Here is a 1,153,433-nt window from a genome sequence, read left to right as displayed (position 1 = left end):
TTTTGATTAATTTGTCGACCTTTTTCTCAAGGAACTTCACCGGACTGTGCATGTGGAACTTGCTGACGAAAAACTTGAGGCTAGGAATCTGCTTGACATGTGGTTTTATGTATGTCTCGTTGTCCATGTCGTTATTCTGTTTATCGATTCTGTTGAGAAAACGTTAAGCGGCCCACAGTGAAGCCTGCGTGACAGATTACACTTGAAGTTAGGATATTCTTCAATGATTTTACCGCACGTGACACGTTCGAATTGTCGATTCCCAATTGTGTCGTAATCAGCTAGTTGGACTTACCTTGATTTTCCACGAAAACGTCTATATTTTTTTTCGAAGAAACTTTCTGCTTGATAGCCATTTTGATAACCACTTGATATATTGAGACGAAATTTTGTACATGTAACATTACACTCTTAACTAGTTTTACCTAAACCTCAATTTTTGCCAAAGTAATAAAAAGTTATACACAAAAGTAAGTGCTGCACTTTTTCAAGTACAGTCTTATATTCAGATACTTGTTCGTTTAATTATTTCGAGTAGTCTTAGCATTGCATAGAATTTTTAACAAACAAATGAGTGCAAATGAGAACTTGGAATTGTTTACTTCCTTCAACGTGGCGTAAATAACGAACTTGCTGTTGTCTTAAACGTATGGAATACTAATCGAAGAACAAAACGAATAAACAAAGACCCAATTTGCGCTTACATTTTCAAAGAGTCGTGCTGTTAATGGGCACTTGTCTTGCATAATTGTGCAAAAATGAGATCTTGAGGCGATTAGTTTATCCAGTACGTATAATTAGATGTTCCACCCAGCAGCAGGAGACGAGCTTGTTTTTCTCATGGTATCTTGATTCTGAATTTCATCTCATTAGCAGATATAAACATAACATCCATTTTTAACACATTCAGATTCGCGATATCATCACTGATTCTACGATACTTCCCAGACAAATCGAATTAAAATGCTGAGTTGCTTCGCCGAAGCTTCCCTCTGTTGGAATTATCTTTAGGCCTTAGTGAGAGCATTAAATAATAATGGTCCAAAATAACAGAAGCAAAATGTAATCTCTCGTTAGGATGGGACAACAAGCTGCTTTAATTATTTTGATTTTTGCATGACACAATTGTGATGTGCTTTTTTTATCGCTTTTTATGGACGAGCATCTGCTACTTTCGAGTTTCGTTCGAGATCTCTATCAATCTGTTGGATTCTAAAAATAATCGTTCTGATGCTTTCTTCTAACGTGTTTATAAAAAATGGTAAAAATTAAAATATTTATAATTAGAATATTATGAACTTATGGCATTGGTATATTGCAGCTAATTGTGTTGTATCTCAATCATAAGGCATGCTAAAAATGTTTCCTGTCTCATTTGAGACGCACCGTTTTGGATATTCGATTGTTTATATAATTTTTTTTGCTTTCTAGGGATTTCTTTCGAATTTTTTCAGCCATTTCCGTTGAAAATAAATTGCTCGATTTATTCTAAACATTGGTTTTATTTATCGAACGAACTTTTTGAGTAATGTTCTCTATGTTAATGTATCCTGCATTCTTACCGTATCTAACTCTTTTAGGCGGAACGGAACTACTCTCCACCTCAGTCGTGTTCATTCGAAGAATATTCCGTACTGATTCGTTTGGCTTCGCAATCGTGTTATTTAGAAAATGTGGAATGAGCATCGAAGAAACGTAGCGTGGCTTGGACAAATTGGTCGTCGGTCCACTCGGACTAACCCGCACCATGGAATGAACTTTCGGTGAGATTGGCGGATAAAGCAACTGTCCCGGCACCGGTTCCTGACTGTAGAATCGACTGTTATGAGACATTCTGTAATTTTCCTCATCGGAATATACGGCTCTTTCGTGCTGGAATGCTGGTAGCTGCTGTTGTATCTGTTTCTGGGTACGGGAGTGGCTTCTAGCATTATTGTTCTGGTTATAACTTTTCGGCAGCGGCAAAAGTCCTTTCCTCATGAAAACTTGCAATAAATATCTTTCCAACATACTCTCCATAATTTCTTCAGAATCTTCTAACGCAACATCGTTCCTCCGGATGATGGTTCTTATTCTTGGCGTTCTGGAATAGCGCTGCTTGGATGGGCATTTACAACCAACTCGTCTGCCGTGACTGAAATTCTCGCTTAGCGGTATCGTTGAGTACTCGTAACCGTTTTTCCAAAATTGTTTCTTTGGCGCAATTTCCGTCGCTTCTTTCGGCACACTGAAATCAACCGAGCAATTAAACTATTCAATGATATTCACGATGAGATAATATCTGTCACCTTTTTGCCCGAAGAGCAACGAAACATCCTATCGCCAGTATGAACAAGCTTTTCCACATTTTGCACTTGCAACACTCCGCGCGTCTAAGAGACTATAATTATTACCATAAACCTGAACTAGCAGACCATCCTCGATCACTGCCCTTTCACGTATGAATGAACCAGCGAACAAATCGGCAAAGCTGTTTTAACTATACGTTCCCATGCAGAAGAGCCACTTGAATAGCGCATCGTTTAGCTCAGTTTGGACCGCCAACTAATGTGTGTGGCTACACGTAGATAGATATATCTCGTTCAGACCTTATAATATTTGATGTGCGGCAAAGCATACGGAAAAAATGCCGAATAATGGCCAAAAATTGGAATGTAAACCTGCTGGACGATGTTGGACGGTTCTCGCATTTAAAAACGAGCCCACGTATTGCCGGGAATGTTCTTAGTTGAAATCTAAGTTTTTGCGCAATTGAAATGCGATGTGTTGAATGAAAATATAAACTGAATGGCGTGATGAATTCGGGAAATAAAGGAAAAAATGCTAATTACTCAAAATGCCGACAAATATGACTTGACTACCCAAGTAAACACGACGCATTATAATTAGCTTTCAAAATTCGCGTAAAATTTGATTAAATGCAGCGGAGTTGTACATGTTTTTACAATATTATTATAAAGCGGAAAAGGGCGTTTATTAGACTCTTATAGGATTATTACTATCATAATTATTATCAAAGTTTCGTTGCTCCAAAATATAGCATTGAATGTCGATTTCGGTTGTTGTAAAATTATACTCAGTTACATTTTAAATGAAAATTTAATGCACATTGCTTTAAAGTATGTAGGATTAGTGTAATTATACATTAACAATGTAAAAATAGAGTTATAAATTTGCGTGATATAATGCATATGGTTACTTGGGTAAACATTTCTCAACTTTTCATTTGTATCAAAATGCTTCTAAAACCATATTAGTTCAAAGCCATCTTTCGCTTAAAAAAATAGTCTCATGCTGGATTCAACATATCACTTAAATGCTTGTGGAACAAAAAAATGTAAAATTTTTATTCACGCGGAAGTTCAAATTTAAAAAGCATTCACGATTAAAAATGATGGCTTGATTATTGTTGACTACATCGTTTGAAGAAGAAATTACTGGAGAATATACGAATTAAACTAACATACTTTTTACGCACTCTTTCGAATATAGATAATCGTTCGTATTAGTTGATTGTGTGAATTTTGCAACTTTTACTTTTACTTCGCTTCCAAAAATGTAACGGTGGATCTATCCTGAAGTTTGACTTATTGACGATAAACATACACCGAAACCTCCATTTACGAACTAAACGGGGGTTCGTAAAAAGAGGTAGTTTGTAAAAAGTTTACGTTCTTTGCGATTTACTTCGCAAAAAAAGTTTTGTGTAATGAATGTGAAAACCCCCCATTATATGGCTATTTTTGGAACGGATGTGAAAAGTGAGTGCAAGAAAATAATGTTTGGGGTCATTTCAAAATCCAAGATGACAGCTTCCGGTTTATTGATATTTCTCATAAATCCTTACAATATGGGTATTTTCGGAACCGGATTGATAAGTAGATGTCAGAAAACGATGATTGAGATTATTCTGAACTTTAAGATAGCGACTTCCGGTTTCTTGATTTTTTTCGAAAATTACAATAAGGGTGTTTTCGGAACGGAATTTATTAGTAGATATCGGAAAACGATAATTGAGGTGGTTCTGCGTTTCAAGATGGCGACTTCTGGTTTATTGATATTCCTTAGAACAACATGGGTATTTCTGGAACGCAATTGAAAATAACGAGTCGGAAAAAAATATTTGGGATTGTTTAGAAATCCAAGATGGCGACTTTAGTTTATTAGTATTCCTTGAAAGTTATTATCGTATCCCTTGAACTTTGTATTCGTTGCAAACAGTATACCGGAAGTCACCACATAAAATTTTGAAACGAACTCAAACTTTTTTTATTGATATCCAATTATTGGTATCCTATGTTCCGAAGATTCCTTTATTTTAAGGGCCGGACCTGATGGGATTCCCCCCATATTTATGAAAAAAATAGCATTAGATCTTGCAACTCTTTTGAGCTGGCTTTTTAATAATTCGCTTTAGTCTGGAGTTTTTCCAGATACGTGGAAAAACTCCTTCCTTATACCAATTTTCAAAAATGGGAAAAAGGCAGACATATGCACACTTAAAACCATTTCTTGAGCTCGGCATAATAAAATGCCGAAACTGATCAGAAACACGTAAATTTGCTGATTGCTCAGTAATCAATAAGCATGTTTCTGAACTTTGTTGAATGCATTCACGCTGATATTTCGGTAAAATGCTTCACTTTGCCCATATTTGGCTTAATTGCTTTCTGAATTTATCAGTAAACAACAGATATGCCGACATCAGCAGAGACGTTTGCCGAGATTTCGGAATATGCGCTAGCTGTTGCCGAGATTCAGCACGACAGCTGTCATTTATTGCCGCGTTACATTTTCGCTTCGCATTGCGCGATTATATTCTGATGAAATTCTCTAGTGAAAAAATAGATAATCTTCGAAGAATCGTGGAACCGCTTGCAAGTAAAAATATTAAATAAATATAGTGACATTTGAGGGTGCCGAGACGCTCAGTAATTTTGTTTTTGCCGAGATGATTGCTGATTACTCGGCTGTGCGAATCTCGGCATTTTTTTGCCGAGACTCAGCTAAAAAATTTAAGTGTGTGCAACTATCGGGGGATTGCTATTCTTTCTTGCATTCCGAAGCTCACATGCAACATGGATTTTTCAAAGGACATTCCACTACTACTAATTTACTTGAATTCGTCCACTATACCCTGACCGCTATGGACAAGGGAAATTACATTGAAGCTCTTTATACAGATTTCAGCAAAGCATTCGATCGTGTTGACATACCCATGCTTATGTTCAAATTACAGAAATTGGGAATCTTATCAGGTCTTCTTAATCTTATCTAACAAATCGTCAACAAATTGTAAAATTTAAGGGGTAAAAAGTCGAGCCCCATTCATGTCAGTTCCTGGGTTCCCACAGGGTTCCCACGATCCATATACAATTAAAACATTATACATTACCTATGTTCGGTCAGTACTAGAATACTGTAACTTAGTTTGGTCACCTTACTTAATCACATGGGAAGATCGAATTGAATCAGTTCAAAAACAATTTTTGTTATTTGCACTTCGTAAATTAGGTTGGACAAGACTTTCTCTCCGTCCTATAAAGCCCGCTGTATGCTGATCAGTATTCAAACATTAAAAGAACGCAGAGAATTTTCAATGGTCTCATTTGTAAATGACATTGTTTCGAATTGCATAGATTCCAGTCAACTCCTGTCCAAACTAAATTTTTACATACCATCTCGGCCTTTAAAAAATCGAAATATTTCTATTACAAACCACCAGCGAACAAACTATGCAAAAAATGGGCCAATAAATCAATTGATGGCTGTATACAACAAGCATTCAGAAGCTGTCGATATCACTATGTCAAAAAACAAACTAAAACAATATTTCAGTTCTATTCGGTAAGCTAATTATTATTATTTAACTCATACTAAAGTAAACATTATTTAGTGATCTATTTAGAAACAAAGTCTTGGCATTACAATTCCATTCGTGGAATTTGGCCTTTCTGTTTCAACAGACTTCGCAGCCGATTCTTAGTGTACAGAATCATTGCATGGCTAGTACTATGGATCCTACTGACACTAAGAACCCTTCCAGGTCGGGGCTCGAACATACGACAACGGGCTTGTAAGACCAGCGTCCTATGCATTGAACCGCCAACCCGGGGATCTATTTAGAACAGTTTACTAATTTAAGACGATTATTGTAATTATTTCTATGGTCTACTTTTGATTGACGACAAATAAATAAATAAAAATATCAAGATCCCGGAAGTCACTATCTTGAATTTTAGAACCACCTCAAACATCGTTTTCTAACATCTACTTATCAAGGCCCTTCCGATAATACGCACATTGTAAGAGTTTTGAAGGAATATCAAGAAACCGGAAGTAGTCATCTTGAACTTCAGAACAGCTTCAAACATCGTTTTTCGACATCTACTTATGAATCCCGTTCCGAAAATACCCATATTGTAAGGGATTTTAAGAACCGGTAGTCGCCATTTTGGATTTTAAAAGCATCTCGAGCCCGTTTAGAAAATAGCCATGTTGTAGTACTATATATGGAATATAAATGAGCCGGAAATCGTTTTCATTGTATGCCAAAACCTATTTTTACGAGGTAAGTTCGTAAAAAAAGTTTACGTTATTTGGGATTTGTTTCGTAAAAAGAGGTAACATAAAAAAAGTGTTCGTAAACGGAGGTTTAGATGTACTATATTCTACCATACAATAAAATAATATGGAACAGATAAGAGTAAAAAATACAACAAACCATTTTATAGTAGTTTTTTTGTGGACTTTCATACACAGTACAAAAAAATTTCGCATAATCCTTCCGGAATATTTTAATGGCTCGAGAAAGATTCGATTTGCGGATGTTTACAGATGTTAAAAACTTTTTTCCATCCATTTATTTATCTACTTCAGAACTAGGACTAGGATACCGAAACTGAAACTGAAATCAAGAAAATAAACTCGAAATATGGAACAGGCTCAAATTTAGCAGCAAAATTCTGATCCAGATCAAAAATTCTGTGCATGAATTTAATTCTAGAATTGTGGGATTTAAACTCATTTTCAGAATCAACAAGTTCTAGAACTGAATCTAAATTTAGGAATTAAATTCTGAAGCTGAATTGAGGGCGAATTAGTTCAATGATAGTTCCAGAATTCAGGTACACAGTTTAGATCTAACATTTGGTTACAGTATCCTGATCTAAAATTCATAATCTGAATTGAGTTCCAGAATTCTGAAGTAGAAATTCAAAATCAGAATTTAGTTCCAAAATCTACTCAAGAGACCAGTTCCAGCCAGTAGTTTTAATTTATGAACCTGTAATCTGAAACTTTCGGAAACAAAATCCTGAACCTGAAATTAAGTTCAAAATTCAGGTGTATCAGAATTCAGTTCCGTAAATCTATTTTAGGATTTTGTTCCAGACCTTTACCAAAAATTTAGATACAATATTCAGAATGCGATTACTGTTAACTGTTGTTACTGCAGCTGGTTGAGACGGCAACTGTTCGACATGACATGGGAACGCGACCTGGCTCACATAAATTTGAGCAGAATATGAATTTTGGGCAGTGGATATGTTTTTCCCTTTCATTTTTTCCCTAACAAAGTGTGGGAAGTTCTTTTCTATTCATTAGAACAATTTTTTTAAACTCTACGATGCCAAGGGCATCCAGTGTGGGAAGTTCATTCCATATCACACAAACATGGCTACTTTGCCCGTATGAACATTCGCTACGAAGAAATTTGGCATAGTTCAAATTTAGAACATTTCGACACTCTTTTCCAGTGCATTTTGTACCTTTGTTGCAGGATTTTGCCTCATGACCTCTCTTGCATCACGTTTCATAGATCAATGGTTCAGGCAGGCCAAGGGATAATATCATTGATGGAAGGAAGAAAATTCATTGAATTTGACAATGATTTACAGGGTTACGGTACACCCATTCATATCAGACTTCTAATGGTACAAAAATCTTTAATTTGGATTTTCGAATTATTTCTAGCTCGTTTACCGTAAATTCTGCATTGAAATCAATTCAAAATTGTATTTTTACGTTTTAGAGCGATGAGCAATTTCAGAAATGATTAAAAAATAATCACACTTGACATACTTCGGATGAATCTTTGTACACGTTTTCAGTATGAAGGTATGGACGGATATATTTTTACATGCAATTTTTCATATCGCTGTTACTCGGAAACTGTGAGTTGTACACAAATAATGCATACCAATTTTCCTAAGGATTGGCAATAAGATAAACGAAATTGTGAATTTTATTGAGAATGGCTGTTTTCGCATGTTTAGAATCACATTTTAATTAGATTAAACAACGCAAATTAATAAAACGAAACAAGTTCTTTGACTTGCATGTCTAAATATCTAGGCTCCTTCTAGGAGAAATTTATTTTCTTTAATCGGTAGAGTCTTATTCTAGTGTATCTGAAAATTCGAAATTTTGTAAATGTTTTCACTTCGACCTGCATTTCGCGTATGGAGGAAAAGGTACAAATCGATGCGGTATACACGGATCTAAAAGCAGCGTTTGACCGAATAGACCACCGAATACTCCTTCGAATGATGTCGCGATTAGGTGGAACTCAAAAGTTCATTTATTGGTTATACTCTTACTTGTGTGGTAGAGTTTTACGAATAAAATTGGGCTCGAGCGTTTCATCTCAGTTTACGAATGTGTCAGGAGTACCTCAAGGCAGCAATATGGGTCCGCTTCTGTTATCTTTGTTTTTCAATGATGCTATTTTGCTGCTCAATAACGGCTGCAGATTAGTTTATGCTGATGATTTGAAATTGTACCATTTAATTCGATCTATTGACGACTGTGTCCGGCTCCAACAGCTCCTCGATACATTTGTTTCTTGGTGCAAAATAGAGATGGTCGGGTATAGAAATTCTTATACCCGAACCCGACCCGTACCCGAGTGATCAGCAAAAAAATTTACCCGTACCCGATCAATAATTTAAAAAAATTACCCTTACCCGACCCGTACCCGAAAAAAAATAAAAAATTTTACCCGTACCCGACCCGTACCCGATTAAAAATTACCTGTACCCGTACCCGACCCGAATGAGTAGAAAAAATTTTACCAAAATTCAGTATGGAAAAATTAAAGTGTTTTAGATATCGAGCCGTACCAGGCTCTAGTTGGTAAGTAAAATACATTAAAATGCTTGTTTACATTTAAAAAGGCGGGTGGGTAATGTCAGAGACATAACTGGATGTCGTGAATACGAAAACAACTGACATATTCCTTAACACTTCCGAATACCAATTAATTGATCAATTGTATGAATTATGCAAGCATTCCCCATTTCCACATTGTTCGCAAAAACAAAGAAGGCTTCACTTGATCTAGATTACTGTGAATTTCACACAGCGAAAAGTGCACTAAACTGAGGATATTTACCTTCGATTTGCGAGCAAGAAACCCTAATAGTTCTTTAGAAAACTTTTAGAGCCATTAGAACGGCTGATTTTGTGTGATGCTCTCCAGTGTTGCTTTTTCACCAATGCTAATGACTGGCAGCTGTGACGTAATCGCTCTTGTCGGAGGAGAAACGACGCAAAATACATCTGCTCGTAGTGGCGATAGAATCCAAACTGATCCAATTTTTGTTGAGAGGCTTGTTTTTACCTGATTTCGGTTGTAGCTTTTTCACTAATGGGCGGTCCTAACGGCTATAAAAATAGCAGCATATAGAATTTTTATTTCGATATTTCATTTCGGATTTGCATTTCATTGAAAGAAACTATCCGGATGCTGTACGGGACTCATTCCTGCCTTTCAGAAGGACCAAATTGTGGAACTCACTACGATATTAAACACTGTTCGGAACATTTTTCTCGAACGATTTGTTGTACAGCAGCAGATATTTTGTTCTCTTACTCAGAACGCGTTCTGATTGGCTGGTGTTGACATGGGTCAAATGAGACAGGTTTTTCAATAGTGTACTATTGAAATACTTCAATGCTGTTGCTATACACGTTAAAGTTGAAAAATTTCGATTCTATTGGTAGTTAAATTATATAAATCCTTTCACAGATCACTAAGCTATGAGCTTTCAAAATACGAGAAAGGCAAACGCGCCTTATGCATTATCCTCTATGATACTGGTTTATACCAAACATTTCAGAAAAGTTTAATTTTGAATTATTTGAGATTATGTCACACAACTGAAATTTTTATCATAAAATTGTGATAATATTTCCGATGGCATGTAGCAAAAATTATGTTGATTCGTTAGATACAACAAGAGATATTCACGATCAAAAACTTATCACTCTCTCAGAGGGCACCCCATAGTAAAGTAAGTCGTATTCACGACAAAATATAAATACATTGTGAAGCATGAATACAGGGTCCGCCATGTAACTTTTTTTTAAACATGCAATAAAACACAAACGGTTCATTCGATTTCAAAATTTATTTTTCTCATATTAAAGTACAATCTTTCCGATTAATTGTTCAAATGGCTGCCTCGGCTGGCCTTGCAGTACGCAGCTTTATTTCAGCTATGGCTGCACGAATGTTGTCCTTCAAAGCTTGAATTGTCTCTGGCTTGTCCACATAACACTTATCGTTGAAAGCTCCCCAAAGATAATAGTCTAACGGCGTCAAATCACAGCTCCGAGGCGGCCAAACAACATTCGAATTTCGATTGATAATTCGATCTTCGAGGACTGTGCGCAGAAGATCGATCGTAGCGTTGGCTGTGTGGCTCGGAGCGCCGTCTTGTTGGAACCAAATGGTGTCCAAGTCTTCCTCTTCAAGTAACAGGATCGCTAATCATGGTGCGGTAGCTCTCGCCGTTGACCGTGGCGACGGCTCCTGCTCATTTACGAAGATAAATGGGCCAATGATGCACCAAACCGTCACTCTCTGAGGATGCATCGGCTTCTCCACGATAACGTGCGGGTTTTCCGTCCCCCAGATGCGACAATTTTGCTTATTAACAGACCCGCCGAGATGAAAATGCGCCTCATCCGAGAAGACGATTTTTTTGCACACATTCCGCAACATTACCATGATTTTCAAAGTAAAACTGCACTATTTTCACACGTTTCTCAAGCGTACACACAACCATTTTCGTTCAGCGGAAGGATACAACTAAGTTTCTGTCAAATCAGAAGTGACATTAAGGTTACTAATGTCGAAATAACCGCTAGTTCAAAAATAAATGTTAGATGGCGGACCCTGTAGATTTCCAATGTCTTTGGTACTTTATACTCATTTACAAATGTCAACAAAAGGGAGTAATATCTACTCAAATTTATCGAGAAGCATATTTACCCAATATGTCGTAATACCCGTTGTATTAAATTTTGGGTAGGTATGGTTTTTACGAAACTGTGTGACTTTTGATTCGATTCTTTAGCGGCCCTTACACGAGCATTATTTTTGTCATTTTTAATGATGGCTAAGTAATGATGTATTTCAAATTTGACAGAAATCTCGTCATTACTGACCATTACACGTTCATTAAAATGATATTATTTTTTTATTAATGACACTTTTAATGATCGTGTAAGGTCCGCTTTTAGAGCCACAAGTAAGCGTGCTCATTATCTTCACACACAAATAAAAATTCACATTCAAATCACTTGAAAAATCACGTAAAATGGTTCCAAATGTCTAATTGAATATTATACGTGACGAAAATGAATGTTATGCGAGCATCCCCTAAAATGAATAGAGTATCATCAGTTCGTTAACGTGTATTGACCAAACATCAAACAATGTACGTGTATTCCCGGTGTGAAAAAATCAATTTTGAAAATGGTGAACAGTGAGTCCTTCAAGTGTAAGTAGTTTGAACATTCGCAGGAATTTTTTTTTTGGTTGCAATTTTTAACTACAAAGCAAAATGAATTATGATTTTGATTTAAATTTATCTGTCAACTGTGCCCGTTTTGTAAGCCTCACAAACCCACACCCACGATGTTAACGGTAGCTGGTGGTTTTTACAGCCATTGAACTTCTGTGCCACCTCCGGTGAAACCCTCAACGAGTGAACACGGTGAAAATTTGAGTATTTCGCGTGAAAAAATTTTCACCCGTACTTTTGCGACTCCACGTTGTCACGCATCGAGATTTCCACTTGTAGTCCAGTGAAAAGAAACGAAAATTAACTGGCAGTATAGCCCAACTTGCTGTGCCATCAATCAGTGTCATTTCAAGTGAGGTGACACCACCCAGAAATGAAGAATAGGAAGAACTTCTATGTAGATTTTCTGAAATAAATGTTTTTATGGTAAGAATCTTAATGAATTATATGAAAATTTCAAAAATCTCCATCCAATATTTAATATAAAAGTTTTCTGGTATCTGAATGTGATATGAGTACTACACTACATTTTATATATGATTTAATTAATTTTTACTGGATTGTGCATTAAACAGCTTTAAAATGGCAGTCCATTAAAACCTACGTGAAAAGTAGATTCAGACCGCAACATCTTAGAGCTAAGGCAGTGTGTCTTATTAAATATGTTATAAACAAAGTAGGGCGGGAAATATTCACATAACTTTTCACGTAACTATGATTGATCGCTTTTTTTTAATGGAGAAAAGAAATGTTTTTTTTCTTCTGGAAATGTCAAAACCCCTTGAATCAAATTGTTTATTTTTCGGAAGAACTGTTTTGCAATAAAAAATTCTCGTCAACGTGTAAACATATTTATGTGAAGTACAAATGGTCGGGTAATCGATCAGAAATAAAAAATTTACCCGTACCCGACCCGTACCCGAGTGAGCAGTAAATTTTTTTACCCGTACCCGACCCGTACCCGAGCGAGCAGTAAAATTTTTTACCCGTACCCGACCCGAACCCGATTGAAAATAAAAATTTTTACCCGTACCCGACCAAAAACCCGTCGGGTACGGGTACGGGTCGGGTTTCGGGTAAAATACCCGATACCCGACCATCTCTAGTGCAAAAGAAACTGTCTGATTATCAGTACTGTGAAATGTCAGGTCATAACGTTCCTCCGAATACAGAATCCATTGCATTTTGAATATCAAATTGATGGACAAACGCTCCAAAGAGTTGATCATGTTAATGACCTTGGTGTTTTGTTGGATGCCAAACTTACATTCAATCTACATCGCTCAACTTTGATTTCAAAAGCAACACGGCAACTGGGTTTTATTGCCAAAATCGGACGTGACTTCAAAGATCCCCATTGCTTGAAGGCATTATACTGGAAATCTTCCCTGGCAAAACCCGCTTGACCTTCCACCGTACCCCGATCGCTGTCGTCTGATAGGTCTTGATTCATTGGAACGGCGCAGGAAAATTCAACAAGCTGTGTTTGTAGCAAAACTAATCAATGGCGATATCGATTCACCGCAACTTTTGTCTCTACTTGATTTCCGTGCCACGCAACGATTGCTGCGTTCTACTAGTCTACTTCAACCGAGATATCATCGAACGTCGTTCAGATTCCATGAACCGATAACTACATGTATACGAACATTTTCCACTGTTGAAAATCTTCGATTTTAATGAACCGACATAGAGGTTTATTCAGAAAGTGTTACGATCGAATGTTTCATAACTTGACTGATATATTCATTAAGATTTCTTATATTGTCAGATGAATAAATGGAAAAAAAATGTTTCAGCAGTAACTTCTCAATTTTTCAATTCACACTAATCAAATTCGCATTGAATGCTTTAACCTTAAGTTAAGGTTTTAAATTAAACTATTCAAAAAAAGTTTAGCAGACTATCTTTTCAATTTTATTCTTACGATTGATTTTGTAATTCTGTAATTTGCATATTTTTTTAATTGTCCGATTATTGGACACCATTTTTGTACAACTAACAGTTTTCGAGTTACCACGGTTTGAAGAAAGTGCAGACTTTAATTGATGTCTCCATCCGTGCATAACGAATGGTTTTCCATTTTGAAAACGTGTACAAAGTTTCATTCTTATTGAATAAAGTCGATCGTGATTTTGCCACCCTAATTCCTGGAATTGATATAATATGTAATATCCTGTTATCATATCACAAAACACCACATACTTGTATTTGTATCATGTAAATTTTTCATCTTTTTTAAGTACTTGGCTTGAATTTTATTCTCCACCGCTAATAGTCATAAAACTATATCAACAATAGATATGTTATTTAGCACGGACTATTGTCGAACTCATTATTCAGGCCGCTAAATATTCTGCCCGTGTTGGCAGCTCAATACATAGGGCGCTGGTCTTATCACCTAGTTGCAGTAAGTTCGAGTCCCTACCTAGAAGAAATCAGTAGGAATTCCATGTAATGATTCTATACGCTAAGAATCGACTGCGAAGTCTGTACAATCAGGATGGTCAAATTCCACATGCCAAGCCTTTGCCTTTTGTACATTCAGGACTTCTCTTGAACATTGTGAAAAACATTTTGCTCACGTGTACCAAAATTTAGAACAGTTAGCTGATACATTTGTTTAATTTTTCTATTTTGTAGAACAGTTTCTTACACGCTGTCTATTATGAATTTAATGTATGCTAGTAATAGTAAAATAATTATACAAAATGCATTCGTTGATCGGTGCTGAAACAATACAAATTTTCAGCGCAAACACTATTCGTTGTCCGCTTTCACTGGAAAACCACAATATCGCCTCGTTTGAGCCGAAGCAACCGGCGCAAATCTTGTTCTGAATGCGCGGGAAAGAAAAACATTGTTGGAAAAATAATAAAAAAATTAAAACGCGGAGAAAAGTTTAGTTGAAATGTAAAGGTCCAGCTCGGTTCAGCTCAGTTCAGTAGGTAGGTATACAGTAATAAAAGCATATACCGTTTGTTGCAGTGACACGGCCAACACGTGAGAATAGGGTTAACCAAGTTCGAATGTGTAGATCCGAAAATGTACAACGGCGCTCACATGTACAAGCTTTAGGCGGAAACGAAACCAAGGGTATATTTGTTTTTGTTCTCTTTCGAAATGGAAAGAGAAAAATAAAACAACTAATTCAAAGATATTTGCGAATTCAGTTAGACTATTAGAAGTGTGTTTACAGCCAGGGCAGCACGCTGCTACATCATTATCAATTATGGGCATTTGGGATCCGTTTTCGGGAATGATGTAGGAAGATAGCTTCGCATGTCAGTTACTATATGCATTGAACCATGATGAAATGAATACTTTGAACGGTGCATTACAGTCTGTCACATACGAGTTCAATCACGATAATTGTGATTGTAGCGGTTCAATTATCTCTTTATTCATGTTGCTTTAGTATGCGGTTTTTTATGCGAATTTTCAAAGTTATGCGGTTTTTTATGCGAATTTTCAGAGTTATGCGGTTTTTTATGCGGTACGTAAACTCGCATAAAAAAAGACTTCAGCGTATATATAAGGAAGCCTTATTGAGGTTCGAAATAATTACTATCATCCATTTATTGTAATTTCTAAAGAATGGTTTTGTAGAGATATAGGATTTAATTAAAAAAAACACAACAAATTTGAGAAAACTGATGAAAACTTTATTTGAATCGATAGAACGATCAATGTAAGTTTATGTTTGAAGTTGATTTCATGTACATGTTGGCCGAGGCTCCGCTTTAGATGGCCCATGCGCTAGGTCCAATTTTTGGCACACTCTCTCCAACATATCGGCCGATTTCCACGAATAATGCTACCGATCCATAATCCACACCAAACAGTGACCTTTTTAGATGCATTGGTAGTTCTTTCAATGATTCTGACTGATCTTTACTACAGATGCGGCAATTTTTCTTGTTGACGTATCCATTCAACCAGAAATGAGCTTCGTCGCAGAAAAAAAAATTTCGATAAAAGGAGGTCTTCCTCCAACTTTCCCAACGCCCATTCACCAAAATGTTAGACGTTGTAGGTCGATTCATGATTGAATTAAAGACCATGGATGGATTGAACATCGATCACGGCAATATTATGATTCTTATTACAAAAAAAAATCAAATAATGACTAATAAGTAATTATTTCACATGGATTTCTTTTGATCATTTGGAAGGTAGGGTAATTTCATTGTTTGTTTTCGTATTTTTAGAAACATATTATAATCGAGAATTACTAACTATCGTTGCCTTTCTATATAATCAGTAAGATAAACAATCAATATTTTACTTGTTTTGTCAATGCGGATTTTTCCGTTGTGGTTGAAATACTTTAAAATTGCATACATATTTTCGAATCTAAATTTCCGGTCCGGAATTATAGAATATTTAAAAAAAACTTCAATCCGTCACTAAGCTATCTCACAAAGTGGTACAAATCTTGAAATTTACGGACACCGTATGTAGTGACAGAATGATACCAAAATAAAACTAACATCGATTACTTAAAGCTGTATGGATCAAATTACATACCAAACTTAGATTCAAATCTCATTGTCTCATCAGTTGCTTTTGAATTTCATCGCGATTTGACCTCCGGATTTTTAAGTGGATGAGTGTTACAAGTTCAACATCATCATATAAAGCGACTTCCCACAAAACAGGTACCAAATTTTCAATACTGCTTCTGAAAATGGTAAATTTTGTAGATTGTGTTAGATGGTGCCAAACAAACTCATTTTAGTTATATTATAACTAAATATGATCAGTATCTAACAGGTAAATCGCGAAAATGTTACTGCAGAGATGGGACTCGAATCCGTAGCTAACTCCTAACCGAGGAAATTTTTTTTACCGATTAAACTACCCTGCACACATGAAGAGAAAGTCGTAGAGAAGTCTAGTCAATTGGATTTTCTCTTCATATGTTTTCATATGCAGGGTAGTTTAATTGGTAGAACAATTTCCCCGGTTAGGAGTTAGCTACGGGTTCGAGCTCCGTCTCTGCGGTAACATTTTCGCGGTTTTCATTAACATATATGTTAATTTTCCAATCTGTTTTACTCGTTAGATACTGATCATATTCGATTCAGTATCGTTGTTTAAAGTAAATAGTAACGCTCCTTTTACGTGTATCTATCGAGAGGCAAATTTACATGTTTTTTTTTGAGAAAGTTAAACTCGTTCTTAGACCGTTGGTGATGTAAAGTTTCTGCTATTCGCAGGACGCTTATATTGTGCAACGGAGTGCATTGTTTTTACTGACGGGCCGAACAAAAACGTGTTTTCGACTTTTTTCTGGTCGATGCAGGTTTGGTAAATTTTTTTGCTAGGGATCTGCACTTATAAGTTCTGCTCAGGGCCACTTTTACATAGGGGCAGTGGAGGCAAGTGCCCACGGGCCCACGGTTATTAGGGAGGCTCCGGACAGGACCAACAGAGCTAAATAAATACAGTTAGCTAGGGGCACACAAAAAAAATTTGCTCCCGGGCCCGGCGCTCGTTCTGCTTCAACTTCCTTGTTAGAAGACCTGCGTGGGGTATTTTTTTAACTGTCCGTCTTCGCTAATATCTGCGCTAATATGCTGCCTTCTCTTTCTGCCTTTCCTTTTCAACTCATGCTCTGCAAAACCTTTGAATTCGTCTTCTTCATCGTTGTTTTTATTTAGTTCAACACTGTCTACCCCTTTCTTTTATTCAATATTACAATATATTTTTAGGCACATTGCTTAAGCTCTAAGATGCCAAGGTTATTTTCTAATCTTGATTAACGACTAACTTAAAACTAGAATAGTATCATTAGAATATGTGATCTTAGCTTCTCGAAAATCCAGCGTTCAGCTAGCGATCGGCAGTGGTCGACGTATTCAATATTGCACGAGTCTTCCAGATGGCTTTGGTAAATATTTATCGATGGCCGCATCCTTCGGTCCGTAAGCCCGGCTGGTTGCCCGCATGCTGGGTGTTACGGGAGAGAATGAAAAAGAAAGTAAATATTGTGGAAACGGGGTGAAAAAAGGATGTGGGAACAAAATGTCTGAAAACGACAGAGATCTAATTAGTTGCCATCGAGATGGTGAAGAGACAGGGTGGGGGAACGAAAAAGTTAGTGTCAAAAAAAGATCTTGTTAGTTCCAATGAAGATGGTGGACAGGGACGGGGATCGAGAGAATCGAGCGGATGTTAGTGTCGAACCTGTAGGTGGAAATTATACTTTCTGAGCGAGGAATAAAATATTACACTTGTATATCAATGTGTTTAAGGTACTGGTATATGAGAAGCATATATAAACTATCCCGACTCGCCAACATATCCCGAACCGGAACCTCAGGCGGTCTACCTCGGATCCTAAGGGATTCCAGTAGCTTCGACCTGGCGTCACGATACTCTACGCACGACCACACGACATGCTCGATCTCCTGATAACCGTCGCCACAGGTGCAGAGACCGCTCTCCGCAAGCCCAACACGCCGGAGATGTGCGTTGAAAGTGTAGTGATTTGACATGAGCCGCGACATAACACGAATGAAATCGCGACTCACGTTCATCCCCCTGAACCAAGGTTTCGTCGATACCCTAGGGATAATGGAATGTAGCCATCGTCCCAGTTCGCCATTGCTCCATGAAGTTTGCCAACTTTCAAGAGTTTTCTGACGAGAGATACTGAAAAATTCATTGAAGCAGATTGGTCTTTCATAAATATCACCTTCTAATGCGCCCATCTTAGCCAATGAGTCTGCCTTTTCATTTCCCGGCATGGAACAATGCGAAGGGACCCAGACTAAAGATATTGAATAAGACCGTTCAGATAAAGTTCTCAAATGTTCCCATATTTTCCCCAGGAAATATGGGGGATACTTTCCTGGCTTCATTGCCCGGAGAGCTTCTATTGAGCTTAGACTTTCCGTGACAATGAAGTAATGGTCTTTGGGCAAGGTTTCAATGATCTCGAGGGTGTACTGGATAGCAGCTAATTCTGCGACGTAAACTGAAGCCGGATCACTGAGTTTGTAAGAAGCGGTGATGTTTTGATTGAAGATGCCGAAGCCTGTGGACTTGTTGATGTTTGATCCATCAGTGTAAAACACCTTTTCACAGTTGACTGTTCTAAATTTACTATGAAAGATATTAGGGGCCTCTTGAGGGCTTACGTGATCCGGAATTCCACAAATCTCTTCTCTAATGGATGTGTCGAAAAACACAGTAGAATCAGAAGTATCCAAGAAATGAGCACGGTTGGAATCAAACGAAGAAGGATTAATATTCTGAGCCATGTAATCAAAATACAAGGACATAAAACGGGTCTGAGAATAGAGCTCGACAAGCCATTCGAAGTTTTCAATCATCATCGGATTCAAGATGTCGCATCGGATTAGCAATCGATATGAGAGATCCCAGAATCGATTTTTCAACAGTAAGACGCCCGCGAGCTCTCCGAGACTCATCGTATGAGTCGACTGCATGCAACCTAGAGCAATACGCAAACAACGATACTGAATTCTTTCCAGTTTAATGAAATGGGTGTTCGCGGCGGATCGGAAGCAGAAGCATCCGTATTCCATTACGGACAATATCGTTGTTTGACAAAGTCTGATCAGGTTTCCTGGATGGGCACCCCACCGAGTTCCGGTTATTGTGCGAAGACAATTGATTCTCTGCTGGCATTTTTGTTTCAGATACCTAATGTGACATCCCCAGGTGCTTTAGAGTCGAACTAGACCCCGAGATATTTGAATGTGAAGACCTGAGCTATGTTTTCACCCCCTAGTTGAAGCTGTAGTTGTGCTGGTTCTCGTTTCATTGAAAATACAACCAGTTCAGTTTTCTCCGTAGAGAACTCGATACCCATTTGAAGAGCCCATGTCGACAAGTTGTCGAGGGTATCTTGCAATGGTCCTTGGAGATCGGCAGCTTTGGGTCCTATAATAGACACAACGCTGTCGTCGGCAAGTTGTCTCCGTGTGCAAGATGTGAAGATACATTCATCAATGTTGTTTACGTAAAAATTGTTCAAAAGGTGGCTTAAGCATGAGCCCTGAGGAAGACCCATGTAACTGAATCGTATTGTCGACAAATCACCATGCGCAAAATACATGTATTTCTCGGACAACAGATTATACAAAAAGTTATTCAGAATTGGTGAAAGACCATGCTGATGAAACTTCTCAGATAGGATGTTTATGGAAACTGAATCAAAAGCCCCCTTAATGTCTAGGAAAACTGACGCCATTTGTTCTTTACGTGCAAATGCCATATGAATTTCGGTTGAGAGCAACTCAAGACAATCGTTCGTTCCTTTGCCCATGCGGAAGCAGAATTGTGTATCTAAAAGTAAGCCATTAGTCTCGACCCAATTGTCTAGACGGAAGAGAATCATTTTTTCGAACAATTTCCGGATACAGGAAAGCATAGCAATCGGCCGATACGAATTGTGATCGAAGTCTGGTTTCCCTGGTTTTTGAATGACAATAACTCTTACTTGTCTCCAGTCGTGTGGGACAATATTACCCTCAAGAAGCCTATTGAATAAATTCAATAAGCGCCTTTTGGCAGAGTCAGGCAAATTTTTCAACAAGTTGAATTTGATTTTGTCTAACCCCGGAGTTTTTTTGTTACACGATAAAAGCGCAGGTGAGAACTCTACCATCGAAAAAGGTGTTTCGTTTCTGTTTGATGAAGCGACGCGCATGATCGTCTGTTCCAGAACAGAGTCAGGACATACTTTTTTAGCGAAATCGAATATCTAGCGGTTAGAATATTCCTCGCTTTCGTTCGTGGTGTTTTTGTTGCGCATTCGTCGGGCTGTGTTTCAAAGAGTGCTCATTGATGTTTCTCTCGATAATCCGTCTACGAATCGACGCCAAAAACCGCTTTTCTTCGCTTTAATCAAGCTTTTCATTTTAGCGTCTAATGCCGCTTAGTTTCTATAATTATCAGGTGTTCCGTTTTTCCTAAACTCGATAAATGATGAAGCCCTCTTCGTGTTTAATTCTGAGCACTCTTTGTCCCACCAGGGGTTCGGAGGACGGATGTTTGTTTTCGCGCCGGGTACACGTTTCGTCTGAGCTTGAATCGCGGAGTCGAGAATCAAGCCAGCCAAAAACGTGTACTCTTCCTCCGGAGGAAGTTCTTGTGTTGTTTCTAGTTCCTCAGATATCGAATTTGCGTAGCATTTCCAATCAATATTTCGTGTGAGGTCATACGAAACATTGATTGTCTCCGATGGTCTTAATCCGTAGGCGATTGAAATCACGATAGGTAGATGATCGCTACCGTGGGGATCAGGAATCACCTTCCACGTGCAGTCCAACCGTAGCGATGTCGGGCAAATGGATAAGTCTAACGCACTTGGTCTTGCTGGTGGTGCAGGAATTCGTGTCATTTCTCCCGTATTCAAGATTGTCATATTGAAGTTGTCGCAGATATCATGGATCATAGCTGATCTGTTATCGTCGTGAAGACAGCCCCATCCCGTACCGTGTGAGTTAAAGTCTCCTAAAACCAACGTCGGTGCGGGAAGGAACTCAATGATATCACTGAGCCGCCGATGCCCAACCGAGGCTCTTGGTGGAATGTAGATGGAAGCAATGCAAAGGTCCTTGCCTTTGATTGTAACATGACATGTGACAACTTCAATACCTGGTATCGAGGGGAGGTTAATGCAATAGAAAGAATAGCACTTTTTGATCCCCAAAAGTACTCGATCCAGACGAATAATGTTAAAACCGTGGAAGTTTAAGGGTATTTCAGAAGTTAGCCAAGTTTTGCACAATGCAAATGCGTCACATTTCAGATTATTTACTAGAAATTTGAAAGGATCTATTTTTGGGATGATACTTCTACAATTCCACTGTATAACAGTGATTGTATCCGTGACCTCGGTGGGTGACTTAGCCATCGAAGGATACGATCGCTGAAAGAAGGGGCCATTTTGCAGTCAACTGCTTCAAGAGGTTCAGAAATATTGAAAGTAGACACGATCCAGTCCACAATATCAGAGAATTTACAAAACCCAGTATTTGATAAATTTTCTGACTGATCTTTAGGGACTTTCGGGAGTTTTGAAGTGAACGTCTCATCTTCTCCTGGCGCAGTTTGTACGTGGGACAATCAGAGAGGTCATTCTGCCCTCCTAACAGTAGAGACAATTTTCATTGTCTCCACTGCAGGAGTTATCCGCATGACTCCCTCCACACTTTATACACCGGGATTTATTGCAACAATGGGATGCTGTATGTCCCAATTGTTTACATGACCCGCATGTGCATATTCATGACCCGCGGCACAAAAAGGCGAACAGATAAACGAACTCGGTCCAGGAGGACGTAATTAGGCAAAGCCGAGCCAGCGAAAGTCACCCGATACGAGCCTGATGGGATATAGGACTTAGTCCCATCCTCAGCGGTCGATACTGAACGCAATTACTTGCAGTCCAATATCTTAACGTTCTTGAGTAGGGGGTTTTTAAAACCTCCTGCCCCATGCTTAAGAACGTCCTCGCAAGTCAGACTCGGATCGGTGATCACGCCGTCTATCTCGACTTCGCGAGCTGGTACGTATACGCGATACTCCCGCGTGAAATGCTCACTTTGAACGATCTCATTAGCCTGTTTTGCACTGGCTAACAAGACCCTAAGCTTTTCCGGGCGTACTTTTTCAATTTTTTGTACTGTATTATATCGCGAGGTCAGGTCCTTTGGTAGTCTAAGGAGGTTTAATTTTTTTCCATTGGCTTTGGTCCGGATGTAAACCGCAAACGGTCCAGTCGGGAGTGCAAGCCCATCGGGATAGCTTCTAATGCGAGATTTATTGCCATCAGAAGCATCCATTTGATCATCTAGGGGAAGGTCAGGCAATTCTGTGCCTTTTGACATGGCACGGAAATGTGTCCGTGCGGATAAATATTGGGGGGCAATAAAAAATCTAGTGGTACTGAACAACAGGGAAAAAGAAAAAAAATGCTTAGCTTTAGCTCTCAAAGGGTAATCGGCCGACAAGGCCCGGTCCTAGGCAACCGGTGAATATTCCTGTTCAATAAAGTGCAAAAAACCTCTTTGAGGAAAAAGCACTTTTTTCAGTCTTTCACTACACTGTCTAATGAAACGTTTCTCTTTTTTTTTCCATAAATACGTTTATTTCTTAAGGCAGTTTACATAAGTTTTTCTTCGCCGTAGCATCACTTTTACATAATATTCTTATCCTAATTTAATTCTAACATAGTCACAACGTTTTGAATTTATTAAAACATATTCTCTTATAGCTTAAATATCATCTTAGGTAACTCGTCATTAATTATGAAATCTACTCGGAAATATTATTTGAACCAAACGATTAACTTCTATAAATTATAAAATAAGCTGTTATTTTCAGACATTTTGTTGATAATTTCATAAACTGTTTCGAGTTTGTTTGTATCATTACATTATTTTTATTCTAATTTAGCTATTGGTTGAACTCATGGACGCAGCTGGGATCAGAACTAAGTCTTAAAAGGGGCCTTTATTAAATTGAAACTCCAATTTTCTTTATGAAATGATAAATAAGTTTCATGTATGAAAGGTCACGACAAGCAAGAATGTCTCGAACTGGGATATTGGATAGTCTACCTTGGGTACGCAAAGAATTTATTAGTTGAGATCTGACATCACGATACTCCACGCATGTCCAAACGACATGATCAATATCCCGATAACCTTCTCCGCAAGCACAATGATTAGTCTCGGAGAGCCCAATTCGAAGGAGATGTGCATCTAACGTAGAGATGGTCGGGTATCGGGTATTTTACCCGAAACCCGACCCGTACCCGTACCCGACGGGTTTTTGGTCGGGTACGGGTGAAAATTTTTATTTTCAATCGGGTACGGGTCGGGTACGGGTAAAAAATTTTACTGCTCACTCGGGTACGGGTCGGGTACGGGTAAAAAAATTTACCGCTCACTCGGGTACGGGTCGGGTACGGGTAAATTTTTTTTTCGGATCGATTACCCGACCATTTGTACTTCACAGAAATATGTTTACACGTTGACGAGATTTTTTCATTGCAAAACAGTTCTTCCGAAAAATAATCAATTTGAATCAAGGGGTTTTGACATTCGCGCCTAGGACCAGACCTGTCAACTGGCATATTTTTCCAGAAAAAAAAACATTTTTTTCTTCATTTAAAAAAAAGATCATAGTTACGTGAAAAGTAATGTGAATATTTTCCGCCCTACTTTGTTTATAACATATTTAATAAGACACACTGCCTTAGCTCTATGATGTTGCGGTCGGAATCTACTTTTCACGTAGGTTTTAATGGACTACCATTTTAAAGCTGTTTAATGCACAATCCAGTAAAAATTATTTGATTCATATACTGCCCATACTCGCATATCAGTCTCATATCGATTTTCGCCAATTTTGAGTTAGCTTGAGGAATGGAGTCTTTCCTCAATATACTATCAGAAATTGCAATGAAAGTTGAGGGTTTGTTCAGTAAAATATAAAAAAATATCAACTCATTTCTGTGTCCCATATGCTAAAGTACCCGCATATCAGTCCCATTCAGTGCAAAATTTCAATAATTTCATTTGTTGCAATATTGGAACAGCAAAGGTGTATTACGGATATTTCATGTATTAATACCAAGATTTAGCATTAGAGAGCAAAGCAAAGTCTTGGCATTACATTCCTTTCGTGGAATTTGGCCTTTCTGTTTCAACAGACTTCGCAGCCGATTCTTAGCGTACAGAATCATTGCATGGCTAGTACTATGAATCCTACTGACACTAAGAATCCTTCCAGGTCGAGGCTCGAACATACGACAGCTGGCTTGTAAGACCAGCGTCCTATGCTTTGAACCGCCAACCCGGGACCAGCATTAGGGAGCACTATAAATAAAAAAATTCGGAAATAAACTTTTGATCGTCTTTTTCTCAACATGCCGATTTCCCATATGGGACTGATATGCAAGTATGGGCAGTATATAAAATGTAGTGTAGTACTCATATCACATTCAGATACCAGAAAACTGTTATTTTAAATATTGGTTGGAGATTTTCAAAAGTTTCATAAAAATCATTATGATTCTTACCATAAAAACATGAACATTTATTTCAGAAAATCTGCATAGAAGTTCTTCTTATTCTGCACTTCTGGGTGGTGTCACCTCACTTGAAATGACACCGATTGATGGCGCAGCAAGTTGGGCTATATTGCTAGTTAATTTTCGTTTCTTTTCACTGAACTACAAGTGAAAATCTCGATGCGTGACAACGTGGAGTCGCAAAAGTAAGGATGAAAATCTTTTCTCGCGAAATACTCAAATTTTCACCGTGTTCACTCGTTAAGGGTTCCACCGGTTCAATGGCTGTAAAAACCACCAGCTACCGATAACATCGTGGGTGTGGGTTTGTGAGGCTTACAAAACGGGCATAGTTGACAGATTAATTTAAATCAAAATCAATTTGCTTTGTAGTAAAAAATTGTAACCAAAAAAATTTCCTACGAATGGTCAAACTACTTACACTTGAAGGACTCACTGTTCACCATGTTCAAAATTGAATTTTTCACACCGGGAATACACGTACATTGTTTGATTCTTTGGTCAATTCACTTAAACGAACTGATAACACACTATTCATTTTAGGGGATGTTCGCATAATATTCATTTTCGCCACGTATAATATTCAATTTGACATTTGGAACTATTTTACGTGATTTTTCAAGTGATTCGAATGTGAATTTTTATTTGTGTGTCAAGATAATGAGCACGCTTACTTGTGGTTCTAAAGAATTGGATCAAAAGTCGCACTGTTTCGTAAAAACCATACCTACCCAAAATTGAATACAACGGGTATTACGACATTTTGGGTAAATATGCTTCTAGAAAAATTTGAGTTGATATTACTCCCTTTTGTTGACATTTGTAAATAAGTATAAAGTACCAAAGACATTGAAAATCTACAGGGTCCGCCATCTAACATTTATTTTTGAACTAGCGGTTATTTCGACATTGGTAACCTCAATGTCACTTCTGATTTGACAGAAACTTAGTTGTATCCTTCCGCTGAACGAAAATGGTTGTGTATACGCTTGAGGATCGCGTGAAAATAGTGCAGTTTTACTTTCAAAATCATGGTAATGTTGCGGAATGTGTGCAAAAAAATCATCTTCTCGAAAGAGGCACATTTTCATCTCGGCGGGTATGTTAATAAGCAAAATTGTCGCATCTGGGGACGGAAAATCCGCACGTCATCATGGAGAAGCCGATCTCAGAGAGTGACGGTTTGCTGCGGATTTTTGTCTGGCGGCATCATTGGGCCATTTTTCTTAGAAAATGAGGCAGGAGCCGCCACCACGGTCAATGGCGAGCGGTACCGCGTCATCATTAGCGATTGGTTCTTCCCGTTACTTGAAGAGGAAGACTTGGACACCTTTTGGTTCCAACAAGACGGCGCTCCGTGCCACACAGCCAACGCTACGATCGATCATCTGTGCACAGTCTTTGAAGATCGAATTATCAGTCGAAATTCAGATGTCGTTTGGCCGCCACGGAGCTGTGATTTGACACCGTTAGACTATTATCTTTGAGCGGCTGTCAAAGATAAGTGTTATGTGGACAAGCCAGAGACAATTCAAGCCTTGAAGGATAACATTCGTACATCCATAGCTGAAATAAAGCTGCATACAATCGAAAATGTATTAAAAAGCTGGACCGACCGTATGGCGTACTGCAAGGCCAGCCGAGGCAACCATTTGAATGAAATTATATTCCACATTTACCCGGAAGGATTGTACTTTAATATGAAAAAATAAATTTTGAATTCGGATGAACCGTTTGTTTTTTTTTTTTTTTGCATGTTTAAAAAAAGTTACATTACATTATTCATGCTTCACAGTGTATTTATATGTTTAAAAGTAAACAAGCATTATAATGTATTTTTCTTACCAACTAGAGCCTGATACGGCTCGATATCTAAAACACTTTATTTTTCCCATACTGAATTTTGGTAAAATTTTTACTACTCATTCGGGTCGGGTACGGGTACGGGTAATTTTTAATCGGGTACGGGTCGGGTACGGGTAAAATTTTTTATTTTTTTTCGGGTACGGGTCGGGTACGGGTAATTTTTTTTTATTATTGATCGGGTACGGGTCGGGTACGGGTAATTTTTTCAATTTTTAATCGGGTACGGGTCGGGTACGGGTAAATTTTTTTGCTGATCACTCGGGTACGGGTCGGGTTCGGGTATAAGAATTTCTATACCCGACCATCTCTAATCTAACGTGTAGTGATTGGACATGAGTCTGGACATCACACGAATGAAATCCCTACTCACATCCAGTCCCCTGAACCATGCCTTTGTCGATATTTTCGGAATAATTGAGTGCATCCACCGACCCAGATCATCTCTATCCCAAGATGCTTGCCAGCTGGCAAGTGTTCTTTGGCGAGACGAGCTATAGAATTCGTTGAAAGCAATCGGTCGCTCATAAATTTCACCCTCAATAACGTTTCTCTTTTTATCACTATATATATTTATCACTGTTTCTAATGTATATGTAAACGATTAATGCGCAGCGCCCAGCTGGCGCTGGCTAACGGTACCATACGTAGTGCTGCTTTACACAAGCTCACAATCGACCTTGAGGACGGATTAATTCGAATTATCACTCGACCTCACTGATGCAGACAATAGAATACGGAATGACCTTGAAAACGGAATAAACAATTCACCGCACTATTAGAGAAACACGAATTTGCGTTCGATCGGGTCGATAGCTACAGTGGAACTGTGTACAACCCTTTGTAAAGCATGTAAATTGAGAATAATCTTTTCTAAATTTATCTTGTTGACCACGCCATTCGTCTGGCATTGGTTTATATTTATTTCCACTGTAATTATGATTATATCGACTCCTAACAGAACCCTTGGATGGGCCCGCATCCAAAGTATCTGCTAGTTTCCTGAATGCTGCCCCATAGTGAGGTTTCGCTGTGTTAATAAGATCAAAACTCTCAGTTTTTTTTTCAATCCCTAAGGATTTGGTGTTGCACTTGGCCATTTCCCAAGTCATAATAATTTTCTTCGTGGCCTCAGAACTCAATTATTCGTCTTCAATGAGAATTTTCTCCTGAAGACAGGTATCTCTCATTCCCGAATGTACCAAAAGAACAAAATTCAGCCTGCAACTTAACAGACAAAAAATAATCCTCAAGCGATTAATCCGGTTGCTACATTCGATTAAAAAATTTTAATCGTTGAACTAAACTAGATGCACACTAAATTCCTTCGGTATTTTTTTCATTTTTTGACGAGCTTAGAACAGCCGAACTACCGAACATTCTCATTCTACTGATATATCACCACAAATAAACATTTGTTGACAGTAGTACCTTAAGGTACCGCTGTGATTTAATTTATAAAATTAACAGGAGCGAAGGGTTTCAAACACACAGAACGCGTTGCGATTGAATGGCGCGTTTGAATTGCCGTCGCAAAATTCCAATTCCCAGCGGTTGATGCACCCAAGCTCATATAAATTGACCAAAATTATCAGTGCTTAACTTTAGTTCAACCGTTTAAAGGCATCATCTTTCAATACTCATTTTAGGTAAATTTAATAATTTCGCAAATTTACTCGCAAACTTTTGCTGATTAAAAACGTTTTTCTACATCAATCATTTTCGATCGAATCAGAAGTATTTTTTTAGAATTTATTTCAATTAAAATATTTTTCAGTTTTTTCAACTAAAATATTTGTTGAAATTGAAAGGTATGTGTTCTCACTAATTGACAGCATTTTTTTTCAAACAGTTAAATTAGTTGTTTCAACCATCGTTTCTGCTAATCGAAAAACAAAAATGACAGTTTAGTTAAAATAACAATCGATTAGTTGTACCAAATTTTAACCAATTACAAATTCAGAAAATCAACTGATATTCTGGTTGAAATGGGATCGCGGGTGGTTCCGTGTACGTCATTTAGATTTCCTACAGGATATTGCAAGTTCAGTTCCACGTAAACGAGAGAATCTGCTAGGGTTATAAAATGAGCTTTTTTAATTTTTGTCTATATTGTTAGCTAAGAAACAAAACTCAGCAAGCACCCTTACGGTAGAGCTATATTGAAGACGCCATAGATAGTTGAGTCATATTTCTAATAAATTTGAGACGAATGGTAAAATACTTCCCAAAAATTAGTCCCCAGTAAATAACTGCACCTATATATGCGTACACCGGCAGCTCAGTCATAACCGAAGAGCAAAAAAAAAAGCGGCGATGACAGCGTCGGCCATGTGCGGTTTGGCCTTTACTCGTCAATAGGTGACGACAAACTCGTCGCTTCTGCCGTCTAATTTTAAAAACTGCTTCCGTGAAATGTTTTACCGCCTTGTTCAAAACGTAGCCGCTTGCGACACAATAGATTCTAATTCCTATTCACGAAGTGTCTCACGAAACTACTGCAAATTATGTGCATGTTAATTAAAACTTTTGTTACTACATGAAAAGTAAAAAGAAATTGAGTAAACAAAGGAACTATTTGTTCCCAGACAATACCAAAATAAATGCTTTATTTTATTTCTATTCAGAGAGAACTGACGCTCTCACACAAAATGGCGCATTTCATCACAACGATGCTCAACCAAGAATCTATTTACAATCAACATCCATCGAAAAATTTTCCTTTTACCTCGTCACCACTTTTGTGTTTTCTTTATAACACTTACTTTCGGATGTAAATACTGTATGTTAATATACTCAACAAAAGAAAGTCAAACCAGCACACTCGATGAAAACTTTCGAAGCACAGTAAAGAACAACTATCTAGATTGAGGATTCAAAATCAAGTGGTGGCCCAGCTGACTGTTTATTAATGCTTCAGTGAAACAGTATTGCCAGTTTTGTAACTTTCGAACGTATATACGCGAAGGGCGTGTATTACAACTACCTGATCTAGCTGTAACGTAATGAACGACAATCGGCCAGAACATTGGGTTGAGTCGAAACTTGCCTAATGTTTTATACTTTTAAATGACAGTTCATAGGTATTGCAGACAGAAACCAACACAATAGAGTGTAATGAACAATAGTGTCCAACGAAACAAGAAAAACTGAAGCTGTCCTTGTACATCGCTGGTAACCTACGAGAATCAGCTGATTACACTGTGGTAAATCCTGTACTGAAACAGCGAAAAAGAGAACTTCAACAAAGACCATACAGCCATCCAGAAATGGTAAGTTATGAACTCAGTACTGATTCAAAAATTCGTTCACCATCAAAACAACTAGCAAATGTACAACAAGACGGGTCTAGATCAACAAGCAACGACTCAAAGATTAAGAACAAGAACAAAAACGAAAAGAAAACATAAACCACATACAACAATATTTTTGACAACAACACAATCATTGAAGACAAGCGACGAACAAAGTGTTCCTCAATCCTCGTTGGATAGAAATGGAAGCTGCTTTTCCCCATAAAAAAGGGTGATAAAAAAAATTTTTTTAACCAACAAAAAATGACTCCATTGGCCACGTTAAGCTTGCGCACAAATTTGCTTGAACAAAATTTTAATTGAACAAAAAATATTTGCACTACTGACATTTGCAATGGTCTCCGCAGGCGGATGCCGCAATCAAACGTTTTAAAACGGCTTAGATACGATTTCACGTGTTCATCCACCAGGGTGCGATTTATGCGAGATATTATCTTGTCACATTCATTACTTTGCTCAGCTTGTCTCTTCTACTCTGCTGTGGAAACATAAATCTCTTCTGCATCGGTCTAACTTCAACGGTTCACCCTGGGCAGTGCCGAGTCGAAGTGATAAATTTTTCATTTCCATTAATTTGTCCTGCCAGAAGTGTTAATTAAGTCTGCAAAGGGTGCAATTGTGTGTGAAGTTGAATGAAAGTTACGTTCCTGGAAGAATTATTTTAAATTCTATCAGCAGATTTGTGTAAGATCGCCGACACTCAGAAAGTTTTTTCCGAAACAACAGTCCCAGTAGAGCTCTAGTTCATTTAGTGCATAATGCTAATGCTATAAGCTGGATTGGAATATCCCTAGCCAACAGAATCTCCTTCCCATTCAACGCTGAATTATAATCTTTTCATTCCATAAATTCCCCTCGCCGCACTGGGACCACATTTTGCGGCCGCAGCTCTTTAAATGGCTGACAAGTGGTTTCGTTCGAACACATGGGTGCTCTTGGCCGAAAACTGAACTCCCGCCTGTTTTTCCGCAGAAGGAAAATCCAGGGTGGTGTGTTAGCAAAACACTCAAGAGCAAAGGATTACTTTTAACGCGCACGTGTGCGGTGTGTGTTTGTGTGTCGGTTATAAAATTTAACGAGCTATTACATCCGCGTTTTCAATTAAAGTTTTGTTCGATCGATTACGAAGCGAAAAACTTAGTCTTGGTTGTAATGAGTTTTCAGGATTTCCGTGAATATTTCAACTTGTCTAATATTCCGGGAAATAAATTTTTCTGCAAAAATATTATAAGTGAATAAACTTTATTGGATTGTTTTCTTACCCAATATGTGTATCCGTAATCTTTTATTTATTGATCATATTTTATTATATTATGATAGAGTTACTACTAAAGACTGTCTAAGAAAGTATGGACGCACTTGGATTTCGCTGTATATAATTCACAAGTGTTAGATATTCAAATTTTATTCGATATTCTGATAATATTAGACTACAACAACAGAATATTATTCTCAACATTTGCTACTTAGCCATTGTAGACTTGCTGGCGCACCTTCTTGCGAACGTTCCTCATTAAGTTCCGTACAGACTACTTGGCGACAAGTTTTGACCCTTTTTTAAAATCTTTTTCGAACTGTTGAATGGTTTCGGCTGCCGATATATGTTCCCTAGGATGTGCCTTCGTTAATGCCCAAAATTCCTCAATTGGTCGAAGTTGTGGGCAATTTGGTGGATTCATGTCTTCTGGGACGAAAGTGACATTTTTAGTAGTACACCATTCTACCGTTGATTTCGAGTAGTGGCAAGAAGCAAGATCTAGCCAGAAGACAACAGGATCCTTGTGGCTTCGAATCATGGGTAGAAGTCGTTTTTGTAAACATTTCTTGATGTATATTTCGCTGTTCATTGAAGCAGTGATGATGAAGGGAATCGAAATCTTACCCCAGCTACAAATTGCTTGCCAGACTATAGCTTTTTCGACTTCAATCGATGTCTCGGACTGGTTTAACACTTGCCCTTCTCGCACCGTATAATATTGTGATCCCGGCAAGGATTTATAATCGAGTTTCACGTAGGTTTCGTCGTCCATGATTATGCAGTTCAAATTTCCAGCAAGAATCGTATTGTACAGCTTTCGAACCCTCGGCCTGATCGAAGCTTCTTGTTTCGGACTACGTTTTGGTTGTTTCTGCTTCTTATAGGTTCGAAGATTTCTTCAGTTTACGTTTATCCAACTGAGGGTTAGCAGGACCTTTTATTCGACCCGTTTTCGGTTTATCCTCAAAGGTGTTATCCTCACCGAACTTCCTGATTGCATTTCGCACGGCTTTTTCACTTACTCCTTCCATTTTTGCTATCTTTCTCAGTGACAGTCCGCGTTCTGTGCACCATTTGTACACAATTTTTCGACGTTGTTCTGCTGAAAGTCCACGCATTTCGAAACAAACTAATGAAAACGAATAAACAACTGCACGAGTGGTTAGAGAAGAAAGTAAACAACAGGACACAGTCATAAAAATTTACAGATTCAGAATCATAGCGAAATGGCAGCGGTTTTTGTTTGTGTCCATACTTTCTGGGACAGTCTTTATCAGTTGTTGCTTTGTAACGTTAATTTAATTGGAAACTTTTTTCTGTGAGAAACGAAGGAAAATAAGTGCATTATTATACTCACCTCGGTTACAGTAAATGTGCATCCGGTTAAACATATAACAAGTCAGTCTATGAAACAATTTATTATAGAGAACAAGGTTCACGTTTTATTTTAATTTGCATACAGATAACTATATTTTAGGATTCACGCATCCACGTCATTCTTTGACACTTGGCTCCAGGTGAACGAAATTCTACCGAGGAAGAATGACAAGAGTTGGATAGATAAAATAAAAGTTATTTACATATGTAGTGCACTGTCGCTCAGAGCATCGCATCGGATAGAGCAAAAGTTTTAAATTAATCTATTTCAGTTGTCAAGTCGAGTTTCGAGTTGCTTGTTGATTTTCCACCCACAGGGAAATGGGCAAACCAACATAAAACTGCTCTGTCACCAATACTCTCTTTTCAGCAACTGATATCAGATACAAAATATCGTTACTGGAGAAAAGTTTTGTATAATTCCGAGTTCGATGGAAAATCAGTTACTAATACTCTTTCCATTCATAACACTCTCCGGAAGTATGAAAACTTTTACTGCACGTCCAACGGATGCAGTGCAACTTATCATTACTTTTGACAGCATGAACATTAAGCTCATAACTAGCTTGAAGATAGTTCTTGCGTGCAATGTGTGACAAACTAAAATTCCTCTAAGTCGAACATCATTTCAATTTCTGCAGTACTGATTTGAATCTGTTCTGTTTTGGATACAATTCGTCGCGTTGAAATTGAACGGCATGAAAGATGTCTTCTCATTTCGTCTAAGGTTCAGGTTTAATGGAGTCGTGTAAACCGAAGTACTACTTGCAGAAAACAGCTTGTTTAAACTACCAAACAGTAAATAGATTGTTTAGCTTGGTTTATGTTTATTTCGAGCAAGAATTGTAATGAAATAATTTATAATTTTAATAACCACAATGTTGTATGTTCTATTTGAATCAATATAATGAAAATAAAATATATTTCTTCCAGTTGATTTCATTGATTAATTAAACAAAACATTTATTATATGTCAATTAAAATTTAGCTGATGCTATTGGGAATTTCTGTTGTTTTAATTCTGTTACATAAAAACATTAGGTTAATTTTATTATTTATTTTATACCACTAAACATATTGTTGAAATGAACCGATATATATATATATATATATATATATATATATATATATATATATATATATATATATATATATATATATATATATATATATATATATATATATATATATATATATATATATATATATATATATATATGACATTTCAACCGTAAGTGTTAATCATTGAAGTACTATTAAAAAAATATCATTCTGTGTAAATTTTAATAATTTTATTTGTTGCAATATTGAAATAGCTAAGGTGTATTATCGATATTTCATGTAATAATACCATGATTTAGCATTAGGTAGTACAATAAATCAAAAAGTTCAGAAATAAAACTTTCATCGTCTTTTTCTCGACATGCCGATTTTCCATATGGGACTGATATGCAGGAATCAGAACTAATAGGCTCAAGTGGCACGTTCCCGGGAAGGATTGAAAGGAAATAGTAAGGGTTGGACTAGGAGGATGAGAATAATTGACGACACAAAAACACAAAAAGCCGAAGTAAACTGCTGGATGCTGAACAATCTGCTGGGGATCACATTCGGTAGAAGCAGAAGTAAATTCTGAACCTCTACGAGGTCCCGAACAGTCTGCTGTAAAACCTATTTAGGTTTGTTACTATGTGCGTTCTCGCCATCTTGGATTTCCGAACCACTTCAAACATCGTTTTCCGTCATCTACTCATCAATCCCGTTCCGTAAATACTAACATTGTAAGGGTTTTCAAGGAATATCGACAAACCGGAAGTCGCCTTCTTGGATTTCCGAACCACTTCAAACATCGTTTTCCATCATCTACTCATCAAACCCGTTACGAAAATACCCATATTGTAAGGGTTTTTAAGCAATATCGATAAACCGAAAATCGCCATCATGGATTTCCGAACCACTTCAAACATCGTTTTCCGATCTACTCGTCAATCCCGTTCCGAAAATACCCACATTGTAGTAATTTCCATGGAGCCGGAAATTGTTTTCATTGGATGCAAAAACCTCTTTTTTCGAAGTTGGTTCGTAAAAAAAGTTTACTTTAACAATTTGGTTCGTAAAATGAGTTACGTAAAAAGAGGTTACGTAAAAAAAGTGTTCGTAAACGGAGGTTTGGGTGTGTGCTGGAGATTTTTTGCAGACAAAATAAGACACTGCTAGCTATTAATCAACATTTCAATGATATACAATTAAAAATACATGGCTATGAACATTCAAACCAATACGTAGAAATATTTCCAATCAATTGGTGACATAATATTAATAATTGATACAAAATTGACTGAGCTGTAATTGTTCAAAACCTGACCACATTTCTACGTGTATTTTTCTTGAGTTTCTAATTTGCACCCCTATATAGAAAACAAAAATGTGCTCCACTCGCTGTGCGTATTACATTTCTCTCCATGCTCTCTCGCAAATGTGTAAAATGATTCTCGTTGTGGCCGGGTGGCCAAGAAAGTTTTGATATGATGGTTACAAGTTTGACTACATCACATAAAATCCAATGTAGCTACCGCTTGTTTGGCAGGATTGCTGAGCCGATTTTATTTCTCTCTCCTGTTTCGTTACGTTACCAGGTAACTGGAGCAGAAAAAATGGCGCCGCCATAGAAATCGACTTTACTTCACAAAAATAACATTCACTTCATTTTCATCGCGACAACATATATGTTTTTATACACTAAAGGCATCTAAATAAAATTATCTAGACATTGTCAGGATAGATTTTTGATCCATGCTTTTGAAGGCGAGATATTCAATGAACAAGTTGAAAGACGGCGTTTTCAGCTATGCAATTCTTTCTTCAGAAAAAAAGACTTTCCTGACCGCTAAAGTCAATGAATCATTTTGAAATTTTCACAGAATAATCTGAACTCATTTTCTAAGAGATTGTCAGTTGGGTTTTTTGATTTTCGTCGCCGTTTCTGAAAAAATCAGATTTGAAGCGTGAAAATAGCCCTCTAAATTACCCTTTTAGGGCCTTTTAGGCCCTTAAAGACTTTTCTTCCTGGTTTTGCAAAAGCATAGCCTTGGCGCTAGTGTACGCTAGTGTACGAGTGCAATGAATCACGAAACAAAAAGATTACAAAAGAAACCAGTACTTCATTACGTTATTTACGGTCACTGTGTATGCGTCCAGCAATATATTTAAAAGGAGCGTAATTTTCATATTGTGACTCAAGCAAGAACTCCTGAATGAAATCAAAATATTGCGAATTTTTCGCTGCATAGCAACAAACTTATCAATAACACACGTCAAAAATCTCCAAACATGCGTATTTTGTAATTTTTCTATTTTTTCATTGACTCTGCCCAACGTCTTCTCTTTGGTCTAAAAAGATAACTATTGATAGTAATTGATAGAGCTAGAAATTAAGTGTTTTTTGAAATGTGGTGTGTGACTAATGAGTACCTAACGTATTTAGCCGTATCAATGAAAACGCAAGGAATTAGTAGCATTTGTAGGAGTATTTGGTATCATTGGATGATCTTCTAACGACTCGGATAAAGATAAGAGAAACATAGATTTAATCTTGATTTGAAAATTAGTAGTATTGTTCTTCAAGATTCAGTAGAATACCTTATTTCACGTTCATTGTTCATTGAAATGTGATGAACTACTTTTAAACCTTCTATTGACCATAGTAACTAATCATCATAATTATTTTATAAATGTCAAGAAAGGCTAGCAAAATTTATTTTACTTATTTAAATATAAAAATTTAAACCGCAGATTGTCGAAAAACAGATACGTTGTTTCCAAATGTTATTCTATTTACGACGCCATTGTGGAACCAGAGAACCAAAACTTTTACTTATATTCTCGATGTATGGGAGCTGTCAAGTTGTCCACGGGTTGTTCAAGATATACTACCTTGATCAAAGAGTTCCCGCAATCACCACCGTGTGGCGCTCTTAGTCATCCAGTTAGATTTTTTTTAGGTTGCCACATCTGTCAGTGATATTCTATCAAATTTTCAGCTTGATATCAGGACATTTGTAAAAATCAGTGGCACGAAGTGAGCGTGAGTGGCCACGTAGTTTTCAGTCAGAAAAGAAGATGATCCTCACAGTTTTCATTGATTACAAGGGTGTTGTGTATCCTGAATTCTTTCCACAAGGCCAGACCGTCAACAAGGAGTATTATTTGGGCGTTATGAGACGTTTGCGTGAAGCAATTCGCCGAAAAAGACCAGATTTGAGGGCAAACAACTCGTGGATCGTTTAAAAATCTGCTAGCTTATTCGTTATTTTCAGCAGGATCCATTAATGCTGATTTTGAAAAAGCGCTATGCTCAAATATTAGCGGCTATGCTATTCAAATTGCAAAACGATATGTGCTACTGAAGTGGCTTGGAAAACTTGGAAAATTGTTAATAATCGAATTTTCGGTCATCAATCTTCTGATGTACATAGTTTTATCTGCTTGTATCGATGCATAGAAATATTTCCAAGCAGTGAGTTTAATGATATAGAAAATCTATTTGAAATTTGAAAAGACGTAGACCTTCGTTAAACTTTTGATTCCACGAAGTATTGTAGTGATGCTCTTCTCATTATCCTTCATATGCGAAATTGATGTAATTTCATTTTGGAATTTCTTGGTCACTTTCGGAATTGTAGATCAGAAATCGGCGTAATTAAAGTGAATTGTTTTAGCCAGCAACTTACATTCTGATGTATTCTGTGAGTTCACTACCTTAGGAACCGATATAACCGAACTGAGTTTTATTGGTGATCAACCCTCAAGACCTACAAATTTGAATAGTTTTGAGAGCTCAAAATTTTGTACTTATTTTAGTTCGCCACACAACTGACGATTTTAAATATTTAACAATCATTATTCTGTGATTTTGAAGCAGGAAGTCAAATTTTAATCTAAGGGCTGTAATATCTTTCATTCGAATCTAATGGCGTTTTCGTTTTTAATTTGCACTACACCGGTGCAGTGCTACACGGAGACATGAATAAACGAACAAAAATGACGCAAACATAAACAGTAACCATTGACTACAATAAACGATTCCATTGCACATAGCTACACCAAACTTTTGATGAGTGCTACACCAGTGGTATCAGTGCAGAAAAAGTGTAGCACTGGTGTAGTGCAATTGGTAAAAACGAACGGTTTCAATGCAGCTTTCGCTACAACAGTGTAGTGCAATTTAAAAACGAAAACGACATAAGTTTGTGAAACAATCTCTAAGAAATTGATAAGAGTTCTATTTCGGATTTTTAACCAGAGCTTAATACCGTTTTCGTTTATTGATCAGAGCAGCCCGAAAGCTGACCCAGAGTCGCCCAAACAATGTTTGATATGTTTGTTTTAGCAACCTGAGGTCGCTCTAGATCGGACTCCAATCGCGTAGTTTCGCTCTGAAAATTTTCTCAGGTCGCACCACGCATCCATGCAAGTTTGTTTATTTTTTCTTTTTTTCATGAGTTGTTGTTTAGGGCGCGTACCACGTGTTTGTTTTACCCGGTGTCAGAGTCGCCCGCGTCTAGATTTAAAAACGAAAACGGTATAAAATTCTCACGCATTCTCATTGAAAAAACCCAATCCAACAGCCTTATATTCGTTTTTTTTCTGTCTCATTCGTAAATGACCGCACGAATAGAGACGAAGCATATTCGTTTCCCACTGAAAAATATCGTTCATAAACCACGTAAACCAAAATCTGGTATTTTTCTCTCCCCTCGTAGACTTTCAACCCCCCCCCCCTCGCAAGAAAATTTACGTAGATTTTTCTTTATCACAAAACATTTTTTGGTCATTTTTCAGTGAAAGGTTACTAAGTCTTCAGTCACTGATATATTTTTTTAATAGTTTACATTCTGTAATAAGATTAAATAAAATCTGAACCAGTACCGTTGTCATAAAGTCTTAGTTATTCAAGATATTCAAGAAGTAAAGATATACAACAAAGCAAATGTGATTAAAATCACATATTATGTAAACAACCGTTCGTGGGCATACGATTTTTAGACGAGGAACGATAAGATAGTGAGTTAACACACATTTTTCATGTTTTTTTAGAAATATCTTTCATTACCAATAAACTTACAGTTTCCCTTGAAAAAGACCATAACCAGTGCACAGTGGTCCGGATCCACAATTTAGGGGGACAAAAACATTTGTGGCTTAGCCTTATACTTTAGAGCTATGATGTCTTCGGAACAAATGATCAGTGAAAGATAAGCCATATTTTGAAGCATATGGTATTAGGGTGGTTCTAATTATTAGGGTGATCCAAAAATTATTTCTTTTTTTGGGGGACGGGTATAGCGTGATGGGTAAGTCGATGCCTTTCACGCAGCCCGCCTGGGTTCGATTCCCAACCCCGCACATAGGGTCAGAAAGTTTTTCTGGCCCGAAGAGGCGAATGACATTAATGTTAAAGCCTCTATAATTGAAACAAAAAAAAAAATATTTTCCGTATGTGTTGAGATAGAGGACTGCATCTTTCGGCAAAATTGTAAGAAAACTTATATCAAGCAACTTTGCCGAAAACACTATTGTAGTATCTCTAACGGTTTTAGTATTACATCTATTTTGATAGATCAACTTAGGGTGTTCCTAAAAAAATCAGATTTTTTGCTCTAGCTTTCTTAATATTCACTTCTCGATTTTGGTGTCTTTGAATATCTTTTAGAGTTTGTTGAAACCAATTTTTTCATGACTAGCGCATTCAGGTAGCGTTTTCTGAACCGAAGTTATGAGCAAAACTAGTTCAAAAACAGATCATTTTTAAACTGCTATATCTAACATTGGAGCAAACGAAAAAAAATCGGTTTGTTTCATTTGATAGAAAATACTTTCGAGAATGTTTATAGAAAAAATGGCGGAGGAGATATTTTTTTAAATTTTTTAAATTGTGTTCAAACATTGGGTTTTTTCATTGAAAAATGCTCTTTCATGTGAGACATTTATAAGCTATACATATTAAAATAAGGTATTGCTGACTTCTAGCGTGTTAAAATTAAAAATGGTAATTCATCTGCATAATCGGGAAGATGGAGTACACTCACGTTGGTTGTTACTCTATTCGATAATGCTATTACAGGATCAGACGTTAAAAGAAATCGTTTGAATACATCTTCTAGATTCACTAAACGATTGAAGTTCTGCGGATGGAACTGCCTATACTTGCGAATTGATTTATTTCGACTCTCTTGCGCTTCCTTACTGTGCAATATTTGCTATCTATTTGGTTCCCTTGCGATTGATTGTTGAGCAAGAAGGCTGGATAATCTGGAACAACAATTATCCTTCATCTGTTTCCCTTTGCTGCCCAGAATAATAATCTTTCAAAAGGAAAACACGGAACTAACAGCAGGAAGTGGACAAAGTAAATGCAGAAATTGCAGAGCTTTCTCCCACAGTACTGAGGAAAGTATTTGTATCAACGAAGCTAGTGTTCTGCCTGAACGATACGAAAGTGTTAAACGACATAACAGGCATACACTCCCAAGCTTGGTACATATGCAAGCGCTCAGGAAAAGCTCTGAATTTTTCAAGAACTGAAACAAATGAGATTAATCCAAACAAATATCAATTCGGAATTTCGCTTCTGCACGCAATGATTCGATCTATGGTACTTTGGCTAAAAGTGAGTTATTGTTTGCACATTGAGAAACCGACATGGCGCGTGTCCCGACAAAATCAGCATGTCAAGGAGCAAGAGACAAACATTCTAACGGCATTAAAAGAGCGGCTAGGGTTACGTATTAGCAAAGACATCATATTAACAAGATATCCAGCTCGCACATTTCTAGAATAAATCATTGGAAACATCCTTTTTTGCGAGTATGGTGCCCTCAGGTGAGTCCGCATCGAATCTCGTACATTGGAGTAGGGAAGATAAACGTCAAAATCTTGCGCGCCAAAATAGCAGCACTGCGCACCCACACAATTGACATGATATGTTGAATGTGATGCCGTGTGATGGCGTTCCTATACTGAAGATTGATTTCGCTCCAAGCTGACAGGGTCTAGCATTGGTGAAAAATTACCTGGAGGCGGCAATTCGAATGATGGTATCTGGGTCCATAGATTTTTCAAAGAATATAACACAGTAGCGCAAATCATCGAGTTAAATGGAAATATACTTGAACGGTTTTTTTATAATCTTAACGTTGATAAACAGCAATGTGAAGATTTCGGTACCTGCTTTCCAGGAGAATTCGTTTTGTGGAGCTGTATGGATGGTATGCTCTGTCGCCAACCGTACATAAACTTCTGGTGCATGGGACTGCAATTATAAAACATGCTTTGCTTCCTATTGGTATGTATAGTAAGGAAGTGCAAGAGAGTCGAAATAAATCAGTTCGCAAGTATAGGCAGTTCCATCCGCAGAACTTCAATCGTTTAGTGAATCTAGAGGATGTATTCAAACGATTTCTTTTAACGTCTGATCCTGTAATAGCATTATCGAATAGAGTAACAACCAACGTGAGTGTACACCATCTTCCCGAGTATGCAGCTGAATTAACATTTTTAATTTTAACACGCTAGAAGACAGCAATACCTTATTTTAATATGTATAGCTAATAAATGTCTTACATAAAAGAGCATTTTTCAATTAAAAAACCCAATGTTTGAACACAATTTAAAAAATTTAAAAAAATATCTCCTCCGCCATTTTTTCTATAAACATGCTCGAAAGTATTTTCTATCAAATGAAACAAACCGATTTTTTTTTCGTTTGCTCCAATGTTAGATATAGCAGTTTAAAAATGATCTGTTTTTGAACTAGTTTTGCTCATAACTTCGGTTCAGAAAACGCTACCTGAATGCGCTACTCATGAAAAAATTGGTTTCAACAAACTCTAAAAGATATTCAAAGACACCAAAATCGAGAAGTGAATATTAAGAAAGCTAGAGCAAAAAATCTGATTTTTTTAGGAACACCCTAAGTTAATCTATTAAAATAGCTGTAATACTAAAACCGTTAGAGATACTACAATAGTGTTTTCGGCAAAGTTGCTTGATATAAGTTTTCTTACAATTTTGCCGAAAGATGCAGTCCTCTATCTCAACACATACGGAAAATAATTTTTGGATCACCCTAATATTTAGAACCACCCTAATACCATATGCTTCAAAATATGGCTTATCTTTCACTGATCATTTGTTCCGAAGACATCATAGCTCTAAAGTATAAGGCTAAGCCACAAATGTTTTTGTCCCCCTAAATTGTGGATCCGGACCACTGTGCAGTGGTCGAAACGTCGGGCAGTATATAACAAGCGTTCTTATTTAACAGACCGGTAGAGCCGAAACCATAAAAAAATCAACAATTTCATGGATGGAAATAGTTGATTGGTTCGATTTCAACCTCTGGAATGTATTTTTAGGCAAATGTTTACTTTCGCAATTCCAATCATTTTGATTTTTCTTTTTTTTTTTTTGTTGGAAGAATCTACACTGACAACTACTTCACGTCAGAACAAAACTATGAATAACTTTTTAGACTTCCTCGCGATTTGGTATTTTCATAATTAATTTTTTTTTTCTTATTTTATTGATGAGTGATAAATTTTGATCATTTTGTCACCCTACTCACATCGGTCCTTTGCCGATTTCTAAAATTCTCTGGACATTTCACTCGTCAGAACGCTCATGGATTGCAGAAGCAATTGACGTTATCCTAATTTCTCCTTTCACTCCTTTATTACGATGTTTGCAGGAAGAGTCAATAGAATATCAATTCTCATTCTTTCATCGATGTATTGAAAATCTGTTACGTTGGCTGTAAAGAGTGTCTAAAGGTTGACCGCAGAGCCTGCTTGGAAACCAAAGCTACTACAGATTCGAGCTCCAGCAGATAAACATCATTGTGAATCGTTTTCTGTCTTTATTAATTGTAAAATCTTCGGTTGAATATCGACACTGCACAATACACGATTTTCACTGAAAACCCAAAATGAAAGGGCAAATGAAAGAAAGAACACAATTTTGAAACTACTGTTCCGCTTATGTCGTTGACAGGACATGGATCTCGCTCTCATAATTTTCAAGCGAAGCTGAGAGTTAATTTCATGTCATTTTTGTCTATTTTGAGTCAATAAAAATGACTTTTATTAGCTCGAGTTTGGACTACTTTTCGATGTTTCTGAAAAAAATGTACATTCGAACTGAGTTTGTTCAGAGTATAACTAACAATATCTGCAAACTGAACATCTTACTTGTATTCAAAAATTCTATCATCGTTTATAAAAACACACCACTAAAATTGAAATTTGTCGCGCTCTTCAGAGTGTTTGCGTAGTCTTTCTTTATGAGAAAGACAAAAACGTTTCCTATTATGAATAACATTATGCAGCGATGATATCAAGATGGTTGATAGTTTTATAAGCTTAAGCTCACTGGTGACTGTCAACAATGATATCATCAGTAAAGAAATACAGAAGTGTCGTATAGCAGTATAAGATAGTTAAGTATGAGGAAAAATATCATATCCACCTCTCACATTTCCCGAACAAACCATTGGCAACATCCTTTTTTGCTAGCATGGCGCCCTCAGGCGAGTTCGCATCGAATCTAGTACATAGAAGTAGGGGAGAGAAATGTCAAATTCATGCGTGCAAAAATAGCAGCACTGCACACCCTTACGATTGATATGATATGTTGAATGTGATGCCGTGCGATGGCGTTGCTGAACTGAAGATTGATTTCGCTCTAAGCTGACAGGGTTTGGTATGAGTGAGAATGTAACTTGTATTTCTTGAATAAATGTATAAAGCATTAGACATGTTTGTTTTTTGAAAGTTTTTCTATATAAAGTTTAGATATCGTGGAATGTATAGATTACTCTACGAAGAATAAAAATCGATTTCATGTAGGGTAAAAATTGGATTACTAAATCAGAAAAAGGAAATATTTTAATGGCGACGATAAATATCAACAACAAAGAATCATTACACTTGCCTAGTCATTGTTTGAGTAAGAAGATTAGCCAATTTACAAAACGTTCTGACATTGTTTATAGAATATTAAAAACCTGTTCCGTAGAACAAGAACGCGGGGCGCGTGGGGATTCCAAAATGCTTTAGCAAATCAAACCACCGTTTTAGTGTAGTTCAATTTTAGCTTTAAGCTGTAATTTATTTTTAATTTAGATTAAGTTTTAGTAATAATTGTAATTTTACTCACACAAATCGGTATGCCTTTATAATTTTACGCAGTCTCCCGCACCTAGTGTAAACTTCTAGCTCTATGTAAGGAAAATGTAGGTTAGAATTGAATTTTTACATAAGTTTCAATTACTTACAATAATCTTTCTTCGTAGATTTAAGCTACCAATAAGTTTTAACTAGGTTCTAAGTTTGAAACAAATTTTAAAGATTGTAACTTTTAATTATTATTATAATTAGGTTTAAGTTTTAATTCTTCACAGAAATAGCTGTTAATACTCGTGTTCGGTTTTAGAATAAACAATTTCTGACAGTTCTTTTCGCTACACGCTTAATAATTTCCCGCCACTTGCTTCGTTAATTGTTTCATCGACAACAGTGCTGCCAGTTTCAACATCCTCCCCCCCCGTAACACTGGCCACCAGGTTCAGTTTTACAATCCACCTCTAAGACAGCCAACCTTGAGACAGGTCTACGCATTACCCCCCTCGCAGTTTAAATAATTGCTTGACGAACTTTCCCGTCCGCTCCTTTGAGTACTGTCTGTACCCGACCGCGTTCCCATCCATTTCTTCTGTCTCCATCTACGATGTACACTAGGTCACCTTCGGCAACAGGTTTAACATCACCGAACCACTTCGTACGCTTGGTGAGGGTCGGCAGATACTCACGAGTCCATCTTCTCCAAAATACGTCAAGTTGATACTGGATCTGACTCCACGAAGTTCGCTCCTGAATCCGTTGGCTTAACTGCTGGCTGACGAACGCCACTGGAGTTTCCCAGAAGGAAGTGATTGGGTGTAATCGCTTCGCTTTCCTCTGAAGTCAATGGTAGATACGTCAAAGGACGAGTGTTGACTATCGCCTCTGCTTCGACAACCAATGTAAGTAATGCTTCATCGTCAAGCATTACGACAGTTATCGTACGCTGTTTGCATCGCAGTTTTTATAGAACAAACCATTCTTTCCCACGACCCACCCATGTGTGGGCTCGCGGGTTGTATAAATAGCCATTTCGTGTTCGTGTTGGTAAACGTTGCTGCAAGTTCTCCTTGTATTTCATGCATCTGTTCCCTCAACAGTCTATCAGCTCCTTGGAAGTTAGTTCCGTTGTCGGAATGTATCTCTACCGGAGAGCCACGTCGACAAACGAACCGCCTTATGCACTTGACGCACGAATCGGTACTGAGGTTATGAGCGACTTCAACGTGAACTGCTCTAACGGTCAGGCAAGTGAATACAGCGATCCAACGTTTTGCATTACTTCTTCCAATTTTAACGAGTAGCGGTCCGAAGAAATCAACACCCACATAGGTAAACGGTCAAGTGAAAGTAGCCAAGCGTGCCGCTGGTAATGGAGCCATCTGCGGTATCTGGGGCCTGACTTTGTTGATTTTGCACCACTGACAAGTTTTTGATAACTGTTTCACTGCTACTCTCAGTCTTGGCACGTAATACTTCTGGCGTATTTCGTTAGTTACGGTTTCGTGATTACCATCTCGAAACTTACGATGGTAATCGTCCAGCAGTAGAACGGTAAACTTATGATTCCGTGGGAGTATGACTGGAAACTTTGCTTCTAAGTTGATGTTAGGAGCCTTCCCGATTCGTCCGCCAACGCGAAGCAATCCATTATCGTCTAATATAGGTGACAACTGGAAAATGACGCTACTTTTGCCTATAGATCCTGTCTTCTCAGCCGAGTCTCGCTGGTTTTTTACGAATATCGCCATTTCATCGGGAAACGCCTGCCATTGCACCATTCGTATCAATGAATATTCTGCCGATTTTAGTTCCTCCGATGTTAAAATTCCGCTCACTGCTTCTTCTCCAATCTGCTTCCGCTTCAAATTTGCCAGAAATCTTGCCACGTACGCGGCGGTTCTTACCACCCGAGAAAGCTTCGAAAACCGATCCAGATCGATCACAGGTTTCGGTAACACAACTTTACTGTGTGAGTAACAAGGACGCAACTCTTCTTCCGTGTCTACAGCAGAGTTCTTCTGTATAGGCCAACTTATTTCCGGTCCGCGCAGAAATTCTGGGCCTTTAAACCACATACTGTCTTGCGTCAGCTTTGGTCCTTGACCCCACTTGGTTGCAGCATCGGCTGGATTAGATTTTGAGGGCACCCACCGCCATTCGCTAACATTCGTTGTCGTAAGCAACTCCCCGATACGACAGGCCACGAACTGCTTATATCTGCGATGATCTGCTCGAAGCCACGACAACACAGTAGCCGAGTCGCTCCACAAATACTTCTGCACTATGGCGAGACAGTGAACTTCTTCAACGAATTTCATCAATCGCGATCCCAACACCGCGGCTTGCAATTCCATTCTAGGCACCGAGAGAGGTTTTAACGGAGCCACTTTTGCTTTTGCGGAAACCAGGGTACACTCTCCTACTCCATCAGAATTTACTAAACGAAAATAAACAGCCACGGAATAAGCTACTTCGCTAGCATCGACGAAAACATGCAGCTGTAATCCATCATAGCGTTTTACCGTCGCTTGGTGGAAATAACACCTTGGAATACGCACATCGCTTACTTCTTCGAAGAGTTTGGTCCATTTCTGCCAACGCTCAAAAATTCTATCGCTCACTAGTTCGTCCCATTCGATTCCCGATCGCCAGACATCTTGAAGAAGCATTTTCCCGTGGATATGGAATAGACTCAGAAGTCCTAGCGGATCAAAGAATCCCATCAGGCATTTCAGTATCTGTCGCTTTGTGGGTCGCTGATTGTCATCAACCAGGCTGATCTCGGTCGACATCATCGTAGAAAAGTAGAGTTCATCGGTTTCTGTACTCCACAGCAATCCTAGAACGCGTTCGAATGCAACTCCTTGGACGACGGTGTTTGTTCCAGCTGAATTTGTTTCTTCTAACTCTTTCAATACTTCTCTACTATTCGAACGCCAGCTTCTTAGTAGAAATCCTCCTTCTTCGTGAATCATGCGCATCTCTCGACTGACACGCACAGCTTCTTCAGTGCTCTCAAAACTCTCCAAGCAGTCATCCACATAATGGTTCTCGACTATTACTTTTACGGCGCGAGGATATCTTTCCCGAATCTCTTCGGCGTTTTTATTTTTTACAAACTGCGCTGACGCTGGCGAGCACGATGACCCAAATGTAGCCACATCCATTAGGAAGATTTCCGGAGTATGCGAGGGATCCGAACGCCAGAGGAATCGCTGAGAGTGCCGGTCTTCTCTACGTATAGAGATTTGGTGGAACATCTCTTTGATGTCTGCAGAAATTCCAACTTTGAATGGGCGAAAACGTAAAAGAACTGCTGGCAGCGAAGTCAGCTGATCGGGTCCTTTCAGAAGCATTGTGTTGAGTGATATTTCTTTAACCTTCGCCGCTGCATCCCAAATTAATCGCACTTTTCCTGGTTTTCGAGGATTTTTGACTATCCCTAACGGCAGATACCAGACGCGTTTCAGGTCAGCGACAAGCAACTCATCTTTAGTTGCTAAATGAGCATAACCATTGTTTTGATAGGCAGATAACTGTTCCTGAACGATTTCCTTGAGCAAAGGTTCTCGGGCCAGTTTCTTCTCCAGGCATTCCAGACGTTTTAGGGCCATGTTGTAACTATCTGGGAGTTCAATATGGTCGAACCTCCATAATAATCCCGTCTCGAAGCGTTTGCCTATGCGAATTGTTGTTTTCTCGAGAATACACTGGGCCCGTTTTTCTTCTTCCGACATAAGCACAGGCACTTCTTTAGTCGCGATATCTTCCAGCGCGAAATAGTCCTTTAACGTGTTATGCAGCTCTTGAGCTACAGTACAGTCGCAGGAATGACAGTTTACTGTATGCGTTGTATCGTTTGTTGTCTTGCCACCGTAGACACACCAACTCAATCTGGTTTTGACAGCTACGGGTTCGTAACGTAATCCTTCCTTCGTTCGCAGTGGAACAATCAGATTCAAGTTATTTACTCCGATCATCAATCTAGGCGTTGCGTTTTCGTAGCTTGCAACTGGAAGCCCTTGGAGATGACGATAACGGTTCATTAATCGTTCAAATGAAACAGTTTGTTTCGGTAGCGATAACTCTTTCACCGTGCGTGCGTCTTCAACCTTATACTTCGCATTCCCGTTCAACGCCGAGATTGTCAGGGTGACCTGCTTAGAAGTGGTTTCCATCCGCGTCACGTTTCCGGTCCACATCAAGCATAAAGGCTTTATGATTCCATCGGCGCCCAATTCGTTTGCTAATTTCTCTTCGATTAGCGTCAGCGACGATCCTTCGTCGAGAAAAGCGAACGTGTTAATGACACCATTACTGCCACGCAGCACTACAGGCACTATACGGAACAGGATGGCTTCTTCGAGTATCCTGACATAAAACTCGCGAACGTTTTCAAATTGACTTCTCGACAGTTTTTCAAATGCGCACCCCATTCAAATTTAATGTGAGCTGGAAGTTTTCCGACAAGCTCGTTCAGCAGAGATGGATTCGACAAGTGTTCGCGTTGTCCGGCTACTTCTAAATGGTCGCAAAGAGTTCGAACTACAATACCAAAGTCAATTAGGGTTTTCAATTTTTCAGATTTCGGAGCAGCAACAGACCGAACGTTTTCAAGAAGCGCTTCGATTAAAAGTTCAGGCCTTCCGAAAAGAAAATGCAAGTCCTCCAGCACATGAGGGACACATTCTGGTAAAATCAGACGACTTTGGACGGCTTGGTATGCGGCGCCTTTCAAACACCGCTGTAAACGTGTTAAATTTTCGGCACTTGAGTATCCACAAGCAAGCGTAGTTGTCATAAAACTGCTTATGAACACAGGCCAATCGATAGGATTCCCTGAGAAGGGAGGTAAGTCTTTCGTCATCACCTGCCGGGCTGCTAACTGCGAGGGGGTTGGAACAAATGTAGACATTTTCTGAAGCCCTAGAGGAATCGGGACTGTTCCGAATGAAGGGTTCGGTTGTACATGCTCTTTACCCACATTTTTCGACAGCTGCCCTTGAGATTGAGAATCATGGCTGGTTCGTTGCATTTTTAATGCAGGTAGAATTTCAACGTTTCCAAATTGAGCAATCAATTCAGAAATATTATCATCATTATCATCAAATGAAGGTTGGACTGTCATATTTTTATTAACGAGTGGTGGCTTACCTGGGCCTACGGAGGGTAAAGGGTTACCTACAGGTTTGTGCATTCCTTTAGCTGGATCAAAGATGTTCGCCTTAGGAACCGCACCGGATTGGATACGCTTGTTATAAGCAGCTGGAGCGGGGCCACTTTGTTGGTTAACTGGATATGCTGTTGACATCGAAGTTCGCTGAAGTACGTTTTGCAACGACGGGTGTTTCAGTGGGCTCGAAATTTGCCTAGTCTGAAATATCACGTTCCTACCGGGATTGTTGTCTTCAGTGATCGGGTCGACATGGGATGTTGGTAGCGGCATTGACAGCGAGGCTGTTGATAGATCGCCTACTGCTGGATCAGCGCATTTTTCCATCCATTGACGAACCTGGTTCAAGCTTTGTCGCATGCTAATCTGACTGTGGTTCATGCTTTCTTCCTCGCATTCCAACTGTGCCTTCCGTAGTTGAAACACTTCATCAAGATGACGTTTTTCCGCTTCCATTGATTGTTTTTCCAGTGCTCGTTTCGCTTCCAATTCTTCCAATTGTAGCGCTAAACGAGCGGCTCTAGTGGTAGAAGACACCGTACGGATGCTTGCATTATCCGGAACACACTTCCGACACGACCATGGACGTCCTTCGATCGATTCCGATACTCCAGCACACGACATGTGCCACCACGTGTCGCAGTTATCACACTGCACGAAATTATCAGCGCTATCCGGACGTTCGCAATTCACGCAGCTCGATGTAATGTCTTCGGTTGGCGTCTGTGGTGTATCACAGTTTCTACTCGTTGCCATATTACTGATTCGCCAATCGATTTGTCTTAAAGAAATGTTCCGTAGAACAAGAACGCGGGGCGCGTGGGGATTCCAAAATGCTTTAGCAAATCAAACCACCGTTTTAGTGTAGTTCAATTTTAGATTTAAGCTGTAATTTATTTTTAATTTAGATTAAGTTTTAGTAATAATTGTAATTTTACTCACACAAATCGGTATGCCTTTATAATTTTACGCAGTCTCTTGCACCTAGTGTAAACTTCTAGCTCTATGTAAGGAAAATGTAGGTTAGAATTAAATTTTTACATAAGTTTCAATTACTTACAATAATCTTTCTTCGTAGATTTAAGCTACCAATAAGTTTTAACTAGGTTCTAAGTTTGAAACAAATTTTAAAGATTGTAACTTTTAATTATTATTATAATTAGGTTTAAGTTTTATTTCTTCACAGAAATAGCTGTTAATACTCGTGTTCGGTTTTAGAATAAACAATTTCTGACAGTTATTTTCGCTACACGCTTAATAATTTCCCGCCACTTGCTTCGTTAATTGTTTCATCGACAACAGTGCTGCCAGTTTCAACAAAACCCATTAAATTACTTCGATACAGCCACCGTGAACGAATTACCAAGTTAACTGCCCAACTTTCATATGTAAATGGAAATAATTAACTTCTGTGTTGAGATAATGTTTCAACCATTTGGGAAATCATTTAGTGTTTTCTTCCTTCGAGTGTGCCTTTTTCTATCGCGATGAGGTAAGCTCGGGGAATAAAATACTGTAACATTCTATCTAACACGGCTTTGGTGACTGCATAGATAAAAGTCCAGGTTAACTGGAAGGAATGATGAGTGTTTCAAAAGTGCACATCTGTGCAAAACAAAAGCTAACTTAACTCCCATGTAAGCAGTAAGCTACCAGCAAGTTTCCACAACACCGGATGATGGTCGGGTGGTGCATTTCCGCTTACATTCGGAGTTATCGCAAAAGTAAAACACATTTTTCACTTCATTCTTTCAACATTCACTTTGTACTCATTGCAACGTTGTCGTCTTGCTCGCTGCAGGTCTCTAGAGATATGATGGATCTGCAAAACTGTTTGATAGTTTCCGACCCGATTTTAGGTTGTCGCAATATGGCGGGGATTGCTTAGAAAACTTAAATTTTCACACCAACAGCTCCCACCGTGAACAGCTTCCGGAACTTTAGCAACATATGTCCGGACTAGCCCCAACAAGGGAATGGCGATGACATGCAGTGTTTATTTATTTATTTATTCCATTTATTCATCTGACAATATAATAAGTCTTAATGAATATATCAGTCAAGTTTTAAAATATTCGATCGTAACACTTTCTGAATAAACTTATATGTCGGTTCATTAAAATCGAAAAGATTTTCAACAGTGGAAAATGTTCTTATACATGTAGTAATAAATGAATAAACAATAAATGAAAGAGTTCCAATTTTGGTAACAGAAAAAAGCTTTAGAGTACAATCCAAAATGGTACGTTGATGCAAGACGGCAGACATAACCCAAAATGTTAGCGTGAATTCATTTGCTCATGACGTTGATGAATATTGTTAGGAATGCAATTCAGCATTTTTGAAGAAAAATTTTCAACTAATCAATCTTTAATTGATTGATGTATTGAAGTATCTTTTTCACACCACTTAAATGGTTTCAATGGTAGTTTCAACCTACCACTCGTTTTGCAGTGTTTTATCTGCACATGAAAGTCACCATTTAGCAATAGAGTATTTCCAAAAATAATAGCAGAAAAGCGGCGAAATCAAAATCGACTTTTTTTCAATTTGATCGAAACTTGGCACACGTTTTTACAATGGCAAACCATTTGTTTTGCACAGATGGAGAGACTGATTTGATTCAAGACTTAATTTAAAAAAGGGCGTATTTTTTGCCTGCACATTCTTCAAATCATAGTAACTCAAAGCATGGTCTTGGCATTACATTCCTTCCGTGGAATTTGACCTTTCTGTTTCAACAGACTTCGCAGCCGATTCTTAGTGTACAGAATCATTGCATGGCTAGTACTATGGATCCTACTGACACTAAGAATCCTTCCAAATAGGGACTCGAACATACGACAACTGGCTTGTAAGACCAGCGTCCTATGCATTGAACCGCCAACCCGGGACGTAACTCGGAAACTGTAAATTGTACAAAAATGTTACCCAAGAAGTTATAGGAAATCGATCGGACACTCTTCTAAAATTATACATTGTAGAAAAAGTGAAATACGTTTTCAAAAATCATAAATCCAACCGAAAAACTAAAATTCAAAAATAAACTTTAATATTTTTAAAAAATAGTTTCATTTTGAACCATAACATAAGCCCACATTTTGGTGCAAATTTGACTAGTGTGAATTGAAAATGGCGAAGTTACAGCTAAAACAATTTATCAATTTTAGACAAATTTCAAGTTTTTGATAAAAAATAGTCATGGATAAGGATGAACTGATTTCAATAATTTTTGGCTCGCTCGAGACTAATATTGAGTTGTAAATCGAGTTCGAAGATCATTTTGCAAACACTTAAACGTTCGAAGATATAATCGCACGAGTGACGTCACGGACAGATTTATTTTTGTCTATCCGTACAAATATTTCAGAAGGTGACCTAAGATCTAGTTCAAATGTACGAGGTCTGTTCAAAAAGTACCCGGAATTCTCATTTTTATAAAAAAATATTTATTTATTCGTCTACATCTATATGGTCCCCTTCAAAGTAATCCCCCCTAGATATAATACACTTATGCCAGCGTTTTTTCCAGTCTTCGAAACACCCCTGATAGTCACTTTTTGTAATGCTCTGTAGCACTCTCAGCGATTCTGCCTTTATCTCTTAAATCGATGAAAAACGCTGTCCTTTCATGGGTCTCTTCAACTTTGGGAACAGGAAAAAATCACACGGAGCGATATCTGGTGAATAAGGAGGTTGGGGCATGATTAAAGTCTTGTTTGTAGCCAAAAAATCACGAATAAGCAACGATGTTTTGGAACAAATTTTGCTGCCACTCGTTTCATGCCCAAAACATTTGAAAAAATATGATGGCATGAGCCAACTGATATGCCAACTTCATCAGCAACTTCTCTAATAGTGATTCGGCGATCATCCATAATCATTTTTTCCACATTTTCATCGATTATTGACGTGCTGGGTCGAACGGAGCGTTCGTCGTCTTCAACGTCTTCGCGGCCATCTTGGAAACGCTTATACCACTCGTAAACAGTTGTTTTTTTCATAGCAGACTCACCGTAGGCTCTCTGTAACATTTCGCACACTTGGTTACACTTTATTTCATTTTTCAGGCAAAATTAAATACAAATTCTTTGACTCTTCAATTCTTCCATTGTTTACACTAACAAAAATCGCCGAGCTCAAAAAAACACGTCTACATCAGCCGAAGACAGAATGTAAACAATGAATACAGCTGAAAATTTCACCATACATTAGGAACATATGTACCAATACAATAAAAAAAAATTTGACCACCGGACTCTCCAGACGCGTGCAATTAAAAAAATCCGGGAACTTTTTGAACAGACCTCGTATTATTGCCGATACATTTGATTTGAGGGATGTTGTCAAATTTGTGACGTGAGCGTTGAAGCATGCTTTTGCGAACTACCCAAATCAATGTGTATGAATTTTTATCAAGCGTACGCCCAAATATGTATCAGAAATTATCATAACAAAAACAATCCATCGAGTGGTATAATGATGTCTTTCTTATATTAATCCTATTCAGGGTCGCCGAGAGGGGGAGGAAAGGGGGGAATTTCCCAGGGCCCGGACAATTGGAAGAAAAATTGGAAGATTTAAAAATATTTCGACCTTGGGACTTGTCCTGGCTGGAGGATCTATTTTTTGCTCACTAAATGAAAGCCTCCCCTGTATTGAAATCCTCCCGGGCGGCGGCCCTGATCATATTATCATATATAATACTATGGTATTCTACGAAATAATTTTCTTCGATTCTTGAAAAAATATCCGGAACCGTTTTGTTTGGCCGTCTACTGATATTGACTACAGATTGGAGTAGTTTTTATGTCAATTTAATTTATTTTTCCTCTTTCGTTTCGTCTCTTTGAGTAATGGTATAAAAATTTTAACACACTTTACCCTATAATTCCGGAACCGGAACCGGAAGTGAAATTAAGATGAGAAAAGTGAATGAGATGCATTTGGGAAAATATTACCACTATTTCCGGTGCCTCCGGAACCGGAAACCGAGAACCAGGATAGCCAGATTCGGTTTGTTTGGCCGTCCACTGACAATGTTTGGCCCTCTAAGTGATTGTATAAGTATTTTTACATATTTTACCCTATAATTCTGGAACCGGAATTCGGATCCAGATGAAGTTCAGAAGTTTTGTATAGAACCATAAGACCAATCACTTAAAATCAGTAACGCCATCTCTGAGAAAAGAGAGTAAGTAATATGAAATTGCAACTTTGACACTAATGACCCTGTCAATCCAGAATCGGATCCAAAATTCAGGAATTTTGTATGGGACTACAAGACCTTTCATTTGAATCTAAGTTTGTGAAAATCGGTCACGCCATCTCTTCGTGCTTCAGAAATTTTGCATGAGATCACAAGACCTTTTGTTTGAATCTAAGTTTGTAAAAACTGGTTCAGTAATCTCCGAGCAAAATTGGTGCATTTATTTTAACAATTTTTTGCACATTTTACCTCATATTTCCGGAACCGGAAGTCGGATCCAAATAAATATTCAAGAATTTTGTATGGGACTACAAGACCTTTCATTTGAATCTAAGTATGTGAAAATCAGTCCAACCAACTCCGAGAAAAGTTGCGTACTCGACGAACAGAGTCAAATACACACAGTCGGTTTTTACAGTGATTACATAACCTTTCTATATGAGAAAGGCAAAAAGGCAAAAAATGTTTTCATGTAACTGTGTCAATAATACGAGAAAGGTATTATCACAACACTATGTAAATTAGAAAAGTTTTTCAAATATTTTTTATTATGATGAATAAAAAGCAATTTCAATTCTTCAGTTCGTGCTCGCATCTCATCCGACACAGTCGAAAATTGCTTACGGTCGAGACGACAGAAACAAAGACAATACAGTGCAGTGAACAATAGAGTGTACGATATGGGCAAATACGATTTAACAAAGCCTGAAACGTGGCCTACAATACCAAATTTAATTTGTATAGATTTCAAGCGCTGCAAAGTTAGACCAGCAGCAAATGAAATTGAAATCCTACTTAAAGAACGAATGCATCTAGACACTTATAATGTAATTGAGATTCAATTCACACAGTTAAACGCCTTAACTGTGTGTATATTATGTTTAAACGTGAAAGAGATGCAATTGCATTCGCTTCGGTTAACAACGAGGGGCACAGTGCTGATCATGACAATGTTAAATATAAAATCCCGGTGTACATGGTGGACAATGCCTAGAAGTACGCGTGCATGACCTTCCCCCGCAGACCAACGATCAAAACGTTCGGGAAAACATGTCGCAGTACGGTTCTTTAGTTCTTTCCATCGAAAGGGAAGTATAACGTACGTATGCAATTACGTAAGATAATTCCATCTTACATCGTTTGTGGTCAAGATGGGATACATCCGTGTAAAACGCTGATTACCTATGAAAATTAGCTGATTACATGTCAGTTTCGTGAACAACCCGCACACTGCCTCGAACAAAGTGCCCCTCAATCCCCGCAGGGGGGAAATGGAAGCTTCTCTCCTCCTAGAAAAATGGTGACAACGAGATCCAATACAAAAAAAAATCGGCTCAATTTAAAATGAAAAAAATTCAATTCTTATGATTACGGTGATATAATGACATAAGGAACAAGGACAAAACGAACTGTTTTTCTTGTCGTTCACTTTGCTCCAAGATGACTGAACCGATTTAAACAAACTTGTGTTTGTTCGGAAACTATACTACTAAAACATGTTTGAAATTCAAATGGTTGTCACTTACAGTTCCGATGATATAATGTCAATAGTTTTTTGCTCGTTTGAGACTTATACTGGATAGTGGATCTAATCGTGCAAATGACGTAACCGGCTAATAAATTCCTTTTTTTTATCCGCACAATTATTTCAGGAAGTGATCAATGATTCTTTTTCAATGCATTATTGCTATTGCTACATTCGTGTCAGATAATATCTCAATAAAACGTGCTTAATCCACCTAGCAGTGAGATGATACCTATTTTTATCATCCGCATGTGTTTTTTGCATGAAAATTCTTCGGTGTTTTAGTTCTCATGACTTTATTTTTATGACCGTCGCTTCAAGCGACAATTTAAAGTTGTATTCACTCACTAGCTAAATTACCCGGCGTTGCTCGGAAATGTTTCGTGAAGGGAAGGCCGAAAAATTCTCGAAGTTGTCCTGCTTAGTGAAGTACTCTGATTGTAGTGAAACATAACTTAGACGGAAACCCGGTCGAAGAATACTCCGTTCATGTTCAGAATGCGAATGATCAGTGTCCCATCTCACATCTCAAAATAATCATAATTTTCATGGCATTCTCGACAAATTGGGTCAGTTTTATATTTGAACCTTTTTGTTAGGATCATTTAAAACACCTTTCTCTCTATAAATACCTTCTTAGTAACCTCCGAGTTTCATATGTATCACAATTTTCGTCACAATCGATCTACAATACCTTTGGCTTCCATTGATATAATCACTTGCTACTCCTCTTTGTAAAAATTTTATTAAAATCATGAATTGTTCAAAATTTTCCATCTGATAATAATTATTTTATAACGAAAGAACATTATAACTACATTCGTACTATAGAATAACATTTTATATAATTTATTTTACCAAGGCTTTAAACATTCTGGCCGTACATCGGGGAGGAAAACCTATAGAATTATGATTCAGTTAACACAAATGTTGATGTAATCTTATTTCCATCTCCTTAAGTCGACAGTTTTCTCAAATCACATAATAAAATGCAGAATTTACATGAATGATTATATGTTTTCGTCAATTCAGATCAATGTTGAGAATACTTATTCCCCCTCCCTCTTGTGAATATTTTTGTGAACATCACTTAGTTGCTAGAAATATACTGTACTCGTAAAGAAATACCAATATTTCGAAAAACCCGATCAATTTTTCCTTACACTTTCTATGTTCGGGACACTCTCCACTCTCTCACCCTCAAAATAACCTTATAATCTATTTTGATTCAACTTCCTTTTTGTCAGTGAACTTACTACAGATCTCCTCCATGATTACCCTGAGTAGCGTAGTGTATCTGTGTTTTTAAAAAAATATCGATTCCCACCTTTGGTACATGTACCAAACTTGGTGGCGATTCGTTTAGCTGTTTCGTAGTTATGCTAAGACTTGAATACACTTGCGTTCATAGGCAGAAGAAGATTATTTTCCCTTAGTTCTTTGAATTCCCCGGGAAAATGGAATCAGATGTTTTGAAACTATTTAAAGAAAAAGACGACCTTGTAATTCTTGCAACTGACTTGTTTTATAAAAAATGGGAGATTAAAATTTATTTTCAAAAACCCCTCCTTCTAGTCTAAATGTTGATTCTCTTCAAGTTTCGTCATTGACTCTCTCTACTCATGTTGAGGACACTTCCTACACACCTTCCCCCTTGAAAATGTCCTAATGATCATTTCTGAAGAGCTTCTTTGTGCCAAATTTGATAGCAATCCGTTCAGTAGTTCCGGAGTTGCACCGTTACAAACATTATATCTCCTTTTTAGAGGGACGTACTACATCCACCCCATATTCGTCCTAAGTTGCGCAAAAAGTATCTATGGTCTTCAAAAAGTATCGATTCTCGTCAAATTAAATAAATTTTTTCATGACCCCTGTTAAGGATAGTTGCTACGCATTCTCCCCCAATTATCTCTGAAGAGCAAAAAGCAGCTATACCAAGTGTGATAGTAATCCGTTCAGTAGTGTCGGAGCTATGCCGTTACATCTCCCTTTTTTAATGCACTTGCTACATTCCCCATATCTATCATATCTAAGGTATGGAAAATGTTTGCATGATCTTCAAAAATTATCGATTCTTGTAAAATTTTATGAATTTTTTTTCCTGGTCCCTCCTGTTAATGATATTTGTTACGCTTCCTCCTCTATAAAATACCTTTATGACTATTTCTGAAGAGCATGAAATAACTGTACCAAATTTTATAGCAATTCGTGCAATAGTTCCGGAGTTATGCCGTTACAAACATTGCACTCCTTTTTTAGAGGCACTTACTACACCCTCTCCTAACAGAATATCCTTATAATCTTATCTAAGTTGTGCAAAAAGTGTCTTCAAAAAGTACCGATTCTCGTCAAATTAGATAATATTTTGAATGACCACCTTTGTTAAGGACACTTGCTACGCTCCCTCCCCCCAATGGAAATATTCTTATAACCATATCTGAAGAGCAAGAAGTACATGTACCAGGTTTAATAGCAATCCGTTAAGTAGTTTTGAAGTTATGCCATTACAAACATTACACCCCCCTTTTTAAAGACACTTGCTGCATTCCATCCCCCATTAAATTATATCTACGGTATGCAAAATGTTTCTAATGTTGTTCAGTAATTTCAGAGTTATGCCATTACAAACATTACACCCCCCTTTTTAAAGGTACTTGCTACATCCACTCCCTATATCTATCATATCTAAGGTATGCAAAATGGTTCTACGGTCTTCAAAACGTATCGATTCTTGTCAAGTGATATGTATTTTTCCATGACCCCCCCATGTTTATGACACTTGCTACGCTCCCTCCCATATAAATATAAACCCTAAACCATCTCTGAAATACTAGAAGTACTTGTGCCAAGTTTGGTGGCAATCTGTTCAGTAGTTCCGAAGTTATCGCATTACAAACATACAACTTACATTCATTTTTATATTTTTATATATATAACACATGGATCAATAAGTCCCGAGACTAAAGCAGAGATGGCGCTCGTAGTAAACCAGTAACCACGTATTTCTAGAGTACTAACCTTTGCTTGAAACGGGTCAAAATTTTAAGTCGATCCGACCAGAAACAGCTGAGTTATCGAGGTTGGAGTAAAGTCGTTTTGTAGTTTGTTTAAAAAATGGAAAAAACCGAGTTTCGTGTTTTGATAAAACATTGTTTTTTAATGGGTAAAACATTGTTTTTAATGGGTTTTAATGGGTGCAAGCGAAACAATGGATTGAAAAATGTTATCCGGACTCTTGTCCATCAAAAGCAACGATTTGTCAGTGGTTCGCCGAGACAAAAATTATAATGAAAGATCGTAACGTGAAGCTCCGTGCGATTGCTGAGATGACACAGATATCATATGGAAGTGTATTTACTATCCTTCATGAAAAATTGAGCATGAAAAAGGTTTTTTTCCAAGTGGGTGCCGCGATTGCTTTCGATGGGACAAAATGCACCCTGCCACAAGTCGATGAAAACAATGGCGAAATTGAACGAATTGGGCTTTGATCTGCTTCCCCACCCCCATACTCGCCAGATTTAGCCCCCAGTGACTACTGGCTCTTTGCTGATCTTGAAAAAATGCTCCAAGGAAAAAGATTTGACTCAAATGAGGAGGTTACGCTGAAACTGAAGCTTATTTTGAAGCGAACGATAAATTTTTTTATAAACGTGGTATTGAAAAATTGGAAAAACGTTGGAACCGTTGTATCACCCTAAAAGGTGATTACGTTGATGAATAAAAAAAAATTTTGCAAAAAAAAATTGTTTCCATTGTTAGTCTCGGATATCCATGTATTAGATTACCCTGTAATGTCGAAACTGCAAATCGAATCGAATTTGAATCTAAACATGTAATAATCGATTGAACATTCCATAATATGTCGAAATAAGTTCCACTTTAGAGTTTACGGTTATTTACGGTACTACTAGAACCGGTACTTCAGGAACCAGCGAAACCGAAAACGATTCGTATGGCTATAAATTATTATGACAAATAAATTGCAATAGTTTTGAGTTCAACTTTGAAACTTTTTTGGATTGTCATCTTCTATATCGGTTTGAATTTTAAAAACTCATTACCCTGTAATTCCAGAATCGGATAAGATTCTTTAATTTTGTATGGCACCATAAATCCTTTAATTTGAAATTTTGTTATTGAAATTCGATTTGGCCTGTTTTGAGAAAACGGTTGAGCTTTGAGAAATAATTCGATACTAGAACCGGAATTCTAAAGTCGGTGTAGCCGAAGTCAGTTACATCCGAATCGAAAACTGAATACCACTAAAACTGAAATAGGTTTATTTGGTTATCGACTATTCAAATCTACAAACCAGATAAACCTGACAAATTTATGTGAAATGGACATTTTTATACTAATCACCCTGTATCCCCTAAACCGGAAGTTGGATCTGACTAAAAGCCGAGATGTTTTATAGGATCTTAAGACCTTTCATTTTAATCTTTTATGGTTCCTAGATTTCATTTGAATCTTAGATTGGTTCAACATTTACGAGAAAAATGAGTAACAATATTTAAATTTCGTTTCACATATCATCCTGTAGTTCCGGAACGATAATTCGGATACAAACGTATCGTGGGGGGTTTGTATATGTATGAAACAATAATCTTTAACAGAATACATAGCGGGAAAATATTCAAGATCAAATTGTTTAACTGTACCATCGCCCCCAAACAAATAAGTCTCCCGTACCCGAGACATGTCAATAGCAGACTCCACCTGAGGCTGTTTACCTATTGGTTGAACGGTACTACACGATTGTGCTGAAAAAGGTTATTTTAATAAGTTTTTTATATGGAGAGGGCAGGTAAAATTTTTGGCCACGTTACTGGCCGATGGCATCAGAGTTTAATATTGATTATATCGTTGCGTTAGGTTGGCTTTACTCAGATAGGTTTTTTTTCAAATAAACCAATATTTGCACATTTGTTCTTCATCAAAGAGTTTCGAACATGATGTTTCCACCACCAATGGGTAGATTTTCTTCGATTTTGCTGTGGTTATTGTAGCAATTTTGAGCATCACGATACGTAATCATTCATTGGTCATGAATCCGGCCCGTACATAGCATCATAGATAGCACGTACCGCAGAACTTCCGCTTAGGAGCTCGCTCCTACTGCTACCGAATAGATCAGCGGTTGGTTCGACCAAAGCACATAGTTTATTGCCAGATTGTAGCATCTCTGTCCGACAGAGAAGGATATACATGCATGTGTGGAGCTTTGTTGGAGTCTCCAACGTTTCCCCCGTAGTAAAGGGAAACGTACACAGTTCGTAAAATCAAACGATAATAACATAAAACATCAAAACAGGATGCGAAATAAATTGGATATTTTGCCAGGGAATAGCAATTTTCCGGTTCGTTTTACGGTTTGATGCGCTTTAAATCAACAATTAGCAAACTGTCCGAAAATGGTAGTTGATGTAGTGTTGCTTTGATAGTTACGCACACAAGACGCTACTTACAAACTAACTTATGTATGAGAAAAGTTTCCTGATTCACTATGTTTAATTAAATTGCTACACTGTTGAACTGTTGAAACGACCCGACCCCTCACAATTATTTAGCAGGAACTTCAGATGAAATATGGCGCTATAACATTACATAAGCTATATTTGGTGCTCATAAGTCTTTGTCTTTTCCAAGTTTATTAAGTTGAAATGAAAAACTGGTGTTGTAACGATGAAAAAATACTATGCAGTGCTAGCAAAATACAATAACCAGTACGATAAACAAACAATATTGCAAAAGTAAATTGAGACATATAGCCGATTTATTTGTGTCAATACGATCACGATTTCAATCCTGCTTCGCATGTAATTGAATATTAAAATAAGTACGAATAGGACGATAACACTTTCAATAATGCATGACATAATCCAAAGGACTATAAATTATTCAATTTGTTCTTTTCCGACGCTGGTGTCGGAGACTATAATCTGATTGTCATACAAACGTCTAGACAAAATAACATTAAGATCGAATGGTGCAAAACACAAAACGCTTCCTCCTCGTTCGCCAATCCTCGCCAGTTTCATGGTATAAAGCTCCAATGCCAATAGGAAATGGTCTTGAACAAAAAAAAAACATTCAACATTTCCGGTCGCAATACAGAGGAAGTAGAGAAAAAGTACACATTCGGTTTGCACCGGCCAGGACCTTCCTTGGCTCTTACTGCACCACAGCCGATATATTCGTTGCTTTATTGCACTGCACAGGTTCGTTTGACATTGTGAACACCCATCCAATTTGCTTACGGATGGAACTGAGATTCTCGAACAAAAAGCGAAAGTATTATCGAACGGTCAATGGTTTTATTGTCAGGGGCATATCTGGAAACATTGCAACCCATTTGCATACATGACTGCATTTGGATGATTGAAACAATTCCAATGCTCTAACATTTTTTAAAATATCATCAATGGTTCATATTACTGCGGCAAAAGGGAAAGTAGCATAAAGCGTCTCTGCTGATTAAAATACCTCCTTCCTTTTTAAGCATTCAAGAATTTTCTGAACATAAATTTGATCACTAATACTATTTTTTCGTATTATCTTCCTGCCATGCAAGTTGGACAGTTGTCGTCTGCTGCAACGTATAAATAAATTGAAAATATCGTTAGGCCAACTCGAAGTAAGAATTTACGTCGACAAAATAAGCACTTTATTCGTATAAAACGTCTAATAGTCGATTGCTATTTAGTAATTAGCTTTCAATCATATTTTTGATAAATTAGTTATGCCTTTCTTCATAAAAAGGTAATAGAATTACTGGAGAAACCGAATTTTGATTAGAACTCCAGCGACCCCTAGTGTTATAAAGGGTTAAGTGTTAAAATATCTTAAGAAAACATTGAAATATTTTTAATTGTATTAATATATTTTCTACGCGAATGTGAGTATTTCATTGCAATACGGGTGAGAAACATAGTTTATCATGATTCCCCATATGCCTCTTGAAATGTCTATATAGAAGAAAATCAGATAAAGAAGATATTCTTTACATCAAAAATCAATTGCACTATCAATTGATTACAATTGGATGCCAACATTTTTGTTCTTTCCAATGCTACATTTTGTTTTAATAACCGTTATAAACCTTTAAAACAATATTTTAACTTAATGCATACTGTTGAATCGAAGGTGGGGCATAATGTCCGTAGAGTGACTATTATGTGAAAATTCGTATATCAAAGAAACAGCTTTGTTTCTCTGGAATTTTATACTGTAAATAGACACATTAGCACTGCTAAAAGTTAATAACTAAGCAACAACCGACCATCAGACGTTTTACACGGTTAAAATGCTTGTTTAGTCGAAGCAAAAACTTACATCTAAAAGCTGCCTAATGATAATTTCAGTTTTTTCATATTTTTCAGCAAACGACAACTGCCAAACTTGCATAACAGAAAGATCTTACGAAAAGATAGTGTTAGTGATAAAACTTTTGTTTAGAAAAGTCTTGAATACTTAAAAACGTGATTAATCCACCTAGCAGTGAGATGATACATTTCTTCTATCAATCAGTATGTACTTTTCGTATGAATATTTTTGATGTTTTTATTTTTCATGAAATTATTTTAATGATCGTCGTTTTAAATGAGAGTTTGAAATTTCGATCACTCATTACCTTGTGATTTTGGAACTGCAAGTTGAATCGAAGACAGAAATTTTATGAAACACTAAAATAATTCCTTTTAATCTAAACGTGGGACAATCGATTAAGTATTCCATGAGATGTAAAAGTGAGTTTTTGTTATTCATTCGGTATTCATAGACCAGCATAACCAAAAAACTGAATATTTTGACATATAACTTCGTATAACTCAAAATAATACTTTCCCCTATCATTCGATTCAGCTCGACGAAATCGAAAAATGTCTGTGTGTGCATCTGTTTAAAGATGTTCTACTCAATGAATCGATTTTAACAAACATAGGCTCGTTTTAAAGCTACCTTTGGATTTTGAATCAAGTTCGAAGATCAAGTGGCTGTCACTTCTGGTTCCGGAGAAGTGACACAAGTGTTATAAGTGACGTAACCGACAAAATGCAAGCTGTAACGTGACCGACAAGCTTAAGCTCGTTTGAGAGTTTACTATCAGGTGATTGATCAAGCTTGAAGATCGAATGGCTATTACTTCTGGTTTCGGATATATAATTGTATAAGTGACGGAACCGACAAAAATACCCATCTTTTAGAACTTAAATTTCTCGAAGATGACTAAACCAATATTAGTAAGCTTAGGCGCATTTAAAAGCTACTATTGGGAAATATTTTAAATCGAAGCGAAGCATGCTGGTGAATTGCGAATGAGGAATTATGTCCATGGAATGACTTGTATAAACAATTTAAAAATAAAAAAGAAGTCGTTTTGTTTGTTATTTTGTTTGCATGTTTAACCATGAATAGAGATTTTAGCATTGCTAAGTGTTATCTATTAAATAGCTAATTTTACTTCGAAAAGCTGATATGATATTTTCAGTTTATTCATACGGCTATTATACCAATAGTCATCTCATTAGTAGAGTCGTCATATTATTTCGCCGATTACGGGCGTTTTTAACAGACACTTCACACTTTTTCACTTGAACTGTTATTGTATTATATATTTTTACGTTTACTGTCTTGTTATTTCTGTAACACATGTCTGAGGCCTTCTAAATAATTAACCATCTGTTTTTGATTTCGGGAGGGGCCATGTTCATAAAAAAATAAAATAAAACAGATGCTGTATAATGGTCGCATGGCATACATGACGAAACAAGTTGTGTTATGATGGTGTTACGAATTCACATCTCATCATACTAAGTTACAAGTTCCGACGTAACTTTTTGGTAATCTAACTGTTACGACGTGTTCGCATTGACAGTTTTTGGATTTCATATCGGTTACCGTATTCGTTGTGATGCAACAAACAATACAAATACAGTGTCACTTCGCTTTCACATCTCATCCAAGTCAGTCGATAAAACAAAACCGCTAACGGTCGGGACGGAAGAAACCAAGTACAGTATTGTGTAGTCAATAGAACGACCTCGAAATGAGTGAACCAAACGAACAAAAGCTACCGCCGACACGAAAGAATACAATTGTTGTTGACTTCAGGCAATGCAAAATTCGACCTTCGATACGAAAACTTGAAGGTTTGCTTAAGGAGCAAATGCATCTTGACATTAAACGTGTGCATTTACTTCAATGCAATAAGACTAATAATGTTGTTTACATCCAGTTTTATAAAAAGTTGGATGCAATTCAATTCGCAAAAGACAATAAAAATGTGCACTATGTGGAGCACGAGAACATTAAATACAACATTCCAGTATATGTAATATGTATATGGAAGATAGTGCTGTGGAAGTGCGTGTGCATGATCTTCCCTCAAGCGTCACCGATTCTTATATTCACAAAACCATGCCCCAATACGAAGAGATTCTCTCTATCGAAAAAGAAAAGTGGAAGAATTTTTTCCCCGGTATCCTAAATGGCGTACGTTTGTTACGCATGCGCTTGAAGAGACCTATACATTCTTATGTTACTTTCGGCCTGGATATAAGAACTCCGTGTAAATCACTTGTTACCTATGACAATCAGATGGTCACATGTCAATATTGCCAGAAAGCTGTTCACTACGGTAAGCCATGTGATTAACTGGGCAAGGAGACAACTACACCAAAGGACAACGGTGCTTCCTTCACACCAACCCCAAGCAACCCCAGTACAGTACACAGATTGTTTCCAAACTTCAGGAAACCTTGCCTCACTAAACGATCGATTGAAAATTTGAGATAGAGGTTCAGCTAAAGCGACAGCACAGCGGCAGTACACAACAGCCGGAATTCCATCTGGACCAGGAGAGAACGAGCTTCTAAGTTTTTTGGTATCATTTAGTACCATATCCGGTGACACATAAAAGGTACTCAAATCAGCAACATTATGCGGTACAGTAGCTAAGGCAGAAATCAACTCAGACTCGGTTGCAGAGCAGGAAGCGAAAACAGAGGCAAAGTGATTCGCAAACAATTCACAAGCGGTCGCAGTTGAAGATGCAGTCACATCTTCAAAGTAGACATTAGGAGGTATTTTTGATGTTTTCCGTTTAGAGTTAACGTAATTCCAAAAGCTTTTAGGATTATGTCGCAAGCCTGCTTGAACTCGCAGAACATAAGATCTGTAAAGGACAGCGTTAAGGTTCCGATAAGCAGTGCTGGCGGCATGAAAATCATGGGCAGTAACAGTCGAACGTCTACGACGAAGTTTGCGCTGGCATGCATTTCGTTTTCGGCGCAATGAACGCAAAAGTGGCGTACTCCAAGGCGGGGAGATCGGTCTACGTGTGACAGGAAGATTAGCTCCAAGCCAGTCTTGTAAAATACTACAAAACATAAGTGCCATTGTATCAGCGTTAGATGATCCTAATAATGATTGCCAATCAAGGCTGAATAAATACTCTGCCAACTTTGAATAATCAATTTTGCGGTAGTTCAGCGGCTGGACTTCACTAACTCCAACACTTTTCAAATGCTTGTTGAAATCGTTTTAGGCATTTCCGAGATAAAGTGCACATACACACATGCACAAAAAGACATTACACGTGAATGCTTTGAAGGAAACAGTTATCTACATTTTAGGCCGCTTAACATGTCATTCGGATAATAATTGTAGAAGATAACGTGACTGTATCGAAAGTGAACAATGTGGTCGTATTGAGAAAGCATTGATCATAATCGATCCTTCCGCTGACACTCACTCAAAGACACGCTGAAAAATGAAATGGAGCCACCGGTCGGAATGAAACCACCCTACCTTACATAAATTATTTCCTATGGTTGAAATTTCAATTCATTTTCAATTAAAGTGCTATATCAACAATATGACATTATTTTTATAGTCTTCCAATTCACACCGCAATCGTATTCAATTCTGTGCAAAGCAAATAGATTATTGATTTTCCTCACGATATCAAACAGGAAGTGCTATCCTACTGCCGTTGCAGCACCGATTGTTAGTTGGGCCGTTTCCAGCGGCGTTGTCGAAAATTTGTCTGCCAAAACACTGATGATGATAATGATGATGATAGTCATTATAATAACAACAGTTTTCAAATTTGGCACAATGTGCGGTTTCATTGTTAGGCACAGCAGCTTCTCTTTGTGCAGAAATGTTCTGAGTGCTGGTATGGGTGGGGACGCGTGGTGCATTGATTTAGCTAGATTTTACTGATTTGGTGGAAATACGTGGTGGTTTGTTATAGCCTGTTTCGAATCATGTCATATTAGAACGAGGCCATGTTAGCAAGGCAAGACTCGTACGTAGAAGCACCCCGCTGTGGTAGAATTCGATACCAGCTTCGAACAACACAAAAGGGGAAATGGTATGAGAATGACATCGGCAGATCAGATGCAGCGTTTCCCACGTTAGTTCCGGTTGGATTGGATTTTTGTTTATTCGACCGGCGATTTGGGCTTTAATTCGATATGGAAATCATAGCACATAATTGGATTGTGTGTTTCCCGAATGGCGGAGTTTTGTCATGCTCTATTCACAAGATATTGTTTTGTACCGTGCCTGTTGTGATGACTGTTAGAATATCCATTAGAGGCTTATTCTACTTTAGCTAACGTGCTTTATCATTTTCAGAATGTGAATTAAGACTTATGCTACAGGATAATCAATCGTATATGCTAGAGAAGATCGAAATGAGTAGAGTTTGCTATTAATCTGTTTAACGTGAAAACGGCTTACTTGAGTGTTGCAGTAGCGTTTCAAAATCTAAAGGTTAAAAGTGAAAGAATAGTAATTTCCAGTACTTGGAATGGAAAAATATACTTTTGAACCTATCACTCGACAACATCGTTATCGGAATATGATACAACTTTGGTATCTGATTCAATTACATAAATTAATCAAGTTATCCAAACAACTATTGAAACTTCTGGTTCATACATTGTCTATTGACACTCTGTCATAGATAACTACGATATAATGCTCTCGTGGAGAGTCAGGAGCCAACCTTCGAAGCAAATTACGACATTTTTCGTGCCAACTGCAACTCAAGAAATAGTAACATGTGAATGACAGGTGTTCTTCTAGTTGATCATCGATGACTGATAGCAGGCGCGTGCCCAGAAAAAAGGGGAGGGCTCAGTATGATAATATGTATATTACTTGAAAATTATTAGATACAAAGTTGTTTCACTGAAAGTATCCATTTTATAATTGACTTAAATAGGGTAACGGCTCCCTATTTCATCTGAGCTCTTATTTCCATCTCATCCCTTCACCTAATTACTTTGAACATGAATAATATTTTACAACCTACCTGAACCAAACTGTGAAATGTCTTTAAATGATTTTAAAAGCTATTGTCACACTTTCCCATTGAAATAAATAGTTTTAAATTCTTCGGTGATCGTTTTTTTATTTCAAATAAACTCACTTTTCAATTTAGGACACATTTTCGTCGTAAGATTTACAGTTCGTCATGTTTCTGAATATCTACTAATCGATTCGTCTCAAAACATGATCACTATTTCGCACAATTACACTACTATGATGCTGGATGACTTCATAATTAGTAATGTTCACTTGCTACTTGTTTAATTAACGATTAAAAACATCAAAAGTTACCCGACAAGTAATCAAAGTCTTGAAAAATATAAGATGAAAGTTTTTCACTTAGTTCACTTGATTGCGCTTTGTATATATATGTACATAAAGAAAGGGCATAAAAACTGTTTGATTTCTGAAATATAAAATAAATGCATAGTAAAATGAGAATGATGGAATTTCGATAGCCATGTTTCTTCCAACTGCATGGAATAAATTTTTCAGACCATTTTGCATTAAGAAAGACTATTTGTTAAAAAGCACAATGTCTCAAAAAAATACGCATTTTTTTATAACCCACTGCACAGTGGTCCGAAACGGGAAATTAGCGTGACAAAAATGTTTTCACTTTTAAATATTAGTTTTTTGTAGTTGGTGTTATCACAAAAGTTGTTTGTAATCAAATGGCGCTCCTTTTGATGAAAAAAGTTACTAGGGTGGTTCTCATTTAGATTGAAATCGGAAATATAACTTTCTTAATTGAGCTCAAATTTGATTTCGTTGTACAATAAAGTTGTAGAAAATTTTATTGCGAGCAACTTTGTTGAAAAAAGCACCTCTCTAGCTTTTCATTTGATCGAGTTACATCAATTTTCCCGAGTAAAAGTAAGGTGGCCCCTGAAAAATCTTTTTTTTGTTCTAACTTTTTTGTGAAACGTTCCACCGAAAAGTTGTCTTTAGAAGAGTTGTTGAACTAATTATTTCGCACAATTTTGCTCACCCAAGCTTTTTCATATGAGCTACCAGTAAAAAGTTATGATTGTTTTTTCATCAAAAACTAGTCAAGCTTCAAATATCAATATTCATTAGATGCCAGATCGATAAAATTGTATCCTATGCAATTCCTGAAATATATTTATATTTATATTTAGAATATATTTATTCGAACCAAAACTCATTGTGCGTCGTTTTCCGGCTTTTACAGGCTATTCGGTACACAAGTGGATGAGAAAGAAGGGCCAGTGTCATAGGCGTATTGGCACGATGTGGATAAAAATATTTGCATTTTACTAACTTGCACCAGCTTGTTGGAATGGTGGTCGAGATCATGAAAATTTCTGTTAATAAATTTATCATAACCAACTATTTTGGAATAATTATATTACAAAGTATCTCTAATCCTCAGTTGCTCAAACTCAATTGAAGTAGTTATTTTGATAATAAATAAATTAAAATTGTTCTGCGATCTATTTTCAGCTGTAGTTTTTGTGTGTTTCATTTCTCGAATGGACAGTGCATGGAACACTTGTAGAACTAATTTGATACTATCATTTTGCTGAAGAAAGTATGTTGATGCGTTAAGGAGTTTAAGAGTTATGCAGTGCTTTTGAGTTTTTTGAAGGTATTTTTAAACTAATTTAAATAAGTTAAAAAAATAACACCCTTCCAATTTTCTCTTAAATTTTTACTTATATTATGACCTTTCAGGAACCGCATAGGATACATTTTTATCGATCTGGCATCTAATGAATATTGATATGTGAAGCTTGACTAGTTTTTGATGAAAAAACAATCATAACTTTTTACTGGTAGCTCATATGAAAAAGCTTGGGTGAACAAAATTATGCGAAATAATTAGTTCAACAACTCTTATAAAGACAACTTTTCGGCGGAACGTTTCACAAAAAAGTTAGAACAAAAAAAAAGATTTTTAGGGGCCACTTTACTTTTACTCGGGAAATTTGATGTAACTCAATCAAGTGAAAAGCTAGAGAGGTGCTTTTTTCAACAAAGTTGCTCGCAATAAAATTTCCTACAACTTTATTGTACAACGAAATCATTTTTGAGTTCAATTAAGAAAGTTGTATTTCTGATTTCAATCTAAATGAGGACCACCCTAGTAACTTTTTTCATCAAAAGGAGCGCTATTTGATTACAAACAACTTTTGTGAAGACACCAACTACAAAAAACTAAAATTTAATAGTGAAAATATTTTTGTCACGCTAATTTCCAGTTTCGGACCACTGTGCAGTGGGTTATAAAAAAATGCGTATTTTTTTGAGACATTGTGCTTTTTAACAAATAGTCTTTCTTAATGCAAAATGGTCTGAAAAATTTATTCCATGCAGTTGGAAGAAACATGGCTATCGAAATGCCATCATTCTCATTTTACTATGCATTTATTTTATATTTCAGAAATCAAACAGTTTTTATGCCCTTTCTTTATGTACTGAATCATGACCAAAAGAAAAAGCATGTCTGTCAGTTTTGTGGGAAAGGATTTAGGATTTTGCATCAGTGGCTCTGATAACCGTTCTTACTTTCACATTCACTTTACTCACGACTCACTTCACTTGATTTTACCTATTACCAGTATCACGCACAGTTAAGTAATCACAGTAATGAAAAACAATCATTTTTCCAACAAAACTTTGGTTCATAATAACAACAAGCTCATCTAAGTAATTACTTTTTACTTTGAAGCGACTTTCACGGTAAGGACCTACTTTCACTTCACTTAATTTTTACCTTGAATTGATACCGGTAACAAGGACCAGTATCTGAAACAGCATGTCACCGTAGTTCATGAAAGTATTTCCGTACGTAGATACTGTGACAAAAAGTACGGTTCGTCGCTTCCTTATGGATATTGGTCGTAACATTGTGTATATATTTGTTTTGGGATTTAAATCAAAAGATGAAAAAATATACACGAGAGGAAAGTTTCATTGATTCAGTCTTTTAGTTAAAGTCGTTAATAAAATAAAACAAACAAACAAGTCTTTAGTTACGAATTGTCGCGAAATAATAGAATAAGTATGTATCAGAATAAGTGTATTGGTACTGGAAAAAGTGAATTGGAAATGAAAAAAAATCAAGCAAAATCAATTTCCGTCTAATGGATTAGATTAAAGCCAAGACTATTGCACTTCAAAATATTGACTTGGATTCGATAGAAATATACAAGGGTGTTACGCTATCTTTAGTCCAGTTTGATCTCAAATAATCCAACCCAGTTTTGGTAAATCTTACATTCGCCACGTATACAAAATTTGTCTTTAGAGTGCAGAAGAAATAATACCATTGACTCAATGATTTTGTGGTTTTACTATGTTAAATTACATCAAAATTTTACGGGAAAAGAAATGAATACTATAAAACGATCGATTTTAAGACACGGAAACCTACAAAAGGAAATGAAAAGCGTCATTTAAATTCATGTTCAATCATGCTCGATTACAGGGCTTAAACAACATGGAAATATTCTCTGCTACAACGATCACACTTTCGTATGTTCTGAATGTAGCTTCGAGTTACTGAGGGGTAGTCAAATTTACCATACAGTTTTAATAGACGAGTGGCATGTCGTGTCGTCGATTTAGTCGCTGTTGTATAGTTCATTTTTGTCCTTTAGGGTGTGTGCAAAGGAACACGGCATCGAAGCGCTTTGCGTAAATGGCACTAATTGCGATTTTAGAATTTTTCAGACACAGGTTCTCTCGATTTCACTTACTTAACAGACTGTATTGTGTTTTATTACACTTTACAGTGACAACTCCTATTATCATTTTTCTACTATATTATTCAGATAGAACGACATAACGCTATTAGATTTTTCTATCGTGACGTCACAAATGAACATGCATTCATCCTTGACAGTTCAGCGGTACTGTTTACAAACAAGCTAAAACAAAAATCGAAGAACACGTATTAAACAATCATCTTCACACTTTGCAACTAGTCACTTTCATTTAATAAATCTCAAAAACAAACCGTATCCAATCGTGAACAAATGTTTTAAAACTCTATTTAGGCGATATGGACCGTAAATGATCTCATCCAAATTGTTAACTGACAAACAAAAAAATCGCTGTTTACAAACAGTACTGCTGTACTGTCAAAATGTGTTCATTTGATTGAGGTTAGCAGTGACGGTAAAAAACCTAATTGAAACTACCAGCAATCAAAGACATAATATTAACAAGATATCCAGCTATCACATTTCCCGAACAAATCATTGGCAACATCCTTTTTGGTGAGCATGGCGCCCTCAGGGGAGTCCACATCGAATCTCGAGAGAAACAAGGATGGCTTTTATCGTATCAAAGAACGCTCACTGGCAACTCTTCACACGATTGAATCAGTGCCATCAAAGAGAGACGGATATCATCGCAACAACAAAAACCCGATATGGCACATTTAACATAGAATCGACACCAGTGCAAGAGCAAATTTCTCTCGATGTCATTTCTGAGAATCAAAGGTTAGCACGCTGCTGTGGGAATCCTCTCCGGCGCTTATTCTCGTTTCGCGATCCGATTCTATACAGGGAGTTGATAATTGCGATAGAATCATTTTACTATTGCCGCTTATTCTAACTATGCGCATATAACGTTTGTAAAGGGTGATTTTTTAAGAGCTTGAGAACTTTTTTAAACAATAAAACGCATAAAATTTGCAAAATCTCATCGGTTCTTTATTTTAAACGTTAGATTGGTACATGACATTTACTTTTTGAAGATAATTTCATTTAAATGTTGACCGCGGCTGCGTCTTAGGTGGTCCATTCGGAAAGTCCAATTTTGGGCAACTTTTTCGAGCATTTCGGCCGGAATAGCCCGAATTTCTTCGGAAATGTTGTCTTCCAAAGCTGGAATAGTTACTGGCTTATTTCTGTAGACTTTAGACTTGACGTAGCCCCACAAAAAATAGTCTAAAGGCGTCAAATCGCATGATCTTGGTGGCCAACTTACCGGTCCATTTCTTGAGATGAATTGTTCTCCGAAGTTTTCCCTCAAAATGGCCATAGAATCGCGAGCTGTGTGGCATGTAGCGCCATCTTGTTGAAACCACATGTCAACCAAGTTCAGTTCTTCCATTTTTGGCAACAAAAAGTTTGTTAGCATCGAACGATAGCGATCGCCATTCACTGTAACGTTGCGTCCAACAGCATCTTTGAAAAAATACGGTCCAATGATTCCACCAGCGTACAAACCACACCAAACAGTGCATTTTTCGGGATGCATGGGCAGTTCTTGAACGGCTTCTGGTTGCTCTTCACTCCAAATGCGGCAATTTTGCTTATTTACGTAGCCATTCAACCAGAAATGAGCCTCATCGCTGAACAAAATTTGTCGATAAAAAAGCGGATTTTCCGAATGGACCACCTAAGACGCAGCCGCGGTCAACATTTAAATGAAATTATCTTCAAAAAGTAAATGTCATGTACCAATCTAACGTTTAAAATAAAGAACCGATGAGATTTTGCAAATTTTATGCGTTTTATTGTTTAAAAAAGTTCTCAAGCTCTTAAAAAATCACCTTATAGAAATAAAATATACACCACTGTTGTATAAAGTGTGCACGCATCATGAGTGCGTTTGTTTATCTCCTTTAACCTCCTCCACTAAATCGCACCAAAGTGCTAGAGCAGAGCTATCAAATTCTCTGAGGTGGATGCAGATACTTTCACAGAGGTGTACACGCCGGTGAGCACTCTGGTGTATGGTTTGCGTAGAAGAAGCGTGGGGCACGCAAAATCAGCTAAATAAAACAATTTATCATTAAATTTTCGGTTTTCATTGCAAATTTTTCATAGCAAGGCCAGATCTACTCTCTATTAATTGAAGTTCACAGAAGTGTTCGCTCACCATCACGCGTCAGTGATCACTTGGGTGTATTTAGGCGAGAGCACGTGAGAGCGATTCGTGCGAAGAGAATGTTATTCTCCACCAGCTTCATTCAACACAAGCACGCTCTCAAAGTCTGTCGGTCTGAACACCGAAAAGAAGTGCGCTTTCCTCTTTGTGTGGAGCGTAGCAAATGTATCCGCAGTGTATAATTGAAACCCTCTGTTTTTGTAGAATCGAGACGTGACTAACTTTTACAATATGAATAAATTATCAAGATTTTTGAGCATTACTCCATCCTAATAATTGTAATAAATTGATTTTTAACGAGTTGAAAGCAGTGTTTCAATCTGGTAGATGATGCTACAAGAACTCGTTGAGTATTTCACTCTTACCAAACCGCATAACTCTGAAAATTCGCATAAAAAGCCGCATAAAAAAAGACCGCATAAAAAAAGACATGGTGTATCACTCTAGTGAAATGCCATCTCAGCTTATGTGTATGAAATTCAATATAGTGTGATATATTTTAAAAATGCTGATACATGCTTTGTGATTGGATTTTTGCAATCGCAATTATTGTCATTATAAATTTATCATTGAACGAAAATAGTATTTGGGGTTTTTATTACCAACCATAATGGTACTGCTGTAAAAAGATATACACACCGCGCTGGGAGGGGTTTTGGGGGTTTTTACCCAAAACACCCAACACACCCCCAGCCATAGAGAATTATTCAGCATTCAGCATTACAGCATGGAACCTGAACAATAGAGTACTTATTATATAAAAGTGCAAATAACTTGACTAACACAAAAAACACTTCGTTCTCCGAATTTGTTTTATAGTATCCTCATTTGAACAAGAAAAGTCTTATCAACTTATAAACGGACATTATTCATGAAAAGTCAGTATTCAGTATTGTAAATCCTTCGTCAATACGACATTCCCATTTGAATGCGCACGATTATTCATCATCAATAGCATTGTCAAAATGTCGAGTATTGGCAATAATATCACCTCATGTGAAAGCCACTAATCATTTCGATTGACAATAATATTGATTTGTGTAGTCCACCAACTGACAAGAGACAAGACAAGAGCGGACACTATGTGCCTAAAAATAATATTATATTATTGAATAAAAAAAAGAACGGACACTCAAGTCAGCAAATGAGCCAGCACAGGAGTCAGCTCAAGAGCTAGAACCCAATCCAGCTCATGAGCTAAAAGAAGGGCCAGCACACCAGTTGAATCGCGGGCTGGTTCTACGAAGCACACGACTCTCGATCGAGTAGCAACACGGCACACGAGCGTGTGCGTGTTTTCTGCTAGCTCGCGTGTTTCGTACTTCAGCGAGCCACGAGCTCTATCGATACGGCTCTCTTTTCTTGCTCGCACACGTCAGGTCTGGTCTGGTTTGAAAAAGCACAGCACACGGGCTGTATGAGAACTGAACGAGCGTGTGCTGGTCCCCATGAAAGAAGCACCAAGAACAGTTGAGATAAAATTAAAACAGTTTACATAACATAAGATTCGAAACACTGAGTGTTAATCGATTTCATTCGCACCAACTTACACCCCCTATCGATCGTTTACTCCTAGCTTCTTTCTCAGTTCTTCGAATCTTCTAGCGTCCAATGCTTTTGTTAAAATATCCGCAAACTGATTCTTCGTACTTATGGGTTCAATCGACAATCTTCCAGAGAGTACATGGTGTCGAAAAAAATGATGCTTTAAATCTATGTGTTTTGCCCATTTACACTCCTGCTTCACGTGCAACCGAATACCTGGTACTAATAGTCACTCACCGACTTCCTGTCAACAGTATCCGCAACGCAACATAACCGATAAGTGGGCTTGCTTTATTGCTTTTTTTTACAAATTTCAATGCCAAGTCCGTGGTACCTTTACGGTAACGGTCAATCTACTTCAACGCGGTCCAATGAGGTTTCTGCTGAAATCGTCCCAAATACCCAACCTGATTCCCAGAGGCTCACCATTTAAGTTCTGCTCCATAGGGGTCCTCGAGGATTCACAGTGGTGACTCGTTCGCTGTGACTCGTGATTGACTCCGCACAGTCGTCACTTCTGTGATGCGAAGGGAGCGCCCCATGGTTTGATACACATGCTGGTTTTTCGATAGATTCATCATCGGATTCATACTGGCAAGCTAGCAGCATCATAGTCCGCATCCGGCAGGTTAGCAGTAACATTTGTCTCTTCCCCCTCTTGCTGGTAACGTAGGGGTATGACCAGCGGTTTATTTTACTCAGTATCTTCACGAAAAGGTAAGCACATCTCGTTGAATTTCACATCACGAGCAATGAACGCCTTCCTAGATGTTTGATCCCAAAGAGAATATCCGGTAAATTAGATTGATGCAGTCTCTGTTAGCTTGGAGCGAAATCAATTTTCAGTTCAACAACGCCATAAACATATCATGTCAACTGTATGGGTGCGCAGAGCTGCTATTTTGACGCACACGAATTTGACATTTCTCTCCAGTGTTGGTGATTGCCGAATATCTGACAGAAGCTGCTATCTTGCTATCTATATTCACACCTTTTTTTGAGAACGGCCAATAAGGCATCCATCAACATTAACTTTGAAGAGTAATTTCGAATGACTCGGCACTCGCTGAGAGTAAGTCACAATAGTAAACGGCAGAGAAAAGTTTTCTCTTTCGTCTGGTGTTAAATTTAATACTCTATCTTTCATAGCTCGCATGCAATTTCTTTCGAAAGTGGAAGTTGACAGGTAGTTTATTGGCCGTTCTCAGAAAAAAAGCGTGTATTTTATACATTTTCAATCCGGTAGAAGATGCTACAAGAACTCGAGCCTCCCAATGCATTAACCGTGAGAGAATTTTGCTACATTTCTTCGCTCCACTTCATACTCTGAGTATTTCACGCCCTTAAAAAATATTTACAGTCTGATAATGATCGTTGCTGTGTGGAATTTCCCAAGAGAGAATCGCAAGTTTACAATTATCGCAGAAAATCGAATCGATGATTCAACTTGATGATTCTCATACTAGGTTGCAATATTTCAAAACCCTTGTGTGGAGCATTCACAGACATTTTCATAGAAACAACTTATATAAGGTGATTTTTTAAGAGCTTGAGAACTTTTTTAAACAATAAAACGCATAAAATTTGCAAAATCTCATCGGTTCTTTATTTTAAACGTTAGATTGGTACATGACATTTACTTTTTGAAGATAATTTCATTTAAATGTTGACCGCGGCTGCGTCTTAGGTGGTCCATTCGGAAAATCCGCTTTTTTATCGACAAATTTTGTTCAGCGATGAGGCTCATTTCTGGTTGAATGGCTACGTAAATAAGCAAAATTGCCGCATTTGGAGTGAAGAGCAACCAGAAGCCGTTCAAGAACTGCCCATGCATCCCGAAAAATGCACTGTTTGGTGTGGTTTGTACGCTGGTGGAATCATTGGACCGTATTTTTTCAAAGATGCTGTTGGACGCAACGTTACAGTGAATGGCGATCGCTATCGTTCGATGCTAACAAACTTTTTGTTGCCAAAAATGGAAGAACTGAACTTGGTTGACATGTGGTTTCAACAAGATGGCGCTACATGCCACACAGCTCGCGATTCTATGGCCATTTTGAGGGAAAACTTCGGAGAACAATTCATCTCAAGAAATGGACCGGTAAGTTGGCCACCAAGATCATGCGATTTGACGCCTTTAGACTATTTTTTGTGGGGCTACGTCAAGTCTAAAGTCTACAGAAATAAGCCAGTAACTATTCCAGCTTTGGAAGACAACATTTCCGAAGAAATTCGGGCTATTCCGGCCGAAATGCTCGAAAAAGTTGCCCAAAATTGGACTTTCCAAATGGACCACCTAAGACGCAGCCGCGGTCAACATTTAAATGAAATTATCTTCAAAAAGTAAATGTCATGTACCAATCTAACGTTTAAAATAAAGAACCGATGAGATTTTGCAAATTTTATTGTTTAAAAAAGTTCTCAAGCTCTTAAAAAATCACCCTTTATAATCAGTATTCAAAATGTTTTTTTCGTTGTATTTGCATAGCAATAACTATTGCGTATTGAACTTCTGACATTTAAATATCATCATGTTTCAGTGAAAATCACTGCATGGCTGTTAATCGTGAAAATGATCACTCTTGATCAGGTGTGAGTTTATTCAACTTAACCCTCAGGGTACGGACTATAAAAAAGTTACGTTCAGTACGGACAGGGTTAGCCTAACCCGGCGACTTTGATTGGGTGTATATCGAGCTGTACTTTGTCAATTTGAATAATTTTTTTTTATTTTGTGTGAAATTGTCTCAAAAATATAATAGAGTTGTCAGATTAATCATTTAACTGATTGAAAAAAAATTATAATGAAAAATGTGAACGGGTCTTGAATTTTTTTTTGTAAAAAACGTTTTTTTTTCAAAATGCTGTAACTTTTTGAAAAAAAAATATTAACATTGTATAACTCGCATTTGAAAGGTAAAAAGTAGTTCTTACAAATGTCCATAACGGTTTTTTGATTTATTCCAAAAACTATATTTTTTTTGAAAAATGAAAATACGCGTTTTTTCGAGTTAGCGAAAAAACGTTGTTTCGTTGATTTATGATGATAAAGGTTAAAATTAATTACTTTGAGCGTAAAAAAATTGTTTCTCAGATATATCAGAAACAAAATTTAATGAGTTATAATTCACTACGAGCAGCAAAGATTTCGATATAAGACGTACGTTCAAGTGATTGAGATCTACTACAATACTTCGCTTACACCATGTACAACGCGTTATTTTGAGGTTAGAATCTACAAAATTAAGTAAAGAGTACGTATTCTTACTTACCTTTTTATTCCTCAGCGGCAAACAGACGAAAAATAAAAACTTATTTTTTTTTGAAAATTTTGGATTTTGTAACGTTCGATACGGACTGGGTGTACCACACCCGAGCACAATGTTTATATGTGTCTAGCTCGGACACAAAGCGGAGACTGACTCTGCCGCTTGGGCCTCTAATAGTGTGTACCTATAAGTTTTCCCCCCCCTGGTCCGGACCCCCCTCGCCGACTTCTCTTCGTATGGCGCTTCTTTCAAATTTCGCTCGGGTTACGGTAACCCAGTCCGTACCCTGAGGGTTAATTATAGTGATATTTAAAGGAAAGATAATTTTCCCATATTTTTGTTGTGAATTGGTTTGAAACGTGACTGTTGACAATTCTTTTGATAGTGTAGTGGAAACTACACAAACCGCTTAACCATTTGAACCATTTGAATGCACACAGTCATTCATCATCAATAGCATAGTCAAAATGTCGAGTATGGCCAATATCACCTCATGTGAAAGCCACTAATCATTTCGATTGACTATAATATTAATTTGTGTAGTCCAACTTACTGACAAGAGACATGATTAGAGCGTATACTGAGTGCCTAAAAATAATATTATATTATTGAATAAAAAAGAACGGACACTCAAGTCAGCAAATGAGCCAGCACATGAGTCTGCTCACGAGCTAGAACCCAAACCAGCTCATGAGCTAGAAGAAGGGACAGCACACCAGTTGAATCGCGGGCTGGTTCTACGAAGCACATGACTCTCGATCTAGTAGCAACACGGCACACGAGACTTCGTGTGCGTGTTTTCTGCTAGCTCGCGTGTTTCGTACTTCAGCGAGCCACGAGCTCTATCGATGCGGCTCTCTTTTCTTGCTAGCACACGTCTGGTCTGGTCTAGTCTGGTTTGAAAAAAAACACTGCACATGAGCTTCATAGGCTCACACAGCAGATAATGAGCAGCTCGTGTGCTGAGCTAGGACATCACTGGTCCGATTAATCAAAATACAACGAATAAATAAATAACAAGAACCGAAAGTGTTCTGCATAATTCATGTAAGCGTTATCTGTGGCCCAATGTTGTTTTGAAATGAGCTCAAGTTTGTCCAAATCAATTCTGCCATCTTTAAGTAAACTGTGTGGATAGAATAAAAATTGGGGTTTTCGGTTGCGTCAGCTATTTGATTCTAACTTGCAGTATACGAAAAACCTAGGTCCAACATTGCGTTGCTTAAATTAAATATTGGCTTTGCATTCGATTCTGATATTAAAACAGATTTGGACATCGAACAGTACTCTTCAAAAAGCATATATTAATTTTATACAGTTCAGAGTAAAGAGAGAAAAATAATTTGCTACTCTGTCGCTTTCGTAATAATCAATGCAGATGAAGAGCACTGCCGGTCTTTGGACCTGAAATGAGAAATTTCTTTAGGGCGGCAAAATTGAATAAATTTGAATTCGATTACCAATGGGTGAGTAAACGAATCCATAATCTACCAAGTGCAATTCGGGTTGGTGAGAAGTGCAACAGAATATCATCTATGCCCAGTGCGCCTTATTGGAGTCATGCTTGATTCAGATAATCTCGACAATCACAGTGATGCATAGTTTCAATAATATACTTTCAAATTGAATTTCTGCTTCAGTTTGCTGAAACATCAAATTGAAGAAAACAGACCATTTTCGTAAAACATTTTCATTTTATTTACAAAAGTAGAACAGTGTTATAAGAAATCGCTTACTTCTAATAGGCAATTAAATCGTTTATTCATAACTATTTTCGCTATTTTTAACTTAAATTCATTTTAATATTGCATCTTGATTGTAACTAACTAGTGATTGCTATCGATGCTGAAGGAAACTTCTTGAAAATAGCAATCTGATCAATGCCTTCGTTTATTTACACATTTATCGCTATCTGCTGACCATGGAATCGATTTTCTTAGTTGAGTAAAAAACTGCAACAATTATTTGGAATTGTAGTACTTCAGCAGCTAATTCATTCTGGTCTTATTCTATTTTCGTATGCTCAAAAAGACTATTTACATTTAGTTTTTATACATTCATCGCCACCTTTGTCCGGCATAGTTTTTACATAGTTGTTTTGTCTGAAAACGGCAAATCCGCCAACTAACTGATATGTTCCTCCGTATAATCCCTTCGCAGTGGTTTAGCTTCTATGAGTAACAAATCGATTGCCGTTTTCTGTTCTACCATACATTACCTATGCTTATTTATGGTAAAAATATAATACACTACCTTTAACTAAGCACTATCACCTCTGAACAACTTGCATCACATCTCGCACTTTTACTGTATCAACAAATGTATCACTTTGAAAAGAAATTCAACTTTCACTTTGAACTCCGAACAGCGCATCTCACACAAACTCTTGATTTCACACGTTGTCTTTGCGACCGTTTTGAATAAAGTATGCCCAAATTGATTATAAACAAGTTCGCTCCGGTTAATAGCTGCCAACTTCACTATTATGGCGTCGTTCTCGATCCACTGTTGAAGGTCTGCATTGATTCAGTCTTGGTTGTTGGTTGCCCCAGAGATTGGTTTGAATCGACCGCAGACACATCATCTACCGAATCCATCAACGGCCGCAGAGTAATCTTAGAAAAAAAAATAAGAAATTGGTTTATCGATGACACAACAAATACTTTGCCATACCTCAAGATCTGGGTCTCCTTTTATGGCAGCAATCAGTACTTCCGCTTCCTTAGTGAATAGAAACACTACTGGTATCTTAACGTCATCCGTTCCGTCACCAGACATCGCAAACATTTGCTGGTTATCGATCGAGGTGTTGGGCGTATTGTCGTAGACGATAGCCGCCATCGCACCTATATTAGAATTATTTTGATCATCGAAAGGCAAAAGTCTAACTAAGAAACAATTGATCTTACCTCCCGCTTGCACCCGGCGTGCTTTATCGACAAACGTGCAATCTCCGCGCTCCACTATCGCAATCTTACCGTTAAGTTCCCGACTGTTTTTGAGACCTGGAAATGTTTTATAATCAGTTTGCAGTTTGAAAATAAAATATTTGTTGGATAAGTCGATTTGTCAAGTTTAGCGAGTCTATTCCAGTTGATAACAAAATATCAATTTTGAATCAGTGCATTGATTGCATCATTGGCTGTTCAGAACCTCCGGGTATGATTCCGTCAAGGTTCTACTTACAATCTATGAAAAACAACCCTTGTTGAAAACTGCAGATTCGAAGAGCGAGGATCGGCACGATCTTTCGAAAGCACATACAACTTCTTGGCTTCGCTGACAATATTGATATTGTGACACGTTACCTAGAGAAGATGACGGAAACATACATCGGACTGAAAGCTGAAAACTAGGCGTATCAGACTGGCCATAAATGCGTCAAAAACAAAGTACATGAAGAGCCTCTAGAGAAAAAAAACGCTACGCCTCCCACCACGACTATTGATAGACGGTGACGATATCGAAGTGGTTGACGAGCTCGTGTATTTGGGCTCACTGGTGACCGCCGATAATGATACCAGCAGAGAAATACGTTCAGAAACGTATTTTGGCAGTAAATCGTGCGTACTTTGGACTCAGAAAAACCCTCCGGTCGAGAAAAGTACGCAACCGCACGAAATTGACCATCTACAAAACGCTCATTAGACCGGTTGTTCTCTATGGCCACGAGACCTGGACTATGTTGGCAGAGGACCAAAGAACCCTCAGTGTTTTCGAAAGAAATGTACTGTGGACCATTCATGGCGGAGTGCAGATGGAAGACGGAACGTGGAGACGGCGTATGAATCACGAATTGCAACAGCTGCTAGGAGAACCACCCATCGTACGAACAGCTAAAATCAGGTCTTAAGGATGTCGGACGACAGCCAGTGAAAACGGTTCTTGAATCTAATCCGACTGGTACAAGAAGAAGAGCAGCGCAGTGAGCAAGGTGGGTCGATCAAGTGGAGGGTGATCTACGAAGCATCTGTACCTTAAGTGGCTAGCGACGAGCAGCCATGAACCGAGTTATGTGGAGACGTATGCTTGATGCAGCAAAGGACACCCCAGGACTATAGCCGTTAAGTAAGGTAAGGTAAGGTGAAAACTGCAAAAGAACAAAAATTTTCTGTTCTATCACTATCACATCGCCGCTTAACGTTTTTCGTTTATTTCGATCAGAGCTTGATGCGGTTTCAGAGAACAGTCATTCATGTAAACTTTTTAATGTGCGCAAAAAATTACCTGTCCTTTCCAGAAATGATTACCATTCGCCCAAAGAGGCTCGGCAATCGTTTATTGACACTTGCGTTTGAACTTACATCTAATGGTAATTCATGTGTGCAAAATCCCACACAATCCTGAATCGGTGCGACTCCTTCTCCTGTAAACGGGGTCTTTCACTCCTTCATTTCGAGCGTGGATTAAAAATACCATGGGTTTCCTAATGTGGATTCAAAAATACTATGGGATTCCTAATCTTAAAATTCTATGTAGTTAACATTCTATATTAGAGACCGCTACAGTGTTAACATTGAGGGTAAATGACGTACACTGTAGACCATTAGAAGTTGATTATGGAACAAACAATGTTAAGTGTTTTTTGTTTGTTTTCCGGTTCTCTATGGAGTGACGTTTTTGATTTAAAAAACTTAAAAGTAAAATCCCCCGTTTACAGGATTAGCTTCCTTCGAATCATGCAATAAAAATAGCCACCACTAAAGAGTCCAATTTCTGTTTCGTAAACTGATCAATCTGGTATTTCTTTTAAATTGAATTTATGCTTTTTGTGTGGGAAATTCCATATCTGATAAAGAATGACGAGACTTACTTGTGCAAACTTTGGATGGACTAACAAATACACCTCTCTGGGTAATCGCCATATCGCCGGTTAACTCCGGTCCAAAATGGCTTGGACCTGCTTTTAAGATTTGTTGATCATCATCGGAACTTCGGAATGATACAGCCTGCAGTTGTGTTTTGGGAATTGTGTTTGATTTGGATAATTCAACCATTTCCTGCATGAAGATGAGGCCACGTTCGGCTTCTTCGGGTGATTTTGCCTTAAAACAAAAGATAGAAATGAAATAAATAATTCTCACCAACAAAGTTTTCTAATTGCAGCCTTACATTGTAAAAACTGTGCAGCAAATGTACTTTTCCTTCGCCTAAAGAAACCATCGTAATACCCATGTCATAAACTGTGCGTAGATGATCTGCATTGCTTGCCTGAAAGTCAGACGCTCTAAGTCTTTTGGCACTCGATATGCGCGGACATACTCCTGTAACCAGGTCTCTAAGGGGACGTCTAACCGTTTCAGGAAATAACTTGTTTGGACTAGGGCATGAACGCATAAAGTCCAGTATATTATCCTCTTCGTGGTCTTTGATGCCTATAATTGAGAAATAGATGAGGTAACACTTTCATTTAAACGTATTACCAAATTACTGAAGGTTTGATTTCCTAGTTGTCCCAGAGTAAGTGGCAGTAGATGGGCTTCCGTGGTGAAGATGAAATTTTCAATGTTCAACAGTAAATCCGAGGGATCGGAGAACAACAAATACAAGTATTTGAATGTTTCTGAAAGCACATACGAATCCATTCTATCCTCGTGTTTACCAGTACGTACATCGTTCACTGCGGCGTATCCACAAGGAACTCTTGCATGCTTCTGCAGAGCTTTTAACGCCTTTTTTCCAACCTGAGGATTTAAAATGAAAATCAGTACAAATACAAATTAAGTGGGTTTACTAAAGAGACCTGTAGATAATAGTGGTCACCGGTCGCACGATATAGGAAGTATGTTGATTCAATGAACTCCGGTCTCAAGTGATGCTGACCCCAGTGCACCTAGGTAAGTAAATGAAACCATAAATAACGCAAATAAGATCGCCCAAAAGATTTTCACCTGAAAATCGTACGTGAAGGCTTCAGGAATAAAGGTATGCATTTGCATTACTTGATACAGCATTTCGTGGGTCTGCACAGCAGGCTTTAGATCACCGGATAACACTTGCAATCCAGGCCAGAAGGCTAACAGTGCATCCATAAAATTCCGCGTCTTGGTATGTGGTCGATGCATCTGCACATCTAACAACATCGGTCCCTGGCTGATGTATTTCATGATGGCATTGTAATGGCGATTGAATCGCGCCAAATAACGCTCATCACCCAGTAGTATGTAGGATTTAAGGCAGTATTCATAATAGGAATCAATTCCTGCGCCCACGCCCGATTCCCGTCGGATCCAATCGCCAGAGTGTACGTTCAGCACCGTTCCCATAAGATCGGAGCTTCGATGTCGCATTTTCCATAAGGCATCCATGGCAGTGTGAGCTTTGATTTCGAAAATTGGTTCACCACTAAGCCTGGAGAGGGCAGCGAACTCCAACAAAATGGTTCCGGCACATGCCGTGCAAGTTTCTCTGGAATGACGTAAAGCTTCCACTTTTATACCGTGTTTGAGATTTACCTTTAAAAAAGGAATTCGCTGATAGATATTTAAAAATGTATTTTAATTTATGATCAAATTACCCTCGCGTGGGGTATTCCCGTTGACGTATTGAAAGCAGGCAGTAATCGATAGCCCAAATTTTTGGCCATTTCGAGCAACTCTCCACGATACCACATCATCACATCTGCCTGTTTTTGTACGTATTCAGCCAGAATGTGGGCAGATAGAAGACCACTGTAACGAGAGAATTGTATTTGCTTTCCATTTATACGCATGTACCATTCAAAAACTTACCCAACCATTCTGATGTTAGTTTCAAACACAGATACAATGATATCGTTATCGAATTTGACATCCTTTATTACCAGCTTCACCGCTCGTTCGAACTCGTCGAGGTCTCCCAAAATAACAAGCGTGTCCAGCGTATCTACCAAAGTCATTGAGAAACTACGGAAAAATAAAGGTTGGGAAAGGTTTTATTACGTTGAATACAAATGCGAAGTTCGCAGTGTATGATTCGACTTTTACTTTTATTACGTTAATGACTTTTATTACGTTAATGATGTAAGTGAGATTCAATTCAACAAGGCGTCTAACTCTGTTTACATTATGTTCAAACGTGAAAGAGATGCAATTGCATTTGTTTCGGATAACAACGAGGTGCACAGTGCTGATCATGACAATGTTAAATATAAAATCCCTGTGTACATGGTGGACAATACCTAGAAGTACGCGTGCATGACCTTCCCCCGCAGACCAGCGATCAAAACGTTCGGGAAAACATGTCGCAATACGGTGAAGTTCTTTCCATCGAAAAGGAAGTATGGCGGATTTTTTCCCCGGTATGCGGAATGGCGTGCGAGTGGTACGTATGCAATTACGTAAGATAATTCCATCTTACATCCTTTGTGGTCAAGATGTATCCCAACCCGTGTAAAACTTGCAACACTACGGAAAACTTTGCACTGGAACTGCGAAAAGAACACCTTCAACCAAAGACAAGGTTAACCGTGAGCGCAGTATTCTTGTTTCACCATCCAACCAACCAGCAACTGCCATCAATGTACAAGGCGCATCTACAGCAACTACCAATGTTGTGGTATTACCTTGCCCCTCGTTGGGTGCTTTTTCATTTACGTATCTGAGTGTGCTCTCTCTTTTTTTATGATCAGTCAGTCAGTAACGCACAGTCACAGAGGAAAGGCCTGATATTTGAATCGTTTATAAATAAAGTTAAAGACTATTAAACGTGTCTTTTGATTGATAGAACAACCAATGAGCCCAAAACTACAAATAACAAGGAAAACGGAAACGAACAACAATACCACCAATGCGACAATGAATGAAGAGACGAGCCAATCGGCTCAATCGTCCACGTAAAGCTTGTACGTAAGTAACATTAATACGTAATATCTTTTAAATAAAAAAAACTACAAGGATCAGCCCCATTAGGTTGTTCGAGCCATTGATGTGGAACAAGGCAACCAAAATTTCTAATGATCTACAATCAAACAGTTCAATCAATCGTCACACTTTTGAATTCGCAAATGCATGAGAGTCTGCTTAGATTGAACTTTATTAGGAACCAAAACCGAACACGCGAACCCAGAATATAGACTTTATTTGTCGTGATTTGTATTTGTTTTGTAGTCGACAAAATTAAACCAATAGCCCAAATGTATGCAATTATATGTTTGTTCACGATACGAATATCGATATTTAGACTTGCGATACGGATATCGATATTTAAGCTTCTCTTCGAAAAAACTTGTGTTCAAGTTTTGTTTGCAAGCAGTTATTTTTAAAGCGTTTCTCTACCATTACAACCATTCTGCGATTTCAGTTGAAGCGAGTTTCTTATTATCAATCGAGTTCATCGTATATAAATTGGAAATTAATCTTATGCACTTCAAATTTACCCTGGGGTAGTTGTCAATTTCTTAGGTGAAACGACATAACATGGAATTTCATCCGAACTTGCATACCAATTAAAGCTTCAAATCGTTTTATGGCACTTTTAGTTTTGCTGTCTAGCAGCAACCTACCCCTAGCATCCCGGTGGATGTTGTCGACCCGCATCGGCCCGATCATCGGGCCGATTATCGGACCGATTGAGCACGATATAGGGCCGATTGTAGCGCTTCGATCGGCCCGTCATCGGACGATTCTGCACCATTTGCATCAATCGCGTCGACCTAAAAAAGCTTTATGTTTACATTATGTATCGCTAGAGAAACAGAGCGAAGGAATATCAAACAAGGCATTTTCGAGCCGACGTCTCCCCGATAGGGTGTGAAAGAGTGTTAAAATTCTTTTGATTCCATCATAGAGGCTTTAACCTTAAGGTCATTCGCCTCTTAGGGCCAGAAAGACTCTGGCCCTATGTTCGGGGTTGGAAATCCAACCCCGATATATCTCATCACCTGAGTATTGGATATCCGCTCTCTGCTTTGGTATATCTTCACTCTTTTGTTCTACCGATACACTATGTAAGCTCGAAACGCAATCAAAAGCTTTCGTGCACGATGCGTCCGATGTTCGAATTTACTGGGATGCTACTTATTGGACTGAAACGTTAGCTATAATTTTGCTTATATTTATAGATTCGCGTGTTTCCAGCAGCTGCGCTTTAGCATCGATTGACCAATCAAAGCGATGCTTTCCCTTTGATATATCGCTTACTCCTTCAAAACCGTAGACTATGGCAGGGAAATCCAGTATGCCGGAGATTTTTTGCAGACAAAATAGGACACTACTAGCAATTAATCAACATTTCAATGATATACAATTAAAAATACATTGCTATGAACATTCAAATCAATACGTAGAAATATTTCCAATCAAATGGTGACATAATATTAATAATTTATATTAAATTGACTGAGCTGTGATTGTTCAAAACCTGACCACATTTCTACGTGTAATTTTCTTGAGTTTCTAGTTTGCACGCCTATATAGAAAACAAAAATGTGTTCCACATTAAAAGGCTAAAAATTCTTAAGGGTTGGAACTTAAGCATATGGTAACTCGCTCGCTAGAGCAGCGCCTTACACTCTGAACTGCCGATTCCGGCACAAACACATACGTGAGACAATGTGATTGTTTGATACGTAATTTCGGATTGCGAGGCGAATGGACTCTCCTTCACAACAAACTACAAGTATAAACATAAAAGTGGACACAAAGCAGATCCCACGGCCAAATATATGAAAAATAATACTTCCTTTCTTTGGTCCCACGAAAATGACACTCTGTTATGGTTGGGTTTGGCTTCGTACCGTTAAGCGAAACCGGTGGTGGGTTGTTACGAAGCCCGGTTAACTCATTTCTGCGAAATTACTGTAAATTCAATTCCACAGTCTTTTTGAATGCCGGTTATCCAGCAAAATTAGCGTGAAAATCGGCCCAGCCATCGTCGAAACTATCAAGTGACATTATTTTTTCTATACGCGCACACATACATATTCGACCATCTAGACCTTGGCTCAATAGTCGTTTCCGCAGTGATTGCGTAGCCTTTCTATATGAGAAAGGCAAGAATGAACCTTGTGATAAATGCTCCTATGCATCACCAATCGTATCTTGTTGTTGCAGAACAAACATAGCTATATCAGTTGATTTCTACCATGACGAAAAGCTTCAAGCAAATACTTCCGATGAATTTTTAGTTCTGTTAACGCTACTCATAAAGGGGACTGGATGTGAGTAGAGATTTCATTCGTGTGATGTCCAGACTCATGTCCAATCACTACACATTAGATGCACATCTCCTTCGAATTGGACTTTCCGAGACTAATCATTGTGCTTGTGGCGAAGGTTACCGCGATATTGACCATGTTGTTTGGGCATGCGTGGAGTATCGTGATGTCAGATCTCAACTGATAAATTCCTTGCGTACCCAAGGTAGACTATCCAATGTCCCAGTTCGCGACATTCTTGCTTGTCGTGACGTTCCTTACATGAAACTTCTTTATTATTTCATTAAGTCCATTGGAGTTCCAATTTAAATTTTATTTTATGTTAGATTGTTTTCTCTTCCATGAGTTCAACCAATAGCCAGCTATCTTATATTAAATAAAAGTGATGAACTGATACAAACAAACCTGAAATAGTTATAAGATCATGTACAAAATAAATGTATTTCATTTAATGTAATTTATAATAGCAACTCGCTTGATAAAAACAGTGTTTAGATTAACTAATGAATACCAACATACTAATATGATATTCGAAATGTATTAGGTTTAAAGTACTATGTATTGTAGATGCCACGGCGAAGAAAAACTTATGTATATTGCCTATGAAATAAACGTATTTATGAAAAAAAAAACGCTACTCATAAGGTCATGTACAACATTTGAACGAACAATTTTCGCGAATATGTATTATATTACTATGGGGCGCCTTTTCGAAATTCGCCCTGTAAAATAATGGAACATCTCGAGTTGTACTAAAAGCAAAAACATATTTTTCTCTAATTATCAGAAATATTATCAGCAATTTATGATTTTCATCAGTGTGAGAAAACCATGTATAACTCCAAAAAATACATTTCTAAAATTTTGAAAACGATGAGGAAAACTCATTACGCTTACTTGCCTTTTTCACATTCACTAGATAAATGAGTGATGACAAAGTACTCAACAGTTGTAAACTCGCATAAATTTCACATCTCGACTGTTTTTAGAATTATTAAAATATTGTACTATGTGGAATTTTACTTCATTGAGTATGTGGATCTACAAAATTAAACATTGTTTTTCATTCGTATTCAGATCCTCCGCCTGGCCAAGGCCCTATAAAAATTAACTGTACCTTACAGATGTAAATCGGTACGTTTCGATGAGCACAGATACTTTCTGCACAACCCAGAGGTAATCAAAGCTGTAGTCTCACTAAAAAAGTCAGGTTTAATGTTAAAATTGACGAGAATTGAATACAGACACTGCTTTCACGTGAGAAGCAATTATAAGAATATTGAGAGCGAGAAGCCAAATTGATCGGATTTGACGGAAAAAGGGCACTTATCGACGAGTACAGCATATTTCTAGTAACAAGATTATTCACAAGAGAAAGAGGGAGTAAGTATTTCTTACAGAGGAAGGTATCAGGTATCAGAATAAATTGGCTCATAACGGCATGTTCCTCACATTTTCGGGGATTTGTGCCTTGCCGTGACTTTTCAACATTTGCCTGAATGATGGTCGGAAATAGAAGAGGATGGAAAATAAAGGAACGGAAGGAATACGGAATGAAACACGCACACAACATAAATGTGTACAGAAACCAGTCGCAACTTACGAGATGTAGAAACCGCTTGCGAGAGTAATTAGAGCTCTTTTCCACATTGGGTTAAAAACCCAAGAATATCTCTGAGTTTCAGTTGCTTGAACATAGGTTCTTCAATGTGAAAACAACCAAAAACCCGATACCGTAGTTGAGATACTGCAGGACAGTTACATATTAGATGATATGAAGTCCCGTAATCGGATTCACAGAGATCACATGAAAATGATTCAGCAAGATGTATGGTAGCCATGTGATAATTAAGTTTACAGTGGTCAGTCAGAGCCCGCACCAGAACACCACAATGGCGCTTCTAGAAATGTAAAAGATTCTTCGAAATTCCAGGGCATGCATTTTCCAAGAATACTTTTGTTTGACGACAAATCTCAGAACTTCGCCAGTAGTTTGCATGCTCAGACGAAGCCCAAGACAGAGTTTTTTGTTTTATCCAGCATTTGGAAATTGGGAAATTTCTGCTCCCACTCTGGCCAGTTCGTCCGCCCATTCATTTCCAATTATGTTGACCAGGTCCCAGACTAGATTTACAGCATTGAAAATGCTAAGTTCTTCGATCTGAGTACGGCAATCGATTACAAGTTTTGAACGTGAGTCACCCCAGCTAGGCGCTTTAATTGCAGCCTGACTGTCGGAGCAAAAATCTATTATTTTACCAGATATGTCTTGCCGAAGGGTACACTGTACATCACACATGATTGCAAAGATCTCCGCCTGGAAAACGGTGCAGTATCTACCAAGTGAGTACGATTGCTCCAACCCCAATTCACGACTGTAAACACCCGCACCAGCTCGGCCCTCCATCAGTGAACCATCAGTGTAACAGACTACGTGCTCTTGCTGTAGTGTTTCCATAAATCCAGACAGCCACTCCTGCTTATATGGATTTTTTATTTGAAAAGTTCTATACGGGAAACTACACGTGAGTGTTAAGTCGCTAGGGGCAAGAAAAACATCATCCCATGCAACCAATTAGGACCACAGGCGTGTATGACCTATTTCTGAATTTATTGATTTATCCTTTCATAGACCGGTAACTTCAAGTCTATAGACACAAGCGAGTGCTTCTTGCTTTAGATGCACATGAAGTGGTCTTATATTGAGAAGAGCTTCCAAAGCAGCGGTCGGAGTTGTTGTAAAAGCTGCAGTCATTGTCATGAGCGCCACTCTTTGCAAATGATTGAGCCACAGACTAACAGACATGACAGTATGAGTAAATTCTTATAAAAATAATTTTTCGTGATGCACTAGTTCCACCTATATTGTACTGCGCGAACTATTTACTATCGGTACACCCCTTGTGTTATGTAAAAGTTTTTTTTACTAGTTGGTTTCCCCTCGTTTGTCAACACCGATCAGCTGCTTGCAGGGATGCCTGATTTCATCAAAATATTTGAAATTGAATCGTCACAATAAATTATTATATTACGTTGATAATATATTTAACTTTTTCGCGATGTTGGAAGGTAACCATTTATTTGACTCAACGTTGTTCATCTAGACTATTTTTCATTGTGTTGGTAATTTTCCCCCGAAATTAAGTGGCGGCAGACCAGAAGTAAGTAAATATTGTAACAAAACGGGTTGGATTTTGTATTGCGTTGGAGGATGAGAAGTAGGCACAATTATGTATATAGTTTTGGCAATATGTATTAAATCTGTATCCTGCATGAAATTCGCATGGACGTATACAAATCAAGACATTACAGGTAATTCTGTATGAATGGCAACTCTGCTGGTAAACGAAAAAAAACAAACACAGTCTCGATGACAGACAGGATGTCTTTGATAGGGTAACGTGGCGCCATCATGACACATGTGAGTACTGTCCCAAATAAAGGAATATTCGAAATGACCGTTAAAATGATTGAAGAATCTAATTTGAGTGTCCTGTCTGTTAGTCTGTGATTGAGCTTCGACTGAATCGTAACTACTTGCCCTCTCTGCCACCATACGAGGCATCCATATGCCAGTATTGGACGTATAATTGTAGTATAAATCCAATAGATATATTTCGGTTTCAAACTCCACGTTTTACCAAAAGGGCGTCTACATTGGCCAAAGGCCATGCATGCTCTTTTGATTCTAGACTCAATGTGAGCAGTCCAGTTAAGTTTGGAATCCAGGATTACTCCAACGTAATTGACCTTGTCGGTACACAAGAGCACGCTCCCAAACAACTGCAAAGGACGGGCCCCGGTTGTTGTTCGCTTCTTTGTGAAAAGAACCATTGAGGTTTTATTTGGATTTACCGACAATCCAACCTGTTGACAGCATTGTTCCACAACCATTTAAGCATGTTGCATCAGATCAAATAACGTTGCAATGCATAGTCCAGTGATTTGTATTAGATAATCATCTGCGAATCCGTACGTCGGAAACCCAAGTTCATTGAGTTTTTGCAGCAGACCATCAGCAACAAGGCTCCAGAGTAATGGTGACAAGACACCTCCTTGTGGATAGCCTCGAACACTCAACTTCCTCATCTCTGCCTGTCTTTAATGATGAGCAGAGGAAGCGGTTGCTAAGCGCTGCGCTTATCCAGCCTGAGATGCTTGATGATATTCCATGTCTGCTCATCGCTTGCACAATCGATTGAAAAGATACGAGAGAGAAGCCAAATTGATCGGATTTGACGGAAAAAGGGCACTTAACGACGAGGACGGCATATTTCTAGTAACAAGATTATTCACAAGAGAAAGAGGGAGTAAGTATTTCTTACAGAGGAAGGTAACATTGATCTGAATGGACGAAAATTGATGAAAAAATCATGCAATCGATTTGCTTGTGTAAATCAAGATGACTGCCGATCCTTGATGATGGGGAAAAATGTACGACTACATATGTTCACTGCAACGAGTTGTAACGTTTGGTTTATGAAAACAGAATCATGAACAATCCAAGTAAATTTAAATATTACGCGCTTGTAAGCAGAATTAATTAAGAGTGCAGACAAACCGTAAATTTGGAAAAGTGGGCGCACTGGTTCAATCTAACATGAGACTAACTTGCTTCGTAGAAAATCCTCCCGATTATCCCACCGACTTAGCAGGGTTTCGTCGGTACAATCGGCAGACGGATCCATTGATTAATTGACTATTTGTTGCACAGACGCTTATGGGAATTTAACATTAGCGTTGACCGATACGACAACCGGTTTAGTGGACTGACTTAATTATGTGCAAATCGATCAAGATGGTACGACTTAATAGATTAATAGGAGTTTAAAATTACTTTTATATTAAACCAGCCGATTAATGTGCCTACAAAACACATTCGAATGTGTTTCTCAACTTAGTCGCAAAACTAATCGGTCGATTTTCAAGAGCCCGAATTCGTCGGCCAACTGGTCCATTTAAGAACTGTCAAATTTTCTGCGGGGTGACAGCGAGTTTTTTTTTCCTGTTTTTTTTCGTCGAGTTTCTGCCGGCGAGCGCGGACGCAGAGTTACCAGATATACGGATTTTTCAGTATACTACTGATTTTCAAGTACATTGGTAAAATTTACTGAATTTTATACGGATTTTGTAAAAAATACTGATTTAATACAGATTTTTAAGGAAGTCTGCTTTTCCATGGTGTGATGATAGAGGAACGCGATCAATTGGACCGATTCCGGCCGACAAATTTCACTGGGTTGACTAATTAAAAACATGCGCAAGTTGAACTCAGTAGAACTAATTAACTCTTGAGCTTCCATAATGCACCCAAAGTTTGTAGTACATGTCATAATTTTGAACGATAATAACTTTTGTCGAGGGATTGATATAATTTAACAACCAATCGATAGCGAAACTTTTAACTTAAACATGAATGGCAACGTCGTTTCAGTATTTCAATAGCGTACTATTGAAAAATTGGTTTGAATTGACCTATGTTTTTACTAGCCAATCATAGCATACCATAATGATGTCATCCTGTAGTCACTTTAGTCGCTGGCTGCCTACGAAGCTTGTCTAGTGAGTTGGGTCACATCCATTCGCTCGCTGGATAGTCACTTTTACGATGTGTATGGATGCCATTTTACGTCTGGTGCATAGCGTGTTCGCTTGAGTATATTGAATACCGATCAGCTGTTGATTCTCCATTAACTAGCAGGTCAATTTAGAAAAGCGCTTGAATCTCGGTGATTTATTGATGGATTTGCCAGATTTAACTTGATTCGAAAACATTATTTGAATATTGTAACTTAAAAATGAATTGATTTGTCGATGGGGTCGTGCGTATATCAGATTCAACATGGCACGCCAAAGGGACACGGTAAAAGCTTTGTGAAATTCAATTTTTTTTAACTAATGAACCTAATTATGTTTTGTTCAATTTTTAATTATTTTAATGTTCGTTTCAACTCTAGGTGATCTTTTCCGATGAAAAGAGATTAAATTTAGATAGTCCCTATGGATTTACCGGCTATTGGCGAGATCTATGGAAGGAAGCAGAGTACTTCACATTTTGTAAGATGAACTCGACGGATTATATTAAGGTTCTTAACAGCTGCTTAATTCCGTCGCAAAAAAATCGTGTTTCAACAAGATAATGTCAGCATTCACACCAGTCCCGCTACAAAATCTTGGTTTAACGACCGGAAAATTGAGCTCCTGTGGTGGCCAGCCCGTAATCCGGTTCTAAATCCAGTGGAAAACATCTAAATAATCATTGTTCGACGGATCTACGCCAATAAAAAGCAGTACAACAGCATTGCCGAGAGTAAGGTGGCAGTTTCGGAAGCGTGGGAGGATTTTTAAATAGAGATATTAAAGAACTTGTTTGCCCAAGAGGATTATCCAGATTATCGAGCGTACTGGAGGAACAACTGATTATAAAAATGCAGGAAGTATGAAAATGAATATTTTGACATGTTACATGTCAAAATACGGCTATATAAAATAGCCACTTAATTTTATGAATTTGAATAAACAAAGAGCTGTCTGTTGCAAATTGTCAATTCAGATTTGAATTTTATTCTTAAACAAATCTAATTTAAACGTATTACCAGCAAAAATGTTTACATCCCACAGTTTACAAGTTACGTTTTTAACGTGTGTGAGGCTATAGATACTAGTCGCAGTGTATTAACTGAATCGTTATTCTATAGTACGAATGTAGGTATGATGATAAGCAATTTTTCACTATCACGATGGATGTGATGAGGAACACCATCTCAGAGGTTACTAGGGAGGAATTTCTAGAGCGAAAGGCTCTTCAAATGTTCCTCACAAAAGAGATCAAACATAAAACTGACCAAATTTGACGAGAATCCCGTAAAAATTATGATTATTGTGTGATCTGAGATGGGACACTGGCCGTGTGCAGTCTGAACATATACGGAGTATTGTTCAATCTACCTTTTATGATATTTTTGCATGAAGTCAAAACTAACCCAGTTGCTATCACAACTGCTGCCAAATCAATACATTTGACAGCAATTCGACGTCAACATTTCAAAAGGGCCTAAAAACAATTGACAGATTCTCTTTGTTTACTTTCTCTTTCGACTATATCTGCGTTATTATACAAACGTTCGTTACATATTTGCTACTGTTGGAAACATGGGGATATTGTCTTTCATTCTACACGAATACTTTGTAGGTACACGTGAAAATTAAGGAGATATTCACAAAAGAGAAAGTAAACAAAGATAAACTCTCATTGATTTATGTGCCCTTATGAAATGTTGACATCGAGTTGGGGTCGAGTTGGGTTTGGTTTTAAGTGAAAACGCTAAGATAATGTAGCTGTTTTCAACATACTGTTAGTGATAAATATTAAGTCGAGAAACATGCAAGCTCTCTTAATCTTGAGGTCAATGAAGGCAATCAGATGCTGTTTGGCATTCAGAATTACCCTAACGCACTCAACGTGATCAATCACAAAAACCGCAACACCAATGCACAGTGGTTCGAACGTGAAATTAGCGTGGCAAAGTTCGGAGTTCAGTATTAAATATTATGTTTTGATGCTTGGTGTTTTCACGAAAGTTGTTTGTGATCAAATTGCACTTCTTTTGATGTAAAAGGTCATTAGAATTTAAACATGATTGCACTTTACTGCTAAGATGTAGTAATTTTTATTTAAAGCAACTTTTCTAAAGAAACTAGTTCTTCATTTGATCGCGTTACATCAATTTTTCGGACTAAAAATACAGGTCCGCCATGTAGCTTTTTTTTAAAACATGCAATAAAACACAAGCGGTTCATCCGATTTCAAAATTTGTTTTTTCATATTAAAGTACACTACTTCCGGTTAATTGTGAAATATAATTTCATTCAAATGGCTACCTCGGCTGGCCTTACAGTACGCCATGCGGTCGGTTCACTTTTTTAGTACATTTTCTATTGTATGCAGCTTTATTTCAGCTATGGCTGCACGAATGTTGTCCTTCAAAGATTGAATTGTCTCTGACTTGTCCACATAACACTTATCTTTGACAGCCCCCCAAAGATAATAGTCTAACGGCGTCAAATCACAGCTCCGAGGCGGCCAAACGACATCCGAATTTCGACGGAGCGCCGTCTTGTTGGAACCAAATGGTGTCCAAGTCTTCCTCTTCAAGTAACGGGAAGAACCAATCGCTAATCATGGCGCGGTAGCGCTCGCCATTGACTGTGGCGGCGGCTCCTGCCTCATTTTTGAAGAAAAATGGCCCAATGATGCCGCCAGACAAAATCCGCACCAAACCGTCACTCTCTGAGGATGCATCGGCTTCTCCATGATAACGTGCAGGTTTTCCGTCCCCCAGATACGACAATTTTGCTTATTAACATACCCGCCGAGATGAAAATGTGCCTCATCCGAGAAGATGATTTTTTGGCACACATTCCGCAACATTACCATGATTTTCAAAGAAAAACAGCACTATTTTCACGCGTTCCTCAAGCGTATACACAACCATTTTCGTTCAGCGGAAGGAGAAAACTAAGTTTCTGTCAAATCTGTGACAAAGAAGTGACATTAAGGAGCAAGACTCTTTACAAGCGTATGAGTAATGTCAACAATTTGTGCGAAAAAAAGTTCCGGCGCTTCTTTTTCTGATTTTAATCAATAAATCTTCTATATGGTTGAAAAATAAACCAATCGGATCATTCTGTTTAAAATTGCAATTCAAGAAAAGCGAAAATCTCAGTCTAAAACTCTTCCGCTTTCCTCAAAACTGCTCGAGAAAAAAAAATTCATTTTCAGCTTACGTCCACTAACACATTTGATTAGCAACACATACATTCCTATATGGATTTCCTCTTGCAGAAATTATTGCGATATGAAGATTTACGTACCTTCTATAAGTAAACCCGCAAAATAGGAACCTTTAATTTTACACGCGAAATGCAATGGATATGGAATATTGACTTAAAACTATTTATTTTTCCGGAAAACTGCTTTTGAAGCAGAAAATATTTAGTTTTGTTTATTTTGTGTAGAGCAATTTAATAGAAATTCATTGAAGCAGTGTTGCTAACTTTTTTATTAGGGCATTGAAATCTACATTGATAAAATGTAAGCAATTTTCCATCAAACGTTGGTGAAAAATTTTATCAAAACTGACATTTCATCCAAAAAGTCTGGCTTATCGTTCATTTGAGAATAAATTATTGCTAAAAAAGACTGTTTGAAACTCAATCGTGCAAGCCACTTTGATAAACTGGTTGCACTGCATATATGAATACATAGATGTAATGTACGTAATACACAAATTACCAACACTAGTTAACTTGGTTTATGCCCCGTTTACACTTCAGCTGGCTGCCAGCATGCTGGTGTCAGTGTACTGCCCTCTTAGGAAAAAAAACGTTCAACAGTGGTCCTTCGTTGGTCTAATACTTTGGATCATTGGACCACAGTTGAACGTTTTTTCCTAAGAGGGCAGTACACTGACCCCAGCATGCTGGCAGCCAGCAGAAGTGTAAACGGGGCATTACTCTTGATCCTTAAGGTTACCAATGTCGAAATAACCGCTAGTTCAAAAAAAAAAAAGAAGTTAGATGGCGGACCCTGCATATAGTAGCCGACCGGCGATTCAACCAACATTTCTTTTGCAGATGTTTTTAGTTTGACTGTCACCACAATCAAAGAAAAACCCGAAACGAAATATGAACTTATTGTACAAACCAAAACCCACTAAATGGGCATACCGTTTTATTGCTGTCTGTCGTATGGATCTATATTCAGTGTTCAATTACTAGACATTGCGTCTGTCAAGTCTGCGATACTTAAGGGTATGCCATGACTGTGTGCTTAATTATAAGACAGATTGTTAGAAGCATCTTCAATATAAATAAAATTTTTCTAAAATCTAGCTTTTAATAAAAGACACAACAATGGGCTTCAAAATATGAATCGTATCAATAACCTAATAAGTTTTTCACAATTGGGATGGTAATGAAAAATCTCATAAAAATATTCACATCTCGTGTATCAAAGATAGGTTTAGTTGATGTAATACGAAAGAGATTTGAAAAGTAAATATGTTCAATGTGCTCTTTCTCTTTACATGCTTCATTTATTAATCGTATCAGTGGCAGCTAATGAACAACTGATACCAATGGATAGATCATCTTACTCTATAGAAGAAAAATAACATTTCGTGAAACCACAATTTGTTGATTGAAAGCATTGAATTCCGCGAAAAAAAAATTCTAAAACATTAACGGACTACGACGGTGCTTGCTAGCACTTACACAAAATGTACAACTATGTAGTAAGCAATGTCATGAATACCTGTATTTCACCCTCAATACTCTATTTACCGCTACTGACGTGTATTAATATTAATCTATAAAAATATGCCACAAAGCATTGAACAATCGAATCGAATTGTTTTGAATTTCAGTATCAGTTCACTCAACCTTATGGCGAATTGATACTCTATAATTACTACCACCACTTGGGCTCACTGTATCTCTTCAGGTGGTTTCTCTTATCAAACGCAAACACGTCGACGCCTGGCTAGAGCAAACATAATGCAAGTTGGCACTCGTTAATAAAACCAAACAGATAAACACTTCCCGTCACTCCGCCCAGTTACCCCTATATGTATCGCAATAGCCAGTTTGTAGAACTTACTTTCCCAGAACATCGTCCAGGTCTCCTCGTGACGGTGTTATACCGCGGTATCTTCCGGTGCAGCTTAACGGCATCAGTTCGTCAGCAGGGTAGGCTTTGTCCATGTAGGCCCTGTAGGCGTGATAGAACATTTCCTTGGCTTCCTCCCTGAAAAAAATATAGCTACGATATTGATAGTGTCGGCTAAAATAATCACACCAGAACTCACTTTAGCTCGTTTCGTTCTTTGTTGGCCATGTTGTGCGTAGGAACTGAAGGAATCTGTTCCGCAGCAGTGGAACTCCATAGCGAAGCAGTTAACAGAACAACATATTTAATCCAAAAAACCTTTCTAACCCGTTTCAATGTCCGCATCTTTTCAGTTACGACCCAAGTAATAACTATGGGTCCAAGATAACTTTCTCTTCCGATGGCCTTCAACTAACACGAATTAAAAACAAATCCTCCAGCTCTTTATTGATGATTTATACTCCAGATGATTAACTACTTCGGTACTGGAATTTTAGCAGCCTTTTCACTTCATTTGTGGACGAAACACTCACTCAATCCGATTCCGTTCGGATTGCCAGCTTTTAACTTTGGCAGCTTCCACGGAAAGCTGCGGAAGAACAACTTTCTTGTTCGCGGTTTCGTGCACCATCAGGATAGAAGCAAATCGTTTTGTAAAATGCTATAAACCATTCTGTGCGAAATCACGCAAGGATGGGCCTATGTTTTTCGGTACACTAAATAAACCGTAATAGTAGAAAAATAGGAACGAATTTCTGCCACCTATTTTTTCTTCAACCTTCACTTTTTTCCTATCACTCCGCTCGTCGTTCTTTCAATGAATTTACTGACAAAACAGATGACAGCTGAGCAAGTGTGACATTTGAGATTGCATTTCCGATCACGGGTAGCGCTAGCATTTTCATGCGTGCGCTTAGTAATTCTCAACAGTTTAGTAACGGAACGAAAAATCAAAATATTCTGGTATCTTTGAGTGGTTATATTAAACGAAAAATTGCATAATTTTCTATAAGATTATTCATTCAGCCATGCTGTTGTAATATAACCAATACGTTGTTTCGATGTAATAACATGTGATTCAGGGGAAATATTAAAAAAATGTGTTTGAAGCTCAGTACGTATAGAGGTTGTAACAATAATGTTACAAGTACTGGCTCCATTTTACAGATTTTGCCATCAAAAAACTACTAGCAATAGTGTAAACAGCTGCTAGCATGTCAGCATACAGACAACAGCATGCTGGCAACCAGCAATAGTGTAAACACCACATATGCCATCAAACACAAAAATTAAAAATCGAATTATAGGTATTTTACGAGAACATATGTGTATTATTGGTATTACTGCATCGAGTGCAAAAATTAGTGTGAATACCGTTAAATCGGTATAGTTGGAAGCGTTGATTCAATCAGATACAAAATTTCCTTATTTTTTGTATCAACAGATTGCAATTATCCAAATGACACACTTTACTTAACACATGGATCAATAAGTCCCGAGACTAACAATGGAAACAACATTTTTTTTGCAAAATTTTTTTTATTCATCAACATAATCACCTTTTAGGGTTATACAATGGTTCCAAGATTTAGCAAAGAGATCAGCAAAGAGCCAGTAGTCAGCAAAGAGCCAGTAGTCACTGGGGGCTAAATCTGGCGAGTATGAGGGGTGGGGAAGCAGATCAAAGCCCAATTCGTGCAATTTCGCCATTGTTTTCATCGAGTTGTGGCAGGGTGCATTGTCTTGATGAAAAAGGATTTTTTTTCTCTACATGTGCGGTCGTTTTTTTGCGATTTCCTCCTTCAAACGCACCAGTAAGTCAATATAATAATCACTGTTGATCGATTTACCTTTTTCGAGGTAGTCAATGAAAATCACGCCATGCGTATCCCAAAAAACTGACGCCATGACTTTGCCAGCTGACTGCTGCGTTTTCGGACGCTTCGGACGGCCTTCGCCAGCTGTGCGCCACTCAGATGACTGCCGCTTCGACTCTGGAGTGTAGTGATGTATCCATGTTTCGTCCATGGTCACGTAACGACGCAAGAAATCTTTTTTGTTGCGAGTAAATAGCGATAAACTGCTTTCTGAATCATCGACTCGTTGCTGTTTTTGTTCCATCGAAAGCAATCGCGGCACCCACTTGGAAAAAACCTTTTTCATGCCCAATTTTTCATGAAGGATAGTAAATACACTTCCATATGATATCTGTGTCATCTCAGCAATCTCACGGAGCTTCACTTTACGATCTTTCATTATAATTTTTGTCACTTCACTCACATTTTCCGGTGTAACGGCTTCCACAGGTCTTCCCGAGCGTTCCGCGTCATTTGTGTCGGTACGACCACGTTTAAACTCGGCGAACCACCGACAAATCATTGCTTTTGATGGACAAGAGTCCGGATAACATTTTTCAATCCATTGTTATGCTTGCACGGTGTTTTTACCCATTAAAAAACCCTTCTTAATCCACCTAGTGGTGTGATAATGCCTTTCTCTTCTTTCATAACAGTCTCATGAAAATATGTTTCATAGTTTTATTAAATAATTTTGGATACTAAATTTTACACCAATTGATTCAGATTGATTCGAGTAGTTCACAAAAGCATGCTTCAGTGTTTATGTCACACAGTCAGCATCATTTTTCCAAACTAGTGCTTGACATTTGCGTTGCCTATTTCTAATCAGTGATGCTAATCTAAAAAACCCTTCTTAATCCACCTAGTGGTGTGATAATGCCTTTCTCTTCTTTCATATAACAGTCTCATGAAAATATGTTTCATACTTTTATTAAATAATTTTAGACGCCAATTGATTCAGATTGATTCGAGTAGTTCACAAAAGCATGCTTCAGTGTTTATGTCACACAGTCAGCATCATTTTTTGCTTGACATTTGCGTTGCCTATTTGTATGAGAACAGTGATGCTAATCTAAAAAAAAAAGCCTTCTTAGTCCACTTAGTGAAATTTTCATATATCTTGAAAAATCACCATAGGGTACCATAGAGTACATGAAATTTTCGAAATCGAAAAAAAATTTTTGATGCCAAATGGCTTAGAATTGCATGAAACGTCGAGATTTAGTGTCATCTCGAAAAAAATTTTTTTTGAAAAAATCGACTTTTTGGGACTTAGAAAAAATATGAAAATTCCCAGAAAGTTGATTTTTTCAAAAAAAAATTTTTTTGAGATGACACTAAATTTCGATGTTTTATGCAGTTTTAAGAGTTTTGGCATCAAAAAAAATTTTCGATTTTGGAAATTTCATGTACTCCCCCCTATGGTGCTTTTTCAAGATCGATAATTGTCAAACCTTTACCACCGGGCAGCACCCCTTAAGCATGTCCAATTTAGGTCAAATTTCGCATGAAGGCTTTTTTCGAGGTGCTTAAACTTTTGAGCACTAGAACTTTACGAAAATAGAGTTAATCCCAAAATTTTTGCACCCTTATATATACAAGAGCGGTAAAAATCAACGTGTTTTGTCGGTTACGTCACTTATACCATCATATATCTGGAACCAAAAGTCACAACCATTTGATCTTTGAACTTGATCAACGGCCCGACAGTAGCTTTCAAACGAGCCCAAGTTTGTTAAAATCGGATCAGCCATCTCTGAGAAAATTGAGCGCGTTCAAATGTCTTCGAAAAGTGCACACACATACACACACACATACACACACACACACATACACACACACACACACACAGACATTTTCCGATCTCGTCGAGCTGAGTCGAATGGTATATAACACTATGGGTCTCCGAGGCTCCGTTCGAAAGTCGGTTTTTCCAGCAATTCTAATACCTTTCTATAGAGAAAGGCAAAACCCTTCTTAGTCCACTTAGTGGAATTTTCATATATCTTGAAAAATCACCATAGAGGGGAGTACATGAAATTTTCGAAATCGAAAAAAATTTATGATGCCAAAAGGTTTAGAATTGCATGAAACGTCGAGATTTAGTGTCATCTCGAAAAAAATTTTTTTTAAGAAATCGACTTTTTGGGACTTCGAAAAAATACGAAAATTTTTCTAAGTCCCAGAAAGTTGATTTTTTCAAAAAAATTTGTTTTTGAGATGACACTAAATTTCGATGTTTTATGCAGTTTTAAGAGTTTTGGCATCAAAAAAAATTTTCGATTTTGGAAATTTCATGTACTCCCCCCTATGGTGCTTTTTCAAGATCGAAAATTGTCAAACCTTTACCACCGGGCAGCACCCCTTAAGCATGTCCAATTTAGGTCAAATTTTGCATGAAGGCTTTTTTCGAGGTGCTTAAACTTTTGAGCACTAGAACTTTACGAAAATAGAGTTAATCCCAAAATTTTTGCACCCTTATATATACAAGAGCGGTAAAAATAAACGTGTTTTGTCGGTTACGTCACTTATACAATCATATCTCCGGAACCAAAAGTCACAGCCATTTGATCTTCGAACTTGATCAATGGCCCGCCAGTAGCTTTCAAACGAGTCCAAGTTTGTTCAAATCGGATCAGCCATCTCTGAGAAAATTGAGCGCGATCAAATATCTTCGAAAAGTGCACACACATACACACACATACACACACACACACACATACACACACACAGACATTTTCCGATCTCGTCGAGCTGAGTCGAATGGTATATAACACTATGGGTCTCCGAGGCTCCGTTCGAAAGTCGGTTTTTCCAGCAATTCTAATACCTTTCTATAGAGAAAGGCAAAACCCTTCTTAGTCCACTTAGTGGAATTTTCATATATCTTTAAAAATCACCATAGGGGGGAGTACATGAAATTTTCGAAATCGAAAAAAAATTTTTGATGCCAAAAGGTTTAGAATTGCATGAAACGTCGAGATTTAGTGTCATCTCGAAAAAATTTTTTTTTAAGAAATCGACTTTTTGGGACTTCGAAAAAATACGAAAATTTTTCTAAGTCCCAGAAAGTTGATTTTTTCAAAAAAATTTGTTTTTGAGATGACACTAAATTTCGATGTTTTATGCAGTTTTAAGAGTTTTGGCATCAAAAAAAATTTTCGATTTTGGAAATTTTGTGTACTCCCCCCTATGGTGCTTTTTCAAGATCGAAAATTGTCAAACCTTTACCACCGGGCAGCACCCCTTAAGCATGTCCAATTTAGGTCAAATTTTGCATGAAGGCTTTTTTCGAGGTGCTTAAACTTTTGAGCGCTAGAACTTTACGAAAATAGAGTTGATCCCAAAATTTTGGCACCCTTATATATACAAGAGCGGTAAAAATCAACGTGTTTTGTCGGTTACGTCACTTATACCATCATATATCTGGAACCAAAAGTCACAACCATTTGATCTTCGAACTTGATCAACGGCCCGACAGTAGCTTTCAAACGAGCCCAAGTTTGTTAAAATCGGATCAGCCATCTCTGAGAAAATTGAGCGCGTTCAAATACAACGTGTTTTGTCGGTTACGTCACTTATACCATCATATATCTGGAACCAAAAGTCACAACCATTTGATCTTCTAACTTGATCAACGACCCGACAGTAGCTTTCAAACGAGCCCAAGTTTGTTCAAATCGGTTCAGCCACCTCTGAGAAAATTGAGCGCGTTCAAATACAACGCTTTTTGTCGGTTACGTCACTTATACAATCATATCTCCGGAACCAAAAGTCACAGCCATTTTATCTTCGAACTTGATCAATGTCCCGATAGTAGCTTTCAAACGAGCCCAAGTTTGTTCAAATCGGTTCAGCCATCTCTGAGAAAATTGAGCGCGTTCAAATATCTTCGAAAAGTGCACACACATACACACACACATACACACACACACACACATACACACACACACACACACACACACACACACACACACACACACACACACACACACACACACACACACACAGACATTTTCCGATCTCGTCGAGCTGAGTCGAATGGTATATAACACTATGGGTCTCCGAGGCTCCGTTCGAAAGTCGGTTTTTCCAGCAATTCTAATACCTTTCTATAGAGAAAGGCAAAACCCTTCTTAGTCCACTTAGTGGAATTTTCATATATCTTTAAAAATCACCATAGGGGGGAGTACATGAAATTTTCGAAATCGAAAAAAAAATTTTGATGCCAAAAGGCTTAGAATTGCATGAAACGTCGAGATTTAGTGTCATCTCGAAAAAAAATTTTTTTGAAAAAATCGACTTTTTGGGACTTAGAAAAAATATGAAAATTTTTCTAAGTCCCAGAAAGTTGATTTTTTCAAAAAAATTTTTTTTCGAGATGACACTAAATTTCGATGTTTTATGCAGTTTTAAGAGTTTTGGCATCAAAAAAAATGTTCGATTTTGGAAATTTCATGTACTCCCCCCTATGGTGCTTTTTCAAGATCGAAAATTGCCAAACCTTTACCACCGGGCAGCACCCCTTAAGCATGTCCGATTTAGGTCAAATTTTGCATGAAGACTTTTTTCGAGGTGCTTAAACTTTTGAGCACTAGAACTTTACGAAAATAGAGTTGATCCCAAAATTTTGGCACCCTTATATATATAAGAGCGGTAAAAATCAACGTGTTTTGTCGGTTACGTCACTTATACCATCATATATCTGGAACCAAAAGTCACAACCATTTGATCTTCGAACTTGATCAACGGCCCGACAGTAGCTTTCAAACGAGCCCAAGTTTGTTAAAATCGGATCAGCCATCTCTGAGAAAATTGAGCGCGTTCAAATACAACGCTTTTTGTCGGTTACGTCACTTATACAATCATATCTCCGGAACCAAAAGTCACAGCCATTTGATCTTCGAACTTGATCAATGGCCCGCCAGTAGCTTTCAAACGAGTCCAAGTTTGTTCAAATCGGTTCAGCCATCTCTGAGAAAATTGAGCGCGTTCAAATACAACGCTTTTTGTCGGTTACGTCACTTATACAATCATATCTCCGGAACCAAAAGTCACAGCCATTTTATCTTCGAACTTGATCAATGCCCCGATAGTAGCTTTCAAACGAGCCCAAGTTTGTTCAAATCGGTTCAGCCATCTCTGAGAAAATTGAGCGCGTTCAAATATCTTCGAAAAGTGCACACACATACACACACACATACACACACACACACACACATACACATACACACACAGACATTTTCCGATCTCGTCGAGCTGAGTCGAATGGTATATAACACTATGGGTCTCCGAGGCTCCGTTCGAAAGTCGGTTTTTCCAGCAATTCTAATACCTTTCTATAGAGAAAGGCAAAACCCTTCTTAGTCCACTTAGTGGAATTTTCATATATCTTTAAAAATCACCATAGGGGGGAGTACATGAAATTTTCGAAATCGAAAAAAAATTTTTGATGCCAAAAGGCTTAGAATTGCATGAAACGTCGAGATTTAGTGTCATCTCGAAAAAAAATTTTTTGGAAAAAATCGACTTTTTGGGACTTAGAAAAAATATGAAAATTTTTCTAAGTCCCAGAAAGTTGATTTTTTCAAAAAAATTTTTTTTTGAGATGACACTAAATTTCGATGTTTTATGCAGTTTTAAGAGTTTTGGCATCAAAAAAAATTTTCGATTTTGGAAATTTCATGTACTCCCCCCTATGGTGCTTTTTCAAGATCGATAATTGTCAAACCTTTACCACCGGGCAGCACCCCTTAAGCATGTCCGATTTAGGTCAAATTTTGCATGAAGGCTTTTTTCGAGGTGCTTAAACTTTTGAGCACTAGAACTTTACGAAAATAGAGTTGATCCCAAAATTTTGGCACCCTTATATATACAAGAGCGGTAAAAATCAACGTGTTTTGTCGGTTACGTCACTTATACAATCATATTTCTGGAACCAAAAGTCACAACCATTTGATCTTCGAACTTGATCAATGGCACGACAGTAGCTTTCAAACGAGTCCAAGTTTGTTCAAATCGGTTCAGCCATCTCTGAGAAAATTGAGCGCGTTCAAATACAACGCTTTTTGTCGGTTACGTCACTTATACAATCATATCTCCGGAACCAAAAGTCACAGCCATTTTATCTTCGAACTTGATCAATGCCCCGATAGTAGCTTTCAAACGAGCCCAAGTTTGTTCAAATCGGTTCAGCCATCTCTGAGAAAATTGAGCGCGTTCAAATATCTTCGAAAAGTGCACACACATACACACACACATACACACACACACACACACATACACACACACACACACACAGACATTTTCCGATCTCGTCGAGCTGAGTCGAATGGTATATAACACTATGGGTCTCCGAGGCTCCGTTCGAAAGTCGGTTTTTCCAGCAATTCTAATACCTTTCTATAGAGAAAGGCAAAAACCCTTCTTAGTCCACTTAGTGGAATTTTCATATATCTTTAAAAATCACCATAGGAGGGAGTACATGAAATTTTCGAAATCGAAAAAAAATTTTTGATGCCAAAAGGCTTAGAATTGCATGAAACGTCGAGATTTAGTGTCATCTCGAAAAAAAATTTTTTTGAAAAAGTCGACTTTTTGGGACTTAGAAAAAATATGAAAATTTTTCTAAGTCCCAGAAAGTTGATTTTTTCAAAAAAAAATTTTTTCGGGATAACACTAAATTTCGATGTTTTATGCAGTTTTAAGAGTTTTGGCATCAAAAAAAATTTTTTATTTTGGAAATTTCATGTACTCCCCCCTATGGTGCTTTTTCAAGATCGATAATTGTCAAACCTTTACCACCGGGCAGCACCCCTTAAGCATGTCCGATTTAGGTCAAATTTTGCATGAAGGCTTTTTTCGAGGTGCTTAAACTTTTGAGCACTAGAACTTTACGAAAATAGAGTTGATCCCAAAATTTTGGCACCCTTATATATACAAGAGCGGTAAAAATCAACGTGTTTTGTCGGTTACGTCACTTATACAATCATATTTCTGGAACCAAAAGTCACAACCATTTGATCTTCGAACTTGATCAATGGCACGACAGTAGCTTTCAAACGAGCCCAAGTTTGTTGAAATCGGATCAGCCATCTCTGAGAAAATTGAGCGCGTTCAAATACAACGCTTTTTGTCGGTTACGTCACTTATAGAATCATATCTCCGGAACCAAAAATCACAGCCATTTGATCTTCGAACTTGATCAATGGCCCGACAGTAGCTTTCAAACGAGCCCAAGTTTGTTCAAATCGGTTCAGCCATCTCTGAGAAAATTGAGCGCGTTCAAATACAACGCTTTTTGTCGGTTACGTCACTTATAGAATCATATCTCCTGAACCAAAAATCACAGCCATTTGATCTTCGAACTTGATCAATGGCCCGACAGTAGCTTTCAAACGAGCCCAAGTTTGTTCAAATCGGTTCAGCCATCTCTGAGAACATTGAGCGCGTTCAAATATCTTCGAAAAGTGCACACACATACACACACACACATACACACACACACATACACACACACACACACACACACAGACATTTTCCGATCTCGACGAACTGAGTCGAATGGTATATAACACTATGGGTCTCCGAGGCTCCGTTCGAAAGTCGGTTTTTCCAGCAATTCTAATACCTTTCTATAGAGAAAGGCAAAAAGCCTTCTTAGTCCACTTAGTGAAATTTTCATATATCTTGAAAAATCACCATAGGGGGGAGTACATGAAATTTTCAAAATCGAAAAAAAAATTTTGATGCCAAAAGGCTTAGAATTGCATGAAACGTCGAGATTTAGTGTCATCTCGAAAAAAAATTTTTTGGAAAAAATCGACTTTTTGGGAAAAAATATGAAAATTTTTCTAAGTCCCAGAAAGTTGATTTTTTCAAAAAAATTTTTTTTTGAGATGACACTAAATTTCGATGTTTTATGCAGTTTTAAGAGTTTTGGCATCAAAAAAAATTTTCGATTTTGGAAATTTCATGTACTCCCCCCTATGGTGCTTTTTCAAGATCGATAATTGTCAAACCTTTACCACCGGGCAGCACCCCTTAAGCATGTCCGATTTAGGTCAAATTTTGCATGAAGGCTTTTTTCGAGATGCTTAAACTTTTGAGCACTAGAACTTTACGAAAATAGAGTTGATCCCAAAATTTTGGCACCCTTATATATACAAGAGCGGTAAAAATCAACGTGTTTTGTCGGTTACGTCACTTATACCATCATATATCTGGAACCAAAAGTCACAACCATTTGATCTTCGAACTTGATCAACGGCCCGACAGTAGCTTTCAAACGAGCCCAAGTTTGTTAAAATCGGATCAGCCATCTCTGAGAAAATTGAGCGCGTTCAAATACAACGCTTTTTGTCGATTACGTCACTTATACAATCATATCTCCGGAACCAAAAGTCACAGCCATTTGATCTTCGAACTTGATCAATGGCCCGCGAGTAGCTTTCAAACGAGTCCAAGTTTGTTCAAATCGGTTCAGCCATCTCTGAGAAAATTGAGCGCGTTCAAATACAACGCTTTTTGTCGGTTACGTCACTTATACAATCATATCTCCGGAACCAAAAGTCACAGCCATTTTATCTTCGAACTTGATCAATGCCCCGATGGTAGCTTTCAAACGAGCCTAAGTTTGTTAAAATCGGTTGAGCCATCTCTGAGAAAATTGAGCGCGTTCAAATATCTTCGAAAAGTGCACACACATACACACACACACATACACACACACACATACACACACACACACACACACACACAGACATTTTCCGATCTCGACGAACTGAGTCGAATGGTATATAACACTATGGGTCTCCGAGGCTCCGTTCGAAAGTCGGTTTTTCCAGCAATTCTAATACCTTTCTATAGAGAAAGGCAAAAAGCCTTCTTAGTCCACTTAGTGAAATTTTCATATATCTTGAAAAATCACCATAGGGGGGAGTACATGAAATTTTCAAAATCGAAAAAAAAATTTTGATGCCAAAAGGCTTAGAATTGCTTGAAACGTCGAGATTTAGTGTCATCTCGAAAAAAAATTTTTTGGAAAAAATCGACTTTTTGGGACTTAGAAAATATATGAAAATTTTTCTAAGTCCCAGAAAGTTGATTTTTTCAAAAAAATTTTTTTTTGAGATGACACTAAATTTCGATGTTTTATGCAGTTTTAAGAGTTTTGGCATCAAAAAAAATTTTCGATTTTGGAAATTTCATGTACTCCCCCCTATGGTGCTTTTTCAAGATCGATAATTGTCAAACCTTTACCACCGGGCAGCACCCCTTAAGCATGTCCGATTTAGGTCAAATTTTGCATGAAGGCTTTTTTCGAGGTGCTTAAACTTTTGAGCACTAGAACTTTACGAAAATAGAGTTGATCCCAAAATTTTGGCACCCTTATATATACAAGAGCGGTAAAAATCAACGTGTTTTGTCGGTTACGTCACTTATACCATCATATATCTGGAACCAAAAGTCACAACCATTTGATCTTCGAACTTGATCAACGGCCCGACAGTAGCTTTCAAACGAGCCCAAGTTTGTTAAAATCGGATCAGCCATCTCTGAGAAAATTGAGCGCGTTCAAATACAACGCTTTTTGTCGATTACGTCACTTATACAATCATATCTCCGGAACCAAAAGTCACAGCCATTTGATCTTCGAACTTGATCAATGGCCCGCGAGTAGCTTTCAAACGAGTCCAAGTTTGTTCAAATCGGTTCAGCCATCTCTGAGAAAATTGAGCGCGTTCAAATACAACGCTTTTTGTCGGTTACGTCACTTATACAATCATATCTCCGGAACCAAAAGTCACAGCCATTTTATCTTCGAACTTGATCAATGCCCCGATGGTAGCTTTCAAACGAGCCTAAGTTTGTTAAAATCGGTTGAGCCATCTCTGAGAAAATTGAGCGCGTTCAAATATCTTCGAAAAGTGCACACACATACACACACACACATACACACACACACACACACACACACACACACACATACACACACACACACACACACACAGACATTTTCCGATCTCGTCGAGCTGAGTCGAATGGTATATAACACTATGGGTCTCCGAGGCTCCGTTCGAAAGTCGGTTTTTCCAGCAATTCTAATACCTTTCTATAGAGAAAGGCAAAAACCCTTCTTAGTCCACTTAGTGGAATTTTCATATATCTTGAAAAATCACCATAGGAGGGAGTACATGAAATTTTCGAAATCGAAAAAAAATTTTTGATGCCAAAAGGCTTAGAATTGCATGAAACGTCGAGATTTAGTGTCATCTCGAAAAAAAATTTTTTTGAAAAAGTCGACTTTTTGGGACTTAGAAAAAATATGAAAATTTTTCTAAGTCCCAGAAAGTTGATTTTTTCAAAAAAAAATTTTTTCGGGATAACACTAAATTTCGATGTTTTATGCAGTTTTAAGAGTTTTGGCATCAAAAAAAATTTTTTATTTTGGAAATTTCATGTACTCCCCCCTATGGTGCTTTTTCAAGATCGATAATTGTCAAACCTTTACCACCGGGCAGCACCCCTTAAGCATGTCCGATTTAGGTCAAATTTTGCATGAAGGCTTTTTTCGAGGTGCTTAAACTTTTGAGCACTAGAACTTTACGAAAATAGAGTTGATCCCAAAATTTTGGCACCCTTATATATACAAGAGCGGTAAAAATCAACGTGTTTTGTCGGTTACGTCACTTATACAATCATATTTCTGGAACCAAAAGTCACAACCATTTGATCTTCGAACTTGATCAATGGCACGACAGTAGCTTTCAAACGAGCCCAAGTTTGTTGAAATCGGATCAGCCATCTCTGAGAAAATTGAGCGCGTTCAAATACAACGCTTTTTGTCGGTTACGTCACTTATAGAATCATATCTCCGGAACCAAAAATCACAGCCATTTGATCTTCGAACTTGATCAATGGCCCGACAGTAGCTTTCAAACGAGCCCAAGTTTGTTCAAATCGGTTCAGCCATCTCTGAGAAAATTGAGCGCGTTCAAATACAACGCTTTTTGTCGGTTACGTCACTTATAGAATCATATCTCCTGAACCAAAAATCACAGCCATTTGATCTTCGAACTTGATCAATGGCCCGACAGTAGCTTTCAAACGAGCCCAAGTTTGTTCAAATCGGTTCAGCCATCTCTGAGAAAATTGAGCGCGTTCAAATATCTTCGAAAAGTGCACACACATACACACACACACACATACACACACACACACACACATACACACACACACACACACACACAGACATTTTCCGATCTCGACGAACTGAGTCGAATGGTATATAACACTATGGGTCTCCGAGGCTCCGTTCGAAAGTCGGTTTTTCCAGCAATTCTAATACCTTTCTATAGAGAAAGGCAAAAAGCCTTCTTAGTCCACTTAGTGAAATTTTCATATATCTTGAAAAATCACCATAGGGGGGAGTACATGAAATTTTCAAAATCGAAAAAAAAATTTTGATGCCAAAAGGCTTAGAATTGCATGAAACGTCGAGATTTAGTGTCATCTCGAAAAAAAATTTTTTGGAAAAAATCGACTTTTTGGGACTTAGAAAAAATATGAAAATTTTTCTAAGTCCCAGAAAGTTGATTTTTTCAAAAAAATTTTTTTTTGAGATGACACTAAATTTCGATGTTTTATGCAGTTTTAAGAGTTTTGGCATCAAAAAAAATTTTCGATTTTGGAAATTTCATGTACTCCCCCCTATGGTGCTTTTTCAAGATCGATAATTGTCAAACCTTTACCACCGGGCAGCACCCCTTAAGCATGTCCGATTTAGGTCAAATTTTGCATGAAGGCTTTTTTCGAGGTGCTTAAACTTTTGAGCACTAGAACTTTACGAAAATAGAGTTGATCCCAAAATTTTGGCACCCTTATATATACAAGAGCGGTAAAAATCAACGTGTTTTGTCGGTTACGTCACTTATACCATCATATATCTGGAACCAAAAGTCACAACCATTTGATCTTCGAACTTGATCAACGGCCCGACAGTAGCTTTCAAACGAGCCCAAGTTTGTTAAAATCGGATCAGCCATCTCTGAGAAAATTGAGCGCGTTCAAATACAACGCTTTTTGTCGATTACGTCACTTATACAATCATATCTCCGGAACCAAAAGTCACAGCCATTTGATCTTCGAACTTGATCAATGGCCCGCGAGTAGCTTTCAAACGAGTCCAAGTTTGTTCAAATCGGTTCAGCCATCTCTGAGAAAATTGAGCGCGTTCAAATACAACGCTTTTTGTCGGTTACGTCACTTATACAATCATATCTCCGGAACCAAAAGTCACAGCCATTTTATCTTCGAACTTGATCAATGCCCCGATGGTAGCTTTCAAACGAGCCTAAGTTTGTTAAAATCGGTTGAGCCATCTCTGAGAAAATTGAGCGCGTTCAAATATCTTCGAAAAGTGCACACACATACACACACACACACACATACACACACACACACATACACACACACACACACACACAGACATTTTCCGATCTCGTCGAGCTGAGTCGAATGGTATATAACACTATGGGTCTCCGAGGCTCCGTTCGAAAGTCGGTTTTTCCAGCAATTCTAATACCTTTCTATAGAGAAAGGCAAAAACCCTTCTTAGTCCACTTAGTGGAATTTTCATATATCTTGAAAAATCACCATAGGAGGGAGTACATGAAATTTTCGAAATCGAAAAAAAATTTTTGATGCCAAAAGGCTTAGAATTGCATGAAACGTCGAGATTTAGTGTCATCTCGAAAAAAAATTTTTTTAAAAAAGTCGACTTTTTGGGACTTAGAAAAAATATGAAAATTTTTCTAAGTCCCAGAAAGTTGATTTTTTCAAAAAAAAATTTTTTCGGGATAACACTAAATTTCGATGTTTTATGCAGTTTTAAGAGTTTTGGCATCAAAAAAAATTTTTTATTTTGGAAATTTCATGTACTCCCCCCTATGGTGCTTTTTCAAGATCGATAATTGTCAAACCTTTACCACCGGGCAGCACCCCTTAAGCATGTCCGATTTAGGTCAAATTTTGCATGAAGGCTTTTTTCGAGGTGCTTAAACTTTTGAGCACTAGAACTTTACGAAAATAGAGTTGATCCCAAAATTTTGGCACCCTTATATATACAAGAGCGGTAAAAATCAACGTGTTTTGTCGATTACGTCACTTATACAATCATATTTCTGGAACCAAAAGTCACAACCATTTGATCTTCGAACTTGATCAATGGCACGACAGTAGCTTTCAAACGAGCCCAAGTTTGTTGAAATCGGATCAGCCATCTCTGAGAAAATTGAGCGCGTTCAAATACAACGCTTTTTGTCGGTTACGTCACTTATAGAATCATATCTCCGGAACCAAAAATCACAGCCATTTGATCTTCGAACTTGATCAATGGCCCGACAGTAGCTTTCAAACGAGCCCAAGTTTGTTCAAATCGGTTCAGCCATCTCTGAGAAAATTGAGCGCGTTCAAATACAACGCTTTTTGTCGGTTACGTCACTTATAGAATCATATCTCCTGAACCAAAAATCACAGCCATTTGATCTTCGAACTTGATCAATGGCCCGACAGTAGCTTTCAAACGAGCCCAAGTTTGTTCAAATCGGTTCAGCCATCTCTGAGAAAATTGAGCGCGTTCAAATATCTTCGAAAAGTGCACACACATACACACACACACACATACACACACACACACATACACACACACACACACACACACAGACATTTTCCGATCTCGACGAACTGAGTCGAATGGTATATAACACTATGGGTCTCCGAGGCTCCGTTCGAAAGTCGGTTTTTCCAGCAATTCTAATACCTTTCTATAGAGAAAGGCAAAAAGCCTTCGTAGTCCACTTAGTGGAATTTTCATATATCTTGAAGTACATGAAATTTTCGAAATCGAAAAAAAATTTTTGATGCCAAAAGGCTTAGAATTTCATGAAACGTCGAGATTGAGTGTCATCTCGAAAAAAAATTTTTTTGAAAAAGTCGACTTTTTGGGACTTAGAAAAGTCCCAGAAAGTTGATTTTTTCAAAAAAAATTCTTTTTGAGATGACACTAAATTTTGATGTTTCATGCAGTTTTAAGAGTTTCGGCATAAAAAAAAAATTCGATTTTGGAAATTTCATGTACTCCCCCCTATGGTGCTTTTTCAAGGTCGAAAATTGTCAAACCTTTACCACCGGGCAGCACCCCTTACGCATGTCCGATTTAGGTCAAATTTTGCATGAAGGCTTTTTTCGAGGTGCTTAAACTTTTGAGCACTAGAACTTAACGAAAATAGAGGTGATCCTAGAATTTTGGCACCCTTATATATATAAGAGCGGTAAAAATCAACGTGTTTTGTCGGTTACGTCACTTATACCATCATATATCTGGAACCAAAAGTCACAACCATTTGATCTTCGAACTTGATCAACGGCCCGACAGTAGCTTTCAAACGAGCCCAAGTTTGTTAAAATCGGATCAGCCATCTCTGAGAAAATTGAGCGCGTTCAAATACAACGCTTTTTGTCGGTTACGTCACTTATACAATCATATCTCCGGAACCAAAAGTCACAGCCATTTGATCTTCGAACTTGATCAATGGCCCGCCAGTAGCTTTCAAACGAGTCCAAGTTTGTTCAAATCGGTTCAGCCATCTCTGAGAAAATTGAGCGCGTTCAAATACAACGCTTTTCGTCGGTTACGTCACTTATACAATCATATCTCCGGAACCAAAAGTCACAGCCATTTTATCTTCGAACTTGATCAATGGCCCGACAGTAGCTTTCAAATGAGCCTAAGTTTGTTAAAATCGGTTCAGTTATCTCTGATAAAATTGAGCGCGTTCAAATACAGCGCTTTTTGTCGATTACGTCACTTATACAATCATATCTCCGGAACCAAAAGTCACAGCCATTTGATCTTCGAACTTGATCAATGGCCCGATAGTACCTTTCAAACGAGCCCAAGTTTGTTAAAATCGGTTCAGCCATCTCTGAGGAAATTGAGCGCGTTCAAATTCAACGCCTTTTGTCGGTTACGTCACTTATACAATCATATCTCCGAAACCAAAAGTTACAGCCATTTGATCTTCGAACTTGATCAATGGCCCGAGCCCAAGTTTGTTAAAATCGGTTCAGCGATCTCTGAGAAAATTGAGCGCGTTCAAATATCTTCTAAAAGTGCACACACACATACACACACACATACACACAGACATTTTCCGATCTCGTCGAACTGAGTCGAATGGTATATAACACTATGGGTCTCCGAGGCTTCGTTCGAAAGTCGGTTTTTCCAGCAATTCTAATACCTTTCTATAGAGAAAGGCAAAACAATGTTTTATCAAAACACGAAACTCGTTTTTTTTCATTTTTTAAACAAACTACAAAACGACTTTACTCCAATTTCGATAACTCAGCTGTTTCTGGTCGGATCGACTTAAAATTTTGACCCGTTTCAAGCAAAGGTTAGTACTCTAGAAAGACGTGATTACTGGTTTACTACGAGCGCCATCTCTGCTTTAGTCTCGGGACTTATTGATCCATGTGTTATATCTAATGCTACTACAGAAATTAAAACTACTTAGATAATAATGTAATTGATGGAAGTCGAGTGTACTGAAACAGTTATTGAATATGTGGCGAATGATGGTAAGAGCTCTTTAATTAGGTCTGACATTAGGAAACCAACGAAAAGAGTAGACTCAGAAATTCTGCCTTTGAATATAGTAGATTGCTTCCAAAGCTGAACTTATGACATAGTTTCTTAACTCCACTCTTTTGATGTGGAACACATCTTTATTTTCTATATAGTGGTGCAAATCAGAAACTCAAGAAAAACTACACGTAGAAATGTGGTCAGGTTTTAAACACTTACAGCTCAGTCTATTTTGTATCAATTATTAATATTATTTCATCATTTGATAGGAAATATTTCTACGTTTCGATTTGAATGTATCAACCCACGTATTTTCATTTATATATATGATTGAAATTTTGATTAGTAGCGAGCAGTGTCCTATTTTGTCTGCTAAAAATCTCCGGCATACTGGATTTCCCTGCCATAGACGACGGTTTTGAAGGAGTAAGCGATGAATCAATGAGAGAGCATCGCTCTGATTGGTCAATCGATGCAAAAGCGAAGCTTTTGGAAGCACGCGAATCTATAAATAGAAGCGAAATTAAAGCTAGCGTTTCAGTCCTACTCGTAGCATGCTAGAGGTAGGTTGCTGCTAGACAGCAAGACAAAAGCGTGCCATAAAACGATTTGAAGCTTTAAGGGCTGAGGCCAGTTGTTAGCGTAAAACCGTGTGGCTCGCTGTGCGTATTACATTTCTCTCCATGCTCTCTCGTAAATGTGTAAAATGTTTTGATATTCAATGAACAAGTTGAATGTTGCCGTTTTCAGCTATGCAATTCTTCCTTCAGAAAAAAAGACTTTCCCGACCGCTAAAGTCAAACAATCATTCTGAAATTTTCACAGAATAATCTAAACTAATTCTCTAAGAGATTGTCAGTTGGGTTTTTTGATATTCGTCACCGTTTCTGAGAAAATCAGATTTGAAGCGTGAAAATAGCCCTTTAAAATGCCCTAAAACACACTAGTCTCAGCCCTTAATTGGTATGCTCTGATCTTGTGTCATGCAAGCTCGGAATTCCATGTTATGTCGTTTCCCCATGAGAAATTGACAACTACCCCTGGATAATTTTTGAATGCTTAAGATTAATTTCTAATTTATATTAGATGATCTCGATTGATAATGAGAAATAGTTTATCGCTTCAACCTAAATCGCAGAATGGTAGAGAAACTTAACGCTAAAAAAACTGCTTGCATAAAAAACTTGAAAACAAGCTTGGCGAAGAGAAGCTTAATTATCGAAATCGCAAGTATGTACAAAGATATAATTGCATGCATTTGGGATAATGGTGTAATTTCGTCGGTTATAAAACAAATGCAAATCAAGACAAAAGATGTTCGGTGTTGGTTCGGATTGATTCAACTTTTTGATTGTAGATCATTAGAAATTTTGATTGCCTTGTTCCACATCAATGGCTCGAACAACCCCATGTGGCTGATCCTTATAGTTTTTTAGCTTGGTTGTCAGAAAAAAGTTGATCAAATCAACGAAAAAAATAGTTTTTCTATGGGGATCTTTTCAATATCTGCATAAATGGTAACCCTGCTTACGAATTTGACGAGCAGAACAAAGCAAAGAAAAAAACAGTACCATATAATTAGCGGCCCTTACACGAGAATTATTAATGTCATTTTCATTAATTACTAAAGTAATGACATTTCAAATTTGTATCATTATTGCCCTTACACGTTCATTAAAAATGACATTACTTTTTAGTAATGACACTTTTAATGCTCGTGTAAGGGCCGCTATTGTGTTGTCGTTTATAAACGTCAGAGTTTTATACTGTGCAGTTCGATTTGGTGTCAACTGTGAAACATAAACTAAATACCTGTCGATTGTCTGCCATCCGCAAAAGATCGGAAGTCGATCTGTGATCTATGAATCCATTTGATGCAAAAATTACATTGAGGCGGGGCTGTCGATGGAACGGTGACCTGGCATCGATTTGCTTTGTATGCGAGACGTGTGATCGGAATTCATTTTAACCAACAATAACCTGAGTGCATGAGTACATGTAAAAAAATATTTTGGGTTTGATATAGGCTTAACATATATATCTACATACAACACGCCAATTTCACATTATAAGCTAAGGAGCTGGGATGAGGATTATAACTGCACGCATTTAGGTGCATTGTAGAACCTAGATATACGTTAGACACAAGCAAAACTTGACTGGAACACATGGTCGAGTCGAGTCAAGCGTAGGTGATGTTCTCAGCATATTGAAGTGTGTTTGCTTTTTAAAGAAATATTTATTCTTCTACCATATTTTTGTTCAAAACCATAAAATACTGCCAAAGCGCTTATGATAATTGTTTTTGTTCTCGATTCATGAAAAGATTACAGCAACATTTTTCAAAATTCGAGCGATATAACAATCCTCAATCTATGTACATTTGAAACTTACTATTACAATCCCAAAATGTGTCAGACTGTACTTCCGATTCAATTTTTATTAGGTAGAGAAATGAAAATAAACTATTTCACACAATTTTCAACGAATAATTTTATCAGAACCAACATCTTAAGGAACAAAATCTTCATCTCGATCATCATCGGAAAGGGAATCCTCATTTTCTTTCTCCTCGTCTTCTTCGTCTAACGTCTTGGCATCTGCTCCATTCTTTTCATCTTCTTTTGCCTTCAGTGCTTCAGCTCGTTTCTGTTCTGCGATTTGCTGTTCCACAACGGCACTGTTAGAACGGTGGTGAAATACGAACGAAACGCACTTGGTAATATCCCAGCACTTGGATAGAATTTCATCCGGGATGCCTTTATTATTGGAGCAGTGATACCAGTGCATCAAGTCGGACGTACAATCGCTGTCTTCTGGCGGTAGTTTGACCTGGTTATTGTTCAGACATCGTTTGCATTTGAATCTATAACATTAATAAAATACAGGTTGACTTTTGTTTGCATGTTAGTCAATGAAAAAACTTTTTCTCACATTGTATGTGTATCGGAAAGAGTGGACTCATCCATTCGGAATAGATCTTTTAGATCATCTTGCGTGAAGTGACGCTCGCCATCTTCATCGTTGTCCACCACCGTATTGGACAAAGCTTTCTTATGTGTTTGACGTTGGAAGATCTTCTCCTCTATTGTTCCAGTCTACAGCAGAGAAAAAAATGTTAAATCAGTACAATTTTGAATAGTATTTCTGGTTTGTTGTAGGCGTCTTATAATTTGTACTAAATTGTGCTTACCGCCAATAACCGATAAATGAAGCAAGGTTTTTTCTGTCCATCTCGCCAAACCCGAGCCATCGCTTGTTCATCGTTTGCCGGATTCCAGTCTGGATCGAACATTACCAGACGGTTGGCGCCTATCAAATTTAAACCGCAACCACCAGCCTTTGAACTGAGCATAAAGATGAATTCTTTTGAATCTGGTTTGTTGAATTCATCAACGACTTTTCCACGTTTTTTGATTGTCATAGTTCCGTCTAATCGAACATAGCCGTAGCTTCGCTTTCGACACAGCTTTTCGAACAAATCCAAGGTTTGCGTATAGTTCGAAACTAGAACAATTTTATCGTTGGTGTTCATTTTCAAACTGGCCAACATACAATCCAACAACATCAGTTTACCACCAAACTCCGGTCGCAGATCCCGAGCACTGTAGTTACTTGGTAGAATTTTGTGTGCTTTTTCAAAGCCATCTGCCCGTTCTTGGATCTTATCGTATACTAAATCCGGGTGGTTACAAAGTTTCTTGAGTGAGGTGATATTCGACAAAGCCGTTAGACTGGCCTTTACCTCACTCTTCTCTAGCACACTTTTTCGAATGGAATCCGACTGTAGAAAGCCCTTGTACAGTTCGTTCTGTATCTCGGTCATTTTCACACAAATCACCATTTCAAACTTGACTGGCAAATACTTGGTCAGTAACGAACTTGTCCTACGAATCATACAACGATTGACAAGAGATGCCAGCTCCTGCAGACGTTCTGCTGCCTTTTTGCGCTCATCTTCCGTTGAATTTGCATCTTGGCCACGGAGAATGGGATTCTCAAACTGACGCCGAAATTCCTAAAACAAAAGAGTTTGATTGTATGAGAAAAACAATTAAATCCTGAAATACCTACAACTGTGGTACCCAGCATTCCAGGGTTGACAAAATGTAAAAGACTATAATACTCGGTCAAATCATTCTGTATAGGTGTTCCGGATAGTAAAACTCTTCGTTTGGTTTTCAATCCCATTAGCGCTTGGTAGGTGAGATTCTCACAATTCTTCAACCGATGTCCTTCGTCACAGAGAACCGCTCCTACCTCAGAATTGTTTAAAATGTGAACATAAAGTCGAAACGTTTCGTAGCTAATAATCAACACAGGGGTTCCATGTCGCATACTTTGGTTGGCCATGAACTGTTCCAGCTCTTTGGTAGTGTGTTCTTTCGAACCTCCGTCCATCGCTAGGCAATTCACGCGACACCCCAGCCATTTTCCGAATTCCTTATACCAGTTTTTGACTAACGAACTTGGACAGACAATAATTGCTTTGCTTATTGTAGGCTTACAGTCAGGACTTTGTCGAAGTAAAGTCCACAGAAGCGTGATGCATTGTAATGTCTTTCCAAGTCTACAACGAAAAATCATAATTAATTCATTCTAATTTTATCAATTAAACAAAACTTAACCCCATTTCATCAGCCATAATGCATCCCTGGAAGTCCCCTCGCTTCCCAGTAACACATTCATACATAAATTTGACTCCTTCGCGTTGATGTGGTCGAAGAATATTTCCAAGTAGCGGATCAACGACAACGTGAACTTGGATCTTATTTTGGTCCATCTTCAGCTTGTCGTGTTCTGAAAGATCTTCCGGTGTGTACAATACTAGGGCATTGCAGGCAAATGGGTCATGAAGCGCCCTTCTCGCCGGTGGTCGTTTCATACCCAAACATCGCGTCGTATGTTCTGGTACATAATTCGGAATCGGAATTTTGAACGGCCGGGTAAGAATTTTCAAAATCATCAATTCGTATTCGGTGGCCAATAATTTTGGTGGGGGAGGCTCGGCATCCTTAGAATGTTTTTTAGATCGCTCTCGACATTCTCTTGTTCTTTTATGACACATCGAAATCGGACTTTTGAATGCGGAATTTAACGGAGAAAGCGCTGTGCTTTGACTCGGTGCCAAACTCTTACGCTAGATTGGATTGAAAATATGTAGTTGTTCATTAGATTAGTTATTAGATTTTCTCTTACCATTTTCAAGCATCAACTTGTTTAATTAGTTTCGTGAGATTTCAAACCGGCTGCAATTATTGATCAATAAACAGTCAATGTTTATTTTGTTAAACAATTATTTTGAATTAAAATTCTATCTATGAACGGATTCAGCGGACCAAGTTCACAAATATTCAATTACACTCACTCAAAATAATAACCATGTTATAGTTACGTGAAAAGTTATGTTTTTTGAGTTATTTTTCACCCTACTTTTCACGTAGGTTTTATTGGACTTGCATTTAAAAGCTGTTTAATGCATAATCCAGTAAAAGTTACGTGTTTTATAGGAAAAATGTAATGTGATCAATCAAAAAAAAGATTCACGTCATAGTTACGTGAAAAGTTCGCTACTAACATGTGATTGGGGCATATGCCCTTTTAAAAGCTATGAAAAGTAATGCTCATTACTCGACACCTTTTTAACGATATCTTATAAAAAGTGGAAGTGGAAGACAAAGTTTTTACTCTGAGACGGTAATGTTGACCTTAATTTGTTGTGCGAAAACTAACGTTTATTTATGCCGTTTTTCTTTGAAAAACACTGGTGACGTGTATTGCTCTGATTTTGCACTTTCGAGCAGAAGTGCATTTTTTTGACAGAGTTTTAGTGTCATTTCTGCTCGAAAGTGCAAAACAATAACAAATAAAGTATCCAAAACTAAGAGCAAATTCAGCAGCTGAAAGATTCATATGGGTGGTCTATAATGTAAATGAAACTGAAACAAATGTATCCCCATCAATCCGTTTTAGTTTTATTTATTCGACCAGTTCTACTGTCAAATTTAAAACTGGTCTACGATGCCGTTCTATTTTTTGTATATTTAAAACACGAGTAAAACACTGCTGGGGCTGCCAGTTTTTCTTGTTTTAAAATTCAGATTTAAATTTTGTAACTGGCATAAATTATGCATCTAGAACTAAAACACTACTGAATATGCCCTAATGATACTCGATCTGTTAACATTATTCGAGAAATCAATATTACACTGCACTGAGAAAAATTTTGTAGTAACCGTAACCTGTTTGCTATGAATATTTTAACTATACGTTTAAATAGTAACGATGACCACACTCAAAATAATAATCATATTATAGTTACGTGAAAAGTTATGTGAATATTTTCCACCCTACTTTTCACGCAGGTTTTAATGGACTGGCATTTAAAAGCTGTTTAATGCATAATCCAGTAAAAGTTACGTGTTTCATAGGTAAAATGTAATGTACTGTTCATATCACATTTATCTATCAGTTCATATCAAATTTAGATACCAGAAAATTACTATTTTATATATTGGTTGAAGTCAAAAGGGAGATTCCAGATTTTTATATAAATTTATGAAATGAAAAATGCCATGAAATATAAAACATTTATTTCAGAAAATTGTCATATAATTCCAATGGCTTAAAAAGCAACTAATAACGTCGTGGTATCTCAAATCGACAAGCCTTCAGAAATCGTTTATGTTGTCACTGCCATCCAACCGAAGCCGAAGTCGAGATCCAAGAACTCCCACAACACTACCGATGCAGGTTGAAGTCGCATTACATGGTTCCAGTGTCTCTAGCTTCATACCGACGGCCTGTTTGAAGCATTCGGCAGGAGCGAGTAAACTTCCGGACTCACGCAGGCACTCGGTCCAGTTGAACACATGGATACTTTCATTCTGGAATTGTCCGGTCGATGGAGTAAAAATTGTAATTAAATAACTTTTCTCGCAAATATTTACACTACTTACACTTGGAGGGCCACTGCTCACCATTTTAAGAATCGAGTTTTTTACACTGGAAATTCACGTAGATTGTTTGACGTTTGATCAATTCACGTAAACCTTATGTGATGACTCTATTCATTCTAGGGGATGTTCGTATAACATTCATTTTCGTCACGTAAAATATTCAATTTGACATTTGAAACCATTCTACGTGATTTTTCAAGTGAATCGAACGTGAGTTTTTATTTGAGTGTATGATGTGATTATTTTTATTTATTTTCTGTTTGTGAGCCTATATGAGAACGCACTCCAATGTATAATATTGTGGGATGCCAGATTGGTAACTTTGTCTGTAAAGTTACAGAATTTCACGGAGAGGTAAAGATTCGTATTGGTTCGCAATTGTTTCTTTTCTAATTGTTGACGTTGATTTCACAAAATATAGCTAATCTCTAGAGAACGTCAAGTATATGCTTGAAAGTTTTTCTTTGATTACTTTCGATTTGTATGATACAATCTACAATTCTTTTAACTCTTTACACCGGCATGATTCGATATGTATTGAAGAAATTGCTGAAGATTCATCAGTCAAAATAGAAAGTTTTTAATGTCCATTGAGAAATGTTCTCAAATCTTCCAATTCGTGCATATTTTACTCTTTCGAACCGTAAAAACGTATCATCCGTTCCCAGTGAAATTTGTAGACCCGCATAAGTCCGATCATCGGACCGATTGTGCACGATATAGGGCCGATCGTAGCGCTTCGATCGGCCCGTCATCGGACAATTCTGCACCATTTGCATCAACCGCGCTGACCTAAAAAAGCTTTATGTTTACATTATGTATCGCTAGAGAAACAGAGCGAAGGAATATCAAACAAGACATTTTCGAGCCGACGTCTTCCCGATAGGGTGTGAAAGATTGTTAAACATTTGTTTCCATCATAGAGGTAGTTTGCCCGATATATTCCATCCCCCGAGTATCAGACATCCGCTCTCTGCTTTGGTATATCTTCATTCTTTTGTTCTACCGATGCACTATGTAAGCTCGAAACGCAATCAAAAGCATTCTTGCACGATGCGTCCGATGTTCGGATTTACTGGGTTAGTGCTTGATATATAAAAATTTTAAAAATTCTCATGGCATCCCTGATCAGCAATGACAGAAACGAAAAATAATCAAAACAAATCCAATTCTATTATTTGTATGGTGAAATTACTTGTTAAATTATTTTCAAAATATAGGATTACAAATTCGAGTTATCGAAAAATCTAGCGGAATCATACAACCCATTTCAATGGCTCCTAAATCTGGTCAACCAAGAAGGGATAAAACTAAGGGTACAATCGAGTAGCGATTCGGATACCAACCTACATCGCCAACCGAAGATCCAGAGGATTTTTTACGTTATTCAATAATTCACATTACTATTGTTTCGGTACAAACCGGCGAATAAGCAACATAGCTACTATGGCCTTTCGAGATTGTAAAATTGTTAGGGCATTGGCCGGTATCGCAATGCGAATCTGGGCGGCCAGTGGAGCAGCTCTGTTGACTGCCTTTGTTATCTACATTGTCTATGGAGGGTTTTTTGCGTTTCTACTACTGCTGTTCGCCATCTCAGGTAAGTGATAAAGTTTGATAAGTTGTGATTTGGTACATTGTTTATGTCTTTTTTTAGGAATACTGTATCACGCACAAGATAATCTACTGTATCATCCTGATTTGCCAGCCAATTCCCGTATATTCATTCCCGTACCATCGATGCATGGTATGCCCTACGAAGCATTGCATTTGAAAACAAGAGATGGAGTGTCACTTCATTCTTTCTGGATACGGCACCTAGGCGATAAAGGTCGCTATGTTCCAACGATTGTTTATTTCCACGGAAACGCCGGTAATATGGGTCACCGGTTACAAAACTCCAGCGGATTTTTTCATAGTCTACAGTGTAACGTTCTAATGGTAGAATATCGGGGTTACGGTCTTTCCGATGGCACTCCAAATGAGAGAGGATTCTTCTCGGACGCTCGAGAAGTGGTAGACCATTTGTTCAGTCGGCACGATTTGGACCACAGCCAAATTGTTGTGTTTGGGCGATCGTTGGGAGGAGCTGTGGCTATCGACCTAGCAGCCGATGCGGTGTACGGCTCGAAACTAATGGGAGTGATGGTGGAGAATACTTTTACAAGCATTCCTGATATGGCAGTGGAATTAATACACCCTAGTATTCGTTATTTGCCTCTTTGCTGTTATCGGAATAAGTTTCTTTCGGTGCACAAGGTCCAGTTTATCTCGGCACCTATTTTGTTCATTTCGGGCCTAGCAGATACTTTAGTGCCTCCAAAGATGATGGCGATGATGCATACTCGCTGTGGCAGCACGCGTAAGCAGATGCTGCAAATCGTCGGGGGATCTCACAACGATACCTGGGCCATCAGTGGGTAAGTGATTAGATCAATCGTAATAGACATGCACAGTTTGGTTGGTTTATTTGACCACGTTTTTAAACTTAACACTATTGTCTAATTTTATATGTACATATAAAAGAAATGCTCGAAAGCATCAAATAATAATTATTATGCGTATTTCTCGCAAGGAAATTGTTCAACTTAAAACATTGGCTTTACCTATGTTCCAGAAAGTACGATAGTGAAATGGTCGCAAGTACTCATGTAAAGTCATGAATTACTTTCTAGTCTATACTGACGAAATCGTAATGTATTTGACTTATCTAATGCATTTATCCACTTAGAGTTTTATAAAGAATCAACATATTTAACCAATTTTTTATGGAATTCGTAATATTTGATAATAAGATATTGCGAATTCCATAAAAATAAGCACGGAACAGGCATAATTCGGTTCTCCGAAAAATGATATGGTGTGTCCCAGAAAGTCCAAACACGATTTTATGCGCATTTGTAAAGCTTTGTATGCATATGTGGTATGGCTGAACCGATTTTCACAAACTAAGATTGAAATAAAAGTTTTTAAAAAATTCCCATTGAAAATTCTTGAGTTTTGTTTGGATCTGACAAATAAAAGATCTTATAATCTTCATTCCATCCCAATTCCTAAATTTAATGTTGACCCGACCTTCGGTTTCGAAATAACAGGGTGGTAAGTGTAAAAGTTCCAATTTCAAATTACTTTGCTCAGAGGTGGCGCGACCGATTTTTACAAAGCTAGATTCAAAGGAATGGTTTAATGGTCTTATATAAAACTTCTAAATTTTATCTGGATCCGTATTCCGGTTCCGGAATTACAGGATTAAGAGTGTTGAACATTTAAAGCAGTTACACAGAGCAGTGACGAAAAACATAGAAAAATGGGCTTGTTAGGGGGCTCAAATCAGTTCCAATCGATAGGCCTTGTTGGAAGCCCCGGAAATAGTGGTCACAAATTATAAAATGTAACAAACACACGTTTGGCCGGTTCAAACTTAGCTTCACTTAGGTTATGATTCCATATATAACTTCTGAATTTCATCCGGATTGGATTTCCGGTTCCGAAATTACAAGGTGTCCAAAATTTTAAACCGTCTTATAAAGCGCATTGGAACGTACATGCGGTGGTACGGGATCAAGAAAACACAACACTGCCTCTACGAACGAAGTACTCTGTGTGTGATGTTCGATTTCGTACACGCGATAAAGAGAACGAAAACCAATACCGAAGCTTGATTTTGAAAACACCAGCGAGTTCATCGGCACCGAGCACACATTAGTCCGAGTTTTCTACAGTTTTGAAGAAAACAGAATCGCGACACAGGCACGAATGTCTGTTACCGGTGTGTCATATTTGTTGAATACGATGCTGATATAAAGACAGGATAATGAAAGATAAAAATGTCCAACCTCCATATAGTTGATGACACAAAAAAGTACGATTTTTTTTAAACTAAGCGTACTAAGCTTTCAGTTAAACAATAATCAAGAAATTATGACGAGTACATCAATGACGATGAAGATGATGAACTCCAGTAAGTCAAGGAGGAGACCTATTCATGTCATCGGTAATATGATCAGATGGCAAGCGAATCACTACTATGTTTAACAGCAGACAATCCTGTGCTGTAGTTTGACTTTAAAATGACCCTTTTTAGGGCCTAATTGAGAATTATATAGATTTTTCTTCTAAATTGTACTCGTTATAAAAATATTCAACTATAATGATACTGCTCCAACTAATCGAGTTGGAGTTACTTTGTCCGGGTTGGCGGTTCAATGCAAAGGCCGCTGGTATTACAGTTGTCGTATGTTCGAGCCCCATTTCCATTCAAACATAAAAATTATCCAAGATGTCGAGAAATATCTAAATCGCTTGAAAAATCAAATATATATTATGTTCAAACAAGTAAAAGAAAATAAAGATTATTGGAATTGAAGAAAACTGTGTTTAAAATTGCACATCTTCATTTAGAGTGACCATGCAAAAAAGGGTAAAGTTTTTCGGGATTTGGCTCACAACTCGCATACTTAGTTGCATACTTAACAAATAGACTCCGGCAACACCGGTTCCGGAAATGGTGGTCAAAAACTCTAAAACGAAACTTACTCAATTTTCTCCGAGATGGCGTGACCGATTTTCTAAAACTTAGGTTCAAATGAAAGGTCCTATAATCTGTTGAATTTCATCCGGGTACGACTTCCAGTTCGGAAATTATAGGGTGAAGTGTGTTTAAAATTTCGAACCGTCATTTAGTGCACCGATGCAAAATAAAAAATAATTCTTATTAACTTGACATAACTGTTTACAAATTGAAAAGTTTATGATAGTTTATACTCAAAGAAAGTTTCTAATTTTATTCAAATTTGAAAAAAAAATTTCTTGACAGAATTTTCTAGCGGTATTTTTGAAAATATAAGTAATATGAGAAAGGCATTTTATCAACAAATCAGTGGCTATTGAATATATTCAACATTATCTACTCGTAGGTTCTTTTAAGAACCAACAAACTATCCTCATGGGATTTTTTTCATATACATAAGTTTTTCTTTGCCGTAGCAACCACGATTCATAGTATTTTAAACCTAATATATTTCGAATATTATTTTAGTTTGTCGGTATTCATTAGTTAGATCAAACTCTGTTTTTATCAAGCGATTTGCTACTATAAATTACATTTAAAAAAACATTTATTTTGTACATGATCTTATAACTATTTCAGGTTTGTTTGTATCGGTTCATCACTTTTATTCAACGTAAGATAGCTAACTATTGGTTGAACTCATGGAAGAGGAAGGTGTCTAACATAAAATAAAAATGAAATTTGGACTCTAATGGACTTAATGAAATGATAAAGGAGTTTAATGTGTGGAAGGTCACGACCAAAGCTAATAAAAGTCATTTTCATTGACTGAAAAATAGACGAAAATGGCAAGAAATTACTGCACTCTCAGCTTCGCTTGCAAACTATGAGAACGAAATCCATGTCCAGTCATTGACATTAGCGGGAGAGTAGTTTCAAAATTGTGTTTTTTCTTTCATCTGCCCTTTCAGTCATTTGCAGTTTTCAGTGAAAATCCCATAGTATGCAGTGTCGATATTCAACCAAAGCTGTGAGAATTGAAAACGACAGAAAAAGGTTTCACAATAAGTTTTAACTGTTGGTGCTAGAATTTGTAGCAGTTATGGTTTCCAAAGAAGTTCTGGGATGTAATTACTTCGATTTGCCATATTTTAGTCGCTTTTTATAGCCAAGTGTCACAGATTTTCAATACATCGATGAAAGAATGAGAATTGAAATTCTGCTGTTGCTACCTGAAGACGTTAGTTTGGTTTCGTCTTGTCACAGAGGAAAGAGTGACGTTTGCAATTATACTCTCTCATTTTTTCGATGAGAAACGAAAATGCTTCATCTATCTTCGTTTGTTCTGGTGCCGGTCATTTGCGAATGAGACAGTAAAACATTCAAAATCAGACTGTTGGAATGGTTTCCTTCATTGAGAATGCGTGACAATTTGAAGCTCTGGTTACGACATAAACTACCATCACGTTTCGTAAACAGCTAGATTAAGTTAATATAGATTTAAATGTGGCAACCCTTCACGCTGTACAAAATTGAACAAAGCGCACTGTGTGCTAGGCGGTGGCGTTTTCTTCTTCCATACCAGCATTACCAATTTTGCGTCATTCTGTATGATAGTTTGAAAGTTTTGATACTCATTCAAACGTCGGTTTTCACAGTGATTGTATAGCCTTTCTATATGAAAAAGGCAAAAACGATATACTTTTGGATGAGAAGTTTTTATAAAACTTATATCGTATTATCGATACAATAGAAGGATTCGGCGTTCTGCACGTCGAGCAAATCTGTAAATAACCAATAAATAAAATCAATAAAACTGCGACGTTGTAACTAAGACAGCAATTTGTTTTGAACTGCCATAAGCATAAGCCTCTGAAGCCTCTCCTGAAAGTGTACATACAAGTTTTAACAGAGCCAAACGAGACTAAGAGAATAGCAAACTTTTTATCTTCTTGAATCTGTGCAGTAACTCATGTGCACGGAAAAGAGACTAACACAACTACACTCGCAATTTCAGTGCACAAGGCAAAGTGCTCGAGCCCGATTGAAAATAAAACAAACTTTTTGCCGTAGCCGACCCGAACCCGAAATTAATTTTTTTATTCAATAATATAATGTTTAGGGCACACTGCTTAAGCTCTAAGATGCCAAGGGTTTTTTTTAAATTTTAATTAACGACTAACTTAAAACTAGGGTTGTATCATTAGGTAATGTCGTGTTGGGGTCGCAGTGGTCGACTTTGGCAGATCCAGCCTTCAGCTGGCGACCGGCCGGTGGATTGAATCAGCACCGGCCGGTGGATTGAATATATCATGAGAGTCTTCCAGATGACGTTGGTATGTATCAATGTTGGCCGCATTTTTCGGTCCGCGGGAAACTCCCCCAGGCTACGAATACCCGGCGGGTGGCCTGCATGCTGTTGATAAACTAGAGCGGGCGATGATGGTGTTGTTACGAAAGAAAATGAAAAAAAATATAGAGAAGTAAATATTGCAGAAAACGGAATAAAAAGGGAATATGGGAATGAAATGACTAAAAACGACTGAGATCTAATTAGTTGACATCGTGATGGTGAAGAGGCGGGGAGGGGGGAAGCGAAAAGGTTAGTGACAGCAAAAAGATCTTGTTAGTTCCGATGAATATGGTGGACAGATGAGAAATCGGGAGAATCGGCAGAAGTTAGTGTCGAACCTGCAGGTGAAGATTATTCTTAGCCACAGTTGAAACAACGTCGATAAATAGAAGGAACTTTCAAAGCAAGATGTAACAGATTACACTTGTATATTAATGTGTTTAAGGTAATGATATATGAGAAGCATATATGAACTATCCCGACTCGCCAACACATCCCGAACCGGAACCTCAGGCGGTCTACCTCGGGGCCTGAGAGATTCCAGTAGCTCCGACCTGGCGTCGCGATACTCTACGCACGATCACAGGACATGCTCGATATCCTGATAACCGTCGCCACAGGTGCAGAGCCCGTTCTTCACGATCCCGATATGCCGGAGATGTGCGTTGAATGTATAGTGATTTCACATGAGCCGTGACATAACGCGAATGAAATCACGACTCACGTTCACCCCCTTGAACCAAGATTTCGTCGATACCTTAGGGATAATGGAGTGTAGCCATCGTCCCAGTTCGTCATTTGTCCATGAAATTTGCCAACTTTCGAGAGTTTTTTGACGAGAAATACTGAAAAATTCATTGAAGCAGATTGGTCTTTCATAAATGTCACCTTGTAATGCGCCCACCTTAGCCAGTGAGTCTGCCTTTTCATTGCCCGGAATGGAACAGTGCGAAGGGACCCAGACTAACGATATTGTAGAAGACCGTTCAGATAAAGTTCGCAAGTGCTCCCGTATTTTCCCCAGGAAATATAAGGGATAATTTCCTGGCTTCATTGCCCGGAGAACTTCTATTGAGTTCAGACTGTCCGTGACGATGAAGTAATGGTCTTCGGGCAAGGTTTCAATGATTTCGAGGGTGTACTGAATAGCAGCTAATTCTGCGACGTAAACTGAAGCCGGATCACTGAGTTTGTACGAAGCGGTGATGTTTTGATTGAAGATACCGAAGCCTGTGGACTTGTTGATGTTTGATCCGTCAGTATAAAACATCTTTTCACAGTTGACTGTTCTAAATTTGCTATTAAAAATATTAGGGGCCGCTTGAGGGCGTACGTGATCCGGAATTCCATGAATCTCTTTTTTCATGGATGTATCGAAAAACACAGCAGAATCAAAAGTATCCAAGAAATGAGCAGGGTTGGAATCAAACGAAAAAGGATTAATATTCTAAGCCATGTAATCAAAATACAAGGACATAAAACGGGTCTGAGAATTGAGCTCGACAAGCCTTTCGAAGTTTTCAATCACCATCGGATTCAAGATATCGCATCGGATTAGCAATCGATATGAGAGATCCCAGAATCGATTTTTCAACGGTAAGACGCCCGCGAGCACTTCGAGACTCATCGTACGAGTCGATTGCATGCAACCCAAGGCAGTACGCAAACAACGATACTGAATTCTTTCCAGCTTGATGAAATGGGTGTTTGCGGCGGATCGGAAGCAGAAGCATCCATATTCCATAACGGACAATATCGTTGTTTGGTACAACCTGATCAGGTCTCCTGGGTGGGCACCCCACCATGATCCGGTTATTGTATGAATAAAAAATGTTAATTCCCTGCTGGCATTTTTGTTTCAGATACCTAGTGTGACATCCCCAGGTGGCTTTGGAGTCGAACCATACCCCGAGATATTTGAATGTGAAGACCTGAGCTATGGTTTCACCCCTTAGTTGAAGCTGTAATTGGGCTGGTTCTCGCTTCTTCAAAATTACAACTAGCTCAGTTTTCTCCGTAGAGAATTCGATACCCAGTTGAAGAGCCCATGTTGATAAGTTGGCTAGAGTATCTTGTAACGGCCCTTGCAGATCGCCAGCTTTGGGTCCTATAATAGACACAACGCTGTCGTCGGCAAGTTGTCTTAGCGTGCAAGATGTGTTGATACATTTATCGATGTCGTTTACGTAAAAATTTTATAAAAGGAAATAATTTTTTCTTTCAAACCCGAACACGACATGTACCCGATAGAAAGATAAAAATATACCCGTACCTGACCCGAACCCGAAAAAAGTCCCGAAACCTTAAAACACCCGACTACATATCTTTGTCTGTACCCGAATCTGACGAATACCCGTCGGGTTCGGGTTCGGGTCGGGCTTCGAGTACAAATTGCCGAAAACCGACCATCTCTCTTGACCAGCAGTTTAGGGTGAATTTGTGCATATTGTGCTCTGAAAAAAAAGCTCATTATTGGTCGGTACCATCTAAAAATAGTTTCATCGAATGAAGAATTTACAAAATAATTGAAAGTGGGTGAGGATGCAGTTGAGGACGCGGCGCCACTGATAACCATGTCTAGTCATTTGAAGTTTCGCTAGCTCCGTTTCAAGCGCCCATAAATCTATCTGTTTTACTGTCTCAGCTGCTGGAAATGAACAAGTTCGAATGAATTAGGCTTTACACGATGACGACACAAATGAACTGCCGATGAATCAAGCTCATCTTTGACAGCTGCCGGGCGGTGGTTTGTTCCACAGTGAAAAGAATTAAAAAGATTGCCCTGTATGCGTTTCCAGCATCAAGGAGCGATATTTGTATAAATCTGTTTAGTGTGAGGCGACTGGCAATTTGTCAAACTCAAACGATGAATCTCTGATGAACTTTTAAACTGTAAACAAACCACCGGCGGCTGTCAAAAAAAGTTCATTCTGTTCATTTTGTGAGGTTATGTTATGCTATCAGCGGTTTGTTTATGTGTTCATTGCGTTCATTCTAATTTGAATACGTGCTAATAGATATGTAAACAAACCACTGATAGCTGTCAAAAGATGAACTTGATTCATCGGCAGTTCATCGTTAGTTCATTTGAGTGGCCATCGTGCAAAACCTAGCTCGTGTAAAACCTAATTAGATTTTTTATCGTGACATCACAAATGAACAAGCATTCATCCTTGACGGTTCAGCGGCACTGTTAACAAACAAGCTTGAACAAAAATCGAAGAACACATCTTAAACAATAATCTTTACACACTGCAACTAGTCACTTTTATTTAATAAATCTCAAAAACAAACCGTATCCAATCGTGAACAAATGTTTTAAAACTTTATTTAGGCAATATGGACCGTAAATGGTCTCACTGAATTTGTAAACAGATGAACAAAAAAATCTCTGTTTACAAACAGCACTGCTGAACTGTCAAAATGTGTTCATCCGATTGAGGTTAGAAATGACGGTAAAAAACCTTATAGGCATGAACATAAGCTCAATGACAGAAAAGTATTCCGACAGGTATAGTAAACAAAAGGTCATTTAGTTAACAATTTTCACTAGCAAGTATGAATAAATATTTTCCGAATTTTTGGTATGCATAGAGAACGTATTCCGAAGAATTCAAAATGAAGGTTGGAATAGAAAACAATAAATTTAAGTACATTCCGTGATTGTTATTTCAGTTATCAAGAATGGTTTATCGTTCATTTATTCATTTATGTCAAGATATTCAACTGAATATTCAGTTAGGAGTTCATCTGATAGACGCTCTCTCAATCAATTGAAAACGATGCTTGTTATTTGAAGGGAGAAACTGACGACGGTTTAACTGAGTTTCAATTGACGGTATAACGAATGAAGAAGTACATGCATCGCGCCAGTAAGCGGTGGAAGTATTGAGTATGAAGTATAGCACAGTTAACTGACAACTGATGTGTGCAGTCGATTTTAATTGAATGAAATTAAATGAAAAATTTCACAGCACTGACGATTCCGAAAGCGAAGAAGTAAAGGTGGCACAATTAACACAATCCATCAACTAGTGAGAACGATATTCGATATTCCGAAGTTTAATAGATGCATATCAGGTTGATTCGTATTCACGTTATTCGATTATGTCTCTGACATTACCCACCCGTCTTTGATGTATCCGGCTTCTGAGTGGACCAGCCTTCAATCAGATTAATGTAATATCTTTCTTTCAATTTAAGAAATTAATGCGTTTCAAATGTATTGAATTACAAAGCTGGATGCCGAGTCCGGGTGTAACACCGACCTTGCTAGCTGCAATTTGAATATAGTCCTGTCTCGTTTTAGTAAACGTACGACATAATGCTGCCTGGCAGACCTTATTTTCAAAATTTGATTCATGATTTTTTAATTGCCCCTGATTTATGATGTAATCACCATTTGCTGGATACGGAAAATGAGTGCAGGCACCGACACACTCATGAGTACAAGTGTAACCAAGTCAAGTCGATATAACTTACAGTCCGCATTACGTACTGTGAATGTAGGATAATCTTCTTCCGTCGTACGATGTTTTCCGATCGTATCAACTACCGCCGAGTACGAAAAGATGTGAGGGTTTAGACATATGAGATGTGCTCACTGTGTCTAGCTCCCGAATGCTCCGTTTGCCTTCAAATTAATGGGTAAGGAGAACATTATCATTGCTCACCAGGGAAAACCCCTTTTCATTATTTTTCGGCGTGAAACATATCGCTTAGGCTTTGGCGGAGGCGACATTTTCAACCTTCATGTTGACACTTTTGCTGGAAACCGAGAAGCGTAAAGTTTTGTACGTGTCTGTTGTACTTTGGAAATTTAGGATACAGTGTGGATTCGGTCGGCGGGTCGGTAAGTGCTTCCAGCCTACTTAGTTTTCTTAATATTCGAAAAACGGTAAATAATGTAAAGTACTGGTAGCTGACAGTTTAGTTGAATGAAGTTAAAAAATCTATACTGTTAATCGAAATGTCAATCTCTCATTTATTTTTCGCATTTCATAAAGAGCCACTAACAAAACTGATACCTTTTGGTACAATGTGTCTTGCTGGCATCACCGGTGCTTTCTATTTTCCATATTGGTGCCCAATAAGTAGCTGAGTAAGTTCATGCACAAAGGGTGTAATGGTTGACATACTGCTGTCCAACTTTGACGGAAATTGGGACGCTAAACATATACGTGCTTTGCCGGGTCTAGATGGCTGCTCGAACGAACTCAACATTATGAGAGCACAGATTCCCTATGGGAAGGGTTGCACTCCCAAAATGGTTAAATGATGGCTAATGAAATTTTTATACATAATTAAAAGGATATCCAACACAGCACATTGTCTTTGCTCGATCGTCTGAAAAGACGAAAGACTGAACCGGAGGCCGGCGTATGTGTTTTTCAATGTAGGGCTTTAAATTTATGCAAATTGAGGGACGGCATTGGCAAACAGAGGTGTGCGGGATAGGGTGTGTGCTTTGTGCGTCCTTGTTGAGTCAAAAGTTTTACGACATTCCTCTGTAGAGCCTGATTTAAAATTCCATTTGCCACAAAGCATTCTTCTCATTAAATCCCGTAATTAATCTCACCATTCCATTGTCATTCAAATTGACAATGGAGGATTTGGCTCTTCGGTTACCTTATCTAATAACGAATATATGGAATAATTGCTTGTTTTTGTATACGTTCATTAGGTTACATGTATTGGAATTTTGATTTAATTTTTATGAGCACTTTTATTACCAATCTTCAAGCCACCTTCATAATAATTATATTCTTTGAGATAATTTGGTTTCTCTTTCCTATATTCAGTATTATGAGTGGTGAATTCGATTTGTCAGCTATCATTGAATATGTTCCGCTATAATAATGGGCGTAATTGGATTGATCTCTAATTTTATTGTATTAGCATAAGCATTAGAGACCGTCCGTGTGTGACTGTTTGGTTATTGATCAAAACATGTTTTACTAGTTTGTTAGTAAATGCTTTTTTTAAATAAAATTATCTTGCTTTTATTACTCTGGGTAACCGAATACCGCAAATGCTTCAAAGCTTCATCGTGTTATATGTTGATATGTACTTCCTACTGAACATACGATGCACGAATCGATTATTTTACGAAACTTGAAACGCGCGAAACGTCGTTTTGGAAGGGGCTCTCAGATAAAAAAAATGCTATAGATGATTGTGTTCCTTTTGTAAATATTTACAAATATTAGTAAATGTAAATATCAAAAGTACAGGCTATTGTACACGGAAAGACCGAAATCAGCATTTTGGCGAAAAAATTAGTTGATTTTCTGATTTTAGTTAGTTATTTTTTGAGACAACTAAAAAAGTCTTACTTTTGCTAATTTAGATTTTCTAATTCTAGTTCCCTTAATAATAATAAAATATTTGTTGAAATGGCTATTTTTTTAGTTGAATTCACCAATTAAACGTGCTCTCATTTCTTAGCTAAGGCACAATTCATATCCATTTTTTAGTTGAATTAGAGAAATAAAACGTTGTTTTCAACCAACATAAATGGTTGAATTGGTTTCTGCAATTCGCAGCTATATGGCGCTCTGTCACCGAAAAAAACGTTAACACCGTAATGACTACTAGCCACTAGATGGCACACTACTACTTTCTGTCGCGGTTATCTTTTCTATATTGACAGGTATAAATACGATGTTGTATTGGAGAAAAAGACATAAGCGAAACATAAACTTCTTTTTGAACATTTTACTTCTAAATCACTGTTTTCTTCATTCGACTTCGCGAAATCGACTCATTCACTGAAAACTTTGAGCACTCGGAAAACAAAATCCGAATACAAGTAGAACACCGGACGGCATAGTCGGAAGATTGAAAGATACAAAATACTTTATTTGACATATACTATTAGAGTGCAACATTCGAAACTCACTTCACTGTTCCGCGTAAAAACAACAAACATCGGTTTGGAAATTTATATACGGATATATCGTAACACATGCGAAAAACATCAAAACAATTTGCAAGCAGTTTCAACAAGACTGTCCCTTTTAGCTTTTTAATGGATTGTTTTGCTTTGACACTTCTCATGAGTTTTTGGCTAATAAACTTGTTAATAAAACCAATTTCATTTTTGTTTTCTTTGTGCTGTCCTTCAGTAATGACGGTGATAGATAAATAGAAACCAATTTTCTGATTTTAATAACGAAATTAGTTGTCAATGAGAATTTCGTGTTGGATTGAAATATTGCTGGTTTGTGTCTAGAATATTCGCCAACTAAACACATTCTCTAAAAATAAGAGATTTTTTCAGCAAAGTAAACTGTCAATTTTAACTAATTTTATAGTTATTTTTAAAATTTTGTTGTTAAAATCAACTAATTCAAAAACAGTAATACGAATTAGGCGCAGAGCTAATTTCGGTCGTTCCGTGTACTAATAGTCATCCCATTAGTAGAGTCAATCAACGAATTGTGATAAAATCTAATACAATGCGTTCGCTCCGGCTCTAGCAAACTCGAATGAAAACTCTTACTATCAATCTATCCAACAGAGACAGCAGATCTCACACTTATAGTTTTCGTATATGAAATGACTACTTGAGCTAAGATGAATGGGGGTGCCGTTATCCTACCAATTTATAAGAACTCGCTAAATTGTAGTAGTAATAGTAAGTTGTAGTATATTTGGGATGGGCCTTTCTCATATTATTGCTATTAATTTTTTGACTGGCGGTTCCTGAATTTCAGAGTGATGAGTCTTGAAACCATCAATTTCAAGAATGTGTTGTATAAGTTACGATATATAAAGAAACAAATATCTTAAAACTACTCAGGATTAATCTTTTTCATTTACAAAACAGTTGCTAGATATCAACGAGACCAAAACATTTCATTTACTCACAATAATTCCATTTTCGCCCTATCCATTTTGAGATTTTCGTTTTCGAGGTTGGTGCACTCCGATACAGATTACACCTGTATAAGTGGGGATATGTACCCCAAATCAAATACGTCGATTCAGATCGATGAACTAAGTAAATGGCTTTGTGTGTCTGTATGTGTGTATCGAATAAAGAGGCGTAGATCTTAGCGATAGCTGGACCGATTTTGATCGGACTTGCAAATGAAAGGTCTTTTTGTCAGCCAGAACTCTATCATTTTCGTCTTTTGTTAAAATTTGCAGTTTTTTTTTAACAATAATTGCAGTGGCGTCTCGTGACAAAATTGACTAGTTGTGCACTGCTTATGTGACAATATAGCAGATGTAACAGTTCGTTGTAAGTGAAAACTAAAGATTGAGGAATGGAGATTCGCTTGTGTTTTTCAATACAATGAGATAACGATATACTTTCGGATGGGATTTTTTATTAAACAAACAAATGTCATACCTGAGCTGAGTAATTCCTTTTCTTCTTGAATCTGTGCAGTAACTCATGTGCACGGAAAAGACACTAACACAGCGACAACAGATACTTCGAAGATCGTGCATCCTTCTTCATGACATTTTGCGCAGTGACGTGAAACCTTTTTGCCTTTGGTTATGCAATCGCTGAGAAAATCAACTTTCGAATCGATCGCCATATACCATTCGAATTAGTTCTTTGAGATTAGCAAATGTCAGTTGTTAGGTTATGTTACAATGTTATTCAATTTTATCCAGATCCTATTTTCGGTTCTGGAGCAAAGTGGTAAAATGCGCAAAAAATGTCAAAAAGTTGTGAATATTCTTCAAAAATGATGTTTTTTTTTTCAACAGTTAAATCCTTTTTTATCATTTCGCACTTGTTTTTTGCATGAAGTTATAGCTTTCATGAAATTATTTTAATGACCATTGTTTTGAATGACAGTTTGAAATTTCAATCACTCATTACCCTTTAATTTCGGACATCCAAATCGGATCAATAAGAAAAATTGTTAGAAACCATAAAATTATTCCTTTGAATCTGAACGTAAGACAATCGATTAAGCATTCCATGAGATGTCGAAGTGAGTTCCACTTTAGAGTTTTGATCATTATTTACGGTACTTTCGTAACCGGTATTCAGGGACCAGCGTAACCCAAAACGGTTCGTATGGCCTTAGTTCATAAAGAATAAATTGGAAAAGTTTTGAGCTCAAATTCTAAGATTTTGTGGAATTTAAGGGAACTTTCATTTCTTTTTTCAAAAAGGTTTATAAAATTCGTTTTGGTCTTGCTTTCATTCGAAAAACATTTTGTATTTTTTTTCGTGGAAGAATATTGATAAATAAGTCGGTGAAGAAGTATTTTGTAGGACGAGTTTTAGAAATCATGATCTACTGTGTCTACTGTATCTCAGCTCAAAATTATCAGAAATAAAAAAAAACCTGTTTTAATCCACCTAGTGGTGAAATGATGCCTTTCTCATATCAATCATACTATCATATATAATACTGTGGTATTCTTCAAAATTATTTTTCTTCGATTCTTAAAAGAATAACCGAATTAGATTTGTTTGACCGTCAACTGATAAAAACCATCAAATTGGAAAAGATTTGAGGTCGATTTAGAAATTTTTTTAAGGTTTTTCCCCATTTTCAGTGATGGTATACAATTTTTAACACACTACCCTATATTTCCGGATCCGGAAGTCGGATCCGCATGAAATTAAGGAATAACGCATGGGACCACAGGAACTTACATTTGAATCTAAGTTTGTAAAAATCGGTCGCGCCATCTATGAGAAAAGTTAGAACACATATTTTCTTTTTTTTGCACATTTTACCCCATAACTTCCGAACCGGAAGTCGGATCCAAATAATATTCAGGAATTTTTTATGGGACCTCAAGACCTTTCATTTCAATCTAAGTTTGTGAAAATCGATTTAGCCATCTCTGAGAAAAGTTAGTGCACTTATTTTCACAATTTTTTGCACATTTTACCCCATAATTCCGGAACCGGAAGTCGGATCCAAATAATATTCAGGAATTTTGTATGGGACCACAAGACCTTTCATTTGAATCTAAGTTTGTGAAAATCGGTTCAGCCATCTCCGAGAAAAGTTAGTGCAAAAAAACGTTACATACACACATACGCACATACACACACAGACATTTTGCGTACTCGACGAACTGAGTCGAATGGTATATGACACTCGGCCCTCCGGGCCTTGGTTCAAAAGTCGGTTTTCACAGTGATTGCATAACCTTTCTATATGAGAAAGGCAAAAAACAAGTAACATAGTTGTAGTACATGTTTTTCTGGACCCTACATTTTTATTTGATATGTTTATTTTTTTTTGTTTTTTGTTTTTTTTTGGTGATTGTTTAAAGTGAAAACTGCGATTTTCCACGAGAAAATTTGTCATTTTATAGCTGCTAAACCATCGCAAAGTAACAAAACACGAAAAGGAAAACGTTAAGGGGTTGGGTATTTTGTATGTAGAAAGTATGTGCTACATTTGGAAATAAACGGTGTCATTTGAAGAGCTTGCTGATTTTAAATTCAAATAAAATACATTTCAATTAATTTTTTTTGGTAAATAATTTTTGGGCATTTAACATTTAAATATGATTTTGGGCATATGGCTGCAACGACTATTTTGCACAAATTACAATGGTATGGGAAATGGTTTCTGAGGACCAGTATAGAATCTAAGAAAGATTATGAATATGGATTGATTTGTTCAGTGAGTCTATGTTTAATTTTGTCGTGAATACGACTTACTTTACTATGGGGTGCCTTTTCAAAATTAGCCATAAGGAAGAATGGCAGAACTTAATCGTGAATATCTCGACTTGTATTATTGGCAGCAACATTTTTTTTTCACTATTTCATCAAAAATATGATAAGGAATTTAGATTAAAATTTTCAACAGAGTGAGATAGCCACAAGCAACTCAAAAATTAAGTTTTCTCAAAATTTGAAAACAACGCGGAAAACTCTTTACTTTCGCTTGGGTTTTTCGCGCAAGGACGACGATTTTGGGGTAGTCAGGCACATATCTTCAACTGACTGCGTATAAAAGGGGAACCGTGGTCGAAAATCGATCATTCGTCATCTAACACTCGATGTGGATAGACGAATAACCTACTACGACTAATTTCGATTTTGTTTCATTTTTTATTCGCAGTTGTCTACCTACCCAAGCTATGGGTAAAACGCGCCATAGATCCGAGAAGGATCCAAAGGATGCTAAGCGTCTGAAGCCAAGTGATGTACAGGTAAACGACCGTTTGCTGAGTAAAAACCAATATGCTGATCTGCCAGTTGATGTCGAAGAGGAACTGCAGAAGAAGGAAAAAATGCCGCCTTTCTACATGAAGGGCTTCCCACCAACTCTACGCTCGGATTTCAACACACTGATCAGCAAAGGACTACAGGCAACAATCCGTTTATGTACTGAAGGCTACAAAATAACTGTTCCGGCTTTGAACCACTACAAAGGAGTGGAATGTTATCTGAAGCAGACAAAAGCGGAATACTTCACACACGATATTGCCGCCAACAAACCTATGAAGGTTGTACTTCGAGGACTACCCGACATGATGGAAGCCGAACTAAAGCAGACACTGTCGGAGGCTGGACTAAAGCCTTTGATGGTGTTTAAAATGAGGCGACATAATACGGACAAAAAGTTTAGAGATCAACTGTACCTGATTCATTTGGAGAAGGGCTCCATCACCATGAGTCAACTGAAAACGATTAAATCGTTATTTCACATAATCATCGAATGGCAAAAGTATAAACCGGTACATCGGGATGTCATACAGTGCACGAACTGTTTGAACTACGGCCATGGAGCGAGGAATTGCCACATGAAAAGTCGGTGTGGGAAATGTGCCGAATCACATAATACCAACGATTGCCTACTAGATGACATCGCTGTAAAATGTGTGAACTGTGATGGCGACCATCCATCTACTAGTAAATCGTGTCCCAAACGTGTCCCAATGTCCCAATCGTGTCCCAAACGTGTTCACAAAAATTCGACAACAGGCGTCCCGTAAACAATCAACGCGCAAGAATGTTCCACAGAAGGATGAAGTTAATTTCCCATGGCTCCCACCGAAGAGGGATATTCCGAATTTGCCGCCACTTCCTCGCAGCAATCCAAAAGATTCAGCCGCTGGATCACAAAAAGAATCTTCCTCGAAAATCCCTCCTGGATGGGGCAATAATCAACCACAAGCAAAGGATGACTCTGGTGATTTATTTTCTGCTGAACAACTGATCGTCATTTTTGAAACAATGACAACAAAACTACGAAACTGCAGAACGCGGTTAGATCAAATCAACGCCTTAGGCAAATTCATCATCGAATATGCAATATAATGAGTTGGTTATAGTAAATTGGAATGCTTGCTCACTCAGGAGCAAAACTGCTGAATTGTCCGACTTTCTTCAAGAGAAGAATGCCGATATTGCTATTTTAACTGAAACTCATCTTAAACCTGAAATTTCTATTTTTATTTCTAATTACAGGATTCACAGGCTCGACAGGACAACTACCAGAGGAGGGGGAGTTGCCATTGCCATTAAACGAACCATTCAGCACAGGCTTCTGTCAGCCTTTAAATTGCAACTTATAGAAGCCATCGGAATTGAGATGGTACGTGTGCATCATTGAAGCGAGATCTGGCTATGCTCACTCGACGACAGAACAAATTCATCATTGCTGGGGACCTAAACGCACGGCATGAGCTGTGGGGAAACAGAAGACAGAATCGAAACGGATTCGTACTTGCCGAAGATTACGAAGCTAGACAATACAACATCTTCGCTCCGGATCAACCAACGCGACTTTCTAGATCGGGAGTTCATTCCATTTTGGATATATTCATCAGCAACATCGCCATAGCCAGCTCTCCGGTTGTCTTCTACGAGCTCTCTTCTGACCACTTTCCAGTAATATTGACGTTGGGATCTTCACCAGAAACAGTGCCTATTCAACCTCGGAGGAACTATTATCTCACCGATTGGGTCCAATTTCAACATATCGCCGACCAACTTATTAATATTGATTTGCCACTTGATTCCCCGATGGAAATCGATGCAGCCCTATCTTCCTTCCAGCATTCAATCACAGTCGCTCGTGATAGGACGGTTCCAGTACAACATATGCCGAGTTCCTCTCTTCAAATCGACAGTGTCACCAAGAAACTCATCCGACTTCGGAATATCTACCGGAGGCAGTATCAACGAACTGGCATCCTAGATAGGAAGATTACTTATAACAACTTAACTAGGATAATCCAGGAAAGGATATCTGAGCTTCGCAACAGGAACTTCCAGCAAAAGCTTCGAGAAATTCTCCCACATTCAAAGCCCTTCTGGTCCTTAACGAAGGTGCTCAAGAAAAAACCGAAGCCTATTCCTCCTCTGATGTCACCCCAGGACGCAGCTGAAGGAATACCTTTAATCACACCAGTAGAGAAGGCAAATGCGCTAGGCCAGCAGTTTGTGTGTTCTCACAATTTAGGACTTAACATTGTTAGTCCACATGAAAGAGCCGTTGCTGATAGCGTAGCTGAGGTTGACCAATCAGACAGCTTGGTTCCTGAGGAAAGTAGAGTCACTGCGAATGAGCTGATGGCTATTGTGAAAAAATCCAAAAATATGGAGGCCCCCGGTTTCGACAACACATTCAACATTGAGCTGAAACATTTGAGTATTCGCTCATTTGTCTTCTTAGCTAAACTTTTTAACAGGTGCTGGGAGCTTGGTTACTTCCCTTCGAAGTGGAAGTTAGCTAAAGTTATCCCAGTTTTGAAACCGGGGAAAGATCCTTCCTTTTCCAAGAGCTATCGGCCCATCAGCTTACTCTCTGCCCTATCCAAGCTGTTTGAAAAGTCAATACAAAGGCGAATTCTTGCTTTCGCAGATGAACAGGATATATTTCTGGAAGAACAGTTTGGGTTTCGGAAAGGAAGATCCACCATCCACCAACTCACAAGGGTTAACAACGTCATCCAGCAAAACAAATCAGTGTCCAAAACGACTGCCATGGCAATATTGGATAATGAAAAGGCATTCGATAATGTGTGGCACGATGGACTGGTGTTCAAACTGCATCGGTATAATTTTCCCATGTATCTTATTAAAATTATCAAAAATTATCTTGCAGATAGAGCATTCCAGGTTTCTCTGAATAATACACTTTCAGAAAGATTTACTATTCCTGCTGGTGTACCCCAGGGAAGTATCCTAGGTCCCATTCTATACAACATTTTCACATCAGACATCCCACCTCTTCCAGGTGGTGGTGTTCTGTCACAATTTGCTGATGATACTGTCATTCTTTACAAAGGTCGTATCATTAATGCTGTGAAGAATAAACTACAGACAGGTCTGGACGCTTTAACGGAATATTATACAAACTGGAAAATTGTGATCAATGCAGCAAAAACTCAGGTCATCTTGTTTCCACATTCGAGATCTCCAAAACTTGTTCCATCAGACGAATGCAGAATACGATTCGGTGATGAGGTCATTCAATGGTCCGATGAAGTTATCTATCTAGGACTCACCTTTGACAGACATCTGATATTCAGGTCATATGTTGACAAAATCGTTCAAAAATGCAGCATACTCATTAGGTCTCTGTATCCGCTGATTTGTAGAACATCTAAACTATGCCTGAAGAATCAGATGGCTGTGTATAAACAAATTATTTACCCCGCAATTGAATACGCAGTCCTTGTTTGGCGGGGCTGTGCACGAACACACAAACTTAGGCTTCAGCGTATTCAAAGTAAGATCTTAAAGATGATTCTAAATCTACCCCCTTGGACAAGGACTAGTGAAGTACATGAGATGGCCTTCCTGGATATACTAGAACAAAAATTCGAACAATACTGCACGAAATTTGAAGAGAGGTGCTCAATCTCTGAAATACAAATAATTCAAAATTTGTACGTATTAGGTTAGGGATAGTTATAAGTAGGTAGATATTTTATAAATAATTAAAATAAATATTATGATTAAACATTAGTATGTAAAACAAGAGTAACTAAAACATCTAATATTAATAACGAATCGTATGAACAACAAAGATGAAAGGCCAAAGGGTCAAAACACTTGTACTGTAAAATGTTGATGTAATACACAAAAATAAGATTAATAAACAGATATTTATGCAAAAAAAAATGCGAAAATCGATCATTTCTTCTTGTGTGTTGGATGGAAGCGGTCGTCGTGGGAATGATTTAATCAACCAACAACTTCGGAGAGTGCACCTTCTGCGTGGTTAAAAACCTCAAACGCTCAGGTCGCAACTCTCATTTGGACTTCAGTCGTCCGGTGGAGCAGATGGCAATGAAAACAGGCCTTTTGCGTGGTATAAAGCCTCAAACGTTTAGGTCGTGCTTTCATTTGGACTTCATTCGTCAGGTGGAGTAGTCGTCAATGCTTTCATTTGGACTTCGGTCGTCAGGTGGAGCAGTTGTCAATAATGAGAACAGACCTTTTGCGTGGTATCAAACCTCAAACGCTCAGGTCATGCTCTCATATGGACTTCAGTCATCAGGTTGAGCAGTTGGCAATGAAAGCCGACCTTTTGCGTGGTATCAAACCTCAAGCGCTCAGTGTTTAAAATCGTTTATATCCAATCAGTGTTGAATATTTTAGAAAATTATACAATTTGGCTCTTCTGGGAAGCCAGAAATTAATCCCGTACAGCATTTTGATAGTATCTTTTACTAAAACATTGAAATCCGAATGAAATAATCGACATCAAAATTCTCTAAGGTGCTATTTAGAACCATAATTTTATACCCAAAAAATTATACGAAATTTTACTTCACTTTACTGTATACGGCCGATTTTTCAACCAAATGTAGTTTGTATAACTTTCTGCAGATTTGCTGTATAAAATGCATAGCACCGACTCAGGAACCATTCATTTCGAATTTGACTGTCGTTGTCATCGTGTTGATTATGGTGCAATCGAAGAATCTCCAAGCGAAATACAAAGCTTGTTACCGCAAGCGGAAGAAGCAGGAGACTCCAACAGAACACATATCAGTTTCGCATTCACGGACAACAGGTCATCCTGGAAATAGAAGACGGAAGTCCACGGTATCCATCGGAAGTCAATGGTATCAATCGGAATTTGAGCTCAACTCGTCACTCTCCATCGCGAAAGCCTTCATAAAAGGTTCTTTTCAGAACCAACATTATTTTATCACAAGGAACTATACTGGTTACTTCGTAATATTTTTTTGTCAGAATGTTTAATGTAACTAATCTGTACTCTAGTTTAGGTGTATCGTTTCAAATTCTAGTAGTGTAGAAGGGTAAAACTTGCACAATTCACACTATCGATCAACTAATTTATATTCGGAAGTTTAAAGTAAAAGTGTCAGTTTTATTCGTATTCACGACATCCAGTTATGTCTCCGACATTACACACCTGTACTTTTTCTAAAGGTTCTCAACTTTTCCATAGTTGGACCACAAGAACGTTAATATTGATGTACTTAAAGGTGAATTAAATTTAGTTTGAGCTTTAGGAACTGATAGATTACTAACTTCAATAACGTAATGATCTAAATAAAGTATGGCTGAATCAATATTTCCCAAAATAATTACAGGGTTTACGTTGCTTTCGATATAAGATCTGTATCTGTATCCTAGCCGATTAGTTGTAATGTATGTAGAACTAATTGAAATATTCATTGCCTAATTTTAAACCCTGAATGGTATTGGTAGATGATCTGAATCGAGGTCAGTTCATTACAAATGTTATTGGAAATAAAACTGGCGAAAAAACCAGCAGAGAGTTCATCATGAAGAACTCGGACTTTCTGATTATTTGTGTGATTACTCCGCGAGAGATGTCTACCATTTAGAATCCTATTAGGAAAAAACATGTTTTAATCCACCTAGTGGTGTAATGATGCCTTTCTCATGTATAAAATTGTGGTATTCTATTCCAAATTGTTCTCTTCGATTTTTGAAAGAAACCAAGAGATTGTATGTGCATAACATACATAATGAAACAGTGCTTTGCTCGCGTAGATCATCCTTAAGAAAATGAAGTGGGTTCACTGTTATATGCACTTCCGGCACCGGAACCCGAGAACCAGTATAATCGAAGTCGGTTCGTACTAACATGACGTACAAACTCTACTAGTTTTTATTCAAATTTTGAAGATTTTATACAATTTTGCCATCGCACTCTAAATGACGATTTGAATGTTTGTTGTATCCGAAAATATGCAGTAATTTTTGGTAGGACCATAAGACATTTCATTTGAGCCTAAGATTAGGAATAACGGTTTTGAGCCCAGTTTACAACATTTTTTACGGTTTTTGTTCCGCCAGTTTAAGTGACGGTGTACAATATTCAACATACATTACCCTATAAAATCTGAACTGGAAGTCGTATCCGGATGAAATTCAGAAATTCAGTATGGGACCGAAATACCTTTCATTGGAATCTAAGTCAAACCATCGCTGAAAAAAGTGAGTGAGATTCATTTTGGTATATATGACCACTATTTCCAGTGCTTCCGGAACCGGATATCGGGAACCAGGATAGCCGGAATCGGGTTTTTAGTTGCTTACTGATAATGACTACCGATGTGTGTAGTTTTGAGACCAGTTTAGAAAATTTTTTACGTGTTTTGTTTCGCCGGTTTAAGTGACTGTGTACAATATTGAACACACTTTGCCCTATAACTCCGGAACCGGAAGTCGGATCCGGATGAAATTCAGGAATTCCTTATGGAACCAAAATACCTTTCATTTGAATCTAAGTTTGTGGAAATCGGTCAAACCATCGCTGAAAAAAGTGAGTGAGATCCATTTTGGTATATATGACCACTATTTCCGGTGCTTCCGGAACCGGATACCGGGAACCAGGATAGCCGGAATCGGGTTTTTTAGTTGCTTACTGATAATGACTACCGATGTGTGTAGTTTTGAGACCAGTTTAGAAATTTTTTTACGTGTTTTGTTTCGCCGGTTTAAGTGACGGTGTACAATATTGAACACATTTTGCCCTATAACTCCGGAACCGGAAGTCGGATCCGGATGAAATTTAGGAATTCCGTATGGGACAATGAGACCTTTCATTTGAATCTAAGGTTGTCGAAATCGGTTCAGCCATCTCGGAGAAAACCTAGTGAGATTATTTTACACATACACACACACACACACAGACATTGCTCGAGCTTAGAGTCGAATGGTCAATGGTCAATTTTTACTAATCGGTTTTTCAAGTGATTGCATAACCTTTCTATATGAGAAAGGCAAAATGATCGATGTCTTGTACGTATTTATAGCTAGCATTCGATTTATTTGCTCATCAACGCATTGAAATCGTAAACATGATGCATTTCAAAAATGAGATGGCATGACGGATGTACCTATTGTTTATTGACTAACAGATACATTAGAAAAAAATTTCTGTTTTAGATGAGCCAGTCGTGGCAGCTAAACGGTTTTGCTAAATCTTAGGTAATGATTTCAATTTGAATTTTATTACATGAGAATTGATTTTTTTTTGTCTTATAGAACATTGTTAATAATAATTTTTCTCGGGTTGGCGGTTCAATGCATAGGGCACTGGTCTTACAAGCCAGTTGCGCTATGTTCGAGCCCCGACCTGGAAGGATTCGTAGTATCAGTAGGATCGTAGTATTAGCCATGCAATGGTTCTGTACGCTAAGAATCGGCTGCGTAGTCTGTTGAAACAGAAGGTCAAATTCCTCTACAGGAATGTAATACCAGGGCTTTGCTAATAATTGGTTTTAAGGTTTTCATAACAATCAGAGCATGATAATTCTCCTGAAGTAGAGATGGGCAATCCGTTCGCGAACGTTTCAAATGAGTGAGCAGTAGTTCTTTGTCGAAAAACGGTATTTCTCTAATAAACGTGTAACAAAAACCTCTAGATGACTAGAAAAAGACTTTTCTGCTTTTCTTATATGCACTAGTAATAATGAACACACTTAAAAAAATCCCTGTGATTTTACATCTTATAAGATGCACATAAATGGAGCGTCGCTGTTCACGCAAATTCACGTGGAAGAACATTTAATATTGTGTCTAAAACTCTATGCATGAAATTCGTTGAAATAAAAAAAGAATACTGATAGCAACCGCCGCGACTTGAACCGAGAATCATTGGATCGCAGGAACGTCTGTTAATCGACTGAGTCACTGAAGCATACATCTGCTTGGTTGGTAAAAGGTGCATTTAAATTCATACAGTCGCACCTGCTAGCAGAATGCAAGTTACCTTCGAAACCAGTAAAATTCAAGCTATTCTAACATTAAGTCATTACAAATGAAATTTTCCGTCATTTGACAAATTAGGTCTTTATGAATTACATCATATGAGGAATTAAGTCACCTGTAAAATTCAAAATTTTTTAGAGTGAATATATCCTATTCATACTTCGAGATATCCGAAAAGTACTTCAATCCTCAATTAGCGGATCTATTATAATGTTTTTTTTTGCGATTTCAGCATATACAAAAAAAACCGGGAATTTTTATCTCGCAAACGGGGAAAAATCGGGAAATTGAAATCGGCAAATCACTTGCTACACTGAATATTTTACTATAAGCAAATACAGAGAAAATAAATGATTTTTCAAAAGTGTTGGACTTAAGGATAGGGCGTAGTCTTGAACAAACACAACTTGTGTGCTACTCTGTCATAGCTAATGGACTTTAGTTCCAATACTTACTGCGAACGAGGCCATCTCTCAAGGGACATTCTGTGTGTTGAAAGTAGCAAAGTGAGTTTGAAATGTTTCAAAGCACAAACGTTATTGCAGTGCAGTGAGTCGACTCTTTCATAATCGTTTTTGGCTTCGTTTCTCCGACAAGGATTCGTTTCCAGTGAATTATGTTGAGGGAATGTGACATTTGTGAATTTAATAAATAATAACGTGTTATCATTCCCTGCTGATGCTTTGCACTGCAGACTGTATGTGTCATCTCTGTTTAAATGTGGAAAAGGGGTTTTCAACCGAAAGTGACGGCAGGTGAATATTTCGGTGTGTTCTATACAAACTCACGGTGTGAGGATTCAACAAAGCCGAGACCGAATTTATGCTTATGCTTGTCACACCTCCACTGAGAGCAACCGAAATATCAGCCGAGACCACGACGGTGGGTGGATGGGTGGTGTCAATGTCGCTAACTAAATATTTCAAAAGTCATTCTGATGCTGAGTTTTCGGTGATACACGATGTGCACGAGTCTTTTGAACATCTCCTTTCCTTTTCTTCGGCTAGAAAGACGGAATGACATTATGTTTGGTGAGCTTTTCGCAATAATGGCACAAGTTTACCAACTGATACAAAGATGAAAAAGTATTTTTATGAGGTTGATTTTTGAACAACAAAGCATTTATTAAATGACAGATGTTGCAAAGCGCTGCAGTAGATGTAATTCTTCTCCGAATCGTGTTGGCATTCTTATATTTCGTGACTTGAGCTACCTTCGTTTTTGACGACATTCTGCATATGTACCGTCAAATGTGACTCCAGCACTGGATCCGTTATTTATTCATGGGTGTGTGATCCGGTTCTAGCATCGACCGGATGTTTCGGTTTTAGGATTCAAAAGATGTGTACCCTTTCTGGTTAGGCAATAGGTGAAGTGAGAGAACTGGCGGAATCTGGGCGGGGGCAAACAACCACGTCGTTATTATTAGACGTGTGAGATGTGGGGAGGCGCTTTATTGGCGAACATGATTTTACATATTTGCGGTTGCTGGCATCTAATGGAACGGCAGTAGAAGTAATATGGCGACGTGCAGCGTTTTAAGGATGTGCGGCTGCGAATAGGTTGTTGAGTTTTCCGATATCAGTATAGAAAATGTATGCCGAAGGGATGTAAAAATCGAACTGAAACACCGGCTCGTTCCGGCTTGAACGTGGTTGTGAACATTTTTCGAGTCGTGTGTATTGATAGGATTATTCTACATCACTTGATATCCTCTTTTACATAATTGAAAGGATGGTTGTTTGTGTTGTTGCCTCTTTTCGAATGGTCGATTTCAATTTATTGGTTGAGTGTATCGGCAGTTTTGCCTGCAATCGAGTTCTTCGGATCTTTTCATAAATTGTAGTGGCTGGTTAGACAACTGCAGAGGAATTATTGAGAATTTCAAACTATGAGGCATTAGGTTGAGTATGTAGGATTAATAAATGGGAGCGACAATTAATCTGAGCTATAATAAGACTTTCATGATGAAGCTATTAAACGAAATTTAAATGGGAACGTTCTGTACTTAAAAATTATTATTTCCTCTATTTAAAAAAAATCAGACGCAAAGGAATTTTTTAATTATTTTGACATTGTAGTTTTGAACTATACCAATGGTTTGGATGGTTTGGTGCTCATATTAGTTTAACACGGTGAACGGTTCTTTGAGTATCCGAGTATTGCGAATTGTACTGCGAAACGGAGTTAACTGCAAATATGTTTTGATTATCGTTACATTTTGAATGTGCAATGTTGTTTGATGGCTTCCTCTTAATTTCAATTTTTCAAACTGGATATCATTATTCATTTCGATTCGGGGATACATAGAATGCTTTGTTGTTATTGAGATAGTTAATAATTTTATCATATTATTTAAGCAATGGTTTTCATGATACGAAATATTAAGACTTCAATTAGCAATATTAACCGCCAAGGACAGTCGTACTGGATGAAATATTTTAATTTCTCTGTGAAAACGAGCTCAAATCTATTCAGTGTGGATCAATGGTTGATTTGATTTGTGCGCCTTTCGCATCGAATCATTGTAAATATTTTGCTTCGATATTCAGTGAACCGAAAATGCTCTCGACCTTGTTTAATATGGAAGAAACTCGACAGCTCTGTGTATATCTGTTATGAACACACATCCAAGTGGAGATCTCAATGTATGTAAGAAATTCAACGGTTCTTTGACAACGTGATCAGCAAGTAGCAATTGGTATATAAGGGTGTATTGATCAGCCCAGCAGTTCGAGCTAGCATACAATGGTAATTTATGCGTGCAAAATCGTGAAAACTGGGTTAAGTTTGACAAGCGAAAACATTTGATAGCAATTGCCATCGGAACTGGGTTTAATTTTGCTTCAAGCAGATACGTCTCAAAATTGCATGAAAGGAAACCCAACCAACGTTTCGGCATAATTGGTTTGTTTCGAATTTTTTTCAATATTCAATTATAGACAAAATTGAAGACGAATTTGCTGACAGATTTCAACAATTCAAAACCAACAAAACCACTTCGACTATTTTTTAGTAAATCCTGTCAACATATTCTTTCATTTTGAGCCATAGGTAGTTAATATCTCCAGAAGACCGGAATTTTGTTTTGTTATTGTTGGCAAACAAGTATATTGTTGCTCTTCAAAAAGTTTGAAATTTTGATTTTTTTAAAAACATTTCCAATCAACCATGCGTTTCCATTTAAGTTCTGTTAGAAGGAAACGCATGGTGCTTAGTTTTTGTTATTATGTATAATGCGTTTCCTTCTAATAGAACTTCAATGGAGACGCATGATTAACGGTCGTATATTTTTTTTAACGAAAAACAGTACATTTTGCCAAAATCCAAAAAAATACAGCACATCAACAACAGCAAAAGCAAATAATTATCAGATGATTTCTTTCCAGAATATCAAAAGTTTTTGTTTTAAATTCTCCTTTTTAAAGGTATTTTTTAGTTCAATATAAATGAAAAAAATACATGATTTTTTTTAGCATTTTTTGAACAAAAATTCCCCCTAATGACATAAATTCAGTTATATTTGATAAGAAACGGATATTTTTAACTTTTTGGTGGAGACATTTTTTTTGTTTTAAATCAACTGAATTTAGCCAAGTTGTTGTGATGTGCTCTGAACAAGAATTAATTGTGAAAAAACATGATGAAAAAGAAGAGAAGAAGAAAAAATCCATTTATTGTTTGCATGTTTGCATTTATATTTAAAGCGGATCATTTCGCCGAAAGCCATTTCGTCGGAAGTCGTTTCACCGAAAAGATGATTTCACTGAAAGGGACATTTCGCCGAAAGGGTAATTTTGAATACATCAAATTATAACTTTTGTGTGTTATTATCAGGTGTACAACTTTGCTTCCGCCGTTTTCCGATAGGTGGCTGTACCGGCTGAGGCTGGTTAAAATACATAGATGATAATGCCTTTAAAGTGAGTGTGTACAGTGCCTAACGAATTGTCATCGCCGTTTCAGTGACAGTTATTTTTGTTTTCGTATTATTCACGCTCGAAAATGTCTGGTTATGTGCCCAATTCTTGCCATTTGCGGGAAGTTTTACTTTTCTGTTACAATTCGAAAAAAATGCAACTGAAGTGCATCGAATGCTTTCAGAAACTTACAATGATGCTGCTCTGAGTAAAAGAACGTGTTGGGAGTGGTTTCAACGTTTTAAAAATGGTGATTTCGATGTCGAAGACAAACATGATAGTGGAAGAGAAAAAACCTTCAAAGATGAATAACAATTTACTACGATCTCTTAAAACCGGGTGAAACCATACCAAGAGATCGCTACCGAACGCAACTGATGCGCCTTAGTCGCGCGCTAAAAGAAAAGCGGCCACAGTATCAAGAGCGACATGACAAAGTCATCCTCCAACACGACATGGCTCGGCCTCACGTCGCAAAAGTAGACAAAAAGTACCTGGAAACGCTGAAATGGGAAGTCTTGCCCCATCCGCCGTATTCCCCAGATGTCGCCCCTTCTGACCTCCACCTGTTCCGTTCGATGGCACACGGCCTGGTAGATCAACATTTTCAATCCTTCGAAGAGTTGGAAAAATGGATTGCTTCATGGATAGCGTCAAAAAAGGACTCCTTTTTTCGAGCCGGGATCCGAAAATTGCCGGAAAGATGGGAGAAAGTTGTCGCTAGCGACGGACAATACTTTGAATAATACATCTGTAAGCACTTTTTTGCAATAAAGCTTTAAATTTTGGAAAAAAACGGCGGAAGCAAAGTTGTACACCTAATATGTCTCCTGGATAATTGATGTAGCGCAGTTTCATAACCGAAGCATATCCTATTTTTATTATATTTAATTTTAATTTTATTTCTGTTAAGTTTGTTAATGACCTGTAAATATTTTTTTTTATATTGAAATATTAAAAATGTGATTTTTCTAATTAAATAAAAAAAAACGAAACCTAAGCACTTCAGGGTGTCCAAAAATTTTTCGTTTATTAATAAAAAAAACAAGAGTGATACCAAAATTGGAAGTGTAAAAAACAAGTTTCAAAATTTTTAATGCAAGTGTAACATTTTCAAAAAATTGAAAAAATGAAAATCTTCCTGATGAAATCTAAACCATCCCTAATTTTTTTCAAATTTTTCAAAGGGAGGGTTGTTATAAAAATCAAAATGAAAACCAGAATCACCGCAGGTTCCGTCAATATGGTAGCTAAAGGGTTAAAATGTTGAGTAAAATTGTCACCAGTCCAAGCACTTCCGAATGCTACAAGAACTCGTGTCTCTCAATGCATGAACCGTGAAAATTTTTTTTCTACATTTATTCGCTCCACTTCATTCTCGGAGTATTTCACGGCCCTTAAAAATAATTCACAGTCTGATAATGATTGGTGCTGTGTGGAATTTCCCAAGAGAGAATCTCATGTTGACAATTATTGCAGAAAATCGAATCGATGATTCGACTTGATGATTCTAGGTTGCAATATTTCAAAACCCTTCTGTCGAGCATTCTCATACATTTTCATAGACACATCTTATACAAAGGTTATATGCACATAGATAGAATAGGCGGCAATGGTAAAATGATTCTATCGCAATTATCAACTGCCCATACAGAATCGGATCGTGAAACGAGAATAAGCGAAGAGTAAGGCATTAAATATAAGATCAATCTGGTGAATCGTGAAAGAAAAGCTGAACAAAGAGAAACTGTCGTTTGCAGTTAGGCCCTTTTGTCGTGGAACTATCGATTAGATCGAAAACAAATCTGTCAGAGTGAGTGCTTCGTTACAAAACACTTTGCATTGCTTTTCAAATCGCGTTTTCTCTGACAGAACCCTTAGGTTGCTATCAGAGTGAGCGCGGAAAACTGAGCGAAGCAAAGCTATTCATCTTGCTCATTCTGCCAGGTTTGCTATGATCATATGTAACTAGCTTAAACGCGTTTCACGTGACGCTTGCACTCTGACAGTAACTGACTGGACCAGTGAATCTGATCTGTATCTGAATTTTGAACCTGAATTCTGAACTTGGATTATGGAATTGAAACTGAACTGTGGATCTGATTGCAGGAACTTGAACTGAAGTCTGCACTTGAGTTCTGGTCTGAACATGAATTTCAGTTTGAAAACTCAGTCCTAGTTCTAGAATTCAGTTCCAGAATTCTGTATCCGAACTCTGAGTTCATACCAAAAATCCTGGTCTAGGATTCAGTTCCAGAATTAAGTTCTAACATCCAATCGCAGAATTCTGGTACAGAATCAAGCTCCCGAATTTTATTTTCAGTTTGAGAATTCTAGAGTTTCATTCTTGAAACTCAAATTGAATTCTGAAAATGAATTTTGGAAAAGGAGCTGAGTTTTGGAGCTTTATCCTGTAACTGAATCTTGAATCTGAATTCTTGATCGAGATCCTAGAACTAAATTCAGGATCTGGGTTCTAATAAGAATGAACGCGTAAAGAAACCACCAGCTGTAAAACGATGTTCATCCAGTGAATTTTGTAAGGATATGTCATGTTCGTGCAAAACCCCATTGGAAATGTGAACAAACCACCGGTACATGTCAAACATGTCAAATAGTTTCGTCATCAAAGTATTTAAGCAGAAAAAAATGGATGGTTTCACTGTAGTAGAACAGATCTCCCGCATCATGTTTTATTACCATAAGCAATAATTGATTTTTTTGAGTCAGAGATTTAAGAGTATGGAATAAGGAAAGTTTCACTGAAGCATAATATCCACATTTTGGATGATTATAAACTTCATCGATTATGTTGTCCCTATAGAACGAACGAAAGTGCTAACGGATGTACATGTACATCGTTCGAACGATGTACAGTGAAGGGCCGCTAATAGGAACAACAGAGTATCAGTGCGAATACTCCAACCAGTAACCACATGAAAAAATTCGTGTAGGCACAGCTGACGATGAGGAACGAACGATATTCTTTCGTTGTTTCGCTTACTAATTGAAAAGAGAATGATCAACGAATGGCACTTTTATATACTTACATTCCAAGTACAGAAGATGCACTAACCATACCAAAGTGAATCAATTCCGTCTGCTCAGAAGTGACTGACGAATGGACGAATGTTTTCTCTTATTCAGTTCATTCGTTTTTCCAGCAATTGTAGTTACATTTGTTCTTTTCCTTTTTTATTTACTCTCAAGTGTCAATCACGCAGAGGTCACAAAAACCAGACTTTGCATTACCAGTTATCTGAAAATAGTATAATGAAAACTTGATTGGTGTACTACTTAAGATGTAATAGACATAAATGAAACAAGTCGAAGAATTATCAGAAAAACTTCAAATAAAATTTTTGACGAATAACTATATTGTAAATAGTATCCGTTCGCGAGTAAATTAATACAGAAGTAATCATATAATCAAATGATTCATAGCCAAAAATTAAATTCTCAAGAGAAATACAGCAGCCGTCACGCTTTTACTTCCGTTTAATATTATATCCGCAAGATGATGAATTGTAGGAAATAATTATTTTTCTACTTCGAGATTTAGTTTCACCGTAGAAATGATGAGGTACCGTTTACTGTTAGCCTATTACCCGACAAAAGGGTAATGCCGGAAACGAGGCCAATATTGGCTTCATCTCGTGTACCGTCTCTACCGCGTCAACGACAAGAATCTATTTACCTCGTCTCATCTAAATTTAAATATTGCCGCTTGATTACTTCACCCATTAAAGAGCATCTTCTTTTTCTTTCATTGTCATTCTAGCTACTATCAGGGTATAGCACAATTTCTAACCGAGTGTAAGGATATCAAGGGACCGCTTCAGACGCCACCTGTTAGCCAAAATGTATGGCCTCGAGTCGAGGAGGTGTAGGAAAGTCCGAACCGAAACTTGGCTGTGCAGTATTCGCGTGTTTATCTGTAAGCATGGCAGTGCGAATGAACGTTTGGAATGAGTGTAATGGTACAAGAATAAATACCTGTCTAGAAACATAAGATCTTGCGACAACAAAATCAACAATGTGCAAGTGAAACATCCAGCAACACAAACAAAAACAACAACAAAAACAATAAGCATTAACAAAATTTTACGCATTAGCATAACAATGACATTAAGATAATAAATTAGTGCAAAAGTATTTCATGCTCTCAATCATTCTTTCAATTACAGCAGCCGCAATTTAAGAGTGTTATTCCGAGAAAGAAACCTTCCTACTCGTGTTTTTCTTCGTTGCAGGAATAATGAATCAAAGAAATGTAGGAACATAAAAGCGGAAAAATCGCATAAACAATGGAAAAGAAAATTGCATAAATTTTTCACGAGAATACTTCGACGAGTGGCGGAGATTTGGAATGCTTTCTTTTGTAGCGGTACCCGTAGGCAATCGAACCGTGCCGTGATATCAATCGAAACCAAAACTGGCTCTAGAACCAACCTTCTTAATAATTGATTAGCAATATCGCTGTGATGTTTTGTTTTGTTTAATCTTATGCGAGTCTACGATACTAGAATGTGCTAATGCGAATAGAGATTGAGATGATTCGGGGAGAAATAATTTGTTGTTGCATTATTAAGGTTGTGCTAGCGCTAGGTAGATATCGTTAACGGAGAAAGTAGAACTAAAAGCAGTGATATTTTTCGACGAACACATTAAGGGTAATTCTGCCTCTATTTATCTCTGTTCCATCATTCATCTTATCTTTTTAACTAATGCATCTTTATATGTTTATAACGCGTAGAGCAATGTGACACGTTTTAATCAAGTATATCGAATCTTGTATTTAATTTCTAAGATTTTGTTAGAATCGAGTAAAAATATCTGCAAATTAATTTTTTATAGAGCAGCAAATCACATAAGATTCTAAAGCATTGAGAATTTGATTCAAACTTTAAGAAAGAAAGAAGAAATAAAAAACATATTCTTTCTAGTATAAGCAACAACGCAGCAACGAATCAGAGAGCTATTTGAAACTGTTTAGTCACAAAAAAAACAGGATTTCTTACACCGGTATGTGACAGTACACGAAACATGGTTGCACCAAGGAGTGTATCGAAAATAAGCTATCCACAAATTTTTCTTTCAAATTATGATAATAAACGATATTTTATTCAAACTAAAAATTGATCCTTCATTGTACAAGGTTAAACTTGAGCATAATGAAAACCGGATGAAATTTAAGTTATTCCTTGACGAATTTTCGAACTTTTGATGGAACGCTCTTCATTAAGTTCCGGACAAGTGTATCGTGCATCGCATGTTTTGGATGCATTTTTTTTTGAACTCCTACATGTTCCTAGCTGCCTTACCAGTATTCTTGAAGACGTTAGATGGGTCGATGCTAAGGGGAAATTTTGTGGATTGATATTTTATTCCATTTTCCGCAAGCCAATTGAGAGTGGTTTGGGCATAGTGAGCCGACGCTAAATCCGGCCGTGGAGGTCTACTATGCTTCTTATATGAAGGTAGCAATCTCAAATCGATTGATTTCTGCCTTTTTAGTTCCGGTAGTGTAAAAATGGTTGACTTCAAACCACAGGAACATTTTGCTTGTCATATCAGTACCTTTCGACTGAATCTCTCCACTTGAATCGACCTGTCCGCATCGCTTACATCCTCCCCAATGACGACAGTAAAGTATTGTAGACCTGGAAGGGTTTTTGAGTCCTCCTTTACATAAGTCTCATCGTCCATCAAAACGCATGCATCCGGATACTGCAAAAGACGCGAATACCATTTCCGGGCTCTTGTTGCTGCTTGCTTCTTCTGTTCTACACTTTGTTTCGAGATTTTCTGTTTCTTGTAGATCTCCAGGTGATTTCACCTCTTGATACGCTGGATCATTCCGACACTCGTTTCTGCTTTTTTGGCAAAATTACGTATTAACATTGATTTGTTCTTTATGATTAGAGATACCATTTTCTGGTTCAGTTTCGGGTTGAAAGAACCGGATTTTCTGCCTCTTCCTGGTAGCTCATCCAAAGAATAGTGTTCCCTAAATTTATTAATGATGGTTTTAACACTGGCATGATGAATTCCAAACCGCTGTCCGCGTGTTCCGAACCTTAATTTTCGCTTCTTTTTTAATACGCGACATTTTGAAAACGCAAAATTTCAACCGCACAAACAAGTAAACAAACGAAAGCTGACAGCCAAACGCACAGCATGCTGTGATCTGAGCATAAAAACCATCACAAATACATGCGTACAACACAGATGTATGTGGATAGCTTATTTTCGATACACTCCTTAATCAAACTAAATGTCTTCGTATATGAGATGACTAATGGAGCTGAGATGAATAGGGGTACCGTTACCCTAGTTCAAGGTGAATTGATAGGCTCCCAATAATATATAGCAATGTTGTATACCATGAATTGTATCGATTTGATACAGAGGAACCAAAGTGTTACATTTTTTTGTAGCGGCTTTCGGTGGCGTCACAGGAAAAAAAATCGGTTCTAAAAAGAACCGATTGGTAGAATTTATCCAATATTGACAATTACTGAGTTTTTTTGCCATCGTTTACCATCTACACTAAAGCCAAAAGTTAAATTTGAAATCTGGGACTGACTCAGGATTCAGTTGCAAAATCTTGATTCGGAATCTTGATTAAGAATTTAGGTCGAGAATTTAGTTCCTGAATAATGGAACAAAACTCATGTTCTGAATCCAGGGTCCGGATTTTGTTCAAAAATTGAATTCTAAACCTGGATTTCGAACCTTAACAAAAGAACTAAACTCAGTTCTAAAATCTGGTTTCAGAATGCGAATTTAGGTCCAGCATACATGGATTCTATAGGGCTGGAGTTCACTAGGAGATTGGTAGCACTAGAAGATCCGAACAGTACCAGCCTAGATGCCGTGTGGAATTCGGCGGAAAAAACTTCACCAAGAATTGATTCACTGAATTCCTGCTTCCATGTCGTAGAAGGCGAAAATTGCAGGAGTGTCTTTTTCCTTCCAGTTGTCAGGTTTTTCAACGTTTCACATCTGATTACACTATTTGAATAAATTATCTCTTCATTCAACTTATCAATTTCCGGCTAGCTTCGGAGAAAAGTTGTATTCAGTTTTTTCTTCTTCCATGTTATTGTTTGTCTTTCATGATTATAAATTGATTGATAAAATTCAACTATTGCGCAGATCCGTTAATATTGCAATGGTAATAACAGACATAACGTATATCGGTGTATTGAGTAAATAGTCAGAAAATACTCTTCTTCTCGGCAGCCGGCTGCCCAGATCAACAATTAACCATTTGAATTATTATTTAAAATAATAAAGTGGGCATAATGAATAATCGAGACGCGCGTGAGGTATGTTGACTTTTGTTTGGTGGCTTAAGGAGCAAACCTCTTTGCAAGCGTATAAGTAATGTCAACAATGTGTGCGTAAAAACAAATTCCGGCGCATCTTTTCCTGATTTTAAGCAATAAATCTTCCATAAACCAATCGGATCACTCTGCTTAAAATTGCAATTCAAGAAAAGAGAAAACCTTAGTCTAAAACTCTTCCGCTTTCCTTAGAACTGCTCGAATAAAAAATATTTCAGTTTCAGCTTACATCCACTAACACAATTGATTAGCAACAAACACTTTCCTATATGGATTTCCTCATGCAGAAATTATTGAGATATAAAGATTTACGTACCTTTTATAAGTAAATCCGCAAAATAGAAACCGTTAGTTTAACACGCGAAAGGCAATGTATATGGAATGTTCTCGTAAAACTATTTATTTTTCCGGAAAACTGCTTTTGTAACAAAGAATATTTAGTTTTTTCATTTTGTGTAGCGCAATCTATATCAATAAACGGAAATCGTAATTTTCATTTTTTCATAAATGAATAAGTAACGTCACTTTTATGTCGGTAGGCTTAGTGTTTGTAGTCCGATTGACGTGAAAGTTTGACACCTGTCATCTTTAATTTGGAACTTTCGTAAAATGAGGTTAGTATGACATTTCTTTGAATCAGTCCTGGGACCTTTCGACTAAAGTTATATGCACATCAGCGGCTGAACCGTTTGTGGATTTATTTTGTGCACCGTTCGATCCGCACGAGACACATTTTTATCGAAATTCGGCAGTTTTTTTTTTCATATTCGAGGATATTGCAGGGTAACCTCAATCACGAACTACTGGATGAACGAGTTCAGCACCTTCCATAATCAATCCCAACAAACTAAACTGTTAGGGTAACAAAAATTCTCAAAAAGTTAATTGCGAAAATTCACTGACACAAATAAGTTTAAAGGGAACACAAAAGACTGCTGCCTCAATGTTCAAAACAAATGTTGGCAGTAATTTTGACACTAGTTGAGTAGTCCTATGTCAACCATTTGAACAACTTCAATATTTTAACTTATGTCGTATTTAACGCTTAAATGTGCAATTTTGTTTTGAAACAAAAAATCGAAAACGTTTAAAACTTCGAATTTACGCGTTTCATGCAAAGTTATATCGTAACAAAATATTTAAAAAATCGATCTTGCTCTTTTAAGGGATAAATAAAATTTTCATTAGAATTAAGGTATACTTGAAAATGGTGGGTCGTTCCCCCAGGTACGAAAAATTACCCACCTGAACTTAACAAGTTTCACCGGCCCTGCGGCCTCTAGTAACAACAAGTGTTGGACTGATATCCCTTCCCATTCCTTAGACGATCTACGTTTGGGCCTGGCTAGCACCGGTACTGATCAAAGAATTCTGGGGCTACCAGAAGATATACATTGAAGGATGATTCGCCAGTCCCAGGTCTGATCATCTAGGAATTCTCTGTTTAATTTCAGCTAATCCCGATCAGTAACAGATTAGCAACCAGTTGTGGTCGCTCAAGCTCAAGCGCTAGATCCATCATGCATGTATTGTGGTAATGGATTCTGAAACTGAATTTAGGAAATAAATAAGATTTTTTGTGTCGACATGTTACATTGGATGAAATCGGGATCCATCACCACACTCCGAAGTCAAAGCGGTCGTCAGCCGAGTGGACCACAGTCCAAAATGGTCAAAAACGCAAATGTAGGCCGGTAAGGTTTTGCTCTTTCTCCAAGTCATTGTGATATGTCTCAAGTCGCTTGCTATCATGGTGGCATTGCGAAAATTGGGTTTTGAATTGCTATCGTAGATATTATACTTACCGTACATGCCCCCTAGTGGCTACTAAATGTTTGACGGTTTCAAAAATATACTTCAAGGAAGGAGATTCTACTTCAACGAACCAACGTTAAAGCAAACATTTATTTCGAAGCATAAGATAAATCGTTCTACAAGAAAGGTATTTAAATGTTAGAGAAGCGTAGGACTAGATGTATTGCTCTTGAAGGAGTTGAGTTTTGTCGAAAAAATGTGTTTTTTTTAGAATTTAGTTCATTTCTTTATTATCGCTTTCAAAATAGGCTCCTTTTGAACCAATAAAGGCCATAGGCCTTCTGTTCCTTCAGTGAATTATTTTTTATGTCCCCGATTGAGTAATGACGCGTTTCCCGGAGTGAATATTTTAGTTTTGGAAATAGGGAAAAGTCACAGGGGGCCAAATCTGGCGAATACGGTGGCTGAGTGATGACTTTCGTTTCTTGTATGACGCGTTTAGTTCTTTCGGTACGAGCTTGACATCAACGTGTTTCACACCTAAAACATTACCCAAAATGTCATATCCAAAACATTAACCAAAAAGTGTTATTCTGTCAAGATCCTCTGCTATCTTTCTAATACTAACACGACGATTTTCAAGCACAATTTGTTTCATTTTTTCGATGTTATCGTCGTTAACAGAGGTGGACGGGCCAGGAGCTTGAGGCAAATACTTGCGTTCTCGATAGAGTAGACTACTCAGAACACTTCTGCAACATTTTTTATGATTCCGTAACCGAAATTCTATTTAAAACACAAAAATTCAAGCGACTCATTGTTCAATTTTTTCCATAGTAAAAAAAGCCAGACAAATTTTACGTATCGTAAACAAACAGCTGCCAAACACACACTAATTGACATATACCGCTCAAACTTAACAGGAATGTTAAAGAAGGTTGTGCAAACTTAGGAAAAAATTGATCAGAAAGTATGTTAAACGCATTTCGCTGACGATTCTCAGTCAATTGCAAGTCGGTGCTTAAACATATAACAACAACCGGCTTGTAATTCAAGGGCTTTATGCTCAGAGCCAATGACCCAGGACAATATCTATACTTGTTTTTTTCTGACATGAAAAAGCAGCAGATATGATGCATTTCCTATTGTTCAAAAAGATACTCAATATACGGCAAAGTATTTGTGATAATATAATTTTGCGAAAATACCTGTCGGAAATTGTGCAGTACTCTTTCTTTGCCAACCGGGAAGTATTGCTGTTAGGTATTCTTTTGATCATCATAATCATAAACGTGGTCGTGAAAGTTACCTGTACGGAAAGTAAGCAGATGGCAGCTATTCTCTTTTCTCGACTTGTGCAAAGTTAAGACTGAAAGAAGCTTAAAACATTTTATTATGACATCAGCCAATTCATAAGCTTTGCAACTAGTGCGCCTTAGGAAACTGACACAGGAAAAGAAAGGGTTTGGGCGGGAAGCGGTTATAGTGATGTATTTTACGACAAAAGAGACCAGATTACACCAGCAGTGAACGAAAATACTGAGCAAACTTTGTAATGGTAGGGAAAGGATTAATTGTATGAAATATTTTCGTTTCGGAGTATCGTCCTTAAATAAGGAATTTCCTGGAAGCAGCCGTCCGTCCAACTGTCGTGTCTCGGTTGCCTCCCTCCTTGCACTGCCGGGGAGAACAAAAATCGCTTTGAAATATTTCCTCCATTACTGAGACATAGCAGCTCCGCATGTGCTCGCATTTGCTGCTGCCCATGCTTTTCCACTCAGTGAAAATTTTTGAAAACTTTATCCTCGCAATAGAATGCTGCTGTGGCATTTTCCAGACAGAGTGGAATAAGCGTCATTGTTTTTGGTTTATTTATTGAATACCGTCTATGCCATACATCAAATTTGCCATTCGTAACTTTCCTTGCCTTATTATTTAAATATATGACCGTGGTACTGCGCTGCTGTTAGAGGCTACCGCGATTACTGGTATTATTCCGCAAATTTACTTTGAGTGAATGTAATTTATTGTGCTGTCGCAGTCGTTTTGGTTGATGTCATAATATTTTTTGACATGCGGAATTGGTTTGGCCACGTTGAAGGGGATCAGTTTTGAAAGTTTCGAATGAAGAATGGCATTTTCACGATTTATGTGTGTGCTTGAAGCTAGATTTTTTCTGTTGCTCGGAATAAACTTTTAGTCGAGCTCAAGTTACAATTTGAATTTAAAAAAAACATACATGTAAAAGATTGGCGGTGAAGATTTTGTCCAATCACTATATGGCAGTTAGTGTTTATTATAGTGTGGATAGAGCAATAAATAAATGCTCGAAATCACAGCTCAATAAAATCTAAAGCAACATTAAGTATATATTTTGAAAATCTGTAAGTTACCTAAGTAGAAAATAAACAGTGTCTTTGCCGGGTGAGTGACAGAAATCAAATAGTTGTTTATAGTTTGGGGACGTTTACAGCACTGCCCTCCAAGTAGAACAAAAAATAGTAACACATCTACTGTTCAAAGTATTTGGTTATGTGGTATGCAGTCACGTACCCAGAGGGAAGGCCCGATGGGCCCTGGCCCCTCCCGAAATCAAAAACAGATGTTTAATTATTCAGAAGGTCTCAGACATGTGTTACAGAAACAAGTGTCTGTTTAAAACATTCGTAAAAGACACACCGAGAATTAGGTACATCAGCAATCTTCAGTCACATTATTTGTTTATCTTTGGGCCCCTCCCGAAACGAAATCCTGGGTACGGGCCTGGTGGTATGCCTTCCGAGGGGTGTCTCATCATGGAGTAATTTGAAATCCCTATAACGCACACGGCAGCAGTGATTCTTCCAGTGAAATTCTCCACTAGCTGATGTCCAGCAACTACTCCAACACGTTTATACTTGGATTAGACTATAGAGTAGTTAAAAAAAAAACATTACATGTTTCCTCAATTTTGTTCATAGAACTTTCCGAACTTGCGCAATTAAAAATTCGGTACGGAGTATGGTAAAATAACTTCCAATATTGGGTTTTTGCAATGACTGAGCGGAAATATATATTGGAGAAGCCAAGTGAAAGAACAACTAACAGAAAAGATGAATTTTTGGAAAAAGATACGCTCAGAGACAGGACTCGAACCTGCGTTCTTATGCATTCCGTGCATACGCGATACCATTTCGCCACTCTGATCTTGCTTTAGCCACACTAAAACTCGAAACAGACATAGTAGCAACGTACATCGAACATGGTCCACATCCTGGCCGTCACTCGCATAAAGCGAGAGGACTAGTGTTTGATGGACAGAGAAGATGTTTGGATGTAAGGTATCGGTCGGGTGACGGCCAGGATGTGGACCATGTTCGATGTACGTTGCTACTATGTCTGTTTCGAGTTTTAGTGTGGCTAAAGCAAGATCAGAGTGGCGAAATGGTATCGCGTATGCACGGAATGCATAAGAACGCAGGTTCGAGTCCTGTCTCTGAGCGTATCTTTTTCCAAAAATTCATCTTTTCTGTTAGTTTTTCTTTCACTTGTCTTCTCCAATATATATTTCCGCTCAGTCATTGCAAAAACTGAACTTAGTCATGGCGGCTTTACGTCAAACTAAAATTAATAAATCGTTAAAAACATTTTTCAATATCTTCATCGCAAAGATCATCCTTATGGATCGCAATTCATAACATGCGGTACGAAAAGCCGAACAGGAAGACGAATTTTATCGATATAGACATGGCTAGGCAACGCAGTTCCGGTAAATGTTACTTGAAACGAATCTGAGGGACGATAAGACTTATTTCCATCGACAATAGATGCTGAGTACAATTGCTTGCACTCGAGTATCTTAACTTCCTCAAGCATGGAGTTTTTGAAACGACCAACTCCATTTTTAAATAAATCATCGGCTGTCAGACTTACTTCAGTGACAACACCGTCAATTTTCACCTCTTTCGATGGAATGTAAACTCTATATTCAACAGCAAATAATTTACAGATTACAATATCGTTTGCCTGTTTTAAGTCGTCGACAACAACTTGAATTTTATCTCTATTAACTTTACATATTTCTTCAACTTCAGAGAAATGTGATGTCAAATCCTTTGAAATTTGCATCAAATTTAAAATCTTTTCTTTTTTTCGAAGATAGACTATCCATAGCCCAGTGGTACCCTGTGGATAATGTTTAGCCCTTGGAGTATTTAAGCTCTCACTAGTATCCGGAATCGGATTCGGATGATCTTTCATGAGATCATCCATTACATTAACAGTTTTTTTTGTAAATTAATAATATCAAAATGAAAATCAAAACTTATGAATAGTAAAATTTCAGTTATAAGAGAAATAAAAAAAATAAATTAAATTAAATGTACCTTGTAGCTGATGTCTCTGTTCCTCTATCGTCAAGAACGACGTGAAGCTCATCCAACGATTTCCAATTGGCAGTTTTTTGGAATCGTTTTCTGCTATTTCCGTTGCTCTGTCGTCGTTGTGATCACCATTACCACTGAATTTGGTGTGCTGCCTGTACCTGACCTCAGGTACAGTGCTATTGCCCTTGGTGGCGATCAAATGTGGTGTCCATCTCCTCTATTTGACGAAGAGCAAGCAAAATTTCTTCCCTCGCACTGACAACTTCAACGAGAGTTCTTCTCTTTCACACATATACACCAATGTTATATAAAGTGTGCACGCATCATGAGTGCGCGTGTTTAGGGATGTCGTAATATCGATCGATTAATGGAGTAATCGATTAATAACCAAGATAATTGAGTAGTATTTAATCGATTAGCTTGAAACTAATATTAAATTATTGAGCTAATCGAACAATTCGTAAAATTATCATAATAATAATCGAGTAATCGATTTATAACTCCGGTAATCGATTAGCTAAAAAATTATACTCGATTATTGAATAATCGAATAATTCGAAAAATCCGAAATCCCTACGCGTGTTTATTTCCTTTTATCTCTTCCACTGAATCGCACCAAAGTGCTAGAGCAGAGCTATTAAATTCTCTGAGGTGGATGCAGATACTTTCACAGAGGTGTACACGCCAGTGAGCACTCTGGTGTATGGTTTGCGTATAAAAAGCGTGGCCACGCAAAACCAGCAACATAAAACAATTTATCGTTGAATTTTTGTTTTTCCTTGAAAGTTTTTCATAGCAAGGCCAGATCTACTGTCTATTAATTGAAGTTCACAGAAGTGTTTGCTCACCATCACGCGCTAGTGATCACTTGGGTGTATTTAGGTGAGAGCGATTCAAGCGAAGAGAATGTGGTTCTCTCGCACCGGCTTCTTTCAACACAAGCACACACTCAAAGTCTGTCTAATGGACACTGAGAAGAAGTGCGCTTTTCTCTTTGTGTACAGCACACCAAATGTATCCGCAGTGTAGAAATGAAATATACGCACTGGTGTATCACTCTAGTGAAATGCCATCTCTACCTGGTAGGTCAGCACTAAAGACTGTCCCAGAAAGTATGGACGCAACCCAAAACCGCTGCCATTTCGCAATGGTTCAGAATCTGTCAATTTTTATTGCTGCGTCCTGTTGTTCACACTCTTCTCTAACCACTTGTGCAGTTGGTTATTCGTTTTCATTAGTTTGTTTCGAAATGCGTGGACTTTCGGCAGAACAACGTCGAAAAATTGTGTACAAAAGTTGCACAGAACGCGGACTGTCACTGAGAAAGATAGCAAAAATGGTAGGAGTAAGTAAAAAAGCCGTTCGAAATGCAACCAGGAAGTTCGGTAAGGATAACACCTTTGAGGATAAACCGAAAACGGGTCGAAAAAAAGGTCCTGCTAACCCTCAGTTGGATGAACATATACTGAAGGCGTTCGAGCAAAAGAAGGAGGTTTCAGTTCGGGATGTGGTCAAAAAAGTGGGCACTTCGATGTCAAATGTTCTTCGTGCTAAAGAACGTTTGAATCTTCGAATCTGTAAGAAGCAGAAACAACCAAAACGTAGTCCGAAACAAGAAGCATCGATCAGGCCGAGGGTTCGAAAGCTGTAAAATACGATTATTGCTGGAAATTTGAACTGCATAATTATGGACGTCGAAACCTACGTGAAACTCGATTACAAATCCTTGCCGGGACCACAATATTATACGGTGCGAGAAGGCAAGTGTTAAACCAGTCCGAGACATCGATTGAAGTCGAAAAATTTGGTAAGAATGCTATGGTCTGGCAAGCAATTTGTAGCTAGTCTACAATGGCTATATTATTTACAGCGAAATCAAAGTGCGTCCATACTTTCTGGGACAGTCTTTAGGTTGCCGTAGCATCTGTGCCTTTGCACCCCTTCGTCTTTGCACCTTTATACCTCTGTGACTTATCATTCCTATGCGCTGGCCTTCGTTGCTAGCTGTCCAGTCGGGAAACGCCCCGAATATTGCCTTTGCGATTAGCACCAGCAGTTTAACTACATGCAGCTTAGAGTAGCAGCAGTTAACTCACGAGCCAGTATAATCGAAACACAACCTTTTCGCTTGAATGGTTGTTACTGAATGGCTAGAAGATTCTGTGAAGAATTTTTTTTTTCGATCTTGAATAAAATAAGAAACATTCTTTGGGTGTAAATCAGGCATGTCCAAACACTGCACTGCACTGCGTGCTTCATATAACCACCGCCACCGCGTGTATTGAGAATGCCAGTGCACAAAGAGAAACACAAAACGCAATATCCGAAGCCACGGTGCTTGTGGCGCTGTTTTATTTTCGGCGCTGGTGTTTCAAGCTTCGGCATACACCGAAACTGCGTGTTTTCAGTTTCGTTAAACACCGGAGCTTGGCAATTACACGACCACCGGTACGGGTGCTTTTTCTACTGCGTTCGGTGTGTGTTTTTCAACACGGGCACGAAGCGTAGCATTCAATACTCCTGGTGGTGTGCTCACGAGTGATGGTGAGTACCGTGCAGAACGGATCCGTGTTTTTGCCATGCCTGGTGTAAATTAACATAACCTTTTCAATTTGTAAACAATTATGTCAAGTTAGTAAGAATTTTTCTTTATTTTACATTGTAGCACTAAAAGATTAAACACACTTTACCCTATAGTTCTGGAAACGGAAGTTGAGCCCGGATGAAAATAAACAACAACCTATGCCACTAAAGGAACTCTTATTTAAGTGTGTTTGTGGAAATCGATCAAATCAACTCTGAGAAAATTGAGTGAGCGTTTGAACTTTTTGACCATTATTTCTGGGCCGAAGTCGGTTCGTTTAGTAAGTAACTAATATAGTCTACAAATTAACACATACATTGCCCAGCTCGATAAACTGTGTCGAATGATATAGAACACTTAGCTCTCTGGGCTAATTTTAACCAGTCAATTTTTCAAGTGATTGCATAATCTTTCTATATGAGAAAGGCAATAAATGTACTTTTATAGGAAAGCATCGTTATCATGACCTTGGAATAACACTAACGAGTAGGTACAAATTGAATAAAAGATTTAGAAATGCACTTTTTTTCATGTGGCAACCTTGCATGCTCTACGAAATTGAACAAAGCACGCTACGAACGGAGCAAAGCCGCACGTACCATCGGGTACTAGTTTTGCATCGTTATTTTGAATGACGATTTGAATGTTTTGACACTCATCGCCGTATAATTTCGAAACCGGAAGTCGGATCAGAATGAAATTTAACAGTATATTCAAAGACAATGAGAACTTTAATTTGAATCATGATTCGTGAAAATCGGTTTAACCGTTTCTGAGGAACCGAAGTGAATTCCGTTTTTGGAAATTTTCTTCACTATTATCGGTGCTTTCGGAATCGGAAACCGGGGACTAGTAGTTTTATATATTCACTTACTAACAAGATCTGCCAACTAGATGAATTCAGCAGTAAGTTTTACAAAGATGTGCATCTCGTTTCGCCATCGCTCGTGTAAAAAAAATCTCATGAAATTGAAAATTTTCATGTAATTCCGGAACCGGAAGTCGGATCTGGATCAACTTCTCGGGGACTTTTTAAAAAATTTTAAGACCTTTCATTTGTCCTAGTTTGTGAAAATCGGTTGAAAATTTTCAATAAATTTGCGCATATATCCTTGTAATTTTGGTATCGGAAGTCGGATCAAAATAAAACTCAGGAACTGTGTATGGGACCTTGTAAAAATCGGTTCAGCCATCTCTGAGAGAATTGAGTGACATTATTTGTCACATACCTACATACATACACATACACAATCATACACACACAGACATTTTATGATCTCCAAGAACTGAGTCGAATGGTATATGACATTCGGTCCTCCGGGCCTCGGTTGTAAAGTCACAGTTTTCACAGTGATTACATAGCCTTTCTATATGAGAAAGGCAAAAACATCTACTATAACCATCTGTTGCTTCAGATAATTCTGCGCTGAGAAACAGTGGACGCCGCAAATCATGATTTCTAAAAGGCGTACTCCTTCAACGGGTTAATTTTCAACGAAAACGAAATTTTTATATCATCTAGTTATAACAGTTACAAAACACACAGCTGGTAGAATGTTCGAAATAGCTGATTGATTTTGCAATTGAAAATCTATTATTCCATTTCGTAGGAGTTCCTCTTCATCTCGAGTATCAACCAACCGACCACATCCTCGTTCTATTACTATGAAAGCGTTGTGCCGAGTTGGTGTTTTCTAATCAAATTCTAATCAAGGGGAAAACCAAACAAAATTTTCACTCCACCGATCATCACCACTCATTTCGAGGTCGTTTTAATGTCACCAGATCAAATGTAAGCCCATATATAGGGTCCGATTGGTTATTCGAAAGATATTGTATGCATTTTATTGAAATAGCATTGCACATAAAATATGCTCGAAAAACGGTGCACAGCTGGCTGGCAGACGAATGGAAATTGAATTCTAATTATCGCGCCACTGTATTCTCGTCGGAACGGAATGAGCTGCATGTTCGATGAATGTATTTCTAACGAGTTTTTAGCCGAATTCAAATAGTACCGGTTGAAGTTTTGGGTAAGATCGGGTCGAACGCCAATAAGAGTATTTCAATAATCGAATTTTAATTTGATGATTTTGTTGAGCATTTTATAGGAAAATGTTTCTTCCGTAGAATAAAAATGTAGAATGAAATCAATCAAATCATTCAATTGTACGCTTTACTCTGATATCATTTCATATTCACATGCAGAGAAATAAAAACAGGCAATCTGATTTGCATAAATCTTACCCCGATTGATTAAATAATTCGTTTCATATAGATATAGTTGCCTACTGCATCGTCATCCGATTAGTATCCCGTTATTCTTTGGACGATGAGTTATTATTCAACAATCACTGACATGTTATTTGGTAAATAGATCAGGACTACATGATAGTTCGAATGGTACATTCCTCATGTTTATCGAAGATTTATGCCATGCCGTAAATGTTCTCTCATCATTTTCGTTCAAACTATCAGAAAGGACATTGCTTCACGGTGCAATATCCAAAAAGTATTACATAGTGTAAACCTTCTGTCTGCTTAGCGGTTTAAATTGAACTGCTGGGTTACAATGGCAGTTCAATTTGAACTGCTGCAATGACTGATGAGCCGAATGCGAAACGCGAAGAAAATGTTCTCTAATTTTCCTTATAAGAAGAGTTTAAGAGGCAGATAGGCGGGTCCAACACTTTTGAAAAATCATTTATTATTTTCTTTCTATTTTCTGATAGTAAAACATTTCAAGAATATTCTGTGAATTTTTTAAGCCTATCAGAAAAAAACTCAGCATGTCATGGGCCTTTATCTTTGCCGATCTCATACTACGAAGAAATAAGAGCTGCGTATACAGGCCCAAGATTTCTGCTTCGATTGACTTAAAAACTTGACAAAACAAAATACAAAAAAAATATGGCTTTTTGAGAATGTTAGAGCCTACGTACTCCCTTGAGTAAAAAATTCGATTTTATAGACAATAAACTTTAAACGCGTTTTTATCAAAAGCAAGTTTTGCAAGTCCGTGTCCATCGTTATTCAAAAACTACTGCATCAATTTTGTTCAAACTTTGCACACACTTTCTACATATAAAAAACCAGACCCCAACGTTTCCCTTTTCGTTGTTTGTTACTATGGGGAGGTTTTACAGCTACAAAACAAGCACCAAAAATTCAAAAAACTAGAAAAAATCAAACAGAAACGTTGGGGTTTAGAAAAACTTCTGCTCTAACTATGCTGCTTTGATTTGTTCACTTCTGATTAGTCTGCGCTGAGATACAGTGGACACCGCAAATCATGATTTTTAAGAAACGTCCTCAAAAATGCCTCTTCACCGACTTATTTCTCAATATTTTTCCACGAAAAAACTACAAAATGTTGTTCGAATGATGCTTTTTAACATACAAAATATTAGAATTTATTTTGTTGAACGATAGTTCTTTCAACACAGTTGATAGACCTTTCAACACAGTTGAAAATTATTTCCACGAGCAGAATTCCGAACAAATCGGTTGTCTTTTGTTTAGCGAACGGCGCACAAAGTAAATTTGCCACTTGCTAGTGTGCCCTTCCCTACAGCGCTAACGTTCCGCACCGAGTCGCACCACCCATGAAGTTGTAAAAAAAAGCAAAGTCTTGGCATTACATTCCTTTGGTGGAATTTGGCCTTTCTGTTTCAACAGACTTCGCAGCCGATTCTTAGTGTACATAATCATTGCATGGCTAGTACTATGGATCCTACTTACACTAAGAATCCTTCCAGGTCGGGGCTTGAACATACGACAACTGGCTTGTAAGACCAGCGTCCTATGCATTGAACCGCCAACCCGGGACAGAAATGAAGTTGTACGTTGTATGAATTAGTGACGACACTTATTCTGATTCAAAATCGATTTTATAAAATCAATTTAATGTATATGAGGAAATCAAATTAACTCTTTGCTTAATTATATGGGGTGACACTGCAAATGGTTAGAAAATAAATTATTTCACTGTAATTGCGGATTATTACACTCTAATTTATGACCCTTAGAACTGTCGATTTGAATATGTATTATCTATGTTGTGTTCATACTTTGATGAAAGCGAAAGGCACTCTGTGAACGGAGCGAACGGTGAACATAGTTTATCAAAAGCGCAGAAGGCTTCACTTTTGCTGCCCGTACTGCAGCAGAACTAATTAATTCAGCACTAAAGTAATTTTAACTTAGGGTTTTCGTTTTACGTGATTTTGTTTGCATATTTTTCCAAAAAATAACAACATATATAACTTCGAGGTTGATTAGTTTTTCTGTTACTTGCACGCAAACGACCAGAAGCTGAATTATGTAATCGCGAGATTCATTTAAGGCTCTCAGAAGGTGGTATTTTCTACGACATTAAACTTTGTACGGAGCATTTTTCTCGCATGCGAAGCAGCCAAATGCTGCTTCTGAAGGCTGAACTTACGCTTGTTTGGTGCAAATTTCGGCAGCGAAAAGTGCAGTGCAGTACTAATCAAATTATTCTAGATTTGCACTAAACTGATGAGTTTTACCTTCGATTTGCAAAAAAAGTAATCTTAATAGCTCTTTAGATACAATTAGAGTTATTACAACGGCTGATTTTGTATAATGTTCCCCAGCGTTGTCTTTTTCTCCAATGCAAACGACTACCAGTAGGATGACGTAATCGCTCGAACTGCTCACGGTGTCGGTTGATTTAAAACTGAATCAATTTTGGTTAACAGCTTTCTTTTTACGTGATTTCGTTCGTATCTTGTTCACAAATGTTTGTTACCTACTCAGTTTTCTTTTTTGATTCAACACTTGGTTGACTGGCTATTGCGTACACTTGGTGTGTTCGCGCCACGTTTTACTAACCGGCTTTGGTTCGTTTTACTCTTTTGTCTCCAGAGGAAATTCTACGCGGGGAAGACTTTCAACCCTTTAACACTACGGTCACTGGGCGAAAGTCGTTTTCGAGCGGGAACAAGCAAATGGACTCATTATCTGTAAACTAACGCAACACAACTTGAATACCTTAAGGACCAGACATTTTATTAGATACTTCATCTTTTATATTTTATAAACTTTTTTTCACTTTTAATTTCAAGCTACTCAACAAAGGGGGGGGGGGGGGGGTGAATTGAATAAATCGTGAATATTACTTGCGATTTTTTTTATTGAGATGATAACTGCTTCTGGAGCATCGTTGCGGCCGTGTGAAACGTTGGTCGACTTGTTGCAGCTGGCTGAAGACGGGACACCGGTGGGGGTAGTACAGGACTCTTCCTCGGCCTTTGTTGACGGAGGCCTGCGTTTCGCACTTTTTAGAAGCCCGGGGAGCGGTACTGCGCGCACTTGATTCACTTACGAGTGTCTAACTTTTAGTCGAGTGGGATTTATAACGTTTTCGGTCTGAACTGCCATACCCTACCGGCATTTGAGTAATGGCGTCCGTTGGCGTCTTTTTGGCTTGGCCAATCACTGACCGTTTTTGTGCACTCGCGTCGTACGTACTACTCATGAACTGTTCAACTAAACCGGTAACCACACTTATCCCACTCGACTGACCGAACGAAAACTAATGGACGTGTGGATCTTCCGAACGGTCGGGTAACTTGATCCATCGATCAACTTATTGCGAGAACAATTATTACTCACTTTTATTGCCGAAACGCGGGGTCACATTAGACATGTGACACGCTGCTGCTGGTCTTCACTTCTCCGGGCAGGTTAACTTAAAGAGGCTTGATACCGCCTGCTCGGACCCTTTTATCTCCAACCAGCTCATCCCCGCTACCACGCCCATCGAGCTCCGCCTGAAATCCTCCAACTCGATGACAATGATACAATGACGATGATGATGACAGAGAACGATATAAAGACCATCGACGATTACATTTTGTTCTTTTGGTTGGCATCGATTTTGAATTTGAATTTTTATAGCAAATGACATATAGACTCTTGATACTAGGGCTTGTTTCCTTATTTTGATACTTTTGATTGTAAATTGATTTAAATAGTTTTTTTTTGTTTATTGCATAATAAATGAATATGTGAATAAATGTGAGTAAACGAATAATATACAGTAAACAAAAGTATAAATAAATATTTAAATAAATGAATAAATATATGAATATTACCTTTAATTTAGATACCAACCACGCTATTAAGCATAAATTAAACATCACTCAAACATGAAACACGGAGGATAGACATTTAATTAATACTTAGACATTTACTTACAATTCTTTCAGGTGTACATAACAACAATATTGATAGGGTAATGTATTCAAGTTGACCCAGTGACCATAGGTAATATTGTGACCAGCCGAGTCAAAGGTCACATGTTGCGGTCCCTACGGCTCATTCAGCGAAAACAATACATTTTGAATGTTGATTATAGAGACATAAGTCTTTGTTTTGATTAGAAAATTGAGTTTTTCAAATTGTCTAATTAGATTAAACCCAATAAAACGCTATTTAGCATGAACTCTATGCATATAAGTAACAGGAGTGCAGGATGTTGCGTACCGTTTGAACCAGCCCTCTGCTGGGAAGCCATGTCCCGCTTGCATGCGCCTGGAAGATTTCCCCCCAGACACCTGGCAGCGTATGTCAGAAGATTTTGCCAGAATGCTGGCAGAATCCCGGCAAAAGTCTGGCAACAATGCAACAACCGTTTCCGGTAGAGAATTTCGTCTAGCGGTTATTAACGGTTCTGTTTCTGCCGGATTTTTGCCATACAAAACTGGCAGAACCGTTTTGAATCAGTTCTTCATTTTTAGCGCCTTTGGTTTTATTTTTTTCCTTACAAAATTCAAATAAAGGCAAATACAGCTTTTGCACTACCAAGCATGATATAGAAAGCTTCTTCTTTCAATATATCCGTATATTTGTTTCATTTACCTGGTCTTAAGACTCGTTTTCATTTTTGGATGCACATGCTGGATTGACGACTATCAAATGAAGTCGAATAGAAAAAAAGAAGGAAGAACGATCTTGCAAGATGTGACGTGGCGACAGGATGACGCAATTTCGCCTGCAATATTTTGACAGCTGTCGGAATATTGCCAGGTTTCTGTTAGCTGCCAGAATTTCTCACAAGCGGGGTTGGTTACGATAGCACTTTGTAGAGCGCCCTTCCACCGAGCTGATTTGAATGCTTGTTTGTGTTCGCTCTAGCCAAGTTCTGCGCTCCTGTTACTTCTCTGTATAAAATTCAAGTGCTACTTTTTTCTAGGTCAATTGTACTGGTAATCTCGTATTGGGAGAAGTTACTAATCTCGGTCGGGAGAAATTAGTCCAATATTTCTCGATCGGGAGAATTTCAGTGCATTTAGTTGGTTGAGATAATTTTTGATGAGATTCATCTTGTTGTTCCGGTATCAAGGAAGTTATATTGATGAATCTGATACAAAGTTGACAGGGCCTTTGTGTGATTGATTTATTAGAAGAATACGTTTTTCAACCATTCGTTTTTGTAGGGTTTAAAGTTTGCTGCAGCATATAGCCTACCGTATCAGAAAAGTTTTAAGAAAATAAATCAGAAATAACGTTGGAGATTTATTACAAGGTTTTTGGGATTTCTCCTCGAGTCATGGTCGCATAAAATTTTCACTTGGGAAGCTGTCCAAAGGCCATCTTTGCTTACATTTCGGCGTCCATCAGTTTACATCATGGGTATTTCAGAAGAACCTCTCTCCATACTTACTATTACGTTTCGTCTAAGACTCATTAGTGTACAAGTAGATTATGTTAGATTTTGTTCCGTTCTTTCGGCATTGCAGAAAAGATATTGCACTTCGGTGTAAAATAAGTGAGATGCAAATAGCATTTAATTTACGTATACTTTGCGGGTTGATTTGATGCGCAAGGTGGGAGTTCGAAGTTCAGCATAATCTGCTAATGAAATAGTAAGTAAAATAGTCATGTGCACTTTTCTCAAACTGGCTACCCGTGAGGTACCAGACCTCTAAAAGACTGTCTATATAACTTCCGATAACGCCTTTGCTTCAGTGTCCACTGAGCATATTCAGAACCACTATTAGACTTTTATTTTTGTTTTGCTAGTTTCAAATTTATTAACTGTAACAAATTATGCACTCAGAACTAGAACGTTTCTGAAATTGCCATAAAATAGGATCTAAAGTTCTATGTTCATTTGAATGTTTGTCTTCATGGTAAAAACATACTTCGCAACGCACGTTTGTATTAAAGATCTTCGAAGGTAGGTTTAATTTATAAAAACGAGTGTTTGGAAAGAAGGGAAAAACTATTGTTTTCAAAACTACACGGTGTGGAGAGTAAATATATTCTTGCAAAGAAGAAAAAAAACATTCTTACACCCGTAAGTACCGGTATAACTTACCCTAATCCCATATCATGCAATTTTAATCGCGCTTTCGGACCAACCGAACTGGTTCATCAGAGTAAATGGAAAAGGAAACCGCTGACTGGCTTTTTCACGACGTCGAGTTGCCGTAATCCACTCCTGGTCCGAAAACAACAGAAGCATTACCAGATGATATAATTTTATGCACTACCCGTCCGGTTACGTGTCCATAATGTATATTATTTCGGAGCCATGGTAGTACATTATGAATGTGGTGAATATTTGAGCATGCTTTTAGGATGGAACGTGGACTTTGCTTAGTGATATGTGATTCCAGTTCTCAACAAATCAAGAATCGAAATTAAAACTGTTGGCGGTGTACTATTGCTTACCTTTGATATATTTGATTTTTAATTGTTCAACTACTTTAAAAATTACATTACATTAATAAATGATATTTCATATCCGTCTAATTTCAAGTTACGAACCGACATGATTTATATTTCATAGTGAAATTACCAGATCGTATTTTTTCGTAACGATAACGGTTGGCCACATTTAACAGTTTTGGTCAAATCTATTCGGTTATTTCTTTCAGCAATTTACTTTACTTCAGTTGTAAAAATTGAAAAGCGGCTAAATGCTTTTTGAGCTCATAAGATGAGACCTTTTTTCTCTGTTTCATATAGAAAGGTATGTTCAATCACTTGAAAAATCACATGACTAGTAAAAATTGGCCCGGTCATATACCGTTCGACTCAGTTCATCCAGCAGAATAATGTCTGTGTGTGTATGTATGTATGTGACAAATGATCTCTCAATCGCTTTTCTGGTAATGATTTGATCGATACTTAAAAACTTGGGTTCAAAATCGGCTTCAAAACTACTCCAATCGGCATCCAAAGCCATTATCAGTAGACGGCCAAACAAACCAATTTCGGTTATTTTCTCAAGAATCTAAGACAAATATTTTGAAGAATACCACAGTATTACATATGGAAAAATGATTGGCATCATTACCCAACTAGGTGGATTAAAATAGGTTTGTTTTAATACGAACTTTCTTCATCGCTGTGAAATTTTTTCTTATACTTGGGATAAATTTGATGGATGATACTTTGAACTTTTCAGGTTTTCTAAATAATACCATATTTACAAAAAAAAGCATTGAGAACTTACATAGATAACACATCATTCAATAAGTCATGTGACCTTTTGATTAGTCACAAAAATGTGACAGCCATTTAAGTGAAGCTACTTTTTCAAGCTCCGAAATGAAGTGCAAAATGGGTCCGTGTTTACTCACAGTCGATCAAAAACTACAACGTGGTGATGATTCAGAGTGGCCATGTTTACAAGTAAGAAATCAATTTTTTTGAGTCGTTATGTGACAATGGATGAAACATGAGCCCATCACGCCGGAGTCAAGACGATCATTTCGAATTCAAATCAAATGAAGAAGCCAAATTCTTCTACATTGAAGTCTCTTTTTACGCTGATGGGATACGTACTGCATAAGAAAAACCCGCGTAACTTCGGAAATCCGCGTAAAATAACCTCAAAAGTGAAGAAATTTTTTTTGATGCCAAATATCTCAGAAATGCATGAAACGTCCAGTTCTGGTGTAATCTCAAAGAAAGAAACTTTTTTTTTTGTAAAAATCGACTTTGGGACTAAGAGAATTTGAGACCGCGTTTACATCAACCCACGACGATTTGCGCCGAAAGAGCATGAAATCTTGGATCAATCCATTGATGAGTGGCTAAAAGCTGGAATAATCAAGGAAAGTACAAGTGAATATGCGAGTCCCGTTACCCTAGCGCCGAAGAAGAATGGGTACATGAGAGTGTTCGTGGATTACCGGCAATTGAATCGTAGGATTGTAAAACACTGCTACCTGATGTGGAATATAGAAAATCAAGTGGATAAACTAAAAGGTGCAAAAGCTTTCACAACGCTGGATTTAAAAAATTCGTTCTTCCACGTTCCGATAGAAAAAACGAGTCAAAGATACACTAGTTTCGTGACAGGCAGTATGAATTTTTGAGAACGTCGTTTGGGTTGTGTCTCAGCCCTGCAAGTTTCAGCCGGTTTGTAGCTGACGTGTTTCGTAATCTGATCAAATGATGTTCCCAGTTCCTGAAAAAGGAAGTTAAGTATATTTGTATATTTGTATAACTTCATCTGACATATGTTGTCTTAATGAATAAAAACAAACAATTAAAATTTTAAAACTAAACGTAACTATCGCTATTCACTATGTGGAAATTGTCAAGTAAACGTTTTGAAACACGGTTGACAACACATTAAAATCGAATAGTTGAGAGAATTCGTTGAACCGCATACAAACTGTCCGAAAAGGCTCATGTTGTCCATACATTCTATTCCGTGGTTCAAGAGACAGGATGTTTCGCTGGCGAAGTGATCTTTCAGGTGCGTAGATGTTTAGGCGCATGAGTAACGTTGGACTATCTATGTCGCCTAAAAGTAGTTTGGCAGTGAAAGTTGCTTGAGCAGTTATGCGTCGTTCCTCCAATGGCTCGAGATTCAACAAACGGCAGCGATCTTCGTATGATGGTAGGTTCATAGGGTCACGCCACGGTAACAGGCGCAGAGCGTACCTCACAAATTTATGTTGAACAGTCTCAATCCTAGCGATCCAGTAAGCATGATAGGGGCACCAAATCACAGCGTTTGACTCTAGTATTGAACGTACAAGTGAACAGTACAATGATATTAAATGGGTCTCGAAACTCTTTGGCTACCTTGAAAATGACACCAAGTTGACGGTTTGCTTTGGCCAACATATCGTCATAGTGCAGTCTAAAGGTAATTTCACGATCTAGATCTAGAGTGACACCAAGATCCTTTATATATTCTACTCGTGTCATGGACCTTTCTGAGATTTCATAGCCATACAAGATAGGATCAGTTTTTCGAAAGAAAGATATGACGCAGCATTTCTTGATACTCAAGCACAAACAATTTTTTGAACACCAATCTACGAACTTTTGTATCATATGTTGTAGTACAAGACAGTCCGCGAGACGCTTGATAACCTTAATAATTTTTGCATCGTCTGCATAAAATAATCTGGATTCCGGTGGTAACAGCTGTGAAACATCGTTCATGAAAAGCGAGAACTGCAACGGATTGATTGCTGCCCTGCGGAACTCCAGAAAAATTCGAGAAAACTTCAGATGTTGAAGAACCGATTTTAACCTGTAAAGAACGGTTTGTCAGATACGATCTGAACCACTCTACGCTCATCGTTGAGACACCCAGTAGTTGAAGCTTGGACAGAAGTATTTTGTGATCTACTCGATCAAATGCCGCTCTAAGATCCATATACGCTGCATCGATTTGCCATCCAGAGTCCATGGTCTGCACGCATTTTGAGGTGAATATCATAAGATTCGATGTAACCGATCGTTTCGGATAAAACCCGTGCTGTTCATTATCTATGTAGGTTCTGCTACTGGCAAACAAAATATCATTTACGATAATTTCGAAGAGCTTCGAACATGCACACAAAGACGTAATACCGCGATAGTTGGAAATGTCCCGTTTATCGCCCTTTTTGTGAACCGGAAACATATAGGAAAATTTCCATCGTGAAGGAAACTCGCTTTGTAAAGTTGAAAGATTAAACAATTTCGATATTGGATAACTGAGTGCTCCTGCGCAACGCTTTAACACAGTTGAAGGAATACCATCAGGACCAGTAGCGAACGACAGCTTTAATTTTCGAATTGCTGTCTCGACCATTCGCTCAGTTATGAGAGGAATATGGAAATTAAATATATCACGTGGTACACCAGCAGCTGCCTCGTCAATTTGAATCTGTGTTGCAGAATTGTCACGAAATGCATCCATCCAAGTGATGCGCAAATAAATCACACTTTTCCTTCTCGTTGCAGGCTGTTTGATTTCCAAAAAACATCGCGTGCGGAAGACCAGTATCTCTTCTTTTTGAATTCACAAAAGTTGATTTTTAGTTGTTGTTTGAAATACGAAGATCGGAAACTACAAAATTTTCTAAGAGCTGACGATCGCGTCCGTTTAAGAGCGCGTAAGCGCCTATTTGTCCTCGGTGGTTTTTAGGAGGGCGACTGACGGGAACAGTACGGGAAACAACATTTTCCACCGGTTTTTCCGGTTATGGTGCAGTGCTTCTACGAAAAAGTGACGATGAGAAGTTCCACCCTATTTCGTATATGAGTCAACAAACGAACAGTGCTGAAAAGAACTATAGTGCGTATCACCTAGAAGTGCTTGCGATTACGCGAACAGTAGCGAAGTTTAGAGTTTATTTACTTGGTATACCGTTCAAAATTGTAACTGACTGTGCTGCCTTTCAGCATACTCTGAAAGGAAAACAATAGTGCCCAAGATTTGTCAGATACGATCTGAACCACTCTACGCTCATCGTTGAGACACCCAGTAGTTGAAGCTTGGACAGAAGTATTTTGTGATCTACTCGATCAAATGCCGCTCTAAGATCCATATACGCTGCATCGATTTGCCATCCAGAGTCCATGGTCTGCACGCATTTTGAGGTGAATATCATAAGATTCGATGTAACCGATCGTTTCGGATAAAACCCGTGCTGTTCATTATCTATGTAGGTTCTGCTACTGGCAAACAAAATATCATTTACGATAATTTCGAAGAGCTTCGAACATGCACACAAAGACGTAATACCGCGATAGTTGGAAATGTCCCGTTTATCGCCCTTTTTGTGAACCGGAAACATATAGGAAAATTTCCATCGTGAAGGAAACTCGCTTTGTAAAGTTGAAAGATTAAACAATTTCGATATTGGATAACTGAGTGCTCCTGCGCAACGCTTTAACACAGTTGAAGGAATACCATCAGGACCAGTAGCGAACGACAGCTTTAATTTTCGAATTGCTGTCTCGACCATTCGCTCAGTTATGAGAGGAATATGGAAATTAAATATATCACGTGGTACACCAGCAGCTGCCTCGTCAATTTGAATCTGTGTTGCAGAATTGTCACGAAATGCATCCATCCAAGTGATGCGCAAATAAATCACACTTTTCCTTCTCGTTGCAGGCTGTTTGATTTCCAAAAAACATCGCGTGCGGAAGACCAGTATCTCTTCTTTTTGAATTCACAAAAGTTGATTTTTAGTTGTTGTTTGAAATACGAAGATCGGAAACTACAAAATTTTCTAAGAGCTGACGATCGCGTCCGTTTAAGAGCGCGTAAGCGCCTATTTGTCCTCGGTGGTTTTTAGGAGGGCGACTGACGGGAACAGTACGGGAAACAACATTTTCCACCGGTTTTTCCGGTTATGGTGCAGTGCTTCTACGAAAAAGTGACGATGAGAAGTTCCACCCTATTTCGTATATGAGTCAACAAACGAACAGTGCTGAAAAGAACTATAGTGCGTATCACCTAGAAGTGCTTGCGATTACGCGAACAGTAGCGAAGTTTAGAGTTTATTTACTTGGTATACCGTTCAAAATTGTAACTGACTGTGCTGCCTTTCAGCATACTCTGAAAGGAAAACAATAGTGCCCAAGAGTAGCGAGATGGGCTCTTTTACTGGAAGAATACACTTATTGTTGAACACCGCCCGGTCATCGCATGCAGCACATTGACGCGCTAAGCCGTGCACCAGTGATGATGACCATCAGTGATCCTCTTGTGAAAATGTTGAAAAATGAGCAAACCAGTGACGAGAGAGTACGAGCGATTTGTGAATTGCTAAAAACACAAACATTTGACGATTACGTTGTGAGTAGCGGAATGCTGATGAAAGATGTGGATGGACGTGAAGTGATTGTAGTGCCCGCTGAACTACAAAGTGAAGTGATTAGGCGAGCACACCAGAATGGACACTTCGGTGTAAGAAAGCTCGAGGAGATGATAAAACGCGATTACTATGTACCTCAGTTGTCGAAAAAGATCAAAAGGCAGATAGAATGCTGTGTGAAGTGTACAATAGCTGAGCGTAAGTGAGGAAGAAGCGACGGACTGCTGACACCTATTCCGAAAGGTGATGTTCCGTTTGATATTATTGAGAGTGCGAAAAGAAACTGAACTGTTCTGATTGACGTTTAGAAGTATAATAATTTTATTCAATGAGATCTTATTATCTATGCTTACCATGATAAGTGTTAAGTCACAGATTACTGTTCTTCAACACTCCTCCTTAAGCTGTTGACTTCAAATCAACAATCCCATCGCCTTTCGATTATTTTCAAGCTTTATTCGTTGAAGTGGTTTAGTTAAACCATCTGCTACTTGCTCACTTGTTTGAACGTAAGAAAGGTTGACAATTCTTCGATCCAGTGCATCTCGGATCAAGTGGTGACGGATGTCGATATGATTCGTTCGTGGTGTGTATCCGCCGTTGAGAGCAATACAAATTGTGCTCTGGTTGTCGCATCGCAATTCGATTGGGTCTTTTTCTCTAAGTTGTGACATCAGTCCTTGTCACCAGGATGCTTCTTGTACAGCCGCAGACAGAGCCATGTACTTGGCCTCACAGGTCGATAGCGAAACAGTAGTCCGCCGTTTATAGCTCCAGGATATTGTTCCTCCTTGCAGCAAGAATATGTAGCCGCTCGTTGATCTCCTGTCATCTAGATCTGATGCCCAGTCTGCATCGGAATATTCAATGAGTTTTGAGTTGGCATTCGTAAAATAGCATAGCTTCATCATCGATGTTCCTCTCAGGTAACGTAAGAGATGCTTGACTGCTTCCCAGTGCTTCGGTCCAGGATTATTGTTGAAACTACTCAAAAGGTTAACAGCAAACAGGATATCTGGTCTAGTGCATTGTGAAAGATACATCAGGCATCCGACAGCTTCTTAGTATGGAATGTTCTTCATCCTCTCAGTTTCCTCAGGTGTCTTTGGTGACATTTCCTTCGTTAGTTTGTCTGCGGCATTCATTGGTGTGGTAACAGCTTTCGCATCTTGCCTGTTGAAGCGACGCAAGATGGAATTGATGTAAGTTTCTTGATCCAGCATAACCGAATTCTTCTTGCGAACGATCCGAATACCCAAACAGCTTGCAGCAGGTCCCAAATCTTTCATGAGAAATCTACTGCTCAGCTTGTTCTTGACATCATTCTTCAATTGGTCGTCGTTGGAGAATATCAGCACATCGTATCCAGTAGTACAGGCATGGATCGTAATCTGAAGCCATTAGTCCGAAACTCTTCAATGCAGTATCGAGCTTAATGTTCCAGACTCTGTTTGACTGTTTGAGTCCATACAACGCCTTATTTAAGCGGCAAACCAGGCGGGGCTCTCCTGATTTTACGAAACTGGGGGGCTACTCCATGTAGATTTCTTCTTCCAAATCTCCTTGAAAAAAGGCCGTCATGGCATCCATCTGGTCTATTTGCAGATTGTACCTGGCTGCTAGTGCAAACAGATACCGCAGTGAACTGTGACGAACAACAGAAGTATAGGTTTCGTCGTAGTCCACCCCCTTTCGCTGCGAGTATCCTTTTATGACCAACCGTGCTTTATAGCGACAGATGTTTCCATTGGCCCATTCTTGTAGACCCACTTGCATTTAATGGCTGTTCTGTCTTCCGGTAGCTTTATCAGCTGCCAAGTGTCTTTGTTCATTAGTGCCTCGTATTCTTCCTTCATGGCAGCCTTCCATTGTCCGGAATCGTTCCTGGATAACGCTTCTTGATGTGTGACAGGATCATCATCAATTCTGACATCGGCTTGGGGTGAGGGCTGAACAACTCGATAGGTGAAAACCGTCATACTTGCCTGGTAGTTTGTGCTCCCGACCGCTGCGCCTCAACACCTGTGACTGAGGTAGATTTGAATATTGTCGCGGTGGGAGCACTGAAGTCACAACATTCACAGATTCTATGGATGTATTATTCTCACCGCTATTATCTTCGTTCGCATCGGTAGTTTCATCGTCGGTGAAAAATTCATCTTCGTCTTCATCAGGTCGATCTTCTTGAGACTGCATTGGGGCTTCTTCGGGTGACAAGGCCACAACTTCCTCGAAATCTAATTGAATCAGTGTGCGATCTCTTGTGGATTCGTTTTTTACTTTCACCTTTTCGCGAACCATTTCGTCAATGAAAGTCACTTCTCGACTTTTGATGATGCACCTAGATGTTTCATCATACAGCCTATATCCCTTTGTAGCTTCGTCGAAACCAGTTAAAATGCATTCATGGGATTTTGGATCCCACTTTTTACGTTTTTGATTCGGTATGAACTTTGGTCCCGAACACTCGAACGTAACAAAGATTCGGTTTTTTTTCGCTCCATGCTTCTTCAGGCGTGACGTCGTGCCCGTGGGTAGGAGATCGATTTAGTAGATATACGGCCGTCGATGCTGCTTCTGCCCAAAATGCTTTCGGTAGTCCTGGCTCAAACAGTATACACCTAACTCGTTCCACAATCGATCGATTGGCTCGCTCTGCTGTTCTGGAGTGTAATCGTTAGTGGTCTGATGTCGAATTCCGTGTTGTTTCAAATAGCATTCGAATCCTCGGTTTACATACTCTTTCCCTTTGTCGGTTCGTATTATCTTGAGTTTCGAACCCGATTGACGCTCCGCCATCGCATGAAATTCTTTGAACGCATCCAGAACATCTCTCTCGGATTTCGACTTTAGCTCCATCGGGCCGCAAATATCGGAGTGAACTATCTCGAGCTTTTCGGTAGCACGAGATCCTTGTTTACTGAAAGGATGTCGACATTGCTTTCCCATTGGACAAACTCTGCAGTTTTCCTTGCTACCGCCGTTGATTTTCACGCCATCCACCAAGCCATTGGCTAGTTGCCGAATGCTTTTGATATTCAAGTGGCCCAATCTCTTATGCCAAACCTCCAAGCGCGCTTTTTGTATCCTGCTGATCCTGGTCCAGTTTAAAGAGATTGATTTCATGGATTCCGGTCGCTATTACGTCGCCATCCTTATCAACCACTCTGCATCCATGGTTGGTGAAAATAACAGTATGTCCTCTCTTCACAATTTGACTCACAGACAGTTGGTTTACACTGAGCTCTGGTAACAGCTGAATCTTCTCTACCGGTATGACTTCGCGACAACGTGGTTTCAGAACTGACGAGCCAGTTGCCAACACTTTCATATTACCTCCGTTTGCAGCTACAACTATTCCAGAGAATTGCTTCATATTCTTCAAGAGATTCTGATTCCGGGTCATATGCAAGCTTGCACCCGAATCAAAAAATCAGTCATCATCTTGAGGGGAACTGAATGTTGAAAGAACTGCACAAAACGTATTATTTTTTGTTGCGGCATTTTGCATTCTCTCGCTATGTGCCCGAACTTCTGACATTTTCGACACTTCGGTCCTTTTGAAGAATCAGATTTCATGGTTCGCATTCCACTATGGTTTCCACTCTTGCCTGCCGCAAGCGCCGACTCCATTGATGACAGTTGTATTTCTTGAAGAAGCTTCGTTTTAATGGCATCTCCAGTCATAGGTATGCCAGAATTTTCAAGCGCCATGATCATCGGACGATACTTATCAGGAAGTCCAGCTAGCAGTAGAGTACCGACCCATTCCGCAGAAATAGCAAACCCAATTCCGTCCAGCTGGTGCCCTGTCGTCACGATTTGATTAACGTAGTCAGTCATTGATTCACACGATGATAGCTCTGTCTTGATCAGCTTGTGCAAAAGTCCGACTCGCCTGGTTAGGCCCGTGCCCTCGAAAGCTTTCTTCAATTTTGACCAAACTTCCTGAGCGGTTTGTGCTTCCCTGATGTGGACGTAGTTAATCAGATCAAGAAGCAGAATGATCTTCGCAAGCGCGATGCGATTTTTTCCAGCATCGATAGCTTCATAGGTACCGTCCGCCTTCAATTTCGGTTTCACTGCATCCCACAGTTCTTCGAGCTCCAGATACGTCTGCACCGCAAACTTCCAAGTGGCCCAATTCTCACGACCGATGAGACGTTCAATTGCGGGAAGACTTGAAATAGATTGACTACCAGCTGCGCTTGAACCACTGCCGCTTGAAGTCATTTTGCTTCAATAAATTCTTGAATGTCCAATTAAAAAAAAAACGTATACGCCCATAACCTATTGAGAGTGCGAAAAGAAACTGAACTGTTCTGATTGACGTTTAGAAGTATAATAATTTTATTCAATGAGATCTTATTATCTATGCCTACCATGATAAGTGTTAAGTCACAGGTTGCTGTTCTTCAACAGATACGTATCACGTTGACCATGCCGATGGATGCTACCGAAAAGTTATAAAGGTACCTGTTTGTGGTGGTAGATGCGTTCTTCAAGTATGTGTGGATTTATCCGAAGGAGACCTCATCGAAATCAAACGTAAACAGTTTGGTTCTGGAACCAAACCATCATCAAGGCGAATAACAGGTATGACGTTCAGAAGATAAGCGGGGAAGAGCCTACGAAGACGAGCAGCGCCGCATCTCATATGAAACGATACGGGGTTCGGAGTCCAGAACCCTTGCAGGATGTCCGAGATGTGAAGATTGGCAACACGTCTAGCGAGAGTATTTAAGAAGACGCCAGAGCGATCGGACGTAGTTTTGTATTGCCGCGATTTCTATCTATACTTGCGTTAATTCTCTTATTATTGAATAAATAAAACTGGTTAATATTTCACACTTATATACGCAAAATATTACACCGTTTTACCGAAATCAGTCCCATATAAGGAATTATCTGAAATATATACTTTTATCTACTCAGTTCGATGTGTAGATATATTTTTGAGCAACATGTGTGATGATATCGAAAATCAATTTAAAATTGATCGTGCTGTAGCTGTCAAATCGTGACCATTGTACGGTTTCAATATCGGAATTTTGTTATTCACACATCTAAGACACATACAATGACGTAGTCCTACGTAAAAACTTTTAACATTTTACGTAAGCAGACGATGTATGATATATTGATGCTATTAGAATCGCCTTGGAAGACTCGTCACTGAAAAAACTTTTGAATGAGTAAAGATTGAAGTTTGACTTTTGAGTATTTCCTCAGTTTGCTTTGAAATTTAGAATGTACTCAAATAATGATACAAAATGGATGAATGAACTTTATTTATCCTCGTTTAAAACCGTTTGGTCTTTCGCCGAGGTGAAATGGGACAAAACTTGTTTACTAGTTATTGATGAGAAATCAATTTTGTACATTTAGCACATGTGACATGCATTGTAAAAGACGGTAACATCTGCCACATTTTCTCCTCTCTTTATTCATGGTACTTATGTAACAAACATTACCTAATTCTTATTTCGAGTGACAGTTTGCAAGTTTTCTTAGCTCAAAGTAACATCCAACTGAATATAATCGCTATCCCCTTGGTCCCTTCACCCGACTAGGCGAAGAAATTTTAAAAAGAGCACGAATAGCAATTAGAAAATTGAATCTTAAACAGTGCTCTTGTCAGCTACAACAGTTTCAATGGGAAAGTTAAACAAAAACTTAATTTCGTCTCGTCTCTTTCACTTCGGTTTAATGTGCCGCGCGAATCGCATGCAACTTTGTTGAAACTGTTCTTCTCGCTTGCGGTCACTCTTCGAAAAGTGGATCAAAGTTGGCCTGTGAACTCACATCCCTTCCAGAAGCTACAACCACAGACGACAACTTGAAGGAACAAAAAAAAAAAAATTAACAAAAACATCTGCTAGTCGGTACACTTCCACGAACAACCCTAAGGGCTTCGTTGTCAGGTCCGGAGCAAGACTGCGCTCGGGAAAGTGTTTAAACTTTTTCCGCACGTTCGTCTAGAATTCAGGCGCACAAGGCACTAATTAGCGGGATCGAGTTTGTAATAGAGACAAGTAATAAATTAACAAAAAGGCAAAGTCGAACTTCTCCTTAAATTTCGTGAGTAATCCTGAATGAGCTATTGCAGCTTCGGTTGTAGCATTTTGCTTGAATCAATTCCAATAACTGGAATGAAGACAGCTGTGAAGCTTTTCAAACCTGGCAGGAATGATATTTCTGGTATTTCATTATAATTCAAGTCACAACCATTGATTAATAACCAGTACCTTTAGTTTCACTTCCAAGCTGCTTTCTTACTGGAAATTGGAACGAGAGAATATATATATATATATATATATATATATATATATTTTAGAAAGTTGCTGCTCCTGCAAAGGGCGACAAATGTTTGTGATATTTACTTTTATTCGAATCCGCTGTCACCCACCCACTCTACCTACCCTACGGTGGTATTACTGGAACGAAGCAGAAGGCTATAAAACGGTTTTTATTGAGAGCCAGCGAATGAGCGAGCGGGACGGCTAATGTGTGCATGAACCCAGCCAGGTTGCACAAGAAATTATTTCCCATTTTATTAGTTCACTAGACCCAGCAGGGGGGAAATGGGTGGGTGGTCACTGAATCCGGTACGAACGGCGGTACGTAAAAGATTTGAAAAAGTAGTGCGGGTGTACTCTCAGCATTTAAGGTTGGAAAATCCTTTCTGGAATCTTTCAGCATGGCCAGGGATGTGACTCAACTCTACTGATGCCGGCACGCCAAATAAACGTTCCGTCGGACTCGCGCTTTCACGGAGCCAATATTAAATTGGGTGCCAGCTGCTGTCGTGATTATATAATTATATAATTATTGTTATGGACATGGAAAAGTTTTGACGTTTTTGCGCTAATATGCATTTTTACGACAAACGCAGTCCTTCTTGATTGAACTAGAAAAACTACATCGCAGTAAACGTGGCAGCCTTGGATAAGTTGAACAACAGTTCTCTCCTGATGTTTCGGTGTTTAGGCGTTTCGGTAATTTAAAGGGCAAACCAATCTTTTACTAGAATGTTTCCCGGAAAATAAATTTTCATTTTGTTTATTGATGAGAAAAGGATGTTATCGAGAGCGTGGCGCTTAATTCGATGTTGAAGTGTAATGCCATGGTATTTTGTAGTGGATATTCAACTGTTTTTTTAATTTTTTTTATTGAGACAGCTATATTAAAACTTCATTATCAGTTTCTTAATCCTTCCCAATTTTTCTAACTTCGTAATTATTATAAAGGGTGATTTTTTGCTGATATCTTTTTGGCAACACTGTTTTTTACAGATCACACGTGAATCGTGTTTTGTGTCATTGTCAAACTTGTTCAGTTTGGACTATAATTTTCTGGTTGAATGGATACGTCAACAAGCTAAATTGCCACATCTGGAGTGAAGACCAACCAGAAGCATTGCGAGAGCTACCAATGCATCCCAAAAAAGTCACTGTTAGGTGTGGATTAAGGGCTGTAAAATACCGGCCGATATGTTGGAGAGAGTGTGCCAAAATTGGACCTTGCGTATGGACCATCTAAAGTGGAGCCGCGGCTAACATTTGAATGAAATCATCTTCGAACATTAAATTATATTGATTGTTCTATCGATTGCAGTGAAGATTTCATAAATTGTTTCATTTTTTTTTGTTTTTTTTAACCAAATCATATAGATCTTAAAAAATCACCCTTTAGATATGAAAAGCCCTGAATTTTATATTAATGCTTGATATTGATCATTTATGCGAATAATTATCTCTTCGTTTAGTTTCATCATTAACATGATATTGGTAATCACAGGCCCGTACCTAGGATTTCGTTTCGGGAGGGGCCTACAAATAAGAAATAATGCATCTAACTGATGAGTCTTGTTCCTTTAGTATTTTTTGTTTTTTTTTGAAGTGTGAGTGCAAGTAATTAGCAATTTAAGTAAATATGTACTCACATATTTTGAATTGGACAATGAGGGATTGAAGCAAGAAGTTCGATGTGTCAAAGGGAAGGGATCTATTTCTTTTAACATACAGTCCCATAGTTCATGTTCAACTTTTGGTTCCGGAAAAACTGATGAGTATTAAAACCTTCAATTTCAAGGGTGTGTTCTTATAAGTCACGATGTACAAAGGAACAAATATTTTGAAACTATTCAGTAAGCTCTTGCAACTCTTACAAAGTTTGCAAAATTTTTTGATTATTTGTCGAACAGATGGCAGATTTTAACAAATTTACATTCAAATGAAGTGCCTTATAATCCCACATGATCCTATTCAATTTCCTATCCCACATGATCCTGCTAATTTGTTTCTAAATCAGCAAATTTATAAAATAAGCTGCAGACATGTTTCAGTTTCAGATTTTTTTGTAGCTCTTTGAAAATCATGTTTTTTGTAGACGTTTGTTGAAATTTACAGATTTTTAAATTGCTATACCAATTCCGTGTATCATTCTTTGAAGAAATCCTGGAGTCTGCAGACTTTTTTCGAGTTTACAGACTTTTTAAACCCTGCATGAATATGTTTGAAATTTTTACTTTGCATATCTGGTCTGGATATGATGAGAATAAAAATTTAAATTCGTCATTGGGAGTGACGATGCAACAACAAAAAAATCTTCTTAGTAGCGGCCCAAAACCTCCAAATCGGAACTCACATAAATTTCTCCGAGATGACTAGGACGATTTGCACGAATGTAAGAATGGATTCTACAGAAAGGTCTTATGGTTTCATAGACCTGTATGCTGTTTCAACCGAATCCGGCTTCCAGTTTTGGAACAGGTTCCGGAAGTAGCGGTCAGAACTCCGAAATGAAACTCATACTATGCTTTTGTGTATCTGTGCATTGTCTCGAAAAGCCGATTTTCTATCGCTCCAATAATGCACACCTATACTTGCTGTCGAAAGTATTTTTTTTTTCGAAGAAGTCCACGAAAATTATACCGAGACTAACTTCTTTGTAGGCGACTGCAGATCACTCAGCTGTAACTTCTTCATTTTTCAAAAGGCACGGATGGGATAGCCATCAATCTGTAGGTTTTAATAAGAGCTTTAAAATAAAAATTATCAAGAAAAATTAAAACCATTTTTTTTTTATTTAACTTTTTTGGATTATTTTGTAATTATTGAGAAAAAAACTCAGAAAAATTTTTCAGTGTATATTTTTTTTAGAGTGCCCAATCGATTCCCTACAACTTCTTCCTGAATGTCATTTTTATAAAATTAACGGTTTCCGAGTTACAACGATTTGAAAAAGGCAATTTTTTTGAAATGCAAAAATACATACGCCCTTTTTAAAAATTAGTCGTGAGTCGGATTGAACTCTCCATCGGTTCAAAACTTATGGTTTGCCATACTGAAGCCATGTGCAAAGCTTCATCCAAATCGGAGAAGATCGATTCTGATTTTGTCACATTTTGCTCAATAATAGGTGTTTTAGTTGCTCTCGTTTTACATAGTAATGTTTAATCAACGTTAGCTATAATTTTGCTTCTATTTATATATTCGTGTGCTTCCAACAGCTTCGCTTTTGCATCGATTGACCAATCAGAGCGATTCTTTCCCTTTGATATATCGCTTACTCCTTCAAAACCGTCGTCTATGGCAGGGATATCCGATATGCCAGAAATTTTTAGCAGACAAAATAGGACACTGTTGGCTACTAATCAAAATTTCAATAATTTATAATTGAAAATACGTGGCTTGATACATTCAAATCGAATCTTAGAAATATTTCCAATCAAATAATTAAATAATATTAATAATTGATACAAAATAGACTGAGCTGTAAGTGTTTGAAATCTTACCACATTTCTACGTGTATTTTTCCTTGAGTGTGTGATTTGCACTCCTATATAGAAAACTATGGGTTGCCTAATCATCAATTTTTATGTAGTTATTTTTCTTTGTTAGATACTGCTACAGTGTAAAAATTATGTAAAAGTCTAATTGTTCCTGTGATACAGTTAAGGAAAAAATCTCCAAGAAACTAGGGGATCGTCCTATTTGAGCCGATTTGTTCCAGAAATTCCACAATTACTGGAAACATTCATTTTCTTGCTACTTAGAAACGTTGAACATAAGAGCTGAACAATATATTCTAAAAGCTGTTTAGAAGTTTGTTCTGATGCGTCGCACCAACTTCCAAGTTTGAATAATTACTTTAAAACAGGCTACTTAGAATGCTATTGCTGTTCATGAACTTTTGGTTAAATGGGTACGTACGTAGTTTAAAGTAATTTTACAGGATCCGACCATCCTGTTACGAAAAACTTTCATTGAGGGTAAAAATGGTTGACATGGTCAATGGATTAGAATGAGTAGCATAAATATACCAATTGGTAATTGACATACGATTCAGGGATAACCTTCGATCATAGTTGTTAACCCATGCATCGGAACAATGTCCATCTACAACAAACACTTTCAACAACAAAACAGTCCTCACCCACTTTCTGCGCCCGGTCAAGCGTGGAGTTGACAAAACACAAAACATTAAAACATGCTGTCAGCATTGAATGGAAATGTAACAGTCAGTTTGGTTTTGCGGTGCCTGAGGTCAGAGAAAATCAATTAAATTTAATAAATGAAAAAATAAATAAATAAATCACACAACCACTGCCGGTTTGAATACATTTTAATATCCCATGGATACGCATGAGCGATGAAGGGAGCAATTTTCTGTTGTTTTTCTGGGATGAGAGAAAAAATCATTTCATTTTCAATTAATTAGCTTGGATTTACCGATACTACCGCGTAACACAAATCATGTTTTATCGAATTGGTTTACCATTCTCGGGGAAGGGAATCATTTTTGAACTTGTTTGTTGGGTCGATTTCAAACATTTTTACATTAGTTTTTGTTTTGTAAAAAAGCTGCTACACCACCATTGCCGGAGTAATTGCTTCTTTTTTTCCAGTGCGGTCAACCGAATGGTGACTGCCGGTTGTGAATCGAGCACTGGGCCGACGGACGACACTGAAGTGGGACATATATCGGAAGTAATTTTCATATTCATGACGTAGACTGAATTTATAGCCTATTTTGAATGCCACTTACATGCATAGGCTGGCGACGCCATGACCGTGCATGCATTTTGCGAAAAGTTATTTCTCCGTGTTTTGACGGTGAAAATTTATCGTTAGCTACAACGAAACTGAGACTATTCATTGCCAACAAATTGGTGACGAAGAGAGTGAAGCATTAATACATTTTTTGTTGGGTTCTCTTCTCATCCAACAAAAAATGTATTAATGCTTCACTCTCTTCGTCACCAATTTGTTGGCAATGAATAGTCTCAGTTTCACTGTGGCAAAAAGTTCGAGCAGAGCTCTAAATTTTCGACTGAAATCGCTAGAATTTTAATCGGAAAAGAGCATCACGAAGAGGTATAGCCATAGTTTGAAAACAACTAGTTATATAGTTGCAGTTCCAATTCGCATTTTTTCATGAATTAACATTTAAAATTGTGTGTTCCAAACTAAATGTTGAAGTTGACCTAAATGTATTTTTTGATTATTTCCAAATTGTATAATCATTAAGGGTGTATGGACTCAAACTGTATCACTTTGAAAGGGCTGTAACCTTTTACCCAATTTTCAATTATTTTCTATTGAAATTTTGGATGAAACTAGTTCAATGTGTAATGTTTACATTGTGTGAGTAACCATTGTAATTGTTGCGAAAATGGAGCTGGAAGTGGCGTAAAACAATTGGGCGCACGTGCCTTAAAAATCAGGATTTTTCTTATCATTGCTTCCTTGTACACCTAGTGGTGTGATAATGGCTTTTACTTATAATTTAAATAGTCTTAGTTTAAATTTATAATATTCTATCCTCGGCCATAAGTATTTTCAGCTTATCAAATGACCTAATAGTAGCTTACAAACGAGTCTAAGGCATTTCGATTTAGGCATCTCCAATAAATTTTGACGCATTAAAAACAGTGGGATTTGTCGGTTACGTCACATTTAACATCACATCTCCTGAACGGGAAATGTTCGCCATAATCCCTCCAAACTTGAACAATGTAGCATTGTAGTTTTGAAATGAGTATAAGTTTACAGAAATTTGTTGAATCATCAATCAATTAAATTTAGTTTATGTAAACTTGAACGAACTTGATCAATAGTGCAATAGTAGCTTTCAAACGAGTCTAAGCTTTTTGAAATCGGTTTTAGCTTTAAAAAAATCTGAGAAAATTTAGCAGTAAAAAAGTTCAAATGAAAGGTCTTATGGTCCCCTAGGTTGCTATTGAATTTCATCCGAATGCGACTTCCGGTTCGGGAACTACAAGGTGAACTGTATTGAAAATTGCCATTCGTCGTAAGGAGTGACCATTGAACACATAACTGTTAATAAAAAAAAATGGACTCGTAACTGTTAACAAATTGAAAAGGTTATGTTAGTTTATTCTCAACTAAACTTTTTTGTATCTACAGTCGGTTACATAAGAGTGTGGTCACGCAATCGGTAAAGTGGAATGGTGTGATATTTTTTTTTTTACGCAGATGGCAGAAGTGTCCTTGATGCAATGTGAGAATAAATCAGTTGACTATTGTTTAGAATTCGATCTCAGCATTTTTCCAAAATGAGTACCGCGTACGCTTCGCGCCCGAAAGGTCCCAAAATGACCCGAGCTGCCGCGGCGAAATACACGAAAAAGTCGAAACAGTTTGTGAGTAAGTGGGTGAATGGTTTTGAAGAGGAGAAAAATGTCGACGACTTTACAAATCGCGGTTCTGTCAGTTTATTGTCAGAAAATGATAAAAAAGTGATGTGTGACATATCTTTTGAAGAAACCGACATTAACTTTATGCGAAGGTGCTTCAAAATTGACCTAATCTTTCTTGGTCAAAACTGCTCCGTACGATAAACTGTTCGCAGACATATTATCGTAAATAATTTGAAATTTCGAAGTATTTTGCAAAAACCAATGTTAAGTGAAAAACAGGTGCAAAAACGTCTTGAATGGGCCAAAGAGCAAAATGGTGTCGTGACCTTGGATTAACCATCTCAGTCGCCCGATGCCAATGCCAATTGAGAACGTTTGGGCTCGAATGAAGATTTGAAGAACGCACAATTCAAAACAGCTTGTTCGCCGAATTCACAAATCTGGAGGTCGTTTTCAGAAGAATACGAAAAGTCTCGTGGTCTCACACGAAACTCATCCGGATCCAACTTCCGGTTCCAAAATTACAGGATGAAGAGTGTTGACAATAGCAGTTATAATGGAGCGGTGATGCAAAATACGAAAATTTATTCACACACACTTTTAAATCCGCAATTGCATGAGAGTCTGCTTAGATTGATCTATATTAGGAATCAACACCGAATACGCGATCCCAGAATATGGACTCTGTTTGTCTTGATTTGTATTTGTTTTGTAGACGACGGAATTACATCAATATCCTAAATGTATAAAATTATATCTTGGCACATACTTGCGAAACGGATTTCGATATTTAAGCTTCTCTTCGCCAAGCTTGTGTTCAAGTTTTGTATGCACGCAGTTATTTTTATAGCGTCTAAGTTTCGATTTGAATGTATCAAGCCACGTATTTTAAATTATAAATTATTGAAATTTTGATTAGTAGCCAACAGTGTCCTATTTTGTCTGCCAAAAATTTCTGGCATATTGGATATCCCTGCCATAGACGACGTTTTTTAAGGAGTAAACGATTTATCAAAGGGAAAGCATCGCTCTTATTGGTCAATCGATGTAAAAGCGAAGCTGTTGGAAGCACGCGAATATATAAATAGAAGCGAAATTATACCTAACGTTTCAGTCCTACGCGTAGCATGCTAGAGATGGGTTGTTGCTAGACAGCAATACAAAAAGTGCCATAAGTTTTAGGGCATATTCACTAGTGTTCTAGTTAGTCGTCAAATGGTGAGATAACTAAGTCCTCACAAGTCCCTATCTCATGCCTCCCCGAGCGTCTATGATGACATGTGGTCAATAGAACGGCGTCGACTGGGTGCTATCGCCTTCTGCGTTAGTAGCAGAATGAGAGGGTGCGAAATGGCTTGTAGGTTGAAGCCCATCCTAAAGTGCAGTGTTTATCATAGTATATTACAACATATAATTGTGTTGTTTATTACATCATGTATTATTATTATTATTTTTATTAGAAGAGCGTAACTTACACTGCGATATTACCTGTTATATTGTATCATAGCATATTATTTCATATATTATCGTCTTACATTATTTTATGTTATTATATACTATGTTGTATGGTATTATACTGCATTGCATTATATCATATTATATTGTATTATATTGTATTATATTTTATTATATTATATAATATTATATTATATTGTATTCTATTGTATTGTGTTATATTGTATTGCATTATGTTGTATTATATTATATTATATTATAGGGTTTATTATGAGTAGTACTACGTACCTCTGCGCAAAATATAAATTTGTTTTCCTTATAAGTTATCATTTTTAAAGTAACTTTTAACTAAATATCAAGGTCGTCACAAGGTGAGTTTGGTTCTCACTGGTTCCTGTTTCATGCCTACACGTGTGTCTGTGGTGACAAATGGTCGATGGAATGCGTTGATGGCAGAATGAGAGGATGAGAAATGACATATAAATTCAAGTAATATAATATCATAGCATATCGCAACATATCATTTTATTTATTCTATTATTTATTATATAATTCATTGTACTATATTATATTGTTTTTTATTGTTATTTTCATTATTATATTTATTGTTATTATTATTAATTTGTCATCAATAATAATAACATATATTATTTTTATAGATGTGGATATTATTATTATTATTAGAAGAGAAATATTCTACTTCCTGCAGTATTGCCAAGATAAGAGCATAACTTACACTACATTAACTGTTATTTTATATCATTGTATTATATTATATTAAATTAAAATATATTATATTATGTTATGTTATATTATATTATTTTGTAATCTATTATATCATTTTATGTTATATTAATTTCATTACACTATGTTTCATTGTATTTATCAATATAAAACATTTTGCACGGAGGCGTAAAGGGGAGGGAGCATCAGGGCATCGGACGAATTGATGACTGGACGAGGGATTGTGGATAGCCAGCCCAAGTCACTTGAAGGAAACTTGTTTCCTTCTGAAGGTTTGAAATGAGTCTGATGCGTCCTTCTCAAACAAACCATCAGGCGGGTTCAAGCATGTATAGCGATATGCTTCATCCATGCACTGGATATTATGGTTGGAAGAGCATCTTTTATTCCCGCGGAATACGAGTAAGTGACTCTACTTACGTATCCGCCCAACCCTTTTTGTTCGCTTTTCGGTAACAGCTATAGTAAGAAGGTGAGTGGATGAGTCATATCGGGGCTACTGTAAGTCTACCCGCATCCACTGGCAAGTCCTTGAACTGATGGTGGCTTCACTTCACATCACATCACATCACATATTCACTAGTGTTCTAGTTCTATTTGCATAATTTATGCCAGTTACAAAATTAAAATCTGAATTTTATAACAAGAAAAACTGGCAGCCCCAGCAGTGTTTTACTCGTGTTTCAAATATACAAAAAATAGAACGGCATCGTAGACCAGTTTTAAATTTGACAGAAGAACTGGTCGAATAAATAAAACTAGAACGGCTTGCTGCGGATACGTTTGTTCTAGTTTCTGCTCTCTTAGGGGCTGTCCATAAAAGACGTCACGCTTTTTTGACGATTTTTGACTCCCCATCCCCCCTTTGTCACAAATTGTCACAGGAGCAAAGACCCCCCACCACCCCATGTCACATGTCACGAATTCAAAATAAATAAAATTCATCTCAATACATTCTCAATATGTATGACAAACCATACAAATATGAGGGAAAAATCGATTTATTAATTACATGCTGTCATTAGATTAAAAAATATCTCTAAAACTACAAAATCATCGGAATTATTTTATTAATATCAATTATATAAATTAACAAAAGTATTTAATTGGAATTGATGAAACAATTAAACCATCTGTTTTATTCCTCTTGTACACAGATATATTATTGTTTTAGGTAAAGAATAATATTTCATCAAAACGAGATCACTGCCGAAGAATCTTTTCAAGATCAGTTGATCAGTGATTTTTAAATCACATCGATCAATATCGGTACTGATCTTCCGTCACACAATGGGTAGTGATTCGATAAGCTTTGATGTTGGTGAAGGAAAATCACATATGATCAAGATAAGACATGACATGATCTACGTCTGAAATCGTTGATCTCCCGCCCTTTTTCAAATGGAGTACAATTGAATAATCTTCATCAGAATCAGATAAGAGAATTTCATATGATATACTATTATCAATGCTAGGAAATCAAATTACTGAAAAAATTGTCAGTGCATAACTTAAGTTGAACCGTTTGAAGGTATCTTTTTCTTTTTTACTCATATTAGGCAAAATTTATTAATTTCGCTAACTTACTCGCTCCTCCGTGCACTTTTGCTGATCACAACAGAAATGATTTCCTGCATAATTCATTTCCAAATTTTAAAGAAGAAGCTTTTACATCAACTAATACACGTTTTTCTATAGAATGTAAACGTTTATTGTGGAGATTTTTTCAGGAAATAGGGCAAAGCAGTAATATAATTAGGTATTTCAAAAATGCGCTCATTGAAAATATTGGACGTCACATTCCAAAAACCTCCCCCCCTTCCCTCTGTCACAAAAGGTCACGTTATATGAAACACCCCCCTCCCCCTTGCGGCGTGACGTCTTTTATGGACAGCCCCTTATAGATCTTCCATATAGAACTTCTAGCTGCTGAATTTGCTCTTAATAGGTATGCTCTGATCTTGTGTCATGCAAACTCGGATTAAATTCCATGTTATGTCGTTTCGCCTGAGAAATTGACAACTACCCAGGATAAATTTTGAGTGCTTAATAATAATTTCTAATCTATATAAGATGAACTCGATTGACGTAGAACGAAAAAGTGCAACCGAAATCGCAGAATGGTAGAGAAACTTAACGCTATAAAAATAATTGCTTGCATACAAAACTTGAACACAAGCTTGGCGAAGAGAAGCCTTAATATCGAAATCCGTACCGCAAGTATGTACAAAGATATAATCGCATACATTTGGGATATTTGGGAAATTTCGTCGGCTATAAAACAAATACAAATCAAGACAAACAATGTTCGGTGTTGGTTCCTTATCAAGATCAATCTAAGCAGACTCTCGTGCAATTGCAGATTAAAAAATGTGACCATTAATTGAACTGTTTGAGTGTAGATCATTAGAAATTGTTGTTGCCTTGTTCCACATCAATGGCTCGAACAACCCCATTGTAGTTTTTTCGCTTCGGAAGACACTCTAACTAACCACATCTTTTTCCCGATTTTACGGATTTCACCAGATTTTATCCGATCTCACCAGATCTTTACGCTTTTCGCCTCTAGACGATAGGTGGTGAGGTTTGTTTTGCTCACTGAAAATTAAGCCCTGGCAACAATTCCTTGTGCATAAGCCAGACACAGACAAATCCAGATAAATTTTTGAGTCAGTGACAGATTTTTGAAAAAATAACATGGCAACTCTGGATGAAGTATAGATTTTTTCTCATTAACAATCGAGTTCGTCCTATATAACTTAGAAATTAATCTTAAGCACTCAAAATTTACTTTGAGGTATTTTCGAATTTCTCAGGCAAAAACGAGCATACCAATTAAAGCTTTAAATCGTTTTATAGGGCTTTCTGTTTAGCAACAACCTTTCTCTGGCATGCTAAACGTAGAACTTAAATGTTGGCTATTATTTTGCTTATAGTTATAGAGTACCGTGCTTCCAACAGCTTAACTATTGCATCGATTTACCAATCAGCTTTCCCATTGATATATCGTTAAAAACGCCGTCTACGTTAGAGAAATCCGGTATGCCGGAGATTTTTAGTAGACAAAATAGGACACTGTTAGCTATTAATCAACATTTCAATGATATATTATTGAATATACATGGCTATAAACATTCTAATCAATACGTAGAAATATTTACAATCAATTGGTGAAATAATATTACTGATTGAAACTGAACTGATTGAGCTGTAAGTGTTCAAAAGTTGACCACATTTCTACTTGTATTTACCCTTGAATTTCTAATGTGCACCCCTACATACAAAACAAAGATGTGTTTCACATTAAGTCGACTTCGGCTATACCAGCTCTTGGTTTCCGGTTCCGGAAGCACTCGGAAGCACCGGGAAAATCATTCTGAAACTCTAAAATCAAGCTCACTTTTATCACTCACTTTTCTCGAATTGATTTTGATTAAGCCGGTTCCCGGATTAAGGTTTCGGAAGTATTTTTTTTTTGTTTTTCAAGAATCAAATTAAATTATTTGAAGAATACCACTCACTTATGATCAGCATATGAGAGATATAAGAAAGGTATCACCACTAGGTGGACTAAAACAGGTCTCACTGTGTAGTTTCAATGCCATTGAACTGAGATTGGAGTTAGTTTCGATCCTTTTTTTATCGGTTTTACTAACACCATCGCTATTCAGAATGCATTCTACTCAGCTCTTGATCAGATTTGTTTTGTTGAAGCTAGCTTTGTTAGTTCCGAGGTTGGTTCAAAATTGTTTTGTGACTTTCGCCTTCCGTTTGTAGCATGCTACAATTAAAGCAGCAAGCTATGATCATCTCGATCAGCCCAGCCAGCGTTCGAATGGATTGAGAAAATGTCGTATCCTGATTTAGAATGGCGTGCTTCATTCCAACAGAACTTCAGTGCTCGAAAAAGCCTGTTTGAAACGATACTGTCACCAAGGAAATCGTTTAGATCGTCTCTTGCATTTAAGGGCAGCAGTGAAGTGGGATTTCGAAGGTTTCGGTATTGAATTTCAATAATATTGTCTGATTTCAGTCTTCGAAGCGATGCGTGTATCAATTCATTGCCGATCTTAAGGCGACTCTCTCAGAACCGCGACAACTGGAATTGATTCTTTTACAAAGTGGAATTTTCAAAGAACGGATCACTAGGTTAGATAATCAACCGCAGTTAACTTCCGTCACACCGTTTCTTCCACTGGAGTGGTTTGATGATTTCGAGTATGATCCAATGTCGCCCGAACGGTGGTTGTCGATTGACAACATTCAAGGATTCGCGCTGGTTCAAATAATCGATTCGGATAAGTGGCTTTGGAAATCCGTGACAGTAGTTGATTATGATGAGAAACGTTTTTTGTGGACTGTTATGGAGAATGGTGATGTATGGGAAATTCCACGAATTCGATTGTTTTTCATTTACGAAGATCCGACTATTTTTTGTGAACGAATTACAACCGCACTGGAGCGACGGAGCCTGTCAGAAAATTACCTCAGATATTCATATCTCTTACAATCCATGAGCGTGGGAGAATATTTTGATTTACCGGAGGGTATGAAAAAGCGCATTGCCACTCGGTCGAACCCAGAAGTGCTTGAGGCATTCAATCAAATTTATCGCAAATTTCACACTGGTCTAGCTTTGAACAGATGTTTAGAGGAAAATAGTTGGCTGAATTTAGATCCAGTACATATGACGTCGGATATTGCACCTCTCAATGCTGTTAAAGACTGTGGAAAACTGTACTGTTTCAAGGACTCGTTTGCATTGCTTAAGCGGGTTATCGCACTTTGCCATCCGGATGTTTTTCATGCTACTCAAATGGTTCATTTAGAATGCGAGACTGTGAGGAAGATGGCACTGTTCTCGTTAACGTCACGTGATCCGATAACTTTAGCAGACTTCAAAGTTGCGAATGAAACTCAATTGAAGAAGATTATGCGTTATTTGCAAAACAATTGGATTGAGCGGACGACTATGCAGGTTTGTATGAATACTCATTCGATGTGGAATAAGTTCAATACATTTTTTTTAAACAGGTTCATAGATACCTCTTGACAACCGGTAGAGGTTGGTTTGACGTTTCTGTAGACAACTGGACAATCTATCAGTTTATGAAACTTTACCGGTTTGTCGAACAAATTAAGCAGAGAATGCAAACGGCTCTGAGAGATTTGGTTCTGGATTCTACCGACAATTACATTCATTGTATTTGTGATCCGTGTCGGTTATGTCTTCCCGTAGAAGACGGCTTTAGATGGGAAGAGAATTTAATTGATTCGCCATTTGATTCAGGCAAGCAACCAGTGTTTTACGTGTTATTAAAGATGAAAGAAGATGGACCGTGCTACTCGACTGATCCGGATGAATTTGAACCGTGTCTGATTTTGTTGTTCGATGAAGCGATTAGACGATCTCATGATATTCACACAATTGATCCATCGTTGTTCGGTTCGCTGATCTTTGCTACCGATTTATATCTTTCGTCTGTTGGTTTGAGAGACTCCGTTATGATGAAAAGAAGCGATGTTTTGGTATTATCCTGTCGGAAGGCCCTAATTCCGCTCAAAGCTTATGCAGCTCGATTTGCTGAATTCAAACAACTGTTCTTCACTAACGTTGCAGAACATGTCGAAACTGTTAAATCATCGAAAAGCTCTTTGCAAGTGAAAGAAGAAATTTCGTTTCAAATTCGAATGCGTGAAAGTCTGGAACGAACGATCCCTCTGAGTATTGTGATTGGTACATTCTGGGTCGATGTGAAACCACTGCGGGAAGCGTTGATCCAGAAAAGAAAAGATATCACCTTTGCTCTGTTGGCCATGCTTACTGAGCGGTTGAGGGATAAGACTTCCGATATCGTAAACGATTATAATGAGATTATCGACAGAATGTGTCAAAAACCAGCATCAATTGAGCACATATATGACATACGGGCGTTTATGGAAACCATTCCAGAGTTGCTGCAATGTCTTGAAGAGCGGATGAAAACTGTTGTGTTTGAATATGAAATTTTGGATTACTTCCGGTGTGCTCTGCCAGATCCGGATTTTTACCAAAAGTGGCATGCTATTGCATTTCCACAGACAATAGTCAAGCAGATGAATTTAGTTTATGAGTTTCATGAAGTCGAGGTTGATACGTTTCGAAAGCAACAAGTTAGCGATGAAGCCGGCTTCGCTGGAAGAGTTGAAGATATTAATGTGAATATTTCGAAGTTCACGACAGTGTATGACGTGAGTAAAGTGACAGAAGTATCTATTGAAGTGAAGAAACTGTGGAAATCCATTACCGAGCTGATTGACTACGGAGAAACTCTCAACAAACGTCAGGAGTTGTTCGAAATGCCACCTATCGATTTGTCAAATCTCTTGGAATTGAAGGATAGCTTTGTAGTGTACAAGGATTTATGGACATATGCCGCGGATTATATCAACGCGGAGGAGAGTTGGTGTGAGAATCCACTTTCCAGTGTAGAAGTCGAAGTAGTTTCTAGCACGTTGAAGTATTACAAATCAGTTTTAGGAAGTTTGTTAGATTCGTTCGAGGAACAACCCCAGATTCAAGATGTGATTAAAACATTCTTAACCCGGCTGGAATCCTTCGAACCAAATGTGGAAGCTATCGAGCTTTTGCAGCATCCTCTGCTGGAGCCAATTCATTGGGCACAGTTCGCGAAGGCTGCTGGAATCAAAGTAAAGATTTCACTGACGACGAGCTTCGTTCTGTTTTTAGAACATAACATAAGAGATTATATGGAAGTTTTGAGAAAAATCATTGTTGAAGCAGAAGAACACAAGGAGGAAACGGATCGTTTGAGAGCTGCAGAGGAAGAAGCTCAGCGGATTAGGGACGAATATGAGAGAAACCGAGAACAGAGAAGATTAAACAGAACAGAAATTTGATTGTTTTTTGTTGTTGTTGTATAAACGCAATAATTATAGTTAGCTAACCTTTGGATGTTTTATCACTTTGTTGATTGAGTTCAATTATTGATTGCTTGTATTTAAAATCAAATGGATATCAACCTGGGAAGCAACAGTGCCATTCTCCAAAAATTCAACATAATTGAATTGCTATTTTCCCATAACTCTTGTCAAACTTTGTTCGTTTATCCGACAAAAACTTTGGCATAAATCGTTTGCAAAGCAACGACCAACTTTCGGTCCATTCAGGCAGAAACGAAGCCGCTCGGATGCTCTGCGTAATATCTCGCAACAGTTCCACACACACACACACACACATACATATATCTCGTCATTTCCTTTCCAATCGTCGAATTCGCTGTCGGTCGTATATCCGTTCAGAAATTTTGCCGCTCGTTCGCATCCAGTGCTCTAACCAGTGGTATCTCCCGTAGATATTTCTTCAGCACAGAGGCGGGAAAAAACATCTCTGTCGTAAAACCAGCGGCTTTGGGTAGATGAACAGAGAAGGAAACCCATAAATGATATGAGAAAAGTTAATAAAACGAATTTTCCAACTTGAATTGAACATATTTTCGTTTCTATGGATGCTCACTAGAGTTGGGTTAGGGATATCTAATTTGTAAACCGATGTGATTGAAGTGAAATGTTTGTGCAATAAGTTCACCTCATTGCAGAAGAGTATTGGATGTTTTAATAGTGATTATTTTGAGATACACAAACTCGATGACTGATATAATTACTGCAGTTTTCAAAATAACCAAATTCATTACGTTGGGTTAGCGTTTTTTTTAAACTGCAAGTGGCATAGCAATTCAATGGAAACAGCTATGCTCAGACGTGTCGAATAAGAAAGGTAAACATAATTAAAAAAATAGTGTTACTTGTTAGCAAGCCGAAGATTAAGCTAACCTGAAACATTAAAAAAACGTATAAGTTAATAATGGTTAAGCACTCAACAAAATAATTGCCATGATAGAAAAAAACACTTTCCGCATTTTTGTGCCTGCTAAAGAACCTTCCTCGAATGAGTGTTATCAATGATTATCACGAAACTATTTTTTTGTGTGTGATAACATTCCAGTGAAATGGGCATCCCTATTCTTGTCTCTCAAGTGCAGCAATGTTCTACCTGTGCAACGGCACGAGCTGGTAAGATCGATTCGAGGTTTAGTCACACATTACCGTTCAGCATCATGAGCTTCCCAAATTAGACCATTTCCAGTCGTTCATGTAAAATGTGGGATGGAAAGATAAGCTGCTTCCGCCCGCTAGTGTTCAATTTAGTGAGTCGAGGAAATCGTACATTTCTAATGACGTAAGCGCGTAATCCAAAGAGCAGGTTTTTCGTTACAGATATCGAAACAAGGATTCATCATAACATTGAACAAGTTATGAGCGCGTTGCAAATGAATTCCAAGAATCATTAGATTCTTCTTCAGATTCACTTACTGGTTGGATGATCGATTCGGAAACCACGTCATTTCCGTCGTTTAAATCGATATTTCCCTTTCAATCACAACCGTGAGTCTTCTTTACTCGGTCGCTGTGTCCATTATGTGGTTCTTTGTACTATAACATCGGGATAACATACTCTTCTGGAATTGTATCAAGGCAATCGAATCCGGCGAAGGGTAAAAGTTGAATCAAGCTGCGAACTAATCAAAAGTCGAAAAACAAATTCAACTTTTGGGTCTGGTTGTTATTCTTCTCCTGAGAGTTCAATCGGAATCGACTAAGAAAGAAGGAGAAATTCGATTTCACTGGTTTATTTCCTGTGTATATCTTACCTAACCTTTTACTTTTAGTGGTACTATTTATGAAAACGATGAAATGTGTTTAATTTGAATTTATCTATTTTTATTTATTCTTCACCACAAACGAAAACGTTTTTCGGTACTTCTCTGTTTGGGAATATTGTAAGAAAAATAATACCTTCGAACCCGTAGCGATAATAATAATTCATCAATCAATTGCAGCTACTACTTTTTTAGAATAATAAATAATTCATATACAATGAATATACAATGAATATATGAATCAATCTTTGGAATCGCCCATTGCAGTGCTGAAGTCTTAGCCTTTTATTCATATTACCAATCTTCTCATTTGTATCCGATAACTTGGGGACTAGAAATCTGTTGTTGCCTGAACGTGAGCCTAGATGAAGCTTATATCAGTTTAGTTTTATTTTGTAACAATATCCGCCGAAAGACAGATTTGAAAAGAGATGACAACTGAAATCGCGAAAGTAAAAATTTGAAAAAAAATACCCTAGAGGCTACTCAGCAAGAGAACTTTCTCTTCTTCGTGAAATTGTCAAAAAAAATTGCATTTACTCTATCATTTATTCTTCTTTCCTATTGCTCATTTAGTAGAGACATGTGAGGTTTATTGTATTTTTTTGCCATTTGAATGACTGAGCTTGAAGCAGAAAGTTTTGTCTTTTTCAAATAGAAGGGTTATGCATTCCCTGTGAAAATCGACTTTTCAATCGAGGCTCGGATCATATACCATTCGACTCAGTTTGACGAGATCGCAAAATTACTGTGTGTATGTGTCTGAGTGTTTGTGACAAATAATGTCACTTAATTTACCTATAGATGGCTGAGCCGATTTTCTCATACTTAGATTCAAACGGTCTTCTAGCTTGATGGTTTGCTATTGGATTTTATCTTGATCCGACTTCAGATTCCAGAATTACAGACTGATGTAATATGAAATTTTAACAGCCAGTTGTGTAATAATTTTGTCAATAAAGTCAGGCTGTGATTACAAATGATTATATTGATAATAATGCCAAAAATAAATATCAAATCACAAAGTTATCGTTTAATTAGCCAAATTGAAGTAGGAGAGAATTCAACCAGTTTTATTTCAAACAAAGTTCTTACCTGTATAGTCAACATTTGAATGGACTATTTTTTTCGCTGAACTTATTATCTGTTGGTAAAAATGTCTAACCGTCATATAACTTATGAGACAGATAAGTACGGAATTCTTTTTTTAGCTTTTTGATGGCCGTAAAAGCTTTTTATAACTATGACGTTCTCCTGATTGCGGTCCTGGAAACAGATTTCTGTCTTCCCATGAACATCGGCACGTTTGTTCCTGTGCACGAAATTTCAAGCATATATCCAACCTCAAACTGACTGCGAGTCCATGCTCAAGTTCACGAACGAACACAGTGCGTACATTGGTTTAACATTTCGTGCACGCATATCGTGTTCAAACACCGGGCACATGCTAGGTGCGGTTTTTTAAATTTATTCAATAATATAATATATTTTTAGGCACACTGCTTAAGCTCTAAGATGCCAAGGGTATTTTCTAAACTTAATTAACAACTAACTTAAAACTAGAATAGTATCATTAGGGGCTGTCCATAAAAGACGTCACGCAACAAGGGGGAGGGGGGTGTTTCATAAAACGTGACCTTTTGTGACAGGGGGCAGGGGGAGAGGTCTTTGGAATGTGACGTCCAATATTTTCAATGAGCGCATTTTTGAAATAACTTATTATATTACTGCTTTGTCCTATTTCCTGAAAAAATCTCCACAATAAACGTTTACATTCTATAGGAAAACGTGTATTTGTTGATGTAAAAGCTTCTTCTTGTAAATTCGTAAATGAGTGATGCAGGAAATCATTTCTGTTGTGATCAGCAAAAGTGCACGGAGGAGCGAGTAAATTAGCGAAATTAATAAATTTGGTCTAATATGAGTAAAAAAGAAAAAGATGGCTTCAAACGGTTTAACTTAAGTTATGCACTGACATTTTTTTCGGTAATTTGATTTTCTAGCATTGATAATAGTATACCATAAGAATTTCTCTTATCTGATTCTGATGCAGTTTATTCAATTGTACTCCATTTGAAAAAGGGCGGGAGATCAACGATTTCAGACGTAGATCATGTCGTATCTTATCTTGATCATATGTGATTTTCCTCCACCAATATCAAAGCTTATCGAATCATCCAATGATTGAACTTACATAATTCAAGAAGGAGGAATAAAACAGATGATTTAAATGTTTCATCAATTCCAACCAAATACTTTTGTTAATTTATATATTTGATATTAATAAAATAATTCCGATGATTTTGTAGTTTTAGGGATATTTTTTAATCTAATGATAGCATGTAATAAATCGATTTTTCCCTTATATTTGTATTGTTTGTCATGCATATTGAGAATGTATTGAAATGAATTTTATTTATTTTGAATTCGTGACATAGGGGGAGGGGGTTGGGGTTTTGCTTCTGTGAAGATTTGTGACAAAGGGGGGGGGGGGGGGGGAGGTTGGGGAGTCAAAAAAAGCGTGACGTCTTTTATGGACAGCCCCTTAGATTATGTCGTCTCGGCAGTGGTCGGTGAATTGAATACTGCATGAATCTTCCAGATGGCGTTGTTAAATATCTACACGAATGAACACAGTAGGGTAAAGTGTTATAATATGTCCCCCTTTAGAAAACATTGAGATATGCCTGAGGAACTTAACTTTCAAAGATTCCGGATTAAGGGATGAGAATTGATTAATACAAACACATTTTCCAAAACGACCACCTTCTCAGTTTTTTCGCTTGTTGTTGACATACTGCCCCAGCAGCCGTATAATACGATTCACAACAAATTAGTGGTATGCCCCACAACAAGAGACATTACGCCCCACGACGATGATATAATATGCCCCTTAAAATGTCGATATATAGGAAAAGCAGAAAAAGGATTATTTGCATCAGAAATTATTTGCGTAATCAACTAAAATCACTCGGGAAGAAACATTTTCGATCCTCCCAATGCTACATTTTGTTTTATTAATCGTTATAAATCTATAAAACAATATTTTAAATCGAAACAATATCCGTAAAGTGACTGCTTCTAGAAAATTCGTATATCAAAACCTTACATCGAAAAGCTGCCTAATGATATTGTAAGTCATATTTTCCAGCAAACGACAACTGCCAAACTTGCATACCAGAAAGAAAAGATAGTGTTAGTGATAAAACTTTTGTTTAGAAAAGATTTGAACGCTCAAAAAAGAAAAGGGGCGTTTTGGCCAACAGAGGTGCTTTACAATTTTTTCCACTACGTACATTAAGGAGTGTATTGAAAATAAGCTATCCACATACATTTGTGTTGTACGCATGTATTTGTGATGGTTTTTTATGCTCAGATCACAGCATGCTGTGCGTTTGGCTGTCAGCTTTCGTTTGTTTACTTGTTTGTGCGGTTGAAATTCTGCGTTTTCAAAATGTCGCGTATTGAAAAGGAAGTGAAAATTAAGGTTCTGGACACATGGATAAGTGAGAAGGGTATTACTATGCGAAAATTGGCGAAGCGGTTTGGAATTCATCATGCCAGTGTTAAAACCATCATTAATAAGTTCGGAGAACACTATTCTTAGGATGAGCTACTAGGAAGAGGCAGAAAGTCCGGTTTTTCCAACCCGAAACTGGACCAGAAAGTGGTACCTCTAATCATGAAGAACGAATGAATGTCAATAAGTGATTTGGCCAAAAAAAGCACGAACGAGTGTCGGAATGATCCAGCGTGTCAAGAGGCGAAATCACCTGAAGACCTACAAGAAGCAGAAAATCTCGAAGTGTAAAACAGAAGAAGCGAGCAGGAACAAGCGCCCGGAAATTTTATTCGCGTCTTTTGCAGTGTCCGAATGCATGCGTTTTGATGGACGATGAGACTTATGTAAAGGAGGACTCAAAAACCCTTCCAGGTCCACAATACTTTACTGTCGTTGTTGGGGAGTATGTGAGCGATGCGGACAGGTCGATTCAAGTGGATAAATTCGGTCGAAAGGTACTGGTATGGCAAGCAATATGTTCCTGTGGTTTGAAGTCAACTTCTTTTTACACTACCGGAACTATAAATGCAGAAATCCATCGATGTCTCCAGAAGAGATTGCTGCCTTTTTATAAGAAGCATAGTACACCTCCACTGTTTTGGCATCGGCTCACTATGCCAAAGTCACTCTCAATTGGCTTGCGGAAAAGGGTATAAATTTCGTTGGGAAAAATATCAATCCACCAAATTGCCCTCAGCTTCGACCCTTCGAACGTTACTGGGCAATCGTGAAGAGGGTCTTCAAGAAGACTGGTAAGGCAGCTGGGAACATGCCGGAGTTAAAAAAAAATGGTCTCAAGCGTCCAAAAAATGCGATGCAACACTTGTCCGGGACTTGATGAAGAGCGTTCGATCAACAGTTCGAAAACTCATGAAGGAATAACTTAAATTTCATCCGGTTTTCATTATGCTGAAGTTTCACCTCGTACAATAAAGGATCGATTTTTAGTTTGAATGAAATATCGTTTTTTATCATAATTTGAAAGAAAAATTTGTGGATAGCTTATTTTCGATACACTCCTTAGTTTGAGTTTCTGTGCTCGTACATCATGTACGTACACCGGACACATGCTAGGTACGGTTGAACCAGTGATAGAGGAAAGACAAAGTAAAGCAAAAACAAAGCAAGTTCGGTACTCCTCATGGTAATAACCAAATCATATATATAATAGGGCTGAAAAGTCACCACTTGTGACTGAACACCCAATTTAAATCTTAATAATTTAATTTTAACTCATATTCCAATAAATAGTTATTTAAAAAAAAGCAAGTTCGGTAGCAATCAGTGTGCAAAAAGGAGGAGTATAATAGGAACGATATAAAACCACAGACTAACAGACATGACAGTATGAGTATGACAGTATGACAGTTTCGTGATGCACTAGTTCCACCTATATTGTACTGCGGGAACTATTTACTATCTGTACACCCCTTGTGTTATGTAACAGTTTTTTTACTAGTTGGTTTCCCCTCGTTTGTCAACACCGATCAGCTGCTTGCAGGGATGCCTGATTTCATCAAAATAATTGAAAATGAATCGTCACAATAAATTATTGGATTACGTTGATAATATATTTAACTTTTTCGCGATGTTGGAAGGTAACCATTTATTTGACTCAACGTTGTTCATCTAGACTATTTTTCATTGTGTTGATAGTTTTCACCCGAAATTGAGTGGCGGCAGACCAGAAGCAAGTAAATATTGTAACAAAACGGGTTCGATTTTGTATTGCGTTGGAGGATGAGAAGTAGGCACAATTATGTATATAGTTTTGGCAATATGTATTAAATCTGTATCCTGCATGGAATTCGCATGGACGTATACAAATCAATACATTACAGGTAATTCTGTATGAATGGCAACTCTGTTGGTAAATGAAAAAAATAAACACAGTCTAGATGACAGACAGGATGTTTTTGATACGGTAACGTGGCGTCATCATGACACATGTCAGTACTGTCCCAAATAAAGGAATATTCGAAATGACCGTTAAAATGATTGAAGAATCTAATTTGAGTGTCCTGTCTGTTAGTCTGTGATAAAACTCCAGGATGTCAGTGTTACCGTTTTTTACATTTATTTGGAAAAGAAAGAAATCCAACAATAGTTTTACGAACTTAATCTAATAACTTTAATATTATTTCAGAGCTGGCACCGTGTTCTGCGATTTTTGTTTCTAGTACTAGAACGTTCCAAAGTTTGAGGAATGCGGCCCAATATCCAATAAATCGTTCATCATGAAACCTGCAGAGAATTAATATTGTACGGTTTAGAAGATACTGGAAGGTGTAAAACAATTTTACACAATCAATAATAATAAGTGCATAATAAGGGCTTAAGGTCCTTAATTAACTCGATAATTCATACGAAATACAATACATTACAAAATACGGTAGCAAGGCTATGCAATCACTGTGAAAATCGACTTTTTAACCGAGGCCATATAGCATATACCATATACCATATAACGTTCGACTCAGCTCGACGAACTGATCAAATGTGTGTGCGTGCGTGTGTGTGTATGTGTGTGTATGTAACAAAAATATGCACTCACTTTTCTCAGAGATGGCTGAACCGATTTTCACAAACAAAGATTCAAATAAATGGTCTCATGGTCTCATAGCCTGCTATTGAATTTCATTTGGATCTGATTTCCGGTTCCGGAGTTACATGATAATATGTGAAAATTAGAGTAAAAGTGTGCATTCAATTTTCTCTGAAACAGCTCAACCGATTTTCACAAACTAAGATTCAAATAAAAGGTCTTATAGTTTCCTAAAAATTTCTAGAATGTTTCATCCAGATCCGACTTCCATTTCTGGAACTAAATCGTGATAAGTGGAAAATTACGAATTTCATGAGTGTTTTTTCACAAACGATGGTCAAAAACAGGTACAAATCCCATAAAACTGTTTGATAAATTCTTCTAGTTTGCAGAGCTTGTTAGTTTGTGGGCACAAAAGCTTAAATCGGCCCTACTGGTCCCCCCTTTTCCTGTTCCGAAAGCACCAAAAGTGGCGCAGAAAAACTTAAAAAATAGAACTCACTTCGATTTCTCTGCGATACTTGAACCGATTTTCACATATTTTGATTTGAATTAAAGCTCATATTATATACAAAGCAACTGTGAAATTTCATCCGGATCCGATCTCCGGTTCCGCAGTTACAGGGTGATGAGTGTCGAAGTTCGCCATATAGAATGACAATATGTACCACACCGAAAGAAGAAGAAAACATAAAACAAACGATGCGTGCTTTGTTCTATTTCGTACACGCTATGAAGAAATCGAAGCGGTTACGAATGTCTGTTACTAGTGTGTAAAATTGGTAAAAGACGGTGCTGCGGTTGATAAAAATTATAGCTATTTTATGATCAATACGACCGAAAGAATAAACGAATGTCAATGAATTCAAATTTATTTGCAGTTATACCGTAGTAACAATATGTTAAGATACGTTCATACCATACAATCAGGTGTCAGAAGTTAATTTCTCTATATTCTCTATAAAACAAGTAATTTGCCCTCTTTTTGAAAAAGAAATTTTGGTTTATTATAAAAAGAAATTGTGGTTTATTATAGTTTGATTATATTCCATCGAAATCATTTCCATATGTTTGTACCACCGCATGAAGAAAAATGTGAACGTGTGAACACTGCTTAAACACCGCATTTGACAGCGAACTAGAACCAAAGAACCAGAATTTTCGGCTTCAAGCCAATTGTATGCAGATGACAATCGTGCCATCGTGGTGAAATTATCATTATTTGTTTAGTTAAAATGTCAACAATCATAACAAAGTTTACATGAGAAAACCGCAACAAAATATAAAATTCGGTTCTTGTTACATATGACCAAGAACAAAATATTTATAGAAGACGAATTTTTCATTTACTTGAACTCTAGCGTTCAGAAAAGAATAATATCATAAGCATTTATCTTATCTGATTCTGATGCAGTTTATTTCATTGATTTTTATTTGAAATTATTACTCATATATCAGTTGTATTCAATGAAATTTAAATACCTCATTAATAATGAAATAAGATATAATAACCCGTTCGTGCTCGCATCTCATCCGATACAGTCGAAAATTGTTTACGGTCGAGACGATAGAAACAAAGACAATACAGCGCGCAGCGTAAGGAACAATAGAGTGTGCGAAATGGGCTAATTTTAACAGAGCTGTGAACCTAGTCTACAAGACCAAATTCAATTTGTATAGAGTTCAAGACCTGCAGCAAATGAAATTGAAATCTTATATACATAACGAAGCGAAATGTCTCGGGCGCTACCGTGTGTTGCCACGCACTGGGGGTTGACATCGACCCCTTTGGGAATGACCGATATAGACGCTAATAATGTAAGTGAGATTCAATTTAACAAGGCATCTAATTGTGTGTACATTATGTGTAAACGTGAAAGAGTTGCAATTGCGTTCGCTTTAGTTAACAACGAGGTACACAACGTTGAGTGTGACAATGGAAAAATAACACCTTAAAAATACGGCAATGGCAATTGTTCTTTATTTCTGAGATAAATTTGGGCTCATTTTAAATAAAATCCATTTAGATTGATTCGGGTAGTTTACAAAAGCATGCTTCAGAGCTTACGTCACATATTCGGCAATATTCCTAAAACCAAATGTATTAACAATAATACATTTAAACTTAAATACAAAATCCCTGTGTACATAGTGGACAATGCCATAGTAGTACGCGTGCATGACCTTCCCCCGCAGACCAGCGATCAAAACGTTCGGGAAAACATGTCGCAGTACGGTGAAGTTCTTTCCATCGAAAGGGAAGATGGCGGAATTTTTTCCCCGGTAAGACAATTCCATCTTACATCGTTTGTGGTCAAGATGGGATAGATCCGTGTAAAATGCTGATTACCTATGGAAATCAGCTGATTACATGTCAGTTTTGTGAACAACCTGCACCTGCAAATCTTGCACTGAAACTGCAAAAAGAACATTTTCAACCAAAGACAGGGTCAACCGTTCAACAACGGAAGCTAGTGAGCGCAGTACTGCTGTTTCACCATCAAACCAACCAGCAACTGTAACCAATGTACAATAAGGCGCATCAAGAGCAACCTCAAGCAACCAGGCGCATCAAGAGCGAGCTCAAGACTGCGAACAACAAGGAAAACGAAAAGAAGACGGAAATCAACAACAATACCACCGATGCGGCAATGGATGACGAGACGAGCCACGAACAAAGTGCCCCTCAATCCTCGCAGGAGGGAAATGGAAGCTTCTCTCCCCTAGAAAAAGAATGACAATACCAATTCCAAAAAAAAGTTTTTGTTTTGAATCGACTCAATCGGCCACGTAAAGCTTGTACGCAAATAGGCCTGAATAAAATATCCTTTAAATAAAAAAAACAGATATTGTACTGCTTCTTACTTTCCTCGATGAAATATCAAGAAAGTATCTAGTATCGTTATGACAGAAAATGATCATGAAAAGAAGATGCGATGGTATTTATACCTATTTATACCTACTCGGATTGTCTATCGAAAATTTTCGGAATGGACACTGTGATAATCTGGAATCACTGTTCAGCAGTAGGCGAACATGGAGTCTGTACACGATGTACGTGCATGGAGTTTTATTATACCACCGAACATGTGTAAGCGTTCGTGTACAAATGTATCAGTTTGGGTTTGAACATGACTTGAAAGTTCGGTATGAGAACAGAGCTTCCGCGAGCATGCCGTTTATTTGGGAAGTCTGACAGATTGTAAACAACACAAATATCTACCCTTGGCATCTTAGAGCTTAAGCAGTGTGCCCTAAAAATTATTATGTTTTAAGGCACATTGTTTAAGTTCTATTAAATAACTATTTACTTAAAATTAGTAAAAATTTAAGCTTAACCGGTTCTTTCGATACAAATGTTTTATCCGTATCTTGCATTCAAAGTTTTTCTACCGACTGTCACCGTGGAATGTAGCATGGATCTGGTTACCCATATCAAACAAGCAAACAATTCTTCGTTGAAAAATTCCGATTTTTACATTCAGCCATTCAATCACACCGTGCATTATACGTATATCACATTTACAAAAGAAAGTTTTCTTATTTGCCTGTTCTCAGCGATTGATGCATCGATTGATTGCTTTTAGTAGAGTTAATTTTGTAGCATTTGTTGACAGCGAAGAGATCAGGTTCTGGTAAATAAAACCGACGCATCTATCGCTGAAATTAAGCAAACTATTGTTGTCATCAATGTATTTTATTTGCCAAAGAAAAGAAAATGAAACTCGTTGTTCAACAGTGGAAACAATTGATGTTAATCATGTCCGACGGTGAAGTCACACTGCTCTGGAATCTTTCTAATTATCAATCCATTGTTTTCTCTGTTTAGTAATGTTCACTGAAATCATTTCCATTGTAGACTCGCATCATGACAAGGTTAGGAATAGGAAACAATGTCAAGAATCTCATTTCCTTTAACTTTCTGATACCGATACTGTTCGGTGTCGGTTGATTCTCGTTACCAAGGACGTGCATGAATACGTTGGTACATAAGCGATGCGATGGATTGTGTTTGTTTCGGATTGCACGGTGGGATGGGTCGATAAAATCCGGAACGGATTTGAAATTTTAATCAATTTTGTTCCTTTGCATTTTGTTTTCGAAACACATAGTCAAATGCATTTGCAATGATGACTGAAGCATCATTCGGTAATTTTCACATTTACATACCTAGTTGCTACACTCAAAATACGATCTTTTTGAATACAACATCTTTTTTCTATCGTCGCAAAATTGCCGACATGTACAAAACATGCTGAGTTGACTTAGCAACCAAATATTCAAACGAAATGTTTCGGTAATAAAACCGATTTGGGTTTGGGTGTATTCTACATATGATGCCGTAACAAACGGTGGGTTAGGTGGGTGTTGCCGATCATCAGTTTTAATTAATTAAAAACATACTGATACCAGCATATTTACGATTATTCAGTGAATCATGTTCGGGCCAGGTATGTACGTGGAAGAAGAGTAGCCAGATCCACAGATCAGTTAGTTATGGTTTGGCATTCATTATTCTGGTATCAAAATCGTTATCGTTCGGTTTCGGATTCGTCTCGACTAGGTCTGCTCGGTATGAATTGATGGCTGATGAGTTGCAGGATCGCTTTTCCGCTTGTCGTAGATAGCCAGGTATGTGCCATGGAAGTGCAATTGCCTGCAGTAATGACTGGTGGTTCGGTGGTGGAATTTGTAATTATTTTCCTGAATAAACGTTCTCATCGTACGATTGGAAGTTTGTGTAGATGCACTTCAGTTATTGGCAGCTTTTACGTCAGATTAAGATTGGGTGAAATTGCAGGATATTAATGAGGTAAGGAAATCAAAACTGCTAAGTACGGCGTGCACATAGTAGGAAAATAGTGCATCAGTAGTATTCTGTACCTATTCCAAAACAGACAAGATTAATTCGTACGAAAAACGGCATATTTTGGCGAATTTCTGTGACGACACAGTTAAAATCATCAAATTAACATCAATGGAACATCAAGGTATACCATTCGAAGAATATTGAAAAATACGGCAATGGCAGCAAAAAGTATGCCATGACAGGAAAAAAAGTAGGATTGCGGTGGAACACTTACCTTGGTGCTGCATCAAATGAAATTAAAAATATACTTATTCTTAATCCACCAAATGATGTGATAATGCATTTCTCTTGTCATTGACACAGTCTCATTGAAATAATTTTACCTTGTTTTATTAGGAAAATTTCTGAGATGAATTTGGGCTCATTTTAAATAAAATTCATTTAGATTGATTCGGATAGTTCACAAAAGCATGCTTCATGGCTTACGTAACATATTCGGAAACGTTCCTAAAGCCAAATGTATTAACAATAATACATTTAAACTTGATCATTGATCTATCTGGAGGAATTAGTTCATCCGTATCCGAGAAAAGTTTTGTCGTTTACGTCATTTATACCATTATACCTCCGGAACCAGCAGTGACAGCCACTGTGCTTTTCAGACAAGCTTAAGCTTGTTACAATCGGTGAAGCCATCTTCGAGAAAAATCTTTAAAAATTGCACACGCACGAACAAACAGACCGATCTCGTCGAGCTGAGTCGAATGGTACATAACATTGAGGGTCTCTGGAGCTCCAATCAAAAGATGGCTTCCCTTGCAATTCTATTACTTTTCCAAAGACAAAGACAAAATCAAAGTTCATACTTTTCTAAAGGGTAACACTGGAAGGATTCTTCGAAATTTCCATTAAAACTTTTTTGGGACTCTTTGGAGGGGATAACACAGTTTTTACCTTTCTCTATAGAAAGGTATAAGAATTGCTGGAAAAACCGACTTTCGAATGGAGCTTAGGAGACCCATAGTGTTATTTACCATTCGACTCAGTTCGACGAGATCGGAAAATGTCTGTGTGTATGTGTGTGTGCACTTTCCGAAGATATTTTTACCGCGCATGTTTCTCAGAGATGGCTTAGCCGATTTTAACAAATTTAGGCCCGTTTGAAAGCTATTGTTAGGCCCTGGATTTTTTAGTGATAAATAACGAATTTTTGGATATGTTAAAGTGGATTGTTTTCTTATTTTTAAAAAATGTGGACGACCAAAATATTAGATTTTTTCTAAAAAATAAATAACAGTCAACCATGCGTCCCCATCAAATTCTGAGAGAAGGAAACGCATGGTGCTTTGTTCTAGTAGTTTATGCAACTCAAGCGCAGGGCTGAGCAATCAAAGTAACGAAAAGGAGGAAATGTGTTTTAACCTTTGCATAATACATACACGATCATACTTCGGGTACAACCTAGAAAGCTGCAAAGCAAGAACTTACTGGTATGTGGTTCATGTATGAATTGTAGTAATATATTACGCCGCGAGTATCACACATATGAAATTCGGTTACGGCAGTCAGGAACTAGAGCGAGTGACTGTATATAATTCGATGATTCGATAGGGTTTCATGAAATGGTCAAATCGTTTTGCACTGTGGGGTCTCGTACAACATTGTTTTCTTCTATGCCAGCTCTGTACATTCCACTAAATGTATATCGAATTGAAACAGCAGTGAATTGAATTTTTCTTTTTTATATTGGTGTCAAACAGAAGTGGCCATTAATGAAGGTTAGAATCGATTTCTTAGAATTTTTTCCATGAATACGTTTATTTCTTAAGGCAACTTACAAAAGTTTTTCTTCGCAGTAGCATCACTATTACATAGAACTTATTCTAATATAATACTAATATAGTCACAACGATTTGAGTTTAATGAAGCACTTTCCTCTTATATTTACATTATCATATTATTTGAACCAAACGATTAACTGCTATAAATTATAAAATAAGCTGAAATTTTTATACATTTTGTTGTTGATTTCATAACCTTTCTGGAGTTTTTTTTATCAGCACATCATTCTTAATAAAATTTTGCTATTGGATTAGTTCATCCAGTAGGAGTCAGAACTAAGACTCAAAAGGGTCAATTATTAAATTGAAACTTCAATTGTCTTTATGAAATGATAAAGGAGTTCCATATAAGAAAGGTTATGACAAAATTTCTGAGAATTATTGACCGTATATTTTATTTGAATAGGAAATGGGATAAAATTTTTTATAAAAATACATTGCTATTTGAAAGCACACATTTTCTCTCTGATTATTTTCGTTCATTCTATAGACTTATCATCGTCACTTCTTTTATTGATAGTCGTTGTTAGCTGTTCTGATTTAAGCATTTCTGACAATATTTCCGTCGGTCTCACTATTCTGGATAAAAACCGAGCATGAGATAAGTAGTAAATAATGGCGGCCACGTGTGAACAGCAACCAACAGTTCTATTTCCAATAGCGCAATCACTGCAACGGCGCTGGATTCCCAAACATCCAGTCGAATTTGAAGTGTACTCGATATAGCACTTTTAAGCTTTGAAAAGATTTGAACTTATTACGGGCCCGAATAGCTTTTTGGTGGTATGTGTGTCTCAATTGGGTAATCTCGTGATAAAGCTTTAAATCCAAAATTGCTTAGCAGAACATCCTTCTCAAAAGTTTCTATTCCAGAGCTACCATATTTCGATACTTGCTGCTCTTGTTCCAATCCATTGATGATATTAACTTATTAGAGCTTACCGTTCGCAATTTGAACAAAAATACGACCAAATCTTTCTCATTGACACCAGCATATCACGAAGCTCAACAATATTTGGCCATGTTAAACCAGTAAAAATCTGGAGGCGTTCCTCTGAGAGTGAATAATCATTTACTGAGTTGATTGGTACATGAGACGTCATTATGTATTCTCTGATATTTCTGGAAAGTACGGAGCTTTCCACACAATATATCCAAATATTAAAGAAATCGATTCAGTGAATCAAGTTTTTTAATGGACATTGTCGATAAATGCTTCACTTGAAATTATGCAAAAGTTATAACTCAAAATTTAGAATAAATATAAAAATATATAGCGCTCTTAGTCTACAAACCATGAAAACCATCATAAAGATAGTCGATTGACGTTTTCAAACACAAAACTCCAACTTTATCTTTATCATACATTTTTCCAGAAACCTATACACATCCCTCGATAACATATCTTTATGATAACATTTGACACGGTAATGAAATTTTCATTCTTCCATTCATTATTTTTTTCATTTCGAAGTATGATCGTGTATGTATTATGCAAAGTTTGAAACTTATTTCCTCGTTTTCGTTACTTTGATTTCTAAGCCCTGCGCTTGAGTTGCATAAACTACTAGACAAAGCACCATGCGTTTCCTTCTCTCAGAATTTGATGGGGACGCATGGTCGACTGTTATTTATTTTTTAGAAAAAATCAAATATTTTGGTCGTCCACATTTTTAAAAAATAAGAAAACATACCACTTTAACATATCCAAAAACTCTTTATTTATCACTAAAAAATCCAAGGTGTTGAAAAAATTGGAAGAGGGAGAAAATATGTTTCAAAATTTTCTAGTATTTTTTAATGGAAGAAATACATTGTGTGAAATTGTGAACCTTCCCCATGATGCCTTCAACATACCTGATTTTTTTCAAATTTTTCGGAGGAGCAGTTTCTTCAGAAATAAAATAAAATTAAAATCAATAGAACTACTCTAGCTCCGTCAATATGGCAGTTAAAGGCTTGAAGCTTTGAGAAAATTGTTTCCAGTCTATGACCTTTCGAATGTGGTATAACAATATGAATTCTCTTTGGGGGCAGATTTTACCTGCTTATCCTGCTATAGCCTTTACTAGCCAATTTAAAGAATTGGTAACTTACTAAAACAATATTACTGAAACTGATATTTTTACACTAAGCATCCGAATGAAAAGTGGGATATTCTTTGTAAGTTAGGTTTTATCCCAACTTAGCTTAGAGCATGCGAACTCATCTCAGGGGCAGCCTACACTTATGATTTTTTTCTTTTCCTGGACGCGGGGCTACCAGTTCGTAGGGTGTGATCGATTCTATCCCCGTTTGGCTGGTTTTGCAGATTCACTTTCGTGGTATTTCACTTAACTTATTTACGTCACCCGAGTACCACTTATTATGTCCCGATAGGAGTTTTAAGCGATTCCACGTGCCAACGAATGGCGCTCTTTGCACTATCACGACACTGCACACCTTATATTTTCCTCTAGCGTTTGTTTAATGAAAAAAACTCTCGGAGGTACAAGCCATGAAAACCGATACCTGACCGTCATTAACGTCCTTTTACCAAAATCACACTCACTGTCGTCAGCACTTCGGTCGGGATCGATGCCGTCCTTTTCCACACAGCGAATTTATCATCGACCTTTCTGTCTCACGACTCAGAACCAAGAGAGCCTACTATCCGACCTCGATCAGTTCCTCAAAACTGACACACAGACAATTTGTGATCCCGGCGAACGGGCCTTCGTTCGAAAGTCGGGTTTCACAATGATTACATAGCCTTTCTATATGAGAAAGGCAAAAAAGATTTTCAATGTAAGTAACAGGTTGCAATATCAAATCATTTCATCTAGAAGCCGGATCCGTCTACTCTATATCTATGACATTCCATTTGAATCTAAATTTGTAAAAATCGGTCTAGCCGTTTCTGAAAAATTGAAGTGATTTTCGGTTTGGTGTACATTGGCATCAGGATTGACGACTTGGTCACAGTCACATAAAGAAGAAAAATATGTTCAGAGAATGAAATTTGAAATATCCAAATAGTGAGAAGTTGTGAAGAATAAAGGGTTTGCTTCAAAAAACAAAGACTAAACCCGTAAACCGATGCAAACCTGGTTGTCCTGTAACCTCGTAAGGTCTATATAGATTTTCTCAAGTGAAAAACTTTACATGCAATTTCATTGGTCACCTCGTACTTGTATTATCTTGCTCGTGGCCCAAGTCTGATGCAGACGAAGTTATCATGAGTGACGGTAATACGTGCAAACCGTACACGTGAAGAATGGAAATGAATGATAAAAGGGTATTGTTGTATCATCAAAATATTATATTCTTCGTTTCTGACTCATTATAATAATGAAAAACGAAGCAACCAAGCGATGTGCGGTGCCTGCTGAGATGAAACGCAAAGGTTGTAGTCTTTAGTAGGCAGTCTGTGCATGCCACAGATCATCTGTTTTTAATTCAATGAAAAAACGATGTAACCCCACTCTGTTCCTGTCTGGATTGATCTAATCGATATGAGTTTTGGGTTGTTGTTGTTGTTGTTAGCATAATTTGTTATTGTTATTGACTACGGCACTGAATCGCTTCGGCCGTCCAAACAGAAAATAGCCAGCATGTTTGTTTCGCGTGGAAACTTGACTGAAAAGAAGTTTTGTGTGCGACAGAAAGCTTTCATGCATCATGTTTTGTGTCTTTTGGGTTTGCATGATGGTTGTATACTTTTCCATGGTAAGAATACTCACATCTCAACACACATTCATACTAAATGACACATTCACATTTTGTTTCTGTTTTTATGAATGTTCCCGTAGCACCTTGAATACGAAAATGTATGGCGTCTACCATCCGGATGGCCTCTGTCATGTTGGTTGATGGGAAAAGTCGCAAACCTTGTGCCGGTTGTTAGAAAAGAATATTACTCCTCCGTCTTCATCGTGATGTTAGCCGAAAATGAGCATAGATTAGCAGCATCACATGCATTATTATTTATGTCTTTTATGCTGTGTTTTGTCGTAAAAGGCGTCCGAATGGAGATGGAAAATTAGAAGGAATGTGCTCCAAATATCACTCCTTTTTTTTACAACTCTAGGAAAGCTTACCAGGATGGAAATTGCCGTGCACAGACACCTATATGATGTTAGTTTGTTGCATCGTAAAAGTTCTGCCCGTCATGTACGGAATTTGGGGCTTTGTGTCAGAGCCAGAGGTAATAAATAATGCGTCACAGCTGCACGTTTTTTTTTGTAGCTTTACCCATTATTTAGAGTGTAATGTGCTTTGGTACGATGAATCGTTGCATCGCGAACACATTGGGCTATTGTTCGCTCGCTCCGATGAGTTAATAAAACATTTTGAGCAAGAAACGTGTTATTATAAACTTACTCAAGAATCAACGAATCATTTTTCTAATTAGCTCCACCAATTGTTGATATTGTTGTCATGATACAAAGTACAAATTCAAAAATGCCTATTCATTGGATACTCAGTGTTTAAGGTGAAAATTGAGTAACCTGCAAACAAAATTAAATACAATGAATAATAGTGTGCAAAGTGTGCAATTGTTCACACGCTACGCACAATATCTTAAATCTCGAGTCATTATGAAACCTTTCCAATTGTTATGATCATATGTTATATAAAATGTTGAAATTGTTGATCATGTCCGGTCTAGGTGCTTACATACTTCTCAAGTTCTTAATCATCTTCCAATCAATCTTCTTTATTTCGATCCACGTGCTTAATTGTGTATCAAAATTATAGCTTGCCAAATGACTCAATGACGGAATGCATATGACTGTTCTTAAAAAGTCACTGTAGGCAGGAGAAAAAGTTCTGATATTTACCAGTTGATGAATTGTGTTCAATGGAGTCAGATGAATAGTATTGGTCATCGCGGGCGCGAGTTTAATAATTCATAAAATTTTTGAATGAATCAATGAAAAGATTTTGCTGTAGAAGCGTTAAGGCCAAACTAAAAGATTTTCCTTGCATTTTGCTTTCTAATGATTTAGATTAGACTAAGCGCACATAATAAGTGGCAATTAGATCAATTTTCATAACGGAACGAGACTACCATTTTATATTTCATATTCTGTGGAGAATGTTCAAACTGATAAGATCAATACCAATTTAAAATTTAAGCGTCGTCTGTCCAAGCAACCAAAAGTTCCACATTATCTGAAAAATATTCACTTTATTACCACTCTTTGGTACGCGTGGCACTTTATGGCAACTAAATCTTATTTTACGAACTTTTACTTACTTGGGCTGAATACAATCTGTAAACATATCTCATTCTACCGAATGAATAACTCTTGAAGAAAACTCTTCAACATTGTGTTAGGTTTATCAATACAAAATTCTGGTTAGTGAGCAGGAATCACATCTGGAAGAGAAAACGTTGCACCTTATATCCTTTATGTCGAAGCCATTAGAGAGGAATCTTTGTTCAGTGCTTTGATTCAAAGGATAAGATGATAATCTGTACGTTTGTCAATTTTTGTTTAACAGAAGTATTTTACATTTTCACATTAATTTTTGGTGATATTTCGTTTTGAGCTAAAGTGAACGTGTGTCGAATTCCGTTGATTGTAGGTTAAGTAATCGGGAAAATAATGGAGAGAAATGTTAACCACTTAGCCGGTTGACAATTCTGCTGTCCGAAAACATAAATTTGAATAAATATTTTTTGAGCGAGACGAAGTTCGACTGGTCAGCTAGTCATCTTATAAAATAAAAAATGATTACACGAAATAAAAGTAAATTAATTTTTTTACATTTTTAAATGAACAGTTCTTGTAACAGATTCTAAAATTCTACAATATAATTGAAATTATATGAGTTCTCTATGAAAACCCGTGTAAAATTCAATCATCATCCTAAGAAAGGTTTAAATTATGATACTTGGATGGCGCGTTAGGTGAAATTAGTTCTACGTTAGATTGACAATACCGAATTGCAAACATTATTGAATGAAGACGACACGCAAACTCAGCTGAAACAAGCATTCAGAAGTGTAGAAAGTGGGTTCCGCATGGACACATGGACAAATGGAGAACCGGAAATTTGCAAAAATGGTTTCACCACAAAGGAGATCAGTAAACATATATAAAATTTATAGGTGACACATATTCACATGTGACCTTGCATATGGTACTATCCAACCAGAATGATTTAAATATCTGTCAATCATATCTCCCTTTCAAAGCAGGCGTGTACACTTACCTGAAAATATGTTTGAATGCATCAAACATGTGTCAGATACGGCCGTGCACTGCTTATGTGGTATGAAATCGAATGTAACAGATTTTTTTGTACATAAAAAGCTAACGATCCATATTCGCTGCAATTAAATAACAATATACTTTTGGATGGGATTTTATTTAAATTTATTTCGTATTATCAATACAATAGAAAAATTCGGCGCTCTGCAAGTTGAGCAAATCTATCAATAACTTCTTCAATAAAACCGCTTCGAAGTTGTAACTGAGACAGCAATTTGTTTTCAACTTCCATTAGCATAAGGCACTGAAGCTTCTCTTAGCGGTGGGCACACAAGTTCTCAGAGTACAGAGCCAAATGCGACAGAGAGAACAACAAATCTCAGAGCTGAGCTGAGTAATTCCTTGACTTGAGCCTGTGCAGTAACTCATGTACACGGAAAAGGCACTAACACAGCGACAAGAGATAGTTGAAAACGCAAGCAGCTTGGGGTGAATTTGTGCGTAGGCCAATATGCATAAATTCGCTTATTATTTGACATTTGGAACCCTTCGACCTGCTTTCATCGAATACATTGAAAATTTAAGAAATAATTGAATACGGTTGAGGATGCATTTAATTCTACCAATTTGACCTGTTTTTGCCTTTCTCATATAGAAAGGTTATGCAATCACTGTGAAAAACCGACTTTTGAACCGAGGCCCGGAGGGCCGAGTGTCATATACCATTCGACTCAGTTCGTCGAGTACGCAAAATGTCTGTGTGTGTGTGTATGTGCGTATGTGCGTATGTAACGTTTTTTTGCACTAACTTTTCTCGGAGATGGCTGAACCGATTCTCACAAACTTAGATTCAAATCAAAGGTCCTGTGGTCCCATACGTAATTCCTGAATTTCATCTGGATTCGACTTCCGGATCCGGAAATATAAGGTAAAGTGTGTTAAAAATTGTATACCATCACTGAAAAGGGCGAAAAACCGTAAAAAGTTTTCTAAATCGACCTCAAATCTTCTCCAATTAATAGTTTTTATCAGTAGGCGGTCAAACAAACCGATTTCGGTTATTCTTTTTAGGAATCGAAGAAAATTATTTTGTAGAATACCACAGTATTATATATGATGGTATGATTGATATGAGAAAGGCATCATTACACCACTAGGTGGATTAAAACAGGTTTTTTCCCATAAATACGTTTATTTCATAGGCCATATACATAAGTTTTTCTTCGCCGTGGCATCCACAATACATAGTACTTTAAACCTAATAAATTTCGAATATCATATTAGTATGTTGGTATTCATTAGTTAATCTAAACACTGTTTTTATTAAGCGAGTTGCTATTATAATTTACATTAAATGAAATACATTTATTTTGTACATGATCTTATAATTATTTCAGGTTTGTTTGTATCAGTTCATCACTTTTATTCAATATCATATAGTTGGCTGTTGGTTGAACTCATGGAAGAGAAAACAGTCTAATAAAAAATAAAATTTGAATTGGAACTCCAATGGACTTATTGAAATGATAAAGAAGTTTCAAGTAGGGAAGGTCGCGACAAGCAAGAATGTCGCGAACTGGGATATTGGATAGTCTACCGTGGGTACGCAAGGTTTCCGATTCATTGGTGTTCTGATGATCTCAAGCAATCTTATGTTGTGCTCGACCACATCAAAAAAGAAAGTTCTCCTGATATCGGAATTCCTGTTAGACTATACGGGACCCCCGGATAAGTGCCAAGGTCGGCCCGGCTATCCGACTCATTGCACTCCGACGATCTTATCCAGGAAGATAATTGTAAATATTTCCAATAGAATTACAAGTGATAATTCAAGATGGAACAAACTCTTCAAAACTTATAGCTAAACTTTTCTAGTTTGCAGATCTTTTAAGTTTGGTATAATTTGAATTGATTTTGGCAATACTCTCTGCATTTTTCTCAACGCAGAGTGGTTTTGGCATAGTGAGCCGACGCCAAATCCGGCCAAAACAGTGGGGGTGTACTATGCTTCTTATATAAAGGCAGCAATCTCTTCTGGAAGCACTCAGATCGATAGATTTTTGCATTAATAGTTCCGGTAGTGTGAAAAATGGTTGACTTCAAACCACAGGAACATATTGCTTGCCATACCAGTACCTTTCGACCGAATTTCTCTACTTAAATCGACCTGTCCGCATCGCTCACATCCTCTCCAACGACGAAAGTGAAGTATTGTGGACCTGGAAGGGTTTTTGAATCCTCCTTTATATAAGTCTCATCGTCTATCAAAACGCATGCATCCGGACACTGCAAAAGACGCGAATACAATTTCCGGGCCCTTGTTGCTGCTTGCTTCTTCTGTTTTACACTTTATTCCGAGATTTTCTGCTTCTTGTATGTATTTAAGTGATTTCGTCTCTTGATACGCTAGACCATTCCGACACTCGTTCCAGCTGTTTTGGCAAAATCACGTATTGACATTGATTTGTGCTTCATGATTAGAGATATAACTTTCTGGTCCAGTTTCGGATTGAAAGAACCGGGTTTTCTGCCTCTTCCTGGTAGCTCATTCTAACAATAATGTTCCCCAAACTTATTAATTATGTTTTTAACACTGGCATGATGAATTCCCTGTAATACCCTTCTGTAATTCTGTAATACCTGTAATACCCTTGAATTCTGTAATACCCTTCTCACTTAGCCATGTGTCCAAAACTTTAATTTCCACTTCCTTTTCAATACGCGACATTTTGAAAACGCAGAATTTCAACCGCACAAACAAGTAAAGAATCGAAAGCTGACAGCCAAACGCACAGCATGCTGCGATCTGAGCATTAATAACCATCACAAATACATGCGTATAACACAAATGTATGTGGATAGCTTATTTTCGATACACTCCTTCTAGCGGTCCTCGGTTTTCGGTTCAGAAGAGATCGAAAGTCATTAAAAAGGAATCCAATTTCTTAAAGAAGGCTTAACCGACTTTCACAAAGTTGTGAGTCCAATACTTGCAGATACCGAAAATAGGAACGAAAGCCTTCAAAAGATTTTTCTTTAATTTTTACGTAAAATGGTGATGAGAAAGAAATTTCGAATTTCGTTTTTATGAGTTGTAAGGGGAAGGAGTTCGGTTGCCGGCAGGGTTCGGTTCCCGCTATCCCATTTTTTTTGACAAATCGGTAAAAATTGCCAGTGATATGCAAGCTGCTGTCGAGACAAGCATCTAGCTGCTCATACAGCAGATGCTCCGGCTAGGAAAAAAAACGTTGAAGACCGGTCAAATTAATACCAAAGTCGCCACCATCCGAATATTCGACCAAGAGAGCCAAGGTGAAGTCACAATCAGACAATGAAGACTTTTGTCAAAAACGCTTCCAAAAAGAATAAATTCTGTGTTTTCTTTGAATAGCTCCAGTCTTTACTTATATTTTTCCATTTTTAATGAAATTTCTTGGGGTGCCGGTAACCGAACACCTTTTTTATAATGGCCAAAATTTATCGCTTTATTAAATTGATAACAATTTTTTTTCCAAACAAATGAATCAACTTAGTTTCTCAATCAGTTGTTAGCCAGGGACTTTAGCTTTCCATTGATGTATAGATGTCCGCTTAATGTGCACTAAGTTAGGAGCTATGAGCTAAAAAGAAAAGGGTGCCGGTAACCGAACACTCTCCCTTATGTAGAATTGCGTTACCTGTAAATTTCTAAATTATATGCTGTGCCTATTCGAGTGCCACAATAACCTTTTTCTATCAAGATCCTTAAGTTTGGCAAATATTAAAACCTTTTCTCAATCCACATAGTGGTGTGATAATGTCTTTCCCTTGCTATTGCTGGAAAGAAAAAGAACTCTATTTGTCGGTTACGTCATTTATACCATTATATTTCCAGAAACGGAAGTGTTAGTCATATGGTCTTTGAACTTGATCAGTTATCTAATAGTAGTTTTCAAATCAGCTTACTGCAACCCAATAATAGCTTTCAAACGAGCTTACAGGTTGGTGAAATCGGTTTCGACAGATAGGTAAAACATTGAAAGGAACATGCACACTTATGTATACATACACACAGACGCTTTCCGATCTAGTCGAGCTGAGTCGAATGGTATATAACACTAGGAGTTCACGGAGCTACAATCAAAAGTCGAAAGTTTATAGAGAAAGACAAAACTGTACTCGAATCAAATTCAACAGATCATCAAAAATTAGTTTTAGTTTAAGATGTTTTCAAAATTCTCGGGAGACGAATAAACACATTCTAGCTATTTTTTGCATAGTTAGTTTATTCAACCTTGCCTTTGGCGGACACGACTGATTCGGAACAAACACAACATCATTGAATTCGTACCGTTCTATAATCGGTTTGGCGTGATGGCACGATGCCAGATTTAGCCAAAATGCCGTAGGTCCGCAGGAAGAGCAACAGGCGCTTATGGATGCTTCCTTTTTTATATTTGGCCGTTGATAACAGACCGTCTGCTTCACCAAGTACTTCTTGGAAAATTTGTCGACCTTTTTCTTCAAAATATCCTCTAGAACATCCAGGCGAGACTTGCTGGTGAAACGATCTAGGCCGTGGATCTGTTTCAGGTTTGCAATAATGTACGTCTTTATGTCCATTACGATGCATTTCGGCTGCAAAACCCACTCACGTCACAGCTTCCTGTTGCGGGAGTTGCCACCGCTTCTTGTTTATTAATTCGTTTTGGCATTTTCTTTACCGTCTCCAGTTTTATCGTCTGCTGGATGAACCAGACTAAAGAACTACATATTTATGGGTGCAGATTTAAAACCAAATTTAAACAAATTTTGGAGTATAATTTGTGATTTTCATTTCGGTTATTTTTTTCAAAGGCGTTCAATTTCCTTTCACAGTTTTTTCACAACTAACATATTCGAATCACAAGAATTTCATAACTGCGATGAAACCATCAAATTTTTGCATTGTCATGTTTCCTATTCCACATTTCCTATTAACTGCATGCATTAATATTTAAGCTAAAGAATTGAAACGAACAATGAAAAATGAATTAATTCCGATTACCATCTTGTCTTAGAAAAGATCGTTGGAAGAATATACTAGATACAGAAGTTTACCAATATTGAAATTCTTTTTATACACGTTTTACAGTAGATATTAGTTCAAAATTTTCAGGAAACCGAAGTTAAAGTAGAAAATAACAGCAATCGTTCCAAGTACGGTAGCTGTATTTTTTGTGAATTTTAATTATTATTTTGTAATCACTTACTTACTAATGCCTGTAGAGATAAATAGTGAAAAAGAAAGTAAAATATGAAAATTTTTTATTCTTAAAAACATTGAACTATTATTATAAGTCGAGCACTTGTCAGCCGTTTGTGGAATATCATTTGTATGGTATGCAACCAAAAAATCAATTGGTTGTGGTTAAATCTAGAAAAACCACTCCATTTCCATTTGCCGTTTGGTCGTACAATTTTCTGATCGTTCACCACAGAACATAAAGTTGTGGAAAGTAGTCCAATGCAGTAGCAGCAATTGATTTCATTTCATTTTCCTGACTGCACCAAAAATCGAAATAAGGTCCACACATTCAATCGCCCATCCGGTTACCACAATTGAAACGACAAATCGATTTAAAAACCATAACTTCTTCGTCGAGATCTCCAGTCCAGTGCAGTCAGAAATCAGAATCAGGCCTTCGGTCTACCGCAGTCTGTCATCGGAACTGACTTCGTCGGATGGAGATTGTTTTTTATCGCATAGATTGAGGGGCGAGCTACGGTCGGAGGCATGGGCTGCTGGTTGAACAGGCCGTTCGGTTCGGTTTTCAGAAAATGAAACACAAAACCGCACTTTGCATGTCATGCTGTGATGTCTGCTGAAATTGGTTCAGGATAACGTATATTTCAAAGCTACAAGTTAGCAAATTTGCATTGGAGATGGGATGTCAGTCACCGCCGTTTCAATTTTCGTGTAAGACAATGAGCATCAGTTTCATTTGCTTTTTGCTGGTTAGTAGAAGAGTGGTTAACAAATGGTTCGTTATCACTTTAGTGGAGGTAATTTTGGGGGATGACGTTTTCATCTAGATTTTTTGTTTCTTTGTTAGATATACATACTGCTGATATACAGTTCATGATGTCAGTTATCAGCTTCGGTCGTAGTCAAAGTTTTAAGTCGCAGCAATAACCATCAATTGTTTGGTTATTGACAGACACAAAAATAAAATATCCCAAAACCGAGTAGTACGCAACAGGACAAGCGATGACGATAACTGTTTCCACAAATGAAAACGGACAAATTCATACAGAATATATGAGCCTAGATAGCAGCTGAGGGTGAACGACATTGGAATGTGGATAAAATATTGTTGGGATATGTCCACATGGATTGTATCTATTCTGAAATGATGTGACACGTAAGCATCGGTATGTTTTGTGCATCAACTATGCCATAGACGTCGAATATTTGTGAGTTTGGAATGAAAAACCAAATTCTATCAAATATGTATGTTGATGTGTCTGTGTTAACAGCTTGAAATGTAATAAATAAATAAGTGAAGTTCATATGATGCATACATTATACCTTAGGAATTTTATACATTTGTTAGAATATCTTCTGTAAGGTTCATGTGTAATCAAAAAGATAGATTTTGTTCCTTATAAATTTTGAATCTTTGGTCCTATTTTTGTCCGTTCAGTCGTAGGCCACGCGGGAATATTAAGCCGTCTCTGTTTAATTCGATACATCCTCTTTCAACTTGATACATCCAACGCGTTTTTGGCTTTAGAAATGCCTTGCTTTTCACTGTACGGGCCCGGTGTCAATGTCAATAAAACATTCGAAACTAGCCGCGTTTGATTTTTGTCGTGATTTTGAAAGTTTATACCTCAGGTATCCGTGCATGGATTTATATAACCTAACCATCAATTGGATTAAACTTGTATTGCAATGTCGTTTTGGTATTGTAATAGTACACCATTGAAAAAATGGGTTTGAATTGATCTTTGTTTTCACGAGCCAATCACAGCATGCCATAATGATGTCATACTTTTGGCTTCGCATCATACATAAAAAAATACCTCACCATTCTGCACTTTTGCACAAAACTGAATAGGTTATTGCTAAGCAAATCCTTGGTATTACATTCCTGTAGTGGAATTCGACCTTATGTTTTCAATAGACTTCACAGCCGATTCAGAGTGTACAGAACCATTGCGTGGCTGGTGATACGATTATACTGACACTACGAATTCTTCCAGGTCGGGGCTCGAACATACGACAACTGGTTTGTTAGATCAGTGCCCTATGCATTGAGCCGCCAACCCGGGACAAATTTAGGCTTTTGCATAAAGGAGAATACTCTGAGATGGTAAAAGGAGGTTAAGTTTATTAAGAATGGAACATTATTCTAGGCTCAATACAATTTTTCAAATGCCCGGGTGTCCAAAATAGATGGTATTCGATTGCATAACATTCTAGTACTCGCGATATCAACATTATATTGGCTTCTGTTTAAAAAATTTCATACATAACTGAAGATTCTCCATGTTTAGTCGTAGCTCACGCTGGAAATAGTAACCGTACTAATATTAATAGTAATCACTTTCAAATCGATATCTTCCCCTCCGAGTTTACCTTTATTGCTGATATCGTATATGCATTATTGAATAAACGGCAAATCACAACTGCTAACATGAAAATTGTCGGAAGAATCCTCCTTCTTTTTTGGTTCGATTTTCCATTTGCAGGTGTCGTTACCAGTAATTAAGTTTTGCGGCAATATGCCAGTAGCAGCCTGTGTGAAATTCAATCGTCATCCTAAGAAATGTTCAAATAATTAAACTTAGATGACGCGTTAAGTAAAATCATTTCTGAGTTAGATTGTCTATCAGAATCAATATCGAACCGACTTCCATTCGATGTGGTTTGATAATGCCATAGAGAAGGTTTTTTGTGCATCTTCAATGTCATCGTTATCGGTTGTGTCTCATACAAAACCCTGTAATTTTCCTAGTACCGGCCGAATCATGGCCCTTTGAACGAAGTTTGGTCCTCCCAGCAGACGATGCAATTCATAGTTCATTTACCTTCACAAAGTACCGTTTTCGATCCGTACTTCGACATAGGTAGTTCACGACACGACAGTCATAGTCCATAGTCCATAGTCCATAGTCCATAGTCCATAGTCCATAGTCCATAGTCCATAGTCCATAGTCCATAGTCCATAGTCCATAGTCCATAGTCCATAGTCCATAGTCCATAGTCCATAGTCCATAGTCCATAATTCAAAGACTCCCCTTAGATTAGTTTTCATCAGTCTAGACAGAGTAGAGAATGATTAATGAATGTAATAGCGAAATCGAGAACTTGTGAGGAAAAAGCGGCGAAAAAGATGCAATGAATCTTGCATTCGAGGAAGCGCAGTTCAACTACCCAGAAATTATAAAGGGGTCAAGAAACACTTTATTCTTTCCGGACTTTTCTGAGGATATAATCGTAGATACAATTAGAATTATTAATTGAAACGTTGTAATACAAACTGATTTCGATAGTTCGATTTCAGGTTTCCTCTCAAATAAAAGGGATCGGGCTTTCCGATATCAATATTCACCCGCTCCATCTCCTCCAAGTACTTTTTCATTGTTTGGTCAGTTGCACCGACCCCCAAGCCAAGCACACGCAGTGATGTAGGCACTCGTACTTCCTCTCCAGCTTCCTTTGGAAATATTCGTCGCTCAGGGCCGTCGGCCGTCTAGAACCGGGCTTTCTTTTGATGTTCTGATTATTGTCTAATAGTGCCGAGATGATGTAGATGCCGGAACGGGCGTATCCGGCGTCCACGATATGCCGCACGATCTTTGTTTTCGACGCGGCGGGGTGCCGTTCTCTGAACGCGCACACTTCTGAACGGAGTTGCTTCACTGTTTTTGCCATCACGGTTAGAGTTCGACTGATAGAGTTGTCAAGTTTTGTCTGCTAACTTGTGGGTTACTATGATTGATGCTGCATGGGTAGTTTCGTCAGTGCGGGTGAAGGTAAACCCATTAAAAATAGACAATTTTAGATCATGTTTTAAATGCAAACGTTACCTTTATCTGTAAACCGCTTCCAGATGGTAAAAGGAACAAAGGTAAGTACCGAACCGACCTTCAATTATTTGCGCATCAGCACTATTGATCTTGAAATTCAAAGATTTGGGAAATTTCTTGCCCATCAAAAATGACCCAATCTTAGTGTCACCTGTCTAGGTTCATAAAAAAAATGATATCATGCCAATTCAGCAAAACGACAGAAAAATTTTGGAGGAGATTTTTAGTAGTCTCAATAATGCAGAACCGAGTACTACTAAACTTCAAGCCTAAAATGATGAAATTAGCCTGAATAATTAATTAACCTGTGAATGGAACAAACTAGGAATAGAAATGTTTTTGCTACTTTCGTCCCATGAATATTTTATCTAGATTTACTGATTGTTCTTACAGAATGAAATAAATTGAAACAGATTACAGTGCTGTGAAACCAAGATTATACCGAGTCTGAATATATCACAGGCTAGCGGCTATTTTCCTGGTCAACATCAGACCGGTCCGTTCTCTCACTCCAGCGAGCACGGTTCCAGAGTGTGTAGGTGGGTTTGCTTCTCGAGCAGCTGCCATAAAAAGCACACTTGAATGAACGAACTGAACCTACATCCAGGCTGAACTGAACACTTTTGTGTGGTGATGTTTGAAAGTTGCTCTCTCCTTTGCCAAAATGCCTTCCTAGGCTGTAGATATATATATGGGAAGTTCCCGGTTATATCCAGTTACTAGAAGCAAACCAAACCAAACCGAACCAACGACGCAGTATTAGCTTTCGTGTGGTGCACTGGAGGTCCTTTTTCGGGAGAAATTTCGCAGCCGTTCGGGATAGCGTCTCACCAGTATTCTGCTAGTTGAAACACGCTCGAAAAGGACTTCCTATCAGTACTGTACTGATATGAACATAAAAAGAATCAGCAACACGCTACTGTACTGAAGGCCACGGACAGAGAGAAGCGTAATTCAAGACATGAAAAGGCTTCCATGCAATTTGCACGTACATAAAAACACTGTTCCCGGACTCGTGTGAAGCACGGCAGAATGTGAGCCCCCCCTCCATTCTGTTGCAGAAAATCAAATTAGAACGATTTTGGGAGGAGAGACTTTGAGGCCAAGCTAGCTGTATTGTAGATGAGTTCACTGCATTACCCATTCTACGGTCTTAAGTTGGTTCAACTTCAGTAACCGAATTGCATGGTTTTTGAACTGTGAGTATAATCAGGTTAAACCATACCAGTTTATTGACTAATTATATTCTAATTTTGGTTGCTACAAAACAAGTTGGGAGCTCGAGACGTTAGTAGTATTCATTGAATACAGGTAGTATTTCTATTTCTTAAAAAGAGTATTTGACAAAGCTCCTTCATTAATAATTTCTATATGTAATTACTACAAAATACGAATACTTTATTTAAAATACATTGCTTTGTTTTTCATTTTGAAAGCTATTTGATTAATTCAATTTTGGTTTTGGGTTGCTCGTTTTCCCTGACTGTACATATTATACATGTACGGTGCAATTTGTTACATTGATGTGTTGTTTTGGTGTTTACTTTTATTTGATACGGTTTGAAGCTATTGGTTCACTATTCGCCGTATCGACCATTGATTTTTGTAGCAGTTATTGTTGTTGTTACTGTCTATATTGATGTGTTTATGGAGACATCACTGTAGGGTATTTCTCTCAGCCGATCTTAGTCGGATGTTAGGCCAAGATGTTATCAAATTTTCTTAGTCTCTAATTTGCCAGTGGTGCTAATTGAAGTTTATCGGTTTGACGGGTAAATGTTGCTTGCAATTTTTAGTATTCATTCCTATGATTTAGCACACGTCTTATTTTGTCCGATGACATTACTTTTAAAAATAAACATCAAAATAATAGTACTCTTGCCTCAGTAAAAACTAAAGCTTGTCGGGTGCATGCAGAAACTTTTGGTGAGTTTGCTTTCTGTGATTAAATCATACGAGGCATGGTTTCAGGAATTAAAAAGTCGAGATTTTGATCCAGGTGCAACGAATATACAAAATTTGAAAGCGTGTGGAATTTCAGATGCTGTTTGATGAAAACCCTTTCTAATCGCAATACAGGCACAAATACTGAATGGAACGTAAGAATATATTCCTTCGATTGAAAGTCATGAGAATGATACAGACATATACTATTTTACTATACACAATAAAACACCGGTTTTAATCCGTCTAGTGGTGTAATGATACCTTCCTTATGGTGTTCATATTCTCATATATACAGTTCACCAAAACACTTTTCATTGAGTCTTAAATGTAAACTAGAATGTTCGTTCTGGCATCAACTCAAAGACCAAAATATTAAAACAGTTTTGAAACCTAGTTGGAAGGTTTCTTACGTTTTGGCATAAGAGCATAATACCTTCAATTTGAATCTAAGTTTGTGAAATGCATTTCTGAGTTTATCACGTTTCAGTAATTACAGGATGATGAGTGTTTACAATTTCCACTCGTCGTTTAGAGCGATGAAGCAAAAGTGGGAAAACTTCTTCTGAATCGGACTCAAAACTTTTTTTTTATTTGCAGGTCGTATTAGTGGTTGGTCATACGAATCGACTTCGGATATACCGTCCTCGAATTTCGGTTTTGGAATGACCGGAAATAGTGGTCAAATGGATCTCACCTACTTTTTCCGATATGGCATAACCGTTTCTAACAAACTTAGGTTCAAACAAAAGGTCGCAAATCATAAATCCTATATGGAATTTCTGAATTTAGTCCGCATACGACTGCCGGTTCCGGATTACATGGTGGTTAGAATTTAAAATTTCAACTTTTGAATTAGAGCGACGATGTAAAAAACGGAAAATTAGTTCTAAATCAGGCTTGAACTTGTTCCATTTAGTAAAATTTTTCTACATTCCTTCGCTTCACTTCATACTCTGAGTATTTCACGACCCTTAAAAAAATGTACAGTCTGATAATGATTGTTGCTGTGTGGAATTTCTCAAGAGAGAATCGCAAGTTGCAATTATCACAGAAAATCGAATCAATGATTCAACTTGATGATTCTCATAATAGGTTGCAATATTTCAAAACCCTTGTGTGGAGCATTCACATACATTTTCATAGACACAACTTATACAAAGGTTATATACATATAGTTAGAATAAGCGGCAATAGTAAAATGATTCTATCGCAATTATCAACTGCCTGTATAGAATCGGATCGCGAAACGAGAATAAGCGACCGTTTGTTGCTTAAGAGAGGATCCCCACAGCACCGTGCTAAACTTTGATTCTCAGAAATGTAATCGATAGAACTGGTGTCTATTCTATGTTAAATGAACCATGCCGGGTTTTTGTTGTTGCGATGCTATCCGTCTCTCTTTGATGGCACTGATTCAATCGTGTGAAGAGTTATTGGCAGTGATGCCACTTTTCCCTGAGGTGAAATCCGTAGATTTGGTTTCAAGTGTACTCATATTCATATATTTGCATAAACTTATTTTGATGTAGTTTATTTAACCCCGAACGTATGGGCTCTGACCCATAAAGATAGGCTTCCAGAAATGAGCGATCGGGGGCGAATAGATTACTTATATATCTTGACAGGCCAATAATAATTATGAAGATGATGTAATAATATTTTAAGTGTTTTTCCGGATAATGGTCAATAAGTCATTTGTCAACACCTACTTTTAAGAAAAATTTCTGAAGTGTTGAAATCAGCGCCATCAGCATCTTTTTTTAAAATGAATTCGGACAAATGGATTATTGGCTGTTTTCAGAATAAAAACCCCAGATTTAATTATTTCCCGTGGATATCTGGAGAAATAATGCAAAATCCATAGATTTCAAGAGATTCATCCGTAGATCCGTAGATCCGTAGAAAAGGCAGAAATCCGTAGATCTACGGATAAATCCGTAGGGTTGGCATCACTGGTTGCTGGTGAGCGTTTTTTGATACGATAAAAACCATCCTTGGTTGCTGTTAAAACGAACCGGATTTATTAGTTTACTCCTGGTTTCTGTAGTACCGGAAATACTGGTAAAAACTTTCGTTTCATTTTCTCAGAGATGGCTGATTCGATTGTGGTAAACTTAGGCCCAACTGAGAGTTATTATGGCCCCATAAGCAGATATTGATTGTTATCCAGAACCAATTTACGGTTACGGAACTGCAGGTTGAATTGTTTTTAAGATTTTAAACCGTCATTTAGAGCGACGATGCAAATAAACGGAAAAAATCTTTTTTTGCGATGTGGACTATCTACCGAACTATTTTAACTTTTAGTTAAAATTTGGTAGCCGAGCAGTTATTTTTTGTCGAGTAGTAAAATTTAACTAAAACAGGTTTTTGGAACCGTTAAACTAAATGATGGTTTGAAAAATTAAACATTTATCATCCTGTAGCTTCGGAAGCCGAATTCGGATAAAATTTAGCAATCACATATGGAGTTGGAAGACCTTTCATTTGAATTGAAGTTAACGCAAATCTGTTCAGCAATCATCGGTATATAAGTAGTCCATTTGATAGATTTTGATGCCAATATTACTGAAGTAAGTATATTTGGTCATGAACTATGAAGATCCGCAAACTAGCGAAACTTTCCAACCAATTATAAACAATTCGCTTTTCACCTCAAAGAACCTTCGAAACTGAAATTTTGACACTAATCACTCTGTGATTCTGGATCCAGAAGTCGAATCGAAACGAAAATCAGGAATTTTGTTTGGAATCTTAAGACCTTTCATTAGGATCTAACCTTTCATTAGGATCTAACCTTTCATTAGGAAAGGTGAGGGGGCGTTGTGTGGTAACATACACATTTTTTTCGCAATAATACTTATAAAATTGAAAGTTCATCATGACGAGATATAACTCTGGAATTTTGGTATCTATGGATTATTCAGATCTGGAAAAATACACAAAAAACTATCATTCTTTAATTTTTGATGCTCGTTTTTTTAGCAATGTTCTTTAGTTATGAAAACAATTTCAGTTATGTAACAAGAGAACGAAAGCGGGAGCTTTCGCCGAATGTCGTTTCGCTGAATGATATACCACCAAAAATGTTACAATTGTTTTAAAATATATATTAATCGTTTATATACTTATCTGTTAAGCTAGTCTAATATTAACTGTATATCTACAAAAAAAAGGCGAGTGGGTAATGTCAGAGACATAACTGGAATATGTTAATACGAATAAAACTGATATGCTTTTCTACACTTCGGAAAGTACTATACCTATTTATTATAAAAAAGGTAAAAAACATAACAGAAACACATCTTTGTCGAATCTTACCAAAAATTTGGAATAATTATAATTTCATGATACTGTAAGTAAAATGATGGCACCGTCCGACGTATAACATGTGCAAAATCAAATGAAACCAAATATTTTCAATTTAGAAGGCAAAATATTGGTATTTTTGTATTTTGTTACCCGACATTCGAATAATTTAAATTCGGCTACAATAAAGCGATTTCTGTTAGCGTTCTCTTTTTAACATATTTAGAATTATTAATAGATTTTGTTCATTTCAAGGCTCTTATAATATTGTAAATATAATTAATAAATTGTTTTTGTAAAATTGTTATTTAACATAGGATAAGTTTGCTAACCACTAAAAACTTAACCCGATAAATCATCGATCGGTTCGACATTAAAAAGAGGCCTTTTGTGCCCATCCCGGAACGTCCAGACCAGCCGTTGGGATTTTGGGCAAGTTCCCTTCAGGAACCGCCAAAGCCATTGTAGAACCAATTTGCAGCCGTAGTTCTTCAAACGTCAATAAAAAAAAACACTCAACAAAATGTACCGGAAAATCGCAACGGCAAAAGACGGCAAAAAGTCCGCACTAAAAATTTAAGAAGATGTACGAAAGGTGGAGAGAGATTGATAAAGGAAATAGACGGGACAGTTGATAAAAGATAGTCGAGGCGAACGGATTGAAAAGTTAAAAGTTTGAACGGATTGAAGCGTGTCGGACACGAAGTCAGCCAGAGTCCAGTCGGCGACACGACCTGCCACTTGTCTATCAAAAGTGTATCGTAAATTTAACTACCCCTCAGTAACTGAAAATGACAAATCGAAAACGCAAGTGATTTTTTTTAAAACTGGCAGCACAAGTTGATATATTATTGATTTTGAATAACAGTCACCATAACCTTGGTTACTGCATATCGAAGGCAAGATGAATGTAAACAAAATAAATTTCAGATCGGTTATTATATTACTGAACATTTTAATGGATTTACCTGCCTCTAGCGGAATGTAAAAATTGAGGCGTATGAGTTATGTTTTGTTAAGCCAAGTTCAAAATTCAGGTCTTAGGAACATTGGGATGTATAACTCACTGCTGACTTGAAACCGTTTTGTGATAACAGCTCAGCGCAAACCAACGAGGAAAACATGGAAATGACCGACAACGAGCTGAGCGATGCAGGTACGTCGGCGGTACCTACATAACGTACGGTAAAATGATTTCTTTGTGGAATTCCACTAGTAATTCTCGAATAATGGCCAACAGGGTGAAATACTGGTTCCACTGCTGCGCAATCAACCGACACAAAACAATTTTGACACCGGCATATTACAATTACACCGAATCATACTGCCCAGAAAAGCTAGCAGTTGAAATGTACGGATGAATCGCTGGAAGCAGTTGGGAAACGATCAAACGACCGATCTGATTCATCGGCCATAAGAAGTGTCTGTCGTCCATTTCAATCGGGGCGATACTACTGTAATGGTAATTGTTTCAATACATACATATACCGGCCACAAGAGCGAGAAAACCTGCATCTTAGCAAGTTTTCCGTTACTGGAGGAAAGGTAAGATCGAATAGTGATTTTTGTTTTTGGCCCTTTTTTCAGCTCTCGAAAGTGACAGTATGATAAAACTACGGAAGATCTACAAATGAAATTGAGTGCAGGCAATTTAGTGACCTTTTGCTATGAATCCTAACATCACAACAACAATTCTGTATCTCTCCATCCGATTACTTCGTATTCTGAGTATTTATACATATAGTTTAATCAATAAATGCATATTTATGATGTTTCATCCATAGTTTCGATTAAATTCCGAAAATCTAGTTCATTTAAATGCATTTTCTCTTAATTTGGACAAAGTTTAGCACTAATAGAACTATTCCACTGTTTTCAAAACATGTTTATTTGTTTTGGGGTTCCTTGGTAACTAGTCCATAGCAACTTAAACAGTGTTGCTCGAGAAGATTATTTTTATCATTTACAAGGGGTCGCTAGATTTGTGGTAACTGGCGGTAAATCGTTAGCGAACAGTTTTAATGCTGATTTTTCTTCGGAGTGCCTGGTCGTGTCGTCGGTCCAGTGTTAAACAGTTTGTGCTAAACGGGGTCCTTTGTCATCCTTTCGCCACTCTCGACTAAAGACGTTCAAGCGGCTCACATCCTCCGTCTGACCGAAACCCGACGAAACTTCAACCGCCGTTCAGCGCCATCTAACGGTCAACATAGCTCCTGATCACCGTTACACCACGTGTATGTCTCCAACTCTGTCTCTCTCTCGCCCATCCTACACGACGATCATCAAAGGGCCCCACCGAACGACGATAAGCGTCGCCACAATTCAGGGATTAGAATTTAATCAATTTTGTTAAACTGATATTTGATTTTCCTTCACAACCAAGAGCCAGGTTCCCTTGAAGATATCTCTTTTTCAAGCCAGAAAATCCAACGGGTAAGTGTCGTGGTGATTGTGTCCTTCCAAGGTCGGGTGCCGACCCTGAGAAAATAATTTTTTAAATTGAGATAGCTGGGTCGTGCATATAGGTAGCACTTTCAATTTTGGGGGAACCTTTTTGAAAGTGTCGAAATATATTTGGTCATAAAAGTAAAATTAGAGGATACAACAAAACAAAATTTTCAGGAATCTGCCCGGCTGTTTGGATTGGGAAATTCGAAATTCATAACAATATTGAAAAATGCATTTTATGATATTAACATTTACTGATCGGATTCGTCAGCTCATATAGTTTGTAGTTAATTGTTAGGAATAACCAAATGTTCATGTATTTTCCATGGGAACTACCATGTGTTTGAGTATTAAAGAGTATTCAAGGAAATACATAGATGTGTAGGTTACTAGTCGACCAGAACAAGTATCACATTCAGCATTAGCATCTTTCCGCTTATAAACCGAATAAGCAGTACACAACTCATGCCAAAGATTTTGATCTGTGACAAAGAAAAAACAATTTCACTATGGGCGTGAAAATCAATTATAAGAGCATTTTGGTTATAAATTGAATGACTAAATTGACGGTCTTGAACAATATGCACATATTTGTCTCCCTCGTATTAGTTACTTAAAAATACTCATGGTTTATAACCATGCATAGTTAGTGCGTGTTTTACTAGCAAACAAAACGTGCCGTAAGCCCAAAGCACTCAATCACTAAAAATATTCTGTATTTCTATGAGTCGGTTTTGCATGATACTCTTTGTGCGATGATTCGTTCAATTCATAACCGTGTTGAATTTTGTTTACATTTCATCTTAGACTCATCAGTGCATAGCAGTTCAAATTGAACTGTTTAATGCAAAATTCGGTAGTTCAATTTGAACCGCCAAGCAGCCAGTTTTTCTTGCTATAAAATCCAGATTTAAATTTTAAAACTGACATAAATTATGTATCTAGAACTAAAACACTACTGAATATGCCCTTAGCGGTTCAAATTAAACTGCCGAGTTCTGCGTTAAGCAATTCAATTTGAACCGGTCGATTTTAGAACCAGTTCGTGAATATCTCTTGTTGTATCTGACGCATCAACATTATTTTTGCTATATGCAATAAGAAATATGATCAGAATTATATGATAAAATTTTCAGTTTTATGATATAATCTCTAATAAATCAAACTCTAAATCAATCAAACTTTTCTGAAATGTTTGGTATAAATGAGTATCGAAGACGAAAACTCATGACGCGTGTTTGCCACGTGTATTTTGAAAGTTCATACCTTATTAATCTGTAGAAGTATTTATATAATCTAACTACCAAGATATTCGAAATTTTTTAACTTTAACGTGTATCGTAACCACATTGAAGTGTTTCAAAAGTACAGTATTGAAAAACCAGTCTGATTTGACCCATGCCAGCACCAGCCGATTGGAACGCGTTCTGAGGAAGAGAACAAAATATCTGATCTTTTTTTGTTCTGGTCACCGCAACTTTGTTCAATTATGGTTGTTTGTTGATTTTTTTCGGTGAGAATTAAAACACTGTTCTTAACGCTTTTTGTTCAGCATAACGTTTCGGCTTATTATGCTTCAGCCATCGTCGGACGCATTCAACAAAACTTTTACAATCTTCAATCACCCCATTCTATCAATCGTCTATCATCCTTAATATTCCAATACTAGTATTGAAATAGTAAGGATGACAGGCGTCATAAGCATACGATAACCCAGCCGTCGGCAGTGTGTAATTATTTATTATTTTAATATTAGTTGTTTGAATTTACTTGTAGTAAGAGTACCTTTCGAAATATCCAGTCAGATCGCACGAGCATTTATGAGTCAAATACAACGCTGGTCATTTTTAATAATTCTAGAGTTGCCTTATTATTTTTTCACCCTAGTGACAGATATAAAAATCATGTAGCGACACAATGAAATTCATCTGCGTGTTCGATCTGTACCTTATTTTTCGGTTATGGAAATCATACAAGTAGAATGAAATTCAAATGATTCTTATGCAAATGTGTTCCAGTATTTTTTTCAGGCATCAAAAGGGAAATTTTATGATTATCAGTAGTCCATTTTTCTGAGTGTCCGATCAAGTTCATACACAACGTTGATTTTCACTTGTGTGCCTTACACAGATTATTTTTAAAAAAGCTTGCATAAGGTTGAATGTCTGTTCTCTATGTCAGCACTACGGCGGCAAATAAATAAAGTTGCAGATAATTCGTTTCTAATGAATCAGATACGAATCGATTAGAACAGGATGCTGAATACATATTGATATCCTTTCGCAAGAAATCCGAACAAGCATAGCCTTGTCGGAATTAATCAGTAGGCAGCATCACCTATGAGCAATTACTGAACAAAAGAACTCTTACTCTTTGATATGTATTTTGCTTTTCAATACTTTCCTGCTCCCTACACATTTCTATCAAACTTCTTTCACCATTTGGAAATGAACTAAGCCCCGATAGGATTGTTCCCTGTTTCTGAGGGAACCCCCATCAAAGATGCTGTAGCTGCAGACCTAAACAGATAGCTATTGTTACTAGTATTCTATCTGCATTAAAACAGAATTTCTGCTTTGATCAAAAACTAAGAGCATTGATAACAAATCGCTGGAACGTGAACATTTCTTTATCCTTTCTCACCATCCTAGAGGTACACACCAGAGATTGAAGGGAGTTGGGGAACGGATTTGTGGGGCACTCCGACGAATCAGGAGAAAACATTGTTCTTTCGGAAGGAAACGGATTTGGCCGGAGGAAGACTCTCTGAAGATAGCTAAGGTATTACGAGGGATGATAGAAAACAATACTTTTGCTCTGTATATATACATTTATAGGTAGCTTGCTCGTCTAATCCTTGCTGATACAACCGGAGAACGAGCTGTCACGAACGGAAAAGGTAAAATCCTGCTGCTTCTGTCTGTGATGGGCGTTTTCGAAGTTGATCAATTGAGTGCCGGCCAAGCGTGTCCTCGTTTGTGATGGTTGGCGATAATGCGCGGAGTAAATTCATTCGAGTGGGTGCCAAAATAAACACGTTGGCAAATGATGCTGATGGCATTGGGCGATACTTTCGCTCGTGATCTGTAATTGACGGTAAGTCTGAACGTGGTTAAGCTCCCGATTGATGTGTTGTTTTCGACTGTAATCTGACTTGAAAGCAATGGTCAGAAATTGAAGCTGTTCAGATGGGGTAATCTGTTTGTGGTTGACCGTATTTTGTATTGTCTGAGCTTTATAGTAATATAGTTGCTTTTCTATTTCAAATATGCGTTCACATTATGTGCTAGTCATTAAAGACTATATTCTAAATAAAATCGTACTGTCGAAATACTCGAAAATATTCTGTATACATGGAAGAAATGACGCGTTTTTCATGATTACGATCAATAAACCATCTGTCAACGTAAACTTAAAAAAAAGTTCTGACGAATGATGGCCGTTCGAATATTAATTTTGTCACATCATCTCCGTTTCAAAGAAAAATTGATTTGAAACGGGAAAGTATTAAGAAACTTCTTCTCAGCCCTTAAGTTACCTATCAGCAAAGACATCATATTATCAAGAAATCTAGCTCTCATATTTTACGTACAAATTGTGAGTGACACACTTTTTTGCGAGCGTGACACCCTCAGGCGAGTTCGCATCGAATCTCGTCCATACAAGTAGGTGAAAGAAATGTCAAATTCGTTCGAGTCAAAATAGTAGCACTGCGCACCCATACAAGTAACATCTTATGTTCAATGTGATGCCGTGCGATGGCGTTGCTGAGCTCGAAGACTGATCTCTAAGCTGACAGGGTCTGCTATCAGGAAAAACGTGATAAATAATAACATCACTGACATGTTTGAACATCATCTAACTGAAAGACCTACATAGCTTTCGCCTTATCTGCAGAACGCGAAATGCTGCAAAGAAAGGGCTCTAGTTTATAGATTTATCGACCAAAAAAAAAAGTCATTTGGGTAATGTCAGAGACATAACTGGATAATGTGAATACGAATAAAACTGACGCACATCCTTTACACAACGAAAATCGGTTTGTGCAAGCTCCACTTCTTTGATTCCAGGATTAAAATGGTTCCCCTATACAAAAGTGCTAATTTCAATATTACCGACACTAGAATTTCAATGGAAAGAAATCGAATAGTTCTCTGAATCGATTATTGATTTGGTATTGCTTTCATATTAAACAAGGCCAAGGGCAGTTTCCTTCAAAACAAAGATTCAGCCACTGAAAATAATTGCCACTTTTTCAGTTCGAATGGCTTTCAAAGTACATATATCTATTTATAAGTCACAGCTGCAGTAGAATAGATTCTGGTGCGTTTTTCTTTTATAAGAAATAATTGAATAATGCTGGATACAGTCGCTTGGCGAGGATGGCGGCTTTTAGTTACACAATAATCGCGAAGGTCAGCTGTTCTATGTGAATAACAATGCTATTTTTTTTCTTGCAAGCAACGAATTGTGTAATATCACTAGTCCTTTTCTATCTCACGCACAAGAAACGATTGAAGTTCGACCATGGTCTTTCTCTTATACAGTTGAATAGCGGGATTGATACGTATACGTAAGCAAGCGCGATGATTTTTCCTCCTTGATTTCAAAATTTTTTAGATATCTTAATATTTATTTATTTATGGTTATCTCACACTGCTGAGAGAATAACCATAATGTATTTTTTTAAAATTTAATAATATAATATAATTTTTCAGGCACACTGCCCATAATAATGTATTGACCATATTTCCTATGGCATGTAGCAAAAATTATATTGATACTTTAGATACAGTAAGATAAACTCATAATCAAAAACTTATCACTGTCTTAAAAGGGTAATTTTCTAAAAGGCGTCCTATTAGGGGTAGATAAAATGCACCTCTGGCTTTCCTCAGAAGTTACCAATCGTTTTGACTGAAATTTCATTAAAACTGGAAGTCCATCATGACAATTGAATATCAATCATATCTTGAAGAATAATCGGAAACCATTTATCTCTGCTAAATGTAATTTTTTATGCTCGTTAAATAGTAGTTTTCTAGGATGAGAAAGACGATTTTAATTAAGTAACCAGTGAACATTTTTGTCAATGCTTCGTTATTCTAAAATTAGTTCTAATACAGACGATGTATTTGCAACTATATGGCAAAACCGTAAAAGTTAATTGTGTGGGACAAAATGCTTAAGAATTCACTTACAAAAATTATGTATAGGTTTTTAGTTTAATGTATAAATGTGAGCAATCTTCCATCTGGCAAATATTTCGTCCACGAAAATGCTAAAACTTTCTTTAATGTCGTTTTCGTTTGATGCCAAACCTAACCCAGTCAAATTTGTTTTAAGCCTAGTTTCAACGTTGTTGAACTGAAAATCGAGTCAGTTTCGAACCTGGTTTGTCCCGGTTTGGCGGTTCAGTGCATAGGACGCTGGTCTTACAAGCCAGTTGTCGTATGTTCGAGCCCCGACCTGGATGAGTTCTTAGTGTCAGTAGGATCCATAGTACTAGCCATGCAATGATTCTGTACACTAAGAATCGGCTGCGAAGTCTGTTGAAACAGAAAGGCCAAATTCCACAAAAGGAATGTAATGCCAAGAATTTGCTTTGCTCGAACCTGGTTTTTATATCAGGTTTGGTCAAACCCCCGTTGCTAAGTGCGAAATCAACACAGTTTCGTAAAAAGTGTTTGTTTGGTGAAACTACCCTGGGTCAGTTTCACTTTTCTCAAGCGAGAACGACATAAATAAGCAGAAGAAACTTTATGAGGGTGCTTTTTTCCCCGTGAGTTTTGCTCCATTGTTTTGATGGATGTTTACCCATTGTTTAAGATCATCCTGTCTCTATATAAAGATAACTGTGACGTCGCGTAATTCAATATATATATATATATATATATATATATATATATATATATATATATATATATATATATATATATATATATATATATATATATATATATATATATATATATATATATATATATATATATATATATATATATATATATATATATATATATATATATATATATTTTTCATGTTTTACACGATTGAGATTTATGTCCCGCATATATTTGAATGGACAATTAATAATATATTTCATGTATTTTTCAATGCATTCAGCAAGTATTTTTTCGTAATTATGAGAAATAATGGTAGTCATGTTTTCTTTTTCTTTAGATATAGAAACATTTCCTTAGGGGGTGAATTTTACCCCATTTACCCTTACTTACAATCAACTTGTATTTTCATAAAAAAAATCGCGCATCAGTAGCTAGCACACCTTGAAGGTAGTTTATATTTTCAAGTTTTCAAGTAGTTCAATCGTTATTTATAAAGCGTTTACATTTTTCTTCAATGCGTCTTTCTATTTTTAAAAAACTAAATGATAACCGCACTCACACATGGAAAAATCACATGGAAAAATCACGCCTCTGCGCCGCCGTCATTATGTTAGAAAATAATGATAAGCGCACTATCTTTTTTCAAACGCATTGCCAGTATTATTTGATTGCGCCAATGTAAAAAACAAAGTTTCAATGCACCTAGTGGTGTGATGATGTCTTTTGTCGTGAATACGACTTACTTTACTATGGGGTGCCTTTTCAAAATTTACCCTCTGAGAGAGTGATAAGTTTTTGATCGTGAATATCTCTTGTTGTATCTAACGAATCAACATAATTTTTGCTACATGCCATCGGAAATATGATCACAATTTTATGATAAAATATTCAGTTGTGTGACGTAATCTTAAATAATTCAAAATAAACTTTTCTGAAATGTTTGTTATAAACGAGTATCAAAGAGGATAATTCATCAAGCGCGTTTGCCTTTCTCGTATTTTGAAAGCTCATAGCTCAATGATCTGTGGAAGGATTTATATAATCTAACTACCAATAGAATCGAAATATTTCAACTTGAACGTGTATAGCAACAGCATTGAAGTATTTCAATAATACACTATTGAAAAACCTTTCTCATTTGACCCATGTCAACACCAGCCAATCAGAACGCGTTCTGAGGAAGCGAACAAAATATCTCCTGCTGTACAACAAATCGTTCGAGAAAAATGTTCCGAACGGTGCCTAATATCGTAGTGAGTTCCACAATTTGGTCCTTCTGAAAGGTAGGAATGAATCCCGAACAGCATCCGGATAGTTTCTTTCAATGAAATGCAAATCCGAAATGAAAAAAATCGAAATTAAAATTCTATATGCTGCTATTTTTATAGTCGTTAGGACAGTCCATTAGTGAAAAAGCTACAAACGAAATCACGTAAAAAGAAAACTCTTAACGAAAATTGAATCAGTTTGGATTCTATCGCCACTGCTAGTATATATATAGTGTGTCGTTTGCAAACCTAGTTTCGCTTCCGACAAGATCGATTACGTCACAGCTGCCAGTTGTTTGCATTGGTGAAAAAACAACGAAAAGAGGACAACGGTGGAGAGCATTACACAAAATCAGTCGTTCTAATGACTCTAAAAGTTTTCTAAAGAACTATTAGGATTTCATTTAGAGGTTAGCCAAATTTTGTGCTAGGGCACATAACCGTTTTCATTATTTTTACGTTTCGTCTTCGACTCATCAGTGCAGAGCAGTTCAAATTGTATTAGGATTTGTTGTTCGCAAATCAGTTTAGTGCAAATCTAAAACAGTTTGGTTAGAGTTGTGCACTTTTCGCTGTGTGAAATTTACAGTAATCGAGGTCAAGTGAAGCCTTCTTTGTTTTTTGCGAAAAATGTGGAAAAGAGGAATGCTTGCATAATTCATACAATTGATCAACTAATTGATATCCAGAAGTGTTAAGGAACATGTCAGTTGTTTTCGTATTCACGACATCCAGTTATGTCTCTGACATTACCCACCCGCCTTTTTCATATTGCTCACGTTCACGTGTCAGGTGTGCCGGTGAAATTTGCGGGATTTTGGCGAAGAACTGCGTCTGTCTCAACTTTACTCACCTGTGAGCATTTTGAAAATTTCGCAAAGAGTGTAACTTATAACTAACTCCTAATAACGTTTTCCCTGTTTGACTATTTTGATAATTTCTTGGATGTAAAATGATTGTCCATATCACGTTTGTTACGAAAACGTTGTATCGTTTTCCTTCCGAAGCGTTAAGGTTTTCAAGTAGATGTCAAGGATTGACCAGGGTCGACTCATGCTTTTCTGCGATTGGGACTCTGCAAATAAATTCATTTCTCATATCCCATTACGACCCGTTGCAGAAAGCAAAATTTAGCTTACTGGCTTTCACTCTCCCTTCTGTCCAGTACCGTAGTGAGGGTGAGGCGAGCGCCAACAGCCGGAAGCGCCCAAACAGGATGGAATTGAATAAAAATGTACAATTATTTTATGAAAAAAATATTTCATGAGGTTCTTTTCGGGGAAAACTGTTCCAACTAGATTAAGTTTCAGATTAGTACTATACTGCTACAAAAATCTAACGAGATGCCGCCATAATAATTATCATTGATAAACATGAAAATGCAATTTCACAGTAATTTAGAATACAGAACCGCCACTCAGCGACGACCGTAAAAATTATTTTTCATGAGCATGAAACGCTCTCCTCTTGATTGTGGTTGCAGTGGCGTACCGAGGAAATTTGGCGCCCGGCAAAATCAGATTTGCCGCTCCTATCGTTGGTTTAGTGAGTAAAAAACATCTGAGGTCTCTATCTCCGGAAAGATGACTTGTGCGAGCAAAAAAAAAAACGGTTCCAAGGATTGGTTTCGTAATCGGTAATCTGACTGGTATAAGAAGAAGAGCGCATCGAGCAAGGTGGATCGATCAAGTGGAGGGTGATCTCAGAAGCATCCGTGCCTTGTGTGGCTGACGACGAGCAGCCATGGACCGAGTTATGTGGAGACGTATGCTTGATACAGCAAAGGACATCCCAGGCCTATAGCTGTTAGGTAAGATAAGGTAAGTAAGGATTGGTTTGTCGCCCTCCCCTAAAAACGTTGACATATAATGCAATTCTACAACATTCGGCAAAAAAAATTCGATTTCGGAATTCCAGAGTTAATTTTTTGCCAAAAAATTGTTTAGATACTCGAAGTTTGAGATATTTTAAAGATATTGGCATAAAAAAAACCTTTTTCGATTTCGGAAATCTCAAAATTATGTCAAGTTCCAGAGAATCGATTTTAAAAATAATTTTATTTTACTAGACTAGACTCTTGACGTTTCATGCAATTCCAAGACATTTGTCAAAAATAAAAATATATTTCGATTTCTGAGATCTGAAAATTTCCATTGTCAATTTCTTTAAATTATTTTCGAGATGACACTAGCTCTCGATGTTTCATGCAATTCTATTAGGTTTGGCATAAAAATTTCTTAAACCTTAAAATTTTTTAGATTCGAGTTTTTTAAAATAAATTATGAAATTTTAGATCTCGATTCAGAAATTTTTTTTTTAATTTTAGTTTCCAAAGTTTTAAAGTCTAAGACAGTCGAGGAAACAATTAAATGTCCTTATAAACATCGCAGGACTTTCATATCTCGACTACGGGAGCGATTGTTTTTGGGAAACGTGATATTTTACTCTGGTTCGCCTTTCCAGAATAAGACAAAATTGCTCAACTACATACCATTTTAACTACATACCATCGAAAATATGGTTAGATTTTTTCGATCAAATTTTCAATAGTATGAGAATCGTTATTACCGAAAAAAAATTTCTATATTTTTTGGTCCTGGTTCAGATTTCAGCTCTGGAACTCAGGTTCAGAATCCAGTTCCAGAATTTGGTTTCAGAATCTAGGTTCCAGATTTTATTCCCAGAACCCAGGTTCAGATGTTGGACCTCTACCAGCATAGTCCAGGTCTCGTGGCCATAGAGAACAACCGGTCTAATGAGCGTTTTGTAGATGGTCAATTTCGTGCGGTTGCGTACTTTTCTCGATCGGAGGGCTTTTCTGAGTCCAAAGTACGCACGATTCCCTGCCAAAATACGCCTCTGTATTTCTCTGCTGGTGTCATTTTCGGCGGTCACCAGTGAGCCCAAATACCAAACTCGTCCACCACCTCGATATCGTCACCGTCTATCAATATTCGTGGTGGGAGGCGTAGTGTTTCTTCTCTAGAACCTCTTCTTCTCATGTATTTGGTTTTCGACGCATTTATGGCCAGTCCGATACTTTCAGTCCGATGTAGGTTTCCGTCATCTTCTCAAGTTTACGTGTCACAATAGCAATATCGTCATAAAACCTGGATAATATGGAAAGAAAATATCAAGTATGGGAAAACAAAATCAAGGTTGCCCAAAATATCGTGAAGGTGTCTTTGTAATGTTTGTCCAGCGTTCCGGAGTCCCAATGTCATAAACTTGAACTCGAATAGTCCAAATGGAGTAGTAATTGCCGTTTTTGGGATGTCCTCAGGTGCGACTGGAATTTGATGGTATGTCCGCTGTAGATCGATACACGAGAATATTTTCTTGTTGTGTAAGATATTCGAAGAATCCTGAATGTGCGGTATAGGATATGGATCGAGAACTGTAATTGCGTTCAAGTGTCTATAATCCCCGCAGGGGTGCCATTTTCCATTAGACTTTCTTACCATGTGTAACGGACTAGCCCATGAGCTTTTCGAAGGTTGACAGATACCTTATTCCATCAGAAATCTGAACTCACTGCAAAGACTGGTTGTCCTATGGTGATAATTTGATGCACGGTGTTCGCTCTTGTTGGGCGGTGATTCAAGTCCAATAAGGTGATGTCCTGATATTCTCGATGGATGTCGACAAAAGGCGAGTTCACATTGAAAGCGGCGATTTTTGGTTCGGAGACGGCAGTGATGTTGTTAACTTCCAGGCAGGTTTGATTATCAATCAGTTTGTTTCGTTTGAGATCCACTAACAGACCATAATACCTTAAAAAATTGGCTCCGATGATCGGTGACTTAACATCGGCGATGGTGAAAACCCAGGCGAACGGTCGGCGAAGGCCAATGTCTATGATAAGTCGTTTGGTACCATACTTTTTAATTGTACTCAAGAGTGTCCCAGAAAGTATGGACGCAACCAAAAACAGCTGCCATTTCGCAATGGCTCAGAATCTATCATTTTTTATTGCTGGTTTACATTCTTCTCTAACCACTTGTGCAGTTGTTTATTCGTTTTCATTAGTTTGTTTCGAAATGCGTGGACTTTCAGCAGAACAACGTCGAAAAATTGTGTACAAATGGTGCACAGAACGCGGGCTGTCACTGAGAAAGATAGCAAAAATGGAAGGAGTAAGTGAAAAAGCCGTGCGAAATACAATCAGGAAGTTCGGTGAGGGTTATCCTCACCTTTGAGAATAAACCGAAAACGGGTCGAAAAAAAGGTCCTGCTAACCCTCAGTTGGATAAACGTATACGGAAGGCGTTCGAGCAAAAGAAGGAGGTTTCAGTTCGGGATGTGACCAAAAAAGTGGGCACTTCGAAGTCAAATGTTCTTCGTGCTAAAGAACGTTTGAATCTTCGAACCTATAAAAAGCAGAAAAAACCAAAACGTAGTCCGAAACAAGAAGCATCGATCAGATTGAGGGTTCGAAAGCTGTACAAAACTCGATTTCAAATCCTTGCCGGGACCACAATATTATACGGTGCGAGAAAGGCAAGTGTTAAACCAGTCCGAGACATCGATTGAAGTCGAAAAATTTGGTAAGAAAACTATGGTCTGGCAAGCAATTTGTAGCTGTGGTAAGATTTAGAAACCCTTCATCACCACTGCTTCAATGAACAGCGAAATATACATCAAGGAATGTTTACAAAAACGACTTCTACCCATGATTCGAAGTCACAAGGATCCTGTTGTCTTCTGGCCAGATCTTGCTTCTTGCCACTACTCGAAATCAATGGTAGAATTGTATACTACCAAAAATGTCACTTTCGTCCCAAAAGACATGAATCCACCAAACTGCCCACAACTTCGACCAATTGAAGAATTTTGGGCATTAACGAAGGCACATCTTAGGAAACATGTCTCGACAGCCGAAACCATTCAACAGTTCGAAAAAGATTGGAAAAAAGTGTCCAAACTTGTCGCCAAGATATCTGTACGGAATTTAATGAGGAACGTTCGCAAGACGGCGCGCCAGCTAGTTTACAATGGCTAAGTAGCAAACGTTGAGAATAATATTCGGTTGTTGTAGTCTGATATTATCAGTATATCGAATAAAATCTGAATATCTAACACTTGTGAATTATTTACAGCGATATCAAAGTGCGTCCATACTTTCTGGGACAGTCTTTACCATTAGCGACAAAAAGTTGTTTTGATTTCAGAGAGTGGAGAAGTTCGCGCGGAGACGGAGCAATAACAGAGATGTCGGCACCAGTATCAATGAGGTATTGCTGGGAGGATTTTTGATCATGAACATGGATTCGTAGTACGGTTAATGTTTCATTTACAGTCTGATTGTTTTTTTCATATCGATTTATTAGTTCGGCCAGTGGCTGGAGAGTTAGTTTTTTTTCAGGGCGAATATACACTGGAATTTTGTTGTCGTAGAAAATGCAAGGAATGTTTGCGTTATCGCCTTTTTGTTTTTCGCACTTTTTTGCCTGCGCTCCATGGTGGTAGTGGAACCAACAAATCCAACGCCGAGGTACTCTTGGTCGCGATGATTCGCGTCGTTCTGATGAACTCTTTCTATGACGGCTTACCGAACGTTCTCGGTTTCGAAAATTTCCCGAAAAGACTTCCTCCAAGCGGCGAGAGAGTGCTTCGATGCGTTGTTCTAAATTGGAAATTAACGATGTTTCGGTTGATTTGATCGCTGATATCTCGTTACGAAGTGCATCCAAAATCTTATCGGCGACTTTCGCTCAACGATTTATTAATTTTAGTTGTTCGACGTAAAGCCGCCATAACTAAGTTCAGTTTTGCAAGGACTGAGCGGAAACATATTTTGAAGAAGCCAAATGAATGGAAAACCAACAGAAAAGATGAATTTTTGGAAAAAGATACGCTCAGAGACAGGACTCGAGCCTGCGTTCTTATGCATTCCGTGCATACGCGCTACCATTTCGCCACTCTGAATCTTGTTTTAGTCGCTCTAAAATGCCAGTCAGACACAATAGCGCGTACATCGAACCGTCACCCGACCGATACCTTATATCCAAACAACTTCTTTGTCCATCAAACACTAGTCTTCTCGCTTTATACCTATTTCTCCGATTATAAATACACTCTCCTACTCATTTCTGATAGCAGCGCGCTCGGTTTCTGGTCACCAAGTGTCATTCCGGATAATAAACTCGAAAAACGTTGCATCTTCGATGGTCGGAAATGTTGCATGATGGCGGTTTTGAGCGTCTCATGTCGGTCATTGTTTACTGATTAGTTACATTTGGCAATGGCGGTGTGGGCAAATTTTGCACGAGGTCCAAGGGCAAGAATCACTGTGTAAAACTTTTGTCTGTCGTGTTTTATTAGATTTACACTAAACGCTGCTTCTAGGCAGATAAACCAAGTGTCCACATCATCTGCATCAAACTCAGGGTAATTTTCGCAATCACTGTTTGCGGCGCTGTGGGCTTGCCGCTTGTAGTGCCATTTTCATTGTCTTCGTTGTCCTTATCACCACTGCCGTTGTCGAACTTGGTTTTTTTAGGTCATGACTATGGTTCACTATTGTGTTTTTTTTTGTTTGCACTTGACGCGATCGCGGATTTCTGCAACAAAAACTGTTTTCGAAGAGAACTAAACTTTGTCATAAGATTACGGCGGGGTCACCGAATTTTTGGGATATATATATACGATTTTATGGTTAGGGTTACCAGGCGAGTTCGTCACACCCCCTTCGCCCCCCTCCAGATACGCCACTGCGTATCCAGATCTTCCTCCATTTTTACTAATAAAATATCTCTTCTCCTTCCCTTCCTCAGTAGCACAGCCTTTGGTCGTGGCCGGTGTCATTGTTGATCATTTATTGGAAAGTTTTGAGTGAGTGAGTATGTATAGTGAACATGATTTGTTTCTCCCAAGCTTCATTTTCTTGGTTCATTGTGCTTTTTTACTCCCTAGATCAATCACGAAGTGCAACTACGGGCGATCTATTTCAGCTCAGATCAGTTCAGATAATCTAGTTGGAACCCAAAAAAACTTTTTTGGTTTCTTTCAAGAGCCAGAAAAGGCAATTTGAAAACTACCACAGTGACAATATGAGTGACTTAAAAGAGGCATCATTATCCCACATGATGGATTAAAACAGGTTTTCAACCAATAAAATCGATCAACCGATTTCTTTCTTTTCTTCTTGAGTGTATAACGTATTGATGTGGGAGTTTATAATTACAAGAACTGATGACTTAAGAGCAAATTCGGAGCTATAAAACAATTATAAGTTACTATAAAACATCGTATACAACTTATGTCTATCAATTTTCACCATGTGACGTTAGTTTCAATGACTTAATAAATATTGTCATCAGTTAGTCCCAGCTTAGCTAATATAATATTTCAAATTTGTCGAACTCTCGTATCATATATACCTATATATACCGCTGGATTTGTCGCAACAAGTTGGTCGACCTTTGCAATCAGTGGAGACTTTGGGAAAAAGTGTTTTCTCACCTCGAGTCGTTACAGGCGGTATCGATTTATTGCCAACGGCAGCAGCGGAAACCGATCAGGAACACATCATGCTTCATTTACCAAAACCGTAGACCGCATCGTGATAATAGAAAAAAATAAAACGAAATAAACGTGACCAGGAAGAAGTCATTCCAAAATGTGGGAGGCTGAGGAAAATTCAACCGTCAGTTTAGGATGAAATTTTGCACTTTTCGTTTCTTTTTTGTGCTTGTTCGTTGAATTCATTTCCTTTTTTTCCCACATTGTGTCCGTGACGAGCAAAAGAAAAGATTTTGCAGACAATCATGCGGTCGATAGAACAATGAAAGGAAAAAAAGGAAAGCTCATGTACGTGGTTGGAATACGGTCGGAGGAGAGGTTTCAGCTTTCAGGGTACGTTCCGTGCCCGGCTGGAGACTACGATGACGGTGATGCTGATGGGATTCGATCTACCTTTGCTGCCAGCATTCCTGGCACGAGGTAACGAGCAGCTGAAAGCGGAAAATCATTGGTATGAATGACCGCAAACCTTGTATACCAGAAAAGAAACACGGTCTGGGGAGGCGGAACTGAAGAAAACGGGACGAGTTTACCGGGCAACGTGAAAGTGATGCTGATAGATTTGCTCTGCTGGATGCTAATTGAATAAATTGCAAGCGGAAATAGTGCGGAAAAAGCTTTTGTTATTAATTGAAACCTTTGTCATTTTCGCTGACAGCTGGTTGTGGATTAAATTGATGAGGCGGCATGCACAAGGACGGGACGTTCTACAGTAAAGTTATTCATTTTAGTGGTGAACCGAATCGAATCGGTGGTAGTGGGAGTTTTCGTGTCGGGAAAGGAAATTTAAGATTTTCGCAATTTTATAGATCATACTATTGGTTTAGCGACAGAAACAATTGTGCTTTTTCTATCATAATCACACGTTCTAGCACGCTAGTTAGAACGTAAGTATCAGAATTAATTTTACCAGACACGATTTTTAGTAAGTTTGACTTCAGTGCAACGTCTTGACGGATCGTTTGATCGGTATGAATCACAACCCAAGAGGGTGCATTATTTTTACCGCTGTATATCAAATCGTTCCATTTGGTAAGTCTTGACCATAGATAATCAATTATTTATGTTCAAGCCTAGCTGGTGTTGGATCCAACCAATAATTTTTTGAATCAAAAAAACTCGTACGTTTCAGCGTTGGCGGTTGAATGCATATGGTGCAGGTTATACACTCTATTTTACGTATGTTCGAGCCCCGGTCTCGTAGGATTCATAGTTTCAGTAAGGCTAACCATGTCATATTTTTTACCTTTCTCATATAGAAAGGTTATGCAATCACTGTGAAAACCGACTGGAGGGCCGAGTGTCATATACCATTCGACTCAGTTCGTCGAGTACGCAAAATGTCTGTGTGTGTATGTGTGTGTGTGTATGTGCGAATGTGTGTATGTAACGTTTTTTTGAACTAACTTTTCTCAGAGATGGCTGAACCGATTTTCACAAACTTAGATTCAAATGAAAGGTCTTGTGGTTCCATACAAAATTCCTGAATATTATTTGAATCCGACTTCCGGTTCGGGAATTATGGGGTAAAATGTGCAAAAAATTGTGAAAATAAGTGCACTAACTTTTCTCAGAGATGGATGAGCCGATTTTCACAAACTTGGATTCAAATGAAAGGTCTTGTAGTCCCATACAAAATTCCTGAATATTGTTTGGATCCGACTTCCGGTTCCGGAGTTATGGGGTAAAATGTGCAAAAAAATGAAAATATGTTTTCTAACTTTTCTCATAGATGGCGCGACCGATTTTCATAAACTGAGGTTCAAATGAAAGGTCCTGTGGTCCCATACGTAATTCCTGAATTTCATCTGGTTCCGACTTCCGGATCCGGAAATATAGGGAAAAGTGTGTTAAAAATTGTATACCATCACTGAAAAGGACGAAAAACCGTAAAAAGTTTAGTAAATCGACCTCAAATCTTCTCCAATTAATAATTTTTTTATCAGCAGACGGTCAAACAAACCGATTTCGGTTATTGTTTTTAGGAATCGAAGAAAATTATTTTGAAGAATACCACAGTATTATATATGATAGTATGATTGATATGAGAAAGGCATCATTACACCACTAGGTGGATTAAAACAGGTTTTTTCGCTAAGAATCGGTTGTTAAGTCTATTGGAACAGAACGTAAAAATTCACAAATGAAATATTATAAAGGGTGTTTTTTCAAGAGATTGCTGATTTGAAATTTGAATAAAACAAATGCCAAATTATGAAATGGCCAATATTTTTTTTATTTGGTAGATAATTTCTTGGTATTTCACATTAAAATGTGATTTCAGGCATATGACCTCCACGCACATCTTGCAAGGTCAATCAAGAGGTCCATTCTTCGACCATTTTCCAACGCATTTGGGGGACTATTCCAGCAATGACACGTTAAATATTGGCTTCCAAACAGGGTTACCAGATATAGGGATTTTTCAGTATTCTACTGACTTTCAAGTACAGGGTCCGGCACTCGAAGTGTTACCAACTTCAGACTGCTCGCGCAGCGGACTCACGGGCATCAGCTCTCTAGAAATTTGCTAAATGACAGTTCGGAGTTGTATTGTTTACAAGCGCAAGAAAGCATTTTGCCAAAAGTGAACGCGAAACAAAAATCTTGACTTGAGAGAGCGAAGGAGTTGCTTCGTTTGGCCGAAAGCGGTCAATTTCCGAACATTGTATTTTCTGACGAGAAAATTTTTCCAATTGAGCAATTCGGAAACTCTCGAAACGATAGGGTTTACTTGACCGACCGTTCATACGAGAATTTGAGTCATCGATTGGCCACCAGGAGGCAGCACCCGCAACAGATAATGGTTTGGGCCGCTGTAACCGCAGATGGGCGCTCTCCAATCGTTTTCATCGAGCCTGGCGTCAAGGTAAATGCGACATATTATCGGGAAAGTATTCTGGATTGCTTTGAAGCCGTGGGCAGACAAACATTTCGGTGGCAGACCATGGACGTTTCAGCAGGACTCGACACCGTCTCACAAAGCTCGAGTGAACCAAGAATGACTGAAAAACAACGTTCCGAACTTCATCACGTCCACACAATGGCTCTCGAATTCACCAGATGCGAATCCAATGGATTATTCTCTTTGGGCCATTTTGGAGAGCAAAGTCCGAACTAAAAGATACACCAGTCTCGAGGCGCTGAAAAAAGTTATTGTCCGCGAGTGGGCCTAAATACCTGCAAGTCACATTCGGCAACTTGCGATTCGTTTTTTGACCGTCTCAAGGCCATAGTCAAGGCAAAAGGTGGTCATATCGAGCAAAAGTGAATTGATTCTGAATTTTGTATTATTTTTACACATTTTGTACTTTGAATTAAGTAAAAGTAATTTTCCAAACTGAATTTATGGCCTTTTTAATTGGTTACACTTCGAGTGCCGGACCCTGTACATTGATTACTGAATTTTATACGGATTTTGCAAAAAGTACTGATTTGATACAGATTTTTAAGGAAGTCTGTTTTACCTTTTTTTATATATAGGGTGATTTTTTAAGAGCTTGAGAACTTTTTTAAACAATAAAACGCATAAAATTTGCAAAATCTCATCGGTTCTTTATTTTAAACGTTAGATTGGTACATGACATTTACTTTTTGAAGATAATTTCATTTAAATGTTGACCGCGGCTGCGTCTTAGGTGGTCCATTCGGAAAATCCGCTTTTTTATCGACAAATTTTGTTCAGCGATGAGGCTCATTTCTGGTTGAATGGCTACGTAAATAAGCAAAATTGCCGCATTTGGAGTGAAGAGCAACCAGAAGCCGTTCAAGAACTGCCCATGCATCCCGAAAAATGCACTGTTTGGTGTGGTTTGTACGCTGGTGGAATCATTGGACCGTATTTTTTCAAAGATGCTGTTGGACGCAACGTTACAGTGAATGGCGATCGCTATCGTTCGATGCTAACAAACTTTTTGTTGCCAAAAATGGAAGAACTGAACTTGGTTGACATGTGGTTTCAACAAGATGGCGCTACATGCCACACAGCTCGCGATTCTATGGCCATTTTGAGGGAAAACTTCGGAGAACAATTCATCTCAAGAAATGGACCGGTAAGTTGGCCACCAAGATCATGCGATTTGACGCCTTTAGACTATTTTTTGTGGGGCTACGTCAAGTCTAAAGTCTACAGAAATAAGCCAGTAACTATTCCAGCTTTGGAAGACAACATTTCCGAAGAAATTCGGGCTATTCCGGCCGAAATGCTCGAAAAAGTTGCCCAAAATTGGACTTTCCGAATGGATCACCTAAGACGCAGCCGCGGTCAACATTTAAATGAAATTATCTTCAAAAAGTAAATGTCATGTACCAATCTAACGTTTAAAATAAAGAACCGATGAGATTTTGCAAATTTTATGCGTTTTATTGTTTAAAAAAGTTCTCAAGCTCTTAAAAAATCACCCTTTATATAAAAAATAGGTATAGAATTCGCTCAAACGTTCGAAAAATTTTCCGAGGCCCGGAGGGCCGAATGTCATATACCAATCGATTCAGCTCGACGAACTGAGCAAATGTCTGTGTGTGTGTGTATGTGTGTGTGTCTGTATGTGTGTTGTCAACTAAGAGGTCGAGATCTCAGAGATGGCTGGACCGATTTTGATCAAACTAGTCGCAAATGAAAGGTCTCCCCGTCACCCAGAGCGCTATTGAATGGTTTTGAGATCGGATGTTTACTTTTTGAGTTATACGAAGTTTTATGTCAAAATTTTCAGTTTTTTGACAGTATCTGTCACAATTGAACTTGAAAACAGAATATGTTTTCAGACTTAGATTCCGCACGGTAATAGCTATCCAACAAGCCATAGATTGTTGAAATCCGTCCATTTTTAACGGAGATATCGAATTTTTTGTGTAAGCGACTTTTCCCCCATATTCCAGCAGTAGAAGTTCTGAGCGCTGTATGGCAAAGAAAGGCTTGGGAGCAACGTAAAACACGATTTTTTATACTGTTACATACAATAGTTTCTAAGTACCAAAAAGACTGTGAACAGCATTATTTTTCATGACATTTTGCCTCGGACCAATTTTAGCACGGTTCGTTTTTGGCAACATAATCGTTCGAATATGACATATTGGAAAGATGGCAGTACTTCCGAATTCTGAACAATTTCATAATTATATTGATTTAAACTGCTTACAGCAATAAATGCTGGAAGAACAAAACACCCATATACCATTTGAATCAGTTCGTCGAGATCAGCAAATGCGTATGTGACAAATAATTTCACTCAATTTTTTACCTTATTTTCGAAGATGACTCAACCGTTTTCTACAAACTCAGATTCATATGAAAATTCGTATGCTCCTAAACAAGGTTCCTGAATTATGTTTGGATCTGACTTCTGGTTCCGGAACTACAGGATGATATGAGGAACGAAATTAAAATTGTGTAACTTATTTTCCTCTTAGATGGCTTAACCGATCTAAGATTCAAATGAAATCTAAGAATCATCTAAGATTTGCTGATTTGAGTAGTCGACAACCAAATAAACTTATTTCAGTTTTAGTGGTATTCAGTTTTCGATTCGGAAGGCACCCAACAATTTAACTCGTACTACGATTTCTCAAAGATGTCTATACTGATTTTTAAACATATTGAAACAAATGTAAACTAATCAGGTGAATTTGTCTGACTTCGGCTACAGCGATTTTCGAATTCCGGCTCCAGTATCGAATCGTTTCTCAAAGCTCAATCGTTTTCTCAAATAAAGCCAAATCGAATTTCAGAAAAAAATTCAAATTAAAATAAACTTATAGTCCCACACGAAATTAATTAATTTTATTCAATGCTGACTTCCGATTCTGGAATTACAGGAGGATGAATTTTTAAAATTCAAACCGATATAGAAGATGATAATCCCGAAAAGCTTGAAAGTTGGACTCAAAACTGTTGTAATTTATTCGTCTTATGGCCATACGAATCGGTTTGGTTTATGCTGGTTCCTGAATACCGGCTCTGGAAGTACCTTAAATTACCGTAAATTCTAAAGTGGAACTCACTTCGACATATCATGAAAAGTTTAATCGACTGTAACCTTTTTAGATAGAGTAATGAGTGATTAAAATGTCAAATTGCAGCTTAAAACGACGGTCATTAAAATAATGTCATGAAAACCGAAGAATATTCATGAAAAAAACACATGCGGATTGATAAAAAAAGGTATCATCTCACTGATAGGTGGATTAAGCACGTTTTTTCATAATAAAATGATAGAGGAGCGTGATCGATCGGTTGGACAATCGGGTCGATTCCGACCGACAAATTTCACTGGGTTAAATCATTGAAAACATGCGCAAGTTGAACTCAGTAGAACTAACTAACTCTTGAACTTCCAGAATGCACCCAAAGTTTGTAGTACATGTCATAATTTTGAACGATAGTAACTCAGTCATTTGTTTCGAGATTGATGTAATTTAACAACCGATGGATATGGAAACATTTAACTTAAACATGAATGTCAACGTCGTTTCAGTATTTCAGTAGCGTACTACTGAAAAATTGGTTTGAATTGACTTATATTTTCACGAGCCAATCACAACATGCCATAACGATGTCATCCTTTAGTCACTTTTGTCACTGGCTGCCTGCGAACGAAACATGTAGCTTGTCTAGTGAATGGGTGACAAAACAAAAATACATCCATTCGCTCGCTGGATAGTCACTATTATGCGGTGTATGGATGCCATTTTCCATCTGCTGCATAGCGTGTTCGCTTGAGTATATTAAATACCGATCAGCTCTTGATCCAGTAACTAGCAAGCCAATTTAGAACTATTGGCGATAGATTTTTCGTACCTAATTTAAAGCGCTTGTTTCTCGGTGATTTGTTAATGGATTTGCCACATTTAACTTAATTCGAAAGCATAACTTGAATATTGTAACTTAAAAATGAATTGATTTGTCGATGGGGTCGTGCGTATACGGGAAACTCATATTTCGAGCGAAACGGTGGCTTGCTAATGGATTCAGTTCAAAGTTGTGTTATGAAGATAATCATAGATACTTCTTTTTCATAAAAATGTGCAATTGACGATGATATATTAGTAACTGAAGGTTCTAGTGCATTTGTCAAAAAAACAAACAGGATGTTAGGCTTCATTAAATGTTTCAGTCATAAATTTTGGGACTCTTGCACAATAAAATTATTATATACAACTTATGTCATGCCAATTTTGAAATATTGAGGCATAGTATGGAACCCAAGTACTTCCGTACACGAAGAACGCATCGAATCTATCCAAAAACAATTTCTACTGATTGCATTTCGTAAACTAAGCTGGGCTACATTTCCTCTTCCATCATATAAGGCGCGTTGTATGCTCATAAACCTACAAACACTCGATGAACGCATCAAAGCTGCAATGCTTTATTTTTTCAGAGACATTGTTTCTTAACAAGTACTGAATCATTGCTTTCACAACGAACATTTGATGCTCCTAGCCGTCTCTTAGAAGTCGTCAAATATTCTCAGGAAAAAATATAAGATAAATTATGCCAAAAACAAAACTGTTCATAAAATGATGCGAAACGAAAACTGCCAAAAAATTTATCTAATTATATCCAGGAAACAAATAAAAGAAAAATTGAGACCAAATCGTAGAAATAATGAATAGTAGATCAGAAACCTTTGTTACTTTTTTTGTAAATTTGGAAAAATGTCTTAACTAGGAGAGTTGGACAATTGCATCTTAATGTCATCATGATCGGTCGTGTATCGTACACAACACTGTAATTTTTTCGTATTGAATAAAAGTTGGTTCAAAAACCAAAAATACCCTTAAATACATCACGCAACAATTGATATAAAAAGTTAAAATAGATGTAAAATAAGTTATACGGATTTATACAGATTTTTTCTCCTCTGCCACCATTTCGACACAAGCTGGAATACGGAAATTCAGTGGGCACGATCTGGCATCAATCGATGCTGGTTTATCCACAGAAAAGAGCGGCGTCAAATCACACGAACGCGGAGCTGAATTCACTGATCCATTTCTGAATATGATGTCGTTGAAATGTTTTTTGCCTTTCTCATATAGAAAGGTTTTGCAATCACTTGAAAAACCGACTAGTAAAAATTGGCCCGGAGGGCCAAGTGTCATATACCATTCGACTCAGTTCATCGAGCTGAGCAATGTATGTGTGTGTATGTGTCAAATAATCTCACTAGGTTTTCTCCGAGATGGCTGAACCGATTTCGACAAACTTAGATTCAAATGAAAGGTCTCATGGTCCCATACGGAATTCTTGAATTTCATCCGGATCCGACTTCCGGTTCCGGAGTTATAGGGTAAAGTGTGTTCAATATTGTACACCGTCACACTGGTCTCAAAAGTACACAAATTGGTAGTTATTATCAGTAGGCAACAAAACAAACCGATTCCGGCTATCCTGGTTCCCGGTATCCGGTTCCGGAAGCACCGGAAATAGTGGTCATAGTAGCGAAAGCTGCACTGAAACCATTCGTTTTTATTAATTGCACTACACCACTGGTGTAGCACTCATTAAAAGTTCGGTGTAGCTCTGTGCAATAGAATCGTTTATTGTAGTCAAGGGTTACTGTTTATGTTTTTATCATTTTTGTTTGTTTATCCATGCCATGGTGTAGCACTGCACCGCTGTAATGCTGTTTAAAAACGAAAACGACATTAGATTGATCTTGATTCGGAACCAACACCGAACATTGTTTGTTCTATAATCGACGAAATTACACCAATATCCCAAATGTATGCAATTACATCTTTGTACATACTTGCGATACGATTTTGATATTTAAGCTTCTCTTCGCCAAGCTTGTGTTCAAGTTTTGTATGCAAGCAGTTATTTTTATAGCATTAAGTTCTCTACCATTCTGTGAATTCGGTTGAAGCGATAAACTTTTTCTCATTATCCATCGAGTTCATCTTATATAAATTAGAAATTAATCTTAAGCACTCAAAATTTACCCTGGGTAGTTGTCAATTTCTCAGGCAAAACAACATAACATGGAATTTCATCCGAGCTTGCATGGCACAAGATCAGAGCATACCAATTGAAGCTTCAAATAGTTTTATGGCACTTTTTGTCTTGCTGTCTAGCAACAACCTACCTCTAGCATGCTACGCGTAGGACTGAAATGTTAGCTGTAATTTCGGTTCTATTTATAGATTCGTGTGCTTACAACAATTTCGCTTTTGCGTCGATTGACCAATCAGAGCGATGCTTTCCCTTTGATATATCGCTTACTCCTTCAAAACCGTCGTCTATGGCAGGGCAATCCGATATGCCGGAGATTTTTAGCAGACAAAATAAGACACTGCTCGCTACTAAATCAAAATTTCAATAATTTATAATTGAAAATATTTGGGTTTATACATTTAAATCGAATCTTAGAAATATTTCCAATCAAATAATGAAATAACATTAATAATTGATACAAAATATATAGAGCTGTAAGTGTTTAAAACCTGACCACATTTCTACGTGTATTTTTCCTTGAGTTTCTGATTTGCACCCCTATATAGCAAATAAAGATGTGTTCCACATCAAAAGAGCTATAAGAATTATTCTAATGTTGAAATATGCGAATCGGATATGAAGATAATTGGTTTGGCGAACCGTTTGCAGTGCGAACTTCGCATCATACAGTGCAAATAAAACCAACATTCAGCTGCTTTGTGCTTGAGAGAAATGAATTGAGTGTATTGGTTTGAATGCGTTTCGGTTACTTCAGGACAAGCAAGTCGTGCAGATATCTTATTGTTCCGGTTCCGGTCATTCCAGTTATGTTTCTGATTTTACCCACCCGTCTTTTTCAATTACTTTCATTTGAATTGTTTTCGGAGAAGCTTTTTCGTCGCATCCAATATAGTTCAATTGACAGGAAAATCTTTCCAGAAAAAAGAAGGCGGTGATTTCGAGTTCTGTTTTTTGGATTTATTCCGTTAAGCAGTGATAAAAGTAGCTCGTAAACAAACATGTCTATGCTTTGGCGGTCTAATATTCAATCTTTCAGGCATCAGAACTAATCACCCAAAAAGCATATATATAGCATAACGATTTTAAAAAATGCTACTGAAAATGCTGAATACTTACCTTCTCAGAGACGAATCGATTTACAAGTTTCCGGAATAATCGAAAATTGACACCAAAATGAGACAAAAATATGATCTAAAAAAAGGGAATCCTTCTATAATAATTATTGCAGCTTGTTGTACAAAAACTTTGTGGTTGTGATATTTGAAAAAAAAAATTAATTTTAGAAGCATTTTTGACAATTTTATTTCAATATTTTTATATAACTTCAGTAGTAGTTGTACGTTGTCATGGTAATAACGTCAGAACTTTTGCAATAAAATGGTTTTCGTCGTTCAAATTCTTTTTTGTTTTATTTGGATTCACTCTAACGGCGTGAGTGTGTTTCATGTTATTCGGTTGTATTTGAGTTTTCCTATTTAATTTCATAGTAAACCTGTTTTCAAATATATGCAACTGATTTTGGAATGGACTTTCTCGTGCTTCAGTTTACTTGGCTCTTGTAAAATACTTTATTCTGTGTGTTTTTATACTGATATATTTCTAGGTGTTACTCTCTACATACTCTGTTTAATATTTTGTCCTACAATGGGAATACTCTTCGGTTCTTTCATATATTAAGATTTGCTCTTTGTTTGGTCCTTCTACCACGTGTCTTGAACAATCTTTCCCAGCAATATCCGTTTGCCGCTCAATCCACTAGACTTTGACTTAGGTTGAATCAGATTTTTATTATCTTTCTACTAGCTTTCTTGAAGCTTGGTAGCTTGAATTATGCACAGTTCGTTCGTCATCAGGATTATACTTAAAGCAAAAGGGGACTTTCTACTATATACGTACTTCCCAGTAGTGGGGCTATAAAAATGATTATCATGTGTCGTTTCAGTTGTCGTAACCGATAAATTTAAAACTATAATATGTGTATTTATAGCGATAATAGTCATACGCCATTAGTGGTTGATTAATCGTTATTCATATTTGCTGCTTCAACCGTCATATTTAGTAACACATACATGCATCAGCACGTGCACATCCATTTGTTATTTGTTTTTTGTTTCATTATTTCATTCAGTTCGAAGGTTATTAAATTGCATGGTCGCAATAAAAAATCAATTGTTTTTAATTGATGTGGTTAGAATGTACATTCATGTGCAATGTTTTTTGTACAGCAATTCATGCTTAGTTTGTATTTACAGGATTGTTAGTTTAATTGATAATTTACAGCTTAAATTACGTTTGTTTGCATTGCTGCACGGCCTAACGCTTACTGTTTTTGCCAGATACCGTCGAAAAATGATATGATTTTTCTTTTATTATGTTGGGTAGTTCTGAGTCATGATACTAGATTTAAATCACACAAATCGATGAGGGCAGTGAATTCATCGAAACGAATGTTTCACCTCAAATATTTACTACTCTTTAAACACTACTAAACAGCTTTTGGATAGGTTCCACTTCAATAGTTAGTTGAATAATCAATACGACGTTTTATGGTCACCTACAATTCGTAGCGGGATATATTTTGTGGTTGGGTAAATTTAGTCTAACTATGTAACATTCCGGCTCCAAAATCGCTAGAAAAACTACTCGCATGCTATCTATGGTCACATTCTATGTACTAAAAGCTCGGTCCATTGCCGAGAGCTTGTGCTAATCACTGAAACTGCTTCTGAGAGGAACTCTAAAACCATTTTGGAATAGTTTCTGATTTCTTTTTACACGAGTTTCCTTTTTTAATTACGACTGTCTTTCAGGTGAGTGTCATCTTGCTTCTATTACACATTTATTATATTTACACTTATCTTAGCACTAATTGGGCCAAAAGGAAACAAAATGGCAGATGCGTAATCTACGTCTAAAATCTTAGGGAGGATTGTTTCTACCCAATACGAATAGTGAAGTGAATCCTACAGACAGGCATCAGAGCTCTAAAAGGCCGAAATGAAAAAAAAACAGCATTTGGCGAGACAGTTCTTTTTTAAAGATTTCATATTTATAGTATTCGTATAACTATCGATAGCTTTCATGTAAGCGATGTACCACTAGAGTTCGGGTTGATTTTTATTTAATAATTATTTTTTCGTCGATTGAAAGGCACGAGGAAATTTTGGGTTCGACTTTAGTTGTTTTAGAATTGTTTGTGGATACGGGATTGCACTAAACCAGAATGAGTGAAAATGCTTAGGTTAGGATCAAGAAAAAATTGTTCTGTGCACTGATCGGTGCTAGTGTAACAAATGAAATTTTAGTCTCATATGTGCAATATTTCATTCGAGCTGTTCACTCAATATCACAGGTGTTTAGAGAGTTGACTGAAATGTTTTTGTTTTAAAATTAGGTTCGAAAATTATGTTTTTGTTCTAATATTTTACAATATACATACAGTAATATTATATTTTCACGGAACATTCATTCATTACATTCAATCATACTCATCGGAAGACAACCCGTAAAAAACTGAACATATTTGATGATTATATTAAACCACACGCTTAGAAAAAGTTACTCCTCAATGAGATTCTACTCATATTCGTACATACAATTTTGCAATTTGGTTTTAACAAATCAAAAGTTAAGATTTCAGATTTATCTGGCTTATGTAAAATTTCAAATTTAAGCCCTATTTTTTATATGCCGTTTATTATAGTTGAATATGAGCAGGACTAAGTGGTGAATATGGCGAAAAAGCATGGAACGTTAGATAATTTTCCAATTTTCATCTGACGAGTCAGTAAGGACATTGCGCCTCTGCACAATTGCAAAGTGTTGCTCAAGTATTGCACAGTTCACACCAAATCGAACTGCACAGTATGAAAGTGTGCTGGATCAGAAGTGTGATCCTAACTGCAACTGCTCTGTACTGACAGAACTCTGACGTCTATAATGACAACACAATCATACAAGCAGAGAATTTAAGCCTGTTTAAAATAACAAAACAATCAGTAGATTTTTAAACATGATTTCTGTTAATTTCAAGCTAGAATATGACTGTTTTGAACCAATTTCTCCCTTCTACATCAACAATTATATCTATTTGATTTGAAGCAAAATTCTCGTCCTGGTTAACGAAAAAATGGTTCGTTTCGACAAATATTATTGTTGAAATAAATCAGTCACTCATAACATGTCAACAAAGATTGAGTTGATGCTATTGGCAACGTTTCTGTTGAATCAATCCTGTTTAAAAAAAATGGTTCATTTTAGCTATGATCTTATTTGTGTAATGATTCAAATAAATTAGTTGTTTGAATTAACCGTATCAGTTTTGTTTTTTATAAACCAGAGAATTTTTCTCTTCCGTGGACAATCAAAACAGTTTGAACGTGAAGGGAAATTTATGTGCTTCTTTCGTTTCCTTGGGGCTTTTTAACAGTTCAAGTGTATGTAATGATAATTCAAAATATTACTAAACTTGCATTGCATTATATAACACGTATTTTTTACAGATTTACTGTTGTTTGACCAGACTGATGAAGCACCGAATAATTTGTTACAATAAAAATTTATATACCAGGAGCTTGATTGTGGCATGTGACGACAAATAGGCCCAGCTGTTATTGAAAGCAATAAACTATTTGAAAATGGATAAAAGTTGGAATAGAATTGGTTTAAAAAATGACCTTGAAAATTAGTCTGAATGAAATCTCTTGTTAAGAATAATGACAAACAAAAATGTATGATTTTAACAAACAAAAGCGTATGTTGAAATACTAATTATGTTAGGTTTGAATCTTATCATTCATTTCAACTGCCAAGTTTATAAATTCAAAGCACTATAGATAACCAAAGTTAGTTCATTTTAAACTTATTTTGGAAGCTAAATTTATCATGAAAGTGTTTTTCAAGAAGTGACAGGAACACCCAAGTAAACTATTTTTTATTTTTAACAAAATATTTATTGAAACAAACTAATCCACTGAGCAAAATAAAATATAATATTTTGTAACTTCAAGCAACAATATTTGCAATTTCAAATCAGATTTTTTTGTCACTATTTCAATAAAATAAATCGTTGCGTGAAACCAAGATTTAGTTACTTTTAAAATATGTTTCTCTGTGTGTATGGTTCTGTTTTTTTTGCTACTTTTCTGTTCGTTGTCAAACTCGTAAGCAGGGTTATCAGTTATGCAGATATTAAAGAAAGCTCCACAGGAAAACTATTTTTTTCGTTGACTTTCTCAATTTTTTTTCGGCAACCATGATTGTGCAAAAAAGATTGTGGTTAAGAGACTGTGTCAAAAGTTCAGCTTTGAAAGCAATATGCAATAGTCTTTAGCTTTACGTCTGTGTAGGGCTTCAAGTTTAACTACTATATAGGCACGATCTTCGGCACTGACAAGTCGAAAAAGGAACGGAAATAAGCTTTTTTTTGTTAACATAGATGCTTCCAGATTTTTCCAGACGTTGTCTTTCGCAATTGAAAACAAAGTAAAGTCTTGGTATTACGAATTTAACCGCTGCCGATTCTTAGCCTACTGCAATCTTATTGACACCCAAAATCCGTCCAGATCCGAGATCGAACGTACGACAACTGGTTTGTAAGACTAGTGCCCTATTCATTCAATCGCTAAACGGTTGCATGCATATAGTTCGTCTTATAAATCAAAGTTTGTAACATTTTTTTTCAGTTCTATTGTAACTTCACGTTGATAATGTCTGAGATATAACTGGCGGACGTGAATACGAATAAAGCTGACATGCTTCTTTCACACTTCCGAGTATCAGTAATCTTTCGAATTAGTTGATTGATCGTGTGAATTTTTCAACATTTTCTGCTTCGCTTCTAGAATAGTAAAGGTACATTCATACTAATAAAAGATCGACTGAAAAGTTCGTATCGTTTCTATGAGAGGGCGCCACTAGAACTAAATCCATACCATTTTCAGTTAGTACCAACCTTCAAAAGATACGTGTATAAATTTGACAGCTGTCTGATTATTAGTTTGTGAGATATTGCATTTTGAGTGAAGCTACTTTTGTTATTGTGAAAAAATGGAAAAAAGGTATTTCGTGTGTTGATGAAACACTACTTTTTGATGAAAAAAAGTGCCGCCGATACCAAAAAATGGCTTGATGAGTGTTATCCAGACTCTGCACCGGGCGAAGCAACAATTCGTAAGTGGTTTGCAAAATTTCGTACTGGTCATATGAGCACCGAAGACGATGAGCGCAGTGGACGTCCAAAAGAGGCTGTTACAGATGAAAACGTGAAAAAAATCCACAAAATGATTTTTAATGACCGTAAAGTGAAGTTGATCGAGATAGCTGACACCCTAAAGATATCAAAGGAACGTGTTGGACATATTATTCTCGAATATTTGGATATGAGAAAGCTTTGTGCAAAATGGTTGCCGCGTGAGCTCACAATCGATCAAAAACAATAACGAAATGATGATTCTGAGCAGTGTTTGGAGCTGTTATATCGAAATAAAATCGATTTTTTCGTCGATATATAACAATGGACGAAACATGGCTCCATCACTTCACTCCGGAGTCCAATCGACAGTCAGATGAGTGGACTGCACGCGATGAACCGAACCCAAAGCGTGGAAAGACTCAACAATCGGCCGGTAAGGTTATGGCGTCTGTATTTTGGGATTCGCATGGTATAATTTTCATCGACTACCTTGAAAAGGGAAAAACCATCAACAGTGACTATTATATAGCGTTATTTGAGCGTTTGAAGGACGAAATTTCAAAAAAACGGCCTCATTTGAAGAAGAAAAATGTTTTGTTTCATCAAGACAATGCACCGTGTCACAAGTCAATGAAAACCATGCTGAAATTGAACGAATTGGGCTTCGAATTGCTCCCTCATCCACCGTATTCTCCAGATTTGGCCCCCAGTGACTTTTTCCTGTTCTCAGACCTCAAGAGAATGCTCGCTAGTAAAAAAATTAGAAGCAATGAAGAGGTAATCGCTGAAACTGAGGCCTATTTTGAGGCAAAGGACAAATCGTACTACAAAAATAGTATCGAAAAGTTGGAAGATCGCTATAATCGCTGTATCGCCTCTGATGGCAATTATGTTGAATAATAAAAACGTATTTTGGCAAAAAATGTGTGTTTCTATTAAACGATACGAACTTTTCAGCCGAACTGTTATATGAATTATATACGACAAACATATTCTACCCCACAAATAACGCTGAGCAAATGGGTGTAACACAATACAACAAAAAATGTTAAATTTAACTTTTTGTAGATTCACATACTCAATTATCGTACGTTTATAACTGTTGAGTACTTTTTGCCACCAATTGATCTACACCAGAAACTTATTTCTGGACATTCAGGAACTGAAACTGAATTAAATAACTAAATTTGGAATCTGGGACTGTCAGCTGCAAAATTCAAAATCGGAGTCCATATCAAGGATTCAGTTCGTGAAGTTAGTTTTAGAATTCTGGAATTGAAGTCATTTTCCGAATCGTGGTTCCGAATTTAACTCTGAACGTGAATTCTGAATTCCGAACTTATATAAGGACACTAAATTCAGTTTCAAAATTTAGTCAAGAAATCAGTTAAAAAAAAATCTAGCTCCCGAATTTAGAATTAGGATTTAGTTCCAGAGTCTTAGTGTGGTGTCCTATAGTAAAGTAAGACGTATTTACGTCAAAGACTAGAAGATTTATACTTCAAAATGTATCTGAATTATTTAAATGTATTGCTGGTCACTTTGCAATCAGCAAAGTTTTAAAGTTGAACTTTGAATATTTTTGAAGATTTAGTTCTTCGTGATTACACGAACTGTTGAGTGGCACAACAGTTCAACATAAACTTTTATGCGATAACGAGTTGAAAACGATACGTAAATATTCAAATATTACTGAACACTCATATAGTATCTGAGGCTCACGCACTTCAGACAAGTCTCTTGATTAATAATGAACTCTCCTTACTGAACTGGTTTTCTATCAGCTTTACAGTAGCATAATAAAATTTTTAATGACAATTCGGTATATGCATATGATGCAAATATAACATCGATTTAATGCTTATTGATTACTTGAGAAGCTCTTGCATGAAACATGTCGCGAATCGCTACGATACACATGCGCAAGAGACACTTAACGCTATAACAATAACTGTATGCAAGCATAACTTGAACAAAAGCGTGCTGAAGAGATAGTTAAATACCAAAATCAGTAACACTAGTAAGCAATCGTATCTAGAATTGCTTATATTTGGACTATTGGTATAATTTTGTCGGGTACAACACAAATACAAATCAAGTCGAGCAGAGTCTATGTTTTTGGTTCGCGTGTTCGATATACCTTCATTCACATGAAAACTAAAAGCTAAGGGCATATTCAGTAGTGCTCTAGTTCTAGATGCATAATTATGTCAGTTTTAAAATTAAAATCTGGAAATTATAACATGAAAAACTGGCAGCCCCAGCAGTGTTTTACTCGTGTTGAAAATGTAGGAAAAATAGAACGGCGGCATATGCCAGTTTTAAATTTGACAGAAGAACTGTTCGAATAAATAACGCTAAATCGGAATGCACTGGGATACGTTTGTTCCAGTTTCAGTTCTATTATAGATCTCCCATATAAAACTTCTGCTGAATTTGCTTTAATAAGTTCGAACTGTAATACGAATTGATCTAATGAAAACTTCGTTCAATTGCTCATTTAAAATTAAGTACAGTACTCAATTTACGCACAAAGTCGGGGTGCGTAAATAAAATTTCGCAAAAATTAAATAAAAATCGCGTTATTTAAAAATTTTCGCGTAAAATAAGTTTTTACCCAAATTCATTCGATTTCAGTATAAATAACATAAAAAATACGTTCATACGCAAAAGCATCTAGGCCCTTCTGAGTATATTCTGAGTCATGGAAATCCGTAAGAGATGTTTCAAGATCCAAGAACTACTTGGAACATTGTCCTTCGGGACTATACTGCGCCACAGCCAGAACTGCAACAGCTAATATATATTTTTGTTTGTTGTTCATATTGCAAAACTACACATTGCTTATTTGTCAATTCTGATTTGTTTCAGGAATGTTCTCAGTCATCCAAGAACTTCAGTGAAACACGAGAAATCCGTAGCTTATCTATAATTGTCAATGCTGGTCATAGTCGTGGAGCTACATACTGCTTATTTGTCTATTTTGATCTGATCCAGGAACGATATCCATATCATCTAAAAACTTCAGAGAAAACAAGTTTTGAGATCTACACGAACAATCAGCAGCTTATTAAAAGCTTGTCGACAGGCCCGTGCGCAGGTTTATGGGAAAGTTCAAGGGAGGGGTCAAAAGAGGTGGGGGAGGTTGAAGGGGGTGAGGATTCAAGGGAAGGAGGGGGGTTCAAAAGGTGAGGATGGTGCAAAACTGTCAGGACGGTGCAAAAGAAATGTCAAGTTATTTGCACTTTTACATAAAAAGTACTCTATTGTTCATGGAACTTACTGTTGAAAAATTTTCCATGGTTAAAACCCCCAAACTCCCCCGCCCCCTCCTGGGCACGGGCCTCCTTGTCAATGATGTTCGTAACCATGGAGCTATATACTGCCTACTTGCATATTTGATCAGATCCAAGCATGTTCTCAGTCGTCCAAGAACTTCAGTGCAAACAGGTCAAAAAGTCTACCGCATTCCAAGTTTCATTGCAGTATTCCGATCAGAGCGTGCTGAATATTATTCGTATGATTTGAGTGTATGCGACTACGGTATGTCATAGCATCTGGTATGCAACTGCCCCGCATTGACGCAACTACGTTTCTGGGTTTTTGGTTCTCCTCACATGGTTCAATCTGTGAATGGAGATATTAAATTAATAGATATTGTATCGTTTCGCACTCAATGTGGTCAGGAGCTATTGTCAGAGGGGTTCATCGTTCTTCTTAGAGTGAATGAATCCTTTTTGTAGCAAAGCAAAGTCTTGGCATCACATTCCTTTTGTGGAATTTGGCCTTTCTGTTTCAACAGACTTCGCAGCCGATTCTTAGTGTACAGAATCATTGCATGGCTAGTACTATGGATCCTACTGACACTAAGAATCCTTTCAGGTCGGGGATCGAACATACGACAACTGGCTTGTAAGACCAGCGTACTATGCATTGAACCGCCAACCTGGGACGATCCTTTTTGTATAGGCCCTAATTTTTTTGGGTGCCGAATTTACTCATACATATTGTGAATCGATCTACATTTTTCCAGGGAAGCAGAACGAATTGTTTCTTTTTATTTTGTACTGTTTTACCACTTCACCCACTTCACAGTTCCTTTCCATGTTCCTTTTATTCTTACCAAAACTATCAGCAAAATGATTAGTAGCCTCGACAAGGCACAAATCTCCAAATAACTAGGTGAACATGCAATTTGAAACAATAAGCTCTGATTCTTAATTTTGAAAACATGATGAAATTGTTGAAAATTTGGTGTACAATTAGAAAACAAACCTGTGAACCAGCAATTAGATTTTCTAAAAGCAAAAAAAAAATCATTTATTTGAGTGTCCTCCACAATGCGCATTTTTTAAAAGTTTTAAGTTTTGATAAAAAGGACATCTTTGTAATTAATTTTCTCATTGAGAAGGGTCCTTTTTACCAAAACTTTCTCTTTGATAGGAATTGTCATTCCCGAAACTCCAAATTTAGTAAAATGTGCGTGTGTGTAGATTTCCGTACTACTATTGACTGAACTGATATCGTCAATTTTAACGTAGGACTACGTACTTGTTTCCTATATGGGAGTGGGATTTCAAAATACGAAAAATAAAACCGTGCAAACAGTGGTTAGGTCGCATAGATTCAAGTAAATTAAACTAAAACATTTGTGATTATGGTTGGTCGAAACTTCAATTAATAACAAACAATATATAAATACAAAGGCAATGATGTTTGTCGAAGTTCTGCTGATATTTCTCATTCGTGGTGCTGAACGATCTCGATCATCAAGTGCAAGTTTTGAGTTTTGATCAGTGTTTCGTTCCGAGGTGGTTTATGCGGACCCAGCACCTCTCATCACCAACATAAACATAATAACGGTACTTTTCAGGAAATTCAATATTCTGAAATAATTTATCGAAAGATAACGGCTACTTAAATTTTCAACACAAAAATTAACAGTGTTTTTAACAATAGTTGTGTAGTCAACTGTTCGAGCAAACCCAAAAGACTGTCACTTGTGGTGTTTCATGCTATATACATATAACATAACATATATCTGAGCAAGGATTCGAATGTATTTTATGTATTTTATAGTTTCAATGCGATATTTATGATTTAACACTCAAGACTTCTACAAGTATTTATTAAAATTAAAAATGTTGCTTGGAATAACCTTACCGAAAAATAATGCAAGTTTGTCTTCATGGTGTTGGTTAAAAAAATGGTGGTGGAGAATATTTTTTAGTTCGCCTCGAGCAACAGAAACGCTTACTACGGCTCTGTATATAGTTTAGAAAATAGAATGTTTTAAATTTTATTGTGCTCGCGCCTTCGATAAACTGGTTGCACTGAACATATGAATTCGGTAGAACTAGTAGGTGCAGCGCCTATCGCGTTACATGAGTATTAGTGTCTCATGCTGTAATGGAAAACAAAGTATCACATCACCAAAGTTATGCTTTTCTTTAGGTGTAAGATTATACATTTTTAAAATCTGCAGAAAACGCAAATTACTAGCACCAGTAAACTTGGTTTACGTTTGACCCTTAAAGATTACAGGATTGAAATGAGAGGGACTTGTGAACACTTAGAGGTTTTCCTTCTGTACTAAGTTTGGTTAACCTTCTGTAGTTTTTGTTAGCTTTGGTTCAAAATTTTATGAGCAGATGCCACCGATCTTTATTGTCATCCAACACAGATTTTTCGAAAAATGGCCTGGCAAAGTAGTTTGTCGAAACATCAGCATGCTTCCACTAGCTTTTCACAACCTGACGTTTGACTATCTATGTATCAGGTTATAATTTGTTTCGTGTTGTTTTCACCGAAGGTTGTAAGAGTGAAATTGATATGACTTGCCATTTATAGGTGTATACGTTAATTGTCACCTTGACTAATATACAATAATTATGCATTGCTTTTCATTGTCCGAGTGACAGTATTCATGGTTTGACCCCCAAATGGGAACAATTGTGATCGCACTACACTTTTTCTGGTGAAGAAATATGCTTCCATCATCATTCATTTGTTGTTTTTTTGCTAGTCCGGTCTCCTCATTAATGTGGGCTGCCAATAGCATGGCAAAAAATCAGGTCAAACGCCATTTCCTCTCAGAAACAAACACACTTGCGTGTGCTTACCCCAGTTATGCCTAATAATGTGTACACAAAATTCACATCATCATTCCCGTTGCTGTTGATCATCGTAGTCATAATTTTGCTTCGCCTCACCAAGTCTTGTCATCCTGCTTGCCACATCGCGTGACCGTACACTGCTTCGGAGCGGTCAACACCAACATCCTGGGTCCGTCCCGTAGGCACCGGCCGAGGTCGCTGGCGCCACATCACGAGCAGCGGTGGTAAAACTGGAACCATAAAGATAATGTGGACGATGGTGATAACGGGCACTCTGCCATGCCACGGCCAACGAGAAAAGTGATTTTTCAGCGCTTGTTGTTGGTGCTGGCCCGGACGACTGATGTCGGCATTATTCCCTAAACCAATATGCCGGCTTTCGCGCTGCATCGAACAATGGTCACCCCATCCATCGCGGCAACGAAGCCAAACAACATACCCTTCGTGCAGTACGACCGGCACCATCCACAGTAGCTCGGTGCAATATGCATATGAAGATATTATAAACAGCAGATTGTAATGGATAGCAGATTGAATTAAACTTCGAGGAAATTAAATTTGGGCAAGCGATGGGGGATTTTAGGTGCTAAACTTTAAAGGGATGCCCTATTCGAACCCCGGCAGTTCGATACACTCTCGTTCGACTGGATGGCATTACTTTACGTGAAATGATAATCAATGTTCATCCATCGGAAACCGTATCTTATAGAGGATAGATGAAATTCGATGTTGTTACTGCGCAGCGGCTGCATGTCGGGAAATTAACGCTTAGCAAAAAATACACCACTGGCAACTAACTAAATAGGGTTAGATGTGTCCATCGTTAACTGGAAAGATATTGGAATCAACTGAAGGAATTTCGAAAGAAGTTAGTGACTAAACCGGAGCTAGGTAATTTGGGTTGTTTCAAGAATTAAGCACGACCAGACCATTATTCGGTAGTTGTAGTTTTCAGGTAAGAAATGCTATCCTTGTAGACATCACTTATCTAATCAGCACTGGAAAAGTTCAGTTTTATCTTCCAATTATCGTTGGTGATAAAAATTTTACAGCCCTCAACCCCAAAGCAGATCGGAAATGCTTAACAATAAGAGAACTCGAGTTATATTGGAATAATTAAAACAAACTTATCTGCGAGACCCGTTCGACCGGACCGGGACTCTCCGTAGCCAGGCGGTAGGTACCTTCGGCGACTGTCGCACAAAATTAATGGCCACCACCCGGAATGGATATTTACTACAGAATGTGAGAACGGTCGGTCACGAATGACTCGGGAAAACTTTTGTGCCGCGGTAGGATCCGGCCGCGGTCGGGTGGAAAGTGATTATGATGTGATTATAACGGTTCGTGTGAGCAAACGATGATGTCCATTTCGAGATAAGTGCCAAGGGATGAAATTTTATAATTGAATTTTTGATCATTATTGACGGTGTCGTTGCCGCGACCGGGCAGACGGCACCGAGGGTGGGTGGTTTCCTTGGCCATGGGAAAAAGTGCCTCTCGTGGTAGGGGAGGACCGTTGGGCGCCCACTGGACGGTCAGATTATGCCCGGAACCGCCAGACCGGAACGAATCATGTCAAGGACAGCTGCTGTGTCATTTCGGAAATCGCACTGTGCCAACTGGCCTTTTACTCCGGCACTCATTTAGCATTAATTGAAACCAATTATTCATCCATATCAGCTGTATCGAATGATCATGTTTCTGAAATATTTATCGTGAAAGTGTCTTCAGTTCCAATTAATTATTTGCTTATCCGAATCCTGTTATTAGCTTGAATGTCGCGAGGTCCAATTCGAATGACCATTCGCCACACATCGAGCGGAAAATTGGCTGTCCTTGCGAAACCAAAACGGAGCATCGTCTTACAAACTAGATCAAAGACATTCCGCTGGTTTGCCTGAAGCTACAGACAGACCGATGAAGGCGATGAAAAGTTTTTAAGCAAAGTCAAACAGCCCGGCGGTAATTATCGGGAAAAATGGCTTCGTCTAATTGGGAAAATATTCCGGAAAAGTCGAGAAGTGATAGAAAGAGAAAGAGAGAGAGGGAACCGAGGAAGCGAGGAATAATAAGTCCTTTTAAATTGTTTGACTTTTCCTCGTCCATTGCTTCGTCCTCCGGCAGTTTCAGCTTTCGAGGTACCACCACAGACTAACCGTAATTGTGCCAGGCTCGTGGAATGTGAGTCAAAGAAGGAAACAACTAAATTGAGCCAGTCGAATAAAAATATTAAATTAAAAAAAAAGCTTTTCATTTGCGACAAACGCGAATGGCGCCGTATTAGCCGCGTACTTGCCAACGGAATATTTTAAATTAGGTTGGCAAGGGAATTCGCCGGCGATGAGATTATTTTTTTCTTTATCATTCCATTGCAGCCGAAAACTGGGCCAAGACAGGAATTAAATTACAGATGGTAATGATGGAAAAGTAGATGGGTGGCTCTTACTGGACTGGAAGGAGGATCTGCTTTATTTTGACGTTGCAATGTTTATTTAGATAAGATATTTAAGAATACCAAGAAAATGAGTGCGATTCTAACGATATGTGTATCAATAACAAATATTGGATTGGAAATCAAATGAGTTTTTCAGTTCCTGAGATTAACAGCGGAAAAAGTGGCAAAATCAGGGTCAACTGATTCAGCTTCGATTTAGTTGGAACTTTGCACACGTCTTCAGTATGATAAACCATTTGATTAAATCTGATATTTTTGACAGTCATGTCTAAATGTCTCGAAAACGGCTACTTATAGATCGCCAGAAGTGAATAGTTTATTTTGATCAGTAAAATATTATTCTAGTGATGACTATTTTAATTGCAAAATTAAAGTTTTACTAATACTCATAAATTGTTTTAGCTTGAAAAGAGAAATCACAGAAGAAATTCTTTTTAAACTCTTTTTTTTATTAATTTCCTAATTTTGGGAAAAACATACACAGTCTGTTATGTAAGAGCGTGTCCACCACAGCTGGCGATCGATAAGTGTTTTTGATTAAATCTTTTTTCTATCGTTAGAGGAAACCTCTGCTATTGGTGCTTCGATAAACAATTGTTGAAATTGAAAGGTATGTGTCCTCACTAATTGACAGCATTTTTTTTCAAACAGTTAAATTAGTTGTTTCAACCATCGTTTCTGTTAATCGAAAAACAAAAATGACAGTTTAGTTAAAACAACAATCGATTAGTTGTACCAAATTTTAACCAATCGAATTCAGAAAATCAACTAATATTCTGATTGAAATGGGATCGCGGGTGGTGGTTGAATCAAAAAGAAATTAGTTAAATCAACTATCGCAAAAATCAAAAACTGCGATATCGCAATTTTATGATCGAAGGGTTCTCTGTGTAGACTATTTTGATTCGCAATTTATTAGTCAATTTAAAGAATTCGATATTTATCACAGTGCTACTTATGAAAAAAGTACTCTTGAAATTGACATTTTCATACTAAGTACCTTAGCTCCGAAACTCTCAGTAGAATCTAAAATGTTTAAAATCGGTTGAGCCATCTTCAAAAGAAATTATTAATTATTTTCACATTTTTGGTGCAAATTACTCTGTCATTCCGGAACCGGAAGTTGGATCTAAAGGAAATTCAATAACTTTGGATAATACTATAAGACATTTCATTTGACTCTAAGTTTGTGAAAATCGGTTCCATAACCAACAAAAGTGAGTAACATTTTTTTCAACCTTGTTTGTGCTAACCAATATCATTATCTTTACGTTTCGCATTCAGCTCATCAGTGCGTCAGCAGTTTATGTTGAACTGCTAGCACCGTCTAACGGTTCATCATAAACCGCTGAGCACGTCAGGAAGGACTTGGCAATGAATTTTTCGTAATAGGGGACTTAAATGCTAAGCATGTCCAGTGGAATTGTAGGCAAAATAACAGTAATGGTAAAATACTTCATAATCAACTCTCAGTTGGTTACTTCACAGTTCTTCATCCCAGCAATTCGACTTGTTTCTCTTCCGTGAAAAACCCGTCTACAATTGATCTGGTTCTAACAGATCAAAGTCACATTTGTAGTGAACCGATTACACATGCTGACTTTGACTCAGATCATCTTCCTGTAACATTCAGACTTTCCAACGAAGCTATAATTAATCCAATTAGTTCTATATTCAACTATCATAGAGCTAATTGGTTGGATTACAGATCTCACATTGAAAATCATGTGGATCATGAAACTATTTTAGAAAATTCTGCGGACATCGACACAGCACTTGATTATTTGAATCATTACATTATCGAAGCTAGAAATCTTTCAGTTCCCAAAGCTCAAACTAAATTAAATTCTCCTATCATCGATGACAATCTTCAACTGCTCATTCGGTTGAAGAATGTTCGTCGACGACAATATCAACGTTCTCGTGATCCTGCTATGAAAAACATAGTTAAGGATTTACAAAAAGAAATTAAACATAGATTTACTCATTTGCAAAAAAAAATTTCGCTAAAGAAGTTGAACAAATTAAACCATATTCTAAACCTTTCTGGAAACTTTCTAAGGTTCTTAAGAAACCTCAGAAACCAATTCCTGCTCTCAAGGAAGGAAATCAAATACTTCTTACAAATGGCGAAAAAGCTCAAAAACTTGCTCAGCAGTTCGAGAGTGTCCACAATTTTAATTTGAACGTTGTGAGTCCTTTTGAAAATGAAGTCTCACTGAAATATGATCATATTTCAACCCAAGTGTTATCACAAGATGACATTATTGAGACGAATTTTGATGAAATTAAATCAATTATTAGGAAACTCAAAAACATGAAGGGTCCTGGTAATGCTGGAATTTTTAATATTTTTATTAAATATCTTCCCGATGTTGCCTTGAGACTCCTGGTTAAAATTTTCAACAAGTCGAATTTTTCATTAGCTTACTTCCCAAAAAGATGGAAAAACGCTAAAGTAATTCCTATCCTGAAACCTGATAAAAATCCAGCAGAAACATCAAGTTATCGACCAATTAGCTTACTTTCTTCTATCAGTAAACTTTTTGAAAAAATTATCTTGTTGAGAATGATGTCTCATATAAATGAGAATTCAATTTTTTTACCAGAACAGTTTGGATTTCGTCATGAACATTCAACTACTCATCAACTTGTCAGAGTAACGAACATGATAAAAGCAAATAAATCTTCTGGGCTATTTACTGGAGTTGCTCTTCTAGACATAGAAAAAACATTCGACAGTGTTTGGCACAAAGGTTTAATAGCAAAAATGTCTGATTCCCAGTTTCCTATTTATTTGATCAAAATTATTCAAAATTATTTAACTGATCGCACTCTTCAGGTTAGCTATCAAAATTGTAAATCTGAATTGCTACCCGTACGAGCCGGTGTTCCGCAGGGTTCGAGCATAGCTCCAATCTTGTATAATATTTTCACTTCTGATCTTCCAAATCTACCCGTTGGTTGTCAGAAATCGCTATTCTGTGATCTCTAATCGCTAAGAGTGATCTGCAGTCGCCTACAAAGAAGTTTAGATATTTTCAGTGATTATCTGTCAAAATGGAAAATTAAACCAAATGCAGCAAAAACGCAATTAATTATCTTTCCTCATAAGCCAAGAGCTTCTTTTCTTAAACCAAACAATAATGACATTCTCAAATTGAATGGCTTGGAATTGACATGGTCTAATCAAGTTAAATACTCAGGTTTAACGTATGACAAAACTCACTTTCAAGGATCACATTGAAAGAATCTATTCAAAGTGTAATAAATATATTAAATGTTTATATCCTCTCATAAACAGAAATTCTAAGCTCTGTTTAAAAAACAAATTGTTAATTTATAAACAAATTTTCAGACCAGCAATGCTTTATGCAGTACCAATTTGGTCAAGTTGTTGTTCCACCAGGAAGAAAACGCTTCAAAGGATTCAGAATAAAATTCTGAAAATGATTTTGAAGCGTTCTCCCTGGTTTAGTACAAATGAGTTACACAGACTCACATATATAGAACCATTAGATGTAATGTCACATAATATTATAAGCAAATTCCGACAAAAATCGATGCAATCTTCAATTGAATCGATTCGCTCTCTGTATTAGTTAGTAAGTTAGTATATAAGTTCCTTTTCCCCATTACACAATACAAGTAGGTTTAGAATTTTCCCTACACAAAAATCTCAGAATTGCGGAAGCAAATGATGTCCTCATGGTAATAACCAAATCATATATATATAATAGGGCAGAAAAGTCACCACTTGTGGCTGAACACCCAATTTAAATCTTAATAATTTAATTTTAACTCATATTCCAATAAATAGTTATTTAAAAAAAGGGCTGGAAAATTTTGTCTTGTGACTGAACATCTGGTTCAAATCTCAACTATGTGAAATTAAATTATAATTCAATAAATAATATTTCAAAAACGTACCCCCAGCAAAACGTTTCAGTTGTATTTTTTTCGAACAGTTGTAGTACCAAATTTAAAACTGACATAAAAAAGTAGCATAATTCCTCTGCTTTGAGGTATTGTGAAATGATCGATTTCTAAGTCAACTCACAACACTCTGGCTTGTTCACATTGATTCACTTTGCTTGCTAACATTTCATAGATTTTTGTATCTCAGCGCTTTAAAAATGAGGTTATGTGAATACTTTGGAATGGATTGGTCGCATTGCAATGGCTTTCTGTGAAGTAAAGAATTTACTACTTATCATTTGTAGTAGTAGTTGCTGTTAGACAGATAGCACCTGTGACACAGTCATGATAGATACTGCCATCAAGCTGAGCGACTATCAACCGAGGCAAGCAGTGCTCTGTCAGGACAAAAGAAACTGTAAACTATTTGCATTCGAATCAAAGACAAGGACAACTTTTGTGGGAGTCTTCCTCGGGGTCGGTGTTTGTTAGTCAGTTGTGCATGCTAAAGTATAATGTCATTAATTAAAAAGTTTATTCTTTAATTTCGTTCTTCTTACTTTCCTGCATAGTCTTGTTCACAGTGAAACAGTATTTATCTGCTACTTTGCTAGGCGAATGGCTTCGTTTCACTTACTATCGATTGATGCAAAAAGGGTGGATCGGATTGTAAAACTGTAAATAATCGCTAGGTTTGTGATTTTTTTTTTCTTCAAAATGTTACGTCATTTTGAAATGCATGGCAATACAGCTGCTTTTTTGTTTGAAGGGCATTTTTTTAGCAACACTTTGAACCCAACTGCACCCCGTGGGTTGTTTGATAATTTTCTTACATTTCTTTTCGTGGCAAGTTTAAATAAGGTTGTTATGCAGTTTTCCACGAGTTGTGCTACTGACTTTGCTCAGTTACCCGGTTGAAGTTCAGTTCCTATGGTGGTTCGTCCGCTAGCGAAAGAAGAACGCCGGTGGAAAAAATTATGAAATGCAACATATTCCGAGGTGTAGGTGCGCGGGAATAGTTGTCCTGAGGAGGCACGGAAATGCCTGTTTGTAGTACAAAACAACGAAGCTGAATAGCCAAAGGCATCGAGGCAGAAAAATTGACCGGAAAGAAAATGCTCCGCGCAAAAGATTCTCTCATGAAGTTATTTATGCAAGAAAAATTTAGTGAATTCCAGCATGAAATAAAAATGCAGATTAAATTTCACTCCGCTATTGGCCGGGTCGTCGGAGCAGGAATTTGTGTGTGCTCTCGAGGCAGAAGAGGAAATTCTTGGGCTGTGTATGGCGCAGCTATAATGTGTTTTTGAGTGCTAGTTTTTTTTCATTATTATTACAATGCCAGTAGGGATTTTCCGAATCGTCAGTTTTGGATCGTCGTGGTGCCCGAAGAGATTTTCCCGTACCGATGCTTGTAATGTGCCTCAACTATTTTTTTAAATATTTGCGAGGAAATTGAATATTTCGTTTCAGTGTTTTTGTCTGATTTTAATCGTTCGCTTCATTGACTGGTGGAAAATTACATAAATACGATTCCTCAAACAGCTTTAAACTTCGGAACATGAATTTGATATGGGTTATATCTTCACAATGGTCCATTCATGCTACCGTTCAATCTGCTCTTTGTCAAACCCAATCGCGCTATAACCAAGGTGTCACCGGTTTCTATCAAACCTTCTTCAACAAAAGGGTTAAGTTCACCACCATTCTATACCTTCACACACACCCTCTCTCTCTCTATCTCACTTTCTTTCGCTTATTGTCCAAATTATTCATATCTTTCTCAAGTTATGCAGAGCAGTGTGGGATCAGGTGGGATTGACACACGCACACACGTTGAAGGCAAGTAAGATTGATCTCAACCGGAGCGTAACGACGAGGACAATATGTTAAATAGTTCAGGTTAATGATGCTTTATCATCTGGGGTGAAGCTTTAGGGGATTGAATTTAACAGTTTAGTGCGTTGTTCATTGTAATATACAAAAATAAATTAGAAAAGGTTACAGCAGGAAGACATTTTTCGCTCACTTACTTACTTACTTAACAATTAATCAATGAATGTAGGTACCTATGCTTAGGACTAGTCGTATTATCCTACACGTATTTTTAACCGGTGCACTTTAGGTGTGACAGTTGCTATGAGAGGTTATGTATGGAAAAATTGAACTTACCTGATCTTTCCGAGGAGACTGAACTTCTGAGTTTAAATTTTGAAATTATAGGTAATTTTCAATGAAAGTAGCACTACTCAAGATCGAGATTGAACAAATATAACATTATCAAATAATTTACAATTCTTTTGATTTTTTTCATGGATGACAAAAACATGATTCACCCAACAAAATTAATTGAATCGCGATTTTTATGGCGGTCAGGTTTAGAATGTTTTAACAAAAATTTTTCTAGAAAGTGCATGCGTTTTAGTGGTGACAGTTGTCGAAAGGTGCTCTAGATTCGAAGTAGAAAAAAGAAATAAACCAATTCTAAACACCCACATCAAAAATCGTGACATTGGGGATTCAAATTGGACGGCATGCGTGTATCCCAAAAGTTTCAAGGCAAACGTAGTGTCTGTATTTAAAAAAAACATTGGAGGCTAAAGTAGAAACACTAATAACGTTTGCTTTTAAAAAATGCAGACTTGTCATGGGTTTACCTTCATCCGCACTGACCCATGCAGCATCAATCATAGTAGCCCATGAGTCAGTTAAAAAAATGTGACAGCTTTATCAGTCAAATTCTAATCATGATTATAAAAACAATGACACAACTTCGTTCAGAAGTATGTGCGTTCAAAAAACGGTACTCCACCGAGTCGAAAACAAACCTCGTGCGGAACTTTGAGCGACAAGAAGCTCCAAAGGAAGCTGAAGAGGAAGACCGAGAGAAAAGTGGCTATATCGCGACTTGTGCTTGACCGAAAGGTCGTTGCAACCGGCCAAACAGTGAAAAAGTTCATGGAGAACATGAACTTACATGTCATGAAGTCGCGTCCACTGGTTTCGGAGCTGCAGGCAATGACGCAGCGGCAGCGGCTGAACAAGATGGTCAACTAGATTTTCCCGGCGAATCGCGACGTGACGGCGATGATGGACGACGAGAGCTATCTCACTATTTATTTCCTCCACGAAGGAAGTGAGCTCCGAGGTGAAGTTCAGTTCACACACCAAATTCCCCAAGAAGATTCTGCTGTGGCTAACAATCAGCGCGAATGGAATGTCAAAGCCGCTCTTCTTTCGCTCCGGATTGGCCGTGAATGAAGAAATTTATACTACGAAATGCCTATCGTAAGTTGCATCGTTCATCAAGAAATACCATAAGGGCGAATACGTGGTGTTCTGGCTGGATTTAGCATCGGCCCGCCAATCGAAGCGACCGTTGGAGGAGATGGAGCGACTGAATATCGATGTGATACCCAAGTTGGCAAATCCGCTCAACGTCCCCCATCTGCGTTCCATCGAGAATTTCTGGGCCAAGATCTACTCCAACAATCTTGTCGCGAATACTCAGGAGAAATTAATGAATAAAACGAAGAAAAAACTCAAAAACTTGCTAACACGCATGATTTCGTCCGCCATGGCGAATGTTCCGGTTAACTGTTGGAAGGTCTTTTGCATGGGCGTACAATTTTTATTTGCATATAAAATTAAAAAAAAAACCTTCCATGAGAAATTTAATGAAAGCAATTATCTGTCTTAGCTTTAGTTTATCACCATCCGAAAAAGTTTATTTTTTATTGCAACCGTTAGCACCTTTTAACGTATTTAGCAGCGGCAGGCGATGGTAGGTGCACAAACAGATTCCCTACTGAGCATCAGGCCAGCCGTCGTTACTTGATTTCGTGAGAAATATATCAACACAATCAAAAATATCTTTTGTGGCAACCGATTCATTTTGCATCGTGTCCGATAACGGACCATCGATTACATCACTTAAATATCACGTACGAATTTGCAGAACTTTATTCCCCGGTGAAAAGACAGAAAAGGTTAAAACCGATATATGCAAAAAAAATATTTTTATTGAACAAACCATACAATGATTTAATATATAGCATTATATATACATTAAAATAATAATCAGTTCAAGGTTACTGTTACTGAAATTTCGGCGAAATCCGGAGGCATCTTATGTCATTAGTCAAATGTGCAAAGCACCTCTTCGCCATTTTTCGTGAAGCTGGAAAATATATAAATTGGATGAAGGAAACAGTGTTTGATATTTCGTGAATAAATCGAATTAATTCGTGAAAGAATCGTATATATATATTATTTATTTCCAGGTAAAGCCTTTAAGGAGCACTACACGGAAAACGTTTCGATCATAGAACTGCGATATCGCAGCTTTTGATTTTTGCGATAGTTGATTCAACAACAAATTTTTTTGACTTGGATACTTTATTATGGGCCACCTTTCTAAAATTCAGTCTATACAAGAATGAGAAGAACTTAATCGTGTATATCTCTTTCCATTCCATCGCAAATATTATCAACGACTCATTATAAAATTTTCAGTAGTATGAGATAGCCACAGATAACTCAAACATGAAATTTTCTCATATGTTTGATATGAACAAGCATTAAGGTGAAATTCTGTGCCAAAGTAAGGCGTATAAAATTCCAACCAAAAGAATTGAACGATTCATCGCACAAAGCGTATCGTGCAAAACCAACACATGGAAACACCCATTAGCCATTAGCCATTGAAATTACAATCAAAATGTTCCATAATTAACGAAATTGTTCATTCTGTGTTACAGACCAAAATCTTTGGCATGATGTCAATACTTCATTTTGCATAAACCAAAAGTTTGTGCTAATCCCAAGTAGCAAACATTGTTTTATAATTGTATTTCTTCACTCTTCTCGCAACGATTGTGCGATTGAAAAAGCGCAGTTTGCTTTTATAATGTGCAACAAGTTTCTTGTTTGATATGCTTTATAGAAGTAATATTTGTTAAGTAGAAACCGAAAATGAAACTGCTCAAGTGAACTTATTGTAGAATCATTAAAATAAACCGATGTGGAACTTAATCTTTTTAGTTAGAGGTTATCCTAAGTTTGTGCTTTGAGCAATCTATTTAGGTTTTTGATTTGGTTTCAGTAATATGAATGATTTTTACATTTGTTACAAAAACCTGTAAAATCATTTGTCGAACAGATCTAACATGAATAACCGTCCTGTAGCAATTGTGAAACATGCCTATTTGAACAAGTTTTAATTGCTACTTGGGATGCGTAGGGGAAGGTGCTCGGTTGCCGGCACTCCACTGTAACTTTTGACAGAAAGCAGATAGAATCATTCCGACAAATGTCATGTGTGTGTAACAGCAGCACGTTCTTTTTGTGCCGAATACTAAAGCAAACAGACGCTTGTACTTTAATTTTAATTGTTTTTGCTGGAAAAACTTATTGTTTAGCTGGCATTTCTGGTGATATGCAACACGTGGACAAATTGACCGCTTCAATACATCCGTCATATAAGTAAAAACTTTGGTTCTCTGGTTCTGTTCGCAATGGTGACCCAAAACAAATCATCAAAGTCAAGGAAAATGAACTTCAATACACTGAATAATGCCATTAAACGTTGCTTACTAGATAAAAAGTCAATAAATTCTACTGCAGTAACGTATTCAATACCGCGAAGCCAGTGGAAAACCGGCCAAATCAACACCAAAGGCGCCACCATCCAGGTCATCGGCCAAGAGAGCCGAGGCGAAGTCACCATCAGGCAATAAAGACTTTTATCCAAAACACATCCAAAAAGAATAAATTCCGTTTTTTCTTTGAATAATTGGGGTCTTTACTTATATTTTTTCCATTTTAAGCGAAATTTCTTGGGGTGTCGGTAACCGAACACCTTTTTTGAAATGGTCAAAATTGATAACTTTACAAAATTGATAATAAAGTTTTTTCAATCAAATGAATGAACTTAGTTTCTTAATCAGATTTTAGCTAGGGACTTTAGCTTTTCATTGATGTATATATGTCCGCATAATCTGCACTTAGTCAGAGTTATAAGCTTAAAATAGAAGGGTGCCGGTAACCGAACACTCTCCCTTACCTCTTCTCACATGTCCGTTTCGGGGCTGAGCTGTTGCTTGTGAAGCAGTTTATGCACTCGTAGAATAAAAAAACAAAACGATCAGTTGTCTATCGAATCTACTACTGCTTAGGGCTACTTAGTTTTAACCGATATTCTCAGGTTCCAGAAAATAAGAGTAGTTGGAGTAGCTTCGGTTTATGATTGCGGGAAACAGGGGTGGAATATATTATTGATTTCTTTCGTTTCGTTTCGATTATGTTTAAAACTCTTGATTCTAAGTGAATCATATTTTACTATTTTTCGTGAATTTTTGAAGGAAAAATTTTGTCCACGCTTGGCGAGTTCATATTAATGATTTATAGTTTGAGAGTTCCTAAAATTCAAGATATATATTCTTTCAAGTCGCGATATATATTGACCAGTAAGTTTTTTAAATAATGGCCTGTTATTTCATTACTTAAATATAAAAATTCTTGATATCCACAAACGATTTGTTGCGTATTTTCTAATTTAAATGGCTTTTTTTAATGGAATTGAAAATTTTCAATGTCATCGCAATCGGTCTTGCCCCCTACACAACCTAGTAATTTATTGCTCTCAGGTGTTCCGCCTTATATCTTTAAAACTATGCAAGTGAAACATTGAAAGTTTGCTAAATTCACACAATCAATCAACTAGTACGTACGATTATCTATGTTCAAGCATGTCAGTTTTATTCATATTCACGTCATAAGGTTATGTCTCTGACATTACCCACCCGCCTTTATGTTCAATTAATATGGTTATTAATTTGCATAAATGCAAGTAGTTGAAAAATGTATTGTTTTGAATGTTGTTAAATTCCGGAAACAGCAGAAAGCAATACAAAAATCGCATTGCAAAATCAACCATTTGTTTCGTTGAAATCAGTTCGTGATGCTTAAAAATGTCAATGAAAATGACTTCGATGATTATAGCGTTTGAAAAAAAATGTGTATATTCAATTTGAAGCATTTTATGATTCCTTAGCAAGTGTTTCTCGACAAGCAGATTAGTGATAAACTCAACCTTGCTCATGACAAAAAGATTTTCTGTTAAATTAAGGAACATTTACTGCTTTGGAGTTATAAATATTGGACAATGTACATAAATTAGTACTCCGTGCTGAGAAACATATGAAGCGTGTCTTGTAACATTGCCAAACTTGTTCAGTTTGTTCTATATATTAATAATGAATGGACACTTTCAAAGTTTGAGGAAGATCTACTTGTGTTCAGCGACGAAGTTCATTTCTAGTTGAAAGGATACGTCAACAAGTAAATTTGCCGCATCTGGAGTGAAGACCAACCAGAAGCATTGCAAGAGCTATCAATGCATACCAAAAATGTCACTGTTTGGTGTGGATCATGAACCGGTGACATTATTCGTGAAATACCGTCCGATATGTTGGTGAGAGTGTGCCAAAATTGGACTTTGGGCCATCCAAACCGAAGCCGCGGCCAACATCTGCATGAAATCGTCTTCAAACATTTAATTATATTGATCTTTCCATCGATTCTAATAAAGATTTAACTAATTTTCTATTTTTTGTTTTGTTTGTTTTGAAGATCAAATCCTATAACTCTTAAAAAATCATCCTTTGTTTCGATCTGTCATCTTTCTTGACTAATATATTCGTCTTATAATTACTAAGGTTAATAATTTTGCTTCCCTTTCGTCACACGTAGCATTTTTCATACTCATATCGAGTTTAGCCGAATTTTCTTTGAAGTGTGTCGATTGGATCTGCTTAGTTGTGCAGTTTTTAGTGATATTTCGTTCGAAATATCACAATCCGTTCGAACTTGGCGAATACAAGAATATTATATGGCTAAAAATGCTATGGATGATTGTTTCGAATAGAGGAAGTTTTCGTGTTGAGTTTGCTTGTGGCAATCGAAGTGAACTGTTCGTGACTAGAGAGAAGATTTACAAAACTGTGAATTCACAAGACAGCGCGATGAAAAACTGTTGTCTTGGTCCGCTTTGGCTCTATGCAAGTACTTGAAACTCGTGCAAATGCTGGACATTTTTCCCATAGAGAGCAGACATCCAAGTAGAGATTTTAATGTGTGTAAGAAATTTAACGGTTGTTTTAAACAGCAATCACCAAGTAGTGATTCTCCGGTAGAGGCGCTTCGAACCGCCCATCCCTTATGGGCTCTTGCGTTGGAGCTTTCAATCAACGTGATGGAATTCTGTAAAAATTTAGCTCTATTTGAAAACTATAACAGATCTAAATTGTCACAATAATTTTCGAATGTCCCTTTATATCGTTGGTTCAATGGCTTATTTAGATGATTAAGAAAGTACTTGAAGAGTTTAAGGAAATAAAACTAAAAAACAAGCTATAGAACAAAAAATTTTATATTCTCGGAATTTGTCGCCATGCCAATAAAACATTTCTAATGTCGCTTTGATTGAAGTTACTTCAACATTTTTTGATCTGCATGACATTAAGCATGAGAAATAATGAACCAACCGATTAAATAGAAACTTGAACAGAAACGAGTAACGAAGGACAGTAAATGTTGTTGGGTCCAATTTAAATCGTGATGCCACAAATACTGACGTGTACTTCACCTTCCGAAAAACTGAAAATCAAACCACAAGTGTTATATCTGTTCAATCTGCGAATTTAATGTTGTCGTCATATATTTCCGGTATTAGAGTAGCTGTTGGTGTGAAATTATGAAGAGGAATGTGACTTGTAAAAATAAAATCATCTTCTAATGTAATAGTTGTGTGAAAGAGTTCGGACAGTGATTGAGGCAAGAAGAAAAGAAAACGCAGTTGTATGTTTTACTCAATAGTCATTCGTACGAATGATAAATGCATTTACATCTCGTATTTTATTGATTGATCCATTTTTTCTGGGTTGGTAATTTCGATTAGAAAAGAATTACTCCTTAGCAATATTTACTGTTAAAATGATATTTTTTTCTGATTTCAGTACTCGCTCTTCTACTACTTATGCATTAGTTACTATTTGTTTTTGTGTATTTAATGCTATGTACAGAAAAGAAAACCTATAATACATTCTACTTATCGAATAAAGTATAAATACGCTGTATGATACATAATACCTTCTGTTTCATGTTTATTTTCATTAAAATTTTACTTTCATTTTGCTTTATAGCTAGAAGTTCTGTGGGAACAGGTCCTGCCATTTGAAACCTACACCAAATTGTGTGGACCATTCCTTCAGTGGCCGTGGTCTGCTACATAGAAAACCATAATCATTGACAACTGAACGTCAATGGAAATGTTTTCCGACTACGCCCATTAGAATTTACAGTTGGGAGTAAAAACAAATCTGGTATTCGAAAGGAATTGCTACCTAAATGAAACGAATCTACATTTCAAGTATTTTATTTTCTAGATGAAAATAACAGAAAGCATTTCGAGTCGCTTATTTTTGTATCGGGCTTTTGTTCATGGAATTACTGCGTTTTTTTTTTCGGGTACATTGATAATCAATTAGTTAGCTATCGAATGATTTTATAACCAGCTGCGATGGGTGCGGGACGCAGGTGGAACATTGATAGGCTCATTTACTGGGATTCTTTTATTCTTTCCTCTAAATATTGTTTTCAGAGGCGAACATGGCCAACGCAACGCACAACCCCGTAATGGGATTCGGTGTATCGTAAAATAATCGAGTAGGCTGTGTTCGCTTCTGATACTGTTCTCGGGGTTCTGTTGTGTGTTCGTGTGCGTGAGCGTTAGCGGAGTGAGTAGTGGGGTTGGTAGTGGAGGGGCAGACTTTTTGATTCAAGTGGCAAAATGATAAATAAGGCTGAAAACAAAAAATATTGAAACTTGTATCGAAAACATGCGATAATTCAAATTAAGCTCGACCTTTAATTTATGCATTGAAGAAAAAAGATAATCAGATTGTTTGCCTACTTACGATCCATAATCCGGAAAGTGCGCTCGGGTTAATGATTAAAAATGTGTACAATCATGATTATTGAATATTTTGTCAATTCGCCACGCTTGCTCTGTGTGGGTTCATATAATGTCCCGTACGATGATCGAAGGCCGATTTAACTTTTGCCATTTTTTTTTATCTATTCAATTATAATGTTCAACTAGTAATGATATTGATTTTCGTTTAATTCGATCCTTCTCAATGCAATTCTGTCAGCAACCGAATAACCGCTTGATTGGATTTAGTATTTACAGTGCTGCACACGCACACGAATGATCCCTGTTTTTCAATAGATCTTTGCCTAATATGCTTTTGAATTCGGTATTCGGTGGCTTGATTAAGTAAAAATACAAACAGTGCTGTTTGAATAACTACAAGAGGTCTAAATTTCATCTTTATCAGTTACTCCGATTTTTATGGAACAGATTTTATATTATAAGTTTGCAATTTTCACACATTGCACAAAAACCAGTCACTTCTTTGATCAAAACAAAAATTGAACACTGTTTGCTAATTGTACAATTAATCATTGCTTCCAATAACCGAATGGAAATTCCTACGCGTGCATGTTTTCCTTCCAATAACGACTTATCATCGCCTTACGAAGATTGTGATTTAATTTACTGTTTTACACCTAGAATGGGATCACAATTACGTTGTATTTTCGCATAAACTTTGCACACTTTCGCTCGCTTCAGTGTCTTCGATACCGGGTTCGTTTCCTTTAGTCTCATAATCTTGATTGTTCCGCATTTTATAGCTACAGAGAATTGTGCCGACTCACATGATCCCACTTTGTGCCGTTTCGGTGTCCTGTTATTCCTGGCGGCGACGCTTGCTTGGTTTGAGTGAATGTTTATTCTCTATGATTTTGAAATTTTGAGTGCTATAACAATTTATTGAGTTCATAAATTCGTACAATTTCCGCATGCTCTGATTCGATTCGTCTTAGATGTGATGAAAGTATTCACTATAAAAGCCGAAGAGAATTTTGGAGGCGATATTAGTTGGAGGTTTGTACGCTACTAAACAAAATCGAAACGGTGGACTAACGTGAACCAAAATTGAACAGATGTTTAAGAATGTTTATACTGAAACGTATGATAACGTATGATATAAACTAAGTATAGGTATACATAAGTATAAATCGAATTCTAGTGTATGGGAAATCATAGTAGGTTCAACTTAAATACACGACGAATACCAACAAAAGTAACGATGATGCACATTGGGGACTAGTTTGTTTTCATGGATTAGAAAGAAGCTGTTGGTTTGTACCCGAGATTTTTCCGCTGCAGGAACAGGTGGATCTCTCGGAAGTTCGGTCGGCTGTTTTCGTTGCGTTGCCAGCACTCGCACATCAAGTCGTAGATTTCTCGCGGGCATCCAACCGGAATCGGTAGCAGGAGCTGTAAGAAAGAATTTTAGAAGGCAACGATCAGTCATTTTATCGAATATAGTTAAAAATACTGTCGAGTTAAAAACAGTGGTTAAAATGAAATTTTGGAATATTCTGGAACGGCTAGGATTAATATTGCTTCTAGTTTCTAGAGTACTGATGTAAAACCCAAATCGATTGACGATAGCTTCTACATGGACTTTGAGATCAAGGAATTAATATAAGAATTTTAGTCGAAAAAATGTACGCAAAAATAATCACAGAAAATTCATTTTATGTCGACTATTTTTGAAACTCTCTGCGATTAAATAAGCATATTTCAGCTATCTATTGGTCATAAAACAATTGAAAACAGTCATGTGCTCTTTAGCACAAACCGGTACCAAAACCTAAATGACTATATATAACTCTCATCTAAAGTTTCAAACCCTCATTCAAAATTACCTTTCTCATATTATTCATTTTCTCCTATATATTATATCAGAAATTCATTAGAATACTTCAATTTAAAAATGTTTTGAAGATTTCGGTTGCATAATACTACTACATGTATATATTACATAGGATGGCTTTTATCATATCAAAGAACGCTCACTAGCAACTCTTCACACGATTCAATCAGAGAGACGGATAACATCGCAGTAACAAAAAACCGACATGGTTCATTTAACATAGGATAGACACCAGTGCGAGAGCGAATTTCTCTCGATGACCCTCGTCTGAGCATCACGAGTTAGCACGCTGCTGTGGGGATTCTCTCTGAAGCAACAAACGGTCGCTTATTCTCGTTTCGCGTTCCGATTTTATACGGGCAGTTACGATTGAATCATTTTACTATTGCCGCTTATTCTAACTATGTGCATATAACCTTTGTATGAGTTGTGTCTATGAAAATGTATGTCAATGCTCCACACAAGGGTTTTGAAATATTGCAACCTAGTATGAGAATTATCAAGTCGAATCATCGATTCGATTTTCTGCGATAGTTGTCAACTTGCGATTCTCTCTTAGTAAATTCCACACAGCACCAATCATTATCAGACTGTAATTTTTTAAGGGCCGTGAAATACTTAGAGTATGAAGTGGAGCGAAGAAATGTAGAAAAATTCTCTCTCGGTTCATATATTGAGTAACTCGAGTTCTTGTAGCATCTTCTACCAGATTGAAAATGTTGTATACAACATTGATAAATATCGAGCAGCTTCTGTCAAATTTTCGGCAATCACCAACACTGACTACATTTGAATTTAAGGTAGTGAAAATCTATTCAATCATATGTGAGAGAGTAAAGGGAGCTCCATTTTATCACAATTGATTACTATTGTAGGTAATTCTGGAATCAAAAACTGGATATCGGCATAGCGACATTCGGTTAATTAAATCATAAACTAATATGACCTACAATTTTTTTTACAATTTGGATTTTGGAAAAAAAATGTACCGGTAGTCGTACTTGGATAAAATTCAGCGAATCATTAATGGGACTATTCAACCTTTATTTGGTTACAGACTATCATGATCTGCAAAATAGAGAACTTTATCAGTCATTTTAAAAAGCTAGCTTATGAAAAAAATATTCTTGAAATTGACACTTTTACACTAAGCACCCTACCTCTAGAACCAGCGGTTTGATCCAAATGAAAATTAGGATATTCTTAATTGGTTCAGTCATCTCCGAGAAAAGTGAGAGACATTATTTTCACATTTTGGATTCCACTTTGTAATTCTGGAATTGGAAGTCGGATCCAAATTAAATTCATGAATTTTGTATGGGACCATTAGACTTTTCATTGGAATGCTAAGTTTGTGAAAATCGGTTCAGCCATCTCCAAGAAATGTGAATGACAATATTTTATTAGATCTGCCTCTTATTCGTATTACTGTTTCGGAATTAGTTGATTTTAACAAAAAAATTTCCAACATTACTATTAAATTAGTTGAAATTCAGAATTCACTTTGCAGAAAAAAACTCTTGTTTTTAAAGAATGTGTTTAGTTGGCGAATATCCTGGACATAAACCAGCAAGATTTCAATCCAATACGAAATTCTCATTGGCAACTAATTTTGTGACTAAAATCAGAAAATTTGGCTCTATCCATCTGACACCATCACTACTAAAAGACAGCGTAAAGAAACAAAACATAAATTTGGTTTTATTAACAAGTTTCCAGGGCCAAACACTCATGAGAAGTGTCAAATCAAAACAATTCATTAAAAAGCTAAAAACTTCAAGGATCAGCCCCATGGGGTTGTTCGAGCCGTTGATGTGGAACAAGGCAACCAAAATTTTCTAATGATCTACAATCAAAAAGTTCAATCAATCCGAACCAACACCGAACATCATTTGTCTTGATTTGCATTTTTTTATGACCGACGAAATTACACCATTATCCCAAATATATGCAATTATATCTTTGTACATACTTGCGATTTCGATAATTAAGCTTCTCTTCGCCAAGCTTGTGTTCAGGTTTTTTATGCAAGCAGTTTTTTAGCGTTAAGTTTCTCTACCATTCTGCGATTTCGGTTGAAGCAATAAACTATTTCTCATTATCAATCGAGTTCATCTAATATTAATTAGAAATTAATCTTGAGCACTCAAAATTTATCCAGAGGTAGTTGTCAATTTCTCATGGGGAAACGACATAACATGGAATTGATTATTCAGTGAAAATTTTAGAATGATTGTTTGACTTTAGCGGTCGGGAAAATCTTTTTTTCTGAAGGAAGAGTTGCATAGCTGAAAACGGCAACTTTCAACTTGTTCATTGAATATCTCGCCTTCAAAAGCATGGATCAAAAATCTATCCTGACAATGTCAAGATAATTTAGTTTAGATGCGATTAGTGCATAAAAACATATATGTTGTCGCGATGAAAATTAAGTGAAAGTTATTTTTGTGGAGGTAAGTCGATTTCTATGTCGGCGCCATTTTAGTTCCCTGGTAACGTAACGAAACATGAGAGAGAAATAAAATCGGCTCATCAAGGCTGCCAAACAAGCGGTAGCTTTATTGGATTTTATGTGATGTAGTCAAACTTGTAACCGAAAATATCAAAACTTTCTTGGCCACCCGGCCACATCGAGAGTCATTTTACACATTTACGTGAGAGCATGAAGAGAAATGTAATACGCACAGCGAGCAACACGGTTTTACGCTAACAACTGGCATCAGCCCTTAAAGCTTCAAATCGTTTTATGGCACGTTTTTGTCTTGCTGTCTAGCAACAACCTACCTCTAGCATGCTAGGAATAGGACTGAAACGTTAGCTTTAATTTCGCTTCTATTTATAGATTCGCGTGCTTCCAACAGCTTCGCTTTTGCATCGATTGACCAATCAGAGCGATGCTCTCTCTTTGATACATCGCTTACTCCTTCAAAACCGTCGTCTATGGCAGGGAAATCTGGTATGCTGGAGATTTTTTGCAGACAAAATAGGACACTGCTAGCTATTAATCAACATTTCAACGATATACAATTCAAAATACATGGCTATGAACATTCAAATCAATACGTAGAAATATTTCCTATCAAATGATGACATAGTATTAATAATAGATACAAAACAGACTGAGCTGTAAGTGCTTAAAACCTGACCACATTTCTACGTGTAGTTTGTGATTTGCACCCCTAATAAAGATGTGTTCCACATCAAAAAAGATTGTCCTATTAAAACTGTTTTCAAATTGTTTTGATATTTTTTGCATCCATATTCAAATTCCTAAACCGATATGTAAAAATGCCGTAAACTATATTGCAACTGGTTGTAATTTCATAGTTTCTGTAGAACACTCGTAGTAGGCGGTTACTCTTCTCTGGCTTCTTTTTATTTCATGGTATGTTTCGCTCGGGCTACGTCGTCCGCAGTGCTACTTCTATTCGGTTTTTGCTTCCCGAGTGCTCTAAGTTTTCAGTGAGAGAGTCGATTTCGCAGATTCAAATGAAGAAAACAGTGATTTAGAAGAAAAATTTTAAGGAAAAGAAGCTTATGTTTCGTTTTACCTTTTTTATAAATATAATATAAAAAATAGGTATAGAATTCGCTCAAACTTTAGAAAAAATTTTCGAGGCCCGGAGAGCCGAGTGTCATATACCAATCGATTCAGTTCCACGAACTGAGCAAATGTGCGTGTGTGTGTGTGTGTGTGTGTGTGTGTGTGTGTGTGTGTGTGTGTGTGTGTGTGTGTGTGTGTGTGTGTGTGTGTGTGTGTGTGTGTGTGTGTGTGTGTGTGTGTGTGTGTGTGTGTGTGTGTGTGTGTGTGTGTGTGTGTGTGTGTGTGTGTGTGTGTGTGTGTGTGTGTGTGTGTGTTGTCAACAAAGAGGTCGAGATCTCAGAGATGGCTGGACCGATTTTGATCAAACTAGTCGCAAATGAAAGGTCTTCCCGTCATTCTGAACGCTATTGAATTGTTTTGAGATCGGATGTTTGCTTTTTGAGTTATACGAAGTTTTATGTCAAAATTTTCAGTTTTCTTCCAATATCTGTCACAATTGACCTTGAAAACAAAATATGTTTTAGACTTAGATTCCATACGGTAGTAGCTATCCAACAAGCCATAGATCTTTAAAATCTGTCCATTTTTAACGAAGATATCGACATTTTTGTGTAAGCGACTTTTCCCCTTATTCCAGTAGTAGGAATTTTGAGCGCTATATGATAATGCAATGCTTGGGAGCAACGTGAAACACGATTTTTTATACAGTTACATACGATTGTTTCCAAAGTACCAAAAATACTGTGTATAGCATCTTTTTTAATGACTTTTTGCCTCGGGCCGATTTTAGCATGGTTCATTTTTGGCAACATAACCGTTCGAATGCGACATATGTAAATCAGATGATGGCCAAGATGGCAGCATTTTCGAGTTAAAAACAATTGCACAATTATATTGATTGAAACTACTAACAGTACTGAATGCTGGAAGAACATAACACCCATATACCATTCGAATCAAATCGTCGAGATCAGTAAATGCTTGTGTGGAAAATAATTTCACTCTTTTTTCTCGGCGATGACTCAACCATTTTCTACAAACTCAGATTCATACGAGAAGTGCTTCCAAACAAGGTTCCTGAATTACACCTGGATCCGACTTCTGGTTCTCGAACTACAGGATGATATGCTTACGATACGAAATTAAAATAGTGTAACTCATTTTTCTCAAAGATGGTTGAACCGATCTAAGATTCAAATGAAATCTAGGAACCATCTAAGATTCAAATGAAGGTCCTTAAGATTCTATTAAACATCTTGCTTTTTAGTCAGTCTGCACTGATTATTGAACATTTTCAATCAAATGTGAACTATATAACTCCTCAGGTGAATTTAACTAACTTCGGCTACACTGATTTTGAATTCCGGTTGCAGTATACAATCGTTTTCTCAAAAAATTGAATTTCAAAACAAAAATTCAAATTAAAGGATTCATGGTCCCTGATTTCCGATTCTGGAATTACAGGGTGATGAGTTTTTAAAATTCAATCCGATATAGAAGATGACAATTCTAAAAAGCTTCAAAGTTGGACTGAAAACTATTGCAATTTCGTCATATTCATTTTTTGGCCATACGAATCGTTTTGGATTATGCTGGTTTCTGAATACCGGCTCTGGAAGTACCGTAAATAACCGTAAACTCTAAACTGAAACTTTCTTCGACATCTCATGGAATGTTCAATCGATTGTCACACGTTTAGATTCAAATTCGATGCGATTTGCAGCTTCGACATTACAGGGTATTGAGTGATTAAAATCACAAATTGCCGCTTAAAACGACGGTCATTAAAATATTGTCATGAGAACTAAAACACCAAATAATATTCATGCAAAAAACTCATGCGGATTGATGAAAAAAATGTATCATCTCACTGCTAGGTGGATTAAACACGTTTTTTCCGTAAATACACGGGACGTCGTTACCGTAATTATGTCAAATGCCAATATAAAAAAGACAACCGCGAGTGCAAAATTTTTTTTCGGTGGTAGTGTGCCATCTAGTGGTTAGTAGTAAATACAGTGTTTTTTACGGTGACAGCGTGCCATACAGCTGCAGATTGCAGAAATCAATTCAACCATTCATGTTGGTTGAGAACAACATTTTATTTTTCAAATTCAATTCAAAATATAATTGAATGGAAATGGAATTGATAAATCAACTAAAAAATCAGTTATTTTAACTAATATTTTATCATTATTAAGGGAATGAGAAATAAAAAAATCTGAATTAGCAAAAGTAAGATTTGTTTCAGTTATCTAAAAAAAAATTAACTAAAGGCAGAAAATCAACTATTTTTTTCGCCAAAATAAAAACGACATCTATTTCATATTCAAATATCTCAAATAAAAGTTCTTCATGGAAATTAGAAATATCAATGACTCAAAAGTGTACTCAAGCTCAATGTCAGTAGGAAAAACTCTACCTATAGACATGCATCTAGGAAATTAACTTTTATAAAAACGTACAATGGTACGAGATTTAGGCGTAGTCTTAGACTCTAAGCTCGCTTTACTAAACGCTTCAATTATAACTTTCAGGACCCACATACAATTAAATTATTACATAGTACATATGTCAAACCCATTTTGGAATGTTGCATTCTAATTTGGAATCCATACAGTATTACGCACCTAGAACGCAATGACTTGATCCAAAAACAATTTCTTTTATATGCATTTCGTAAATTAAACTGGACAGCATTTCCTCCACTATCACATGAATCACGCTGTATGCTCATCAATATACTAACACTTGAAGACCGCCGCGATCTTGCAATACTTTATTTTATCAGTGACATTATTTCTCAACGCATTCAATCTTTATTATTAGCGCAAATAAATTATATGCCAATACGCCAATCAGTCAAATGAGAACTAGAAAATTATTTTCAGAGACACACACTAGAACAAATTGTGCAAAATATAGTCTAGTCAATCGAATAATGTGCCACCATAATTACTACTGCGAAAATCTTGACCTTACTATGTCCAAAAATCAAATTAAATCTCCGTTTTGTCATAGAAATAATGCGTAGTATCTAAGTAACATTTTAAATCATTTATATGTAGTCTACATTTGCTTGTTTTAAAAGGGGACGAAAGCGATTACACTAACGATTATCAGAATTTACTCTGGAGAACTTCCAGTTTTTACTGGTCTTGGAACAAATCTAATCCATTATCAAACGGATGCAAGCACAGAAGGCAAATGCTGATTTAACGTTTTAGTAATTTTTGGTAAACCACAGTAGCCTGTCAATTGTAACAACGTGTACAAAGTAGCAATATTTATATTAACGTTTGAATAAAAAAAATACCGTATAATTTTTGATTGAGATACTAGCAGAGTGGAGAAATTCAATTTACTGTTAATTTTCGGGAAACCATTATGGAAAACCAATAAATGAGGTAGCAAAGGTGTATCAAATTCAAATTCAATTTATTTTGAGTGAGTTCCCTCTTTTTTTGTAGCAGCCAAGCTGCTTCTCTGTTGCATCGAGAGGATATTTACGTGGGCCGGATATAATTTCACCCTGTTCAGTGTTTATTACGTTTCGTAAATCGAATATTTCTTACCTAGAAAACAGGTAAGGAAGAAATTCGCCAAATTGCATTACCTCCGACTGATCCTTTTCCACCATCCGTCTGTTCGATGTTGAGGTACGCGTTCCAGCCGAAAACGTCAGACCCACATCGAGCAACATTTTTATTTCAGGCAGTGCTCGGTTTTGAGCATCGATGCGGGCGATTGTTTGTTGGTAATTTTAGTAATGCGGTTTTGATCAAATTACAGCTGATGTTGTGCTCGACATCTCCATTGAATTTAAATGGCGTTCGAGGGTTGAAGCTTATACTTTTACAGTGCATGGTTTTTTTGTTGAAGCTGTAGTAAAAATTACCGCTTAAACGCAAATAAATCAATGCAGATTTGCACCGTTTAATTTTTTTTATGTCACCACTCGAGACGACTGTTCAGTGCAGGCTTCCTCACAAGAACCTTTAAATCCAATGAGTTTTTCTCTACCGCAGTTAATGGCACTAAAAAGTCTCACTACTAATCCCTAGGCACTAGACTAGACAGACAGCTTTCCGATCCAATCGATAACGTTAGTTCAATTTAAGTGGATCGAACGGTCGGACTTTTGAAGTGGATTTCAGAAAGGCAACAGAAAAAAAACGGAAAGTGTGAATTTTCTTTTTCACTTTTCGCCAGTCGACAATCAACCGTTCGCTTCATGGTACTTTCGTAGTTCAGTGTGGAAAAAAAAGAACGGAAAGAGTCAAATTTAGGCTCACCAAATTGTACAGGACACATTTCACTTTGGTCTGAAAACGAGAGCCGGCACTTTTCTGAGCACATCATTCGGAAACGGGAGTACTTCCTGGTGGGTCCCCGATGGGACATTTGGGTAGAGTGTCTCGTTTAAATTCCACCCGTTGTCTGATTCTTTTGTACTCCCGTACCGTCTTAAGTACGGACCCTTCTAGGTGCTGTTTCAAGCGGTGCCGAGAGTGAGTGCTGAGAAGCTGTCTCAAGGATACTTCATTTTCATTCAGGCGAAAATTCGATGCTCGTTAGCAAGAAGAAAAGTCGTCATGGTGAATGTGACAAGCGGTCGTAGCAAATGATCGAAATTCAAATTTAGCCACCGATATCTAGCTGCCCGGGGTGAGAAGTCGAACACACCGAGCTCCTCGTTGTCGTCTGGTGCATTGGACGTCGAATGACGTCTTAGAAATATTTTCGGCAAATTGGTTATCATGACATCTAAGCAAGATGTAAAAATAGAATGACTAGCTTGCAGATGGCTTAAGAGCTTCTTTGAACAAAATCAATGCTATTTCTTTTCCATACTGCTTTGGGAAGTTCACATTTTGAATTGTTAACTATATTTTCTTTGAAAGCGACAGAAATTTCTTTTACACTCCTGATACGTTACTAGAAAACCCACTCTGAAGCCAATGAACTGTCTGTCAATATCGACGTGAAGTGTTTTTAGTGTAAAATTTCTCTAGAAGCAATTATTTTCCAAAATTAAACTGTGCTTAATTTATGTAAATTGGTATTTAATAATTCATGACCGCCGCCCGGGCCCATACCCTTGCCGGAGAAGAGCACGGCCCGATAGGCAAGAAATCCGTCATTGATGCAGCAGACGAGCCAGTTGAGCCTCATCGCCGGCGTGATCTACCGGATCCGGATCCGGAACCGGGTGATAATTGGTAGTTTAACGAAGAGTAGACAAGCTACTTCACTATTCATGACAATGTGACGGGAAGCGAAGATTAAGGTCCTTTGATTTCCCTTCGGTCCAATTCGAGAGGTGCTTTAAAAACTTTCAATTTTCATTTTAAACTATTTCACCGAGCTAATTATCTCGTTACAAATGTCGGTAAGTCTAAATATAACCACCGGGCTTTAGGCAATCGGTCGGCGTGCGGTTTGCGGCGTGGCCCGTAAATGCAAACTAATTGTGACATCGCACGAGGGGGGGTGCGCGGTTAATCCCTTGATTAAGTTCACTTGGTATGAGAACAGAAGGCTATTGTGGAGAAACGCGGTAATAGTTTTCCCTCTCTAATGGTAGAGTAGTACGAGATTATCATTATTCATAGCGTAATTTAATATTTATTACTCCTCGTGCTGAGCTGATAATCCTGGTTAGTCGAATCGTATCATAGTGTTTGTAGAAGGTGGAAACGAGAGCGGAAGAACGCGCTATGTTCGATGATAGGCATATGTGCTGTGGGAGTGGAAAGTGATATGATGAGCTTTTAGAATTGGTTCAGATCCACATGGTAAAATAATGTTTTGAATAGTTGATATAGATGATATTGTTGAAAGAAGTTATGTTGAAATATTTCACATGTTGCATTCAATTTTTTTTTGTCTGGTTAAACGATTTTCGCCTTGCGAAAGACAGGTCCAATTTCTGCAGTTATTGTTTCTACCTTGTTTTACCTCTTTCATGTCAATCGATTCAGCTCGACGAACTGTATGTGTGTGCAAAATAAAGAGACGTGAATCTCAAGGATGGCTCGTCCGGTTTTGACCAAACTAGATGCAAATGAATGTTCTTCCCAACTCCAATGGGTTAAAATGTTGAGTAATATAAAACGATCGACAAATAGAACCGAACCAAACACATTACAATGTTAATTTTTCAAAAAATCAGGTTTCGGCCCGTAATCGAAATTATTTTGTTTATGCCTCATAGATAAAGAATGTGGCGCAACCATATATCCGAAGTCAATGAAGCAGGGCGGTACAAGGCCGCTGAGGCGACATCGTTTTTGTAGACAAACCTATAACCGCTTCGTCTTCCCGGTCTTCTCAAAGCTAGGTTTCCTTGACTTAATTTAGTTAGGACTTAGGACAACATACAAACACTTAGTTTGACTTAGGACAGCACACAAATAAAAACGATCAGGGCCGGTGAAAGAGGTGGGTACGGTGGATAGTACTACCCACCCGAAAATTCCAAAGGTGGGTAATTACCCACCTGCAGTTTCAAGCGAAACACAATGGTAATATTTGTATTGTTTATACAAATAAGAATTTTTTTTTCGATTATAGAGGTTTTAACATTGTTGTCATTCACCTCTTCGGGCCAGAAAAGTTTTCTGACCCTATGTGCGGGGTTGGGAATCGAACCCAGGTGGGCAGCGTGAAAGGCATCGACTCACCCATCACGCTATATCCGTACCCCAAGAATATTTTTATTGTAACTCGAAATAATAAATGAAATCAAAATTATAGAATGCTAGTACTCAAGGTAAAGTCTGGATTTGAAGATATACAACAGTAAGGTCAGACGTGACAAGGCTCATTTGAGCAAGCAGAAGTCGTTTAGTAACTTAACATTCACCGTCTAGTAGAGGAGTCAAGATTAAGCGTCTCATCAATGCAAATGAAACCGTACTCAACCATTTTTACCTGATTTTTGATATCATTATACATACTGCTTGGAAATGCATAGATATTGATATAATATAGATATAGAAACTTCAATTAATAACGAACCATGTCTAATTTTATCTGTTCTTCAAACCATTGTCATGGTTTCCGCTAACAGATACGACAGATTCGTATACTGAAGTTCACGGTTTCCAGAAGATTTCTGCTTTTCAATGAGCGCGCTCGCATTTAAGAAGATCACTCTCATTCGAGCCAATAATTCTCGGGAGTATCTTTTTCAGATCAGTAAAGGACAAGTAGTTGCTGGAGGTTCGGTTATTGAGAATATGGTGGGTGAGGAAACAAATCGGTGCCCAATTCATTCAATTTGGCCATTGTTTTCATCGACTTGTGACACGGTGAATTGTCTTGGTTAAAGATATTTTTTTCCTTTTCATATGAGGCTGTTTGTTCGATTTTGCTCTTCAAATGCATCAGTAATTCAATATTATAATCACTTTTGATGGTACTTTCCTTTTTAAAATAGTCGATGTTAATTATACTCGAGCATCAAAGAACTGACGCCATGATTGTCGCAGCTACCTGTTTCGTTTTCGGATGACTTTCTCCGCCTGAATGCGGATATGACTCCACCGAAAAATGTTGGATCCATGTTGCGTTCATTGTTTCATGGCAACGCAAGAAATCTTTTCTATTACTACTAAACAGTGCCGAACAGCTCTCTGGATCGTTGATGCGTTGTTGCTTTTGTTCTATTGTGAGCGAACATGGCACCCATTTGGAAAAGATCATTTTGATGCCCAGATTATCGTCTAAGATCGAAAAAGCATATTCTGTTGATGTGATAACCATCTCAGCACACCCGCTCCTAAAGCGATATAAAAGTGCTAAAAGATGTTCATTAAAAAAGTTCCAAAGGAACCCTTCTCTACAACTAAGATCACATTACATATTTGTCAATAACCGGTACAAGAGATTAAATAAGGCGCTGTATTACAACTATCAACGCAGGATTCACAATAGCCTCAAATCAAATCCCAAACGCTTTTGGAGTCATCTTAATGATCAAAGAAAGGAATCTGGATTACCTAATCACATGTCCTTTGGGGAACATGAAGCATCAACCCCCGTCGATATTTGTCACTTCTTTTCCAAACATTTGAGCAGTATTTTCTCCGCTGAAACTTTGACGAATCAAGAAATGTCTTAAACTTAAACCATCTACTAACGCTGGACCTGATGGTATACCGTCTTTCGTTCTGAAGAAATGTTCAAGAAGTCTTCTGATGCCAATGACTCTAATGTTCAATCTCTCTCTTAAACGCGGATTTTTTCCTGCTTCATGGAAGAACTCTTACATTTTCCCTGTATATAAGAAAGGTGACAAAACTATTATTTCATATTATCGAGGAATTGCAGCCCTATGTGCTGTATCGAAACTATTTGAAATAATATTACTGAACTTCATCACTCATCACTGCTCTAGCTATATATTTGATACACAACATGGTTTCTTGCCTAAACGGTCTACGTCCACGAATCTTGTGTTGTACACATCATACATCATTCGATCTATGCAAGCGCATCATCAAGTCGATGCCATTTACACTGATTTCTTGGCTGCTTTTGACAAAATTAATCACCAGATTGCAGTTGCCAAACTCGAAAGGCTTGGGTTCAGCGGTTCCTTAAATGGCTTGAATCATATCTGACAGGTCGAAATATAACTGTGAAAATAGCAGACAACGTCACTTCACCATTCATTGCGAGCTCCGGAGTTCCACAAGGAAGCCATCTGGGACCGTTCATATTCTTATTATACCTCAACGACTTGAATTTTTCGCTTGAATGCATGAAGCTATCATTTGCCGATGATTTCAAATTGTTCCATCTCATCAAGGATTCTGAAGATCCCGCTTTCTTACAAACTCAGATAGATGTATTCTATAACTGGTGCAATGTTAACAGGATGGTACTAAACGCCTCAAAATGTTCCGTCATCTCATTCTCTCGCAAACGAAACACGATCACGTATGACTATTTCGACAGCGGTCTTAGAACGAGTTTCATCAATCAAGGATTTAGGAGTGTTATTAGATTCTAAGCTCAATTTCAAAGATCATATTGAGTATACTATATCTAAAGCTTCTAAGATGCTAGGGCTTATGTTCCGCATTTCAAAAAACTTCAACAACGTATATTGCCTGAAATCGCTTTATTGCACTTTAGGCCGCTCTACCCTTGAGTACGCTGTCGTTGTTTGGGCAGCATATTATCAAACCGATAAGCTGCGAATAGAAGCTGTTCAGCGGAAATTCGTCCGTTTTGCTTTGCGTCGTCTGCCATGGAGAGATGCAGCCAACCTTCCAAGCTACGAAAATCGTTGTAAACTCATGAACCTTGATTTGTTATCAGTTCGTCGAGATACTTCCAAAGCCATTTTTATTGCGGATTTGATCCAATCCCGAATTGATTGTGTGGATCTTCTTCCACAGCTAAGCATCAATATCCATCGTCGTAACTTGCGGTTAAACTCTTTCTTCAGAATCCCTCGTGCTAGAACAAACTATGGATTTAATGAACCATTTGCTAGTATGTGTCGATCATTCAACGTTTGTTCAAATGTATTCGAATTTCATTTGTCCCGCAGCACTGTAAAAAACTTATTTTCAAGATTTTTCGCCAGCCAGCCTTCCTTATGAATTGAGGGTTAAATTATAGATATTTACAGAAGATAGCATGATAGATTAGTTTACGCTAACGTGCAATATGTATCATTTGGATAAATGTAACCTGTTGGTACTAAAAATAAATAAATAAATAAATAAAATCTCACGAGCTTTGATTTTGCGTTCATTACGATTATCAAAACTTGCCTAATTTTTTTTTCCGGGTGACAGAAATCTGTGTTTTCAATGAATCCGAGTGCGAGTAACACTTCTCAACTCATTGCTGAATGCTAGACTTTCCGTTTTCGTAAATTAAAAAATAACGTAGCTAACGTAAAAGTAACTTATATATCGGTAGGCTTAGTGTTTGTGGTACGATTGACGTAAAAATTTAACACATGTCATCTGAAGGTTACTACTTTCGAAGAATAAGCTTTGTTTGACATCACAAATGTCATCTTTGGGCCAGTCCCGGGACTCTGAACTATGTGTTATGTGATTTGTTTCGTGCGCCGCTCGATACGCACGAGACATATTTTGATCGAAAATCAGCTGTTTGTTCGTATTCGAGGAAATTCTCAATGGTTTCGATCATGGGTTGGCGGTTCAATGCATAGGGCGCTGGTCTTACAAGCCAGTTGTCGGATGTTCAAGTCCCGACCTAAAAGGATTCTCATGGCGTTTTGCATTGAAAAACACTGGTGACCAGAGTTGCCAGTTTATTTTTTCAAAAATCTGTCTCTGATTCAAAAATTTATCTGGACTTGTCTGGATCTACTATATGCAAGGAAATTTTGACCGGGCTTCATTTTAAGCGAGCAAAAAAAAAGATACTACCACCTATCGTATAGAGGCCAAAACCCATACAGAATTGGGACATCTGACAAAATCTGGGAAAATTTGGCAAAAGATCTGGTTAGTTAGAGTGTCTGACGAAGCGAGAAAAATCTGGCGAGAATGCCAATAGAAATGTAATACCAAGGCATTACTGGATGAACGAGCTCAGCACCTTCCATCAGTGATTTTGAAACTAGTTATGTAGTCCTACGTCAACAACTCGAACAGCCCCACAGTAGTTTTAGGTCGTATTCGATCTTTAAATGCGCAATTTTGTTTCAAGACTTTGGTCCAAGAACACTTCAGATTTCTAATTTTCGCGTCTCATGCAAAGTTGACCGAAACAAAATTTTAATCAAAAATCGACCTTTCCCTTTTAAAGGATAAATATAATTTTTACTTGTACAATAATACTTCGAAACGGTGGGTCGTTCCCCCCGGTACGAAAAATTACCCATCTGGGATTAATATGCTTCACCGGACCTGAAAACGATGAGACGAAGCTGCATTGGTCAGTCATTTCGACGTCAACATTTCAAAAGGGCTTAAAAGCCATTGACAGATTTGTTTTTGTTCACTTTCTCTTTCGACTTCCTGGAAATATTATCGTTCACTTTACACGAATATTTTGTACGTAAGCGTGAAAATTAAACTAATTCAACAAAGAGAAACTCTCATTGGTTTATGTGACCTTATGAAATGTTCACGTCGATTTCATGACTTGCGCTCAGTTGTCGAAAAAATCTAGCAAAATTTGTTTGGTAGATATACCAAAGCGAGTCAACTGGCTCTTCTAGAAACTCTCTTCTAATGATTATGAATCAAAATTAATCAAGAGAGCGCTCTTTCCAAACAAAAAGTATGGAGGAAATATTTTAATTCGGTAATTTTTTTTATATCAAATCAATTTCAATACAGCATTAGGATATTTGTATGATTCAGCGAAATGACCCGTTTTACGAAATAAAATTCAGTAAAAAAAACCTTCCGACTAGACGTCATTCGGCGAAATGTCCGTTCGCTTTCGGCGAGATGGCTCTTAGCGGAACGGATTTCAGCGAAATAATTTTCGCTGGAATTAATTTTATTTCTACGATTTTATTCTTTCAAAAAAATTTTCTGTGTAGCTTGATGGAAAAGATACCCGCTCCAAACGGACTTTCCTGCAAGTTTGCACTTTACGGTAGACCGGATATTTCCGAAAACGGATTGCGTCGAGTCACTGGGAATGTCAGCTCAAGGTGGCGATACATTTATCATTCTTGTAATCGCGACAAATGCGGCTTCGATGCTACTAGTCATTGTCATCTTGGTAGACCCAATTTCTGTTATCGGGCCCAATCATCTTTTTGGACGATTTCTTCGTAAAAAGATTCTAGCAATCAAAATCCCACTCTGAGAAGCATTCTCATTTACCGACATAATTGCCCTCTCTGGCTAGAATAAGCTAGGTTCTCTCTCAGGTGCAGACTGGCGTTATTTTCAAACATCTGCTTTATACCTTTTGGAAATAATCAACATTTATATAACTGTATTATTTAATGCAATATGAATTGAAATTAAACTGTTTCAGTTGGGTGTTAAGCCACAAGTGATGACTTTTCAGCCCTATAAAAATCATCAACATTTTTTTTATCTGTTTGTATATTTTCACCCCCATCTTAACGGAGCTGTCCCGATGTTTAGTCAGCGCAAAAGACCTAGAGAGATTGTATCAAAGTGCCACGTATACGCGTATCTCGTTTCGATAAACAGCTACAGCCCTCAAGGTTCCGAGCAACACTGAGGAAAATAAGCAACTTCATTGTAGCCGACCGATTACACCCAAACCTCCATTTACATAATAATCGGGACTACGTAAATCGAATTATGACGTAAAAAAAGTTTACGTTATTTGGAATTTTCAACGTAAAAAAAGTTTTCCTCATGTATATGTATTATTAGATATGTATAATATATTGGATAGCTATGGAACGGAAATTATGAGTATTTAAAGGAAAATGATGTTCTAAGCAGCATCAATTTCCAAGATGGCGACTTCCGGTTTATTGATATTCCTTGAAATGGGTATTTTCGGTACGGGTTTGATGAGTAGATGTCGGAAAAGATGTTAGAGGTGGTTCTGAATTCCAAGCTGGCGACTTCCAGTTTAACCTTAGTTACTCAATAAACTGAGAATTAAATAAAATAATATTTGCAAGTGCAGCCAATATAATTTTACATTACACAAAACATTCGACGGATTACAATAAATTTTTTATTCATCAAGTTACTATTGACACTTCCGTTTTCATGAAGTTGCACTGGCTGTGGCACACACAGGCTCACTTTTGACAAGCAGCTGGAGTACAGAGTGAAACACTTGGACTCACAGTATATCACGTGATTTTTAGAGGCACAACATAGTTTGTTGTAAGCGACTCTTCCCATTTCGAAAATACTAATACTATATAGGATACGATCAGCAATCCAGTAATATTCAAGCATTATTTTCTACGCAATATGCACTAAACCAGCTCCGAAAACACCCATATTGTAAGGGTTTTCATGAAATATCAATAAACCGGAAGTCGCCATCTTGGAATTCAGAACCACCTCAAACATCGTTTTCCGACATCTACTCATCAAACTGAAAAGACCCATACTGTAGTAATTTCCATGGAATATAAATAAGGCGAAAACGATTTTCATTGTATGCAAAAACCTCTTTTTACGAAGTAGGTTCGTAAAAACAGTTTACGTTATTTGGAATTTTTGTCGTAAAAAGAGTTACGTAAAAAGAGGTAACGTAGAAAAAGACCGAAATCAGCATTTTGGCGAAAAAAATAGTTGATTTTCTGATTTCAGTTAGTTATTTTTTGAGACAACTAAAAAAATCTTACTTTTGCTAATTTAGATTTTTTAATTCTAATTTCCTCAATAATAATAAAATATTTGTTGAAATGGCTATTTTTTTTAGTTGAATTCACCAATTAAACTAAGGCACGCTTCATATTCATTCAACTAATTTTTTAGTTGAATTAGAGAAATAAAACGTTGTTTTCAACCAACATATATGGTTGAATTGGTTTCTGCCATTTGAAGCTATAAGGCGCTCTGTCACCGAAAAAACGTTAACACCGTAATGACTACTAGCCACTAGATGGCACACGACTACCGAAAAAAATTTTAGTCACGATTATCTTTTCTATATTGGCAGGTATAAATACGATGTTGTATTGGATAAAAAGACATAAGCGAAACATAAACTTCTTTTTGAAAATTTTTCTTCTCAATTGCTGTTTCCTTCATTCGACTTCGCGAAATTGACTATCTCACTGAAAACTTTGAGCACTCGGTACAAGTAGTACACCGGACAGCGTAGCCCAGAAGGTTGGAAGATACAAAAAACATCATTTGACATATACAATTAGAGTGCAATATTCGAAACTCACTTCACAGTTCCCCGTGAAAACATTATTACGCACAATCGCTTTAAATGCGCACAAATTCTGAATAAATACACTTTCCACTAACAGTTTACGTCATTTTTACATATCGGTTTAGAAATTTATATATGGATATATCGTGACACATGCGAAAAACATCTAAATTTTCAAGCAGTTTCAACAAGACTGTCCCTTTTAGCTTTTTAATGGATTGTTTTGCGTTGACACTTCTCATGAGTTTTCAGCTAATAAACTTGTTAATAAAACCAATTTCATTTTTGTTTTCTTTGTTCTGTCCTTCAGTAATGATGGTGATAGATAAATAGAAACAAATTTTCTGATTTTAATAACAAAATTTGTTGTCAATGAGAATTTCGTACTGGATTGAAATATTGCTGGTTTGTGTCCAGAATATTCGCCAACTAAACAAATTCTCTAAAAATAAGAGTTTTTTTTAGCAAAGTTAAGTCTCAATTTTAACTAATTTTATAGTTATTTTGGAAATTTTGTTGTTAAAATCAACTAATTCAAAAACAGTAATACGAATTAGGCGCAGAGCTAATATCGGTCGTTCCGTGTATGAAAGATACTGCAAAGGGCTGAGCTGTTTCCTATATAACGATCTTTACAAACTTTTATTACTGGATTTCATTACTACTCTTTTCTAAGAGGGAAAGGCGCTCATTGTAAAAAACTTACTTAAAGGGGACTTCTATCTAGTGGGGATCGATAGTCTATTCCTAGCACACCATTTTAATAAACAAATATTTGAAATTTCATAGCGATTGCTCAATTATTGTGCTTTGTGGAGCTTTCATTATCAAGACTGCGGTAGAATCTCCAACTATAGATACCTCCCCTTCCCTGTTTTTTTTGTGATCGACTCTCAAAACAATTATGTATCAGGAATGAACCTTTTCGAATGACTGTACAAAATTTTAACTGCGTACTTTTCATATAACTGCAAATAAATCTGTAAGAATTTCTATCCCACAAGGCAGAAGGCCCCCTTAACAACATAATTTTGCTCGACCCTTTCAGCAAAAAATAGATTAGCATTTGGTGGTTGAATGTCATATTTTTATCCGGATTATAAATTCTTGCCTGCGCAGTTGACTAAACAAGACTTTTTGGTTAATGTATCATAAGCACGTCATTTCGGTCGGTTCAAGTTCCGAATTCAGTTCCAGAACCCAGGTTCGAAACTACGGATTAGAACCCAAGTCCAGTATTCTGTTCACGAATCCTGGTTAAGCATCCAGATACTGAATATATGAATGCGCTTTCAAGGAGAATTCTATCAACATTAGCTGTTACATTTCCTTCCATACACGGAAAGACCGAAATCATCATTTTGGCGAAAAAATTAGTTGATTTTCTGATTATAGTTAGTTATTTTTTGAGACAACTAAAAAAATATTACTTTTGCTAATTTAGATTTTTTAATTCTCATTCCCTTAATAATATTAAAATATTTGTTGAAATGGCTATTCTTTTAGTTGAATTCACCAATTAAACGTGCTGTAATTTCGTATCTAAGGCACACTTCATTTCCATTCACCTAATTTTTTAGTTGAATTAGAGAAATAAAACGTTGTTTTCAACCAACATAAATGGTTGAATTGGTTTCTGCAATTAGCAGCTATATGGCGCTCTGTCACCGAAAAAACGTTAACACCGTAATGACACTACTACCGAAAAAAATTTCAGTCGCGGTTATCTCTTCTATATTTTCAGGTATAAATGCGATGTTGTATTGGAGAAAAAGACATAAGCGAAACATAGACTTCTTTTTGAACATTTTTCTTCTAAATCGCTGTTTTCTTCATTTGACTTCGCGAAATCGACTCCCTCACTGAAAACTTTGAGCACTCGGAAAACAAAAACCAAATACAAGTAGTACACCGGACGGCGTGGCCCGGAAGGTTGGAAGATACAAAAAACATCATTTGACATGTACAATTAGAGTGGAACATTCGAAACTTACTTCACTGTTCCGCGTAAAAACATTATTACGCATAATCGCTTTGAATGCGCACAAATTCTGAATAAATACCCTTCCCACTAACAGTTTACGTCATTTTTACATATCGGTTTAGAAATTTATATATGGATATATCGTAACACATGCACTTTGACACTTCTCATGAGTTTTTGGCTAATAAACTTGTTAATAAAACCAATTTCATTTTTGTTTTCTTTGTGCTGTCCTTCAGTAATGATGGTAATAGATAAATAGAAACAAATTTTCTGATTTTAATAACAAAATTAGTTGTCAATGAGAATTTCGTGTTGGATTGAAATATTGCTGGTTTGTGTCCAAAATAAACACATTCTCTAGAAAAAAGAGTTTTTTTCAGCAAAGTAAATTCTCAATTTTAACTAATTTTATAGTTATTTTGGAAATTTTGTTGTTAAAATCAACTAATTCAAAAACAGTAATACGAATTAGGCGCAGAGCTAATTTCGGTCGTTCCGAAATAGACAAACTGCCATTCAACCGGTTTTCAATGCGTTAGCTACGCTTTCGTTTATGAAAGTGTACAGTGGAGCTGATACGACCCTAACCAAATTTCTTTCACAAATCTTATATTAGTAGGGTAGTGTGTTCGGTTACCGCCACCCTTTTATTTAACGCTCATAACTTCTGACTTAATCCACATTATGCGGACATCTATACACCAATGGAAAGCTAAAGTTAGCCCTAGCTAACAACTTATTGAAAAAATTAAGTTGATTCATTTGATTGAAAAAAAAATTATTATCCATACAGTAAGGCAAAAAATTTTGGCTATTTCAAAACAGGTTCGGTTACCGTTACCCCCAGCAATTTCACTAAAAAATAGAAAAATAAAAGTAAATACTGCTGTTATTCAAAGAGAAAACAGAATTTCTTATTTTTGGAAGCGTTTTGAACAAAAGTCTGCATTGTCTGATGGTGACTTCGCCTTGGCTCTCTTGGTTGACGACTTGAATGGTGGCACCTTTGGTGTTGATTTGGGCGGTTTTCCACGTTTTTTCTTAGCCGGAGCATCTGCTGTATGAGCAGCTAGATGTTTGGCCAAAACTTTTGCTTGCTCTGTCTTGACAGCAGCCTGCGTATCACTGACAATTTTTTACGATTTGTCGAAAAAAATGCGGTGCCGGTAAGTCATTTTGAAAATGACAAAACAAATCTTTGGTTTCGAAAATTTTGATAGCATCCGGTATCAAATCACGAAACTGATCGATTTCACATCATAAATATTCAATCCATTCACCTTTTCGATTGATGCTCTTCAATTTACGATACTATAAAAATAGTCAAAAACTTTTGTGTTGATTTTCGCGGGATTAAAATTTGTTATGAACGTAGCAAAAGCGTCTGTTTGCTCCTGTAATCGGCACAAAAAGAACGTGCTGCTATTACACACACATGACATTTATCTGAATGACACTATCTGCTTTCTGTCAAAAATTACGGTGGGGTACCGGCAGCCGAACACCTTCCCCTATCAGATTAGATTTGCAGTGCGAAGAAGATTCCAATATTGTGAAAACGCGAAGTGATTCAATTAATCGATTCTTTTAAGAGTCATTTTCGTTTCAAATGAGAAAATCGGATTTTATGTCATACAATTTGTTTTACTTACATTCAGACCTCATTTCCAGATCCAGAATTACCGGGTGATAAGTACAAAAACTTACAAAACATATGCACTCAATTTTCTTCGAAATGGCTGAATCGATTTTCCCAAACATAGGTTCAAATTAAAAGATCCAAGAATCCATAGGAATATTTTAATCTAGATCCTGAATTACAGGGTGACATTTTCTCAGAGATGACTAGTCTGATTTCCATCAATTCAAATTCAAATTTATGGAACCATACGCTAATGCAAAATTTATTAAATTATGATTTTGTATCACTTTCTCTTATCAACGATTTGAGAATGGTACTATTACTCCACTTGGTGGATTAAAACAATTTATTTACTATTATCAAAAACTCACACCGCGTTTGACAACAAAAACAACTACAGCGATAAGTATTCAATGGATGAAAACACTATTAGAGAACTAATTGTCTCCCAACCCTTGGTAGGATGTATAAGAATACACTCCCGTAAAGAAAAATCATAACACCGAGATATTCGCGATGAAAAAATATCGATTTCAAATCCAAATATAAAATCTACAGTATCTTCTGTCGTGCCAAAAGAAATGAATTGGAAAAAAGTGGTATCCGCAACATAATATTCGCACGAAAAATGATTGTTTGAATACTTCCAACGTACTTTTCTCATCTATAGCTCATTTACGGTGAAAACATTCCACCTGAAACTAGTTCCACTTTTCAACTGAAATACGAGCCATTACAACCGTATCACCCCAGTGAGTGGGAAATTATTGTTTCCGGCTCGGTAGCGACAACGATAATGGACGAATAAAGATTTTATTCCCTTCGGTTATATATCTTGATAGGTACCATAATGGCACTCTCGATTGACTTGTGAAAATGAGAACATTTGCAGCGGACCGGAAGAAATAACCTCCCCTGGTTGGTTCACGCAGCAAAATGAGGAGGACACGTTTTGCCATAACCGCACTTTCTCGGCAGGCTAATCTCTGCCGGGATTTGTAGCGTATTGTCAGATTTCAAAATTGATTGAATCCACATTGGCAGTGGTCACAGTACAGTTTTGGGTAAAAAACATTAGCGGGTGGTTGACGAGCTGGCTCACTCGTGTTCATCCAGCATCCAATGGACGACATTTTGATCCTGTAATGACAGACGAGTGCTTTTACGGTCGGCTTCTGGTCGGTTTGGCTCTTTGTTGTTCCGTCATCTGACTGTGTTCATGTGGTTTTTGTGGCTTCAGATTATTAGTATCCTGGGAGTACCTTAAAAGCTTTTTTGTTGGTTTGGTTCATGACAATAATCGTAGCAATTTTTCGTTTGAAATACCATCATCCATTGTATGGTTTCATCTTTGAGTACAAAATCCAATCAAAGTAGGATTCATCGATGAACAGGTGCCTGATATGAGATATAAAGGGTTGTCTATCCTTTTGCACCAATGTTTAGTACGCTTCTGAATGTCAATATGTCTCGGGAACTGATATGCAAGTAGAACCGGAATGTGTTGATAGGTGTAGTGTCGATGGCATCGAGAAAGAATGACTTATCTTTTCTATCTTGGAGGAATATAAATTCGATCCAGGGAGACAAACACGAATTGCAATGTTATGCATTAGAAATTGATCCCTTTCATTTGAATCGAAACACGTTCCTCGAGGTGAAGTGTTGAAAAATAAAAGTTAACCTAATGCAATAAGCATTGGAAGCCAATTGGAGCTGGTAGTGCGATATGAATAAAGCATCCCCAATCTAGATGAAAGTTGTCATTATAAAGAATTTATTATTTCTCATGAGTGACTAAGGATGATTGGAGAAATTTCAGTTGATAGGTGATACAAACTATCGTAAATTAAATCAGTTGGAAAAATTTTAGTCGTCGAAATAACTCGCGAATCAACAAGAACCGCGACTGAAGCATAGATGGCGGTATTAACAAATCATTAAAATCTAAAATTCCACCTCAATTTTTCAACTTTTAAAAGATACGAGTGACAGTGATTTAAACGACGCTTGTGTTGATACTCTCAAAACAATGAATTCGAAACAAAATCGTGTGTCAATTCATCTTTGATCAGTTCGGGTTTACATCTCATCCAAGTCAGTCGATAAAACAAAACCGCTTACGTTGGGGACAGAAGAAACCAAGTACAGTATTGTGTAGTGAACAATAGACCTCGAAAATGAGTGAACCAAACGAACAAAAGCTACCGTCGGTACGAAAGAATACAATTATTGTTGACTTCAGACAGTGCAAAATTCGACCTTCGATACGAGAACTTAAAGGTTTGCTTAAGGAGCAAATGCATCTTGACATTAAAAGTGTGCATTTACTTCAATGCAATATGACCAATAATGTTGTATATATCCAGTTCTATAAAGAGTTGGGTGCAATTCAATTCGCTAAAGACAATAATAATGTGCACTATGTGGAGCATGAAAATATCAAGTACAACATTCCAGTATATATGGAAGATAGTGCTATAGAAGTGCGTGTGCATGATCTTCCCTCAAGCGTCATCGATCCTTATATTCGCAAAACCATGTCCCAATACGGAGAGATTCTCTCTATCGGAAAAGAAAAGCGGAAGAATTTTTTCCCCGATATTCTAAATGGCGTACGATTGTTACGCATGCGCTTGAGGAGGCCTATACCTTCTTATGTGACATTCGGTCAGGATACAAGAATACCGTGCAAATCACTTGTTACCTATGACAATCAGATGGCCACATGTCAATATTGCCAAAAAGCTGTTCACTACGGTAAGCCATGTGATAAACCGGACAAGGAGACAACCATACCAAAGGACAACGGTGCTTCCTTCACATCAACCCCAAGCAACCCCAGTACACCTGTGACAGTCACCAACAACAGGGAAGTATCCCCTTCAACGAAACCATCCAACGTAACCCCTATAGAACAAAGTACACCAGCTGCAGTTAACAGCTTACCATCCAACCAACCAGCAACTGCAAACAATGTACAACAAGGCGCATCTACAGCAACTAGCAACGACCAAGAGCTTCTTTTCTTAAACCAAACAATAATCACATTCTCAAATTGAATGGCTTGGAATTGACATGGTCTGATCAAGCTAAATACTTAGGTTTAACGTATGACAAAAAACTCACTTTCAAGGATCACATTGAAGGAATCCAGGCAAAGTGTAATAAATATATTAAATGTTTATATCCTCTTATAAACAGAAATTCTAAGCTCTGTCTAAAAAACAAATTGTTAATTTATAAACAAATTTTCAGACCAGCCATGCTTTATGCGGTACCAATTTGGTCAAGCTGTTGTTCCACCAGGAAGAAAACGCTTCAAAGGATTCAGAATAAAATTTTGAAAATGATTCTGAAGCGTCCTCCCTGGTTAGTACAAATGAGTTACACAGACTCACAAATATAGAACCATTAGATGTAATGTCACATAATATTATAAGCAAATTCCGACAAAAATCGATGCAATCTTCAATTGAATCGATTCGCTCTCTGTATTAGTTAGTAAGTTAGTATATAAGTTCCTTTTCCCCATTACACAATACAAGTAGGTTTAGAATTTTCCCTACACAAAAATCTCAGAATTGCGGAAGCAAATAATGTCCTCATGGTAATAACCAAATCATATATATATATAACAGGGCTGAAAAGTCACCACTTGTGGCTGAACACCCAATTTAAATCTTAATTATTTAATTTTAACTCATATTCCAATAAATAGTTATTTAAAAAAAAAAAAAAAAAAAGCAACTAGCAACGAAATCAACAACAATACCACGGCAATGGATGACGAGACGAACCACGAACAAACTGCCCCTCAATCCTCGCAGAAGGAAAATGGAAGCTCCCCTTTCCCTAGAAAAAGGGTGACAACGAGATCCAATACAAACAAAAATTATCTAAAAACTCAGCTAAATCGGCCACGTAAAGCTTGTACGCAAATAGGCCTGAATAAAATATCTTTTAAATAAAAAAAAATTCTTTGATTTTTGACGAAAAAAAAACAGTAGATGATCAACAATGGCTTTAAAATCTAATCTTTAAATATTCTATCGGTGAAAAACAGAATGAACCCTTTTTTAAGATTTACCCGCGAAGCGGATGAAATTCGTATGAAAATTAATGGAAAAGCGTGGACAAAGTCAAAGCGGGGTATGTTTGATATCTTTTCTGGATTATGAAACGCCCTCAAACTCTACCCTGCGCTTTCGTCTGTTTCAGAAGTATTGTTCTCATGACACAAGTCTTTTGTTTTGGTGCGTTGGAGATTTTCATTCGCTCGTAAGTTGGAACGTTGATACAGAATCACTCTAACAGATGGAACTAGTGTGTTTGAATAATTTTTTTAAGTATCTAAATTAGCCTTTTATTCAGAAACTAAAGGATTTTATTTTTTTGAAAATTGTTCGCGATGTCAAGGTCTAAATTATGAATAACATCTTAGCTAAGAGTTTATCGTATGTTCATAATGGAAAATGTTATGCTATTGAAACCTGATGGTATAGACAGAGTGTCGGTATTTTCGGAAAGAATTCTCGAGAGATACAGGTCAAAACAATTCAAATTGTGTAAATAGTAGTTGAAAATTCTCTCACTAGCATCAGTGTGCAATTCAGTTACAAAATTCGTGTAACTCAAGACAGTTATGACTAATTGTTTGGTTTTTCGAAAAAGTGTTCCAGGATTCCAAGACCTATTAGATGATTGTGGAATAGTTCCTGTAATATATCTCAGGTGGCACTAGTGAACATGTAAATTTCTAACCTTCTGTAACTTGAAATCGGAATTGTTTAGTAGAATGATGTCTTCGGAAATATTTTCGAAAGTTACTATAATAATAAGATAACGATATATAAATACTTAGGGTTTTGGTAGACTAAAAGCTCGAACTTCGTATAAAAGGTTTCGGTTGTGTATATTTACAATCTAACGCAGAACTAATTTTACCTGTCGCGCCGTCTAAGTATTATTATTTGAACCTTTCTTAGGATGATGAATAAATTTACACAAACTGCTATGAGGAACTTTTAATTATTTTGTAGAATTTTATAATTTGTTACAAAAACTGTTCAATTGAAAATGCAAGAAAATTAATTTTCTTATGTTTCGTGTAATCATGTTTGATTTTACAAGACGATATGTTGACAAATATCGAGATCCGGAATTTTGTTCGGTTCAGTTGAGGTTATTTTAAACGCTCGAGGAATAAATCAAAAGACGGTAAAAAGCTATTTGTCATCGTTATATCGCATATTTGGTTTAATTTGCGCATCTGTACGGTCCTGCAAGTGACATTTCATAGTGTACGCGATGAATAGAATCATTTGAACATTATCAACATAAAATTTTCTCGCATGTTGAAATCGGAACTGAAAATTTCCATTGTTTGAAACAGAATGAAAAAAATAATAACGGAGGTTATTATAACATATGATGTGAATAACTTATAAATGATTTTACAAGTGGAAATTGGTTTTCTCTTGCATTTTGACAGATAAGCTTGCAATCATCGTCCTCGCACACATACGCCTCAGGTAGGTAACACACAACGTTAGATTGCAAATAGTTGGATTTAACGTTTCATGTGTTCTCTGAGCGGGATCGAGTAGTAGATACTGGTAAATAATATTTATAGTCAATTCAAAATGCAAGATGGCGTCTTTCGGTTAATTGATATTCCTGAAAAACTCGGAAAACAGAGGTATTTTCGAAACGGATTTGATGTATAAATGACAGTAAACGATGTTTTAGGACGTTCCGAAATACAAGATAACGAACTTGACTTTATTTACGTCCTTTGGAAACCCCTTTCAATATGTATATTTTCGGAACAGATATGATTGATAGATGCCTGAAAACGATGCTTGATGTCGTTCCGACTGAAGCACTATTTCAGATAGAGATTAATCGAAACTTTAAGCATTGTTTAAGCATATCAAAATGTAGTTTGCTAGTAATACTCTCTGTTTAACAATTACTGCGAATTTCCATGTAAACTTGGTTCTAGCATCTTTGAGAAATCGATGTGAATTCCGTTTTAAGGGATTTTGACCGTTACTTTTGGAAAAAAGTTACTTCAGAACCGTAAATTAGACGTTAGGAAATATAAATGATTTATTGTCAGATTTCTTTGATTTCATACTTTTTTGCATACTGATTCAAATGGGCATTTTTTATCACACTCAACAACCCGTCACTCTAGTGCCAAGATTTTATAATGCACCTTACTTTGCCCCACGTGGAAACTTTTTTTTGTAAGTTGTTCTGAACAATTAATTAACGCCACGAATATTCAAGATGAAAATAGTTTGAAGTGGAGTTATAAGTTACTAAAGTGCAAATTTTTGAACGCAATAATTATTTTATTCAAAATCTCTACTGCAATAACTTTACATTCTAACACACAACCTTCGCTGTCGCACCGAATGGGAATCATCCCGTCCTTCATTCGTTTCTCTTTCTACCGAAGCTCAGTTTAACCCAATTTATCTCTTGAAGTAAAAAAATATTGCATACAATTGAATGAGAGAGCGGCCTTCAAGTGAGGTTCATGCAAACATTCGAATTGGCTCAAAATAGTGGTTGAAAGATAAACCAACGCGTACCCAGAAAAAAATTCGGGGGGTGTTAATATAGTGGAGACCGGAGCTAAATCGGACACTTTTCAGAAAAAAATATCCATTAAAACAGGGTTTTTACCCAAGTCATATCTACCGCATAATCTCCAACCACGTTTACAAAGTCAATTCATGAATCGAAATAATAGCAGGTTTCTAAGATATTAAGGTTGTCCTGTTTGTGTGGAATGGGGAATCGAACTCTTTTCTACATCGGTTAGTATTGTATTTTTTTGTATTAGCTTTATGATTACCTATTACAAAAATTGAACGTGAAAGATTATATGAATAAATGAATTGCGACACTTCGGACATCCGGCTGTCCGTAGATTTACGAGTTTCGGAAGTGGTCGTTTCGTGCATTTTATTTTTAGTTAGGAATATAAAACACGATAAAATTAAATACATTCTCGGTAGCCATCGATGATAATATTATTCGGAAATTTACTAGCAAACAACCACTTCATGTAATTTATGTGGGAAAATGCAGAGCATTTCTCGGTTTCCAGTAGACACATGCGGGAGCGGGTCATTTCGCCGAAAGCCATTTCACCGAAAGTCGTTTCGTTAAATGTCATTACGCCGAAAGTCGTTTCGCCGAATAGGTCATTTCGCGGAGTCATTTCGCCGAAAGGGTCATTTCGCAGAAAGGATCATTTCGACGAAATTACCCTTTCGGCGAAACGACTTTCGGCGAAATGACCTATTCGGCGAAATGATCTACTCGGCGAAACGATTTTCGGCGAAATGGTATTCGGCGAAACGACTTTTGGTGAAATGGCTTTCGGCGAAATGACTCTCGGCGAAATGGCATTCGGCGAAATGGCCTATTCTGCGAAATGCCATTCGGCGATAAAACTCTTTCGGCGAAATGGCCTTCGGCGAAACGGCTTTCGGCGAAACGGCTTTCGGCGAAATGGTTATCAGTGAAATGACCCTGATCCGCAATATGCATCGAACTAATAATCCTTCTCTTCACAAGTAGATCTCGTTTCGGATGTGGCTGGCATCGGTATTGATGTGCATGTAGTAATCAATGCAGTTTACATATGTCGGAAGTGAAACAACATGTTATTCCCAAGTATGTTGTTTAAAAAAAAACCTGTTTTAATCCACCTAGTGATGTAATGATGCCTTTCTCATGTACATATAATATTGTGGTATTCTATTCAAAAAATTTCTCTTCGATTTCAAACCATCGCTGAGAAAAGTGAGTGAGATCCATTTTGGTATATATGACCACTATTTCTGGTACTTCCGGAACCGGATACCGGGAACCAGGATAGTCGGAATCGGTTTGTTTAGTTGCCTACTGATAATGACTATCGATTTGTGTAGTTTTGAGACCAGTTTAGAAAAATTTTCACGTTTTTTGTTTCGCCGGTTTAAGTGACGGTGTACAATATTCCGGAACGGGAATCCTAGTTTGTCAAAACCGGTTCAGCCATCTCCGAGAAAACCTAGTGATATTATTTGACACATACACACACACATATACACACACACACACACAGACATTGCTCAGCTCGATGAACTGAGTCGAATGGTATATGAAACTTGGCCATCCGGGCCAATTTTCACTAGTCGGTTTTTCAAGTGATTGAATAACCTTTCTATATGAGAAAGGCAAAACGTTTTAGTAGCTCAATTAGTCCTGATCAATAACGGAGTAGCGGGCGGTCTCTAATGCTAAGTATTACAATGCCTGTATTTGTATATATAACAGTGCGAGTGTGTGTTAATGTATATGTAACAGAGACAATATAGCAAATTTGGTTAAACTTAGAGTCCGATAAAAGGTCTCATGATTCCATAGCCAGCTATTGTTTTTTAACCGGACTCGACTTCCGGCTCTGGAGTTACGGGTTGTTTAGTGTGGAAAGTTACAAAATGCCCATTTGAATCTCTACGTAAAAATCTACAATGTTTAGAAAACCTGACGTTAAATGATTTATATTTCCGAGTCCTAGCGTCTCATTGATCACATTAGTGCCCAATATCCGGTTATAAAGTAACTGTGCCGAAAGAAGCGGTCAAAATCTTGTAAAACGGAATTCACATCGATTCATCTAAGATGCTAGAATCATGCTAGAATTTTTATCAGCAAGTTTCATAAATGTTTGATTCGAAAAAAAGTTCCTATTATTTCAAATCTTGCCGAAGGTTGGAAAGAGCATTTTATCACCAAAGTATTTCGTGGAGAATGTCGGGGAAATCCATCTGGTGGATTCATGTGTAAGTGGTATGCTGTGTTTAAGCGAGCTCATACTGACACTGAAGATGCTGAATGATTGGCCGGCCAAATGTGTTAATGACACCGTAAACCATAGAAAAAAGTCCACCAAATCGAAAAAAGAGACTCCAACGAGCAAGTCATCGCTGAACCTAGTGCTGAAGTGCTAGAGAAGCGCTGGTCAGATTGTGTTGTTCTTGAAGGAGAATATGTTGATTAATAAAGTTGAGTTTTGCCTAAAAATGTGTATTTCTTAGTAAGCCGAGGGACTTATTGATTCTCGTGTTATTGCACCATCATCAATCATAAAACAGTATGAATGTCAGAAAAATTCGTTCATTTTGCAAAGTGTGTTTCACTCCATACAATCAAATCATCCCGAATGGGGAATCTAGCGGAAAAGTCCGCGTTAATAAATGATAGTGGCAGCGCTAATAATAACGACTTGATGGATTGGTCACTGCTGCACCGACGGTCAACCGCCAGAATGGAGTTCGTTCATGGGGCCCGGTGAGAACAGATTCTCGACGGCCGGCAGTAGCACTATCATATGCAAATCATAACGACATTTGTGGTTTGGGCTTCGACCGCAAATATCGACTCGGTCTCGGTGTTTCCAGGCGATTGAATAATTAATTGGTTTTATATGTGACCGGGTGTCATTTTCTCCGTTTCCCGTAGACCTAACCGGTCCGTACAATCCGAGCCCAGAGAGTTCAATGTAACATTGACTGCCAGAGCCAAATTGCTACATGACTTGGAAGTGCTCACCGGTCAAATGTGATAAGTCAGATAAGTCAACACAAAAGTGAAGGTAATTAAAATCAAATTAAAATCCTTACGTGTTTCTTGTTGTCCTGGTACATGTGTCCGATGTTCTCGATTAGCTTCTCGTCGCTCAGGTTCTCGAAGGGCTGCTCCCGGGCGAATGTAAGGATCTCCCACAACGTCACGGCGAACGCCCACACGTCAGACTTTGATGTGAATTTACCCTGTGTGTGCGTGGTGAGAATTCAATTAATTAGCATCTATATTGCACAATGCATACATAATCCCTATCCAGTTTCAATCATCCGCTGTGAGGTGCACCCCCCTCCCCCGCCCAGCGTGAAATTGTCACTCACCATCAGAACGCTTTCCCATGCCATCCATCGAATCGGCATCGGTTGTGATTGTCTTCCAGCACCCTCCAGGTGGCAGTAGTCTGCGGGATATGCAATACGGTTTATCACAGTTCCTAGTGTACAGATTTTTATCTCCAGTTGTGGTCCTACTAAACAACTCCTGCAGGTGGTAGAAAAGATGAACAAATTTAATTTGTAAATTGTATAGTTGGGAAAAAAAGAAAGAATGCTGGTTTAGGAACAGGTTGTGTATTGCGGTTGATTTCAATGCTATTGTTGTATTGATAATGTCACATATTCAATTGGACCATCAGTTTCTCTCAAAATTTGTGTTTGTATATTTAGAACATTTTACATATGTGTTACAAAAGAGTGACATGTAGGGAAAAGGGCGGGTGGGTAATTTTACAGACATAACCGGAACACAAATAAAACGGACACACTTCTGAATATCGAAAATCGTTCTCATTAGTTGATTGATAATGTGGATTGTAAAAGCTTTTACTTTCTCGTTTCAAAAATTGTTACGATACGTCTATACTAAGGCACGACTTACACCCGATAAAAATATTGTAACAGTCGAATTTTTTTGCGGGTTAGTGAAATGATGCTCTTATTCCAGTTTTGGTATTCATAAGGCGGGTGGGTAATGTTAGAGACATAACTGGAGCACGTGAATACAAACTTAACTGACATGCTCTTTCATACTTCAGGAAATCAATAATTAGTTGATTAATTGTGTGAATTTGGCAACTTTTACTGATTCGCTTTCAAAATTGTAATGGTGCATCTGTACTAAAGTATAAGTATATTGACGACAACCATATTCTAGCACACATATAACGCATAACAAATGAGAGTAACACTATTAAACAAACAAAATACAATATTTTACAACTTCGCATAGTTCATTGGGCATATTTTAATGTATCTGCAAAGAACCGATTTGTGAAGTTTATCCGATATTTACAATTGTTGAGTACTTGTTGCCATTATTTATTTCTTTTTACTAGAACCTGATTTCTGGACATTCAGGAACTGTAACTGAATTTGGAGCCTGAGACTTCGAATCCAGATCAAAAATTCAGATCACGAATTCATTTCAGAATTGAATTCAGTTCTAGAATTCTAGCGAAATTATAAAATTCTCGGGAAATGGACCGATTTCAAAAAAGCAGGAAGAGAAAAAGAAGATTTATGAAGGGGGCCCCGTGATTTATACGATAACCTACTGTGCGGAAATTCAACATTGTGCGCAATCATGGCAGATGATTCCTACGTGAAATAAAATGCTTCCAGGGGACCAGTTTCACACGACTTGCGCCTTATAAAGTGTTGAACATGTCGATAAGGCGATTTTTACAGAAAAATTCGGGTCAAAAGAAAAATTGCGGTTTGGCAAGTAATTTGTGACTGTGGAGTGCTTTCGAATCCATTTTTGATAACAGATTCGATGACAGCGGACATTTACGTTCGGGAATGCATGCAGCGTTGCCTTCTCTTCATGACCTGAAGACATAATAATCCAGTACGGTTTTTTGTCGGATTTGGTATCAGTATAGTACGCGAATGGCCAATAGAATCGAATTTGTACCCAATGAGATGAATCCCCTAAATTGTACCCATGTTGGACCAATTGAAGCGTTTTGAATTCAGACAAAGATAAATTTACAGTACTTGTTTAAGAATAATAACTCTATATTTTCTATGTATTTTAGGTAAAAGTCGTACAAAGAAGTATATTTTTCAAGGTAAATTTTCAATGGAGTAGATCGTATCATTACACCAAGACTTGTGATTGACGTTCCGACGAGAAACAGTTTATCGAATGTTCCTCGAGTCGCCCGAGGCAGATGAGTTCTAGGCGCTTTAATTCGAGAAATATGTATCGTATCGAAAAATCGCATATGTAATTGCGTAGAACAAAAAAAAATTTTTTTTTGAAAAAAAATCGAAAGAACCTTCCTTTAAAAAGCAGTATATGTTCGAATACACTTGTAAAATGTGTTAAAAAATGAAAACATAAGATATTCTTTTCTGAGTCAAGGTCCGATAGGCTGCGAGGAAACAGAGGATGTCAGCCAAATGCTCCTGTCATCGTGCTTGGGCAATATTGGCTGTGTGGACAGAAACGCCGTCCTATACTGATCCTTCCCGTAGAGGTCCCGAATTACCAGAGCCACAACCTTCACATTTTTCTCGATGAACACCAGTGGGAGCCTCCCACGCTTGGTTACGGCTCCCCAAACCATCACCGACGCGATGCTCTGGCACCGTTGGATGTTCATGTGGGACGGAGGGATGCTGACCAACGTTGGCACCCACAGTAAAACATTTTTCCCTTTTATATATCGATACAACGGTAAATACTAACAAAAGCACATTTGGCAATTTGTTGATTCATTTCAGAATTGACTATTAAAAAACGAATTAGTTTAATTTAATTTAGAATGTGTGAACGTTTTTTAATGTTTTTGAGATCTTATGTTTACTTTTCGAGTTGTATAAAGTTATATGTCCAAATTTGCATAATCTGTCACAATTGTCCTCGCAAACAAAACATGTTCTGAGATTGAGATTTCGCACGGTAATAGCTTTCCAGCAAGCCATAGATTGTTAAAATTCGTGATAAAACGATTCCTGGGGACCAAAGTGAAACACGATTTTTATTACCGTATGCAATTGCCTGTTTGATTTAGACTCGTTTCGATTTTAGCACGGTTCGTTTTTGACATCATAATCGTTCGAATTTGTCATATGTGTTAAAAAGATGGCAGTATTTCCGAATTCAATACAATTTCATATTTATACTGATTTAAACGGCTTACACCAATGATAGCAGGGAGAACCCTAGGACAGGACCAGACAACTGGCTTCTTTTTCCAGAAAAATATTTCTCTTCTTATTCCGGTTGCTCCCTGCTGTAAATAATAAATGCCTCGGGATCACTGTTGCCAGTAGAGATAATTATTCATTCTGAAAACTTTCTCCCCTTATAGCATGCAATTATTTATCATTTGAAAACACTTAGACAAATGTTATATCGGTCAAAAATATAGCTCTGGATTCATTTTGATCAGATGTTTGTTTTGAAGAAAACGTTTAGTTGAAACAGCTTAATAAAATTTTTCTAAAACACTCAATTTTGGGTAATTAATTTTTGCGGCTTTATTAACTAAAATCGGTATTCAACATATTCTATTTGAGAAAAATAATAACATACAGAAGTATCCAAAGATTCGGTGCTATTCTCAACCAACATAATCAATATTCTCTTCCATATCACACTTCGTGATTTCAGACTTTCTCTTTGTATCATCCAGTGATTGTTGAATGTACCCGTATACTTTCCGCATTGACAGGACTTAAAAACAAATTGAACTTAAATCTTATTGAAATTAATAATTTTGAAAAGATGACCCGAAAAATAAAATATCCAATATCAAGCTACATTGTTACCGACGATACTGACAACACTTTTTCTACCACCCTGCAGTAATATTGATTTCAACAACTTGTACTTGCTTATGTCAATGTCAACCAATCACGAGCTGGTCCGAAATTGGTCCTAAAAGTGGATTAACAATTGTCAGGTCCTGTCCTAGGGAGAACCTAAGACAAGACCTGACAACTGGCTTCTTATTCTTCCTTCCGAATCATCCTTTTCGTCATTTTGACCCTGTGGGATAAATACCAACGTATCGGCTACAGTGTAGCCATATCTACAGATTTTTTAATAACTTTATGCTAAGAAAAAAATATTTATTTATTTTAATTTTTAGACTCGGATTTTGATTTGCAATAAACATGAAAAATGTTTTGGTGAATGCATTTTTTATAATATATTAACACTTAAAAACAATTAATTGAGCTTTGATGACAAAACACGAGATATCTCATGTTGAACGCATAACCGAATCCATTGTTGACGTATTACCTGATCTTTTGAAAACCGTAAAAAGGCAAGTTTGAATAGAAATGCTTAGTGTGACCACAGTGTGGAACACAACAGTTCATTCTTCTCGTAAAACTAAACGCACTTTCGAGTTTACACTAATATAACATTTGGTTGCACTTTAATTCACTAAAAAGAAAAACGGCTTTATGCTGATTTTAATTACACAGTGCTGCCATTAAAAACATTTAAAAACAATGTACGGGTAGCATCATCAAAATCAGCCAATCAGAAACTGGTCCATTTTGGAATAAAAGCAGTCCCCCAGTTGTCAGGTCTTGTCTTAGGGGAGAACATAACCTCTTACATTTATATGTCAATTTTTTCAAAAGGGCGTATAAGCAAGTGACAGTTTCTCTTTGTTTACTTTCTCTTCTATTAATTACCAAGCGGTTTCCACGTTTATCACTTAACTCTTTGCATGAAATGATACCAGAAACTTTCGACGACAAACAGAATGGTGATATCAAAGAAAATCTTTTTAATCACATCTCAATAATCGAAAGAGAGAGTGATTAAAGAGAACTGTAACTGTCACTTGCTTATATGCCCTTTTGAAAAATTACCCGAGAATTTATAGATTTCTGATTGACGCCGTAGATATTGAAGGATTGTACTCATTATCAAATGTTAAATGGACATTTTGGAAATTTACGTCTTTAGATCATTTAGCTTTCATTTTGCAAGATAAAATGCGATAATTTTTCCAATTGTCACAGCAACAATTTAATAGCACATACTTTTTAAAACCTGCTTAAAAATTTAACCTGGCATCCCTGATGTGCACAGCTTTATGCATTTCTTGATAAACATTAGAAAAGGTCCCATGTACAAATGACAATTTCTCTTTCTTTAGTTTAATTTCTCTTTCAATTACTTATTATTCCTGTATTTTTCAACAAATTCATAAGTGCAGATAAAAAGTTGAGGGTTTCAATCATCATTCTAAGTGTTAGAGAAAGGGATTTTCGATATACACGTGCTAATAAAAATAGAGAGACTAAACAAAGAGAAACTGTCATTTGCACTTAGGACCTTTTCTAGTCTATGTCTTCATTTGTACTAATATTAGTGTGTGAGCAAAAAAATCCTGTCAGAATGTTTAGAGTTAGAGTCTAAAAATTCGTAACATTGGCAATAGAATAATGTCACTCGTTTTCCTCGTAGATGGCTGAACATGTTTTTTTTCTATCAAAAATTCAAATGAAAGGTCTTAAGATCCCATAAAAACTTTCTGTTTTTTTTAATCAGAATCAGAATCAGAATCAATTTTTTAATTAGATCTGACTTCCTTGGGCTCAAAACTGTTCCAGTTTATTCGTCATATTAATCATGACCATATGAACGGGTTTAAGGAACCTGAATACCGGTTCTGGAAGTACCGTCAATAATGACCTTCTGACTCTAAAGTGGAACTAACTTCGACATCTCATGGAATGGTAAATCGATTGTCACACAATTTCCTACATTTTCTCTTTTCGATCCGACTTGCAGTTCCGAAATTATGAGTGTAATGAGTGATTGAAGTTTCAAACTATCATTAAAAACGATGCTCTTCAAAATAATTTCATGAAAACTAGAAGCACCTAAGAATACTTATGTAAAAACACATGCTTTATTATTATTTAAATATGTATCATCTTAATGCCAGGTGGATTAAGAATGAAACCATAGGGGAGTCTGTTTCGTACCATGCTTTTTCAAAATGACCAAATTCATCACTTTACCTTCAACAACAACAATCCAAATTAAATTACATGTCCACGGGTCAGATAGTTAACTGTTTCATCAAAGCATTCACATGTGTTCAAAAACTAATTAGAACATTTTTTAATTTGATGTATCGGTTTCGGGTCACCCTACTTACGTTTAATTTTATGTCATTATTAATAACAAATTAGTGTTCTTATACCGTTTTCGTTCTTGAATCCACCCGCGGGCGACTCTGACTCCAAGTAAAACGAACACGTGGTACGCGCCCTAAACAACAATTCATAGAAAAAAGAAAAAATGAACAAACTCGCATGGATGTCGTGGTGCGATACCCGAGAAAATTCTCAGAGCAAAACTATGCAATTGGAGTCCGATCTAGAGCGACTCCAGGTTGCCAAAACAAACATCTCAAAAGTTGTTTGGGCGACTCTGGGTCAGCTCTCGGGCTGATCAATAAACGAAAACGGTATTAAATAGACTATTCATTAGAGTGGGACACGTTAGCATTAGAAAAAGATGAAAAGGTTTATTTTCTCGCTCTACCAAACTTCTCGTGTTCCTTTTGAGTCCCATAAGCACCATGCAAAATTTTAGCTTGATCTGAGAAATTATATTTTCCCGCCCTAGGTTTAAAGTTTGTACAGGATTTAATATAGAGAAATTCACTTTAAAAAAAATCGACTGGAGATCAACCTATAATCTCTAAAAGTCAGTGCAGGTGTGATTTTCGTAGGAAATTTATCGCAGAGGAAAACCTTCGAAGACCGCAAAACAATCCAACATTTGTAGAAAAAGTTATTAAAGGAAGTCCGAACAATAGCTTATTCCTTAATATATCTAGCATTACTGCTGCTAGTGCTGGTAATATGATTTTGCTATCTTTTATTGTGCTATAACGGTTGATCAAAGTTGTTTGATGTCTTAACGTTAGTTACTCAGCTTACTATGAAGATTATTTTAAGTGACAAGCCATGTTCCAAAACTCACTGTGAAGACACAAACAAGTTTAACTTTTTAATTTGAAGAAATAGGTTTTTGGAGTCTTCTACAATATTTTAGAAAAACTCAAATCCAATAACTTTAGCGATTTTACAAACTCTCTATCTCTTATAGTTTAGAAGATCCAGACGATACTATTTTTTGTAAACAAAAACATAATTTACATAAATATTTGTGTCTTTACAGTAAGATTTTAAGCGTGGTTTGTCACTTAAAAAGACTCTTCATTCTAAGCTGAGTAACTATCGTTGAGACATCAAACAACTCAGATCAACCGTTATAGCATAACAAAAGAAATCATATTACCACTATTAGCAGCAGTGGTGCTAGATATATTAAGGAATGAGCCATCGTTCGGACCTTGTGTCAGTTTTCCTTTAATAACTTTTTTTTTAAATGCCGGATTGTTTTGAAGTCTTCAAAGTTTTTCTTTCTCGTTAAATTTCCTACAAAAACGATATACGCACTGATTTTTAGAGTTCATAGGTTGATCTCTAGCCGTTTTTTGTAGAAAGTGAATTTCTCCATATGGGGCGCGAAAATATAGTTTCTCCCAACGAGCTGAAATTTTGCATGGTGCTTATGGAACCCAAAAGGAACACGATAAGTTTAGTGGAGCTGAACTCAATATTTTGTCCCACCCTACTATCCATCAACTTTATAAGTTGAAGTGTCAAGGACGTTTAGATAAAGTTTTGTGGAAATATACTCGATGTGTTTTGCACGCAAAGGTAATCTGAAATAATTTGATGCGACTCTAGTAACATCAAGAATAAATATGGGCTCACCATGGTCACCCGATGGTCAAATTCCCAAACATTTTTCTTTGTGCACGGAAGAAAAAAATCCTCAACGGCTAGTCAACACGCGTCCAATCTTTTCCTTCCGAGTGCAGTCTATGATTTACGACAGTTCACGCAACAGAAGACGAAGTTTTTCTTCTCCCGTAGAATCCTGCTGAAATTATGATTATTTCAAATCTGCCCTCCCTTTTTCCATCTTGTAGCTGTCCTATTGGGAAAAAATCGCAGGTGATGAATGGACTTCATTATTCGCGCATCTCGTTAAAAGTACACCATTATGCAATCTGCTTTCTACTTTGATTTCTTCACCGTCGGACTGTCTTACCTCCGACTTCTCTTGCTGTTTGCTGGAGTGTTTTGAATACCGTCTTGCCATCCGGATAGTTGTTCAAGTCGAAATTGCAACGGATGCTGCCAGCTGAATGACCCGCGACGGATCCGTGGAACCCGGCAAACAGCCATTAAGCCATTAAGGAACAGACAGAAAGGTGCCGCAGGAGGCAAAGGGGAGGCTACTAGCGGTAAAGAAGTTTATTTGAAAAACGACTTTCTGTACTTTCTAAAGATGGCGAGAGGATTCATTATGATTGTGATTTATATCCCCCTCGATCTGGTCGGGCTGCGGAGATTTTTCCTGTCATCAACCCGGTACGAGTCTAGTGGTAAATAAAATAGCATCGATGTTGGGTAGATGCACCGGTGGAGGAAGTCATGGCATCGGATTCTACCAAGTGTAATCTGTGAGTTGTAGAGCATAGCGAATTAGTCTTTCTTCTGTAGGTTAAAATGTTAGCCGGAGAAGGGGAAACCTCTGACTTTCAGGTTCTCGTTCGACCGATGCTACACGTGAACTATGCCACTTTCTCCTTCTCATAGACAGACGGACTCGGGGTTTGGTCCACAAACGGTTACTGAAGTGTAAAAGTGCATTTGCAAATCATTTAAATAGATAATAGAATGAAGTTTGCCGGTGGAAATCCATTAGTTAGTAACTTTGCCATTCTAAAGTTGACTGGCAACGAACAGGAAAAGTGACTATCACCGTTTCGGTCGGCTGCAGGTACGAAAGAAACCATAGTTTGAAAGGCACAAAAAGTAGTTTATCGGATTCGAGAGTGATAAGTGAATTCAGTGGGAGAGTGGGAGTGATTGAAGCAATGCATTGGCAGGTCTGCAGGCCACTGAATCATTGAAAAATTCAGTGTGGGTTCGTTGGTAGAAGATTTTGGTATTGATACTGGCATTAATACTTAAAATTGCTATTTTGGCGTTTCTCATATAGAAAGAGTATATAATCACTGTGAGCACCGACTTTTGATATACCAATCGACTTTGTTTCTTCGAGTATGCAATCTGTCTGTGTGTGTTCCTGTGTATATATATGTATATGTATGTATGTGTGTATGTAACAAAAATGTGCACTCGATTTTTTCGTAGACGGCTGGACCGATTTTCACAAACTTAAGCCGTTTTCCATTGATAAACACTGGTGGCGTGGATTGCTCTGGTTCTGCATTTACGAGCAGAAATGACAATAAAACACCGTCAACAGAACTAAAAAATCTTAGTGGTTAAAGGGCGAATAAATAAATAAATGAATAAAACACCGTCAAAAAATTGCATTTCTGATCGAAAGTGCAAAACCAAAACAATCCACGCAACCAGTGTTTATCAATGAAAAACGGGATCAGATTCAAGTAAAAGGTCTTTTGGTTCCATAGTCTGCTATTCAATTTTACCCGGATTGAACTTTCGGTTCGGGAGTGAAATGGGTAAAATGGGCATCAAAAAATGAAAAAAGTTCACTCGATTTTCTCAGAGACCGCTTAACCGATTTTTTTCAACTCAGATTCAAATTAAAGATTTTATGGCTCCATAGCTTGCTACTGAATGGTAATTTGAAGGGGAAAAAGGTTTTTAACCCCCAAATTTATGCAAGGCGCACAAAACTCTTTTCATATGTTTACGTTTCGTCCTCGACTCATTGCTACCGACTCCGGAGTTACGGGATAACATGTGAAGAATGAACTAAAAAAGTGTACTCGATTTTCGCTGAGACCGCTCATCCAATATCAATAAACTTTAATTCGAATGAAAGTTCTTACGAATTTCATCCAGATTCGACTTCCAGTTCCGGAATTCCAGGCTGATAACTATAAACATTTCATTTTCAGAAGCGTGTATTTATACCTGACACGGAAAAATCTAGACAAATATATTTAGACAACCGTATAATTCTTCAATTAGGCAGACAAGGTAGGTTCATGACCAAATAGGTTGATTTTTGGTATACCGGATCATCGTTCCTGGTTCCGGAAGTACCGGAAAAGTGAGTACGTCTAATTTTATTATAGGGCCCTTTTAAAAATTCGCCTTGTGGTAGAATGGGTAGAACTTAATCGTGAATATTTCGAGTTGTACTAAACGTAGCAACATATTTCTTTCTCCATGCCATTACAAATATGGTCAGCAATTTGTATTTCTTTTACAGTCCCGATGTTTTACTGGATGAGTACAAAAAGTAAACTTTGATCGAAAATTGTTAATTTCTACTAGTGCATTAGATAGAACTTCAACCAGCACCAGCAGAGAACTGAATTTTGGATTAAATTTTAGAACTGAATTCAGAACCTGGATTCACGTCCATCTCAATTATAGATTCTGGTCCACCTTAATTTCAGGTTAAAAAATTAGTTTCAGTTTCAGAATTTAGTTTCAGATTAACAGGTTTAGAATTGAAAACTATGACACTGGAACTGAATTGAGTTCTCTTACTTATGTTCGAGATTCCATCCAGAATTCTGATTTAAGATTTCAACCTTAGAATTCATAATCAAAATTCAGGATATGAATTTTCGATCTGTATTCTAAATATGTGATTCCGAACCTGATTTTTTTAATTGACTTCCTAATCAGAAATTAATTCATAAATTCAGCTTCAAAGTTCGTTTCCAGAATTCAGAAACTGCAGGCTGGAACTAAATTCGGAACATAGATTTTGGAGCTGAATTCAGTTCTAGAACTAAAATCGGAACCTGGATTCTTGAAATGAGTTCAGTTTCATAATTCTAGAACTAAATTCCGAAAACTGGATTCCGTATCTAAACTTTGTAACTGATTTCTGAACCTTTCGAATTTAGCTCATGGAGTTCAAAAATTAAACAGAAATTGACAAGAAATACTAAACAGTTGTAAACATGGGAAACATTCCGCAAATCATCCCATTTTAAAACAATTAAAATATTCCCGAAGGATTATGCGAATCTACTATCTAGATCTAATGAAAAAAAAACACCTTACTTCGTGTTAGTTGATTTTTTTTAGAGTACAGTCGGTTACATGAGAGCGATCGGTAAAGAAGAATGGTGTGATAATTTGTTTTTACACAGAGGGCAGTAGTGTCCTTGATGCAATGCGAGAATCGAAATGTTTACAATTCGATTTCAGCATTTTTTCCAAATGAGTACCGCGTACGTTTTAATTATCTCAAAAAAGTAAGAAAAAAACCAACTGATCTCAACCTTCTAGGATTACTGAAACACGTCTCCAGGAAAGTTGACATGGTTAAAAGGTCAAACAAGAAATTATATTACGAAAATCTTCTGAATACCACATGTCATTCTAGACTTTGGAAAAATTTTAATATAGTTATGGGTCGCACTAAATCAAAAGAGCAAATAAAACTAGTAATAAATGGAACAAAAACAAAAAGCGAATTGGAAGTATGTGAAACATTCAACGATTATGTTTCAAGTATTGGCGCCTCTCTAGCTGACGAAATTTCGAACTTGAACACTTCAAATCCTATCAAAAATGTTTATTCTGTCACAAATTCAATTTTTCTACGTCCAGCCACTGAAAATGAAGTCATTGTTATACTTAACGAACTTGATTCCAGCAAATGTAATGGTTATGACAATATTTCTGCAAAGCTTCTGAAAAGTAATCCTCGCTCCTTCTCAACAATTTTAGCTCAAATATTTAACAAAATTTTAACAACTGGTGTTTATCCTGATTGCCTAAAAATAGCCCGTGTAGCACCCATTTTCAAGACCGCGAATAAGTGCGATCCTTGCAACTACCGTCCAATCTCTACTTTATCGATTTTCAATAAAATCTTGGAAAAACTTCTCGTGAACAGAATGCTCGACAACAGCTATTGCTGAGCTGGGTGATTGTCTCATTGGTGATATTAATTCCAAACAAGTTGTTGGTGCATTGTTCTTAGATCTCAGAAAGGCTTTTGACACATTAGATCACAAAATCCTTTTAGAAAAACCTGACCGATACGGGATTAGAGGGGTGGCAAATGACATAGTCAAAAGCTATTTACCCAACCGAAAACAGTTTGTATCTTTTGGTCATTCATCAAGTTCATATCGCTCCATTAGTGTAAGAGTACCTCAAGGTAGTAACATAGGATCATTGTTATTTTAAATTTATATTAATGATATTGAGAATTTGAATCTAAAAGGTGTATCTAGGTTGTTTGCTGACGATACTGCACTGTTCTATCCGTGCAAGGACGTATAAACATTAATCCCGTTGATTGAGTACGACCTCCGGATCCTATCTAAATATTTCAACGCAAATTTGTTGTCTTTGAACTTATCAAAAACGAAATACATGGTGTTTCATTCCCCGAGAAAAAAACTACCAAATCATCCTCATCCATGTCTTGAGACAATTGCAATAGAAAAAGTAAATGATTTCAAATGCCTAGGTATACATCTCGATTCAACTCTTTCTTGGAATGTACATATAAAGGCTTTCGAAAAAAAATTATCCGCACTATCCGGCGCACTGCGCTAAATTAACTATTTTGTTCCAGTCAAAGTCAAAGTCTTGGCATTATATTCCTTTGGTGGAATTTGCCCTTTCTGTTTCAACAGACTTTGCAGCCGATTCTTAGTGTACAGAATCATTGCATGGCTAGTACTATGGATCCTACTGACACTAAGAATCCTTCCAGGTCGGGGCTCGAACATACGACAACTGGCTTGTAAGACCAGCGTCCTATGCATTGAATCGCCAACCCGGGACTATTTTGTTCCAAGGAGGGCTTTATTGAGTTTCTACTTTGCTTGTATTTATTCTCACATTCAGTATCTAATAATCGTCACAGCTTTACTGTATTCCAACACTAGTCACTGAATTTTGCCTATTTTGGCATTGAGAGACATGCAAACAATCATGTTCGTCCATAAGGCGCTATACCAACCAGAAATTCATAGCAATTCATCTCTATCGATTATTTTACGGCAGCGAAATAGCAGGCAAGCTAGTTCACTACTGCGAACTAGAGTATCCAAAAATCTCGGTCAAACTCGGATAATGTTCTACGGTCCGACTATCTATAATTCTCAACCTATAAGTCAATATTAACTTGTTTAAAACTAAAATGAAACAATATTTAAAATCGAAGATAGTTGATTATATTGTGTAGGTGTATCAGCCGCATGCTGTGGTTTGTATGTTGTATGTCCTGGTTTTGGATGTGTGTCTGTATTTCTAGTTATTTTTTATTTATCGCTTCCGTCAGAGGTATACTCTGTTGTGATAATAATGTGCTTATTTTCAAGATTTATTGTTGTATCTAAGTATTGTTACTCTGTTACTATCATTCTAACCTGTTTTGTATTCAATTTTTTTAATTTTTTCATTCATTCATTCATTCATTTAAACATTCATTTATTCATTCATTTATTCATTCACTTGTTCATTTATGTAATAAATTTCGTTTTACATTACTTTAACCATTCATTAATTTATTTATTAATTCTTTCATTTAACTTATTCATCAAATATAAAAAAAGAGGAGGTTTTTGTGCCCTTTTGAGTAAATACTGGTTCAACGTGTCAGCTCAAGGGAGATTTTTCCTGCTCCAATAGACGAATGCATAAATATTATTTTTAAAACAATGTATTTTTAAATATTTCAAGTGCCCCTTAACAGGAATCTTACATTCCACTGGGAGCTCTTGCTTAGTATAATAGTTAGCCTTCTTCGTTTTGTAATAACCTCAGCTTGATAAAATCGCGTTTTTTGTTAGTAGAATTTTTTCCCAAGATGAGGACTGTATATGTCCGCAACCAGAGGGCCCCTAATGTGAGCTTTTTGGTGCGGGGGAGTGTGGAGGGCAAAAAAAATAAAAAAAAATTAAAGACAGGATTCTAGTAAGAAAGAAAACGAAAGACTCAATCGTTCAATCGGGGATAAGGGTGAAAAAAAAAATGCGTTCACGTAAATTATTGAATGATCCCCATTTATGAAATCAACAAAACACACGAATAAATTCAACTTTATTGCAGACCTTCGACTTTCGCCATCATTCGCTGATTCGAATTGGTTTCCCTTCAATAACAAGCCCATTTGGATTGATTGCAGCTCGATTGTAATTCGTAACCCGACGCTCGTGGTTCAAAGGTGAAACCGTGTTTTCTGTTTGTTTTGATTACTTTCCATAACGACAACGCAGAGGATGAAATGTACCATAATTTATTTTGATAATTTATTGTACACGGAGGTCGTTAAAGGGGGTTATTTCTACTTGCTCGCGTTCCCTTCCGGACCGCTTTTATGCACCTTCTAAGCGACCATTTCTGGTCATCTGCTTTAGCTGTCGGTTCTGTTTGTTAGGTTTAGCGAGCTGTAGCTCCAACTGTCCATACTGTAGATTACATTAATAAAATATCCAATCAAGTATATTGCACTCTTTTATGCGGTCGGTCGAGTGAGATTTCGCACTCGACCGAAGCCGTGCCGGAATGTGCATTATTCTCGAAATGCAGTTTTGTTACCTAGTCGTTCCGAAACAAGTCATCACGTGTTGACCACAGAAAGCAGTTTTCTGTTATTCTGCCAAGGTGAAGTTTTTCAGTCGTGATTCGAAGGAATTTTCGAGCAAATGTCAGACATTGGAAGTGACTGTTGAAATTAACTGACTTTTGTTGGACTTATTTAAACAATATTTTGCAAAAGTACAGTGCTTATTGTCTTCTTAAAAATGAATATTCATGAGTCAATTCGTGTCACTACATTGTCACTCACTTCTTTTATCTTAACACAAACAAATAAATAAAGTTGGCAGCCCTGGTCATCGCATTTTGCTGCTGATAGCATAAGTCGTCTTTCTGCAACCAATTGCAGTTGATCAGTGGCAGCATGATATTGGCAGAAGCTAAAAAAATCTCTTGTCTGAGCCGCTTATAGAGCAATAATCACATCGACAGAACAATGCTCACAAAAATTGCAACAAATCTTTCCTGTTCTCGTCCGTCGTTTCGCGATGATTGCATTTTCGGTCAGTTCAGTCGACCATCAGACAGTCATGTCGGACGGAGCATATTTTCTGTTTCGCCCCACCCAGCGGATCCATCATTTCGGAAATCGTGAAGCTTAAATGAAATTGAAAACAAACTGCAATGCTTCAGGCATTGGGTTCTGGTGAAGTGCGAATTCGTCCTACCATCGCCGACTGTTGAAGGGATTCCGGTCGTACGCTTTAGGGAAGTCTGCAGCTATTTATCATCGTTTCTGGAATTTGCTTTCGCAACAATAAAATGAATGTCCAATTCTCGGAACAAGAAAATTGAAATTTCTCTATTACACGAACTGAAATAAGTGCACGTCATAACTATAATTGTAGTTACATCGTTTTTAAATTAACCGTAATGTTCCTAATTGCTGTAGGTCGTCATAAAGTGAGATAATCGTGGTATAACTAGTTTGCCAGCAGCGTCGAAACTATTTGAGTTAGTAGTTAACGCTTCCATATTATCTCAAACGAAGACATACATATCTACCGACCAGCATGGTTTTATGCCTGGACGATCAGTGAATACGAACCTACTAGATTTTACATCGACATGTATTACGCGGATCGAAGAAAAGTCACAAGTTGATGCAATCTACACCGATCTAAAAGCTGCATTTGATCGAATAGATTATGGAATACTAATAGCAAAATTACAAGCAAATCTCGATTAGGCGCTTCGAGAACGTTTGTAAAATGGTTGAGCTCCTATCTATGCGACAGAGTACTACGTGTGCAGCTTGACTCTTGTACTTTTTCTCCGTTCACGAATAAATCGGGTGTTCCTCAGGGCAGTAACCTTGGCCCACTACTGTTTGCGCTGTTCTTTAACGTTGCTGCTGTACTACTTGGCGTCGGATGCAGATTGGTTTACGCTGATGACTTGAAGCTATACCTGGCAGTCCATGCTGTTGAAGATTGTGTCCATCTTCAGGAGCTCCTAGATATATTCGTAGACTGGTATCGACGAAACCTTTTAATAATCAGTACCGCAAAATGTCAAGTTATAACTTTTCATCGTAAAATAAATCCATTAGTATTCGATTATCAAATCGACGGACAAATCATTTAGTTCCAAACCATCAAGCAAAGCGTTAATTGGATTTTCTCATATACATACATCAATTTTTTTTTTATAAAATCGATTTTCAATCAGAATAAGTGTCGTCACTAATACATACAACGTCCAACTTCAAGGGTGCCAGACTCGGTGCGGGACGTTAGCGCTGTAGGGAAGAGCACACAAGCAAGTGGAAGATTTACTTTGCGCGCCGTTTGCTAAACGAGAGGCAACCGATTTGTTTGAAATTTTGCTCGTGGGAATACTTATCAACTGTGTTTAAAGTTTGAGAAATGGCAACCTTCGGTTCTTTTCTGAATTCAATGCATTTTACAAAGAACTAGTCAGATTTTACTTGAAATGGATGTTTATATTAAAACCATGTACAAAAATAAATGTGCAGCAGTCCTACATCAATCTCGCGAATATGACTCTAACATTACCTACTGCAAGTTTTTTTGAAAACAAAACGAATCGTGACATAATGTTGAGCATTTGGAGAGAAAATATTTCAAAACGAGCTGTTGTCAAAATGAGCCGGATCAACAGTAAAATAAACAGTGGGTCAGGTATTAAACGGCTCACGCTATAACAGGCTCAATACAACACTGAAGACCACAGCGGTAGAAATAAATATACGACTCATTGTGGTAGTAGAATTGAATCGAAAATCAGCCATATTTTATTTTCTACTAAGTGCTCGGAATTGAAATTCGTTTTCATACTCCAAAGTGAAAGCACCGGTTTTGTGCAAACTAGCTTATACTTTGATTGAAATGCTTATTTTTCATATTATTCCCGGAGTTCCAATTTAGCACCACCAATTTTGTTTCGACTTTTTGTTTGAACTCATGCAAATAAACCATATTTCGAATAATTTATATCCCCCATCTAAGCAGACTGTGGTCTCCCAATATATCCTTCCTGCCCAGCGTTCGACTGTATGAACTATGAGCGTTTATTTATTCACAATTTAATTTATTATACAATAAACGGCTTTCTGCTGATTGCCAGCCTTCGGAACATGTTGTCTCTGTTTCTGGTATGCGGCGAGATTTTCTTTGGCCACCACTCGCCCTAAACACGAGCGGATAGTCAAGTCCGAGAGAACCGTCCGACCGACAAATCGACCAGGCAGACCTTCTGGCAGATGTTTGCAAAATTCGGCGGAAATTGATATGCTTTCCTTCTTCGCCGAATGAATTATTCCGCGCGGTCAGCGCTGAATAATTAATCCTGAGTGGAGAGTTGATTTATGCCACACCATGCTGCTCACTGAGCGATTTGCCGCCGCCACAGCCGCAGCCGCCGCCGCCGCCGCCGCCGTGGCCGTCGTCATTGTTGCTACCGCCGACAATATTGCGGTTTTGGGGCTTTTTCGCTCTTACACGTACAGCATGAACTCACTCTGGAAGCCCCGGAGTTTGGCACCAGAAAGGAGTAAATTCATGAGATGAAACCACGCACGAAAATGGAATGATGAAGAAATAATCTGATTCTGCTTTGCGGGTAAGTGCAGCCAACGTAAGGACGTCCTCTGCTGTTCATTCGATGTAAATCATCGAGCTAATAAGATTTTCGATGGCGAACGCGGATGTTTGTTCAAATTGAATTTCGAAATTATGCGTTTACTTAGCGCTCGCCATGACTTGAGGGCGCAAGTTTTCGATTTAATAATAAATTAGCATATTATTTACGACCAAAACAACAAACTTATACAAATTAGGTTATCCAAATGGTTGGCTTTCGGGGCGGAGAACATTTTGCTCGCCTTCAACGTTTAACTCTTTTCATGCTTGGCGAGCATAAATCTAGCAAAAGCTGGAAACTCGTTAAATGCGTTGACGTGAAAGAAGGAAATGAGGTTGTTGGTATGAACTTCGAAGCAAGTGAAAGCATATTTCTTGAACAGTTCGACACAAATCTCCCAGAATCACAATTTGTAATGTAATTTGTTATAGCGGGTCATATAAGCATAGTTTCTTTAATACTTTAATATTGATCCACATACCACCGCAAAGTCATGCAAGCATACTCTGTGAAACTACCCATGGGTTATCCCTAAATTATTACTACATATTTAAATTATCTTGTTATGTTTAAAATACAACGACCGCTAAAAACAAACATGTGTAACAAATTTCGTTCCCACCCTAGCACCACATGCCGAAAACTTCTGCCGTTATCGGAAACATTTTTGATTGATTGATTTTTTTGGGGGTATGTTCAATTTTCGATGTAATTTGAATATGGTACATGTCAGCTACAGATATGTACTTTGAAACAATACTTCGACATGACAGTATTTCGTCGAAGTGCGTCAGTCACCGATCGGCTTACCGAATATTGTGCTCTTGCGCTACATATCGGACTGCCGGGGGAAACGAAACTCCGAAAGGTTTCGTTCGCTTTGTTGCGTTGTCGGAGTAGGCAGCGGTGGCGGCGGCCGGATTTATAATGGAATTGAAATTGCACAAAAGCCATTTAATCGCTCGTTGCAAGATGATTATTATTATTACTATCGCTCACAGCGGGAGAAAGACAAAGTTTAGCCTGCCGTACACCTGAGCTCGGATGGCGTGAGCCGAATCTAACGACGCAATCCGGGGAAGATTACGCTCCTACCTTTCGGGGATGCACGGATCTGCACAACACACAGGCGCTAACAAGCATGTTAGGCGGCGGTAGCAACATCGACCCCATCCTCTCGGTAATAAATTAGAATTAAAGTACTTTAATCGCTCGTACAGCAAAAACACATGTTCTCTGGCTTAACTGGTGCGGCGGCTTCCAAGTAATGATCACCATCGCAATACAGACAAGGATGATAAGGCTGCATCTATTTGGCGGAGGGAGCAAAATTTATAGGGACTGGAGGTCACATCCGGACCGGAGTCCAGTGGACTCCTGGCAGGAACCATAAGGGAGGGAAAAATTAAGATAATCTATCTACAATCACTATTAGCTGGACTTAGGAAGATTGTATGGAATGAGTTTTCCCCGAGGTTTTGGGAAGCCGCTTTGTGGGAGTGGCTGACCGGTTGGCCGGAGCTAATGAGTTTGGATTTTGTCACAATCATGACTACTGCGATTAAAAATTTTGTGTGGTTTCTTTTTTTTGTTGAGTTTCTATTCTGTAGTTGTATTATGGGTATAAATAATTTCGTGTTGTTTTTTTTTCAAATTTACAATTTTTTAGACAAATATAAAAAATTGTCTATCGCTAGCCACTACTTTTTCCCATGTTTTCATCAATTCACGGATACCATTTTTTTAAATTCGACCAATTTGACCGCAATACATAAGACGATTCAATACTGGTCTGTCAGGCAAGGTAGCTTCGACCGAAACAAATAATAATCGGAATACTCACCGCTAGTTGTAATGTACAACTGATTCTTCAAAAACGACTTGTAGATGATAACGCGGTCAGCGGTGCTCTATGATGGAATACTACTAGACGGAAAAAAACCTTTATTTTTTTACTTTCCGATACCGTGTTCGGGTTCTCCATCCCTTGTTTGGTTTCAGTCTAACAGGAGAACAAAATGTGTCAGGTTCCTTGGCGCAACCCTGTACAAACTAATATAAAACTTTTTTTAATCCACCTAGTGGAATAATTATGGGTTTCTAATATTACTTTCTAGAGGATTATGTCACCATAATTTTATTTCAAACTTGAATAAAATTAAAAAGTTTCTTCTGCCATAAACTTACATAACCTTTTCAATTGATAAACAGTTATGTCAAATTAAAAAGAATTTTCCCGTTTTTGCATCGTCGCTCTAGTGACGGTGTGCAATGTTGAACACACTTTACCCTATTATAGTTCCGGAGTCGGATCCGAATGCAATTCACTAGCAACATATGGGAATATGAGGACTTTTATTTGAGCCCAAGTTTGTGAAAATCGGTGAAGAAGGACGAGAAAACTGAGTGACATTATTTGACACTCAGATCAACGAACTGAGTCGAATGGTAGATGAAACAATTTTTACTAGTCGATTTTTCAAGTGATTGCATAACTTTTCTAAATGAAAAAGCAAAAATTAAGATCATTGAACTGAACTGAACAAATTCATATGTATTATTATCATTGTAATTTCTTTGTATTCTCGCGAGCGATGATATTGTCATTCAAATCATAGACCTGAAACACGAAAAATAATATGAAAAAGAATATATCGGAATAGATTTTTTCTTAGAAGCTGAAGGAAATAGATAAAGAATTGTTTGTAGAACTCAAGGATAGTTTAGTAAAAAAGAAAAAAACCAAATTTGAATCCAAATGAAAAATCAAAAATTTTGTTACTGATATTAGGAAAGGAGAAACTTCTGTAGTTGTGGCCTTTTACGGTATGGAAGCAGGAAAAATAACATGCGAATGAAACTATGTAATGAAAACCGCGAAAATGTTACCGCAGATACGGGACTTGAACCCGTAGCTAGCTCCTATATATTGTTTTGTCGCATAAAAAACACGTAACTTCGGAAATCCGCGCAAAAAACCGCAGAATTAAAAAAAATCGATGCCAAATATCTTAGAAATGCATGAAACGTACATATCTAGTTCGTGGTGGGGAATACGGCTCATTTCAATGAGCGGCTCTGAACCAAACGCAGTTTTGTAAGAGCCGGTTCAATTGAACACCTTATTGGTTCTTTCTCAATGAACGTCAATGTGGAGAAGCGGTTCGAGAGAGTGAATGTGAGAACCACGGGAATACACGAGCGGTATTGGCGATATAACGTTATGTTTCACAACTGATGATTGCAAGTTTATCTGCCAAAATGCAAAGGAAAACAGATTCTCATTTGGATAATCATTCATACATTATTTACAACGTTATTTACAGTCTGTTACATAAGAGCGTGGACTACTCGCGATCGGTAAAGTGTAATGGTGTGATTTTTTTCAACACAAATGGTAGTAGTGTCCGTCATGCAATGCGAGAATAAATCAGCTGACTAGAGTATTATTTACAATTCGATCTTAGCATTTTTCCAAAATGAGTTTCGCGCACGCTTCGCTCTTCGAAGCAGTTTTTTTGTGCTCGCACCCGAACAACAAATCCCAATAGTTCTTTAGAAAACTTTTAGAGTCATTAGAACGGCTGATTTTGTGTGATGCTCTCCACCGTTGTCCACTTTTCGTTGTTTTTCCACCAATGCAAATAACTGGCAGCTGTGTCGTAATCGCTCTTGTCGGAGGCGAAACTAGCTTTGCAAATGACACGAAAAAACTTCTGCTCGAATTGGCTATAGAATCCAAACTGATACAATTTTTGCTAAGAGGTTTCTTTTCACGTGATTTCGTTTGTAGCTTTTTCATTAATGGGCGGTCCTAACGGCTATAAAAATAGCAGCATATAGAATTTTAATTTTGATTATTTCATTTCGGATTTGCATTTCATTGAAAGAAGCTATCCGGATGCTGTACGGGATTCATTCCTGCCTTTCAGAGGGATCAAATTGTGAAACTCACTACGATATTAAGCACTGTTCGGAACATCTTTCTCGAACGTTTTGTTGTACAGCAGCAGATATTTTGTTCTCTTCCTCAGAATGCGTTATGATTGGCTGGTGTTGACATGGGTCAAATAAGACAGGTTTTTGCTGTTGCTATACACGTTTGTTGAAATTGAAAAATTTCGATTCTATTGGTAGTAAGATTATATAAATTCTTTCACAGATCACTGAGCTATCAGCTTTAAAAATACGAGAAAGGCAAACGCGCCTTATGAATTATCCTCTTTGATACTCGTTTATACCAAACATTTCAGGAAAGTGTAATTTTGAATTATTTCAGATTATATCACAAAACTGAAAATTTTATCATAAAATTGTAATCATATTTCCGATGGTATGTAGTAAAAATTATGTTGATTCGTTAGATACAACAAGAGATATTCACGATCAAAAACTTATCACTCTTTCAGAGGGTACATTTTGAAAAGGCGCCCAATTGTAAAGTAAGTCGTATCCACGAAAAAAATTTGGGATAACACCAGATCTCGACGTTTCATGCATTTCTAAGTCAAAACAAGAACACCACGTTACTTCGGAGGATAACTGTGAGGCGGTGTGTGTTTGATTTCTGTCGATTGTGTTTTCATAGAGATAGAACTATAAATAGATGCTATGGTGGCCACGCAAACCGAAGCATGCTTGGTTCTACTAGTCAAATGGGCTTTCTATTCATGTGTTTTCGTATGCAGGGTAGTTTAATTGGCAAAACAATTTCCCTGGATAGGAGCTAGCTACGGGTTCAAGTCCCATATCTGCGATAACACTTTCGCGGTTTTCATTACATAGTTGCATAGTTCAAATTTGAAACTAACTCAAGACGGCTCTACGTCTTAACAAGACTAAAGACTAACCCACCTATTTCATCACCAGTAACAAATTGATGCAAAGAACTTTTTCTTTTGTGCAGTTTGAACAGTTGTTCGTATGTGAAGAAATGGCGTTCGACGTCCCTCGGCTTCAATTCATACAGTATCCGATTGTCTTCATTTCGGATCATTTCCATTGCTTCTAAACGTTGGCAAATGGCTGGCTGAGTAACTCCGACTGTTTTTACAAGTTTTTCTTGCGTTTGCGATGGTTTTTTGATTGAGCTATTACTAGAATCTTCAAGCTTTGTTGACGCTCCGATTTTTTCTTCGTTTTCCAAAATCAAAATTGCAACTATTTATCCGCGCAAAATACTTTAGGCCTCGCTCCGCTAGAACATGTTGACTGTATCCTTTCGCTGGTAGCTTTCGGCGGTTCGGTTTTCTTTATATTGAAATAACGAAGAAGAACTCGCCGCCAAATTACTTTTTTCGTTACAAAATTCGACATTTTCCGAGGAGGTCCGTGTGTACCAAATACCGTCTGTGTGCAAAAAATATAAACCTTGATTTTCTCGGAGATGACTGAGCCGAGGCTTCATATAAAATTCCTGGCATTTATTCTATTAGGACTTCCAGTTCCAGAATTACAGGGCACAAAACCATGGTTGAACCAGTTTTCACAAACTTAGATTTAAATGAAAAGTCTTATGATTCCTCAATTTCAAATTTAATTTAGTATTTTAGCCAATTTTATTAAAATTGCCTAAAAAATTTTCTAGTTTGTAGATCTTGTTAACAGATGATAGAATTATCTTACTTTAGTTATACCGGTCCTAAATTTCCGCTATCTGAAGTACCGGAAATAATTATAAAAATCTCACAATCTTATAAAATGCTTAACCGATTTTCATAAAATTAGATTCAGATGGATGGTCCTATGGTTTTACCAAATTTTTGATGCGACTTCCGATTTCGGAGTTCCATTATACCGGTCCCTAGTTTCCGGTTCCGGAAGTACCGGGAAGAGTGATTAAAAAGTGAATAAAAGGTGTATTTTGCAAAAGAAATCTTCGAAGGTTTTTTTTTCTATTCGTGGTGTTTATATGAGTCTACAATTTTTCTTGAGTCAAATTGCTCTCTCCAATCGGTACAAAATAAATATTTCGCCGTACTGGAAATGTGTGCAAAGTTTCATCCTAATCCGATCAAGTCGATCCCGATCTTGCCAATTTTTCTGATGTTAGTTTCTAGAGTGGCGCAAGCATGTTCATCGACCTTTCTTTTCTAAAGTTGCTTAATGAGCAATGAGACAAAAGCTCATTTTCATATAACACGTACTTGTTCATATTTTCGGGTTTATCTGCATTTAACCAGTTACGCGATCGTCAGCACACACCGATGAAAATACTCGTTGACAGAGAGGACAGGACGACGGGACAATGAAACTATGATTAATGTATTATGCATACGGCAGAGGACAATGCAACAAGCGACCATCCTTTCGTTGCAGCAATTTTCGTTATTATATATTTATGTGCACTGTCGGCTACTATAACCGTTGCCATCCGTCAAAGTAGTCACTGCAACTAGAATCAACAAAAAAAAAGGTTGATGAGGAACACACACTAAACAGAGTCTGATCCGTTAAGCGATCAAAATGTGACATGGATTCCACCAGAAAAAAATATCTGCGATAATTAGTATCCTCTGTTTAGTGTGTATGTATGCAGACAGTACTTTTAAATGGGCATTAAAATTTCGTTCCTAGCATGAAGAATACATTATTCACCACTTCCACCGACCCGTTATGCAGTAAGAGTTGAAGAGAAAAAAAAACGACCAACGAATGGTGAGTGAAGCAGTTAGAGCTGGACTGAGCACACCGAACAAAAAGTATTATTAAAAATTCTTTTCTCAATTTTTCCGACAGTGCCCCGTCGTGAATAATAGATTGGGGTAAAATAATTCCTGGTTGGGTTTTTATTTTCTGTTCTGTCATTGTCGCTCGTCACCGACCCCCCATCCCCCCTCCCAGGATCAGCAGGACTAGGCAGCAGCTAGCAACAAACCTCATGCCCGAAATGACGGCAACGTCAGAACCGCACGCCCGCCATTTGTGTGTAGGGCGGGAAAAGCTTCGGAAAAGGCCCGTCTGGCAAACAACTAGTGATGTAATATTACTTTTCCTATATCATCATGCGGAACATTGATATTAATCCACCTAGTGATGTGATCATGCTTTCGATTGGCGTTGTTATTTTGTTGATTTTCCTAGAGCTAAGCCAGCGGTTTAGGAAGGTATTCATTCGGAACTAATTTCTCAGGAACATTCATCCGTTTTTCACGTCAACAAACAAGAAACGTATGGAAAATACCTACCCAGTTATTTGATGCGGATTGTGGGATGATGTGAAATTCGAGTCCGAAAGCAGACCTACATACGATGACATTATCAGTTCCACTACGAAATGCAGACCGATGGTGGCGTGTCAACGTAAATGGAGCGAGAAGAAGTGCTTTTGAATAATTTACCTTAATTCGGCTTTCACATGTTACACACGGCTGGCAAACTGACACTAGTTTTTTTTTTTCTGTGGTCGTTGATTATTGACGTTGCAATTTTCACACGACCATGCAGAGTTCAAAGGGGTTTCATTGAAGTTAGAACAAATAAAGAAAAAAAAAAACATCAAAGCAGACTTGGACTTCAAAGAAATTACTAATGCTAGTCTGTATGATGTTCTACTGATAATCGGGTTACAATTAAAATTTATCCTAGTCGTCCTACAACCCACTTCAAAAAGAAAAAGGCGAGTGCAAGACGAATAAGACTTTCATGTTCGTAATATTTTTGGGTTGGTACATTTGATATTGCATACAAAGGAAAAAAAAAATAATAGAACTTACACGACAAGTAAATCAAAAAATTCAAAATCAACGCTCAATATTTTGACAAAACAGATTTAAAGGTAAATGAATATCATTTAATTTATGCTCAAAATATGAGCATGAAAAAGGCATGTAAAAACGCAAAATGTTTTTTTTTCGGTGTAGGTCAACAGTTCACGGTGTTTATATTGCAGATTGCATCCAAAGCTGAACTTTTGACACCGTTTCTTAACCACACCTAGGTCAATTGTTAATCCACTTTCCGAGCCAGTTTCGGACCAGCTCATGATTGGTTGAAAATGACATAAGCAAGTACAAGTTGTTGAAATTAATATCACTGCAGGGTGGTATAAAATGTGTTGTCCGTATTGTTGGTAATAATTTCAGTTGGATTTAAGTTCAATCTGTTTTAAATTCCTGTCAATGGAAAGGTATGAGTACATTTAACAATTACTGCATAACACAAGGAGAATGGATGAAATCACGAAATGTGATATGGATATGGATAATGTTGTTTTTAATTGAGAATACCACAAGATTCTCTTTGTTTTTGATTTTTTCAAATTATATATATTAGATTTTAAAAAATGTTATTGAATTTTTCAAACATCCGATCGAAATGAATTCAGAGCTATATAACTGGTATAACATTTGTCTAAATGTTTTCAATTGATAAATAACCGCATTTTGTAAGTGGAGAGGCTTTCCAGAATACAAAAAAAAAACTATCACTTTTGGTAACAGTGGTCGCGAGGGATGCATAATTTTTAATTTTTAGAAAAGATGATTTATTGGAAAAAGATACGCTCAGAGACAGGAATCGAACCTGCGTTCTTATGCATTCCGTGCATACGCGCTACCATTTCTCCGCTCTGAATCTTGTTTTAGTCACTCTAAAACGCCAGTCAGACACAGTAGAACGTACTTCGAACATGGTCTACATCCTGGCCGTCACCCGACCGATACAGGTGACAAACGATTATAAATACACTCTCCTACTCAATGCTTGATCGGAGAAATAGGTATAAAGCGAGAAGACTAGTGTTTGATGGACAGAGAAGATGTTTGGATGTAAGGTATCGGTCGGGTGACGTCCAGGATGTAGACCATGTTCGATGTACGTTCTACTGTGTCTGACTGGCGTTTTAGAGTGACTAAACAGGGTTCATAGCGGCGAAATGGTAGCGCGTATGCACGGAATGCATAAGAACGCAGGTTCGAGTCCTGTCTTTGAGTGTATCTTTTTCCAATAAATCATCTTTTCTGTTAGTTTATCAGTCATTTGGCTTCTTCAATATAAGTTTGCGCTCAGTCATTGCAAAAACCTTTTCTATGGAGCTTTCTTGAATTTCTGCATAACTGGTATTCCTGATTACGAATTTTACAACGAGCAGAGAAGAAGCAAAGAAAAAACACCTATATTTTTCGAATTACTCGATTATTCATTAATCGAGTTTTATTTTTCAACTAATCGATTGAATTTTAATCGATTATCTGGGTTATTATTCGATTGCTTGATTAATTATTGGATTATTGTTTTTGAATTTTTCAAATTACTCGTTTAGTTTATAAATCGAATATTAGTTTCAAATTAACCGATCAAATTTTAATAGATTATCAGGGTAATTAATCGATTGCTCAATTATTCGATTGATATTTTGACATCCCGATATATTGTTTATACACGGAACCACAAAGCAACCTAATTTTAAGTACATTCCACCGAATTTGGGGGTTCCGTTCAATAACCTAATGTTAGGTAAAGTGATTGGAGGTAGTCCAAAAAAGTGGGCTCTTCGAAGTCAAATGTTCTTCGTGATAAAGAACGTTTGAAATTTCGGCCCTATAAGAAGCAGAAACAACCAAAACGTAGTCCGAAACAAGAAGCATCGATCAGGCCGAGGGTTCGAAAGCTGTACAATACGATTCTTGCTGGAAATTTGAACTGCATAATCATGGACGACGAAATCTACGTGAAACTCGATTACAAATCCTTGCCGTGACCACAATATTATATGGTGCGAGAATGGCAAGTGTTAAACCAGTCCGAGACATCGATTGAAGTCGAAAAATTTGGTAAGAAAGCTATGGTCTGACAAGCAATTTGTAGCTGCGGTAAGATTTCGAAACCCTTCATCACCACTATTTCAATGAACAACGAAATATACATCAAGGAATGTTTACAAAAACGACTTCTACCCATGATTCGAAGCCACAAGGATCCTGTTGTCTTCTGGTCAGTTCTTGCTTCTTGCCAATACTCGAAATCAACGGTAGAATGGTATACTACCAAAAATGTCACTTTCGTCCCAAAAGACATGAATCCACCAAATTGCCCACAACTTCGACTAATTGAGGAATTTTGGGCATTAATGCAGGCACATCTTAGGAAACATGTCTCGGCAGCCGAAACCATTCAACAGTTCGAAAAAGATTGGAAAAAAGTGTCAAAACTTGTCGCCAAGAAGTCTGTACGGAATTTAATGAGGAACGTTCGCAAGAAGGTGCGCCAGCTAGTCTACAATGGCTAAGTAGCAAATGTTGAGAATAATATTCTGTTGTTGTAGTCTAATAATATCAGTATATCGAATAAAGTTTGAATATCTAACACTTGTGAATTACTTACAGCGAAATCAAAGTGCGTCCATACTTTCTGGGACAGTCTTTAGGTAGTTTTTATTTTCCGTGTAAACATCAGAGTTCTGTCAGTACAAAGCAGAGATGCCAGGTTCACAGATTAATCTTTAATTCACAGATTTTAAGTTTTTTGCACGGATTTTGAAAATGATACAGATTTTCACAGATTTTATCGTTAACAGGCTGGCAATGAGCCCTTAAAAGTATTCAATTTACTAGGGAAATCTGAAAGAAAATGAATATTCGACAGAGTGGTTGCTCACCAAGATGATTCCGATCAGCTATTATGTAACGGGAAACGTGCACAGATTTTGCACAGACAGTTTTTTGGTTTGATCACAGATTTTTGGAAAAAATTACCTCAAATCCCTGGTACAAAGCAGTAACAATGTAATATTGTTTGTTGTTTTGTGTAAGGAATTCACAATTATTTGCAAGGAAGTTAATTATCAAATATATGAAGCCTCATCAAAATTCTGGCATACCTGCGAGCTGCTAATGTTTGCTGACAAACGGGGGGAAATCAACCAGTTTAAAACTGTTGTACTGATAGAAAATAATTCGCACAGTACAATATAGGTGGAGCAAATGATTCACAAAAATACAATTTCAAGAATCATATACTCATAGTGCCATGTCCATTTGTCTGTGATTTCAAGCAACAAGCTGATCAACCCTGGAACACTATAATTTATATAACTTCGTAGAACAGGCTGCAATTAAATTAGAAATAATTTCACTGATAGCAGTAAGAGTTGAAGAGGCAAAAACTATTTCTCAGCTTTCAGTTTACTCAGGCTCACTGATAACTAAATGGTATGAGCAGTAGGTATAGGCTTCTGAGATCCTGGCAGTGACGAAAGGTACTGATTTTGCTCTCATTCCTTCGCTTGCACTCGGCTGCATCGAGTTCCATTTAAATTAGCCTTGATTCAATTGCTCGACAAACAAACTCATCATCGCACTTCTTTCCCGCCTCGTCACCCATCGATCGCTTCGTGCATCCAAGAGATTCGTTTGCTTAGGATTGTTTGTGTGGAATGCGATTTTGAAAGGGTACCCATCGTAATGCAGCATCAATGTTGAATACTACAAAGAGTTGATTTATTCAGGTCTTTTATTCGATTCATTATCGTCATTATTCGCTCCATTTATCGGTTCGGATTTGTTTGCTCAAGTTGTGCACGGTTGATTCGACTTTACCAGGCCACAATGGCCTTGTGTAATCAGTTGGAATTCGCCGTTCTAACATTCCAAGAGTGATCACATTCATTGTAGTATTCTTTTGTACGTTATTTTGCTCCATTTGCTCAGTCTTTCTCCTGTTTTCATATTCTGACAGAAATAAGAAGCACATTCTATCATTTCCTTACTTGGATGGATTTAACAACTCTTTTGAATAATCAAAAATTGATGTCAATTTAGTCTGTGCTTTGGAATACAATTTCTAACAAATTTAGTTATTCTGCAAAGACACCACTCTTTTTACATTTCTCGCAAAGGAAGGTTACGAAATCAGTGTGTATCCCGTCTTTTGAATACTAGCAATCAATTAGTTCAAGGCTTTCTAGCTCAAAGACTACCAGTAAATAAATCGTTTTGAAGGCTATGTATGACTAGATTCTGACAAGATTTATTCTCATTTAGAACCTATTGTAAAAATGCAACCAAGCTTTTCCCCAACTAGTTAACTTTATCTCTATTCGTGCGCTCTTGGCAAATCATTATTTCATTCATTTCCAGTAATACCAGAACGTCTGGAGGTCCATAAGAAGTATACAGCATTCGAAATACCGAATTCTTCGAAACGTGTTCGGCATGAAATCACTGTATTTTACTGTAAATCATTCTGAGTTCCTTCAAAGCAGTCTGACTTAGTTTTATCACAGATTCTTTGCTTAGGTGACAATTCTATAGCACATAGAACCGTGAAACTTTCTGTTTGGAACAGCATCTACCTAATGAATGGGATATTTCTAATCTCATTTCACTATAGTAGATACCAGCATGACCATCTAGCAGCCAACAGTCTGTGTAGCTGATAGTAGAACTTATTCATGGTTACATTTTTTTTACCCTTCAGTTAATTTTTTTCAGTGTCATGCTGTAAAATTTCCGTCAGTTTATCAAGTAATTCAATAAGAGTGGTATTCGAAGTTAGCTTGAGTGTGTTCTATCATGTTAAATCGCTCTTAACATGAAGATTTGACACGGCTTCTGAAATTGTTTAAGGGGCGGGTAGGGTCCAACACTTTTGAAAAATCATTTATTTTTTTCTTATAGTAAAACATTTCAAGAATATTCTGTGAAGTTTCCAAGTCTATCGGAACAAAATTCAGCAAGTTATGGGTCTTTATCTTTGCTTATCTCATACTGCGAAGAAGCAAGAGCTCGGGGCACAGACCAAAGAGTTCTGCTTTGATTGACTTGAAAATTTGACAAAACATTCTTGAAATATTTAATTATAACAAAATACAAAGAAAAAATATTATTTATCGAAAGTTTTAGACCCTATGCGCTTCCTAGAAAAATAAATGGCTTCCTTCGGTTTTACATACAAAAAACTTTAAATGTGTTTTTCTCGAAAGCAGGTTTTGAAAGCCCGTGTCTATCGTTACTCAAAAACTACTGTCCCAATTTTTTTCAAATTCAAACACTTCTCAATATTTTTCCATGAAAAAATTACAAAATGTTGCTCGAATGATGCCTTGTGTTATGCAAAGCGTTTGAGTTCATTTTGTTGAACGATTTTTTTCATCATTTCACGTATTTCTCAATACGTGAATCTTTGGGGCAAGCCGCAAATCTCTATTCGGGGTAGAACCGCTATGGTGTTTGAATAACTGGATACGGTGTTGATTAAAGTCTGAGGACAGTGGGTTGCGTATAGATTTTGAATCGACCACATTGATCCCTCAATTTCCTTTGTATCCGCCACGCCAAACGTTGCAATTTTCAGAAGTTCTTCAGTCAGATAAGAATACAACTTTTCGATATTCATACTTACGAACGGATCAGGGTCATTTCGCCGAAAGGGGCCTTTCGCCGATTCATGCAATTGTCTTATTACTATAATTGGAATTGATTTATAATAAACACAAATGAATGATAATACGTTAACACCCGTATTGTTGACTTACTATTGTAACACTTGAATAAAGATTGATTCATGAACCTCAGAACGGAGTTCACAAAGCAACTTGTTGACTATTAGCCACTAAGCATCAAAGCAATTACATAGGTGTATCTACCAAGCAAATGTATGTGGTATGTTCCGTTTACTAAGTGAAAAATATCTAATGCGGCTTCGCCACATCGATTTGATTCGTGTGCTGTCCGACCTCGTTACCGTTCGTTCGGACCTAACTAAAGCAAAGAAACCTAGCTTTCAGTTGACCGGGCAAACGAAGTGGTTACAGGTTTGTATGAAAGAGGTCGCCGCTTCCGACGGCGGGTCGGCGAAGTGCCCCTTTCGGCGAAATGACCCTTTCGGCGAAATGACATTTTCGGCGAAACGACTTTCGGCGAAATGACCCGCTCCCTTTACGAACAAATCGAATAACTAGGGGAACGTACCACTTGAACCAATTAGTTTTGATTAGTAGTCCTAAATTTGAATTCTTCAGAAATTTTGAGGTTGTTTGGGTTTGAGTTAATAAAAGTAATTGAATGTTATATATAAGTGTATTAATAACTGTATATTTCGAAACGGTCGAAGTCTTGATAAATGCATTAGAAATTGTATATATTAGCGACCTCTGAAAAAGTGCACAACAGTTATCAATTGCTATTTAAAATACAAGCATTAAAGAGTTTGTTACCAATGAAATACAATCACTTGCTTTCGTACGGTTTTTGCGAAAACATTCATTCTGAAGAATGAATGCAAGTCCTGAATGGTTCTTTGAAATGAAATGTTTTTCCCATCTCTAGTTTCCGTTGAGGTAGGACTGTTAATGAATGCTTTGGTAGCCAAGTACAGCAAAGTATGCTTGGTTCTTCTAGTCAATTGAACTTTCTCTTTATGTTTTTTTTTTCATATGCAGGGTAGTTTAGTTGGCAAAACAATTTCTCCGATTAGGAGCTAGCTGCGGTGCATTTTCGCGGTTTTCATTACATAGTTTCATTCGCATGTCATTTTTCAAATCTATTTCCCCGTTAGATATTGATCAAATTTAAAAAAAAAATATATATGAAAATTATTAGGAAGTTAAAATAGTTTCATTAATTATTTTATAACAAATGTACACAGTAATAAAATACTAATTCCTTTTGTGACTGTGGCACCGAAGAACCTCGTGGCGACCACGGCAGCATTTGCTTATGTTTGTCAAGCTGCTCATTCAAACTTTTACATATGCGTGTATGTATATCCGTTATCCGTTTAGTGAAACAACACTAAACGTTTTTCCTCCGTGTAAGACACTATCACCATCGATAGAACGTTTTTTTCTTGTCAAATGAAACCTAGTTACAAACTTTCGACCGATTCAATTAGTTGAAACCTAAAAGGATTTCCATCGAAAAACTGACTGGGAGCTTAGCTTTTGGCTTCGTTATCCGCGAGACGGTAACACTTTCGAAGGTATCATGTGTTTTTGTATTAAATTCTACATTGGCTTTTTGGCGAACACAGTACAGTATTATTTTGGCTTCCTTTTAATTATAACATCGAAAACCAAAATCACATGAGATGATGGATTATAAAGTCGAGTACATATTTGGAGTTTTGAATGGTTTTTTTTCCTAAGTGTTTCTCGTTGATTTCAAATTTGATAACGTCGATAACGTGATAACGTTTATAATGGATTGAAACAATGATGTTCGGACTTCAAGCTAGGAAGATACTGCAGTTATGTCTTCATATTAGTATTAAATAATTATTTTTATATAAATTGTTAAAAATCTGCAATGAGCTAACGACGAAACCTTAATATAGTTTGCCACTGAAGAACATGACAATTTCGCAAAATACTACTGCGCTAGGTTCTGTCACAGGAAAACTTTCCACGCGCAACAGGCTCTTTTCGGCGTGCGGACTCATAACCAACATCAGCTGGTTCTGTTTGGTGGTTCCCACGTGAGGCTGCAACAGATCTGAATAATTACCCTTGACGAAACTTTCAGGCTTCGATCTAATGAATCACCATTAAGCGTATACGAAAAGTTGCTCCTTGTCATTTAGATTTCGCTGAGAAGCTTGCCCGCCGTTCTGTGACGGGGCTCCGAGCCACCACAAAACTGGCGTAGAAACAGTTACTTGTCTCTGCCAAGCACAATTGTACACTGCAGACTAGTAATGCTTCCGCTCGAGTACCCACCCGGAGACCGTTACAAAAGGGTAAATGGCCGCGGCGAGCGTGTTCTTGTAGATATAGATACAACACGTTCACATTTTCAAGGGGCTAATGATGATTTAAGGTCCCTGCAGGCACATTACTTTCTTTGTGTACCGGTAACTGGGTCGGAGGACGATGGAACAGCATCAGCCACTTACAGAGGTCCAAAGAGGGGAGGATGCAATTTTGTGGTCGAAAGCGGGTATTTTTTTCGTTTGTTAACCAGCACCACCAATGTCGGTAGTACATAGACTTTTGACTGGAAGTAGCGCTCATTTGATTCCACTAGTAGCGTTTATTTGTTTAGTATGAATGTGAATGTTTATTCCATGTTGGTGCTACTTTTTCGGACTTTAAGCTTTTCGAAGAAGACTTCGGTTAGTAACAATTTTGTTCGAGTAACTCAGTTCTTTTCAAACACTTTTTTTCATTTTTTTTGGCGCATATCACCCTGTAATTCCGGAACCGGATGTCGGATTGGAATAAAATTCAACTTTGATCTATGAGACCATAACACCTTTCATTTGAATCTGAGTTTGTGAAAATCGGTTCAGCCATCTCTGAGAAAATCGAGTGACATTATTTGTCACATACACACATACATACTTACATACACACACAGATATCTGCGTAAAAGTGATGTAAAACACGTTTACAGATTTTGTTACTTTACTATGGGACGCTTCAAAATTCAAAATTTACCATGTACTAGAATGAGTAGAATTTAATCGTGAATATGTCTTGTTGGTTTTAAGTTGTTTATTCGTTGTATCAGCGAACAAATTTTGTGTTTTTTTTTATTTTTCGGATTGATTTAATGTACACATTACTGTCGCACAAGTGTTAACAGTAGAGTCAGTATTCGAACAAGTGTGAAGATCAGTAATAAAATTGCTAATTTGTTGTTGATCAAGTAGTTATTGTGCCGTGCGCCTTGTGTTGTTGTTGTTGCTTCTGCTGTTATAAACGTATACTGCTCACGCACGCAGTCGACCCGTTTTGCTAACAAGCCTTGGTATGGATGCCTGTTGCTACAACTGTTCAGCGTCGATAAAAAATCTCAATATAGTTAAATGTAACTATTGCGAGCGAGTGGCTCATATGAAATGTTTTGGCTGGGTTCGTTCTAATTTGGACTTTGTCAATGGGCAGACCAACTTGCTTTGGTTTTGCGATGACTGCATTGCTACGGTAAACCAAATCAAGGCTCATGATGCAACCCCTACTGTTGTCGAAAATGTTGCACGCACGATCTCGGAATGCTTTAACAATTACTTTAAAAACGTACAGGATGAGCTAAGTAAAACCAATAACCTAATTCAAAAAGTATCGGAAACGTTAACTAATCAATCGTCGATACAATGCTGGCCTTTCCCCCACAAGAAACGTCCTCGTGAAATGTCCAACTATTCTCTCGCGGAAAAGCTCATATTTATTGGAGGAACGAGACAATTAGACAACTTATCAGCAACATTTGAAACAGTACCAAAAGCAGCTGATAAGTTTTGGATTTACCTTTCCCGTATTGCCCCTCAAGTCTCTGAAGATGATGTTAAAGCGCTTGTTGAAAAGAGTTTACCCGAATCACAGCCTGTTGTTAAAAAGCTCGTCAAAAAGACAACCGATTTGAAAACATCAGCGTTCTGAATGTTCAAATGATTACACAACCGCCGTTGGATTGTGAGGGACACCAGGCCCCCCAGCCATTTAAGTCTATGTATTGTTCAAGTCTTCAAAAAAATAATGAGCGATTTGTCACTTATAGTGTCCCTGGACCGGTGAACCCATCACCGTTAAATGTCGAATGCCAGTCTACTGTCATTTTAACAGAATGTTCGTCGGATGGATCGAAGGCTCTCTCACATGTCGATAGGGATTATCAATTGGGACGCACCGAAATTGGTATCATGGAAGCCCACCAGCCAGCGGTCAGTAGTCGTCCCGGTCCTGTGTGCGGTACATGAGGAAGGGGCTTCCAAATTGCCGCCACTGGCAAGTATGATCATATCCAGAGCATTTCAAGCATTGACTCGATCTCCACTTACAGTACATCATCGCACCCTTCAATGTGTCGTCGTTCATCCATTCAGATTTATTATCAGAATGTCGGCGGTATGAACTCACTCATTGATAGCTACCTGTTAGCTTGTACGGACGAGTGTTACGATATTATCGCTATCACGGAAACATGGCTCAATGACAATACATTCTCGGCGCAAGTATTTGGATCGAGTTATAATGTTTTTCGTACGGATCGTAACTCTAGCAATAGTGCTTAAGCTATAGGTGCTTGTTGCAGTTCACCGTCGCTTAGAAGCTGAACGGGTGGAATATTCATCTGACGACTGTGTCGAGCATGTGTGGGTAGTAATTCAAATGACTGGATATAAGCTATTTCTCTGTGTGATCTACCTGCCACCGGATCGGACACGCGACTGTAATGTAACTGAGTGTAATCAACGCGCACAATGAATCGTTAGAACAAATTTCGACTCTCCCAAGGAATCCACCTTTCACGCCGGTATCACAAGTTTATTGGATTGTTATAGCGTAAATTTGTTGCGACAATGTAATCACGTCAGGAACGAAAACAATAGATTACTTGATCTTTGTTTTTCGAGTATTTCCGACAAAGCTCCCAAGATTGTACTAGCTCCTTCGCCTCTAGTAAAATCTGTTAGGCACCATACACCGCTGCATATCGTGCTTGATTCAGAAAATACAACGTACGAACACCGTCAGCTATAATTTATGCTGATTATGATAGCATGAATAATTTTTTTTTTACTATTAATTGGACTGAAGTTCTTAACAATGACGATGTCAATGCTGCAGTACAGACTTTTTCTAACATTATGTCTATGTTGTCGATCGCTTTGTGCCTAAGTGATCCAGTCGGAAATCAAATTGAAGCAATACTCTAAGCATGGAGGATTTGTCTTACGGCAAAATTATGTGCAGATAAACCAAACGTACAAGAGGGCCGTGAAGCGTTGCACGATAATTATTTACGGAAGGTACAACGTAAACTAAAGTCGGATCCCAAAAAAATCTGGAGCTATGTCAACGAGCAAAGGAGAGAATCTGAGCTACCTTCGTCAATGCGTTACGGAGAATTCACAGGTTCAAGTTCGCAGGAGATTTGTCAGTTATTTTCCCAGAAGTTTGCTAGTGCTTTTTCTGATGAAAAATTGTTACCGCATCAAGTATCCCTTGCGGTGCAAAATGTGCCATTTCTATATCAGTCCTTGAATGCGATCAATTTGGACGAAAACACTGTTCTGTTGGCAATCAGTAAAACAAAGGCTAGCACCTCTTTAGGGCCAGATGGTATACCGGCGATTGTTCTGCGAAAATGCTTTGCTAGTTTAGCAGCACCTCTTAAGTCTTTGTTCCTCAAATCGCAAACTGCCGAAATATTTCCCGATCTGTGGAAGTTCTCTTTTATGTTTCCAGTTCATAAAAAAGGGAATAAAAAACTTGTTGACAACTACCGTGGGATTGCATTTCTCAGCGCCATTCCAAAGCTTTTTGAAATGATCGTTCTTGAGCCAATTTTCAACCATTGTAAGCAGTATATTGTACTTATATTGTACCTAAGCGATCGACGTCTTGCCGTAAGAATCGGTGATTGTGTATCTGATGAGTTTGGCGCTTCCACAAGGCAGTCATCTAGGACCACTGATATTCTTGCTGAACTTTAACGATGTGAATTTTGTCCTGAAAGGTCCGCGGCTTTCATTTGCTGATGATCTAAAAATGTATAACATAATCCGGAAAATAGATGATGCTGTATTCCTGCAACGCCAACTGTTAATTTTTGCTGTTCGATCATAACATTCACACGAACGAAAAATCCTGTTCGATTTGAATACTGCATTGGTGACACTTCAATTGAAAGGACGACATGTGTGAAAGATCTTGGTATTTTCCTCGATGAGCAACTGACGTTTAAGCAACATGTTAGCTACATAGTTGAAAAAGCTTCCCGATGCTTGGGATTTGTAATACGGATAAAAAAAATTTCAATGATATTTACTGCCTGAAAACTGTTTACTGTTCGCTGGTTCGCTCTATTCTTGAATATTGCTCAGTGGTACCTCAACGGTGTCAATCGGATCGAATCGATACAACGCAGATTTATTCGTTTTGCACTGCGCCGGTTGCCTTGGAATAATCCACAACAGCTCCCGAGTTATGAAAGTCGAGCGATGTTAATTGGAATTGAAACACTGCATGTTCGACATGATTTATCACGAGCAATGACAATATCTGATATTTTAACTGATAGGATCGATTGCCCATTTCGTCGCACTAATTATGGAACTAACGCTGCTATTACAGGAATGCAGCGGTTCTTCAACAGAGTTTCATCGGGATTTGATTTCCATCTGCCACACCATGCCATACGATATAATTTTTTAAATATACTAAGAAATAATCATTTAGACTAAATTATGTCTGTTGATTCAAATAAATAAATTGAAATAAATTGAAATTGTTGTACTTAACCAAACAACATAATTTTCTCTCTATTTTTTCGGAAATATGATCAGCAATTTATGATAAAATTTTCAGTAGTATGAAATAATCACAAATAACTCAAAATTATAGTTTTATAAACTGTTTTGTGTCATCGAATACTACAAAAAACCTGTTTTAATCCACCTAGTGGTGTAATGATGCCTTTCTCATATCAATCATACCATCATATATAATACTGTGGTATTCTTCAAAATAATTTTCTTCGATTCCTAAAAAGAATAACTCAAACCGGTTTGTTTGACAGTCTACTGATAAAAACTATTAATTGAAGAAGATTTGAGGTCGATTTAGAAAACTTTTTACGGTTTTCGCCCTTTTCAATTATGGTACACAATTTTTAACACACTTTACCTTTTATTTCCGGATCCGGAAGTCGGATCCAGATGAATTTCAGGAATTATGTATGGGACCACAGGATCTTTCATTTGAACCTAAGTTTATGAAAATCGGTCGCGCCATCTATAAGAAAAACTAGAAAACATATTTTCATTTTTTTGCACATTTTACCCCATAACTACGGAACCGGAAGTTGGATCTAAACAATATTCAGGAATTTCGTATGGGGCTATAAGACCTTTCATTTGAACCCAAGTTTGTGAAAATCGGTTCAGCCATCTCTGAGAAAAGTTAGTGCACTTATTTTCACATTTTTTTGCACATTTTACCCCATAATACCGGAACCGGAAGTCGGATTCAAAAAATATTCAGGAATTTTGCATGGGACCATAAGACCTTTCATTTGAATCTAAGTTTTTGAAATTCGGTTCTGCCATCTCCGAGAAAAGTTAGTGCAAAAAAACGTTACATACAAAAATACGCACATACACATACAGACATTTTGCGTACTCGACGAACTGAGTCGAATGGTATATGACACTCGGCCCTCCGGGCCTCGGTTCAAAAGTCGGTTTTTACAGTGATTGCATAACCTTTCTATATGAGAAAGGCAAAAACTTATGGCGCTTGCTTGCCTATTTCAGGCTCGGGCGACGATTTTGATGCTGAGAGCGGTATTCTCGCGTTACCAATTGGGCAAGTATAATAATTAAAAATTGACACTTTTAATTAATTCTATCCTGCGCAGCTGACTTTTAATATTAATATTTAGTATTTAGTTAAGAACGTTTTGATATTTTCTTCCATTGAAATCATTGTAATTTGTATCGTGTGTACTTCTGCAAGCGAACAATTCTTTACTTTCTTTTGCCCTGTCTTAAGAATGTGTGTGATGAAATGAGTGTGTCGTGAATTCGTCGTGTAACGGTGCATCGTTACAATTGTGGAATTAACGGAATGAATATATCAATATATCAACTTATGAGAACGATTTAGATATTCAGAAATGTGAAAAAACGTGTTAGTTTTATTCGGATTCACGTCATCCAGTTATGTCTCTGACATCACCCATCCACTTTTTTATAATTCAGAATAACTGTTTTGTATTAGAAGATCGAATTTTTCCTTCAGCCATTATTATGTATTCTTGTCAGCTTTGTGGTTTAATTTGAACTAGCAACTGATAATGGTAATGCACTAATGAATCGAAGACGAATCCCATTAAGGGCTGAAGCTAGTGTGTTTTAGGGCTATTAGAGGGCTATTCTCACGCTTCAAATTTGATATTCTCAGAAACGGTGATGAATATAAAGAAATCCTGACAATCGCTTAGAAAATTAGTTTAGATTATTCTGTGAAAATTTCAGAATGAGCGGTCGGGAAAGTTTTTTTTTCTGAAGGAAGAATTGCATAGCTGAAAACGCCGTCTTTCAACTTGTTCATTGAATATCCTTCAAAAGCATGGATCGAAAATCTATCATGACAAGGTCTAGATTAGTGCATAAAAACATATATGTTGTCGCGATCAAAATGAAGTGAATGTTATTTTTGTGAAGGTAAGTCGATTTTTGTAGACTCGCTATTCTTACTGCTCTTGATCCCTGGTAACGTAACGGAACATGAGGGAGAAATTGAATCGGCTCTGCAAGTCTGCCAAATAAGCGGTAGCTTTATTGGATTTTATGTGATGTAGTCAAACTTGTAACCAAAAATATCAAAACTTTCTTGGCACCCGGCCACATCGGAGTCATTTTGCACATTTGCGAGAGGAGTATGGAGGGAAACGTAATACGCAGAGCGAGCCACGTTATTATACACGACCTACTGTCCTTAGCCCTTAATAATATAATAATAGAATATTTTTAATAAAATTGATTTTACAAGAACAAATGCATTAATCAAAAAATACTTGATCAAATGACGGTTATTAGAACAAATTAAAAGTATTTCTCAAACATTGCTTCTATATTGGTACTCAGGAAAACTGCAAAATCGACGTTAAGTACATAAATTTCCTTCGTTAATGTAAACAATGTACACCAGGTAACAGTGTTCCGTTTTTCTCCAAACGAACCATCGTTCATTTCTATTTTCTATTGGGTTATAAGGTTTGTTTACCAGAAACAAGCGCCACAATCCGTCCTGATGGCACCTGCCAGCCTTTTGCGAAGACTCAGCGGGTGAAAAACGTACAGATAAAGTAGAAAACACCAACCGCTGTACACAATTTCAAATGCAATTGCACTTACCTAGCTGCTAAATCACGATGCACTACATTCATTTGCTCTAGATACTTCATACCGGAGGCTATTTGTGTTGCGATGTAAATTAAACATCCGTAGCTGCGGGGACAGAAATAAAGAAAGAAAAAAACATACAATGAAAATTGAATTAGAAATAATGGTGTTTGCTGTATTGTCTGTGTGCTATCTTTGCTAGGATCTGAAACAAAGTCCAGTGTTGAACCCTGGAATCATTAACGACATCAGTCTAGGTTAGTGTCACAAGCGACTCGGAACGGATGAAGACCGCTTGAAGCCCGTTGTGTTTGCTGTGAAAATTAAAATTGAGTTGCTAACAATAACAATAACTGGTCAAACTTTTGTGTTATATTGCAGTGCAAAAAACGCCACACTAGAGGCGTTGAAAGTGAAAGCAATCCGCATTTGCTGGATGCACAAATGTGATTACACTATCTCGATTGTTCCACTTTTCTCGCCTCGGGAGGTCTTCTCCACTGCCGTAAATTACTTTAAATAGTTAACAGGAATCCAGAGAATTTATAAACCTAATTTTATTGCTAACCCTATATTCTTTGCTCTGACTGGCGACACAGTCAGGAAATTGTTATTCAAAGCCGTGCTCCATGAGTTCGTTCGACCTACATAGAGAAGGAGTCGAGCCAGTAGTAGAGAATATCACTACCGAGTCCTAAGGTAACCGGGCCAGATCACGTTTCGGTGCACGAAACGACCAGGAAGAGAGTTTGTAAAGGTAGAATAACAGCATTGCCACACTCTCCATCCCAAATGGCTTAAGATTATGTAACGTTCGCATCTAAGTCACCGCTGGCGTATTCAAAGGCAACCTTTTCCTCGGTCGACCAACATGCAAAACTAAGCAACCAGGATATAACTGAACAACCCGACACTCGAGCTGAATGCGAGTCAAGCTCATGGTTCACATCGTTGCTAGACTGGAGTCTGAACCGGATAAACACACACACACACATACGCTGCCAGAAACGGTGCTGGTTACACCGCTATTGCCTGGCAAATACAATATGGTAGAGTTATTATTCTCGTATTGCACTCTTGTTTTAACCTACATTGTCATTCTAGCAGCAAGCGAGGAGCTTGTGGGAAGTACTTTCGTTTCTACGGGGAACGACCATTAAGGCCCCGTTTAACCATAAACTCTCGTACAGGGAGGTGAAGTCTGGCATGTATACGTTGTGGATGATATTATCCTTTTTCACTTAGGCTTCAGCCTAGAAGATGTTGTGCACGCAGAAACAGCTCATTTGTTGTGTGAGGTGCACTGAACGAACGCCGCTGTTTGGTTGGCGGTCGAAAGGAATATTGAAATTCTCTTGGCTGCAATAAAACTTCTCAACCGAAAGAAACCATCCACCATGGCCTGGGTTGGATTGCATTCGGCAACGAAGCGCGGTTTCAGGATGAATTCTTTTAGCCTACTAGATTAGACGTAGAGCGTTGAAGTGGATCTTGTTAGGAGTAATGAATTTTTCCAAGGCGCTTTGGTTGACTATTTACAGTTTATAGGCATCCTAACGACCCAACGTTGTTTTTTCTTTATCTAAAAGATATTTACAGTCACTTGTAGCTGAGTAGATATCCGTCATTTTTTGAACATGTCAGGCAACTTATATGAAGATTTAACCGGCTTCTTGTTCACGTTTGAAAACTTAGAGTTATGTAGTTCATCTGTAAAATTTTATGACCTAAGGTAAATGACTTTTATTCCCGGCCTAAGATTAATGAAAGGCAGCAATGGTTTAATTATGAACACATAGTGTAGAGTACAAGTGACATTTCCTGTATGTAAACCTGGTTTTTATGCGTGAAAGAGTCAATATTTAACACAAACCATCCTCGTGTACTAAGCTATAATCATTTATAGTAATCAGTAATCAGTTCTTTTATCGTAACGTTATCACCCAAGTAGCAAATATTGTTCTAGAATTGTATTGCTGAGTTTTTCACGCTACAATTATGCGATTGTAAAAGCGCATTATACTTATGTAACGAGCAAGAAGTTTATTTGATTGATATGTTTCACAGCAGTAATATTTGCTGAGCTGAAACTGCTCAAATGAACATATTACATATTCAGTCAGCTATAGAACCGATTTGTAACATAACCTATTTAAATTTTTGAGTTGTTTCACAAGCAGTAAAATAAACGATTGTCACAATAGCTACAAAAACAAACATTCAACAAGGATAATTGTTCATTAAAAATTGTGAAACATGCAAAGGGTGTAGCCGGATTTTCATGTAAAAACTGCCCCCAAACAGAACAAAAATTTATATACGCTGTTTGAAAGGGTTTATATTGGAGACGATTTTCCCAAAATTTTACCCGTTTTACTGCCATATTGGTGGAGTTAGGGTGGTTCTTCTGATTTTCATTTTATTTAATTTTTTCAAAAACCTCTTTAACAATAAAAAATAGAAAAAAATCGGGAACGTTTTAGGAATTAATACGTTATTTTTGGGTCTTCGGGACTTGCTGCAGGTGCTTCGACTTGTTTTCTATCTGGTTTATAATATATCTTAGGACTGCTAATAGTTAACCTCGAAACCTCCAGACTATCTCGCAAAATGTTGAAGTTAGAAACGAATTACAACCGTCCACTGGCACACATGTTCACTAATGTATTCCCTACATCATTGCTTGGTAAATCGAGCCAGTCGTGCGGGCGTGTAAAAATAAAATAAGGAATAATTTTTTTTCATTATTAATTACGTCAATACTCAAGCCCTGAGCTCAAGTTGTAGATGGAAACGCATGGTATTTAATTCTAAGGACATGTGATATATGATTTTAGAACTAACTACCATGCGTCTCCATCGGATGATGACAATTTGATGGAGACGCATGCTTTTCCGAATGAATTAAGTCTGATATTATACCCGTCCACATTTTTGTAAAATTTGAAAAAAATACAGCGTAATGTACTCATAAATGATTTATTTTTGATGTATAATTTAGAGTTGTACCAAAATTGTAAGTGCTATTAAAAAAAGATCGAAAACTTTGAACATTTTTTTTCACATGAAATACATTTTGAAAAATTCTGAAAAAATCAGAAAGGTTCCCCATAATTCCTTAAATATTCCTTAAATATTCAAATTTTTTGCTAAAGAAAATCAGAAGAACCACCCAAACTCCACCAATATGGCAGTTAAAGGGTTAAAATTTTGGGAAAATCATCTCCAATATAAACCCTTTCAAACAGCGTATATCAATTTTTGTTTTGTTTGGGGGCAGTTTTTATATGGAAACCCGGCTACACCCTTTTAACAAGTTATCATTGAAACTTGAGCAATGTGCGGCATTTTGAGAAACGACGGACTAGAATGATTAGAAAGTTCCCCCCGAGTTCCCTCTTAGTGGCTTGAATGTACCCCAAGTAAATAAAAGTTAGACTTGGCTTGAATTATGCACGAATTCTTAATGTTTAGTTGGTTTGACCTATGTTAAAGCCGACATAACTAAGCTCAGTCTTGGCAATGACTGAGCAGAAACATATATTGGAGAAGCCAAATGAATGAAAAACTAACAGAAAAGATGATTTATTGGAAAAAGATACGCTCAGAGACAGGAATCAAACCTGCGTTCTTATGCATTTCGTGCATACGCACTGGCGTTTTAGAGTGGCGAAATAGTAGCGCGTATGCACGGAGTGCATAAGAACGCAGGTTCGAGTCCTGTATCTTTTTCCAAGAAATCATCTTTTCTGTTAGTTTTTCATTCATTTGGCTTCTCCAATACATGTTTCCCCTCAGTCATTGAAAATATTGAATTATGCAGCTTACACACTGCTCATGAATAGTTTTTTTTTCTAAGTAGCCAATTTTTCAAGTAATTGAAGGCCTACACTACACTGAAAAATGAGTTTACTTTTAAAGAACAAATTATTCATTGTCGAGCTCTTATATGAGCTACCCAAAATTAGGTCGTTATCTACTACGCTATTTTGCATTTACCTAAATATTGAGGTCATCACTCGTTACCTAAAAATGCGGAGATGCACTTTAGTTGAGTTTGGGTAGGTTTCGACCTAAAATTAGAGCGCGGCTGGTAATCGTGTAGAAGTAAATTGATACAACCCCCACGCGCCCCTAGCATGCCTCTGGTGTCTTTAACAGTGGTTGATTCTACACTTCTACAAAGAACAACTGGTGCAAGTTCGATCGAAGTAGTCGATCGCATGCCGAAATAACCTGTTAGGATTTTAGGGGACGAGTATAGCGTGATGGGTGAGTCGATGCTTTTCACGCTGCCCACCTGGGTTCGATTCCCAATCCCGCACATAGGGTCAGAAAACTTTTCTGGTCCGAAGAGGCGAACGACCACAATGTTAAAACCTCTATAATCGGAAACAAAAATAAACCTGTTAGGAAACCATGAGTTTGGAAAGGAATCAGTGGATGTACGTAGAAACTGAATCCAGGGATCTTCACCTGCGCAGCCAGGTGTTGAGGTACGTTGAAGTTAACCTCGAGATGTTTCCAGAAGTTAAACCGCCAACTTTCAAACGGCCCGGAACTTTCTCAACAGGGATGGATACAGGTCGTGCAAAGCCAGCACACATAGGAACAGGCACATGAAGTAGCGCTTCGTGTCCAAAAAGTGTGTCAAATTCGGCTTAAAGCAGTTTCTCGGCCAAACGTTTAGCATTGCGACTGGGCGTGCGGATGTGCCGAAAGGCTCAAGTTCATGCTTGCTGACAAGTTCGCGAAATAGGACATTGTTTGGCAAGCGACTTGCCTCTGTGGCCTAAAAAGCGTAGGGGCAACGTAATCTTTTCGCCCGATTGGGTCAGCTGTCGTCATTACAAGGGGGTTTTCCATGGTAGAAATGTGCTGATTCCGTGTCTCTGCGGGTATTGATGGGGATGATTCGAGATTTCGTTCGAAATGCAACCATCCCATTCTGCAATCTCGAAATTTGAACAAAAGTGCTGTAAAGCAACCATAAACTGCAGGTCTTTTTGTCGTGAATACCCGCCTTTTCAAAATTTACCCTTTACAAGAATGGGTAGAACTCAATTGCGAATATCTCTTGTTGTATTTAACACAGCATTGTCAAATTTTCAGTAGTATGGAACAATCACAAATAACTGAAAATTGAAGTTTTCTAAAATGTTTGGTATGAACGAGCATTAAGGTGAAATTCGGTTTGAAAATATTCTTTCAAATCGCTATATAATTTATAATTTCGAAACGAATTCGACCAAGTAAGTAATTGAAATTAATGGCATATCAATTCCATATCAACTTAAATCTAGAAATCCTAGATGGCTGAAAACGATTTGTTGTAGATTTTTTAATTTATGAATTAATTTGAACATTGTATTTTATATTTAATCGGTCTAGTCACCGTATTTTTTGTTCTCTTGTCTTTCGCCTCATAATTGTACTGTTACAATTATGCAAGTGATGCATTAAAAGTTTGCAAAATTCACAAAATCAATCAACCAGTACGTGTTATTATCGATATTCAGTTGTGTAAAAAAAAGCATGCCGTATTCACGATTTCCAGTTATGTCTGTGACATTACCCATCCACCTTTTTGTGTGTAGCAATTTACTTTTAGCCTGCCTTGGAAGTTCATGCGGAATTTATGCTAAACTTTCAAATTGTCAAAAAAAATTCGTCTCCTTTAAACAACAGGTCCACTTTTTTTCAGATGCTAGCGTTTTGGTTGCTTGGAACAAATCAAGCGTCGCTTGAACAAAAAAACGGGCTGCTTTAGCCAAATTCTTTTATATTTTTTCATTTTTATTTCACAGTAATTTGATTCCATCTGATTTAAGTACAGATGAAATGTAGCCTTATATTACATAATAATAATATATTTCCAAAGATATATACGAAGTTTTCCTACTATGTAAATCTCAAATAAAAAAAAACAATTATAACATTGTTGTATGATGTTTGGACGACCATTTCGTCGTGAATACGAAAATACGCCTTTCCAAAATTTACCCTCCGAAAGAGTGAGTTTTGGATCGTGAATATATCTTGTTGTATCTAACGTATCAACATAATTTTTGCTACATGCCATCGGAAATATGATCATCAAATTATGATAACTTTTTTAGCTTTATGACATAATCACGAATAATTCCAAATGAGACTATTCTGAAATGATTGGTGTCAACGAGTATCAAAGAAGAAAGCTCATGATGCCTTTCACGTACCTGGGTAGGAATAAAAAGTTAGAAATATTTGCTGTAGACTGAGCTGGAAGGAAAGCAAGTGCATCATTCCGATTGGTTCAGGTCCAGAGCTCAGCTCCAGTTCCAATATCAAGAATTCAGTTCAGTATTTAAAGAAGATCGAATGCGTCATCCTGCTGCTGGTCGTTTGATTTGGAGCAAAATACAACGAAAAGTGGACACCTCCGAATGTTATCTAAAGATTTATAAAGATTGCTTCTTTGCAAAAAACCATGCAAATGTAGAATGATTTGATTAACTTTGCGTGCTTTCCGCATTGCAAAATTCGCCCAAACGAGTGTGAATAAAGCCAGCTTTTAACTGCTTCGCGTTTGAGAAAAATTCTCTGAACAGTGTTTAATATCGTAGAGAATTCCACAATTTGGCCCTGAATGCCAGAAATTAATGCTGTACAGCATTTTGATAGTTTCTTCAACTAAAATATGTTAATCTGAAATGAAATAATCGACATCAAAATTGTGTATGTCGCTATTTTTTTAGTTTCATTAGTTCCTCGTTATTTATTTGTGTAATAGAAAATATTTTATGTCAATAAGTCAATCTCTCGTATAAATGCAACGTTACAATTGTGGAAGTGAAGAAGTAGAAGTTGCCAAATTCACACAATCAACTAATACGAACGATTATCATTTCTATTCGTGTACACGTCTTCCAGTTATGTCTGTCAATTTGTGACATTACTTACTCAACTTTTTTTTTCAGGGAGAGCACTACTTACGATAATTTCAAAATTTAAAATGCTGCCGAGAGATTTTTGATATCACGACAATATGCAACATTCCGTTTATTACCTTTATGTGTGAACAGGAACCATAAACGAATGCTTCCAAATCGCTGGATATCGAGATTGGATAAACGATTGATTATAAATTCTTCACAATGGTTCGGGAAGAATTCTAGTGTTACAGAAAAAAACACTACAGAAGGTATATCATCCAGACTTTCAAAACAATATCAGGTGTAACATTTGACATATGAAATTCGACCAGATCTGCAGGAACATAATGGCCAAATCAATTTTAGCGCAACGAACACTGACGAGAAATTATTCCTTTTTGCTCTAACTTTTAGTTACTTGAGAGATGGTCCACATATTTGCAAAAGGATTTGTGTCGGAAGATTAAGAGGCCCATGCCATAAAAGTGATGTCATGTTCTTTTTCCATAGAAGGCTACGGCGGCTTCGATGTTTGGGGGCATTGTCCTCTTGAAAAACCCGATATCTCTTATCAGGTCTAAAAATTTCACTCGAACTACTTCCTAAGCTCCACGTGGCAAAATCTAGCATTTTAGCTGAATTCAAATTCTACGCGAAATATTTTATGCTTTCAAAATTCCACTCTGAGCTCCCAAGAACATTCACTTTCACCGGATCGCGCTGATCGAAATAGGTACTGTTTCTCAATCAGGCACGCTTCATTGAAAACTACGCCCAAAAATCGAGAATTCTTTTTCGGCCAAACGCGATTCTCATGCTTTTTTGTTCAGCTTAGGCATTTTAACACATGGGTTGCGTTAAGCAGAGGTTTCGATCTGGAACAGTACTGCTGCTTGGTTTCTTGTAAACGTTGCCTGACCGTGTTGAAGCTTATGTGAAAGTTTCTTTTTGGTTACATGCAGGCACCAAGTAGGGATATTCTTAGATATCTGAGATGGCATTATGCAACAAATCAAATCGACATTTTCGTATAACCGTTCATACAAAAGCCTTTTGTTTCCAATTTAATGGCCCCACTTTGTCGTGTTCCGTTTTCGTATTTTCCGATGTTTGGGATAGCTTTAAACACTGTTACTTCTTAATAATTTAACCTGGTGCAGAATATGATGACTTCAGTTCTTCAGCATGATTATGTACATAAAAAGTCCAAAAGCGAATCACCTGCGCGGAGCTCACTTGGATAAACGACAGTTCTCTTCAGAGTTTTGAACAACATTGAAGTAAAGTGAATTGGGATACCAATGAAATGATCAAAAACGTCTCTTGTCTTGCGGAACAGACTGTGAACACACTCATACTCTATTTTCTACTGAATCGATACAGTGCACCATAATTCGAAGAGTGATAGATTGAGTTTATCGAAAATTTTTGATGATACGAAACAAAAAAAATCGATCTCTAACACGATTTCTCTAGGTAATGTATTTTACAACGCTGGATAGTCATGCTTTTATGAGATTTTGTTCCGCTTGATTCATTCTTCATTTTCAGTTTTTCGTAGTTTTACAGTGTTTTACAAATTAAGTGATACAGTATCTCAACTTTTTATCTTTGTTTCACTTTTTAACATTCGTTCATCTTTGTTGTATTTTGCATATGATGTAATTATGTTTGCTATAAATGTTTATGTAGTGATAACATTTTCATCGAAATACATATTCAAAACAGTGACGTCCGATATAATTTTCAATTTTCTTCGGACAAGAACAAAAAGTCTGCGATTTCGAATAGCTTCCGAGATTCAAGCGCTCTATTATTTATGATGAATCGAATCGAAATAACACGAAAAATAAACTGATGTCTGTCAAAAATTCTTCTGATAGTAAATGTGTGCAGTTTCTCTCAGAAATGAGCAAACCTGGCAACTCTGATTCGAAGTTCGTTAGACGTTCCACAATGTTTACACAGAACCAGACAACTACTACTTAATTAGCATGTTGAGTTATAGGAATACCATTAAGGTCTGAAGACAGAGGGCCACGTATTGAGTTTCAAATCGACCACGTGGCTCGCTCAATTCCCTTTGCGCATCGTTTTTTCCTTGTACTCTCTCGTATATGAGCAAACTGTACCGGGTTGCCAGTATACATTTTATTATTTTGATGAGAAGTTTTATCACATTAATCTATCGTATGGGTTGGACATTACATGGATTCCAATGAACAATGGAAAAATATTCAACTTTCACAAAGATTTAATGTCTGTGTGTTTGGCAGCCTTGTCGAGCCAATTTTATTTCATTCTGAAAATTTCACAGAATATTCACAACTAAATTTCGAAGACATTGTCAGGTGGGTTTTTCTATATTCTGTGAAATTTCCAGAATAATTCATTGAGTTTGGCGGTCGTGTTGTATTTTTTTCTGACTGAAGAACTGCTGAAAATTGGAACGCTCGGAAATGCATACCTTTACTTGTTCATCGAATATCTCGGCTTTGAAGGCTTGTATCATAAAACTACCGTGACAAAGTCTAGATAATTTAGTTTACATGCGACTAGTACATAAAAACATATATGTTATCGCGAAAAAAATAAAGTCTTGTATTTTTCTGTGAAACAAAGTCAGTTTCAATGCATCTACCATTTTTACGCTTTGGTTTTCTGATAGCATTCTGAAAAAGGAGAGAGAAATAAAATTGGCTCGACAAGGCTGCCAAACACACAGACATTCAATCTTTGTGAAAGTTGAATATTTTTTCATTGTTCATTGGAATCCATGTAATGTCCAACCCATACGATAGATTAAGGTGAAATGTAGCGGAATGCGAAAATCGCGTTTTTGATCAATTATTCAAAAACTAGACCGATTTTCGAAAAACCAAAAACACTCAAGTTTTAGAAATCAAATTTATCATAACTAAGTATTCTTAGAATTTTGAAATTTTGCTTTGCCGAGCCGTAATTGGTTTTTGAAATGTATAAACGGTCACTGTTCCGTCCCACGGGGATGATTTTAGAACTGAAAAGTAGTGTTTGTAGCAGAATTCCACAAAGAATCTGAAAATGCAACTCAAAATTATAAAAATTTAGCTAAAACAACCGAAAATTGAAAAAGTTTATATAAACTTTTTTGCATTTTTTTTATTGCTTGCGCGCTGCTGTTTCGTATTGAGGTGGTATGAGAAATGCACGGTGGGCACGGTGGCATTATATCGTGAGCAAAAATACATATAAAATTATGACGCGAATTTATGCAGCATTGGGTTTTGTGTTAAAATAGAAACGAGTTGAATACAATAAAATGGGTATTGTAAGAAATTGTTTATTTTCTAAGTAACTGTCATTTATAATGCTAATAATGTCAAATTCTGTTGAGTTCAATGCATTGATGTTGCTGAAGCAATAAAGCCTGGCTGTGTGATATCGTATAACAGGTATTATTTTAGATTGTAGCAAGCTACCGAATGAAATGAATACAAGCCAAGTATTATCGTTCATTAACATGATATACAAACAAAGTGATAAACATTGAGGGTAAGCTTCGAGCCAGTCAGCATGGAAAACTTATTGGAATTCATTGGTTTTTCAATTATTATGAATACAATGAATCAACGCTTGATTTTGCTTTCAAAATCGATTGAATAATAAAGAACTACGAAATAATTTTATATTCAATTTTAACTGCATGGTATGATGAACTATTAGTAATAATTGGAATGTATTAAAAATGTAATCTATGAAATTATTATTTGATGATTTCTGGCACCGGAGGCCAGAGGCTGTTTGGTCTTCGGTTCGTTATCGTTGAAACAGACATTTCTAGACTATATAATTCCGAAAGTCGCTTCCGGAAAAAAGTTGATGGTAGTTTATGGTACTATAAAGTTTGTTCATTTCAATCTAAGTTCTCACAACCCAAGCTAGTGATGTCCGAGAAAATGTGCCGCTTTTTATGATTGCACACATAAGTCGGTCTCTTTGGCTTGGTTTGAAATTTCTTCGGCTGTGTATGTGAATATTTCATCATACCGGTTGCACAAACTATGCTTTGAGTGCAAGTGTTAGTAGATCAGGGCCGCTTTTACACAGGCCCCGGGTCAATCGACCAAAAAATAAATTAAATGATATAACCGGGACCTTTTTTGCTCTCATCACTTGTTCTCGGGGGTTCTCACACAAATATTGCTTGAGCCCGGACCCATTGAAACGTGAAAGCGGCCCTGTAGTAGATGGATTTTTATTCTTGAAACAAGACGCACAAAAGGAAACAGACAGTTCGTCATTTCGCATTCAGCAATTCAGTTGGTCAATACATATACATATAACCTCATGTTAGTCACTCATAATTACTCATGATTTATAGCTCTAGTGTAAGAGTAATCACTAACAATAACGATTGAATTAGGATATATTCAAAGTGTGAAGAATTCAAAAATCCATTACGTCCAGTCTTTTTTACAAGCCAATATAACGAGAGCTAAGCCCACTGCGCTCAATCATTGTAAAAAGTTCTTGTTTCCATGTGTCCGTTTTTCGTGGTATGCTTTGTGCGACGGTTCGTTCAACTGAAGCGGATGAAATTTTGCGCGCATTTTATGACGCTACATTTCACCTTAATGTGATAAAACTTCTCATCAAAATAATAAAATGTATGCTGGCAACCCGGTACAGTTTGCTCATATACGAGAGAGTACAAGAGAAATACGATGCCCGAAGGGAATTGAGCGAGCCACGTGGTCGATTTAAAACGCAACACGTGGCTCTCTGTCCTCAGACCTTAGGCGCATTTTTGGATGAACCGTATAGAAACAGAGAATAAATACTCAAAATCAGGTAATTTTCTGATTACAAGTCGATATGAAAATGTATCAGATGGGTGAAGCATTTGGATCAGTCATTTTCAACATGCAGAAAAATAGCGTCAAATCCAAAAATAGTTGCCTCATAGTGAGGTTATTCCAAATCAGGATATCGTAGATTCAAATCATAATAAAATTGTTTCAAACTAGATCTGGATTGTAGCAAACAAACTTTGATAAAATCAAACCAAAGTTATTGTTGTAGCTATATTTACATAAAAATCATTGATATTTTCGGGAATTAATTCTCTCTACAATATTTTGATCTCACTGCACCTCAGAAATAGAATTTCTAAAATGCTGTCTACATGAATTGTTATGTTTTCACCCTAATTATAGAACTTTAAACTTCGTGTTCATGCACTCTATGACTTCGATCAACCTATTCTTGTTGCCCAACTTACCTTAACGAATTATGCTGCACCAGCGAACCGGTTTCGGCCGTGTGCTCCTGCAGGAATTGATTCAGGTCCGTGCTGAATTTGTAGTCTAAAACGATACAAATTGGCTCGTCCTTCAGGCAGGCACCGATCAGTTTCATAATGTTCTGATCGCTGAGCCGGCTTAGTTGTTTGGCTTTCGCTCGGAACTCCTTCTTTACGTGCTCGGACGCTCCGGGACGCAGCGTTGATACCGCTACCAAGCTGGAGCTGGAACAAAAATAGGAAAAAAAAACAGAACAACGAAATGAATACCTCAATTGAAAAGGTGAAATCGCACATACGAGGGACCGAGTACGACTGTGCCATAGGAAACTAATTGCTGATACAGATCTTGTCCCGATTCCCCTCGAGGAAGGTGAATGAAAAGGTCACTAGCAAAAGAGACCTAACCTTTTCCAAACTACTCCAAAATTCAATTCAGCGTTGTGCTTTATCGCAAAGCTTAATTTTCTATTCTACTCTCAACTATTCCCCAGCCTCTTTCACCAACCCTTCACCAAACCTTGGTCAAACACTACCCCTGAGAACTATTTCGGCAGATTCCGTGCAGAGTTGTGATGTAAAATGCATGTACTGTACAATATATTGCTCTCGGTTCCACAGACCGTGGCTCGTATTTCGTCCTGCTTATTCATGCATAACCGGCTTCAGACGGCATTGCCTTCGTTTCGTCGCATATGCACACACTCACCCCCGTATGCCAGTCGGCTGCATTCTTGGCTGAACTGAGAAGGATAACAGGGAGCCCGGCCCAACACCGGTACAATAAGGCAACGCTCCTCGAGGGAGCGGCGTGGAGCAAAATGGAAACTATTTCCTTTTTTTTACTTCCGAACCCAGCCCACAGTGGCACCCATGGCATATATATAGTGGGCAACTTTATACCAAACACACCAAACTTTAGGTGATGAGTGAAGCAATGTTTCACACTGAATATGCAAGAGTAGACGGTATCGGTGCTACACGGTTACATTAAATTGAATCTTCAAGTTTAGAGCTTTGAGTTTTAAGATATGAGTTTATAGTTTTCAATTCTGAGTTATTAGTTTTGAATTCTGAGAGCTGAGCTCTAAGTTCAGAGCTTGATTTCCTGAACACTGAGTTCTTAGTTTTGAAGTATGAGTTCTAAGATCTGTGTTCTGATATTAAAGTTCGGAAATATTAATTCTGTCTTTTAATGTCAGAGTCCAGGGCCCACAGCTATTGGCTTTGAGATATGAGTTCAGAGTTCTTAAGTCAGAGCATTAAGTTCTGGGTTCTGTGTTATGAGCTCTGAGTTCTAATATCAGATTTCTGAGCTTGAAGTATCAAATTTTCTGAGTTCAGTGTCCAGAGTTCAGAGTTCAAAAGCTAGTGTGCATTGTTTTTTTTTTTTTTCATAAATACGTTTATTTCATAGGCAATATACATAAGTTTTTCTTCGCCGTGGCATCCACAATACATAGTAGTTTAAACCTAATACATTTCGAATATCATATTAGTATGTTGGTACTCATTAGTTAATCTAAACACTGTTTTTATCAAGCGAGTTGCTATTTTAAATTACATTAAATAAAATACATTTATTTTGTACATGATCTTATAACTATTTCAGGATTGTTTGTATCAGTTCCCCACTTATATTCAATATCCTATAGTTGGCTATTGGTTGAACTCATGGAAGAGAAAACAGTTTAACATAAAATAAAATTTAAATTGGAACTCCAATGGATTTAATGAAATGAAAAAGAAGTTTCATGTATGGAAGGTCACGACAAGCAAGAATGTCGCGAACTGGGACATTGGATAGTCTACCTTGGGTACGCAAGGAATTTATTAGTTGAGATCTGACATCACGAAACTCCACGCATGTCCAAACAACATGGTCAATATCGCGGTAACCTTCGCCGCAAGCACAATGATTAGTCTCGGAAAGTCCAATTCGAAGGAGATGTGCATCTAACGTGTAGTGATTGGACATGAGTCTGGACATCACACGAATGAAATCTCTACTCACATCCAGTCCCCTGAACCATGCCTTTGTCGATATTTTAGGAATAATTGAGTGCATCCACCGACCCAGATCATCTTTATCCCAAGAAGCTTGCCAGCTGGCAAGTGTTCTTTGGCGAGACGCGCTATAGAATTCGTTGAAAGCAATCGGTCTCTCATAAATTTCACCCTCAATAGCACCACGTTTGGCTAAAATATCGGCTCTTTCATTGCCTGGAATGGAGCAATGAGCCGGAACCCAAACTATTGTGATTAGATAATTATTATTCAATATGTCGTTCAGACACTGTTTTATTTTACCCAAGAAAAACGGTTCATTTTTGCCAGCAGCGTTTGAGCGAATGGCTTCAATTGCACTCAGACTATCTGTGAAGAGGAAATAATGGTTTGGAGATAATGTGACGATTACATTCAAGCTATAATGAACTGCTGCTAACTCTGCTATATAAACAGATGCAGGTTCTTGAAGCTTGAATGAGGCCGAAACATTATTGTTGAACATACCAAACCCTGTCGCTTCTTCCATTCGCGATCCGTCCGTGTAAAACATTTTCTCAGAGTTAATATGCCTGAACTTACTTGAAAATATTTTTGGGATTTCCATAGAGCGTAGGTGGTCCGGGATTCCACGCACTTCGCGCTGCATGGATGTGTCGAAAAATAAAGTTGAGTCAGGTACATTTAGGAGGCTGACACGGATAGGAATATATCTTGAAGGGTTGATTTCCTGTGACATATGGTTAAAATATACTGTCATGAATTTTGTTTGAGATCGAAGCTCGACTAGTCGTTCGAAATTATTAATTACCATGGGATTCAGCACATCACATCTTATTAGCAGGCGTGATGAAAGCTCCCAAAATCGATCTTTTAATGGAAGAACTCCCGCCAGAACTTCAAGACTCATTGTATGTGTCGAATGCATGCAGCCTAAAGCAATTCGCAAACAACGGTACTGAATTCGCTCAAGTTTGATAATATGAGAATTTGCAGCGGAACGAAAACAAACGCATCCATATTCCATCACTGAAAGTATCGTTGTCTGATACAATTTTATTAGATCTTGCGGATGAGCACCCCACCAAGACCCTGTTATTGTTCGAAGAAAATTTACTCTTTGTTGGCATTTCGTTATCAGATACCTAATGTGTCCTCCCCACGTGCATTTGGAATCAAACCACACCCCGAGGTATTTGAAAGTCAAAACCTGTTCGATTATTCTTCCCATCATATGAAGCTGAAGTTGCGCGGGATCATGCTTTTTTGAAAAGACAACCAGCTCTGTTTTCTCCGCAGAGAATTCGATACCAAGATGAACAGCCCAAACGGACAATTTATCTAAGGTATCTTGCAATGGTTTTTGCAGATCAATAGCTTTGGATCCAGTAACTGAAACCACGCCATCATCTGCCAATTGTCTTAGTGTACATGGGGTTACTAGACAGCTGTCAATGTCATTCACGTAAAAATTATAGAGGAGCGGACTGAGGCATGAGCCTTGCGGGAGACCCATGTAGCTAATTCTGGTTGTTGCCAAATCGCCATGTGAAAAATGCATGCGTTTCTCTGACAAAAGGTTGTGCAAATAATTATTTATAACCGCTGGGAGTCCATGTTGGTGGAGCTTGTCTGAAAGAACATCAATGGAAACTGAATCAAATGCTCCTTTAATGTCTAAAAATACAGATGCCATTTGTTGCTTTTGAGCGAAGGCAATTTGGATGTCAGACGAAAGTAATGCAAGGCAATCATTCGTCCCTTTATTTCTACGGAAGCCAAACTGAGTATCTGACAACAAACCGTTCGTCTCGACCCAAGTGTCGAGACGTCGTAGAATAATTTTTTCGAACAATTTTCTGATGCAGGACAACATCGCAATGGGTCTATATGAGTTGTGATTGGAAGCTGGTTTCCCCGGCTTTTGAATGGCGATAACTTTCACTTGTCTCCAGTCAGGTGGAACAATATTTTGCTCAAGAAACTTGTTGAACAATTCCAACAAACGTCTTTTTGCGAGGTCGGGCAGATTCTTCACCAAGTTGAATTTAATTCTGTCCAATCCAGGAGCGTTATTGTTACAAGACATGAGTGCTATGGAAAATTCCATCATTGAAAAGGGGCTATCAATGGAATCATCATTTGAAGAAGACTCCCTAACAATGCTATGCGTAGGAACGGAATCTGGACAAACTTTCCTCGCAAAATCAAATATCCATCGATTCGAGTACTCCTCACTCTCATTTCCTACGTTACGATTCCTCATTCGTCTGGCCGTATTCCAAAGAGTGCTCATTGAGGTTTCTCTTGACAAACCTTCCACAAAATGTCTCCAATAGCTGCATTTCTTAACCCGAAGTATGTTCTTGTACTTGGTTTCTAAAACCAAGAATTTTTCAAAATTCTGAGGAGTTCCTCCTCCTCGTTTTAAAAACGTCTTGAAAGCATTTTGTTTCGCGTGTTTAGCATCTGAGCACTCTTTGTCCCACCAAGGATTTGGAGGTCTTCTGTTAGACGATGGACCAAGAAATCGTTTGGTTTGGGCTTGTTCTGCGGCCTCCAGAATCGAACAAACGAGGAAGTCATATTCTTCAAGTGGGGGAAGCTCTTCCATTGAAGTTAAGACACTTGAAATATTACTTTGGTATTTAATCCAGTCAATATTTTTTGTCAAATCATATGGAATATTAACTGAATTAGCAATGCCTTTGTTACTGCTAATTGAGATGATGATTGGTAAATGATCGCTACCATGTAAATCAGGAAATACTTTCCAGGTGCAATCTAGTCGAATTGAAGTCGAACAAAGAGATAAATCTAATGCACTTGGACGTGCAGGAGGTCTTGGGATCCGTGTCATGCTACCCATATTTAGTACCGTCATGCTAAAATTGTCGCAAATATTATATATTAGAGATGATCTGCTATCATTGTAAACGGAACCCCACATCATTCCGTGCGAATTGAAATCTCCTAAAATCAAACGTGGAGCAGGAAGGGCTTCGACAATTTCATTAAGCTGTCGTTGTCCAACTTGAGCTCTTGGAGGAATATATACCGAAGCAATGCAAATGTCCTTTCCTTTAATGTTTATTTGACAAGCAACAACTTCTATACTAGAAGTCGAAGGAATGTTTAATCTATAAAAGGAATAACATTTCTTAATTCCTAAAAGCACTCCACCATACGGGGAGTCTCTGTCGAGACGTATAATGTTAAAGTCATTAAAATTTAAGGCTATGTTTGATGTAAGCCATGTTTCGCACAAAGCAAATACATCACATTTTTGACTATGCAACAAAACTTTAAATGAATCAAGTTTTGGCATGATGCTTCGACAATTCCACTGCAGGACAGTGATTGAATCATTTGCGGCGGATGATAAATTATCCATCAAATGATACAAAACCTGAAAGAGCTGGCCATTGAGCTGATAACTGTTTCAAAAAAGTTCTAGCTATTGGAAGGAATGCTGTTATGATGGTCTTTAGAGGTTCAGAAATATTGAATGCAGCGAAAATCCATTCTACAATTTCCGAAAATTTCAGTAATCCTGTTGGTGAATGTGAAATGGAGCCCACTGGATTATTGTCTTTTCTTGAGCTAGTTCCTGGATTGGTTTGTGAATTTGACAAACCAGGAGGCACAGTTTTTGGTTTTAAATTTGGCTTTTTAGCTTTAACACGGGGATCTTTTTTTGAAGGTATAATTTTAGGTGTCTTTTTTGGTATTTTGTGGTTTGTTAATCTCCTCTTAACAGACCCTTGAGGAGTGACAAACGAGGTATCTTCACTATTTCCGTCAGAGTCAGATTCCTCTGGCTCCGCAAGATTTGAAAAACCGTTTTCGGTTTCCAAAGGGGAGACATGTATGACCGTTTTGAGCATTTCTGCATATGTGCGCTTAGACCGTGCTTTTAAAGAAAGCTTCATTTTGTCTTTACGCAGCTTAAATGCAGCGCACACTGAAAGATCATCATGAGGGCTTTCCCCACAATAAACACATTTTTCAACATCTTTATCGCAAAGATTATCCTTATGAGGCCCTTGACATTTGATACATTTGGACTTATTACTACAGTAAGTAGCTGTATGTCCGAATTTTTTACAGTTCGTGCAATTCATAACATGCGGTACGAAAAGCCGAACAGGAAGACGAATTTTATCGATATAGACATGGCTAGGCAATGCAGATCCGGCAAATGTTACGCGAAACGAATCTGAGGGACGATAAGACTTTTTTCCATCGACAATAGATGCTGAGTACAATTGTTTGCACTCGAGTATCTTAACTCCCTCAAGCATGGAGTTTTTAAAACGGCCAACTCCATTTTTAAGTAAATCATCTGCTGTCAGACTTGCTTCAGTCACAACACCGTCAATTTCTACCTCCTTCGATGGAATGTAAACTCGATATTCAATAGCAAATAATTTACAGGTTACAATATCGTTTGCCTGTTTCAAGTCGTTAACTACAACTCGAATTTTATCTCTATTAACCTTACAGATTTCTTTAACTTCAGAGAAATGTGATGTCAAATCCTTTGTAATTTGCATCAAGTTTAAAATCTTTTCTTTTTTTCGAAGATAGACTATCCATGGCCCAGTGGTACCCTGTGGATAATGTTTAGCCCTCGGAGTATTTAAACTTTTACTAGTATCCGGAATCGGATTCGGATGATCTTCCATGAGATCATCCATTACATTAAATTTTTTTTGTAAATTAATAATACCAAAATAAAAACTTATGTTTAGTAAAATTTCAGATATAAGAAATAAAAAATAAATTAAATTAAATCTACCTTGTAGCTGATGTCTCTGTTCCTTTATCGTGAAGAACGACGTGAAGCTCTTCCAACGATTTCCAATTGGCAGTCTTTTGCTGTTTCCAATTGGCAGTCTTCTGTCGTTTACTGCTATCTCAGTAGCTCTGCCGTCGTTGTGAACACCACTGCACTTGCTGTACCTGACCCCAGGTACAGTGCTTTTGCTCTTGGTGGCGATCAAATGCGATGCTTGCAGTGTAGCACCTCGCGATATATGCCGTCTCTTTTGATCCTACGCAGCGTACAAATTCTGGTACCTGGTAGATCAGCACTGGGTTGCTTTAGCACCTCTGTGCCTTTGCACCCCTTCGTCTTCGCACCTTTATGCGATGGCACCTCTGTGACTCGTCACTTCTATGCTCTCGCACCTCTGTGTCTCTACACCTCTGTGCGTATGAACGGGATGGCCTTCGTTGCTAGCTTTCCAGTCGGGAAACGCCCCGAATATTGCGTTTGCTATGGGCAGTTTAACTACCTGAAGCTTAGAATTGTCTCGGTAGCAGCCGTTAACTCACGAGCCAGTACAATCGAAACACAACCTCTTCGCTTGAATGGTTTTTACTGAATGAGTGTGCATTGTTGTTTGTTGCTAATTCATAGTACGGATCTCGGTAGGGTAAAAAGAGGCAAACTGGAGTGAAATGTTCATATATCTACAGACACTAAGAATTCTGCCTTGTAAGACCTTTTGCCAACCATTTTAAACACACGCTTTTCAAGACACTTTTTCGCGTAAATCGTACCGTTGATTGTTCCGGAAGTGATGCAAGGAGTGCATATTTCACCACATCATCGAATCGCCTGTCAGATCAGCAACTTCGTGGTAAATATCGGCAATTTTTTCTCTCGAACATCCTGCGGGACATCCAACTAAGGCTTTGTATCGAAAACTCAGTTCAGTCATCAACCAGGATTTGGAGAGCAATTTCGGGTAAAATTTCCCGGTGCGGGATAAGACGAAGTTGTTTTGTTTTTCATTTTGGTTTGAGTTTTTTTTGCACTTTCAAAACATGTGACTTAGCAAACTTCATGGTTTTCTGCATCAAACCGACTGATACCTGCTTAGAGTTTGAAATTTAGTGTTTAGAGATTAGAATTTAGAATTTAGAGTATTGAGATTTTAGAGTTTAGAGTTTGGAGTATTGAGTTTTGAGTTTGGAGTTTTGAAGGGGCTAGGGTCCACTAGGAGATTGATAGTACCTATTATCTCTCTCCGGACAGTACTAGCCTAGATGCCGTGTGGAATCCGGCGGAAAAAAATGAACCAAGAACAGATCCACTGGGTTCCTGCTTCCATGTCGTAAAAGGCGACAATTGCAGGAGTTTCTTTTTCCTTTCAGTTATCAGATATTTCAATGTTTCTCTTCTGATTACTCTATTTTACTAAATCTCTTCATTCAACCTATCAATTTCTGCCTAGCTTCGAAGAAAGGTTTTATTTGTTTTTTTTTCTTCCATGTTATTGATTGTCTTTCATGATTATAAATTGAATGATAAAAATCAACTATTGCGTAAATCCGTTGATATTACAAAGTTAATAACAGAGATAACATATATCCGTTATTGAATACATAGTAAAAAAAACACTTGATACTAATATTTCAAACAATAAATTAATATTTTTCTCGGTAGCCGGCTGCCCAGATCAACCAATTAATAATTTTAATAAATAATTTAAATGAAAAAGTGGAAATAATAACAAATCAAGACGCGCGTGAAATCTGTTGAACTTTAATTGGTGATTTAAAATGATTTTATAACAACTGTTTAGAATATGTTAATGCAAAGAATCAACTATTTTGTCTAAATCCTATTGACTCGTTTATTTTGTATTACGTAATTTCATTTATAAAAAAAATAGGGAACTTTTATTTTTTACGCGATAGTATTGCAAATTTTTCTTCTGTTTCCTCGAATAAGAGATGTGAATTAAGACTTCCCGGGACTTCAATATCGGGTTGTTGTTGAAACGTTCAGTCGGGAAGTCAATGAGTTTAGTGGTGCATCCGAGCATCTTGAAACCGAAACATACTGAGACGCGCGCGAATTATACCGATACTGAAATTATTACTAACAAATATCCTTCTCCCGTGACACTTGTGGAGTGCGCAGTAGTATATACGGCCTCTAGTAACAACAAGTGTTGGACTAACATCCCTTCCCATTCCTTAGACGATCTACGTTCGGGCCTGGCCGGCGCCGGTACTGATCAATGAATTCTGGGATTACCAGAAGATGTACATTGAAGGATGATTTACCAGTCCCAGGTCGGATCATCTAGAAACTCCCTGTACAATTTCAGCTAATCCCGATCAGTAACGGAGTAGCAACCAGGGGTGGTCGCTCAAGCTCAAGCAAGCTCAAGCTGGAGTATTGAGTTTTGAGCTTGGAGTTTGGAGTTTTGAGTTTTGAGTTTTGAGTTTTGAGTTTTGAGTTTAGAGTTTAGAGTTTAGAGTTTAGAGTTTAGAGTTTAGAGTTTAGAGTTTAGAGTTTAGAGTTTAGAGTTTAGAGTTTAGAGTTTAGAGTTTAGAGTTTAGAGTTTAGAGTTTAGAGTTTAGAGTTTAGAGTTTAGAGTTTAGAGTTTAGAGTTTAGAGTTTAGAGTTTAGAGTTTAGAGTTTAGAGTTTAGAGTTTAGAGTTTAGAGTTTAGAGTTTAGAGTTTAGAGTTTAGAGTTTAGAGTTTAGAGTTTAGAGTTTAGAGTTTTGAGTTTTGAGTTTTGAGTTTTGAGTTTTGAGTTTTGAGTTTTGAGTTTTGAGTTTTGAGTTTTGAGTTTTGAGTTTTGAGTTTTGAGTTTTGAGTTTTGAGTTTTGAGTTTTGAGTTTTGAGTTTTGAGTTTTGAGTTTTGAGTTTTGAGTTTTGAGTTTTGAGTTTTGAGTTTTGAGTTTTGAGTTTTGAGTTTTGAGTTTTGAGTTTTGAGTTTTGAGTTTTGAGTTTTGAGTTTTGAGTTTTGAGTTTTGAGTTTTGAGTTTTGAGTTTTGAGTTTTGAGTTTTGAGTTTTGAGTTTTGAGTTTTGAGTTTTAAGTTTTGAGTTTTAAGTTTTGAGTTTTAAGTTTTGAGTTTTGAGTTTTAAGTTTTGAGTTTTGAGTTTTGAGTTTTGAGTTTTGAGTTTTGAGTTTTGAGTTTTGAGTTTTGAGTTTTGAGTTTTGAGTTTTGAGTTTTGAGTTTTGAGTTTTGAGTTTTGAGTTTTGAGTTTTGAGTTTTGAGTTTTGAGTTTTGAGTTTTGAGTTTTGAGTTTTGAGTTTTGAGTTTTGAGTTTTGAGTTTTGAGTTTTGAGTTTTGAGTTTTGAGTTTTGAGTTTTGAGTTTTGAGTTTTGAGTTTTGAGTTTTGAGTTTTGAGTTTTGAGTTTTGAGTTTTGAGTTTTGAGTTTTGAGTTTTGAGTTTTGAGTTTTGAGTTTTGAGTTTTGAGTTTTGAGTTTTGAGTTTTGAGTTTTGAGTTTTGAGTTTTGAGTTTTAAGTTTTGAGTTTTGAGTTTTGAGTTTTGAGTTTTGAGTTTTGAGTTTTGAGTTTTGAGTTTTGAGCTTCCAAGCTTCCAAGCTTCCAAGCTTCCAAGCTTCCAAGCTTCCAATCTTCCAAGCTTCCAAGCTTCCAAGCTATGAACCTATGAGTTTTGAGATCGGATTTCTTAGTTCTGGGTCTCTAGATTTGAGGGTTTTTTGTTCTGATTGTAATATTCGTTTATTAATTGAATGTGATAGATTGTTTCAATTAGTAGTAACAAGTCTTCATGCAGTAAAATCACTAACAATATTTACCTGTCGTGAATCATTTGGAATGCCACATTTTTGTTTCATTCGAATGTCTGCCGATCCGAAAGGCTAATTCTGACCTAAACATTCAATCCGCTTTGGAATGCGTCCATGCAGTGCATTGCGTAACCCGCCGTCAGGAGCAAGCAATTTTTAAGTCAGCTGTCAGCTAACGGGAAGCGTAACGCACACGATCGTCAGCATTCATCAGCGGATCGACGGAACTATTTTCCATCAATATGCTACCAATTGCGACTCGGGGCACATTGTTTAGTTCAGAGTGAAATTCTCGTCGTTTTGTTCAACAATCCTACAATGGTCTACCATCCTCCCGCTTCACTCGTTCACGAACTCATCCGGTTATGCATTTGCACATTCGACAGCTCCGGCATTGCTTTGTTGTGTCGAGCACCAAACATACGGGAGCTTATTAAAATCCAGAATTTCCATCAATCATACTTCATTTCAGGTTTCGATTGCCGGTTGAAGTCCACATTCCGACAGGGATTGGTATAACCATTCGAACCGTACTGGAATTTGATTCTAGGGAAGCGTATTATAAGTAAACAGGCCACCAAATGGAAATGCGGTGCAGTCCTGCGCATTGTTGCAATTTCGACGTATGATTAGAGAGATATCGCTTCTAGACCCTGTTTGATTAGATAGGTAACTATAGTGCCAGTTCGGCGGTAGGTTATGGATACATGCTTGTTTGAGACATCCACATTTCAATCCGGTAGCTGATAAAGACATGAGTTGTTTCAGCAGATTGACAGAATGAATTCGGAACTAAAAATTTTAAAACGAGAATTGGAAATTCGGCCGTCATACAATGTTTTGATAGAATCTAAAATAGGACCAGAATACAAAAATGCACCAGATAAAAAATCTATTTGCCTGACGACTTCCCATCTATTTACGAAAAACCGGCAGCCTTGTTTTGATAGGTTTGATTTCATCATCACAGGCTGGCAGTATGGAACCAGAAACCAATTACCCACATCAATCTGCCATGGCAATGCGAAACAGTCTACTATGACTGCGAGAATACGAAGACACAGTTGTTTATGCTTTCACTACTTTTTCCATCGTCGCAATTTGTAACGAAAACAGTGCACTATGATATCACGCACGATGTGGTTGGAAATTTTCGCGGGAGCTAGCTTTTCTGCCAGCAGCACTCCGTGGGTATACGTGAAGTGAAGTTGGAGCAAGATAGGGGTAACGAACATGGGGCTTGACTGTGTGCATTTCATGATCTAATTGTTTTGAGGAAAAATAGAAGAATGAGGCATGCCGTCGTGTGAGTTCATTTTGGCAGATATTCATTTTGAATTAATTAAACGTAAATATTGTTTAAAATGGTGCCTCGTGTGATGGAAAAAATTTGACGGAAAAAGTGTGATGGAGTTCATGAGAAAAAAAAAAACGTATTTTTGGATAAATGTATGATGTTCAGCTTAACATTTGACTGAGCTTGCTGATAGAATATAACTAACAAATTGAGTTACATTTTTGTTTTGTTACTGTTTCCAACATTTATATAACTTTTAGCGTTATGAATACGACATAGATAAGTAATTTTTAAGGCAATAAACTAATTTCAGTGATTTTCCAATTTGCTGATTCTATTCGAAACGGAAATTTTCGGTAGATCTGTAAAATATTCTTCCGTGTCGTTAAACATCTCCTTGCGCGAACTGATTTTATTTTCATTGGTGTGTCATCTCTTGATGTTAGTTTATGGGTAGATAATGTGTAGACAATATATTTTAGCCCTAGGTATTATGTCCCTGTATATTATCATATTAGAGCAAATTTTGCTTTTGCGGTTTTCAGCCTAAAATGTTCTGAAAAAGCACGTTAGATTTCAATGTTGAGTTCCAAGGGCCATACGTCCACCCGATTTTGCCTAAACACGACTGAATACGCTTCCGAAGTGTGCTCGTGTTCGTGTTTTTAGTCAGCATGCGTGGCTCCCTGCTGCATAATAATTTTTTTCATTTTCTGAATTTTTCCTAAAATATGTCGTGTGAAATATGAATATTATATTGAAACCATTATTTCACGGTGTAGTCAGGAGGAACTCTTATCTCATAGTTTTTATCTAACTTTACTTTGGTTTCCTTTGTCGTTTTGCCTGTACACGTAAACAAAAAATGTTTTTTATCGCCCTGAAATGTGACATGGATATGAGTAGACGATAAGAGCACAATAATTTTGTGCGATTGCAAAGTATGTCGACGGTTGAGGTGATCACTTCCCAGCAAATACGTGACTTTCTCTTTATTTTAAAGTATTCATTCAAATTTCGCCTAATGTCTGTTTAATGTGTGCCTTATATATAAAAATTGAAGATTGTGTTTGGAACTGTTCATACAATGTTTTGACGTTCCAGATTCTCAACATCCAAGTTTTACATCATGGGAAAAAATTTAAAGCCTACTTATTGCTTATACAGTCAAAAAGAAATCCAAGAGGTTTGTCGTTTTTTTTTTTAAAGATATTTTTAATTAAAAGAAAGATCTATCGGGGCAAATACGCTCACAGTCTCTGTATTGGCAATTGCCATTCAAACCATTTGCAATATTTTTCTGTTATGGTTTCGTAGCAAAATACTGATAAAAATTATTTGAACGTGCTCATTAAGCTTTTAACTGTTTTAGCATAATTATCAAAAGGGATAGGGGAAAAGGCATAGATGAGAGTAATTTAAAAAATAGAGGATCAAGCAAGCCAGATGTGAAAACAGTATTATCCGATACGGTCGAAATTCTTCGCTGCTCACGTTCGGGACAACAGTAACAAAGAAGAACTTGAAACAAATCTTTATGAACAAATCTTGAAGCTAAGCTAATGGGCAAGTGAATAAAACCAACAATGTTGTATACATTCAATAACAGTGTGGGTGATTGCCGATAATTTGACAGAGAGCGGCTCGATATATATACCTTTGATTTTGCTACCGTTATGGGGAATACAAATGAAATACAAGGGAAAAAACGATACGACGTTATTCAGAATAAGGGCGTATATTGCATACAACATCGTCATTCTGGTAGATGATGCTACAAGAACTCGCTGACTTTCAATGCACGAACCGTGAGAGAATTTTTCTACATTTTTTCACTCCACCTTATACTCTGAGTATTTCACGGCTCTTATCAAAATAGATACAGTTTTGCAATGATAGGTGCTGTGTGGAATCTAACAAGAGACAATCGCAAGTTGGCATTTATCGCAGAAAATAGAATCGATGATTCGACTTGATGATTCTTATACTAGGTTACAATATTTCAAAACCCATATTATATGCACATAGTTGGAATAAGCAGCAATAATAAAATGATTCTTTCGTAACTATCCACTGCCCGTATAGAATAAGATAGCAAAACGAGAATAAGCGACCGATTGTTGCTTCATAGCGAATTCCCACAGCAGCGTGCTAACCTGAGTGCTCAGACGGATCATAGAGAGAAATTCGCTCTCGTACTGGTGTCAAATCTATGTTAAATCATCTATGCCGGTTTTTTATGCTGAGATTATATCCGTCTCTCTTGGATGATATTAATTCAATCGTGTGAAGATTCTCTAGAGAGTGTTCTTTGACATGATAAAAGCCATCCTTGTTCAATAAAAAGTTGAGAACAATTGAATTTGTTAGCAGCAACGAAGTTAACTGTGTGGGACATGAAACCATACAAAACAGCATTTCAATGTGTATGGAGGGTGATGCCATAGAAGTGTGTGTGCATGATTAACGGTGACGATATCGAGGTGGTTGACGAGTTCGTGTATTTGGGCTCACTGGTGACCGCCGATAATGACACCAGCAGAGAAATATAGAAACGTATTTTGGCAGGGAATCGTGCGTACTTTGGACTCAGAAAAACCCTTCGATCGAGAAAAGTACGCCACCGCACGAAATTGACCACGACAGCCGGACGGACGACAGCCCAGTGAAAATGGTTCTTGAATCTAATTCGACTGGTACAAGGAGAAGAGGAGCGCAGCGAGCAAGGTGGATCGATCAAGTGGAGGGTGATCTCAAAAGCATCCGTGCCTTGAGTGGCTGGCGACGAGCAGCCATGGACCGAGTTATATGGAGACGTATGCTTGATAAAGCAAAGGACACCCCAGTCCTATAGCTGTTAGGTAAGGTAAGGTAAATATGATTAACTTTTCTTCGCTAGCGACGATTTTATTTTTAGAACCATGTCTCAGTATGGAAAAAATTTTCCATCGAAAACGGAGAGTGAAAAAAAATTCTCTGATATTCTGAATGACGTTTATTATGCAAGCATTTAAAAACGGTAACACATTTTTTTGTTAGAAAGCAATGCTCCCATGTAAATCGCTGATGATCTACGACAAACAGATGGCTACATGTCAATAACACATGGATCAATAAGTCCCGAGACTAAAGCAGAGATGGCGCTCGTAGTAAACCAGTAACCACGTCTTTCTAGAGTACTAACCTTTGCTTGAAACGGGTCAAAATTTTAAGTCGATCCGACTAGAAACAGTTGAGTTATCGAGGATGGAGTAAAGTCGTTTTGTAGTTTGTTTAAAAATGGAAAAAAAATCGAGTTTCGTGTTTTGATAAAACATTGTTTTTTAATGGGTAAAAACACCGTGCAAGCGAAACAATGGATTGAAAAATGTTATCCGGACTCTTGTCCACCAAAAGCAACGATTTGTCGGTGGTTCGCCGAGTTTAAACGTGGTCGTACCGACACAAATGACGCGGAACGCTCGGGTAGACCTGTGGAAGCCGTTACACCGGAAAATGTGAGTGAAGTGACAAAAATTATAATGAAAGATCGTAAAGTGAAGCTCCGTGAGATTGCTGAGATGACACAGATATCATATGGAAGTGTATTTACTATCCTTCATGAAAAATTGAGCATGAAAAAGGTTTTTTCCAAGTGGGTGCCGCGATTGCTTTCGATAGAACAAAAAAAGCCTGCCACAAGTCGATGAAAACAATGGCGAAATTGAACGAATTGGGCTTTGATCTGCTTCCCCACTCCCCATACTCACCAGATTTAGCCCCCAGTGACTACTGACTCTTTGCTGATCTTAAAAAAATGCTCCAGGGAAAAAGATTTGGCTCAAATGAGGAGGTCATCGCTGAAACTGAAGCTTATTTTGAAGCGAAAGATAATTTTTTTTATAAACATGTTATTGAAAAATTAGAAAACGTTGGAACCATTGTATCACCATAAAAGGTGATTATGTTGATGAATAAAAAAAAATTTGCCAAAAAAATGTTGTTTCCATTGTTAGTCTCGGGACTTATCGATCCATGTGTTACATCCTGAAAGCTGTTCTCCAAGGTACGCCCTACAAGAATTTGGATAAGAAGTTATCATTATCCAAGGACAATAAAAATGCAAAGCCTTGGTATTACATTTCTTTCGTGAAATTTGACGTTCTGTTTCAGCAGATCTCGCAGCCGATTCATAGCGTACAGAACAATTACATTGCTGGTGCTACGACCCTACTGATACTACGAATCCTTCCGGGTTGAGGCTCGAACATACTACAACTGGCTTGTAAGACCAGTGACCAATGAATTGAGCTGTCAACTCGGGACAATCAAACTCATCCTTAACCGGTCCGAAGCAATCGTTACACTCCTGAGACAAAACAGTGTGGAGTCATGTCAGATCTCAACTAATAAATTCTTTGCGTATTGAAGGTAGACTATCCAATGTCCCAGTTCGAGACATTCTTGCTTGTCGTGACCTTCCATACATGAAAATTCTTTATCATTTCATAAAGAAAATTGGAGTATCAATTTATTAAAGGACCCATTTAAGACTTAGTTCTGATTCCAGCTGCGACCATGAGTTCAACCAATAGCTAAATTAGAATAGAAACTCGAAATTCTTTATGAAATTATCAACAAAATGTCTGAAAATAACAGCTTATTTTATAATTTATAGAAGTTAATCGTTTGGTTCAACTAATATTTCCGAGTAGATTTCATAATTAATGGCGAATTACCTAAGATGATATTTAAGTAATAAGAGGAATATGTTTTAATAAATTTAAAACGTTGTGACTATTTTAGAATTATACTGGGATAAGAATTTTATGTAAAAGTGATACTACGGCGAAGAAAAAACTTATGTAAACTGCCTTAAGAAATAAACGTATTTATGGAAAAAAATGATAAAAGTGGTCAAACTTGTTTCATTTATGGTAAATCTACAAAGATAGGTAAGCTAGAAAATGTCACAATAATTATCGATTCAACACTTATTTTGTGTACTTCATTTGGTTGTTTACAAACTTTTTTTTATATCAGTGTAGATTGTGGACTGGAATGACATAGATAACTATGAATCCGGAAAAGAATTGTGTTTTTTGAATAATAACATTGATAAGACATATGGTTCCATTCACTTGATTAAAAACAATTGAAACAAAAAATATTTATTAGCTTTGTTAATTCGTGAAAAAGTCAAATATTGCATTAGAATGTTACTCTACAAAGTTCGTCCGGTTTTTGGCCAATTTTTATCAACACTCAATGAGACAGGAACAAATTAAATATGAAAAATAAATAACTTTTCAATAAGTGTTCTCCACAGAAAGGAGGCGAACATACAATGGTTCCGTGTAATTGCCCAACCAATTGAGCTGTCTTGGAGATGTGCGAAACCTGTAGGATCTACCTGAGCACCATAAATGTATACTACGGTGCCAATTTTTTATGACATGGCACTAGATCTTGACGTTTCAGACAATTCTAAGGCATTTGGCCTCAATTTTTATTTCGATTTTGTAAATCTCAAAATTCCAAAATCCTAGAAAGTCGTTTTTCCAAAAAAAAAATTTTTTTCGAGATGACACTAAATCTCGACGTTTCAAGTAATTCTAAGATTTCTGGCATTAAAAAAAATTCTTATTTCGGAAATTTCATATAAAAATTGTATTTTTTCAAGATCGAAAATTTTCAAACATTGACCGCCGCTAACAGCTAACAGGGTCTGATTTTATTCAGTTTTACATGTCAAAAAGTACCCTACTTTTGACAGCTCGTATCGAAGTCAAAAATGAGTATTTGTGGTACTCATAAATGGGTATTTTATTTTACGTTTTAGCGTTTCAGCGAACAAAAATGAAAGTCAAATGTTGTTAGTTTTTTTTGTTGTTAATGATGTTAATTTCAAAAATGTCCATTTTTGATAATAAGTAAAATCCTCAAATATCTGCTTTGTTATTCAGAAATCAGTCAATCTGCATACGTGACATCACTAGTGTCTGTATGTGTGTGTATATAACAAAAATTTGCACTCGATTTTCTTGAAGATTGCAGAATCAAATAAAAGGTCTCTCTGTCCCATAAGTTGATATTGAATTTTACTTCAGGTTCGGGAGTAACGAGGTAAAATGTGAAAAAAAAATGAAGGAAAAGTGCACTCGATTTTCTCGAAGACCTCTCAACCGATGCTCTTCAACAAAGATCCATATTGAAGGTCTTATGATCCCATAAGTTGCTATTGAATTTTATCTGGATCCGAGTTTCTGTTCGGGAGTTACGTAGTAAAATGTACAAAATGAACTAACAACGTTTCATCGATTTTTTCATAGATCGCTCATCCAATTTTCACAAGTGTAAGTTCATACGAAAGGTCTTTCAACCATATATAATCCTACCAAGTTTCATTCGGATACGACTTCCGGTTCCTGAAGTACAAATTGGTAGGGGAATGTCGTCAAGGTTGGACCACTTTTTGAATATGTCTTGTATCTTTTGTTTATATTGGAATATTCTTGACATTGATGTCTTATTCGAGAGTTTGGACCGTCATAAGAAACTTCTAATTAGAGTGAATAGCTGCGCATTATAGAAAAAAAGTTTTTAACAAAACGAAAAAATTAAAAAAAAAGTAGTCTAGGTTGGGCCACTAGTGATTCTGGACGAAATATGTATTACACTAATTTTAAATGAACAAATATGGAACATTAATCAGCTTTAATAAACTATCAACAAACATTTTTTAGGGCATCGGTTCCAGAAAGTCTTGATCCTCATTATCATCAGAAGAAGTTTGTCGTTTTTGAGGCGTCCTCGAGGGCTTCACACTTCAGTTGTTTTTCACGCAACTCTTCATGGCTCTCTGGAAAAGTTATAACAGTGCTGTTCGAAATAGAAAAAATACGGTTACCGGCCACCGAAGGTTTTACCTCGTTAGTATAACTAGCACCGAAAAGTGCGTAATTGAACGGTCGAATTCTGCAACAATAGCCACTGTACCGATCAGTAGCACTCCCTTTGGATGTTCTTTGTTAACGGAACAAACGAGAAGATCGACCTTCTATCATAAGACTTGTATTTCGACTGCCAAATTATAGTACATATCAGTTTATCTATTGCCAATCATCTTTTGTCGTGATCGGATACGATCGTAGTGATCATGTTTATTCCTCTTCTCTCTACATAATGACAAAAGCTTACCCTATATACTAGTGTTCATCTCAAACTGCACGCAAACAAGACAAATGCACAAAACTTTTACAAAACATTCTCCGTGACAAACAATGCACTGAAAAGTTTGCTGTCTTTGAGAATAATACTTCCACGATATAACACAGATGGCAGCACGTGTCATATAAAATAAAAAAAACAATGGCCCAACCTAGACAGTGGCACAACCCTGACGACATTTCCCTAGGCATAAAAAATTAACTCTCGGGGGCTTATTTTTATACATGACACAGCAAAATTTAATCAAATACATTCAAATAGCCGTATATTTCTCGAATTGGATAGATTTGGTTACCGGATCTTCGTTTCAGATTCCAGAAGTATCTGAAAAAAAGTGATCGTGTACTCCAAACCGGAGATTCAAATGAAAGCTCTTGTGATACCATACAAAATTTCCGTATTTTGTTTGGATAAGACTTCCGGTTCCGTAGTTATGGGATAAAATGTGCTAAAAATGGAAATAAGCGTACTATTTTTTCTCAAAGATGGCGTGCCTGTTTTTTACAAACTAAAATTCAAATGACTGGTCGGAATTATCAGGTAAAGTGTGTTAAAAATTGCATACCTTCACTTAAAGGGGCAAAACAAATTACTTAAAAAAATACCAAATCGACATAAAAACTGCTGCAATCGGTAGCCATTATCAATAGACGGCCAAACAAAGCGATTCCGGTTATTCCTTCAAGAAATGGAGAAAATTATTTTGAAAAATACCACAGTATTTTATATGATAAAATGATTGATATGAGAAAGGTATCATTTCACCACAAGGTGGATTAAAAAAGGTTTTATTCAATTGAAATTCGCCAATAAGAAAATTTTGACCCAAAGTCGGGTTTTATTTGAAAAATCAATTCATGACAAAAGTTTTTGAATTTTTTTTTAGTTTGTACAAACGCCATACGGTTTGATTACCCGGTCTCATTCAACGTTGGCTTCATTCTCATTTTTTAAGAAATAAGGACAAGCGTGAATTCCACACCAAACAGTGCACTTTTCTGGGTGTAATGGTGCCTCGAGAACATCTTGTCGATTGCGTTCGCTCCAAAAACAATATTATCGACCTCTCGACGAATGGAACGTTCAGTGAGCCGCCCTTGAATGCTAAAAACACATGCAATGTTCTTTGCATTTTACGAATCGAACTGTTGTTCTCGAAATAAGTTTTTACAATTTGGAAGCGTTGCTCTGGTGTAAACCTATCCATGATTAAATAACTGAATGAAACATCGGAAGTGACAGTTATCCCTATCGGAAGTTGTAACAGAAAAAATACTCCTGTGTCAAATAAATTATGGACAACAATCAAACAATTAGAATAGTGGAAATGTGTATGATAATATAAATCATTTGTAAATACAATCTCGAATTCAAAGTCTTCCTTTCTCAAAAACCAATCGAGTAACAAAATTATTACTGATTGCACTTTCACGGAAAAGTCGCAGTTTGATGAATTCTAAGGTCATTTCAGTGTTTATTAAATTTCGGTCTTTTTTCTGTGCACACCATCCAACACAACCTCAGCGTCTCAGAACGTCTGAGTAGTACTTCAGTCCATTTCTCTAACCGCTCAAAGAGTAATTTTTGAATATTTCCTTCTCAAAGATGCAGATATTTACAAAAAGTGAGGAGTGATTCGGGACTTTCTATACATCTATTGGAGAAAGTATACAGCTGAACAGAACAAACAATAATATAATTCCATTCAGTTATGCTGTCAAGAATGTTAACATCCTCTTCAGTAGTATTAGATTTATATTCGAAAATAGCACCTAGTTCTATTTCCTACTTTGGACGCTTGTTTCGGTATTTCCAACCTATATTACTAGGTTTGTATCAGTGAAAATTGAAAAATTGAAATTAATCTAGATGGGACCATTCCACCCCTGGAACTGCCTATTGTCAAACAATAGTGTTCCGTAGCATGTACTTAAAATACCATTTCTCCTGCGAGGATAACCTGTATATTGCATTGCCTTACTGTATCAAATTTTCGTTTTTGAGTATCCATCACCATAACCCGCGGTGACCGGTTTTTTGGTTCGCCGCTCAGTGCCACACGCTTCTAAATCAATTCTGAATGTTGTCATAGCGCAACCCTTCCGTTCCTTCATTCAGTTTTCCAACAGACGAAATGCGAAATGTGAAGTGGACGATTGCAATGCTTAAAATCACCGAAACGGGGGCAAAATTCTTGGCACACTACGATGAGCTTGAGCAGATTAGATCGCATGAAAGGGTACTACACATTCCAACCTGCACGTGGACTGCGCGTCGTTGGACCACTGCGATGATGTTTCAGCAACCCAAAGTCTTATGTTGGGCGAGGCAGGGGAGTAGGGACAATACCAGGAGCAAGGGCGTTGGTTGTCACCCGTGGTAGTGATGGAAAAATATGTTCACGCCAGACATCTAGCACTCACCTGTATCCTTTGGTTTCGCAGAGATGTAACTCGCCAAACACACCGCAGCCGAGCTTTTCCACTATCACCAGCTTATCCCGAGGATACTCGTTCAGCTGTAAATCATCGTCCGAGACACCGTGATCCAGATCGCTGTAAGCGTTCAGTTGCTGTTGCTGCTGCTGCTGGTGGTGGTTGTTGTTTTGTCCGCTCGAGGGGGTTGTGGGAGCGGTCGATGATTTACAGATGGCGGTGGCCGCGTAATACTTCTCCGGTGGTGGTGGCACTGGCGGTGGTTTCGGAAAGATATTGTTCAACGTTGGCGGTGTCAGCCGGACGCTCACGTAGCCGCCGGGAATCTTCGGTATCAAGTCCTGCATGTGCGGCACGGCATACTCCTGGCACACGATATCGGGAACATCTGGCGGTGGAGAAGAGAAAGAGAAAAGATAGAGTGATGTTGGAGCATATTGTTGCTACCGGGCTTGCATTGGCACCAGTGCAACTTCGCCTGCTTGTTGGACAGTAAAACTGTTATGAAAACACGAACTTTTATATCGGTAGATATATGCACTGTTCTATATATGTATGGCATGGCTAGCTAGGATGGCTTGGTCACCATAATAAAGCCATCTATTAAAACGCCATTTTGTGTGAATTTTTAATACACTTTTTACTAGCTGCATCGAATGGCTCTTTGTCGGTCATGCACATGCCACAATGGCCGCAATCGAGTGTAAACTAGTGCCCGCAGAATCTCACTGTTTTCCATCGACTCGGTGGCAACTATGAAATGATGTATTGAAATATTAAATGGTATTACCATAAATTTATATTAGCTGTTTTTTTTCGTTACCCTTGTAGTGCCCTGTACTGGAATAGTAATAATTGAAAAAATCCTTCATCATTGAAATGACTGTTTTTGTCGCAAACTCAGAAAGAAACCTAGCACAACGACCAAATCGTTCTAATCTCTATGAAGGAGGGAGAAGATCAAATTAGTTTCCAAGATGATTGCACAATGTGCAATAAAATTTAATGTCCACAGCTGAGTTGTCATTTTCTGTTCAATTTGGTCGAATAAAAGGACATTGCTGGGTTTTGTATTTGTTCAAACATCGTAAAACTGTCACGGAATATGGTTCTCATCTAGTGGTCTCTGGTGGTCGGTGTTGTGAAGTGTGCCGATAGAAAATAAAGTGAGTTCTGGGTAAACGTTTTTTTCGGTCATAAACTTAGCAAATATAGAGCTAATTAACTGCAATAGTGCTCAAAGTCTTCTCGCCTCGGGAACAAAAGAAGTACTTTATTTTTTAATCGAAGTACATTTGTTTTGTAGAAAACCGAGAGGTATTTGATCTGAAATGCTTGTCAGGATCACCAAAACAAGGAATTACATAACAGCGAACTGTGCACCAAACGAGTGCAAATAAAGTCAACTTGCAGCTGCTTTGGGTTCGAGATGAATATCAACTCTTTTCAGTGTCTCCACATCAAATCAATCAAGTAGCTAATTCGATTTTTTCATATTCTTAATTTCCGATTCATCATAAAATTGAATTTTAATCCAGATAAATGTCGTTACTAATGCATACAACGTATCACTTTAGTATGGGTGTCATTTGAATATATATGCCGGTGCGGGTAGGGATGTTGTATTTTCCTAATTACTCGATAATCTAATAAAGTTTTCAAACTAATCGATTATCATGGTTATTAATCGATTACTCGATTAATTATTCGATTATGATTATTGGATTTATCTAATTATTCGATTAGTTGATTAGTTGAATATTAACTTCGAACTAATCGACTAAGTATAATATAATATTAGGGCACACTGCTTAAGCTCTAAGATGCCAAGGGTATTTTCTAATCTTAATTGTCGTCTAACCAAAAACTAGAATAGTATCTTTATGTAATGTAATATCGGAATCGCGGATTCTCGAGAATCCAGCTTTCAGCTGGCGATCGGTAGCTATTCATAAATAGTTATTTAAAAAAAATAAAAAAATAATATGATTCATTATGATAAAACAGTTTTTGCTTTTCAAATATTCAACATTTTTAACGGGTTAGGACAATTGTGTAGTAACCAATTGTTTCATATGTAAGAAACTATCGAAATCCGTCTCCTATTTGATTTTGGAGACAAAACACTGAAGTTTACCCAACTGAGTGCCGTAAATTACTTTTTTAGGTTTTTGAGATGGTATGATCGAAACCCGTTATTTCGTTTTGATTTGTGTTGCTGTAAGTTCCATATAATACTTGATTTGTTGTCGTTTGTTCAAACTTGCACGTCATTAGTCATAGATACTAGGTATTTTCTAAATAGAATTTAAATATGTTCCCAGCGCACAAATGTAATTTTAACCGTAAGGTCCGCGGAGAACTAATATGGTTCTAGAAGGGATCCGCGATATAAAAAGTTTAAAAATCACAGACCTGGGTTATTTAGAAACTCACCGGCAAACGATACGATTGGCATTGTTTCAACCTAATTTGATTGATGAATGAGCTACCAGATTCAGAAACTATACCGTCTGCTTTGTTGCTTTTTTATTAAAGTTGGTTATGCGGGAGCCAATCGTATCTTTCCTTATAGCGTTTTTGTTTTTTTTATTGCACTACACCGATGCAGTGATTATCGTTCCGACATCCCTAGGTGCAATTAGCTAGCACTGTAGGGAAGCGCTCATAGGTAGGCAGATTATTTTGTGCGCCGCTCGCCAGATGAGATCCCGTGTAGGTGTAAATAGCAAACAAAGGTCAAAATAATAACAAATTTTACCATCATATCTTGGCTTGATGTCTCTGTGTTGTCAGAGTGATACTTGATATTTTCGTGATATTTCATCAAGGGATCAAGACATTGTACAATATCTGTTCAACATCAAAATTAGTTATAATATCTTATTTCGGTGTTGATGAGCTATTTCAATTTCATTAAGTAAATTGACACAGTAGTTTTATCTTCAAATAAAATACCATTTAATAAACTGCATCAGAATCAGATAAGAGAAATACTTAAGATATTACTCTATTCTAAATGCTAGAATAAAAAATAATGAACAAATTCATCTTCTATAAATATTTTGTTCTTGGTTTGATATTACAGACAGAATTTTTTATTTTGTTGTTATTTTCTCATGCAGGCTTTGTTATGATTTTTGATATTTTAACTCTTATTTCAAACTAAATAATGTTAATTTCTCCATTGAGATGTTTGATTTTAATGACAGAATTTGGTATTGGTTTGCAAATCACTTCTACCCGGGATGCAACCGATTTCTTCGGATTTTAGCTGATTATTTGCACTCATGTACTACAACAGATGAGAAGCCCTCCAAAGTAAATAAATATAGTCGGATAAATGGTAATCTTCGGTTCTTTTCCGAATCCAAAGCATTTAATTTTATTAGTTTTAGAATTTATGAGATTTTATTTAAATTGTATGATTTAACTGTAAAATAATCTACCAAACAATAGTCCGCAATTCTACACTATACTTATCAATGTGTTTTACCTTTGCTATTCAATGTGTAAAACTTTATAATTGAGCATTGAATAGAACCATTTCACAATATCAACTTTAGTGTTGAAAAGATTTGCACTCTCTTTGGTTCGTTATTTTTGGTTTTGTGTTTGCTTTTTGCGCATCTCGCTTCTAATGCCCCGTTTATACTTCTGCTGGCTGCCAGCATGCTGGTGTCAGTGTACTGCCCTCTTAGGAAAAAACGTTCAACTGTGGTCCAATGATCCAAAGTATTAGACCAACGAAGGACCACCGTTGAACGTTTTTTTCCTAAGAGGGCAGTACACTGACACCAGCATGCTGGCAGCCAGCAGAAGTGTAAACGGGGCATAAAGGAGGCAAAATTTTCATCGGCATTCTGTTTCTGCCTTCGTAGAAAATAACATTGACATCAACATCGGACGACAACGGAATTTCAATGAATTTAACGAATCGGCCCTTCTGAGTGTAACAAAAATTTCACCAAGAGCTATGGAAATTATTCATCTGTTGATATATGCGAATCAGAAATAAAATAATTTGTTTTGTGTGAATTCGACAAAATATTCAGTTTAGTGTTCCGTTTGCAGTGCGTTAAACAAGTGCAACATTAAGGTTCTATGCTTTCGAGAAATATCAACCGATCAGTTTTCCATGCCGGAGAAAAGTTAGAAATTTTGTTAATCCAAAGGCAAGAGATATCGGGATTCATTAGCGTTATGTTTTTTCCATAATATATCCAAAATAATATAATCATCAACAATATTTTGCTCAATGCTTTTTCCGGTCATTTTTGATCGACTGTTTTGAATGTACAAAATGTCTCATTTTTAAAACGCCTGAAACAAAGATCGCATCAATATTCTATCTCACTGTAGGTAGCTACATTGCAGAACAATTTTTACTCCAACTTTACACTTCTGATTCTTAGTATCTGAAGAATATAATAAAATTACGGTTCTTGATATAATGAATGGTCCTCTTTAGATTTCCAATGCCTTAAACGGTCCTTTTCAGAACCTCATAAAGATCATGAAGAACATGTTCAGACCCCGCGGACCCACACGGACCGAAGGATGCGGCCAACATGGATCTTCGCCAACGGCATATGGAAGACCCTCATGCGATATTCAATTCACCGGCCACTACCGATAGCTTCTCGAGAATCCGCTACCGCTACATTACATAATGATACTATTCTAGTTTTATGTTAGTCGTAATTAAGATTAGTAAATACCCTTGGCATCTTAGAGCTTAAGCAGTGTGCCTTAAAATTATACTATAATATTGAATAAAAAAACATGTTCAGATAATCGGAACTATCAACTGCAGGATTTTGGATAGTATTAGGACGTAAAATTTCTGTATAGTTCGATTGCACACGCTTAGAAAAAAAAACATCATTGAAGATGCAAATAAAAGGAGCGTCGCGATTCTGTTACATTCACAATTCAAAGCATGTAAACATAAGTCATTTAGCTGAAGCCTTAATCTATAAGAACGCAAAATTGATTTTTACATGTTAATAGATGTAATATCAGGTGTACAACTTTGCTTCCGCCGTTTTTTTTAAATTAAAAGCTTCATTGCGAAAAAGTGCTTACAGATGTATTATTCAAAGTATTGTCCGTCGCTAGCGACAACTTTCTCCCATCTTTCCGGCAATTTTCGGATCCCGGCTCGAAAAAAGGAGTCCTTTTTTGACGTTATCCATGAAGCAATCCATTTTTCCTACTCTTCGAAGGATTGGAAATGTTGATCTGCCAGGCCGTGTACCATCGAACGGAATAGGTGGAAATCAGTAGGGGCGACATCTGAGGAATACGGCGGGTGGGGCAAGACTTTCCATTTCAGCGTTTCCAGGTGACCACTTTTGCGACGTGAGGCCGATCATTGTCGTGTTGAAGGATGACTTTGTCATGTCGCTTTTGATATTGTGGCTGCTTTTCTTTTAGCGCGCGACTAAGGCGCATCAGTTGCGTTCGGTAGCGATCTCCTGTGATGGTTTCACCCGGTTTTAAGAGCTCGTAGTAAATCATACCGAGCTGATCCCACCAAATTGAAGGTTCTTTCTGTTCCACCACCATGTTTGTCTTCGACATCGAAATCACCATTTTTAAAACGTTGAAACTACTCCAGACACGTTCTTTTACTCAGAGCAGCATCACCGTAAGTTTCTGAGAGCATTCGATGCGCTTCAGCTGCATTTTTTTCGAATTGTAACAGAAAAGTAAAACTTCCCGCAAATGGCGAGAATTGGGCACATAAACAGACATTTTCGAGCGTGAATAATACGAAAACAAGAACAACTGTCACTGAAACGGCGATGACAATTTGTTAGGCACTGTACACACTCACTTTAAAGGCATTATCATCTATGTATTTTGACCAGGCTCAGCCGGTACAGCCACCTATCAGAAAACGGCGGAAGCAAAGTTGTACACCTGATATTTTGCTATCAATGAAGAAAGAACGACATGCTTGAATTTACATCAAGCCTAAATTTCATTATTTCTAAGAGTGCAGTCCAGCATCAATTTCGCTGTTATGTCTCTGACATTACCTACTCCATGTCTCATTGTTTCAAACCATCATAACTCTAGAATCACTTGACCGTTTTCTGTAATGTTTGATATTATATTTGAAATAGTCGAAAGTTTTTAGAAAAATTGTAAAAATAACATCGTAAAATTAACGAAGTGAAATTTATCGCTTTCGAGTTAAATATTTTAAAGATTTGAGAAAAACTTTCGTAGGCTTCCATTCATATGCATCTAGCGGATGTATCATATTTACATCATTTTGACTTATTACAATTTTGAAAATGATCATTTTTCTTTCAAATACTGTGAATTCAAGGATCTTTTTTTTCTGAGATCGAGTACCATTCTACAATAATATAATTAACATTTTCTGGCCTAAAACTATGACATGAATGAGCTCCGAAAATTTGTTTCTTCTTTGCCTTTGTCAAATAGAAAGGCTATGCAATTAGTTTGAAACTTTTGAAGAGTTATATACCATTTGACCCAATTTATCGAGTACGCAAAATGTCTGTATGTGTGTGAATTTTGTTTGGATTTGACTTCCGGGTCCGGAACTATAGGATAAAATGTGCACAAAAATTAAAACATGTGTACTAGTTTTTCTCAGAGATGGCTGAACCGATTACCACAAATTAAGATATAAATGAATATAAAGATCACACGACTAAGCCAACCTGCCCGCACTGCTCGTGTGAACACCACATTCTCAATTAACTTATCACATCTTTTCGTATTCATTATCACTACTTAGGCCCGTACCCAGGGTTTGGTTTCGGGAGGGGCCCAGAATGAACAAATATTGTTACTGAAGATTGCTGAAGTAGATAATTTCTGGTGTGCCATTTACCGGTGTATTTAACAGACACCTTAAACTTTTACACTGGAATCATTATTAGGTATTTAAATAAAATTTGTGATTATGACCGAAAGAAGGTTATTGTATTAAATTTTTTAACTTTTACTGTCATGCCATTTCAATCCCACATGTTCAAGACCTTCCAAATGTCCATTTCTAGAGCACAAAAATCCACAAGACTTGTGATGGATTTTGAGAAGTGATTCGAGATAGATCCCTTACTTCGATTCGTGGAGAATGGAAAGCATCTTTTCAATTTGTAGGTCATATTAGTTGATGACCCTACAAACTTACTTTACTTAACTTACAAAACGAAACTCACATCGATGTTTCAGAAATGACTTTAGGTTTGGGAATAGATGACAGTTCGAGGAGGCCAAATCACATGAACAAGGTGGATGGGCAAGTAATTGGAGCACTAAACCGTTAATTTTAACTATGGTAGCGATGCTCATGTGCTTCATGTAAGGCTTTTTAACAGCGATGTCGGTCTTTAATCAATTTAGTATTCCAAAACTATACTATGACAATCCCAGAAAAACCGTGTCATGATCTTTCCGACCCGTTGAGCCTCTCTGGCGTATAATAATGGATCCAGCCAAACATGTACTCGAAGTGCACTTGCGCTCGTCTTTTTAGTCCTAAATAAGTATGTGCGAGATCCAGCGGCAGGATATCTTTCTAACTTGCAGAATCTGTCTCAACTATGGTAAGCTCGCGCACTTTCTCTTTCCAGTCATCCAGAACAAATAAGTGTTTTATTATTATTGTCGTTTACTTTGCTCGTATTTGAATTCCATTTTATATAGTTTTGACGTACTCGCTGCGTATCAAACATTTTTTGTCTTTTTCATATAGAAAGGCTATGCAATCACTGTGAAAAACAACTTTTTAACCGAGGGCCGGAGGCACTCACTTTTCTCAGAGATGGCTGAACCGATTCTCACAAACCAAGATTCAAATTAAAGGTCTCTGAAGTTTTCTGAAAATTTGTAAAACATTTTATCTGGATCCGATTTCCGGTTCCAGAACTAAAGTGTGATAAGTGAAAAATTACCAATTTCATTCGTATTGTTTTCACGAACGATGGTCTAAAACAGGTACAAATCCCATAAAACTGTCTGATAAATTCTTCTAGTTTGCAGAACTTGTTAGTTTGTGGGCATAAAAACTTGATTCGGCACTACTGGTCCCCTCTTTTCCTGTTCCGAGGGCACCGAAAGTGGAGAAGAAAAATTCCTAAAACTAAAATCACTTCGATTTCTCTGCGATGCTTGAACCGATTTTCACAAATCTTGATTTGAATTTAGGATCATGTTATCTTTAAAGCTACTGTGAAATTTCTTCCAGATCCGATCTCCGGTTACGCAGCTACAGGGCGATGAGTGTTGAAGTTTTCAAATCGTCATATAAAATGACAATATGTACAGCACCAGTACGTGGGGTACGGTGGAAGAAAAAAAAACATTCCTACATTTGTTGGATACTACTTTCGGTTCCGGAACTACAGGGTAAACAGGATTTGTACAGTTTGTTAGATTAAGTTTGAACAAACCTTCCTATTTATATTCAATGAACAGTTGTTTTTGCGAATTCCACAGTAATATTTATGATGTTATGAGTAATATGAGAAAGGCATCATCACACCACTAGGTGGATTAAAACAGGTTTTTTTTGTTTCTGTTTCTGATTTCGGGAGGGGCCAGGGCCCCTCGGGCCCCTCTTTCTGGGTACGTGACTGTCACTACTAATACACTCAGACGTCAAGAAACAGGAAGGTTTATCGAACTAGTAAACAGAACAAACATCGACAATTAGTACATTGTAGCATCGTGTAGTGAGTGACTACAATTTTACTATTTATTGCAAAGATTTACATAATTTTAACACCGTTCATTGAAATTTAATGCAGTTCACACACTGTTAAGATTTTACCAACAAATATCATTCAAATGACACAAGTGAACTAACCTAGCTAGCTAACCTAACGAGCTCGATAAAGGAGATATATGTTCTCTATGCATAGGTTCAATTGAATTTATAGTTGGTAAGTGATTGAAACGGCTATATTTAGATACCAAAAGCAAGATTTAAATCAACATATCTGTCGTTCTTATACGATCATTAGGCACGTCAGGGTGAATAATTATTCTACCGTTGGATAACGGATTACCGTCTGCGAGGCATGATTAGTAAACGTAAATTATCATACTAATTAAATGCTCATGTCAATTTAACATATTTCATCTGCATCATGAATTTTGTAATCCATATCTTTCCCGTGAAATATAATTTGGATCAACTTAATCGGAAATTCGTTATTCATCCTGTCGGCGCGCAACAATAGTCTTTTAAAAAATCCTGAATTTCATCTTGATCCGACTTCCGGTTCCTGAATTACAAGGTGATTATTGTAAAAACTCAAATTTCTACTTACTAACTCACTTTTCTCAGAGATGGCTTGAGCGATTTTAACAAACTTAGATTTACATGAATTGTCTTATAGCTGTATACAAAATTTCTGAATTTCATTTGACTTCTGGATCCGAAATTACATTATAAAGAATTTTGAACATTTCAAGCAGTTACAAAAGCAGTGATGATGAAAAACAAGGAAAAATAAGTTTTCTGGGGGCTCAAACCAGTTCCAATCGATAGGGCTCGTTAATTGACGGCCAAACGTATTCAATCCGGCTATAGCAGTTCCCGGCTTCTGGTTTTCGGAATCACCGAAAATAGTGGTCACAAACTCTAAAATGGAACGAACTTACTTTTCTTAGCGTAGGCTTGGCCGATTTTACAAACTTAGGATGAAAAGAAATTTTTGTTGATTCTATACATAATTCCCTAATTTCATCCGGATCTGACTTTCGTCGTTCCGAAATAACAAGGTCATGAGTGTAAAGAAATTTAAACCGTCTTATAAAGCACACCTGTACATACATGCGGTGGTATGGAAGAAGAAAACACAACATCGCCTCTACGAACGGAGCTCGCAGTGTGTAGTGTTCGATTTCATTTCATATCGGTAAAGAAAACAAAAACCAACACCGAAGTTCGATTTTTAAAACACAAGCTAATCCATCAGTACCGAGCACGCATGAGCCCGAGTTTTCAATCGTTTTGAAGAAAATAGAATCCCATCACAGGCACGAATGTCTGTTACTGGTGTGTGATTTTTGTTGAGAAAGAAAATTTTAATAGATTCAAGTTTATTTAAAAAGATGTTTGCATCAGAACTGCATGCATCGCGATGTAGGGTAACGGCTTCCTTTATTTTACAAGATGAAATGCATTTACGCACAGAGCGTGGGACTCTCCACAGGACTACTACTGTATAATTGGAACTACCCACTAAAACACCTTGGTTCTCCAACCCTACCGTCGGTCGAGGTCGGTCCGGCGATTCCAGTTGGAGCTCAGCTTCCGGTTCACTGGCGCCTCGACGGTACAGGGCTGGTCTACGTCACGAACTAATCGGCTAATCCCCGACGATGGAAATCCGTAAACGGTGCGAACGGCTGGATGCCTGGGTCGATCCTGTAATACCAGTTGGAGCGTGGCTTCCGATTCACTAGCGCTTCGACGACTCAACTTCGATGCTGTGGCTTCTACTCGGCTAGTCCTCGGCGAAGGATCTTGCCTACACCGGCGAAGGAAGTTCTCCCGACACCGACCGTTCATGTTATGCCACCGGGACACTCGAAGGAGTGCCAAGGTTGAACCGGTGATTCCGGTCGGAGCATAGCTTCCGGTTCACTGGTGCCCCGACGACTGGACTTCCGTGCTGTGACTTCTACTTGGCTAGTCCCCGACGAAGGATCTTGCCTACACCGGCGAAGAATTCCCCGGCGATGGAAGTTCTCCCGTAACCGTCGCTCCGATACCCGTGAACAGATCGATCGGCAGGGTGCCTGGGTCGCTCCAATGATTTTGGTTGGAGGATGGCTTTCGGATCACTGGCGCCTCGACGATCCATACCGGAGCTACGTCGCGATCTGCTCGTCTGATCCCCGGCGGAGGATTTAGACTACACCGACGGAGAGTTCCCCGACAAGGGAAAAACGTTCGAACCGACGCTTGCTCGCTGATCACTCTTTAGTGGCCGGCGGTCGCGGCTGCCTGTTGTTCTGCGCTCCAATTCCGCTGCAAGGTGCCCGCTCTCGACCCTGCGTTTCAGTTCTCCTCGCTATGGCACATCCTATGGACTAGGTTCTCTGGTGTAGTTTCTCTGCCACATACATCCAGTAGACCATTCCTTTGTGTCGTAAAGCGGGGACAGACAAACAGGACGTGTCCTGCTGTCTCAAGCTCATTTGAGCAGCCAGAGCAAGCAGGAGATGCCGCAATGCCGAACCTGTGGAGGTACCACCTAAAACAACTGTGACCTGTGAGGAACTGCGTCAGGCCAAAGTTAACTTCGCCGTGGGGTCTGTCGATCCATCCGGAGACTCTTGGAATGATCCGATGTGTCCACCTGCCCTTGGTTGAGCTGTCCCATTTCCTTTGCCACTCCTCTGTCCATGTCCATGTCCATGGATTACCCTCTGTCAGAATTCTTCTTAAAAAGGGCATCATGCTAACTATGACATTTTTAGAACCAGTTTGGGATCATTCGTTAAAAATTGTTGGGTCACTTTCGCGAAGCTTAACATTTAACATTTTACTGTAAAGTTAATCTGGTAAATTTAAAAAAGAAACCAAAAAGGAATTGGTGTTATTTAGGCATTAGCCCTTCTAAAACAAAATGCAGAGCCAGAGATGCATTTATACAGATTTTTTTGTATTATACAGAGTTCTGAATTCGCATACTGATTCAAATCAGAGTACAGATTCTATACAGACTTCCTGAGTTTAATACAAATTTGTAGAGATTCATAAAAAAATAAGAAGTACAAAATTAAACTTCTCTCTGAGTGTCTGTTAGTATCACATATTAGAATGAATATGTTTAGTGCAGATATTTGATGATGAACACTAACAAACATTTATACACGGAAAGAAATCCGTTACTGCTGTCATGATTAGAAAATCATGAAACCAATCATTTTAACTTATCATGAAATTATGAGCAATAACTCTTCTCCCATGAAAGTTAATCATGGTTCGAAAATGCGTTACTTGGAGAATGCATCTCTTTCAAAGCTCGTAACTCTAATTTTCTACCCAGATATCACTTTGAACAATCTGCCTCCAGTGATGTGATAGATTAATAGACTAACGGTAAAGCAAAAAGCAGACATTAAAAAGCAAGACCTACTGAAAATGTTTACTTGATCCTGAAACATGTTCATTTAATAATCGGCCACCCACCGGCTGATAGAGAATTAAATATAACATACAAATAAAGATAATGAACCGAAAATTGACATCATAAGAGACTAAGCACGGCTACGCTTTTCATTTGACAAACATCAATGTTACGTTTTGTTCGAATGTATTCTTACATATTTGATGTGACCATTGTTGCTAAAAGCGAGAGCAAGCGTTTATTTCGATTGTGAATTTGGAACACTATCTAACGAAAATCGGAAAAATATTTTGTTCAACCAGTTTTATTAATTTGTTTCATAGATATAACAACACAAGCTGTATTGATTCACCAAAATTTTATAAATAAGACGATTTTTTTGCAATAATTCGACATAGAGTTTCGTTTTTAAGATTATTGATTCACACGTGTTTTTTCATGCAAAATCAAACGTTTCGCGTCGTCGTTTTTCAAAAACAAAATATTTTAATTTTAATAGAAGTTCGTCGTGCTTTTCACTGAATTTATGTTGCAAAAATGACCATCGTCCAAAAATCACACATAACGACTGATTTTATGTTGCAAAATTACCATGGTAGCAGAAACACACCTGAAGTTATACCCAACAACGTCAAGTGCGTTACGTTTAATTTTCAGCGAAATCAGTCCGAATGGATCATGATCCCAGAAATTTTAATCATGGTGTATTATCATAACATGAAAATATATTATTTTCCCCAAATCATGACTCGTTTTGCTCATTTCTAGAATCGGAATTTTGCCCGTGAATTATTATTTGAAGTTAATTTGCACTGATATTCGAATATTGATAATAAAACTCAATCCTCGTTGAATATTCTAGTGAGCGCGACAATGGCTTACGGATATATGATATAAAACACACATACTTAACAACGTTATGTTGACATCTAGCGAAATGAAACCAGTGCTACTAGATTTGCTACAATGGTTATTTTATTAGTATTTAGCATGTTCTTTATGGTAATATTCGAAGCCGAAACAGTTTTATTGAAATATAAATATCAATAAAATAATTAAACTAATGTCACGGATACCAACAAAATACTTGTTGATGATAATTTGAAGAAGAAAAAAAACCTTTTTTCATAACATAACTTGGTATGCTTGCGATACGAAATGGGATTGTTTATCTAGTAATTTTAAAAGTCTTTAATCGTTGATTAAACAAGTTGATTAAACAAATCACTATGAAGTCATCCAACATTCAATTTGTAGTTTAATTTTGTGAAATAGTGATCATGTTTTGGGACGAATCGAATTCAGAAACATGACGAACTGCAAAACTTGAGACGGAAGTGTTTCCTAAATTATGAAGTGAGTTTATTTTGAATGAAGAAAAAAACAAGATCATTGAAGGATTTAAAACCATTTTTTTCAATGGGAAAGTGCGATAAAAAATTGATTAAACATTTTAAAACATTCCACAGTTTGGTACAGGTACGTTGAAAGATATAATGCATGTTCAAAGTTATGAGACGAAGGAATGATATATAAATAGGAGCTCAGATGAAAAAGGGAGCCGTTACCTTATATCAAATTTTGACAGGTAGTACAATATTATCGTACCGGCGGTGTAGTGATATCAATGAAAACTGTAAATAATATTTACATACATGCTGTGACCAAAATTGATTTAAAATTATTAGATTGAATTCCATATACAAGAGTAACGGAAGTGCAGAATTTCACTTGGTTAGTTTATTCTCGAATAATAATTGGTTTAATCGAAATAGAATATGCCAAACAACTGGAAGTAAAACAAGAACTTTATCTCTATAATCAATATTCAGAATAAAATAATCTTTTCATTGAATTTATTGTTAGAGGGTATTGAAAATGGAACGAATTCCTCAAAACTAGCCAGTAAATTCTTCTAGCATGCTTTTTTCACCTTTTTGTAAAATCAATCAAATAAATGCTGCGATTCCTTATCTACAGATTCTGAAGCAAAATATACAAGATGCAAATATTCAAATCAATCTTTAATCGCATGTATCAAATACCAGTCTTTCATGTCATTGTAGTTGTTACGTATGGAATAACATTATGTCAACTATCAATAACTGAACTCGTAAAAAAATATCTCTCCTTCATTCAATAAGCATATTCGACACGACACTTTGGAGTACGTGTTAAAGATATCATTCGAAATATCAAATCCATCGACAAGCCACTGCAGCTTACGACCATTTGTATTGGTACTTTGGCTTAGGGACAACCAATAAGAACCGGAAGTATCACACGTTCGTTGCTAGACTGAAGTCAGACGGCGGTGAGGCTCCTTAGGATTTCTTTTGATCCGACCCGAATGCAGCGGACTCCCAGCGGACTTGTTTCGCTCCAGTTTGCAGCGCGTTTGAACGATTTAGAATCAGAGTTCCCGCACACTGTTCAGTCACCTTGCAGTGTGTTTGTATGTCAAACGCGGAAGCCACCCTTCGACGGACTTGGAAACCCATATTCTACGTAGCAATATAACGACTGTTGAAGGATCCACTCGACAAGACGAGTGAAAGCAGTCAACAGAGGTTGATGATGATGGAGATGATGATGATGATGATGATGATGATGATTATGTAGGATCCGCCAGCCACCATTGAATCCCTGAAAGAACATTTCATTTCATAACGTTTGATATTCACCATTACGAGCATCACATTAAGAACGGGATGCCAACCAAAAGCATGACATATTTTTACGAATGATGGCGGTTTCTTTATCGCTGATAAAAAAAGGGGAGAGCAAATCCTACCAGGTGTTGGAAGAACAGCACTTTTACGGAGGAATTAAATTGACACTCTCGGCTTCTTGCGTTTCGCCATTTCGGTTGACAGGGATAGTAAAATGTGTAGATGGTGAACAGAACTTTTCCGGCTCCTGCTAGCGTATTTTGGACGGAAGCACGTAGCCAATATGTTGCGATAAAAATGTAGCTCGAAAGTTCTGAACTTGGTTTAATTGGATCGGCAATTTGGTAGCACTTTCAATTTACGGTCTGTTGCATGTCAATTTTTATGAAATTTTTAAGTGATGCAAAAGTGGCTACTAAAAGTTCTCCGTTAAACTCGTATTGTGGTATTTCAATGTTTACGGATAACTACATGAGATTGTTTGTACTAGGGTTGTATCGATGTGCTTCAAAAAATTGCCTAGTTCTAGTAGAGAGGATAGATCACATTCATTATAAATCATTACCTTCACTAACTTTTCGTTTGAGTGTTTGAACAGAATGATTTTACAAGGATAATTTTTTTAATATTACCATTTAATTCTGTTATAAGTAGCTAAGTACTTATAACAGAATTAAATGGTAATATTAAAAAATTTTTCCTTGCATTACCTTCAGTTCTTGCTGACGCGCTTGTTTTGACGTTTGGAAGAATAACATCTAATTTAAATACTTGAAAATGAAAACGTCTCGGACAAGTGTCTTATAATGTTTTTATTTTATGAGCTGAAAGTTCGTCACCGAAAAAAGTTATTCCAGAAATATCAACCTCGATAGAGCCCTTAAAACCGGAGAATACACACGGAAAGACCGAAATCAGCATTTTGGCGAAAAAAATAGTTGATTTTCTGGTTGCAGTTAGTTATTTTTTGAGACACCTTAAAAAAATTTTACTTATGCTAATTTAGATTTTTTTAATTATAATTCCCTTAATAATCATAAATTATTTGTTGAAATGGCTATTTTTTTTAGGTGAATTCACCAATCAAACGTGCTGTCATTTCTTAGCTAAGGCACACTTAATTTCCATTCAACTAATTTTTTAGTTGAACTAGAGAAATAAAACGTTGTTTTCAACCAACATGAATGGTTCAATTGGTTTCTGCAATTTGCAGCTATAGTGGTGCTCTTTCACCGAGAAAATGTTAACACCGTAGTGACTACTAGCCACTAGATGGCACACTACTACCGAAAAAAATTCAGTCGCGGTTGTCTTTTCTATATTGGCCGGTATAAATACGATGTTGTATTGGAGAAAAATACATAAACGAAACATAAACCTCTTTTTGAACATTTTTCTTCTAAATCGCTGTTTTCTTCATTTGACTTCGCGAAATCGACTCCCTCACTGAAAACTTTGAGCACTCGGAAAACAAAAACCAAATACAAGTAGTACACCGGACGGCGTAGCCCGGAAGGTTGGAAGATACAAAAAACATCATTTGACATATACAATTAGAGTGCAACATTCGAAACTCCTTTCACTGTTCCACGTAAAAACATTATTACGCACAATCGCTTCAAATGCGCACAAATTCTGAATAAATACACTTTCCACTAAGAGTTTACGTCATTTTTACATATCGGTTTAGAAATTTATTAATGGATATATCGTAACAAATGCGAACAACATCTAAACAATTTGCAAGCAGTTTCAACAAGACTGTCCTTTTTAGCTTTTTAATGGATTGTTTTGCTTTGACACTTCTCATGAGTTTTTTTATTAAAAAATTTGTTAATAAAACCACTTTCATTTTTGTTATCTTTGTGCTGTCCTTCAGTAATGATGGTGATAGATAAATAGAAACAAATTTTCTGATTTTAATAACAACATTAGTTGTCAATGAGAATTTCGTGTTGGATTGAAATATTGCTGGTTTGTGTCCAGGATATTAGCCAACTAAACACATTCTCTAAAAATAAGAGTTTTTTTCAGCAAAGTAAATTCTCAATTTTAACTAATTTTATAGTTATTTTAGAAATTTTGTTGTTGAAATAAACTAATTCAAAAACAGTAATACGAATCAGGCGCAAAGCTAATTTCGGTCGTTCCGTGCAGAATTATATCTTACCTGTATAGTCTGGCGTGATGTGATGTCGTTGCATGTCGTTCATTGAACATCCACTTGCGGCGCTGGTGTACATGTTTACATTGAATGGTTCGTGGTACAGACTGCTCTTGTCAATCGATTCATTGTCGTCTATCGAAACCTGTGAATAAATTTGAAAAGTAGGGGTTATTTGGAGGATTAGTTCCAATCACTTCGAGAAGCTTCCGAATCAGCTACCGGAATAGCAGCTGTTTTGTAATAACACATGGATCAATAAGTCCCGAGACTAAAGCAGAGATGGCGCTCGTAGTAAACCAGTAACCACGTCTTTCTAGAGTACTAACCTTTGCTTGAAACGGGTCAAAATTTTAACTCGATTCGACCAGAAACAGCTGAGTTATCGAGGTTGGAGTGAAGTCGTTTTGTAGTTTGTTCAAAAAAATGGAAAAAACCGAGTTTCGTGTTTTGATAAAACATTGTTTTTAATGGGTAAAAACACAGTGCAAGCGAAACAATGGATTGAAAAATGTTATCCGGACTCTTGTCCATCAAAAGCAACGATTTGTCGTTGGTTCGCCGAGTTTAAACGTGGTCGTACCGAATGACGCGGAACGCTCGGGTAGACCTGTGGAAGCCGTTACACCGGAAAATGTGAATGAAGTGACAAAAATTATAATTAAAGATCGTAAAGTGAAGCTCCGTGAGATTGCTGAGATGACACAGATATCATATGGAAGTGTATTTACTATCCTTCGTGAAAAATTGAGCATGAAAAAGGTTTTTTCCAAGTGGGTGCCAAATTGCTTTCGATGGAACAAATTGCACCCTGCCACAAGTCGATGAAAACAATGGCGAAATTTAACGAATTGGGCTTTGATCTGCTTCCCCACCCCTCATACTCGCCAGATTTAGCCCCCAGTGACTACTGGTTCTTTGCTAATCTTAAAAAAATGCTCCAGGGAAATAGATTTGGCTCAAATGAGGAGGTCATCGCTGAAACTGTAGCTTATTTTGAAGCGAAAGATAATTTTTTTTATAAACATGGTATTGAAAAATTGGAAAAACGTTGGAACCATTGTATCACCCTAAAAGGTGATTATGTTGATGAATAAAAAAAAAATACAAAAAAAAATGTTGCTTCCATTGTTAGTCTCGGGACTTATTGATCCATGTGTTATATGTATGTAATGTGAGCTTTCAAGGTTAAAGCATTTGCTAGGCTCAAGTTGCATAATCGTTTCAGTCTGCTTGCTTTTTAAAATTAACATTTATTACGTTTGTTATATTAACGATATTTCACGATACGATTTCAGTGATCTGTGCTTGACAGAACGGATCTAACCGTTTTGAAGCGTCCAGCTAAAAGGCATCGCTAAGTGCATCTAATCATTCAATCATGAACACTGACAGCGTGCACAGCGAGAGTGAGCGCTGGCCGTAGAACAAAGTAGGCTTCGCATTAACCGCGGAGGCGCGTTGATTTCTTCTGACGTGCCAGGCGTCATCAGCAGAAGCAAACATCAAAGCGCATAAACTTATTATAGCGTTCGTTCGCTCCCATTCGGATGATTTACGCTGCATTTGACTGCAAGGATGGGTGAAATACGCGTGGGAAGTGGCAGTTTCGATTCGACCAGATGAGCAGATGAAGATGTTTATTTGCCCTCATTCAGAACGATTTATGGCAGCTAATGATGGGCAGCAGATTTCTCCGAGCACCCTGATTGGCTCATGAGTTATGTGCAGTTCGAGGCAAAGGGAATCTTTCTGCATCCTTTCCCAATCAATAGCACTCTACATGGTAAACCGGCTCACCCCCACAAACACTCACACACACACGCACACAAATATTGCAATGCAAGCAAAATTTACCTTAAAATTACTATTCAGCCGTTTATCAATCCCCAGACTGTCGGTATGCAAATTATGTTGCAACGCGTCCAGGACGGCTGCCGTTCGAGTGCGTTTGTTCTTGGCCACGATGAACAGGATGATGGCGATCAGCAGCAGAATGATAGTGGTCAGCACCGCGATGATAACGCCGACAAAGTGTGGCTCTGGCTCCTGGTCAATCGGTTTCGGTGAGATAACTGTGGAAAAAAAAGCAAAGAAAAAAAAACATGAAAGACATCCGTGAGCGGCGAGTGTCAAGGTGAGATGCAAGAGCACAAATTTGTACTTAGGGACGAGTTTTGCAATGAGAATAATATGCTAATCTAGGCTGAGCGTGTTGCGAAATAATTTGAATTGTAAATTGCAGCAAATGTGATCGGAATACGGCAGAACCGGAAGTGTACGGAGCGACACGAACGGTGGATAAACTTTGTTTTCAGTACAAAATATTTACACTTGCCGTGAAGCAATCAAACAATGAAGGAAGGTGTTAAAAGGATCAGACATCCGCTTCAGAAGCTTTCAGAAAATCTTGAATGCCTCAGGTTATGAGAAATCGATTAACTCAACTACATTATCGACTTGTTATGTTGAAGAACGATGATTGAATTCTAGATTGATAAGTACACACTTAAAAAAAACCTTTTATAACCCATCTAGTGGTGTAATGATGCCTTTCTCATATTACTTATATATCCAAAAATATCACTAGAAGAATTTTTTTTTCAATTTTGAGTAAATAAAATAAGGGTATGAACTAACATAACCCTTTCAATTTGTAAACAGTTATTTCAAGTTATTATGAATTTTCGTTTACTTTGCATCATCGCACTAAATGAACACTTTACTCTATAGATCTGGAACCGGGAGTCGGACCGGGATGAAACTAAACAGCAACCTATGAGACTATTAGAACTTTTATTCGAGCCTGTTTGTGGGAAGCGATCAAATTATCTCTGAGAAAATTGAGTGAGTCTCGTTTTAGAGTTTTTGAACACTATTTACTTCTGGAACCAGTATAGCCGAATTCGATTCGTTTATTAAGTAACTAATATTGTCTACAAATTTAATCCGTTTTGAGGCAAATCTAGAAGAATTTTACCCTTTTTTGCATCGTCGCTCTAAACGACAGTGTGAAATTCAATAGCAACCTATGGTACTAGGAGATTTTCTATTTTATGAGTGACATTATTTGATACGTACCCTCACACATACACGTTCAGACACATTGCTCAGCTCGATGAACTGTGCCGAATGATTTAGTGATTGTATACACTTTCTATATGAGAAAGGCAATAAATGTACTTTAATAGAAAAGCATCGTTATCATGATCTTGCAATAACACTAACAAGTTGGTACAAATTGAATAAAAGATTTAGTAATTCAACCTTGCACGCTACACGAAATTGAACAAAGCACGTTGCGAACGGAGCAAAGCAGCACGTACCGACGCGTACCAGTTTTGCATCGTCATTTTAAATGACGATTTAAATGTTTTGGCACTCATCGCCCTACAATTTCGAAACCGGATGTCGGATCTGGATGAAATTTCACTGTATATTTAAAAACAATGAGAGCTTTAGTTTGAATCGTGATTCGTGAAAATCGGTTTAACTCTTACTGAGAAATCGAAGTGAGTTCCGTTTCTGGAGCTTTTCTTCATTATTATCGGTGCTTTCGATATCGGAAATCAGGGACTAGTAGCCCCAAAGTAGTTTTATATATTCACTAACTAACAAGGTCTGCTTACTAGATGAATTTAGCAGTGAGTTTTATGAAAATGTGCACCTCATATCGCCACCGCTCGTATAAAAACTGAGTCGAATTATAAATGGCACTCGGCGTTCCGGGCCTGGGTTGTAACGTCGGGTTTCACAGCGATTTCATAGCCTTTCTACTCTGGGACTTTTCAAAGAATTTGAAGATCTTTTATTTGCATCTTAGTTCGTGAAAATCGATTAGGAAATTACCGAAAAAATTGAGAGGGCATTTTTTCATTAATTTGCACATATTTTCTTGTAATTCCGGAACCGAAAGTTAGATCCAAATGAAATTTCAGAATATTGTATAATGCCATCATTAGAATCTAAGTTTGTGAAAATCGGTTCAGATATCTCTGAGAAACGTGTGTGACTATTTTTTTTCCTTTTTTGGTGCATATCACTTTGTAATTCCGAAACCGAATCGGGATAAAATTCAACATCGGGATAAAATTCAACAGCAGTCTATGGGTTCATAAGACCTTTCATTCGAATCTAAGTTTGTGAAAATCGGTTCAGTAATCTCTGAGAAAAAAGAACACTGATAGCAACCGCCGCGACTCGATCCGAGAATGATTGGATCGCAATTACGTCTGTTAATCGACTGAGCCACAGAAGCACACACCTGTAAAAAGTGCATTTAAATGCATACAGTTGCACCGCTAGCGTAATGCTAGTTACAGTCGAAACCAGTAAAATTCATGCTAATACAGGGTGATTGTTTAAGAGCTTGAGAACTTTTTTAAACAATAAAACGCATAAAATTTGCAAAATCTCATCGGTTCTTTATTTTAAACGTTAGATTGGTACATGACATTTACTTTTTGAAAATAATTTCATTTAAATGTTGACCGCGGCTGCGTCTTAGGTGGTCCATTCGGAAAATCCGCTTTTTTATCGACAAATTTTGTTCAGCGATGAGGCTCATTTCTGGTTGAATGGCTACGTAAATAAGCAAAATTGCCGCATTTGGAGTGAAGAGCAACCAGAAGCCGTTCAAGAACTGCCCATGCATCCCGAAAAATGCACTGTTTGGTGTGGTTTGTACGCTGGTGGAATCATTGGACCGTATTTTTTCAAAGATGCTGTTGGACGCAACGTTACAGTGAATGGCGATCGCTATCGTTCGATGCTAACAAACTTTTTGTTGCCAAAAATGGAAGAACTGAACTTGGTTGACATGTGGTTTCAACAAGATGGCGCTACATGCCACACAGCTCGCGATTCTATGGCCATTTTGAGGGAAAACTTCGGAGAACAATTCATCTCAAGAAATGGACCGGTAAGTTGGCCACCAAGATCATGCGATTTGACGCCTTTAGACTATTTTTTGTGGGGCTACGTCAAGTCTAAAGTCTACAGAAATAAGCCAGTAACTATTCCAGCTTTGGAAGACAACATTTCCGAAGAAATTCGGGCTATTCCGGCCGAAATGCTCGAAAAAGTTGCCCAAAATTGGACTTTCCGAATGGACCACCTAAGACGCAGCCGCGGTCAACATTTAAATGAAATTATCTTCAAAAAGTAAATGTCATGTACCAATCTAACGTTTAAAATAAAGAACCGATGAGATTTTGCAAATTTTATGCGTTTTATTGTTTAAAAAAGTTCTCAAGCTCTTAAAAAATCACCCTGTATAAGTCTTAGTCAATCCATACATTCGCTTCTGCTAGTAGAACGCAAGTTACAGTCGAAATCAGTGAAATTCAAGCTCATCTAACATTAAGTCATTACAAATAAAATTTTCCGTCATTGGACAAATTAGGTATTTATGAATCACATCGTATGAGGGATTAAGTCACCTGTAAAATTAATTTTTTTTAATGTGTAGTTAATCAAATACAGTACACTCTTAGAAAAAATGAAATTTACGCTTGACGTAAATTCAAGCATACCATAATTTCTTCGGTGATGACAGAATATTACATCTAATAACATGTAAAATTATATTTTGAGTCTGTATCGATGTAAGCTTCAGCTAAAGCAACTATGACTTATCTTTACATGTTTTGAATTGTGAATGTAAGTAAATCGTGACGCTTCTTTTATGTGCATCTATTAAGATGTAAATCTTTCTAACTGTGTACACTCCAAAAAAAATTGAATTTGCAGGTGACTTAATCCTTCATACAATGTAATCCATAAAGACCTAATTTGTCAAATGACGGAAAATTTTATTTGTAATGACTTAATGTTAAATGAGCTTTTGAATTTTACTGGTTTCGACTGTAACTTGCGTTCTACTAGCAGGTGCGACTGTATGAATTTAAATGCACCTTTTACCGGCCAAGCGGATGCATGCTTCTGTAGCTCAGTCGATTATCGGACGAACTTGCGATCCAATGATTCTCGGTTCAAGTCACGGTGGTTGCTACAGTATTCTTTTTTTTATTTCAATGAATTTCATGTCATTGAGTTTTAGACACAATATTAAATGTTCTTCTACGTAAATTTGCGTGACCTGCGACGCTCCATTTATGTGCATCTAATAAGATGTAAAATCACAGGTTTTTTTAGGTGTGTTGTTTGATGATGAAATAAAAAAAAACAACTGAGTAACTGAATTATTGATTAAACTGAACTAAAATCATAATTCCGTAATATCGTAATTCCGTTAAATCGTAAATCCCTAAAATCGTAATTCCGTAAAATCATAATTCCGTAAAATCGTAATTCCGTAAAATCGTAATGCCGTAAAACCATAATTCTATAAAAACGTAATTTCGTAAAATCGAAATTCCGTGAATTCGTAATTCCGTACAATCGTAATTCCGTAAATCGCAATTCAGCAAAATCGAAAATTCCATAAAACCGCAATTCCGCAAAATCGTAATTCCCTAAAATCGTGATTTCGTAAATTCGTAATTCCGTAAAATCGTAATTCCGTAAAATCGTAATTCCGTTAAATCATAATTCTATAAAAACGTAATTTCGTAAAATCGTAATTCCGTGAATTCGTAATTCCGTACAATCGTAATTCCGTAAATCGTAATTCCGCAAAATCGAAAATTCCATAAAACCGCAATTCCGCAAAATCGTAATTCCGTAAAATCGTAATTCCGTAAAATCGTGATTCCGTAAATTCGTAATTCCGTAGAATCGTAATTCCGTAAAATCGTAATTCCGTAAATTCATAATTCCGTAAAATCGTAATTCCGTAAAATTGTAATTCCGTAAAACTGTAATTCCGTAAAATTGTAATTACGTAAAATCATAATTCCGTAAAATCGTAATTCCGTAAAATCGAAATTCTGTAAAATCGTATTTCCGTAAGATCGAAGATCGTAATTTCAAAAAATCGTAATTCCGTAAAATCGTAATTCCGTAAAATCGTAATTCCGTTAAATTGTAATTCCGTAAAAACGTAATTTCGTAAAATTGAATTTCCGTAAAACCGTAATTCCGTAAAATCATTATTCCAGAAAATGGAAATTCCGTAAAATTGTAATTGCGTAAAATTGTAATTCCGTAAAATCATAATACCGTAATATCATAATTCCGTAAAATCGTAATTCCGTAAATTCATAATTCCGTAATATCGTAATTCCGTTAAATCGTAAATCCCTAAAATCGTAATTCCGTAAAATCATAATTCCGTAAAATCGTAATTCCGTAAAATCGTAATTCCGTAAAACCATAATTCTATAAAAACGTAATTTCGTAAAATCGTAATTCCGTAAATTCATAATTCCGTAATATCGTAATTCCGTTAAATCGTAAATCCCTAAAATCGTAATTCCGTAAAATCATAATTCCGTACAATCGTAATTCCGTAAATCGTGATTCCGCAAAATCGAAAATTCCACAAAACCGCAATTCCGCAAAATCGTAATTCCCTAAAATCGTGATTTCGTAAATTCGTAATTCCGTAAAATCGTAATTCCGTAAAATCGTAATTCCGTTAAATCATAATTCTATAAAAACGTAATTTCGTAAAATCGTAATTCCGTGAATTCGTAATTCCGTACAATCGTAATTCCGTAAATCGTAATTCCGCAAAATCGAAAATTCCATAAAACCGCAATTCCATAAAACCGCAATTCCGCAAAATCGTAATTCCGTAAAATCGTAATTCCGTAAATTCGTGATTCCGTAAAATCGTAATTCCGTAAAATCGTAATTCCGTAAATTCATAATTCCGTAAAATCGTAATTCCGTAAAATTGTAATTCCGTAAAACTGTAATTCCGTAAAATTGGAATTACGTAAAATCATAATTCCGTAAAATCGTAATTCCGTAAAATCGAAATTCTGTAAAATCGTATTTCCGTAAGATCGTATTTCCGTAAGATCGTAATTTCGAAAAATCGTAATTCCGTAAAATCGTTATTCCGTAAAATCCTAATTCCGTAAAAACGTAATTTCGTAAAATTGAATTTCCGTAAAACCGTAATTCCGTAAAATCATAATTTCATAAAATGGAAATTCCGTAAAATTGTAATTGCGTAAAATTGTAATTCCGTAAAATCATAATTCCGTAAAATCGTAATTCCGTAAAATCGTAATCCCTAAAATCGTAATCCATAAAATCGTAATTCCGTAAAATCGTAATCCCTAAAATCGTAATTTTTTAAAATCGTAATTCCGTAAAATCGTAATCCCTAAAATCGTAATTCCTTTAAATCGTAATTCCGTAAAATCGTAATTTCGTAAAATCGAATTTCCGTAAAATCGTAATTCCGTAAAATCGTAATTTCGTAAAATCGTAATTCCGTGAAGTCGTTTTTCCGTAAAATCGTAAGCTCGTAAAATAGTAAAATCTTAAAACCACAAAATATTAAACTCATGGATTCGCAAAGACACAAAATTGCAAAATCGTTGAAACATAAGATCGTAATATCGTAAAAGTTTGAATATCTAAATCATAGTACCAACCAATTTATAAATCAACCAATCACGAAATTTCCAATAAAAAGACAGATTCTGTGAATTAGCCAGTTCGAGCCTGTATGGAAACCTGTCGCTCGGTTTCGTATTGATTTTTCTACGACCAGAATGCTGTCCTCTTGGGTTATTTTGATATTGATGGCCATGTTTGTATCCTGAGAGCCAGTGAAACCGATCAGGAAAGTCGTACCCGAGACTAATATATGGTCATTCTTCACTTTTAATGTGGGAAACCATAAGAAATGCTTCGTTTGATACTGGTCAGTTCGTTCGTTCGTTCGTTTGTTCGGTCGTCCTTGCTGTCTTTCTGAAGTCTACGGTCGGTCTCGAAACGCCGGTCGGTAACAAGCTTGTATCACTGCCAATGTTCAGGATATTATTGATCGTTGTTGTGCTCGAAACAGCAAGTATGTGATAATTTGAATAATTGATGATGTGCATAATAAATGCAAATTAGTGTAAGGTTATTTGATCTTTGTGTGGGTTCGCAAGCTGAGAACGGCATTTCTCCGTACGTAGAGAAGTCGTTCGTCGACCTGATGATGCACGGCAATATTGCTCATATTCTTTTCGATAATCAAGTATACTCAGGAGAGCCACTTTGTGCCTGATGACTTCAAAAGAGAACTAGTTAAATGGCAATTATTTTGCTGTCAATATTTAGTCATTTGCTGAATGAATATTTGATTGATGTCTTCCGAGGAGATGCACTGAGGGATGAATATAACAGTTATCAAAAGCAAACTCAAGGAGACAGGTTGGGATTTGATTATCATTGGTTTTGGTTAGCTAGGATATACTCGATCCATTCAAGTTGCTTCACCAGACCTAAATGAATACTAAACAACTAGTGAGAAACTTTGTCCGCAAGTACAATGTCATAAAAAAACGAGAAAAAATTAACTTACTTTGCGTCACATGGTTCCGCTCGCCCTTGTTAGCCGTTTGAACTTCGTCTCGCTGCAGCGGGTATTCGATCGAATTTTCCTGCGAGATTGAATTTCCGTTCACTTCCTCGTCGGAGAAATTCCCAATCACGGGACCTGCAACGAACAGAGAAATAGAAAGAAAATGAACACTTTATTAGTCCTGTACACTTCTTCGTCGTCAATGGAATCGATTACGGTGTGCTGCAGACGCTGGAGAAGCCACAAGTCACTTCCTGCCGTCCGTTGCTAATTGAATTGCGGAATGTGGAAAAGTGCACAAACATGTTTATAATTTCGTCTGTGAGTTATGACCGGGAAACTTCTTTTCGTATTTTCTTTGCTCATCGTGGGGAACGACGAGGACTTGAAAGTGTGAAAACGCTGCGGTCGGTCCGTTAATTATTCGAACCATCGAAAGCGTTCAACACTTCATCGCCGCGTTGGAACCTGCATGTGTGTGGTTCGGTTCAACCCGCTCGGTCACAATCGCAGCAACCATTGCAAATGTTTATTTTTCATTATGGCTAATTTTTCAACTCCATTCGCAGTGTTAGGAACCCTTTCTCTGCCTGAGCAAAACAAAAACCAAAAAAAAAAGCATAGAGAAAAGAACGGTGTTCATCATTCCAAACACGTCGTCTTTTCACTTGCTCGCAGAACAAATATTAATTGCTCAGATGTAAGCAGTTGTGTACGTCTGTGAGTACCGTCGTACGGATACACATGTGCCAATTTAGTGAAAAAATTCTTTCTGATGTGACAGTTTTCCATAATTTACAATGTTTAATTCATTCGCTTGCCGCACATTTCAGTGTAAATAGACAACGAAGTTTTCTTAAGTGATTTACGGTTTATCTGGAATGAGAACCGGTCGCGGCAGGAGTTTCCTGCGTAAGTTACGTTCCGGTTCGTTTTGACTCGAAACTGCTGGAATCGTTTGCCGTCGCTGGTACCGATTTATTAAATTTAATTAGTTTGAAAACCAAGTGATTTTACGAGTTGCTTTTGTTCTGTACTAAGATCTTTTGCATCATTTCTTAGACTAGGTTTCGTGTTTTAATGTTGAAAAGTGTATTTTCGAAAACGGCCTAATAAATTTCTTTGGAACATGGAAATATTTATTGTACCCGATATAAGGAGTCCAGGTTTTAAAGCCATAAATAAAAAATAAAAAGTATAAACTATTTGTAATAATTTTAACATATTGTAATGTGCGTTTATTATAATTTTTCATATAATTCGGAACGGTTTTTGAATTAAACTTGTAGACCCGTCATGATTTCTCACCAAAATTCGTCTGGTTGGTTTCGTTCAAAGAGAGCTACGACAAAAATGTGTCAATTTGAACTCGATGCATTTTTTTATCGTGTATTGAAAAAAACTTGCACACCCTTGATTTTAAAATGGTGTGCTAGGACATGCCCAGACAATTGTTTATCCGCTTAAAGCCAGTTTTAGACTAGCCCATAATTGGTAGGAATTGGCATAAACAAGTACTCGTCTTCGGGATAAATGTAACTGTGGCGTTTACACTATTACTGGTTGCCAGCAACTGACAATGTTTACACTTCTGCTGGTAATTTCTTGCTGGCAAAATATGTAAAAAATATAAAAAACAATGAAATATATCCTTTAAGTACTCAAATCATCATTATCATTTTTGATATCGACCCACTTTGCGCGACCGAATGCTTGTAACTGAGAAAAACATTAAATACGTACGAGAAGAACAATATTTTCATACCGTCGCCATCTTGAATATCTTCACCCAGCATCGCTTGCCAGCATGAAATTCAGAACGATAAGAAATTTTCATGCTGGCAACAACCAACAGCTGGCAAGCGTTTACATTATGCTGGTAGCGTGCTGGAGCCAGTATTAGGCTTTCTGACAGCTCACTTACAATCACAAATGCAAACAAGATTGGTTTGTTTTCATCAGGAAACGCACGATTCAGTCGATCATTCAACAATTTCCAGACATGACAGTCAAAGATAAATAATAAAGACATGTATGTGCTTACAAATATTAAAAAAAAATCTGGTCCGTTCCCGGTACCTTCTAAAATGACCGCACTCACCGCTTGGTGGAGCGCGAGATTATTTGCATTGTTATCATTTCGACCAAAGTGTGCCATGAAATCTCAATTTATACAAATGAGCTAACGTATCGAAAGGGTTCTCACGGTTTGACATTTGCATTATGAATGCGATGATAGGAACTCAGCAGTGCAACCAATTTATCACCATTGGTGCCAGTTTCACGGAGGACCGTAGATGTGCGCCAAAAAAAGATCGTGACTGTCATGTCTGGAAATTCGTTTGTGTGACAGTCACGATCTTTTTTTGGCGCCCATCTACGGTCCTCCGTGAAACTGGCACCAATGGTGATAAATTGGTTGCACTGCTGAGTTCCCATCATCGCATTCATAATGCAAATGTCAAACCGTGAGAACCCTTTCGATTCGTTAGCTCATTTGTATATATTGAGATTTCATAGCACACTTTGGTCGAAATGATAACAATGCAATTAATCTCGCGCTCCACCAAGCGGTGAGTGCGGTCATTTTAGAAGGTACCGGGAACGGACCAGATTCTATTTTAATATTTGTAAGCACATACATGACTTTATTATTTATCTTTGATTCAACTTCGGTCGACGTAAAGATTAATTTATTAATTTTTTTAGATAAATATTTTGAAAAAATGTGGTTCGTTCCCGGTACCTTCTGGAATGACCGCACTCACCGCTTGGTGGAGCGCAAGATTAATTGCATTGTTATCATTTCAACCAAAGTGTGCCATAAAATCTCAATATATACAAATGAGCTACCGAATCGAGAGGGTTCTCACGGTTTGACATTTGCATTATGAATGTATGATGGGAATTCAGCAGTGCAACCAACTTATCACCATTGGTGCCAGTTTCACAGAGGACCGTAGATGTGCGCCAAAAAAAGATCGTGACTGTCATGTCTGGAAACATGACAGTCACGATCTTTTTTTGGCGCACATACAAATACAGAACGCGTTATTCTAAATGCATGATCTGATCCTTTCTCCGGAGCAGCTAAACTGAAGCAAACATTGTTCCTTTTAGGGAATGCATTCAGCTGGAACTAGTTGTTCACGATGTGATTTCGTTAATCCACTTTTAGAAGATTTATGTGCTGGAACACAATCTAGAGCCCTTTAAACTCCACTGTAAAAAAAAATTGAAAAGTGTTTCAGTTTCATATTTTTGGTACACGGAATTTGAGTACTACCGATTGGTCATGCGAATAAGTTGATGAGGGTTGGTTTCATAGAGCCATTTATCAGGTGTACAACTTTGCTTCCGCCGTTTTCCGATAGGTGGCTATACCGGCTGAGGCTGGTTAAAATACATAGATGATAATGCCTTTAAAGTGAGTGTGTACAGTGCCTAACAAATTGTCATCGCCGTTTCAGTGACAGTTGCTCTTGTTTTCGTATTATTCACGCTCGAAAATGTCTGTTTATGTGCCCAATTCTCGTCATTTGCGGGAAGTTTTACTTTTCTGTTACAATTCGAAAAAAATGCAACTGAAGCGCATCGAATGCTGCTCTGAGTAAAAGAACGTGTCGGGAGTGCTTTCAACGTTTTGAAAATGGTGATTTCGATGTCGAAGACAAACACGATGGTGGAAGAGAAAAAACCTTCAAAGATGAATAACAATTTACTACGAGCTCTTAAAACCGGGTGAAACCATCACAGGAGATCGCTACCGAACGCAACTGATGCGCCTTCGTCGCGCGGCCACAGTATCAAGAGCGACATGCAAAGTCATCCTCCAACACGACAATGCTCGGCCTCACGTCGCAAAAGTGGTTAAAAAGTACCTAGAAACGCTGATATGGGAAATCTTGCCTCACTCGCCGTGTTCCCCAGATGTCACCCCTTCTGACTTCCACCTATTCCGTTCGATGGCACACGGCCTGGCAGATCAACATTTTCAATCCTTCGAAGAGTTGGAAAAATGGATTGCTTCATGGATAGCGTCAAAAAAGGACTCCTTTTTTCGAACCGTGATCCTAAAATTTTCGGAAAGATGGGAGAAAGTTGTCGCTAGCGACAGACAATACTTTGAATAATACATCTGTAAGCACTTTTTCGCAATAAAGCTTTAAATTTTGGAAAAAACGGCGAAAGTTGTACACCTAATAGTAAACTCAATAAATGGTACATTTGCTTATAAATTATACTTCTACTTGATACTAATATAAGATCAGAAAGTATAATAAAAAATACCTATCGATATAATTAATGAGCAATTATTTACCCTAAAATCACTGTGATAAATACCGTAGAAGGGTCAAAAAAGATTTGGCCTGTGTTGTTTGATCGAGGATTTTCATTAGACGCCATATTGCGAACACAAAATGAACATGACAAAATGAATTCAAGTAAGTACGTGACACATAAAATATATTTGACAACAGCGATAATTCTGACATATGGTTCATTTTATATTCAATCATTATCCGATGATTGCTAAGAAGATCACGTAAACTCCGATAACAAAGCCATTTTTAGAATCTACGGGTTTTGTCACATAAGGTTAACTTGTGGATTTTTTTCAGTGTAGCAATGCGTTATCAAACGTGAAAATAGAAACGATTAATATGGTTTGAGAGCGTTGCTCAATTTAATAACCCGCTGATAATCGAACGAGTGGATATCTATTTCTCAACCAGTTTTGCAACTGCCGGTGTGCAATCTTGTTATGATCATGGTTGCCAAATTACTTTTACCCACCCTCCGGTGGGGATAGTCTTACAACCGCAAATGCTCATTCGCCATTTCGAAATTAGTTTATTTTCATCACGAAACATCTACCTTCAAGCAGTTTTGCAAGTTGGCAACAGCATCACGAAACCCCATATGATTTGAGATCTCTTTTATCATTATGATTTGTCACTAGGGTATAGAAAGTTCTATACTGGCAACAGCATGCTGGCAGCCATTAGAAGTCTAAACGGGGCATACTGAAGGGTGAAACTAAATGTATCTTTTGATCCTAAAGGTGGGAGAAGCTAAGTATTTTTCGTTTATAACTGCTCACTATAACCTGTCACTGAAGCAAATATGAAGTGCAAAGCATTGTTTTGCAATTGCAACAATTCGAAGGCGATCTGTGGGTGCGGTAAGTTCAGCAAGCTGTACATAACCACAGACAGTTGATGATGTCGAAGGAGGCATATCCGCCTAACTCATGAGAACGTCACTTAAAAGGATTTAAAGAAAGATTGAATGAAAGTGTAATCCTGTTCCTACAAAATGGTCTCTGTTTAGGAAGTAAGAAAATGATTTTATTGCAATAAATTGAAAAACATCGAGTAGCACATGTAGCTAGCTAGTTTGTGAACGAAGGATTTAGCGAAAGAAAACATCACAGTTTTGTTTCACTAAACCCTTTATTAAAGAACTAGTTTTTACAATTAGGAACAAAACCTGCTAATTTGGAATCGATCGATCCATTAGTTTTTGAGATATCGTGCTCACCACATATAATGAAAAAAAAAAACATTTGCATACAGAACAAAACATGTACTATTCGATGCTTTTCAATTCATTGAAATTAAACCATTCCCTAGAGTAATCGGAAGATTGGACATCTTTACTCAAGTCGGAAGGTTTATAACCCCTTAAGTCCACAGTGCAGGCTTAGTCGAGGAGTTTGAATAACTTTTAAAAAATTAGCTAATATGTGTTTTATTATTTGCTCAGGGTTTCTAAAATAGCCCATTAAAATGAATTTTTGGTGATTATTTTTGTCTGTCGCATTTTTGTCGAATCCACAGTCCATCAAAGTACAAAACAAGTTTCGCGTGAACAACTGGAACCATCGGTGACTTAAAAAATCAGAACAAGCTTCCTGCCTAAAAGCAGAACAATGTATTCCAAGAGTTTGGCTGCTTAAAATATTATTCATGGTCTTTGTAAGCTGCTCAAGCAAAATAATTCCCTTTAATCTAAACTTTAGGTTTGGTTTTTCCAGTCTCTTTGTGAGAGGTGTTGTAACTTTTTAAACAGCAAAATTCATTTCAGTTATGAGCTTGTTGCATATTCTGTTAAGTTGTACTTCGAAAATCAGCCGTAGGACGTTCCAAGTATCAGCACTGTCATTATTTGAAGTTGTTATTGCTGGAAGATAAAATTTCGCATTACCGAAGAGCACGTTCGATGAGCCTGGTTCCAAGCCAATACCGGGAGAAACGTATTTCACAGAACCATTACCTGTCATCCATAATTTAAATCGTAATTAAGCCTTGCAAAGGAAAAAAAGTACCAACTATTCTCAGCCCCCGGCAGCGGGGAGAAACGACTCCGCCGCAAACCGATAGCGGATCAAAATACATTTTAATAAGTAAATGACGTCCACAAAGTAATGACGAGCTCCGCACGTCTGCCAGTCGAACGATGATACTTCGGGAGGTCGTGGCGTAAGTAGCTTATGGAATTGCAAATGACTGCAATGAAACCACGACTGGAGGTGGGCAGAGTCTGTTAGTTGGCAACTATTGTAGGTACCAACAGGGTAAAACGACAAGAACTTGAATGCTCCATTATGCTGAATGCGATTGCGGTAACTCTGAAGGTTCACGGTGGAAGAGACGAAGAGACGCTGGTGGGACCAAAGTTCACCAAATCGTAGTTGATGGTGGCCTTGCTAGGGGAGATGAGTTCTTGCATTCGAGGTGGAATGAAATCGAATGGCGAAAAAAAAAACCGAAAGAAAGAAAGATCCGCAACCATTGATAATACCTACCGCAAAGCTTCCAGCAGTGGAGAAACTCAATTCACCGAACGGAGCGAACGTGAGCCGGAGAGTGCCGAAGGATGGCCACAGGAGGGTGGCAACGTGGGCGACACTAATGGTAAGGTAAACAGCAGCAAAGTCCCGCCGAAGCTTTGTTGCTTTGCTTACTCCGACGCGGAACGACTCGGAGTTGGGGATCAAGTTCTGTTTGAAGTGGCGTATCGATTCGATTGCGGTTGTCGGATGATACGAATCGGTGGTTCGGTGACAGCAAGGCTCAACTATGCAGTAAGTAATAGAGCATTGGTGACTGGAAGGACACCTTTCCGAGCTACTTGTTGGCATTTGTTCAAGTTCAAGTTAAATACAAAATGATTCATTCTGCGTGATGAATAACGAAACAAGTTATCATCGTGTTACAACTGTTTGCTATCCCCAGAGTCATGGGCAATAGTTTTATTTCGGAAGCTTGTTGCGAACAAAATTTATGTTGCATGTGTCATTTGAATTAATAATGTGTCTTGGCGGATTTCACGTTAATAGATAATAGTTGCTTAGGGACAAGTATTGGGAATTGATTCCATTCTAACTCAAACTAAACATCTCGACATCATGATAGCCACCATTGCAGGCCGTCCCCTCTTCGTCATTTACCTACTTTCTGGTAGGACGACGACCCATCCTTCTCTTCCAAAGGTGTCGTGGAGTTTAAGTATTGAGTAAGTATGAGGTCTACACACTTTGAAAAAATTGTGTGAATTTCCGTCTTTATAGATGCACGTAAACTAAAACTCTTATAAACTAAACTAACTCATAGGTGCACATAAACTAAAATGCTAAACTTACTATCCGTTCTATTTATAGAAATTTCAACGCAAGTAAACGTCGCTACACCTAAACTGTGTTATTGTCAGTGTAGAGGATAGAATTTAATGTGACAATAAATATGTTAAAGCGTTTTCCCCCACAATTCACCTCGGTACACTGCATACCTTCATAACCACTACACGGATTCATTTGAAATTATGAACACTATTTCTGTAAGAGATAACGTGGGAGAGTTTCTTTTTTAAATTTGATACGCTATTGATATTTATGAAAAGATGCCGTTTTTCTTTAGAATTAACCTTAGCGAATTTCCTGGAGAGGAATCTTTGATCTGAATTTTAAACTTGAGTAATTTTTAATATCCAAAACTGCTATAGAAAATAGTAGGAAGAAGTTTCATTCCTTAAAATAAAAGAAAAATAACTGATTTTGATAAACAATAATGAATGTGTAAGTGAAAATTATTGATCATTTTGTATTAGACAAATTTCGCGACTAATCAAACAGATGTTGATAACATGTCTCAGATTAAAAGAAAATTTTTGGACATCTTTGTCCCAAAAATCCACTTTAAATACTTCGTTCGAAACGAGCCAAACTTTTTTAACCATTTTTTCCAAAAAGACAATTACTTAAAAAAAATGATGATTTTCACAAAAAAAATTGGTGATTTTCACCAAATCGGTTACTGTGTATTTCAACCGAGTCCCACACTGAAAAAAATAGACTTTAAAAAATTAAAATCGATTTAAAAAAAAACAGTAGTTTTGATTTTGATAGAAAACTGTCCCAAAATTTGTAATGATTTTTCTCACCAAACGTTCTTACATTGCACGATGGGTGCTTTTAAGGGAAAAAAGTTTTCTATCAAAAACTATTCCTTGTTCAAACTTAATATTTATCTAGTGACTTTTCATATATAACTAAACTAAACTGAAAGCCTTTATCATTCAAGATTCCAGTGAAACTAAATTTCTGAGAAAATTTCACCGAATACTCTATTGCTAGGTTTGATATTTGGAGAATGAATCAGTACTGGATAAGAAAAAGTTTTTGTTAGGAAAAAACCTGTTTTAATCCACCTAGTGGTGTAATGATGCCTTTCTCATATATAATACTGTGGTATTCTATTCAAAATGTTTCTCTTCGATTTTTGAAAGAAACCATGGGATTGTTCGTGCATTAACTAGTATAACCTACAGAATGAAACAGTGCTTTGCTCGCGTAGGTCATCCTTAAGAAAACGAAATGGGTTCACTATTATATGCACTTCCGGCACCGGAACCCGAGAACCGAATCGTACGGCCACCAACTAACATTACGAACATACTCTACTAGTTTTTATTCAAATTTTGAAGATTTTATACAATTTTGTCATCCATACTCTAAACGATGATTTAAATTTAAGTTGTATCCAAAAATATGCAGTAATTGTTGGTAGGACCATAAGACCTTTCATTTGACCCCAAGATTGGGAATAACGGTTTTGAGTCCAGTTTAGAAATTTTTTTTTCGGTTTTTGTTCCGCCAGTTTAAGTGACGGTGTATAATATTCAACACACTTTATCCTATAACTTCTGAACTGGAACTCGGATCCGGATGAAATTCAGAAATTCCGTATGGGACCATGAGACCTTTCATTTGCAATCGGTCAAACTATCGCTGAGAAAAAAAAGTAAGTGAGATCCATTATATGATCACTTTTTTCGGTGCTTCCGGTACCGGAGATCGGGAACCAGGATAGCCGAAATCGGTTTGTTTAGTTGCCTAGTGATAATGAATAGCGATTTGTGTAGTTTTGAAACCGGTTTAGGAAATTTTTTACGGTTCCTGTTTCACCGGTTTAAGTTACGGTGTACAATATTTAACACATTTCACCCTATAACTCCGGAACTGGAAGTCGGATCCGGATGAAATTCAAGAAATCTGTATGGGACCGTAAGACCTTTCATTTGAATTTAAGTTTGTCAAAATCGGTTCAGCCATCTCCGAGAAAACCTAGTGAGATTATTTGACACACACAGACATTGCTCAGCTCGATGAACTGAGTCGAATGGAATATGACATTTTTGCTAGTCGGTTTTTCAAGTGATTGCATAACCTTTCTATATGAGAAAGGCAAAAATATTTCCCTTCAAATGCCAATCTTGCAGGGAACAAAATTATTAATGTTGGGTTAAAATTTCATTCAATCAGAGAATGGTGTTTTTATTTTTGTAATTTGTTTTCAAAACGATCAAGATCGATTTTTGAATGTAAGGTTCAATCATTATGTTTGCCTTTCTCGTATAGAAAGGTTATACAATCACTGTGAAAACCGACTTTTGAACAGTCATATACCATTCAACTCAGCTCGACGAACTGAGAAAATGTCTGTGTGTGTATGTGTGCGTATGTTCGTATGTATGTATGTATGTGTGTATGTGACAATTAATGTCACTCGATTTTCTCAGAGATGGCTGAACCGATTTCCACAATCTCAGATTCGAATGAAAGGCCTTACGGTCCCATAGATTGCTTTTGAGTTTTATCCTGATCCGACTTCCGGTTCCGGATTAAAATGCTAACTCAATTTTCTTCGATATTTCTCAACCGATTTTTTCAAACTAAGATACGTCTTGAAACTATTCAAAAAGTCCCTGCAAAGTTGATCCAGATCCGATTTTCGGTTCCGGTATTACAGTGGAATTAGTAAAATTTTTAAATTCCATGATTATTTTTTTACAAGCGGCGAAACGCGGTGCACATTTAAATAAAATTTACTGGTAAATTTATCTATTTGGCAGACCTTGTTAATTCGTGAATATTTAAATCTACTTTAGGACTACTAGTTTCCGCTTCCGAACGCGCCGGTAATAGTGAAGAAAAGCTCCAAAAACGGAACTCCCTTCGGTTTCTCAGCATCCGTTTAACCGATTTTCACAAACCATGATTCAAATTAAACTCTCAGTGTCTCAAAAGATACTGTGCAATTTCATCCAGATCCAACTTCCGGTTCCGAAATTATAGGGCAATAAGTAGGGTAAGGGCTCCCTATTTCATCTCATTTGTAAGAACGTCGCCTCAAAACCCCGATTTAGCCAGGCGAATGAAGCAGTAATATGAAAAAGTTATAGTGATTTAATAACTTTTTCATATTACTGCTTCATTCGCCTTGCTCCACGTTGAGAATTGATTCACATTTCTTGAAAATTTAACTAATATTCATGAAACAGCTAAAAACACTTATTATGTGTTCACTACTCTGCTCCTCATTTCATATCAATGGATTCTTATCCATCATATCCTTTATTCATCCCATAAATTAGCAATGGCGACAGCAATCAAAACAAAATGTTCCACTATTACACTCTCAGGTTCAAAATGTCGGAATTCTTCTTAAAATCGGCATAATGAGAACTATGAGACAACACACGACATTTTTAGAACGAGTTTGAAATCATTTCAACGTTTAAAAATTTTTCGGTCGTTTCCGTTACCTTTCGCTATAAATTTAAAAATTTATTGCAAAGTTAATGTGGTGAACTTTAAATAAAACCAAAAAAGGAATTGTTACTATTTAGGCGTTAGCCCTTCTTAAAACAAAATGCAGAGCCAGAGATGCCATTTATACAGATTTATCTGTATTGTATAGATTTTTACGTTCGCATACTGATTTAAATCAATGTACAGATTTTATACAGATTTCCTAAATTTAATACAGATTTGTAACGGTTCATAAAAAGTGAGAAGTAAAAAATTAGACTTTTTTCGCTGAGTATCTATTGGTATTTGATTGCAGTGATTCTTTAAAAGTTTATTAACCAACACTCATGTTAAAGTAGAAATCTTTAATGCAGATAATTGATTATGATTAACATTATTAGTGAAAACAGATAGAGCAGATATAGACTTTCTATGCAAAGTAATACATATTTTCTATGAAAATATCTGGCATCTCTGTGCACAGCCGATGAAACACACACACTTCACAGCGTTATGTTGACGTATAGCAAAATGAAACCAGTGCTACTAGATTTGCCACAATGGTTATTTCAATAGTATTTAACACGCTCTTTCTGGTAATATTCGAAGCCGAAACAGTTTTATTGAAATATTAATATCAATAAAATAATTGAACTAATGTCACGGATACCAAAAACATACTTTTTCATGATAATTTGAAGAAGAAAAACTGTTTTTGTTTTGTAACATTATGAGATAAATTGGCAACTTTGCGAAACCAAATGAGATGAAACAAAGCGGAATCAAGTAAACTAAGTGAAAAACTTTCATCTCATAATTTTGAAGACTTTTATTGCTTGTTGGGTAATTTTTGAAGTTTTCAATCGTTAACTAAACAAGTGGCAAGTGAACATTACTAATTATGAAGTCATCCAGCATTCAATGGGAGTGTAATTGTGCGAAATAGTGATCATGTTTCGAGACGAATCGATTAGTAGATAATCAGAAACATGATGAACTGTAAATCTTGAAACGAGAATGTGTCCTAAATTGAAAAGTGAGTTTATTTTAAATGAAAAAAAAAACGATCACCGAAGAATTTAAAACCATTTCTTTCAATGGGAAAGTGTGACAACAGCTCTTTCAATCATTTTAAAACATTTCACATTTTGGTTGAGGTAGGTTGTAAAATATTATTCATATTCAAAGTAATGAGGTGACGGGATGAGATGGAAATAAAAGCTCAGATGAAATAGGGAGCCGTTACCCTATCAAAACTTTCAAACTGTCATACAAAATGATACAAAACCGGTACCCATCGGTACGTACTGGTACGAATAAAAAAAGAAGCCTAGCACACAGCGTGCTTTGTTAAATTTTGTATGGCGTGCAGGGTTGCCATATTTAAATCTACATTAACATGACATAACTGTTAACAAATTGAAAAGATGATGGTAGTTCATACCAAAGAAAGTTTTTGATTTCATTCACGTTTGAACGAGAATATCATGACAGAATCTTCTACTGATGTTTTTGAAAACATAAATTATATGTAAAAGGCATCATTTTTATGTAAAAGGCATTATTTCTATTATTTTGTGAACATCATCAGCGGAAAGCGGCAATGAACCTAAAGGTTCTCGCTTCACTTGCAGTTCTTGAGCATGAATGATTCCATTGTTCGCTCGAACACTAATGGTTGATTGTAAACTCTAATATCAGTTACATTTTTGGGGTGTACCGACGATACACTAGATTAATGATAGCCGGTAGCTTGATTTGCAAGTCAGTATAGCAAAACAAAGTTTTCCAGCTAATGCATCTTGCAACGTCTACTTTGAACCGGCTGAGTGGTGAGTTTCGAGCAAAAGTTGCAATTTTCGTGTTCTGTTCATCCGGGTTTCCATTTCGGTCCGACCGAAACCATGCTCGCGGTGTGGAAGTCTGTGTTCGTGTATGTGTGAGTAGCGGGTAAAGTTTCGAGTTCTCTCGTCGATGTGAGCAGAACAAAATAAACATGGCAAGAAGGTAGCAACACACCAAACAACAAACAAACAAACACTGCATACTTACTGGAAATGAAGGATATTTCACTCAGCATAATCCATCGCATGGCGAAGTAGAGATGAATCTGGATGAAGCGACCAATGCGATGATGTAATTTGATCGTGACATCACGAGCGTTCTCCATAATCGTATCCGGCATGTAGGAGAAGTGTACTGGCTCACCGCTGAAGTGCTGACCGCCGATGCTGAAGAAAACTTTCGCATGAAGGAATACCTGCAATTTAGGGTAGGAGAAAGTCAGTGCGGAAAGCTGATTACTACAATGTATTGTATGCTCAATAGGAATGGACCGGGTGAGCAGGGTGTGCAACGGGATCCGTTTGTGCACGAGTCGAGTGCAATGAAATATAAGATTTATTACTAATAAGAGCTTAAACGGTCTGTTTGCCTTCGGGTTATTGGACCATAAACTCGGAATGACGCTTGATTGGGCTGAACAGTGAAACTACAATTCACTGGAAGAAGAGAATGGAAACAGACACATTAAATAATGGGAAAATCATGATCCTGTGAAGTTCAATCATTTGAACAATTCTAAATTGAAACCGGTTTCAGGCAAGCAGTATTGATGGACAACCATCGAAAGGGCGAGCGTTTGAGGGAGAAAACTGTATTATGAGGGATATCGGAAAATATAAACGCAAAAATCCAAAAGGATCAGTATTTTGAGTTTGGCGCAAAAAAAAACACACACACACACCGATCTCAGCACAGATGACTCGATAAGGAAGAGGTCATTCGATCGATAAAAGAGTATCGCTTTAATGGAGAAACTTATTAATTATGAGGAAATAAATGGAACAAAATATAAACGTATCGTGGCAATATAAGAAGCTTATAATTTAGCAGAAGAAACGGTATCGTTGAGGATATTGCAGCTGGCTTCGGTAGAAAGAGAAGAAAAACGTCGAGTCCTTCTGTTGCATCCGATGGTGCTAGAAAACGTGTGCTGAATGAACGCCTTATGGATGGTTTGCTGCAAGGGTTGGGGAAATTGACAGACCAGAACCGGGACGATGGCCGTGTGATGGCGAAGCAGAAAATTAGCACTAAAGTGAAACGTTTCAGAGAAAATGTCATCTTATTATATCTTTAAGTGCTTTTTCGCTCCAGTTTGTTCTAGCCGTCTGGTGGAGGAAAATGTGAACGAAGCTTATCGGTTTTTATTAGGATGGGGGTCGGAAGGGATTACCAGTGAAACTAACAAACAACATTTTCCAATCGCTGTGTGTATTTTGTATTGGCGATGCAGTGCAGCAGCAGTCTCGGTTCCGTCCCGTCTCGGTGAGGACTTAATCGGACTACATCAGAGTGGAGTCAAAGATGATTTCCTAGTAAGCTATAGTCTGATGATGAGTAAACAGATTTTGTTTTCTCGGGAAATCGGTTGTTTGGATCTAGAACTAATCATGGATGGTGGATGATTTGTTTTTTAATTGACTAATTGGAATAATCTCCGAAATGCATGCATTTTTTCTTTTTATTACATTGAAACAAGCAATGTGATAACTCCATTTCTAAAACATTATCCAATGCAGAGAAAATTGCTCGACAAATTTAGCTCAATTTAAAAAAATTGAAACATAATAGAACACTGTTTAACTGTGTTACAATCATTCTTTTCGTTTCGAGCTCATTCATTTTGTTTGTTTGTTCCTGATTTACAGAAAAAATATAAAACAGATTTAAAATCGTCACGTTGAAATCATTTCAAGATCGAGTTTTATTGTTGACAGTTTCAAGTTTCAAGTTTCAAGTTTCAAGTTTCAAGTTTCAAGTTTCAAGTTTCAAGTTTCAAGTTTCAAGTTTCAAGTTTCAAGTTTCAAGTTTCAAGTTTCAAGTTTCAAGTTTCAAGTTTCAAGTTTCAAGTTTCAAGTTTCAAGTTTCAAGTTTCAAGTTTCAAGTTTCAAGTTTCAAGTTTCAAGTTTCAAGTTTCAAGTTACAAGTTTCAAGTTTCAAGTTTCAAGTTTCAAGTTTCAAGTTTCAAGTTTCAAGTTTCAAGTTTCAAGTTTCAAGTTTCAAGTTTCAAGTTTCAAGTTTCAAGTTTCAAGTTTCAAGTTTCAAGTTTCAAGTTTCAAGTTTCAAGTTTCAAGTTTCTAGTTTCAAGTTTCAAGTTTCAAGTTTCAAGTTTCAAGTTTCAAGTTTCAAGTTTCAAGTTTCAAGTTTCAAGTTTCAAGTTTCAAGTTTCAAGTTTCAAGTTTCAAGTTTCAAGTTTCAAGTTTCAAGTTTCAAGTTTCAAGTTTCAAGTTTCAAGTTTCAAGTTTCAAGTTTCAAGTTTCAAGTTTCAAGTTTCAAGTTTCAAGTTTCAAGTTTCAAGTTTCAAGTTTCAAGTTTCAAGTTTCAAGTTTCAAGTTTCAAGTTTCAAGTTTCAAGTTTCAAGTTTCAAGTTTCAAGTTTCAAGTTTCAAGTTTCAAGTTTCAAGTTTCAAGTTTCAAGTTTCAAGTTTCAAGTTTCAAGTTTCAAGTTTCAAGTTTCAAGTTTCAAGTTTCAAGTTTCAAGTTTCAAGTTTCAAGTTTCAAGTTTCAAGTTTCAAGTTTCAAGTTTCAAGTTTCAAGTTTCAAGTTTCAAGTTTCAAGTTTCAAGTTTCAAGTTTCAAGTTTCAAGTTTCAAGTTTCAAGTTTCAAGTTTCAAGTTTCAAGTTTCAAGTTTCAAGTTTCAAGTTTCAAGTTTCAAGTTTCAAGTTTCAAGTTTCAAGTTTCAAGTTTCAAGTTTCAAGTTTCAAGTTTCAAGTTTCAAGTTTCAAGTTTCAAGTTTCAAGTTTCAAGTTTCAAGTTTCAAGTTTCAAGTTTCAAGTTTCAAGTTTCAAGTTTCAAGTTTCAAGTTTCAAGTTTCAAGTTTCAAGTTTCAAGTTTCAAGTTTCAAGTTTCAAGTTTCAAGTTTCAAGTTTCAAGTTTCAAGTTTCAAGTTTCAAGTTTCAAGTTTCAAGTTTCAAGTTTCAAGTTTCAAGTTTCAAGTTTCAAGTTTCAAGTTTCAAGTTTCAAGTTTCAAGTTTCAAGTTTCAAGTTTCAAGTTTCAAGTTTCAAGTTTCAAGTTTCAAGTTTCAAGTTTCAAGTTTCAAGTTTCAAGTTTCAAGTTTCAAGTTTCAAGTTTCAAGTTTCAAGTTTCAAGTTTCAAGTTTCAAGTTTCAAGTTTCAAGTTTCAAGTTTCAAGTTTCAAGTTTCAAGTTTCAAGTTTCAAGTTTCAAGTTTCAAGTTTCAAGTTTCAAGTTTCAAGTTTCAAGTTTCAAGTTTCAAGTTTCAAGTTTCAAGTTTCAAGTTTCAAGTTTCAAATTTCAAGTTTCAAGTTTCAAATTTCAAGTTTCAAGTTTCAAGTTTCAAGTTTCAAGTTTCAAGTTTCAAGTTTCAAGTTTCAAGTTTCAAGTTTCAAGTTTCAAGTTTCAAGTTTCAAGTTTCAAGTTTCAAGTTTCAAGTTTCAAGTTTCAAGTTTTCAAGTTTCAAGTTTCAAGTTTCAAGTTTCAAGTTTCAAGTTTCAAGTTTCAAGTTTCAAGTTTCAAGTTTCAAGTTTCAATTTTTAAGTTTCAAGTTTCAAGTTTCAAGTTTCAAGTTTCAAGTTTCAAGTTTCAAGTGTCAAGTTTCAAGTTTTAAGTTATTTTTTTCTAGTTCCAAGTCCCAAGTCCCAAGTCCCAAGTCCCAAGTCCCAAGTCCCAAGTCCCAAGTCCCAAGTCCCAAGTCCCAAGTCCCAAGTCCCAAGTCCCAAGTCCCAAGTCCCAAGTCCCAAGTCCCAAGTCCCAAGTCCCAAGTCCCAAGTCCCAAGTCCCAAGTCCCAAGTCCCAAGTCCCAAGTCCCAAGTCCCAAGTCCCAAGTCCCAAGTCCCAAGTCCCAAGTCCCAAGTCCCAAGTCCCAAGTCCCAAGTCCCAAGTCCCAAGTCCCAAGTCCCAAGTCCCAAGTCCCAAGTCCCAAGTCCCAAGTCCCAAGTCCCAAGTCCCAAGTCCCAAGTCCCAAGTCCCAAGTCCCAAGTCCCAAGTCCCAAGTCCCAAGTCCCAAGTCCCAAGTCCCAAGTCCCAAGTCCCAAGTCCCAAGTCCCAAGTCCCAAGTCCCAAGTCCCAAGTCCCAAGTCCCAAGTCCCAAGTCCCAAGTCCCAAGTCCCAAGTCCCAAGTCCCAAGTCCCAAGTCCCAAGTCCCAAGTCCCAAGTCCCAAGTCCCAAGTCCCAAGTCCCAAGTCCCAAGTCCCAAGTCCCAAGTCCCAATTCCCAATTCCCTAGTCCCAAGTCCCAAGTCAAAGTCCCAAGTCCCTTTTCGCTTGTTCCTCGTACTAAGTTCCAAGTCTAAAGCTCCAAGTCTCAAGTTCCAAGTCCCAAGTCCCAAGTCCCCTGTCTCTTGAATTTGAAAACCCTAAGTTCCAAGTCTCGAATTAGAAATCCGAATTCCTGTGTTCTCGAATATTAAATCTTAAGTTGCAAAATGCTACATCCCAAGTATTGAATTTCTACTCCCAAGTTCCCAATTCCAAAATTTCATGGCCCAAGTCCCTTATTCTAAGATCTATATTCCAAGTTCTCAAACTTGACTCTCAAATATATATTTCAAAAATTCTAAGAGATTGAACCTCAAAGTTATAGGAATGTAGTCTAGATTATCAAATCTTAAGTCCTAAATCCCCAAGCTTCAAATCTCAAATGGAATGTCCAAAAAATCTTGATTCAAAATAAGAGTATCTATTCTGTAATCCAAAATTCAGTATCGATTTCTAATTCTGAACGTAGCTTTCTCAAGTTAAATTTTAATGCTTTGGGTAGTTGTTATTAGCAATTTTATAATGCTCCCAACTCCACTTCAAATGTTCAGACTCAGGAACGGATAAAATTAGTTAAATGTCATATTACTTTGCATTGAATCAAGCACTAATTGCTACCTGAATTGAAGTAAAAACAAGGACACGAATCGACGTAATTCCCGGAACATGCAATACAATGGTGCCTCAAGTACACAATGTCTATCACAAAAGACTGAATTGCATTTCTGTTAGCATTTTCCTCGTATTCTCCACGTGAAAAACATTCGTTCGATCACCCTTGGCGTCTAGTTTTTGTCGCACTGAATGCACGGTGGAAACCGGGAGAAAGGAGGTCAGTCATTTTTTTTTTGTCTTTGTTGAATCCACTGCCCGTCACGACATTTTCCTCCAGTTTCGGTCTGGGACGACTTTGAACTTATTTCTCTCTGTTGTTCTGGTGAAAAGCAAATCGTCCCAAGGAGCTGGGGCGGAACAAGTGGAACCCATATACTCAGAAATACACGCGCGAGCACACAGTTACTCACCTGTACGTCCTTACTGAACATGTTGTTGGTGTGCAGGACCATGGCGCTGAAGTTCCTCACCGTGTCGAACTCGAACACCATCTCGACCGGCTTTCCGGCCCAACCGAGTGAATCATTGCGCCAGCCGACCCAGTCGTAACCTAGATTAAAGTCCGTTCCGTTGGTAAGGAGGCGGATTTTAAAGTGGGGGAAAAGAGCACCAGAAGAAAAACAAGGAAAATTAAAATTAATGTTTCCACCACATGTGATAGTATCGAAGGTGTTCGTCAGTGCCGCTGTTGCTGTTTCATTTTTCACTTCGAAAGTGAAAAGTTCCGAAAGAAACAATCCTCAACAGTTTGTTTGTGCTTTGGAACTTTAGGTGATCTGGGAATAAAGATCTGTTGTTACGATTAAATCTGGACTGTTAGTAATAGTGCAATAAGCTGTTATTAGTTTTTGGCACAATGTCAATCTCATGATTGCACGATTGTGCTTACGATTTAAATCGGATATCTTTTATTTTTGTTTTTGTTTTACTGTAATAGTTTCCGAGAAAATATATTGTTAATATATAGCTGATTTTTCAGTTAAATAAAAAATTAGCTCTCGCCTAACCCGGTATCAATTTTAATACTTGGTGTAAGTAAGGCATGAAAAAACTACCGTCAATCAGTACAAAAGGAGCGCCTTTGTGCTAGTTGTTGCGGTCAGGTGCAAACGCAACGGGGACTACAACTGCAATGTAGTCTAAGGATGGAAACATCTCCTTCATCCTCGCAAGGAGTGGACCCGCGGGGGCTGCCTGCATACCGGTAGAAAATCCCTTCCTGACCAGGCTGGAATCTTGTTACGGTGGATTGCACAAAGCAATGCAGTCATGAAACGGGAATTCAGCATATAAACAAGAGCCCCCGTCCCCCACTTCTTGGGTGCTGTCCGAATATCGCGTGCTTCCGCCTGTTCGACCCAGGGTAAAAGGTAAAGTATGAGGGATGAAAAAAAAGAAATCTTGAAAATAACTCCAACCAACCAACCAACCTAGCATCCAACGTTGAAAAAATGCAGCCCCTGGAATGGAGCCAAGCCAGGGATGGAATTTCCCTTCGCGCGGTACCCAGGAAAAATATCCAAGGTTGAACACTGTGTAACTAGATAACACACGGTATTATGCCATATATTTTCCCATTTATGTCCTTTCAAGGGACACTTACCAGCATCCACTTTCGACTCTCTTTGCCATCCGTTCTCTTTGTGCGGTGACGTTTCTTAAGAGTGTAATTTTTTCCTCGTTGGTTGCGAAACGGCTCTCCCCTGCTTTATGTGCATTACACCAAAGATGGCTATGACTTTTGAACTGCACCTTTGCACTTTGAAAAAGTGGTGATGGCAAATTTAGTACTCTCAAATTTGAATAAGTGAATGGTCGTAAGTGTGTGCGTGTGTGTCTATGTTTGAAGAGCAGAAGCAGAAGCGGTCGTGTCAACGAGGGTGTTTGAATAGTTGTTTTTGTGTGTGTGTGTGTGTGTGTGTGTGTGTGTGTGTGGAAAATTGAATATTGAAGCAGAAATTGATTCAAAGTGTTTTAGGACTCAACCAAATGCGTTAGTAAAGGTGCTTAATCAACCTGATTCAATCGTGACTCAGCTTATGTCTACACCGAGAGAAATCCGTTACTGCTACCATGATTAGAAATTATTTTAATTTATCATGAAACCAATAACTCTTCTCCCATCAAAAATTAATCATGATTCAAGAATACGTTCCTTGAAGAATGCATTTCTTTCGAAGCTCGTAACTCTAATTTTCTACCCGGATATCACTTTGAACCCTCTGCCTCAAGTGATGTAATAGATTGCTTAATAGATTAATGGTAAAGCAAGAAGCAGACATTGAAAAGCAAGACCTACTGAAAATGTTTACTTGATCCTGAAGTATGTTCATTTCATAATCGTGTTGTTTCACCTACTGGCTGATAGAGAATTAAACATAACATAAAAATAAAGATAATGAACCGAAAATTTACATCATAAGAGACTAAGCACGGCTACGCTTTTCATTTGACAAACATCAATGTTACATTTTGTTTGAATGTATTCATACATATTTTATGTGACCGTTGTTGCTAGAATAATATTTCGAGAGCAAGCGTAAGAGAAAAAATAAATTCGATTGTGAATTTGAAACACCATTTAACGAAAATCAGAAAAATATTTGGTTCAACCACTTTGAATAACTTGTTTCATAGATATAATAACACAAGCTGTATTGATTCGCCTAAATATTATAAATAAGACTATCTATTTTGCAATAATTCGACATAGAGTTTCTTTTTAAGAGGTTTGATTCACACGTGTTTTTTCATGCAGTTCGTTTAAGTGTTTAAATTCTGAAACACAAAATCAAAACTGAAGCAATGAACGCAAGTAAACACGTTATTTTAAGCGTCGTCGTCTTTCAAAAACATAATATTTTAATTGTTAATGATTCTGATTAAAAGAAGTTCGGCGTGCTTTTCACTGAATTTATGTTGCAATAATTAACATCGTTGCAAAAATTGAACTTAACGACTAAATTTATGTTGTAAAAATTACCATCGTAGCAGCAACACGCCTGAAGTTATACCCAACAACGTCAAGTGCGTAACGTTTAAATTTCAGCGAATTCAGTCCAAATAGATCATGATCCGAGATGTTTTAATCATGGTTTATTATCATAACATAAAAATATATTATTTTCACCAAATCATGACTCGTTTTGCTCAGTTTTAGAATCGGAATTTTGCCCATGTTCTGTGTTCTGGGGTACAGTAATAGAGGAATGGCAGGGTAATTTTCGCAAGAATGATGTCGTTTTCGCTTGAAGCCAGAACTAACCCAGTTCCTACCTCAACTGCTGTTAAAACTGGGTTGGGTTTTACTTCGAACGAGAGTGCCATTACTAAACCTTTACTGAAGTGTGCTACACAGTAATGGCGAGTAGGCTTGTAGTTTGAGTATCAATTAATCTGGCAATGTCTTGATTGAGTAAGGTAGGGGAACCTGGGTCGAATATGACCACTTTGAGTTTTACGCGTGAAGTAGAACAGAAAGTAATATTTTCACTCAGAACGTTGTATATTATTTAAAAGCTACAAACTTCAGCTACAAAACGCGTTGAATTTGAGGAACAAGGAGTCTCCTTTCATACGGGTACAATCTGGCTTTCAGTGCACAAACATCGAAATAAAAAATATCGAAATAGGTGAGCCGAAAATGACCAGTCACATTTCTGTTACATACACGAACAATTTTTTTCATCTTAAAATTATTGACTTTATTAGAGAAACATGAAAAAGCTTTTAGAACGTCTAGAAACGTGTACACGTCATTGGCAATTTTGGACGCACCAAAAAACAGTGTGAACTGAATACAGTCAACATATTTTTGTAAAAATTCAACCACAAACTTACGACTCAGACGTAATCTTGGGGCCGTTTTTACCAAACCAAAAATTCGCCCCACTGCGTCATTTAGATTTAACGAAGTCATATCACAAACTGAAATCATTTCATAAAAAAAACACTAACTCCAATCGGTTCAGTGCATCTTAATCGTTCAACAAAATAAATTCAAACGTTTTGCATAATACATACAAAGCATCGTTCGAACAATATTTTGTATTTTTTTTCGTAGAAAAATATTAAGAAATAAGTCGGCGAAGAGGTATCTTTGAGACCGCTTCTTGAAAATCATATTTTGCGGTGTCCACTGTATCTCAGCGCAGACTAATCAGAAGTCAACAAATCAAAGCAGCCTTTAAATAGAGTAAATGTTTTTCTAGACCCCAACGTTTCTGTTTGATTTTTTTTAATTTTTGGTGGTTACTTAAAGTCAAATCTACGATTTTTCTCGAAAAAATCGTCATTTTGTAGCTATAAAACCTCCACAAATTAATTAACAACGAAAAGGAATACGTTGGGGTCTGCTATTATACATGTAGAAAGTGTGTGCAAAATTTGAAAAAAATGGGACAGTAATTTTTGAATGAGGATGGGCACGGACTTTCAAAACCTGTTTTCAAGAAAAACGCGTTCAAAGTTTTTTGTCTGTACAACCGAAGGAAACAATCTATTACTCTAGGGAGCCCTTAGGGTCTAACAGTTTCAAAAATCATATTTTTCTTTTGTACTTGATAATAATGAAACATTTCAAGTATGTTTTGTCAAGTTTTTAAGTCAATCGAAGCAGAAATCTTGGGCCTGTGTGTCAAGCTCTTACTTCTTCGCTGTATGAGATAAGCAAAGATAAAGGCCCAAAACTTGCTAACTAATATAAGTTTTGTTCCGATAGGCTTGAAAATTTCACAGAATATTCATGAAATGTTTTACTACCCGTCCCTTAACCCCTTAACGCTCAAGGGAAGTATGTTTCCCTTCTATAAAAATCGTTATAGATTCTTTAATTACTATTAAATCGATGTTTTTTTTACTAAATGTTAAAGAAATCTTATTTGTGTTTCTGAACGAATAAGTAAAACGAACTATCAATCTTTATTGCACTAAAAAAGTTTGTGCAAAATGACGTATAGAAAAAAAATAAGGGGACGGGTATAGCGTGATGGGCAAGTCGACGCCTGTCGATTCCCAACCCCGCACATAGGGTCACAAAATTTTTCTGGTCCGAAGAGGCGAATGACCTTAAGGTTAAACCTCTATAATCGAAATAAAAAAACGTATAGAAAATAGAACACATAATAAATGTGTTATATGCAACGTCCACAAGTACATGAAATCGTTTTATAGAATACCATAACTATCTATTTATTTTACTATTCTGATAATTATAGCAATAAATTAAATTACGATATAATCAACCCAACTCTTCTTTTATTTATTTCTAAGAATCATAGGGAAAAACATTTCCCATGCAATTATAGGAAACTTATGCACCCTAATATGTTTTGATATTCTGTTAATTTACACCCACAATAGCTGAAATATTGTCTTGTACTGACATATTTCGTCCTGCACATCTTATGGTCGTGAAAGGGTTAAGTGAGAGTATACTCATAAAAATTTACAAGTGACCTGATTCCTCATACGATGCAGTTCATAAAGACCTAATTTGTCAAACACGCACCATTTACCAACCGAGACGATATGTGCTTCTGTGGCTCAGTCGACTACCGGACATACGGTGTGATCCAATGATTCTCGGATCAAGGTACAGCTGCCGTTAGTTTTTTTTTAATGAATTACAAGTCATGGCATTTTCAAATCAAGCAATATTACATGTTCTTGCACGTAAATTTGCGTTGACTGCGATGCTCCATTTATATGCTTCTGATAATATGTAAAAACAAGGGTTTTTTTTTCGAAGTGTGGCCATATATTCCTTTTTTGTCAACATAATGAGATGCATTTTATCTTTGATTGTGAACGTTTTGACGTAGGCTGACACAAAATCTTTCGAAAATGGAATCGAAGGAATAGTGAATAATTATGCACTTCATGCAGTTTCTTTGTCTAGAGTTTTATGGGAAAAGGTCAACGATCATTTCAATGTCAAAAAGTGGTCGAAGCTCTCTTAACAGAGTACGATTTTGCTGGCAATTTGTTAATGTGATTTAAAGAGCAAAATCTTCATAACTACGAGAACGATTAACCAGCAAGTTTACGCCAAAGAGTGTGCGCAAAAACGGCAACGTCACTCATCCAAAAGAGTTTGGTATTGTTTTGGTCTGATTTGACGTCTTGCAATGATTGAAGAATGGTTTAGAAAGTGGCGTGCAGGAAATAACATCAGCATTGTACCAAAAAAACTGCAATCCTCCGAACACCCTAAAACTTCGTTCAATAGAAATCGTGGGTATTTGTACAATGTTACTTACTGTACACTTACTGATACCAGTGTTGCTAGACATTCCGATTTCTTCTTACACGGTTACTTTAAGTAAGTTAATACTACAGTACATAAAGATAAGAATTTTGCTAATAGTTGAGCAAAGGTCTACAAGTGTTTTTGCATTTTGCTACAACAATGTTGCTCATTCTCAAAAAAGTCAAAAATCGGCTATCATCACCGATAATAATGGTCGGTGATTATCGTTTACATAATCATGAACGAGCATGATGACGAAAATCTTTCGATTTTCTGAAAATGATATTCATGGCTGCATTATTACTTCAGATCGGTGTTGCGAAATGATCACCTAATCAAATATCGCAGCTGAGTACGGGGATAATCTCATTCCTTTCAATATCAGTGTAGTTCTTCGAAGGTTGGTAAACGACTGGACAATGCGTAATTCAGGCCCCAGTGTGGCTCTTAGCCTCTTGTCCAGTAACTCCTATTCCTACCTCCCCGCGGTGCCGGCTTGGGTACGAGCAACCATAGGAAAGATCGGGTAACCAACCCCGGTGGGACCTTGGTCGTATGCTGACAGGGAAGGAGGTCCTCTTTAGAGGATGTCTGTACTCCATGTTAGGAGCGGCTTCAAACAGCGTCTGTTCTGGTATCCAGCGGCTGAGTATGAAATGTTGCATCCCGTCCAGCTAAATCCAAGGTGGCAACTCCACCAACGGGATCGTCCTAGTTGGAACGTTAAACAGAGCAAGCGCGATGATCCTCCGGCGAGACAGGGGGTTGACGTAGGCCTGATAAGCCGCCCGTAAACAAATAATACAGGAGAGAATACGAACCGGAACAATCGGCATAGAACCACGCGACGAAATAAGGACTACGATTGGAAACTTGGAACATGAAACTGTAAGTCGCTAGGTTTCGCAGGCTGCGACAGGATAATATACGACGAACTAAATTCTCTGTAACTTCGACGTCGTAGCGCCGCAGGAGCTTTGTTGGACGGGACAGAAGGTGTGGAAGAGGCACAACGAACGAGCTGGGAACTGGCTTTATAGTGCTGGGCAAGACGCGTCAGCGAGTGATTGGGTGGCAGCCGATCAACGCTAGAATGTGTAAGTTGAGAATTTAAGGCCTTTTTCAATAACAGCATCATTAACGTGCACTGCCCACACGAAGAAAGACCCGATGACGAGAAAGAAGCGTTCTACGTGCAGCTGTAACAAGGCTATGACGGCTGCCCACGCAGAGACGTAAAAATTGTCATCGGTGACATGAATGCCCAGGTAGGAAGGGAGGTAATGCACCGATCGGTAATCGGGCCGAACAGCCTGCATGCCGCATTGAATAACAACGGCCAACGATGTGTCAATTTTGCGGCCTCCCGAGTAATGGTAGTCAGAAGCACATTCTTAATCCCCCCCCCCCCCCCCCGAATATGGATTCGGACCACTACTTGATTACTGTATGCATGCGCTCAAAACTTTTGACGGTGGCTACCAAACGTCGGAACCGAACGTCGCGCTTTAACATCGCGCGGCTCTGGGAAGCTGGAGTTGCTCAGGATTACGCGCAGCAGTTGGCAGTGGCACTACCAACGGAAGAGCAGCTTGGTGCAGCTACTCTTGAAGATGGCTGGAGAGACATCCGTTCTGCCAGAGGAAGCACTGCATCAGCAACGCTAGGTACGGCGGCTCCGTATGGAAGGAACGACTGGTTGGACGACGAATGTGAACAGTTAGTGGCCGAAAAGAATGCAGCTTGGGCGAGCAAGCTGCAACACCGGACGAGATCAAACGAGGAGCGATATAGACAGGCGCGGAGCAGATTAAACTCGGTATCTCGTAGAAAAAAGCGCCAACAGGAAGACCGAGAACACGAAGCGATCGAACAGCTGTTCCGTGCTAATGACACAAGGAAGTTCTATGAGAAGGTGAACCGTTCGCGCAGAGGCCATGTGCCACAGGCCGATATGTGCAAGGGCACCAACGGGAATCTTCTCACGAACGATTGTGAGGTGATCGACGAGCACCTCAATGGCGATGTGGCGGAATACGAAAGTGGCGGCGCGGTAACCAGCTTGGGAACGCGTGCGGAGGACGATAGACTGCCGGTCCCAGACCTCCAAGAAGTGGAGGAGGTGATAAGCCGGTTGAAAAATAATAAGGCCGCTGGCGTTGACCAACTACCAAGCAAGTAACTAAAACACGGTGGTAATGCACTAGTGAAAGCACTACACTGGGTCGTTACCAAGATTTTGGAAAACGAGATTTTACCGGAGGAATAGATGGAAGGAATTGGTTGTCCCATGTACAAAAAGGGCGATAAGCTGGATTGCTGCAATTACCGCGCGATAACTCTGCTGAACGCCGCCTACAAGGTACTCTTCCAAATCTTATGCCGTCGACTTTCACCGATTGCAAACGAATTCGTGGGACAATATCAGGCAGGATTTATGGGCGAACGCGCTACCACGGACCAAGTGTTCGCCATCTGCCAGGTGTTGCAAAAGTGCCGTGAATACAATGTGCCCACACATCACTTATTCATCGATTTCAAATCAGCCTACGACACAATCGATCGAGATCAGCTATGGAAAATCATGCACGACTATGGATTCCCGGATAAACTGATACGATTGGTCAAGGCTACGATGGATCGAGTGATGTGCGTTGTTCGAGTATCAGGAATAAACTCGAGTCCCTTCGATGGCCTTTCGTGTCTGGTATGCAACATTGTTTGGAGGGTGTGATAAGAAGAGCGAGGATAGACACGAGTGGCACGAATTTCAGAAAGTTCGTCCAGCTACTTGGTTTCGCTGATGATATTGACATTATAGCACGCAACTTTGAGAAGATGGAAGATACGTACATCGGACTAAAATCTGAGGCAAGCGGATCGGACTAGACATCAATGCGTCAAAAACAAAGTACATGAAAGGCAGGAGCTCGAGAGAAGATAATGTCAGCCACCCATTACGAGTTTTGATTTGCGGTGATGAAATTGAAATGGTCGACGAGTTCGTGTATTTGGGCTCACTGGTGACTGCCGATAATGACAACAGCAGAGAAATTCAGAGACGTATATTGTCAGGAAATCGTGCTTACTTTGGACTGCGTAGGACGCTTCGATCGAGCATAATTAGCCGTCGTACGAAGTTAACTATCTACAAAACGCTGATTAGACCGGTTATCCTCTACGAGTCCTAGACAATGCTGGCGGTAGATTAACGCGGATCAGAGTTACAGGAATGTTTGTTTATGTTCGCTATATTTGTTGAGTTTGCCAGACAAGCAAAGTCCTGCGCTTCTGTTACTTCTGTGTATGAAATTCAAGTAAATAGTGTGATATTTTTGAAACATGTTTTTTGATTGAGTTTTTTTCTATTAGAATTTTTGTCGTTATAAATGTTATGAATCTCAGCAGGTATGTAAATAATAATTGCTGTTTTCATTGACGGTATTACTCCACCGCCACAGTACTGCTGTGAGAAATCAGATACACTGCGAAGCACGAACGACCATCATTTAGGGTTTTAAAATGTTCGCAGATATCGATATTTGACACCTATTCATCGTAACCGGTCCAAAAATAGCTATATACAGCCTGCTCGAAGCACTGATGAGTCGAAGGCGAAACGTGAAGAAATCGAAATAAACTACCCGAGCAGAGTGTGAGATCAAATAGAAAACTCATTTTGATGTTGTGATGTTCGCATTTATCGATTACTCGATTTGCTGTTATTTTGGTCGTTTTAAGTGGCAAAACATCAAAATCGAAAGCAAAAAGATATCCTGATGATAGCAAAAAGAAAACTATTTTTGCTAACAGCGAAAGCAAACTGAAATCTAAATAAGATATAGATTTTTTCTTGTTGATAGCAAAACTAGTTTTCAATTTGAAGCTATTATCAAACAACGAAAACAAAACTGGAATGCATAATCAGTTATCGATTTGCTTTAAAAAGACATTACTGAAAACAAACAAGTCGCGAGCATAAGCTAAAAATAGATTGGGCAAAAGACCCGGGATAGTATACCTTTAGGCGATATTACTTGCAACAATAAAAAAAGCGTCAAAAGCACCAACTACACCTCCACAGAGAGAGACTTGGGTTTCGAACCTAGGAGATTTGGAGTCCGAACTCTCTGCGAATGTTATGGACTGTGACGTTAAGCTGTGAGTGGATGGAGAATTTTCGATCATATGACAAGCAGTGTTGATTCACAAAGCTGTATACAGGTAGTTTTAGCCGACGCACACTCGTTTCGTCGCATCCGTCCCGCAGCCATCGTGAATGGAAGTGCGGCTATTTGATAGGTATGAAAATGTGCTCTTTGTCTTTCTCGTATCCAGAAACTGTAGCATGTGAACATCATAATAACAAATTGAGTTATTTATTTGATCTCACTCTACTCGAATATGTAATCACTTTGAAATACGAATTTCTAGGTTCAGGAGAGCGAGCGCTTTAGAGTGAAGTCTTTTACAGCAAAGGCTTACTGGAAACGTGAATTAGGAATCTGACAATAAGGAATCTCAGATCATATGATATTTCAATTCCAAAAAAATATCTTACTTATTTCGACTAATTGGGACAATTAACGAGTATCTCACTTCTGTTCACAGACAGCATCACACTGATTTAGCAAATTTTTAATTCTTGTGTAGACTTAAATTCGGGATCGTTCGATGAAGATTAATTTCGGAGCGAACATTAAGCAATTCATTTGCATGCTTTAGATAAAATGGATTAAACATAGATAATTCATGGAAATCTGATTATTTAGAGAATAGGGTTTTCAAACTAGTTTTCTAAGTTTTTCAAATATTAATGCAAAATCGCTGTACTATATGGAGCTAGAGTGCTATAATACGATCTAGCTCAGAACCTGAAATCTTCAAAGCTTTTTTTTCTGAGGAAAGTTGTGCGGGATGTCAAGGTCTACATTATGAAAAATATGTTAGTTAGGAATTTATTCGCCAAGCGCTCCTACAGCGCTCGAAAGTTTCTGATAGAAGACATATTACGCTATATCTCTGAAAAATGATGATTTATAACGTCGTTGATTGGAGTTAATAAAATTCTTTGATTTGGTGGCGCTAAAATGCAATCAAATATTTAAACTGTTTAGAGATGTTTTTAAAGGGTTGGGACAAAAAGAAGTGATGCGGGGGGGGGGGGGGTTTGTGTGGTTATGAAAAAATTCACATAACTTGACGAGAATCGACACGTTATAAATATCATAGAAACATTTTGCATACCTTAGAATTGACGTGTATTTTTATGGGGAAGGAGACCTAGCTAGGGTCTTTAACAGGAGATTAAACTCAAACAGGCAAAGGATAAATTGTATATATGATCGAACATAACTCCAAAACAACTCAATAGATTATTAACTTTCTTGGCACATGTAATTCTTGCTCTTCATAGGTTCTTATAGGAGATATTTTAATGAGGAGGGGGGTGGAAGAGGTGGTGGTTGCAGTAAGTGTTTGCTAACAGGGGGAATTTGAGTCAAAATGTTTCGAGTTTTACGAAATCGAAATTTCTCGACAGACACAGATATTTATTACAATTAAGAGATGATCGTAAGAATATTTATACGTGTGAAAAGATAACAAGTGTCTATTGAAGAAGCTCTCAGTTCAATTGTTTGTAAATATCGGAATAATTCCATAACAACTCAGTAAATTATCATCGAACTTGGCAGAGGTACTTTTTGCAATTCAGAGGTGGTAATAAAATTATTTTTTCTTGTCGAGATCAGATATTCATTGCACAGGTGAATAAAAGATTGGAGTTTGTAGCAAGTGGCTCTAAAAAGAGGTTTATTGCTAAATTTATCTTATTTGACGACAAACGAGGGAAGCCGGAGGATATAGACTAGGCGAAAAGAGTCTGGAAAATCAATTTTCATCCCACCCCCCTCTCTTATTTTGACGAGCACAGATACTTTTTACACTATTCAGAGGGCAGAGAGCTGTTGCAAGCTCACTAACAAAAGAGGAGTTCAATGTAAAATTCATTGGATGAGAAACGATACTGCTTGATTAATACAGATACTACCTTCACATCAAAATAGATTAAACGGTTATTTCAAGGAAGGAGTGTAGCAAGTGCCCCAAACATGGGAAGTATAAAGTGAATTGATTGTATTTTATGAAAAAATGATACTTCTTGACTAGTACTGCATATTTCTAACAACTAAGTGATTACGTGGAAATAGTTTGTGTTTCACTACACTCTGAGTATTTCAATGGTCAGAACAATTCCTAAAATTGTTTTTGCGGCCTTGTATTTACGAAACATTTCCGAGCAACGCCGGGTAATTCCGCTAGTATGATATAAAGAAGAGCGTATTATTCAAAAAACTTGTTAGTTGATGCACGAAAAAACAATCACTTTGGCAATACCGATACTCGAATTCTGAACCACAGACAATAACGGTCAAAACATCAACCGAAAATAATAGTCAGAACATTTAACACCCTTTTTTTTAACTAAACGCGAAAACTGTTAGAGAATCTGATATTTAACGTACCCCACCAGAAGGAAATCGTTGACGTCAAATGTATTTTTCATATCAAGTTCCTGACGTAGGTCTTTCTGTGGCTGACGATCAGAGAGATGAGAATGCCCCTTTTGGCCGGATCTGGTGAAGGCCCAGTATGCCAGGAGATCGCTAAAGGAGATGAACTAGCTTCAGATAGACGTGGCACCAATGATCGTAATGGTGTTACAACAATAATCTCGCAAGTAAAAATATAGAGGATTATTGATGTAAAGGTTGCAAAAGTGTTGAGAAAAATCTTTTCCTTGATCATGGTTAGGTTCCGGACAACTACCACAGGAAGCATTTTTGTGAAACGCAACATAGAATTTAAGGAATAATTGTTCCATTAAAATTTATTTTTGTATTTTTGTATCGCCTAATGAAATTAGTCCTATTTTGATGCAGTTATTATGTTGTTGCTTTTGAATAATCATTTTGGGAGTTTCCCAAAATTTTTGCCTCCCAAGTTTTTTTTTCCAAAATTAACAGCAAAATGATAACATAATGTGATATCAATTGAAAAATTAATGAGCTGAGATCAAATTAAGATTTCAATGTGATGTTGCTATCATAATAAGATTTCGATTTGCTCTCGTTTTGATGTTTGACTTTGCTCGGGTATTGGTACAATCCAACAAACCTCTGAATAGGCACCCATATGGCATATTGCGATCAGGTACAGGTGTCGCGGTTTTTTTTTTGTATTTGAAAATAAATACAAGTATTGTTATACTGCGAGTTTTCTTTGAAGCGATTTTGCAGTGCGCATACTTAAAATATCAAATTGTGTTGACATAAATGACTTGAGAAAGAGAATATATGCTACTATGAATATAGTAAACCGTCGAGGTAACTATGTTTACATACAACGGACCCGGGGGCATGTTGAATCTTGACAATTGAGTAAACAACTATTTGAATGTCAGATCTGAACTAAGCCACAGCCTGAGGGTCGAGTCCCGATTCTTATCACAATTTGGAAATTGAACAGAGTCCCTGATTATAATTTCCTTCAGTATGACGTAGTAGAAGGGTATTTAAAGTAGTTCAAAAACTTAGCAGAATTGATGTCCTTAAGTTATCGTACATCAAACAACACAACAGGAAAAGATCGGAAAGGACAAAACCATCGCAAGGGCTTCGCGAATAACACTGTTTACTACATTAACTGGCTCTGCATAACTAGGCAGAATCATATACTGAGTCATAAACATGCTTAAATATCCACTGTCAAGACCATACAATTTAACATACTTTGTTTGCTTACTCATGTCGTTTTCGCTTGAAAAAACTGAAACTGACCCAGGGTAGTTTCATCAAACAAACATTTTTTACGAAACTGTGTTGTTTTCGCACTTAGCAACGAGGGTTTGAACAAACCTGATATAAAATCCAGGTTCGAAACTGACTCGATTTCCAGTTCAACAACGTTAAAACTAGGTTCGAAACTGGCTTTAAACAAACGGTTTGACAGCAGTTAGAGTGGAAACTGGGTTAGGTTTGGCATCAAGCGAAAACGACATCAGAAAATTCAGGGTCCACCTACTGTTAGCATTTCACAGACAGTGCCATCCCAAGCTTCGGGTAAAATTCCTTGGCACATAAGTTAGGTGTGTGTACCCTTGTTCCATGGCCCCATGCTACCGGCACTCGTACGCCTACGACTGCATTGTAAAGTTAAATACGAATCTTGATGCATATAAAATAAGGGAATACGGAAAATGTACTGTTTGTTTTTCATTATATCCATCTCCAGGAATTATATTTAATGAAGCAACAATGTAAACAGTTGGATATGGCCGAATGACGATACGGCAGGAAGTTCGTCCTGAAAAGTTTACTATATGAAAGCGCAATCCCAGATGGAATGGTAGCAATTATAATAATAACGTAATTATGCATGTTTCTCAAATGGTTTATGGACGAAAAGCGAGCGATAGGTACGTTAGTCATCTTTTATGATATTTTTAGCAAATTTCGGCACTTGTGGTAACCGAAAGAAAAACACGCATTACTGGAGGACTATGTGCTTTTTTTCATTACACAGCCAATATATGTAGCATAAAATAATGATTGTTGCTGAAGAGAATGTTCCGAAGTCAGTCGAAGGAAGCTCGCCGGTGAATTAATTGAATTTTTGCAAAAAACGCATATCAATCAATTCTAAATATAGAAATATTTCGCATCAAGAGCTTCATTTTTCGTTTCATTCTTAAAGAGGAACAAAAAATCAGTCATGGGCAAAATAGTTCTTTTCAAATAACCGTTCAAAACTTGATAGTTCTATTGAAAGATCTAGTTCATTCGTTCTTTGAAAAAAATGTGGTCGTGCGTAGAGTATCGCGACGCCAGGTCGAAGCTACTGGAATTCCTTAGGGCCCGAGGTAGACCGCCTGAGGTTCCGGTTCGGGATGTTTTGGTGAGTCGGCATAGTCCATATATGCTTCTCATATACCATTTCCTCAAACACATTAATATCCAAGTGTAATGTATTGTTTCTCGCTCAAAAAGTATAATCTCCACTTACAGGCTCGACACTAACATCCGCTCGATTCTCTCGATCCCCGTCCCTGTCCACCATCTTCATTGGAATTAACAAGATCTTTTTTTGTCACTAACTTTCTCCGTCTTTCCACCATCTCGATGGCAACTAATTAGATCTCTGTAGTTTTCAGACATTTTGTTTCCATACCCCCTGTTTACCTCGCTTTCCACAATAATTACTTTTTTTTTTATTCTCTTCCGTAACATCACCATCACCGCACACGGAAGACCGCTCCAGTCGATGACCAGCATGCGGGCCACCCGCCGGGCCTTCGTAGCCTGGGGGTGTTTCCCGTGGACTCATACGAACCGAAGGAAGCGGCCATAGATATTTACCAACGCCATCTGGAAAACTCATGCAATATTCAGTTCACCGACCACTGCCGATCGCCAGCTGAAGGCTGGATTTTCGAAAATCCGAGTCGACTTAATCTAATAATACTATTCTAGTTTTAAGTTAGTCGTTTATTAAGATTAGAAAATACCCTTGTCATCTTAGAGCATAAGCAGGGTGCCTAAAAATATATTATATTATTGAATAAAAAAAATCTCTGTATCTCTTTGCTGGTATCGGTATTTTCGTTGGTCATCAGTGAGCTAAAAAAACATGAATTCCTCTACCAGCTCAATATCGTTGCCGTCGCATTCATAGCAAATACAAATAATAATACAAGTTGGCCTAGCCCATCCCTTAGATTCAAACTGAATGGTAGTAAATAAACATATCTGGCAACGTAACATCGAAGTTGCTACGATACCAGACTAGTTTGTTTGTTATTTTCTTGTGGCATTCAGAATAATGAAGAATTTCGTAATTGTAAATATTTCAACATCACTAGTGAACATGAATAAGCCTACAGGTGGTAGAAGTTTTACGATCACTCTGTCCACTAGAAGCACTAAAATTTATCTAAGCGGTTGGATTGCGATTGGTTTTGAAAGGAATTGATAGAATTCACGAGATTTTAATCAATCCGAAATGACGAGTTCGAATTGAACAGTTGATAATTTGGTCCGTCACACTGTTGTATCGCACTCTCTGCAGGGTACACCTTAGTGGAATGTTCCACTTTTTGGCGCATCAGGTTATCGATTTGCTTCTAAACCAAATATGTTTTCGTCTTTTTCATCAGAATAAACAGTAACTATACTCTCATTGAACATTACTCAAAATTAAGTGACACGTTAAGTGTTAAGGGACGAAATTGTCAAAACTTGAGTAATTTTTACTCAAAATAAGAAAAAAATATTTTGTTCGAAATTTGAGTAAGTGCAACTCAAAATTTGAGTTCCTTGCTCTCAAAATGAAGAATTTTTTTCGTTAATTTTCATATACAAAGTTATTCTTCTTGCTTTTGAATGCGCAAAATAGTTATTCGAAACCTTTTCCTTTTGAACGGTTTGGAGTAAAAATTGAATTATTTTGATATTCTTATGTTGCGCTTTTCACCAAGCATAATTGAAACCACAAAACATCAATGATTGACATTGAATCATGTTTTCAAAACCGGATCTAGAAACGGCAATGAAAAACGACGTATTCTTGCATTCTTCATTTCGATAAGAATATTCCGAGAATTAAAACGCACTGAACTGCAAGAAGTATTTTTTTCTCTCAAATGTTTAAAAACTCAACGCTTACTCTAATGTATGAATAAATGCGAGAGAACTCATGACAACGAGTTTATTTTACTCAAATCCATACTCAAATTTTGACATATTGTTCCAGTTTATGAATTTGAGTAATCGCAACTCAAACCATGAATTATGTTCAAAGAGCCTGTATGACGAATTGATTTTTACCCTTCAGCGTTGCTAGTTGTATGGAAAATTCGTTAAAGTACATTGTCACTCTGACAGTGTATTAAAAAATGTGTCCTCGAAAATTTGTCGAAACATTCCGTATTATAATTCGTATTTGTTCAAAGCCTGTCTGATTTGAATAACGTTGTCATTCAGTCCCATGTATGTTTCCGTAATCATCTCAAAGTTTCGAGCTCAAAGGCGAAATGAACAAAAGTTTCTAATCATACTTTCCAAAACAATATTTTACCATAGACATTGATTTTATTGTCTTGCCGATGTGTCTCGGTATTTTAAGCGAATTGTTTGGTAATATGAAACTATAAATAACCAGTTTCTTGAAAAAAGTATAGTTCCAAACGTGTCGTGTTTTGAAGGGTGTTATTACCATCTTTGGTTGTCTTTTTTCAGTTAAATTATTCCTCTTCGATAAAACCTGGGTTTATCATTTTACCCTCGTCTCACATGACAAAGACCTTTAATGACACATTCACGAAGTGCCCTTCCCACTAGTTAGAGTGCAATACTATATTTACTATCCTATCGATTTGTTTTCTTTCTTCCCGCTCCTAAAAATACAAACAACATTTCCGGGGAAAGAACAAAGTACAGCCCAGACTGCAATATCCGGTAGTCTAGCGGAAAGTAGGGTTTACTGATAACATGATACCGTTCTATCCATTGCGCTTCCCCCCGTACGTTCCATCAGCCGGATGTACGCCTTGTTCTATTCTCCCCACACGGCACCAGCAAGATTGCAGAATACTTTGCTTGTGATCGGCTTAGCCAGCGGACGACGGCTGTTTTTATCTTCTTCTGAAACCGTATGTCATATGACTTAATTGCCCTCTGTTGCGTAGCGAAGCGGTCCACCCTTCCAATCATCGGTGGCAAGGCTCTCTTTCACGGCCAAGATGGCTGGTATTTGGCAGTGCACAGGAAACGGAAACCCGTTTTTCCTCCACTTAGTACTGCAAACGGAGACACTTGCTTTGAGCACTAAATAGGAAAATGTTTTATTGTTAGCCAACGGTTGGCTGAAATGATTATTTTTATCCTGATTCTCCCTCCAAAAAGGACGTAATTCAAATGAGCGTGTAGCGAAGAAAGCCTGCAGCACCTCACATTCCACCTCCCTTCCATTGTCGATTTCTTACAGATTCCACCTCTTTAACCCGCACTCAAATTGGACGACGACGAAAAAGAAGAAGAAGAAGAAGAAGAAAAGAAGTACAACGAATTCACCCCCGTCGAAATGGTGCAAAAGTGAGCGGAAATAAAAAAGGCTTCCTCACTTCACATGAATGGCAAGCAAGTAGCAGCAATACCTCCAACAACGGCAGCATTAGGAAGCCTACTCGGTACGATCCGCACCCCCTACGGATTCACTGCGGCGATAAACGTCTTTGATTTGGATCCTGCCTAGTGCCATGCCGCCACGAACGTGCTTCCACCCGGCGCACGCAAAAGGGTAGCTCGAGCCTCGTGGTGGAAACTTCCGTCAGGCATATGGCCGCTATGGCAGCAAATTTGTTTTGCAAATTCACAAATCACCACGCAGCAATTTGCTGCGAAGGATTCGGTTATTTTTGGATATGGTTGGAGTTCGTTTGTGCGCAAATTCGCCGAATAAAATTAGTTGTAGTAGTAATAGTAGTAGTAGGCGAATTGTTGCCTAACTTGTTTGCACTGGAATGGATGGGTTTCCAGATTCTATATAATTCATGTGTGTCACGAGAACTACCTAAATTTAAGGTTATCATTTGCTCAATGAGTTCCGTAAGATTATGAGTTACTTTTGAATTACATTTTTGTGCTGTGGTAACAAAACTCAAGTGCGATCACATACTTTCAGTTACTGAAAGTATACAAACCGGACCAAAACTTTGAATGGATTTGCTGAGAAAATGTACGTTATTACTATATTTCTTATATACAACTAAATTCCATAAATTCAATCCTCCCGAGCTGGCAATCAAAATTCCAATAAACACGTAAAATAAAATTCCTTACGGAAAACTAGCTCCCCCGGGACATCAGTGCACCAGCAGTGAGCCCATCCCATACGGAAACAAACAGTAAACTAGCCATCTTGTGCTGAAAACCCTTTGACCGCAAACCAACATTCTCCAACGGATAAAAGAAAGAGGACAGCAGCAGCAGCAGCATCGAGCAAAAACCACCACCAATGTCATCAGTCGTTATGTAGCTACTTCTTCAAACCCAGAACCCGGAGGCACACTGGCAGTCAGCCTCTGTCCACCGTACGCAATGTAGCGAGAAGAAGGCTACTGCATGTGCCACGACTGCAAGCATCAGATGGAATTTCGAATGGTGGGGGGAGAAATCTGCCCGAGGTGCGGATTTAGCCAAGAGTCAATCTGATGTCCACTGGAGCGGTGGCGGTAGCGGTTGCACCCACATCGTCAGTGGCCTGTGGTTTCAATCAGTTTCCATATCCTCCTGGCACAACTTACACATCCCGATGAATCCTGGAATGGTCGATGTTCGGTAGAATGTTGCAAGCATTCGTTGATCCGAGATTTAATGTGGACAGACGATGATGGCGATGACGACTGAAGGCATCCTATTCCTATTCTAGGAAATGCACAACAAGACGATAAAAATTGCGACGAGACCACATTTTCCTGACGATGCACACACACCTGTCCAGTTGGAGAAAACAGACAGCTCAATTGTTGGAAAATGGAAAAATGTGGTTTTGAAATGCAGATCACCTTGGTCGTTTTGAATACCTTTAATCGAAAATTATTGTCACCATGAGGTTATAGGTGGTCATCCGTCCGTCCATCCGTCCGTCCGTCCGTCCGACCTGTAGTCCTGTGGTCTGTCTGCCATCTGTACTAGAGTGTTCCAGTGTGTGTGTGGATATATAGCAATATACGAAGGAATTACAGACGCAACATCTGCTGCAGTTTGAAATTTTCCTGGCCGCTACTTTGTCCTACCTGCATATGAAGTGAGAGAGTGTGTTATATGCAGATTGAATTAAGCTTTTCTCTAAATCCCTGATCTGGGACACCGCACCGTCGGACACGGATCCTTGCTGGGGTATGCGGCTAAGTAGATAACAACAATGTCTGCTACGGATTAGGGCAACTTCACCGATGATGGAGCTAGATATTTCTGTCATGAATGATAAAGAAGTTACTGCCAGCTGGACAGCCTGGACTAGTGCCTAGTCTAGGATCCGTCCGTCCGTCGTAGCAGTATGCAGATAATGGGCAACGGTGTATGTGTTTCTTTCTCGAGCTCGTTTACATATTCCAACCAGTCAGTACCGTCCGAAGACAGACACCCAGAATGGGGGGATGGGGAGGGAGTGAGACTGAAAGATGTTTACCGCATTTTTGGGTGGAATGTCAAGAGACCGGGGACACATTTACAGATCTCTAGCAGATTCAATGCGTAATGAACACAACTTTCTTTATTCAAATATTCAAAGACAGCATGCTTCGGGGAGTTTTGGTGTTTTGCAACGGGGTTGTGGTTTGCATAAATATTTATTCGTTATTTTTGTACCTAATCATAGTCAAGAAAGCACAGGATCTGTCTCTGATGGTAGTGAAACTTTGTTCTGGGATGCGAAAGAAAGTCTTTTAATATCAGCATTGAGAAGATGAATTCTTTGAATATGAATTTGACTTTGTCTTCTAAAAAATAATGCTCTTTCCTCATTTTATCTTCATATAGTTGCAGAAAAAGTTATTTTGTAAATAAAACCTAATCATAATTTTCTAGACAGCTGTATTGGACATATACTTTCTAATTAATTTTCGGTATCATTCGATAGATGGCATTCTATATTTTGTGTTGCGGTTGAGGTCGTTTAATTTCGTATTATTGATTGTCTAAACTGAGCAATGTATGCACAAGTCTTCAATTTGACAAACCATATATTTTTCACGGATGGAGAGACGCATCCGACTAACTTTTAAAAAGAGTGATTGAATTTTCTGACTTTGCTTCCGCCGTTTTCCGATAGGTGGCTGTACCGACTGAGGCTGGTCAAAATTTCGATGTCGAAGACAAACATGGTGATGGAAGAGAAAAAACCCTAAAAGATGAACAACTAGAAGCATTGCTTGATGAAGATTCGTGCCAAACCCAAGAAGAGCTTACTAAATCGTTGGGAGTGAATCAGCAAGCCATTTTAAAACGTCTCAAGGCCCTGGGCATGATTCAGAAAGAAGGAAACTGGGTGCTGTACGAGTTGAAACCGAGGGACATCGAGCGCCGTCTATTTGTATGTGAGTAACTGCTTCAAAGACAAAATCGTAAGGGGTTTTTACATCGAATCGTAAATTGATATCATACTCTTAAAACCCTAATTGTACGAATGTGGTGTTGAAGAAGTTGTTAGGATTTGAAATGGGCACTCTAAAGAAATATAAACTAAAAAAAGCCGATTTTTGTTTAGAAGAATTGAAAAAGTAAACCGAAAAAGTTAATTTTAAAAATGCTCTTCCTCAAATGTTAAAGTAGGACTTCGTCATTGTTTTCTATATACAAACAGTTGTCAGGTTTTGAACATCTATAGCTCAACCAATTTTAAACAGATTTTCATTCGCATTACACCTTCTGCTTGTAAATATATCTACACACTTAAAAAATGTTGCATCTTCTTAGATGCACATAAAAGGAGCGTCGCGATTCACTTACATTCACAATACATAACATGTGAAGCTAAGTCATATCATTAACTTTACAGTTAATTTAACTGAAGTTTACATCGATACAGACGCAAAATTTATATTTACATGTTAGTAGATGTAATATTGTGTCATCACCGAAGAAATTACAGCATACTTGAATTTACGTCAAACGTAAATCTCATTGTTTCAAAGAGTGTACGTATCGATTCGAGTGAATACATAAAATTATAGATTTTAGATAATCGGAGGTGGAAAAGGTATAGCCGGGTTTGCATATAAAAACTGTCCTCAAACTAAAATAAAATTGAAAGGGTTTGTATTGGAGATGATTTTCCCAAAATTGTAACCCTTTAACTATCATATATATGAAGTTAGGGTGGTTCTTCTGATTTTCATTTTATTTAAATGTTTCAAAATCCTCTTTAGCAAAAAAATTGAAAAAATATATATAATATTTTGGGAATTATTGGTAACCTTTCTGTTTTTTCAGAATTTTTCAAAATGTATTTCATGTGAAAAAAAAATGTCCAAAATTTTTAATTTATTTTTATATGCACTTACAATTTTGGTACCACTCTAGATTTTACATCAAAATTAGTACTTTATTTTTTCAAATTTTTTAAAACTGTGGACGGGTATAAAATCAGACTTTAAAAAAAAAATCAATCGAAAAACCTTGCGTCTCCATCAAATTGTCATCATTCGATGGAGACGCATGGTATTTAGTTCTAAAATCATATATCACATGCCCTTAGAACTAAATACCATGCGTTTCCAGCTACAACTTGAGTTCAGGGTTTAAGAAAGAATTTCATTCCTGATGTTATTTACACACGCTCGTACGTCTGTCTCGATCTAACTAATAATGATGTAGGGAAACAGTTTTAACACATTTGTGCACATGCTACCAGCGGAAGGTTGTATTTCATAAGGGAGAACCAGTGAGAGAAACATGAATCTGAACTAATGAATTGACAAATATTTAGGTTTTAATATTCGGTTTAAAGTTTTTATTTATGAACATTACATTTTTTTTACATTTATTGTATTCAAATAAAATAAATCAACAAATACACGTTAGTCAATTTTAATCTAACATTTTTGCTACATTTAGTACATTCTAAAGAACATTAAAATTATAGTTTAATGCCATAATTCGAGTAGGAAGGTGTAATGTTTTAAAGCATTTTCCTCTCATATATTTTGTGTCGACGGAAAGTCAGTCCGATCCCAGTTTGATTTATCCGTCCTTATGAACTTAAGCCGTCTGAATTTAATAGTCTTGTAGAGCAATTTAGGACAACTTGGCTATTCATACCATGCGGTACAGAAAGTCGACGAAAAGTTTGCCCTAAAACTGATAGCTGAAGTTTTTTTTTTGGATTTCGTTTAGTTTAAGATTCTTGTTGACTTTGCACATGGTCATGGTGTCTGGTGAATACTGTAAAAGAACTATATTTTCAATATTCCTTGAAACTTTTGTATGTGTGTGTGTGCGTGTGTGTGTGCACTTTTCGAAGATATTTATACGCGCTCAATTTTCTCAGAAATGACTGAACCGACTCAACAAACTTATGCTCGTTTGAAAGCTACTGTCGGGCCATTGCTCAAGTTTGAAGATTAAATGGCTGTGACTTTTGGTTCCGCAGATATAATTCTATAAGTGACGTAATCGACAAAACGCGTTGTATTTTACGCGCTCAATTTTCTCAGAGATGGCTAAACCGATTTAACTAACTTATGCTCGTTTGAATGCTACTGTTGAGCATTTGATCAAGTTCGAAGATTAAATGACAGCGACTTCTGGCTCCGGAGATATGATGGTATAAGTGACGTAACCGACAAAAAACGTTGTTATTTACCGCTCTAATATACATACAGGTGCGAATATTTTGGGATCGCCCCTCATTTCGAAAGGCGGTGGTACTCAAAAGTTTGAGCACTTCGAAAAAAGTCCCCATACAAAATTTGAGCTGTATCAGATATGGATAAGAGGTGCTGCCCGATGGTTAAGGTTTGAAAATTTTCGATCTATCACCATAATCACCATATGAAATCAATTCATGAAATTTCCGAAATCGAAATTTTTTTTTTGATGCCAAACATCTTAGAATTGCATGAAACGTCGAGATTTAGTGTCATCTAAAAAAAATTATTTTTGAAAAAATCCACTTTCTGGGACTTTGTAATTTTGTAAGTCCCAGAAAGTCGATATTTTCAAAAAATTTTTTTTTCGAGGTGACACTAAATCTCGACGTTTCATGCAATTCTAAGAATTTTGGCATTAAAATTTTTTTTTGGATTTAGAAAATTTCATGTACTTTTTTTTGGATTTCGAAAATTTCATTTCATCATGGTGATTTTTCGAGATATATTAAAGTTCCACTAAGTGGATTTTTTTTTAGATTAGCATACCTCTTGGCAAATAGGCAACGCAAATGTCAAGCACTAGGTTGGAAAAATGATGCCGACTGTGTAACATAAACACTGAAGCATGCTTTTGTGAACTACTCGAATCAATCTGAATCAATTGGTGTCAAAATTAGTATCCGAAATTATTTAATAAAAGTATGAAACATATTTTCATGAGACTGATCTGAAAGAAAAGAAAGGCATTATTACACCACTAGGTGGATTAAGAAGGGTTTTTTTTAAAAGTCTGATAGATACCAGTCTAAAAAAAGTTAAGTCTGTTAAAAATCTTATAACACCCATCCACATTTTTTATAAATCTGAAAAATTATAGCATAATGTACTCATAAGCGATTTTGATGAGTGGTACCAAAATTGTAAGTGCGAACAAAAAAAAATCGAAAATTTTGAACATTATTACCTTTTTTTATATATATAAAAAATAGGTATAGAATTCGCTCAAACTTTAGAAAATTTTTCAGAGGCCCAGAGGGCCGAATGACATATACCAATCGATTTAGCTCGACGAACTAAGCAAATGTCCGTGTGTGTGTGTCTGTATGTGTGTTGTCAACTAAGAGGTCGAGATCTCAGAGATGGCTGGACCGATTTTGATCAAACTAGTCGCAAATGAAAGGTCTCCCCATCACCCAAAACGCTATTGAATAGTTTTATATAAACCAGAATTACTTACATAACTTACAGCAATAAATGCTGGAAGAACATAATAGTCATATACCATTCGAATCAGTTCGTCGAGATCAGCAAATGCGTGTGTGACAAATAATTTCACTAAATTTTCTCGGAAAATTTCTTTTCTACAAATTCAGATTCATACGAAAAGTCGTATGCTCCCAAACAAAGTTCCTGAATTATATTTGGTTCCGACCTCTGGTTCCGTAACTATAGGATGATATGTGAAACGAAATCAAAATTGTGTCTTCTCGTAGATGGTTGAACCGATTTAGGTTCAAATGAAATCTAGGAAATCATCTATGATTCAAATGAGAGGTCTTAAAATCCTATAAAACATCTTACTTTTTAGCCAGATCCGACTTCTGGTTTAGGAGATACAGGGTGATTAATATGAAAATGTCATTTTCTTATAAATTAATCAGGTTTATCGGGTTTGCAGATTTGGATAGTCGATTACCAAATAAATTTATTTCAGTTTAAGCGGTATTCGTTTTTGGATTGGGAATGCACCCCCAAATTTTAATTCGTACTACAATTTCTCAAAGATGTCTACACACTCCTCAGGTGAATTTATCTGACTTCGACCATACCGATTTTAGAATTCCGGTTCCAGTATAAAATCGTTTCTAAAGCTCAATCGTTTTCTCAAAAAAGCCCAATCAAATTTCAGAAACAAAAATTTAAATTAAAATAAACTTATATAGAAAATCAATTAATTTTATACATACATACAAAAATTAATTGATTTTATCCAATTCTCAAATTACATGATGATGAATTTTTAAAATTCAAACCGATATAGAAGATGACAATCCCGAAAAGCTTCAAAGTTGGACTCAAAACTGTTGTAATTTATTCGTCATATGGCCATACGAATCGGTTTGGGTTATGCTGGTTCCTGAATACCGGCCTGGAAGTACCTTAAATTTCCGTAAACTCTGTAACGTTCTCCCGGTGGTAACTCTTAAATTCAAAGTCCAAAACGAATTCCGTACCGAAACACTCTTTGCTAAAATTTGGCTTAAGCGCCAAATCCATAAGGGATTTGCCAAATTTCCACCACTAATTTTTATTTGCCCAGCTGTTCATCGGCCGTCGCAGGTTCGGACCGGTAGGTTCATCGAGGTTCGGTCTGGTTTTCGAAAGGTTTAAACAACAACAAAAAAACCGGTTTTAACTCATATTACATCATTCTATTTCCGGAAACTCTCTCGTCTTTCCCCTTAACAAAAGTAATTTTTCATTTGGCTAATCAATAATAATTCACTCGAGTTTGCTTACTAAACGGTCTACGCACATAAGAGCCTTCACTCGCGAGTTTCTTCACAGCTTCCTTTTCAAACGCACATTCCCGTTCATGACACCGTGAGCGTCCGCTGCCGAAGCGATTTGCCTCGAACAGAAAAAAAAACCGACCATCGAAGATGCTATACAAAATAAGTTATCACTCATCACTGATAGGCGGCATTTGCTATTGTTACACTTACGTCGGTTTCGTTTTGTGATTGGCGCGTGGCTGCTCTGCGGACAGAAAAGCAAAATTCCTAATAGTTCTTTCAAACTTTCTTACAATGAAAGTTGCAGATAGCGATGACGACGTACGTTGGCTGCCTTCCTTTGAAGGCCGAGGAATCTGGCCGTTGGTTAGCGACCACGATTAGATGTGACTAGCAGGAGATCCCGACGCTGTCTGTTTGTCGAGCGACATGGTGGTTGAAGACGCTCTCTGACGAACTCGCCCAATGCTGCACCAGCTATCTTGCTAACGGCTTCTGGTTTTTGCTGCTGGTTGCTTCTCGTCCAGTGGTTCAGGTTGGAATGACCGATACGATGCGAAACAGACTCTTATATACGCGCACTAGCCCTAATTCTACTACATGTAAGGTAAACCCGTAGACGAGAAAGTTTGACGGTGGTAGAATTGCACATATTCAATTCTTCTTATATTTTGATCGATGTTTTGACCGAACCTCTATAACCTTTACAACTCTAAAATGGAACTTACATATCATGGCATGTTTAATCGATTATCACACTTTTAGATTCAAATTCGATATAATTTGCAGTTTCGACATTACAGAGTAATGAGTGATTAAAATCTCAAATTGTTGCTTAAAACGACGGTCATTAAAATAATGTCATGACAACTTAAACACCGAAGAATATTCATGCAAAAAACACATGCGGATCGATAAAAAAAGGTATCATCTCACTGCTAGGTGGATTAAACACGTTTTTTTTCAAATGAAACACATTTTGAAAAATTCTGAAAAAAACAAAAAGGTTTCCCATGATCCCCAAAAATTGAAATTTTAAAAAATTTTTTTTTTCTTAAGAGGTTTTTGAAAAATCTAAATAAAATGAAATTCAGAACAACCACCTTAATTCCACAAATATGGCAGTTATTGGGTTAAAATTTTGGGAAAATCTTCTCCAATACAAACCCTTTCAAACAGCTTATATCCATTTTATTTCTGTTTGGGGGCAGATTTTATATGCAAACCCGGGTAAACCCATTTCAATGCATAACGAACAATTTCTTATTTTCCCTGTTTTTCATGCCATTATCATGGATTCTTCAGCCCGGGTTGGCAGTTTAATTCATAGAGCGCTGGAATAATTAAAACATCATTTGGGTTTTGCATGCATTTCTTTGACATTTAAAATAAAAAAAAAATTGAGAAACTTTATCGCTATGGCTATGAGAATTCGCATGAGAGAGTTGCATTAAAAAGATTTCGCTCGCGACTAGGATTATGAGATTCGCCATACTATTGGTGTTCATATTCAGGAATCTGGTATAAAGTTATCGCGAAAGAAATTCCATAATTTTATTATCGATTTGGTGGATTTCTCTAAACTATTATCTATCGGTTCAGAGAACTCCTACTAAAAATTGTTTACCTAAAAGAGACATCGTTGTAATCCGTTTCCATCCGAGAAAGATAGAGTGATTTTTTTCTGTTAAAACGGTCCTTCAAATGTCGGTTCGTTTGTTCATTGCTTTTACATATGTCCCAATCAGCCGACAAAAGGAATTGTGTTCCATATCACCCTTCTCATCGCTACAAATGACTGTCGTCTCCATCTCCATTCTGTTCCTCCCCATCGAACCAAGTACTAATAAAAATAAAAAGAAGTATATAGAAACTCAACGAAACATTCCTCCGGCCGCCGCTCGTCCAGCGTTGAAAAGAAAATCATTCATGTATAATGGCTCGTTATCGCTCCGACCGACTTCCCGGTCTGCAACGAAGTCACCACCGCCGATCGACAACGTCTTACGAAGTTCACAAAAATGTAGGGAAATTACCATGTGTGTTTGTGTGTGTGTATGAGTGTTCGAGTGAATAGACGGGTTCGGATCCCCGCTCGACCCCATTAGAGACGTTTTCCAAAAGCGGAAAAAATATATACTCTCACATACGGGAACGGCACTGGTAAGGAATCGTCTCCACCAGTCGAAGGATAAAAGGATAATATTTCAAACCGCAGCACCAATCAACGTAGGAAGGAAGCATACAGGACTAGATAAAATCAATAAGTTCAACTTGTGAGCATATAAATCGTTTAAATCCCACTTTCGCGTGTACGCCTCTTCAATTTCTTACTCTGGTGGGTTCAGAGTGGCGAAAGCATCCGTTTTCAATTGAACTTGAATGTACGTGAAGGTGGCTTACCTGATTTTTACACACTTCGAAAAAACCCTGTGATTTTACATCTTATTAGATGCACATACATGGAGCGTCGCAGTTCACACAAATTTACGTGGAATAACATTTAATATTGTGCCTAAAATTTCATAACAATAAAAAAATGAATACTGATAGCGGGTGCCGAGACTTGAACCGAGAACCGTTGAATCGCAAAGCACGTTGTTAATCGACTGAGCTACAGAAGCACACATCTGCTTGGCTGGTAAAAGAGGCATTTAAAGAGGTGTATATGTTGCGATTTTGTTTGTTCAATAAATCGCGATTGCTGATGACTTGTTTGCGATTTTATTTTGTTCGTTGCATTCGATCGATTTTAATCCACCTAATAAGACTATATCTGGTTTGAATATTTTCATGTGGAAATTTATACCCTTAAATATGATCAAGACACCTAGAAAAATCATGTAAATTTGCGTCTTCTGAGACCGACAAATTCGAGCATCAAATTTGACTCATTTTTACATTTAATCAAACATAAGTTAAATACATTTCGATATATTTTTAATTGCTGAAACATGTAAGTGTACACGTCTGTTTGAGAAGTGGGGTATGTTCGACGTACATTTAAATCATTTTTGTAAAATTCAATCATTTTACGAATTACTTTCTCCTGAATTGTGTCCTATATGAATTTGCGTCACCTGTAAACTTCATATTTTTTGCTGTGTAGTATGCCTCGAAGTTTATATTCCCACCTTCTAAACCGGCGAGATGATCCTTAGCGAAACGACCTTCGGCGGAACGCTCTCTATTCTGCAATGAATCTAAATCTTGATCATACTATTCTTTTACGTTCTGACTTATCGTTGTCTAATAAATCGAATAGAATTATGCGTCGTTTTTTGCACACGTTTTTTCCACTTTGCACTGCTTGTAAATGCCATCAACATTGTTAAACATCGAAGAAGTTCAATTGATCGATCCTTTTCAGGACCAATAATTCGATCCCAAACAACTGATCACGTTGTTTTTATTTTGTTGGCAATGGGAAATCGCATCAATCTGTACACGAAGTGAGTGAGTATTTTCATCTATCGAAATGAGGAAATATGCAGTAAATTCGTTACTTTTTGATGACAGACATCACTAAGATGAATTAATATTGAACTACACAGTTATGAAATTTACAGATGAGGCAAATCCACATATGACATAATAATTATGAAAGAAATTCGTAAAATGACTGAGTCGTTTTTGATGTTTATACATGTCGGTCTCAGAAGACGTATTTTTTCAATTTTGCCTTTCTCATATAGAAAGGTTATGCAATCACTGTGAAAACTGACATTTTTTCCTAACAGATATATTCCTGGGGTGTCCTTTGCTCCATAACTCGGTCCATGCCTGCTCATCGCCAGCCACTCAAGGCACGAACGCTTCTGAGATTTCCCTCCACTTGATCGATTCACCTTGCTCGCTGCGCTCCTCTTCTTCTTGTACCAGTCGGATTAGATTCAAGAACCATTTTCACTGAGCTGTCATCCGACATCCCTAAGACATGCCGAGCTTATCGTAGACGTCCGATTTTAGCTGTCCGTACGATGGGTGGTTTTCCTAGCAGCTGTTGCAATTCGATTCATACGCCGTCTCCACGTTCCGTCTTCCATCTGCACTCCGCCATAGCTGGTGCTCAGTATCTTTCCTTCGAAAACACTCGACCAAAGAGAAAAATTGGTCTAATGAGCGTTTTGTAGATGGTCAATTTCGTGCGGTGGCGTACTTTTCTCGATCGAAGGGTTTTTCTGAGTCCAAAGTACGTACGATTTCCTGCCAAAATTCGTTTTTGAATATCTCTGCTGGTGTCATTATCGGCGGTCACCAGCGAGCCCGAATACACGAACTCGTCAACCACCTCGATATCGTCACCGTCTATTAATATTCGTGGTGGGAGACGTAGTGTTACTTCTCTAGAGCCTCTTCCTCTCATGTATTTTGTTTTTGACGCATTTATGGCCAGTCCGATATGACTAGCTTCAGCTTTCAGTCCGATGTAGGTTTCCGTCATCTTCTCAAGGTTACGTGTCGCAATATCAATATCGTCAGCGAAGCCAAAAAGTTGTACGGACTTTCGGAAGATCGTGCCACTCGTGTTGATCCTCGCTCTTCGAATAACATCTTCTAAGGCAATATTAAACAAGATACCAGAGAGTTCATCACCTTGACGTAGCCCTCTCCGAGATTTGAAAGGGCTCGAGAATGTCCCAGATACTCGGACGTAGCACATCACTCTATCAATCGTTGCTTTGACCAATCGCGTCAGTTTATCCGGGAAACCGTATTCGTGCATTATCTGCCATAGCTGTTCTCGATCGATTGTGGCGTATGCCGCTTTGAAATCAATGAATAGGTGATGCGTGGGTACGTTGTATTCACGAGACTTATGGAGTACTTGTCTTATCACGAATACGTTATCCGTAGTGGCGTGGGCTCCAGTGATTCCCGCTTGGTACGGCCCTATGAATTCCTTAGCTATTGGTGATAGACGACGGCAAAGGATTTGGAAGATTACCTTGTAGGCCGCGTTCAGCCTCCTCTCAAATCTTAGAAATCATCCAGTGCAGCGCTCTAGCCAGTGCCTCTCCTCCATGTTTAAGCAGCTCGCATGGTAACTGGTCATTGCCCGCGGCTTTGTTGTTCCTCATCTTGCCGATCTCCTCACTTATCTTCGATAGATCAGGTGCTGGGAATCTGTCGTTGGCTGAGCGTGCACCCAGATTGATTCCTGCTTCCACCTATCGATCACCTCACGTTCGTTCGTGAGAAGGTTACCACTGGTAGCTCTGCACATTTCGACCTGTGCCGTGTAGCCTCTCCGTGAGCGATTCTCCTTCTCATAGAACTTCCGTGTGTCATTTGCGCGGTACAGCTATTCCATCACTTCGCGATCTTGTCTTTCTGATGGCGCTTTTTCCTCCGGAAAACCATGTTCTGTCTATTCCGCGCCTGTCTGTATCGTTCCTCGTTCGCTCTCGTGCGGTGTTGCAGTATCCTCGTCCTTTTTGTATTCTTCTCTTCTACCAACTGCTGACATTCGCCATCAAACCAGTCATTTCCTCGAATCGATAACCTCGTACTTAGTACGGGTGCAGCAGTGCTGCTCACGGCGGACCTTCAGCCGTCTAAAAGAGTCGCCGCGCCAAGTTGCTCTTCCGTTGGTAGAACTAGTTTCAGTTATTGCGCGTATTCCTCTGCAGTACGAACGCTACGTAGCTGCTCGAGATTGAATCCCGGCGTTCCTGTGCGACGAGTGTTGTGCAACGTCAATAGATGATAGGAGGAAAATGCCCCTTCGATGAGAACGGGGTCGATTTGATTTTCTCCAGGTGGCTTTGTGGATATCTTTGCGGGGGAAGAAGGTGCTTCGAATTAGGCTGAAGAGTTCACGCCTCGTTGGCCATTGTCATTTGTTGTAGCGTGCAGGCTCTCCAGCCCGATAACAGGCCTGTACATAGCCTCCCGGCCTACCTGAGCATTCATGTCGCCGATGACGAGATTTACATCCCGCCGTGGACAACCGCCGTAGATTCGTTCTGGCTGCGCGTAAAATGCTTCCTTCTCGTCATCGGGTCTCGTCTCATCTGGGTAGTGCACGTTGATGATGCTATGATTGATAAAACGGCCCTTGATATTCAATACGCACATCCTATCACTGATTGGCTGCCACCCAATCACACGCTGGCGCATCTTGCCCAACACTACAAATCCCGTTCCTAGAACGCCGCGGATTTGAAGCTCACCATGCAGCAATCGGTCGTATCATGGGAAGCCAAGCGATTTGCAGTTCCATGTGCCAAGCTTTAAAACGTAGTCCTGCGTTCGTCGCGTAGGTCTCTACCGATTATTCCGAGTCGTATTTCTTCCTTGATTGTGCGTTACATGTGTTTTCCGGGCGGCTTGTTAGGCCTCGCCAACCTCCTGTCTCGCCGGAAGGCCATCGTGTCAGCACTGTTTATTATGGTGGATCCATGTTTCGTATACTGTCACATACCGACGCAAGAAATCCTGTGTGTCAAACAGCTCTCTGAATCGTTGACGCGTTGTTGCTTTTGTTCGATTGCGAAAAAAGAAACACTCATTTTTTTTTATACGTGGGACAGGTAGACATATTTACCCTAAAAAAACTGAACATAATTATTCAGAACTTTAATAAAATATTTCAGAGAAATTATAGTAAATATTTTCATCACGATTATTTCTTATGCAAAAATTTCCGTAGAATCGAATGGTATTATTAAGAATATTCGCAAAATTCACTATCGTTTTGTCCCAATTTTTTCAGACTTTCTCTCGAAGATTGATTTCTGAAAAAAAATCAATTCAAATAATTAAAAGTAACTGTTGACATGTTCAAAAGTATAATAAATGGATTGGTGTTAACTAGAATCCAAAAACCAAGTTATTGTGATTTTTTATGTGGAACACATCTTTATTTTCTATATAGGGGTGCAAATCAAAAACTCAAGGAAAATACACGTAGAAATGTGGTCAGGTTTTAAACACTTGCAGCTCAGTCTATTTTGTATCAATTATTGATTATAGTTTCGTTTTGAATGTATCAAGCGACGTGTTTTTAATTATATATGATTGAAATTATGATTAGTTGCGAGCAGTGTCCTATTTTGTCTGCTAAAAATCTCCGGCATACCGGATATCCCTAACATAGACGACGGTTTTGAAGGAGTAAGCGATATATCAAAGAGAAAGCATCGCTCTGATTGGTCAATCGATGTAAAAGCGAAGCTGTTGGAAGCACGCGAATCTATAAATAGAAGCGAAATTATAGCTAACGTTTCAGTCCTACGCGTAACATGCTAGAGGTAGGTTGTTGCTAGACAGCAAGGCAGAATGTGCCATAAAACGATTTGAAGCTTTAATTGGTATGCTCTGATCTTGTATCATGCAAGTTCGGATGAAATTCCATGTTATGTCGTCTCGCCTGAGAAATTGACAACTACCCCAGAGTAAATTTTGAGTGCTTAAGATTAATTTCGAATTTATATAAGAGGAATTCGATTGATAATGAGAAAAAGTATATCGTTTCAACAGAAATTGAAGAATGGTAGAAAAACTTAACGCTATAAAAAAAATTACTTGCATACAAAACTTGATCACAACCTTGGCGAAGAGAAGCTCAAGTATCGAAATCCGTATAGCAAGTATGTACAAAGATATAATTACATACATTTGGGATATTGGTGTGATTTTGTCGGCTATAAATTGCAATTGCAATTGCGGATTCAAATGTGTGACAATTTATTGAACTGTTTGATTGTAGATCATTAGAAATTTTGGTTGCCTTGTTCCTCATCAATGGCTCCAACAACCCCATGGGGCTGATCCTTGTAGTTTTTTGGTAAATTTAACTACACTAGTAGATTTATGAATGTGACCTCTTGCTTATTTCTGGAACATGCAAATGGACCACGAAAAAGTAGTGAAATATAGTTACAACACACCCGAAATGAATTCAGCGTCATTTTGAATGGTTGTTGGTAGAATCCCCGGTGCCATTTTGAAACAAATGTATTCAGTTACACGAACGTAGTTTTTCATCTTGGTGGAAATGAAAATGGAATCTGAAATGGTAAACCGCCCCGAAATTGCAAATAACCACTTGGCTGATTGACACACCTTTACCGCCAATCAGCTTTTGAGAAATATGTTCACGCTTGACGGCATTCCGCCTAGACAATTTTCGGTCGGTATCGTTATGATTGCGCGTAATTAAATCCTGCCACCGCGCGCACAGTTCAGCTAGCCGGGGGAAATCGCACGAGAAAGGGGGTGGGGTCGGATCAAGAATACAGGGCAGGATACCGAAGAACGATGCTAAATCATTCATAAACGACCCAAGCACACTTGGCCTGGTGGGTGGGGTTCCTGCTCTTCGAACCGTACCGAAAGACGATATTTTATGCGGCAGTCTCAGTCGGGCAGGAGTAACGAACTCTTCGTTATTAGATTTCTGACTTATGCTGGATGGCTGGATGGTTGGATGGGACTGCCGTTAGGGGAACGGCAATGGAGTGGTGGGGTGGCTTTCGGTTGCTTCGTAAGATTTAGAATGTTGCGGCTGATATTGATTTCACTCGACTGCAAATGAGTTGGGGAAAAGTTTTCATTCCGCAATATCAGTTTAATGAACAGATGCTGAACTATAAGTTGCATGATAACAAGCGCTGTAATCAAGTAAAGCTATCGCATCCTGAGCACACCGCACGGAAATGACTGTCCAATTTTTGACACCCCATGCTTGGTGTCAAAGCTTTGATTGAATTTACGTTTGAACAACGTTATCCAACTTTGATAGGATCATATATTCTCTGGATTTAAAATTTGCTTTCGGGCGCTTAAGAGTCAATATTATTGTCGGTTCCGAATCAAGCGATACGTGATCCTTTTGACCGGTATGGAAACAACAATTCATGGGAAAAGGTACAGTCAAAGTGAAGTCAGCCGGTGGAAATCAATAAAGCAAACAACGTTTTATGGGCGTACAAACAACGACCCGAGAATTCTCTCCGTCCCTCGAATGGTTTCTATTTCATGGTTTTCTTTAGCGGCAATAAATGCTCCACCGAGGATGAATAATGTTGCTTGGGGGGCAAAAAATGGCGCGGTTTTACAGATGATCGATTTTGCGAACCGTACAGCTGTGTTTGTGATGTGAGTGGTTAGGACGCAGGATTGGAAAGGATTTTAATGGGTAAATTGAGATTGGGCTACGTGTACCTCAGCTTTATAGTTTACTGTGAGCTTGAGCTAAAAACTCGATTTTCTCGTACATTTCCAGAGAACGGTTCTAATATTGCAATAATCTTCTTCTCGTTGAATCAATCTTCTATACTTTCGACTCTAGTCGATTTCATTATCAAAATCTAGTCACGAAAAATGCTTCATGCATGCAATGTATGCAAACCCGTCCAATGCAAATCTTCTAACTCAAATTAGTTGCTGGACCGGATCGCACCGCTCAAAACATCCTGCAAACAGTAATAATCCCTTCTAATTGTACGACACACTGAAAGTTATTCCAGCTCCATTAGACTATTGCTCCCCAACATGGGCGTAGACAGCTTTGATTCATACTACACATTACTACGACTTGTTGGATGATGCTGGCTAATAATTTCGGTTGTAAAATTCTACTACAGTTTGCACTAGGCGTGGGCAAAATTTGTTTTTACAGAACATAGTTTCACAACGAAACACTTTTGCCGACCCGAAATGAGTTTTGCTTAGGAACCTTCACATACCCATACCGAATGGCACCGACAGAAACACGCTCCCATTCACATTGGCTGACTTGCCGGAAGAACACGGCCGCAAATTCCACAGCTTGCCTGCCGAAGAAAAACTTTTTCTCGTATCATTAAACAAATACTTCAAATTATTGCACTAGTTTCTGGTAATGAAAGCCGGAGAAAATTTATTTAGTTCAGTACGACACGAGACGGGAGGGTAATTAATATAAATATTTCAACGTTTCAAACACATGCACTTTGAATCTGGGAAGGGACGACCGTCCAACGGTGCAAGTATGTATGGCAGTTAGGAGGTAAAGCAATAAACGTACAACAATCATCGAGAACGAGAGCGACAGAGAGAGAGAGAGAGAGAGAGAATGAGAGTGAGAGAAAACATGTTAAATGCTTCGTAAGTAGAAGTTTGTTGAAGTGGGGGGATTCTGGCTCCTACTTCAACATTTAACAATTGCAAACGCCATACTGCAATGGTAATGCGGAACAAATGCAACCCGGTTCGGTGTTTCCAGTTGTATGTACTTCAGGATGGGTTGCACTTGAAACAATAATCAGCAGGAACAAAAGAAGGGAAATCATTTTCCTGTCTGATTTTCCCGGTAATGTCTGCTGTTGCCGTCTGGCACACAGAGGATGAGTAATTGTTTGACGAATATTCAGATTTGTCGTCTACTATTGTTATTGATCATAGCGGATTATTTAAGAGAAAAACTGTAAGCTAAAAGTTAAGTGCGGTTTCTGAAACTGGATGTGTTGCTTTCCATTGTTATCATAAACGATACTCTGGTTGGGTGCTTTTTTTATCAGTTTTTTTATACGATGAGTCAATCGTACTTTTACTTTTGACGTGAATGTACTTCCCGTATGGAATAGATTTGCTAAAAAATTGTATACCGTGCAGAAAATTTAGCAGGAATTTGGATGCTTGAAAGTATAGTAAAAGAGAGACCGAGGGTCTAAGGACGGGTATGGCGAGTCGCAGCCCACCCATATAGCACAATGGTCCCAATCATGTCAAAACACACGTTTTTTATTTGTGCTTCAGGGGTTGATTTTGGAACTTTCATGTCGTCAGAGAAATTTTTGTTTAATAATAGTTCACTTCTTTCAATACAATCGATATTGGCATTAATTCACCTACAAGTGAGTTGAAAAAATTATTTTACATATAATACGAGATAGAGAATTCACGGAATGTGTACCAAACAACTTATAGTGAAGTGATTGATTGAAACAGTTATTTTCAGTGATAGTGCCGCTGTGACAAGTGTGTGTTGATTATCGAAAAGTGTTATTTATTGAACATTGCTGATTCGTGAAATTAAAAAAATGTTCAAGCGATGGAAACTGCGATTTTACCGCCCAACATTAAACGACGTCAACCGATCGAAGCGCCATCTGCATGTCATTGTCAGTGTTGTCAGATTTATGTCGTTTTCGCTTGATACCAAACCTAACCCAGTTTCCACCCTAACTGCTGTCAAACCGTTTGTTTGAAGCTAGTTTCGAACCTAGTTTTAACGTTGTTGAACTGAAAATCGAGTCAGTTTCGAACCTGGTTGTTATATCAGGTTTGCTCAAACCGCCGTTGCTAAGAGCGAAAACAACACAGTTTCGTGAAAAGTGTTTGTTTGATGAAACTACCCTGGGTCAGTTTCAGTGTTCTCAAGCGAAAACGACATTAAGTTATCAGATATAGATTGAATATGTGAAAATTTACAAGTAAATGGTGTGATTCAAACTGAAAATCAAAAATTGTTCTACAGCAAACCCATCCGAGAGTGTTCATTTTGTTTTATTTATTCAATAGTGGTGTGTGACTACGACTGTCTATGGTAGAAAAAACAGAACACCATGAATGAATTAATAGCAATATGAATACATGAATTTATAGCAAACCTCCCGACAGCTGACTGTCCGGAGTTTTACGAATTTCGTAAGAAAGTTCGTATTTTAGTAGGAAGCACATAAAATTGCTACATATTCTCGGTAGCCGGCAACCCAGAGCAATAAACACATGATAATATTATAAGTACACGGAAAACTCTCCAATCAAAAAATTACGATCTCGCAATTTTTGATTTTTGCAGTTGTTGTTTTAACTAATAATTAGTTGCTTCAACCAATTTGCTATTTGATTTGCACATATGGGAGTAGTTATGTTGTTCTAATGTTTCTAATGTCAAAAACAGCACAAAGCAAAACAAAAATCAAAATTGGAAATCAACCATTACTTTAGTTGAAATTTAAACGCGTTTCTTAAACATTTTCATGCAAACGAAATTCGCTTATTATACGTTTGTAAAACTCGTGAAGAGTAACTTTTGAAAGATTAATTTAATGTTTATCATAACACTAGTTGTCAGAATATTAATGTGATGATAAATTATCTACATATTTACTGCTCTGGTGTTACAAGAAGAAACGATTGATATAAAGTAGTATTGTGCACAGAACTGATAGCCGTTAGAGATATTGCAATTAAAAAACGTGTTTAAGAAAAAATGGAACCCAGTGAATTGAATGCGTTTGAATTTTGGTCTTAAAATCAACTTGATTCTTCATCGTGAAATGCATGTCAATGAATGAGCATCATGTTATTTTGTTAGTCATGTACAAAAAATGTATGAACAAAGTGATTAAATTGAAAATGTTTAATATTCATTCATATAATATGTTGAAACCTTAAGTTGCAATGGCTCAAAAATGAAAATCAGTGCATTCGGTTCGACTTTTTGTTCGTAAGTGATATAGTGGTAACAATAAGTTAGTTTTAGTTTCGTTGACACTAGCACTACTAAAAGACAGTATATTATTTATATTAGATATTACATATTTTTTATATATCTTAACACACTGAAATTTCATTTAAAAAATCAGAACGTTCAAAATCAATAATTTTGCTTAAGTTGAAATAACTAATCGAAATATCTAAAACAACTAAAACCGATTTATTTTTCAACTCACATAACTGTTAAATCAAAATAAGGTCGGTTGTTGTAACTAAAATCTTTATTGAAATTTCATGTTCCCAAGCTAACAAAGTTTATGAACAATTCAATTGCAAAATACTACTTATTGAAGTATCAAAATCTCAAAACAGTGGGCCGTATGAATAAAACGTAGCATGCTTGAATTTCGGTAGTAAATGCTACATGTGAATCACGTTTCTGTCAAAAGCAGAGACTTTACTACACAACAACTTTCGAACATGTAGTATTTACTACAATTTTTCGGTAGGTAGCTCCCCGAGCAAAATAAAGTAGCAAAATAATAACATGTTTTGCTACTTTGTTTCAGTAACACAGTTTGTTATAATTAAGGATCCGTTAGTTGCTTAAATAACATAACTGATAACAAAAAACTCATGAAACTTATCAAAAAAATAACAAAAGTTAATACATCTGTAACAAAATAGGAACAATTTCAGATTTGCGTGTGATAACAAATTTTGCTAGAAACTTGTTACTTTATGCTAACTTTTAGCTTTAAGTAACAGAAATATAACTTATTTTGTTTTTGGTTTAATATGTCAAATTTTGTTTCAAGTCAAACAATATAATTTTGTATTTCAATCCATTTATTAAAGTAATATTTCAACGCATATTATTTGTTATAATTCAACTTCAAAAATGTCCCATTTTGGCATAATATGCAATATTGAATTAGTTGATTTCAACAACAAAATTTCTAAAATAACTGAAAAATTAGTTAAAATTGAGAGTTTACTTTGCTGAAAAAAACTCTTATTTTTAGAATGAGTTTAGTTGGCGAATATCCTGTACACAAACCAGCAATATTTCAATCCAACACGAAATTCTCATTGACAACTAATTTTGTTATTAAAATCAGAAAATTTATTTCTATTTATCTATCATCATCATTACAGAAAGACGGCACAAAGAAAACAAAATTGAGAAGTGTCAAAGCTAAAAAGGACAGTCATTAAAAAGCTAAAAAGGACAGTCTTGTTGAAACTGCTTGCAAATTGTTTAGATGTTTCCGCAAGTGTTACGATATATCCATATATAAATTTCTAAACCGATTTGTAAAAATGACGTAAACTCTTAGTGTAAAGTGTATTTATTCAGAATTTGTGCGCATTTGAAGCGATTGTGCGTAGTAATGTTTTACTTGGAACAGTGAAGTGAGCAGTGCTGTAAAACATCATTCAATTCAATTGAAACTGAATGTGGAACACATTGACGATCTCTCTAATGCAGTAAATTTCACTCTCTGACACAAACAATGTTTGCTGACGGCCCGAACGAGCAGCATTCAGTTCATCACTCGTTTCTCTTCAATCGAGGCTCAGTTGAACCACCGTCAGTTGATCTCTTGAAGTAACAAAATATCTCTTTCAATAGTGTGAGAGCGGTCTTCAAATGAGGTTCATGTAAACATTCGAATTGGTTCAAGATAATAGATGAAAGACAAACCAGATAGCTGAAATATCAATCACAGAATACACATAGATTAATTGTTTCCTCCTTCAGTTTTAATTTTGGATACTTTACTCCATTTTTAATTCTATTCGATCGAACTTGCTTACTACCAAGAGCGAAAGCACTACTTGGCACTCGAAACTGAACAAACAAGACTTCAAATGACTAGGTATGATTAATCAACTGACAATGAATTCCGGGAGCTTCACTTGAAAATGGCAGCAAAAGTCAAATGAATTAGTAGGGATATGCTAACGGTCAGCGGCCATAAATTTCATTTTCATCTTACATTATTGGATTGAAAATGAAATTTTACTGCACTGATACTAGGTGGAGTGTTCCAAAGAAATGATCAATTTCGCTATACGCGAAAAAATCAATTATAAAAGCATTTTTTTTAATTGAATGATTCAATTGACCATCTTAAACAACTTGTACAATCCCATATGAGTCAATTAAAAATACACAAGGTTTATAAGCATACATAGTTAGTGTCTGTTTTAGTAGCAAACAAAAAGTGTCGAGCAGTTGCAGGTTGCTCAATCACTAAAAGGCGGGTGGGTAATGTCAGAGACATAACTGGATGTCGTGAATACGAAAACAACTGACATGTTCCTTAACACTTTCGAATATCAATTGTATGAATTATGCACGCATTCCCCTTTTTCACATTTTTCGCAAAAACAAAGAAAGCTTCACTTGATCTCGATTACTGTGAATTTCACACAGCGAAAAGTGCACAAATCTAAGCAAACTGTTCTTGATTTGCAGTAAACTGAGGATAGTTCCCTACGATTTGCAAACAACAAATCCTAATAGTTCTTTAGAAAACTTTTAGAGCCATTAGAACGGCTGATATTGTGTAATGCTCTCCACCGTTGTTTTTTTCCCAATGCTAATGACTGGCAGCTGTGACGTAATCGCTCTTGTCGAAAGCGAAACTAGCTGTGCAGACGACACAAAACACATCTGCTCGCAGTGGCGATAGAATCCAAACTGATTCAATTTTTGTTAAGAGATTTCCTTTTATGTGATTTCGTTTGTAGCTTTTTCACTAATGGGCGGTCCTAACGGCTATAAAAATAGCCGCATACAGAATTTTTTATCGATTATTTCATTTCGGATTTGCATAATTTATTGAAAGAAACTATCAATATGCTGTAGGGATTCGTTTCTAGCATTCAGAAGGACCAAATTGAGGAACTCACTGCGATATTCACCACTTTTCGGAACATTTTTCTCGGACGATTTGTTGTACAGCAGCAGCTATTTTGTTCTCTTCCTCAGAACGCGTTCTGATTGGCTGGTGTTGACATGGGTCAAATGAGATAGGTTTTTCAATAGTGTACTATTGAAATACTTCAATGCTTTTGCTATACACGTTTAAGTTGAAAAATTTCGATTCTATTGGTAGTTAGATTATATAAATCCTTCCACAGATCACTGAGCTATGAGCTTTCAAAATACGAGAAAGGCAAACGCGCCATATGAATTATCCTCTTTGATACTCGTTTATACCAAACATTTCAGAAAAGTTGAATTTTGAACTATTTGAGATTATGCCACACAACTGAAAATTTTATCATAAAATTGTGATCATATTTCCGATGGCATGTAGCAAAAATTATGTTGATTCGTTAGATACAACAAGAGATATTCACGATCAAAAACTTATCACTCTCTCAGAGGGTAAATTTTGAAAAGGCACCCCATAGTAAAGTAAGTCGTATTCACGACAAAAATATTCCATGTTTCTATGTGTTAGTTTTGCACGATACGCTTTTTGTTTTGTTTATTTTGTTTATTTTTTTTTTTTGTTGATATTTTGGGAGCAGGGAAAAGCCCGATGGAGATGAAACTTGGCAATCTCTCTCTCCAGCAGGCATAAAACCTCCTCATCTTTCGTATCAACAGATTACAATGATCCAACAGATACAATAAGGCTTAACACTAACAATAAAAACTTATAATTAAAACTAAACCTATAACCCTATATCTAGTTGATGACACCAAGCACTACAGGCAGCAATAGTGTTCTTGCTTCAACTGGTGGAGAAAAGGGGATAGGTAAATGGATGATGAAGGTAGGTGAAGGGGGTGGAAAGTAAGCGTGGTCGAACAACGGGGTTAGAATCGGCATGTAGATCTAGTTAGTGGTCGAAAAGATGGTGGAAGACGGTGGAAATAAGGAAGAGCGACCGGGTTAGTATTTGCAAGCGAATCTGATTAGTTTCCAATAGAAATAAAGAAGACGAAGAAAATGAGAAGGGGAGCGAAAGGGTTAATATCATCGAGCGAATCTGAGTAAATTCAAACGGTGATGGGAGAAATTTTTGTATTTTTGTTCAACCATCACTAGGTTGAACAAAAATACAAACGGTTACAGACAAAACCTGATCCAAAGTTAATCTGACAAGTGGCAATGAAACAATCGTTTGATCATATTTCGGGATAGATGAAAGTCGAAAACATTGGAGCAGCTATTGAATGTCCTGCACATACTGGAAAATGGTTCATTGTAACCATAATTTGTTCGTGCAATGGGTAAACTCAAGAAACGATGAGAGCGTAGATTACGTCGATGAATGTCCAGATTAATCAATTGTAGAAGTTCGGGACAATCGATACGTGATTGTAATAAATCAGCAACAAAAACGGCTTTGGAGACATTCCTACGAACAGATAGTAGATCCAGGTCAATAAGCTTACAACGATCTTTGTAGCTAGGAAGATTAGTGGGATCCCTCCAAGGTAAATTGCACAGAGCGAATCTAACAAATTTACGCTGGATAGTTTCGATGCGTGCAATGTCGATTTGATAGTGAGGTGCCCAGACAACAGCTGCATATTCTAGCGTCGAACGGATAAGAGCACAATATAATGCCTTAAGACAGTATGCATTAGTAAAGCTCTTGGTAACACGAAAGACGAAACCCAATAGCTTGGAGGCCTTCGAAATCACATAATCGATGTGACTTTTGAAGTCCAGCTTGGAATCAAGAATGATACCCAAATCTTTCACGGAAGATTCACGTTTCAGTATATTGTGCGAGATGCTATAGTCGTAGGTAATCAGTGAGCGTTTACGAACAAAACGAGAAAACGGTACACTTCGAGGCATTCAAAACCATTCTATTATCCTGACACCAGTTTGTGAATAAGTCTAACTGTGACTGCAAATATATAGTGTCTTCTTGACATTTAACTAAATCAAATAGCTTGAAGTCGTCTGCGAAGGGTAGTTTGTGGCATTTTAATATGAAGTTGAGATCATTGAGGTAGAGTAAAAATAAGAATGGACCTAAGTGACTGCCTTGAGGGACTCCAGAGTTGACAGCGAAAGGCACTGTAATGAAGTCTCCGATCTTTACAGACATTTCGCGACCAATTAGATACGACTCGAGCCAATTTAGCAACGATCCACTGAAGCCAAGTCTATTGAGTTTAGCTACTGCTATTTGGTGGTTTATTTTGTCAAAGGCTGCAGAGAAATCAGTGTAGATTGCATCAACCTGTAGGCGTGCTTGTAGAGATCGAACTATAAAAGAAGTGTAGCAGAGTAAGTTTGTTGTAGTTGATCGTTTCGGCATGAATCCGTGCTGAGTTTCTGAAATGTAGTTGTTGCTGTTGTGTTTCAAGAAATCCAGAACTATAGTTTCAAATAATTTAGATACGGCACATAATGCAGCTATACCACGATAATTGGATACATCGGCTTTATTTCCCTTCTTGAAAACTGGGAAAATAAATGATTTTTTCCAAATATTTGGAAATGTTCCTGATCTAAGAGAAATATTGAACAACATCGACAGTGGAATAAGAAGACTCTTTGAGCACTTTTTTAATACTAATGAAGGAATACCATCCGGTCCAGCTTTGGAAGATGATTTCATCTTAATACACGCTTTTTCAATCATAGCAGTAGTTATGAAAGGGTGAGAACTTGTTGGAGACCGGCTAGGAACATTGATGATAGCTTTGGAGATCTGATCACTCGAAAGAATTTCATTGGAGAATACACTGCTGAAATGTCGTTGAAATAAGTAGCAAATCTCAGATATCGCCGATGATTCAACGTCATCAAGAAACATCTGATCGGGTAGTCCTGATTCTTTCCTTTGTTCGTTCACGTGGTTCCAAAATCTTTTAGGGTTGATTTTTAGATTATTTTGTACTCGAAGGAGGTGAGCATCGTATAACATTCTGTTCAGTCGTTTATAGCGGTTGTTAAGGTAGATATAGTGAGATCGCAATTGAAGCGAAGGCCGTTTGGATAATTTTCTTAGTGCAGACCGTTTAGCGCATTTACAACGTTTCAAGATCGGATTTGCCCATGGGGGATGTATCGGTTCACGACGAATTTTTTTTGGTATAAATTGATCGATGGAGTACGAGATTACATGAGACCATAACATAGCAGCAGAGTTGCAGTCGCCACTAGAAAATAAGTTTCTCCAGTTCAACGACAGCAGAAACTGGTTCATAGCATCGAAATTTCCATTTTTGAAATCGTAGTATGTCGCTTCGGAAATGGCATTGAAAACGACGGGCGTGTCTTCTGGTATAGTGATTTGAAGGGGAGGGTGATGGCGACAAGTTTTAACTAGTGGAGAAGGTGCAACGGTTATGGAACATTTATCCGATAATTCATAACTGACAAAACATAGGTCCAGAAGCCGATTGTTGCTGTTGTAGTTATTGTTCAGTTGAACTAACCCGGCAGTATTGTAATCGTCCAGGAGTCGTGATGTAATATTCGTTTTGGAAGAAGATGTAGCATCTGGGTGTAGATATTTACAAGAACCGTGAATCCATTTAATGCCTGGTAGATTAAAGTCTCCCAAAATAATGATTTTGTCGTTTAAACTCATTCGATCGCTTATCGACAAAAGTGAACATAAGTGTTGTTCAATCATGTCAGAATCATTCACGCGATCAGGCGGAAAGTAAAGCACACACATGTATAACGTATGATGTGAGAACAAAAGAGCAATCCAAAGCTTTGTGCGATGTTTCGAGTTTCACATTAATGCTTGTTCATACCAAACCAAAGATTTTAGAAATTTTCAATATTGAGTTATCTGTGGTTATCTCATGTGGTTATTATCTACTGAAAATTTTATCATGAATTCCTGATCATATTTCCGATGGTATGGAGAAAAAAATATGTTGCTGCGTTAAATACAACAAGAGATATTCACGATTAAGTTCTGCCCATTCTTGCACAGAGTGAATTTTGAAATGGCGCCCCATAATAAACCAAGACGTATTCACGCCAAAAGAATGTTATCCGTCGAATGACTGATTTTTTCAAGAATTACAAGAATGACATACATATACAGCTTTTCACGAAGCGTCATTTTAAACGCTGGTATATGTTCGTCTAAGAAAACATAAATTTACAACTTTTTAAAGTGTTTAAGAGCAGGTAATTTTTGAGATATAACCGCAAGAATGACGCAGGGATGTATTCGAGTTATAAATAAAGATTCATGGTCTTGATAATAATCATGATCAGATATTTTGAAAGGAATCATACTTGTTCAATTATTTGAATTTTTCTTGTGTTACACAATCATTCTTGATTGGTTAGTTGGTTCATCTTTAGGAATTTTAACGTTCTCTCCATGTTACTATAACGAATGACGAATCATCGTTCAATGGTTTCGTTCATTTCTATTCATTAAAAGAATGGGGGTTTCACCATAAAAAGATGTTAGCAAAGCTCTAAACCCGAACGTAAACTGAGAAATTTTGGCACACAAATATTTTATCGACGTCACGCTCGAATCCCGGTGGAAAGAACCGCCATTATTCTTTGCACAAAGAACAACTTCCCCGATAGATATGAAGCAGCCTTTGATTCACTATCTTTTGTGACCTGCGATCCTCACAAGGCCGCTGGTGAGAGCCCTCTTTTTTTTCGAGTCCCCGCATATCCGCTCGATTTATTTCTTTCAGCAACTTTAATACCGCATGATAAATCCTTCAATTTATAACATCATTCGTGGAAAATGGAGCAACATTGGCACTAGTGACTTTCCCAGCAGGGACGAACCGTATGAGGAAATCGTGAACATATATTGGCGTGTGTTCGTCCGTCCGTCCGTTGTACTTACCCTTTCCGAAACCGTGGATATCGATGCGAAAGTTGTCTGCCCCTTTTTGGCCGTCCACCAGCTGACCGAGGCCCCCGACCAACCGGTCGCCTTCCTCCTCACCGTCGTAGGTCCGATCCGAGAGGTCGACTTCCATCCCCCGAATGACGCCCTTGGGGATGCTGTAGGAAACTAATCCTTCTGTAACGAGAAACCAGAACGGGAAGAAAAACATTCAGTAAGGGAACATATTTTTTTCGCACACAAACAGCAGTGATGGAAGAAGATTGGCGGAGTCTGTATATCCTGTGTATGGTACTTTGGCTGGCCAGGGCAGCTATCCCAATAGATAAGAAAGTTTAATATGAAATAAATTATGTTTTCAACTCCGTTTTTAGTCAGTCTGGTATGGACTCTCTCTCGAGAGAGAAAAGGAATCCAATGCATTACGAGAGTCTTGCGCTGGTGTGGCCAGTAACACTTCATTACATTTTATCGGTTTGGTACTGAATCTACGCTGCCGTCGTTTTATGCAAATAAGAATCTGTTACGAAGCTGAACTTAGATCGCATTAAAGCGGCAAGTTGCGGGTTGTAGAAAGAAGCAATTCTAGTATTTCACGAAGTGTGCGGAGCGATTTGCATGTAAACCAAGTACGTATTATAGCAAGTAGAATCCCTAAGAAATAATTGCATAAGGTGGTTGTTCAAGTGTCCATTTGTTTTCAAGTGAATTTCATAGAATAAATAAAAATAGGATTATTAAAAGTATGACTATTGCTTATCGAGACCGCTGAGTCCCATTTTCTTAATCACAGTCCCGAGTAGGTCTAATAATCGAACGGATTCCGATCCATTTCCCATTCTAATTGGAAAGTCCTGTTGCGAACAACCCATAAAAAGTAACAATTCATCCCTTAAGCATTCCCCGCGGTTCTCTTTGACTATTGCGAATAGTTTCATTTGATTCGATCCATTCTCGTATCCCTGGCCGTAGAATCGACACCAAAAGAGGGAATCTATTCTCGCTTTCAATTGGCCTTTCGCAGACATCGACATCGGAAGCTGTTGCGATGTCACCGTAGTCAATCGTTCGAGTCCGGACTGGCCGGGTTTGCCGTGCAGGACAAGTTTGTGGTGGAAATCGATTCAATTAAGCCCTTCCAGACACAGGCATCGGCACCGGCACAGGCACAGGCCGGTCGTTACATCAATGTGGGCCCATCATCAGCAATCGATGATGCCATTTTGCTGCGCACATATCCACAATAACTGCAATGTCGCCGTCCCGTCCTGGCTTCGGTTGTCCCCAAACACCCGTGAACTTCGGAGCAAGTTTTCCCATTTTGCTGGGTGGCGGGGCACGGGGAGTGGCGACCGTTACAATTGTGAATTAAAAATTGAAACGAGCACCGAGGAATGCCCGGTTGGTAAATTGAGCAATTTTCATTTCACCATATTTTCAATCCATGTCGGTTTTTGCCGTCATAACTATTCAAACTTTTCCCCTTGTCGGTAGCTTCAAGTTGGGCGAGATGGAATTTCCGAAGCACATTGAATGCCGGAATGTTTCGACGGAGAAGTCCTGAATTGCTGAAACTGCGGGCAAAGTCGCAGTATTTGGCTCATTTTCACTGCGTGCGAATGGAGAAAAGCTCTTCAATCCAGCCATTGCAGATTGCCGGTCGTCTCTTTGGTGCTTTTATTTTTGAAGGGCGATGATGCGGACAGAAAATCCCTACCACGATGATGATGATGATGATGAGCGACGATCGTTAGCGCCATCAATGTCCGGGGACGTAAATTCGGATGCTATGAATGTTGATGCAGCTGTCGAAGTAAGTCCTGAGAGCTTCATTCAGTTCGAGTCGCCCAAGCGTTTCAATTTAAGGAGTTTGCTGTTCGGATTCGAAACTGATTTTCATAGCTGAGTTGAGCTCATGGTGAATATCTTTTATCGGCTTCCAGTATCGATGCAAAATTCTGCAGAGTACAGTAAATGGGGTATGCATCCCATTTTAAGTTTTTCTTTTGGTTGGCGTAATGACTGGTTTTGCTCGAAATATTATCAACAGATTTTGGCCCAATAATAATGTGACATTTTGTACATAATATTGCTACAGTGTAGAACCTTTTTTGACTAGTTATTCTTTTTAGCAAGCCATGCATGATGTGTTCATTCTAAACAAAATTATTAGTTCTAAGCAGTGCTTGGAAAATCATGACCAAAAAAAGTTTATTTCCTTACCACTGGTGAACAACACTAAGTTCAAGAGATTTTCTAAAAAAAATCAGTGAATGTAAAAATCACTTCCGAGATTTAAGTTCACGAATCAAACATTCAGAATTCTGAACATCGAAGTTCTCAAGTGATTTTCTGTGTTAGCAGAACTTGATGGTTGGAGTAAACCCACAAAATTTCTATAAAAAGATAATCGAAAGGGAGGGTAAATATAACCAACAATATTTTTGTTCCAAATTCCAAATAGTGATTATAGCGACATTCCAAATAATGATTATAGCGACTGTTTTAATTCCGGCTGGTTTGATTTATAGAAGTAACAGGAGCGCAGCATTATGCATGTCTCAAACACACAGCTAGCGCAGTTGTGACAGCCTGCGCTCTTATTACTTCAGCGTATGATGAAATTAATTTTTTTCCCAACACTGGCTCTGTTTTGTCGTGAATACGACTTACTTTACTATGGGGCGCCTTTTAAAAAATAGCCACATGGAAAAATGGGCAGAACTTAATCGTGAATATCTCGACTTGTATTAATGGCAGCAACATAATTCTTTCACTATTTCATCAAAAATATGTTATAAAAGGGGAACAGTGATTGAAAATAGATAATTTCTCTTGTGCGTTGGATGGAAGCAGACATCGGGGCGAGAAGACGCATTCAAGCAGCGGTATCGGAGAGCGTGGTTAAAAACCTCAAACGCTCAGGTCGTAGTTCTCATTCGCCTTCCGGTCGTCAAGGCGAGAAGACTCATTAAACCAATTCCGCATCATTTGGCACTGCGATCGGATGTGTTGCGGTATCAACTTCGATTTCCAAGCTTTCAATAACTTTAGTATTGAAAGAAGGTAAACTTCGATGTTTAATTTGCCGTTGGACAAAAATGGCAACTCCACCACCCATTCCAGTAAACCTGTCAAATCGATGAACCACATAATGTGGATTGCTTTGCAATTTGACATTTGGTTTAAGAAAAGTTTCTGCCACAATGGCAATATTAATTTTGTGAACTTTGAGAAAATTATAAAATTCATCTTCACTCGATTTTAAAGATCGAGCATTCCAATTTAAAATATTCAAATAATTATTTAACATCACTGTTAAATTTTAAATTCATTATAATATTATTTGCAAATTGCCATCCGGTTTGAAATGCTTCAAGAAGTGATAAAGTCGAATTCATTCGGATGATCATTTGAAAAAGTTGATCTTGTTGGTAGATCATTTTATTTTCAGTTATATCGCCTAAATCAATTTCATTTAAAGAAGCGAATGGCATTGAAAGAATATTTGTAGGTAGACTACCATTAGAAGAAGATGATATGACCGATCTACCTATTAATAAACTGTTTTCGTTAGAAGATGGACTGCAAGGCGGTCCTGTGTTTTGATTATTTACATTAGAAGAATTAAGTGGTAGATTTCTACCTGTTATACTAGCATAACTGACATTAGAAGAAGATGATGACGAGGTCGATCTACCTGTCAATAAATTGTTTTCGTTAGAAGACAAATTGGAAGGTGTACCTGTTTTTTGTTTTAATTTCGAAGAAATAAGTGCCTTAGAAGAATCAGGCGTGGCATTTGTAACGGTTTTTTAATGTTCAGGTATATTCTGTGAATTTAAGGTCGTTGATTTGACTTGTTGTCTAAGCGAACGAGCGTTCAAAATTTTTTCCCTGACAGGACATTTAAAATAATTGGATTTATGATTTCCATCGCAATTTGAACATGAAAATTTATCAGTGGTTTCATTCATTGGACAAACGCCTTTCGAAGGCAATTTACCACAATTCAAACACCGTATATCCGTATGACAATTTTTGGTTCCATGGCCGAAGCCTTGGCAACGACGATATTGCGTTAAGTTTGCAATACGATTATGCCGTTTATAATGTTTCCAATGAATTTTAATGTGGGAAATGAAACGTACTTTTTGTAAAGTTTTTAAATTATTTTCATTACTTCGATTGAAATGTATTAAGTAGAGTTCATGGGAAATTCCAGAACGTGGTTTAGAAGTACCATTCGCTCTTTTTTCATAAGTATTACTTGGGAAGGGGCAAATACAAGCAATTCTTTTAGTTCATTTTTAATTTCATCGGTACTTTGATCATTTGATAAGCCTTTCAAGACAGCCTTGAAGGGTCTGTCTGATTTTATATCATATGAATAAAATTTATGAAGTTTCTCGGATAAATAGCGAATAAGACGTTCGTAATCTTCCAATCCATCAACCAAGACTCGACATTCTCCTCTTCGTCCGATTTGAAATGTGACTTTTACTTCCGGGAGAAAAGTAGAAATCTCAGTACGGAATGCTTTGAAGTCGGAAATCATCACCGTCACTGGTGGCATAGATTGTTGTTTCTTCCCAGAACGACAAGCGTCCATTTTAGGAATTTTTGAAGAATTTTCTTCTATGTCGCTACAATCGGATTCAGGAACAATCTCGTGAATATTGTTAGACGGCATAGGATCAACGGAAGGGAAATCCGTCCGTTGTCTTTTATTTTTACATTCAGATTCTATAAGATCGTGAATGTTATTAGAAAAATGTTGATTGTGATTTATTCCGTATTGAATTATTTTTGCCTTAGGCTTGTTGCCTTTCCGGTTCAACGCAGGCATTTTTGAAATGAATGAAATTTTAAATTAAATTAACTAGGTAAATTAGTCTTCAATTAGACTCCTAGTCTGGAAAAGTGTTGATAAAGACTGATTTTGTGGTAGTCTTAATAAAGACTGATTAGTTCGAAGTATAGTTCTTTGAATAGCTATCCTTAAGAAAGGCTGATTAATTTCTTAGTCACTCTAATATCACTCTTTGTATAGCCTTGAGAAAGGCTGACTAATTGTTAGACTTTAAAAAGACTATTAGCGATTCAGGTAGCCTTGAAATAGACTGAAGCTTTGAATCAATGAAACTCTAGGTAGCCAGAAAAAATTTCCAGGAGCCAAGAGCTATACGCGAGCGGTGCGAACGACTGTTCAACACTGACTGAAATGTAATAACTTTGATTTATCATACACAACCTCATTGGAAATAAAAACTACTATAGATTCAAACACCAACAGGTAAAATCATTGTGTATCATTTTCTGTCATTATCGATTCTCAAAGCTTCGGTTGAATATCGATACTGCACAGTACCATATTGTACGATTTTCACTGAGAATTGAAAATGACTGAAAGAGTAAACTAAAGAAAGAACACAAGCTTGAAACTATTATTCCGCTTTCGTAGTTGACTGGCCATGGATCTAGTTCTTGCATTCTGCTGCGAGAGTGACATTTATGTTTCGTCATTTTCGTCGATTTTAAGTCAATTGTCACTCTATTAGCTCTGATCATATTTATTAAAATTTCGAAATATAAACTATGCAAACTTAGCGAAATAGTTATTCACTGTTTTATTGTATTGGGACCAGAGCTGATATCTGTCACTATCAGCTAGCAACATTGTATGATAAAGATTGGATAGCTTATGTCACTGGACAGCTGCCAACCAGGCTCTACAAATCATCATGTAATGAATGTCTGAGAGCCGGTATGTCAAACCTGAAATTCTCTCGATATTTCACTCGCCCAAACGCGCATTAGCGGCCCTTACACGATCATTAAAAGTGTCATTACTAAAAAGTAATGACACTTTTTTTAATTATCGTGTAAGGTCTGCGAGTTCAGTAATAACACGAGTAATGATGGAATTCCGGATTTTCCATCATTACCAACATTATTTCTTCTTCTTATTTTTTTGTGTGGAAGTGCTGAATTTCGTCAGTTGTATTCAGCGATGTCAGATCTACGGAAATCTCCGTAGATCTACGGATTCGAACGGAAATTAAAATTTATCAACGGAGAACTACGGAAAAAAGTTTTGTCTGACGAGCAAAAAAAAGGAAACTTTTCACCGTGAGCGCTTCCGAGAAAAATGTCTATCTACGGAAATGACACTACTACTATCTGGCATCGCTGGTTGTATTAGATGAGAAAATTTGACAACCATGAAGTAAACATTCTCTTCAGACAGTCCCCTTTACAGTATAGATTACAGTTGACAATGATTTTAGTCAGTCTGTCAAGGTCATTCGACGTGACTGACAAATTGCAGCTCTGATTGGGACATTCATTCGGTGTCTTTTCAAAATCGTAAGGCATGTCTGCTCAGAAATGATTAGAATATATTTTGAATATTTTCGTTTTATGTCGTATTTCAATTTTGTTACGCTTTAGTTTAACATTGAAAATAGCTTAATTTGGTATTATTCTATTCATGCAGGTGATAATTTTATGTATTCAGTTGTTCTGCTAGTCGAAAACAAAAAAAAAAGTGAAATGCATTTACTATTTTTGGTGATCGAAATTCGGCTCAAGAGGAACGAATTAAAAAGAATTCTATGATTTGCTGTAATATATAAACAAAGAGAACGCTAAACATTCGTTACACCGCGTAAAATGCGAAAGCCGCAAGTAAATTTGAAAAGAGATTATCGTATCAATTCAAGCCAACAGTAGTAAAAAATGTCCGTTATCGAAGATCACGAATTTACAACGAATAGCATATAAATTCTAAATAAAATTGATAATCTTTGTTTTACTAATTGGAATATTTCATGTAGTAGTTGAATGAACAATATACAAATATACATGTAAAGTATACAAATTGAATAATATAGAAAGATCACTTCCACCCCACTCAGATGAAGCGGCTATGCATGTTATTAGTTTTTCAGTTAGTTCAGATTCTGATATACAAACAATGTTTTGTAGAGCTTCAACAAGTTTAGTGTCATCAAAATGTTTGCCTTCAACTGTTAATTGGAACAGTAATTCCATTCAGTACCCATCGTTAAAGATAAAGATTTTATACACGACGTTATTCAGATTTAGACGGATCCGAATGAAGCGTCGCAATAAAAAGCGCAACCCAGAATCCCATAAAGCGAATGCTGTCAAGAATACTCGACGTCAGTCAAAGATTTTTCCTCGGCACCGTATGGTGTTTATATTACATCGTTATTAATTTTTTTTCTCCACTCTACGTTCGTCTATGGGCAACCGGTGGCAGCAACTGGTGAGAAACAGTATATGCTAGCAGAGTGTCTGGCGCTGAACATCGGCAGTCATTCTTATAAATGAAACATTAAACGCCATTGCACCACCATTCCTCTCTACTCTACTGCAGACTACTCTAATCTACTACGTTGTACGAACCTGGCAACCCAGCTGTGTGCCTGGCCTGCTATGAACCATGCGCGTCTTCGGCACTGAGCTACCGTTGGAGGTGCCACGGAGAGTCCCACCGGCGGCTCGCGTTTGGTCTCGAAAAAGGGTTATAAATTGCATATCACATAGTCTCATCATTCCATCCAGTCATCCATCTCTATTTCCATCGAATCCCCGAGCAGCGGAGCAAATAACCAATACTACGGCACTTCAGTCGTTTACACTCAGTCCGGCGATCAAGATTATTTATCAAAATGGTTGATAATTTATTTAAAATTGCATTAAACAAATTGCTCCAGCATGTTTTGCGCGATTCACTTTCGACAAGCGCACTGTCAATCAAAACATTTTTTTTTGGTTCAGAGCAGAGGTGTAGCCGAATCAGAGGTGATGCTGTAATCCGCATCTAGTCGGTAGGTATTTTTTATTTTTAAGCAATTTTGAAAATCGTCTTATGATATCATGTGTAATCCGCAGTTTTCAGTCTAGCAACTCGTGGAACCGACAAATCGTAAACCTAATTTATATCGAAATTCGACAAACGTGTTTTAACGCAACATGTTACAAAAAAAAAAGTTTCGTGTTCCGAAGCCAAAACAAAATTGTACTAACACCCCACGAAATTAAAACAAAGTTCAATTTTCGATTTAGACCTTCAATACATCACGACCCCTCACCAGCACAAACCCGCAGAACAGAAGCCTCCCCTGGACGGGCACGGATCACAATCAAATTGTCATTGCGTGCCAACCACGGAATGCGATTTGATTTCACATTTTATTTTCCCCGCTTAGCCACCCGGAGCGTGCTCAGCATATTCCCGTTTTTTGGTGTTTACTGTCCTGTGGGGTCCCAGAATTCAGAGAAACTAATAATCGATTCTAGCTCGGACTGCCCTGGCTGCCAACCGGTGCAAAAAGGGTGCGTCAACTTCCCGGTAGGCTGTAATTTTCCACCAACCATGTGGCGATGACGGAGTGGGGCACCAGACAGTAGACTGTTTATTTTCACTCTGCATAATGGCGACCGGTCCTGCTATGCGGATTGGCACGAGAGTGAATTGATCGGGATCTGGTCTGGCGAATCAGCAAAACAACCAATCCCACTGCGCGAAGCGGTTTGATAGGCAGCCCCACCAGGGGGCTCGTGCTCTTCCGGTGTCGGAAACCCTTTTCCATGGGGGGGTTTCATGTGGAAAAGTGCACGATCCAGCAAATGATAATTGCTGCTTCGGTGCCGAAAATTATGCTTTTGAAATGATAATTTATTATTTCACATGCATTTACCGGATTCGGAGGAATTTACTTTTCGGATTCCGCACCGGACTCTGGATGAAAGAGGATTTGATAAATTTGAGCTCTTCAGTATTTTGATGATGGTGAAAAGGGAGATTGGAACCGTGTTTTGGTATGCTCTGACAAGTGTTTATGTCTGTATTCATATTTCACGTCGAGTGGAGAATTTGTCATCACCCAAACTTGTTTAGTTTTAATGCAAGTACTTGCGTTTATGTTATCTAACTATCAGCACTCGGATGACGGGATATTGTTTGAAATCGTTTTTTTGGAGTGTTTCGAAAGGTTTGTTTTGTAAAATATCTTTGAACTTGAAAACAGAATCGATTTTAGTAGTTTCATGACAGTTATCACAGAATACAATTTCGAGTTTTCGTTCTTTTTGTATTGAAAATGTTAATGATGCTTCAAAGCCATTTGCCCTTGCTTGCAAGTATGTCAATCATAGTGTTTGTAGACAGATTCAATTATTCCATAACTCATAGTAATGCCAATTGTAGTGCCATATGATGATTTGAATTTGCAATTTCATTGCATTTATCTGCTTGAAATCGTATATCGGAATACTTTGACCTTCGTTTTTGTTGATTTTTTTAAGTGTAGGACTAGACAAAAATTAAAAATGTATTTTTGAAATAATCAGAACTAAGTTGGTCTCGGTCAGCTTTCATACCCAGTTTTAAACAGTAAACTCACAACATCACTGACGGTCGGAACGATGAAAAAAAAACAATACAGTTTTAAAACAAGAAAACGATTTTTCGATAATCAAACCTATGAACAAAAGGCTCCGGAAAAAGAGTCATCGCAAAAAATACAATCACTGTTGACTTCAAGCAATGTTGAATTCAACCCTCGATGCAAGAATTTGAATCTTCTGTTAAAGAGCTAATGCAATTCAACAAAGCAAAACACACAAAACGATTTAATTCACTAAAGACAACAACAATGTGCTCTACGTTCAGTATGAAAACATGAAGTATAACGTACCAGTTTATTGGGAAGATAATTCTATAGAAGTGCGTGTGATCTATCTTCCTTCAGTCGCTGACGATAAATTATTAAAAAAAACCTAACCTCTGAACGAAAAAAAAAACAATATAATTTACGCGACGTATTTTACGCGTTTCATTTGAAAACGCGCGGTTTTCTGTTTAACTTTCTATTTAATTTAATTGATCGTGTAAAACAGCTTTTGCATGATGAAAGAAATTTTGTTTTATACGTATACAAAACAATCCAACATGCTTCAGTGAATTGAATTATACGAAATTACGGAATTATTTGGTTTCATTGAATCTAGTTAAGATCGGGGGTTTCTAAGAATTCTCTGAAATCAGTATATGAACGCGTGGCTGGTGAATTTAGAATAACTTTTGAGTGCGGTATGTTTCCGTAGTACTATATTCAGCCCATTGACATACTGTGGTATTGTGTGTGGAAGTTCCTGTCCATTCAAAACCTCCTTGGAATATAGGCCTTAAAGTCTACCAACGAAAACGATGGCATTGGTGAGTTTCTTTTTCGTGGTTGATACGCAACGCCAATCATATACTTACCTACCTAACAGCTATAGTCTTGGGGTATCCTTTGCTGTAATCAAGTATACGTCTCCACATAACTCGGTCTATGGCTACTCGTCGTCAGCCACTCAAGGTACGAATGCTTCGTAGATCGTCCTCCACTTGATCGATCCACCTTGCTCGCTGCGCTCCTCTTCTTCTTGTACCAGTCGGATTAGATTCAAGAACCATTTTCACTGGGCTGTCGTTCGACATCCTTATGACATACCCAGCCCATCGTAGACGTCCGATTGTAGCTGTCCGTACGATGGGTGGTTCTCCTAGCAGCTGTTGCAATTCGAGATTCATACGTCGTCTCCACATTCCGTCTTCCATCTGCACTCCGCCATAGATGATGCTCAGTACCTTTCTTTCGAAAACACTGAGGGCGCGTTGGTCCTTTGCTAACATAGTCCAGGTTTCGTGGCCATAGAGAACAACCGGTATAATGAGCGTCTCGTAGATGGTCAATTTCGTGCGTAAAGTCTGGTTCGAAGGGTTTTTCTGAGTCCAAAGTACGCACGATTCCCTGCCAAAATACGTCTCTGAGTTTCTCTGCTGGTGTCATTATCGGCGGTCACCAGTGAGCCCAAATACACGAACTCGTCAACCACCTCGATATCGTCACCGTCTATCAATATTCGTGGTAAGAGGTGTTGTCTTTCTTCTCTAGAGCCTCTCCCTATCATGTATTTTTTTTTTGACGCATTTATGGCCAGTCCGATACGCCTAGCTTCAGCTTTCAGTCCGATGTATGTTTCCATCATCTTCTCAAGGTTACATGTCACAATATCAATATCGTCAGCGAAGCCAAGAAGATACAAGAGAGTCCATCACCTTGCCGTAGCCCTCTTCGAGATTCGAAGGGGCTCGAGAGCGTCACTGATACTGGGACGTAGCATATCACTCTATTCATCGTTGCTTTGACCAATCGTTTATCCGGGAAACCGTATTCGTGCATGATCTGCCATAGCTGTTCTCGATCGATTGTGTCGTATGTCGCTTTGAAGTCAATGAATAGGTGATGCGTGGGTACGTTGTATTCACGACACTTCTGGAGTACTTGTCTTATCGCGAATATGTGATCCGTAGTGGCGCGGGCTCCAATAAATCCCGCTTGGTACGGCCCTACGAATTTCTTAGCTATTGGTGATAGACGACGGCAAAGGATTTGGGAGAGTACCTCGTACGCGGCGTTCAGCAATGTGATTGCGCGGTAATTACAACAATCTAGCTTACCGCCCTTTTTGTAAACGGGATATACCACACCATCCATCCGTTCCTGCGGTAGAATCTTCTCCTCCCAAATCTTCGAAGTCTAGTGCAGAGTTGGGCTTGTATATTGCCTCCCGGCCTACCTGAGCATTCATGTCGCCGATGACGAGATTTACATCCCGCCGTGAACAGCTGTCGTAGATTCGTTTCAGCTGCGCATAAAATGCCTCCTTTTCGTCATCAGATCTCGTCTCATGTGGGCAGTGCACGTTGATGATGCTGTAATTGAAGAAACGGCCCTTGATCTTCAATACGCGCATGCTATCACTGATTGGCTGCCACCCAATCACGCGCTGACGCATCTTACCCAACACTATAAATCCCGTTCCTAGAACGCTGGTTGTGGCACAGCTTTGGTAGAAGGTAGCCGCTCGATGCCCACTTTTCCACACTTTATGTCCCGTCCAACAAAGTTCCTACGATATCGAAGCAGCGGATTTGAAGCTCATAATGCACCATTTGGTCATATCCTGGGAAGCCAAACGATTTGCAGTTCCATACGCCAAGCTTCCAATCGAAGTCCTTTGTTCGTTGCGTAGGTTATTCCGAGTCGTATTTCTTTCTTGATTGTGCGTAACATGTGTTTTCCGGACGGTTTGTTAGGCCTGCACCAACCTCTTGTCTCGCCGGAGGGCCATCGTGTCAGCACTGTTTAGAGTCCCACACTGACACAAGGACGGTAATCAGCCGCTCCTAACATGGAGAACAGACGATGTGTCGAGCCGCCCCTAACGTAGAGAACAGACGCTCGGAAAGGCTCGCTATTTGTAAAGAGAAGGTAAGCCTCCCCCCCTTCCCTATCAGCATACGACCAAGGTCCCACCGGGGTTGGTTACCCGATCTTTCCTAATACCATGTTCACATTAGCGCTTATATTACTTGATATACCGAGATGATATGCATATCATGTCGAAGTGTTCACATATGATCGAAATGATATCGTTTGACAATCAAGTTGTCATATAGAATGTTCCCATTAGAAGTAAGATAAATAATATTGCTTTTCTCTCCTACAATTCAATCAATATTTGAGGTCTCGCATTTATCGGTCTCCGAACGCCAATATTCGTTGATAAAATCAAAATTATAATGATTGGTTATTGTCACTCTCAAAGTGACGTTCATAAATGAGTGCGTTCAATGCCATTATCCGTGTTGCTAGTTGCGATTTTTGACAACTCGACATGATATCCCGAATATCATGCTAAAATGGTGATACGCGTTGACATCAAATTCTATGGGATATCAAGTGATATCGCACATGATATCATCGGATATCAAGTATATCCGTATATCACTTGATATCAGCGCTAATGTGAACATACTATAACGTACCCCAGCCGGCACCGCGGGGAGGTAGGGATAGGAGTTACTAAACAAGAGGCTAAGAATCACTTTGGGGCCTGAATTACGCATTGTCCAGTCGTTTATCAACCTAATCATTCGCTTTTTATGAATATTCTAGGTCATCCAAAAACTACAGCGAGTTCAGACCTTAAGATCTACCAGCATAACAAACTGCAATAACAAACTTATTGATCACGGTCTATACTCGTGGTACCACATGTAATTAATAGGCCTATTGTGAATGAACTAAGGCATCAAAAAACTACTTACAGCTCAGACCGTAAGACCTACCAGAATAACAAAGTGCATTAAAAATTGTTCATGCTCCATACTCGCAATTCACTTAAAGTCCTTGGATGACTATTCCTGAAACAGATAAGAATAGACAAGTAAGCAATATGTGGATCCACGACTGTGAACCTGAAGCATTGAAACCATATACATAAGCTGCATATTCCTCTTAAAATCTGTTTTCACTGAAGTTTTTGGATAACTATGAACGTTTCTGAACCAGTTTAAAATAGACAAATAAGCAGTATGTAGCTCAAGGACAATAAACAGTATTGAAAAATTATCCACAAGATGCTGATTGCTCGTAAAGATCTTACGACCTGTTTTCACTGCAGTTCTTGGACTACTGAGAACGTATCTGGAACAGCTAAAAATAGTCAAGTAGGCAATGTGTAGCTCTAAAATATGAACAGCAAACAACAGCACAGTATAGTCCCTAAAGACTATATTCCAAGTAGTTCTTGGATCTTGAAATATCTATTACTGATTTCCGTAGTCTCAGAATATACTCAGATGTTCGTAGATGGTTTTGCGTATGAACGTAGTAAGGTTTTTTGTGTTATTTATACTAAAATCAAACAGAATTGAAAAAAAAACCTGTTTTAATCCACCTAGCGGTGTAATGATGCCTTTCTCATATATAATACTGTGGTATTCTTTTCAAAAAGTTTCTCTTCGATTTGAAAGAAACCAAGGGATTGTTTGTGCATTAACAAGTATAACCTACAGAATGAAATAGTGCTTTGTTCGCGTAGGTCATCCTTAAGAAAACGAAATGGGTTCACTTTTATATGCACTTCTGGCCTCTGGAACCGATATAGTCGGCTACCAACTTACATGACGTACAAACTCTATTAGATTTTATTCAAATTTTGAAGTTTTTATACGATTTTGTCATCGTACTCTAAACGACGGTTTAAATTTTTGATGAATCCAAAAATATGCATTAATTTTTGGTAGGACCATACGATCTAACCTTTCATTTGACCCTAAGATTGGAAATATCGGTTCTGCAAACTCTGAGAAAAGTGTGATACACTTTTGAGCATATGACTCTTTTCTCCCGTCGTTAATCGAAAACCGGAAACCATAATATCTAGAATCGGTTTGTTTAGCTGCCTACTGATAACGGCTATTGATTTGTGGAGTTTTGAGTCCAGATTAGAAAAAAATTGCAGTTTTTGTTTCACCGATTTCAGTGACGGTGTACAATATTCAACACACTTTACCCTATAACTCCGGAACCGGAAGTCGGATCCGGATGAAATTCAACAGCAACCTGTGAGACTACAAGGCCTTCAATTTAAATCTTAGTTGAAGAAAATCGGTTGAGTGGACCAAGAGACCTTTCATTTGAATCTAAGTTTGTGAAAATCGGTCAAGCCATCTCCGAGAAAATCTAGTGTTCGTCGAACTGAGTCGAATGGTATTTGACATTCGGCCTTCCGGGCCTCGGTAAAAAAGTCGGTTTCCACAGTGACTGCATAACCTTTCTATATGAGAAAGGCAAAACCTTTTTTACCTTTTTTACCTTTTTTTATATATATAAAAAATAGGTATAGAATTCGCTCAAACTTTAGAAAATTTTTCCGAGGCCCGGAGGGCCGAATGACATATACCAAACGATTCAGCTCGACGAACTGAGCAAATGTCTGTGTGTGTATGTGTGTGTCTGTATGTGTGTTGTCAACTAAGAGGTCGAGATCTCAGAGATGGCTGGACCGATTTTGATCAAACTAGGCGCAAATGGAAGGTCTCCCCGTCACCCAAAACGCTATTGAATGGTTTTGAGATCGGATGTTTACTTTTTGAGTTATACGAAGTTTTATGTCAAAATTTTCTGTTTTTTGACAGTATCTGTCACAAATGACCTTGAAAACAGAATATGTTTTCAGACTTAGATTCCGCACGGTAATAGCTATCCAAAAAGCCATAGATTGTTAAAATCCGTCCATTTTTAACGGAGATATCGAAATTTTTGTATAAACAACTTTTCCCCGTATTCCAACAGTAGGAGTTTTGAGGGCTGTATGATAAAGAAATGCTTGGGAGCAACGGAAAACACGATTTTTTATACTGTTACATACAATTGTTTCTAAGTACCAAAAAGACTGTGTACAGCATCCTTTTTCATGACATTTAGCTTCGGACCCGATTTTAGCACGGCTCGTTTTTGGCAACATAATTGTTGGAATATGACATATATAAACCAGATGAAGGCAGAATTTTTTAAATTATATTGTTTTAAACTACTTACAGCAATAAATGCTGGAAGAACATAACATCCATTTACCATTCGAATCAGTTCGTTGAGACCAGCAAATGCATGTTCACTCAATTTTCTCGGAAAATTTCTTTTCTACAAATTCAGACTCATACGAAAAGTCGTATGCTCCCAAACAAAGTTCCTGAATTATGTTTGGTGCTGACCTCTGGTTCCGGAACTACAGGATGATATGTGAAACCAAATCAAAATTGTGTAACTCATTCTTCTCGTAGATGGCTGAACCGATCTAAGATTCAAATGAAATCTAAGAATCATTCAAATGAAAAGTTTCCAGACTTCCGTTTTCGGAGATACAGGGTGATTAGTATAAAAATGTCTATTCTACATAAATTAATCAGTTTATCGGGTAAGCAGAATTGGATAGTCGATAAAAAAAATTTTAGTTTTAGTGGTATTCAGTTGTCGATTCAGAAGGTTCAGTTTTAGTGGTATTCAGTTGTCGTTTCAGAAGGCACCTAAAAATTTAATTCGTGCTATAATTTCTCAAAGATGTCTTCACTGATTTTCAAATATTTTGAAACAAATGTAAACTATACAGCTACTCAGGTGAATTTATCTGACTTCAGCCATACCGATTTTAGAATTCCGGTTCCAGTATAAAATCGTTTCTCAAAGCTCAATCGTTTTCTCAAAAAAAGCCTAATCAAATTTCAGAACCAAAAATTCAAATTAAAATAAACTTATATACAAAATTAATTAATTTTATACATACATACAAAAATTAATTATTCTATCCAATTTTGACTTCCAGTTCTCGAATTACATGATGATGAATTTTTAAAATTCAAACCAATATAGAAGATGACAATCCCGAAAAGTTTCAAAATTGGACTCAAAACTGTTGTAATTTATTCGTCATATAGCTATACGAATCGGTTTGGATTATGCTGGTTCCTGAATATCGGCTCTGGAAGTACCTTAAATTACCATAAACTCTAAAGTGGAACTTACATGGCATCTTTAATCGATTATCACACTTCTAGATTCAAATTCGATCCGATTTGCAGTTCCGACATTACAGAGTAATGAGTGCTTAAAATCTCAAATTGTCGCTTAAAACGACGGTCATTAAAATAATGTCATGAAAACTTAAACACCAAAGAATATTCATGCAAAAAACACATGCGGATTGATAAAAAAAGGTATCATCTCACTGCTAGGTGGATTAAACACGTTTTTATGCGAAAAATTTCAAATAACACGATATTTTATTAAATTCACGCAGAAACACCACACAACGATGGCTTCATAAATAATGAATGTGTACTCGATTTTCTCGTAGATGCTGTTGAAAGGTCGCTTTGTCCCATAAGTTGCTATTGAACTTTCCCCGGTTCGAACATCAGGTTCTGGACCAACGTGGTAAAATGGGCAAAAAATATGAGGAAAAAATGTACTTGATTTTCTCAGAGACCGCATAACCGATTCTCTTCAAACTAGATTCAAATTAAAGACCTCAAAGTTGGATAGCCTGCTCTTGAATTGAATCTGGATTCGACTTCCGGTTCCGGAGTTATGGGGTAAAATGTACTATGTACTAATGCAGTAAAAAAGTGCACTCGACTTTCTCAGACACCGCTCATCCAATTTTCACAAGCTCAAATAAAAGGTCTTACAACCCCAGAGAACCCAACCGAATTTCATCCGGATACGACTTCCGCTTTCGGACTTACAGGATGAAAAGTAGAAAAAAAAAAATTTTCAGGTGTGACACTGAAAAATCAAGCCAAATACATTCAAATAGCCGTACAATTCTTCCAGTTGGCAGGTATGATTAGTTCATGAACAAATACACCGAAACATCCATTTACGAACTAAACGGGGGTTCGTAAATGGAGGTAGTTCGTAATAAAAGTTCACGTTATTTGGGATTTGGTTCGTAAAAAGAGTTTACGTTATTTGGAATTTATTTCGTAAAAAAAGTTTTGTGTAATGAATCTGGAAACCCCCAATCACATGGCCATTTTCGGAACGGATGTGATAAGTGGGTGCAAGAAAATGATGTTTGGGGTCGGTTCGAAATCCAAGATGGCGACTTCCGGTTTATCGATATTCCTTAAACATTCTTACAATGTGGGTATTTTCGAGCCGGAATTGATGAGTAGATTACGGAAAACGATGTTTGAAGTAGTTCGGAAATCCAAGATGGCGACTTCCGGTTTGTCGATATTCCCTAAAAACCTTTACAATGTGGGTATTTTCGGAACGGGATTGATGAGTTTTTGACGGAAAACTATGTTTGAAGTGGTTTGTAAATCCAAGATGGCGACTTCCGGTTTGTCGATATTCCTTAAAAACCCTTACAATGTGGGTATTTTCGAACCGGAATTGATGAGTAGATGACGGAAAACGATGTTTGAAGTGGCTCGGAAATTCAAGATGGCGACTTCCGGTTTATCAATATTCCTTAAAAACCCTTACAATGTGGGTATTTTCGGAACGGGATTGATGAGTAGATGACGGAAAACGATGTTTGAAGTAGTTCGAACAATGTTTGAAGTGGTTAGTTACGGTTTTAAATATCGACATTCTAAAAATCAATATTGAGTCGAAAAGGTTCCTTTATCAGAAAGAAGAGATTGCCGTACTGAAGAGGTGTACGTTGTTTCATCCGATTCGAAGAAAGTCGATCCTGTCAGTTTATCTGCTATTTATTTCTGGAATTGCTCATGAATGTTAGAAATTCAGTGTCATGTGGTTGTCTAACTGACTCTTACCACTTGAGCCAAATAATATCCCTTTTCCTCAATGGCTTACAAAATGTTAAAGCATATTTCGACGGGCCAGTTGACATGAAATTTTGACAAGTATAAATAAAAACAAATGTGTCTTTTCTCAACTTTATCACGTACACTAAAACAACTGAAATTATAAGTGTAACACTGAAAATAAAATAAACACGGTCATTGATTTAAAACCGAATTTTAATGTTTGTGGTTGATTCCAAATATTAGATTGAGACTTCGAGTTGTTCAATAAAATATAACATACAATATAACTAAAACAATATAAAATTATTATAGCTGTTCAGACGTCTACTTTTTATGGTCATTTCGAAAATATAGTACAATATTAAAACAATAATTATTAGCTGGAAACACCTTTATCAGAAGCATAACTTTTTTTAAACGTTATATAATCATATCGTAATGATCGTCAAAGAATACCGATACAACTGAATTCACCATTTTGATTTTTGAAGCGCTTTAAAACATAATTTCCCGATATACTCAGTATATATACTCATCAAACTCGTTCCGAAAATACTAACATTGTAAGGATTTTTAAGGAATATTGATAAACCGGAAGTCGCCATCTTGGATTTCTGAACCACTTCAAACATCGTTTTCCGTCATCTACTCATCAATCCCGTTTCGAAAATACCCATATTGTAAGGGTTTTTAAGTAATATCGATAAACCGATAGTAATTTCCATGGAGCCGGAAATTGTTTTCATTGGATGCAAAAACCTCTTTTTACGAAGTTGGTTCGTAAAAAAAGTTCATGTTATTTGGGATTTGGTTCGTAAAAAAAGATTACGTTATTTGGGATTTGGTACGTAAAAAGAGTTACGTAAAAAGAGGTAACGTAAAAAAAGTGTTCGTAAACGGAGGTTTGGGTGTACGTTGATTTTGGATATACCGGATCATCGTTCCTGGTTCCGGAAGTGCCAGGAAAGTGCTCGTGTGCTCGAAACCGGAAATCACTTAAATTTCTCTGAAACGGCCAGACCGATCGCCGCGAATTCAGATTTGAATGAGAAGTATTATTGTGTTTAAATAAGTTAATGTTGAATTTTGTCCACATCTGGCCTCCGGTTCCGGAAATACAGGGTAGTGCAACCTGCCATATAGAGAGATAATGCAAAAAACACAAAAATTCTTCTAAATTTGGTTTAAAAATGTTTCAATTTATTAATTATGTTAGTTACTTGTCAAACGAATCGATTTCAGTAATACCATTTCCCAGCTCCTGGTTCCGGAAGTACCGGAAATACTGGTCGAATACTCGAAAACGGAACTCTCTTTATATTCTCAGAATCAGTTAAGTCGATTTTCGCTAAATTAGACTCAAATAGAAGTCTATAAAAATATACTGTTTTTTTACAACATGGTGAGATGTGTTTAACATTTTAAACCGCTTCGTTTTAGGTTTTAATACCTATTAACTTGGGTTAATACTGCTAAAAATTCAAATGGTTATGCATGTCCAAACAAACTTCTTAGTTCTTGTTTAATATTCAAAGAAAAGTTGGTGGATGAAAACAAGTTTTTCCAGTATTTTCACAGTGTTTGTAACAGATCGGCTGAAAAGTTCGTATCGTTTCTATGAGAGGGCGCCACTAGAATTAAATCCATACCATTTTCAGTTAGTAACAACCTTCAAAAGATACGTGTATAAATTTGACAGCTGTCTGATTATTAGTTTGTGAGATATTGAATTTTGAGTGAAGCTACTTTTGTTATTGTGAAAAAAATGGAAAAAAAGGAATTTCGTGTGTTGATGAAACACTACTTTTTGAAGAAAAAAAGTGCCGCCGATACCAAAAAATGGCTTGATGAGTGTTATTCAGACTCTGCACCGGGCGAAGCAACAATTCGTAAGTGGTTTGCAAAATTTCGTACTGGTCATATGAGCACCGAAGACGATGAACGCAGTGGACTTCCAAAAGAGGCTGTTACCGATGAAAAAGTGAAAAAAATCCACAAAATGATTTTCAATGACCGTAAAGTAAAGTTGATCGAGATAGCTGATACCCTAAAGATATCAAAGGAACGTGTTGGACATATTATTCACGAATATTTGGATATGAGAAAGCTTTGTGCAAAATGGGTGCCGCGTGAGCTCACAATCACAATGTCACAAGTTGATGAAAACCATGCTGAAATTGAACGAATTGGGCTTCGAATTGCCCCCTCATCCACCGTATTCTCCAGATTTGGCCCCCAGTGACTTTTTCCTGTTCTCAGATCTCAAGAGAATGCTCGCTGGTAAAAAATTTAGAAGCAATTAAGAGGTAATCGCTGAAACTGAGGCCTATTTTGAGGCAAAGGACAAATCGTACTACAAAAATGGTATCGAAAAGTTGGAAGATCGCTATAATCGCTGTATCGCCTCTGATGGCAATTATGTTGAATAATAAAAACGAATTTTGGCAAAAAAATGTGTGTTTCTATTAAACGATACGAACTTTTCAGCCGAACTGTTATACGAAAAAGGCGACAACACATTCAATGCATGCGGCTAACGAGCTGGTTTAATACATGCTAATGATTCCATAATTACCTACAACTTGTGCTATTTATTTATCCATTGCTGTTTAATTCGATGCGTTTCGTTGCCAAAAACCATCCTGTAGATAGACATGTACGTCAAGTGTCACACACTGCCATTATTAGGAACGATCTTCGAGAAGCTGGCTAGTCGCCAGGAAAAACAAGAAATCAAAAGCTAATATTTACTTTCCGACTTCTCGTCCTTCTATTGGCCTCATTACAGCACAAGCACAGCTCTCTCGGCCCAGATGAGATTGTGCTAATAATCTGCTCTGCCATGTGATCCAAATTAGACATGAGCCATGGTGCCGCGGCCATCGACCACCGATCAAATCAATTACTCAGAGCTGCACGGAATTTGATTCGGATTGATTGATTTACATTGGCACAGTCAAAACGTTACGTGATTTATTCTAATTTGATTCCTAGTCTCGCACCGGAATCGAATTATAGCGACTAGCGTCATGGATGTTTTCGTGAAAGTTTATTCGTGCAGTGGTAAAATTAGTCTGTTTCCTACTTTTTTCGATGTTTTACCACTTGTGGGTCACAGTCACGCACGATGCAAACAAGTTAACACGGCCGTGCAGATGTCAATAATGTTTACAATTTTCGTTCCAGTTCTGTTTAACTTTAAAAACTTTGCATCTTAATAGAATTCCTGCTCATAAACTTTCCATAAAATTTTCCTACCTTTTCCTAAATACCATGAATCAATCCCAACCAATAGATAAACAACCCCCGGTCTCCGGTCTCATAAAATCCGCTTGGGCAGTCTAGACCAGACAGAATAGCAATTCCGCGTTACCCCTACCGCCTGCTTAAGATCCACTGTTTTTGGTCACGTGGGACACAATTGCTGTCAAGAGCGGAAAATAAGGAGGAACATTCTTCGGATTTTCCCACTCAGCCGTAATTTGGGAAAGCAGCAAAAAACATGATCTCAGCAGTGTTTATGCCTAACGAGGTTGTTGCGCTGCCTGCTCTATAAAAAGGCATTTCTGGTGGGACGGATCATGGGAATAGAAAAGAAAAACGGAAAATAATTATAAATTATAAACACATGTCCGCCGTCGCATGAGTGCTCAAATAGGAAAAAAATGAGCTGCACACGTCTCGGAGACTTCACTTCTATTCGACGCGTAAGAATACAGCTGGTTAAAGCAAGAGTTGATGTATTTCAGCGGAGAGAAAAAACACCCCGCTCAGCTGCAATCAACTGCTAGATGAACGAGAAAATTTCCGATTTTTTTTCTAAACTAATTGCTTGCTCCAGTCACGACTCGTATGACGAAATTTGACGCAAGGAGATTATAAATTGGGCAATTCGATGGAGCATTAGCTTCCATTTAGTTATTCCCTATTATGAAAATTGATTTCGTAATTATGAAGAAAACCACTGGAAAAAAATGGCAGTAGGAGTCAAAACGGATCATATTTGGATTCGGAGCAAGGTTTTGGGAAAAGGAAAAAAAAAGCCACAGAATTTTCATAGGAGTAAATGAAATATGTGACTGGATCGATAAATCAATTGATACCACATCCTTTTTAAGGATAATTCAATCTTAATGTTATCTGCGGCTACGCTCCAATTTTGGCACACTTTCTGGTATGAAAAGCCATCATTCTGGCCAATGGCGCGATGTTGGCTTTCAAGGCTGCCAAGGGGTGTTAAAACATAAAGTATCTTTCGTCTTTTTTATGTAGTTTACTTTGCATTATGATTTATTAATGTGAGTTTCCGATTTTTTTCGGTTTAGGTTCCAAATCATGTATTATGTAAAACGTTTTACAAATGCATGTGTCGCCGAGATTTGGTGTAATCTGTTTATTGAAATTGTAAACGATTTTAGAAATGCATGAAACATCGGTATCTATATATTACCATAAATCAAGTAAAATTACACATCCAGGAAAAATCGTGTAAATTTACGTCTATTGAGCCCGATATATATATGAGCGTCAAAACTCAATTTTACAGTTAAATATAATTCATTCTGGCATACTTTTAGGTGCTAACACGATGGTATTTCTATGTGCCTGGAATCTTTTTGGTATCTTGTCATACCGCGGCCGAAACAATCGGCTTATTGAAAGAACTTTTCAACGCCAACGAAGTCATTGACTTATGTGGTTAAACATGAAATTCGTGAAAAAGTAGTCGAAAATTGGACCTCTTTGAAAAATAGTCGTGGCGGCATATGCCCGAAATCATATTTAAATCAGTAGTTGCACTATTTATGTACCATTTAATTCCACTATTTTCATTGTCACGTGTAATATTTCACAAAGTCACTATACTTTAATGAAGCATAACAAACGTTACAATACAGATACGCGTATTTCGGAATGTTATTTACATCCTTCTTCAGTGTATCGGTTTTATAAGTTTGTTATTTATTTATTTATTTATTTATTTATTTATTTACTATTATTGTGTCCATCGGATACAAGATCTAAATGGACAATTAGAGTGGGAAAAAGCCCATTTGAGTTGAACTCGTTTGTCATTCTCAAACGGGCGCAAAAACCACTATCTTTTCAAGAACATAAACGAAAGTAATGAAACACAATGTAACTTAAAGCTAGTATCACAAATGTCACTAATAATATAACTTAAAAATTCAAATCACATCGGATCGTTTCAGTTTTTTCGCGAAATGACTAGATGATTCACCAAACTCGAAAAGATCCTCAACAGCGGTGAAAGTTCGAATGGAAGCAGTAATCGGTTCATTAAAGCCAAAACGAGTTCTGTGAAATCTCTGCTGAAGCAGTGATGTATTCCGCAGTGTCCTATTCGGTATCCGAAAATTTACTACAGAGCGTAATTCAGGAGCATCAATTTCCCCATTGATCAGTTTTGCAATTAATAATGCTTGTTGAATTTTTCGGCGCCGATGAAGCGTATCGATTCCTAATAGTTGACATCTATCCTGATACGGGGGCAGATTAGCAGGATTTTGCCAAGGTAAGTTTCGTAATGCCAGACGAACGAATCGTTTTTGAACTCTTTCAATGCGTATGCTCCACGAAAGTTGATAAGGAATCCAAACTACTGAAACATTCTCTAGAATAGGCCGGACAAGTGAACAATACAAAGCTTTCAAACAGTGAGGATCTCTAAAATCCTTGGCGATTTTACTGATAAAGCCTAATTGACGTGATGCTTTTGAGATGATCTGTGATCGTTGTAAATCAAATGATAATTTTTCATCTAGCAGTATTCCCAAATCGCGAACCTGGGTAACTCTAGTCAAGACTGAGCCATCGATGCGATAGTCAAATTTAACAGGTCTCAGAGTACGGTGAAACGTGATCACCTGACATTTTGCGACGTTGATTATAAGTTTGTTTCGACTACACCAATCTACGAACGATTCAAGTGCATTTTGCAACCGCCAACAATCCTCCACAGTGCGAATAACGAGGTACAATTTCAGGTCGTCTGCATATGTCAGTTTGCAATCAGTTCCCAAAGCAAATGAGACATCGTTGAAATATAACACGAAAAGCAAAGGTCCTAAATTACTGCCTTGAGGAACTCCTGAGTTGTTAGAGAAAAGTGATGATGAACTGTTGCTCAATTTTACTCGTAGAACTCTCCCGGAGAGATATGAGCTCAACCAGGACACAAGATGGGCGGAAAATCCGAGACGAGATAATTTGCTTAGAAGTATTGTGTGGTCAATTTTGTCGAAAGCAGCTTTTAGATCCGTGTAAATGACATCCATCTGAGCTTTAGCTTCCATGCTGGCAATACACTTTGAAGTAAGTGTTAGCAGATTTGTTGCAACTGATCTTCCTGGCATGAATCCATGTTGATCGAATGATATATAATTCCTTGCTCGATCTAATATAGCACTACTCACAATAATCTCGAAAAGTTTCGATGAAGCGGAAAGATTAGTTATGCCACGATAGTTTACAACATTACGACGATCGCCATCTTTGAATATTGGGCAAATGTAGGATTGTTTCCATATCCGTGGGAATTTAGCTTGCTCAAATGATCGAGTGAAAATAACACTTAGTGGTCCAGCTAAAGCGTCAATACAGCGACGTAAAATAACAGCAGGTAAGCCGTCGGGCCCAGGAGAAAATGAACTTTTCAGTTTTTTTGCAGCGCATTGGACCAACTCCGGGGTAACGATGAAAGTGTTTAAGTTTATCATGTCAACTGGAACATCCGAAACAGCAGCTTCCGTATCGCTACTTGAAGTGAAACTGCTCGAAAAAACACTAGCGAAATGCTTGGCAAACAGCTCACACGATTCCGAAACTGACACAGCCGTCTCATCGCCAAGAAATACATTCGAAGGTACAGATGAACTTTTTCTTTTTGAGTTAACAAAACGCCAAAAACTTCTTGGGTTGCGTTTCAGTTTAGTCTGTGTACGGAGTACATATGATTTGTATAAACTTGCATTGAGAGCACGGTAGGCATTAGCCGAGTGATGAAAATTACGAACGTTAACAGCATTTCGTAGACGATGCATTTTTCGCTGATATGAGTTTCGCTTACGTTTTAATTGTCGTAGTTCCCAAGTGCTCCAAGCTGGGGTGACAGATGGTCTGAGGCGAGGTACATTTTGATCAAGCCAGCTATTTATTTCAAAGCAGAAGATTTCTGCCATAACATCAACTTCTCTGGTAGCAAACAATAAATCCCAATCTACATTGCTTAAATAAACGGACAAAGCAGAAAAATCCACCAACCGGTAATTCAATGGGCGCATGGCACCGCTATCATCATTCCTTGTCATATCGGTGTTATCGGCAATTGTGTTGAAATGAATTTCAAGCGGTGGGTGATGGGTGTCCACGGGAAGCAGCGGGGTAGGGCTACGATCGACTACACAATCTTTCGAACAAAACACAAGATCAAGTGTACGGCCAAGTGAATTATACACAAGATTCTTCTGACCAAGACCTAGAAATTCCATCCCATCGAGTAATGTGTGGCTAGCATATGGCAACAGAGAACTACTGCAAATAATACTAGTATCGTTTTTTACCCACTGCATTCGCGGCTGATTATAATCCCCACACACGAGAACTACATCCTTATCCGAACATTTCTCATGCAAGTCGTTCAAAGAGGCAATATGCTCATTGACTACGTTCACATCCTGGCTTCGATCTGGTGGAATGTAAATTGCGCATAGGACTAGATTTGTACCTTTAATTTTTGTAGAGATAGATATTTGTTCCAAGTTTCGTCCGTACGTTGTGTGTATCATTCTGCTAGAATATTGATGAGCCACAGCGATCAGCACACCACCGAAGCGTGTTTTATTACTATTTATTTGAGAACGGTCGCAGCGAAACACATTATAGGCCGTTCCAAATAACTGAAGTGAGGAAATACAATCGTCAAGCCCAGTCTCGGTCATAACAATAACGTCGATATCGCATTCAGCAGAGTTCAGGAACAAGTCATCGATTTTTGTTCTTAATCCTCTAACATTCTGGTATAAAATCGAAATAGAGTTGGCCGATAGTTGCTGCAAAGGGCAAACATTGAATGCAGATAAACCAAATGAATCGTGTAAATACTCGCCTCTGGTGGGAGCCCTGGAGCTCCCACCGTCCGCTGAAATTCGTGTTGCATTCAAACAATTGCCGCCAGTGTTGGTGTATCTGCAGGATGATCGCTGGAGAAATTGATCGGTTGTCTTTCGATGTTTTTTGAAAACTCAACAAATTCTCTAAACAATAGACCAGTTGGCCAACATGCAGCGTTTAGTGCTTGTTGTTTGTGTACTGGATCCAGACCAATTTTGAATGAGATGTAAGTTAACCTTGATGAGTCCGTTCCTTTGGGTACTAAACGAATGGTATCAAAGGGAGCATCCAAATTTAAACACCGAGTGACTATTTTCTGTACATCCTCGTTACTGATAAGGGGATGAAATCCCGATAAATAGAGCCAGAATCTAGGCTGAGCTGCAGGAGGTGTAATGAAGGGAACAGAGAGATCACCAAAATCAATTTGATTAGTTCCGCGATCGGCACCTGGGCGAATAGCTTGACCATTTTCACCACGACGACGTTTTGCACCTATTGGCCATATCGGATTTCGTACAGGCGGCTTAGGAGTTGAAACATTGGAGATGCTATCGACTTTTTTGCTAAGCACTTCAACAATATCGGTCAGTTGCTGTATCTGTACATTGATATTGCTTTTGCATGTACTGGTGGATGTCGTATTTGGATTAAGATCAGCCAAATACGCACAAATGCTTCTACCATTTAGCATGTCTCTGCACTTCGTGCAAATAAACACCGCTTTACCTTGAGCAAACATATCTTTGCATGAGCGAAGATTGAAACCACAACAGTTTTGACTGATGTGGAACGGAGTTTCGCATAAGCCGCAGCGTACTGGTTCCAAATCGTTGATTTCATGGTGACACTCTCCGCATTGTTCTTTTGCCATGTTTGTTTTGATCAAGCTACGTTGATGAGCTGATGATTATATGACGCAATTGACTGGTATTGGTGCTAACGGTCGGTTGTACGCCAAGAACACAACAAGTTGGCCGAAAAAACAGCAAAATGCGTAGATGCGGTAGAAAACCAGACGAGTGTTTGAACTACTAACGATACCAGATGCACTGCCGGACACGATGGAATAAGAACGGATACGATATTTAGAATTTTACACTATAAAATCGCAAAATACAATGACTACGAGTCGCTTTCAAACTGTATCAGTTGACAAGGTTGCCAGTCATTACGTATTTAAATGCTAAATGCGATTTCATAATTTAGTATGAGTTTTATTTAAATTTTTATGCAGCAAGCTCTTTAAGAAACACTCTTAGAAGCGCAAAAGAGAGCACTATAAAATACTACGAAACTTTATTTTCAAAATTGAACGAAAACGCATAGTAAAGCTCGACCGTATCTCAAAACAAAATTCATTATTTTTCTGTAGATGACACCACAGTTTAGCGAATATATCAAGCATACTCCGCTATATCCCCTATTGTGCAATGCGTATTGGTTATCGATAAATATTTGTTTAGTGGAATTACGTTCGAAGAAATGATTTACAGTCTGTTACATAAGAGCGTGGTCACTGTTGTGAGAAAATGAAACGACTCAGCACGAAAATACTTATGAATATTGTTTTATTAGATCAAAAACTTGCATGCAAATACATTAATAGCAAGTCTAATCCCCTTCAGCGTTAATAATGGTTTGACACCTTCGAGGCATACTTTGAGCGAGATTTTGCGCGTTATCTTCTGAAAACGACCTCCAAATTTTGTGCGTACGACGAACAAGCTGCTTCAAATTGTGTGATCGGTTTTTCCAAAGCTTCATCTTCATTTGAGCCCAAACGTTTTCCATTGGATTGGCATCGGGCGACTGAGAGGGCCAATCCAAGGTCACGACACCATGACCCATTCAAGACGTTTTTGAACGCGTTTTTCACTCAACATGGGTTTTTGCAAAGTACTTCAAGCTTTCAAATTATTTGCGATCAAATGTCTGCAAACAGTTCCGTACGATATATTTAAAACGTTTTTGGTCTATTTTGAAGCACCTTCGCGCAAAGTTAATATCGGATTCATCAGAAACAGGTCACAAATTACTTTTTCGTCTTGTTCCGACAATACAACGACAGAACCGCGATTTGGAAAGTCGTCGACATTTTTAACCTCTTCAAAACGATTAACCTACTTACTCACAAACTGTTTCGACTTTTGCATGTATTTCGCTGCGGCATCTTAGGTCATTCTGGGACCTTTCGGGTGCGAACACAAAAAACTGCTTCGAAGCACGAGATCGAATTGTAAACAATAGTCAGCTGATTTATTCTCGCATTGCATGAAGGACACTACTGCCCTCTGTGTTAAAAAAATCACATCACTTTACTAATCGCGAGTAATCGTGACCACGCTCTTATGTAACAGACTGTACACCATACGAACAGTTTTCCATTGTTTCAATCTCTTAATAAATTGATTTTTTCAAGCTTAAAGAAGTTTCAATTTCCCAACACAAAAAAGAGTGTTATCTGGAGATGTATTCTACTATTTTAAATTACTATGTGAAATAGTATTATTCAGGGGCAACTGAAAAAGTTCATTTTTTTATAAATTCAATTAGCAGTTCAATCTGAATATTTCTTAGTTATGTATATTTATGGTATTAAATTACGTTCATATATAAATAAAATACTTGAGAACAAAGAGAAATAAATTTCACTGTAATGTCAGGACTACTCAATGGTTTACTCTTTTGACTCTCAACAAATCGATTTTGACTGTGCGCTGCTAATCCCGTCAGATCATAACTGTAAAAACATTTAATTTTATCACATTAACTCTTTCCCCAGACCTATCTTGCCAACGGCCCAATTTCCCTTCTGTGAAGTGCAACAGCAGGAAATCTCTGCCAATAAACGCTAATTTACTGAAATAAAACTGCATCTCCAATAAATCACTTCCTAATGGCACTTCAAAGATCGCTTTGAGAAAGGAAAAAAAAGCTACAGCAGCTACTTTTCGAGATTAGGGTTAAAATTTACGACTCTAAACAAAAGTATAATTTCTGTCTAATTTGAATGTAGGTTAGTTGGGAGAAATCGAGCCCTATTCCGTGAAAAAAAAAACAGAAAAAGCGGCAGCATAAAACCCAAGACGATGGCGGTGACCGTAGAGAGGGGTAAGTGAAGAAATGTAGCGTCTTCTCCTCCTGACTACTCATTAAATATGTGTTAATATTTTTATGACTGCGGCAAATCGTGCGGAGAACGCGGTGTGACTGCCGCTGTTTGGTTTTCGGAAGGGCGAAAGATCCGCCGCCTCTGATTGACGATAATTTTCAGTAGCCCGACAACCAGAGATGCCAGTTTTACCGGCACCTTAAGTCACATGACTTGCTACTAAGTACATATTGCACAAAAATTCGAAAAGTGTGCAATTATTGTAAGCAATAAACTCTCGATTTCTTTTCTAGCGGATTGTTTAAATTACATTTTCGCTTACATCTACATAGATTTAACTGCTGCATCTGACATCTCGGCTGACTACTTGGATGTGTGTCTTTGGCTTTGAGTTTGTCGTTTTATTTGGTATTAATGATACTAGAAAAGCAAGAACAGGAAGAGGCGAGAAAATAACAGCAAACGACAGATAAACAAATATTTCAGAACCAGAGAGCGATATGCATAAAACTTTATGGCAGAGTGGAAATCCGACTGAGCTAAATAATAACAAATTCCATAGCAACGAAATGCAACTTCAAACCGCAGCAGGTCAGCCGAGTAGATTTCTGGTTCTAATTTTTAGGTGCTCGTTAGTAGCGAAGAGGGCATATTTTCCCGCGTAGATCAATTCCCTTTTAGAAGCTGTAGGACGGTTTCCCGAAACCGCAACGGAACTCGTTTAAGCTCAGCCAGCGTTCAGTTAATTTAGCAATTTGATCCACGGAAGATGCAGCAGGATATCGAAATAGGCCATGAGCTGGCGCTGCCGAGGTTAGGTATGAATATTCATAAACGTTCCGTTGGATGGTTGGATGAAGCTCTGAAATTTCACCCGTTAAATTGAGCGGGAATTTTAACAGGAATTTTAGTCGTGGCCAATATCGATTATGGTGTGCGTTGAAGCTTCGCTGCGATGGGAAGAAAATGTCTCGAATTGTGATCATTATTATTGTCTCCCCTTCCAGCATACCGATGACAAAGTATTTTAGTGGATCAATACCTTGCACCGGGCCCCACTCGGGAAAGTAACCCGACAGCGGGTGGTTAAACGGTTTGTTTAATACGGAAGTTTCTCGTTTAAACATTTACCAGACAACTCAATTAATGATATTTTATTTTTGTTCTTTCTTCACGGCTTCGATCTTTCGAGTGTGTCTCTTTTGGAAGCTGCTCCGTCGGTCGCAGCCGCTGGCGGAATCCGTTGCCAGGGCGAGGTGTGTTTATTTACTCTTCGTTAAACCGCCGCGCACCGGACCGAGTGCAGTCTGGAATTGCGCTCGTTCCCCTTCTCAAGTCAACGCTTGAAGCAGGAAAACGATGAACGCCACTTGGGAGTTTCGAGAACCACATGCTGACAATTTTCGGTTGATAAATAAGACATAAATGACTTTTTTTTAACATGCTGCCAGAAGCCACAACCCTGAAGAGGGTACACAGAACTGATAAACGACGGTATAAAAGGAAAATATGAGTAGAATAAATCATTTCCCTCATAGCCCAGGAAGCATTGCCTCTCATCAATTAGTGTTTCATTACACAACTATTCGGAAACAATATCTGAATTTGGCCCGTTGACTTATTGTTCTTAATATTTCGAAACGACATTTTAAAGGTATTCTTATGCTGTATTCGCCTGATGCCAAAGCTTACCCTGTTCCAATAGCAAGTGCTGTGAAATCCTTACATTTGACAGCTATTGGAATCGAGCCGCAATTGGGTTTTGTTTCAAGCGAAAATGCTATTTGCTGGCGGAAATGGAAAATTGCAAACTTTGGAAATGTGAATTTTACAAATTTACAAGTTAGTTACAAAATGCAGCAAATTGCCTAGTTATTAACAAGAAAGCATGAAGTGGAAGGCAATTTTCTGTGCAGTTTTGTTCCAAACTTTGTCTCTGTTTGGGTCATGGTTCGAATGCAAATAACCTATCGCTTACACTTACAAATTCTTAGCAAAATCTACTATTTGTTTGAAAAACAAAACAATATATTTAACATCAAACAGTCATTTAAAACGAACCGCAATTCGGACTTATTTAATAAGAAAATTTAATTCGCTTGAAATGAATATTTTTTTGGTTTAATAGACTATTACTCATTTTGTTTTGTAATTTTCAGAGATTTTTGAGGTTGTATTTCTTCATAACTTGACATCCAGTTCCGAAGATTTAAACAAACTTAAGGATCAAATGCAAAACAAGTATGCTGGGGTTAGTTATTTTTGTATTACGTACTTTACAAAGAACTTTTTGCCCTCCCAAAAGATTTATTGGAGGGGCCATGGCAACTGGAATAAACATTAGAAAATTTGCTAGAAATATCTTATGATATAACCTTTTTTCTGTCATCCCCGTAGTTCGTTTCCGTAATCCTTTATATATTCTTAACTAAATTACTAAAATTTTTAAACTAATTTACTACAACGTGAAATGCGCTATACTGTCCCACTTTCGAATATTGGTTATTACTGGAATAGCGTCGAATGAAGAAAACAGCATTAGTTAGTTTAGAGGAAAAATTTTTAAAGAGAAGTTTATGTTTCGTTTATGTCTTTTTCTCCAATACAACTTCGTATTTATACCTGCCAAAATAGAAACGACGCACCGCGACTGAAATTTTTGTCGGTGGTAGTGTGCCATCTAGTGGCTAGTAGTCATTACGATGTTAACGTTTTTTCGGTGACTGTGCGCCATATAGCAGCAAATTGCAGAATTCAACCATTTATGTTGGTTGAAAACAACGTTTGATTTCTCTAATTCAACTGAAAAATTAGTTGAATGGAAATGAAGTGTGCCCTATCTAAGAAATGACAGCACGTTTAATTGGTGAATTCAACTAAAAAATAGCCATTTAACAAGCAACCATTTAACATTCAACGAGAGTAACGTAAAATATTTATAATATTTTTTGTTGTCCCTTTTGACACTGTCGATAAAACAGTTTGCTGAGCACGCTCACATAATTTTGAGCAGTATTATGCTGCAAAACTTTAACAGAACAAAACTACAAATGGATCGAGTGGTGATTGTAAATCAGAGTGTAGGCAAACGTGTTTATATACTGTGGTATGGAAACTGTGGGGATATTTCAATGAGCGAGAGTAATGCTAAAATGAATTATAAACGAACCATTTCTTTTATCGTTTCTGTAAAACAATATTCGAGAATATTGCCATTTTTTGTGGTAACGTTACTTAACAGCCTATTTGGTATGTTGTAAGATCGGGTCTGAACATAATGGAAATAGTCAAAAAGATTTCCCAAAACGTCGACTTATCGTTTTCTTAACAATAAGAGAAAATGGAACGGAGCAATTATTTATCCTCGAAATATCATTCCTGTGAACGTAAAGATATGATTCTGATTTATTCTGGTAGGCAACCAGTTTATCAAATGCACAATTTAAAACTTTCTACCCGTATAAATCGGAACCATATTTTTACTTTCACCGGAATGATATTTCGACGATATAAAAGGTGATTTTTTTGAGGTTAGGATTTTCATGCATTAGTATTTGCTCAGATTTTTTGAGGTTATGATTTTCATACATTATTATTTGCTCAGTATGCTCTGACATTTCATCATGAATAGACTTACTAACGAGCAACGCTTGCAAATCATTGAATTTTATTACCAAAATCAGTGTTCGGTTCGAAATGTGTTTCGCGCTTTACGCCCGATTTATGGTCTACATAATTCTGGTTGAATGGCTACGTAAATAAGCAAAATTGCCGCATTTGGAGTGAAGAGCAACCAGAAGCCGTTCAAGAACTGCCCATGCATCCCGAAAAATGCACTGTTTGGTGTGGTTTGTACGCTGGTGGAATCATTGGACCGTATTTTTTCAAAGATGCTGTTGGACGCAACGTTACAGTGAATGGCGATCGCTATCGTTCGATGCTAACAAACTTTTTGTTGCCAAAAATGGAAGAACTGAACTTGGTTGACATGTGGTTTCAACAAGATGGCGCTACATGCCACACAGCTCGCGATTCTATGGCCATTTTGAGGGAAAACTTCGGAGAACAATTCATCTCAAGAAATGGACCGGTAAGTTGGCCACCAAGATCATGCGATTTGACGCCTTTAGACTATTTTTTGTGGGGCTACGTCAAGTCTAAAGTCTACAGAAATAAGCCAGTAACTATTCCAGCTTTGGAAGACAACATTTCCGAAGAAATTCGGGCTATTCCGGCCGAAATGCTCGAAAAAGTTGCCCAAAATTGGACTTTCCGAATGGACCACCTAAGACGCAGCCGCGGTCAACATTTAAATGAAATTATCTTCAAAAAGTAAATGTCATGTACCAATCTAACGTTTAAAATAAAGAACCGATGAGATTTTGCAAATTTTATGCGTTTTATTGTTTAAAAAAGTTCTCAAGCTCTTAAAAAATCACCCTGTATTATTGTTCCGCTCCATTTTCTCTTATTGTTTAGAAAACGATAAATCGATGTTTCGGGTAACCTCTAAATGTAGATTAGAATAGTTCAGTTGAGCTGATGCGAAAAAAAACGAAATTGTCCCGGGTTGGCGATTCAATGCACAGGGCGCTGGTCCTACAAACCAGTTGGAAGGATTCGTAGTGTAGAATCGTAGCACCAGCCATGCAATGGTTCTGTACACACTGAATCGGCTGCGAAGTCTGTTGAAACAGAAGGTCAAATTCCACTACAGGAATGTAATACCAAGGCTTTGTTTTGATGCGAAAAAAAACTTTGGGATTCGCTCATTTACTACAGTATGTGGTTGAAGCAATAATAAATAAAGCCATATAAAACTATACTACAACGAGAATAGCCATATTGAATTCATGTCAGATGGTTCAGAAGAAGTTCTTTATAAATATTTTAATCACCTGCAATTTTTTGGTACTACAGAATACCATAAAATAATTATATACTATACTGCAACAACAAATCATATCATCTGTGTACAATAGTTTGCAGTTGAACAAAAACCGTGTTTATCGTTGAATCAAACACATAACATAACAAATGATGTAACCACAACACAGAAAAAAAATATAATTTGAACTGTCCCAGTTGCCATTTCTAATATTCTAACATTTAATTAATAATGTATGCTCAAACAACTGTTACGCCTGAGTTTTGATTGAAATATGACTTTGAATTATTTTTTCGTAAATGTTTGATGGAAACCATCATCTATTATTCCAGTTTTGATTTTTTGCTATCTAGTTTAGCTACACTTCTTCAGTACATCTGTACTAGATTGCACTATACAAAATAAACAAAACTTAAAAAGTTTTGTTAAAAAACAATTTTCGAAGTATTTACTGCCTTCGAATTCTTGAAACAAAGATTTGTGTTCAAAATATGATAGTAATTTTGTTCAAGATTCAATTGAAAGATTTCAGAGACTCACCAAAACGCGTTTCATAATTTAAAGAGTTGCAAATTGATGCGGAAATCGAGCAGGCTTACCCCAGTAACCATAAGCATTAAGTGATAGCTCTAAACTGGCATGAAATCAACACTAATACGATATAAATGTGGTATGTATTATTGCGGTGAGGCCATATATTTGATATTTAAAAGCATAAAAAACGCCGCTATTACGTAGCATCATAGTTGGCTCGATGTGATTATAAAGTGCTAATATAAAATGTACAAGCTTTAGCGATTTTATGCTGTAAATATCAATTTAGTGCCACTATCGAACAAGTATAATGTTATTATAATACCGATGTATTGCTTTCGTTTGTTTTCTGGAAAATCTTGACAGCTTATTTTGCCTGATAAAACATAACATGGTCATGAAAAAAAAAATATTGGGACTTATTTCTTCAAAGTGCAGCTTTGCATTCATCAAGTAGGGACGAACCAATTGCTCCCATTGTACCGTAGAATACAGCGGATTGGTGAAAAGCAAAACTTTAGGTAACAAATTAAGAGCTCCATCGAGTTCCTGGAATCTTATTTTGATTTCTCTTGTTTATTCGGCTAATTCTACTCATTACGAATCGAATGTAGTTTGAAATCGAATAATCAAATATTTCGACTAGACAGCACTTCTAGAGAAAAGTTTCTGAACAAAATAGCAATAGAATTTAAGGATCAAGAGTAAAATAAGTTAACCTGTGTTATTTGTGTATTACGTACATTTTATTTGGTACGTATGTCATAGATCTATGTATTTCATACGTAGTGCAACCAGTTTATCAAAGTGGCTTGCACGATTGAGTTTCAAAAATATTTTTTAACAATAATTTATTCTCAAATGAATGTAAAGCCTGACTTTTTGGATGAAATATCAGTTTTGAAAAATTTTTCACCAACGTTGGATGGGAAATTGCTAACATTTCATGAATGTAGATTTTAATTCCCTAGCAAAAAAAGTTTACAACACTGTTTCAATGCATTTCCATTGCCTTTCTGCAAGAGGAAAACCATATAGGAATGTGTTTGTTGCTAATCAAGTGTGTTAGAGGAAATAAGTTGAAACTGAAATAATTTTTGCAGTTTTAAGGAAAACGAAAGAATTTTAGACCAAGATTTTCACTTTTCTTGAATTATAATTTTAAGCAGAATGAACTGATTGGTTTACTTTTCAACCATATGTACATTACTCATACGCTTGCAAAGAGTCTTGCTCCTTAAACTGAACATATTCCACTACACTCAAATATGTGTTATGACATGGTTCAAATAGAAGAAGCAGTACTTCAACAAAGAATGCCAAGAGAAAGTCTCTGGTTCGAGACGTATCAAAGATAAAATATCAATCATAGGAGCTAAATGTAGGGACCTAACCAATAAAAACCTTCGAAAGATAAGCACCATCTTTTGTACTTTTTCTCGTTTCAATTTTAGTTTTGTTAATGATAAAGAATAAAATATAAATCAGGGGAAATCTTTTATTTTGAACGCCAAACTACATGTCTAATAGTCTAATAGCAAGGCATCCTCTGCATTATTACAGCTAAATATTTCGCTTTTTATGGTTTTATATCAGCTTTACAGTAGCATGTAGAATTGATGAGACTTTAAAGGCAATTCCATATTTTTGTACAAGGGAAATATACGAGATCGTTTTGATGCTTATTAGTTAATTGGGTATACTAGAAAAAACAATTTGAAAAATAGAATTGAATGATCCCACTGATACTAAGAATCCTTCCAAGCCAGGGCTCGAACATACGACAGCTGGCTATAAGACAACTATCTTGTAACCCTGGTTTTTCCTTACGTCAAATGCCCAAAATGGTTAATATCTATAAGAATTATTGCTCTATTATCAACTGCCGAAACACATTAAATCACAAAAAGTGAAACCTGAATTTTGCAAGAAGATAATGAAGAAGTAGATCTGACATCGCTGGACATGAGGCCGAACGTCTATCGGTATCAGTTCATAGGGCACCAAATTGTCTTTCTTTTAAATTATTTACATGGATTTTAATCGTACAGATAGTGCTTGTTGAGTCAATTCCACTGATTCTGCAAGCTTCTCTTGCATTTTTTTTGTTGCCCACCACACTCCCCCACACCAAAAAGCTTCAATGTGAAGCCCCCTGGTAGTGGACGCAACTAGTCTCAGCGGAAAAACAAGAAACAAATAGACACTGGCAATAATAATACTAGAAATTTAATTTTGATACAAAGTCCGCTGAGATTCTATTTATTCATGGTTTGATGTGCAATTTATTAAAGTGGAGTCCCAGTGGAAAAGATTTCCTTTTAAGAGATCCACAATTTAATTACTACGCTATGTTGGAAAGAAAGTACAAATATTTTAGGTAATTAGTTATTAATATGAAATACTGTTGACGATAAATACATTACATTATAAAACAAGAAACTAAATAAGCTAAATATCTCGTTCAGTCTGTGCTTAAAATGGTACTTCAGTCTAGCCGCAAATGTGGCACGATTGCTTATTCCTCGTATATCATGCGGAAGCGCATTATATTTAGTTGGACCAACATAAAGAATCCGTCTTTGACCAAGGCTTGTAACTGCTCGAACACGAAACAAATTGTTATTACGGCGTGTTGTTCTAGAATGGGATATAGTTGGGAACTGTAGGTTATGGTGTACTGTGGATTTATACAAATTATCATGGATGAATAGCAACGTTTGGACATCACATAAGTATGTCATTGGTAAAACATTATGGTTTCTGTCAGAGTATAACAATAGACTCGAGAATAGTAAGGGTTTATTGAAAATGATTTTTAGGCATCTGTTTTGTAGAGTTTGGAGTTTCTTCAGATAAGAACTAGCGGCTCGCCCCCACACCGATACCAAGTAGTTGAGCTGTGAATGGATGTAAGCAAAATAAAAATTTAACAGCACACGCTGGGGAACAAAGGACTTGACTCTCCATAATACACCGCAGTACGACGCCACGTGCTTGGCAACAAACTTTATGTGGTGAGCCCAGGTTAATGTGGGGTCGAAATATATGCCCAGATACTTGAAATAGTCAACTTTTTCAATAATATTGTGTCCAAGCTGGGGATGATTATGCGTTGGTATAATTTTCCTTGTGGAACGGAAAATCATATAATTAGTCTTCGTGGCATTTGATGATAATAAGTTCGCTTTGAAATATTGATCAAGAGTTCTTAAATGACTTTCCTTTGAGTTAATAATAGCAATGATGTCACTGTCAGGATAGAACAGAGCTGTGTCGTCGGCGAATAGTCGTGGAGTTCCTTTAAGATGTAAATTACCGTTATCATTAATATATAAAAGAAACAATAGTGGACCAATATTACTTCCTTGTGGAACACCAATGTTTATTGGAGCAAGGTTGCTACTGTCACTTTCGATGGATACAAATTGTTTTCTATTAGTCAAGTAACTACGGATAATTGAATTAACAATGCCCCTGATCCCATAGCAATCGAGTTTGTCCAGAAGTATACTATGATCTAATGAGTCAAAAGCTTTTTTAAGGTCTAAAAATAATGCACCAACTATATTTTTACTATCGATCTCACTTTCGATTCGGATCGATTCGGATCTTCATCGAGTAATGGTTCCAACTGTTTGTCTTCTAATTTTTTTATTTGTCCAGAATGAGGCTTGTCTTTAACTATGAAATCTTCATTTTTTAAACGTCGGAACCATCCATTCCCTACATGATTTATAAGTTGCAGCATTATCACCATAAACGTCCACACGCATTTGATGCGCTTCAGTTGCACTTTTCTTTCAATTAAAACAGAAAATCAGAACTTCCCGTAAATGGGAGCGGGTAATTTCGCTAAAAGTCTATTCGCCGAATAGGTCATTTCGCCGAAAGTCGTTTCACCGAAAGAGTAATTTCGCCGAAAGGGTCATGTCGCCTGTATAACTGATGTGGCGCAGCCACGAAACCGAAGCCAAGATGACTCGGCGGCACAAAGCCTTAATTTTCTTTGGTTTAGTTAGCGGTAGCGAGGTCGGACAGCACATGAACCAAAATGAAAATATATTGATATAGTTTCATTTTCACTCAATAAACGGAAAATACCACATACATTGACCTGATAGATACACCTGTGCAATTACTTTGATGCTTAGTAGCTAATAGTCAACAAGTTTTCATGGGAATTCCTTTCTGAGGTTCATGAGGTTCAATATTTATTCAAGAGTACAAGAATCAATTTTCATTCAAGTTACTTAGAATATAATTTGCAGAATGCTCATTACTAAACTTTCGAATTGTTAATCGATTCAGAAAAATCCTACTTTAATTTACCTACTGGTGCAATTATAACTTTTTGGTATGATTCATATTTCCGCAAAAAAATATTACTAAGGTACTCTTCAATCGTAGAATCGTTGAATTTCGAATAATAACAATATAGTTTATTTGGGCAGAAACTAGTATAACCTGTTTAATTTGTGAACCGATGTGAGTCGTAAATAGAAGATTTTTTCTGTTTTTGCAGTTTCGCTCTAATTGCCCATATGAAGTTTCAATTACGCCTAACCCTGTAGATCAGTTTCAGTTGTTTCTGAGAATATGAAGTGAGATTTTTACTTGACATTTGAAAGCTTACAGTGAGATCAGTGCATTGCGAAAATCATCAAATTGGAAATCAAAACTGTTGTAAATGTTCTAGAAAAAAGTTATTTTGTGCAAAACTACGAAAGATGTGCTTATCCACAATTCTTCTGCATCGCGAAGCATGGAACTCCGATGCATGCCATTTCAAATAAATTTCAATCCTTTGAAATCCTTTCACATTCCTATGTGCATCTGGTTCTGCAACACGGTTAGAACCACGTGCACAAGTGGGCTTAATGACAATGAACTCGGTTTGTTGTTTCAAATTCGAGCTCAGGTTTTCGTTTTCTTTACCGCGTGCACGAAATCCAACACGGCCTTCTATGTGCATGTGTTGTGTTTTCTTTATCAGTACGAGCACATGTTCGTACAGGTGCATTTAATATTCTAGTTTGAACATTTTGACACTCATCACCTTGTAATCTCGCTGCCGGAACTCTTATTCGGAAGAAATAAAGGAATATGAACTTTCATTTAAACCTAAATATAGGAAAGTAACTCAAGCTGTGGCTGAGGAAAGTGTGTTCAATTTTAAAGTTTTGACCACTGTTTCCGGGGACTAATATATCCAAAGTCAAGTTTGAGTCAAGTTTCAAATTTCTGCGTGCTTTGCATCGCTACTCCACACAACAATTCACCATTATTCCGGACAACACTTCAGGAACTTTGTATGGGACCAGAAGACATTTAATTTGAATCTAAATTGGTGAAAATCGACCATCTATGAGCAAAGTCAAACGTTACTTACTCATATACACAGATAAACATTGTACGTACTCGATTACTGAGTCCAACCAAAGGCTTTTCAAAATCGTCCAAGTTGGATTGTTGCAACCCTATATTGAAGAAATGTTTCTACGTGGAACCTGCATGAAATCGATGTTCTGAAACGAGTTTTTCGTTGTTCCTACAGGATTGTGGTAACTTTTCATTCAACAAACAAAATGGAAATTATCGGACAATGCGAAAAAGTTAAATTTCGTGGTTAGCTCACTTTAGAAAAATTGTATATTGCCGTAATCCTCTTCTCAAATATTGTATATTGAAATTAATTCAGTAATCCTGAAGAAATATGACCATAAACAAGAAGTAATCCCGAGTAATCTCGAGTAATCCAGAGTAATCCCGAAATAATCAGGGTAATAATGTAAGTAATCGAAGTAATCCATTTCAAGACTGGCAAGTAATTTAAGCTGTTGGAAACACTTGGAAAAAACCTTAATTTTTTCACTACGATTTACTACGAGATGTCAGAGTGAGCGCAAAACGCGGATCGAAGCGAAGCGATTCAACACGATGTACTGTTTTCGCATCGCATTCACTCTGACAGGTTTGTTTTGACCAAATGCAACTAGCTCGCAGCGAGGTCGGATAGTGTGACGTGAGGTCGGATAGCGTGACGCTTTCACTCTGGTATGAATCTTAGTCGCGCGCTTAAAGAAAAGCGGCCACAAAATCAAAAGCGACATGACAAAGTCATCCTCCACACTACAATGCTCGCCCTCACGTCGCAAAAGTGGTCAAAAAGTACCTGAAAACGCTGAAATGGGAAGTCTTGCCCCACTCGCCGTATTCCCCAAATGTCGCCCCTTATGACTCCCACCTATTCCGTTCGATGGCACACGGTCTGGCAGATTTCAATCCTTCGAACAGTTGGGAAAATGGATTGCTTCATGGATAACGTTCTTTTTTCGAGCCGGGATCCGAAAATTGCCGGCAAAATGGGACAATACTTTGAATAATACATTTGTAAGCACTTTTTCGCAATAAAGCTTTAAATTTTGGAAAAAAACGGCGGAAGCAAAGTTGTACATCTGATAATTTATGATGTTATGTCCTTTTCTATTTCAATGTTTTTTCTATACTTATCTTCGGAATATTTGTTTAGATTAGGTCTAGTGATACTTAGAGAATTTTTTAGTTTATTATGAACTATGTAAAATTACTTATTTGATTTAGTATTAATTCAACCTTTCATCGAGTAGATTAAAAAAGCATTATCATAACACAAACTCGAGACATAACCTTCTTCCACCCTGCAAACAGACTCGACCAAAACACTCGAATGAGATCTTGTCGCCACAATTAGGAAGCAAATCCTTCTACAAATCAGTACAAACAGCATTCAGACTTACCATCCCATTCGCATCCGATGATTTCCGCCCGGAGGCAAACCGTCCGGTCGTACTGGCTGTACGGATAAATGCGGATTTTCGAGGCATAGATAATTGGCTGCAAAACGTTTTCCACTTCGCTGTAGGTGTTGGTGTTGCCCGATAGAATCTGCAAGAGAAGAAAAGGCGTTCAGTAACAAAAAAATGTACGACAAGAAATCAGAATGAATCACGCTACGAACTGAGTACACACACGCCACGGTTGGGAAAGCTCGAGGAAAATGAAAATGAAATTATAATGAAAGTTGCTCTAGTAGACATTGCCATCTCTTTTGCCCGCAAGCATTGGTCCTGTGTAGAAACATGTGGACGGAGGAGGTGTAGCAGAGCGCATTCCGGTAGCATTGAATCGAAAGGGAAAATTATGTTTCACTCTCTTCCAGGCAGCCGGGCAGGTTAGGGGTGGTTTGTCGGTCGGTCGGTCGGTCGGTCGGTCGGTCGGTCGGTCGGGAAAATGATGATGCTGCTTCTGTAAAATTATGCCTTTCTTTTTGCTATGGGTTAGATAGAATACACTCACAGACCTACTGTTGCTGGTGCGAAGGAAATAACGTACTTGGATTGGGTTTGGGGGCTGCCCAAGTACGAAGAAGTAAATTACTTTTTCATGGATCACCGGAGTCAGATTTATGGTAGGTAAAGTCATTAACCATTTTCCGGCAAACTTGTAGCAACTTACGAAACACAAATTCAGACTCTGATGTGATGGGTATTAGGAATTAATAAAGGATATAACTGTGCTTAGATGGAATGGGATTTCCACCGAGTACTAACTGAGTGGCTCCGAGTTAAAATTGATAAAGATCTAAAACAAGGCAGAAGCAATTTCCCACAAAAATCTCACACGTCCTTATAATCACTTTCAACCAGGGGATAAGATTTTCCATCATTTTCATCATAGCCGTCACTCATTTCTCTCGGATTGACTCTTTAATCACAGCTGCGGGGATCCCGGCTCGGAGCAAATAAAGAAAACGCACCCTCCCCCGAGCACAAACAAAGCTCCAAATTTCACGGAAAACAGAAGCAAAACTCATTACAGGTTGAAATATCTTCCCATTTCCCGTCATCCGTAGTAAATTTCCCAACGGATGAAAGCTCGCTTCACCGGCAGACACAACCATGGAGCGGCGGCAGCCAGGAACGGCAGTGGTGCGTGTAAGACAGCTGCCACCAGCTAATTCCGAGCGGGCTCGCCTTCCGTGCCTCCCCCTAAAAAACGAAAATAAGAGAGGAAATATCAACAACTGAATAAATCATAAATTCTGGAGCTTGTTTTTCCTTGATACGCGCCACCGTCACGTTCCTGTCCTCAGCAGATCTACTCCATCCCTTTAACTCTCTCTCCCTCTCTCACACACACAGTCACTCTTTCCACACAAAAACTGGTGGTGATCTTTCTAATACATATTTTTCCAGTCAGACTCACAAAATTGCTCGGTTCCGTGGCTGGTTGCCTTTCAAAGCGTATCCTTCGCCGAGATCCCACGTTAACTTTGCCTGCTGTGCTGGATACTGACTGGTAGTGGGGCAAATTTCATTGAAATTAAAGAAAAATATCATTTACAGCAGGGAAAACATTGGGCTTCAAGAGCCACCACTCCGTCGCTACCCGATGCGCAATGTAATACGGAAACCGGGAGAAACAAAACGGCACTGCTTCCTTTGACAATTCCTGCCCGGAAGACTGTTGCCTGTTGTTATTGTTGATGTAGTTATTGTTGTTATTTTTGGTATTTGCTGTTGTTGTTGATGTTGTTGATGTTGATGTTGCTATGGTATCTCTAGGCCTGGTAGGCACAACGGCGTTGAACTGACAGATGTTTAAGTTCATCCTTGTTAAATTTTATTCGAGTACATTTCGGGTGTATATTTTGACAGTTATATTGAAAAAAATAAATAGTTCTCGAGAGTAGTAGCATTTTGTGTTATAACGTGGTAAGCAGATTGCTTCGCTGAGCTTGAAACTCAATGTGCTCATCTCGCCATAATAAAAGATTCAGAGGTTCCACCCGGAATGCCTCCACCCGTTGTAATCAGTCGAGCAATTCAGGAGCAAATGTGCTTTTGCAATCACGAAACCGTGTAAAACCGTTGTGCCGTTCCGTCGTGCTCTTTGTTCTCGCCATATTATGGTATATTTATCCAACTTCCACCTGTACCGTGATTCGGGTGGTGTGCGCAATACTCCCGTCTACCGGCACGGATTCGTTCCGCTCTGGGTTGGTTGGAGATCCCGCCCGTCATGCTCCTTCCGGACTTTACGCTTGCTTACTAGCTCCCAGCCTGAATTACTACAATGCAATGGCGCAGCTCCAGCATTAGGTTCGGTGAAAGATTTCAGTCTTCGCCAAACAAGAAATACCGACGCGGTGGGGTGTTGAGAAAGGATTTATTGTTCTTTTGTGTACCGGTCGTGAAACAACGGGGGAGCAAATCTTTCACAATTTGATGCCTTAACACGACAGGAGCTCAGAATTAATTGTATTCATGCTGAGCTCTCAGTATTTGCTCCGAATTGCTTCTGAATGAAGCTAGTTCCTAAATTCGATTGTGCAATAATATCCGTAACAGAGGGGACTTTTATTTGTTATATTCGTTTCTTGTGATTTTTTGATTTCCATCACATTCATAATTAATTATCCTGTTACGGGACGGGTAGAGTCTAACACTTTTGAAAAATCATTTATTTTCATGTATTTTCTTGTAGTAAACATTTCAAGAATGTTTTTTCAAGCCTTTCGGAGCAAAAGTCTGGAAGTTTTTGGCTTTTATCTCTCATCTCATCTCATGTGAGGACACAAGAACTCGGCTCACTGGAAAATTTGACAAAACATTCTTGAAATGTTTTATTATAACAAAATACAAAGAAAAAATACGATTATTCGAAAGTGTTAGACCCTGCGCCCCCCAAGAAAAATAAATTGTTTTCTTCGATGTTATAGACAATACATTTTAAACTCAAATGAAATTGATTCCAGTGCTCTTCGCATTCAGGATTTTTTTGAGATTTGGAAGAAATCCTTTTTGTTCCCAGTTTATAAAAAGGGAATGTTCGAAAATCAACGCTGCGTTCGACAAGATCAATTCCCAAATAACTGTTCTAAGTATCCTAAGCTGCAATTATTCGTTTTGAATTGGCTTCAATCATATCTACATGACCACAGGTTATGCAATCACTGTAAAAACCGACTTTTGAACCGAGTGTCATATCCCATTCAACTCAGTTCGTCGAGTACGCAAAATGTCTGTATATATATATATATATATATATATATATATATATATATATATATATATATATATATATATATATATATATATATATATAGATATATATATATATATATATATATATATATATATATATATATATATATATATATATATATATATATATATATATATATATATATATATATATATATATATATATATATATATATATATATATATATATATATATATATATATATATATATATATATATATATATATATATATATATATATATATATATATATATATATATATATATATGTGTGTGTGTGTCACGTTTTTTTACGTTTTTTTGCACAAACTTTTCTCGGAAATTACTGAACCGATTTTCACAAACTTAGATTCAAATGAAAGGTCTTGTGGTCTCATCCGTAATTCCTGAATTTCAGCCGGATCTGACTTCCGGATTAGGAAATATAGGGTAAAGTGTGTTAAAAATTTTATACCATCACTGAAAAGGGCGAAAACCCGTAAAAAGTTTTCTAAATCGACCTCAAATCCTCTACAATTGATAATTTTTTTCAGTAGGCGGTAAAACAAACCGATTTCGGTTTTTTTTCGAGAATCGAAGAATATTATTTTGTAGAATACCACAGCATATATATGATAGTATGATTGATATGAGAAAGGCATAATTACACCACTAGGTGGATTAAAGCAGGTTTTTTAAAACAAGCATTTGATCAACATGAATTCAGAGCTATAATTTTGACCAGTGTTGGTGATTGCCGATAATTTGACAGAAGCTGCTTGATATTTTTCTCTATTGTATACAACACTTCCAATCCGGTAGAAGATGCTACAAGAACTCGTGTCTCTCAATGCATGAACCGTGAGAAAGTATTTCATGGCCCTTAAAAAAATTACAGTCTTATAATGATCGGGGTTGTGTGGAATTTACCAAGAGAGAATCGCAAGTTGACAATTATATTTGTTTATAAATTAACAACTTGTTTTTTAGACAGAGCATTTTGAATCATTTTGATCAAATAAATAGGAAACTGGAAATCAGACATTTTTGCTTTTAAACCTTTGTGCCAAACACTGTCGAATGCTTTTTCTATGTCTAGAAGAGCAACTCCAGTGGATAACCCAGAAGATTTATTTGCATTTATCATGTTTGCAACTCTTACAAGTTGATGAGTAGTTGAATGTTCATGACGAAATCCAAACTGCTCTGGTAAAAAAATTTAATTCTCATTTATATGAGACATCATTCTCAACAAGATTATTTTTTTTTTAAATTTACTGATAGAAGAAAGTAAGCTAATTGGTCGATAACTTGATGTTTCTGCTGGGTTTTTATCAGGTTTGAGGATAGGAATTACTTTGGCGTTTTTCCATCTTCCCAAGTAAGCTAATGAAAAACACTTGTTGAAAATTTTAACCAGGAGTCTCAAGGCAACATCGGGAAGATTTTTAATAAGAATATTAAAAATTTCATCATTACCAGGAGCCTTCATGTTTTTAAGTTTCCTAATAATTGATTTAATTTCATCAAAATTCGTCTCCATAATGTCATCTTGTGATAACACTTGGGTTGAACTGTGCTCATATTTCAGTGAGACTTCATTTTCAATAGGACTCACAACGTTCAAATTAAAATTGTGTACACTCTCGAACTGCTGAGCAAGTTTTTGAGCTTTTTCGCCATTTGTAAGAAGTATTTGATTTCCTTCCTTGAGAGCAGGAATTGGTTTCTTAGGTTTCTTAAGAACTTTAGAAAGTTTCCAGAAAGGTTTAGAATATGGTTTAATTTGTTCAACTTCTTTACCGAAATTTTCATTTCGCAAAAGAGTAAATCTATGTTTAATTTCTTTTTGTAAATCCTTAACTATGTTTTTCATAGCAGGATCACGAGAACGTTGATATTGTCGTCGACGAACATTCTTCAACCGAATGAGCAGTTGAAGATTGTCATCGATGATAGGAGAATTTAATTTAGTTTGAGATTTGGGAACTGAAAGATTTCTAGCTTCGATAATGTAATGATTCAAATTATCAATTGATGTGTCGATGTCCGCAGAATTTTCTAAAATAATTTCATGATCCACATGATTTTCAATGGGAGATCTGTAATCCAACCAATTAGCTCTATGATTGTTGAATATAGAACTAATTGGATTAATTATAGCTTCGTTGGAAAGTCTGAATGTTACTAGAAGATGATCTGAGTCAAAGTCAGCATGTGTAATCGGTTCACTACAAATGTGACTTTGATCTGTTAGAACCAGATCAATTGTAGACGGGTTCTTCACGGAAGAGAAACAAGTTGGATTACTGGGATGAAGAACTGTGAAGTAACCAGCTGAGAGTTGATTATGAAGTATTTTACCATTACCGTTATTTTGCCTACAATTCCACTGGACATGCTTAGCATTTAAGTACCCTATTACGAAAAATTTCGAAAAAAACGATATCTTGTAAGTTTTTGCAAATCGCCTTTAAAGAAATTTAATTTTTCGCCGGTGCATTGGAATGGTAAATATGCTCCAGCAATGAAATAAATTCCATGAATGGTTTCAACTTCGATTCCCAAGCTTTCAATAACTTTAGTATTGAAAGAAGGTAAAATTCGATGTTTAATTTGCCGTTGGACAAAAATGGCAACTCCACCGCCCATTCCAGTAAGCCTGTCAAATCGATGAACCACATAATGTGGATTACTTTTCAATTTGACATTTGGTTTAAGAAAAGTTTCTGTCACAATGGCAATATGAATTTTGTGAACTTTGAGAAAATTATAAACTTCATCTTCACTCGATTTCAAAGATCGATCATTCCAATTTAAAATATTCAAATAATTATTTAACATCACTGTTAAATTTTAAATTCATTATAATATTATTTGCGAATTGCCATCCGATTTGAAATGCTTCAAAAAGTGATGAAGTCGAATGATCATTTGAAAAAGTTGATCTTGTAGGTAGATCATTTTATTTTCAGTTATATCGCCTAAATCAACTTCATTTAAAGATGCGAATGGCATAGAAGGAATATTTGTAGGTAGACTGCCATTAGAAGAAGATGAAAGGGCCGATCTACCTATTAATAAATTGTTTTCGTTAGAAGATGAACTGGAAGGCGGTCCTGTGTTTTGATTATTTACATCAGAAGAATTAAGTGGTAGATTTCTACCTGTTATACTGGCATAACTGACATTAGAAGAAGATGATGACGAGGTCGATAAATTGTATACAAAGGTTATTTATTTATTTATTCTCGTACTAACTCGTGATGCTCAGACGGGTCGTCAGAGTAATTCGCTCTCGCACTGGTGTCTGTTCTATGTTAAAAGAACCATGCCGGTTTTTTGTTGTTGCGATGATATCCGTCTTCCTTCGATGGCACTGATTGAATCGTGTGCAGAGTTGCTAAAGAGTCTTCTTTGATACAAATGACATCCTTGTTTTTGACTGATATAGCATTTGTCTAAGTGTTTTCAAATGATAAATAAGCTTTCCAGAATGAATAATTATCTTTACTGGCAACAGTGATCGCGAGGAATGTATTATTTATAACAGAGAGCAACCGGAATAAGAAGAGATTTTTTTTTTGGAAAAGAAGCCATATGTCTGGTTCCTAGGGTTAAACCATCTCTTTTGAATAGTTTAAACTACTAAATCACGAATAATCGTTTCACCACTATATACCGGATCTTCAATTTCCATAAGCATAAGGAGTGTCGTCTTCACATCTATAGTAACTGCCTTATTTGGTTTTGTAAGGATATTGACTAGACAACTGTTGCAATTCTGACGACTGCTCACTCTCATTAGTCTAGTGTACATTGAGAAAATAGTCAAAAAAACAGCTTCTTCGTGGAAACACGATAAGAAAAACAGCGTTGGAATATGCCATTGGGTCGTAACACAATCGGTGCTTGAATGGAATACATTTTGAAAACAACCAACATTTAAAGGTTGGATCTGTTCTCTTCTTCACATTGCCGAAAGGACAATCTTTCAATCTTGACGTCATTATTTTGCCTTCGTTTGATAACGAGGCCGGCACCATTGTGCGAGGTTCGTTGCCTCATCCCGTGATCGAAAAGCAAAGAACAATGCGGTGTCGGTGTTGTCGACGTTTCGCCTTCGCCTTCGAGCGAAAACCGACAGTAATTAGATTCAGGTAATTTAAAACTCACTAGTTAATTTATGACGAATTTCCCCAGCCTGTTTGTGTTGGGCCCAAAACCTACCGACGGCGACAATCTGCCAGGTTTTGAATGCGGATTCATCTTTTGTTTCAACCCCCGGGCTCTGTTTTCCATTAAGCTGGTTGTTTTTGGAACTACGACTTTCAATTATTCTTTCGCTTTTGGTCTTGAATTTTCCGGAACAGGCATTGAGGATATTTCTTAGTCTTCGCTTTTTGCTTCTCCGCCCATGCTTTTCCACTGAAAAGCGATCTAACAAAGGAAGCTCTGTCTCCTTACTTTATGTTCACTCGAGAACCGGAAGCTGGCATACGATAAAGTGCAAACTTCAGCAAAAATGGCTGAACGAAGAAGTCTGTTTGTTTTGGAAAAGTGTACCACTAATTTGGTAGCTCTGGTTGGTGAGAATCGGATCTTCAACCGATACAAAATATACTAATGATTTTGTTTTGATGAAAACAGCAAAAAGTTCTGCCACTGTTTTCTCGTCGAATGAAAAATTGGAACCTAGTTTGGCAGTCGTTTATGTAATACTGAAAGTTTGTACCTGTTTGTCAAGTCATATTATGGAACATTTGATTTGCTTGCAGATAGCAGCGGGAAAACGGGCAGGCAAATAGAAAATTGAACCCTTCATATGGTAAGCTCTTTTTAGTTAACAGTCCGGAACACCCAGCGGGAAGATCAGATCCAGATTGGCTAAATGTAAAACCAAAAATCGATAAGTAGCTTGGGTTAAAATTACGCACGCTTCACCTTTTCGTCCTGAAGCTCTGGGGTAGACAAGGAAAGAACATTTGTGTAAGCCCATCAGAGACGACAGGACATTTTCTTTTCCCCAAAGATGTTCCTGTTGTTGATGTTGATGATTATGATGATGACACTTTTAGGTTCCTTTTCCCACCAGCACTGACAATATCGGTGGAAAGACTTGAGAAAAGGATGTTTCGGGTCATTTTCGTAGGTACAAGCTTACCTCGACACGGTGGGTAAACAATCTTCATCAGATTTTCCTCTAGCGATAAGCCAGAAACAGAAGCACTGACGGGGGCTCAAATGCGAATGGGCAATGTTTGTATAGGGTTTTAAGGATCTTACTTCTACGAAAAAATGCTCTGCTTGCCCGAAGCAGAAGCTTTTCTCTGCTTAGTTTGACCAGCTTTATGCCGGTGCACGTGGAATATCGTTATCATTATTATTTACTTTTATTTCACTTAGCAAAACTTGAGTGTCGGTTACGGGGGTGTTTCAATTTGGTAAGTGGGAAGATAAACACTTGAACTAAGGAGATAACAAATCGCATATGTTAACGAGAAATCGACTCAAGTAAAATGATAAATCAACAACGCAGGGTAGAGATTCAAGTCATGGTTGTGTGATTTTCTTTTCCATTTCCGACGAAGGCAAAGCTTGCGCAACAACAACAACAAAAAAACCTTCCAAACCCAGTACGACTTACCTCATTGTCTCGGGTGTTTTTCCACCGTTTCCACTTGCTAAATCCCGGTCGCCAGTACTCGAGCACGTACGCTTCGGTGTACTCCCGGCCTTGTCCTTTGCCAAACCTGCCCTGGGTTTTGATCGCCGTGACCACGTGCATTTTCTGCAAATCGATCTGAAGATATTCGTTCAGATTCCGCGAGACCATGTGCTTCGGACACCAGGCGCCTCCGTTATTGTCCACCTTCAATCTGTAAACAAAATGGCACAAGAGAGAAAGAATAAAATAAGAAATGTTGAAAACCAAATGCAGGAAACAAGCTCAGTATTAATCTATTTACTTTGCGGAGCAGCTGAAGCGACGATGATTTAAAGCTGTTTTCCGCTTGGGAGGAAAATTGAAATGCTTTGTCGCGGAAGGTTGGCAGCGCAAGGAATAAATACGGGAAACATTCAGGAAAACTGTTCGGGAGCGAAATTTACACTTTAAACTACTATTAAGTTACACCCTGGTTTGCTGCGGGACAGCATCAAACGAGAGGAACGCGTGAGATAAGTTTATAAATTCAGCAAACTTTTACTTCGTTATTTTCTACGGAAACAAAAGTTGCAATACTTTGCACAATTTTTGTTGTCAACTTCATTTCCATCTTTCCATTGGGACGCCGTGCGGTAAGCAGAAGCCATTTGATAAAAGCATGCGGTCGTACCGTTTGCAGGTTTATTTACCAGTTGAACGAAGCAGGCTTCTGGTGCTGTTATGATTTTTCGGAAATTACGGTGGAATGCATCCTACTTCGTTTCAAAAATCTGTGGAATACTTTAACGATAAATTTAAAACCCAAATCAAGTGTTAAACATTCTTTGGATAATGAACTTATATGGTTGACATCATGAATGCAAACCTAATTATCCACCCGGAAGCTCAAAATCATACAAAATCTTTTTTTTTTGTTCAACGATAAATTTAACACTGAGCCAGAAACAAAATCTTTTTAATTTCGGCAGAGGGCAGAAACAAAATCTTTTTAATTTCGGCGAAAATTACGGAAAATTTAGCTATGAACTAAATGGCGTTTTAAGGAGCTTTTTGATTCGAAATTTAAATCAAACATCCAAATTATGCAATTGGTCATTTTTTTTAAATATTGGCATTTGGATATGATTTCGGACCGGTCATTCTGGAGGTCCAATAATCTACTACTTTTTCAAGCACTTGAGTTAGTAGTAAGAGCTAGGCTCATCACAATCGGACAAATAAGTGCGATAGAAACAAGAACAGATTAGCGAATAGCATTGGGTTATAATTTCGCGAATTCGTATGCGTGACACAAACGGATTGGGAATCTGTACAAAATTCATACTTTAAGCGTATCTCGAGGCATTTTAACATTTGAACGTCACCGGAATACCAAGCGTGTAAAGATCGATGCGACAGATTTTGAATCTCTTTTTAACGGCAACCTTAACTTTTCGGTTTGGAATGCAATAAAAACATTGAATGATTCAATTTATTTCGTCCAAAAACAATTGTCATTTGTCCAAAGCTAACACACATGGTTTAGAACGGCACCTAATCGGAGCGTTAAGCAAAACTCTCAGATCTCAACTAGCACAAGAAAGTATTTCACGCATAGCAAATGTTGGCCGCGGCATCGTTTAAGATGGGCATGCGCAAGATCCAATGTTGACACACTCTCTTCAATACTCTTGGTAGGTATTTGACGAATAAATGTTTCAATATTAGCTTCCTGAGGTTCAATCGTTGCTGGTTTATCTCAGTAGACATGAGTCTTTATATGACCCCATAAGAAATAGTCCAAAGGTGTTAAATCACACGATCTAGGCGGCCAATTGACGAGCCCAAAACTCAATTTTTTCATTCTTTCGCGTGCCGTTTGGGATGTGGCACCGTCTTGTGGAAACCATATGTTAGGCATGTCCAATTCTTCCATTTTTAAGAAAAAATTGGAAATTCTGGCTGGTCTTTACTCCAGATGCGGCAATTTTGCTTGATGACGTATCCATTCAACTAGAAATGAGTTTCGTCGCTGAACACAACTTTTCTATAAACGCTCTCTTAACCGAGCATAAATTTTGATAGTAAAATTTAATAATTCGATTTATGATTAAATTATAGATCGAACTGAACAATGTTGACACTGATACAAGAAACGATTCACACTTGATCTGTCAAAAACAGTGTTGCCAAAAAGATTCCAGCAAAAAAATCACCCTTTACAAGACATCGTAAGATCTCTAAGTTACTGGAAAATTATTGGATTCAATAAATTTGAATTCCCAAATTTTTATGAGCAAAGACAAGAATTATTATTGAAATTTAACTCTGGATTTAAGACCTCGATCCATGGCTGATCGACACTTGCCTCTTAAATCTTCCACTACTAGGTCGATCCGCCATACTTGATGTGCTTCTCTTCTTTCCGTTCTAGCCGAATCTTATTCTATATTCAAGAATTTGCATTGGGCTGTCGTTCATACCCAAGTAACAATTTTCGTTATGCTAGCTTATTTGTGACTAGTTTGCAACCAGAAATTTGAGTGATTGTTACTAACATCTAACCACTTGCGTGACTCAAAAAGCGCAGTTTCTACTAGTTGCGAAGTCGGCTGAAAATAAGTTGTCGTTACGTTGTAATGCCATACAGAAATAACTTATCTTTCCATAACTTGGAAATAACTTCACACTTAAAAAATGTTGCATCTTCTTAGATGCACATAAAAGGAGCGTCGAGATTCACTAACATTCCCAATACATAGCATGTAACGATAAGTCATATCATTACCTTCACAGTTAAGTTAACTGAAGTTTACATCGATACAGACGCAAAGTTCATATTGACATGTTAGTAGATGTAATATTGTGTCATCACCGACGAAATTACGGCATACTTGAATTTACGTTAAGCGTAAATTTCATTTTTTTTAAGAGTGTTGTTTTCAAGTAAACTAGTTGAAATTTAGTCACCATCGACATAATAAACATTGAATGAATCCAGAATATTTTTCTTTCATCAATAAAAAGGCAGAAGAGTACTTTAAATCAGAAACTTGATACAAGGTACAAATTTCACAACCCGATTTTAAAACTGTCGAACGGAATTCAATTTTTATTAAGTGTTTTTCATGCACCTTCAATCAAAATCTGTTTATAAAGATATAAAAAATTAACAACAAAATAACCCTCTGTTCAGAATGCTCAAAATTATTTCAAGTAGAGTGATTTCTTATCATTTTAAATTCATATATCATGAGAATTATAATATTATCACAATCGATGTTCAATCCCTATATTATTTTCTTTGCGTTTATGACAGTGCATAGAAGAAAAATGACTTTCACTATTTTCGGCAAAAAGTAGTTTTGAAATAAGTAATATCCTGGTTTTATTTATGTTTCATCTACTTCGTGAGAGTCCAAATTCTGATCGTTATATTCAATCCAACAAAAGTTTTTTTGTTTGCATTTTCGTTATCATGACGTTGGGAAAACCTACCGATAACTATCGCGATCAATGAAGAAATTATATGTTATAATCTTATAATATCTATGTTATTGCTATATCAATTCACAGTAACGATTCACATATACGTTAACGTATTCATAATGGTTCCGCAACGGAAAATAAACCTTTGTTAGAATTGTTAAATGTTAAAAACATATTAGAATAAAGTACCGATAACTTACAAATGATAGTTAGTTTAATGTTTACGTTATAAAGAAACACTGCTGTCACTTTGTTTTAACCAGTATAACATAAAAAAAACATGTTCGTGCTCTTGTTGCAACAAAGTTGGGTTAAGTGGTATCAAAACTAGTTACGGCTTGCTAGTATTGAAGTCAAATAAACTTATATTCTACTAGTAGCTAGAAGCATAGTTATTATTAAAGATATGTTTGGAATAAGTAACGATAGCTTAAAAATTATAATTAATTCAATATGACAAAAATATGTGGTGATTTGAAATCTAAATATCTATTTCGTAACTAGCCATGTTATGAAGAAACATTGCTGTCACCTTGTTTTAACCAATATAACTTAAAAAACATATTCGTGCTCTTTTTGCAACATAGTTTGGACTTAGTCGTATCAGAACTAGTTGCGGATTGCTGCTTTGGTACCCAGCTCATCTTATCAAAATGCTGAAGAGTCGCATCGAATGCTAGTTGAGACATATGGTGAGCATATTTTCTCTGAAGCCATATGCAAAAGATGGTTTAAACGGATCAGAGATATTGATGTTGATGTGAAAAATGAAGGACTTGGCAAACCATAAAAAAGACGTTTAAATACAAGCAATATTGGATGAGGATAATTTATCTAGTGTAAATCGAGTGGCAGCAAAGTTAAATCTCTGACCGTTTAAAAGCTATGAGCAAAGTCTAAAAATGTGGAAAATGAGTACCTCATGAATTAAATGAAGGATAGATGGAAAGCCGAAAAAACACTTGTTAAAGACACGAAAGAAAATCAGTTTTGGAGCGATTTGTTACTGGCGATGAAAAATGGATTCATTTTAAGAATCCTAATTTTGTTACCAAATAATCCTAATTTGTTACTAAATAATGCACTTTTACACAGAACAAAACTGATTCAGGATAGAATAAAATCACTGGACTGGGAGCTGTTACCCAACACGCCATTCACAAGACTTGGCCCCTTTCGACTACCATTTGTTTTTATGGCTGGACCACGCATTGGCTGAGCAGTACTTCGACTTTTACGAAGAAGCCAAGAATTGGTTGTTCGATTGGTTTGCTTCAAAAGACGAATATTTCTATTGGCGTGGTATCCATAAACTGCCAGAAAGGTGGTCAAGATGTGTAGGATGCGATGGCCAATGCTTTGAATATATTTTCTTATTTTCTCATTTCAAACTAGTGCTTCATCAAAAAACCTGTTTTAATCCACTTAGTGGTGTAATGATGTATTCTATTCAAATTTTATCTCTTCAATTTTTGAAAGAAACCAAGAGATTGTTTGTGCATAACATACATAATAAAACAGTGCTTTGACTGCGTAGGTCATCCTTAAGAAAACGAAGTAGGTTCACTATTATATGCACTTCCGGCACCGGAACCCGAGAACCGGTATAATCAAAGTCGGTTCGTACGGTCACCAACTAACATGACATACAAACTCTACTAGCACGCACTCTAAATTACGATTTATATGTTTGTTGCATCCGAAAATATGCAGTAAATTTTGGTAGGACCATAAGACCTCCCAATTGACCCTAAGATTGGGAATAACGGTTTAGAGTCCAGTTTATAACATTTTGTACGGTTTTTGTTCCGCCAGTTTAAGTGACGGTGTACAATATTAAACACACTTTACCCTATAACTCCGGAACCGGAAGTCGGACCCGGATGAAATTCAGGAATTCCGTATGGGACCCCGAGATCTTTCATTTGAATCAATGTTTCAATCGGTCACACTATCTCTGAGAAAAGTGAGTGAGATCCATTTTGGTATATATGACCACTATTTCCGGTACTTCCGGAACCGGAAAACGGAATCGGTTTGGTTTGTTGCCTACAGGTAATGGCTATCGATTTGTGTAGTTTTGAGACCAGTTTAGAAATTTTTTTACGTTTTTTGTTTCGCCGATTTAAGTGAGGATGTACAATATGTAACACACTTTATCCTATAACTCCGGAACCTGAAGTCGGATCCGGATGAAATTCAGGAATTCCGTATGGGACCACGAGATCTTTCATTTGCATTTAAGTTTGTGGAAATCAGTCAAACTATCGCTGAGAAAAGTGAGTGAGATTCATATTGGTATATATGACCACTATTTCCGGTACTTCCGGAACCGGATACCGGGAACCAGGATAGCCGGAATCGGTTTGATTAGTTGCCTACTGATAATGACTATCGATTTGTGTAGTTTTGAGACCAGTTTAGAAAATGTTTTACGTTTTTCGTTTCGCCGGTTTAAGTGAGGATGTACAATATGTAATACACTTTACCCTATAACTACGGAACCGGAAGTCGGATCCGGATGAAATTCAGGAATTCCGTATGAGACCGCGAGATCTTTCATTTGAATCTAAGTTTGTGGAAATCGGTCAAACTATCGCTGAGAAAAGTGAGTGAGATTCATTTTGGTATATATGACCACTATTTCCGGTACTTCCGGAACCGGATACCGGGAACCAGGATAGCCGGAATCGGTTTGGTTAGTTGCCTACTGATAATGACTATCGATTTGTGTAGTTTTGAGACCAGTTTAGAAAATGTTTTACGTTTTTCGTTTCGCCGGTTTAAGTGAGGATGTACAATATGTAACACACTTTACCCTATAACTACGGAACCGGAAGTCGGATCCGGATGAAATTCAGGAATTCCGTATGAGACCGCGAGATCTTTCATTTGAATCTAAGTTTGTGGAAATCGGTCAAACTATCGCTGAGAAAAGTGAGTGAGATTCATATTGGTATATATGACCACTATTTCCGGTACTTCCGGAACCGGATACCGGGAACCAGGATAGCCGGAATCGGTTTGGTTAGTTGCCTACTGATAATGACTATCGATTTGTGTAGTTTTGAGATCAGTTTAGAAAATGTTTTACGTTTTTTGTTTCGCCGGTTTAAGTGACGATGTACAATATGTAACACACTTTACCCTATAACTACGGAACCGGAAGTCGGACCCGGATGAAATTCAGGAATTCTGTATGGGACCACGAGATTTTTCATTTGAATCTAAGTTTGTGGAAATCGGTCAAACTATCGCTGAGAAAAGTGAGTGAGATCTATTTTGGTATATATGACCACTATTTCCGGTACTTCCGGAACCGGATACCGGGAACCAGGATAGCCGGAATCGGTTTGGTTAGTTCCCTAATGATAATGACTATCGATTTGTGTAGTTTTGAGACCAGTTTAGATTTTTTTTTTTACGTTTTTTGTTTCGCCGGTTTAAGTGACGGTGTACATTATGGAACACATTTTACTCTATAACTCCGGAACCGGAAGTCGGATCCGGATGAAATTCAAGAATTCCGTATGGGACCACGAGATCTTTCATTTGAATCTATGTTAGTGGAAATCGGTTACACTATCTCTGAGAAAAGTGAGTGAGATCCATTTTGGTATATATGACCACTATTTCCGGTACTTCCGGAACCGGAAAACGGGAATCAGGATAGCCGGAATCGGTTTGGTTAGTTGCCTACAGGTAATGGCTATCGATTTGTGTAGTTTTGAGACCAGTTTAGAAATTTTTTTACGTGTTTTGTTTCGCCGGTTTGAGTGACGATGTACAATATGTAACACACTTTACCCTATAACTCCGGAACCGGAAGTCGGATCCGGATGAAATTCTGGAATTCCGTATGGGATCACGAGACCTTTCATTTGAATCTAAGTTTGTTAAAATCGGTACAGCCATCTCTGAGAAAACCCAGTGAGATTATTTGACACATACTCACACTCACACACACACACACACACACACACACACACACACACACACACACACACACACACACACACACACACACACACGCACACACACAGCGATTGCTCAGCTCGATGAACTGAGTCAAATGGTATATGACATTTTTCACTAGTCGGTTTTTCAAGTGATTGCATAACCTTTCTATATGAGAAAGGCAAAAACGCTCAGTCAACACCGGTATATTTTGCATGTAAGAAAACAAAAAAACTCATCGTACGCGGAACCGAAAAACTATCAAATTTTGAGTACTTTTCATCTAACTTCTGTTCAATAACCTAATGATGAGAGGAAGTGGTAGGTAAAGTGATTCTAAGTAGTTTCTTTAAAGCTCAGTGAGGATTCAATCGTCTTAGCGGAAATGAAGAGTTGCCAGATTCTTTTGATGACTTTCGAGAAGGCACGACGTAAACCAAAATTTGGACTCGATAAACTTATTATATTCAGTCTTGCGGTAGAATGTTGCCCCTCTAAATCTAAAGAATCGTCCAGTTTGTACTCTACTGCCTGCAAAAAAGAAGGAGCTTCCCCAGTGTATCTATCAGTAAATAGACCTGTACGATGTTGGATTACCGAGCGGTTTTCCTGGTTTACGCCAAAGTTTCAGTTTTGGGCTTCTTCACGTTTCTGGGAAGTGCTCTCATTCCAGACAACTTAGCAGTACAATCCTGTACAAGTACACAAACAAGACGTTTGAAGAGGGGGTATATGTATATCAAATAAATAACTATTGTTAATGAATCAGCAGAAAACATCATAAAATCAGTGTGTCAGCCGCCATAACCATTGTTAAGATTCTATGAAAGACAACGCAATATATTTTGAAGTTCGATTATTACTTGAATACCTTTCAATAAATGTGTTTTAAAACGGGAATATTGAACAGAATGAAGTTTTTGTAAGTCAATCAAATTTCAAAATAACGTAATAAAGTTTTTATAAATACGTGAACACCGATCTACAAATTCCATAATAAAATCTACACTACGAAGAATGAAGAAAGCCTCTGGTCTGAAGTTCAAGAATCAGAAGATAGAAAAAATTGCGAAAAAATATCTCATTTGGCGAACTATTTGAACGTGAGGTAAAATTTATCTAACATTGATCTCAACCAAGAACAATCAAAGAAAAACCTACACCAAACCAGTGCTTCCAAAAAGACCTATTGACGTTTCTATAGCAACATTCGCTAAACCCACAGGTTGATTCACAACGCAAGAGTAGCCTACAAACGAGCCTAAGCTTTATAAAATCGTTTCAGCCATCTCCGAGAAAAATGTGCAGAAAGAAAAACCTTTAAAAAGATGCACACACAGACATTTGTCGATTTCGTCGAACTGAGTCGAATGGTATATAACACTACATATGGGTCTCCGAGGTTCCGTTCGTAAGTCGGTTTTTCCAGTTTTTGAAAGCAAAACAATCTCGATGAGCTTCAAAGCGTGATGAGTTTCAAAGCAAATCACATACTCTCCTCATGTACGAATTCGACTGGAGCATGGCAACTTAGAATCGTTTAAGATTGTATTTAATCTAGTTATGGTTGAGGGGTGTGACAAAAGAGAAGAAAAATAAATTAATAGCAAATTGTTCCAGATCTAAATTACGGAAAGTTTTATAAAATTCAGAAGATACCACCATATTCTAAGATATCACAATAGCATCTTAAATGCTCTTAAATTGACCATGAATCTAACGCGTGCCAATGCATAGCAAAGCTTCAACCCAAAGTTTTCTGATCATAATTGATACAACTTGTTCGTCTTGTTCATTTCGGTAGCAAAGAAATGCGAAACAAAGAACAACCGCAACCCTACCGGTTGGGTTCATTAGTCATTCGGCTCACCCTAAGCCGTGTCGCCCGTCATTCGTAATTAATCTTCGGTGAGGTCGTCGTGTTACTTCCGTAAAATTGATAAAGAGAGACTCGAAAAATATTGACACAATTTATCATGGAAATGATTTTTCACACTTTCATGCCTCATGGCCTCCTTCGAACAGTTTCACTATCGCGGGGGGCGCATCAACACGTGACACATCTGACTACATAAAATAGAATGCAAAGTGCTTTCCATCCTGCGCTTTGTTGGTCTATAAACAGCTTTTCAAACAGTGATACTCGGAGAAATAGGTTCAGTCGATTGAAGCTGATGCCTAGCAGTAAGTGGCTTTGATTCCTTGATGTGCACGATGAAGTATCTTCCGGTTGATACGTCATTTCGAAACCCACCGAGGCAACCAAGCGAACGGAGTGCTTCTTTTCAATAAAACATGTTACCGAAATGATAAAGCGAAAATTTGCCTGTCGCCGTAAAATAGCTTGATTTAAAATTTGTCGATTTTTTTTCTCGAAGAAGGGGAATCAATATAAACTCACGCCCGAGGTTAAATTTCACACTAGACCGAATAATAATATATTCAAAAAGTTTGATAGAATCTAACGACTCTCAAAAGAATAGACTGCCATCGCCGCCCCGCTTACATAGCTCAACTGTCAATAAGGCACCATCATCACGTCATCGGAGGAGGGTGCTACCGTTCGATCAGATCCGCTTCTTCGTGGCATACGCTTGATTGCGTACCGAACCGGAAGAGCACAGAAAAAAATGAGACGCTTGCCGCCGCCGATGGTAATAGAGAGAGAGATAGAGAACGAAAAAAAAGTGCAATCCTGTCTTATCGCTCAGCAACGTACACCACATCGGTGAAATTCAAAAAGGATGGGAAAAACGATAGCACGGACGAAACTACCTACCGGTGCCGAGGAAACTTACCTCATGCACTCTTCATCACACCAAAAAGGCCTACTGGTTTTGAATTTGTTCAACCGACAGTTTTACGATTTTAAAGTTTTAGAAAATTAATATCGTTTTGGGAAAAATAGATGTTTTTTTAATGCTTTTTGGAGCCGAAGAAGAGATAATATTTTCGATTTTATCATGATTCGTTGATTGAAAGTAATTGACAAAAATGGTTGAGTAATCCACAAAAAAACGGGGTGATTCTACTAATAAGATTGATATTGATAGATTAGGAACGTGTAGGGTCTAACACTTTTGAAAAATCATTTATTCTTTTCTTTATATTTTCTTATAGTAAAACATTTGAAGAATATTCTGTGAAATTTTCAGGAACAAAACTCTGAAAGTTATGGACCTTTACCTTTGCTTATCTCTTACTGCGAAGAAGCTAGAGCTCGGCGCACAGCCCTAAGAGTTCTGTTTTGATTGACTTGAAAATTTTACAAAACATCCTTGAAAATGTTTTATTATAACAAAACACAAAGAAAACATATAATTTTGCGAAAGTATTACACACTACGCGCTCCCAGAAAAAATAAATTGTTTCCGTCGATTTTATTGACGATAAACTTTAAACGCGTTTTTCTCAAAGGCAGGTTTTAAAAGCCCATGTTCATCGTCATTCAAAAACTACCTCATTTTTTTTAAATTTTGCACAAGCTTTCTACATGTACAATACCAGACCCCAACGTTTTCCTTTTCGACCAAAAGTTCAAGAAATAAAAAAACGTTGGGGTCTAGAAGAACATCTGCTATAACTATCTATGCTGCTTTGATTTGTTAACTTCTGCTTAATCTGACCTGAGATACAGTGGACTCCGCAAGTCATGATCCAAGAAGCGTCCACAAAAATATTCATTCGCCGGTTTATTTCCCAATATTTTTCCACAAAAAATTACCGAATATTGTTCGAATGACGCTTTGCATTATGCAAAACATTAGAATTTATTCTGTTGAACAAAAGCTCTTAAAAAATTCACGCATGTAATATTTGTTTGAACTAACTTTTCTCAGAGATGGCTGAGGTGATTCTCATGAACTTGGATTCAAATGAACGGTCAAGTAGTAGCACACAAATTTCCTGAAATTTATTCGAATCCGACTTCTGGTTCCGGAATTATAGAGTGATATGTACAAAAAAAATGAATAAAGTGCACTAACTTTTCTCAGGAGTGGCGTAATCGATTTAACTAACTTAAGTTCAAATTAAAGGTCTTATGGTCTCACACAAAACTTCTGAATTTCATCCGGATCCGACTTCCGGGTCCAGAATTACAGGATGAAGAGTGTTGAAAATTTAAAACAGTTATACATAACGGTGAAGCAAAACACGAAAAATTCATTTCAAAACTGGGCTCAAATCAATTCCAATTGGTGTACCTTGTCAGTTGACGACTTTGTCTATACCAGTCTCAGGCTTCCGGTTCCGGACGCACCGGGAATATTGTTTACAAACTCTTAAATCGAACTCAATTTTCTCAGTGATGGCTAAATTAAATTTCGCAAAATTAGTTTCAAATTAAGGTCTTATAATTTTGTATAGAATTTATGAATTTCGTCCCAACCTGACTTCTGAAATTATATGGTTATGATTATCAAAAATTTCAAAATTTCATATAAAGCACACCGTTATATGGTATATGGTACGCTGGTACGGAAGAAAAAAAAACAATACCGCCTCTACGAACGAAGCACACAGTGTGCTGCATTCGATTTCATACACGCGGTTAAGAAAACGGTAACCGATACCACCTGATGCGCAGCAGATTTTTGGATGCGTCGCAATAGATTGAAGTTTATTTGAAAAGACAAGCGTCGGACTTCCATGACTCGTGATGCATAGGAAATTTTTGCAGCCGGTATAATGATAGCAGTTATACTATATAGCATGAATTTCATATACAAAAGTAACACGAGTGCAGGATTACACTCGTTTAATTTGTTTGATCGAAATAGTGCAAGAGATGTAAATCAACCAGCTTGTCTCTATAATCAATATTCAGGATGGAATATTTTTGCTTTTTTCATATAATCACTGTGCAATTGTGCAATCACTTAAAAAATCGACCAGTAGATACTGTGTCCTATACCATTCGATACAATTCGTCGAGCTGAGTAATGTCTGTGTGTGTGTGTTTTGATGTGACAAAGAAAAAAACGTAAAAAATCTAAACTTTCCTTAAAACTACTCCAGTTGGTAGAAACTAATTTCGGATTTCCTAGTTCTCGGTTTCCGATTAACAACCGGAGATTGTTCTCGAAACGACTTCGATTATACCGGCTCTCGGGTTCCGGTTTCGGAAGTACTTTTAGGTTTTCCAAGAATCAAAGAAAATTTTTTGAAGAATACTACACATTTATATATGAGAATATGAGAGATATGAGAAAGGCATCATTACATCACTAAGTGGATTAAAACAGGTTTTTGTTATACGAGGTCTGTTCAAAAAGTACCCGGAATTCTCATTTTTCTAAAAAAATATTTATTTATTCGTCTACATCTATATGGTCCCCTTCAAAGTAATCCCTCCTAGATATAATACACTTATGCCAGCGTTTTTTCCAGTCTTCGAAACACCCCTGATAGTCACTTTTTGTAATGCTCTGTAGCACTCTCAGCGATTCTGCCTTTATCTCCTCAATCGATGAAAAACGCTGTCCTTTCATGGGTCTCTTCAACTTTGGGAACAGGAAAAAATCACACGGAGCGATATCTGGTGAATAAGGAGGTTGGGGCATGATTAAAGTCTTGTTTTTAGCCAAAAATCTCAGCAGTTTTGGAACGAATTTTGCTGCCACTCGTTTTATGCCCAAAACATTTGAAAAAATATGATGGCATGAGCCAACTGATATGCCAACTTCATCAGCAACTTCTCTAATAGTGATTCGGCGATCATCCGTAATCATTTTTCCACTTTTCCCACATTTTCATCGATTATTGACATGCTGGGTCGACCGGAGCGTTCGTCGTCTTCAACGTCTTCGCGGCCATCTTGGAAACGCTTATACAACTCGTAAACACTTGTTTTTTTTTCATAGCAGACTCACCGTAGGCTCTCTGTAACATTTCGCACACTTGGTTACACTTTATTTCATTTTTCACGCAAAATTTAATACAAATTCTTTGACTCTTCAATTCTTCCATTGTTTAAACTAACAAAAATCGCCGAGCTCAACAAAACACGTCTACACCAGCCGCTACAAGACAGAATGTAAACAATGAATACAGCTGACAATTTCACCATACATTAGGGACATATGTACCAACACAATAAAAAAAAATTTTGACCACCGGACTCTCCAGACGCGCGCAATTAAAAAATTCCGGGAACTTTTTGAACAGACCTCGTATTTCAATATACTTTAGATATACAACTAAGAGTTAAGAGTGCAGTTCATTGGAAAACCAATGCAATGCTGCTTCTCATCAACAACTGCTATCCTGCAGTTCTATTATTATTTGAGGCTTTAGTATTTCCTTTAAAGTTTGCTTTAGGTGATCAGACTTCGCAGACTTCGGTGTCTTGGCCCATCCTCTTAAAGGACCTTTCATTAAAATGACAATAATTGTTTCAGCTTCAACTTCTTTGGTTGATTTCTACTCTTGAAAAGGTATTCGACTTATTTTTCAATGTGTATTTTTTTGAAGAAATCGATTTCCTACAGTTTTTTAACACCATTTTTATTCAATTAGCAGTTTCCGATCTACGACGACATGAATAAAATTGATACAAAAATTCATTCGCCCTTTTTGAGGGACAGTTTTGAATCGGATTGAACTCCCCTACAGGGAGAAAATAAACAGTTGGGTATATTGAAGACATGTGCAAAGTTTCATTGAAATCGGAGTATGTGAATTTTGATGATCTGCTTCACAGTTCTGGAATTGTTCTAAAGTTTCTTGGATTGGTTTGATATTGACATTTTGTGCTAACTGTAATCTTTATGGATAGCACAATCAATGATGATAAATATTAGAAGCTGTTAAGTAATCTGATTTTTCTTCAAATATTGGAGTATTTAATATAATGCACATGTTTAATGTTCTGCTTTTTTGCCGTCAACCGCTGATGTACTCCATAGGCAGCAAAAGAGATAAGAATAAAATTTCAAGTCAGTGTCTGACGACAAAAAAAAAGCAGAATAGCGAGGATTGACTTGTGACGCCGTGTGTGCTTGTTTTCTGTTGGATGGTTTTCCATAGAGATAGGACTATAATTGAATGCTGTGGTGGCCAAGTAAAGCGATGTTTCATATGCAGGGTAGTTTAATTGGTAAAACAATTCCATCGGATAGGAGCTAGGAGCATGACCAAAATGGACAACTATTATCATTTCACGTTTATGACTTTTGGAAATGGCCTAAGAAATAAAACCTCAAAAATTTCACATGAATATGAATGAAATATGAAAACAAAATGAATAAAAACTAGGATTTCAAATGGTATTGCTCTACTAAAATAGAACAAAATTTTATTATTTTGCAAAGAACATCAGCTATGGTCAGTTCGCTTTCTCATCTCATCCAAGTCAGTCGATAAAACAAAACCCGCTTACGTTCGGGAACAATAAAACGACTTCGAAATGAGTGAACCAAACGAACAAAAGCTACCGCCGCTACGAAAGAATACAATTGTTGTTGACTTCAGGCAGTGCAAAATTCGACCTTCGATACATGATCTTGAAGGTTTGCTTAAGGAGCAAATGCATCTTGACATTAAACGTGTGCATTTACTTCAATGTGATAAGACAATTAACGTTATTTTCATCCAGTTTTATAAAGAGTTGGATGCAATTCAATTCGCTAAAGACAATAACAATGTGCACTATGTGGAAAAACGAAAACATTAAGTACAACATTCCAGTATATATGGAAGATAGTGCGTGTGCATGATCTTCCCTCAAGCGTCACCGATTCTTATATTCGCAAAACTATGTTCCAATACGGAGAGATTCTCTCTATCGAAAAAGAAAAGTGGAAGAACTTTTTCCCCGGTATTCTAAATGGCGTACGTTTATTACGCATACACTTGAAGAAGCCTATACCTTCTTATGTGATTTTCGGTCAAGATACAAGAACTCCGTGCAAATCACTTGTTACCTATGTCAATCAGATGGCCACATGTCAATATTGTCAAAAAGCTATTCGCTACGGTAAGCCATGTGATAAACTGGACAAGGAGACAACTATAACAAAGGACAACGCAAGCAACTCCAGTACATCTGTGACAGCCACCAACAACAATAAAGCATCCCCTTCAACGAATCCATCAGTACACCAGCTGCAGTTAACAACTTACCCTCCAACCAACCAGCAACTGCAACCAATGTACAACAAGACGTATCCACAGCAACTAGCAACGAATTCAAGACTGCGAACAATACCTTCGATGCGGCAATGGATGACGAGAGGAGCCACGAGCATAAGCCCCTCAATCCTCGCAGGAAGGAAATGGAAGCTTCTCTCCCCCTAGAAAAAGGGTGACAAAGAGATCGAATACAAAAAAAAATTCCTTAAAAAATTCGGCGCAATCGTGCACGTAAAGCTTGTACGCAAAAAGACCTGAATAAAAATATCTTTTAAATAAAATCAGCTATGGTCAATTATAAGTGACATTAAGAATCATGCAATTTGACTGGGGATCTGGCAAACAGATAGGAGTTTGAAAACTAATGGGTAAAGTTCAATAGCAACCTGTAAAACAGTAGAGCCCAATTTATAAAATCTAAGTTTGTGAAAAACGGTATTCGACATTCTCTTAGAAAATTAAGAAAATTTCATTTAGCAGATTTTAGGGGAAAACCCAGCGCGAGCAGTAGTTTGGCTGTCATATTCCGAGCAATAGACAATGAATCAAGTAAAGAAAACTTCACGTCTGCTTAGCGGTTTGTGTTTAACTGATGAGTGGCGTGACAGGTCAATATGAACTGCTACGCACTGATGAGTCAAAGGCGAAATGTAAATACGGCAAATAAAAAGAGCCCTGAGAGCTCAGTACAAATCGGTTACTTGAAACCAAAGCCTCTAGAGGATGTGAATTAAAGATTTGTGTCTACATTTGCTCTTAAATTCTGCTGTTGAATCAGCTGTAAATGATTAATCGCATATTTGTTGTGTATTCAAAAGTCAATGACGGTGAACCTTAATTTTCGTTTCTCATCTCAGGGTTATGTGTTTTTTTTTGTGCATAAGGAAGAGTTTTATCACAATTTACTCATAGAATACTGTAGTTTACAAATTTTATTGTTTTGAATAATCCTAATCTTTTTTCAAAATGATTTTATTGTGTAACAGTTCAAATAATTATATGAAATACTTTGCAGCATCATCAGATGGAACTTCACTCGCAGGCGCAAAGTAAGCCCTGTTTTATTCGTTGTGTATGTCAAAGATTACATCACCATTCTCACGATAAGTTAACAATGAAAACAGCCAAGCTTACTGTTTCGGCCAAATTCCCCCAGGACGGTAATTTACCCTATATTTACCTATCTTGCCCCATCACCCATCGCTCCGTCATAATGTGGCCGTTATTAAACGTAATTAAAAAGAGTGGAAGAATAAATCGTACCGCCGCCTTGACAACTCGACACCGTCTGATGCCGAACCACATTTTCCGGCGGTCGCGTGGTCCCCAGTAAAGACGATGCTGTTCCCGTTAATAATATCCAATATTTCAAATTCTTGTCGTTGTCGTTTTCCTCCATCCTCCGCCCTCCGACGCTTCAGCACAAGTGCAAAAAAGCCTTCATTTTAACCATCGCCCGGTCCCTTTTCGGTTCAAGCGGGTTCCGTGACTGATGATTCTAGCATTGAAAGTGGGGATCTATGCGTACACATTAAATTTCATCATCTCCTGATGGGTGCTCGGTAATGATAATGAAAGAAACCTCTGCACTGGGTGAACATTTTTTGGTCCTTCTGCGGTAAGTGCTCCGATTTCTGAGGAAAAATCGTCACCACCACCCGGAACAGATTCACCATAACTTGCCGCTTAAATTACATCATACGACGCTCATTAGTCTCAATCGATTCGAGTTGAACGGTGGGCAGAGTGTAGACAGCATATTGGTTTATAATGTAAAATCATTTCCAAGTAAATTTTGAAAAGTTCACCTCTGCGAAGGTAAGTTTTTACGATTCTTTTGCTGGAAAACATGATTCAGGGGTATTTTCAATTCGAATCAAAAGCATTCGAGAAATGGTTGCTTATGGATGTTATCAATCTTAAACATCAACAATGGAAACATTGCGTCGTTAGAATGATCAGTTTTTCAATTTGTTTATTTCATACGATTCTTCGTTACTCTCGCTTAACTGAGGTAATGGTAGTGGGTATGCCATGAGTGATAAATAACTTGTAATGTGAATTTCTTTTTCAGCACAGCAATGGCGTATCGGTAGCGTTTTCGAATTTAAATAAAAAAATAGAGTTCACCTGTCCCGATGCACTAACTTCAACTAAAAATTGATCCACTAGTGTCTTGCAATTGAGGCAAGGCGTTTTTCTTATCGTGAACTGAATTGTTGCAGAAGTTGAATTGTTTTGTCGTTGAGAAAGTATCGTGTAATGAATTCGTTTTTACATGGCATCCGAGATGGCTAAAAAAAGCATATACCTTCCCATGTGACTTTCGGTCAAAACACAAGGCTTCTATGTAAATCGCAAGTCATCTACGATAATCAGCTGGCCGCATGTTAATGTTTCCAGTAACTGGACAAGAAAACATCTATACACAAAGACTTCTTCAAGTAGTTGAAAGAAACTTTATTGTTTTGAATGCTGACAAACTATCGTAGACAGCTGAAAGCGAAACAAAAATCGCAATGCAAAATCAACCATTTATTTAGTTGAAACCTGTTCGCGTTGTTTAAAAATGTCCCTACCCTATATTGCCGGAACCGGAAGTCAGATCCGGATAAAATTCAGGAATTCCGTATGAGACCATAGAACCATTTGAACCTACGTTTGTGGAAATCGGTCAAACCAGAGCTGAGAAAAGTAAGTGAAATCCATCAAAAAAAATATGATCACTATTTCTGGTGCGTCCGGAATCAGAAACCGGGAAGCCGGAATCGGTTTGTTTGACCATCTATTGATAATGACCGATTGAAGTAGTCTTGTGGCCAGTTTAGAATTATTTTTCGTTTTTTGTTTCACCGCAGTAAGTGATGGTATACCATTTTTACCATACTTTACTGAATCAGAAGTCAGATCCAGATGAAATTCCGAAGTTTTGTAAAGGAACATAATTCCACTCATTTGAACTTAAGCTTGTAAAATTGGTCAAGCCATCCTCTAAGTAAAGTGAGTAACTTTAATTTTATCTTTTACACTAATCACACTATAATTCTGGAACCGGAAGTCGGATCCAGATGAAATTCAGCAGTTTCGTAAAGGACCATAAGATCATACATTTAAATTTAAGTTTGTGGAGTTTGGTAACGTCAGAAAAAAAGAAAAGGAACGTTAGAGAAAAGTTAGTACACATATTTTCATTTTTTTGCGCGTTTTACCTCATAAGTCCGGAACCGGAAATCACATAAAAAAAAAACAAGAATTTAGTGTGGGACTTAAAGAGCTTTAATTTTAATTTAAGTTTTGTTTAAATCGGTTTAGCCATCTCCGGAAAAAATGGTGCACTTGCTTTCACATTATTTTGTATTTTTTACTCCATAATTCCGAAACCGGAAGTCGGATCCAAATAATGTTTATGATTTCGGTATGACAAGACCTTTCATTTCAATCTAAATTTGTTAAAATCGTTTCAGTCATCTTTGAGAAAAGCTAGTGCAAAAAAACGTTCTTTAACACATACACACATACATACACAGACATTTTGAGTACTCGGCAAATTGGGACGATTGGTATATGACACTCGATCCTCCGGGCCTCAGTTCAAAAGTCGGATTACACGTTATCTTCTAGGTATGCAAATAAATTTTATGTTATAAGAGATTGGTTCACTTTTGAAGGTAAACTTCCAGCTCTATTCATGATTTATTAAAACCCTAATTTGCCTTGGCTCAAAAAATTAAAATCAATTAATGTATTCACAAGCTTAAATGATAATCTTTATAATACTTTTTTCTTCTCCGAATATTGCTTTTTTCAGCTCAAAATATTAACTTTTGTTTCCTAATTCTTGCTATCGGCAAAGACATGACGTAAAATTTTTATTTGCATGGCCCATGCATAACGCTCCTATCCGTACTGTATTTTACAGTATTGTACTGTATTTTCGACCCAAATACTGCGTACACACTCTCACACCCTCACACCCTTTTACCCTCAAATGTATTTTAATTTGTACTGTATTTTCACACTGAAATGTATTTTATTTTTCACTCTAAAAATTAATACAGAATTTTAAATCTTAAACGCATCGAATCTTTATTTGTGGTAGTAAAAAACGTCAGAAAGACAGTGATAACGTGTAGCGAATGTGAATGTGAATGTAAGTACATGCAAACAACCATTTTTCATTAATCATTCCTGTTCAGAGCGCGTCACAACAATTTAGCAAAAGTTTAATGATTAAAATATAAGAAAAAAGTCCCAACTATGCTTCTCAAAACATGTTTAATGAATAATTCGCGCAGTTTTATAATTTTGGTCGAACTTAAAAATTGCCTTAAAAGTAAATAAACAAAAAGGTTATAAAAATAAATCATTTGATAATTATTTGCGATTAACTATTTGTCTTGTTGAGGCGTAGAGCCGTATTGAGCTAGTTTTACAGTTAATCAGTATCTTACGAGGAAAACAAATTAAAAAAATGATATGCGAATAAACTGTGTTATGAAAATGGGCAAAAAACCCTACCGCAGAGACGAGGCTCACACCCGTAGCTAGCTCCTATCCGGGGAAACCGTTTTGCCAATTCAGCTATTATGCATGTGACATGTGTTACAGGGTAATATCGTTGAATTTTGGGGTGGTAAATTCTCAGTTTCCGCCGCTTGAGCATCTTTAGTTTAGCGGATCAATATTATTCAATTAATAAAACTCTCACTACTAAACACACACCTGCACTATCACTCAAAATAACTATTTCAACCAAATATATAACTATACATATCAAACAACACATTGAAATTATACTTTTTTGAGAGCAGCACCAGGACACCGCATCGCACTCCCAGTGATGCCAAATCTCCTATCGGTACGCCATATAGGCTATCTGCGCAGCTCCGGAAGTGCCACCATGTGGCGCATAGCGTCTCCAGTCGAGCGTATGAAATGTCCAACAAAGTGTGATAGCTTACAAAGTTTACAATGTCGTTATTTTCTTCATTTACATAAACGCAACTGGAATTTTGAACACTTATGTTCGCATTATCTGCAAAAACCAGATTGTTTTGGTGAGTTTTCACAATATTTTTGTAAATAGGTTAGGATTCGCTCGAATTTTGGGAAAAATACCCGATACCCGGAAGGCCAACCGATTCAGCTCGACGAACTGAGCAAATGACCGTGTGTGTGTGGTTAGTTATGTGTTGTTCACAAAGATGTCAAGATCTCAGAGATGGCGAGACTAGTCGCAAATGAAAGTTCTTCTCGTCACCCAGTACGCAACTGATTGATTTTGCGATTTGATGTTTACTTTTTAAGTTATACATAGTTAGATGTCAAATTTTCAGTTTTTTGTAATTGCAATAATTTAATGCATAGTCATAGATTGTAAAAATCCATTCACTTTTAACAGAGTGCTCAGTGGTCCCAACCACATCAAAATACGTTTTCTGTTTGAGTTTTAGAGGTTGATTTTGGGGCTTCATTACATTCATAAAAACTTTTGTTTGGCACTGTCTCCTTCTTTGAATAAAATCAAAGTTATCATTAATCCACTTAGAAGTGAGTTATAAGTTTTAATTTGCATACATTGCGTGGTAGTGAATTTAAGCCTTTTGAAGAATTATAGAACATGTTACTACAAGAAAATATGCCGAACACATGGGCCCTTTAAAATGTATCGGTGTCGATATAAGGAGCATAATTGATATGAGGCTCCCAAAATGTAGTTTTTCCATCATAACTTTCTTAAACATACAGACGAAAAAAGGAATTGAGGGAACCACGTGGTCGATTCACAATTTATACGCGACTCATCGTGCTCAGGCCTTGAATAAATATGAAAATACACTTTTAGAAATGAGTGTATTAAGATTCGTTATTAAACGTAGCTTTCTAATATGTGTTAGTTGTTCCTTAGTTGTTCCCAAAACCTGTTGGAAGGTGTAAAAAATGTTCCTTCATTATTTCTAACTGAAACAAATGATAACGAACGAGTCTAAAATGAAACAATCACTGGTAGATAAAAACTGACTCGTCGTTTACGTCACTTATATCATCATATCTCTGGAACTGGTAAGGATAGCCACTTGATCTTCAAACTTCACCAATAACGAATCTAAGTTTGTTTCAATTGGTTCAGCCTTCTACACCCACAAACACACATACTGATCGAGCTCGATCAAAAGTCGTTTTTTCAGCCATTCTGTTACACTTTATAGTAGAAGGCAGAAACATTGATGCAAGAATATTCAAATGTATGTAGTGAGATTAAATATGGTTAATCGTTTTTGTACGCGAGTTTCCTTAATCGACAAGAAGTAAAGATACCTAAATAACGGGATAATACGAATTTTCGCGTTTTAGCGAGCTATTGGTGCGCAAAATAGTTCCCTGGAGAAACCCATTGCCATTTCGCTCTTCCTTATTTTATTCCCTTCCTCAACGATTTATGACGAAAACTAGAAAATTGTACGGCTTGAAAGAGATTTTCAATAACCGTGCTCATACTTCATCTTTTTATGCAAACACACTGAAGTCCTTTTTTATGCGAATTTACGTACCGCATAAAAAAACAACCGCATAAAAAAACCGCATAACTCTGAAAATTCGCATAAAAAAACCGCATAACTCTGAAACTTCGCATAAAAAAAACCGCATAACTCTGAAACTTCGCATAAAAAAAGACCGCAGAAGGGTAAACTGCATAACTCTGAAAATTCGCATAAAAAAACCGCATAACTCTGAAAATTCGCATAAAAAAGTAGCGTAAAAAAAACCTCATAAAAAAGACCGCATAAAAAAAGACCTCAGTGTAATATTAATTAAAATAGTCGAGTTTGGTTTGTAAAATCATGGCTAAGGATATTAAAAAGTACCGCGCTGACGACGCTAGCCCTCACAAGGTGTCGCTTTATTCGCTATTTCGAGATATGCAGTTAGCCTGTTGAACACAAATTTATATTCAAAAACATGTAAAATTGTGCGATTTGAGAAATTACATTGCATGAAATCGAATGAAATAAAAAGCAAAGGATCGATAGCAACAGCGCGACTTGAACCGAGAAACATTAGATCACAAAGTATGTCAGATAATCGACTGAACCACATAAGCCCATATTTGTTTGATGAAGAATTGATACATATAAATCCATACAGCGGTACTTGGTTGCCCGAGTGCAAATTACATACGGAGTCTGTAAAATTTTGTAACCAGTGGAATATTGTGTCGTTTGAAAAGTTAAATAGTTATGAATTGTATCGTTTATAGAATTACGTCCCCAGTAAAATTCATATTTTTTTATGTGTTGGAACATTAGAGACGTGCGATAACGATGTTATTCGGGTGGTGGAAGGACGAACTGTTTACGGTTTCCTGTAACTATCTGAAGTCTGATAGCTTGCAAACGAAATCGAAACTCATGTTATACAAGACATTGATCCTTTCTACTAAGAATCGCATGTATCACGATACAATGGATGAATATTGTTAATCGAATAAAATACGGAAGGCTGGACGCTGGACTGTACACGTAAAGCGAATGCCGCAAGAATGACAAGCAAAGACAGAATTCAGTAGAGAGCCCGGGAAAGGTTGTTGGTTCCGGAGTAAGCCATGCAAATGTGAGCTTTTTGCAGTTAAGGAAGACCTTGGGACTCTCAACGTTCATGGTGAGTGGGAACGAATTTCTCATGACCGGAACCGGGGAACATATCCAATAGTAGGGATGTCCGATACCGAGGCATCGATACTTTATTTCGAGAATCGGATATTTTTGGTATCGACATCGCATCAGAGTGATACTGTTAATATCGATACTTTTGGTCTCGATACTTATAACATCGCAACACATTGAAGTCAGTTCCCATTTCGACGAAACATTTTTATTGGTTTCAGTCATAGAGGCTTTTACCTTGAGACCATTCGCCACTTCGGGCCAAGAAAACTTTCTAACCCTATGTAGAGCGAATGCTGGAAGAACGACAGGCAAAGACAGAATTCAGTAGAGAGCCCGGAAAAAGGTTGTCGGTTCCGGAGTAAGCCATGAACTTGTGGGCTTATTGCAGTTAAGGAAGACCTAGGGACTCTCAACGTTCAGGGCGACTGGAAACAAATTGCTCATGACCAGGTATAGTAAAGAACACTCCTTCACAACCACGAATTTGAGCCAGAATATCAAGTAAGCATATTCATTAGCCCTAAATTGGTTAGTGTGAAACACCATAACAAGTTTGACGGAACCCCATATCCGAATGTCTTTTTCATACCCCAACTATTATTCGTCTTATTTGCAGAAATATGCAAAATCATGCGAGTTATGAGTTTTCAGTAAGCTTCGTACTGCAGTAGTGAAGTCAGGAATTCCCAATGCACTATTTTCAAACATTCAACTACAACCCCACCGCACAGAGCGCACGAACAAAACACATAACTGTTACGTTAGAAGCATGATATCCTATCATTATTCAGCCTTTAACCTTCGCTAATCTATGCAAAACCAAGAACACCACTTAGGGGCACGGTTCCGCCGGTCGGGCACTTTCCCAACAACAAATGTCCCGTCGGGAAAATATCGATTTGCTTATCACAACATTCGGGTAATGATGTCTTTGAATGGGCGCCAAAAACTGTTTCAAATGTTATAGAAAACGGAAATCGCATTATGGTGTCTTATCACGCCGTCGTAAAATAACGGAAATGTTCCACGGAAGAAAAGCAAAGGCAAAATCGAGCCATTTTCCTTTCGCGTCCACTCCCTCCGCGCCGGTTCCGGTCGATATGTGCACGAATGCTGGCCGAAATCCGACAGGAGAAGGAGAAAAAAAAACCTGAATCAAAAAGAAAACTTTGGCCAAAGACCGAAAATAGACACCGATTATGGATGGCTGGGTGGGGAACAGAAGGGCAAGAAGGATATCGGTTTTATGAGGCTGTCCCAGACGATGACTGGTTTCGCAATGGGCTTCGATTTGTAAACGATATTGCTTACCATAAATTGTTTTTCCCGTTCGGAATCAATTGTTCCTATGCTATGTTGGGAGTACGTAAATCGTCGCTCGGATGAGACCCACCGGCCGGGAAGGGATCTACAGGAAATCGTTCTCAACCCCCATCTTTTCCCCCCTTGCGAGGAGGACAAATGCAAAAAATGAATGCTCGACTTCCACCAAACTTTTGATTATTCGCTGATAACTTTCCGTTATAAATCAGTAAGTGGAGCGTGATTTTTCTATTCCAGCGTCGTGCTCGAGGGCCATAATATCCGGTATTTTATGAGTGCCCTGAAGTCCCATTACGATTCGGCTGTCAGCTGCCGGGGGAATATGCCGAGAGAGAAAGGGGGTCCGAGAACCTTCCAAATTTTACCTTCGGCTCAAGTGGACCGTCGTTCGGCGCGACAGTCAGTGAATTAATCGGCGAATAAAATCCGATTTATATTGCTGTCGGTTTTTTTTCCTTTCATTTTCTCTCAAGTGCTGAAAAGCAGACGGCGAAAACTGTAACCTGACCAAGCGGAAGTACCTTCGATGCTTAATGAGCCCGAAATTATGACAAACAGAAATTTATTCCGACTGTGAATTGAACTGGGAATGGTTTTTTCTTGTTTTTGAGATGGAAATGGCCCCTTCGTAGGCTTCAAGTTTCGTGATATATAGACACTTTTGTTTTTGGTGGCGTGTTCATCGAATTGTGTCAAATCGATAGATCGCTTTAGTAATATTGAACTTTCCAGTTAAGATGATAATAATGTTATACTGACAACTTTATCTCTTGCTCACGTAAATAGATATATTATTGAAAAATTTAGCATTTTTATTTTCATAAAATTGTGGAAAGAAAATATGGTTTTGTTACTTAATAGCATTCTTTGTGAAGTAGAATTGTCACCATAAGAATTTTTAATATTGGCTGCTACAACCACAAACAGCTGATCTGAGCTGAGAGTTCATTCTCCAGACATTCCATCAGTCAGACAGTCTACGACAATCGTCAAACGACCACCCTAGAAAAGAACCAGGTCCCATTCCACTTCGGTCTGTTCTTCGATTGAGACGTGCTAAAACGAGAGGGTGCCAAAATGATGTTGCGACGCCATTTATGTGATGTTAAGAGGACAAACGAACGTCGTAATGCACGGCATGCTCGTATGTAAGTGGCTCTTTTATGACTGATGAAGGTATCATTGTCAGCCAATCGACACGATCGACACCTTCGCCATGTGTCCATGTGGCTTTTATGTAGCTATTCGCTCTTACTCGAGCTGACTGCTATACTAATAATAACATAATTTTGAATGATATTATATTAATTGCAATTTTTGTTTCGCTTATAGATGACTTCACTTTGTATTAAGCTAATTTTTGTGTTCGGCCTAGGAACTACATCGTACACGACTCTCCACGTCTACCATGGCTATTCACGTCTTTGTTTTTTTTAATAATTATAAGTTTAAAGTCACTTCAGTTAAATTCTGCCTATGCGTACACTTTAGTTTTTGAACATTGCGTTTTACCCTGAGTTCTGTCACCTATACCTTAAGATCGAAACCGCCACTGCTGCCGGTAACCTTCGTTTACTGGAAAACCACAGGTGAACTATTAGCCATCATCTTCGAAAGTTCCGCGATCGCAGTTGATGCGTGCTTGCAGGTGTAGTCGATGTGACTGCTAAAGCTCAGCTTATCATCAATCATTACTTCAAGTTGTGTTATGTTGGTACGATCTCTGCTTCAGTAGAAACGAACATGATCGAGAAATTCTTTTTTTTTCTTCCTTGAGATAGGGTGCAGAAGGAGGATAAATGTGACATTGGAAGGTAGCAAAACTCTATGGTAACTGACATAGGAACGTTATAATTTCTATATTAAACATTAATTTATATTGTTTATCGATTCATTTTTGTGTTTCATTCGATACAATCCTAGGTTGCTAACGATCTGAACGACAGAAATAACGAACAAAATAGTTTCGTTAATAATAAGATGATAATCAACAAAAACCTAATAAACAAAACTCCTGGGCTTCTGTGCTTAACATCAATCATCATTGATTTCAACCGTTATCGAGTTCAAATCACAGTAAATGAAGTTAAAGTTCCATCGAAGAAGTATATAAACATCAATTATAAAACGTACCAGAGAGTAAACCGAATAAAACTAATAGAGCAATACATGGAGAACTTTGATCAGCTTGAAGCAGAATTAGTGTCAGAGACTAATAAATTCTATGTATTGAAGATGAAAATGTTGCACACAGAATTCCAATGTCCAACTGCATTATCCTGCTCCGAACATTTACAAGAATTATGTACAAAGAGGTCAGTCGGTGTTGAACAGTCGTTCGCACCGCTCTTGGCTCCTGGAAATTTTTTCTGGCTACCTAGAGTTTCATTGATTCAAGGCTTCAGTCTTTTTCAAGGCTACCTGATTCACTAACAGTCTTTTTAAAGACTAAAAATTAGTCAGCCTTTCTCAAGGCTATACAAAGAGTGATATTAGAGTGATTAAGAAATTTATCAGCCTTTTTTAAGGCTAGCTATTCAAAGAACTATTATTCAAACTTCAATATTCAAAATTCCATTCATTTCAAAAATGCTTGCGTCCAACCGGAAAGGCAACAAGCCTAAGGCTAAAAATAATTCAATACGGAATAAATCACAATCCGTTATTTAACATTTTTCTAATAATATTCATAATCTTATAGAATCTGAATGTAAAAATAAAAGACAACGGACGGATTTCCCTTCCGTTGATCCTATGCCGTCTAACAATATTTACGAGATTCTTCCTGAATCCGATTACAGCGACATAGAAGAAAATTCTTCAAAAATTCCCAAAATGGACGCTTGTCGTTTTGGAAAGAAACAATAATCTATGCTTTCAGTGACAGTGATGATTTCCGACTTCAAAGCATTCCGTACTGGCTTTCTACTTTTCTTCCGAAAGTAAAAGTCTCATTTCAAATCGGACGAAGAGGAGAATGTCGAGTCTTGGTTGATGGATTGGAAGATTACGAACGTCTTATTCGATATTTGTCCGAGAAACTTCATAAATTTTATTCATATGATATAAAATCAGACAGACCCTTCAAGGCTGTCTTGAAAGGCTTATCAAATGATCAAAGTGTTGATGAAATTAAAAATGAAATAAAAGAATTGCTTGGTTTTGCCGCTTCCCAAGTAATACTTATGAAAAAAAGAGCGAATGGTACTTCTCAACCACGCTCTGGAATTTCCCATGAACTTTATCTAATACACTTCAATCGAAGTGATGTAAACAATTTGAAAACTTTAGAAAAAGTGCGTTACATTTCCCACGTTAAAATTTATTGGGAACATTATAAACGGCATAATCGTATTGCAAACTTAACGCAATGTCGTCGTTGCCAAGGCTTCGGCCATGGAACCAAAAATTGTCATATGGATATACGGTGTTTGAATTGTGGTAAATCGCATTCGAAAGACGTTTGTCCAATGAATGAAACCACTGATAAATTTTCATGTTCAAATTGCGATGGAAATCATAAATCCAATTATTTGAAATGTCCTGTCAGGGAAAAAATTTTGAAAAATCGTTCGATTAGACAACAAGTCAAACCAACGACTTTAAATTTACAGAACATACCTGAAAATCAAAAAACCGTTACAAATGCCACGCCTAATTCTTCTAAGGTACTTATTCCTTCGAATTTAAAACAAAAAACGGGTACGCCTGCCAATTCGTCTTCTAACGAAAACAATTTATTGACAGGTAGATCGATCTCGTCATCATCATGTTCTAATGTCACTTATGCCAGTATAACAGGTAGAAATCTACCGCTTAATTCTTCTAATGTAAATAATCAAAACACAGGACCGCCTTGCAGTTCATCTTCTAACGAAAACAATTTATTAACACGTTGACTGCCAACTACGAGATAACTCGTATATTCCGTTCTTTGCTAGGACGCCGACTACGAGTTATATAGTACTGTGTTTACTTGCCATTGTCGCGTAGCTACGCTTAAACTCGTAGCATATCAGTGCTAATATGGATAGATGGCTTCTGGGAAGAGAACAAAAAATCAATGTTCTATGCTTTTTGATGATTACTATGTAATATAATTATAGTCTTTAATAATATAAAATGATTAAATGCAATTGGCTTTTTAGACCGGAATTCTGAGAATGGTCGTGGCAGTCAACGTGTTAATAGGTAGATCGGCCATATCATCTTCTTCTAGTGGCAGTCTACCTACAAATATTTCATCAATGCCATTCGCTTCTTTAAATGTAGTTGATTTAGGCGATATTACTGAAAATAAAATGATCTACCTACAAGATCAATTTTTTTCAAATGATCGTCCGAATGAATTCGACTTCATCACTTTTTGAAGCATTTCAAATCGGATGGCAATTTGCAAATAATATTATAATGAATTTAAAATTTAACAGTGATGTTAAATAATTATTTGAATATTTTAAATTGGAATGTTCCATCTTTGAAATCGAGTGAAGATGAATTTTATAATTTTCTCAAAGTTCACAAAATCCATATTGCCATTGTGACAGAAACTTTTCTTAAACCAAATGTCAAATTGAAAAGTAATCCACATTATGTGGTTCATCGATTTGACAGGCTTACTGGAATGGGCGGTGGAGTTGCCATTTTTGTCCAACGGCAAATTAAACATCGAATTTTACCTTCTTTCAATACTAAAGTTATTGAAAGCTTGGGAATCGAAGTTGAAACCATTCATGGAATTTATTTCATCGCTGGAGCATAGTTGCCATTGCAATGCAACGGCGAACAATTAAATTTTTTTCAAGGCGATTTGCAAAAACTCACAAGATATCGACCAAAATTTTTCGTAATAGGGGACTTAAATGCTAAGCATGTCCAGTGGAATTGTAGGCAAAATAACAGTAATGGTAAAATACTTCATAATCAACTCTCAGCTGGTTACTTCAAAGTTATTCATCCCAGTAATCCGACTTGCTTCTCTTCGGTGAAAATCCCTCTACAATTGATCTGGTTCTAACGGATTCAAAGTCACATTTGTAGTGAAGCGATTACACATGCTGACTTTGACTCAGATAATCTTCCTGTAACATTCAGACTTTCCAACGAAGCTTTAATTAATCCTATTAGTTCTATATTCAACTATCATAGAGCTAATTGGTTGGATTACAGATCTCACATTGAAAATTATGTGGATCATGAAACTATTTTAGAAAAATCTGCGGACATCGACACATCAATTGATAATTTAAATCATTATATTATCGAAGCTAGAAATCTTTCAGTTCCCAAAGCTCAAACTAAATTAAATTCTCCTATCATCGATGACAATCTTCAACTGCTCATTCGGTTGAAGAATGTTCGTCGACGACAATATCAACGTTCTCGTGATCCTGCTATGAAAAACATAGTTAAGGATTTACAAAAAGAAATTGAACATAGATTTACTCTCTTGCGTAATAAAAATTTCGCTAAAGAAGTTGAAAAAATTAAACCATATTCTAAACCTTTCTGGAAACTTTCTAAGGTTCTTAAGAAACCTTAGAAACCAATTCCTGCTCTCAAGGAAGGAAATCAAATACTTCTTACAAATGGCGAAAAAGCTCAAAAACTTGCCCAGCAGTTCGAGAGTGTACACAATTTTAATTTGAACGTTGTGAGTCCTATTGAAAATGAAGTCTCACTGAAATATGATCATATTTCAACCCAAGTGTTATCACAAGATGACATTATTGAGACGAATTTTGATGAAATTAAATCAATTATTAGGAAACTCAAAAACATGAAGGCTCCTGGTAATTTTCAACAAGTGTTTTTCATTAGCTTACTTCCCAAAAAGATGGAAAAACGCTAAAGTAATTCCTATCCTCAAACCTGATAAAAATCCAGCAGAAACATCAAGTTATCGACCAATTAGCTTACTTTCTTCTATCAGTAAACTTTTTGAAAAAAATATCTTATTGAGAATGATGTCTCATATAAATGAGAATTCAATTTTTTTACCAGAGCAGTTTGGATTTCGTCATGAACATTCAACTACTCATCAACTTGTAAGAGTCACAAACATGATAAAAGCAAATAAATCTTCTGGGCAATCAACTGGAGTTGCTCTTCTAGACATAGAAAAAGCATTCGACAGTGTTTGGCACAAAGGTTTAATAGCAAAAATGTCTGATTTCCAGTTTCCTATTTATTTGATCAAAATGATTCAAAATTATTTAACTGATCGTACTCTTCAGGTTAGCTATCAGAATTGTAAATCTGAATTGCTACCCGGACGAGCAGGTGTTCCGCAGGGTTCGAGCGTAGCTCCAATCTTGTATAATATTTTCACTTCTGATCTTCCAAATCTACCGGTTGGTTGTCAGAAATCGCTATTCTGTGACGACACAAGTCTGTTAGCCACAGGTAGAAATCTAAGAGTGATCTGCAGTCGCCTACAAAAAAGTTTAAATATTTTCAGTGATTATCTGTCAAAATGGAAAATTAAACCAAATGCAGCAAAAACGCAATTAATTATCTTTCCTCATATGCCAAGAGCTTCTTTTCTTAAACCAAACAATAATCACATTCTCAAATTGAATGGCTTGGAATTGACATGGTCTGATCAAGCTAAATACTTAGGTTTAACGTATGACAAAAAAATCACTTTCAAGGATCTTATTGAAGGAATTCCGGCAAAGTGTAATAAATATATTAAATGTTTATATCCTCTTATAAACAGAACTTCTAAGCTTTGTCTAAAAAACAAGTTGTTAATTTATAAACAAATTTTCAGACCAGCCATGCTTTATGCAGTACCAATTTGGTCGAGTTGTTGTTCCACCAGGAAGAAAACGCTTCGAAGGATTCAAAATAAAATTCTGAAAATGATTTTGAAGCGTCCTCCCCGGTTTAGTACAAATGAGTTACACAGACTCACAAATATAGAACCATTAGATGTAATGTCACCTAATATTATAAGCAAATTCCGACAAAAATCGATGCAATCTTCAATTGAATCGATTCGCTCACTGTATTAGTTAGTAAGTTAGTATATAAATTCCTTTTCCCCATTACACAATGCAAGTAGGTTTAGAATTTTCCCTTCACAAAAATCTCAGAATTGCGGAAGCAAATGATGTCCTCGTGGTAATAACCAAATCATGTGTATATATATATATATATATATATATATATATATATATATATATATATATATATATATATATATATATATATATATATATATATATATATATATATATATATATATATATATATATATATATATATATATATATATATATATATATATATATATATATATATATATATATATATATATATATATATATATATATATATATATATATATATATATATATATATATATATATATATATATATATATATATATATATATATATATATATATATATATATATATATATATATATATATATATATATATATATATATATATATATATATATATATATATATATATATATATATATATATATATATATATATATATATATATATATATATATATATATATATATATATATAATAGGGCTGAAAAGTTACCACTTGTGGCTGACACCCAATTTAAATCTTAATAATTTAATTTTAATTCATATTCCAATAAATAGTTATTTAAAAAATATGTACAAAGAGGTACGTTGCAATTTGGGAATTTGATTTTCTTGTATCCTGAATGGAGTACATTTTGGATATCATTTTTCAAAGGCTACAGATATCGATCCAACATTGAAAAAAAATTTTTCGTGAGTGAAAAACACATGATTTTTCCAAAAGTGCTACGAGTAATCGATTGAAAACTTTTTCCTGGCAATTCTAACCCTTTTAAGAGACACACTATTCCAGGAAACTTCTTCCGGACAATTTCAGCTGCTGTTTGAAAGTTCCAAACAACGATATCTGGTTTTTCACGAAGCTCAGCACATAAAATCAATATCTATAAGTCTTATCCTTCGCCCCGAAAGTAAGCAGCGGTGCTTTTGCCGACACATTTGAATTTCGTTGTCGTTGGCAGTCGACCAAACATTTCCCGTGAATTTATTGTAATTGAACGAAGCTATAATGTTCCACCCATACATTTTCACCCGTTCGCGAACCACGGGACCGGGAGCCGAGTCCCATTTTATTCCGTCTGCGACAAACTTTCCACAGTTACAGAGGCTACTGGAGAGCCGGTGCTATCGAGTCTACTTAAACGAACTGGAAGCACATAAAAAACAACATTATATTTAGTACTTTAATTCCTTGCTACGAGAGAAGAAAAAAACAACACCTTCACCTCAGGCGAGCACTTCTTCGGCTTAACGACGTTTGCTCAGAGGTCATAGTAATCTGCCCTCGAAGGTCCCATTGATTTAATTTTATTACTCTTATTATGCTAGATATTTATTCAACCTACAACCGCAGTCGCCACTGTTCGGCGTTTCGATGTTTCCGTGGCTCCTGCAGCAATTTGAGAAATAATTGAGCATATGAGTGCAACCATTTGGAACGCATAGAAAATCAATTACCGAACTGGTGGGCCATTCCCATCCCCCTCCGAATATAACCTGCATCGAATCCTACCACGAGACGCATCGCAAGCAGCGTCTTATGAATATTCAATTGTCGCTGCGTCGAGACTAACTCTCTGAGGACCGTTGAATCGATAGAACCGAACCAAAATCGTCCTCCAGACAGCCTCGCCTCTCGAAGCCTGACTCAAGGCATTCCAAAGACAAATTGATATTTTCTGCACTCTTTTTCGTTGCAAATAATCTAAATTTATCACAGTAGAGAAAAGTGATAATATATCGAATCAACACGCTCCCTTGAGGATGGTGGAAAACAATGCCGGATTGTAGCCGCCCGTAGAGGAACGAAGTCATTTTCCCTGCTAGAGACAGACTCGATGAAGATACTGCTCTTCGAAAAAGGGGTTTTATCACCTGCCTGTCACCTGTGACCGAGGCTGGATCGTTCGTCGTTGACTGTCGCAGAGGACCGGGACGGGAGCCTCTTATAAAGTGACATTTATTGACTAACCGAAGACAGGCGCATATTTCTTCGATTTTTACTCACGTGAAGGAAGAAAAGTGATGCCCATGCTTCCTAGTTGGTACTTTGGCATCGTTCCCAAGGGAGGCTGGAGGTTGAGAATGCACGGGAGCGAACTGAACCGAGCAGAAGCAAATAGAATTTGTTTGCGTATTCATGGAATTCGTTAAACTCAATTTGACTCGTGAAAGATTAATTCACCGGAGGTGATTCGGGTGCAATTGGGCGTGAATTGATGTTCCGTGTAGTAAAAAAAAACGTCTCTGCGAGGATTCCGGGGTGTCTATTTTGATGCACTTGGCTTTAGTATGATGGAGAAAGATATCAGTTTGGACTGTTTCAGGTGTGACAACTAAATGAATCTAATGAATGGAAAAGAATAGTACATTCTTAATGTTACATTCCGTTTGGGAAATTAAACGCATACTGTTTCGTAAGTCTTCGCAAGGTTGCCTGCTTCCATACCGCGCCTAAGACAGTCGACAATATAAATCGCTCATGACCGTAACGATTGTAACAAATGATCATAGGTTGTGTTAACAATATTGACATTTTCGGAATCAGTGAACCAAACGAACAAAAGAGACCGCCATCAATACGTCAAAATACCGCCGTTTTTGGCATCAAACGGTCTCGCTTTCGACCTTCGATACAAGAAAATGCTTAAGACACAAATGCACCTTGAATTAAAACAGGTGCATTTTACTACATTTCATGGAACCAGTGAAAACGACATAAATAAGACGAAGAGCGTAATCTACATTTAGTTCTATAAGGAGTACAATTAAGTGGAGCATGAAAATATCAAGTACAATATACTAGTGTGCGTAAAGGATCAAGTCTTAACACATGGGCTGAAAATTCTCGGGCCTAATATTGGTACCCTTATATACATTAGAGTGGTAAAAAACAACACGTTTTGTCGATTACATCACTTATACCATCATATCTCCCGAACAAAAAGTCGCAGTCATAATCTTCGAACTTGATCAATGGCTCATTACTAAAGGGTGATTTTTTAAGAGCTTGAGAACTTTTTTAAACAATAAAACGCATAAAATTTGCAAAATCTCATCGGTTCTTTATTTTAAACGTTAGATTGGTACATGACATTTACTTTTTGAAGATAATTTCATTTAAATGTTGACCGCGGCTGCGTCTTAGGTGGTCCATTCGGAAAATCCGCTTTTTTATCGACAAATTTTGTTCAGCGATGAGGCTCATTTCTGGTTGAATGGCTACGTAAATAAGCAAAATTGCCGCATTTGGAGTGAAGAGCAACCAGAAGCCGTTCAAGAACTGCCCATGCATCCCGAAAAATGCACTGTTTGGTGTGGTTTGTACGCTGGTGGAATCATTGGACCGTATTTTTTCAAAGATGCTGTTGGACGCAACGTTACAGTGAATGGCGATCGCTATCGTTCGATGCTAACAAACTTTTTGTTGCCAAAAATGGAAGAACTGAACTTGGTTGACATGTGGTTTCAACAAGATGGCGCTACATGCCACACAGCTCGCGATTCTATGGCCATTTTGAGGGAAAACTTCGGAGAACAATTCATCTCAAGAAATGGACCGGTAAGTTGGCCACCAAGATCATGCGATTTGACGCCTTTAGACTATTTTTTGTGGGGCTACGTCAAGTCTAAAGTCTACAGAAATAAGCCAGTAACTATTCCAGCTTTGGAAGACAACATTTCCGAAGAAATTCGGGCTATTCCGGCCGAAATGCTCGAAAAAGTTGCCCAAAATTGGACTTTCCGAATGGACCACCTAAGACGCAGCCGCGGTCAACATTTAAATGAAATTATCTTCAAAAAGTAAATGTCATGTACCAATCTAACGTTTAAAATAAAGAACCGATGAGATTTTGCAAATTTTATGCGTTTTATTGTTTAAAAAAGTTCTCAAGCTCTTAAAAAATCACCCTTTAGCTTTTAAACGAGCCCAAGCTTGTTGAAATCGGTTAAGTCATCTTTGAGAAAATTGCGCGTTAAAAATATTCGTTAAAAGGTGCGCATACACACACAGACATTATCCGATCTTGTCGAGCTTAGTCTATGTTCATTGTTTATCATCTTCGATTGAAAAAATATCGCACATACTAAGTCAAATTCTAAATTAACTCTACTCCTAGTCGTCTATTAAAAGTGTCCTTACTAATATTAAAATCAAAGTGGTTGTAAACGCTATTGAAATGTCGACAGCAAACATCTATTGGATTATTTTGTCTTTACTGCGTTCGATGAGCCACATGTCGGAAAAATTCAGTTCTCCTCAGTGATCTACCAGGAATGTTGATATCTAATTCGGCCAACAGCACAGGGCAGTCCATGTTGTGCGATATCAAATCGAATATAAACAGTCGCTGCAAGTATATTAGCCTATTTCGTAGAGTGGGAAGATTGATGAGAGCGCAGCGATGATCATAGGGAGAAAGTTGTAAACGATTTTGCCAAGGAAGTTGCCGAAGGTCAAATCTGATGAAGCTCTTTTGTACTCGTTCGATGCGATCTATGTGGATAGAGTGGTACGGCGACCACACAGTAACTCCATATTCGAGAATGCTACGAACCAGAGAGATGTACAGTGACTTCAGACCATAGATATCCGCGAGTATTGCGTTTGATGAGCCTTAATACTGCATATGCCTTTGCTGTCATGGTTGAGCAGTGTTCTGTGAATCGAAGTTTACTGTCGAGAATAATACCAAGATCCTTGACCTATGTTACTCTTTTTATAGATGTAAGTCTGTCACAGAGGTCGTTGATGAAAAGTACAAACAGTAGAGGCCCGAGATGACTTCCTTGAGGAACTCCAGATGTAATGTTGAAGCTTACTGAACACGAAGAACCAAGCCTTACAGATGCACTACGATTTGAAAGGTATGAAAAGATTCAGTTGGTTAACCAATCGGGGAAGCCAATTCTTTTCAGTTTCTCTACTGCATGTTGATGTGGAACACAGTCGAAAGCCTTTGAAAAGTCTATATATACTGCATCGATCTGCTGACGTTTTTCAAGTTTGCTAATAAGCGAAGGCACATGGCTCATCAGGTTTGTTGTAGTAGAGCGATTTCTGACGAAAACAAAGTTGATCCAAAGATATTATGTGTTTTACTGCAGAGTATAGAATGTTCAACAGCATGCTTTCAAAAACTTTTGGAAGACAGTTCAGAATAGAAATTCCCCGGTAATTCATTATATTATGCACGTTTCCGGATTTGTGAATTGGTATAATTAAAGCCTTCTTCCACGATTCAGGGAAAACTATTCTCAATAAGCGAACGATTGAATAGTATAGACACCGGTGAAGCCAAAGATGACGAACATTGTTTGACAAATGTCGGCTGAATTTTATCCGGCCCGGCTCCCTTGGTACTATCGACAGAACAAAGATGTTCATACACCTGACGTTCAGAAAAAGAAATCGTTGGTAAACTGAAGTTGTAAGTAGGCAAACTACTCAGATACTGTTCCGACAAAGGTGATGAGTTATTACTTAGCACACTTTGAAAGAATAACGCGAATAGATTTGCTGACTCCTCGGATGATGAAGAAAGTCGTCTCAGATAGTTGTCGATTGGTATAGGCTTCGTTTGATAGTCGGTTTTTCCAACAATTCTAATACCTTCCTGTAGAGAAAGGCAAAATGGTTACTGCAATAAAACTAGTGCCATCTATGTGCTCGGGACTTTTCAGCCCATGTGTTAGAAGTACGTGTATATGATTTTGCTTTAGCCACTACCAATGAATTCATCCGAAGAACCATGCTCCGGTACGGCGAGATTCTTTCCATCGAAAAAGGCGAGTGGGTAATGTAATGGACGTAACTGGAGCTCGTAGATAAAAATAAAACTGTTATGCTTCTTTCTATCTTCCGAGTATGGATAGTCCTTCGTATCAGTACATTGTATGAATTTTACAACTTTTACTGCTTCGCTTCCACAATTGTAACAATGCATTTACACTAAACTACGACTTATTGGCGACAAACATATTCTACAGTACAAATACAGTTTTTTGTTTGTTTTAACTGGATTAAAGTATTAATTTCGAAATTTGAGACAGGTTCAGAGCTAAGTTGCTGAATTTCGGTTCGTAACCCAGATCAAGAATTCAGCTCATAAATTTAGATTTAGAATTGTGGAACTGAACTCTTTTTAAGAATTTAGCTATAGAACATAATTCCGAACTTTAATAAAGGAACTGAATTCAATTCCAAAATCTAGTTCTAGAATCCAACTCACAAACTTCCAGCTTCCGAACGAGGTTTCAGCATGCAGGCTCTGAATTCTGGAAACTATTTTCGAAGCTGTATTTCGAATTCAATTCTGAAACCGAATTGATGAATTAAATTCTGGTTCAGGAATCAGTTCTAAGAGTCAGGATCGGAGTTCAGATCCAACATTTAATTCCTGAATCCAGATCCTAAATTCGTATCCTAAATTTGGTTCATGAATTCTGAAGTTGAAATCCTAATTCAGAATCTTGAACATCAATTAAGGCGCAAAATTCAGTTCAAAAATCTAGTCAAGAAACCGGTCCCAGAATCCAGAAGTTGGTCTGAACCTGTAATCTGTAACTAAATTCTGTAACCGACATCTGAAACAGAATTTTAAGCCTGAAGTTATATACAGAATTCAGGTGAACCAGAATCAACCGGTTCTGAATTCCGTTCTTGAATCTAATCCAAAATTTAGTTCCCTAAGTATTCAGAAGCTGAAAGCGATATCTGAAAGGAGAATGAGAGCGTGGCCTGAGCGTTTGAGGTTTTATATCACGCAGACATTGTTGCTTCTGTTTGTGGAATGTCCTCACCAAGACGTCCTGTTCCGCCCAAACCACAAGGTGGAACGATCGATTTTCGACTATGGTTTGCCTTTTATATTGGGGACTAGTATGAGCCTGACTATCCAAAACCCTCGTCGCGAGTACGAGAAAGGCAAGCAAGCCTAATGAGATTTGCTCATAATTTCCAGAAGATTGATAAACGAACATTTGTTATTGATTTTTTGAGTTATTCATGGTTATCTCACAGTGTTGAAAACTTTATCCAAAATTGCTGACCATATTTCTGATAGTATGGAGAAAGAATTATGCTGTTGCGTTCAGTTCAACTCGGGATATTCGCAATTATATTCTACCCATCCACATCGTAAATTTTGAAAAGTCGCCCCATACTAAAGTAAGACGTATTCATATGAAAAGAAAAGTGGAAAAAAATTTCCCCGTTATCATCAATAGCGTACTTTTGCTATGAATGCTTTTATAAAAAGCGATACCTTATTTGGTAACATTCTCTCAGAACACAAGATATCCAAGTAAATCTCTTGTCACCTACAACCATCAGCTGATTATATGTCAATATTTTTAAGATGCTGCTCACTACGGTAAGTCTAGCGAGATACTGGACTAGAAATCATGTTCACACAAGCACAACGGTACTTTCTCTACGCCGGCCCCATACAACCCCAGTACTTCCGGAACAATCATCATCCACAACGAAACACTCACATAAACGAAACTATCATCTACAACCAATGTACGACAAGGTATCTTTACTTCAGCTATGAAAATACTCAACGCATGGGCAAAAGTCAGGAATGTCTCCAAAAGCGTTTACTTCTACTTCTAAGGTGACACACGGTTGTCTGTCCGGAATTAGCCTCGTGCCATTACTCAAAAGAGGTTTTGTAGTGGTACCAGGCTAATGAGGTCAACATTGTGCCGAAGGACTTCAATTCCTCGAACGCACCGAAACTGCGGCCAATTGGAAAGTTCTTGTGGTTCAATTTTTATTGTGGAGTCATCAAAAAAGATCGATCGAATGTCAAATGAATGAATTATCTTATTCCAATTACGTGTTCAAGGAAACGCCTCCAATTTTTTTTACCATCGGAGAAATTCTGGGAATCAGCTCTTTTCAGACCATTTTTTTTATGAAAACTAACCATGAATTCTTATTTATTCAAAATAATATTTGTTAATGTTTCCTCCATTTACCTCTAGTACCATTCACGCTAAACGAGAATCAATTTTCAACAACTTTCGATGAAGAAATTCTGTTGTTTACATAACGACAATTTGCCGTGGTATCTGATTTGCAAGCATTTTCAAATTACATTCCGAAGCATTATTCAGCAGAGAAACAAACAAATATCAGTGGAACTCAAAAAGAAATGCTGCAGTTTTTCGAGATCGCAAAAAGTATGTGTGTATGTATGTAATTCTGTATTAATTTTTTTATATGCAAAATATGGGAGCGGGTCATTTCGCCGAAAGTCGTTTTGCCGAATGCCATTTCATCGAAAATCGTTTCGCCGAAAAGGTCATTTCGCCGAAAGGGTAATTTTTAATACATCACATTTTTGTTTTTTGTTTTTATGTCTTCTGGATAGTTGACGTGGCGCAGCCACATAACCGAAGTCAAGATACATCTGAGTTGGTCGCCGAACCGCCATCGGAAACCGTGGCTTCTCGCATACAAACATATAACCCCATCGTTTACCCGGTTTACTAAATGCTAGGTTTCTTTATTTTAGTTAGATGGCGATGTGGCGGTGCCGCTTTACATATTTTCTCATTTGCCCCGCAAACATTTACCTGGTAGACACACCTAAGTAAATACTTTAAGCTTATGAAATCAACTAATTTCCTTGGGAACTTCGTGCTAAGGATCATGAATCAATCTTCATTGAAGAGAAGTAGTCTTTCTGGATTAAACGCGGGTAAATGATTTTTTTACGATTTATTAATTTTAGTTGGTTTGACGTAAAGCCGCCACAACTAAGTTCAGGTTTGCAATGACTGAGTGGAAACATATATTGGAGAAGCCAAATGAATGAAAAACTCAACAAAAAAGTTGATTTATTGGGAAAAGATACGCTCAGAGACAGGACTCGAACCTGCGTTCTTATGCATTCCGTGCATACGCGCTACCATTTCGCCACTCTGAACCTTGTTATAGGCACAGCTCTAAAACGCAGTCAGACATGGTAGAACGTGCATCGAACAGGGTCTACATCCTGGCCATCACCCGACCGATAACATTTATCCAAACATCTGCTCTGTCCATCAAACACTAGTGTTCTCGTTTTATACCTGCTTTCCACTCAAGCATTGAGTTTGTTCAGCCAGCGACTGGCACCAGTAGAAAAGGTGACAAGCGATTATAAATACACTCTCCTACTCATTTATTTTAAATATGAGATAACGCTATCATCTTTTATTTGTCTTTATTTTAAATCAATTCCAATTATGATATTAATACAATTGAAGGATTCGGCGAAATGGTGTTTGGATAAAAGTCTTTCGCTGAGACGGTTTTCGGCGAAATAGCTTTCGGAAAAATGACCCTGTCCCGAAAAATACAGTGCTTGTTAATGAGAAAATACAGTACAAATTAAAACACAGTACTTTTGTGGGGGAAAAACTGTACGCAGTATTTGGGTCTAAAATACAACACAATACTGTAAAGCGGTAATATTAAAATTCACCAATGAAGCGTCGTTGTTGTAAACTCAAAAATAATTACCCAGATTATAGTAATGGACCACTTACATAATGGTAAATATGTTTTGTAAAGTTAAAACAAACGAATAAAGACTGTACCAGAAAGTATGGACGCAACCAAAAACCGCTGCCATTTCGCAATGGATCAGAATCTGTCAATTTTCATGGCTGCGTCCTGTTGTTTACACTCTTCTCTATCTACTTATGCAGTGGTTTATTCGTTTTCATTTGTTTGTTTCGAAATTCGTGGACTTTCAGCAGAACAACGTCGAAAAATTATGTACAAATGGTGCACAGAACGCGGACTGTCACTGAAAAAGATAGCAAAAATGGAAGGAATAAGTGAAAAAGCCGTGCGAAGTTCGGTGAGGTTAACACGTTTGAGGATAAACCGAAAACGGGTCGAAAAAAAGATCCTGCTAACACTCAGTTGGATCAACGTATACTGAAGGCGTTCGAACAAAAGAAGGAGGTTTCAGTTCAGGATGTGGCCAAAAAAGTGGGCACTTCGAAGTCAAATGTTCTTCGTGCTAAAGAAAATTTGAATCTTCGAACCTATAAGAAACAGAAACAACCAAAACGTAGTCCGAAACAATTCTTGCTGGAAATTTGAACTGCATAATCATGGACGACGAAACCTACGTGAAACCCGATTACAAATCCTCGCCGGGACCACAATATTGTACGGTGCGAGAAGAGCAAGTGTTAAAACAGTCCGAGACATTGACTGAAGTCGAGATATTTGGTAAGAAAGCTATGGTCTGGCAAGGAATTTGTAGCTGCGGTAATATTTCGAAACCCTTCATCACCACTGCTTCAATAAACAGCGAAATATACATCAAGGAATGTTTACAAAAACGATTTCTATTCATGATTCGAAGCCACTAGGATCCTGTTGTCTTCTGGCCAGATAAGGCTTCTTGCCACTACTCGAAATCAACGGTAGAATGGTATACTACCAAAAATGTCACTTTCGTCCCAAAAGACATGAATCCACCAAATTGCCCACAACTTCGACCAATTGAGGAATTTTGGGCATTAACGAAGGCACATCTTAGGAAACATGTCTAGGCAGCCGAAACCATTCAACAGCTCGAAAAAGATTGGAAAAAAGTGTCAAAACTTGTCGCCAAGAAGACTGTACGGAATTTAATGAGGAACGTTCGCAAGAAAGTGCGCCAGCTAGTCTACAATGTCTAAGTAGCTAATATTATCAGTATATCGAATAAAATTTGAATGTCTAGCACTTGCGAATTATTCACAGCGAAATCAAAGTGCGTCCATACTCTCGGGGACAGTCTTTATTTATTGACCTAGGACACTTTATCTTCAAAAGTGTTATTCCTGTTATTTCCTCAATCTAACCAAATTACAAATCTAATTTTAGGAAATACAACCTGACTAAACATAGCATTGAAGTATATTTTCGCTGCTAAATACACCCTGCACTAGTCCAAAAATGCTACAACCAATCGGTTTACTCTTTTTCTATTCAAAAATAAATTTGGCGTCATTCTGGGAAATCCACGCATTTCGATTTAAGCAGAGATTCAAAATACATACGTGCTACTCGTTCCCGGGGGCGGAGGCGGAGCAAAAATCGTTCCATGAGTTCAGTGAAAGCAACGTGAAGCCCATAAAATTGTTATTACCTCAAGTCTGCATTGTATATATTTTTTATATTCCGCTTGTACACCAAGTCGTTTCGAACTTGTCATGAGGCATGCGAGCCCAGATTTCTGGTCGACTCAGTTTGGTAAAATGTAGACATAACATGCCGAACAAAGAACACAAAAGACTCAGAGACAAGTAGATTCGTGGCTTCATGCTTCGTACGAAACACGAAATCTGCCAATAAAACTTTTGATCCATTTAATATTAATATCGACGAATTTGTTTCGCTCTTCAAACGACGGGTGGGTTGCAAAATCGGAAATAAACTTCCCTGCTGTGTGGGAACAAAAGCACTTCGCCGTCCTCGTCGACAATCGGCGCTCGACGCGAGGTCGCAACGTGCAAAATTTGAAAACGAGTGTTGGTTTATTTCTTTCCGTTCACACTCGCATAGGAGGCACCGCCGTGTTGCAGCCGGAAGGACAGAAAAAAAGCAATCGTAAAACAAGCGCAGTCTGCTTGAAGTGGATTTCCGTCGAACGGATGACTTGATGCCGGAAAGGTGTTCTAGTCGCACCTAGCTCTTGTTGCCATACGTCGTGGTTAGTGTTCTGTTCGGGCTGGGTTTGGGATGAATGGAAAGAAGCAGGCCGGGTATGCTTCAAACATAAATTCAAGCTAAAATATGCCAACATGAAGCACATACATAACGGGAAATCGGAATCAGACTTCTATTTGCCACATTAGAACAATTCCGTGAATTCTAGTTAAATTTTCCGAAACCGTGAAACCGTGGTTTTTCTTCTATCTCAACCTCGGAATATCAGCTAAGAGTACATACAATGGCAGCAAGGAATAGAGATTTTCGGTGCTTTTTTAATCTGATGAGCGTCGAATGTAAGCCAGGCAGAAATGTTGTTAGAAGCACTCCTAGCAGCGGCCACTACAACACAACCAAACCGAACGGCTCCCGTTGCGATCGCGCTACAAACCGAAGTGGAAGGACGAAGTTTCGTGCGCTGATGGTGAAAAGCTCACTGTTGACTGCTGACTGGCCAAGTAATTATTCCATTTTCTGCATCTGATATACAATCTGCCAGGTATGGTAGGGCAAGCTGCGAGCACCTGGAATGAAGATGTTTCACGCGGTCTCTCACTTGCCCCGATCTACCATCGTCAATGGTGATGTTTTGGACCAACAACGCACCGCTACTCGCAAAAGAAAACAAAACTTTACCTGTTCAACTTGTTGAAGTTTCAGCACAAGTTGGAAAGTAATCATTATTGTTGCAAACAAATTTTAATCAATTCAGGAGGAAAAACTTTCCTTTCAGGGCAAATCCCCACCCGGTTGGAAGCTTATAGTTGTTTAGCTTTTTCTGTTTTAACTTTGTGCCTAGCTAATGGATATCGATCGGGCGTGAGGCGTTTGAAGGTCGATGGTGGCTTGCTGGCCTGAATGTTTGGATGTCCATTGTCAGGATTATTCGTGTCTACCTATGATTCGACAGAAGCCCGGGTCACGAGAATAAAGCAGAAACTTCCAACTGCAGTCCAGTGCACTTCAATCCATTAACTACTTTCTGTTTCATTTAGTTCGATTCGACAGGCTCTGCGATGAGCGTAAAAGCTCACATAATGGCAGACCTACACAACACGACTGAAGACCCATAAAGAGTACATTTTTCATGACTTCTTTCCCCACATCCTGTGACCTCACTTGAATCGATTCGGCTGTCCATTTCCCGGATGGCAGAGTTTCTCGTACTCACCTTGGTGGATGATGGGGGCTCCTAACTCACAAAAAAAATGAACGAAAAAAACTCTACTCTCAAAGAGTAGGCGTCGGAGCACAGTTTGAAGTCAACGTTATTTCAGCTGTAAAGTAAAATTTGAAAAATTGCAGCCCGTCAAGTGGGCGGGGGCAGTGTGGCAGGAGCAGAACCTCGCTAAAATATTGCTGTAATATGGCGTGAAGGTTCTTCGTACATTGAGCCGCGCTTTTATGTGTCGGTCGCCTCTCGTTACCCTTCCACCATGATCCCACTGTTTTGTTGTTTGAGGGGATACCGAAGGGGCGGGAAAGGGAGTCCAAAACGTTGCCATAAAATGATGGAAGGTAAATTTCCCTATGTAAAATGTATGAAGGGCTTTCGACGATACTTCAATTTTACTTCTATGCCGAACCTGCCGCAGAAGACATCAGGTAGAGGGGGACCGGTGAGAGGGCAGGAACATTTTCTTACGGCACAGAATAATGGTTTTCTTTGAGTGTAGTGAAATTTGTACGTAAAAGTTATCAATATTTAAAAAGGTTTGTGAATCATGGGGTCGTTTTTTTGCCTGGATGCTAGCAAGAGCATAATTTGGTTGTCTCTTTCGTGGACTAAGCCGGCTACACAAGTTTTCACGTTTTACTCTGGTAGGTCAAAGAGGCTGGTTGAGTGTACGGGCAACACGTGCCACCCGGTTTGGAAAATAAGAAGGTGAATTTATTGCGAATTCAAATGTTTACTGCTTAAAATCGATCAACTGTTTTGAGAAAATATTTAACAACCAATTGAAGCAATGCGATATATTCTGAAAGATGTGGAAAATAATACAAGGATTTTAGAAAAGAACAGAGTCAAAATCTCAAGCTGCTCCATTTACATGAGCTACATCATCATCATTTCAGCGATTTTTTTCAGAACTGTCGTTCAACAAAATAAATTCAAACGTTTTTCGTAATACAAAGCATCATTTGAACAACATTTTGTAACTTTTTCATAGAAAAATGTTGAGAAATAAGTCGGTAAAGAGGTGTTTTTGAGAACGCTTCTTAAAAATCATGATTTGCGGTGTCCACTATATCTATGTGAAGACTAATCAGAAGTCAACAAATCAAAGCAGTCTATAGTAGATGTGGTTTTCTAGACTCCAACGTTTCTGTTTGTTTTTTTTTTATTTTTTTATTTTTGAGCTTTTGGTGGTTGTGAAAAGCCAAAACTACGATTTGCCTTTCTCATATAGAAAGACTATCCAATCACTTTGAAAACCGACTTTTTTACGGAGGCCCCATTCGGCTCAGCACGAACTTAGCAAGTGTGTGTGTGTGTGTTTTTCATTTATTTATATTTATTTTGTGTTTTATCATCCGACTTATGTCTTAATGATTTTCTAAGAACTATTGACAGGGAAAAACCCGTTTGAGTTGGTGTACAATGTGCCATTCTCAAATAGGCACAAAACCTGCCTTTTTTCAAAAATTCACATTAAAAAACAATTCTAAAACAGTCAGATACAAATTACATTGAAAAACTTAGACAAATGATTAGCCTAATAATTTATTTACATTACAGGTGTGTATATAAAGAGTTAGATCTCCATAGATTTCATCGCATTTCCTGTATCAGCCGATTGTGGAAAAGTCTGGCAGGTTCGTTGAACTCAAATAAATGAAAGAACTCGTTGAAAGAGGAACACATTGACCGAAACGGGGAATTTCTTTGAAACTCCGATCTTTCTATAGGCCGATGAAAGAAACCCGGTCTAGTACGTAGAGAACGAGCTTGAACACTGGCATTCAACTGCGCCAAAAGATTTGAACTGTCAATCTCAGATGTTAATATTTTCGCTGCAAATACCGCCTTTGCAATCTTCCTTCTTTTTTCGAGCGTATTTAGACCTAATAATCGGCAGCGTGCTTCATATGGAGGCAAGTTCAATCGGTTCGTCCAGCGTAGGCTTCTTAGGGCATACCAAACAAATTTGCGTTGCACACTTTCGATCCTGTTAATCCAGTTCTGATGATATGGTGCCCAAATCACAACTGAAGACTCCAAATGCGAGCGAACAAGTGCACAGTATAATGATCGAAGACAGAGTGGATCATCAAATCCTCTGGCAATTTTAAACATAAAACCTAGTTGTCTGTTGGCTTTTTCTACTATCATAGACTGATGGTTTCGAAAAGAGAGTTTTGAATCAAGTAATATACCGAGATCTTTCACACATTCAACTCTATCTAATACATGATTTCCGATGGTGTAGTTGAAGGTGAACACTTCACGGCTTGTTTTATGATGGAATGAAATCACAACACATTTTTCGTTGCTCACTGTCATGTGGTTATCGGTACACCATTCGATAAAACGAGATAATCGCGATTGAAGCAGATAGCAATCCGCTAGACTTTCGATTACAACAAATATTTTGAAATCATCAGCATATAATAACTTACAACTTCCGGTAAAGATTGATGTTACATCATTAAAAAATAAAGCGAACAAAATGGGTCCAAGATTACTACCTTGGGGTACGCCGGAACAATTACGGAATTCGTCTGAAATCTTGGGGAGAATCCAAGTTTGGCCAATTTTTTTAATGCAATATCATGGTTAATTCGATCAAAAGCTGCCTTCAAGTCTGTGTAAATTGTATCAACTTGAAATCCTTTCACAATGTTGTCGATGCAGAACGTCGTAAATTCCATGAGGTTGATTGTGACCGATCGACCAGAGATGAAACCGTGTTGTTGAGGAGAAATATAGCTACGGCAGTTGAACATAATCGTTTCATTTACGATTAATTCGAATAATTTAGAACCCGCGCAGAGCGACGTTATTCCACGATAGTTCGCAATTTCACGTTTCTGTCCTTTTTTATATATAGGAAACATAAATGATTTTTTCCATTCGGAGGGAAATTTCGATTGTTGCAGTGACAGATTGAATATTTTCAATAAAGGAACAGTAAGTTCATTCATGTTACGTTTCAGTATGACCGAGGGTATACTATCTGGGCCAGGGGTGAATGAAGATTTCAATCGAACTGCTGCACGTTTCAACATTTCTTCTGAGATGCTCGGAACATCCAAGTCAATGATGTCCGATGGAACCGTAGGTAAAAATTTCGTGCCATTGTATTCAACATTATGATGCTGGAATACAGAAGAAAAATGTTTTGCGAACAAACCGCATTTTTCAATACAGGACTGAGCAATCTCCTTTCCCAAAGTCATTGTAGATGGCAATCCATGCTCCTTATGTATAGTTTTTACAAAATCTTGGATTTTTTTAACATATAATATGTAACGCTGTCGATTGTACAGTTTATACTGGCTACTAGCCATTTTAAAATCGACCCTCATGAATGGGCAACGCGTTTTCGTAAATCTAAATTAGAAATTTTTGATTAGAAAATTAGATAAAATCTAAATTAGAAAATTAGATCTAATATGCGGCCGTTGTGATTGAAAACAGTATTGATTTGTTGTAAATTAGTGCGGGCTAATCCATCCAACAGTAGTTCATGAGCGACAACTTCACGCCTGTGTTCCTGCACTCTTCTACTGCTGTGCTCATGCACTTTTGGTCGCTGCTGTGCTCATGCACTTATCATATTGCTCAAACTCTTCAAGCGATCCCAGCTTGCTGGTCGCTCCTCCACTTTCTCTGTAACTCCGTCAGCATCTCGTCGACAACGTTTTCTACATTTAATGCCGGCATCGATCTTCTTATCGCCTCGAATCTGGGGCAAATAAACACTACGTGCTCCGGTGTCTCCTCCACGTTCACGCACTCCGGGCAGAAGGGCGAATCGGCATGGCCAAACCGATGTAGGTACTGCCTGAAGCAGCCATGACCAGACAAAAACTGGGTTAGATGGAAGTTCACTTCTCCATGCTTCCGGTTCACCCAGGTCGACACATTAGGGATGAGCCGATGGGTCCATCTCCCTTTCTCCGTGGAATCCCATTCCTGTTGCCACTTTGCCATTGAGGCCGTTCGCACTAACGTTCTCACTTGCCTGGTCGTCCTCCGCACGTAGCACTCGATATCCTCCTCCAATGTGATGCAGATTGGGATCATCCCTGCAATCACACAAACTGCCACCGACGATATCGTTCTATATGCGTTCGCTACTCGCATGGCCATGAGCCGGAACGCACTGTTTAGCTTCGCCCGATTTCGCTTGTTTTTTAGCGCCGCACCCCAGGCTGGAACTCCGTACCGCAGTATCGAAGATGACACACTCGCCAGCAGCCGCCTCTTGCTGCTTCTTGGACCACCGGTGTTTGGCATAATCCTTGACAGTGCGTTGATCGCCTTCGCCGCCTTTTCACAGGCGTAGTCGACGTGGCTGTTAAAGTTTAGCCGATCGTCGATCATCACACCCAGATGATTCAGTTGTCGCTTCGATGCTATTGCGTGTTCTCCGACGGAGATTTCCACTCGCTGCACTGCCTTGCAGTTGCTCACCAATAGCACCTCCGTTTTGTGGTGGGCTATCTTCAGCTTGACTCCATTCATCCAGTTTTCGATGATGCCGATCGATTCTACCGCCAACATTTCTACCTCCTCCGGCGTCTCGCCTGTTACTGATAAAACGATATCGTCCGCGAAACCCACGAGCATGACGCCTGTGGGTAGCTGTAGCGTAAGCACTCCGTTGTACATAGCGTCCCACAGCGTTGGTCCGAGGATGGAGCCTTGTGGAACTCCTGCCGACACATTCATCCTCCTCTGTCCAGCTTCAGTGTCGTACACCAAGACTCTGTTCTGGAGGTAGCTTTTCAAGATCCGACACAGGTAGTCTGGAACCCGCATTCTATGCAGCGCTACGGCGATAGCCTCCCAGCTGGCGCTATTGAACGCGTTCTTGACGTCAATTGTGATTACGGCGCAGTACCGGTTTCCTCTCCTCTTCTGTTTGGACGCCGGATAGCATCCACCGTCGACTTTTCCTTCCGAAATCCGAACTGCAGCCGTGACAGTCCATTCTCTCCTTCTGTAAACGGCTCCACCCTGTTAAGGATGACCTTCTTCAGCAGCTTTTCAAGTGTGTCCAGCAGGCATATCGGTCTATACGATGCTGGATCCCCCGGTGGTTTTCCTGGCTTTGGCAGTAAAACCAGTTTCTGTACCTTCCAAATGTCTGGGAAGTTGCCTTCTTCCTTCTGTGTTCCTTCTTCTCTGTGTGTGTGTGTGTGTATGTGTGTGTGTATGTGTGTGTGTGTATGTGTGTGTGTGTGTGTGTGTGTGTGTGCATGTATTAACAAAAATATGCACTCACTTTTCTCAGAGATGGCTGGACCGATTTTCAAAAACTAAGATTCAAATGAATGGTCTCATGGTCCCATAGCCTGCTATTGACTTTCATCTCGATCCGACGTCCGGTTCCGGAGATATAGGATGATATGTACAAAAAAATGGAAAAAAATATGCGTCACTGTTTTCAGAGATGACTGAACCGATTTTCACAAACTAAGATTCAAATGAAAGGTATTATGATAGCCATAGCCCATAGCCTGCTATTGAATTTCATTTGAATCCGACTTCCGGTTACAGAGTTATATGGTAATATGTGAAAATTTGAGAAAAAAGTGTGCACTCAATTATCTCTGAAATAGCTCAACCGATTTTCGCAAACTAAGATTCAAATAAAAGGTCAGACATTTTATCCGGATTCGACTTCTGGTTCCGGAACTAAAGCGTGATAAGTGGAAAATTACCTATTTCATTAGTATTTTTTCATGAACGATGGTCAAAAGCGGGTAAATATCCCATAAAACTGTCCGATAAATTTTTCTAGTTTGCAGAGCTTGTTAGTTTGTGGGCAAAAAACTTAATTTGGCACTACTGGTCCCCCCTTTTCCAGTTCCGGAAGCACTGAAAGTGGTGAAGAAAACTCCAAAAACAAAATTCGATTTCTCTGCGATGCTTGAACCGATTTTCACAAATCTTAATTTGAATTAAAGCTCATATTATCTTTGAAGCTACTGTGAAATTTCATCCGGATTCAACTTCCGGTTCTGTAGTTACAGGGCGATGAGTGTCGAAGCTTTCAAATTTGCATATAAAGGGTGATTTTTTAAGAGCTTGAGAACTTTTTTAAACAATAAAACGCATAAAATTTGCAAAATCTCATCGGTTCTTTATTTTAAACGTTAGATTGGTACATGACATTAACTTTTTGAAGATAATTTCATTTAAATGTTGACCGCGGCTGCGTCTTAGGTGGTCCATTCGGAAAGTCCAATTTTGGGCAACTTTTTCGAGCATTTCGGCCGGAATAGCCCGAATTTCTTCGGAAATGTTGTCTTCCAAAGCTGGAATAGTTACTGGCTTATTTCTGTAGACTTTAGACTTGACGTAGCCCCACAAAAAATAGTCTAAAGGCGTCAAATCGCATGATCTTGGTGGCCAACTTACCGGTCCATTTCTTGAGATGAATTGTTCTCCGAAGTTTTCCCTCAAAATGGCCATAGAATCGCGAGCTGTGTGGCATGTAGCGCCATATTGTTGAAACCACATGTCAACCAAGTTCAGTTCTTCCATTTTTGGCAACAAAAAGTTTGTTAGCATTGAACGATAGCGATCGCCATTCACTGTAACGTTGCGTCCAACAGCATCTTTGAAAAAATACGGTCCAATGATTCCACCAGCGTACAAACCACACCAAACAGTGCATTTTTCGGGATGCATGGGCAGTTCTTGAACGGCTTCTGGTTGCTCTTCACTCCAAATGCGGCAATTTTGCTTATTTACGTAGCCATTCAACCAGAAATGAGCCTCATCGCTGAACAAAATTTGTCGATAAAAAAGCGGATTTTCTGCCAACTTTTCTAGGGCCCATTCACTGAAAATTCGACGTTGTGGCAGATGAAATTATCTTCAAAAAGTAAATGTCATGTACCAATCTAACGTTTAAAATAAAGAACCGATGAGATTTTGCAAATTTTATGCGTTTTATTGTTTAAAAAAGTTCTCAAGCTCTTAAAAAATCACCCTTTAGTATGACAATACAATACCGTGTAACATGGAAGAAGAAAACACAAAACGAACGATGCGTGCTTTGTTCTATTTCGTAAATGCTATAGAGAAAACGAAACGGTTACGGTTGTCTGCTACTAGTGTGTGATATTAGTTAAAGACGGGGTCAATGAATTGAAGTTATTTGAAAAAAAAATGCAATTTTCACAATCGGTAGTGCAGTAATACCGTGCCGGTGATGATAATTATCCTACTACATGATATGTTTACGTTTCGTCTTTGACTCATCAGTGCATAGCAGTTCAAATAGAACAGCTTTATGTAAAACTCGGCAGTTCAATTTGAACCGCTAAGCAGACGTAAAGTTTCTACTATTTGCAGAACACTTGTTTTCTTTGCATCGAAATGCAATGTCGATACTGACGTGCCGAACGAAAACGCAGTTCAATTTGAACTGCTATGCACTGATGAGTCAAAGACAAAACGTAAACATATCAAAATCGGTTATGTGCCCTAGCCCAAAATTTGGCTAACCCCTGAATGATCCTACTACATATTTTATGCTGTTGATTCATGCTGTTTAGCTTGACTTACATATGCAGAAGTACGAAAACGCAGGTTCGTTTCATTTGTTAAATTTCGTTTAATTGGTTTAATCAAAATAGAGCATGAGATAGAAAGTCTAGGTTTAACTAGGTTCAAAACTGTTCCAATTTGTAGGTCATATTGGAATCGACTTCGGCTATTCCGGTCATCTGAATCCAGTTTCGAAAGAATTTGGAATGGTGATTGAAAACTGCAAATCACCAAACTTGCTTCGAGATGGCCAAATCGATTTTCACAAACTTATATGTTCAAAGGAAAAATCTTACAGATTCATACGGAATTCCTAAATTTGTTGTGGATACTACTTCCGGTTCCGGAACTACAGGGTAAACAGGATTTGTAGAGTTTGTGATATTAGGTCCGAACAAAATTTCCTATTTCTATTCAATAACAGTTGTTTTTGCGAATTTTACGGTTATGTTTATGATGTATGAGAAAGGCATCATTACACCACTAGGTGGATTAAAACAGGTTTTCACGAAAAAATCCGCCATTTTGTAGCTGTAAAACCTCCCCAAATTAACTAACAACGAAAAGAAAAACGAAAAACCAATAAACTAATCTACCAAAAATTCTCTTCTACCATAATGGACGATGAAACAGACAAGCTCCCAGATCTGGCTGTATGTACCGCAACGCGAAGGAACGTCGTTGTTGAGCATTTCCGGACAAAGAAGGTGTCCGAATTCCCGAAGAAGTATTTGACTTGGCAAGCCATATTTAGTTGTGGTCGAAATTCTAAACGGTTAATTTTAACCGGCAATATCGACAAGAATGTGTACGAGAAAGATTGTCTGCGAAGGCGATTACTACCATTCATACGAAGCCACGACTCTCCAGTTCTGCTTTGGTCTGATTTAGCCTCTAGTCACTATGCAAAATCCGTGCTGGAATGGCATAAGATACAAGATGTCAAACACGTTCCAAAAACCTTCTTAACTGTTCAGAGTTTTACCCAGTAAAGCAATGTTAGACACCAGATAACTCTTCGAAACTAAGAAGAAAGAAAATAGTACCGATGATTTCAAAAGAAAATGAATAATCTTCTGAGGATACCGTATTCGAGAATTTCACAGAAAGTACAATTCTGATAACGGAATATTACTTGCCATTAGCATGTAAATTTAAGTTTCGTGTCTATGAAACTGTTGAATTCAGGCGAATAATTTGTAAATGTTAACTATTTACATGCTTTTGGGTTCACGTTTAGGTGCAATGCGATGCTTCTTTCAAGTGCATCTATTGAGACACCAATTTAAATGATTTCCTCGTTGTTTGGATTGCACTAAAACCTCAATTTACTCAAGTGTTTGATTTCATAGAATCTAGTCAAGATTGGGGGTATCCAAGAATTCTCTGGAAAAAATTGGTATATAAACGCGTGACTGGTGCCTGCATAATTTTTGAGTACGATATGTTCTCGTAGTACTACACTCTAAAAAATTTTGAATTTTTCAGGTGACTTAATCCCTCATACGATGTAATTCATAAAGACCTAATTTGTCAAATGACGGAAAATTTTATTTGTAATGACTTAATGTTAGATGAGCTTGAATTTTACTGGTTTCGACTGTAACTTGCGTTCTGCTAGCAGGTTCGACTATATAAATTTAAATGCACCTTTTACCAGCCAAGCAGATGCATGCTTCTGTGGCTCAGTAGATTAACAGACGTACTTGCGATCCAATGATTCTCGGTTCAAGTCGCGGTGGTTGCTATCAGTATTCTTTTTTTTATTTCAATGAATTTCATGTCATGGAGTCTTAGACACAATATTAAATGTTCTTCGACGTAAATTTGCGTGAACTGCGACGCTCCATTTATGTGCATCTAATAAGATGTAAAATCACAGGGATTTTTTTAAGTGTGTATATTTAACGAATTGACATATTGTGGTAATGTCAGTGGAAGTTTTTGTCCATCCCAAACCTTCTTGTAATATAAACCGTTATATATATGAAGTAATATTTTTTCATCCAAATACCACTTGGAGTATAAGCCTTATGATCTACCAGAGTAATCAAGTGAACTATCAAGATCGTTGTTCACGGTTCATGTTCGTGATACCACATGCAAATCATTTACTTATTGTAAATATTCTAGGTAATACAAAGACTATCTTCAGTTCAGACCTTAAGATGTACTAGAATGACAAACTGCAATAACGAACTTGTTAATCACGGTCTATACTCCTGTTTCCACTTACAGTAAAGAGGTTTATTGTAGATGCCTTGGGTCACTCAAAAGCTATCTGGAGCTCAAGCTTTAAGATCTACCAGCACAAGAAACTCCGTTAATGAACTTTCTGTCCTCGGACCATACTCGTGATACCACATGCTATTCAAAGGCCTATTGTGAATAAACTACGCCATCCAAAATCTACCAACAGAATTACAAATCTTAATCTTCACGCTCCCCAAGTAGCAATCCGCAACTAGTTCTGACACGACAAAGTCCAAACTATGTTGCAACAAGAGCACGAATATGTGTTTTATGTTATACTGGTTAAAACATGGTGACAGCAATGTTTCATCATAACATAACTAATTACGAAATAGTTATTTAGGTTTCCAATCATAACATCTTTGTGACATATTGAATTAAATATAATTTATAAGCTATCGTTACTTAATCCAAACATATTTTTAATCACAACAATGCTTCTAGCCACTAGTTGAAAATATGTTTATTTGACTTCAATAGTAGCAACCCATAACTAGTTTTGATACCGCTTAACCCAACTGTGTTGCAACTAGAGCATGAACATGTTTTTTTATGTTATACTGGTTAAGACAAGGTGACAGCAGTGTTTCTATGTAACGTAAACATTAAACTAACTATCATTTGTAAGTTATCGTTACTTGATTCTAACATATCTTTAATCACAGCTATGTTCTAAGCTACTAGTTGAAAAAAGGTTTATTTTCCGTTGCGAAACCATTATAAATACGTTAACGTATATGTGAATCGTTACTGTGAATTGATATAGCAATAACTAAGATATTATAAGATTATAACATATAATTTCTTTTTGAATTCAGATAGTTATCGGTAATTTTTCCCAACGTTATGACAACTAAAATGCAAACAAAACAACCTTTGTTGGCTTGAATATGGCGAGTCTCAAGAAGTGTATGAAACGTAAATAAAACCAGGATATTACTTTTTTCAAAACTACTTTTTGCCGAAAATTGTTCTATTTTGTTCTATGCACTGTCATATACACGAAGAAAATAATATAGGGATTGAACATCGATTGTGATAATATTATAGTTCTCATGATATATGAATTTAAAATGATGAGAAATCACTCTACTCGGAATAATTTTGAGCATTCTGAACATAGGGTTATTTCGTTGTTTACTTTTTATATATTTATAAACAGATTTTGATTGAAGGCGCATAAAAAACAGTTAAGTAAAATTGAATTCCGCTCGACAGTTTTTGGATCGTTGTGAAATTTGTACCTTGTATCAAGTTTGTGACTTAAAGCACTCTTCTGCTTTTTTATTGATGATAGAAAAGTATTCTGGATTCATTCAATGTTTATAATGTCGATGGTGACTAAGTATCAACTAGTTTACTTGGAAACAAGTTATTTTCAAGTTATGAAAAGATAAGTTATTTCAGTATGGCATTACAACGTAACGACAACATAGTTTTAGCCGATGTTACAACTAGTAGAAACTGCGCTTTTTGAGTCATGCAAGTGGTTAGATGTTAGTAACAATCACTCAAATATCTGGTTGCAAACTAGTCACAAACAAGCTAGTGTAACAAAAATTGTTACTTGGGTCCATACTAGTGATTTACTGAAGTCCTTGGATGACCGAAAATATTCCTAAAACAGATCAGACTTGTTTTCACTGAAGGTCTTGGACTAATGAGAACATACCTGGAACAGCTATAAATGAAATGTGTAGTTTTTAAAATTTGAACAAAAAAATCTTTTCTAAAACAAACAATCGGTTTTGTGAATTTTGTGTAGTTTTTCTTGTTGTTTTTATTTTGGTGTTCGAGGTTTAACGTAGACAGGCTTTAATTATCATAATCGGAGAGCAAGAGGCAGAGAAATCAAAAGATCACGTTGAGTACTACGAGCAGTAAAGTAAAAATCAAAATGTTTCTATAAAGTCCACCAGAGGTAGCTGTGCATAGAGTACTAGTCTTAGAAGCCTGTTGTCGAATGTTCGAGCCCTGGCCTGGAAGAATTTTCAGTGACAGTAGGATCGTAGCATCAGCCATGCAATGGTTCTGTACGCTATGAATCGGCTACGAAGTCTATTGTAGTAGAAAGTCGCGTAACATATATGGTGAGCTGGCGTATGAACCACGAAATACCACAGTTGCTTGTAGAGCCACCTATCGTACGTACAGCAAGATCAAGATGTCGGACGGCAACCCAGTGAAAATGGACTATGATTCGATTGGAACAAGAAGAAAATAAGTGCTGCACGTGCCTTGAGTGGCCGGTGACGAGAAGCCATAGACCGAGTCTGATGAAAACGTATGCTTGATACAGTAAAGGACACCCTAGTGCTGCAGCTGCTATAGGTAAGGTAAATATAGTTATTCTTAAACAAAAATTTGAAGCTACGAAGAGAATATGGACATAGCGAAAAATATTCATTACCTAAGTGACAATTAATTTAATGTCTTCTGAACATAAATATTGCCGTGACCCCGGAACATAATCTGTAGGAATAGCAGAACGTTTTTTCACATCTTTCACGTAATATCAATCGAAGTGAGAAGGTCATCAAAAACTGCGACCGGAATGGCAAAACCATCCGCAAATGCCGATTGACACGTATTCGAGCGGGAAGCGAGAACAAATTGAAAACGTCCCCAGTCCCAAGTCGGTAGCAAACAAAAAAAACTTTCATTATCTCACATCGACGTTGATGGCTGACTGTTTCGCCCTGCAAAAGACTGCAAAAAGCAAATAGGTAGCACCTTTTGAAAGGGATTTTCCAGTATCCGTGTAGATATTTGTTGCTTCATCTCACTCTGATTTCTACTAGCTCTCGAACTTGAAAGGGAACTTTTTTCCCATCCCATCGCTGCACAAGACTTTGGACTTCTTTGTCGGTGGATAACAAAAACTGTGCCGTTTCACGCTATGCGAACAGGATCGCAGCAACCGGGCTTGGTGAAAAAAAACAGAAAAGAAGTACCTCGGCACGCACACAGGATCATCGTAGGAGCCACAATAGCAACTGCGAAATACCACCAGGCGACGTCGTTTTCCTGCTCATTTGCGAAAATGGAAAATAATTTTCTCCCATTGTTACGGCTGTGCGGCGTGTGTTTTCCTATCTCCCCATTTCCCTATCTTACCTGGCCAAGCAGTGCCTGGTTTCACGATGGAGGATATCGGATTTTGTGCCATTTCTGTTCAAGCTATGCACCATGTTATTATTTATCTTTGTTTGTCTTGTGCTGGTTTTCCCTGTTACGAGTCGTGTTCATCTTTCCTTTTTTTTTGTTCGCACTCTTGGAAGGTGTTGCTTCCACTGGTGCTCGGTGCCGGTATCATAGCACACAAAATGGTCGTCAAAAATATTTGGAATTTTATAAATGTAATGTAAAATTTAATATACTGCAAAATAGTGGTGTATTTTCCGTATTGCCACCAACAAATTACTGCTACGCCGTTACTGTAGCAACAATCCCTCGCGGCTCAGAGCTCTTGCGTTGCAGAGTAGGAAACAAAAAGTAGGAAACTCGACGCACCACAGGAGGCTTTATCTCTCTGTTGGTTGAAGAAAGCGCTGAAAGGATTCACGCAAACGAAAGGAACAAACTTTGCAGATACATACAGCGCCAAAGCAGGCTCTAGCTGCCGCGGCCGGAAAGACGGTCGGCAGTAGGTAGTTAGGAAGTAGTAGTAGTAGTACTACTACACATAGTGATTTTTCATTTTAAATGAGAGCAATTTGTTATCCCGATGAGGATAATGCGGATTTGTTATCCTGCAGTCGACGACGCGATGAGGGTTATTCCAAGAAGCTTCGCTTACAGCACGGCTCTGAAAGAAATTCACTGTTCACCTTTCAACGAGAAGCGCATTTGAGACTACTGTTATTATCTCACCCTGGTCGGCACTCGACGCCACTGAACAGTTCTCTTGAATAGGAAAAGGATTCCGGGTGTATGTGGGAGATTAAAAAATGATCCGGAAAATGTTTTTTGTTCTGTTTTTCTGTTCGCGAGACTTTGCTCCGTTTCGGAAAACAATGGTTGCAAAAAGGCTCATGCAAACTGAGCTCTTTATCTTTCTAATTCGGTTTCCATGGGGGTACGGTTTCGAGCAGCAGAAAGAGTAGCACTTACCTGGCATGTTGTGGACCTACGTTGCCGATGTCGTGGGCTGAGCTGGCCGTTATGTGCGAATCGTTGATCGCTCCGGACTCCATCCCTAATGGATTTTTGCATTTCTCTGTAATTAGAAGGGAAAACAGAAAGAAGAAAATTGATTAGTCTTGATTCATTAGCAACAGGTTTCATTTTGCAGCGTACGAGGGGAGCCGAGAGCCGAGTAAAAAGGTGAGCAGTACTTCTTGGAGACGCTTGGCAATGCCTGGTACTGACCGAGACCGCTCTGTCAGTGTCGTTGAGGTATGATTTGTGGATCGGTTTTCAACAGTAATTGCTTCGTCGCTCTACTGCCGGATTGCTTTTGGCACAGATTCGCCATGAAATTGATGAAGTGTCAAGAAAATGTGTACTCTTGGTGAAAATACCACTTCACAATACACCTTCGCTATCAAATCGTACGCCGTCCGTGAACTGCGCTTAGATACTGCACGCATCATCTACACAAATATACTGACATCAGTTTTCATCGCCGGTTTTGCCATCTGCCCACCTAGTCGAAAACTGTAAGTTATGCAATAACTAGTGCCGTACGGAGAACCGCTTCCAACCAGCACATCAACTAGCACGGAACTACACGGATAGGCAAAACTTTTCTGGCGCAAACTGAATTCAGTGAAACTTGTGCTCTGTATAAATCATAATTTTCTCTCCGGATGCTGTAACATCACTGATAGAAGGACCACGGGAAAAGGAAGAGTGCTACAAACCGGCAAAAACTTCTGCTCGAAGATAGTTTAATTTAATGTTTGTTTATAGAACAATGAAAACTGTAGATTCTTCTGCCGGCGAGTCCTTCCCAGGTCCGATCTGTGGCCAAGGAAAAATTGCAGACTCGGAATATGTGCGCGCAGGTAAAGGTAGAAAGCATGGACCGAACATGGAAAAGTTGCTTCGGATGCTTTATTATGGAAAGCATCAATCAAGTGAGAAAGTTTCTTCTTCGACGATCCTTTCAGATTCGATCTTGAAGGGCAACCAGAAGAAGGAGAACTCACGGTCGATTCGTACTCGTGTGGAAGAAGTATATTGGAAAGTTTTAAACGATGAAATATGAACTAATTCGAACATAGTTTCGTAAATATTTCACCACTCGCAATAGAGTTTACGAGGGTTACCAGTCGATTTAGGGGTATAGAATAGGATAGCAGTGCTCCTGCTACCAACGATGACCTGTGGCCCAACCCGTCTGGTAAAGTTTCCTTCAGGTGACCAGCAAATAGACAGATTGTTTGCGGTAATATTTCTGCTGGTCTGCTCCTTGGATCCTAATGGAAAGCTATGGCAACAGATACTTTTATTTGGAATTTACCAATGGACGGTTAGCAGTATCGAGTTTTCATTAGTCTGTGGTATTATTCTAATTGCTGTAAGCAGCATAGTTGGTAGGAAAGAAGTCTGTGAGATCAGCGCGTTTTACAATAATCCTGTAAATATTTAAATGCGAGTCCCAAGCCAGGAAAGAAATACACAAAATTTCCAATTTTGAATGAATCTGAATTATTACTTGCTAGTGGTCATTATTTTTCTTCAAAATACAATAAAAATGACAGGAATTATACATCATAGCGCTTCAAGGTTGAGACTAAGCAAAGATTTAATCAGAATAATTGAATATAAAATACAAATAAATTGTAAAACGATGCAAATTAACTCACTTTATATACGATTCAGGTGTAATGATATCGAAAATCCTTTTGAAATTGGTTAAGCCTATCACTATCTGTACGACTCTTTTTCCATATTTTGAATTCACACCCCTGTGTAGAAAATAAAGAAGTAGTCCTACGTCAAAATACCACAGAGATGAGACTCGAGCCCGTAAAATTAATGTTGCGATTATGTGTGGAAACCCACTTGTACTTGGCTGGCAAATTTGCTTCCAGAAGACTGGTAATGTCGACCAATGTCTTTTGTCAGCATGTTCTCATAAATATTACTGTGGCATTCTTTTGCATCTAAGTTTGAGAAAATTGGTTGAGCCATCACGGAGAAAAGTGAATAAGTTCATGTGAAATTCAAAAAATCCTTCTTTATCCATCTAGTGATACGATAGTGTCGTTCTCTAGCCATTTAAATAGTCTCATCAAAACATTTGTAAGATTCTATTCTCGGTCCATTAGTATTGTGAGCTTATCAAATAACCTAGTAGTAGGTGTTCCCGAAAGTAAACACCGTCTTTGTTGTTGTCTTACTATGCAGCCTTAAGGCTGTAATTTATTCAATTCTCTAGTAGATATATAACAAAGTATAATCGTTTCATACATTTTCAGTGTTTCTTCTTCTTTCTTTTCAGGTATCACCGCGGAAGGATGACTAATGGTAATCTATAATAACAACGGTGTAAGTTTTAGGTTAAGCTTTAATTCACACATTTCTGGTAAGTATTTAATTAGTGGTAAGGTAAGTAACACATGTAATAATTTTTTACTCGAAACGTACCTCAATTCTACTAACTGTTCCACTTACTACGTGGATGAATCAACTTAGATTCAGAAAATTCAAACAAAATATAAATTTAATTCAAACCGACTATAAATTTCACTATCGATAGCTTGCAATGTTTTTACTGTCTTTTCTGATTCTTGCACTAGTGACATTTGTCAAGGTTGGTAGAAATTGCTTTTTATACCCTGTGGTAACTTTCTTGCGTGGAATAGGGCAGGGTGGTTCGCACATCATCTCGGCGAGAGGTATCGTCGACAGTAGGTTTTAAACAAGTCTAGGTCGTTCGAAACTGATTCTTTCATCACCGAGAAGTTTGGTTGTATTGAAAAACACTGGGATTTGTCGGTTACGTCACATATAACATTACATCTCTCGAACCGGAAATACTCGACATAGGCCTTTCAAATTTGATTGACATCGTTAGTTTTCAAGTTAGTTTATCGAAATTCGTTGAATCATCTGCCGATGAACAAGAAGCGTTATTCAGAATGAGAAGCGGTAACCAAAAAAAAACAACGCGTTTTGTCGCTTATGTCACTTATATCATCATATCTCCGGAACCGGAAGTGCCGGCCATATGATATTTGAACTTGACCAATAGCCTAATAGTAACTTTCAAACGATGATAAGCTTGTTAAAATCGGTTGAGCCATCTCTGAGCAAGTTGAGCGGTAAAAATATTTTCAGACGTTTTCCTGTTTCATCGAACTGAGTAGAAGTGTATATAATACTGTTGATCTCCGAGGCTTCATTTGAAAGTCGGTTTTCCAGCAATCCCAATGTCTTTTGTATAGAAAAACCTATTTTAATCCACCTAGTGGTGTAATGATGCCTTTCTCATGTACATATAATATTGTGGTATTCTATTCTAAATTTTTCTCTTCGATTTTTGAAAGAAACCAAGAGATTGTTTATGCATTACATGTTTGTTGCATCCGAAAATATTTTAAGTGACGGTGTACAATATTGAACACACTTTACCCTATAATTCCGGAACCGGAAGTCGGATCCAGATTAAATTCAGGAATTCCGTATGGGATCACGAGACCTTTCATTTGAATCTAAGTTTGTCAAAATCGGTTCAGCCATCTCCGAGAAAACCTAGTGAGATTATTTGACACATACACACACACACAGACATTGCTCAGCTCGATGAACTGAGTCGAATGGTATATGAAACTAGTCGGTTTTTCAAGAGATTGCATAACCTTTCTATATGGGAAAGGCAAAACAATAATGACATAAGACAATAGAATCTTTTATTTAAATCTAAGCTTGTTGAAATCGGCTCGGTCGTCTTGGCGAAAAGTTAGTGCATATTTGGTGTTAATTTTCGCGCATTTTTTCTTTGTAACTCCGTAATAGGAAAGCAGATTTATACCAAATAATAAAAATTATATGATATAACAATGCCTTTAATTTGAGCCAAATTTTGTGAAAATCGGCTCTCCCATTTCGGAGAAAATTCGATGAAAACTTCTATCACACAGACATTTTGCAATCTCAACGATCTTATTCGTATATGACCAGGGCCTCGGTTCTGAAGTTCGATTTTCAGTTCGTCGCGATTGCAAATTGTTTGATTGTATGTATGTGAGTGTATGTAACAAAAATACGCACTCAAATTCCTCAGAGATGGTTGAAGCGATGTTGACAAACTTACATTCAAATGAAAGATCTCTTGATCTCATAGGCCACTACTGAATTTTATTTGGATCCGACCTCTGGTTCCGGAATATCAGGGCAAAGTGTGTTTTAAATTTCAAACCGTGACTCAAAACGACGATGTTAAAAACGAATTTTTTTTTCTAAATTTGGCCTCAAACTATCTACAAATTTAAAAGGTTCAACCCAACAAACTTTCTTGTTTTTATTTGAGATTCAATTGAAAGTTTATTGAAGAATATCACAGTAATATTTATGAGCGTAATATGACAAAGACATCATCGCAACACTAGGTGGATTGAGACAGATTGTTCATGTGATGTACACGACACATACTAAAACAGATCCTATTCTCATCTAAACCGAATTCTTCAATCAAAATAGTTAAAAAACTTTGTGAGCAAGATGTTTTTCATTGCGAATAAGTACCAGGATACACGAAAAGAATCAGACTACGAAGAGTCCACGTGTTTGAGCTGTATGCAATATCTGTCATCCAGAAATTTTAATTGGAAACAGTTGTAATCAATTGACTTGAACATTTTATAGGCCGTCGAATTGTATTTGTAGATACTGTAATATTTCCAATATATGTCAATCAATTATATTGCTAAAAAATAATCAATTATATTGCTAAAAAGAGCCACACGAAATGTGTCAAAGTGCCATACACGGGCCTCGGTTCAAAATTCTGTTTTGACCGTGATTTCATACCCTTTATATGCGAGAAAGGCAAAAAAGTACGGGAGACATAACTGGATGTCGTGAATACGAATAAAACAGACACGATTTCTTTATACTTTCGAATTTGAATTGATAACTGATCGATTGTGTGAATTGTGAAACTTTCCCCCTTTTCATTACTCGAGTTTTTTAAACGCTTTTTGACGTCGATTGTCGGCTGATTTTATATAATGCTGTCCACTTTTCGTTTTCTTTCTCTCCAATGCAAACGACCAGAAGCTCTGTTGCATGATGCAATCGCTCTTGTTTGAGTTGAAACTAGCTTTGCGTACAAACCGCTCGCAGTGCCAAATGATGCCAAACTGAATCAGTTTTTCTCAAGAGATTTCTTTTTACGTGATTTCGTTCGTAGCTTTTTCACAAATGGGTGGTTCTAACGGCCACACATATAGGCACTTTTAGAATTTTGACGTCGATTCTTTCATTTCGGATTTGCATATTTCATTCGAAGAAACTATCAAGATGCTGTACAGGATATATTTCTGCCTCTCAGAAGGACCAAATTGTGGAATTCTCTACGTTATTTAGCACAATTCGGAACATTTTTCTCGAACGATCTTCGCACAGCGAAAAGTGCACGAAGCAAATAAAATTATTTTGGACTTTCACTGAACTGATGATTTTTACCTTCGATTTGCAAAGAAGTAATGTTAATCATTCTTTAGATAACATTTAGAGTCATTAGAACGGCTGATTTTATATAATGTTGTCCACTTTTCGTTTTCTTTCTCTCCAATGCAAACGACCAGAAGCTCTGTTGTACGATGCAATCGCTCTTGTTTGAGTTGAAACCAGCTTTGCGCACAAACCGCAACACATTCGCTCGCAGTGACAAATGATGCGGAACTGGTTTAATGCGTCTTCTCGCCTTGACGACCGGAAAGCAAATGAGAACTACGACCTGAGCGTTTGAGGTTTTTAACCACGCAGAAGGTGCGCTCTCCGATGCTGCTGTTTGAATGCGTCTTCTCTCCCCGCACTTTGCTTCCATCCAACACATAAGAAGAAAAGAACGATTTTCGACCACGGTGTTCCTCTTTTATAACGTTCAGTTGAAGATATGTGCCTGACTATCTCAAAATCGTCCTTGCGCGAAAAACCTAAGCGAAAGTAAAGAGTTTTCCGCGATGTTTTCAAATTTTGAGAAAACTTGAAGTTGTTTGTGGTTATCTCACACTGTTCAAAATATTATCCTAAATTCCTGATCATATTTTTGATGAATTAGTGCAAGAATTGTGTTGCTGCCATTATTACAAGTCGAGATATTCACGATTAAGTACTGCCCAGTCTTCCATATTGCTAATTTTGAAAAGGCGCCCCATAGTAAAGTAGATCGTATTCACGCCAAAAAAACAAATAAAACTCATGCAACATTGCTTGTTCCATAATCAACTTCTATGACTCTACAATGCAAGCCATTTAACTCTGCGTAAATAGCATATCTTACTTTGAGCAATCCTATCTCAGGAATATTCTTACAAAAAACCAACATTATAACAGTCTTTAATAAATAATTACTTGAAATTTAATGATCGGGATATCCACAGTTCCTCATAATCAGTCACACTTCGAAATCGGATGCGAAATTCGATAAAATTGACTTTCATTACATATGAATCTCCAAGGCAGCCGCCGCATAATGAGCAGATGCCAAATCCTGCTAATACTATAACCGCTCTTTTTTGGTGTAATCTTATTTTCTTTATTTTCACCGTTGTTTGTGCTCATTGTGAATCTTTTCAAGCCGTGGAAATAAATGGCTCGCTAAAGTAAAAACTTTTTTCCCAAATTTGCATCGTATATCATCAGGCATATCAATTCTTGGCGTAGGAAAATTGCGATCCCAAAGGTTTACTAATATTCCATTCGACATACGAGTCGTCGTCCTAATTCTTCAAACATTCTCAGACTTTTTAAAAGTTTTAACCCTAAAACGTTGATACACAGGTGTTCACACTTCACACTATTGGAACGAAACTCTGGAAGTTATTGACCTTTATCTATGACTATCTCAAGATTTCTACTTCGATTGATTTCAAAACAAAACATTCTTGAAATGTTTCGTTATATTAAATTTTAAAAGAAAAAATATGATTTTTTGATAATGTTAGACCCTACGGGCTCCCTGGAGTAATTAATTGTTTCCATTGATTTTATGGGGCTGCCTAGGATGTGGTGGGGTTTGGCAGTGGGCTCTGTTAAACCTTTATAAAAAGCTGCATGTGTCCGCAAGCAGGCCTCAAGAATGCGACCGTGTGCCGCTCGAAGCGCATTAGCCCAATGCTGATGTGGTGTGGGACTCAAAACAAATCTGACGCCACTGACCGAGCGTCTGTTCATCAAGGAGGTGCGGCTCAAACAGCGTCTGTCCTGGCATCCAGCGGCTGAATAAGAAATGCTTTTCCTCGGAAGCTATACCTAAGACGGCAGCCCCGTCCCGGAGGATAGGGAATCTTGGACCAACAACCTACTGTTCCCGAAACTTAAACTTTGTTCGAGAAACCGATAACGAAAGATTACGGACTGATTTAACGGCAACGACATTTAGCATGAAACAACGGACACGAATAGGAACATGGAAAGTTTTAACCCAGCAGGGTAAACTGGCACAACTTGCCAACGAGGCGCGTCGAATGAAACTTGAGATCCTAGGACTCAATGAAGTCCGTTGGCCGAACTTTGGAGAACACAGAATACCATCGGGACAAATTCTACTATACTCTGGCCTACGAGGTGAACACGCTCCCCGGCACCGTGGAGTTGGCTTCCTACTGAGCGCCCAGGCACACTCTGCGCTTATGAAGTGGGAGCCTATAAGTGAAAGGATAATCGTTGCCAGGTTCAGAACAAGGGTTCGAAATCTCACTATAATCCAAACTTACGCGCCAACTGATGCTGCCGACCTGCAAGACAAAGAGAACTTCTACAGTCAACTCAATGCCACCGTAGATAGAATTCCGAAGGGCGACATCATGATCTGTATGGGCGACTTCAATGCAAAGATCGGATCCGATAACTCGAACTATGAGCGCATTATGGGGCGCCATGGTCTCGGAGAAATGAGCGAAAACGGAGAGCTGTTTGCAGAATTCTGTGGCAATAACGACATTGTGATCGGGGGATCGCTCTTCCCCCATCGACCGGTTCACAAGGTCACGTGGGTTTCCCGTGACGGCTTTACCGAAAATCAAATTGACAACATCTGCATCAGCCGAATGTGGAAACGGAGCCTTCTTGATGTGCGGAATAAACGTAGTGCCAATATCGCGTCTGACCACCACCTCATCATCGGCGAAATACGCCTGCGTGTTGCGCGTATTCGTCGACAAGAGGTGAGAGTTAGACGGCGGTTTAAAACTGGACGAAAATAGAGGAGCGAAGAAGAGCCAAACCCGCAATACAGCGATCCAAAACCCGAGGAGCCATATATTCGGCCCGCCAAAGATACTCGGCTCTGGAAAAGGAAGTAAAACGCTCATGTAGACGGGACAAGCGAGCGAGGGCGACTTGACTATATGCGATAATTGGCGAGGCATTATGTTGCTGTGTACCGTTCTAAAAGTTCTATGCAAAGTGATCCTATCCCGGATCCAGGAGAAGCTCGATGCGACTCTTTGACGACAGCAGGCTGGATTCCGTGCCGGAAGATCCTGTGCGGACCATATTGTCACGCTCAGTATCATCCTGGAGCAAGTCAATGAATTCCAAGAGTCCCTTTATTTGGTTTTCATTCACTACGAAAAAGCCTTCGACCGTCTCAATCACGAAAATATGTGGGACGCCCTGAGACGCAAGGGAGTACCTGAGAAAATCATCGCCCTCATCGAAGCGCAGTACGAGGCCTTCTCATGCAGAGTTCTGCACAACGGGGTCTTGTCTGAACCCATCCGGGTCGTAGCTGGCGTGAGGCAAGGATGTATTCTAACAGTTCGGCTGAAAAGTTCGTATCGTTTAATATTCGTGAATAATATGTCCAACAGGTTCCTTTGATATCTTTAGGGTGTCAGCTATCCCGATCAACTTCACTTTACGGTCATTGAAAATCATTTTGTGGATTTTTTTTCACGTTTTCATCGGTAACACCCTCTTTTGGACGTCCACTGCGTTCATCGTCTTCGGTGCTCATATGACCAGTACGAAATTTTGCAAACCACTTACGAATTGTTGCTTCGCCCGGTGCAGAGTCTGGATAACACTCATCAAGCCATTTTTTGGTATCGGCGGCACTTTTTTTCATCAAAAAGTAGTGTTTCATCAACACACGAAATTCCTTTTTTTCCATTTTTTTCACAATAACAAAAGTAGCTTCACTCAAAATGCAATATCTCACAAACTAATAATCAGACAGCTGTCAAATTTATACACGTATCTTTTGAAGGTTGGTACTAACTGAAAATGGTATGGATTTAATTCTAGTGGCGCCTCTCATAGAAACGATACGAACTTTTCAGCCGATCTGTTATCACCGCTACTGTTCCTCATCGTAATCGACGAGATCCTGGTAGGTGCGATTGACCGTGTAACAAACCGTGGCATCCCATAACTATGGAGCACCTGAACGTCCTCGAATTGGCTGATGACGTTGCACTCCTAGCTCAACGGCGCTCTGACATGCAGAGTAAGCTTGACGACCTTGCCGAACGCTCCTCATCGGCAGGCTTAGCAATCAATGTCAACAAAACCAAATCGTTGGATGTGAACACGGTGGCCCCTTCCACCTTTACAGTAGCAAGGCAATCAGTGGAGAATGTTGAAAGCTTCCAATATCTTGGCAGCCAAATGGCGTCAGACGACGGTACCAAGATTGACATAGGTGCAAGGATCAAGAAGGCAAGGGCTGCCTTTGCGAGTTTAAGGAACATCTGGAAAAACAGGCAGATAAGTGAACGCACCAAAATCCGAATATTTAACTCTAATGTGAAATCTGTGCTACTATACGCTAGTGAAACATGGTGTGTATCAGTGGAGAACACTCAACGGCTGCAGGTGTTCATCAATAGGTGCCTGCGGAACATAATTCGAGCCTGGTGGCCCCATAACTGGATCTCAAACACCGAGTTCCATCGCCGGTGCCACCAGAAGCCGATAGCAACTGAAATTCGGGAACGAAAGTGGGACTGGGTCGGCCACACCTTACTTAGGAGCGGAAACGAAATCTGCAGACAAGCATTAGACTGGAACCCAGAAGGACATCGCAGCAGAGGCAGACCCAGAGGCTCATGGCGGCGTAGCCTCTATAAAGAAATAAAAAAAGTCCACTGAAATCAAACCTGGCAACAGGTTAAGGCGATGGCGGGCAATCGCCCAGGATGGAGATCTTTCAAGTCGGCCCTTTGCACCACTCGGGGTGAGCAGGAGCCTTAAGTAAGTAAGTATTGATTTTATGGACAAAAACCTTTAAACGCGTTTTCCTCGAAAGCAGGTTTTGAAAGTCCGTGACCATCGTCATTCAAAAACTACTGCACCATTTTTTTTCAAATTTTTCACACACTTTCTACATATAAAAAACCTGAACCCAACGTTTTCCTTTTCGTTGTTTGTTTCTTTGGAGAGGTTTAACAACTACAAAATGTAATTATGCTGCATTTATTTGTTCACTTCTGATTAGTCTGCGCTGAGATAGAGTGGGCACCGCAAATCATGATTTTTAAGAAGCGTTCTCGAAAATACCTCTTCACCGACTTATTTCTCAATAATTTTCCTAGAAAAAAATACAAAATGTTTTTCGAATGATGCTTTTTATCATGCTAAAATTTTTTATTACGGCCAATTGCAATGCGCACCATCAACAAAGTTTCGTGTTTATGTGTTAACTAATAAAAATTGAAAAATTGAAGGATTTTTTTGACCATCATCTAGAAATTCTCGGTACAATTTGAAGTAATGAAGTTTCAACCAGAAGTGGTCACTGTAGCTCTACTTTATGTTTTTTTGAGTAGAATACTTTAATTGGCATTCAAATAGAATAGAGTATTTGTAATGATTGTTATACACCACATACAGTTATACATAGTAGGAAATGAAATTGTCTTTCTGAACATAATTCTTATTATGTCCAATACCAAGCTAGCTCATTCGGGAACCACTCAATCTCATTTTACACATTTTCAACAGACTGTGTACTTTTAAGCTTGACGGACGGTTCCGCAAATCTCTCCTACAGGATTAAATCTTATTAGAAAAGCGCCTACAATGAACAACTGATGTTCAACCTCATTGTAAAGTTTCTTAGAGTGGGATGTAATTTGCTTCTCACTTACGAAAATATGTAACAAAATATTATACTTCCTAATTGACCATCATCCTTAGAGGGCTCAAATTATTGATAGTATATGGCGATCACCGACCATCATCTCAAATAACTTAACTCGATTTGAAATCAAATTTTCTGCTTTGAGTTGAAAATCTGTGCTGCTGCCGACCTGGTTCCAGCCAACAAACTTATCAGCTCGTTTTTCAGCATTTCCCAGGCATCATCGAGGAAGAGAATATCTTTCGAATAATGCCGACCATCGAGACCCGTCCATGATCAGACTTGTATAGTTATTTAAAGTGTGTAATTACACGTCTGTCTCTCTTTCACTCTTTCTCTCTCTCTTGCCGTCTTTCTCGAAGTCTCCTCGTTCAGTACCGTTGAGGATGAAGCGATGTAGAGCTGGCCACAGTATACTGATACTGATGGACTCGGGGGGTCAACGGAGTTGGCATGGCTTCGAAGCCGACCGACAGGCCTGCGTATCTTCAATACGAAGGCTTCGGTTAGACGTTCAAGTTAGGACAAGCAGCAGTGGCCTCAACAAGTACAACAAGCCGCTCCGATCCGAGTCATGAGAAAAGTGCAAACCGATGCGTATTCCAAGAATTTCATATTTTCGATGTCAGCCGAGGAGCGTAAGACTTGTTTTAAAATTTATATTTATGTGCAGCACCATAAATTTAATTTAATTTAAAGCTTGATGTGTAAAATCCCAAGAAGTAATGGCACAGTGGGTGGGGGGCGAAGGTGGTGGTGGCGGAGTCTCGGAACCATCCGAAGAAATAGTTTCATAGTTCTCTTTCTTCCTCGTTCTGTGCTGACTCGGCTTTATTGTCTACCTCCGGTTGGATTAGCATTTCTCGAATACTGTGAACTGATGGCACTGAGGTTGTTGCGGTAGTTTTTGGAGTGCGCTCAACACTTGTTCCGTGCATCCGACCGTGTTCGAATCTTAACAGGCATCACGGGGGGTGCCGTTTGATATGAGTGGGTGTGTCAGAATTTGCTCCTTTCCATCAGATCCGGGAACCATCGAAACCCCGCATTTCAATCAGCTCCCCACCACCGAAGTGGTGCAGTCCGGAATCCAGTCGGATTCGGAGTTGTGTGCAGTACATTTAATTAAAAACTTGATACGGAAGGTAAATTTTAAATTGAATTCAAGTCGGAGCTGCACAAATTAATTAATTTATAATGATTCACCTCCGATGGAACGTGACTTCGAAATCAAATGCTTTATTTATCGAGAATCGATTCGAATCAATTGCACTCGGGTTTGCTCCGAATTGAAATAGTAACAGCAATGCAAATTTTCATTTGTCTTAGTTTTTAAAAATAATGTTCAATGGCTTGATAATTTGTTTTCCAAAATTTTTTCTCCAATTTTAAGTTTTCAAAGCTAATTAAATAAAATCTGTTTGGTTGCTCAAAATAACTAGGGCAGTTTCAAGTTTCATTTCCAGCTGGTATTGTGTCACATTCTTCTATCCCCGCCAATTCGGGCTCCGAAGTTTTTCTGCACAGTCGTTGACTCATTGCAACCTTCGTCCGTCGTCGACCCTCACCTGTCGTCGAGAAGATGACCGAATGATTTGTGGGAGGAACAGTCTCAAAGGAGTAACTTTTGCTTAACTTTGTCCACATAGTTCCGCTTTTTTCAGCTCTCGTCAACTCCAACTTTCAATCACTTTGTCAGCTGGTCGTTTCCGTTTTATGTGCCATCCGCTCCACTCCACTCCTCGGCTCTTTCTTTCCCTGTCAGCCTTTGACGTTGACCATGCCAAGAATTCCAAATTCGATAAGCGCCTCGCCGAAACGAGTGCTATTAAACTAATTCACTCACTTCTTGGTCCAGTGAAAGTGGATCCTTGGTTCTTGACGAGAGGAAAAAAAAGAAGTTCAAGAAGAAGAGCTTCCCTCTTCTAGTCCGGGTTCCTCTGGTTTGTTTCGATAAAGTTGTCCACCCATTCAATTTATTTGGTCGAACAGCGGTGCCCGGGGAGGTGGTCGAATGAGAGACAACAGAAACCCGTATCCGTCAGGAAAGAGTGGACCGAAGTCAATTCTTTTGATGGATTCAAACCGGAGTGATTCGAACCGGGACGAGCAACGAGAAAGTTTATACTACATTAGCGTTGTCGTAAAGGGGTAGGTGAGTAAATTAAGTGGATGAACTTGAACAGATTGATTCATTCAGTTTGACGTGGTGATTTGTAGGTGAATTTAATATTCCAATGGAAGGCCGTCCGAATCTAAACGTACTCATTACCTAAATGGCCCTCCCATTAACAGTCCAATGGTACTCTGTAACTAAAATAACCAAAATGCAGCAATGGTTTGGGTGGCAAAACATTACCGTACTCTAGTTTAAAATGCAGATTATTTACTTACCTTGGTTCAACGGATTCCAAAAACAATGACTGGACGACTTCGGTGTTATGTCCAAACTGTTCCGAAAGTACAGTGCTGGGCTGAACCGACCGAGCGAACAACGGCGAGGTAGGAACCTATCGCTATCTTCACTTCCATTAGCTTGATAATGGCGCAGACCAAGGATGCAAGTGTGTCAGCATAAGCCTGATGTCCGGTCTGTATGATGCCGGCCGGACGGGAGGCTAGTTGAATGGCTTCCAAGTGGTTGTTTTGCGTTGTTGTGGTGTGAGCGGTAGGTTTTGCTCCGTACAGACTAAACCACCGGTTAAACTGAATCGCAGTAAGCTTTTTTTTCAGCCGCTTACTACCGCCCCAGAGTATTCCAAGGAAGATCTCCGCAACACACTGACAGCTTGCCAGGAGCAGGAAACGGATCGTTACATGGGCTGTGGCTCGTTTGCCGGCGGATGTAGCGAAATGTGAATATTCTGTGTTACATAGCTTATTTCGGCCCCGGAATAGTGCTTTTCTTTAGCATGTACCGCACCAAAATCGTGCATGATGGACCGTAGTATGTAGAAAAGAATGCGCGTCCCACGAAACATTATTCAGTTCCAAGTATGGCGATATGAGTGTTCATGAAAATTGTTTATGAATCTTGTGAAAAGTGAAATACACCATTTCACCGAAGGGCACTGCATCCGGTTTAGTCGTGTGGCTTACAGTAGGCAGCAGCAGAAAAACCCGGTGCCAAGTTCAAAAGAGGAAGTATTTTGAGCATTTTGTATTTCCCTGAGCTCCACCGCCCGAAAGGCCTGTTGTTTTTGCATTACACCCGCCGCCGAACGGCCCTCCGACAAACGTGGCTCCGAGATTGAAGGCATCCCGTTGTGTGGAAAATAATGAAAAACAATAAAGGAAATTAAGCATATTTACGAAATTGGTTTTCGACTACTGCTGGTTCTGTTACGGCTTCTGATATTGTTCACTTACACAGCAAACCAGTACTCGAACGGGTTCAGTCGGTGGAGATGCTTTCCGGCCCAGCAACAATGAAGTGAAATGCCAGGCGAGTGTTTTGGAGGTGAGAGTATTTTGCAGCTGACAAGGATCGCTTCCCTAACCTGCAGCACCGAGTATGGATACCACATGAAAAGCCGTACGCTCTGATTTTCATCGGGGGCTTTCGCCGCACATTCCAATGGAGCGAATGGGAAGCCGAGTTGGAATTTTCTTGCTGTTCAAGCAGTTTCTGCTCAGGGCGCAGTAGGCGCCCATTTTCCGAACCAGTCAGTCTGCTATCCAACCTCGGGGTTATTTAGTGTTGTGTTTGACGAGGTCGGACCAGGCTCGAAATAGAAACTGGAGGCAGTGACGAGATGGAACTTAATTTATGGCGTTTTCGTTTTTAATTTGCACTACACCGGTGCAGTGCTACACTGAGGCATGAATAAACGAACAAAAATGACGAAAACATAAACAGTAACCATTGACTACAATGAACGATTCCATTGCACAGAGCTACACCAAACTTTTGATGAGTGCTACACCAGTGGTATCGGTGCAGAAAAAGTGTAGCACTGGTGTAGTGCAATTGGTAAAAACGAACGGTTTAGGTGCAGCTTTCGCTACACCGGTGTAGTGCAATTTAAAAACGAAAACGACATTAGTTTATGCCTCTCCGAATGGTGCCGGGATTGGAAATGGTTGCGGTTGGCATGTGTATTGTTTCTCAGTGTATCACACGCTAGTTTTCCGACTGGCTCTTCGGTGCTCGATTATTGTGTGCAAATCAGTTCACTTGTTTCCGGAAATACGTTCTAGCAAATCGAAGATTCCGCTTCCGTTGAAGCTCCAATTCCTACATATTTGTTACAAGAGAATGAACAGAGCGGACACATATTGCATTTATGAAAGACTAACCACTGTTATGCTCGTGAAAATGTTTAGAAGTATTTCTTGCAGTGAATTTTAACGTACAGAGAAATAAAAAATAAACTTCTCATCTTGGCCTACTTTTTCTTATCTGACCGACTACTTTTCATGAATATTATTCGAATTCGAGAATTTGCTATCATTGACTGTCAAACTGGATGCGTTTGTGATTTCCGGTGAAGGTCTCAACGTTGGTTCGTGGACAGAGCGTTAGAAGTTTGAGTAATTCACGAGAAAAGCTATAAAATGTTCGACTTAAAAAAAAGTAGTGACTCGCACCATCACACAGTGGTTGGATATAGACGGTATTAGAATGGCTATTATAATTAGGGTGATACGACAATAATTTTCTGAACGTGATGGGGTAGAGGTTTTCTTTTTTCGGCAAAATTAAAGAACAACTTATATCAAACAGCTATGCTGAAGTCGGCGTTGTGGTATCTCCAGGTCATTTTGAAACTGTTATACTAAAAGTTGAGGCGAACGAAAATTCTTTTCTTTTCTTGCAAGAAGGTTTATATAAAAACCTGTTCTAATCCACGTAGTGCTGTAATGATGCCTTTCTCATTTTCATTTTCTCCTGTACATTACAGCAGAAATTCCCCGAAATACCACAATTTAAAAAAGTTTAGAAAATAGTTTTGAAGATTTATGTTGCATAATACTGCTACATTCATATACTACATTTGAATTAAAGTTAGTGAAAAACTATTCAATTTATTTTGAGAAAATGAGGTGAGCTACATTTTAGTGTAACAGATGCATTTTGGTCCACTTTAGGATTAATTTTATTTTGGCTCACTTTGTAAAAATATCCATCAATATCAAGCTTTTCCCCAATAGGTAATTCAGTGTGATTAACTTCAAACTGATGCAACATGGGTTACTTAACATCGATTAAATCCATAAAGTTTGTTAGGTGGGTCAAAACATATGTACTGGCCAAAATACCTATTACCCTATTACATTTGATTACTATTGTTGGTATTTCCGCAACCAAAAGCTGGATATCGGTATAGTGACATTCGGTTCATTCAACCATACACTAATATGACCTACAAATTTATTAACGATTCTCTATGAAGATTTGAGTTTCGGAAAATATGGGATTATCAATAGTTGTTTTATAAGGTTACAGACTCTCATGGTCGGAAAACTAGAAAAATTAACTAGCTTATGAAAAAAAATTCTTGAAACTGACATTTTTACACTAAGCACTCTACCTCCAGAAGCAGGGGCTTAAGCCGAATGAAAATTCTTATGGTATCTTAGAACCATTCATTCGAATCTAAGTGAGTCAAAATCGGTTCAGTCATTTCCGAGAAAAGTGAATGATATTATTTTCACATATTTGATGCAATTCCGGAACCGGAAGTCGGATCCAAATGAATTTTAGGTACTTTGTATAGAATCATTGGACGGACGTATTCTGATAAAAATGAATGAAATTATTTTCACAGTTTCGGTGCAATTCTGGAACCTGAACCTGGTTCTCTGTAATTCTGGAACCTGAAATCGGAATAAAATGAAAGTCTGTAACTTTGTATGGGTAAGTAAGGCCCTTCGTTTGAATATAAATTTGTGAAAATCGGTTCAGCCATCTCCAAGAAAAGTGAGAGATTTTTTTTCACATTTTTAACGCATTATTTCAACATTTTTGGTGCATAGCACCCTGTAATTCCGGAACCGAAAGTTGGAAACAAACGAAATTCCGGAACTTTATACGAGATCATAAAACCTTTTATTTGAATCTAAGTTTCTGAAGATCGATTTCTCCGAGAAAAGTGAGTGACGAATTGACTGCATAGCCTTTCTATATGAGAAAGGCAAAACATGGCAGAGTAAATATTTTTTAATAATTTTTAAATTGTGTTTAAACTTTTTGTTTCTTTCATTAAAAAACGCAACCAATTTTTGCCAAACCGGTCTCTGATCACATAAAATCCATTTTCCGAGTGTTTGAATAGCTTCTATGCCTTTGCAATGATGATGGAAACATCAAAATCGAACTGAAAACCAGAGATTTATTTTATGCAAGAAATCACGCGTACAAAACGCTCATTAGCGCTGTATGGCTACGAGACCTGGGCTATGTTGGCAGAGAACTATGCGTGTAAGATACGCATTGACATGTGTAAGCAGAGTGATTTTATGTTTAAGTATGTCAAACTTTCATGTAAAGGCCAGACAGTACTTTCAATACCATTTCGTTGAATTTTACTGATTTGCTTTACTTCATTACGAAGAAATGTGATGTTTGGCTCAAGTAACATTTTTCGACAAATGTTCCTTTGCTGTTTTAATTCAAATTTAAAATACTAAAAATCCTATGTGAAACTTAGGGTGAAATTTTATCCGCTTCAGTTGAACGAACCGTCGCACGAAGCATACCAAGAAAAACGGACACATAGAAACAAGAACTTTTTTCAATGATTGAGCGCAGTGGGCTTACCTCTCGTTATATTGGCTTGTAAAAAAGACTGGACGTAATTAATAATAAGAAGCCAGTTGTTAGGTCTTATCTTAGGTTTCTGCTACTGCGAGTTTGTGCAACCGGTATGATGAAATATTCACATACACAGCCGAAGAAATTTCGAACCAAGCCAAAGAGGTCGACTCATGTGTGTGCAATAATAAGTTCACTACATTTTCTCGGAGATCACTAGCTGGGGTTTTGAAAGCATAGATTGAAATGAACAAACTTTATAGTACCATAAACTACCATTAACTTTTTTCGGAAGCGACTTTCGGAATAATAGCATGATGAGTCTAGAATTGTCTATTTCAACGATAACGAACCGAAGATCGAATGTCCTCTGGCCTTCGGTGCCAGAAATCATCAATAGTTTAATAATTTCTTAGATTACATTATTGGAATACATTCCAATTATAACTAATAGTTCATCATACCATGCAGTTAAAATTATTTAGTGAATCTTTTCTCAAGCACATATTTGTGGCACGAAATTAAATATAAAGTTATTTCGTAGCTCATTATTATTCAATCGATTTTGAAAGCAAAATCAAGCGTTCATAATAATTGAAAAACCAATGAATTCCAATAAATTTTCCGTGCTGACTGGCTCGAAGCTGACCCTCAATGTTTATCACTTTGTTTGTATATCAGGTTAATGAACGATAATACTTGGCTTGTATTCATTTCATTCAGTAGCTTGTCAATGATGAAGTTTTAGTGTTGCTATAAAAATTGCTACAAACTAAAATAATACCTGTTATACGATATTACACAGCCAAGCTTTATTGCTTCAGCAACATCAATGCATTGAAGTCAACAGAATTGGACATTATTAGCATTATAAATGACAGCTACTTAGAAAATAAACGATTTCTTACAATACCCATTGTATTGTATTCAACTCGTTTTTATTTCAACACAAAACCCAATGCTGCATAAATTCGCGTCATTGTTTTATATGTAATTTTTGCTCACGATATAATGCCACCGTGCCCACCGTGCATTTCTCACACCACCTCAATACGAAACAGCAGCGCGCAAGCAATAAAAAAAATGCGGAAAAGTTTATGTAAACTTTTTCAAATTTCGGTTATTTTTGTTAAAATTTTATAATTTTGAGTTGCATTTTCAGATTCTTTGTGAAATTCTGCTACAAACACTACTTTTCAGTTCTAAAATCATCTCCGTGGGACGGAACAGTGACCGTTTATACATTTCAAACACCAATTACGGCTCGGCCAAGCAAAATTTCAAAATTCTAAGAATTCCTGAATCCGAATTTTGCATGGGAATTCCGAACTAAACTTAAGACACTAAATTGAGTTCCAAAATCTAGTCAAGCAAAGTGTTTCAAAAATCTATTTCCAGGATTTAGAATTAATTAGGATTCAATTCCAGAATTTTAGTTTCAAGTGTATTCTGTTACTAAATTCTAGAAACTAAAATTAAGTTCAGGTGGGTCAGAATCCAAGTTCTGAACTCATTTTCAAAATACGTTTTTGAATTCAGTTCCAGAATCCAAGTCGAAAGAGGCTTAAAAGCGAATGAGAGCGTAACCTGACCGTTTGTGGCCTCATCACGACGTCCAGCCCCGACTTACATACTAAAATAAGTGCTTTTGAGACATGTTAGTAAACTTTTTCAACTAAAAGCTTTTTTCAAAACAAAATGAATTCAGAGCAGTGTTTTTGGCTATAATGATAGATAAAACATTTGTCAAAATGTTTTTAAATGATAAATAACCGGATGTCAAAAAGAGAAATGGTTTTCAGAATGAATAACTATCTCCACTGGCAACAGTGATCGCGAGGGAGGTATTATTTATGACAGGGAGAAGAACCTTGCTCTTTTAATTGCGAATTATGATACCCTTATGTAGAAATATATAATTCAACTTTAACACCCATAGCTAGGCATTCAGTTCTTGTCCACACAGCCAACACGCTAACCCAATTGTACTCAAACTCATCATAAATATCACATAACAAAAGATCTTCAACACACTTTATTCCAACAAAATTTCTCGATTAAAAAGTACAAAACTGATGAACGAAATCACTCGAGAGTTGAACAATTGTGCGATTAGAGTCTGTAGTCAGTAGCGGAAAATGCTGTGTTTTTATTGTTCAATTCAACTTTTCAATTTTAATGGATACTTTACTGGAAAGTGTGAAACATCAAGGGATAAAACGACTGGGTCTATTTTCGTCGCCGTTAACGGTTCCAATCGAGAAGCCCAATTTGCACGAAACCTTTTTGTGCTATTTTGCCTAAAATCACGATATTGAAATAAATTTTTACGTCCATTCCGGGAAACAGCTTCCTCTTTAGACGCCTCGAACAATTTCATGGGTATGAAAAATATAGTAGTTGCCACGAAACGGTTCATAGTCGGCAACTTTTCGGATGTGTTTTTTTTGCATTCTCTCATATTCACTGTCCGAAACGAGTAAACAAAATTCGTAAATTAATAATCACGTGAGTAAATAAAATATGTATTTCTATTACCCTTCCTTCTCAGCTCATCGCTGCTGATGCTGCTCCAAGCTAGCTAGCTACCGTGAAACGGAAGCTGCGGAGCCTTCAGTGCTCCGTGTGTGGGCGGAAGATTTTCTTACTCTTGCCGACCGAATGGATAAGAAAATTCGTTTCTTTTTACAGCCCACTGCGGGAAGGCAAATGCCATCCAAGAGCAGGGCAGGCGAAAACTTTCATCAATAATAAATTGATTTTATTTCCACTGTGCCGGTGTTTGAATATTCGTTCGCTTGATCGTCCTGTTTTTGTTCGCCATTCGGACGGAATTAGGGAGCAAAAGGGCAAATACAAATACACAACACACCCATACAAAGCCGAGGCAGTCCATTTGCGTCAGACGACGGCATGGTTGTCGTCGAAAGCCCCGGGGAGAACGTGGCCAGCTTCAGTATGTTTGTGCTGTTTGTGCTTCTACGAATCCGGTGCCTTATTCCATGTGCCATAAATTATGCAAAATCGGTACAATTCTTTGCTTTGACCCGTATCCTAAGCAACCGACCGGGCCGAGAGCACTAGATGAAGATATATTCCCCGAAGGTGTGCTGCCTGACTTTTCCTCACGTATGTCAGCAATCCGACTCCACAGCATTCTTCGTCGCTTATTGAAATGTTTGCCTTTCTGTTTCCCGGGTTAGTGGACAGCTGTTATGACTTGTCCACAAGAGAACAGGTAATGTGTGATGGAACCAGCCCCAGCCATCCAGTCAGCCAACCAGCAGAAACGACTGATGCTGGGGACATTTTTATTGCACTTGTCCCGGACTGACGCTGGGGGTCGTACACAAACCCAGAACTGTGGTGGGCAGTCCAAAGGGAGCTAACTGCTTGTAAGACATCACGTTGGTCTGTTTCTTGTATGGAAGGAACTGTAAAAAGATAATAAATGTATACGACGGTTGTAAAATTTACGAATAAAACTACGACGACGACGACGTCTGTGGATTGCACTGGGAGGCTTTTAATCGCAAATTGTGGGCCGATTAGTTTTTAGACATGCATACTTCCGAGACTAAGTTTATGGGACTAAGGGTCATCGAGTCTATCAATCATATTTCGAATTTTTCAATCAAACGATGTCAAATTTTTAAACAGAAATTTCGTTCCAAACGTGACTTTGTTTAACGTTTAATAGTAACATTTGAACTGGTCAACATCATTTAACGAATATGGAACAGCATAAGTTCAACATAAAAACCGTTCCTGTTTCTGTCAGCCAATGCGCCTATAAATTCATCCATACAAAATTGATTGAATCGTTGATTTGAGGCATGAGTTCCACACAACCATCGAAGGGTGAACGGGAGCAAACAATCCAAACTCATAACTAACGTGTGCATTCTCTTCCATTATTTTCCGATTTTCAATATTTTCGCCTTCTGGCGTTGTTCCGTTCAATGCCACCACCCACACCGGGACCGGGACTTCCACTTCTGTGCTACTCCATGCGACATTGATTCAATCTTTGTGCTTCCGCCTGTGCTTCATCGAGCCCCGGCCTACTGCGCCCGCGATCCTGATGTTAATCCAATCGAGCTAGAAAGTACTACGTAGTGCTTGCGATTGGCTGGTGCATACGTCGTTTCTGCGATAGCAAGGCAACCGAAAATGGCACACATAAATTTCTCCACACTCGACACTGATGACCGATATGAAACATTGATTTCGCCTCCCGGGGATTCAAGCGTCACTCTGATCGTACCCAAGTCCAGAAAGCATCACAGTACCAAACTGGAGTTTCGAGTTGAGCTACTGCACTGTTCACAGAGAAGTGCACGAGGTCAAATCGATGCCAGTTCAACTCAACCGGGAGGTTTACTTTTGAATTTTGCCACAATTTAAAGATCTGTGTACTAAATATAATATTACACACTTCGCTTCATCAGAACCACAATTCAGAACAATTCTATGACATTTTGATGACATTTTATAGAATCTCAAATGTCAACAGCATGGTTTTTTTTTATTCACCCTTGCCGTATAATGAAATGGAGCAGTGTTCGGAACGGGTTGACTGGGCCTGAAGCGAGACAACAAGCGTGATCGATTGAAAATCCGATGTGCCCTTATTCGTGATTTACTCAGTTCCTCCACCGTTCTTGATTTGAATCTGATTTGTCGCTGTTCCAGGCGAGAGAGGAAAAAAAGCTACACGAACAGAAACCGAAACCCTTGCCAGCTGCTGCTGCCATTCCGGGTTCCAAGAGGCGACTTGGAGCTTCAAGGAAAATTGTGTATTAGTACGAAACAGAGACAACAACAACAAAAAAAAAACGAAAATAAATTCATCAACATAAATTATTTCTGACATCACACTGTTGATTCTCGCTTTCGTTTTCAATCCGACGACGAACCGGGCACGATTTTGGCGCTTCGAGTGACCGAGTTGTGGTGATTTTTGTTTTGTTTCGGTGACGTTTGCCACTTTCCACAACATGCTGTAGTTCGTCACGTTTTCCGAACCATGCCGATGTTTGCACAGGTTTTGCGGTTGTTGTTTGATTTCCTGAACCAACGACCCGTTGAAAACTTGTGTTGATAGTCGTGATTGATTTGGTTTTCTTTTTGCGCTGGGAACGATTCCGGGTCACTAGTAAGGATACAGGATCGCTTTGAAGTTCATTTAACCTTTCAAGTTTCAATTTCGGTTGCAATATTAAGTGGCACTGTATGGAAGAGGTCCATCAGATCGCTCAGGTGGTTTGGTCTAATGACTGGTTTCATTCCTAAATCGCTTATGATCTGAACAACAAGAACACAGGCTTGCGAAAATGGGCTAAATTATTTCTGAGAAATCAAGATGAATTCCATTTCGTTGTCACCAAATCCGATGCATTCAAAACAAAAGATCTCATTATCTGTTTGTTATTTCACTTGTAGTGGTTTAGTGCACAGTAGCGTCTGTAGAGCAGCAGTAGGAGTTGTCGTGAATGCTCTTGTCATTGCTATTCGGAGCCTGCTTTGGAGATGATTTAGTTCTGACTGAACTGTCGCAACTTTTCTTTTCTATCTCCATACAATACATTCATGTGCTGAAATTGTTCTAACAATAGTTGTGTAGATCCAATGAATGTATCTGGGCTTGAGTCCCCATGATTTTTCAAAAGATCGTACGCATTGGCCGAAAGCCCTGCAAGCTCTCTTAATCCTGAAATCAATGTGAGCAGACCAATTCAGTTTTGAATCAGGAATCCTCAGAAACCTCAGAAACCCCAGAACCAAAAAAGCTGTAATGGACGGATTCCGGTGATTATCCTACGTTGTGGGAAAAGTACAGTTGATATTTTGCACGGATTTACAGATAATCCAATCTGACAACAGGCACAAATCTCCAAATAACTAGGGAAACGTGCCAGTTGAGCCAATTAGTTCTAAAACGTTCAATCGATCAATAAACGTTTAAAATTATAGATAAATCACTCTTGAAAGGTTAAAACCTTGTTTTATCACGATTTGTTACTGACTGGTTTCGAGTCATTACCAACTAGTCTAAAGTTTACGGTTATACCCGTAAATGTTCCAATAAAATTTGTCCTTCTAACTTCACGAGAACTTACTTGGTAGAACCTGTCTTACTTGACGGAAGCCTTTTCGAAATTATCATAAAATAAATTCATCTATCGTTCTTGCAAATCAGTATTGCGGAATATGCTCTCTTGATCTTGAGAAAAATTCTATTTGACTTTTCAGTCTCAACACAATTAGTCGACATTTATAAACAATAAAATACAGGGTTGTGTACATGACACGACCGATTGAGATGATATTAAAAATGCAGTATTTCAAACATTAAGGTGAAATGTAGCGTCATAAAATGCGCGCAAAATTTTATCCGCTTCAGTTGAACGAACCGTCGCACAAAGGATAACAAGAAAAACCGACACATAGAAACCAGAACTTTTTTCAGTGATTGAGCGCAGTGGGCTTACCTCTCGTTATGTTGTAAATAAGACTGGACGTAATGGATTTTTGAATCCTTCACACTTTGAATGTATGGTAATTCAATCGTTATTTTTAGTGATTACTCTTACACTAAAGCTATGAATCACGAGTAATTATGAATGACTAACATGAGGTTATATGTTTATGTATTGACTAACTTGCTCATCATGTATATGCTTGAGTTTAGTAGCAATCATGAATTCTTCTTCAAAAGAACGATTGAAGACAAGAGAACATTCAAGTATTTTTGATATCTTTGCCAGTAGATCACCAGGCCACATTGTTTGCATCACAGGTTATATAAAAGTAATATTTTCAAATATTCTACATGAACGATAATAGTTGGCTAGTATTCATTTCATTCAGTAGCCTGTCAAGGTTGAAGTTTTAGTTTTGGTATAAAAATTGCTACAATCTGAAATAATACCTATTATATAATATTACACAGCCAAGCATTATTGCTTCAGCAACATCAATGCATTGAGCTCAACAGAGTTGGACATTTTTAGCATTATAAATGACAGTTACTTAGAAAATAGACGACTTCTTACAATACCCATTTTATTGTATTCAACTCGTTTTCATTTCACCACAAAACCAAATGCTGTATAAATTCGCGTCATTATTTGATATGCAATTTTTGCTAACGATATAATGCCACCGAGTCCACCGTGCACACCATCTCAATACGAAACAGCAGCGCGCAAGCAATAAAAAAAATGTGGAAAAGTTTTTGTAAACTTTTTCAAATTTCGGTTGTTTTCAGATTGTTTGTGAAATTCTGCTACAACCACTACTTTTCAGTTCTGAAACCATCCTCGTGGAACGGAACAGTTACCGTTTATATATTTCAAAAACCAATTACGGCTCGGCAGAGCAAAATTTCAAAATTCTAAGAATACTTAGTTGTGATAAATTTGATTTCGAAAACTTAAGTGTTTTTGGTTTTTCGAAAATCAGTCTAGTTTTTGAATAATTGATCAAAAACGCGATTCGCACATTCCGCGAAAAAACTCCGTTATGGTTCTCAGTTCTAGTGACATTTGATAATGTACTTTCACTGATTTGTAAACAACTCTAGTTCAATTGTTTATTATTTTGGATAACGCAAGCGTTATTATAAAGAATTATTATTATTATTTCCCATACTTTCTTTGAGTGTTAACACATGGATCAATAAGTCCCGAGACTAACAATGGAAACAACATTTTTTTTGCATTTTTTTTTATTCATCAACATAATCACTTTTTAGAGTGATACAACGTTTCCAATTTTTCAATACCATGTTTATAAAAAAAATTATCCTTCGCTTCAAAATAAACTTCAGTTTCAGCGATGACTTCCTCATTTGAGCCAAATCTTTTTCCCTGGAGCATTTTTTTAAGATCAGCTAAGAGCCAGTAGTCACTGGGGGCTAAATCTGGCGAGTATGGGGTGTGGGAAAGCAGATCAAAGCCCAATTCGTTCAATTTCGCCATTGTTTTCATCGACTTGTGGCAGGCTGTTTTTGTTCCATCGAAAGCAATCGCGGCACCCACTTGGAAAAAAACCTTTTTCATGCTCAATTTTTCATGAAGGATAGTAAATACACTTCCATATGATATCTGTGACATCTCAGCAATCTCACGGAGCTTCACTTTACGATCTTTCGTTATAATTTTTGTCACTTCACTCACATTTCCCGGTGTAACGGCTTCCACAGGTGTACCCGAGCGTTCCGCGTCATTTGTGTCGGTACGACCACGTTTAAACTCGGCGAACCACCGACAAATCGTTGCTTTTGATGGACAAGAGACCGGATAACATTTTTCAATCCATTTTTTTGCTTGCACGGTGTTTTTACCCATTAAAAAACAATGTTTTATCAAAACACGAAACTCGTTTTTTCCATTTTTTAAACAAACTACAAAACGACTTTACTCCAACCTCGATAACTCAGCTGTTTCTGGTCGAATAGACTTAAAATTTTGACCCGTTTCAAGCAAAGGTTAATACTCTAGAAAGACGTGGTTACTGGTTTACTACGAGCGCCATTTCTGCTTTAGTCTCGGGACTTATTGATCCATGTATTATCATATTTGGTGTTGTACTTATTATTATTGTCTCTTATTCAGTCCCAAGCAATTTCAATTATTATTCGTATTCTCATCAATTCGATTATGACTCAGATACCTACCCGCTTTTTTTCTTACAAAATGGAATAGATATGGTTTTTCAAACGATTTTGCAAGTTAATCATTAAAACATGAACTAATTTAAAATTGACAGCTGTTGCTGAAAGTATTATCTTTTGGCGTTTTCGGTTTCGACACTAGACCGGTCGAAGCCTTGATTACACCCGAGTTGAAACGAGTACAAGTTGAAGCGAGTAGCAACGATTACACTACACTGGATCAGGGTCATTTCGCCGAAAGCCATTTCGCCGAAAGGGTCATTTCGCCGAATCCTGAAATCGTCTTGAATTCTTAATTAGAATTGATTTAAATTAAAGACAAACGAAAAATGATAGCGTTAACGCCCGTTTTGTTAACTTACCATTGTACTTCTTGCATAATGATTGATTGTTGTACTCTTGAATAAAGATTGATTCATGAACCTCAGAAAGTAGTTCCCAAGAAAACTTGTTGACTATTAGCTAGTCAGCATCAAAGCAATTGCATAGGTGTATCTACCAGGCAAATGTAGGTGGTATTTTCCGTTTATCAAGTGAAAATGAAAAAAAAACTAATGCGGCATCGCCACATCGTTTTAGTTCATGTGCTGTCCGACCTCGCTACCGCTCGTTCGGTCCTAACTAAAGCAAAGAAACCTAGCTTTGAGTAGACCGAGCAAACGAGGCGGTTACAGGTTTGTATGCAAGAGGTCGCCGCTTCCGACGGCAGGTCGGCGGCCGACTCAGCTTCGGTTCGGTTATGTTATGGCTTCGGTTATGTGGCTGCGCCACATCAGTTATACAGAAGACATAACATGCAGGAGATATGATCCTTACGGCGAAATTACCCTTTCGGTAAAATGACCTTTTCGGCGAAACGACTTTCGGCGAAATGACTTTCGGCGAAATGGCTTTCGGCGATATGACCCGCTCCCCACTACACTAGTGCAGCGCTTGAAACGAAAACGACATTCGGTACTTTTTTATGTATGACGCGAATCCAATAGGATTACATCATCATTATGGCATGCTGTGATTGGTTCGTGAAAACATGGATCAATTCAAATTGAAATTTTGAAATACCATAAATACGTGGATTGCCACATGTTTGAATTATATGTTTTCGAATCGATTGAGGGTTAGAACATATAAATCCTTTTACAGATTATTGAATTATAAGCTTTCAAAATTAGAAAAAAAAATCTAACGCGGCTTGTTTCGAATTTTTAATTGACACCGAGCTCCGTATAGTGAACAGTAAGGCGTTTTCAATGCCAAAAAAACAAGACAAGCTACTATTCTACATATAAAAAGACCCGTCGAGCTTCGTCTCGTCAGAAGAATTGTCAAAAGACTAAGTGGTCAACGTTTCTCTCCATTATTTTTCTGATTACTTAACCTACAATCAACGGAATTCGACACACACTCGCTTTAGCTTCAAAAGAAGGAACATCACCAAAGATTAATGTGAAAATATGAATTACTTCTGTTAAGCAAAAATGGAACAAATGCACAGATTTCTATTCTGAACAGTCCGGTTTATGGAATTACTCATACATGAATGTTCACCCGACGGAACAAACTTTGAAGCAGTTTCTTATACACAAAAAATTTCTATTTTTGTGTTCGGTAATAATTTTTGCGGCAACGATCTGTAAAATATTATTTTCACTGAAAGATACGTAAAATTTATCCAACTCCTATGTAAAAGTTACGGTTATTTATTATTCACTGACACGGTCTGTGAACTCTGAAATGTCATTTCTCTTGACGAACTCAGTGAAAGTTCTACCAATATTCGGAAAGTTACTAAAAAAATAATGAAGAATTTTAGTAACCATCACTATACATTCAGCAGAAATATAGATCTGTTAAATAACATAATTTTCGGACGTAAAAATGTGAAAATTTCTAGATTTGTAGAGAAAAAATAGTGGTGCGAATTGATTGCTTGTAAAAAATAGATAATACTGATTCCTAGCGGTAATTTTTCATTTAGTGAATATATTCAAAAAGCCTTTTACAACTTTTTATTCCAGAACTCTAATAATAAAAATGTGAAGGGTGATCGCATATTCTATTGAATTGCATCCGAAAGATATCTGATCATTTTATTTGGATGAATTATTTCTGGAGAGCAAATGTAATTCAATTCATTCATCACAAGCAAATAAATTAATTAATCGGATGGAAATATATTTTGAAAACTAAATTGCTCCTTTATTTCCCAGATCTCTAATACAATTTATCAAATAACAGTAGTTCTTTACGGGTCAAGACGTTTACATATTTTGTCGTGAATACGACTTACTTTACTATGGGGTGCCTTTTCAAAATTTACCCTCTGAGAGAGTGATAAGTTTTTGATCGTGAATATCTATTGTTGTATCTAATGAATCAACATAATTCTTGCGACATGCCATCGGAAATATGATCACAATTTTATGATAAAATTTTCAGTTTTGTGACATAGTCTCAAATAATTCAAAATTAAACTTTTCTGAAATGTTTGGTAAAAACGAGTATCAAAGAGGATAATTCATAAGGCGCGTTTGCCTTTCTCGTATTTTTAAAGCTCATAGCTCAGTGATCTGTGAAAGGATTTATATAATCTAACTACCAATAGAATCGAAATTTTTCAATTTGAACGTGTATAGCAAAAGCATTGAAGTATTTCAATAGTTCACTATTGAAAAACCTGTCTCATTTGCTCCATGTCAACACCAGCCAATCAGAATGCGTTCTAAGGAAGAGAACAAAATATCTGCTGCTGTACAACAAATCGTCCGGGAAAAATGTTCCGAAAAGTGGTGAATATCGCAGTGAGTTCCTCAATTTGGTCCTTGTGAATGCTAGAAACGAATCCCTACAGCATATTGATAGTTTCTTTCAATAAAATATGCAAATCCGAAATGAAATAATCGACATTAAAATTCTGTATGCGGCTATTTTTATAGCCGTTAGGATCGCCCATTAGTGAAAAAGCTACAAACGAAATCAGATAAAAGGAAATCTCTTAACAAAAATTGAATCAGTTTGGATTCTATCGCCACTGCGAGCAGATGTGTTTTGTGTCGTCTGCACGCTTTCGACAAGAGCGATTACGTCACAGCTGCCAGTCATTAGCATTGGGAAAAAAACAACGGTGGAGAGCATTGCACAATATCAGCCGTTCTAATGGCTCTAAAAGTTTTCTAAAGAACTATTAGGATTTGTAGTTCGCAAATCGTAGGGAAATATCCTCAGTTTACTGCAAATCAAGAACAGTTTGCTTAGATTTGTGCACTTTTCGCTGTGTGAAATTCACAGTAATCGAGATCAAGTGAAGCTTTCTTTGTTTTTGCGAAAAATGTGCAAAAGGGGAATGCGTGCATAATTCATACAATTGATATTCGGAAGTGTTAAGGAACATGTCAGTTGTTTTCGTATTCACGACATCCAGTTATGTCTCTGACATTACCCACCCGCCTTTTTAGAATTGTTTTGTAAATTTCGCCGAACGTCGGTATTGAATGATGAAGAAGTCATTAGAATTATGACAGATCCAAGTTCAGTGGAACTGTACCGATCATTCAGCAAATAAAACTGTTACTTAACGGATTACGGAATATTCAGCTGTTTGAAAGTCAGTAAAACTGTACCGACATTCGTAAAAATAATTCGGTGTGTACAGCTTTTAAGCAGTGAGAAATTTTTCTCAGAATCTGTTCTGCACGTTCAAGTTATCAAAAAGTACCATGAGTATTTTAGAGCTCTAATAAAGTGGATATTTTCAGGTACTGTGGAACTTTTGATTGCTTAACGACGCTTAAATTGTAATTTGATATTGATCTTACCAGTTTGAACATTCTTCTTCACAGAATATGCAACATAAAATAACAGTCTCAATTCATTATGCAATCATCTTGAACATTGATATCTAATAACCACTTACTGTGTGCGCTTAGTCTAATCTAAATCATTAGAACGAAAAATGCAAGGAAAATCTTTTAGTTTGACCTTAGCGCTTCTACAGCACAATCTGTTCATTGATTCATTAAAAAAATTTGTTAAATTTGTTAGTCTTGCCCCCGCAATGACCAATACTATTCATCTGACTCCATTGAACACAATTCATCAACTGGTAAATGTAAACGACATTAGTAAGCAATAATTTTGATACCCATTCAAGCACGTGGATCGAAATAACGAATCACATCCATCAAGCATGCATGTGAAATCTTCACACAAAATATCTCGTTGCGCGCCAAACAATTTTTTCAACGATCTAGTATTCTTTCCTTCGACGGCCAAGCTCTTATGCAACTCGTTGCGCGCCAAACATCAATCGTAGATCTAGCAATCATTGGCGACTTTTTTCATCGGAAAATTCCATTGTCCATACAAAATAATTTTATTGGTTTTTCCCACTTTTCCGGCAAATTTTCCAAAATTTTTTGATGTACGAACCCAGCGGTGGTAGAATCTGATCAACCACAAAAAGAATCATGTAAATCCGTCCATCCGTTCTTAAGTGATGCGATTACAAAGAATGTCCCCTGCATTTTTATATATATACTAGCTGACCCGTCGAACTTCGTCTCGCCTAAAATTATTTTTTTAAATTTGTGTTTTCGGATAGCAGAGTTGTCAAACGTTAATGTTTCTTTCCATTATTTTACTGATTACTTGGCTTACAATAAACGAATTACGACAAATTTATATCCAATACATTAACTTCGTCCTGATCATCAAGAATTATTGTGGATATGTTCAATGCTTTTGTTGCGCAAAAACTAAACAAATGCACCGATTGCCATCTCATCCTTCGAGTCAGTGTATTGAACAGAGATTGTAGATCTCTCTCAAACTAAAGGTTTGACATGTGGGATGATGGATTAGATTGAATGATATCTGACTGGTCGTAGTATGACCGTGAAAATTGGCGACTGCGTTACTCCATCATTCATCGTGAGCTCTGGCATTCCTCAGGGAAGCCATCTAGGACCATTCATATTTCTGCTATATCTAAATGATCTGAATTTTGCATTGCAATGCATGAAGCTATCATTCGCCGACGATTTCAAACTGTTTCATCTCATCAAATATCTGAAAGACTCAAACTTCTTGCAGTCACAGTTGGATGTATTTTCTAACTGGTGCAACGTCAACAGAATGGTTATTAACGCCTTCAAATGTTTCGTTATCTCCTTCTCTCGTAAACGAACCACGATCATGTATGATTACACTATTTCGCAAGCTGTACTAAAACGGGAGACATCAAATAAGGATCTAGGAGTGTTATTGGATTCAAAACTTAGTTTCAAAGATCACATAGAATCTCTAAAGCATTAAAGATGCTAGGATTCATCTTTCGCATCTCAAAAAATTTCAATAACATATACTGCCTGAAATCGTTATATTGCGCTCTAGTTCGTTCTACACTGGAGTATGTGCTGTTGTTGTTTGGGCACCATATTACCAAACTGATAAGCTGCGCATTGAAACTGTTCAGCGCAAGTTCATTCGTTTTGCTTTGCGTCGCCTGCCCAGAAGAGATCCATTTAATCTTCCAAGCTACGAAAGCTCGTTGTACACGGAGAACCCTTCGATCATAAAATTGCGATATCGCAGTTTTTGATTTTTGCGATAGTTGATTTAACTAATTTCTTTTTGATTCAACCAATATGGTTTTTGATTTGCATATAATCAAGTAGTTGAAAAATATGTTGTTTTTAATGCTGTCAAATGCCGGAGACAGTTGAAAGCAAAACAATAATCGCAATGCAAAATCAACAACTTTTTTAGTTGAAATCTGTTCGCGTCGCGTCAAAATGTCAATGAAAACAACATCGATGGTTAAAGCGTTTGGTGAAATTGTGTTCATTCGATTTGAGAGATTTATGATAACAAGTGTTTACCTAACAACGGTGTTGTAATAAAATTAACCTGAAAAAGGTTTGGTGACAAATTTAAAAAAAATTTAACAAATGATCATCTCGTAATCTTTCAGGTATGCGCAAAAATTTTATGCTTCAAATTCGATCATTGATTTACTTCCAGCAGACTGTTTTAATTCCAGCCGTGTGATACCGACGATGATGTTCATGCATTAGCAATAAAACGCTTTTTGACATGAATTTAATTTATGAAAGTAACAGGAGCGAAGGGATTCAAACACACATAACGCGCTGCGATTGAATGGCGCGTTTGAACTGCCGTCGCAAAATTCCAATTCCCATCGGTTAATGCACCCAAGCTCATATAAATTGACTAAAATTATCAGTGCATAACTTTAGTTCAACTGTTTGAAGGCATCATCTTGCAATACTCATTTAGGTAAATTTAATAATTTCACTAATTTACTCCCCCTCCGGTCACTTTTGCTGATCACTTGAAATCAGCAGTGATCGGTGATTTTCCCAGCCCTAATGATATTACATGTCAATAAAAAATACTGTTTATATTTTAACAACGATATTTATTTCATGAATCTCAACATAGCGAACTTATTTCAAATAGATCATGACGTGTATCAGTAAGTATATTTTGATTATTTTCGCAAATCAATATCATTGTTCGAGTTGATTCAACTATTTGCAATGTCTAAAACAAATAAACCGATTTATTTTTCAACTAACAGAATTTTGTTTCAATAACAAGACCAGTTATTTCGACCAAAATATTTGTTGAAATTGAAAGGTATGTGTCCTCACTAATTGACAGCATTTTTTTTCAAACAGTTACATTAGTTGTTTCAACCATCGTTTCTACTAATCGAAAAACAAAAATGACAGTTTAATTAAAACAACAATCGATTAGTTGTACCAAATTTTAACCAATCGAATTCAGAAAATCAACTAATATTCTGGTTGAAATGGGATCGCGGGTGGTTCCGTGTAGGCTCATGCACTTCGATTTGCTATCTGTCCGCCGTGATACACAAAAAGCTGTTTTCGTCGCGGACCACATCCAGTGTTGAATTGATAGTGCAGATCTCCTACAACAGCTAAGTTTTGACATTCTTCGGCGTAATTTGCGGTTTAATCCCTTTCTCAGAATTCCTAGTGCTAGAACTAACTATGGCTTCCATGAACCGTTTTCGAGTATGTGCCGCGTATACGCAATACTTGCTCTGATGAATTTGATTCTATTTATCTCGTAACACCATTAAAACCCGTTATCTCCGAATCTTTTCCCGCTAGTTTTATTTACATAATTAGACGATATGAATAGTTGTTAGTTAGCTTTGTAGTTTAAATAAGGGTAACTAAAGATTTCGTTATGTATCATTTGGTCAAATGTTATCTGTTAATACAAAAGATGAGAAGGTTTTATGCCGGCTGGAGAAGGAGAACCAAAATCTCAGCTCCAGCAGGCTTTTCCCTTGCTCCTAAATAAACGAATAAACAATTTAACAGATGGATGAAAAAGAGATGACCAAGATAAATACTTTAAATTGACCCCACAATACTTTCCAAAAGCAGCCCTCGGGGATGGTTGTTTGTCATTGAATGTTAAGACTTATTTGTACTGAAGACGTTTGAAAATTTAATAGCAAATCCTTAGGGATTATCGAAAGTAATAAACTAATTTTGAACGGTTGTCCATAACTTGCTTCACCGCTAGTGATAGTGATTTAGTCGTGTTTGATGAATGTTCGTAGCAGGATAATGACAGGATCAATTTTCGATTAACGAATTAGCGATAAAATGAAAAATACTTGGACATTCGAAAGTTCAAATTACCCGTTTTATTAAATATTGTGTCCATTAACTTTGACATGAACGCTGGATTCGTTCAAGAATTGTATCAAAAGGTCTCTCATTCGTCGAGCCACCACATCGTTTTTCTTAGTATTCAGTCCTGAGAATCAATATTCTGTTCTAGCGGAGTGAACATGAGGAGTGATTATACCAGTATTCTTCTTATCGTTAAAGCCAATGTATAAAACAGCAGATCTCATAACTAATGGTTTTTACATGCCACGATTTCTACTTCAGATATGATATTCACGATTCCCATATGGTAATTCGTCAAATAATCCGGAAGTTCGGAAAATGAAATGATTTGACTTAAGCAGCTTACAAATGTCATGAATACCATCCGTTTTGAAGTAAACCACTCTTGAAAACTCACCCGAATCGGCTGAACAAACTTCAGCATGCTAAATGCAAGGAACATATATTTTCATCTGAACTCATTATTTCAACAGCAGAATCCTATCATTGATACGTAAAAAAATCGTTACATAATTTTATTTGTTCAACTCACGCCCACGATGGCCAACATAATCGTCATCTAACTACATCTACTGGTAAATGACATTAGAACTTGTGCTTCTGTTTACGGTATAGCTAAAACAGTCATTTGGCAAGTAATGATTTTGATACCCACGATAAGCACGTGTTTCCAAATGACGAATCAATCATGCATATAAATTCTCCACCCAAATCTACTCGTTGCGCGCCAAAAGATTCTTTCAACGATCTAGTATTCCTTTCTTGGACGGCCAAACACTTATGCAACTCGTTATGCGCCAAACACCTATCAATGATCTAGCAATCATTGGCGACTTTTTCAGTGGAAAATTCCATTGTCCATACAAAATAACTTTATTGGTTTTTCCCACTTTTCCGGTAAGTTTTCCTAATTTTTTTGATGTACGAACCCGGTGGGGGTAAAAACTGATCAAACAAAAAAAAAAGCATCTCAATCCGTCCATCCGTTCTTACGTGATGCGATTACAAAGAATGATCTCTGCATTTTTATATATATAGACTAGCTGACCCGTCGAACTTCGTCTCGCCCGTTTTTTTTTTAAATTTATGTTTTCGGACAGTAGAATTGTCAAACGTTATGCTGTCAATGTATCTTTCCATTATTTTACTGATTACTTGGCTGCGATGAATTCATAAAAAATTGTGAATATGTTAAAAGCTTTTGTTAAGCAAAAATAAAGCGAATGCACCGCGAATCATCTTTTGAGTCAGTGCATCGAATAGCGATTGTTGATCTCTCTCAGACTATGGTTTCGACATATGGAATAAAAAGTGAAGCAAAAATAACTGAGATGACTACTTTAAATTGATTAGAACAAATTTACAAAAGCTGCCCTCGCGACTTGTAGTTCGTCACTTCTCGCTAGTCTGGTGATATTATTTAATCGTGTTTGATGAATGTTCGTAGCGTGACAATCACAGGAAAAAATTTCCATTAACAATTTAGCGATAAAACTTTATTTTTACTTTTAATGTATGACTTCTGGTCAGTCAGTAACTATTTAGTAAATTTTTTGGCGTGGGGGAGTGTGGTGGGCAAAACAAAAAAAAATTTAACATATCAGAGACTCAGATGTTTCGCATCGCTAAGTTCGACTCCTCTGGGTCTAAAAGTTTAGATGCGAGAAATCTTCTTCTTACTTAAATGAACCTTGTTACGTCGAATTTTCCGCACTTTATCTTCAAATCCTTACTCCTCCTTGAGTACTATGATTAGTTTGATATTGTTAGAAAATCGAATGATAAAATGAGTAATTCTTGGACATTCGAAAGTTCAAATTACCATTTTTTTAAATATTGTATCTCATAACTTTTACATGAACACTGCATTCGTTTAATAGTTTTATCAATAGTCATCTCATTAGTCAACACCACATAATTTTGTTTAGTACCCCACCTACAATTAATGAATGGTGGAGTTCGGCACTGAGAATCTATATCAGAAAGTTTTATATGAAAATAATGTGCAGTTCTTCTGTTGTAGAGGAGTGGTTGTACCAGTATGCAGCTTATCGTTTGAGTCAATGCATAAAATCTCACAACTAATGGTTTTCAATCCACCAGAATTTACCCGACGCGAACGAACTTCAGCATGCTAAATTCAAAGCAAACCTCTATGATTGATCTCATTATTTAAACAGCAGCATCTTATCATTGATTCGTACAAAAATCGTTCTATTTATAAGGTGATTTGTTCAACTCACGCCTACGATGGCCAACAATAAACAACTAACCGATTACATTGAACACAATGCATCTTCTGGTAAACAGTATCAGAACTTTTGATCATGTTTACGGTATAGCTAGAACACTCATATGCGTTTCATCATTGAATCATTTGGCAATCAATAATGTTGATACCCAATTAAGCACGTGGCTCGAAATGACGAACCACATGAATTCACACAAAACAACTCGTTGCGCGCCAAATGATTCCTTCAACGATCTAGTATTCCTTTCTTCGACGGCCAAACACTTATACAACTCGTTATGCGCCAAACACCTATCGATGATCTAGCAATCATTGGTGACTTTTTCAGTGGAAAATTCCATTGTCCATACAAAATAACTTTATTGGTTTCTCCCACTTTTCCGGTAAGTTTTCCTAATTTTTTTGATGTACGAACCCGGTGGGGGTAAAAACTGATCAAACAAAAAAAAAAGCATCTCAATCCGTCCATCCGTTCTTACGTGATGCGATTACAAAGAATGATCTCTGCATTTTTATATATATAGATAGATAGAAGATAGAAGATAGATAGATAGATAAGGATCGTGGTTCAGTTCAACAACGTATAAACTAGATTCGAAACTGACTTCAAACAAACGGTTTGACAGCAGTTAGAGTGGAAACTGGGTTAGGTTTGGCATCAAGCGAAAGCGACGTATGAAACATAGGATCGGGGTTGCTTGAAAACGATTACCATAAATGAAGCAACATTACCGATTACGGTTGGTGTTATTGATTATTTGTGTGTGTACGACAGCATAAAAAAAAAACAATATACTATTGTGAACGACGACACGATATCTAAAAGAGTAAAGCTTACCAACGATAAAAAATAAGGTAAAAAATATAATCGATGTTAACCTCAGGTAGTTTAAAAGTCGACCTTGAAGATTTGCTTGAGGAGCAAATAAATCTTGATCTACAACATGTACATTAGCTTAAAAAAAATAGAACTTATATTGTTCAGATTCAACTTTCAAGCAAAAAGAGGACAACAAACCCCCCACGAAAAGTGCTGAGAGTCATTACAAACAAACTGTTTAACAAAGAAAAAGTTCCGTAAGAATGTCTCTAGCATTATGGGACACATTGAAGATGATGAGGCCCCGTATTTTTGCATATTTCTTATTATGTATTCAAAGATTAACGCTTTCGAGCTGTGTTTGAACGATTTAATTTTTCGAAAGAAGATAAAATAGTCAAGGCAAAATCATCTACCAACACAAGCCGAAATGAAATCAGAACGGCGGAAAATGCTCGATTTCACCAAGTTCAATGAGGTTCGTAATAAATCAAATGCAAAAAGCAATAAAACGCGATGTGTTTCGATATACATACCTCCAAAACGCCCACCGAATTCAGAAGATGCTCGAAACGAATCCACACCCAGCAAGACTCCCATCAAACCACTGGGGAAAAAGTTAAACCAAACAAACCAAGTCAACAAAAGTGTCCAGCATTCGGGAGAAGCTATCTCCCCCCTTCAGTTCAGTTTATTCTTGGCCAATAGAATCGGAGCCTTCGAGCGCACCAGCAAAGGAACCCAACAATATCCTCACTTTTTATTGAGTTATGTGGGGACCGGTCAAGTGTCACCCAATATGAATCATTTATTTCAATTACCGGGACTTGCTAACGGACGGACTCTCCGCTGCTTCTACCCTTCCGGAAAAACTGTTGCACAGGAGGGTATTGGGATGGAACGAAGCTGTGAGTCGGGTTATATTTCAGAATCAGAACTTCGCAAGTGGCAAAATATAGAATGGAGTGCCAGCAGAGTATCGATACTGTATCGGAATGCAAACAGTCTGAGAAAGTTCGGAAAGAGAAAAGTTTTGCAATAACTAGTATCCAAGCTCGTATTTCTTCCGTTGGTGCCGGCGTGCATCCTGGAGTGGGATTTCAAGCGCGTTATCATTTCTGATTGAAGCTGAATGGAAATGACTCTTCTTATAAATAGTATTGAATATTAAAGCAAAACTTATCGTATGAAGTGCTTGATTGGAAATTGGATTGGCATTGCGATTACAATCTTTTGAGGTGTTTCTAATTTTATTAAACTCAAAAACTATTCAATGTTTTCAGTTACCAAGATGATGTAGAATGAAATTCTACGGTGGTCCCAGTTAACGATAAATCAGTTATCATTTCTTAGGAGGCAAGATATGCTTATAAACTTCTCCGCATCCCAAAATCTGAACATTATTAAATTCCAACGCGTAGACATTCCTCTGCACGGCACTAAATCAAAAGTAATACAATTGAACCATTCTTTCCATTTCAACGAAATACCGCATCGTCTGGTAAACTAATTTTCCCTTCTCCTCGATTGAGCCGTAAATCGTCCGCATTGAATAGGAACGTATAATTCACTTCGCAAGGATCATATCGAGCCATAACACTTCAATAATTCATTTAAGCCTATCAAAATTCGATTAGAGTCAGCATTCAATTCACTCAGTCGATTTCGATTCCCGCACGGTAAGATCTGTGGATGTGGATGAGAAAACCCTTTCCTTCCCCTTGCTGACAGTTATGGGAACTTACAACCCTCAGAGGAATCGGTTTCACTCAAATTTTCCCAGCGTGCGTTCATGTAAGGTACCCACATCACAAAAGAACCGTTTCGGCTTTCTTTTTTCTCTGCTTAGGCAAAAATATCTGCTTCCTTCTGTAAGATCCTGTATCAAACAACTGCGAAGCACGAAAACTCTCTCATTCGCTCAATGAATGTCGGAAGTGTGAAAGCTCATTGAAATTCACCGCACAGCGATGAGTAAAAGCATTTCCATCACACCATCGTCGTCGGCATCAGTTTCGGCACAGGATCCTTTCGGTGTATTCAAGCTCATCTACTCCTGTCGATTTTTTTTTCATTTTCCATAAGCTCTCAAGTAATATTTTCCTAGCCCACGGAGCTCGTCGAAAAAGGAACCATCCCTTGATCTAACCGGCAGTCAATGGAGCTTCCGTGTATGTGTGCGTATCAGTCGTTTTGCGGTTTTTTTTTTATCAATTTCAATGGGCCGAGTTTAGGTTCCTCTTCTTGATTTCAATAAAGCGATTTAACAAGTGGACGATTTAGCATTTTTGATGTGGGCCTACATATGCTGTAAAGAGTTTAAGATTTAACAGTTTATAAGAGAGTTCGTATCCTAGAAATAGGGCTTGAAAAGGATATTGGGGTGGTTCTATAGATTCAAAGCTTTACTCTTTACTCTTTACTCTTTACTCTTTACTCTTTACTCTTTACTCTTTACTCTTTACTCTTTACTCTTTACTCTTTACTCTTTACTCTTTACTCTTTACTCTTTACTCTTTACTCTTTACTCTTTACTCTTTACTCTTTACTCTTTACTCTTTACTCTTTACTCTTTACTCTTTACTCTTTACTCTTTACTCTTTACTCTTTACTCTTTACTCTTTACTCTTTACTCTTTACTCTTTACTCTTTACTCTTTACTCTTTACTCTTTACTCTTTACTCTTTACTCTTTACTCTTTACTCTTTACTCTTTACTCTTTACTCTTTACTCTTTACTCTTTACTCTTTACTCTTTACTCTTTACTCTTTACTCTTTACTCTTTACTCTTTACTCTTTACTCTTTACTCTTTACTCTTTACTCTTTACTCTTTACTCTTTACTCTTTACTCTTTACTCTTTACTCTTTACTCTTTACTCTTTACTCTTTACTCTTTACTCTTTACTCTTTACTCTTTACTCTTTACTCTTTACTCTTTACTCTTTACTCTTTACTCTTTACTCTTTACTCTTTACTCTTTACTCTTTACTCTTTACTCTTTACTCTTTACTCTTTACTCTTTACTCTTTACTCTTTACTCTTTACTCTTTACTCTTTACTCTTTACTCTTTACTCTTTACTCTTTACTCTTTACTCTTTACTCTTTACTCTTTACTCTTTACTCTTTACTCTTTACTCTTTACTCTTTACTCTTTACTCTTTACTCTTTACTCTTTACTCTTTACTCTTTACTCTTTACTCTTTACTCTTTACTCTTTACTCTTTACTCTTTACTCTTTACTCTTTACTCTTTACTCTTTACTCTTTACTCTTTACTCTTTACTCTTTACTCTTTACTCTTTACTCTTTACTCTTTACTCTTTACTCTTTACTCTTTACTCTTTACTCTTTACTCTTTACTCTTTACTCTTTACTCTTTACTCTTTACTCTTTACTCTTTACTCTTTACTCTTTACTCTTTACTCTTTACTCTTTACTCTTTACTCTTTACTCTTTACTCTTTACTCTTTACTCTTTACTCTTTACTCTTTACTCTTTACTCTTTACTCTTTACTCTTTACTCTTTACTCTTTACTCTTTACTCTTTACTCTTTACTCTTTACTCTTTACTCTTTACACTTTACTGTTTACTTTACTTACGAATTTAATATACAGTTGCAACGTTTTTTTTTAACTATCGAAAACTACGTTACTAACATAAAACCACAATCCCTATAATCCTTTTCCAGCAGAAGGTAACACAGTTCACAAATATCCTCATTAACCACAATGCGAAGCTGCTGGTCGTTGGACATGGTGTTTTCTTTTTGTATCGAGCCGACTAACGAACCGTAAAATGCTAATCTTCCAACCGTAGCTCGGCTGGCCCGTCGAACTGGCACTGCTGGTTTCCTTCAAAAGTGGATTAATTTCGGCTTTTTCATTTCCTTAAATTTAATTAAAACCCAGTTTTCTTGCTTTCCCTCACACCCACACGGTCCACGGAACCAACCGCACCGAGTATTTATGTTGATGGAAAACTCCGTGAGGGGAGTGAAAAAAAAAGAAAACCGGAAAGTTTATTCGGCTGTATCCTTTATAAATTTTGGCTTTTCCTGCGGTATCGCCGGCGCGGAAAATGAGTCGAGTGTTGTGGCAAATTTCTGCGGCCAGTCTTTCTTTCGCAATATGGTGATTGCGAGGAATGCCTAGACCCTATTACGATGGCTATATTTGGTGGAAACTTTCTGATTCTTTCGTGGGTTTAACCCTGGATCAAAGCACCGGAGAGGTTCAGACGAAAAAAAAACAAAACTTTTGTCAAAATTGAATCATGATCTAACGAAGACTTGCTAAATAGATTCTTGTTTTGCTGACGGTGTTCTGTTTATTAATATTTTTATTGAAAACATCGATGAAGTTTAACTTGAGCTTCCTACGCTGGAATCAATTTTCCATTTTTTTCTTCATATAATTGTGAATCGGGGAGTAAAATACTTCGTTTGGTTTTATTATTTTATATTGATCTAATTCGGTGATTTTCAAACCGTCAGCTTATTAATTTCCAGTAATATCAAAATGACAGCTAACCTTGATAGGTTTACAGAATTTGACAATCAAAGCTCTTCGATTTGAGTTCGACAAGTGATTACTGTTGCAAGTAATCACAAACTAAGCGCTTTCAAAGTTACCTGGCTGTCTGTTCGAAACGAAATAAATTCTTTACGTTTCGTTTTCGACTCGTCAGTGCATAACAGTTTGTGTTGAACTGTTGTGTCACCTAGCGGAACTGAACTGCAACAACCAGCTAAGAATGAGATTATGCTAGTTTCAGCCGTCAGTGTCACAAGTTTAATATTCGCTAAGCTATGGGTTTTACCAGCCTGATTACCATTCTTAGATTCTCAATAATTTGGGATAAATATAAATATAAACAAATACATATAATGTAAAGTAGTTCATCTGAAACAGCGGCGGCAACTACGGGGAAGCAAGGTACTTTTTGAGTTCCCTTATAATATGACCCCACAAAAATTTCAGAAACTGGAATAAATGTTGCAATTTGGTAGGGAAATTCTATGATATCATGATTTTTTCTATAATCCTCATAATTTACTTTTTATTTGTTTTTAACTAATGTACTACATCTATTATCCCAATGTTATTAAAAAAGACTAGATTATTTAAAGTTACTTGAATGGATCCAGCATTTTGTTTCAATGAAAGATATAATACCTTCCGAGTGGATCAATAACTTAACCAAATCGGTACTGCATGGCAAGTCTGAATATTTGTTCATTAATTAATAATTTGTTCTTATGGCAGAGTTTAGAAATCATATTTATATGAGAATATAATTATTAAAAATACTCATTATAATTTGTTTCGATTTCTTGTACGTGATCCTTGAAAGTGAGATTGTGAGTACAAATTAATTCGGTCCGATTTTTTTGAGATAAGAAACGCTTTTATTTCAAAATAAAAAGAATTCAAAGATTAATCAATTTATCTTCCATTGATAGTTATAGCTTTTTCCCACCTCTCAGACAATTCCATCTCAAAAAATGACTCGTTTTTTGAGGTTATCCAAGTTTGAAATCAATTTTCGATTTCTCCGAAACAAGTAAACCGATTACCTGCCAGATCGTGCTGTATCCATCGAATTAGTAATCAGAAAGCGCAATTTCAGAAGAATACGGCCGGTGCGGCAAAACGTCCCACTTGAGCGATTCGAAATATTTTTCTACAACTTTTGAGGCATGAGGCCGAGCGTTGTCATGTAGGAGAATAACTTTATCATGTCTTGTATTCCGACCGTTCTTCTCGTAATGCACGGCTCAAACGTATCAATTGCAGCCTGCACCGATCTCCCGTTATAGTAACTCAGCTTATGATACATGAATATTTGGCTCTGGTGTTGATGTTGAGGTCGATGGCTACGATTGACCGGGCATAGCGTAGTAGTTTTTCTTCTTGGATTTATCAAAGAATATTCAATATTCATGCCCAGTAACAGTTCGATGCAAAAACTCGTTGCATTGGAACCAGCTACTCGCTAGTGAAAAATCTCCTTTCAATGTCCCTGCCATGCTTTTTTTTAATAAAATTTTTTTGGGCTCATTTGCTTTAGCTTAACGTGGCCGATTGTCTTATTGCTAGGGAGAGAGAAAGGGATGCCGTATTACGGGGCGGCATACTCCTCTAGAGTTAGTAAGGGGACATAGAGAGGGTGGGACCTACACAGTATTGAATTGAAATTCAAATACATCATTTGATTGTGGCATACATCTTTTTGACACTCCCTGCCATACTTTTCAATCATTCCTATTGATTTTAATCGAACAGGAACTGCTTGTTAAACCATTTACTAAATAAAGCATTTGATGCGCTTCAGTTTCATTTTTCTTTCAATTAAAACAGAAAACTAAAACTTCTCGCAAATGCTACTTAATTAACACAAAATTGCTCACAATTAAGACACGGAAAAACAAGCTTTTTTAAAAAGGCGGGTGGGTAATGTCAGAGACATAACTGGATGTCGTGAATACGAAAACAACTGACATGTTCCTTCACACTTCCGAATATCAATTAGTTGATCAATTGTATGAATTATGCAAGCATTCTCCTTTTTCGCAAAAACAAAGAAGGCTTCACTTGATCTCGATTACTGCGAATTTCACAAAGCGAAAAGTGCAAAAATCTAATCAAACTGTTCTAGATTTGCACTAATCTGAGGATATTTACCTTCGATTTGCGAGCAAGATATCCTAATAACAGTTCGGCTGAAAAGTTCGTATCGTTTAATAGAAACACACATTTTTTGCCAAAATTCGTTTTTATTATTCAACATAATTGCCATCAGAGGCGATACAGCGAATATAGCGATCTTCCAACTTTTTGTAGTACGATTTGTCCTTTGCCTCAAAATAGGCCTCAGTTTCAGCGATTACCTCTTCATTGCTTCTAAATTTTTTACCAGCGAGTATTCTCTTGAGGTCTGAGAACAGGAAAAAGTCACTGGGGGCCAAATCTGAATAATACGGTGGATGAGGGAGCAATTCGAAGGCCAATTCGTTCAATTTCAGCATGGTTTTCAGCGACTTGTGACACGGTGCATTGTCTTGATGAAACAAAACTTTTTTCTTCTTCAAATGAGGCCGTTTTTTTGAAATTTCGTCCTTAAAACGCTCTAATAACGCTATATAATAGTCACTGTCGATGGTTTTTCCCTTTTCAAAGTAGTCGATGAAAATTATACCATGCGAATCCCAAAATACAGACGCCATAACCTTACCGGCCGATTGTTGAGTCTTTCCACGCTTTGGGTTCTGTTCATCGCGTGCAGTCCACTCAGCTGACTGTCAATTGGACTCCGGAGTGAAGTGATGGAGCCATGTTTCGTCCATTGTTATATATCGACGAAAAAAAATCGGTTTTATTTCGATATAACAGCTCCAAACACTGCTCAGAATCATCAATTCGTTGTTGTTTTTGATCGATTGTGAGCTCACGCGGCATCCACCTAGTGGTGTGATAATGCCTTTCTCTTCTTTCATAACAGTCTCATGAAAATATGTTTCATACATTTATTAAATAATTTTAGACGCCAATTGATTCAGATTGATTCGAGTAGTTCACAAAAGCATGCTTCAGTGTTTATGTCACACAGTCAGCATCATTTGTCCAAACTAGTGCTTGACATTTGCGTTGCCTATTTGTATGAGAACAGTGATGCTAATCTAAAAAACCCATCTTAATCCACCTAGTGGTGTGATAATGCCTTTCTCTTCTTTCATAACAGTCTCATGAAAATATGTTTCATACATTTATTAAATAATTTTAGACGCCAATTGATTCAGATTGATTCGAGTAGTTCACAAAAGCATGCTTCAGTGTTTATGTCACACAGTCAGCATCATTTTTCCAAACTAGTGCTTGACATTTGCGTTGCCTATTTGTATGAGAACAGTGATGCTAATCTAAAAACCCTTCTTAATCCACCTAGTGGTGTGATAATGCCTTTCTCTTCTTTCATAACAGTCTCATGAAAATATGTTTCATATGTTATAAAATAAATTTAGACACCAATTGATTCAGATTGATTCGAGTAGTTCACAAAAGCATGCTTCAGTGTTTATTTTACACAGTCAGCATCATTTTTCCAAACTAGTGCTTGACATTTGCGTTGCCTATTTGTATGAGAACAGTAATGCTAATCTAAAAAAAGCCTTCTTAGTCCACTTAGTGAAATTTTCATATATCTTGAAAAATCACCATAGGGGGGAGTACATGAAATTTTCGAAATCGAAAAAAAATTTTTGATGCCAAAAGGCTTAGAATTGCATGAAACGTCGAGATTTAGTGTCATCTCGAAAAAAAATTTTTTTGAAAAAATCGACTTTTTGGGACTTAGAAAAAATATGAAAATTTTTCTAAGTCCCAGAAAGTTGATATTTTCAAAAAAATTTTTTTTTGAGATGACACTAAATTTCGATGTTTTATGCAGTTTTAAGAGTTTTGGCATCAAAAAAATTTTCGATTTTGGAAATTTCATGTACTCCCCCCTATGGTGCTTTTTCAAGATCGATAATTGTCAAACCTTTACCACCGGGCAGCACCCCTTAAGCATGTCCGATTTAGGTCAAATTTTGCATGAAGGCTTTTTTCGAGGTGCTTAAACTTTTGAGCACTAGAACTTTACGAAAATAGAGTTGATCCCAAAATTTTGGCACCCTTATATATACAAGAGCGGTAAAAATCAACGTGTTTTGTCGGTTACGTCACTTATACCATCATATATCTGGAACCAAAAGTCACAACCATTTGATCTTCGAACTTGATCAACGGCCCGACAGTAGCTTTCAAACGAGCCCAAGTTTGTTAAAATCGGATCAGCCATCTCTGAGAAAATTGAGCGCGTTCAAATACAACGCTTTTTGTCGGTTACGTCACTTATACAATCATATCTCCGGAACCAAAAGTCACAGCCATTTGATCTTCGAACTTGATCAATGCCCCGATAGTAGCTTTCAAACGAGCTCAAGTTTGTTAAAATCGGTTGAGCCATCTCTGAGAAAATTGAGCGCGTTCAAATATCTTCGAAAAGTGCACATACATACACACACACATACACACACACATACACACACACACACACACACACACAGACATTTTCCGATCTCGTCGAGCTGAGTCGAATGGTATATAACACTATGGGTCTCCGAGGCTCCGTTCGAAAGTCGGTTTTTCCAGCAATTCTAATACCTTTCTATAGAGAAAGGCAAAAAGCCTTCTTAGTCCACTTAGTGAAATTTTCATATATCTTGAAAAATCACCATAGGGGGGAGTACATGAAATTTTCGAAATCGAAAAAAAATTTTTGATGCAAAAAGGCTTAGAATTGCATGAAACGTCGAGATTTAGTGTCATCTCGAAAATTTTTTTTTTTTGAAAAAATCGACTTTCTGGGACTAAAAAGTCCCAGAAAGTTGATTTTTTCAAAAAAAATTTTTTTTGAGATGACACTAAATTTCGATGTTTTATGCAGTTTTAAGAGTTTTGGCATCAAAAAAAATTTTCGATTTTGGAAATTTCATGTACTCCCCCCTATGGTGCTTTTTCAAGATCGAAAATTGTCAAACCTTTACCACCGGGCAGCACCCCTTAAGCATGTCCGATTTAGGTCAAATTTTGCATGAAGGCTTTTTTCGAGGTGCTTAAACTTTTGAGCACTAGAACTTAACGAAAATAGAGGTGATCCCAAAATTTTGGCACCCTTATATACATAAGAGCGGTAAAAATCAACGTGTTTTGTCGGTTACGTCACTTATACAATCATATATCTGGAACCAAAAGTCACTACCATTTGATATTCGAACTTGATCAATGGCCCGACAGTAGCTTTCATACAAGCCCAAGTTTGTTAAAATCGGATCAGCCATCTCTGAGAAAATTGAGCGCGTTCAAATATCTTCGAAAAGTGCACACACACACACATACACACACGCATACACACACACACACACACACACACACACATACACACACAGACATTTTCCAATCTCGTCGAACTGAGTCGAATGGTATATAACACTATGGGTCTCCGAGGCTCCGTTCGAAAGTCGGTTTTTCCAGCTAATACCTTTCTATAGAGAAAGGCAAAAAAGAATTTTATTTTGGATTATTTCATTTCGGATTTGCATTTAATTGAAAGAAACTATCAGCATGCTGTACGGGATTCATTCCTGCCTTTCAGAAGGACCAAATTGTGGAACTCACTACGATATTAAACACTGTTCTCGAACGATTTGTTGTACAGCAGCAGATATTTTGTTCTCTTTCTCAGAAAGGCGTTCTGATTGGCTGGTGGTGACATGGGTCAAATGAGACCCATAGTGTACTATTGAAATACTTCAATGCTGTTGCTATACACGTTTAAATTGAAAAATTTCGATTCTATTTTCAGTTAGATTAAATAAATCCTTTCACAGATCACTGAGCTAAAAAAAGCTTTAAAAACACGAGAAAGGCAAACGCGCCTTATGAATTATTCGTTTTGATACTCGTTCATACCAAACATTTCAGAATTGTGTCACACAACTGAAAATTTTATCATAAAATTGTGACCATATTTCCGATGGCATGTAGCAAAAATTATGTTGATTCGTTAGATACAACGAGAGATATTCACGATCAAAAACTTATCACTCTCTCAGAGGGTAAATTTTGAAAAGTAAAGTAAGTCGAATTAATATGAATAATAATGACAGATGTCTAACCCTTGAAACTATCGGCATCAGCTGTTACTGCTTAACATTCATAACAGCCAGAGCCATCCTTTGAAAATGTACCGAACTAATTTGTACTCCCAATGCATTAAAACTAAATACTTTGCTTATTTAGACCATGTCAACTCCAAGAAATTTGCAGACATTTTTATTGTTTGGCTTAAGGAAAGAAGCTCTAACTTTTATGCGGAATGATAATTAATTGTGTTTTGCAGCACTTGGTAAAAAGTTCCTGTGGGGGAGGTGATATCACAATTCCGATAGCAATCCGAAACGTTTATTGATGGAAAGCTTCAACTGTAAAACAGTTAAATTTATTCAGTGAATCGAATTCAATTACCAGTAGATAACCTACAATTTGTTGGCGAGCACACCCACTCAAATACAATGCAGGGATTTATCACGTCGTTCAATGTCCGCGAATCTGTATGGTTATAAGAGCGAACCATGTGGGTTAACCTCAACTAAGTTTTTGATAAAGGTACTTACATCTCAAATAACTAATAAGACTCGAGCAAATTTTCCGAACCGTTTAAGCTACTCTTAACGCGAATCTAAATTCATATAAAAAACGAGGGTAATAATAAACTTGTGAACTTAACTAATTTTGAGCATTATTAATTTGTATCTTACATCACATCCACGTTACTCAATTCTCTACCTTTTTCTATTTTCGCGCTTGACAGTAGTCCGCCAGTGCAGTAGATACCTGTCATTTCGATTTCCCGAGTTGTTGTGCGTTAGTGGTGGTGCTGTTACGAGGGGCTTCACCGTCACATACCCCCGCCAGTGAATCCTGGTGATTGTTTATCGTTGAACTATTCTCGGATTCACTAGACTTCAAGACGTCGAGAACCGCTAGTCTTACAGCAGCACGCTTCACCACACCCGTTGAAGTCTGGATCCAGGCCTGACGAACTCTGCCATCATTTCCCCATACCACGCTCAGCACGCGTCCACGAACCCATTGGTTCCTTGCCGTGCCATTCGCCACCAAGACCACATCTCCTACCTCTATATCTTTCACCTCATCGAACCATTTGCACCTGCGTGTTATTACGGGCAAATATTCTTTTAGCCACCGCTTCCAGAAACCTTCACAGATATGCTGAGCAAGCTTCCAGCTACTACGAAGTGTCGTACGTGGATCTACCTGTGTCGTTGGAAGAATTTTGACTCCGTTCGAGCTTCCTAGCAGGAAGTGGTTCGGAGTCAAAGCTTCTTGATCAGCCGATTCCAACGGGACATAGGTGAGTGGTCTGCAGTTTACAATGGCCTCCGCTTCGAACATGATCGTCAACATTGTCTCATCGTCAGGATTTCGAGATGTTTCCAAAGCGAATCCAACAGCAACCTTTATAGACCTTACGAGCCGCTCCCACACGCCTCCCATGTGAGGTGTACCTGGAGGGATGAATCGCCAACGCGTTTGCGCACTAGTAAATGTTAGTGCCAATGCTTCATTTCTGCATTCAATTTCTTTCTTCAGTTCGTTGTTTGCACCAGTAAAACATGTTCCGTTGTCTGTATGAAACTCCGCTGGGGGTCCTCTACGAGCGACGAAACGCCGTACCGCCATTATACACGATTCGGTCGATAGACTGTGGACGACTTCGATGTGTACCGCACGGATTGTGAGGCAGGTGAATAATGCTATCCAACGCTTAGCCAGACTCCTACCAACTTTAACAAAAACGGGACCGAAGTAGTCCAGGCCAGTGAATGTGAAGGGACGTACATTTGGCGTTAATCTGAAAGCTGGGAGATTAGCCATTGGAGGTGTCCTAGGAGATGCCTGAGCTACACGACACCAGACGCAATCGTTTAGTACCTTTTTTAAAAGTACTCGCAATTTTGAAATTTCAAATCGTTGACGCATTTCGTTGACAACAGTTTCACGGTTTGCGTGTCGAAAACGGCGGTGATACCAGTCGGCTAACAAGAAAGAAATCCGATGCTGTCTTGGCAAAATAACTGGAAACTTTGCTTCAAACGACGAGTAAGGTGCTGCGTTGATGCGCCCACGTTTTCGCAGAATGCCGCGTTCATCGATATACGGCCAAGTTTTGTAAATCGAACTACACTTATGGACGACAGCGTGACGATTCTCGGGAGGACCTTGCGTCTTTAAAAGAATGGAGATTTCAGTTGGAAAACCATCAGATTGTGCCGCTTTCCATAGTGCTTCTTCGGCAGATTTAAGCTCGGCCTGCGTGAGAGCCATCCTCTCTAAAGAAATATCCGCTTGTTTTCGACGAATATTTTCGATAAAACGAATGACGTAAGCCATACTACGATGCAGTTTTTCCCAGCTACTGAAACGACTGACGTCAACCAAAGTGTTCAGAGTGACATGTAGTAACACTGGAGTGTTTTCTTCTGGAACTGTTGTGAACTTTCGAGGCGCCGGCCAATTTGCGTCATCCTCCCACAGAATGCTATGCCCACGGAACCACTGACTGTTGGAACGAAGGTTCATGTCGGACTTCCACTTTGTGGCATCATCGGCGATGTTCATCTTGGTTGGAATCCACCTCCACTCTTGCGGGTCGCTGCTCATCAGAATCTCGCCGACACGTACGGCCACGAACTTTGGATATTTTCGATGGTCGGATTGTATCCATGCAAGGACCGTAGAGGAATCCGTCCAAAGAAATCGTTGAGATATTGTAAGGGTGTGAGATTTTATTATTGAATCCAGCAATCGGACTCCTAAAACAGCGGCTTTCAATTCAAGACGCGGAATGGACAATGTTTTCAATGGGGCTACCTTCGTTTTAGCAGCAATCAAGGACACCTGAAGTCCCTGCTGTACTGGTAGGCGAAAATATGCCACGCACGAATATGCCACTTCACTGGCATCTACAAAGATGTGAACCTGAAGTCCACTAAAATCGCTTGGAAATGGTTGTTTGAAATAGCATCGAGGAATTCGCAGGTCACTTAACTGAGGAAATAGGTTTGTCCACCGCCTCCATCGTTCGCAAAGTTCATCGCCTATTGGGTCATCCCAAGATAAACCACACGCCCAGCAATCCTGGATTAGAATTTTACCATGGACTAAGAAAAACGAAAGTAGTCCGAGCGGGTCAAACAGGCTCATGACGACCTTCAACACCTCACGTTTCGTAGGTATGCGTCCTTTCTCCAGTATCTGCTGCAAATCATCCCGAAGAATGAACGTATACGTAAACATATCTTCAGACGGAATCCAACTCATTCCTAAGACAGATTCTGTAACTCCTCCGCGATCCAAAGTTAAATCTTTACAATCTCCGATTGGATGCGCACCGATCTCTTTGAGAACTTTCACACTATTGGACCGGAAGTTGCGAATCTCGAAGCCGCCTAAAGAATGCACAAGTTTCACTTCGTTGATTACCTCTACTGCCTCCTGAATCGTTCGAAAACTATCTAGAAGGTCATCGACGTAATGGCTCTTCATAATAACGTCTGCCGCTCGTGGATATTTGTGCGCAAACTCCTGAGCGTTCAAATTTTTGATGTACTGAGCCGATGTGGGCGAACAAGTTGACCCAAAGGTGGCCACGTCCATAACAAACACGGTAGGACGTTCCGAACAGTGTTGGCGCCAGAAAAAACGTTGAGACTGACAATCGGGTGTGCGTATCTTGATTTGGTGGAACATCTCCCTGATGTCTCCACACACAGCTACAGGGAACTGTCGGAATCTGCTGAGAACAAACGGAAGAGGAGTGAGCATATCTGGTCCCTTCAATAATTTTGAATTGAAAGAGACTCCGTTCACTTTAGCTGCTGCATCCCAGATAAGCCGGACTTTTCCAGGTTTCTTCGGATGAAGCACAATGCCCAACGGTAAATACCATACGCGTTTCGCTTCGATAAGTTGCAGCTCATCATCTGTAGCTCTATGTGCGTAGCCCTTTGCCTCGTAATCCGAAATTATCTCGTTCACTCGATTCATCAGAATGGGGTTTTTCATTAGCTTCTTTTCCAGTGCTCGTAAACGGCGGAGAGCCATTGGATAGCTGTCCGGGAAGCATGGATCATCTACTCTCCAAAGCAGACCAGTTTCAAAGCCAGAATCCGTCCGACGCGTCGTCTCCTTCAATATCTTCCTAGCACGCTTATCGTCTTCGGATTCGAGATTTTCTATGGGAATCGTAACACCAGCATTTTCTATCGCGAAGTAATCACGCAGCTGCTCATTGAGCAGGCGATCGGAGTCACAGATTCCACCGAGGTGAAAATTGAGAGTTGCGTTTCTGACACGATTATTACCACAGTAACCGTATACGCTCCAACCCAGTCGACACTTAGCTGCAATCGGTTCATTGCTTTTCCCTTCCCGTAGTCGTATCGGTACAATCAAGCGTAAATTATCCAAGCCTATTAATAGCTTCGGTTGAACTTCGGCGTAGTCATCGATCGGAAGCCCTCTTAAGTGATGAAACTGTTGAGCAAGATCACGATAGCGCATCGTTTGTTTGGGAAGAACCAACTGTTTAACTGTGCGAGCTTGAATATGTTTTCGCTGACTTGCACTTCCTACACCAGCAATTTCGATTTTCACTTGCTGGGAGCCAAGTTCATTTCGTGTCATATTCCCTGTCCATTGCAACGTTAGGGGTTCTGTTTCGCCTTTTACTCCCAGCGTTTTAGCAACATTTTCTTCGAGTAGCGATACCGATGAACCTTCGTCGATGAATGCGAAAATTGTTCGACCAGCATCTCTTCCATATAACATTACTGGTATTATGCGAAATAACGGCGGCTGATAGATGCTTTGATTGATATGACTAGCAGATACTTTCATCGTTGATGAATGAAGAAGTGTATGGTGTCTATCGCGGCAGTTATCTATCTCACATCCTTTCCATGACTTACAAGGCCATTTCCCGTGATTGTTTAGACAGGTACGACACAATCCTTTTCGCTGTACAATGTTCCATCTTTCGTCCATATTTAGTCCCTTGAATTTAGAACATTCGACCACGCGATGACCTGCCAAACCACATATGTTGCAGACCTTTCCCGTAACTTGTTTATCTATCTTGTGGGACCCAGCAGTCATACTAGAATCCGTTGTATGTGTTTGCACAAACACCTTTTCTTTCGGTTTCTGTTTATCCTGTCTCGACGATCTCCCAAAACATGGTAACTCGAATGTCACTTCACTCGCTGCATTAACTAACCGTGACATAAAGTCTCCGAACGTTTCTAAAGTAACCGTCGAGTAACGTCCTTTGAAAATAGCCCACTCAAGTTTCATGGGTCCAGGTAGCTTTTCAATTAATTCTTGCATTAAAACAGGATTTGCCAGATGGTTTACCTGATGAGCCGCTTTGAGATGGTCTACGAGGTTTTGTACAGCTAGACCGAATTCCATGACGGTTTCTAACCTATCGTGTTTTGGAGATGGCAACTGACGAATTTTTCCCATCAGAGATCGGATCAACAATTCAGGCCGGCCATATAGTGTCTGCAAAGTCTGAATAACATGCGGCACTCCGGCGGGAAGTAACAATCGACTTCGAACTGATTCCAATGCATGACCTTTAAGAGATCTCTGTAACCTGATAAGATTTTCCGCATTAGTGTATCCGCACGCAAGCGTCGATTGCTCAAAGCTGCTAATAAAGATAGGCCAATCTTCCGGATGGCCGCCAAACGTAGGAAGTTCTCTGCCCATAACCTGACGAGCTGCAATTTGATGTGGTGAAATACAGACCGAATGAACATTTGCTGGTGTCTGCACAATGCTATTATCAACATCCCTGACAGTTGATCGGGACGATGGCCCCCCGGGATTCGGACTGGAAATCAGCTCGGGGCTCGGGTGAGGCTTCGGGTCGAAACTTAAACTGGATTTCGGTGCCTTACTAGTTTTTGCAGATTCTTCTGTGCCACGTTCGCTTACCGAAAGGGTTTTCAACCAGTCCCCAACCTTGTCAGCTGGATCAACAATCGTCCCTTCGAAAACGCTAGACTCGGCGAGTTGTTTCAGAAGTTCCCGTTTTTTCTCCATCGACTGCTGTCTGATCAGTTGCTGCTTAGCTTGAAATAGCTTAGACTCGTGTAACTTACGCTCCCGCAGAAGTTTTTCTTTCTGCATTAACTTGCGCTGTTCGTCTAGCTGACGTTGCTCTTCTTCCAGCTCTTGCTTGCGGAGATTTTCCTGTTCCATCAATTCGCGTTCCATTATTTGTCTCTCTTCTTCAATCATTTTCATCTGCGCCTCCAACGCCGCTCGTGCGCTAGAAGTCACACTTCCTGTAACTACCGGTTGAGCGCTCTTTTTACCACGTCTCGATCCAGTTTTGTTAGCCAAACTCTTAGACGAACGATTTGTCTTATCAGCAACGGAGGGTTTGAGATGCCTATTGCATTCACCTCTTTCCGCCTGCTTTGAAGAACATTCTGGACACAAGTAGGATTGATCTTTAATCTGATCATCTACTCCGGCACATTGGAAATGTTCCCATTCATGACACACGTCGCACGCCACTAAGTGATCCGCTGAATCTGGCAGACTGCATCGCCGACAGTTGAATCCCGTATTATTGGATTGTCCTTCCATTGTCGTTCCCACTTACAGCAACAAATTTTGAAGATTGTGGGGGAGGTGATATCACAATTCCGATAGCAATCCGAAACGTTTATTGATGGAAAGCTTCAACTGTAAAACAGTTAAATTTATTCAGTGAATCGAATTCAATTACCAGTAGATAACCTACAATTTGTTGGCGAGCACACCCACTCAAATACAATGCAGGGATTTATCACGTCGTTCAATGTCCGCGAATCTGTATGGTTATAAGAGCGAACCATGTGGGTTAACCTCAACTAAGTTTTTGATAAAGGTACTTACATCTCAAATAACTAATAAGACTCGAGCAAATTTTCCGAACCGTTTTAGCTACTCTTAACGCGAATCTAAATTCATATAAAAAACGAGGGTAATAATAAACTTGTGAACTTAACTAATTTTGAGCATTATTAATTTGTATCTTACATCACATCCACGTTACTCAATTCTCTACCTTTTTCTATTTTCGCGCTTGACAGTAGTCCGCCAGTGCAGTAGATACCTGTCATTTCGATTTCCCGAGTTGTTGTGCGTTAGTGGTGGTGCTGTTACGAGGGGCTTCACCGTCACAGTTCCACTGAAAATATTCATGCTTCTTCGTAGGCTCACTACAGACCACTCAAAAATGTCTACCTGCGGCTTACAGGTTTTTATCGTCTCAAAATATAGATTTTTCAAAACCAATCAACGGAAAGATTTGGTAGTTCCGAGGTAAAAATCCATAGAGGAATGGACAACACTTCGTACGGGTGGCAATTCAGAGAGTACGATCAGTTAAATAGTTTGGAATCATTTTGATCAAATAAATAGGAAACTGGAAATCAGTCATTTTTTATATTAAATCATCATGCCAAACTCTGTCTGATGTTTTTTCTATGTCTAGAAGAGTAATTCCAGTGGATAAACCAGAAGATTAATTTTCTGTAATTATATTAGTTACTTGAAAGTTTAAGACGAAATCCAGACTGGCCTGGTGAAAAATAAATAGAATTTTCATTTGTATAAGAAATCACTCTTACTAAAAATAACTTTGTCTAACAATTTACTAATAGAAGAAAGTAAATAAATTGGTCAATAACTTAATGTTTCTACTCGATTTTTATTGGGTTGGAGAATCAGTCAGTCAGTTTAAATAATCGATGTGGAACTTAATCCTTCCTGGTTTTTGAGTTGATTTTCAATAGATTTTCTATAGCAATTGTGAAACATGCCAATTTTAGCTAGGTTTAATTGTTACCTGTGTTAGCTCTATGATAGTTGGATATATAGCTCATTGGATTAATTACTACCGTATTCTAAATATCAGATATTACTGGAAGATTATCTGAGTAAAAGTCTGTATGAGTAATCTACAAATGTGGCCACATCGATTGTAGAAGGGTTTCTCTCAGAAGAGAAACACACTGGGCTATTTGGAAATAAAACTGAATAGCCACCAGCAGAGAGTTGATTATGAAGTAAGCTGCCATTCCAAATACTTTGCCGACAATTCCAATCCAAATGCTTTGTACACCGAAACCTCCATTTACGAACTAAACGGGGGTTCGTAAATGTAGGTAGTTTGGGATCGGTTCAAAATCCAAGATGGCGACTTCCGGTTTATCGATATTCCTTAAACATCCTTACAATGTGGGTATTTTCGAACCGGAATTGATGAGTAGTTGACGGAAAACGATGCTTGAAGTGGTTTGTAAATCCAAGATAAAGACTTCCGGTTTGTCGATATTCCTTAAAAACCCTTACAATGTGGGTATTTTCGGAAAAGGATTAATAAGTAGATGATGGAAAACCCGTCCCGAAAATACCTATATTGTAAATGTTTTTAAGCAATATCAAAGAACTGAAAGATGCCATCTTGGATTCCCGAACCACTTCAAACATCGTTTTCCGTCCTCTACTCATCAATCCCGTTCCGAAAATACTAACATTGTAAGGGTTTTTAAGGAATATCGGCAAACCGGAAGTCGCCATCTTGGATTTCCGAACCACTTCAAACATCGTTTTCCGTCATCTACTCATCAATCCCGTTCCGAAAATACCCATTTGTAGTAATTTACATGGAGCCGGAAATTGTTTTCATTTTATGAAAAAAGCTCTTTTTACGAAGTTGGTTCGTAAAATAAGTTTACGTTATTTGGGATTTGGTTCGTAAAAAGAGTTACGTAAAAAGAGGTAACGTAAAAAAAGTGTTCGTAAACGGAGGTTTGGGTGAACTCAAACTTCCTATTTTGTTAGTTTTTGCAAATCATCTTTGAAGATGCTTATTTGTTCACCACTGCATAGGAATAGTAATCGTAATTTTGATAGCTTTTCAATATGACATTTGGTTTTAGATATGCTTCGATCATATTATGACTTTAGTGAACTTTGTTAGAAAATTCTTCTTCACTCTATTTCAAGAATCGAGCATTCCAATATATAATTTACAAATGATAATTAACCATCATTTACGTTCGAAATTGGATAGTCAGATGTTTGATCTATTACGCCTATTAGATTCTTGCCTCATTTCTTCTTAAAATCCGAGCCGGTAAACTTCGGTTTGTCGTAATTCTTTGAACAATTTACCATATGATAAATTAACTTTACCATAAACATCGATATGACGATTATTGTAAATCCCAAGATGGCGGTGTATTTGACGCCGGTTTGTCGATATAGTTTCAAATCTCTACATATGGGTGTTTTGGAACGGGTTCGATGAGTAGGTTTCAGAAATAGATGTTTCTAACCACCCGAAAAACCCACGATGGCGACTTCCACTTGATCGTTATTATTATTTTTGACCTACATTTCAAGCTGGTGAGGAGATCAAGACTGTGAAGACCTAAGGTTTGGTTTGGTAGCGTACGAGCTTGACAAACTGCAGCCCGAAACCGAAGCAATCTTCTTGATACAGTACTGCGTATGGTACTCTAGGCTGATTTGTATTTGTATATAGTCAAATGAGAGGCAACCTTACACACCAAAAAAAATTTACTGGTGACTTAATCCCTCATACGATGTAATTCATAAAGACCTAATTTGTCAAATGACGGAAAATCTCATTTGCAATTACCTAATGTTAGATGAGCTTGAATTTTACTGGTTTCGACTGTAACTTGCGTTCTGCTGGCAGGTGCGATTGTATAAATTTAAATGCACCTTTTACCAGCCAAGCAGATGCATGCTTCTGTAGCTCAGTCGATTAACAGACGTACTTGCGATCCAATGATTCTCGGTTCAAGTCGCGACGGTTGCTCTCAGTATTCTTTTTTTTCAATGAATTTCATGTATGGAGTTATAGACACAATATTAAATGTTCTTCCACGTAAATTTGCGTGAGCTTCGACGCTCCATTTATGTGCATCTAATAAGATGTAAAATCACAGGGTTTTTTTTAAGTGTGTACCTCCGAGTCCGAGTGCGACCACTTGTTCTAGAGTTACTGGGTTAATGAGAGCGGTGTGCTTCAAATCATATAATCTACAAAATAGCATTATTACGCCAATAGGACCATTGAAACATACACACCAAAAAAATCTGAATAATACAGGTGACTTATTTTTTCATACGATGTAATTCATAAAGACCTAATTCGTCAAATGACGAAAAATTTCATTTATATTGACTTAATGTTTGATTAGCTTGAATTTTACTGGTCGATTAACAGAATTTTACGGTCGATTAACAGACGTACATGTGATCCAATGATTCTCGGTTCAAGTCGCGCGGTGGGTTGCTACGAAATTCTTTTTTTTTATTTGAATGAATTTCATGTCATGGAGTTTTAGACACAATATTAGATGTTCTTCGTAAATTTGCGTGAATTGCGACGCTCCATTTATGTGCATCTAATAAGATGTAAAATTTTCAAGTGTGTACAACAATCGACACTATCACTTAATGTGCAGTTGGATTGTTTTTTGCTCCATAATTTCATTACTTATTCAAATAAGAGAGCTAAATAAAATTTGCATTAGATTAGTAAGGTAAAGTAGAATTTTTTTTTGTGACGATGACATTAAATAAAACACCGTCCGCACTGGTACGACACATCTGACATCGGACTTCATAACGCCAGCTGTTAGAATATGTATAGTGACAGTGTTGCTAGTGGAAGAACTATCGTGCAGAAAAAAAAATAAACGTGACACATTCGCGCACTGATGAAACTGAATAATAATTTACCTTAACAGCGTTATCAATCTACGAAATTGGAATCATCAACATCGTTCGTTTCACTCACGTCCAGCAGCTTCCTGTGAGCGGTGCTGCTTCCTGGCGCAGCGCATATTCAAGAGTATGAGCCGCGCGCTTGAGTCAACATCCACCGCATAGCCGTTGTTCCACCCGAAATCCAGGAAACTGTACCGAAAGGATGGCCGCTTCCGAAAGGATTCCCAATTAGCACGGTTCACGTCGTGAGCGACGGACTCTCTCAAGTTAAATGAATAAAACTCTAAAAAATCAACTTTTTCGACGGCATGCAATCAATCCCATCCCGAACGTGACAGAACTTCAGCGAACTATGCAATAAATACCGCGTTCTTTTGGAACGAGAGTTACTCCGTGTCTACCTCACCAGGCCGACACAAATTATCCGGGTAAAGGATCCCCCTAAATCCGGTGTCCAGTCATATGCGATCAATTTGCTTCAGCGAGCATCAGCATCAATCACTCGTCTCGAAGAGTCATCATCGTTTGCAAGCAAATTCGATTTCGCCACGTTGGACGTCCCACCCGGGGTAGGTCAATTAGAGCACCATTGTCAACCTGGACAGGCCAGTCTAAAATTGAACCACCGGTGGTCATCAACGCAACGGAACCTACGCTGAACATCGCGAAGGATGCGAAAAATTACATTCACAGCTTCGTACGCACATGCGATTTCAATATGCATCATACTTGCTGTCAATCGGGTCAATTCAATCGGATGGGCTCTTGGCAACCACGACCCTTCCCACAGACAAATTAAAACTCCAACACGATCCCAGGTAACAGAGGCTGTTGTGTGAAACACGTTTGATTAGGGATGGACCGGAATTGGAAGTTAAATTTAGAATTCTTTCGACCAGTACAGGCTTCTTAAGTTCTTAAATTCTGTCAGTAGCCATTTTTAGCAATGTCAAAAGAAAAATTTAGAAATCAAAACGTATTGAAAATCAAGTTGAGTCTTGAGAGTAGAGGAATTTCCGATATTTAAATAATTCAATAATGTACTGAAAAATGGCTCAAAAATACGGTAAGGTTACAATACGTTTGAAGCTTTGGCTCACTGATATGTGGGCGATGTGAAAAAAAATAACTGGATGACGTAAATACGAACAAACATCGTTACCCGTCTACTGCCAATAAGACGGGACAAACGAGATCATAAAAACAACAAATAGAATTTCTTATTTCATTATTCTGTTGAAGAATCGCTTATGTCAATGAAAAAAATAGGAAGCCATACTTCGAGATCGATTTTTGGTTCTTGAAAGAGCAGAATCTTTGAATTTATTCCATGTCAAACAAGGCCGAATTGATTTTCCTCGAAGCATATGCTGCTGAATATGAATAAAAATAATTGCCATTTCTCAATATCTAATTTCTCCTAAAATTGGTAAGATTTTGTCTAACGCTGTCCTTGAGAACGCTGGACTTTTCCTGTCTAATGTACAGAACAAAATGAACGATTCGATTATCATATATATTTCCTATACTCTTGTAGTTAAACAATAAAACCGATATACTTCTGCCAACATCAAAACAATCCGAGTGGGAGAAAGGTGAAAAGCTTCCATCTTTAAGGGGGGTGTCGGGTCTAAATGATGAAAAAAATCATCATTTCTGCGATTTTTTTTCAGAACTATCGTTCAACAAAATAAATTCAAATATTTTGTATAATAACAGATCGGCTGAAAAGTTCGTATCGTTTCTATGAGAGGGCGCCACTAGAATTAAATCCATACCATTTTCAGTTAGTACCAACCTTCAAATAAACGTGTATAAATTTGACAGCTGTCTGATTATTAGTTTGTGAGATATTGCATTTTGAGTGAAGCTACTTTTGTTATTGTGAAAAAAATGGAAAAAAAAGGAATTTCGTGTGTTGATGAAACACTACTTTTTGATGAAAAAAAGTGCCGCCGATACCAAAAAATGGCTTGATGAGTGTTATCCAGACTCTGCACCGGGCGAAGCAACAATTCGTAGGTGGTTTGCAAAATTTCGTACTGGTCATATGAGCACCGAAGACGATGAACGCAGTGGACGTCCAAAAGAGGCTGTTACCGATGAAAACGTGAAAAAAATCCACAAAATGATTTTCAATGACCGTAAAGTGAAGTTGATCGAGATAGCTGACACCCTAAAGATATCAAAGGAATGTGTTGGACATATTATTCACGAATATTTGGATATGAGAAAGCTTTGTGCAAAATGGGTGCCGCGTGAGCTCACAATCGATCAAAAACAACAACGAATTGATGATTCTGAGCAGTGTTTGGAGCTGTTATATCGAAATAAAACCGATATTTTTCGTCGACATATAACAATGGACGAAACATGGCTCCATCACTTCACTCCGGAGTCCAATCGACAGTCAGCTGAGTGGACTGCACGCGATGAACTGAACCCAAAGCGTGGAAAGACTCAACAATCGGCCGGTAAGGTTATGGCGTCTGTATTTTGGGATTCGCATGGTATAATTTTCATCGACTACCTTGAAAAGGGAAAAACCATCAACAGTGACTACTATATAGCGTTATTAGAGCGTTTGAAGGACGAAATTTAAAAAAAACGGCCTCATTTGAAGAAGAAAAAAGTTTTGTTTCATCAAGACAATGCACCGTGTCACAAGTCGATGAAAACCATGCTGAAATTGAACGAATTGGGCTTCGAATTGCTCCCTCATCCACCGTATTCTCCAGATTTGGCCCCCAGTGACTTTTTCCTGTTCTCAGACCTCAAGAGAATGCTCGCTGGTAAAAAATTTGGAAAATCGCTGAAACTGAGGCCTATTTTGAGGCAAAGGACAAATCGTACTACAAAAATGGTATCGAAAAGTTGGAAGATCGCTATAATCGCTGTATCGCCTCTGATGGCAATTATGTTGAATAATAAAAACTAATTTTGGCAAAAAAATGTGTGTTTCTATTAAACGATACGAACTTTTCAGCCGAACTGTTAAAAAGCATCATTCCGTGGAAAAATATTGAGTAATAAGTCGGTGAAGAGGCATTTTTGAGGACGCTTCTTAAAAATCATGATTTGCGGTGTCCACTGTATCTCAGCGCAGACTAATCAGAAGTGAACAAATCAAAGCAGCAAAGTTAAAGCAGAAGTTTTTCTAGACCCCAATGTTTCTGTTTGAATTATTTTTAAATTTTTTGAGTTTTTGGTGCTTGTTAAAATTCAAAAGTACGATTTTTCACGAAAAAATCGACCATTTTGTAATTGTAAAACCTCCCCATAGTAACAAACAACGAAAAGGAAAACGATGGGGTCTGGTTTTTTATATGTACCAAAAATGTGAAAATAATGTCACTCACTTTTCCTCGGAGATGGCAGAACCGATTTTCACAGACTTAGATTCAAATGAAAGGCCCTACGGTCCCATACAAAGTTCCAGAATTCTATTTGGATCCGACTTCCGGTTCCGGAATTACAGAATGATTTGCATAAAAAATGTGAAAATTATGTCACTCACTTTTCTCGTAGATGGCTCGACCGTTTTTATCAAACTTAGACTCTAATGAAAGGATTCATGGTCACGGTTCCATACAAAGTTCCTGAATTCATCTGGATCCGACTTCCGGTACCGGAATTACAGGGTGATATACACCAAAAATGTGAAAATAATGTCAACCTTTTTACTCGGCGATGGCTGAACCGATTTTCACAAACTTAGATTTAAATGAAAGGTCTCATAGTCGCATACAAAATTCCTGAATATGATTTGGATCCGACTTTCGCTTCCGGCATTGCAGGGTGATATGCACCAAAAATGGGAAAATAATGCATTAAAAATGTGAAAATATCGTCACTCACTTTTCTCGGAAATGGCTAAACCGATTATCTCAAACTCAGATTTAAATGAAAAGTCTCACGGTCCTATACGAAGTTCCTGAATATCATTTAGATCCAAATTCTGATTCCGGAGATACAGAGTGATATGCATAAAAAATGTGAAAGTAATACATCAAAAATGTGATAATAATGTCATTCACATTACTCTGGGATGGTTAAACCGTTTTTAACAAACTTAGATTCAAATGAAAGGTCTTATGGTCCCATACAAAGTTCCAAAATATCATGCGGATCCGACTTCCGGTTCAGTGATTACAGGGTGATATATACCAGAAATGTGAAAATAATGTCACTCTTTTTTTAGATTAGTATCACTCTTCTCATACAAATAGGCAACGCAAATGTAAGCACTAGTTTGGAAAAAATGATGCTGACTGTGTGACATAAACACTGAAGCATGCTTTTGTGAACTATTCTAATCAATCTGAATCAATTGGAGTCAAAATTAGTATCCGAAATTATTTAATGAAAGTATGAAATATATTTTCATGAGACTGTTATGAAAGAAGAGAAAGGCATTATCACACCACTAGGTGGATTAAGAAGGGATTTTATTATTTCAATTGTTCATTAATGCCGTTCCGGTAGATACGAAGCTTATGCTTACTCGACCACAACTACAAATTGCCTGCCGAAATTGGTGACATTTTTAATTTCCTAGTTACAGTATGTACCAAAAGATCTGGTCTCTTCTGTAATATTTGTTTTTCCTTCGCGTTGCGTTTTTTTTTTGCACTAACTTAGATTCAAGTGAAAGGTCTTGCGATCCCATAGGAATTTCCTGACTATAAAACCATCTTAAGGAAAGAAATGATAGGTTCCTTTGGATTCAACTGTAAAAAAATTTATGATACTTAACGGACTTAACGAAGAACGCAAAGAACGTTTCGAGATACCGGTATCTGGTCGTTCACTATTACGTTAGTATCATAACGGAATAGTTGTTTCATAGTGGAATCCAAAGGAACCTATCATTTCTTTTCTTAAGACGGTTTAGTTTCATTCCATTAATAGCTCAAAAATTCAAATCCTGAATATTATTTGGATCCGACTCCCGGTTCTGGAAATGTGTAATAAAATGTAAACACAATTGTTTAAATAAGTGCACCAACTTTTCTCAAAGATGGCTGATCTGATTTTCACAAACATAGATTTAAATTAAAGGTCTTACAAGCCCATATAAAATGCCTGAATTTGGTTTGGATCTGACTTCCGGTTCCGGAGTTCTGGGAAAAAATGTGCAAAAAAAAGTACGCGTACTAACTTTTTTATAAGATGACGTGACCGATTATGGTTCTTTTATAATCTTTATAAAACTTCTGACTTTGACCTGAATCCGACTTTCGGTTCCGGAATTATTGGGTGTTTAGTGTAAAAATTCCAATTTCTAATTACTTACTCTCTTACTCTTTGAGATGGCGTGACCGATTTTTACAAACTTAGATTCAAATGAATGGTCTTATGGTTCTTTACAAAACTTCTGAATTTCGTCTGAATCCAACTTCCGGTTTCCCAAGTATACACAGCAAAAAATTATGAAATTTACATGTGACGCAAATCCACATATGACACAATTCATAAGAACGTAATCCGTGAAACGACTGAATTTTACAACAATGATATAAATATACGTCAAACAAACCCCGCCTTTCAAGCAAACGTGTGAATTTACATGTTTTAGCACTTAAAAATAATTCAGAATGCATTAAATATAAGTTAGATTTACTGTAAAATTGAATCATTTTTGACCCTCATATATGTCGGTCTCAGAAAACGTAAATTTACACGATTTTTTCTAGGTGTGTAAAGTGTGTTAGAATTGTATACCATTACTTAAAAAGTTCGCCGTAAAAAAAATCTAAATCTAAATTGGTAGTCATTATCAATAAACGGCCAAACAGAGCGATTGCGGTTATTCTTACAAGATTTGAATTATTTTGAAGAAAACCATAGTATTATATATGACAGTAGGATTGATATGAAATCCGTGAAAAATCGCTGGTTTATAAAAATTACAGGTTCAACAAGGAAGTAACCGCCATATTGAAAAAATACCTACTTTTAGGTATAAACGTAGCTTATAGAATAATATTTCATTGCTCAGATACATTTCTTAGTATAAAACATCGTTTTTCGAAGATTACTAAAAAGTTTTTACTTGTTCATTTATTATCCCTCATACATTCAAAAACATTCATTAATTTCCTTGTAACTTGACGGTTTTTGTGATAGAAAAGTTAAAAAAAATCGTGCGGTAAAATAACTGAGAATTTTGAAAAATAATTCCGAAGACTTCTTTTTTCAGTTTATTTTTTAGTAAGTTCAATAAATTACCTTCAATTTCTTCTAAGACATATTTTTTGTAGAAGCTATAGATTTCTAGTTATAATTGTTGGAAAATAATGTGGCTAAAAACACATACGCCCTTTTCAAAAATCAGTCTTGAGTGAAAAAAATCATTAGAACAGTGAAAAATACTTCATTTGCTATAACGAAAACACATGTAAAGTTTCATGCCAATCGAAGGGGATCGTGCAAACAGTTAGCCGATTCCGCATAGAATTGTTCTATTTAGAGAGCTCCCACTTCAAGAGAACCCAAGACCGTTCGATAAGTCGCAACCCCGGCAGTTAGGTAGTTTCGCGTTTTTTTTGGGTACAATATGGACTCCATTCGCTTAATACTATTCAAAACCAGGCAGTGACAAAAAGCCAGATCAGACCAGAATAGCGAGGGAACGTCATGGCTGCGTAGAAATGGTAACAAACGTTTCTTTAGGTATTCTTCACGGTACATTTTCTTGTTTACCGTGCCTGTAGATATGAAGCTTTAGTTTTCTCGACCACAGCTGCAGATTGCCTGCAAAATTAAATATTTTTTCGGAAACTTGGCCTTTTTCTTCCTCTTGAAATGCTCCTCTACGCCGTCCATTATCACGCAAGAAAACTTCGTCATATAATCGCAGGGTACTCTAGTCTCTTCTGATCTCCTTTGGTCTCTTCTGCAAAAGATACGGTCTCTTTTGAATTATTTACTTCTCCTTCGCGGCCTTCTAGTGGCTCCTGAGATCCGTTTTTGTTTCGCATTCATCCTTCCTGGGTGTTGTTAGACGTGTATTGAAAGACCTAAGAACGTTATGGACAGTGATTGCAGGAAAACCAAACTTTCATGCAAGTTTTCTTACTGCCAGATCCGGATTTTCATTGCAACCCCGCACAATTGCTATTCGCACTTGATTTTATTTCGACGCCATCTTCGAGCTAGAGGCTACGTTCATCAGTCAGCGAAGTATTTCTCGCGTTGATGGAGTATTTCCAAAGATTATACGTATTTGGGAGGTGTCCAGATTTTGCTGTGAACAAGCCTTAACAATCACTACTTTAATCTTGTACTTTCTCGATCTTGAATTCTAACGTATTCAATGATTTAACACGAAACTCGATTTTTTGTCGGAAAAAAACATACAAGATAAAATGCCAGCAAAAAATATGACCTACAATTTGAAACAGTTTCGAACCGAAAAGAGGAGAATTTTTAACTCTTTTGATTCGCCGTGATTCGTCACTTAGAGACAGTATGATTTTCCTATGGCATTTTAAGATCTTTTATTTGAATTTAAGTTTCTGAAAATCGGTTCAATCATCTTCGAGAAAATTTAGTGCACATGTTTTCAGTAAATTTCAAAAATATTGTTTTAAGATACTGAAAATAGTGAATCATTTGCAAATTGGATTACGCTCTGAAAACAATTTAAACTTTTGGTTTGAGAAACGATCGACTGATACTTTTAAACATATCCAGTTTTGAACACCTCGTTTTAATCTATCCAATCATCAAATATACACAATTTCTTCTATTTTTAAGTTATTGCAAAAGTCTCGATAATCACCAACGACGGCTCGGTCTTTCAACTTTCAACGAATGCCGGTTATGTTATTCAATGTGTACGTAAGTGGTCTGTATATCAGATGAAAGTCGACACTGTTTGGAAGTGGTAGAACAGGATCCGACAAAGCCCTTCAAGAAACACTTTAAATGTTCTTTCAATTTCAAATTCCTCGAAAGTTATTCATCTTTGTGCAAGAATAATCCGTTTCGTAACCTGTTCAGCAAAAAAAAACCGTACTATAATATTTTCCCATTGAAATATACCGGGACTGAACATTGGGGCTGTTTGCGGGGCGATGGTGACGAGAGGAAGCATCAAAATACCTTCGTTTGAAATTTTTTCATCTTTCAAAAGCATTCCAAGAAATTTACGCCACTCCTCATCATACTTCGGAATGGGATGGCCTCCGAACGAGAGAAAAAAGTACAGAAACCGAAAGCAGGGAAGCTTCATAATCGGCACATTGAGAGACCGAGAGAGATAGCAGAAATGACGAAACCATCATGAATGGGGGGAAATTAATAACACGAATTTATTCTTTATCAGCGCCTGCTAGGCGAAAAGTTGACTACTGTCTGTGGGGCTTCCCCTCGGTATCCTTTGCCATTCGCTACAGGTTTCTACCGGTAAATTTATATTTGTGAAACTTTTTTCATCAGTGTAATGTCGGGATTCACTGGTCGGCGTACTACCTTTTGGCTGGCAGTCGGTTCGGTGTTGTGGGCGATGGCGGGGCAAAATGGCGTTCTCATCGACCGCGAGGACTACTAAACTATAGTAATGTGCCCGGTGTGTGGAAAGTTTTTTTTTCCAGAAGAGTGAAACTAATTTTCATAAATTAAGCATTAAAATCAAAGCGTACTTTGTTAGCGTAGCATGCCGCGGACTGGCTCTAGGAGGGTGAGAGATTAACTTTTTGGAAAAGTTTTCTAACGTCGTTATGGTTTTGAGGTTAATTCAGTTTTTTTTGGGGGGGTTGGAAAATGCTTTCGTGCTCCTGATGAATTTGGTGCTTTGAGTGATATTTGATTAGCCGAGATGTTTAAATTTCTGAAGTATGCCAATTACTTTGTCCGCCCGCATGTGCCACTTTTAAGGATGCCGTTGTGTGCTGAAATTCGCATCCGAAATTTAGAGTTTATTGATTTTTACTTACTGATATACAAAAGTTCATGTTTATTTTTCAGTTTGTGCAAATAGGGCACACATTCCTTGCCGTCGATAGTGCCATTGTTATACATATACTGGGTGCTGCTGGACGTTAGCTCTGGAAGTTGAGCTTCCCGTTTGCGAAGGCGAACAGGGAATTCAATCCGAGAAAATCCAAACAGCATCTACACGAATCTACTGACTGAGTAGTCGACAGGAAAGTACGAACAGGACGAACTTTTCTCGGCAGACGGCTTTCTGCAAACTGAAGTACCTTTCCAACTGGACAGAGCAAAACAGATGCTTATTTCGGATTCGGATGTCGTGTGTCCCTGTGTGCACACGTGATATGCAAAATTTCTAGAGCATAAGCTGGCAGCCAACGACGGGGACGATAGTCACAGATCGACGTTTGTACTTTACTTTCAAATGTAAAAACTGGACTAGTATTGAATGGTACTGCGGAAAACTACGGGACTGGGCAGCACTTTATGATGGTCAAATTTCACGATGGAGAACTTCGTATATGGAATATAACAAATTTTGGAATTTATGTTCTTATTTTCAACCAAATGTCCAAGCCGATTGAAGTTATTTATTTTGACAAGAAACCAAATTAAATTAATAAAAGGTTTTGGTATTCTAGGAAAGATCACAGAAACTGTCGTATTAAATGGTAATGAAGTCAATTACAGAAAACCTGGAAATAACAGATGCCATAAAATACAGTTCCTATAAAAACGCTATCGTCCCGGGTTGACGGTTCATTGCATAGGGCACTGGTCTTACAAACCAGTTATATGTTCGAGCCCAGACCTGGAAGGATTCGTAGTGTCAGTAGAATCGTAGCACCAGCCATGCAATGGTTCTGTATACTCTGAATTGGCTGCGAAGCCTGTTGAAACAGAAGGTCAAATTCCACTACAGGAATGTAATACCAAGGCTTCAGTTTTTTAAAAGTTTAGCGATTATTTTTGAAGTCGATTCGACTGAATTGTGGCATTACGTATCACGTTCGAACATGTGATTGAGATCCTTACAATGTGGTACTAGATAACATAAGTAAACAAACCCATATACATTGCAATCATGAAAAAGTATGAAACTGTGAATTCTTGTTTGGATATTTCCGATAATATGCTTTTTAAACTATCCAACTCGTACATAATATGCCAAACACACAAAATATATCATGATATATAAAACAATGCATTAGAGTAAAGATTATCAATACTAAAATGTTCTTGAAAATCTATGATGTTGTCGATAACTACCTTTAAAAATAATGAAACGTATTAGAAAATTCAAAGTCGATAGAAATAAAGCTTTCTACCATTTCTGATCGAGTTCAGTCGTTTACGAGCTCGATTGTTTTGGTTCCATAATGCAAAAACTTCTCGATAATCTAACTCTTCTTCGAGTGAAGTCGAACGAAACTCGATGATCGACTTCGAATCGAAAACCATAATACGAAACGTGATCGATTCGATAAAATTTTAGTCGAATCGAGATACCCAATGCCACCCCAGTTCTTGGAAATTTGTGTTTTACCTTTCTCATATGAAAAGGCTAAGCAATCACTGTGAAAACCGACTTGTTAACCAAGCCCCGGACTCAGCTCGACGAACTGAGCAAATGTCTGTATGTGTGTATGTATGTAACAAAAATATGCACTCACTTTTCTCAGTTATGGCTGAACCGATTTTCACAAACTAAGATTCAAATATAAGGTCCCATAGCCTGCTATTGAATTCCATTTGGATCTGACTTCCGGTTCCGGAGTTACATGGTAATATGTGACAATTAGAGAAAAAGTGTGCATTCAATTTTCTCTGAAACAACTCAACCGATTTTCACAAACTAAGGATCAAATGAAAGGTCTTATAGTTTGCTAAAAATTTCTAGAACATTTTATCCAGATTTGACTTTCGGTTCCGAAACTTTTTCACAAACGATGATCAAAAACAGGTACAAATCCCATAAAACTGTCTGATAAATTCTTCTAGTTTGCACAGCTTATTAGTTTGTGGGCATAAAAGCTTAATTCGGCACTACTGGTCCCCCCTTTTCCAGTTCCGGAAGCACGGAAAGTAGTAACGAAAGACTCCAACAATATAATTTTCTTTGATTTCTCTGCGATGCTTGAACCGATTTTCACAAATCTTGAATTCAATTAAAGCTCATATTATCTTTAAAGCTACTAGGAAATTTCATACGGATCCAACTGCCGGTTCCACAGTTACAGGGCGATGAGTGTCAAAGTTTTCAAATCGTCATGTCATGGTGGTACGGTTGAAGACACAAAACGAACGATTCGTGCTTTGTTCTATTTCGTACACGCTATAAAGAAAACGAAACGGTTGCGGATGTCTGCTGCTAGTGTGTGATATAGATATAAGACGTTGCTGCGGTTGATAAAAATTTTAGCTATTTTCTGATAAGTGTGACCGAGACAATAAAAGAATGTAAAGCCGTGGTAAAATAATTGATACAAAAAAATAAAATAATGTCAATGAATTGAAGTTTATTTAAAAAATGCAATTTTCACAGCCGGAAGTGCAGTAATACCATGCCGGTGGTGCAGTGATGTCAATAATAATAATAATAATAATAATAATAATAATAATAATAATAATAATAATAATAATAATAATAATAATAATAATAATAATAATAATAATAATAATAATAATAGAAATAATAATAATAATAATAATAATAATAATAATAATAATAATAATGGCAAACGAACCAACTTCGGCTATTCCGTTCATCTGAATCCGGTTTCGGAAAAATTGGAAATGGTGGTTAAAAACTGCAAAAAGAATCTCACTCACTTTTTTTTTAAGATGGCCGAATCAAATTTCGCAAACTTCAAAGGAAAAGTCTTACAGTTTCATACGGAATTCCTTAATTTGTTGTGGATACTACTTCCGGTTCCGAAACTACAGGGTAAACAGGATTTGTATTTCAATGAAGAGTTGTTTCTGCGAATTCCTCAGTCATATTTATGATGTTATGAGTAATATGAGAAAGGCATATTAATTAATTCATAACATATTAATTCGAATAATCCATAGGGGCTTGTTTTAAGGTTCTAAATATTTCAACAATTACCACATTGCGGAATTCGATGATCTTTCCCATTGGCACCCTAGTACACACTCTGAAGAGTTCGTGTCGATTGGATTGCGGAATTCATTTGTGTTCCGTCAAATTCCGAGTAATGCAATTAGATGAACGATTTTCAGTTGGTTTGTTGCTATCTTTTGTTTGGATTCATTTTCTTTTAAGTTTAAATTTTTCTCTCTTTTTATTTTAGCATTAATTTTTCAGACAGTTTTTTTTGGTTTTGCCTCATATGGAAAGGTTATGCAATCACTATGCAAACCGACTTTTGAACCGAGCCCCGAGGGCCGAGTGTCATTCTCAGAAATGACTGGACCGATTTTCACAAACTTAGATTCATGTGAAAGCCAATACTTTCTCTTAAATTTAATCTGGATCCGACTACCAGTTCCAGAGTTACTTAGATTCAAATGAATGATATCACATACCCGCATAACAGTACTAACTTTTATTTATAAGAAGTAGTACTCGCAATTCCATGGTGATGATAGAAAAATATTAATTTCAAGAACGTGTTTCTTTACATAACAAGGTAAAATCGCATAAATCTTTAGAACTAGTCTAATAAAGCTTACGCTGTAATTTAAGGTTAAGAAATTGATTTGGGAGATATTGGTTATTAATTCCCGGTCCCGAAGGCATCGGAAATAGTAGTCAAAGACCTCCGTCCTTCAGAGCGACGAAACAAAAAGCAGAAAATTTCCTCTAAATTTGTTTCAAAACTGTTCCTATTGGAAAGTTATGTCGGCGAAAATAGCGAAAGCATCCAAAGAATTGGAAAAGGGACTACCACATCACTTCAAGTCAAAAGTAGCAGAACATGCCTTTTTTGAAGATCATGAACTCTCTACTAATGACATAAAAATCTTAAGACAAATTTCCAATCCATGGAAATTAGATTCAGCAGAAAGTTTAGAAATTTTCAAAAATAACTCCATCTCTTTATTAAACCGAGACCAAGGGAATAGATCTTCTTGGCTTTTCCAGTTACTACCCATATCCAAGATAAAAACAAACATAGAAAACACTTAACTCTTCCAGTTTTCTGTTACCTGTTTTTACCTTTCATTTTGTGGTTTACCTACTTACGTTTCTACCTACTTAAGTTTGTATAAAAGGAACTTCATTGCAGCATTCTTTCAATAAACTTATAAAACCGATACACTGAAGAAGGATGCAAATAGCATTCCGAAATACGTATCTGTATTATAACGTTTGATACACCTTCGAAAAAATAGTGACTGTGAAAATAGTGACTTTGTGAGAGTGTAATGACGTGATATAACATAGTGGAATTCAACGGTACAACAACAGTACTATTAGTTCAAAGTAATGCCATGGGCATACGAGAGCAAAGGCAAAGTTATCTAGCGATATGCTCACATTGTTTTTCTCCGGATCTATTTTGCCTGCTTGTTAAAATTTTTTTACGGAAAACAGTTCTATTACGTTGTTCACACTTGATTTGATCATACTTAATTGTTACTCCAAATAGGCCTGCGAGTCGTTCGGGTTTTTGTGATGAGCGAGCACAAATTCGATGCGTTGATCCTCTCATTTCTATGTCATTTTCAAATGGGTGAGTAATTTTTCTACATTTCAAAGAAAAAAATTGATACAAGTTGTGGTTATTTATGGACTGTAAAACCTGCAATGTGACCTGGTGGCATGACTTATGCTCTGGGAATACCCACTTTTATTATTTATGATTACACATTTCGATATTACTGCTCGATTCCTGATATTAGGAAGCCCGTCTCGTGCTGAAATCAACAGTGCACTTCATTTGCCTGACAACTGGGAAATGAAAGTAACTGAACCGAGACACTCGAAATCCCTCCTTGCAAGAATGCATGCAGTGGTCTCCGTTGCATGGCATATCGTCAATGCTCGAATTTCCACTTGATACACCAATCGTCCCAATTCTCGAATGTCAATCCCACTGTGAGGTTCAATACCTTCGGCCGCCACACGGACACCCTCCCAAACAGTTCCGCCGTCACCTGCTTGACCTAACCCGGTTCGGAATCATGGAAAAATGAATCCTTTCGGACGAGGACGAGGTAAGTGGTACTCGGTTTAAGTACATTCCCGCAGGCTGGGACGTTTGGAAGTGCTTGAACCATGACCGGTTCCCCAGACGATGACATGGAGAAAGAAGTAATGAAAATTTCCTACATAACATTTCAATTCCGAGCTCACACTCGTCACACTTTTCGGCCATGGTTTTGCACATAGTTTGTCGTTTGTCGTTTGTCGCACACTCCCGGAGTCGATTGGAGCAGGACCGGACACGGAACGAAAGCGGTGGTCAGTGAAATATGCAAATAAACCAACTATTTCACTAAACTATACAGACACTGTTGACTGCTGACTGTGCAGCCCGGGCCAGCAGAATAATACAAAATTAATCTGTTGCTGGAGAGTGCCGACTCATTCACTTCCTCCGCCTCGTATTCATTCGGAGTGGCAAATTCCCAAAAGTTATAAAACCGTAAATTGGTCGTAAAGAAAATTGAATCGACTGTTGTCGGACGGTGGGCTCTTTTCTGTCTGTGCGTTGTCCTTGGTGGTTCTCGGAAGAGCTGACAATGCGCCAATTTACAATTCATTCACTACGGGCATGAGTCTGCACTTGCAACATTTGCCGTACGAAGAAGTGATCCGGAAGGAATCCCCCAAATGAGGCCACAAATCAACACAAGTCCTAAAGAGGGGGGCGACGGCACAAAAGAAGAACTTTGGAGAACAACAGTTTTGTGATGTTCACGACGAGTTCCGAACCTAGAACTCGACTGCAACTACTCGAAACTTTGTTTATCACCAAATTATTTAAGTAGATATCAAGAAACTTTGGGCAACAAAACTTTGCGGATTGACATGATTAGACAAAACTAAGAGAAACTTTTCGGTGTGGCAAAAAAATTCATACATTATTTAACGTTTTCGAGTCATTTCACTTGTTGTTCGATAGAAAAAACAGTACTGAACTTAAGCTAGAGTTAAAAAGAGTATAACTTGATATACTTACATAAACACAAGAAAACTAATCAACTCTTCAACGTGCGAAAAATCGCGGGAAATAATTAGCGAATTTACTAGCAAATCTTCCTATAAGTCATATCAAATTTAGCCAACTGAATAAATCACTTCCATTAAAAGCTTTCCCGGAAGAGATTATGCAGAAAGTTTTTCGCCATCCACCGCACCTGGCCCCACGTATTTAAGCAAATTGACTAGCAGGTGGTAAAACATTTGATTAATTTGTTTTCATCTCGATTATGCAGATGACTTTCATACGCAGAAACCCACTCTAACACACACACTCATACACACGTGCGCTGCACTAGCTGATGAGAGCACCCAGATGCCGTAAATGATTGATTTATCCGTTGAATCATGAATGTAATTATAGAGCGCCCGAAATTTGCACAACATTTCGAAAACGCGCCCACCGGATCGTTGTTCTGGCGCTGAAAGATAAATCATCGATGGACGCGTCCGGGCTGGGATCCTAGTGGTAGAAAAAGGCACGATTTAACTCATTTCATCACCTTGTGAACCGATGCCGAAACCGAAACAGAGCTCCCGAGAGAGAATCCAGAAAAAAAACTGCCTGTTGTGATCCGATAGCAGAAACCCCGGCGACACAATGAAACCATAATTTGCATACATAATTGTCTTGGTGGTCTCTCTTGTTCAACACGACCGCGGTTACATATAGTTTTATTGAATACGGAATGGCAGTCCGGTTCTTCTCTTTGGAACTAATTACGGTGAGAATTTCACCACCGCACACCGGGCTCTGGTCTATCACAGAGATCCAAAGCTCATAAATCTTCCCGAAAACCTCCACAGACGCTACGTAAACGGTTCTAAACATTAAACAATACCATCTAACAATGTGCCATCCATCCTTCGGAGGCCCAAATTCGGGGATACAACTATTGTGAGCTGATTAAAACCGTGCGATAATGAATGGCCTGGCCAAAGTGTAATCGTCAATTAGGTTAAATTTATGCAAACGATTTCGGTGTCGTTGATTTTCGGACGGCTGCTGGTCAGCCCAACTGAATTGTGCCTCGTACTGCATGGCGATAATCGATCTGGCAGTTGCAGTTCGAGAGACGGTTTCTCAAATTAATTTCATCCCGCGGAACGTCACCGGATTTCGAAGAATCGGTTGCACATTTTCGGTTCACTGGAAAACCAATAATGCTCAATTTTTCGTGTGAAGAAAATTAAACGTTGATTGCCGATTGCCAATCTTGATTAAAATATATTGGTAGCAATAGTTTCTCTTTTCAATAAAAAGGGAGGTTTTCCAACATAACGAAAAAATGAATGCTGCAACAATCACACTAACATTTTTAAATACCATTAATTATTTTACTATAGGAAAAGATATAGTTTCTTTTCGAAACTGTATTCCTCAGTAAACGATTAAAAAAGAGTCAAATAAACATTACAATCGGCTATCAAAATAAATAAGTCTAAAACATTTATTGCAATGCTGATCTAGGGATTTAAAGCGTACAAAAATGTCGAAGACTATTACGAACGGGGCTCGATGCGAACGACTACAAAGCAGCAGAACCAAACAATCGCCAATCCAGTCTAGAGAAATATCACTTTCGAGTGCTCATGAAAATGAAAATTTTTCACTTATCGCGCTGTAATACCGGAATCGGAAATAGGATCTGAATCGGCTTCTCGACAACTTTTTAAAGAATTTCAAGATCTTTTACTAGCATCTTGGTTTGTAAAAATCGGTTTAGAAATTTCCGCAAAACATGAGTGTGAATTTTTCCACATAATTGCACATATTACCTTGTAATTCTTTATGTATTTATTTATTCCATCAAGCAAATGTCGACTTCATATAAATGGTTTACAATGTTCACTTACATACTACGCATTATTTCTACGACAAAGCTGAGATTTTATTTGATTTTTTGACAAAGTAAGGTCAAGATTTTCGCAGTATCGATTGTAATGGCGCATTATTCGGTTGACTGGACTGTATTTTGCATAATTTGTTCTAGTATATCTTTCTAAAAATAATTTCCTGGAACGTAGTTGACGGCTAGGTATATAAAAAGTACGGGTGTGTAATGTTAGAGACATAACTGGATGTCGTGAATTCGAATAAAACTGACACGATTTCTTTACACTTTCGAATTCGAAGATAGTTGATCGATTGTGTAAATTGCGAAACTTTCCCCCTTTTCATTACTAAAATTTTGAACGATTTTTGACGTCGATGATCTCATTTCGGATTTGCATATTTCATTGATAGGAACTATTAAGATGCTGTACAGGATTCATTTCTGCCTTTCAGAAGAACCAAATTGTGGAATTCTCTATGATATTTAGCACAGTTCGGATCATTTATCTCGAACGATTTTCGCACAGCGAAAAGTGCACGAAGCAAATCAAATTATTTTGGATTTTCACTAAACTGATGATTTCTACCTTCGATTTGCAAAGAAGTAATCTTAATTGTTCTTTAGATAACATTTAGAGCCATTAGAACAGCTGATTTTATATAATGTTGTCCACTTTTCGTTTTTCGTTTTCTTTCTCTCCAATGCAAACGACCAGAAGCTCTGTTGCATGATGCAATCGCTCTTGTTCGATTTGAAACCAGCTTTGCGTACAAGCCGCAACACATCCGCTCGCAGTGCCAAATGATGCGAAACTGGTTTAATGCGTCTTCTTGCCATGACGACCGGAAGACAAATGAGAACTACGACCTGAGCGTTTGAGGGTTTTAACCACGCAGAAGATGCGCTCTACGATGAGGCAGTTTAAATGCGTCTTCTCGCCCCGACGTCCGCTTTCATCCAACGCACAAGAAGAATTGATCGATCTTCCATCACGGTTCCCCTTTTGTAACGTTCAGTTGAAGATATGTGCCTGACTACCTCAAAATTGTCGTACTTGCGCGAAAAACCCAAGCTAAGGTAAATAGTTTTCCGCGTTGTTTTAAAATTTTCAGAAAACCTAATTTTTGAGTTGTTTGTGGTTCTCTCACACTGTTCAAAATATTATCCTAAAATTCTGATCATATTTTTGATGAAATAGTGAAAGAATTATGTTCCTGCCATTAACACAAGTCGAGATATTCACGATTAAGTTCTGCCCATTCTTCCATATGGCTAAAGGCGCCCCATAGTAAAGTAAGTCGTATTCACGACAAAATGTAATTGCGATAATATTGATAATGGAGTTGATTGTATGCGTTGAGAAATAATGTCGCTGATAAAATAAAGCATTGCGAGGTCGCGGCGTTCTTTAAGTGTTTGAATATTGAATATTTACGAAGTGCATATGAAAGAAATTGTTTTTGTATCGATTCAATGCGTTTTTCTTGAATAGTGTTATATGGATTCCATACTAGGCTGCAATATTTCAAAACAGGTCTGACATATGTGCTATATAGGAATTTTATAGTATATGGGTCTTGAAAATTATGACTGAAGCGTTTCATAAAGCCCAGCATACTATTCGCTTTATTTATCATTGTGTTGTAATGTTCCACAAATGTTAGTTTGGAGTCCAAGATTACACCTAAATCTCGTACAATTTTACTTTTTTCTACTATTTGATTTCCTAAAAATATGTATTATTGAGTTGCATTTTTGCCTTTCTCATATAGACAGGTTATGCAATCACTGTGAAAACCGACTTTTGAACTGAAGCCCGGAGGGCCGAGTGTCATATACCATTCGACTCAGTTCGACGAGTACGCAAAATGTCTCTGTGTGTATGTGTGTGTGTGCATATGTGTGTATGTAACTGGTCTTGTGGTTCCATAAAAAATTCCTGAATATTATTTGGATCCGACTTTCGGTTCCGGAGTTATGGGGTAAAATGTGCAAAAAATAGAAAATATGTGTTCTAACTTTTCTCATAGATGGCGCGATCGATTTTCACAAACTTATGTTTAAATGAAAGGTCACTGTGGTCCCATACGTAATTCCTGAATTTCATGCGGATCCGACTTCCGGATCCGAAAATATAGGTGGGTGAAAAATTGTACATAATCACTGAAAATGAGGAAAAACCATAAAAAAATTTCCAAATCGACCTAAATCTTTTCCAATTGATAGTTTTTATCAGTAGACGGTCAATCAAACCGATTTCGGTTATTCTTTTATGAATCGAAGAAAATTATTTTGAAGAATACCACAGTATTATATATGATAGTATGATTGATATGAGAACCGATTTTGAACGATGTGACTCAAAGATCACTGATCAACTGATCTTAAAAATCTTTATTGGGGAAGATCACAAGCGATCTTCTTCGGCAGCAATCTCGATTTGTCGATTTTCTTGGCACTTGTGAGCGTTTTATTTTCTTACCTTTTGAAGATTAGTACGTATTGACGCATACTTCATTTTGCATGTAAATAAATAAGGGAGACCGGGGCGCAAACGGCCACTCGCAATAAAATGGTCACTCGCAATAAAACGAACACTAAATGTCACATCCCATCGGTTAAACCTTTTATACGTGGGTCCGAACTGAAGCTTCAATTGCCTTATGTTTGTTTGACATGCCATCCACTCATTTGAGCCTCAGTAATCGGTGAGTAAGAAAGTGTCCATTTTAGCGTCAAAAGTAAAATTTCCAGAGCTTTAGGGTTGTAGAATATATTCGATGAGTGTTTCAGCTAATTTTGTGATGACCAAGCAGAATCAAAATAAAGGGGTGGGGCGAAAATGGCCCCTAGATTCGGTCTGAGTAGTAAATTTATTATTGTTTTTTTTTACACAAACTTGCTGATTTTATGAAACTCAACATAATTTTAAAATACCTATCAGAAAAATAGTAAAAACTTTCTAAATCTTGGACATAATTGATGTTCACAAATTACCGACGACATGTGTTCGTTTCTAAAAGTTTCTACAACACAACGAATAATTTGGACAATAATTTTATTCCTTTTCTTGTATTTTTTGTATGTGGAAAGTGGAATATGCGACTAACAGAATTTTTAACACTGGATAGATTATTTATATAATTCATGGCTCTTTGCGAGACGATTCACAACTGAATATAGATTGATAGAATATAGATTGCGCAAAATTTACCTACACCAAAAAGGAACCTTGAGCCGGCCCTGGATTCCCACGTTTTCAATTGGATTTCATTAAACTAAACCAATCAGTAATTTATAATTTAACAAAATTCAATTCACTAAAGCTTATTGGGTTGTTGTTAAAATTCCCATAGTTATTCAAAAACTCACATTAAATTAAAAATCACGTTATTTCAAATAAAACGAATAAAAAAATTGAATTTTGCAAAATTAGAATTTCAGTGTAGGCACATTTTTACTACTCGATTTCTCGAGCGATTACATAACCTTAACATATGAGAAAGCCCAAAAATTGTTAAAAATAATTAAAATTTTCTTTATTTTAGTGGGACATTCCACAAAACCATCGGAAACTCTGCTAACAAGCCGCTTAATCAAGGTAACAAATTATTTCTCAATCAATCGAAATTTCTCCCTGTGGCATTCAATTTGGACTGCAGTAAGCAAACTTTCAAATTTCAAAAAGCATAAAAACGACCAAATTCAAGCCTTTAACTATATATTAAACCACCAAATTTAATCAAAGCTATCATCAAGCGGTGCCCTCCCCTTCATAATTATATCCATCCTTGCGGGTTTTGTTATCGTTTGCTGTTTCGTTCGGGTGTTGAATCGCTCATCTGTTTAACTCCAAATTGGCCGCTTGTTTATTTGATCCTTCCCTTTCGAAACGAAGCAACAACCGAAAAAAAACGATATGAAAAAACACCATCCAAGAGGCAGACAAACCAGTGAGCAAAAACTCAATGCCCTTATTCGCGTCCATTAAAACGTTAAACATTTCTGCCAGCTCCCCTAACCATTCCGGCTGCCAAACAATTCACAGTTCTTTGGTTTTGGTTTTCTGCCCGCTGAATTTGACTGTTTCTTTTCTGTTTTTGTTTTTGTTATACTTTCGCCATTCAACAATTCCCAAAACAGCGATCATCAATTTTGTCTCGAAGCAGCAGCGCTCGCTCAGCGGCCGTCCAAACCCACCGAAAAAAAGGCCGGCCAAGGCGTTTGGGCTTCGCTTATTTTTTTTTACTTTTCTTGTTCATTATTCTTGCGGTTGCTTCATCAAGATCCAGATCGACGATTTGGCGATCCAAAGCATAAAAATTAAATACTTTTTGCAACTTTTCAAGCAGTATAATAAACGTAATGTTTGGGTCAGTTGGGAAGATTTTTATTTCATTTTTGGTTAAACTTTTCGGATTACAGAGAAGAAAGTTTGGGTCCTGGTTTTAATGATAGCTTCTCGGTTTAAGAAATGGTTACAAGCAAGACAGAATTATTCGTCAATGAATTGAAAATTTACAACAGTACTTGAACATTTCACAATGTGTTATCAGTAAAAGACCGGAACAATTCATTAGTTATTTACAATCAAAAATAATCGTTGACGATTTCCAATACTAAGAAGTCATAAACTTTTAACAGGTTTTTGGAAGACTGCAAATTTTGTTAGAACACTGCAGCAGAATACTGTTTTATTGGAATATAATAAACACATATTAGCTATGTTTCATCAAATTTGGATTATTCAATCTTCGTTGGTTCCTATGGTAAATGCCTGCACTTTGAACTTAAAACTACCCATCAAATTCTGTGCAACACTTGCGCCATCTTTCTTACATACTTTTATCCACATTTTGATCTAATCCTTATTGTCGTTCTCAAGACTTTCCGTGATTTTCTTATATAATTGCCTACAATTTTTCTATTCAACGAAACTCTGGTGTGTTGGCTTTGAGGTTTTCGATGAGCAAAAACTTTCACCGAATCCTATAACAGTATGTAAATTTTTAGTATACTTATAGTACTAAATGTACGTTGTGTTTATCAACTGATTTCTATTTCTCCAGAAAATTGTTGGATGCCCACGCTTCATCTAGATTCTATGAAACTTATCCATTCAGTAAGTAGTACATTTCACAATATTCAATTTACTGAAGCATGTTGGATTGTTGTCGAAATTTCCATCATTATGCATGAACTCAAACTAATGCGGAAATCACGTTATTTCAAATGAAACGAGTAAAAAAGTCGCGTGAATTCTAGTTTCAATGTATGTTAATTTCCGAGACTGTTACGATTAGTAAATACCGGAAATCTACGCATCAGGTCGTTTCAAAATCCAAGATAGCGTTGATTCTCGTTAATTGATATTCTTTGAGAACCCCTGAAATATGAATATTTCAAGAACAGGATTGTTGCGTAATCGTCGGAAAATGAATTTGAATTTGAAGTTTCATTTTTTTAATGACTATTTATTGGAATATGAGTTAAAATTAAATTATGCGAATTACCATGAAGACATCAAACCTACTTGTATTGTGTAATGAGGAAAAGGAACTTATATACTATCTTACTAACTAATACAGAGAGCGAATCGATTCAATTGAAGATTGCATCGATTTTTGTCGGAATCTGCTTATAATATTATGTGACATTACATCTAATGGTTTTATATTTGTGAGTCTGTGTAACTCATTTGTACTAAACCAGGGAGGACGCTTCAAAATCATTTTCAGAATTTTTCTGAATCCTTTGAAGCGTTTTCTTCCTGGTGGAACAACAACTTGACCAAATTGGTACTTGGCTGGTCTGAAAATTTGTTTATAAATTAACAATTTGTTTTTTAGACAGAGCTTAGGATTTCTGTTTGAAAGAGTTTAGGATTTCTGTTTATATTATATATTTATGACACTTTGCCTGGATTCCTTCAATGTGATCCTTGAAAATGAGTTTTTGTCATACGTTAAACCTAAGTATTTTGCTTGATCAGACCATGTCAATTCCAAGCCATTCAATTTGAGAATGTGATTATTGTTTGGTTATAAGAAAAGAAGCTCTTGGCTCACGAGGAAAGATAATTAGTTTCGTTTTTGCTGCATTTGGTTTAATTTTCCATTTTGACAGATAGTCACTGAAAATATTTAAACTTCTTTGTAGGCGACTGCAGATCACTCTTAGATTTCTACCTGTGGCTAACAGAGTTGTGTCTTCACAGAATAGCGATTTCTGACAACAACCGGGTAGATTTGGAAGATCAGAAGTGAAAATATTATACAAGAATGGTGCTATAATTATCATTGTTAATTTTTAAATTTATTATAATATTATTTGCGAATTGCCATCCAATTTGAAATGCTTCAAAAAGTGATGAAGTCGAATTCATTCGGATAATTATTTTTTTTTATTTATAACAACTTTTATTCAGGCCAATTTGCGTATAGCTTTACGTGGCCGATTTACCCATGTTTTTGTTACATAAAATTATTTTTTTATTGTTGGATCTCGTTGTCACCCTTCTTCTAGGGGGAGAGGAGCTTCCATTTCCTTCTAGCGAAGATTGTTCGTCATTTTGTCCGTTGCTCATATCATCCATTGCTACATCGTTGGAATTGTGAGTGGTTTCCGTTTCCTTGTTTTCATTGTTGATCGCAGTCTTGGGTTCATTTGCAGTTGCTGTAGATGCGCTTTGTACATTGTTTGCCGTTGATAGTTGGTTAGATGGTGAAGGTGCTTTTGAAACAGGAGCACTGCATTCACTAGTTTCCGTTGTCGGGTGGTTGTCCTTGTTTTTGTTTGTTTTGTTTCGGATGATCATTTGAAAATGTTGATCTTGTAGGTAGATAATTTTATTTTCAGTTATATCGCCTAAATCGACTTCATTTAAAGAAGCGAATGACTTTGAAAGAAATATTTGTAGGTAGACTGCCATTAGAAGAAGATGATTTGGCCGGTCTACCTATTAATAAATTGTTTTCGTTAGAGTTATTTACATTAGAAGAAATAGGTGGTAGATTTCTACCTAAAATACCAGCATAACTGACATTAGAAGAAGATGATGACGAGGTCGATCTACCTGTCAATAAATTGTTTTCATTAGGAGACGAATTGGCAGGCGTACCTGTTTTTTGTTTTAAATTCGAAGAAATCAGTGCCTTAGAAGAATTAGGCGTGGCATTTGTAACGGTTTTTTGATTTTCAGGTATGTTCTGTAAATTTAAGGTCGTTGATTTGACTTGTTGTCTAAGCGAACGAACGTTTAAAATTTTTTCCCTGACAGGACATTTCAAATAATTGAATTTATGAATTCCATCGCAATTGGAACATGAAAATTTTCAGTGGTTTCATTCATTGGACAAACGCCTTTCGAATGCGATTTACCACAATTCAAACACCGTATATCCATATGACAATTTTTGGTTCCATGGCCGAAGCCTAGGCAACGACGACATTGCGTTAAGTTTGCAATACGATTATGCCGTTTATAATGTTCCCAATGAGTTTTAATGTGGGAAATGAAACGTACTTTTTCTAAAGTTTTTAAATTGTTTACATCACTTCGATTGAAGTGTATTAAGTAAAGTTCATGGGAAATTCCAGAGTATGGTTTAGAAGTACCATTCGCTCTTTTTTTATTAGAAAAATGTTGAATAATGGATTGTGATTTATTCAGTATTGAATTATTTTTAGCAGACATTTTTGAAATGAATGAAATTTTAAATTAAATTAACTAGGCTAAATTAGTCTTCGATAAGACTCCTAGTTGGGAAAAGTCTTGATAAAGACTGATTTTGTTGTAGTCCTAATTAAGACTGATTAGTTCGAAGAATAGTTTTTTGAATAGCTAGCCTTAAAAAAGGCTTAACTAATTTCTTAGTCTTGAAAAAGACTCATTACATTAGAACATCACTCTTTGTATAGCCTTGAGAAAGGCTGACTGATTGTTAGTCTTTAAAAAGACTGTTAGTGATTCCAGTAGCCTTGAAAAAGACTGAAGCCTTTAATCAATGAAACTCTAGGCAGCCAGAAAAAAATTCCAGGAGCCAAGAGCACTACGCGTGCGGTGCGAACGACTGTTTAACACCGACTAATAAACATATTTACCCGTACCCGACCCGAGCCCGAAAAAAATCCCTAAACCCGAAAGAAAACCTAAATTTTTGAGCCCGAACCTAACCCGTACCCATTAAAAATGAAACAAAATCGGTACCCGAACCCAACGAGCATATGTTTTCCTGTACCCGAACTCGACCAATCCCCATCAGGTTCGGGTTCGTGTCGGGCATCGGGTACAAATACCCGAAACTCGACCATCTCTACTATGCAGGCTAATAAAAAAAGCATCCATTATGTAGAATTATCTGAATCAAAAAAGATTACGTCATTAGGAGTTTTGTTCGTTGAAGAGTTACGAAAATCGAATCCTCCTAGTTGTATGATGATGTCTTTCTCATATTGTAATAAACATCATTTCTGATATTGTCATAAACATCATTAGATGTTTAAGGTTTCCATAATCCTTATTTTAACTCAAATGTCTCACAATCACATAATACCCTATTGATTATGCAATTTTACTGTTTGGACGTAAAACTTACTTGTTTCTATTCAAGAATCACTTAAAAGTTTATGATGAATTCCTTAGTACCGGTTTTTTCGCAGATTTCCGAAGTTAGGCGGTTTTTCATGCAAATTTTCAAAGTTGTTTTATTTTCTTGCTTTGTCTTCGAAATGCTTGAAACATCGAGATCTGGTGTTCTATAGAATTTTTTTTCTGGCCAACTCTGACTCTAAAAAAATTTTCGACGTTCGTCAAAATTTTTTTTTTCTAAATTGTACAAGATCTTGGTATTTCATACTTTTCTAAAACATTCGACATAAAAAAATCCCAGAAAGGAATTTTCTCAAAAAAATCGAGATAACACCAGATCTTGATGTTTCATGAATACATTTGGCAACAAAAGAAAAAGACACAAGTTTTTAATGTGCGGTATGTATCCCCCGCGCAAATGAAGATCTTATGATTATTTATGAAAATATGAGTAACATGAGAATAACATCATTACACCACTAGGTTTATTATTAGACATTCTTCCATAAAAACTTGTTTGAAACATGAATGAAAACTAGAAAGTTTATTTAGGTATCAACTAATATAACCTTTCAAATTTGAAAAATGTGCCAGTTTAAGAAGAAATTTCCCGTTTTTTGCAGTTTCGCTCCAAGTGAAGGTTTGAAATTCGGTTCCGGAACCGAAAGCCGGATCCTGATAAAATTCATTAGCGTTCTATGGGACTATAATCCCTTTCATTTGAGCCCAAGTTTGTGGAAATTGGTTTTGCCATTTCTGAGAAAATCAAGTGAGTTGCGTTTTGAAGTTTTTGATCACTGCTTCCGGAATTGATTTACTATTTTTGAAAAATTAGAACATTTTCACATCTACTTCTATTAAGGCAAACATCTGTATTTGCAGTTCCGGAATCGGAAGCCAGATCCATATGAAGTTTTAAAAAAATTGTAGCCTGTAGGAGAAAACTGAGTACATATTTTGTGCAATTTTTCGTACGTTTGTCTTGAAATTCCGGCTACAAAAAAATTGTAGCCTGTAGGAGAAAACTGAGTACATATTTTGTGCAATTTTTCGTACGTTTGTCTTGAAATTCCGGAACCGAAGGTCATATCCATACCAAACGAATCCAATCCATCAACGAACTGATTCGAATGGTATATGACTCTCGACCCTCCGGGCCGGGCCGGTTCAAATGTCGGTTTTCACAGTGATTGTATATCCTTTCTATATGGGAAAGGTTGGATGTTTGGATGTAAGAGATTTCGTTTCAACATCCTAAGTCCATCGATTATTTTTATGTTTTTCCGAAGAAACCATGGGAAAATTTTAGTCTTGTTATTTGCGCGATGTTTAATCTTATAACTTTAACTTGAAATAAAGTGCGGTTGAGGCGTATTTATTTTTTTGCTAGCAGAGAAAAGCCTTCTGGGGCTGAAATTTACAATCTCTCTCTTCAGCAGGCATAAAACCTCCTCATAATTTTATATCAAAAGATTAATTTTTCGTACGTTTGTCTTGAAATTCCGGCTACAAAAAAATTGTAGCATGTAGGAGAAAACTGAGTACATATTTTGTGCAATTTTTCGTACGTTTGTCTTGAAATTCCGGAACCGAAGGTCATATCCATACCAAACGAATCCAATCCATCAACGAACTGATTCGAATGGTATATGACTCTCGACCCTCCGGGCCGGGCCGGTTCAAATGTCGGTTTTCACAGTGATTGTATATCCTTTCTATATGGGAAAGGTTGGATGTTTGGATGTAAGAGATTTCGTTTCAACATCCTAAGTCCATCGATTATTTTTATGTTTTTCCGAAGAAACCATGGGAAAATTTTAGTCTTGTTATTTGCGCGATGTTTAATCTTATAACTTTAACTTGAAATAAAGTGCGGTTGAGGCGTATTTATTTTTTTGCTAGCAGAGAAAAGCCTTCTGGGGCTGAAATTTACAATCTCTCTCTTCAGCAGGCATAAAACCTCCTCATAATTTTATATCAAAAGATTATAGAAACCCAACAGATGAAATTGTTGCTACTAAGGGCTTAATACTAAGTAATATTATACCTCCAGGCGATGGTCGAAAGTAGCTGATGGGTTGGAACTAAGTCAGATGACATTTTTGACTTTAAAGGAGGTCGAAAAATAATAGAAGGCTTTGCTGAGTAAGGATCCGTGCTTTCTCATGGATGTTAACAAAAAAACTTCCCCAAAATATTGTAAATGGAGTGTCGTGCCAGATAAATCCAATAAATATTTCGAATGGTGATATTGCTTGTTCGAAATGTTGCTGAAGTGATTCAAAAGAATGCAAAACTGTATCTCACCCTCCATGTATTCCAGATTTGGCGCCATCCGACTACCACTTGTTCATATGATGAAAAATGCTCTCACTGTCGGAAAGCGCTATACTTGAGCAAGACTATCAAAAATTTATTCAATTTTGTTTCTGGGTGATAAATTTTATGGGCCAGATTTCATGAACATCAAGAAAATTATAAAAATCCAATGTGCTATGGACAATGCTATGAATAAAAATTGTTTATTCCTTTCCCAAAACTTTGCTCAAATAACACAGGAAAATTACTTCCAGATTCAGCAGCTTGAGACATGTGGATTGAGTTTCTATTTGGAGTAAAGTTATTCACGTTGAAAAGTGCATTTTTATGTTTTACGGAGATTGATCAGATGACATTTTTTAAACAACGATTATCTGCAAATAGCTATACATATCGTCCAAATCAAGCCTGTATTACGAATCATAAATCATTGCACCAAATCCATTGAACTAATTTCTCTCGCAGTAATCGTTCTTACTAGTTAAACTGCAAAACCTGTCCGTTCCGTCAGATAAATGGCACCCTTCTCGGGCCTCGTCCGCTGCAGCAAACAACCAAACATTCAATTTGCCTATTTCTCACTTACCCAAATCGAGTGTCTCAACATGCAGGAACACCTCGAGGAAGATGAGCACCAGCACGAATTTGTTCCACCAGGTAACGGCATTGACTAGTACTTCCGGTGAGCGGATGACGGCCATTTTTACATCCACCAGAGCTGACCCGTGGGGTACCGGGGAAGACTGACCCAATTTGTTCTTACTGATGAACACTTCCGAATTCGTGACTGACTTTTATGCTGTCCCGTGTTCCGCTGGTTGCCTGGTTTCGTATGTCGTGTCGATATATTTCTGGCTCAAAAGTTCTGCTTTTCAGCTTGGCATGTTTCCTCTCCTTCGAATCGTGGCCTGCAATAGAAGAACGGAAAGAAAGACGGGTAATTTAATTTGTGCCATATGTGAGAGTCATGAAACGCGAAATGTTTCACGTGAAAAGTTGAATCAGATTTCGCGCGACTCATTACGGCTTCGAATCGGTCTAAATTTAGCAAACGAACCGTCAGCCGTTTAGTATCACACAATTTACAGTCCGGACCGTGCAATTAATTGAGAACAGACTTTTACAAATGGTAAATACTTTGAATGAGTTTCGCCTGGCTCCAGGTTTGCATTGAATTTCACTCGTTGAAGACAACAACAAAAAACAGCCGTAGACGGCTCTGCCAATCTTCATTTTCTACCGTCAAACACAAAGAACATTGGCGTGACAGAGTTCAAGGCTCGGTTAGTTTCGAATTACGTGATGTAAATTCAATCAAATAATCCCAAAACACACTTCCACTGTAGCAGTGCAATACTAGCAAATGAACTCCCGAAAGTGGATGTAGCTTCGCTCTTTCGTATTTAATTACATCGAATAAATGATATCATGAATTTTAATTAAATTCATCTTTACGATTCTGCCGCGCTCGGTTCGTAAAACTTTGCGTTCAGCGATGGATCATGCAAACGGCACATATTTCGCTGGGATTCCTGTTTCCGAACGCCAATCCTCGCCGTCTGTAGTTGGCCATGAAGCAGCGGATGCATTTGCACCAGTTTCAAATTGGCAATGTCGAAAATGTTGCTTCATAGTAGGCAAAGGAATCAACCCAACCTCCGTGACCTGCTGCTCTGTTCTTCTCGAACGACTCTGGTTTGAAGAAGGGATTTTAGAGAGGAGTTATCGTGATAAGACAAGGTGCAGGAATGGAAATAAATCGGGTACTGGATTTTGGTCATTATTTGAACTTAAACTGCAGTTCTTTGGCGCATATGTTTGCTGGGTCGTTCGATGCATTTGAACTTGTCATATGTTACGGAAATCCTAATTCAGAGCATTTGCATCGCTGAGAGTATTCTCAGAGCTGATTATATTTTATCCAAATGGTGTAGCCGGGTTTTCATATAAAAACTGGCCCCAAACAGAACAAAAATTGATATAAGCGGTTTGAAAGGGTTTATATTGGAGATTAATTTTCCCAAGTTTTAACCCCTTAAGAGCAAATTCAGCAGCTAGAAGTTCTATATGAAAGATCTATAATAGAAAAGAAACTGGAACAAACCTATCCCCAGCAAGCCGTTCTAGTTTTATTTATTCGACCAGTTCTTCTGTCAAATTTAAAACTGGTCTACGATGCCGTATATTTGTATAAATAAATCATTTATGAGTACATTACGCTGTATTTTTTTAAAGATTTTTAAAAAATGTGGACGGGTACAATATCAGACAAAATGAATCATTCAGAAAAGCATGCGTCTCCATCAAATTGTCATCATCTGATGGAGACGCATGGTATTTAGTTCTAAAATCATATATTACATGCCCTTAGAACTAAATACCATGCGTTTCCATCTACAACTTGCTTAGTAAATACATATTTCGATTAAAGCAATGAAACAATATGATTTTCCGAAACTGTTCAATAAAGGGGTTCTCTTCAGGAAATAGCAAAAAACTGAAAATATCAACGATTTATTAATTTTAGTTTGACGTAAAGCCGCCATGACTAAGTTCAGTTTTTTGCAATGACTGAGCGGAAATATATATTGGAGAAGCCAAGTGAAAGAACAACTAACAGAAAAGATGAATTTCTGGAAAAAGATACGCTCAGAGACAGGACTCGAACCTACGTTCTTATGCATTCCGTGCATACGCGCTACCATTTCGCCACTCTGATCTTGCTTTAGCCACACTAAAACTCACAGAAATAGTAGCAACGTACATCGAACATGGTCTACATCCTGGCCGTCACCCGACCGATACCTTATATCCAAACATCTTCTCTGTCCATCAAACACTAGTCATCTCGCTTTATACCTATTTCTCCGATCAAGCATTGAGTAGGAGAGTGTATTTATAATCGCTTGTCACCTTCTTTAATGGTGCCAGTCGCTGGCTGGACATCGTCAGCGACAGACCCCTATGAAGGTTGTATTGATTGTCTGCCCTTTCCTACCAGAAGCAGATTGTTACGGCAAATCAAACCGCAATTGTTTTTAACGATTTATTAATTTTAGTTTGACGTAAAGCCGCCATGACTAAGTTCAGTTTTTTGCAATGACTGAGCGGAAATATATATTGGAGAAGCCAAGTGAAAGAAAAACTAACAGAAAAGATGAATTTCTGGAAAAAGATACGCTCAGAGACAGGACTCGAACCTACGTTCTTATGCATTTCGTGCATACGCGCTACCATTTCGCCACTCTGATCTTGCTTTAGCCACACTAAAACTCACAGAAATAGTAGCAACGTACATCGAACATGGTCTACATCCTGGCCGTCACCCGACCGATACCTTATATCCAAACATCTTCTCTGTCCATCAAACACTAGTCATCTCGCTTTATACCTATTTCTCCGATCAAGCATTGAGTAGGAGAGTGTATTTATAATCGCTTGTCACCTTCTTTAATGGTGCCAGTCGCTGGCTGGACTACTGTGTTGCTACTATGTCTGTGAGTTTTAGTGTGGCTAAAGCAAGATCAGAGTGGCGAAATGGTAGCGCGTATGCACGGAATGCATAAGAACGCAGGTTCGAGTCCTGTCTCTGAGCGTATCTTTTTTCAAAAATTCATCTTTTCTGTTAGTTTTTCTTTCACTTGGTTTCTTCAATATATATTTCCGCTCAGTCATTGCAAAAAACTGAAAATATTTAGTTTAAAATTACATGTTGTTTGTATAGAAAATCGATGATGCGAATTAATACATTCTTTGTGGGTCTTCGGGACTTGCTGCAGGCGCTTCGACATGATTTCTATCTGTTTTATAGTATTTCTTCTGCTGATAGCTAACCTCGAAACCTTCAGACTATCTCGCAAGATGTTGAAGTTAGAAACGAATTACAACCGTCCGCTGGCACACATGTTCACTAATGCATTCCCTACATCATTGCTTGGTAAATCGACCCAGTCGTGCGGCGTGTGTAGATAACAGAAGGAATAGAATTATTTTATCATTATTAATTACGTCAATACAGAAGCCCTGAACTCAAGTTATAGATGGAAACGCATGGTATTTAGTTCTAAGGACATGTGATATATGATTTTAGAACTAAACACCATGCGTCTCCATCGGATGATGACAATTTGATGGAGACGTATGCTTTTCCGAATGATTTATTTTTTCAAAGTCTGATATTATACCCGTCCACATTTTTTAAAAATCTGAAAAATACAGCGTAATGTACTCATAAATGATTTATTTTTTTATATAAAATCTAAATCATTTTTTTTCACATGAAATACATTTTGAAAAATTCTGAAAAAAAATCAGAAAGGTTTCCCAAAATTCCTAAAATATTCCTGATTTTTTACAATTTCTTTGCTAAAGTGGTTTTCGAAAAATTTAAATAGAATGAAAATCAGAAGAACCACCCTAACTCCACCAATATGGCATTAAGAGTTTAAATTTGGGGAAAATCATCTCCAATATGAACCCTTTCAAACAGCGTATATCAATTTATGTTCTGTTTGGGGGCAGTTTTTATATGGAAACCTGGCTACACTCTTTGCTCTTGTTACGGTTGTGAGGATCTCATATCTGCTAAGCTTTGCGGGTTGATTCCTCATTTGGTGTGATTGATACTTTATTTATTTTAATAAAACTTTGTTGAAAGATTCGATAAATCTTATGACAATTTGTGTTTTAGTCTTGTTAGGATTCAAAAAATAACATGCAAACGCAATTACGTTATGAAAACTGCGAAAATGTTACCGCAGAACGTAGCTAACTCCTAACCGGTGAAATTGTTTTGCCAATTAAACTACCCTGCATAAGTCCAATTGACCAGAAAAACCAACCATGCTTCGCTGTACTTGACCATCACAGTATTCACCTATATCTATGGAAACATATTCAACAGAAAACAAACACACACTGGCTATCCTTTCCATTTCTGCTTTACCGCCGGCACTGGTTCGAGGTTTTGGTTTTGTCAATTTTGCTGCCTATGGGGCACACATATGCGTTATGCATCTATTTGACGATCTCAACTAACATGGGATACTGATCAAATTTAAATTTTAAGGTTTTGAGGCTTTTTGAATTGTACTTTTATTTCAATTGTTCAGAAAATTTATTAGTTTAGAAATTAATTCATAATAATAATTCTAGTTTTTGTTGTGATTTGTTTATTGCGTATTTGAGGCGTCTGAGGGAAATCTGGAAAATTGGGTGGAGTCACATTTTTCTCAATAAAGTCAAGTCAGCTCGAAAAGTAAGGTCAGAACTTCATGATACCGTTATGCGATGAAATGAAAGAAAAACCCCTTTTTGGAGACACGCCTACTTGCAAAGGGACTCAGTCATAGACGCTTCAGTGATGACAAGTTTTGTTCTCTTTACACAAGTACTTATGACTTGCCAAATTATCAGTTTGTGAACAAATTTATCTTCAAAAACGAGTCTAAACTTGACCGGAGAACCTATCTTAGGTTTAGTGAGGTAAAATATTTGGCCCGGAAGTTATTTCATCGTCCATCAAAATGCATCCAATTATATTTGGTCAGAACTATCTCGTACAGTTTCGATTTTTGGCAACACAGTTTTGTTCCAGCTACCTATTGGGTTGATTATATAGGTTGGGCTATTTAAATTGGAAGCATTTGTTTCTGAACAAAATAAGTGAAAAATATTTTTCATTTCGTTGAAGGAGATACGCTACAGCTATTTTATGAAAATGTTATCGCGTAAATGACATGCTTTGGCCTTGAGTACCACATGCGCCTTTTTTCAGCGTTTTTTATCGTTTTGGCTAATGTATCTGTCGAAATGGCGGTGATTTTACGTCGTATGTTGTCTTTGAGTTGAGCTATGGTTCTTGGCTTATCAGTGAACCAGGGGTACCCAAACTCGACGTAAACGAAAACTTACTATGGCGGTCGACGAGGTATAGAAATCGACCCCCTATTGTTTGAATTAAGTTGTTATTTGAAATATTTACGCTAAAAAAGTTGTGTTTATTTGACCATCCGCAGAAATTCGTAAGTATTTTACATCAATATTAAAAACGCAGGAAATTGAATTTTCAAAGGAATTTGTTGATGGGGGTTTGAGGCCTAAGTTAGTTATAGTAAAGGGCTCCATGACCCAAAATAGTTTGGGAACCCCTGGTGTATACCTTGGATTTCAAATAGCCTCACAAAAAAAGTTAATTGAAGGTTTCCAGTGGTATAGAACCGACAATTTTACTTTTTAACGCAACATACCCATTTAACGTTTGGTTTTGGTTTGGTTGATGTTCGCAATTGAGAAGTTATTTGGAATGTAAAGCTGGACAATTTCGGCGCGTTCTTTTGGTGTACACTGTTCCATGGTAAAATGGTTTTGGAATGACGCTTCCAACGCCGTATGTCATTAATCGATCAGAAAATTCGGTCAAAAGTTGTTGGGTTGCCCGATGCTTCCGCTTTAAATGGCCCACGCTGGACACGCTAGAAGTCCTTCTCGGAAACAAATTCACCGAACTGAGCTTTTTCGCCAGATCACGACCGGAGATCCCAGGATTCTGTTTTACTGATTATGAACAGCAGCTGGAAGAGGCACTACCAACGGAAAAGCGGTTTACCGCACACAGATAAAAATATTTTGTGAATTTACATCTATTTTCATGCACATATTTGGAGCAGGTAATTAAACATAAAATTACCTCACAATTCTGTACGTTTCAATACAATTTAATCGCAAAATAAGCGTTAATTGAAAGATACAGTTATATTCATTGAAAATTCAATGCAATTCAATTTAGTTTTGCATCGATGAAGGTTTTCAATCAAAATTTCGATTCAACCCATGTCCATTCCATGTTACTATTGATTTACATCTCGTGTAAATTTCATTATTTCTTTCTGTGCAGCTATCCTTGAATCTGGTTGGAGTGGCGTCCGAACTGCCATGGGTAGCACCGCAGCAGCTACACATGTAAGGCGGCACCGAACGAAAGAAAACGACTGGATTGATGACAAATGCGAGTAGTTAGTGGTTGAGAGCAATGCAGTATTGACGAGCAAGCTACAGCACACAAGGAATGGAACCGGTTGGCACTAAACCAAAAAAAACTCTGTATCTCGTAGAAAAAAAGCAATAGCAGGAATACCACGATCGCGAATAGATGATGAACGGTGGCCATGTGTCACATGCCGATTTGTACAAGGACACCAACGCAAATCTTCACACGAACCACTACGAGGTGACAATAGCGAACACCTCAACGACCATGCAATGGAAAACGAACATACTTTCAAGTTCATCCGTTATTACGAACATTTATTGACAACGATTGTGCAATTGATACAAAAACACATGCGTCGATCCCATCACAAAGACAGTAATAAAATTAGCGACAAAACAATTGTGAAACTCGTGAGAACTACTACGTAATGTAAATAAGAAATGCAATGATGTTTACAAAACCATGCAAACTTAATTTCTAATGAATAAGTTTCACATTTGATTTTCAATACAACGGCTCTTAACACAAACGTGGATCTTGTTAAATAATCTGTTTATGAAAAATTATAATGCAACATATTGTTGAATTGATCTTTTGTGTTTTTGTAAATGAAAAATCGACAGCGAACTGCATTTTTATGGTGAAACATGTATTCGTACGCCCGATATTTTCAAGCGCCTTTGAATTAACGTGTTTTGATAATTCTAAACCAATTTCTGTGAAAATAACTGTCTATTATTTTTAATAAGAATCATCGGAATGGTGTTCAAAATACGTGTATTCAAACATTCTTTAAAATTCTCAGACGGCTTTGATCAAACTAATGTGTAATTAAACCTAATAAATCTCGAAATGAATTTTTCTTGAATATTTTCCAATATGGCATCGATGGTAACAGTGAGTTGAATAGAAAATGGTTCACCCAACGTAATGACATATATTATCTGAATAACAGGAAACATTAACATGTTAATATCTTGGAAAGAAATGCTCTACGTTTTGTTTTTTTTATCAATTTCAATCTTCTAGTTGAATTAAACAACAATACAGTATAATCTTTCATCTTAGCGGGCCCGACTTTTGTGATACGCATTGCAGGTATTATTTTGGTAAGTCCGTGTGCTGGAGTTGCAAAACCAAGTTTCACAAGCGGTAATATATAACTATGAGAGTTACTAAGATGAACTTAACTTTTCGTTCAATATCTTTGAAAAGTGATGTCAGGTCTGTTCATTTTTTCGCGAGATGAAAACCGAATACAAATTATCTGATTTAATTTTTGTTTTCATTGCGTATGTAATGCTGTATTCCTGCAACTTTTATGATAATAATCTCATGTCTGCAAGTTTTGCGTTCAATTCAAACAGATAAATCTTGCACAACTTTTTTGCAAGTTTTGAATTTTATATCAATGTTTTTCTAAAACTGAAGAAAACTGCGCACACTGATCTAAAAATTCATGAGGCAGCCAAAACAATGCGGATTCTGCAAAAATATATTTTTTACAGCAACGTTATCAATTCGGCTTAGCCTTTTTTGCCTTGCGGAGAGCATTAATCATTTCACTAATTTTTCTTCCGCAAGAGATTTTCAGCAATTTCGACGTATATTGTGTCCGGTACAATTATGACAGCCGTTTGGAAAGTTTTTGATAAGTTGCACAGTTGTTATAGTTACTCCCGTTTTACATGACGTAGTGAAATTTTTTGTAGAGCTTCTAGTGAAACATTAACAAGTTGGTGGTCAAAACAAATGATTATCATTTGTCAGATGAAGCTCATGTTAATACACCGATTCAAGCTAATGTTTTAAAAATTCCAAAAAAATGAAATGGCTTGAAAAAAAAACAACCTCTGAATCTAATAACGTTTCAGCAAAACACAGCGTGCTAATCGCGTATTTAGTCACTATTATAAGATTAGAATCCGAGAAATGGAAAACGCTAAACTATCTGTGCTACCCTGTACATTTCGATACAACATCAAAAATGTTCGTCTTCCGTTTACCAAATTCCCAAATTCAATTAGTCATCACACATTTGATCCGATTTCCTCCATCTGTGCTTTCAAATCAACTTGATTCGAACGTCAAACAACCACCTCATAAGTCAGAAAGCACAAAAAAAGCGAACTGCACAAGTGGATGTCAATTTGTCACGATTTATGACTACTTCAAACGGTGACAGATTGCTATTGGCTGTTTGCATCGACTGGATACCTCCTGTTTTGCATTCCATAAACGGAAAAATTTAATAAACATTCCGTGAGCGATACAAATTTAAGCTCGAATCTCACCGAATCAAGGAGGCAAATCACGTGCCGATATTGATTTTGTCGCCGCTTCCTTTGCTCGGTTGCTTTTAAGCAGCGAAGAATTTATGTTTCGCCATTTTTTTTAGTACGCCTGCACGCGAATCAGAATGCAAATATTTCGCCAGAATATAAAAAAAATTAGTCAGTAACGTGATAGTGAAACAAGTTAACAGCGTAATCCTTCGTTCTTCCGACTAGGAGATCGAAGCCCACTCACCGAATACCGTCGCTTGGAGTGATGACAATAATAATTATGATGATCATGACGACGGCGACGAATCACGTAAATTAAACTCGCAATTTTCGGATCTTGCCGTATTTTCTTCCCTCCCCCTGGTCTGTTTGATGGAGGGGTTGGTAGCACGAAAATTGACTACGGCGAATGAATTCGAAATCGAGTCCGATACCGAAGCGGCATCAAAATCCTGTACAGATTTAGTCGCTTCAATGGAGGCAAATTGAAATCCGCTTCCGCTGTGACGAGGCAAACCGGAAGAGCTGATGAAATGAAAATCATTTTCGTTAGCACTGCTTTTTTTCGCATTCGGAAGGATGAGGTGGAAACGGCATAAATTCATGGAATCGCGTTTTATTTATGAGCCAGGATAAGTACAGTCATTTGCACTTCCATCGATGTTTGTCATTTCAAGTACAGTTATGATAATACCTGGCAGCATATTCGCCTCTCTTCGATGAAACAGTAGCAATAGGTGAAGGTCACTAGTGGAAGCTAATCGCACTTCGCTTGATCGCACCAGCCACTCCGACTCGATTAGCAACGTTATGTTGCACCATGCAAACGAGCCGTAGCTAATTCGCTTCGACTTGCTAAACATCAAATGCACCGACTTTCTGTCGCATAACAAGCGAGCAAATAAACTTAATCCGGCCCGAGCACTTTGTAGCAAATATTTGCTTTCCGACGAAGCCAGCTCGAAGCCAGGTTCTTCGTCAATTCGTCTCGGTTCCTCCAACGACCATTTTCTCCTACAAGGCAGGCCGAGCTCTAGGCCGATAGTGGGCTAGGCAGACACCGGATAGAGCTAGGCTGGTCCAACAAATCACTCCCAGCGCCGAATGATACTCTGCTCGACACTGCCCGAGAAGGAGTGAAAGAGTTTGTATGATTGATGGGACCAATAAAAGCACTAATTAATTGCGAAAAGCAGTCCGATTATATGTATTTGGATGAATTTAATAACTTATTGCTACCGCAACTAGCAACTAGTGTTCTAGGTTGGTTCTGTGGGGTACTGATGATGTATGGAAAGTGATGCCAGCACAAGTGTGATTTCGAATCTATGAAAATGTACCAATCTAATAAACATAACTGTCATTTCGATGTGGAACACATATTTGTTTTCTATATAGGGCTGCAAATCAGAAACTCAAGAAAAATACACGTGGAAATATGGTCAGGTTTTGAACACTTACAGCTCAGCCAATTTTGCATCAATTATTAATGTTATTACATTGAAATATTGATTAATAGCTACCGATTGCATATTTCGTCTGCTAAAAATCTCCGGCTTACCGGATTTCACTGCCATAGTCGACGGTTTTGAAGGAGTAAGCGATATATTAATGGCAAAGCATCGCTCTGATTGGTCAATCGATGTAAAAGCGAAACTGTTGGAAGCACGCGAATCTATAAATATAAGCGAAATTATAGCTAACGTTTCAGTCCTACGTGTGGCATGCTAGAGGTAGGTTGTTGCTAGACAGTAAAACAAAAAGTGCCATAAAACGATTTGAAATTTCAATTGGTTTGCTTTGATCTTGTGTCATGCGAGTTTGGAGGAAATACTTTGTTATGTCGCTTTGTAAGAATCTCAAGGTAAATTTTGAGTGCTTAAGATTAATTTCTAATTTAAACTCGATTTATTATCGAAACCGCAGAACGGTAGTAATGGTAGAGAACTGAACGGCATAAAAATAACTGCAGGCATGCAAAACTCGACGAAAACAAGCTTAAATATCGAAATCCGTTAATATTTGGGCTTTTAATGTAATTTCGGTAATTTCGTTGGATACAACACAAACACGAATCAAGACAAACAGAGTCCGAGTTCGCGTGTTCGATGTTGGTCCTTAATACACTGCGGTATGAGTCTGCTGGTGGGTGTCACCCATGCTGATACCAGACCAAAACCACAAACGCAAGCGCATTTCGGAAGCGTATCTAGTCATGCTGATGCAGAGTCGGTCGAACTTCCGGTGTCGATTGGTAGCTATTGATGAATCCTGAATTAGAGGATCAGAGATTATAGGATAATAGAGAATCAGAATGAATATCTGACAGTTCACTGAAGGCGGCTCGAGTGCTCCAAAGTGGTCAAGGGACCAGCCATGACAATTCCGACCCATCAAACCTCCCTAGTAGGGAGGTTCGATGGGTCGGAATTAAAATGGCGTCGGTTTCCTGGGATTATTATGGTATACATCATACGATGCCAGAGGAAATGCTGTCCAGTTTGATTCACGAAATGCATATAAAATAAATTGTTTCTGGATCGATTCAATGCGTTTTTATGCGTGAATAATATTTTATGGATTTCATACTAGGCTGCAATACTCCATACTATATGACATATGTACTTTATAATAATTTAATTGTATATGGCTCCTTGAACCCCGTTTGCTTTATTGATTATAGTATTGTAGTGTACCACAAAAGTGAGCTATCAGTCTAAGACTACGCCTAAATCTCGTACAATTTAACATTTTTCTACAAATTGGTTTCCTAGATGTATATCTATAGATATAATTTCATTTTTCCTAGTGAATGTTATTGAATTACATGTTTTTTTAACTTTGAGCATGAGAAGACTTTTGCTGTGCCAAGTGTGAAATAGATTGATTTCATTCTGGAATATTCCAGCGTCGTTAATGTTTCTATTTTCAATGAAGAATTTCATGTCGTCAGCATAAGCATTGAGTATGAAGAAAATGTTGTTTACAGATGTAGCATCCGACCGATATTGGTCGGGTTCGGGTACAGAAAAAGATATGTTTGTCGGGTGCAGATCGGATTCAGGTTAAAAAATTTGGTCGGGTTTGGGTCGGATATGGGTAAAGATTTGTATTTGTTTTTATCGGGTACGTGTCGAGTTTAGGTTTGGAAGAAAAAAAATCTCGAGTTCGGGTCGGGTACGGTTAAAAGTTTAATGTTTTCAATCGGGTACGGATAGGGTTCGGGTTTGAAAATATGCTTACCCGTCCATCTCTAATTCACAGCTCAAGGATAACTCTCAAATAAGCCTGATCTTGTTGAAATCGGTTAAGGCATCTCCGAGAAAATTGAGTTGAGAGAAAAATTTTTGGCAAATTCACACACTTACATTTTTTATCTCGTCGAATTGAGTCGAATGGTATATAACATTAGAGGTCTCTAAAGCTCCGATTAAAAGCCGGTTTCCCATCCACTCCATTACTTTTCTATAGATAAAGAAAAAACTGCCACTGAGAGGTTTTTTATACTCCGTGCGTCCGGTTTGCGCTAAGTTTGCATGACTGTTTTCCTATTTTATGTTTTGTCTCCGACTCATCAGTGCATTGGCAGTTTATGAATCAAAGTGACGGCCAGAAAGTCGTCACATTTTTTCTTTCTTTCGAAACTTATCGGTTAATATTGAGCCGTTTAGCCACCTAAACCTTGGAAATTAAAAAAAAACTCCTAATGCACCGATGAGTCGAAAACGAATCGCAAAATAACGATAGCTAACCGAATCAATTCATGCAGTGGTGTAATGATGTAATGTAACAACGCCTTCGCACGGCATCAAATTCAACATATCATGTCAATTGTATGGGTGCTGCTATTTTAGTGCCCACGAATTAAACATTTCTCTCTCCTACCTCCTTGTACGAGATTGCGGACTCGCCTGAGGTCGCCATATGATGTCTTTGTTCGAGATCAATTTGTAAAACGTATTGAAACAGTTTCGTACGATTTTTGCATAGCCACTTTGAAGCACGGCTTGAAGATCTTAACATACATAATTCTACAATTCCGGGACCAGAAGTCGGATACAAATAAAGTTAGAGATTGTAAAACCCTTCATTTTATCTTGAGTTTTGAGAAAGTCAGTTTAGTTGGATTTGAGAAATCAACACGAAAAGAGCATCAGTTCCCTTGTTAGTTTACGTCGTGTGTGACCGACATATTCCAGCTTCGAAAATAACACATTCTACTCGAATTTTGACATAATAAATGTTGAAACATGCTGTTTTACGTAATATATCATTTGTTAAACCAATTATAAAAATATGTTATTTCCAACGCGCCAATATGTAAGTCTCAGACTGCATATAAAAAAAATTGTATTGTTTTCCTTTCTATCCAACATTAGGTAACGACATGTGAGATTCTACTCTATCTCTATTGTTTCCAACGGGAGGATAGAAAGGAGACTATATTGCATTGGTGATGCGAACGTGTGAAATGAAATCAGAACCAGAATCGCTTGCTCCATTTTGAACGAAAAGGTTTGGCATTACATTCACATTCTTTTGTTTTGATAGACTTCGCCACCGATTTATAGAGATTCCAGAGGCTCGAACATACGATAACTGGCTTGTAAGAGCAGCGTACTATGCATTGAACCCAACCAACCCGAAACACCGCAACTTGAACGTAACTTTGAATACAACATTAGTAAGGCAAACCATTTATTTTTGCAAAAATAGATTTTGCAATAATTATGGTTTCGGCTTTAGAGGTCTGTTAAGTAAGAATGGCTGTTATATTCTGCCCGACGTTTCGACCACTGGTTATGGTCTTTTTCAAGGGAAATATCTTGTCGTTCCTCGTCTGAAAATCGTGTGCCCACGAATGGTTGTTTACATAATAAAAAAGTTTCTTTCGTCACTGTTATTGCAATAATAACGTTTGTTTTAAACATTAGCCTATTTTACCACTAAGCACTACCTAACGTCACTTTCAAAGATGGTGGGTAAATCATAACAGCCGTTCTTTTCTAACAGACCACTAAAGCCGAAACCATAATTATTTCAAAATACTTGTACGGTCGATTCATCATTTTTCGATACATTTGACTTGGGAATGATTTTTAAAAGCAAGATGAGACCAATTATCGGATATTCGTTTCAAATATTGAAAACTTGAAACTGTTGTTTAACACCTGGATTAATAAGTCCCGAGACTAAAGCAGAGATGGCACTCGTAGTAAACCAGTAACCACGCCTTTCTAGAGTACTAACCTTTGCTTGAAACGGGTCAAAATTTTAAGTCGATCCGACCAGAAACAGCTGAGTTATCGAGGTTGGAGTAAAGTCGTTTTGTAGTTTGTTTGAAAAATGGAAAAAACCGAGTTTCGTGTTTAGATAATACATTGTTTTTTAATGGGTAAAAACACCGTGCAAGCGGAACAATGCATTGAAAAATGTTATCCGGACTCTTGTCCTTCAAAAGCAACGATTTGTCGGTGTTTAGCCGAGTTTAAACGTGGTCGTACCGACACAAATGACGCGGAACGCTCAGGTGGACCGGTGGAAGCCGTTACACCGGAAAATGTTAGTGAAGTGACAAAAATTATAATAAAAGATCGTAAAGTGAAGCTCCGTGAGATTGCTGCGATGACACAGATATCATATGGAAGTGTATTTACTATCCTTCATGAAAAATTGAGCATGAAAAAAGTGTTTTTTCAAGTGGGTGCCGCGATTGCTTTCGATGGAACAAAAATAGCAACGAGTCGATGATTCAGAAAGCAGTTTATCGAAAAAAAAAAAACGTTGGAACCATTGTATCACCCTAAAAGGTGATTATGTTGATGAATAAAAAAAAATTTTGCAAAAAAAAAGGTGTTTCTATTGTTAGTCTCGGGACTTATTGATCCATGTGTTATACTGAAATTTTAATCGATTCCAGCTCAGTATTAATAGTTTTGAAATATTTGCGAAGCTCCGTTTTCGCAATTGCTCACTATTCTATAATTGGGCAAAGCTGCGATGAAATTAGAGGATTCAAATCTTTTGGCATTAAACTGACTCCGTTGGCTCGGTACCTGTCCGACATTTTTCAAGCGTAGTGGTAGGATGCCAGATTAGACCTAACCAGAGCTTTGTGTTTTTTTCATGAATGGCAAAAAAATGTTTCTTAAGCTACTTTTCCATGTAAATTTCATCATTTTGGAAGAGATGAAAGAAGAGCTTATTTTATAATACACGGAAATCGTCTGTTAATTTTTTCTTTCGAACATCCTCCGGAACCCATCTAACTTAGATATATAAATATACTTTGCTTAGATAGTTAACGGAAGTTTGCTTTGACGTAATCTTCGTCATCCATCACGAGAATGCTTTACTTTTTGTTTCGGGTTGGGATATCAAAATAAAAATATATAGTGCAATTAAAGTGAAAATTCTGTTTGAAGTTTAAAAAATATGAAGAATCTAATTAAAATTAAATGGAAAAAGTACAGCTTAAACAATATACAGACATTTGTGAAACTTTTAGTTCTAGATGAACAATAGTCATCAAAAGACTAAAATATGATTATACAGATCAAATGAAATAAAACTGCTCATTAGATGTGGCTGTTCTCAAGATATTTAAATATGAACTACAAAGAACTCAGGTTTTCGTTGGACTGCGCCGTTGTAACAAGCTATAAGCAAATTTATAACGCTTGCATTTAAAAAACTGGACAAAAATTGTCAATTTTGCATGGGTTTACCTTCACTCGAAACTACCCCTGCAGCACCAATCATAGTAGTCAGCAGACAAAAATTGAAAGCTCTATCAATCGAACTCTAACCGTGATGACAAAAACAGCAACTCCGTTCGGTAGTGTGCACGTTCAAGGAATGGCACCCTGCCGAGTCTAAAAGGGGCACTCTGCGGCACTTTGTGGACGTCGTTCCGGAATCTACCAAATCTAGGCACTATTAGACAACAATCAGAGCAACGAAGGAAAATCGGGTTCCGGACGGCCGACAACCCTGAGCGACAAGAAGCTCCAAAGAAAGCTGAAGAGGAAAACCGAGGGCAAAGTGGCATCCCTCTTGGCCATAGACCGGGATGTCGGTGCAACCGGCTAAACAGTGAAAAAATACCTGCCGAACATGAACATACATGTCAGGAAGCGGTAGTCGCATCCACTAACTACGAAGCTGCAAGTAACGACGCAGCGGCTGAATGAAATGGTCGACGACTGGCAGGGCACTTCGTATTTTACTTCCCCAACGAAGGTGAAGTTCATTTCACACACCAAGTTTTCCAAGAAGGTGCTCTTGCGGCTGACAATCAACGAGAAGGGGATGTCAAAGCCAGTCTTTTATCGCTCCAAGTTGGCCGTGAACGAGGAAATTTATAGTATGAAAGGACTAGTGGAAGTTGCGTAGTTCGTCAATAAATACTAAAAGGGCGAAGACGTGGTGTTCTGGGTGGATCTAACGTCAGCCCACTACTCGAAACGATCGTTGGAGGCTAACCAGCCCAACGTCCCCCCGCTTCGTTTCATCAAGAATTTCTGGGCCAACATGAAGCATAAGATCTACTCCAACAATTTTGTCGTGAAAATTGAGGAGGAATTGGTATATAAAACGAAGAAAGAAAGAACTCAAAGACATGCCCACACGCATGTTTTCGTCTGCCATGGTGAATGTTCCGGTTAACTGCCGGAAGGCCGTTCGCAAGAGCCTAGAATGTTTTTGCAAGTAAGCTTGAATAAATACCTTCCATGGGAAATTCACCAGATGCAATTATCTGTCTTAGCTTTGTTTTTCTGACCATCCGAACAAAGTCCAATTTTTTAATGCAAACGTTAGTGCAGGGTGCAGTATTCACATTACAATAAATTTATGTTTGACTGAAGTTTTGAGATTTTAACGACATGGGAATAAAATGCATGGAAATGAAACGTATGAAAACCTTAACTTAAGTTTACGTTTCGTCTTCAACTCAGCAGATTATGTTGAACTGCTGACGCAAACCCCCGGATCAACATAATCCGCTGAGCAGACGTAAAGTTAATGCTATTTGCAAGACACTTTTTTATTACACAAGAAGTGTAACGTCTAAACTGACATCTCGAATGAAACAAGTTTCGGTTTACTGGCCGTACAGATTGTATGAAAACCGTTCCAACCGTTGTGGTTGTAAAATTTTTGTAATAGGCAAGTGAGTTTTGATACCGTTTCGAAACGAATCTTGATTTCAATTTAATCAGGCCCTTTATCAAAAGACTAAAATTATTCGTCTCTCCTGACAGCAGTTTGTTAATTTCGCCTTGAACACTACCAAGAGCTTGCAAAGTATTCCTGGATAATCAATAATGTTCATTGAATTAAATACTCATTTGCAAACAATGCGCTCATGCGTCATCTTCGAATCTTTCACACAACCTTGTAAACATGTTTATAATTACGAACCTCAAAAAATTAAGCAAAGCAATCAATACTTGATAATGATTTTTATATGCAAATGCTATAGCGATTTAAAAACTTCTGGAATGATTTATGTAAGTTCTAACCATGTTTCAACATTGACACTAAAAGAGCAATCAAACCATTATTGTAACTAATAAAGCAACATTTGCTAATTCCTCCATATGTCACAAATACTAATGACACGCCCCTGCACCGTTTCTGTCCCAGCCCCTGCCCCAGTTTGCGAATCCACAGTGTGGGGTGTGCTTAGAATGCGACCTCGTCCAACCATTGATTAATTATGGACCATGCAAATTACCAGTCACAGAGCTTCTTCCGTTGGCTTTGTTTTGTTGATATTATTCTTCTTTTATTTTCCTGACTACCCGCTTGTGACTTTTAGCCGGACAAAACGAGCTGTAAGGTAGCAAGCGACAACAACCGGGGCAACTAGAAATGGACGCACAAACACACAAACACCCGTACATTTATGCAAATTTCTAGGATAACGAAAATACTTCGCCTAAGTAGGCTAGGACATTTGTGGGATTGCGTCTCGTCGCGTTTATGAGTTACTGCGAAGGCGGTTTCCTTGTTGTAAACAGTATGTTCTGGTATTCTAGGAAACAACAACAACGCGTTGATGCGTTTCATCGTCATTTTGAGGCAAGGACCACCCTCTCCGTCGCCTATCGGTCAAACTTCTGCCGGACCGTGGTATCATCTTGATGGCAGAAATCGCCCACTTTCCATGCGGCATACCCGTAGTCCAATGGCGCCAAACTGGAGAAGACTCGACACTGAAAAACACCCGACAACAGTCCACGGTAGGTAGGCGACCATTTATGGAGACGCACGATCTTGCATGTTTTTGCTTTGGCACTCCGGTTGTTAGTTTTTAGCCACACCAACTCGCCACCCGAACCGTTCCCGTAGAATCCGACTGATTTCTGAGCGTTTCATGCTAATGGTGAGGTAATAATGTTCACAGATTAGATCGAATTTAAGCTCCGCCGCGGTTGGCCTTCTTTGGACTACAGACCGCACATTTTTCGCGTTAAGAAATTCGCGTCAAGTTGCCACACATGAGCACAGGGCTAGGGTTGAAGCGTGATCATATTGCTGGGCTTGATATATTTATAATGTTTTTCTTTCTCATTTGCCCCGATCCCATCCTGCCCTCCCGAGGTCGCCGGAGTCGAGCCACGGAGTCGAGCGTGAAGATTGAACATTATGATAAATTCAATATATTACAACACATTCGGTCGCCCTCGACGACTAACACGACGAGTGCTGAGTGCCGCCGAAAGACCGCGGTGATCGCGTTCAATCGTGCAAGCGGTGCCGGGTCAGGCCGCTTGACCGGCGTGCACAAATTATGCCAAATATGGAGTGCGTCTTAATGAACACGACCATAAATGCTGACTTGTGTTGAGATGTTTTAGTTTGTCTCTTCGGCTAGACTACTGGGCAGCTACTGCCATTGCAACTTAATTAGCGTTGAAAAGGTGATTGATCGACAGACATTTTCGGAGCGAATAAAATCATCAAATAGTCACTTGTGTGCCGTTGTGTTCTCCGTGGTTGCCCGGGTTGAAGCTAAAATTATATCCAACTCGTCATGGCCGTCCATTTCCTTCCATTGGTTAGACAATTATTTCAACATTCGAAATTGACCGAGCCCAATAGGTAAATGACGTGACACAATTCTTGACAAGTTTGCAACACACTCCTCCCGGTACGTGTAAGAATCATTCCGTAGCAATGTAATGGCAATCATGTCAGATAGCATCTTCTATCCTAGTCACATATTAACTCATTCTCCGAACGGATTCAGAATTTTCCACATTCACGAACCGAGTCTCGCTTATCCCCCGTGAGGCTGTAATTACGTCCCAGAAACATCTGCATGTTCCGTCGCTCCAATGGGAAGCGGCATATTGATTTCCACGCACCGGCATCGCACATCTTACCGAATTCCATTTCCTGTACTCGTGACTCACATCGATTCATCGCCCCGCAGTCTAAACAGCCGGCATCCGTTCGTGGGTGGGTGCTTCCTTTCGCTCTACTAAATCCCATTCATTTCCCTTACGAATCCAATGGTTACGCATTGTGAATCCAGGACAGGTGGCACAGGACCTGCGTTCCTGTGGCAACCCCTCAGTAAATCCTTAGTTCCGCTCTGGCATCGAGATCAAACAGCGCTGAACAATGCGTGCGTTGCGTTCCCGTTTTGCCTGGCTTGGCCTGGCCTGGCATGCCATCGATCGTTTTGTGCCGAATGCTGAGTTTGCGAAGCGGGTTTTTGGCGCGTGGAATTTAAATAAACATTATTCAACGACGACACACGACCCGAATGCCTTTTCTGATTATTTTTTACGCGCACACTGCGTGAGTATGAGTAAATGAGCTCCGCATACGGAAGGGTGGTGGTGGGAAATTTTCGGAGTAGAATCTGCCACAGATGACGGGACTGGGTTTTGGAGACGGTTACCGGGGCTATTGGGGAGCGTAGCTTCTTTTCCGTCTGTTTACCGAATCATTAATACTAATGAGTGAGACTGAGTGAACGTGTTTGAGTTTCAGTTCGGTCGTGCATACACACTTTTTTTTTTCTCTCTCTCTGTCCCGAACTCGACGACGAGATTGCTGAAAGCCACGAAATATGGTTCCTGCTGATGGATGTTGTCGATGGAGTGAATACTAATTGTGTACTTTTCATTTCATTTGTTGTTGACTCTTGGAAGGCAGGTGATTTGTGAGTTGTGGTTTTTAGGCCGAGCGTGCGATTTCGGTTTTTTTTTCGTCATGATATTTGGCGGTCTTTGTTTGTTCTGCAAACATCCAAGTGAAGACACGGTTAATACTGAATGTATATGATTATGTTTTTTTTATTAGTACGTTTTTTATTGATTAAACACATCACAACATAATTTACTACCGTGTAGATCGAAAAAACTAGTTTAATTGTGATGGGCTCTAGTGATAGGAGAGTCTTTATTCATGTGTTTAATCATTTTTACGAAAAGAGTTTCCGAGGAATCATATCCGAAGGAATTGAGTGCGCATTTTCTCATACATTTGCACATATTACCATGTAATTCCGGAGCCGGAGTCGGATAAAGATGAAATTAAATAGCAAGCCATGGGACTAAAAGACCTTTCGTTAGAAGAAAATCAGTACAGTACAGCCTGCATAGCCCTTCTATATGAGGAAGGTCAGAATCGATTTCTTCGATGATGTCACGATATCTTAGCTCGGTAACGTAGGACTACGTTCATCTTTACTGGGCTGACCTGAGTGTCGTTTCGTAAATTTCACTTATCAAGATCCGCATGTGTTTTTTGTATGAAATTTCTTCGGTGGTTTAGTTCTCATGACATTGTTTTAATGACAGTCATTTTAAGTGGCAGTGAGATGTCAAAGTAAGAGATTTTAGAATTTTTCGTCATTATTTAAGGTACTTCCGGACGATGTTGCAAATATTCTTCGTTTAACTAGTTCATTCATCGATCTTCGCCGCGAATATGCTTCTATTACTTACGAGACGGGCGAAAAACGTTGAACTATTCACTGCACGAAAAAGAGAAGGGTAAAAATGAATAAGCAATAATCGTACACACCAAAAAAAATTGAATAATACAGGTGACTTAATTTCTCATACGATGTTATTCATAAAGACCTAATTTATCAAATGACGAAAAATTTCATTTATAATGAATTATGTTAGATTAGCTTGAATTTTACTGGTTTCGACTGTAACTTGCATTCTGCTAGCAGGTGCGACTGTATGAATTTAAATGCAGCTTTTACCAACCAAGCAGAAGGATTCTTCTGTGGCTCAGTCGATTAACAAACGTACTTGCGATCCAATGATTCTCGGTTCAAGTCGCGGCGGTTGCTATCAGTATTATTTTTTTTTATTTCAACAAATTTATGTCATGGAGTTTCAGACACAATATTAAATATTCTTCTACGTGAATTTTCGAGAACTGCGACGCTCCATTTATGTGCATCTAATAAAATGTAAAATCACAGGGATTTTTTTAAGTGTGCAGAGTCGAATATACTAATGCATTCTTCGCGGCTGGTACTGGGATATGGTTCATGACATACACATAAGACTATGGTAATAATGCAGGGAAAAACGTCTTAATTTGCTTGTTTCAAAGTCAGCACGAACGATCATCGCGAATTAGGTTTTGACAATGATCGCTGTATTAATATTCGTTCCATATTCGCGTTAAGTCATTCGGGGGTATGTTCAATACGAATAACAACTGCAAGGAATAGATCTTCGTGCGAACAACGAAGCAGCGTCGGCTTCATTCGCACCCGAATATACGGATAAGTCCGAATACTAGAACGATTATCAAACAAAGGCGAAGGGAAGCGAACGATGATCATTGGCGTTCGTTGCATTTCTGAAATTCGAGCAACATTACTTCCAGAACCGGTATTCAGGAATCAAAATGACCCAAAACGATTCGCATGGTCATAAATTAATATGACGAATGAATTGCAATAGTTTAGAGTCCAACTTTAAAGCATTTTGGTATTGTTATCTTCTATAATCGGATAAAACTCACCAATTTTTTATGGGATCACCAATCGTTTAATTCGAATTTTCGTTTATGAAATCCGATTTGGACTTTTTGAGAAAACGCTTGAGCTTTGAGAAACGATTCGATGCCGAAATCGGTGTAGCCGAAGTCAGTTAAATTCACCTAGGGAGCTGTGTAGTTTACAATTGATAAAAAATTTTCAATGTAAACATCTTTGAGTGAGTAAAAAGCAAGATGTTTTATACGATCTAAAGACATTTCATTTGAATCTTGGATAATTCTTAGATTGATTTGAATCTTAGATCGGTTCAGCCGTTTACGAGAGAAATGAGTTACATTATTTTAATTTCGTTTTACATACCAGCCAGTAGTTCCGGAACCAGAAGTCAGATTCAAATAAAATTCAGGAACCAAATTTGAGGATATAAATGGCTTGTTGAAAAGCTATTACCGTGTAAAATCGAAGTCTTAAAACAATTTTTTTTACTAGGACAATTGTGACAGATATTGTAACTTCGTATAACTCAAAAAGCAAACATTCGATCTGAAAACCATTCAATAGCGATCAGGGTGACGGGATGACCTTTCATTTGCGACTAGTTTGATCAAAGTAGGTCCAGTCATCTCTGAGATCTCGACCACACGGACATTTAGTCAGTTAGTCGAGCTGATTCGGTTGGTATATGACAGGCGGGAGAATTTTTCTAGAGTTTGAGCGAAGTCCGTAACTATTTTTGTCTTTCTCATATAAAAAGATAATACAATCACTGTGAAAACCGACTTTTGAACCGAGGCCCGGATTGCCGAATTTCATATACCATTCAACTCAGTTCGATGAATGAAGCAAATACCTGTGTATGTAACAAAAATTGTCACTCACTTTTGTCGGAAATGGCTAGACCGATTTTCACAAACTTAGATTCTTCTGGAAGGTCTTAAAATGGCATAATAATATCCCAATTATATCCCATTTGGATCAATTCTTTGGTTCCGAAGGTAGGGTGATTAGTTTGAAAATGTCAATTTCAAGTATATTTTTTTCGTAAGCTACCTCTTTATATTGGCTAATGAACTGCTCTAGTTTGCAGACCATGAGAGTCTGTAAATAAATAAACCATTGATAGTCTCCTGAATGATTTGCTGAATTTTATCCAAGTTCGACTACCGGTACATATTTTTTTCCAAAATTTGAATAGTCATAGAAAATCGTAAAAAAAGTGTAGGTCATATTAGTTTAAGGTTGAATGAACCGAATATCACTGTGCCGATATCCATCTTTCGGTTCCAGTAGTACCGACTGTAGTAATCAAATGTAATAAAATGGAGCTCACTTCACTTTTTCACATATGATTTAATAGATTTTCACTAGTTAAAATGCAAAATTAGTATAACAATGAATTAGTATTATGCAATAGAAATTTTCAAAACTCTTTCCTTTTTCTTTTTTAAATTGAAGAATTTCGATGAATTTTTCATGTAATTTATAGGAGAAAATGAATAATATAATAATATATAACTGTCGATCGCAAGGAAAAAAGTGATCAAAATGGTTCTCCGTATAGTGAACAAGATCAGAAACGAATAGTTCAAGCTTGTTCCAAGATGAATTCAAACCGTTATTTAAGATATGTGTCGAAAAAACTTCAGTTGAGTAAAACTTTTTGGTTAGATGCAAAAAACGTGAAGGATTTCATGCGTACAAAATTTTAATAGACAACGAATCGCAATGAATGGCAGAAATCGGTTGGGAAAAAGCCTTATACACAGATGTTGACAAACCCGCATTTTCTCATTTTGCATGACTAGATGTACGTGAAAGCAGATTTCCTGTTCTTCACTGACCATCAAACGTTTGATGTCCCTGAACGATAGAAAGCAGATATCAAAAATTATCAAAAAATACATGATACTGCAAGCAATTTGCACATGTGGAAAATAGAGCATTCCAATTGAGACAACCAGGGCGATCAACGGGCATGTATTCATGAAGGATTATCTCCAAAAGTCAATGGTCCTATGCTAAGCACAATGGCCCTACGCTTTTCTGGCCGAATTTAGCCTCACGCCATTACTCGAAATTCCCTCAAACGCACTGAAACTACGGTCAATTAAGAAGCACTGGGCCACTATCAAGTAAGTTTCTAGGACGAATGGATGACCAATTTGGCTTCGGTGGGGCAGGGGTCCACTGGGAGATTGATAGTACCTATTAGCTCTCTCCGAACAGTATCAGCATAGATACCGTGTGGAATCCGGCGGAAAAAAATGAGCCAAGAAGAATCCACTGGGTTCTTGTTTCCATGTCGTAAAAGGCGACAATTGCTGGAGTTTCTTTTTTTTCAGTTATCAGATATTTTTAATGTTTCACTTCTGATTACTCTATTTCACTAAACTGTCTCTTCATTCAACTGATCAATTTCCGTCTAGCTTCGGAGAAAAGTTTTATTTGTAATGGTTTCTTCTTCCATGCTATTGATTGTCTTTCAGGATTATAAATTGAATGATAAAAATCAACTATTGCGCAAATCCGTTTATATTACAAAGTTAATAACAGAGATAACATATATCGGTAAATTAAATACATAGTTAAAAAAAACGCCCAGATCAACCAATATAACCAATTATTACTTTAATAAAAAATTAAAATAATAAAACGGAAATAATATAGAATCAAGACGCGCGTGAAGTCTGTTGACCTTTATTTGGTGATTCAAAATGTTTTTATAACAACTGTTTAGAATATGTCAATGCAATGAATCAACTATTTTGTCTAAATCCTATTCACTCGTTTATTTTATATCACGTAATTTCATTTATAAAGAGCTGTGAAATTTCGAATAAGAGCTGTGAATCAAGACTTCCCGGGACTTCAATATAGGTTATTGTTGAAACGTTCACTCGGGAAGTCAGCGAGTTTAGTGGAGCATCGGAGCATCTTGAAACCGGAACATACTGAGTCGTGCGCGAAAAATACCAATACTGAAATTTTTACTAACAAATATCCGTCTCCCGTGACACTTGTGGAGTGCGCAGTAGTATATGGGGCCTCTAGTAACAACAAGTGTTGGACTAACATCCCTTCCCATTCCTTAGACGATCTACGTTCGGGTCTGGCCGGTGCCGGTACTGATCAATGAATTCTGGGGTTACCAGAAGATGTACATTGAAGGATGATTTACCAGTCCCAGGTTGGATCAGAAACTCCCTGTACAATTTCAGCTAATCCCGTAATGATCGTAACGGAGTAGCAACCAGGGGTGGTCGCTCAAGCTCAAGCTCAATGGATGTCCAATTTGGCTTTGGATGAACTAACCCACAAATCATCATCTTGAGGTGCTTTAAAACTTATATTGCATATTCGATAACGAACTCCGAACCAAAACTATCAGCAATTATACATTTGACCTTGTACCCCGGGTTGGTGGTTCAATACCTAGGGGCTCTGGTCTTATAAGTCAGTAGTCATATGCCCGAGACCCGATTTGGAAGGATTCCGCATGTCAGTAGAATCATAGTACTAGTCATGCAATGATTCTGTACGCTATAATTCGGCGGTTGTTGAAACTGAAAGGTAAAATTTCACAAAAGGAATTTAATGTCTAGACTTTGCTTACATTTTACATTTGACCTTGATCACCTTGGTCGATCAAGTTAAAATGTATTATTGGGTTTTTGTGCATTGATTGCAGTCTGGTTTCTTCAATTGTATTGTTGTTAATTCTTGGTTTCAAAATATTGCTGTTGCTTTGGGCAGGCATAGAAGCAGTTTGATTATCCTTTGGTTTATTTGTCATCAGAATCTTTTTATATGAGTATGACACGCACCTCAAGACTTCCTGGTGAGGCAGAAACAAGAACGGATAAAAGGAGAGAAAATGCTACTGAAGTGATAGCAAGGTTGGAGAATATCGGGCTTATCGTTAAGGAATTCTTCACGGCACAGTTTGGTAGGCAGAAAAATTATAAACCTATGCCGACATGCCGACGACCACCAGGTGGAAGAAAACAACACTCCACTGGATTTTGTCCCGGAAAAAGTGAAGATCAGCCAAAACACATATCTGGGATTAGTTCTTCAGAACGTCGCCGAACCGCGGGTCCTTTTTGTTCCAGAGATTTAGAAAACCCCAGGACTCGGTGTCGGCCTACAAAAAAACTAGAAAAACCTAGTTCTGCATGGAATCACTAAAAAGTGTAGCTATTGCAAATATTACATTGACTCAAAAATCTCAATTTGACTGATTGACAGAATGTGTTTATTTTTTCGTTTATCTTTGAAATGCATTATAATTTTTTATTCAACATCAAACATTATTTCTGCATTCTTTCTCCCAGCATGATTTTCGGTCAAGTTTTCGGTGCACTGAATAAGATCGGCTGCTAGCAAACATAAGGAATGTGCAAATTGTCACAGCTTTCAAGCACACATCACAATCGACCCGGTCTTCTCCAGGGGTGAGTGAGATGAAAGCACGGAAAAGTTCTAACAAATGCTTCATGATGAACCGAACACAGAAGACAAAAAAAGAAGCTCTAAGTGAAAATCGTGAGATAAAAATTTGAATAATCAAAAAGTTTTCGCCGCACCTCATTTCCCGCTTCCCTGACAACTGTCTCCACGAATCGCTACAGTGATTTATACTTTTCCGACAAATCGACAGTCTATTCCCATCCAGTAACTGCTTTTTATTCTCAATTTGTGCCAGCACCTCAGCACTCCCGCTCCCGCTGATGCGGCTCAGAATTCACTAATGGTTTCGAATTTGCACACAAAGTGCTTCTGCCGTATAGCAAATATCAGTGCTCGTAGCGTACCAGCGTAAAAACAAATTCAAGAACAAGAGGCGCCACTCCAAGTTCGCAGCCAGAGTCGGTCGGAGAGCTGAATGAATGAATCGAAAGTTTTGAGACTTGATTTTCAGTTCACTGGACTTTGCCCACTGAGTACCGCTCCTAAATCGCACATAGCAGGCGGTGAATCCCGAATAAAAAAAAACACATGTAGACAGTTTGCGATGCTCGGAGATGTCTACTATATGGGAAACTATTTTATGTACACTCCTTCCACAGTAAGTAGCTTAAAATATTCTATATTTTTTGTGTCCAAGTCTTCGGAACCGTCGAACCAAACAGTTTGCCTGCTCGCCGATGTCAGGGAAGGGTATTTTCTCTGTGGAAATTCTGTACCGATGTTTGTGGCGAACGAAAATTTGCAACATAAAAAAGGGCAGTTGCCGCTGTCGGTTATGAGTTGTTTTGCGATTTGGTTCGATCGGTTTCGTTGCACGCCAGGAGACGACCGATGCTATTGAACCGTGGTGCGCAGCTGGAGTTTTGTAGTTTGTATATTTTTTTCATCGATTCATGCTTTTATTGCTTGGAAATTTATTGGTGGCCCTCGTCAAGGCACGGAGTGGGAGGGCTTCTGAGCGTGGAAAATTGGTTTTCTTCGTTGCAAAATTCGTATCATTTGGTGCGGTTTTATGAGCGTAATTAACGACGGCCGCGGTTCGCACGTAGAACACCGAAGCAGAATTTATCGTCGCATGTCACGATGCAGCGGTTCGCTTTTTCGTGGTGTACAAAACCAAATCGGCGATGTTTTCGACTAAGCTTGTCCAGATGAGTCTTGTTATATTTTTTTCTTAGTACAGTAATGGTTTTTCCAGAGTTCATGGCACTCGAACGATGCGATCAATAAGGATGATTTTTTTTTAAAAATATACTGAATATCATTATTTTTCATTTGCCTTGAAATTTGTTAATATTTAACTTAATAACTAAACTACTAAAACACCAGCAAACAACATGTAGTTGTAGCTTATCCTACTTAAAGAATTTCTTTTGTTCTGCTTCCCTACCATAATCTTAAATTCTCACAATTTTCACCTCCAATCCCAGTGTTCCGATGGGTGAAATCGGCACTGCCTGTATTGAGATTTTCATAAAGAAACAACCGCCAGCCAACGACTCAAGTCAACGTTTTGTAATCCAAACATACCCGCACCACATACGCTAGCTTCAATCCCGACCTTCCTCTAGCTGGGTTACGGTTCCCGAGTTCCCGACTCGACGACGAAACCGCACTACCACGAGCGGAAGACGCAAAAAATCTCGGCAAAAACAAATACGCTGCCGTCCGAAGGCAACTTGTCGATATAAATTGTTTCCCCGCTCGACTAATTCGTGCTGTTTACTTACGCAATTTATGTAACACATCCGTCCGGGTAAACACACCAACGTAGGCAGTGCATCGGCTGTTGATGGGAAACAGAAAACAGACACATTTTTTCCCCGTAAATCCCTGGACAACTAGATCTGTGCGAGAAGCAGTTTGAGTTTTGTAAGCACTATCACCTTCGACAGTGATCGGAGCGGTCTGGGGGAAAAACCATCGAAATACCGAACAAGTGAAACAACACGCAACATGTGCCTGGTGAAGGTAGTTTATGACGTTTCTGGTTCAATATCGACTGAATCGGGGCATTCCTTTCGACCGCACCGCCGTAAGACCCAGATCAGCGCAATGATCCGTTTTTGTTGTTGGAAAACCACTGCGACAGCCGGCCAGACGATCTGCGTTTCTTTTTCCACAATCCAAGGCGGATTGCAGTAGTAAGCGATGGAAGGCAACTTCGATCTTGAAGTGACTTGGCTGGTTGGTTGACTGGGTGAACATGTGCGCCCGGGAGCGTGTGTGATCTACATCCATTATTGGTAGCGTGCAAACACTTGAACTGATCACGCACTCCGAATGGCGTTAAAGTTATTTATTGGGATGAATGAACGAGTTATGGCTCTCTCATTAGACATTATGTTGATGAATGGCTTACATTTTCGATGCAGGCGCGTGAATCTACTTAACCGACGGGCAGTTGAGCGAAGGTGACAAAACATTTCGAACTTAGGGTAGCCGTACCAGCTTCCGAGCAGATACTGGGATCAATTTAAAATTATATATGCTGTGATGAAAGCATGTAGTTAAAAATCGTTTGTATCCTCAGAATGGTAAACTGCGTTCCAAAACTCAACGAGAAACAAATCCGAGAAATAATATCCCTATGAAGGTATGAATTAAATCTGCAAATTTTCTCCAATCCATGAATGTACTCTCCCAATTGAACCTAATTGCTGGTGAAGAAAAAGCATACGAGTATTGGAAAGCGATACGTACCTCCTGTTATCATTATTTTAAAAAAATTAAAAGAAATATAATAACGGCCAGGCACGTACTCAAAGGAGAGGGATAGTAGGCGTAGTGAAGAAAATTGTCGTTTCTTGGATCGGTGGTCTTCTCGCATGGGGAGCTGAGCTGAAGTAGATCGCCCGTAGTTGCACTTCGTGATTGACCGAATGAGTGGAAATGTACAATGAACCAAGAAAATGAAACTTGGGAGAAGCAAATCATTTCCACTGCACAGTGGTCCGGATCCACAATTTAGGGGGACAACAACATTTGTGGCTTAGCCTTATACTTTAGAGCTATGATGTCTTCAGAACAAATAGTCAGTGACAGATAAGCCATATTTTGATGCATATAGTATTAGGGCGGTTCTTATTATTAGGGTGATGCAAAAATTATTTTCCGTATGTGTTGAGATAGAGGACTGCACCCTTCGGCAAAATTGTAGGAAAATTTATATCAAGCAACTTTGCCGAAAACACTATTGTAGTACCTCTATTTATTTATTTGGAGCAGGGAAAAGCCCGATGGAGATGAAATTTAGCAATCTCTCTCTCCAGTAGGTATAAAACCTCCTCATCATTTGTATCAACAGATTACAATGATCCAACAGATACATCGGTTTTAGCTTGCTTCATTTAGAATTGGAACAAACTTTTGCTCATATTGGGGCGCTCCTGGTGGACGGATTTGGAAGTTCTTGGCGCCCACGTGTCGGGAATTTTGTCAGCTTCACGTATGATTTTTGACATTCCGCAAATCGACTGTACTTTGTAAACAATCAACATGAAAGCCGAAAGAAGGGAAAAAATTGTGCACAGTTATTTGGAAAATCCATTGTGGTCTGCATCTAGGCTGGCTAAACAGCTGAAATTGCCCAGAAATACCGTATGGCGCGTTATCAAACGGTATAAGGAAACATTGACGACGATTCGGAAGCCTCATGGCAATCGTTGGAGTGGAAGTGTCGACCGGAAACTGCGTGGTAAAATTTTGAAGACGATTAGGAGCAATCCTAATCTGTCGGACCGTGATTTGGCCAAAAAATTCGGTGTTGCCCACGATTCGGAAGCCTCATGGCAATCGTTGGAGTGGAAGTGTCGACCGGAAACTGCGTGGTAAAATTTTGAAGACGATTAGGAGCAATCCTAATCTGTCGGACCGTGATTTGGCCAAAAAATTCGGTGTTGCCCATAGTACCGTGAGTAGAACTCGACTCCGGGAAGGAATCAAGTCGTATCGAGCTAGCAAACAGCCAAATCGAACCATAAAACAGAATAATGTGGTCAAAATTCGTGCTCGGAAACTATATGACCAGGTGCTGACCAAGTTCGACGGGTGTCTTCTGATGGACGATGAAACTCATGTCAAGGCTGACTTCGGGCAAATCCCACGTCACAAATTTTACTTGGCAACGGCTCGGAGGGATGTTCCAGCCAAATTTAAATTTGTTTTTGCCGACAAATTTGTAAGAAAATTTATGATTTTGCAAGGCATTTGCAGCTGTGGTAAAAAACGAAAGTTTTCGCTACAAATAAGACAATGATATCGGAACTATACCAAAAAGAGTGTCTCCAAAAACGAATTTTGCCGTTCATTCGATCCCACGACCTTCCCGTAATGTTTTGGCTAGATTTGGCAAGCTGTCATTACAGCAAAGTCGTTCAAGAATGGTATGTAGAGAAAGGGGTCCAGTTTGTTCCGAAAAACCTTAACTCACCCAACTGCCCCCAGTTCCGCTCTATTGAGAAATACTGGGCAATCATGAAGAGGAGACTCAAGGCAAAGGGAAAGCTTGTCAAAGACATCAGTCAGATGACGGCCTGGTGGAATAAGATAGCTAAAACGATGGACGAAGAAGATGTGCGCCGCCTAATAAGCCGTGTTACAGAAAAAATTCGAGAATTCCTTCGAAACTGTCACGAATAATTTTATCCGTATTTTTGCTTAAAAGTATGAAGAAAACGCTACATTTGTATAAAAAAAGATCATGAATTGAATAATAATAAAATGAAATCCAGGCAATTGTCTTTGTTCCAATTCTATCTGAAGCAAGCTTTACAGCTATTTTAATAGAGCAACTTAGGGTGTTCGTAAAAAATCAGATTTTTTTGCTCTAGCTTTTCTTTTTTGTCACTTCTCGTTTTTGGTGTCTTTGAATATCTTTTAGAGTTTATTGAAACCAATTTTTTGATGACTAGCGCATTCAGGTAGCGTTTTCTGAACCGATGTTATGAGCAAAACTAGTTCAGAAACAGGTCATTCTTAAACTGCTATATCTAACATTGGAGCAAACGAAAAAAAAAACTGTTTGTTTCATTTGATAGAAGATACTTTCAAGCATGTTTATAAAAAATGGCGGAGGAGATATTTTTTTAAATTTTTTAAATTGTGTTCAAACATTGGGTTTTTTCATTGAAAAATGCTCTTTCATGTAAGACATTTTTAGCTATATATATATATATTAAAATAAGGTATTGGTGTCTTCTAGCGTGTTAAAACTAATTCAGCTACATAATCGGAAAGATGGAGTACACTCACGTTGGTTGTTACTCTATTCGATAATGCTATTACAGGATCAGACGTTAAAAGAAATCGTTTGAATTCATCCTCTAGATTCTAGAGATTAGGATGGAACTGCCTATACTTGCGAATTGATTTATTTCGACTCTTTTGCGTTGGGTAAGATTCTGCAGATGAGAAATATATCCCGTACATACTTATTTAGGACTAAAAACACGAACGCAAGCGCACTTTGAATACATGTTTGGCTGGATCCATTATTATACGTCACAGAACAGAACTTTTGGAGGACTACCTCAATGCACGCATTAGCGTGCATTAATGTAGCGATTAAAGACTGAAATCGCTGTGAAAGGGCCATACATGAAGCACATGGGCATGGCTAATATGATTGAAATCAACGGTTTAGGGTTCCAATTACTTGCCCATCCACTTAGTTTACCAGATTTGGCTCCCTTGGACTGTTATCTGTTCCCAAACCTCAAGACATCTCTGAGAAACAGATGTGAGAAATTTTAGATCGTTATTTCCGGAACCTGAAATCGAAACCAGTACACTAAAACCTCAATTTACGCGAACTTAATTTACACGAATTTAATTTACGCCAATTTTTTTCTGCGTTTTATTTGAAATAACGCGATTTTTTATTTAATTTACGCGGTGATCACGTAAAAAAAGATTTTTGCATAATGCAGGAAATCTCTATTTATATACATATACAAAACAATCTAACATGCTTCAGGGAATTGAATATTGTGAAATTTACATTAATGAATTGTTTAGTTTCAAAGAATCCTAATAAAATCGTGGGCATCCAAGAAATATCTGGAAAGCAAATATTGTATATAATCACTTTTATATAACTATTGAGTGCGGTATGCACTCGTAGTACTATTTCAGAAAATTGACATACTGTGATAAAATCTGTAAAGGAACTTGCACATCCAAAACCTCTTCGGAAAAGGCCTTAAGATCTACCAACGTAACCGATGATCCATCCAAAAACTACCTGAAGTTCAGGCCTAAAGATCATTCAGTGTAACAAAGTGCATTAACGAATTTATCGTTCTCGGTCCATATTCGTGATGCCACATGCCATCATTAGGACAATTGTGATTGGTCTAGGCCATCCAGAAACTACCTGGAGTGCTTAAGCTACTGAATGCTCGTGTAACAGACTTGTTTTCACTGAAGTTCTTGGACGAATGTTCCGAGAAAAGGTCAAAATACACAAGTGAGCAGTATGTAGCTTTACGACTATGCTGAATGCTCGAGCATATCTTAAGACCTGTTTTCACCGAAGTTCTTGTACGGCTGGGAACCTATCTGGAACAACTATAAAAATACAACTAAGCATTGTGTAGCCCTAAAAGTATGAACCACAAACAAAACAGGCATCAGCCGTTGTAGTTTCTGCTGTGACACAGTCTCCTCCAAGTAGTTCCTGGATATTGAAACATCTCTAAAGCATTTCCATAGTCTCATAACATACCTCAGATGCTAAAATATCGGACGTAGTAGAAATGTTCATGTTATTTACACTAAACTCAAATGAAATTCGAAAAACCTTTTTTTACGCGAAAAATTTGAAATAAAGCGATGTTTTATTTAATTTACGCGAAATTCAATTTACGCACCTAGAATGGACATTTAGAAGGTTTAGACATGTGCGACAGAAATGGCATGACAGTAAACGTTAAGAAATTTGATACAATAAACTCCTATCGGTCACAGTCACCCAATTTAGCCACTAAAATCACTCTAATTATTTCATATTTCTGCCTTATTCGCCTTGCCCCACATTGAGAACTGATTTACATTTCTTGGATAATAAACTAATATTCAAAATACAGCGAAAAACACTTCTGATAAGTTCACTACTCTTTTCCTAATTTCATCGCATTCACTATAAATCGGGTTTACTTAATTTTTTCTAGAAGAAATCGCTCATTGCCGTGCTTTTCTATGAACTACCCAAAATTAGGTCGTTATCTACTCAAACTTTGACATGATCGTAAAAAATAGGTAGCAAATATTGCCAAAGTTGCCACGACAACACTTTGGACGATCTTAAGTTGCCTAAATATTGAGGTCATCACTCGTTACCTAAAAATGCGAGGATGTACTTTAGTTTTTCTTCTTAAAGTTTTTTTTATTCGGCTCCTTTACACATCAGTTTAACGCTGCCGTTTTACAGTAAACAATTTTTTTACTGAATCTTGTAATTTTTTTCCTTGGAGATGAGGCACTTTCACTGTTATCTAGCGAATGAAGGGGAAGCAGTGGTTCTCTATTCACACTCCCGTCCATCGGTTCAACATCACTCATTTTTTCACAGTTGTTGGGTACGTTATTAGCTGCAGCTGGTGTACTTTGTTCTATAGGGGACTGATGGTTTCGTTGAGCAGGTTGCTTCATTGTTGTTGGTGGCTGTCACAGGTGTGCTGGGGTTCCTTGGGGGTTGGTGTGAAGGAAGCACCTTTGGTGTAGTTTTCTCCTTGTCCAGTGATTTGGCAATATTGACATGTGGCCATCTGATTGTCATAGGTAACAAGTGATTTGCACCATTAGCTTCTTAAGCAAACCTTCAAGTTCTCGTATCGAAGGTCGAATTTTGCACTGCCTGAAGTCAACAAGTATTCTGTCGTAGCGGCGGTAGCTTTTGTTTATTTGGTTCGCTCATTCCTAGATCGTTCTATTGTTCACTTTACAATACTGTACTTGGTTTCTTTCGTCCCGAACGCAAGCGGTTTTGTCTTATCGACTAACTTGGATGAGATGTGAAAGCGAGCTGATGTACTTTAGTTGATTTTGGGTAGGTTTCGACCCAAAATTAGGTAGCGGCTGGTAATACTGATGGATTTTTATTCATCCTATCGGACCTACATCGGACTGAAAGCTGAAGCTAGGCGTATCGGCCTGGCCATAAATGCGTCGAAAACAAAATACATGAGAGGAAGAGGTTCTAAAGAAGAAACACTACGCCTCCCACCACGAATATTGATAGACGGTGACGATATCGAGGTAGTTGACGAGTTCGTGTATTCGGGCTCACTGGTGACCGCCGATAATGACACCAGCAGAGAAATTCATAGACGTTTTTTGGTAGGGAATTGTGCGTACTTTGGACTCAGAAAAACCCTTCGATCGAGAAAAGTACGCCACCGCATGAAATTGACAATCTACAAAACGCTAATTAGACCGGTTGTTCTCTATGGCCACGAGACCTGGACTATGTTGGCAGAGGACCAACGCACCCTCAGTGTTTTCGGAAGGAAGGTACTGAGGACCATCTATGGCGGAGTGCAGATGGAAGACGGAACGTGGAGACGGCGTATGAATCACGAATTGCAACAGCTGCTAGGAGAACCACCTATCGTACGGACAACTAAAATCGGACGTCTACGATGGGCTGGGCATGCCCTAAGGATGTCGGACGACAGCCCAGTGAAAATGGTTCTTGAATCTAATCCGACTGGTACAAGAAGAAGAGGAGCGCAGCGAGCAAGGTGGATCGATCCAGTGGAGGGTGATCTCAGAAGCATCCGTGCCTTGAGTGGCTGGCGACGAGCAGCCATGGACCGAGTTATGTGGAGACGTATGCTTGATACAGCAAAGGACACCCCAGGCCTATAGCTGTTAGGTAAGGTAAGTAAGGGTTCAAAATCGTCTCGGGTTGGTGGTTCAATGCACAGGGCACTGGTCTTACAAGCACCAGCCATGCAATGGTACGCTATAAATCCGCTTCGAAATTCCACAAAAAGATCTTCTAATACTAAGGCGTAATTTCGTCGAACCAAGCACTTTGAGCAATGGACCACGATTGTCCGAATTTTAATCCTTAAGTGGACTACATCTGCAACGAGACTGCGAAGATGACAAATTCATTAGCGGAGATCATACCCGACGAGAAGAATCGGAAGCCCGTAAAAGAAGAGTCCTCGCGTGCATAACAACATCACTGCTGAAGTACAAAATCTCAGTCTGGTCGTAGCACTGGAAGGAAGTTGACTTGTATATTGTATATGTGTATTTCAATTCATGGTCCTACGGGTTGCGAGAGCTTCCAGAACCATTCGTCGGAGGCATTTTCAGAGTAATGAATGCATGAGGGGCACATAGAATGTGAAGAGGATGGTGATAGTGGGCTCAATGAATAAGTGATGGCAGCTCGAAAACAGGAAGAAGGACCTAACGACTTATCTTAAATGTATCGGCATGTACCTGTCACAGTTTTTCTTGAATCGCTATCGTTTCCGGAAGTATCGAAAGGAGCCGCAGCGTCACCTTGATGTCCGGAGTGGGAGCACGTTAAGGAACACCACCGAGCATGTGATATTCGACTGCCAAAATTTTGCCGAAGTGCGTCTGCAAATAACTTTTCGGAGGCGATAACAAAAGCCAGAAGAGAGGTCATGAAGAAGACACAAGGAATGCAGCCAACATGAAGAAGAGATCGAAGAATAAGCGTCGATTCGGGTGAACTTTTTTTGTTAGGGAACGTCCGGGACTAATTGAGTATATTGCGACGTAACACCGGTCTAGGCGATTGGAGTGAACCAGAATCCATCTTCCTACCACGATCATCGGATTGACCACTGCATCCTCTGTCCCTTATAAATGATTTTGCCAGTAATGTATATAAAAGTCGAAAAATCTCCCTCAGAACCAGGGAATTTTGCCCAAATTCCTTTATTGATATTCGATATTTATTTATTTATTTATTTATTTATTTATTTATTATTGTAATATCCATCGGATACGAAATCTACATGGATATGGGTGGAGAAAAACCCATTTGAGTTGAACATAAAATATGTCATTCTCAAACGGGCGCAAAAACCACCATCTTTTAAAAAAACAACATATAATAATTATCACAATACATCTAAAACTAATAGTCACATAACATTATTAAAAACAAAATACACATAATTTAATTAAAAACAAAAATTAAAGACTAGAAAAAATATCAAAACACAGAAGATCGTTTGACTTTACTAGCGAAGCGGCTGGATGATTCGCCAAACTCAAAAAGATCTTCTACAGCAGTGAATGATCGAATGGCAGCGGTTATCGGTTCATTACATCCAAAACTAGTTCTATGAAATCTTTGCTGAAGTAGAGTGCCATTCCGCAGGGTTCTGTTCGGTGCTCGAAAATTAATTTCGGATCGCAATTCCGGTGCATCGATTTCTCCGTTGATCAGTTTTGCAATAACTACTGCCTGTTGTATTTTACGGCGACGTAACAGCGATTCGATTCCGATTAGTCGACATCTATCCGGATATGGTGGGAGATTCGAGGGATCTCTCCACGGTAAATTCCGTAATGCTAAACGAACAAACCGCTTTTGAACTCGTTCAATTCGCATGCACCACGAGAGCTGATACGGTAACCAAACTGATGAAGCGTTCTCAAGAATAGGTCTAACGAGTGAGCAATATAATGCCTTCAAGCAATGAGGATCTTTAAAGTCCTTAGCGATTTTTGAAATAAATCCCAATTGACGTGAAGCTTTTGAAATGATCAGTGATCGATGTGAATCAAAGGTCAGTTTTTCATCCAACAATACTCCTAAATCGCTCACCTGGTTAACTCTAGTCAGAACAGAGCCACCAATACTGTAATTAAATTTCACAGGATTCAAAGTACGGTGGAACGTAATCACCTGACATTTTGCCACGTTAATAATTCGCTTGTTTCTGTGACACCAATCAACGAACAATTCTAGTAAATATTGTAACCGCTGGCAATCCTCTACGGTACGAACTACGAGGTACAATTTTAAATCGTCTGCATAGATCAATTTGCAGCCATTTGGCAAAGCAAATGAGACATCGTTGAAAAACAGTACGAAAAGTAATGGTCCCAAATTACTACCTTGAGGAACTCCTGAATTGTTCGTAAATTGAGATGATGTGCAGTTATCCAATTTCACTCGTAATACTCTACCAGTCAGATATGATCTTAACCAGGACACGAGCTGCGCAGAGAATCCGAGACGATATAATTTACAAAGAAGTATTTCGTGGTCGATTTTGTCAAATGCTGCTTTTAGATCAGTGTAGACAACATCCATTTGAGTTTTTTCCTCCATGCTAGCGATACACTTAGACGTGAATGTTAACAGATTCGTCGAAACTGATCTTCCTGGTATGAATCCATGCTGATCAAATGAAACGTAATTCCTCACTCGATCTAATATGGCATCGCTTACAATCATTTCAAAAAGTTTAGATGAGGCAGAGAGACTGGTAATCCCACGATAATTAGCAACATTTCGCCGATCGCCGTCTTTAAATATGGGACAAATGTACGATTGCTTCCATATGCATGGGAATTTTGCCTGCTCAAAAGATCGACTAAAAATTGTACTCAATGGTTCAGCCAATGCACCAATACATCGATTTAAAACAACAGCGGGTAAACCGTCTGGCCCGGGAGAATATGAACATTTCAACTTTTTTGCAGCGCGTGAAACCATCTCAGAGGTAACGATGAAAGTATTCAAACTAATTAGGTCAGCAGGAACATCAGTAACAGCAATTTCCGTCTCTTCATTTGAAGTCAGATTACTATGAAACACACCAGCGAAATGCCTGGCAAACAATTCACAAGATTCAGAAACTGATTGGGCAGCCTCATCCTCGAGGAAAACATTTGTAGGTACAGATGAGTTTTTTCTTTTCGAATTAACGAATCGCCAAAAACTACGAGGGTTACGTCTTAGACTAGTCTGCATGCGAAGTACATATGCTTTGTATAAACTAGCATTAAGAGCACGATAAGCATTGGCAGATCGATGAAAGTTAGCAACGTTGGAAGCATTACGTCGTCGAAGCAATTTGCGCTGTTTGGCATTACGCTCTCGTTTTAATTTGCGTAATTCTAATGTGCTCCAAGCAGGAGAAACGGGTTGCCTAACACGAGGTACATTTGACTCAAGCCAACGATTGATTTCGTCGCAGAAGATCTCTGCCATATCATCGACATCACCGGTACCAAACAATAAGTCCCAATCGACATTGTTAAGATGATCGGACAAAGCAAAGAAGTCCACCAACCGATAATTCAATGGACGGGAGGCACTGCTATCGCTAATCGTCGGCAATTGGGTACTATCCGCAATCGTAAACAGTTGAATGGTTAGCGGCGGATGATGATTGTCCACGGGAAGCAACGGGTTAAGACAACGATCAACTACACAATCGTTAGAGCAAAACAAAAGATCGAGTGTTCGGCCTAGCAAGTTATACACCAGATTCCTCTGTCCGAGACCAAGGAATTCCATTCCATCAAGCAGTGTGTGACTAGCAGGTGGCAATTGTGAGGTACAGCAAACAATGCTATTGTTGCCCTTACTCCACTGCATACGAGGCTGGTTATAATCACCACACACAATAACTGTATCGTCGTCCGAAGTTTTATCACACAATTCGTTCAAAGAAGCAATATGCTCATTGATCACGTTTAGATCCTGGCTTCGATCCGGGGGAATGTAAATAGCACATATGACTAGATTTTTACCTTTAATTTTCGTGGCGATAGATATTTGTTCCAAATTCTGTCCAGCCATCGTGTGTATCGTTTTACTAGTGTATCGCTGTGCCACAGCTATTAGCACGCCACCGAAGCGCGATTTATTACTGTTGCGTTGACAACGGTCGCATCGAAAAACGTTGTAGGCCGTCCCAAATAACTGCAGAGAAGTTATGCAATCGTCAAGACCAGTTTCAGTCATAATCACCACGTCAAAGTCACATTCTGCAGAATTCAGGAACAAGTCATCTATTTTCGTCCTCAATCCTCTAACGTTTTGGTAGTAGACCATGATATCATTGGAAGATAGTGGCTGCAAAGGACAATCATTGAATGCAGATAAACCGAACGATGCGTTCAAATACTCGCCTCTGGTAGGGGCCCGAAGGCACCCACCGTCCACTGAAAATCGCGTTGCATTTAAACCATTTCCGCTACTACTAATTATTGCTGTGTTGGAATCGTTGGTGGTGGATCGTTGGTGAATGGCCGTCTCATTGTGTTTTTTGGAATCTCAACAAACTCTCTAAATAGTAAACCGGTTGGCCAGCACGCAGCGTTGAGAGCTTGCTGCTTGTATGCTGGATCCAGACCAACTTTGAATGAGATGTAAGTCATGTTTGATGTGTCAATTCCTTTAGGTACTAGACGAATAACATCAAAAGGGGCTTCTAATTCCAAACAGCGAGCAACTATCTTCTGCACATCCTCATTACTGATCAACGGCTGGAAGCCTGATAGGTAAAGCCAAAATTTAGGTTGTGATGCCGGGGGTGTTACGAAAGGAACAGACAGATCACCAAAATCAATTTGGCTAGTACCCCGATTCGTATCTGGACGAATTGCTTCACCATTTTCACCACGACGACGCTTCGCATTGTAAGTTGGCCATATGGGTATCCGAGCAGGCGGCTTAGAACTTGAACTATTTGAGATACAGTCAACTTTTTTGCTAAGTGTTTCGACAATATCAGTGAGTTGCTGTATCTGCGTGTCAATATTGGTGTTGCAAGTAGTGGTGGGCACAGTGTTTACATTTAAGTCCGAAATATATGCACAAATGCTTCTGCCATTTAGCAGGTCCCTGCAATTTGTGCAAATAAACACTGCTTTACCTTGAGCAAACACCTCTTTACATGATCGTAAATTGAATCCACAGCAATTTTGACTAATATGGAAAGGAGTCTCACATAAACCACAACGTATTGGTTCCAAGTCGTTGATGTCATGGTGACACTCTCCGCATTGTTTTTTTGCCATGTTTGTTTTGATCGACGTTCGACAGCGAGCTGATATCAAGATGACACAATTTGTTTTACAAAGCGATGAACGACTATGTCAGCGACTGGTGCTAACGGTCGAAAGCACGCCACAAATTAGCCGAAAAAACAGCAAAAAGCGAATAAACGGCAGTAAACTCGATGATCGATTATCGATGCGATACGACACTGATTAATTCACGTTTTAGTTGGGTTCCTTTCTGTTACAAAAAAAAATCGGTTGAATCTATCAGAATCCAAGAATTGGAGCAAAGACGAAAAATAACAAACCAACATGAAATAATAAATAACGTTGACCGTCTGTCGGTAGAAAGCTGCACGTAATCGTGTCATTTTGGCATTAGCAATCGTTTGTCATGGATTCAGAAAATCGATACAATTTCCTTCCCCACCTAGCGCTGAACAACCGTTGCGAAGAGGAAAAATTGCATTTAGGGAATTTTTCGCCTTTACATTCTTCATACAAATGTCCGTTTCGCTTCGTTCGACGGGGCGCCACCGGCCAGTTCGGACAGAATAAGCAAGGACGAATGTGTGCATCTCCACAAGATTTCATTTTCCGTGGAAAACTTTCCCTCGAAAGAAAATTGCCCTGCAAAAGTGCATTTCAGATTGCACAGTCTCGCTTTTGCGCTTGTGAGTTTGTACTTCCTTCTGCGGGAGAACGGAAACATTTCGCACGACACAATTTCTCACTGTTGTAATGGAATTCGGACTGACATACTGCTGCCGCTGTTTCCTGCCCTGTATGGCAATGGCAACGATTATGGCAGTGATGGCAGAGGAGAGAAGAAAAAAACACGGAAGTCAAAAGAAAAGGTGGCACCAAAAGAATGGCATTGATTTATAAGGTGTAAAACGACAGACTGCACACATAATGGGACAAGTGTGGGTGTCAAAGTTGGCATCAGAAAGAATGCTAGCTGCAAAATTCATGGCAACAGAGAACAAAATCCACGGAATACGATAAGAAGCTATGTTTTGCCACCTTTCGTGCCTGGGACAGGAATTCGGCTGCCTGTGACGGCATTCATATACTTCTGTTCATTCTTAAAAGAACAATAATTTTCTTCTCCAGTCGCCAACATTAAAAGAAACGGATTCCAGCAGCAGGGATCAGGCAAAAGTGGAAATATAAATCATTTCATTTGTTTGCTTTTCGCCTCCAATCCAATTCAACCATCCGAGAAGGGTGGCAGCATCACGACCACGACGATTTTCCGTTTCTTGCGTTATTGGATTTTCCACAATTCTACGTTTCCTTCTGGAGCAGAAATAGATGGGAATACCACTTTGCTGCAAACACTCTTGAAATCACACACGAAGGCAAACAAGATCGCACTTTCCGCAATCCTTCCTTCGGCATTCAGTTTGGGCGGTTGAACGGGTTGGTGGGGTTGTGGGCAAGGTAACTGTAAGCAAAGGCACCACCCGACGTACGGAAGCAAGCAGAATAAGGATGAAAAGTGTTGTTTTTCCTTTCTTAAAGTAAATAGAAAACCAAAGCGCCGGGAGAGGAACGACGGGGAAAAGGATGCTCTTTTTCAATTTTGTTGATCTACGCAGTAGTTGAAATACTAGATGAATGGGTTTCCGGTTCCTTCCCGTCTCGACTGGGGAAAACGACACAACGACGGTGGCCCAAATAACCATCCCTATTAAGAGGTTGGTTGGGTAATGTTTACTCCCGTTCTTCATACAGCAAAGAAAAAGGATAGTGGATTTATTTACGGGATGAGTTTATAAAATAAGCCACTTCTCGAAAGATGGCGCCGGTGCTGACGAAGGAGTTTATAGATCAAAGTTCTCCGCTGGCAGCGGAGATGGCAGAGCGTTTTAGTTCTGGCCTCAGGGAAAACTGTCGTTTCATAACGATGCGATAGCTGGGGTGTTGGTTGGAAGTCACCTTCCGACTACTGCAGGTCCGCTGCAGGTACCACTAAGTGTGCTCGAAAGCTTCTTCCCTGGATGGAAATCATTTTCGGAAATTAGTGAAACTGAAATGATTGGATTTGAGCAAAATTGGACTCCGTTCTGTGTTATGAAGTCGACTTTGCATCGTCGACATTTTTGTGAACGGTAAGGCACTGGCTTGCAGCTGCATTAGAACCTTCGCTTGGTAGATTTTCTGGTCAGCTCTTTATAGTATACAGACCAGTTATTAAAAATTTTTGCTACAAAATGTATTCCTCCACTTGCAAAAAGCTTAACTAATCCAAAATAAATTTATTTGCTTCAACAGTTACAGATAATGTACACTCACACACATAGGTTGTTGATTTAAATGAATTGCAGACCCACACTTTCAGACTTGGATTTTTAGAATTTGATTGAATTTAATAGCAATCTATATCTATACATATATATATATATATATATATATATATATATATATATATATATATATATATATATATATATATATATATATATATATATATATATATATATATATATATATATATATATAAATTACGTAAATGGAGGTTTGGGTGTACTACGATCTTACTGACACTAAGAATCCTTACAGGCCGGGGGTTCGAACATACGATAACTGGCTTGTAAGTTCAGCTCTCTATGCATTGAACCGTCAACCAAGGCTTGCTAGAAAAACAACTATGGTCGAATTTATTTTTTAATTTACGTCGAAGGTAATCAGAATCAGTATTAACTTTCTTATAACAAATGCTTGGAACTATTACTATTATTATTCATATACGAAGTGATGTATTATTGATATCTGAATCGACAGCGTACTCGTGTTTGCACCTCAAAAATGTTGAGAAGTAGTAATCGCGACCTAATGTCAGGTGATCTGTAAATCTAATATCAATTTACAACTTTGAATTAATGTGAATACTCACACGGGTCTCGATTAGAAGATTGGGTTTCAGAATGACAAAGACAAAAACACACAGATATTAACATATCTTTCGTGAAAAAGCACTTTCCGTTCGGTAAGAAGTGCAACACACAAAACATCATAATGGCATTCTGCCATTTCGATTATTTCGGTCTCTAAATAGGAACAATACACATCGATAGTTTTTGTTCGATTCCACTCGGTTAGAGTTCCCACTTACAACGTTTGACCCAGTTACATACAACCAATATGTGCAAGTTCCAATCGGGAAGCACTCGATACCAGGATACGGAAAATTTCCATTTTTGTTCTGGCAGTTTGTGTACACACAGGAAAACATAGTTCCAGTTGGTTGCACTTATATCTGTACTGTACACTGACCATTTAACCGCAAAGCAGGATGCAATAGCTAAAACACTGATCCCGTATCGAAGAGTGTTCGTTCAAGTTCAGTTGTCTGGAATTGTGATGCCATGTGTGCCGTGTTATCCTGCAATTGTGCATTCAGTTCACGGGAATGCTTTTTCGGAAGTGATCCCCGGTCCCAGTTCAATCTCGTACTCTCAAGCACACGCGTGTTTTTGTTGGCTAAATATGTTGTGGAGAACGTTTCATTTTTCGATTCGGAAAAACCAGTTTCAAGAATGTTTTTTTTTTCAGCCGGTTTCGACCGACGGCAGTCGTGACCGTTCAGGCTAATTCCTGTAGGATATTACAGGAAACATTTGTGAAACTGTTCCTAAACTAGAAACAGTATTTGTATAAATTTTGTATACAGTATATTCAAGCACGACAATTGCACCGAAAAGAGGCACACCAAAAGCCATTGTTTGCAATAGTCGTTCTATTTGCCACATCACAACATTTAGAATAGTTATCAAGTAGGTTGGAGTACATTGCAATAATTTCCAGAGTACTTCATTTTCAAAACTTAAATACGATTTGTTGCACTTAAACGTATAGAATTGATTAAATTGAAATTAAGAAAAAAAGCTTATGAAACTACTTTACTACTTTACTTTTTTCTCTTGCTGAAAGGATATGACTGTGAAAACCAACTTTTGAACCGAGGCTCATATGGCCGCAAAATGTTTAACACATGGATCAATAAGTCCCGAGAATAACAATGGAAACAACATTTTGGCAAAGTTTTTTTTAATTCATCAACATAATCACCCTCTAGGGTGATACAATGGTTCCAACGTTTTTCCAATTTTTCAATACCATGTTTATAAAAAAATTTATCTTTCGCTTCGAAATAAGCTTCAGTTTCAGCGATAAACCCTCATTTGACCCGAATCTTTTTCCCTGGAGCATTTTTTTAAAATCAGCAAAGAGCCAGTAGTCACTGGGGCTAAATCTGGCGAGTATGGGGTTGGGGAAGCAGATCAAAGCCCAATTCGTTCAATTTCGCAATTGTTTTCATCGACTTGTGGCAGGGTGCATTGTCTTGATGAAAAAGGATTTTTTTCTCTGCATGTGCGGTCGTTTTTTTTGCGATTTCCTCCTTCAAACGCACCAGTAAGTCAATATAATAATCACTGTTGATCGATTTACCTTTTTCGAGGTAGTCAATGAAAATCACGCCATGCGTATCCCAAAAAACTGACGCCATGACTTTGCCAGCTGACTGCTGCGTTTTCGGACGCTTCGGACGGCTTTCGCCAGCTGTGCGCCACTCAGATGACTGCCGCTTCGACTCTGGAGCGTAGTGATGTATCCATGTTTCGTCCATGGTCACGTAACGACGCAAGAAATCTTTTTTGTTGCGGGTAAATAGCGATAAACTGCTTTCTGAATCATCGACTCGTTACTGTTTTGTTCCATCGAAAGCAATCGCGGCACCCACTTGGAAAAAACCTTTTTCATGCTCAATTTTTCATGAAGGATAGTATTACACTTCCATATGATATCTGTGACATCTCAGCAATCTCACGGAGCTTCACTTTACGATCTTTCATTATAATTTTTGTCACCTCACTCACATTTTCCGGTGTAACGGCTTCCACAGGTCTACCCGAGCGTTCCGCATCATTTGTGTCGGTACGACCACGTTTAAACTCGGCGAACCACCGACAAATCGTTGCTTTTGATTAACAAGAGTCCGGATAACATTTTTCAATCCATTGTTTCGCTTGCACGATGTTTTTACCCATTAAAAAAAAATGTTTTATCAAAACACGAAACTCGGTTTTTTCCACTACAAAACGACTTTACTCCAACCTCGATAACTCAGCTGTTTTTGGTCGGATCGACTTAAAATTTTGACCCGTTTCAAGCAAAGGTTAGTTCTCTAGAAAGACATGGTTACTTGTTTACTACGAGCGCCATCTCTGCTTTAGTCTCGGGACTTACTGATCCATGTGTTAGATGCATGCGACATGGGTTGAGCTAACACTGATAAGGAGTGTATCGAAAAGTAGTTAGCAACATTGATTATTGATTAAAAAAGCGAAAAAAAATCAGTTTTCGATATATGGTAGAAAAATTACATTTTTATGCATTTCACTGATTATATTGAAGAAAATCCTAGTTTCTGTGAAACGCTCGCACTTTGGACTTGACATTTTTCATTAAATTCTGCACAGTTACTTTCGTGACTTTCCTGGTGGCAGCTGTCCAGTTTTTTTTTTAACTCCTGCATGTTTTGGGACAGTGCCGCTTGACAATTGCCCAATACCTTTCAATTGGCCGAAGATCCGGGCAGTTCGGTGGGTTGATGTCCTTTTCCACGAATTTTTTAACAACCACTGTAGAACGGAGTTGGCGTAGTGAGCTGAAGCCAAATCCAGCCAGAAGAGAGGCGGAGCCTTATGCTTTCTGTACTGTGGCAGCATTCTCTTCTTCAAACATTCTTCCTCGTACACCTTGGCGTTAATGGTGCCCTTCGTGAAGAAAATCGACGACCACGAACCACAGGTACAAATTGCATGCCAGACACCGATTTCGTATAATATTAAGGTCCGGGCAGCGCTCGAGAGTCTTCCTTGGTGTAGGTTTCGTCGTCGATCAGGATCCGTCCGTTATTCTGTAGAATCCGGTTATACAGTTTTCGCGCTCTTGTTTTGGCCTGAACTTGCTGTACCAGGGACTCTTTCGTACGTGACATCACTTTCTGAGCACCAACTGTGCAGAATTTTCTTTCGCGTTTCCGGATCAACTCGACTCATCATTGAAACGATAAACCGTACCGATTGCGCAGCTGTTATTGACATGTAAACAAACATGTCACCACAAAACACGCTGCAAAAAATTAAGCCATTTCCGAGTAATACCTGTTTGAATGTTGCTAACTACTTATCGATACACTCCTTATGTGAAAACGGTGACCGGTGCAACTAAAATGAGTTTACCGGATCTCTAACTAAGAAGATAAACAGATTAAAATAATGTTGAGGCCACTTTGAAGATTTAGTCGTCACTCATATAACATTTTTAAATATTCAACATTCATCATCTTATAACCATGAAAGCAGAGGTCGGATTCAAATTAAACTTCATGAATGTTAATGAGACCATACGATCTTTCATTTAACACATCAGGCAAATTCCAAGTTCCCGGTCTAAAAAACGGGTGGGGTCACTGACTATAAATATATCCCCCTTGCGTTCAATAGAGTCATGCTTCAGATTTCATCTGTCAAAATTGCAAAACGTTAGGTCGCTACTTTGGGAAAATTTGAAACAATGATTGTGTTTTTGTCGATAAAGTCTGTTTTCATCAAAACAAAAATAAATGGCCTGATAAGCATTATTTACTTCCGTAAATCAAGCGTTATTGACAGTCATGCTGAATTTAAACATGAACGTGCAAACATGGATGACGAATCACGCAATGATCGTCCAAAATCGTCTCAATAGTTCATTTCATTATTATGGAAAATGAATAACTGAAGTTGCAGGAGATATCTGACATCTTAAATATATCAAAAAGAGGGATATCCACAATTTTGCATGATCACCAGAATATACACCTAAATTGCAAAGTGGGTAAAGCGCTCTCTCACAGCTAATCAAAAACAACTTATTGTTGCGATGACATGATATTAAATTCGAATTGCCACCGTACTCCATGATATTAGCCAGATTTAGCCCTCAACCCCGATCAGATGGCAATAACAGAATTATAACAACTGGAGTAATTTATTTCAGAAATATTTTGTAACAAAGTTTGAAATATTTTTGGATGGTAAGCTGTTAAAATAACAAAAATCATACCAAAAAAGACTAGCAATATCAAAATCGTAGCAGATTTTGAAACGTTTGTATCACAACTGTTTTTGAATTTCATATAAATACAGAAGTCCGAAAGTAGAAATTTATAACAATAGTTGTAATAAATTGCATAGAATAACAAATAGTCCTGAATAATGTCATTTTTATGATTGATACTGTTAATTGTTAAATAATGTATAAATTAGAAATAGGTTTTAGAAAACTATATCACAGCCAATTTTCAGCATTGTTCCAAACATAAATTGTAAAATGATTTTTTTATTAAATGAATAATTTGTCTATAGATCTGGTTTCTTCTTTTAGTTTTTTGAAATTTTGATCACTATATCTCGATATTAAGCAAAGCAACGGAACAACTCATTTTGTCAATTAATTAATTATTATAACTCTTGCAAACGAAAATAAAACATTATAACTGATTTTGTTATTATATAGATATCATAAGTTTTAATTTTCAACTGTTTTCATTTGTTAATTATCTCAAAATAACACAAATGGTTATGTTCGGTTCAGTGTAGCAGTTATCAATAATCAATCCACCGTGATTTTAGAAATCGCTTGCTCTTTGTTTCCTACCTCAGTTGCGACATATAGATAGCTTGGGAGAAAATTAATTGTTTACTTTCGGATACAGATTTCTCTCTTCTCAATTAGTAGTAGTTATTATATTCTTACTGTTTCCGCTTAGAAATTGATAAATACCGCCAATCGGCAATGAAGAAGTTTCAGTTGTTGAATAAACTCTTAGATAAAAATCGCACGTTTTGTTTGTTAAAATAATTAAGTGGTTTTAAGTGAAACGCACTTTGATAACCCGCCTGTCCGCTCCGTGTGCCACTGAGATTGGCATAATAAACCCGAACTGTTTTCAATCGCATATTGATTATCGTCTCGAAGATACTCCTGCAAAGAAAAGTTCCCGAAGTGAAATCCTGCCCCAACAGGTTATACATATCAACTGTTGATATACTTGTGTAATGATTTTGTTATGTGCATCTGGTCGGGACGACTGTTTTCTGCTTTTAGATTTAAATTGAAGCTTGCTAGAAAGCGATTTGCATCGAATGCTAAGGTCATCGCTGAAACTCTGAACCTGTTTTTTTAGGATAGGGACTTGGTTCAACTCACACAAATTGTGCAAACGAGTACATATATTTCGGTTCATTGATACAAGTTGAAATGTACATTAATTTACCATACCGGAATTGATGCTCTCTCCTCACTTCCATCGACTTGGCCAGCAAACACAGCAGTTCAAGCAATACACGCAACCAAGAAGCACCGCATGCATCTCTCGCAAAAAGGTTAATTAATTTCCAATTTTCCGATCCTCCATCAAGCCAAGTCAAGTCAAGCCGCATAGCCCATTAATTTAGGGTATAGTTTTCCCGTGCTCCAGAGTGATGATGATGAAGGCAAAGGAAAAGTGCTCGTCTATCGTGCATTGCTTCTTTCTTGCTCGGTGTCGATTGAAGCGGTTACAGCGCCGGCATGCCATCCCAGAAGCATCCCTTTCATCTTTGGCTTCCGCACGTTGCCTTCATCACCGGTCGTCGGATGAAAAGATCTGCTCGGCAAGGGGTTATATCGGTTTCCACATTCCGGGTGCCGAGTTTCCTACATTTCCCTATCGCCGTCCGACTCGAACGCCGTGCGGATTGACGAAATTGATGAAAACTGCTAGCAGAGCTCCCGCCAAGCACTCATCTATCACACGATGAGTGGGAAACCTCAAGAAAAGCTAAAACTATCAAGATCAGCATCATGAGGAAGCATTCAAACTGCCTTTCTAGTTCATTAAAGTTTAATAAAATACACACACACACACACGCGCACACAAACAGCCATCGTTCGCTCATTCGTTCGTTTGTTTGACTCGTTCCGGTCGGCACCATCTTTCGAGCCGAAATCAAAGCAACCGGAATCGAACTGTGAAATGGATCATACGCAAAAAGGAAAAATCGTTTACAGCCTTTGACGGGCTGGGGACCGAACGTCACTTCGTCGTCGCAGGCAGGAAACCAGTGGCGGCGTGCAACAAAGTGCGACTAAACGACGGTCACGGCATTCGCTGAGATCGTTTGGCTCCACCCGTCATTTGGGAGTCATTGGACGAGACCGGGTGACATTTTATCGACCGTGGACGGATTTTAAACTGCTGCTGACAAGTGACAAGTTGCCCGAACACTGGAGCGTAAATTATTCAGTTGGCGCTTTCGTTTGAAAATTTTTTGGACGCGGCTTTGCTCTGATTGATACGACTTAGGTCTGTTTTAATTAAGTGCATTTTTGGAAATGGTTTATTTTTTCAACAAATCAATTCATCAATGATTTCGTATTCCATGAACATATGTTTTGTTTATTTAGTCGAGTGAAAACAAATCCGGCTAAAACCAGCGTGGAATAAAGGCCAATCATATTTTATATTGAGTTCACACAAATTTGATTCAGCATCCAATTCGTTTTGAAACTGAACTCCCCACGTGCAATTTTTCTCGTTTTCCCAGATACTACTTTATGCAAGCGCAATAGCAACTTTTTCAACGCGGCAGTGGCTACTGAATAGAAGCAACGTTTGAAGTAAAAAAATGCCCAAAACAAAATGAATTTGTTCAGTGTTTTTTTTTCTTCTGCCAACGTTGTATCGTACTTTAATAACGCAAACCGGTTTGCAGCCATGCGAAAATTCAAAATTAACCTCGGATTGGGAACTACTAATTGGGTACACAACCAGTTCACAAAACTCTAGATCAATTTGTTTCAACATTTCCATTGAAGAACACGGAACAGAGAGCAGCATGAGACACACAACAAAAGCAAACAAGCCTGAACTCGGATCTGTACATTTTCTCCATAATCAGCCTCTTCCTTTGCGCCCTTATTCAAATACGCACTTTGCGAAACTTCACAGGATCCCGAGGAGAGCCTCTCGACTCGAACTTGAGTTGGTTATTATGTATCTTCGAGGATGCTTTGAAAGTAGGAACTTTGACTAAATTTTCTTTATTTTTGCATTTCCAAGGTTCAAGGTCATTGCAATGGCGATTTAATGAGACAAATCGTACGCTTACTTTTGATCATTGAGTCGAGACTGACGTTTGTTTCGTGAGCGTTCCTCTGTTTTATTCTTTTACTCTTTGCAGTGATAAATTTTATACAGTAATAGGAAATTGGGAGTTTTGCTGCGACAAAATGTGAAATTACTGAATGTTCACAAGTATCTATCTCATGTCATCCATGAATTTATTATGTTATTTCAGTACCATGGCCTTTTGCGTAAAAAAATAAATGAAATACGAAGTCATGTTGTCAAGAAATTAAAATATAACTAATTGAAACACCCCAATGGAGCATGGCAAACAAATTTTTAAATAGTTTATGATAATTTTTTTCTATTAAACAGTACCAATTTGTGACAATCACGTGACTCTATTATTAATGTTGTTAATGTTATTAATGTTGATCATATGAGCGTAATATTATACGATACTCTAAGTTTGTTAGTAATTAGGGATACTTGAACACAAATCCAACTCGTAGCCGATTAAAATTGAAAAATATTACCCGTCCCCGATAAAAATCTGAAAAAAATAACATTTTTTGTTATATTTGAGCCCGACTCGAGTTGAAACTCTCGAAAACCTTTCTTTAGGAAAATTATTAAAACAGAACTCAACCCTTACGCGTTTGAAAATAGGCTATGTCTGTATCTGCACATTTAAAAAAAATCAAGTAAATTTAAGTCTTTATAGAATAAAAGAAGCGTTGTAATTCACGTAAATGTACAATTCAACACATGTAAAGATTAGTCATATCATTGACTTCACAGTTCATTTAGCAGAAGTTCACATCGATACAGGCACAAAAATTATTTCTACATGTTGAATTAACGTCAAACGTAAATTTCATTTTTTTAGAGTGTGATCCGAATCCGAAGAAAAAATTAACATAGAAAACGCGAGCCTATGTTTATGGTTATTATGAAAAATTATGAATTTTACAGGTGACATAATTTTACAAACGACACAGTTCATAACTACTTAAGAGGGGAAAGGGGTGATTAAGGGATAAACAGTTTCGAAAAATCGTTTGTTCTTTTACATTTTCTTGTAGTTTAACATTTCAAAAATATTGTGTCGAAATTTCAAATCAATCGGAGCTAAACTGTCAAAATATTAAAAATTTTTTGCTCGTTTTCTGAGGAAAAAAAAATTTTAACACATTTTTCTGAAAACCAATTTTTTCGAAGTCCGTGAACAAGATTCTGCAAAATCTTCTGAACCGATTCTTTTCAAACTTGGAACATACTTTCTTGGTATAAAATGCTTCCCCCCTACGATTTTGAATCAATGAGGTCTTCTGTTGCTTTTTATCGAAATATAATGAACAGAATTTCAAAGAACTAAAAGAAGAAACCAGATCCATAAATAAATTAATTTGGTAATAAAATCCGTCCATTTTTAACGGAGATATCTAAATTTTTGTGTAAGCGACTTTTTCCCCTATTCCAGCAGTAGATGTTTAGAGCGCTATCTGGCAAAGAAATGCTTGGGAGCAACATAAAACACGTTTTTTATACTGTTACATACATTCGTATCCAAGTACTCAAAAGTCCGTGTACAGCATGATATTTTGCCTCGGACCGATTTTAGCACGGTTCGTTTTTGGCAACATAATCGTTCGAATATGCCATATGTAAGGCAGAATTTTCGAGTTGAAAGCAATTCCATAATTATATTGATTTAAACTACTTACAGCAATAAATGCTGGAAGAACATAACAGCCATATACCATTCGAATCAGTTCGTCGAGATCAGCAAATGCGTGTGTGAAAAATAATTTCACTAATTTTTTTCGGAGATGATTCAACCGTTTTCTACAAACTCAGATTCATATGAAAAGTCGTATACTCCCGGTTCCTGAATTATGTTTGGTTCCGACCTCTGGTTCCGGAACTACAGGATGATATGTAAAACGAAATTAAAACTGTGTAACTCATTTTTCTCGTAGATGGCTGAACCGATCTAAGATTCAAATGAAAAAAATTAAGCTTCTATAAAACATCTTGTTTTTCAGCCAGATCCAACTTCTTGTTTCGGAGATACAGGGTGATTAGTATAAATATGTCTATTTCACATAAATGAATCAGGTTTTTCGGGTTAGCAGATTTGGATAGTCGATAACCAAATAAACTTATTTCAGTTTTAGTGGTATTCAGTTTTCGATTCGGAAGGTCCCAAAAATTTAATTCGCTCTACGATTCCTCAAAGATGTGTACATTGATTTTCAAACATTTTGAAACAAATGTAATCTATACAGCTACTCAGGTGAATTTGTTTGACTTCGGCTACACCGAATCTCGAATTCCGGTTCCAGTATCGAATCGTTTCTCAAAGCTCAATCATTTTCTCAAAAAAAAGCCAAATCGAATTTTAGAAACAAAAGTTCAAATTAAAATAAATCCAATTTTATCCAATTCTGACTTCCGATTCTGGAATTGTAGGATGATGAATTTTTAAAATTCAAAGCGATATAGAAGATGACTAACCCGAAAAGCTTTAAAGTTGGACTCAAAAATATTGCAATTTATTTGTCATATGGCCATACGAATCAGTTTGGGTTATGCTGGTCAGTGTTGGTGATTGCTGAAAATTTGACAGAAGCTGCTCGATTTTTATCTATATTGTATACAACATTTTCAATCCGGTAGAAGATGCTACAAGAATTCGAGTCTCTCAATGCATGAACCTCGAGAGAATTTTTCTACATTTCTTCGCTCCACTTCATACTCTGAGTATTTCATGGCCCTTAAAAAAAAATTCAATCTGATAATGATCGCCGCTGTGTGGAATTTACCAAGAGAGAATCGCAACTTGACAATTATCGCAGAAAATCGAATTAATGATTCGACTTGATGATTCTCATACTAGGTTGCAATATTTAAAAACCCTTGTGTGGAGCATTCACATACATTTTCATAGACACAAAGTATACAAAGGTTATAAGCACATAGTTAGAATAAGCGGCAATAGTAAAATGATTCTATCGCAATTATCCACTGCCCATACAGAATCGGATCGCGAAACGAGAATAAGCGACCGTTTGTTGCTTCAGAGAGAATCCCCACAGCAGCGTTATAGCCGTTGATTCTCAGACGGTTCACCGAGAGAAATTCGCTCTCGCACTAGTGTCTATTCTATGTTAAATGTACCATGCCGGTTTTTTTGTTGTTGCGATGATTTCCGATTCTCTTTGATGGCACCGATTTCATCGTGGAAGAGTTGCGAGTGAGCATTCTTTGATACGATAAAAGCCATCCTTGATGCTGGTTCCTGGATACCGGCTCTGGAAGTACTTTAAATTACCCTAAACTCTAAAATGGAATTTATTTCGACATATCATGGAATGTTTTATCGATTGTTACATTTTTATATTAAAATTCGATCCGATTTGCTGTTTCGACATTACAGAGTAATGAGTGATTAAAATCTCAAATTGCCGCTTAAAACGACACTCATTAAAATAATGTCATGAAAACTGAAACACCGAAGAATATTCATGCAAAAAACACATGCGGATTGATAAAAAAGGTATCATCTCACTGGTGCCAGGTATCGCCGCACGCACCATATTCACCGGATATGGTTCCCAGCAACTACTACCTCCCACATACGCATGGCTGCCAGACGGCTGACAAAACGCTACCAGCGGGTAAAATATGGCTGGCAGCCATTCTGGTGACCAACTGCCTCACCGCTGGCAGACATACATCTCAAACAATACAATCGTATCCAATAGGATTTTTTCATATCGAAATCTTTGACATTTTCAGCGAAGGTGAAAGATGAAAACGCTCGGTTAACTAACATACAGGTGACTATGTTTTGCCAAATTGGATTTGACAGCCGTCACTGAATCAATTTTGGTAGCCGTCAGACCGCTGAATGAATTTTGGTGTAGAGTGTGAATATCGAATTTGTCTACTGCTTGTTTCTTCAAAGCGCTAGAAAGTGTTACACTAAAGATACTTAAGAAGGTCGAAACCGTTATTTTTGATGAATCGCACGGAACTTAATAGTTCTACCAAAAGAAACTAGGTCTCTGTTGAACCATTCTTTTGTTTTTCTGAAATTTTGTGTATTCTTCCCAAATTGTATTCTGTAGTAAACAAATTTAATGATGGTGAGTTCTTTTTGATATGTAATGTAACCGATAATTATTCACTCTTGTGTATTTTGTAAAGATCGCGAATGAATGCAACTTTTCCTTTTTTTTTTAAATAACTATTTATTGAAATAAGAATTAAAATTAAATTATTAAGATTTAAATTGGGTGTTCAGCCACAAGTGGTGACTTTTCAGCCCTATTATATATATATATATATATGATTTGGTTATTACCATGAGGACATTATTTGCTTCCGCAATTCTGAGATTTTTGTGTAGAGAAAATTCTAAACCTACTTGTATTGTGTAATGGGGAAAAGGAACTTATATACTAACTTACTAACTAATACAGAGAGCGAATCGATTCAATTGAAGATTGCATCGATTTTTGTCGGAATTTGCTTATAATATTATGTGACATTACATCTAATGGTTCTATATTTGTGAGTCTGTGTAACTCATTTGTACTAAACCAGGGAGGACGCTTCAAAATCATTTTCAGAATTTTATTCTGAATCCTTTGAAGCGTTTTCTTCCTGGTGGAGCAACAACTTGACCAAATTGGTATTGCATAAAGCATGGCTGGTCTGAAAATTTGTTTATAAATGAACAATTTGTTTTTTAGACAGAGCTTAGAATTTCTGTTTATAAGAGGATATAAACATTTAATATATTTATTACACTTTGCCTGGATTCCTTCAGTGTGATCCTTGAAAGTGAGTTTTTTGTCATACGTTAAACCTAAGTATTTAGCTTGATCAGACCATGTCAATTCCAAGCCATTTAATTTGAGAATGTGATTATTGTTTGGTTTAAGAAAAGAAGCTCTTGGCTTATGAGGAAAGATAATTAATTGCGTTTTTGCTGCATTTGGTTTAATTTTCCATTTAGACAGATAATCACTGAAAATATTTAAACTTCTTTGTAGGCGACTGCAGATCACTCTTAGATTTCTACCTGTGGCTAACAGACTTGTGTCGTCACAGAATAGCGATTTCTGACAACCAACGGGTAGATTTGGAAGATCAGAAGTGAAAATATTATACAAGATTGGAGCTACACTCGAACCCTGCGGAACACCGGCTCGTACGGGTAGCAATTCAGATTTACAATTCTGATAGCTAACCTGAAGAATGCAACTTTTCCTTAATTTATAAAACCAGAAACCATTGCAAAATACGTAGTTAATGTTTCGATTTCTTTTATTTCCATTGAAAAATATGGAGAACTAGAATGATAAGAGCTCTAGTTAATTCACTCCTCTGGAATAATAATAGTAGACACGCTGGGTACGAAAATTGCCTAATTCAAATCCTAGTACTATTGCTCGTCGCACACAGGTTCGAATCAATAAAAACGTGGACGTAAATCAGTAGCTGCCGAACCTTTTAATGCATATAGTTGCTTTTAAGAAATTATTTACAAATATATGCCGCGTAATTTGATTCTATCCCTAATTGTTCATGGCCTAATTAGACTAAAAAATATAACTATAACTTTTTTTTTCTGAAGAGATAGAAAAATTTTTTCTTCTACAATGTTTTGGAACTATTAAAAATAATTTACTTTGTCAAATATGCCGAAAGTCTAGGTCGCACCGTTTCGGGTATACAAAGCGTTTTTATGGCAACCCCCTTAAAATCAGTTTTTCATAACTTGTTTCGAGTTATTTTGTTATGCATACTTTGTTTTAAATAATTATAGAAAATAAAAAATTCCACATTTTTGTTGAAGGTAATGCATAGGTTTATTCTTTTCTGAAAAAGTGACTGACGCTGATTGATCGAATGCAATGCAACTAAGTGACATATTGTAATGAATTATTAGGTAACATTGATTATCTAATTGATTGATTAGGTTGTGAAAAGTGTTGGAAAAAGTTACTCATTTAAATGCTATCTAAAACTTTGTAACAGATACTTAAGTAATATAGGTAGATTCTACGTAGATAAATCCAAAAGAACTGTTTTTAAAACAAAGCGATTATATCTTAAAAAATATTTTTTTTACATTATTTATATCTTCAGCAAATATACTTCAAATGTTTTTTTTTCTTCAAAACGAGATAGAAAAAAAAATTTTTGGGGAAAAAAATTTTGTTTTTGTTCAAAATTGGTACTACCCTCTTAACAAAAATTAAGGTGCTGCTTTCAAAAGAAGTGTTATATACAGACTTTTTACCGTCTTTTTTCAGTTTTGGACTACTGTGGCGTCGTCCCAAATACCAAGTCCGCGATACCTACGGCAGAATCTGATAAGTCGTTGTCCTTTCGTTAAATATGTGAAGTATACAAACTATTTCTGTTTTCTGATTCTTCGACTGTGAAGAGTAACATGCTCAAGTTTGAAATTTAAGTTGAATTGGTGTAAGTTAGACCATCGTCACTGTACAAAAAAACGCAAATGCAAATAATTTAAAATTTCTCACAGTCTCTGACGGTCTGCTATTACAAATTTATGGAAACTGTATCCACAAGAATTACGATTAACGAAGCAGTACAAGTGATTAAATTTAGCGATCAATCATACTTATCCGATGGACAAACTTGTGTTAACTAGCTGTAGGATCCCGCGAAGATCAGTGCGATATCATAACGTGTTATGAATGAAAAGCTGTAAGTTTTATTGAAAAAAAGCAACTTGGAAACGGCCAGCACCATGATATCGATGCTGCCCGATAATAATCCCGACGAAGATCATGAAAGCTGCATCAATCGTGTGTGCTTGCATATTTTTCAATCACCAGCCGGAATCGCCCGCGACTGCTGCCAGCGATTCCGGGTAAGCAAGCGGGCCGTTTCTCTTGCTAAGTTTTTCATTACACAAACCATTAGTCAGATGAAGCAAAAATGGATCAAGTTTCGTTCGACATAGAAAAATCATGCTAACCGACACGCCCCCCGCGATAAAGCAAATTTGTGCACCAAAACGAACAAAAGCGGTAGCTGCAGCAGCGCGGTCAGGTTTTCCCAGTTCCCATCCGGATGGCGGTGGTCGCCACTGGTACCAATGTGTGTTTGTGTAATGTCATAAATAGTGTTCGAGATTACGTATTATTTATGGTCCCTAGGAGCACGATTCGGTTGCTCGCATAGCCTACTTGAAGAAGCGGAAAAACTCAAGGTGAATTTCGTAATCGGTCCATTCTCTTCACGGAATCCATTTTAACATCGTGAATTATAGCTTTTCAAGTGAATTATTACCACATTAACGGTGATGTTTACTTAAATCGGTTTACTTCTGACGGTGGCGGTGGCGGCGGCGGCTGCATCGGCGTCGACGGCCAGGCGGTGTCACAGGAAGAGCCGAGCGGTCACGCAGCATGGGGTGCACTATTTGACTTGAAAACTAAGTACAGGCTGTTTAATTATTGGCCATTTGGTACATACCGTCTCTAATTAACGATGCTTCGATGCTGGTGGAAGTGACCTGGTAATTCTACACTATACACTGAAATGGGTTCGATGAAGCGTCGGGGTTTACCTGTAAAGGAAAAGTGTAAAACACCATGATTATTGATGGTCATCATCATCCCTCTCGATGGAAACTGGAGTAATTATTTATTTTGCTAACATAAACCGGACTAACTTTGTTGAAGATTTGAAGAGGTTACCGAGAAAAATAATCGCCTTTCATTTATCAACAAAGCGGAATCAATTTGCAACACTGTTCACAGAGGGAGAAAAAAAGGTACACGCTTCACGGCAGATGAACATATTGGAAAACATCAAAACCAGAAGCTTTCGGTTTGTTTCAGTGCAGGGAGGACGAGAGCAGCGGTGGTTGAAGAACAAATTTGCGATGGTTGGAAAAATGCACACATGGAGCTTTTTGGTCTCGTTTCCACAAAACTGTGGTTCACGTAGGGTGTCTCAATTTCATAACAGAAAAACAAAATTACCGCGCGGTTTGAGTGACGTACGTTTGTTTATATGTCTAATTAATTGTTCTCATGTGTTATCTGATTACTGTCAAACAGGGACACCCTTCATTGGTGCTGAGCTAAATATGCTGAAAAATGATTAATGGCCTTCTGTACCGAACGAATTAGAAACAATATCTGCACTTGTTGTGTTGCTTTCTACGTGCTTTCAACCACCCATCCCAGCTTCATCCCGTCGCCTCCTTGCCCTGCTAGTGCGGAGTCGCTGATCCTTGTTTTTTTTTATTTCCATTCTCGTTTAATTTTTAACTTTTATAAAATTAAACAGCAAGAAGCAATATGATTCATGTATGACTAGTCGATATTAGCTTGTTTTTGTACCTTCTTCGGCAAACAAGAGAACTTCTAAACCGATATGGAAAAGAACGAACGCGCTCAGCTGAACACAGTTCATAGCATTTCTCCATCATGTAAGATCCACCTCCTGTTCGAACTGACAGCCAATCTGCTACCGGTCGGACGAGGCGCAATTCCAGTCGAGCTATCGGGTTCAGTGTAAGGAAGGCGCGGTTTTTTTATCAGTTCCCGTTCGTGTGCTTTCCAACAACACTCCAAGCGTTTGTAGACTGGCTTCGGTCTCGTGTTCTCTTCCTCACTGAAAGGATGAAGAAAGACGAACCGTGCAGGTACTCGAAAGTAACACTTGTTGTATGTTCTTGATGGAACAAACAAGCAAACTCCCTCAACGAGCGGCAGCGAAAATCGACGGACTTCTATTGTTGGGTTTCGAATAATTAATCAATGTTAGCAAACGTTGATCGTCTCTTTTTTTTCGTTGGCATTTTCGGATAACTTACACAGCGCCACAGGAAGCGGTTTACTCCGTTCGTTGTTTGCAGACAAACACAAATAGGCGAGGCTTGCCGGTTGAGACTGAGCTGTCGGAAGATAGCAAGTAACGGCAGAAGTCAGTGTTTATCGAGTGCCGCTGGTGGTTTGAGTTGAGATGGATTGATTAAAACGAGAAACGAACTAGTCGATTTGAGTTGGATTGTAATTTTTAAGTTTTCATGAACTAAGTTTCACCAGGAATTTAATTATCTGTTTCCGATGGTCGGGCAGTGATGTTCTTTTGAAGTACAATAGAGGGGGGTTGAGGAGCAATTCAGAGTTTATGAAATAATTCTATGAATTTTCAATTGGAGTATGTAGGTTTTTGAAGAGCTCCTAGCTTTCTTGTAACAGATTTATCATCCTGTTTTACACAATACATTTTTAAATAAAACAGCGATATTAGAATAAGGTTCGGAGACTTGAATGAAGCCAACGGTTCAAATTATTTCAACAAATTAAAATTAACACGGTCTTCTGCAGAGAATATTGCTATTATCATATACCACAAATTCAATCACAAGTAAAACCTACTGTACAATTAGGTTCGACACGAACGTGACATAACCACAAAATTCACTAAATGTACAACATTTGACAACTTACAGTGGTCAACGAGGAGGAGGAACTCCTCAGAATTTTGAAAAATTCTTGGTTTTAGAAACCAAGTACAAGAACATACTTCGGGTCATAAAATGCAGTTATTGGAGGCATTTTGTGGGTAGGTTTGTCAAGAGAAACCTCAATGAGTACTCTTTGGAACACGGCCAGACGAATGAGGAATCGTAACGTGGGTAATGAGAGTGAGGAATACTTGAACCGATGGATATTTGACTTTGCTAGGAAAGTTTGCCCAGTTTCTGTTCCTACGCAGAGCATTAATCGGGAATCTCCTTCAAATAATGGTTTTATTAATAGCCCTTTTTCAATGAAGGAATTTTCCATAGCACTTTTGTCTTGTAACAATAACGCTCCTGGGTTAGACAGAATTAAATTCAACTTGGTGAATAATCTGCCCGACCTCGCAAAAAGACGTTTGTTGGAATTGTTCAACAAGTTTCTTGAGCAAAATATTGTTCCACCTGACTGGAGACAAGTGAAAGTTATCACCATTCAAAAGCCGGAGAAATCAGCTTCCAATCACAACTCATATAGACCCATTGCAATGTTGTCCTGCATCAGAAAATTGTTTGAAAAAATTCTTCTTCGACGTCTCGACACTTGGGTCGAGACAAAAGATTTGTTGTGAGATACTCAATTTGGCTTCCGAAGAAACAAAGGGACGAATGATTGCCTTGCATTACTTTCGTCTGACATCCAAATTGCCTTCGCTCAAAAACAACAAATGGCCTCTAGATTTTTAGACATTAAAGGAGCATTTGATTCAGTTTCCATTGATGTTCTTTCAGACAAGCTCCACCAACATGGACTTCCAGCGGTTATAAATAATTATTTGCACAACCTTTTGTCAGATATGTGCATGTATTTTTCACATGGCGATTTGGCAACAATCAGAATTAGCTACATATGTCTCCCGCAAGGCTTATGCCTCAGTCCTGTATAATTTCTATGTAAACGACATTGACAGCTGTCTCGTAACCCCATGTACACAAAGACAATTGGCAGATGATGGCGTGGTTTCAGTTACTGGACCCAAAGCTATTGATCTGCAAAATCCATTGCAAGATACCTTAGATAACTTATCCGTTTGGGCTGTTCATCTGTGTATCGAATTCTCTGCGGAGAAAACAGAGCTGGTCGTCTTTTCAAGAAAGCATGAACCCGCGCAACTTCAGCTTCATATGATGGGAAGAATTATCCAGGTTTTGACTTTCAAATACCTCGGGGTGTGGTTTGATTCCAAATGCACGTGGGGAGGACACATTAGGTTTCTGATAACAAAATGCCAACAAAGAGTAAATTTTCTTCGAACAATAACAGGATATTGGTGGGGTGCTCATCCGGAAGATCTAATAAAACTGTATCAGACAACGATACTTTCAGTGATGGAATATGGATGCGTTTGCTTTCACTCCTCTGCGAACTCTCATATTATCAAACTGGAGCGAATTCAGTATCGTTGTTTGAGAATTGCCTTAGGCTGCATGCATTCAACACATACAATGAGTCTTGAAGTTGTGGCGGGAGTTCTTCCATTGAAGGATCGGTTTTGGGAGCTTTCGTCGCGACTGCTAATAAGATGTGAGGTACTGAATCCCCTAGTTATTAATAACTTCGAAAAGCTAGTTGAGCTTCAATCTCAAACAAGATTCATGACAGTACATTTTAACCATATGTCACAGGAAATCAACCCTTCAAGATATATTCCTATCCGTGACACCCTCCTAAATGTCCCTGATTCAACTCTATTTTTCGACACATCCATGCAGCGTGAAGTGCGTGGAATCCCGGAACACCTACGCTCGATGGAAATCCCAAAAATATTTTCAAGTAAGTTCAGGCATATTGACTCTGAGAAAATGCTTTTCACGGACGGATCACGAATTGAAGAGGATACTGGGATTGGTATATTCAACAATAATGTTTCGGTTTCATTTAGGCTTCAAGAACCTGCATCTATTTATATAGCAAAGTTAGCAGCAGATCATTATAGTTTGAGAGTAATCGTCCAATTATCTCCAAACCATTATTTTCTCTTCACAGATAGTCTGAGCCCAATTGAAGCCATTCGCTCAAACGCTGCTGGCAAAAATGAACCGTTTTTCTTGGGCAAAATAAAACAGTGCCTGAACGTCATATTGAATAATAATTATCAAATCACAATAGTTTGGGTCCCGGCTCATTGCTTCATTCCAGGCAATGAAAGAGCCGATATTTTAGCCAAACGTGGTGCTATTGAGGGTGAAATTTATGAGAGACCGATTGCTTTCAACGAATTCAATAGCGCGTCTCGCCAAAGAACACTTGCCAGCTGGCAAGCTTCTTGGGATAGAGATGATCTGGGACGGTGGATGCACTCAATTATTCCTAAAATATCGACAAAGGCATGGTTCAAGGGACTGGATATGAGTAGGGATTTCATTCGTGTGATGTCCAGACTCATGTCCAATCACTACACATTAGATGCACACCTTCTTCGAATTTGACTTTCCGAAACTAATCATTGTGCTTGTGGCGAAGGATATCGCGATATTGATCATGTCGTTTGGACATGCGTGGAGTATCGTGATGTCAGATCTCAACTATTAAATTCCTTGCGTACCCAAGGTAGACTACCCAATGTTCCAGTTCGAGGCATTCTTGCTTGTCGTGACGTTCCTTACATGAAACTTCTTTATTATTTCATTAAGTCCATTGGAGTTCCAATTTAAATTTTATTTTATGTTAGACTGTTTTCTCTTCCATTAGTTCAACCAATAGCCAGCTATCTTCTATTAAATAAAAGTGATGAACTGATACAAACAAACCTGAAATAGTTATAAGATCATGTACAAAATAAATGTATTTCATTTAATGTAATTTATAATAGCAACTCGTTTGATAAAAACAGTGTTTAGATTAACTAATGAATATCAACATACTAATATAATATTCGAAATGTATTAGGTTTAAAGTACTATGTATTGTAGATGCCAAGGCGAAGAAAAACTTATGTATATTTCCTATGAAATAAACGTATTTATGGAAAAAACAGTACCGCTGAATTGTCAAAATGTGTTCATCCGATTGAGGGTAGCAGTGACGGTAAAAAACCTAATTAGGTTTTACAAAAACATGAACTTTTTTTTGAATACCGCCGGTGGTGTGTTTACAGATTAAAAGTTCATCAGAGGTTCATCGTATGAATTTAAAAATTTCAAGTCGCCTCACACTAAACAGATTTATACAAATATCACTGCTTGATGCTGGAAACGCATGGAGGGCAGTCTTTTTAGTTCGTTTCACTGTGGAACACGTTTTTAACAGGCACATATGATGTGAAATTGAAGCCATATCGACCGATACATTTGCCAAAACGATGGAAAACGCCAAACGAAAAGGACACATTTCATACTCAAGGACAACGGTGGCCATTTACGCGATATCATTTTCAAAAAATAACTGAACCTCTTCGAATAAAAGTAATCGAAATGCAAATAAATAAAACTGTTGTTTGCTCCATATATTTGTTCTGTATCAAATGCGTCCGCTTTAAATGACCCAACCTTTACGTACGTTCCATATGTTTTTCGGGCGACTTGCTAGGCCTCCCGTCTTTTGATGGAGAGCATGTCTATCACGCCAGATAACTAACATCTGCGACTGGGATTTAGTTCTTACCTACAATACACTGAAAATAATTTGCACGCTAGCATCATGTGCAAAGCATTTGAACTATCACTACTTGTAGAACACATGAAATTCATGAAAATATACTTTTAACTCATAAAATCAATTTAAAAACTGTTGATATTCAGTGGAAATCATGCTACATTTATTCGAAATGCACATCAAAACGATACCTCTAAATTCTACACCAATTTCATATGAATGTTACATTGTTTTCCACATAGATTTCAATTGAAACACAGTTGACCGAATCAAGTGTTTGGCACATACATTTTTGCTGTACTCATTTCCACTAGAAAATGCAGTATTCAACACATGTATTTCGATTCAATAGCAAAACACATCACATTCAAAATAAAAACACATCAAACATAAGTGAAAAATAATCTCATCCTGCATCTTAGTGAATTTGCACATGAAATCTTAAAACAAATCGCTTTGGTTATGTATTGCAATGAAAAAGCACATTAAATTGAAGTGCTGTTTACATATGAATCGATCGTACAAATTTTTATCAGTGTAGGGCTATTGCGCATGACTACGGTACCTCAGTAGGCCATGTTCACGAAGCTTAAAATTTTGCCGCTTTGGATTCTTTTCCTCAAGTTTAATATCCGTTATTTATGTATTCATTTGCAATTTTAGGATGAAATATAATGAACTACTAAATATGCCAACTATAACGAAATGAAATCGATTAATTGATCTATTTCTACACTAGATTCGATATCGTCTATTCGAATAATACACGGTAAATTTTAGATTCCTACCCTGGAACTGAACTCACAACTGAGACTTGAATGCACATACCGAATTGGCGAAATCCCAAATCTTCGTTTAACTACTGCACTATGTTCTATTTAACGTTTACTTATATTAAATTACGCTGTTGTTTGATATTAGTAACTCTACATATTGAAGCAGAATTAAATGTTAGATTAGACCTTATTTGTTTGGATAGTAATTACGTTTCATATCGTCTTTATTAGGTTCTGGACAAAAAACTAATTATTCTTGAATAAAAATAATAACTAGCTTATTTTATTCGCCTGATCGACTGAAAAAGTTACAAAAACTTCGATCCGCTCACTACATTGAATAACTATTTCAAGTTTGTATCTTCAGTTACACAAACAACATTTCGAAAGAATGTGAAAAACTAACACCTAAATCATTCCGGCTCATCCGATGCCACGCTGTTGTCCCGGTGCACGATCAATAAAGTTTGACTCGCAAAACCACCGAAACACCCTCCCGATCTGTCCTCCCGGGGGACGCGCTCAAGCAGCTTATATCGCATTATGTGGGGTGTTTCGACGGAACTTTCCGATAAAGTCTTCCATCATAACAAAACACACGCTTCTTGGAGCACCACTTTCGGCACCGGCCCGATACCGGCTAGATATCGATTCAACATTGCTATAAAACGTATGTATGTATGTATGTATGTACCGGGTAAATCCCCGAACGGGACTCTCCAGCTGCCAGGCCGGAGGAGATTGGCGCACAATGTGATAGCACTGCACAGACCGCACGGAAATGACGGCAGCAACGGAAATAATATCGCAACATTTTTCTGACGCTAATCTTTTCTGATATTTTCATATTTTTGGCTCGAAATAATTCCTGCTGCATCATAGTGTGCCATGAGTAAACGTGTCTATTTGTGTGTATGGGCAGTGGTGCAGTCAGTGTGAGGGGTAGCTCCGCAGGAAAAGGGCGTATTTTGCTGCAAAGCAAAGTTCCAGTGAGAAAAGAATCGGCTAAGCAAAAAAAAACCATGATGCACTTCGACTACGAAGGGAAACTTTGAAAGGCGGACATATGGTATTTTCCCATCGTTCATTGCAGCCGCTGGCAGAAAGAAGATGAACAGATTTTGGTGATTATGAGTTGAGTTTGGATGGATTAGTATCTTATCTCTTTGAATATCAGCTGCATTTTGAAAAAAAATAATGAAATAGTTTTTTCTTTAAAATGAACACTTAACAGGCACGATACTGAGGTCAAGAACATTATTTTAGGAATATTCATTTTTTCCTTGTTCGCGTCATGGACCTTTCGTTCGCAAAAATAAACTTTGACAACCTGTCTATAGGGTAAGTGTAAGCCACCACCATTGAAAACATTTCATCCATGCTTGTAACATCTCCTGCCATCAAAAATAAAAAAAACTTTCAATAGTCAATTTCGGAACGAATCTTGCGGTGATGACAACCAAGGAGAACATGTGTCGCGGCAAATATGACACTTTTAAATGATCAAATTTTTTTCATAGCTTGCTGCAATACTAGAATGGAAACTCACCGCCCACTCTGCTGCTGCTGCTGCTTGGAGCCCATACCATTCGATGCTACCTGACGTAACCAGCGAGGCAATCGTTAGTTGAAACTGTTCTTCGTCCCCGGACTGTTGGCGCAGGAATATAAACATAACACAGTTTCCAAATGCAATTTTTCTTTGCACCGCAACGAACCAGCGCGATATTCATTTTTGCTCGGATCCTGACATCAGCAGCCATCGGGACCATTTTTCGGGACCGAAAAAGTAAGAAAAACATTCACCGAACATGGTACTTTAAAGTCTCGGGAGAATTTTAAGCACCATTATCCGCTGAAAAGTTATTCCATCCATTTCAACTTCCATTTGAAAAACACTGTGTAATGTGTGAATGTATGTGTGTTGGAAAGGTACTTTGTGTCAGCGGAAGAAGCATGGGCAGGCAGTACATAACGACATGTTTGGCTCGATATGGCAGACTGCCATTAGTTTGAAGCTTTTCACCCGCGGAGAATAAAAGACACGAGGAAATTTCCACGTGCTCTTCCTTCACGCTCGAAGGCAAGTGGCTCCCTAAACTTCCCGGAGAGGACGCCCGGCACTATTCACTAACAGTGGAATTCACACAGGCTCACTATGTTTGACAGGCGATCGTCTTTCATCGAATGGAAGTCTACTGAGGAAACTTCTGAAGTTCCGAAGAAGACGACCAAAGAGGTATAAATCCAACTATCATTTAAAGGTCAATCCGTGACATGTTATATGAAACGATTTCGAATGCTCTTTCCATCTAGGAAAATTTCTGTGTGCAAATAGCGTATAGATGTGTGGAATTTTTTTTAAACTTTGTGTTCAATTGTAGATCCTTGTTAGTTCAATGGTCAACCGAATTAGCTTTGGCTCTATCAATTTCTAGTTCCCTTGACCGAAAGTGTGTAAATTATGAAATTTACATACGATGGAAATCACGTATGATTCAAGTTATGAAAACGTATTTGATTAAATTACGGAATTTTACAAGAATTACGAAAAGCTGTATCTATTTATTTTTTTATTTATTTGGAGCAGGAAATAGTCCGATGCAGATGAAATATCACAATATCTCACTCCAGCAGGTATAAAACCTCCTCATCGTTTATATGTTTATTCACTTTCGGTTTCGGTGATATTATCGTACTCTTCACTATGCGCACAACTTTCTCGAAGATGGCTTAATAGATTATGATAATCTTAGTCTATTTAAAAGCAGAAATGAGGTCATTGATCAATTTCGGATGAGTCATACCGAACATTTTCGGTTTAGGAAATATAATCGTATAAATGACATAATCAACAAACAGCACTATTCACATTTCACTCAATTTTCATGATCGAATATCTCTCAAATGACTAATTGAATTTCTTAGACTTGTTTGAGAACTACTTATCAGCTATTTAAGAAGTTTCAATGGCACATGGCGGAGATTTTCTGCTTTGGAGATATAAACATATAAATAACGTAATTGACCAACCGTACTTTATTCTGTCTGTCTTTATTCGAGATAGGTGCAACGCAGCATTCTGGTCAGAACTCTGACTGGACATTGCAAACTATATTATCACATGGGTACTAATCAGCGTACTGAGTATTATTAGTGTGATTTGTGTGAATGCGTGTCCCGTATCGACGCAACTACGCATCCGAGATTTTGGTTCTCCATACATGGTTGAGTCTGTGTATGCGGAGCTAAAATTAAAAGATATTCTATCGTTTCTCACCCAATGTGGTAAGGAGCTACAGGGCTTCATCGTTCTCCCTGGAGTGAATGAATCCTTCATGTATTGACCATGAATAGGTTGCAGCAGATTGTTTGATATCCCTTATGGGAATTTACTTCTGCTCGTACATACTGCGAAACGTTCTGCATTCTTCCGGGAATGCAGAATGGTGTCGCTTGTGTAAAATCTCTAAGTCCTCTCGGAGGTTGAAGGTTTTATTAACTGTGCATTTTGGCATCTGCAGATTGTTCAGCATCCTTTCGGGGATGCAGTACGATTTGTTTCTTTATGTTTTGTGCTGTTTTCTCACTTTTATCCTCCCCTTCTCATCAGGAAATTGATGAGAAGCTACGGCAAGGCACAAATCTCCAAATAACGTGCCACTTTCAGGAAATTAAAACTACAAGATTATTCATCAAAATCGATATTGTCCCCTTCAAAGTACTCCCCAACGATTGCAACACACTTATGCAAGCGTTAGATCAAATCATCGACTCATTTTTTTATATTCTGTTTTCGGTATGACCATCAGAGCAATCTGCGATTTTTCTATAATCTCATCTCGGGTGCTAAAACGGGTTCCACGGAGCGGTTTCTTGAGTCAACCGAATAAGAAAAAGAATCAAGGAGCCAAATCGGGTGGATTCGGTGGTATTCGTTTCGTTTTTAGCCAAATGTTCACGGATAATGATGGTATTATGTGCGTTATCGTGGTGCAAATCCACGAATTGTTTGCCCACAAATCTCACGTCTCATAGCTCCTCTACCATCTCTCTAATAGTTAATTTGCGGTTTACTGTCATCCATTCTTTGATTTTGTTGATGTGTACGGTGCGGTGCGGTGCGTATCTCTCGCGTAACAAAAGAACCAACATCGAACATGCGAACTCGGACTCTGTTTGCCTTGTTTCGTATTTGTCTTGTATCCGACAAAATTACCGAAATTACATTAATAGTCCAAATATATGCAATTATAACTACGTACATACTAGCGTAACGGATTTCGATATCTAAGGCTTTTTTCGCCAAGCTTGTATTCAAGTTTTGCATGCATGCAGTTATTTTTATAGCGTTCAGTTCTCTACCATTACTACCATTCTACGATTTCGATAATAAATCGAGTTCTGATTTAAATTAGAAATTAATCTTAAGCACTCAATCTTTTGCCAGATTTTATCAGATCTCGCTAGATCTTTACGGTTTTGGCCTCTATACGATAGGTGGGGAGACCTTTTTTTTGCTCACTGAAAATGAAGCTCGGCAAAAATTTCCTTTTATATTGTAGACCCAGAAAAATCCAGAAAAATTTTTGAGTATTGACAGATTTTTGAAAAAATAACCTGACAACTCTGCATATGACTAAAACGTTAGCTATAATTTCGTTTATATTTATAGATTCGCGTGCTTCCAACCAGTGATGCCACTTTTTAGTTAGGTCAAATACGTAGATTTGGTTTCAGGTGTTTTTATACTCGTATATTTTCACAAAAATAACTGCTTAGAGTTCCAAGCCGTAAATGCTGGTTACCTAAACTAAGTGATCGTTGGCGAATAGATGTATGATTGCTTTTCTAATTGGCTATTTCAAAAATTTATGGAGATAATGTAACAATATTTAATTATTTTCGATTGATATGTAGAGAAATCAGGAGAATTCTGGAAAAATAATGCAAAATCCGTAAATGTTAAGAGACTCATCCGTAGATCCGTAGAAAAGTCGGAAATCCGTAGATCTACGGATGAATCCGTAGGGTTGGCATCGCTTCACATCAAAATATAAAAAAATCTAATAGGGTGACTGAGAGCGCCACACGGTGATGCTTCCGGGAACTTTTTGATCAAGGTAATATTTAGGTTTCAAGTGAACCCAATGCTCAAATATGTGATACGCTCGGTTCCGAAAATATTACCGAATTAGTTTCTGTGAATTACCCGAATGATTGAATCCGAACGAATCTACCTTAATTTGTTTCCAAAATAAGCTCAATAAAAAAATGTTTTCATTAGACTGTGTGAATGACAAGAGAAAGGCATTATCACTTCTCTAGACGGGTTGTGAAGTGGCTACCTAATGTCATAAACACATGATAATATTATTAGAACGTTTACCAACACACTATTCCTTCCTGTGATGCATGAGAGAATGCAGATGATTCTTCGGTTTCTAGTATCAGGATCCCTTGGACTAAAAACCTTTTCATTCGCAAGAAGATCTACACTCGGATATGTTCGAAGCGCTCTTCATACAGTTGTTCTGTTTAGGTCCTTTGGATACAGATGAAATCATCGAATTAAAAGCTAAGCCTGAAACACTTGTTGACTACTTCATACATCATTTAGAGATATGATATCAATGTCAGAAATAAATAATTTTTATTCCAATTTGATCACAGTTCCGTACGCAATGGAGTGTTTGTTCTCCTAGTACACAATAACATCACATGGTATCAAAGTAAAGCAAAGTCTAGGTACTACATCCCGATGCGGAACTTGATCGTTTGTTTTAATAACACATTATACAGAATAACGACAGTACCTACAAATACTGACTATCATCCAAATGAAAACTAAAACCACTTTCGTTGTTGGTCGAAATAAATCATGGACTTCGAGTGTCGGTAGGATTTTTTTTCTTCTTCTGCCCTGCTTATAACAGACAGTAAGGGAACCAGGTAGGCTATGGAATAACAGCTGTGTGTACCGCCGTATGGTGAAGTTCACAGGATTCTATGCTGGACTCTGTGAGAGCACATCGCGTTCCTTCACCACCGGCGAAGGGCGACAAAAAATGATCTAACACCACAGTCCCAGATGATATCATTGGGTTGGGGGAAGCCCCTGGTCACGATTAGATCTCGGCTGAAGAGAACAGGAGCCGGAGACTGTAGAAAAATCGCCACTGAGGACTGCTGCTGAATAGGCGAAGAAGCAGCAAAAAAAAAGAATGTGGCAACGAAACAGAACTCCATTTATATTTCGTTTAGATAAACGATATTTATAATCTTCTTTACCGCTTTGGATAAAATAATATAAAAATCCATATTTACGGTTGAGCGTGCGCTGCGAAACGAATGGCACCCCGCCCTGGAAGCGAGAACGAAGCCATCATGTAACACATAGTTCCGCAGTGGTCCACGGGGCTTTGATGTGGGGAGATGGCACACAGTGCCGGAAAGAATAGAGAAAGCCTTCCCTTTCAGTGTGCCACCGTGTGTTCCTGCGGGAGAAGGTGAAAAGCTGGCATTTTATAATGGGAATAAATCTCCGGCTGCACATAATAGCAGAATCGAGTTTTTATCCCATCTACTGCGATTCGGAGCGGTTCATCAGTGGGCGATGAATTCCAGTTGGCGCGGTGATATCAAAGTACCGGTAGTGGGACAAATTGTTTCAACCGACTCGACAAATGACCGCAGGCACGACGGCAATGACACTGTTTCGATACTGTGCCACCGAATAACATTTGCTTCAGTAATTGTGGTTAATTTGGAGCTTGGGTAGTTTACGATCTTTTGCTACTAGTTTTCGCTTATCTTTTATGGAAACTGTTTGAACGCTGCGCGTTCTGGAATTAGTAAAACTGCGGAAAGCAAATTATGACTAACGATGTTGTTAGGTTATTTAGGTTAAGTGCTAACAGTCACTGTACGGTGCTTTCTCTATTTTCTTAGCCTGTCCGATCAGATGAAAGTATTTAATTCTTATCTAAAGAGAAAGCTCATGGTGGAAAGTAAAATGTTTATAATAATCGAATCAGAAACACTAGCATAAAACGTCACTTAAAAAGTCCCCGGTCTGACAAAGGAATCATTACTTTTTTTCCAGATTTCGATTTTATTCATCGATGTATTCTCATTGGACGGCAATACAATTGTTCCAAAATTTCTACACTATTTTTATATCACGATTTCGCCTTAGCCACCAAGTATTATGTAAACTGTCAACAGAAAGCCGTCTCTGGGGACAAAATCAGAAGAATTGAATAAAAGAAGTAGCAATTCGAATATCAATTCTAGGAATTTAGTCATTTAAAGCAGCGGTTCCCAAACTTTTTTGGTCGATGGCCCATTTTCGATACATTCAAAAAATAGGCGTTGTGAGTAGTTTGCCATGCAGCGAGTGGCTTAGAAACACGTGAACGAAAAATTACTTAATTTCAAAAGAACTATTCTAAAAGTTTTTATAAAAGACATATTTTAAAAAAGCTGCCAGTCTCATACAAATAAAATTTTAAATATAGTAACTCTAAACACTGGTAGTAGCACCAATTTGAAAAATATAAAACTTGTTACACTGACAAATCTTCCCTCAAGCCGGTGCTGATGTTTATTGCCGAGAAATGAGATTCGAGAAATCACCTTCAATGGATGATTTTTGTAACGTATCTCAATAAAAATGTACCGTACCTTCTTTCCCTGTTCTTTTATTTCTAGAGATAATAAGAAGACACGGAAATCCCTGAATCTCGGAATCATACAAGAAATGTGTTGTAATTACGTTGCAATGTGTTTCTACAGGGCTTAGTTATCCAACATCCTACTGTTCAAAACACGTCATTTTGTGTTTAAAACGAACTTCGAATCATTCGATCAAATATTTTATATTGTAATTTGTATAGTGCAAACTTTTCTTTTTTTTTTTCTAAATCTCATTTCAATTGAAAGGTTTACTATCCTTATAGATTTATTAAAAACTCCCCACAAACCTGATCCGTTCTAAACAATGTTTTAAAGGGTTTCGCAGCCCACTGTACGTCTCATTACCAACTTGTTGAAAATTAAGACTTTACTGTCCACTAAAAATAAGCTTGCGCCCTGTAGGGACCAGAGCTAATAAAAGTTATTTTGATTGACTTAAAATAGACGAAAATGACGAGAAATTGCTGTCACTCTCAGTTTCGCTTGGAAACTACAAGAACGAAATCTATGTCCAGTCAATGACATAAGCGGGAGAGTAGTTTCAAAATTGTATTTTTTCTTTCATTTGCAGTTTTCAGTGAAAATCCCATAGTATACAGTGTCGATATTCAACCGAAACTGTGAGAATCGAAAATGTCAGAAAAAGGTTTCACAATTACTTTTACCTGTTGGTGCTCGAATTTGTAGCAGTTTTGGTTTCCAAATAGGTTCTGGAATGTAATTACTTCGATTTGTCATATTTTAGGCACTATTTATAGCCAAGCGTCACAGATTTTCAATACATCGATGAAAGAATGAGAATTGAAATTCTGCTGATGCTCCCTGAAGACGTTAGTTTGGTTCCATCTTGTCATAGAGGAAAGAGTGACGTTGACAATTATACTCTCTCTTTTTTCAATGAGAAACAAAAATGCATCGTCACTCTTCATTTGTTCTGGTGTCAGTCATTCACATTAAAATATTATTTAGTATTTAAGCTGAATTCATTGTGGAATTCCAATGCGAAAAAAACATATATATAAAAACTAACAGTCGACGTTCGCAAAATAGGACATTACAATTCCAAGGAATCTCATCCTGAAATCACAACCAAAGAAATCCAGAAGTCCTCCATGACAAATCCCAATTAATCAATCATGGCACAAGTACCATTGCAAGACCTGCAATCATAACTCGTAGAGCAGCGTCATTTGTCACTGCAGTGACCTCTAGCCTCGACTTGTCCAACACACGCTCAACGTTCAATCAACAATTGGTCAATTCGCCGGTATCGTGTTGCGGGCGAATCAAACGGGAAAGAAATGAAACTTTCCTAATGAACTCGCAGATTATGATACGTCCTGTTTTGTGTTTGTTAAGCCTGACGCAGGAAAATTGATGATCTTGGCGCGTGGATTCCTGCTTGCCATCTGGACTTCTGGACCGACGGGTAAATCCTGACAGGCATCAAACACACATTCACTCCCACCGCGCCCGGGACCTCTTGTTCGCGGGAGGACTGAGGGGCCTGTGCTGCACTGCCTCTATCGCTTCGTAGGATGATTAATCATGTACCAACCGCAACCATACTGCCGTGGAAGGAAGTCTTGCAGTTTCTTGCGGCAAATAAAATTTCTCTATTCGCGAGAGAGACCACTATCGATTATTTTTAGTTCGCCTTCCTGGAGTTGATGTTGCTTGTTGTTGTTGTTGTTGTTGCTGTTTTTCTGTTGCCGTTGTTGTTATTCATAGTAGGAAACGCACTAATTAATCGACTGTCTTGTTTAGTTGCTAAACGATTAGCTCGTCGCGGGAGGTGATCCGCAGACCGGGGCATGTAGAATTAATTACGTTCGAAATTTGACTGTAAATTTTCGACAGATTTAGATCGTCATTAATAACACGTAAAAAGTTGGCACCTTCGCGCCCGCCATGATTCACGGTGGTTCGATCGCAGCAGGCCAGCTGGGAAATGTGAAGCAAACACTGCGATTGGGGGACTTATTTTGCGTCATGTTGATACTTTTGATAATTGAACGTGTGTTTGGCGAAAAGGATGAATTCTCCATAAATTAGGTATAGTCTTGAACAGTAAATTTAACATATACACGGAAAGAAATCCGTTACTGCTGTTATGTTAGAAAATCATGAACCCATCATTTTAACCAGTGTTGGTGATTGCCGAAAATTTTACAGAAGCTGCTATATTGCTATCTATATTGTATACAACACATTCAATCAGGAAGAAGATGCTACAAGAAATCGAGTCTCTCAATGCATGAACCGTGAGAGAATTTTGCTACATTTCTTCGCTCCATTTCATACTCAGAGTATTTCACGCCTTAAAAAAATTTACAGTCTGATAATGATCGTTGCTGTGTGGAATTTCCGAAGAGAGAATCGCAAGTTGACAATTATCGCAGAAATTCGAATCGATGATTCAACTTGATGATTCTCATACTAGGTTGCAATATTTCGAAACCCTTGTGTGGAGCGTTCACAGATATTTTCATAGACACAACTTATACAAAGGTTATATGCCCATAGTTAGAGTAAGCGGCAATAGCAAAATGATTTTATCGCAATTGTCAACTGCCTGTATAGAATCGGATCGCGAAACGAGAATAAGCGACCGTTTGTTGCTTCAGAGAGGATCCCCTTCTCAGAAATGTCATCGAGAGAAATTCGCTCTCGCACTGGTGTCGATTCTATGTTAAATGAGCCATGCCAGGTTTTTGTTGTTGCGATGATTTCCGTTTCTCTTTGATGGCACTGATTCAATCGTTGAAGAGTTGCCAGTGAACGTTCTTTGATACGATAAAAGCAATCCTTGATTTTAACTTATCATGAAACCAATAACTCTTCTCCCAAGAAAATTAATCATGGTTCGAAAATGCGTGAAGAATGCATTTCTTTCAAAGCTCGTAACTCTAATTTTCTACCCGAATATCACTTTGAACCCTCTTCCTCAAGTGATGTGATAGATTAATAGATTAATGGTAAAGCAAAAAGCAGACATTGAAATGCAAGACCTACTGAATATGTTTACTTGATACTGAAGCATGTTATTTATGTCGTTTTCGCTTGATGCCAAACCTAATCCAGTTTCCACCCTAACTGCTGTCAAACCGTTTGTTTGAAGCTAGTTTCGAACCTAGTTTTAACGTTGTTGAACTAAAAATCGAGTCAGTCTCGAACCTGGTTTTTATATCAGGTTTGCTCAAACCCCCGTTGCTAAGTGCGAAATCAACACAGTTTCGTGAAAAGTGTTTGTTTGATGAAACTACCCTGGGTCAGTTTCAGTTTTCTCAAGCGAAAACGACATTAATAATCGTGTTGTTTTATCCACCGGCTGATAGAGAATTTAACATAACACAAAAATAAAGATAATGAACCGAAAATTGACATCATAAGAGACTAAGCACGATTGTGAATTTGGAACACCATCTAACGAAAATCAGAAAAAATTTTGGTTGAACCACTTTGAATAATTTGTTTCGTAGAGATAACAACACAAGCTGTATTGATGCAGCTAAATGGTATGAATAAGACGATTTTTTTTTGCAAGAATTCGACATAGAGCTTCTTTTTAAGAGGTTTGATTCACTCGTGTTTTTTCATGCAGTTCGTTTAAGTGTACAAATTCTGAAACACACAATCAAAACTGAAGCAATGAAAGCAAGTAAACACGTTATCTCTTGAGTCGTCGTTTTTCAAAAACAAAATATTTTAATTTTAAAAGAAGTTCGTCGTGCTTTTCACTGAATTCATATTGCAAAAATGACCATCGTTGCAAAATCACACATAACGCCTGAATTTATGTTGCACAAATTACCATCGTAGCAGAAACACGCCTGAAGTTATACCCAACAACGTCAAGTGCGTTACGATTTCATCGAAATCAGTCCGAATGGATCATGATCCGAGAAATTTTAATCATGGTGTATTATCATAACATGAAAATATATTATTTTTCCCAAATAATGACTCGTTTTGCTCATTTCTACAATCGGAACTTTGCCCGTGTAATCAGCTGGGTATTATTCAAAAGAGAACAAATGAATGAAACTGAATCTAGTGCAACCTCCCGTGATTCGATTTAGAATTGGCTGGAGAATGGCTCTTGAATCTTTCAGAATGCGTACACATGGACATAGAAAACTTTTCTGGCTCAGAAAAGAAATTAACCTTAAAATCAAAAACCTTTATCATCGAAACAAGAAAAAAAACCGATGCTCTTTAGCACGCTGTCGGGGTGACTTTGGCCCGATTATACCTTGTTTTGGTATCTCTTCATTATTTTGCGCTAGCGATCCACAATGTAAACGTCAAAGATTTTAATTTGACGCGATTTTTGCAAACGGTGCTAATCGCGATGCGGCTCGACAAAATTAACTGGGTAATGAGCAGCCGTCAGTTTTGGCTTGTTGGTATATTTCTTATCGACGATCGAGTCTTCTGAAAATCTTACCGAAATTTTGCTGCAACAGTGCAATTAGTTTAAATTGGCCATGAAAAAATGCATTGCACAAGGAAATAGCGGAGCAGACATCGTGCTAACGAGAATTGAAGACCAATCAGATAAAGTAAGGTACTGTCACTGCGTCATTGACCATTTCGACCGTCTTACTACGACAAAAGGGCCTAACGGCAAATGACCGAACTTATTTTATATTTGACGCTTCATTCTTCGCAAAACTTCCAAGGTGAAACTACAAGCTTTCGATTTATATTGGAAACTTTAGAGAATTTGCAATAATAGCTCCGTAATAATTAAAAGAGAAAGAAAACAAAGAGTGGCTCTCATTTGCAGTTAGGCCCTTTTGTCGAGGGACGTTTCGATTCGAATTTTTCTGTGTCAAATGCGACGTCAACCTCTGAGATTTGTAACTGTCATAGAGTTGTTTGTCAAGTGATTAGTTTATTTACTAACTCTTCGAATGTAAGACCTCCAAAAACAATATGTTGAAAATCATACTACAGAGATCAAAACGAGACGACGTCTTTGTGACACTAGTTTTCTTAAAATGCATAAGTACATTTATGGAACTTTTCGAATGCATTGCTGCCAGTCTGGAGGATTATAGGAAGACTTTGTCTACAACTTCTACGGCGTCCACTCTCTTTAGTTCCAACATTGAAAGAGCGTGAATTGTGAGCAGACCTTCTCTGAATATTGAAATTTAATCCTTCAATGCCAACTTTATTGCCAAAGTTTAGTCAACCTGTTTTATTTTTATTCAAGTTAACCTTAGTTCACAACGGAGATATCACAATGTCTTTCACTGAAAGTTAGACGAATGAGTCCTCTGTGATAGACTAAAGACCAGGACTGGATCGCTGGAGCCGAAAGAATAATTTTTGGCTGACCCATTCGAAATTTATCACTATTTTCCTAATGGAATGTTTCGTGAAAGAGGGAAAGCAATCGTACAGTGCAAATGATTTTCTAGTAGAATTCACAAGAGAACTTGAACATCTGCTGAAAAACGGCAATTCAGTTAGCGATAAAAGGATGGTTCACATATATTCAAGTTTTCGATATTGTTTCTAGAACTGGTTTGAATGCATGTCCTAAGTGGCAGAAGTAAATTAGTCCCCAAACTGTAAGCTTAGTTTTTGAAACACATTAACAATAAATATTCCAGAACGGAATCGATGAAGAAATTTCTGTTTTAAAGAAAAATTAGCGAGTTTTAGTTGAAATCCAAGAAACACAATCGCTTTACTGTTTTACGAAGCAACAGCATTTAAAATTTGGTTGTGTCACAGATAACAGATATACAGGCTCACATATGAGCTGTGTGTAAATTTGCTCAATCAGCGTGGCGAACACTTGCAGATGTCACCACGATCGACACGAGGTGCCACCACAATTTGTTTAAATTTTTTTTTTTTCATAAATACGTTTATTTCTTAAGGCAGTTTACATAAGTTTTTCTTCGCCGTAGCATCACTTTTACATAATATTTTTATCCTAATTTAATTCTAACATAGTCACAACGTTTTGCATTTATTAAAACATATTCTCTTATTACTTAAATATCATCTTAGGTAACTCGTCATTAATTATGAAATCTACTCGGAAATATTATTTGAACCAAACGATTAACTTCTATAAATTATAAAATAAGCTGTTATTTTCAGACATTTTGTTAATAATTTCATAAACTGTTTCGAGTTTGTTTGTATCATTACATTATTTTTATTCTAATTTAGCTATTGGTTGAACTCATGGACGCAGCTGGGATCAGAACTAAGTCTTGAAAGGGGCCTTTATTAAATTGAAACTCCAGTTTTCTTTATGAAATGATAAATAAGTTTCATGTATGAAAGGTCACGACAAGCAAGAATGTCTCGAACTGGGATATTGGATAGTCTACCTTGGGTACGCAAAGAATTTATTAGTTGAGATCTGACATCACGATACTCCACGCATGTCCAAACGACATGATCAATATCGCGATATCCTTCGCCACAAGCACAATGATTAGTTTCGGAAAGTCAAATTCGAAGAAGGTGTGCATCTAATGTGTAGTGATTGGACATGAGTCTGGACATCACACGAATGAAATCTCTACTCACATCCAGTCCCCTGAACCATGCCTTTGTCGATATTTTCGGAATAATTGAGTGCATCCACCGACCCAGATCATCTTTATCCCAAGAAGCTTGCCAGCTGGCAAGTGTTCTTTGGCGAGACGAGCTATAGAATTCGTTGAAAGCAATTGGTCTCTCATAAATTTCACCCTCAATAGCACCACGTTTGGCTAAAATATCGGCTCTTTCATTGCCAGGAATGGAGCAATGAGCCGGGACCCAGACTATAGTGATTAGATAATTATTGTTCAATATGTCGTTCAGGCACTGTTTTATTTTGCCCAGGAAAAACGGTTCAGTCTTGCCAGTCATGTTTGAGCGAATGGCTTCAATTGCACTCAGACTATCTGTGAAGAGGAAATAATGGTTTGGAATTAATGTGACGATTACACTCAAACTATAATGAACTGCTGCTAGCTCTGCTATATAAACAGATGCAGGTTCTTGAAGCCTAAATGAGGCCGAAACATTATTGTTGAACATACCAAACCCTGTCGCTTCTTCAATTCGCGATCCGTCCGTGTAAAACATTTTCTCAGAGTCAATATGCCTGAACTTACTTGAAAATATTTTTGGGATTTCCGTCGAACGTAGATGATCCGGGATTCCACGCACTTCCCGCTGCATGGATGTATCGAAAAATAAAGTTGAGTCAGGGACATTTAGGAGGCTGACACGGATAGGAATATATCTTGAAGGGTTGATTTCCTGTGACATATGGTTAAAATATACTGTCATGAATTTTGTTTGAGATCGAAGCTCGACTAGTCGTTCGAAATTATTAATTACCATGGGATTCAGCACCTCACATCTTATTAGCAGGCGTGATGAAAGCTCCCAAAATCGATCTTTTAATGGAAGAACTCCCGCCAGAACTTCAAGACTCATTGTATGTGTCGAATGCATGCACCCTAAAGCAATTCGCAAACAACGATACCGAATTCGCTCCAGTTTGATAATATGAGAGTTTGCAGCGGAACGAAAGCAAACGCATCCATATTCCATCACTGAAAGTATCGTTGTCTGATACAATTTTATTAGATCTTCCGGATGAGCACCCCACCAAGATCCTGTTATTGTTCGAAGAAAATTTACTCTTTGTTGGCATTTTGTTATCAGAAACCTAATGTGTCCTCCCCACGTGCATTTGGAATCGAACCACACCCCGAGGTATTTAAAAGTTAAAACCTGTTGGATCATTCTTCCCATCATATGGAGCTGAAGCTGCGCGGGATCATGCTTTCTTGAAAAGACGACTAACTCTGTTTTCTCCGCAGAGAATTCGATACCAAGATGAACAGCCCAATCGGACAAGTTATCTAAGGTATCTTGCAATGGTTTATGCAGATCAATAGCTTTGGGTCCAGTAACTGAAACCACGCCATCATCTGCCAATTGTCTTAGTGTACATGGGGTTACTAGACAGCTGTCAATGTCATTTACGTAAAAATTATAGAGGAGCGGACTGAGGCATGAGCCTTGCGGAAGACCCATGTAACTATTTCTGAGTGTTGCCAAATCGCCATGTGAAAAATGCATTTGTTTCTCTGACAAAAGGTTGTGCAAATAATTATTTATAACCGCTGGGAGTCCATTTTGGTGAAGCTTGTCTGAAAGAACATCAATGGAAACTGAATCAAATGCTCCTTTAATGTCTAAAAATACAGATGCCATTTGTTGCTTTTGAGCGAAGGCAATTTGGATGTCAGACGAAAGTAATGCAAGGCAATCATTCGTCCCTTTATTTCTACGGAAGCCAAACTGAGTATCTGACAACAAACCGTTCGTCTCGACCCAAGTGTCGAGACGTCGTAGAATAATTTTTTCGAACAATTTTCTGATGCAGGACAACATCGCAATGGGTCTATATGAGTTGTGATTGGAAGCTGGTTTCCCCGGTTTTTGAATGGCGATAACTTTCACTTGTCTCCAGTCAGGTGGAACAATATTTTGCTCAAGAAACTTGTTGAACAATTCCAACAAACGTCTTTTTGCGAGGTTGGGCAGATTCTTCACCAAGTTGAATTTAATTCTGTCCAACCCTGGAGCGTTATTGTTACAAGACAAGAGTGCTATAGAAAATTCCATCATTGAAAATGGGTTGTTAATAAAACCATTATTTGGAGGAGATTCCCGTATAATGCTCTGCGTAGGAACAGAATCTGGGCAAACTTTCCTAGCAAAGTCAAATATCCATCGGTTCGAGTATTCATCACTCTCATTGCCCACGTTACGATTCCTCATTCGTCTGGCCGTGTTCCAAAGAGTGCTCATTGAGGTATCTCTTGACAAACCTTCGACAAAATGTCTCCAATAGCTACATTTTTTGGCTCGAAGTATGCTCTTGTACTTGGTTTCTAAAACCATAAGTTTTTCAAAATTCTGAGGAGTTCCTCCTCCCCGTTTTAGAAACGTCTTGCAAGCATTTTGTTTTGCGAGTTTAGCCTCTGAGCACTCTTTGTTCCACCAGGGGTTGGGAGGCCTTCTGTTAGTCGTTGGCCCAGGAAAGCGTTTAGTTTGGGATTGTTCTGCTGCCTCCAGAATCGAACAAATGAGGAAGTCATATTCTTCAAGTGGAGGGAGCTCTTCCATTGAATTCAAAATACTAGAGATACTACTTTGGTATTTAATCCAGTCGATATTTTTTGTCAAATCATATGGAATACTAGCGGAAGTAGCAATGCAATTGCTACTGCTAATTGAGATGATGATTGGTAAATGATCGCTACCGTGTAAATCAGGCAGTATTTTCCAGGTGCAATCTAGTCGAATTGATGTTGAGCAAAGAGATAGATCTAATGCACTTGGGCGTGCAGGAGGTCTTGGGATCCGTGTCATGCTACCCATATTTAATACCGTCATGCTAAAATTGTCACAAATGTTTTGTATTAAAGATGATCTGCTATCATTGTAAACGGAACCCCACATAATACCGTGCGAATTTAAATCCCCCAGAATCAATCGTGGTGCAGGAAGGGCTTCAACCATTTCATTAAGCTGTTGCTGTCCAACTTGTGCTTTTGGAGGAATATAAACCGAAGCTATGCAAATCTCTTTGCCTTTAATGTTTATTTGGCAAGCAACAACTTCTATACTAGAAGTTGAAGGGATGTTTAATCTATAAAAGGAATAGCATTTCTTAATTCCCAAAAGCACTCCACCATACGGAGAGTCTCTATCGAGACGTATAATGTTAAAATCATTAAAATTTAAAGCTATGTTTGAAGTAAGCCATGTTTCGCATAAAGCAAATACATCACATTTTTGACTATGCAATAATATTTTAAATGAGTCAAGTTTTGGCATGATGCTTCGACAATTCCACTGCAGGACAGTGATTGTATCATTTGCGACGGGTGACAAATTATCCATCAAAAGATACAAAACCTGAGACAATTGGCCATTGAGCTGATAACTGCTTCAAAAAGGTTCTAGCTATTGGAAGGAATGCCATTATGAGGGTCTTTAAGGGTTCAGATATATTGAATGCTGAGAAAATCCATTCAACAATTTCCGAAAACTTCAGTAATCCTGTTGGTGGCTGTGAAATGGAGCCCACTGGATTATTATCTTTTTCTGTACTAGATCCTGGATTGGTTTGTGAATTTGACAAACCAGGAGGCACAGTCTTTGGTTTTGACTTTTTTTGTTTAACACGGGGATCTTTTTTTGAAGATGAAATTTTAGGTGTCTTTTTTGGTAATTTGGAGGAAGACTTCTTTCTCTTAACTGACCCTTGGGTAGTGATAAACGAATTACCTTCACTATTTTCGTCAGAGTCAGAGTCCTCTGGTTCCTCTAGATTTGAAAACCCGTTTTCGGTTTCCAAAGGGGGGACATCAATGACCGTTTTAAGCATTTCTGCATATGTGCGCTTAGACCGTGCTTTTAAAGAAAGCTTAATTTTGTCTTTGTGCACTTTAAATGCAGTGCATACTGAAATATCATCATGAGGACTATTCCCACAATAAATACATTTTTCAATTTCCTTGTTGCAATCATTATCTTTATGAGGCCCTTCACACTTCATACATTTTGGTTTATTACTACAGTAAGTAGCTGTGTGGCCGAATTTTTTGCAGTTCGTACAATTCATTACATTTGGAACAAAAAGCCGAACAGGGAGGCGAATTTTATCGACATAGACATGGGACGGCAACGCAGACCCGGCAAATGTCACTCGAAACGAGTCTGATGGGCGATAAACTTTTTTTCCCTCTTCATAAACTACTGAGTACAGTTGTTTGCACTCCAGTATTTTCACACCCTCAAGCATAGAGTTCTTGAAACGACCAACACCATGCTTGAGTAAATCATCTACCGAAAGACTCGCTTCGGTAACAACACCGTCAATTTCGACATCTTTGGAGGGTATGTAAACTTTATACTCTTTAATGAAATGTTCCGAAGAGACAATATCATTCGCGTGTTTCAAATTATTTACCACAACACGAATTTTATCGTTATTTACTTTTATGATCTCTTTGATTGAAGAGTATCGTGATGTCAAACCTTTATTAATTTGAAAAATGTTTAATGGCTTTGATATACGTCTAAAAAAGACTATCCAAGGCCCAGAAGAGCTCTCCTGATATTTTTTCGTTCGTGGGGGTATCGGATTCATGCTAGGATTTACGTCCATGGATTCATCCATTACATTAAAATTTTTAACTAAACTTTAAAATAAAATTTGAAACCAACACTACACAGTACTCAATCAAAAGGAAAAGAAAAAACTTCTACCTTGAAATTGTTGTCTATCTCCGTTGCACTGCCGTGTAGATCCTCGTTGCTCTAGATGTTCTTGTTGGATGCTGTTTGTTGGATGTGATGCTACTGCTACCTGACATCCAGCACCACTCGATTTCCGATTTACTTTTGTCTTCGCCAGCTGCAACCAGCGCAGGTCACCGGTGTATACCTGCGTGTTGTATGGCAGTGGAAAGACCGAGTTGTCTTGTCTCCTTCTTCCTTGTGCTCCGCACCGATATGCTTCTGCACCGAAGTGCCTTCGCACCGGTGTGCCTTTGCACTCTCCTGCTTCTGTGTGCCTTTGCACTCTTCTTCTTCAATGTGCCTTTGCACTCTTCTGCTCAGCACTTGTGGCTGTATATTGTGGCCTGGGTAGAGCTTGGGAAACGCCCTTTGTTGTTTCCTTCACCAGCTTGGCCCAGCACTAGGGCTCTCTTATGCAGCACGACTATACGTTTTAACGGCTGCTGCCAACAGGTTTCTACCTGTAGTTCAACCGTTGTCGTATTTAACGCGTGTAAACCAACCAGCGTTATTAAACTGTACGCTTCTATACACAACCTTCTCGGTTGAACGGCTATTACTGAATGATTTTGTTTAAATTGTTAAAATTGTTAAAATGGCAAGTTTATTTTTGTTTTATTTCGATCGAATTCTCGTGTGATTTATGAGACATGGAAATAAAATTGTCTTCAACACTTAGGGAAATCGTGTGATAAGTGTTAAAATCGTTGTAGTTGGAATATTTATATAACAGGAAGGAGGACTTTGTTATCGTTCCGGAACGTAGTGGAACGTTTTGAAAGATCGCGGAGAATAGTCGAGTAGGTGGCAGTAGTGTTTCCAACGTATAGCAAATTTGAAATTTACACAGGAATTTGAAAATTTTTGTTCGAGCCTGTATATCTGTTATCTGTGGTTGTGTACTGGGTCTTTGATATTATACAAAGGAATTAAACATCAATACTACGAACATTATTTAAATATTCTTAAAGTATTAAGAAGGTTATTAAAAAATCATACCCTGCTCGAGAGCATGGTTATTTTTGACAGATCGATGGTTATTTTCCTACACTGAAAAAAATCTTGCAATGAAAATTCTAATATTAATTCTTTAGTTGAAATTATTTCCAGTGGAAAACAAACCCCAATAACTTTCCGTCTGTCAAATTTCGAAATGGGTCGCAGTTTCAGTTAATTATATCTACACGACACAAAATAACCGCTCAAGTGTCAGATTTCAACAAAAAGTTAAAATTAACCGCGAAGGGGTTCACAGCCTAAATATTCAAACAAAATGAAGCCAGTGACAGTAAGGGTGGAGCAAGATTGTATGGGGGAAAAATACGAAAAGGTTTATTTTCTCGATCCACCAAACTCTTTGTGTTCCTTTTGGATCCCATAAGAACTATGCAAAATTTTACCTCGATTAGCGAACTATATTTTCGCGCCCGAGGTTTAAAGTTTCTATGGGTTTAGTATGGGGAAACTGAATTTTTACAAAAAAAAAATCGGCTAGAGATGCCCCTATAGACTCTAAAAATCAGCGCATACAAAATTTTCCTAAGGAATTTAACGAGGAAGAAAACCTTCGAGGACTGAAAAACAATCGCTCATTTGTAGAAAAAGTTATTAAAGGAAAACCGACACAAGGACCGAAAAATGGCTCATTCTTTAATATATCTAGCACCACTGCTGCCAGTGGTCGTAATATGATTTTGCTTTCTTCTATTATGCTTTAACGCATGCTCTGAGATGTTTGATGTCTTCACGATAGTTACTCAGCTAATAACTTTCTCAAAGGCACAATAAAAAAATTTTAGATGGTTGTATTCAAGACACGACCGAGAACAATAACATTAAAAATGAAACGTTTCTAGGGTCTTCATAATAAATACAAAAATAAAGATGATAATGATGATGACACACTAAACTTCACTAAACTTCAAAGTTACTTGAAAGCTCAATTTTAGATACAAACAACTCAAAGATTTAAACCTGAACAAATGAAACTATTTTATTTTATGATGATAATTTTCGAGAAACGTACAAACTTATTAATTTGATTTGATTTATATCGTTTATAGTTTTAACCTAATAATCGTCGTTCACTGGGTGGAGTTATTAATTTTATAAGGAAGTTATCGATCAAGAGAATGTTGTACCAGTAATCTCAGTAATGGTGTAATTTTATTAATCCTTCAAAATCGTCGATAATCTTCGGAAAGTGTCGGTAAATAATATGGCAACAATACGAGGAAGAAAACATGTGAAACAATCCGCATAAAATATTTAGTTACTTACATTAATTTTCGCTTTAGCATATTAGAAATAAACGGAATGGATACGCAACAAAATTCCGTAATTTTGTTCATATTGTAACTTGATGTTATTAACACATGAATGAACATTGTCATAGTTACAACGCGTGTAGCCATCAGACGCTTATTGTTTTGAAGCAAATAATAATTGAACTGAAACTGGCCATTAACCAAATTCTACGAGGGTTCCTATTCAAACGAAACATGTAAAATCGCAGGTAAACTTACCTTGAGTTTATCTTTGATACTATATGATATTGCATCTAATTGTACTGTATATGTGAGCCTGTGGAACTCATTTATACTACTAAACCGAGGAGGCCGCTTTAAGATAAGTTTCAGAATTTTATTTTGAATCTTTTGAAGCGTTTAATTCCTGGTGGGACAACAACTTGTTCAGTCACATTGTCACGTTTTGTTAGTATGGGAATGAAGATTTAAGCATGCAAACCGATCCGTTGACAAATTAAAATATTTTTAATCTTACAATATTGAAGCTTTGGAATCATTTAAATTAGGAAAATCCATTAACAAATCATCGAGGAACAAGCGCTGCAAATTAGATCCGAAAAATCTATCGCCGATAATTCTAAATTGGCCTGATAGTTACCAGAGAACCAAAATAAAATACTCAATTCAAACCAATTTTTCAATGGTATGCAATTGAAATATTCAAATGACGTTGTCTCATAAGTTTAAGTTAAATGTTTCCGAATCGGTTGTTTGTTGATTTATATAAATCCATCAACAAATGACTGAGTTATAAGCGTTCAAAATTAGGACAGAAAAATGTTACGCGATTAGTTTTGCATGTTTTAAATTGACACCCAGCCTCGGGAAGCGAAGTGTAAGGCATTTTTAATGGCAAAATCGACCAACAATTTGCTAAATACATGGGATATTTAAAAAGAATCGGTAACCACGCTGATTCGGTTCTTCAATAGCTAGATGAAATATAAAATACTCAAGCGAACACGGTGTTGCACAGACAACAGGAAATTTCACCAACACATAATGCAAAAGCGACAATCCAGCAAGTGAACGCATATACAATCCAATCATCAGCTCACTCGACAAGCTACTTGTTTCATTCACAGTCAAACAACAACTAGACAAAGAAATATTGTGCAGCCTATATTTATAGATTTCTCTTCATACTACGCATAACGATACGGTGTTTTTTATGCTTGACGCAAAGCCTCCTATGCCGAACAAGAAGTTGACGTCATTTTGTACAACAGGGATTGGTGGATGAAAACATAGGTCTATTCCAACCAATTTTTCAATAGTATACTATTGAAATACTGAAACGACGTCGTCATACATGTTTAAGTTAAAAGTTTCCGAATCGATTGGTTGTTAAATTATAACAATCCATCAACAAATGACCGAGTTATTAACGTTCCAAATTATGACACAAAAAGGTTACGCGACTTTTTTTGAAACTTTTAACTGACACCCGGCCCATACAGTAGAGTAAGGCATTTTTAATGCCAAAAAACAATCAACATGACTTTATTTGTATCTATTGTCTGAGTGTCTGCGAAAAGGAGAAACATAAAGCTGGTGCGATCGTTCAATTTTTTCTTATTTATAATGTCTTATTACATTTCTCCTCACTTTAAATCGGGCTTGACTAAACTCCAACGAATATTAGGAGAACTTTTGATTAATGGATCTATGTTTCTTCGGGTTAAACGCTAAGTGCAAGACACGTGCGTGATGTTTATAACCGTGCAGGTACAGTCTGTTACATAAGAGCGTGGTCACGATTACTGACGATCGGTAAAGTGGAATGGTGTGATAGTTTTTTTTAACACAGAGGGCAGCGGTGTCCTTGACGCAATGTGAGAATATATCAGCTGACTATTGTTTACAATTCGATTTCAGCTTTTTTCCAAAATGAGTACCGCGTACACTATGCGCTCGCACCCGAAAGGTCCCAAAATGACCCAGGCTGCCGCGGCGAAATACATGAAAAAGTCGAAACAGTGTGTGAGTAAGTCAGTGAATCGTTTTAAAGAGGTGAAAAATGTCGACGACTTTCCAAATCGTGGCTCATTCGGTGTTTTGTCGGAAAAAGACGAAAAAGTGATTTGTGACCTGTTTTAGAAGAATCCGATATTAACTTTACGCGAAGGTGCTTCAAAATTGACCAAAAAGAGGTTTAAATATATCGTAAGGAGCTGTTCGCAAACATTTGATCGCAAACAAATTTCGAAGTACATGTGAAAAAACGTCGTCCCTCTCAGTCGCCCGATGCCAATACAATTGAGAACGCTTGGGCTCAAATGAAGCTTGGGAAGAACCGACCACAAAATTTGAAGCAGCTTGTTCGCCGAGTTTACAAAATTTGGAGGTCATTTTTAAAAGAATCTCGCTCAAAGTATGCCTCGAAGGTGTCAAGCCATTATTAACGCTGAAGAGGATTGGACTTGCTATTGATGTATTTGCTTGTAAGTTTTTGATCTAATAAAACAATATTCAAAAGTATTTTCAGTGACTACGCTCTTATGTAATAGACTGTATTTCTTGCGACTGTGCTTAACTAGGACGTATGTAAATGCAGTTTAGACATGGTAAAGGATCCATTTGGTATTTCATTATTATGATTAGTGAGTAGATATCGACATCACTTCGTATCGCTTTAGGCGTTGTTGTTCGGTTGTTGGTGATCGAGTGATATCTTGCCAGTATTACGGCTGTCTATTGAGAGAAAAACAGAGCACAATGAAATAAATGTATAAATTGATACCAAACCTCCCGACAGCTGGCTGTCACAAACACTTGATAATATTATTCGAAAATGTAAAATACAGAGGATTCTTCGGTTTCTACTAGTAACATGCATTGAACTAACAACCCTTCCTTCCCAAGTAGATCTGCACGTGGCAGGCGTCAGTGTTGATCAGCATGCAATGTGAAATTACTTGCTATTCCCAAGCAAGTTGTTTCATAAAAACATTTTGCAAGTCTAATTGGTTCTAACCAACAACGAAGTAACCACACGGGAGGCCTTTAATTATAATGCTTATGCTTACCTTTCTATAGAGAAAGACAAAAAGGTGCTTATCAAAATCTAGCCAAATACTACCACAATAATGAAAATAAATGAGTTGAGAACGTCACGTCAGAAAATTACTATTAGTCTCCAACGAAAGAGTAAAATACTTTTTGTCCCAAAAAATAAAGTTGAACAAATTATCAATGATAAGAAGTGTTCCTCTTCTGTTTGACGTCAAAATATCCTGGAATTGTTATACTCAACAACTAAAATTATTATAGCTTTATTTGCCGACTTTGGCGAATATGGCGCCAAAGTCGGTACTGAAATGAAACTGCTAAGTGGGGATGGTAGTTTCCATTAATCTGTTACGGCACTGATAAGTCGAAGACTTATGAAAATTTTTAAACGCTTTTAACGCAATACAAATACTTATGTAACTAAAAAACCAACACAAATTCTTCTGTTCTGGAATTTAGAAGACCTTATTCGGATCATACTCATTATAAACTATTGCTATAACTATTTCCAGCCGTGTCAATATTCATACAAGATCCACCATTCATTCTCAAATTTGAACCTGTTGCTTTAGGGATATCTACTGGTTGAGGATGGTATGGTATTAGTTTATTTAGTATATTTATTCATTTCTTAACGAACAATCCTTTCATTAAAGAAAAATCACCAGCACTTACTAGTTCATAACATCTTTGCGAGCAAATGTCGAAATACTTCTAATAAATTTTTCACCATAAATTTATTTATTTTCTTTGAATTTGTCTGAATGACTCAATTAAAGGCTGAATGCAAAATGTAGTGGAGGTATATTGTCCCCGAAGAAACCGTGCTGACTCGACACGACATAGCATCGTTGTTAGCACACATAGAATAACTTCAAACGGTTTTTATCCAATCAATCATCTTTCATTTTATACTCGCTTGGACAGTGTGAAAAGGTCACCATCATCGTGAGATTGAAGCAAAACGGCTTGAATCATGATTTCAATTTCTTTTGGCAAACAAATGTGGGATCGTTCTACACTATCGGTTGCACTGGAAGCAAAGAAGAGATCCGCACTTATATCAGCGGGAGAGCCTGCACGAACGGCGGGTCAATTGAAAGAAGTCACCTTTTATGGCGGTGATCGACATCATCTAGCCTCGAATGTGAAGCTGCGGGGAGCCCCAAACGGCAGACTGGCTTCACAGGTTCTGTGCGATCTAAGCAAAACCAGCTGAAAAAAAAAATTGTTGCTCGAAACTGACATCATTGCAATTACCGATTCCGTGTAATCTTATCCGCAGAAATGTGCATCAGATTAAAAATTCAATTTCATATCCGACCATCAGCATCTGCTCGTCATATGCATCACAGGGCAAAATCCTACTGAGCACAATCCGACCTGATTTGGCTGCTTGAGAAAGGCTCAGTTCATTCTCCGGTGCCCGACACGTCCTCCGTCGTTCCCTACACGTCCCGCTGCCCTCCTTCATCAAATGCAATTTCATTGAATTAAATCATGGGAGTGGATGAAATAATCTTAATTTCATTAATAAGAAGATTACATCTCGCGCGTTCTCTCGTCGACTGGCCAAGACCAAGATGACTACTACTGCTATAAATGTGTACGCCGTTGATTGTGCCGAGTCCATAGACCCGTAGATGTCGTCTTTGGTGATACTGTTGTTGGTCTTTCACAGTCGGAACGCGTCGTTCAATCCGTCGGATTCCATCCACCGCACTACAGACGCCGATGCCAGCAATTTATGTTGTAGGGTTTTAGTGTCATGTTTCTTTCACGCTTTTTATTGAATTCAATAGGTCTCCTTTCCTATCTGAGAATCTGCCATCTCCGCTTCGATGCTATGACAAATGCAGTATGACGACCCGCTGCATACCACTGGCAAGGGTTTGTTGGGACCCGGGAGTGCGTGGTCAGTGTGTGATCATGTCGTGTTTAAATGTTTGATCTTCGGTCTCCGGTGACGAAGAAGCTCTTTGATTGACATTGAGTATTGGAAGAGGTTTTAAATAGGTATTATTGTTATTATTATTATTATTATATTGCTTTGAGTAGTTTTGCCAGGTGTTCCGACTACTTGTCAACAACGTTATTTACTTTTACTTTTACGTTTTCGTTTCGTCTTAGACTCGTCAGTGCAGAGCAGTTCAAATTGAACTGCTTAGTGCAAACTTAAACAGTTCAATTTGAACCGCTAAGCAGATGTAAAGTTAATGCTACTTGCAAAACACTTTTTCAATTGGCACCGAAGTGCCATGTCTTTTCTGACGTGCCGAACGAAAACGTCTTTTTCGACTAATACTGGCCGATTCAGGTATGGTCATTTAGGGGTTCGGCACGTCAGAAAAGACATGGCACTTCGGTGCCAATTGAAAAAGTGTTTTGCAAGTAGCGTTAACTTTACGTCTGCTTAGCGGTTCAAATTGAACTGTTTAAGTTTGCACTAAGCAGTTCAATTTGAACTGCTCTGCACTGACGAGTCTAAGACGAAACGTAAAGAAAAGTAAAAACGGTTATGTGCCCAAAGCACAAACTTAGGATAACCCCTGAATGAACAACGTTATGCCAAACTATCGAGAGTCGGTCGATGAGCTGCGTATGAATTGTTACCGATTTTGCATTTTTTCAATACGTTTCATATAAAGGAAAAATGAAAATGCGGAAAAATTTTAACACACCCACTGCTAGGAAATATTCTTACGCATCGATGCAAGTAACATTATTATATATTATTTTATATATCTTAGATAATTCATGATCGAAGCTGCCACTATCACAAACTATCCAAAACCAAATTTTAGCAGTGATTTTGACATGAGCTGTGCATACAACGTCAATAGAAATATAGAAATAGAATATAGAAATCAGAAATGTTACCCAGTATGTGACCATCGTCACATACTCGGTAACATTTCTCAAATCATAGGTATATTATCAATAATACTTTTGGGCTTGATCATTGGAAAATGAGCAGAGACAAAAAAAATTTGTCGGTTACGTCACTTATAGCATTATATCTCCGGACCCGGAAGTGCATCCCATTTGATCTTTGAACATGATGTGACTATCCAAGAGTAACTTTCAAACGAGCCTCAGCTTGTTCAAAGCGGCCGAGGAGAAAAATAAGTGCGTTCTCACTTACGTCACTTATTCCATTATATCTTCGTAACTTGAAGTGACAGCCATGTAATATTCGAGCTTTATTCACATCCCATAAATGATTTTCTAGCGAACCAAAGATTGTCGAAATCGATTTATCAATCTCTGGAAAAATTCAGCGGAAATAAAAAGCGCACGTGTTGTCGTTGACATCACTTATATCATTATATCTCCGGAAAGAGAAAAGACAACAGTTTGATCTTGAATCACATCCCAAGCTTACTTTCTAACTTCAATCACAACCCAAGATCAGAGCTTAAAATTTTCATGCATTTTCAATGAAAGAATCAAATCCAATAGCCTCATTTTCAATATTTTACTATCTCATTCGTAAATGACCGACAACAGAACAAACAAAGGGAGATGAAGCATTTTCGTTTCTCATTGAACAAAAAAGAGAGTATAATTGATAACTCTTTTACTCTTTCCTTTATGATAAGATGAAACCCAACTACCGTCTGCAGAGAGCATCCGCAGAAGTTCAATACTCATTTTTTCATCGATATAGTGAAAATCCGTGATGCTTGGCTACAAAGACTAAAATATGACAAATCGAAGTAATTACACCCCAAAACCTCTTTGGAAACCCAAACTACTACAGATTCAAGCACCAACAGGTAAAAGTCATTGTGAGACCTTTTTCTGTTATTTTCGATTCTCAAAGCTTAGGTTGAATATCGACACTGCATACAATGGGATTTTCACTGAAAACCGCAACTGTTTGAACGGACAAATGAAATAAAGAACACAATTTTGAAACTACTGTTCCGCTTATGTCATTGACTGGATATGACTTTCGTTCTCATAGTTTGCAAGCGAAGCCTAGAGTGACATTAAATTCTTGTCATTTTCGTCTATTTTGGGTCAATGAAAATGACTTTTATTAGCTCTGCCCAAGATTACCTGAGCCACTTTTGGAAAGAATAAATATATCTACTAAGATTTATCAAAAAACTTTATTTGTTCAAATACTATTTATTGTCAATTTGAAGTTTTTTGGTGGCTTTTGAAAAATTTATGTTTTAAACTTTGCCATTGGCAATTAGGTGGATTAAAAAGAAGATAATACTATAGACTAGCTTACTTCAATAGGATACAATATCACCATCAGTTCTAAGATAACAAATCATTGATCCCAAAGCGAATTGATCATTTTTTTTTTCATTTTAATGAAATTCTGAACTGAACTTCGATTCCAACGGTCGGGTTAGAATAGGCGAGGTTGGGAATCGAATCCACACAGTAAAAATTTCTGAATATAAAATATAATGGAATCTCAGTACTGATTTACACAGAGAAGGCAGACATCTGTATTAGATATAATTTTCTGTCTTTTGTCTATCAAGTGTATTTTATGATTGCGATGTACATATTTAGCACGTAGTTTTTACTCGTCGCTTTCACACGGCCTGCTATTGTGACTATATGAATTTATATGCACTAATTATCCGACTAGCAGATACGTGCTTCTATGGCTCAAACGATATTTGTGATCTAATGATTCTTGGTGCAAATCCCAGTCGTTACCAATCATTTTTGTTTTTTTTTTTAAATTCTGTCTTTTCTGATAGATGCCATTTGTTACAGCTGATTTAATGGAATTTTACTGGGTTCTTTCTAACTGTGCGATGGTTTTGTCTTAACAATCGCGCTGAGTCCGATTTATGGCATTTCCTCGAATGCGAAGGATCTACAGAATATTGATCAAATTAATTGCCTCACGGTTATAAAATTTATGCTTGTGTTCAGAACATAGTGCAAATCAGTTCAATACTAATGATGGTAGCGAGAAAGACCCTTGTTTGAATGTTTTCACCACTACACAAATCGAAAAAGCCTTGTAATTTTACATTTTATAAGATGCACATCAATGGAGTGTTATTTAGTTTATATTTAAGAACATGTGAAACTGTGTGATTCGAAAATTACATGGCTTGAAATCGACCGTTAGCAACAGCGCGACTTGAACCGAGAAACACTAGATCATAAAGTACGTCAGATAATTGACAGAGCCACAGAAGCACATATCACCATTATGAATAATTGATACATATAATTCCATACAGCGACAATTGCAAATAACACTCGGATCCTGGAAAATTCTGTACGAATGTGTAATATGAGCATTTAACGCTAAATCTCCTCACATATTTCAGACCATGTAATATGAATATTCAAGACTAAATCTTTCTCACACCCCAGACCACACGCACTTGACAAAATCCCGTAAAAGCACCATTCCACGAAAACCTAGAAACCTACATAAAACAAATACATTACCTGCATGAAGGCAACTAAAATATCAACACTTGCACTTTACGCTGACCCAAAGAAAGGAACGACGTAGACATAAAATTCGACTGTAGAAACAAGGAAGCATCAAGTTTCAAATCGTTATATCATCGCCGTACACACAAAATAAACATGACCTACTGTGTCGCTTCTCCTTTTCGACGCCCCTCATGTCCACAATTGAATACCAACCAGCACGACCTAGAATAACAGTAACTCAAGAACGCACACTAACTCAAATCGACACTCACGAGAATAACCCAACATGCTATCGCCCGCTCCTCTCCATATCACACCCGCTCACTCTCATCAAGAAGCTTATTTCCTCTCTTACTCACAAAGTATACTAGTCCCATTGGTTAAACCCGACTTACACTGCGCGTTCTAACTCCTCCCCCTAGATTCTGACCAATTGTAAAAAAAAAGAAAACTAATTAGCTAGATTAGGAGAGGATAAGATATAAATTAACGAACTGATAAAATAAAGATCAATTCATTCTTAATCGCAACTTAAAACAGTAATGCATTTATTTTAAAAATGGAATATTGCATCATTTGACACGTTAAGTAGTTATAAATTGTATCGTTTGTAGAATTATGTCACATGTAAAATCTATAATTTTTTTCTGTGTACCACCGAAAAAAGACGGAGCTAACATGAGTAAAAATTGTACAATAACAAAATGTGGTGTTTCTTGATTAACTGTTTCAATCTACATATTGGAGTAGTTAAGATATCGATTTATATTTTTAACGATTTTGGTTTCGCTTCTTTAATGGTATCAAATTTTTAGCACACTTTACCCTATAACTCCGGATTCGGAAATCGGATCCAGAGGAAATTCAGGACTTTTGTATGGGATTACAGGACCTTTCATTTGAATCTAAGATTGTGAAAACCGGTTGAACCATCGCTGAGAGATGTGAATGAGATTCATTTCCGGTGCCTCCAGAATCGGAAACTGGAAATCAGTATAGCCGAAATTAGTTTGATTACTGATTACTGATAATGACTATCAAAGTATAGTGTTAAGGCAAGTTTAGAAAAAAAATTCAGTTTTTTGTTTCGCCGTGACGGTGCACAATATTTAACACACTTTACTCTATGATTCCGAAACCGAAGGTCGGATCCAGTTAAAATTCAGCAGTTTTGTATAGAACCATAACACCATTAATTTAAATCTAAGTAAATAAAAATCGGTCTCGCCATCTTTGAGAAAAGTGAGTAAGTACCATAGTAAGAAAAGTGAGTAAGTACCATAACTCCGGAATCGGAAGTCAGATCCTAACAAAAATTAAGAATTTCATGTGGAATCACAAGACCTTTCATTTAAATCTATGATTGTTGGTATTCAGTTCAGCCATCTCCGAGAAAAGTACACTAAATTTTTAATTTTACAGGTGACTTAATTCCTCATACGATGTAATTCATAAAGACCTAATTTGTCAAATGACGGAAAATTTTATTTGTAATGACTTAATGTTAGAATAACTTGAATTTTACTGGTTTCGACTGTAACTTGCATTCTGCTAGCAGGTGCGACTGTATGAATTTAAATGCTCCTTTTACCAGCCAAACATATGCATGCTTCTGTGGCTCAGTCGATTAGCAGACGTACTTGCGATCTAATGATTCTTGGTTCAAGTCGCGGCGGTTGCTTGCTATCAGTATTCTTTTTTTATTTCAACGAATTTCATGCACGGAGTTTTAGACACAATATTAAATGTTCTTCGACGTAAATTTGCGTGAACTGCGACGCTCCATTTATGTGCATCTAATAAGATGTAAAATCACAGGGTTTTTTAAGTGTGTAGACACATATTTTAACAATTTTTTGCTAATTTTTCTCCATATTTCCGGATCCAAATGATATGTAGGAATATTGTGTGGCACCACAAGACCTTTCATATTAATCTGAGTTCGTTAAAATTGATCCAGCCATTTTCGGGAAAAGTTAGTGCAAAAAAAATGTTACATACATACAGACATTTTGCTTACCTGTAGAACTGCTCGGTTCAAAAGTCGGTTTTCACAGTGATTGCAGTACATACAAAAAAGGCAAAAGAGGATTCTCCTGGATCGACAAAAAAAAACTACTTCTTCTCATTTTCGCTTGAGATTCAGGTTACAAACATTTATTTTAAGTCATGCCGATAGATCGAATCGTATCGAATTGCACGTATAAACGTCTCTTTTCTGTTAATCGCTGTCAGTCAGTAGAACTAAGAATGAGTGAAAACGCTCACTCAGTTCTGATAAAAAAGGCGAGTGGGTAATGTCGGCGACATAACTGGATACTTGTTGATTGATTGTGTGAATTTTGCAACCTTTAATGCTTCACTTGAAGAATTAACCGGTGCATCAATACGACTTATTGACGACAAACATATTCTACCACACAATTAAGTGGAACAAAATAGGGCAAAATGTGAAAGAGCTGTGTACGAGACGCAACCGATTAAGATGATTTGAAAAATACACACCGATTCGTTTTTCACCATCTAGGAACTTATTCGCCCTTATTCTCAATAACGACGTATTGGTTTCGAATACGAATGAAATACGATTGGAAAAACGATACGTCGTTATTCAGAATAAGGGTGATTATTTCGAAATCAAGGTTAGGAATTATTTTATATAAATTTCACAAACTTGTCAAATCCGTATTGAAAATACAATTTATATAGTGATTTGGAAGAATATCCATCAACCAAAAGGCGTTATCTTGGATTTTATGAACTCTACAACTATAAATTATCTATAACAATAATCATAACAAGAATTTTCCATATGTTTTGTGCTTGTTATCGTGCAACGTTTAACGTTCATACTACTGAAAATTTTACATTAATTACTGAGCAATGGTACGGAGAAAAAAAATTGCTGCTACTTTAAGTACAACAAGGGATATTTAAGATTAAGTTCAGCTCATTCTTGTGTAGAGTAAATTTTGAAAACGCGCCCATAGTATAAAGTAAGAGGAATTCACGTCAAAATGTACATAATTTTATTGGTTATATTATTTAACATTTCTCTTGCTAATGAGACTGATTTGATTGAACTTCTTTCCAATTATACAGAACCATTGCAAACATGTTAGTAGTTTTGATTTCCTCTTTTAAACGGAGTTGATTCACGACTCACGGCACAAAGCACAAATCTCAGTTATAACATTTTATTCAATTTCATTTATATCGTAAAACGAACCTAACCTTCAAGTGGTACAATTCACAACAAAAACCATTTAATTAGAGTAGTCCAGCAACAACCGTACCGTACTCCCTGGAAAACCGATTCCACGATTCCATTCTATCTGCGGGCGGTCGAGTTTTCATTGCAATTTGTCTTGGATCTTTTGCGCTCATTAGGAATATGAAACACACTATGACAACTTTTCCCAGGCAAGGCCTCCTCTGACTGTCGCTTTTATGTTAATAAGCAAACAGAAAACATACAAAAGACAGAAGAGATGCTGCTGGCTAAACACAATCCTTTTTTTTTGAGTCAGAAAACGGTAACTTCCTATTCTCCAACCTACCAACGGAGCCGTACCGTTTATAGTTACCTTCTTCTCATCTCTTCTCCGCAGTGGTCCTGACAGTGGTCGGACACCGGCACGAGCAAATTTAGACTCTTGCTCCGGTTTCTCCGCATATTGCTACGGCACTGTCAAAGTAGGACAAACTCAAACTCAACTCGAGCCTGTAATGAATGAGGAAGGAAAAATCCAAACTGCGGAACTTGGCATGAGAGAATAATAATCCTAAAATTACAGCTAATTAGAAGTAAATTGAAACAGTCGAGATGAACATTTCCTCGGTTCTGTTTGTCTTCAGTTCCGGCTGTGCCCAACTGTTGCGACTATGATTGGTCACGTACATCGGATCGTGTGACCAGCCGGAAAGGCTACCATCATCTATTCAGATGACGCGCACATCCCTTTTGTTCGGTTATACTTTCCGAGCTGTGAGAAGTGCCCATTTTGGCACCCGAAAAGTTTACCATTTGGTGTTCGAACGGCCTGTTGTGAATTCCAGACAAGTTCCGATCATCACATCTAGGTTGCGCAATGTACGGTACTCATTAGGAGCCTGTGAGCGTTTCCAAGCAGACCGCTATTAACCACCGGACAAATTAATGCTTCTGCCGTAGGGAGTTTAGCTAAGGTTCAACGGGGTCCGAGCGAACAGCTTTGTATGGCACAATGTCTCCTAGCCGAAGTCGACAGACGTGTCAAAATTGATTGATTTGCTTCGTAATTGTGACGATAATTGATTATCCGTGCCGGCCACCGTGCTGTCCCTTGCCGGGGTCTGACTCGGTCGGGGCTTCTGCCGCACGAACTGACATGGGCGGCTGAATTTAGGCCAACTCTCTCGGCGAACGGGACCGATCGATCATTGGATGTGCTTTGCCGAGAGAATTAGGGGTTGGGGGGCATCAACTGGTAGAGCTTTTCTCAGTCTACCCGCTAATGACTGTTTTACCCAGATTACTAAACTCAATTAGCAGATGAAATTTGCTGCCGCCGGAAAGTTTTTCCTTGCCGCCGAAGATTGGGTTGTGAGATTTATTAATCTTCCGATGGCTTGTTAGTATTCATCATTAATGTGCTGTTACATGGGTGAAGAAACGAGGAAAAGTCGTTTAATTTGCGGATTGATTGCTGGGGAAATTGCCAGCAGATCTTTTGAACGAAATCTTTGGAATATTGTGGAAGGCTTTAATGCCAATGTTTAGAAGATACTACATTCATACTGTTTGTTGATTTTTGTTCATTGCGTGAAGTAAATAAATAGTACAGTCACGAAAATGTGAATGATGTCAAAGACATTCATGAAATTGAATGAAAATGATGTCAAAGACATTAAAATTTGATTAAAACCCGAAGTAATCCACGCATGTTTGGCAATCTGTTTGTAGTGCACAATGCAATTTTGGGAATCATAATTCTGGGTTGATTTTTCAAATTGTCGTATAAGCGTGTGACAGTCTCGTGTAAAAATCATTAATGCAAGAAACTTTTCTATATAGAAAGGCTATGCAATAACTGTGAAAACCGACTTTTTATCCGAGGCACAGAGGACCGAATGTCATATAAAGTTCTGTCCAGTTAGAATCCGCAATTACTTATTGTATTGCAGCGGTACGGAAAGTGACCGCTGCAAGAATTCCTACTTTCTGTGGTATAAATTTAACGATGTTTCGTGCAATGAGTCAAAGGTTATTCCAGATGGAAGCCGAGAGGCGAGAAAAAATTCTGCACACCTTTGATAATCCAACGTAGCTCGCAATAAACATCGAAAAATGTTAGAAGGTGTTGAGATCCTTCAGAGCAAACCCTGGACTATCAAATAATCAGATAATAACCGTTCGTACCGTTCGAAGAATTCGTTTGCGAGCAGGATATCGTTTTTTGTTGAGCCAGCATCAATCAAACAGAACTTTGAAGCATTGGCCCTTATTACCGTTCTCACTTCCACTTTCACATTCACTTCACTTACATGTCACTTCACTTGATTTTACCTATTACCGGTATCACGCATAGTGAAGTGATCACTGTGGTAGAAAATACTAATTTTTTCAACAAAATGATGGTGGCGTGATGATCATAATGACATCAAGTTCATTCAAGTAATTACTTTTGTCTCTGAAGCGACTTCCGTAATAAGGACCTACATTCACTTCACTTGATTTCCACCGTAAAGTGATACTCATAATAAGGGTCACAATCACTTCACTTGGTTTTCACCGTGTAGTGACACCGGTAATAAGGGCCATTGTTTCGTCACCAAAACTCGGACTCGGAAATTATACCAGCAGGTATTGACGAAGTACCAAGGGCGCCTGCTCATCGATGATGAAACCTACTTCAAAATGGATTTCGGACAGCTTCCTGGTCAAAAATTCTCCATGGCGACGGCACGGGGAAATGGTACTGCGAAATTTAAATCTTGTCATTTAGGGGTTAGAAAAATTTTGTGCTAGGGTACATAACCATATTTATTATTTTTACGTTTCGTCTGTGACTCATCAGTGCAGAGCAGTTTAAGTATTTTTTCTCAAGTGATGACAAAAACAGGTACAAATCCCATAAAACTGACTGATAAATTCTTCTAGTTTCAGAACTTAGAGTTTTTCAAAAGTATGTATGATTTTCAAGAAGTATCAATTCTTTTCAAATTAGGAAAATTTCGAAATTACCCTGAAACTGTCCAACAAGAATCTGTGGCAAGTTTGATAGTAATCTGTTCAGTAGTTTCAAAGTTATACCGTTAAAAAATGTCCCTTCCCCCACCCTTATTAAATGCACTTGCTGCATTCACCCTCCATATAGTCATATCTAAGATATGCAAAATGTCTCTATGGTCTCAAAAAAGTATCGATTGTCGTAAAATTATATAAATTTTTTCATGACCCCTCAATGTTAATGACACTTGCAACGCTCCCTGAACTATAAAAAACGCTTATGACCATTTCAGAAGAGCAAGAAGTTTGGTGGCAATCGGTTCAGTAATCTCGGAGTTATGCCGTTTTAAACATTACACCCCCCTTTTTAAAGACATTTGCTACATCAATCCCCCGTATAGTTATATCTAAGTTATGCAAAATATTTCCATGGTCTTCAAAACTTATCGATTCTTGTCAAGTTATATGAATTTTTCCATGACCTCGCCCTCCCCGCCTGTTTATGACACTTACTACGCTCCCTGTCCTATGAAAATATCCCAAGGACCATCTCTGAAATGCAAGAAGTACCTGGGCCTGGTAGCAATCCGTTCAGTAGTTCCAGTGTTATGGCGTTACAAACATACAAACTGACATCCAGCCGAGAAGTCTTTCAGTGGTACCGCGATAATAACGTGGATTTCATAAATAAAAATATAAATCCACCCAATTGCCCGCAGTTCCGGCCCATCGAGAGATTTTGGATGATTTATGATTTATGCGCAATAATTAGCTCGACATATCTTCGGAAGACGCAAAGTTAGAATAAAAATGGCGAGCCACCCTACTTTTACTCCGCAAAATTGATGTAACTCGGTAGAAATATAACTTCTTCAGCATAGTTGCTGTAAAGTTTATTTAAAAGTTATTCAACAGTTTTTAGTTCATTTTATCCAGATCCGACTTCCGGTTTCGGAATTAGAGTGAGATAAGTGGAGAATTCAATTTTATAAGATTTTTCCCACAAGCGATAGCAAAAAAAGGTAAAATTTCCATAAAACTTCTTTTGGTTTCGGCACTGGTTAGTTTGTGAGCATATAAACTTAATTCGGCAGTAGTGGTTCCACATTTTCTGTTCCGGAAGCACCGAAAATGGTGAAGAACAACTCCAAAAGTAAAACTCACTTCGATTGCTCAGTGGTGTTTGAACGGACTTTTACAAATCTTGATTGAAATTAAAGCTCATATTGTCTCAAAAGCTACCGGGAATATTCATCCGGATCTGACTTCCGGTTCCGCAAATACAGGGCGATGAGTGTCAAAGCTTTCCAACCGCCATATAAAATGACGATACAAAATCGATACGCACCGGTACGTGCTGGCACGGAAGAAGAGAACACAACCAGAGCTGCTAAATGTCACTATCAACGAGCAACTTTGCACGACGAAGATTGGAAAGTTTATGTCACTGGACTGCTGCCAACCAGGCTCTACCAATCATCACCCAAGTAGCAATTCGCAACTAGTTCTGATACGACAAAGTCCAAACTATGTTGAAACAAGAGCACGAATATGTTTTTTATGTTATACTGGTTAAAACATGGTGACAGCAATGTTTCATCATAACATAACTAGTTACAAAATAGTTATTTAGGTTTCCAATCATAACATCTTTGTGTCATATTGAATTAAATATAATTAATAAGCTATCGTTACTTAATCCAAACATATCTTTAATCACAACTATGCTTCTAGCTACTGGTTGAAAATAAGTTTATTTGACTTCAATAGTAGCAACCCGTAACTAGTTTTGATACCACTTAACCCAACTGTGTTGCAACAAGAGCACGAACATGTTTTTTATGTTATACTGGTTAAAACAAGGTGACAGCAGTGTTTCTTTATAACGTAAACATTGAACTAACTATCATTTGTAGGTTATCGTTGCTTGATTCTAACATATCTTATATCACAGCTATGTTTTTAGCTACTAGTTGAAAAAAGGTTTATTTTTCGTTGTGAAACCATTATAAATACGTTAACGTATATGTGAATCGTTACTGTGAATTGATATAGCAACAACTTAGATATTCTAAGATTACAACATAATTTCTTCATTGATTCAGATACTTATCGGTAGGTTTTCCCAACGTTATGATAACGAAAATGCAAACAAAACAACCTTTCTTGGCTTGGATATGGCCAACACAATATGGAGTCCCAAGAAGTGTATGAAACGTAAATAAAACCAGGATATTACTGTTTTCTAAACTACTTTTTGACGAAAACAGTGAAAGGCAGAATAGTCAATTTTGTGCTATGCACTGTCATAAACACGAAGAAAATAATATAGGGATTGAACATCGATTGTGATAATATTATAATTCTCATGATATATGAATTTAAAATTATGAGAAATCACTCTACTTGGAATAATTTTGAGCATTCTGACCATAGGGTTATTTTGTTGTTCATATTTTAAATCTTTATAAACAGATTTTGATTGAAGGCGCATAAAAACAGTTAAGTAAAATTGAATTTCGCTCGACAGTTTTTGGATCGTTGCGAAATTTGTACCTTGTATCAAGTTTGTGATTTAAAGTACTCTTCTGCTGTTTTATTGATGATAGAAAACTATCCTGGATTCATTCAATGTTTATAATGTCGATGGTGACTAAGTTTCAACTAGTTTACTTGAAAACAAGTTATTTTCAAGTTATGAAAAGATAAGTTATTTCAGTATGGCATTAAAACATAACGACAACTTATTTTTAGCCAACTTAACAACTAGTAGAAACTGCGCTTTTTGAGTCATGCAAGTGGTTAGATGTTAGTAACAATCACTCAAATATCTGGTTGCAAACTAGTCACAAACAAGCTAGCGTAACAAAAATTGTTACTTGGGCATATATTGAGTGTCTGAGAGCCGATCTGTCATAACTCAAATTCTCTTGATATAATACTCACCAGGACGCTCATTGATTGCCGATGCGATTGATATTATCTTCATTTCTCCTGTCACTGCTTGATTACGATGTGACTAAATATTAATCAAGCAGCATAAATATTGAATTAAATTCATGTACACCAATAAACTCCGAAATCCGATGATTTTTTACAAAGAACAATTGACTTTATCAATTTATGTTTATGTTAGTACTCTCATGGAATTTTTTTACTTCAACAGGGAATAGGAGAATGAGAGAGAGAACAAAATGCGTCACCTGTCTTTGACTGAGTATACTTCTTCTTGGTCATTGAACTATCGAGTATCTCATTTGACAGACACTTTGACCGTACCGATTACAGCTGACGATGATTTTAGTCAGTCTGTCAAGGTCATTTGACATGACTGACAATTTGCAGCTCTGAACACAACACGTCTTCACAAACCATGCACACAGTGTGCTTAGGACAAAACCGTACACGCCATAAAGAAAACGATTTGGAACAGTAACCCTATAGACTATGCTACTAGCCACACTGGTTACTTGAGATGAGTTATTTAATGACTTACTCGTTCTTAGTGACCTTACTCTCACATTCAGTTTTCCTTTCAAAACATTCCATGTGCGACATCCTCTTCGTGAGGAATGGTTGTCTGGTTATTTGGAACGACAACTTGATGAACACATAGTTCGTTATACGGACGGTTCTCTGTTGGATGGTCGTGCTGGTGCTGGTGTCTACTGTCGTGAAATGAGGTTAGAGCAGTCATATTCACTTGGTAGATACTACACAGCGTTCCAAACAGAGATCTACGCGATTTTGTGTGGAATACAATCGGCACTTCAGCAGAAAATCTGTGGTAAACGATTTTATTTTTGTTCCGACAGTCAGGCAGCCTTAAAATCACTCAGTTCGAATCATTCACGGTCGAATCTAGTGGAACTCAAATTGAAGACCTCAGCATTTCAAATGCTGTTTACTTCTTATGGGTACCCGGCCATTCTGGTATTACTGGAAATGAATGGATTGATGAGTTGGCTAGAGCTGGTGCAATGAATGATTTCGTTGGTCTGCAAGTAGCTTTACCACTTTCAACTATTTGGATAAAGCACAAGATTCATTCCTGGGCTGCATCCAAACATGCCAGCAACTGGCGCAGCTTGCAAACTTGCGCTCAGACAAAAGGATGTTGCCAATGATTTGTTCGAGAAATGTGAGATCTGGATATCTTGTTTATATGATGTCTTTGTTTTTATTCAAGTACAATCCTTATAATTGTTCATCAGCGGTGGTAAATAAAAATGCTTCAATAAGGCAAATTACTATGGTATATTTTTTTTTATATTTGTATGCTCTATTTCTGGAGTGAATGCTAATTCAAACATCAAAACAAGTTAGAATTATTTCCATCTCTTTCGTTGGCAAGCGATAAACTGGAATGTTTTTCTCTGTTCAACAGTAATCTCCTTAGCACCAATATTGAACTTACAGATTGTTGCGAACATTGACCATTCTATCCAATCAGACCCGTACTCAGGATTTTATATCGGAAGTGCCCAGCTGACTTCACAAGATCCGAAAGCACAGTAAAAGCAGTAAAAAAACATCGAAACAGAACTCACATTGATTCATCAGATATTGCTTGGCCTATTTCATGAGAAAAAAATTTGTATCTGACCCGGCAACCCACAATAAGGTTAATCCCGGGTCAACATAAATAAATAAATGATATATAATAATACGCATTTGTAGCATTCTACAGATTGTCACTGGGAAAGAACGACGTAGATCTTTTCACCCGCAACAACCAAGCAAACCATCAAAGACATCATATTAACAAGATATCCAGCTCTCACATTTCCCGAACAAATCTTTGGCAACATCCTTTTTTGCGACCATGGCGCCCTCAGGCGAGTTCGCATCGAATCACGTACATAGAAGTAGGAGAGAGAAATGTCAAATTCGTACACGCCATAAAAGCAGCACTGCGCACCCATACAAATGACATGACATGTTGAATGAGACGCCGTGCGATGGCGTTGCTGAACTGAAGATTGAGATCGCTCCAAGCTGACAGGGTCTGAAACCATGCTTCGTTCTCAGCGGCAGTCGGCAAAAAAAAACTTTGAGTGCAAGAACTGGATAAAAACATTTGATTCGGAAAACCGGTTATGTTCTTATTCAATTTTTTGTCTTCATTTTGATTTATCCGGTTCTTGCAAAAAAAATATTTTTGAACGATTTTTGCATTGGACAATCAGTGTCCGAGTATTGCACTCAATATTTTATTTTCGATACTTGCGCCAAAGATAAATAAAGCTTGCTTCATTTAGAATTGGAACAAACTTTTGCTCATATTGTGGCGCTCCTGGTGGACGGATTTGGAAGCTCTTGGCGCCCACGTGTCGGGAATTTTGTCAGCTTCACGTATGATTTTTGACATTCCGAAAATCGACTGTACTTTGTAAACAATCAACATGGAAGCCGAAAGAAGGAAAAAAAATTGTGCACAGTTATTTGGTAAATCCATTGTGGTCTGCATCTAGGCTAGCTAAACAGCTGAAATTGCCCAGAAATACCGTATAGCACGTTATCAAACGGTATAAGGAAACATTGACGACGATTCGGAAGCCTCAAGCCAATCGTCGGAGTGGAACTGTACACCGGAAACTGCGTGGTAGGATTTTAAAGACGATTAACAGGAATCCTAATCTGTCGAACCGTGATTTGGCCAGAGAATTCGGTTCTGCCCATAGTACCGTGAGGAGAACTCGACTCCGGGAAGGAATCAAGTCGTATCGAGCTTGCAAACAGCCAAATCGGACCATGAAACAGAATAGTGTGGTCAAAATTCGTGCTCGGAAACTATATGACCAGGTGCTGACCAAGTTCAACGGGTGTCTTCTGATGGACGATGAAACCTGTGTCAAGGCTGACTTCGGTCAAATCCCAGGTCAAAAATTTTACTTGACAACGGCTCGGGAGGATGTTCCAGCCAAATTTAAATTTGTTTTTGCCGACAAATTTGCAAGAAAATTTATGATTTGGCCGGGCATTTGCAGCTGCGGCCAAAAAACGAAAGTTTTCGTTACAAATAAGACAATGACATCGGAACTATACCAAAAAGAGTGTCTCCAAAAACGAATTTTGCCGTTCATTCGATCCCACGACCATCCTGTAATGTTTTGGCCAGATTTGGCAAGCTGTCATTACAGCAAAGCCGTTTAAGAATGGTATGCAGAGAAAGTGGTCCAGTTTGTTCCGAAAAACCTTAACCCACTCAACTGCCCCCAGTTCCGCCCTATTGAGAAATACTGGGCAATCATGAAGAGGAGACTCAAGGCAAAGGGAAACGTTGTCAAAGACATCAATCAGATGACGACCTGGTGGAATAAGATAGCTAAAACGATGGACAAAGAAGGTGTGCGCCGCCTACTGAGCCGTGTTACAGGAAAAATTCGAGAATTCCTTCAAAACCGTGACGAATAATTTTATCCGTATTTTTTCTTAAAAGTATGAAGAAAACGCTACATTTGTATAAAAAAAGATCTTGAATACAATAATAAATAACTGAAATACAAGCAAGCAGATCGTTCAGCATCCTTTCGGGGATGCAGAACGGTTGTTTCTTTATGTTTTGTGCTGTCTTCCCACCTCACTCACTTCACAATTCCCTTTCTTGATCCTTTTATCCTTTCCTTCCGATCACAAAATTGATGAGAAGCTGCGGCACGGCACAAATCTCCAAATAACTAGGGGAACGTGCCACTTGAGCCGATTAGTTCTGATTCCTGATTCCTACAAGGCAGTTGTGGTATGTTCGAGCACCGACCTGGAAGGATTCTTAGTGTAAGTAGGATCGTAGTATTAGCGATGCAATGATTCTGTATGCTATTAATCAGCTGCAAAGTTTGTTGAAAAAAAAGTACAAATTCCACAAAAGGAATGTATTGCCAAGAAATGTGTTTGTTTCTGTCATTCCGGCAAATTTCTGTTCTCCAAAGAAGCATTTTCGATTCGATTAAACCATACCAACAAATCAATGAAAACTTTCGGATTAAAAAAAACCGAGTTGATTGGCTCATCCCAGCTCTTTGAAGCCGTAATTAAAGAGCCACAATCTGCTTATCCTTATCAACAAATTGCACATGTAAGAGATTAAGTAATTCAATCACATCGGGTGGGATCATGGGAAGAACAATGCACCTTCCTTTTCTATTGCATTTCACTCGAAAGTGTTAATTTAAGGAATCACCTCACTCCACTGTTGTTGTTGTTGTTATTTCTAAGAGTACTTTTCCTCTGCAGTAAGTAGAAACTGTTTCACGTGTAATTCTCGTGGCAGTGCATGCAAAGTAACCCTTTCCGGATGGCAAATAATACACTCAGCAAAGGGAAACAAGAAGTACTTTGCAGCCTGTGATGGCACCCGCATCCCCGGGCCACCATCCGTCGGGCAAATCCTTATGTTCCGCATGGCTTAGAGCGCTTTGAAATTGGAACTTTCAGCTGAGTTTTCTCTCCTGCTCTGCTCCGGTTGGGTCTCCATGCATCTCCTAGTCTATGAAAGATTTCTTAACCAGGGATCGACCGAACACATATGGAGGATTTCACCGGAAGGAAAAGTTTGCTCAAACGGAGATTAAAATGATACAAAGCATGTTAGATCTCGGGTCCGGGTTTCGTCTTAATCTTTTAAATACATTTTCATGTAAAACTGCACACTTTCTTCGGTGGTAGTACAGCCCAAGGCTTTTGTTTTTTCCACTCCACCCACTGAGACACCGAAGGGACCCTCGCAACATTGGATGGGTGGCGGCGCGGTATAAGAAAACGGCAAAACAAAGTCGACAAGTTAAGCGTCGGCTGTCGCTTTCTGGAACGAGACTCTTCTCCGCACAGGTTGGAAGCTCCTCTAGCGTCACGGAGACAAAAAACACTTTTTCCCGATGGAGATTGAAAATGTCAACGTTAATGGAAGTCTCGTCTAATGCCGTGTGCGCGGATACTGCACTGTTCCCGGCAGGCACTGGCGTGTGTCGGGACCAGTCGGGAAGAGTTGTTTCGAATGTCGGAGCCGGTAACGAAGTGTTTTCTGCTTCTGCTTGTCATTTTGGGCCGCTCTTCTCGCGGGAAGAAGATATGATACTTTTTCACTTTGCTGAAAAAGTTTCAAACTGAATAATGAGGCGACTGTTGCGTGTTGTGATTATCTTACAAATATGCTAGATTCCATGAATTGACTCTCGGTTTTGTGATGAAGAATAAGCGGGTTGTTTGAAGAAAGTTTTCTCAATAACCGTTTTTTGTCTTGCGATTTGTTTCAACGATGGAAGTCTTTATATTCAGTAAACAATTGGTTTTCTGACTGAATGTTTTGCGTATCTTTGAAATCAAACCTTTCCGTTAAATCTTAGCTCGACGTATCCCTGTTACATGTAATGTTGCGATGTTGAATAGCCCTGTCGTAGCGAATTTACCTGCAAAAAATAAAAAGAGAAAACCAACTTTACCAAAACGAGCAAAACATACATAATCACAAGACATTTTTCAAAATAATTCCCACGGATAAACAGCTCGAGACAACAACACTACGTACAACCTGCTTGAACATTATCCTGTGACGGCAATTTTTCTTGCCGAACTCTCATGGCCGACTATGCAGTTTTCTCGTAATGACAGTGTCAACAGAGCCAGCCGGATTAAAGAAATGTGTTTTCCCACCCACTCGCTTGCTTTAACATACACGGACAACCAAGACAATCACCCAGTCGTCGTCGTACATGTGCTCCTCCCCTGTTGGTGCAGGGCAGGAAACAATTTCGCCTGTAGCACAGCGATAAGTCACGTCGAGAACGTGCGCTTTCGCCGTTGTTGTCGCCTTCTCGCCTGGTTCCAATTGACTGAGTTACAAAGCTGGAACAAAGTTTTAATCTTGCGCTCATCAGACAGAATCCTAAATGTTGGTTGGTTGGTTGGTTGGTTTTTAAGGGAGCTGACAGGACAAGAAAATCCCCACTGTTTCTGTTAGAGGTTGACTGAGGCTGACGACCGAGTTAAGAACACTTTAAGATGACAAGTTCTTCAACAATCCAACACCTCAACCAGCCGTAAATTGTACAACGTTCGATCAATGTTGTGCTAATGTCTGCCCATTTCATGTGGTAACTCTTGAGTTAAGCCGGCAGTAGATTAACTTTTAATTTTCTACCTAACCAGCAAGCTCGTACACCGACCGGGTGTAATCTCCTAAAATTTTGTCTCTCCTGCTTTCACTCGCATCCCGATGTCGATCGATGTCTGTATATCATCGTGGTGGAGTACACAAATCTTCGGATTAAAATAATATAAATATTGACAATTTATTTATATTTTCTTCTGGGTTCTTTCCTTCTTCTTCGCCGCGAAACTCCCGACGTTCGGATCGGCGGTCGATTGGGATAAGTGTGTAGGAATAGGATCGAAGCGATTGCCACCGGTTGGCGTGTAAAGTAGATAAAGGGGACCATGCTGGAAGAATTAGCTTCCACTCGTCGTGACTGTGACAATCTAAACGGTCGAGACAGCCCGGGCCGGATAGAGAGAAAGATACACATATCGGTAGGTTCCGCCGTGTCGAACTGGCATTTTCACGTGTTTCTCTGCCGTTAAATATTAACCGTGACTACGAATTGATGTGTGTTTACACAATCGAACCGATTTTATACGCCGGCAAGCAAAATGCCTTCAGCCGTCAGCAGAAACCAGAAAGCAGAAAGGACCAGGGAGGACGGACGGATAGTTTAGATGGGAAATTTATATCTTGTCACAACAGCCGTCTGCTGGGGATTACCGAAGCGGGACAGACAGCCTGGTTTCTAATAGCAACGAAATGCGGGCGGTGTTGTTCCCGAAGCAAAAGTGTCACCGATTTCGAGGAATTATGGCAGAACAAATTGGACTGCCCCCGATAGCGGGGAGAAACGGAGAAGAGATAGTTTAATTTGAAAAATTAGATTCATGTTTCTGTTTGTACAGGAGGAACTAAGTTTCTGATATAGAAATCCTCGCGGGAAACCAATGTATGGTAAAAACACGTCACAGCTTTAATTGTGTATCTCATCCTATAGTGGAATTATTATATTAGTTTCTCTTTCCACAAACTCTGATAGAGATTTAACATTTTATAATTGAAATACCGAAATTTACCTCAATTTTTGAAGATTCTTATTTCAGCAGCACCAGAAACTAGCCGAAATTTGTTATTGGAAATTGAGAAAGCAACGGTTCAAAGAGACTACCTCGTGGAACTCATGCACGATTTGAGAACACTTCCCAAGTAACATTTTTCATATTAATAAAAACCTGTAGCTGCCTTCAATGCTTCATTACAAATCTTGCATTAAAACTTTAAACTCCACGAAAGCCTACTGCACTCTAAAAAATTTTGAATTTTACAGGTGAATTAATTCCTCATACGATGTAATTCATAAAGACCTAATTTGTCAAATGACGGAAAATTTTATTTGTGATGACTTAATGTTAAAATAGCTTGAATTTTACTGGTTTCGACTGCAACTTGCATTCTGCTAGCAGGTGCGGCTGTATAAATTTAAATGCTCCTTTTACCAGCCAAGCAGATGGATGCTTCTGTTGCTCAGTCGATTAACAGACGTACTTGCGATCCAATGATTCTTGGTTCAAGTCGCGGCGGTTGCTATCAGTATTCTTTTTTTATTTCAACGAATTTCATGCATGAAGTTTTAGACACAATATTAAATGTTTTTCGACGTAAATTTGCGTGAACTGCGACGCTCTCTTTATGTGCATCTAATAAAATGTAAAATCACAGGGTTTTTTTTAAGTGTGTTATAAGAGCATATTCCTGCCAACGAGACCATTCTTCATAAGGGGTATAAAGCAAAGTAAAGGATCAGCATAAACCTGCGTTAAACTCTTTTTGAAATGATTCGAAATTTAAGAAAATTTTGAAACTAGTTTTTCGATCAACATTGAAATCATTCGAACTGAATGAATAAACTGTCATTTTGATAACATTTGTCATATCGGTTTTGAATGCAATCAGTAAGAATATCTTAGATTTTAATTACGAGTTTGAGATTTTGTCTGAATTTGAAAACAACAACCGCTTTTATTTTTATCGCAAAAAAGATTATAACTAATCGCCTTGTTATGAGAGCAGTTTTTACGAAAGTTTCCCAATATATAATTTTTTTGTGATTCACTGTCATTTTGTTTGTTCAAATCTCCTAGCGGACCCCTGCACACTTCGTAATGCAATAATATCAGATTAAATGTAAATAAATCAAAACTACTTTCAATAAATTTCAAATGGTTACTGAATAAAGACAGTGATTCTCAACTTTTTTACATCGCGAACCATAGGTTGGGAACAGCTACTCTGTGATAAACAACATTATAGATTCTATAATTTTCAATTTCTGTTTCTACAAAAATGGTATCTGGTTAGGTGAGTATCGCAGAAAGACAAAATAAATATTGACTACTAAACTTAGTCATTAATAGAGAAAAAGTAAAAAATCATGTTTTCTTTCTTACTTTCTGTGAGATCTGTAAAAAACTGTATTAAATTGAGGAAATCTGTATAAAATCTGTACTCTGTATTAAATCTGTATGAGCATGTAAAAATCTGTGTAATACAGATAAATCTGTATAAATGGCATCTCTGCCCCAGTATAAAGATGTATTCAACATCATCACTTTCGCTTTCGCATTGCCGTTCGTAATTGAATGTGTTAGAGACGGAACAAATTATTTTAATTTCCATCTTGATGAATCTTTTGGTAGGAAATATTGAGATTTGAGATGGTTTTCGTGTGTGTCTTGAATCGGTAACAGATGCTCAAAAAATGGTTGGAAAGCGACAAAATTCAGCTAGTTCTTTAGGGTGATCTTAAGCACTGAAAAGTGCTTTGAATGGGCCTTGCTGGACTTTCTGGCTGCCTTTATACCGGTTTTTGGTGTCATCGTGCTGACGGTGTCTAGTGCATTCAGAATAGCTGCTTTAACTTAAATGACGCTATTTCTAACATCACATTTCATTTCATACCTGCTAATGGCAGCGGTAAACGGACAGCCCCTTTTCCAAAATTCCTTTTCCTGTTCACAGAACGGGAAACAGTCAGACGACATAAAAGAGATAGTTAGCAATAATACTGAATTGACTGTCTAGCTGTTAACAGCATCTCGTGATTTTTTACGCAGAAACACGCACACAGGAGGAACAGTTAAGGGCAAGGCAAAGTCCCGCTCGAACCGTGCTGGTTTGCAGTTCCCAGTTGGCAGAATCCATCCGGAAGGGAAAGTACGCCGAGCGTGTCGGTGCCGGTGCACCAATCTATCTGGTGGCAGTGATCGAGTACACTTGGCTGCTGAAGTGTTGGAATTGGCCGGTAACGCTGCCCGTGACAACAAGAAAACGAAAATCATCCCTCGCCATCTGCAGCTGGCCATCCGTAACGACGAGGAGTTGAAAAAAAACTCCATCCTTTTCAGGACGACCATATCACTGTGATAAAGAAATATTTAAGATTGCTTTAAGTTTAGCCAGTTCTGATACGCCTGGAAAGTAGAATGCGCAAGTCAAGTGGAAACCTTTGTTGTAACAATTTGTTCATTTTTGTTCTCGACCGCATATTCACGACAAAAATACATATTGATCTGTATACGTGGCAACTCTGTTTCGCACGGCATATTTGTATACTAGTATAAAGATGTGTTCAACATCATCATTTCCACTTTCGCATTGCCGTTCGTAATTGAATGTTTTAGTGGCGGTGCAAATTATTTTTAGTTCCATCTTAATGAATCTTTTGGTAAGAAATATTGAGATCTGAGATGGTTGTCGTGTGTGTCTTGTTTCGGCAACAGTAGCTCAGAAAATGATAGGAAAGCGACAAAATTCAACTAGTTCTTTATAATGATCTTTAGCACTGAAAAATGCTTTGAATTGTCTGAAAAGTACTGAAAAGTGCTTTGAATGGGCCTTGCTGGACTTTTTGGCTGCCTTTCTACCGGTTTTCGGTGTCTCGTGCGTTCAGAGTAGCTGCTTTAACTTAAATGACGCTATTTCTCACATCACTTTTCATTTTCTACCTGCTACTGGCAGCGGTGTGCGGACAGCCCCTTTTCCAAAATTCCGGGAAACAGTGAGACGACAGGTCCTCGATGTTGCTCTCGTGTGGAACAGTTGCTCAGCAAATGGTAGGAAAAATGAACCACTCAACTTTTATATGGATGCTCTTGTATAGATGCAAACATCTCGCGTTCTGATTGGCTGGTGCTATCATAGGTTAAATCAAACAGGTTTTTCAATAGTGTACTATTGAAAAACTTCAAAGTTGTTGCAATACACATTCAAGATGAAAATTTTCGATTCTATTGGTAGTTAGATTATATAAATCCTTCCACAGATCACTGAGTTATGAACGTTCAAAATACTAGAAAGGCAAACGCGCCGCATGAATTACTCGTTTATACCAAACATTTCAGAAAAGTTTAATTTTGAACTATTTGAGATTATGGCACACAACTGAAAATTTTATCATAAAATTGTGATCATATTTCCGATGACATGTAACAAGAATTATGTTGATTCATTAGATACAACAGGAGATATTCACGATCAAAAACTTATCACTCCCTCAGAGGGTAAATTTTGAAAAGGCGCCCCATAGTAAAGTAAGTCGAATTCACGACAAAAGATCATAAACAAAATAAGCAGAGCTACGCTTTTAATTTTGCAAACATCAACGTAATTATTATTTTTACGTTTCGTCTTTGACTCATCAGTGCAGAACAGTTCAAATTGAACTGCTTAGTGCTAAACTCGGTAGTTCAATTTGAACCGCTAAACAGACGTGAAGTTCCTGCTATTTACAAAAAAAAAAAAAAAATAAAAACGGTTATGTGCCCTAGCACAAAATTTGGCTAACCCCTAAATGACCAAACCTGCATCGGCCAGAAATAGTCGAAAACACGTTTTCGTTCGGCACGTCAGAAAAGACATTGTACTCCGTTGCAAAACAAAAAGTGTTCTGTAAATAGCAGAAACTTTCGTCTGCTTCAAATTGAACTGCCGAGTTTAGCACTAAGCAGCTCAATTTGAACTGCTCTGCACTGATGAGTCAAAGACGAAACGTGAATATAATAAAAACGGTTATGTGCCCTAGCTCAAAATTTGGCTAACCCCTAAATAATCAACGTAATGTTTTATATGAGCTCGTCTGTATATATTCTTAAATATTTAATTTTATGTTTGTTAGAATAATATTACGAGAGCTAGCGTAAACCGAATTATGAATTTGATTATAAATTGGGAGCATCATCCAATGAAAATAATAAAAATTACCTTATTCATCCACTTTGTTTATTTTGGATATGAAACAGGTTGTATCAAACAATGCTCATTTTCAAACAATTCAAACGTTTCAACTTTTCACTTCAGTACATCCACCATCATCTTATATTTATTTGCAATCATGAGTGAGCCTAAATTCGAAGAATCTTTCCTGTAAGAATTTGTTTCTTATTGAATATAAAATGCACATTAATTACGCCACCATTTTTATATTTCGGTTCATAAAGAGTTGGAAGCCAATATAATTAACAGTTTCAAGCAAGTGGAATTGTTTATCATGTGTACTTCATTGTACCGTCACACCTTAACATATTTTGTCAGTGACGCTCATTTGAGTTCCACTTATCGCAGTAATCCGCCCCCTCATCAGTCAGTTGAAAGTAGTAAAGCACCGTTTTCCAAACGGCAACCCACAATTCTACGTAAAACAAACGACTACAATGCAATTGATGACTGGTAGGATGAGCGATTATTTTTGTTTGAACCTTTCATCACAGCTAAATATTTATCAACATGAAATGTTGATAGAAACCAATAAACAACTAACAATGGTCGTCACAGTGACCACCCATTTGTACACTTTCGCACACATACACATACACGAGCATACTAAACCAAAGGGGCTACCATGCTCACCATGAATCGGATTGGTCTGGCAGCCGGCATGCGTTTTACAGTCGGATCAGCATGAGTCACCTCACCGCGTCACGTCGTTCTGGGAAGCATTTCCGGTCCCCCCACCCAATGTTTCATTCTAATTACACTAACCCAAATTTTCCCGCATATCACAGCGTCAGCGCTCGGGCTTGATCCCGGATGACGGACAGGGTCCTTGCTTGGTGCATTTCACAACTTCTGATTACACGACCGGGCTCTCATCATTGATGGGGAGCTGCGCTTGGGTAATTGTGAGCATCGCTATTGTTTGCATACAGTCTCCGGAATGTGGGGAGTTCTTTTTTAATTAAAAATACTAGCCAACCCCTCTACGGGTTTCGTATTTATTTCGACATAGTGGATGCTGGCTCTTCTGAAAATAATCATGATGGCGGTTTATGTTTCATGCATGCCTGCTGAATGAACTGGTCAATTTCCGGTAAACCGGAACATGTAGCATCGGACTGGACGGGGTAATTATGGCTTAAACTTCTTGAAAATGTTTATCACATCGGAAGGGAAACAATGGCCGGTCGCGTCTGGTCGAGGGATTCCTTCGTGTCGGTTTCGGTATTTTATGGGTCATTTGATCATCGGCTGGAACAAAACAAACAAACAATCAGCAGCATGTGGGGAATAAACCATTACCACTTTTGGGGGAAAACTGAACAACGTATGAATCGATAATGCCACAGGAAATTTCGACGGAACTAGCTGACTCATCTTCCTCCTCCGGCCGGTTTTGACCAGGGGAATGTGCCGATTCCATTCATACTAATTTAGCATAGTTTCTCGTAGCTGACGAAAGTCCTACTGCACTGAGCGGGACATTTTGTGAGCGATTTCGGAGTGTGCGGGAGGGTGGAAGTTAGCTGAAACATTATCCATGCTCATAAAACGTCAGCACAAAAGCTGTGAAAACCCTTATCTGTATTCCACTACTGGCAAAGAGCACGCTCCGTCTCCGACCCGAATTACCACACTTCATTTCCATGACTTTTGTGTGATAATTCCACATGTCATCGAATTTGCCATCAGTTTCGCGTTCCACCCACACAATTTCCTGTAACCGGAGCCAAGTGGACGGTGGCCGTGCCGCGTGACTGCCCCTGAAGAAGAGCAACCCAAAGCGAAGACAATAATCATCTACTTGGAAGTTATTAGTGTCCTCGTCGCCTCGCCTCCTCGGCGCTTCTCATATTGCACCAAACCGACGAGGCGAGCAGTGCGGTCTCGAATGAGGACCATCGACCCGGCAAAAGAGCGAGGGTATCATGTTTAATCGCACAAGTTAATAAAACATCATGATCGTAGTAGCCGTCGTCGCCATCATCGTCGTCATCACAACCGTTGCTTCGGTTCTCTCAACTGGCGCTTATCCTGCACTGATAAGAGATTTATGCAGTGATGCAGAATAATTGGCTGGACACAACACGAATACAGCAACGCAACGGCGGAAGGAGACAGCCGAGACCATCCACTACTGTGACACCGTGACGAACAGAATAGAGATGAAAAGTTGGATATCCTGCCGGTGTGACAGTCGATAGTAAACGATGGAGGCTCCGGTGGAGGGATGAAACGACTTGGTCTGGGGTTTGGTTTTTTTCCCCACTAGATCCCTGTACCGTTGGCTATCACTTTCAGTTCGATGAAGATTGGAAGTTGACACCCAAGCGATTTGCGATTGTTTCGGTTGAATAAAGTTTCTCGGGGTCATGATTGGCCTTCCGTTGATTGATGCTCTCTAGAATCTGTGGGATCCTGGGATTCCACTTTCCTTATTTTTATGTTATGGAATATGGCTTTTTTCTGTTTGGAAGAATATGTGCGAATGATAAGTAAGTGATGTTTTATGAATTGCTCAAAGGTTAGTAGAAAAACCTGTTTTAATCCACCTAGTGGTGTAATGATGCCTTTCTCATATCAATCATACTATCATATATAATACTGTGGTATTCTTCAGAAAAATTTTCTTCGATTCTTGAAAGAATAACCGAAATCAGTTTGTTCGACCGTCTACTGATAAAAACTATCAATTGGAGAAAATTTTAGGGCGATTTAGATTTTTTTACGGTTTTTCGCCCTTTTCAGTGATGGTATAAAGTTTTTAACACACTTTACCCTATATTTCCGGATCCGGATGAAATTCAGGAATTACGTATGGGACTACAGGACCTTTCATTTGAATCTAAGTTTATCGGTCGCGCGCCATCTATGAGAAAAGTTAGAATACATATTTTCATTTTTTTGCACATTTTACCCCATATCTCCGGTACCGGAAGTCGGATCAAAATAATATTCAGGAATTTTTTATGGGACCACAAGACCTTTCATTTGAATTAAGTTTGTGATAATGCGGTTAGTGCAAAACAACGTTACATACACACACACACACACACACACACACACACACACACACACACACAGACATTTTGCGTACTCGACGAACTGAGTCGAATGGTATATGGCACTCGGCCCTCCGGGCCTCGGTTCAAAAGTCGGTTTTCACAGTGATTGCATAACCTTTCTGTATGAGAAAGGCAAAAAACATTTTTGGGAAAAAATTTTGGTGGAGTAAATTCAATACTTTATCATTCAATGCATTTGTGACCTTAGATGGCTTGAAGTATAGTGAATCATTCTTTAATTGTTTTACAACGATCTGGCGTGGTCTTGGCTTTGCACATGACATCGATATGACTGAGGTTGATCGCAGAGCAGTGGAAGAAGAAAGATGCGAAAACTCTACCAAGTCGAATGAGGCAAAATGTATTGAAATTAACATGGAAATTTGAGTACGATATAAGATTGTCGATTATCACTTGAATGGCTGAATGAAAACAATCGAATATCTAAGTATTTAAGTATTTTAGATTGCAAAAACTAGACTGAGTTTTGTAACGCAAAAATGGTTTAAAAACTTGCTTATTACAAGATCCAAACACAAAAGGCGGATAAGAAATCTCAAAGACATAACTGGATGACGTGAATACGAATAAAACTGACTGCTTCTTTCACACTCCTGAATATAGATAACCGTTCGTATTAGTTTATAGTGTAATTGCAAATTTAACTGCTTCACTTCTAGAATTGTAACGGTGCATCTATTCTAACGTAGGATTTATTGATGACCTACATATTCTACCACACAATTAGATAACACGGAACAAATGAGAGTTGAAAAAACGTAAAGAAAATTTAAATGAGAGTTGTTCTTGGGGATTCCGATGTCTTTGTCTTATTTGTAACGAAAACTTTCGTTTTTTTGCCACAGCTGCAAATGCCCTGCCAAATCATAAATTTACTTGCAAATTTGTCAGCAAAAACAAATGTGAATTTGGCTGGAACATCCCCCCAAGCCATTTCCACGTAAAATTTTTGACCTGGGATTTGCCCGAAGTCAGCCTTGACATAGGTTTCATCGTCCATCAGAAGACACTCGTCGAACTTGTTCAGCACCTGGTCATATAGTTTCCGAGCACGAATTTTGACAACACTATTCTGTTTTATGGTCCGATTTGGCTGTTTGCTTGCTCGATACGACTTGATTCCTTCCCGGAGTCGAGTTCTCCTCACGGTACTATGGGCAGAACCGAATTTTCTGGCCAAATCACGGTCGGACAGATTAGGATTCCTCTTAATCGTCTTCAAAATCTTACCACGCAGTTTCCGGTCGACAGTTCCACTCCGACGATTGGCTTGAGGCTTCCGAATCGTCGTCAATGTATCCTTATACCGTTTGATAACGCGCCATACGGTATTTCTGGGCAATTTCAGCTGTTTAGCTAGCCTAGATGCAGACCACAATGGATATTCCAAATTACTGTGCACAATTTTTCCCCTTCTTTCGGCTTCCATGTTGATTGTTTACAAAGTACAGTCGATTTGCGGAAAATCATACGTGAAGCTGACTAAATTCCCAACACGTGGGCGCCAAGAACTTCCAAATCCGTCCACCAGGAGCGCCATAATATGAGCAAAAGTTTGTTCCAATTCTAAAAGAAGCAAGCTTTAATTATATAAGATAAGTAAATCCTTGTAATTACATTCCTTTTGTGAAATTTGACCTTTCTGTTTCAACAGACTTCGCAGCCGATTCTTAGCTTTTTCAATCATTGCATGGCTAGTACTACGATGCTATTAACACTATGAATCCTATCAGGTCAGGACTCGAACATACGCTCGAACTGGTTAGTAAGACCAACGCCCTATGCATTGAATCGCCAATACTAATAGTATTTATAATAAAATTACAGGAAATTACATACTAACTGTATTATTATCTCGGTCCGGGCTGGCGGTTCAATGCATAGGGCGCTGGTCTTACAAGCCAGTTGTCGTATGTTCGAGCCCCGACCTGGAAGGATTCTTAGTGTCAGTATAGGATCCATAGTACTAGCCATGCAATGATTCTGTACACTAAGAATCGGCTGCGAAGTCTGTTGAAACAGAAAAGTCAAATTCCACAAAAGGAATGTAATGCCAAGACTTTGCATTTTTTTGCTTCGTATTATTACCTTGAAACGCAAGCATCTAATTACAAATTTAAAGTATTATTTTGTTCAACACGACTTCCCTTATACTTAGCAACGTTTATTTTCCTTTTTACCTGAACGGAGTTATTAAAATCTGCCAATCATGAATTGGAACACTCTGAAATAAAATTGGATCTAAATCAGCCCCCAGTTGTCAAGTCTTGTATTAGGTTTGAAGTGTCGCTGTATTGATGTTTATATGTTTTATCAATAATTTTTTTATGCCCTGACAATTGCAGCAGTATTAAGTATCAAGCATACAACAAATATAACTTGAACGAAATAGTTGCAAAAATTTTCGTTATAGTGATTTTTTTTCTTTATTTAAGAGGCTTTTAACTATATAAGCTGGTTCGCCTCTTGAAAGTGTTTGAATCAGATTTTCTACCACATATCTTACAAATTCTGTACAGTAAATATATTCATTCAATTGTCAGTGACTAACCGAAATATCGTACAAGCAAGTGCCAGTTACTCTTTATTTCATCATCTTACACTCTGCATGAAACTAAATAAGAAAACATCAACTATTAGTTGGTACTGGAATTTGAAGGAGAAATCGTCATAAAATGTTAGTATTTGCAGGTAATTAAATTGTGCATTGCAAATCGAATATCAATATGATGAAATTCCAATTTCAAATTCCTATCCACCCTCTGTAGAATCATATCTACATGAGAATTAGGTATAAATCTGTTAAAATCTAAGCTTTTTTATCAGTTCATATGCATTTGTCTGACTTGTGTCAAGTGAACTGAATACTAAGTGTCATACATTTGAAATTTACCTGCTGTTTTGAGGATGGAATTTAAGTGTATCAACAAATGAATTAAATATGATTTGAATAAGATTTTAAGAGACTTGCACCTACAATTGAAGTGTCATTGAGTCAAATGCGGCGATATTAAGTGTCGATTTTTATCAGTGTTGCAAAATAATTGTGCAGTCCCACGTCAACAAGCTACCCGATATAGTTTTACAGTAAGATTACTTCCTAACGCCACTTCGAAAAGGTGCAATCCTCACACACACACAGTCTTTTGGTTTCATGTTGACAGAAACTTAATGGATGCAATGAGCATGCAAATGAGCAGTGACGTGAATGAAACATTGCACCGGTAACAAGCTTATAGTGTTAAAGAGATAACATGGTGAGAACAGGTCAATGCCTACTTAGTATTGGTTGCAGTCTTGTTCGGTAGAATTGAAAGTAATGCCAACGATACGTTAGCACCATCGCTTGTTCAAAGCAAAAAACCCTGCAGTTATCTTGGTCAAGGTTTCAACAAATATCATGTATCGAAAAATATTCCGAATACTACTCAATAGTTATCAAATGCACTGGAGAAACCGTACAATCAAGAATGAAATGAATGGATGAATGTAAAACAAACTCACGTCAAATGGTATCAGCAAACGATTAATGAGCTGCTGCTAGGTTCCATGCACAATTCCAACGAGACGCCTCCGTGCGTGAGCAGTCTGAGAGGATCAGCAAAATGGGGAAAAAAGTTGTGAGCATTTTGCCACCGGGCTCAGACATAGCGAGACCCACCGTGGAGAGCATCGTTCGTTGAAATAAAAAAGCATCTCGGATACCGCAAAAACGACGGAAAAACACTCTTGGGCAAGTAATCTTCGGTTGGGTTATTTTTCCAACGTTTTCCACTTAGGCGAGATGCACTGAATTAAAGAGTCGGAGCTTTGTCCGGACGGGGAAGCAAAAAAAAAACTAAACGAACCCAACTGGACTGGCCCTCGCCGTGCCAGATTCGGGTTCAGATTTGGGTTCTGTGTCCTTTGGTGGGTGCAGTATTTGTTTTTTATCACGAGCACTTTCCAAAAATGAATAATAAAAATAATGGCACAAGATATTGCAATAACCTTTTATGGAGGCGCAACCGATTCCGAAGGCTGGTGGTGGCGATGGAAGCGGATGGTCCCTGTCGTTTGGTACGTGAGTGCAAGGGCCGGGGAGACGAGGGGACGCGTCCCGAACAATCCTCTAACATAGGTAGGTACATAAAGAGACTGAAAAGAGCAGTAATAACAATGAAATTCAATTTAGATGTTTTCCTCTCCTCAGCGAAAAAGTCCTTCCGGCAATTTCGGAATTTGAGCAATGTAATGTGATTTTGTTTTGATAACAACAATTTTATCCGCCTTTTGACTTCGACCATTGTAAAGGGTAATATGCTCACGAAGCTGTCACGTAGATTCGGTTCGTTCAGAAACCATGTTGCTTAACTTTGCTGCTTAATTTCATCCTTTTGTGTGCCCGCCCGAAGTTTTCCAATTTTCAATCCTTCCATTAAACGTAATGAGTGCGAAAGTTGAACCGGAAATCGGTGACACGTTCCGATGGTAAATTGTAATACTCCCCAATGCTACTGCGTTTTACTGAATTCATTGGTCTTTCAATGGCAAAAAAGCCAAAAGCTTAAAGAGGAAAAATTATTATTATTGAAAACAAAGTATACAGAACTAGCACTCCTTTAAATAGTGAGTCCGAACACATAACTTTAATAATGCAGACAACCGGATTTTAGATTTATCGTCACGGGCAATCACAGATGCGTTTACCCATCGTAGTCCAGTTTGAACCCAGTTGGAAAAAAAATCGTCCCGTTCTCTTTGAACTTTCTCGCCTTATCTCTGCGCCGCAGTGCGATTGTGTTCGACATGAACCTCAGCGAATTGAGCGGCGGTCATGCATGTCTCTTGTTGCACTGTCATGTCGAACGAGTGAGTGAGTGAATGAGCAAGACGGCGAGTCAGGCTAATTAAATTAACATCACTTGGCTGTCATATGCAACATGTCTGCGTAATTCATTCTTCTCTCTGTCGCTTGTTTCTCGACTCGATGCGGTTCATCGGTCCAGGTTCGAGTTCGTCCCCCTTAATTTCGTTCAGCTATTTAATTGACATTTTTTCCCAGATCCGAAACGCTTTTCTCTTGCTCGGATGCGTCGCTCTTAATTCGCTTATCTTATTTGCTTTGGCTCGTCCATACCTCTTTCGAAGCGGATCGATGGATGATACGAAAACCGTTTTGCTGCCAGATGTGCCAGTGATGAGTCTTTGATGTTCGTCATCTGCGGGACAGCCGGAAGTCCAGCGGAAGACAGGGGAAGAAAGAGACACAGTTCCATCACCTATAACCCTAATAACTGTGCTCCGGAAGCTTTTTTTTCTCTCTGGTGACTGACTGCGAAGTGTGGCAAGCTTTGAACTTGATTAGTGAGTTTTTATCCTGTCCGTTTCACAGAAAGTACGCATCATCCACTTTTCGATTGCGTAGCTGATAGTTTTAGTGACCAGATTGAGGATAAAACTTTGATGAGGTCGCTTGCTTGCCTTCTTCGTTTTGTTACCTTTGTTGTCAAGAGTTAAATAGTCTTTTGTGAGGCATTAAAAAAACTTAAACTGAAAACGAGAGAAACACGATTGTTACCCGAAAAAACTGCAAAGGCTTTCTAAAATTTAAGACGCCATTATAAAAATAAATGTTTTTATTGAATAATTGAATTTTGCAAGAAGTGTTGTCTATCAGTTCGGTGTCAGGCTTCAGCACTGCGCTTCGAAATGGAGTAAATCAAATTCAAAATCAACAAATTATAAACTCCTGTATTCCAGTTACTCTCTAGTATTTTCAGAAATATTGAATCTTGGACACCAACAGTACCACCAATTTCCTTAATAACAAATCATGCGATGAAAAAAATTGACATTTTATCACGACCTCAATTATAATTCAAGCCTTCGTTTACGTAAACTTTTTTTTACGTTACCTCTTTTTACGTAACTTAATTTACGAACAAAATCCCAAATAACGGAACTGAATTCTGAATTCCAAGATGGCGACTTCCGGTTTATTGATTTTGCCCAAAAACCCTTACAATATGGGTATTTTCGTAACGGGTTTGATGAGTAGATGTCGAGTAGATTCCAAGATGGCATAACCATCTGCTCCAGTTCTTTATATCCATAATTTCACTTTATTTAGGGCACTTGTTCAGTTTAACATGTTTTGATGATCTGGAACAGATTTGATTGGTATTTTATCTGCCGCAGATATTATACTACTGCTTCAAAAATTTGAACGTCTACTCATAAAAACCGTTCCGAAAATATGCATATTTTGAAGGTATTCGAGCAATTCGAGTAATATTCGGAATATAATTAACCGGAAGCCGCCATTTTGGATTTCGTAACGACCTCAAACATCGTTTTCCTACATCTTCTCATTAAACCCGTTCCGAAAATACCCACATTCCGATGGTTTGTAACGAATACTGATGAACCAGAAGTCGCCATCTTGGAAATCAATGCGACTTAGAACATCCTTTTCCTGCAAATACTGATAATTTCTTTCCAAAATTCACAGAAAGAAAAGATTTAACTTACACGGCATGTAAACCAATAGTACTATGAAAAAGATTTCTGTTGAAACGAAAATCTGATTTAAAACCATAGTTGATGTAAAATTACATTGAAATGCATTTAGTTTTTCATTGAACAAGACTGTATATTTACAATCCGCTTAGTTCTGTAATGTAACTTTCCATTCAATTGCTTGCTCCAAATATGACCATGAAAATAAATGTAAATTCACAAAATATTTTTATCGGTGTTATCCATTATATTACTTACTGGTGCACATCCCGTCTTCGGAACTTGACCGAACGAATTGTAGCTTTCCAGGATACTCGATCTTGAGCCGCCGTTCTCCAGTCACTCTGTTCTCTTCGATTGCGCACAGCCAGCGAGTGCGAGGTCTACCCCGCAGTCAACGACCTCTTCCAGGTTCTCTGCTGAACATCACGTAGGCCACACTCTCTTCCGGCATTCTTGCTAAATGTCCAGCCCGCTGTAGTCTGCCGTATTTTATAAGACATCCAATGTCTGCATCTTTGTATACTTGGTACAGCTCATGATTCATGCGTGTGCGCCATTCTCCATTCTCTTCTTTGCCGCCGAGTATTGAGCGTAGAATTTTTTCTCTCAAAGACGCCGAGTACTCGAACATCTGTGTCCTTCAACGACCATGCTTCGTGGCCGTATAGGACAACAGATAGTATCAACGACTTGTATATAGCAAGTTTTGGGCGTGTTTGCAAGCTACGAGACTTCAGCTGGTTACGGAGCCCGTTAAAAGCCTTATTAACACGCATTTTTACCTCGCGGCTTATATCATTATCGCATGTAACTAGTGTTCCAAGATATCGGCAAAGCTGTCTAACGTGCAACTTGAGACCCCACTATGCGGTCATTCGCCTCTGTTAAAGGACTCCTATCCCTTCCTCCCCGTGGTGCCGACTGGGGTGCGAGCAACCTTAGTGAAGATCGGGTAACTAACCCCGGTGGGAGCTATGGTCGTATGCTGACAGGGAAGGGGAAAACGAGCGTCTGTTTCCCCATATAAGGGGCGGCTCAAAACAGCGTCTGACCCGGAGCAGGCGGCTGAAGATGAAATGTGGTGTCTCGTTAGCTATAATAAAGGTAGCAGCCCCATCGCGAGACTAGGCGTCGCAGCCCTGGTAAGGTAAGGCATACCGAAATAAAACAAACACCAAGAAAAACGAAAAAAGGAATACATAATGGATAAATCGGCAACCGACACGGCAACGTTTAAAGGAATCTGATTGGAAACTCAGTACTTGGAACGTAAGGACTCTGTTGGAACCTGCGCGAGTCAGCCTTCTTGCTCGACAGCTGCAAAAGGTTAATGTAGAGGTTGCGGCTCTTCAAGAAGTGACGTAGCACTGGCGAGCGATAATTCCACGCAGTTGACCCAACTTAGGGTACTTCGTTCAAGTACCACATCTACTACAGTGGCGACGAGAAATCACAAAGCGGAGTTGGTTTTGTAGTACTTGGTAAGAAACAGCGACGGATTATCAAGTGGAGGCCGGTGGACGAACGTATCAGTGTGTTGAGAATGAAGGCCAAGTTTTTCAACTACAGTTTAATCAACGCATACGCACCAACCAACGACATACCCGACAATGTGAAAGACGAATTCTAAGAGCATCTAGACAAGACCTACGATGAGTGCCCTGAACACGACCTTAAAATCATGATCGGGTATGTAAACGCCCAGATCGGAAGAGAAGAATTCCATTATAATATACATATCAAATAATACAAATACAAAAGGAAAACTTTTTTTTACGTTGAGAATGCCAAATAACGTAAATGTTTCTACGTAAATGGGTCGAATAATACACATAAATGGGTATTTTATTTCAACAGTGTAGACATATTGCTTATTTTACTGTTGCGCTTTCAGTTGTCATGTATGGAATGTCGTCATAGCATTATGTTTTGAAATATTTCCTCTTCCAGTAGTGAGAATGGCTGCAAGCCAAACTCCAAATGGGAAATTCCGGACTCAACGATAAGCACGTTGTCTCGTGTGAGTGATGTGTAAATTCGAGTATTTCGCGTGAAAGAAAGAACATTTATCCGTAGTTGGCGACTCAATGTTGCAACACAAAGAGGTTTTCGCTGATAGTTCAGTAAAAAGAAAGTCCAAAATTAACTGCAATATAGGCTAAGTTGCTGTGCCATCAATCGGCGTCATCTCAAACCAAGACATCATATTAACAAGATATCCAACTCTCACCTTTCCCGAACAAATCATTGGCAATAACCTTTTTTGCGAGCATGACGCCCTCAGGCGAGTCCGCATCGAATTTCTTACATATAAGCAGGGTAGAGAAATGTCAAATGTTGAATGTAATGCCGTGCGAAGGCGTTGCTGGACTGAAGATTGATTTCGCTCCAAGTTGGCAAGGTCTAATTCAAGTGAGATTACGCCACGATGTCATTTTTTTTTAAAAACATATATATGCATTCTTACCAGCCTCTACCAAATTTTGGGTCGAAAACTACCCAAAGTCAACTAAAGCGCATCTCCCCATTGTTAGGTAAATGTTAGTTTGCCCCAAGTGTTTTCATAGCAACTTTGGCGAAGCTCGCTACTCATTATGTTACGATCAAGTCAAAGATAGATTTGAGGAGATAACGACCTAATTTTGGGTAGCTTATAGAAGAGCTCGACAATGAGTGATTGCTCCTCAAAAAATAAGTAAACTCGATTTTCAGTGTAGCGCTTTCAGTTGTCATATCAGTTGTTTTTCAACACGGAGCCCCTCGCGATCGTAAAACAACCAAAATATTAGATGTTTTTCTGAATTTGATTGGTTAAAATTTGGTACAACTAATCGATTGTTGTTTTTTCTAAAATGTCATTTTTGTTTTTCGATCAACAGAAACGATGGTTGAAATAACAAAATTTTTGGTTGAAAAAAAGATGCTGTCAGTCAGTCGTCTTGACTACTACACACCTTTCAATTTCAATAAAGATTTTAGTTACAACAACCGACCTCGTTTTTGATTTAACAATTATGTGAGTCGAAAAACAAATCGGTTTTAGTTGTTTGAAATATTACGATATTAATTTTGAATGATAATAAAATATTCCTTATTGCTATACGTTTTGATTTTTTAAATGAAAATTCGGTATGCTAAGATATTACCTTCCATCTATCGTTGTGATAAAACCTTTATATTAAATGAATTATTCATTGAAACCATTTTTATTTTTGTTTTTATTATACTGTCTTTTAGTAGTGCTGGTGTCAACGAAACTCTTTCATTGTGACCACTATATTACTTACGAACAAAAAGTCGAACCGAATGCACTGATTTTTATTTTTTGAGCCATTGCAACTTACAGTTTCAACAGAATATATGAATGAATATTAAACATTTTCAATTTAATCACTTTGTTCATACAATATTTGTACATGACTTCAAGATAACATGATGCTCATTCATTAACATGCATTTCACGATGGAGAATCAAGTAGATTTTAGGACCAAAATTCAAACGCATACAATTCACTGGGTTCTAGTTTTGGTTGAACACGTTTTGTTAATTGCAATATCTCTAACGGCTATCAGTTCTGTGAATAGCACTACTTTATATCAATCGTTTCTTCTTGTAACACCAGAGCAGTAAAGATGTAGATAATTTATCATCACATTAATATTGTGACAACTAGTGTTATGATAAACATTAATTTACTATCATTCAAAAGTTACTCTTCAAGAGTTTTACAAACGTAGAATAAGCGGATTTCGTTTGCATGAAAATGTTTAAGAAACGCATTTGAATTTCAATTAAGGTAATGGTTGATTTTTGTTTTGCTTTGTGCTGTTTTTGAAATTAGACAGCATTAAAAAAACTATTTTTAAACTACTTCAATATGTCCAAATCAAATAGCAAATTGGTTGAATCAACTAACTATTAGTTAAAACAACAACTGCAAAAATAAAAAATTGCGAGATCGTAATTTTTTGATTGGAGGGTTTTCCGTGAAGGAAGGGAGAATCTTACATTGACAGCAAATGGAGAGAATCATCGATGAATGTTTTGACTTTTTTTTTCCTTATTTAAAAGTTATATTCTCAGATCATTTTTTAATAAATCGATGAACTGTTTATTTTTTTTAAAAAAGGTATGTAATTTCTCCCACTTTTCCTCTACATCCACTGAATAGAGCAACATAAAAAGAGTTTTGCCTTTGTTCGATTTGTTTATTTCTATACTCCCTGTGTGAATTATGAAGTTACGCCCTACCACATTTTTTACGAAATGGGCTGGTTTCTGCGACTAAGCCAAATCTGCGGATAATTCTATCGTCCCATTTACTTTTTCCAGTAGTAAAAAGTTCAGAAGCCATATAAAATAACGAAAATAAATAGTTTCACCCTACCTGTCTAGCAATTGAAGTATTGCCTTTTTTGTTGGCATGGAACACTTACGTAAGTTTCGCCCTTTATAGTTTTTGGTGTTATTAAGATTGAGATTTATCCGAATTTATGGACCAAATTGTAGGTTTTTTTAAGCGTTTCTTCGTAGGAGAGACAACTTGGATTTGTTTACTTTTGTAAGATTCGCCTTTCTTTGAGAAACAGCTGATATGTGCAATGTTTCCATAGCATTATGTTTTGGATTATTGAGGTTTCTATGCCCGGTGAAAAATGATCGGTGACCCCAGTGAAAAATGGATGGCCAATATATTTCCTGATGAAAACAAAACAATATGCAAAAGCGATTCACACGTGGCATCCGGTGACTATCACCTGCATGTAACGTTTACGGAACAACAACATTATTCGTAAGCAATTCTTATGGAGACATACAAAGTCAAGTTCATGGAACATTTTGACGTCCGGTACGTGAAAAATATCCGACTAAAAAAATTAATAAATTAATTTTGACGTCGACCAAAGTTTAATGCAGGCGTTTCCTGACGAAAACAAAACAATCTCATTTGCATTTGTGATTGTAAATGAGCTGTCAGAAAAGTCAATTTCCTATTCTAGTACTGAACTCACTCAACGATAAGTGCGTTGTCTTGTGTAGGTGAGATGAGAGTTCGAGTATTTCGCGTTAAAGATAGAACTTCTATCCGTGTGTTTTGGTGACTGAATGTAGAGACTCAACAATGTTTCCGCTGGTAGTTCAGTAGAAAGAAAGTCCATTGGATTATAATACAAAATTAACTGGCAATATAGCCTACGCTCTTTACCGTCATCTCAAGTGAGGGGACGCCAACCAGAAGTAAGAAGAAAAAAATTGCTGAAAATTTCGTCACGATTCATTTTGTTTCAAAGCAGTTACATTTGAATGGAAGTCGAGAAAAAAGGACACCCACCTCGAAAATCCGGCGTGTTCTGGTTAAAAAAGCGCTAAGTAATTAAAATTGGCTAAACATTTATGTTAGCGGCATATTATCGATCGACAAGATTACAGCATGCGTCTTAGACTTACGAAAAACGAAGGATGCATTCTCACGGTAGATGAAACTACTCGAAGATAGATGCTGATCAGCTTCCCCGATAAAGCCATTGGTCAAGGTGATGTCTCTAGCAAGTCCAAAAAAATTTTGGCAAATTTGTAAATAAGCTTATGATCTGGAAATGTATTTACATTATATATATCCGCTTAGATTCTTTTGGAAATTTGGGAAAAGATGTTTCCTTGGAATTAATGAGCTTTATTTTCAACGCATGTTTATCGATATCGATCATAGTAATATACACTCCATCCCCAGAACATATAGATAGAAGATACCACATTTATCGGCTTATAGCGATCCATTATAAACAGTAATAGCCTACGTACTTTGAAGAGTCGAAAACGTTTATCGTATCAAAGCCAAGTCCAAGGTATTGTGAATCCTCAAACGAACGAAGCATCAACAACAAAAAAAACATCCGCTATGAACACTTTTCTTGACACTGCTGAATCAGAGAGATCTATTTTAGAGAGAAATGGGATGCGTGAGAGTATATGCTACTGAGCAGACCAGTTCCCTTGTTTTTTAAAATTCTTGTGCTCTCAGTTAACACATGAACTAAGCAATCCATGGTAATGCAATGAAACGAAGGGTTCATTCTTGTTAGTACTCTACGAAGATGAACTTTGCTTCAAGGTCATACAGGCACTGTTAACGGTGTTTTTGTCAGTTTAGGTTTACAGAAATCATTTTTGAACATAATATTTGAATTCCAAGACCAAATTTAGTCCCAATTAGGCAATTAAAACCAAAATAACATATACATGAGTTGGTTAAAATGTGACGAAAAAAAATCGATCTCTACTGAGTGTCTGGCTGTGTCGTTTGATGCGATATACCCTCCGTTGTGTGCGGAACGAAAGGCTACGCGTAGTTCAAACACAATAGGTATGGGGTTGGCACTTCTAACTTAGTGCCTAAAAAGCATTGGACACAGCTGCGGTGTCAGTAGTAAAAGAATAATAATCGCGTGATCGGATCTAGGCGGGAAGATTTGAATTCTGTTTTGCCGGTGTTAGTAGCATAGTGTGGTGAAGAACTACACTTGTTACACGACCATACTTGGGGACTCGAATTTAGTGTTCGACCCCCTCAAGTAGAAGGTAAAATAGAATTCATTTCTTTCTTCTGATCATGCCTATATGAGCCTGCCTAGTCTAGCTTTTCCGTTCTAAATTTATAACTGATTCAATCTAGAATACCTATCCGTCTTTTCATTTCATATCTTTCGTCTCTCTCAGTTAATGTTTGCCGAAAAGAACCAATCAAAATCGATATAGTACAAATTTAGTCCCATTTCAAAATTATTTTCAACATTGCATTGCTTAAATTTTATATTTGAGCCCACGTTCAACACGATCAATTTCATTCTTGGGAGTTTACACAGTCTAAAGTGTAATATATCCTAGAAAAACTAAACGCAATGTTCATTAAATTAATACCATCGGAACCAAAAGTTATGAATCTAGTTTTCCCATAGGCATCTGCAATATGAGAGATATTCTTCAAATTGTAACCTCATGAAGCATAGTTATCAGCTGGTGCACATATTCATGAAATAATGAACGAACGAAGCAGCTCTACTTGCTTGGGTTGCGCTGTGAATTTTACCCGACATACGAATTCCAGTTTTCGTAGCCTTCTACGACAGGAACAGAAAACCAATGGATCAATTATTGGTTATAGGCTACTCAGAGAGAGAGATTGAAAGTCGAATGCCAAAAATGGCCAAACATCTACCAAATAAAAGTAATTGTGTTCGTTTTGTAATTACGTACGAAGTACATCATTACAATACTACGTAGATAAAAACAGCTTTAGATTTGTTATGTTATTTAATTTTCTAAAAATGTCTGACAGTGAACTTATCATACTATATTTTTATCGATTCACTAAACAAATTAGCATGGTCTGATCTCATGTTTATATTCAGAAATCTTTGATTTTGCCTCGTGACCAGATTCTATCACAGATTCTCTACTGAACATTATTTTGGTTGCACTCTCTTTCCCGGCTATCGTGCTACATGTTCAGCTCGACGGAATTTGCCACGCTTTATTCGCTCTCCTAAGTTAGCATGATAATAACTACCACGTTATGAATTGTTAAATCATACTTTGAAAATTCAATTATTTTTCAACAAAGATGTAGGGTTCGCACAATGTGCGCGCAACCAAACTCATTGACAAAAGGAAAAAATAGTCTTCTCGCCTTCTGCCAGGGCAGAGAAGAAGAAGAAACAGATAAAATCAAAATCCATCATTTTCAGTACCTATAATTAACACATCAAACCCGGAACGGGAACAGCTTCACTGGCGGAGCTGTTCGTTTTCAACGATCCGCCCACGAAACACGACCTCGAACACGCCACGTGAGCAAAAGTGAAAAATTACAACCTCGGTTCCGTAATTCGCCCTAATAAATGTGACACAACAAATCCCATAGCGGCGGTGCGGAGATCCCAGTGCTCCTCCGGGCAACGGCCGTATTCAACTTTACGCACCCTTTTTGTTTGTGTTGCTTTCTTACTGCTGCTGCTGCTGCTGCTGCTCAGTTTCACCAACGAATCTCATCTCGGCTTGCAGCGAGGTGCTCTCGTTTATTACTTTCAGAATATTACTTTTCATGACCCTGTTGCTTATTTTTCTTTTGCCTCAACCCAACAGGGAGGAACGGCAGCGAAGAAATAGCCGGTGCCAAACAGTCGATCTATTTCGACCCTTCCCATCATCACCAACATGCCCTCCCGGTACACACCAAGAGTGGGTGGTGGAAAGTTATCAAATTATCTCCCGGCGACTGCGGGAAAACTCTCGGCACTCAGTATCCCGCCCTTTCTGTTACCATCCCCCTCGGGTTGGAATAGAATTAAATCTGGAAATCTCGATAACTGCTTGCCAGTTCTGTGCGCTCGGTGTATGTATACTGAACAGAACAATTCAGGCACAGCAAAAACCTGCCGTGGGAACTAACTTGTGATTGCTTTTTTCCCACCCTGCCAAACCAACCCACCCGAACAGGGCGTCGCGGTGTGCAGATTCCCGCCGCATATCGCCAAGGCTGTTCGGAAAGTCCCACGCTGAAGGAAGCAAATCTGCATACCGACTCCTCTCAGGTGCGCTTCTGGAATGGAAGCTCAGTTTGCTGGCTCTGGAGGAGCTTGTTGATAGTACCGTGGAATGAATTGAGTGTACAATATGCATGGAGTGATAATATGCTTGCTTTTGTTTTTTTTTTGTTAGCACACCGCCATCCAATCACTGAAGTAATCTCAATCAGCAGCACTTGTTCTTTGTTTTAGGTGTGCGGTGTAAAGCTCGACCCAGCCGGAGTCCTCCATTAAAGCAAGTTAATTTTGCTCCTATGTTCGTGTACGAATCTAATTTTTCAGATAGCATAGTTTACGTAACTGAATGAGTACGTTTATTAGCGATCCAATTATCATTAAACTAGAGCTGCTAGCTTGTGGTATTTTTGGCTGTTTGTAGACTTCATACCGGAATGTGGTTTCGAGGACATGGCGAAATGGAGACACCAGAAATTGGATCTTTTCTGATTATGTCACGATTTCCAGAGTTTGTGATTGTAGGATTAAAAGTGGCTTATTTCACCATCAGGAATGATGCTAGTGTTAGTGTTTTATTTAACAGTTTTAAGCGCTATGGAGTTTACTTATCTGCCTACTGGCACAATAAAACTCGTACTTAAAAATATATAAGCTTTTAGCTATTTTCTATGCGATTAAACTGCCTCCTGGTGATGAATCCATCTGTCAGCGTTTTCAGTTATTTTGCAATAGCCATGACGGAACCATTGGAAGGCACAAGGCCAAGGCTGTGTTCACCGGAATCGGGAGCTCGCAGCGAATTGTCAAACAGTGAAGAAGTACCTAGACATAATAGATATTGTTATGAGGAAGTGTCAGGAGAAAAAAACAATGTGATGACGAGACCTACTTGACGCAGGACGACGACTGTCTGCGGGCGAGAAACCTTACATCCTAGAACAACTTCCCAAACTTTTTTGGTCGATTGTCCACTGTGGCAATATTATTCTTTCTACTACCCATCAAGTTGAAAATTTTGGATTGATGGATTACCATTTAGTTTTTGCTCTGTAACTGGACCGCCTGAACGTGCTTCCGAGGGGTGTAAGCGGGTGATTTATGCGCCACTCTCGATGAGAGACCACCCGCCAGATGTGTGGCTGCCCGGCCTTTTGAGACTTCTCGGGAGAAGGTTCCGGTTTCCCTCTTTGTAGGGTGGAAGCAAGCTAGTCGACCAAAAGCGCGTCCGAGTCGCGCGTGTCATACAAACTACGTCACGTCCGAAATGTTCAATGTGATCTCAGTCCGAAAACGATATTCTCACACGGTTGTAATCATCACGGGCAAAGTCTAACTTCCCAAATTAACCAATCTGCAGAAAACTTGAGAGTGGTTCCGGTAGGTTTCAGGGCCAACCTCTCCAGTAAAAACACAATACAACAAAAAACTACAAACGAGACGGAACTCTGGACTTGAAAAGCTTCATCAATCTGAAAAATTGGAGAACTACATCAAATCACAAAAAAAAGGTTTTTACAAAATCACAAATCCAACATTTATTGGCCTTTATCGGTTTTCCCGATCATGTTCTCTGTTCACTCTGCGCTAGCTAGCTATTTTCATTCTTTCACCTTTCCCTCATCAATCCTAACTGGCGATTTTTTTATTGTCTGCGGTGCGTGCTTTCGGTGTTCATTGTTCACCTCACTTGCCTCTTATCATCTCACTTGGCAATTTCTTTAATTATTATATATCGATATGCAAATTAGACGGTAGGGTAAGGCCGTCAATAGTGACCCCATGCGCATGGACTTCACAACAAATATATATTGTACTCACGACCTAGGATTTACGTGTTGGCGGGAGACGGCGATTCCTACTGGTGCTGCTGATGATGACGATGATGATGCTGATGATGCGACGCGGTGCTGCGACGAGTGCGTTTCCCTCGATCGAGCTGAACGGGCGACGCTGGTCTCCCCCGCCGATTTGTGGACTTACGATGACGGGATACTGCCGTCGAGTTTTCCGATCGTCACCAGAAAACTTAACAGCGTTGATAACTGCGATGATGGTTATCTACTAACCCTGCCAAGGCGCAAGATTGACGGATGCGGCCTTCTTCCGGCCCAGTGTATCGCCGGGACCAAACCTTGAGACAGATCGTGGGGTCAAGAGCGGTCTCTAATGTACGGGTGTGATGTGTCGGGTACTTCGACGGTAGCCACAAACCTGTGAAAGAAATTGCCATTGCACATAAACCGCATAAGCACGTGCACCTTGGTAGTGTCAACATTTGTGAGTTTACCTTGATTTCTTGGTTTCAACACACACGCGAACCGCCAAATTAAACGATAGGGAATCTAACTGAGTTTCTATTCTGTTTGAGAAAGGAACAAATTTACATTTTGATGAAGAAATTCAAGTTACATTTAAATTTACCAAACTTAACACAACACGGCGCGAACTAAAATCGAACCACTCTTGCCTCTTCCACTGATAAGTTCAAAGTGGTTTATTGGGCTTTGAGAATCCTCAGAATAACCGCGGTTTGTACATCTTCGTTAGCGGATCTGACGCATTTTCCACGAAGTGGATAATAGCGATAGTTCCGAATTTGCATTGATCAACCCGAACTTCCCCAGTCGCATGATCGCATCTCGTTTCTGCGAACGACCCCAATCAAACCAACCCACCGCCAGACCAGTCATCAGAGCGAAACAGAGCATTCTCCCGAAAGATTAACGCGGTCATGAACTTTGTAAAGGTCGATGGCCTCTTTCGGTAACCCAAACAAACACCCCATCGGCTGCGACGCCAGGCAAAGCAGAAAGCAATTGGCGCGTACTAAGAACGGCGGGAAACCAGCTGCTGTGTCTTAGGGAAAATCTCTTACTTAGAGCTTTTTCATCATAACGGGATGATTCGATTTTGTGAACCTCTTTTAATATCGTTTCGTATATTTCTTATATTAAATTTTAATACAAGAATCTATAAACATTATTATTAAAGATCATTAACCTACTAACTATTATTTACAAAAATATATATTCTAATTCTGTACTCGTTACAGCTCATCGCATCCAGAGTAGTTCAATTGGCAGAATGATTTCCCAGGATCGTATATTGTTGCTAATTTAGAAATATCTTCGTAAATTGATGTCGATAGGTTTCGTATCTCGTCATTTTCATATTATAAGTGAATTTCCAGTCTATTTTTTCGGTGGGCAATGCTACCGCCAGCTGCAGTTAACAACTTACCCTCCAACCAACCAGCAACTGCAACCAATGTACAACAAGGTGCATCTAAAGCAACTAGCAACGAAAAGAAGACGGAAATCGACAACAATACCATCGATGCGGCAATTAATGACGAGACGAACCACGAACGAAGTGCCCCTCAATCCTCGCAGGAGGAAAATGGAAGCTCCTCTCCACCTAGAAAAAGGGTGACAATGAGATCCAACTCAAAAAAAAATTATTTACAAATCGGCTCAATCGGCCACGTAAAGCTTGTACGCAAATAGGCCTGAATAAAAATACCGTTTAAATAAAAATATACTTAAAATATCGTGAAATCTCTAAATACAGTCATTCCGCGAGAAATCTAAATGTATGCCTGCGAATATCCTTATTTAACCTGTAGTTGAACGAGATACAGAGATTGTGTAAAAATCCGACATCCCATATTTCGTTTGAACATGGCATCGAAGCAACGTGTAAAATTGTGCTCGTACCACAGACTAACAGACATGACAGTATGAGTAAATGCTTATAAAAATAATTTTTCGTGATGCACTAGTTCCACCTATATTGTACTGCGCGAACTATTTACTATCTGTACACCCCTTGTGTTATGTACAAGTTTTTTTACTAGTTGGTTTCCCCTCGTTTGTCAACACCGATCAGCTGCTTGCAGGGATGCCTGATTTCATCCAAATATTTGAAAATGAATAGTCGCAATAAATTATTGGATTACGTTGATAATATATCCAACTTTTTCGCGATGTTGGAAGGTAACCATTTATTTGACTCAGCGTTGTTCATCTAGACTATTTTTTATTGTGTTGGTAGTTTTCACCCGAATTTAAGTGGCGGCAGACCAGAAGCAAGTGAATGTTGTAACACAGGTTCGATTTTGTATTGCGTTGGAGGATGAGAAATAGGCACAATTATGTATATAGCTTTGGCAATATGTATTCAATCTGTATCCTGTATGAAATTCGCATGGACGTATACAAAACAATACATTACAGGTAATTCTGTATAATTGGCAACTCTGTTCGTAAATGAAAAAAATAAACACAGTCTAGATGACAGACAGGATGTTTTTGATAGGGTAACGTGGCGCCATCATGACACATGTGAGCACTGTCCCAAATAAAGGAATATTCGAAATGACCGTTAAAATGATTGAAGAATCTAATTTGAGTGTCCTGTCTGTTAATCTGTGCTCGTACTTCACGAAAATTCGAACTACTCGCACCCAAAGTGGTAAAATCGAACGCCGGATGTCGCAAAATTGTTAAAAAAGTGGCCATCTGTTATCAGCAGAACCCCAACTTCTCCTTCCAAGATTTCGCTAGCAAGCTGAGAATGCCGACTACAACCGTACATCGAATAAAAATCAAGCCGAACTGTGATAACTCCATATCAGGTCTTATGGATATGGTTGGTCTGTCGCGCAAACAGCGAATGAGCTTGATTACAGGGTATAAGATGATGAAACCTACATAAAGACATTCAGATTTAAAACAGCTTTCCATACAGGAACATTCAGGTACTACTGAAAGAGAAATTACCTGGATGTAAAGAAATGTCAAGACTTGATGAGCTAAATTTAAGGGGCGGGTAGGGTCTAACACTTTTGAAAAATCATTTGTTATTTTCTTTATACTTTCTTTTTACTTTTTTATTTATGACTTCTGGTCAGTAAGATATTTTTTTTTTATTTTTTTCGGTTTTTAACGATACCAAACTAACTAGAGATTATAAGAAGAGAAAGAATATGAAATTATAGAGCCATAGTACTGAAGGAAGAGCAAGGATGTGAAGAATAAAGTGCGGAAAAGTGAGACGTGACAAGGGTCATTTTAAGTAAGCAGAAGGCTTCTCGTATCTAAACTTTTACCTTCTACCAGAGGAGTCGAACTTAGGCATCTTAGCGATACGAGTCATCCGATATTTTATATTTTCTTATAGTAGAATATTTAAAGAATTTTCTGTGAAATTTTCAAGCCTATTGGAACGAAACTCTGGAAGTTATGGACCTTTGTTTATGGCTATCTCATTCTACGAAGAAGCAAGAGCTCGGCGCACAGGCCCTAGATTTCTACTTCGATTGACTTAAAACTTGACAAAACATTCTTAAATGTTTCGTTATAATAAATTATAAACGAAAAAATATGATTTTTTGAAAATATTAGACCCTACTGGCTCCCTGGAGTAATTAATTGTTTCCATTGATTTCATAGACAAAATCCGTTAAACGCGTTTTCCTCGAAAGCAGGTTTTGAAAGTCCGTGTCCATCGTCATTCAAAAACTACTGCACCAATTTTTTGTTTTCAAGTTTTGCACACACTTTCTACATATGAAAACCAGAACCCAACGTTTTCCTTTTCGTTGTTTGTTACTTTGGGTAGGTTTAACAGCTACAAAATGATGGTTTTTTTCGTGAAAAATCGTAGTTTTCAATTTGAACAACCACCAAAAATAAAAAAAATCAAACAGAAACGTTGTGGCCAAGAAAAACTTCTACTCTAATTATACTGCGCTCATTTGTTCACTTCTCATTAGTCTGCGCTGAGATACAGTGAACACCGCAAATCATGATTTTTAAGAAGCGTTCTCAAAAATATCTCTTCACTGACTTGTTTCTCAATATTTTTCCACGAAAAAATTACAAAATGTTGTTCGAATGATGCTTTTTATCATGCAAAACTTTTGATTTTATTTTGTTGAACAATAATTCTGGAAAAAATTAAAAAAAAAAAATGATGATTTTTTTTAATCATTTAGACCCTACCAACACTGCACTACACTAAAATGATGTTTTAGTTGTTAATCTTGTGTAACTTATGTAAAAAACAGTATCTTCCTTAGAGAAAGCGTTATTTGATGTTGATAGTAACGTTTTTTAATGTAAGGACATAACATGCCCTTTATGGTGGATAAATGGAAGATCTCGGCGAATGACAAAAGATACTTATACAAAAACAGTTTTTTCGCATAAAAAGTATTCGCAACACTAAATAATATAGGGGCGTTGTATGTCTTATTGCATATTGGGGCCCATCATCGAAGAGTTGCCATCGACTGCAAAGTTATCAAATAAAAATGTTATATTATTGAAATCCAACATCTGACCTTTTGAGATTGCTGTATGGATGTGAAAGAATCAATTTCCATACACAAATTCCCGTCATTCGTCGAGTAAAGACGTTTAAGATTTATCTTTTGACCACTTGGGTGTTAAACAAGTGATAATTCATGGCAACGTTTTAAAGATAGCGAGTTTATCATTACTTGTAAACAAATGGAAGTTTTGGTCGTCAAATGGTGAGATAACTAAGTCCTCACAAGTCCCTATCTCATGCCTCCCCGAGCGTCTATGATGACATTTGGTCAATAGAACGGCGTCGACTGGGTGCTATCGCCTTCTGCGTTAGTAGCAGAATGAAAGGGTGCGAAATGGCTTGTAGGTTGAAGCCCATCCTAAAGTGCAGTGTTTATCTTAGTATATTACAACACATAATTCTGTTGTTTATTACATAATGTATTATTATTATTGTTTTATTATTATTATTATTATTATTATTATTATTATTATTATTATTATTATTATTATTATTATTAGAAGAGCGTAACTTACACTGCGACATTAACTGTTATATTGTATCATAGCATATTATTTCATATATTATCGTCTTACACTATTTTATGTTATTATATACTATGTTGTATGGCATTATACAGCATTGCATTATATCATATTATATTGGATTATATTATGTTATATTATATTATATTATATTATATTATATTATATTATATTATATTATATTACATTATATTATATTATATTATATTATATTATACTATATTATAGTATATTATATTATATTATATTATATTATATTATATTATATTATATTATATTATATTATATTATAGTATATTATATTATATTTTATAATATTATATTATATTACATTATATTATATTATAGGGTTTTATTCCCGCGGAATACGAGTAAGTTACTCTACTTACATATCCGCCCAAACCTTTTTGTTCGCTTTTCGGTAACAGCTATAGTAAGAAGGTGAATGGATGAGTCATATCGGGGCTACGGTAAGTCTACCCGCATCCACTGGCAAGTCCTTGAATTGATGGTGGCTTCACTTCACATCACATCATCATCACATCACACTTGTAAACAAATGGAAGTTTTATAAAATCGAGATTTAACAATGCGGAACAAGATCTCCTTTCTCAATACAAGATTTTGAAGATTTTGGTTATTCATTTTCAATTCCTGTAATTTTTAGTAAGCTTTACTATGAAACTTTGAATCGGGTTAATGACACGGGTTGACACAACCGACCGATCAAAGAAAGTGACACTATTTCGGAGTATTCTCGGGGTGTATGTTGATAGTAAGTTACAACTGTAGGGGAGACCGGGGCTAAACCGGACAGTTTTTGGACATTGAAAAAACAACATCCATGAAAAATAGGTTTTACCCAAGTTATCTGTACCGTTGTGTAGCTTCAACCTTCAGCTAAAATTCAGTTTACAATTTGTGATTTGGAAAAATATACATTAGTTTTCGTACCAAGGAACCGCGTGGCTAAACCGAACTATAATATTTCATACAAAAATGAAAAACAAATAAAGAATTCGAATACCAAATCTCAAGATAACTTGATGGATGCGATGAAAGTGAAACCATGTTCAAATGGATTCTCTGTTGGTTTCAACCTTTGGTGAGACATAATTCATAATATAGGAACTTTCTCGAAACTTGACACCCTGCTATACAAAATAATTTATGCTGAAACTGATTTCAGAGTCACTATTGAAGGCTATATGATAGTTTCGCTACATATAATGATTGTTTTTTTTTTAGTTTTTGTTTAAATTTAAAATTAACCTAGTTCTAATAAGTGATAAGTAGTACACTGAGGTCTTATTTACACAGTTTTTAAGTCGGATTTTTACGCGGCTTAATAGGAAGGCTTCGTTTTTTTTACGGTTTTAATTTTAAACATATCTCACCCTGCTGTTCTGTAGTGAGATCCGAAAAGAAATCAAAAGTAGCCCATTTTTATAGCTTTTGACCCTTTCATTTAAGTCTAAGTTAGTAAAAATCGACGCAGATATTTGTGAGAAAATTATGAAAGCTCCGTTTTTGAGTTTTCGACTACTATTTCCGGTACTACCTGAACCGGTATAACTGAAGTCGGTTCGTTTGTTCAGAAACTAGCATAACCTATGAATTACAAACAGTTTTAAATCAAATTTAGAAGAATTTGCATTTGTTTTTTTTTTCAGTATCGCTCTATATGACAGGTTGCAATTTCATGCACACTACCCTGAAAGCCTGACCTGGATAAAATTCTATATCAGCTAATGGAAACATAATACTTTTCATTTAAATCAGAGTTTGCGAAGATCGAAGATCGGCCTAGCCGTTTCTGGGAAATTAAAGTGATTTCAGGTTTGGAACACTTGAGCACTTTGCCTGTACTTTCAAAACCAGGAACGATGATTCGGTATACCCAAAATCAACGTATTTGGTCATCAACTATCCACTTCTACCTAATTGCAGAGTTACATTTGTGTCATTCATAAAAAAACGCTTCCGGAAATGAAACTTGTATTCTTATTAGTCCGTAATTTTAGTACCGGAAGTCATATCCGGATGAAACTCACATATTGGTTTACATGGGGTTGTAAGACCTTTTATTTGAACCTAAGTTTGTAAAAATTGGATGAGTGGTCTCTGAGAAAATCGAGTGCACTTTTTTAGCTCATTTTGCACATTTTACCCCGTAAAATTGGATCCAGATGAAATTCAATTCTAGGCTATGAGCTAAATTTGAATCTAAGTTGAAGAAAATCGATGAAACGGTCTCTGAGAAAATCGAATGCACCATTATCTTCTTTTTAGTTGCACATTTTATCTCGTTAATCCCCAACCGGAAGTTCGATCTTGGTAAACTTCAGTAGGAACCTATGGGACCAAGAGACTTTTCGCCAAAATCAAATAGGTTGTAAAAATCAGTCCAGCCATTTCCGACAAAATCGAGTGCATATTTTTGTTACATGCATACCTGCATACACACACGGGCATTTTGCGTACTCGACCAATTGAGTCGAATAGTATATGAATCTCGATTCAAAAGTTGGTTTTCACAGTGATTGCATAGCCTTTCTATTTAAGGCCTTTCTATTTTACGCAAAAAGGTTACAGAATTCGAAACAATTGTAGTTCTCATTTCACACTAGAAAATTTAACCTAAAATTCTTCGAAACAGTTACAATAATAGTTTACATGATTTTTTATATTTGCTCAAAGCACTATGTTCCCCCATATTTCACGCACCATCATTTGTTGAATTTAATAGAACACAAAAAAAACTGTAATCATTGCAACTAAATGTTGACATAATTAAGCTTTCACTGCCATTTGTGATAGGGCTTATCTCTAAATAAGCAAGGAAAAAATCAAACAAATCAATTTTCCCAGAGCCTGAAACGATCAAAGCTGATTTTCAATTCGAAAACGCGACAACACAATCAGGCAATGAAACGTCAGGAATCGGATTACGAGAAGTGCCGACCAAATGCGGTCTTTAGGGTCCCAACTCCACGACTATCTCGTTTCGTGTGCGCGGATCGGTTCCCGCACAGGCACACGGACGCATACAGACGGTGCTCTGGTATTGCACAGCATTGCTGACCGATATCCAGCTGGGTTAAGGCTGCCCCTCTCGCTCCGAATGTCACTTCCAATCAAATTAATATCCCGAAGGTGCAAAGGAATAAACGCACCGGCGAATCGAATTATGGGCCTGAAAATCTGTCAATCTGACCGGTGAGCGCACACTATTTGATGTGTGTTCATTGGTTTGTGGATTTCCGAATCTCGACAGTTGCACGTCATCTCCTTCCATTGAAACCGGAATCGGAGCCAGTTTCACCACCGGTACTGGTTCACACACACACGCACACCGACAGCATCGCATTCAAGCCGTTACGTTACATGTCAGCCCCATGCAGTGATTTTGTTCGGAATGGGTACTCTAGGAGGAGGTCGGTTTAATTGAGTGACAGCTTTTGTAAAGTGATTTCCGATCGTGGCGCTTCGTGCTGTGGTTGTTGGTCGAAATGAGTTGCGCTTTCTTGAAATTCGGCTAAGCGATGCACATACTGTTCTTCGTTCATTGTCCGAAAAGCTCTCGAGAGATCGGAAAGTACTGATTACGAACATTGTTAGGTTTACTAGATGGCGGGTTTTCTGTTCTCAACGGTGATAAAAATTAGAGAACAGTATGATACGCTCAAGCAAACTGTAGAATGAAATTCAAAAGATACGTTTAAAGACGCTTGGAAAACTATAATAAAATAAAGGGATGGGTATAGCGTGATGGATTAGTCGATACCTTTCACGAAGCCTACTCAATCCCGCACATAGGATCAGAAAGTTACGAATGACCTTACGGTATAATAATAATCTGTGTAGCCGAAGTCAGTTAAATTCACACAAGGGATTGTAAACTATTTTATTCGATGTGTTGTTGCCATCTTTGAGAAATCATAAAATTTGTGATCCCGGAGTGTACCCCAAATAAAATTTTGGGGTACACTCCGGGATCACAAATCGAATACCGGTAAAACATAAATAAGTTTATTTGGTCATCAACTATTGAAATCTGCAAACCCGATAAACCCGATTAATTTATGTGAAATTAAAATTTTCACACTAATCACCCTGTATTTCAAGAACCAGAAGTAGGATCTGATTGAAAACAAGACGTTTTTAAGGAATCCTAAGACACCTCATTTGAATCTTATATGGAGAAAATCGGTTATACCATCTCCGATGAAATTGAGTGAAATTTTTCGTCACACACATTTGCTGAAAGTGACGAACTAATTCGTATGGTATATGGGTATAATGAGTTATGTTCTTTCAGCAACCATTGCTGTAAATACTTTAAATCAATATAAATATGAAATTATTTTCAATTCGGAATTAATACCATCTTTCTATTACATATGTTATCTTCGACATCTTATGTTGCCAAAACCGAACCGAGCAAAAATCGAAACAATGCAAAATAATATGAATAAGGAAAACAATTGCATACCCCATTGCATAATCGCATATTTTACCCCTTTACTCCAGAACCCCAAGTCGGATCCGGATAAAATTCGATAGGAAGGCCTTAAATTTTTGGTTGAATTTAATTTGTTAAGCGGTCTCTGAAAAAATTGAGAAGTTTCATGCACATGAAATTCAATGAAAGATATCTTTCATTTGAATCTTAGTTGGTGAGAATTTGTATACACCCAAACTTCCGTTTACGAACACTTTTTATACGTTACCTCTTTTTACGTAACTCTTTTTACGAACCAAATCCCAAATAACGTAATCTTTTTCTTTCTTTAAGCCCCTTAAAATGTGTGTATTTTCGGAACGGGATTGATGAGTAGATGTCGAAAAACGATGTTTGAGGTGATTCAAAAATTCAAGATGGACTCATCATACCCGTTCCGAAAATACCCATATTGTTGGGAGTTTTAAGCAATATCAATAAACCGGAAGCCGCCATCTTGGGTTTTTAAACGAGCGCAAACTTCATTTTCTTGTACTTACTCTTCACATCCGTTTCGAAAATAGCCATATGATGGGCGGTTTCCACATTCATTACACAAAACTTTTTTTACGAAGTAAATTCCAAATACACCGAAACCTCCATTTACGAACTAAACGGGGGTTCGTAAATGGTTGTAGCTCGTAAAAAAAGTTTACGTTATTTGGGATTTTGTTCGTAAAAAAAGTTTACTTTCTTTGGAATTTACTTCGTAAAAAAAGTTTTGTGTAATGAATGTGGAAACCCCCAATCACATGGCCATTTTCGGAACGGATGTGATAAATGGGTGTGAGAAAATTATGTTTGGAGTCGGTTCAAAATTCAAAATGGCGACTTCCGGTTTATCAATATTGATAAAAACCCTTACAATGTGGGTATTTTCGATCCGGAATTGATGAGTAGTTGTCGGAAAACGATGTTTGAAGTGGTTTGGGAATCCAAGATGGCGACTTCCGGTTTGTCGATAATCCTTAAAAACCTTTACAATGTGGGTATTTTCGGAACGGGATTGATGAGTAGATGACGGAAAACGATGTTTGAAGCGGTTTGTTGCGGTTTTAAATTTCGACATTCTAAAAATTAATATTGAGTCGAAAAGGTTACTTTATCAGGAAGAAAAGATTGCCATGCTGGAGAGGTGTACATTGTTTCATCCCATTCGGCGAAAGTCGATCCTGTCAGTTTATCTGCTATTTATTTCTGGAATTGCTCATAAATGTTAAAAATTCAGTGTCATGTGGTTGTCTAACTGACTCTTACCACTTGAGACAAATAATATCCCTTTTTCTCAATGGCTTACAAAATGTTAAATCATATTCCGACGGGCCAGTTGACATGAGATTTTGACAAGTTTAAATAAAAACAAATGTGTCGTGATGAGAGTAACAGTACTTTTTTCGACTTTATCACGTACACTAAAACAACTGAAATTATAAGTGTAACACAGAAAATAAAAAAAAATACGGTCATTGATTTGAAACCAAATTTTAATGTTTGTGGTTGCTTCCAAATATTAGATTGAGACTTCCAGTTGTTCAATAAAATATTGAAAGCATACAATATAATTCTAACAATATAAAATTATTATAGCTATTCAGACGTCTACTTGTTATGGTCATATCGAAAAAATAGTGCAATATTCAAACAATAATGATTAGCAGGAAACACCTTTGTCCGAAGCATAACATTTTTTTAAACGATATATAATCATATCGTAATGATCGTCAAAGAATACCGACACAACTGAACTCATAATTTTGATTTTTGAAGCGCTTTCAAACATAATTTCCCGGTATACACTCATCAAACCCGTCCCGAAAATACCCACATTGTAAATGTTTTTATGGAATATCAAAGAACCGGAAGACGCCATCTTGGATTTCCGAACCACTTCAAATATCGTTTTCCGTCATCTACTGATCAATCCCGTTCCGAAAATACCCACAGTGTAAGGCTTTTTAAGAAATATCGTCAAACCGGAAGTCGCCATCTTGGATTTCCGGACCACCTCAAACATCGTTTTGCGTCATCTACTCATCAATCCCGTTCCGAAAATACCCATATTGTAGTAATTTCCATGGAGCCGTAAATTGTTTTCATTGGATGCAAAAACCTCTTTCTACGAAGTTGGTTCGTAAAAAAAGTTTACGTTATTTGGGATTTGGTTCGTACAAAGAGTTACGTAAAAGTAAGTATCTTTTCTCGGTGATTGCATAACCTTTATATATAAGAAAGGCAAACAGGTTTTAGCTCACTGCACAAAATGAAATGAAAAGGATGCAGTACACTGTCTTTTAGATGCTGTACGCAGTTTTTCGAATGCATATTAAAATCGTGTTTCACTTTGCTTTCAAACATCGATTTATCATGAAACGCTCAAAATTCCTTTTAATAGGATAGAGAAAAAGTCATGTTGACAAAAATGCAAATATCTCTTTCAAAAAGGGACGTATTTCCACAAACTATGGCTTATTTGTATAACAACGAGATTTCTGAATTTTGGAAACTGTTTTGTTTTTGAGGTCAATTGTAACAGATATTGTCGAAAATTGCAAAATTTCACATAAAACTTGATATAACTGAGCAATTCCAGAAATGAGTAGACGAAAAAGTGACAAAATCAGAATCGACCTTCTCCGATTTGGATGACTCAGCATCAATGTTATACATTGATTTAAATTTACAGAGACTTGCAAAAAAATTTCTGTTTTTGTACTGCGAGGCAGCTCCGTCAGACATAAATAAAACCTTAAATATAATAAAGAATTATTCATGTACATGTTGTAGATATAGCAAGCAAATAAACAATTCATGGAAATATAAACATGGTGTTATACTTAAATATCCAAGTATCTCAAGAACAGCTTCTTTTAGAAGAAAGGATATCATGAACAAATTTATTGCTTTAACCTGTAGAATTTTTCAACGAGAACTTGAAATTTCGAATATATCTGTAAATTGTTTGAGCTGTAACTCCTTCATTTTTCAAAAGGCACGGATGGGATAGCCATCAATCTGTAGGATTTAATAGCAGCTTTAAAATAAAAATTATCAAAAAAATTAAAACCCTGATTTTCTTTTTATTTAACTTTTTCGGGTTATTTTGTAATTATTGAGAAAAAAAATCAAAAAATTTTTTCAGAGTATATTTTTTAGAGTGCCCAATCGATTCCCTACAACTTCTTCCTGAACGCCATTTTGTACAATTAACTGTTTCCAATCACAACGATTTGAAAAGGGCAATTTTTGTGAAATGCAAAAATACATACGCCCTTTTTAAAAATCAGTCGTGAGTAGGATTGACCTCTCCATCCGTTCAAAAACTTATGGTTTGCCATACTGAAGCCATGTGCAAAGTTTCATCCAAATCGGAGAAGGTCGAGTCTGATGATCTGCTAAGCATTTCTGGAATTGCTCAACTCTAAAAGTAAACAACGGATCAAAGAACGAAAACTATAGCGTTCTGACTAATAAAAAGACCTTTTGTTCTGAAAGAAAGTCTCATTCATCGATCGATTCTAGATTGCCATAGATCGGTGTAAATAATAAACAACTTTACCTATTGATACATAGTTTAAGAAGAATATACATCGGCATTGATTCCAATGGAAAACTTTTTTTAGAACACGGATAAAAATTAATTGCATGAGACATGTCTTCTAAGGAGATCCTTTGTATTATTAATGATGATCTTTTTTTTTAAACTTTCCAATACATGCCAATATGTATTTATCAAAATGATAATAATATAGGCCAAGTGTGTGATAAAGTTTATTCGGTACTGTGCATAACACATCACTCAATAAGTCGTGTGACTGGGACACAGATGGCACTATCATTGTAAAAACCATTTATTATTGGTTATCTAAATTCTAACGTTGTCGTACAGGCAACAACCTGTTGATAATTCAGAGCAGTATTTGTCCATGTTTACAAGTAATAAATCCGATTGTTTTACATCGATATGTGACAATGGATGGAACATGGTCCCATCACTTCAGTCCGGAATCAAAACGATAATCATCGTTTGATATATGTCCCGTTATGTAGCTTCAACCTTCAGCTAAAATTCCCAATTTGTGATTAAAAATGCATTAGTTTTCGTACGAACTAGCGCTGATGGGACCAGCATTGCAAGAACCGTGGGGTTAAACCGGACTATAAAGTTTTACACAAAAATGAAGAACGAATACAACGTCTTTATAGAATGCTATTTGATTGTTTCGCTATGTATAATGAACGTTTTGCTTAAATTTTAGTGAATATAGTTTCAATAAGTATTGTGAAAAAGAATGGCAAATATAGATATAGAAATATTTCAAGAATTCGTTAAGAATTTCAAGTCGAAAGCTATGTGTCTGGATGATTTTTTTATCCGGTTCTGCCCCGCACAGAAAATTCATTTTTGAGACGCAATAATAATTTCATTTTCCATGTAATCGATAGCACTTAATAATCACTGGACACAGTATGAAATAAACTTTTAACAGCACTAACCAGACAGTCGTCGGGATGCAAGAAAATCAAATGAAAGGTTAAAAATACACCAACCCCCCCTACCCCTACCCCACTATATACGAATTTGGACGCCTTGATGCACATGATATAAACCGGAGACTGGTTTTAAAAAACCTGTTAGTTTTTGGCTGAGTGTAGAATAGCCTTACCTCAAACTGTAAATAATAATTAGTAACGTCTGCATACCTGGAATGAGAAAAAGAATAAAAAGATTAGGTCCAATATAGTATCAACTAGTTCATTTAATCGTAAATCATAATATAAAAAAACATAGTACATGACAATTCGTGTCAGTTCACAAACCACAAACATTGTAACAAATTAGGGAAAAATTCAAACTGGCTATCAGCATCAACTGTAGACCATCATTGCTCATTTCCTCTACTGCTGCCGCACATCAGAGCTGATAAGTTAACACTTTAACAACAACATGCGATGAGCGGCTTCATCTGTCAACTTAGCCAGATTAACTTTGACAGCCGAACAGAAACCAAATTATGTTCACTCCGTGATTTGGTACTTTTGCTTCCTTCTATTTCCCTTCATTTCATTCAGTCGCTTTTGGCATAGCCAACACGTCAGCTTTCTTTGACGCCTCGGGCCGCTCAATGCTCTCAGCCTACTATGAATGTCTGCCATATGTTGCCAGCGCTGTCAATCGCTGTGGCAGCATCAAAGTATCCAACGTCGACAGATCAGGAAAGGGGAGATGTGCTGAGATACTTTCAGCCGTCATTACGTCATTGGTCGATTTTTTTCCTGCCTTTCGGACGTCACTCAACGTTTGGTTTGGTCAACCGGCGTTTGGATGGCGTTCAAAGCAGCCGCCACATTCGGGCGGAAGGGAAGTTTCAATGCTCGAACGGTGTAAGTCCAAGGGTTCAAAATCATCACCGGCTACCACGGTGATTGATTTACAACGATTCTCTTAAAAATCAACACTTATCTGTGTGGAGGTGTTGAACCAATAGTTATCTCTTGAGTAGTATCGCCAAGTTATTTTGCCGATAACTCGACTTGCAATCAACGAGTTGTGATAAAATCATATTCGGTACTAAGAAGCAAAACAGCTGAACAAAGTTCGAAAATTGTGCTATACTGCTGTTATAGCGACGCAAAAACTCAAAGCGAATGCACCTATTTTAATTTTAACTTCAAAGTGAATCTATCGAATAGAAACAGCAGATCTCATTCTAACTAATGGTTTCCGTATATGAGATGAGCTCTGATGCAGAGATGAATGAGGGTACCGTTACCCTACATTTTATGAATTTGATCTATGACGGAATAGTAAATACAGTTATTTGTAATTTAAACAAATGAAAAATCAGTCATTCAACGGAGATTTTATGACTAATACAAAATCAGTCGGTGTTGAACAGTCGTTCGCACCGCACGCGTATAGCTCTTGGCTCCTGGAATTTTTTTTTTCTGGCTACCTAGAGTTTCATTGATTCAAGGCTTCAGTCTTTTTCAAGGCTACCTGAATCACTAACTAAGTGACTAAGTGATACAAAGAGTGATATTAGAGTGACTAAGTGATACAAAGAGTGATATTAGAGTGACTAAGAAATTAATCAGCCTTTTTTAAGGCTAGCTAGGAGTCTAATCGAAGACTAATTTAGCCTAGTTAATTTAATTTAAAATTTCAAAAATGCCTGCGTCCAACCGGAAAGGTAACAAGCCTAAGGCTAAAAATAATTCAATACGGAATAAATCACAATCCGTTATTCAACATTTATCTAATAACATTCACGATCTTATAGAATCTGAATGTAAAAATAAAAGACAACGGACGGATTTCCCTTCCGTTGATCCTATGCCGTCTAACAATATTTACGAGATTCTTCCTGAATCCGATTGTAGCGACATAGAAGAAAATTCTTCAAAAATTCCCAAAATGGACGCTTGTCGTTCTGGGAAGAAACATCAATCTATGCCACCAGTGACGGTGATGATTTCCGACTTCAAAGCATTCCGTACTGAGCTTTCTACTTTTCTCCCGGAAGTAAAAGTCTCATTTCAAATCGGACGAAGAGGAGAATGTCGAGTCTTGGTGGATGGATTGGAAGATTACGAACGTCTTATTCGATATTTGTCCGAGAAACTTCATAAATTTTATTCACATGATATAAAATCAGACAGACCCTTCAAGGCTGTCTTGAAGGGATTATCAAATGATCAAAGTATTGATGAAATTAAAAATGAACTAAAAGAATTGCTTGGTTTTGCCCCTTCCCAAGTAATACTTATGAAAAAAAGAGCGAATGGTACTTCTAAACCACGCTCTGGAATTTCCCATGAACTTTACCTAAAACACTTCAATCGAAGTGATGTAAACAATTTGAAAATTTTAGAAAAAGTACGTTTCATTTCCCACATTAAAATTCATTGGGAACATTATGAACGGCATAATCGTATTGCAAACTTAACGCAATGTCGTCGTTGCCAAGGCTTCGGTCATGGAACCAAAAATTGTCATATGGATATACGGTGTTTGAATTGTGGTAAATCGCATTCGAAAATCGTTTGTCCAATGAATGAAACCACTGATGAATTTTCATGTTCAAATTGCAATGGAAATCATAAATCCAATTTTTTGAAATGTCCTGTCAGGGAAAAAATTTTAAACGCTCGTTCGCTTCGACAACAAGTCAAATCAACGACCTTAAATTTACAGAACATACCTGAAAATCAGAAAACCGTTACAGGTGCCACGCCTAATTCTTTTAAGGCACTGATTTCTTCTAAACAAAAAACAGGTACGCCTGCCAATTCGTCTTCTAACGAAAACAATTTATTGACAGGTAGATCGACCTCGTCATCATCTTCTTCTAATGTCAGTTATGCTGGTATATTAGGTAGAAATCTATCACCTATTTCTTCTAATGTAAATAATCAAAACACGGGACCGCCTTGCAGTTTTTCTTCTAACGAAAACAATTTATTAATAGGTAGACCGGCCAAATCATCTTCTTCTAATGGCAGTCTACCTACAAATATTCCTTCAATACCATTCGCTTCTTTAAATGAAGTCGATTTAGGCGATATAACTGAAAATAAAATGATCTACCTACAAGATCAACTTTTTCAAATGATCATCCAAATGAATTCGACTTCATCACTTTTTGAAGCATTTCAAATCGGATGGAAATTTGCAAATAATATTATAATGAATTTAAAATTTAACAGTGATGTTAAATAATTATTTGAATATTTTAAATTGGAATGCTCGATCTTTGAAATCGAGTGAAGATGAATTTTATAATTTTCTCAAAGTTCACACAATTCATATTGCCATTGTGACAGAAACTTTTCTTAAACCAAATGTAAAATTGAAAAGTAATCCACATTATGTGGTTCATCGATTTGACAGGTTTACTGGAATGGGTGGTGGAGTTGCCATTTTTGTCCAACGGCAAATTAAACATCGAATTTTACCTTCTTTCAATACTAAAGTTATTGAAAGCTTGGGAATCGAAGTTGAAACCATTCATGGAATTTATTTCATCGCTGGAGCATATTTGCCATTCCAATGCACCGGCGAACAATTAAATTTCTTTAAAGGCGATTTGCAAAAACTTACAAGATATCGATCGAAATTTTTCGTAATAGGGGACTTAAATGCTAAGCATGTCCAGTGGAATTGTAGGCAAAATAACAGTAATGGTAAAATACTTCATAATCAACTCTCAGCTGGTTACTTCACAGTTCTTCATCCCAGTAATCCTACTTGTTTCTCTTCCGTGAAAAACCCGTCTACAATTGATCTGGTTCTAACAGATCAAAGTCACATTTGTAGTGAACCGATTACTCGTGCTGACTTTGACTCAGATCATCTTCCTGTAACATTCAGACTTTCCAACGAAGCTATAATTAATCTAATTAGTTCTATTTTCAACTATCATAGAGCTAATTGGTTGGATTACAGATCTCACATTGAAAATCATGTGGATGATGAAACTATTTTAGAAAATTCTGCGGACATCGACACAGCAATTGATAATTTGAATCATTATATTATCGAAGCTAGAAATCTTTCAGTTCCCAAAGCTCAAACTAAATTAAATTCTCCTATCATCGATGACAATCTTCAACTGCTCATTCGGTTGAAGAATGTTCGTCGACGACAATATCAACGTTCTCGTGATCCTGCTATGAAAAACATAGTTAAGGATTTACAAAAAGAAATTAAACATAGATTTACTCTTTTGCGAAATGAAAATTTCGCTAAAGAAGTTGAACAAATTAAACCATATTCTAAACCTTTCTGGAAACTTTCTAAGGTTCTTAAGAAACCTCAGAAACCAATTCCTGCTCTCAAGGAAGGAAATCAAATACTTCTTACAAATGGTGAAAAAGCTCAAAAGCTAGCTCAGCAGTTCGAGAGTGTCCACAATTATAATTTAAACGTTGTGAGTCCTATTGAAAATGAAGTCTCACTGAAATATGATCATATTTCAACCCAAGTGTTATCACACGATGACATTATTGAGACGAATTTTGATGAAATTAAATCAATTATTAGGAAACTCAAAAACATGAAGGCTCCTGGTAATGATGGAATTTTTAATATTCTTATTAAAAATCTTCCCGATGTTGCCTTGAGACTCCTGGTTAAAATTTTCAACAAGTGTTTTTCATTAGCTTACTTCCCAAAAAGATGGAAAAACGCTAAAGTAATTCCTATCCTAAAACCTGATAAAAACCCAGCAGAAACATCAAGCTATCGACCAATTAGCTTACTTTCTTCTATCAGTAAACTTTTTGAAAAAATTATCTTGTTGAGAATGATGACTCATATAAATGAGAATTCAATTTTTTTACCAGAGCAGTTTGGATTTCGTCATGAACATTCAACTACTCATCAACTTGTAAGAGTTACGAACATGATAAAAACAAATAAATCTTCTGGGTTATCCACTGGAGTTGCTCTTCTAGACATAGAAAAAGCATTCGACAGTGTTTGGCACAAAGGTTTAATAGCAAAAATGTCTGATTTCCAGTTTCCTATTTATTTGATCAAAATGATTCAAAATTATTTAACTGATCGTACTCTTCAGGTTAGCTATCAGAATTGTAAATCTGAATTGCTACCCGTACGAGCCGGTGTTCCGCAGGGTTCGAGTGTAGCTCCAATCTTGTATAATATTTTCACTTCTGATCTTCCAAATCTACCCGCTGGTTGTCAGAAATCGTTATTCTGTGACGACACAAGTCTGTTAGCCACAGGTAGAAATCTAAGAGTGATCTGCAGTCGCCTACAAAGAAGTTTAAATATTTTCAGTGATTATCTGTCAAAATGGAAAATTAAACCAAATGCAGCAAAAACGCAATTAATTATCTTTCCTCACAAGCCAAGAGCTTCTTTTCTTAAACCAAACAATAATCACATTCTCAAATTGAATGGCTTGGAATTGACATGGTCTGATCAAGCTAAATACTTAGGTTTAACGTATGACAAAAAACTCACTTTCAAGGATCACATTGAAGGAATCCAGGCAAAGTGTAATAAATATATTAAATGTTTATATCCTCTTATAAACAGAAATTCTAAGCTCTGTCTAAAAAACAAATTGTTAATTTATAAACAAATTTTCAGACCAGCCATGCTTTATGCGGTACCAATTTGGTCAAGCTGTTGTTCCACCAGGAAGAAAACGCTTCAAAGGATTCAGAATAAAATTCTGAAAATGATTCTGAAGCGTCCTCCCTGGTTTAGTACAAATGAGTTACACAGACTCACAAATATAGAACCATTAGATGTAATGTCACATAATATTATAAGCAAATTCCGACAAAAATCGATGCAATCTTCAATTGAATCGATTCGCTCTCTGTATTAGTTAGTAAGTTAGTATATAAGTTCCTTTTCCCCATTACACAATACAAGTAGGTTTAGAATTTTCCCTACACAAAAATCTCAGAATTGCGGAAGCAAATGATGTCTTCATGGTAATAACCAAATCATATATATATATATATATATATATAACAGGGCTGAAAAGTCACCACTTGTGGCTGAACACCCAATTTAAATCTTAATAATTTAATTTTAACTCATATTCCAATAAATAGTTATTTAAAAAAAAAAAAAATGACTAATACAAAACTTTTTCTGAACCTCCCCATTCCAATTTGTTCAAATTTCTTGATCCCTTTTCCTGATGCTTGCTACTCGATTTTATTCTGTTTGTCAAATTTGGATTTTACAAAGGGAGTCCCAAAAAAGTCTAGGCACGATTTTGATGCACCTTTGCTGTTTTCATGTGATGTTGCATAATCAGTATTATGATAAAACATGAATAACTACAATGAACAACAGATCAAATTAACAACAATGATGAGGGTCCAAAGGGTTAAAACAGGCCTACTGCACTCAACCACTAAAGAAGTCTTTTTTGGCGCATAATTTCATCTTAAGCTCGCTCATACCAAACATTTTAGAAAAGTTTAAAGTTTAGTTAATTGTGGTTATCTCATACTACTGAGAATTTTTTTTAATTTTATTTGCTGACAATATTTTCGATGAAATGGAGAAAAAAATATATTGCTGCGCTAAATACAACAAAAGATATTCGCGATTAAGTTCTACTATTTCTTGTACGGGGAAAATTTTGAAAAGGTATCCCTTAGTAAAATATGTCGTTTTCACGACAAAAGAGTTTCCGTACAAAATCTGGTCTAAAATCTGGGCACCTTCAAGAGTGCCGTCAATAAAGCAAAGACACGAAATTGTTCGAAGACTTTCAAGAAGCAGAAAAAGGCAAAAAGAAGTGAGAGCAAGTCGCATCTGTTAAACCATACGTGAGTGATACGATAAACTACTATACAAGGATTAAGTATGTGTAATCATGGAAGATAAACACTACGTGAAATTTGATTATATAACCCTTCCTGTTGACCACTGCTACTCGGTGCATGCTATACAAAATATTGAAAATGCTAATATATCAATTTTTATAGAAATTATCGATAAAACTACAACGGTTTAGTTAGTGATTTGTGAGTGTGGAATGCTTTCAAATTCATTTGTGACAACAGATACGATGACAGTGGGTATATTATTAATTCGGGAATTTTTTTATCGATGATTTTGATCGAATTTGGCATCAGTGCTCTAAGCGAAGGACACTCCAGTGTGCTGCGAAGCTAATGGAGTCGAATTCGTACTGCAGAAAATGAATCCCTCGAAATGTTGCCGAGACACGCCAGTCTAAACTTGTTGGAATTTGCAAAAGACTGAAAAATAATAATAATTTCCAGTGATCTATATTTTAACTGTATCTTGAGAACGAAAATATTTTGCAAAATATAGCTTAAGACCATTTCGATCGAAATCATCATCAAATCATCAGAAAACCTCAGTTTTGCAATGACTGAGCGGAAACATATATTGGAGAAGCCAAATGAATGAAAAACTAACAGAAAAGATGATTTATTGGAAAAAGATACGCTCAGAGACTGGACTCGAATCTGCGTTCTTATGCATTCAGTGCATACGCGCTACCATTTCGCCACTCTGAATCTTGTTTCAGTCACTCTAAAACGCCAGTCAGACACAGTAGCACGTACTATATTTTTTCACCTTAAAAAATAAATACAGAATTTAAAATCATTAACGCATCGAGTCTCGATTTGCCGCAAAACAAAACTTCAGAAAGAGCAGTGACAACACGTAGCGAGTGTAAATACATGCAGCCCACCTGGGTTCGATTCCCAACCCCGCAAATAGGGCCAGAAAGTTTTTCTTGCCCGAAGAGGTGAATGACCTTAAGGTTAAAATCTCCATTATAAAAAAAACAAACAAACATGCAAATAACAAATTGTAATGTAACAATTTTTCCAACACTCAAACTTGAGATTATGAAAATAAATCATCTGATAATTATTTGCTTTTAACGATTTGTTTATTTTTGTTAAGGGGTTACACCACCGCAGAATTTTCAAAAAAATCGGAAAAGTTTTTTTCATTGCAAAAGGTTATGTATGATCTTAAAAATAATATTCCAAAAGATCAAGAGCGGGAAAAGTTTTTCTAGACGTCTTAATTTCGAATATGAGATACGATCTTACAGCAATCTTGACCAATTGATTCAAAAATTTTACAGAATATTCTCGGTAGTTATTCTCACAGAGGTACGTAGGGGTTTTTGAAAATTGCGAATATTTTTTTAATGAACAATTTTGTGATGAAAATATGCGGTTTTATTTTCAAAAGTCTGCCATTTTACAGAAAATCAATTAATTAAAAAACCCTTACGTACCTCTATGCCCACTGTAATATGAAATTAGAAAATGTTTTGTTTTTTGTTCTAGATCGAAAATTGCGAGAGCTGAATTTCCGGCCGTCAAAATGCAGCTCTTTCGCGGAAATGCCGCCAAGCCGCCATTTTGTTTTCCCCAAAAAAGTTATTCTCTTTTTTTCTACAGTGGTGTAACCCCTTAAGACGGAGAGCCGCCTTCAGCTAGTTTTGGAACTTGATCAGTATCTAACGAGGCAAATAGATTGAAAAAATGCGAATACAACTATGTAATGAAAGCCGCGAAAAGGCTACCGCAGAGATGGGACTCGAACCCGTGCCCGGGGAATTTGCTTTGACAATTAAACTATCCTGCATGTGAACACACAAAAAAACAGACTAATTGAAGTCTGAAACAGCTGGTGAAGGGGTTACTGTAGATATGACTACAATTGAACTGTAGATATGACTACAATTGAACGGCGTGGCTCCCGCTGACCATGCTCGGTACTTATGTTCAATTAGGCTGCAGGCCTTCCGAATGCTCATGCCTGCACTAATGCGACAGCGAGAGCGCACCGAAAATGTGTGTGTCGCATATATATCCTGTGAGCGTGATCGCCGACTAATAGAGCAAAACAAGCATAAGCAGAAAAGATTAATATTGGTACAATTGTCCAATATTGAATAATTCTTATTTTTACGCTATGATGCAGTCTGTAGAAACTTTTGAGCATTTTTAATACAATTGAATCAGAGTAGCAGATTTGAATTTACAAATAAATGACCATGAACGGCTTATGCAACGATACCTCTTTATATCAAAGTCAACAAAAACCCATTTTTTCATATAAAAAAACTTCGATGCACCCAAAAGTAACAAAGTTTCTTTCTTATATTACTATTTTTGTCATAACATAACATTATATATAGAATTACGTTCACGTAGCCAGCCTGGGTCGATTCCCAATTCCGCACATAGGGCCAGAATCTTTTTCTGGCCCAAAGGGGTGAATGACCTTAAGGTTAAAACCTCCATATTAAAAACAAAATAAGGAATTATGTTTACTGCAAACATTGTAGCTTTGTCAGTACGTACAATATTTTAATTTAATCCATAAAATCTAATGTCTTCCAATTTGAACTTTTATACGTTTCTCAGGAATAGCGAAACAGATTTTTATGAATCCTGATACTAGAAGAACCTTGCACGTGTTTCATAATAAAGTGAAGCACATTACTTTGAATAACATTTTGATGATTCGGTAATTATGTTCAAAAATGAAAAAAAATCACGATATTTGTCACGATCACAAAGAAAACTTAATATATCATATTCCCTGTAATCGATTAATAGAAATACAGGTGACGAGAAATGACAATGTTATTGAGACCGTATCATTTTTCCAAAGCTTTCGTTTTCTCTCCCCTTCAAAGTTGGTAACAAAACCGAATAGCAACGAAAGTTTAGTTTTGGAAGTGTTTATTACAATTTTTAGATATAACTATTCATAATTACAATTCATGTTCTTGTTCGACTGTTTAGGATATTGGCTTTATTAAAACTCTTATAGCGATTGTGAAAATCAGTCTAAATATGCAACAGCAAATGTATGATCAATCTCAAAATTGAAAAATCGGTAGGAACGACGGTTTGCTGATTGAAAGGGCCATTTCTAGTTACATATCACGACCGATTGATAATAAGAATACTCTTCAAATTTCAGTTCAGGAAGTATGTGAATACTTTTTTAAAAGTATGTGAATATTAATTTTTCAATCTTGCAGATCCTCATTTATTATTCAGAAAGAAACTTTCAATTCTTCGCCCTAACCGAAGGAGAGTTGATTCATAAGTTCATTACGAGACTTAGCTTTAGTTTAAATGAACAGCTTTCTAACCAAACAGTGTATATGTTTTAAAAGTATATAGCAGAACAAAACCCAGTGATTCTACATTTCCAAAATTGGATTGAGCCTGGAAAAAGAAGGCATGATCAAGACACTTTTCGAAGTTTGAATTAATCCTTTTGGCAGCTGTTAAATAAATTTGAGCAACAGTTTCTATTATACGGAAACGAAATAAAAGGTGATTTTTTTGAGGTTAGGATTTTCATGCATTAGTATTTGCTCAGATTTTTTGAGGTTATGATTTTCATGCATTATTATTTGCTCGGTATGCTTTGACATTTCATCATGAATAGACTTACTAACGAGCAACGCTTGCAAATCATTGAATTTTATTACCAAAATCAGTGTTCGGTTTCCGCTTTTTTATCGACAAATTTTGTTCAGCGATGAGGCTCATTTCTGGTTGAATGGCTACGTAAATAAGCAAAATTGCCGCATTTGGAGTGAAGAGCAAACAGAAGCCGTTCAAGAACTGCCCATGCATCCCGAAAAATGCACTGTTTGGTGTGGTTTGTACGCTGGTGGAATCATTGGACCGTATTTTTTCAAAGATGCTGTTGGACGCAACGTTACAGTGAATGGCGATCGCTATCGTTCGATGCTAACAAACTTTTTGTTGCCAAAAATGGAAGAACTGAACTTGGTTGACATGTGGTTTCAACAAGATGGCGCTACATGCCACACAGCTCGCGATTCTATGGCCATTTTGAGGGAAAACTTCGGAGAACAATTCATCACAAGAAATGGACCGGTAAGTTGGCCACCAAGATCATACGATTTGACGCCTTTAGACTATTTTTTGTGGGGCTACGTCAAGCCTAAAGTCTACAGAAATAAGCCAGTAACTATTCCAGCTTTGGAAGACAACATTTCCGAAGAAATTCGGGCTATTCCGGCCGAAATGCTCGAAAAAGTTGCCCAAAATTGGACTTTCCGAATGGACCACCTAAGACGCAGCCGCGGTCAACATTTAAATGAAATTATCTTCAAAAAGTAAATGTCATGTACCAATCTAACGTTTAAAATAAAGAACCGATGAGATTTTGCAAATTTTATGCGTTTTATTGTTTAAAAAAGTTCTCAAGCTCTTAAAAAATCACCCTTTATTTGTTGCCGACGACATTAAGTTAAGGATTTTTCCCATACCAGTATAACTTTCTAGTTCTTCGCAAAAACAGGAAGAAAATGATTCCCAGATTATCAGCTCAGATTATGTCAACAAAATAACTATAAATACAAGAACAATATGAAATCACTTATATCGGCTGACTGAGTTTTCATTCGGTTTTTGCAGAAAACATTTTTTGCATTGCGAAACTCGTGTCCGGCTTTTGCACTAGATATTTTTATTCGATTTGCGGTTTAGAGTATAAGACGCTGGTCTAACAAGGCAGGCATAATATATTTGAGTCCTGACATGGAAAGATTATTTGTGTCAAGAATACTTAATCGGGTTTTTTAAACTAAGTGAATACATAGATATACTGAAATTTGTAATCATCTAACGTTCATAATTTACTATAAAGTCGACAGTGGCTCTTCTCATTGGAAAATTGATTGATTAAATATTTAGAATTTCAGAATCATACTAACGAATATCGAATACAGTATCTTCGATTTGAATATATCTCTCGCTACGAGCTGCGCCAAGTGTACATGGCTTTCTTCACTAGCATTTATTCATTTGCAACTAAGTCTAAGAAAGAAAGGAAAAGGTTGAAAATGACGCACAAACCGCTCGTAGATCGCATGAAACGAGCGCGCCGCGCTACCTCATGCGACAAGAGCGCTTGAGTCTCGTTCTTGGCAGAATGCGATCAGACTATACAACGAAGCGTGCATCAGTTTCTGGTGCGGTACGTAAATGTGCTAAAGAGTTCTCTTGAGAGCGGCATAAGCACGTCGCATGCGCGTGGTTGTCTTATGAGATTGAGAATAAATTTGTCTCAGCGCAAAATAAAGAGCGCGCGTGCATAAGGCCGGCTGTTTATTCGTGTGTTTGATAGTTCAACTGGCAAAACGATTTTTCCGGATGGGAGCTAGCCACGGGTTCGAGTCCCATCTCTGCGGTAGCTTTTTCGCGTCAATTTTCCAATCCGTTTTCTTCGTTATTTACTGATCAAATTTATTTGCTTTTGGTTTTTATTCTCTATTTTTACAAACAATGCGTAATGCCAAATGTACTGTTTTTTTTTCAAAGTCGATGAATTGTATTATCTTGATATTAACGCCAAATGTACTGTTCTTCGTAAAAAAAATATATTCAAGCGTTATATATGACATTCGGCTCTCCAGGCCTCTGTTGATTGATTCGTCTTCAGAGTGATTGCATGGCCTTTTTATTGAAGAAAGGCAAAAATATTTTGTCAATTTTCAAAAATTTTGTCATATTTAAAAGAGTTTAACTTTTCGATCCAATATTTCTTCATCTTGAACTGTAGTGCAATGAACTTGATCAGTTGTTCATTTAGCTACAACATATCAAAGAATAAGAAAAACTTTTCTGGGAAAATTGAATTTTGAGTTTTATTTTTAGGACAGATTAAAAATACAACATTTTGTTTCACTGCCTATAACTCTCCAAAAAATCCCAATAGTTATCTAAAACTTTCCTATCTAACAAACCGTTAATAAGCTATATCTTGTCAAGGAATTTTTATTTGGGCCCTTCCTAAAAGTAACGATAGAGTTTCAATGGCAAACTGATTATGAAAATTGTCCTTTTTGGTCATGAAGTATTTATGCAAAATTTGACCCAAATAAAAAAATACAAAACCTAATTGACCTTAGATTCCATATGGAATTGCTCACCAATGAAATATAAATTAGATTTGCACAAAAACTAAGTTCGTGTTGTTATTTTCAAATCGTGTTTAGACACTTACTGGGACACCCTACACCGTTTTCTGATTCTAATTTATCATTTTCCACATTTCGCGTGTCAGTTTTTAAACTTCTCATATTTCATTCAGCTTCATTAGTCACTTAGCATCTTATTTCAGTATAGATAATACATAGAATAGCCTCGTTATAGACACAAATGCACTAAACTCTAAGACACGTTTTCCAAACCACTTCGTAAATCAACTAAGCTTGATTTAGTTAATCCGCATGTCTATAAATTACTCTAATTCTCGTTCAAGTATCCTCCGCGACACAAAACATCTTCCCACCCAACGAAGAGCCGGGTTTTTTTTCTGATACCTATTGGGAAGATGCCGTTGCTAAACGTAATCCCACAAATGAAGTCTGTTTCTGCCGAAACGCTTAAAATTATTCCACGGAAATTTTAACTCATCCGAGTGTACTCAAGCAGAGAATCATTGACAATCTCTCCGGCTAATTGGACTGGCGGTAGCGGAAGAAAAAAGCCTCAATATCGTCTGATCCCATGTTTAAAATTCTGTTAAATTTGGATCCCTCGTTCAACCCACGCCACCACCGGCTGGTCCGTACTGGGATCGTTGGACTCCGCACGAACAAGATTTAAAAATATTTACACCACCGTCTGTCACTGTAACAGCATTACACGACGTACCACATAAATGCTATTATAATTTATTTGTAAATAAACACGACAACCAAAGCCGAAACAAAAACCCAAACTATTCTTGCCTATTGCGAGAAATACGCCGGATGAAGAGACAATGGCCAACGGTGGGGGGAGTAAATGTTTGTCACTTGGTAGAATATTGAATTACGTCGTAATGTGCAATGAAAAGTGAAAGGTAGGAATTTTGTTTCCGTGGCATTTGGAACCATGATCCGGTTGAAAGTGGCCTTCTTTGATCGACAGTCCAGGCTACTGAATTAGCATCAGCACTCGACTAACTCTGACTGAAAAGCAGGCAGGGAGTTGCAGGGAAGTGAACTAGAATTTATTACTTCTAAGTAAATGAGTAATTTCTTCAAACTTGTTTGTGATCTTCCCGTCACCAGAAATACCCCGAGTTGCAAATAAAAACAACAGTCGAACTTAGAAATCATAGAACCGTACTGACAAAAAACTCGATTTGTCATGTCTGTAAGTCTGTGGTTCTCAAAGCGCCCGAAAATCGAAATGGCGCGGTTCTTCGTCACCACCACTAGATTGCCACCCATTAGATTACTTACTTGAAGTACGCATTGAGTGTTTTTCCATCAATTCGAACCTATTCGCCAGTCAATCAACGAAGCGAGGTTATCGGGGAAGTCTACCCTGTCTACTGCAAATGTCTCGAGTGTTCCCCGCTCCCCTCTCAATCCAGCAAATTGTAAATAAGTATCAATTCACGGTTGGGAAAGATGACACCACGAAAAAAAACGAAAGAAAAAAATAACAAAAGAAAATCAAGTTTCCCAACATAAATGAGATTGGTGTTTATTCTATCGTATACATTCCGGCTGAAGCTTCTTCCGTGAAGAAACAGTGACTGTTTGCCCCACTCCATTCGGCTTTGAAATACTGCATTTTCATTTACGTTCGCTAGCCGGCTTCGACGGTTTTCCCCCTTCCCAGAACCAATGCCAACGGTCGGGAAAAATGGGAAAAGTGTCATGTGAACGTGGCAACTGGCAGCAGTGGCAGCGGCGTCCGGAGGAAACGTTCGCTTGCTTCGTTTGACATATTGTGGATCAGGTGCAGTTTGGTTCACGGAGTGGAATTTAATACTTTTTAATAGTGTCGCAGAAGTTGGAAATGGACGATGATAAAGAATATTGACAATCGAAGCCCATGAGGGGTCCAGCAGTTTGTATTTACTGCTTGGATCTGATAGCGTAAATATTTTTCGTTATTTTTTTACGATTCTGTCGCACTCGTGGAAGGCGAAACTGACTGACCAATTGATAAAAAAAAATAAGTCCAATTCACTTCTAGCGGCTATGAAGACGAAAGACGAAGAACTGGAAGTGCATCGAAGGACCATCTCCTCAATATGCTTGGGGAAAGGGAAAGTTCATAGGACTTGGTACATTTCAGTGCACAATCGCTGTCGAGTGGAAAAATTGATGAACTCTTACGCCTTTTTTGCGGAAACTCAAATTACCCATTTTCGGTGCGATATGCTTCAACTCTCCTTTGTTTCTTTTTAATTTTATAAACGACATTTAATGAATTTCGAAACGAGCCAGAACATGACTTCACCCGGAGTTAACTAATTTCGCTGGGAAAGCTGTCAGGCTGAAAATATTTAAAAAGCTCCTCTATCATTCGGATGAACGTGGAATAAAGGATCTGCTTGGAAAACCCGCTGTGTAAATGTTGGATGGGATACAGCCCCACTGCAGTAGGAATCTGTTTTTTTTTTATTTCTCCTCCCGGCGTTTTGTTTCAGCACATGGTGGACGCGTGTATGTTGCAATCCAATGTTTCCTGGCGAGAGTTAAATATTTGAACATTGAAATCATTTTTATGACAACGTGTGTGCAGACCGTTTGCATAGTTCACATTGCTTCCGTGGGCTATGCGGGATGAGTTTATGCTGTGAAATGCATATTTGGAAAACAAAAATACACTGGCAGTCACGCTCGACGAGTACAGTTCACTCAAACAAACGCCTTTGTTTTCAATGACGCCCCCAACATTTTGACTCTAGAGATAAAAGGTCGATTGAAATTGAGGCACATAACATTTAAGTAAGCAGACATGAAATTAGACCTCGCCTAATTCTATAACTAAGTTCATGAATTGAGCTCATGATCTGAATTCCAAACCAAAACTTTTCAACTGAATTCGGTGTCTATTCCCTATTTCGAATTTTGTTCTTGAAATCAGCTTTGGTTCCTGGATTTTTGTTCTGATGTAGATAAATAAATGATGGTAGAAAGTACCCAACAGTTGCGAACTTCAGAAAAATTCTACAACTCGGTACTTTTTAGAATCATTAAAATATTCCCAAAAGATTACCCTACTGATTCTATAAATCCACAAAAAAATTGCTATTGTAAAGACGGACCGTTACAATTCTGGAAGTGAAGCAATCAAATTTGCAAATTCACACAATCAACGATTATCTATATTCGGAAGTGCGAAAGAAGCATGTCAATTTTATTTGTATTCACGTCCTCCAGTTATGTCTGTGACATTCCCCACCCGTCATTTTTGCATCGGTATATGATAGCAGATGAAACATGGATCCAGTAGAAATGGCAGTCAACTGAGTGGCGTGCAGCCGTAGAAAACCGTCCGAAATAGGAACAGGAAACTGAAAAAGTCATGTCGTTAGTTTTTTTTGTGAGGCTCGAGATATAATTTACATGGAATATCTTGAAAAGAGAAGGACCCCTACATTGAGTTATTAATGCGTATGAAGGGCGAAATAAAAAAAAGCGGCCTCTTTAGCTTTCACCAAGACAATGTATCGTGCCACAAGTCAAAGAAAACAATCGTCAAATTAAAAGAATTATGCTTCGATTTGCCTCCACACCCACCACATCCTCCTAATCTAGCTCTCAGCGACTACTGTGTCTTTGCTGATCTCAAAAAGATGCTCAAGAGAAATAGTTTTTGCTCGAATTAGAAAGTTATCGCTGCAACTGAAACCTACTTTCTGGTGAAAGAGACATTCCTAATGGCATCGGAAAATAAGAAATTTGCTGGAACAATTTTTTAACAGTGCGTTATCAAATTTTACAGATTTTTGTCATACCTAAAAAAGAATAAGAATTCAAATTTAAATGAGATTCCTAGCATCTTGTTTTAACAAAATGATGTTCGAATTTGGAAACTATCTTTGCTGAAGCAAATGACGAAATCACTCCATCACTGTTTGTTTGCTTTGAATGTGATTAATTATTATTTGAACAATAAAAACATGCCTTAATCCGCATGTAAATTTTGCATAAATGTTCTTCGGTGTTCTAAGTTTTCATGAAATTAGTTCAGTAATCGTCCTTTTAAATGACAGTTTGAAATTTAAATCACTCATTATGCTACAATTTAGGGGCTGCTAGTCGGATCGAAAAGAGATATTGTATGAGACCATACAATTATTCCTTTGAATCTGAATGTGAGACAATCAATTAGGTTTTCCACGAGATGTCAAAGTGAGTTCCATTCTAGAATGTTTGATCTTTATTTACGGTACTTCCACTTTAGAGTGTTTGGTCATTATTTACGGTACTTCCAGAACCAGAAACTAGCATAACCAAAAACGATTCGTATGGCGATGAATTAATATGACGAATGAATCGGATCTTCTCTGACGGTTTAAATTTTAAGAACTCATCATCCTGTGATTCCAGAATCGGTAGTCAGAATTGGATAAGTCAGTTAAATTCACCTAAGGGAATGTAAATCGTTTAATCGTAGTGCGTTTCGAAAAAAAAAAATTTTGGGTTCCTTCCGGGGCCAAAACTGAAATAAGTTTATTTAGTCATCTACTCCCAAAATCTGCTAACCTGATTAATTTAAGTGAAACTGACATTTTTACACTTTTCATCCTTTAAAATGAACCGGAAGTCGGATATGACTAAAAATTAGGAAAATATGGGATGTTAGGACCTTTAATTCAAATCTTAGATGTAGGACGTCGACTCAGCCATCTACGAGAAAAATGAGTGATATTACTTTAATTTCGTTTCACATATTATCCTGTAATTCTGAAACCAGAAGTCGGACCCAAATTAAATTCTAGAACCTTGTAGCATAATTAAGCTACATGTGAAGTTAAGCATAGTTAATCCATCACCAAGAAAATTGAAATTATTTGTCACACACACACACGGATCAGGGTCATTTCGCCGAAAGCCGTTTCGCCGAAAGTCATTTCGCCGAATCCTAAAATCGTCTTGAAATCGTAATTAGAATTGATTTAAATTAAAGACAAACGAAAGATGATAGCGTTAACGCCCGTTTTATTAACTTACCATTGTACTTTTTGAATAATGATTGATTGTTGTGCTCTAGAATAAAGATTGATTCATGAACCTCAGAAAGTAGTTCCCAAGAAAACTTGTTGACTATTAGCTAGTAAGCATCAAAGCAATTGCATAGGTGTATCTACCAGTCGGTGTTGAACAGTCGTTCGCACCGCACGCGTATAGCTCTTGGCTCCTGGAATTTTTTTCTGGCTACCTAGAGTTTCATTGATTCAAGACTTCAGTCTTTTTCAAGGCTACCTGAATCACTAACTAAGTGACTAAGTGATACAAAGAGTGATATTAGAGTGACTAAGTGATACAAAGAGTGATATTAGAGTGACTAAGAAATTAATCAGCCTTTTTTAAGGCTAGCTAGGAGTCTAATCGAAGACTAATTTAGCCTAGTTAATTTAATTTAAAATTTCATTAATTTCAAAAATGCCTGCGTCCAACCGGAAAGGCAACAAGCCTAAGGCTAAAAATAATTCAATACGGAATAAATCACAATCCGTTATTCAACATTTTTCTAATAACATTCACGATCTTATAGAATCTGAATGTAAAAATAAAAGACAACGGACGGATTTCCCTTCCGTTGATCCTATGCCGTCTAACAATATTTACGAGATTCTTCCTGAATCCGATTGTAGCGACATAGAAGAAAATTCTTCAAAAATTCCCAAAATGGACGCTTGTCGTTCTGGGAAGAAACATCAATCTATGCCACCAGTGACGGTGATGATTTCCGACTTCAAAGCATTCCGTACTGAGCTTTCTACTTTTCTCCCGGAAGTAAAAGTCTCATTTCAAATCGGACGAAGAGGAGAATGTCGAGTCTTGGTGGATGGATTGGAAGATTACGAACGTCTTATTCGATATTTGTCCGAAAAACTTCATAAATTTTATTCATATGATATAAAATCAGACAGACCCTTCAAGGCTGTCTTGAAAGGATTATCAAATGATCAAAGTATTGATGAAATTAAAAATGAACTAAAAGAATTGCTTGGTTTTGCCCCTTCCCAAGTAATACTTATGAAAAAAAGAGCGAATGGTACTTCTAAACCACGCTCTGGAATTTCCCATGAACTTTACCTAATACACTTCAATCGAAGTGATGTAAACAATTTGAAAACTTTAGAAAAAGTACGTTTCATTTCCCACATTAAAATTCATTGGGAACATTATAAACGGCATAATCGTATTGCTAACTTAACGCAATGTCGTCGTTGCCAAGGCTTCGGTCATGGAACCAAAAATTGTCATATGGATATACGGTGTTTGAATTGTGGTAAATCGCATTCGAAAGACGTTTGTCCAATGAATGAAACCACTGATAAATTTTCATGTTCAAATTGCAATGGAAATCATAAATCCAATTATTTGAAATGTCCTGTCAGGGAAAAAATTTTAAACGCTCGTTCGCTTAGACAACAAGTCAAATCAACGACCTTAAATTTACAGAATATACCTGAAAATTCTTCTAAGGCACCTGCCAATTCGTCTTCTAACGAAAACAATTTATTGACAGGTAGATCGACCTCGTCATCATCTTCTTCTAATGTCAGTTATGCTGGTATATTAGGTAGAAATCTATCTCCTATTTCTTCTAATGTAAATAATCAAAACACAGGACCGCCTTGCAGTTCTTCTTCTAACGAAAACAATTTATTAATAGGTAGACCGGCCAAATCATCTTCTTCTAATGGCAGTCTACCTACAAATATTCCTTCAATGCCATTCGCTTCTTTAAATGAAGTCGATTTAGGCGATATAACTGAAAATAAAATGATCTACCTACAAGATCAACTTTTTCAAATGATCATCCAAATGAATTCGACTTCATCACTTTTTGAAGCATTTCAAATCGGATGGAAATTTGCAAATAATATTATAATGAATTTAAAATTTAACAGTGATGTTAAATAATTATTTGAATATTTTAAATTGGAATGCTCGATCTTTGAAATCGAGTGAAGATGAATTTTATAATTTTCTCAAAGTTCACAAAATTCATATTGCCATTGTGACAGAAACTTTTCTTAAACCAAATGTAAAATTGAAAAGTAATCCACATTATGTGGTTCATCGATTTGACAGGTTTACTGGAATTGGTGGTGGAGTTGCCATTTTTGTCCAACGGCAAATTAAACATCGAATTTTACCTTCTTTCAATACTAAAGTTATTGAAAGCTTGGGAATCGAAGTTGAAACCATTCATGGAATTTATTTCATCGCTGGAGCATATTTGCCATTCCAATGCACCGGCGAACAATTAAATTTCTTTAAAGGCGATTTGCAAAAACTTACAAGATATCGATCGAAATGTTTCGTAATAGGGGACTTAAATGCTAAGCATGTCCAGTGGAATTGTAGGCAAAATAACAGTAATGGTAAAAAACTTCATAATCAACTCTCAGCTGGTTACTTTACAGTTCTTCATCCCAGTAATCCTACTTGTTTCTCTTCCGTGAAAAACCCGTCTACAATTGATCTGGTTCTAACAGATCAAAGTCACATTTGTAGTGAACCGATTACTCATGCTGATTTTGACTCAGATCATCTTCCTGTAACATTCAGACTTTCCAACGAAGCTATAATTAATCTAATTAGTTCTATTTTCAACTATCATAGAGCTAATTGGTTGGATTACAGATCTCACATTGAAAATCATGTGGATCATGAAACTATTTTAGAAAATTCTGCGGACATCGACACAGCAATTGATAATTTGAATCATTATATTATCGAAGCTAGAAATCTTTCAGTTCCCAAAGCTCAAACTAAATTAAATTCTCCTATCATCGATGACAATCTTCAACTGCTCATTCGGTTGAAGAATGTTCGTCGACGACAATATCAACGTTCTCGTGATCCTGCTATGAAAAACATAGTTAAGGATTTACAAAAAGAAATTAAACATAGATTTACTCTTTTGCGAAATGAAAATTTCGCTAAAGAAGTTGAACAAATTAAACCATATTCTAAACCTTTCTGGAAACTTTCTAAGGTTCTTAAGAAACCTCAGAAACCAATTCCTGCTCTCAAGGAAGGAAATCAAATACTTCTTACAAATGGTGAAAAAGCTCAAAAACTTGCTCAGAAGTTCGAGAGTGTCCACAATTTTAATTTAAACGTTGTGAGTCCTATTGAAAATGAAGTCTCACTGAAGTATGATCATATTTCAACCCAAGTGTTATCACACGATGACATTATTGAGACGAATTTTGATGAAATTAAATCAATTATTAGGAAACTCAAAAACATGAAGGCTCCTGGTAATGATGGAATTTTTAATATTCTTATTAAAAATCTTCCCGATGTTGCCTTGAGACTCCTGGTTAAAATTTTCAACAAGTGTTTTTCATTAGCTTACTTCCCAAAAAGATGGAAAAACGCTAAAGTAATTCCTATCCTAAAACCTGATAAAAACCCAGCAGAAACATCAAGCTATCGACCAATTAGTTTACTTTCTTCTATCAGTAAACTTTTTGAAAAAATTATCTTGTTAAGAATGATGACTCATATAAATGAGAATTCAATTTTTTTACCAGAGCAGTTTGGATTTCGTCATGAACATTCAACTACTCATCAACTTGTCAGAGTAACGAACATGATAAAATCAAATAAATCTTCTGGGTTATCCACTGGAGTTGCTTTTCTAGACATAGAAAAAGCATTCGACAGTGTTTGGCACAAAGGTTTAATAGCAAAAATGTCTGATTTCCAGTTTCCTATTTATTTGATCAAAATGATTCAAAATTATTTAACTGATCGTACTCTTCAGGTTAGCTATCAGAATTGTAAATCTGAATTGCTACCCGTACGAGCCGGTGTTCCGCAGGGTTCGAGTGTAGCTCCAATCTTGTATAATATTTTCACTTCTGATCTTCCAAATCTACCCGTTGGTTGTCAGAAATCGCTATTCTGTGACGACACAAGTCTGTTAGCCACAGGTAGAAATCTAAGAGTGATCTGCAGTCGCCTACAAAGAAGTTTAAATATTTTCAGTGATTATCTGTCAAAATGGAAAATTAAACCAAATGCAGCAAAAACGCAATTAATTATCTTTCCTCACAAGCCAAGAGCTTCTTTTCTAAAACCAAACAATAATCACATTCTCAAATTGAATGGCTTGGAATTGACATGGTCTGATCAAGCTAAATACTTAGGTTTAACGTATGACAAAAAACTCACTTTCAAGGATCACATTGAAGGAATCCAGGCAAAGTGTAATAAATATATTAAATGTTTATATCCTCTTATAAACAGAAATTCTAAGCTCTGTCTAAAAAACAAATTTTTAATTTATAAACAAATTTTCAGACCAGCCATGCTTTATGCGGTACCAATTTGGTCAAGCTGTTGTTCCACCAGGAAGAAAACGCTTCAAAGGATTCAGAATAAAATTCTGAAAATGATTTTGAAGCGTCCTCCCTGGTTTAGTACAAATGAGTTACACAGACTCACAAATATAGAACCATTAGATGTAATGTCACATAATATTATAAGCAAATTCCGACAAAAATCGATGCAATCTTCAATTGAATCGATTCGCTCTCTGTATTAGTTAGTAAGTTAGTATATAAGTTCCTTTTCCCCATTACACAATACAAGTAGGTTTAGAATTTTCCCTACACAAAAATCTCAGAATTGCGGAAGCAAATGATGTCTTCATGGTAATAACCAAATCATATATATATAACAGGGCTGAAAAGTCACCACTTGTGGCTGAACACCCAATTTAAATCTTAATAATTTAATTTTAACTCTTATTCCAATAAATAGTTATTAAAAAAAAAAAAAAAAAGGTGTATCTACCAGGCAAATGTAGGTGGTATTTTCCGTTTATTAAGTGAAAATGAAAAAATACTAATGCGGCTACGCCACATCGTTTTAGTTCATGAGCTGTCCGACCTCGCTACCGCTCGTTCGGACCTAACTAAAGCAAAGAAACCTAGCTTTGAGTAGACCGGGCAAACGAGGCGGTTACAGGTTTGTATGCAAGAGGCCGCCGCGTCGGCGGCCGACTCAGCTGGCGTCGGTTATGTGGCTGCGCCACATCAGTTATACAGGAGACATAACATGCAGGATATGACCCTTACGGCGAAATTAACCTTTCGGCGAAACGACTTTCGGCGAAATGGCATTCGGCAAAATGGCTTTCGGCGATATGACCCGCTCCCACACAACACATTTGCTGATCTAGACGAACTGATTCGAATGGTATCTGGGGGCAAGAAGCTCAATCTCGGTGTCATTCTAAAAGTTGTAATATTACACGAAAAGATGCATAATTTAATATCAGAATCATAAACAGTATTCAGTTAAGGCGATGTAATGTACTCAATACGTTATTTCGATGTAATAACGTGTGATTTATCTGCAATATTTCTCGAATACAGAAAATTATTGCATTTGATGTTCAAAGCAAAGTCTTGGCATTACATTCCTCTGGTGGAATTTGGCCTTTCTGTTTCAACAGACTTCGCAGCCGATTCTTAGTGTACAGAATCATTGCATGGCTAGTACTATGGATCCTACTGACACTAAGAATCCTTCCAAGCCGGGGCTCGAACATACGACAACTGGCTTGTAAGACCAGCGTCCTATGCGTTGAACCGCCAACCCGGGATGTTCAGTACGTCTAAATTTTTTGCACGTCAATTGATAATCACATCGAGATTGTTACAATCTCTTTTTTTTGCTGCACGGAACGACCGAAATTAGCTCTGCGCCTAATTCGTATTACTGTTTTTGAATTAGTTGATTTTAACAACAAAATTTCCAAAATAACTATAAAATTAGTTAAAATTTAGAATTTACTGTGCTGAAAAAAACTCTTATTTTCAGAGAAAGTGTTTAGTTGGCGAATATTTTGGACACAAACCAGCAATATTTCAATCCAACACGAAATTCTCATTGGCAACTAATTTCGTTATTAAAATCAGAAACTTTGATTCTATTTATCTATCACCGTCATTACTGAAGGACAGCAGTGTCAAAGCAAAACAATCCATTAAAAAGCTAAAAGGGACAGTCTTGTTGAAACTGCTCGCAAATTGTTTAGATGTTTTTCGCATGTGTTACGATATATCCCTATATAATTTTCTAAACCGATATGTAAAAATGACGTAAACTGTTAGTGGAAAGTGTATTTATTCAGAATTTGTGCGCAGTTAAAGCGATTGTGGGTAATAATGTTTTTACGCGAAACAGTGAAGTGAGTTTCGAATGTTGCACTCTAATTGTACACGTCAAATGATGTTTTTTTGTATCTTCTCATTCCGGGCTACGCCGTCCGGTGTACTACTTGTATTCGGTTTTTGTTTTCCGAGTGCTCAAAGTTTTCAATGAGAGAGTCGATTTCGCGAAGTCGAATGAAAAAAACAGCGATTTAGAAGTAAAATTTTCAAAAAGAAGTTTATGTTTCGCTTATGTCTTTTTCTCCAATACAACATCGTATTTATACCTGCAAATATAGAAAAGATAACCGCAACTGAAATTTTTTTCGGTAATAGTGTGCCATCTAGTGGCTAGTAGTCATTAACGTGTTAACGAGCGCCATATAGCTGCTAATTGCAGAAACCAATCCAACCATTTATGTTGGTTGAAAACAACGTTTTATTTCTCTAATTCAACTAAAAAATTAGTTGAATGGATATGAAGCGTGCCTTAGCTAAGAAATGACAGCACGTTTAATTGGTGAATTCAACTAAAAAAATAGCCATTTCAACAAATATTTTATTATTATTAAGAAAATTAGAATTAAAAAATCTAAATTAGCAAAAGTAAGATTTTTTTAGTTGTCTCAAAAAATAACTAACTAAAATCAGAAAATCAACTAATTTTTTCGCCAAAATGCTAATTTCGGTCTTTCCGTGTGTGTATCATTTGACAAAAGTGAAATAATCGAGGGCGTAACTGCATTATTCGTGCTTGGAGCACTTAAGTAAACTAATTGCGAAAAGGGTGAAACTTTTGTTTTGTTTATTTATTCAAAAGGAAATCTAAGGGAAATTGTGTGTACGTCATGAAATTTATCCACACGGAACGACCGAAATTAGCTCTGCGCCTAATTCGTATTACTGTTTTTGAATTAGTTGATTTTAACAACAAAATTTTCAAAATAACTATAAAATTAGTTAAAATTGAGAATTTACTTTGCTGAAAAAACTCTTATTTTTAGAGAATGTGTTTAGTTGGCGAATATCCTGGACATAAACCAGCAATATTTCAATCCAACACGAAATTCTCATTGACAACTAATTTTGTTATTAAAATCAGAAAATTTGTTTCTATTTATCTATCACCATCATTACTGAAGGACAGCACAAAAAAAACCAAAACTGAAATGGGTATTATTAACAAGTTTATTAGCCAAAAACTCATGAGAAGTGTCAAAGAAAAACAATCCATTAAAAAGCTAAAAAGGACAGTCTTATTGAAACTGCTTGAACATTGTTTTGATGTTTTTCGCATGTGTTCGATATATCTTTATTTAAATTTCTAAACCGATATGTAAAAATGTCGTAAACTGTTAGTGGAAATCGTATTTATTCAGAATTTGTGCGCACTTGAAGCGATTGTGCGTAATAATGTTTTTACGCGGAACAGTGAAGTGAATTTCGAATGTTTCACTCTAATTGTGATGAAGTTTTTTTGTATCTTCAAACCTTCCGAGCTGCGCCGTCCGGTGTACTATTTGTATTCGGTTTTTGTTTTCCGAGTGCTCAAAGTTTTCAGTGAGAATGAATAAAACAGTGATTTAGAAGAAAAAAAATTCAAAAAGATGTTTACGTTTTGTTTATGTCTTTTTCTCCAACACAACATCGTATTTATACCTGCCAATATAGAAAAGACAACCGCGTCTGAATTTTTTTCGGCAGTAGTGTGCCATCTAGTGGCTAGTAGTCATTAAGGTGTTACCGTTTCGGTGACAGGGCGCCATATAGCTGCAGATTGCAGAAGCCAATTCAACCATTCATATTGGTTGAAAACAACATTATATTTCTTTAATTCAACTAAAAAATTATTTGACTGGATATGAAGTGTGCCTTAGCTAAGAAATGACAGTACGTTTAATTTGTGAATTCAACTAAAAAAATAGTCATTTCAACAAATATTTTATTATTATTAAGGGAATGAGAATAAAAAATCTAAATCAGCAAAAGTAAGATTTTTTTAGTTGTCTCAAAAAATAACTAACTAAAATCAGCAAATCAACTAAATTTTTCGCGAAAATGCTGATTTCGGTCGTTCCGTGCAACAATTCATCGACTCATCAAATATTAATTGGAAAATATACGATAATTTCTTAATAGAAATTAGATAATTTTCTCTAATTGATGTCAAGGTGTGGTATTTGAAAAGATATGCTTCATACACACATTCAAATTACAATTATTTTTCGCAATCTTCCATTCTGGAGAACGCTATTTAGTATTTATCACCGAGTTCGAACTAAATGATTCGCCTTAGCAGAATCTCGAGTTTCACCTTAAGTCCCACTAGTTAAACATTGCATCTAAGACTCTGTTGAACCTGCCCGCATAAATTTCCATAGGATATAAAAACCTGGAATAAAATAATGATTCACCCGCTTAATCAACACCAAGGATGTAATCATACATTCAGCTTGTTGTAGTATCGGTGTATGCTAATTCATATTCATTCATAGAAGTAGTCGTAGAAGTATGATTTTCCCGGTAGAAGTCCTTCGGGGAGGAAGGTCCCTTAATGATAATGACAGTAGTGCGTGGGTCGAAAGTCGGTGGCACTCCCGAGGTAACGAGTAGGACACGAACGATGAATGGCCTGCAGTATTTGGGAAATGGAGGAAAAAAACGAATAATTTATGGGGAACGAGTGGAGCGCAGTAGGCATGTTGTCAGGATTTTCGTATTCGTCCAACCCCCTCTCTTTCTAGTAGTCGCTGTCGATGATTCAAACAGAGCAGAGCAATACATTCAAGCTTAGAGCCTAGAGAAAATCCGATTGAAGGCCAATGGAGACCGAACATATTCACACAAATGACCGGTGTTCAGACTGACGCGTTTTGGACAGTTCCTGGTTGATACGGCATTTCCATTTGCTTGTGAGTTGTTTTTGTTTTGTTTCTTTTTTTGTAGCAGGCTAGTCGAAGCTATGGGGTGCTGAAATTATTTATTGCTGGATAGGGGATACTGAAGTTCGTTTGAATAATTAATTAATAAATAGATTTGTATAGAATCTCCTAGGTAATTTCATTGCATAACTATATACACAAATTCAGTTCAACGCGTTTCGACTTGTGTGGTTCGATTTATTTTATGCTTTTATGCTGGGCTTATCTGGCCAAGGTGTAGGGGATCCGTATTACATACTTGTGCTATGTTGCCCATATTAACACTGGCTACGTAGATCCCAGGCCATCATCGAAACGTTAAGTTCTTTGTTAAGAAATGTTAAGAAATGTACTTGACTGAGTTGAAAGACGAGAGTTATTCTGTGTCTTTCTGTCAATCGTTACTATGGCTTAATTCCGTTAATTGAAATTCGAATTGCTACCGCATCCCCCATATTCGCCAGATTTAAACTCCAGTGACTATTTTCTGTTATCTGATTAAAAAAGAAGCTTACTGGAATAAAATTTACGAATAGTTATGAGGTTATCGCTGAGACATTATTTGAGACTAAGGGAAATCGGGATATAAAAGTGGTGCAGAAATTATAAAACGTCGTTAGAACAATTGTATTGCTCTGCAAGGAGAATACTTTGATGAAGAAAATCGAAAGTTGAAAAAAGGTGTAGTTTTTTTTTAGGCCGTGGATTCTTTGACCGACATGTTATGAGAGCTAACCAATTTCCTGGTAGCATTTCACTTTTGTATACAACCTATGCAACTTTTACTTACAACCGAAATACGTAGTTAATTTGGATACATTCTCAAAGAATTCGATTACTTTCATTTATATTGAAACGAACTAGTTTATTTGGACCTTTTGCGAACGGAATACCCATCTCTAGTTTGAACGAGTTCGATTGCTCTGGCATTTCTTTGTACTGATATTCACCTAAATTTTCACAAGAGTGTGGGTTTAAAACGTTCGCATATTTGTCGTATTTTTTTCCAAATAGGAATATTCCAATTTCCAATTGGATTTTGCACGCGTTCATTTCATTAAAATAATTATCATTATCTCCATTATCAAGCTGAAATGAGGGTTCGAAAATGAAATCAGTTCGAGAAAATGGTTAACCATGTTTGAAGTTTGTTTCGAAAAAAAACGTTTATTGTAGTAAATATTGTAAATTTTTTTTTGGTGGATATTTTCGAAACGGATGTGAAGAGCAGGTGCCGGGAAATTGTGCTTGAAGGTATTTCTAATATCGAAGATGGCTACCTCCGGTTTATCGATATATTTGGAAAACCATTTCATTTTGAGTATCTTCAGAAAGAATTTGATAAGTATCGTAAAACGGCGTTTGAGCTAGTTCCGAAATCCAATACAATTCGAATATTTCCGGAACAGATTTGATGATAAAAATGTTACAAAATCCAAGATGGCGACTTCCAATTCATCGCTGTTCCTGGCAAACCATTACAACTTGAGTATTTTCGGAACGAATTAGATGAGTTGATATCTGAAAACGATAGATAAGTCGTTTTAAAATTCATGATGGCGACTTGGGGTTATTCGATATTCTTTCAAAACCATTACAATACGGGTTTTTTCGGAACGGATTTGATGATAAGATATCGAAAAACGTAGTTTGAGACTGTTCCAAAATCGAAGATGGCGACCTCCAGTCCAGTCCGACTTTCGTTCTGAAATCCAAAAAGGCGGCTTCCGATTAATCGATATTTTTGAAAAACCTTTACAATGTGAGTATTTTCAGAATGGATTCGAAAAGTAGATACCGTAAACAACGTCATCTGTCATCTTATGTCTTAACAAAATGTCTAGTAAGCCTTTACAATATGTACAATCTCTACTCAATGATGAGTAGATGCCTAAAAAGAATATTTGACGTCGTTTCATAATCCTAGTTGACGATGGTGGATATTCCTTCACCTATTCCTTGGTGGTTGACGATTGATGGATATTCCTTCAAAATACATTTGAGTGTACATTTTTGAATCGAATTCGAGGTCATTCCAAACTCTAAGATTAATGCCAACTATCAAATACGAGAATTTATAAAACGAGTATTTTTAAAACGGATTGAACCTAAGTTATGGATGCCAATCTGTTCGAATAAGCCAATACTATTCTTTCCACCAGTAGTTCAATTAGTTCCATCTCAGTATCTGATCTAAGAAACCGAACTTATCGAACTTTATCTCTCTACCTAATTTCTCGCTTGCTGATAAAAACTATGGCGCAATCAAATTATCGCAAGTAATCTCAAGAAAATTCATTATCGCATCACATCGAATATCGTGTTCAATAATCGAACGAACAAATAAATAGTTGTATCGTTCTAACTAGAAAATCATAGACACTGATTCCTCATCCGAACGAATTAATCGCCGTAACAAAGCTATAAAACCATTTTCCGCAGCTATATGCATATTGCATATTGTAAGGGATGAAAAACGTAGAAAAACGATTAACCAGAAGTCGTCTTCTTTAGTTTTACAATTTCCGAAAGCAACGCTTTTTTGTCGACTTATTTTACTATGGGGCGCCTTTTCAAAATTTATCTCGTACTTAATAGCAAATATCTCTTGTTGTATTTAACGCAACAACATATTTTTTTCTCCATTCCATCGGAAACATGGTCAGCAAATTATGTTAAAATTTTCAGTAGTATGAAACAAACTCAAATAACTCAAAATTGAAGTTTTCTCAAATGTTTGGTATGAACTAGCATTAAGGTGCCAAAGAAAGGCTTGCAAAATTTCAACTGCATGAATTGAACGAAGCGTTTCGTACAAAACCGACACATAGAAAAAAGAATATTTTCAGTGATTGAGTGTTAAGGGGCTCACGAAATGTTTGGTCGCTAGTATGGCAGACACTAACTACTATCAATTTATAATTAAAGTTCCAACCCGAAACCAAAATTGATTTTCTTGTCTGTCAAAACCTTTGGCATGATGACAATACTTCATTTATCTGATACCAACTATGTATCGTTTTATAAAAGAGCTTAATAATATTCAAACAAACAATCTTTTTAATATGGAATTACTACCCAGCAGAAACATCAAGTTATCGACCTATTAGCTTACTTTCTTCTATCAGTAAACTTTTTGAAAAAATTATCTTGTTGGGAATAATGTCTCATATAAATGAGAATTTAATTTTTTTACCAGAGCAATTTGGATTTCGTCATGAACATTCAACTACTCATCAACTTGTAACGAACATGATAAAATCAAATAAATCTTCTGGGTTATCCACTGGAGTTGCGCTTCTAGACATAGAAAAAGCATTCGACAGTGTTTGACACAAAGGTTTAATAGCAAAAATGTCTGATTTCCAGTTTCCTATTTATTTGATCAAAATGATTCAAAATTATTTAACTATTCGTACTCTTCTGGTTAGCTATCAGAATTGTAAATCTGAATTGCTACCCCTACGAGCCGGTGTTCCGCAGGGTTCGAACGCAGCTCCAATCTTATTTTCACTTCTGATCTTCCAAATCTACCCGTTGGTTGTCAGAAATCGCTATTCTGTGACGACACAAGTCTGTTAGCCACAGGTAGAAATCTGATCCGCAGTCGCCTACAAAGAAGTTTAAATATTTTCAGTGATTATCTGTCAAAATGGAAAATCAACCAAATGCAGCAAAAGCGCAATTAATTATCTTTCCTCATAAGCCAAGAGCTTCTTTTCTTAAACCAAACAATAATCACATTCTCAAATTGAATGGCTTGGAATTGACATGGTCTGATCAAGCTAAATACTTAGGTTTAACGTATGACAAACAACTCACTTTCAAGGATCACATTGAAGGAATCCAGGCAAAGTGTAATAAATATATTAAATGTTTATATCCTCTTATAAACAGAAATTCTAAGCTCTGTCTAAAAAACAAGTTGTTAATTTATAATTTATTAATTTATGTTCCACCAGGAAGAAAACGCTTCAAATGATTCAGAATAAAATTCTGAAAATGATTTTGAAGCGTCCACCTTGGTTTAGTACAAATGAGTTACACAGACTCACAAATATAGAACCAAATCAAATTTTTGAATTGAATACAATATCAGTATATAAGTGCATAATATTTTGCCATTTCTCATGACTTTTGCAGAATTCATAGATACTTTTTCCCCACGCTTGACGAGTGGATATCAGAAGGATATATTTCAGAGTTCTTAATTTTTCCAATTGTATTTTCAAGATAGGTTTGACAAGCAATTTATTGAACCTAAATTTTTTGTTTGAGCTGTTAGTAGAATGTTGTCACTAATAGTACTGTTGTTGTACCGTTGAATTCCACTATGTTATATCACGTCATTACACTCTCACAAAGTCACTATTTTCACAGTCACTATTTTTCCGAAAGTGTATAAAACGTTATAATACAGATACGTATTTCGGAGTGCTATTTGCATCCTTCTTCAGTGTATCGGTTTTATAAGTTTAAACTTATAAAACCGATACACTGAAGAAGGATGCAAATAGCACTCCGAAATACGTATACGCCGTTTTTTTTAAATTTCGTCCTTCAAACGCTCTAATAACGCTATATAGTAGTCACTGTTGATGGTTTTTCCCTTTTCAAGGTAGTCGATGAAAATTATACCATGCGAATCCCAAAATACAGACGCCATAACCTTACCGGCCGATTGTTGAGTCTTTCCACGCTTTGGGTTCAGTTCATCGCGTGCAGTCCACTCAGCTGACTGTCGATTGGACTCCGGAGTGAAGTGATGGAGCCATGTTTCGTCCATTGTTATATGTCGACGAAAAAAATCGGTTTTATTTCGATATAACAGAATAACACTGCTCAGAATCATCAATTCGTTGTTGTTTTTGATCGATTGTGAGCTCACGCGGCACCCATTTTGCACAAAGCTTTCTCGTATCCAAATATTCGTGAATAATATGTTCAACACGTTCCTTTGATATCTTTAGGGTGTCAGCTATATCGATCAACTTCACTTTACGGTCATTGAAAAGCATTTTGTGAACTTTTTTCACGTTTTCATCGGTAACAGCCTCTTTCGGACGTCCACTGCGTTCATCGTCTTCGGTGCTCATATGACCAGTACGAAATTTTGCAAACCACTTACGAATTGTTGCTTCGCCCGGTGCAGAGTCTGGATAACACTCATCAAGTCATTTTTTGGTATCGGTGGCACTTTTTTTGATCAAAAACTAGTGTTTCATCAACACACGAAATTCCTTTTTTTCCATTTTTTTCACTATAACAAAAGTAGCTTCACTCAAAATGCAATATCTCACAAACTAATAATCAGACAGCTGTCAAAGCTGTCTAGTGGCGCCCTCTCATAGAAACGATACGAACTTTTCAGCCGATCTGTTATTTTGGAACAAAATTGACCACTTCCGGATGAAAGTTAACCAATTCTAGACATAAGGAGGTTAGCTTGGAATCACCTAACGATTTATCGTCTATGTCAAGCGTTCCAATCAGAATCCAACCAGATTTGATGCGGAATGCACCGTGACAAAATTAAAGTACTGGTTTCGAAGGAATCATTATTTCATGATAGAAAGTGCTGAATTCACATGTCTGCAAGATTCGTTTTGTTCCAAAATTACATAGCGAATAATAGTGAAAGCTACGATAAATTCAACTCATATTTGTCAATTTCCTACATTATTACGCGATTGCAAGAAATAACCCCAATAACCGAACATTGAAGATAAACGATAGTGATTTTCAAAATGTACTTTCTGAATAAAATTCACGGAGACTTGTGACGAGTTGTCAACAGTGATGTTCTCTATGTCTGAAATCATATTCTTCAACTACGGATGAGTTCAAACGGTTCTATCAAATGATGCAGTCGATCCCACCTTAAAACAATTCTCGCACAACCCGGGTTGAACAAATTTTCCACATCTGAAAACTTCGGTCGCTTCGCGCAACTAGCAGTTTCTCGATTATGTAAACACGAATTCCCACAATGTTTTCTTATGTAAAATACGTTAGGATAAACCCGCTGCCGATGGTTTTGTGCTCGGTCCCGCCAAGGTGTTTATTCAACCCACACACTGAAGCAAATTCTCTGTGTTCTGGGGAACGTCCCGCGGTTCGTCCTGGAAAACCATTGCCGCTCTTGCCGCCACCGAACAGACAGGTGAGATTATTGATTTTAAGCACCGGAGCACTGGAGCGAAATTCTTCTTCGTTCAGCTGAAAAATGGTTCAACAGACAGGTCGACATTTTAAAAGCTTCGTACTCCATTCATAATCCGAAAGTCACAATTCATCAGACCCCTCCCTGCACCGGGATTGGGAATAAGAAGACTCGGTCGTTAACGATGCAGCAATGGCGTGAAAAACTCGAGTGCCACTTTCCGCTGAAACAAGCAGAAAATGATGGTGCCAGAGAGCAAAGGTGTGTGAAAAAGTCATTCTCGCCTCCAGTTCACAGTACGACAAAACTGCGTCGGATTGCGAAAGCAGAATCCGATTTCATTCTCGGTGCCACACTGGGTAACCCTGCTCATTCGGCCGAATTGGAACTACACACAAAACCTTACGACCCTAGATTTTTGTGCCAACAACTCGAGAGTTGTACCAAATAATGGGGCTCAACTGTGTGCGGATACATGCATATTATGTAGGACTATGAAGTGAATGACGACGACGGGACAAAAAAATTATACGATGAATGGCTGAAGAGGGTGTGAAAAATAGGTGCTACCGAGGTTATGAAAGAGTCAAAAAATGTCGATTACTCATGCATCAATGAATGCATTTTTTGATCCGGCAAACGAACGGCGTTTGGCTGGGTTGTAGGTTAGGAACAATGGTGTAAATTATAAGGAAGAAATTCAAGGTGCAGAGGAAAGAGAATTGCAATTTTCGAACGATACGAAAGCAATGTAAGTAAATTAAAAGAGATTTCTTTACAAAAGGAAGTAGTCATATCCGAGCCTAGCTTATTTACTTATAATTAGGGAGGTTTTTATTATGAAATAAAAGTGAACCAGTACTTTCCTTGTCGAAGGATTTATTGTGCGGTAAAACAGTATAACGCGGTTTGTTCTGAATCAAACAGATCAGTCTTCTCATTTGTGGAGTGTTCTATGGAACAAACTCCAATTTTTGGTGAATCTCCAATTTTTGGTGAATCACAAGTCAAACTTTAATTACGAACATTAATTATAAGAAGAATTGGGGTAAAACGGGTCAAACCGATTATTTGTTATGGTTGTCAAATGTTGATTCACCGCTCAAAAGTCCTTAGCTAATGTCTCTGCGTGTGTCTAATGATAACTGGCGTCAGCTCGGCGTTATCGTCCCCAGCGGTAGTAGCAGAATGAGAGGATGAGAGTGGGTACAAGCGAGATAACCCTACCGTAGGCATAACTAAATACCCGTCGCAAGTAGCAGAAATGTGGAGTGATTGACAATAAAAATAAACTCTTGGGCGAGACAGCGGGTTGGCCTAACGAGCTGAACAATCTAGCAATCGAATCGGAACAATTGACAACAACTTTGGCGACGAATTAAGCATTACGATTAGAGGCTCGGCACACTCGGTTTTTGGCTAACCATTTTAAAACCGAGTTACAATAAAATAAATTAATTAGTACCTAATATAATGAGAATGGGATTTTCAATTTTTTGTGAAACCTCCGATGTCTGTTCCTATCTGGGCTTCAATGTCGGCACACGGAATTGCGAATAGCTAGGCTTCCAATGTGTTTTGGGAACTGATTTAATAGGAGAGTGAGTCTTTTTTCGAATGCCATTTCGCCGAAGATCGTTTCACCGAATGACTTATTTTACTAAAAGTTATTTCGCCGAAAGCGGCGGTCTCTCGCATACAAACCTATAACCTATAATCGTTAGCCCAGTCTACTCAAAGCTAGTTTTCTTAGGCTTAGTTAGGTATGAACTACACGAACTACCCCCTTTTACCCCGACACTAACAAACGCAAAGATTTAACTGGTAGGTACTTCAAAGCAAATTCTTTGACGTTAAGTATTTAATAAAGTCAATAAGTTTCCTTGTGAATTTCGTTTTGAAGATCATCAATTAATTTGAAAAATTAAATAAAGAAAGTAGTCTGGATTAAACGCAGGAAATGAGTTTATTTGTTATTTTATATATGATACCTTTCTGAAGTACAGAGGTCAACGATATGGGCATAAACAATACTATCTTTTAAAACACCTTAGGTGAAACAACCCAGATCCTTTTCATAGTACTGAGAAAAAGTACCAGCACCTGATCAGTATGGATGATCGAAAGGATGTGTGTATTGAAGGTTAAAAGTCGTTTTTTTCACCACAGCCTAATCAACGTACACTGTCTAGACGAGATGAAACTCGAGGAAGAACTAGCAACTGGAACGAACCTAAAATAGGTGCCCACGATTTGATATGATATTCATCATCGTTGGCATGAACGCTCAGCTAGACCTGGAAGCAATGTGATCGGGCTTGAGAGCCCGAAACGTTGAAAATAAGAGCGATTCAAAATAATTATTATTGGCAAACCAACAAACAATACAAGAATATTTCCATTTAAAACAAAAAAATAATACTATGATTAACATTTTTAAAAAATAATTACTTTCAAGAGAAAAACCTATAGTAAATAAACAATGCATCAGTACACAACATGAAAGGCATTTATGATTTATGAATGTAATAGTAATAGTGAAAATTTTCTATGAAATTAACACTTCTTCCTGTCCTAGATAAGTGAAACATTTTTCTAATAGTTTTAATTTAATTGTAGTTTTCAATTCAAAAGTACAGTAATAAGTTTTTTTCGTAGACTAACGAGTGTATCGAAAAGTAGTTAGCAACATTGATTATTCAATAAAAACCTATTTTAATCCACCTAGTGGTGTAATGATGCCTTTGTCATATTACTCATTACATCATGAATATAACCGTGAAATTCGCAAAAACAACTGTTTATTGAATAGAAATAGGATAATTTGTTCGGATCTAATCTCACAAACTCTATAAATCCTGTTTACCCTGTAGTTCCGGAACCGAAAGTAGTATCCACAACAAATTAAGGAATTCCGTATGAAACTCTAAGACTTTTCGTTTGAACCTATAAGTTTGTGAAAATCTATTCGGCCATCTCCAAGAAAAGTGAGTGAGATCCTTTTTGCAGTTTCTAATCACAATTTCCAATTCTCTCCAAACCGGATTCAGATGAACGGAATAGCCGAAGTTGGTTCGTTTGCTACCAACAAATATGGCCTACAAATTGGAACAGTTTTGAACGTAGTTAAACCTATACTTACTATCCCATACTCTATTTCGATTAAACCAATTAAACTAAATCTAACGAAACGAACCTGCGTTTCTGTTACTACTGCGTGCTAAACAGTATGAATCAGCAGCATGAAACATGTAGTAGGATTGTTATTATTATTATTGACATCACTACACAACGTGTACGTAAGCACACCTTGTTCGTTTTGTGTTTTCTTCTTCTTTCGGTGTTGTACATATTGTCACTCTCTATGGCGATTTGAAAACTTTGACACTCATCGCCCTGTAACTGCGAAACCGGAAGTCGGATCCGGATGAAATTTCACAGTAGGTTTAAAGACAGTATGAACTTCAATTCAAATCAAGATTTGTGAAAATCGGTTCAAGCATCGCAGAGAAATCGAAGTTAATTTAGTTTTAGGAGTTTTTCTTCTCCACTTTCGGTGCTCTCGGAACAGGAAAAGAGGGGACCAGTAGTGCCGAATTAAGTTTTTATGCCCACAAACTAACAAGCTCTGCAAACTAGAAGAATTCATCAGACAGTTTTATGGGATTTGAACCTGTTTTTAACCATCGTTCGTGGAAAAATACTAATAAAATTGGTAATTTTCCACTTATCACGCTTTAGTTCCGGAACCGGAAGTCGGATCCAGATAAAATGTTCCACAAATTTTTAGGATATTATAAGACCTTTCATTTGAATCTAAGTTTGCGAAAATCAGTTGAGTTGTTCCAGAGATAATTGAGTGTAAACTTTTTCTCAAATTTTCACATATTACCATATAACTCCGGAACCGAAAGTCACATTCAAACGAAATTCAATAGCAAGCTATGGGACCATAATACCTTTTATTTGAATCTTAGTTTGTGTAAATCGGTTCAGCCATCTCTGAAAAAAGTGAGTGCATATTTTTTTCACTTTTTTGGTACATATCATCCTATATCTCCGGAACCGGAAATCGGATCGGAATGAAATTCAATAGCAGGCTATAGGACTATGAGACCTTTCATTTGAATCTTTGTTTGTGAAAATCGGTTTGGCCATCTCTGAGAAAAATGAGTGCATATTTTTGTTACATACACACACATACACACACACACACACACACACACGGACGGACACACACACACACAGACATTTGCTCAGTTCGTCGAGCTGAGTCGAATGGTATATGACATTCGGCCCTCCGGGCCTCGGTTAAAAAGTCGATTTTCACAGTGATTGCATAGCCTTTCTATATGAGAAAGGCAAAAAGCGAGAAAAAAACATATTTTGACATCAGTTTTCGATATATCGTAGAAAAATTACATTTTTTTGCATTTCACTGATTATATTGAAGAAAATCCTAGTTTCTGTGAAACGCTCGCACTTTGGACTTGACATTCTTCATTAAATTCTGCACAGTTACTTTTGTGACTCTCCTGGTGGCAGCTGTCCAGTTTTTTTTTAACTACTGCATGTTTTGGGACACTGTACCGAAGATCCGGGCAGTTCGGTGGGTTGATGTCCTTTTCCACGAATTGTACATTATTTTTTGACAACCACTATAGAACGGAGTTGGCGTAGTGGGCTGAAGCAAAATCCGGCCAGAAGAGAGGAGAAGCCATATGCTTTCTGTACAGTGGCAGCATTCTCTTCTTCAAATATTCTTCCTCGTACACCTTGGCGTTGATTGTGCCCTTCGTGAAGAAAATCGACGACCGCAAACCACACGTACAAATTGCTTACCAGACCAACACCTTCTGCCCAAACTTTTCCATCGCCACCGTGGTGTCAGTGTCGTCCAGGTCCTAGTACACCGATAGTAGCGCTCGAGAGTCTTCCTTGGCGTAGGTTTCGTCGTCGATCAGGATGCATCCGTCTTTATTCTGAAGAATTCGTTTATACAGTTTTCGCGCTCTTGTTGTGGCCTGAACTTGCTGTACCAGGAAACTTTTCGGCACCTTCTGTTTCTTGTACGTTTTCAGGGAGTTCCGAACTTTGATCCGTTGAATCATCCCGATGCTGGTGTTGAACTGCTTGACCAAATCCCGCGTCGACGCCAATGGGTTTTTCCTGATGTACTCAACCACTGTAAAGTTCCGGCCGGGCTGGCTGGGACCCGTTTTCCTACCGGATCGGGGCAAATCCTTCATGGAAAGGATCTTACCGATCTTCGAACTCGATAATATTTTTGACACTGGTGTGGTGCACTTTCACCCGTTTTGCAATTTCGTTGTACGTGACACCACTTTCTGAGCACCAAGTGCGCCGAATTTTCTTTCGCGTTTCCGGATCAACTCGACTCATCATTTAAACGATAAACCGTACCGAAACCAATCGATTGCGCAGCTGTTATTGACATGTAAACAAACATGTCACCGCAAAACACGCTGCAAAAAATTAAGCCACTTCAGAGTAATAACAAAGTAAGAAATATTATGAAAACTACAATTAAAAGCTTTGTTGGGCTAAGCGACACTCTAGAAAAATAGTGTAAATTTGAGTATTCTGTGGACGACAAATTCGACAATTTAAAAATGATACATATGAAAAGTTGACTTAACACAAAATTATATACTGTTACGTTGATATTTTAAGGGTTTGGATGAAAGAATGAGAATTTTTGCCACAAACTTCAATCATTGTTGTTAAATCCAGCCATTTAACGAATTACGTTTTCAGGATATGATTCATAAGTGGATTTACGAAGTGGAGCGTCGCAAATCACTTAAATTTACATCTTAAAACAAATAAAAAGAATCATATAATTAACTTTACAGCTAGTTTTGCTGCAGTTGTCACAATATTCAGTCAGACACAATATTTTTTTTTCTAAATGTTAAAAAATGTAATACTACCTTGTTCAAAAAGTTTCCGGAAATTAATCAGAAAATAAAAATACAAGATCATAATCTGCATATAAATCTGAATACAAAAAATGTTTCAAGGATTAGATCAAATTTGCACTTGATCGAATCCTTGAAACATTTTTTATATTCAGGCCATCAAAGCTAAAAACGAAACGAATACTATTCAGTAACCACCGAATTCACCTGATTTCGCTCCCTACGACTTTTTTCTATTTGTTTGACTCAAGAAACTGCTCCATAGAACGCGTTCCGGGAACTTTTAGATCAAGGTAGTACTCTGGCATTCCTCAATTAACTAAGGCATGCTTGAATTTACGTCAAATGTAGGTTTCATTTTTTTCTAAAAGTGTGTGTGTAGCTTTTGTGGAGACTTTTCATTTGATTTGATTATTGTAATGTTGACACTGCTTCTTATGGCAATTTTTTAAAGCGTATTTCAAGTCAAATTTCGCACATTTAATGAGAAATTACTACCGAAACTAGGAGATTTTTACTAACAACAACTTTACTTAAACTTTATAGGATAGGATAATTTCCTAAACGGGGATAGATCAATTTAATCCACATCTAGGTTTGTTCGTTTAGCCTAGATCATCTAAAGCTTAAGGAGAGCTTCTCCTGTGAACGGAGTTTTTCGTTCCTTCATTTCGAGCAAGGAAAGAAAACAAATTATGAGTAGCCTAATATTCAATCTCATGTAGTTATTATTCTTTATTAGAGACTGCTGCAATGCAAATTTGATGTACAAATATCGAGTTGTTTAATTTATGTAGTCATTTCTGAATGAACGAGAGTCAGCGAGTATGGAAAGTAAACATCCATTCAATACCCTGCAATCACGGTTCCATTGAAGTCAGGGCGGAAAGTATTGGGGTGACACAAAAAATTGTTACTACTGATCGTTGAATTTTGCAATGTATAAAGCATTTTTGTAAAGAAAGCGGAGAGATAAGAGCAACCTTGTAAAAATCACAAACATTTTCCCTACTATTCAGGTAATAAGCAATATTCGAAAGTGGTAAAGTATAGCACATTTCACATTGTAGTAAATTCGTTTAAAAATTTTAGTAACTTAGTTGAGAAATTGGAAGGATTACGGAGAAGAACTACGGGGATAACAGAAAAAAGTGTTGTATCATAAGATATTTCTAGAAAATGCTCTAATGTTTATTCCAGTTGCCAAACTATTGGGGGGAGGGGGGGGTCATGATCTCTCAAATAAATTATTTGGGGAGGACATAAAGTGCCTTGCCCCCCATAGTTGCCGCGCCTGATTGAAGTGTTTCTAGAAATAGGTAGTAACATGCTGAATCTCCCCAAAAATCTTCAATTTGAGTAGGGGAGGGTTTTTGAACGGCGGAATGCATTCAGATGCTCAGTTTTCCTTGTAGGGGTCCAAATTAATGAATTCATCTTGAACAGAAACTTAATTTTTTTATCCAATAGTGCAAATCTAAGCAGATCTAATTATGAAAAATGTTACGAATTTTTCTACTTTTCTATACATCTCTTCGAACTGTAGACGTATAAATCTTCATTTCGGAGAGCTGCTTTAAGGTTATACCCCCGAAATTAGCTAGTGGTGCCATCTTTTGCAAAACGCAAAAACAACTTAACTCTAGACCGAAGAAATGGTTAGCATCAACCTAAACATCCGAATGATGAGTTATTATTAGTTTCTGGTACGGAATCACGCTTTAATGGGTGTGGCCAGTTTTCAAGCCAAAATAAAATCAATCCTAAAGTAGGCCAAAATACCTCTGTTACCCGAATCATCCTCGCAATGGTAGCTCTTGTCATGCAAAAAAGAATACTCGCTCCTGCTTTGCTTTAGATAATAATTTATTATATAACTTCTTCCGTCATTTCAAAGAAAGGGTTATTTTGTCGAATGCCATTTCACCGAATCCTTCGGCTGATCGAAATTGAAATTGATTTCATAGAAAGAATGTGAAAGAAAAATATAAGATGCTACGGCAGTGAACCATTTCGCGGGTAATTTAACTTTTGGTTGAAATCTGACACTTGAGTGGTTATTTCGTGTCGAGTAGTTAAATTTAGCTAAAATTTTGATGGACGGAAAGTTATTTGGTTTTTTTTTTCACTGGAAATAATTTCAACTAAAGAATTAATATTAGAATTTTCATTGCAAAATTTTTTTTAGTATCGGAAAATAACCATCGATCTGTCAAAAATAACCATGCTCTCGAGCAGGGTTATTTTTGACAACATCAAATCAACCGCTAGAATGTCAGATTTTAACCAAAAGTTAAAATTAACCGCGAAACACAGCCTAAGATTCATGCCCGATTTTTTAACCCGAAATCAAACATTTGAAATATTACGCAAAGCCAAGTCAGGGTACTACATTCCGATGCGGAACTTGACCTCCTATTTCAACAAACTTCGCAGCCGACTTTTACCCGCTTGTAGGTGGCGGGCAGATCTCCCTTCAGGCAGCTGCCTATGTCTGCAAGCTGTTTCCGCGAGCGTACTGCCAGAGTTCCGGCAAGAGTTGGGCAACAATGCAGAGAATGTTGGCAGATTAATGGTCTGTTTCTACCGGATTCTTGCCATACAAGACTAGCAGGTCCCCTTCGAATCGGCCTTTTCTGTTTTGATTTTTTTGTGGAAGTCTATCTTGTGCAATAGCCAGCAGGATACATACATTTTTATCTTCTTTTAAGATTGTAGTGGAGATGTATTTATCTGGGCTAAGGATTGCTCCTTTCTTATGTTCCACAAATGTAATGAGGAATAACAAGTTTGCAAAACATGCTCAACAAGAGAATGACACAATTCTGCCTGTGCTATTCTGACAGCTGTCGGATTTCATCCAGGCCTCTTCCGACTGCCAAAATTCCTCACAAGCGGGTAAATGGACTGTTTCATGGCCAATGGTACGATCCTACGGACATTAAAAACTCTTTCCAGTCAGGACTCGCACATATGACATCTGACTTTGAAACACTACCCAAAGTAAATGGATGAATTCATTTCTCCAAGATTTTGTTTGACGCAGGACTACGTCTTTTTTATCACACTCACCTTGGGGCATTTTTAAAATTTCACAACACTGTTGTTGAACGAAATTTCTCCAGATTGAATAACTTTTTTTTTCTTGTTAAATTGATAGCTTTGATTGGATTCAAGGAAACTGCCATAAACAGTGTTAATCAATGGAAAAAATCAACAAATCGGGTAACCTAGAAGAATATGTTGCGAACCAGCTTTGAGCACCGTTAATTTCACAGACGGTTAGCAGCTTTTTGACAGACTAGTAAAGTGATCTTCAAGCAGAGCTCTCTTGAACAACTGTGTCAGTGCGCCAGTGAAAATCGAAAATTTTGGATCTGCTTTGTTGATCATTCGCACACAGTGCGAATTTCGCTTCACCCAAGTGCAATTACACCCACATTCAGCCGATGGTCGTTTGTATTCGAGAAAAACATACCGTACAGAAAAGATCGGCTAATGAGCTATACGGTATATAGAAGAATATGCATATCAGAAATAAAATAAAAAGTTTAGTGCAAACGAAAAACGAATTTCTACTATTTTGCTAACATCTACCAGGATAACACTAATTGCAATCGCTTTCAAATAGAGAATTTTGGGTAGGTGGATTTTGCAACTAACCCTGCAGGGAAATACGCGATCCAATTTTGTCAGTTGCTTCAGTGATGTGCAAAGGATAAAATACATTCTAAAACAGGGCAACGAGGGTCAGTTCACCCGATGATTGTCCAATTTCGCCCAGTCATTCTCGTACATCACGTCTCTGCTGCCGCTACGGTTGAAACTGTCATCAGCACCGATGTTCTGACACAGCATTTTTTACTGTCATCGTGGCTCTCCGACAGCCAATATTTAGAACGAAAATCAATTTCATATCGATCGAACGTCACACAGTTTCTAGTTTTGTTTAATATTGATGATTCTAGAAAAGCGAAGAGGGACGAACAGGAATTGATCCAATATTTAGGATGGGTTTTTTTTCTGTTGAACTAACCAACTCGCATCGGAATGAAAAAAAAACTGCGGCACTGCGCTTCTACAAGCTTCAATCAGTGCGCTGACACGTGTCAAAATTGTGACAATAGCGCACTGACACTGCACTTTTCGGGCACGTGTTCTCCGGCCTTCGGAGTCCAATCGCTCTGATGTTGATTTTATCCATATCTTGGATCGAATAAAGCGGAGCTCTTGGGCAACTGGTGAGCTTTGTGTTGTTCATTCAAATTCAGTATCCGGCAGCAAAAAGATTGTAGCCACCGCAGTATGCACGTGAGTTTTTTCGTTCTAAACGGACGTCAGTTGAAGGTTAGGAGAGCGGGAAAAACCAAAACTAAAATCGTTTGATGTTTTCGGGCATTTAACTTGGCGGTTTTTTTCGTCTTTTTGATATTGCATAATTTTGCGAGTTCAAAAGCAGTCGATCTGAGCAGGCATTGAAATGAACTTGTTGATACACTGATGTTAGTGCTCAACCAATTCCAACTGTAAACGCGAGTGGCTTACAAAAGTATTGGGTGAAATCATGGAACAGTCCTGTAGTCATATGAAAGTAAAATAAACGAATAACTCGAATGAAACGATTCAGTGCACGAAACCGTTCTTGCTACAAATTTTAAAAGAATGATGAGAATTTCATACGTTTAATTACACGAAAAGCAGAAAAGAGGCTTTTCCTTACTTAGTTTTGAATTTGAAAAATACTAAGCAGCATCAAACCGTCCAACAGTATTGCAATAATAATAATATTATAAAAACACTAGTTCTAGTATCCCGGTTCTATAAATAAGTAAAAGGTTAAAAGTAACTCCTGATCTCAGGAATCCGATGTTGAATTGATTGTTGCATGCCTTTTTATTAGGCGTTCATAAATCGAGTAATAAATCTATTTCAAATACAGGGTATAGCGTGATGGGATAGTCGATGCCTATCACGCAGCCCACCTGGGTTCGATTCCCAACCCCGCACATAGGGTCAGAAAAATTTTCTGGTCCGAAGAGGCGAATGACCTTAAAGTGTTAAAACCTCTATAATTGAAACAAAAAAAAATACAGTTCAAGTGAGAATTCGTTCGTTTTTTCTATCAAAAATAAAATATTCAAAACTTAACATTAAAAGAGTCAGGAAGATTTCTGTTTTCCACTGCTGCGCCACTGCTGAAAATGTGATAAATTCACAAACGGCAAAGTGCCTACAACCCTCTAAACAGGATTCTACTTGAGGCCATAATCCGATGTTATTATCTTATGAGAATATTCTATATTTGACTGTTTCTTATGCTGCTCTTTTATGTTGAGCTTCTAAGTTGCACTACTACTCTGAGAAGTAGCAGAGCCTTAAGATAGATTGAATGATGCTGTCACGGTCCCAGTGCTTGTAGGCATCCTTACTCAATGGAGAAGGATGAATACCAGTGGTGCCATGGGTGATGTCTGACAAAAAGAGAGAATAATATACAGAAGAGGAACAATAAAATGGATATGTTCCTTATTCTGAATATGACAAATATGAATATGAAGAGAAGTGAGAGAGTGTTAATCAAATCGCATCTTTTCAGCTGTAATTTTAACATATGATGTCCTCTTTATGGCATGGAAAACATCGTCCAAAACCTGCACACCTAGTATATTGGTTGCATGTTAAAATTAGCTCCCTCTTAGATTGCTTTCTAGAATGCTTCGTACTTTCTCAGACATTCGTTACTTTTAACTTAGCTCCATACTAATGTTTCCCTCACTCACCGATCATAAGTGAATTAGTGAATTTGTATCAAATCGCGCTACACAAAAAAAACAAACTGAATATTTTCTGTTAAAAAAGCATTTTTGCGGAAAAATAAATAGTTTTACGACAACCTCCCATATCCATTGCCTTTCGCGTGGTAAATTAAAGGTTCCTATTTTGCGGGATTACTAATAAAAGGTACGAAAATCTTTATTTCGCAATAATTTCTGCAAGAGAAAATCCATATAAGAATGTGTTCGTTGTAAATCAAATGTTGTTGATTTGTATACTAAATTTGGCCGCACTGCGTGTGATAATTATTTCTCACATGAGATTGGTGCTAACGGGCGACGGTGAGATAACAATTATGGCCCTTCTGGCAACTAGGTTTATGATCACGATCGATCATATAGCGCTCCCGCTCGCTCCGATCAGTCAGTAGAAATTAAACTAGTGAAGCGAGCAGATCGCACTGTGAATAGTCCCGCAGAAAAGCAATAAAGTCAAGTTTAAGTTGTTCAAAGTTGTTCAAGTGTAATTCGTATGTGCTGTAATAAACCAACTTACCTGTTTAACCTGGAAGAGACTTTATTACTTACCTGTGCTGCAGTGATCCGAAGTACTTACCTGTGTGAAGTTCTCTGTTGACCTGAAAGGTAAAATTACTTGCCCGATTGTGTGAATCCACTACTGGTACATCTTACCAAGCGATTTTCTGCTGCTGGCTGCTGCTTTTCGGTGCACCGTGAGCATACCTGTGGAACGGCGAATAGGGTAATGTACCTATTGCTGCTTGTGCCGTTCGGAGAAATTCTGGTGGCAAAAGAAGATAATCACAACGTAGGGTAAGCGACATCATAATTTGGTGCCGTGACCAGGATTTTTCGTTACTCGGACCGTTTGTTCTTGACGTCGCCATTTTGGACGCTGGTTTGAAAGCGATACTCCAAGTTTTTGGATCCCGATTGCTGATAATTCATTATACAAGGCTCAATTTATTGGGCATCAGGTAAAGAGCTGTCCAATGCACTCCGCGGGTATCACAGGTCCCCTTTAGATGCTTTCTTTTTTCTTTGCATGCTTTAACAATACGAATTGTTCCTGATTCGGCCATTGCTACTATTCATTGCGGAGCTTGGCTTGCTTCGAAGCGCCATTTTGCTGTTGAACAATTGGACCATTGTTACCCGTGGCGTCCCAAGCTGCGGCGTGAATCACTCCAGTTACACGTGGCCTGTTTTCTATTGTTGCTGTGGTGTACCTGTTTGTTGGCCATTCCAGTTACCATCGGACGATTTTGGGAGCTATTTCTGCCTTTATGGTTTTGTGCTCATTCCTGCTTGAGTGTTGCGCGTGATTCGGCAGTTTCGGAGGATTTTGGCTCGGTTGGTGTTGCGGCAGGTTCCAGTTGGCTGTATATAATACAAGCCTTTTGTTACTTTTTTGTGGGTCTACTTGTGGTCTTTGATCGACAGGTCGGACATCTTTTCGGACACGTGCAGTATTCAACGTTCTGCTTCATACAATGGCGGAGGAGCATTCCAGAAACCAGCTGCTTCACCGACGAGAAACTCTTCTGGCTGCTCTGGGTCGGGCAGAGGATTTTGATGCAGCATACGATGCACATCGTGATCAGGGTCAGGTATCCTTGAGGCTGGAATACCTGAACGGAGTATGGAGCAACCTCGAGTCGGTACAGGCACAGCTTGAGGACATCGAGATTACCGATGAAGGTAGGACAGAGCATGCAGCTGTTCGAGCTGAATTTGAACCACGTCTCTTTACAATAAAAGCAAGTCTAATGTCAAAACTTTCTCCTATTCCTACTGATCGTAGCCCTGTACCCCCTCACGTTTCTTCCACTCTCTCTGGTATCAAGTTGCCAACGATTTCTTTGCCCGAATTCGATGGAGATTATATGCAATGGCTTGCATTCCACGATACATTCTTGGCGCTTATCCATTCTAATCCGGATGTCCCGGATATTCAGAAATTTCATTATCTGCGGGCGGCTATCAAGGGCGAAGCTGCTCAATTGATTGAATCCATTGGAATTAGTTCTGCCAACTACCTGCTAGCTTGGCAAACATTGGAAAATCGATATTCGAATGATTACCTTTTACGGAAACGTCATCTTCAGGCACTCTTCGACATCCCACGCATGAAGAAGGAGTCCGCTGCCTCGTTACACGGGCTGGTTGATGAGTTCGAGCGGCATACAAAGATTTTGCATCAACTGGGAGAGCCTACCGATACTTGGAGCAGCATTCTGGAGCATCTACTGTGTATGCGCTTACACGACGACACGTTGAAGGCGTGGGAGGATCATGCGTCGACCGTAGCGAACCCGGACTACGCCTGCATCATTGATTTCCTGCAACGAAGAACTCGGGTGCTGGAATCAATCTCCGTCAACCACCACTCAACAGAATCAGCTTCAAGTTCTGGCAGTTCATCTCATACACTGAAAAGGAACCATTTCCATTCACAGTTTCGCCTTACTTCGTGTGCCTCTACTGCTGGTTCTGGGGAAAAGTGCATTGCTTGTAGCCAATCGCATTCCTTAGTGAAATGCCAGAAATTTATTCGTTTATCAACAAATGAACGTCAACAGTTTGTCATTTCGAAACGCTTATGCCACAACTGCTTGAAAATTGGTCATTTTGTTCGCAATTGTCCCTCCAAATTCAGCTGTCGTAAGTGCAACAGTCGTCATCACACGCTTCTGCATTTCGGTCAGCCAGACAGTTCTCCAAGAAGCAATAGGGAAGGAATTTCGTCTAGCGCAAGTGCTACCGCCTCTGGTACGCCATCTAGTGGGCCTTCTACGAGTGAATTGTCTACACAGTTAACTGTTGCCGCTACTGAAGATACACCAGTGATCGAAGTCAGTTCTACTCTTCAGTATCCCCGAGAAGATGTCTTTCTGCTTACCGTCGTCGTTAAGGTCGTTGACGCTTTCGGTGTTGAACATCTAGCTCGTGCGCTTTTGGATAGTGCGTCTCAGCCGAATCTCATCACGAATCGTATGACACAAATTCTGCGTTTACGGAGACAGCATGTGAACATCACCGTTCAGGGAGCTGGTAAGCTGTCCAAACCAGTACGTGAATCGGTTTTCGCTCAAATATTTTCAAGAAAGGGAGACTTCTCGTGTGGTGTGAATTTCCTAGTGATGGAAAATGTTACGGCCAATCTCCCTTCGCAAAATATCTCGACCGAGGGATGGAAGATTCCGAAGGAACTGTTTTTAGCAGACCCCGCTTTCAACAAAAGTCAACCGATCGATATGGTTCTGGGTGCTCGACACTTCTATTCATTCTTTCCCAGCGCTGCACGCATTCAGCTTGACAGTAACCTTCCGCTTTTGGTTGACAGTGTCTTTGGCTGGATCATTGCGGGTTCTGCTAACTCGTATTCCAACGATCAGATTACTACTTCATCCACTTCGTGCGATGCAGCCGTTGTTTCAATGATTTCACTGGAAGATTGTCTGGAAAAGTTTTGGAAGACCGAAGAACTGGCAAACAACGATAGTTATTCAGTAGAAGAACGGCATTGCGAGTCATTGTATCAGTCTACCGTATCTAGGAACCCCGAAGGCCGGTATGTAGTTCGCTACCCCCGGAAACCCGATTTCGATGCAATGTTAGGCGAATCCCGAAGCAACGCTCAACGACGTTTCGAGTACCTGGAAAAGCGTTTGGAACGAAATCCGCATCTAAGAGACGATTATCATCAGTTTATGCGAGAGTATCTCGCCCTCGGCCACATGCGACTGGTCGAAAAGGACGACGAACGAAACTCTCAAGTCTACTATCTACCTCACCATCCCGTAATTAAGGAAGCAAGTTCTACGACTAAGCTCCGAGTCGTGTTTGACGGATCTGCGAAGACTTCTACCGGCTTCTCTCTCAACGAAGCTCTTTGCGTCGGCCCTGTGGTGCAGGAAGATTTGCTGAACATCATCTTGCGGTTTCGAACTTTTCCTATCGCTCTCGTCGGAGATATTGCTAAAATGTACAGACAGGTACTGGTACATTCGGACGACACTCCGCTGCAGCGTATTTTGTGGCGATTCTCAAAACAGTGTCCAGTACAGACTTACGAACTCCTGACTGTTACCTACGGCTTAGGACCATCCTCGTTCCTAGCAACCCGGACTCTTCACCAGTTGGCAGATGATGAAGGTGACCAACATTCTGTTGGAAGTCAGGCATTAAGAAAAGGTTTCTACGTTGACGATTTCATCGGTGGAGCTGAAACTGTTGAAGAAGCTATTCTTCTACGATCAGAATTGAATGATTTATTGCAAAAGGGAGGATTCGAACTTCGGAAATGGACATCTAACCGGCTAGAAGTCCTGAAAGGTCTCAACGATGACCAGATTGGCAGGCAATCCACATTGCACTTTAGTCCCCACGAAACCATCAAAGCGCTTGGAATAAGTTGGGAGCCTGAAGCAGATTGCCTTCGCTTTGATTCGCAGATTCGAACAAATCCTGTTCCACCAACTAAAAGGTCTATTCTTTCAGACATCGCCAAGTTGTTTGATCCTCTCGGACTCATCGCACCCGTCATTGTAAGGGCAAAGATCTTAATGCAAGAGCTATGGTTGCTGTCCTGTGGTTGGGATGATCCAGTTCCTGAACCAATAAAATCAAAATGGGAAAATTACCACCGAGAATTGACAAAAATAAGCAAACATCGGATCGACAGATATGCACTACTTCCCGGTTCCGATATTCAATTGCATACTTTCGCAGATGCTTCCCAAGCAGCATACGGAGCATGCACGTACGCTCGCTGTGTGAACAGCCAAGGAATAGTTCGAATTCAGCTTCTGGCATCGAAATCCCGAGTAGCCCCGTTGAAACGAATTACCATCGCCCGTTTGGAACTGTGCGCAGCCGTACTTGCGGCTCATTTACACGCCCGGATTAAAAATGCTATTGACGTTAATGTTCGTACTTCTTATTTCTGGTCAGATTCGGCAGTAACTCTGCAGTGGCTGCAATCACCCCCGAACGTTTGGCCCACTTTCGTTGCCAATCGGGTCTCGGAAATACAACAGTTCACGCACGGTTGCCAGTGGAAACATGTTTCCGGAATTGAAAATCCTGCCGATTTGGTTTCCCGTGGTATGTCGGTCGACGATTTCCTCAAAAGTGCTTTATGGAAATGCGGTCCAAGTTGGTTGCCTTCGCCACCGCAAGATTGGCCAATTTCGATTCCACTTGGCGTGACCGCGGACGACCTGGAGTTAAAAACTACTGTAGCCGTAACTCAAACAACTTCAACTATTCACCCATGGTTTTTACGCTGGTCTTCCTACAGTCGGCTTCTTCACGTCATCGGATACTGCTTGCGATTCATCGCCAACACTCGCTCGAAGTCACGAACTCAGCCTTCACAATCATCTTCGTCCTTAGGCCAATCACTAACTGTTGGAGAACTTGCCAAATCCAAAACAGTCCTCACTCGACTCGCTCAGCATGATGGATATGCTGCTGAAATCAAACAGCTGGAAAAGGGAAATTCTGTATCGAAACAATCGAACATTCGCCAAATGAACCCATTCATTGACCAAGAGAGAGTGTTGAGGGTGAGAGGTCGCTTAAATTTAGCCCAATTGCCTTACCAAGCAAAACATCCGTCCCTAATTCCTAACAATCATCCTTTCACTCGCCTAATTGCTGAACATTTTCATCGTAAATTACTTCACGGCGGCGGGCGGCTGCTGATCAGTGCAATTCGCGAAGAATTCTGGCCCCCAAACGGCCGTAGACTGGTTCACAACATCGTAAGAAATTGCTTTCGTTGCAATCGCGTCAATCCGATACCTGCCCAACAGCAAATTGGTCAATTACCTGTACAGCGCGTCATTCCAAGCCGACCATTCAGCATCACAGGCGTCGATTATGCCGGCCCGCTGTATCTGCGTCCGATACACAAACGTGCTTCACCTGCAAAAACTTACTTGTGCCTTTTCGTATGTTTTTCCACCAAAGCAGTACACCTTGAGTTAGTCAGCGATCTTTCTACTCAAGCCTTTTTATGCTCTCTTCGACGCTTCATAGCGCGTCGTGGTTGTCCTGCTCACATACACTCAGACAACGGTAAAAATTTTGAGGGAGCGAAAAACGAACTGATCGAATTATTCGCCAGATTTAAAAACCGATCAGAACAAGCCGAAATAATCTCTGCCTGTGCTGAGCAAGGTATCACCTGGCATCTAAAACCACCCAAAGCCCCTCACTTTGGTGGTTTGTGGGAGGCAGCAATCAAGGTAGCAAAAAGGCATCTCTATCGTCAGCTCGGATCGTCCCGCCTCACCTTCGAAGATATGTGCACAGTGCTCGCACAAACTGAAGCAATCATGAACAGCCGACCTTTGCTTCCACTCACCGAAGACCCCAACGATTTGGCTGCATTAACTCCAGCGCATTTTCTCATCGGTTCGTCACTGCATGCCCTGCCCGACCCAGATCTACAAAGTATACCAGCAAACAGACTTGATCACTACCAGCAGCTGCAAGTGCATGTGCAGCGCTTTTGGACACACTGGAAAAAGGAGTACTTACAGGAGCTACAAAAAGACACGCGTGGCTGGCAGCGCAATGACAACATAATTACGGGTAAATTAGTCATCGTAGTAGACGAACTTCAACCTCCGATTCGATGGCCTCTTGCTCGCATCGAATCAATCTTGCCCGGTAGAGATCAGTTAACTCGCGTAGTACAACTTCGCACTGCTCGCGGAATCATCACTCGTCCCATCGCAAAAATCTGCATGTTACCTGATTCTACGACAGTCCCAGCAAGCGAAAAATCACCAGTAAACAACAACGATGCATCAACTATCCAAAGGAGTTCGGATACAACTTTAGTTTAAGTAAAATACTAATTTAACACTTGAAATGTAAAGATAAATTTATTTGTACACTAGCTATAAGTCTATGTTACGTGTTTAGATTTTCTATGTTGAACATAATTGTTCAAGGCGGCGGGTATGTTGATTTGTATACTAAATTTGGCCACACTGCGTGTGATAATTATTTCTCACATGAGATTGGTGCTAACGGGCGACGGTGAGATAACAATTATGGCCCTTCTGGCAACTAGGTTTATGATCACGATCGATCATATAGCGCTCCCGCTCGCTCCGATCAGTCAGTAGAAATTAAACTAGTGAAGCGAGCAGATCGCACTGTGAATAGTCCCGCAGAAAAGCAATAAAGTCAAGTTTAAGTTGTTCAAAGTTGTTCAAGTGTAATTCGTATGTGCTGTAATAAACCAACTTACCTGTTTAACCTGGAAGAGACTTTATTACTTACCTGTGCTGCAGTGATCCGAAGTACTTACCTGTGTGAAGTTCTCTGTTGACCTGAAAGGTAAAATTACTTGCCCGATTGTGTGAATCCACTACTGGTACATCTTACCAAGCGATTTTCTGCTGCTGGCTGCTGCTTTTCGGTGCACCGTGAGCATACCTGTGGAACGGCGAATAGGGTAATGTACCTATTGCTGCTTGTGCCGTTCGGAGAAATTCTGGTGGCAAAAGAAGATAATCACAACGTAGGGTAAGCGACATCAAATGTGTTAGTAGAAGTAAGCTGAAACTGAAATAATTTTTCTCGAGTAGTTTTTAGAAAAACGGAAGAGTTTCAGAATAAAATTTTCGCTTTTTTTATTTTAATTTTAAGCAGAACGAACTGATTTGTTTCTTTTTCTACAATATGGAAGATTTATTGATTAAAATCAGGAAAAAAGTGAAAGAATTTGTATTTACGCACACATTTTTGACATTACTCATTCGCTTGCAAAAATTCTTGCTTCTTAACACTTCTTTTTCAAGCCGTTGAATAGTTTTATCTGCCGAAACATGTTCTCAAAGATGAGCCTTCGTCAAAGCAAAAAAAATCTCCAACTGTTAGTTGCATTATTTATGTACCACTGTACACTTTCACAAAGTCACTATAACACATGGATAAATAAGTCCCGAGACTAACAATGGAAACAACATTTTTTTAGCAAATTTTTTTTTATTCATCAACATAATCACCTTTTAGTGATACAATGGTTCCAACGTTTTTCCAATTTTTCAATACTATGTTTACAAAAAAAATTATCTTTCGCTTCAAAATAAGCTTCAGATTCAGCGATGACCTCCTCATTTGAGCCAAAACTTTTTCCCTGGAGCATTTTTTTAAGATCAGCAAAGAGCCAATTGTCACTGGGGGCTAAATCTGGCGAGTATGGGGGATGGGGAAGCAGATCAAAGCCCAATTCGTTCAATTTCGCCATTGTTTTCATCGACTTGTGGCAGAGTGCATTGCAGCAATCGCGGCACCCACTTAGAAAAAACCTTTTTCATGCTCAATTTTTCATGACGGATAGTAAATACACTTCCATATGATATCTGTGTCATCTCAGCAATCTCACGGAGCTTCACTTTACGATCTTTCAGTATAATTTTTGTCACTTCACTCACATTTTCCGATGTAACGGCTTCCACAGGTCTACCCGAGCGTTCCGCGTCATGGTACGACCACGTTTAAACTCGGCAAACCACCGACAAATCGTTGCTTTTGATGGACAAGAGTCCGGATAACATTTTTCAATCCATTGTTTCGATTGCACGGTGTTTTTACCCATTCAAAAATAATGTTTTATCAAAACTCGAAACTCGGTTTTTTCCATTTTTTAAACAAACTACAAAACGACTTTATTCCAACCTCGATAACTCAGCTGTTTCTGGTCGGATCGACTTGAAATTTTGACCCGTTTCAAGCAAAGGTTAATACCAGAGCCTGGGTTCTAATATTGTAGATGCCTATGAGGAAACTAGTTTCATAACTTTTAGTTCCGATGAATATTAACTTAAAGAACATTGCTTTTAGTGTTTCTCGGATATATACACAGTGTAAACTGTCAAGAAACAAATTGATCGTTTTGAAAATGGGCTCAAATGCAAAACTTCTGCTATAAAATGTTTAAAGTATGTTTGAAATGTGATCAAATTTGGTCTTGGAATGCGAACATTATGTTAAAAATGATTTCTATAAACCTACTTTTTAAAAATAAACCGTAAACACTGCCTATATGACTTTGCTTCGCGTCTTGTAGCACACCGTGAGGCAAGGTCTTCTTTCTCGTACAATACTAACGAGAGCGAACCCTTCATTTCATTACATTGTCATGGATTGCTTAGTTCATGTGTTAACTGAGACTGAGAGCACAGACAGTTTACTTGGCAAGGGGAATTGGTCTGCTCAGTAGCATATACTCTCACGCATCCAGTTTCTCTCTAATATAGGTCTCTCATTCAGCTATGTCAAGCAAAGTGTTCACAGCAGATATTTTTTGTTGCTTCGTTCGTTTGAGGATTCACAATACAAGCCCTGGTTAATACTCTAGAAAGACGTGGTTACTGGTTTACTACGAGCGCCATCTCTGCTTTAGTCTCGGGACTTGTTGATCCATGTGTTACTTTAATGAAGCAACTTTAAAACAAACGTATAAAACCGATACACTGAAGAAGGATGTAAATAACATTCCGAAATACGCGTATCTGTATTGTTACGTTTGCTATGCTTCATTAAAGTATAGTGACTTTGTGAAAGTGTTATAACGTGACAGTGAAATAGTGGAATTAAATGGTACATAAATAGTGCAACTATTGAATATATTCCGCTAACAGCTCCAGGTGAAAAATTGTTCTTCAACTGGTTGAAGTTGAGGGCAATATGATAGGCTTACGAAATTTTGAAACAAAAGTAACATATTTGACGCAAAATCAGACTTGAAGTCTACTATCCTCATGACTCCGAATCGTGTGTAGACGTCATTTTTGTGAACATTTTTAATGTATATTTCATTGTTCATCAAAGCAGCTGTGATGCAGGGCTTAGAAATCTTATCGCAGCAAACAATTCCTTGCCAGGCAGTAATTTTTCGACTTGAATCGATGTTTTGAACTGGTTCAATATTTGTTCTCCTCGAATCGTATATTATTGTGGTCCGGCAAGGCTTTGTTTTGGAATATATCGTAGGTTTCGTGTGCAGTAGCGCCAATAGAGTCTGTTTTCAAATCATTCTAAACAAACATTAGAAATATGATAAGCCTATTAAAAATTAACAAATTGCATTTTAGATCAATTTTTACCAATATACATTCAGCGAGAATTAGCAGACAAAATCACACCATAATATCCGACTACTTGAAAAAGGTCTGTTGAGGACCGAAACGTCGGGTGATGTCAGAGACATAACTGAATGACGTGAGTACGAATAAAACTGACATGCTTTTCCACACTTCGGAAAATTTGTCTTTAGTTTGAGCGAATTTTATTTATTATAAAAATGGTAATCAAACATAATAGAAATAAGTTTGTGTCGAATTTTACCAATAATATCTAATAATTGCATTTTTTTTTCATGATACTGTAAGTAAAATTACCATATTACCATGACCGACGTATAACATATAAAAAAAATCAAATGAAACCAAATATTTTCAATTGAAAACGTAAATATTTGTAATTTTGAATTTTAAGGGACAACTTTTGAGAAATGACAGAACATATTTAGTTGATGGTTTGTATCTGAAACATATAGCAGTAAATGTCATAAATTAAACATAAGTGGATACTATAAAACAAAATGTCTTACAATTTGCTCGGTTTCGGCTGCTTGAATTTGGAAACCCGAAATTCATAAGAATATAAAAAAACAGAATTTAACAAGGTTGATAATAACTGAGCGGATTTCGTGTATTGTTATGAATAACCAAAAGCAGAGATGGCGCTCGTAGTAAACCAGTAATCACGTCTTTCTAGAGTACTAACCTTTGCTTGAAACGGGTCAAAATTTTAAGTCGATACGACCAGAAACAGCTGAGTTATCGAGGTTGGAGTAAAGTCGTTTTGTAGTTTGTTTAAAAAATGGAAAAAACTGAGTTTCGTGTTTTGATAAAAAATTGTTTTTTAATGAAACTGAAGCTTATTTTGAAGCGAAAGATAATTTTTTTTATAAACATAATATTGAAAAATTGGAATATCTCATACTACTGAAAAAGTTATCATAAATTGCATAAAGAAATTATGTTGCTGCCTTAAATACAACAAGTGGGGACGGGTATAGCATGATGGGATAGTCGATGCCTTTCACGCAGCCCGCCTGGGTTCGATTCCCAACCCCGCACATAGGGTCAAATAGATTTTCTGGTCCAAAGAGGCGAATGACCTAAGATGTTAAAGCCTCTATAATTGAAAGAAAAAAAATACAACAAGAGATATTCATCGTTATGCTTCACTCATTCTTGTGTGGGGGAAATTTGAAAAAGGCACCGAACACGTTCAGTATGCGTTTATTCCGTTTTCGCGTCATCCTCAAAAGCGTTAACTCAACCGAGCCATTTCGCCGAAAGGGTTATTTCGCCGAGTGACATCTCGCCGAATCCTAAAATCGTCTTAAAATCTTAATTGGAATCGATTGAAAATGAAGACAAATGAAAGATGTTAACGTTAACGCCCGTTTTGTTGTCCTACAAATGTACTTGAATACAGATTGATTCATGAACCTCAGAACGGAGTTCCCAAGAAAACTTGCTGACTATTAGCTACTAAGCATCAAAGCAATTGCATAGGTGTATATACAAGGCAAAAGTATGTGGTATTTTCCGTTTATTAAGTGAAAATGAAAAAAAATATCTCTCTACCGCTCGTTCGGATCTAACTAAAGCAATGAAACATAGATTTGAGTAGACCGGACAAACGAGGCGGTTACAGGCTTGTATGCAAAAGGCCGCCACTTCCGACGGCGGGTCGGCGGCCGACTCAGCTGGCATCGCCTCGGCGGCTTTATGCCACCGAGCCATCTTGGCTTCGGTTATGTGGCTGCGCCACATCAGTTATACAAGAGACATGACCTTTTCGGCGAAATGACTCTTTCGGCGAAATGACTCATTCGAAGAAATGACCCTTTCGGCGAAACGACTTTCGGTGAAATGACCTATTCGGCGAAATGGCATTCGACGAAACGACTTTCAGCGAAATGACCCGCTCCCTTCCGGATCATTCTTCGCACGGCTTTCTCATTGGTTCCTGCTTTTTTTTTGCTATATTTGTTAGTAACAGTCCGCGCTCTGTGCATCATTTGTGCAATATAGTTCAATGTTGTTCTGCTAAAATCTTACGCACTTTGAAAGAAATTGATGAAAACGAATAAACGGCTTCGCAAGAAGCAGAAGACAGATTGCAAAATAGCTGGTTTTCAATAGCGTCCGTACTTTCTGGAACAGTTTTTATCTGAATCAGGCCTTCATTGTCTTACATACACCCAGAAGAAAAAACGATTGTTTGTTTTCCTATCATGAATTTTGCCCTTGGTCCATCTTTATCATTATCTGCATACAATTTGCGAAGGTGAAGAGATTGGTTTAGTTGAATTTAATGCAAATTTGAATGTCAGAAGCCGTGAAGTGTCAACTTTAGACTTTAGACGTTACATTTTCAAACAAGGGTTTAGGCTGTGCCTTGTAAGCGATCGAATTGTATAATCTATTGACGGATTTTGAAAGGAAGAACGTTCTTCACCTCTCGTAACAAATGGTAATCGGATGGTGCCAAATCTGGACTATGATACGGGTGAAACAACAATTTCCCATCCAAGCAATGTTTTGAAACCCACGCTCAAATCGTATTGCTGAATCTCGGTGTAAAAACAAGTACATCGTCAATCGTTTCGAATAAAATTAATAATTTTTGAGAATTACGGCAATGCCAGATTTTGTTATAGTTAAGTATTACCAAAGTTGTCAACCTAAAATTTATTATTTGCTCGGCAAAAACTTCCAGAACAACAAATCATGACCTGCCGAGTTTACCGGAATTGAGCGCAAAACGGTTTTATTTACTTTATTATTGTATGAAATAATGAACTCAAATACTAGGGTTGGGAAGGAAAGCGTTTCAGTTATTCTCTGTTCAATTCATTTGTTTACAGTACTTTTCAACGTCTCTATCTGAAAATAAGCATATATCTAAAGGTATATCAGTTCGTTTACGTGTGTTGATCAAAGCAGGTGTGCCGATACAGTTTGGGAAATAGAAATAAATGAACAATACAGTGCAGTGAACAATAAGAAGCGTTCGAGATGAACAAACCTTAACACCAACGATCAAAAGTAGTGGCATGTAGACATAGCAAAGCAAATTCTTGGCAATATACCTTTTGTAGAATTTGACCTTTCTGCCTTCTACAGACTTCACAACCGATTCATGGCTAGTACTACAATCCTACTGACACTAAGAATCCTTCTAGGTCGGGGCTCGAACATAAGGTTTACATTAAAAAAAATGGAAAACATTGGCAATTTTTCATGGGTCTACCTTAACCCGTTCTGACGAAACTACCCATGCAGCATCAACCATAGTAACCCATGAGTCAGCAGACAAATTTGACAGCTCTATCAGTCGAACTCTAACCGTGATGGCAAAAACAGTGAAGCAAATCCGTTCAGAAGAGTGCGCGTTCAAAGAACGGCACTCCGCCGCGTCGAAAACGGACATCGTGCCGCACTTGGTGGACACAGGAAGCCTGTTCCGGCATCTACAACATTTTGGCACTATTAGACAATAATCAGAGCCTCGAAATAAAGCCTGGCTCCGGACGACCGACGTGCCTGAGCGAGAAAATATGCCTCACCGTTTTCAACTCCGACTCCAAGAAAACCCCCGTTTTTCAGTGACTAGTCCTAAAAACCAGAACATATAACAACATAGTACGCGCTCTACGGCTAACAACGACAAATATGATCCAGCTTATTACGATGTTTCTACCAACAACCACGACAACGTATACAGACGAATTAAAAGACAAAACCGCGACTTGCGAACCACAAGCCTCGCTATTCCAGTTCCACAAGAAATGGTGATGTGATGCGACGAAAAATCGCCAAGTGAAATTGAAGTTTCCCGTCGCATTTCAAAAAAACCCAACACATCGTTTGAATAATACAGAACCGTTTCATAGCGCTACAATCTAATTATATTTCTAGTTCAGGGCCCAAACACATGATAACTATCTTTTCGAACCTGCACTTCCGCTTCTGATCTCTCAACCCAATCCACTATAATTTAAATAGTTTGTTGCATGGTTGCAGTATGTGGCCGATCGTAACCGTGATGAAAAATTACGAAACTCGCTCTAGCAATAACGGCTTCAAACAAATTTACTTGCTCCATGATTTTTATTTAAGACAACGGAATAATGTGCATTATTTACGAAATAGCTCTTGCAGAAGACTAGCTTTCAGGTGTAAATTTATTGACATTGAAGGGCTTGAAATGTAAAACAATTTCTTCGTTTCTCAATACAATGGCAACAAGGACAAGGATTCATTCTATATTCGCAATTGAATGAAATCAGCTTAAGAACTCCGTTCCGATTTTCCTCAGCTCAAACGAGTGACATGAATTGAAACTTCAAGGTATGCACTGTCAGATCTTTTCCCTTCGAACATAAACAATCACCCAGAATTGCTATTGCTATTGGAATGAAAAAGTAGAATGGAAATAAGCTGCTAGCAAATTCGCCTCCATCGCGGGCTTAATTCAATTTTTCCCATTCTCTGCTCTCTGCGTCCAGCCTTCGTTTCTAGCCCATTAGTCGTAAAATGCTGTTTTACATTCGATTAGCATAAGATACGCTCGATTTTCCTACCTTTTGTACCTGTGCGCGTTGATTTGATTTTTCTTTCTTATATTCAATTTGCTATGCTCAAGTCCCATTGTGTTTTCCTTGAGCCTGATCTCTCCTGAGCTAGTCTGTTCCAGCATCCAGGAGATGAAATTGATAAGAGTCTAGGTCAAAGAGCATTGCTAAAAGAATACCATTCTATCTACGTTCACCATCCCTGATATTCCTTCCTTCCTTCAAAACGATAATAGCCACCCTAACAAAATGGGAAAGTCCGATACTCAGCCCACCTTCCACCACAGGCCCAGTGTGTTAATTGTAATTGATTTTATTTTACGAGAACACTGAAACAATTGCACTATAGCACTCATAAAACAACGTTGACGATTATTACTGCCAACGTTCGTCGTGCTTTGCAAAATTGCTTGACTGACGATAGTATTCTGGTGTGAAGCCAGAGCTGCCAGATTAAATCAAATTATACCGTATCACAACATCGCAATGCGAGTTGCTTTGTATTGATATTTTGTGGGATTATCCATAAAGAGATTGAAGAAAAAACGAATCTCTCGCCACACTGCCATCTTTGAATTGTTCTCCAGTAGAAGCCTTGTCCGGCTGAGCAAAAAAGAACACGGAATAGCAATGGCCTCACGGTATCACCTGTTTCTCGACAAAGTGGCCATTAACGTTTAATGTCCCTTTTATCCTTCGCCCACTCCGTCCAAACTGGAGCGAGGTTGTAAGGACCAACGATTTGTGTTCGATAATAACTTACCTTAAGAGTATGAGGCAAAGAGCAGTCCATTTGGTAGATCTGAATTAGTTACAATTTAATGAATCTTTGCGAGATCAACGATTCGGATTACCAACTAGAATTAAGTGTCGATGATGAATACAAAATCATTTCACTCCGGTGATGAACAGTTGGAACAGTCGCGTACTAGCTCTGTTTTTCCGTAACATCAACAAAATCGCATTAATCCACTTGAAACCATTTACAACACAGACTAGATTAGTAAATCAAACGTAAATTAAAGACCGAATAACCCGAAGATGGGAACCCACAGTTAAATCTAGGTAGCCATAAAAGCGCACCAAATCCGATTCTCAGCATTAGGAAAACATATACGAAGAAAATAAAATAAATTTACGGAAAAGGGAAACAAGCTGCTCTACACGAAAAATGCAAAGCCTAAGAACAGCGAACCTGCTCGGAGACGGTAGTAACGGCGACGACGAGAACACAAGTAAAAAAACACCGAAAGATGGGCCTCACACAAGAGAACCCCTAGCTCCCCGAAAATCCAAGACAACAAACAAAGCCTTTTTATTATTTTTCCGCCCAACCATAACAAATCACTTTTTAAAAGTGTTTCTTAATCCTCCTCTAATGTCGTCGCAATTTACATCTTTTATGGCAGCTCGGGTGCTGCCTGTACGGGAACGTGTTGCTTGTCTCTCGGTTCTCTTTTTAGGGTAATCCTCCCTTCACCCAACGCATCTTCAGACCAGCAGAAAATCTTGACTTTTCAATCTGTTCCACCGAATGGAGCTGGAATCCATGGTGCCATGAGCCATATCTAGAAGAAAATACGTTTGTCCACAGTGCGCTGCCTACACACATCACATGTGGCAGACAAGCAGAACACGCCCTTTGTCCCGTACGACATTTGATCTCACACGCCACACGCACTGACACACGGTGGCTGCCATCTGCCCGGCTCCGGAGAGGAGACAATCCGGAAAAGAAAGCAAAAGGTCTCCCCACTTTTGGGTTCGATTGGTTCCATTTTCAACTGCAACCCACGGGCGGGTGCCCGATAGCTGGACGGCTTCTTCCGTCAAGGTTTCGTTACAGTGCCGATCGGTGGTGTTTGAACTAACCTCCGTGTGTGTGTGTTTTGTTAAGTTTGAAATGAGCAGTAATATTCATTCGGTAATTTTACATGATGATACCTGAATAGGCTGTGCGTGTCATTTTTTCGTCTCATTTGTCAAAAAGTGAAAATTAAGTTTTCTATCGTTGTCGTTTAAACTGGCGAACATTTTTTTCATGTCTGGCGCAAAGAAAAATAAAATAACTGTTATCAAACGTAATAAGAAGAAAGCGCTTTTAATCGCTGTTGTGCTTTTTCCTCACGGAGGTTTTTTGCACACTTTCGAAACAATGATACACAACTTTGCTTTTTTGCTGAGATGCGCAAGAATGCGATTCTGATTCTGACGATCCCTTGGTTCTACATCTTCGTGATGGTCCTCGAAGACTTACAAAAGAGGAAGTGGTGACAAAGCACCGAAGCAAAAATCTCCTGGATTCGGATAGTTAAATTCAAAGAAGGAATTCTCACCTCTTTCCGGGACATCAAAAATCTCCCGTACCTTAATTGAATTCAGAGAAGAAATTCACGGGACCTCAAAACCTTCCATCCGTACCTTAAAATCCGTCAGATAACCAACTAGATAATGAAGATATAAATTTTGCTACAGTAGTGGATTGAATTTTTAAAATTTTTAATAGTTCTAATCGTCTTAGAAGCATTTTGATTGCTTGTATGTCTACAGTAAAAACGTATCTGAAGTAGTTGACTGCAAGTTGGACCCTCCTTTCAGCGATCGTATCCTTTGATGGTTAATTTATCGAAGTCCAAACCTCTAAACCTCCACGATTCTAACGTATTTCGCTTGGATTACAAAAACTCCTACGCAGGAGGACCTTTGGGAAAAGGTCATTCTTTCTCTCGAATTAACTTCCCCAGATGATGACCTATTATCTAGTAGTACCTATTATCTTTCTCTAAACAGGACCAGCCTAGAGGTTGTGTGGAATCCGGCGGAAAAAAAACTTAACCAAAAATTGATCCACTGGGTTCCTGCGTCCATGTCATAAAAGCGACAATTGCAATTTCCTTCAGTTATCAGTTTTTTCAACGTTTCACATCTGTTTACTAAATTATTTTTTCATTCAAAGAAGAGTTTTTTTATGTTTTCTTATCATTTCACAACAATATGATCTCTTATCTATTTCCATATAGCTTTTGAGTTTTGTTTTTGACTTTCTCATATAGAAAGGTTATTCAATCACTGTGAAAATCGACTTTTGAACCGAGGCCCGGAGGGCCGAGTGTCATATACCATTCGACTCAGTTCGTCGAGTACGCGAAACGTCTGTGTGTGAGTAAGTGCGTATGTGTGTATGTAACGTTTTTTTGCACTAGCTTTTCTCGGAGATGGCTGAACCGATTTTCACAAACTTAGATTCAAATTAAAGGTCTTTCGGTCCCATACAAAATTCCTGAATATTATTTGGATCCGACTTCCGGTTGCGGAATTATGGGGTAAAATGTGCAAAAAAATGTGAAAATAAGTGCACAACCTTTTCTCAGATATGGCTGAACCGATTTTCACAAACTTAGGTTCAAATGAAAGGACTTGAGGTTTCATAAAAAAATCCTGAATATTATTTGGATCTGACTTCCGGTTCGGGAGTTATGGGATAAAATGTGCAAAATAAAGAAAATATGTGTTCCAACTTTTCTCGTGGACTGATTTTCACAAACTTAGGTTCAAATGAAAGGACTTTTGGCCCCATACAAAATACCGGAATTTCATTTGGATCCGACTTCCGGTTCCGAAATTATGGGGTAAAATGTGCAAAAAATTGTGAAAATAAGTGCACTAACTTTTCTCAGAGATGACTGAACCGAATTTCACAAACTTAGATTCAAATGAAAGGTCTTGTAGTCCCATACAAAATTCCTGAATATTATCTGGATCCGACCTCCGCTTCCGGAGTTATGGGGTAAAATGTGCAAAAAAAAAATGAAAATAAGTGTTTCAACTTTTTTCGTAGAAATAGGAAATATAGGGGAAAGTGTGTTAAAAATTGTATACCATCACTGAAAAGGGCGAAAAACCATAAAAAGTTTTCTACATCGACCTCAAAATTTCTCCAATTGATAGTTTTTATCCGAAGACTGCAAAACAACTCTATTTCGGTTATTGTTTTAATAATCGAAGAAAATTATTTTGAAGAATACCACAGCATATAGGATAGTATGATTGATATGAGAATGGCATCATCACACCACTAGGTGGATTAAAACAGGTTGTTCTTCTTTCGTGTTATTGCTTGTCTTTAAAAATTGGACATATAATGATAGAAATCAACTATCGCGAAGATCCGTTAATATTAAATAGTTTGGTATATTAAGTAAATAGTAGAAAGATGCTTGTTTGTTTAATCACCTATAACTGTTTGATCACCTAAGTCCGATAGATTTATAGTAAATAAATAAAGTATTTTCTCTCGGTTGTCGGCTGCTCAGATCATAACCAATATAACCAATGATTCATTTTTTCGCGGTAAATAATACAGTGAAAATAGTAAAGAATCAAGACGCGTGTGAAGTCTGTTGATCTTTTTTTTTGGTGATTTAAATGATTGATTTGATATAACATATCGAATAATTAATACACGCATATTAACAGTTAAATAGAGCTTTCGGATAATTTCAATATGTCGCTACAATAAATAAACTATTTTGTCTAAATTTCATTCACTCGTTTATATTGTAGCAGACAATTTCATTTAGAAAACCTGTTTTAATCCACCTAGTGATGTAATGATACTTTCTTTGGGTATAAACTAACATAACCTTTTCAGATTGTAAACAGTTAGAATTTTTCCTTATTTTGCAACGTCACACTAAATGATTAAACACACTTTACCCTATAGTTCTGGAACCGAATGAAATTAAACAGACTATAGTAACTTTTATTTGAACCTATTTGAGGAAATCGATCAAATCATCTCTGAGAAAATTGAGTGAGTCTAGTTTTCAACTTTTTGACCACTACCTCTGGTACTTCTGGAACCAGTATAGCCAAAGTCGGTTCGTTTAGTAAGTAACTAATATGGCCTACAAATTGAATCAATTTGAAACCAAATCTAAAAGAATTTTACCCTTCGTCGCTCTAAATGACGGTGTGAAATTCAATAGCAACCTGTAGGACTACGAGATTTTTTATTTTATGAGTGACATTATTTGACATATACTCACACACATACACACACAGCCACATACATTTGTCAGCTCGATGAACTGTGTCGAATTATATAGAACACAATTTTTCAAGTGATTGTGTAAATATTAAGGCAATAAGTGCATTTCTATTGAAAAGCATTGTTATCATGATATAGTAATAACACTAACAAGTAGGTACATATTGAATAAAAGATTAGAGATTTACATATTTTTCACCTGAAAAATATGAATTTTAATGTGGCAACCCTGCACTCTATACGAAATTGAACAAAGCACGCTGCGAACGAAGCAAAGCCGCACGTACCGTCGCGTAGTAGTTTTGCATCGTCATTTTGAATGACGATTCGAATGTTATGACACACATCGCCCTATAATTTCGGAACCGAAAATCGGACCAGGATGAAATATTTAAAGAAATAGAGAGCTTTAAGCGTTGGACTAACATCCCTTCCCATTCCTTAATCAAATCGGGTCTGGTCGGCGCTAGTATTGATCAATGAATTCTAAGGATACCAGAGGATATATATTAAAGATTGGTTTGCCAGTCCCAGGTCTGATCATCTAGGAAATCTTTGCACAATTTCAGCTATTCCCGATCAGTAAAGGAATAGCAACTAGGGGCGGTCTCGCAAGCTCAAGGTATTGACTTTTTTTTTGCACGTCATGTAATAACGAAAGGCCTTTGCATTGCTTCTTTCTACATACTCCCAAGAGTCTCAGTTGGGCATCGGTGAATTAGCAATATTATGGAACTCTTGACCGCACCGACGATAGTTTTAAAAGACGGCTCAGGATGGGGTTATCTCCACGTTGATTACAGATCAGAAATCTGCGATAATTTTATTATTTTTTTTTTTGTTCATAAATACGTTTATTTCTTGAGGCGTTTTGCATTTATTAAAACATATTCTCTTATTACTTAAATATCATCTTAGGTAACTCGTCTTTAATTATGAAATCTACTCGGAAATATTATTTGAACCAAACGATTAGCTTCTATAAATTATAAAATAAGCTGTTATTTTCAGACATTTTGTTAATAATTTCATAAACTGTTTCGAGTTTGTTTGTATCATTACATTATTTTTATTCTAATTTAGCTATTGGTTGAACTCATGGACGCAGCTGGGATCAGAACTAAGTCTTGAAAGGGGCCTTTATTAAATTGAAACTCCAGTTTTCTTTATGAAATGATAAATAAGTTTCATGTATGAAAGGTCACGACAAGCAAGAATGTCTCGAACTGGGATATTGGATAGTCTACCTTGGGTACGCAAAGAATTTATTAGTTGAGATCTGACATCACGATACTCCACGCATGTCCAAACGACATGATCAATATCTCGATAACCTTCGCCACAAGCACAATGATTAGTCTCGGAGAGCCCAATTCGAAGGAGATGTGCATCTAACGTGTAGTGATTGGACATGAGTCTGGACATCACACGAATGAAATCCCTACTCACATCCAGTCCCCTGAACCATGCCTTTGTCGATATTTTCGGAATAATTGAGTGCATCCACCGACCCAGATCATCTTCATCCCAAGAAGCTTGCCAGCTGGCAAGTGTTCTTTGGCGAGACGAGCTATAGAATTCGTTGAAAGCAATTGGTCTCTCATAAATTTCACCCTCAATAGCACCACGTTTGGCTAAAATATCGGCTCTTTCATTGCCAGGAATGGAGCAATGAGCCGGGACCCAGACGATAATTTTATTATTATCATTTTCAATTTCAATCACCAGTGATTTAGGATTATCGGAGACAATTAGCAGTCCGCATGACCTCACTGAAAATTTTTGATTGGAAAAGCTATACTTTAGCTTTATATCTGACAAACTAGATACAACAAAAGTACTAGAAAAGAGTATACGTTTCTGACAGGTTCATTTTATTTACCACCCTCGCAATCAACTTGATGATAACTCTTCAAGTATGTAAGGGGACATGCAACGCCTCTAATTTTATCTCAAGGTAGTGGGGATCGCCATTCTTTTCGATGTATTGCCCAAAATCACATTTCCATGCAACTCACTAATTCGTCAGCCATGAATAGCTCTCGTAAATTTTTTTTGACAAAAACAATAGATTTTGCGTAAAACTCTAGAAAATACAGTAAATTGTGAATAAAAAATAAAATCAAATAATTATCAGATACAAGGATATTTTTTTAATATTATCATTCAATTCTGTTATAAGTATATCACGTCACTATACAAATTCACTATGTATCTCACAACACTATAAATCATGAATAATGAACGTCACACCACATATACGTATATACCACATATAGAGTATTTAACTTATACCACATATAAAGTATTTAACTTATACTCTTCTTCATTGTATCAGGTTTTTTTTATAACACACTGAAGAAGAATATAAGTTGTATTCGAAATACGTATATGTGGTATGACGTTCATTATACATGATTTATAGTGTTGTGAGATACATAGTGAATTTGTATAGTGACGTGATATACTTATAACAGAATTAAATGGTAATATTAAACAATTATCCTTGTAAAATCATTCTGTTCAAACACTCAAACGAAAAGTTAATGAATTATCAGATGCTTTATTTTCAAAATCTCAACGGTTTTTTTATTTCCCCCCTTTTTAAGGTTCAATAAAAACTAAAAAAAGCATGACAGCATCAAACATTTTTAGCACAAAACATTTGAGAAACCGATACATTTGATAATGATTTTGATTTTGTGTATTCTTTATTTTTGGTGGAGACATTTTTCTTATTTTTTAAATCAAGAAAATTTACCAAAATTGTCGTGACGGGCTCTAAACAGAAATGAATAATGAAAAACCAATAATGAAAAGGAAAGAAAGAGACCACTCTAATCATTGTTTGAATGCATTTATAATCGCTACGTATTGTCATTGTTCTTTCTGACGTTTCGTATTACTGTAAATCGAAATCCGATGAGTTGAAAATTTAAAACTCTGTATTTATTTTTCGATGTAAAAATTTCATAAAAAATATAGTACATTCCAATGGAAAAACGCAGTACAAATTGAAATACGATAAATCTGAGGGTAAAAAGTAGTACGCAGTATTTGGGTCGAAAATACAGTACGTATACGGGTTATAAAGGGTTAACAGGCTCTACTTAAGCGAAAACTATTCAAAACTAAGAAGAGCGCAAATGGTATCAATGATTTCGAGAGAAGAATGGAGAATCGTCACCACGGGCGTATCTGAGCACGGAAACTAATGTCTGGTATACCACAGAAAGTTTTTTTAATTTTACCGAAAGAAAGACTAACATCTTAATTAATTGTTTCTAAGGTAATGTACTGTATTATTATGAAGTAAACAACTGATTTTGTTGAATTATGCGTAAATTTGATTTGCTGCTCTTATTTTGAAGTCCAAAAAATAACGTTTTTAGGTTTTAGATCAACTCTTTACTGATCTGATAATGTTTAAAATATGCCTCGTTAAATTCTAAAATGAAAAGTCAGAGTGCGGCAAAGGAACGCGGTTACCAGGGTCGGCTCGTAGACAGAAACAACTCCGACCAATGCGCAGAACTCGAACTTGAATGAAGAAAACACTGGATATTCGATTCCTGCAAAAAAGGTATGGCCCGACTCTGTTCCAGAACAAATGGTCAGCTGCGTCGTGAAATCTTACATGTTCGAAACATCCTTTTCAATGGTGGAGATTTTACTTGCGCTCTTGTCATGTAACATTAATGCTCCAGGGCTATGAAAAGAAAAGTGTTTGTTGAGTCTATTCAACATGTTTCATCGTCCCACTTGATTGAAAAAAAAACGCTTTGTAGTCATAAACATATAGTAACACACAATTGTTTCTGAGTACCAAAAAGACTGTATACACACGGAACGACCGAAATCAGCATTTTCGCGAAAAATTTAGTTGATTTGCTGATTTTAGTTAGTTATTTTTTGAGACAACTAAAAAAATCTTACTTTTGCTAATTTAGATTTTTTATTCTCATTCCCTTAATAATAATAAAATATTTGTTGAAATGACTATTTTTTTTAGTTGAATTCACAAATTAAACGTGCTGTCATTTCATGGCTAAGGCACATTTCATTTCCATTCAACTAATTTTTTAGTTCAATTAAAGAAATATAATGTTGTTTTCAACCAATATAAATGGTTGAATTGGCTTCTGCAATCTGCAGCTATATGGCGCCCTGTCACCGAAACGGTAACACCGTAATGACTACTAGCCACTAGATGGCACACTACTGCCGAAAAAATTTCAGACGCGGTTGTCTTTTCTATATTGGCAGGTATAAATACGATGTTGTATTGGAGAAAAAGACATAAACGAAACGTAAACATCGTTTTGAATTTTTTTCTTCTTAATCACTGTTTTCTTCATTCTCACTGAAAACTTTGAGCACTCGGAAAACAAAAACCGAATACAAATAGTACACCGGACGGCGCAGCTCGGAAGGTTTGAAGATACAAAAAAACTTCATCACAATTAGAGTGAAACATTCGAAATTCACTTCACTGTTCCGCGTAAAAACATTATTACGCACAATCGCTTCAAGTGCGCACAAATTCTGAATAAATACGATTTCCACTAACAGTTTACGACATTTTTACATATCGGTTTAGAAATTTAAATAAAGATATATCGAACACATGCGAAAAACATCAAAACAATTTTCAAGCAGTTTCAATAAGACTGTCCTTTTTAGCTTTTTAATGGATTGTTTTGCTTTGACACTTCTCATGAGTTTTTGGCTAATAAACTTGTTAATAATATTAATATAATAATATTGTTAATTTTCCCGGGTTGACGGTTCAACGCATAGGACGCTGGTCTTACAAGCCAGTTGTCGTATGTTCGAGCCCCGACCTGGAAGGATTCTTTGTGTCAGTAGGATCCATAGTACTAGCCATGCAATGATTCTGTACACTAAGAATCGGCTGCGAAGTCTGTTGAAACAGAAAGGCCAAATTCCACCAAAGGAATGTAATGCCAAGACTTTTTTTTAATACCCATTTCAGTTTTGGTTTCTTTGTGCTGTCCTTCAGTAATGATGGTGATAGATAAATAGAAACAAATTTTCTGATTTTAATAACAAAATTAGTTGTCAATGAGAATTTCGTGTTGGATTGAAATATTGCTGGTTTGTGTCCAGGATATTCACCAACTAAACACATTCTCTAAAAATAAGAGTTTTTTCAGCAAAGTAAATTCTCAATTTTAACTAATTTTATAGTTATTTTGGAAATTTTGTTGTTAAAATCAACTAATTCAAAAACAGTAATACGAATTAGGCGCAGAGCTAATTTCGGTCGTTCCGTGCAGCATCTTTTTTCATGACTTTTGCCTCGGACCGATTTTAGCATGGTTCATTTTTGGCAACATAATCGTTCAAATATGACATGTAAACAATAATGTTAATATGACCAGATGGCAGCATTTTCACGGTGAATTACTTATTCCATAATTACACCTATATACCATTCGAAACAGTTCGTCGAGAGCAGCAAATGCTTGTGTGACAAACAATTTCACTGGGGGACGGGTATAGCGTGATGGGTAAGTCGATACCTTTCACGCAGCCCGCCTGGGTTCGATTCCCAACCCCGCACATAGGGTAAGAAAGTTTTGCTGGTCCAAAGAGGCGAATGACCTTAAGGTTAAAACCTCTATAATCGAAACAAAAAAAAATAATTTCACTCATTTTTTTCAGAAATGGCTAAGCCGTTTTCTCCAAACTCAGATTCATATGAAAAGTCGTAGACACCCAAACAAGGTTCCTGAATTACGTTTAGATCGGACTTCTGATTGCGGAACCACAGGATGATATGTGAAACGAAATTAAAATAATGCAACTCATTTTTCTCGTAGATGGCTGAACCGATCAAAGATTCAAATGAAATCTAAGAACCATCTAAGATTCAAATGAAAAGTCTTAAGATCCTATAAAACATTGCTATTGCTTTTCAGTCAGATCCAACTTCCGGTTTAGGGGATACAGGGTGATTAGTATAAAAAGGTCCATTTCACATAAATTAATTAGGTTTATCGGGTTGACAGATTTGGATAGTGTACTACTAAATAAATTTATTTCAGTTTAAGCGGTATTCAGTTTTCGATTCGGGAGGTACCCAAAAATTTAATTCGCACTACAATTTTTCAAAGATGTCTACACACTCAGGTAAATATAACTGAATATAACTATAACTGATGATTTTAGAACTCCGGTTTCAGTATCGAATCGTTTTTCAAAGCTCAATCATTTTCTCAAAAAAGCCAAATCGAACTTCAAAAACAAAAATTCAAATTAAAGGACTGGTCCCATACAAAATTGGTGAATTTTATCCGATTCTGGAATTACAGGATGATGAGTTTTTAAAATTTATACAGATATAGAAGATGTAAATTGTTTGGCGTATTAATTTATGGGCATACGAATCCTTTCTGGTTATGCTAGTTTCTGAATACCGGCTCTGGGAGTACCGTAAATAATAATAAAAAACTCTAAAGTGCAACTTGCTTCAACATCTCATGGAATGTTCAATCGATTGTCACACGCTTAGAATCAATCAAATTTGATCCGGTTTACGATTGAAATATCAAATTGCGCTTAAAACGACGGCAGTTAAAATAATGTCATGAGAACTAAAACACCGAAGAATATCCATGCAAAAAACACATGCGGATTGATAAAAAAGGTACCATCTCACTGCTAGGTGGATTAATCACATTATTTTCAACTCTACTTGCTACTTGGCTCTGTATACTCCTCTGAAATTTCATATTTATATCTTTTTAATGAATGTAATTTAAAATGAACTCAGTACATCCGGCAAGGAAGCGAATTTTGTTATTTTATATGTGCTTATTTTTAGATATCATTCATTTTTCTTGTGTTCTAAGTAATGATAAATAATGCCTTTAGCATTTTGAAGCTAACGCAGTGTGCCGTATTTAATGTATATTGAATGAAAAAAATACCTAGTCCTACAATAGTTATTTCAACATTGATTCCTGCTCTATTATGAATGATCATTACTAATGTTATCCAGTCATTTCGTTCAGGTTGAGATTTTCCAGGGTAAAATAACTTCTAAGATTCTACAGCACAGGAGTTGTTAAATTGAACAATTCAGTGTGAAACAAAATTAAAGTTTGTTTTTACACCACTATTTTTGTAGAAGCCTGTTTGACACCTCGATTTCCGTATCCAATTTTTGAAATGCAGTTTTCTTATCTGACTTTTACTCTTGAATCCATACTATAGAGATTTTGAGGGGGTAAATATTCCATATTCATATTAAATTTCATCTTTTATATTTTGTTTTTATATGATATTTCATAAATAATCAATTCTTTTCCACTTGAAGAACTGCGTTCTGACATCGAATCAAACCGTTCAAATACGATTGACAGATGATTGTTCATATCGAAAAGGGTATCAAAAACTTTTGTCCTTCCATTTAATCAAAATAATAAACAGGAGCACAAAGCATATTCTGTCCGTTGTTGTTTTTTTCGTCCTTACAAACATTCGCAAACAACCCATCCCAACTCGCCGTAGTAGGCGCCATGCCACACTCGACCGTATAAAGAAGTACTAAATCGAAAGTGCCCTTATCTTTACTTGAAACGACTCTCCTCTACACTCCGGACATAGCGATATAGAGGAAGGCAGAAACAAATCAGTAGGCTGTGAGGATGTGTTATCGAACATTGCTTCTCTAGGCTTCTGTTTGTTTCGTTTCCCAGAAGGTACATGCAGTGACGTCAGGCCTGCGGTTTATTCGATGAACGAAACGATTTTGTCAACAATTTTTTATTATTGTGGGTGAAGAAAGGCTGAGTTTCGCAATAAAGTATCTCTTTTCATTCATTATTAGGAAGATAAAAAAACCGCTGAGTTTCTAACTATGAGAAATAATATTTTATTACATGCTGTAATTAAAAATGTATTCTGATGTTGCGTTTCCTACAGGAGGTCTACAGAATAAATTAGTTTCTTTCACCAACGAAACCTGGCAAAAGTTCCACAATATGTGCGATGATAGTTTTGTGGACTTTCCCCTTTCCGGATACAGCCGAGACCGGAGATTGTCAACGTTTCGCTTATAAAATGAGGCTGCTGTCGAGTCAGCACAATTCGCTGTTCAGTTGTTGGCAATGCATAAATTTCAAAATTTAAGTACCTACTGGAGCAGCTCTCAGCGATAGGACAAGGTGCCTGTGTAGTGTGTGATGTATTTTTTTTTAAATGTTTCGACTCCACTGCGAACGCTTCCCGAAATGACTCTCGTAATGATAGAAGGTACAGCATCCCTTCAATGTGTGGCAGTGGGATACTCTAATGTGCGATGGTTCTCCACGGTATAAAAAAGGTATCTCTTGACACTCTGAAACATCGCACAACGCCAACGACAGGAGAGGAAAAATTAAACAGCGGGTGTGACTTATCGCACCGATCGCAACAGCATGCCCGGTGCCACCGGCGACGCAACCACGAAAAGTGCACACGTAGAAGCCCGTCTGCGGTCGGTAGATCATTGACTTTGGAGCGGAGAGCGCAGGAATGTCCCGGATCGGAAAGATATGTTACTGCTATTTCTGCAAACTCCAACTAAATTTGATTTTTTTTGTCTTCCACTATCTCAGAAATTTTAGTAAACCTGTAATTTTAAAACACGCTTGCTTGAGCTTAAAAGTTAATTCATATTTCAGTCATTTCTAGCATTTATTGAATTTGATACTAACACAAAACGGTTAAACAGTTTATTTGTTGAATTTCTCGCATTAGATGCACGTACATCAACGAACTTGATTTGTACCGTAATACAATTTATGTCACTATTTCAAACCTAATGTTTGCACATGGCTAATCAGTCAAACGTGATTTTATCTTAACGCGAACAAATGTAGGCGTCATTCTTACGGTAAACATGTTTGTGTCTAGTATTTGCAATGTGAAATTAATTTTATGAAATCCAAACATTTTTCCTTAGATTGAGTGAAAAAAAATGCTCAAAGCCTAAATTTCACGTGAATTGAATCATATGAAAATAACATAACAAAATGTAATGTTTGTCGTAACTAGCTGAACTAGTAGAACAATCGAAAAAGTTCCGGAACCAAAAGTCGGATCCGAATGAAATTCAGAAACCTTCAGCTTAGGACGGTTCATATGAGTCTAATACCGTTTTCGTTTTTGAACCTAGACGCGGGCTACTCTGACTCCGAGTAAAACGAACACGTGGTACGCGCCCTAAACAACAACTCATGAAAATAAGAAAAAATAAACAAACTTGGCTGGATGCGTGGTGCGACCCGAGAAAATTTTCAGAGCGAAACTACGCGATTGGAGTCCGATCTAGAGCGACCTCAGGTTGCTAAAGCAAACATATCAAACGTTGTTTGGGCGACTCTGGGTCAATAAACGAAAACGGTATAAGTTTGTAGAAGTCAGTTAAACCATCTCCGAGAAAAATCAATGAAATTGTTTTCACACACAAGTTTGCTTATCTCGACGAACTTCTTCGAGAGCAATTATTGTTGCAAGCAGTGTAAATCAATCTAAATATGAAATTGTTTTCATATTCGAACGATTATGTTGCTAAAAACTAACCGTGCTAAAATCAAAATGTCTTGGAAAAGGATGCTGGGCATAGTCTTTTAGGTGCTAAGAAACAATTGCATAAAACCGTACACTATGGTCTCTTTTTACACGGGGATTACGTACCGTGTTAAAAAAATCTGTTTAAAATAAAAACGTGTTAATTGCGGAAACCAGCCTGAGGTTACGAGAAGGGTCTTAATAATACACATTAGATGACAAATTAAAATTAGAACACAGGAAACGCGTTGTATGATAAGTAAATTGATCTAAATGGATCATGTAGATTCGGGTTCTCTACGATTCATTACCACTCTTCTCTCTTTCGTGCAGTGAATACACAGATAAAAATATTTTGTGAATTTACATTTATTTTCATGCACATATTTGGAGCAGGCTATTGAATGGAAATTTATATTACAAAACGAAGCGGTTTGTAAATATACAGTCTTGTTCAATGAAAAATTGAATGAATTTTAATATAATTTTACATCAATCATGGCTCTAAATCAGATTTTCGTTTCAATTGATGTCTATTTCATAGTACTATCGGTTTACATGCCGTGTAAGTTTCATCTTTTCTTTCTGTGTAGTTCAACGTTGTTCAAGACGGGCGTGAGTATAGACAGGATATTCACAGCGAGGATGGATGAATGAATTAATTACACGAAGAATATGTGCAACATTGATATCATTCAAATGGGTATAAAATACTGTACTGCTCGATATGATGAAGAGTTGAAGAGATTAGTAAATCCGACTAGTGCTACGAAATTCTCGATGATATCAATGATGATGCTGACATCATACACCACAACTGAGTGAAAGAGACGTTGTCGTGTAATTTACGACAGAGATTCAGGATCTGAACACTGATTAATAATTTTATGGAACGATAGTTAATACTCCCGTGAATTGTTGAATGAATGATTTTGGTTAACTTTCAAACTTTAAATTAGCTCTCAGAATCGTTTTCTGACAGACAACCTGTTCCCTTTTTTAAAATTTGCTCATAAAACAAATGACAGTACTTTTTAAACTCTCAACAGAAACCGTGGTAATTCCGGAATCCGTGTAAAAAAAGCCGTGTATAAAAACAACCGAACTAAAAAATGTTGAAGTGAACAGAGCAAAATAAAGCAGAGTACTTCACTTCAGGTTAAATTGAGGTAACTTTATTTACAAGCTTAGCCTAGTTCTTAATATAATACATATTACACAAGCGATGTTTAACTACAATGATCGGCCACTGTCGATCATATGGTATTGTTCAGCAGCAGTGCGTTTCGTATCCATACAAAGAGAGATAGCTACTATTGTCTTGTTGTTTATTGTGCGCAGAAAGCTTGCGTTCCCCGCTTGCTTTCTGCGTCACTTCTTACTTCTTGTGGTGAGATATCCTCTCACCGTATTTTGTTTGTGCTGATAGCGATTCACAAACATATATTGCCAGGAATGACAAATTGACCGCTACCACGGATGAAATGTATATTTCAACAAAAAAAAACATGTAAAAAGAGACCTTAGTGTATTGAAAATTGTGTATCGCTTTGCTCTGAAACATCGTTTTATTATGAAGCGCGTAAAACTCCTTCTATTGGAATAAGGCGAAAAGTCACTTACACAAAAATATAGATATCTCCGTTAAAAATGGACGCATTTTCACAAACTATAGCTTGTCTATTTTCAAGGAAATTGTGACAGATATTGTCGAAAAACTGAAAATGTTGACATAAAACTTCGTATAAATTAAAAAGTAAACATCCGATCTCAAAACCATTCAATAGCATTCTGGGTAACGGGGAAACCTTCCATTTGATTTACTAGTTTGATCAAAATCGGTCCAAACATCGCTGAGATCTCGACCTCTTTGTTGACAACACACACGGACATTTTCTAAGTTCGTCGAGCTGAATCGATTGGTATATGACAATCGGTCCTCCGAGCCTCGGAAAATTTGTCTAAAGTTTGAGCGTATTCTGTGCTTCTTTTATATTAATAAAAAACGTGCTTAATCCACCTAGCAGTGAGATGATACCTTTTTTTATTAATCCGCATGTGTTTTTTGCATGAATATTTTTCAGTGTTTCAGTTTTTATGACATTATTTTAATGACCGTCGTTTTAAGCTGCAATTTGACATTTTAATCACTCATTCCTCTATCTAGAAGTGGGACAATCGATTGAACATTCCATGATATGTCGAAGTAAGTTCCACTTTAGAGTTTACGGTAACTTCTAGAGCCGGTATTCAGGAACCAGCATAACCCAAACCGATTCGTATGGCCATATGACGAATAAATTGCAATAGTTTTGAGTCCAACTTTTAGGCTTTTCGGGATTATCATCTTCTATGTCGGTTTGAATTTTAAAAATTCATCCTTCTGTAATTCCAGAATCGGAAGTCAGCATTGGATAAAATTCATTGATTTTGTATGGGACTATAAGTTTATTTTATTTTGAATTTTGGTTTCTGAAATTCATTTTGGCTTTATTTAAGAAAACGATTGAGCTTTGAGAAGCGATTCGATACTGGAGCCAGAATTCGAAAATCGGTGTAGTCAGACAAATTCACCTGAGTAGTTTACATTTGTTTCAAAATGTTTAAAAATCAGTGTAGACATCTTTGAGAAATCGTAGTACGAGTTAAATTGTTGGGTGCCTTCCGAATCGAAAACTGAAAACCACTAAAACTGAAATACGTTTATTTGGTTGTCGATTATTCTAGTCAGCAAATCTTAGATAATTCTTAGATTTAATTTGAATCTTAGATCGGTTCAGCCATCTACGAGGAAAATGAGTTACACAATTTTAATTTCGTTTCACATATCATCCTGTAGTTCCGGAACCAGAAGTTGGATCCAAACATAATTCAGGAGCCTTGTTTAGGAGCATACGAATTTTCATATGAATCTGAGTTTGTAGAAAACGGTTGAGTCGTCTTCGAAAAGAAGGTAAAACATTGAGTGAAATTATTTGTCACATACGCATTTGCTGATCTCGACGAACTGATTCGAATGGCATATGGGTGTTATGTTCTTCCAGCATTTATTGCTGTAAGCAGTATAAATCAATATAATTATGAAAATGTTCTGAATTCGGAAGTACTGCCATCTTTCCAATATGTCATATTCGAACGATTATGTTGTCAAAAACGAACCGTGCTAAAATCGGTCCGAGGCAAAATGTCATGAAAAATGATGCTGTAGACAGTCTTTTTGGTACTTAGAAACAATTGTATGTAACAGTATAAAAAATCATGTTTTACGTTGCTCCCAAGCCTTTCTTTGTCATACAGCGCTCAGAACTTCTACTGCTGGAATAGGGGGAAAAGTCGCTTACACAAAAATATCGATATCTCCGTTAAAAATGGACGGATTTTAACAATCTATGGCTTGTTGGATAGGTATTACCGAGCGAAGTCTAAGTCTGGAAACATATTCTGTTTTCAAGGTCAATTGTGACAGATACAGTCAAAAAACTTAAAATTTAGACATAAAACTTCGTATAACTCAAAAAGTAAACATCCGATCTCAAAACCATTCAATAGCGTTCTGGGTGACGGGGAGACCTTTCATTTGCAACTAGTTTGATCAAAATCGGTCCAGCCATCTCTGAGATCTCGACCTCTTTGTTGACAACACACATACAGACACACACATACACACACACACACACACACACACACACACACACACACACACACACACACACACACACACACACACACACACACACACACACATACACACACATACATACACACACGGACATTTGCTCAGTTCGTCGAGCTGAATCGATTGGTATATGACATTCGGCCTTCCGGGCCTCGGAAAATTTTTCGAAAGTTTGAACGAATTCTATACCTATTTTTTATATATATAAAAAAGGTAAAAAGAGCCTATATGAGAAAGGCAAAAAGATAAAAGCTGTCGAGTTCGGCTTTACCAATACAATACCCGCTAAATACTGGAAAGAGGATTCACGTTAAACCCACCATCATCGATTTGCCAGTAATTGAACACTATAAAATGAGAAATCATTGTATTGAATGATTACACTACATCGATCGAGCTCTGAGTTCCAGATATGACCGCAACTAATTCAAGCTAGAATCATCAAATCCAAGTTTCGAAAGCTTGTAAGTCAACCTGTAGTCTTTCCGAATTAAGAAAAATAATGAAAAGGTCTAGTAATAATCTTTTCACCACGAAATACAGTGGCAAAACTGCTTTTTTGTGGCCCTTTTACAGGAACCTATAGGAATGAATTTATTAATCCGGCGGCTTTGCCATGTCCTCAAGGTAGCGGGCTAAAATATCTCCCTACATCATTGTACTTTTAGCAGCACAAAACCTTCCGACCTAGTAAAACACGGCCATTATCTCCTGCTGGAGAGGCACCAACCACAAGTACTTAACAGCACAGCACACAACACTCAAGCCCTCCCACCAACTGAGACCGGGTCGTTGGGAACAGATGTGAAAAACCTATAATGTCATTTGCCATCCAAATTTATCACCGACCTGTCGTGCAATTACTGTGTGTCAAGCTATATTCTTCTAGCATCATTTGAATATTCGCTTTCTCTCTCTCTCTCTCCCTCTAATATGTGTTCACCACAGCATAGCAATCTTGTTCTATTTTTCCGTCTCTGTTTCCACAACATTCGAAGCTAATTCGTCTCATAATGTGCCAACTCTACTGTCTGGTTTGATCGTCTGGCAGCAGCAACATCTTCAAAGTGACTTTCGAGAAGCGCAACCCTTTCCAAAATCATAGTTTGCAGTCGTGGTGCACGGAATGCTGCGAGTAGAAATTTATAGATTCATTTCAGGACTTTCAAGCAGTTTAACGTTGTAAAAATCCTCTCTGATCAATTTCAACTGAGAAACTCTGTTTGAATTAAACAGAAAAAATAATGTAATCCTTATTATCAAAGCCGCCTCTCACGCTGCACGAGTTTTGAAATAGATGACGGATGATGGAATGCAGCAAGAGTCCTGTAATAGTTTAGAACTTACCCCTCAACTCGACGAATGATCAAACGGTTAAAGATGAGGTCAAATAAACGAATAATAATAAAAAAATTATCCGCTATATTTTGAAAAACTCATTCCTCAATGCTACACAAGATGTGATTTGTCAGATTAGACAGCTGACTTACATTGTAGAATTGAAACTTTAGTTACAGTGATTAGTTTTTTACAAATATTATACGTACTTCTTTTAGGTAATCTTACTGACAATACAATACTACTTGTTAGATAAAGATTGATATGAAATTCAAAAGTGCAGTTTCCTGATTTCCAAACAAAAATTACAATAAATTCAAGTTTACAGCTTTCCGTATATGTTTCGAAAAGAGCTTTTCTCTTCACACCACAAGCATGATTGCCGCTGAAAATGTTTCATCGGTAGCTTCATTCAAAACCCTGGGCCACGACGATAGCGACGTTCCCGGATAATCCCTCTTTTCGAAATGGCTGGGTGGATATTTGAACCGACAACGAATGACACGCGGCCGACATGTTCAAGGTGATGATTTTAGAAGCTACTTAACTGGTTTGTATGCTAGTACAAAAGGCACAGTTATGACACATAAGCCGAACATGTTCTACAACCTGTTAAATTTTAGAAACTGAGTCTCTAATTGCCATGTGAACAGCGTAAAGTTGTTCTAAATTTCACAGAAAAAGAAATTAACTGAGAGCATTGGATATCTACAAGAGTCCCTTTTAACCGGAAAGTTTTATTGGTGGACTTTAAAAGTTGTTTAAAAAGTTTTAAATCGCGTTGAAATATGAACAACAGAAACGTTATGTTTTTTTTTTTTAATATATTCCACTGAGAATACCATAGAAGCAATCAAAAAAAAAAAAGAGTGCGACATCACTAGCCTCACTTTCTCCTTTTTTGTTGTTAGAAACTGCACACGCAAACAAAGAATAAACTACAAAACGACGAAAAAAATGCTAAAGCAGACTACTCGCTTACAGTTTTAAAAAAATGCCGACTTGCATTTTCGATATAAATTGAATAAATAAATTGACCGCCCTAAACAACATGCACAAATGTGTTTCCCTCATGTTAGTCAATAAAAAATACTCATGGTTTATGATCATACATAGTTAGTGTCTGTTTCACTAGCGAACAAAACCACTGCACTCAACCATTGAAAATGTTTCGTATTTCTATGTGTCGGTTTTGCGCGATAAGCTTTGTTCGTTCGTTGTTTTCGTTCAATTCATGTGGTTGGAACTTTGCGCGCCTTGTTTAGGCACTGAATTTCACTTAATGCTCGTTCATACCAAACATTTTTGAAAACTTCAATCTTAAGCTAGTTTTAATTAACTCTACTCTACTCTACTGACAATTTGATCGTAAATTGATGAACACATTTCCGATTGTATGAAGAAGAAAACATGTTACTATGTTAAATACAACAAGATATGTTCATGATTCGGGTCTACTCATACTTGTACGGGGTAAGTTTTGAAAAGGCGCCCCATAGTAAAGTAAATCGTATTCACGACAAAAAATACAAGAAACTCCAAATTTACTTGAGCAGTGTTTTTGTCGATTTATTAATTTTTTTTTTTAGTTTGACGTAAAGCCGCCATGACTAAGTTCAGTTTATGCAATGACTGAGCGGAAATATATATTGGAGAAGCCAAGTGAAAGTAAAACTAACAGAAAAGATGAATTTTTGGAAAAAGATACGCTCAGAGACAGGACTCGAACCTGCGTTCTTATGCATTCCGTGCATACGCGCTACCATTTCGCCACTCTGATCTTGTTTTAGCCACTCTAAAACTCGAAACAGACATAGTAGCAACGTACATCGAACATGGTCTACATCCTGGCCGTCACCCGACCGATACCTTACATCCAAACATCTTCTCTGTCCATCAAACACTAGTCCTCTCGCTTTATACCTATTTCTCCGATCAAGCATTAAGTAGGAGAGTGTATTTATAACCGCTTGTCACCTTCTTTGATGGTGCCAGTCGCTGGCTGGACATCGTCAGCGACAGACCCCTATGAAGATTGTATTGATTGTCTGCCCTTTCCTACCAGAAGCAGATTGTTACGGAAAATCAAACCGCAATTGTTTTTAACGATTTATTAATTTTTAGTTTGACGTAAAGCCGCCATGACTAAGTAGGAAAGGGCACACAATCAATACAACCTTCATAGGGGTCTGTCGCTGACGATGTCCAGCCAGCGACTGGCACCATTAAAGAAGGTGACAAAAGATTATAAATACACTCTCCTACTCAATGCTTGATCGGAGAAATAGGTATAAAGCGAGAGGACTAGTGTTTGATGGACAGAGAAGATGTTTGGATATAAGGCATCGGTCGGGTGACGGCCAGGATGTAGACCATGTTCGATGTACGTTGCTACTATGTCTGTTTCGAGTTTTAGAGTGGCTAAAACAAGATCAGAGTGGCGAAATGGTAGCGCGTATGCACGCACGGAACGACCGAAATTAGCTCTGCGCCTAATTCGTATTACTGTTTTTGAATTAGTTGATTTTAACAACAAAATTTCCAAAATAACTATAAAATTAGTTGAAATTTAGAATTTACTGTGCTGAAAAAAACTCTTATTTTTAGAGAAAGTGTTTAGTTAGCGAATATTTTGGACACAAACCAGCAATATTTCAATCCAACACGAAATTCTCATTGACAACTAATTTCGTTATTAAAATCAGAAACTTTGATTCTATTTATCTATCACCGTCATTACTGAAGGACAGCAGTGTCAAAGCAAAACAATCCATTAAAAAGCTAAAAGGGACAGTCTTGTTGAAACTGCTCGCAAATTGTTTAGATGTTTTTCGCATGTGCTACGATATATCCCTATATAATTTTCTAAACCGATATGTAAAAATGACGTAAACTGTTAGTGGAAAGTGTATTTATTCAGAATTTGTGCGCAGTTAAAGCGATTGTGGGTAATAATGTTTTTACGCGAAACAGTGAAGTGAGTTTCGAATGTTGCACTCTAATTGTACACGTCAAATGATGTTTTTTCGTATCTTCTCATTCCGGGCTACGCCGTCCGGTGTACTACTTGTATTCGGTTTTTGTTTTCCGAGTGCTCAAAGTTTTCAATGAGAGAGTCGATTTCGCGAAGTCGAAAGAAGAAAACAGCGATTTAGAAGTAAAATTTTCAAAAAGAAGTTTATGTTTCGCTTATGTCTTTTTCTCCAATACAACATCGTATTTATACCTGCAAATATAGAAAAGATAACCGCGACTGAAATTTTTTACGGTAGTAGTGTGCCATCTAGTGGCTAGTAGTCATTAACGTGTTAACGAGCGCCATATAGCTGCTAATTGCAGAAACCAATTCAACCATTTATGTTGGTTGAAAACAACGTTTTATTTCTCTAATTCAACTAAAAAATTAGTTGAATGGATATGAAGCGTGCCTTAGCTAAGAAATGACAGCACGTTTAATTGGTGAATTCAACTAAAAAAATAGCCATTTCAACAAATATTTTATTATTATTAAGAAAATTAGAATTAAAAAATCTAAATTCGCAAAAGTAAGATTTTTTTAGTTGTCTCAAAAAATAACTAACTAAAATCAGAAAATCAACTAATTTTTTCGCCAAAATGCTAATTTCGGTCTTTCCGTGCGGAATGCATAAGAACACAGGTTCGAGTCCTGTCTCTGGGCGTATCTTTTTCCAAAAATTCATCTTTTCTGTTAGTTTTTCTTTCACTTGGCTTCTCCAATATATATTTCCGCTCAGTGTTTTTGTGCCAATTTTGTCTAAGAGGTGTAATTTTCTGAAACAAAACCCAGTTGTATAATGAATAAATATACGAGTTAATTGCAGTAAAATAAATAGGTACTACAAGTACTTCTCTGGACAGATTTTAACGAACTTGGGCTCGTTCGGAAGCTACTTTTGGGTCATTGATCAAGTTCGAAGATCAAATGGCTGTCAATTCTGATTTCGGATATATAGGTATGAATATATATATAAATGACGAAACTGACAATATTCACTTTATTTCTTACCGTTTAAGATGGCTCGAAGATGGCTGAACCGATTTCAACCAAGTTGGGTTCGTTTGGAAATTACTATTGGTTCATCAAATAGGTTCAATTGGCTGTCACTTACGGTTCCGGTCATATAGTGACGTAAACGTCAAAACTAATTACCGCTCAATTTTCTTGGATACGGATGACTCGATATCAATAATTTTAGGCTCGTTCGAGACTAATATCGGTTTAGACTTTTTCTATCCGTATACTTATAGGTCACTTTCTACCTTTGATCACGTTCGAATGTATTAATACTGCAATGCTTGTTATGATAAATATTGTCGAATATGTAACATAAACGCTGGAGCTGCTTTTGTTAACTACCCGAATCAATCTGATTAAATTGGTGTAAAATTGCGCCCAAATCGGCCACATTAATTATCTTAATAAAAAGGCAAAAAAATGATGGGCCGAATGTCCTATACCATTCGACACAGCTGTACACTCGATTTTCTCGGAGACGGCTGGACCGAATTTCACATACTTATATTCAAATGAAAGGCCTCTTGGTCCCTTAGGTTGCTATTGAATTTAACTCTGATCGAACTTCCGGTTCGGAAGTAAAAAAGCAAAGTCCTGGCATTACATTCCTTTTGTGGAATTTGGCCTTTCTGTTTCAACAGACTTCGCAGCCGATTCTTAATGTACAGAATCATTGCATGGCTAGTACTATGGATCCTACTGACACTAAGAATCCTTCCAGGTCGGGGCTCGAACATACGACAACTGGCTTGTAAGACCAGCGCCCTATGCATTGAACCACCAACCCGGGCAACCCGGGTTCGGAAGTAACGGGGTAAAATATGCAAAATATGAAGAAAAAGTGCACTCGATTTTCTCAGAGATCGCTCAACAGATGTTCTTCAACTTAGATTCAAATTATAAACCTGATAGTTTCATCGCGTGCTATTAAATTTTATCTGAATCCGACTTACGGTTAAGTAGTTACGGGGTAAAATGTGAAAAAATGAGCTAAAAAAGTGCACTCGATTCTCTCAGAGACCGTTCATCCAATTTTCACAAGCTTAGGTTCAAGGTCTTACAACCCCATATAACACTACCAAATTTCATCCGGATACAACTTCCAGTTCCGAAATTATAGGCTGATAAGTATAAAAATTTCATTTCCAGGAGCGTGTTTTTATAAATGACACAAATGCAACTCTGCAATTAGGTAGAAGTGGTTAGTTGATGCCCAAAAACGTTGATTTTGGGTATACCGGATCATCGTTCCTGCACGGAGAACCCTCCGATCATAAAATTGCAATATCGCAGTTTTTGATTTTTGCGATAGTTGATTCAACTAATTTCTTTTAGATGCAAATAATATTGCGTATATTCAAGTAGTTGAAAAATGTGTTGTTCTGAATGCTGTCAAATGCCGGAGACAGATGGAAGCAAAACAATAATCGCAATGGAAATTTTTTTTAGTTGAAGTCTGTTCGCGTCGCTTCAAAATGTCAATGAAAACAACATCGATGGTTAAAGCGTTTGGGAAAATTGTGTTCATTCGATTTGAAGAAATTTATGATTCCATGACAAGTTTCTATCGAACAGCGGTGTTGCGATAAAGTTAACCTTGTTTCACTTGAAAAAATTTTGGTGACAAATTAGAAAACGGTTACTGCTTTGGTGTTACAAAAATCGTACAAAAATCAAAATCACTCATAGATCAGATCAGTTGTGATTTCGTAACGATGATTTATTCCTTGGTTAAGATCACTTGTGATGAAATCAGTAGTGATTTTTTATGTACGAGATCAGTGATCTTAAGATCAGCAGTGATCGGTGGTTTTCCCAGTCCTGTTAATAACTAATGATATTACTTGTCAATATAAAATACTGTTTATTTTGGAACAACAATACTTATTTCAAATAGATCATGACGTATATCAACTAAACAACTAAAACCGATTTGTTTTTCAACTAACATGATTTTGTTTCAATACCAACGCCAGTTATTTCAACTAAAATATTTGTTGAATTTGAAAAGTATGTGTCCTCACTAATTGACAGCATTTTTTTTTTCAACCAATTAAATTAGTTGTTTCAACCATCGATTCTGCTAATCGAAAAAAAATTACTGTTTAGTTAAAACAACAATCGATTAGTTATACCAAATTTTAACAAATCGAATTCAGAAAATCAACTAATATTCTAGTTGAAATGGGATCGCGGGTGGTTCCGTGTGGTTTCGAAAATACCGACAAAATGCTCAAGTGTTCCAAACCTGAAATCACTTCAATTTCTCAGAAACGACCAAACTGATCTTTGCCAACTCAGATTCAAATTTCAAAGTATTTTGCTGCCATAAGTTGATGAAGAATCCTATCCAAATCCGGCTTCCGGTTCCGGAAACACAAGGTAGTGTGTATAAAATTGCAACCTTTCATAACCTGTCAATGATGTAATGATGCCTTTCTCATATCTCACATATTGTTAAATATAAATGAGTGATATTCTTCAAAATAATTTTCTTTGATTCTTGATAAACTAAAAGGTTTGTCCATAAACTAGTATAAACTATAGAGTGAAACAGTACTCAGGTCGGTTGAGCCATCTCTGAGGAAAGGAAAAGAGGGAACCGGTATAATCGAAGTTGGTTCGAGAAAAGTGACTGGGATCCATTTTTCAGTCTATGGCTACAATCTTCGGTCGTTCATCAAAAACCCACGAACAAGGAAAGCCAAATTAATGTTTGACCGTCTACTGACAATAACTACCAATTGGAATAGTTTTAAGGCAAGTTTAGATATAATTTAACCTTTTATTTCCGGTGCTTTCGGAATCAGAAACCGAGAACCAGCATAACCGGAATCGGGTTATTTGGTTGTCTATTGGCAACGGCTACCGATTGGAATAGTTTAGAGGCAAGTTAAAAATTTTTTTACGTGTTTTGTTTCGCCGCTGTTTTTCAACACACTTCACCATATAATTCCGGAACCGGAGTTTAGCAGTTTTGCATGGAATCATGATACCTTCCATTTGAATCTTTGTTTGTTGTTTGTTGAAATCGATCACGCCATCTCTGAGAAAAGTGAGGAAGAAATTTGAAATAAGATTTTTTAACTAATTACCCTGTAACTCCGGAACCGAAAGTCGGATCAAAATAAAATTCAGGAACTTTGTAAAGAACAATTGTACCTTTTATTTGAATTTAATTTCGTGAGAATCGGTTATCGGTAGCTGTCTCTGAGAAAAGTAAATGCACTTATTTGCATTTTTTTGCACATATCACCTGTAATTCAGGAACCGGAAGTCGGATTTGAATAAAAATCAGGAACTTTGTGTGGGGTTAGAAGACCTTTCATTTAAATCTAAGTTCATGAAAATCGGTTCAGCCATCTCCGAGAAAAGTGAGTGCAAAAAAATGTTACATATATACATACACACACATACTGACATTTTGCGTACTCGTCGAACTGAGTCGAATAGTATATGACACTCGGGCCTCGGTTCAAAAGACGGTTTTCACGGCGATTACATAACCTTTCTATATGAGAAAGGCAAAACGTAAAAATCCTTTTAAATTTCGTTCAAAGTTGTTTGAATTTATTAGTTATGCTAGTTTCTGGTAAAATGAACCGATTTCAGATATGCCGGTTCCCAGCTTCCGGTAGTCGAAAACTCAAAAAACGGAACTCTTTTCATTTTCTCACAAAACAGCTAAGTCGATTTTCACAAACTTAGACTCAAATCAAAGGGTCAACGTATATAAAAATAGACTGCTTTTGACCTTTGTTCGGATCTCACTTCTGGTTCCGGAACAACAAAGTGAGATGTGCTTAAAATTTTAAACCGTCATTTAGAGCAAAATGCAAAAATCAAATGCAAATTGCTATTGACTTGGGTCAAAACTGTATAAAATTGGAAGGGTTATGCTAATGTAAAAATGTATCCCTTAATATTAATGAATTCCTTAGTAATATCAATGAAAACATAAGTTAAAACAGGTTTTCTTTTATACAACAATATATTTAATAAGGTACATTGTCTTAGCTCTAATATGCTGAGGCAATTTATATTTGTATTAATCTATAGAGACTACTTAAAAACTATTCACAGTGTGTTTCTCTCCTGGAGACACTGAACTACTAACTAATTCAGTACAATTTACTACTAGTATGAGATGCAATGTAACAATCAAAGCATCGAACAGTGTTTAAAACAAATAACTTCACAATTTGCCAGGAGATCAAACCCAACAGCATTATGCGATTTATCCGACAAGTCAGTTCCAATCCACTAAAACGAACGTCTGCATCACATCACTGATCCGTCAGGACAAGCTGAATACATTTCTGCTGATTAAACTCAACCTCAGCATACGATAAAAATTTCCGTCGATCTCCACATCGGTGACGCCATAGGAAGCAAGAAACGTATGCTGATATTCCGTTGATGTACACGCGCCAACGATGGAAAACAGCCGGATCGTGTGAATGGTGTTTTAAGTCTCATCAGAAACTCGACGCCTACTCTGCCAAGTTGACGTAAGCTAAATAGCAGCCTTCTTGATCCTCCCAACAATCAAGTTGAGTTTAATGAGCTTTGGAGAAGAAGCGATTTAAAAGTTCACAACTTTAACATACTTAAGCCAATCTTCGCCAGGAACAAAGTTATAAGAAAGAAGCGGGCGGCATGGCGGCGTCCTGTCAGTCAGTGGCAATAAGCTTACCGATGTTATACACCGTGCTAACAAGACTTGCCAGACTGCAGGGAGGTGAAGCGGGATATTATATTTAACTCAATCTTGAATTTGATTATCAATCTTCCTCCCACGGGAGTTACCAAGAGATACGCACCGACACCAACACCAACACACACACACACACACAAACTCACGTGCGCCGTCGATGGTATTGGCGGTAACTCGTTCCGGTTTAAAAGACATTTCCTGTTACGGCACCGCCCGCAAACCGCGCTTCGCTCCGGATTCGTCGGCCCTGGTAGGCCCAGGGAAAGACATCTTCGTTCATTTTCATAATTTCAATATCAATATGCTAATTCAATCACAACGAGGCACCACATCATTAGCGAACATAGGGTTTGTAGGTAGGTTGACAGAGCCGCCCGTAAGTCCCAGGCCGTAGAAGACGTTTCATTCAAGCTGCGTCTTGTTGATTTTAATGGGTTACACTGCTGATTTAACAACCGGCGCATCGGCAGGGTCGTAATCGCAGTGCCAAATCGGTTGATTATTAGCTGAAGTTTAACATTGCGACACTGTCTGGAATTAATAGTTTCGTTATGCTTCTGCTGAAGTTTCCTAAAATAGATTTTCTATATCCGTTGCCTGGGCTATGGATTGCGTGAGCGGTAAAAATAGTAGTACTTGGAAATTCTAATCGATATTATTTTAGCACTGTCTTCATCGAATTTTACACCACCACCATCATCGATTATCTTATCAAGCGGCGTCATCGCGTCATGACGTTATCGATATTTCATATTCGTCGCACAAGCCAATTGCAATATGAGTTAATTTTCAGTGTTAACATTTACGTTTGGTATTCAATTACAAGTTGTAACTTTGCAGTACTATAATACACATGATTTCGTTATTGCCATTCGGAGAACATTTGCATCCGAAATTCCGTGACTTTTCGTAGGGAAGATTGTATACCTGCTTGTACACGGATAACCCGCGGATAACCCGCGGATCACAAAACTAAAATATTGTAATTGTTGTTTCCTATCTGTTGATTTTGTCACAACCATCCAGATAAACGAAAACGCTGTAATCGAATACTGTCACTTGGCTGAAAACGAAGACAGCAAAATGCAACACAAAAATCCTCTTTGTTTCTTTAGAAACATTTCGTGCTAAAAATTTTCAATGATAGTTCAACGTCATTTATGTCAGTTACGTAGTGTCCGTTTCATGCAGATGAAAGTATGCAGAAGGACATGAGAGTTAAACAAGTTTTAATATACAATTTCAACAGCGTAAATGTTTTAATTGCATTTGCAAGTTATGTATTTTCAGACAGTTCACGTCAATGAAATTGAATACGCCTAACGCTTAAAATTGGTTACTGACGTAAAGAGATAGTATTTGTATTTTCTAGAAAGTGTATCTCTACCATTGAGCTTATCAGATACATTTTTGAAAACAGAATTAGACATGCTCTTCCTGCGAGACATCCTGCAAGTGGAGAAAATTTGTAATACCCTGTAAACATTTTCGGAATTATAATTTATTGTTGCATTTCTACATCATAAGTGAGATTAATGTTAAAGCAATAAGTTTATGTTTATTTTATTTCGTCAAGCAAATGTAGACTACATATAAATTGTTTACAATGTTCACTTACATACTACACATTATTTCTACGACAAAGCTTAGATTTGATTTGATTTTTTGACATAGTAAGGTCAAGATGTTCGCAGTATTGATTGTAATGGCGCATTATTCGATTGACTGGACTGTATTTTGCATAATTTGTTCTAGCTTGTTTTTCTAAAAATAATTTCCTGGAACGTAGTTGGCGGCTAGGTATATAAAAATTTAATTGCGATAATAATGGAGCTGATTGAATGCGTTGAGAAATAATGTCGCTGATAAAATAAAGCATTGCAAAGTCGCGGCGTTCTTTAAGTGTTTGTATATTGATAAGCATGCAGCGTGCTTCATATGATGGTAGAGGAAATGCTGTCCAGTTTAATTTACGAAGTGCATATAAAAGAAATTGTTTTTGAATAGATTCGATGCGTTCTTCGTGAATAATATTGTATGGATTCCATACTAGGCTGCAATATTCCAAAATAGGTCTGACATATGTAGTGTATAATAATTTAATTGTGTATGGATCCTGAAAGTTATGACTGAAGCGTTTAATAAAGCCCAGCATGCTATTAGCTTTATTGATTATGGTATTGTAGTGTTCCACAAAAGTGAGCTTGGAGTCTAAGATTACGCCTAAATCTCTTACAATTTTACATTTTTCTACAAGTTGATTTCCTAGATGTATGTTTATAGGTATAGTTTCATTTTTCCTACTGAAAGTTATTGAGTTACATTTTTTTACATTGAGTTGGAGTAGACTTTTGCAGCACCAAATGTGGAATAGATTGATTTCGTTCTGGAATATTACAGCGTCGTTGATATTTTTAATTTCCATGAAGAGTTTCATGTCGTCTGCATATATAAGCACTTTCAGATTTTTTAGTATGAAGGAAATGTCGTTTATATGTAAAATGAAAAGGAGAGGCCCTAAGTGAGAACCCTGAGGTACGCCAGAAGTTACATTAATTGGTTCAGACAGTATGTTTTGGAAGCGGACTACCTGTACACGATTCGTTAAGTATGATTTGAGCCATTCAAGAAGAGTATGTTTTATGCCATATTTTTGTAGTTTGTGTAGAAGTAAAGGTATGTCAATACGGTCGAAGGCTTTGCTAAAGTCAGTGTAAAGAGTTTCTACGTAGTTGCCAGCGTCCATTGCATTCAGTGTGAATGTCATAAATTCTAAGAGATTTGTTGTAGTTGAGCGGCCTTTAAAAAAGCCATGTTGTTTGTTTGTTATTACATTTTTAAGTTGATGAAAAAGTTTTTCGTTTACAATTTTTTCAAATAATTTTGGAATGCATGAGATAATTGCTATTCCACGGTAGTTCCGAATGTTAGATTTTGCACCAGATTTAAATATTGGTACAAGAAAGGAAGATTTCCATGCTTTAGGGAAAGTACATTTATTAAGTGATAAGTTAAAAAGTAGTTGTAGTGGTAGTGTAAGTTCTTCAGCAAGATTTTTTAAAAATATTGGTGGTATGCTGTCAGGTCCAGGCCCTTTTGAGGCGTCTAAGTTTTTCAGTGCTGTCGAAATATCATGTTCTGATAGATAGTTTACAGAGATAGAGTTGGAAAATGCAGGTATGAAAGAGAAGTATTCACGGTCACGGTCAGTTTCTGAATAAGATGTATATACTTCTTGGAAAAAATTTGCAAAGTGATTGCAGATTTCTGTACTATTTTTCCCTACATGTTCGTCGAGGTGCATTTGAGATGGAAAATTTTTGCTTTTTAGTTTAGTTTTCGTGTAGTTAAAAAAGTTCTTAGGGCAAGTCTTTATTTCGTTTTCAATTTTGCGATTGTATTCTTCGTGTGCTGTGTTAATGGCTATTTTGAGTTGATTGCATAGATTTAAGTAATTTTGAAGATGGGCGTCACTTTTTTCTTGTTTGTAAGTTTTGTGCGCCTTTTGTTTCCTATTTTTCAAATGTTTTAGTTGTGAATTGAACCATACAGGTAATTTGCTGTTATGATTTTTTCTTCTTCTTTTCATGGGCAAAGTTTCGGATAATATTTTGTTTATAATGTGATAGAATTTGTTTATTTCGACGTCGACATTTCCTTCTGTACTCAGTATGTTCCGCCAATTTATTATACTTAGTCTACACTTGACTTCTTCAAAGTCAATTTTATTGTATTCCGGCACTTCCTCATATTCCAAGTCGTAGGGAAGGGATGCATTGTGTGTAAATAATGAATATTCAATTGCGGTGTGAAATGCTTCATTTTTCCATAATGGCAGGTTTGATGCATTCACACAAAAGTCTTCTGTGCAATTTGTGAAAAGAAGGTCTAAATATGCGTTTTGTTGATTTTTTACGGAGTTTACTTGATGTAGGCCAAAATTAGAAATTTTGTCGAAAAAGTAATGCAATGTTGGGTTTTCTCCTACGACTGGAAGTAAGATTGATTCATTTTCAATGTCAGAAATGAAGTCCGCATTACGTTGATTGAAGTCGCCAAAAATATGAAGCTTTACTTCAGGTTCCATATTCGAAATAATTGTGTCTAAAGATTGAAAGAATAATTCAAAAGAGAATTTGTTCGCATTTTCGGGTGGGAAGTAGACAGAGCAGTAAATATGTTCTTCTCCCAATATTGAGACTTTGGCCCATACATGCTCAAATTCTTTATATTTAGGAGTAATAATTTCTTCAGAAGTAAAGCAAGAGTTTATGGCTATGAGGACTCCACCTCCAGATTTTTTCTGACAGAGAGATAAATTTCGGTCGTGCCGGAATACGTTAAAATTATTTCCAAATACTTCTTCGCTTCTAACACTTTCATCCCAGCTGCTTTCAGTTCCAAGGATTACGTCGAAAGAGGAGGTTATTAAATTTTGATGAATTTCTTTCATTTTGGCCGGGCTTTTCATGCGGTTGAAATTTTGGCAATAGACCAAAATTTCAGTCACATTTTGTCTATGAAGCGAAGAAGTTTTTGAGAATTCTGGAATACTTACATTACTAATTTCGGTGTCTATTCCTTCGTCAAAGGGCGTCGTTATTTCCGAAAATTCGGCCTTGTAAAATTGTGTTCGGCTTCCCGGATTAGTTGGAGTCGGCGGATGTGTTCACTTGTCAAAAATTTCCCATAAGAGTCCAGGTCGGCCTGCGCTTCCTTAGGTTCCATTCCATATTCCTGATGCACTTCGATGAAGATTCGTAGGAGGTGGTCAGGTGTTGTTGGAAGGCCTTCTGATGCTAATAGCATTTTTATACTAGTTGGTGTCATACCCTCGATGCATACTGTAGGTTGTTGATTTTTCATGTATGACAAATACAGACGGACGACGTGCATTATTTTCGGGTCACGAAGTCTTGCTTTCAAGAAGCGTTCGTCGCCATTTGCAGATTGTGAAGTAAGACGTACAATGGGAGGACGCATTGGATCAATTTCGAATTGGCTGTCTGTATTTATGTCCTGTGATATTGCAGACGTATTTATGTTCTGTGATATTGCAGATGTGGGTGGGGCAGCTTTGATGTCATTACTTCCTAAGACCGGAGTAGTGTTGTTTTGAATACTTCTTGTTCCTTTGTAAGGGTTGATTGTTTCACCTTTTTGAAAATTTATGAATTTTGAGGCAATATCTGCACCTGGATTCCCGGAGAATTGAACCCGTGCAGCTGCTAGTAAGTCTTTGCCCAAGGGTAAGGTATATTGTAATGACACATTATTGTTATTGTTGTGGCAGGTATTGTTACTGTTAGTGTTCAAGTTGCTGTTGTAGTGCACATTATTGTCGTTGTTGTTGTTGTTGCTGCTGTTGTTGTTGTTGTTGTTGTTGCTGCTGCTGCTGTTGTTGTTGCTGTTGTTGTTGTTGTTGTCGTGTTTGCTGTTGTTGGTGTAGTTGTTGTTTTTACTGCGTATACTGTAATTTGTATTATTTTGTTGTTTCCGCTTCCGTTGTTTTCGTCTGAGGTTTGCTTTTTCTGCTTGTTTTTCTTGCAGCCGTCGAGTGCGCTGTTTTTTATCATACACACTCCAGTCTCGTTTCCAGATTTTTTTACTTCCAATGAAGCGCCAGCCACTGTCGCATGTTTGATTTTCCTTCTCTTTGAGTTCTTCAGCTAGAGACTTAGGTTTGGTATTTTGGTCTTTGGTTCCGATACTGGAGATTGAAGTCGATATTGCTTTGACTTCATCTCTCAATTCTTCCAGAATAGTGTTAGGTATTATTGCAGGGAGTAACTACATAGGCAAAATTTTTTGTCTTGAATACGACTTACTTTAATATAGGGTGCCTTTTCAAAATTTACCCTTTGAGAGAGTTTTTGATCGTGAATATCTCTTGTTGTATCTAACGAATCAACATAATTTTTGCTACACGCCATCGGAAATATGATCACAGTTTTATGATAAAATTGTCAGTTGTGTGACATAACCTCAAATAATTCAAAATTAGACTTTTCTGAAATGTTTGGTATAAACGAGTATCAAATGGGATAATCCATAAGGCGCGTTTGTCTAGCTCGTATTTTTAAAGCTCAAAGCTCAGTGATCTGTGAAAGGATTTATATAATTTAACTACCAATAGAATCGAAATTTTTCCACTTAAACGTGTATAGCAAAAGCATTGAAGTATTTCAATAGTACACTATTGAAAAATCTGTCTCATTTGACCCATGCCAACACCAGTCAATCAGAACGCGTTCTGAGGAAGAAAACAAAATATCCGCTGCTGTACAACAAATCGTTCGAGAAAAATGTTCCGAATAGTGTTTAATATCGTAGTGAGTTCCACAATTTGGTCCTTCTGAAAGGCAGGAATGAATCCCGTACAGCATCCTGATAGTTTCTTTCAATGAAATGCAAATCCGAAATGAAATAATCGAAATTAAAATTCTGTATGCGGTTATTTTTATAGCCGTTAGGACCGCCCATTGGTGAAAAAGTTACAGACGAAATCACGTAAAAAGAAACCTCTTAACAAAAATTGGATCAGTTTGGATTCTATCGCCACTGCGAGCAGATGTATTTTGTGTCGTTTGCAAAGCTAGTTACGTCACAGATTACGTCACAGCTGTCAGTCATTTGCATTGGCGAAAAAACAACGATGGAGAGCATTACCCAAAATCAGCCGTTCTAATGGCTCTAAAAGTTTTCTAAAAATTATTAGGATTTGTTGTTCGCAAATCGAAGGTAAATATCCTATAATCGACATTAAAATTCTGTATGCGGCTATTTTTATTATAAAGAACTATACTAATTATTTCCTAATATTTGTGTTTTAGAATGTTTAATGTAACTAATCTGTACTTTAGTTTAGGTGCATCGTTTCAAATTCTAGTAGTGAAAAAGGGGAATGCTTGCATAATTCATACAATTGATCAACTAATTGATATTCGGAAGTGTTAGGAACATGTCAGTTGTTTTCGTATTTACGACATCCAGTTATGTCTCTGACATTACCCACCCGCCTTTTTTCGTCTAAAAATGAAGTGAATCTTGCTTTACATTATTCGAGCGTAAAACTAATCTTGATAAACTATTGTTTTTTATGAGTCCAGATTCTTGGCAGGCAAGACTTGAAATAGACTATGTCTGTGAGTCTGTTTTGGAGTGTAAAAATTGTAAGAAAACTGATAGAAAAAAGCTTTTTATTTTCTGGATTCGTTTATTTCCCACATAAATCCAGATAACTACACCACAATCGATCCTGTCATCGATTGCAATCGATCGCAACCTGGTCGTTTCTCTTTTTTCACTCACCAGCGAGCGTTTCAACCCTGAGGAATGTAGTTGTAGCGGCATGGCATAAGGTGAGAAATGCAGTAATCAACATCTCCGGGCGCATATTCTCACTGATAATCATCCAAGTAGTAGTAGTAGTTTATGTTTTTTTCTGCTCCTCTCCACGATGGTTCACCAGCCGCGCACTCATGGACATCAAAAGGAACACATCAACCTGGGAAGCTTATCGTGACACCGACCGCGACTATCTTTCAGCGGCTGAACGGCATCGGGTTCAAATCACCTGACGTCGCCGCACCGTAGTCGACTGCGCGTTGATTGTGATTATTGGAAAGCTATTAATTTAATTGGATAATTTAAACGATTTATCGTTGATATTACAGTCGATTTAACTGCGGCAGTTTGTGGGTTTTATTTTGTAATATTTTTCAGGCTGTTCGTGGACATGTGAAACGTTCGCATGAATATTTGTCGCGTTTGCTCTTGTTACATGACATGACAGTCGGTTGCCCGCCGGTTCCATGCGCTCGGAAATGGAACTTTGGTTTGTTATTGGTTTTGGTTGACGGCATAAGCAAACAAACGATGCCGCGACTTGATGACAGCACACACAAACCATCCCCTTTCCCCAACGACCATTTTCCAACAACCACTACATCGCCAGGTCGCAATCGGGGAAGGAGAAAATAGCTTGGCTCGGAAAGGAGGCCTCTTTATCGAAGCTAGATCGCAAGGAAACGATAGTGATTTGCTTTGCCTTAAGTTGTTTGCAGTCTATTGCTTGTTTTTATCTAACCGATTAGACATAATGGAGGCTAATGACACATCGCGGTAAAATCGTCGCCTGTTGAAATGGGCTGTTGTTTGTTCTGGTTTGAAGTGGACTAATTGATAGACTACGGTTTCAACGATGCTCGGATATCAAACGAAAACTAGTTACACACACACCTAATCAGGTACATTGAACAGATACTAGGAGCTGAGTGATGATTTTCGATTGGAATTTCTCCTCATTGTCTAGACTAAACGACCCTACCAGAGTGTAATCCATACGTAAGGCTATTATTCCAAGAAAACATACCAGTTAATCCCCTCTACGAGAAACACCGGCAGGCATTAATTTATAGTATTTCACACAGTTGTGCATATATCCTCCGTAGGCGCAACTTTATGGCAAGAAATTCACCCTAATTTAAACCTCTAAACACAGTCATAAAAACTTTTTCTCTTACCACTGCTTTTTTTGCACAATTTGGATCCTGTACGGCATTGCGTGCTACCACACTGGCTGCTACTCACTCCTCCGAGGAGCCATTCCAGGATGATATATAGAAAGACACCCACTTCACCACCACCACCATCCGGCTCCGCGTGCGCGACGGAACATCCGGAAAGTGCTAGACGAAAGACTTCCAACGGCGAGAGGGGTTTCCGACTTTATTTATTTTTCGGTGAACCACTCCTCTCGTCACCGGGCGAGTCCTTTCTCGCCTTTACCGCCGTCCACTCCAGCGACTTCTGGCTCAGTTCCAATTGAGTTTCACTCTCGCCCAGGAACCCTTCGCTATTCATTATCACGGAACATATTTTACAGCACAGGCGAATATATGTCCCGCAGGTCACCGCGTTCCATTCCGCTCGCCCCAGGACCAGAACTTGAACCGAGTTTGCCCTATCTCTCGGAGCATTTGTTTTCTTTTCACTCTTTTCCGGTTTCACATTATTGGTTTTTTGGCTTTTGATTCTTTCCCCTATTAAACGGTACGGTTCTCAACGGGGATAGATTTCGTTGTTACTGCCATTGAAGGGAATAATCCTTCGTTTCGGAAAGTACCTGAAACGGTGTATGTACATAACTTTATTTTACACTCTTCACTGCAACTGCACCCGGATTGTAATTTCAACAAATTTCCGATAATTAGTTTACTCTGTACTCCTGTACTCGAGGGGTAAGGAAAATTTTATTATTTATATTGCATCCTTTTCGGTTATTGAATTCCGAACAATGCAGTGTGCGATCGTTTCGATATTGGTGACGATTGAGTTACAGTGAATGATCGTAATTACACGCCGTGTCCTTATAATTGTGCCCATTAAAAAAAAGTCGACTACTGCAAAGGGCCGTGATAGCAAATTTAATTTCTACGTTGTGCAATCGGTTCAAGGCTAGTCGTGCTCAAAACAAACAGAATTGCGTTACCATTTCATGACTGGATGTCCCTGTTACAGAATAGGATAGAAACAGCTGTGCGTAGCGAATTAGAATGCATTAGGATTTTGGTTTTGTACTTGCAACGGGATTTTTTGTTACGCATAGCGTACGATCAATGGTATTCCGCTTTAATTATATTGTTTGTTCGTAAACATTCATTAATCAAACACAAGAAATATTTATTTTATTTCGAACAACAACATTTTAGAAACTACGAACGCTTTGAGCCTTTGAACACGTGTTGGATTTGTTTTGGCTATCTTTGCGATAATTAATTCCATGTTGATCAAATCATTCAGTAACCTCAGAGGGATAAAAATAATTACTTTTGATCAATAGTGTTTCAGCGCAATACGCAGTCTGTTTGGGGGAGAACATTATCATCGTTGACCGTCAAAATGCGCTGTAATCGCAAAAAAGATATTGATGCCTTACATTTAGTTCACACTTAGGCTCAATACAGCCATTTGTTTGGTTTTGACAGTCAATTTTTGTTTAAGTGTGATGTCATGTTGAGTATGAAAAAAAATGATTTTGGGGCTCTCATAAAAAATGTTTGTTTTTGATAGAGACAAAACAAAGAAAAATAAAATAAATAAATACTTGTGGGCGCACTTTTACATTACATCGTGAAACATTGGATTCGAAAATTTTCGAGTTGGCCGAAACTTCGCTGCCAATGGAATCCACAGCGGCTGGTCTTCCAACGTGGTTACATAGTCTAGGTATTAAATTCCTGTAGTGGAATTTGACCTTCTGTTTCAACAGACTTCGCAGCCGATTCAGAGTGTACAGGGCCATTGCATGGCTGGTGCTACGATCCTACTGACACTACGAATCCTTCTAGGTCGGGGCTCGAACATACGACAACTTGTGTGTTAAACCAGTCCCCTATGCATTGAACCGCCAACCCGGGTTATATAGGTTACATAGTGCAATATTTTTAAATACATTAAATGATATCGAACTACCGGAAGGTGAAGGTGCGCAAGCTAGCAGATGCCACAAGTATTTGTACACAGCGCACACGCCTTATTTTGGGTGTAATTCTCCAAAAGAATATAATGTCCTGCCGCACATGGTGACTCTGAATCAAAAACGCGAACACGAGTGCACTTCGGTAGCACATTTGACCTTGCTCTTCCGGAATCGGGTAGACTTTTGGCGCCGATTGGTATCTTTTGTTAGAACCTGAATAGCGAAACACGTTAGCGAGCAGAATGAGTATCCGGCGTTGGACTGCAACCGAAGCGAATTATTGATCCTCTACAGTGCCGTTTTTTTGGAATTGTCATGGTAAAGTTTTCGTGGAACCCAACAACAGGAAGTAGAACTGTGCATTATTATAGCGGTTAAAACTCAAAACCGCTGCAAAACGACAGTACATCGTCTCTCAAGAGCATCGCAACCATGGTTTAAAGTTATTCTTAACGGAAGTAGAAACTAGTTCGGTCCATTTTCAAAAGATGGCTCCGGCTGTTATGAATATTTAACAGAAACAGCTGATGTCGATAGCTAGAAGAGGTTAGACATCTGTCATTAATATTCAGTTCCTATTGCTTCGAGTTTTTATTTAAAAAAAACATTTTTTTTTTCACTGTGTTAATTAAGAGCAATTTTGTGTTAGTAAAGCATCAAATGCTGGTGAATGTATATTGTGATAATGCTCCAACTGATAAATCATGTAGGGGATGGTTTCGACGTTTCAAGAATGGAGATTTCAACGTTGAAGACAGGGCTCGCTCTGGACAGCCAAAAAAAATTGGATTAGGTAATGCCAGAGACATAACCGCGAGGTTGACGTAGGACTGCATTTGAGATGTGTATAGATAGCAATCGATTTGATACCGTTTGACCGTTTAAGATTTATAGTATTGAAAAGGACCATTCGGTTTCAAAAGATTGCGTTTGTATTCTAGAAAATAAGGTGGCAGTTTAGGACAGTGCATTTCGTTTGTAGCTTTTTCACAAAGGGCGTTTCGGATTTGCATATTTCAATGAAAGAATCTATCGAAATGCTACCGGGTTTCATTTCTGGCATTCAGAAGGACCAAACTGTAGAATTCTCTACGATATTAAACACTGTTCGGTACATTTTTCTTGAACGCGATGCGACAAAATGATAGCTACCGTTCGTTTGGTGTAAACTTCGCATAGCGAAAAGTGCGCGAAGCTAAAGACTATCCCAAAAAGTATAAACGCACTTTGATTTCGCTGTACATAATTCACAAGTGTTAGATATTTAAATTTTATTCGATATACTGATAATATTAGACTACAACAACAGAATATTATTCTCAACATTTGCTACTTGGCCATTGTAGACTAGCTGGCGCATCTCTTGCGAACGTTCCTCATTAAATTCCGTACAGACTTCTTGGCAACAAGTTTTGACACTTTTTTCCGATCTTTTTCGAACTGTTGAATGGTTTCGGCTGCCGAGATATGTTTCCTAATGTGTGCCTTCGATAATGCCCAAAATTCCTCAATTGGTCAAAGTTGTGGGTAATTTGGTGGATTCATGACTTTTGGGACGAAAGTGACATTTTTGGTAGTATACCATTCTATTTCGAGTAGTGGCAAGAAGCAAGATCTGGCCAGAAGACAACACGATCCGAATCATGGGTAGAAGTCGTTTTTGTAAACATTCCTTGATGTATATTTCGCTGTTCATTGAAGCAGTGGTGATGAAGGGATTCTAAATCTTACCGCAGCTACAAATTGCTTGCCAGACCATAGCTTTCTTACCAATTTTTTCGACTTCAATCGATGTCTCGGATCTGTTTAACACTTGCCCTTCTCGCACCGTATAATATTGTGGTCCCGCCAAGGATTTGTAATCGAGTTTCACGTAGGTTTCGTCGTCCATGATTATGCAGTTCAAATTTACAGCAAGAACCGTATTGTACAGCTTTCGAACCCTCGGCCTGATCGATGCTTCTTGTTTCAGACTACGTGTTGGTTGTTTCTGCTTCTTATAGGTTTGAAGATTCAAACGGTCTTTAGCACGAAGAACATTTGACTTCGAAGTGCCCACTTTTTTGGCCTTATCCCGAACTGAAACCTCCTTCTTTTGCTCGAACGCCTTCAGTATACGTTTATCCAACTGAGGATTAGCAAGACCTTTTTTAAACCCGTTTTCGGTTTATGCTCAAAGCTCCTCACCGAATTTCCTGATTGCATTTCACACGGCTTTTTTACTTACTCCTTCCATTTTTGCTATCTTTCTTAGTGACAGTCCGCGTTCTGTGCACCATTTATACACAATTTTTAGACGTTGTTCTACTGAAAGTCCACGCTTTTCGAAACAAACTAATGAAAACGAATAAACAACTGCACAAATATTTAGAGAAGAGTGTAAACAACAGGACGCAGCCATAAAACATTGATAGATTCTGAACCATTGCGAAGTGGCAGCGGTTTTTGGTTGCGTCCATACTTTCTGGGACAGTCTTCAACATATTATTCAAGATTTGTGCTTAACTGATGATTTTCACCGCTTAACTGATGATTTTCACCTTCGAGAAGCAATCGTAATAGTTCTTTAGATAACATTCATAGCCATTAAGACGGCTTATTTTGTATAATTTTCTCAATTGTTGTCCACTTTTCGTTTTTTGTTCTCCAATGCAAACGACTATCAGCAAAATGATGCAATCACTTTTGTTTGAAGCGAACCTCACACTGCGAATGTCCAACAGCAGATATGCTCACAGAAGAACTAGTAGTTGTTTTTTCTGCGTTTAGGCTTGAGGAACGGAACCTCATATTCGCCATTGACTGGAGCACCAGTTGAATAATGCCGGGTGTAGTTCCATTACCTTGACGTAGATGGCGCTCTCAGCACTCGATGTGTCTCCGTTCATGGATTATCATAGACTGAACCCGGGTAGAAGTGATTTGCAAACCAATACCAAATTCTGTCATTAAAATCAAACATCTCAATGGTAGAAATTAACATTATTTAGTTTGAAATAAGAGTTAAAATATCAAAAATCATAACAAAGCCTGCATGAGAAAATAGCAACAAAATAAAAAATTCTGTCATTGTAATATCAAACCAAGAACAAAATATTGATAGAAGATGAATTTGTTAATTATTTTATATTCTAGCATTTAGAATAGAGTAATATCTTAAGTATTTCTCTTATCTGATTCTGATGCAGTTTATTAAATGGTATTTTATTTGAAGATAAAACTACTAGATCAATTTACTTAATGAAATTGGAATAGCTCATCAATAACGAAATAAGATATTATAACTAATTTTGATGTTGAACAGATATTGTACAATGTCTTGATCCCTTGATAAAATATCACGAAAATATCAGGTATCGCTCTGACAACACAGAAACATCAAGTCAAGATATGATGGTGAAATTTGTTATTATTTTGACCTTTGTTTGCTATTTACACCTACCCGGGAAGCTATTCTATGATAACCCCAAGAAGATAAAAATCCTACACCATGCCCGGTCAATTTTTGCCATCAACCTCAACATCAACATCAAAACCGAATATCGATGGTTCGAAGGTCATGTTGTACATCTGGTGGGACCATTGAAAAAGTCACTGCATGACAACGCTTGGTCTCATGTCGCCAAAGTCGTGAAAAAATATTGGGAAACGCTCAAGTGAGACATTTTGCCGCACTCGTCGTATTCTACTGACAGAGCTCCTTCAGATTACTGGTTGTTCCGACGGATGCAGCACGATCTGGCAGGCTATCAATTAACTTCCTTCGCAGAAATCGAAAATTGGCTTCAAACTAGGATTACCTTAAAAGACGTCTCGTCTTTTTTCCGATATAGAATTCGAAGATTGTCTGAGAGGTGGCAAAAAGTAGTATATAGTGATGGACGATACTTAGATTAATCTTTAAATACTGGTTGTCGCAGAATTTGAGCATTTCGGAGTTTCTGATTTGTACAAAAAATACATATTTATTTATCCTTATAAGACTCGCATATCTTTTTTTTTAATTTAAAAGTTTTTTTTTCAGGCCTATTTGCGTACAAGCTTTACGTGGCTGATTGAGCCGATTTTTTAAATATTTCTTTTTTTGTATTGGATCTTGTTGTCACCCTCTTTCTACAGGGAGAGAAGTTTCCATTTCCCTCCTGCGAGGATTGAGGGACACTTTGTTCGTGGCTCGACTCATCATCCATTGCCGCATCGGTGGTATTGTTGTTGATTTTCGTCTTCTTTTTGTTTTCCTTATTGTTCGCAGTCTTGAGTTCGAAGGGCGTGTTTTGCACTGCCTGAAGTCAACACTAATTGTATTCTTTCGTACCGGCAGTAGCCTTTGTTCGTTTGGTTTACTCATTTCGAGATCGTTCTATTGTCCACTACACAATACTGTACTTGGTTTCTTCTGTCCCGAACGTAAGCGGTTTTGGTTTATCGGCTGACTTGTATGAGATGTGAAAGTAAACTGACTCGCATATCTTCTTCTGGCACTGGTAATATTAGACAAGAGCAGGTGCGTATAAAAGAAGGGGAAGGGGGGGGGGGGGGGGTTAACTAAAAAAATTGCATTTCTTCACTTTAAATATAACGAATTACACGTCCACTCGAACGAATGTTGGAAGCATTTAAAATAAAATTTCGTTCCAACATAGATAATTAAGTTCCCTGCCAACCTTTCATATATTGTAAGATGAAGCTTTTTCCATTACTGATTGAATTGTTGCATTCTAACTAAAACTTTTTCCATTACTCCATCGCAAATATCAGCAACCAGCGATAAAGTATTATGTGAAATCTCCTCATAAATTGAGTTTCATTGAATTCTTGGGTGATAATGACTTTCAGTGTAGTTTAGTTTTCGATAAAAAAGACACTGAAAAAATCAGTTTGGACAAGAAAGTTTGGGCGAAAACGAATTCACGACTTTATGGTCGCAAACTTAATTGTTTTCCTTGAAGGTGTCCATCTTTCAATGTATAAACGGATAGTAAGAAACAGATCTTGTTACAAAATTTTATCAAAATTAAAAAAAAGATATTTTGTTTTGTAAATCAATTTAACACTTGATATGGAGGTTTTTCAATATGTTTTTTTTTTTAATTTGACTGATTTTGTGAAAATCGCCAGTATAATATGTTTATGTGGGCTTTGTCACTTTTTCGAAATTAAAAAAAAATTGTAAAAAATTCAATTAATGTGAAATTTAGGGATTTAGTTATTTAGTCTGCATGTTCAAAAAATGAGTGAATGAGTGCTGCCAACTGCGAATGCGAGTTAGCACAGAAACTCGTCATATTTAATTCAATTTTAAAATGAATAATTTTCAGCAAACGACTTTAAATCCAAAGTTTTTTCAAATAATTATATAAATTTTTCCATGCGTTTATTAGTCATTATGTTCTGAAACCATCTCCGAAGAAATTTTCAGGGTACTCGTCTGGACAAGGGCAAATATTCTTTGATTCTTTTTCAGCTCGTATGGTTTGGCACTAGCCTCAATTATTTGGCTTTTGAATACCATAAACTAACTATACTAGAAATCGTAAACGTTAAAAAAATGTATAATATCGTTCATCAATTGGTACATGCATAAACTCTTTATGTTCTAACAAAAACCCGGAACAACTAATTCAACATATGGACATTTCCACTAATTTCAATTTTATTAGATGAACAGGCCGTTGAAGGAGTTATATTTGAGTTTACCCGATCTATGGAAAGCACTCCCGAATCAAAAATATTGTAGAACAACAATACGATTTATTGTTATAAAACTATTCAAAACTTTCCAGTGACCATAGGTACATAGTTTAATATATGGTTATTAAATGAGTTGTAAACAATCCTTTTATAATAGAATGTATTGGAGTATTGAAAAAATAACAATTGAAACTGCTCAATTTGCTTATTTTTTGGGAAAACATTTAAATGTACAGTATTCAATAGAATCAATTGTAAATCGTAACACAAATTAATTTTATCATAATACAATAAAATATATTGCATCCCATATATATGATTTTTAATTTCTGCTGTAAAATCAATGGTTTATTTTTTTTAAATACCTCGAGTCTAAGAAAGCGAGATATTTGCATGGCTTTCTTATCAAACTGTTCAAGGTATTTTTCAAGTTCTACATATTTTCCCTAATGAAGTCGGACCCAAGTTCACGCTGTCATAGTTGCCGGAATAGATTGGTTCATAAAACTCCCGAAAGGTGCAAAGCTCCGGCTACGAGGACAGGATTGCACAGCTGAATTAACACCCTTTTTCCGGTTTCTCTTCCGAGGGTTGTCCAGGTTGCTGCTGTGCGATTGAATTATGAGCTAATTTCGTGAATTTGGTTCATTCAACTTAGGAGTGCGTGTTTTTCTACCGTTTCCAGGATATGATATATCGAGACCCGGGCTGGTTCGGAGCGAAGAAGTTTATCGTGACGCAGATTTAATTTGGAATATGCTTAAACTACGTTAGTGACTATGCAAACGGGGAATAGACTCTTTTGTTATTCAACAAAAGGTCTACCCAACCCGGCAGATTTTCAAATTCTATTTAGGGTTGATTAGCATCATTACGGATCTACCAAAAGCGCGGTCGGAGGCCGTTTTACCACCGAAATATGATGGATTCATTACGAAATTACTTTAGCACACATTTTGCCAAAACAATAAATCATTTGCAAGAGAGCATACTGATTTTAATCATTGGTTGTGCAAAGATTATCTTGTCAGTTCTAAGTATATTTAAATGGAAACTTTATTTTTGAAAGGCGGAAACAGTTATCAATTTATATGAGTGATCCAAATCTATTGTTTTCGAAAATACTTATAGTTCCAAATACATTTTACCATACATCAAATGACCGCTTATTCAGTTCCATAACCAATCTTCTCCTAACGAATTTACCTTATCAAGCACCTTAGCCACGCTTACAGAAATTTAATAATAGGCAAATGGCAAATAAAATTTCCTCCAGCTAAAAACCGTTCAACATTACACTCAATGTCATACATTGACAAAATAGAAAACATTTCACTTAGCAAATTGAAAAATTCCATTCAAATTTCTATCATGTTCGTCAACGGTGCAGCACCCCTCCCTCGACTATTTCACCTGCGTGAAGGAGCAGCTTAATAAAACCAAGATGATTAATTATTTCCAACCGTCAACTGGCAAAAGAAAAATAAATAAAACGACTTTGCTCTCGGAATCTTATCCTTTCTCCGGGTGCTCCTGGAGTCGCCCTAGTCGTCGCTAACGCAAGAAAATGCCAGACCTCGGGATCCTTTGGAAGTCACAAAGAATTATTCCGCCACGTTTACTGGTTTTGTTTTGGCCCCGAGCAAACACAATTCGTTGCTCTGTCAGACCCTTTGGGGAGGGGGATCCGGATCGTGTCGCGGAGGTTAACTTGCTGTCAGTGACTTGATGTGACAGAGGAAAAAGAAGATACACCTTTATTTCCACAGATGGCAGCACAGAAGCAATGTAGACAACAACAAAAAAAAACCTGGTAGCTCCGTGAAATGTGAACCGTGAAAGAGGAGAAATTTAAAATATGCTTTGATGACTTTATCGAGAATGCAAGTTTTTGCCCGGCGTCGGCGCGGTCTCTGGAAATCCGATAGACCAAAGGGAGAAGCGAGTGTCCTTTTTTGTTGTTTTTGTCTTTTGAATGAGGGATACCTATTGTGTTGTTTTTGGCATCTCAAGAGGAAAAAGATTTATGAAGCCCTTCGGTAAAACTTTTATTCCATCGCCAGCGATTGTCATGAAGAGAAGGGGTATCTACTCTAGGAAAAAAAATCTTTCATAAAAGCAAACATTAAAGCTGAAAGGGTGCGTGCTGAATAAATTATAATCGCTATTAACATTTTATTCATGGTTATTAGAATAACATAAATTGAAAGTGAAGAAGAACGAGAAATTCAACAGCTGTTTCGCGAAGAAAAAAAAAAGACTCTGAGGGTGTTTGGTTCTAATTGAATTTACACCACTTACGACGCAGTTTGAATGATTAAAATGTAAATCAATTAAGAATCTGTTACTTTACTTACACGTGTCCAACACTGAAAACATCTTCAACAAACTAACCTGCAAAGAGATGTAAACAACAATATTAGTATTGTGTCGAAATTCAAGCTGAAAACGTTTATAACATTTTTTCCCACAGTAATCAAATGCAAAACTCAATATAGTTCCTCACTTCCATTCGAACATGTTCAACTCGATGCCCTTAAAAATGTAACAAAATCCGTTGCGAGAAGACGAAATCCAGCCGAACACGTTTGAAGTACGGCAAACGAAAAGGCAATCATAAACTCATTAAGTAAAACATATTGTAAGGTTAGGTTTGAGGTCACCCTCACTACAACATCCCACGGCTGGGATCCTTCCGTGGCATCATTTAGATGTGCTCCGTCGTCGTATGACGCGGAAGACGCTACTCTTTCCTGCGATGCATATTTAATCGAGACAGAGTCGGCACAAGGACCGTTTCACTTTGTCACCGAACTCGAACCATTCTGCTCAAGTAGGCGGTGGATTCACATCGTGCCCAATTTGACACTGAACCGTACCTAAGAAACAGGACAAAAAACGTTCGCGCTCGATCCGCGGGAACGGGTGCTACCAAATCCCCTCGAAACCCATCGCAAAACGGAAACGACTTGTTACAAATGCAATAGTTTTCCAGTTCAATGAAAGGATCCGTGAAGCGTTGGAGTTCTCCGCGCTAGTATCGCGCCATGATTCGCTGCCATAAAAGCGTTATTCACGCTTCTGCCTGCCATCGGGACGGGCGTCGGTGCGGCCCTGCCGGTGAATGCACCGAGGGTGCGCCGTTCACTGATACTGTTCCAGTTCTCCCGTTTGTTGGTTCATTCTTCGTTCGCAGAACTACTGCCGGGAGCAGGAATGTGTACGACCAAGCAGATGTTTTCCATTTTCCGCCTGTCACTGAGAGGTAAGTTTTCCGTTGTATCGTTTTCTTACCACTCGCGTGTTAGATATCTATCAGTGTGTATTATTTTTTTTTATTTCGCACAAAATACCAAAAGGGCCAAGTTCCGTGAACCGTTTGCGACATGACAATGTGCAACTGCATACAATTCGAATCCCTACTAGTGAATATTGTATAACATATGGAAATGTGAAAAGTTTTGATCGTTACATTACGTGCGAACCAATAATCGACTCGTTTTCAACTTGAAAACCATACCATAAGAACTTGACGACACACGATCAAAACTTGTCTTCCATTTGTTATTTAGGATTTGGTTTTGTACTTTCTAAATAAACATTATTTATGTCAGTCTTCATAGATAACATACAAACACATAGAATTATTATCTACATGAAAACAGAAACAAACGATGAAGAACTAACGGTGTTTTATGGAATACTGCTTTATATTTCCATTTACGAGGTTTCATGTCGGGAAATGAGGTTTGCTAAGATTTATGCCCATTTCTTCTCATATTTTCATGAATTCAAAATATTACATGAGGTTCGAAAGCAGAACCTCAGTATTTAAATAATCCTCCTCTAAGAACTCGCTAAAAATTTCAGTACAAAATATTTCTAAATTTTCTGCTTCTTTTTACAAATGTTGCAACTGTAATTCAAAATCCAACCAAAATTGACAGGTTGATTCAATTTTGAAGAGTAAAAACCTGTCTTAATCCACCTAGTAGTGTACTGATGTCTTTCTCATATCACTTAAGTTTTCCTAAATGTAACTAAGAAAATTTTCATAAAGCTTTACTTTGAATCTTTAATAAGAACATGAAAATTCATTTGGGTGTAAACTACCATAACCTTTTCAATTTTAAAACAGTTTTGAGCCAATTTTGGAAGAATTCTTAGGTTTGTTGCATTATCGCTCTAACAGCTGACGGTTTGGAATTTTAAACATGCTTCACCCTGTTCTTCCTGAACCGAAAGTCGGATCCTAACAAAAGTCAAAAGCAATCTCTGAGAACCTAAGACCTTTATTTGAGTCTAAGTTTGTTAAAATCGACTTAGCCGTCTATGAGAAAATTATGATAGGACCCTTTTAGTGAGTTGGTGACCACTGTTTCCGCTCCTTCTGGAACCGGGAACTGGGAACCGTTATTGCTGAAACTAACCTAAACTACAAATTGAAACAGTTATGAGTTAGAAGAATATTTACGTTTATTGCATTATCACTCTCAAAATAATGGGATGCAATTGAGGCTCCGGAACAGGAAGTCGAATTCGGATAAAATTCTACATCAATGTATGGGACTGTAATACCTTTTATATAAATCTTAGTTTGTGAAAATCAGTCTAACCTTTTCAAAGAATTTTGAGAGCTTTCCGGTTTGTAATATTACGATTTTTTCCCAGTACTTCCAGAATCGGGAACGATGATCCGGTATGTCTAGAATCAAAGTCTTCATTTGCAGAACAATACGATTAGTTGAAACCGTAACCGGATAAAATTCGATAGAGTTCTAATGGATAGAAAGACGAAGGGTCTTTCTATCCAATAGAACTTTGAATCTAAGATTGAGAAAATTGCCCGAGGGGTCTCTTAAAAATCGAATGCACTTTTTCATTTTTTTTTTGGCATATTTCACCTCGTTACTCCTAAACCGGAGGTCCTAAATACATACACACGCAGACATTGTGCGTACTCGACAAAAATCAGTAAAATGGAACCTATTTTTTATTACCAAGTTATTTACTGATCTTTATTCTTCGCATCTTTGTTAATCTGAAATAAAAACTGTGTTTGAAGACAGTTACTTTTTTCTACTTTCCTTGGTATGCCGCAAATATAAAATAGTTGTGATGTAATACCTGATACTGAAGTCGTACTTGATTCATTACGCTGTTTTATTTGCACTCTATATAGGATGTATGTTTTTAACTAGACATCTATTTGCTGGAAAATCTGCGATGCGTAGAAGATGCTAAAGGCTTTATCTAAGTGGACTGATTCTGGTTTTAGCAAAAAAAAATCATCCGAATGGTAATCTGCTCAGTGAAGACATTTAGCTTTTGAATTTTGAGATCTAAATCCTTATCAGATCAGAAGTTGTATAGTAACAATGGCAGAATGTTTCAAACCATCTGAGAGCAAATTCAGCAGCTAGAAGTTCTATATGGAAGATCTATAATAGAGCAGAAACTGGAACAAACGTATCCCCAGCAAGCCGTTCTAGTTTTATTTATTCGACCAGTTCTTCTGTCAAATTTAAAACTGGTCTACGATGCCATTCTATTTGTTGTATATTTGAAACACGAGTAAAATACTGCTGGGGCTGCCAGTTTTTCTTCAGATTTAAATTTAGTAACTGACATAAATTATGCATCTAGAACACTACTGAATATGCCCTGAGAAGCAAGGCACAACCTAAACAGGATTCAAATGTGTTGTACTCCATTTCGATGAAATTACTCAAAATCAACATACTTTGGAAAATCAAAATATCTCAATCGAAATCAACTTATGTTGAAATCATACAGACAAAAACATTTTTTATTATCTACTAATGAATAAATAAATAATTAAATATAAAAACTTCGAACATTTAGAGACTTTGTTGGTTAGTACAATCGGTGCTTAAAGTAGTTCAAATTGAACTGCCATCTACACCTAGCAGCTTAATTTAAACCGCTATCCATTGTTGTATATGATCTGTGCATCAACGTTTTTTTAGAAGCGATTTACAGCAAATTTTGTCACCATTTAAACACATTTTCTACATGATAATGAAGGAACTTAGTTACAAGAGTCAGTTTTATGCCATCCAGAAACGTTTTAGTCATTCAATTTCAACTTTATGGTGATGTTTAAAAGCCTACTAGTTTACTACTACTAGTACTGCTAAAAGAGCTCCGGCGCAACAACATACAATTTTGACAACGTTTTTAGTTTTTAGCCTTGTTAAGACGAAGATCCGAGCTAGTTTCAAATTTTATCGTTATCAAACGACGAAAGCAGATTTGGAAAACTACATGCGAATGCAACTATGTAACCGCGAAAATTTTACCGCAGAGACTGAACTCGAACCCGTAGCTAGCTCCTAACCGAGGAATTTTGTTTTTGCCAAGCAAACTCCCTGTATATGAAAACACATGAAAAGACAGCTTAATTGACTATAAAACCCAAGCATCCAAGCTTCGCTTTACTTCGCCGCCACAACATTCAGTTATAATTCTATTTGCATGGAAACCAATCCAACAGAAAACTACATACTCACCGCATCGCAAGTATAGATTATATAGTAGAATGATACACAAAAATAACCATATAAATGATAGTAGGTGCACTTTATTTAGAGGAAAATTAAACGAAAACTAAAACATTAGTTTGGTTTCACAATTTAATATCGGAATATTAGAATTAGCGATCCTACCGAAAATCAAATATCGGGTTTTCTGATTGTTGCAAGGGAATTCAGTAATCGTGTTTAATCAGCGCAAAGTTTCTTCAATTTGTCAGATGTGTAATGGCAAAGGAAATTAAAGAACAGCTTTAGGTGAAGTTAAAAGTTATGATGAATCCGACCTTGTCCTAGCCATTCGTACGATTGTAACATATGAATAGAAGGAAATCAATATTTTATTATCTTTATCTGAAGAGAGATAAACACGAAAAGTAGTCAATAATTGGGTATACAAGGGCATATAAGTAATATAAAATATAGATCGACATCGACCATCTTAAATGTACCATGCCCTATTCAATCGAATTGTCTGTTTAAACGCATTCCAGAATAGTTAAAATGGAACAACTCCAGTGATTGGATAACATTTGCAAGTTCGAATCCTGTTTCAAACGAACACATTTTCTTTTAGTTTACTTTACGACACAACGAGTATACTTACATGAATATCCAGGATTCGTCGGTTTTACTGCGGTCAAGACCCGACACTGTCCTAGAAGGTGACAACCCTAGCTCCAGGTGACGAAAACCATTGATCAGAGTGAGATCTTCGTCTCCATTCAGTGAGATAGATTGACTTTCAGGATATGATGAAAATAGGTGCATTAGCTTCAAGTTTTCGCTTGGCTATAATAGCAGTATTGAATAATTTTCAAAAATTTATTCGGCAGTATTGCTTCTAACATCCGACGCAAACATAAAAAAAGTCTTGGCATTACATTCCTTTGGTGGAATTTGGCCTTTCTGTTTCAACAGACTTCGCAGCCGATTCTTAGTGTACAGAATCATTGCATGGCTAGTATTATGGATCCTACTGACACTAAGAATCCTTCCAGGTCGGGGCTCGAACATACGACAACTGGCTTGTAAGACCAGCGTCCTATGCATTGAACCGCCAACCCTGGACGCAAACATATTGTATACGATTTATCACAATTCATTGATTGAAAGTCGTGTAATCAGCAAAATGATATGGCGATGATACTAATGAGAATGAATAATGAATAATTCTTGTAGTTGTTATTAAGAAACAAACTAAGAAAACACCAAAATGTTGCAACCTTTCGCAGTGTGACTAGAATAAACATTTGAAGTAAAGCCTCACTGACGATACAAGACACGTAGAAATTCTTCGAAGCTGGGCTAAACATTGTTCCTATTTGTATTAGTTAACAGTTGAAGTGATAGAAACAGTGGTTGAAAACTCAAAAAACGGAATTATTTTCATAACCTTGAATTCAAATGAATGGTCTTTATACCTCATAGCTTGGTATACATTTTTATGGGAATACTCTCAGTTTAGGAAATATACGACGAAGAATGTTGAAGGGCGGTGAGGGTCTCCTGAATAAAAAATATTGTTGAAAAACAATACGATTTGCTGTTTCAAAACCTTCCACAATTTTGCTTTGACCATTGAAAAATATTTTAATGTATTGTTATACACTATTCAATTATTTGTGAACATGATTTTTACAATAGAACGTATAGGTTGTTAAGTATCATAACTATTCAAATCATAAAATTTTCTCATACATGTTTTCTTGGAAAACAATCAAATGTACAGTTTGCATATTGTTTGAAACACCACGTGAACAATAAATTCAATTGTAGAATCGTAGAAACAATATATTGGAAATGAAAGAAATCTTCCCGTAAAAAAAATAAACCATTGATTTTACATCATAAACAATTGATTTACAATTAGATCTATGGGTTACAATTCATTTTATTGTATCTTGACTAAATTTCCAACCATTCAATATATTTTTTCTACGATTTACAATTGAATTTATTGTACACATGGTGTTTCAAACAATATGCAAACTGTACATTTGATTGTTTTCGAAGAAAACATATATGAGAAAATTTTATGATTTGAATTGTTACGATACTTAACAACCTATACATTCTATTGTAAAAAGCATGGTCACAACTGATTGAATAGTGTATAACAATATATTATAATATTTTTTAATAGTCAAAGCAAAAATGTGGAAGGTTTTGTAACAACAAATTGTATTGTTTTTCTACAATATTTTTTATTCGGGTTGTTCAACATACAATAATATGTATTGTAATCCATATATCTAATTGTGAATCAATTGTTTATGCTGTAAAATCAATGGTATATTTTTTTACGGGAAAAGCTCAATGCACAGGCAAAAGAATACTTCTTCGATTGATTTGAAAATTGGACGAAACATTCTTGAAGTGTTTTATCATGACAAAATACATACAGAAAATATATGATTTTTCGAAAGTGTTAAACCCTACACGCCCCCTCAAAAAATAATTTGCTTCCTTCGATTTTATAGACAATAATTTTTAAACACGTCTTTCTCGAAAGCAGGTTTTGAAAGTTCGTGTCCATCGTCATTCGAAAACCACTTCACCATTTTTTTTTTTTCAAATTTTGCTCACACTTTCTACACATAAAAAAACCAGACCCCAACGTTTTCTTTTTGTTTTTTTTTTTACTTTGGGGAAGTTTTACAGTTACAAAATGGTGGATTTGTTCGTGAAAAATCGTACTTTTGACTTTAAACAACCAACAAAAGTTCAAAAAATATCTCAAAAAAAAAAAACGTTGGTATCTAGAAAAACATCGACTATAAATATGCTGCTTCGATTTGTTGATTTCTATTGAGTCTGCACTGAGATACAGTGGACACCGCATATCATGATTTCTAAGAAGCGTCCTCAAAAATACTCCTTCACCGGCTTATTTCTCAATATTTTTCCACGAAAAAATTACAAAATGTTATTCAAATGAAGCTTTGTATTATGCAATACATTTGAGTTTATTATTTTGAACGATAGCTCAAAAAATATTCGCAAAAAAATTTTTTTTTCATCCGTTAGACGCTTTTTAAAAATTTCCATTCTTGATTTCAAATGACGATGCAAAAATCGTAAAAAAAATCTCTGAAACTGTTATAATGCATAGATCTTATTAGTTGGTAATTGACTCGGTTATACCCGTACCAGGCTCCAGTACCGGAAATACCGAAAGTAGGGCCCAAAAATGCAACTTGCAAATATTTCTCATATTGAAGATTATGAGGAAAACAATAAATCACAAGATGGATAAATTTAATAAATTTTATTCTTACATTTTTATCTGACTTCCTGTTTCGAAAATACAGGGTGACATGCGTTAAAAATGAACATGACGAAACTAATATTTTATAGAGTTAACCATCAATTCCATATGGTGCTAAGTAGTAACTGAAATAAGTATAAATTCAAATTTTCGTCTGTTTGACAAAAACGGTTGAACTTTAAATCATCGAAGGCAAATGAATTTAATTTGTATCCAACTTCCGTGTTCGGAGTTACAAAGAGAACGATAAATACACGGAACCACCCGCGATCCCATTTCAACCAGAATATTAGTTGATTTTCTGAATTCGATTGGTTAAAATTTGGTACAACTAATCGATTGTTGTTTTAACTAAACTGTCATTTTTGTTTTTCGATTAGCAGAAACGATGGTTGAAACAACTAATTCAACTGTTTGAAAAAAATGCTGTCAATTAGTGAGGACACATACCTTTCAATTTCAACAAATATTTTAGTTGAAATAACTGGTGTTGTTATTGAAACAAAATTCTGTTAGTTGAAAAATAAATCGGTTTTATTTGTTTGTTTGTTTTGAGAACAGTGAAGATCTAAATTCTAAAAAAATACTTCTGATTCGATCGGAAATGATTGATGTAGAAAAAATATTAAATTTACCTAAAATGATGCCTTCAAACGGTTGAACTAAAGTTATGCACTGATAATTTTAGTCAATTTATATGAGCTTGGGTGCATCAACCGCTGGGAATTGGAATTTTGCGACGGCAATTCAAACGCGCCATTCAATCGCAGTGCGTTCTGTGTGTTTAAAACCCTTCGCTCCTGTTACTTTTATAAATTAAATTCATTTCAAAAAGCTTTTTATTGCTAATGCATGAACATCATCATCGGTATCAAACAGCTGGAAGTAAAACAGTCTGCTGGAAGTAAATAATGATCGAATTTGAAGCATAAAATTTCTGCGCATACCTGAAAAATTACGAGATGTTCATTCATAAACATTTTCTAATTTGTCACCAAATCTTTTTCATCACAAACAAGGTTAACTTTATAACAACACCGCTGTTAGATAAACACTTCTTATCATGAAATTCTCAAGTCGAATGAAAACAATTTCACCAAACGCTTTAACCATCGATGTTGTTTTCATTGACATTTTGAAGCGACGCGAACAGATTTCAACTAAAAAAGTTGTTGATTTTGTATTGCGATTATTGTTTTGCTTTCAACTGTCTCATTTGACAGCATTCAAAATAACATATTTTTCAACTACTTGAATATATGCAAATCAAAAACCATATTAGTTGAATCAAAAAGAAATTAGTTAAATCAACTATCGCAAAAATCAAAAACTGCGATATCGCAATTTTATGATCGAAGGGTTCTCCGTGTACCTAATCATTATTCAACTGCCGAAGCAAACGAAGCATAAAATGCAGAAAAAAGGCCTGCCGTGCTAATTATTTTTATAGAAACAAACACTTATTCGCAAAGTGATGGCTTGAAATTCAGTGAAATGAAAAGTAACAAATCGCTAGTTTCTGAGACTTGAACCGAGAATTATGAGATCACATTGTACGTCCGTCAATTAACTGAGCCAAAGAACCACATAACTGCTTTGAATTCATACATTTTCACTCACCAGTAATGTGTAACTGACAGTCGAAATCAATAAAATTCAAAATTTAAATGGTGTCTCAATCTGAAGTAAGACGTATTCAGGTGTTTTCTACTGACGATTTATGTTTATGCGTTCAGGATGATATTTTACCTTTTTTTTTAGATTCTGTATTCAATATTTTAAGTTGAACTGGTTTAACTGTATCAACACTATTTTATCACAGTCAACACTATTTTACTATTATTACAGTTTATTGAGAATCGAACCATTGTACGAAAGATAATCGAACATGACTCATAAGCCATATAATTATGAACACTGCGTGATTACAGTCTGGAAACCTCTAACCAGACTTTTCGTTCCCCGTGCCGTGGATAATAAATGCTTCAATTACAACGCTCCTGCTCGAAACCGCCAAGCCAAGTAATGCGGTTGGGGATTTTTTCCAGATAAACAATACCTAATCACCGATAACCCAGAGGAACGCACCGCACGAATTTATTGACTCCAAATGGAACACTTCAGTGATTTCGTATCGAGGAGCGTCGGCCCCGAAATCACGCTATGCCATAATAATTCGATATCATTATCTGACGATATTTCATTATCGGTTTTATGATAATGATCGAAAATTCGGGTCCACAATGAGCGGGTTCTGGACGAAGAAGTGAACGAAGTTCCGAACACATCGGTCATAAATTAGACTGGCCTGGTCGCCCCAACTTTGGTGCGTTCAACTCTTTGCTTTCCGCTGTAGGAATCTCATTACGGTAAGTAGTTATATTCACGTGGGCAAACACACGCACATTCAAATCCCTACCCTAGCCGAGCAAAGTTCGTCGAATAGCGCGGCGAAGTTCAATGAAATGTTTCTTCAAGCTTTTCCAATCCTTCGAGCGGATCGAGATAGAAATTCAACTCCCGCTCGAAATATTTCGTATACCTCTTTGCATATCTCGATAGTCAACTATTCCACTAAATTTACCGACATTCATCCGACGGAGCATTTTTTATCGCAGAACGTCTGAATGCGTGTATGTGTATGTGTGTGTGTATGTCTGTATGTGAGAGCGCGATTGCATTCACGCGCTTAATTCTGATCCACGCCTGATTTCAGGGTGGTTAATTGCGTTTCGATGAGGTTGATCAGGAATTCCGAATTACAGCAGTTCTCTTTGATGTAGTTTCGTTGGAAATTCCATAGCTTAACATGGATATATTCCGAATATTTTCCGTATTGAAGGTTGCATCTATTTGGAGCGTTTCAGCGTTTTGGACAAATCATAGCATTTCCCTTTGTTTGCCCAGTCAACTGGCTAGATAACGCGCTTATCGACGAAGTGTGGGTTCGCCAGTCTGTCAGTCTGTCAGTCATTCGGGCCAGCAGTCCGTGATTGACGCGAGTCCGTAAATTATCGGCGTTCGGATCAGATTGTTGTCAAATAGACGAAGTGATTACGAAAAAAAAAACTTTGTGTGTAAACACACCAACATCGAACACGGGACAAATTTCCTTATCGGAGAAAAAAAATCTTTCCTCCTAGGCGGTTCAGTTCGGGAACCTAGATCAAACAAGGCGTTAGTTGGTTTCATATATAGATAAGAGGATTTTTGTCGAGCTAGGCGTACATCCAAGTTGTAGAATGTATGCACGTCTTTCAACAAGACGGTCGGGTTCCTAGAGGTTATCTGACGATGGTGGCTCACAGTTGGCGTTAATTCGATACAGTCACCCTGAAAGTATACTGCAGTGTCTAAACACCCAACCGATGATGGATTAATGTTGAACGCAGCACTCAAACAATGACTTATCAGGACTGGCAAGTGAAAAGGGTACTAGCGAAGAAGCAAAACCCGCGTAATGAATGTCGGGTAAAGCTGAATTCATAACACCACCTCAGAAACCGCCATTCCTCAAACCGCCGTCGCTCTGCAGAGGAAGGTTTAGTTAATGTTTGACTTGTTTGTTCCTCTCGTCTCGTTAGTGCGGTTTTAATGGCAACGCTACGTGCTAAAACTCAATTGCATTCACAGCTCTTGGATCTTCCAAGGGGAGTACACTTATTCTTTCGCTTCATTCATTATCTCATTAAGCAGCATGGAAATTAAATGAATCACACTCACTGTCCTTTCTTGGCCAGCCATCGAAAGGAAGCTGTGTGGAAGGTGTTTCACTATGGAGAATAGCAAGGGATCAGCGGCACTGCAGCAGTTTTTGCTTTCGCAGAGCTTCATCTTCTTCATCCGAAAGGTGAATTAATTCCGTTGGCATTTTCTTCCCCTTCGACTGATTCACGGGAGATTGCCAGCGAGCTGCGGTTCTTTCAGTATTTTTCGTTGATGATATGAAAGCATCGGTTTAATCTATTCATATTTACTTTTCAGTCTTTCGTGCTAGTTAAGTAATCAACGGAGAGATTTTTAGCCATTAAACAAGCTGTTTCTAGTTACTCCTAATAGCTGTTTTGAGGCTAGAAAAGGTTTTTCAACTTATTCTGTACATTGGCAAAGGATTTTCGGTATTAGTCGGAGTAACTGACCGTGAGTTTTGTATCCGAATACTGACTGCTTTCGAAATGAGTTTAAATTTTTTTACTATTACATAAGTAATAGTAGTGATTTCAGACATCCAAGTAGTGGTTTTTGGTAAAGTGATCATCAAGCAGCAATTCGCCTATAGAGGCGCTACGAGCACCCCAGCAATTGCTTGTGGGCTCTTGTGTACGAGTTTGCATACAATGGTAATTCATACCTGCAAAGTTTGTACTAGCTTGGACGTCTGTTCTCTGTGGTATTCGGGAATAAAAAGATTTCAGTTCTCACAGGTGTATTCAACCTTCCGGAGAAAATTTTTTTGCTTGATGCCAGCATTTGTTGCAAGATCATTAACTTTTCCGCAAAGAACTGCGTAATCTTTCAAAGTTGAAATTACATCTGCTGTGCTAACGCAGAACAATTTATTTTAAATATTTATATATTACGCTTTGAATTCAAAGATATTTTATTTTGAATCAGCGCTTATTTTCACTTCCCTTTGATTCAAATACATTCGATATTTATTTCAAAAGCAAATTATTTTTATTTCTGCGTGCAGCATTCAATTCAGATATATTGTGCTTTGAATTAATATATATTTATTTTCCACCCGGATCTAATTTTATTTCACTTGGAATCAAATACAATTGTTATTGGATTCAAGGCAAATTAGTTTTGTTTCTAAAATCAGGCTTTCGTGCGACTGTGTGTAGAATCAATGATGGATTTTTTAATTGTTATTTAAAAAGAATAATTTTGTAAATAAAATTTTTATTTACTATTGAGTGTATTTTTTGCGCTCAGCTGAACTTACAAACACTACTCATAACCTATCTATCCTATGAAAGCACTCACTGTGATAGCGTACAATTCGAACGATTTCAATAGTGCAGATAGTTTAAATTCGTCAACGGCTTCGAAAGTTATTACTATCTCGAATGACGTTTGATTGATGTAACAAAAAGAAATCTCAGTTCGTGCTCGCATCTCACACGACACAGTCGAAAATCATTTACGGTTGAAACAACAGAAACAAAGACAATACAGTACAGTGAACAATAGAGTGTACGGAATGGTCAAATACGATTTAACAAAGCCGGAATCTTGGCCTACAAGACCAAATTCAATTTGTATAGATTTCAAGCGTTACAAAGTTAGACCAGCAGCAAATGAAATTGAAATCTTACTTAAAGAACGAATGCATCTAGACGCTAATAATGTAACTGTGATTCAATGCAACAAGACGTCTAACTGTGTGTACATTATGTTTAAACGTGAAAAAGATGCAATTGCATTCGCTTCAGTTAATAGTGAGGTGCACAACGTTGAGTGTGACATCATCAAATACAAAATCCCTGTGTACATGGTGGACAATGTCATAGAAGTACGCGTGCATGACCTTCCTCCGCAGGCCAGCGATAAGTTCGTTCGTGATAATATGTCGCAGTATGGTGAAATCCTTTCCATCGAAAGAAAAGTATGGCGGAATTTTTTCCCCGGCATCCGGAATGGCGTGCGAGTGGTACGTATGCAACTACGTGAGACAATTCCATCTTACATCATTTGTGGTCAAGGTGGGACACATCCGTATAAAACGCTGATTACCTATGAAAATCAGCTGGTTACATGTCAGTTTTGTGAACAACCGGCACACTACGGCAAACCTTGCACCGAAACTGCGAAAAGGACATCTTCAACCAAGAACAAGGTCAACCGTTCAACAATGGAAACTAGTAAGCTAATTTGGCCACGTAAAGCTTGTACGCAAATAGGCCTGAATAAAAATACCTTTTAAATAAAAAAAAAGAAATCTCAGCAAAAGTTGTGTTAAATATCACAAACTATGTAGTACAAAATGTTTGATTCAAAAAAACATTTCAGAAACAATAATCTCTGGCATTTGATTCAAGGACGAAAAATTTTAATCAACATCCGTGAATTTAAAGCTAAGACTTAGTATATTCGATTCAATTTGATTCTAGAGTAAAATAAAAAAATTTTATACTACGACATATTTGATTCAAATACATTGAATGTACTGTAACAAGCATTTGAATCAAATAAATTTTTGATTTGATTCAATAATATTTTGAAATTTGAACTCATATCTCAATGTATTTGAATCTAATATGCATTGCCACACTAAATTTGAGCCAAAAAGAGTTTTATTTGATTCAAATTTCGATTCAAAAATAGTGTTATTTGGTTCAAACAATTGTTTGAAGTTGACTTAAAGACTCAATATATTAGTTTTCTAATTCTCTGCGTTCTGAAAAGGACCATTCGGTTTCGGAAGACTGCGATTGTATTCTAGGCATTACAGCGGCAGTTCTTAACGCTATTTTAAGGATCCTGAAAAGGACCGTTAGTAGCTTTGAAGTCTTGGAAAAGACTATTTGATTACGGATGATTACGTTTATATTCCAGGAAGTAGGGTGCCATTCCAAGTCATTTGTATGTTTGAGCCTTGACCTAGAAGATATCATTGCATAAATATAATCGTAACACAAGTCGTGCAATCACTCATAAAGACTGTCCCAGAAAGTATGGACGCAACCAAAAACTGCTGCCATTTCTGTTCATTTTTATGGCTCCGTCCTGTTGTTGACACTCTTCTGTAACCACTTGTGCAGTTGCTTATTCGTTTTCATTAGTTTGTTTCGAAATGCGTGAACTTTCAGCAGTACAACGCGGACTGTCACTGAGAAAGATAGCAAAAATGGAAGGAGTAAGTGAAAAAGCCGTGCGAAATGCAATCAGGAAGTTCGGTGAGGATAACACTTTTTTGAGGATAAACCGAAAACGGGTCGAAAAAAGGTTCTGCTAATCCTCAGTTGGATAAACGTATACTGAAGGCGTTCGAGCAAAAGAAGGTGGTTTCAGTTCGGGATGTGGCCAAAAAAGTGGGCACTTCGAAGTCAAATGTTCTTCGTGCTAAAGAACGTTTGAATCTTCGAACCGATAAGAAGCAGAAACAACCAAAACGTAGTCCGTAACAAGAAGCATCGATCAGGCCGAGGGTTCGAAAGCTGTACAATACGATTCTTTCTGGAAATTTGAACTGCATAATCATGGACGACGAAACCTACGTGAAACTCGATTACAAATCCTTGCCGGGACCACAATATTATACGGTGCGAGAAGGGCAAGTGTTAAACCGAGACATCGATTGAAGTCGAAAAATTTGGTAAGAAAGCTATGGTCTGGCAAGCAATTTGTAGCTGCGGTAAGATTTCGAAACCCTTCATCACCACTGCTTCAATAAACAGCGAAATATACATCAAGGAATGTTTACAAAAACGACTTCTATTCATGATTCGAAGCCACAAGGATCCTGTTGTCTTCTGGCCAGATCTTTTTCCTTGCCACTACTCGAAATCAACGGTAGCATGGTATACTACTAAAAATGTCACTTTCGTCCCAAAAGACATGAAATGAGGAATTTTGGGCATTAGCGCAGGCAGGTCTTAGGAAACATGTCTCGGCAGCCGAAACCATTCAACAGTTCGAAAAAGATTGGAAAAAAGTGTCAAAACTTGTCGCCAAGATGTCTGTACCGAATTTAATGAGGAAGGTGCGCCAGCTAGTCTACAATGGCTAAGTAGCAAATGTTGAGAATAATATTCTGTTGTTGTAGTCTAATATTATCAGTATATCGAATAAAATTTGAATATACTAACTAAGAAAAATATAGTTAACTAAGAAAAACCTACCTAAAGTAAATGCACCTACAATTACAGGTTTGCTTGCGAGAGGTAGTCGGCGGTCGACTCAGTCGGAGTTATTACGACTACTTTTGGTCGCCGAACCATCTTGGCTTTCGTTATGTGGCTAGATTTGTGAAGAAACATTTACAAAGCTGTTACCATCTCGTTTGCCGAATGTACTCAAAGCTAAGTGCGTTTACCTTAGTATGTAACATGTACATTATTTAGAAATCTGCGGCAAGATATGGGCAGCACACGCATCAAAGCAAACCGTGTTGGGCATATTTTTTCTTGCGCCCGGATAACGGAAAAGTAAAAGTTATCCATCATTCCCTAAGTTATATTTACTAAATGAATATCTATCAACTGAGTTGATTAAATAGCAAGAGAAACCGTGATCTTATCAGAAATAATGTGCATTTACGTTGTAATTCCTAAGACAAGCGCACAGCGAAATCTAGCCATAGAAAAACTCGCATTATAGCATTAGTTCTAGCTATTTCTAAATCCTTCACAAATCAGCGAAACAAAGAGTTAATAGATGACAGAATATTATTACTCGGGATTGTTATATACATTTGGATCGACTCTTTACTGCCCATACCTTCATATCGATCCCAGATTGAAAATCGGCATGTTGAGAAGAAAGCTATTCAACCTGTAATTCAAAGATTTTAGATTTTTCGGTGCCACAAAATGATAAATCGTTGTACCTTATGATCACAAAAGAAGCGGAATTTTCATTTTAAAATTCCCACGCTTGTCCAATCGGTAAACTTTTATTCTCTCAACGTTGGCAACACTTTTATACACATTCTGTCAAATTTTGACGCATATCATATGATTAGTTTTTGTTTGGCGTCTATACAAAGTTGAAAAATTTTCGTGTGGCGATTTTTATAATGGATGAAAATTTAGAACAACGGCTCGCCTTCGAAGCGCCATTCGGTCGATTGTTGTGCGGTTTCGACGTCATATTCATAGATCCACACTTCATCACCAGTAATGATGCATTCGATGAATGTGGGGTCACTATCTGCGTTGGAAATCATCTCTTTGGCCACATCAACACGACGCTGTTTTTGAATGAAATTCAGCTTTTTTGGCACCAGCCGGGAAGCGACGCGTTTCAAACCCAAAACATCAGTTTAAATGTGTTCGGCTGATCCATAAGAGATGCCCAACAACACAGCAATCTCTCTAATCGGTACAGAACGATTTTTCAACACGATTTGCTTCGCCGATTCAATGTTTTCTTCAGTAACAGATGTTGTTGGGCGGCCAGGGATCTCATCATGATCCAAGCTTGTACGACCACCTTTGAAGCGTTTATACCACTCGTATGCCTGTGTTTTTCCTAGACACGATTCACCAAAGGCCTTTTCTAACATTTTCCACGTTTCGGAACTCTTAAATCCATTTGCAACACAAAAATTGATGCACGCACGTTGTTCTAAATTTTCATCCATTATAAAAATCGCCACACGAAAATTTTTCAACTTCTTTGTATAGACGCCAAACAAAAACTAATCGTACGATATGCGTCAAAATTTGACAGAATGTGTATGAAAGTGTTTCCAACGTTGAGAGAATGAAAGTTTACCGATTGGACAAGCGCAGGAATTTTAGAATGAAAATTCCGGTTCTTTTTTGATCATAAGGTATTATTGCACGAAATTTAAGTAACTAATACATGAATATATAAATCTGCATTTGAATTAAAAGCGGCATATAGGAATGTGATCGTGGGCTTATGATAAATCTAGATAAGTGTTCGACCGATTAAACTATTGATCTGAATATTGCATTAAGAGTTATCCTTGCAAATCCTTCGTTCCAGTTGGAAATCTGATCCCACAATACGCAAGTAACAAGCTTTCACTGATCAGCTGATTATCTAATGAATTGTGTACAAAAAATCAGCTCACCCAGACAAAACATTGCGCATCTCCATTGTATCGTTAACTTTCTGTTGATTAGATTTCTAGTTAGTTACATACACTTCAAACAAATGATGTTTATCATCATGATTTACATAAATGTTTACACAAATGATGTTTATCATCATGATCCAAAAAAAAAAACCAAGACCACCACATTTACTCATTCCTTTTCCCCAGCTAGGAAAAGTCAATATTGACGCTACAAAACATTTACAATTTCGCACCTTTCGCAAATGACAACGCCGCCGACGTTTTTCGCATAAACTTTTAATTTAAAAACTACTCGTGTCAACAGCATTTCGTGGCTTCACAATTCCTAATCCAATCTGATGTAAGCACATTTACGAAGCCCCCATGAGCACAAGTGCGATTGACCTTATTCGCCTGCGTCCTCGTCATCGTCGTCGTCACTGTGCAGACTTCGGATGGACGCCAGTAGCCTAGCGATGTAAACACAAACAGACTCCGATGATTTCCCAGTTGGAAAATCTGACAGACAGAGGCAAAGTACGGGAAAGAACTTAAATTCGTTTGTGTTCGCTTCTGTTCCTACACCCATTCTACGATCAACTTTGAATCACTCTCGTTGTTCCTGGTGGGCACTCCAGCAGCGCCTGAAGAAGGCCATAAAAGCGGAGGAAACTTTTCAAAATCAAAACACAGCATGCTGTGCTGTGCGAGAGTTTACAGTGTAGAAACTAAACCAGGGCTACCTAATTAGTAAAGCAAACATCGTTTCAGTTCCCTTGATTGTGGGTTTTACGAGCTCCATTCAGTAGCCTACACAGTGGGAGATTTATGCTCCGGCTGCCGGCATTTCCGACCATGATTCGTCACACGCACACGCAGAAAACTCCAAATGGACTTTCAAAAAATCATTTAGTGTGATTTTATTCTTTTAAGGGTCTAGGTTTTTCGTAGGGATGGTCAAGGGGATAAACTGGTGTTCACTTTGGTGGTTGTTTCGATTTTTGTACAGCTAATAAATGATAAACTTATTCGAGTCGCCAAAGTGATGTAGCATATTGATACTAAACAGAATTCTTTAATCAAATGCAATCATTAATTACTTACACCTAGTAGAATAATAATGCCTTTCTCATAAGCGATCTTATAAGGAACATAAGTGTTTTCGTTGGCCATCAACTTGAAGGTAATCAACAAATTGGAATAGTTCTGGCACCAATTTAGAAGATTTTGCCACTATTGCCACTAGTCACTCGAACCCTCTAACTCTGGAACTGTGTATCAGATCAGGATAAAATTCAATAGCAGTTGATGAAACTATAACACTAAGTCTTTCTTTACTATGCTCACTTGTGTGCATTTTCAAAACTTCACAACACAGTGCAACGAAATTACTCCAGATTTGATTTCTCAATATCTTTCTACTTGTTTTAGTATTTTCCCTAATTAAATTACAAAACGAATGGAAGAGGGTGTAAGATTGTAGTCAGTATTAGGTTTATAACGTAAACATTATTGAAATAGTGAAAAAATAGATCCAAACACGAAACATCAATATCTACCGAATCTATACATATACCCTATTGCACGTTAGCAAAGACTACATATCAACAAGATATCCAGCTCTCATGTTTTCGAACAAATCATTGGTAACATTCTTTTTTGCGAGCATGGTGCTCTCAGACGAGTCCGCATCGAATCTAGTATATAGAAGTAGGAGAGAGAAATGTCAAATTCATGCGCGCCAACCAAAATAGCAGCACTGCGCACCCATACAATTGACATGATATGTTGAATGTGATGCCGTACGATGGCGTTGCTGAACTGAAGATTGGTTGATTTGCTAGCTTCAGTCTATAATAATCCATGAACGAAAACATATCGAGTACGCAGGCCTCCATTTACTTCAACACAATGGAACTATTTCCCGACATTATTCAACTGATGCTTCAGTCTGTGACAAAAATGAGGCTCCGTTCCTCAAGCCGCAGAAAAACAATTAGTTCTTTTATGAGCATATCTGCTGTCGGACGTTTGCAATGGTAGTCTCGCGTCAAACAAGAGCGATTGCATCATCCAGCTGCTGGTCGTTTGTATTGGAGAAAAAGAAAACGAAAAATGGACAACGATGGGGAACATTATACAAAATCAGACATTCTGATGGCCCTAAATGTTATCTAAAGAACTATTAAGATTACTTCTTTGCCAATCAGCTGTGCTAATCTAGAATACTTTGAATTCGCACTGCGAAAGCGAAATTCTCACGAAACGAGCGCAAATAAAGCTAGCATTTGGCTGCATCGCGTTAGGAAACAATGTTCGAGAAGTGTTTGATAACACAGATGTCATACAGAATTCCACAATTTGGTCCTTCTGAAAGCCGGAAATGAATCCCGTACAGTATTTTCTTCCAGTCAAAAATTGAGATGTATGAAATATTGAAATACATGAACAATTGTACGACTTGTGTTACGATTATGATTATGTAATGATATCTTCTATGTCAAGGCTCAAACTTACAAATGATTTGGAATGGTCATTTCCAAGACTCCAAAGCCAGGACCCCAAAAGTTACGTATAGAACTTATTTAGAAAACTGTCTTAAACTGCCACTCTAATGTCTAGTATACAAACGCAATCTCCCGGAACCGAATCTCTTGGAAATCACTATTTGATCACGTTTGTACTACATGAAGTAGGGCGCCATTCCAAATCATTTGTAACTTTGAGTCTTGGTCTAGAAGAATTCATTACATAAGTATAATCTTTTCAGGACTACAAAATCTTAAACGATCAAACGGTATCAAATCAGTTAATATATATACACATCTCGAATGCATTCCTACGTCAATATCGCGGCTATGTCTTTAACATTACATACTCCAAGTTTTTAGACCAATTTTGAAGACGATCGTATTTCGTATCGCAAAGGACTGAAAATTTAAAATCCGATCGGACTGTAATTCTGGAAATTTAATAGCAACAAATGAGATCATTAAACCGTTCATTTGAACCTACGTTTGTAGAAATCAATTAAGTCAGCTTTAACCTAGCTTTAAGTTCCATTGTAGTGTCTTGTACTACAATGTTGTAGTACAATGTTGTAGATGCTACAATGAATCTATTTAGCCATTAACTAACAAGTTCTTCAGTTCGTGCTCGCATCTCACCCAACACAGTCGAAAATCGTTTGCGGTCGAAACAAAAGAAACAAAGACAATACAGTGCAGTGAACAATAGAGTGTACGGAATGGTCAAATACGATTTAACATAGCCTGAAACTTGGCCTGCAAGACCGAATTCAATTTGTATAGATTTCAAGCGTTGCAAAGTTAGACCAGCATCAAATGAAATTGAAATCTTACTTAAAGAACGAATGCATCTAGACGCTAATAATGTAAGTGAGATTCAATTCAACAAGGCATCTAACTGTGTATACATTATGTTTAAACGTGAAAGCGATGCAATAGCATTCGCTTCGGTTAACAACGAGATGCACAGCATTGAGTGTTACAACATTAAATACAAAATTCCTGTGCACATGGTGGACAATGCCATACAAGTACGCGTGCATGACCTTCCCCCGCAGGCCACCGATCAGTCCGTTTGGGAGATCATGTCGCAGTACGGTGAAGTTCTCTCCATCGAAAGAGAAGTGTGGCGGAATATTTTCCCCGGCATCCGGAATGGCGTGCGAATGGTACGTAAGCAACTACGTAATGCAATTCCATCTTACATCATTTGTGGTCAAGGTGGGACACATCCGTGTAAAACGCTGATTACCTATGAAAATCAGCTGGTTACATGTCAGTTTTGTGAACAACCTGCACACTACGGTAAACCTTGCACCGAAACTGCGAAAAGAACATCTTCAACCAAAGACAAGTTCAACCGTTCAACAACGAAAACTAGTGAGCGTAGTACTCCTGTTTTAGCATGAAACCAACCAACAACTGCAACCAATGTACAACAAGGCGCTTCTACAGCAATTGGCAACGAGCTCAAGACTGCGAACACCAAGGAAAACGAAAAGAAGACGGAAATCAACAACAAAACCACCGATGCGGCAATGGGTGACGAGACGAGTCACGAACAATGTGCCCCTCAACCCTCGCAGGAGGGAAATGGAAGCTCTTCTCCTCCTAGAAAATGAGTAACAACGAGATCCACTTCAAAAAATTCTTTATTTAAAAATTCGGCTAATTCGGCCACGTAAAGCTTGTACGCAAATAGGACTGAATAAAAAAATATATTTTAAATGAAAAAAACAAGTTCTTCGAATCAGAAGGAATGACTGTTCAGATTAAGGAATTTTCTATTAAACTAAGTACACAAAACACAATTTAGAAATTGCTATTTTTAAGCTGTAATTCCGGAACCGAAAATCGAATTCCAAAGAACTCAATAGTAGTTTACGGGATAATATTTAGTCTATTGTTGAGAATTTTAATCTATTGTTAAGAAAATTTGTTAAGTCATCTATAAAAGGATGATTTTTTTTATTTTTGCACTTTTTTCCCAATTATTCTGCTGAATTATTCTGAAACTACTACAAGTCCGACTAGAAAAATTGTAATTTGAAATTAAATTAGTGAAAATCAGTCCAGCAGTCTCTAAAACTCGATGACACTTTTTACCTCGTCACTCCGGAACCAGCAGTGGTATCTGGATTAAATTCAATAACAGGTTGTGAAACTAGCGACTGTCATATTTCAATCTAATACCGTTTTCGTTTATGGATCAGAGCAGCCCGAGAGCTGACCCGGAATCGCCCAAACAACTTTTGAGATGTTTGTTTTAGTAACCTGGGGTCGCTCTAGATCGGACTCCAATCGCGTAGTTTTGCTCTGAAAATTTTCTTGGGTCGCACCACGGATCCATGCGAGTTTGTTTTTTTTATGTGTTGTTTAGGGCGCGTACCACGTGTTCGTTTTACTCGGAGTCGGAGTCGCGCCCGCGTCTAGGTTCAAAAACGAAAACGATATAAGTTTGCGGAAATCAGTTGGAAGACCGTACTCGCAAAACATACGGCAGACAAAAATAACTAACAAAAATTCATAACAAATCGAATATGTTTGAAACTCACAGGGAATTAAAAAAATGCATGTTATCCATGTTATTACGAAGATGATTCATTCAACCTACTCTCCTAGGGTAAATGTCCGCACTTTGGAGTTAACACTAGCCTTAAAAATCTTTGCAACATTTTTGCCATCTCACACGATTTGGTTTTCTTTTTACTCACAGGCCTGAATTTCTTCGTTTTTGTTCCGCTTCCAGTTTACCGCGAAGTTGTCTCCTTGTACGAATTCACCATACGGGACACAGTTGAATTGTCAATTCCCAACTGTTTTACGATCATCCTTTGAGACTGTCCTGAATGTTCATCAACCGCGCACAAGTGTTTTTGTTGAAGCACTTCTTGCTAGGAAGCCATCTCGATAATCATCGGTAATAATCTCGGTAATCATCACACACTAAACTAGTGTTATCCAAAATTTCATCAATTTTGACTTAAGTAAAAAACAGTTCTACCCAAAAGAAAGTGTTACTTTTTTCTCGAGTACAGTCCATAGCAATTTTTGGCAATGAAAATATCGAAAAAGCATCTTTTAAAATGTTTTGCATATTGTAGCGTGTTATTCCTAAACCGAAAATCGAGTCTCGGTAAAATCCAATTTCAGGCTACGGTGCTATAACACCTTTCATTTTAATCTAAATTTAAGAAAATCGATCCAGCAGTCTCTGAGCTAATCGAGTGCTTTTTTTATTCATTTATTTTGCAAAATTTAGCCCTGTTCTGCCGAACCTGACATCAGTGCGGTAAAATTTCATTTTCAATCGAATAATATAAGATGAAAATGAAATTTATGACCGCTGACCGTCAGCGTATCCCTACTAATTCATTTGACTTTTGTTGCCATTTTCAAGTGAAGCTCCCAGAATTCATCGTCAGTTGAATAGTCGTACCTAGTCATTTGAAGTTTTGCTTGCTCAGTTTCAAGTGCCAAGTAGCATAGCTGCTTCATTGTCTTCGCTCTTGGTAGTAAGCAGATTCGAACGAATAGAATTATAAATGGAGTAAAGTATTAAAAATGAAAACTGAAGGAGGAAACAATTAATTTATGTGTATTCTGTGATTGATATTTCATCTATCTGATTAGTCTTCCATCTGTTATCTTGAACCAATTCGAATGTTTACATGAACCTCATTTGAAGGCCGCTTTCACACTATTGAAAGAAATATTTTGTTACTTCAAGAGATCAACTGACTGTGGTTAAACTGAGCCTCGATTGAAGAGAAACGAGTGATGAACTAAATGCTGCTCGTTCGGGCCGTCAGAAAACATTATGTGTGTCAGAGATTGAAGTTTACTGCAGTGGAGAGATCGTCAATGTGTTTCACATTCAGTTTCAATTGAATTGAATGAAATTTTACTGCACTGCCTGACATCGGCTCCGAATAAAATTCGACAGCCGGCCATAAAACTATGAGGCATTTCATTTGAATATAAAATTGTATAAATTGGTTCTACTACAATTTTTTCTTTCATTTTCTCACATTGGTCCAACCCTCTCCGAGAAATTCGAATACACTAAGGTCTTTTTTTATGCGGTTTTTTATGCGACTTTTTTTTTATGCGACTTTTTTTTATGCGAATTTTCAGAATTATGCGGGTTTTTTTATGAGAAGTTTCAGAGTTACGCGGTTTTATTATGCGAATTTTCAGAGTTATGCGGTTTTTTCATGCGTTTTTTTATGCGGTACGTAAACTTGCATAAAAAAGACTTCAGTGTACATATTTTGATCACATGAAAACATAATTACACACACAGGCATTATGTAAACACGACTAACTGAGTCGAATATTATATGACACTCGGCCTCAGTTCAGAAGTCAAAACCGAATGCATAAATGAATATTCTTCACAATCTGTTCCTCGCTAAAATTGGAGAAAAAAATTTACACTTTTTTGAAAACGACTTTGGGTCGTAATAAGTTTCTTTGCGTTTTAATTTGTTTTGTATCCTTATGTGATCATTATTCTTAACTATGAAATCAAAATTCACATGAAATTCAACAGCAATCAACAGAGAATCCGTACTATTTCTTGTACCTAGGTTTGAGAAAATCAGTGCATGTAGCTTCACGGAAATTATGTGTAATGTTAATCAATATGCTACGCATACATTTTCTAATCTTGACAAATTTAATTGAAAATCCAATAATTATAATACTGCAAGAGCATTTTTAGATACTTGTGGAAATATTGTTAAAAGCCAATAATACAGTCCATATAAAAGAAAAGTTTAAGCATTATATGTACACACGAGGTATTCACCACCACAACAAAATAAAGTTGAAACATGTTTCAAATAAAGAAATTGTGAAAATTAAATGTTTTGTCGAGAAACCAATTGACCAAAAAGCCATCTCTTTATTTGAAACATCATTACTTGGTCGCACCCGCATCCAATAAGTAGAAATATGTGAACATCTCTATTTCCCGCAGCAAACCGTGACAAAGGCAAAACAACACAACACAACAATAAATAACAAAGTGTCACAGCCCTTTAACTGTGTTCGATAGTTCGAACATGCTTCGAAAACAAAAAGCAGCAGAACCGCAGCTAATCCAAACCAAATTCAAACAAAAGTAACTGAACTCCCAACTTGATCGTATGAGGATAATAATGCAAGCTAATGAACACCGCCGAACCGTTCAATTCCTAGCGAACGGGCAATCCCTCGAGTGTATCGTCGTCTTCATTGCATCTGTAACGACGACATGACGTCTGCGGTGTCGAAACACACTTACTTTATCATAACTACTACCGTCAGTCATTCTGCTGCCGTTTGCTGCTGGTGACTTGTGACCAATAGAAGCGGAAACTCGCTTCTCTGCTCACCCTCCGTCCGCCTCTGCCCTCACGAACCGTGTCAAAAGTGACATTCGAGAGTCAAAACGGGAGCAAAACAGGGCAATGATTGAAGTAATTGGATATGAAAGAGCACTTCACCGACTCACTGGAGGACTAACTGGGTTGTCTGAGTGACTGCCAATGAGTGGGGCCGGACTGCGTCTGAGACGTCGCCCATCATCCTGAGGGATGTTGAGTCGGTAAATGTGTGTTGTTTCGCTTTTAGTGTTGATGCTATTTTTGTGCGTCCGCTGATGGGCCGTTCTTTTATTTTGCTGAAGAATGAATCAACTAACGGTGCGACGACGGTATGCAAATTTCTGCTTCCTGTTGAGTCCACAGTGCTATATATCAAAGCAAAGGCGGATTCCGGCGCTTTCAAATTTTTGTAGTGTTATTTGGAAATGAATTATGAGACATGTTCTGGGCGGAACGGATTCGATGGAAAATTCCTAATGAGAAACAGCAGTGCACAGGTTGCGATGACACCAAAATCTGCGTGAGTCAATTCATAGGACAACGGTTATTAGCTGCGACAAGCCTCTGATACATTGTACAAACGCACGTAAATTTTAATGTCGCATCTCGGCGGAAAAATCCGTCATTTGCCCTCTCAAATACTCGATAAAAGACTGAAACTCAGTAATGCTAAATTTGGAAATCTGGCAGTTATTGCGAAATTATCCACTAGTGTTTCACGCGAGGCACTTCGCGACGAGTTTCTCTCTCAACAATTGTTTAATCAATGTACTCCGATACTTAATATCACTATTGTACTAATGCTTACGAATGGTTTCGTGAGATAGTTTCACATCTTCACATTTACCTTTTTAACCCATGTAGATATGACTCACCTTTCTGTATATTTTTCGTGGTCCTGTAGGAAACTACTTAGATTCTGAGTCTTAGAGCCACTTTACCTAAAATTAGGTTGTTATTAGATAGTTTTCCGGTTCAGTGTAGAGTTATACTGAGAGGCTCTCACGAAGCACTCAAGCAATGATGGCACTTTTCCTGGGGGTCAATAGCCTAAATTTCGTTTGAAAAATAATAAAACTTCGAAAATTTTCAAGTGATTTTTAGACAAAAAAATCGTCGATCAAAAAACTCACTGCAGAAAAGTTCAGTACTGATTTTTTGACAACGCGATTCTCACTGATTTCATATGGCACAAAAATCAGTTGTGAAAAGTTCACTAGCGAACATTCTGCTCGATGATATTTCCAAAAAAATCACACTTCGAATCTGATCTGATGATTCTCGAACAGCAAATTTTTTGGAAATCAATGTTCATAGCTGTTGTATCTCAACCTTTTGCAGAATACATGATTAATAAATTCGCCGATGAACACAATCTGAATCTTTCTGAAAATATTCAGTGTGCATAGGGTGGTTTATAAGTGGATCAATAGTGGTGATGTGATTGAAATTGATTCGGCACTACATCATTAATAAAAGCAGCAGGTGCTGTAAATTATAATAGTTGTAATGATAAATAAATAATCAAAAATAATAATAACAATTGAATAACATGGAAGTAACAGGAGCGCAAACTACCGCTGCGTCAATTCGATCGCGCCATTCAAACCCTGCGTCTGCTGTGTGTTTGAGACTTCCTGTTTCTTCTGTGAATCAAATTCATGCTAAATAGCATTCCATTGAGTTTAATCTAAATAATGCTGTGTAATCAGCTAGCTGGGATAAAGACTGCTTTTCATCGCTATAATCAAAAAATGTTTGTTCATATTATCCAACCTACGTGCATCGAAAATATTGCAGTCATTGTTTCTCAGTTGCAGCTGATGAAAATACAATAAATCTTACACGAATCACTTCGGTGTCGAACTTAAGCGTAGAGGAAATTTACCATCGAAGTATCATCGGAGACTCTTCTCACTTTAGATTATCTCTTTATTTCTTAGGGTGAAAATTCGTCATCAAGTTTCGCTGACACAAAAAATACTTGTGAACTTCGAGGTTCAGAGTTTTGTTTTGTTTCATGAAAGAAAATATCGGAGTTCACTTTACAACTTCAGTCACTGAGTTTTTTCAGAAAATCTCTTGAACTGATTTTTTCCCGAGTGATAGTAAAAAGAACTTTTCCTGATCATGATTTTCTATTTGCTAGTTTTTTATCACCTAATTTTAATCTGTATCTGAACTGATAATTTCATCAGAGTATATAGGACAGTTCTAAATCGTACAGTTTATAACAACACATAAAGAATCATTTTTCACCCCCACTTTCGAACATTTTTTTCAATTTACTTGAGTTTGAACGAATGAAAGTAATACTTCATTCGTTCAAACTCAAGTAAATTGAAAAAAATGTTCGAAAGTTTACTAAACACATGGGATATGTAGAAAGAATCACTATCACGCTATTTCGTGGTGACCACGCTGATTTGATTCTGATTGATATTTAATATACTCAAGCGAACACGGTGTGCAGCAGATGGAAAATTGCACCAACAGCGAACGAACGCATAAGCTTTACAATCTAGTCATTCCCTCGCTGAATGAGTTACCTGCTTTGTTCACAGGCAAGCAACTACTGACCAAAAAAAATTTATCCAAAACTACCGAAATTTTATAGTAATATCTTGTCATGATGATCTTTCTGCTTCATAAAAATTTCTGCGCAAAAAATTGGCTACTTCTAAGAAAATCATGGATGCGTTTCTCATACCCAAAAAATATAACAGAAAATGAAGTTTTGCCAGTTACTGTAGAATAGATTTCCTGAGATGGCATGCGAGATCCGTAAGTTTTAAGATATTCATCCGTACATAAAACAAGAATCCACGGTTAACTAACAAATCCATAGCATTGATGATAATGCTGACAGCACTGTCAGCTGTCAGAAGATCGGCGATACCATAATGACTGCAGGAAATGATGTAACAGATAAGCTAAATAAAAATCATAAAGTCATCTTTCACTTTACGGGCAGTTTTCTTGCCGACACCAAGCTTCTCAAATGGTTAATCCTTTATGAACAGTATAGTTACATCATTATATTTTTTCAGTTAACATAGGAATTTCAGCAGTTTCAGTAATTGTGAGTTAATTAATTTGATACATTAAAAATAAACCTAATTTATACTGATTTAAACAGTATGGATTCGAATAATTCGTTTATTAAAACAATAAAATTGATAAATAACCTTTTTCAATCCACCTAGTGGTGTAATGATGCCTTTCTCATATTACTTATATTTTCAAAAATATCACTAGAACATTCTGTCAACAAATGTTTTTTTCAATCTTAGATAAAATAAGAAATTTTCTTTGGGTATAAACTAACATAACCTTTTCCATTTGTGAACAGTTATTTTGTAACAATTTGTAAACAGTTCTCTCAATTTTTAAAGTTATTGCATGAACTTTCTATATGAGAAAGGCATTAAATAATACTAATAAGTAGGTACGAATTGAATGAAAGAATTAAAAATTCACATTATTTCACCTGACAAATATAAATTTTAATGTCGCAACCCAACACGAAATTGAACAAAGCACGCTGCGAACGGAGCAAAGCCGCACGTACCGACGCGTACTAGTTTTGCATCGTCATTTTGAATGACGGTTTGAATGTTTTGACACTCATCACCCTATAATTTCAAAACCGGAAGTCGGATCTTGATAGAATTGCACAGTATATTCAAAGACAACGAGAGCTGTAGTTTGAACCATGATTCAAGAAAATCGGCTTAACCGTTGCTGAGAAATCGGAGTGAGTTCCGTTTTTGGAGATTTTCTTCACTATTATCGGTGCAGAAACAGAAACCGAGAACTAGTAGTCCCAAAATAGTTTTATATCTTCACTAACTAACTAGATCTACCAACTAGATGAATTAAGTAGTAAGTTTTATAAAAATATGCACCTCGTTTTGCTATCGCGAGTGTAAAAATACTCATGAAATTGAAAATTTTTACTAATCGCACTGTAATAACACATGGAAGTCCCGAGACTAACAATGGAAACAACATTTTTTTTGCAAATTTTTTTTTATTCATCAACATAATCACTTTTTAGGGTGATACAATGGTTCCAACGTTTTTCCAATTTTTCAATACCATGTTTATAAAAAAAATTTATCTTTCGCTTCAAAATAAGCTTCAGTTTCAGCGATGACCTCCTCATTTGAGCCAAATATTTTTCCCTGGAGCATTTTTTTTAAGATCAGCAAAGAGCCAGTAGTCACTGGAGGCTAAATCTAGCGAGTATGGGGTGTGGGGAAGCAGATCAAAGCCCAATTCGTTCAATTTCGCCATTGTTTTCATCGACTTGTGGCAGGGTGCATTGTCTTGATGAAAAAGGATTTTTTTTCCCTGCATGTGCGGTCGTTTTTTTGCGATTTCCTCCTTCAAACGCACCAGTAAGTCGATATAATAATCACTGTTTATCGATTCACCTTTTTCGAGGTAGTCAATGAAAATCACGCCATGCGTATCCCAAAAAACTGATGCCATGACTTTGCCAGCTGACTGCGTTTTCGGACGCTTCGGACGGCTTTCGCCAGCTGTGCGCCACTCAGATGACTGCCGCTTCGACTCTGGAGTGTAGTGATGTATCCATGTTTCGTCCATGGTCACGTAACGACGCAAGAAATCTTTTTCGTTACGAGTAAAAAGCGATAAACTGCTTTCTGAATCATCGACTCGTTGCTGTTTTTGTTCCATCGAAAGCAATCGCGGCACCCACTTGAAAAAAACCTTTTTCATGCTCAATTTTTCATGAAGGATAGTAAATACACTTCCATATGATATCTGTGTCATCTCAGCAATCTCACGGAGCTTCACTTCACGATCTTTCATTATAATTTTTGTCACTTCACTCACATTTTCCGGTGTAACGGCTTCCACAGGTCTACCCGAGCGTTTCGCGTCATTTGTGTCCGACCACGTTTGAACTCGGCGAACCACCGACAAATCGTTGCTTTGATGGACAAGAGTCCGGATAACATTTTTCAATCCATTGTTTCGCTTGCACGGTGTTTTTACCCATTAAAAAACAATGTTTTATCAAAACACGAAACTCGGTTTTTTCCATTTTTTAAACAAACTACAAAACGACTTTACTCCAACCTCGATAACTCGGCTGTTTCTGGTCGGATCGACTTAAAATTTTGACCCATTTCAAGCAAAGGTTAGTACTCTAGAAAGACGTGGTTACTGGTTTACTACGAGCGCCATCTCTGCTTTAGTCTCGGGACTTATTGATCCATGTGTTACCTGTACGGGAAGTCGGATCTGGATCAACTTTTTGGGGACTTTTTAAAGAATTTTAATAAGTTTGCACATATTTCCGTTTAATTCCGGAACCGGAAGTCGGATCCAAATGAAATTGAAAAAAATTGTATGAGGCCATAAGACCTTTCATTTGAAGTTTGTGAAAGTTCAGCCATCTCTGAGAAACGTGTGTGATTATTTTCCCCTTTTTTGGTGCATATCACACTGTAATTCCGGAACCGGAAGTAGGATCCAAATGAAACTCAGGAACTTTGTATGGGACCTGCAGATCTTTCATTTGAATCTAAGTTTGTAAAAATCGTTACAGGCATCTCTGAGAAAATTTAGTGACATTATTTGTCACATACACACAAACATTTTGTGATATCAACGAAACTGAGTTGAATGGTATATGACACTCGGCTCTCCGGGCCTTGGTTGTAAAGTCGGGTTTCAAAGCGATTGCATAACCTTTCTATATGAGAAAGGCAAAACAATTACAGTGATTATAACATTGATCTTAAATGAATAATAAAACCAACTAGATTGTTAATCATTTTGACCATCAGTTCAGTGTTTTTGTAAACAGAAATGACAGTTTAGAAAGAAAAACAACAATATTTTCGTTATATTACTATCGCGAGGGAATCCATGAAATGCCAAAATATCCGCTTCAGCAACTGCGACTTTCTCAATTCGTCCATTTCCCAATCCAGCAGTTCAGCAGCAAAGGGACATGCTTTACTTTCGCTCATGTCACGAAATAAACGCAATGAATCTATCTTTCCGAATTGTGTATTTATTGTTCGGGGGGAACCTTTACATGAACCCATATTTGTGCCGGCGTAGTGCCCGAATTCGGAGCGGTAAATTTGTCCAACACGACCAACCAACCAACCGACGCCGTCCCATTCGATTGGCCTACATTACTCCTGGCTTTGTCCCTCTCAGTTGTGCAAACACAAAAGATGTTCGCCAGAGAACAAAACGATTTAAAAGTGCAATAAAATAAAATGCTTGTATAGAACTTGTAAAAACCGTAATTTATGGTTTTTGAATTTCGTTTTCGCTTGCCTTTTTTTTCAATTTTCAAAATTGCATTCGGCTTTCCCGTCATGCACCATACGTAACGTGCCGTTCAACATCCTATACTCCTTCAATGCATCGACTGCGGTCGCGTCATGGATGAATGGATCCAATACTGGGAACCAACGAACTGCACAATGCCGCTGATGCAGTCGCGAGTGTGTTCAAGTGTTTTTGTATGTTCACATTTTTCTTCTTCTTTTTTCTTCTCGCTCAACGAACAACTGTGCAGTCTTGCCCGGTGATGGTGCAACGACGTTTTCTTTTTTCTCATCTGCTTGTTTTTGGACATCTCACGCCTTTCGCTTGAGGAAAGGCAGCACGACAGTGATCGTCCTTGTTCCTCATTCATTATTCATAATGATTCACTACATTGAACATCTGGTTCACATTTTCATTTTCGTTCATTGTCACTTCACCCTTAACCTTCCAGGATTTTGGAATGGTGCCCGCAAACGTGGCTGCGGGATGATTCCTTTTTGCACTTTTCGACGTGTCCTTTTTCCTCCTACTGCCAGTTGCGAACTAAGAGACCGACCGACCACTGGCACTGGTTGCGGTTGAATAGTTTTGTGTGCGGGATTCGTCCTGCCATCGACTCCTGCTGGCCTGTAGGGTGATGAATGAGGCTACGGGCTTCGGCAGTTCAAAAGTGGCGCCACACTTGTCGTTCGCTAATGGTAACTGGCAAGACATCGAAAATTTCATAAATGATTCAGATTGAATGCGGAACGAAAGCGAAGTGGTTTTTCCTTTGGGGCCCGCACGTGACTTAAATCGGCAAACATGGTTCCATGAAGGATGTTTACTAACTTGATTCCTACGGCTACTTTCTCACCTTTGCCCGTTGGAAACCGATGCTGCTAGTTGTTACCCGGGCAGTGATGGCGAGTAATGTTGATCTAGATTGACGTTGGTAATTAGGATTTATGAGGATTTAATGCGAGGGACAGGTAGAGAAATTGGTGTTGTAGGAGCGATAAATATCAATTGATGGTTGGTGTATCAGATAAATGGTGCTGCCCGGCTCAGTGAAGTGTGCGCATGCCAGCAATTTTTGTGGTCTGTCTAGCGAAACAGTAAAAATTAGGCGGCGAAGGAAATAACATCAACTTTTCAATCATTCGCTCCATCCTGAGAGCTACTCATTGTAGAGCAGATAATTTGATTTTCGATATACATTGAATTTCCATCATTTACCTCTTTATTAGTTCTTTCTCATGAACGATCCTGACACTTGTTACTGATTTTATGCTTCATCATGGTTGTATTTGCGGGATAGTTATCCGTTATTTGAAATATTGAAGAATCATAAGACGTTTTCTATTCCTTTGTCTCGATTATTTATTAGGGCATTTATGATCAGAGTAATATCAAGTGTTTAATAATCAATTGTCTAAGTCTAAACGATTATAGCATCTCTTTATGAGCTATCATGGTCGAAGGAGGTTGTTTCCGATTTGCAAACATAGTTCTTAGGCCAGTGGAGAGACCACTTGATATCAATCCACCTTGCTCACTGTGATCTCCTTCAATTTGCTTCAACGGGATCAAACTTAAGAAACATTTCTACTGACGGAGCCGTCCGTACTTTCCTCTCAAAAGCACTCCCCAATCGACATAGTCCACATCTCGTCACTATAGAGAATAACCAGTCTAATAATTTGTTTTGTAACGAGTTAGTTTCATTTGAGGACGTAATTTCCTCAATCTTTAGAAATAAAATTTTCTACTAAAATACTCATCTGTATTTCTCAGCTGGTATGATCGCCGACGGTCACCTGGAAGCCGCAATATATGAATTCGTCTACCACTTTGATGTCGGTACTATTTATATTGAGAGACATGATGGAAGACACGTGGTTTCTAGAATTTTAACATAATTTGATTTATATGTCTCAAATATGCGTTTGAATGAGAATTTACGTGAGCTGCTTTGAATAAAAATTTGTGAAAACCGATTTAACCATTACTGAGAAATCGAGGTGAGTTCCGTTTTTGGAGCTTTTCTTCACTATTACCGGCAGAGATGTCTATCTCCTTTGTGTGACGAAGAGCAAGCAAAACTTCTCCCCTCGCACTGACAACTTCAACGAGAGCTCTTCTCTTTCACATTTATACACCACTGTTGTATAAAGTGTGCACGCATCATGAGTGCGTTCGTTTATTTCCTTTTACCTCTTCCACTGAATCGCACCAAAGTGCTAGAGCATTAGCTAATAAATTCTCTGAGGTGGATGCAGATACTTTCACAGAGGTGTACACGCCGGTGAGCACTCTGCTGTATGGTTTTCGTAGATGAAGCGTGGACACGCAAAATCAGCAAAATAAAACAATTTATCGTAAAATTTTCGGTTTTCCTTGCAAATTTTTCATAGCCAGGCCAGATCTACTCTCTATTAATTGAAGTTCACAGAAGTGTTCGCTCACCATCACACGCCAGTGGTCACTTGGGTGTATTTAGACGAGAGCGCGTGTGAGCGATTCATGCGAAGAGAATGTGTTTCACTCGCGCCAGCTGCTTTAACCACAAGAACACACTCAAATGCTGTCTATTCGACACTGAGAAGAAGTGCGCTTTCCTCTTTGTGCGGTGCTTCGTTTTTTTCATCCTCGGTGTGGCAAAAATCTGACTCTAGCGTGTATAACTCTGGTGAAATGCCATCTCTGATTACCGGTGCCTTTGGAAGCGGAAACAAGGTCTGCCAACGAAATGAATTTACCAGTGTTTTAGAAAAAAATGAATCTCGTTTCGCCATCGCTTGTGGAAAATACTCATAGAAATTGCAAGATCTTTTATTTGCATCTTAGTTTGTAAAAATCAATTAAGAAATTTCCGAGATAATAGAGTGCACATTTTCTCATAGATTTGCACATATTACCTTGTAATTCCGTAACCGGAAGTCGGATAAGGACTAAATTCAATGGGAAGCTATGGGATTATGAAATTATTCTTTTTAATCTAAGTTTGTGAAAAGCGGATCGATATTTCCAACTTTTGAGTCGGGAACCAGAAAGCGAACCGGCTAGCGGTGGTCAAGAGTACTATTCCACGAATTGCCGCGTAAGTCCCTGAAGCTGACAATTTTTCGGATATCCCACAAAAACTGTATGAACATTTCACCTCGCACTGGCAACTTCCAGACATTTGAAAAATAAAAAAAATGTGATCTTGCCAAATGGAACGATCGAGAGGATCGATGGGATTCTCATGACCACTACATCTATAACGTTCAAGTGTCCACATGTAGAACATGATGATCAACTGCCCGGAATAATATGATCTTCGAGCGCAGCACAACATCGGCACTCCATTCCGCAAAGCGTTATCGGACAATAGTGTGGCCAAAACAAGACGCCAGCCCCTTCGACCACCATTCAGTGAGCACTTCCAATCCGATCAACCCCTTTATAATCTTTCTTGGTCGAACGGACCACTACAGTTAGCTCTACGCCCCCGCACTGCTGGAGAAACATATTGACACGGAACACTCAATATTATCCACCACACGACACCCGATTACAAGTGTCTTCCATTCGCCCTTCAAAATTCACCGTAGTTCTTGGAAAAACTTCAACACGCCAAGAGAATGTTTTCCGCGGGCGCCTTCAACGACGAATAATTCCGCACATATTTTCTACGAGGCGACGACACTCTGTAGAACTAATTCTCTATGTGTTTTTTAGTTGATCTTCAGGAACGAAAAGCTGCCCAGTCATCACGAAAGATTCCGGTGTAAACCATCATAGATGCTGGTTTCTGTCACCTGGTGACTGGCAGGACGTCAATATAACTCTAACCTGCCCTCTTCTGCGGTACCTTTGCCCTTTTAACCCGTACATGTTTCTGCCCCACCGAAAGGTTTCGAAGCTTTACACTATCCGAAGTCTATCTTTCAGGATTCGATGGATACTTCGATCCGATACGTTGAGATCCTCCGCTTATTCCGAGGATTTTTCTTAAGGCCCTCTTGACGAGTTTCATCATGAAAAATGTAACCGCAGTAGCTCTATGTCGCTTACCATATCATTTTTGGTACTTCCGATCTACAGCAGCTATACTGTACGGCGAGAAAAACTTCTGCAAATACGTAAATAGGACGACGCTTTGGACAATGCCCTTCTTCCATTTACCCGTTTAGAATAATGCAAACTCAGCACTACGTTTCTCTTCGAGATTCATTTTTCACCTTTTTTCAAAAACATAAAAAATAGGTATAGAATTCGCTCAAACTTTAGAAAAATTTTCCGAGCCCCGAAGGGCCGAATGTCATATTCCAATCGATTCACTCGAATATGCTCGACGAACTGAGCAAATGTCCGTGTGTGTGTGTTGTCAACTAAGAGGTCGAGATCTCTCTGAAAACAGAATATATTTTAAGACTTAGATTCCGCACGGTAATACCTATCCAACAAGCCATAGATTGTAAAAATCAGTCTATTTTTATCGGAGATATCGGAATTTTTGTGTAAGCTACTTTATCTCCTATTCCAGTAGTAGAAGTTTTGAACGCTGTCTGGCAAAGAAATGCTTCGGAGCAACATAAAACACGATTTTTTATACTGTTACATACATTTGTTTCTAAGTACCCAAAAGACTATGTACAGCATGATATTTTGCTTCGGACCGATTTTAGCACGGTTCGTTTTTGGCAACATAATCGTTCGATTATGACATATGTAAACCAGATGATGGCAAAATTTTCGAGTTGAAAGCAAATCCATAATTATATTGATTCAAACTACTTACACCAATAAATGCTGGAAGAACATAACAGCCATATACCATTCGAATCAGTTCGTCGAGATCAGCAAATACGTGTGTGACAAATAATTTTACTCAATTTTTTTTGAAGATGACTCAACCGTTGTCTATAAAACTCAGATTCATATGAAAAGTTGTATACTCCCAAACAAGATTCCTGAATTATGTTTGGTTCCGACTTCTGGTTGCGGAAATACAGGATGATATGTGAAACGAAATTAAAACTGTGTAACTCATTTTTCTCGTAGATGGCTGAACCGATCTAAGATTCAAATGAAATCTATGAATCATCTAAGATTAAAATGAAAAGTTTTAAGATTCTATAAAACATCTTGTTTTTCAGTCAAATCCAACTTCCAGTTTTGAGGATACAGGATGATTAGTATAAAAATGTCTATTTCACATAAATTAATCAGGTTTATCGGGATAGTCGATAACCAAATAAACTTATTTCATTTTTGGTTGTATTCAGTTTTCGTTTCGTAAGGCACTCAAAAATTTAATTCGAACTACGATTCCTCAAATATGTCTACATTGATTTACAAACATTTTGAAACAAATGTAAACTATACGACACATACAATGAGTCATGAAGTTCTGGCGGGAGTTCTTCCATTGAAAGATCGCCTTTGGGAGCTTTCATCACGACTGCTAATAAGAAGTGAGGTGCTGAATCCCATGGTAATTAATAATTTCGAACGACTAGTCGAGCTTCGATCTCAAACAAAATTCATGACAGTATATTTAAACCAAATGTCACAGGAAATCAACCCATCAAGATATATTCCTATCCGTGACAGCCCCCTAAATGTCCCTGACTCAACTTTATTTTTCGACATTTCCATGCAACGCGAAGTGCGTGGAATCCCGGATCACCTACGCTCTATGGAAATCCCAAAAATATTTTCAAGTAAGTTCAGGCATATTGACTCTGAGAAAATGTTTCACACGGACGGATCGCGAATTGAAGAAGCGACAGGGTTTGGTATGTTCAACAATAATGTTTCGGCCTCATTCAAGCTTCAAGAACCTGCATCTGTTTATATAGCAAAGTTAGCAGCAGTTCATTATAGTTTGAGTGTAATCGTCACATTATCTCCAAACCATTATTTTCTCTTCACAGATAGTCTGAGCGCAATTGAAGCCATTCGCTCAAACGCTGCTGGCAAAAATAAACATATTGAATAATAATTATCGAATCACAATAGTTTGGGTCCCGGCTCATTGCTCCATTCCAGGCAATGAAAGAGCCGATATTTTAGCCAAACGTGGTGCTATTGAGGGTGAAATTTATGAGAGACCGATTGCTTTCAACGAATTCTATAGCGCGTCCCGCCAAAGAACACTTGCCAGCTGGCAAGCTTCTTGGGATAGAGATGATCTGGGACGGTGGATGCACTCAATTATTCCTAAAATATCGACAAAAGCATAGTTCAGGGGACTGCATGTGAGTAGGGATCCCATTCGTATGATGTCCACACTCATGTCCAATCACTACACGTTAAACATACATCTCCTCCGAATTGGGCTCTCCGAGACTAATCATTGTGCTTGTGGCGAAGGTTATCGAGATATTGATCATGTCGTTTGGACGTGATGTCAGATCTCAACTAATAAATTCTTTGCGTATTCAAAGTAGACTATCCAATGTCCCAGTTCGAGACATTCTTGTTTGTCGTGACCTTCCATACATGAAAATTCTTTATCATTTCGTAAAGAAAATTGGAGTTTCAATTTATTAAAGGACCCTTTTAAGACTTAGTTCTAATTCCAGCTGCGTCCATGAGTTCAACTAATAGCTAAATTAGAATAGATGATACAAAGATGATACAAACAAACTCGAAATACTTTATGAAATTATCAACAAAATGTCTGAAAATAACAGCTTATTTTATAATTTATAGAAGTTAATCGTTTGGTTCAAATAATATTTCCGAGTAGATTTCATAGTTAATGGCGAATTACCTAAGATGATATTTAAGTAATAAGCGGAATATGTTTTAATAAATTTAAATCGTTGTGACTATTTTATACTACGATAAGAATTTGATATAAAAGTGATACTACGGCGACTAAAAACTTATGTAAACTGCCTTAAGAAATAAACGTATTTATGGAAAAAAATGTAAACTATACAGCTACTCAGGTGAATTTATCTGACTTCGGCCATACCGATTTTAGAATTTCGGTTCTAGTATCAAATCGTTTCTCAAAGCTCAGTCGTTTTCTCAAAAAAATCCTAATCGAATTTCAGGAACAAAAGTTCAAATTAAAATAAATCCAATTTTATCTAATTCTGACTTCCGATTCTCGAATTGTAGGATGATGAATTTTTAAAATTCAAAGTGATATAGAAAATGGCAATCCCGAAAAGCTTCAAAGTTGGACTCAAAACTATTGCAATTTATTCGTCATATGGCCATACGAATCGGTTTGGGTTATCCTGGTTCCTGAATATCGGCTCTGGAAGTACCTTAAATTACCCTGAATTCTAAAATGAAAATTACTTCGACATATCATGGAATGTTTAATCGATTGTTACACTTTTAGATTCAAATTCGATCCGATGAGCAGTTTCGACATTACAGAGTAATGAGTGATTAAAATCTCAAATTGCCACTTAAAACGACTGACATTAGAATAATGTCATGAAAACTGAAACACCGAAAAATATTCATGCAAAAAACACATGCGGATTGATAAAAAAGGTATCATCTCACTGCTAGGTGGATTAAGCACGTTTTTTCGCATAATATTCGACTACAAAATAAGACATACATTATATTACAGTTTTGTGTGCAACGTGATAATGTGTGTCAATATAATGACAAGCGATTATAAATACACTATCCTACTCAGTGCTTGAGCGGAAAATAGGTATAGAGCGAGAAGACTAGTGTTTGGTGAACAGAGAAGATGTTTGGATGTGTGATACCGTTCGTGAGACGGCTAGGATGTAGACCATGTTCGATGTACGCTTCATCATGCCTAGTCATGTTTTAGATCTGTGTCTATCACAAGGCTTAGGGTGGCGAAATGGTAGCGCGTATGCATGGAATGCATAAGAACGCAGGTTCGAGTCCTGCCTCTGAGCGTATCTTTTTCCGAAAAATCATCTTTTCTGTAAGTTTTTCATTCATTTAGCTTCTCCAATATATGTTTCAACTCACTCATTGCAAAAATAACCTTCATTAATAGCCCAGTTTCATGAAAAGGAATTAACAACACGATTCCTCACCACGATATCCTCAGTGGTCCAGCATTCGAGGGTTCCTTGCGTTTAGTGAAAATCTACAATAAGTGAAAATGATTCGCTTGTACAGTGCATATTTCATTGTTAGATTGTGCATTTCACATAATCGATCTATTACGAAATGCAACAAAGAGCGGTCTACTTCATTGAAAATCAGCTCTCCTAAACCGATAAAAAAATCTGTTACATCAAAACTGCAAGAAACAATGTAAAAAGCTAACTCACATGCAGTAGCATCTGATCCAAAAAAGTTTCGACCATAAAAAAACCCTTCTGTTGCCCATAAAACCAGAACCTTCTAACCAAATCCAATCAACCGATAGTTGGACGGAATTGCATCATTTACTGTACAGCCATCAAACCTTCCACCACAAAACGATCGCATTAGCTTACAAAGCTGTGAATTTATCATAAATTTATCAACTTTACTGTGTTGAAATTTTCCACAATGATATGTTTACGACACGCTGGAAGTGGAAAACCATAAAAAAGTTCCATTCAAAAATGGCCAAATTTATGACAGTCAAGTGAGGGCACCTCAGCTCACCGTTCGATGGGAGCTTCCAGTGCTAAGAGACGAAGGCGGGGAATGATGTAATAACGGCAGGAATAAAATACAAAAAAAAAAAAACAAGCAAACACTCAATCGACCAAAAATGATGCGGTGTTTAAAAACATGTTAAAGCGCATAAAATAACGACCCGTCCGCCCAACGTTCCACGTCGATGATCGCTGTTCGTCATAATGAAATTATTCAATTAATTTACGATTTGTTTCTTTCTATTTGTTTGCTTGGTTTCACGTCATCCAGTTAACGGTAACATTTTTTGTTTCATGTTTCTTGAGTATCATACCTTCTGCATTCCCCCACTTGAAAAATATTCTACCGGGAAGAAATCGTTGCACTTCCTCCCGGTTACCAGTCGTGTAGCAATTGGAGACAAATGAAACGGAAATTCCTACACTGATTTCACTTGCAACACGTGCGCGATGTGCTTCTTCCGTTTCCAGATGATTGAATGCAGACAAAGCGTACACTCTAAAGCGAACAATTAAACTTTTTAGTCGATAGGGGAGAGTGGAATGGAGAAACCTATGTTCGTTTGTAAGGGTCATAACATTACACATTTAATTGAACTTTAATTTCTTGTCGTTTTTTTGTACAGTGAATTTGAATGAATTGAAATCAACTATGAACTGGGAACTGGAAGAAGGTGGTGGAAAAAATCTGGCAGTTGAGAATGGTTCGTTCAGTTAATGATTGATTGTTTTATTGTTTCTGGGTAATGTTCTGGTTCGGTAATCAGAAAAAGCAAAAACTTTCGCAATCAATTTTACTGAGAAATGCTAGAAAAGATACCTAATGGAAAATTCACATCCTAAACGACGTTCGGCGAACTTGCTTCGATTATGATATTCAAAAATAAAAAAATCAATATTCAGATATGATGTTCCTTGGTTGCTTAAAACAAACCGGCAGGAAAATTGCCATGGTATTAAAAACCAATCTCGCTACACGCCCCACTCAATAACATACCGCCTACGTACGAGCCAACCTTCGAAACATCATTTTTCAGCAATTATCCCAGCCCCGCGGGCGAGCGTCGACAAATTTAGGTGATCCTTGTTATTGTATAGAATGAAGAGACAACCTTGTCAGATTTGTACATCAGTTCAAGTAGAAGACAAGCATATCTGAATCAATTGAATTCATAAATCATTGTGCTTGCGGAGAACAGCATCAGTTGTCGTGAGCGTGACTATACACGGCACCAACATCATCATCATCATCATCATCATCATCATCATCAGCATCATCACCCGCTGCCGCCACCGCCGCCACCACCACCGCCGCTGCGACGTTTCCACTGTTGTATTTCGTCGTACGATTGATAAAGATTTCCTGCGTGGCTGTCGGCAATCGAAAACTACCGCGCATTCACCGCTTGCTACTTTTCGTTTCCAGTGGAGTTTTTTTTTTGTCTCTATCATTTTTACTAAAACCAACAAACCGTACAGTGACAGTGATGAGTCGTGTGCTCTTCCGTTTTGATCGTTGTTTTATCAGCAGCTCCTTGGCAACCTTAGCCGAGCGTCGATGGTGGCTCTCCGGCATATAGGAGTCGAAGGGAAGAGGAAAGAGCACAGCATGCTACTCAACGATGGAAGAACGACATAATTGAGCACGAAAAACAATATTATTGCGGGAGGAATTTTATTCAATTTTGTGTTATGTTGTTGTGGCTGCTTCTGATCTGTGTTCAACCGATTTTTGCTCCTCATATTGGATGTGTTCCAGACAGTCGAGTGGAGGCGATATCTCAATTTTCCAATCGCTGAGGTTCCCGTATCAAAGGCCAGAGCTTGCAGTGCGTTGTATTATTTTGATTGTTTTTCAAGCGGTTATCGTTAATATCTGATTTCATTATCAGGGCTTGCTTTGTATGTTTTCGTTGGCAGGGTTTTTCTGCCGAAAACAACTTTGCAGACTCGTTCTTAGGAGATTCTTTTCAACCGTATTTTCATCAAACAATGCTTGATCTATATCTCTCAGTGTAGTACGTTGCAATTTGATTAGGATGCCGTCGAAGATTATCTCGCTGAAGATAGATAAATTTTGTTTTCAAATTGTATTTCGCCAAATCCAGTCTCGAATGGTTGATTAAGCCGAAATGCATCGTAATTAAGGTGAAGTGTAGCGTCAGAAAATGAGCGCAAAATTTTATCCGCTTCAGTTTAACGAACCGTCGCACAAAGCATAACAAGAAAAACCGACACATAGAAACTAGAGTACCTATAATCAGAGTGACGAAATGTCATCCGCAATGTTGGCAACAATTCAAAACTTTTGATCCGAGCTGTCATTCCAAACGAACACGAAAACGTCACTCTGGTTATAGGCACTCTAATAGAAACCAGAACTTTTTTCAGTGATTGAGCGCAGTGGGCTTACCGCTCGTATAAATATATGCTAATTAAATCATTATTGTTAGTGATTACTCTTACACTAGAGCTATGAATCATGAGTAATTATGAATGACTAACACGAGGTTATATGTATATGTATAGACTAACTTGCTAACCATGTATATGCCCGAGCTTAGTAGCAAACATGGATTCTTCTTCAAAAGCACGATTGAAGACAAGAGAAAATTCAAGTATTTTCGTTATCGATTCGATTCGTAGTTCACCAGGCCACATTGTTTGTATCACAGGTTATATAAAAGTTATATTTTCAAATATTCTACATGAACGATAATACTTGGCTTGTATTCATTTCATTCAGTAGCCTGTCAATGTTGATGTTTTAGTTTTGCTTTAAAAATTTCTACAATCTAAAATAATACCTATTACACACCTAGGAAAAATCGCGTAAATTTACGTCTTCTGAGGCCGATATATATGAAAGTCAAAATGACTCATTTTTACAGCAGATCTAACTCATATTTAATGCAATCTGACATATTTTTAAATGCTGAAGCATGTAAATTTACACGTTTGTTTTCAAAGTAGTGCATGTTCGACACATTTGTAAATCATTCTTGTAAAATTCAGTCATTTTACGAATAACGTTCGTATGACTTGAGTCATATGTAGATTTACGTCATCGGTAAATTTCTTTTGTTTTGCTGTGTATATGATATTACACAGCCAAGTATTATTGCTTCAGCAACATCAATGCATTGAGCTCTGCAGAGTTGGACATTTTTAGCATTATAAATGACAATTACTTAGAAAATAGACTTACTTCTTACAATACCCATTTTATTGTATTCAACTCGTTTTCATTTCAACACAAAACCCAATGCTGCATAAATTATGAATTAATGAATTTTTGCTCACGATATAATGCCACTGAACCCACCACTCCGCCACTGAATGCGGAAAAGGTTATGTAAACTTTTTCAAATTTCGGTTGTTTTTGCTAAAATTTTATGATTTTGAGTTGCATTTTCAGATTTGTTGTGAAATTCTGCTACAAACACTACTTGTTAGTTCTAAAACCATCCTCGTGGAAAGGATAATTTAATCGAGATCCATCTTCTAGGTCCGGAAATACAGGGTGATGTGTGTTGAAAATTTCAAATGCAACAAAATCGAGAAATATTCTCTACTTGGTTGAAAACCATTCCAAATTCAAGGTATGAAACCTTGAGCTGGTTTTTATACAAACTTGGCTTTACCGGTTTTCGGTTCCTGAAGTAGCGGCCACAAATTCCAAAACAGAACACATAGTATGATAGGATGGATTCAAATGAAAAGTTTCATCCGAATCCGACTTCTGGTTTCACAAATACAGAATTTTGAATGCTCAAAATTTCAAACAATTACGTTATTATTGCGTAATTCAGGGGTTTGGTACAACGTGGGTACCGGATTTGTGCTAAGTACACATAACTATCGTCCCGGGTTGGCAGTTCAATGCGTAGGGCGCTGGTCTTACAAACCAGTTGTCGTATGTTCGAGCCCCGACCTAGAAGGATTCGTAGTGTCAGTAGAATCGTAGCACCAGCTATGCACTGGTTCTGTACACTCTGAATCGGCTGCGAAGTCTGTTGAAACAGAAGGTCAAATTCCACTATAGGAATGTAATACCAAGGCTTTACACATAACTATTTTCATTTTTTACGTTTCGCTTTCAGCTCATCAGTGCGTCAGCAGTTTATGTTGAACTGCTAACGCCACCTAACGGCTCAACATAAACCGCTGAGCAGATGTAAAGTTAATGCTTTTTACATATACACTTATCACACCGAAGTGCTATGTCTTTACTGACGTACCGAAAGAAACGAAACTAAGTGACGACGTTCTGGCTGTCAACCGATAGTAGTTATTTAGGGGTTTGGTACCACGTGGGTACCGGATTTGTGCTAAGTACGTTTTTGAAATCGCGATGGAGAATGATGCTCACGTTTTTAGCCGACAAAACTTTTTTTCCATTTGGAAGTGTCATTATTGAGCATGTAAATGTAATTGGTGACTGTGCTCGAGATTAGGTTATTATATTACATTTCATTACAGTACAAGGCTTCATAATAATGCGATATATTTTGCAAGCTGATCCGAGATAGTTTTCTTACTCCGATTCGTGAACAACGGAAAACATCTTCTAAGTTTGTGCCTGACCATACAAACTTAATTTGGCTATACTGGTTTCGGCTTCAGGTTTCGGAAGTACTGGTCCAGAGCTCCAAAATAAAACTCATAGCGATTTCCCAGGGAGGTTTTAATAAGTGCGGGATCCAGGGGCAGGATATCTTTTTCTTTTATTTATGTATTATTATCATTGTTATTAATTTTATGTATTATTATCATTGTCGTTTTTTGCTCGATTGTAACCACAATTTGATTTAGTTTTGACACTGTCAGTGGTAACCATTATGAAACTCTTCAAACCACTATCTTACGGTGTAATCTGTAGGATCAACATCCCTATAACATTCATTAAACTTTTTTTCTGTTTCCATTTTTGATTTCTGGAGGGACCAGAGCCACTTGAGTTCCTCCCTCTAGATACGTGCCTGCATCCAATGAACGGCTGAATGCCAAAATCGAATCTGTGCAACTTAGTTTAGAAACCCCGTTTACGCATTTTTGAATACAAAAACCGGATGAAAACATTGAGTACAAAAATCGGATCCGGATTTTGGAATGCAAAAATTGTTAAAAATCATCTGTTTTGCGAGAATCGAGCAAACGTAGCCAAATATTTGTATCTGACCCGGCAACCCACAATTAGGTTAATACCGGGTCAACATAAATAAATAAATGATATATAATAATACGAATTTTTAGCATTCTACAGATTGTCACTGGGGAACGACGTGGATCTTTTAACCCGCAACAACCAAACAAACCATTCATCGTTCTCAGCGGCAGTCGGCAAAAAAAAACTTTGAGTGCAAGAACTGGATGAAAACATTTGATTCGGAAAACCGGTTATGTTCTTATCCCATTTTTTGTCTTCATTTTGTTTTGTCCGGTTCTTGCAAAAAATTATTTTTGAACCAATTTTGCATTGGACAATCCGTTACAAAATCAAAATTTTAGTAGCTATCAGATATTTACGATCATTGTTGAAAGTCTCACCTTTTCTAAGGTCATCTATCTACAGTTTTCATTATAACTTTGGGTAGACCTATTTTTCGTTTTTTCAGTGCATTTTATTTCTGGGAGTAGTACCTTTCCAATGGTGAACAAATTTCGAAAATCGGTTGACTAACAACAAAGTTATGACTCGGTAAAGTTGAAGTTCTCATTATCCTATTCGCGATGCAGGTGCCGCATGAATGCAGATAAGGCATATTTCGAGCTTGAAAAAAAACTTGGAACGGGAAAAATCAGATTTTCATTAGTTTTTCCTAAAAGATCGTCAATAATGATATACTTAAAATAATCTACAAACTTCACAAAATTCGAGAGTGTAAAATTTATCGAAATTGGTCAAGTAACAACTGAGCTATGATAGCTCAAAGTTACCATTCCAACTTTTTTTGAGGCTTGGTGCTCCGCGTAACTTTTTTAGGCTTGGTATTAGGAGTGTTAAATACCGCTTGTTTTTACCTTTCTCTTATAGAAAAGTGTATTCAATCAATTAAAAAATCGACCGGAAGAAACTGAGTTTTCTCGAAGTTGATTGAACCGATTTTGACAAACTCAAATTCAAATGAAAGGTCTTGTGGTCCTGTATGGAATTGCTGAATTTCGCCCGGAACCAACTTCCGGTTCCGGTGCTACAGGATACAGTGTGTTAGATATTTGATACCGTCACTTGAAGCGGGGATACAAAATACGGAAAAATTCTTTTATACTGGTAATATATTCTAATCAGTAGACTGCCGAAAACAACAGCAAACATTGTTCTTGTATTGCATTTCCTAACGATACTCGTAATGATTGTGCGATTAAAAATGCGCACTTAGCTTGTATGATGTGCAACAAGTTTCTTGTTTCATATGTTCCACAGCAGTAATATTTCTTAAATGAAAACTGGAAATGAAACTGTTCAAATGAACTTATTATACAGTCCCCAAGTAGCAAATGTAACTTATTGAACTTTCAAGATGTTTGACAATTGATTTAGTAATGTTATTTATGTTAGATATGTTTAGAAATATATATTCAAATTCAATGTAGAACAACTTTAATTACATCTAAAACTATTGTGCAGTAAATCACCAGCTTCTTAATGTTTCACTAGAAGCTCTACAAAAAATTTCACATCGTCATGTAAAACGGGAGTAACTAAAGGGTGATTTTTTAAGAGCTTGAGAACTTTTTTAAACAATAAAACGCATAAAATTTGCAAAATCTCATCGGTTCTTTATTTTAAACGTTAGATTGGTACATGACATTTACTTTTTGAAGATAATTTCATTTAAATGTTGACCGCGGCTGCGTCTTAGGTGGTCCATTCGGAAAGTCCAATTTTGGGCAACTTTTTCGAGCATTTCGGCCGGAATAGCCCGAATTTCTTCGGAAATGTTGTCTTCCAAAGCTGGAATAGTTACTGGCTTATTTCTGTAGACTTTAGACTTGACGTAGCCCCACAAAAAATAGTCTAAAGGCGTCAAATCGCATGATCTTGGTGGCCAACTTACCGGTCCATTTCTTGAGATGAATTGTTCTCCGAAGTTTTCCCTCAAAATGGCCATAGAATCGCGAGCTGTGTGGCATGTAGCGCCATCTTGTTGAAACCACATGTCAACCAAGTTCAGTTCTTCCATTTTTGGCAACAAAAAGTTTGTTAGCATCGAACGATAGCGATCGCCATTCACTGTAACGTTGCGTCCAACAGCATCTTTGAAAAAATACGGTCCAATGATTCCACCAGCGTACAAACCACACCAAACAGTGCATTTTTCGGGATGCATGGGCAGTTCTTGAACGGCTTCTGGTTGCTCTTCACTCCAAATGCGGCAATTTTGCTTATTTACGTAGCCATTCAACCAGAAATGAGCCTCATCGCTGAACAAAATTTGTCGATAAAAAAGCGGATTTTCCGAATGGACCACCTAAGACGCAGCCGCGGTCAACATTTAAATGAAATTATCTTCAAAAAGTAAATGTCATGTACCAATCTAACGTTTAAAATAAAGAACCGATGAGATTTTGCAAATTTTATGCGTTTTATTGTTTAAAAAAGTTCTCAAGCTCTTAAAAAATCACCCTTTATAACAACTGTGCAACTTATCAAAAACTTTCCAAACGGCTGTCATAATTGTACCGGACACAATATACGTCGAAATTGCTATCAATCTCTGTAAGAAAAATAAATGAAATGATTGATGCTATCCGCAAGGCAAAAAAGGCTAAGCCGAATTGATAACGTTGCTGTAAAAAATATATTTCTGCAGAGTCCACATTGTTTTTGCTGCCTCATAAATTTTTAGATCAGTGTGTGCAGTTTTCTTCAGTTTTAGAAAAACATTGATATAAAATTCAAAACTTGAAAAAAAGTTGTGCAAGATTTATCTGTTTGAATTGAATGCAAAACTTGCAGACATGAGATTATTATCATAAAAGTTGCAGGAATTACATACGCAATGAAAACAAAATTACATACGCAATGAAAACAAAAATCAATCAGATAAATTGTATTCGGTTTTCTTCTCGCGAAAAAAATAAGCAGACCTGACATCACTTTTCAAAGATATTGAACGAAAAGTTAATGTCATCATAGTTACTCCTATAGTCATATATTACCGCTTGTGCAACTTGTTTTTGCAACTCCAGCACACGGACTTGCCAAAATAATACCTACAGTGCGTATCACAAAAGTCTGGCCCTCTAAGATAAATGACTATACTGTATTATTGTTTAATTCAACTAGAAGATTAAAACTGATAAAAAACAGAACGTAGAGCATTTCTTTCCGAAATATTACCATGGTAATGTTTCCTGTTATTCAGATTATATAAATCATTACGTTGGGTGAACCATTTTCTCACTCACTTTTACCATCGATGCCATATGGGAAAATATTCAAGAAAAATTCATTTCGAGATTTATTAGGTTTAATTACACATTAGTTTCATCAAAATCGTCTGAGAATTTTAAAGAATGTTCGAATACACGTATTTTAAACACCATTCCGATGATTCTCATTAAAAATAATAGACAGTTATTTTCACAGAAATTGGTTTAGAATTATCAAAACACGTTAATTCAAAGGCGTTTGAAAATTTCGGGCGTACGAGTACATGTTTCACCATAAAAATGCAGTTCGTTGTTGATTTTTCATTTAAAAAAACACAAAAGATCAATTCTACAATATGTTGCATTATAATTTTTTATGAACAGATTATTTAACAAGATCCACGTTTGTGTTAAGAGCTGTTGTATTGAAAATCAAATGTGAAACTTATTCATTAGAAATTAAGTTTGAATGTTTTTGTAAACGTCATTCCTTTTTTTGTTTACATCACGTAGTAGTTCTCACGAGTTTCACAATTGTTTTTTCGCTGATTTTATTAGTGCCTTTGTGATAGGATCGACGCATGAGTTTTTGTACCAGTTGCACAATCGTTGTGAATAAATGTTCGTAATAACGGATGCGCTTTTTCCATAACACAACAGTTACTAGAATAGTAATATAAAGTAAATTGATAAATTGCACAATCAGTAGAAAAATACAGGACAGCAACACAACATGTTACTTGGGTCCGTTATAAAAACCGATTTAGAACTTAATCCTTCAGGTTTTTGAGTTGGTTTTATAAGCATTAATATGAATAGTTCTCATATTTATTACAAAAACGTGTGAAATCATTTATCTAACATATCCAACAAATATAACCGTTCTGTAACAATTGTGAAACATGACATTTTTAACAAGTTTTAATTGCTACTTGTTTAGTAGTCATATACTCAAAAATTGATCTCACTCACTTTTCTCAGCGATGGCAAAACCGATATTCCCAATCCTAGGTTCGAATGAAAGTGATCAACGAAAATTTAGGGGACGGGTATAGCGTGATGGGTAAGTCGATACCCTTTCACGCAGCCCACCTGTGTTCGATTCCCAACCCCGCACATAGAGTCAGAAAATTTTTCTGGCCCGAAGAGGCGAATGACCTTAAGGTTAAAACCTCTATTATCGAAACAAAAAAAAAACGAAAATTTACACCATCGTTTAAAGTACGATATCAAAATCGTAGAAAATCTTCTGAAATTTTAATAAAAACTAGTGGAGTTTGTGCATCTTGTTAGTCGATGACCATACGAACCGACTTCGATTGTACCGGTTCTTGGTCCTCGGTCCCAAAAGTACCTGCAATAGAGGAACTCACTTCGTTTACTCATGGATAGCCTAAACGATCTGAGAACTGTTTTGTTCTATAGGTTATGCTAGTTGATGCACAAACAATTTGTTTTGTTTTTTTTTCAAGAATTGAAGAAGATTATTTTGAAGAATACCAATCAATACCAATAATGAGAATTTGATTGAACAGTGACAAACCAAAATTCGATTTGGTAAGTGATAGTTATTAGAAACGTAATATAACGTAAATTTATTTACGAATTTGTGATGATTTTCCGATTCTTACAGTTCCGTTATTACAGTTTCTCTTTACCGAAGTTAATTGCATTGGCAACTTTTATTCAGGAAGATGGAAGTGCATTGATCTAACATTCCAATCAGGGAAGAGTTTTTCTTCTACAAACTAAAGCCTTCCCGACCAAAATGATAAAAAAACCATTATGTGTTCCTACGATTCGTCTGAAAGAGTAAATTTCAGAATCACAAACAATATTACATAACTAAATCAAATTTATTGCTGCTACCGTCGGAAGGCAATCTCTTTTCCTGATTTCATGATTAAAGATTTACCGTCCATCACACTGATCACTGCATGATCTAATCGCACAGTCCCCAGTCCCTGGCTTCCCCAGTAAGCAAACCACTTGATATAACATACACCGTGAATGAAATCGTTTATACAAATCGGCACGGAGCGCACCTAGGCGCAAAACCCGACAGGAGACCAAACATTCCGATCCATCGAGACCACAGCAAATCTTCGCCAGCATTCAGTCACGGTTGGCGTAACGAGCGGCAATATCATTATTCGATAAATATTTGCCAATATCGTTTGCTGCCTAGAGATTTTTTTTTCCTGCTACCCGTAAAACACATTCCGCACGTTTATTCCAGACCACCGAACTTCAGCGGGAGCAAATACGCACACAGCGATTATAATGATCCGCTACGTGTTCGCCATGGCTTCAGTTCAGCTGTGCAATATTTGCTAAACAATCACCAGGAATTTCTCTGCTAGCTTAACTCACCTTGTGTGATTTGATTTGTTTGACCGTCTTCCTCCGTTGCCTTTCTTTCTGCTTTCAATGGATCGACTGGGAAACGCAATCAATATCACATCAGCCCTGTATCGCAACCTATTCACTATCTTGAATCTTCAACACATTCAATCACTGCAACACTAGTAGCACTGGTCGAATTTCAAAAAACTGAAATCATGAGTAGATAATCTTATCACTGCTGAATCATTTCGACCAAACTCATCGAGCCAACTTTTCCGCTCGATTCCGTCTCGGGTCGATCGGCTTGATTGATTTGGCCACTGACACTCCACGCTTGCTTCAACAACCCACTGGCACTTGAGTAATTCCAGAACAGCTCAACCGTCCTGGATTCGCTTTCACCGTGGTAACACTTGAAAAATCCCAACCGACACACACTTGAGCGAAATTGCGTTCCGGGCTAGTAACCAAGCGAAACAGGCCAAGCACCGAGGATTCTAATCCTAATCGCGTTTTGTGGTCACTGAATTCGTGGTCAACCGCAGCTTCTCATGATCTGATAATAATTAAGCACACACACACAGCATTCACCTTTCCTCGTCCTACGGGGAACACCGGAATCAATTTATCGCACCGGGCACCACCGGGTTCTGCTTCCAGGTCACCACCGCAGCACTATGAGTCCAATTAATGAAATTCCTTACGTGCACTATAGCTTACAGTGGGATGATTTATTCATGCGAGCCCGGATTCCGGTCACCGTTAGGGGGCCTAAAACGCGACCCTAGGTACACTTTGTGTGTCACCGCTGATATAATTAATACGATGGCACTATAATTGATATTACACGGGGCCACTTGTTCCCGTCCAATCCGGAACTATTTAGCACCGTCGGAAGCAACAACATCAGCAACAGCATCAATAACGGTCAAATACATTAGCACACTTGAGACTGAAGTGGTTCTCTCGGTTCGGATAAATATATGGGGGTGTAATGAATATTGACATAAATTAGGCTCGAGACCTGCTGTCTGGTGCTGATGGCAGAACTGAACTCTTCCGTTCTAGTCCTCCTGGGCCCACACTACATACGACGACGGTGAATTTGGCCGAAATCGAATTGTCACGTCACTCAAAAATCGAATGCATACTCGAATTAACTTTCTTTGCCCGATGTTTCGGCAAAAATTTGTGCGAACGAAAACTGTTTTCTCGTATCACTCCAAAACACGTGAACGATTTACAACAAATCCACTTGAGCGCAGCGAGCCTTGCAGCACAAATATTTTTCTTCTGCGGTTAGTCCTTGGTCGTGTCGTGAGCCGTAGCCATAAACCGTTACACTTTTATCATTTTCTCGGTTCTTTTAATTTATGCAAATTCAAAAATAATAACATCGACGATACGACCCGACAAAAAGTTATCCGGACCGCCACGAGGATGACTAACCGTTGGGGCTCGGTATCGACCGTGTAAAAATTTTCCACCAAATATCACTGCTCCCTACCCGATGGTGTTATTACTTCATGAGCCCAAGGCTGTCGACTCCTGTTGCTGCCTTCGACTGGCTCCTTTCGGTTCTTTCTAGACCGCCGTGGCGCAATGTGATTCACGACGAATGTACTGTATCCTGCCCAACCTCCTGCGAACTCCCGTCGCTGGTGCACACAAACACACACACTTCTGCTTCCCCCGGGCACTAAACTTTCAATCAATTACTATCACCTTCTAGAGCGGCAAAGACAAAATGCAGGTAAAACCGCGAAGGACCGCGCGCGACTCGTCCACGCCGTGATTACAGCTCGATTCCAGTGTTCTGCTGAACCAAACGAAACGAACGTCGAAGATTGACTGAAGGGATTCGACCGAATCGCGCTGGAAGGTTCAATATACATTTGGCCAGCCGGGGCCGTCTTCGGGCACGCGAGTTTACTTCGGCGGTTCGCATCGCAGCATAAACAGAGCACGCGCGTTAACTGCACTTTCTCTCCGTTCTCTCTCTCTAGCGATTCTCTCCCGATTAAACAAAAACCCACCGATCGAGAGAAACTGCAGTCATATTATTGCATTAGAAAACCAAAACTTTCTCCTGCGAGAGCGAATTCTCTCGTTGCAAGTCAGAATACGGTGCGCAACAATGTTGTAAAGGAAAACATAAATAATTTACAGTGGCACACTGCCGTCAGCATCGCACCGGTAGGCAGAAAAAAGGCGCAGCAGGAAAACCACCCTCTCGAACGTGGCCGACCGAGCCTGGCTCTCGATTCACGGTCATCTCCTCGTGCTCGCTGGCTGATACATGGAGAGAAGAGAGCTGATTTGTTTTTATCCTGCGTTGCGGACCGTGCCGTGTGACGTGACTTGCGTCTCCATTGGCATGAGTAAGGTTGCACGAAACTAGAAATTGCCGGCGTGTGTGTTCATTATCAGTTGCCTGTTGCGCTTTCCTTCGTACAGAGTTTTCGGTATGCTCACTGAGTGCAAGTAGATGAACACTGACGTTGTAGATGATGATGATGATGATGATACGCTACACCAGTGATGAGATCACGGTTTTCTGTGACATCAAAACTGTTGGACGTGGGTAGCTGTGTTGCACATATTTTTTTGAAACTATCACATACTGTCATACTGACAATTACTTTGATTTTTTTTGTTTCTATTTGCTTAGAATGAGTAAAGCTAAGGAAAGCTATAAAGTGCAACGTGTGGCAGTAGTTTGGACAGTTAATTGAAGGAAAGCAGAATGCTAAGTTTATTAGGATGTTCACTGAATAAAGGGTCATTATGATCCACAGGCTAAAATGTTAAATTTTATCCGGATCCGGACTTAGAAAGCGTACTGTGCCATTTTGATTTGCAAATCTTGACGATTGATGATCAACCGAAATCTCATTAGCTGCATTAGGATTTAGATATCTGGTTTCGAAACGATCGAGCTTCAACAATCGAAGCGAAGCAATTTCATAAATGGTTTATAAGTCATCAGATTTATCATAGGGTAAGGGCTCCCTATTTCATCTCATTTGTAAGGACGTTACCTTAAAAACCTGATTTAGCCATCAAAATCACTACGATTTTTTCATATTTCTGCTTAATTCGCCTTGCTCCACATTGGGAATTGATTCACATTCCTTGGAAATAATAATTAAAAAATCAGCTAAAAACACTTCTGATATGTTCACTACTGTGCTCCTAATTTCATCTCAAAGGTTTTATATTCATCCTATCGTTGGTCCTTTATTCATCCCATAAATTAGCAATGGCGACAGCAATCAAAACCAGAATATTGCACTATTACACTCAGGTTCTAAATGTAAGAATTTTCTTTAAAAAGTGCCTAATGCCAACTATGACACAACACACAATATTTTAAAAAACAGTTTGGAATCATTTCGACGTTTAAAATTATTTTGATCGTTCTTTATTACCTTTCGTTTCAAATTTAAAATTTTACTCTGCAGTTAATTTGGAGAACTTAAAAAAAGAACTGTTACTATTTAGGCATTAGCCCTTCATTCATACAGATTTATCTGTGTTGTATAGATTTTTGCGTTCGCGTTCGTTAAATCAGATTACAGATTTTCTAAATTTAATACAGATTTGTAAAGGTTAATAAAAAGTGAGAAGTAAAACGTTAGACTTTTCTCTCTGAGTATCGATTAGTATTTGATTGCAGTACTTCTTTAAAAGTTTATTAATCAACGGACAAATCACATGTTAAAATGGAAACCTTTTGTGCAAATGTTTGATGATGAACACTGATAAACATTTATATTTAAACTTAGAACCGATTTGAATTTGATTTGAATTTGAATTTGATTCATTTTATTAGTGAGTTATTGAACAGATACATATTTTTTATGAAAATATCTGGCATCTCTGTGCACAGCCGATGAAATACACACATTTAACAGTGTTATAGTGACGTATAGCGGAAAGTAACCAGTGCTACTAGATTTGCCACAACGGTTATTTGATTAGTATTTAACACGCTCTGTTTGGTAATATTAGAATCCGAAACAGTTTTATTTATATATAAATATCAATGATATAATTAAACTAATGTCACGGATACCAAAAAATACTTGTTGATGATAATTTAAAGAAGAAAAAATATTAATTTTTATTTAACATTATGAAAAAACTTGGCAAACTTGCGATACGAAATGAGATGAAAATAAAGCGCAATCAAGTGAATTAAGTGCAAATTTTCATCTCATATTTTTCATTGCTTTTATTGCTTATCAGGTAATATCAGAAGTCTTTAATCGTTGAATAAACAAGTGGAAAATGAACATTACTAACTATAAATTCATCCGACATTGAATAGTGGTGTAATTATGTGAAAAAGTGATCATGTTTCGAGACGAATCGATTAGTAAATATTCAGAAACATGATGAATTATAGAACTTCAGACGAAAGTGGTTCCTAAATCAAAAAGTGAGTTTATTTTAAATGAAAAAAGTGATCGTTGAAGGTTTTTTAGCTATTTTTTTCAATTGGAAAATGTGACAAAACCTAGAATGAATGTTTTAAAACTTTCCACAGTTTTGTTCAGGTACGTTCAAAGATATGATTAATGTTCAAAGTTATGAGGTGAAGGAATGAGATGAAAATTGAAGCTGAGATGAAATAGGGAGCCCTTACTCTACTCTCATTAGTAGAGAAGGTTGTACACCTTTTCAGTATGGTAAAGTAGGAAAGGTTTTTATATTTTAACTAAAGAAAATAAAACGTGAAATGTTTCGTCCATCACTATCTTTAGTTACCATTATTCCTCATAATTGCGAACACATACTCGTTGCATGCATTGAAAAATACGTATAATGGGGCAAAATTCAATTTGAGACCAGTTGTAGTCATTTCGTGCAAGAGATACTTTCCAGATGTTAGTTTGTTTGCCATTATTCATTAAATTGATAACTTATACACAATTTTCGTGAGCGAATTTCTAAGCATTTTGCCCCAAATAATTCGGGTCATTTTACCCCTTAGAGCAATTTCACCGCAAATGACAGATTTTTTTTTAAACTTTATTTTTGTATTTTTTAATTTGGCTCAAATTATGCATAAGCGTTATTCATGGTGAAACGAAACAAATTGCAACATTAATTTGCCCATTTTACTCTAGCCTTACTTTTGAGTAGGGTCTAAGCAAAAATCCCTTAAAAATTTTCATACATGTTTAAAAATCGATTCGATCGATTTAGTGTCTTCTGCAATGCTGTAATTATAAGGACTATGTTAAAAAATTGTAGTACTGCTGAAAAATAAATTATTTTGAAAAGAACACTTAAAATTCAAATATCTCCAAAAAAGTATTTTAGATTTTTTTTTATTTTTTGATATGTTGTAGCTAAATTCCAAAGTAAAATACTGTCAAATTTAAATGACATTCATTTTCTTTTAATGTTTTTCAGCTAAATTTCCAATGAAAAAGATGTTAATCAAAATTTTGATATATGCTACGGTTCTCGAGATACAGCGGTTTGAAAAAAAAATCGGGATTTGCCATGCATCATCCAAACCATACTCTTTAACGTTTGACGGTATCTGGTATAGTTGGTTTATGGTATCCGTTCATGCGGGTTGGTAACATATAAGCAAATTTTTTTGAAACAATGAACAAATTGTTGATCAAATGCTTGTATTCATTCTACATTATGGTTTTTAGAATGTATAAAATATATGGAAACGAATCAGAAAATATATTTCCCAGTGTTCGTAAAGAATGAACAAATATCATTTTTTTGCAACGACTGAGTGGAAACATATATCGGAGAAGCCAAATGAATGAGAAACTTACAGGAAAGATGATTTTTTTGGAAAAAGATACGCTCAGAGACAGGACTCGAACCTGAGTTCTTATGAATTCCGTGCATACGCGCTACCATTTTACCACCCTAAGTCCTGTCTCTGAGCGTAAATATCATCTTTTCTGTGAGTTTCTCATTGATTTGGCTTTTCCAATATAGGTTTCCACTCAGTCATTGCAAAAACTGAACTTAGTTATGGCGACTTTACATCAAACCAACTAAAAATTATTAAATCGATGAAAAATATGAGACATTCCACGCAAAATCAGCCACCCAATTTTTTTCATCAAACTATTTTTTTTCGGTAAAGAACTCGAAAATATTCGACATATTGGTATTGGTTTATTTCAATATGGTATGTGGAATTTTCGAGATATGATTTTTTGAAGTTTCGCGTTTTCAAAAAAGAGCCTGTTTTCAACAGCCTATACAATCTAATAAAGATAAACAACGCTTTTTTTTCAGATATGATTAATCCATTGCTACCAAAAATTATTAGTAATAACATTAATTATATCATTATCACTGATAGCCAATGACCCAATTCCCTAACAAAATTGCCGAAAATAATGAAAAGTCGATGAATACACATCATCCTCGTAAGTATCATTAAAAAGGGAATGCCATGTGATTTAACACAAGTCACCCGAAGACAACGCATCACTCATGTACACTGTGTACTGTTGAGGAGTTATTTGTTATGTCTCACATTACACATTACAATATCGCTGTTTCTTCAACCTGTCTGAATCATAGTTTATTTCTCGATAAGTAAGTTAAAATAGTATATTGATATTATTTGTGCCACTCAATATAAATTGTTAATAGATATCAAGATAGTAGGTTGTCTTAATTCCAGCAACAATCCAGTGTCAATTCTCATCATTTTAATTTCACTGGAAATAAAGAAACTCTGAATGTTGTTTGCAGTTCCAATGTTTTTTCATGAACAGAAGCATTTGTGTGATAACTTCTCTTCCGCAAGTAGCGATAAAAATAACACTAGTTGAAAAACTCATCCATTTTAGTGCAAATTTTTTCGACTTTTCGCAGGTGCAGCACGCCGACCGGCAGGGAAAAGTTTCTGCTTACATGGCACACAATAATTTTTATCGCCTCCCCCCCCACCAAAAAATGGCGGAACGGGTTGTGACCGCCAACAAAAAAAAAAGTACTCTCCGCCAGAAGAACGAATGCTTCGGAATGAAAAAAAAATCCGGAACCCCTAGCTATCCGACCAGTGAAAGCCGAACGTCACACAAAATCAGCCAAGCAAAAAGAGACTTTCCGACGCTTTTTCCGCCACCTCCGCCGAGTAAACGTGCGGGATGAACATGAACCGCAAGTGGAATCTACTACGGCGCACCTCAACCGGGCAAAAACACAACATCTCGCAGCATAATGTTTGTTTATTCGTCCTGTTTCGTGGTTCCGGATCAGGTAGTCGGTATCCGTGATCCCCCTGAGGCAAAAAGCAGTGAAAAATTTATGAAAATTTTAATCAGCAACTGAAAACTTTTTACTTTCGACTTAAAAGTTTAATGTATTGAGGTGCCCTTTTTTCCTTTACCAGCAGTATTTTGTATCCCATCGGAAAGAGTTTGTCAACCGGAAGGATATACCCCAAGTAAACCGACTAGTTGCACCAGTCAAGCTCAGGCTCTATAGTTTTAACAGAATTTCGAATAGATCATCCATTGTTGAACATTGTAACATAGAATATTACTCCCAAACAGCATTTGTTAAATTCCTTAGTGCTGAAATTTAGTAGCGTTTAGTTTGCAACTAACTTAACTCAATCCCGTTTTAATCCATCTGATGGTGTAATGATGCTCATATTACTCATATTCAGACACAGATACTAGTATTTCCAGGCACGTACCCAGGATTTCGTTTCGGGAGGTGCCCTCAGATAAAAAAAATGTTACTGAAGATTGCTTATATACACAATTTTCGGTGCAACTTTTACCGATGTTTTTACCAGACACTTTATTCACTAGAACTATCAGACCGTGACGGAGAGAAGGTTATTGTATTACATTTCTTAACCTTTTACTGTCATGCCATTTCAGTCGCACATATCTAACAGCTTCTAAATATTCATTTCTAGAGCACAAAAATCGACAAGCCTTGTGACAGATTCTGCGAAGTAGTCCGAGATAGCTCTCTTACTTCGATTCGTGGAGAACGGAAAACATCATCTAAAATTGTAGGTCATATTAGTTGCTGGCCACACAAACCTACTTTGGCTATACAGGACCCTTGGCATCAGGTTCTGGAAGTAGCGGTCTGAAATTCCAAAACATCGATTTCTCAGAGATGACTTGATGTTTGGGAACAGATATTAGTTCGAACTTGATGACTTGATGTTTGGGAACAGATATTAGGTGAACTAAGGGCATAGGCAATTATTAGGTACCCTAAACCGTTGATTTTAACCTAGGTAAGGCCATTTACAGCGATTTAGGTCTTTTATCTAATATTTGCATTGAGGTAGTCCTCCAAAAGTATACTATGACAATCCCAAAAAACCGGCTCATGATCTTTCCGACCTATTGAGCCTTCCTTCCAAGCACTCGTACCGCTTCGAAGCACGATTTCAGTCCATCGTCGGGTAATCATTTTGTTCTCTGGCGTATAATAATGGATCCATCCAAACATGTACTCGAAGTGCACTTGCGTTTATCTTTTTAATCCAAAATAAGTATGTGCGGATAACTTTCTCATCTGCCAAATCTTGCAAAACTATGGCAAGCTAGCGCACTTTCTTCTTCCGGTAATCCGGTGAAATTTTGTGTCTTATTAATATTGTCGTTTATTTTATCCAGGATTTAACCTCCATTTTATTTAGTCTTGAGTTTTGACACTGTTCGCATCGTATCAAACTTTTTTTGTTCCAGTTTATTTTTTAATCATTTACCATAATTTACATTTTATCTAGGCTTTTATTCATTTAGGTATTTCTGTTTCTGATTTCGGGAGGCGCCAACTTAAAAATATTTAAGTTTTCTTACAAAAACTGGTTTTAGAGGATCCTTTTCAGAAAATGCATTGTATCATGAATTCTACTCAATTTACGGGAATAGTATCTTCTGCAAATTTGTTTGAAATGACTTTTTGCACAACTTTCTCGAAGTTACTTAGCCCCTATGAAGACCGTGAGCTAAAATAATATTTTATATCACTTTTAGGGAGATTAATCACATAAAAAGAATTTTCAAAAGATGGCGGCTATCATTTTGATCAACTTTGCTTAATATACTGTATCTTGAAAACCACGTTTCTAACGCGCTATCAATTAGGAGCGTAAAATTAAGCGTTCGAACCACTGTACAATGTAGCAGATTTAAGTTTGTTAGAAAAAAAATGCGGTGCTGTTGCTCATGTTTAAAAGTAAATCTAACATCGCTGTTCAGAGCACGAGATTTCAATCTTCCCGTGCATCGGTGAATTGCGAAACGAGATGAGACACACGGAGAACAACGTTTATAGAACATTTCGTGTTGAGCACATGTGGAACGCATTATCTCTTCGATGCATTCAAAGCCAATGTGGTCCACCTAACGTTTGCATTTAAAAAAAGTGGACAAAAATTTCCGATTTTTCGTGAGTTTACTTTCACCCACACTGACGAAACTACCCATGCAGCATCAATCATAGTAACCCAGGATTTCCTCGATCCCCACGGTAGCGATCATCTACCTATCGTAATTTCAATCGCCAGCGGATTAAGACCATCGGAGACAATCAATGTTTCGTATGGCCTCACACGAAATATTGATTGGAAACAACACAAGAACTTCCTCCGGAGGAAGAGTACACGTTTTTGGCTAACTTGATTCTCGACTCTGCGATTCAAGCTCAGACGAAACGTGTACCCGGCGCGAAAGCTAACATCCGTTCTCCCAATCCGTAATGGGACAAAGAGTTCTCATCACTGAACGCGGAAAGAACCTCAGCGTACAAACAGTTTAGAGCCAATAGAACACCTGATAATTACCATAATTACGCAACGTTAGACATGCAAATGATGAACTTAATTGAAGCAAAAAAACGCGGTTACTGGCGCCGGTTTGTTGACGGATTAACAAAAGAAACATCGATGAGCACTCTTTGGAACACAACCCGACGAATGCGCAACCAAAACACCACGAACGAAAGCGAGAAATATTCTAATCGCTGGATATTCGATTCCGCTAAAACAGTATGCCCAGACTCTGCTCCGGACCAGAAGTTCTCTCGCGCCGCGACATCAAATACAAACGAAACGATTTCGATGGTAGAGTTCTCACTTGCGCTCTTGTCATTTAACAATAAGGCTCCGGGTTTAGACAAAATCAAATTCAACTTGTTGAAAAATTTGCCTGACTCTGCCAAAAGACGCTTAGTGAATTTATTCAATAAGTTTCTTGAGGATAATATTCATCCACATGACTGGAAACAAGTAAGAGTTATTGCCATTCAAAAACCAGGGAAACCAGCCTCCGATCACAATTCGTATCGGCCGATTGCTATGCTTTCCTGTATTCGGAAATTGTTCGAAAAATGATTCTGTTCCGTCTAGATAATTGGGTCGAGACTAATGGCTTACTTTCAGATACACAATTTGGTTTCCGCAGGGGCAAAGAAACGAACGATTGTCTTGCGTTACTCTCAACAGAAATTCAAATGGCATTTGCTCGTAAAGAACAAATGGCATCAGTTTTCCTAGACATCAAGGGGGCTTTTTTTTCACGCATGGTGATTTGTCGACAATACGATTCAATTACATGGGCCTTCCTCAGGGCTCATGCTTAAACCCCCTTTTATACAACTTTTACGTAAACAACATTGATGAATGTATCAACACATCTTGCACGCTAAGACAACTTGCCGACGACAGCGTTGTGTCTATTATAGGACCCAAAGCTGCCGATCTCCAAGGACCACTGCAAGATACCCTCGACAACTTGTCGACATGGGCTCTTCAAATGGGTATCGAGTTCTCTACAGAGAAAACTGAGCTGGTTGTATTTTCAAGGAAGCGAGAACCCGCACAACTACAGCTTCAACTAAGGGGTGAAACCATAGCTCAAGTCTTCACATTTAAATATCTCGGGGTCTGGTTCGACTCCAAAGGCACCTGGGGATGTCACATTAGGTATCTGAAACAAAAATACCAGCAGAGAATCAATTTTCTTGGCACAATAACCGGAACTTGGTGGGGTGCCCACCCAGGAGACCTGATCAGGCTGTACCAAACAACGATATTGTCCGTAATGGAATATGGATGCTTCTGCTTCCGATCCGCCGCGAACACTCATTTCATCAAGCTGGAAAGAATTCAGTATCGTTGTTTGTGTATTGCCTTGGGTTGCATGCAATCGACACATACGATGAGTCTCGAAGTGCTCGCGAGCGTCTTACCGTTGAAAAATCGATTCTGGGATCTCTCATATCGATTGCTAATCCGATGCGATATCTTGAATCCGATGGTGATTGAAAACTTCGAAAGGCTTGTCGAGCTCAATTCTCAGACCCGTTTTATGTCCTTGTATTTTGATTACATGGCTCAGAATATTAATCCTTCTTCGTTTGTTTCCAACCGTGCTCATTTCTTGGATACTTCTGATTCTACTGTGTTTTTCGACACTTCCATGAGAGAAGAGATTCGTGGAATTCCGGATCACGTGCGCCCTCAAGTGGCCCCAAATATTTTTTATAATAAATTTAGAACAGTCAACCGGTAAAAGGTGTTTTACACTGACGGATCAAACATCAACAGGTCCACAGGCTTCAGCATCTTCAATCAAAACATCACCGCTTCTTACAAACTCAGTGATCCGGCTTCAGTTTACGTCGCAGAATTAGCTGCTATTCAGTACACCCTCGAGATCATTGAAACCTCGCCCAAAGATCATTACTTCATTGTCACGGACAGTCTAAGCTCAATAGAAGCTCTCCGGGCAATGAAGCCAATGAAAGTATCCCCCATATTTCCTGGGGAAAATACGGGAACACTTGCGAACTTTATCTGAACGGTCTTATTCAATATCGTTAGTTTGGGTCCCTTCGCATTGTTTCATTCCGGGAAATGAAAAGGCAGACTCGTTGGCTAAGGTAGGCGCATTAGAAGGTGATATTTATGAAAGACCAATTTGCTTCAATGAATTTTTCAGTATTTCTAGTCGAAGAGCACTTGAAAGTTGGCAAACTTCATGGAGTAATGACGAACTGGGACGATGGCTACACTCCATTATCCCTAGGGTATCGACGAAACCTTGGTTCAGGAGGATGAACGTGAGTCGCGATTTCATTCGTGTTATGTCTCGGCTCATGTCTAATCACTACACATTCAACGCACATCTTCGGCGTATTGGGGTTATGGAGAGCGGTCTCTGCACCTGTGGCAACGGTTATCAGGACATCGCGCATGTCGTATGGTCATTTGTGGAGTATTGTGACGCCAGGTCTGTTTTAAAGGACTCCCTCAGGGCTCGAGGTAGACCACCTGATGTTCCGATTCGAGATGTGTTGGCAAGTCGAGATATTTCATATATGTTGCTAATATATAAATTCCTTAAACACATTAATATACAAGTGTAATCTATTGTATCTTGCTATGAAAGTTACCCCTGTTCCTCGACTGATGCTAAGAATAAACTTTACCCACAGGTTCGACACTAACATCCGCCCGAATCTCCCCATCCTTCGTCTGTCCACCATCTTAATTGGAACTAACAAGATCTTTCTTCTGTCACTAAATTTTCTGCTTCCCCCTCCCACGTTTTTTCACCATCTCGATGTCAACTAATTAGATCTTTGTCGTTCTAAGTCATTTTTTTGCATATCCCCTTTTCACTCTGTTCTCCGTAATATTTACTTCTCTATATTTTTCTTTCATTTTCTTCCATAACATAATCATCATTACCCACGGACGGCCGCTGTAGTCTATGAAAAAAATACGGGCCACCCGCCTGATATTCGTACCCTGGGGGTGTTCCCCGCGAACCCACACGGACAGAAAAAAGCGGCCAACATAGATACTTACCAACGTGTAACATTTAATACGCCGGCCGGTGCCGATCGCCAGCTGAAGGCTGGATCTGCCAAAGTCATTACATTATCTAAATATACTATCCTAGTTTCAAGTTATTTGATAATTAAAATTAGGAAAAGCCCTTGGCATCTTAGAGCTTAATCAGTGTACCTTAAAAATTATATAATTGAATAAAAAAAATAGTAACCCAGGAGTCAGCTAACAAAGTTTGACAGCTCTATCATTCGAACTCTAGCCGTGATGGAAAAACCAGTGAAGCAACTCCGTTCAGAAGTGTGCGTATTCAAAGAACGGCACCTTACCGCGTCAAAAACGGACATCGTGCGACACTTTGTGAAGGCCGGATACGCCCGTTCCGCACTACGCCCGTTCTTGGCACTATTAGACAACCCTCAGAGCATCGAAAGAAAGCCCGGTTCCGGACGTCCGACGACCGGTGACAAGAGTGACAAGAAGCTCCAAAGGAAGTTGAAGAGGAAGACCGACGAAAAATGAGGCTACATCACTGCGTGCACTTGGTCGGAAGGTCGATGCAAGTACAAAATACCTACCCGAAGTTACGTCGTTCGTCAAGAAAAACCATAGGCGCAAAGACGCGGTGTTCTACGCGGATCTGGTGGCGGCCCGCTACTCGAAGCGATCGTTAAAGGAATCCCTCCTCCCCCCAACATCCCCCAGCTGCGTCTCATCGAGAATTTCTGGGCCAACCTGAAGCATAAGGTCTACATTGTTCAACAATTTTGTTCGAAGAATAAGGAGGAATTGATAAATAAAACGAAGAAAGGAGGTGCCGGTTAACTGCCGGAAGGCAGCTCGCAGTAGTGTAAAATTTTTTGTCACGTAATCTTAAATAATTACTTTCCATGGCAAATTTATGAAAAGCAATTATCTGTCTTAGCTTTTTCTTTTCCTCAACCGTAAGAAATTCATTTTTTCAATGTAAACGTTAGCATCGGCATTCAGATCGTTTCCATCATCATCTCAATGTTACCTGTCACCAAATCAACGTCGTCAGCGAAGTCATGAAACTATACGGACTTTCGGAACATCGTACCACTTTTGTCCATCCTCATTCATCTAATCCAAAACTAAATTGAGGCCGGTGTCACTACATGGTGTCACTATATGGTGAAAACCAAGTGAAGTGACTGTGACCCTTATTATGGGTATCACTTCACGGTGGAAATCAAGTGAAGTGAATGTAGGTCCTTATTACGAAAGTCGCTTCTGAGACAAAAGTAATTACTTGAATGGATTTGATGTCATTATGAACATCACGCCACCACAATTTTGTTGAAAAAATTAGTTTTTTTCACCACAGTGATCACTTTACTATGCGTGATACCGGTAATAGGTAAAATCAAGTGAAGTGAATGTGAAAGTGGAAGTGAGAACGGCCTGAGAGTCAGGTCCGAGACACGAAAGAACTCGACAGCATTTCAGTAAATATGAACAATACTCGTTTTACTGCTAACCCATCGAAACGTAAATAATCAATTGTTTAAAGTATTTTAAACATTCGAAAATTGCCTGAGATGTGGTAAAAACTAGCGATAGACAATACTGCGGTTAATCTTTAAATTCTTACAATTTTGGAATAAACGCAATTTCGATCTCAACAAAACAGACCGAATTAATTTGTACTCCCAATGAATTATAGTAACTTTCTTGCCTGTTGAATATCGAGTTCAGAATAAGATCAACTATGTTAATTTTTCTCACACGATTTTTTTAAATAAATCAAAAGGTCAGCAAAACAAAATCTGCAACATTGTCTAGCCAACATAAATCTCCACAACGTACCTTACAATGGGTAATAAATGCCCACCTCAATTAATTTACGATTCATCTCGATTATGCTGTTTTATTTAGTTTATGCATCCTGCACGACAACCAACATGCAAAAGTGAATTTCTAATACTGCACCCAAGCACGGTTCGCTAAACAGAAAAAGACGATCTCCTTTGTCTGCTGGCGCCTCGTAAACTTTATGCGGAACATGCGGCACGGCAAAGGAACACCAAAAGAGTCGCTTGCAGGTTCTCTAATCTTCCCATGGTCCTCTCAAACTGCATTGTGAAGAAGATTATGCAGAAAAAAAATAAGCGATTCACATGTTGATGCTCGCTACTTTGCATGATTTTTTCATTTCTTCTCAGCATGATGCAACAGATATTGAAGCGATTTTTTTTTTCTTTCTCGAAAGCGTCGTGTTTGAACCTGCTAAGAGCCGTTAGCACATGTCAGTAAGAATCTGCGACTAAACTCTACTGAACGCTAAAAACATGCAATCCTCCAGGAACGTGCTCAACTTTGAACTCCATGGACGAGACGTGAAGGACTCCGTGAACAGTTTCTTGTGTCCGTAAATTGTTTTGACGTTCATCTCAACGAAACTATAAAAAAAATCAAATAACTTCTATTACTTGTTCGTCAAACCTGTCCTATCTCAGCCATTAATGGAAAATTGCCCCGGTGCCCTTCGCAGAGCTCCTTTTCGAAGTGCAATAAATTCAATCCCTCAAAAGGTTAATAAAAACAAACATATGTGATGCATAGTGAGATATTAAATTCCAATGAATATATTTATGCAATGCATTTTCCGAACGTGAAAATTATGGGCACTTGCTCTGCAACAAATTACAATCTGCTGCTCGGCTCCGGTCTGGAGTTTGGCCAAAGCCTGACACGTATACGAATCCTAGCCGGGCTGGCATGCAAATAAATCGGCCACATTATAACAAATGGAGGTGACAGGTGTTTTGCAGGGAAATACGAACCGAAACAAGAGCCAGGCAAGTCAATGATATCCATTTTATTAAGACGCTGCCGTTCGTTGTGTACATTTTATTAAAATGAAGCGAAGCGCAACGGCAGACGCGAACCGCAAACACGTGCCGGCACTAAAGCTTTCCGCCCCCAAACAGGCCACCCAATGCCGATGCCGAATGCTGCAGGAAAGGGTTTTGTCGGTCGGTCGGTCGGTCGTCGGTAGGCACTGAAAATTGTAGTACAAGAATGGCAAAAGCGACTTGAGGACCTCCATCTCACAGAAGGTACCTTCTCAGTACATTTCTTGCGTTCGGTCCTAGCCAGGATAAATGCAATGGCTCACATCCAGTATGATTCAGTGAAAATTTGTATGGCTTTTTCAACTCAAGGAGCAGGAATGGAAGATACTGGTTCCGCATTTTTATTTCTTTCCTCACTGCTGCCTATGGATTCAAGGAGCAACAGACGCCACGGTCATAATTTATGTATTCTTACAGCGCTAGATCCTAACCGCTGGAGGATTTTTAGAGCTAGCAGAAAGAAACTGTATTCCGTAAATTTGTGGGTGTATGGATTTTTGTACAAGATATAAACTGACATCAATTGATTTTGTTTGGTGAGTTTAGATCAATGACCGTAAAGAAGTGTGCTAGATGATGACCGGCTTGCACCTATTTACTGATATGCATGTGAGTCAAAATCACAAACGCTAACGAGAATATTCTGTTAGTACTCGATCAACAAACCACAAAAGGATGCCCTCAAAATTATATTTGATTTTGATATTTATATATCATTAAGTTATAAACGTAATTCCAAATCAGAAGCAAACATTCAGATTGTATTATGCTGTTGGCTGCTTGGTCACCCATCAATGCCATCTTCTCTTTCTGAGTGGCATCCGGCGGAATTGATCCACTGGTTTCCTGTCCCATGTCGTAAAATGCCACTAAAATAGGAGCTCCCTATTCAAGGTCTATTTCAATGCCGATGACTGAATTTCTGCACGAGCTTAAATAATGCAGTCGTGAATGGAATATCTTGGGTTTTGACCTTACTGTGTTAAGCGAGGCTCTGGCACAGTGAATCTTTTGATTGTTCGCTATAAGAGATTATAAGTCCACATAATTGGTTTCTTATAGTTGCTGTATGATAAATGTTGGACATGGAGTGCACATTACTCTGATTGATAATGGTTAGATTAGCACAAATCAATCTCCAGCAAAAACGTAGCTACGAATTTATCCAGACTTCTACAAGAAGGTTATGCTATTATAGCTTCGGTTCAAGAACCTTACGGAAGAGCAGCTTGGCGCGGCGACTCTTGAAGACGGCTGGAGGAACATAATGTAGCACTGCTGCAACCGTTCTAGGTACGAGGTTATCGAATCGAGGAAATGACTGGTTCGACGGCGAATGTCAGCAGTTGGTGGAAGAGAAGAATGCAGCAAGGGCGAGGATGCTGCAACACCGCACAAGAGCGAACGAGGAACGATACGGACAGGCGCAGAACAGACCGAACACGGTTTTCCGGAAGAAAAAGTGCCACCAGGAAGACCAAGATCGCGAAGCGATGGAACAGCTGTACCGCGCAAATGACACACGGAACTTCTATGAGAAGGTGAACCGCTCACGTAGAGGCTACACGCCACAGGCCAAAATGTGCAGAGATACCAGTGGTAACCTTCGTGAGGTGATCGACAGGTGAAAGCAGTACTATGACGAACATCTGAACGGCGAAGCACAAGATACAGAGAACGGTACAGGAATCAATCTGGGTGCACGCTCAGCCGACGACAGATTCCCAGCCCCTGATCTGTCGGAGATAAGTGAGGAGATCGGCAAGCTCAGGAACAACAAAACCGCGGGCAATGACCAGTTCATTGACTTCAAAGCGGCATACGACACAATCGATCGAGAACAGCTATGGCAGATAATGCACGAATACGGTTTCCCGGATAAACTAACGCGATTGGTCAAAGCAACGATGGATAGAGTGATGTGCTACGTCCGAGTATCTGGGACGCTCTCGAGTCCCTTCGAATCTCGGAGAGGGCTACGTCAAGGTGATGGACTTTCTTGTATCTTGTTCAATATTGCCCTGGAAGGTGTTATTCGAAGAGCGAGGATCGACACGAGTGGCACTATCTTCTCAAAGTCCGTACAACTTTTTGGCTTCGCTGACGATATTGATATTGTGACACGTATCTTTGAGAATATGATGGAAACCTACATCGGACTGAAAGCTGAAGCTAGACGTATCGGACTGGCCATAAATGCGTCGAAAGCAAAATACATGAGAGGAAGAGGCTCTAGAGAAGAAACACTACGCCTCCCACTACGAATATTGATAGACGGTGACGATATCGAGGTGGTTGACGAGTTCGTGTATTTGGGCTCACTGGTGACCGCAGACAATGACACCAGCAGAGAAATACAGAGACGTATTTTGGCAGGGAATCGTGCGTACTTTGGACTCAGAAAAACCCTCCGATCGAGAAAAGTACGCAACCGCACGAAATTGACCATCTACAAAACGCTCATTAGACCGGTTGTTCTCTATGGCCACGAGACCTGGGCTATGCTGGCAGAGGACCAACGCGCTCTCAGTGTTTTCGAAAGAAAGGACCATCTATGGCGGAATGCAGATGGAAGACGGAACGTGGAGACGGCGTATGAATCACGAATTGCAACAGCTGCTAGTAGAATCACCTATCGTACGGGCAGCTAAAATCGGACGTCTACGATGGGCTGGGCATGTCATAAGGATGTTGGACGACAGCCCAGTGAAATGGTTCTTGAATCTAATCCGACTGGTACAAGAAGAAGAGGAGCGCAGCGAGAAAGGTGGATCGATCAAGTGGAGGGAGATCTCAGAAGCATCCGTGCCTTGAGTGGCTGGCGACGAGCAGCCATGGACCGACACCCCAGGCCTATAGCTGTTAGGTAAGGTATGTCAAGAATCATATCTCCAAAAAGGAAACTTCTACGTTGGAAAGTTATTAAATCCAGTTTTCGATGCCTTCAGCAAGAATTCTATGACTAACCCACGTGAAATGCCTCGAGCATGCAAATAGTGCTCTCGATGTATTTCTCATATCGAAGCTCACAATCCGGTATATTTGTGCTGTCACAGTTTGGTTTGACTATTGATGGCATAAACAGGAAATAGTAGCAGCAAAATAGAAGTTAATGCTCACCACACATAGTCAATCGTCCTACTTTCGCGAGTTCTGAAAGAGATGAGGTTTTGAACGTAACTATCTGCTCTGATAGAATTTCGCATGACTTGATAAATTTTCTCGTCCCAGATAAGCTTGAACCTTCGATATATGATCATAAGTACAACAAAACCTCAGTTTGCGCGTTTTTTTATTTAATTAACAGTTAACACGATTTTTTATTCAATTTACACGATAGTCGAATGGAAAAAGTTCTTGCATAATTAAGGAAATTTTATTATTACGTATATAATACATTCCAACATGCTTTAGTGAATTGAATATTATGAAATGTACATTACGGAATTGTCTGATTTCATATAAACTAGTTAGGGTCTTAGGTATCCAAGAGTTCTCCTGAAAAAAGAAATCAGTGTATAAACGTGACACTGTACGACTTTCGAGTGCGGTATATGCTCGTAGTACTATATTCAGCAAATTGACATACTGTGATAATGTCCGTGGAAGTTCTTGTCCATCCAAAACCTCATTGGGATATAGGCCTTAAGATCGACCAGCGTAACCAACGAGAATATTGAGTTTCTTTTTTGTGGTATCACATTCTCGTGGTATCACATTCAATTCATGGGATCATTGTGATGAATTATGAAGAAGTGTTTGTTTATCCAAAAACCTGGAATTCAGGCCTCAAGATCAACCAGCAAAAGAAACTGCATTAATCAACTAATTGTCCTCGATCCGTACTCGTGATACTACATTCAATGAATATGTTTATTGTGAATTCAAAATCATCATCCAAAAACTACCTGCAGTTCAGGCCTTAAGATCTTTCAGAATAATAAAGTACACTAACGAACTTAATCTTCCGGCGAACGACCGCAACTTGGTTAAAGCCGGGTATAAATAAACGATATAAAAAAACTTAATCTTCACTTTTCATACATATGATTCACGGAAGTTCTTGGATGGCTGATTTTTTTTCTGGAACAGATCAGAATAGACAAGTAAGCAATATGTAGCTTTTTGACTATAAGCAGCATTGAATTTTACTTAAGCCGCGGATTGCTCGTGCAGATCTTAAGACCTGTTTTCGCTGAAGTTCTTGGATGACTGATAACATACCTGAAACAGCTATAAATAGACAAGTAAGTAATGTGTTACTCTAAAAAGATGAATAGCATAAAAAATAGACATTAGCCGCAGTAGTTCTTTTTTTTTATGTTATTTATGGAAAAAAGGAAATGGAAAAAATTGAAATAACGCGATGTTTTGTTCAATTTACACGAAATTTAATTTACGCACCCCCGACTTTGCGCCTTCATTTTGGTTCCAGTGTACATCTTTTTCTATCATTTGAAATATAGGTTTTGACCAATTGTCACATATCGTAATCCCAAATCTACGAACCTCTATGAAGAGGGCTTGGCGATTATATTTTTCAGGTACCAAGCAACTATTGAAAACCCAATCGATTTGGAAAATGTTGTCGACGAGACAAACTCACTCATAGTTGCAGCAAGAGGCTAGTCCACTTCGGATTGTGCGAGCTACTAGGGGAACTCCTTGGTGGATTGCTGAACATACTAGACTTAGAAAACTATGCAGAAGAGCTTGGAACCACCGACGCAGAGATAGGTCGGAGGCATTCGTGTCGGCTCGAAGGGCTTACAAAGATGGTCTTCGATCGTCTGAGCGAAGTGGTTGGAAAAGCCTTCGCACAAATGTCTCTAGTCTCAACGAGGCTAGCAGATTAAATAAATTACTTTCAAAATCGAAGGACTTTCAAGTCGGTTTCTTAAAAACTTCATAAAGTGAGTACTTGTCTGATGGAGGTGACGTACTTCACTACACGGAACGACCGAAATCAGCTCTGCGCCTAATTCGTATTACTGTTTTTGAATTAGTTGATTTTAACAACAAAATTTCCAAAATAACTATAAAATTAGTTAAAATTGAGAATTTACTTTGCTGAAAAAACTCTTAGTTTTAGAGAATGTGTTTAGTTGGTGAATATCCTGGACTCAAACCAGCAATATTTCAATCCAACACGAAATTCTCATTGACAACTAATTTTGTTATTAAAATCAGAAAATTTGTTTCTATTTATCTATCACCATCATTACTGAAGGACAGCACAAAAAAACCAAAACTGAAATGGGTATTATTAACAAGTTTATTAGCCAAAAACTCATGAGAAGTGTCAAAGCAAAACAATCCATTAAAAAGCTAAAAAGTACAGTCTTATTGAAACTGCTTGAACATTGTTTTGATGTTTTTCGCATGTGTTCGTTATATCTTTATTTAAATTTCTAAACCGATATGTAAAAATGTCGTAAACTGTTAGTGGAAATCGTATTTATTCAGAATTTGTGCGCACTTGAAGCGATTGTGCGTAATAATGTTTTTACGCGGAACAGTGAAGTGAATTTCGAATGTTTCACTCTAATTGTGATGAAGTTTTTTTGTATCTTCAAACCTTCCGAGCTGCGCCGTCCGGTGTACTATTTGTATTCGGTTTTTGTTTTCCGAGTGCTCAAAGTTTTCAGTGAGAATGAAGAAACAGTGATTTAGAAGAAAAAAAATTCGTTTACGTTTCGTTTATGTCTTTTTCTCCAACACAACATCGTATTTATACCTGCCAATATAGAAAAGACAACGCGTCTGAATTTTTTTCGGCAGTAGTGTCATTAAGGTGTTACCGTTTCGGTGACAGGGCGCCATATAGCTGCAGATTGCAGAAGCCAATTCAACCATTCATATTGGTTGAAAACAACATTATATTTTTTTAATTCAACTAAAAAATTAGTTGACTGGATATGAAGTGTGCCTTAGCTAAGAAATGACAGTACGTTTAATTTGTGAATTCAACTAAAAAAAATAGTCATTTCAACAAATATTTTATTATTATTAAGGGAATGAGAATAAAAAATCTAAATCAGCAAAAGTAAGATTTTTTTAGTTGTCTCAAAAAATAACTAACTAAAATCAGCAAATCAACTAAATTTTTCGCGAAAATGCTGATTTCGGTCGTTCCGTGTATCTTTTTAACACTTACTTTTCAGGATGTATGGAGTAGTTACGATTCTTGGGCCCTTGCTCGAAGAATTGTGACGATTGAATCGGTCAAATGGGCAGTTGAGAGTTTCGCTCCGTACAAGTCTCCTGGAATGGATGGAGTTTTTCCAGTGTTACTGAAGAAAGGGTATGAACATTTCAAACATGTTTTGAAGAAAATATTTACTTTTTGTCTTGCGAAAGGATATATTCCAAGCGCTTGGCAGGAAATAACTGTCAAATTTATTCCCCAAGGGTCGATCGCGACACTTATGAGGAAGCGAAGAGTTTCAGGCCTATCAGTCTTAGCTCATTTCTTCTTAAAACAGTGGAACGCATAGTCGATCACTATATCAGAAATGTTAGTTAGGGCGTGCATCCGCTACATGAATTGCAACATGCTTACCAGTGTGGAAAGTCCAATACAACCCTGTTACCAGTGATGGCATTTCACCAGAGTGATACATGCTGGCGTCAGATTCTTGCCTACGCAGGGGATGCAAAAAACGAAACATCGCACAAAGAGGTAAGCGCACTTCTTCTCAGTGTCGAATAGACAGTATTTGAGAGTGTGCTTGTGGTTAAAGCAGCTCGCTCTCATGATGCGTGCACACTTTATATAACAGTGGTGTATACGTGTGAAAGGGAAGAGCTCTCGTTGATGTTGTCAGTGCGAGGGGAGAAATTGTACTTGCTCTTTGTCACACAGAGGAGATGGACATCTCTTCCTGTTACATGATGTTGGCAAAAACTTTAAAAAAGCTTTCTCACAAGAGCAATCTTGCTTGGGAGTTCTCCTAGATATTGAAGGTGCGTGTCTTTCAATTCAACTCTGGATGACATGCCTTCAAGTATCACAAATTGGATACACGTTATACTTAGCAATCGACTGCTTTGCTCAACGCTCAAGTTGGTGTACTATACCCACTTCTATAGAACCTAGTCGCAGATGGTTTGTTAAGAAAAATTAATGACCTTGAATCCCCAACCTAAGGTGTAGCCGACGATTATCATATACTCATTTGGATTTAATGCAACAAGCCCTGCGATACATTCATCGGATCTACACAACTATTGTTAGACCAATTTTAGCATATGGATGAAAAGGGAAGTTGCGATAATTCAGTCAAAGCTAAATCATCTCCAAAGGATGGTCTTAATAACGATGACAGAAGTATGCACGACAACTCCTACTGCTGCTCTAGAGGCGCTTCTATGCATTAAACCACTACATTATCTTGTGCATACCATCTTAAGGTTACATGGCTTTGAAATAGTAACCCTATAGACTATGCTACTAGCCACACTCGCTTGTGGTATCAAATGGTTACTTAGGATGAGTATTTACTCGCTCCTAGTGACTTAACTCTCACATTCTGTTTTCCTTTCAAAACATTCAATGTGAGGCATCCTCTCCGTGAGGAGTGGTTGTCTGGTTATTTGGAATGACAATTTGATGAAAACATAGTTTGTTACAAGGACGGTTCTCTGTTGGATGGTCGTGCTGGTGCTGTTGTCTACTGTCGTGAAATGAGACTAGAACAGTCTCGTTCACTTGGTGGATACTGTATTGTATGTCAAGAAGAAATCTACGCGGTTCTGTGTGGGATACTTCTGCTCATACATATTGCGAATCGTGCTGTATTCTTCCGAGAATTCGACTTAGTTTGTCGTGTACGGAAAAAGTCTATGTGTGTATGAGTGTGTGTACAAGTGTGTATGCATGTGTGCATGTAACAAAATCTGCACTCGATTTACTCGGAGATGACTGGATCGATTTTCGGAAACTTAGATTCAAATGAAAGGGGTGTTGGTCCCATAAGATTCGACAGAGTTTTACCCGTATCGATCTTTCGATTCTAGAGTAACGGGGTAAAATGTGCAAGAAAATGAAGAAAAGATGCACTCGACCGCTCAACCGATTTTCTTCAACTTAGCTTCAAATTAAAAGCCTTATAGTTTTATCGGAAAAATGCGGCTTACTCCAAAACAGTTGATATATACAAGCCTTATAGTCCTATAGGTTGCTATTGAATTTTTTTTCCGGATGCGACTTCCGGTTCCGGAGTTACGGGGTAAAATATAAAACTAAAAAAGTGCAGTCGATTTTCTCGGAGATCGCTCATCCAATTTTCCCAAGCTTATGTTCAGCTGAAAGGTCTCACAATCCCATATAACCCTACCGAATTTAATCGAAATACCACTCACGGTTCCGGAATTATAAGCTTATTAAAATAATTCTTTTTCGGGAGCGTGTTTTTATACATGACATGGAAAAATCCGGTTAATTGATGACCAAATACATTGATTTTATGTACTCATACTAAATGAAAAGTATTACCGTTCCAAAAGTTGAAGTAGAATTTTATCCAGATCTGGTTTCCGGTTTTGGAAGTCGGATACAGATGAAAATTAGGAATTTTATTTGGTATTATAACACCTTCTACTTAAATCAAAATTCATGAAAATCGGCCAAACCATCTTTAAAAAAGTAGCCTGAGTTTCAGGACTATTTAAACACTATATTCGATGCTTCCGGAATCGGAAAACGGGAACCAGGACAGCCGAAATTATTTTGATATGCCATCTACTAACAAAGAATTTAACAACGAATTAGTCAGTCGGTTTTATGGAATTTGTACTTGTGTTTATAAAAAAAGATATTGAAAATTTTCCACTTATCGTACTCTAGTTCCAAAACCAAAAGTCGGATCTGAATGGAATTTTCAAGAAAAGTTATAATAATTTTAAGACCTTTCGTTTAAGTCTCAGTTTGCGAAAATCGGGTAAACCATATCCGAGAAAATCTTTTATACTTAATTTTCACTTATCACCCTATAACTCCGGAACCGGAATAAATTCAACAGCAGGCTATGGGACTATAAAACCTTTCATTTGAATATAAGTTTATGAAAATCGGTTCAGCCAGGTTCGAGAAAAGTGAGTGCATATTTTCGTTACATACATACACACAGCCAAGCACAGGCAATTGCTCTGTTCGTCGACTAGAATCGAATGGTATATGGCCTCTGTTGGAAAGTCGGTTTTCACAGTGATTGCATAACCTTTCTATATGATGGTAAAAAGAGATGTTCTAATAAAATGTTTGCCGTTATTGGCTGCGAACGAGCAAAGCCTTTGTATTATATTCCTTTTGTGAAATTTGATCTTCTGTTTCAACAGACTTTGCAGCCGATTCATAGGTACAGAGTCATTGCATGGTTGGTGCTACGATCCTACAGACACTAAGAATCCTTCCAGGTCGGGGCTCGAAAATACAACCACTGGCTTGTAAGACCAGCGCCCTATGCATTGAACCGTCAAACCGGATTAGAAACAAAAAAAATCCCATTAACTTGGATCAAAGCTGTTAAAAATTTTAAAGGTTATGCTAGCGTATGCCCAAACAAACTTTTTCGTTTTTATTATTAGCTGTACAACTTTGCTTCCGCCGTTTTTTTCCAAAATTTAAAGCTTTATTGCGAAAAAGTGCTTACAGATGTATTATTCAAAGTATCGTCCGTCGTTAGCGACAACTTTCTCCCATCTTTCCGGAAATTTTCGGATCCCGGCTCGAAAAAAGGAGTCCTCTTTTGACGCTATCCATGAAGCAATCCATTTTTCCAACTCTTCGAAGGATTGTAAATGTTGATCTGCCAGGCCGTGTGCCATCGAATGGAATAGGTGGAAGTAAGAAGGGGCGACATCTGGGGAATACGGCGGGTGGGGCAAGACTTCCCATTTCAGCGTTCCCAGGTACTTTTTGACCACTTTTGCGACGTGAGGTCGAGCATTGTCGTGTTGGAGGATGACTTTGTCATGTCGCTCTTGATACTGTGGCCGCTTTTCTTTTAGCGCGCGACTAAGGCGCATCAGTTGCGTTCGGTAGCGATCTCCTGTGATGGTTCCACCCGGTTTTAAGAGCTCGTAGTAAATTGTTATTCATCTTTGAAGGTTTTTTCTCCTCCACCATCATGTTTGTCTTCGACATCAAAATCACCATTTTTAAAACGTTGAAACCACTCCCGACGCGTTCTTTTACTCAGAGCAGCATCACCGTAAGTTTCTGATAGGATTCAATGCGCTACAGCTGCATTTTTTTCGAATTGTAACACAAAAGTAAAACTTCCCGCAAATGGCGAGAATTGGGCACATAAACAGACATTTTCGAGCGTGAATAATACGAAAACAAGAACAACTATCACTGAAACGGCGAAGACAATTCGTTAGGCACTATAAACACTCACTTTAAAGGCATTATCATCTATGTATTTTAACCAGCCTCAGCCGGTACAACCACCTATCGGAAAACGGCGGAAGCAAAGTTTCGACTTCCGATTCCGGAATTATAGGGTAAAGTGTGTTCAATATTGTACACCGTCACTTAAACCGGCGAAACAAAAAACGTGAAAATTATTCTAAACTGATCTCAAAACTACACAAATCGATAGTCATTATCAGTAGGCAGCTAAACAAACCGATTCCGGCTATCCTGGTTCCCGGTATCCGGTTCCGGAAGTACCAGAAATAGTGGTCATATATACCAAAATGGATCTCACTCACTTTTCTCAGCGATGGTTTGACCGATTTCCACAAACTTAGATTTAAATGAAAGGTCTTCCGGTCCCATACGGAATTCCTGAATTTCATCTGGATCCGACTTCCGGTTCCGGAATTATATGGTAAAGTGTGTTCAATATTGTACACCGTCACTTAAACCGGCGAAACAAAAAACGTGAAAATTATTCTAAACTGATCTCAAAACTACACAAATCGATAGTCATTATCAGTAGGCAACTAAACAAACCGATTCCGGCTATCCTGGTTCCCGGTATCCGGTTCCGGAAGTACCAGAAATAGTGGTCATATATACCAAAATGGATCTCACTCACTTTTCTCAGCGATGGTTTGACCGATTTCCACAAATCTAGATTTAAATGAAAGGTCTTCCGGTCCCATACGGAATTCCTGAATTTCATTCGGATCCGACTTCCGGTTCCGGAATTATATGGTAAAGTGTGTTCAATATTGTACACCGTCACTTAAGCCGGCGAAGCAAAAAACGTGAAAATTTTTCTAAACTAGTCTCAAAACTACACAAATCGATAGTCATTATCAGCAGGCAACTAAACAAACCGATTCCGGCTATCCTGGTTCCCGGTATCCGGTTCCGGAAGTACCAGAAATAGTGGTCATATATACCAAAATTGATCTCACTCACTTTTGCCAGCGATGGTTTGACCGATTTCCACAAACTTAGATTCAAATGAAAGGTCTTCCGGTCCCATACGGAATTCCTGAATTTCATCCAGATCCGACTTCCGAATCCGGAGTTATAGGGTGCGTACTAGAAGAGTTTGTGTGTCATGTTAGTTGGTGGCCGTACGAACCGACTTCGATTATACCGGTTCTCGGGTTCCGGTGCCGGAAGTGCATATAATAGTGAACCCATTTCGTTCTCTTAAGGATGGCTTACGCAATCAAAGCACTGTTTTATTCTGTATGTTATGCATAAACAATCACTTGGTTTCTTTCAAAAATCGAAGAGAAAATTTTTCAATAGAATACCACAATATTATATGTACATGAGAAAGGCATCATTACACCACTAGGTGGATTAAAACAGGTTTTTTATTTTAATTTCAAGATATCGCAAAATTATTTGAGACCGGTTTTCAATTTGTTAAATATTTTGTGTTGTAATATTCTAATTTTTGAATTTCCATTGTCTTTTTGTGACTGTCAGTCCGATTTAACACGAATCCTGCCTAGCGGTTTATATTGATTTGTCAAATCAAATCAAAAGGGGTATGTACACCTAGCATAAATTTAGAGGTACAAACTTTTTGTCTCCCCGTCAAATTACCACAAGCCGTTTAACGTATGGCAGCTAATCAATCAATGATTTGCATGGACACCAGGCGTCTTGAAGCGCATACTGTGCAAACTGTTCATTTGAAGAAATTGAATCTCTCCGTAGTATAACACGCATCTTCCCATACAATATGGCGTTTGTCAAAAGATGATGCTTTCGCACAAATGCGCTTTTTCCATGTGCATTGAGATATTGAATGTAACGTTCTCATATTCGACACAATGCACATAATACATAATACAAGCCAAATCAATACAGAAAAGATTTGAATGTTCATTGCGCTGTTAATTTTATTCAGGTGAATTTCAATCACTTTTTTAAACGTCCAAAAGTAAAGTTTCATTTTCACTAACAGAGGGTCGAATTTGGCAACGCTTGAAAGCAAGAACTTTTCTTTGCAAAAATGTTAGCAAGCTCTGATCATTTCAGATTCTGTTTACCAACTTCACAACGGTTTATAACTATATCATAGACACGAAAGTAAACTGAGTGGATATTTTTCATAGGATACTTGAACCATAACTATACAATTAAATTGAATTACTCGATATTCGATTATCGAAGAAAAATCATGCGTTTACATAAAACTTTAAAAAAACAAGTCTTCGCGCGAAAAAAAAACAGCCCTAAAATTTAAAGCAGTACTAAATTCGTTCTCACTAGCATTGAAAGTGACTGCCGAGAACGCCTGAGGTACAACAGAAGCTACCAATTTTTGTTTCGATAATTTGTTAACAGATGCACAAAAAGCTACACAATGCACTTCAAATGAGCGTAATTAATAGAACATTGCAGCTCAATCGCTTTGCCAACATCAAATGGCGAAAATTACTTGTACGTACACAATTCCTTTCATTCAATTCAAGCTAAAAATGCAAATGTGCCATCTACCCCATCAGGACCTCCCCCCCTCATTCCGCACATTCCCATGAATGATGACAATATAAATGCTGACTGCCGGGCGAACGCATCGAATTACGGGATACAACTTTCAGGCCGCTACAGAGTTTATCTCCCACATCAATATTTTCACCACTCTCAGCAGTTTGTTCATTGCGATGCAATTTGGTTTGTGGTGTTGTGCGGCGGACCAATGTCAACGCATGCTGTCCCGATTCGGACTGCGCTAGGACAGGAGAGAGAGAGAGTAAAAAAAACCTCCAACGACCGCAACATGATGCTGAATCGCGTCATTACCCGAGCTGTCATTCAAATTGCACTTCCCATCCGTCGTCCGGTCGTCCACTCGTCCGTCTGTCGGATGCACTTCTGTTACGCTATCGATTTTAGTGTTTGTAAAATAACGTTTGCATAATAATTAAGCATCGTTCAGTGGAAAAAAGGAAATAGGTTGAGCATTAAAATTACAATGGAATACAAATTAGAAGCCTGCCGCTTATTGGCACTTGCTATGCCGTTGAAGGGCCGCCTCCCGTCCACCCAGAATTCTAAATGCACGGATCGACCCGGACACGGTTTGACTCTTGTTCACGACCGGGACCTGTACTACCAAACAGCAGCAATACCGCCCGAATGCAGAAACGTGGTGGAATTGTGCGCTAAACCGTCAGCGCCGTTGACGGGAGACATCATGAACGACCGAAGAGTTCTGAACCCCAATATTCTCTGGCCACCCCCGTCGTTCCTGACTCCGTGCCACCACAAACGGCAGTTCCCATAAAGTGTCGATCTGCTTCTGACTTTCTGCATCGTGCTTGCATATTGATGAGCTTCAGTCCGAGCGAGAGAAGGAAGGAAAAAAAGCGACAACAACACGAGAAATGCCAACCGATATGTCGATAGATGGCGTATTGATTTTGGCTTGGTCAGTCGGAGAGCCACTACTTCTCGGACCAAACTTCATGCTCGTATTGGCTGCTACAGTGTAAATAAAATATACGATCCCAGAATAGCTAATGTGTCTGTGACGATCATGTGCATGTCGAAGCGGGCGAATCTTCGCATGCTTGGCCATAAATGAAACCGAAAATAAAAATCGTCTTGTGGTCGTAAAGTTGCTAGTCAAGTATGTCTGCTTTATCGGGTCGAATGGTCGAAATAATTTCGCCAAATTGAAAGAATCCTGTCGGATTCGATTTTTTCTATATTAATGAACCATTGGGAAGAGGTGGCCAACTGAAAAATTAAACGACAAAACACAATCGGACAAAACTTTTCAAACTAAACGCAACAAATTTAGCAAGTAATTCTAGAAATACTCAATGCAACTCAGTTTGCAATTCTGCCTCACGTGAAGCTATGTAGATGTATGTTATGTACTTTGCCATGTTGTTGATCTTTTTTCTTGGGAAACACGAGCTCTGCAGGGCAGCATTCAAAAAAGGAACTATTTTACAACAGAGGAATGACAATTAATTAAGGTAACAACGAAAAACAAGGAATAGTATTTTGCGTTACATTGTTGTCATTAAAAATATCAGGTGTACAACTTTGCTTCCGCTGTTTTCCGATAGGTGGCTGTACCGGCCGAGGCTGGTCAAAATGCATGCCTTTAAAGAGCTTGCTGAATCGTTGGAAGCGAGTTAGCAAGCCATTTCAAAACGTCTCAAGGCCCTGGGTATGATTCAGAAAGAAGGAAACTGAGTGCCGTACGAGTTGAAACCGAGGGACATCGAGCGCCGTCTATTTGTATGTGAGCAACTGCTTCAAAGACAAAATCGTAAGGGGTTTTTACATCGGTAACCGGTGATGAAAAGTGGGTTCGATACGATAATCCTAAACGCAGAAAATCATGGGAAAAGCCCGGGCATGCTACTTCTTCGAAGGCAAACCCGAATATTCACGGCGCCAAGGTTATAATTTGTATTTGGTGGGATCAGCTGGGTGTGATTTACTACGAGCTCTTAAACCCGGGTGAAACCATCACAGGAGATCGCTACCGAACGCAACTGATGCGGCTTAGTCGCGCGCTAAAAAAAGCGGCCACAATATCAAGAGCGACATGAAAAAATCATCCTCCAACACGACAATGCTCGGCCTCACGTCGCAAAAGTGGTGAAAAAGTACCTGGAAACGCTGAAATGGGAAGTCTTGCTCCACCCGCCGCACAGTGATGCCTCTTCATACCAAAGTTGGCAAAAACCATAAATACGTCGATAAACGTGAGCTGGATGATTTTTTATTAATAATTTGAGGTCTCTGAATATATTTACATCTTGATAATGTATGAAAAAATAAACGATCCACCTAAAAGTGACATGATGCACCGTTCGCTATAGACCGGAAAATGACGACTTTAAAAAAATTAACTTGTGTATTTTTATTTATTTCGTGATTGATTAGGAGCTTTAACTAATGTTTCAAATAATGATTAAACCTGTGTGGAAAATGTGTACACAGAGAAAAAGAACTTTTCTTGATATCTTGAAACTATCAATTTTCGCCAGACCAGATGGGCTTATCTTAATATTTTTATTTTCTGATATGTTGTAACATACAACTGATGTAGTTTATTGCACTATGATTGAAGATGGGAGAGTAATAATCAAAAAAGTGTTTTTTTTTGTTTTTTACAAAAATTCTAATTTTTGGAAAACGCTCTGCATTTTGCATTTTTTAAGTTTTTCGACTTTATGAAAGAACACAAACACAAGTGCAAAAAAAAATTTGGTTGAATACGAACGCTTTACTGATAATAGTGGATTTTTATTATGTTACAGTATCTTATTAAGTTATGTAAAATGAAAAAAAACGAAAAAAATTACGCTGAGCAAACATGCATAAAGTGGTTTTAGTGGGTCGAATTTGGGGAAATTTATATGGACTACAAGAAAGTTCCGGAGAACAGAAAAAGTACATGTGGTGGGATCAACTGGGCGCTATTTATTATGAGCTACTCAAATGCGTTTGGACAGAGCATTGCATGAAAAGTGGGCGCAATATGAAGATCTTCATGGCATAGTATTTTTGCTTCATGACAATGCAAGACTCCATGCTGTGAAAGTTGTTGAAAGTTTTTTTTATAATCGCTGCAATGAAAAGTTCTGCCCAGCCGCCATTTTTACCACAGCCGCCATTTTTACCACAGCCGCCATTTTTACCCAGCCGCCATACATTGTTCCATACGGTTACCATTTGCTCCAATCCATGGCACATAACTTGTTAGGTCAGTTTCAAAAACTACGACACTACCAAAATTTGGATCGATTCATTTGTCGAATCTGAGGAAAAGGAATTTTTCAAACGTGGTATTCGAGTCTTAGTGGTGGTATATAACGATGGACTATACTTTGAAAAACGATGGACTATACATTGAAAAACGGTACTGCAATGATACTCTCACCAAAAATCATGACACTTCAATAATTTATTTAAACGCCTGATATATTATAACTAGATGTATATAACGACATTTATATAGGAATTTTATGTTATGTATGTTATAAATAATCTGATTTCATTTATCATAAAGCCGTTTATTTAAATTTTACTGACACCGACTTCAGTTACAAAAGTCTGGCCCATGTTTCTGCAATTTTTATCGTCGACCCCGCAAACTATTGAAAATAATCTTTAAGGTGCAGAAATGTGCAAGATCGCATAGAGGTTTCTGAAAAGTAGAGAAAAAAATGCTATAAAATCAAATACTATAGAACAGTGACAGCCCTTTCCTACCGATAAAGAACTCTAATCGCAAAACATCGCCATTGCGCCATATATTTTGTATGCAAGGATGAAAAGAAAGTTTACAATACCCTATCATTGAGAGGGTAGGAAGAGATTATTTCTTATTCAAAAGTTTTTATACTTTAAACTGTAATCCTTCACTTATCTGAGAATTAAAAAAAAAATAATACAGTGCAGGAAAAAAATAATTTTTTTTCTTGGATTTCTGCCACCTTGGCATCATTGTGCGCCGTATTCCCCAGATGACGCCCCTTCTGACTTCCACCTGTTCCGTTCGATGGCACACGGCCTGGCAGATCAACATTTTCAATCCTTCGAAGAGTTGGATTGCTTCATGGATAGCGTCAAAAGAGGACTCCTTTTTCCGAGAAAATGGGAGAAAGTTGTCGCTAGCGACGGACAATACTTTGAATAACACATTTTTTTCGCAATAAAGCTTTTTAATTTGAAAAAAAAGGCGGAAGTAAAGTTGTACACCTGGTACTATTATTTATTTCTTCATTGATTCTTTTGTTTATTAGTTTGTTCGATTGTCGTTAAAGTTTTCCTTAACTCTCTTATAGACCAAGACAAGTGGAACTAAATCTGTATATAACGGAGAGTAGGGTAGATTCACTTTTTTATCGTGAATAAGAACTACTTTACAAAAAATGGGTACAACTTAATCACGAATATCTTTTGTTACTTTAACCATAAATAAAAAAAACCTAACCCCAGTGTGAATAGTACTGTAGTTGAGAAACCCGTGACACCAAAAGCGCCGTCTGGTGTAGAATTGATACGTAAATGCTCCTAAAATGCATGTACAAAGTTGCCTGCGCATTTAACACAACCACAGTAGCTAATGAAAAAAAGTACTCACCCGTTTCTCATTTGAAGCGCTGTCAGTGTCACCGTACAGTGGGTAATCTAGGTTTACTTGATTTATGATTTAACGCAGCAACATAATTTTTTCTTCAATACGTTGGAAATATAAATAGCCATTTGTGATAAAATTTTCAGTGGTGTGAGATAACCACAACTAACTCAAAATAGAGGATTTCTTAAATGTTTGGGAAATTCAGTGCAAAAATAAGGCGCGCAAAGTTCCAACCGCTTGAATTGAACGAATCAACGCACAAAGCGTATCGCGCAAAATCGACACATAGGCGGCCCTTACACGAGCATTATTTTTGTCATTTTTATGATGACTAAGTAATGATGTATTTCAAATTTGATAGAAATCTCGTCATTAGTGCACCATTACACGTTCATTAAAATGATATTATTTTTTAGTAATGACATTTTTAATGACTCGTGTAAGGGCCGCTATAGAAATACAGAATATTTTCTGTGGTCGACTGCAGTGTGCGTATGATATCGTTTGTTTGCTAGTAAAATAAACACTAGCAATGTGTGCGTATAAACATTAAGTTTTTTTTTACTAGAGGAATGTCGCCAGGGTTGGGCCACTCTCTAGGTTGGGCCATTGCTTTTTCTTTTATATGACACGTGCTGCTATCGGTGTTATATCATGGAAGTATTATTCTCAATGATAGACAACTTTTCAGTGCATTGTTTGTCACGAAGAATGTTTTGTGAAAGTTTTGTGCATTCGTCTTGTTTTTTGCAGTCCTAAAAGTTTCGGAACAACCATGAAAAACAGCTCATAGCTTGGACAAAAATGATGACACCTCCTAAGTAAGTATATATTTCCATTATGTACTTAACCATTAACAAGTTTTTCAAGAGAAAATTTAATTACTTCAACCTGTTCCCATGTCGTATTTCGGCTTTTGTTATTATCTGTTTCCCCCGTTAGATACTGATCATATTAAAAATACAAGATTATTCATCAAAATCGTTATTGTCCCCTTCAAAGTATTCCCCATCGACTGCAACACAAGCGCTGAGCTCGATCAAATCCTCGAAACATTTTTGCCTTTCTCATATAGAAAGGTTATGCAATTACTTGAAAAACCGACCAGTAAAAATTGGCCCGGAGGGCCAAGTGTCATATACCATTCGACTCAGTTCATCGAGCTGAGCAATGTCTGTGTGTGTGTGTATGTATGTGTGTGTATGTGTCAAATATTCTCACTAGGTTTTCTCGGAGATAGCTGAACCGATTTTGACAAACTTAGATCCAAATGAAAGGTCTTCCGATCCCATACGGAATTCCTGAATTTCATCTGGATCCGACTTCCGGTTCCAGAGTTATAGGGTAAAGTGTATTCAATATTGTACACCGTCACTTAAACCGGCGAAACAAAAAACGTAAAAAATATTCTAAACTGGTCTCAAAACTACACAAATCGATAGTCATTATCAGTAGGCAACTAAACAAACTGATTCCGGCTATCCTGGTTTCCGGTATCCGGTTCCGGAAGTACCGAAAATAGTGGTCATATATACCAAATGGATCTCACTCACTTTTCTCAGCGATGGTTCGACCGATTTCCACAAACTTAGATTCAAATGAAAGGTCTTCCGGTCCCATACGGAATTCCTGAATTTTAGCCGGATCCGACTTCCGATTCCGGAATTATAGGGTAAAATGTGTTCAATATTGTACACCGTCACTTAAACCGGCGAAACAAAAAACGTAAAAAATTTTCTAAACTGGTCTCAAAACTACACAAATCGATAGTCATTAACAGTAGGCAACTAAACAAATCGATTCCGGCTATCCTGGTTTCCGGTATTCGGTTCCGGATTCCGGAAAGTGCATATAATAGTGAACCCATTTCGTTTTCTTAAGGATGGCTTACGCAATCAAAGCACTGTTTTTACTAATTACAACAAGCAATTTCTTGATTTCTTTCAAAACCCGAAGAGAATTTTTTTGAATAGAATACCTCAATATTATATGTACATGAGAAAGGCAGCATTACACCACTAGGTGGATTAAAACAGGTTTTTATATTAAGTTTTCGGAATGGCCATCAGTGTCATCTGCGATTTTTTCATAATCCTATCTCAGGGGTTCTGAAACGCGTTCCACGGAGCAGTTTCTTGAGTTGAACAAATAGAAAAAAGTCGCAGGGAGCCAAATCAGGTGAATTCGGTGATTACTGAATGGTATTCGTTTCATTTTAGCCAAATGTTCAAGGATAACGATGGCATTGTGTGACGGTGCGTTATGGTAGGGTAAGATCCACGAGTTGTTTGCCCACAAATCTGGTCTTTTTCGGCGAATTGCTTCACGCAAACGTCTCATAACGTCCAAATAATAACCTAATAGTCAATTTGCGGTTTACGGTCATCCATTCTTTGATTATATTGATGTTGTCGTCGGTTTTCGAAGCCGATGGCCTACCGCTTCTCTCATCATCATTCACAGACTCTCGGCCACTACCGAAACGTTCCTGCCACGGATAAACGACTATTTTCTCCAGAGTATCGTTGCCGAAACACTCTTCTTACATTTCCGTTTTTATCGCAGAATATAATGCAAACTCGTTGTTGCAAACTCAATTCCATTTTGAAAATTGTGAAAAATCGAGGACACGCACTATCGCAGTTGTACTCAATACTACAATTACGTCACTTCTACAAATGTCCAGGTATCAAGCTGAAAATGACAGATGTGGCAACCTAAAAAAAATCTAATCGGGCGACTGAGAGCGCTACACGGTGGTGATTCCGGGAACTCTTTGATCAAGGTACTATTACAGTTTTGAATACCAACAGAGTTCTACTGAAACGCACGACGAAGTTCTTCTCTACCTTCGACGTCTACGTCTCATGATTGTACCTTTTCTACGATTATGTCATTGGTCGGACCTTCGCAAGCGACCGCGTCAACGGTTAAATTTAATCGGGGACGCCGCCCGATTAAAAGCACTATTTTAACTTCTCCAGAGAGCCGTGAAGAGTTACGTGAAAAACAACAAAAGAAGACGCCTCGAAGACGCCTCAAAAACGTCAAATATCGGACGCTAGAAAATCCGATACGAATACACTACCTACTAAACGAGGAGGCCCACCGAAAAAAAAAGCAAACCTCTTCTGATGATGATGAGGATCAAAACTTCTGTATCATTTGTTTGGAACCGATGACCTTAAGTTCTTATTGATAGTCTATTTAAACTGATTGATGCTCAATTAAAATAACAATATATAGTTCCATGTTTGTTCATTTGAAATTTTTTAAGTCCATATTCCGTTCAGAATCAATAGTGGCCCAACCTAGACTACTTTTTTTATTTTTTCGTTTCGTTAATAACTTTTTTTATATAATTCACCCTAATTAGAAATTTCTTATGACGGTCCCAACTTGGCTTCAATATTGAGAATATTCCAAGTATGGCATCAATATTGAGAATATTCCAATATAAACAAAAGATACATGGCAAATTCAAAAAGTGGTCCAACCTAGGCGACATTACCCTAATATTAGTGCATGTTGCTTTAGACCAATTTAGTTATTCAATTTATAATCAAGTTGCTGGAGGAGAGCTGGCATCACTGGGAGTGCTATGCGGTGTCCTGGTGCTGCTCTCAAAAAAGTATAATTTCAATGTGTTGTTTGATACGTATAGTTGAAAATTAGGTTGAAATAGTTATTTTGAGTGATAGCAAGCGCGTGTTTAGTAGTGAGAGTGCTATTTATTGATCCGCGAAACTAAAGATGCTCAAGTTGCGGATACTGTGAATTTGTCGCCCCAAAATTCAACGATGTTAACCTGTTAACCAATGGAATCCCTCTCAGCAGGCCGTTCAATTTGGTTGGTCTTTGAGCGCTTGTTGAACGACATATTGCACGAAATATTCGTTCAATTTGCTGGAACGGTTTGTTGTTTTTTCTCTGGCAAAAATAGTGTGAAAATTAAGTGTTACCTTTACATAAAAAGAAAATTTGTTGTTATTCTACGTGAAGTAGAAGTATTGTGCAGGTATGTATTGTTAGTTTAAACAAATAAGTGAAAAAAAACTTCAGAAATTCTGCAGTAAAACTAGTCCAACAGGGCTCCAACTCCTTATATTAAAAATGGCTCAACAATGGACCTCTGTCTGCCGGGTTTGTTGAACAGAGTTTGTTGAATCACACGGAGCGATATCTGGTGAATAAGGAGGTTGGCGCATGATTAAAGTCTTGTTTTTAGCCAAGTTTTTTTGATCAAAATTCAGCAGTTTTGGAACGAATTTTGCTGCCACTCGTTTCATACCCAAAACATTTGAAAAAATATGATGGCATGAGCCAACTGATATGCCAACTTCATCAGCAACTTCTCTAATAGTGATTCGGCGATCATCCATAATCATTTTTTCCACTTTTCCCACATTTTCATCGATTATTGACGTGCTGGGTCGACCGGAGCGTTCGTCGTCTTCAACGTCTTCGCGGCCATCTTGGAAACGCTTATACCACTCGTAAACACTTGTTTTTTTCATAGCAGACTCACCGTAGGCTCTCTGTAACATTTCGCACACTTGGTTACACTTTATTTCATTTTTCACGCAAAATTTAATACAAATTCTTTGACTCTTCAATTCTTCCATTGTTTAAACTAACAAAAATCGCCGAGCTCAAAAAAACACGTCTACACCAGCCGCTACAAGACAGAATGTAAACAATGAATACAGCTGAAAATTTCACCATACATTAGGGACATATGTACCAACACAATAAAAAAAAAAATTTGACCACCGGACTCTCCAGACGCGCGCAATTAAAAAATTCCGGGAACTCTTTGAACAGACCTCGTATATTTCTCCTGAGTATCGAAAATCAGATTTTGTTGAGATCATAGTGTATACCAAAACAAATCCGGATCTTTTTCCCTCCCTACTAACAAATCTCCTATCCCGTGATGCTCGTGGAGATACAGTGGTACCCGCGGTCTCTAGAAACAACGAGTATCGGACTAACATTCCATCTTTTCCCTCAGTAGCACAGCCTTTGGTCATAGCCAGCGTCGTTATTGATCATTTAATCAAAAGTTAGGAGAGATTGGGTATGTACAGTGAAAATGATTTGCTTCTCCCAAGCTTCATTTTCGTGGTTCATTGTACATGTTCACTCATTTGGTCAATCACGAAGTGCAACTACGGGCGATGTACTTCAGCTCAGCTCAGCTCAATTTATAATCAAGTTGCTCTTCTAATTGATTTCCTTACCCATCACGAAATTGTTCATGGCATGAGGACAGTACTTCACCTAGCTGATTCCAACTATTCTATATTCAAACAGAAACATTTTTTTATGGAAATACAACTGGCTTATAATATGTTCATTGGAAACATCTAATTTGTGAAGTGCATATCATATCAGTATATAAGTGAATAACATTCTACCATTTCTCATAAAATTTTGAGGGAATTATAAATACTTTTTGTTCACACTTGGCGAGTTGATATCAATAATCTAAACGTTACAATTCTTAAAGTCATGGGTGGCATGAATACGAATACAACTTACCTACTTTTTCCGCACTTTCGAATATCGATAGTCGTACGTACAAGTTGATCGATTGTGTGATTTTTTTTTGCAAACTTTCAACACTTGTAGAATATAATATAAAACGGTATAAGGCGTAACACACGTGAACAAAAATTTACAAGATTGTGTAGAGGACCAGAGCTTAAAATTGTCACGCATTCTCAATGCAAGAAACCATTCCAACACCCTCATTTTTAATATTTTACTGTCTCATTCGTAAATGACCGACACCAGTACAAACGAAGAGAGAAGCATTTTCGTTTCTCATTGAAAAAATGAGCCAGTATAATTGCCAACGTCACTCGTTCTTCTATGACAAGACGAAACCAAACTAACGTCTGCAGGGAGCATCAGCAGAATTTCAATTCTCATTCTTTCATCGATATATTGAAAATCTGTGACGCTTGGCTATAAAAAGTGACTAAAATATGATAAATCGAAGTAATTACATCCGATAACCTCTTTAGAAACCGAAACTACTAAAAATTCCAGCACCAACAGGTAAAAGTCATTGTGAAACCTTTTTCTGACATTTTCGATTCTCAAAGCTTCGGTTAAATACCGACACTGCATACTGTGGGTTTTTTCACTGAAAACAGCAAATGACTGGAAAGGGCAAATGAAAGAAAAAACACAAAACAAAACAAAACATTTTACGCAAGTGTTAGACCCTATGCTCCCTCTACAAAGATAAATTGTTTCCTTCGATTCTAAAGACACTTTGAATTTGAACGTGTATTTCTCGAAAGAAGGTTTTGAAAGTCCGTGTCCATTATCATTCTAAAACTACTTCAACAAAGAATGAACAATTTCGCTTTAGACAATAAAATTATTATAAGAGCATTTTGGTAACAAATTGATTGACTCAAATGACCGGCCTAAACAACATGCACGAATGTGTCTCCCTCATATTAATCATTCTCATGGTTTGAAACTGTTGCAATACGAAGATCTTGTTAGTTGATGTCCATGAAAACTTACACGTTCCGCAATCCAATTCCGATAATACCGAAAATAGTGATCAAATCTCTTGAATAGTTTTCACATCAATTGAGGTTTCTATGCCCGGTGAAAAATAAACGGCGGCCCTACTGAAAAATGGGTGGCCAACACGTTTCCTGATGAAAACAAAACAATATGTAAAAGCGATTCACACGCAGCATCAAGTGACTATCAGCTGCATGGAACGATTACGGAACAACAACATTAACTGTAAGCAATTCATATGAAAGGACACTACGTCAAGTTCACGGAACATTTTAACGTCGGACACGTGAGCAATATTCGGCTAAAAAAATTAATAAAAATAATCTGGACGTCGACGGAAGTTGATTGATCGTCTGAATGGTGTTTAATGCATGCGTTTCCTGATGAAAAAAAAAACAAACCAATCTCATTTGCATTTGTGGTTGTAAGTGAGCTGTCAGAGAGCCTAATAATAACGATGATCTGACATTTTCATTTCGATAACTATAACCGACGTACCATTCAATCTAAAGTGTCAATATTTTTCGGTTCACCCTTTTGAATGTGGAAGAGAAAAAAAACTATTTTAATCAAACTAATATTTGATCATTTTTAATCGAACAGGAAATTTTTTATAGAATTAATGTGTAATTTTAATAAACGTATATAAGGCCGCTTGTGGCAAGAAATCTTACCTGTTAAACGTTTCAAGTAGATTATAATGCAAATGATGTTCCAAACTTCTCTTCTACAATGGCATAGGAAAATTCTTTCGATACCAAACCGAAAACAAAATTAAAACATGCCGCAATGCATCTTCACAAATCAGGCCACTTGATAACACATAACCAAGTTCCCACCATGAGCAAACCAATATTTCTACTCACGGAGACAGTCAATAATTCACTACAATCTACAGGACAGTCAAAAAGTACATTTTCAGTAATACATTTGTACTAATCTCAAGCATCATCCAGCGACGAAATCCAAACAAATAATCAATAATTTATAGGCGAGATAAGAACCCTCAGCGAAAACAAAAAAAGCACAACGTGGATATCCCATCCAAACAAGACGAGATATTTTTCTTGTCCGAATCCAACGAAAACAGCAAACCTTCCACTCGTTTGGCCACATGGGGATAGGAAATACGACAGGTACTGCGTTGGAAAGCACACTCGTTCGATACCTATATTGGTATCTGGTGCCTTTCGCCGGAAGAAATGCGAATGAAAAGGGCTAACAGGAATGAAGAAAAATTCACCTTTGCCGCGAAGAAAGGGCAAACGAACAACGATAAAACAAACACAAGAAGTTAACAGATATCAGCTGATGCTTATCTTAATTTGTTTCATTCGAAAACACTTAAGGATGGAATAGGGTGGGCTCGTGAAATCAAAAAGTAAAACCAAACAAAGTGCCTCGTCACAGCAGTCTACCCTAGAAAGTATTCGAAACCCTTTTTTGGATTCAAACAGCTTAGCTACTCAATCCGAGAAACTACGCTGGAGAGCAATGCAACCGAAAACTCGACGAACAAGTCCGATCCAGTTAGCGGGTTTTTATGAGATCTTTTTCTCGATAATAATCTGTCTTCGTTTGAATAAGTGGCACTCAAATGATCGAGATAAGATCATCAACAGCGATCGATGAGATCTTTCGAAGCATGAAACGCTTTTCGAGCACACCGTCTCCGGCAAGAAGTACCACTGCAGTGTTGCCAGCCTCTGGTTCTGTTCCATACACGCTCAGTTCTTGCTCTGTCACTCGAACTGGCAGCAACACTGAACGACAGGACGAGAACTGCAGAAATACTAACTGGTTGCATCCGATTTAAAATACCGTCGTGCTGCTCAGCAGTAAGTATTTAAATGATATGCATCGAATCAGGTCCTACCTGCGCGCAAGCGGAGAATCGAAGCGGCATCTCGGCACCAAGAAAGACTTGAAAGACGGGAGAGCACAATAATCATAAACTGAACCACGATGAATGGTCTGCTGAAACTTTGATCAACGGGGCAGAGTTACCATCTGTCTCTTCCGATGCACTCCGGAGCGACCGGCGACGACGCGTACGCGGCTAATAATGATTGAACGAGTGAAAGGACGGACCGAACCTACCTGAATCTGACGATCGGGGCTCGTAAATTTCCCGTTGAATTTAATTATGTCCAACTAATATGGAAATGTTATATTTCACTCCGTAAATGAGGATCCAGAAGAGGTGCCGATGCTAAAGATAATAAAACATGAATTATTAGAATGATCGGATTACCGCCGACAGGATCGAGAGCAGCACAACTCGGGCACGCATTTGAATTTTAGTAAATCTTTCATTCTAGTTGTTGCACAGCAGCACCACAAAACTTTTATAAAGTCGGAAAGATCTAACTTAAAAAGATGTTTTGCTTTTGATAAGGGTCATACCTCTTTTTCGGGCAAGCAATTCAGAGAACTTTCAAATAAAAATAATCTTCAGCGTTTGTTTACACAATTCTACACAATCAGGTTGTCGAGTGAAGAATTATTATTAATTTTGAGAAACCAAAATTGATTGAAGTTAAGAGTAAGAGTCTAATAAAAAGTTAAAGTGTATAAATCAATAATCTCTCATCACATTGACTTCTGCTCATCGATTTTGGTCCTTGCTAACAACACTCAAATATTGAGACTACAGCGATTGCAAAATAAGGTCATGCGATTGATTTTAAAATGTAATTGATATACTTCCTCTAGTATTCTATTGAATGCAGTACAGTGGCTTTCCAAATGGTGCCAAATGGTGTGTATGCCAAATATCTTTATGCCAAATGATCATATGCCTAATGACCGTCGGCGAAGTGACCGTACACCCATTAACTTACCATGTTTACTTATTATGTCATAAAAATAACATGGAAATGTTTGAACCGAATTATGAAACTTTCACTGGCTGAGGTACTTTATTGGAATCAATTTATAACATATGTTTTTTCGATAGATATATATCGCTAGAGAGCATGATTGCAAAGATTAAAACTCGAAAGCTCTCGGATATGTAGTTGCAAACTTTGACCAAAAGGCTGACGCGTGAGGGACAAACCAGTTTACTTTTAAACTTGCATGCCTCTACCCGCTTACGCATGGCTGCCAGATGGCTGACTAAACACTGCCAGCTGGAAAAATATGGCTGGCAGACATTCTGGTGACCGACTGCCTCACCGCTGCCAGATATACAACTCAAACGATACAACCGTATCCACCAGGATTTTTCCACATTGAAATTTTTGACATTTCCAGCGAAGGTGAGAAAATGAAAACGCTCGGCTAACTTAGATACAAGCGACTTTGTTTTGTCAAATTGGATTTGACAACCGTCACTGAATCAATTTTGGTAGCCGTCTGGTGGCCATGGCTGCTCAGGTAGCCAAAACGCTATGCGGGTAGTGTTGGATATCGAAAATCTTTGACAGTGGTTTATTTACAATTCTAAAGAAAACAACTAGTGCAAGTTTGATCATAGTAGTCGATCGCGTTCAGAAATAACGTCAAATGTAGTCCCAAGGAGATGAAGGACGAAGAAATATTGTGCACAAATACCATAATAATCCGGAGTGGTTCGGTTCCGAGCTGGCCAAAGTGCTGAAGATGTCGAAAACAACAGTGTGTCAAGTGCTCAAAACATACAAGAAAACCTTGAGTGTAGAAAGAAATCAGCGGATCTACGAAAGAATTGGAACAATGGATCGTCAGCAGCGCTGCAAGGTGTTCAGTTGGGTTAGAGCCAACCCCGCCCAAGAAACATTTTTAATTTTGATTAACATTTGTAGCAATCGGGCGGGCCATTTCGCCGAAAGTCGTTTCGCCGAATAGGTAATTTAGCCGAAAGGGTCATTCTTTGCTTTAGTTAGGTCCGAACGACCGGTAGCGAGCACACTAACCAAAACGATGTTACGAAGACGCATTAGATATTTTTTCATTTTCACTTTGGAATCGGAAAATATCACATACATTTGCCTGCTGCATACACCTATGCAATTTTTTTATTCAATAATATAATATAATTTTAAGGCACACTGCTTAAGCTCTAAGATGTTAAGGGTATTTTCTAATCTTAAATCACCACTAACTTAACACTAGAATAATATCATTAGGTAATGGCGTATCGGTGTCGCTGGTTCTCGAAAATCCAGCTTTCAGCTGACGATCAGCAGTGGCCGGTAAATTGAATATAGCAAGTCAGTCAGATGGCGTTGGAGAATATCTATGTTGGCTGCATTCTTCGGTCCATGTGGGTCCGCAGGAAACACCCCCAGGCTGTTCTGTGGAACACGGAGTAAAAAAGTCTAAATTTTGAGCTTCATAAATCAACTATTATTCAAGAGTGTAAGAATCAATCAAGAAGTACAATTATAGGTCACCAAAACGGACTTTAACGCTATCATCTTTCATTTGTCTTTATTTTACATCAATTCCATTTACGATATTAAGAATCAGGAATCAGAATTAGAACAAATTGGCTCAAATGACACGTTCCCCTTGATATTTGGAGATTTGTGCCTTGCCATCAATTTATTTTTAGCATCATTTTCCCGACATATAAGAGGGAAGGATTGAAGGAAATGGTAAGGGTTGGAGTAGGAGGATGGGAAAAATTGACGACACAAAAACACATAAAAGCAGAAGTAAATTCTGCACCCCTAAGGGATGCTGAACAATCTGCTGAAGATCACATTTAGTGGAAGCAGAAGTAAATTCGAGGTCCCGAACAGTCTGCTGTTAAGAAAACCTCCAACCCCCGAGAGGATTTAGAGATCTTACAAAAGCGACATTATTCTGCACTCCCGGAAGAATGCAGAACGATTCGCAGTATGTACGAAGCAGAAGTAAATTCGGTACCCCCTAAAGGATGCCAAACAATCTGCTAAACCCTATTTAAGGTGAATACAGGAGGGATTCATTCACTCCAGGAAGAACGATGAACCCTTCTGTCTATAGCTCCTTACCACATTGAGTAAGAAACGAGAGAATATCCTTCAATTTTAGCTCCGCATACACAGACTCAACCATGTATGGAGAACCAAAAACCCGGATACGTAGCTGCGTCAATGCGGGACAGTTACATATCAGATGATATGAAGTACCATAATCGCATACACACAAATCACACGAATAATACTCAGCACGTTGAATAGTAGCCATGTGATAATTGAGTTTGCAATGTCCAGTCAGAGCTCTGACCAGAATACTGCAATGATGCTTGGAAGGATTTAAATCTGGTAGAAATGCTTTTGTCTGAGCGCAAGTTTGCAAGCTGCGCCAGTAGCTGACATGTTTAGATGCAGCCCAAGAACGAATCTTGTGCTTTATCCAACTAGTTGAAAGTGGTAAAGCTGGTTCAGGACCAACGAAATCATTCGTTGCACCAGCTCTAGCCAACTCATCAGCCCATTCATTTCCAGTAATACCAGAATGGCCGGGTACCCATAAGAAGTTAACAGCATTTGAAATGCTGAGGTCCTCAATTTGAGTTCGACATGCGATCACTAGATTCGACCGTGAGTCATTCGAACTGAGTGCTTTAAAGGCTGCCTGACTGTCGGAACAAAAATAAATTCGTTTACCACAGATCCTCTGCTGAAGCGCCGATTGTACTCCACACAGAATTGCGTAGATTTCTGCTTGGAACACAGTACAGTATCTACCAAGTGAAAGAGACTGCTCCAGCCTCATTTCACGACAGTAGACACCAGCACCAGCACGACCATTCAACAGAGAACCGTCCGTATAACAAACTATGTGTTCATCAAGTTGTCGTTCCAGACAACCAGACAACCATTCCTCACGAAGAGGATAGCTCACATTGAATGTTTTGAAAGGAAAACTGCATGTGAGAGGTAGGTCCCTAGGAGCGAGTAAATACTCATCCCACGTAACCATTTGAGACCACAAGCGAGTGTGGCTGGTAGCATAATCTAATGGGTTACTGTTCCAAAGCCCTGTAACCTTAAGACGGTATGCACAAGATAATGCTTCTTGTTTTAGGAACACATGAAGTGGTTTAATGCACAATAGCGCCTCTAGAGCAGCAGTAGGAGTTGTCGTGAATGCTCCTGTTATCGCCATTAGAACCATCCTTTGGAGATGATTTAGCTTTGACTGAACTGTCTCGACTTCTCCTTTCTGCCACCATACAAGACATCCATATGCTAAAATTGGTCTAACAATAGTTGTGTAGATCCAATGAATATATCTGGGTTTGAGTCCCCATGATTTTCCAAAAGCTCGTCTGCATTGGCCGAAAGCCATGCAAGCTCTTTTAGTCCTGAAATCAATGTGAGCAGACCAATTCAGTTTTGAGTCAAGAATAACCCCGAAGTATTTAACTTGATCGACCACAGTGACCTCTGAACCAAAGAACTGCAACGGACGAGCTCCTGTGATTATCCTACGATGAGTGAAAAGCACCATTGATGTTTTGCCCGGATTTACAGATAATCCAACCTGACAACACCATTGTTCAACAGATCGCAGGGCTTGTTGCATTAAATCAAAGAGAGTGTAAATGCTTATACCGGTCATCAATATATGATAATCGTCGGCAAAACCATAAGTCGGAAATCCAAGGTTATTAAGTTTCCTTAACAAACCATCAGCGACTAGATTCCATGAAAGTGGGGATAGTACACCACCTTGAGGACACCCACAGACACTCAGCTTTTTAATCTCTGCTTGCCGAAGCGATGAACAAAGAAGTCGATTGCTAAGCATTGCGTGTATCCAATTTGTGATACTTGAAGGTATGCCATGACTACGGGCTGCTTCCAGAATTGAATTGAAAGACACGTTATCAAAGGCACCTTCAATTTCTAGGAAAACTCCCAAGCAAGATTGCTTTTGTGAGAAAGCTTTTTCAATGTTGTACACAACATCATGTAACAGGGTTGTAGTGGACTTTCCACGCTGGTAAGCATGTTGCATTCCATGTAGCGGATGCACGCCCAGACTAACATTCCTGATATAGTGATCTACTATGCGTTCCACTGTTTTAAGAAGAAATGAGCTTAGACTGATAGGCCTGAAACTCTTCGCTTCCTCATAAGTGTCGCGACCGCCTTTGGGAATAAATTTGACAATTATTTCCTGCCAGGCTCTTGGAATATATCCAGTCGCAAGACTAAAAGTAAGTATTTTCTTCAAAACATGTTTGAAATGTTCATACCCTTTCTGCAGTAACACTGGGAAAACTCCATCGTTTCCAGGAGCAAAACTCTCAACTGCCCATTTGACCGATTCAATCGTCACAACGCTTCGAGCAAGAGCCCAAGAATCGTAACTACCTGAAAAAGTCTCGGGAAGAGCTGTCGGTGATGAATCCATACATCCTGGAAAGTGAGTGTTAAAAAGATAGTGAATACATCACCTTCATCAGACAAGTGTTCACCATCTGAAGTTCTTAAGAAACTGACATTAAAGTCCTTGGACTTCGAAAGTAACTTATTTAATCTGCTAGCCTCGTTGAGACTAGAGACATTTGTGCAGAGGCTTTTCCAACCACTTCGCTCAGACGATCGAAGAGCATTTTTGTAAGCCCTTCGAACCGACACGAATGCCCCCGACCCATCTCTGCGTCGGTGGTTCCAAACTCTTCTGCATAGTTTCCTTAGTCTAGCAAGTTCAGTATTCCACCAAGGAGTTCCTCTAGTAGCTCGCACAATCCGAAGTGGACAAGCCTCTTTATATGCTGCAACTATGAGTGAGTTTGTCTCATCGAAAATATTTCGTAAGTTTACTGACGAAACTAAACATGCAGCATCAGTCATAGTAACCTAGGAGTCAGCAAACAAAGTTTGACAGCTCTATCATTCGAACTCTAGCCGTGATGGAAAATCCAGTGAAGCAACTCCGATTACAAGCGGTAAATCACTCTTGCAGCAGTATGATACAACCTTTTCGAAGTCATCGCTTGGCGAAGGTTGGTTATGCGGTAAATATGCCGAACAATAGACATATTTCCTGTCTATGCCATCAATAGTCATACCAACTGTGACAGCACAAATATCCCGAATTGTGAGCTCCGATATGAGAGAAACATCGAGAGCACTATTTGCAAGTATGCATGCTCGAGGTATTTCACGTGGATTAGTCATACCGGTCTTGTTGAAGGCAACAAAGACTGGGTTTAACAATTTTCCAACGTAGAAGTTTCCCTTTTGGAAATATGGTTCTTGAACCAAAGCTATAGAAGCTTTACCTTCTTGCAGAAGTCTGGATAGATTCATAGTTGCTGTACGTTTATGCTGAAGATTGATTTGTGCCACTCTAACCATTATCAATTAGAGTAACGAACATTTCACCTCCAGCACTAACCGTACAACAACTACAAGAAACCAAATATATTGGCTTATAATCGCCTATAGCGAACCATGTAAGGATTTTTTTAAATGTTTTAATCATTCAAATCCCACGAGTTGCGAAGAAAGAAGTCGTCCACTGTGCCAGAGCTTCGCTTAACACAGTAAGGGAAAACCCCAAGATATTCCGTTCACGACTGCATTGTTTAACCTCCTGCAGCCATCGGCACGGAAATACACCTAGACTTAGGAGTTCCTATTTTTGTGGCCTTTTACGACATGGAACAGAAAACCAGTGGATCAATTCTTGGTTAAAAAATAATTCCGCCGGATGCCACACGGCTTACCTGTTTGGTGGACCCAGGCTGTGCTGTGGAACACGGAGTAAAAAAGTCTAAATTTTGAGCTTCATAAATCAACTATTATTCAAGAGTGTAAGAATCAATCAAGAAGTACAATTATAGGTCACCAAAACGGACTTTAACGCTATCATCTTTCATTTGTCTTTATTTTACATCAATTCCATTTACGATATTAGGACGATTTAAAGATTCGGCGAAATAGCATTCGGCGAAGTGGTCCAATCGGCGAAATGGCTTTAGGTGAAATGGCTTTAGGCGAAATGACCCTGATCCGTAAAATACGGGGAAATTTCAAAACAGATATGTGCAGTTTTATTAAAAGTATACTTCAATGTAACCGTTATGAAATTTTTTCAATTTACTAACTCGATTGAGTTGAAATTACACGTATTTTTGTGCGTATCAATTTACTTTAAGTGAGTCTTTGTACCAGTTGTATCGGTCGATATTGTAGGATTTTTGGAATGCAAACACAGGTTGATGGTTGCTAATAGATTCAAGATACTTTATTCAAAGCAGTTGCCTTCGAAAGCTATGCAGTTTTTTTAATCTTTTCTCCAATTCAAGTCGAATGAACTCAACATTATTTGAAGCAATCTTGTCATGAATCCATTTTTCCACATCTGCAAAATGAATGAATTGAAGAGTCAACATTATTACAAAGTCTGTCATAATTATTTTCAATGTATACAATTGAAGTTGGGAGTTTAGTATTGTTTGGTTTCCTGGCCTGTTGCAAAGAAAGTTAGGATGAAACGTCATCTAGGGCTAAACAAACCCATTTCTTATCCAAAACTTATTAAAAATGATGACACGAACTGCTGAAAACAGCAGTTCTGTCATGCTTAGAAACAGTCCATTCAATAAAAATTTTCTTGAAATATGAATGATACAAATTTTGAGAGGAGCAGTACTCCGCCAATGTTTTTAAAATTTTAAGTATAAATTATCCAATTTGAGAACAATTCTTAACAGTGTTGCGAAAATCACGATCAGAAAAAGTTCATTTCATTATCACTCGTAAAAAAAATCAATTCAAGAGATTTTCGAAAAAAAACTCAGTGACTGGAAAAATCACTTCCTACTTCATTCATGAAACGAACATACACAAAACTCTTATCCTTGAAGTTCACAAGTGATTTTTACCGGTAATTCATCCGTATGCCATATGACCTTTATGCCAAATATCTTTATGCCAAATGACCTTTATGCCACTCGACCCTATGCCTAATGACCGGCTGCGAAATGGCATGTAACCAATTTAATGTTACAAAAATAAATAAATAAACTATTTTCCCCTCGGCCAGAGCAGCCCATAAAGGGAAAAAAATAAATCTATATATATAAAAATGGATGTAAGTTTGTATGTTTGTAACGCGATAACTTCGGAACTACTGAACGGATTGTCACCAAACTTGGCACAGGTACTTCTTGTATTTCAGAGATGGTTTAGGGAGTATGTTTATATGGGAGGGAGCGTAGCGAGTGTCATAAACAAGGGGGGGTCATGGAAAAATTCATATAACTTGAAAAGAATCGATACGTTTTGAAGACCGTAGAACCATTTTGCATACCTTAGATATGACTATATGGGGGGTGTATGTAGCAAGTGCCTTTAAATAGGGGGGTGTAATGTTTAAAACGGCATAATTCCGAAACTATTGCCACCTATTGGGGTGTAATGTTTGTAATGGCATAACTCCGGAATTACTGAACGGATTGTTCGCTTGGATGTTTAAACTTGGCACATGTACTTCTTGCTCTTCAGAGATGGTCATAAGCGTATTTTTCTTGGGGGAGGGAGCGTAGCAAGTGTCATCACCATGGAGGGGTCATGAAAAAATTCATATAACTTGATGAAAACCGATATTTTATGAAGATCTTAGAAACATTTTGCATATCGTAGATATAAGTAATTGAGGGATGGATGCAGCAAGTGCCTTTAAAAAGGGGGGTGTAATGTTTGTAATGGCATAACTTCAAAACTACTTAACGAATTGCTATTAAACCTGGCACATGTACTTCTTGCTCTTCAGATATGGTTATAAGAATATTTCCATGGGGAGGAAGCGTAGCAAGTGTCCTTAACAAAGCTGGTCATTAAAAATATTATCTAACTTGACGAGAATCGGTATTTTTTGAAGGCACTTTTTGCACAACTTAGATAAGATTATAAGGATATTCTGTTAGGAGAGGGTGTAGTAATTGACTCTAAAAAAGAAGTGCAATGTTTGTAACGGCATAACTCCGGAACTATTGCACGAATTGCTATAAAATTTGGTACAGTTATTTCTTGCTGTTCAGAAATAGTCAAAAAGGTATTTTTATAGAGGAGGAAGCGTAGCAAGTATCATTAACAGAAGGGGCCAAGAAAAAAAATTCATAAAATTTGACAAGAATCGATAATTTTTGAAGATCGTGCAAACATTTTCCATACCTTAGATATGATAGATATGGGGAGTGAATGTAGCAAGTGCATTTAAAAAGGGAGATGTAACGGCATAGCTCCGACACTACTGAACAGATTGCTATCACACTTGACATAGCTGCTTTTTGCTCTTCAGAGATAGTTGTAGGGGTATTTTTATGGGGGAGAGAGCGTAGCAACTATCCTTAACAGGGGTATTGAAAAAAATTATTTTATTTGACGAGAATCGATACTTTTTGGAGATCATAGATACTTTTTGTGTAACTTAGGGTATTCGTGTGGGGTGGATGTAGTACGTCCCTCTGAAAAGGGGATGTAATGTTTGTAACGGCGCAACTCCGGAACTACTTAACGGATTGCTATCAAATTTGGCACAGATACTTCTTGCTCTTCAGAAATGATCATTAGGACATTTTAAGGGATGAACGTGTGTAGGAAGCGTCCTTAACATGGGGGGAGAGGGTCAATGAAATTTGAATAGAATCGACATTTAGACTGGACTCCCATTTTTTATAAAACAAGAGAGTGGAAAAAATATCAAGGTCGTATTTTTCTTTGAATAATTTCAAAGGATCTGGTTCCATTTTGCCGGACAATTCAAAGAGCTAAGGGAAAATAATCTTAATCTGTCTATGAACGCGAGTGTATTTAAGTTTCAGCATAACTACGAAACAACTAAACGAATCGCCACCAAGTTTGGCACATGTACCAAAGGTGGGAATCGATATTTTTTGAAAAGCACAGATACACTACTCAGGGTAATCATGGAGGAGATCTGTTAAAAGTCACTGACAAAAATGAAGTTAAATCAAAATAGATTATAAGGTTATTTTGAGGGTGAGAGAGAGTAGCAAGTACCCCGAACATGGAAAGTGTAAGGGAAAATTGATCGGGTTTTACGAAAAATTGGTACTTCTTTACGAGTACAGTATATATCTAGCAACTGAGAGAGGTTCACAAAAAGATTCACAAGAGAAAGGGGAAATAAGTATTCTCAGCATTGATCTGAATTGACGAAATCATACAATCAATGTGCATTTTATTATGTAAATTAAGAAAACTGTCGACTCAAGGTGATGGAAATAGGATAACAACAACATTTGTATTAACTGAATAATTATTCTATAGGTTTTACTCTCCGATGAACTACCAAAATGGTTAAAACCTTGGTCAAATAAATTATATAAAAACGTCATTCTATAGTACGAATGTAGTTATGATGTTAAACAGCCTTTCGTTATAAAATAATCATTATCAGATGGAAAGTTATGAGCAATTAATGATGTCATAAAAATTTTTATAAAGAAAAGGGAGTAGCAAGTGCTCATAACCATGGAAGCCAAAGGTATTGTAGATCGATTGTGACGAGGAAGTACGGAAGTACGTTACAGGCACATATACAGGGTGATTTTTTAAGAGCTTGAGAACTTTTTTAAACAATAAAACGCATAAAATTTGCAAAATCTCATCGGTCATCGGTATTTTAAACGTTAGATTGGTACATGACATTTACTTTTTGAAGATAATTTCATTTAAATGTTGACCGCGGCTGCGTCTTAGGTGGTCCATTCGGAAAATCCGCTTTTTTATCGACAAATTTTGTTCAGCGATGAGGCTCATTTCTGGTTGAATGGCTACGTAAATAAGCAAAATTGCCGCATTTGGAGTGAAGAGCAACCAGAAGCCGTTCAAGAACTGCCCATGCATCCCGAAAAATGCACTGTTTGGTGTGGTTTGTACGCTGGTGGAATCATTGGACCGTATTTTTTCAAAGATGCTGTTGGACGCAACGTTACAGTGAATGGCGATCGCTATCGTTCGATGCTAACAAACTTTTTGTTGCCAAAAATGGAAGAACTGAACTTGGTTGACATGTGGTTTCAACAAGATGGCGCTACATGCCACACAGCTCGCGATTCTATGGCCATTTTGAGGGAAAACTTCGGAGAACAATTCATCTCAAGAAATGGACCGGTAAGTTGGCCACCAAGATCATGCGATTTGACGCCTTTAGACTATTTTTTGTGGGGCTACGTCAAGTCTAAAGTCTACAGAAATAAGCCAGTAACTATTCCAGCTTTGGAAGACAACATTTCCGAAGAAATTCGGGCTATTCCGGCCGAAATGCTCGAAAAAGTTGCCCAAAATTGGACTTTCCGAATGGACCACCTAAGACGCAGCCGCGGTCAACATTTAAATGAAATTATCTTCAAAAAGTAAATGTCATGTACCAATCTAACGTTTAAAATAAAGAACCGATGAGATTTTGCAAATTTTATGCGTTTTATTGTTTAAAAAAGTTCTCAAGCTCTTAAAAAATCACCCTGTAGATATGAAACTCGGAGGTTACTAAGAAGGTATTTATAAAGAGAAAGGTGTTTTAAATGTTCCTAACAAAAGGGTTAAAATATAAAACTGATCCAATTTGTCGTGAATACCATGAAAATTATGATTATTGTGAAATCTGAGATGGGACACTGATCATTCGCTGTCTGAACATGTATTGTTCGTATGTATTGTTCGATCGGGTTTCCGTCTAAGTTGTGTTTCACTACAAGTGTATTTCACTAAGCAGGAGAACTTTGAGAATTTTTTTCGGCCCTCCCTTCACGAAACATTTCCGAGCAACGCCGGGTAATTCAGCTAGTAAATAAATAAATAAACTATTTCTTTCTTACAATTATTAACTGGCTTAATGAGAAGGGCAACGTAACATTTGATAATAACTCAAATTACGATGCATTACTTTCCTCCAAACACGTACCTAAACTTTATGTCATTATTTTACCGGTTTGATAGACTAACCCAAGAAATAGTAGCTGTTGGTTTTAGTACACGACAGTCTATACATCTCATCAACTATCACATCCTGCCCCAATCTGGGCATGGTCAGAGCGCACCTTATTTTACCTGTGGAAATCCGGGATAGAACAAGTGTTTGGAATAAGCTCAGGTTAGTTTTTAGAGTTTTTGTCTGGAATGTATCAACACAAGAACCTTGAACCCAGGGAATTTGAGCTGGCTTGTGAATGTGAATGGGTCTCTTGTCCGATCGAGGCAATCTTCGCGTGGCAAAAATTGAAAACGTGATTAATCCTCTATTTCGTCCGTTGCAAAACTCTTCCAACAGGAAGTCCAAACATCGTTGCCCAGAATGGAACGAAAAAATCCATCTTTCAGCGAGTCACCGTACGGCATCCAGTGCTACTGGCAGTGGATGGAGTGGAGCGCGTCATCCGAATCTTTCCCTTTTTTGGCTCAGGCGTACCGGTTCAAAAATGCCGCTATCGTTGTTCCGGTGTTACGAGCTACGGGAAAAAGGAAAATATTTTATTCATAAACACGAAAGAGTGGATTTGGCTGCTCTTCTAACTGGTCGTCAGATGGTGTCCGAAAACGTATTCCCTACTATCTGACACTACACACATACAGTTCGAATTCGCATAAATGACGAAAAACGCAATAGGCTTCCATTCGGGTTAAGACAATTATGCTCTACAGGACACTTCGACATGTAGGCCATTCCATAGAATGAAGTTGAGTTTTTTTTTGTTTTTTATTGCTCCGTGTCAGGATAATCGGCAGAGTGGAGACTCACGGTATATAAAGCCTCATCGGCAAAGTGTGTACCGGACGCCGATGATGCTGAGGAGGAGCAAAATGGAAAAGATAAAAATAACAATTTCCATTCAGAATTTGTAATCTCCCGCCCACAGGCAAAGATACAAATTTTTGCACTTGCAGCTTGTACTAAATTTAGACTGTAGTGCGACTTGTCGCATTCGGTGGTAATGACCAAACTCCGCCCATGATTATTTTTTATTTTCAAGGAAAAAGGAATACAAATAGTTTTGTGACTACAAAAACCAACGCAGATTTCCAGATTAAACTAAAGGGTTGCTTTTTGTTAGATTGTGAAAATTTCCGAGAAATATTTTCTTTTGAGTAAACTTCACCCTAACTTCTGTAGTCCAAACAAACTGAATAGATGCGATACGGTTCAGCAACTCTAAGCTCGCTTTGTAACAAGAGTCGACCTGCTTAACTTTCTAGTGGGTGATGATTATAAATTCATTCTTCAATTTTCCGCCTCTGGCATTCTCACTTGACTGAATTTTGATAAACAAATTAGATGCCCACATCAATCGCATACAAAACGAGCTCCGATTTATAGCCCAAAGGGTTGAGCCAAACTTTTTGCTACAAGTTTAGAGCTGATGCCTACTTTCAAAGGTGGTTTCCCGTTTTTCTTATATATTCATCATCAGGCTAAAGACTTTCGTCTCATTCCTGAAGCAAAGCCTCCCCAGAACATGCCAAACAGTTTGAGAGCTCAGCAACAAAAAGGTCACAATAGTTTGTTCCTTTGCTCTCCGGAACAAAGCGAACAAAGAGCGAGACAACCCTTCGGCATCGATTCAGGATTTTCCAGAGAGGTTATGCGAAACAGCACAGAAATAAAAATCCTGGTAGAAATTCTGGTGGCGGTGAGATTTCGAACCTTGCTGACTTTCATCCTTCCGTCACAAATCGACCACCGGAGGAAGCTTATTGTGCTTGTCAGTTTTGCCCTTTGGCCATGGGTACGATATATACCATGGAGTTATTTTTTGTCGGAAAATCCTCACTAAAAATAGAAAACCAGTCAGTTGCTTTCCAAGATTCCGATAATATTTCTCCCATTCGAACACATTGACTTCATTTTGGTTTTTGTTGTTTTTATTTCGGAAGATTTGCAGTATTTATAAGTTGAAAATAGTTTTATCCTATTTGAACATTGCATTTTTATAAAAGTTGACGCTAAAATTATTTACACTGTAACCTCAATTAACGCGCTGAGCCAGGGGAGCGTAAATTAAATAAAACATCGCGTTATTTCAAATTTTTCGCGTAAAAAAGGTTTTCATTTGATTTTAGTGTAAATAACATGAACAATCCTACTACGTCCGATGCTTTAGCGCCTGAGGACCCTCTGAACTTGTTCTGAGACTAAGAAAATGCTTAAGAGTGATTATCTACAATATTTGCTTATAAAAGTGATTATATACAATATTTGATCTCTAGATAATTCTTGGATGTCCACGATCTTATTTAGATTCTTTGAAATTAAACAGTTCATTAATGTACATTCCACAATATCCAATTGCCTGAAGCATGTTAGATTGTTTTGTATATGTATATAAATTAAGATTTCCTTCATTAAGGAAAAACCTTTTTTACGCGATCATCGCGTGAACTAAATATAAAATCGCGTTATTTAAAATAAAACGCGTAAAAAAAGTCGCGTGAATTAAGTTCGCATAAATTGAAGTTTTAGTGTACTTGTTTCCTTATTGTAATTAATTGGATATCATTAGCGTAACTACTAACTGAAAGCTCTTTATATTTTCATCGGTCTCTCTAATTCTCTCTCTGTTTTTGCATTTTTTATATAGAAAGGCTAAGCAATCACTGTTAACATCGACTTTTTAAAAGAGGCCCGGAGGGCCGAATGTCATATACCATTCGACGAACTGAGCAAATGTCTGTATGTGTATGTATCCGTGTATCCATGTGTGTGTGTGTGTGTGTGTTTGCATGTATGTGTGTGCATGTGTGTGTGTGTATGTAACAAAAATATGCACTCACTTTTCTCAGAGATGGCTGAACCGATTATCACAAACAAAGATTCAAATGAAAGGTATTATGGTCCCATAGCTTGCTATTGAATTTCATTTGAATGTGACTTCCGGTTCCGGAGTTATATGTGAAAATTTTAGAAAAATTTTACATTCAATTATCTCTGGAACAGCTCAAACCGATTTTTGCAAACTAAGATCCAAATGAAAGGTCTTATAATATCCTAAAAATTTGTGGAACATTTTATCAGAATCCGACTTCCTGTTTCGGAACTAAAGCGTGATAAGTGGAAAATTACCAATTTTTTAGTATTTTTCCACGAACGATGGTTAAAAACAGGTACAAATCCCATAAAACTGTCCGATAAATTCTTCTAGTTTGCAGAGCTTGTTAGTTTGTGGGCATGAAAACTTAATTCGACACTACTGGTCCCCTCTTTTCTTGTTCCGAGAGCACCGAAAGTGGAGAAGGAAAACTCCTAAAACTAAATTTACTTCGATTCCTCTGCGATGCTTGAACCGATTTTTAACCTACTGTGAAATTTCATCCGGATCCGACTTCCGGTTCCGCAGTTGCAGGACGATGAGTGTCAAAGTTTTCAAATCGCCATATAGAGTGACATATGTACAATACCGAAAGAAGAAGAAAACACAAAGCGAACAAGGCGTGCTTTGTTCTATTTCGTACACGTTGTGTAGTGATGCCAATAATAATAATAATAATAATAATATTAATAATAACAATAATAATAATAATAAAAATAATAATAATAAAAATAATAATAATAATAATAATAATAATTATAATAATAATAATAATAATAATAATAATAATAATAATTTTATTACATGTTTTATGCTGTTTATCTTGACTTACATATGCAGAAGTAACAGAAACGCAGGTTCGTTTCGTTTGTTAGATTTCGTTTAATTGGTTTAGGGAAAGATGGGGTAAAACGCACCCTCGAGGCATAATGCACCTTTTGCTTTCCTCAAAAGTTACCAATTTTTTACACTGAAATTTTAATGAAACTGAAAGTCCGCCATAACAACAGATTACTATAAAATTTTGGTAGCGATGGTTCAATCATGTATGCAAAAATTTAAAAAAAACTTATTATGTCTCTGTTATAAGTAATTTTTGATGTTCGTTCCATAGTAATTTTCTGGGGTGAGGAAGACGATTTTAATTATGTAACCAGTGAACTTCTTTGCCAATCATTCGGGTTTCTAAGATTAGTTCTAATACAGACGATGTATTTGCAATTTTATAGAAAAATCGTCAAATTTATCGTCTCATATTTTTGGGGGTAAAACGACCCGGATTGTGTGAGGCAAAATGCTCAAGAATTCGCTTACGAAAATTATCCATAAGTTATGAATTTAATGAATAATAGTGAACAATCTTCCACCTGGCAAATATTTCGTCAACGAAAAATCTAAAGCTTTCTTTAAATAAGAAGAAGAAGCTTTATGAGGGTGCATTGCCCCGTGGTTGTCATGAGCTTTAATCCGTTGTTTTGATGGATGTTTACCCCTTATTTAAGATCATCCTGCCTCTATGTTCAGATAATCGTCACTTCGCGTAATTTAAATGTGTATATTCCATGGGCGTCATGCCCCGCTTATATTTCGATAGACAATTTTTAAGGGTTTTGGAAAATAAGATATTTCATGTATTTTTCAATGCATTCAGTGAGTATTTGTACGAAATTTTGAGAAATAATGATTTCGGAAGAGAGTCATGCATGAAATTCTTCCATGTTATTCTCTATAGTTAACATATAGCTTTATTTCCTTTGGAGGTCCGTTTTACCCCATCTACCCCTATTCGAAATAGAGCATGAGATAGTAAGTATAAGTTTAACTACGTTCAAAACTGTTTCAATTTGTAGGTCATATTTGTTGGTAGTAAAAGAACCAACTTCGGCTATACCGTTTATCTGAATCCGGTTTCGGAAGAATTCGAAATAGTGATCAAAAACTGCAAAAAGGAGCTCACTTACTTTTCTTGGAGATGGCCAAATCGATTCTCACGAACTTTTAGGTTCAAAAGAAAAGTCTTACAGTTTCATACGGAGTTCCTTAATTTGTTGTGGATACAACTTTCGGTTCCGGAACTACAGGTTAAACAGGATTTATATAGTTTGTGAGATTAGATCCGAACAAATGACCCTATTTCTATTCAATAAACAGTTGTTTTTGCGAATTTCACGATTATATTTATGACGTAATGAGTAATATGAGAAAGGCATCATTACACCACTAGGTGGATTAAAATAGGTTTTTAAAAAGAGAGAATGCATTTTTTATGTGCTTTCTTCCAATCGTGGTAACTCGAAAACTGTTACTAAAGGGTGATTTTTTAAGAGCTTGAGAACTTTTTTAAACAATAAAACGCATAAAATTTGCAAAATCTCATCGGTTCTTTATTTTAAACGTTAGATTGGTACATGACATTTACTTTTTGAAGATAATTTCATTTAAATGTTGACCGCGGCTGCGTCTTAGGTGGTCCATTCGGAAAGTCCAATTTTGGGCAACTTTTTCGAGCATTTCGGCCGGAATAGCCCGAATTTCTTCGGAAATGTTGTCTTCCAAAGCTGGAATAGTTACTGGCTTATTTCTGTAGACTTTAGACTTGACGTAGCCCCACAAAAAATAGTCTAAAGGCGTCAAATCGCATGATCTTGGTGGCCAACTTACCGGTCCATTTCTTGAGATGAATTGTTCTCCGAAGTTTTCCCTCAAAATGGCCATAGAATCGCGAGCTGTGTGGCATGTAGCGCCATCTTGTTGAAACCACATGTCAACCAAGTTCAGTTCTTCCATTTTTGGCAACAAAAAGTTTGTTAGCATCGAACGATAGCGATCGCCATTCACTGTAACGTTGCGTCCAACAGCATCTTTGAAAAAATACGGTCCAATGATTCCACCAGCGTACAAACCACACCAAACAGTGCATTTTTCGGGATGCATGGGCAGTTCTTGAACGGCTTCTGGTTGCTCTTCACTCCAAATGCGGCAATTTTGCTTATTTACGTAGCCATTCAACCAGAAATGAGCCTCATCGCTGAACAAAATTTGTCGATAAAAAAGCGGATTTTCCGAATGGACCACCTAAGACGCAGCCGCGGTCAACATTTAAATGAAATTATCTTCAAAAAGTAAATGTCATGTACCAATCTAACGTTTAAAATAAAGAACCGATGAGATTTTGCAAATTTTATGCGTTTTATTGTTTAAAAAAGTTCTCAAGCTCTTAAAAAATCACCCTTTAGTACAAAAATGGTGTCCAAAAAAAAGAGTGTAGGAAACCAATTTGACCTTCTAAAAAATATACACTGAAAAGAGACGAAACCTTTTTCAAGAATTAGGATATTACTCGAAAAAAATATAATTAAAACGTGCTTAATCCACCTAGCAGTGAGATGATACCTTTTTTATCAATCCGCATGTGTTTTTTGCATGAATATTCTTCGATGTTTCAGTTTTTATGACATTATTTTAATGACCGTCGTTTTAAGCGGCAATTTGAGATTATTATCACTTATAACTCTGTAATGTCGAAACTGCAAATCGGATCGAATTCGAATCCAAAAGTGTGACAATCGATTAAACATTCCATGATATGTCCCACTAGTTTACGGTAATTTAGGGTACTTCCTGAGCCGGTATTCAGGAACCAGCATAACCCAAACCGATTCATATGGCCATATGACAAATAAATTGCAATAGTTTTAGGTCCAACTTTAAAGCTTTACGGGATTGTCATATTCTATATCGGTTTGAATTTTAAACGTCAAACCAACAAAAAATTTATAAATCGTCAAAAACAATTACGGTTTGATTTTTCGTAACAATCTGCTTCTGATAGTGAAAAGGCTGACTATGAAACAGCCGCCATAGACTCTATCGCTGACGATAGCGACTGGCACAGTAGAGAAGGCAACAAGCGATTTTAAATATACTCTCCTACCCAGTGCTTGAGCATAAAATAGGTATAGAGTGAGAAGACTAGTGTTTATTGTCTGATGAACGAGAGAAGATGTTTGGATATACGATACCGGTTGTGAGGCGGCTCTGATTTAGATCATTGTTCGATGTACGCTTACCAACTCGGTACTGTTGTAGAACTGCGTCTACCACAGCTCAGAGTGGCGGAAATAGTAAAAAACGTATGGATTGCATAAGAACGCAGGTTCGAGTTCTGCCTCTGAGCGTATCCAAAAAAACATCTTTTCCGTGAGTTTCGCATTCATTTGGTTTCTTGAACATATGTTTCCACTTAGTCAATGAAAAAATTGCAATGTTTTTGCCTTTCTCATACAGAAAAGTTATGCAATCACTTGAAAACCGACTAGTAAAAATTGGCGCGTAGGGCCAAGGGTCATATTCCATCCAACACAGTTCATCGAGCTGAGCAATGTCTGTGTGTGTGTTTGTGTATGTGTCAAATAATCTCACTAGATTTTCTCGGAGATGGCTGAAACCGATTTCCACAAACTTAGATTCAAATGAAAAGTCTTCCGATCCCATACGGAATTCCTGAATTTCATCCGGATCCGACTTCCGGTTCCGGAGTTATAGGGTAAAGTGTGTTCAATATTGTACACCGTCACTTAAACCGGCGAAACAAAAAACGTAAAAACATTTCTAAAATGGTCTCAAAACTACACAAATCGATAGCCATTATCAGTAGGCAACTAAACAAACCGATTTCGGCAATCCTGGTTCCCGGTCTCCGGTTCCGGAAGCACTGGAAATAGTTGTCATATATTCCAGAATTTTGAATAGAATACCACAATATTATATTTGAGAAAGGTATCATTACACCACTAGTAGGATTGAAACAGGTTTTTTTCGTCATCACCCACCCCCAACCTCCCTGAACTCAACTCTTATTACTTGTAATATAAATGTTCCATTTCAGGCAATAGAATTAGTTGAAACAAATATTGTTTCATTTAGTTTGACTATGGTGTTCACTTTTATCGAACACATATTATTAATGCCGTTGAAAGTAAACAACTGTTTCAAAACTACAAATCACAGATTGAGATAAAAATAAATTAAGTTAATAAATATATTGACAGTTTTAATGTCCTGGGCAAGTACTATTTCCTGTGTATTATTTACGTTGAAATCCATGGCCAAAAAACCTGATATTTTTCACCGCACCTACAAATACCCGGCCTAATAACGAAGATTCTTCCTAAGGATTATTTCTAAGGGTACACAAATATGAGCTGACTGTAGTGGCGTATCTAAAAAAGATCTTTCCGGAGATGGAGTTTAGCTTTGTCTTTTTTGCTCGCTAAACCACGATGAGGGCCGCAAATCTTTTATTTTTCCCCGGGCGCCAAATTTCTTCGGTACGCCCCTGGCTGAGTGTAGACACAAATTCATTCATATAAATTCGATTAGTTCACAAAAACGCATTCGACAACATTCTCTAAACCAAAATTACATTGAGGTCATTTTTTATGCGGTTTTTACGCGGATTTTTTAAGAATATCCGTAGTTACGCGGTTTTTTTACGTGGATTCCCGAAGTTACGCGGTATTCTTATACGTGGTTTTCCGAAGTTCCAAGGTGTTACGTTCCAGAGTTTTTTTTATATCATTTATTTTACCCCGGCTTACGTTCCAGAGTTGATTTTTTTAGATTAAACCAGAGCTGGACGTTTCATGCATATCTTAGACATGTGTCATTAAATAATTTCTTCAGATTTGCGTTTTTTTACGCGGTTTTCCGAAGATACGCGGTTTTCCGAAGATACGCGGTATGCACCTCTCGCGTGAAAAGAGACCTCAGTGTATAATCAAAATGCATTTGTACTTGATTATTTATAATTTTCTGAAAAACTGCTCGTCTAGAAAAAATGCGATTTGTCGGTTACGTCACTTCTACGATTATATCTCTCTTACCGGAAGTTTAGTGTTTATTGTTGTTTCTTTTACAATTCATCTGCCAATGTATGTCTTAATGAATAAAAAATTAATGTTGAAAGTAAATCTTAAAACATCATTCCGGTAGACAACACGAAAACGATCAAGTTATCTAAGATAAAAAACATTAGACGACACGTTGAAATTAAAATATTCGGCAAATTCATTGAATCGTCGGCAAACGTATCTGAATGGTTCATTTTGACCATGATTTTCGGGCTGGATCCACAAACCGATATTAGTCTCGAATGTTTCAGTCATCTCCGAGAAAATTGGGTGGAGGAAAGAACATTACGGTTTGGCGGTTATGTCACTTGTACCATCCTATCTCTAAAACCAAACGTGACAGTAATTTGACCTTCGAACCAAGTTTACAGGCCAAGACTAAGTTAAACTAAGTTTTAAACGATCCTTAGCTTATTGAAATCAGCAAACTCTGCTACATAAAGTTGAGTGGATAAAAATATGCGTTTTGTTGGCTACGTCATTTGTATCATATCTCTAGAACTGAAAGTGACAGCCATTTGATATTGAAGCCTGAGCAACAACTCGGTGAAATCGATCTGGCTATCTCCGAGAAAATTGAGCGGTGTTTTCCAGCAATTCTAATAACATAACATAACATAACAAATAAACTGCTGTCAAAACATTTCAAATCCTACAACCACACGCAGAAAAATCTCAATTGATTAAACGAACAAAACGATTGCTTGCCGATCGAACCAAAATTAGTTTTGTCAAACCGAGAAATCATAGGATCAAATCAGAATCTGCATGCGTTTATATTACTTCATTGTTTTTTCAAAAAATCATTGTTAGAATCAAACCTAATTCAATTTCCTGGAATTGCCCAAAATATGTTGATTTTCACAATATTTTTTTGCTGTGAGTAGAACGCTACAGTAAAATAAACAGTGTCCAGATATTAAATGACTTAGTTTTTTTTACTCGTGATTTCTTAAACCTATACATAGTATTATATTATTAAAATTTGGTATACTAACTTTATAAGTAGTGCAAACATTAACGAATTGTTTGAATATTCGTTTGTATGCAAAAACAAAGTCTTGACTCTTGATATTGTATTCCTTTTGTTATTTTGTCCATTCTGTTTCAGCGGACTTCACAGTAGATTCTAAGCATAGAGACTCATTGCATTGTTTGTGCTATGATCCTGTAGATTCTAGAAAACCTTCCAGGCTGACTTGTAAGATCAGCGTCCTATGAGTTGAACCGCTAATCCGGGATACTGTTAACAAGTGTAATTTAAATTTTATTAAAACTCCCTGTATATTACACTTAATGCTTGCTAGTAGCATATGCTAATATCATAAAAACTAAACGAGAGCATATTTTAGCAACCGTCGATGTCCAACTCAACTGCTCAAATCGTAGAGAAAAAAAAACAAACAGAGCAAAAAACTGTTTCGATTGAAACAAAACGCGACCATGGCGCTCGATTCGCTGTTAGCAAAGTGTCGGAAATTTTCGCTTCGCCAAGCGTACCAAATCTGTTTCGATTGAGTCACTTCTACCATATCTACTTACTGACTGTGGCCACTGTGTCGTGCTCACCTTGGAACAATGCTAATCGGAGCACTGTGTTGTGTTTGTTGCGATCTCACACCCACCGGCGGCAGTAGGCTACTGCTATCAAAACTGGTCCCCCGCGTGTTGGTGTGTAATACAGCTTCAGGACGTGGCTGTTTTCCCCAACCAATCGTTCGTGGTACAGCGGAAATGTTGAACCCGTTTCGTCCTTTCCGGTAGATTGCAAATTTGCATACTGGTGCACAAGTGTTTGGCTGAAGGCTGCATATTGAAGCACAACTATGAAGTGCCGCTCGGCAAGCGGTTCGATTAAAAAAACGGGAAGTAATATCAAGCGATTTTATGAAGTAATTTTTTGTTGAAACTTTCACTTGATAACGCAAGAAAAACAGTTCGTTATTAAGTAACCACTTCTGGTTTTGATCCTTTTCCGAAGAACGTCGTCTTAATAACACCACTTCTGAAGAAATTTTACCAAACCAAAAACTGCTCCCATTCGGCTATCCAACTTTGTGAAGAAGCGTTAGCAACATGAGTAAAAGTAAAGCATCAAATAAGTAGTTTGTCTTCCTGGCAAGAGGCGACGGCAGATTTTCGCTGAGTAATTGAGAAAACAAGGAATTGCAACCGCGGTGAATATGCAAATAACAAGCAGCATTTTCATAATCATCTAGGTAAGCATTGCCATTAACTTTCGGACAAAAGAATCATTTTTTCATTTTCGCAAGACGACACGAAGAAGTTATTAGGAAACTTTGAAGGACCACTTAAAATGTTATTGTTTCAATGTAAAGAGTAAAGAGTAAAGAGTAAAGAGTAAAGAGTAAAGAGTAAAGAGTAAAGAGTAAAGAGTAAAGAGTAAAGAGTAAAGAGTAAAGAGTAAAGAGTAAAGAGTAAAGAGTAAAGAGTAAAGAGTAAAGAGTAAAGAGTAAAGAGTAAAGAGTAAAGAGTAAAGAGTAAAGAGTAAAGAGTAAAGAGTAAAGAGTAAAGAGTAAAGAGTAAAGAGTAAAGAGTAAAGAGTAAAGAGTAAAGAGTAAAGAGTAAAGAGTAAAGAGTAAAGAGTAAAGAGTAAAGAGTAAAGAGTAAAGAGTAAAGAGTAAAGAGTAAAGAGTAAAGAGTAAAGAGTAAAGAGTAAAGAGTAAAGAGTAAAGAGTAAAGAGTAAAGAGTAAAGAGTAAAGAGTAAAGAGTAAAGAGTAAAGAGTAAAGAGTAAAGAGTAAAGAGTAAAGAGTAAAGAGTAAAGAGTAAAGAGTAAAGAGTAAAGAGTAAAGAGTAAAGAGTAAAGAGTAAAGAGTAAAGAGTAAAGAGTAAAGAGTAAAGAGTAAAGAGTAAAGAGTAAAGAGTAAAGAGTAAAGAGTAAAGAGTAAAGAGTAAAGAGTAAAGAGTAAAGAGTAAAGAGTAAAGAGTAAAGAGTAAAGAGTAAAGAGTAAAGAGTAAAGAGTAAAGAGTGAAGAGTAAAGAGTAAAGAGTAAAGAGTAAAGAGTAAAGAGTAAAGAGTAAAGAGTAAAGAGTAAAGAGTAAAGAGTAAAGAGTAAAGAGTAAAGAGTAAAGAGATAGAATGCACAGTTGAGTCAATAGCTGCTAGAACCATTTCCTGTTTCACTCCATTTCTAGAAACTCGATTCAACTAAAATTAGAACAGAATCACTTTAACGCAGCGATATGGTAAGGGGCTGTTCATAAAAGACGTCACGCCGCAAGGGGATGGGGGGTGTTTCACAAAACCTTTTGTGTCACGGGGAAGGAGGGAGGGTTGTTGAAATGTGACGTCCAATATTTCCAATGAGCGCAATTTTGAAATACCTAATCATATTATTGCTTTGCCCTATTTCCTGAAAAAATCTCCACAATAAACGTTTACATTCTATAGGAAAACATGTATTTGTTGACGTAAAAGCTTCTTCTTGTAAATTCGGAAATAAATGATGCAGGAAATCAAACCCTGTGCTCCTGTTACTTCCATAAATTAAATTCATGTCTAAAAGCGTTTTATTAAGTTTAATCAATATAGTGCATCATCATAAACATCATCATTAGCATCAACCATCTGGAAGTAAAACGTCGCTCTAATCACTACGTGATGTGAAATATTTTTGTAAACTAACTTTGCATGAAGCATTGCTATTGCGTAGAGAATGCTGCCAGGCACAAATCTCCATATATCAAGGGGAACGTGCAATTTGAGCCAATTTGTTCTGATTCCTGATTCCTGATTGGTGGCTCTCGATTTGTTCCGGCTTAGTTCGAGGCTTAGGTATTAGAAGGATTGCATGCAATAGATCAGTTGTCAGCAAGCTTCTCTGATCACCGCTAGATTCACTTGGTGAGCCAATGTGATTGATTATGATTGACTAGGGATTTTTGGTTGCGGATATATTGATCACTTGAGACTGAGAAGAAGGAATATAACATCAAGGATCGCGGAAAATAATGGCTTTTAGGGGCTGTCCATAAAAGACGTCACGCTTTTTTGGCAATTTTTGACTCCCCACCCCCCTTATGTCGCATGTCACGAAATCAAAATAAATAAAATTCACACAGATGTATTATTTCTTTAGCTAAGGAATAATATTTTCTTAGTGCAGCATACAGGGCTGAGAAAATAAAGATCAAAACCTCATCAAATCGAGATAACAGCCAAAGAAGACCGCTTGTGATCTTTCCCAATAAAGATCACTTCTGATCTGATCTTTTCAAGATCAGTTGATCAGTGATCTTTAAATCACATCGATCAAAATCGGTACTGATCTTCCGTCACATAAAATCGGTAGTGATTTCGAGCTAAAATGATTCTTGATTCACATAAGTTCAATTATTGGATGATTCGATCAGCTTTGATCTTGGTGGAGGGGAATCACATATGATCAAGATAAGACATGACATGATCTTCGTCTGAAATCATTGATTCCCCGCTGAGGGGTGTGAAAATTAGTAACAACAGCAATCCTACAAGAATTTATAACTAAGGATAACGCGTGTCAATGAGACTTTTCCAAAATCATGGAACATTGTCAATTTTGTATCTTTAGGAAAGGCTCTTTTAACACTCCTTATCAACAGAGTTGGGGAAAATATCGGTTTCGTTACGGTACGGTTTACGTAGTTTCAACATATATTCTCGTTTGATGCATACCGGGTTCGATCTCGCAACCGTTGTTTCATTCGCAATAAAATGAATACTAGATTAAGAGAAATAAATGATAGATGACAGTTTCATGAAAATAATAAGTTTGGATCGTAATCACATTGATATTTTTTATCAGTCTATACCTAAGCCTCGAACTAAGCCAGAACAAATCGAGAGCCACCAATCAGGAATCAGAACAAATTGGCTCAAATGGCACGTTCCCCTTGATATATGGAGATTTGTGCCTTGCCATCAATTTGTTTTTAGCATCATTTTCTCGATATATAAGAGGGAGGAATTGAAAGGAAAGGATTGGACTAGGAGGATGGGAAAAATTGACGACACAAAACCACAAAAAGTAGTCTGCTGTAAAACCTATTTAGGTTTGTTACTATGTGCGTTCTTTCTAATGAGCGATACGTACATAGATTTTCTGAAAACCATAGTACAGACGAGAAGGCTCATGGAGTCATCGTTGATACTGCAGAAAGACATGCGTTTTCCCGCAGTAACCGGACCCGCCTTGAGTATTCTCCATCGATTAAACAAAATCTTCAGATTTTGCAGATCTAATCTCTTCAGAACATCGTCTGGCAACCCTTTCTCAGTATCCCAAGGAATAGGAAGGCAGACCCGATTCTGATGTAGATTGTAGGGTTCAATAATGAACCTTCTATCTACAGCCTGCCGGTGTATCAAACCAAACTTCTGCTTGAGCCAGGTACTGCTCATCTCATTCTCCGGAGAGAACCAAACGATGCCGTACCTAACCCCACGGCCTTTGAAGCTTGGTAAAAACTCCGTAGACTGCGTTGTGAAAAGACATTTGTTCAAATCTTTTAATAAAAGGGGCTTTCAGGTCATCAGTGAACGTACCTTTCAACATCCGGACCTGAAAGCGTTCAATTTGATCGGGCAAGTTACTTCTAGAAGTAGAAGCCGCCTTTCCGTGAGCTTTCCTCTTGCAAAACCTCTCTTTTTGATTTCGCTCAAAGTGAATTCGTGCAAAATTATATTCACGAGTAAATATGAATGTTTCATATGGACGAGTGTGACAAGCTGTCCAGAATCTCCACACACCGACCAAAGATACACTTAAAGTGTTAAGTGAGAAGAATAAATTGTACACACAGCGGTACAAACATTCAAGACATGTCGGCAAGCCTGCAGTTCAAATGAAAAACCCGGAGCAACCCCCCCCCCAAATGCTATGATAAACCACAGTACAATCAATACCTCAGAGGACAATGTGTAAAATGACCCTTTAATTTGTAGCCAATGCACTGTTCCCACAGCCAAAGGAAAAGGAAACGACCAGGAAAACAATTGAAGCACAACTATTTGCGAGCAGTTCCGAAACCATCCACACCGCGGTGTACAAATTATCACTCTTATATCTGTATAGAACAGCTGACACTGGCTTACCGCGCAGATTCCTTGCATGGCGCCAAGTAGTATAGGGATATAATTAAAACCCAGGAATCACACAGCGATAGCGTGTGAAGATGAGCAAGAATGCTATCAGCACATCAGCACAGCAGGGTATAAAAAAACGCGCCCAAACAAAAAAGTTTGAAACTTTACTATCTTACCGGTATTGACCAGTGCTATAGTTTTACACCACCAGTTGCGTTGAAAAGCAACCGATAGGTGTGTATTTTGCATCTGTCACACAATGAAATGCGCAGAGGTCATGTGAAGTCATGTGAAAATAGAGTGAAAAACCCTTCTTAATCCACCTAGTGCTGTGATAATGCCTTTCTCTTCTTTCATAACAGTCTCATGAAAATATATTTCATACTTTTATTGTATAATTTCGGATACTAATTTTGACACCAATTGATTCAGATTGATTCGAGTAGTTCACAAAAGCATGCTTCAGTGTTTATGTCACACAGTCAGCATCATTTTTCCAAACTAGTGCTTGACATTTGCGTTGTATAAGAACAGTGATGCTAATCTAAAAAAAAACCCTTCTCAGTCCACTTAGTGGAATTTTCATATATCTTGAAAAATCACCATAGGGGGGAGTACATGAAATTTTCGAAATTGAAAAAAAATTTTGATGCCAAAAGGCTTAGAATTGCATGAAACGTCAAGATTTAGTGTCATCCCGAAAAAAATTTTTTTTTTTAAAAAATCGATTTTTTGGGACTTTTTTTTGAAATGACACAAAATTTCGATGTTTCGATGTTTTTTTTGAAATGACACAAAATTTCGAGTTTCGGCATCAAAAAAAAAATTCGATTTTTTAAATTTCATGTGCTTTTTCAAGATCGAGAATTTTCAAACCTTAACCGCCGGGCAGCAACGCCGGTAAAAATCAACGTGTTTTGTCAGTTCGCTCGTACATCTCAACCAAGTCAGTCGATAAACCAAAACCGCTTACGTTCCGGACAGAAGAAATCAAGTACAGTATTGTGTAGTGAACAATAGAACGATCTCGAAATGAGTGAACCAAACGAACAAAAGCTACCGCCGGTACGAAAGAATACAATTATTGTTGACTTCAGACAGTGCAAAATTCGACCTTCGATACGAGAACTTGAAGGTTTGCTTAAGGAGCAAATGCATCTTGACATTAAACGTGTGCATTTACTTCAATGCAATAAGACCAATAATGTTGTTTATATCCAGTTCTATAAAGAGTTGGATGCAATTCAATTCGCTAAAGACAATAATAATGTGCACTATGTAGAGCATGAAAATATCAAGTACAACATTCCAGTATATATGGAAGATAGTGCTATAGAAGTGCGTGTGCATGATCTACCCTCATGCGTCCCCGATCCTTATATTCGCGCAACTATGTCCCAATACGGAGAGATTCTCTCTATCGAAAAAGAAAAGTGGAAGAATTTTTTCCCCGGTATTCTAAATGGCGTACGTTTGTTACGCATGCGCTTGAGGAGGCCTATACCTTCTTATGTGACATTCGGTCAGGATACAAGAATACCGTGCAAATCACTTGTTACCTATGACAATCAGATGGCCACATGTCAATATTGCCAAAAAGCTGTTCACTACGGTAAGCCATGGGATAAACCGGACAAGGACAACTATACCAAAGGACAACGGTGCTTCCTTCACACCAACCCCAAGCAACCCCAGTACACCTGTGACAGTCACCAACAACAGGGAAGTATCCCCTTCAACGAAACCATCCAACGTAACCCCTATAGAACAAAGTACACCAGCTACAGTTAACAGCTTACCATCCAACCAACCAGCAACTGCAAACAATGTACAACAAGGCGCATCTACAGCAACTAGCAACGAAATCAACACCAATACCACGGCAATGGATGACGAGAAGAACCACGAACAAATTGACCCTCAATCCTCGCAGGAGGAAAATGGAAGCTCCTCTCCCCCTAGAAAAAGGGTGACAACGAGATCCAATACAAAAAAAAATTATCTAAAAACTCAGCTAAATCGGCCACGTAAAGCTTGTACGCAAATAGGCCTGAATAAAATATATTTTAAATAAAACGTGTTTTGTCGGTTACGTCACTTATACAATCATATCTTCGGAACCAAAAGTCACAGCCATTTGATCTTCGAACTTGATCAATGGCCTGACAGTAGCTTTCAAACGAGCTCAAGTTTGTTAAAATCGGTTCAGCCAACTCTGAGAAAATTGAGCCCGTTCAAGTATCTTCGAAAAGTGCACACACACACACACACATACACACAGACATTTTCCGATCTCGTCGAACTGAGTCGAATGGTATATAACACTATGGGTCTCCGAGGCTCCGTTCGAAAATCGGTTTTTCCAGCAATTCTAATACCTTTCTATAGGGAAAGGCAAAAACATTTATTTCTCCGCTGTAACAAACATAGGAAGAAAAAACTTACCTGAATGGTATGAGTTCATATCAAATCTGATACAGCAGTGAGTGTGCCTTACGCAAAATACAAACACAGGCTTGCGAACACGATGATCGAAGCGATTATGTGAAAAGAAGACCAGCAGCTATCAATTTTGGCTGGATGGCACTTCAAATTATGCTATTTCTAGCCACTAAAATGTTTATAATACATAATTATAGGGTGTGACTACCCTTTAAACACTGAACCACTGCTATAATTTCCACTCGCGCATTTTTCACTGTTTAAACCGACTTTTTCGGAGGGTGTAAGTGGTGCTGTGTCCACTACCCGATCACTCACTTCGTCGACTTCGGCAACCAAAAATCGCTAGTCAACCATAATCAATCGCATTGGCTCATCAAGTGAATCTAGCGGTGATCAGAGAAGCTTGCTGACGACTGATTTATTGCATGCAATCCTTCTAATACAGTCTATACCTAAGCCTCGAACTAAGCCGGAACAAATCGAGAGCCACCAAACTCTTCGTCGTATCCCCTTCGAGAAATATAATATCGAACACACAATTTTGAGTTTTGCAGGTGACCAAATCCCATATACGATGCAATTCATAAAGACTTAATTTGTCAAATGAAGGGAAATTCCATTTGTAATAACTTTGTGTTGAATTAGACTTAATTTCACTTGTTCCGATTATAGTTTGCATTCGGCTAGTAAGTAAAAATTTATATTCACAACTACCCTGACAAGTAGGCGTGTACTTTTGTGGTTCAGTCAATTGACGGACGTACTTTGTGATCCAATGATTCTCGAGTCAAGTCGCCTCTGTCGCTGTCATTCTTATTTATTTTATTAAATTTCATGCCAAGGTATTTTTAAATCACACAATATTACATTTTCTTTCAAGTGACTTGCAAATTTGCATGAACTATGACACTCCATTTAAGTGCATCGTATAAGATGTAAAATTACATTTGCTCATTTTTCCCAGAAACTCGAAAGTCTGCCCGCTGTTCATCAGTGCATACAGGGACCGACATCTAACTTTTTTTTAACTACCGGTTATTTCGACATTGGTAACCTTAATGTCACATCTGATTTGACAGAAACTTAGTTTTCTCCTTTCACTGAACGATAATGGATGTGTATACGCTTGAGGAACGCGTGAAAATAGTGCAGTTTTACTTTGAAAATCATGGTAATGTTGAGGAATGTGTGCGACAATTACGTATGCAAATGGGAAGAAAAGAGTTACTGTCAGCTCCGTATGTGCGTTGTCTTTTGAAAAGATTGAGAGAAACTGGCACTATTATTGACAAACCAACGCGTGATAAGCCAAAAACAGTGCGCACAACCGAGAATATCGCTACTGTTGCCGAGAGTGGAGCCGCCGCCACGGTCAATGGCGAGCGCTACCGCGCCATGATTAGCAATTGGTTCTTCTCGTTGCTTGAAGAGGAAGACTTGGACACCATTAGGTTCCAACAGAACGGCGCACCGTGCCACACAGCCAACGCTACGATCGATCTTCTGCGCACAGTCGTCGAAGATCGAATTATCAGTCGAAATTCGGATCTCGTTTGGCCGCCTCGGAGCTGTGATTTGACGCCGTTAGACTATTATCTTTGGGGGTCGTCAAAGATAAGTGTTATGTGGACAAGCCAGAGACAATTCAAGCCTTGAAGGACAATATTCGTGCAGCCATAGCTGAAATAAAGCTGCATACAATTGAAAATGTACTAAAAAACTGGACCGATCCTAAGGCGTACTGCAAGGCCAACCGAGGCAGCCATTTAAATAAAATTATATTCCACAATTAACCGGAACGATTGTACTTCAATATGAAAAAATGAATTTTGAAATCGGATGAACCGTTTGTGTTTCATTGCATGTGTAAAAAAAAGTTACATGGCGGACTCTGTACCTCAATTCTACTTTGTAATGTGGCTTTTTGATGTGGAACATCCTAGGTTATATCGGTACCATAGAGGGTACGCATTTGAAGCGGTGCGAACTCGGCTGGTTGTGCCAGAAGGTATTGCGCATGTTCTTGTTACACTGAAGACACTGTATGGCAGTTCAGAGCTACTACGAAAAGACAACTTTGTTTCGAATAATTCCTGTGACATTTTACGGAAACAACTGTTCTGTGTTCGTGTATGCATTCTTGGATGAGAGTTTAGAAAAACCTTAGTTGACGTAGATGACCCAAAACAATCCGGAATTGTTAGAGAATCAATACCGTTGTGTCTTTAATGGACATCAAGGGATAAAAGAACGGAGACCAATTCTCAACGTGTCGATTATAAAATAGCCATAGTTTTTTGTTGAATGTACGTACAATAATCAAACAGTAACCCAAAAAAAAACCTTTTCTCTAAATTCTCTTGAAACAAGTAAGGAGCAATGAAGTAAAAATTAAACTTATCCACTTTCCCGCTGAATATTAAATGCTAATAAATTCGAGCCAGTAACGAGTTTTCGGGCATTTTCATACATTCTATCTTTTTAGAAAGATAAATACATATTTGAACAGCAGGAACAAAAAAAAATATTTTCATATACACTACCAACCAGTCATCGGTATATTTTTGAACATTTGTTGCTTGAAACCGGCGTACAGTTAGTAAATGATACCCAAGTGATACCGTAAGCCAGCCATTAAATTCAATATTTGAGACAGATGCACTTGATCGATGCCATTGTTTTCGTTGAGCCCTAACAAAAAAACAATATTTACTCTAAATGTAATAAAATCTAGCCAGAGACCAGTCAAATTTTCGAGCAAACAAAAAACCAATGCAAAACATACATATGTTTAGGCCAGTCGAACGACTAGCACTGACAGCACGCACCAACCAACGACGAATATGATCTCTCGGATTAATTATGACATGCCGAGACTTTGGAAGCAGTGAAACACTGCAATGCGAGTAGGGTGCACTTTTCCCCTTTAGGTATGCTTACAGCTCATGACAGGGTGAATGGAGTGATGTTGTTCCGTTCGGTGGTGCAAAAGGCTTAGATTGTGCTGCTACTGAAGATACATTGGTGAAAGCTGAACCGAACGAGGGAAGCCTTGTTCAATTTTTGCTGAAGGGGTTTCAAGTGTTCGAAATGCTGTCTAATTTGAAGACCGTTTTGGTTTATCCTAACCGGTAGAAGATAACAAATTGAAGAATAAACAGTGCCGAAAGGGGATGCTCATGAAATAGGAAATACAAAGTGCAATATGCATTGAAATGAAATCGTTTCGATTGCATTTCCCATCGATTATTGATGAAGAGTGCTCGTTTCGGTCGCTTCTTCACATTTCCATTTTTTTTTCTACTGATTCCCCAATCCAGTCTGGTGCACTCTCGGTACAGCTGTTCTGCACCGGACAGACCAGTGGCACGCAGATCCTAGGATTTGTTGAGTAGAGACAGAGAAAAATGAAAAACATAAATTGGAATTATTGGCTTACTTTCCTGGGCTGGAGAAAAAATAGCAAAACTGCAAGGGAAGCGCCATGCAGTCGGTACCGGGGGAAAATAAAATAAACCAAGTCCCTTCCGTATTTGCATTATAATCCCTCTTGCACTGTCCTACATATTATGCTGATTGCAATTATAATAACATTTACATTACTTTTCTGTTGTGTATAAGCCCATTTGCCTTTCGTGAAGGCTGCCGCTACCGCTTCAGCAATTATAGCGAGTTCCACAAGATTGTAAACCCAAATTAGTGTTTTATGTTTAATCAATCATCATATATTAACTTGTTAGTTTGTGTTAACTAAGTTGAAAATAGTGATTGAAAATTGGGTTTTGTAATCGTGGAACAGTGCTCAAATCTAACAGTTCTTTGTTATATTTCAAATAAGTCGTCTAGTCATAATTTATTTTGACACATTTTTAAAAAGACGTAAACAAAAACATGCCATACTTTCTGAAGCGTCAACATGTTTTTCTGGAAATTCCGTTCTGCGGATCATGAAAAAATCTAAACAATTTAAATAAAGGGCGGTGTTGTAAGTAAATTTATTTTTTGTTTTCAATATATTTCAGAAGTACCGTTTTCACAGACTTTCTTGTACTCGAGATACTAAAATTCCTGGATGACTAGACACTTTTAGATTATTTACCACAACAACATATGGTCTGCCAAATCAGAGAGTTCTTAGAGAGTTCAGACACATTCTTTGTCCGGAAATGCTCGGTGACGGCGTTTCTTCGTAATGCGGTTTAAAAGGCCAGACCAGAAATCTGTTCAAAGTTTTCTAATACGTGCTTAGTTATTTATTTTAGAAATTTTGAAAATGTTGAAAAAATGGTGCAAACAGCAATTTTTGCTGTGAAATTTTGCTTTTCACCAGGTTTGCGCATCTTTTTCGCTTTGTACGCCTTCAGTCCTAGCTTAAATTTTTAACGTGAATTCATCTTACTTTAGTAGGGCAAAAAGGTATCGTGAATATAACGCAACAATATTATTTTTTCTCCATTAGATTAGAAATATGATCAACAATTTATGATTGAATTTTGAACGGTGTGAGATAACCATAAACAACTCATCATTTTAGTTTTCTAAATCTTTGGAAAATAATGATCAAAACTCATCCCACTTGCTTACCTTTTTTGCACTCGAACTACGGTTTTGACGTAGTCAGTCCCAAAATTCAACTGAACGAGTACGTGGTCGTGGAGAAGACCTTCAACCAGCTGCATAAACATATCTTTAGTGTTACTTAGAGTCTCATTTGGATTGTATTCTAGAACTGAATTCTAAAACCGAATTTTGGAACTAAATTCAGAGCCTGGATTCAGTTCCACCTGAATTCTGAACTTCATTTCAGGATTAAAATTAAGCTTCAGAATTTAGTTCCAGAATACAGGTTCAAAAGTTAAAAGACTGGAACTAAATCCTATTTATGGATTCTGGAACCAGGTTTTTGAAACTGGTTCTTAATTTAGTACTTGGTGACCAAAATTTCAGATCTGAGCTGACTTCTGAACCTGAATTCAGTTTCAGGCTGACTTCTGAACCTGAATTCATTTCCAGGATTAAAGTTCAAAATTCTGAACCTGCATGCTGGAACTGAGCTCGGAACTTAGGTTCTAGAACTATATTTCAGATTTGAATTTAAATTCAAGTTTGGAACTGAAGTTCAGAAAACAGTTCTAGAACTCAATTCGGAGTTTGTATTCTGAAAATGAGTTCAGTTCCAGAACTTTAGAACAAAATCTGTGAACAGAATTCTTGATCTGGATTCCGATCCTGAATTTAGCAACAGAAATCTGAACCAGTGCCAGGTTCCGAATTTAGTTCTTGGATTCAGTTTATTGACTAGTTTTCAGAACTGATTTTAGTTACTTAATTTATGTTCGAGACTCGAATTCAGAATTCTGATTTAGGATTTCAATCGCTGATTCCATGTACTGAATTGAGAACATGAAAATTTCAGAATTTGTTTTTGCCTTTCTCTATAGAAAGGTTATGAAATTACTGTGAAAACCGACTTTTGAACCGAGGCCCGTCTGTGTGTGTATGTGCGTATGTGTGTATGTAACGTTTTTTTGCACTAACTCTTCTCGGAGATGGCTGAACCGATTTTCACAAACTTAGATTCAAATGAAAGGTCTTGTGGTCCCATACAAAATTTCTGAATATTATTTGGATCCGACTTTCGGTTCATGAGGGGTAAAATGTGCAAAAATAAGAAAATATGTCATTAACTTTTCGTTTGAGTGTTTGAACAGAATGATTTTACAAGGATATTTTTTTTAATATTACCATTTAATTCTGTAATAAGTCTTATAACAGAATTAAATGGTAATATTAAAGAAAATTATCATTGAGAAAATATGTGTTCTAACTTTTCTCATAGATGGCGAGACCGAATTTCACAAACTTACATTCAAATGAAAGGTCCTGTTGTCCCATGCGTAATTCCTGAATTTCATGCGGATCCGACTTCCAGATCAGGAAATATAGGGTAAAGTGGGTTAAAAATTGTATACCATCACTGAAAATGGGGAAAAACCTTAAAAAAAATTCTAAATCGACCTCAAATCTTTTCCAATTGATAGTTTTTATCAGTAGACGGTCAAACAAACCGATTTCGGTTATTCTTTTAAGAATCGAAGAAAATTATTTTGAAGAATATCACAGTATTATATATGATAGTATGATTAATATGAGAAAGGCATCATTACACCACTAGGTGGATTAAAACATTTTTTTAAGTTCAGTTTCAGAATTTATTTTCAGAATTCAGAACTTACATGCTAGAACTAAATTTAGAACATGGATTCTAGAGCTAGATTTTGGAACTGAATCCAATTCCTTTATTACAGTTTGGAATTTAAGTTTAGAATTAGGATCTAGAACTAAATTCGGAACCTGATTTTGATAAGGAGTTCAGTTATATAATTCTAGAACTAAATTAATGAACTGAATTCTGGATCTGGATTCCGACCCTAAGTGTTGCAACTGAATTATGAGCAAATCCCAGGTTAAGAGTTTAGTTTTTGTTCCAGTTCATGAGTCCCGATCCAAAATTCTGATTCTGTAGATAAGCTAATTATTGCAAAAAGTACTCAACAGTTGTAAATATCGGATAAATTCCACAAATCGATTATTTTATAATTACTAAAACACTCTAAGAACTATGCGAAGGCTCAGTTCGGGTTTACATCTCATCCAAGTCAGTCGACAAACAAAACCGCTTACGTTGGGGACAGAAGAAACCAAGTACAGTATTGTGTAGTGAACAATAGACCTCGAAAATGAGTGAACCAAACGAACAAAAGCTACCGCCGGTACGAAAGAATACAATTATTGTTGACTTCAGACAGTGCAAAATTCGACCTTCGATACGAGAACTTGAAGGTGTGCTTAAAGAGCAAATGCATCTTGACATTAAACGTGTGCATTTACTTCAATGCAATAAGACCAATAATGTTGTTTATATCCAGTTCTATAAAGAGTTGGGTGCAATTCAATTCGCGAAAGACAATAACAATATGCATTATGTGGAGCACGAAAACATTAAGTACAACATTCCAGTATATATGGAAGATAGTGCTATAGAAGTGCGTGTGCATGATCTTCGCTCAAGCGTCACCGATTCATATATTCGGAAAACTATGTCCCAATACGGAGATCGGATCTCTCTATCGAAAAAGAAAAGTGGAAGAATTTTTTCCCCGGTATTCTAAATGGCGTACGTTTGTTACGCATGCGCTTGAGGAGGCCTATACCTTCTTATGTGACATTCGGTCAGGATACAAGAATACCGTGCAAATCACTTGTTACCTATGACAATCAGATGGCCACATGTCAATATTGCCAAAAAGCTGTTCACTACGGTAAGCCATGTGATAAACCGGACAAGGAGACAACTATACCAAAGGACAACGGTGCTTCCTTCACATCAACCCCAAGCAACCCCAGTACACCTGTGACAGTTACCAACAACAGTGAAGCATCCTCTTCAACGAAACCATCCACCGTATCCCCTATAGAACAAAGTACACCAGCTACAGTTAACAGCTTACCATCCAACCAACCAGCAACTACAAACAATGTACAGCCAAAAGCCAATCTACAGCAACTAGCAACGAAATCAACAACAATACCACGGCAATGGATGACGAGAAGAACCACGAACAAATTGACCCTCAATCCTCGCAGGAGGAAAATGGAAGCTCCTCTCCCCCTAGAAAAAGGGTGACAACGAGATCCAATACAAAAAAAAAAAATCTTTTATTTAAAAACTCAGCTAAATCGGCCACGTAAAGCTTGTACGCAAATAGGCCTGAATAAAATATCTTTTAAATAAAAAAAATAAAAAAAAACTATGCGAAGGTTCACTTCACTGAGTATGTGAATCTTGAAAAAAAAAATTACAGAGTTATATGTAAATCACGACCAGGAACAATTACATTGAAAATTAATCAATTATAAGATTCCCATAGTAAAAACAAAAATGAAGATGATTCAAGTGACAGATTAAAAACTTATTCTAGTTTAATCGCTTAGATTGTTTACGAATAATAAAAATGACAATTAATGACAAAGATCATTTTTTCTACGAACAACCTCGAAATAAAGGGTAATTTTTAAGAGGTATAGGATTTTTTTTATATCGTTATGAACTAAAACTTCTTTAAATTCGTTACGTTGGTTCGCCGGATATAGGATTTTAAATAAAAACACAAAAAAAAATTGAGAAAATTTATGGAATCTTCATTGGAATCGTTTGAAAGATCAATTTAATTTAATGTTTGAAGATGATTTCATGCAAATGATGGCCGCGGCTCTCTTTAGTTTGACAATAACACAAGACACGATTCAAGCGTGATTTGTCAAAAACAGTATTGCCAAAAAGATACCTTCAAAAAAATCACCTTTTATCAACCTGCACAATTTGAGCGAATTGATATTATAAAAAATTTTGCGAATTTTTTCAGAATTATCGTTCAACAAAATACATTCAAATGTTTTGCATGATAAAAAGCATCATTCGAACAACATTTTGTAATTTTTTCGTGGAAAAATATTGAGAAATAAGTCGGTGAAGAGGTATTATTAAGGAGGCTTCTTAAAAATCATGATTTGCGGTGTATCTCAGCGCAGACTAATCAGAAGTGAACAAATCAAAGCAGCATAGTTACAGTAGATGTTTTTCTAGACCCCAACGTTTCTGTTTGTTTTTTTTGTGAATTTTTAGTGATTGTTCAAAGTGAAAACCATATAGAAAGTGCGAGCAAAATTTGAAAAAAGTTGGTGTAGTAGTTTTTGAATGACGATGGACACGGACTCTCAAAACCTGCTTTCGAGAAAAACGCGTTTAAAGTTTTTTGTCTATGAATTCAATGGAAACATTTTATTATTCTAGGTAGCCCCTGGGGTCTAACATTTTCAAAAAACCATATTTTTCTTTTATAATTTGTTATAATGAAACATTTCAAGAATGTTTTGTCAAGTTATTAAGTCAATCGAAGCAGAAATTTTGGACCTGTGTGCCGAGCTCTTATTTATTCACAGTAAGATATAAGCAAAGATAAAGGGCCATAACTTGCTGGGTTTTGTTCCGATACGCTTGAAAATTTCACAGAATATTCTTGAATTGTTTTACTACAAAAAATTATAAAGATAATAAGAAATAACTTTTTAAAAGTATTAGACCCTATCCGCCTTTCACAAAAGACTTATCAATTCTATTATTTACATGATTTAGCGATTTATTCATTTATTTATTTATTTATTTATTTATTTCGTCAAGCAAATGTAGACTTCATATAAATGGTTTACTATGTTCACTTACATACTACGCATTTTTTCTACAACAAAGCTGAGATTGTATTTGATTTTTTGACATAGTAAGGTCAAGATGTTCAAAGTATTGATTGTAATGGCGCATTAATCGATTGACTGGGCTGTATTTTGCGTCGTTCTTTAAGTGATTGTTTATTGATGAGCATGCAGCGTGATTCATATGATGGTACAGGAAATGCTGTCCGTTTTCCGTGCGTTTAATAAAGCCCAGCATACTATTTGCTTTATTGATTATTGTATTATAAGGTTCCACAAATGTTAGTTTGGAGTTCAAGATTACGCCTGAATCTCGTACAATTTGGCTTTTTTCGACTATTTGATTTCCTAAAAATATGCCTACAGAATGAGTTTCATTTTTCCTACTGAAAGTTATTGAGTTACATTTTTTTACGTTTAGTTTAAGTATACTTTTGCCTCACCAAATGTGAGATAGATTGATTTCGTTCTGGAATATTACAGCGTCGTTGATATTTTTAATGTCCATGAAGAGTTTCATGTCGTCTGCATATACAAACACTTTTAGATTTTTTAGTATGAAGGAAATGTCGTATATATGTAAAATGAAAAGAAGAGGTCCTAGGTGAGAGCCTTGAAGTTCGCCAGATGTTACCTAAATTGGTTCAGAGTTTGTATTTTGGAAGCGAACTACTTGTACACGATTCGTTAAGTATTATTCATGCCACTCCAGAAGACTATGTTCTATGCCATATTTTTGTAGTTTGTATAGAAGTAATGGTGTGTCAGTACGGTCGAAAGCTTTACTAAAGACTGTGTAAAGAGTTTCTACGTGGTTGCCAGCGTCCATTGCGTTCAGAATGAATGTCACAAATTCTAGGAGATTTGTTCTAGTTGAGAGGCCTTTAAAAAAGTCATACTGTTTGTTAGTTATTACTTTCTTCAGTTGGTGAAAAAGTTTTTCGTTTACAATTGTTTCAAATAATTTTGGAATTAAAGAGATTATGGCTATTCCACGGTAGTTTCGAATGTAGATTTTGAACCAGATTTAAATATTGGTACAAGAAAAGAAGATTTCCATGCTTTAGGAAAAGTACATTTATTAAGTGATAAGTTGAAAAGTAGTTGTAGTGGTAGTGTAAGTTCTTCAGCAAGATTTTTTTAAGAATATTGGTGGTATACTGTTAGGTCCAGGCCCTTTTGAGGCGACCAAGATTTTCAATGCTGTCGAAATGTCATTTTCTGATAGATAATTTACAGAGATGAAGTTGGAAAATGCAGGTATGAAAGAAAAGTATTCACGGTGTCAGTTTCTGAATACGATGTATATACTTCATGAAAAAAATTTGCATTCTCTTATTATTGAGCTCGGCATAAATTGACAGTTACCAAATCTAGGATTGCCGAGATTCTCAGTTATTATGCTTTTTACCGAAACTATTACCTTTCAGTTAATGAACATACAAAGGTGTTTGCTTTGTTTTTGGAAATAATTATCACAAGTTATCATACAGCTATGAATCGGCTGCGAAATTTGTTTGGGATGAACAAATGATTTCTTGTTATTTGATTATAGGAGCAGCTTCATAGACATCGTGTGTAAGCATCAATTTATACGCTAATACATTAATCCATTTTGGAAATTTGAACTAATCAACAAAACAAGCTGTTAGCCCAAAACCGGTCCAAAATTTCATCCCCAAACAGCTTCATCACCATCATCATTATCGTATCTTCGATTATCCTTTCCATTTGCTTATATTCGACACTCATCCACACAAAACTCTCCCTCGAATTTTAAAATTGGTGGCTGAATATTCCATCAATTAGGGTTCCATCATTCATTTAGCCCTGTTCTGCCCACACCGCTGGTGTTCCGCAACGAATCCACATATATACGTCACAATACCTGTCAGAACTGAAACTTCCCTCTCTCCGAGTACTGAAACATCCTTCCATTGTTCATCAATCATAATGTTATTTCAATTTTGCGTTTGTTTTCGAGTTCGATGCAGCCGAGACCAATTTTTCTCCTGTCGATACAGAAAAAGTTGGTACAATCGCAATCGTTCGACACACTAGTAGGGTTGCGAAAGAGGGCAATAAAGGTCTAGAAATGGGATATCAGAAATCTGTCTAGGGCCGAAATCGTATGCTAATTTAATGATGAATAAACTTATTAATCTTTTTTTTTTGCTACTCGCATGTGTCTATGAACTGAAATCGCCAAACAGCAGCCAGGGGAACCCAGCTGAGGGAAGCCGAATAATGCCCATTGGCAAAGTTTGGCAACCATGAGAGGATTAAACCGTTCTGCTACAAATTGGCGAATCCCGGTTTATGTCAGTAAGGTTGATGTATTATACTGAAAGGGTGCATAAATTTCGTTTCATAGCTCCTGGTGTTGCTTCTCTTCAAGTATCAACACGAATCTAAGATTATACTCTCAAACTCTTCACTCCCGTTGACAGGTACATTCGTTGGCTTGATTTAATGTATTATTTCATTCATTCACCGATTCTCATCTTTTCTATTTAACCTGCTGTACTGCAACAATACTTTGTCCGCTTGACCTTTGTGCCTTGGTACCACATTCAATCTACTTTCATTAAATTTTCAATTTTCATTTTCTTTGTTCCCTCGAAGGCAACAATAAAGCGTGCACATGCTCTCAAGTTTCATCATAAAACTAATCATAACTAACTCGAGTAGATGCTGAATGGGCTGAGCTACAGAATACAAGAAAAGACTATATCTACGTTCAAAAATATGTTCTTAATTTCATTCCTTACTGTTGTTAAGTTTTGATACCGTTTTCACGGGTCTGAGAGTTTAGATTGGTTATCATCTTTAGAATTTTCACGAAAAGTTTCTTGACGTAGGACTACGTATTTGTTGTGTGCGAGTTAAAAATACAAAAAACATAAGAAAAAGAGGAACTACAAGGGAGAATGTTTCACGAAGTAGGCGTGTCTTGAGAGACTGGCGAAGAGCGTCCATGGATCAAACTACAACAACATAAAAGTACAAAATTATTTCAACCTTTTGTGGAATATTCTCAGAATCAAAATGTTTGTTTTTTCTTTTCAATAACAATACCCTAATCAAATTGTGCTTCTCGGTACAATGAAAAGATTTCATTATTTGAACAGTATACCCGCAACGCCGGCAACCAATTCCAACAACAATCCGAATCACGTTCCACCCGACACGTAAAGATTCCGTTTCCACACCCTTCACCCTTGCGGACGAAAGAAAAGTGAATTTTAACTAAGGATATGATTTACCAGCAGCACCAGAAACAAAACCAATAAGTCATAATAATGCGAATATTTGCATAACAATACGACAAATGATATGCCTCTTTTTCCTCGACGTCTCGCAATCGTAAGACAAACAACGACTGCACGAACGGCAAGATAAAAAGGGATCACGGCGGAAGACAGAGCCCGCGACTTTTGCACAGGAAATGTTAAGTAGGTGGTAGGTACGCGATACGGAAAATTATTGTTTCTAGACATCATACCGAGAATGACTTAGTCACTGATTTCAGGATTTCTTATATTTGATGTTCTTCGTTGAATCAAATTAATTTCACATGCAGTTTAATCGATTATCGAAATACAAACATATTATAAATAAAAAATTAGACTAAATAAATCTACCCCATAATATTGAGATACTGAATTAGAATCTAAATTCACTGTTAAAATTTCATCCCCATATTTTACAAAACGACAATTCCCTTGACTACGAAGAAGCTACGCCATTTGCAACTTTGTAGCGACATTTCTCGAAATGTGTACACTTCATTACTGGAAGGCATTGTTTTTCGTTTTCTTGCATTCCCTTCATTGTTTGAACCCGAATGATGAAAACGATGACGGCGGAAGAAATGAAATAAGAAACTTGTCATATCAAACGAATGCTCGATGTCAGAAGCAGTTATTTTCTTCGTAATTGGTTGTCACTTTCGCTTTGCCAATTTGGTCTAAATTGTTGACTCGGTTTGTTTGGGTTGAAATTTTAAATTTGTCGATTTCCGGAATGATGAAATAGAGTAAACTTGATATAGTCTTATTTTCCGTACAGTGAAACGCTGATAAATGCTTATGATTGGATTGAACTTCAATGTTATTATAGTTAAGTTATTGTAAAAGAGAGGATGACGATTGAAACTCTAGGCCAGTTTACCAAAATATTCAAGATCCGTTCAAGATCATTCAAGAACCAATATAATTCACTAAATTTGGCTAGAACAGAGTTATTTGCAAACTTTTACTTTTTTGTACCATTAGATTCAAGTAAAGGGTAATTTTTTGCTTTGGCATCTTTTTGGTAATACTGTTATTGCCCAACTTGTTCAGTTTGGTCTATCATTAAATCATGAATCGACTTATAACATCTAACATTTGGTTAATAGGCACTGGCTAAGTTGGAGAAAGATCCACTTTTTTATCGAAAAATTGTATTCAGCGACGAAGCTCATTTCTGGATATAAAAAATGCAACGAACGCCAATGATCATCGTTCGCTTCCCTTCGCCTTTGTTTGATAATCATTCTGATATTCGGACTTATCCGTATATTCGGGTGCGAACGAAGCCGACGCTACTTCGTTGCTTGCATGATGATCTATTCCTTGCAGTTGATATTCGCATTGAACATACCCCCGAATGACTTGAATGCGAATGTGGAACGAATATTCATGTAGCGATCATAGTCAAAACCTAATTCGCGATGATCCTTCATGCTGTCTTTGAAACAAGCAAACTAAGACGTTTTCCTGTGTATTAGTACCATAGTCTTACGTGTGTGTGTGTGTGTGTGTGTGTGTGTGTGTGTGTGTGTGTGTGTGATGAAGCATATCCCAGCACTCCCCCATTGCTGCTACATCACGAGATATGATGAATTCATTAGATGCAGGATGCTTCGCGAAGATTGGAATCCAACGATCATCGCAGTGACGCTATTCGAAACAATTTGAAGAGTGAAGTAAATGAACGAATTACAAACGATTGTATAAAACGAACATGCACGATGTATACCAGCAGCGAAAAATGTATTAGTAGATTCGGGTTCTCTATGATTATTGCTTATTCATTTTTCATTCATTCTCTCATCCGTGCAGTGAATAGTTCAACGATGTTCGAGACAGGCGTTAGTAATATAAGGATGTTCGCACCGAAGATGGATGAATGAATTAGGGGTACAAGGGGGCACTCGCCCCGGGCGCAACGTTTTTAGGGGGGCGGCAAACTAATTCTTGAGACCTGTTTTTTTTTTGTTCACCCAAGTCATCTTTCCGAAGATGAAGTTCAGCTTTGGGTTATTTTCTCGCTAAACCAACGAAGGGGGGCGACAAATCTCTTATTTTGCCCCGGGCGTCAAATTTCCACGTTACACCACTGTATGTATTAAATAAATGGCAGTATTTTCAAATAACAAAACTTTTTTTATATTTATATTGATTTATACTGCTTGCAACAATAATTGCTGGAAGAAAACAACTTCTTACACTCTTGTACCATTCGAAGAAATTCATCGAGATAAGTAAATTTGTGTGTGAAAAGTAATTTCAATAATTTTTCTTGGAGATGGCTTAACTGATTTCTACAAACTTAGACTCATATGAACAGTTCTATACTCCCATAAAAGGTTTCTGAATTTCATTTAGATCCGACTTCTGGTTCCAAAACTACAGGATGAAAAGTGTAATGAAAAAAAAATTTCATTCATTTTGCTAGTAGATGGCTGAACCGATTTCATCCATCTAACATTCAAATTAAAGGTTTTAGGGTCCCATTACAACTGCTTGTTTTTTAATCAAATCTGACTTCCGGTTCAGCAGAGAACAGAGTGATTAGTGTAAAAATTTCACCTAAATTTATCGGATTTGTCGGGTTCACAGATTTTGAGATTCGACGCCCAAATAAACTGATTTCAGTTTTACCGGTATTCGGTTTTCGATCCCAAAGGGAAGATACCCAAAAATTTTATGTGGAACGCACTACGATTTCTCTAAGATGTCTACACTGATTTTCAAAAATTTTGATTCTAATGAAATGGCGCATTTATCTAACTTCGGTTACACCGATTCCCGAATTCCATTTCCAAAAATATTGGGAATAGAGAAGCTAAAAGAAGACCAAAACGAATTTAATAAACAAATATTCAAATTCAAATACAATTATGGTCCCATACAAAAATGGTGAATTTTATCCGATTCCGACTTCCAATTACAGGATGATGAGTTTTTTAAAATTCCGTCATAGAAGATAACGATGCTAAATAATCTTCTAAGTTGGGGTCAAAACTATTTCAATTTATTCGTTATACTAATGCATGGACATACGAACTTTTTTTGGTTATGCTGGTCTCTGAATATTTTGAAAATCAAATTCTAAACCTCTAAAGAAATCACCCTTTTTTATGCGAGTTTACGTACCGCAAAAAAAAACGAACAACTCTCAAAATTCGCATAAAAAACCGCATAGCTCCGAAACTTCGCATAACTCTGAAACTTCGCATAAAAAAGAACCGCATAATTCTGAAAATTCGCATAAAAAACGCATAAATCTGAAACTTCGCATAAAAAAAAACCGCATAACTCTGAAAATTCACTTTAAAAAAGTCGCATAAAAAAGACCTTATTGTATTCATTAACCAGTGCTTCTGAGGCTCAGTCAATTAAATGACGTAATTTGTGATTTAATGTTTCTTGGTTCAAGTCACACAATTGTACAAGTTCTTGAATATAAATTTGTGTGAAATACGACGCTCCACTTATGTGCATCTTATGAGATGTAAAATCACAAGATTTTTCCGAACTGTGTATAACTAACGTTATAATACAGATACGTGGTGACGTGCATGATGCCTATTGGACTGCTCATCAAGAAGGACGCTGAGTGCTACGTTACGCGGAGGGACAGGAACGCCCGTGGAACTGTCAACGCAGCCTCCCTACGCGAGTGGCAAAGGAAATGGGACAGCTCAACCAAGGGCAGATGGACACTTCGGCTTATTCCAAGAGTCTCCGGATGGATCGACAGACCCCACGGCGATGTAAACTTTGGCCTGACGCAGTTCCTTACGGGTCACGGTTGTTTTGGGTGGTACCTCCATAGGTTCGGCCACGCGGCATCTCCTGCTTGCCCTGGCTGCTCAAATAAGCTTGAAACGGCAGAACACGTCCTGTTTGCTTGTTCCCGCTTTACGACACAAAGAAATGGTCTACTGGATATATGTGGCAGAGAAACTACATTAGAGAACCAGAGAAGCCACAGCGAGGAGAACTGGAACGCAGTGTCGACCGCGACCATCTTGCAGTGCGGGCATCTTGCAGTGGAATTGGAGCGCAGAACAACAGGCAGCCGCGACCGCCGGCCGCTAAAGAGGGTTCAGCGAACAAGCGTCGGTTCGGGAGTTTTTTCCGTTGTCGGGGAACTCTCCGTCGGTGTAGTCTAAATCCTTCGCCGGGAATTAGACGAGTAGATTGCGACGTTGCTCCGGTATTCATCATCGGGGCGCCAGTGAACCGGAAGCCATTCTCCAACCGGAATCATTGGAGCAACCCAGGCATCCTGCCGATCGATCCATTCACGGGTATCGGATGCGACGGTTACGGAAGAACTTCCATCGCCGGGGAATTCTTCGTCGGTGTAGGCTAGATCCTTGGTCGGGGACTAGCCGAGTAGAAGCCAAAGCACCGAAGTCGAGTCGTCGGGGCGCCAGTGAACCGGAAGCCACGCTCCAACCGGAATCACAGGACCGACCTCGGCACTCATTCGAGTGTCCCGTGTCCCGAGTGTCATTCGGTGTCAGAAGAAACTCTTTCGTCGGGGAACTCTCCGTCGGCGTAGTCTAGATCCTTTGACGGGGATTAGATGAGTAGATTACGACATAACTCCGGCATGGATCGTCGGGCCGCCAGTGAACCGGAAGTTATCCTCCAACCGGAATCACTGGACCGACTCAGGCATCCTGCCGTTCGAACCGTTGACGGATTTCGGGAGCGTTGGTCCCTGGGAAACTTCCATCGTCGGGGAACTTTTCCGTCGGTGTAGGCTAGATCCATCGTCGAGGATTAGCCGAGTAGTTCGCGACGTAGACCAGCCCTGGGTCGTCGAGGCGCCAGCGAATCGGAATCGCCGGACCGACCTCGATATCCTCCTGGGCGATCCCCTGTAGCGAAACAGGTGGCTCAAAATCGAGGGATAAATAGCCCAAAAGTAGGAGAGAACGACGCAGACGTCCATGACGATGCATAAGTCCGGGAAGGGTGCTTTGAGCACCGATAGCCTTCCACCCCGAAGTAATACCTAACGGTAGTTCCGGGGAGGTAGGGTTGAAGATCCAAGGTGTTTTAGTGGGTAGTTCCAATTATACAGTGGTAGTCCTGTGGAGAGTCCCACACTCTGCGTAAATGCATTTCACCTTGTAAAAAAAATATGTGTATTTCGAAATGTTATTTATATCCGTTTTCATTTTATCGATTTTATAATTTTGTTAAAAGAATGCATAAGTTTTACATGAGACGAAAGTTGGTAGATTCGTATCACTATGTAAAAATTTACACTGGTGGCGAGATTTGGAGATTTTGGTTGTGTTAATAGTTTTCGCACGAAATTAAATATGGCGTCGGAATCCTTACATATAAATATCGAAACAAAATATGACTCGAAATTTTATTGAAGAGCTACTAGGGTAACGGTGCCCCCATTCATCTCTGCTTTAGTTAAAGTGTGATCTGCTGCCTCTGTACGAAAGATTGACTTAAAGAGTAAGATGAAATTGGATTTATCTCACTAGAGATGACACCGGTTGATGGTACGGCAACTTAGGGAATATTTCCATATTTCTTTCTGGCGAAATACTACACTAACACGATACAACGTGCTCACTCGTTAAGGGTTTTACCGGAAGTCCAGTTACTGTAACTGGATGTGATTCGATGGATGATCTTGCAACAGCCGATGTTTACATTTTTCTTCCTCACATCTTCCTGTTTTTGCTAGAAAAAAAATGACAACGGCACTCACACGTAGAAAAATCTCGCCACCAGTATAAATTTCTACATCGTGGGTTCGTACCCACGACGTAAAATACACTGGTGGCGTGATAAAACAGTTTTGGTTGTGTTGGTAATTTTCTCACAAAATTAAGTATGGCGCGCCGGGATTCAAGCATGTAAACATAAACAAACGACCATTTCAGATCAGGATTTCACTTCTAAGTTACTCCAGTTGTCGCGCAGCCTGGCGAATCTTTGGCACTAATTGAAAATCTGGACATTTTTTCTTCAAGGGCTTGCAAGGTAACGTCGAAATATAGAAAATTTTACACACATCCGATTCTGTTCATTTCGTTGGAGGAAGGATTTGGCGGATCGAACTGTGATATCTATTACAGTTATTATGGATAATGGAGTGATTGTGCTGTGGGTGGCATTTTAAATGCAGATGATGAAAACGATTGAAACATCCCGGAACAAAACACCGCATTTCACTGTCGATATTTTCGCAAACAGAACCAACTCTAAATATTTTCATAAAAGCAACTCTCGGAACGTTATTTGTTTAAGTTTTTTTCTTCTTCACGTCTCTCTGTTATTCCAAAATAAAATGACAACCGCATTAACACATAGAAAAATGTGATCACCAGGGTATTTTACATCGTGGTTCGTACCAAACTAAGACAAGACGAGCCAGCTGGCTTCTTACTCTTATTTTTTTGCTTCCCATGAGTCCTACTGAATTAAAATTGATAGTTGACTGTATGTGACTAGTGACATTGGCAGTGCAGCCAATTTCTTTTAATCATTAATGCATGTTATTCACATTCCATTATTCAAATAATAAAACTTGTTATTTTAACAAAAATTTCGTCGTATTTTGTGTGGTATTGAGTTATCCAACATTTGAAGATTTTATAAATATCTATATAGAGTACCTACAATAACCGAAAAAACTGGAACCAATTAAAGCACCTATAACTTATTGGTACCTTGTAGTATATATCAGAAACTAATTTGCAAAGAAAAATTGAAATGGAAATGACCGTACTACCTGATAACGTTTTTCATTGCATTCAATTCCAACAAGCAGTTATTATCAGACTCATTTCGTGTCGTCTGAAGTCTGGCGAATCTACAAAATCCCGCAAAAAGAAATATGATAGCCGAAGTATGACGATCTAATACTACGAAACTTTGTATACGTGTTGGAAAAATAATATAATAATATTTGTTGAATTTAGTTTATATTGAGTTTAAATTTCCTTTAGATATTTTTTCTAATCTTGCTGCAAACACTGCGAAATTCGATGAAAATAACCCTGTGGTAACGAAAACAGTACAACACCAAAAACGTCAAATGGGCTCCCGAACACGGAGCCAAGCCCGTAACGCGAGCTGTCTTGTCTTGTCTTAGGTACCAACAAGTAGAAAACTGGAAGAGCCTAAGTACATCTCTTTTGTTGTGAATACGACTTACTTTACTATGGGGCGCCTTTTCAAAATTTAACCTCTCAGAGAGTGATAAGTTTTTGATCGTGAATATCTCATGTTGTATCTAATGAATCAACATAATTCTTGTTACATGCCATCGGAAATATGATCACAATTTTATGATGAAATTTTCAGTGGTTCTCAAATAGTCCAAAATTAAACTTTTTTGAAATTTTAGGTATATACGAGTATCAAAGAGGATAATTCATAAGGCGCGTTTGCCTTTCTCGTATTTTGAAAGCTCATAGCTCAGTAATCTGTGGAAGGATTTATATAATCTAACTATCAATAGAATCGAAAATTTTCAAACTGTATTGCAAAAACATTGAAGTTTTTCAATAGTACACTATTGAAAAACCTATTTGATTTAACCCATGACAGCACCAGCCAATCATAACGCGAGATGTCTGCTTCTATACAAGAGCATCCATATAAATGTTGAGTGGGTTATTTTTCCTACCATTTGCTGAGCAACTGTTCCCGAAACAAGACACACGAGAGCAACATCGAGGACCTGTCGTTTCACTGTTTCCCGTTCTGCGAACAGGAAAAGGAATTTTGGCAAAGGGGCTGTCCGTACACCGCTGCCAGTAGCAGGTATAAAATGAAATGTGATGTGAGAAATAGCGTCATTTAAGTTAAAGCAGCTACTCTGAACGTACGAGACACCGTCAGCACGATGGCACCGAAAACCGGTAGAAAGGCAGCCAAAAAGTCCAGCAAGGCCCAGCACTTTTCAGTACTTAAGATCATCATAAAGAACTAGTTGAATTTTGTAGCTTTCCCACCATTTTCTGAGCAACTTTTGCCGAAACAAGACACACACGAGAACCATCTCAGATCTAAATGCGGATCTTGTTGATTGTGACAATTCAAGGCACATTCTGAAGCCACAGATAATTAAGAGTTAATTGAACTTTCAATATTTCCTACCAAAAGATTCATCAAGATGGAAGTTAGAATAATTTGCACCGTCACTAACACATTCAATTACGAACGGCAATGCGAAAGTGGAAGTAATGATGTTGGACAGAAATTTATACTATTATACAAATATGCCGTGCGAAACAGAGTTGCCACGTATATAGATCAATATATATTTTTGTCGTGAATACTTTAGTATGCGGCCGAAAACAAAAATGAACAAATTGTTAGAACAAAGGTTTCCTCTTGATTTGCGCATTCTACTTTCCAGGCGTATCAGAACTGGCTAAACTTAAATCAATCTTAAATATTTCTTTATCACAGTGATGTGATCGTCTTGAAAAGGACGGGGGTTTTGTTCAACTCCTCGTCGTTACGGATGGCCAGCTGCAGATGGCTAGGGATGATTTTCGTTTTCTTGTTGTCACGGGCAGCGTTACCGGCCAATTCCAACACCTCGGCAGCCAAGTACTCCATCACTGCCACCAGATAGACCGGTGCACCGGCACTGACACGCTCGGCGTAGTTTCCCTTCCGGAGCAGACGATAGATTCTGCCAACTGGGAACTGCAGACTGTCGGTTCGAGCGAGACTTTGCTTGCCCTTAACTGTTACTCCTGTGTGCGTGTTTCTGCGTAAAAATTCCATGAGACGCTGTTAACAGCTAGACAGTCAATTCAGTATTACTGACTGCTGCTCTACTAACTCTCTCTTTTATGTCTTCTCACTGTTTCCCGTTGTGTGAACAGGAAAAGGAATTTTGGCAAAGGGGCTGTCCGCACACTGCTACCAGTAGCAGGTATAAAATGAAATGTCATGTGAGAAACAGCGTCATTTAAGTTAAAGCAGCTACTCTGAACGCACAAGACACCGTCAGCACGATGGCATTGAAAACCAGTGGAAAGGCAGTCAAAAAGTCCAGCAAGGCTCATTCAAAGCACTTTTCAGTGATTTTCAGGCAATTCAAAGCACTTTTCAGTTCTAAAGATCATCATAAAGAACTAGTTGAATTTTGTCGCTTTCCTACCTTTTTCTGAGCAACTGTTGCCGAAACAAGACACACACGAGAAGCATTTCAGATCTTGTTGATTGTGACAATTCAAGATACTTTTTAGTGCCACAGATAATCATGAAGAGTTAATTAAACTTTCAATATTTCCTACCAAAAGATTCATCAAGATGGAAATTAAAATAATTTGTACCGTCACTAACACATTCAATTACGAACGGCAATGCGAAAGCGAAAGTGATGATGTTGAACACATCTTTATACTAGTATGGGGTCGTGTGAAAATATGCCATGCGAAACAGGGTTTCCATATATACAGATTAATATGTATTTTATTTATACATACATATATGTACAGATTTATCTATATTATTATTATTAGTATTATTATTATTATTATTATTATTATTATTATTATTATTATTATTATTATTATTATTATTATTATTATTATTATTATTATTATTATTATTATTAATATCATTATTATTATTAAAATGAGGAATTGTTTCAAGTTTGGAGTATATAGTTGTAGAATAACAGTTGTTTAATGTAACTAATCTGTACTTTAATATAGGTGCATCGCTTCAAACTCTATTTGTGAAAAAGGGGAAAGCTTGCACAATTCATACAATCAATCAACTAACTGATATTCGGAAAAGTGATGGGAGCGTGCCAGTTTTTTCGTATTCACGACATCCAGTTATGTCTCTGACATTACCCACTCGCCTTTTTTTATATCGTTTATTTATACCCGGCTTCAATCAAGTTGTCCCGGGTTGACGGTTCAATGCATAGGACACTGGTCTTACAAGCCAGTTGTCGTATGTTCGAGCCCCGACCTGGAAGGATTCTTAGTGTCAGTAGGATCCATAGTACTAGCCATGCAATAATTCTGTACACTAAGAATCGGCTGCGAAGTCTGTTGAAACAGAAAGGCCAAATTCCCCAACATCCCTTTGTTTGTTTGTACTTTGTGTGTGGGTAGTAACTTGAAATGCCAGGAAAACTTATTTTACTGGTCTCGGTTTAGTAAAGAAGTTAAAATATGTTGAGTATTTATAATCTTTCGACTGTAAAAAGTGAAAATATACTTCAACTATATGCATTTTTCAGGTATGATTGTTTTCACTCAATAATTGTTTTCGAAATAAGGTGACCATAAATGACAAAATTGAACTACTTCTTACACCACATACCAGAACGTTGGGTTATTATTACTCCTGTGAATGTTATTATTCCGTTTGAACAAACAACTTCAACCACAAGCAAATCCTTCTTTAATCATTTCACAATTCCGCAGTGGGAATGAAACTCGCATGAAATATGTTTATTTAGAGGCAATTAATATGAACGTTTCAACACTTCAGACGCACTCACAGCCGACTTACAGAAAAGAGCATTATATATATAGTGTATGCTTTTAGAATGTAAAGAACCTTTCCTTCTGTACAGGCATAGCGTTGTGAATATTACTCCGGGAAGATGCGATTTAATTTTCAAGTACGTAATCAGATAGATTGTACCTGTGCTTTAGTATTAGTACCAACAAATTCCAACGATAATTTCAATAACATTTTGTTAGATTTGAGTGTGAATTTCAATTATAAAAGATTAACTTCGGACGTCACTCGTCTCGCCAGTCAAGAAACCTTTCTGTTCTAATGAGCAAAGCTATTTTGCATATGATTTATTAGACACGGCGTAATTTCCTACTAACTGTACTGAGCCGGCTAACATATGTATAACAAAAAAATCTATTATTTTTATATTATCTCCTTAAAACTTAATTGGTAAAATTAATACTGAGACTCTGGTTTTGTGAAAAAAAACTACTTGTCAATTTGCAGGCTTGAGATTATCAGAGAAAATAAAATTACTGCTTGAGGGTAATGATTTAAGCCAGTAACCTTTAGTCGAGTTTAGTCTAATATGGATGAGTCAAAAATTAAACTGGAGCCAGTAGTGTGAAGGATACTAACATATGAGGGAATATATTGGAGTGAACAAGCTTTCGGTTCACCTTTTCTGTTGTTCTTCGAGTGATTGCTCAATTAATAAAAACATTGTGTAGCGGATAAAAATATTGACTAAAATATATCTCTTCAGATTTGTACATAGCGCTTATTTTTGCATTTCTACTTGAATTATCCAACCCTGACCGGAATGTGAATCGAAACAGTAAGTTCTACGGACACCAGTAAATTGTAACTGAGGTTAAATCCTTTTATTATAATTCTCAAAGTACCAACAGCAGGTCTAGAAAAATTAAAGCATATAATCCACCACGTGGGCATCTTTACATGGCTTGTTAGAAATTGGAATAGCTTCAACCACACAAAAAAATTCGATTAAAAATATTACCCAGTGATACAAGTTACTACTGCAACGATTAACTTTGTATTGATATTTCTATTCCATTAGCTACGCTGCATCCTTTAGTTAAATAGATCGTTTAAAATTGAATTCAGATAAAACTAATTTGCTGCTTCAGAACTGTAATTAACCCGTACCGTACTCCCAGATAAAGTCACAAAGGATATGAGGAGAACTATAATCTCGTCGAAGCTACGCTACGGTACTGACGGTAAAAGTTCACAGCATGAAAAAGCATGAAAAAAGAAAAGCTAATAGTATGTTGTTTGGAGACATCGGAAACTAATTCCAAGTAAAAATCTTGACACCTGCAGGAATCTAGCAAGAGTAACGCTCTTACCTTTTTTTATTAAATACGTTTATTTCATAGTCAATATACATAAGTACATCTAACGTGTAGTGATTGGACGTGCGTCTGGACATCACGCGAATGAAATCCCTACTCAGTCCCCTGAACCATACCTTTGTCGATATTTTAGGAATAATTGAGTGCATCCACCGTCCCAGATCATCTTCACCCCAAAAAGCTTGCCAGCTGTCAAGTGTTATTTGGTGGGACGCGCTATAGAATTCGTTGAATCAAAGCAATCGGTCTCTCATAAATTTCACCCTCAATAGCACCACGTTTGGCTAAAATATCGGTTCTTTCATTGCCTGGAACGGAGCAATAAACCGGGACCCAAACTATTGTGATTCGATAATTATTATTCAATATGTCGTTCAGACACTGTTTTATTTTGCCCAAGAAAAACGGTTCACTTTTTGCCAGCAGCGTTTGAGCGAATGGCTTCAATCTCACTCAGACTATCTGTGAAGAGAAAATAATGGTTTGGAGATAATGTGACGATTACACTCAAACTATAATGAACTGCTGCTAACTCTGCTATATAAACAGATGCAGGTTCTTGAAGCCTAAATGAACCCGAAACATTATTGTTGAATATACCAAACCCAGTAGCCTCTTGAATTCGTGATCCGTCCATGTAAAATATTTTCTCAGAGTCAATATGCCTGAACTTATTTGTAAATATATTTGGGATTTACATCTAGCGTAGGTGTTCCGGGATTCCTACGCTCATACCTGTTTTGTTTAGAAAAACGAAAATAATGCGTACATGTTATTTTTAACAATTTAACTATCATTACAATCGGTTTTCAGTATGATGATCGCCCGGTGAAAATTCTGCATCAATGTTTCTATGTTGTTACTATCAATTGTGTCTCCATTTTAAAATTGCACTACATCGGTGCAGCGAAAGTTGCATTGAAATATTTCTTTTTTGACAATTGTTTTTATCATTTTCGTTCGTTTATTCATACATTGCTTCAGCACTGCATCGGTGTAGTGCAATAAAAAAACTAAAACGCTATAAGGAAAGATACGATTGGTTCCCGCAACTTTAATAAAAAAGCAACAAAGCAGACGGTATAGTTTCTGAATCTGGTAGCTCATTCATTAATCAAATTAGGTTGAAACAATGCCAATCGTAACGCTTGCTGGTGAGTTTCTAAATGATCCAGGTTTGTGATTTCCTTCCTCCTGCTATGCATTTTATATAGCTAAACAGCAGAAAGATTACTACAAACTAGAATTGGTCGAATAATTCTTTGGGTATAAAATGATAGTTCTAAGTGGCACCTTAGAGAATTTTGATGTCGATTATTTCATTTCGGATTTCAATATTTCAGTAAAAGAAACCATCAAAATGCTGTACGGGATTCATTTCTGGCATCCCAGAAGGGGAAAATTGTGTAATTCTCTAAGATATTAAACACTGATTGGATATAAACGATTTTAAACACTGTTCCGAATTTAGCACTGTGAAAATTACAAAAAAGCTAATCAAATCATCTTGAATTTGCACTACACTGCTCATTTTCATTTTATATTTACAAAAAAGCAATCTTTATAGCTCTTTGTGTAACATTTAGTGCCATTAGAAGGGCTGAATTTATATAATGTTGTCCACTTTTCGTTTTTATTCTCTCCAATGCAAACGACCAGCAGCTCTGCTGTCTGACGCAATCGCTCTTGTTTGAATTGAAACTTGCGAAAAGCTTTGCGAACAAACCGCAACACATCCGCTCGCACTGCCAAATGATGTCAAACTGGTTTAATACGTCTTCTCGCCTTGACGACCGGAATGCAAATGAGAACTATGACCTGTGGGTTTTTTTTTCAACCACGCAGAAGGTGCGCTCTCCGATGCCGCTGCTTGCACGCGTATTCTCGCCCTGACGCACAAGAAGAAATGGTCGATTTTTATTTTTTTTATGTGGAACACATCTTTATTTTCTATATAGGGGTGCAAATTAGAAACTCAAGGAAAATACACGTAGAAATGTGGTCAGGTTTTAAACACTTACAGCTCAGTATATTTTGTATCAATTATTAATATTATATTATTATTTGATTGGAAATATTTCTAAGATTTGATTTGAATGTATCAGGCCACGTATTTTCAATTATAAATGATTGATATTTTAATTAGTAGCGAGCAGTGTCCTATTTTGTCTGCTAAAAATCTCCGGCATATCGGATTTCCCTGCCATAGACGACGGTTTTTGAAGGAGTAAGCGATATATCAAAGGGAAAGCATGGCTCTGATTGGTCAATCTATGCAAAAGCGAAGCTGTTGGAAGCAGGGTTGCAAACGGTACCGGAGAATGACACGAAACAGCAAACAGTCAACCCGCACAATAGGTAGCTGTCGCCGAATGAACTTTGCCGTGACTGCAGCGGATAAAAATGTCATAGCTCTCATGACATTTTATCTCGTGGATGTACCCGTATGCTCGCATCGGTAGCTGTTCTCCTCTCTCCAATCAGAGAATAGCATACAACAAAGAACAGTTTCCCCTTTCAAATTCTACAGCTTTCGAGAGACATCCACCAACAAGGCTCAACGTTGAAATTCGTTTTATGCCTGTTCTCACGGGGTGTATGGAGACATACACATGGAAGTTTTGGTTCGCTATGCTGACGGTTTTTCTGCATTCTTTTTTGTTGCTCCGCACTCTCGTTGGAACGAAGCGGTTCGGTGAGCAAAGCTGAAAAGCAGTGTTAACTGATGCTTTGATTTCCAACCGGGATGGTGGCACGAATTTGTAGAGGTTTGGTGCATAATGTATTATATATATATATATATATATATATATATATATATATATATATATATATATATATATATATTGTTCCGGTTGTCGAATCGCGTTCAACCGCTGCCCGCTGCGTTTTTTTCATAACTACGTTTGTTTCATAAGGATTCTTAGTGTCAGTAGGATCGTAGTACTAGCCATGCAAAGATTCTGTACACCAAGAATCAGCTGCGAAGTCTGTTGAAACAGAAAGGAAAAATTCCGCAAAAGGATAATGCCAAGACTTTGCTTTGCTTCATAAGGCAATATACATAAGTTTTTCTTTGCCGTAGCAATACATTTCGAATGTCATATATGTATGTCAAAATTCATAAGTTAATCTAAATACTGTTTTTACCAAGCGATTTGCTATTATAAATTACATTAAGTAAAAAACATTCATTTTGTACATGATCTTATAATTATTCCAGAATTCCAGGTTGCCCGCTGCGGTGTCAAGCAATATAGACAGCGTCGCTCCCACTCTAATGCAGTTCAGAGCAGTCACAACCAGGGTTACCACATATACAGATTAATCTGCATTTTACAGATTTTTCAGATAAATTTGTGACCAAGATTTTGTATATGCAGATTACAGATTTTCCTCAAAAAATACAGATTTGTACAGATTTTTGATAGCGTGGATTAAATATTGAATAATGGTCGAGTTAAAATCTATTAAATAATGGTATTGATTGTTTTTTCAAAATGAAAATATTATCCTGATTGTATGTTAATTCTAAAAAGAAGATATAACTTATATAAAAGAGTATATTAAGGACAGAAAACACAGATGTTCTATCTGCTAATAAAGATTTGTTTACGCTTACTTTAATTTACAACTAGTGTAGCGTAATTGCTTATGCTTTCAAGAATTGCTGGAAAGATGATGGCCTCGGCCATAACGTAAGGTAGCAAAGAAGAAAGATTGCCAATTGCATTTTACCTAATTAACGAGAGTGAAAATAATCAGATTAAGTTCTCACTTTCAGATTGGATTTTAAAAGTTTATCATCAAATCATTATTTCGAGAGGCTCAAACGAAAAACAACTTCCAGCGTTTTTAAACTACAACATCATAAAATTCAGACTAAGAAAAGTTTTGGTTTCTTTAAAATTGGGTTCTAAAGACTTTTTCATTCCGTTGTGCTTCGATTTCTTATCACTTCTATATACAGATTTTCAATACAGGTTTTTGAGCTCCCGATACAGATTTACAGATTTTTCTTCTGAAAAATGCAGATTTAAATGTGGCAACCCTGGTCACAACCGATATGACTGTCCAGTTATAGAAATGTCATGACATTTCGAGCTCGCGACATTTTAAAAAACCTTGAACGAAAATAAATGCAGCAGCTACCTATCCAGAATGTAAGTACACTACTGCAGAGCGAACGGTGTGGCTTTGACTGCTGTGAGAGAGTGCGACAAAATGAAGTGTTCTCAATGTTGCTGTCGTGTGTCGTGGCTCTCACGACTGCACCTAGCTATCGTGTCATTGCGTGTTGGCTACTGTCAGACCCTGTCAGCTTGGAGCGATCTCAATCTTCAGTTCAGCAACGCCATCGCACGGCATCACATTCAACATAGCATGTCAATTGTATGAGTGCGCAGTGCTGCTGTTTTGGCGCGCACGAATTTGACATTTCGCTCCCCTACTTCTATGTACGAGATTCGATGCGGACTCGCCTGAGGGCACCATGCACTCAAAAAAGGATGTTGCCAACGATTTGTTCGGGAAATATGAGAGCTGGATATCTTGTTAATATGATGTCTTTGCAACTGTTAAACGTAGCAGCTGAGCGGATCGTTGGTAGTGACTGTCTTGTGCTTAGCGACAGTTAAAAAAAATGTCAAATTTTCGCATCCCTGGTTGGAAGCATGCGAATCTATAAACCAAATTATAGTTAACGTTTCAGTCCTATGCGTAGCATGCTATTGGTAGGTTGTTGCTAGACAGCAAGACAAAAAGTGTCATAAAACGATTTGAAGCTTTAATTGGTTTGTACCTCAGGGTAAATTTTGAGTGCTTAAAATTGATTTATAATTTATATAAGATGAACTCGATTGATAATGAGAAAAAGTTTATCGCTTCAACCGAAATCGCAGAATGGTAGAGAAACTTAACGCTATAAAAATAACTTCTTGCATACAAAACTTGAACACAAGCTTGGCGAAGAGAAGCTTTAATAACAAAATCGTATCGCAGGTATGTACAAAAATATAATTGTATACATTTGGGATATTGATGTAATTTTGTCGGCTATAAAACTATGTTCGGTGTTGGTTCCTAATCAAGATCAATCTAGGCAGATTCTCGTGCAATTGCGGATTCAAAAGTGTGACGATCGATTGAATTGTTTGATTGTAGATCATTAGAAATTTTGGTTGCCTTGTTCCACATCAATGGCTCGAACAACCCCATGGGGCTGATCCTTGTAGTTTTTTTACATTAAATATTTATTGTTTCTCTTCGATTGTATCACTGTATGATGTTACATGTCAAGTGATGTAGTAATGATACTTTTCATCTTTTAATTCACGATAATTTTCTAGTTAATAATTTTTTATTAAATTTCTACTTAACAGTTCAATTGAGAGACAGTTTGATTTATAAAAATTTCGATTTCGACCACGGTTCTCCTTTTATAACGTTCAATTGAAGATATGTTCCTGACTACCTCAAAATCGTCGTCCTTGCCCGAAAAACCCAAGCGAAAGTAAAGAGTTTTTCGCGTTGTGTTAAAATTTTGAGGAAACGTAATTTTTGAGTTGTTTGTGGTTATCTCACACTGTTCAAAATATTATCCTAAATTCCTGATCATATTTTTGATGAAATAGTGAAAGAATTATGTTGCCGTAATTAATACAAGTCGAGATATTCACGATTAAGTTCTGCCCATTCTTCCATATGACTAATTTTGAAAAGTCGTATTCACGACAAAAGGGAACGTACTGCTAGAAACTGCTAGAATTACTGATAAAAATAAATGTTGTTCATGAAAATCATTCGCAGTTTCCCAAAACATATTTCGCGGATCCCCGCGATCATAGATACGATTTGAAATCCCAATCCCATTGCCCAAAAATATTTTATTCTATAAAAAAATAATTTGATTGATTACCTTACCTTTTGGTACAAAATACACACAATTTGCTATACATCACTCTTGCAAGGTTTTGTAGTAGTGATACGAAGCCAAATCGTTCCAAGGGTTTCGGTAATTCCATTTTAAAAACCTGTTTTAATCCACCTAGTGTATAATGATGCCTTTCTCATATATAATACTGTGGTATTCTATTCAAAATGTGTGTGCAATAACTTTGTGCATTGTTTGTACATTGACTAGTATAACATACAGAATGAAACAGTGCTTTGCTAGTTACGGAATGCAAGTTCAAGAAGCGTCCGTCGCCTTTTATAGATTGTGAAGTGAGACCCCATATTTTTTTACCTCTTCCGATGTCTTCTTCTGTTTGTTTTTCTCGCAGCCATCGAGCGCACTTTTTCTTGCCATACTCGCTACGGCTTCGCTTCCATTTTTGCTTTTCTCATATACCATTTGATTCAGCTCGACTAACTAAGCAAATGTCTGTGTGTGACAAAAATTGTCACTAAATTTTATCAGAGATAGTTACACCGATTTTCACAAATTTTCATCGATCAGGGATGGTCGCTTAAAGTCAAGCTCAAGCCATATTTAGAAGTGGATAATATTTTGCATCCCACACAGAAGAGCAGACTGGATTCATCGAATAGACTAAACAAATTAAAAACTGCCTTGCAGTTCGCCGGTTTTTGACTCATGAATATTACAAAATAATCCACCAACAGTGACATCTGCGACAATTGATTAAACTATTGATTGGCCAAAAATTTCCCCAGTGATGGTTTGATAAGCTACGTTTAATCCTCTTCAAATTGAAAAGTTTTTCTCCAAACAGAAGATAAACTCGCCTCACTTTTCATGTATCGAGTCAATACTTTTTTTCGACTGACAAAATGGATTAGATATCACTCACGATTTTTGTTTTTGTTTTTCGGTCGAATGAACATCCGATTCGAACCAATTGTTGATGATGCCAGAGCAAAACAGATAAACTCCATCAAAGATTCATGCTGAAAACACTCAAAGCCGGGCAAGGTGCCGAGTGAAACTTCCCAACAAGTACCTACGCTAACACGTGACTGACACATTCGGGAAAGTTTTTTTTTTTGCTCGGCTTCATGCCACTCGCAGCCAAAAAACACAAGAAAGCTAGGTAAATGGCGAACTGACAGTCTACCGTAGAAAAAAGGACCCGTCGCAAACTGACGGTGAATGATGTTGATCAAGACTGTCGTATCTAATTATGATTTATGCTTCTGTACGTTTGCCGGGATGGAAGTGGCACCATTTTCGGTAATGTTCCACCGAGTGGAGATCATTTGAATACCATTTGTGGGAAAGGCATATTAATTTTTTGGCTCGGAATGGATTTCGGTTGAAATAGATGGTGAATGCTTGTTTCTGAGTAATGTTTGGGTGTCGGTCAGTGTACATCTATTTGAAAAACTGTTGTATTAAATTACAAAACATAGTTCAAGGTGAAGATGAAACTAGTACATTTCAACAGCAAACATGGACTTTAAAAAAAAAGATTTTACTATCTATCCTTCTTCGTACTCGAATCAAAACCTACAAAGTAGAAACTGAAACTCAGCTGTCACACACCTACTTGTACATCCGCACACTCATAAGACGAACGGAGCCGTTTTTTGAATTTAAATGTGTGGATTTAAGAAGGGAAATTGAATTATACAAACCGGAACGTTACTTTTATTCAGTTGAAATTAACTTACGAAGTTTCCAAGTCGTTTAAAATGACGACACTTGAATAAGACATAAGAATGTTTAATGCTATTATCCACATTTAAAATTGAATGTTCCAAGAGGTACAATGTAAAAAAATATATAACAAAACTAAAAAGTAACAAGTGTCTGTCGGGAATAATATATTCCCGAACTTCATATCAATCTTCTTTCCGCCTAGAAAAACAAGCATTCTTACCACCACAGAATAAGCCCGGACCCAATTCTTCTCGACATTCTCCACGCTCGTTTACTGGCGTAATCTCGGTTGCGGAAACCAGGCGAAGTCTCGCATTTCCTGTCAGCTCCGGGTCCCATTTTTTCGCTTCGACTGCCCTTCTCTCCCTGGCATGTTCAGATTCTCCGGCACAGTATGCGTGACTGAGTCGTTATCCTTCGTTCCTGATACGGTAGATCCCCCCGTTCGAATATCACACATAGACAAGAAAAGAATTTGCTTACCTGCTTTTGTGTTCCGGTGATGCCTAGCCTTGGGCAGAAGATTGATAACGCACATTTCACGTCACGTCATCATCAACAACAGCAACATCAGCTCCTTTGTCTGTTTGTGAAAGATTTCCGGAGTGAAGCCAGATTCTAGCATGAAGCTTCAAGATATAATTAGTGCAATCTAATGAAGGAAATTATAATGACGCACTTTATATTACCACCTGCTAATTGGTCTATTGTAATGATACTCTAAGAACGATTTTCATTATTTATTGATTTTGCCGGAAAGGTGATTAGGAAATGGAATTAAATTACATTCATCTGACAATCTGATTAGTCATTATAAAACTTCAAGTCTTACCGTAGCATTTCAAGTCTAGACTTAACATTATTGGGGTGTTTAATGAAATGAGGGATTTAAATGACTTTTTATGTAAGCCCATCATATCGATATTTCAATATAGGAGACATTTTCCAATAGCAAGGGCCGATAGTTAAAAGAAAAGAAATTTAATCTTAAAATACATCTTTTGTTATCTCAATTAGATTTCTTCTTAACTTGTTGCTTTTCTCATATAGAAATGTCACATTCCAATCGGCTCAGTGTTAAATAATCTCACGAACTTTTCTCCGAGCTGACTGAACCGATTTAGACAAACTCAAAATCCAAATTAAAGGCCTGGTGGTCCTAAAAAGGATTTTTTCCATAATTACCGTTCACTTCAAAGCATCACTGAACCATATCCTTCAGCTCATCTGCATAGAAGCTTACCGCCCACGATGTAAAATACTAGGTGAACACAAAATATGTACAATAACATAAAATATTATAACGTGAACATAAAGGGGAAAGTGTTATAAAGCGTCCCTGCTGGCCAAAACGCCCCCTTCCTTTTTTAAGTATTAAAGACTGTTCTACACAAAAGTTTTGTCACTAACACTATCTTTTCGTAAGATCTTTCTGCTATGCAAGTTCGGCAGTTGACGTTGTTTTAAAGATTTATAACAGTTATTCAAACAAAATATAGCATTGGGAGGATCAAAAATGATGGTTTCTAGTTGTAATTAATTGATTATGTAATTGATTTCTGATGCAAAAAATATCTTCTTTATCTGTTTTTCTTCTATATTGACATTTCAAGTGGCATAATGCATTATTGTTGTGAGGCATAACTCTGAAATGGCTTAATTTTTTGCAGCGTGTTTTGCGGTGACATGTTTGTTTACATGTCAATAACAGCTGCGCAATCGATTGGTTTCGGTATGGTTTATCGTTTCAATGATGAGTTGAATTGATCCGGAAACGCGAAAGAGAATTGTGTCACGTGGTGTCACGTACAACGAAATTGCAAAACGGGTGAAAGTGCACCACACCAGTGTCAAAAATATGATCGAGAGGTTCGGTAAGACCCTTTCCATGAAGGATTTGCCCCGATCAGGTAGGAATACGGGTCCCAGCCAAGAAAACCCATCGGCGTCGACGCGGGATTTGGCCAAGCAGTTCAACACCAGCATCGGGATGATTCAACGGATCAAAGTTCGGAACTCCCTGAAAACGTACAAGAAACGGAAGATGCCGAAAAAGTTTCTGGTACGACGAAACCTACGCCAAGGAAGACTATCGAGCGCTGCCCGGACCGCAATATTATACGAAATCGGTGTACCAGGACCTGGACGACGCTGACACCACGGTGGCGATGGAAAAGTTTGGGCAGAAGGTGTTGGTCTGGCAAGCAATTTGTATCTGTGGTTTGCGGTTGTCGATTTTCTTCACGAAGGGCACAATTAACGCCAAGGTGTACGAGGAAGAATGTTTGAAGAAGAGAATGCTGCCACTGTACAGAAAGCATAAGGCTCCTCCTCTCCTCTGGCCGGATTTGGCTTCAGCCCACTACGCCAGCTCCGTTCTACAGTGGTTGTCAAAAAATAATGCACAATTCGTGTAAAAGGACATCAACCCACCGAACTGCCCGGATCTTCGGCCAATTGAAAGGTATTGGGCAATTGTCAAGCGGCACTTTCGGAAGGAAGGTACAGTGTCCCAAACCATGCAGGAGTTAAAAAAAACTGGACAGCTGCCACCAGGAAAGTCACAAAAGTAACTGTGCAGAATTTAATGAAGAATGTCAAGTCCAAAGTGCGAGCGTTTCACAGAAACTAGGATTTTCTTCAATATAATCAGTGAAATGCATAAAAATGTAATTTTTCTACAATATATCGAAAACTAATGTCAAAATCTGTTTTTTTTTTTCGTTTTTTTATTCAATAATCAATGTTGCTAACTACTTTTTGATACACTTCTTATTGTGAAGATATTATGAGGTTGCAGGGGAATTATGTCTATGGATAGTGAAAAAACTGAGAATGTTGTCGTTTTGGAAAATGTTTTTGTATCAATCAATTCTCATTACTTCTACCGAAATCATTGAAAATTATGGGGTCTCGTATAACGCGGATCTCTGGGGGCGTGGAAAGCGAATCCGCGATAAACGGGGCCCAGAGCATATGGGATTTCGACTGGTTGGGGTTGTGAACAATCATCTCGCTTCGGTTGACAGATAGAGCTATACAATCTCCGGCAAACTTGTTGTAGATATTTAGACCAACAATTTAGTGTAGTTTGACGGACAGTTAGTTAAGAACTGCTCCACCAGGGGTGCTTTGAAAGGAACATGAAATAATTCATAAGTTTACAATAGAACAAATGAAATAATTCATAAGTTTACAGTTTGAACATGAAATAACGCGAATATTTTAGCATCTGGAATCTTCAAACAACTTTTCGAGAGACTCAAAGTTTATTAACAAGTTAAAAGTATATTTAGGAATCACTCCATCACATGGAATTAGTGCGCTTGCTATGGTACAAATTTCAATATCAAAAATATGCGAAAACTAATGCCGTTTTTCATTGAGAAACACTGGTGGCGTGGATTGCTCTAGTTTTGCACTTTCGAGTAGAAATGTAACATTCTGACGGTGTTTCATTGCCATTTCTCATCGAAAGTGCAGAACCCAAGCAGTCCACGCCACCAGTGTTTTTCAATGAAAAACGCCATAAAATATTTAGTCTTCTACAAAAATATTCGGAATATAGCGGTTTACATTAGCAAAATCATATTAGTTAGAAACTTATCCACCCAGTGGCGTCAGTGGGATCACAATTTTGCCAATGAAAACTGATTCTATAATATCTGTACAATTTGTTGAGATTGAATATTGGTGTTTTCGAGAAGAATGTTCCAGAGTTCAAAACAGATCAAATAGAGTAAACAATATCTGAAAATTCTCCAATTCGTGGCGCTAGTGTGGAATTCATGGTTGAAAATTTATATTGACTCATTCAGACGGTTTCTTCGAGAAGTTGTTTTACGGTTTCAATAATTGTTAAATGATTGACTAAACAGTTCGTATTGTATCTACAAGGTGATCTTCTGAAACTAAAAATCAGAATTGTTTACGAAAATGATGATATCAATCAACATTTCAAGAAGTTGGTGAAGGATTGCCAAATTGAGAACTGTTTTACTGGAAAGCGCTAGCAAGTTACTGGAGTATTATGATGAATATCGACATCTGAAATCTGATGGAACTCGTACATCCTATTGAAGTAATTAGATAGATTGTTAAGTGCATAAATCGTAACATGTATTGCTTATTTTATTTAATTAAATTTAAATCTTTTTGGATCTGGGAAAAGCCATTTTCAAGAATTGCGGGAATCAGTCCACAATATATAGCTCCTAAATTATCACACATTTCAGATACCTTATGATCAAAAAAGAACCGGAATTTTCATTTTAAAATTCCCGCGCTTGTCCAATCGGTAAACTTTTATTCTCTCAACGTTGGCAACACTTTTATGCACATTCTGTCAAATTTTGACGCATATCGTACGATTAGTTTTTGTTTGGCGTCTATACAAAGAAGTTGGAAAATTTTCGTGTGGCGATTTTTATAATGGATGAAAATTTAGAACAACGACTCCCCTTCGAAGCGCCATTCGGTCGATTGTAGTGCGGTTTCGACGTCATATTCATAGATCAACGCCTCATCACCAGTTATGATGCATTCGATGAATGTGGGGTCACTATCTGCGTTGGAAATCATCTCTTTGGCCACATCAACACAACGCTGTTTTTGAATGAAACTCAGCTTTTTTGGGAAGCCAGCCGAGAAGCGACGCGTTTCAAACCCAAAACATCAGTTAAAATGTGTTCGGCTGATCCATAAGAGATGCCCAACAACACAGCAATCTCCCTAATCGGTACAGAACGATTTTGCAACAAGATTTGCTTCGCCGATTCAATGTTTTCTTCAGTAACAGATGTTGTTGGGCGGCCAGGGATCTCATCATGATCCAAGACCACCTTTGAAGCGTTTATACCACTCGTATGCCTGTGTTTTTCCTAGACACGATTCACCAAAGGCCTTTTCTAACATTTTCAACGTTTCGGAACACTTAAATCCATTTGCAACACAAAATTTGATGCACGCACGTTGTTCTAAATTTTCATCCATTATAAAAATCACCACAAGAAAATTTTTCAACTTCTTTGTATAGACGCCAAACAAAAACTAATCGTACGATATGCGTCAAAATTTGACAGAATGTGTATAAAAGTATTGCCAACGTTGAGAGAATAAAAGTTTACCGATTGGACAAGCGCGGGAATTTTAAAATGAAAATTCCGGTTCTTTTTTGATCTTAATGTATGTCGTAATCTACGTTATTTTGAGCACTGGCGTATATGCTATGCGAAAAGGGCAAGTTTTATAGTAAAACACCCTCAAATATGTAGTTAAAGATCTTGCGAACAATTTTCGTGTAAACGAAACGAGTATTCTAATAGATACTGTAAACATTACGGTACACAAGCTCCACCTGGTAGAGTGATTAGTTTTAAATTCATTTATGTTTTGAGCATTAATTTACGTTTTGCACAGAAACTGGTTCAGAACCACCACCTTGCCAAATAATCAAAATCTTTACGCATAATCAAACTTATACCATGCAATATATTTTTGTTCGTGCTTTTTTCAATGCAGTTCTGGTGAGACAGGTGTCAACTAATTTTATTTAAAATATCACTTTTATGTTAGTGTCCACAAACACACAAAAACTCTCCGAAGACAGTACGGTTCCACACTATACTGTTTGTTTGTTTCAATTTATTAGCGACTTTAGCGTTCATGATCATTCGCCAAATTTACTCAATTTATAAGAATTTTCAAGAAATGTTGATGAATTGGCGGTCGTTATAAAATTAAAATGAAAAAAAATATAAATTGTAACGATATTCCTTTATTCTTATCTCTTCACTTTTGCCAAGGTCATGTGGTGACCTTCAAGCATGGCTTTAATCTTTTGCTTAATTATTCAAGGCTTAATTCATCAATGGAAACTAGACGCAATACCGTGCAACGGACGATAGCGACTCAAAAAAAAATTTACAATGGTACTAATTGCTGCTTAATCTATCTAATTCCACTTTTGCACAATTCTTCAAGGCCGAATCTAAAGGCGATCGCAGTGTGCGACAGAACGTTTTCAAACTGTAAATAAAAAGCCCTCTATCGAGGTAATGAGCCATTAGTGATTCGTCTCCCGGCCAATTTAGCAAGCCATGTACCTTTTTGAAGGCCTTTTGTTGGTTACTTGCTTTTGTCTTGAGTAGTTACGTCAATGCATGCAAATTGGCATAAATAGTGGTTTGTTTTAAAACTAAATAGTGGTTTGTTTTAAAACTAATCAGTTTACTGCTAGAGGATGCAGATCGAATTAGTTTGTCGTCAATGCTCGTGACTTATACTTTTACCTTGGAAGAACGTGCTGGGTAACCACTGACTTTTCTACCGTATCGATTTGTTGCCGGAATCTGTAGTATGGTGACTCGGATGGAAATCAAGAGTGAAGACAATGGATGCTGAGCTCACTGGCTCGCACGTGGACGATGGTTTCTTAACCTCACGACCTTTTGATTTATTTTTAATAAAAGAGATTAGCCTCCATCTTTCTGATGATGATTCGTATTTTTACCTGCGTTTGAGGTGTGTGGTGATCTCTGAGATTATGGCTCAATTAGTTTCATGCACTCACTTCCAACGACACTAAATGAATTCGCCATGTTTCACCTTTGATTCCGATTCCTCTACTGATCTATTGTGTGATGCTTTGTTCTAGTTCTAGTGGTAGCGTTGCGAGAGAAGGATGACTATAGTTCTTAAGTCGATTATGTTTGAGTGAATAGATATAACTTTTTGTTTAATCTCGATCTTTTACGCAAGTAATTTAAATGACTGCACTCTAAGAAAATACAACGGCATTTTTGTCGGCAAAATCTCGAAGTGTAACAAAACATCAGTTTTTATGTACTTATCATTATATCTAGCAATACAAATAATCAAAACTTTAATATAAAGTTTCAGTTTCACTCTCTCAATTTCATCAGATTTCAGATATCGATAGCTTATTCTTGCAAATACTCTAGCAGCTTACTAACGCCTTCTAAGAAAACAGTTTTTGATTTGTCTATCCTCCACCAATTTATTGAAAAACTGATCGATAACATCACTCTCGTAAACAATTCCGATTTTCAGTTACTGAAGACTACCTTGTAGATACAATACGAACTGTTTAGTCAATCATCTAATAGGTATTGAAACCCTAAAACAACTTCTCGAACAAACCATCTAAATGATTCAACTAGCGCCACCAATTGGAGAATTTTCAGATATTGTTTACACTATTTGATCTGTTTTGAGCTCCGGAACATTCTTTTCGAAAACACCAACATTCTGAATTATCGGGGTTTAAAGATATCACATTATCAATTTTCTATTATTAAATTGTTAATCCACTAGCGCCATTCGGTGGACAAGTTCTTAACTAACATGGTTTTGATAACTAAAATGTGTAGTCAAGCACACTAACTACATCTGATGAAGTGATTCCGAGTTAAAACATTTGCTGTTTGACAAACTTTGAATTCCCGCTTTCTTCAAAATACCATAATTTGTGGTAAACGAACAAAAGCTACTGCCGACACGAAAGAATACAATTGTTGTTGACTTCAGGCAGTGCAAAATTCGACCTTCGATACGAGAACTTGAAGGTTTGCTTAAGGAGCAAATGCATTTTGACATTAATGACAAATAATGTTGTTTACATCCAGTTTTATAAAGAGTTTTAAGCAATTCAATTCGAAAAAGACAATAACGGTGTGCATTATGTGGAGCACGAGAACATTAAGTACAACATTCCAGTATATATGGATGATAGGCTATAGAAGTGCGTGTTCATGATCTTCACTCAAGCGTCATCGATCCTTATATTCGAAAAACTATGTCACAATACGGAGAGATTCTCTCTATCGAAAAAGAAAAGTGGAAGAATTTTCCCCCGGTATTCTAAATGGCGTACGTTTATTACACGCATACACTTGAAGAAGCCTATACCTTCTTATGTGATTTTCGGTCAAGATACAAGAATTCCGTGCAAATCTCTTGTTACCTATGACAATCAGATGGCCACATGTCAATATTGCCGAAAAGCTGTTCACTACGGTAAGCCATGTGATAAACTGGACAAGGAGACAACTACACCAAAGGACAACGGTGATTCCTTCACACCAACCCCAACCAACCCCAGTACACCTGTGACAGCCGCCAACAACAATGAAGCATCCCCTTCAACGAAACCATCAATATCCTCTATAGAACAAAGTACACCGGTTGCAGTTAACAACTTACCCTCCAACCAACCAACAATTGCAACCAATATACAACAAGGTGCATCTACAGCAACTAGCAACGAAAAGAAGACGGAAATCGATAACAATACCATCGATGTGGCAATGGATGACGAGACGAACCACGAACGAAGTGCCCCTCAATCCTCGCAGGAGGGAAATGGAAGCTCCTCTCCCCCTAGAAAAAGGGTGACAACGAGATCCAACTCAAAAAAAAATTTATTTAAAAAATCGGCTCAATCGGCCACGTAAAGCTTGTACGCAAATAGGCCTGAATAAAAATATCTTTTAAATAAAAAAAACGCCCCTGGCGGAACAGTTCTCAACTAATTGTCTGCCTACACTAAATTGTTGGTCTAAGTATCTACAACAAGTTTGCTGAAGATTGTGTTGCTCTATCTGTCGACCGAAGCGAGAAAACCGTTCACAGCCCCACAGTCGAAATCCCGTGTGCTCTGGGTCCCGTTATCCCGCCGGTTATCCGGCAACAACGAATACCGGTAAAACCGAATCCGCGTTGTGCGAGACCTCACTGCGCCTACATTCTCGAAGAAAATATACCAGTACATTTAGAAATATCTCAATGTTTTCTTAAGGGCGGCGTATTATAACACTTTACCCTAGCGTTTCTAGGCCATCCGTCATATCACATCCAGTTACTGTACCGAGCACAACTTTCTTAGTTTTTTTTTTTTTGTTCCGTAGCCTATGTAGACAGCGAGTCTGGGTGCCATACTAAAATTACAAACTTAATCAAAAAGGGATTAATTGGTCACCAGCACTTTCTGCGTCGTACTCGCCGCCAGTTTCTCGTCATTTTTAAAGCTGTGTTTCCCGAGAATTTTTTTTTGTATGTAAGAAAAGGAAATCGTGAAAGGTTGGAACTGTACAGCAGTGTTTGTCACGAAAATCTCTTGGATCTTGACTACGGCAAGGACACCTTTGTCAAAACTAAACTTTGTAAATAAAAAAAACTATGCATAATTCCCGATAATTGGCTGAACCAGCTGAAGATCCTTAAACAAAAATCTTATCACAGTGCGAACCTCTAGCTGAAGAGAGATAAAATTAGCGCAGGTATTTTTATTATTCTACGCACAGATACATGCAAAGGCCATCGATCGTAAATCAACTGAAACGTTTATTGTTTTTCTGAATTTGATTGATTCTTCTTCATCTTCTTTCTTCTGGTTGGCGTCATCTCACACATGTCGATATGATGGCACAGCAACTTTTGCCAGTTAGTTTTTGTTCATAGTCCAATGTAACGTGGCCCTTTTAAATTGTGTGAATAAGATAACGAAATATAAAATGTTTTTTTCATCATTTTCTCACGATAAATGTACAAAAGTCAAATTGTTCACCTTCATATTACCGACTTCTATGGAAAATGTTAATTGTAGTAAAGCTACACTAATGCCTGATTCCAATTTTTTTAACATTTCCTTCAAAACTCCTTTTAATAAACCTAGAAACAGTCGTTATAGTACACATTTTTTCTAAGAAAATGGGTAAAAAAGTATTCTATATTCCGTTATCTTCGTCACAGAATTAAAAAGGGCCAGGTTGCGCACTTCGTAGGTTCCAAAAATTATATGTACGTGAATTTTGGTCTGCGACTCTGCTTCCTATAAGTAGTTAAAGTTAATGTATATAAAAGTTAAAATGTGAAATAGCTTTGTACGGAACCGTCCAAATCGTGCACAGTACTCAACAAAAATATGTAATTTAACGTTTTGGCATTAAAAATGCCTTACTCTTCACTATATGAGGCCGGGTGTCAATTAAAAGTTTCAAAAATAGTCGCGTAACCTTTTTGTGTCATAATTTTGAACGTTAATAACTCGGTCATTTGTTGATGGATTGTTATAATTTAACAACCAATTGATTCGGAAGCTTTTAACTTAAACATGTATGACGACGTCGTTTCAGTATTTCAATAGCATACTATTGAAAAAAAGGTTAGAATCGACCTATGTTTTCATTCACCAATCCCTGTTGTACAAAATGACGTCAACTTCTTGTTTGGCATAGGATGCTTTGCGTCATGCATAAAAAACACCGCATCGTTCTGCGTAGTATGAAGAGAAATCTATAAATATATGCTGCACAATATTTTTTTGCCTAGTTGATGTTTGACTGTGAATGAAACAAGTAGCTCGCCCAGTGAGCCTGATGACTGAATTGTATATGCGTTCACTTGCTGGATTGTCGTTTTGGCATTATGTGTTGGTGAAATTTCCTGTTGTCTGCGCAACACCGTGTTCGCTTGAGTATCTTATGAATCATCTAGCTATTGAAGAACCGAATCAGCGTGTTTACCGATTCTTTCGAAATATCCCATGTATTTAGCAAATTTTTGGTCGATTACATCATTAAAAATGCCTGTTATGAGATAACAACATTTGAATATTTCAATTGCATCCCATTGAAAAATTGGTTTGAATTGAGTATTTTATTTTGGTTCTCTGGTAACTGTCAGGCCAATTCATAATTATCGGCGATTGATTTTTCGGATCTAATTTGCAGCGCTTGTTCCTCGAGGATTTGTTAATGGATTTTCCTAATTGAAATGATTCCAAAGCTTCAATATTGTAAACTTAAAAATGTTTTAATTTGCCAACGGATCGGTTTGCATACTTAAATCTCCATTCCCATACAAACAAAACGTGACAATATGACTGAACAAGTTGTTGTCCCACCAGGAATTAAACGCTTCAAAAGATTCAAAATTAAATTCTGAAACTTATCTAAAAGCGGTCTCCTCGGTTTAGTAGTATAAAAGAGTTCCACAGGCTCACGTATACAGCACAATTAGATGCAATATCGTATAGTTTCAAAGATAAACTCAAGGTAAGTTTACCTGCGATTTTACATGAATAGGAACCCTCGTAAAATTCGGTTAACCGCCATTTTCAGTTTAATAAGTATTTGCTTCAAAACAATAAGTGTCTGATGGCTACACACGTTGTAACTATGACAATGTTCATTCATGTGTTAATAACATCGAGTTAGAATATGAACAAAAGTTCGGAATTTTGTTGCGTATTTATTCCGTACATTCCTAATATGCCAAAGCGAAAATCAATGTTAGTAACTAAATATTTTATGCGAACTGTTTCACATGTTTTCTTCCTCGTATTGTTGCCATATTATTTACCAACACTTTATAAAATTAATAAGTTTGTACGTTTCTCGAAAATTATTATCATAAAATAAAATAGTTTTATTTGTTCAGCTTCAAATCTTTAGATTGTTTGTATCTAAAATTGAGATTTCGAGTAACTTTGAATTCATCATAATTGATTTCTAGTTAAAGGACGTTATTCAAAAACTTAACAATGTACAAATTTGTGGAAAGGATCAAAATTGAATAGAATCAATTATCAAGAAAGAATCTAATTGTCAATTTTATCATTCGCTAACGATCTAAGCGCTTAGACTAGAGCAAGTTTGTAATTAGTCAATTGAATAAGTTTTTAGTTTAGTGTATCATCATCTTTATTTTCGTATTTATTATGGGAACCCTAGAAACATTTCATTTTTAATGTTATTGTGCTCGGTCGTGTCTTGAATACAGCCCTCTAATTTTTTAGTAGTTGTCTTGGGCACAGTATATATTGAAAACAATTGACAAAAAATTATGTACAAAAAATTGATTTTAAGATTGATTGACTCTGATTCCGAATAAAACGAACACTTGGTATGCGCCCTAAACAACAACTCAAAGAAAAAAAATAAAAAAATAAACAAACTCACATGGATGTCGTGATGCGACCCGAGAAAATTTTCAGAGCAAAACTACGCGATTCGAGTCCGATCTAGAGCGACCCCAGGTTGCTAAAACAAACATCTCAAAAGTTGTTTGGACGACTCTGGGTCAGCTCTCGGGATGCTCTGATCAATAAACGAAAACAGTAAAAGTTCACGTTTTTATCGATTCAAACACCGCTGCGGTGGATTATTGTCATTAGTCGCCTTGATATTTGCTGATCGTTTCATAATTCTACGTAGATTGTTCGTAACATAAATTTTACGGGCGGCTCGTGAGGCCTATTCCAGTTTCCTGTCTCGCCGAAGGGACATAGAGAGAGCTTCCTTGTTGTCTACCAGCCGTATAATTTGTTATACCTGCGAAAGTGAACAGCAATCCACAAATATTTTAAATTCAGTTCAAATGTCAATATGTTTCCTTTCCGATTGCCGTAATTCTAAATAGTTTTAATTTAATTTTTAAAGTCAACTTGCATGAATTTATCACGCAAACCCTAGAAAGTTCTGCTAGTAGCTTAACACACGTTTCTGATTCTCCAGACTAACATCTAACAGACTAACCGTGGGGCTGCCGCGTTGATCACAATTTAGTACTTTTTACCACCTTTACCATTATCCTTTGAAGAGCACCAGTCTGCTGCAAAGGTTTTCTCCTGGACTTCGATTGAAGATTGACAGTTAAAATATTTTCAAATATTCAGGTTATGTCACAGAAGCGTTTTGCTGTATTGATTTGATTTATATCGTTTATTTATCCCCGGTTTCGTTTTGCTGTACTTATTTAATGCAGACGTTTCAAAAAATTAGTTTTGTTCATATTTTCTCATACAGGGTGTATAATAGGACGAATAACTAATATTTATGAACTAAACCTATTACAACTAAAAGAACACAGAAAAAAGACTCAGTGATAGCAAAACATTCGTCATCCGCATTGAATCATCAGTCAAAGGATCGAAATCGCACACAACAAAAACACTGTATTACGTGTTTCCAGGAAAAAAGGTATGTTTCTATTACTTGTACATTCAAAACAGTTAGCCAATTTTGTTTACAGTTTCCGATCATTGTTAAAACAAACGCAATTATTACAGGATGAACTATTTTCTCTTTTCACTAAACACAGTGATTCGTTTGCGACATTTTTCTATTCCTTAATACGTATCATCATGAAAGCTCTCCGCTCAGCTGTTTCAATCAGAACAGATACGTGTTCATTCCGTTTGTTCATTGTTGCACCCGAAATTAGTAAGCTTCGTGGCAACCGAATTGTGTCGCATTGGAGCGGCTGAGCGATGTAGCACTACACTCGCTATCCAGCTGATTTTACTACGCGAACTGTATGCCAACTTTACGTTCGTAAGCCGTTGTAACAGTGTCGGGCGAAACTGTTGCAACTTTGTTACATTTGCAGGGGATGTGTTGAAGGTTCATCTGTTCATTCAATGCACCACAGTACTGTTAGTGTTATTTAGCGAAAGTTGTCATTCGTTGGAGGAATACTCAGACCAAACTACAAACTACAATGAAAGCTTTGTATTGATTTTTTTCGTTCCAAAATATCGCATGAAATAGTGTTTTCGTATAGTTGAGTGCAAAAATCGGATACGTTCTGCTTATTTTGGAAAATCTATTCAAGTATTATTGAAGGCAATCGTAAAACGTACGTTTCGGAAGATCCCGGCTAAGTTTTCAACCGGTTTTCGCGTTCAAAGTATTTTTGTCTGGTTCTTGCAATGATGATGTTTTTAAAAGACTTTCGCATTGCAAAATCTAAACCCGGTTAATGCACTCAGTGTAAGCCATCACTGTAAAAACCGACTTTCGGATCGAGTGTCATGAGCAATTCGACTCAGTTCGTAGAACATAGAACACAGTGTTACTCAGTAGTTAATAAAACAAGTTGTTTAGTAGATAATAAACTAGCTTACCTGTAATTCACATTCTGAGCAGGGATAGTAAGTTGAAAAATTGCTTGTGTCATGTATGTATGGCTTATTCGTGACAAAATCAGATTAAATTTGCAAATAGAAAAATTTGCTGTCAGTTCAATCTAAAAAAAAATAAATTCCTAAATTCATTTAATTTTTCATTATTAGTCATCTTAAGGCTAATTACAGTTACTTAATTAGGCTACATGAAGAAACTACGACCTTTTGAGTTTACTCCAGAAATTATGTGCAGACTTCTTTGTAACGGATTTAGCTGCTTTTGTCCAAGACTTTAGAAATTGTTGTTTAGCCGTAACTTGTTGTTTATATTGAGAGAGTTATGGATTGGATTCGCCTCTTTCGGTACAACAAGGACTCCATTCGCTTTATACCTTTCCAAAACATCTTTAGCGTAGTGACAAGATGCCAAAACATACCAGAATAGCGTGCGAGTATCACGACTACAAAGTAATAGTAACAAGCAGTTCTTTAGGCATTCTTTATGGTATATTACCATGTTAACCGCTCCGGCAGCTGCAAACCAAATATTTTTTGGAAAATTCGGACTTTTTTCATCCTGGACAGTATCATTTCTTCTGCAGGTTCCTGAGATTCGTTTTTATTCTTGAAATCAAGCCTTCTTGCAAGTTTTCTCACTAACAGAACCGGCGTTTCATTGCGACCGCACACAATTGCTTTTCGCACTTGCTCTTATTTCGACGTCATCTTCGATCTATAAGCTTGTAGTATCATCAAAAATTGATTTTCAACAATAAACAGACATACGTTCATCAGTCTGTGAAATACTTCTCGTGTTGGAAATATTTGCAAAGATAGTACGTAATTGGGGTATCCAGATTTGGTCGTGAACAAGCCTTACTTAGAAAACTGTATTATACCATTTCTATGTAGAAAGCCTCGTACATGTAGAAAACTCACAAACTTCACAAGTACACAGTTTCAATAAGCTCCAGTGCGCTTAATAAGTATTTTTTTAGAATGGTTAAATTTTTTTAAATGATTTCCTACGCCATTTCAAGAAACTTCCGGTTGTTTTCATCTCAGAAAATATTCCAAAGATGATGGAGTTGTTATAGTGTACCGTATAACTAATATTGCTTATAGGCTAAAAACAATGGAAACAAATATACACCCAAATCTCCATTTACGTAATAATCGAGGGTTCGTATGTTAAATCGAATTATGACGTAAAATCGATATCCAAGATGGCAACTTACGGTTCATCGATATTCGTTTCAAGCCATCAAAATATGGGTGTTTTCGGAACAGCTTAAAGCTTGCTTCATTTAGAATTGGAACAAACTTTTGCTCATATTGTGGCACTCCTGGTGGACGGATTTGGAAGTTCTTGGCGCCCACGTGTCGGGAATTTTGTCAGCTTCACGTATGATTTTTGACATTCCGCAAATCGACTGTACTTTGTAAACTAACAACATGGAAACCGAAAGAAGGGAAAAAATTGTGCACATTTATTTGGAAAATCCATTGTGGTCTGCATCTAGGCTAGCTAAACAGCTGAAATTGCCTAGAAATACCATATGGCGCGTTATCAAACAGTATAAGGAAATATTGATAACGATTCAGAAGCCTCAAGCCAATCGTCGGAGTGGAACAGTCGACCGGAAACTGCGTGGTAAGATTTTGAAGACGATTGAGAGGAATCCAAATCTGTTAGACCGTGATTTGGCCAAAAAATTCGGTGCTGCCCATACATAGTACCGTGAGGAGAACTCGACTCCGGGAAGGAATCAAGTCGTATCGAGCTAGCAAACAGCCAAATCGGACCATCAAACAGAATAGTGTGGTCAAAATTCGTGCTCGGAAACTATATGACCAGGTGCTGACCAAGTTCGACGGGTGTCTTCTGATGGACGATGAAACCTATGTCAAGACTGACTTTGAGCAAATCCCAGGTCAAAAATTTTACTTGGCAACGGCTCGGGGGGATGTTCCAGCCAAATTTAAATTTGTTTTTGTCGACAAATTCGCAAGAAAATTTATGATTTGGCAGGGAATTTGCAGCTGTGGCAAAAAAACGAAAGTTTTCGTTACAAATAAGACAATGACAACTATACCAAAAAGAGTCTCTCCAAAAACGAATTTTGCCGTTCATTCGATCCCACGACCATCCCGTAATGTTTTGGCCAGATTTGGCAAGTTGTCATTACAGCAAAGTCGTTCAAGAATGGTATGCAGAGAAAGGGGTCCAGTTTGTTCCGAAAAACCTTAACCCACCCAACTGCCCCCAGTTCCGCCCTACTGAGAAATACTAGGCAATCATGAAGAGGAGACTCAAGGCAAAGAGAAAGGTTGTCAAAGACATCAATCAGATGACGACCTGGTGGAATTAGACAGCTAAAACGATGAACGAAGAAGGTGTGCGCCGTCTAATGAGCCGTGTTACAGGAAAAAATTCGAGAATTCCTTCGAAACCGTGACGATTAATTTTTTCCGTATTTTTTCTTAAAAGTATGAAGAAAACGCTACATTTGTATAAAAAAAGATCTTGAATTCAATAATAAATAACTGAAATACAGGCAATTGTCTTTGTTCCAATTCTATCTGAAGCAAGCTTTAGATGAATATATGTCGGAAAACGATGTTGGAGATCGTTCCGAAATCCAAAATGACGGCCTCCGGTTTATTACTATCCCTTGACAACCCTTACAATTTGTGTCGGTATTACTCGAATTGCTCGAATACCTTCACAATATGCATTTTTTCGGAACGGTTTTCATGAGTAAGCACTAACAATTTTAAAACAGTAGTATAATATCTGTGACAGATCTAAATTATAGCCAGATTTAGTAAAAAAATTCTAAAATACCAATCAAATGTGTTTCAGATTATCAAGACGTGCCCTAAATATTGCGAAATTCTAGATATAAAGAACTGAGGCAGATGACTATGCCATCTTGGAATTCAAAATCACCTCAAACGTTGTTTTTCTTTATCTACTTATCTAATCCTTTCCGGAAATCCTCATATTGTAAGGTATTTAAAAGAATATCAATAAACCGAAAGTCGTCATCTTGGGATTCAGAACTACCTCAAACATCGTTTTCCGACATCTACTCATCAAACCCGTTTCGAAAATATCCATATTGAAAGGGTTTTCTAGAAATATCAATAACCGGAAGTCGCCATCTTGAGATTCAGAACCCAGAAAATTCCCATATTGTTGTAATTTCCATAGAATATAAACGAGCCGGAAATCATTTTCATTGTATGCAAAAACCACTTTTTACGAAACAGGTTCGTAAAAACAGTTCACGTTATTTGGGATTTTGTTCGTAAAAAGAGTTACGTGAAAAGAGGTAACGTAAAAAAAAAGTTTACGTAAGGTTTGGGTGTAACAAGTAACACCCAACAGTAACAAGTTACAAAATAATAAAATCAATCCGCTCAGAGCGCAAGGCGGCTCGATAATGATGCTTGTTTGTGTGGGCGATTTTCTTAAATAAGAACGCACTTATTAAAGAGCGAAAATCTTTTGAAAACGATTTATACGAAATTGTCGTCTCTGTTAGAGAAAACCCTGATAATGACATGGGAAACAGAGAGAATTTGACATTATTCGGTACTAATTCAAGTTTCGGTCACCATATATCTAAAATATACAGTTTTATATACTCGAATCGACGCTTAGAAATATTTCCAAGCAGGTAATGTAATAATATCGAAAATTTGCTTCAAATTGGTTGAACTGCAGATGTTCAAAATCTGATGGCGGTTTGTACGGTTATATTTTTCGTATTTTGAAATCGAAACAGTATATAGTATTTGAAAAAAAGTATTTTTAAGATTTTTACTTTATGGAGCATTATACTTAGATGCACTACCAAAACAGGTTATGAAAGAAATATGAATTTTGCAAGCATAAAACTATTACATTTTTGGAAATATTGTAATAAGGAAAATAAATTCAGTGAAACACCGATGCCTGGACACTGTTGAATCACACATTATTTTTAATTTGATCCCTAGCACTTTGCATCATTAATCTATCCAAAGAACCTTGCAAAACAATTTTTCATCCAAATGTGTAATCATGGCTTACTTTCAATGAATTAATTTTCTGAAAAATACCGTTTCCTATCTTCAACACTTGAAGGGTAAAAATCGTACATAACATACTCACGTGTAGGGTGCATTCGTCCCTCGAGTAAACATTGCTGGATGTATTATACAATATGATCCTTGGGAAACATCCACGGAAACATACGAACACGTAGCAATCATTGGCCTATTGGCAAGTAGCCGTAAGAATGACATATAAAAATAGGAGGACTTTTTCACGCAGTAAACTGCGGGGTGGCGTTCGGACCCATCGTGAAAACACGGTGAAACGTACGAAGAAGACAGAGGTGATTGCGTATGGAATGCAATAAAAGTAAATGGTTGCGAAGGTCAAAAACAATATTTTATGATCACAATTTAAGTGCACGCTGTACGGTAATTTAGTTTAGTGTTGTTTATAATAATACATTGGTTTGAATGCTACCCAACTTGTGTAAGATAGTATGCAAATAAAAAAATTACTTTGGGAAACTAGAAGCAAAAAAAGTACGAGTTTAACATGGTAGTAGTAACAAGTAGTCAGTGTAGAGATTTCTAATAACATTTTTGAAACCTATATAAAATTCCTAATTAGCAGATCTTTATACGCTTATGAGCAAATATTTATCCGATTTCATACATATTATGATTTATTCCAATAACTCGAAGAGAAACATTATTCGTAATACTCAAACAAACCCAAATTCGTCTACAAATTATTGTGTTTTTTTTAATATCTTATGTATAGAATACCGAAATCCAGCGTGATGAAATCTCATCCGCAATGTTGACAACAACTTAAAACATTGCCGTTTCAACCTTCCGAGTGAACGGACGTGCTTTGTGTTTACTGCGAAAGCGTTGAAAACGAGTGCCGTGTGTGATAAAGTGACCGGACGATCAAAACTAGATCGCTATTGTGTAATAGACAATAGTGCTTTTTCCTGTGAGAGGTTTTATGCACATTATATACTGAAGCAGTGTATTGTTGTGAGCGGACGATCGAAACAGTACCGTTAGCCGGTGATTGTTCGATCGATCAAAACAGGCCCAGCGGTGTACGTGATATCACTGTGCGGATTAAAAAAGAGTGTGCTTTTTCCTCTCGGAGGTTTTTTGCACACCATCGCAGCGGCGATACGCCGATCGACGAGGGCTAGGCCTTGGTGGCCCCCGTTGGATTTAAGTTAAGTATCATTATTTAGTGTTTTTTTTCCTTCCTGCATTCGACTGTTCTATTTCTCCCCGATTCATTTCTTTCTGTGCGGAGGTAGCTCCGCAACATGGCTAGTCTAAATTCTGACCCCCCCGTTCCCGATGATCAAATGGAGACTTCCCTTGACTATAAAAAGTCTCGCATAAAGAGCTATCCGGATGGGCTCGCACTACCGGCCGGTCCTTATGCGGTCTATTTCCGGACCAAATCGAAAGAAAAAAAATTAAATATTTTAAAAATATCGCGGGACCTGTCCTCGCGATACAATACTATAAAAAGTTTTGATAAGATACGTCCAGACAAGCTCAGGGTCCTGTTTACCAGTTCAAAACAGGCTAATGAGCTCGTTCAAAATGATCCTTTTACGCGGGAGTACCGCGTCACCGATTCGAGTTTGACTTGCGAGGACGTTCTTAAGTACGGGGCGGGTTGTTTTAAAGACCCCTCACTTAAGAATGTCAAGATACTGGATTGCAAGCGATTGCATTCAGTATCGATCGCCGGGGATGGAACAAAGTCCTATCCCCAATCAGACTCTTATCGTGTGACCTTCGCCGGTTCTGCTTTGCCCAACTACATCCTCTTGGACCGGGTTCGTTTGCCTGTTCGCCTATTCGTACCCCGAGTAATGAACTGTACTAATTGCAAACAACTGGGGCATACAGCTACCCATTGCAGCAATAAGCCACGTTGTGCTAACTGTGGGGAAGCTCATGCGGACGGCTCTTGCGGTAAGGATGCTGAAAAGTGTCTCTACTGTAAGGAGGGTCCGCATGACCTCTCTGATTGTCCCGCTTACAAACTGCGAGGTGATCGAATGAAGCGTTCCCTAAAAGAGCACTCCAAGCGTTCTTTCGCAGAGATGCTTAAAAGTGCCACCCCTCCTAAACAGACAACGAACCCATATGCCTGCTTGTCAACTGACGAGAGCGATTCTGACGACCCTTTGGAAGGTCCATCTTCGGCGGTCCCTCATAGCTGTAGGAAAAGAATAAATAAATCCTATCATAAGCTCCCTAGTAAGGGTTCGAAGGTGTCTTCCGAAGGGCTTCGAAAAGTTACAGCTAACGGGAATCGGGACACAACACCGAAGCAAAAAGCTCCTGGTCTCGGAAAACTCAATTCCGAGATGGAATTCCCACGACTTCCCGGGACTACAAAATCCCCAAGCGTCCCAGAAAATCTACCAGAGAACCAACTAGGTGCTGGACTTATCAAGTTCTCTGATGTTGTGGACTGGATTTTTACAACTTTCAATATTTCAGACCCTCTTAGAACCATTTTAATTGCTTTCATGCCAACAGTAAAAACATATTTGAAGCAGTTGACTGCAAATTGGCCCCTTCTCTCAGCGATTGTATCCTTCGATGGCTAAATCATCCACCGAGGTCACGGATCTAATCACTGTTTTACAGTGGAATTGCGAAGTATCATCCCAAAAATAGATTCTTTTAAATTTCTAGTAAATAATCTTAAATGTGACGCATTTGCATTGTGCGAAACTTGGCTAACTTCTGAAATATCCTTAAACTTCCACGATTTTAACATTTTTCGCCTGGATCGAGATGATCCCTATGGAGGAGTACTTTTAGGGATCAAAAAGTGCTATTCTTTTTATCGAATTAACCTCCCCTCGATACCAGGTATTGAAGTTGTCGCATGTCATGTTACAATCAAAGGTAAGGACCTTTGTATTGCTTCCATCTACATTCCCCCTAGAGCCTTGGTTGGGCATCGGCGGCTCAGTAATATCATAGAGCTCCTTCCCGCACCGACGTTGGTTTTAGGAGACTTTAACTCACACGGTACGGGATGGGGCTGTCTTCACGACGATAACAGATCAGCTATGATCCATGATATTTGCGACAACTTCAATATGACAATCTTGAATACGGGAGAAATGACACGGATTCCTGCACCACCAGCAAGACCAAGTGCGCTGGATTTATCCCTTTGCTCGACATCGCTACGGTTGGATTGCACGTGGGAGGTAATTCCTGATCCCCACGGTAGTGATCATCTACCGATCGTAATATCAATCACCAGCGGCTTAAAACCATCGAAGACAATCAATGTTTCGTATGACCTCACACGAAATATTGATTGGAATAGCTATGCGACCTCGATATCTGAGAAACTTGAAAGAACTCAACAACTTCCTCCGGAGGAAGAGTACACGTTTTTGGCTGGCTTGATTCTCGATACTGCGATTCAAGCTCAGACGAAACGTGTACCCGGCGCAAAAACTAACATCCGTCCTCCCAACCCGTGGTGGGACAAAGAGTGCACAAATTTAAACGCGGAGAGAGCCTCCGCGTATAAAAAATTCAGAAAAAATGGAACACCTGATAATTACCGGAATTACGCGGCGTTAGACGTTAAAACTAAGAACTTGATTAGAGCCCAGAAACGCGGTTACTGGCGTCGGTTTATAGACGGCTTAACGAAAGAAACATCTATGAGCACTCTTTGGAACATAGCCCGAAGAATGCGCAATCATAACACCACGAATGAAAGCGAGGAATACTCCAACCGCTGGATATTCGATTTCGCTAAAAAAGTATGCCCAGACTCTGTTCCGGAACAGAAGATCACCCGCGCCGCGACACCAAATACAAACGAATCACCGTTTTCGATGGTAGAGCTTTCACTTGCACTTTTGTCATGTAACAATAAAGCCCCGGGATTAGACAGAATAAAATTCAACTTGTTGAAAAATCTGCCTGACCCCGCCAAAAGGCGCTTGCTGAATTTATTCAACAAGTTCCTCACGGGTAATATTGTCCCACACGACTGGAGACAAGTCAGAGTTATCGCCATTCAAAAACCAGGGAAACCAGCCTCCGATCACAATTCGTATCGGCCGATTGCTATGCTTTCCTGTATCCGGAAATTGTTCGAAAAAATGATTCTGTTTCGTCTAGATAATTGGGTCGAAACTAATGGTTTACTTTCAGATACACAATTTGGTTTCCGCAGGGGCAAAGGAACGAACGATTGTCTTGCGTTGCTCTCAACAGAAATTCAAATGGCATTTGCTCGTAAAGAACAAATGGCGTCAGTTTTCCTAGACATTAAGGGGGCTTTTGACTCAGTTTCTATAAATATCCTATCTGAGAAGTTGCATCAGCATGGTCTTTCGCCAGTTTTAAACAACCTTTTACATAATCTATTGTCTGAGAAACACATGTACTTCGCGCATGGTGATTTGTCGACAATACGATTCAGTTACATGGGTCTTCCTCAGGGCTCATGCTTAAGCCCCCTTTTATACAATTTTTACGTAAGTAATATCGATGAATGTATCAACACATCTTGCACGCTAAGACAACTTGCCGACGACAGCGTTGTGTCTATTATAGGACCCAAAGCTGCCGATCTCCAAGGACCATTACAAGATACTCTCGACAACTTATCATCATGGGCTCTTCAAATGGGTATCGAGTTCTCTACGGAGAAAACTGAGCTGGTTGTATTTTCGAGGAAGCGAGAACCAGCACAATTACAGCTTCAACTAGGGGGTGAAACCATAGCTCAGGCCTTCACATTTAAATATCTCGGGGTCTGGTTCGACTCCAAAGGCACCTGGGGATGTCACATTAGGTATCTGAAACAAAAATGCCAGCAGAGAATCAACTTTCTTCGTACAATAACCGGATCATGGTGGGGTGCCCACCCAGGAGACCTGATCAGGTTGTATCAAACAACGATATTGTCCGTGATGGAATACGGATGCTTCTGCTTCCGATCAGTGGCGAACACTCATTTCATCAAGCTGGAAAGAATTCAGTATCGTTGTTTGCGTATTGCCTTGGGTTGCATGCAATCGACTCATACGATGAGCCTCGAAGTGCTGGCGGGCGTTCTTCCACTGAAAAACCGGTTCTGGGATCTCTCATATCGTTTGCTCATTCGATGCGACATTTTGAATCCTCTGGTGATTGAAAACTTCGAAAGGTTAGTTGAGCTTAACTCTCAAACCCGTTTTATGTCCTTGTATTTTGATTACATGGCTCAGAATATTAATCCTTCTTCGTTTGTTTCCAACCGTGCTCATTTCTTGGATACTTCTGATTCTACTGTGTTTTTCGACACATCCATGAGAGAAGAAATTCGTGGAATTCCGGATCACGTGCGCCCTCAAGTGGCCCCAAATATTTTTTATAATAAATTTAGAACAGTCAACTGTGAAAAGGTGTTTTACACTGACGGATCAAACATCAACGAGTCCACAGGCTTCGGCATCTTCAATCAAAACATCACCGCTTCTTACAAACTCAGTGATCCGGCTTCAGTTTACGTCGCAGAATTAGCTGCTATTCAGTGCACCCTCGAGATCATTGAAACCATGCCCAAAGACCATTACTTCATTGTCACGGACAGTCTAAGTTCAATAGAAGCTCTCCGGGCAATGAAACCAGGAAAGTATCCCCCATATTTCCTGGGGAAAATACGGGAACATTTGAGAACTTTATCTGAACGGTCTTATTTAATATCGTTAGTCTGGGTCCCTTCGCATTGTTCCATTCCGGGCAATGAAAAGGCAGACTTATTGGCTAAAGTGGGCGCATTGGAAGGTGATATTTATGAAAGACCAATCTGCTTCAATGAATTTTTCAGTATTTCTCGTCAGAAAACTCTCGAAAGTTGGCAAACTTCATGGACGAATGACGAACTGGGACGATGGCTACACTCCATTATCCCTAAGGTATCGACGAAACCTTGGTTCAAGGGGATGAACATGAGTCGTGATTTCATTCGCGTTATGTCACGGCTCATGTCAAATCACTATACATTCAACGCACATCTCCGGCGTATCGGGATCGTGGAGAACGGGCTCTGCACCTGTGGCGACGGTTATCAGGACATCGAGCATGTCGTGTGGTCGTGCGTAGAGTATCGTGACGCCAGGTCGAAGCTACTGGAATCCCTCAGGGCCCGAGGTAGACCGCCTGAGGTTCCGGTTCGGGATGTGTTGGCGAGTCGGGATAGTTTATATATGCTTCTCATATACCAGTACCTTAAACACATTGATATACAAGTGTAATGTGTTATTCCTCGCTCAGAAAATATAATCTCCACCTACAGGTTCGACACTAACATCCGCCCGATTCTCTCGATCCCCGTCCCTGTTCACCATCTTCATTGGAATTAACAAGATCTTTTTTTTTTGTCACTAACTTTTTCGTTCCCCTTTCCCTGTTTTTTCACCATCTCGATGGCAACTAATTAGATCTCTGTCGTTTTCAAACATTTTGTTCCCACACCCCTTTTTTACCCCGTTTCCCACAATATTTACTTCTTTTTTTCATTCTCTTCCGTAACATCACCATCACCGGAAGACCGCTCCAGTCAATGACCAGCATGCGGGCCACCCGCCGGGCCTTCGTAGCCTGGGGGTGTTTCCCGCGGACCCACACGGACCGAAGAATGCGGCCAACATAGAAAATTACCATCGCCATCTGGAATCATCTCATCCTAAATTCAATTCACCGGCCACTACCGATCGCCAGATACTATATTACATAATGATACTACTCTAGTTTTAAGTTAGACGATAATTAAGATTAGTAAATACCCTTGGCATCTTAGAGCTTAAGCAGTGTGCCTTAATATTATACTATATTATTGAATAAAAAAAAAAAAACAACTTAAAACATTTAATCCTAAATGTTGGCAGTTTCGTTAGCTTTACATTGTATTTGACAAGTTATTTACTCGTTCGGAACGATACTTATGCATACACTCTTACCAGCCGCTACCTAATTTTGGGTCGAAACCTACCCAAAAACAACTGAACTGCATCTCCGAATTTGTAGGTAACTAGCGTATTCCATAAACCAGACGATCGAGCGATATCCTCAATATTGAAGTAAATTTAAATTTATTTATTTATTTATTTCGTCAAGCAAATGTAGACTACATATAAATGGTTTACAATGTTTACTAAGATACTATGCATTATTTCTACGACTAAGCTGAAATTTCATTTCAAAGTATTGTAATGGCAACTTTGACAATGCTCGCTACCTATTTTTCACAATCAAGTTAAAAAGTTTGAGTAGATTCAGTTACTACACACTATGAACTCAGAAAGAGTAATCGGTTATTTACCCAAAATTTGAGTGATATCCAAATTTTTTTCCTGCCTTATTTTGGGTAACTCATAGAGTAGCTCAACAATGAGCGATTTCTCCTGAAAAATCTTAATTTTTAATGTACGTTACTTGTACTTCTCCTCTATCTCTTGGATATGATCACACAAACGAAGAATAAAAACAAAGCAGTCTGGTAAAAACGCTTCAGTTCTCGTTTTGAACAAGCATCACATTTGCTCAATTTTTCATCATGCATTACGATAGACAATTCTTTAATCCCAAAACAGGGGAAAACCATGGCATTTTCGGATACAATTATTTGAAATTCCATCGTATGAGAGATCCCAAATGGACGGCTGGAGATAAGATGATCCAATATGTAGGCCTCACAAAATTGTACGGTAAGAGTTGAGTGCAATTCGTGTGACCGCGAGTATTCTAACACTTTTTTTTCTGTCAGCCCGTGATCGGAAACTTAACACCCTCAAAACAATCCTGAAACGCAAAAATAAACAACAGTTTATGAAAAACATTCGGAAAACCCTGACCGATGATAATAGTTATTTGCAACTAGCGCGATTTGGCAATACTCAACTGATTAAAAATGTATTTCAAGAACATTCGCATCTCCAAAGAGCGTATCGGCCATTGACAATTGAGGTATGAATTAATTCGAAAAAAATAATAATAATAACGGATCATAAATGTGGGGGGTCAATACCTAATTCAATTTATAACAATAGTTATTTCTAACGACCGTATTAAAGAAAACACCTAGTCCAGTGCGTTTAGTTAACTTATTAATAACCTGCTTAATTTTCTTTAAGTAGTTTCGTAAGGATAGTCAGGTTTTGATTGAATCGTTATTTTTGACTTTGTCGTTTTTTTTTATATAAAACCCAATAGAAAGATTTAAATATTTATACTATAATCGTTATTTTTACACCGTTTACAAAATATTTCAGCACATAGTGGAGAAAATGGACCAGCTAACTTTCACCAAAAGAAAAATGTTAGATCGTTTGACACACAAATTGAAAACGTTGACCGACAATTACAGAAAAGAATTGGTAGGTATTTCGCCGAACAAATGTACTTCTTCCATTTTTCGATTAACGACAACTCAGACTAAATTTTTCTCAATTAGATCAAAGTTTCTGAGCATCAGGACAGGACTAACTTCCGGGATCCACAGGAACTGTACGAAGAAATTGAATCAAAAAGCTACCAACTTAAGTTGAAACATTGCTACACACGTATCCGAACAGCGAATGCAGTTAATAGAGCCTATAACGCTTTAGTTCGAATTATGTTGAAGGTAAGCATTTTCCCCAAGATCAGATCAATTAGATCGCTAGAACTTAGTCCGTTTTTCGTTTGAATGTGGAAGAGCCATGATGTCTTTGAATGTGTTCAACTATCTATAATCCTCTGGTGCTCTGTGTATCGTCTGTATTTCAACAATCATTGAAATTTCTCTTTGATTAGTTTTTCTATTTCAATCAGTAAACTAAACTAACAATAAGTAGAAGTACTCACAGCTGCTATGCGATATTTCTACAGGGTGCGAACCGAAAGTACTTGCATTTGTCCCACCTCGCTGCTTCCAGTCATCTGAAAATTCGACGTGAACGTTTCATAAGGTCACATAAACCAATGAGAATTTCGCTTTATTTATTTTAACTTCTGTTAATAACTCCTTAATTTGTACATTTACTTAAAAAATATTCGTGTAGAATGAAAGATAATATTTCCATTCTTCTAGCAATACCAGATATGTAAAGAACATTTGTGTAATCGCATGTCGAAAGAGAAGTAGACAAAGGCTTTTAGACCATTTTGAAATGTTTACGTCGAATTTTGCGCTCTTCAGTCAACACCTTGGGCATCAGTTCGGCGCACATTTTGCGCAATTCTTCCGTCACAATTGTTTGAATGACGCGGTAACTTTAATTCAATTCTTCACTGCTCTCGAAGGCTTGTCCGAAGGTCCAGATTCCAAAATTCTCGAATTTAGCCAACATTTTCATCGGTGTTTGATGTCGACGGCCTCCCAGAACGTGGTTCTTCCTCAACGTCTTTCCGTTTTTATTTTTCTGGAAGCCTTGTGCCACTTAAATTTGCATACGAGACATAACATTTTCCCCGAAGGCTTCCTTTAGAATGTCCTGGGTCTGGATAAACGTCTTTTTCAGTAACGTCTCCACTGGCCTTTCGGCGCTTCTAAAACGTGACCAACTGCCAAAACAATATTTACGTAGATGGTGATCTTTCCTCAACCGCTGCACAGTGGAAAAAAAACTAGGAAACCCGCATAGAAAACGGGAACCATGGAAAAAGGCAACAAACAAGAGTTTTTCTTATGTAAAAAAATCCAAGAAATTCAATGGAGTGGTTTTTAATATCCGCACGAATTGCCATCCTGCTCGTTTTACCCCAAATGCCCAACAGTTTTAGGGTTTTCTGTAGTATTTGTTCTGTAACTTGAAAAGAAATCGAGTGCGGTCTACTGAAATAGCTTGATTTTATGTAAAAATATCTGGAGAATTGAATTGAAGAGTGTACACTAGCTGCACTAAACTTTTTGGTGGCTATTTTACCCCATTTCCTCCATTTCATGATATCTTATTGTAAATCGTCCTTAAATCTCGGTAAAATTTTTTGGAAGTTTACTAAATCTAGCTTATCCTATCGAAAAAAGTCTGTAGAACCGAATGGAAGAACCTACACTGGCCGCACGAAACGTTGTAGTGACTATTTTACAGCATTTCTCCATTTCACGATATCTTATTGTAAATTGTCCTTAAATCTCGGTAAAATAGTCATCAAAACGTTTCGTGCGGCCAGTGTAGGTTCTTCCATACGGTTCTACAGACTTTTTTTTACAGAAGATAAACTGGATTTAATATACTTCCAATAAGTTTTACCGAGATTTAAAGACGATTTACAATAAGATATAATGAAATGGAGGAAATGGGGTAAAATAGCCACCAAAACGTTTCGTGCGGCCAGTATAAGTTCTGGTATTCGATTCTCCAGACTTTTTTACATAATATAAGCTAGATTTAGCAAACTTACAAGATATTTCACTAAGATTTAAGGACGATTTACAGTAAATATCTGATGAAATGGAGGAATTGAGGTAAAATAGCCACCAAAACGTTTCGTGCGGCCAGTGTGAGTTCTTCTAATCGATTCTCCAAACTTTTTTATATGAAAGTAGGCTATTCCAGAATACCGCACTCGACTTCTTTTCAAGTTACAGAGCAAATGTTATAGGGAGCCCCGAAACTGCTGCACATTTGGGGTAAAACGAGTAGGATTGCGATTCGTGCGGCCATTGTAAACCATTCCATTGAATTCCTTGGACATTTTTACATTGGAAACGCTTTAGTTTGTTAACCTATCTCACTTAGTTCATGAGTTACAGAATTCTTTGCGGGTTTTCATAGATTTCTTCCCACTGTGCGCTGCTCGCAGTGCACTGGTCAACGCGGCCCTGAAGGTTCCGCCCACACAGCATATTTTTCAGACGTCTGGGAAAAGTTAGGGTACTTTCAGATCGCACTCTGTGTTTTTCACTAGCATTGGTTACAAAGGAACTTGTAATAGCTACTACATGGAATGAAAAATTCCGAGCCTCTCACAGAAAAGACGTGAATAGTTTCGAGCCGTGTATATTTTTGTTGAGAACAAGCCTCTGGATAGTGTTTGAATAACAGCTGATCCTGTCAGACGAGTTCTAGTTGTCATCAAGCTATAGAAAAAGATGCAACAGCGCATTCATCTGGATTGCGGTACGGATTGGTCCACCATCCCCCATATTCTCCAGACCTGGCTCTCAACGATTATGATCTATTTCGAAACCTGAAAAGCTTTCTCCAGGGAAATAAATTTTCGTCGAATGGTGAGGTCCTTGCAGAAACGGAAGCTTATTTCGAAGGCCTTGACATTTTTTTTCGAAATGTTTGAGGACAAATGGATCATGTGTATCGCTCTAGATGGAGATTATACTGAAGAATGAAAAATTGTTCACGGTAAAAAATCGACTTTTTCTTTGTTAGGCCAGGAACTTTTCATTTCATATAGTACACACTTGTTGATAGCCATTGTTTATTTTTGTAAGGAAACTTAAATGCAATCCTTAGAAGTTTGACAGACAGATTTTCTTTTTAACTTCTTGTACTTGCAAAAACTTTTTAGATTAATAAGAAGTTGTTTTCAGGACTCAATATTCTTCAATCCGGTGTTGAACGCCTTACAAGACGATTTGATTGAGCAAGGTCGATTCATCCAAGAAACTATTGGAACTGGACTTCCGGCAATGCGCAACGTTCAAAGTCTTCAACTGGAGTTTGAGGTATGTTATTCAATTTTGTAGTTTAACGACGATGAGAACAACAAATAATACCGATAGCAATAAACAAGGTATATAACAAGATATGACAAAAAGTTGTATACTTCGATTTACTGTACTCTATTGTTTCGATTCCTTACTTTATGTTCAAACCATCAATGATATTTGAGTGAAGTTCTGATTGATAAATGGTACATCTTCGACATTATCGACGTCATGACCTATCGTGGCGAGGAGTGATTTTGGAGGAGGAGAAGAACGCAGCGTGAGCGGTAATGCAGCAACATGAAACCGGGCAGAGCGCGGAACTATATAACCAGAAGTGGAAACAGCTGGAATAGATAATTTGCCCCATTCACAAGGAATGAATGAACTCGAGGGAAGGCTTCATCGACAGCCGATCGACAATGGACCAGATCTTGCGACAAATCCTCCAGAAATGCCGTGAATACCAGGAACCAATATCATCTGTTAATCGATTTCAAGCCGACGGCAGCATCGGCCGAGCTATTCAATATTATGATCTTAAACAGATCTGGAAAGTGTAATGCTACGAGTCGGGCTCAACACGATTTTCACGGAATCCAGTCAATTTGTGTGCTTTGCAGATGACATAGACTATAGCGAGAAACTTTGGAACTGTGGCAGAGCTGTACATCCGCCTGAAACACGAAGCATCAAAACTCGGACTGCTGGGGAATGCGTCGAAAACAAAGTACATGTTAGTAGGCAAAACCGAGCGCGATAGGGTTTGTCTAGGAAGTATTGTCACGATAGACGGGGATATCTTTGAGTTAGTGGAGAAATCACGGAACCTTACTAATGACTTACAACAACGTGAGTCTTGAAATACGAAGACGTGCGTACAACGGACTTCAAAAGAAACTGCTAATCCATACTACACAAAGAATGAATCATGCTCGAGGAGGACCTGCAAACACTCGCAGTTTTTGAACGACGCGTGATAAGGACGATCTTCGGCGGTTTGCAGGTTATTGCAAGAATGCCGAAGTTAACTTCTTTGGCACATTCATTCAACATTTTGGTCATCTGAGTCGCGTCCCGAGCCGTTTTTCCACTTTACTTAAATTTCCACTTCATTATTACCCTAAATCTCTCAATGGGCCGGAACGACGGGTAGTTGGGTGGATTTATCAGGTGTACAACTTTGCTTCTGCCGTTTTCCGATAGGTGGCTGTACCGGCTGTGGCTAGTCAAAATACATAGATGATAATGCCTTTAAAGTGAGTGTGTACAGTGCCTAACGAATAGTCATCACCGTTTCAGTGATAGTTGTTCTTGTTTTCGTATTATTCACGCTCGAAAATGTCTGTTTATGTGCCCAATTCTCGCTATTTGCAGGAAGTTTTACTTTTCTGTTACAATTCAAAAAAATGCAGCTGAAGCGCATCGAATGCTCTCAGAAACTTACGGTGATGCCGTTCTGAGTAAAAGAACGTGTCGGGAGTAGTTTCAACGTTTTGAAAATGGTGATTTCGATGTCGAAGACAAACATGGTGGTGGAAGAGAAAAAACCGTCAAAGATGAACAAGCATTGCTTGATGAAGATTCGTGGCAAACCCAAGAAGAGTTTGCCGAATCGTTGGGAGTGAGTCAGCAAGTTATTTCAAAACGTCTCAAAGCCCTGGGCATGATTCAGAAAGAAGGAAACTGGGTGCCGTACGAGTTGAAACCGAGGGACATCGAGCGCCATCTATTTGTATGTGAGCAACTGCTTCAAAGACAAAATCGTAAGGGGTTTTTACATCGAATCGTAACCGGTGGTTCAATACGATAATCCTAAACGCAGAAAATCATGGGGAAAGCCCGGGCATGCTACTTCGTCGAAGACAAAACCGAATATTCACGGCGTCAAGGTTATGATTTGTATTTGGTGGGATCAGCTCGGTGTAATTCACTACGAGCTCTTAAAACCGGGTGAAACCATCACAAGAGATCGCTACCCAACGCAACTGATGCGCCTTAGTCGTGCGCTAAAAGAAAAGCGGCCACAATATCAAGAGCGACATGACAAAGTCATCCTTCAACACGACAATGCTCGGCCTCACGTCGCAAAAGTGGTCAAAAAGTACCTGGAAACGCTGAAATGGGAAGTCTTGCCCCACACGCCATATTCCCCAGATGTCGCCTCTTCTGACTTCCACCTATTCCGTTCGATGGCGCACGGCCTGGCAGATCAACATTTTCAATCCTTCGAAGAATTTCCGAGTAGATATCATAATTAATGACGAGTACCTAAGATGATATTTAAGTAATAAGAGAATATGTTTTAATAAATGCAAAACGTTGTGACTATGTTAGAATTAAATTAGGATAAGAATATTATGTAAAAGTGATGCTACGGCGAAGAAAAACTTATGTAAACTGCCTTAAGAAATAAACGTATTTATGAAAAAAAAAATCCTTCGAAGAGTTGGAAAAATGGATTGCTTCATGGATAGCGTCAAAAAAGGACTCCTTTTTTAGAGCCGGGATCCGAAAATTGCCGGAAAGATAAGAGAAAGTTGTCGCTAGCGACGGACAATACTTTGAATAATACATCTTGTAAGCATTTTTTCGCAATGAAGCTTTTAACTTTGGAAAAAAAACGGCGGTAGCAAAGTTGTGCAACTGATATGTTTTTATCTATAAAGGCCCTTATTACCGTTCTCACTTCCACTTTCACTTCACTCACATATCACTCCAATTGATTTTACCTATTACCAGTATCACGCTCAGTGTAGTAAGCACTGTAGTGAAAAAATCATTTTTCCAACAAAATTTTTGTGAGTTGATGTTCATAATAACAACAAGCTCATCTAAATGAATACTTTTTTCTCTGATGCGACTTCCGTGATATAAACCTACATTTACTTCACTTAATTTTCACCGTGAAGTGATACCGATAATAAGGGTAGAAATCTACGTTATTTTCGTGGTACCACTGGATTACCGGCTGTAGTGGGAACTCGCCAAATCGACTCGAAATTTCACGTGGCCTTTATGGGCTTCAATGAAAGCTAGTACGCGGTTTTTGATGCATTCTTTTTTGTACAGCTTCGAGTCCATCGTCTTATTCGTCACGAACATTTTGGACTTTGCTTCGCAGCTCCATATCCATTGCCAAATAATCAATTTTTTTGGCAAATTTGTTCATAAAAGCAAAACATAAATTTCGCAGGAATATCACCTCGTGCCGTCGCCATGTTCGAATCTATGCTCATGAAGCTGTCCGAAATCCATTTTGACGTAGGTTTCATCGTAGTTTATCAGGCATTCTTGGTACTTCGTCAAAGCCTGCTAGTACAATTTCCGAGCTCGAGTTTTGGTGACAAAACTTTGCTTCAACATTCTGTTTGGTTGCTTGCTGACTCGATGAGAACGATATCCTTCTCCCGAATGAATGCTTCGAACGGTACTGCGAGCAGCAGCGTATTTTTGTGCGATTTTATTATCTGATAGTCCAGGGTGTGCTCTGACGGTTATCAATACCTTCTGGTTCAGCTTGCGATCATATGTCCCACTACGACGACGGGATACGATGGAAGATCTAACGAATTTTCCCAGGGAAGGTTCTTAAAAGAAGTCGAACAAGTTTTTTCTGCACGCGCTGAATTCGTAAACTCCAAGCTACTTGATACAAATTCCAAACTATGCTGGCATTTTCAAGTATAGGTCATTGTTCGTGCTACATTCCTGGCGATCGGACGTGCGAGTGTCGGTATCCGCTTTTCGTCGCGTCTGCAATCTTCACGAGTGTTTAGTGTGTCGGCGACAGTGCTGACTCATCAAAGTACGAGCGTGCTAGCCACCACGCGTATCGAGTAGAATAGCAACAAATTGAATTAGAGCTAAGTCACGCAACCACCACTCATTCAAATAGTGACAGTAAGTATACTAAGCCACACCTACATCCGAGAAACCAAAACCAAAATGGGAGGCCCAGAGCCCCCACCCCTCAATAATTTCCCCCCCTTACCCCCATCCAGTGCCTCCCCCGCATACATGCAAAAAGGTGACGAAATAGATACTCACATACTACTTTTACGTCCCACAATCAATGATAACCAAACAAACACGCTCCCCCCCAACCCCTTCCTTATCCAAAAAATTATTCAACAATTCATCGGGGCTGACTACAACAAATTCCTAAGTGCAACGAAAACGGCGCGAGGAACACAATACATATTAAAAACAACGTCCAGGCACGTATACACAAGACTCAGGACTCTCCAAAGCCTCGGAAATGATTACCCGGTCGAGGTCATACCACACCCGACCCTTAATAGAGTCCAGGGTGTTATCTACGACGTCGACACTATCAACCTCTCCGAGGCAGAACTGCTAACCGAACTAAAAGCTCAAAACGTTATTGACGTTCGGAGAATTACTAAGACTGTTAATGGAACACTCACCAACACCCCGCTACTCATTCTGTCATTCGCCGGTATCAAACTACCGGAGAAAATCTTCATTGGGTTAATCCGCACCGAAGTAAGGCAGTACTATCCCGCTCCATTGCAATGTTACCGATGTGGCCACTTCGGTCACGGCAGCAAAGCATGCAACCAGAAAGAGATCTGCTTAAACTGTAGCGAGGAACACGAGAACTCTCGCGAAAACCCATGCAGAAAGAGCAGCAGATGTCCAAATTGCAACGAAAACCACCCCGCTCGATACAAAAAATGTTCGAATTACATCGCCGAAATGAAAATAGTGAAAACTAAAATCGACAATAACCTCACCTATGCGGAAGCTAGGAAACTACACAAGCCAAAACAACAAACCTTCGTTAATGTAGCAAGCAACGAGGCAAAGGAGTGGCGTGAAAAATCAGAAAAATTGGAAAAAGACTTCGAGGAACTCAAAAACCAATATCGCTCAAAGATCACACAACTGGTTAATAGCAAAGACACTCTAATAAAAAAACTGAAACAAGAGCTACAAGAAAGCCAAAAAATTAACATGCAGATTCTCGCTGAGATGGCCGAACTAAAGAAACATATTACTGGAAACTACACCCAGTCACAAAGCACATGGACACATCCCAAAGACAACACCCGGAAAACCAAACACAATTCCAACGATGACATCCCCACATCCAACCCTGAAAAAGCAACGGCCAACTACGGAAACCTATTTACGGAGATAATCCCAATTATCAATACATCGAAGAAACTACCTCAACAAAGTGCAGACAAACATAGAGAAAACTCCCCTACCCAATCACCACGAGCAAAAAAACAGAATACAAGCAGAGCCAACGACAATTTCTCACCCCCTCCTGAAATGGAGGGGATAGAAACCGATCATTCCTCGGATATCGACCCAACAATCGAATAAAAGGACATTAAGATACTAACCCCTCCAACAAAAGACATGCACCGAGATCAACTAACTCTACAAAACAAAACAAAAATGATCCAAAACCGAACAACACTCGCATTACAATGGAACACTAACGGACTACGAAACTCTCTAGGCGACCTACAAATATTAATCAATAATACCAATCCTATCTGTCTGGCTTTACAAGAAACCCACCTCTCCGACGCCACCGACCCCACTGCATGGCTCGGACACAATTACACATGGGAAGCTAAAACCGGGGAGAACATCTATCAAACAGTCGGACTTGGAATACGTAAGGACATTCCTTCTACCATCATTCAACTGCGGACAGATCTGATCGCTGTTGCCAGACAGATCACATACCCGTTTAAAATAACGGTCGTCTCGATTTACCTACCCCAAAACATTTCCAATTTAAACCACAAATTCCGCAAACTAATTGAAGAAATTCATCCCCCATTCCTCATCCTGGGGGATGTCAACGCCCACCACGAACGTTGGGGAGCACGCCAAAGCAACCAACGAGGGAACCTAATAATCGAAACCATCGAAGATCACAACGCAATAATTCTAAACGACGGCAGAATTACCTTCACTCGCGGGAACTCCGAATCGGCAATCGACATCTCCATAGCTTCATCATCAGTAGCCAGATTATGCTCTTGGGAGGTCCTCGATGATCCTGCCAACAGCGACCATTTTCCCATTACCATTTCCCATAACCAACACTCACCCGACACTACACGAAGACCACGATGGATCACGGAACGTGCGGACTGGCCCGAATACGAACGCCTTGTATCAATCAACATAGAACCTAACAGGGAGTACACCGCCACAGAGCTCGGCCTTATAATGAACCAAGCCGCCCACGAAACCATACCTAAAACAGGTAAAAAGGCTGCGAAGCGAGCCATCCACTGGTGGTGCCCAGAGGTGGCAGACGCCATCAAAGCCCGCCGTAAGGCACTGCGGGTACTACAAAAAACCGAAATTAATAACCCAACCCGACAGGAAAAGGAACAGATATTCAGAACTAAAAGGAACCAAGCCAGGAAAGCAATCCGAGAAGCAAAAGAGGCAAGCTGGACCCGATTCTTAGAAGAAATCTCAACCGACTCAAACACAACCCAACTTTGGAGAAGGGTCAACGCACTAAACGGCAAGCGCCGCCACACCGGCTTCACCCTCAACACTAACGGCACCACCACAATAGACCCCTCCATAATGGCAGAGGAAATGGGCACCCACTTTGCCTCATTATCAGCCAACAATGCCTTACATCCTGCATTCCTAACAAAGAAAGCCAAACTTGAACTCATCAAAACTACCTTTCCCCCCGACACCGGACAACAGTTCAACCAACCATTCTCCGGCTCCGAACTCCAACATGCACTAGCATCAGCACACGGTAAATCAGCCGGAAGCGACGGCATCAGCTACCCACTCATACAGCATCTCCCACCCGACGCCAAAAAAGCACTACTGAAGTGTTATAACACAATATGGGAGCGCGGGAAACTACCCGATTACTGGAAAAGTGCCTTAGTCGTCCCTATTCCCAAGAAATGCGAGGGAAACAGAACCGTAAAAGACTTCCGTCCCATCAGTCTTCTCCCATGTATTGGAAAAATCATGGAAAAAATGGTAAACCGCCGCCTGTCAGCTTATTTAGAGACTAACCAACTGCTCGACCAAAGACAATTCGCTTTCCGCCAAGGCCAAGGAACAGGAATCCACCTGGGAACCCTGGGTCAGATTTTACGCGACGCAAAAGACCAAAACCTGCATGCCGACATAGCCATCCTAGACATAGCCAAAGCCTATAATACAGTATGGCGAGAAGGCATACTGCGCACGCTACTTAAAGAAGGAATCACCGGCAACATGGGTGCATTTCTCAGCAACTATCTTCAAAATCGTCAATTCCAGGTTACCATAGGAGGAAACCGATCATCAACCTTCACCGAAACCAACGGGGTACCCCAAGGCTCCGCACTAGCCGTCACACTCTTTTTAATAGCAATGAACCCTGTATTCCGAAACATAACAAGCAAACTCCACATACTTGTCTATGCCGACGACATAATCCTCGTCTCAACAGGAAAAAACCTCAAATTCATTCGCAGGAAGATCCAAACCGCGGTTAAGAAAATCGGCCAATGGGCGAACTCTGTCGGATTTTCCATAGCACCCCAGAAATGCGCCATTGCACATTGTTGCAACTCTCACCATGTCGCTGCAGGAAATCCAATTAAACTGGATAACACTAACATACCCTTTCAACGCCTACCCAAGATACTCGGCATCACGATCGACCGAAAGCTCACTTTCAACGACCACTTCAAGAACATTAAAAAAGACTGCGAAAGTCGGCTGCGACTTATCAAAACAATAAGCTCCTGCCACCCCCGATGGAACCGACGAACAGCTCTCAACATCAGCAAGGCCCTAATCAACAGCCGGATCTTCTATGGAATTGAAATCACTTGCCTAAACCGGGAAGGCATGCAGAAGACATTAGCTCCTCTCTACAACCGCTCAATCCGTCTGGCAAGCAACCTCTTACCTAGCACCCCGGCGTTCGCTGCCTGCGTTGAATCCGGAGTCTTACCCTTCCAATGGTACGCCAATATCACCATTTTCAAAAGGACTCTCGGCTTCCTACAAAGAACAAGAGGCAACAATCGAATATTACTCAGTATTGCCAAAGACCTGTACCTAATGTACAATAATACCAGAATGCCCAAACTTGCCAGGATACAACAGATCCGCCGGCGGGAATGGTTTGCCAAAACTCCACGCATCGACACCAGTTTAACCCGCACCCTCCGGGCAGGAACACAATCAAACGTAGTCCGAACCCACTTGCACCGACTAATAGAAGAGAACTACCCCTATCATCATCAAATTTTTACCGACGGATCCAAACTGAACGAACATGTCGGAGCCGGTATCTACAGCACAACATCCAACCACAACTTTCGGCTACACTCATCATGCTCAGTATTCTCGGCTGAAGCCTCAGCAATCCTCTACGCAATCAAATCCAAACCCCCCAACACTCCAACGATAATTCTATCCGACTCCTTGGCAGTCCTCACCGCCCTCGAAACAGGCAATTCCCTACACCCCTTCATCCAAGCAATAGAGGAACAGTGCAACAACCAGACGATCATCTGTTGGATACCCGGACACTCTGGAATCCCCGGCAACGAAGAAGCCGACGCACTCGCAGCTTTAGGCAGGTCCAACAACCACTACCTTACCAGAACGGTCCCAGCTATGGACCTCATCAGATGCGTCAATACAAAAGCTTTACACCACTTCATCAGAACCTGGAGAGCATCCTCAGGGCACACCCAAAAAATTAAAGGTGAACCCGACAAATGGATCGATAGAAGCAGCCGGATGGAGCAACGAGCCCTATCCAGATTGCGAACCGGCCACACCAGAATTACCCATGCACACACCATTTCAAATTGTCAACCACCATCCTGCCCCATATGCAACGTCAGGCTCTCAGTTGAACACATTCTCATCAACTGCCCCAAATTTCACGGTCTTCGCAGACATCACAGTCTGCCCAGCTCGATCCGCGAGGTACTCAGCAACAACCCGGACAACGAACATGCACTCCTTAAACTACTCCGAGATGCCAATCTACTCGAATGTCTTTGAGTGTCACGACCAAAAATCCTCACAAACGCAAGAGGAACCTAACTCCGTAACGCAAACCCACCCGAATGCTATCTAGATACCCAAATCAAAACACCAAACACCGAAAAAATTACGACCGAAAGTCTTCAAAAACGCAAGAGAAACCTAAAACAAAATCGAAATTAACTTCATCTGCCAACTAGATTAAAAATTATACCTACCGGCAGCGTAAACAAACAGCTAAGCGTTTTGTACAATAGCACCGACAGCAGCTGACAATCACTCGGACACCTAAAATAAAGACCAAAATGAATACACCGATCGAATTGTCGAACAAGTGGTGTCAGCAATAATAATCATACAGCACACCGCTCCGATTCACCGACCGAAGCGCATATCGATCAATTTCCGATACCGAAGCCCAAACCATCCAGTTCAACATCGCCAAGAGTATTAGTCAGTCGCATTCAGAATGGGCTTTTTTTCATCATCCGAAGAAGAGAATAACCGTGCCGAGATACACGGAAACACTCTGCTAACCATAGTGGAAACACAAAACAAACACTCGGAGGAATTCTCCAAACAATCAACGGCGGTAATAATTCTCATCATACTGGTCACCATCCTTATCCTGCTCATCATCATGAGGAGCATCCTGAAAATGCTAAAAAGAAAATGGACCAATGAAGGAATGAGGACGGCCCAGTCCATAGCGAGTATCACCAGAGTCTGAACGGAAACGCACCGATATCCTCACCTGAACACACCCGGCCGTCCAATCCAACACAGTCCTACTCCACACAGTCCGGAGCTCCACAAGTCCAGAGTCATTAAAAATAAAAACAACGGCAGGCCCCACTATCTTGAACCATTAAACAGACCTTAAACATCAACCAAACAGAAAACGGCTGATCACGCAAATCGAGTCGACGACCAACACGAAGCAGCTCAAAGTTATAAAGAAAGCACACAATATTGCAACCAAGGTCGGACAACGGCATCTATCAGCCAGAATTACAACTAAGCAACACGGGGGAACCCTATCTCCACAACGAACGGCCCAAGGACAACGACACCTGCAGGTCACTTTCTTAACAGAGTCGACCCCCAGACGAAAAACTTTGAGGATCATCCACAAGGAAATCAAATCAATATATATCAATTTCCATATATTATAAACAATACAATGTAGCTATATCAAATGAAATGTAATTATAAATCCTATCCATCCCACTCATCCCCAAACTCCCCTCCCAACACTATATCACCTCGGCGAATGACCAAACGGTTAAAGCCGAGGCTCTAAATAAACGAATAATAATAATAATAATAATAATAAGTATAGGTCGAGCTAGCGAGTAATCTATCCACTTCAAACAATGTGGATCTTCAAAATCACGTCTGATTTTAGCAATAAAACCTAATTATCGAGTCGCTTTTATAATAAATCAGGAACAATTCAAATTAAAAGTGAGTTTAGAATCCAACAAAACACCAAGGTCATTAACGCGATCAACTCTTCGAACAAATTTCAAATACTGTTTAATTTTTAGTTGCATAAGAAAACACTAAGCCACCCAAAACCTACCTACCTGTCGACTATTCAAATCAGCAAATCTTAGATGATTCTTAGATATCATTTGAATCTTAGATCGGTTCAGCCATCTACGAGGAAAATAAGTTACACAATTTTAATTTCGTTTCACATATCATCCTGTAGTTCCGGAACCAGAAGTCGGATCCAAACATAATTCAGGAACCTTGTTTAGGAGCATACGAATTTTCATATGAATCTGAGTTTGTAGAAAACGGTTGAGTCATCTTCGAAAATAAGGTAAAAAATTGAGTGAAATTATTTGTCACATACGCATTTGCTGATCTCGACGAACTGATTCGAATGGTATATGGATGTTATGTTCTTCCACCATTTATTGCTGTAAGTAGTTTAAAACAATATAATTAAAACAAATTTGCCATCATCTGGTTCGAATATGACAAATGTCATATTCGAACGATTATGTTGCCAAAAATGAACCATGCTGAAATCGGTCCGAGGCAAAAAGTCATGAAAAAAGATGCTGTACACAGTCTTTTTGGTATTCAGAAACAATTGTATGTTACATTATAAAAAATCATGTTTTACGTTGCTCCCAAGCATTTCTTTATCATACACAGTCAAAACTTCTACTGCTGGAATAGGGGGAAAAGTCGTTTACACAAAAATTTCGATATCTCCGTTAAAAATGGACGGATTTTAACAATCTATGGCTTGTTTGATAGCTACTACCGTGCGGAATCTAAGTCTGAAAACATTTTCTGTTTTCAAGGTCAATTGTGACAGATACTGTCAAAAAACTGAAAATTTTGACATAAAACTTCGTATAACTCAAAAAGTAAACATTCGATCTCAAAACCATCCAATAGCGTTCTGGGTGACGAGGAGACCTTTCATTTGAGACTAGTTTGATCAAAATTGGTCCAGCCATCTCTGAGATCTCGACCTCTTAGTTGACAACACACATACAGACACACACACACTGACATTTGCTCAGTTCGTCGAGCTGAATCGATTGGTATATGACACTCGGCCCTCCGGGCCTCGGAAAATTTTTAAAGTTTGAGCGAATTCTATACCTATTTTTTATATTTATAAAAAAGGTAAAAATCTTTTTTTCTGTTAGTTTTTCATTCATTTGGCTTCCCCAATATATGTTTCCGCTCAGTCATTGCAAAAACTGAAGTCGAACAAGTTTTTTCTGCACGCGCTGAATTCGTAAACTCCAAGCTACTTGATACTGATTCCAAACTATGCTGGCATTTTCAAGTATAGGTCGAGCTAGCGAGTAATCTATCCACTTCAAACAATGTGGATCTTTAAAATCACGTCTGATGTTAACAATAAAACCTAATTGTCGAGTCGCTTTTATAATTAATCAGGAACGATTCAAATTAAAAGTGAGTTTAGAATCCAACAAAACACCAAGGTCATTAACGCAATCAACTCTTCGAACAAATTTCAAATACTGTTTCATTTTTAGTTGCATAAGAAAACACTAAGCCAACCAAAAACCTACCCTCTAACAGAGACTTATACCTAACGTTGTTAGACATGTGAGAAATAAGCACTGTCAAAAAATTTACGAACAAGTATTTTTACTTTAGGAACTTGAAAGACGGACTAACAAAGAATTGACCGATCGTTTCCAATCCCTTCTGCAGCAACGAGAGAAATTAGATTTGAATAACAAACGAATTCATAATTTAGTTCGGAGAGATGTAAGTAATGTTTCATAAATAATCTGACGAAACATAATAAAAACCATTGAAATATACTTTCAGAGCGACTTTGATATCAATTTATCACGTTATGATCGAGACACAACCAGTATGGTAGATCTGAAAATTCAAACAGAAGAAGTGGAGAGAATAATCAAGAAAATGAAATACGCTACTTCATGTGGTGAACCGAGAGAAATTTTCCCAAGGTTAGTGAAATGTCAATACGCCACAAAATGTTTCAATTTTCAAGTATGAATCAATACTTAAAACAAATTGGGCTAATAACATCTAATCATTTCATTTTATCTGAGATTCTGATTACTTGGTATATTACATTTGCTAAGGTACTGCTGCCTGCTGATATGATGTTACATATATTAAATCTTGCTTCATTTAGAATTGGAACAAACTTTTGCTCATATTGTGGCGCTCCTGGTGGACGGATTTGGAAGCTCTTGGCGCCCACGTGTCGGGAATTTTGTCAGCTTCACGTATGATTTTTGACATTCCGGATATCGACTGTACTTTGTAAACAATCAACATGGAAGCCGAAAGAAGGAAAAAAAATTGTGCACAGTTATTTGGAAAATCCATTGTGGTCTGCATCTAGGCTAGCTAAACAGCTGAATTTGCCCAGAAATACCGTATGGCGCGTTATCAAACGGTGTAAGGAAACATTGACGACGATTCGGAAGCTTCAAGCCGATCGTCGGAGTCGAACTGACGACCGGAAATTGCGTGGTAAGATTTTGAAGACGATTAAGAGGAATCCTAATCTGTCGGACCGTGATTTGGCCAGAAAATTCGGTGCTGCCCATAGTACCGTGAGGAGAACTCGACTCCGGGAAGGAATCAAGTCGTATCGAGCTAGCAAACAGCCAAATCGGACAATGAAACAGAATAGTGTGGTCAAAATTCGTGCTCGGAAACTATATGACCAGGTGCTGACCAAGTTCAACGGGTGTCTTCTGATGGACGATGAAACCTGTGTCAAGGCTGACTTCGGTCAAATCCCAGGTCAAAAATTTTACTTGGCAACGGCTCGGGGGGATGTTCCAGCCAAATTTAAATTTGTTTTTGCCGACAAATTTGCAAGAAAATTTATGATTTGGCCGGGCATTTGCACCTGCGGCAAAAAAACGAAAGTTTTCGTTACAAATAAGACAAATGACATCGGAACTATACCAAAAAGAGTGTCTCCAAAAACGAATTTTGCCGTTCATTCGATCCCACGACCATCCTGTAATGTTTTGGCCAGATTTGGCAAGCTGTCATTACAGCAAAGCCGTTTAAGAATGGTATGCAGAGAAAGTGGTCCAGTTTGTTCCGAAAAACCTTAACCCACTCAACTGCCCCCAGTTCCGCCCTATTGAGAAATACTGGGCAATCATGAAGAGGAGACTCAAGGCAAAGGGAAACGTTGTCAAAGACATCAATCAGATGACGACCTGGTGGAAGAAGATAACTAAAACGATGGACGAAGAAGGTGTGCGCCGCCTAATGAGCCGTGTTACAGGAAAAATTCGAGAATTCCTTCAAAACCGTGACGAATAATTTTATCCGTATTTTTTCTTAAAAGTATGAAGAAAACGCTACATTTGTATAAAAAAGATCTTGAATACAATAATCAATAACTGAAATACAGGCAATTGTCTTTGTTCCAATTCTATTTGAAGCAAGCTTTACAATCAGTAAATCAAAATGGAAAAATCATCAAATCGAGATCACTGCCGAAAAAGATCACTTGTGCTCTTTTCCAACTACTGATCTGATCTTTTTAAGATCAGTTGATCAGTGATCTTTAAATCTGAGTTAGAATGATTCTTGATTCATGTAAGATCAATCATTGGGTGGCTTTGATCATTGTGGAAGAAAATCTCATATGATCAAAATCAGACATGAGTTCCGATTAATTTACGTCTAAAAGCGTTGATGCACCGATGAGGGGCGTGAAAATTAGTGAAATCTTAACTAAGAATAACGCGTGTCAATAAGACTTTTAAAATCATGGAAAATTGTCAATTTTTTTTGGTTGGGGGGAATTAAGTGGTACGGTCCTCTAGTTATTTGGAGAGTTGTGCCTTACATGATAAGTGATGAGACGAAAGGTTGAGTAAGTAATTCTCCCCAAAAGAAAAATTCCAATTTATGATATCAGGGATTCAAAATTCTAGAATGATTTATCTAAGTAATACAATACTGACTATACCATCAACATATGAATACAGTATATTTCCAATTTAGAGTGAAGCAACAGAAGCGCGACAGTAAACAAATGAAAATCAATTTACAGCGACGTGAACACCAGCGAAATGTTGAATTTATCGAGAACGAGCTTGCTGAAATAAACCATGATGAGTTGGCGAATGACTTCACTTATGACGAAATACGGTGAGTTAAATTTACGTTGTTCAATATTTTGATCAGCGAGTAAAGTTAAAATTGACGCCGTAGACGCGGATCGCTAGGGTCACGGTAACTCTGTTCATCTCAGTTCCAGTAGTCATCTCATATACGAAAACCATCAGTTAGAGTGAGATCTGCTGTCTCTGTTCGATATATTGGCTTAAAAGATAAGTTGAAAACAGGAACAGTCGCTTTGAGTTTTCGCGTCGTTATAACAGCAGTATTGCATAACTTTCGAACTCTTTTGTCTATAATATTGCTTCTTAGAGCCAAAGCAAAAATATTGTATCCGATTCTATCACAATTCATTGGTTGAATGTCGAATAATCGCAAGAAAAAAGGCAACACTACTAATGAAATGACTATTACAATAGCCCTAATATATTTTTAAAACAAGTTTACTTTTGCCGTTGTCCTACCTAAAATTACTGATCCACTGTCAATCAGAAAACTATGAAAGAGAGTGATTCAAAGAGAACTTTGAAAGTTATTTGCTATTGTACTTCCTAACTTGATTTTGACAATCGTAAGTAGTTTATAGCTAATTCCCTTTCACTCTAACCCAGCTTACATATTAACCCCGTAGAGAAAATCGGCATAGTGAGAATAAGACAATTCCGATTCTATTTCCGAATGTTTTGATTTTTGATTAAATCAATTAAAATTGCATTAAATGGGACTGATATGCAGGTACTTTGAATATGGGACAGGAGAAGAGATGATAATTTCTCACATTTTACTAAACAAACTCACAATTGTTATAACAATTTTTGAAAGTATAATAAGGATTTCACGAATCAAGCTCACTCAAAAATGGCGAAAATCGATATGGAACTGATATGCGAGTGTGGGCTGTACTGTACTGTCATAATCCATTTGAAGTATACCAATAGCTATTTGAACGAAGATTCACCGAACACACATACAACATTTATAATACTATTTTCCATAATTAAAGTCATGAAAACCGTATCGCGTACATCTATTGAAGTTAAACGAAATTTACAACCCTTATGCTGAATGTGAAATGCAAATATATTCATTTGTTTTTTTTTATCCTCCTGTTGTAGCCGGATTACCGAATACAAGCTTAACCAGAACAAAATATCCCTAGAAAAGAAAAGACAGGAGGCGATTTCATCGCACAGGGAAAATATCAAAGATATGAGCAATATGTTGAAACTTTCATTTCAACATGTTTTGGATGTTTTCAGAAACATTGAAACAAATAACACGCTACATGTCGATACCAAGAATATTGTAGATTATTCTGATGTTAATCTACCGCTTCTGAGCTTCGAAACGGCCTACATTAAACGTCCCGATAAAATGGAGAACACTGACTGTGAGTATTGTAGATAGTTTAATTTTGTTTTGTTTTTTTTTTCTCATTTCACTTAACATAGATAATCTCACACCTCTTCTATTGGTTGGTAGCCGCCTTATGTATATCATTAGCAAAGGATAAGATCAAGCACCTGATGCAATTTTTGGAAACAAAAGACGAAGACGTTTCCCATCCATTTTACGAAAAAGATTATCAGTACAGCATTCTGAAAGAACATAACGAACAAAATATGAAAAGCATGAAGAATATTGAAAAGTGTAAGTATTTCCTGGTCTAGAATCGCTGAAATGAAAGTTCATGCAAAAAATATGAGTCATGAGGCAAACTGGTCTCTCCATTCGTGAAAATGAATGGTGTGCCGTACTGAAGTCGTGTGCAAAGTTTCATTAAACTGAAGTACAGATTTATTTATTTGTATTCGTTTATTTATACCCGGCTTTAACCTAGTTGCGGTCTTTCAGCGGAGAGTACAGATTGTTTTGCTCCTGTCCCCGACCTACGAAATTCTAAGTGTCAATAGAACCATAGCTTAAGTCAAATCAGGGTTCACATCAAACAGAAGAAGCAGTTCATTACTTTTTGACTGTTTCGAAAATTATATTTATCACTTTGATTGTTGCTGGATGAGAATAATAGCTTTTCGCCACCAACAAAGAATAATTATAAAAATAAACGGGCAATTTTGAAATGATATTGCATCTCTGTACGTTTAAAATAAATATATTTTGGCTATGTTAATCATGAAATTCTCTTCAATGTTTTCAGCAATTGTGGAAGGTCTAGTACTGAAAGATCCTAATGTTTTTTCGAGAGCCCAAATAAAAGCCATGAGTGCTCAGATTGTTTCGAAAAATATGAAGCGTGATGACTGAACCCGTATGTAAGTATTTGTTACATTTTTATCCCAGCGAAAGTTTTAGTTCTGGTAAAAAATAACGTAACAATCTTAATAAATTTCACAGAATTTTTCCAAAGTGCAACATGATATATTTACTGGTTTACATTTTCCCAGTAAAACAATAGCGAAAACAAACTATCTCCTATCTCTATACACTCAAGTTTTTTTTATGCGGTGGATACGTACTCTCATAGCTGTGAAAATTCGCATAAAAATTGTTTTAATCTCGATGCCTTTTTCACATAACTCATGTTTTAATAAAAATTACTAAGGAATCCATCAAAAAAACTTTTAATTTGAATCTTGAATAATAACTAAAAAGTTTTGTTTGAGCATGCACTAGCCCCAAGTAGCAAATGTAACTTATTAAACTTTCAAGATGTTTTACAATTGATTTAGAAATGTTATTTATGTTAGATATGTTTAGAAATATGTATATTAAAATTGATTGTGCAACTTATCCCTGTTAAGTTTCACAATACTACCGAAAAAATCACTGTACAACAACTTTAAATACATCTAAAACAATTGTGCAGTAAATCACCAACTTGTTAATGTTTCACTAGAAGCTCTACAAAAAATTTCACATGGTCATGTAAAACGGGAGTAACTATAACAATTGTGTAACTTATCAAAAACTTTCCAAACGGCTGTCATAATTGTACCGGACGTCGAAATTGCTATAAATCTCTTGTGGAAGAAATATTAGTGAAATAATTGATACTATCCGCAAGCCAAAAAAGGCTAAGCCGAATTGATAACGTTGCTGTAAAAATATATTTCTGCAGAGTTCGCATTGTTTTTGCTGCCTCGTGAATTTTTAAATCAGTGTGTGCAGTTTTCTTCAGTTTTAGAAAAACATTGATATAAAATTCAAACTTGCAAAAAAGTTTATCGATTTGAATTGAACGCAAAACCTGTAGACATGAGAATATTATCATAAAAGTTGCAAAAATACAGCGTTATTTATTTATTTGGTCATCGAAAATTTACATCGCACAGACACTTAAATGCTAATTCTTAATTTAAACACATTTTTAGACACATTAAAATCAAATTTGTCATAAACTTCATTAATCGATCGGCAACATACATTAAGAGGGTTGTTTTGTCCATATTGTGTGCGATGATTAGGCAGCTGAAACAGTTCCATAGTTCCGTCTCAACGGGGCACGAAATTGTAGTTTTCTTAGTAATTCAGCACAGTCGATATTATTACCAACAATGTCGAAGATTAGAAGACGTTGCAAGGTTTTCCTTCTGCTCTCTAATGTTGGAAGATGGATAATTCGACAGCGATCCTCATAGGAGGGGAGGTGAACGGGATCGGACCAAGGCAGCAGACGTAGAGCGTAACGTATGAAACTTTTTTGCACGCTTTCGATTCTCTATTTTTTTCGCTAATATGTACGCTGTGGTACGGTGCCCAGACTGGAGCAGCATATTCCAAAATGCTGCGAACAATTGAACAGTACAATATTCTTAGACAGTATACATCTTCGAAAGCCTGAGTATTTCGACGAATGAAACCAAGCATTGAAAAGGCCTTAGCAGTGGTCAGTGCTACATGTTCTGAAAATTTTAGCTTGTGGTCCAATAATACACCAAGATCCTTTATAATAGCGACTCTTTCAATGCTTAGTGATGAAACTTTGTAGTCAAAAGTAGTGGAGCCACGTAAACGAGAGAAAGATATTACGTTGCATTTGCTTACGTTTACTTCCATTCCGTTGATTTTGCACCAGTCAACAAGTGCATCGATGTCGGATTGAAGTGCGTTGCAGTCCAATAATGAATTTATACAGCGATAGAACTTCAGGTCATCCGCGAACAATAGCTTGGGAGATTTTATAGCTCTGCAGAGGTCGTTGATAAACAATACAAAATGCAGCGGACCCAAATGGCTTCCTTAGGGAACACCTGATGATATTGCAAACGAAGAAGATTGTATGTTACCAATGCGTACAAAAGCACTGCGTCCAGTCAAGTATGTCCTAATCCATTGTGTCAGCCACTCCGGAAAGCCAAGTCTGCTTAATTTTTCAACAGCAAGTCGATGAGGAACTTTGTCGAATGCCTTGGATAAGTCAACGTAAATTGCGTCCACTTGTTTTTTGCGCTCCATTTGATCGATTAAATCAGAAATGTAGCACATCAGATTTGTTGTAGTAGAACGTTTCCTCACGAAACCATGCTGTTCATCTGCGATGATGTGATGCACAGTCTCATATAAAGCATCGTGTAGCATGCTCTCTAGCAATTTAGGTAAGCAACTAAGAATCGAAATGGATCGATAGTTATCTACGTCATGAATGCTGCCACTCTTGTGTATTGGAATTATTGCAGCAATTTTCCATGCACTCGGAAAAACACCATGCGCGAAAATAGATATTATACGTAATGAAAACAAAAATCAATCAGATAATTTATATTCGGTTTTCATCTCGCGAAAAAAAAAGCAGACCTGACATAACTTTTTAAAGATATTGAATGAAAAGTTAATTTCATCATAGTTACTCCCATATTTTTATATTACCGCTTGTGCCACTTGTTTTTGCAACTCCAGCACACGGGCTTACCAAAATAATACCTACAGTGCGTATCACAAAAGTCGGGCCCGCTAAAATGAATGACTATACTGTATTGTTGTTTAATTCAACCAGAAGATTGAAACTGATAAAAAACAAAACGTAGAGCATTTCTTTCCGAAATATTAACATGTTAATGTTATTTAGATAATATATGTCATTACGTTGGGTGAACCATTTTCTATTTACCTCACTGTTACCATCGATGCCATATTAAAAAATATTCAAGACATATTCATTTCGAGACATTTCAGGTTTAATTACACATTAGTTTGATCAAAATTGCCTGAGAATTTTAAAGAATGTTTGAATACACGTATTTTAAACACCATTCCGATGATTCTCATTAAAAATAATAGACTGTTATTTTCACAGAAATTGGTGCACAATCATCAAAGCACGTTAATTCAAAGGCGCTTGAAAATTTCGGGGGTACGGAAACATGTTTCACCATAAAAATGCAGTTCGTTGTCGATTTTTCATTCACAAAAACACAAAAGATCAATTCAACAATATGTTGCATTATAATTTTTCATGAACAGATTATTTAACAAGATCCATGTTTGTTTTAAGAGCAGTTGCATTGAAAATCAAAAGTGAAACTCAATCATTATAAATTAAGTTAGCATGTTTTTTGTAAACGTCATTCCATTTCTTGTTTACATTACGTAGTAGTTCTCATGAGTTTCACAATTCGTTGATTTTATTACTGCCTTTTTGGTGGGATCGACGCATGTATCGGTTGAAAGTATGTTGCATAACACAGAAAAATTGCGCTTTTTCCATAACACAACAGTTACTAGAATAGTGATATAAACTAACTTGATAAATTGCACAATCAGTAGAAAAATAAAGGACAGCAACTTAACATGCTACTTGGGGCATAACCTTTCAAATTTATAAAAAGTGTTGAGCCAAGTTTAAGGGGCGGGTTGGGTCTAACACTTTTGAAAAATCATTTATTATTTTCTTTCTATTTTCTGATAGTGAAAAATTTCAAGAATAGGAATTCTTCGTTCTCTTTTGCATTTTCGTTCTACATGAAATTATAAAATTTAAACCCAGTTGTTCCAGAACTGGAAGTCGATTACGAACAAAAGTCGAGGAACAGTATATGAAACCATAAAACCTTTCATTTGAGTCTAAATTTGTGCCAATCTACTCAGCCGTATAAAAATTCCATTTCTAGGGCGTGTTGTTATACATGACACGGAAAAATCAAGCCAAATACATTCAAATAGCCATATATTTCTTCAATTAGGCAGGTATGGTCAGTTATTGATCAAATACGTTGACTTGGAGTATACCAGATCATAGTTCCTGGTTCCGGAAAAGTGCTCGTTTGCTCCAAACCGGAAATGATACCAATTTCTCAGAAACGGCTGAACTGATCGTAAACACGGATTTAAAACTGTTTCAATTTATAGGTTATGCTAGTTGCTGGATTTCAGCTATGCCAGGTCCCAGCTCCCGGTTCCGGAAGTACCGGAAATAGTAGTCGAAAACTCAAAGATTAAACTCTCAAGTCGATTTTCTCAAACTTAGACTCAAATAAAATGGTCAAAGTATATAAAAGTAGATTGCTTTTGACCTTTGTTTGGATCTCACTTTCGATTCCGGAACAACAGGATGAGATGTGATTAAAATTTTCAACTATCATTTAGAGCAAAAACTGAAACAACGAACAATTCTTATTAACTTAGGTTAAAACTGTTTAAAATTGAAAAACTGTTTATAATTGAAAAAGTTATGCCAATGTATGCCCAAACAGATTTCTTTGTTCCTATTTAATATTTGAAGAGAAGTTTTTTGAAGAATCTCTTAGTAATTAATAATGAAAACATGAGTTATATTCGAAAGGCATTATAGCACCACTGGAATCAATCAAGTTTTTCATATTTTTTTGCACATCGTACCAGGTGAAATTCAATAGCAGGCTATGGGACCGAGATACCTTCCATTTGAATCAAAGTTTGTGAAAATCGGTGCAGCCATCTCCGAGAAAATCGAGTGCCAATTTTTTGTTACATACACACTTACATACGCACACAGACATTTTTCGTACTCGACGAACTGAGTCGAATGATATATGAAACTCGGTCCCCTGGGTCTCGGTTCAAAAGTCGGGTTTCACAGTAATTGAATAGCCTATCTATATGAGAAGCCTGAGGTCTTAGAAGCCAGTTGTCGTATGTTCGAGCCCCGACCTGGAAGGATTCTTAGTGTCAGTAGGATCCATAGTACTAGCCATGCAATGATTCTGTACACTAAAAATCAGCTGCGAAGTCTGTTGAAACAGAAAGGCCAAATTCCACAAAAGGAATGTAATGCCAGGACTTTGCTTTTTTGCTATATGAGAAAGAAAAAAAGTTGCTATGCATCCGCCTACGAAGAAACTTGAGTGTATTGTACAAAATAACGGATTTTCTCGATTTACATATATTTTATTTCCAGATCAGATTTCTTGACGAAAAAAACTAGCAAACTAAATTTAATGTACTTGGAGATAAACGTCATAACAAATAGAGTTTACTTATCTGAAAAAAAAACACACCACCAAAACAATCGAAATTCGTAAGCATTATATCGGTATTATAATTACATTGTATCTGTATAAAGAAAGCTCTAAATACACAGAAAGAGAACAATAAAATGGATATGTTCCTTATTCTGAATATGCCAAACTTGTCAGACATTGCCCATGCTAGAACAAATACTACACTTTGTTTTATGGAAGAGAAGCGATCTACTAATCAAATGATCTCTTTTGCACGTATGATGACCGAATCATATCCTCTTTGTTACCTTTTGGAGCAACGAATGTCGTGGCCAACATCTTCCAAAACATGCACATCTAGTATTTTAGTTGCATGTTAGATGTAGCTCTCTGTTAGCTTGCATTCTAGAATGCTTTCTCAGACATGCGTTACTTTTCTATGATAACTTCAACAATGTTGGTAAGTTATACTAAAATATAAAAAAGCCATAATAGCCATATTTAGTAAGTATAAGTTCTATTCAATATATTCTTTTCATATTTCCGTAACGCATTTGCACGTGGTGATAAAATCATTACACAAGTTCTGGCCTACACCAGTATCGTCAGATCGTCAACGTAAATTAGTTCGTCTAGTAAGGAATTGAAAATGTATAACTTCGAAATTTCTGCATAACTTTTCTCCGGCGAACGACTCTAAGCATTTAAAACCAAAAACACTACAAAAAACGGACAAAACTAAAAACTAACTTTATTGCTTTGACAGTTTGCATAAAAACCAGGTTCGAAATAATAGGTCAAACAAATTTTCTCCCTGTGACACTAGATCTCGAGGTTAGATGTATTTTATTTATTTGTTTATCGTCTTCGAATAATTACACTACTCTTAGAGTATACAGGAATATCCCAAAGTTACAATGTTGCCCATGGGTCGAATAAACCTGCGCTCAAATTCAATTCTACTTTGTTGGAAATAAACTAACAAAGACCAGCTGTAACGAAATGATTTACGTGCATTCAGCAGAATGATGCTGAAATTTTAGATTTAGAAATTGCTCACAATGCAATAGCGAATATAGCGTAATCGGAAAGAAGATCGTGTTGAATACCGGTGTTTAATTCCCACCTACGTTCTGAATATTCTTTTCAATATAATTCTAATTTCCAGCCACCGAAATAACAAAGTGTTCTGAGCACACATACAACTTGAAACACTTAACTGATGCCAGATTAGCTGTATTGAAATTTATTGCCATATCTCAGAAATTAACGACTGTTCCTCGTACAAATAAACTGAAAACAAGTTGCATTTACTTATTCTCTAATATTCTAACAATATTGACTTATTTGGAATTGCACATCGCTTCATACCCGACCAAAACCCTTTCAAATACACTTATTCTGACCAGCAGTCAGTAAAAATTTGCTACGGTATACACACACAATGGTTTCACAATTGAGAAGCAAAAGGTATAGGAGCTTCCAGCCATTTTCTTAGCTCAATTAATAACGAGGGCTACGGACATATTTGCTTGCCTAATATGAAATGTTTTGTGTTTGTTTGGTATGTTTCTTCCCGACCGGACAAAAGTCATACTGATTTCACTTTTCATATGTTGTAAATAACCAGAGTTTGTCGACACAGTGATCCAGTGAAAGTGCACTAAATAATTAATTCATAAATAAAAACCAGCAACACAGAATGAGAGGATCGGTTTCAAGTCATGTACAAGAGGAACAGTATAGTGAAAATTGGCAAGTATAATTTTGGTCGTGTGATATTTAGTTTCACATACAAGCATCAAATAGGTGATAGTACCTATAAGCTCACTGACTGACAAGTTCGGCACTAATTGACAGTTAATATATTCGGGATCGCCATCGCCAATGAGGAAAGAAACGTCCCGGAATAGTGCGAATAGACTTTTATAAGAGAGTGATAAGTTTTTGGTCATGAGTAGCTCTAGTTTCATCTAACGTATCTACATGATTTTTGCTACATGTCATCGGAAATAAGATCAGCAATTTAGAATGAAATTTTCAGTTTTATGACATAACCACAAATAATTCAAATTAAAAGTTTTGTGAAATGTATGGTATCTACGATACATGCGTTACTTTTTTGTATGTTACAAGTGTTAGGAATCGTTACATACGTTACTTTTTATGTAAGTTATTGGTGTTACGCAGCGCTACACGTGTTACTTTTCGTGTTATAAGTGTTACGTGGCGTTACTTTTTTGTACCCTAGAGCTGTTATTATGCGTTACATGCGTCACTCTTTTGTAAATTATAGGTGTTACAAAGCGTTACATGTGTTACTTTTTATATGTTAGAGGTGTTACGTTGCACTACATGCGTTACTATTTTGTACGTTATATGCGTTAAATGTGTTACTTGTTATGTTATAGGTGTTACGTAGTGTTACTTTTTTATAAGTTATAGATGTTGCGTAGCGTTACATGTGTTACTTTTTTGTAAGCTGAAGATGTTACGAAGCATTACACGAGTTCCTTTTTTAGGTCTTGAAAATAGTTACAGGTTTGGAATTCAGTTCAAGATAAAGAATCAAACGTTCAGTTTCAGATTTCAGTTTAAAATGGAGAAGAAATATTCTGCTGTTCCTGCATTCAACATTCGAGGGAAATGGCATCAATATTGTGGAACATTGAAATGACAGTTAATTATCTGTTCTTTTCAGAGTCTCAGCGGGATTATTTTGTGCACCGTCGTTTGCATTGGAGCCAAACACATCGAAAAATGAGCAACGACGTAAAATATTTTTACAAATGCGCTATAAGAAATATTCAACTGATGAAATATGCAAATCGTAAATGAAAATAATATGTTTGGTAAACCGTTCGTAATGCGAACTTCCCACCAAACGAATGCAAATAAAACCAACATTCAGCTGCTTTGCGTTCGAGGAAAATGCATTGTGTGTATTGGTCGCCTACGTCATAAAATGTCACTT

The 1,153,433-nt window shown here is 37.7% G+C and overlaps 9 protein-coding genes and 1 long non-coding RNA gene across 18 annotated transcripts; 4 read left to right on the top strand and 6 right to left on the bottom strand.

Annotated features, from left to right (window-relative positions):
• Positions 1-1,488: 1,488 nt before the first annotated feature.
• On the bottom strand, positions 1,489-2,455 carry LOC131429089 (uncharacterized). The gene is made up of 2 exons (XM_058593138.1): positions 2,289-2,455; positions 1,489-2,227 (listed from the first exon to the last, which is right to left on the bottom strand). Exons 1-2 carry the CDS (start codon positions 2,345-2,347, stop codon positions 1,489-1,491), a joined length of 798 nt encoding a protein of 265 aa, XP_058449121.1. The 5' UTR covers positions 2,348-2,455.
• A 41,941-nt stretch (positions 2,456-44,396) lies between these two features.
• Positions 44,397-49,815, bottom strand: LOC131429087 (uncharacterized). The gene is made up of 3 exons (XM_058593137.1): positions 49,041-49,815; positions 45,338-48,165; positions 44,397-44,720 (listed from the first exon to the last, which is right to left on the bottom strand). Exons 1-3 carry the CDS (start codon positions 49,813-49,815, stop codon positions 44,397-44,399), a joined length of 3,927 nt encoding a protein of 1,308 aa, XP_058449120.1.
• A 30,685-nt stretch (positions 49,816-80,500) lies between these two features.
• Positions 80,501-100,443, bottom strand: LOC131426976 (ER degradation-enhancing alpha-mannosidase-like protein 3). The gene is made up of 12 exons (XM_058589812.1): positions 99,830-100,443; positions 99,622-99,768; positions 85,558-85,710; positions 85,344-85,497; positions 84,718-85,281; positions 84,570-84,659; positions 84,258-84,510; positions 83,939-84,201; positions 83,640-83,871; positions 81,736-81,831; positions 81,500-81,672; positions 80,501-81,441 (listed from the first exon to the last, which is right to left on the bottom strand). The coding sequence occupies exons 1-12, from the start codon at positions 99,973-99,975 to the stop codon at positions 81,310-81,312; spliced, it is 2,403 nt and encodes an 800-aa protein (XP_058445795.1). The 5' UTR covers positions 99,976-100,443; the 3' UTR covers positions 80,501-81,309.
• A 19,176-nt stretch (positions 100,444-119,619) lies between these two features.
• LOC131426975 (DNA repair and recombination protein RAD54-like) lies at positions 119,620-122,489 on the bottom strand. Its single transcript, XM_058589811.1, has 6 exons — positions 122,341-122,489; positions 121,770-122,281; positions 121,216-121,711; positions 120,335-121,159; positions 120,076-120,239; positions 119,620-120,007 (listed from the first exon to the last, which is right to left on the bottom strand). The coding sequence occupies exons 1-6, from the start codon at positions 122,341-122,343 to the stop codon at positions 119,653-119,655; spliced, it is 2,355 nt and encodes a 784-aa protein (XP_058445794.1). The 5' UTR covers positions 122,344-122,489; the 3' UTR covers positions 119,620-119,652.
• Positions 122,490-125,254: 2,765 nt separating this feature from the next.
• LOC131426974 (protein ABHD13) lies at positions 125,255-158,229 on the top strand. The gene is made up of 3 exons (XM_058589810.1): positions 125,255-125,700; positions 125,758-126,520; positions 157,842-158,229. Exons 1-3 carry the CDS (start codon positions 125,547-125,549, stop codon positions 157,948-157,950), a joined length of 1,026 nt encoding a protein of 341 aa, XP_058445793.1. The 5' UTR covers positions 125,255-125,546; the 3' UTR covers positions 157,951-158,229.
• Positions 158,230-202,913: 44,684 nt separating this feature from the next.
• LOC131431637 (dynein axonemal heavy chain 1) lies at positions 202,914-205,980 on the top strand. The gene is made up of 3 exons (XM_058597468.1): positions 202,914-203,060; positions 203,114-204,058; positions 204,115-205,980. Exons 1-3 carry the CDS (start codon positions 202,929-202,931, stop codon positions 205,978-205,980), a joined length of 2,943 nt encoding a protein of 980 aa, XP_058453451.1. The 5' UTR covers positions 202,914-202,928.
• An 88,681-nt stretch (positions 205,981-294,661) lies between these two features.
• Positions 294,662-997,548, bottom strand: LOC131426972 (discoidin domain-containing receptor tyrosine kinase B). Of its 3 annotated transcripts, none has more exons than XM_058589807.1 (18): positions 995,736-997,548; positions 747,569-747,662; positions 689,707-690,028; positions 602,442-602,547; positions 543,987-544,218; positions 535,051-535,198; positions 493,385-493,564; positions 447,333-447,472; positions 442,081-442,288; positions 428,934-429,068; positions 421,358-421,575; positions 419,507-419,645; positions 402,516-402,915; positions 380,990-381,235; positions 368,825-368,917; positions 328,646-328,805; positions 328,364-328,513; positions 294,662-297,211 (listed from the first exon to the last, which is right to left on the bottom strand). In XM_058589807.1, the coding sequence occupies exons 3-18, from the start codon at positions 689,819-689,821 to the stop codon at positions 297,056-297,058; spliced, it is 2,826 nt and encodes a 941-aa protein (XP_058445790.1). In that variant the 5' UTR covers positions 689,822-690,028; positions 747,569-747,662; positions 995,736-997,548; the 3' UTR covers positions 294,662-297,055. The 3 variants fall into 3 exon arrangements, with proteins under 3 accessions (XP_058445790.1, XP_058445791.1, XP_058445789.1); XM_058589808.1 differs by lacking the exon at positions 747,569-747,662 and having other exon boundaries at positions 294,662-296,772; positions 297,081-297,211; XM_058589806.1 differs by lacking the exon at positions 747,569-747,662.
• LOC131429086 (uncharacterized) lies at positions 884,839-890,208 on the top strand. The gene has a single exon (XM_058593136.1). The coding sequence runs from the start codon at positions 884,839-884,841 to the stop codon at positions 890,206-890,208; it is 5,370 nt and encodes a 1,789-aa protein (XP_058449119.1).
• Positions 997,549-1,112,289: 114,741 nt separating the features above from the next.
• LOC131426964 (uncharacterized) lies at positions 1,112,290-1,150,592 on the top strand. Of its 7 annotated transcripts, none has more exons than XM_058589784.1 (13): positions 1,112,290-1,112,412; positions 1,124,362-1,124,475; positions 1,124,535-1,124,734; positions 1,125,040-1,125,144; positions 1,125,222-1,125,392; positions 1,128,300-1,128,434; positions 1,140,606-1,140,719; positions 1,140,783-1,140,928; positions 1,142,967-1,143,113; positions 1,144,199-1,144,473; positions 1,144,566-1,144,733; positions 1,145,242-1,145,356; positions 1,150,417-1,150,592. In XM_058589784.1, exons 2-12 carry the CDS (start codon positions 1,124,409-1,124,411, stop codon positions 1,145,346-1,145,348), a joined length of 1,635 nt encoding a protein of 544 aa, XP_058445767.1. In that variant the 5' UTR covers positions 1,112,290-1,112,412; positions 1,124,362-1,124,408; the 3' UTR covers positions 1,145,349-1,145,356; positions 1,150,417-1,150,592. The 7 variants fall into 7 exon arrangements, with proteins under 7 accessions (XP_058445767.1, XP_058445766.1, XP_058445765.1 ...); XM_058589783.1 differs by lacking the exon at positions 1,112,290-1,112,412 and adding an exon at positions 1,112,429-1,112,707; XM_058589782.1 differs by lacking the exon at positions 1,112,290-1,112,412 and having other exon boundaries at positions 1,124,217-1,124,475; positions 1,150,422-1,150,592.
• Positions 1,133,124-1,138,669, bottom strand: LOC131426966 (uncharacterized). The gene is made up of 2 exons (XR_009229223.1): positions 1,137,665-1,138,669; positions 1,133,124-1,137,608 (listed from the first exon to the last, which is right to left on the bottom strand). It is a non-coding gene; the product is annotated as an uncharacterized LOC131426966 (long non-coding RNA).
• Positions 1,150,593-1,153,433: the final 2,841 nt, after the last annotated feature.

Source organism: Malaya genurostris, chromosome 2 (assembly GCF_030247185.1).
Source record: "Malaya genurostris strain Urasoe2022 chromosome 2, Malgen_1.1, whole genome shotgun sequence".
Taxonomy (NCBI): domain Eukaryota; kingdom Metazoa; phylum Arthropoda; class Insecta; order Diptera; family Culicidae; genus Malaya; species Malaya genurostris.
Note: the sequence above shows the minus strand (reverse complement) of the source record. Positions and strands in the feature narration are given on the sequence as shown.

Excerpts from the sequence above, each read along its gene's own strand:
- LOC131429089 (XM_058593138.1), bottom strand. The coding sequence starts at position 2,347 with ATGTGGAAAAGCTTGTTCATACTGGCGATAGGATGTTTCGTTGCTCTT. Across the intron at positions 2,228-2,288 it reads GTTGCTCTTCGGGCAAAAAG|TGTGCCGAAAGAAGCGACGG; the intron begins GTGACAGATATT and ends GGTTGATTTCAG.
- LOC131429087 (XM_058593137.1), bottom strand. The coding sequence starts at position 49,815 with ATGGCAACGAGTAGAAACTGTGATACACCACAGACGCCAACCGAAGAC. Across the intron at positions 48,166-49,040 it reads TTTACCCTCCGTAGGCCCAG|GATCGTCGCTGACGCTAATC; the intron begins GTAAGCCACCAC and ends TTCTCGACGAAG. Across the intron at positions 44,721-45,337 it reads ATTACGTGCCAAGACTGAGA|AGGAAAGCGAAGCGATTACA; the intron begins GTAGCAGTGAAA and ends CATTGACTTCAG.
- LOC131426976 (XM_058589812.1), bottom strand. The coding sequence starts at position 99,975 with ATGCGGACATTGAAACGGGTTAGAAAGGTTTTTTGGATTAAATATGTT. Across the intron at positions 85,282-85,343 it reads CGGGAATACCCCACGCGAGG|GTAAATCTCAAACACGGTAT; the intron begins GTAATTTGATCA and ends CCTTTTTTAAAG. Across the intron at positions 84,660-84,717 it reads CCTTCACGTACGATTTTCAG|GTGCACTGGGGTCAGCATCA; the intron begins GTGAAAATCTTT and ends TTACTTACCTAG.
- LOC131426975 (XM_058589811.1), bottom strand. Across the intron at positions 121,160-121,215 it reads GAATGCTGGGTACCACAGTT|GAATTTCGGCGTCAGTTTGA; the intron begins GTAGGTATTTCA and ends CTTTTGTTTTAG. Across the intron at positions 120,008-120,075 it reads CTTTCCGATACACATACAAT|ATTCAAATGCAAACGATGTC; the intron begins GTGAGAAAAAGT and ends TTAATGTTATAG.
- LOC131426974 (XM_058589810.1), top strand. The coding sequence starts at position 125,547 with ATGGCCTTTCGAGATTGTAAAATTGTTAGGGCATTGGCCGGTATCGCA. Across the intron at positions 125,701-125,757 it reads ACTGCTGTTCGCCATCTCAG|GAATACTGTATCACGCACAA; the intron begins GTAAGTGATAAA and ends GTCTTTTTTTAG. Across the intron at positions 126,521-157,841 it reads GATACCTGGGCCATCAGTGG|CTACTATCAGGGTATAGCAC; the intron begins GTAAGTGATTAG and ends TTGTCATTCTAG.
- LOC131431637 (XM_058597468.1), top strand. The coding sequence starts at position 202,929 with ATGTCGTATCCTGATTTAGAATGGCGTGCTTCATTCCAACAGAACTTC. Across the intron at positions 203,061-203,113 it reads CATTTAAGGGCAGCAGTGAA|TCTTCGAAGCGATGCGTGTA; the intron begins GTGGGATTTCGA and ends GTCTGATTTCAG. Across the intron at positions 204,059-204,114 it reads TTGAGCGGACGACTATGCAG|GTTCATAGATACCTCTTGAC; the intron begins GTTTGTATGAAT and ends TTTTTTAAACAG.
- LOC131426972 (XM_058589807.1), bottom strand. The coding sequence starts at position 689,821 with ATGGCCGTCATCCGCTCACCGGAAGTACTAGTCAATGCCGTTACCTGG. Across the intron at positions 368,918-380,989 it reads GTGCAGCATAATTCGTTAAG|CTACGGATGTTTAATTTACA; the intron begins GTAAGTTGGGCA and ends CTGTCCCCGCAG. Across the intron at positions 297,212-328,363 it reads ACCAGGACAACAAGAAACAC|CTCCTGCTACCGATTCCGGT; the intron begins GTAAGGATTTTA and ends TCTTTCTTACAG.
- LOC131429086 (XM_058593136.1), top strand. The coding sequence starts at position 884,839 with ATGGCGGAGGAGCATTCCAGAAACCAGCTGCTTCACCGACGAGAAACT.
- LOC131426964 (XM_058589782.1), top strand. The coding sequence starts at position 1,124,325 with ATGCATTACGATAGACAATTCTTTAATCCCAAAACAGGGGAAAACCAT. Across the intron at positions 1,124,476-1,124,534 it reads AGGCCTCACAAAATTGTACG|CCCGTGATCGGAAACTTAAC; the intron begins GTAAGAGTTGAG and ends TTTTTCTGTCAG. Across the intron at positions 1,124,735-1,125,039 it reads ATCGGCCATTGACAATTGAG|CACATAGTGGAGAAAATGGA; the intron begins GTATGAATTAAT and ends AAAATATTTCAG.